We start from the raw sequence: 1122120 nt of genomic DNA on the forward strand, positions 1-1122120 counted from the left end.
CGTAAGAAAAAGCTGTCTAACTAATGAAAGAGAGGGAGCCTCCCTGCCTTCTCACTAGACGCCATTTTAACCTTGCCCACCCTGAGGGAGATAGGCCAGCTGCCATGTCAGCAGAGGAAGATGAGAGTTCCCCAGGCCCTCGAGGGCTGAGGGGACTCTTGGGCTGCCAGGTCAGTCGGCCCTGGATCACCCCTATGTCGGACCTCTCTGCTGTGTGGAAGACACGCCAGCCCCCTTGTTTAAGCTGCTTTGAGATGGGCCTTCAGTTACGTGTTGCTCATTCAGATACAAGAAGTGACTTTTTCAGACCTCGCAGCCGTTCTGGAAATCAGAGGCCTGATCTCCTGACCGTCCACCGGCTCCTCCCTCTCTCCTGTCCTGAGGGGCAGAAACAACCGGGACCGGAGCGCAGTGCAGCTCAGGGGTTGCTTCCTGGACGGGGAGTTTCCTGGGGCCTTCCCCGTGGGCGCAGACCCTGAAGGGGCAGATCTCCCAGAGAGGTGAGGAAGACCATCCCAGAGCTTCTCGGGGCTGTTCCCTCCGCAGTTCCTCCTCTGACTAAGAGACACTGGGATTAGCAGACACACTCCTCCCTGGTGTCATCCTGTATGCTTCCAAGTGCTTTACAGGAGACAATTAGCAGCAAAGAGCCCCACCCGAAGATGCCAGCTAAGGAGTCAGGGCTCCGTGAACGCGACACAGGGCAGACCAACCCTCATCCGTGCAGGGGGGGCCTACCTCCCTGGGGAAGCCCCGAGTGGGGAAGAGTAGGCAGGCTGAGGGAAATGCGCGGGCAGATGGCTGAAGCACGCAGTAGGGGGACGCAGGAGGACGCAGGCTGCGGGCCACGCAGGGCCTGCACACCTCAGTGCGACTTTAAGCTCGTCCCAGGTCCAGGGGAAGCCACGCAAGGGTTTAAGCACAGGGTGATGTACTCATCACAAGTCCTTTCCCTGACCTGCCAGGGCATATGCCCGATGCTCTGCGTCCCTGCCGGCCCCCCGCTGCAGACAGACGCTCTGCACTGGAGTGTGGTCCTCAGTGTGGACACGGTTGCCTGCAAGGACTGGGGCGTGGCCCCGGTCCAAGCTCTGGTGCTTGGTATCATGGGAGGAAGCAGTATGTGCTGCAGACTGGAGTTGCTTCCTGACACATAGTCTGAGGCCCCGTGTTCGAGAAGCTACCTTCACTCCTTACTGCCCAACAGGTCAAGTCCAAGGCCACTCTCTGGGCTCAAGCAGCCCCTCAACCTTCCCCCATTTGTCCACAAACACCATCATCGAGATCCCAGCAAGCTACCCTCCCAAGACCCTGGCTGCGAGCACGTTCCCACGTCTGCACCACTGGTCCCACGGCCCCAGCCCGGTGGCCTGTGCCCCCCTCTGCGGGCTCTCCCCTCACCCACAAACCCCACCCAGCTCTCAGCAGCTGCTTCTCCCCCACCAGGCTCCATATGGATTTGCAAGCTCTCTCAGCCCACCACAACCCCTGAGTCCTCAAAACAGGAGGGGGGATGCGGCTGCACGTTCCACGAGAGCCCCTGTTATGACCTTGAATGGTTGCTGTCACCTGACATTGTTGCTCCTCTTTTCAGCATTTGTGTTCTCACCACACACATTCCCTCGCTGCCGCTACCCCCCCACCCCCGCCCCGCATCATAAAGTCTTGGATGATGGAGACTGGTCTTACTCACACATTCCAGCCCCCAGCCCAGTGCTGGCACCTGCCTCCCTGGAGCTCAGAGAGCACCTTGTGGTTTTGAATTGCCTCTGCTCCAAGAAGGGTCTCGCCAGTGAGTCTTCCTAAACAGGGATCATTGGGTGGGAGGAGGTTGAGGGAAGGGTTCCCCACCCAAAATTATCATCACCACCAATAGGTATTTGCCGCATGGCTCTATTGCCAAGTAACTGGGGGATGAGAACTGCCCTCCCAATCTGTGATTGATGGAGAGAGAAGCCTGCAAGCAGGGGATGCAGACAGAAAAAGGGAGAAGCAGCAAGACAGATGCAGACCAGGCAGGGTAGCGGAGACAGGGCGCAGGAGCAGGACAGTGACAGGGACTGGGACATACAGAAACAAGGGTCAGGGCAAGAGGAGGAGAGGTACAAGCAGGGACAGGAAGAGGCAGGGGCTGGGTGGGGCGAGGACCCAGAGAGAGCAAAAGAAGACAGGGAGAGGGAGGCAGAAGGGCAGCCGGAGCTCAGCCCCTCCCTCCCTGGCTGCCTCAGTGCCAGGCTGCTGTCTGCATCCCCAAAGCCTCTCCTGAAACTCCTGCGTGTTGCGGCACGAAAGCCGGGAGGAAGGCAGCCGAACTGGAAAGCGGCCGACGGCCAGCTGCCGGGGAGGCGTGCACCCCGGGGGTGGCGGTGGGACAAGGAGACACCGTGGCCCCCAGCATTACACCTCCATCCCGTCGGGCCGAGCCAAGGGACAGCTCCCACACCCAGCAGGCTGTGGGCTGGATGGGGAGTCCTTCTCCAGGGCCTGACTCAGGTGTCTGCTGGGGACAGGGAAAGGGAGCGGCTGAGACCTTGGCAGTTGCAGGGGTCAGGAATAAAAGGGAAGCCAGGATTAAAGTTTCAGTAACCTGCCTCGAAAGCACCCAGACATTGTGTGGGCCAGGATTCCTGGGCACTGAGTAAGGAAGGCAGCCATCCCAGCACCATTTGCTGGTTGGAGAGAGGTGGGCAAGGGGATGGAGAACTGCCCCCCACCTCCCCCATGCAGCCCCTTCCTCACAATGCAGGCCAGGCACCCATGGCTTGGGGCTGGGACCCCAGCTAGTGAGAACAGGGCATGGTGGCGGATTGGGACTCAGGAATGCCTGGGCCCAGGGAGGTCTGTGAGATATGCCTGTATGTGTGTGTGGTGAGGCGGAGACAGGAAACCAAGAGAAGGGACCAAAGCAGAGGCTGAAGGGCGTTGAGAAGAGTAGCCAACCCCGATTTGCAGTTCATCCGTGCACGTAAGCAACATTGACTGACACAGAAGAAAATGGGGTCCAATCAGAAGCCCGCATCTGCGGACAAACCCTAACCCTGATCGCACACTGAACCCTAAAGCTGGCCTCAGACTGAACTTTACCCCTGGCCGCAGACTCACCGCTAAACCTGTCCTCAGACTTATTCTAATCCCAACTCCTCCAGCTTCACTGAGCCTAATCTTGGCTACTGGCCACCTCAAAACTGTGTGTTTCGATCTCAAAGGTACAGGAAAAGAGCGTAGATGTTCCTGGAGAAACCCCACAAAGCACACAGCTGCAGGGCTTGGCAGGAGTGACATTTGGCTACAGCTCCGGAACGACCACATCAGTCCTTCAAAGCCCTTGCTCCTCAGCATCGCCTTAAGGCCCTCGAGTGGAGCTCTCCTCCTCCCCCATCCCGTCTGCCAGGCAAGTGTGCCTGGTCCCCCCTGACCCTGGCCTCTTGCCCCCCCCCGGGGGGCCCTTGCTAAGCCCCTGCCCCCAAGGCCCCTGTGTCCCCGTTGACCCAGCCCAACTTTCGTCTCCTTCCCCAGACCAATCCCAACCAGGAGACCCTCTGTCCTCTGAGCTCCTGCAGCAGTGAGACTCTACCAATCCCTCTGGCCGCGAATCACAGACATTTCTGCCATGGATCAATCACAGTCTTCTGCGGCTGTTACTCTCCCGGGCACCCCGATTACACATAAGACATAGGCTCAAATGACCTCCCCAAGTGCACAGGGCTTTTTTTCCCTATCATAATCCATGCTGAGATGGCCAGCTTTACAGTATCTTATAGATGTGCAGACCTGAGAAACATCTCTTCCACCAGAGGAATACCCGGAGCGTAATTTTCAAAGTAAAATAAAAAAATCTCATGATGAACACTAGCCCGGCTCCCCCCTCCCCTCCCCTGAGACTTTGGTGGTTCCTTTGGTGGTTTTTCTGGTCTTGAACTGCATACGTCTAAGTCAGGTGTTTATATTCTGCTTTCTTAATTAACCAAGTTTGAACCATGAGTCGATGAAAGATCTGGTGCCTTTCTGCTGTGGAAAGGGAACACGCTTCTACAGCCACACGCAAATACTTGCCCCGGCCTCCGTGTTCCACCGGCGACCATCCCAGCTCGGAGCCCCCCGCTGTACTACGACTACCTCGCCTTTCCGGGAGCATTTTCATCCTTCCTGGAGTTCCAGCGGAGGGTTCTTTTTTCCACAGACAAATGCACTTGATTTGCTAGTGTTTTATGGATGGTTTATTCGTAAGCATCTTCTTCGGCGGCTTTCTGTTTGGTGCTGTTCTGTAAAGCTTTCGTATTAGGGTGAAATGGAATTTCGTTAAATAAATTGAAAACTTTTCCTTCTTCGTCTTGTCACTGCAGCCGTGTAAGTTGCACAGGAATTCTCTGAGGTTTGAAATAAATCACCGTGCAAGTTACATCTACCTTCAGTCCCAACGGGACCGTTTGTAAGGAACGGGGGAAAGGGGCAAAGTCCGGGACAAACTTCTCGATTTAGTCCATGTTGCTTGCTCTCGTCAGACCTTCTTTTTCTTCTTGATTCTGTTGTAGTTGTATCTTCCCTAGAACTCAACCAGTTCCTCTAGATTTTCAAATTTCTTTTCCTTTTTAACATATGCTTTACATTTTAAAAAATTCACCCATTTTACATGTTCAGCTCAATGGGTTTTAACAAATTAACGCGTTCTTGTAACCTCTACCAAAAATATAGATTATTTCCATGGTGCCAGAAAGTTCCCTCACACCCCCTTGTAGTCAAGACCCACCCTGTCCCCACCTCTGCCCTAGGCAACCACTGGTCAGCTTTCACTCACTGCAGCTGTGCCTTTCCTACAATTTTGTAGGAATAGAAGCAGAAAGAATGCATGTTTTCTATCTGACTTCTTCAGCACAGTGATGTTTCTGAGACTCATGCATGCATGTATCAGGAACTCCTCCATTCTTGTCACTGATTCGTATTCTATTGTGTGGATATACTAAAATTTGTGTATCCAGGGGCGCCTGGGTGGCACAGCGGTTAAGTGTCTGCCTTCGGCTCAGGGCGTGATCCCGACGTTCTGGGATCGAGCCCCACATCAGGCTCCTCCGCTGTGAGCCTGCTTCTTCCTCTCCCACTCCCCCTGACTGTGTTCCCTCTCTCGTTGGCTGTCTCTATCTCTGTCAAATAAATAAATAAAATCTTTAAAAAAAAATTTGTGTATCCATTCATCAGTTGATGAAAATTTGGAGTATTTCCAGTTTGAGGCCATGGTAAGCTGAAAAAATGACCCCTCAAGGGATATTCATACTGATCCCTGGACTCTGTAAATGTTGCTTTATATGGAAGGAGCATCTTTGTAGATATGATTAAGAATCTTAAAATGGGGTCACTATCCTGGAATATCAGGGTGCGCCCTCAATGCAATCACATATATTCTCCTGAGAAGGAGGCAGAGGGCGATTCGGCGCACACAGCAGAGACGGAGGTGGGAAGGCTGAGCAGGGAGAAATCTGAAGGTGCTACAGTCATGAGGCCACAAGCAATTAGAAGCTGCTGGAGGCAAGACACGGGTTCTCCCCTCGAGCCTCCAGAAGAAGCAGGGCCATGCCCATGCTTCGATTTCATCCCAGCCAAACTGTTTGGCCATCTGGACTCCAGAACGCTACGAGCCCGAGGGAGTCAAGGCGTGTTGCTTTAAGCCACCAAGTTGGAAGTCACTTGTTTCAGCAGCCTCAGGGAGCGAATTCAGGGGCTATTGTTATACCAACCTGTGTGGACACGACGCTCATTTCTCTTGGATACATAGGAATGAGATTACTGGAATATATGTTTCAATGTAGAAGAAGTTGAGTGTTTCCCCGAAGTGGCTGTACCATGTTGCATTTCCACCAGCAACGTATGAAAGTAGTTCCCCTGTTCCACATCCTTGCCAACACTTGATGTCGTCAGTCTTCTTAAATTTTAATACCTGCATCGTGATATCTCATTGTGGTTCTAATTTATATCCCCTGTTGACTCACAATGTTGAGCATCTGTTCATGTGCCTTTTTACTACTCATACAGCTTCTTCGGTGACATATTTGTTCAAATCTTTTATCCACCTTTTACCCAATTGTTTGTCTTCTCATTATTAATGCATGAGAATTCTTTATATGATATATATAGTTACAGATATTTTCTCCCCATCTGTAGCCATGTATTTTCAATTTCTTAAGTGTCTCTCAAGTAGTAAGATTTTTTATTTTGATGAAATCCAATTTAATCATTTTTTCTTTTATACTTTGTGGTTTTTTGTGTCCTAGGAAATTAGCCTAACCTAACATCACCAGGATTTTCTTCTATGTTTTGTTTTAGAAGCTTTATAGTTTAAGCTCATAGGTCTATGATCTATTTCATGTTAAATCTTTTATGGTGTATGGAGGTGAGGATTAAGATTCAGTTCTTTACATATGAATATCTAATTGTTCTACTTCCATGTTTTATTATTTTTTTTAAATCCCCTTTTAATACTTTGGCACCTTGGTAGAAAACCAATTGACCATGTATGTCCCATTGATCTGTACCTCCAGCCTTGAAATCCAAGTTTAATTAAGTTCTCCAACTTCGTCCTTTTTAGCAAAATTGTTTTGGTTCTTCCAGATCTTTTGCATTTCTTTTTTTTTCTTTTTTAAACAATTTTATTTTATTTACATTCAATTAATTAACATATAGTGTGTTATTAGTTTCAGAGGTAGAGTTCAGTGACTCATCAGTTGCATATAACACCCACCCAGTGCTCATTACATCATGTGCCTGCCTTAATGCCATCACCCAGTTACCCCATCCCCCAACCCCCTCCCCTCCAGCAACCCTCAGTTTGTTTCCTATAGTTAAGAGTCTCTTATGGTTTGTCTCCCTCTCTGATTTCATCTTATTTTATTTTTCCTTCCCTTCCCCTATGATCCTGTTTTATTCCTAAATTCCACGTGAGTGAGATCATGTAATTGTCTTTCTCTGATTGACTTATTTCACTTAACATAATACCCCATAGTTCCATCCACATCTTTGCAAATGGTAAGATTTCATTTTTGATGGCTGAGTAATATTCCATTATATGTATATATACCACATCTTCTCTTGCATTTCCATACACATTTTAGAATCAGTTTAGCAGTTTCTATCCCTTCTCCATGACCTCACACACAAAGCCTGCTGGGGTTTTAATTTGGATTGTTTTACATTCGTAGATAATTTGGGGAACAACTGAAGTTTTAATAATATTAAGTCCTCCAGTTCACAAACACGGTATATCTCTCTTTTAATTTGAGCTCCATTCAATTTCTCAGCAAGGATTTATAATTTTCAGTGTATATGCACATAATTTGTTATATTTATCCTTGATTATTTTAAGGCTTTGATGCTCTTACAACTGATATTTTGATTTTTTTTATTTAAATTCAATTAATTAACATATGACGTATTATTATTTTCAGAGGTAGAGGTCAGTGATTCATCAGTCTTATATAATACCCAGTGCTCATTTAATTTGAATCTCCAATAGTTTATTACTATCCTTTTTTTAAGAAATCACTTTTTCTAGGGTTTTGTTCTGTTTCTCACTCATAACATTTTGTGTGTTCTTTCTTTGTTTGATTGGCACTATTGAAGATTGTCTTATTTTATTACTTGACACGAATGAACACTTTGGTTTGTTTAATGAGTGTATTGAATCTTTATTTCCTGATTTATTAAGTTTTGCTTTTGTCCGTATGAATTTTCTCCTTTTGCTTTCCTTAGGTTTGTACTAGCAGTCTTCTCTAAATTACTCGGTTAACTGTGGAATGCCTTTGCTTTCTTGTCTGTCTGATTTAATTCTTGTGATGGGTTTCCACTGAGACCACTTGGCTAAGCTGGAAGCCTTCCATTTCACAGAATTTCCTCCTTATGTGGTTGGGAGTTGAGTGGGCCCCTAAGAGAAATTTATGTGGGATTTGGAAGCCAGGAGTGGAGGAGCGGTCATTTTTTCACACCAAAGGTCAGTGTTGGGCCAAGGACTATTGCTGCTCCCCGGTGTTGCGTATGTGCTGGGTGAGCTTGGTGTGGACAGTGGCCCTCAGCTCCCCTGGATCACGTCCTGCTTCTCAGAACGTTGGTCCTGCTGCATGTTCCCTTGGTGCCAGCTATTTGGACAGTGAGAGACAAACATGGTTCATGTGTGTTCTGCTGGGTTCCAGTTTGCTCGTACTCTTTCCTACTTCGCACTCCTTCCTCTTCCTGCCTTCACCTAATCTGAGAATTTTCACTGGAATAACCAGAGGTTTTTTGGTGTAGGTTATTACTACACGCTTCCTTTCACTTTGGCTAGCGCCCTAAAGAGTTTCGTTCTCATTTTACTAAATGTCTAACTACGTTACTAGCAATGACTTCTGCATTAATGTAAGTTTTATTGCTCACCACCATTTCTTTTACAGCACAGCTTCCATATTGGAGTTCTTATTTTGATTCATTTCTCAGTTCTATTTCTTCAAGCAATTTTTCAGAAGAAGTAATGGGTGGTTCACTTTCTGAATCTTGGCATATCTAAAAATGCCTCTGTGTTGCCGTCCACATGAATAATAATTCTTTTGGGTAAGTGAACAGTCATTTTTGAGGGCCCAGTACCCAACTCTTCCTCTTAGGAACCAATTCACCCTCCTTCTCCGTTCATGTAGGCTGGGTGGAGTTGACTCCATCCCCAAAGTGCAGGGGTGAACAGACATACGACAATGAAAACATGGCAATGCCCTGGCCATATAATTGATACAGCAATGGGCATTGACCAAGGCTAGGTCAATGAGACTGACTTTTGCTGGAACAATTATAAAAGCAAAGCCCCAGGGCCGCTAATGGCTGATTGAACCACCATGTGGACATCCCACCTAAGAAAGAAGCCAACTCAAAGTAACTGCAGAGCTGAGGGATGACAGGAGACAGAGCCTTAAGCACCTGGATCTTGCCAGAAAGGAAAATGTATTAACATCTAAAAATCCCAAAGATAGATTCAATTACTGCTGGATCCTGATTTTAGATTCATCCTTCACCTCACTGGTAATATGAACATAGAATATTTCTTTCTTTAAAAACAAAAGATTGATTTATTTATTTGAGGGACCAAGAGAGCAAGCAGGGGGAGGGGTGGAGGGAGAGGGAGAGAATCCCAAGCAGACTCTCTGCTGAGCATGGAGCCCGAAGTGGGGCTCGATCTCACAACCCTGAGATCACGACCCTGTATTCTGAGATCTTGACCTGAAATCAAGAGTCAGACGCTTAACCAACTGAGCCACCCAGGTGCCCTGAGTATTTCTTTTTTAACTTGAGTTTAATAGAATTAATTTGTTTCATGTTTTCTTGTATATTTTCCTGTTTCTCTGAGTGATCCCTTGCTTAGAGCTGCTTAATTTGTGTGTCTGGTGATTTTGTTTACCTGATCAGATTGTGTATCTATTTCTCCAGGATTAGGATCTAGAAAATAGTCTGTCAGCAATGGTTTATGTATTGGCTCCTATTCAAATTGCTTAGTCCTGAATAAAACAGAACTTTTCTGTGCTTTCATTCTGCTAGATTTGGGTAGGAGGTGGCTTTCAGTTGCCCGGGAGGATGGAGTAGGTGAGGACCAACTGATCCACACAGAGAGGTTTCTGTTCCTGTGGTTTTTGTGGCATCCCAAGATTAGCCAGGTCATTGCCTCCCTTGTCTACCTGAAACAATGACATCAAAGACATCCCCACTGGGGTACCTGGGTGGCTCAGTTCGTTGAGGGTCTGACTCTTGGTTTCAGCTCAGGTCATGATCTTGCAGTTTTGGGATCAAGCCCCACGTCGGGCTCTACACTCAGCATGGAGTCTGCTTCAGATTCTCTCTCCCTCTCTCAAATAAATGAATAAATAAAATCTTAAAAAAAAAAAAAAGAAAAAAAAAAAAGGTCTCAGGCCTTGGCCAATCTCTCTCCACACTGGTTCCTGCCACATCTTCCAAAACCATTCATGGGGTTGAAATTCCTGCCCCTTCGCCATCTCCTGCCACCCTACTCCACAGTCACTCCAATTGTTTCGTAACTAGTCTTCAATTCTGCTTCTGTCTGCTCTAAGCTCGGGCTTTCTGTAGGCGTCCCGGGTAACCTGTACACTTACTTCTCATGTCAGATGTAAACTTGCTACACCTCCCTCAATCCCAATGGTTCTCGAACACTGAGAGGCATACGTCCTATGGGAACCCAACAAAACACTGGTGGGGAGAGGAGTGCTGGGGTGAGGGGCACATACAGTGGAAAAAGAAGAGTCTGTATTCTTAAATTCATATCAGACTCAAAGTAAACTTTAAATCTTCTTTATTGGAGACACAGGCTAAGGCAAGAAAAGTGTGCAGGGCAGACATGTTGAGAAATACAGCGTCCAATTGTATCAGTAAGTTCCTAACTGACTGATGGTTTCTTTCCTTTGTTTGAAGAGCTAATGCCAGATATATACAAGTGGGTGGGTAGATAGGTGGATAGGAGGATAAATGGATAGAAATCCCATAATGAAAACAAATGCTATTTCAGAAATTCAACTATGGTTCGAGATACTTTGCCTGTCAGAGGGCAGCATTCCACTTAGGAAGATAATTTCCATTTTTTCCATAATTTCCATGTTTTACGAAGATATAATAATACCTTGGATGTCATAGCAGAAACAATTAGCTACCACCGAAATAGCATCTCCCTTTTGTCTACAGTGATCGTTCTATCTGGGAAGCGGCTACACGGGCTGACACCGCACTTCCTGGCGTCCTCCCAAGGCAAGGCCATCTGACCAGTCTCACAAGAGGATGTGAGCAGCTGGGTCACGTACCACTGCCAGGCCTGACCCACAGTCCCTGCTCACTCACTTCTCCACATTCTTCCAGCAAGGACTAGAACATATTGAGAGGCCAATGCTCCAGTTGGAAGAGCTGCCATCAGCCTAGTTCCCTGAATGATTGAATGGAGCGCAGGCTTCCACATGCTCCCCTTAAATGAGAGAAATAAGTTGTTTTCAGTCATGCAACTGTGGAGTCTTTTTTTCCAGAAATTAACCATTTTTCCCTAATACAGTGGGATTCTTTGAGTCAAAATCAACTCCTTCCCACCGCCATCTTCTTGCCATTTCCGTGGTATGAAAATAATACAAAGAAACAGCTCAATCATTCCATAGAAAATTGTGAGAGAAATTCTGAGTTTTTATGGGCAGCTTGTGAAAAGGAGAATGAGGTCACCCAAAATGTGGAGAAGACCAGAGAATGGAAAGAAGACCAGAGTGGGGAGTAGCATTGGGGCCAAAGAAAAAGAAGTAGTCAGTGATAAATTCCCAGTGTTGGGAATAACTGAGTTTTAAAGCATCTAATACTCAGTGTTGAGTTATGCCCTGTGATGTAGCCCTCCCTCCATTACCCCCCTAGAACCTTCAGTAAATCCCACTGCACAAAATTGTCTGATGATAAATGATCACTGGAGGAATGACAAAAGGGTGGGTCAAGCAAGTGTGGCAGAGTAGAAACAGCACTGGATTTAGAACCAGATCTGGGTTCAAGTCCCTTCACTGCTTCTTATGTGTCCTTGCACAGCTCTCGTCCTTTGTGACTTGGAGTTTCCTCACTATGAAGTGAGGGACTTCCAATTAAACATAGAAGACTGAACCACTCTCTCAGAAGTCCCATTAAAACAAGCACAAAATAAATTTTTTTTTGAAGATTTTATTTATTTATTCGACAGAGACAGAGACAGCCAGCAAGAGAGGGAACACAAGCAGGGGGAGTGGGAGAGGAAGAAGCAGGCTCCCAGCGGAGGAGCCTGATGTGGGGCTCGATCCCATAACACCGGGATCACGCCCTGAGCCGAAGGCAGACGCTTAACCGCTGTGCCACCCAGGCGCCCCCACGAAATAAATTTTTAACATGCAAACCCACAAGGACAGATAGGATAGAAGAGGAATAAAGTCACGAAGTATTGGAAGGTAGAAAGTACGTAGACCAAATGGTAACTGACAATACACAGGGAGAGCCGAAAGCCAAAGAAACTGTTGGGGAACACCAAAGATCAGTTAAATGGGCTTCTGAAAGGTGCCCCTGAAAATCTGACAGTTAGAAGTATGAGTTACCCCTGAGAGGGTGCAGGTGAGGCTGAAAATAAGAGGTGTGTTGAAAGCCTTTCGAGTGCCCAGTGCACTCTCCCATCCTGGCACAAGACTCGAGCTTTCCCTCTGTAGGGAGATTGAAACCAGAGGAGTTCTTAGTGCAGAAGCGCTGGGAGGGGCCACAGAGGCTGTAAATAGCGGACTAGGTGACAGGGGCATGCAGCCCGTTCCCCCAGCTCGGCTCCCACGTTCGTGCAACAGGATTTATGGAACACTCCCACCCCTGGGCAGGAGACTGTGGGCCCTCTCTGATTAAACCAACCAGCCCTGGAGAAAAAGCCTGTAGATACTGACAGTCAGCGGCATCCCCAACAAATCAGCCCGCATGGATCCCCCTAGATTGTCACGTACACTCAAGAAGCTTCGCCCACACAGTTTCCAAGTCAATTGTTAGTGCCCCACTCTTAAATATGAGCAGACAGCCAAGGACTACCAACGTATGATGAAGGACGTTGACAGGAATAAAATGCAGTTGATTGACTATCAGTGTTAATTACAACATGTCTGACTATGTTGAGAGGATTTTTCAATTCCTTTGGAGAGTTATGGGATTAATAAGTGATGTGAAATGAAAACTAAGCAACCAAAAATGGACAGTTATTAACCGCAGGGAAAACAAGAAGTTACACAAGGAAATGTGGTCATAGTAAGCTACGTGGTTCAGCTGTGAAGAGTGGATTATATGGCCATAAGGTCAAGACTAAATATTAGTCCAATCAAAAAGCTATTTATTTATTTTTTTAATTTTTTTTTAAAGATTTTATTTATTTATGTGACAGAGAGACAGCCAGCGAGAGAGGGAACAGAGCAGGGGGAGTGGGAGAGGAAGAAGCAGGCTCCCAGGGGAGGAGCCCGATGTGGGACTCCATCCCGGAACACCAGGATCACGCCCTGAGCCGAAGGCAGACGCTTAACGACTGCGCTACCCAGGCGCCCCCAAAAAGCTATTTAGAAATGAGATATAATTCTATTGCAATGCTGGAAAGAGAGCAAGTAAGTCTGTATGTTGGGGAAAGAGTGGTAGCTAAAATCTCACTTTTTATAGTAGAAAACCAACAGACAATACCTAAATCTACCAAAAAACCTATCTAAGCATAGTGTTTTAAAAAATGGAGACTAATATCACGGAAAGAGCTAAAAGTGGCTATCTCTAGGAAGTGGACTCAGAACTGGGGAGGGGCAGAACTTCTAGACTCTTTTAGCCATGTGTATCTGTAACTTGGTCAAAATAAAGTGCATGTTTGAGTGAGGTGCTGAAGTCTGCAAAGGCATTTGTAAATTGACTTGTGCTGCAAGTCATAAATTATTTTCTCTCTGTATGCTTTAATTAATGGTGTTTGTCTCTGCAATTATTAGTGTTCCTGAAGATTTTCTCTTTCCTCTTCTTTCCCCCTCCTCCTAGATGGAGCCTAATGATTAAGGTCAATATTGACAGTAATGACAGCTGCTCACCTTCGTTATCTTATTAAATCCTTGCAACAGCCGGCTCAGATAGGTGCTACTTCCTGTTCTGTCTTCCACAAAAGGAACCTGAAGTTCCGGGCCGTGCAGCAACTCTGTCCAGGTTGCGTAAGAATAGCAAGCGGTGGATCAGGGTTTTGAATGCAGGCACGCTGACCCCAGGGCCTGTGCACGGATGACACTTCTTTCCGACTTCAGTGTGCCAGCTTCGAACCAGCAGTGGCCAAGAGCCCATGAGTGAGAGCTGCTGTCTTTGAGACAGCAAGCGCCCTGCCCCCTGGGACCCGGTGGTAGTTTCCTCACCTGCTTGGGGCCCCACATCACCACTCCCTAAAACAAGGCCTCTGAGCTGCGATTTCACAGTCCCGCACTTGTACCTGGTGTTTGGAAGACAGTCCCCGGGTGATACGTGTCATCGGCCCGATGGTTGACTTATGCAAGCCCATTCCAGCAAGTGAGGGCCTCCCCTGTTGTTTTTGTTAGACATCTGCTGGGGAGAGCCTCTGCCTGCAGCACAGGGCCAAGACTTCCTTCTCCTCCCTCCCTGGGGAGAGGGCACCCCTGGCCGGGAAAGCCAAGACCATCGGGGGCCCAGAAGGGTGACAAAGGATCAGCCAGCATTATCTGCAAACGCAAAAACGTGAGAGAGGCTTCCAGACTTTGTGAGCTGCTGTGGTAGAAACAAGAGGGCTTGAAAGTCTTTGTTAGTCCCCCCACAGAGATGGGAGCTAAGTCCCACCTCCTGAATACGGGCCGGGGCGGGGGCGGGGGGCTGTCACCCGTCACCCGGAACACCTGCCCGTGAGGCGGTGCTAGAGGTCCCCTGTCCCGCACTCCGGTTCACAGCCCCAGCTGACCTCAGCCCCGCAGTTGCTCTGCCGTCCTCTTGGACCGCTGGCCGCTGGGAGTACCAGAGGGACAAGTGAGCCTCTTACATCTCCAGACCTTTCACCCGCTGAGGCCTGCTGAGCGATCAATCGGAATCGACATGACGACGCTCAGAAGGGCCGCTCAGCCTCCTGACCTACATCCTGCGATGTAATGAAGCGGCGGCTGTTCCAAGCCTCGCAAGTCTGGGGCTAGGCTGTTAGAGAGGGGAGAGCTGCGGCAGTTCCCTTCGGCCTGGAGGAGTGCGAGAAGACTTCGTGGGTTGGGGCAAATTGCGATATGCCTTGTGTTGACATTAGGGGGGACCCAGGGAATTTGCATGGGAGGAGACAGAGTAAATGTCTCTGATCTTGAGGGGGAAAAATGGGGTAAGGGAAAAAGAGACACTGAATTGGGAGAAAATGAGAAATTGGTGAAAAGAGATGAGGACGCACAGCTGGTGGTGGAGTCTGGAGGGCATAGGAGCCAAGAGAGCACCCCTGAATGAGGGGGTGAGAGGGCAGGAGGCTCAGGGGAAGACAGCAACCTGGGAAGGAGATGGAAGGGGGCACTAGCCCCCCACCAGCCCTCGTGGGGTTTTGGGTACCCAGCTTGCTGTGCCCCTCCGCCTGAGTCAGCCAGGGAGGGAGGTGCCCCTCTGTCTGCCACAGAAACCTTCCCAGGGCCAAGAGCCACTTGCAGGGGGACCCACAGCTCCCTGCCCTCCCAAGGACTCTGAGGAAGAATGCAAGGCTAGGTCCCGCTTCCCGGAAAACCAAGGCCCAGAGCGAACAAGAAACTGCCCAGGGCCACCGAACTAGTCCAAGGGTGGGGCTGGCCGCCTGGGCCCTTGGATCACCCCCCCCCCCCCCGGTTCTTTCCCCCAGATCGTACCCAAGCAACCCCCTCAGAGGAAGTGAGGGGAAGCAAGGTGAGTTGAAGTGAAGCGGTTCACATCCCAGCCCAAAGCTGGTTTCCGAAAGCACCCTGGTTATTCACAATCGGGGAGGGGATGCGGTGCTCTGGCACGCACGTGCACTCGCACACGCAGCACACACGTATCTGACTGCAAGGAGCTCTGACTCACACGCCGTGTTCTGCTCCGGGGTAATGCAGCCTGTAAAGAACGGAAGCAACGCGACACAGGCAGCCCGACACAGCTCTCTGCCCACCCTTTGTAATCAACGCTAATGCCCAGGAGCCCGGGGAGCAAGGAGTGCCTGGAGGGATTTCTGGCAGTGATGCCCCCCCAGCGTCTGCCCTCATGCCGGGACCACCTGTGGAGCAGGACAGCTGTGAGTCCGTCTAGGTTGAGGTGAGGGTAAGCCAGGGGCCATGGAGCAGGTCTCCATCCCGCACTGCGGCCACGGGGCTCACGAACCACAGGTACTCGGGTGCTTGCACACCAGCCCATGAGCTTTCTGTCTCTCTGAGCTTTGTGGGGCTTCCTACTCGCCTGCAAACCCGAGTGACTCAGAGCTCTGGGGTTTCCAAACCCCCTCCCGGTAGCTCAAATGGCATAGCTGAGTAACCAGAGGGGTTGCAAGGGTCAGAGCCACTGGTTTCCCGACCCTCGGGCCATTCTGGAGGGCTGCGGAGACCCCCGTCATAAGGGTCATCTTCCTTCAGAGCCCCAGGCCTGACCAAGCCACCACTCCCAGCCCGGACCCCCAAGCAAGCGCCTCAGGCCCACCTCTCACCCTGTATGCCACCCCTTCTTGATCTCCATCTTGGCAGGCTGGCCTGCCCCCACCCATGAGGATTCTGGGAAAGGCAAAGAGAGGAATGGAACAATGGCCTAAAATTAGAACCCACAACAGAAGCGTGGAACTCTGAGTCATGCATTGTTCTTTTTCGGCTGTTCTGAGTGCGGCTGGTAACCACGGCATTCTGGCCCTGACAGATGCTGACAACAGGATTACGGCAAGCCAGGCCTCAGGGAAGAGGGGCTGCGGGGGGTGGGGGAGGCCCCACGGAGCTTTGGCTACTGGATGTCAGAAGCCGGTGGAGGACAGAAGGCCAGTGCTGCTCTCGTGTCAGCCCCAACGGACACGGAGACAGGTGCCAGGCTACCTCCACCTGCTGGGCCTAGCCTCCCTTCTGCACCTTCGTGCTGAGCGATGTGGGTGCACAATCTCACCTGTGTGCACAAAACTACGGTTGGCTTGGAGGTTAGCCGTGCTGGTGATACCCCGAGAATCGCTGTGCAGCCGGTCCCCCCCACTGCCCGCCCCACGGTCACACATTTGTCACCTTCTCAGAAGACATTGATTCATCTGTGTGTTCTCCAGTTTGCACTCCCAGGATAGGAACGGTGTCCTTTACCCATTAGGTTGGGGACATCCTAAGTCTAGGACCCCCAGCGTGGAGCCTTGCCCCAAACATCTCTTGTCTGTCTTCTTGCCTCCCTTTGATGAAGGAAACCAGTGCTTTGAGGTTCCCTCTTGCGAGCGGCCCCCGCGCATTTGCTGAGGAAGTGAGTGTGCCCAGCTGCGGTCAGGCCACCCCGTGGTGGGTCAGGCCTCACATGGAACACGGTTTTCCTAGGGCTCCATTTGCACTGGGCTTTGTGGGAGGGGTGAAGACAAGAGAGACAGTACCCCACCACCTTTCAGTCACTCCCAAAGTCACACAGGACTCCTCAAAAGTCAGCAAAAGCCAAAACCACCATCAGGGCAGCTGGCTGAAGAACCAACTCCCCATTCCCGAAGGGTCTGAGTCTAGGGGGCCTGGGGAGCCATCACGTTCCTTCCTACCCAGTATCCCAAGAGAGTCCAACGCTGGTGGTGGGAGAAACACTTCGAGAAACGTGAGCTGAGGCCTGGGTACCAACAGCCCGATTCCAGGGCAGTGAAGGCCCAGGCCTGCTGTCCCCTGAGGGTACTAGGGGTGCCCGATGGCCCGAGGAGGGTGGGCGGTGAGCTCGGGAGGGGGTGGCACAGGGGAAGCAGGAATCAGAAGTTAAAATTAGGAAGATGAAGAGCTTTGTTTGAATGCCTGGCAGGAGTCTCATTTCCACCTCTTAGAAACAGGACAGTGTGGGGACAGGCACACAGAGCTGTGTGGGCAGGGGGTTGTCAGGGTGTGGAGATGACCTGGCAGGGAGGTGGGGAGAAGGGAGCTCAGCTTTCCCAGGTGCTTCTGGAAAGTCTGGGCCAATACACGTTTGTGGGTCCAGTGCATCCTGGCCGAGGAAGACAGGACACGTGGTGTGGCACAGGTTGTGGGGGTGTGAGGCCGGCCTGGAGGCCTTGGAGTGCGGGGTAGGGGCTGGAGGTGGGCCCAGGCCACCCTGTGCTGCTGCGGGCAGGGAAAGGAGTGCGGGGAGAGGGGTGGGAGCAGACAGGGAGGTCAGGATCCCAAGTCAAATCCAAAGAATGTGGTAGCACTGCTCTTCCACGATGACCTCTGCCCCGGCGTGGTGTGGCCAGGGGAGGGCGGGGTGTGGGAACCCTTGGCCTCACTGTCAAGCTTCGCACGTGTCCTGGGTCTGGGGGGAACGTGGCTCCTAACCTCAGCTCCCCCAAGGGGCACGGGCCACATCGGCTCCCCTTGTGGCCGTTGGCACTGTGAGAGAAGCCACTGGAAGCTGGAAGAATTTCCCGCAGCTGGAGAGTCCCCGGCACGTGGCTGGGCTGCGGGAGAGGGAGGTGCAGGCGGCCACCGGCATCCGGGCCTGGAGGAAAGTCAGGTCTGGGGCCCGGGGAGTTTCTGTTTAGATAGAAAATAGTCAGAAAACCCAGAGCTTCGGCTCCAGTTCAGACCGGCTCGTTGGTTTGTTCTCTACTTAAGACGCTGTCTTTGTTTATAAAGAGCCTTTGTATTTGTTTCCATTTGGGATTCGGCAGATGAGTGGAGTGACTCCCAGGGTCTGCTTCACGGATCAGCTCCCCTCGAACACACGCACATTCCACGCTCAGACTGTGCTGTCTCCTGTCTGTCTGCTGCCAGCAGCCCCGGGACGGCGGGTGCCCTGAGCAGGCGGGAGCCGGAGGCTGCCCCAGACGGGAACAGCAAGGGATGGAACTCCCAGCCAACCGTGAGCAAGAACCCCCCCCCCCCCCCGCCCCAGGCTCCTGGGTCATCTCATTTACATGTTCACAGCGACGTCATACAGGAGGTACAATTATTAGCCCCACTTTACAAATGGACATGGAAGTTCAGAGAGGTTAAAAACACACGCCCATCAATGTTCTGTTACACGGGCAGAGCTCGGATTTGAACCCAGCAACCCAAGCACTTTGGCCCCAGGGCCTACCCTGGACATCAGTAGTATTCATTCTGCCCGCAGTACTGCCGTCCATGAGGCATGTGGCCCCAGTGGTCTTGTTCCCCCTTGAAAGATGATGAGGACTGAGAGGCAGGAGGGGCCTACGGCCGCAGAGCTGGGTGAGCCGTCATGCCCCTCCCAGGAGGCCGCTGGCCTGGGCTGCCCCCATGAGGTGCTGGAGGCTGGAGCATCACGGGCTCTGGAAGGCGTCATCTTCTTGCACCCCCCGAGCCAGGCTGGCTGCAGAGGCCTGGGGCTCAGCCAAGCCTCAGGCTGTGGAGACAGAAGGCAGGACACAGGGGCCCCGCAGCCTTGGAAGGACACCTCGCCTGCCTGCAGTCCCCTCTCGATAACTTCCTGAGGTCTCTGCCCTGAAGCTCCAGCAAACAAACCCCTGGGGGGCTGCCCAGCCACTGTCCCCCAAGCCTACCTCCCACGCAGAGTGTGTCTCCGAAAGGAGGGCCTAGTCTTAGGGGCAGAAGCCATCTTCATGGACAGAACACACCTGTTCCAGAAACGCCAAGGTCAGAGCGAGGATTTAAGAAAGCGATGACATGAAGCAGCCAAGTCAAGTACTGGGAAGCGAGGCTGCTGGGCAAGCTGTAAGCTGCATGGGAACCCACCAGCTCCTCACCAACCTGGGCAGGCTGCCTGGAGGAAGCCACATTTTGAGTGCTGCTGGGTATCCCCAAGAACTCTGGGCTGCATTCCCAGAGGCCTCTAGCTGCCAACAGCACCACGGGCTGGCTGACTCTCTCAAGCCCCTGGCAGCCCACCCTGAGGGAGCAAGAAGAAAGAGGGAGAAGGTGCTTAGCTAGGGAGGAGGTAAGAATACAGAGCACCCTAGGACCTCCAAACCTTCAATTCTGTGGTCCCCTCCCTGACCACAGCCTCGCCCCCACCCAGCTCCTCACCCAGAAGCTGACCTTGTCTGATGCAAAGAGAATCAGGACATAGGGCCACGCCACACACACACACACACACACACACACACACACACACACACACACACACACACACTTCCTGCCTCGCCTCCCTGGGTGGGCAGCGTGCATAGCCCCCATAGCTTCACCACGCTCAGGGATTCGTCCTTACCCCTTCTTCTCCCTCAGCGCGCCCAGCCAGCAGGGCCCCGAGGCTGAGTACACCACTCCCTAACCCCCCAACATGTGTCACTAAGCCATCTCCTCTCCCCAGCTCAAGGCCTAATCCCTTCCTAGACCACACCAGTAGCTTCCTCCAGCAGCCAGGCTGCCTCCGGCTGCCAGATACAGGCTGGCCAACCAACAGAGCCTTAATCAAGTAACAGGTAGAATACTGGCTCTTACTTACCTGTGGCGTGGACCTGGGCATTCTCCGTGCATCCATTCCCTCCTCTGTAACACAATAACCGACAGGTGTTACATGTCTGGTAGTAATATACATACGAGTTCTTTAATGTCCTGACGAGGTTCTTATGAGAAACGACAGACCCCATGCACATGACATTCTTGGGACAGCCCTCGTAAGTGTTAGCTACCACTACTCCACGATGGGTAGCCGGGAGGCAAGTGGCCCCAGCACCAGCTAAGTCAGTCACCCAGTGATGGCAGAGCTCGGGTCAGCCTGCGTTGATTCCTGGGCCTCTCCCCCGAAGTGTGTAAGACGACGGCCACGGATCCCGACAGCACATTCTCACAAGGCAAATAAGATCCTTACCTCGATTTTCTTTTTTTATCAGGAAGTTTTCTTCCCTGGAAACCCCTTCCCTGGGGGGATACCTTTGAGGTCCACCGTCTAATTAGGGTCGCAGGCCCATTTCGAGAAGGCAGGTGTCCAATATTTTCAGCCCTTTACCCAGAGGATGGTTTCTGGCAGCAAGGAGAAGGAAGGCTGCCGTGCTAGTTACTCGCCCTTGATCTTTTTCCTCTCTGCCTCCGGAGGGATCGGTATCATCTCAGATGTGGTTGTGTTGTCCCTGCTGAAAATGTTTTAATAGTCGACCTCAGGATAAAGGCCACAGTCCTTAGTGTGGCAGGTGTAATGTCTCCCACTGTGCGATCCCAGCTGTGCTTCCGACCGCCCCCCAGTTCAAACTTCTCACCATTCTCTCACAATGGGACGCCCTTCCCATGCCCCCGCCCTGCTAAATCTGCCTCACGAAACTAAACTCCTACTCATTCTCTGGACACAAGCTGCTCTGCAAAACTGCCTTGGCCTCCGTGTTCGCTGGTGAGGCCACATGCCTACCGTGGTACTAGACCAGAGGTGTTCAATCAGTGTTTGATAAGGAGAGGAAGGAAGAAGGGAGGAAGGCAGGGAGGATGAGGATGACGCCCTGGGTACCACCGGCCTCTTCTCCTCCCATGAGTACCCACTACTCGTACCCTCCTGGGGCATGACATTGTGTCCTGGGCCATCGGTGAAGGTTGAATTAGAGACCACACTCTCTTATTGTAAGATGTGAACACTTTGGCTTTTCCCTGTGGGGCAACTCCCTCACCCTGTGGACTATTTTCCTGTGGTCAATGAGACACACCAAGTATTTTTTAAGAGCAATAGTGCCGCAATCTGGTTGGGGGGAACATTTTCCATTTGTCTTTTGAGTGTCATCACGTTGGATTTGGCCCATCGCTCCAGCTTGACGCTGGGTCTCTTTGACCTTTGACCCTGACACCATTCTTCATCCCTCTCAATCCTGGTTACACCCTCATGTGATAAGCCTGTCGTCTATGTCTTCATCTCCTTCACTACTAAATCATTAAACAGGACGGAACATTCTGCTGGAACCTCCCTCCATCTGACCTCAATCTTTTTCAAAATCAACACCCTTTGGGTGTGGCCATTCACCCCTGGAGAGGCCGAGTAGCAACAGAGCCTGGCTCAAGGTAACCCTGGGGAGACGGGAAAGTGGGAAAAACCTGCCTCAGTTAACCTGACGGAGAAAGAGGGGGAACCAGACGGATACCCGGGAGGTTCAACATGGCTGCAGAGTTCCATCTTCCCCATCTCCGAGGCAAGCATCCCCCTGCCCCTTCCTCTGCCTTTGTTTCTCCTTTTTTCTGCCTGACTTCTCTGAGTTACCTCACTTTTGAAATTCCCGAGAGAAGATCTGATTGGGCCAGCTCATCACTGTCCAATACCCAACACTCCTGCGGGCAGAATCTTACCACCAAGGTAGCCCACGGGCAGCTCATCTCCCTGACGTCCAGCCAATAGATGGCCTCTGGGGACTCAAGTCTTGATTCCTGGGCCAACCCTTTGTGGCTGGAGAGGAGCAGGGTCCCAGGCCATAACACCCCACGCTCACTAGCAAGGAGCTGCTCGAGGCCACTTTCCTCAGAAGGGGGAATGCAGATGGCCGGCACCTGGAGTCCCACTGACCAGCCCAACCTGTGAGAACAGGGCCTCCAGGCCTCTAGGCTGTGGGAGAGCTGGGATCTGGGAATGAGACATGACCCCGGAGCAGCCATTTGCGAGGGAGAAACCGGCTGTCCTCAGGGGCAGGAAGTGCATTTGGCCAGTGGAGAGAGCGGACAGGCGGCAGAGACCGCCCAGGCAGGCCAGCCTGGGAGAGGCCCAGCGGAGCGGCCAGAGAGGACCCAGCCACAGACGTCGGTGGTGGTCCTGGCAGGCCAGACGGCACGGCACAGGCCTCACTGGGAAAGGGGACACAGCTGGCTGGTAAGGACAAGACACAGACCCAACACTTGGATGGCATGGAGTTCCTGGAAGGGCCCAGGGACAAGGGGGAACTTATGTGAGACTGGGTTCAAGGCGAGCCCTAGTTTCTAGATCTGGGGCTTTAGGTCACAGCAAGCCCCAAAAGAAGACATGACTGTGCTGCCTTCTCCAATTCCAGAGCAACTGGACTCCTCACATTTCCCAAAACCCGGGCTGGGATTGACTCCTGGATCAGCCTTCCGGGTAGCTAGACCTCCACCTGGTCGTAATCGTAAGGAGAGGAAAGAAGCAGGGTCAGAGAAGGGCCAGGTCATCCTGGCCCCCGGGTCTCCAGCTGGCACCACCAGGGGGACATGAAACACTTTAGATGAAACAGACATCACCCCTCCCTGCCCCCTCCGCCAACACCACCGACTCTTAGTTTTGGCTCAGGTCGTGATCTCAGGGTCGTGAGATTCAGCCCCTCATCAGGCTCACGCTGGGTGTGGAGCCTGCTTAAGATTCTCTCTCTCCCTCTGTCCCTCCCCAACCTCTCCCTCTCCAAAAAAAAAAGGGATGTGAAGGAATTTCACAAGTCTTTCTATAGCAAAGTCAGGGCAGCTCCCAGCCTTTCCACGGATTTGCAAACTGTGTGTTTACCCACCCAAGCAAAGAGCCTACCTGGGCATGATACCTTCTGCCACAATCCATTTTCTCTCCAGTGTTTAAATTTGGAGGAGTGACATTTGCCCCAGTTTCCTGATCCTCTCCCAGCTTCCATGCTGACCCAGAATTGTGCAATGCACGGTTGTCTCCAGCCCTGTGGGTCATGACCGCAACTTACCAACAGGATATCAGCACATCATTGATTACCCTGGGGCAGTTGTTGGGTATTGTCTGAGTAATCAAGTTCAAAAGGGCAGTGATGGAATTAAACATCTGCATTGGTTCTGGATCATTCACCAGAGGCTAGGGAAGATTCAGCCAGGGGCAACAGGAGGAGGAGGTCTGCTTGCACAAGGGGGTGGTTAGCACGGGAGCCAATTTCTCACTCATTTTGTAAGATCAAGTCCAAACTCCTCAGCCTCATATGAGGAAATGACTCCGCTATAGGCCAAGGATTTCCAGTGTATTGCCACTGCCCATTTTGAAACATGAATATAAAAGAACAGTGCTAAGATTTCCAAAAATGATCTCACGTGAAGGATGAGAGGGGGGCCCTGGGCTCAGAAAAAGCTACTGGCTTTGGCTGAAAGAGCTTGCTCATCGTGTGGCTTTAGGCATCGCTTCCTCCAAATGTGCAGGAAATTAGGGGGCTCCCTGGGCTGGAAGCAGGGGGCTCCGAGGTCCTGGGGGGGGACTGTGAACTTGGACCAGGGCATCTCATTCTCTCCTGGACCCTTAGCTTCTCCCCTGCACTAACTCTCCCTCAGCATGAAAGTTCTGACCACCTTAAACAAAGCAAAATAACTTCACCAACAGTGAAATAGTGAAATAAACTATAAAATGATTTAATATATATGAAATTTATGTGCACTTGATACATCCATAAATTATGGGGCACCTGGGTGGCTCAGTCGGTTAAGCGTCTGACCGGCTCAGGTCATGATCTTAGGGTCCCAGGATCGAGCTCAGCGTGGGGCTCCCTGCTCAGGGCGGAATCTACTTGAGGATTGCCCCCCCCCCTTCCCATCCCCTCATGCTCTCTCTCTCTCAAATAAAATCTTTTTTAAAAATACATCCCTAAATTATATTTAACGTAAAACATCATTCTATTCCTCAGTGAAAATTAAGGCTAGAGTGGGGCGCCTGAGTGGCTCAGTCAGTTAAGCAGCGTCTGCCTTCAGCTCAGGTTGTGATTCCAGGGTCTTGGGATCGAACCCCACATGGGTTCCCTGCTCAGTGGGGAGCCTGCTTCTCCTTCTCCCTCTACTACCCGCCCCCCCCCCACCGCTTGTGCTCTCTGGCTCTCTCTCTGTCAAATAAATAAACAAAAGCTTTAAAAAAAAATTGAGGCTGAAGTTTTAAGTAACATATACTGCTTTTATAGAAGAAAATGCCAGATTACTAAACAAAAGCTAAAAACTTTGGTTTAAAAGCACTGTGTTTTTACAAGTCTTTATTAACGCTCAATTTCTTTTCCTTCAGTGAAGTCCTGCATTAATGTAATTGTCTAACTCGATTATTTGGTTTTTAAATGTAATAGAAGTAGCTTTCACATTTGCCTGACCCTCTGTCTGTCCCATCTTCCCTCCCGCCTGCCACCATCTGGTCCTGCCCCCTTCCCGTCTGAGCTGCTCCCGGGAGGGTCTGGACTCCCTGCGAACCTCACCCCACCTCCCATGTCTCCTGTGCTTGGCAATCAGACCTCCCCGCCATCAGCGCAGGAGATGTTCCCCAAGGTCACAGCGGCCTCCGGGGTCTTCCAGGCCTATCTTACTCTATCTCCCTGTACTGTTCTGTTCGATGCCAGGCAGCTCCCTGCTTTACCCCCGAAGTGCCCCACTCTGGAGTCTCCTTTTAGCCGTCTGTCATCTCTCATCCTGGCCTGTCCTCAGACGTCGGCATCCCCCAATTTTCTCTCCTGAGTGCCCTTTCTTTTCCCCTTCCATGCAGACCCCTCCGCTGATTCAATTCCATTGATTAGATGATAACCGGCTGGAGGTCCAGATTGAAACTCCACCTATCGTCTCCTGGCCACGCCCCTCCCCACGCCACCACCCCAGCCCCCTACCCTGAGGTTCACCTCTTTGGGTGGTTCCACCACCCAATTAGTAGTCTGGGTTAGAAATGTGGGGAATATTCCCAATCCTTCCTTTCCCTTACCTTCCTTACTCACCCATCCCCAAATCTGAGCCCCTCCTCCTTAGGAGCTCTCAAACCCATGTCCTCCTCTCCACCCTCTTCTTAGTCCCAGGGGTCATCTGGCCTCACCCAGGGCCCAGCTGTAGTCTCCTAACTGGTCTTCCTACTGGCTGTCCCACTCTTGCCACCCCCTCTCCACCCTTACTCCAACCCATCCTCCACACAGGAGTGATTTTCATAAAATGCAAATCTGGTATCAGTCCTCTTTTGGATCAAAGGATCCTCACCACCTTTGGGAACAGATGGCCATCCCTGGCCCAGCCTGCGGCCCTCGTGTCTATGAAGCTAGCTGCCCACCTCTCCAGCTCCTGCCCTGCCTAGCCCATCCTCCCCAACTCGGGCAGGTAACGGTACCCAAGCCTCCAGGTCTCATTCCAAAATCCTACAACTCTGTAACCCGGGCTGGCCAAGGCCTCACTAACCTCTGGAAACGAAGGAGGTCACCTTATTGATAGTAACCCTGACTTTTCTGGCCGTATCTTAAAAGAATTTGGCATCTTACCACCTCCACTCCAAACATTTCTGGGAGTCCCCAGGAGCGTCTCACCGATGTTCACATACAAGTCTAGTTGCCACCTAGTGGTCTGCTGGGCACTTGTGGAGGGTGGCATGTTGCCTTCTCCGCCTGCATTTCACCCTTCCTGAATGTGTACTAGCCAAGCAGTTCCAATTGTCCTGACTCATCTCAATTGTCAGGGGGGATCCTGATTGGTTCAAGCCAGGATTTCTCAACCTCAGCACGGTGGGACATTCTGGGCCAGCCAATTCTGTGCTGGGCCTGGGGCCTGGGGCTGTCCTGTGCATTGTAGGCTATCTAGCAGCATCTCTGGCCATTATCACTAGATGCCAGTCACACACACTCTCCCATTGTGACAACATGTCTTCAGCATTGCCAAACATCTCCCGGGGGGGACAAAACTGCCCCTGGTTGAGAACCACTGGTGTAAGCTAATCACATAATGTCATTCCCTTCCACATATGACCTAAATTGGTCTAATGAGAATGAAGTTCAAGAACTGCGTTCAGTGTTCAGTCCTTCTGTTTTCTCACCTGCTTGATGTAGCCTAGGATTGGGGGCGGCCATCTTGCAGACGCAAGGGGAGCCAGCTGTCGGATGAAGCCAATCTCATGGCAATAAAGCAGAGGTGAAAAGAAATCAGGTCTTGACATCCTTGGACCTCTAGATTAAACTGCCTGAAGCTCACTGCATTGCTGGACATTTCCAGATACTAAGCCTATGAATTGCCTCTATTATTTATATCGTTTATAATCCTATTACTTACAGTAAAAACCATCATTGCTACATTGTCTACCCAGGCCAGATCCACAGCCTAACATAGGACCCTGCACCATCACTTGCCATTTCTACTCGTGCCATTTCCCAGCGGGCTCTGATCTCCTCCCTGAGCAGGGCTCCTGTAGGCAGTACTTCCCCATGGGCACCGAACCCTCAAGATGCAAAGCCATCAGCAAGTCCAGAGCAAAGAGAGAGAGAGTCTCTCCCTCCCTTTTGTGTTACATTCTGGGAGAGGATCTCAGAGCTCATTGCTCTAGCCACAAAATTGTTCAGCCTTCATGAAATGGATATTTTGCTTTTATTAGCATTGCAGCTCTCTCCCAAGGGCAAGATATGAGTTCATGGGACATGGCGAAGGACCTATTTAAGTAGTAGATAGCACCTCATATTAGACCTTCTTAGCCTCTCCAAGGCCAACCAGGAGCTTTCTAATCTTAGAGCACATTCCTTCCCAGAAGGTCTCTGAATCTCTCACTGAAACACACTATAATTTGTTAGACCATTACTGGTGTATCAATTAGCCTGTGCCAGTTTAGCCTGCAGTAACGAGCAGTCCCCAGACCTCAGTGGCTTGCAGCAACAGGAATTTGCACATTTTCAATATTATATTTGTAAAATAAACATAATGGTTCTTTTTTTTTTTTAAAGATTTTATTTATTTATTTGACAGAGATAGAGACAGCCAGCGAGAGAGGGAACACAAGCAGGGGGAGTGGGAGAGGAAGAAGCAGGCTCCCAGCGGAGAAGCCTGATGTGGGGCTCGATCCCAGAACGCCGGGATCACGCCCTGAGCCGAAGGCAGACGCTCAACCGCTGTGCCACCCAGGCGCCCCTACATAATGGTTCTATATGTAAATTCACTCAAGATTCATAACCCCCTTTCATATAATGGTTTCTCGATGCCACAGTTCTTCATTTCAATTCATCTCTTAATCAGTGGAATTCCATGAGCAGGTAGTTTTTCAAGAGATACGTGGGGGTGCCAGAGTCTCGGCATATTTTCCTCTTCGTGAAAGACCATTGCCTTTAGACTTGAGTGGCAATTTGCCTGAGTGAGAACCTGTTGCGTCGTATGTCTCTCGGAACTCTGTCGACAATATTCCACTAACGTTTGCTACTGGATGTTACTGGGGATTAGCCTCAGGCCAATTGATACTGTTTCCACCCTTGTGAGCGGCTTGCTTTTTCTGCCTGTACGTCTATATGATTCGTTCTTTTTAGCTTGAATACTTAATCACTTCGCTGGGATGTGTTCTTTCCAGAACATAAAGTGCCCTTTCGAACTGTATACACAGATCTCTCTTCATTGGAAAAAGTTTTCTTTTCTTTTTGATTTTTTTTCTACTCCATTTATTCTGTCTACTTCTCCTGAAACAACAGTGGCGTATAGGCTGCTGTGCTTTGGTCTGTCTTGAGCACTACCTACTTTTTTCTATCTGTTCTCCAATTCATTTCAGGAGATTTTTCTCATTCTTATCGACTATGCATCTGACTCTGCTTTAAAAAAAATCTGCTCTATTTTTCTTTTTTTTTAAGATTTTATTTATTTATTTGACACTGAGGGAGAGAGGGAGCACAAGCAGGGGGACTGGCAGGCAGAGGGAGAGGGAGAAGCAGGCTCCCCACTGAGCAGAGAGCCCGACGTGGGGCTGGATCCCAGGACCCCAAGATCATGACCTGAGCCGGAGGCAGACTCTATTTTTCTGATCGCCAATAAGGTTTTTGTCTTTCTAACACATTTATTGTTACCCTACATTTCTGGTTTTTGATCTTTATCAGCTCACTTTGGATCTCTTTCCTTTGTCTTAATGTTGCTTCTTCAATCTCTTTGCTCTGAGCTCTTCCGTTTCCCCTTGAAGAGTTCATGTTCTCATTAATTTCTTTGTGATTGCGGATGGAATATTTTTCCAAAGTGTTCCTCTGTTTCCTGAAGTAATTCTTTATCTGGAATACATTCTTCATCAGCTCCTTACTTGTCTTATGTCTTCTCTCCTTTCTCTATTGTAACAGAGTTCTTGATGAGTCTTTTCTGTTTATTACTCATGTTTGGGGGAAGTTTTCTGTAGGCCAGTGATTTCCTTGAGAATTATGTTGGGGAGATATGGATGAGTGCACCAGGCTAGCTGGCAGCCTGAAGCACCGTGTTCTCTGTCCAGGGTCATAACATCCCTGTTTCCTGTGACCCTCAGATTCCTTCATCCCACCTTGAGATGCACAGGAAATCTTTTGGCACTTCCCTCTTCTTTGAATGTCCTTCCTACTGTGTTTCTATTTTCTAAAATAATTTTCAAAATCAGCTGTACTTAAGTAATATGGGCTCAGAGTAGAAAATTCAAAAATTCATACAGGGTGAAAAGAAAAAAAAAAAAAAAGGAGGAAAACACCCATGATCTCACTGCCCAGAATTTAATACACTAACCGGAGGTTTCAAAGGCTCCATTTCAGACAGTCCCCCTCAAAAACAGTTCTCATTGTTTTAGTCTTTGCTAACCTGATAAGTGAACCTTACCATTTTTCTATTTTCTATTTATTTGATTGGTATTAAAGTGTTCATAGGTTTATTGGTCATTGTATTTCTACTTTGTGAATCCTTAGCTGCTTGCCTTTCCCTGATTTTCTCTTTTTTTTTTTTTTTAAAGAATGGTCCTTTTTTATTTTTTAATTTTTTTTTTAGATTTTATTTATTTATTTGACAGAGACAGAGACTGCCAGCGAGAGAGGGAACACAAGCAGGGGGAGTGGAAGAGGAAGAAGCAGGCTCATAGCGGAGGAGCCTGATGTGGGGCTCTATCCCATAACACCGGGATCACGCCCTGAGCCGAAGGCAGACGCTCAACCGCTGTGCCACCCAGGCGCCCCTCCCTGATTTTCTCTTAATATGTTCATAGTCTCTTAATGATGTATGGGGGCTCTTTGCATTTTAAGGATTTTTTTATGTGTGATACAACGATTTCTCTAGCTAGAGCAGCTGGTTAGCGGGCAGGCCGCTTGCTGAGTTGCTGTCTCCTGGACTGAGATTCCACCACTGGATGCTGGCAGTTGCCAAAAGCACATGGGTGAAAAGCAGAGGGTCCTGGGAGGCTGGGAGGTAGGACAGAGGAGACAGACACTGGGAGCTGAGGGGAAAACAGGTGCAGCAGAGTACTCCGACTGGGTCTCCGTATGGGTCGTACTAACCCATATAGACACAGGCTGCGGGCGGGATTTGACCCACCTGTTGTAGTTTGCTGTGGTTTGCAACCCCTGCTCTAGAAGAGCGAGACATACAATACAAGACAACACAATACATATACACATATGTGCATACAATGTCAGATTCTTGAGATGCTACAGAAAAATAAGTCTATAAAGCAGGAAAGAGGGACAAAGAGTGCGGGTAGGGAGATAGGAGTCATAATTCTAAGCAGGAAAAACCTCACTGAGAAAGGACCATCAGAGGAAGACTTGAAGGAAGTGAGGGAGCCAAGCCATTCAGGTGTCTTAGGAAAGAGGTTCTGGGCAAGGGGGAACAGCATGCTCAAAGACCCTGAGGCAAGAGTGTGCCTGGTGTGCTGGAGAACAGCAAAAAGGCCAACTTAGTTGGAATGGAGTTATCAGGGAAGGAAGGAGAAACTTGTAGGAGATGAGGACAGAGAGGTAATGGGGCAGATCATGCAGGGTGGGAGTTATCCACTCTGTCCACGCATTAGGACCCCCGGGAGTCTTCCTACACTCCCGTAAATTGCGACTTAATTGGCCCAGTTCCAGGCATCTCTACTTCTTTTAAAGATTCCAAATGGTTCTAATGTGAAGCCGGAGTGAAGAACCAATCATGTTGAGCTGTGCAGGCTCTTGTGAGGACATGGACTTCTTTTCCGAGGTGTATGAGAGTATGGAATGGGGTTCGGGTGATTCTGATGGAGAAATGATGTGATCTGAGTAAGCTGGGGAGGGAGAGAGCCATTTAGGATTCACAGGGGATGTCTAAGTGAAGATCTTGAATGGGCAGAGGAACGCACTAGTCTGGGACCCAGAAGAGAAGCCCAGGCTGGGGACGTAGCTTTGCTAATCATCAGAACAGAGATTGTCCTCAAAGCCATAATATTGAATATGATAACCAAGGGAAGAACTGTGATCAGAGAAGAGAGGAAATCCGAGGAAGGAGTCCTGAGACGTCTCAGCATTTTATTTATGATGATTTCCTAGAGAAGGTCCTAAATGTGTACGTGGTTAAATCTATATAGGTTTTGACTTTGATGTCGTATTTTAGAGTTCTTTCTCACCCAAAGATTATATGGCTATTCATTAACGGTTCTTTCGTGATTTAACTTTTTCACATTTAATGATGCCCAAATCTTTATTCCTTCACACCACCTCCCAATCAACGGAACCAGAATTCCTTAGAGAAATGGCTGATTCCAAGTCTGGGGTGGAGAAAGTACAAAATGAGCCTGGAACATCTTGCAAAGAAGGGCTTAAAAATTGATAGGAACGGGTCAAAGGGCACGGGACCCAGTGGCCAAATCAGAAACAATTTGAGCTTCAAAATGAATAATGACAGTAATGGGTGATGGCCCAGTGAGTAACAGAATCCATGAGTCCACACTAAGTGAAAAGGAGAGAGAGGGAAGAGGGCAGAGAGAAGAGAGGGAGAGAAAGCTCTGGCTTACAAAAATATGTCAACTAACAGACAACGAATGGTAGAGTTAGAAAATCGTCATGTTCCAGCAACCCTAGTAACAATTAATTTAGGTAAAAATGGGTAACAGATATTTACACAGCCTCAACGTATCCAACCCCCTATAGATTTTGTATTAATCACACACACACACACACACACACACACACAGAGTAACTTCACAGCGGAGAAATCTGTTAAACACTACCTAACCAAGTGATGGATCAAAGTTGACATCAACAATGGAAAAAACCTGCCCTGTGTACCCCCCAAAGTGATGCACCGGGAAGGACATCACGTGCCCACAAAGTGCAGAGCCTGACTCTAGTCCTGAAGAAGTACTAGATACACACGAACGGAGGGGGATTCTTTGACGCTACTGGCCTGTATATGTCAAAAAATACCAGTAACATGAAAAACAAAGAAACACTAAGGAATTACGCCAGATTAAAGGTAACTAAAGACCTGAACAATAAATGCAGTGAATGAACCTAGATTGGATCCCGGATGGAACAGGGAGAATGCCTATGAAGGTTATTTACTGGGAAACCTGGCAAGATTTGAATATGGACTAAGTATTAGATTAAGAATATTGTATCAATGTTAAATATTTTTTTAAAGATTTATTTATTTATTGGGGGCGGAGCATGAGCAGGGGGAGGGGCAAAAGGGGAGAGAGAGAAAAATCCACAAACAGGCTCCCTGATGAGCAGAGTCCCACATGGGGGCTCCATCTAAGGACCCCGAGATCATGACCTGAGCCAAAGTCAGGAGTCGGACACTTAACCAACTGAGCCACCCAAGCACCCCTCAATCTTAAATATTTTTAATTTGATCATTGCATTGTGGTTACAGAAAAGAATAGCCTCGTTCTCACCGACGTATTTAAGGATAAAGGGTACGTGTTACCTGAATCTTACGCTCGATTGTTATAGGAGAAACAAAACAAAAGAAAACTGTAGTTTCCACAGTTGGGAAATGGAAAAAGCCCAGGTTCGAATGTGTATGCTATAGAGATATACAGAATAAAGCCACTGTGGAATGTTAACTGTTGGTGAATCATTGTGAAGGATATGATGGAATTTATTATACTATTCGTACAACTTTTCTGAAAGTTTGTTAACTTTTCATAACAAAAAGTAAAAACAGAAATACACATAATTAGGAGCTGAGATTCGTTTTTTTTCTGTGCATTTTGAGAAAAGAATCTAATATAGCCATTATTTATTGACTGGTCTATGAAATACCTCCATAATCAATAATAAATCCTCACATACACTTGGATCTGATCCTGCTGTCCTAGTCTGTCCCATGAATCTATCTGTTTTTATGTACCAGGAAATCTGTTTTAATTGTCAGAGTCTTTAATTATATTTAATATCTGGTAGGGCAAGTCCATCCACTTTGCTCTTCTTCAAAATTTTCCTTTCCATGCTTCTAGTCTTCCAGAGAAATTTGCAATCATTTTGTCCAGATTTCCTCAAGAAAACAGATCTCGTTGCAATTTGGATTGGAACGTGTTCATTTGTAGATGAATTGGAACAATGGAAAACTTGTATTTTGATTCTTCTTAGAAGAGTGTTTTCTCTCTCCTTTTGTTTGTCTCATTTTGAGTTTTCCTGCAAAGACTTTCTGTTTTCTATACATAAATCTTTCCCAACTCTTGTTAAGTTCATTCCATGAATTTCGTTGCTGTTGCAAATGTAATATATTTCCGTGATGCGTACTAACGACTTGCTTATTATTGTAGGAAAGGTCTTGGTTTTTACATGTATATTTCTATAGTTTGTGACTGCTTCCCTCCTAAACTCACTTGTTAGCTCTATGACTTTTTACATTGATTTTTTTTGAGGTGTTCAAATTACAAAAAACCATATCCCCTGAAAATGACGATGATAATATTTCCTCCTTGGGAATATTTATGACCCTTATTTTATCTTCTTGTTTAATTCCATTGCTAGAACTTCTGCAACATTATAAGTAACAGCGGATAGGTAGAGGCATCTTTATCTTGTTCCCGAACTTAATTGGGATGTCACTAATGTTTTCACAGTTAATTATGATATTGCTTTGGTTTGAGAGAGATTATCTTTGTAATATGAAAGGAGTGTTCCTCGGTTCTTGCTTTATTTACACAAACATCACCTGGAATGAATGGCACTGTCTTGGAATTTTTCTAAACCTCTGATTTACGGAGCTCTGATGACGTGCCAAGCTCTGTGCCGAGAGTTTTGTAGTCCTTATGTAATCCACGCATGACCCTGACTTTGGACATTATTTTCCAAACTTGAAGATAGGGGAAATGCACAAAAGTCCACAGCTAAGAAGTGAAAAGCATAGGATTTGTCCTCAAGCTTTCTGTCTTTAAAAACCTCAGCTTGGGGCACCTGGGTGGCTCCCACGGTTGAGTGTCTGCCTTCGGCTCAGGCCGTCCTGGCATCGAGCCCCACTGTGGGCTCACTGGTCAGCGGGAGCCTGCTTCTCCCTCTCCCTCTGCTCCCCTACTCCTGCTCTCTCGCTCACTCTCTTTCCCTATCTCAAATAAGTAAATAAAAATTAAAAAAAAAATAAAAACTTGAGCTCTTAAAACAGTGATAATGTGGTTTCTCACTTCAATCTATTAACACAATTAATGCATTAAGCAATTTCCTGCTATTGAACAACATTTGCGTTGCTGGCATCGGTCCTGCTTATATATACAGCAAGTTGTTACTTTACACACACGGCTGTATTCAATTTTCTAATATTTTGTGTCTGTATTTGTGAAACTGGGCAGCAGTTCCTCTTTTGCCCACCTGTCTGCTTGGCTTTGGTGTCATGGGGACAACGCTCGCCCAGTAGAGTGACTCGGCACGCTGCCCCACTACTTGCCATTACTAACCCTACTTAAACACCACTGAGGTGATCTGCTCCTGGAAGGTCTGAAAGAATTCGCCTCTGAAACTCTGAACCGGGCTGGACTCAATACTTTCTTTGACAGTTTTGTTCAGCGTCGTCTGGGATGATTCACCTAATTCAGCTTTTCTACTACTTCTTCAGTCAAACTTGGCAGTGTGTCTTTTCCCAGAAAACTCTCCACTTCATTGAGATTTGCAAGTTCATTAGCATAAAGTTATGAAACCCATTTCTTTCTATTTTTCATTTGCTCCCTCTCATTTCTCATGTCTGCGCTTTCATATTTTCTTCTTCTTGATTAAGCTTGCCGATGGTTTCTCGAAGTCATTGGTCTTTGTAAAGAGCCAGACTCTGACTGTATTTATCACTTCACATTTCCTATTTTCTAATCCATTAATTTCTGGGGGTTTTCATGATTAGCTTCTCCTTGTTTCCTTGGGTTGTGTTGGTGGTGACGGTGGTGGTTTGCTTTTCTCTTTTTCTGGCGTCTGGAGAGAAATGCGTGGCTCATTTATTTTTCTGTGTTGTTATCATTAGCATTCTCGTCTATACTGCCTGTTATTGATGTTTGCATTCCCTCTCAGACCCAAGAGTGACTTAGAAAAGTGATTTTTAATTTCCCAAGTGCTTCAGTGTTTTTGTTCTTTGCTTCTCCTTTGGTTTTAAATTTCTAGTTTTCTTGAATTCCGGTCAGAGAATGGGACCTGTACAATTTGTACATTTTAGAGCATATTGATAATGTCTTTATGACCTGGCGTAAGAATATTCTTAAAATATTCTCATCGGCGATTGAAGGGAATTTCTATCCTCTGTAGAATTCTCTGAGATGACCCCTGAGCAAGCTGGAAGGATGCAAGGCCATGTGACTTTAAATGGTCCCCATGGGCCAGTCAAGACCCGCTTTCTCAACACCAGAGAGAGAGAGAAAAGAGGCTGAGGGTGGGGTCCCACCGATGGCAAAGGCACAGGAGGGAACGGAGAGACCACCCCACCCTGTCGTGCTGTCCATCTTGAGGCAGGACCTAAGGGTGGCCTGGAAGCTCTCCCTTGAGACACCCATGGCAGGCAGTGTGAGGGGGCACGGGGACCCCTCTAGGAGCGTTGTTTGGCTGCTTGGGTTTCTCAATTTTATCTGCTTTTTAAACAGGAAAAGGCAAAGGGGCCCAGTAGCACCTCAGGGTGTCATCTGAACCAGTCAGACTTGCCCAGGACAGGCCTGCTCCTCACTGGCCCTCCTCTCCCGAGTGTGACATGAGAGCTGGGGGGCGAGAGGGAGTCATTTACCGCAAACTCAGAAAGAAGAGAGGCGAATTATCGTTGGCTCCGTGTGTGTTGAAAAAGACAAAGTGCAGTAACAGGCTTCCAGAAATCAAAACGTGAGCGTGTGTGGCCAGCATGGAACTCTCATTAATCTCAGAGGAGCACATCCCAGCCTGTTCCAAACCGTGGCCCACACGCCACCACCTGGCTCCTCGTCCGCATCTCTCCGGGACCGGCCACCTGCCCTTTCCTTGCCCTCCGAATCCCTCTCCCCGCCTCTCTCTTCTTCTGTCCCTCATCCCGGGGCCCCTCCTCTGTCTTCTCCATACTAGATTATGAAGAAAGATCTAGTCCCTTCGGTGACGCCCCCTTTCCAGCCTGAGCCCTGGGCCTTCCTTCTGCAGCCACAGGTCGGTGCTGGTTCACAGGACAGGACGGCCTCAGAGACTCGTTACCTCCGTCTGTCGTCGTTGTCCCTGCACACTTTATTCAGCGAGGGACGTTTTTCCGCCCCCCACCCTCAGGTTAAAAATTGGAACATCGCTTTTTTCTCTCTCTCACTTTCGGGTCATAAAAATTGCTTGACTTCCCCAAACAGGCTCAGTTGGGTAATGGAAAGTGTTCAAGCCCATGCGGTAATAAAATCCTCAAACCTGAGTTTTTATTTTCTCTCCTACCTCAGGAAGGGCAGCCCCCGACATTGGGGGGTGGGGGTCTATAGCGAGGGGTGGGCGGGGCACCGGGCAGGAGTCTTTCCCTCTCTGTCACTGCCTGGCATTTCTCTACCTCCCCCAGTTAACAGCGGTGGCATCTGCCCCTGCAGGGCTGGGGGGAGAGGGAGAAGAGAGGAGAAGTAAGCAGGTAGGCGAGTTCTCTCCTGACAGGTACTGCTAGTCCTGTGATTTAAAGATGATTTCCTTAGGGTGCATTTTCATGGAACCTCCAAGGGCCACACAGGGAACATCTGGCTTCACTCGCTGTGACCGGGGCAAAGCATTTTCTCCCATGGCCCCTTCCCACTTTCCCTGTCACTGGCAGAGGCCTCTTGAGCAAGATTTTTTAACAGCTCTGAGTCAGTTGATGACTTTTCAGTCCCTGGCCCATGAGAAACAGGTGCTCCCAGGCCAGGCCTCAGCAGAAAGGAGCAAGCCAGGCTCCCTCTGCCCTGCCACCTCACCTGAGAACCACAGCCTCTTAGGCCGGCGTTGGACCCCGATCCACTGTGTCCCCCAGTGCAGGCCGTGCAGACCACGCTCTCCCAGGGGCCTGCTCAGTGGCCGTGAGGTGAAGGGAGAGCAAGGCTCACTCACTCACACTCTCCAAAGGGACCCTCCCTCTCCACTCCTCTCTACCCCACAGCCTGGCTTCCCGTACCGGTTTATATCCCTGATCTGGGTAAAGGGCCCAAGATTCACAGAACCAGTTTTTTAACTAAGTCCCTTGTAATTCCACGTATGCCCTCAAACAGCGGCTCACGACTTGGGTGCACACTGAAATCACCTGAGGTGTTTTAAAAAGAGTAATCTCTGGGCCGCAGCCCCCAGATTCTCCTGTCATTGGCTTGGGCTGTGGCCTGGGCATGGGAATTTTTAAAAACTCCACCGATGATCTAGTGAGCGACCAAGAGTGAGAACCCGTGTCTCAGCCCAGTGTTTCTCAAACTTACACGTGCGTGTGAAATGCCCACGCTGTCAGAACCCCGCAGGCTCCCATCCAGCAGGCCTGGCCCGGGGTCCAGAGCCTCCATTGCTAACAGGCTCCCAAGTAAGGCTGATACGTCAGATCCAAGGACCCCTGTGAGCGTCAAAGACTAGAATATCTGTGCGACTTGGTGAAACTCGGCTTTGTTATTTTTTTTAAGTAGACTTTATTTTTTAGAGAATTTTGTGCTCACAGCACAACTGAGCAGAAGGTACAAAGATTCCCACTCTGTGCCCTGCCCCCCTACATGCACGGCCTCCCCCGCTATTAACCCCTCCCCCACGGTCTGTGCAAGTGTACCTTAGGGTTCGATCTTGGTCTTGTTCGCTCCATGGGTTCTGACAAATGTATAATGTAAACAGGGACATGTGTCCACTACTCTAGTATCCTACAGAGTGGTTCCACTGCCCTGTAAATCTCTATGCTCCACCTACTCACCCCTCCCCACCTGAGGGTTTATCCCAAACCACTTAAAATTGATTTCTAACACCTTCTTCCATGTTGATGATTTTCACAACCCTAGGAAGTCCTCTTCCTAAACAAAGAAGGCCGTACTGGCTCTATAGCAGAGTTTCCCCAACTCAGATGGTCTCTGTGCCGGCGGCTGTCCTGTGCAGTGTAGGACGCTTACCAGCACCCCAATTTTTACACACTGGCTGCCAGTAGCAATCCCCTCACCAAGTTGTGACAACCAAAAATTTCTCCAGACATTACCAAACATTCCCAGGGGGGCCAAAATCACTCCCCCAGTCCAGAACCACTGATTCATAGCAACACAAAGAGCTTGCTGGAATTTAAAAGTTTTTCTATTTAAAATTTCATTCACAGATGCATTATACTCTTGAGCCAATACTATTGTGTGCCACATGGAGTTTCAGCAGTGAGGACACAAAGGTGAACAAACCAGATGCTTGTGTAATAATGTAACATCAAGTAGTGAGGATCCACAGGCAAGTAAATGAAAAAATAAATAAAGCAGGACGAGGGAATATTGATGGCCTGGAGCGGGAGCCGGCCGGCAGGGAAGTCCCATCATGAGGAGGCAAGGAAAGCCTCCTTGAGGAGGTGACTTTTGAGCTTTCGGGAAAATGAAGTGAAGGTGAGTCGGGTAAACATGGGTGAGGGCAGAGGCCAGGGTGTTCCAACCTAAGGGAAAAGTTGATGCAAAGGCCCGGAGGTCAGAGTGTGATTTAATCCCATATAAAATCTTAGGCTGGGCTGAGGATGAAGGGTTCGTGCTCCTTTCTTTCCCGCAGACCGTGAGAGGAGCAGGGTCTCAGAAGGTGATTCTGCCCTGTTCAGGTGAAACCTCAGGAGTCTCCGCTTTCCCCCCTTTACTCATATACCCATGTTATTCAATTTCTCTATAGCTTTTCTTAGTGTCCTTAATCTGTCGAATACAAGGATTCATAGGTTTAAAATCCTCACTAATACCATGGATTTGAGAATTTCTACTTTTGTTTGTAATAGTTTTTGTTTTCTGTTTTTTAATGACCTGTTACTTGTTTCATAAAAGTTTATGGTGTATCTTTACTGTAGAGTGACATTTTTTATGATGGTCAGTTAGCCGCCGTAGAGTACGTCATTAGTTTTGATGCAGTGTTCGATGATTCATTAGTTGCATATAACACCCAGAGCTCATCACAAACATATATTGCTCGATATAAAATAGCAATCTTCTTTGCATTTTCCCTTAAATTCTACTTCATATGCTTCTAATATTGCTACTTCTGCTTCTTTTTTGTTTGCATTTCTTGAGTATAATAATTTCCCATTCATTTATTTTTCACCTTTCTCTAACACTGTATGTTTCTGATAAACAGAATATACTTTGATATATTTTTTTACACCATGTAAAAGTTTTCATCTATTAACGGTAGAATGTCATACATTCATATTCGAACGAAACTTGTATGTTGGGCATATTTTTGTAATCGTCTTCTGTGCTGTGTTTTATCTTTCCTTGTTGTTTTCTTCTTCTGAATTTTGTTCTGTTGATCCATTTTTCTTGGCTCCCTTTTCTGTAATAATTTGATACTTACGTCCCTATAGAGTAAAACAAAATATTGAAACCAAAAAAAAAAAAAAAGGCTACCAATTTCAAGAATTAAATAGTGTAAATAACTACACTGAAGTTACAGGAGATATTGAGGGCACTTTTATTTCCTTCTTGGCTTTCCCCTCATCCTGAATTTTTGTTGGAATAATTATATGTTTGATATTTACACTTCTTTTCCTTAAAGAATTACCCATGTTCCAAAACATAACCGTGGAACATAATCGTGTTCCGAACAATGATTTAGACATTATTCTCTACTGGTTTCATTACTCACGGTTGTTTCTTTTGTGCCACTCCTTTCATTTTTGGGTTCTTTATTTTGACTCATTTCTCAGTTGATTGGTGAACCTTTTGGGGCATTGTTTTTCAGGCAGGTTACGTGAGTCCTTACATGTCTAAGAATATCTTTCTTTTGACCCATATATGAATGACATCTTAGCTATGTACAGAATTCTTCACAACTTGTTGCTTCTCAAAATTCTACAGAAATTGTTTTTTTTTGTTCTCTTCTAGAATTTAGAGTTACGTAAACATAAGTAACGTCTGGGACAAGTCAATGTGTTTTCTGCCTTTGTGTTTCTACCCTACCTATATACTGAAAGTGTAATTCTTTTATCCTGGGAACTTGAGCTTTTATAAAGCTGTAGGGATGCATGGGCCCCTTTATTTTAATTTTGCCCCTTAATTCTGATGGCTCACGTCTTCCTTCACATCAGAGAAATGTTCTTCTATTATTTCTTTGATTATAGAAATAGTAGATTACAGTATAGTTAATAAAATCTTTAACTAGAACCTTTCCTTTTGGAATTTTTTTGTTCAGTTTGATTGAAATACAATTGACATACAACATTGTGTAAGTGTAAAGTGTACAGCGTAATGATTTGATTTGCATAAAGTGTGAAATGGTTTCCACAGTAAGTTTCGTAAACATTCCGTCACCTCATTTCATAAACATCCGTCACCTCATACAGTTATAAGAAACGAGAGAGGAAGAGAGAGAAAATGCTTCTTTCTTGTGATGGGAGCTTTTAAGATCTACTCTCTTTGCAACTTTTAAATATACCACACGGCAGTGCGAGCTATAATCCTCGTGTTGCACATCACATCCCCAGTACTTACTTATACCTGGATGTTTACTCTTTTGACCACCTTCCTCCAATTCCCTCTCCCCCTCCACACCTCTGGTAACCACAGATCTGATCTCTTTTTCTGTGAGTTTGTTTTTAAGATTCCACGTATAAGTGAGATCATACAGCATTTCTCTTTCTCTGTCCTAATTAGAAACGTTAAATGAGTATACAAAATCTCCATTAGTGGTCAGCTCATACTAGGCTCAATAAATATATATCGAATGAATAATAAACGAATGAATAAATGCATCTTTTATCCTCCTTCTTGGTTCTCTTCCTTTTCCTCCTATACAAAGTTTGGGTCACCTGAATTCTGTTTCTTCTGCTTTCCCTCTTCTCTTTAGTCCTTTTCTAGTAGATACTTAGTAGAAATTTGCAAGCTAGTATTCTAATATTGTTTGGTTTCATGCTATTCATGGTTTATACTTTTTAAATTTTATAATAGTGATTTTTCATGAAAAGGAATTTTTGTAATTGAGATTATTCTTTTCCCGTAGGTACAATTAAACTTGCAGAAACTATAAAGAAAGATATAATATTTCTTTTCATTTCATTTTGTTTTCTTTTATTTCTTGCAGTAACGGTTCCACAGAGGAACATCTGTTCAGTTTCCTTGGTGTAGCTGTCCCTGGGTAGCTAGCCTCAAAAGTGCACGCCGCCCAAAGCCCCACCTCCTACTATCCCTGCCCTTGTGGGTTCTCCCATAGTGAGCCAGGGATGACCTGTGAGACCCATGGAGGCTTGCAACTATGCAGATATGATGGTGTGTGACTTTTGAGGCTAGATTATAAAAAGGCCCTCTGGCTTTCTCCTTGGGCTCTGGGATCTCTCACTCTGGGGGAGGCCCACCATCGTCATGAGGATGGTCAAGCAGCCCTGTGTAAGGGTCCACGTGGGAAAGAAAGAAGGGGTCCTGCCCACAGCCGGTGCCAACTTCCCAGCTGCGTGCGTGAATCACCTTGGAAGCATATCGTCCCAACCTGCCAAGCTTTCAGATGACAGCAGCCCGAACGACATATTGGAGGACCACCCTCATGAGCGTCCCCAGGACAGAGCCATCCCACCATCCCTCTCCCAAATTCCTGACCCACATAAATTGTGAGAGATCATAAGTGTTTATTATTGTGTTAGGCCACTGCATTTTGGGGTAATTTGTTAGGCAACAAGAGAAAATTGATACAGTCCCCTTATTTTGAACTACTTGCTCATTTTGATAAATGTTACTTTCCCTCTGTTTACCTAGTATTGAGATTTGAGATCTGTTCTGCCAGAGAGCATGTGGGTCTCTATTCAACTCTTTCATTCCTTGGGGAGGGAGAAGAGAAAGGCTGAGCTGGGCCGTAGCTTTACTTTTCCTGTGCAGAGGTCTATCTGGTCATGACGAGCACAGACGTTTCTGTGACTTAGGAAGTCCGGTGGAAGGGTTTTCTATATCGGTATATTTGAGTGCTGGTGGTAGTAGGGGCTTCTCCCTGCTCCCAACCATTACAGCCAGGAAGCTCCCCAGTCCTCCTTTTCTCCATCTTTGCAGTCATGAAGGCCCAGTGTTGGTCTTCTTGCTTTCTCGCCTAGGTCTTCCTGGCCCCTGCAGCGAGTCTCCCAGGGACTGCTGCAGGCCCCGGCGAGTTCACATGGCAGGGCATTCAAGAACCAAATGCCCCCTTTCCCGCCATGAAAACCATCCGTCTCCATCAGATTAGCTCCCCAGACCACGGAGTTGAAACTACATTCTCAGCTGAAGCATTAGGGCCAGAACAGGAATGAAGAACCGCACCGGAAGAAGGACCTCTGGGAGACAGTAGGGCCTCACCTAGAAAAGTTGAACACTCACACTCACGTATCTCATGACCTACTTCTAAAGAAACTCTGGAATGTGTTCATCAGGACACAAGAACATTCTTGGTGGTCCTGCTTCTGGTAGGGAAAAAAAAACCGGGAAACAATCAAATGTCCACCCACTGTAGAATGCATAGACACATCAAGGTATGCTTCTTACATACAATGAGATATTATTTAGTAGTGAAAGGATGAACCACAACTCCACACCTGTTGTGGAATCTCAAAATTCATAATGTGGAGCAGAAGAAGCAAGTGGAAGGGGAATGACGCCATTTACAAAATGGCAGGCGACACGAAATACTGTTTTGTTTAGGGCTACATTTCAATGCGGGAAACAGAATAATAAACTCAAAATTGAGACGGATAGGAAGAAAGGAGGGGACAGTTGAGGCAAGTTTCACTGGGTCGGGGCCAGGCCTGGCTGACTTCATTGGCTCACCCTGAGGGCTGGTTGCAGGGTACTTGCTCTACTGTTATTCTTTAAACCTCTCCACATACTTACATGCTCTTTCATATGTAAGAAATACTTCACAAGGTGACAAATCGAAAAGATTTTAGTTCTGACAGCTTCATGACTCAGCTCTTTCCAGGGGTGGGGGGGTATCCTTCTGGCCTGGACATTCGCTCCCCTCCTCCACCCTCCCTTAGAGTCTCAAAGACAGCTGCCCCTCCCCCTGTGGGGAACCTCACCCCTTCCTCAGGGTCCTCAGTCTCAAAAAGCCCCTCAGTTGGCCAGATTGGCACTGGGTCAACATCTCTTGGGCCCGTGCTCAGCTTGTCCCTGGACTGCCTTAAATATGAGGCAATAAATTCCTTCGTGTGCGTGAGCTCGTGTGAGTGGGATTTCTGTCACTTGCAACTAAAAGTATCCTGAATAATACATAAGATTTGTTAATTGGGCCTTTCTCAGAAGGTACAGGATCTGTCTGACACGAATAAGAAGGTCTGAGAATTTTTTTCTAGATCTTTCAAAGGGCTGGTTTCTGAGTAGGGGACTTATCACTGACTCTGTAGTCAGGGAAGCAGGGGCCGCTGGGCAGCTGCTGGCCTGAGAGCCAGAACAACCAGGTCTGTCAAAGAGTTGGGGCCTGAACCAGCTGGCTGGTTACAGACCCTCAGCCTTCCTTCCAGAACCTCAGATGCTTCGCCTGTTAACTGGGAAGTTTGGACCAAACGAAGCTCACATTCATTTTAACTTCACGGTCCCTAGATTCCTACCTGTAAGCACTTACAGAGTGTGAGGACCCCTGATGAGTGATAAGGTGACTTCGGGGACGAGGGTCACTAAAGAGGCTGTGCTCTCCTTGAGGAAACAGGGCCACACAGCACCCAGGCAGAGAGCGGCACTGGGAGAGACTGGCTCAAGGACCCAGGTCCCCGGCACGGAGGGCAGCATACACAGGTCCGGGGAGAAGTCACCTGCAGAGGGGGTGGGAGCTGGGAGTGTCCCCTAGAGCCAAATGTTTTGTGGATTCAGAGAAGGCTCAGAAGGTTCTCCCTGCCTGTTTCTGGAACCAGCCTGAGGTCTCACCTAGGACCAAGGTGGGCTGGGGAGAGGCGAGACTCGGGGGTTCGGATCTGGAGGAACATGGCAGGCTGAGTGCAGTCTCCGGTGGGGATGGGGCGCTGTGTGGAGCTGAGGGTAGAGGAGTTAGTGAAGCATGCGCTATCTGGAGGGTGTGCTGCGCCCACTCCCTGGGCGTGAAGCTCGCTTTCCAGATGCAGGCGTGGGGGTCCCCATCAGACCCCCTCCAGTGCCAAATGTTCAGTCCGTAGAAAGCTTAGGGATGTTCTCACAACAGGCCCCCAGCCGCTGTGCTGAGTGTGACCCAGCTGGGCTCTGACAGAACCCAAGGCAGGCCACTGTGTCCCCTGCCCCACGCCATCTGGCACCTGGCATTTAGAAGATACGGGAGCTGGTGGTTTGTGGCAGGGCCAAGGAATGGAGGTGGGAGGTAAGAGTGAACTTGTTCAAAACAGATACCCCACTGCCTGACATCCCAAAGAGGGAGCTGGCTTCCAGCAGGGCCCCCTAAAGCTAGCCCCACAGCCCTTGGTCCTTCCCCTCACGTCATGGCTGGCCTGGCCAGACCCGTGGGTGCTGCCCCCAGATGAGACGGGCTGCAAGGACGCAAACACCCCTGCCGGTCCCATGGCTGGAAGCTCCCCGCATTCAACTGCCCCAGGGGGCCCAGCAAGTGTGTGCGACCTGGTCCATGTCTTTGTTTGCTGGACACAAGGGGAAAAGAAGTTTCCCTGGGGGACGTTGCCGCCTCAAATTGGCTTGAAATCCTGTTATTGAGACACTGGTTCTGCTACAGTCTCCCACCTAAGTCCCCACAGGTCTGTCATCCCCCTGAGCCACTAGCCTCGCCACCGCCAGGAGGGTCGGAGCTGCAAATGCCCACAAGCACGCCCCATGTGGGCCCACCGTGCGCCCGCCACGCGGCCAGGCGGCCCTGCAGCCTGGCTCCGACATCCTGAGGCCTCCAGGCCTGCAGCGGCCTTTCCGCAGCCCAGGAGCAGAGGCTGGGATCCAGGCCCCAGTGCCTCCCATTCCCCGGGGTGGGTAGCGTTGGAGCACGGCTGCCGGCCTCCGCTGGGAGCCCAAGTCCCCACCTGAGGCAGGCAGATCTCTCCAGGAGCTGTTCCAGAACACGCAGACTCAAAGGCTCGCTCCTCAGCTTGAGAGCGTGTGAGTTATTTCTCATTCAGATAAAATGGGACGTCAGAGCTGGCGGTGGGACTCGGTGTTGTGGAACCGTGGCCCAGAAACGGGAGCCGCACTCCCAGTCTTGGGGGTTATGGCAGCCGGGCCCCGGCGGGGTCTGGGGAGGACTCGAGCGTCCTTTTCAGCCAGCAGTGAGGACGGAATCCACTCCGCCTCTGTCCTGAGCACATGCGTGATTTGCGTCAGGCTCGGGAGAGAAGGAGGCCCCCGTCAGAGAGCCTTGCGGGCAGTCTGGGGCCCCAGTCACAGGGATCAGCCTGTCCGAGACAGACGCCCCGGTGCCCCTTGCTGGGGGAGGAGCGGCCCGGGAGACAGATGCCCGTGTGCTTCCCCGGCCCTCGCCCCCTCAGCGTGTTGTGGCAGGGAGGGACAGAGACTGGGGAAACCAGTCAGCCATTCTCAGTGAGTCAGGTCTTTGGCAGGCGGCCCCCAACCCCAGGGCATCTCTGACTCAGCCTGCTGACTGACAGACAGGGGACTGACAGACAGGAGGCAGTGAAAGTGCCGGGAAAGGGCGGCACTGAGGGCAGACTCTGCTCCCAACTTCCCCAGAAAGCCTGTGTGAGGCACCCCATGAGGCCCAGCCCTGTGGGGCGCTCTGTGTCCCGCTTCACCTTGCTCCTACTCCTTCCATCCCTCCTCAGCCTGAGAGGTGAAGCAGATGAGTGAATCCTGAGGGACAGACAAAGGCACCCCCTTCGCAGTGGTCCCCCAACTCCAGGGAAGACATCAGTCTGCCCCTCAAAGGACGGGACACTCCAGTGAGGGTGGGGTTGATGCTGAGGGCTGAGGAAAGATCACTTCCTGGCCCTCAACCTTTCCACACCCTGCCACGGGCCCCACCCCGCAACCAGTTCTCTAGGTGCTGCTCACCGCCAGCGCCAGCGTGGGGCCAGCCCTGACCCCGAGGTCGTTTTCTTAAGCATGCGTGCCTCATCGGCTTCCCCCACCCTGTATTCATGCTGCCGGTTTGGCCCCTCAGGACACACCTTATGTTCACTTCTCCAGTGTGAGCCCACACATGCCCTGACTCTCCTATACATTCACGTCACTCCACCCAGCCTCCCAGGGGCACAGCCCAGCCTGCCACTGCCAAGAAGCCCCCCAGGCTCACCCCGAGCCCCAGGGCCACCTAAAAGCCAGAGGAAGGCTGTTCTTGCTCTGGTTATCCCAGAGTCCGAGGAAGGGACTGCTAGTCCTTTTGTTCAGCTCTTTCCCTGCCACCTCACAGGAGGGGACAGGGGAGGCCACGCCTGACAGCTTCTGTACCAGTGCCCCGGGCTCCCGAGGCAGCCATCCTTCTGCTGTCTGCACTGAGCCAGGAGAGGCCCAGGCCTCCTGCGAGCTGCACACGGGGGCCCTCCTTGCGCCTCCTCTTGCCAGGAGAAAACCCCAAGAAATAGCATCTGTTTGAGGATTCCAACTTCTAGCTGTGGGAACCTGGACGAGTCACTTAGCACTCTGAGCCTCAGTCTCCTTATCTGCATAAAGGATAAATGGGGCCTGGAATACAGATAAAGATGAATGAAGACTATCTCTTCTTGTTTTACTATTACTGACCCAAATGCAGAGCACTGATTTGCAACCTCCCTACACATCCCTGGGCCGCTTTGAAAAGCTCTGGAAGCTATGAACTCACCTCCAAGAGGGCTCATCACACAAACATTGTAAATACAATACTAGGGGCGTCAAGACCCCCACAGCCCGCCATGGATCTCACGTTAGAAACTTGTTCCAGTAATGCAGTCCGGGGTCGGGCCTGGGGCTCGGGGCTCAGTCTGAGGCCAGCGATCGTGGTCACTCGGCCTGTAACAAGTGCTTTGTCTGCACCACTGACTGTCTACCCGGGAGCAGCGCCCTCAGTCTGTGCAAGGCAGAAAAGAGATCCCGTGTGGCCTTGGTCTCTCGTCTAGGCCGGGCCTGGGGACGGCAGAGCCGGGGAGGCCGGTGGGGTGTGCAGCTCCCCCTCCAGCCCCCAGCAGGCTTCCGGCCACCCCCACAGCATCTTGGCTCAGGCAGCTCCCGAGGCGTGGAGGCCTCAGAGGGCCATGGTCCCAGGCGAGGCTCCTCACCTCCTTGCGTCTCTTGCCCAAGACAAATCTGCCATCTGTTTTTATGTTGTTTTGTATGCATGAAATACAACAGGCCTACAGAAATAATGCATGGGAATATATCAATGTATAGTACAGAACACATTTTTTAAGCAGACACTACCGTAACTCCTGCCTGTATCACCGGGGTCAGGAAAGAACTCTGCCTCGGAGGGGACTGGCCTTCACGGTAATTACTGCCTGGCTTGTCATTAGAGTTTTACCCACCAGCGTACGCATCCCTGGCAATATACTTAATTTTGCCTTTTTAAAATAGACATACCTCAAATTTTATGTCTGACTTCTTTCGATCAATTTTATTTGTGCGACGAATCCATCCCAATGGTGGGCTGCAGTCCGTGGATCTGGTTGCTTCGTGGCTGTCGGGGCAGAGCTCTTGGGTGACTCGAAGCTTCCTGCCCCTGGTGGATCGCTGTGCGTGATTCGTTCCCGGCACATGTGAGTGGGACGGTGAATACACGTTTCACCTGGTGATTGGGCCGTATTACACGGCAAAGGTGAAGGGAGTTTGCAAATGTGATTAAAGCTCCTGATCCACTGAATTTCCGTTAATCCAAGACGATCCTGACGTAATCAGAGGCGTAGAGCTCAGAGACAGAGCGGCCAAGATGCCATCCTGTGGCCTCGAACAAGCAAGTCGCCGTGTGGTCAGGGGCCACGCGGCAGGAAGAGCAGGCGGCCTTTAGGAGCTGAGGGCCTCCCTTCTACAGCTTCAGGGGTCAGCATTCTGCCAACAACCTGGGAGCTTGAGCCAGAACCCCAAGCTCCAGGTGAAAATGCAGCCTTGTGAGACCCCAGGTGCAGGATCAGCTGAGCGAGGCCCGGGCTCCTGGCCCGTGGAAACGGTCACACTCTGACGTCTGTCTCCAAGGCCCACGTGCAGAGGGCCGGAGGGTAATCCCAGGACAGCTCGAGGAGCTTCCGCCAAGCTATCTGCCGAGCGCTTCAGCATCTTCCACTGCCCTGGCCGTGTGTGAGACCTCCCGTTGCTCCACTTTCTCACCAGCACGCGCCCCTCTCATGCATCCCCATGCTCTCCTCGCCCGGTGCCAGGGGCGGATACAGGCCCAGGAGCAGTGGCCAGGAGTCCCCCGGGGGGAAGGGCAAGCACTCTGCCAGCCCCTAGAGGCCTCCATGGGAAGTGAGCCCCTCTCCAAGGAGGCTGTGCTTCGCGTCTCATTTAAGCCCGCTCAGTCACATGCAAGCCTGATTTGATCCTTCTGTTTTGTGGATTAAAAACTGAGGCAGAGACACACTAAGTTCCTTGCTCAGTAGAATTGGGCTTGAGGTCACATCAGACACCAAAGATATTTCTGCAACAAGAGAATTAGGGGTCTCCCGAGTAGACATCAGGCCCTGACCTAGTACTTGAGGGTCAAAAGGATTAGGGTGACTTGAAGAAGCCAGGGCTGGTGCTCTTCCAGACAGGCTGTCTATGTAGGACCATATGAAAAAAATGGAAGTTCTTCCTGCAGGAAGCCTTCTCTGATTTACTCTATCTGAGAAACTGAAATGTCAGACTGGAAGACCCATCACCAAGGAGCCCCTGGAGCTGTCACACTGGAAAGAGGGCAATTCCACAATACCTCCTTCCCCCCACTGCTGATATCTCCAGGACGGCCTTGCTTCACTCTTCCAATGGCTTGGGGTTTGGGTCTTCCTCAGAGTGAGGACACAAACTGGCGTCCTCCCAATGAATCCCCCTCTGTGCTGAAGCTACTTCTGTTTAGTCTCTTGTTTGCAGTAGAAAGACTCTGAACTAATCGAATGTGGGAGAAGCAAGAAGCCTAGCAGGAAGCCTCTCTCTGTGGGAGGACAGAGCCCAAAGAGGGGAGGTTGGTGATCCTGCATCTCTCACAGGTGGAGGGTGATGGAGCCTGGACCAGACCTCAGCCCCAGACTCCCCGTGCACAGTCCAACATGCACAGCTTCAACTCTGAGACTCACAGCAGGGCTCCCCCCACCTGCCTGCCTCCCCCAGCAGCAGGAGTCAAGTCAGGGAAATGAGAGGAAAATGGTGTGGGGGAGATCTGGGGAAGACGCGGGTCATAGTCGAGTGCAGCATGGACTGCATATTTGTACTTAGAAATCTGCACTGCTTTTTCAAACTAACCCTGCCCCAACCGGCATATGGACTTATTCACAAGTTATGGAACTTAATCAAGACTTGAATGATGAAATTGATAAAGAAGAGGCATCTGGCTTATGACAGGCCCGGTGTGCAGGTTTGGTCTCGGGTCTACATGGCAAATTCAGCATCTGTTGGTGTGAACACCTCGGCAGGTGTCACCAGGTAATATCCTCACAAAAAGGGTTGCTGTGTCTTCCAGCCCCCAAGCAGGGGGCACACGGCACAGGCAGGTTAGAGCTGGAGGATGATTTTTATGTTGGCTACCAACTCCAAAAGATATCCCAGTTTTTTGTTTTTGTATTTCTGGAACTGGAACTTGGCCTCATGGATTTTTGCTTGGGTAGGGCCTGGTGGTCTTGAAGTTTAGCTGGGATGGGTGGTGGTGATGGATTGGGTTGGGTGCTATCTCTCTACCCTCACCCCAGGGCAACCAGTCAGAGGCGGCCAGCGTCCTGCCCCAAGAATGAACACGTGACACAAATTGGGCCAGAATCGTAGCAGGGGTTGCGGTGTGAGCACTGCGCTTACAGGCTCGGGGGAGACCTCCTCGCTGCACACCTTCGGGGGGCACCGATCACAGCGTGTTCTACAACCCGCTCGCTCAGAGGGGCTCCAATCCCGAATGCCAGAGGAGGAAGCTGCGGGAAGGAAGGGCTTACCAAAATGTCAAGTCTACCCCAGACTTCCGGCAGAAAGGGCTTCTGTGGTGCAGAGAAGCCAGCAAGGAAGGGCTGCAGCCAAGCAGGTGGGCACTGCCCGGGCACGTCTGACCACCCGCATTCCCTCCTAGGGAGCCAGGAGCCTGGCCGCGTGGCTACCGCCAGCCAAGGACCCCCTCTGTACCTGAGACAGCCCCCGGGACAGACCCAGCTCCCCGCAGCGGTGTCCCAGCGCCACACCCCCTCACAGGTCTTCGTGGGCTCCCCCGTCGCGGGTCTGCTGTGCAGAAGGGGGCTCCGTGGAAGGGAGCCAGAGTCAGAGCACCAGAGCTTGGAGGGCGGAGGGGAGGCGTTCTTATCACCCAGAGGGAGCAAAGCCAAAAAGGTGGGAAGATGTGTCTTCTGGAAGGCCAGGGTCCCTGGGGTGGGGGTGGGAGTGGGCAGAGCCATCTGCTCGGGGAAAGAGAGGTCAGGGAAGAGATGAGGCCCTGAGCCCAAGTCCCCGCCTGCTCTCTCGTCATCCGTGCGGCTGTGCCAGGCTCCGCGCTCCGGAGCCTCGACGAGGCTGGCTCGGCCCAAAGCCTCGGAGGCACGTCCGGTCTGTTTTTCCTTGAGCCCCCAACACAGACACGGAGTCATCCTCCCTCTCTCTCTCTTCTCCTCCGAGGCACGTCAGCGCGGCGCGGGCTGGCTCTGACCGGCGCTGCCTCTGCCCTCACCTGCTTACCTCACCCTGCTGGCCGCAAGGCCCCGCTTTCCCCTGCCCTGTTCCTGGCGCCCGGTCCCCGGCCACCCCGGTCAGCCAGGCCCAGCCAAGACCAGGCTGTTTTGGAAAAGTGCTGGGAGGCGGCAGAATGTGCGGTCTGTGAGTTCCCTCCAAACTGGCGCCCCAATCCCTGGACAAACAGCGGCCGTGTTTGCCTGTCCACAACAGCTCGCGTTCTCCTTCCAGGCCGGGAGGTCCCGGGGGCAGGCGGCCGTGCGGGGGACCTCGGTGACCCGCCGGGCCCACGGGGGAGAGGTGCAGACAGACTGGGCGATGACAGGCCAGCCCCCCCGCCTGGCTGGCGCTCCCTCCCCGGGGCAGGGCGGTGAGACTGCGGGCAGCCCGAGGCCCACGCGGCTGTCACCTCTGCTGCCACACCGGACTCTCCCCCGGAGACGCGGAACGACGCTTTGAAAAACGACGACCTTCCGCTGGCGTGGCTCCTGCTGGAAGCTGGGGGCGTTCACTGCCCTCCTGACCGACCCTCGAGGCCTCTGTGGGAGGGCACCTCACGGGGCCATGTGCTGGGGGGGCAGGTGGCCCCTTTGCTTCCGCGTGGCCATGGGAGGGTCTCTGCTACGCCAAGACTGCTTTATCTTGGGGGAAACAGGGGACTCACGCTTGCTCGCCCCCTCCCCAGCTGGAGGTTAGGACTCCGGGGAGGGCAGACCTCCGCAGGGTGGGGAAGGGCGAGGGGAGCAGAAAGACGGCACAGGACAGAGGATGCAGCGGACGGGGCTTGCCGAGGGTCCTGCCCTGGCGGCGTGGCTCAGGTGTTGGTGACCCTCTTCGGGGTGGCCAGGCTCTGTGCCCAGGTGGCCGGGTGGGGAGGGGCCCTGCATCCCTGTCTGGGCCTGAGGACTCTGAACTGAAGCCCGGTCTGACTAATGGGGTCCAAAAACCCCCAAACAAACAAACAAACAACGCTGTAGCCAAAAAAAAAAAAAAAAAAAAAAAAAAAAAAAAAGCCTTTCTCTTCCCTCGCAGGCTGTGAGGAGAGGACTGGACGCTGCAGAGGACCAGCAGGGGCACTGGGAGGCCCTGCCCTTGCCGGGGCTGTGCCCTCTCTCCCCACCCCTGGCCCCCCCAGTCCTGGAAAGCAGCCTGGATGTCCCTGCACTGGACGTCGTGCCCTTCGCTGGCCTCACCTCTGGCCTCTGTGAGCCAGGTCGCAGAGCACCTTTTCACAGAGTGTGATAAGCAGGGAAGAAGACATGGTTTCGCTCGTCCAATGGGCGTGGGGAGCCCCGCGACCTGTATCTATGCCGCGTAGCCTCTGAGCGCCCGTCCTCAGGCTCAAGGTCCTGGGAAGTCCTGCGGTGAAGGAAGCTGCCCAGCTGTACTTAAACCTTTCCCCAAACGTATTTGATCAGGGAACCTATTTGCTCCTGCGACACCCATGTAATAGGGCTTTGAGAAGTGCCTTGTAGGGCACGAGGCTAGAAGTCAGGAGAACTGAACTCTGCTCTCCAATTTGTTACGTGGCCGTGGACATCAGTGTCCTCGCTCAAGTAAACAAGATGGAATCCGAGGACAGGCCCCCAGCACTGGTTGCCTCGTCCAGCGCTAAGACGTCTGGCCTACCTACTCATAGCCACACTCGGCCAGTGGAGCCAACTCCCAGCTGCTCCATCCCCCAATAGGCCTCAGGACCAGTGACCAGACAGTTACACCTACCCCCCCCCAACCCAGGGGAACCTACTACTGGCAGGACACTGCCACAGACTTCTCTGCGCCTACACACAAGGAACGGTGGGCATGTCTCACAGGACAAACCTTGTGGGGAAGAATTTCCCGCCTGACAGGTGGGCATCGTGGAAGGGAATGTGGGTGGCCGAGAGGCCCCTTGCAGTGATGCGGAGAAGACAAGAGACCAGACAGCCAAACAAGGGTGAGTCCCCACAGTTTATTATGGAAGCCTATAAAAGAGCCAGGTTGAGTATTTCCAAAATCACAAAATGCACAACATTCATTTTTTTTAATATGCAACATGGAATATTATATACAGATTAAAACCACATGACAACAAAAACACTCACATGGCACCAGTTTCATATCAAAACAAAACACACAAGTGCTTCCTCAATATTAAAACAACTGTGATAAAAACATATTAATATTTTGAACCATGTTTACAATAGAGAAAAAAATTCATATTTTACTAAATAACAAATATTTAACAGCAAAAACTTTATACTAAATATCTATTTTGAATTATAACAAAAATAGTACTTATAATAGTTTATAAAGACAGACACAAAATTATAACATTTATGGAAAAAAAAAGTTTTGTGTATAAAATAATATTATAGTGATCTGGGCAGGGTCAGGATGGTGCCCAGATCACAAACGCCAGCGCCCAACATCGAAAGTGCTTCAATCTGCAAGCCCGTGGCAGGAAGAGTGTTGTGGGGTTTTGTCTTTTTCATGTCAAGTTACGATAGCTAGGAACGGTGCGTGAGGGAACGTCACCCATGTACATCTACCTGCACAGACCTGCACACACAGGCTCGGGGGACAGACACGAGAGACGGCCACGTTCCAACACGGGAACCCTCCTGTCAGCCCGTCAAGAGTTTCTTTCAGTTCTCTTCTTGTTGCCTTTGAGACCCAGCGGGGCAAATAATCCTTCCTTCCTCCTCACAGGGACCCCCTCAGCCTTTCCCTCGGCCCCTCCCAGGCTGGTCACCCCCACAGAAGCTGCCTCCCAGAGCCCGCCAGCCTCCCTCGCCCTCCTCCCCAGGGCCAGGCCTGGTGGGCTTCCCGTCTGGAGTAGCACTTACTGCCTTCCTTGATCGTGAAAAAACGATTGATGCAGAGCAAGCTGGGGCAGCTTGAAGGAGCATGAACCTTCCAGACACTGGGCTTTTTATGGGTAACAAATTCCGGTGCACCACGCAGCTCTTTTGCAAGCTTTGATGAGTCTTTACACATGTTTGCCTGTTTTTAAGAATGTGTGTGTGTGTGTGTGTGTGTGTGTGTGTGTGTGTGTGTGTGTGTTGTGGGGGGTGGATTGAGAGATTTTACTAGTTTTTTTTTAAAATGTCTTTTTGCCAATGACGTCTGTTCTGCACTGATTCTTTAGTAGTGAAAAAGTAGGAACCAAACGAAACACTTGAGAGCAGGGGTTACAGAGCAGTCGCCAGGTGCAAGCCCGTTCCCCTAAAGCCTACCACCAGGGGGTGTGAGTGGGGCGGAGGGGGGCTGCAGTCCTCCCACGGAGCTCCATGGAGGGGGCCACGCAGCTGCCCACGGCGGTCACGGCTATGGAGGAGGACTGGAGAGATCAGTATCCTGCACTCCTCTGTGTGTTTTTGATTTTCTCGTAAAGAGGATTCACTGCTTTTGTAAAATCAAAAACCAATAGAGAAACACAGAAAGCAAAGAAAAATCTGAAAACAGACAAAATCACTTAGCGACTCACCAAAGACCCTCAGATCATCCCGGGGAGGCATCCCAAATTGCCAACACTCAAAATGCCAGTGGCAGGAGCTACTCCTCTTTCCCCCAGTCATCCCCTGACCGGCCAGTTTTCAACCAAATCACTTCTGACAAATCACACATACCCTCCTCCTCAGCTTTGCAGCCTCCCGGGGCACCTGCCTCGAGACCACAGCAGAGGACCCAAGTCAGTGCCGCCAAAGGGCTGCCTCCTATGCTCACCTCCCCTTGCTTTCATCTTGTCCCCACACCCCTGAGCTGGGCTAAGCAGACAGTGGCATAGAGGTGGGAAGGACTTCAAGGACATCTTTCCAAGGGCAAAGGGCCAAGGGTGAAGGTCAAGGGAGGGACGACAGAGGCCCTTGCTCCCTGTCACAAGAAAGAACCCGTATACTTCCCCATGCTCACTAGCAGGAGTGGGGGGCACCGGGGTGAACAGTGGCCAAGCAGGAGCTTATGGTGGCCTCCAAATCCTCACATGATCAGGGTTTTTGACAGCGCAGGGAGGAAGGCAGTGGGCCATTTCCCCATCTCCACCAGGGGCAAAGGCAGAGACACTGGACTTCACCCAGGGAGTGAGGCTCTGAGGTCGAACCCACAGAAGGTCTGGAGCCTAGGGGTGGGGGGACTGCCTCATTTGCAGAAGTCCTGCCCTGGACAGCTGGGACGGAGGCTAGGGAACAGACGAGAGGCTTAATCCAGTCCCCAGGAACGCCAAGATTCGGTTACATCAGTGAATAAATATGGGGGGCTGGGGAAGGAGCAGCGGGGGGGGGGGTGTGCAGCCCACGAGCCAAAGGCCTTGGGCGTGTGTGTAACAGGGGGCAGGATGGGCTCAAGGCTGCCTGGCGGGAAGGTGGGGATGTCAGTGCGCGTGCCCAGGGCCACCAGGGGGGATGCTAGGAGGAGAGGCCTGGGGCTCCTTTGCCCCAAGGTCAGAAGAGAGAAAAAGTAGCAGCAATAGGTAATTTCAAATGTCCAAACTGGCAAAGGGGTGGGGCCCCTCCAGGCTGCTTGAAGCCCCCCAACCCCGCCAAGGGTGGTTTGTGTTCTATTACCCAGGATGCTGTTCTTCAGCGGCCACACCAGGAGGGGGTCTCCACCAGTCTGAATCAAAGCAGGAGGGGGAGGCGGGGCTGAAGAGAGAGCCAAAGGGGGCTCCTCTTTCCCCCCCCTCCCCCATGTCAACTGCGTGCCCTCAGACTAAAAGGGTCTAAAAGAAATGGAGAGCTGGGACCAGTTTGGAACATCACAAGCAAATGCTGCAGCCGAGCCACTGACATTGAACACTGAACCGGGCATGCGGGGCGCCCTGCCCTGCCACTTCCCGGGAGCTGAGCTGGTGGGACTAGGGGGACTGGACAGAAGTAGGAGCCAGGAGAAGGGCCTTCCATCCCCGCCCCCAAGGATGGGGTCCTTCTGGCTTTGGGTAGGGGTTTCTTGGGGGGGAAGGAACAGGGGAGGGCAAGGTGTGAGGGGCCGCTTCCCCTTCCCCAGGTTCCCGCCCCCTCCCACACACAGGTTTCGACCCTTCTGGTGCCTCCCACCACCACCACCACCACCCAGGCCTGGCTGGGCTGAGGTGGGGGTACGGGCTAGGTGCAGTTAGACTGTGGCACTCAGCATGGCCTCCGTCTCTGGCAGGATCTTGTTCTGGTTAGAGTCCAGGCCAAAGAACTTGACACTGAGGCCATCCACGGGGTGCAGGACAGGGACCAGGGTGATGCGGGGGAAGGTCCGGGTGGCCAGCTCAAAGCGGCTCGTGCTGGCCAGCTCCACCGCCAGCACCTTCAGGAACAGCTTGGCCAGATGCTTGCCCAGGCAGCTGCGGACTCCGCCGCCGAACGGGAGGTAATGGAAGCGGCCGTCCTTGTCTTCACTCCGGGCCTGACCAAAGCGGTCCGGATCGAATACGTTCACGTCTTTGAACACAGGCGCTGTGTCGTGGGTGTCCCGGATGCTGTACATAACACTCCAGCCTTTGGGGATCTGGAAACCCTGGAGGCATGATGGGGGCAGGGGAGAGTAAGATGGTGAAAGCCAGAAGAGGTCGGAGAGGGTCAAGCACTTCCTGCCGGCCAGCCCCCCAGCCCAGATGTTTCTAGAGCAACCCCCCAGCTGTGGTCCCCCAGTCTTGGCCAGCATCCCCCTCAGCGTGTTAGTCCCATCCCTTGTTTACAGATGTCCACATGCAACTTCACATATGACAGCCCGCTCGCCTTCATCGGACCCAGCCTTTGGGGCAGGGTCTCTCCCACCTGACTGAGGCACCCCGACAGGAAGGCCGGTCTTTCCCATCAGCCCGCGCCCCCCCCCCCCCAGGCAGTGTTCCCACGGGTCCCCAAAGCCCCAGCCCCGCAGGGCCCAGCCTCACATCGAGCTCAAAGGTCTGCAGCACGGTGCGGTAGCCTCCAGAAATGGGCGTGAAAAGGCGCATGACCTCCTTGATGACGCAGTCCAGGTAGTGGAGCCCGCTGAGAGTGTCGAGGCGCAGCGTGCCCTCGCAAGGGCAGCCGCCACTGTGCAGGATGCCCTGGGCCCGCAGCTCCTCGCGCAGCTTCTCCAGCACGGCGGGGTGTTTCAGCAGCTGCATGATGAGGGACGTGCTGGCGCTGGCCGTGGTGGCATAGGCCGCGAAGATCAGCTCCAGGGTCCCGTCCTGCAGCGGCGAGAGGGGATCCAGGTTCAGCAGGGCAGCCCAGCCTGGGGCAGCCCCCTTCTGCCAGTGTCCCTCTTCCCCCCCACCCCGCCCCGCCCCACCCGGTGCCCTGAGATCATCTAGCTGGACTCTGCCTCTGAGCCTCACGTTGCTGTGGCCTTCGTGCCACAATGGACACAGGTCAAAGGGCCAGTCCCCCCGCTGGGCAGGGGCCATAGCTTCCGCAGCCCAGGGCAGAGGCACTAGCCTGGAAGTCCCTTGGGGTAGGGCCGCTTCTCACTCACTGCCAGATGCCAGAGCCAGCCCGAGCAAGCCTGAATCAGTGCGGTGAGCTCCCAGAAGGAAAAGAACAGATCCCAAGGAGCCAGGCCCTATGCGGGCAAGGACGATGGGTCTGCCCCCGGGCTTTCCAACTGGCAGCCCAGCCCTTTCCTCCATTTCCAGGACATCTGGCGGAGGCCAGGAGCGCGGACAGGTTTGGGGAGGCAGCCTGGGACCACAGCCATGGGGACCTGTGCTGGGACAGCAGTGAGAAGGCCTAGGGGAGGGGAACCCCAGAAGACTCAGACTCCGCCAAGGTTCTCAGGAGAGTAAGACACCTGGGCAATGGGAGTCCCAGGGAAAGGTCCCAGCAGGTCATCTCGTTCTGAAGCCTGTATTTTACAAGTGAAGGCCCAGAGAAGAGGGGGAAGGGACCTGGGTCCCCGACTTCCCACGGCACCACCTATGAATCCGAATACTTCTTGTGAAAGGGAAGGTCTCTGGAGCTCCTACTGGCTCAGCGGGGGAAAAGCCAGAGTCAGACTAGGGGTAAGCACAGACGGCGGGATGGAGAAGTCTGCGGTCAGCCTCGTGGGCACCTGGCAGGCACGCAGCAGGCAGAGTCTAGACAAGGACGAGTTAACGAATCGCTCCTCGGGTGGTACACCCCCCTACAAAGGGGTGGGCAGGAAGTCCTTCTTGGTGCCCAGTGTGGATGGTCCTTGTGCTGGCAGCCCAACTGGGCTTAACCAGTGCCCCGCAGGCCGGGAGAGAGTGTCAAGTGCCACCAGCTTGAAAAGGCTGGTGGGATGTGAGGAGACCAGTTAGGTCCAAATCTCCCTGCTCTCCCCCAAGACCTGAGGCTTCCCTTCTGGAGACCATGAAATGCACTGAAATGGTGAATATTGGGGGTGGAAGGGGGTGAAGGGGTTCACAAAGTCACTGACACCGAGTCTGTCCCGAGGTTTCTAGAGGCCAATTTTCGGCGTCTTTTCCTAAATGGTAGATGGGAGGGTGGGTGGGATGGAGAGGGTGGAGCCCAGCTGCTGTGGGGACCCACTCACTCCCGGGACTGGGTGCACAGAAGCTGGGGGAGGCAGCCCCACCCATCGTGGCTGTTTCTTGTCCTCCCCACCAGACCACCCACACTAAGCAGGCTGGGACAGCCTCTTTTCTGGTTGAGTCCCCCAGCCCTGGGCAGTGATGGCCACCACAGCCGCTCAGAGACCGTCCCTGTGGAAGGGGAGCAGGATGGGTAGAAAGAGAAGCTGGGGTGCTCATGCCGCCCAGTGGGGAGGCCGCCCCCACCTTCAGCTCCTGCATGGTCATCTCCTTGCCGTGCTCCTTGCTGCTCTCAATGAGGATGTCCAGGGCATCCGAGTAGTCCTTGCCCTGTGTGCACTGCAGCTTCTCCCGGATCGCCTTTTCCAGGCCCTTCTGCAGGATCTGCCGTGCCTGAATGCCCTGAGGAGGGGGAGGAAGGGGGCCAGCTGGTCACCAAAGAGGAAGGGTACGGTCATCAAAGGCCCCCTCCCAAGGCTGCGAGGGGCAAGGAAGGGACCCCTCCGAGAACTTCCCATCTAAGCTGCTGAGACGAGCCGCTGAAGGGTCCACCCCCGCCCTTCTGCTGACACCTCCCTCTGCCTGGGTAACCGGTGAGTGTCGGAGTGGTCAGCTACGCTCTGCCATCGCGTGGGCTCGTGGATGCCCATCTCTTCTCCTCCCAGACCCTGGGTGCTCACCCGCCGGTAGCCGCTGAAAGGCAAGTCGACGGGCAGGGAGAAGACATTCTCCACAAACTGCTGATAGACCTCGAAGAGGTGGCCAAGGTCCTCTTCAGGGATGCTGAAGCCCAGCAGCACGCGGATGGCCATACGGAAGGTGAGCTTCTGCGTCTCCTGGTACACGTTGATGGCCTCGGGGTTGCTGCTCCAGGCCCGGAGCGTGTCCTGGACCACCAGCTGGATCTTGGGCAGGTAGCTCTGCAGGGCCTCGTGACTGAAGACCTTGGAGAAGACCTGGAGGGCAGAGGGCAGTTGGCCAGAGCTCGCGCCTGCCCTCACAGCTCCCACGGGGCCCCCCGGAAGCAGGCACCCAGGACTGCGGTCACAGAGACGCCAGGGCCTCCCTCCAACCGAGCTCCCCTTTCCATCTCCAGTCAAACCCTCCCTGGCACCCGTACTCCAAACCCCCTCCTACTGCCTGTGCCTTGGGGCAGAGGCAGGGGAAGGACAGGATTAAAGCACTGTTCTTTTATTCCAAGTCGGGACCTTCCACGTCCCTCACAGGGAGACCTGAGCTGTCCTCTCCTTTTCTGACCCCCAGAAAAGCATGAGCTCCACACAGTGGCAAAGCCCTGGGGACTGGGCAGTCCAGCTGCCAGCAGGTCTACAGAGGACCTGGCCCCTCCACTGCTGGGACCCATTCCCAAATTCCCAGGCCACAGGGCAGAAGTGCCCAGAAGGAGTGGAACACAGGTGCGTGGACTGGACAAGGAAGAGGCAGAAAGCAGTAAGTGGCTCGTCCACACTGGCGGAAGAACAAGCGAGTCTGAAGCTAGACTGTAAGCAGGACTTCCTGAGACTCCCCTCCCCCCCAAATTGCTCCCAGTCCCTGGGAAACACCTAATGGGTGGCGATCCCAGGGAGTCTGTTAATAGCTGTGCCATCAAAATGTCTTCAGTGTGGCTGAGTCTGGAGGCAGGGGGATGGGGGCAAGATTTTCCACCCCAAAAGATCACAAACAGAAGCCCTTTGAATTCCTTGCATCTCCTTGGTCCATTTTAAGCGGCCAGCGAGTCCCTATTTCCACCTTCTCTGCTTCCCATCCTCCTGCTTCCTCGGTAATGCCCTCCTGCCCCCTCCTTGCCCCAGTGCCCCAGCACGCGGTTTCAGGCTGCTGCCCGTGGAGGACAGGAGAGGGGAGGACGTGAGTCTATTTACTGATACCTTTGCGTCTCACTCATAACCAACATCCTCTGACCCCCCCCCCCAGAGTCCAGAGCAGAAGGGGGGCACCCCCACCAACACCGACGGAAAGGTCACTGGGAAAGGCAGAGCGGGGAGGGACAGCACAGAGGAAGGAGACACATATGTCCTCCAGCTCCCCTACCCTGCCCCACGTAAACCACACACACGCGCTCACCCTCCCCTCCTGTCCCCCAAACACAACCACCGCACAAACTGTAAATGTGAGAATTTCCCCTGCAGTCAGCTTGAGGAGGAAAAGGTAACATTTTCCTGGCCTCAGCCCTGCATGGCTAATGGGAGGGCTGGTTTGCAGAAATAACAGTGCTGGCCCTTCAGTGGCCCAGCCAGGCATTCACAATAGCACTTTCATTCCCAAATTCCCGGTGGGCAGACGGAGGGAGGGAAGGAGGCCGGTGAGGGGCAGAGAAGCCAGCACTGTTTGGGGCTGCTCCTGCTACTAAGGGACAGCTGAAATGTAGAAGGATGGGAAGTGGCCAGGGGCAGCCCGGGTCTAAATGGGCACTCACACCTTGCTCAGCTTTGGGGGTCCCGGGACCTTCCAAGGGAGACTTCAGCTGCCACCTCCCCTCAGAGGGTTATGGGTACAGGCAGTGCTCTCTGTCTCAGCACCCCCCCACCCCGGTGTCCTTAGGATTTCAAGTTCCCCTCCTGATCAGAGTCTAATGGGGTGGGAACGGGGCCCTGTCCCCAGAGCCCAGTGCTGGCCAACCAAGGGCCCTTACAAAACAGTAAGATGCTCATCGGGGAGGAACAAAGATACTCTGTGGCTCCCAGGCTTCGATGGGGAGGCTGGAGGTAAGGGCAAGCAGAGATAGGGAGGCCACACTTGGCCTAGAGGCAGTCAGCCCAGGGCCGACTGAGGAGTACTGTCAAGGAGGGGATGGGGCAGGGGCTGGCCAGGGCCCCCAGCAAACAGGAGACCCGAGTCCAGAGGTAGGCATGTGGAGGGGGCAATGGGGCAGAGGCCACAAGGACCTAGACTGGTCAAAGTCAAAGCCAGCTAGGCTCTAAAGGGCAGCGGGGTGGTGGGAAAAAGCAGGCTGGGCACCCAGAGACCTAAGTTTTAGCCCCAGGTCACACACCAGCTTCCTGTGCCACAATGGCCAAGCCACGCCCTCCAGCCTCAGCCTCCTCACCTATGAAATGGGGAGGCTGAACGAGGTGACCTCTGTGGCGCCTTTCAAGGTACAGAGCACATAACCGCCAATATCTAGGTGTCCCAAAGTAGACACTGTCCCCTCAAAAAAGCCCAGAATCTGACAACGCACGAGTCCCCAGGCCCCCACGCATACACCCCACACAGGCTACAGTGGCTCAGGAGGCACCATCCCAGGGTTACCAACAGAGGCTCTCTGATGACCCCCACTGCACTCAGGAGGGGCCTGACATGACCCTCCGACAAGACCTGCCCTGCCCTGCCCTGCCCCAAAGGTTACATTCCCTGCGCCCTCTAGTGATGGCCAGCTGAATTGCTGCTTCTCAAGCCTTGGGGTCCAAGGAGGGCAGGCGGACCAAGGGGGACTTTGGACTGAGCAGATGGACTGCAAGGGTGGGGGATCCATGCATCACCTCAAGGTAGTCAGGGGTCCTGAGCAGGCTCTGGAATGACCCCAGGAAGCCCTCTGCCACCCTGTACCTGTAGGCCTCTGGACTGGGGCTTCTGGAAAGGTCCAAGGCTCTTATCTCGACCCAGCCCCTGACTCACCAGTAGCAGCCAGCAGATCACTGTCCTCTCTGGGGCTCAGCTTCCCCACTGGTTTCATGAGGGGGTCTAACTGGACGTTCTTGAGTCCCTTTCCACCTAGCTGTCCTACCCATGATTCCTCTTAGAGCCCCCCTGAGGTGGAGGAAATGACCATATGAGAAGCAAAGCAAAGGGAGACTGCAGGCACTCTGAGTCAAGGGACTTCGCTCAGAGGTCACCAGGTCCATGCCCCTGCTTCCAGCCCAGCTGTTCCCCAGGCATCAGGGCCTCCCAGGCACCAGGAAAACTCCAGGTCCTCATCCCTGGGTTGGTGCCCAGGATCAACAACGAGGGCACTTCCCACAGCCGAGGCAGCCCAGAAACCACCACCCACCACAAAGGCCAGGAGGAGGCGGAGGTGCTGGCCAGGGCAGAGGGAGGCCTGGGCCACGTCGGGCGGGCGGGGTCAGGACTCGGGCACATGGGCAAGTGCCCAGCAGAGCTGCTCAGTGTGAAGAGAGGAAGGGTTCCCAGCCCCCAGAGCCGTCTGCCCTGACCACAGTTGTAATAGGAGCCGGGGCTGCTTTGTTTCCCTCTGGGGCTTCCCTAGGAATTCCCAAAAGTGAGCCAAGAATGTTGGCCAGCTCCGGCCCAGGCAAAGCCCTGCAGAGGGAGCAGCAGGTATGGACTTCCCACCAGGGCTGGTGCCTGGAGAGAGAAGGCCGAGCGTCACGGGAGGACTGGGAACTCCCAGGCCCAGGGCAGGGGACGCTGGGCTCCCGCCACGAAGGCTGTGCTTGGAAACCTTCCACCACCCCCATCGGGTTCTCCCGCAAAGCGACTGGCTCAAGGGCCCACATCCCTGGCTCTCTCAACCCTGAATGGGAGGGGTGAGATACCAGGGGGCTTGTCAAGGCTCAAATTCTCCATAACTGTTTCTACAAACGCTTCCCCCTCCTGCCTCTCACCCCGTGCCGCTGGGAGGAGAGCGGCTCCCTGGAGCCCCGGAGCCTGTGTGATGACCCACTCCCTTGGCCAGGTACCCTCCCCCGTCTCAGCTGGTGGCCGTGCGTGAACAGATGGATAGCCAGCCCCTGGACAGGCAGCCTCGGGAGAGGGAACCTACTCCTTGGGCCAGTGACTCAGACTGGGAGGAATGGAAGCGGCTGCCCAGGAGGCGGGGGCCTGGGCAGGCTACCCGCAGAGCCAAGCCGCCGGAGCCACAGCCTGCCGAGTGGAAAGAGCAACAGAGGGCATCAGCGCCGGGGCAGCCGTCCGCACAGCACACGGGTGACGCCAAGGTGTGTACTTTATACTCAAGGAAGGGGGAGGATGAGAGAGGACGTCATCTTCCCAGATGCCTGGCATTTCCACTGGGCCTCGACTTCACCCTGGCTGCCTCCCGAGCCAATCCCCACTCAGCCACTCTGGCTGAGAGGGGCCAGCCCAGACCCCCCAGCCTGTGCCTGCTTCTGGGTTCCCGGCATCTATGGCAACAGAGCGCCTGTCCCCCCATTTAACTCTAGCTCTCTCTCCCCTAACTTTTCCATCCAGGACAAAAGCACGGGGTCAGGGAGGGAGGGCAGCCCTGGGCAGAAACCTGCTGAGCCACAGAATCTGAAAGGCTGGGTTTGCCCAGACACTCATCCCTCTTCCAGCCACAGTAAAACCCCCTCAGAAAGTGGAGGTCCAATGGGGGAAGGACCCTCCCAATTCACAGTCCAGGCCAAGACAGGCCACACCCACCAATGGCCCCAAACCCCATCTCCCACCACTCCGAGCCCTACTGAGCCACCCTTTACTCGTCCCAGGGGCTCTGATTTTATCTAAGAGCGCTAAGGGGACCCTTCTTTATGGCCAAGCGTCTTCTCAGAAGGCCAGCTGTTCTGGGTACTCTGTCCCGGCTTCAGCATTTCCCACCCCTGCAGGCACACCTCCAGCCCTGGCCCTTCAGCCCGGGCAGCCTGAATGGATACAATGGTCGGCACAGGGGGCGCAGGGCCAGAGCAGACCCCAGCCAAGCCTGCCCACTGTCTGTCAAGGCCAGAATTGTCTCCCAAGGCTGGAAGAGTGAGCAGACTCAACAGCATCACAGCCTTGGACCCCTCCCTGCCCTGGGAGGACAGAGAAAGGAGCGAAAAGGGAGGAGACGGACCCTAGGCCCGGCCAGACCACCCGCCCACTGCCTAGCACAGGGCGAGTGGAGGGAGGCACCCACTCTCAGGCGCTCTGGCGGCTGGCTGGCCGTGGGCTCCCTCCCACATTGACCTTCAGAGAGATCCGCTCCTGCCACCCGCCCCCTCAGCTGCCCCTGCACCCACCAGCTAGTGCTACAGTAACTTTTGAGTGAAGGACTTCTCGGGCTCGCAGAACAAAGGCTCTGTGCCTATGCCCAGGCTGGGGCAGAGCTCTCGGGAGCAGGGCTGCCTGGCCAGGCCACCCACCTTCCTATCCAATGCAGGCGGGAACTGCTGCCCTGAGCTGAGCCAGGGAGACTTTGCAGCCAGAGGCTGTGTACTAGTCCCAAGGCCAACAAGAGCCGGTCTGGGTTGGCCTCCCTGAAGACCCCCAAAACTTCCTGGCTCTGCCCTCCTGCTGAAGCACTTTCTGGACTCTGCACCCCAGCACAAACTGCAGGATGGACAGGGTTTCTGAGAGCAGTGCAGTGAGCTTGAGCCTGACCTCCACCCCTACCCAGGACAGGGCCCAAAGGCCAGGTCAGTGAGGGGTGGCACATGGGTAGACGGGGCTTCTTCATCCTACCTCCAAAGCTTGGGGAGCTGTTCCCCCACCTTCACCGTGTCCCTGTAGCCAGGGGTCTGGATTGGAGGGGCAAGAGAGCCATGCCTGGAGTCTCTAGGACACCAGGAATCCAGGAGTGTATCCTCTGGGATGCTCTCCAAGTTTGGGGAGAGCTACTGTCTGAGGCCCCCTGATGCTGCTGGCCCTCCGGTGCAAAGAGCCCCCACCTATCTCCAAAGAAAAAGAGGAAATGCCTGATTCTGGGGTGTGGGGCTATGTACTGGAGCTTCCAGAAGTACCCCCCCCAATTCTCCTCTGTGTCTCTGACAACCTCCCCCCACTCTCCCCTACCACCCTCCTTCTAGGGCAATACCCCAGCCTCCCCGCACACAAAGGATGACATCCCTCCCCCATTAATTAGAGATACCCCAGGCCCCTGGGGGAGGGAAGGTTATAAAACAGAAGGGACAGAGTCTGAGGTAGTGGCTATAGGGACACAAGCCTGGCTTCCCGAGAGGATTCTGTTAGACTGGGCAAGACTTTCTGGATTTTCTCCCTGGCAACCCCAGCCATCTTGGCCCTGGACCACCAGGACAGGAGGGGCAAACACCTGGAGTGCAGTGATGGCTATAAGGAGCCCCTTCCCAGCACATCTGGTCAGACCTCCCAGAGAAGGGGCGGGCCACCAGCCCCAGTGGAAACAGTGACGCTGCTAGCTCTCCCGCCAGCCAGGCCCCAGCACACCTGGGCCTTACTTCCTGTGAGTCCATCCTAACCAGGCCCTGGGCCTGGCCCAGCAGCCTGCTCACCAGCCAGGGCCCTGACTGCAGTGTGGACTGGATAAGGCAGTGTGCGTGGCACACCCCCGACCCTGGCCAGGCTGGGTCCACTGGGCACCCAGGTCCAGCAGACTGGCCATTTTCTCCAGGGATAAAACAAGCCCCTGAATATTCTCTTCTCATCCCTCCAGCTAGACTCTACTTCTTGAGGCAAGGACCAAGCCTCCCACCTCTGGGTCTCCCTCACCCAAAGCCTTCAATTTGGTTCAGTAAACCCAAGTTTATGGAACATGAATTAGAGAGATTGGGGGGAAGGGTCCTTTTGTTCACCCCTTTCCCACAGGCCCCAGACACATGCCACATTGCAGGCAAACACTACTGCACACAGAGGGCCCCTGCACGGGGTTCCCAGGCCTCTGTCAGGAAGAACTGCTCTGTGGCCACTTCCTATTCCCCAGGAGCTAGGGGACAGGGTGCCCCAAAGAGGGGATCATCGAAGACTCTTCTGTGGCTCTGAGTTTCGGCCCCCGCCCCTGTCCCATCCCCATTCCTCCCTTCAGCATTCCTCTGGTAGTGTCCTCTGGGTCACCCCCTCCCTCCTCCCGAATGGACAATGTGGGCCAAAACCTTGGGGCTTTCCAGGTGGGCCCTCCCCACCTGGAGGCCCAGAGCCAAGTGAGGCACAGGGTGGGTGAAACCACAAGGCAACAGCCCTGCCCAAAAGCCCTCTCCACCCCTAGGGTCTTACACTCTGGTCCTGATCCAGCCTTCCTGTTCCTCCCAGCACCTCCTTCCCACCCCCACCTCCAGCGCTGGCAAGCCTGGGTGGGCAGGACTAAGGAAGGCTCTGCTTGGTGACCCAGAAAGAACTCTTCCCATGGGTGCTTGTGCTGCATGCCCTGTCCTGCCCTTTCTTCGCTTCCTGACCTGGTTCAAGTCTCTCAAACTCTCCAAGCCTCAGTGTCCCCTTCTGTTTTCTTGTCAAAGCCTCTAGAAAGAAAAAATGAGGAAGCAGACAGTCTTTGGGGCTGGGTTTCTGAGGCTCAGGCTGTCTTCTCACTCTCTGGAACGAGCTTTGGGTGGAGTCGTAAAGACTAAGAAAAAATAGTGTCCAACACATTTTACAAGCCCCCGTTCCCGAGCCCATAGCCCCCTCCCAGCCACTTCCCATCTGCCCTCTGGACCTGTTAGCTGCTTCCTGCTCTAGCCAGGCACATGGGGGAGACTACTCTAGAAGCCCCATTCCAGTCCCTGAAATCCCCGCTTTACAGGGAGGGGGGTTGTCTCCTCCATCAGGTTTTGCCTCCTTTTGTCTGCTATGGAAAACTACTCTTCGCAGGCAGTTCAGAAGACATCAAATACTACAAGATTAATTCCTACGTTCACAAAGACCTCTTCACATTGACTTCTGGTGGAAGGGGGCTGCTCACCGCTGCCCCCCCCCCACTCTGCCCCTGCTCCTGGAAGATCAGAGGATGCCTCTCTCTTTCCTTAAGGTTTCAAACCTGGATGAGTTCTCTGACCCAATGGAAAACAGGGAGGGGGGTCGTGCAGCGCCCCCTCGCTGGCCGCTTTAAGCCGGCGGGCCGCCGCCCCGCCCGCCGGAGGCTCAGCTTTCGGGTTACTGCAGTTCAAACAGCACGTGCCGCCCGCGCTCGGAGCCGCCGCGGCGGCGGCGCGGCCCTGTGAGGGGGCGGGGAGACTCGGCTCCCTCGGTGCGCGCTGGCTCGCCTCCTCCGCGCCTCTTCCAGGCGCTCGGGAAATCCACAGGATAAACACCCACTTTCTCTTCCTCTTTATGGGAGGGGGTAGGTGCGCTTTGATCTGCCGCAGCGCCTCCGCTGCTCTCCCCACCCTTCGCCCTTCCTCCGCCATCCAGACCTGTGCTGCAGCGGCCCAAATTTCATCCCCCCCCCCCCCCCCCCCGGCAAGGCCCTGCTGCCGTTGCGCACAGGGTGCTCGACTCCCTGCGCTTGTCCGCCGTCGCCCTTAAGCAACCAGTGGCAGAAAGGCTAGGTTGGGTTTTAAAGATCCGTCTCCAGTCCTCGGAATTCCCGAGCGTAACTGGGCGTAAAGGGGAGCATGGATCACCATCTGCCCTTTTCTTTTCTCGGTTTTGTGGGGCACGCGAGGACAGGAGTTGGGCGCCCTACTCCCTGCATGTTGGAGCTCTGCCCAAACCACCTCCCCGCAACAGCCACCGATGGGCGGGGTAATGGGAACCGCACAGCGGAGCAACAAACCGGCAGACCCGGAGGAGGCCTGCAGGCTCTGGATCCCGGACCGCAGCCGTCTAGGCACGGAGCTGCGGGATCCTCTACCATGGTGTGCAAATGGGGGCGCAGATTCGGGTGGGGGCGTCCCCGGGGCTCCGCAAACTCCTTACACCCGAGACCGGTGCACGGAAGAAGAGGCTCAGAGCAGAATTGCGGGGCTCTTCGCCCAGAGAGGCTCTTACCTTGCGCTTGTTGCGGTGGATGTCGCCAATGGAGTTGGCCACCGTGTTCGGGCCCAGCAGCATGCGCGTGCTGCGTGGCCACTCAGTGCTCACGAGGTGGTGCTCGCCCATGAGGATCTTGCGCACGTTTTCTGCGCCTGTCACGCGGATCAGCGGCCGCCCCAGCAAGTGAGTTTTGAACACGTTGCCATACTTCTCCCTCCGCGACGACTGGAAGCCGGAACCCTGCGGGAACCAGGGAAGAGACCTCTCTCAGGGCGTACATCTCCAGATGGGATGTCCCGGAGGCCCAGCCTGGAGGGCCTGCGGGGGAGGAGCGGAGGATCCCGCCCGGGCCAGCATTCCCCTGTCCCCACCCCCACAAACACGCAAGAAGGTTTTATTTTTCATAGCATGCACAAGAACTGGGAAGTAGGGCCTAGAGGATAATAAATAATGCAAGAAGGCAGGAGGCCCGGGGCACCCCTCGGGAGGGTGTTTTTTGGTAATGACTTGCGGGAGGAAAAAGGTATCCCGGACGGCGGGACCCGAAGCTAGAGCCTCCACCCCCTCCCCCCTCGCTACCCCCGCCTCACGCTCCGGAGCCTCTTGGAATAAATATTTCCAGGCTCCCGGCCACGGGCTGGCGAGACCCCGCGGGGTGGCCGCAGGCCAAAGATTATTTATAGCGGTGAGCGGTCCGTGCCCGGAGGCAGTCACTACAGAAGGGGGTTGGGGTTTCCTCCGTTCTCAGGGGTGGGCCGCGAAGGGACCCGGCGGCCCTCTGAGGGATCTGCAAGGTAGGGTCACGGGGCCGAGAGCTGCGATTTTCCTAATGCAATCTGCCCTGGGAATAACTGAGCAGGATTTTCGTCGCCGCCCTGCAGTTTGGAACGGGAGCTCGGAGGAAGGCGCTTCCCGCGGGGCGGGGCAGGGCGGGGCGGCCGTCACAGGTAACCGGATCCCCTGGCGGCGGCCGCGACGGCGCGAGCCCAGGATGGCTAGGCCCGGGCCCCGGCCCGGAGCGCGGAGGAGCTGGCTGAGCGGGCCCCCGCGCGGGTACCGGAAACCGAGGGGACCTTCGAGGGGCGGGGGCAGGCGTGTCCGGCTCACCTTTGACGTAGGCGCTCGCCACCCCACCCCGCGTTAACCCTTCTCCCGCCTGGGCAGCACCCGGTGCGAAGGGGAGGGGCGCCACCTGTCCGGCACTCTAGCTTGGCCGCCAACGACTTGCGGATGCGGACTGCAGACTCACGGAGTCATGCAGCCCCCAAGGGACACCTCAGCATCCCCTTTTCCCGGCTTGGTCCCTCTCCTTACTTTTCCTTTCTTCTTCGGAAAAGTATTCTCCAGCTAAATGTGTACACACCCCAGCACTGCCGAAAAGTGACTCTGCAGAACCCGGAGCCCTAATCACTTTTCCACATGCGCCTCCGGCCCCGGCGCGCGACAGGGAGCAAGCCCAGAGTGCCCGCTACTCCAGGAGGGGGGCTGGGCCGCGGGGGACGCCTCCCCACTCCCAGGTTGGCGGGTCGGAGAGAGCTCCCCCACTCTGCCGCACTTCCAGATGGCATCTACCCCTTTAAGAGAAACCTAGGCGAGGGTGGAGGTGCGACCAAGGGGGGGGGGTTGAGGAGCGGGATTCCCTCCCTCCGTCTGCTATACCCGTCTCCCTCGCTCCGTCTGACTCTCCGTCTCTCCTCTCCTTCTTTTCCTCTGTTTTTCTTTTCTTTCGACACAAAAGTTGGGTTGTGAATTTTCCGAGGTCGCCGCCGCCTCCCTCCTGCCGCCCCCCTCCCGCCTCTGATCTGCCTAACTATAATTAAAGTGCGTTTTTTGTGGCATTAATAAAGAGTTATTTGTCCGCCGTTTCCACGGTCTTCACAAAGAGGACTTTCATAGGGGCGGCCGCTCGGGCCGCGAGTCCAATTTATACAAAAATGTTGTATTTTTAGCCCTAGGCTCTGTTTAGATGGCGCACGGTGGAAACGGAGAGCCCTTGGAGGTCCCCCCGTAAAATCTGATAAATGACTCCAAAAAAATAAAGCTGGGATTCAGAGGGCTCCCATTAACCCCTTCAGCGCTCTTCTACAGGCATCCCCCATTTCCCTCCCAAGGCGGAGTCTAGGGCGCCGCGGGCTGATGGAAGGGGAGGCGTAGGCCTGGCTCCCTTTCCCCAGCTTCAGTGCGGGTTGGACGCGAAGCCCAAGGGCCCTTGTGGGATTCGGAGAAAAGGTCAGGGGGACATTCGGGGTAGCAGAGAAAGGTCAGGAAAGGGGAGGGGGGAGAGGCGACAGACCACGGATTCCGCAGATTGGCTCTAAGGAGACGGGAGCCAATGCCTGTGTGAGTTATTTTATTTCCTAAATTCTCGGCCAAAAGCCTAGACCACCGCCGCAGTTAACTCTTTAAGTCTGGTGGCATGGGAGAGGCTCTGGGGATTTCTTTACGGAGGGTTCCCCATTGGTTAAAGATAACCCCACCCACTGCATGAGCATCCCCAAAAGAGATGGGCCGATTCTGGGACTTGGGGAGACCACATAGCAAAGGAACCGCGCGCCTCCCTCCCCTCCCCCGTTCCGCTGTCACTTGGCGCAGGGCGGGGCCGGGCAGGGTGTCTGTGTGTGCGCTCGCGGATTGCACGCGTCTGTTAATTTCAAGCCATGCTTTCGCACTTCTAAACCCACAGGTCTCTGCCGTCGCCTCCCGCCTCACCTCATCCTTGCCGGGATTGTCTTCAGGACATTCATCCTTCTCCTAACTCCCATCGGCATCTTCCGGACAAACACTGGTGTTCACCCGAATACAAAACACCCCCGCGGTTAACCAGAGGCGCCCCCACCCCCAAAAAGAAAAAACCTGGCGTATATCAAGTTGCAAAAGCGTTTGTCTAGCACTTGACGAGGTTAATTCCAGGTTAATCTCCCCATTACTTACCTGGGTCTGGTCCCCGACGTACCCACCCCCATTATCCCCAGCAGTGTGAGGTTGTGTGGCGTCTAGCAACACACACACACACACACACACACACACACACACGCAGTCTTTGGATCTCATACACCAATCCCAAGTTTCTCTCCCCTACTCAAGTGTCCCCACCCAATAAGTAAATAGACCCTTTTCCTTAAAAGCCAAGAACCCTCGGGTCTCAGGCTTCTCATCTTCCTTGGGTTACCTCCTTCCTTCCCCACCACTAAATACACACTTTCTCGGACTGTGGACCAGGGCAGTGGTACCTAGAGCAGCCGACGACGCGGCGGAAACACGGCCGGGGTCTTAAAGGGGCAATTCTGGCTGCCATTGGCTCCTTCCTCTTCCCGACTCAGTTTTCGGGTCCCAATGACATCTCCAAAGCCCCGGAAGCCGATGGCGACAGGGGCCTGGAGCGCGAAAGGGAGGCGAAATCTGCTCACGACCCGACTCCCTCTCCGGCTAGCATCGCGCGGGGAGGCCCCCGGACGGTCCACGAACCCCTGCCGGGTCGCCTGCAACTGGGAAAAGTCAATCTTGGGAGCCTTCTCGGGTCCGGGGACTTCTCCTACCAGCCCCCAGAATTTGCGCACCCGGCGCCAGTGGGCTCCGAACCACGCCGCAGGCGGGCCGGGAAAGCCCGGGCTGCACCGGCAAAAAGGAGGGGAGGGGCGGGGCGGGGACCCGTGCCTTCAGGCTCCCGGCGCCCCCTGGCCGGCCCGCGTCTCCAACGTCCCCGCGCTCGCCGCTAGCGGACCCCGGAGAGCAGCGGAGCGAGCGCGCCCTTACCTGTAGCAGCCAGTGGCCGGTCTCTCCGATGAGCGGGAAGCCCATGGAGCCCTTGGGGATGGGCAGCTTGCAGCTCTTGTCGCGGGTGGCAGCCCAGCGCAGTTGCCACAGCTGCTGCGACACGGCCAGCAGCAGCGTCACCGACACCAGGCACGCGGCGAGAGTGGCCAGCGCCGACACCAGCTCCAAGCCCTCAAAGAGCATGTTGGCGGCCGCTCGGGGGATTGGCTGTGCCGGCCGCGGCGGGGGAGGGGAGGGCCGGATGAGAAGGGACGCGAACGGCGGGGGAGGGGAGGCTGCGGCCGGGGGTCCTGGAACCTCCAGCCAAAACGGAGAAGGAGGAAGGGGCCGAGGGAAGGGGAGTGGAGGCTGCGAGGGGAGCGGAGAGAGGGAGGGAAAAAATTGCCTAAAAGAAGAGAGAGGGGAGACACGAGGCGACTCGGAGTGTAACTTTGTTTGTTTGTTTGTTTGTTTGTTCCCTTATAGCGGGCTTAGGGGCTGCTCGAGGGGTGGTGAGATGAAGCCGTGAATCAAGCTGGTGGATTAGCTCTTCCCGCAACCATCACACTCGGAAAACTTTGGAAAACTGTCCAGCGGGAGCCTCTCTCGTAAGAGCTAGCGGAGAGAAAGTGCGATCGATTTGTCAAAAGTTTTCCCCTCAAATTCCTAGGTGGAAAAAAAAAAGGAAAAAAATTCTGAATCCAAAAATTCCAACGAACCCAGAAACTTTAGGGGTGAGGGGGAAGGCTCCCCGGCTGAGGCGAGTGGAGAGGCCCGAGCCCAGCTTCCCTGGGCTGCCCCGGGCGGCGCGCCCGAGCCGCAGAGCCGCCGCTGCACCCCCGAGGCGGGCGCGGCGGGCGAGGCGGCGCGGCGGGCGCGGCGGCCGGAGCGCGGGTGCGGAGCCGGCGGACCGCAGCCGGGACGGGACGCGGCCGGCGACAGAGCCCCGGGCGGGCGCTGGGGAGGCGGCGGCGGCGGCAGCGGCGGCGGCGGGCGGGCGGGGTGAGGCGGGGTGGGGTTGGGGGAGGAGGTGAAAACCCGAGCTGGGCTATTGTATCAATTAAGAAAAGGCAATCCGTCCCGGGACGCGGTCTCTCGGCTCTGGAGTTGCTGCTGGGGGAAGAAATGGGGAAAAAAGAAAGGAAGGCAAAAGGAATGAAAGAGGGGGAAAAGCAGGAGGCAGGATTTCAGGGCTGGTGGTTTTAAAAGCTTCTCTCAATGTGAATTTGAGTCCAAAGCGAGGCGATGCGTGTGTTTATATAGAGGCGGGAGGCTGCGCCGTGGGCGCCCAGCCAGCCCGCCCCCCCACCCCACCCCCACCCCACCCCCAAACCTCCCCCCCCCCCCCCGCGCTCACAAAGCCGGAGGCGTGGTGAGAGGCCGGCGGCCGGAGCGTGTGAGCGCCCGCCGGCCTCCCGCCCCGCCCCGGCCGCCCGCCGCCCGCCGCCCGCCCGGGACCCACTTGTAGCCGCCGTAGGATCAAACTCAGTTCACCTCTCGCCTCCTCTTCCTTCTCACCGGCGTCTCGCTGAGCCCGGCACCTACAGACGGACGAGAGGAGACACACACACACACACACACACACACACACACACACACACACACACACACACACACGGTGCGCGCTCGCACAGTGCCCGCTTGGCTGCTAGGCTACTTCCCTCCCTCTTTTCCTCCCTCCGGGTCCCTGGCCCCCTCCTCCCGCCCCGGGCAGTCCCGTGTGGGCCGTCGCCCCAGCGGCTGAGGTCTCCGCCAGACTGCCCCTTGATTGAGGACCACCGGAAAGCGCCTGGACCTGTGCTTAGGGTCCCAAGCTCCAATCCCGCTCAATCCCGCGGCTCCCATCTCCCGGGACCCCTCAACCCCCCATTTGCCTTTCCTATTCCCCCTAGCCCGGCTTCCCTAGCCCGGATCCGGGCATCCCCAAACCTCGGATGCCAAGGTCTTTCCTCCACCACTGCCCCCCCCCCCCCGCACAGATGTCTCTCATCCTCCGAGACGCCTATGTTCCCCTCTCCCCGTCCGCATCCAGGGAGGCTCACGCTGCGGCCCTTGCTCTAGGACCCCCTAACTTTGTAGTCCCCCCGCCCCCCGCAGAGTCGGAGGAACCCCAGTGCTGGTCCCGGTGAGTGTCCCGCGCCGAGGACAAATGCGGCAGCCCCGGCACCGGGAGGCGGGAGGAGTCGGGCACAAACGTTCATTGATACAAATGAGTAAATAAACATGCTGGGTGAGCGCGGCCACCTTCTCGGAGCCGGCCGCAGAGGGCCAGGCGCACGTGCCTGTGCGAGGTGTGCGTGTGGCCCGGGGCCGCACCTGTGTGTGCGCGTGTGTGTCTTTGGGTCGGCCCGACATCTGTGGAGCTGGGTGGTGTGTCTGCGGGTTTGTGTGTTCTCTCTGGAGCTATATGTGTGTCTGTGCATCCGTCTGTCATCTGGCCTCTCCTCCTGCGTGTCTGTGATACATGGAGCTCCGCGTGCCAAGCCCGGCATCATCTAGCTAGTGCCTGGCTCGCCCTCTCCCGTAGGTCCTTCCCCCCCCCCCCAGCCCCCTTGTCTCTGTCGTTCACTCTCTCGCACTCCCAGAGCAGAAGACTTGATATCCCACCTTCAGTTTAGGGTGGTGTGTGTGTAAACGAAACTAGACCCCCCCTTTAACACCTCCTCTGCGCCCAGTACGTGTTCTATTTTAGAGTTCACTAGAAGAGAATGTGTGTGAGCGTCTAAGGTGCGAGCATATGTGCTGTCCCTCCCTGTGCGAGCGCTTTGGAGGTTGAAGTGGCGGCGGGGATTCGAAAGCTGGTCTCTTGCTTCTAGAGCTGTCATCTCTACTCTCACTCTCTGCCTTGGAACCCCACCTGGTGGACAGTTGGAGTACTGCAGGTTCAGGGGCAAGCAATTCCTGAGCCGCCGCCCTCAATCTCCCTTTGAGGTGGGAGATCAACCCCCCCTGGCGCCCTCTGATTTCCACTCCAGGCAGCATGGGGCCCAGGTAGTCATAAAGTTCCTGTCAGGACTACAGTGGCCCCAGAAATACAAAGCTGGGGCACATCCTCAGGACAGGGAGGTCTCACAGGACAGTCACTTGGACTGAGCATTTGGGACTGGTGAGGCCAGCTCCACCTCGCCCCCCATACGGGGTTGAAGCTGGGTGAGAATGGAGCTGGGGGGATTGTTGCGGTCCCACTATTTTGAAGAGCCCTAAGAATCTAGCCCAATCCCCAGACACAGCACTGGCCCCAACGTGGTGAAATGGGCAGGATGACCTTGGGGAAGCCTCCCATGGAGACATGTGTCTCTGGAAGGATAGATACACACACATCCGTGAAAGACACAGCCTTACAGAGCTCCAAACACACGCACAGGCAAATAGCAAGCTCACACTCATACGTAGGAAGGCACATGCGCTCAGAGAATCATCGTCAACAAATTCAACACCCACCTCCCAGCCACCAACCTCAAAAGTCCACAAGAGCTTCTGCTCTGCGGGGATCACAGTCCCAGAAGTCATTGCGTTCCCCTCCCCTGCCCATACTCCTGGAGGTGGCTTATGTGCACTTTGCTCCTCTCCTGTTCCGCGGCACAGTGGGAGTGGGGAGGGGGCATGGGGGAGTCATTCCGAGTCCTTTTTGCTCAGCCACCAAGTGGGGTACTGGGGGATGTCCACAGGGGCAGCACGGCCCACAACAATAGTCATTGGATTTCCTAATTGGAACCATGTCTTTACTCAAATCCCCAAAAGCACTTAGGACAAAAGAGAAGAAAAGCCACGGTGGTATAATTTTCTAAGACGTTCCGGAGATTCTGGGAAAAGTAGGAAAGCTGGGCCTGTGGAGCAGGCTCGCCAGGAGGGGCCCGGACAGAGAAGGGTCAGCAACCATCTCCACCAGTCAGATTCCATCAGAGGACATTCCTTCAACCGCCTCGCATGGACTTCTGACCCTGGCCCCGGACCTCAGTCTGACCCATCACCCTGACCTAAAACAAACCCCTGAGCCTAATTTCCAAGTCGACCCTTAATCCTGGTCACAGATTGACCCTGCTCCTGACCCCAGACTGAACCCCAGTCCTCTTGAACATCACCCAACCCCTCCTTTGGCCAAAGGAATGTGGCTGGCCCCTGGTGGACTGCTCCTAAGGGGGGGTCACATCTCAACCCGTGAGGCTCCGGGAGCAAGAGTAAGCTAGTGGACAGAATATTCTTCTCATTCTGGCCTGAGAATGAGCTACCCGCTCCCCCAGAAGCATCCGTCTCTCTCCAGGCTGGCTGCAGCTAGTATCCCCGGGAATCCTGTGGATTCTCCCCCTACCCCGCATCCCAGGCCCATGTGCAATCCTTTTCTTTGGGGCCTGGGGCACACCCAGCCTCCAGCTATTGCCTTCAGTGTTCTGAAGCCTTGACTCCCAGCTGGTGTGGGCCTTCAGGCTCCTTGAGATCAGTCAGAACAGACGGGGGATCCCTCATGGCGATGCTGGGTCAAATGGACTTCTGCATGGAGGAACTTGGCCCTGCTCGGCAGAAGGGGCGGGGAGAATATGAAGGGCAGGCTGCGGGCACCCTCAGAATATGCACAGGACGGGCAAGCACAGCCTCTGCACCCTCTCCCTGGGCTCCGAAAACACCCAGCCACAGGGGCGAACCGGCCTCAAAGCCTGATCCTCATCAAGGCACAGAGTTCCCCAGGAGTGTCCCGGAATTTCTATGCCCAGAGGAATGGAGGCACTGCACCTTCCAAGTCCCTTCTGTGCGTGCGGCCTGTAGAGCCCGCAGATCTCTTCTGCAGCCTATTCTGTTCCAGCTCCGCACAGCCCCATGAGATAACACTCTTTTTAGATATTAGATATACATATTACTTTTTGTACTGATGAGAAACTGAGGCCCAGAGCCCACCCCCACCCCCATCCGCACTGTACTGTCCTACTCTCTCTTCCCCCAAGCGAGCGCACAGTCCCATGAGACCTGAGATCCTGTCCCACATGGCGGCTGCCCTTTTGTTTAATGTCCATTCTGACCGTGAAAGCTGACAACAGAGTTGTCAATTTTACACTCAATTTTGCATAGTTTGGGCCTGGATTTTTAAAAACTTACACGTATTTACTTTTCCCTAAAACGACCTCTGCTTCCTCCAACCAGAGCCAAAGGAGAACGGTGACCAGAGGGCAGAGACCAAGAGGTGAGGGGCAGGACGCAGAGCCGCTATTCAGGGGTCGACAGAGTGTATGCAAGGTTTTCCAGGTCTCCCACTTGGACCTGGGTTGTCTAGCCGGAGGGACAGAGCTCAGAACTTCACCTCAGGAAGTTCTCTGTCTGCTTTTTGCCCTATCCTGTCTTGCTGGCAACCAGAAGTCCTGAGAAATCAGCTCTCCGCTCCCTCGCAACTCTCCCCAGACCTCAGGCTGCTCCTCATTTCATCCTAAGATCTCTCAGTCCGTGTCTGCCGATGGCAAGGCCCCTTTCCTGAAAAACCCTAAGTCCAGTGGGGACGCAACCTTCTGTCTCCTTCCGAGGAGCCGTGTAGGAGAGGTCCCACACCGGGACACCCGCTCCTGCTCACATACGTCCCTCCACCACTTCCCCACCACCATAGGAGAAACCGCTACTCCGGTGGTGCCCCTTTGGCCCTGGATCCGAACTGCAGCCCCCGATATTCACCCCAGAGTCCTGCTGGTCTACCTTCTCCCGCTCTATGCCCTCCTTCCAGAACAGGCACTGCAAGGCCGCCAGTGCCTGTCCAGTGCCCAATCCTCAAGGACAGTTTAGAGGACGCTTCCTGACTGTGCCCTGGCTATTCGGAGGGGGGGGGGACCCTCCATGTCTGGGCTAGTTAGGGTGGGGGAGTCACCCCAGCATTGCTTGCAAATCACCACGGTGACATGAATGCTGCCTTCCTAGAACCCCAGGAACTAGATCCTCCTCCATCCCCCTTCCTTGCCACTTCCGAGCCTCTGAGAACACTTCCAGACCCCTTCCAAGCCGCCACCTGCCGGAGCCCCCAGCCTGCCCACCTCTCCGGAGGTGCCATCCTGCCACTTGTGATGCCGTGGGGCCCAGCTGATTCCCGATTCCGGTCCTTTATTCTCTTCTTCTTCTTTGTCCCTTAGTGTGACTTGCTCTCACCCCACCCCCAGGTATCCTGTCATCGTTGGCTGTCTAGATTTTTTATTTATTTTTTTAATTTAGGTTTTGGTTTACAGACAACGACCCTTGTCCAAGTGTCTCCACCTGCCCATGTCAGGCAGGCACAGCCCGGCTCCTCACCCCCCACCTCTCCAAGACCACCGGCTAGGAGAGAGCCCCTCACTCACCCTCTGGCCGCCCTGGAAAGCGGGGGAGCCCTTGGGAAAGAAGTTTGCTGCTTTCTCCTTTGCCCGAATACGAACAAGCCTCACCCCAAACCTCATCTCGGAAATCTCAGCTTCGGACTTGGCCCAGAAGGAATTTTACAAAGAAATGGAACTCCCCCCCATCCTCCCCTGTCCAAGCCCCCATACCCCATCCTTCCCCTTCCACCCCACACCCTAACCAGACGAAAGCAACTCGAAAAGGGACTTGCCGATGGAGAGAACGGGGTAGGTAGGAGGAACGCAGCTGACAGCTGTGTCCAGATCAGCACTGCCTGGAGAAGAGTAGCCTGCCTGGTGGCGGCCGGGCACCGGCAGTGGCCCGAGCTGGCTGTGGCTGGCAGGGACACTGCTGCAGCGATGGCGTTCCCTCTGGCCCCGGGAGCCAAGAGCCCTTTATAGCCTGAAACCTGCCCTGGTACCGCCCACTGGGCGGCTGCTACCAGGCCTGCAACTAGGGGAGTCGCTGGGAGCGGGGAGGGCATCCGTCCCGGGGACCCCAGGGCCTGGCCCCCCGCGCACAAGACTCTGGGATTCCACCTCCTCCCATCCCAGGCAACTCTATGTCCTGGTATGTGCGTGAGACTCTGTGTGTGCGTGTGTGTGTGTGTGTGTGTGTGCGCGCGCGCGTGCACTCGTGCTTAAACGTCCATTCAAAGACCTCAGATCTGTTTCCCTCAGCCTCTTTCTCTGGCGGTAACAGTTTTTGAAAGGATGGGGAGAGCAGTGTGTTTCTGCTCAGTTTATCAAATTACACTCAGTGACAAAGGACTGAAGTGCATTTTCTTGAAGGCTTGACAATTGGGATCCAGGAAGAGAAAAGAAAGCATGACAGGGGACCCAGGGATTTTGCGGCAGGTAGAACTCCGCTCTGAAAGCCGGGGGGGTTGGCTGGGTGGCTCCAAGAGAATTTCCTTCATGCGCTTCGGGGTGAAAACCTGCTCCCCCACCCTCAACCTAAGCTGCAAAAATCCCACGGATCCCAGAAATTGCAAGATTGTTGATTTTTAAAAGGAACACTATTCATTTGCACATGGGCTGAGTCAGACAAGCTGGAGCACAGCTTCCTCCCTCCAGGGCTCTCTTCCCAGCCCTTGGGCCAGGGAAGCCCTGTCACAGAGGTCCCTCACAGACGTGCAGTGTCCTCTGGGCCCACCCCAGCCCCGGTTCAGCCTGTGCCGCCAGCTTCTCTTTAGGGGTCTGGCCAGGAGAGGGGAGGACAGGGACGGGGCAGGCTTTTCCTCGCCAAGTGCTGTCCTGCACCTGAGCTCTGAGGACTGCTAGATGGGGAGGAACTGGGGGCCAGTCCGTGGCCTGAGGCAGAGCACACCATGGCTTCCAGCTTCCGACTGCTCCATTCCGGTCTTTGGGGGCAGAGGGAAGGGTAGCACCCCAAGTCACCAGCCTCAGATGCAGAAGAACAAGCCTGAGAGGGAAATGCAGCCTCATCCAGAGCTTGGAGCCGGGGTCTGAAACCAGCCCACCCCCTACCCTGCCTTCCCGCTCCCAGCTGGCTTTTGTCCAGAAGTCAGCCAGCAGGGAGGCCGGCTGACTGACCAGCAGCCTTGCCCGCAGAGCTCAGGGTGAGGGCTAACCTGAGAAGCTCGCCGGCAGAGCTCCCCACCCCAGAGCACACCCTCCAGCAGGAGCCATGGCTCCTGCTGACTCTCTCCCAGAAGGAGACGGAGAGGCAGAGGGGGGACGCTGTGCGGTTGGCCTCCCGAACACCCCCCTCCACCTCTCTTCTCACACTTACACCAGCTCCGCACTTACGGGGGTCCCGGATGCTGCCACTTCCCTTAGTTTTCTCCCCAGACACTGATAGGGTGGGCAAAGATAAGAAACGCCCCTGGCCTGACTGTTCTGATGGCCAGGGCTATCTAGCCCACGCCTGGGGTCCCTCCAGGCTCTCACCTGCTCCCCATGCCTGGGCCTGACCACTCTGGAGGTACCAGGAGGTTCTTGGGAGGACTTTGGCCCTCTAACCCACTCTGTCCATCCCCACCAACACCCGATGCTTCCTCTTCCAGCCAAGATTCAGTACCAGGCCCCAGTCTCACCCCCTGCAGCTAGATGGCCGCCCAGCACGTACGGAAACTCTGGGCTGCCTCCGCCCTTCTTAGTTTTCCCTCCACTGGTTTCATTCCTTTTTCACTGTCCTGCTTTCCAAATCCATGCATTCTTGGTACTGGCAAATAGGCGGAGGGGCTTGGTAGCTACGAGCAAGGGTTCTGGAGTCCATGAGACCTCGGCCCCAAGTCCGCTCGGCCACTTACGAGCAGCGCACCGTACTTGCTCCGAGCGAGCCACGGAGCTTCGGGGGGGGGGGGCGGTTAGAAGGAAAGAGAGCTGGGGCAGGGAGACCTACCAGGAGACTGGGGTAACTCAGCTAATAGTAACAGTTATAGCAACAGTGATAACAACAGCACACTAATCACAGCCAATAGCATTTCCTACATGCCCAGCCTTTCTTTAAGTGGGTCACACGTATTATTTCATTCAATCCCCACAGTGACCCCAGAAAGTGGATACTATTACCCCCACTTTATGGAGGACGAATCTGAGGTACATGTGTTTCAAAAACTTGCCCAAGGGAACCCTGCTGCATTTTGGGGGTTAGATATAATCGCCCCTGGACTTCAAACCCAGGGAATCTGGATTAGTCTGAGCTCTTAGCCAGGATACTAAGGACTAAACCAACTGGTAGTAGCGAGGGTAGAGAAATGCGGACAGATTTTGGGAAGTATTTAGAGGTCCAATCAAAAAGGGGACGGATCTGGCAACTCAGTAGGGGTGGAAGGATGAGGGGGAGGGGATTAGGATTTCAGGTACATGGTGGTCTTATCTACTAAGCTAAGGAACTCAGAGGAAGGGGGAAGATTGGGGGACAGGATGAGGTTGGCTTTGCCCTGGATGATTCCAGGTGATTAAGGGACAGTCATGGAGCCGTCTGGAGGGCTGTTGGCCATGGAAGTCTGGAGCACAAAAGAGAGATCTGACTAAAGAGAGATTTGCACATCGTCTGCGTTCAGACGCTAGTGGATGATGTGGGAACAAAGAAGCAGACCGAGGAGAGAGTCCCAAGGAGCTCCAGGTCCAAGTAGAGGAAAGGAGTCCGGGAAAGGGGGACCTCTCTCCTTTGCTCATCACACACGTCCTAGTTAACTTCGCTTGAGACTGATGACCCTATTTGTTTGTTTCCCTTCAGCCCTGAAAGTCTCAGGGTTATCAAGGAACTCTGCTTAGCGATTTCAGCCCACTCACCCTAGGGGCGCGCGCACACACACGTGCACGCAGGCCTGCGCACGCACACAGAGCTTCCTGATCACCGACTCCCAGTAGTAGGGCTCTTCCTGCAGCCGCCCTTCTAGGAGTTCATTTTGGTATTCCAGAATTGTGTAGAAAACCGTCTGTCTCACTGCGGTACTTTACCACATCACACAGCGACCTGAGCATTTCAGGGGCCCCTCCGGGGCGGGTAGGGTCTGGTCCGCCCCCAGGCGGAGACTCTGTCCAGGCCCCGGGCTTGCACAGGGAGAGCTCCCCCACTGCACTGTGTTGTCCCCCGGACCATGGCTTCCCGGAGAACAGCAGCTGATTCCACGGCCTTCTGCTGTGTGCTGGGGTGGGGGCGGTGCGGAGACAGGCAGGGGACCTCTGAAGGAGCAGGGAGGGGGAGGACCTGGTGTGCTCAGAAGGACCACACCTAACACGTAGTGTTCACACCAAAGCCCCCGGTTGGAGTGGGCGCTGGGGAAAGTGTGGGGAGGGCAGCAGACACATAATAGAGGGAGTGCAGTCACTCCCCGTGCTCTCTTCCAATGCCCTGCAGGAGAGCCCCTGTGCCAGAGGAGCGAGCAGGGGTGCCAACTTGGCCTGGAGGGGCCTGGAGGGGCCTGGGCCTGGGGGAAGGCAGAGAGAAGGGCGGAGACCGGTGAGGGAATGGGAGGAGGATGGGGGTGCTAGTTATTCAAGCACCAGCTCAGACTCCTCTCCGAGGGGAGACAAGGCATCGCCGTCAGGGGCAAGTGGCCACCGTGGGGAAGAGACCAGACTCGACTGTCACGCGCAGCGCACAGGAGCAGGGCACAGGCCCTGATGCTTCCTCTGCTGGCTGGGGGCGCACATTCTGTTCCCACAGCTGCTGCTACTGCGCTCGTTCTGCTCAGGACCTCCATGCGTCCTTCCCTCACACGACACAGGCCCACCGCCGTCCCCCTTCTCCACAAGCTGGGTGGGCCGCTGAGCTCCATGGCCTTGCAGCCTCAGGCCTGGCGGGAGGGGGACGGCGCCCGCCATGCTCAGCACCTTAGGACCCCGATGCACAGGGACCGGCGTGGCCTGCCGTGTGAGGGACACCTCACAAGAGCCTGGGCGCGGTGAGGGTGGCCTGCTGGGGGTGAGGCTGGGAGTAGGGGCGGGGCAGGCTTCTCAGAGAGGGCTGCACTCTTGCATGGCCCTCTGCCTAGGCCCCACGTGTGGGCTTCCAGCTCTGCTCAGTGGCGGAGCTCCCTCCCCAGGGACCCAGCTCAGCTGGGGCCACGGTCGGTTTGGGGGAAGCAAGGATACCTGCTGTAGGGCAGGGGCAGCCCTGAGCTCACAGCACCCATCACTGATCCCTCAGGGCTCTATGTTACAAGGACGTCCTCCACCCTCCTAGTCCTGGGACTGACGGGTCCCTCTCAGGCCCCCCAAGGCAGCTGCAGCCCTTGGGGACAGAGAAACAGTGGAGAAGGGGCATCCTGTCCACAGTTAGGGAGTGGTCTGGAAAGGAGACATTTGAGCCAGGGACCCCTCTGTGCCCACCACGACCAGCCAGCTCCACTCAGGCCAAGCGATGGTGGCATGAGAACAAGGCAGGGCTCGGTTCTGCCATCCACGGCTGTGGAGTCTTGGCCAAGTCACTTCTCTCTGAGGCTCAATTTTCTTATAAAGATAGGGAGAATAAGTTCTTGCCTTTTGGGGCATTTGGCAGTTGTGAGGCTTTAAAAAAAAAGGTCATCTGTGTAAACCCTTGACATAGTAGGGGGCTCACAGCAGGGGCAGATTCGAGGAGAGGCTGAGGGAGCTGGAGCTTTGGCGTCTCTCACTGGCACAGGCTCCTTCTGAAAACCTGGGAGTGGCCCTAGCAGTTCATATTTTTGCATTATTTTCTTAAAGACAGTCCCCCAGATCATACAGGCTTCAGTTTTCCTAAACCCTGGGACCTTGAATGCTAGTTTTCTCCCTTCTCATTCCCTCTCATTCTCCACCCTCTCCAAGTATATTCCAGGCACAGAAGGAGAATTGCCCAGGCTGGCCGGCAGAGCTAACGTGAGCCCTGGGCCAGGTCTCATCGAGATGGAAGGTCCAGGTGAAACCACTGCTCCGAGCAGCTTGTCCTGGGATCCGTCTCACTGCTGAACAGGGCTTGGGGTCTGTTCCTCCCCAGCCTCCACTCGCAGCAACTGGCCCAACCCAGGGATCTGGTTAAACGAATTCCCTGGGTTCTCCGAAGTTGTGGCGGACTCTGGGCACCGTGTCCCAGTCTGGCAGGGGCTTTGCTCCAAAAATGATGGACTCCTAGAGAAGCTGGTTGTAGGGCCGTGCGTGCTAGGCAACCCAGGGGCTCAGGAATGGGCCTTCAGGAAAACAACAGCAACTTGGCTGGTTTCTCCATTAGCACCCGTTTACCTAAGGAGCCTTGGAGGGAGTGGGGACACGGGGCTCCCTCCTCAGTGTCTGGGAGATGGATGGGCCTGATTTTTTCCACGATTCCTCCCCATAAATCTGATTTGGCCCCTCATCCGTCTAGGCCAGTCTCCATGGAGGTGTGTGGTAGTGATGAATGGGCTGCCTGACTAATGTGACTGGGGTGGCAGGGATTTGGGGAGGGGCTCTGCTCTGATGGATGGTCCTCATGAGGGCATATTGCATTAGACACCCCTAATGCAATCAGCAGGGCCATTATGATACCAATTTGTTGCTCCTTCTCACCAGGGTGGGGCAGTGGAGCTGGAAGATTAAGGAGGATGTCAGGACTTGGGAGACACCTGGGGGGATTTCAGGAGGGGGCGAGATTTCCCTGTTGGGGGCTATTGCTAGGGGAATAATACGAAGCCAAAGAAAGTGCCAGCTGGAAAGGGAAGAGAGAGGAAGTGAGGCCCAGAGAGAAGGTGTGACCTGTACAAGGTCACTTCTGGAGCCAGAGGGAAGAGCTGGAATTAGCACTGGAGTCTCCCGTTTTCTGTGCCAGGGTGAGCTGGGATGGAGGAGGGGGTGGGATTAGGAGAGGAGAGACGCACCACTGGCCTCTATGTGGCTGGAAGCTTTCCCACGCCTCCAGAGATGTCCCGAAATGAGTGAAGCCCAGGGCGGCCTCAGGGAAGAAAGGAGGTGGTCCACGGCGGGCTCCCACTCGGGCCCTAGGCGGCCCCCACTCCGGACCCCCACCTACCACAGTACCTGTGATCTGGGTCTTTCTCCCGTGATTATAAGTAGTCTCCCGAACACCACGCTGTCTCCCGCCTGGCCTCATGCTCCAGGCCACCAGAAGACAACCTTTAAAACAAAGTGTTCCTCCCTGCTCGAAAGCGGTCAGCAGCTCAGGTCGCCCTCACGATGGGACCCAGGCCGACTCTCTGACCCCAGCCTATCTCCCAGCCTCAGACCCAGGGCTCCCTCCACGCCGCCAGCCTCTTCTGCGGTGAGAGCCGATCACCAGTTTTCACGCTCCCGGGACCTTTCCTCGGGCCTCGGGGGCAGGAAACAGAACCATGTACACTTCAGTTCTGGGAAGTTCCGTGCTCGCCTCACTCCTACTGCCTGTGCCCCAGCCGTCCCCTGGGTCCCCCACTTCACCCCCAGACCCACACTCCACTGCGTTGCGGTCCGCCCTTGGGGCAGTGCACGACTCTTTGAAGATCGTGCCATCCTGTGTACGTAGGCATTTCTAATTTACACGAATGATCTTGCACTACAGATCTTGTCTGGGATCTCTAAGAAGTTTAACGCTGTTTCTGAGATCCACTTATGTGGCTTTACGTGTGTCTATTTTCTTACTTCTGACTGTGACAGTGCACGTGCAAGATTCGGAGTTACGGCATTTTACCCTAGTCACAGACCCCTAGATTGCTTCCGACTCCTTATTCCTACAAACGCTGCTCGCTGCATGCCATTCCCCCTGGGTGGGTAACCAAGAGGCAGCCTGCGAGGTCCTAGATGTGGCTACTTGGCTGAGCTCTGCTGCGGGCCTGGGAGCCTGGAGAGGCTGCGCGAGGCCCCACACATGGGCGCCCGGCCGCCCTGGCCGTCCCCGGCTGCCTTGCTCCGCTCTGAGTCCTACCCTCTGAGAGACACGAGGCCATCTGACCCCTAACATATTCCAGCTACCGCTACTCTGAATAGCCTTCCTCTTTATATTCCCTTGGATGGCCTTCTGCTTTCAACATTCTCCTTTCGTTGGCGGGTAAACTCCTACCTATCTTTTAAAACCCAATTCAAATACCACATTCTTCGTGTTTTCTAGTTTTCTCCCCTTGCTTAGTGCTCCAGAGCGTCCTGTACATTCCATCTTAGCACAGACTGTATCCTTGTGCTCTTTCCTCTCTTTCTTACCGAGGCAGACGTGGTCCCCGCCTGGCCTGGGGGACCGCGGGGGAGGAGGAGGGAGGAGAAGAGTGAGGGAGTGAGTGGGGTTGTATTGGTGTGAGCTGGGAAATTGGGGATTTTATTTTATGCTCCTTCTCTTGACGGATTATAATGATGTCAAGTACAGAAGCTGCACCTTCTTCCCCCCAAGAGCCCCTGTGTCTGTGTTCTCAGTAAGGGTTTTTCTGAATGAATCCTCTCACATATTCCAGCACCTAGCTCATTTCCATCTCAAGCAACTTTATTCTGGCCATTTCTAAATGTCTCTTCCCTTCTGCCCCGAACCAAGCCAATAGCTCTCTTAGCCTGAAAAGACTTTCCCTCGATGCCAATGAACTCTAGGCTGACACCTCATAAAGGATGCGGTTAAAGAGCATGACTGTTAGAATCCAAAGGACTCAGCCTTCCTGGGCCTCTGCTTACGATCTGTAGGTCAGTCGTGAGGTTATACTTACCATTTGATGGCACTCTGTGCCCAATCTCTTTCCTTCATCAAGCTTCTGAAAGATATCTTCTCCAAGCGCCTAAAATGGAATTCCTCACTGTCTCTCAAACCAACATTCCCCTGGTACCTGGCAACCCCGTTTATGGCAACTCTGTCATTTTTTCCAGTAAACTAAGGGAACGTTAGCTTACATCTCCCGCCTCCCCGGCTGTTTAGTTAACCAAAGGTCAATTGATTAACCTTCCATTTTGATTCTTGAATCCACCCCTCATCCCCATCCCCATTTCCACTGTCCTCAGAGTAGAGGAATCTTCGGGTTGGGTAAGAGTTGGTTTAGAGACCATCTATATAGTGAAGTCGGCTGCTGGAACCTATTTTCTCAGGTTAATTCATGCCCTGTTTCTCACTCATCTACACTCACCTGACGGCTTATAGGGGGCACAGCCAACACTGACCAGCGCTCTAGTACCTCCCCCTGCCTCAGATGAACATAATTTTACAAGTTATGTCAAGGAACAGATAACCCTTGATACACCACTGCAGAGAAGAAAGATAAGATTTTTCAAAACAATTCTGTCCGTGAACCCAAACAAAACCTTTTGAAAGCAGCACAAAAACAGTGTTAGTCCAGACAAGTCTTAGTTATGAATATTTTTACAAAAATCCTGATCAAATGCTATCAAATAAAATTCAGAAGGTCATCAAAATAATAAGACATCACAACCAAATGGGGTCGAACTCACAAATAAGCCAACAGGTATTTCAACATTAGGACATCCTAAATTAATAGATAAAGGAAAAAGACTGACCACTTCAGTCGTGCTGGAAAAAAAAGCATTTAATAAACTTTAAGACAAATTTCTTATAAAAGCTTGCAGTAAGCTAGGAGTAATAGAAACCTTTAACCTTATAATTCACAACTTCCAGTTAAAACAAGGGACAAATTCTAGTCATGACAAATTCTAGTCTGTGTATTCACAGAGTATGCTCAACACTGTGTGGTCTTAATTTTTTAAAAAAGTCAGAAATGCAAGGAAAAATCAAAAGTATGACTATAAACAAAACAGATGAACAAACAAAGGAAAAAGAGACAAAAAACCAGACAAATACAGAGAATAACCTGGTGGTTGACAGAGGGGATGCGGGAGGGGAGAGGGGTAGGCAAAACAGATAAAGGAGATTAAGGGTACACTTGTGGTGATGAGCACTGAGTAATGCATGGAAGCGTTGAATCACTGCATTGCACACCTGAAACTAATATGAATAATACTGTATGTTAATTATACTTGAATTAAAAAAAGCCAGCAATAGTAACTAAAAAAAAAAGTATGAATATAAATAAAAGAGATAGCTCTTGAACAACTCTGATTTCTTTCACAATTATTGAAATTTGGGGCTTTCTCTCCCTTTCTGGGTCAATTTTAGCAATATGTATTTTTCTGGAAGCATCAGCCATCCTTAGGTTTATGGATTTATTTCCACAAAATTTACTTATATTTCAGATATTTTTAAAAATTACTTAAAACATTTCCTCAAGTCTGTGGTTATTTCCATTTTCTGATTCCCACTTTTGCCCAGGAATCAGGAAAGCATTTGTACTTTCTTTTTTGTTTTTTTTTTTAAAGATTTTATTTATTTGACAGAGAGAGACGGCCAGCGAGAGAGGGAACACAAGCAGGGGGAGTGGGAGAGGAAGAAGCAGGCTCATAGCGGAGGAGCCTGATGCGGGGCTGGATCCCAGAATGCCGGGATCACGCCCTGAGCCGAAGGCAGACAATTAATGACTGCACCACCCAGGCGCCCCAGAATTTGTACTTTCTTACGTTGGTTTTCCTTGATTAGGTTTGCTTAGTGATTTGTCTGTTTTACCCCTCCACCAATAAATAGCTCTTTGATTTAGAAAGGAGTACGACATTGTCATGATTACAGCTATTAGGACTGCCTACAATACAATCTCTCAGGGAATCAAGTAAAAACCTATTAGATCTAATAAAAGCATGTAGTAACTTGTTCAGATACATGACAAGCATATAACCAACAGCTTTCTTATATGTTAGCATTAATAAATTAAAAAATATAATTTAAAATACATAATGAGTAATGTGAATATTCATGTGAATTTATGTGAATAATGTGAATTCATGAATAATGCAAGACTTATGGGAAGAAACCATAAACTTTATGGAAGACATAAAAGAAGACCTAAATAGAGACTTACCATGTTGGAATGTCAGTTTCTCCAAAATTGGATAAATTCAATGCAATCACAATCAAAATCCCAGTGGGATTTTGTAAATGAATTTTCACAAAGTAATTCTAAAGCTCATCCGTGAGAATAAACATACAAGAATAGCCAAGAAATTTCTGAAAAAGATCAGTGATGGGTGACTTTCCACACTAGATATCAGAACATATTTTAAGGTATCAAAAATTACAGTAGTCTCCTATTGGCACTGAAATAGACAAATAGACAAGTAGGATATCGAGTCTGAAATAGACCCATGCATTGCAAATCAGTGAGGAAAGGACTGACTACTAATAATAGGCATTTAGGACCTTGAGATAGCCCTTTGAGAGAAAAAAAAGTTTAGAGCTGCACCTTACATAACCCCAAAATAAAATCCAGATAGATCGAATATATAAATGTAAAACAAAAATATCTTTATAATCTGGAGGTTGAGGATGGCTGGGAAAGACTCTCTAACCAAGATACAAAAGTCAGATGCTTAAAGGAAAAGACTGACAATTAAACTACATTAAATTTCAAAATTCTATATGATCAAAGCTAGTGAAAACATTTAAAAATAGGTGAATGTGGAGTTATAATTTAGCAATTCCAAAACTGTATAGTGGGCTTGAATACATAAGTAAATGGCTGGGAGATGGTGGGAGCCAGGTTCTCATCACTGGAGAGAAGGAAAGGTTAGAATTATCCCTGTGGTACTGGACTGGAGTTTGAAACATCTATATAACTCATTTATGTATATGTCACCCAAACACACACACACACAGATGTACAGATACAGAAACAAATGTAGATATGCATGTATACACGGGTTAGTCTATATACTATACTCGATACTATAAAGTATCTAGCTTGTCTGCTGAGAGCCATAAACAACACCACAGCAGCAACGAGCACACCAAGCACCCAGATCTTGGTTTCTAAATATCATTCTACCATAAAACGGGTGAGGGCTCTGTGAAGAATTGGTTAATTCTAGACTGGAACAGGAAAAGGACAAGATAAGCCGGGAGCATCTTAGAGTTCCATAAATGTAGGGAATGTTCATAAATGAAAGGATTGACGTTTTGCAAAGGTAGAAGGAGCCAACCTGAAAGAGCTTTCCAATGGCCAAATCTGAGCAAAGAAATAAATAACATGGTGTTGGGTTATAGCCCAAAGTATGAAATAAATACACAGGGGGCACCTGGGTGGCACAGCGGTTAAGCGTCTGCCTTCGGCTCAGGGCGTGATCCCGGCATTGTGGGCTCGAGCCCCACATCGGGCTCCTCCGCTATGAGCCTGCTTCTTCCTCTCCCACTCCCCCTGCTTGTGTTCCCTCTCTTGCTGGCTGTCTCTATCTCTGTGGAATAAATAAATAAAATCTTTAAAAATAAATAAATAAATAAATACACAGGTCCAAAGGATAAACCTATAGACCTGAGAGTGGAATAAAACCATGAGTTAAGAAATAGGCCCGTACACCTACTGTCACCTGATTTCAACAAGGATGCCAAGACCACTCAATGGGGAAAAAAATAATAGTCTTTTCAAGGAATTATTCTGGAACAATTAGACCTCCACACATAAGAGAATGAGTTTGGACCCCTAACTTATACCACATGCAAAAATCAACTCAAGATGGATGAAAGACCTAAATGTATGAATTTAAGCTATAAAACTCTTAGAAGGAAATAAAGGTATAAATCTTCATGCTTTTGTATTAAGCAATAGTTTCTTAGATCACACCAAAAGCACCAGCAACAACAATAACAAAAGATAAATTGAGACTTAATCAAAATTTAGAAACTTTGCCCATGAAAACACACTGTAAAAAAGTGAAAAAATTCAAAGAACGGGAGAAAATATTTGCAAATCATGTATCTGATAGGGGTCTAGTATCCAGACTATAAAGAATTCTTACAACTTAACAATAAAAAGACAGCCCAATTTTTAAAAAGAGCAAAGGATTTGAATAGACTTTTCTCCAAATAGGTATACAAATGGCCAGTAAGCACGTGGAAAGAGTCTCAACATCATTCGTCATATGGAAACGCACATCAAGGGGCGCCTGGCTGGCTCAGTCAGTTGAGCGTCCAACTCTTGGTTTCAGCTTAGGTCATGATCTGAGGGTCGTGAGATCGAGCCCCGTATCAGGCTCCATGCTCAGTGCCGAATCTCCTTGAGATTCTCTCCTTCTCCCTCCTCCTCTGTCCCTCTCCCCACTCACCTGTGCTCTCTCTAAAAGAAATAAAATCTTAAAAAAAAAAAAAAAGAGAAATGCACATCAAAACTATAGTGAGAACCCACTTCCCAGCCACTAGGATGGCAATTTTAAAAAAACAAGTCAAAAGCCAGAAAACAGCAAGTGTTGGCAGGCTGTGGTGAACGCTCACGCACTGTTGGCAGGAATGTCAAATGCCACAGCCACTTTGGAAAACAGCTTGGCAGGGTCTCAAAAAGTGAAACGCAGAGTCACCATATGACCCAACAATCCCACTTCTAGGTATGTATCTAAGAGAACTGAAAACACGTTCAAAAAAGACTTATCCACCAATGTTCATGGCAGCATTACTCATACTAGCCAAAAAGTAGAAACAGCACAAAGGCTCATGGAACCCGATGGGATAAGCAGAGTGTATGTATCCATACAGTGGAATATTATTTAGCCCTGAAAGGAATAAAGGCCCAATACCTGCTATCTACATGGACAAACTTTGAAAACATTATGCCAAATGAACGAAGCCAGACGCTGAAAGTCACATATTATATGATTCCATTTATACGAAATGTCCAGTATAGGCAAATTATTAGGGACAGGAAGTAGATTTGGGGAACAGGGGAAAGAGGGGGTTGGGAGTTACTGCTCGTAAGTACAGGATTTCTTTTGGGGTAATAGAAATGTTCTGAGATTAGATATGGATGGTTTGCATGATATTGAGAGTATAGAAAAATCCATTGAATTATGTTTTGAAATGATGAATTTTATGTTGTATGAGTTATGTTGAAATACTGAAGTACAGGAAGAAGGAAATAGCCTAAAACTGGTGCAAAAACATGTGCGTGAGTCCACACTGAGATAAATAAATGATTTAAATAAATAAATAAAGTTGAAGAGCCAAACTTTCCTATTGAAAAATTCCAAATAGTTTCAGATACTCTTTCTAGGAGGTAAAGCTTACCCCGCACCCTCTCTGTCCCCATCGTAGTGGTGCACTGCGATTGGTGACTTGCTTCTAAGAACTCACATATGGAAAGTCACTCTACAGTGCAGAAGCATGCCAGACACTGTCACCCCCCAGGGTTCAAGATTCACACCACTAGTGATGTCACATGACTTCCGTATCTAATGAGGACACTGCACCTCTGTGATGTTCTTTCAAAAAACCCATAACCCCTGTCTACTCAAGAGGAAAACATCAGGTACGTGCCAATGGAAGCCAATTCTACAAAATGCTAAGAAGAATGCCTTCCAAAAGTTAAGGTCGTGAAAAAATAAGGAAAGACGGAGAAACTATCACAGACCAAAGGAAACTAAGGGGCGATAGCACCTAAATGCACTGTGGTATCCGAGATTGAATGCGGAACAGAAAAGCCGGTGAAATCCCACTGATGTCTGAGTGTACTTCATACTAACGTACCAATGCCGGTTTTTAAAATTCTCGTAAACATACGTGGTAATACGTTAACAAGAGGGGAAACTAGGTGAGGGGTCTATGAGAACTCTATATCCCTTTGCAACTTCTCCATCAAATTAAAATTATTTCGAAATAAAAGGTTTATTTAAAAAATAAGTGCAAGACTAGGAGAAAACATGTGTTCACGTATAACAAGTATAGTTTGCGTCACTTGGCTCGATGGGTCAGGGATATTGTGACAGACCTGACCTCCTGACAGCGTGCATCTCCCCCGCTTCCTGGCTGACAGGTCTCAGACTGGCTCAGAGAGTGTGGATCTCCTGCCCCAATCCCAGCTTTGTCTACCTTTTCATTATCCATACAGTCAGTTCCCTCAGTATAACGTAATGAGTGCATTTTATGTGGTAGAAACTCTTCTTGACATGGAGGATAAAGCTGTGCACAAAATACTCTGTTCTTATGGCGCTTACAGGGAATGAACCATAGTCGGTCTAAGCCAAACGTAACTTCCCTCCCTTTGGCTGTGATTGGCTTTAGGGGTGGCCATGTGGTTCCGTTCCTGCCAGTAAGGTGTAAGAGAAGGTAATATAAAGAGATACTTTTAAATAGTAATTTAAATTTAATAATTTTGGGACTACTTTACATAATTTTAGGGAAGCGAATCTGTAAACCTGAAGAAAGATAGAAATCACGGTCTCCTAAGGAAGGAACAGATTTGGCCTGCACAGGCCTTCATCTCTTTCACTTTTCTTCTTCCTCCTTCTCCTTTCCTCCTGCCTGGAAGGTGGATGTGATGGCTGGAGGTGAGGCAGCTGTCCTGTGCCTATGAAATGCTAAGCGTGCTACACATGACAGAACAGAAAGACAATAAAATGCCTGGGTCTCTGCTGCTCAGATGCTCTAGTCCCGTATTGCTTATGCTTAACCCTCCAGAATTCTCAGGATTGAGAACATTATGTAGAATGCAAATCTATGTATTTGTAAAAACATTTTGATGTTTTGCCATATTCACTTCAGATTTTTTAAAAAGAAATTAGACTTAAGGATAAAGCAAAAAGTCTGCTGTGTACCCTGGGGGACCTCATCTTCCCCCTCGCCCTGCAGAGATTGGCTACTATACTGAAGTCTGTGTCTATCATTCTCATGCATGTTTTCAAACTTTAAACGGTATTGAGCTATTATCGTTCTTCAACTTGCTTTTTCGTTCAACACGTTTTAAAAGATTTGTTCATGTTGACACATGTAGCTCATTTCAACCGCTATACAGTCTCTCTTGGATGAATAGGTCACAATTAATCTACTCTCCTGTCGGTGGACATTTAGGTGCTTTCTAATCTTTCTTCATCATAAACGATACTAGAATGGACAATCTTATACAGGTCTCCTTGGGGATAGATTTCTCCCCGGAACTGCTGAGTCTTAGGGTATGCACATTTAACTTTACTGGACACAGGCTCATGATACCTTTTCAAACCTCGTGGGGCCAAATGTGTTTCAGAAGAACTGTTTAGATTTTAGGAAGGCAGAATGGTGTACGTGGCATATATCATACTCTAGCAGGGCTTGGGGAGAGTATTCCATAATCAAATATACTACTTTTTCTGTGGTGAAAAGGAAAAGCATCCACATTAAGTGGGATAAATAAAGACTGTAAATAGTCTCACATCAAGTCAGGTTTTGCTACCAAATATATTAGGAACAAATTTTCAGTTTTCAGGGTTTTTTTTTGTTTTGTTTTGTTTTGTGTGTGTTTATTTCTGAATTGCAAATAAAAGATTTGAATCTGTAGCACAAAACTGCTTTCGAAAGTCATTGTATTAATCTATCTTCCCACCACTGTTTCTCCATAGCCTCATCAGCACCTGTTAATATGGGATATAGGACATTGCCAGTCTGATAGATGTTCACATACTCGGTAAGTGAAACAAAACAGAAAATGGAGAATATGGAAGGAGAGATCTCATTTACGATGGTAATGAAAACGTTAAACATCTGTGGTCGTACGAGATAAGAAATGTGAAGAATCCAAATGCAGAACATGTTAAAACCGTTAGAAGAATATAGATGTGATGAACAAGAGGACAGGTATTTTTCATCAACGCAGACAGACAGACTGTTACAAAGATGCTATTTATCGGCAAGTTATCTTATACGTTCAATGCGGTTCCAACCAAAATCACAACAGAGCTTTTGAAACTTGAAAAAAAATTATAAAATTACCATGGAAGAATAAATTTCCAAATATTCGGGAACAATCTGAAAGAGAAAAGCATGATGTAGGAGGGGATTAGTGGGTATTAAAACAGATTCGACAGATATGGTAGTTAAAACAATATGGTAATGGCTCAGAAACAGAATGATCATGGAACCGTAAATAAAGTCCAGAAATAGAACCAAGGATAAATGGGAATTTAATATATGATGAAAGATGATATTTACACATTAATCAGTGATGCTGTGCAACCACTGGTTAGCCATTTTGGAAAAAAGAACATGCTGGACCCCTGCCACCTTCTTTACCTCCAAGTAAACTTCAAATTGATAAGTAATTAACATGTTAAACATGAACTATCAGAAGAAAACATGGATCAGTATTTTTATAATTTTGAAGAGAGGACAGTCTGACATGAAATCTAAACATCATAAAGGAAAAGCCTGATAAACTGACATTTCAAAAAGGAGAAATCTTTTTTCTTTGGCAAAAAAATGCCAGGGAGTGAATATTGTGGCTCGTCTCTTCGATAGTCCTTCCGCCATTTCCCCAGTGTGTAGCTGCCATGCGGTTTGTTTGAGGGGGGGTAGTAACACCTCTTTCCTCCAGAGTCCTGGGGTGAGAGCGGAGTGTTTTAACCTACCGGACTAATTCCATTGCCCTTGCCACAGGGATTGGTTCAAGTAACCCACGTCTCCACAGTAAATCCATGGCATGGTCCTTGTCAAAGAGAATGACACGTAATCCAACTTAGGGCTCTAAATATGGGAGGCCATGGTCAGCAGGCGCCTTACTCTTCTCAGAGGGCCGTTGGAAGTCAGTTTCTGACAGCGTAGTGTGGAGGTGTGAAACCTGGAAGAATGACAGCCATCTAGCCACCAGCAGGGAACTGAAATCTAGGATAGCCTTGGTACTTATTATAAAAGGCAGAGCAGACAGAAGGAAAGAAACAGGACCTAGACATATTTAGTCATCGAATCAAACCAACCCTAAACTACCTTTGGACTTTCAGTCAACAAATCTCCTCTTTTGGGTTAGGTTTTATGTTACTTGCAGAATCAGGAGTTCTAAATGATATGGACCATGAAGAGACTCAAAAGACAAACTGGGGGAAAAATCTGCAAATGCAAATGACAAATAATTAAAATCCCTAAAATACAAAGAGCTACAGGGCAACATGAAAAGGAAAACAACCTAATTTTTTTAAAAAGGCAGAATATATGGATAGCTGCTTCGTAGAAAAGGAAACATGAATGACGGCTACAAATGGAGGCTTAAGCTCACTGTCAATTCATGTACAGAAGACAAAAGGAAGTCATTTTTTACTTCCAAGATTGGCAAGAATGAAAAATACTATTACTTGGGGCCGAGGATAGAGAAATACATTCTACACATCCTATTGGAGAGAGTGTAAATGGGTGATTTTTCAAAAGAGTGATATACAATTTCCATTCACGTTTATAATACTTTTGATCTGGAACCCACCAATGCCACTCCTGAAACTTGATCCTACAGAAATGTCTAGGCAAGAAGGCAGAGGTGTGCACGGATGTCTTGCAATACTGTTCACAGTAGTGCAGTAGTGGGAACGTTCCAGAGAGTAACCAGTTCAGAAGCAAAGGAAGCCCAGGGACATCCATGCAATGCAAGTGTTCGTGGGCTTCATAAAGGAAGCAATCCTATGGTATCGCCGTGAAAGGCGTCCAAGCTACATTAAGTGGGAAAGAAACCTGTAATATAATATACTATGATCATACTTTTTGTGAAAAAAAGTATATACACATTCAAATGAGCAGAAAGAACATCATCATACTGTGTGGGAAGTGGGATCAGGGGTCCGTGGGGGGGAGCCCCGAAGTCTTTTAGATACCCACGTACCCCTACGCACGTCCACGTACACAGGCCCTCGCCGCCGCCGCCAGGACCCACGTCCCATCAGAAACTCCACTGCTATTTTGGTTTCTCACCTGACTCCATCTGTTTTCAGCCTGTTCCTTACTCCACGGCATCCCAAGAGTGGGGTGGTACATGGTTGGAGAGAATTTTAAAGCCATAACAAAGCTGACTAAAAGTTAGTTTGCTCTTTGTCCTCAAAGCCCTTCCTAAACAGTGTCCCCTACAAGATATTCCTCCTAGCGGGGAGTGCTGTGCTCCCGGCCCCTCCCTTGATAGCGGCTGTCCCCACTCCGAGAGTGACTCATTTGGTCCCGAGGGCCCCGGTGCCATGTGCGGGACAGAGTGCTGCAAAGGGTTCAGACAGGCGTAGAAGGTCATCCCTGACTTGGAAGAGCTCGTTGTCAAGCCTCAGCGTCAGACAAGGTCACAGTTACTAGAAATCCTCAGTGTCTCCAAGGCTCAACTTACTGCCCCTGTGACCTGCCTCCCCATAGCAGCCTCTCCTCCCGCTGCCCCAACGGTCTACCCTCACTCCTCCCCCCCCCCATGCCCTCATGCTGCCCTGCACCGGAGGCCTTTCCACGGAAAAAGAAGGAAACTCTGATCCTCTGATCTTACTTCTCCCATGCCCATCTTTGCCTCCCTCTGTCTCAGGGTCCAGATCACCCCTTAACCTTCACTTTGCTCCTGAGGGTGACACCCCGAAAACTCCTTCTCTAAAACCTTGGAAACATACCTGGAAAGAAAAAGTGAACTGGATTCTCAGAACTTGCTATCTGAAAAGCCTTTAGCTGGGCAGAGGCCGCTTTCCCGGGCCCGCGGAAGTGGTGTTTCCCCAGCAGGCTTCTCTGGAGAAGAGGTTCACTGGAGAGGGCAAGGCCTTACTCCCTCAGCTTTAAAAATGAGCACTCCATGGAATAGAAAGAAAGAAAAGCCATCCACCCGGCTGAACCTGAGCCTTGTAACAGAGAGGGGAGTGTGTAGGGAGAACAAGAGGGAGATCCAATTAATTACCCGTAGAAGCAAAGGTAAAAGTTGAAGATTACGAGACCCATTTACAGGAGGAAATAGACCCATCATTGAGCCTAGAGAATGGAAGGATTGTTTAGGGCCAGAAAAGCGTCTCAATGTTCAGATTCCATTCCTTTTCTGGAGCTTTGGAGAGAGGAAGGTCATAGCTTGGGCTTGGAAGATAACACTTAGCAGTGGGTTCAGACTGGGAGGGGGCCTGTTGTCTTGGGCCTGGTCCTGGGCCCACATCCTGGCCCCACCCGGAGGGAATAGGAGCTTCAGTCCTCTCTGGGAGTTGATGTGGGCTGGCTGGTGAAGGGGAGCCCCCCCTTAGAGAGGCCCCTCCATTACCATCACAACAGCTGATGTCACAGACCCCACAAAGCAGCTGGGGCCCCAAGTGCAGGGTAACCCTAACCCCAGCAGTGATTGAAACAGATAGAGGGGTGGCTCTCCCACACAATGCCCAGGCCCCCACTTCTCTCCTCCTCCTCCTTGCACTTCCTCAAGAGCTTTTGTCTTCTGGTCCCTTGGGCTGTGAGGCTCTCTCATTCCCGGCAAACACTGCCCATTAAATTCAACACTGAGGCCTCTGGGGGAAAGGAAAGGGTCTGGCACTTTCCCTCCCCTTACCTCCCACTAGCTAGTCCCCATCCTCATCTACCTGGTGAGCAGATAAGCCTTGCTATGAGCAAAGGGGGCAAGCTGGTAAATGCTTCACATCCGTACCAGGCCCCCCACCTCCCACCCTGCTCTGGGCACCCCGCAAGGGCTGCTATTCCCTCTCTGGATAAGGCCTTGGGTGAGCCCCTGCACCAGTCAGTGCTCAGAAGCTATGGAGAATGTCTGGGATGAGTCAGGTTCAGTTTGGCTTTGCAGGCCCACGTGTCTGGACTAGACTCTCTGGTTTGCAATCTCCCCAACCAGCTGGAAGTCTGTATTCTCAGAAATGCAGGGTCCTCCTGCCCACCTCAGGACCCTAACCTGGCTGGGTAGAGAAAGCTAGGAATGGTGGCTGTACTGGGTTTTAGGTATGACCTGGGGATCACGTGGGGGCTCCTAGAAAAGGCTGGTGGCAGAGCTATAGGTCTTGAAGAATCAGCCAGAATTGTAGGAGGCAGGGGGAGAAGGTAGGCTCAGAGCTTCTTCTTTTGGCTTTCCCTCAGGAGATCTGGATTTCCAAAGGGATCTGGTTATCACTCAGTAATTTAGTCCTGAATCTTTCCTAGACACTGATGAAAGCCGTGTACTTTCTATCCAGAAACACAGGTGAATGCAAGCTGGTGCACACACGGGCACACGGATACTCCCACACACACAGAGTCCAAGGGGTCATGGACCCCTGGTGAAGAACTCCTGAATTCTAGTGAAGTGTTGGCACCCGAGAGCAGAGAACGTTCTAGGTGGTGGTGACGGGGAAATTCCACCCGAAGCACTGGCTCTACTCTGAGCAGGGCAGTTGGTTGATTTGAAGGGCTTATACCCGTTTCATGTACAGGAGCTGGAGAGCCTTCGCTACCATTAAGCCCATGCTGGGCGTGGGGAGGGGAAGGAGGATGTTGTGGAATTGGAGGGGAGGGAGGAGAGGCCTGCAACCGTGCAGGCGCTGTACGGCTAGGGATTGGCTCAGCATCTGGGCCATCCACAGCTCACGGACACTGTACCACCACCCTGTCAATGAGGACGGCTCTTCTGTGTCACTGACGAGGACTAGGACATTCAGGGAGGTAACTGGTCAAGGTCAGCCGGCTAGGAAGTGGCATAGCAGGGACTGACACCCCCTTGTGGTAGTCGGACTTGGTACTGAAGAAATTCTTTCCATCCTCTTCTCCTGGCTTCTGTGCCAGCTGAGGGGGCAAGCGCGGTGGGAGCTGTTCCATCATTTCTGGCCTTACTCCCCGTGGTTCCGGGTGTGCCCCCGGGCTCTGCACTAACCCTCCCAGCACGGGCCGCAATCCGGCCAACTTTTCCCTCGACCGTGCTCTGCGCCTAAGACCCTCCCCCAGCTTAACACAGTCTGAATTCAAGGCCCTCACGGCCCAGCTGATTATCACCCCGCTTTCTCTATGCTGTCTTCCCTGACCAGACCCGCTCCCGCAGCAGGCCATGAGGCCCGTCCCTCTCCCACACTGAGCTCTGAAACAGGCTCATACCTCCCTTCCCCCCACTTGGCTTTGTTCTGGATAATGCTAGGAGCCCGTCCTTCGCAGGGCTGGTGTCCACACACGAGGCTTCAGGCGGCCTGGCCCGGAGCTCCGCATGAAGTCGGGCATTTCGCAAGTGCCTCCTCCTGATGTCGATGATGGCGTGTTAACTGCAGGCAGGAAAACCTAACCCACGGGTTTGGGATGTTTCCAAGGGCTCCTTGCCTTGTGTGGCGGGGAGGATTTCTCCCCCCTCAGGCCTCTGCCTGCTCATGTCCTCAGTCCTGTTGAGGGGGTGCAACGGCTGCCACTGAATTCGCCAACCATAGCTGCGCTGTGCGAAAGGGGCAGAAGAACCAAAAAACCATGAGACAACACCGTGGCTTTTGAAACAGGTACATAGGCTCCCTTGTTTAATAGCAGTTAAGAGAAGAAAATGTACAGGAGGAATAAACATGCTCTTTCTACACGGGAGGCCCCCACTGACCACGAGGCCCATCTGCATCAGTAGCTTTACTAGTGAGTCTTAAAGAAAAAAATTCCCTTTAGAGTTAAAAATGGACTCTCCTAAATTTCCTCCATAAATGTGCAACTATTTGTGCAAAATAAAAAGGCCATTTCCAACACATGAGTGAAAAGTAATTGCGAACGCAGGCAAAGAAAAGAAAAAGAGGCAGCAGAAGCAGCCAGGAGCAGAGTCCTGGGAGAAGGGAGGCGAAGGGAGGGGGAGCTCTGTAGCAGGCCCCGGGGAGGGTGGAGAGGCTTTCTGAGGAAGGGCATGGCCATTGCCAACCTTGGGGCTAGAGGGCCCTGGGTCTTGCTGAGCAAGCACTTGCCAAGTGGGCAATGAAGCTAGGCTGGCTTTGAGGCCCGAGAGACTGTTAGGCCTGGTATGCAGTGGAAATGCTGGGGAGCGCTCCTTGGAAGCTGGACACTCCTTTTGCCAACAGGGACACTGCTGGTTCCAATTTCTAGGTCCTGTTCTTCCCCACCCCCAACAGCTTCATTCCCAGTCCACTCAAAGATTTCCTGTGAATGCTAAGACTATACGAGCTGCCTACACTTCTGTAGAAACCTACCAGGGTCCCAGACCAGAATGTCCCTTTAGAAACACGGACTGGCTCAAGAACTGGCTCAGTGTCACGCCAACTCCAAGGCCCATAGGCTTCTAGCCACCAGTGTTCTTGCTCTCGTATTGAGGCCTGCCGGGGCACTTCCACACCTCTGGGCATCTGAGGCCAGGTCTTAGGAGTCTGAGGGGCATGGGCGCATGTGCACAAATCCTCTCAAGGGCTGGCCCAGCTACAGGCCTAGAGACAAGACTCAAAAATCCGACTTCGCCAATCCAAACAGCTTGGACGTTGCCGGTCCCTGTTTTTTGACCTTCCCTTGCCCAACAAGAGTGTATCTCTAGAGACAACTCAGTAGCAGCATGTTGGTTTCGTCAGAGAAGACTGAAGACAGACTGAGAGGGAAGAGATACACCAAACGATCCTCCCCTAGGAGTCCTGAGCTTGGGTAAGTGTGTTCTTTAGAGGGACTTCCATGTACGACGTGCAGAGGAAACCCCATTCCTCCACCCTGTCTACTTTTCCTCTACGGCAGTCTTTCCAGGGTACGGGATTGAGACCAGACCAGCACCGATGACTCAGAAAAGACAAAAACTGACATGCTTAAGGTTCTCTCTGTCCCGTGTCCCAGTCTCAGTACTCCAAGCTGAAAGGACCTTGCTGCCAACAGGGGACCAGTGAAGGGGTGTGTGTTGGGCCCTTCTTAAGCAACAGGACTCCAGATTGCTCTCCTTCAACCAAACCCAGGGCTCGGGCGATGGCATCTGGGGTCTCATTCCCATGGCCCCCCACCCTCCCTTGCCTTTTGCAATTCTGGGGCCAGCATTTACCCTCGATCCTCATCCTGAGACCCTGGGCCAAGCACCCAGGCCTCAAGGTAAGCCTTAGAAAGCTTCTCCAGAGCTTCCATGCAGCCTGGCGTCTCCAGCTTTGAGGAAGGCTCAGGTCTGTGTGTGTACTCTCTTCCCCCTGGTTTGCAAGTTGGGATGGGATACGGGGGGTTTGGGGTGGGGAAAGAAAAAGGAAGTACTGCCCTCCCCAGAAGCAACTCAGTAGCTGACAAAGGTGGTGAAGAATTCTGTCTGATGAGTCTCTCCTCCCACTAATCCAAGCTGGAAATGCCTGTGTGGCTTATTTGTCATTGTTTGCTGATGCACAATTATACGCTTGCCGGTAGCCACAGCAGCACCTTCCTGAAGAGTCCTAAAGTGCAGGCTCCTCTGACTGACCTCACAGCAAAGCCCTTGCACCACGTGGCAGGAGCCCACGTGCGACACTGGACACAGCCTCCAAGCTAGCTAGTCCAGGCTCCCTTGCCAAACTCCAGAATGCGCGGGATGGGATTGCAGACCACCTTTCTCAGGTGAGGCCAAAAGACAGCTACGGGGATCTCAGGAGAGGATGGAAGGCTTGGGCTTGAGGAAGAAGAGCTTCACATCTAGGATATGACTTAGTAAGGGACCGCTGGGCCAGAGGCAACAAACTACTGGCCATGGTTGGCCCAGTCTACTTCATGGTGACAGTGGCTCCATCCCGACAGGCATCCTGTCCAGCTGCAGCTGCCCCCATAGTGCAGAGCTGATAATGTTTCTTTGAAAGATGGTGGCCAGAGAGCTGGCTTTCAAACACAAGGAGTACTCCCGAGTAACTTTCAGGTTTTACCTAAGGGTAAAGGAAGGGCCATTTCCAGCGTCTGGAATCTGACTTATCCCAATGACACTACTGAAGGAGGCCAAGTCTGAGACTCTCTGTGAAGATCAATGGAAAGAACTGTCGATCTATGCTCTGAACCAAGTGCCCCGACCCTGAAAGAAGACGATGAGATGAATAGGGAAGGGACCGAGGCTCTGATTCCATTCACACTGGCTTTCAAGAGCTGATAAAACTCCTCCTGGTGTGAAGCAACCTGCCCTTAGTCACGGGGTCCAATTATCACCACTGTATACTCAGCTCTATCTTGCCCCAGAAAAATCAGCAATAAAAGCACTGGGTCAGATCTGGGCTAAAGAAACTGCCACCCTTGGGGGACTGGAGTGAAGCTGTCATCTGGCCACAAGCCATGCTTGTTCCCCAGCCAATGAAAGTTGGTGGGTTGAGGAGATATGAACCCCCAGAACCATGTGCTGGTCTTTCATACGCTAAACAGTAACATTTTCCAGGTCCTCTCCTTGCATCGGGAAGGGCCAACCCCACCTGTGTGGTGAATGGGGCGCCCGGGAGTGAACAGGATATACTTTATTATCTTTTCGCCTACTCACCTTACCTCCCAGTGCCAAGGACCCATTTTGTTTGTGTCATTCCTGAGCCCCAGACCTAGGCTTTAGAGCCACATGAAAGGTGGGTCAGCATCCTGGGATTGGTGACACCACCATCTCCAGGCCACTACAGAGAGTACAGTATGACTTCCCCTGTGTCCCAGCCTAGCCACACCTCACGTACTTGCTTTTTCTTGTGCCTCTTTCACTATAGGGAAAGGTTATGTGAATACTGTACACAGGTTATTAAAAAAATACATTTGCTCTCTTTGAAGAAGAATGCACAAATGCAGGGCCAGCCGGGGCTGGGTCCCGGCGTCTGGGGCTGTCGTGAGCAGCCTCTGCGGGCCCGAGGCCAGCCTTCACGAGTGGTGGCTGCTGATGAGTCCCCGGAGCTGCTTGGCCACAGTGTCAATCAATTTCTGCTTGTCTCGCTCATTTTTCCGAAACTGTGCAAACATGTTGTTCTTGCGGCTAGTGTCCTTCATCCTAAACAGAGAAGGAAAGAAGGAGAGCAAAGTGTTTGAGGAGGCAACGGTGGAAGGAGAACGGATGGGAGGTAGGATGGCACCGTGCATCTTCACCTCCACCCAGAGCTGAGAGAGTCGAGAATATTTCCATTGTCAGGCCCATACCTACCTACTATTCAGGAAGCTGTCCTGCTGGCATCCACAGCCCTCCCAACCTCAGTCACCTTTGGAAAATAGTCCAAAGCCAGCTACGGAGGGGCCAACCCCTTGATCGTCCATACCCACCCTACCTCCTTCCCTCCCCTCTATCTCCAGGTACGCTCCTGTTACAGGCATCTGGGGCATGCTAAAGCCCTGATGGTCAATAGGCTCTTACATAACATCTAGATCTAGGATCCACTTATCATCTCCTGAGCTTATGAAATCCTGCTGGGACCTTAGAGCTGGTATTTGAAAAATAAAGCAGAAAAATACTCTCAACTAGTAATTCTAAGAGGAGATGAGTAACTGAAAGCCACCGTGTATTTCTAAATTCCGCCAGTCGGTTCCTGGGTCCCATCCCTAACAGAACTAAGGGCCTGACTGATCTCCTCTGTCTCAGAGTAAGGACCCAGAGGCGGTGAGGTGGCTGAGTGCATCGTGAGGAGGATAGCAGGTGGACCATCCTTTCCCTTGATGAGCCAGAACTTTAGGCAAGAGAAGCTCCTGAGAACTCAAGGGCTGTCCATATCCTCAGACCTTTGACCTTCGCAGAGCTTTCTATTACCGGGTCCTGCTAAAGCTCCAGAGATGGCATATTCTTAGAGCACAAACCATGGGCAGTTCTGGCCAACACTTGTGGCCAGATGGAAAGACCTAACCAGGAAGCATGGATAAAGTCAAGACCAGGCTGTGGTTTCGCAGAAACACCCAAGTCTGAGTAAGCCGTTGTGACAGAACGTGGGGATGTGCTAATCCCTGCAGAGTCCACAACCTCTGACACCTGACATCTGACTGTGACCTCTGGCCTCCGCCTCTGCACACCGGCCCTCCAGCCCACAGCTAGTTCCGGTGTTAGAGAATTACGAACACTGCCCAGACTAATTTCTCCTTGGAGTAGGCATTGGTGGTCTTCACCACCATCCCCCAGGAGCTGGGGCAACTCTCTGGCTCCACAGCTCCCTGGGCTGCATGGAGACAGGTCAGAAGAAGCAGGGGGGAAGGAACCTGGTAACCCTGGTAATCTACGCCCAGGTATACTTCCCAGGGGCCTCTGGCCAATCCTGGCCCATTTTTTCCTGTGGGGTGGCCCTTGTGCAGAGGGACAGATGTGAGGCCAATGGGTTAAAAGGCTAGAGATACCACAAGGGCATTTACATTCACGAGGCCAGGAGATTCTGATGAGCACCAAAGCTGTGTGGTTGGGGCTGACATTGACGGCCGCTAATGAGTTGTGACTTCTTTCACAGATCTAAGCTTAAGGGCCTTCGGGCTGGAATTACTCAAGGGAACTCAGAACACTGAGTACAACCACCCACACGTGTAGGACTGAGCTTGGAGGTGAGGAAGAAGAAGAGGTGACAGAGGTCAGTTGGAAAGAAAGCACACGGGTCCTCGAGGCTATGATGATGACTGTATTTGGTCCCGTACATATGAATGGCACAATTATGTTTGTGGAACTGGCCTGGCTTTAGATTATTTATTCCAGAGAAGGACTCCTTATCCTTTGCTGCATATGCTCTGAATCTAAACGAAAACAACACAAAACAAAGAAAGAAAGAAGGAAGAAAAAACCCTCCCTACACACATAGGGTGTTCATTTTAATGTCCTATGTGATCATGAATTTCATGACGACTCGAAGCCCCCAGAGATGGGGAGCCAGAGTTGGCTTTCAGCTTCCATGAGGAAGCTCCCCAATAAGGTAGGAGAAAGGGAGGAAGAAGGTAGTCCCTGACCCTCAGAGGCTAGGAGTGCTTGGCCAGTAAGGCCTGGGGTTGGGAGTACTCAGAAGATAAAGTCCAGTGCCCCGACGGCTGACGGCGGCATGCCGGTTTGTGCCCTGGGTTGCTCCCAAACCAAAGGGGAGCGCTCCTCCACTCCCCTCCTATTCTGGAAGACTGGGATCCTGATCTACTCTGGCTATGGCCACCTCTCATTGACACAGGGGCCACTTCTCTTTCCTGAATGTCCTCAGCAGGTCTTTGGGCTTTGCATGTCTCACCCTGCCAAGAAGCGCCAGGTTGAAAAGGAGAGACTGTCAAGCTCTGGTAGTAGATCTGGCTGGGCGAAAAGCAGGAAAGGGCTTCAGGTAAAGGGACTGATTCCTATGAGGCTGGGAAGTAGGGATTTTAGTGATCTGGGCAGCCTGTGGCCCTACTGTGTTTGGGAGGAAGCTTTTAAACGCTTCTGATGGGTTGGGATAAGCACATGGCTTTGTTACTGTTCGGCTTCCAGAACGCTACACAGAGGCTGCTTATGTTAGCCCGTTGCTGAGCCACAGAAGGTGGATCAGGTGATATTTAGATTTAGGGATTCTTAGGAACACACAAGTAAAGGACCGTTGGGAGAAGAACTGGAAGGGAATCCTACAGCCCATTTGGACACATAGTGAGTACAACATCTAAACACCAACTGAAAGGCCCAAATGTCCCTCATTTCAGCTGGGATTAGGCCTTGCCTCTAATAAAAAGTTTTCCCCGCAGACATAGGTTCCAGATCTTAACGCCATGGGCTTCAGCACCAGGAGGTGGGCGAGACTGCTGAGGAGCCCCTTCTGTCAGGGCTGAGTTTCAAGCCTTGCATCAGAAGAGTAGAGAGCGTGCCAGGAAGCTGAGTGGGAACAAAGTTTTACCTGCACGAGTGGGGGAAAATCCGGACCGCCACCTCCAGCCCCATAGGAATTGGTGTGCCAAGGGTCACTCTAAGGACCAAGGATAGAGGAGACAGCCAGCCAGCTGGCACCAGGCTAGTTTAGTAGATTAGTATGTCAGGGTGGAGATAACTCACGGGGTAAGGATTTAGTATAGTCATTAGTGTCAGTGAGGAAACCAGAAGGACTTGCCTCAAAGTGATGGAAAAGGCCCAAGTGAATAATATACTTACTCTCTAGATATCCTAGGGAGGAAGGTCATTGGGAGAGAGAATCATGGGAAACAAAGTTAAAATGGAAACATCAGTCTGTCTTGGTCTGGAGAAAGTCGCACCCTGGGCTCTTAGAGGTTCTTGGCTCCAAACACATTCCTCTGCATCCCGCTCTTGCCTACTTCCTATCTCCTCCCCTTCTCCCCTGTAATTGCATAGTAGGGAGGATACACCTTAGCCTTCCCTGCTGCTTAAGGTTCCACTCTGACCTCCTAGACACTGATTCATGCACCCAAGTTCACAGATGGCCATATATGTACTTGCTGTACTGCTTAGATGCAGGGTACTCTTCTGAGAAGCTTCTAAGAAGCTGGCCGTTAACTAGTGTGATGACAAGAGAAAGCTTCCCTTTCACATGGATCTTGGTCTCTGGCCTGCCAGCTCTCAACTAGGTTAGGAAAAGCCAGAGCGAGGCTGCGTAACAGACTGCAGCATCTGGGCGATATACTGGTTAGCCGTGAGCTGTTCCGGAGCTAGCTAACCCGGTCTCAGTGGCAGCACTCTGCTGGCCAGTGACTGCCCAGAGCAGGAATGACACACCTTGTCCAATGCAGTTTTCTTGGGACAGTCGGCACAACAAGGCTCAATCTGGCAGGGAGTGGGAGGGGATGCTGGTGAAGGTTTCAGGAATTCCAGGAACCTCTCTGCTAGAAACCACAGAAGCCATCTTCTATGGGGCTGTTCTATGGGGCTGTCCCCAGATGATTGGGGCCAATCTCCCTCTCTTCACCAGGCGGCCTAAGCCCAAACTGGAGGCATCTTCCTTTCTTGTCATCTCCAGTTAAAGAGATGTTGCCCCATTCAGCTCCAAGGCAATGCCAGAGTCCACCTGACCCATACTTGGCCTAGCTTGTTGGGGCTCAGGAATTAAGAGGCTACAAGAAGAAGGCCAGCCTGCCAAATCCAATGGTGGAGACGACTGGCAACTTCAAGAAGAGGACCTCTCTGCTGTCTTTGGAAGGTACTGGCAAAGAGAAAATGTCTCTGAGCCCGATCCCCGTGCCCCTTCCCCACCTCCCAACGGAGAGCCCTGGACTGGGTACTCACTTCTCCAGCAGCGTCAGAGCTGTCACCGGGTTCACTCGCAGGTACTTGCAGCTGGGCTGACCATAGTCAGCAAGGTAGGTTGACCAATCCCACTGGATGAAGAGATCCAAAAGCTGGAAAATATTCAAACCCCACCCCAGGGATTAATCAGACAAGACAAACCAGGATCTCAGAAGACCCCTAACATCCTTCACTACCAGCTAACAGTAGACTTGAAAAATCAAAATCAAAATGTACTAAGAGAAAGAATGGCTAAAGACCATTGGTATTTTCGTAATGTAACTACGAAAATAAATGTGTACTCAGTAGAAGGTCGGGTGGTCTCTGCCGTAAGCACTGGGGTGCTGTAGAGACCACAGGCCAGCATTCAGCTCTCAGGGGCGGGCCTGAGACTGAGCAAAACACGAGACTGTCATAGTAACTGGTCACTTATTAATTTAATAAATACTTATCAAATGCCTTCCATGTACCAAGCACCGTTCCAGGAGCTCAGAATTCAACAATGAACAAATGCAGGCGGATACAGTCCAGCGGCACATATGCAACTGTATAACCTTTGAGGTTAAAAGGCGTGGGTTCAAGAACCAGTTTCATGACTTGCTGCATTGACTATGCCCAAGTTACTCAGCTGATACCCTGAGACAGACTGAGAAACTATATACCGGTCTCTGGCCCTGGTTACCAGCACAGAGCTCCTAAGACCCTTCAATTCCCTAAGTGATGAGAACACTAAGAGCATCTCTTGTCCGAATATTGGCCTTTGACCTCTGTTTTTGACACAGATCTCCTCAAACCCGTGTGATTTCCTGGGTGGCAGGAGTGTCTTTTGTTCTAATGGGGTGACCCTGGGTGGACTCCCAGATAAGGGCTGGTCCCTGCAAAGATCAAGCCATGATTAGAAGCTTGGAATTTTCAGTCCCACCACCCATTCTCTTGAGAAGGGAGAAAAGCCGAAAATAGAGTTCATGATCCGTCATGCCCGTGTGATGAAGTCTCCATAAAATCCCTCAAGTATGGGGTGTGGAGAGTTTCCGGGTTGGTGAACACGCGGAGATCTGGAGAGTGGTGTGCGCAGAGCCGGCATGGAAGCTCCTTCACGCCCTTTTCCCTAGACCTTGCCCCACGCACCTCTTCCACCTGGAGGCTTCGCTTACGGCCTTTTCCAATAAACCTGTGACCTACTAAAGTGAGATGTTTCCTGAGTTCTGGGAGCTGTTCCAGCAATTCAACGAACCTGGGGAGGGGTCAAAGGAACCTCCCATCTACAGCAGTTGATCAGAAGCCCGGGTTGACAACCAGGTGGTTGGTGTCTCAACTGGGGGGAGGGTCTTGTGGAACTGAGCCCTTAACCTGTGGGATCTGACACTGTCTGCGGGTAAACAGTGTCAGAATTGAGCCCAATTGTAGGACATCCAGCTGGTGTTGCAGGGAACTGCTTGATGTGGGGCAAAACGTCCACGCATTTGGTGACCAGAAGTGTCAGAAACGAAATCTTTCACGTGGGTAGTAAAGGAGACTCGGGGAGAAACGTAGTAGGGAAGCACTGAGTTTTCCCTTTACAGATACAGACATACACACATGCCTATGGCATGTAAACAGGACACAGAGACCACACAGAAACACGGAAGTAAGGCATGAACGGATCACGTAGTGTTACGTGAGGCAACCTGTGTTGCACCTACGTGGACACGGGCTGAGTAGATGAACACCAGGGCCACGGGAGGTCAGGACTGAAAAATGAGCTCAGTCCATGGTTGAGGGTACAGAGCCTGGCGCTGGGGTCAGGAGTGTTCAAGAAAAATGCCACGGAGTTAGGAGTGCCAAGAACTAGATGGGTCTAAGAAAATAATGAGAGCACTCTAAGGGCAAACTGAGTTCTGAGTCTGGGGGAGATTCTGACTTAGAGAAACGTAAATAAATTTTGTCAAAGGCTTTCATTCCCAGATTTAGCCTCAGGTTATCACCCTAACAAATATTTAAGAACTGTAACTGAGTAAAACTAAAAAAGAAATCAGTGCATTTCCAAGGTAGGAGTGACGAAAGGGCAACTGTTGGCTCCCTCTGTAAGCTTCTAGAGGGGGTAAAGTCCCGTTCACACATTGCTACACAGGAGGAAGGCCCCCTAAGCAGTCTTTTTAGCAATGAGATACACGTAAAGGCTTTTGGGACTCAAGACATGTCCCTACTTCTCCCTTTCCAAGAGGTAACTGCTGATGGAGACGAGTGGGCGGCCATCTCTGTGCAGAACAAAGACCAGAGAGGCCTAGAGTCAAATCCAGTGCCAGAGCCTGGGCTCTAGGCACACCTTCCTCCCCTGTCTGTCTTCACTGTGCAGCTGGGCAAACAGGCACTGTGGGCCTTGCCCCGCTTGGCCAAGCCTCCTCTTCCAACCATTCTTTTAGAACAGTTGTTATAAACCTCCTCAGGCAGGACAGGAATTGGCTGACGTCCCGAGCCTAAAACTGAGAAAAGCCCCTATCCCCTCAGCCAAGAAAGGGGTGTTAAAGATGAGAGGAGACGGGGAGAGAGACGAGCAGACATGTCGGTTGGTCTAGGCTGGCCTGGCCCCAAAGGGCCCTCTCAGGCCTCTTTCAGGTCAGGCCTATTTTAGTTGGCAAGTAAAAGGGCTTCTACCACTTCCTTTCACTGCCCCCAAGGCCTCACAGAGCTCTGCTCAAGGAGAGAATTTTCCCTGACTCCCCACTCTAACTGTGGTGTTTCTGTACTGTACTGCCCGAAGACCACGAGAGACAGTTCTCTTCACTTGCTCCAGGAGTGCGACAGACACTCGGGCTGTCCCCGGTTCTGCAGTCCTCCCACCACTGTGCTTCACAAACACAATTACGCTTTCCCCCTAAATCCCAGGAAAAAATTATGAAAAAAAGATAGCCTTCTCTTAATTAAAATGTCTTCTCAGAAAAAGGTGAAAAACCCGGGGGAGCCTGTTACTGTTTGCACACTAGCGAGGGAATACAAAAAAAATGGATGAATAACAAGTTGGATTAGAAAATTCGGAAAACCTGATTTCCTAAAAGTTATTTCAGGTATTTTCAGTTGTGTACACACACACACATGCATTTGATGAAACTACCTTCTTTATTAATGAATTCCTAATTTCTATGATGGAATTAATGGTATCCGTCTTTTCTGATTTATTGCAAAGAATGCCATGTCCTTCTGGATGATGACAACTGGGCAAATCACCAGTGGGGTGTGGAGGGTAGTTCATGATTTAGCTCCACAGTTTTCTATTTTTATCTTCCTGCCCAAGTCTCTCAATGCCAGTACTGAGCCTAAAAGCTCTGGGATGACAAACTCCTTAATTGATCCCACTCTGGGCACGAAAGCTACACAACTCTATTAAGCTCAACCAGTCTGAGCCTGTCCATCCCACTCTGGGTCTGTGTTCCTTTCCACAGTCCTTTCAGGGGCCGGTGCCCAGATCTTACGGGCTCCTCTGCGAGAGATGGACATAGACTAGAGTCTGGGGAGTATTTAACCAAGTTAGCTGTACAGGGCACGGTTCCACTGGATTCCATGGAACAGTGTTTGGAGGCCAGGAGACCCAGCAGGCCTCTTGATTGACACAGCACTTTGAAGACTGACTTTGCAAAGGCGAGCCAGCCCCTCCCAGCCTGGGTCTCCACATACAATGGCCTTGTTAGATCTCAGCGAAGTCTCTCTCAGGGATGCAAAACGTTCAGTCACCACTAATGATCGCATTCTTTTTAATTTGTAAGGTTTTTCATTTGGAAATAATTTCAAACTTATCACAAGGTTGCAAGAATAAGCATAGAATAAAGAACATCGTATGCCTTCCTCCCACATCCATCATCAACATTTCACACCATATGCTCCAGCCTTCGTGTGCTCTTTCTCTCTTTACACACATGGGCACACAAGATCGTTCTTTTCCGAGTCTCTGGAGAGCACACTGCTTGTACCCTGCCCTTTATTTCAAATACTTCAGCATTCCTAAGTATTGGAGATATTCTCCTGCATAACCATAGTAGTTTTCAACTGCGATAAATTTAATACTGATACAGTCCGTATTCTAATTTTAGAAATTGAGTCAATAATGTCCTGTATACAGACTTTGGTTTTGCTCCACGAAATCACATAGCTTAGGACGAGGTATTACATTTAGTTGTCTACCGAGTCTCCTTTAATCTGGACTATTCCCACAGCCTTTCTTATATTGACATTTTTGAAGAATAGAGTCCCCTGTCTCCTTCTCCCCACTCAGTTCTGTTTTTTTCCTAGTGCTTTCTCATAATAAGATTTAAGACCTGCATTTCTGGCCAGTGCTGCTGGGTACTCCTCAGGGGATCCCGTCTGGAGGTATACACTGTTCATTTGTCTCTCATTGATGATATTAATTTTGAGCACTCAGTCAAGATGTCTGATTTCTCCCTGTCTACGTATCATGTTTTCCTTTGCAACTAGCAAGCAGCGGAGGAGAAAACTTAAGACCATGCAAACGTACAGCTCCTGGTTAAAATTTCCCCTCGGATTTAGCATCCATTGAAGATTCTCGTCTGCCTCAGCTGTACTATGACGGTAGCAAAAGGATGGCATTCCAACTCCACCCTTCCCTCCACATTTATCACTTGTCACGCAGCATTTCTCCCCCATTAACTTATGTATTTATTTATGGTTTGGATTCATCGGTTCCCATTTTCTCAATGGCTTATATTCATTACTATACCTAATTAATTATTTTGGTGCTCAACTTGTCCCTGATTTGACAAGCGGGAGCCCCTTTGAGCTGAAGCCTGTGTCCTTGTGACATGCCCCATATATTTTCTGAGGACTTGCTTACTTTCTGACATAATAAGGTGCTGCAGGCTTGTCTTGCATCTACCGCGCCCCAGCCGTTTCTCTGAGGAGCTCTGGTTTCTTTTAGTGGTAATGTTATACGGACCAGGATTTGGGTGCCAGGTGTGGCCATTGCTACTGGGGCGTCTTTGTTCATTGCTACTGGGGGGCAAAGTATGGGGAGTCAAGCCCTTTCAGTGGACAGGGCTAGGAAATACACGCATGTAAATATACATATACATTTGTGTGTGCACACACATATATACATGCGTACATGGGCGTAAGCATGTACACATACATATTTTAGAAATGACGAGTTTACACCAACACCTCCAATCCTAATCATTCTCACAGAGTTCTTTCTTGCCTTCCTCTGTTCCGTATTTGTACGTGCTTTCTTCCACAGTGAGAATCCTGGCTCTCAAGAACATCATCTCAGTTACTAATTTGCTCAGGCCTATAATATATCTAAAATAGGTTCAGAACTACTTGTATATACCACCACCAAAAAAAAAAAAAAAGCTTATTAAAAAAAGAGCTCGAGATTTGCTTGCAATTTTCCCTCCCAACTTAAGAGTGAGTGTACAATCGAACACTGTGTTTCTAAGTCACTTGGGTTGGTTCTTAATTTTCCCTCCAGTGTAGTTATGGCATTCACCTAACTGCAACTGGGTTCATTTGTGTCCACTTGCTTTTAGTTTTAGGCTCCTCCCTCCCATCCTTGTTACTTTTTTAGATATATAGGACATGAGCTTGCTTCCAAAAGTCAACTCAGAGAAGTGTTGTTCCCTCCCTTGCGGTAGCTCTTTTACCCCAATTCCTTCCATGCCTCACTGGTAACCAGCTCCACTGGTTTTGGATTTGTCCTCCTTACGGTTCTCTTTGCGAAGATAGGCAGAGGCACCTACGCTTTCTTATTTCTCTTTCTTTCTTTCACAGAAAGTAGCCTATTATATATGCACTTTCAGAACTCTTACTTCTTGATGCCTTATAAGTAGGCGGTGGATGGAGAAGAAGAAAGGAGGGTCCGAGGTGGAAGACGGAACTTAAGGTCACTTCCACGATCTTTATAATTTGAATATCACCTTGCAATTTTTACTGTATCCTCATGCTCTGTGTTCTTTCTTATTTACTCAACATTTTTCCTTTGTATCGATTCATGTTTTGATCATAAGAAACACGTAAAAGAACACTTGACATCACTCTCACAAATGGGAACCCATCCTACTTGCCATAAATGGAAGATGTCTCAAATACTAACGCCACCGTGAGGCGTTGTCCCCGCCACAAAGACTAAAAGGGAATAGCGTAGGACATGGTTTAGTGCTTCACGGTGCCTCTAGGTGCTATCTAAACCCGCATCTTCAGTACTGGAATGCGTTCTGTACTTCCAGTATTCCATCCACTCTATTTTGGGTTTTGGTTGTGACTTCAGCCAAGAATTCAGTGATGCCTGTGTGCCTGGAACCAAGTTAAGTGATCTGTGTGTACCAAGGAGCACTTACGACAAAAGTTTCAGCCAAGTGTCAGTCTCATTATGAGAGAAGATCAGTGTACGTACAGCTTCTGTGTGCTGGGCTGGTCAAGAGGGTCCAGAGCCAAGGGTCTGCTTTGGCTGGTGAGGCCTAGCAAGCCTGGCTGGGTTGGGAAACGTGCTAACACAACCACAACGTAGTTCATTTTGCCCACAACCAGGTATCCTCATGAGTGTGTTTCCCTGTCGTTGGCTTTTGGGGAGTTCTTACTTCTGCTTCCTGATTCTGCATGGGATGACTTCTGATAGGATTTACAGAACCACACTTTGGGCCTGCACTATGCTCATTCTATTTATATTTCTTAAAGAGTTTTTTTTTCCCCCTTTAAAACAAATTCCTACTTTTACTTTTAATTTTACTTTATAGTATTCTCTATACCCAACATGGGGCTCAAATTTACCACCCCAAGATCAACAGTCACACGCTCTACCAACTGAGCCAGCCAGATGCCCCTATATTTCTTAAGACTTGTATAAAAAATTATAACTACTAATGTTTAAAAAGTTCAAATGAAGTAACCTTTTCTAATATTTACTCATAGGATTTGAAACAGTAATAATAAAACATATTTGCTTGTCTCAGATGTTCTTACTGAAGATGCAAACCCATTGAATTCGGCAAATGTTTTTAAAACATCCACCATGTGCAAAGACCAGGGCTGGGCCTTTCAAGCGCCATTAAAATAAACGGTTTACCCTCATATAGAAGAATAAAAGAAAAGCATGAATAACTGTAATCCGAGCCGAATCAGTGAAATGCTATTAAATGACATACCGACTATTCCTCCTTTTTGAACCATCAACTGAACGTTTTGTAAAATTTTTACTTATAACAAAATTTAAAATTTAAATTTATGACAAAATTTAAACAAATTGTGGTGCAAACCACAACACACACACACACACACACACACACACACACACACACACACTCTACATGTGCTTTAAGTTTAATGCCTTAAAGGTGGTGGGAATCATCTCAGTGATATTAAATACCAGTTAGACTTTTTTCACTGTCATAGAGTTCAATATGGAAATTTGCCGGTTTTTTATTAACATCGGTGGCAGATTTAAAAAAATTTTTTTACCTTTGTAATTAATACACACTTCTGTAGGGAGTTATACTTTGAGGCTAGGCAAATCTCCTGTTTTCCCTCAAACTTTTGTCCACCAACTTTAATATCCATTGGCAGTACCTGCCTGAGAAAATATTTACGGTGGTGGCGGACGATTTCTCTCATTCCTTCTGTAGTTATTAATTGGAATTCTTCTATGAGGAAAAGTACTGTCCCTTCTCCACCATTTATTTATTTGTCCAATTATTTATATCAATATGACCTCATGAATATTTATTTTATTTCCTGGGCTAAAATCTAATAAGATCATTATTTATATTTTGCTTTTCAAATTGTTCCAGTTTTGGTCATTAGGAATTCCTTCAGATTGACTCTTCAGAGTATTTTCGACTAGTCCTACCTTTTCTGAACACTTGCTTACTTTCTGGCACTAAGATGTTGCAAGCTCATCTTGTATCTTCCCTGCTCCTACTCTGCAGTCAGTCATTTTTCCAAGAAGCTCTAGTTCCTTCTACTGGAGAATGGTTTTTAGAAGCCAAGATCTGGGCAATTAGCATGCTCCTTCCTACCGGGGTGTTACTGCTTCTAGGTCATCTCAGTGGACAGAGCTAAGAAATATATGTATGTTTACTAACTTGCACGTAACAAACACATCTATATTTATTTCTGTATCTATTTCTGTATACGTATTAAAATCATGAGGTCCTATCTGATGTCTCTGATTGCAGTCCCGACACCACAGGGTTCATGCTAGCCTTTCCCTCTTTCCTTCTTTATCACTTCTTTCTCTGACGGTGAGAAAACTGGCTTTCATTGTCTGTAATATATTTTACCTACTTGTTCAATTCTAGCATAAAGTATTTTGGAATTGCTGGCCCATGCTCCTGTGAGAAACAAATTTACTAACTAGACTGTAGTATGTATTTTTTTCTTTTTGTCTTTAGGCTTATAATTTCCACTGAAAATACTGGTTTTTGAATTACTTGGGTTCGTTCTTTTCTTCCCTACTCCTTTCAGCGTGGTTGTATTATTCTTTCATAATTCAGTTAGACTCATTTTTCACTGCTTGTGTTCCATTTTGGATTCCTCCCACATTCTGGTTGATTTTTATTATTTATTTATTTTGGGGAATGAGTCAGAGCTATATAAAAATTGTATTCAGAAGTATCGCTCCCTCCTCATCCCAACTAACCTGTTCTAGTCGCTCCGCTTCTTTCTACATCTTTCCTATCCGCCCATTGCACGTAACCAATTTGGTTTCTGGTTTACCCTTCTTGTATTACTTTTGTACAAATGAGAAGATACATGTGCATTTTCTTATATCCTTTTCTTTCTCACTTGAAGGTTAACATACCATAGATACTCTTTTGCGCTTTGCTTTTTTTCACTTAATGATATGTCCTAGAACTCTCTTCCTAAATGCTATTTTCTTACTAATGATCATATTCTTGATTTATTCATAAAAATGCTATTTTTGTAAACCAGGTAAGTCATTTTTCAAGCAACAGGCCAGACATTATGTTTTGGGGAGTTTTATCATTAAACTGGCGGCACAGGAAAGTGTTCGATGCTTACGGAGTAGGACATACTCTGGATGGGTATGAATGATGTAGGATGAATGTTAGGGCTACTTCAATCAAAAGCAAGCTCACTACTCAGTCATTAATGATGCCTTGACTGCAAACACAGAGTTGTCTGTCCATGGAATTTCTTAGAAGCGGACAGCTAAAGTAGTGTAGTAGTTGATGTGAGACTTTCTAAGCTACATAGCTTAACAAAAACTGTAAATTATATCACTACTGGTTTTATACAAAAATATGTACAAGTGGGAAAGGACAGGACAAGGAAAGATATTTGAATCCTGTTATCCTAAGCGGCTACTATAATGGACTCTCTCTCTCTTTTTGCCTCCTGTATGACGTTTAATCTATAAGACTTCTAATTAGGGCTTTGGCAGTTCTAAAGTTGTCTCTACTACATTTCTTAGTTATTTCAGAACACTCCCATGGTTTAATAGAATTCACATTAAAATCCTGATTTCATGGGGGATGCGGTGGGGAGGACCAAGACCTGGAAAGGAGGGGCAAGGTGCTGAAAATCACATGATAAACATGTGGTAGAGATAGCTTAATGGCTTACACACTCCCCAAGATGCCACAGCTGTTTATTTTTAAAAATCCTCATTGATCCAGGGGCACCTGTGGCTCAGTGGGTTGAGCGTCCAACTCTTGATTTCAGCTCAGACCATGATTTCAGGGCCATGGGATTGGTCTCCATGCTGGGATGGAGGATCCTCTCTTCCCTTCCCCTCCCCCCATGCAGGTGTGAGCGCACACACACACTCTCACTCTCTTAAAAAAAAAAAAATCCTCATTGATCCAGGCTCTGGGTTGGGTACTTGGCTGAGGCGAGGTCAAACTTCTAAACAGACTTTCTTTTTTGCAGGGGTAGCTGAGAAAGACTAGAAAAATCCAAATGACTCAAAGTGAAAACTAGTCCAAGGCCACAGAGTGAGTTAACTGGACAGAGTACAGACAGCATTATAATAAGCAGAACAAATGCCAACTTCCAGAAAAGGCCTTTGGAATGAGATATTAAGATAAAGTAGGGCTCTGCTGCTCTTGGTTAGTGCACACCAACATACACGCTTCTCTGGCAGAAAATGTACAAGTAATTCAAATGGATGAGTTATGCATGGGTAAAGGAGTAGAAGGAAATCTTCAAGTAAGAATTATAGATTAATATTTAAGCAAACAATTCTGATGGTGCCCTTGTGCTCACTTAGGAAGAAAGGACTGCCCAAAGAACTCAGGAAGTAAAGATGAAGAGACTGGTGAAGAATGCCCTGCCTGTTTCCACTACTGGACTAATGCTTGTCAACCAAACCAATTCATATCGTGCTTACTCTTGGGGAAGAGAATTTAAATTTTTGCCTTCATTTCTAATTTTGTAATCCGAGCCTCATCTCCCATGTAGATGAGGAGCTCGCCAAGGATGGGGACCATATTTTCTCGTTCTGACTACTCCAAGCATGGACCAGCGTAGGGCTAGATTCCTAGCAGATGGTCAGCAAAGACATGTTACATGGAATTAAAATAGGTGAACTAACATTTTGTAGGTACAATATTGGCTAGCTGGTGGGACAGCCTTGTAATGGGTGTTTTTCACAAGAAACTTTCCAATGGATCAAACCTAAGGTCCTCTTGACCAGCACTAGAAGGGTGGTTGAATGAGGAAGAAGGAAACATAGAATAGGAGAGGAAATACCTATCACACGTGAGTGGGAACCCAGCCCTGGATAGGTGGTTCCGAGGTTCCAGAGGAAGATCCCTAGAACTACCAAACGGGGACTCAGCCGTTGTTTGGCTCCAAGGTGACATCTGGGCTGGCTCCTAGTGGGCAGCGTGGGGCCTACCTCACATCAGGGAGAGCCTCGCTTCCCAGAATGTCTGCAAAGATTCCATGGGAGTAAAGGATCGTAGGAGCTAAGGTACACACAGACGGACACAGATACAAAGACACACTGACAACAGCCGCACCTCTTTCCCCTGGGGGTGCTTTTCTTTACATGTTTTCTCTTGAACAGGCACACTGAGTCTTGTAGAGAACTGTGCTCCCAAAGGTGTGCCCTTGAAGTAAACTTGCTGTACCAAACCCTGAATTTGCACTTTATGTATATTCCGGAAGAATTCTTCATGTGAAAGAGGAAAGATTACAAAATGAGTCCAAATAACTTACTCTTCTGAGACATTTAACATAGAATCTCACTGACAAAATTCTAAATACGCTACCTCTTCAGAACATGGCTGCTATATAAATACAGTAAACTTCCTCCAGAGAACAGTAACATACAGAACACTAAGCCAGGCAAAGCTTCTTTTGTCTAGTCCCTGCCTTGGATGAAACCATTGCATCATTATAAAGTATTTTTCATAATCACTGATGCACAGGTGTCTGTTAGGAGGCAGGTTAACACAGCAAAAAAGAGCCTCAGGCTGGGGGTTCCCTGGCTGATGATGTGACCCCAGATAAGCCACTAGCTCTGTTTCCTCCTTCTGATAATGGAATCATAACAGCTCCTATCAACAGCTGAGGGCAGAGCAAGAGAAGGACTGTGAAAAGCCCACTAAGGAGCATGGAATTGACTACCGGCCCCTTTGTGCTCACTGCCCAAGATCTCCCTCTACTCCCTGTCCCTGACCGCAATCTGGGCAAGTGGAGGGAATTATTTTAACAAACATAAACTGAGTACCAACAATGTATCAGGCAGTCTTCTGGAAGGATAATACGGTATCTGGAGTCGAGGAGCTCAGGCCCATAAGTAACAGATACAGAATGATGCGAGCACTCTAAAAGGTATTCTAACAGAGAGCAAAGAAAGTTCAGAAGAAGGGCATCGAAGGATGTGAGCACTTGAAGAGGTACTCTAACAGAGAGCAAAGAAAGTTCAGAGCAAGGGCATGTAAGCCTGAGCAGGTAGGTGGGGACTGCCTTATAAGTAAGCAGGACAAATGAGCAAGTGATAAATGGCCTCATACGCTAAGCTAAGGAGATTGAATTTTAGCCTCGAGGCTGCTCTCCTTGTTTTCATCAAAGCTGCTATCTGCTTTCTTCTAGATCATGGGATGGAAAACTACAGTTACCACTTGTTTATGTAAATAAAGTTTTATTGGAACACAGCCACGCTCATTGGTTAACATATTATCTATGACTGCGTAGAGCTTTAAGAACCGAGTTAAGTAGTTGTTGACAGACCAAAGACCTAAAAAACCTAAAATATTCTCTATCCAGTCCTTTACATTTCGATCCAGGCCACGGAGGGCAAGTGTGCTCTGAAATTTTCTCAGATGTGAAATGTCTAATATCTACTAAATTAAAGAAGAGACAGAAAGAAACCGGCTGCATGGAGACCCTTCTGATTGTAGTGAGGGGGCAAAAACTTCCTTAATGAAGATAATCCGGCATCAGAATTCTTTTAGGGCAGAAAAATGGGTTTGTGGTTCGCTCTGTAAGATCCCCAAGGTGCCAAGACATGTAGTACAGGAGAGGGAAGGAATCTGTTCCTCTGGTTCTCGACAGAAAGGGGGCTAACCTAAAGAGATGGGACTTAACTAACATGTGTGAGAAGGGCTAAGAGGGAAGTTCCTACTGGTATGATGGCCCCAAATGACTTTGAAGAGCCGGGATGTCTGATAAGTGACTGTTCTGAAGCTGTTTGCTGTGTACTATGGGATATAAATCTCCCCTAACAACCCGTGCCCTCAATCCTAATCTTTGGACAAATCAATTCTGCTCTCAATTGCTTGGGTGAATGAGTTATTTATTTATTTCTTGGTGAACTCTGTGAGGCTGTTTTCCACCTAGAAAGCTGCACAACTGCACCGTGGAAATGGGAGCCCAGGAAAGAAGACTGGAGGTATCTAGGGATTCACAGAAGCCTGAAGAAGGCCGTGGGGTTTCCCACAGGCCAAGGACTTGGGGTGGGGAGAGGTACCCAGTTTCTCTGGATCTCTACGGGCTTATACCTGAGTTTTGCAACAATGGCCACTCAACAGGCTGGCTCCCCGGCCTCCTGCTCTTTTACTCCCCTGGTTGAGTGAGGGCAGGAGAAGGGGCAAGTAGTGGCTGTGCGGTCCCCGGCTCTCCCGCCAGCCCGGCTGCCAGGCGCGGATGGAGGCCTCATTAAGCTCTTTATCAGGGACCCACTGCGCATCAGCAGCTGCCCCTGAAAGGGAACGTCATGCCGAGAAATATTTATTTGCCTCATAAATGTGGGTTTATAGGTTTGCTATCTAAACTTTTCACCTCTGAGACTACCTTGGTAAAGAGAAAAAGAAAGCCAGGGAGGCTTAAGGCTTTCCCATTGTCATCAGCGGGTGCCTGGGGGGAGACTCCCAAATAAAACTGCCAGCACCAAGCATTCCTTTGTCAGAGACTGTCCTGTAAGGCCATTTCTCACGGATGACAGCATCTATCCTGCTGCAGGGGCAGAAGGAAAACCTATTATCACGTTGGGTGATAATAACCATACTGTACACACACGTTCCGGGGGAGGCTGGGAAGCCTTCGCCACGGGCTGCCAGACTTGCCCCTCGCTGGGGTGGGGAAGGCAGGCGGGTGTGGGTTTTGGATGGAGCTGCTGCCCCGGATGTCGTGGGAGAAGGAGGCAGGAGCCATGGGCCAGGGCTCACTCCTTTTCAGCACACTGCGATTTCTTTGAGGCTCTTAGGTAAGTGGATTAGGGGCCATACTGCTGAGTTTTTAAGTAAACACCCTCCCTCTCTGGCCAAAATGAGTAAGTGGTTTAAACCCCCGTCCCCTGCAAGGATACTACGGATTTAAAATAATATTAACAATGTGAATATAAGCAAACACCAAGGAAATGGCAGAGCTCACAGTCTCTGTCATGTGCAAGCTCTTTCTCATCCACATTATAAACACAATGATGAGCAAATCAGATTAGATAAAGCTGCCCTCCAAATTTGAAATGATTAAAAAAGCTATTTAAAATAGGATTTATGGAGCGCCTGGGTGGCTCAGCTGGTTAAGTGTCTGCCTTCAGCTCAGGTCATGATCTCAGGGTCCTGGGATCGAGCCCCACATCAGGCTCACTGTTCAGTGGGGAGTCTGCTTCTCCCTCTACCCCTGCCCCCTGCTCATGCTCTCTTTCTCTCTCTCTCAAATAAATAAAATCTTAAAAAAGAATAGGATTTGTATCTACTATTGTGAGTAATGAACTCTACTCAACCTACGTACATATTGTGCCTTGAAGTATTAATGACAGGAATGTCTGTATACACTCACACAGGCTTACGCAAAGCCGACTTCCGAAGGTAATGATAACGTTCTGTCTCTTAAACTGCAGTGGGGAGGGGCACGGTATGCGTGGTATGGGACTGTCCTTTTGTAGACATTCAGCATCTAATTGTAATAAATAAATTGTTAACAAATTGTTATATACATAAATGTAAGGGGTGGCATCCTTAAGACTTTTGGCCAACAGCGGCGGCCAGTCAAAAAAGTTTGGAGACACTGGTTAGATCACCTGCAGGAAAAACTGTCCAACATTCATAATGAAAATGCTCTTTTATAAATGGATAAATTAAGAAACTCAGTTGTAAAAAATTACTTCTTGCCTTATATGAGTCATTACGAATTACAGCCTGGGAACTTTATGGTAGACATAAAAAATATATCTAACATTAAAGGACAGTAAAGCTGGGAATGTCCTTCTACTCTGGGTAAGTTTAGAATACACCAGAATCTCAATGGTCTGGGAAATATGCTTGGATCTGGACAAAAGGCTTGGCCTAGACAGCCAACTTCTGAAGACCCCAGCCCAATCAGATATGCATTTAAAACCTATTTTGTTCTGGGTTTGAGGGATAGGAGATTGAATAAATTGCTACCCAGATTTCATTGCCAAATTGTTGAACTAATCAATAGACCTAACAAAGAAGCAGTAGAAAAGTGATTCTCAACCACCGAAGGGTCCTCTCTATTTGTTTTCCCTCTAGAAACTTCAAAGTTCAGAAGGGTTCTTCTGCCTTCCGAAGACTGTGCTAAGTAAACACTAGTTCCTATGAAGGCCACAGTCTCGGTCCCTTTGTGGTTGGTGTATTTGTTGTTTCCCTTGTCGTTAAATTTCTTTCCTTCCTTTCGATTCTGTTTTCCTAATTATATTTATGTATCATTTTAACAAGCCACCTCAAGACCATTTTGGAAATAGGTGGGATTCAACGAATTTGATAAAAATTGCTAGTGAGCGTGGTACCTGCCCTTAGAGCCAAATGAAGGGCCCAGATCGTGAGTGGAGTATGTGTTCAGAGCAAGGAAAGATTTAAACAGAGAAGAGAGAATTTCAAATAAGAGATTAATGAATACCACGGAGCAGAAATAGGAGTAGCTGAGACGTGTTTAAAGGAAGAAGAAATTGGACATTCCTTGAACACCTACTATGTGACAGATACTGGGCTGGGCATCTCACCTATTTCATTGAATCCCCAGGAAAATCAATAGCCTAGGGGGTAGGTATCTCATTTTACAGATGAAGAAACGAAGGCCCCTAAAGGTTAAAAGAATGGATCGAAAGGAATCTATTCACAAAGTGGTAGAGTCAGGACTGGGAGGCAGGACAGTGGGATTCCTGAGACTGGGCTCTTCTCTTCACTGCCTTCTGGGCCTCTCCCCATGCCCCGCTGGTGCACAAGCTGGCTGAGCAGAGGCGCCAGAAAAAGGAGGAGCAGTGGGAAGGCTGAAGAGGTAGTAACAGAGCTGGACTTAGAGTCAAGAGGATTGACATTCTAAGGATTTTTTAAAAACTTTTATATCCCATGAAGAGTGGTAACATTTCGGTAGCAATCTATTCGTCGGATCAACAGACTCAAGGAGAACGTTTTCGGGCAGGAAGATCTGAGGTAATGAGGACCTGGACTAGGGCGGCAGCAGCAGGACGGCAGAGAAAGGGATGGCCTCTGTATCAGGTCCGACGGGAGGACGGGAGGCTGATGGAGTGTTGCGGGGGCGGGGGGGAGGGAAGACTCAACCATGAACGAGAGCCAATTTTCAAAATTCGTTTCCCCCAGGGACCAGGCAAGCAATACGAGTGAATGAATCAGGCAGGTGGCCCCATAACTGTTCTCATTCCCAACAAAGCAGGTGAATCAATATGGCTCTGGGTTCTTGCACCTGCCTTTTGCTTAAACTCTGGAGGAGGTGAATAGATATATCTTGCTTTTGGCTTTGACTTTGCTCACCGTGAATTTTAGAGACAGAGAGGAAGGGCAGCCAGGGGCCCGTGGCAGGTCCAACGTGACCTAAATCACTTAAGGCTCACGAAACAGTGAAACCTTAGAATTACCTAACTCCACCCCCCACCACAAATATCCTTCCTTTTCTATCAGAATCTCCTTCTAAAATTGTCCTCATGTCAGAAACTGTCACAATATTACTTCTCAGAATTCTCATTTGAGGAAGAAACAATTTTTGCTTGAATTCTGCCTGGCATTTCATAGAAACAGTCTGGACACCCAACTTTTTCTGTTTGTTCTATATTATCTCTTGGCTCGTAAACATACCTTTCTTCATCCTGTTTTCCTTTGCTTGCTTTAAATGTATTCCTTTGGCTTTTGAGGGGTTTTCAGATTCCCAAAGTAGAAGCCAGAAGGCCAGCCTTAGAGCCCTGGATGTGTCACTAGTAGCCAGCCCTACTACTAAGCAGGACTCCTCTCAGAATAACTTTTACTGACAACCAATGGCATTAGTGTCTCTTCCAGCTCTAAGATTCTCAATCTAGAAAATTCTTTATTAGGACATAAATAGCTATGGGACAGAGAGAGGCGTTCTCATTCCTTAGCAGGAATAAGGCTGCTAACATGGCAGACTGGGAGGAACTGCAGAGAACAGCGCCATTCCTTCGTCTTACAGAGGAGGAAACTGAGGTCCAGAAAGATTCATAATAATGTGCAAAGCTACCATGAATGGGGCTGGGGTTAGAACAGAAGCATGTGACTTGTAGCCCACTTTCCTTTCTACTACGTGCAGCAATTTCGTCAGCTGGTGGCGAACCAGAGTCCCTAGGACCAGAATACAGGTCAGATGCAGAGAGGTGAAGGAGAAGGAAAGGGAGTTTTTTTTTTTTAATTAAAAAAAGAAAAGTAAAAAAGAATATAAAATTTGTTTTACCCCTCGTGAACAGATGTTAATGATTTGTCTACTTTGTGTTCAATCCTCTGTTTGTTTTAAAGGGACCGAAACATTGTAAGTAAGCGTGCAATCCCCCTTCCCTTCCTCTGTCCCTTTTGCCTGCCTGATTTTGTTATGTACCCCCTACAGGTTTTTTATGCTTTTGACAGAGAAACAATATGTGGTAAGGTTTTGTGCTCTGGTTTACATACACAATATAGTACGTAATGTTTGCAATTTGCTTTTTTTACATATCGACTCCGTGATGGGAATTTGTATGCTCATATGTCTCCCGCGCGGAACCCTTGCCTGTACGCAGGGAGTGGCAGCATGCTAGGCAAGCAGGCTGAGAAAGCGGATCACTCAGTCTTTACCCTCGGCCGTATCTGAAATGATGTAAAGGAGGCCGCTTACTGCGCCCACTTCAATACCCCTGCATTTGACACCAAGCGGTGCCGAGAAAACTCAGAGGACCGGTCTAGGCCAAGACTTTCAACGAGATAATTGAAAGGAAATCTCTCTCTTCTTGGGAAAGAACATGCAGAGGAATAAAGAAAGAGGAACAGTAAAGCTGAGGTCATTAAGCCCACTCTGACCAGAATGAAGATAAACACAAAATATTTCCTGTCTGAATAGTAAGCATAGAAAGTTATATCCCCATTTCTGAGCCTCTGGGAATGGATCGGGAAGTCTCTACGGGATTTTCAAGGGTATCTGAGGTTGACCAGGGGCGGTAGAGAAGGACCAGCTCTGCTTTCATACCCCCTGACCTCTATTTCCCTGAACTGGAAGAGAGTGTCTGACATCTTCTAAGAAGGACCCAAGTGTCCATTAGCCAGTGTTTGAATTGGGTGGGAAGGAGACATGAGGAGAAGAAAAAAGCCTCCTTGGGGGAGTTTGGTATCACTCTCGGGGTCCCGGGATGGAGAGATGTCTTCTCCCACTCTGTGCAGCCAAGCTCGGTCTTCCAATTTCTTGTCTGACCACAGCAGTAAGGCCTTTCATCTGTGATGCGAGGGGGCCTTCAGCCAACACGAGGTCCTTGTTTTCATCATCTCTGGGTCAGAGTCAGGCTTGTGGAGTTCTCGACTCAGTATGGTATTCTGACTCAGTTTCTCAAACAGTTATGTGCCTTTGTTAAAAACCTGCTCCAATTTATTACGTAAGGGTAGGAAGAAAGATATAGTAAGTGAAAGCACTTGGAAATTTTGCAGTGTTATACTTACTAACGCTATTATCACAGGGTAGTATTATCATTCAAAGAGATTTTAAAAAAGCAACTAAACATTACCCTTCATGAACTTTAAAGCAATCAAACTTATCTGCCTTTTGCTTCAATGTTGTCGACTGGAGCCCCTGGCGCTCCTCCAAGCTACAGCTCCCCTGTCCTGACCCCAGAGCCTTCGTGTCCATACTCTCCGTGAGCCGGGGCAGATGGACATTCTCCAGTTCAGCATTTGTCCATGTGGCGTGATCCCTGGAGCAGAGCTCCTGCAAGGACCTTAACAAGGGCCAAATTATAAGCTGTGGTTTCTTTGGAGGGGACCACCCACAGTTCACATGCCATGACCAAGCTGTGGGAAAAACAATTTATCCTTTCACCTGAGATCTCTCCCACGTCTACAAGAAAGTCCCCCCCGAGGAGATACCACGGTGTACTGGCCGATCACACCATCTTGTCAGGCAGCCCCATGCCTAACTTGAAGGCACCCTCTGTGGCAGCTAAATATTCCCACACTTTAGCCCGGAAAGACACTCTACAATGCTGGGCTTGGGGCAGAGGGCGAGTCAGGGAATCTCCAGTCACAAAGACAAGTGAGGCGGGGCTGAGTCAGCTCCAAGTTGTTCTGCCCGGGAGCTGCGGTCAGTTCAGGCTTTCCGCCGTGTCTTCCTCTATGCCACCGAGCAAGACACCAACCTCTCTCCGACGGGGATATAATAGCACCTACCCTGGGAGAGTGCTCAGCACAGTGCCTGGCATGTTGTCAATGCTCAGCAACGATTAGTGATGAGGAGGAGGAGGAAGAGGAGGACGAGGAGGATGGGGAAGTAGGAGGACGAGGAGGAGTAGTCAGAAGAGGAGGAAGGGGAGGAGAAAATGACAAGCCAAGCAACTTCTATTTCTGCCTTCGCAACTCCACCCGTGCTGTTCTCTGATTTGGAATACCTGCCCGTTTCTCTTTGTCCGATCCAGACCCTTCCCTTTGTAAAGAGACCCTTAAGAAGCTTTCTTCTTCTTCTTCTTCTTCTTCTTCTCCTTCTTCTTCCTCCTCTTCCTCTTCTTCTTTTTTTAAGTGCTCAATGATACATTAGTTGCGTATAACACCCAGTGCTCATCACATCACCTCCTTAAAGAAGCAGCAGGAGCCCCAGCAGCAGCCTCCGCCTCCGCCTTCTTCCATCACACCAGGCCCCTTCTCTCATTTGGTGGTATCAAAGCTTTCTTCAACTCCTAATCGTTCCTGTTGTCTTGCCTCCTCGGGGAGATCCTAAGTTCCTTAAAGGCAGGATCTATCTAGCTTTTTCTCTGCCTCTACCTAGCATAGGTCTTGTCCGATGTTAACTACGAAATGCTCAGGGTTGAGCAGAGTCACTGAAGCTTCTATTTCCTGGTTCCAGAGTGGTACTGAGCACAGCACAAAGGGAATTTCACAGCTCAAGGCTGTCTTCCTGGCTGCTCTGTATGCCTGGACTTTCTTTACCATCCCGCACGGCTAAAATGGCCCTGTGTTGGGTGAAGGGGGAAAAGCCCACATTCTCTAAACACTATAGAGTAAGGGGTTCTAGAAGCTGGTCTGAGAGGTCACACTTGCCACAGACAGTTCACTAAGCAATCATTCCCGCTCTGGCTGTTGGAGTACTAATTACATCCCACATTCCCAAGAGGGCTGCCGAGGCACATGTTCTAACTGGTCCAGACGCTCTGGACTGCCAACGAATTGGGTTTATGGCAAATCAGAGTTGGTTGAAATCATCAAGTGGCCGCCGCTCATCTGTAACCTGTTGAAGCCCAGGTTGGGGGCCCCCTTTCTGTTCATACATAGTGCTTCTGTAAGCTTCTGGAATTCTCTGGCCCGGAAGCAACTCTGCAAATGGGATGTCCACCAAAGCACAGTTCTACGATTGAGGGGAACTTAGGACAGGCTTCCGTCCCAGAACGGTCTTCTGCTTTGTCTGGATACCAGCAACGTCCCTGTCTTTCACCCTCTTACTTCTCAGGCCAGATCAAAGGTGCTCCGACCTCTCAGCCTGGAAGCGCCTTACGGGCTTGTCCATGGTTACTTCTTAGTGTTTAGCACTGGGTGGTGGAGCAGAAAAGGAGCTCAGTAAATGTGTGCTGACTGATGGTTGTGAGTAAGTGTCGCGGAAGCCTTGACTGCATCAGAGCCAGCACCTTGGCCTGAGGTCTTCCTTCGGGCCTCCCCGGGTTCCCTGCCACTCTCCGGGGCACCCGGGCTGCCTCCACAAGGCACTGGTCTCCGCTTTCTGTGGGTGTTTCTTCAAGCTCTCCAAAAGGCAGAGAATGGGTGGAAAGGCTCAGCCACAGGATATTGGACTGTTTACAGTTGGCCGGGCCAAGATTAGCGTGAGCACGACATATGCCAAGTTCATTGGAAGTTACATTTTCCCTTTGTTTACACATTAAAGGGGAGAAGACCAGAAGGAAAAAAAAAAGCAGGTGACCTCCTGTTAACCTCACTCGTCTGCAAGAGGCTGCTGCCCTCACCTCTGAATGAACTTTCAGATTATCTCAGACAAGATTCACCTTGCGCTGAACTTGTACGCCTGCTCTGAAGCCCCCAGTCACGTAGCTGTGATTAAACATTACAGAGTGGCCATAAATTTACAGAAGTATTATTGTGGCTTGCTTTCCTCTTTCTTCTTTGGGAGAGGAAGAGAGCAATGGGTTTAGGGTGGGGGGAGCTCAAAAAGGGGAAACTCGTAGTCAAACAAACAGTTCCTTTTCACAGCTCGGAACAAAAGAGAACACATTGCATAGGTGTCCCAGAAAGAAGGGCAAGGAAATTTGGCCATGGGAGAGAAACTAAAGCTCCAGAAGACTTCAAAAGCCCGAAACTCAACAGAATAGCCGAGATGTTGCCGGTCCCATATCCAGGCAATCTCAACATTCGCGGGTGAAGCATGAATGTGTTCTGCCCTCGCCCCCGGCTCATCTTGAAGAGTATCCCTGCAGTAAAATCCTGCTGCCTGAGAGAGAGAGAGGCGCCCTCCCCGGGGTTGGCCACAGGGTGTGGGGCAGGCTGACGGGGCAGCCGGCGGGGGAAAGAAGGCTGCAGGAGAACATAGTTCGTTTTGTTCTTTGAGCAGCTATGAGAGACAAGGACACCCTAACATCTGGGATATTTAAGTGGAGACTGGACAGAGACTAGACCGTATTCTAAGGAAACACCCTGTAGCTGTGCCCAGGAGACTGACCAGATGACCTAAGAACATTTCTTTCTATGATTCACTGTTTTGTGCTGAAAGTAAGAAAAAAAAATGGATGTTCCACTGAAGTGACGTTTGCTAAACCCTCTAGGATCCCTAAGCCAAGATACGCCTGCAAAAGGCCTGCACCGCCCCTTAAACAATGAGACCTCTATAACCAGAAAAGGCCACGGAGTGCTCTATTTGATCCAAAAGAATTGTAAAAAGTGGTCAGGAAGCCCAGACTGAGGTGATAGGCTCTGGCCAGCAGAGTCACCTTTGGAAAGGAGTCGTTCTGTCTCTGGTTACGCTATGGCAGTGACAGGAGCGCTAAAGAGGCTCATTGTTTCTCCAGTTGGCAAGGCCTTGTCCATAAAAGCAGCAAAGCACGGGGTCCATCAAACGAGGAAAGCAGCTGATGGCTTAGCTCAGCTTCTGCTCTCGGCAAGATCTCCTGCTGCTCGTAAGAATCAGAATCGGCCAGGAGTCAGAAGACGGCCTTTGGGACTGCTCAGGCATTGCCTCTGACACACAGAACTGAGCCGGGAAGAGAAAAGGTCACGGGGCCACGATGGTATTTGGGGATAGTTAAGTGTGGCAAGGGAGTTCTGAAGGCAACCTCTGGTCCCGGGGGCCACCCGTGTTCAAAGCTCTGCTCAGGACTTAGTGAAGTGAGAGAATGGGTTCCTGCTCTCCGTGCGAGTTCTATGTTTGGTGGCCAGGCCAGGAGGCGGGACAGGATGGGCAGGGGAAAGCTGAGGGCAAGCAGGGGCTGTACTGAATGAAGCTGGCAGTCTGAAGGCAGGCAAACAACCACGTCATCACCTGGGTAGCGGCCGAGGGCAATGAGATCTAGACTCCACTGGGCAGCTAGGAACCAGGAAGGCAGATGCAAGAGGAAGAAAGGCAAATCTGTGCCAAGAGTTAGAAAATACGAGATTAGACTATTGGGTCGAAATTTAGGGTGGGGTGGGGGGAGAAGCATAATAAGTTACATCTGTTGAGAGCTGAAAGCCAGCCAGGCACAATATTAAACGCTTTATTGGCACCGTCTCATTTAATGCTCTTCTAGGAGGAAGATACTCTTATGCCCACTTTAAAGATAAGGAAATTGAGGCACACAGTAGCTAAGCAACTGCTCAAAAGCACATGGCTCATTAGCAAGGAAGTCAGAATTTGAATCCAGGCCTACCTGACTCAGTGACCTTTAAACACGAGAATAGAATCTTAGAACCACAGAATTAAGAAAATCTATAAAAGTTCACGTGGGTCAGATTGAATGGAACGTCCTCCTCCTTTTCCCACCATCCTTCAAGGTTTGCGTAAGCCCTCATCCCCTCTAGGAAACCCTGAATACTGCTATCAGCCTCTGAGATTTCCCCCTTCTCCGAACTCCGTTTGTACTCACTGTTTACGGGGCACAGGAAGCACGATGTCACATGTTTTTCTATTCTTCCAACTGTTTGTCCCTCACAACTGAATAGTTGATTATGTCAGTAAGCCAGATGTTGATAGAGAGAGAAGCCTAAGTGTTTTATGTTTGTAGACCCCAGAATAGAAAGTCAATTCCTTGAGGTCTGAGATTCACAATGCTTAATACATTGAGGGGCACACAGTGGGACCTCAATGCCTTCGTGACTAAGCCCCCAGAAGCCAACGAAAGCTCTCCATGTACAGAGCAAGAAACATTTTCTAAAGAAGAGAGCTGTTCATTAGTGGAATGTGCTGGAGTAAGGGGTGTACAGAATATGTATGTGAGAGTAGGATGAGCTCTAATTCTTTTGTGTATATTTCTTCCTCAAAATGATGTAGCTTTATTGTGTATTTTCTTTATAAAAACAATATATGCTTTTTGCAAAAAAAAAAAAATCAGGAAAAACTTCCTTACCTCACAGAAGTATAATGGGCAAACTATCACTCATAATCTCATCTCCTAGTAATAATAATTGGCAAGGATGTGGTATCGAGCCTTCAAGACTTTTTTTCTCACCAAAAATAGAGCACATTAGACATACTTTCAAAAGCTGATTTTTCTCCACTAACACAGCACAGGCATCTTTTACATGTAAACACGTATAGATAACCGTCATCATTTAAAAAGACTCGATAGTGTCTATTTTTAATGGCTATAGGCCATACTAAATGAACAAATCCCCTACTGGTAGATATTTCGGTTCCCTTCACCCTCAGTACTTCCCGATATCACCCAATGCCTTGATGAACTATCTGAATACGCATATGCATCTTTGTGCATTTCTTCACTTGTCTCCTTAGGAAGTAACACAAGTTACAATATAGTGCAGTGGTTCAGAGTGTTGACTCTGGATCGAGACAGATTCGGTCACATTCCTAGCTCTTCCAACTTACTGACTTGGTGACCTTGGGCAAGGTATCTAACTTCTCTATCATCCAGTTTCATCATCTATATAATGGGGATAACAGTATATAGGGCTGCTGTGTGGATCTGAATGACTTAATTCATGCAAAGCCCTTAGAACAGTGCCTTTCACACAGTAAATGTACGACAAATGTTAGCCATGATGAAGTGGATGATGATGGAGGAGAAATTCCTGGAGGCAGAATTCCAGGTCACCGCTTTTGCCATTCACTGATAAACTGCCCTCCAGAATTAAGTATCAGAGCTGAGATGAACATTTTCCAGAAACACTAGTGGGGTTATCTCACTGAACAAAAATCTTTACGTTTATGATCTTGATGATCTCCTTCTACCATAAAATCCCATGCTTCTTTGCGCTCTTCCTAAATCTCATGGATGTAATGAAAATCAGGAGAACATGTTGAAAATACCTGGAACCCTCTGGAAGGAGAGTGATGACTTATGTTTAGATGGTGCTTTATAATTTACAAAATGTTTTCAGCTCATTCTCATTTTGTGGTACAAATACCACCTAACTTATTGGCTCTGAGTTCTCATATTTTCCAACTGTAACAATGAGGGATGATTAGGTTACAAAATAACCAAAAGGATGCCAGTTCCCATCTTAACCTTTTTCTGGATCTTAAGACCCAGCCCTGCACCTCAGAATGAAATAGGCCCAGGGTGCCTGCACCCTTCACCTCACCACCCCCAGATGGAAAGCTCTGTACACTTCTCTTATCTTTCACTGCTACTCTCCAAGCATTCAGAAGCGTCTTCTCTCTGGATTTTAACCTTGCAACCACAGCTCTTTCTCTTTCGTCTGTGGTAACTTTTGTGTCGAATGAACACATAGGCAAGGCGTTAAAGATACAATCTTGTTACCTGAAGTAGCTTGAACTATTTTAGTCAGCTCAGTGGTTTTTCCCTTCATCAAAGGGGAACATTGACCAGGATGGACAAGTAAAACTCTTTAGCTGTTTCCAACCTGCTGTTCCCCGCTCCCCCCAAAACCTTCTTCCTTAACTTTCAGGCTTCTAAAGCAAAGCTCAGCCTGGTGTCTGTCTTCAGAACCTCCCTAAAATTCTCCATTTTAGCGCCCTCCCTACTTGTAGGAAGAGTAAGTACTGTACTCTATTGGAAGTTATATGTATTTCGGCCAAAGACCGTAGGCAGAGACGTGCTCATGGCAGAAAAGAATAAGTGATGATTAGGTTTCAAAACAGGGCTCTAGTTCCACGTCTGATCATTGCTGTGTTGGCTGAAGGAAAGGCTTATGTCTCCATCAGGGAATGAGTGCCATAACATGTTTCTTGAATGTTAAAATCAAGAATGCGCCAAAAATACAATTGTGGGCATTAGTATATGCTCCTACTTAATTACCCATGGCCATAATCAAGGCAGTCCCTCTTTCTTAAAATATATGGTTTTTAATTTTGGTCTTCAGTGATGACATTTTTATATTGTTGCTCTTTACATTCAATTATGATACGACAAATGAAGCTGCTTACCCAGGCAGATCACCCAGGCACACATTAAAAAAAAAAAAAAAAAGAAAGAAAGAAAAGAAAAGAAAAAGAAAAAGAAAAAAAAGAAAAGAAACTACTGTAAATTGTGAGACTTTCCTTTACTTGGTATCTGTAGCTGCCGTCTCCAGGGTCTGCTGTTCTTTTGGGTCCTAAGTCTTTGCTTGCTATCAGCCTCTTCCTTAATTCTCTCTGGTTTGTCTCCAGATATTATTTTTTACGTAGCTCATCAACCACCCTTTGTTGAGTATTCGCTCTCGTTTGCCATCATGTGAAATGCTGTAAGGGCTACAAAGAAAAGAGCAGACACTATCTCTACCCTCAAGGAGTCTGTAAGTTAGTTGGGGATCCAGGCCAACATATGTAAGTCAATAAATATGCCATCTGTTTTTTGGATGGCATATTACCTTTCCATTAATGCTAAATAAAGTGAGCACAGCGATGTGCAGTAAGGTATGGGTTACCACAGCAAGTTTAAAAGCAGCCGCGGCGGCGAACGACAGTATTTTGTTCATACTGTATGCCCATTTCCTAGAACAGCGCCTGACACGCAGAAGGCACCCAGTAAATATTTATAGAACGAAGTCTCTCCTCTCCTGACCCGCCGTCTATTTTAAAGCTAAGGGACCAGGTGTTTTCCAGGACATGTACCTTCCCCAAAGGGCCCCTGAGTCATTACAATTTCCATCAAGTTGTGCAGTTTTCTGGCAGGCATCCCAGAGGGGGCGATGCCTCACCTCACAAGTCCGGGTGTGCTGCTTCTCTGGGGACGGTGCCCCCGGGAGCTTGGTTTGCCCTCCTAATGAGACTGGGGGGAGGGGGTTTGGTGGGTGGTGGGGAGCAGCAAGGTGGTGATACAGGTCTGCAGTGGTGAGGCCTGTTTCCGTAGCAAAACACGCACACCTCCCCAGTGGACACACTGTGGCCCGGAAAGGGCATTCAGCCACGCTATCTTTGGTAGCGTGGGTGGGTTACACGAGAGCCACGCTTGTTTACAAAGGCATCTCCACAAAGTGTTCTCACTTAGCACTTATTTGAGGGTGCCGATGAGGAAAGAGAACCACAGGCTGAGGCAAATGATAGAAGGCGAAAACACCACCTCGCCCTCTCCAGGCAGCGAAGCTTCCTCCTACGACAGCCGTCCAGGAAAGGGTTAGCATTTTTATGCTCCTCGCTCCACCTGAAATGCCGTCAGTCCTTGCCAATGCCTGGGCACCTGCAACCCCTAAGACTCAGGCCTCCACGGACCAGTTTACTTGCCCCGCCGGCCAAGATTCAGTTACAGATGTACTGACAGGTGATGCTGGAAAAAGTCCTACTTCTGGACTCAATTTCCCCATCTATAAAATGAAGTTTGGGGTTTAATTGATTTCTGAGGGCCCTTTTTAGCTCAAAACTTCATCTTTAAATGGGCCGTGTTCTCCAGTGAGAGGCTGGGGTGGACAAATGAGCCCTCCTTTTCTGCTGGAGCCGTACCGTTAGGGAAAGGCCAGCCTTCAGAGGGGTCTGGTGCAAGGTCAGGACTAAGGCTGGTGCGGTGACTTTCACACACACGTTCACGTTCTCACCTCCTCATTAACGAAAGTCTATGATGAATGCCTACCACGCGCCCCAAAGAGTGCAAAGCACAAAACACAAAACACAAGCTTTGTCCCTGCGTGAAATGAAACATCCTACCACACCCACCATAGGCCAGGTTTTATGGAGATTTTAATGAGGCATCATGAATGGTGCGGTTACTAGAAGGTGATGGGCAGACTTATGAATGATTTTGAATCACACAACTCCCCCCTTCTCACTGTAAATTTAGTATGTGGTCAGGTAACATAATCTGGGATTACTGCAAAACCAATGTGATTTTGGATAAAAGTATGCTTTGTTTTGTTAACCCCAGAGGCCGTGTGAGGAATTTAGAAGGTATATAGGTTTGGCTTACCTGTTCCTTTGATTTGGCTTTCTCAACCACCCAGTGTTGCCTTACGCTATTTAAAGTTTTATCCCAGTGATTCTCAGTGGTGGACTTTTCCCAAACCACAGAGCCTTTCGCTGCCCTAATGAGCTTCTACGCTGATAGGAGTGTGTGGAATCCCTTAGGTGTGGTGAGGTGGAAAAAAAAAAAAAGGCTCCATTGCTTTAGAATATGCTGAGGGCATTTCTCCCTTTGGCTCAAGAATGCTCTGTCAAAAGGAGTGCTGTCTCAAAGGTGGCTGTCTAGCCTAGGTTGGTGCCTCTCTTTGTAGAAAGGTGACGTCTTTGCCCTTGGGGGACCTGAAGCATGTCTAGAGGTAGGGAGCAAAAAACAGTGTTTCCAAGGGTGTCATGGTGGTTATCAGCCACCAACCCAGCTTTTTGTCTCTGCCTGATTCAGCTCTCAGTCCTCTCTGTAGTTCCAGTTTCTTGGGGCAGGGCAGGCTGTTTTATGGCTTGCTGTAGAGATTTGCTTTAATTACTAACATATCACAGAGATAGACCCAAGTTTCTAACACACACAGGAATAGAACAGCCCTAGAAAATAATAGCCCTATAAAAGAGGACTTGGAGTTGCTGGAACTGAGAAGGGATAAAAAAACAGAGTAATAAAAAAAATTAAATGTCAGTATCAAGCATATTAGTGGAACTGAAAATCCCTGTGAGGATAATAAAACATCTTCAACTTAATAATAATAAAAATGCGTTTGACTTAGATAATAATGGGGGAGATGAACCAAGAATTCGCATCTTGTTTCCTTCCAGATTTTTCCTCACAGATTCTATTTTACTTAAGAGAAGCAAAGTTCAAGCCTATTGGATAATCAGCCTTTCAGGGACATATGGAAGGTAAGGACTCCCATATTCTCCATCTCCACTATAAAGTGAACAAAAAAGCATGAATGCTAATTGCGGTGCATAGAGCTCGGGTTAACTATAAAACAGCTCCTACCAGAGCAAAATTTGAGCACTGGAAGGAGAGTCCGTGTAGTAGATCGTGTTTCAAAAGATGGCTGCAACAATATCTCCCATCAAGAGGTGGAGTCTGTTTCCCCTCCCTTTAAATCTGGGTTAGCCCAGGCCTTGTTTTTATCAAAAGCATATGATGAGCAGTGGTGTGTACCTTCTCAGGCTGGACCCTAAGAGATCATAGCTTCTGCTTCACCACTTGGAATACTCATTCTTGGAATGCAGCTGCCATATAAAGAAGCCCAAGTTAGCCCAGTGGAGGGGCAGAGACAGGTCCCAGCCTCCTCGCCAACCCTGCCAAGGGACCACAGGTGTGAGTGAAGCCCTTCTGGTTCTCCAAACCCAGATGCCATCTGAGAGCAACCTCATGAAAGAGGCCAGCTGATACCATGTAAAGCAGATGGATGAACTGTTCAACTGAGCCCTGGCCAAATTCCTGACCCCTACAGTTGTGAACAAATGAAATGGTTCTTGATTAAAGGCACTAAATTTGGGGGTAGCTTGTTAATGTAGCAGAAGATAATCAAAACAGGTGAAAATCTCCATTTTAGGAACAGGTTAGACAGCCACTTATTTTGAGAACTCAGGCAAAGACAGTCTGAGAACTCAAACCCACCTTTCTGGTTTCAACAATCCACTGGACGTGGGGAAAGAAGGGGCATTAATTCCCTTAGAGCCTCTTCAGTGAGTCTTGTTAGCACCTCTGGATGGGACTTCCTAATAGGAAGAGCGTTTCTCTGTAGCTCTTGAAACAGAAATTCTTCATTCTCCTTCAAGAAGGGGCTGCAATGATGCTCTTTTGCACACTACCCCGTAGAGCCCCTTCCTGCTGTGGAAAACTAAAGTCATTTCTGCTCACATTATCACTTGATATTACTGAGAATTACCACTGGTGTCTGGGGCACAGGATGTGCTCCGAGTCTCCTCCCTGGTGACTGTTACCACACACCACTGTGGTGACCCAAGCCCCCTTTCAGTGTCTGATTCTGGCTATGATTCCCTGGCCACTCAACCCTGCCTCTATGGAATCATGTCTTCTATTTCCTTCCTGCTAACCGTGCTTTCCACTCTGGTGATCTGCACTTAAAATGCATCAGGTATGTGGAGAAGAAGCCACTTGTAGGCATCTTCCTTTTAGACCATATCCATGCCATTGATGGGTGGTTCCCACCTACCATAAAGGGATTAATTTGATTTAATGAACAGAAGCACAGGCTGAGGGCTTAGGAGAAGCTTTCCCAAAAGGTTTAGTGGATGCTATGTTTTTGTATGTGAAAATTTTGCTTTGGGGTTGTGAACTCTTTAAAACAAACAGTTGAGGTCATTGTTAATGGGAGACAGGATGACTCGCATAGCTTCTGTCAAGACTGCTTTTAGGGAGGAAATGCAGCAAACAGGGTTGGGCCTTTTCACAATGATCCATCTTTCAAAAGCACGAGTGAATGCCCCATCTCATTAATCATAAGACTCTGGCTTACACTGCAAATGGGGAGCAAGAGCTACTCATGAGGCCATCATATCTCTCTTCTTGCTGAATAGTGAGTGAGGGCCAAATAATCTCATCTTCTTCCCACTTGCTACTAAAGAACACCTCTTTGGGAAGGATGGGCACAGAAAAAAGGGGTGGATATTCAAATTATTAAGTCTTATTGTTTTGTGTCTCTCTTCTGAGGTAAGATGTTAGGGAGGAAAAATCTTATTCCATTCCAGGACTGCCCTGGGCTAGACACAAGTTCTATCATGTCTCTTCAGTTTACCACCCGACTGTCACCTGGTAACCAAGAAGGCCAAAGCAGATGCATCTTCTGCCTCACATGACCTCTCCAACACGTCTCACTCTCCTACCTAACACAATGCTTATTACCTAAACCTAACTTCCAAGAAAGAAACCATTATCTTACACAAAAATGACCAAGGAAATCAAAGCAAAGTAAAAACTCTGCAGGAAGGAACAGCTCTTGAACTTATCAAACAGCTGAGGCTGCAAAACCAACTAGCCTAAAACTCAAAGGAAGACAAGTACTTTCAAACAGACATGAAACATGAGTGCTTGCTTACCTGGGGCAGATGCTGGGTACCAGGCAAGCAGGCAGCTACAACTGTTAACAAACTGCTAGTGTGGACGAGCATGAGTGTGGATGAGCATTGAGAGCATAGAACTTTTGGGAGCAATACACAAGAGGAATTTGCACCCATAAGGAGACTCTTTCTCACAGACCTCACTGTTCAAGAGAGATTGGGAGGAGAACAAGAGGCAAGAGAAGGCTTCCCTCATGGTGGAGGCCTGGGGAGATGTATAGTTGCCACTTTAGGAAAGGAACAAAACCCTGTCCCAGATGTTTCTACCCTTTGTACACTACAAAACAAAGCCTTAAGCCGCCTAGGAAAAAAAACAGCAGCATTCAGGGCACAGGGGAAGATCTAATGCAGCTGGGGAAAAGGAATAGAAAAAATAAAAACAAAACAAAAAAAAAACCCCACGACCCAGTATCTATGAGGGAGAGACAGAAAAAGGATTGGGTCCAGATCATTAAATATCCCTTACTGCTAAGGGAAGGACAGGATCACTGAGAATAGAAAATGTGAACACCTCCACTTCTCATCACCAAGCTAGCAAGCAACAAATAAGCAATGTCAGCAGTAAACAGCTGGAGGAGAGATACTCTGAGATGAAGCACAAAGTGAAGACCTAAAATAAGGAATTATGCTCTTTAACATTGTAGTGAAGATTTCAGGTAATGCGGTAAGGCCAGAAAAAAAGGCTCACAGATTAAAAAGGGAGAAATAGCAATATTCACATATGATAAAATTATCTATATAGAAAGTCCCTCCCAAATCTACAAAAAAGCCACTAAATACTAATAAGTTTAGTTTAGTAAGATCACAGGATACAAGGCCACTATATGAAAATTAAAAAAAAAACACCTCTATTCTAATGCTATATATTAGCAACACACAATTGGAAATTGAAGTAGATTTTTTTTTAAAAGAGTGCCATCTACAACAATACCAAAAACCATGAAATACTTAGTGCCAGATTTGTATGCTGAAAACTACAAAATGATGAAATCAAAGACAAGCTAAACAAATGGAAAGATATACTATGTTCATGGATTGGGGAACTCAAAGTTGGTAAGATGTCAGATTTTCCCAAACTGATCTATCGATTAAACGCAGTCACAATTAAAGTGCCAGCAGACTATTTTCAGTAGAAATTGACAATCTGGTTCTAGAGTTTATACAGAAAAGCAAGGAAACTAGAAAAGCCAAAAAATTTTGAAAAAGAAGAGCAAAGTTGGAGGAGTCACACTATTTATTTTCAAAACTTACTTCAAAATCTACAATAATCATAAAAAAATAGTATTAGTGAAATTACAGACATTAACATCAATGCACCAGAAAGAGAGTCCAGAAATAGATGTAACACACATGTATGATCATGTTTTTGACAAAAGTGAGAAGGAAATTCAATGAAGAAAGGAGAGCTTTACAAACAAATGGTGCTGGAAGAATTGGATAGCCATTATATTAGTGTCCTGTGACTTCTGTAGAGATTGGGAGGAGAAAACAATTGAAATTTATTCCCTCTCCATTCTATAGATCAGAAGTGCAAAATCAAGGAGTTAGCAGGGCTGCATTCCCTCTGAAGGCTCTAGGGGAGAAACTCTTCCTTGGCTCTTACAGCTTCTCATGGCTGCAAGTATTCACTGGCTGTGGGCAAATCATTCCACTCTCTGCTGCTGTGGTCACACGGTCTCCTCTTCTGTGTGTTTCAAAAATCCCTCTGCTTTTCTCTTATAAGCAAACATAGGGTTGCACTTAGGGCCCACCTGACTAATACAGGATAAATGCCTCCTTTCAAGATTCTTAATCATGTTTTTTGCCTCATTAAGTAATATGTATAGATTCCATAGATTAGGGCATGGACATATCTTTTTGGGGGCCACAACTCATCCCACTGCAGCCACATACAAAAGAGAAGATATTATCTCATATATAAAAGTTAACTCAAATTATATCATACACCTAAATGTAAAATCTAAAACTATAAAATTTCTAGAAGAAAATATGGAAGAAAATTTTTGTGATGTTTGCTTAGGCAAAGATTTTTTAGATATAGCACAAAGTGCACAATCCATAAAATTTTAAAAAATTGATAAAATTAGACCTCATTGAAATTAAGAACCTCTGCTCTTTAAAAGAGAATGAAAAAAACGGCATGGACTGGGAGGAAGTATTTTCAAACCACATACATGATAAAGAACTTGTATCCAGGATATAAAAAGAACTTTCAAAACTCAGCAATAAGAAAAAGAACCCCATTTTAAAAACGGGAAAAAGATTTAGACAGACACTTCCCCTCAGAAGATACAAAGATGACCAACAGGCACATGAAAAGACGCTCAGCATCATCAGTCATTTGGGAAATACAAATTAAAGCAGCAATAAGATGACTACGCACCTATCAGAATTGCTCAAATTTAAAACAAAATTATACATCCATTTTGGAAAACACTTTGGCAATTTCTCATTAAGGCTTAGCATAAAACTCAGCAACTCTACTTGTAGGTATCTATAAAAGCTAAATGAAAACTTATGTTCACAGCAAAACCTGTGTATGAATGCTTACAGTGGCTGTAATTCATAATTGCAAAAAACTGGGAACAACCCAGATGTCCTCTACCTGGTGAGTGGATAAACAGACAGTGGTACATCCATACAATGGAAAACTACCCACTAATATAAAGGCATGAGCTACAGGCCACGCTACAATATGGATGACTCTCAAACGCAAAGTGAAAGAGACCAAACTGAAAAAGCTCCATATTGTATGATTCCACTTATATAACCTTCTGGGAAAGGCACGATATGGGAACAAAAATCAGATGAGCAACTTTCAGAGGCTGAGCGTGAAGAAAGGGTTTGACTACAAAAGGGATGAAGGAATCCTTTAGCCTGATGGAACTGTTCTAGATCTTGGTTATGACGATGGTTACATGACTGCATGCACTTGTTAGAACTGTACAATACAAAGAGTAAATTTGATGTATGTAAATATGTAAATTATATCTCAATAATAAACCACCACCACCAATAAACCAACGACGACAACAAAAGTTGTGCTGGTTTATGTTTCAAGTCGCAGTGTATGTCAAAGCCAGTCTCTGTACCTGTTCCAGTAACACATATATCTGTCTTTTAAAAAATCTGCTAATTTGATAGAAATATTATCTTATTGCTTTTATTTTCATGTTCTTGATTATGAAAGAATTCACATATTTATTGTCTTTTTGTGATATTTTGTGAATTTCCTGTTCACATCTGTTGTTCACTTTTCTATGGGCTTTATCCTATTGATTATTGACTAATGGGAGGTCTATCTATATTCTGGATATTAATCTTCTGTCAATTATAGATATTGTGAACATATTTTCTGCCAGTCTGTCATTTGTATTTTAATTCTGTTTAATAAATTCTTATCAAATATCAATAAGTTTTTTATTTATTCTTATACATTTTCCTAGCAGACAATTACTTATAATCAATAACAATTTTTTCTTTTCTTTATCTCTTATTTCTGCTTGTCTTACTCAATAGCCAGGATATACAGTATCATAATAATGATGACAGTGATCATTCTCTCTCTCTCTCTCTTTTTTTTTTTAGGTTTATTCATTTATTCAAGGGAGGGAAAGAACACATGCATGCATGCATGAGCGGGGAGTGGGGGAGAGGGAGAGGAAGAGAGAATTGTCCAGCAGACTCCCTGCTGAGTGCAAAGCCCAATGTGGGGCCCAATGGCCAGCTTGATCCCAGGACCCTAAGATCATAACCTGAGCTGAAATCAAGAGTTGGGACGCTTAACTGACTGAGCCACTCAGGCAACTGGCAATGAGCATTCTTGTTTAATTTTCTTACTTTAGTGATTTTTTAAAAAAATTTTCATCTGTTGATAATGTAAGATAGCCTGGTCTTTCTAAGATAAACCCTATTTGGTCAAAACACATTATTCTTTTAATATGCTGTTGAATTCATTCACTAGCATTTTGTCTGAGATTTAAAAATCTATGTCTTTTTTTTTTTTAAGATTTTATTTATTTATTTGACAGAGAGAGACAGCCAGCGAGAGAAGGAACACAAGCAGGGGGAATGGGAGAGGAAGAAGCAGGCTCCCAGCAGAGGAGCCTGATGTGGGGCTCGATCCCAGGACCGGGGATCACGCCCTGAGCCGAAGGCAGAAGCTTAACGACTGACCCACCCAGGCACCCCTAAAAATCTATGTCTTAATTCAAAATGATGTATAGTTTGCTTTTTTGTATTTTTGGAAATGTGACTTCAAGAATTAGGCTAATTTTATAAAGTGAACTAAGAAAATGTTCTATTTTTTCTTAAGTTCTGATAGAATGTGAAGAGACTGTACAGGAACAAATTAAATAGAATTATTCACTAAATATGTGGGAAAAAACCCTCATTGGAGCACTGTTCAGCTCTCAATCCTCCTTCACTTATTTTAAATGTTTTCTCTTTTCGTAAAAGTTTTTGTTCCTAATGACAGTAATATGTTTAGTTGCTTACCTATAATATACATAAGATTGATTCAAAGTGTAACACCAATATTATCAAACTATAATGAACCTATGAGTAAAATTTAAACTTTTTTTGCAATTCTTTTGTGGAAAGAAAACAGCTGTTTTCAAAAATAACTTGAAATTATTATTTGTTCTTCATGGTTATGTTATCAATTTAATATATAATTAGGTTAATTTATTTCTGTTTTCATGAAACTACTGAGTCTGCTTTATGTCTTCCCTTTTTGATTTAATTAAAATTTTAGATTTTGAAATAATCACAAACTTATAGAAAAATTGAAACTGCGGTACAAAGAACTTTACATTTTTTCCCTAAACCTTTTGACAGTAAATTGCCAGTCTGATACCCAATAAAAACACAATACAATCATCAAAGTCAGGAAATTAACACTGATATATTACTATCATCTTACACTCAAATCCCATCCAAGTTTCACCAACTGTCTCAGTGTCTTTTAGAACCAAAGGATCCAGGTGAGAAAAAAAATTGCATTTAGTTTGTCATTTCTTTAGTTGTCTTAAATCTAGAAGAGCTCCTTCGCTTTCCTTGACTTCATGGCCTTGAGACTTTTGAAGATGATAGATCAGTTATTTTAAAGAATGTCTCTCAATTTGGATTTGTCTGATGTTCTCCTATGATTAGATTCAGATGATTCATTTTTGGTGAGAATATTACACACATGATGCCTCCCCCCCCCCACTGCATCCTATCGAGTGGCGCATTATTTCTAATTGCCCTGTCCCTGATGATGTCCACTTTGATCACTTGAGGAAGGTGGTGTCTGCCAGGCTTTTCCACCGAAAATATATATATTTTCCCTCTCTTAGTATTTTATGGGGAAGTCCTTTGAAAGTATGTAAATTCCCTGTTCCTCATCAAGCTTTCAGTGTATTCAGTTATTTATTCATATCTGTGTGGACTTGTGACTTCAATGTAATTTGTTACTATAATAATTTACTTTGGTGTTCAAATTATTCCCAACTGAGCCAGCGGGAGCCCCTTCAAGCCAGCTTTTATGTCCTTTTGACATACTCTCGTCATTCTTTCGCCACTTGATTTCTGGTACAAAAAGATGCTCCAGGCTCATCTGTACTTTCCCTAGAAACAGCAGTTTGTCCAAAATGTCCTGGTTCCTTTTAGTGCAAAATCATACTAAAAAGGCAGGATATAGCATTAGACGTGCTTACTCACTGCTATTGGGGTGTGACTGCTCCCAGACAAGTTTAGGGAATATATGCATTATATATATGGCTATATATGTGTATCTAACACATACATATCAACATACACGTATTTACATCTATATTTATTTCTAAATTTATTTATAATAAAAACTATGAGTTCACACCATAGGGTTCATTTTTTCCCCTTCCCGTATGTAAACCCCTTTTCTGACATAAAGTAGCTTCCATTATCCTTAATATACTCACTTACTTAATCAATCTTCCATTAGATAATGAGTCTCCAATCTCAGCTCCTACCTTCTCCCCCCAGCGCAAGCCCCCTTACACTACCCCTGAGCTCTGATTCCCCATGCCAGACCGTCCCTCCGAGTGTGCCTTCTCGGCCGGCACTGGCTCAGACACCTGGAGCTGGACTGGCCCCACGCATGCAGGCCTGCCTCACCCTGTCTGGGCCCTGCCACCCTAGGTCAGGTCACTTCTCTGTGGGGATGCCTTCCTCACCGCTCTGGGCACAAGGCCACCCTTCACGCACAGACTCTGACAGCATCACCCCAGGCCGTTCCTCTGCAGACACGCCTCCTCACCCTGACCTTTATTTTTTCAATATGTAAGTGTTTAAGGGCTACTGGAAAAGAAATAGAATGATGGAAGCTTAGAGTTGACCAAATGTTTCGATTTTCAAAAAAGGGAAGAAAGCGGGTTCCAGAAACTAAAGTAGACATCTCATATAACTATCTCTGATATTCTCTGACCTAGTAATTTTATTCCTGGTACTGAATTTTATTCAGTTTATACTGAATCACCTGACATGCTTTTAAAAAGGCCTTATATACCAAAATGATCACAACAGATTTATTTATAATAACTTAAAACTGGCAATATCCAGCAACAGGGGAAGGATAATGTAACTTATAGTGCAGTTGTGACAATTTTAATTATGTTTGCAAAAATACGCTAGAAATATTTTTTAAAGATTTATTTATTTATTTTAGAGAGAAAGAGAGAGAGAGGGCACGAGCAAAGGGAGGGGCAGAGGAAGAGAATCTCAAGCACACTCCCCACTGAGCAGGGAGCCCAACGCTGGGCTTATTCCCACAACCCTGAGACCATGACCTGAACCGAAATCAAGAGTTGGAGGTTTAACCAACTGAGCCTCCCAGGCATCCCCAGGAGAAATTATGGTATATAAAAATCAGCATATAAAATTGAATGTATAGTATAAGCTCAATTAGTCAAAAATACATATTAGTGAGGAAAATAGATACACCAAAATATTTACAGTGATTGCTCTGGGCGATAGGACAATGGGTAGTTTTTTCCCCTTCTGAATTGTATCTTTCATATTTTTCTAAATTTATTTAATAAGCATGTATTGGTTTTAAAATGGGGAAAATAAACTTTAAGACATTAGTCGGCATCTTTCTCCACGGCACTGTAAGGAATACAAAGTAAGGCGAGATACTGCTTTTAATGAACTAATACGGTAGCAGCTACTCATACCCATGACCAAAGAGAGACTCTTCTGGATAGGAAGGCCGTCACCTCACAAGCGAGTACAGAACACCAGAAGCCATGAGGAACGATGCTGTCATCTAATAGTCATAGCAGCAGCAACAGCAGCTAACCTTTGTTGAGTACTAACCGTATGCCAAGTATTGTACCTGTATCCCCTTATCTAATCCTCAGTAGTTCCAAGGGATTCTATCATTATTTTCTTTTTACAAATGAGGATACTGAGGCACTGAAAGGTTAACTTACTCATGGACAGTTAGTATGTGGCAGAGCCAGGATTTCACAGACTAGTATAGACTGGGCGGGTTGTGGAAGAATGAAGTTTACTAATCAGAGGGGTGAAAGCCACTGCGGCACAGTGACCTCGCATTCTTCTCATCTGGCACGTGACTCCAGACATCAGGCAGAAAGCAGCAACTGCCGTAAGGGAGAGCAATGGCTGTGGATTCTTGGAGGGGAGAGATGACTTCCATCTCACAGCAACATGGAGAGCAAGTCAGCAGACAATGAGAAAGGCAGCAGGGAGGCCAATTAAAAAAAGCTGTAGTAATCAAGGTAAGAGAAGAAGGAGGCCCAAACTAAGGTGTCTCTCTTCTAGAGGCCAGCTTCGTGGATTAAAGGTTTACATTCTGTGCTTCCCATGGACTCCAACTATTATGCCTTATTTTCCCATTCCAGACCCGCCCTGGATAATACCAATATTTGCAGGTCAGGAGAAGTTGAGGATTAAAAACTATTATGCATTTCTGGTGCCTGAACCTCACCATCCCTCCCTCTTAGCTACTCTTTCTCCCCTTTACTCAAATTAGGATAAGGAAAGAACATACAGCCAACACAGAGGGGGATCAAGCAGCAGGATTTCCCGAGTTGATACAGCATGGATACCCAAGTGGACTTCTAGACTCAGTGGTGCAGAATGAGGGCACTGACCACCTCTGCCACATGCGGTCCCTCAGCTCCAGAAAGGAGCTGTGCGTTCAGAGCACTCACTGAGCACCCAGTACCTGCCAGCAGAGGAAGGAAAAGTCCCCCAACGGGGGAGCTTCTGGTCATGCAGCCACGACACAGTCTTCTACCACAGGGGCATTCCTTGTTCAAGGTAGGACAGAGGGAACTTGCCTTCAAGGGGCCAGACAGAAGAGTGCAGGTCAGGGGAAAGGATGTGAGACAGTCTCAGTGAGAATACGGATGCCTGAGTGGCACAATCAGAGTCTGCTTTGAAGGACTGGTGTCTGGCATTTTCAGCCGGAAATTTCCAGGAATTGAAGAGAGGATGAGCATCTTGGAGGCTTCCTGTTACGCTTTATTTTCTTTGTGCCTTGACTGCCTTGAACAGGGTTTGGCACACAACAGGCATTCAGTATAGTAAACGCTAATACGGTGAGTGAAGGGGCCACGTGCAGAGCTAAGCACTTTTTATATCATTTTAATCACCTCCAAACAACCTTACGAGGCAGGATTTAGTAATAAGCCCACTGTACAGATGACGAGAATGAGGCTAGAGAGGTTAAGTAACTGGTTCTAAATCACTCACGGACTCTGGAGAAAAGAGAATGCGTGGTATTAGGAGCAATGAAGAAGTAAAATTTTGCCAGTTTATAAGCCCACGTGTCAGAAGGAAAATATCATCTGCCTTCCATCGACCAAGAGCATACCTCATAAATGTGCTATTCGTGGATGTGGACAGCAAGGCCTGTGAAGTGGCTGCCTACTGTTCAGCACATCGGCCAGGTGAATTTTTCGAGCATGAATTCTCTGATCCTGCCTTAATTTCTAGGGACTCAAGCTAGCATAAGGAGGCTACTCAGCAAAGAGAACACCATATGTGCATAAGCGTTTGTGCATGTGTGAATCTAAATGTCTGTATGTGTTCATACCTAGAACAACTACTAATCACGTTAACTAACCAAATTCACGTGATTAGTAAGGATTTATCTGTCCACTGTCCTCCAACACTATTCCTCACCTTGCTGAGTTTTCGTTTATTCTCAGGACCTCTTCTTTTGCCTTTATCCCTCACTACTTATTCCAGTTTTTAGATTTCCTTAAACCTCCCATTAAAAAAAAAGGAATGAAGAAAAACTCTGGAGAGAATGAAAAAAAGAACCAACATTTTAGCAACTCGATTGTACCTGCAGTTGCTTGTATCTGGGGGGCTTGCTTTCTGTAGGTGACGAGAGGCCCGGGTGCTCACCAGGGAGCCGACAGCTAAGGCCAGAGAAAGAAGGATGAAGGGAAGGCCAGGTGCAATCGTCAGGTGGTCCACCTGCATGTGGACCCTGACAACAACTCACTGGTCTCATTTCCTAAAGCAGGAAGGAGCAGGTGGTGGTGTGGAGGGAGAGTGCAGGACTACGTGACCTTGAAAGGTTATTATCAGAGCGGGGACACAGACCAACGGTTTGGAGCGCAGAATCTGGCTACGGAAGCATCGTCCACACGGGCATTTTCAGCTCCTGGGTCCCTGCCGCCATATTGCCGGAGTTCAGACAACGCCGCTGCCGCCAAGATCAGCAGTTTATGGCATTGTTAGACAATTTTACCTCTTTCATTTTTCTCCTCCTAGCATTACTCATTCTTTTAATTGTTAGTTTACCACTCTTGTGTTCCTTCTCTTCCCTCCTCTAATCTAAGCTGAGTCAAATGAGGGAGAGGACTTGGTTTTGCTAGAGGGTCAGCCACAGGTTGTCTCTCCTCCTGTCTTCCGCTTGGGCCCCAAACTGGCAGCACTCCCTAAACATTAGATAATGAGGTTGCTGATTGCTTCTGCCTCAATCCACTCCCTAGTTATAACTGGTATTATCACACTTCCGGTGTGCCTCACTGTATTTTCGTAATCATTCTTTGGGATCGGTAGGACAAACATCTCTAGGATCTCATATATATGTGAAGAAACTAAGGCTCAGAGAGGTTAAGGGATTTATACTGGTGGAGCCACGGCTGAATACTGGTTCATGTACTGTGAAGTTACTGGGGACCTGACTCATGCCACAGCCTCAGGTAAAGCCACTTACCCCATTTGTGTCTAATCTCTAAAATGGGGATGAAAGTACCAACTTGCTTCCCAGGGAAGCTGCAGAGATTAATTAGCCAATTAAACAATTATCAAGGGATTTGGAGATTCCAAATGTTACATAAATGTTTTAATAAGCTTTTAATGTTAAGGCTACATTAGGGACCCATGGGTGGAAATGAAGTGAATTTATCTGTGAGTGCTATTTTACAGGGTCTGCAAAGTGGATAAACTAGATTGAGCTGGTGTAGGGAATATGCCTAGCTCTTTCTAAACAGCTCCTAGGTATTGGCCCAGCTACTCGCAAGTCCTATCTCTGCTTGCCCTCCTCTACTTGAAGCCAGGCAGATGGTGGCTCTCTAGCTGGCCAAGGTAACGAGAGAACACTGGAGAAGGGCTGGGTCCCCCTACCCCCTGGGGCAGCCGAGATAATCACAAGCAGACTCCCTACAGTCCTTCCAGATGGGCACTCTGACCTCTGAGAAAACATCCCAAATAATTTCCAGGGCATTCAAAGCATGAATGGTGTGGCAATGGCCATTAAGAAATGACCCAGATGTGTCTAGGGTCTTCATGCTCTGGTTTCCCTCTCTTCACCGAAATTCGTTTAACTTGGATTATAACAAGTTTGTAACATTGCATAAGGAAACCAGTGACAACTTATATCAAAGAAATATCTGAAGTCAATTTTCTTTTACAAGATGAGAAACCGCTAAGGCCCAAGGAAGACAGGCTGTGTGATGACACGCTAGCCCAGTGCTCTTCTAAAAGACAGTGGCCTGCTCCCTGTTGCTTAGTTTATGACTCTACCCAAGTTAGTCCCCCTTCCCTTTCTGTGTCTTACTTCTACCAAATTGTAAAACAAAGACAATGGCCTCTGTCTGCAAGCTCCCTCAACTTTAAGCCAAAACAGATACTCAGCTGGTATATTCAGTTTCTTCATTTAAAAAGGAAGGATAAAAGAATCTACCCACAAATTTTAAATGATAAATCATGGCCCTCCATCACCTGGAATGCTACTCTTCTCTCAGACGTCTGCTGGAATAATTATGTCATTTCCTTCAAGGCACTGTTCAAATCTCACCTCAGTGAGGCCTGCCCTGTCTCATTTAATACTGTAACCTGTCCCCCCAACCCCTACATTTTCACCCCCTTTCCCTTGTTACCCTTGTTTTACTTTCTTATTCTTTCCACAGTACTTACTACCTACCTACAACTATATAGCTTATTAATTATTCTTATTACTTATCTATTTCCTCACTCCTCCATCCTGAATTATAAGCACCATGAGGTCAGGAATTTTGGTCTGTTTTGTTCAATGCTGTATCCCTAGTGCTCGGTACATAGCAGAGACCCAGCAAATATTTATTAAATGAATGAATGACCCTCTAAGAATCATTTACTTTTAAATTACTTGAGGGTGAGAGGTTAACCTTTTTTGAATAGTCAGTATACACAACTTGGGGCTTAGGCCCAGAAGATATTTAAAAATACATTCTAGTTGACTAACATATGTATCTGAAAGTCATAAATACCTTGACACTGCCTTCTTTTATCTGTTTTCTCTTTGGTTTTGGGAAACCCTAATGATTGACCAGCCAGGTAAGAGGGCCAAGCAAGGGAGGTGCAGCTGGGTAAAGTCAAGGGAGATGAAGGAAAGACTAAGCAGAGGTCCAGAATACTCACGGTGACAAGTGATTAAGAGCCTCACAGAATCTGGGAGATTCACTAATGGGACAGCCAGAGAGGATGGGGACTTCAAAAAACATTTACTTCTGTCCTTTTGCTGGCTGGACCCCACCACCTGGCCTGTTCTAGGCACTGGAATAATAATCCTGTAAGATAGAGTGAGTTATGGGGATTACTATGGTTGCCACTGAGAAACAGAATCTCTAAGAAAAGAGAGGCAAGCGACACACCAAACAGATGAACACCTACACAGCGTGGTGGGGAAATACTGCATCTGAGGAAAGTTCTCGAGGCCATCTGTGTGTCCAGAATTTATCACAGAAAACTTCCTACAGGTAAGGCAGACCTGAGAGAATGAAAGGAAATATTTTTGTGTAGACGTAAGAACAAGTATGCAATAATTATTTTTTTTTATAGGCAGGGTTGAAGGCCTTAGACAATTCATTCAAGAAGCTTCTTAATCCTTTTTTTTTGGTAACAAGAAATATTAATTCTGTTTCACCATAATTCAATTTAACTCTTACTATTTCCAGAATCATTTATATAAGAAAACTTTACCATTTATTTAGGTGTCATTGAACCTGGTTATGGAATTTCAAAAACAAACAAACAAATAGCCCTGGGCTGGAAGCTCCTAAGCTGGTTATCCACTGGGGAGAGCACACAGCCTTTCTTCTTGTGATTAAGTGCTTCGTAATTGGGTCCTTACTGGGGCACTGGTCTGTTTCTCAGGAAATATCTAATACTCATCCTGGCCTATCCTGAAGACAGGTCATGCGGCCAGCCAGGCTACATGAGTGATTCTCTTGTATCGCACCATGAGCTGTGTATATCACTTAACATATCCCCAATACTTCAAATAACTCATCACAGGCTACGCAGAGCCCTAACTGGGCAGGGGAAACTTTTGTGCTGGGGGTCCCCTCATATATTTATTATTCCTCAGTAACCGAAACCAGTCAGGGGAGGCTGACGGCTAAGACACCAAGAGAAGGAGAGGAGACACTTGCTTTCATGTGAGGGCTTGCACTGCACTCTCTCTTCAGAGACTAAAGCTTTCTATGTGAGTCACCGGCACTGAAAATGTCTGGGGGGGTGACAGCATCTGTGTTCAGGATGTCTGAGGTCCATCCACTCTGCCCCGAACCTCCCAAAGAATACCGCTGTCTTTTCCTTGGTCACCAGGCCCCACTTTATTTGGCAAGAAGGTAGAAGGATCCCCAAAAGGCAGATAAAGTTATAAGGGTTCGCTGATTTCAAAAGCTAATAGTCATTAAGAGAACACTATTCAGAAAATGTGGTGGGGAAAACACACACACACACACACACACACACACACACACACACAACACAGATTCCAACTTGTTTTAAATCATTGGACCAAACACATGTAGACTTTGGGAAAGTGAGTAAGGCACCAAGTTATGAGTGCAGTTTATAAAAGATAAAGACCTGAGTCATCCCTTTGTGGTTACAGATTATGAAACCACTTCGGGCTCTCCCTAGACAGTATTCCCCATGAATGTTAGGCTGCAGACAGAGCGAGCAGAAGGGAAGCATCTCTGATTACGACCCCTGTTAAGGTTTTGTCCTAAGCATCCTTGTATACTTTACAATTTAATTTTTTGCCTTTGTAATCCTTAGCCCTTGTGTATATACCATCTAATGAAAAGGCCTTTTTTGAATTAACATGGTATTTGGAAAAAGAACATGTGTTTCTGTTTTATTATTAAATACATTTATAAAGACAGAAAATGTTCTCAGACCCTAGTAGATGCCTTTTGTTTTTTGTTTTTTGTTTTTTTTTTTAAAGCAAGAATCCTGTAACACTTCAGGAAAATAGAATTCTTAACATAAACACTCTGATGGTGTGGGCCATGATAGGTTTTTGGGCAGAGAGTGACTGCGCAGCTTAGGAATTCAGATTTGCCTCATCTGACCACCTTGGGGGTAAACACACTGCTCTGCCTTTTCCCAGCTAGTTGGTGAGCTTGGCATCTATTAAGCAGAACATTCTGGGATACAGACCATTCCAATTACCACAATGGTCTTGTGTTTCAAGACTGCTTGTTTATAAACACAGCCACTTTCTAGTTTAATTTCTTTCCTTTTTCAGTTTGTTGAAGCTCCAAAATCTTTTCAGAGTGCAAAAGCTCAAATAAGGATTTTTTACCTTAATGCCTGGCAACATGCATGAAAAAAATAAAAGACACCTAAACATCTAGTTTGCATTCACTAGTCATCAAGGAAATGGATATTAACGCAATGAGAAGTTGCCATTTTGCACCTAAGAATTAGCAAATGTATTAAAAATATTAACTCTTGATGTTTGCAAGGTTTTGGTAAAATCAGTATACTCATGCACTGCAAATAGCATAACACAGCAAATTGTATTCGAAGATATATTACCTCATGTTTTGTGAATTACGACACGATTTCTACCCTCTGGCACAATGATTCCACAACTAGAAATTTACCTGAAGGGAATAATTTGCTAAACTAAAAATGTTATATGAAGATGTATATTACAGAATTCTCAGGGAAAAAAAAAGACAACATACATAAAATTAAAAACAAGCTGAACAAACTAGGGTGCGAGCACCCTTTTACGCGGGAGGGAAGCATCTCAGAATCTTCCTAGGGGAAAGGAGGAAAGAAATATATGTGTGGTTTTGGTTTTTTTTAAAGATTTTTATTTATTAATTGACAGAGAGAGACAGCCAGCGAGAGAGAAACACAAGCAGGGGGAGTGGGAGAGGAAGAAGCAGGCTCATAGCGGAGGAGCCTGATGTGGGGCTCGATCCCATATCGCCGGGATCACGCCCTGAGCCGAAGGCAGACGCTTAACGACTGCGCCACCCAGGCGCCCCATATGTGTAGTTTTAAAAGCACACGGAGAATTACCATTGCTTTTATTTTCTTTTAGACACAAAGCTGCTTTATTTTATAATTTTAAATAATATTAAACAGGATATGATGGTTTCATGTTCATTAAAAGAGGTATGAGTAAAGAAAGTTTGATACATTTCAATAGCAAGTCTAACAAGCAAAAAATTAGGAAAAGCAACTTAACCCACGATAGTTAATATTTATTGAGTATTTTATGTGTCAGCTATTGAGCTAAGTTCTTGCATTATTCTTTCTTTAATTTTCATATCCCTAGGTGGGAGAGTAGTTGCAACATGTGGAAAGTCATTATCAGAATTAAGTAGTAAAGGAAAAATTCATTGGTTGTCCCAGAGGGCAGGGAGGTGTCTGAAGCTTGGGTTTTTAAGCCCTAAAGGGGACTGGAGGCAATGACTCGGACGTGTTTATCAAGTGGGGTTAGAACTGGAAGTTGCTGCATGACGATAAGACTATTCACGGGCTGAACTTCAGTGAAAGCACGAACCAGAAAACAAATCTATCCTCTGGTGTAGGAGGAATTAGGAAATCTATTTATCATAACAAATTAAATACACTCTTCCGAATTTTCCTCTCCCACGCACCCATTTAACAATATATTGGGCATCGGTTCCTATCAGTCTATTAAATTTCTTCATTAGCATCCGTTAAACAATTATAAATGATAATGCACTGAATAACTTCACACACATTTATATACACACAAGTATATAAATCTGTAGGACTGAGTCCTTGGAGGGGAACTGCTGGATGAAAAGATATGCACCTTATTTTCCCTCCCTAGCAGGTGTACCCATTTATACGACCACAGCACTGCATGTGACAATCTCTTCATATCCTAGGAAACATAGTGTGTTAGTAACTTCTAAAAGAATAGAAATAGAATGTAAAACCATCAGACTGAAGGGGAAAAAGGGGAAAGGAGATTTAAAAAATCAATCAAATAGAAGGAAGCAAAGAGACTAGGATGACTTAATCCTGAAATAGAAAAAGACATTGGTAGAAAAACTGGTGAAATTTGACTGAAGTCTATAGTTTAGTTAATAACAATGCACCGATGTTAATTTCTTATTGTCATAAGTGTGCCACATAATATAAAGATATTAACGTTCAGGGCAACTGGGTAAGGGCATACAGAAACTCTCTGTACTATCTTTGCAACTTTTCTATAAATTTAAAATTATTTCCCTCCAAATTTTATTTTAAAAAACAACAGGACAAAGAGGAAGGCCATCCCAGCAGGGAAGGAGGATAGTATAAGCAAAGACATGGAAGGGAAAAATCCAGTAAGAACTACACGGTTTGGTGTTGCTGAAGAGTATAGTTGTATCTTTGAATGTATGAGTTGCTTACTATTTCTTTTCTCCAACATCCCTTTAAAAATCTTGATCTAGGTGCATGTGGGTTGTCATGTTTTAAAGAAAAGGTGTGAATTTAGGTTTCGCATTCACTCTGATTAGATCATAATACCATCACCAAAGCACTGCCATTCTGGTAATAACTAGGGAGGAATGAATTCATTCATGAAGTCAGTAGACCTGGTACATCAGTGAATTGGTGTTCAAGTTACATAAACAGCCAAGTGGTGGTGGATATATTAAATTTGACATCTCTGTCAACTAAATAATGGCAAAAGCGAAATAAATGCTTTGAAATTAGGGATAGTATGTTTTCTACCTCTTAAGCAAACTGTCTGTATATTGCTCAGGTAAATAGGAAGCAGGGGGAATTGACAACCACTGTATAAAACCAAATTGACAACCACTGTGTGTGTGTGTGAGTGTGTGTGTGTGTGTGTATTTAATCCTTGGTATATGTGTCAAAGATTGATAGTAATTAAAGGTATTAAATAGTTTTAGAAAATACCTGCATCCTGTACTTTCTATATCTGTAATGCTAGAATTTTAAAACCAAATAAAAAAATAAAAGGCAGGAAAAGTTAGAAACAAAGAAAAGGGATGGTAAATAGCACAAATAAGATGTTAGAAATAAAAATGATAACAATGATCTAAACTAATTGGTTAAAAGATTGAGCTTCTCATATTTTATTAATAAGCAAATCCAACTACATGAGAGGTAAGTTATAAATCAAAAATAGAACTTTGACACAGAAAGTTCAAAGTGAAGCAATGGAAAAAGACAAACCGAGCAAATACAAAAACAAAAGGAAAAAAGAAAGAAAACGGGTGCAGTATAGACTCTGAGACCAACCAAACCAAACCAAACCAAAACCCATTATTAGTTATTAGGTATTAGTTATTAGGTATAAGCATTAGGAATAGAGTCACTATATACTGGTAAAAGGATAATTCACCAAGACATAAACATTTAAAACTTTTATATACCCAATAGCATAGTCTCAAAATACAAAACTACACAAAGCAAAAACTTGACGCTGTGATAGGATGAACTGAAACACCACAATAGCAGAGCGAGATTTTTTCGCTCTTCTTTCAACGATTAGTAAAGCAGATTAAAAATATTTTTAAAATGTGGACGATTTACATAGCAGCATTATTAAGTTCGATTTGCTGGATATGTAACATTGCATTCACTTACTAGGAAATACACAGTTTTTTCAAGCACCTGGAGGGTGTTGACAAAAATTGATCAAAAAGATGCTACAAAGTGGGGCCCCAGCTGGCTCAGCCAGTAGACCATGCAACTCCTGATCTCAGCTTGTAAGTCTGAGCCCCACCTTTGGTGTGGAGATTACTTAAAAATAAAATCTTTAAAACAAAAAAGATGCCATAAAGCAAACCTCAAAAAAAAAAACAAAAAAACAAACCATATTCTTCGAATCAGCGCAATAAAGTTATAAATACACTCATCTGTGTGTCGTTATCTTCTTCTTCTTCTTTTTTTTAACAAGACAGTCTTTCCCCAGGAAGCTTATAATTTTACTCAACTTGCAAAAAAACAACTTGGTGGGCCCAAAACTAAGGGGGTAATACCTTAATTTCAGCTTTCTATAACTATTTTGTTCACTCATGTTGTTCGCCAGGCCAAGAAGAGCACTGTTGGTGGAGGAATAGTATTTGTAAGGGTGAAAAGATTTGAAAGAGCAAGGCCTTTCGGAGGAAAACATGACTGAAGCATTGGATGAGAGGGAAAAGCACAAAAGAAGCTATTAATGGGGAAAAACAGAGAGCTTTTCCCCTAAGGTCAGGAACAAGACAAGGATGTCCACTCTCACCACTTTTATTCAACAGAGTACTGGAAGTCCTGCCATAAAGATTAGACAACAGAAAGAAATAAAAGGCATCCAAATTGGTAAGGAAGAAGTAAAACTCTCACTGTTTGCAGATGACGTGATACCGTATTATATAACACCCTAAAGACTCCACCAAAAAACGATTAGAACTGATAAATTAATTCAGTAAAGTCACTGGATACAAAATCAATGTACAGCAATCTGTTGCATTCCTATACACTAATAGTGAAGCAGCAGAAAGTGAAATTAAGAAAACAATCCCATTTACAATTGCACCAAAAATAATAAAATCTCTAGGAACAAATTTAACCGAAGAGGTAAAAGACGTGTACTCTGAAAACTATAAAACATTGATGAGGGGCACCTGGGTGGCTCAGATGGTTAAGTGTCTGCCTTCGGCTCAGGTCATCATCTCCAGGTCCTGGAATCAAGCCTCATGTCAGGCTCCCAGCTCAGCGGGGAGTCTGCTTCTCCGTCTCCTCCTCCCCCTGCTTATGCTCTCTCTTTCTCTCTCTCAAATGAATAAATAAAATCTTCTTAAAAACATCGATGAAAGAAATTGAAAATGGCATAAACAAATGGAAGACATTCGATCCTCATGGATTAGAAGAACAAAAAATGTTAAAATGTCTATACTACCCGGGGCACCTGGGTGGCTCAGTCAGATAAGTGTCTTCCTTTGGCTCAGATCATGATCCAAGGGTCCTGGGATCGAGCCCCACATGGGCTCCCTGCTCCGAGGAGAGCCTGCTTCTCCCTCCCCCTCTGCCGGCCTCTCCCTTGCTTATGTGTGCACTCTCTCTGTCAAATAAATAAATAAATAAATAAATAAATAAATAAATAAATAAAAAAAATCTTAAAAAAAAATGTCTATACTACCCAAAGCAATTTACACATTTAAAGTAATACCTATCAAAATATCAGTAGTATTTATCACAGAACTAGAACAAACAATCCTAAAATCTTTAGGAAACACAAAAGACCCTGAATAGCCAAAGCAATCTTGAAAAGGAAAACAAAACTGGGACATCACAATTCCAGGATTCAAGCTACATTACAAAGCTATAGTAATCAAAACAGTACAGTACTGGAATAAAAATAGACAAATAGATCAATGGAACAGAATAGAAAACCCAGAAATAAGCCCGCAAATGTATGGTCAATTAATCTTTCACAAAGGAGGAAAGAATATTCAATTGGAAAAAAGATAGTCCCCTCAACAAATGGTGTTGGGAAAACGAGCACTTTCCTATACCATACACAAAAATAAACTCAAAGTGGATTAAAGACCTAAATGTGAGACCTGAAACCTAAAAATCCCAGAAGAGAGTGAAAGCAGTAATTTCTCTGACATTGGCCATAGCAACATTTTTCTAGATATGTATCCTGAGGCAAGGGAAACAAAAGCGAAAATAAAGTACTGGGACTACACCAACATAAAAAGCTTCTGCAAAACAAAGGAAACAATGAACAAAACTAAAAGACAACCTACTGAATATGAGAAGATATATGCAGATGACATATTTGGTAAAGGGTTAGTTTCCAAAACATATAAAGAACTGATACAACTCAACACCCCAAAAAACAAATAATCCAATCAAAAATGGGCAGAAGAGATGAACAGACATTTCCCCAAAGAAGATGTACAAATGGCCAACAGACACAGGAAAAGATGCTCAACATCATTCAACATTAGGAAAATGCAAATCAAGATCACAATGAGATATCGCCTCACACCTGTCAGAATGGCTAAAATCAAAACACAATGGAATATTACTCACCCATCAAAAAAGGAAATCTTACCATTTGCAATGACATGGATGGAATTAGAGGGTATTACGCTAAGTGAAGTAAGTGAGTCAGAGAAAGACAAATACCATATGAGTTCACTCAGATGTGGAATTTAAGAAACAAACGAGCAAAGGGAAAAAAGAGAGAGAGAGAGAAACCAAGAAACAGACTCTTAACTATGGAGAATAAACTGATCGTTACCAGAGAGGAGGTGGGGCGGGGAGTGGGTGAGATGGGTGATGGGGATTAAGGAGTGCACTTATGATGAGCACTGGGTGATGTGTGGAATTGTTGTATCACTATATTGTACACCTGAAACTAATGTAACAGTGTATGTTAACTATACTGGAAAATAAAAAAACTAAATAAAGAAAAGAAAAAAGAGTCTGTTACGGTAGACTGGAGTCAGCAAGCTTATGCTCCATCCAGGAAAAGAACATTTGGACTTTATGATTTAGGCAAAGGGGAGTGATCAAAGGTGTGTAAGTGGGAGGTTGATAAATCTGACCATTGTACTTCACTGTGGAGGACAGGCTTCACTGAAGACACAGTGCATGCAGGGATCAACTGAAGGAGCTACGACTGGTGGGAAGCAACAGAGATACAGAGAGACAAAAGGGCTTGAGATTCTGTAAGGGTACGGAGTTGACATCACTTGATAATTCACCTGAAATCCAGGGAAATGAGCAAGTGGGAGGAAAAGAGGAATCAAGGATAAATCGAAGATTTCTTAGTTGGAACGTCTGACTGGTAGTGATGCCGTTAATGGGGAGAAGGAATGGAGAAGACAGTAAAGCAGGTGGAAGCAGAGGAAAATACAGCACTGGATTCAGGACATGCTGCACTTACAGGATTGGCGGGACAGTGGTGGGAGCGTTCAGAGGAAGCAGTAGGAAGCCAAGGGGAAACGGAGATTAGTGGCTAAACAGGTTCAAATTAGCAGAAAATTGGCAACCAGAATCCACCTGCCATTTGCTATAAAATCACAATCTTTCTGACAAGTTTGGTCCAATAATTTATGGTCAATAGCAGTAAATGAGACATCTATTTCCAAACCTGGAAGAAAGCAGATAATTGTCAGAGGGACACTAGGCAAGGAGTTCCCCAGTGGATGCTGCAGAAGGAAGGGAAAGACAATTCACAAATTCAAATATCTGTTTCATTTACATTCTTCTGTAGTTACAACTGCATGAAAATGTGTGTTATGGAGTCCCTTGATCGAAGAAAATGAGAAAACATGTAAATTCCCAACAAAGAGTCAAATTGCTAAATTATGGCACATTAACTCAAAATATTTCTTTGAGAAAAGTTGCCTGTGTTCAGAGAAATAGATACCACACGCCACACAGCAACATTCCTTGAAATAGTAAAGCTTTGGCTGTTTTTGTGGTACTGGATGTAATTATACCAAGGCAGGGATTCTCTCTGACAGGCATTCCTTCTCAGAGCATCTTACAAAAGGCAAGATCAACTTCCTGTACAATGTATCCTAGATAGAAAACCAAAAACAGACTATAAGAGAAGGCAAGAAAGGAATGAGTGCAGAGAGAAAGGAGTAGAACAGCACTATTTCCCAAAGTATATGTTCACAGATTCTCTGGGGGTGGGGGTGGGGGTGGGGAAAGAGCTCTGCAGGCAGTAAGGGTGATTCACTATGGTTAAGTACCATAGTACGGGTTCTGCGGTAAAGAAACCCACTGGAATTCATTTAACTCGGCATGTCTCACATTTATTTATTATGGAATTCTTTCACTGCTAGACACATTAGCATGGCATGGGACTACGGTTCTGTTGAACATACTTTGAGAAATACGAGCTAAATTTAAGGAAATTTATTTGTGAAGAGAGTAGCTTTGGAAAGGGAAGAACTAGTAGAAAGACAAAAAGACTGAATTTGGGAGGTCTGACTTCTGAGTGATGTCTTTAAGTAATTGAAGGCATACCGTTTTATCTTTTTGTATTACAATTCTTTCTTGGGTCAAACAGGGATAATTTCTTTTGCCTCTGTCTTAGAGACCCTGATCCTGGTTGCATGAGAAGGTGGTTGCAGAGAGGGTAGGAAATATGTAATACTGGATCCTTCGCATTCTAACATTTTAGCTAATGACCCGATCCATATATTTAAGTGAGATTTTTAAAAATTCTTAGTGCTGGGTGCTAAGGAAGAGAAGAAACAGTCTCTGCAAGAAGCTTATCTGGTAAAATAAGACTTATGTGCATGGGATAACATGAATTTAAATGCTTAATTGTCATGTATAGATTATCAGTCCTACTAGAATTTAGAGGACCAAGCAAGAGTAGCTAGGAGAATTAGGAATTGAAGTACTGCTGAAAGATGGCTAGAAAGAGGGCATTTTTATTTTATTTTATTATTATTATTTTTTAAAGATTTTATTTATTTATTGGACAGAGAGAGACACAGCAAGAGAGGGAACACCAGCAGGGGGAGTGGGAGAGGGAGAAGCAGGCTTCCCACTGAGCAGGGAGTCCAATGCGGGCCTCGATCCCAGGACCCTGGGATCATGACCCAAGCCGAAGGCAGATGCTCAACGACTGAGCCACCCAGGTGCCCTGAAAGATGGCATTTTAGGCAAAAAGAACAGTGTGGGTGAAAGCAGGAAAAAAAATGACATATTCCTAAGAGTGAAGAAACAGGTAGGTGTCAGAGAACAGTGGTTAAAAAAAAGAAAAAGGAGTCAATAAAGAAACATTTAAAGTGCTTTTCCCATCCATGAGAACAGCTGGAGATAAAGATAAAGCAGTTAACATTGATTTGATAAAATCAAACTCACTGAGAATGTTTGATTTAAAAGTTCCCACTTAAAACAGAATCTAGGTCTGGTTTAACATGGTGGAAGATTTTCCCAACTTTCCCAACTTCCTATTTCCCATGAAACCACAACGCACACACACACACATTCTTTAAATAGTAAAGGCACTGTAAATTTAAAAGATCTGGTTGCCAAATCTGGGGAAATGGAGTAATTGACAACAGTGCTGGGAAAATGAACTACATCAGACAAAAATAAACTAAATCCTCTTTCAGACCTTTATCCAAAATAAATTCTAGGTGCATTTGTAATCTAATTAAAAAATGGACCAATAAAGAAGAAACTATTAATCTTTCTGATTGTGGAAGGACTTTTGAAGAATAAAAGCAGTAAGAGAAATTACAAAGCAAATTACAGACTTGACTACATACAAATTTAAAGCTTCAGTAGATAATAAGACAATAACAAAAGGCAAATAAACCAGGAAAAATGTCTTCAGTAAACACGATAAAGGAGTAATAACTCTACCATGAAGAGCTACAAATGATAAGAACATAATGCTCCTATGAAATACAGGCAAAAGACCATGAACGTTATTAGATAGTTCACAGATAAAGAACTATGAATGGCTAATAAACATCAAAGAATATTTAGCCTTAGGAGCAATCAAAGAAATACAATGAAAACAATGAGATATTTTTTGCTTATTGAATTATCGAAGATTTGTAAAACCTGAGAATATTTAACACTGTTCATAGCAAGATTGAAATGGGCCCTCTCAAGTAACATCCATTGGAGTAAACTGGTAATACTACTTTAGAAAGCAACTTGTTAAAATATATCAGGAGCCTTACATGTTCACAATGTTCATCCTAGTAGTTCTACTTCTGGGAATTGATCCTAAGGAAGCAATCAGAAAATCTAGACAAAGATATATGTAGAGGATGTTCATCATAGTGTTATTTACACTAGGCTAAAACTGGAAACAATCTAAATGTCTAACCACAGGAATAAAGTTAAAAATTGTATTCCCCAATGTGGAATATAAAAAATGACGTTTGTATAGTTTTTAACAATATGAGAAGATGCCTATAAGATACTATTTAATGAAAACTATAAGACACAAATCTATGCAAATAATATCTCAATATTATTTCAAATGTCTAATTTTCCATATTTTAAAAATTTTCTATAATAAACATGTATTACTTTTATAATCAGGGAAACAAACCCCCTACATATGATAACCTTTAAAAAGTGACAATGGGACTAAGAATCTCAAAACATCACCTGACTGTGGAACCATACTTTCTTTATTAAGCAAAAGGAACTAAGACATTTAGGCAGAATTGATAAATATGGCTTCTGAAAGGTATGGTCTAGAAACTGAGTGAAATAGAATAATCCCACTTCACAGGTGTACAGGGCTTTCAGTTTATAATTGCCTTTACTCTAGCCCTCTTTCCTAGCCGTGCTGTTTGGCTATTCTGGGGTGCAGTCCTGCCCCACCCCCTTGCTGTATGGTGAAGGCACATGGTCTCTCCAGCTGCCTTTCCATACCTTTGCAGCCTCTGCCACCATGACTTCTTCCCAATGCTTATACCACTTACTTGGCCTTCATCATACACCATTTTGTACCGTGGTTTTTGTTTTTGTAGGTGTAGTTTGCCCCCTCTTCAAGAGGACTGTAAACACTTCAAGGCTAACATAGCCGTACAAAAGTTCTTAACAGATGTCAGCTGATGACAGAGCTTAAAACACCTAATAAATGCTGTATTAATCGTTTTGACCATGACTGAGAAGAAAGGATTCCTACCTACATTTTATGGAAACTGACATCTAGAAGAGTTAATTTTCTTCCCTTAGATTCTTGAGCTGAACCAAAATGGACTGAGAATGTTCCTCTCCTAGCCAGGTCAGGCAGCCTCTTGGCAAATGGAAGGACAAAATCCGCTCAGTAACACTGCTAGTTTACCAGCATAGTTGGTATTGATTTATGCTCACAGGCACATGGCAGCTGGAGAACAGGGCTGTAATATCAGGCCACTGCATACACAAGGGGAGATTAAATCGTTTGAAATATTTAGAATGTTGGTTTTCTTGGAGCTTGGAAAATAACCTTCTGGGTACACTATTCTGAGGGCAAAAGGAAGTAAATCACATCCTGGCACTCACTTGTCAGGACTATCTTGAATTCAGACTTTCTGAATCAGTAAATATTTGGTTACCAAATATAATAAAACTTTCAACATGTTTTCCTGCAACATAGCTACCAAAAAATTAAAATATTCTTAGGTTCTGCCGAATTCCCTGGAAACTTCATGCCAGCACTGTCCTGGTCTCTGAATTGTTTTGACATGTTTGGCCCATAATGACTCAATCAATTAGCAATGCTATTCCACAGGCAAAGTACCTGGGATTTCTGTGACTCAGCAGAAGAGTCTTCAAAGATATGGTTATATTCCTGGCAACTTTTGACTTAATTGTCATTTAGCCAGATCTAGTGCAAATAGATAAATAGTAAATTGCAAACAAAGAAGGACATCAAAATCCAGGGGACCACGGGCAGTCTATATAGTTTCAAGGGATTCCACTGCTCTTTGGCACAGTCAATGCCACCTCTGGTCACTCACTATCAACACATTACAAGTCCTGTATTTAAACACAGAGGGGTAGGAGTCATGTTTTTCTCTTCATCTTGCTGGATAGAAAGATGACATGGCTATACACTCCGAATAGAGTCAGTACTTCCAGAGGCTTCAAGACAGAAAGGTAGTCTTGGAAAAGAAAAAGGCATAGTGGCCCATGGAGAATCAAAGAACACCTACCAGTGCTAGGTAGAGACCATCCAGGTAGTCCATTTGTTGACTGAGTCATTCATAAATACTTATGGAGCACATATGAGGGGTCAGGCATTACGTTAGGCAGGGGGAATGTAAACTGTTAAACTCTCCAAGTTTAATACATCGCTAAGTTAGATATTTGGTTAAGCTAGGAAAGTTATGTGTGCTGTGTGACAGGTTATCTGGTAATTGGGATGCTATTTCCTTTACTTCTGATCCATGATTTTTATCATTGGCCAAAAAGGCTTTTCTTTCTTAGACTATAATCAGGAAGTTGAAAATGTACACATGCACATTTCAAATCAAATATATGTGATAGAAAAAAGGGCAAGTACTACAGAAGAACAAAGAATCAGTAGATGTCCCTAATAAAACCATGAAAAGAACCCAACACAAAGATTATGAACAAAACACAGAATACTGGAAAACTGACTATAAATGAAGGGAAAACCTCTAGCTGACAATATAAAGCAAGCTACATGGCAAAGAGAATTTAAACATGTTCCAGAGTCAACTTTGTCCTTCTTCTTACCCTCGGCCTCTGCCTGACCTCTCAATCTCTGTGTAATTGCCAGTTTGTGTGGAACTTCACATACGATGACTCTTTGATTTCTGCTCTGTATAACATATTTCTACAGAGTTTGACATTGTGGCAGCAGGGACTGTAAACTGAGTGCTCCTTGGAGGCTACTGACTTGAAGTGTGGGTGGAGAAGAGGCAGGAGAGAGCCAAGGCCAAAGAAGAAGGAAACAAAAATTTCTCTCACTTGTGGACTTTGGGGGAGCATTTGCTATTTATTTTCCTCTTAACAGTTTAGCTAAGATACAATTCACATACCATAGAATTCACTCACTGAGAGTGTACAACTTCATAGTCTTTAGGATGTTCACAGAATTGTGCAACCAGCACCACACTCACTTTTATAACATTTGCGTCACTCTATAAAGAAACCCTGTACCTATCTTCAACATTCATCTTGAAATACACCCAGAGCATTCTGTTCTTAGCAAGCCTTGCTCTCAACAAAAACTATTTTACAAGAGCCTAACCGGGGTTTTAACAGAGCCTAACTAACCTGGGAAAGGAAAATACTCAGGTCCAGACTTCCATGTGGGGGAAGGAGAATGCCAGACTCCAGCCTCTCTTGCCTTCCTATCTTGTCAAAGTGGGTGGGAGGAGCTGAGATGCACTTGTGAAGGTAATATCCCAGGGGCAAAGGCTCACTAAAAGACAGATCAAATGATAAAACCAGAGAACACTTGCCCTTTCCCCTTATAGCAGATCAACAGAGCCCCTGCATGATACAAGGGGAATATAACTGAAAGAACAGCATATTGCAGACATTATTTTTTTTTTGTTTAGGTAAATTCAAAGATAACAAGGGAGACAAAAACAAAGACACCGGAGGAAATTTTAGCCTCAGATACACCTAAGGCAAATGGTAAACACTACATAACTCCCATCGAGATAATCGTAAAACATCACATTAAAGGTATATTTATTTCAGTTTCTTTTATCCAATATACATCACATCTGGCTTTCAACAAAAACTTACGAGACATACTGAAAGGCAAAACACAAAGTCTGAAGTGACAGAACAAGCATCAGAACCAGACTCATATATGACAGGGCTGTTGGAATGATCAGACTAGGAAAAAAACTACTATGACTAGTATGCTAAGGGCTCTAATGGAGAAAGTAGACAATATGTAAGACTGGATGGGTAAATTAAGCAGAGATATGAAAACTCTAAGAAAGAATCAAAAGGAGATGCTAGAAATAAAAAACACACTGTAATAAAAATCACAAATGCCTTTGATGGGCTCACTATTAGACTGGACATGGCTGAGGAAAGAATCAGTGAACTTGAAGAGATGTCAATAGAAGCTTACAAAATTGAAATTCAAATAGAAAAAAACTGAAAAAGACAGAAGAGAGTATCCAAGAACTGTGGGACAATTATAAAAGGTGTAACATATCTGTAATTGGGAATACCAGAAGGAGGAGAAAGAAAGGAACAGAACAAATATTTGAAATAATAGTGGCTGAGAATTTTCCAAAATTAAAGACAGACATCAAACCACAGATCCAGGAAGTGCATAGAACACCAGCAGGATAATTACCAAAAAATCAACACCTATGCATATCATATTCAAATTCAAGAAATCAAAGACATGAGAAAATCTTAAAAGAACAGAGGAGAAAACACAACTTACCTATAATGGAATACGGAGAAGAACTATTTCAGGCTTCTCTTTAAAGATCATGCACACAAGAAGAGAGTGGAATGAAATATTTAAAGTGTTGAAAAAAAAAAGCCCACCAATGTGGAATCTGACACCCAGCTAAATTAACCTTCAAAAGTAAAGAAGAAATAAAGCCTTTTCCAGAAAGATAAAAAGTGAGGATTATTTGCTGCCAATAGACTTGCTTTGCAAGAAATTTTAAAAGAAGTTCTTCAGAAAGGAAGAAAACATATACATAAAAAAATCAGGTCTAAATAAAGAATGAGCATTACAAAAGGAATAAATATAAAATCTATTTTCTTATTCTTAATTGAACTAACAGATAAGTTTGTTCAAAGCAACAATGTATTTGGCAAGTATATATAGCTTATGGATAAATGAAACGAATTGACAGCTATATTATAAAGGATAGGAGGAAAGAATTGAGAATACCATATTATGATATACTTGCACTACCTATGAAATAACATAGTGTTATTTGAATATGGACTTAGAGTTCTTGTAAGTTTATATTGCAAACTCTAGGACAACTAGTGAAAAAGTAGTATAATTGATATGCTAAGGGAGGAGAAAAAATGGAATCTTTAAAAAGTTCAATTAAAACTATAGACAGCAGAAAGAATGGAAAACCAGAACACAAACAACAAAAAAGTAATGACTAGAAAATTCCAATAAATATGGTAAATATTAATCCAATTATATCAACAATCACTTCAAACATAAATGGTCTAAATACCAATAAAAAGAACAGAGACTATCAATGTGGGATGAATTAAGAAGACTCAGTTATATCTTGTCTAAAAGGAAGCCCCTTTAGGAAAATAGATAAAAGTAAAGAAAGAAACATAAAACATGCTAACACAAATCAAAAGAAAGTTAGGGTAAATACATTAATTTCAGACAAAGCAGAATTCAGAGCAAGGAAAATTATCAGGGATAAAGAGAGGAATTATATAATGACAAAGGGGCCAATTCTTCAAAAAAGACATAACAATCCTTTAATATCGATGTATCTAACAACAGAGCATAAAAATATGTTTGGGAAAAACTGATAAAACTACAAGGAGAAATAAACAAACTCACTATTATAGTTGGGAAACCTCAACACACCACTATCAGTAATTGACAGATCCAGCAGCCAGAAAATCAGTAAGGAAATAATTGAACTGAATAACACCACTAAGTGGATCTAATTGACATTTACAGAAAATTTATCCAACGAGAGCAGAATACACATCTTCTTGAGGTCATAAATATAGAACATTCACTAATATTGATCACATTCTGAGCCATAAAACATAACAAATTTAAAAGAATAGAAATCATATAAAGAGTGGTCTAAGACCATATTAGATATGAAAATCTAGATACTAAAAACAGGAAGATGGCTTAAATACCCCTCAATACCTGAAGATTAAACACACTTCTAAATAACACACGAGTCACATAAGTCTCAAGAGAGAAAAAGTATTTTGAACTAAAGTAAAATAAAACTTCTAAAAATTTGTGGGATGCAGCAAAAGCAGTTCTCAGAGGGAAATTTATAACACTGAATGCATACACTGGGGGGGAAAGATCTAAAATCAATAATCAAAGCTTCCAGCAAAGAAACCTGGAGAGACAAGAGCTAATTAAATCTAAAGCAAGCAGAAAAAAATAAGTAATAAAAATTAGAAAAGAAACTAGTAAAATTGAAAACAGGAAATCAATAAAGAAAATCAATGAAAATTTGGTTCTTTATAAAGATCAGTAAAATTGATAAATCTCTAACCAGGCTAGAAAAAAAGACTGAAGACATTGGAAAGGAAAGCAGGACTGTCACTCCTGGTACCACTGACATTAAAAGAATAATAAAAGATCAGAAAAGTGATAGAGTAGGTGGTCCCTGACCTCATTCACCATCACATAAAGACCAACTGGCAACCATCCATAGACATCCATTCACACCCTTTGTGAAAATCCTGGAATCCGAGGTAAGGCTGAAGCACCCCCTTGGACACAGAGACCGAGAGAGACCTATTAGAAGAGTAAGAGCAGCAGTTTCACTTTGACTGTATCGCTCCTCCCCAGGCTGGCACAGTGCCACACTGAGAAGGCCCATCTGTGCCTTTGGTTTCAACTTCTTCAGTGGGAAAAAGAGAGCCCAAGGTGGACTTCTACCTTTCCAAACATTGATGGATGATTCCCAGAAGGAATCACTTGGGGAATAAGAGGAGGCTGGATAATGGGGGATTAGACGCACAGCAGGGGACAGAGTTTAAGCAGCTAGTGGATGGATCTTGGAAAACTGTGTTCCTGTTGGCAGTGGCAGCACTCAACAGGGTCTAGCTAGTGGCACTGCCCATTTGCATAGCTGTTCTGGTGCACCTGTCTGGCCAGGGAGATTGATCAGCAATTCTGCCTGGTTTGATTCCCTGGTAAATGAATCATACCAGCTGTGGAGCCCTTTTGACAGCACTACCCAGACACTTGGGAAGCAAGTCAATAGCCCTGCCCAACCTCTGAGCATAGCCTTACCCTGTCTGACCAGGAAGCCTGGCCAGAGACCCTAGAAAGTCACAGAACAAATCCTACAGACCCTCTTGAGGACAGGGCCAAGCCAGCAACCCTGACCAACCGGTGAGCAAACCTTCTAGTCCTGTCTGACTAGGTAGCCTGAACAGGGACCCTGGGAAGTCTTGGAGCCCAGCTTACAGCCACACTCAATTGCTGAGCACAGCCTGAAGGCTTACCCAGGCAGGGAGACTGGCCAGTGATTCACCCAATTGTGAATAGCCTGCGGTAGGTCCCATCAGATAGCAACACCACCTGATTGTAAAGAACATCGTCCATCCCCACCCAACTGCCATAGTACTGCTGGAGGTCCTGCCTGATCAGAGGCCTACAACCTCATCCAACAGTACAGCACAGCCAGTGGCCTATCCTATGCAATGGTGGAACCCAGCCTGCAGCCCCACCTGATCATGGGTCATAGCCTGAAGCACTCTATTGTGAAGCTCTGCCTGTGGCCCTGACTGAATAGAATCTAGCCACTGGCACCATCTGGATGTGGAGCATAGACCGAGGGCCCTGACCTGGAGTGACTGAAGAGCACAGCCTACAGCCCTGACGAATAACAGAGTTCAGCTAGGAACTCTGCCACCCTGCTAGGAAGCACAGTCTGCTTCCTTGTCCAAACACAGGTGATTGCAGACTCTAGCTGGTGGCCTTACCTGACCACAGAGCACAGATTCACATGACCAGTGGGCATGAATAGTGGCTCCAAATGAATGTGGAGCACAGCCAGTAGGCCCACTCAATCAGAGCCCAGTCAGTAACTTACCCAACTAGAGACCCCAACATCAATCCTAGCCTGCTTGTGGATGTTATCAGATAACCTGTCCAGAATATCATGCAAAGTTGACTGGTGAAGGTCTTTCTATGCAAAGCAAACCTGTAAAGTCTTCTTCCAGGACACTGCTTCCTCAAATGTGCAGCTATCAACACAAGGATAAAGGATCATCAAGAATCAGGTACATGTGACACCATCAAAGAAAAATAATAACGCTCCAATAACTGACCCTAAAACAAATTATGAGCTGTTGAACAAAGAATTCAGAATAATCTTAAAGAAATTCAGTTAACTATAGGAACATGCAGATAGACAAAATTAGAAAAAAAAAGCAAGAACAAAATAAAAAGTTCAACAAAGAACAGAAACCATAAAAAAGAAACAAAACAGAAATCCAAGAACTGATTAACTGAAGAATTCAACACAGTTTCATTAGAATACTTGAGCAAGCAAAAAAAGAAAAAAAAATATCCGTGAACTTGAAGCCAGATCACTTGAAATTATATAGTTGGAGGAACAAAAAGAAAAAGGATAAGAAAGAGTGAAGAAGCCCTACTAGACTTATAGAATACCATTAATAGAAACAATATATGCATTATGGGAATCCTTGGAGAAGAGAGAGAGAGAGAAAGAGAGAGCAAAACAGACAAAGTCCATCCAAAGAAATAATGGCTGTAACTCCCCAAACTTAGGGAAAGAAATGGACATCTAGATTCATGAGACCCAAAAGTCCCTAGGTTAAACCAAAAAAGGCCTTAATGAGACACAGAATTAAACTGCCAAAACTCAAGACAAAGAATTTTTTTTTAAGTTTAAATACAGTTGACACACAAAGTTACATTAGTTTCAAGTGTACATCATAGTGATTCAACAACTTTATATGTTATGCTATGCTCAACACAAGACGAAGAGTTTTGAAAGAAGCAAGAGAAGAGTGACTTGTCACATACAAGGGATCCTCCATAAGACTATGAGTGGATTTATCAGCAGAAACCTGACAGACCAGGAGAGAGTGAGAGTTATATTCAAACCAGGAAAGAAAAAAAAACTATCAAGCAATAGTACTATTCCCAACAAAGCTGTTCTTTAGAAATGAAGGAGAGATAAAGACTTTTCCAAACAACAAAGGCTGAGGGAGTTCACTACCACTAGACCAGCCTAACAAGAAATCCTAAGGGAATTTTTCAAGCTGAAATGAAAGAAATCTAATTAAAAATGTCAAAACATAGGAATGTTTAAAACCCAGTGGTAATGGTAAATATACAGTCAAAGTCAGACTCTAATATTGTAATGGTGGTGAATAGCTTTCAACTCTAGTTTAAAAGTTAAAAGAAGTATTAAAAAGAACTACTATTATAACAAATTTATTATTGGATAAACAATATATAAAAATGTAAATTGTCACAACAATAACCTAAAATGTAAAGGATGGAGAAGTGAAAGTATAGAGTTTCTGTATGCTACCAAAGATAAGTTGTTACCAGCTTAAAATGGGACATTATAACTATAAGATATTTTATATAAAGCCAAGTTATAACTGCAAAGGAAAAACCTGTAGCAGATACACAAAAATTAAGATAAATAAATCAAAGCATACCACCACAAAAATCATCAAATCACAAAGGAAGAAAGCAAAGGAGGCAAAAAAGAACAAAGGAACTACAAAACAGTTGGAAAACAATTGACAAAATGGCAATAATAAGTCTTTATCTATCAATAATTACTTTATTTTTTTAAAGATTTATTTATTTGAGAGAGAGAAAGCACAAGCAGGGGGAGGGGCAGACTCCCTGCTGAGCACAGAGCCTGATGCTGGGCTTGATTCGAGAACCGAGATCATGATCTGAGCTGAAATCAAGTTGGACACTTAACTGACTGGGCCACCAGGCATCCCATATTAATAATTACTTTAAATGTAAGTGGATTAAATTACCCAATCAAGAGATATAGAATGGATAATAAAACAAGAAGCAACAATATAATGCCTACAAAAGACTCGCTTTATTTTTTTTATTTTTTTAATAATATTTATTTTGTTATATTAGTCACCATACAGTACATCCCCAGTTCTTGATGCAATGTTCCATGATTCATTACTTGCATATAACACCCACTTTAGCTTTAAGCACACATATAGGCTGTTAGTAAAAAGGATGATAAAAGACATTCTAAGCAAATGCTAATCAGAAGAGAGCAGAGGTAGCTAGACTTTTATCAGATAAAATAGGCTTTAAGCTAAAAATGGTCAGAAGTAACAAAGAAGATCCTTATATAATAATGAAGGAGTCAATTCATCAATAAGACAGAACAATTGTAAATATTGATGCACTCAACATTGGAGCAGCTAAATGTGTACAGCAAATACTGAACTACCATGTATTCCAGCAATTCCGCCTCTGGGTATTCATGCAGAGAAAATAAAAATACTAACCCAAAAAGATACATGCACCTCTTTGTTCACTGCAGCATTATTTACAACAGCCAAGATATGGAAACAGCCTAAGTATCCACAGATAGATGCACTGGCAAGAAAAATTTGGGGGGCGGTGTGTATGTCTCTGTGTGTGTGTGTTATTATGCTAAGTAAAATTAGTCAAAGAAAAATTCCATATGATCTCACTTATGGAATCTAAAACAAACAAACAAACAAAACAAGCTCATAGATACAAGGAACAGACTGGTGGTTGCCAGAGGCAGGGGGTGGGGGCTGAGCAAAATGAGTGAAGGGAGTCAAAAGGTACAAACTTCCAGTTATAAAATACTTAAGTCATGGGGATGTAATGTACAGCAATCACAGTTAATAATACTATATTTATATATTTGAAAGTTACTAAGACAGTAAATCTTAAAAGTTCTCATCACACTTAAGAATTTCTGTAATTATGTACGGTGATGGAAGTTAACTAGACTTATTGTGATGATCACTTCACAATACACAAAAATATCGAATCACTATGTCGTATACCTGAAACTAATATAATGTATGTCAATTATACCTCAATAAGAAAAGTAAATACTAACAATACTAAATACTAATAGTGCTACTAGCAATACTGAAAGGAGAAATAAACAGCAACACAGTAAGAGTAGAGACTTTATTACCTCACTCTCAGCAATGGATAAATCACTTAGATAGAAAATCCATAAATCAGAGTGAATTTTAACAATATCATAGACCAGATATATATAGAACATTCTATTTCGCAGGAGCAGAATACACATTCTTCTCAAGTGCAGATAGGACATTCTCCAGTACAGATCATATGTTAGGCCATAGACTAAGTCTCAACAAATTTAAGAAGTCAGAAATTATATCAAGTATCTTTTCTAATCACAATGGTATGAAACTAGAAATAAAAGGCCTGGATAGCCAAAGCAATCTAGAGAAAGAAGAAAAAAGCTGGAGGCATTTCACACTTCCTGATTTCAGACTATATTGCAAAGCTATTGTAATCAAAACAGGATGGTATTGACATTAAAACAGACACCTAGACTAACAGAACAAAATTAAGAGCTCAGAAATAATCCCATGCACATACGGTCAACTAATATTTGACAAGTGAGCAAAGAATACTCAATAGGAAAAGGAAAGTCTCTTCAATAAATAGTGCTGGGTAAGCTAGATATTTACATGCAGAAGAATGAAATTGGGACCCCTATCTCACACCACTTACAAAAAATAACTTGCAAATGATTAAAGACTTAAATGTGAGACCTTTTAAAGTGTCAACTTAAAAACTCCTAGAAAGAACCTAGGGAAAAATCTTCTTGAAATGGATCTTGGCAATGATTTTTTGGATATGACACAAGAACCATAAGCAACAAAAGTGAAATAACTAATTGAGACGACATCAAACCACAGCACAAGAAACAACCAATAAAACGAAAAGGCAACTTATGAAACGAGAAAAAATATCTGCATACCATCTATCTTATGGGGGTTAATATGCAAAATACATAACATACTCATACAACTCAATAGCTAAAAACCAAACAATATCATTAAAAAATGGGCAAGAGAACCAAATAGACATTTTCTAAAGAAGACATATCAATGGCCAACAGGTATATAAAAAGGTGCTCAACATCACTAATCATCAAAGATATGTAAATCAAGACCACAAAAAGGTATCCTCTCACATCTATTAGAATGGCTATTATCAGGGGCGCCTGGGTGGCACAGCGGTAAAGCGTCTGCCTTCGGCTCAGGGCGTGATCCCAGCGTTATGGGATCGAGCCCCACGTCAGGCTCCTCCGCTAGGAGCCTGCTTCTTCCTCTCCCATTCCCCCTGCTTGTGTTCCCTCTCTCACTGGCTGTCTCTATCTCTGTCGAATAAATAAATAAAATAAAATCTTAAAAAAAAAAAAAGAAAAAAAAAAGAATGGCTATTATAAAAAAGGGATAGCAAGTGCTGGCAAGGATGCGGAGAAAAGAGAATTCTTGTATACTGCTGGTGGAAATGGACATTGGTACAGCCTTTACGGAAAACAGGATGGAGGTTTCTCAAAAAATTAAAAATAGAACTACCACACAATGTAGCCATTTCATTTTGGGTATATATTTGAAGGAAATGAAATCACTATCTTGAAGAGATATGAGCATTCCACTGTTCACTGCAGCATTATTTGCTATAGCCAAGACATGAAATAACCTAAGTGTCTGTTGGTGGATGAAAGGACAAAGAAAAAAAAATTTTAATATATAATATTATGTAATATTACTTAGCCATAAAAAAGAAGAAAATCTTATCATTTGTGACAACATGGGTGAACTCTGAGGGCATTATGCTAAGTGAAATGAGTCAGAGAAAGACAAGTAATGTATGATCTTACTTAGCTTTAGAGTCTAAAAAAGCCCTAACTCACAGAGAGTAAGTTGGTGGTTTCCAGAGGCAGGGGAGTGAGGGAAATGGGGAGATGTTGGTCATGGGTACAAATTTCCAGATGTAACATAAATGACTTCTGGGGTCCTAATGTATAGCTCAGTCCCTAGTACTATATTTTATACTTAAAGAGTAGATCTTAAATGCTCTCACTGAAAAAAAAAGTATGTGAGGTAATGAATGCATTAATTAACTTTATATGTATATTAACATACAAATGTCAAATCTATACACTGTACACCTTAAACTTACACAGTATTATATATAAGTTATATGTCAATAAAGCTGGGAAAAAAGAAATAATGTTGCAGGTACAGGGTTAATATACGAAAGTAAATTTCTTTCCTGTATACCAGAATTGAAGAACAAGAATTTGAATCTAAAAATATGTTACACTTGCAATTATATTAGCATTCCAGAAAATGAAATACTTACATATGAGTATAACAAATCATGTATAAGATTTATATAAGAAAATCTATAAAACTCTAATGAAAGAAAGCAAAGAAGATATAAAGAAATAGATATTCATGTTTCATAGATAGGAAAACTCAATATTACCAAGATGTTCTTTCCAACTTGATCTGTAGGTTCAGTGCAATCCCAATCAAATTCCTAGCAAGTTATTTTGTGGATTTCAACAAACTGATTCTAAAGTTTATTTGGAGACACAAAAGACCCAGAATAGCCAACATAATAGCAAAGAAGAGCAAAGCTGGAAGACTGAAACGATCTTACTTCAAAACTTTTTATAATGCTACAGTAAGCAAGATAGTGTAGTGTTGATTAAAGAATACACAAGTAGACTAATGGAATGAAGCAGAAAGCCCAGAAATAAACCCGCTCATCTGACTTTGAGAAAACGCAAAGGCAATTTAACAAAAGACAGTCTTTTTAACAAATGCTGCTAGAACAAGTGAACATCCACATGCAAAAAAAAAAAAAAAAGTTAATTCAGGCCTTCTTTAAACTTACCTACCCTCTATAAAAATTAATTCAAACAGATCGTAGACCTAACTGGAATACAAAAATTATAAAACCCCTAGAAGATAACATAGGATAAAATCTAGGTGACCTTGGGTTTGGTAATGACTTTTTAGATACAACACCAAAAGCATGATTGATAAGTTGCACCTCATTAAAATTAAAAGCTTCAGCTCTGCAAAAGGCACTATTAAGAGAATTAAAAGATAAACCAGAGACTGGGAGAAAATATTTGCAAAACACATACCCGATAAAGGACTTTTATCAAAAAAACATGAAGAATTCTTAAAATTCATCAATAAGAAAATAATCAACCTAATTTAACAATGGGCAAAGATATGAATAGACACCTGACCAAAAAAGACAAATAGCAAATTAACATATGAAAAATGCTGCATATCACATTTGCATACAAAGGCGACACCATCAGATTATTACAAACTAAAACAGTAATGAGATGCCAATATACACCCGTTACGATGGCTAAATCCAAAACTCTGACAACATCGGACGCGGGTGAGGACGTGGAGCAACAAAAACTCACTCATGGCTAGTAGGAATGCAAAATCTTACAGCCACTTCAGAAGACTCGGTCAGTTTCTCACAAAACTAAACATACTCTGAGCATATGATTGAGAAAATGTGCTCCTTGGGGCTTACTCAAATAAGATGAAATCTTACAGCCACACTAAACCTGCACATGAGTGTTTATAGCAGCTTTAGTCAGAATTGCCCAAACTTGAAAGCACCGAGAAGTCCGTCAGTAGGTGAACAGAAAACAAAAGGAGGCGCATCCATACAGTGGAGTATTACTCAGTGATAAAAACAAATGAGCCGTCGACCTCCAAAAAGACGTGAAGCACTCACGAACGCATATTGCTTAGCGAAGAAAGCCAATCTGGAAAGTCTACATGCTGTATGAATCCAAGTGTCTGACCTTCTAGAAAAAGCAAAACTATGAAGACGGTTCACCAGTGGTTGCCAGTGGTTTGGGTGGGAAGAGGAAAGGAAAGACGGGTGGAACATGGGATCTTTAAGGAAGTGAAACTATTCTGTATGATGGATAATGACACATACATGTCATTATGTGTTTGTCAAAACCCATATGATGTACAGTACAGAGAGAACCCTAAACCAAACTAACTGGACTTTAGCTAATAATAACGTACCATTATTTGTTTAATTTAACAAACGTAACATACTAACACAAGATATAAATAATAGGGGAAGCTAGCAGGGAGGGGAGGGAAGGAGGCATGTGGGAACTCTATTTTCAGATGGACTTTTCTGTAACCTAAGACTCTCTTAAAAAATAATCTTCATTTTTTAAAAGGTAAAATATGTCTGTTTTAGATCTACCAATAGCTCTTTTAATAATTAGACATGAATAATCAAGGAACTGAATTCATATTCCTATTAAATATCTCCCTCCTTTTCTGTTCCATATCTAAATAAATAGCATCACTCTCAATCCAATTGTCCAAGCTAGAAATCTGGATGTATCATCATGTATTCATTTATTCATTCAAAAATTATTTAAGTACCTCATATGTGCTACATACTAAGGATACATCAAAATCTAAACATATCTTAACAAAACAGAGCCTTCTCAGAACTCCTGGTTTATGCACTATATATCCTTGGTTCTTTCTTCTTCCTTGCATCTCAGTCTTTTGTCAAATATTGGCAATTCTCCTTCTTTCTAACCCACCCACTTTTATCTATTGCCCTAATAAGCAGTTCAAGGTCTTTCTTTCTTTCTTTCTTTCTTTCTTTCTTTCTTTCTTTCTTTCTTTCTTTCTTTCTTTCTTTCTTTCTTTCTTTCTTTCTTTCTCTCTCTCTCTCTCTCTCTCTCTCTCTCTGTCTCTCTTTCTTTCTTTCTTTTTCTTTCAACATCTGAACTACTGCTAAAACCTCCAGATTGGTCTCTTCATTGATTCTTTTTTTTTTTTTTAAAGATTTATTTATTTATTGAAAGAGAGAGAGAACACAAGCTGGGAGGAGGGGGCAGAGGGAGAGGAAGAGGGAGAAGCAGACTTGCCCCTGAGCAGAAAGCCTGATGCAGGGCTCGATCCCAGGACCCTGGGATCATGATCTGAGCCAAAGGCAGAGGCTTAACTGACTGAGCCTCCGACGTGCCCCTCTTCCATTGATTCCTGATTTCCCCAATCTGTGGTCAGAGTGACTTAAAAAAACAAAAAGCAAAAAAACCTGGTTACATCAATGCTTTGCTTAAAACTGATCAACGGCTTATTGTTTTTTGGATAAAATTTTTTAAATATTAAAAATGTAATGTGGCCTACAAAGCCATGATCCAGCCTGTCTACAGCCTCATCATCTATCCACCTTGTGAAGCTGCAAAGATACTGCATTCTTTCAGTTCCTCGAAGGCACCAGTTTGCCACCCTTCGTCTTCAAGTCTCAGTTTAGGTGTTACTTTTTCACAAAGGCCACCTCTAACTCCTCCAGATTAGGCTTGGTCCCTATAAATTAGGCTTCCATAATTTATACTCTCCCTTTCATAATACCTGTCACCTTCACCATGTCCTGTCTGTTTTATAAACTCTGTGAAGGGAGGGCCTGTTGCCTTCATTGCATCGGCAGTGCCTCGCATATGGTGGGTACTCAGAATTAGCCGACTGACTGACTGACTGACTGACACTGACATTCCGGAATAGGTTAATTTAGGAAGCAGTTGTTACTCTATTCCTGGAGACAGAGCTAAACAGATCTGGGATACTCATTAAGAGGTTTGATGACGTTTCTCTGAGATCATTTTCTGTTGTAAATCTATAAAGCAGAGAGCTGAAAGAGACGACCTTCTAAAAACCTGTTCTGTTGAGGTTTTTGAGTTTCCACAATAAAGTTCCCTGCGGTGTGGTCCAAATTTAACAACAGTTCTCTGCCTACAGAGGAAAGTGGCCCACATGGTACCAAATACACATTTCTAAAAGAAAAAAAAACCTTGCTACTTAGAAATGCAGGACTCTGCAGGAAGGCAGATATCAAGAAGATATCACCGAGAAGGTGAAGAGTTTTCAAAAATTTTATTTATTTATTTATTTATTTATTTATTTATTTATTTATTTATTTGGGAAAGAGAGAGAGGATGCAAGAATAAGCAGGGGGAGGGGGGCCAAGGGAGAGGGAGAGAAAAATCTCAAGCAGACTCCATCCTGAGTGTGGAGCCCAGGACCCTGAGAGCCCCTCAGACACCCTGAGAAATTTTCTGATAAATGTTTTGTATTTAATGAAATGCAGGTTCTCTTCTGTGGCATAGTTATTTGGTCAAATCTTATGCGTGCCTCAGGAATGAAGACACAGAAAGGCAAGACATAGACATCAGGAATTCTATGATACCACTATGTGTACAAGACAGGGAATTACAACCCCTCCTGTGAGAAGCCAGAAGTCTTTGAAGGTACAGCAGCAGGATGTTGAAGGCAGTAGGGGAAAATTCCAGCAGCGACTGCTGCCTGAGAGAAAAAGGACACTTGGGGATGCTGGCATTACCACACAGATGCTATTGTTTGCCTAGTGCCTTTTAAAAAGTACTGATCTTCCTCTAGCTCTTCTTTCCAGGGTTTCCCAAGGATAATACACTATGTTGACCTGATGGTGTACCTCTGACCTTTCCAGCTCCAACCAGATGTCAGAAGTCCTCCCTCGTAGATCTGCTATGAAATTAAGACACTTTTTGGCAGGCTGAAGTTTGTGACTGTAACTACTCATGTAAACTCCCAGCAACTTCTCTACAGCTGCCTTGGAAGGCAAACATGGGAAATTTGCAAATTTATCAGAACATGATGACTGGCTCGTAGATGAGGTTCTTTTGGGGGGGGAGGGGAAGGACAGTTGGTAGTTTTTTTTCGGAGTTGATACTTTTGGTCATTTCATGATTTGTTTTGATTCATCTAATGAGGAAGTCTGGAAGGCATATTAAGATGCTCTGAATCTGAACTTGGATCCATTTCTTGAGAATCTTGGGGAGCTGGAAAGGCTGTCATCGATCTTTTTATGGGGTAGAGGGTGCCTGGAGAAGGGGAGATGGACTAGCTGTCCCTGAAGAGCCTCTCACTGACGATTCCCTGGTAATATACGACCAAATCTCGGAGTGGTTCTGTTGATGGCTACGCTTGTCAGCAGCCCTCTAGTCCCTCTCTGAAGCATTTCTCCACATTGCCCAACTCCTTCTTCCAGAACCTGAGCTACTCAGAGAACATAGAAATAATGGTAACAACCAAAAGTAGGTTAGAAATCTTTCACTATTCTAATTCCATGTCCTGTGGCAGGTATGGGTACTATGATTCCTTTCTTTGAATCTTAGGTTTCTGTTCTTATTTAGCAACCAGATGGGCAGTTTTTGAAGGTAGGAACTAGGTTTGATAAATTACCATTTTATCATAAACAGCACTTAGAGACACGTAAGAAATCATAGTTACATCTACATTTGTTGAGCTTTAAGCTCCTTGTAGGCAGAGGCATTTTAGCTTAAATTTGGCTAAATTTTTACCATTTCACCATATACCATATGCAGTGTAGGTTCATTCAAAGATTATTACCTGATGGTGACTCAGCTTCACAAATATCCATAGTGTTCCACCAAAACATTCAGCTCTAATTGTTTATTTCTTTGGGTACACCAAAAATCCATTTTCACCTGTAATTTCCTACTATGGACCTTGTCTATTTTGTTCATTGCTATGTCTCTTATGCCCAGCATAGTAAATGCTCAGTAAATATTTGTAGAACAAATGAAAGTGTTATTAAATCACTGATTAAATTATTATTTATACCCTATCTACTACCAAAAAGAACATAAAGTTGCCTGCGATATTAAAACATATAAAATAAGATAAATAGAAAAAAGATTAAAAAATAGAAGAAAAAATAGAAATAAGAAAATAAAAATACTAAGAAAAACAGAAATACTAAAAATATATATTATAAACATATATTAATACAATAATATAATATATGACATAATAGAAACATATAGAAAAACATAATAAAATTTAAAATGGACATAAGATAAATAGAAAAAAGTTAGATCAAAGCCTCCCCCCCCCACCAGGGGGCATCTGGGTGGCTCAGTCAGTTAAGTGTCTGCCTCTTGATCTCAGCTCAGGTCTTGATCTCGAGGTTGTGAGTTTAAGTCCTGTGTTGAGCTCCACAATGGGTGTGAAGCTTACTTAAAAACAAACAAACACACACCCCCAAAAATGGGAGAGAAAGAAAGAAAGATGAACTGCGAATCTGGGCAAATTTATCACTGTAATGGAGCACTAAAGAGTTTTTGGCTTCCTGGCCACCAAACAAAAAGAGAAATGCACTCGATTTCTAGTTTCAGTAGAGTTCATTTGAAGAGGCAAACATTTTCTTGGCACTGAATTCTAGGAGAAAAAAATTTTTCTTGCATGATCCTTATATGATGGATGGTATACAAAAAATATAGAGGGCCTTAATCTTTAATTTTATAAAAGATTTGTAAAAATTTCTCCCAAATGGATATTTCTTATATCAACAGCCATACAGTCAAAAGTATATGGCTTATTTTCATTTAAACTTATCACTATCTGATAATTTATTGTTTATTTGTATGATCACTTGTTTATTGTCTGTCTCTATTAGTTTGTAAGCACATTGGAGACCTAGCCTGTCTTATTCAACACTGTATCCCTGACTCACAGAAGAATGCATGGCACAGATTAAGTGCTCAATAAATGCTTGCTGAATAAATGAATAAATTTAATTGGGTGAACTACTAGCCAATGGCCTAACTTGTTTTTCATGGTTACTTCTGGTTTATAGAAATAAACCTTTATTTATTTATTTATTTATTTATTTATTTATTTATTTATTTATTTTATTTATTCATTCATTTAAAAAATAAAACTACTTAAAAAATTAATAAAGCCAAATATTTAAATAAATAAAGCTACGTCAATGGCACAGAAAAAAAAATGTGTATCTTCTTCAGTATGGAAGGTAGGCATTCACCCAATTAATAGCTGGTTGAACTGCATGAAATTGCTGTTTTTGTTGAATATTGGAAGTTTTATATCATTCAACCTAATATAATATACTTATCAAGTTATTTAGGTTAAACATCAAGGGTGAGTAAGATCAATCTTGACTGATATTATTTAGAACTATCCATTAAAATGTAAGCTTCCTGAAAATAGTGATTTGGCCTCGCTTATTTACTGCTGAATCTTTAATGTCTGGCACAGCAGTGTTCAATAATACTTTGTTGAATTAATGGATGTTTTACTTTTTGAGTTATTTTAAGAAACTCTTTCATCCAGAACATAACATAAAGCTTGAGTGACACAGTAGAGGGATCCATGACCAAGTGTCAATCATTTTTATAATTGTGGGGATGAAAAGAGTCTCCAAATTCTTGTAAAGCATGGCAATCAAAGTCATAATGTGTTGTTCCTCTATGGTCTCTATTATGCTGAACCAAACTATCAGTCCCTTTTTGATCCTGAGAACTTTGTGTTGATATTAACATACTCTGCAAAAGTCAGATTTTTGTAAGCAAATATGTTTATTTGGTTTGAAATCTATTAAGATTTGTGGGACAATTTATGGTTCCTTTTCCTCTCATCACTTATTGAAAACTCACTTTCAATTTGTTTCCTGTAGATGAAAGAGGCACAGGTCTTCATTCCTTCACTTGCTTACTTTCTACTTGATATTGGCAGTCTCTCCACAGTTGCCTTCCCCCCACTCCCCACTTATTCCTGATCTTATTCTTTGATGAACTTTTCCTATTTGGATTCCAAAACTTTCATTATAAACCAACTCTTAGAACAGGTTTTCTAGGCACATAAAATGGTCTGAAGTGTACATGGGAATTTTTGTTTAGGTAACACAATTTTTTTTTTATCAGAGTCTAATATTCTAAAGAATTAATTTAAATGGCTTATATGGAGAAAATGGGTATAATAATGACATACCTGCTATTAAATGTCAACGTGATGATTCCTTCAGTGTAGGAATGGATATCACCCAAATCCAGTCCCACTGTTATTCACTTGAAACTAAAGGTATGCATTTGCAAGACGGTTAAAAGTGCTAAGAAGTTAGTTAATGAAATAGAGGTGTGAGTTTGAGGATAGCATTTTTATTTTCATTTTTCTAAGTAGGAAAAATGACATGGATGAGGTTTGAAACTCTCATTTCAACAGCACTTGAGACAACTGTGTTTCAGGCAAATATACATTTACTCATATTGTGATACTTACTGCAGAGAAATGCATAAATGCATTGGTCGTGGGGTTTCCTCAGTTCTACTTTTTTGTAACTTTATCCACTAAGCATAATCATGAATAGCACAGCGATAGCTGAAATAAAATTTACGGGACTTTTCATTTAATATTTAGCAAATGTAAAGCTTAAACAACTTCATACCTGATCAACACTCACATTAGATAACTGTTTTTGTTTACACTCTTTCATCACCACCAAATCTATTTGCACCCCTGCATCTATGCCCGTATCTTCTACTCCTTCTTCTGTTACAGTGAATGAACTATCCTTCACTTGCGCTCGAGTCCCACTCCTTTTTGTCTACTCCACGGCTCTGTTCCTGCAATGATACCCTTTCTCTAGAATCAACTTTTCTCTCTTCATTGATCCCATCACCCCATAAACATTTTGTATTATCTCCCAAGCTGATAACGTCTGAAACTATTAGAGCACAGGAAAAGGAAGAAGGGCATCAGAGCCACAGAAGGGGTTATAGCTATTTTTGGAAAGTATACAATTTTATGTAATTAAATTTATATAAACAAAAGTGAAATGTCTGCCATTTCTTTATGTAGACATTCTTTCTTCTTGCTCTGTGTGTGTGTGTGTGTGTGTGTGTGTGTGTGTGTGTGTGTGTGTTGGTTGGCTGGAGGGCTGATGGAATATATACCCCTACTGCCTTCAAATATCACAGGAGAGATAGACTGCTCCTGTATAAGCTAGAGTCTGAAAAAAATATTGGGAGGCAATATAAAGAGTAAAAACTTCAGCTTTGTTATCTGACAGATTTAGATTCAAATCTAGGTTCTGTCATATACTTTGTGATCCTGACCGAGTCAGTACCTACTTCTGAGCCTCAGTTTCTCAACTGTACAATGACAATAGTAATACCTGCTTTTTAAGTTGTTGCGAGAACTGAATAATACACATAAAGCATACTGACACAATTAAAAATACTATTAATAGTTTCAGTAATGAAAATACTTGAAAATCACAGATCATAGTTCTAGAAGGGAGCTTTAGAAATAATGTATTCCCCTTACTTTTGTCAACTGTAGTGAGTTGAATGGTGACCCTTAAAAGGAGGGTCCCATCCCTCAGTGCCTATGAATAGGACTTATTTGGAGAAAGAGTCTTCGTAGATGTTATTAAGTTAAGGACCTCAAGATGAGCTGTGAGTCAAGGATCTTAAGACAAGATCATTCCTGGATAAAACAGGTGAGCCTTAAATCCAACGGCATGGAGAGAAATGAAGGCCACGTTAATACAGAGGCAAACACTGGAGCTATGCAAACCACAAGCCAAGGAACCCCTGGAGGTTCCAGAAGCTGAAGGAAGCAAGGAAGGATTCTCTCCTTTAGGCTTTGGAGGGAGCACAGCCCTGCTGACATTCTGATTTTGCAAATCTGGGCTCTAAAAATGTTAGAAACTAAATTTGTTGTTTTAAGGCACCAAGTTAGTGGTAGTTTGTTGTGGCAGCCGTAGGAAACTAATACAGCCACTGAGATCTCACCAAACCACTTTGCAGATATGGTACCTAAAGGTTACAGAACTTCTGTGATTTCCGTTCAAAGAAAAAGTATGAAACAGATGGTCTTTGCAACTGTTGCTACAAGGTAGAGCGAAAAGACACTGGATTGAAAATTAGGAGCCTGGAGTTCCAGCTCTGGCTTTAGCTGTGTGACTCTGGGGAAGCTGCAACTTCTCTGGGCATTAGTTGCCTCACTTGTAAAACTGAGAGTGGGGATGATAAGTACTGGTGAGTGTAGTTCAAAACTGGCTGACCAACTGAAAAGCTCACTTCAAACTACAGACTTCCAGCCCTCTCACCACACCACCCCTGTCCAACCTGCTAACTCGGAATCATTGAGCTCCTGGCGAATTCAGGACCAACCAAATTTGGGAATCACAGGGCTAGACGATTACTAAATAAATCCCTTCTCATGCCAAATTTTATATTCTATTAGAGCCCTATCCCCCTAGTTCCCAGCACTGAAGTATTCGCATAACCTAGACTGTGTGTATTTGTGAACATGCAGAGGCCGAATGTAAAATCAAGTATCTGGAACCTATTTATTCCAGGTTCTAGGGGCACGGAATTTGGGCCTTAAGTCACCATTAATATCCTTTGTTCTATATAACCAGTCACTGTCCCTAGGCTGAATGCCTCCTGTCCCATCTCATCATGTCCTGGGAACAAAATGACGGTGCGAAGTGTTTTTTCTCCACAAAGGGAAAGCACATATGTGACATGACACAGGCCACCTTAAATAGGTATTGTTCAAAGTGTCTGCATATAAGCCAGTCTTGCCAACATGGATCTGTCACATCTGAGAATAATATTCACAAAATCTTTTCCATGTTTCAGAAGTCGCACAGCTTTAAAGAAATAAAATAAAACACATCTTCCTTCTTAGAAAAGGCCCAGGTTGACTAAATACGGGTTTTATTTGTTTGTTTTTAAACCTAACTTCGGTTATCTTCTCGGCTCTCCAGATTAACTTTTTTTTTTCCCTCCTGAATTTAATCTCTAATTGCTACATCAGGGTTGGGAAAATCACATTTGTATTATAGTCTAAATTTAATCATTAAAATTAGTTGATCCTGAGTAAACCAAATGTTAGCAGAATGAAAACCCACTATCAATCTTTGGTCATTAAGTCAGTACTGAAGGAAATGTATTATTCTGATGTTTACCATTAGCAGAATACAGGGTGTTAACAAGGCCTGTTAACACACAGAGCCTGAATTACATGTCTGTCAGCTGCCAGAAGATCCTTATGAAGACAGGATTTGTGAATTCCGCAGAATTTGGAAGACCTAAAAAGATCAGTGAAACACTGATGCCTCCTTATCTTGAGGAAGATCAAAGCAGGAGTTATTTCTTCTGTTCCCTCCAAACCACCCGATTTCTCAGGGCTGGGCTAGTCCCCACAACCTCCACAGTAACACAACGATAGGAGGCTGATGGGGAGGGATCACACGGTCCCAGACAGTACTCCGATTCCTACAACTCGTCTCTTTGAAGACTCTTTGAAGAGCTGAAGTTAAATGGGCACAGAAATATCTCAATCAGGCAGCTGGGACTCTTCCCACGGTTCTGCTTTAGGTCCTGGAAAAAGGACACCCTCTGGGAACTTCCTTCCTGAGATTTTCGGGAGGTGGTTGGCTCACTCACTAAATTTCACATTTGGAGTCTTTAAGTAGCTTAAAGCGAAGAGCCTAACTGTGGTTAGGTTTTTATATATTCGTTAAACCTAACTGGCCTAGCATTCTTTCAATTGTTTCTTTTTAAATTCTCAGACTCCTAAGACACAGACGCAAGGAAACAGAGCTGTCCTTCTTTATGCAATGTCAAGCATGAACACCACGGACACACCTCTGATTGCCCCCAGTAGACTGTGAGCCCCTCAAGGGCAGGGTTTATGTTTCTTTCATCCTGGCATTCCCAGCACTTAAACTAGGGCTTGATACAGAATGCTTGTTGAATAAATGAATGAGTGAATTAATACTAATAGTATTAGAAGACCCTGATATATACAGACTGAGATAGTAATTGTTCCACTGAAACTTTTAAGCTTGACATTTCTTGTCACTGCAGCTGTTACTGCTTCCCAACCACCTACCCACTCCACCACCAACATTTTATGAAAAATTTCAGACACACAGAAAAGTTGAAACAATTTAACAGTGAACACCCATATACTCACCTCCTAAATTTTACTTTTACATTTTACTATACTTGTTTATCACACATATACTCATTAATCATTCTTTTTTTGGATGCATTTCAAAGTAAGTTATAGACCATTTCATCATGCATATCATTAACTAGCATCTGATATTTATTTACAGATCACCTTTTCCTTTTGAGGTAAAATTTATGTATGATGAAATGCGCACATCTTAAGTGTACATTTTAGATGAGCTCTGACAAATGCACAAATGTATAACCCCAAACCCATCCTGAGAGAATATTTCCATCATTCAGTCCCTACCCTTCAGAGGCAACCACTGTTTTGATTTTTTTCTACCTTAGGCCAGTTTTGCTTGGTCCATGAGTATTGTACAGTAGATAGTCACCTACTCTAAAATTTCACATAAACAACAGCATAAAATCTGTCCTCTTTTGCAAAAGATTTCTTTCAGTCACTATGATGCTTCGGAGATGCAGCCATGCTGTTGTATGTGCTAGCAGTTATCATTTTTATAAAGAATAATATTTCATTCTACAAATATATAACATTTTATCCATTCTCTTACCGATGGACACTGCGTATTTCAGTTTTTTACAATTATGGATACAGTCTCCATGAACATTCTTTTAAAAGTCTTTTTGTGGACATGTTTTCATCTCAGATAAATACCTAGGATTGGAATTGCTGGGTTATAAGGTAAATACTTTCACAAGAAACCACCAAACCATTTTCCAAAGTGGTTGTACCATTTTATACTCCCATCAACAATGCATGAGAGTTCTGCTTGCTCTAATCAGCCCATTTTTGCCTGAGCAATTCGGCTCCAGCTACCGTCGCCCCCAGCATGTCATTCTGGGTTCTTTTGCCTTGGAAGTGTAGCAGCGGTTGAACTCTCCCTTCAAGTTTATAAAGTTTATATATAATAATAAAGCAGTGTTACAGATTACAATTATAGAAATGTAGCTATATGAAGGAACCTGAGCTCTGTATGTATCTAAGGGGAATGCTGTGGCCCATGGAGATGGCTGTTCTCTCATCAGTATCACAGGGTGAGGTGAGCTTGATTGGGGTATTAAGATAGAATGGCAATTTACTTCTGAAAATTCAAGCTTTGGAACTAGCTTGTAGGATAACAGAAGTCATATCCAGTTCTGAACATGTGAGGCAACGACTATGAACAGGGAGTCACTAGCACAACTTCTGTGAAGTTGGAAGAGATTTTTAAAAAATATGTTGCCACACAGATCAAGTTCAAAGATTCCATTTCCCTGCCCCACGGCCAATGATCTAGACAGGATTTCAAACACCCTGAAAGTGTAATAGAAAAGAATCTTGTATAAAATACGGGCTCCAGCAGATTTCAGAAAGGGGAGAGGAGCGAGTAAAAAAAAAAAAAAAAGAAAAACAACAACAACAAAAAAACAAAACCCAAAACCCCCAGCCATCCAGATAATTTGATAAGAGAACAGAGAAGATCTTGGCAATTTCCTCATAATAGCTGCAATTGTTGGTAACTTAATCCTTGGGGGGATGGTGAGGTGAAGATATTCCCACATGCAAGAGCATATTTCAACGGATATCCAATTAGAGACACTGTCCACCAAAATTGGTCTTATTTTCTATCTGGTGATAATCTACGGAATTTCTTTTCCTTAGACCATGGACTTAGAAACAGAAAAGTTATTAAGTCTATCCAGTTTAGAGACTACTCTAATTCTGCTTGAGTCCGTGTGTGTCTGCATGACATCTGTGATATCCTGAACCACCTCTGTCTGTTCTTCAGAGCGATGGGAAGATGAATAAAGAGTTTATGTTGACAAGGACTATGAACTAAGCAGCTCCAAATACACTCCCCCAGGCTCCCAGAACACAAAGAAAAAAGTAATCACTCCAAATGACCCCCAACTATTTAGAATTTCATACCATCAAGTCAGATGAACCAAAATTGCTACCACCTGTAAAGATTCAAAGAAATACAAAAATCACTAAGAAGAAGGAAAAAAGTGGCAGATGTGCTGGGGGGGGGGGGACAAGCAGAGGAAGAACACGCTTGGAGCACCCCCTCCAGGGAACTGGTGTTCATATCAGAGACTGAGAAGTTCTGCCAGATTGGAAAGTAATAAAACAACATGCTTTATCTATTCTTCTCATACTTGGGATTTTAAGAAAGGTTTGTTAAAACGTATAGATCTTTTAGGGTCACAGAACTGAAGGCTGGGAGGAGTCTGGGTTTGTCTATGCACAAAATCACAGACCTTTAGCTTTGGAAGGGACCTTGGGAATCATTTAGTATAATTTGCTACCCAATATGAAACATCCCTTATAAATGTGAATCTGTTTTCTGCCTGCATGGCTCTAGTTATAGGAAATGCAGTCTGCTCCAATTTTTGAGAGCTTTAGCTGTTGACAAGGTTTTCTCTTATATTGAGGCAATCTGCTTCCCTTTAACTTCTAATCACGGGTCCTAGTTAGCAAAACAGCAATAAGGCTCTATTCATAGTTCTCTACAAGTTAGGTCTTCGTAAGTTTGAAGCTGGATATCGTGCCTCTTCTGAGTCTCCTCTTTTCCAGGGTGAAAGAGTCACAGTTCTTTAAACAGGGCTTTCAGATCTCCTGATAGCCTGCTTAACTTTCTCTTCTAAATGCACTTTATCAGTGTCTTGCCTAAAATGCGTGCTCTGGATCAATGCAACGCTCCAGGTACGGGCTCGTTAGCACTGCACACTGCCTCCAATCACAGCTGGCAGGGAAGGTGAGGTTACTTGTTCACATTCACTCAAGCAGACAGTAGCAGAGATAGAAATAGGAAACCGATCTCCTGATTCTCAGGTCAGTACTCTACCCTGCATCACACCGAAAATAACCTGTTGGATGGAAAAAAAATACGTTTCTGCAACATGGATAACAGACACCTCTCCTGCCTTTTGTGATAATAAAAGGAATGAATGGAAAACAGTGAGACTCAGGATTAAGAACTTCCTTCTCCTAGGCCAGGTTCATTCCCTTACTGGGACCTCCACTCCTGTCCACAAAGGAAAATGACATGTACTCGTAGGCAGTCTCTCTGCGTAAAGGTCTTCAAGGATCTAGTAGCCGAGGATCAAAGCATATGAGTACCCTCTGGTCTTTATTTAAGAGGTCCAGCAAGGTCCAGACAGGTTCCCTGCAGCTCCCAACTGAAATCCCAACACCTCCTTGTCTAAGCAGTAGTATCCCCTGACATTACAGGCAGCTTACAAAGAAATAATAAAGAAATTCGATACGGTTAAATATTGGCCTGGGTGGTGGTGGCAGTGGTAGTGGGATGCGGGAAGCCCTGGCATATAAGCTGTACTCACCTTTTAATCAGAATTTTGAATATCAAAATACAGATAGCAAAGGTGTAAAATGAAGTGACTGGAGCGGTGGTTAAAATTTTGGGGGAGCACTGGGCAAAGTAGGCATTCTGATGCATATTGGTTGGGATTTGGCTTATGTGCTTTCTTTGTATTTTCAAGTTCTGAATTCAGCCCTCAAAATACATATGGAATTAATTCAATATGTACTTACTGCAAATCAGCAAGACAAAAGGCACTGAAAAGTGAAATTCACACACAAAGAGAACAAGGTCTGCCTTGAAGTTGCTCGGCAACTAATGCTAAAAAGACAAACACGCAGACAGTAAAGAAGCTATGCTGATACGAGAGAAAATGGGTGCACACAATAGAAATATACCTCGACTGCAGCCTCTCCTCTGAAAGCAATTCCAAAGTCGGGGGATAATTTAGAATTGGGACTAATGTACTTTTGACATCAGATTGAAAATTCCATGAAATCCTCACAGAAATCCCAGAATAAAAATCCCACATAAAAGACCCAGCAACTCTCCTGCCTATGAAATAAACTTGCCTTCTGAAAAACGTGGCCCGTTGCGTGGGCAGTTCTGTGTAACGGGCTGCTGGCACCACACCTGGCCTGCAGGGCCCGGGGCAGTACTTGGACTCCGATACACCTGAACTTTCCATGACTGAAGATGGGCTGCTGGGAGGAGGCTGCTCCGTGGTCAGAAGTGACACTCAATCCTTGTTAGCTTGGGAGTGGGGCACTGCTATATCTGGAGCGGGATATGCAAAGAACAACTGAGATAAGGCCAGGCTAAGCCACGCTGTTGCCCTTCCTCTCCGTCACCGGGTAGACTAGTAAGCAAGAAACTATTATGCTGGATGCAAGCCATTCTTATCCCCAAAGCAAGGGATTCTACAAGCCAAATACCAAATAGAAACCAAATCTAGGAATGCTGAATTCACTGAGAAATCCAAAAGAGAAATATCAATTGTCAATTCTTTCCCAAAGGGGTTGGAAGGAAAGGCTGAATAAAGCAATTCTATAAAATGCAATCCAAAAACCTTCGTTGTTTACTGCATGCTAAATCATAATGGCAGGAGTGGTCTTATCCTGTTACGCTGGAAAATGAGCTAGAAGAAGATAAAGTCACAGCCCTAGCCACTACATAAAGTAAATAAATACTTTATACATACAGCAGAATGCCCAGACAATGCAGTCTCACTGTTCTCAGCCACTCCTGCAAAGGGAAATTTTCTCCCTTTCAGGTTTTGCTACAGGCATCGCAATAAAGCATGCTGACAGACAGTCACGATGGTAGGAAGATCGCAAAGGCAGTGTGCTTGGGACACCACAGAGCCGGCTGATGTCTGAATTCTGGGCAGAAGATACTGTATTTCCTTTTTCTGCATTAAGAAATGGGCCTATGCCTCAGTATAAAAAAGAAGGACAATGTACCAATAAAGAAGAAATGCTGCATGTAATCAACTAAACCATGTTGATCGCTCTTGCCTATAGAGCTGAAGACTGCCATTCTAGCTGGTGAATGGGAACAATGTTATAGACAGCCAGGGAGACCGAGTCTCTCATTTCTATATTCTGCATTGACATTATCCCCACTCTTTTGTCACTGTAAACATGGGTTCACTTAGGGTCATCTCAACAAATAAAAATCTCATGTGCATCAAGACAGGACTCAATGAGCCAGTAATTCTACTTCTAGGTACGCTTTTAGGTAAAAATTCTCGAGAATAGGTAAAAATTCTCAAGAAACAGTCATACCCACGCACAATGAAACAAGCATAAGAATGTTCCATGAAATGCTACTTGTGACAATACCAACAAAAAGATGGAAACAATTTAAATGTTCTTCAATAGGTAGGTGAAAGGATGATAAAATGTGACAAATTACCATAGTGGAATACTATACAAGGGATAAAGGGAACAAATTAGACCTCACTATTGGCATAGAGAAATGTTAAAAATACTACCGGATAAAAAAAAAAATGTTGCAGAATAACACAAAGTGTGATCTACACACACAAATTTAGAAAACATGCAAGGTACCGTTCCATGTTATTCATAGGTACTCATATATGGCTAAAAAGCATATAAAAATAAACTGAAAGGATAAATAACCAAATTCATGTCAGTAATAGGCCTGCCTACAGCCACTGTGGAAAACACCATGGACGTGCCTCACAAAGTTAAGAATAGAACTATTCTCAGATCCAGTAACCACACTACTGGGTATTTACCCCCAAAATACAAAAACACTAATCCAAAGGGATATACACACCCCTACATTTACTGCAGCATTATTTATAACAGCCAAATTATGGAAGCAGTGCAAGCGCCCATCAATAGATGAATGGATATATATACAATGGAATATTACTCAGCCACAAAAAAGAATAAAATCTTGCCATTTGCAGCAACATGGATGGAGCTAGAGTGTATAACGCTAAGCAAAATAAGTCAGTCAGAGAAAGACAAATGTGACTTCACTCACATGTAGCATTTAAGAAACAACAAGCAAAGGAAGAGAGAGAGAGAGAAACCAAGAAACAGACTCTTAACTATAGAGAACAAGCTGATGGTTATGAGAGAGGAGGTGGGTGGGGGTGTGGGGGAAATAGGTGAGCGCTTATCACGATGAGCACTGAGTAGTGTACAGAATTGTGGAATCACTATATTGTACACCTGAAACTAATATAACACTGTGTGTTAACTACACTGGAATTAAAATTAAAAACAAAAGTTTTTTGTTTGTTTTTTTTTTTAAAAGGGGGGAAAAGTGGGCCGACCTAGGCCTGGGGATAAAATATACTCCAGTGTTTTCCTTCTCTTGTTTTCATTTAATTCTTTTTCCTTTCTTTTTATATTTCTTCTTGCAAGTTATATAGATTTTAAAATAAAGGATAAAACAGACCAAAAAAAAATGTTGAATTTTCAAGTCTGGATAGCGGAAATATAGTATTTGTTATATTTAAATTTCTCAAAAAACATCAGGTCTCAACGGGGCCAATCACTTGACCATATTTACTCTGAGGTATGAAAAATTCTGTCTATTGGATGTCAGGCATTCTAAAGTAAGTAAAGACTGAGCACTGCTTCATGTTTCCTCTGAAACTTAAAGGCGGAGAACTGACGGCTAGCTGAGCGAACGTCTGCCATTTCAGACGTGAGCCTGCCGCTCAGCTACGCCGGTTCCAACCGAGTAGCTCCGGCATCAGACAGATCTGAGTTCAACTCCCGATTCAGCCACGAAGTGGGAGTTTGGCTAAGCTGCTTCACCTCTTTGAGCACCAGTTTCCTCAGCTATAACACAGAAATAATTCTTACCTCACAGAGTCTTTGGAAAGTTACTTGAGACAACGTACGGGTACACTGCTTAGTTTTTGCCTAGCACGGAGGGGATACTCCAACGGGCAAGGAAAATGAAAGGGGTGAGGAAGCACTGACTGAGGGCTTTTAAAAGTTAACCATTCTTTTGTTAATTCTCTGGATGTGATGAAGATGGGACATGCCCCTCATGACAGTGGGGGATAGGAAGAGGTGAACAAGTACAGGACGTGCGGTGGTGACCCGGGGCAAGAGGCCTTCTAGATGTGCCCCAAACCGCCATGCCTTCCCGTCATCACTAGCACCAAGGCCTGGGTATTTTAGGCTCGTGGAAGTGCAGAGCTGTAGCTGGTAGCAACTCTGGATCGCGGCTGCCTCTGGGAAGCTGGCTTCCCGAGATCACAGAAATGTGAGCCCTCCTGCTGGCAGCAGCTGAAACCCCTGGGCAGACGCTTCCGGGGTGAGGACGGCTGCCGCTCAGGCCTAGCAGCCCGGACGCAGCGTGAGGGTCTCAGGGGACCCCATCCCGAATAAGAGGCTCTAGGAGTCCCAAAGGAAGGCCAACAGGTGGTCCTGGGTTAGCCGTCTGCTCCAAGTCTCACTTCCTTCGGAAAGAGAGACACTGCTATGTGCATCTTTCTTCCAAATAGCAAAAAGGCTGCAAAATGAAAGATTACAAAAAATGGACTCTTCGGACATCTTGGATCACAAACTCTGAAGAAGCAACCTCAAGTGGAGTCCCTGTGTGCACCCATCCTCCCCTCCCCGCCTTCTCACCGACACTATCCTGAACACAGCCGATGTTGCTGTTGCAAACACAAAACTGCTTTTCTTAGCTATTTATGTTTCTCAAAAACATTTCCTGTCCAAAAAAGTATCAGAAGCAGATACCTTATTTTCCTCCAGTTATTAATCTTCAAAACTCACAGCGATCAGAAAATGAGCAAAACTAACTTTCCTTTGTATTGAGCCTTACCCAAATGGCTCCTTCCCTAGACAAAGAGGTGGCAGGGCACCACTAGGCTCATTTGCATGTTTCTTGCTGAAATTTAAACCTCTGCTGTCTTCACCTTCTTGATGTGCACGGAACAGTTTGGAAGGAAGAAATCAGCAACCCGAACAATGTTCTCTAGCAGTTCCCGAGTAAGAACTGCTCCAGATTCTCCTCTCAGTCCAGAGACAGCGCCTATCACTTCAGCAGCCAGGTGCTTTGACATGTTTCCTATTACGTTCAGAAAATGAGGAAACAGATGGTGGGAGGGATTAAGTGACATGATTGAAGCCAAGAATAAGGGTTTTAAAACTCTCCCCCTTTCATTTGTTGGGAGACGTGCTTTCTGAATTCTGGTCTGCATTCTCTCAAGAGTTTAAATTAAGTAGGCGAAGACCACGGCGAATGCTCTACTTGGGAGTAAGAGTTAAAAATCCCAGCCTCCTGAATGTCTTGCCTGTCACTGAATCCTTGAGTGAGTCTGCCTACATGAATCAGTATCTTCTGAGGGGATGCCTGGAGAGTCAGCGTTAGTCAAATGAGGTTTTTCACAACAGACAGGTCTACTGAAGGAGGGGGTTAAGGCGGGGGCGGGATGGGAGAGACCGAGAAAGAGAGAGAGAGAAAGAGGGAGAGGAGAGATTGAAGAAGGAAGGGAGGTAAGGAAAGAAGGGGGGGGATAGAAAGAGGAAGGGGACAGCAGGGGAGGGAGGTTAAGAACTCTACTCTATCCTTCCATTTTGGGGGGATAAAAACCTTGTGATTTTGGTGCTAGTATGATGTAAAGTGGTCTGTGTACCTACGAGGAAAAGTTTCCATTTTCATCTTGATAGATACTTCTGGGTTTGCACCTATACCGCAACAGATTACAGTTCAAGACCAAACTGCACCTGCAGCTCACAATGACCTATTTTTTGCCCCAGTCCCCCAAAGTTGCTCTGTAGCAAAGCCAAGTCAAAACAATGCTCAAAAAAAGGCTGCAAGTTCCTGGCAATTTCCCTTCCACTCCACATGCTGCCAAGGTCGCCTGGAGGTGAGGCTGAACTCTCCATTTGGCCTTTTTTTTTTTTTTCTTTTTCCTCCCCCCTTCCCCTCCCTCTACTTACGTACATACTGATATGGTTTATAGCCTGTACCTCAATAGCATTATCACCCTGGATTTTTATCAGACCTGGGGTCAGGGAAGCAGGAAAGGAGATTGGACGTGGGTCTGGGTGTGGCAAAGTCCTGTTGCCTTATCAGGGAGGTAAGAAAGTGAATCCACCTGGTATGCTTCTGGCTGTGAAGTGCAGGGAGGTGAGCCAAGGTGCCAGGGGGTCACTCGGAGTTCACTTTGGATCAGTGCCCAATGTTTGTAGAACTTAGCTCATCAACTTTTCTAATTTGCAAAGATGTATTTCCTGTTGGGTTTCTTCCTCCCCGTCATCTAGGCAAAAGAATCCAGTATGCAGCTTGTTTGGTGTGTACAGGAAACATCCCTTTCCTGAATTAAGTCCAATTATGGTAATTCATTCAGAAAATCCTCGGGATCACTGGTGCGAGTTAAACTGCCCAGGGTGGAAGAGATGGGTGTTTAGCCAGGGGACTATGTGTCAAGGATCCCTGGGTGCTTTCCTCACCACCGCACTGACCGGTACCTGAACCTACCCAACGTCATCTCGCAAACGACGTAACCTTGGCATGCCTGGTTTTACTCTCCAATAAATGGTGGTCCTTACTTATTTATTCCTAAGCTGCTTCTATTACCTGCTTAGAGAGCCCTAGAGAGTAGAACAACTAAGTCTCAGTGACAGAGAAAGAAACACAGGATCCAGTTCCAAGAGTTTGTGCTTCAGGACTTTGGGACTGAGGGTTGGCTGACAGGGGGGGTCCTGCGGTGGGCCCTGAATAGAATGTTAGCGGCACTGTTCCTTTATGCTAATCTCGGGTAGAACGGGCCATTGCTTGGGTCCTACTAGAGAATAATCACAAAGCAGGTGGGAATATTGACTAATTACCTCTGATTAAGATCCTGGCTGAAAATATCACAAATGCTAAGAAAAAATGTTCATTTTCTGAAACTGATACCGCTTTAAGAAGAAGGTAAAAGATGAGACCAAAGACTCCCCTTTTCTAGTTACAGTCAAATTGTCCTTACACCCATCTGACCTACTTTGGAATCTAGGTGTGATCAACAATAGCAATAATCACTTCCACTCAAACCAGAAGACTTTCTCAAGTCAAGTACCCATGGTCAAGACACATGTCAAGGGACTGAATTCTCTGCTGAAGAAGGTGTATATACTCAAGCCCCTTCGCAAGAAGCTCATTTATCAACAGGAAAGCGGGACATTAATATAGACATAAAATAATTTATAAGCATTTTTCTCACTGGAAATCATTTGGCTTTCTTTTAATTCCATTTTTTAAAAAAAGTTTATTTGTTCATTCATTCATTCATTCATTCATTCAACAAACATTTTTGAACAGGGGCTGTGTGCCAGGAACTGAGATAAGGATATAAAAATGAGTAAGACAACAGTCTATCTTAACTAGTTCACAGCTAGTAGAGGAGACATACAGGAAAATAAGTACAGTATGGTATGATACACTAGAATAGAGTTTTGTACAAGGGGTTAAGGAGGTGCAGAGGGCTGGCCAGTTCCTGCCTGAGAAAGTCAGACAAAGTTTTTCCCAGAAGAGGAAACATCTGACCTGAACCCTAAAAGTTGAGTAAATGTTTGCCAGGGGAGTAAGTGCCTAGCTAAAAGAAAGAAACTTTGTATGCCATGTTCATTGAATAGCAACAAATTTTGTGTGGGTATACCAAGGGAAGGTAGAAGAGGCAGCTGGAAAGGCAGGTAGGGGCTGGTCTGAGAAGGCACTTAAAAACAAGGGCTTTTTTTTTTTTTTTCCCCTTCTCTGGAGGTGGCCAGATCCTGAAGAGTTGTATGCAAGAAGAAGACTGATCAAATTTTTAGTTCGGAAAGTTTGGCAGCAATTGCAGGGGGAAGAGTGGCTCACCATGCAGACACAGAAGGGATATTGAGACGAGTGTGCAAAATAACTACAATCAAGTTTCTGATAAGTGCTAACATTAACGTGGGTACTTGTGTAAGTTTTGTCATATACCTGCCACCATTATGAGTGCTATAGAAAATCAATAAAAGAGTTCAGAGATTGGAATGTAATGGCGAGGGAAGCTTCATGGAGAAGGCAGGAAGGAACTAAGAAACCACTGAAGCTCAGGTAAGGTGAGCATCCCAGAAGGCAGAAACAGCACAATTAAGTGCGATGCCTGTAACTGCAGGCTAGAAACATGATGTACCTGGGAGACAGACAAAACCTATCAGACCGATGGAGAAACAAGAGAAGTAAGACGTTAAGGCAGACAGACCAGGTTACACAGAAGTCCACCAAAATCTACATGGCATCCCAAAGTAGGACTAGGCAGTCAACATCCTGTGGACGCCGAGCCTCCACGATTAAGGGTTTCGTCAATTTCCAGGTTTGTGCATTTGACTGAGATGAAGCACACTGGACAAACACAAAGCATTTTCTTTCAAAAAGACACAGATTCCTCTAGTCTGTTAGCAATATTGAACTTTAATCACCAACCAAGCGAAATGACATTAACTTGAGAGAAACATGCCTCACTGGTTAGCACCTTGTGAGTTTCCTCTTCATTTAAGAATTGTACAAGAATTACAAGAGTATACAACAGGCTGCCACTAAACGAGGAGTTGGGAAGGCCAAGTGTGTCTGTATTTGTGTCTTAGCTAGAAAACTCTTCGGAGATAGGAAAACCTCACTGTGAAGTATACATTTAACGCTTACACTAAGCAGAGATGTGAACAATTAGATCATTCCAATCCTATGAATGGAATATTTCCACCCAGTAATGAAACCCATTTTGGATTATTATTCTTTGTTTATTAAGCCAACAAGAGCACTCATTCTAGCCAGCCTGTCACAAGCACAAAGTGAACTAAATGGTTTGTTTAGTCTAACGACAGATGCTCTCTGCCAAACAAGGAGGATCCCAAAATAAAACGTGACTTTACCATGGAATGATGTTACATAATTAGAGGGAAGAGACGTAAAGATGGGGGCAACAGAATGACGCACTTCTTTTTTATTCAGCGTGACCAGAGATGAAATGGATTTCTTGCCAGTTTAAAGCACAAGGTGTGACACGGTATGGGTCATGACTGACTCTGGCAATAAATCAATTGTTGATGGTATTTCCTTAACCTAGTACACACTTGATAACTGCAGCACCATCAGGCAGTTCTGGTGATGACAGAAGGCAGTAAGCCACACACTGACTTTCAGAAAACATTTCATGGACAACAAAGAGTTAAAGTTTATCTCAGACCCATCCACTCTACATCATCAATAACCCCATCATTCCTCCTAGTCATTAACAATGCTAAGTTACTGCTGTAGGATTTTGCCTACCTCATTTCGAATAGTTCCAGAAAGTCGTCCAGACCATGTGTCAACAGACCACTTGCAGTTCAAGCAACACTCCATAGCTCTCAGCTGGTAATGAGAATGTTTTCCTAAATATGTGGCTGATACGTGATTTCCAAACTGTAAGACTCTTCCTGGGCCACTTTCAGGTCTGGTAACCTCTCAGCACTTCAGGAATCAGTTCACAAAGTGGGCAAGTAGAGTCATTTCCCTCAGCAGTTTTAACAAATTTTATGCTTCGTGTAGACATGGATGGTCAAAACCCATTTTTATTTTCCGATTAGTGCTGCTCAATTAATCCTCAACTCTCTTACAATCGGCACTAAAAGAGACATAATCTTCCTTCTAAAAGTACACTTGGCCCCGGACATATCCTGATTTCACCTGTTCAGGTCTCTGGGTATTCAATAAAGCAAGTTCAGCCGCTGTGCCAAGAGGCCACACAGAGTTCAAGGTAACACCTCACAGCCATCAGCAGGTTAATTATAATTTCATTTTCAAACACACCGACTGCATGCTTGTTTCAACTCCAAATGACCTTACCTGCTTAATTTTTTTTTTTTTGGGTCTACATGGAGTAAATTTCTGTCAGCAAAGCTGAAAGGCCACTCAGAGTTCATGGTAACAATTCATATTTTTAACAGGTTGCCCAGACCTAAATCCTCACCTTCCAACATTCCAGAGAGAGCACTTAGTAGCTATGAAGAAAGTAGGGCATGGGGGATGGGGAAGGGAGAAGGGTAGAAAAGGGAAGGAGAACCATGGCTCCTGACTACTGGAGGTGAGCTGACTGGCTCGTGGGGGAAAGCCCTGTACTTTTGGGGTGGAGCCTTATAGGAGTTTCTAGATACTTACTTGATGACTGCATCATTGCCAGGAGCAAAACTGGCTCAAAAGCAGTCTTGTGTTAGATTCTGAAGGGATCACAACAGTGGAAGCTTGATGCTGCACAGAAGGCAACGGGGACTAATGCTGATTTTCTTCTGCTCTCTCAGTGAGTAGGAACAGAAAAGAAGTTCTGAGGGATAAATGCTTTCTGCAGACAAGGGCTCTTCCTCTTATCAATTAGGCTGAAAGAGCCCAGGTAACATGAATGAGAGGAGTCATTTCAGATGTGGTTTTCCTCACCCCCTGCTGCCTATATTGAATCACACGCCAGAATGACAAGTTTTGTGGGAATGTTCTATAGGACCAACCGACCCATTTTCCCACCTAAAAACCAAACCAAAACAAGTGGCCCCAAAGCTTTTGCTCAGAAATGCTTTCTGTGTAATGCATAGCTCATCCTGGATGGAAATCTCATTTTCCATTTCACAGAGCTTAGCTGTTTGTTTGTTTTAATTCTTTTATCTTTTGCAAACTCTGTATACGACTCAACTGCTCATGGTATTATTCACGTGGTGAGCAACTTGAAGGGACCAAAAATAAGTACAGACCCCACTAACATATTTCATTCTTGGCAATTTATTCCCCTTGAAACAATTATTAGTTGCGTGGGACTTTGCCCCAAGTTGCTTGAGAACAACACTCTTCCCTGGCCCTTGGATCACCACCTGGCTTGGGCTGCATCTCCTTTCTTACAGCCTGATCTGCCTTGTCGAGACTCTCTGAATGACAAAATGAAGGGAAAATTCCTATTATGTTCACTCATTCCCTCTACAGAGGTTCCTTGTCTTGGCAAACAAGTGGGTGGCATAACAACCATTTCACTCTCAAAATGTGACCACAGTCAATCTCAATACTGCTTTTCAAATGAGGGAGGTAATTTCTGGTTGCTGTAGGACCACAAAGCATTTAGTTGAGTGCCCCGCCATCAAGCCTGAATGTTTCATTATTGTTGCATAATCCAGTGATTTAAATTTTTTAGTTGCAGAGCCGGTTGTCTTCCCCCAGATGAATCTTATGAAGAAGCCCAATATATAAAACATGTAATATCAAAGCCGTTCAGGCAAATTTAGGATAAATCACCCGGGGACCTATCAGCTCAGCCCTTCCACCTCCCCCAGTCCACCAACATCTACCACCACAGCATAGCATCACACCCAAGGGAGCAATGGAACCAACAGCTGCCATGCAACGCAGCTTAAAAGCTACTAAAATATGGATGTGGGTAGTAATTAGAAAGTAGATATTTGTAAGTGGCAAATCATTTCCCCAAACTTAATTAACTCATAACTATATTAACACGTTAGAACACTTTTTTTCCCATTACATTATCATCTCTGGAAGGCAGAAGCTTTGGCTTATTTATATATACTCCCCACAACACCCAGCTCCTACTAAATGTTCAGTAAATGTTACATTACACTACCTTGCCTCAGACCGGAAAAAAATTACTTTCTGTGCAAAACGTGGAATTTTTAAGAAGGGGACAGGAAGGGTATCTTCTTCCTCCCTTACTTCGTATTCACCCAGAAATCCCTAGTCATCACAGGTCAAGACTGCAAGAGACTGGCCATCATATCAGACTCTCTTCATCACAGAAACATTCCATCTGACCTTCAAACAAGGCGACAAGCTGTATGCATCTCAACTTTCCTTAGTGAGAAATGTAGAACAATCGAAAGTTGAAGCGCTGAAGAAAGCTTATTCGGTCTCAACTACCCCACCTATAAATGGCAACAATCAAACTGATCATTTCCCTTGTCTGGCATTCCAAAGGAGGTGGTGACTGTTCAACCGAGGCAAAGAAGACACTTGAAGTCTGCTTTTCGTTTTATGGGGATTGTTCCTTCCCAGCCAACAAGTAACCAAGTATTTATGGACCTCTTCTGGGGTCCAAAAAAGAGCACTGAACTTGAAGTCAGAACACTGGAGCCCAAATTCAGGACTGCTACTTCATAGCAGTATGACATTGCTCAAAAACACCTTGAGTATCTTTTCCTCATTACTGTCGGTGGCATAATAGTCGGTACTTCACAGATTATTTGTAAGAGAAAAAGATAATATTTATGAAAATATCTAGTGTTCCTGCTGAATATATGATTCAGGATCCTGTGTGCGATCCCAGGAATGGAAAGGGTTAAAGGAGAGACATAAAGAAATGTACTGGGACTTTGTACATCAACTGCCATAAAGTGAATACCCAGTAAATTTGTATTTTAATGTCCAGAGCACTCAAGGGGGACCAGCTTAGCTCTAGGGAATTCAAGTTGTGGGATGGTAAGGGAGGAACCTGGGGCTCTGGGTTTGTTCCTAAGTGAGCCTCAGGATATATCGAGTTGACCTAGATTCAGAACCCTACTGAGATTAAAGGCAGAACCGGAGCCACATTCCATCTGTGGAACAATCCTACTAATGATTGCTCCATGACATGAAAAGGATTTTCATTTCAATCACCATATCTTTTCCAACACTCTCTTTCTCTTTCCCTCTTTTATGGCTGAATCAGGGCCGACCTGGAGCTAGAACAGAGACTGGATATTCTCAGAAGTGTAGAATACTACGGTCATAGGCCTATTTACCAGTGTTAAGGTCCGTTCCTTTAGGTAATTATTTCTCTGCCAAACTTTCTGGAGTTATGCAGTTATATTTTAGATTTCCCTCGGGGATAATCTGACCAGTCCTTAAGATTAGCATCAAAATAGCTAGGGTAAAGGATCAGATGACTTAGAAAATATGGACCTTGGTCCACACAAAAATTGTACAAAGGGTCCAAATGCTAAAGAATTGCTTTTCGTATGTGATCAAATAGAATTCTAAGCTGGAGGCCGTTTTTTATTTCTCTAAAAGTTATGATGACAAAGGAACTTCTGATTCACTCCTTTTTGGATCAACATTGGTGAACGAGCAAAATAAGAACAGACAATTTTTCTAAAGCTATTGAGTCATTTAGAAAGAGATGACTGACATTGTCATCAACAATAACCTGCTTAACTGAATCAAGCAATGCTTCCTAAAAATACGTTTTTCATTTGTCTCGCAGCAAGCATGTACTGAGGACTTAATCTGTGTAGGACCGTAGTCTTTACAACCTCTGGTCTTCGTTACTCTCTTCCGATCGTTCTGGTTCCATTTTGCCATTTTCTCCTTTCTGTACTTTTTTTTTTTTTTTAAAGATTTTATTTATTTATTTGACAGAGATAGAGACAGCCAGCGAGAGAGGGAACACAAGCAGGGGGAGTGGGAGAGGAAGAAGCAGGCTCATAGTGGAGGAGCCTGATGTGGGGCTCGATCCCACAACACCGGGATCACGCCCTGAGCCGAAGGCAGACGCCCAACCGCTGTGCCACCCAGGCGCCCCCGTACTTTTTTTAATGGCATTATAACAAAGCATTTTATTTATGAGATCAGTTCAAATACCATATTCTGACATTTCTTTCTGTACTTTTATTTCCCTGTTTCATCCTCATATTCTTTCCGGGGATTCTCTCCATTGCCTGTATCACCTCTGACTCCTTCACAAATTAATTCAGATATGTTTCAACTATGGTAACTCATTATTTTTTTTTCTCCTTCTTTTCACATTCCTTGTGCTCCTAAGCCTTTTTTTAGTAAAGTGTTCTGAGATAAAACAGATGTTAGAATTAAGCAAAAATAAATGACCATTTCCCATGCACCAAATATGGGTATAAAAGTCCATGATATTAACCTGAAAGAGTCACTGGAAGTTAAAATTAAACATATCTTCAGACATTTCATCCAGACATGGTTGGGAACCCATGATCCTTCAAAGCATTAAAGGTGGTAATGGCATCAGTCTGAATTTTTATTGTAAATCAATAAACAGGTTTTTGGTTATGATGAGTAACTTGCAGCAGACCAACACTTCTGTCAAGAACAATTAGAAAAGCCAGAAACAAAATTAAAAAAAAAAAAAAGCTGCTTGAAGGCATCAAATTGCTGCTGAGGCATCCAGGATTTGAGAAGACAAGATCTGGGAGAGAAGAGAAGTTCTTTGGGATAAGCCCAAAATTCTGCATACCAGGTTCTTGGTGTTGGGAGAGAGGCACGGAAGCCAGGAGAACTTCTGGCAAACACACAGGGCTGGAGAGAAAAAACTGGAGTTTGGTGTTACCAAGGGAGAAAGAATTTAAGTAATCAAGATTACAGAGAGAAGACAGGGACAGAAAAGCAAGCTTACTGGCGTGTGCTGATGCTAAACCATAGCAGGCAGGGCGCTGAGGAGCCAAGAAGAAAATGGCTGAAAAGTAGAGTAGAATTTTCTGCAGACTCTTGGTGCTGAACGAACAAAAATTAAGAGTTCATCTCCAGCTAGGAGGAGCCTTACTAAAATGCCCTGGGCTCTTACTTGGGACACACTGAGGGATACCTACAATAATGGATATGAACAAAGTGTACATGGAACCTTATTATATACACTTATTATATAAATCTTATTAGATAAACCCAGTCACAAGTCTGCACAATTCCTGAATGGACAGCACTGATGTCCCCCTCACTCTACCTGCTAAAGGACAAGATCAGTCTCTGGAGGCGAGTATCATTATCTAGGGCCACTAAAAATTTCCATGCACAATGGCTGGGATTAAATAAAAATACAGATTTTCTAAGAACAGGAGCAAGAAAAACACAACAGGAACAGTCCAACAGCTGAACAAAATCAGAAATAAACTTTAAAATAATTGTGACTAACATGTATAATAAAATAGAGGACAAAATGCAGAATTTCACCTCACAACTGAAAAATGAAAAAAGATGAAATTCCAGCACTGAAAAATATCATAGCTAAATATTAATGGGTAGGTTTCAGAACAGACTGCACATGATGAAGAGAGCATTAGTAAACTGGAATATTGGTAAGTACAAAATATCTAGACTGAAGCAAATACCTAGATTGAACCAAAAAGATAAAACATACAAGACACAGTAAAAAGAGCCAAAATATTTATGGTTAGAGTCTCAAAAATAAGGAGCTAGAGAATGAAGGAAATGAAAATTTAAAGATCAAGTAGCTGCAAATTTTTTAAACTGATGAACGATATCAAGTCACAGATTCAAAAGGAATTTTAAATTCCATGGAGGAAAAACACAAAGAAAACCACACCAAGGCACATTAGAGGAAAACTGCCAAAACCAAAGAGCAATAAGACTGACACCTGACTTTACTAAGAAAAATGACGAAAATCAGAGAACAGTAAAACTACAGAATGACACACTAAAAGAAAGGAACTGGAAGCTTAGTGAAATGTCTTTCAGGAATAAAGGCAAAAAATAAAAAGACATTTCAAGACAAACAAAAGCTAAGATAATTTGTTATCAGCAGACCTACACTAAAAGAAATATTAGAAAGAATGTGGAAAGAAACAAAAGGGTAAATATGTAGATACATATAAATAAATATCATCATCATCATAATTGTGTTCCTTTGGATTTAGAATATCTGTGAAGTTAAAATGTATGATAGCAATAATAAAAAGGTGCTAGCACTTTTGTGGGACTTGTTATACTAGACTCTAATCGGTTAAGGATGCTTATTGCAGAGTTTACAGCAATCACTAAAAGAGATACCAAAAAATAAAAGACATGTTTGTTATACAGCCTAAAAAACAAACTTATAGATAAAAAAGTAGAAAAATAAAATACAATTAATTTTTAAAAGGGAAGAAGGAAAAAAGGAAAAAAAAACAAAGAGAGGGCAAAATAACAAAACAAGAAGTATAATGACATACATAAACCCTAATATATCAGTAATTAATTTAAATTCCTGTTAACTAAATACTCCCATTAAAGAGCAGAATTTGTTAAAACAAAGAAACACTCTACATGCTTCTGAAAAAAGCATAACTTAAATACAACAATCGTAAAAACCTAAAAATAAAATGATGAAAAAATATATACCATGCAAATACTAGTCAAAGAGAAAGCTGGTGTGGCTATACTAATATCAGACAAAGTAGACCTTAAGGTAAGAAGCACTATTGGAGATACAGGGGGACATATCATAATGTTAAAAGAGTTAATCTACCAAGAAGATGCAAGATTCTTAAGTTTAAATCCACCTAGTAATACATGCATTAACATATGCAGAGAAAAATGGACAGGTATAAAAGGAGAAATAACAAATCTACCATCATAACTAGACAGTTGAATGCCCCTCAATAACTGATATAATAATTATAACAACCAAAAAATTAGAGATATAGATTTATCCATTTGATGAATAAACTTGATCTAATGTCTATAGAACACTGCAGTCAGTAACTGCAGAAAACACATTTTTTAAAAGGGCATTAGAATATTTACCAAAATTGACCACACACTGAGCCAAATGACAAGCCTCAACAAATCTCAAGGACTAGAAATAATTCTATTATATTTTCTGACCACAGGGAAATCAAGCTAGAAATCAGTAACAAAAGATAGCTAGAAAACCCCAAAATGGAAAATAATGTTGAATGTCAATGAAAGTAAGACATATCAAGATCTCTGGGATGAAAGAAGAGCTGAGCCTCAAGGGAACTTTAGTGCCCTAAATGCATACATTAGAAAAGAAGAAAGACTGGGGAAGAAAAAGGATGGATTTAGGGATTCATCTCAAGAAGTAAAACAACAGAGCCTGTGTTGCTGCCACTGCTGGTGGTGCTGTGCTCAAGCAGAACCAGAGGTGTAGAATACTCGTCTGTAAAAGTGGAATCAACAAGGTCAACAATGGTTTCATAAAGACTAGTAAAGATGATAACTTCTATCAACAACGATCAAGGGAAAAAATGGAATAAGTTACTGATATTAGGAATGAAAAAGGCACATAACTACAGATCCTACAGATAATTAATATAATAATATAATGAGATAATATTATGAACAACTTTATGCCAGTGGATTAGGAAATGTGGATAAAACAAATTCCTAGAACACAATTTTCCAAAACGGACACAGGAATAAATAGAAGATCTGACCAGTCAATTTGTGTATTTAAGAAACTGAGTCTATAGGGGCGCCTGGGTGGCACAGCGGTTAAAGCGTCTGCCTTCGGCTCAGGGCGTGATCCCGGCATTCTGGGATCGAGCCCCACATCAGGCTCCTCCGCTATGAGCCTGCTTCTTCCTCTCCCACTCCCCCTCTCGTGTTCCCTTTCTCGCTGGCTGTCTCTATCTCTGTCGAATAAATAAATAAATAAAATCTTAAAAAAAAAAAAAGAAACTGAGTCTATAATAAGTTTCCCAGAAAGAAATTTCCTCATCCATCTGATTTCACTAGTGAAGTCTTCATAACATCGAAGGGAGAAATAACACTGATCTTACACAAATTCTTCCGGAGAAAGAAATGAGAAAATGAGGGAATACTTCACAAATGATTTTTTAAATTTAAACTCAATTAGCCAACATACATCATTAGTTTCAGATGCAGTGTTCAATAAATGATCAGTTGTGTATAACACACAGTGTTCATCACATCATGTCACAAATTATTTTTATTGGGCTCGCATAACCTTGACACCAAAACCTGAAAAGGCCATTAGAAAATTGGGCAAAATACTTAAACTAGTGCTTCACAAAAGAAGATATCAAAATGGCTAATTAACATATGAAGAGTTTGTTCAATATCGTTAGCATTAGGGAAATAATGTTGATTGTTATTTTATTTTATTATACAACACATGATTATCTTACATAAAATAAACTCACAATGAGATACAGGTACACACCCACTGGAATGGTTAAAATTAAAAAGAATACAATACCATGTGTTGTAGGGGATGTGGAGCAAGTTGAATTATCATCATTCTTGGTATAAACTGATTATAATCACTTTGAAAAAGTGGTAGTGTCTACTAAAGCTGATACGCATATATCCTATGACCAGCAATTTCAATTGTAGGTATATGTCCAACAGAAAGAGTGCATCGAAATGCATATACAAGACTGTTTAAGGCAGCACTATTTGTAAAAACCCCAATCGAGAAATCCCAAATGGGGGTGCCTGGGTGGCTTAGTCATTAAGCGTCTGCCTTCGGCTCAGATCATGGTCCCGGGATCCTGGGATCGAGCCCCGCATCGGGCTCCCTGCTCAGAGGGAAGCCTGCTTCTCCCTCTCCCACTCCCCCTGCTTGTGTTCCCTCTCTCGCTGTGTCTCTCTGTCAAATAAATAAAATCTTACAAAAAAAAAAAAAAGAAATCCCAAATGTCCATCAACAGAGATTAATAAATTGCAGTATAATCATATAATGGTATACCTCACAGCAACGAGAAGGAATAAATTACTGCTTCATGCAACAGTTTGGATGCATTTCATAAATATAATGTTTAATATTAGATGTAAAGGAGTACATACTGTATGATCCCATTCATGTAAGGTTCAAAGCAGGGCAAACTAATCAATGCCGATAGAAATAAGCACAGTAACTTTACTGGGTGGGAGGCAGGAGAGACTGGGTGCAGGTATAAAGGGGAACCTCAGGGGGTGATTGGTAATGTTGAAGTTTTTTATCTGGCTTTTATGGGTGCATTCACTTTGTGAAAATATATCAAGGTGCAAAATTATGACGTATAGTTATTTAGTTCTACAATAATATATTTATTATAGCATCAGTAAATGGAATACTTACTTTCCCCCTTAAACTTGTACTGCTTGCGATCTTCTAAGTAGGTGCAGAGTAAGACATGAGTGGTAGCTCACGGAATTCAGAAGATTTTGTTCACGATCCAGTCAGTTGGTTGGTTTTTCATTCAAATGAACAAAGCTAGGTACTGTGATGTGAGTAAATGAGTGTGTGTGTGTGTCTGTGTGTGTGTATTTTTACCATTATAAAATTTGAAAATGTTTTTATTTTTAATCATTCTGATGGTTAATTTTAAGTGTCAATTTGACAGGGCTACAGGGTCCCCAGACATTTTGTCAAGCAGGGTGTGTGTGGGGGTGTTTCCGGATGATATTAATATTTGAATCAGTAGACTGGGTCAAGCAGACTGTTCACTGCAATGTGAGTAGGCCTCATCCAATCAGTTGAAGGACTGAATAAAACAAAAAGGTTGACCTCCTTCTGCCTAAAAGCCTTGACCTAGGACATGGTCTTTTCTGGTCTTTGGACTGTAACTGAAACATCAGCTCTTTTTGTGTCTCAAGCCTGCTAGCAGTCAAACAGGAAGCATACCATCGGCTCTCCTAGGTTTCAGGCTTGCCCACTGTAGATCTTGGGACACTTGACAGCCTCCATAATCACACGAGCCAGTTCCTTATAATAAATCTCTTATAATAAGCAGACAGATATATAAACATATACACATACATATGCACACATGTCTTATTGGTTCTGTTTCTCTGGAGAACTCAAACACACTCATATACTGCTTAATTTTTGCCCATAATAGCTTGTTAAAGGCAGAAAACATAAAGAACACTGAAATAATAAAAATAAATGAAGACCATAAAAATGATAATTTTACAAATATGTTCAAAGATGATCTTAAATAAACTTGTAATTACATTCACTGATCAGACCCTTTATAAAAACATATCTGAAGAGAGGAAATAGTTTGTATTCAATTTGACTTTGTATTTATTAGGATTTAAGATTAGTCATATTGACACTTATCTTTTGAGAAATTCTTACACTTCCTACTTCTCCTTATTTTATTTAGAAACACAACTTGAAAATTATATAAACAAATTAGTCTTTAATATTCAAAATTAAAAATTTCAAACAACAGATCATATAAATAGATTTGGCTCTTTGGATCTGTATTTTAAAAACTGCAACTTGTTACATTTGATCTCCAAACAATTCAACAAAATATTACAATTGGATTATTCCATAAATTCTGCTTTCTCTTACCTAATTAGCTTAAAATAAATACTATGCATAACTTTTATATAAGAAAAGGTGATATATATTTAATATTTCTGGATATTACTTTGAAATTAATCTTAGAATCTTTAATATGCAAAATCTGAACTTTTAATTAGTTTCTTGATCATATGTCATTAAAAAAATGACAATATTATTTTTAAATTCCAAAAAGTGGGGTGATCATGAGATTATGTTTACTGTCTTAATTCTACAACTCATAAATGCTTGAAAGATGCTAACTCACTCTAATGTCTACCTCCAACTTTTACAGATAAGGAAAATGAGACCCTGAGCAGTTAAGCAATTTGACTAAGGATACATTTTCAGTTAGCAGTAGAGTGAAGGTAAACACTCAAGCGTCCTGATTATTGGTCCAGAGTTTTTTGTACCACAGCGTAACAAACTATCTCCCTTCTAGCACTATGCATCATACTAGTGCCTCAACGGATTTTTTATAAACGCAAAAAAGAATCTGGTCAACTCTAGTTATTAAAAGGTTGCCATGACTGACTGAGAAATTCACAGATATAATGGCTCTTCACATTCTCCTCCACCTTCAATAAATTTGGCTTTCACCAACTAATGTCTGAAAACATCTTTGGATAATTTTCAGCAGAGAAACAATAAATCAGGGATGTCAGTGGGCTGAGAGGGGAGAACTTTTCCAATTTTCATAAACAAAAACTTCAGTGACAGCTTCTTTCAGGTTTTGAATGTAATTTTCCTAACTGATGTCTTCACTGTGGTGTGCCTTGGCTGTCTTCCACTCACTAGCCAATCTTGGGGGGAAACGTGATTTATGTTGACGCCACATCGATGTGAAAATCTGATCAAGTAAAGTAGAACTCTGCAGCCTTGCCAGGGAAAGCTGGAGGCAAGTCACCGTTCACATGTGGACAAGGCAAAGACAAGGTCCATCTATGAAAGTGCTACTGCCCTGCTTCTGGTTTAAACTGCCAACTGATTAGTAGCTAAGGACACAGCCTCAAAAAACTTTCCACTGAAATAGCTCTAAGAACTCTGGGGAAAAAAAACTGAATAGTTAACCTATTGCCAGAATTCAGAAGGATCGAGAATCACAATCCAGGGCTCATACAGAACATACTCACCAGTCTTTTCCACTCCTACCCCTGGCTCAAAAACCAGCCCTATAACAATGTTTCCTAATTTTGGACAATTTTCTGCAAATACAGATTCTTTGGCTTCATTTCCAGAGATACCGGTTCAAAAGGCCAGGGTGGGGGGGTTGCTGTCCAGAAGGGATTTTTTTTTTTTAAATAAAGCTTATTAAGTTAATCTGATGATCTCCCAGGTTTGAAAACTACTGGTCTCTATCAATCAGAAAAATTGGGTGGGGGGCGCCTGGGTGGCACAGCGGTTGAGCGTCTGCCTTTGTCTCAGGGCGTGATCCCGGCGTTATGGGATCGAGCCCCACATCAGGCTCCTCCGCTAGGAGCCTGCTTCTTCCTCTCCCACTCCCCCTGCTTGTGTTCCTTCTCTCGCTGGCTGTCTCTATCTCTGTCGAATAAATAAATAAAATCTTTACAAAAAAAAAGAAAAAAAAATTGGGTGGACATTCCTCTGTTGCATGGTTGCTGCTTTGAATTCAGGTGGAGGAGACCTTATTTGGATTTTTACCACTTTTTATACGGATTCTTGTTTATGTGTGCTTTATATGCACCCGTGTGTATTGTATAAAATGCACAAAATTTTATCACATGTGGATTTGTGCAACCATCGCTACATAATCAGAATGCAGAACTGTCCCATCACCATAAAGGCACTCCTCTGTTTTACTTTGTACTAGTCACACCTTCCCCCATCCCCAACACCTAACCTCTGGCAACCACTGATTTGTTCTTTATCACTATAATTCTGTCACTTAGAGGATGTTATATAAATTGAATCATACACTATGTAAATGTCTGAGATTGGCTTTTATTTCTCACTCAGTGTAACGGCCCTTGAGAACCATTCATGTTTTTGCATATATCAATAGCTCAATCCTTTTTATTGTCAAGTAGTTAGTATTTTATTGTATAAATCTATCACAGATTGCATGTATCTTCAAAGCTCGTATCCATTCATTCTCTGAAGTACCTTTGGACCGTACACTGGAAGTACATTTCCAATTTTCGGTTATTACAAATTAAGCTGCTATGAACATTCATGGACGGTTTTTTTTGTGTGTGTAAACGACTTCATTTCTCTAGGATAAGTGCCCAGGAGTGTGACTGTTAGTTTACATGGTAAGTATATATTTAATTTTATAAGAAGTTGCTCGGGCGTTTTCCAGTGACAGTATCATTTTATATCCCTACCAGTAATGCACGCATGAGAAATCCCATTGTTCTAAACTCTTATCAGCAGTCGGTTTATCAGTTGCTGCTTTCTGAGGTGCACAAAGCTGGGTAGGCTTTTCTCTCAGCCTCTACATGGTACTTACACTTTTACAATATGGCAGAAGGCAAGAGGGCTTAAGTGATACAAAGCGTTATGGAGTCACAATGCAGCACAAATTAGAAGATCCCAGGAAGAGAACAGGTTGGGGCAAGAGAATATCCATTCTTCCTACTAGTTAATGCCAGAGAAAGAGACAATGGGGATAGGCTTAAGACAAGCAGTAAACTGTTAATGTCGCATTAGAAGAATAATTGCTGAAGGTGGGATACTTAGACAGGACCAGTGCATACCAACGTGCTCCCCAGCTGCGGATCTGAGTTGGGGCTAACCACACTCAAGAACAGGGTTAACAGGTATCTGGTTTTTTAAAACTGAAAATCTGGCATTTAAGCTTTTGGCCTAGAATTAAATACATACTGTGATGTGGCTTATGAGCCCACATTCTTGCTCTAGGCTTATAAAACGCGCTACTGTGCTGACTCCTAACATGGATACGAGAGCATGAACTTTTTTTTTTTTTTTTTTATATTTCTGGAACACTATATGGCAAACCCAAGTAAACAGGACCACAGTGAACCACAGATCCTGTCTGTTGAAATACAGAATGCATCTAAATGTTCCCTCTAGGATAAGTAATTGGGGGAAAAAAAACTTTACAGAAAAATACTAGGATCATTGCAAGGGACTATCCTCCTTAAGACTCAAAAGGAAAACATATTTTTAGAAAAGATTTAATATAGAAGCCAGAAGGAAATTAAAACTAAAAATTGATTTGCAGTCCCAGTACGATACAAGGAAGCAGAAATACACAGTGAAAGAATAGTCGTGATAAGGGAGACAGTGTAAACAATGCAAAAAACCCATAATGCAACAGCAGAATTTTAATAATTGTTAAAGGTAATAATGATCATGACTTCAGCAACTGAAATACAGATTAAAGGATAAGTCAGACTTTGATAAGAGTGCAGAGGTGAAAACAAAACAGAGATAAATAGAAAAAGAAGATGATTTGCAATGGGGAGATAAGCCCTAAGAACTGAGTCAACAATTACTCTTCACTTTCCAAAGTTCACATTTATAATAGTCATTCTACTCTCCTTTCCCCAGTTAACTCTTCACAACAGAAACAAACCACTGATGATCTGATACAGTTGCTCAAGTCTAGAATTCTGGCCACATGGCTCTAATTTCAAGGCATCCAGAATCAGGAAGGCACATGTTGAAGACAGGCAACCATCACCTCTGTCTGTCTTTCTTTCCTCAGAAACTTGGGCTTATTCGGCTGCTCTTCTCCAGTTTTCTTCTTCCTTTACACACAGATGCACTAATCTAAAGCCTAGGACCTCCAGGCTAAGCAGTGACCATAACACGCATTTGCGTGTTTTCTGTAATGACCGGCCTCAATGATCCTGCTTCATCATTAACTCCGTACTGAAGTGTTCAGTGAGGTTAAATGCTGTTGCCCTTCAATTTCTTCAACTAAAATTCAACATACCAATTTTAATCCTACAGCCTCTACTTCCCCTTAAATTATATTTGCTTGTCATCTTGTCTTTTATCTGTCTCAACATCTCAGAGTGACTTTTTGATGTCTGGATTTTTTAGAAAGGCCAATCTGAGCCTTTTAGTAGGGACACAATCTATTTACATTTATTACCATTATGAATGTGGTCTTGTATTATTATCTGGTTTCACGTTTTCTGCTTTGTTTTCTTCTTTGTTGTTTCCTTAACTATGCAGAGATTTTCTTTGATTTTGTCTTTGCTAATGTTTTACAAGGTATACAAGCAGTCTTGATTCAATTTTTAAGATATGGACTTATAGTAATTATCAGTGTCAAGAAAAAAAGAGCATCTATTTACTCTATGCTTTTTCTCATCCCCCAATATGATTGACATTACTAGGGATTTCAGACCCAGCTCTTTATTTTTAAGTATTTTTAAGTATTTATATATCTTAATAAAATATCTTAATAAAATATTTTAAATATTTAGAAATGTCTCTCAAAAACTATTCAGACTTCAAAATGTTTTAAAAGGTTTTAATATTACCTACCAGGCCTTTTATACAATCACATCCTTTCATTAAAAAAAAACCCCACACATTTCTATTGATTAAAAATACAAACATCTTGATTACATCAAGGAGACTTCTTATTCTTAAAAGTTTGTAAAGGTTTTCACTTTTCTTGCATTTAATACTACAGAGCAGGGGGTGGCACACTTAGACCAGGTAGTAAATGTTTTAGGTTTTGTGGGCCACATAGTTATTCTCTGTATCAAGTACTCAAGTTGGCCACTGTAGTGCCAGAGCAGCCAAAGACAGCAGGCACATGAGTGGGCATGGTTATGTCCCCATAAAACTTTATTTATAAAAATATGCAGCAGGCCTTAGTGTGTTGGCTTTTGCTGTGCAGAAAAGGCCTGGGGCTAGCAGAATTGAGGTAAATCCTTCTCTAATATTAGATGATACTATATGAAACGAGAGGCACAGCTCTATATTCTCTATTCCTCTTACAAGAGACTGGGACATAAATCTAATAGATATTCAGTCATTATTTATGATTTTTTTTAAGTAAAACTAGAGCTATAATGAGTATTTTAAAACCAGAATGACCCAAATATGCTCTCATTAAAGAGCATAATCTCTGAGAGTCTGCTTAATTTCTTTTCACATGCTCATTCTATCAAGTAAAAAACTGATTTTTCTGTCATATAAAAGCAAGTTCCAGGGGCACCTGGGTGGCTCAGTTGGTTGAGCGTCCAAACTCTTGGTTTTAACTTGGGTCATGATCTCGGGGTCATGGGATCAAGCCCTGCATCAGGCTCCACACTCAGTATGGAGTCTGCTCAAGATTCTCTCTCCCTCTCCACCCCCCTCTAACCATCCCCCCATGCACACATGCTCTCTCTCTTTCTCTCTCTCTAAAATAAATAAATAAAATCTTAAAAAAAAAAAAAGCAAGCTTCACGTCACATGGGGCTCTGATAAATACAGGAACAATAGAACCTTACTTTAGGGTGACTCCTAAAGGTTCTGTGCCTCTTTGTAAGTACGACAAATCCAGACTGGTATACAGGATAAAGAGTAATAACTTCGATCTTGTTTGCTTCTTGAACTTGGCGGGAGAAGGAATGTTGAAAGATGTGTAATGTAAGCATCTTACAGTATAATGAGATGGATGGAGCCCTCAGTGATTCTAATGGGCAGGGCTCTCACTTTCACCAAACTGGAATTGTAAGAGCAGTACTGGCAGATCTGTGTATTCCAGGTGGTAGAAGGAGAAAGGGGGAGAGACAAAGAGTCAGTTACCAGGAAAGTAGAGCTATGGGACTCCTAATAAAACCAGACAAAGATGCAGCGTAATCTAGTGGGACCAGTGTTCACTGCCACTACAGGCACAGCCGAAACAAATCCATAAACCTCTGAGCTTCAATTATCATTTAAAATAGGAATAAGGAAACCTTCTTGATTTTCAGAGCAGACATCCTTGGTTTGCCTCTTTTTAAATCTCTCCTAAATTTACTGCAGATTTCCCAGAATAAACATCCTTGTTAGGTATTATGGTCTCTTTCTTTTTATTTTAATCAAACGAACTTAAAAAAAAGGTATTTGCTAGAAAGGGGTAGTTAGGTTTCTTGGGGGAAATAAATGCTCTCAAATATATCTATTTATATATTATCCTCTATTTCTCTCTTCATATCTTTATATATTTGAAGGGACCTCTAACATAAAAATATAATCCTGTAATCCCTACTCTATTTGTCATAAAAAAAAAGAAAAAGAAAGAAAGAAAGAAAGAAAGAAAGAAAGAAAGAAAGAAAGAAAGAAAGAAAGAAAGAAAGAAGGAAAGATTAGAGCGAGGAATGGGATGAAAGGCTTATAAACAAACACCCAAACTCACTGCTGTATGACAATATCTATCAAAATACTTGACAGTGAAGCTCTCAGAACTATGGAGATAGAAAAAAAAATCCACTAAAATTGCAAAGAATGCCTTAAGTCGCAGGGGTTAAGAGATGGAACACAGTTTCTAGAAGAGGCTAATAAAACTGCGGAAATGTGAACTTTGAGAAGAATCGGATGAGGCGATTCCCGTAACGTACGCACCTGGGTGGGTACATCCAGTGTTACACGTGTCCATCTCCTACTGTGATCCAAAATTAACGCAGTAATGCGTCGTGAGCTCACCCAAGGCCAGGATAATTTTAAACAACAGGTTTTAAGTGAAGGGTTGAAAACATTGGAATGAGGTTCTCAGGAGACTGCAGAACCTCTTTCCTCAAAGACAGCAAAGACCATTTGCCCACCTAACTGCTGCCCTAATTTCCTAAGCTGGGTAAGCTTCAGTAGGACCTAAAGACGAAGAGATTCATTCCCTTGCTTTGTTACTTCAAGAAACGCCTTCCCTACCATAACTGTTCACAGCCTTGTTTCCTAAGTACATCTTCCAGTGGTACTAGGGTCCAATGCTCACTACCTGGTCAATCGTTACATAACTTCCGCAGGAGAGAAATAAGCCTAGCCTTAAATGTGTATTCTTCAGTGAAGAGGTTTCATCCCCTCAGTACAAGCCAGAACTTCTCAGACATGTATGCCTCAAGCTAGCCTTTATTTCAATCTCTGAGTCATCCCGAGAAAAGAGGAGGACATGGAAAATATTTGGTTTCAAGATTCTGCCCAGTGCTTTGCTGAACCAAGCCTTAGTTTCAATCCCGGTCCTAGTATAAATTCTGCTGACTACAAACTGGTATAGATCTTAACTCTCTACAGCTGCCTATGGGAGAAATTTTTTATTTTGATAAGAAACAATTAGATCTTTGCTCTCATGTGTCTGGACATGTCAGCAGGGAAAGTATTAGCACTTCCTCAAACCCAGACTAGAAGGAAAGAACAGAATATAGCAAAAGTGATGGGATGTCACTTCTGTGATGAAGTTCCAAAAGACAGTGACTTCCACCTTACTATCATACTCTCTGTTTCCCACTCCATCGCTTGCTCTGATGAGGTGAGGTACCATGTTGTGAGACGCTCTACGGAGAGGCGCATGTGGCAAGGAACGAAACGTCTGTCTGTGGCCAGCAGCTCTGCACAATTGAAGCCCTGGGGTAACAACCTGTGAGGAACTGGATCTTCCACCAATCACTGAGTAAGGAAGGAAACGGATCCTTCTGAAAGAGCTCTGAATTGACTGCAGCTTTGTGGGAGACCCTGGGCCGGAGAACCCAGCCAAGCCAAACTCATTCTTGATCCACAGAAACTTTAAGATCATAAATATGTGTCGTTTTATGCCAAAAGTTTTGGAGTAAGTCGTTATGCAACAGCAGATAACTAACATAAATGATTAAAGGGTAAATTAAAATTGTCCAGTAAGTCGAGGGAGAGGTTCATTGGGGTAGATACTATTCTCTACGGTCAAGGAGTGTCACAGTTAGTGTTTAACAGAAGTAAGAGCTGGAACACTACTTCCTGAATATCAGGGGTTTGATGCTGAATGAATGAAAAAGGAAGATGTGAAGTTTGTATTTTCCTAGATTTTTCAAGAAGAGAAAAGACGACTCTCTCCTAAGTTCTTGAAGCATCTGCTTGCCTAAGGCTGATTATTAGACCAGATGATGTTTTGAAGTCTCTCCTAATATATTTATTTTAAACAGATTAGATAATTGTATATAGAATAATTAAGACAAGAAAAAGCAAACTTTTGCATTTTTTTTCAGAATATAGTGAAAGAGACTGTACAAAAGAGGAGGTGGAAGTTAAATATTTATATGGAGCCTGTCCGATAAGAATCACACTTTGTAGGTGTCTATAAAATACATATGAAGACATCCCCTTAAAGACAAAGAACTGAAGGCTAAAGTGGTTATGGATTTGTCTGAGGGTACACACAGAAAGAGAATTTGAACAGAATCCTGAACCTGTATGTCTCAATTTTACATGATATTAAAGAATAGTATATTAAAAACAATAGATTTGCTTCTGAATAAATTAGTATGAAATCCTGAAGTGCTGAATATAAGCTTATATTCATTCTGGCAGTTTCTAATATAAAACAGGAAGTTTCCAATGTAATATAGTTTGTTTGACCTAGCTGAAATGATACTTTAACATGCTTGGGAGAGAAGAAAACACAAGTCTTCCAGACTCTTCTAGTGGAAAAGCTTTCTGAATTGCCAAAATCCAGAGGGTCAAATTTCCTTGGCTTTTCTAATGACAATGCCACTGTTCTTTTCATAGGGAAGAAGGGGAGTTCTAAAGAAGCCCCCAAATATTTAGATGAAGATAGTTCATGTAGAATTTCCTGAGGGCCTCTTATATGTCCAGCATGCGTTTAAATGGTATAGATAAGAGTAGCAGATAGATAAAGATATCACCATTTATTAGGACTATTTTGCTCTCTATTTTGCCTGCTCCTAACAAGTGTTTTGGGGGTTTCATGATAAAGGATATGGGTATAATAATGTTTTTAAAATAGAAATAGAAAAGATGCAATACAATCACATGACTATTCTCTAGGTATTTAAAGAAAGTGACTATCGAGGAGGAAAGAAAAGTAAGCATCTCAAGAGACTTAAACTAACTAGGTGTAATGGGATGAAATTAGGGAAAGGAAAACTCAGGATAAACAAAATGTTTTTCTGATTTTTCCTAAGTTTCTACTTGTGAACTAAATTCCTTGAGGAAGACTGTTTGCAGTCATGTGAAAAGACTGTTCTTTTTGTTCTATTCTATAGAGGATAAGCCTGCAGAAAGAAAGACAAAAGATGAACAAAATTATCTAACAGGGATTTTCTACCTCTAAATATACCCTCTAAAATCAAATGTAGTTTGAAAAAGTACACAAGTAATATGCAAACACATTATCAAAAGTTGAAAGAAGACAATCAAGTAAAAGTTGAAATTCTCTCTTTCCTCCTTCTGAAAACTCCCTTTCTTCTTCAAGATGAAAGGATAATTTCATGGTGAACATGCACGATATAGACAGATATTTGTGTATAGATGGGATTTTTACTTTAAGTATTGTCTGGTGACTTAGATTTTTATACTTAGTATGCCTTGGAGATCTTTTCATGCTGGTACAGGTACTGCCTCCACCTTTTGAAGGGATGTATAATATCCCAAGTACGAATGGTCCATAATTTAGCCATTCTTCTACCAATGGCTATTTAGGTTTGTTCTAATTTCTCCCTGTTACACATAGTACCATAATGAATATTTTATATTCATATTCTTGTATACATGTGAGAGATACAATTACTAGAGATGAAATGGAAGGTGGAATTTACAATATTGATTGATAGTCACTGCCAAACTGTCCTCAACCACACTGCGCCAATTTGTACCCCAATTTATAGCTTCAAATAGTGCAGTTTCTTCTCTCCTTTTTTTCAACACTAGATGTTATAAATTAAAAAATTTTTGACTAATCTGATAGCTGAAAATGATACCTCATTATTATTTTAGTTTCCCTTAATGAACGTAAATATCTTCATTTTTGGGTGGGGGACACTTCTAGTTCTTACTTTCCCAACCATCTGTTGATATGACGCCCTTTGCTCCTTTTCCCACTGGTTGTTAGCCTTTTTTCTTATTGAGTCCTTAGAGCTTTTTTATATATTCTGGATATTAATCATTATTCCATTACAGATACTGCCAGTATTCTTTCAGACTGTGATTTAACTTTGGTTGTGCTGTCTTCTATCATATTGAAGTCTTAAATCTTGTCAATCTTATTTTATAGCTTTAGATTTTGTATTTTAGTTAGAAAGTCTTTTCCCACTCTGAGAGCATGAAAATATTCTCCTATTTTTCTTTTAATACTTTTAGTGTTTAGGTTTTTAATACATTTGGAATTTATTTATGGGCACGGGATAAAGCAGGGGTCTAATTTAAGTGCTGCCCCAAAGACATAGCGAATTGTCACAGCACAACTTACTAACATTTTCTGACGAATTTGAAATTGCCCGTTTATCATAAAGAAGCTGAATTCTCATGGGTCTATTTTTTTCTATTGTGCTACTTTATTCTTGCACCAAAATAATATTTTTTAATTTAATACAGCTTTATACGATGTTTTGATATTGAGTAGTGAAAATATCCTCTCGGTATATAGGCAGGACTGAGTGGTGAAGAGCGGGGACTGGAATCAGACCTGAAGTAAAATCCCAGCTGTGTTATTTACTATTTACAAGTTGGGTGTTACTAATCTTGTTATTTACTATCTTGGGCAGGTTACTTGATCTCTCTGTACTGTTCTAGTAGACATGATCTGAAAAACAGTTATACTAACAGTTCCTACATTTTATCATTAGGAGGATTAAATGAGTAAAGACATGTAATGTTCTTAAATCAGCACCAGACACATAATAAGAATTCGAATATGATAGCTACTGTTCAACATCTTCTTCTTTATTCTCATACATTATATCTTCCATAGAAATTTGAGAATCAGCCTATGAAGTTTGATAAAAACAGTTCACAGAGTCTTTGATTAGTATCCCACTGAATGCCCTGGGGAGTTTCAAGATTTCGACAGAATACCTAGATCTTGCAATCCAGGAACATAGCTTCTCTCCATTTATTCTTCTTTTATATCCTCCTGCAAAGTTTCATAATCTTTTCCCTATAGATGCTGTACATTTCTAATTAGGCTTATTCCCCAGGAATTTTATTGATTTTGTTCTTATTATAAATGAGATTTTTTTGCCTCTATTGATATTTGCTGTTACATAGGAAAGCTACTTGTTTTACTACATTACTTTTATGTCCGACCATCTTTTATTAGTACGTAGTCGTATCTTGTTTTATTGCACTTCACAGACACTGTTTTCTACAAATTGAAGGTTTTTGGCAACCCTAATGTCAAACAGGTCTACAGGTGCCACTTTTCCAACAGTATTTGCTCATGTCTGTCTCTGTGTCACATTTTGGTAGTTCTCACACTATTTCGAACTTTTTCATTATTAGTATATCTGTTATGGTGATCTGTGATCAGTGATTATGACCAGTTGAAAGCTCAAACGATGGTTAGCATTTTTTTTTTAGCAACAAAGTATTTGTTAATTAAGATATGTACGTTTTCCAGATATAATGCTATTGCACACTTAATAGACTACAGTAGAGTGTAAACATCACTTTTCTATGTGCTGGGAAACCAACACATTCATTTGACTCGCTTTATTAAGTGGTCTGGAACAGATCTTGCAGTATCTCCAAGGTATGCCTGTATTATTTCTCAGTCAATTTTCTTGAAATACTTAGGCTGACGATGATATAATCTGTTAAAAAGGACAACTGTGTTTCTTCCTTTCCAGTATTTTTTGATATTTAGTAAAAAACACTGAGATAAAAAAATTGTCATTTCTCCCTGTCTTTTGGTTGAGTGACGATAGTCACAGGGTGACAGATACCTCACTAGAAGTTCTGCTCCATTTATTTCTGCATGGCTCAAACAAAAACTCAAAAATAACAATAGAAACATAGATAGTGCTTCCTATATGCTAGGTGCTCTTCTAAGTGCTTTAAATATATTAACTCATTTAATCCTCACAACCTCATAAGGGATAAATGGAATTAATTTCCCCAAACAGGACTCTCATTGGAAAGAGATTCTGACAGTTCTCCCTTAAAGGAATTTTGTAATCTGTTAGTTATAGCTAAACACCCCCACTCAAGGCAAGTTAAGCAAGTTGCTTCTTGTCCTTTAACCCCAAAGCTTCTTAATTTCTAAGTAAGCAGGACCAATCAGTGTGAGCTCTAAAATCTCACTCTTAACTTAATTAGAATAAAAACAAGGCCCGTAAGAATCGACTTTGACTTTTCATGGCCACATGGACCAAGAGTTGCGGTGGGCGAATCCTTGAAAATCCTCAGCCTTAAATAGCTCTCTCATGGTCATATACAGCCCAATTCTGACTTACTGTCAGGGAAGACAGGTGTTAGAAAAATCAGGCTGTATTTCTGGCTCTGCATTCTTAAAAAAATTTAATTAAAAAAGATTTTTAATATATCCTTCCCGAACTTTCTTTTGGTAATATCATAGATAATGTGTTATCACCTATTTTTCTGTCAACGATATAGTGTGACCAACTAAAATGTTAGTAAATGTAGATTTGTATTATCATTTTTTAACAAGTTCATCATATGCTGTGGTTTGAATATGCCATTTTTAGAAAGCACAGTGATTACTATGTACTAGGCACTATTCTAAGTGCTTTATAAATATCAACTCATTTAATCCTCATTACATCTGAGGTACGTACCACAGCATACCATATGGCATGCATGTACGAGGATTTCATCAGATTAAATATATCAAATTTTGATTTGATTTAATTAAATTTTAAATCAAATTGCTCCAAACTTGTGTCATTTACAAACAATACTGTAATAAAGTTCTTGGCACATCCGCCTTTGGGCAGTTGTACAGTTATTTCTTTAATCCCAATTAGACAGGTGCCTTTTCAACAGCTGAACACTAGCTATCCCAAGAAGCCAGCGAAATAAAAGGATTATAACCCTAGGGCTCAGAATTTCTGCTCTAGTTTAGATAGCAGGTGACTGGGGCCTCCTTCCTGTCTTGTTCTATTCCAAAAGGGGGAACAAGCAGCATAGTCCCAGAGTCTTAAAAATCCTGAACACATTTTCCTTCTTGGGGAGAGCAGTCCCCGTTGAAAGAAAGGAGGAATGCTTCATGAAATCCTGAACAGGCTGACTCAGATTAAGGCATCTCTCAAGATATAGTCATATATAGTGTTCATTTAAACTAATTCATATATCATGAAAATGTTTCTCTTTATAATCCAATACCCTCATTTCACAGGTGATAAAACTGAGTCCAAGAGGCATAAGTGACTTCACCTCAAAAAACTCCCCAAACTCTACAAGTGTTCATAACATCTTCATTGTTATCTTCACCATTACAAAAATACATTTGTATGTAATTGTGTCATTGTGGATATGCTGTTTTTCTGACCTTCTATTTTTTAACATTACATTGTTGTACTTTTTATATGTATTGTGCTCCTTACATGCATTAACCTGGTCCACAAACCTGTGGTTTTAGTGATAATATTGAACTATGATTAACATACAACAGTTTAACTCTTCTCAACTGTTAGATACCTGTACTGTTTTCATTTTTTAAAATAAAAAATAGTAATGGTGCAGATATAAATACCTTATGTTTTATCCCCCTCTCTCTCTTATCCCCTTTGGATAATTTTATAAAGATAAAGAGTATTTTTAGGTAAAAAAATAGCGGTCAGTTTTATGATCCTCATTGTATCCTGCGAAACTCTTCTCCAGAAAGACTCTGGGGGCGCCTGGGTGGCACAGCGGTTAAGCGTCTGCCTTCGGCTCAGGGCGTGATCCCGGCGATCTGGGATCGAGCCCCACATCAGGCTCTTCTGCTATGAGCCTGTTTCTTCCTCTCCCACTCCCCCTGCTTGTGTTCCCTCTCTCGCTGGCTGTCTCTATCTCTGTCAAATAAATAAAATCTTAAAAAAAAAAAAAAGACTCTGATAATTTGTTCAGTTGCATCTAAGTCTACATCTTCAAAAATCCTTGTCTGTTGTAATTGGTAGTGGGTTTCCATTTGCTCTCAATCTCTACAATTCTGGGAAAACACGGTAATAGTTCCTAATTACTCGTCGTGAATTTCAAGATAATTCTATTGAAGTTGAATCCTATTTTATTTAAGATATTTGCATCTGTGTTTATAAATGAAATTACTGTCATGTCACATGCTAGGTGCTCACTTTAGCTCACATTTTAGGATCAGGACCATATTTATTTGTCTCTTATAATAAACTAAGGAACCTACTAGTTTGTTTTCCCAAGTCTGTGGGTGCCCTCCTTCGATCCTTCCACATTACAATCAGAATAACCTTTTAAAAACTCAAGTCTCATCATATCCCATTCTTAAAATCTTTAAAATCTTTAATGGAAAAGTAATCTTTTCCATTACTTTTATGATGTAGTCTAAAATCCTAACTTGGTCTATATGGTTCTGGAACATCTGGCCATGCATGCCTTACCTTCTCCTGCTTGGGGTCTTCAAGGTACTCCCCATGGGACTTCCACTCCCTCTCCCAGCTAAATTTTACTGAGCTATTCTTAAATGTCACTAACATCTGGGTTAAAGCTCCCTCACTACTCAGCTCATTTTATTCAAAATTACTCTTTCAATGTCTGACCTCTCTGGTAAACTGTAGGAAACTCTGTAAGAGCAAAGAAACTTTGGGTTTGTTTTGTTGTTGTTGTTGTTGTTCTTTCAGGCCAGCAGTAAGTAGGCATTCTTTACCTCAGGAATTTAAGAACTTGAGACTGCATATACTGTCTTCCTACTAGAGTACAAACCAGGGATAAGGACCAGTTCTTGTGTATGTTTTCCATCCATCAGCACAGTGCTTTGGGCTTAATTAAAAGTTCAATGGATATATATCGGCATGTACTTAGAGAAGTAATACAAAATTAATAAAACTTAAAGTTTGTGTCTGGCAAATACTTTTTAATGTTTTAACGTAAAACAGGCTATAAAGCACAACAAATATGTTTACAAAATAGAATATAAACTGGAGGAGATGATCATTCACTACAAAGACACAGCCATACTGACTTCCAGGGTCTGCTGCGGAAACTCATCAGAACTGCTGAGTGCAAACAGTGGACTCATTTGAAAGCCTTATACCACCAAATGGGGAAAGTCCTTTAAATACTCTGAAGTGAGGAAATCTCTTGTGCAGAGATCACAAAGAAGGAAAATCCAACAGAGACCACAACATCTAAATATTTTCTGCTTTTACGCTTAATTCACTAAGTCCATATAACCCTAAAGGCTCTAGGAAATGTCCATGTGTCTACTGTATACGCCCAATCAGACCCAGCAACCCTTTCTACAATGGTGGATCATCTTTTGAAACATCTCAGCCCTACAGTCTCATGTCCTATGGTATTATTTATTTTCAAAATCAATCCTCGTTTCCTGTAGATATACTGAAAGCCTAAACCAAGAGTCCTAACCAAGGTGGAAGAAGGACAGCTATGCCATAAATAAGCAATGGAATGGCTGTGCAATGGGTAAGTACGAAGGAACACATTCAAGTACAACCTTGCTAATTGAGTCTGCTACTAAGACATGTCGACATTTGTGAAATAAGAATAACAGTAGTATCTACCTCACAGAGGTGTTGTAAGGATCCAATGAGTTAATGCACATAAAGTTCTTAGCACACGTCACTATTATCTGTTTCTTTTTGCTATTTCTCATTAGGCAGCTGGAACTTAACACTTTAAGTAAATAAAAATGACTTGCTAGGAAGAGATCTTCTAATTTACTCATGGCTGACGGCAGTCTCCATATATGTACATTTCTAGAGAGGTCCCTGATATCCCAACATTATTACATTCCCCCATCGTAACAGGCACACAGTTCTTCATAATATTTGAAACTATTTTAGGTAATTTTTTTTATCTAGTTCTTTTGTTTTTATTAGTAGGAAAAGAAAGGTGTTTTCTATAATTTGAATGAAGACGATGGGACTCTAAATGCATAAGGGAAGTACTTAACCCAACTTGCTTTTATTATCTTAAGAAAAAGTAATTCCTACTAACATAAAAAAGATGGTAAATCTGATAGAAAGGAGAGTGATTGGAAACTTCAGGAAATAACTCATCTTGGGCAGAATTATAAGAAATCAAAGGATAGCCTATGTTATGAACTGAAAATGTGTGTCCCTCCCCAAATTCACATGTTGAAAAAGAAGTTCAAAAAGGTTATTTTCTCAAAGTCATTCAGTAGGATATGAGAGAGACAAGATTCAAATCTAGCTTTGTCTAAAAGTACAGATCACACTCTTCTCTTTTTTTCATTTAAACTCAAGTTAGTTAACATACAGTGTAGTACTGGTGTCAGGAGTAGAATTTAGTGATTCATCACTTACATGTAACACCTACCGCTCATCCCAATTAAGCGCCCTCCTTAATGTCCATCACCCATTTAGCCCCCCCCCACCTCCCCTCCAGCAACCCTCAGTTTGTCTCCTAGAGTTAGAGTCTCTTATGGTTTGACTCTCCCTGTTTTTATCTTATTTTATTTTTCCTTCCCTTCCCTTATGTTCATCTGTTTTGTTTCTTAAATTCCACATATGAGTGAAAACATAGGATATTCGTCTTTCTCTAATTTATTTCGCTTAGTATAATACACTCTAGTTCCAACCATGTCGTTGCAAATGGCAAGATTTCACTATTTCTGATCGCCAATACTCCAGTGTGTGTGTGTGTGTGTGTGTGTGTGTGTGTGTGTGTGTACACACCACATCTTCTTTATCCACTCATCAGTCGATGGACATTTGGGCTCTTTCCATAATTTGGCTATTGTTGATAAGGCTGCTATAAACATTGGGATGTATGTGTCCCTTTGAATCAGCATTTTTGTATCCTTTGGATAAAACCTAGTAGTGCAATTGCTGGCTGTACTTTTAACTTTTTGAGGACCCTCCATACTGTTCCCCAGAGCGGCTGCACCAGTTTGCATTCCCACCAACAGTGCCAAAAGGGTTCCCCTTTCTCTGCATTCTTGACAACATCTGTCGTTTCCTGACTTGTTAATTTTAGCCATTCTGACTGGTGTGAGGTGGTATCTCATTGAGCTTTTGATTCGTATTTCCCTGAAGATGAGTGACGGTGAGCATCTTTTCATGTGTCTGTTGGCCATCTGTATGTCTTCCTTGGAAAAATGTCTGTTCATGTCTTCTGCCCATTTCTTAACTGGATTATTTGGTTTTTGGGTGTTGAGTTTGATAAGTTCTTTATAGATTTTGGATACTAACCCTTTATCCAAGATGTCATTTGCAAATATCTTCTCCCATTCCATCAGTTGCCTTTTAGTTTTGTTGACTGTTTCCTTCGTTGTGCAGAAGCTTTTTATCTTGACGAAGTGCCAATAGTTCATTTTTGCTTTTGTTTCCCTTGCCTCCGGAGACGTGTCTAGTAAGAAGTTGCTGCGGCTGAGGTCAAAGAGGTTGCTGCCTGTTTTCTCCTCTAGGATTTTAATGGTTTCCTGTCTCACATTTAGGTCTTTCATCCATTTTGAATTTACTTTTGTGTATGGTGTGAGGAGGTGGTCCAGCTTCATTCTGCATGTCACTGTCCAGTTTTCCTAACATCATTCAGATCACACTCTTTTCTACTGCACTGCATTATTGAATAGCAAATGCGGTTTTTGGCTTTGGCAACACAAGAGGTAATGCATGTTGTATCAGTTTTCTATTGCTTCCATTACAAATTACCACAAATTCAGTGGCTTAAGCAACACAAATGTATTATCTCACAGTTCTACAAATCAGAAGTACAATATGGGTCTCCCCCCAGCTAAAATTCAAGGTGTTGGCAGGGCTGCATTCCTTTCTTGAGGCTCGGGGAGGATTTGTTTCTGTGTTCATGTAGGTTGTTGACAACTCAGTGCCTCGTAGGCAGAGGACTGGGATCCCCATTTGCTTCCTGGCTGTCAGCCGAGGGCCATTCCTAGCCTCTACGTGCCACCCATACTCTGGCTCATGGCCTCTTTTCATCTTCAAAACCAGCAAGGTCGATCAAACCTCTTTCACATCTTGAATCTCTCTTTTTCCATCTCATCTCTCTGACCCACTCTTCTGCCTCTCTCTTCTGTATTTAAGGACTCAAAAGAAATAGACTGGACTTTTGCAAAATGTATAGCCCGGAGGAGCATAGTGGAGTGTGTGCTTCCTATAGGTAGCTGGCTCCCAAGAGAAAGAAGTCAGGAGGGGCTAGGCTTGGTGCCAGAATATGGTGGTCCTGCAAAGCTGTTGACTGGGTGGAGAAGTCTGGGTAATCCTCAGATTCAGTATTGGGAAGCTCGAATGCCCTCAAACAGAAGCTGCAGTCTCTAATACCAGACTTATCAATAATAAAGTTAATATGGTCTTATACACCAGCTCTCTTTTATTTTGACTAGATTTAGAACTATTCAAACCAGCTGAACTTGGGTCAGAAATAAGACTTCTCTAGCCCCCCTGAACAGCACTAGTATATATAAAAGCTTTGTTTCCCTGTTCTTAAATATATTTTATTTATTCTTCATGGCTGCATGCTGTCATTGTGTGTGGCTTGACAATTAAAAAAAATGGTTCAATAATGTGTCTTTGTTTAATAAATGTTTTCTGCAAAAAAAAAAAAAATAGACTGGACTTGCCCAAGTAATCCACAATAATCTCCCCATCTCAGAGTCCTCACCATCATATTTGTGAAGTCTCTTTTGTCCTAAAGGTAGCATAGTCACAGGTCTCAGGGATTAAGATGTGGACATCTCTGGGGAGCAGGGCATTATACTCTCTCACACATACATTTTTCTTTCTTGAGCTAAGCAGAATATGGAGCGTATGAAGAACAGAGGACTAATAGGACTGAGAGTACCTTGAAGTATGATATTAAGGAATAGGTAGAAAAAAGACCCCCCCCCCAAAAAAAAAGGAGTCCAAGAAGGAGCAATCATAGAGGTAGATCTTAAAGGGGACACTGATCTTGAAGATTCTTAAGTTTTGCCTGTACATGACTTACTGACTTCCTCTTTTAACGTGGAAATAATTTTCTCAAAACTCTTTTGCCTAGTCTTTTACCTCCTAATCCAGTCATGTTTCATGTGCTGCTACTTGGGTAGTGACCATACAAATGTCAGTTTTGCACATAATATCCTGAAATATCTCAGAACACTCAGCCAATGAATTGCTAAATTGGCTGAACATTCAGAGACCTCTTTTCCAGGAACATCTTGCTCTAGGCAATAGAATAATAATAGATCATTGCTAGAACTCCCTAAAGCAAGGTAGCTGTGGAAAGCTGCAATAGTTAGATGGCAGGTTCCACTGCTGGTAAGCAAGACCCTTACCTCAGGCTTTCAAAAAAAGAAAGCAAGCAGAGAGACTCCTGATGTCAATATTCTTTTTCTCCAACCGAGTCAAGTAAATTCTCTAAGATACATATACGTGGACTGATAAGTATTCATTTAACTAAAGGAATCGGGTGGATCCTATGTTATAAACAGGGTCATCAGCTATAAGAAAGCTAAAAATCTTCCTATTAAATAAATGCTATCTTCTAAAACTGAAATCAAGGAATTCTAAGTGTGTATAAGAAATTAAGAAAGAAACCATCTCGAAAGAGAGCAAGTCTAAAGCCAGTAAAGACGATACAGAATCACAGAACATAAGACATCAATAGGGAACATGAAGATTACCTAACCTTATTTTTTCATTTTACATCGGGGAAATTACAGAAGAGACTTTCCCAAGATGACCTAGTGTGTGGCATCAACACAGTTCTCCCGACTGGCCCTTCGGGGTTCCACGTCCTGGGGTAGTGCACAGGAGGCGCGCGACCATGAGTTGCGACATTGGATTCTAACCTGTCAGCCCCCTTACTCTGGGGCCTCAATGAGGAGGGCAGAAGTGTGGGTGAAACAATGCCAGTCTTTGCCGCTGTAAGCAATTCTAGCCTTAGCTCTACCGGAAACTCTGTTCTATCATCTCGGAGCCTAAAGAACATCTCTTCAAAAGTAATAAAGGTTGGCTTATGAAAAGCAGTGATCTCCAGTCTCTCCCCGGGGTCCGTGTACCTAAAAGATGGTAAGACAACACACAACTCAAGACTCAACATGTGCGTCAGAGAGTTTAGATGTGTGTGTGTGTGTGTGTGTGTGTGTGTGTGTGTGTGTATTTGAAATTACCACTGGATTCTGGGGAAAAAATGGGAAAAAGTAGGAAGAAAGGTTAATGGCTTCACCTCTGCCATGGCTGACTTTTTGCCAAGACTTTTTTAGTTCTATTACCATACACTCATAAAAAGCAGGAGCCACAATAAAGAAATCTCTGAAACCCATGCTGCTCCGCACATTACGGGATCCGACTAACATAAAACCACAACTATTTTATTCTGTTCCAGGCTGGGAAATTTAAAAAAAAATCCACATTTCAAGGAGTCAGCTGGCCCACTGAGGCCTTCCAACGTTAGCATCTATGCAATTAGCCAGTCACAGATTTAGAGATGAAATCTTAGGATCCCTGTCCAGGCAGTTTGCTACGTCAGGATGTGCGCTGTTACCAGCTGCCCTCTGTAAAAGCAGAGGGAGACTTTAGCGAGCTGCGTACCCCACAGATTGTTCTCCATTCTCTGGGTTTCTGTGGGCCTAATGCCCTCCAGGACACTGAGAAAGGGGATGAAGGAAAAAGGACATAAAGGAAGCGACAGAAGGTGCCGAATTAGCCTGGGATATCTTATTTCAGATTTCTCTGCCACGTCTCAGGATGGGCTACTGAATTTGTAGACTCTAATGTTACGTTATACAGTTTTAATATCTTTTCTTTTTTGGATCCGAGAAACCGTACTTAAACTATCACAGTTGCCGGGAGGACTTCTGTCTCTCTCTCCTTGTTTACTGAACTCATTATCCCAGGTCATCACATTACCACATTCACCTGGTATCTCCTGACTTTCCAAACTTTCCACATATCATCATACTCTACTGTACTCTGCTAGAAAAAAGAGGTGACTCTGTCTCTATGTAACATTAAAAGTCCTCTGTAAAAGTCACAATACACCTTTCCAATCAGGAGCCCATTTTCGGTTTACCGAAACATTCCTCCCCAGCTGTTCTGCCAAGTTACTTTGAGCATTTCTTGATCAGCTGGGTTGCCTTAAGTCTTACTGCAACTTGTGATCAGACTTTCCCATCTGGCTCACAGTTTTCTTCTCTACATACTTAATCCCATCAACATCATTGCCAACAACATCACCATCCTGGACCACGTGTTATTAGGAAGGGACATTTATTAGCAGGTCTCTATCAATCTATATTGTAAAGCAAAGAAATGTACAACCAAGAATACTTTTAGGAAATATACTTTCTCTACTTTATTGAAAGGCATAGAGTTTATATCCAATATGTATAACACATTTTTAAGCCACTGATCAAAAACTCTCTGAAATCCCTACTTTTAACGGTACCTCAGTTGCTCTTAGAATAATTCATATCTAAAAGGTTATTAACCTCTTAGTACTTAAAACTAAGGCAAACATATAGAGAGATTATACTTTTTTCTTTTAATGATAGGCTTTTTATGATAGCCTTTTAATGAAAGGCTACCATGTGCCAGGAATTGTTCTAGACACTAAGAATAAAGCTGTTCACAAAATAAGCAAAATCCATACCGGCATGAAATAATTTTCTAGTGGGCGGAAAACAAATTAAACAAGATATGTGAGGCACAAAATATACTAGGTGATCAATTCTTTAGAGAAAAATAAAGCAAGGAAGACGACAGAGAACTTTACTCTGGTTTTTGGTTTGGTGGTGGGGTGGCAGAGGTAGTAGGAGAGAAAAGCAAGTATCTTTAATAGGAAAGGCCTCAATGAGAAGGTGAACTTGAAATGATTTGAATAAAGACCCGAGGAAGATAAAGGAGCAAGCAATATAGGTCTCTGGAAAAAAGCCTTCTAGGAAGAGACGATACCAAGTACACATGTAGGCCTTGAGCGGGGAGTGCACCATGTTTGAGAAACAATATGGAGGCTAGCAGAGAGGGAGAAAAGCAGTAGGGGCGGTTAGAGAGTTAAGGGGTATGCATGTGCAAAGACTCTATAGGATCTTGTAGGTCATGACAAGCACTTAGCTTTTACTTAGAATGAAATGGGAAGCCACTGTGAGGTTCTGGACAGAGGAGTGACACGATCTGACTTCTGTTTTAACTGTTTCATGCGGGCTCTGCATTGAGAACGGTCCATAGAGGAGCAAAGGCACAATGGTGGAGACCGATTAAGAAGCTATTCCAAGAATACAGTGAGAAATAGTCATTACTTGAATCAGGAAAAGAGAAATGATAGTTATAAATGGTTGGTTTCTGGATATATTCTGAAGGGAGAGAAAACGCAACTTGCTAACAGACTGGATGTAGGATGTGAGAGAAAGAAAGGAGTAAAGGATGGCTCCAAGGTTTCTATTCCTAGAAGAAAGATCAGAATTGCTATTAATTGAGATATGGAGGACCGCAGAAGGAACAGGTGTTCATGGGGGGAATGAGGAAATCAGAGACTTAGTTTTTGAAGGCTTAAATTAAGGTATAATTGACATCCAACATTTATTAGTTTCAGGTGTACAGCATAATGATGCAATATTTGCATATACTGCAAAATGATCACCACAGTAAGTCTAGTCAACATTGTCACCAACATAGTAACAGAATTTTTTTTTCTTATTATGTACATTACATCCCCATGACTTCTTTATTTTACAGCTGGAATTTTGTTCCTCTTGACTCCCTTCATCCATTTCACCCTGTCCTCCCACCCCCAGCCTCTGGCAATCACCAATCTGTTCTGTTTCTATGAGCTTGGGAGTTATTGTTTGTTTTAGATTCCACATATAAGTGAGACCATACAGTGTTTGTCTCTCTCTGTTTGACTTATTTTACTTAGCATAATGCTCTCAAGGTCCATCCATGTTGTTACAAATAGTAAGATTTCATTCTCGTTAATGGCTGAATAATATTCCACTCTGTCTGTGTGTGTGTGTGTGTGTGTGTGTGTGTGTGTGTGTGTGTGTGTGATCTTCTTTATCCATTCATCCATCAACAGAAATTTAGGTTGTTTCCGTATCTTGGCTGTTGTAAATAACACTGCAATGAACATGGAGGTACAGATACCTTTTCGAGTTAGTGCTTTAGTTTTCTTTGGACCAACTGCTGGATCATGCGGTAGTTATGTTTTTGAGGAACTTCCAAACTGTTTTCCATAGTGGCTGCACCAATTCACATTCCCAAAGACAGTGCATGAGGGTTTCCTTTTTTCTACATCTTCGAGAACACTTGGTATTTCTTGTCTTTTGGATAACAGCCACTCTAACAGATGTGAGGTGACATCTCACTGCAGTTTTGATTCTCATTTCCCTGACTGGTGATGTTGAGCATCTTTTCATGTACCTGTTGGCCACCTGTATATCTTCTTTGGAAAAATGTCTGTTCAGGTCCTCTGCCTATTTTAAGTTGGATTATTTGGGGATTTTATTGCTACAGAGTTGCATAAATTCTTTAGAAATTTTGGATATTAACCCCTTACTGGCTATACGATTTGCAAATATTTTCTCCCATTCAGTAGGTTGCCTTATTACTTTGTTGATGGTTTCCTTTGCTGTGCAGAAGCTTTTTAGTTTGACATATTCCTATTTGTTTATTTTTTGCTTTTGTTGCTTTTGCTTTTGCTGACAAATTCAAAAAATCATCGCAGAGACTGATGTCAAAGAGTTTACTCACCCATGTTTTCTTCTACGAGTTTTATGGTTTCAAGTCTTATGTTCAAGTCTTTAATCCATTTTGAATTATTTTTTGTGTATGGTGTAAGACCGTGGTCCAGTTTTACTCTTATGCATGTGGCTATCCAGCTTTCCCAACACCATTAATTAAAGATACTTTCCCCATTGTATACTCTTGGAGTTTTTGTGGTAAATTAATTCGCCGTATATGCAGGGGTTTATTTCTAGGTTCTCTATTCTGTTCCATTGATCTATATGTCTGTTTCTATGCAAATACAGTACTGTTTTTATTAGTACAGCATTGTAATAAAGTTTGAAATTAGAATGTTTTAAGCTATAATAGAATACATATAACACATTAAGAATTTTTTAATTATCACACATGATGACGATCTGTATATTTCTGGCATGGAGAATAAGGCCATGTTACACATTAATCACTTTCATTCAAAATTCTTCACTGCCTCACCAGGAATTATTTGTAAACTACTTGGGAAGCCAATCCTAGAAAGATTTCAATATCCTGAATTGGTTTCAGAGTTTGAATTGACATTCTGGCCTAATTTTGGAGCTCAGTTAGTAGGCCATGTATGTCCCAGAGGGATCAACAAGGATGAGATTCTGGATGAACTCCAAGGGTGGATTTTCATTGAGAAAATGGCCCCCATTAGGGAATAGAAATAGAAAGGCGACACCTGACACTTGACACAGGTGCTCACCAGGGTTGGAAGAATATGATCAAGTGTTTCATCTGAGAAGTCATCTCCTGTTGAAGCAGCAAGAATAATTTATCGGGTGAGGAACTGTTTTCCTTTCCAGCATGAAGCATTTAGCTGTGCGATGCTCCTCCTAGGCAGCCTTTCCTCATGGCTCTGGCTAGAGAAGTCCTCACACATATGCTAAGTCCCGGAGACTACCCGGCTAGGTTCCCTTTGCCCATATTTAGTCCTGCCTTCCCCAGGCTGTGACCTCCAAACTTCATTTAACAAGATTAAAGTAAAGTGAAAATTAAGTACACATTGTGGGAGAAAAATTATGAATATTATTTATTTAAGGGAGTTTGAGGGCAAATACTATTCAGAAACTCCATCTAATTCCCTTTACTTCTGAAATGCCACAAAATGATATTAGGTCAATGCATTCGGCAAGCAGTTATGAAAGCATAATGCCTAATAGGAACTATGCTACCCAGTGGGGGTGGGGGAGTTCAAGGACAAATAAAACAGGGCTCCTGCCTTTGGTGAACGCAGAATCTAATGGAGAAGGCGGATGATTGAACAAGTAATTATAAGAGAATTAGTAATGAAGGGACATAAAAAATGTCAGGGACCCAAAGGGGGAACAATTAAATCTGCCTGAGGAGGTTGGGTAGAATTTATAAAGGAGATGACATTTGAGCCATGCTGTGAAGGAAGGGAAGGAGTTTGTCACTCTACCGAGACAGCACGCTCTGTGATAAGCAGAGGGGGCCTAAAGCTTACCCAGTTTGGGGATCAGGGAGGTGTGAAAAGTGGTCCTGGTAGAGGTTACGTGGGGAAGAGTGACAGGAAATGGAGACCAGAAAGACAAGCTGGGACCAGACTTGCTTTGCTTGGAGTTTGCCCTCTGTTCTTTGGGCAACAGACAGCTCTCAGGCTTTGTAAGCAGGCAAACGACATGACCATAATTGTGTTTTAAAGAAATAGGTGGCAGAATGGAAGAAAAGAAATAAAGGATCCTCACCAGCAGAGACATAGAACAAAGAAGGAGTAAGAATAGAGTTTCATACTTAACAGAAAGAACCATGAACATACCCACTCCTATGCTCCTTCCCCAAAACCTATCATTACTCCCACCAACGAAATTAACTCTCTCCTTTCACAGTCAACTTCATCAAGCGGGCAGTGCTTCTTCATAAAGACAGAAAGATAGATATAGGAAGTTGGTATCCAGAGAAATCCTATGGAAAACCACCTTCTCCCTTTTAATGATTTCTATCAGGGGTGATAAGGGAAGGTAAAATTAACAGCCTCATACGGGACTCTAACCACATGTGGATTTAGAATAGGAAAGCATGCATGGAAAAATACACACACACACACACACACACCACCACCACCACCACATGCACAAATGCTGTAGTGACCAATGATACACAGTATATACTCTAAAAATATATATATATACTCTATATCCCATTACCTCATAACACATATTTGCTTTTAATGATATTCTCAATTTACTATGGTGTGAGATAGTTCTTTCAAATATAGTCTTGGTGTACAATAGCTTCTGGGAACCACTTTCCCTCATTGTCTCTCCAAGTCTCCTGTGGTCTGACATCACTGGATGTCAGACTATACGAGTAGTAGCTCATAAGGAGGTCACACCATTGCTCTAGAAAACCTGTTGTTTGCCTTGACCAGGTCCAAAGCACAGAGCTCCGGGGAGAGTTTGGGAGGCCTCCCTACAATTGATGTTTGGCTTAGATGAACATCTAATCCTCAGATTAAATCTCTAGAGCATATTTTTTAGCACAGTCTGGAAAACAGGGAAGTTATACCTTAACCTTGCCAGCCCATAGCAGGCTAATTTGCTCCTTGCTGTGGTAACACCGAAGCAAAGTAAAAGTCTGAACATTTTTTATTACTAGCGTGGGGTTAAATTTCCCCGGATGACCACAATTTTCACAGACACCATGAATAGTGAATCTCAAATGTTTTCTCATAGAATGCTTTTAGAAAAACTAAATAACCTAAGTAAAAGTAAGAAAGAAAATCAGCTCCTACTGACTCATTATAAAAACAATAACCAAGGAGGCAAGAATCATCCCTTCTAATGGCACAGACAGACCTCCCTCCTTCAAACTCATACAGTGCTTACACACTATTTGGTGTTTACATCATATGCTGCTTCTTACTAATAGCTAACTTTTTAGAAGTATCAGTCTCACCTTTCTTATTAGATTGTAATCAGCTAAAGTGAAATTACCAGTGCTTCATCAAATCAGATGGCAAAAAACTTACCCCAAGACAGAGCAGTGAGAACTGAAAATTGGGACACCCATAAAGTTGTACCCTTATTGATGTTCATGGGCCACTCAATATTTTTCATGTGTACAAAAAAAGAAAAAAATCTGGAATGAAAGAATGAGGTACCCTCTTATACCTATTAAATTTACCAAAACACTTAAAATTTATATATTATAGACTCAATGTTGGTGAGGTGCTGTAAAACAGTGCATGAATAAACCGCTAGGTGTTCTTTAAGTTGGTCTAACCTTTTGTTGTAGGAACCAGCCATGCACTGAAAAGCCATAAAAATGTTTTTATAACTCTTATATAAATAAGTTACTTCAAGAGGTAATGCAGATCAAAAGTCCTTTAAGTATGAATGTATATCTTACAACTTCGATGTAAAAACAAAACATTAGACATAACTTTTAAGTTCAAAAATAATAATGACTAATGAAATGATAGAATATAAAACTGATATACCCTTCATAACAAAAACTCCAAGCAAATTAAGAATTAAAAGATGCTTGCTCAACTGATGAAGGATGTAAAAACTTACACCAGTTATATTTAATGGTGAAAACTAACTACTTCCCCATTAATGTCAGGAATAAGTTCTCAGTACTCCTACTTGACATTGTAGTGGAGGTCCTAGTGCAAACAGGCAAGAAACAAAAGGGATCTAGATTGGACAGGAGAAGTAAAATGGTCTTTATTCACAGATGTCATAAATGTCTACCTAGAAAACCTCCCAAAATGTATAAAATACTACTAGACCTAATAAGTGAGTTTAACAAGTTTGAAATTCAAGGTCAACATACAAATACCAATTGTGTTTCTATACACTAGCAATGAACAATTAAAAATTGACATTAAAAGACCAATACCATTTAGAACAAACATGAAATACTGTGAAATTTATCTTACAAAATACATGCAAGATTTGCTAAAAAATACAAAGCACTGATGAGAAAAATCAAAGACATAAATAAATGGAGAGATAGACTATATATATATATATACATATATATACACACATATATATATACACACATATATATATTTATGGACTAGAAGATTCAATAGCTAAAAAATACAAAGCACTGATGAGAAAAATCAAAGACATAAATAAATGGAGAGATAGACTATATATATATATACATATATATACACATATATATATACACACATATATATATATTTATGGACTAGAAGATTCAATAGTGTCAGAATGTCCATTCTTCTGAAGCTGATCTAAGAATCCAGCAAAATCCTAGCCAAAATTTCAACAAGCTTTTTTGTAGTACTCAACAAGCTGATTCTAAAATATATATGTAAAAGGACCTAGAATAAACAAAAGGATTTTGAAAAAAAAAAAAAAAAGCTGGAGAACTCATACCATACTATCTGATTTCAAGATTAACATAAAAGTAAGATCAAAGGGTGCTTTGGTGGCTCAGTTGTTAAGCGTCTGCCTTTGGCTCGGGTCATGATCCCCGAGTCCCAGGATCGAGCCCCTCATCAGGCTCCCTATTCAGCAGAGAGTTTGCTTCTCCCTTTGACCCTTCCCCCTCTCGTGCTCTCTCTCTCTCTCTCACTCTCTCTCAAGTAAATAAAATCTTTAAAAAAAACAAAAGTAAGATCAAGACACAGTAAAAGGACAGACACACAGATCAATGGCACAGAGTCTAGAAATAGAACAATATATACGTGGTCAACTGATTTTTCATTAAATGTGTCAAAGCAAATCAGCAGAGAAAGCACAGCCTTTTTAACCAATGGTGCTGGAACAACTAACTATATGTTCTACATAAAAATTCAAAACATGACCATTTCTTATATTATATTGAAAAATTAATTCAAAATATATCATCAGAGACCTAAATATAAAACTTAACACTATAAAACTCCCTGAAGAAAACACAGTAGATAATCTTTGTGACTCTGGGTTAGGTAAACATTTCTTAAGATGGGACACATAGACTATAAGCCATGAAAGAAAAAATGATATCATTATGATCTATGTATTATTTAAACAAAAAACTCAAAACTTTTCAAAAGATATTAAGAAAAAAAAAAAGCCACAGACTAGGAGAAAAAAGTTGCCAAATACCTAACTGATAATGGACTGTTAACCAGAATATTTTAGGAATTATTTTAAAAAACTGGACAAAAGATTTGAACAAACACCTCACAAAAGAAGAGCTATAGATGCCAAATTAAGTATACGAATGATGTTGACCATCAATAGTCATTATCGGAACGCACATTAAAGCCACCACAAGATACTACTATATATACCTGTTAGAATGATGCAGGTAACAAAACTCGACAATACCAAACACTAGTCAGGGTACAGAACAATTGCAACTCTCATATATTGCTGATGGAAATGCAAAATGGTAAAGGCACTTTGGAAAAGAGCTTGATAGTTTCTTATACGTCAAACGTATACTTTATGACCCAGTTACCTCACTCCTAAGTATTTACCCTAGAAAAATAAAAACATATGTCCACATAGAAACCTTTACACAAATGGCTTTATTCATGATATCTCCAAACTGGGAACAATCCAAATATTCAACAGGTGGTGAATGAGTAAATAATCCCTATAATGGAATACTATTCAGCAATAAAAATGAACGGACTACCAATATATGCAATAATAGGAATGAATCTCAAAAGCATTCTGCTAAGTGAAAGAGGCCAAAATAAAAGTATGATTCCATTTATATGACAAAACTATAGTGTCAGAAAGCAGAGAAGTCATTGCCAGGAGCTGGAAATGGGAAGCGGAGACTCACTGCAAAGGCATAAAGAATTTTTTGAGTGATGGAAGTATTCTTGACTTTTGTGGCAGTTACACAACTGCGTAAGTTTGTAAAATTTATAGAGCCATCTATCTAAGAAGGATGAATTTTACTCTACGTAAACTATGCCTCAATAAACCAAAAGACAAATAAAAGACTGTCTCACCAAGTGTTGAGGAGAATGTGAAACACCCGAACTCTCCCTCGCCGCCAGTGGGTGTGGAATATGGCAAACACTTTGGAAGAGTTTGACATTTTTTAAAATAAAGTTAAACATACACTTAGCTCAGACTCAACAATTTCACTCCTTGTGCTACCCAAGAGAAATGAGAGCACATATCCACACAAACACTTGCACATGAATGTTTACAGCAGCCTTATTCATAATACGCCAAGACTGGAAGCGACAAAGTGTTAGTAAATACAACAGGCAAATGATTAAATAAATTATAATATATCCATATAGAGAAATATCACTCATCAATTAAAAAAATGAACTACTGATACAGTCAATACCATGGATGAATCTCAAAATGTTACACTGAATGAAAATAAGAATAAATTCTAGAATTTTATATATAGAATATTATATATATTTTTTAGACTGTTACTTTTAAAATTAATTTTATTAAGCTATAATTTTATGTACAATAAAATAAACCTATTTTATGCATATAATTCCATGAGTTGTGACAAATATATACACCTGTGTAACTATCACCACCACCAAGAACATTTCTATTGTCCCAAGAAGCTCCCTTGTACTTTCTTTGTCTTCAGTCCTGTCCCCTTATCCCCAAGCAACCACTGATCTACTCTCTGTCACTACAGATTAGTTTGCATTTTCTAGAACTTTATATAAATTTTAGAACTGGATTATCAAATAGTTCCTTTTTATTGATGAGTGACATTTAGGTATATGATAATTTATTTAGTCATTCATTATATTTATGAACAACTGAAAACAGATTCTAGGCTACAAAAAAAGAAGATTTTATAATAACTTGGAAGGCTTAAAATGCTGGAGTAAGCATTATCATGTTACTTAATATTTGGTAGGCCTATAATCAAAGATAGTAGGAAACTACATCTTCAGGAGGGCAAATAATTTGCCAAATGTCACAGCTGGTCCCCGGTCTGCCCAATTCTAAACTTCTTAACCACTATGCTGTCTTAACACCTGGTACAGGGTTTGTGGGATTTGTGGACATAGGAGAGTCCCATTTTTCCTAATGTTTAAAGTGTTTAAACATTATGTTTAAAAAGACATAGAAGGAAGAGTTTAGAAGTTTAAGAGGCCAACCAAGAGTTTTCCTTCTCCACACTTATGGGATTTGGTAAACTGTTAGTGCTCAGCATTTAGAATAGACTCTAACCAGCTCTCTGCTAACCTCTTGGGAATAGATCCTAAGTCCCCAGATTTACTAGGATCTTGCCTATATAACTAGTTTGCCAGAACCAGTTTTTCTTTTCCATGAGATAATCTTAGCAAATGTTACAGAATACAATGTGAAAAGGGAACATCAGAAGCTAATCTAGGAAAGTGAAGGGTCCTTTCACATCAATGCTATCCAGAAGAGCCTCTTGCCTGAGTTCAACTTCATTTCATGTTAATAATCCCTTAGTCAGATCTTAGAATGTCATAGTATCTTTCTCTCTGGCCACATTCTCAATGAGTTATTTTGCTCTTGAAATTAAGAAAGACTAAGAAAGAAATGATCCTGGTTAATCAAGGAGGAGCTACTTTAAGAAATGAGAATCTCACAGATCTGACTGTTCGGTCATGTCTGAAATTGGTCCCTTTGCAGCTCCCTGTCTGATGATATGCACCCTATGAAAGGCTCCTTTCTACATATAGCTGTCTCAGGGAATCAATCTTTCCTGAATCAATCTTTCCTGACTGTATCTTTGCCTCTGCAACTTGCTCAGTCTAGTTTGCCTCCCACCGAAGTTCTTCCTTTCCTGTGGTTCCTGTTCCATTTTTGCTTCGCCCTTGAGACTTAACACTTTCAATTGTCTTTTTGGTGCCCTACCTTTACTGATGCTATCTGGTTCCCCTTTTCCAGTCAGTCCTCTCTCATTTCTTTATGCATTTCTAGGAACTTGCCTAGAAGGAGGGTTTTAATCTTCAGATCAGGGTTCTAGATGCTCTTTTTGGTCCTTGTTCCCCAGGAGCCCATGCTTGCAACTGTGGCTCCCAAGTAGCGAATTCTCTTATAGCTAAGGGGCTTCTTTCTTGGCAAATTGAAATACGTCCCAATTCCCTAAATCTAGCCCTTTGCTGTCACTCTCTGCTGCCCTCCAGCGGCTGTCAATAGGATGCAGGGGTTAATAGATTCAAGGCCTGGCTCTTTTGCCCTTTCCCTGGCCTGTGAACACTTGTTCACTAGTAGGACACTAAGGCAGTGCAGTTAATGGAGACAAGATTTGTGTTCAGAACCTATTAGGCTTTAAGTTCCGCCAGAACTACCACAACAGCCTTTGATACTACTGCTAGTCCCAGGGAAATTCACTGGTGATGACTCCCTTGTCCTTTCTCCTGAGGATGTGATTACCTCAGAAATTTACAAATTCTAGGTTTGTGGGTATGCAGATTCACGCTGCGTGTTGAGGTACCTACCTCTAAGGCTTGGCTTGCTGGGAGAAGCAGAGAGCAGTACAGAGCTTTGCTCTAGCCCCGGCAGCACGCCTCACAGCTTACCTCAGTCTCTCTTACAATATAGCATGAGAAGACCACCAACGCTGCCCATGAGGAAAGGGAGAAACTGACTTCCTAGCTCTTCCCACAAGAGCTGAAATGGAATGAAACTCTAGCCTCTGAATGGACAGACTTTGCTATGAGGCTATCCAGAGTGCTGCTGGCACCATGCCCACTTTAAAAGTGACAGTCATTCCATTGGAGCAAAGGCGTAGAAGGTTGTTGCAGACTGGACTCACACTTCTGGAAAAAGTCCTTCTAGCATCCACTGGAAAGGCTGTTTGATGCTCTGTTGGAACACCTAAGTGGCAGAGCTCTGCCTCTGGGTAAAAGTATTAAACGATTCTGTTGACCAAGCTTTAGATTAGACTTCCCATCTAACCCAAGACTGTGCCAATATGGGTTGACAACAACAGTGGATAATGTTAACCTGGGGGGCCCATGAGTCAAAGGCCAAACCCAATGTAATATTCATAGGAAAATATATCCAAAGTCTGGTGTTTTGTTTCCTGCCACCCAAAAGACTACCCACAACTGCTCCTAACTAAAATCCTTCACCCACTGCTTGTCTGCCATTAATAAGGGCCCTGACAGGGTCCATAGTGCCTGTCATTCATGAGTCAGCATTTCCAGACTCATAAACTCCAAAAAGGAGGATCCTCAAAGACGCTCAGAAGCTACCTCTTTACCAAGCACAAATGTGCAAAGAACCAAATGTTTGCCACTCACATTCCTGCTAAGTGGCTATGCTTCCTCTCTGAGGAAAAGCAAAGCCCCTGGAAAATACACACGGGTATTCATCAGACCTTCCACCTTCCTTTCAAGAACCCCAATTATTCTTCATTGTGAAAAATCAATGTGGAATCTACCTCTTATAAGCTATCATGATCTCAGTGTGGCTAGCATCCACTACTAATATTTGCACCTTCTCCTTTGACTTCTAATCTCTTGAAAAAACTCCATGAGACTTTAGAAATCAGACTTCCAAACTGCTAAAGTGATCTCCACAGTGAGAGGATAATAAATAGAAAATGGCCTTCCTAACATGCTGTGATGTCATTTGGCCCATTTTCCTAGCATTTATATGACATCTTATGTGATTTTCTATACCGAAGACTTGTACTCTGCTTGGATATTATTTCGTGAGATCCTGGTCTGGAAAAAAAATGGATTCTGTATTAAAAAAGAAAAAAAAAAGCCCTGAGACAATTTTTGAGCTCACCTCCTCTCTAGTTAAGAGGTTGTTATGAGGTGAGACAAAGTTTCAGCAGTTTTAGAATAGACTCTCCTCCAATCAACCAAAGGTGTTTCGTAAATCTCAGAATGTGTCACGTATTACTGGTAATTCCTTCTATGAATGTTCCGTGATGGCCCAGTTATAATGTCCCAAGCAAGGGAAGGAAAGAGACCTCATTCGCAGTGGCTGCAGCAGCATCCCAGTGGCTGAAGCCCTTATTTATCCAGGCTCCATCCCGTGTGTGCTGATCCAGCCTTGACTTAGATGAGGTCAAAAGTCGAGCTCAGTGGAGTCTATCCTCAGTAATGTTCCTATTTATATATTTTACAGAACCAGGCCCAAAGGTGTTAGCTTTCCCCTGCTCAGGAACAGGAGTTATTTGCTGTCAGAGCTTCCTTTGAGGTTAAAGGTATCATTCTGAAGGTTATTGCTGTCTGCCAAAACAACTTGGGCAAAACAGTTTTGTCACAACAACCAAAAAACCCTACTTTCAAAAACCAAAGGACCACCTTTTGAAGCGTTTCAGGCTGACCATCTTATTTATGCCAGGCTGCCAAATCATAGCTATAAGTTCTTTGCTGAAAGTCTGTGTATCAGTGTACAACAGACTTGGCCTTGCCCTGGGGATCTTGCCAGAAAGTTCTGCAGCTATTCCTAAAATTGACCAATATGGCATCAATACAAAACAAACAAACAAACAAACAAAAAATCTAGACCAAGTGGCATCCCCTTGGAGCATGAAGGCCACCTGAGGGGAGATTTTGGCAAGAGCAGAACGTTGAAAAGGCCTGCTTTATAAGCACAGGCAACTACACAAGAATGGGAGCTCCCAAGGGCAGTGTGATTCACTGCACCGTACCAAGTACACCAGTGTACCCACTGTAACAGTGCTAGGCATAGTGCTCAATGAATGAATGAATACGTTCTGATTGGGGCGGTCTCTATCTATATCCAAGTGTTCACTATGCCTACATTAAAACATGGACTACGGTCTGCAGGAACCTTTAGTAACTCTGTATCAGCAAAAGAGATCTGTGTAGGTAGTCTGATATTATTACTTTAACTTCTTTTAACCACCAGATGCCTTCAGGATATGATGACTCTGGATTTCATTTCTGAAATGACATCTAACCACATATACACGCTACCATACCAGTAGTGCAGACGATCTCTTCCAAGATAATGTGCTTAATGGCTTAACCCATTCCTTCTGACCCCACCATCCACATCAGTCGTAGCAATGACATCTTCCAATTCCATGAGTTACCAAGCTATTTGATTTCTGACTCCGGTGCAAATGACTCCCAATTTTACAGGCCATTATTTATTCAAGATCATACATAATCTGGAGGTCAACAGAATACTTCAAGTGAGCACTTGGAGAGTATTTCTACTAACATTACTGGTCCAGACACTTTACTACTAGAGGATTTGCGGATTTGCATACCACTCTGTCTTCCTCCACTAAGAACATCCTTTCACAAAAATATTCCCTTATTGACTCTCCCCACACCTCTCGTTTCCTCCACCATGACTCCTTGGCAACTGCTCAGGAAACACTTGGGAAAAGTACAGGTCACCCCCTCCCCAAAACCCCAGGTTACGTTACAGCAGGTTAAAAACCAATATTAAGAAGTACATGTGGGAAATGGCTTTCTTTGTGTTAAATACAGCTTAACCATTGCGCTGAAAAAATAGAAGACCACCACCTGAGGCCTTGTAAGATGTGAGCCTGCCCTACCCTGACCCAGGTCTCCCTATGTAGTCTCCTAGTTAGGGCTTGTTTAGACTGGTTAAGGAGAAACATTAAAAAAGAAATTCTATTTACTATATATCATTTTGTTATGTGCCGTATCGGACAAATTCAGTTTTGATATCAATGGGTATCCTACGGAGGTTAAAACATAAATGGTTATTAAGCAAAGTTAACATTTTTCCACAAGAGCCAAGAGCAGTCAAGCAAAGAGGGAATGTCCCTCTTTGTGGGCATGTTGTTTATTAGACTCGCAGGCAGGGCAAAAGAAAAGAGCAGAAAATTTGATTCCAAAACCAAAATTTCATTGAATCGGATCAAGACAGGCTGGAGAATAGGAAGGGCAGTTGTACACAGTCGGGTTCTTGGGCTGTTCTCGGGTCTGCACACCTGATACTAGCTGACAGCACTGACTTCACCACTGCTTCTAACAGGAATAAAACATCAGAATTTGTTCGACATTGCCAAAGAAATATACAATTACTTCTCTCAGGTCCTATACTTGTTTTTAAGGCAAGTTAAGTGCCTGCAATGGAAAATGCACCGTGTTTACTTTAGACCGAAGGTTTAGAAATCGGGGAATAACTGGCCTAGGGGGAATGTCACCAGCTCCATCTAAAAAAAGCCATAGATATCTTGGGATGGCTTTGCTGTTTAAGAGTCGTTGCCAACAAGCTCCATTCAGGAGATCTGATGCAATGTCACAACTGAGTTCATTCAGCTCTATAAACACTTAGTATATCGGAAGTAAATAACAGTCGGGGCCAAGGAACAGAAAATAACGTTACTGAAGAAAAGAACCCATTCAACTTTTCCTGTTGGTCAAATAGGTAAGGTGAACAGCCAGAAATTAAATGAGTGATGTAAATAATTAATTAATCTGGGGGAGTTAAGACTCCCTCACAATGAATGGGAATAACAAAAAGGTGAAATGTTCCGGGGTGGCCCACAATAAGCAGGGTTTGATGAGAAGTATAGGACATTAAAAACAAAACAAACAACACAAAACAGAGGTCCATGAGGATGCTGAACAGTAAAAGGAAAGAAGAAGAGAAGTTAAGAAACGGGAGCTTAAAGAAATTAGTCTAAGACTTAAAAGAAGGAAAGATAGTCGAGATCCTAGTTAAATTGACCCCCATCTGTTCTTAAACAAAACTTAAAACTGGCTATTTTCTATGCTTAAAACACTTTCCTCTCTCACCAATGCCTGGCTTTCTTTCAGCTTAACTTTCCACTTTTTAAATGATATATTTTAACAACTACTTAGGTTCACAAAGACCTCTCCACTCTAAGGCCCCTTTCTGCATTTATAGATACATCGTTTGTATAAAGGTCTTTCATCCCAACCAGAGGATAAGTTAAAGTCGATTTTCCCACTTCTTGACTCTGGGCTGGCCCTGTAACCAGCTCTGGCCAACAGAATGTGGTGGGAATGATGGTTTACCAGTTCCAAGTGTAGACCTCAAGGGGCTTGCACATTTCCCCTTGCTCTCTTGGAACCTGACAATGTGTCACGTGATCAAGCCTGGGTCAGGCAGCTGGCGGATGAGACATCACATGGAGCAGAGAACAGTCAGTCTAGCTAAGGCATCCTAGACCAGGCAGTCCCTAGACAATCTAGTGCTGGACCTCAAGGTACGAGTGAGACCGCTGAACCTATCCTGATTGCCAATCTGTAGAAACTTGAGTTAAATAAATCGTTCTTCTATTAAGACAACACGTTTTGGGGTGCTTTGTTATGCAGCAAAACATACTGAAATAACTGAAACATACACAATGGCTCCATCCTTCCAATGTAATACTTATTACAGTGTGACTTATATTAAAATTAAGTATTTGCTGATCAGCTCTTTGTTCCTGGAGGACAGAGACTGTATTATATTCATTTGTGTACTCCCACAGCACCTGGGTGGTGCTTTGTTCACCCTAGGCACTCAGTGTGGTAAGCCGACACGAAAATCAACTGAAGTTCAAATTCTCATGTTCATCAGCACTATGTACTTAATGCTTAACAACAGAAGAAAAACACAAACTATAGCACTATTAAAGAATCAAATCACTACTGAGAATCTACTATTGGCCTTGTATTCTAATTACAATTATGAAGCATTAAGGGCTGGCAATGACTAGTACTTGGAATGCACGCACCACTTCAAGATTGTTAATAAACAAGCCCTTTAGGGTGTCCTTGTCAAGATTTCACATTAACCCAAGTTTGGATTTTGATAAAATTTGCACACATATTTGACATATGAATGTGAAGTTGTAGTGCAACCCTACTTTTATGAACTTAGAAGTTTAAAAGCATAAAGTGGCAAAGGAGATTTTGATTTGCACTGTCTAATTCACATTATTATCAACAGCAGGCTTTCTATGCCCAGAAGTCTGACAAATGAGATAAGTACGTTCATGGGCATTAACTATGAGGTGCTGTACACTTGTAAAACATCATGAAAGCTTGTGTATTCAAAATGTCATTTCACTCTTTTCCTTACGAATTAGGAAACTGAGAACAGACAGGACAGGTGGGAGAAAATGAATAGTTTTGCTGTCCATATCTGATTTGCTTCCTAATTGAATTTCTATAGCTTTTAAATGACACTCTACTATTATAGTCTATACAGAGATGATCTCATCCAATATTCTATGTTTTGATTATTTTAAAAATTATCGTTCACTTGATAGTGTCTGAAACACTCTGAAGCAGGAGGACATGAGAGCATGATCAGAACAAGTATGCCCATAAACCAGTGAGGCAAATACGGTCGATGACAGCAAAAGAAGACCCCTGCTGCCCTGCGACTATGGTGTCCTGCATGGGCCTATGCGCTGTAACTTGCCCTAACTTTAACTTCTTCCTTTAACTTCTGCCATGCCTGTTTAATTTTGTTATCTCAGACTAATGAAGGGCACGATGATGAAATCAGTTAATAAGCTAGAAAACCGAATCAGGACCGAAAGCGGTTGGGACCGGCTAGAATGATAAAAATCTGTGTTGTTAATAATATGAAAGAAAAATTAAATCAACTGTAGAAGAACTACATGAGGAACGGGTGACGGTGTTACACGTGACAAAGACTCAGCTACTAGCAGAAGACACTCAATAAAGCAGGAGGCAAAGCCTGTCCCCAGACGGTGACGCGCTAGTAACAACGTAAGGAATCAAAGGGGCCGAGTTAAGTGAGACGGATTTTAGCCAACTTAAGAAATATCTTTCTAATAATCAGACTGTCCTAAGGTGGACCTTGCTGGTTTGGGGCAGTGAGTTCTCTTCAAGGGGGATACGCAGGCACATTCTGGGTGCCGTGCAGGGTTTCAAGGATCAAGCCAAAGGTTATACCGCATGATTTTTAAAACTGACCCCCAACCCCCAAATTCCATAACTCTATTACAGGATTCCGAAGGGAACATGCAAAAGGACAATATACTCAAGGACACTTAATTGTGCATCATTCGCGGTCAAGATATCTCCTCTGGAGATGTACTCTGAGGTGCTCTCCTTATGGTCTGAACATCTCCATAGCCCAGAAGTCTCCTTCTAAAAGGGTGCTCAGCTAAAATAAGTTATGAGAACAACTAAGAGGGACTGCAAAGAGATTAATATTTGCAGCATGGGACATGGAGGGATCATTTTTCTCACAATGATCTAACCTACCGGAGGCCTGCTGCTGACGAGCCTCAGCCTGGGAACTGGGGAAGTTTTTCAAATGATCTAGGTTAGAAAAGTTTAAGCTGTTTTAACAGAGACAGCCATAACTAGAAATTGGGTGACAGATTCAATAGGAAGAGGCATACTCTTCTTATTATTGAATTTTGGAGTTGGGGTTTCTCCTGCTAAAATATCATAAAAGGACCTCTGAGAACAGAAATGCGATGGCAAATCGGAACTTCAGCGTGAACAGCGGTGCTGAGAGCTCACAAGCATTTGAGCATTCATCCCCGGCTCAGATCCACCTCATTTTGGCTGTGCTTTCTAACTTACTCCCTTAGTTAACATTTTCTGCGAACACTAGTTGCTTTCCATAGGGACCAAAACCACAAACTAGAGAGAATGACCACGCTTCCTTCTCATGAATAGTAAGAAAGGAAAAATTTTTCCTTGGGTATGTCTCTCCAATGAAATTCAGTGTCTGCTTTCCAAGAAAAGCCAATCGGCTCAGAAGTTTCTGAGAAGAAACAGGGAAGAAAAGTCCCAACAGATAACACTCCATAAAATGCTAAAGCAAAAATCCCCCTCTTTCAGCCTCACGTCCTCCAAGGGGTTAAAACCTGTGTCTGTTGAGTTGCTGAATCCACAGGTGGAAGGTCTTAAGTGTGCAAAGAGATACTCAGCTCCATTTGTGACCATGCTGGGAAAGCCTTTATGTGTAAGAGAACCCCCACCTCGGCCCCCAAATATTAAGTTGACACACGTTTCTGGGACGCGGCCTGAATCCTCAAACTTTGGCGGTCTATAGAGACACAATTTTCTGTTTTCTGCTTAACAGGGCTTTCCAGAATTGTCATCAGATGACAGATTACACCACCCATCCACAAGGATTCAGGGGTAGCTCAGGCCATCCATTATGGGTTAAAAGCTGTTCCAGCATGAATCGAGTCACAGTGGTAAGGAGACTACCAATACAAGGGGTCCTATAGCTTTAAGAAATACTCTGGGCATCTAAAAGTTTTCAGAATGCAAACTATGTCAGCTCTGAAAACAAGAGGCACTGCATCATTATGGCAGGAGAAACAAAGCCAGCCCCCTTTTTAAAACAGACAAAAAAAAAAAGATTGTTTTAATAGGAGAGAAGCATCAGTCATTGATTCTTACTTCATTCACACTTTCTATCCAACCCCATCCATCTTCAGAGTGAAGAGATGACAGAGCCCAGTTAACTCTCTCCCTCTTTCGGCCCCCGCCCATCCTGTTCCTCTCCACCCAAAACACCAAGGCCTACCAACCTACCCATTTCAATCCGCAAGCAACAGCCCTATAGAACGACTCTTTCTATCCGATGGGCTTGCAAAAACTCAGGTACGCCTGAGTCCCGGCTTTCATCAACATTGCTTTAATAGGGTTGCCCGTCAGGCTAGCATGACTGGTCGGGGCCTTTGCTAATCACCTTCTAAAACCACCACTTAGTCACTCATGGCTGACCACATGCTACAAAGGAGGGGATGGGAAGATGTAAGGGAACAGAAAAAAGTCAACAAGCCAAACCAACAATCCAGAATGTAAAATATTTCATTTTTCTTAAATGCTGCCGCCCTCATTCTATCTGCAAACAAAAGTCCTCCGGGCAGGCAGTCTCTGCATCAGTGCACCTGCTAGCATTGGTTTGCCGAGTTATCTTTCTGCTGTGTCTGCAAAAGCCAACTATAGCACAATGGGTCACATCACTTGAGGGTCACTTGAGTCCCTCTACTCTCTGGGTCCCTCCTCCCACCTCCTGCCTTCCCTTCTACCCACAAAACCTTTAACTCCACCATAGCTAAGGATCCCAGATAGCTAAATAAAAGAGGTGGCCTCAAACACAGGGAAAAACCCTTAGGTCTCCAGTGTGAATCGCCAACGCCAATCCCCCTCCCCTCCCCTTTTCCTTAAGACCTGATGGTCTTCAGTCACACATCTTAAAAGAAAAACAAAAAACAAAAACACAAAGACTTACTTGTCTCAAGTCGATGAAGGCCAACTGCAGCGTGTCCTCCTGGAACCCAGGCACCGGGCCGGATCTGGCAAACTCTGTGGGAAAGAAAAGAGGATAAAAAGCGCCTTTAACTAACCATGGACAGGGAGATTGGCAGACGGATGACAGGGAAGACAAGAGAGGCTGGGGGAGAGGAGGACCAAGCTTCTAAGGAGTCATGTCTCTCTCCCTTCAGCTTCTTTGTTTGCCCTTCAAAATTCGTGTCATCAAAACACCATTAATTCCAGCATCCTGACAGCAAGGAAACTGTACTAATTCGACCTGAAATTTATTCCCATGAGCCGCGCTGGGCTTCAGAGTATTTGTTTTGTGAATGGACAAACAACTTGCAAAGGAGGAGGGAGTGGGGGAGAGAAAAAAGTTTTTCCTCTCAACACAATAAAATCTTCAGCTGTGAAACTCTTTTCAGTTCCGAAAGCTATTTATATTTTAGATCGCTGAAGGAATTTTCTAATTTCACGCCTGTCACCTCATTCCCCAAGCATTTATCAAAAAATATTCCCTGCCACATCATTAATTATTCCCTCACTGATTATTTGTATTATCTCATGACTGCATTATTGCCAACACACACACACACACACACACACACACACACACACACACACACACACCCAGCAGAAGCTGTCCCGATCCACTGCTTGGCTCTTGAGCAAAGGAGCATTTGCAGATATGAAAAGGCCCATCTGAATAAATCTCACTGCAAAAGCTTAAGGAACATTTGCACATGTTCATCCTACTAGCGTATTCTTTGTCCTTGACTTCTACTTCTTTCCCACTCTTGAAAATTCTTTTTTCTCTTCCCGCTACCCCAATTTAGTCTTAGGTCAAAGAGACCACATGAATGCTATTTGCAATTTACAGTAGCGCCTTGGGTACATCAGTTTATGACTCTGACTTCTACATCATTAACAAGAAGGTAACTGTACGGGGCTACAGGGACAAACACGAGGAACAGTTAAGAATGTCAAGTTTTATCGTCCCTAAGCCCAGCTTATTATGAAATCAAAAGGTCTTGTTTAAGCTCCCTACACACATGCACACCCGTGCATGAGCGCGCGCGCGCACACACACACACACACACACACGCCCCATGCAGAGAGAGAGAAAATTCAAGAGCTGGACAGTTACTATGTCTTGAATTCTCTCCGTAAAGCCGAAGTGTGATAGACATTTAACATCAATCTACTATTTACCTCAGAAACAACTCAAGTCTTGGCTCAAAGCAAATATGAAAAGGAATGTTTTCCTTTCAATTATGTTTTTCTCTAGGAATGAATTTAAGAAATTATACAGACTCGGTATCATACTTTTCTTTTGAAATGAGATAAAATCCATCAAGATATTTGCATAAATGCCTGGAAAATTACTTGCAACGTCCAGTAGTTGGCTAGATTTAAATTATGATTTGTGAACAATTATAGGAATTCCTGTTTTTTAAAAATATTTTCCATCTGGGGCTTCTTAGACCTAATAGGTTTTCATAACATCCTTGTCCCACTTAAAAAAATAATGCTAACATGTTAAGTTGCAGGGATTATGGAAACGTCATGTGAAACGAAATTTAATACAATTTATTAAACTAATATATAGCACAGACGTATTCTACAACCATACACAAATACTCTTATTTTAGACATTTCCACAAAAACGACTTGTAAGTGGAAGGAGAGAAACTGTATTTAGCATGATTAGCAGCATTAGGTTTTGATTTGCATTGAAAAGAAAATTCAAGTGCATTTGTAAGTTAACTCTATCCTATTACAGCCCAAATGATTCAAGTTTTAGAAGAGTGAAATCCTACAGCCGCACAAATACTTGATGAGGGCCATGTTAATAGAAAACCTGACACACGCCGTCCTCCATATCTTACAACAGCCATTACACGTGCTAACCTTGTAGAGAGCGGCTGTTCAAGTCCGATGGACGATTTTCCCATACTCTGCTCTTACAGAAAGCAGTTCTTTGAATTATAGCCACAGCCTCTCTTTTGGACAGCCTTGACCGTCAGTGGTCAGCTTAAATAAGCTTCCCGTGCTGGGTTCATCCCAGGTCGGTAGCTTTCCCCCATTGCCCCTGCATCAGCCAAGGCGACGCTGCATCATTTGAGGTACCGAAGTTCCACTGTCAGTAGGAACCTTTCTTGAGTCAAAAGTAGCGACTATCAAGGTGTTCTGCTTACCTACACATGTCCAACTCAACACAATTACCCTGTGATACGTGGGTTGAATGCCTGAGAGCTGGCTACCCATTCTCACATCTCCTTCTTGAGCATGCTCCCTGGGACCAAGGGATGACACTGCCGAAACCACGCAGGAATCCAGATGTGATACAGATTTAGTTCCCAGAGTCTCACTTTATAGGCCTCATTTTTATGACACACTGAATCTTCCAGGTTCCCAGAGGACATAATGGCTTTTTAGATTTGATTCTGCTTTTATAAATCGAAGGGAATCAAAGAGTGACAAGTGCATGAAGGTATGGCCAAGTACAGAGATTGAGTTCACATGCAGTTTATGGAAATGTTTGATTACTGGATATTGAACTTCACGTTTGTATTTTTTCCCATTGTTTCATGTGTGTCATTCTTGTCTTCTCATGTAGATAAGTAAACCCCTTAAGGATGAGGACCATATCGCTGAACCTAACAAGTATCTGAAATAGTAGATGTAAAACAAACACTCATATTAATTAAATAAGGTACAAAACCAGCAAGATTCGTTAACCACACATACTCTTCACCACCAATGAAAATCTTCGGATTGCAATAGGTAGTGTGTCCTTAACATGAGTATCAATAAGCCTGCTTTAGGAATTGGTGAGTTCTTTAAAATTACGTGCACAATGATTGAGGGGATGGGTTTTGAGGTGATAAATAGCAGAGTTTGAGCCCAAGATACTAGGTCTATGGGCACGGGCAAATTACTTAATCTCCTTAAAGCATCAATGGCTTTTTCTCAAAAATGAAGAAAACAGTGCATTCCTTATAGTGCTGCTATGAGGATTAAATGAAATAACACATATAAAGCAGCTGGCAGAGTGCCTGGCATATCATAATTGATTATCATTACAATTAGTTTTTTGTGTGAATATACGGTTCTCTGGGAAGAAGGTTCATAGCTTTTACTGAATTCTCAGAGGACTGGTGACCAAACAAAAGTTTAAAACACGCTGTTTATATACCCAGGACGAAACATTAGAAATGATTCAGCTACCGTTCAGTGATGTGTTAGTGAGTTGGCACTGCAAATTTATTTACAGGCAAATAGTTACGTCTTTCACTTAAAGGAAGCTGATATGACTAACAGTATGTTAACCACAGCACAGTGATTTTTATTGGTGTTATTTAAGAATTTCAATAAATGCATAAAATGGATCTCCTCTAATTTTCTGACTCAATATACCTTTAAAAACATGACTGTTCTCCTAGAGTTAATTAAAGCATAAGAAAATGTGAATATTTTAAATAAATGAACATTTGTATATATAGTCCGATTCCCACTCTATAAAATACAATATGCACAGAAAACATGACAGTAAGTACTCATTTCATAATGTTAACGGAAGCTGTTACAGATTGATTACAAGAGAGCTTTATTCTTCTTTATATTTTATAAACTTTTAAAATGAGTACAGACCACTTTCATAATCAAAGAAAAGGAAACAGAACACACACACTTATGCCAAAATTACTTAGTGGTGCTGATTTAGTTATACTTTCTCTAGTGACGAGAGAATAACTTGTTCAAGATTTAGCATTACAGGCAACTGGGATTGGTCTGCACACCCGAATTCCCAGAGGTTGCTCAACAGAAAGAGAAGAAAACTACACATTGGAGGGGGGCAAAGAGCCCCAGTCTATGTAACAGGCTGATGCCTAGACAAATTGATCCCATGTACACACAAGAAGCCTCTCTTTAGCGTGCCAAATGGAAATCTTCCTTCTTTTGAAGTCAAAAAGGGGTACAAGTACGCCATCATGACTAAGTAGAACCAATGTACATATGGGACACAATGGACAAGTCCCTTTGGGACTTATCTCTAGATTCCAAGATCTGTAAGAGGTTTTCAGTCTCCAAGGGCTTCCAAAGCCTGAAGTTCTGTAGAGTAGCCAAAGTATCGCGAGACTAGATGGTGCTTGCTCTATTTCAAACAGACCCAAACCCGGGCCTTTGACCAGTATGTGTTACTTAGGGGCTGAGTCAAGGTTCCAGTGAGGCTGGGAAGAAAGCTTCCTCTTCAAAACTTGGTTCAAATTAGTAGTGCTCCTGACTACCACTGGCGGATTTTCCAGAGGGCTCTGCTCTGCCCAGCAGCTCTTTCCTGCCCTTGTACTATCACTGGTAGGGACTCTCGGAGTCAAAGCTGCCATCAGGGCTTGACTCCAAGAACCAATTTGCAAATGTGAAAAATCTTTTAATGATGAAACTGCCAACTCATTGAAGTTTATAAAGGAAATCTTTTCATTAAAAAAAAATAATAAAAAGGAGGTGTAAAAGTTACAGAAAAGAAGGTATATTGTTAAGTGAAGGTACAAGTGGGGAAAGAAAATCACACAAAGTATTTTACTTACCAAATATTCAACATTCCTTCACATTCTTATGTATACTTAAGTCTCTGAGATTTGGCAATCATTTTTAAAAACAATATTTATTTCTCAAAAATATCCAGTAGGTTTACATTCCTAATAATCTTCATATTAAAAATTACCAAAAGAGAAGAAGAAGGGATGCCATTAATTTCAAAATGCTTTCTAGACTTTTTGAAGGCTGATCTTATAATCAACTAACACTATCACTTAGAGGGGGAAGGAAAAAAAATTTTAAATAAACTTTAAAATTATCTGGTACATTCACATTTGACTGAAGAAAAAAAATTATAAACACCATAGAACCCTAATTAAAATAAAATGGTAGAATCAGATTAGAAGGGGCTTTGAGAAAGTCAAAATGACAGTCTACAATCTGTACATCTAGATAGGACATCAGGGAGCTTATCAAAAGCAAGTTGGGAGAAACAAAATAAAATTAGTTCTTCTGAAGTGACTCAAGGGGAACAATCATGTTTTTAAGGGTGTACTGAGTCACAAAATTACAGATCTATTTTATGCAAATCGTCCACGGAACAAGAACAATTTTTGAAAGAAGAAGAGCAACAAGGTAAAATTTATTTCAGAAAAGCAAACTAGTACAATATTTGACAAATAGGTTAAACAGTAATTGTTGGAGAAAACCACAATTGGTTTACATAAGAGGAAGTTGAAAAGACAGGGGGCAAAATTGTAACCAGAGGTCCCTGGATACCGTCGTTTACTTTTGCTCCCAGCGAACGTCCAGGTCGGACAACAGACAAGACAGCATCACCAGCCCTCACGGAAGTGATTCGAGGTTTGGTTCTGGCCAAAACGCCAGGTGAGAAAGAAAACGCTGTACCCAGGAGCCCAAAGTATGTTGGCTACTTGTTTATACCTTAGGGTCACGTCAGGTCACATGTGGGTTTTGTGGGATTGAAAAAATAAGAGCCGCTGTTGCTGTATTCACATAATGGTTTCCTGGTCTCTGGCTCCCTGGAGCCGCAGGTAAGGGGTGTGCCAGACCTCGAAGCGTGGCTCTGGGGAAGCTAACCCCTTCTTGCATCACTTCACAGTAGCTCCACTAAGCTAATTACAGAGAGGAGCTGATAGACTCCGCAGGGAATCCACTCAGGGCCCTGCTGGTCAGAGAAAGGTCGGCCAGAACATGAGGAAGTAAGAACGAAGGAGACAGATATCCAGGAGACAGGAAAAGGAGGGTGGGAGGGAAAAAACACCTTGCAGATGCTACTGACTCTTGTGTGGAAGTGTGCTCCCACGGACATGGGATCATAAAAACCAGACAGCGTTATTTAGCCAGGGTAGGACTCTGGGCTGCACATGATTCTCTGCTTTTTCACACCTTACGTATGTAACTCACTACATCTCCCACCCCAAGAAGGGCAGAGGAGAGCACAGGCTAACTCGAATGGATTCTCAAAGTTCTGGGAGAGAAACCTGATGAAAAGTGATGATATTAAAATCTGATTGCAAATGTCAAACCGGTACTCCAAACAGATTTACAAATGACTATTAAGTTCAATTTTCCAAGCTCCTTTTGCCCTGAAAGACCACGGAAAGCTAGGACAGAGAGAAGTGGCTTTTTAATTAGGAAAGAATTAATCTCCCATACGCGAAGAAACGGCCCCCAGCAAGAAGGAACTTCCATGCTGCTGCTAAGTAAGCAGGCCAATCAATCTCCACCTGGCTGTCCCCAGACCGCACCGCTGAGAGGAGAGGAGGGTCCTGGCACTTGCATGACTGGTGTCAGTGACAGCACACATTCACCTGGAGAGAAAAGCTGTTGCATGAGGAGTAAACCTAAAAAGCAGAGAAGCCGATCTCTACTTCTTATTTAACATATAAGAAGAATCAGTAAACAGTTTCATGAAATTGGTTAGCTGACTCTAGCAAAGCAAACTAAAAACTACATCTGTTCAAGATTGAAAAGACGGTGATGATGTAAGTTCCTACCATTTCATGAAGTCCAGGGGGCACTGGGTGATTTATGGAAATAAAGTGCTATTCTTTGTCTGAAGAAAGAATACTTTAAATGAGGGATAGGAATCCTTAGCTGCGGTCACTACATTAAACAGAGTGACTTCTGCATTGTGCGGTTCTTTGCAGAGGAAGAAGGGCTCAGGAAAGTCAAGAGCTTCACGAATGACAGAACAATGTCATGCCACGTGGCAGTGGACTTTACCTTAATATTCCACAGAAAAATAACAGCCAAAAACAGAGCAAGAGCTGACGTAGGACTCGAGCGTACAGCCTATAATCCTAAAGCGGAAGGAAGCGTTTGTAACCACTGAGGACTTCTACGGATGGGAAAATTAGGGCCCAAAAGGTTAAGTCAGTGACCTAGTTAGAGTCTGATCCTTCTATTATTTCAATATGCATCCCCCACCTGGAATGTCCAAAAACAAATATTCACTTTACATTTCCTTTATATGCATATGAAATATTCCTTCCCATGTATTTATAGTTAGGAATAATAAAATCATAAAAATATACAGATTTGTACAAAGTCATAATTTTCCTCTGAAGTTCCTGAATGCTTCACCATTTTGCAAAAAAGGGCCAATTTCATAATATATCTTTTAAAATTATGGTGAAAAGAAGCTTCTTCCAATTAGCAATCAGCAGTGCTTCTGTGTATAATCTCTGGAAAGCTGAGGATCTGCCATGAGAGAGGTGGGCTTCCTGAGAGAGAGATGAGAAAGACTAGTGCTCTGAAGTAGTAACTTTATATCCTTGACATTTTTGCTGTGCTTTTAAGGACTTAATTTTATCCATGTGTTTGTTCAGCACTGATGATTCTGCTGTACGAACATATACATAGAGCTGTGGCTAACGGAAATTTTACAGAAGGATTTTGAGAAGGATTCTGCAGGTCATTTAACATAACAGCGAAAATCAATTTTCTAGAAAAGCACTGTCCAAAAAGAAACGCAAGCCCCATGTGTAATTTTAGAATTTCTAGTAGACACATTAAAAACAGAAACAAAATAATTCATTTTAAAATTAATAATATATCTTGTTTGACCCAATATATATATATATATAATATTTCACTTTTAACATGAAACTAATATTTTAGGGGCACCTGGGTGGCTCAATCAGTTAAGTGGCCGCCTTCAGCTCAGTTCATGATCTCAGGGTCCTGGCATCGAGCCTCACGTTGGGCTTTCTCCTCAGCGGGGAGTCTGCTTCTCCCTCTCGCTCTCCTTCTGTATTCTCCCTCTCTCTCTCTCTCTCTCAAATAAATAAATAAAATCTTAAAAAAACATGAAACTAATATTTTAAAAATTATTCATGTTTGGGGCAGCTGGCTGCCTCAGTTGGAGAGCATGTGACTCTTGATCTCAGAGTCGTGAATTCAAGCCCCACATTGGGTATGGTGTCTAGTTTAAAAAAATTATTCATTTTTTTTTCAAAATTCGGTATGTATTTTACATTTACAGCACATCTCCTTTCTGACTAGCTACATTTCAAATGTTCAAACGGCCGCTTAAGGCTGGTAGCTATAGCACTGGACAGCCCAGCTTTAGATGATGTCAACTATAATGAACGTAAATTAAAATTAATTGTGCCAGGGGCGCCTGGGTGGCTCAGTTGGTTAAGTGTCTGATTCTTGGTTTCAGCTCAGGTCGTGATCTCAGGGTGGTGAGATCCAGTCCTGTGTTGGGCTCCAGCTTGGCGGAGAGTCTGCTTGGGGTTCTCTCTCTCCCTCTCCCTCTACCCCTCCCCCAGCTCACATTCTCTCTCTCTCTCAAAAATAAATAATCTTTAAAAAAATTAATTGTGCCAAGAATGACTTCAGATTTTGAAACGACAAAGAATGAGCATTTTTATTCGTAGCAGTATGAATTCTATCTTTCACATTGGCTATGAAATTAGGATTGAAGCAATGCCCATGATACTACACAATGGCTTCTACTCAGTTCAGATTATAAAAGTGTGTTGCCCATAGAGAGCTATAGACTTCATATATTCTTCACCTTGCCCATCAATACATTTTTATATTACCTCTCTATTAATCCTGACACTTAGATTCTTATGTTTCTTCTCTTCAACCCATTTTCGCTCTCTTACACAGTCGTCCCCCCTTATCTGCAGGGGGATATGTACCAACTCACCCAGCGGATGAGCACTGAACCCCATATATACTATGTTTTTTCCTATACATACATAGCTACGTTAATTTCTAAATTAGGCACAGTAAGAGATTAACAACAATAATAAAATAGAAAAGTTACAACAATATACTGTAATAAAAGTTACGTGAATGTGGTCTTTCTCTCTCTCTCAAAATAGCTTACCGTACTATACTTATCCTTCTTGTGATGACGTGAGAAGATAAAATGCCTGCGTGACGAGATAGAGGAGACAAGTGACGCGGGCGCTGGGATGCAGTGTTAGTCTACTACTGACTTCTGATGATACCTCAGAAGGAGCATCGTCTGCTTCCAGATCACAGGTGCTCTTGGGTAACTGAAACCGCAGGAAGCAAAACTGCGGGTAATTGGAGACTATGGTACCTAATTTATAATAATTTTTTCAATTTATCCTGTTGAAAGTATTCTCAAATCATTTTTGGAAAAAGCAGTAGGGTGTCAGTTTTTTCAACTGATGATATTGAGGAGGATGTAAGTTTCTGGGGACAAAGCTCATTGCCTCAGTTTCCCCAGCCAATGATGACAGTAACAATCCTGATCTATCACTGCAAAATAAGGTGCAATATAAGGTGCAATATAAAATAAATGCTGACTTGTTAAAAGGAAAAGTATCAAGACTCACTATCAGAACTCAGAACAGGGTGGAGGTATATCATATGCACTATGAAAAATGCTGAAAGTCAGAGACATGACTAAGGCAGATTCCACATGGGAAGTGCCCAAAGTTAAAAAAGCTAGATTTTTTAAAAAGTCAATATAATTCTTTTCAAACAGAGTATTTAGTATTTCTTTGGTATATATTTCATGGATGTTCTCACAATTTGCTAGGAAAACAAAGTCTCATAATGCAAGCTGGTGTCCACAAAAGATAGATATATCATTAGCTAAGGTAACTGAGATTCTAGTCCTTTCTAAAATTCACTTATGTGACCTTGGGCCAATCATGTAAGTTTTTAGTACCAGATGTCTCTGCTGTAAAATGAAGGTAATAATATTTCACTTCCTTAAAGCTATAGGACTAAATGAAATATACTCTTGAGGTCTGTGATATCATAAAGAATATATCTGGTCTTTGTCCCCAGCTCCTGGAATACCGCTTCACATACCCTTGAAAGCTCCTGAGCAACAGGAGGTGCGATTCACAGTGATCTTCTTTTGACCATACCTAGGTTTATGCTAACAAGGTTGCTCAAGTATGCCCTTAGTTTTAAGGGAGGGGCTGGACCAGCCAGAAAGACAAAGCTCATGATCAGAGGGTTATAATTTTCAGCCCCAATCCTAGTCTCCAGGGAGGGTAAAGGGGCTAGAGATTGATTTCATTTATGTAGCCAATTACTTATTCAATCGTGCCCATGTCATGGAGGCCCATATAAAAACCCTGGACACCAAAGCTTAGTAACTCTTCGTGATTAGTGAACACACTGCTGGGCTGGAAGGGTGACATGCCCAGATTCTAATGAGGAGAGGACATGAAAACTCTGTGCTGTCTCCCTCCTCCCCAGGACTCTGACCTGGGCATATCTTCCATTTGGCTGTTCCTAAGTTACAGCTTTTATAATGAAACTATCATCAGAAGTACAGAACTTTCAGTGATTTCTGTGAGTTTTCTAGTGAATTACTGAACCCAAGGGAGCATGGGGAGCCCTGAATCTGCAGTCAGCTAGAAAGAAGTATGAGTGGTTTGGACACCTGAGACTTGCAGCCGATGTCTGAAGAGAGGCAGTCTTATGGGACCGACTCCTTAACTTGTGGAGTCTGTAATAACTCCAGGTTTTAGTGCTAGAATTGGATTAAATTGTAGGACACCCCATTGGTGTCAGAGAATTGCTGTTGGAACACAAAGTCCCATCCAGGTCAAGTGCAATGTAACTTGACATGGGGTCCATTTTAACATCTAGGCTATAGCCATACACATGTCCCAGCATAATTAAGGTGAAATTATTGGAACTGGATACGATAAAATAGTATGTTTCCCCCCCTACATGGCCACTTCTTCATTGAATTAAAAATTTAAAGATATTAAATTAAAACAAGTCTTCATTATTAGAGATCATTTCTAACATGGCAAAGTAAAAAGTTCTGTACATCTTGCCCAGAGAAAGTTAACATTTTCTTTTTTTACTAGCTTTGCTTTTTTGCTTCATGAAATTGTTTGACTATCCGCTGGGAAGTTTTTCCCCTACAATGGAAATTTAATGTAAAGTATTAAAGCAGTGATCTAACATCCATGTTAAATGTCTGCATTAGATCAATATCAACATAAATACTACTCTCCCATTCTGGTTACATAGGCTAATGGATTTACCTCCAGAGCTCAAGACCTAAATGTAGGATCCTCAGGATCCATCTTACTTAGAGAACAGAAACTGTGCCACTGAGAACTCAGTTTAGGGTGTGTTTTCCCTTTTCTCTTTCCCCCTAAAACAAACAAACAAAGACACAAAAACAAAAGAAGAGAATCTCTGTTAGTGCAACCGGAGCCCTTCGGCTGACAGTCACTACGTAAAGGGTCAAGGGACGGACTTTGGACACAGCTCCTGAGCTCTAGAAGGATTAAGGATTTTAACTCCTAGGCACTGCTGAGAGGCAGGTTAGTATTTAAAGAGAATTTAGGTTAGCTGGAGGAAAAGGAAATGAAAATAATTGTTTCTTAAGGCACATAAGCATGATAAACTGGTGCTTTTAAAGGAATATCTTAAGTGCTAGAAGGTATAGGAGATAAATGAACATTTCAAGTATTAAAAGCACTCCAGTCTTTCAAATGATCCTTGCTGAAAAGCTCTCAAAAATGCTTTCCTAGGGAAGAGTAGAGAACCTCACTCTTTCCCCTGGTTAATTGTCTGGGCAGGGGCTTAGGCTACACCTTGTTTCTATCCACTGACAGGCGGACAGTTGACAAAGAGATTCCAGTGACTTGGAAGGAAAGGGCAGGCCTCAAGCAGGCTGACTGCCTGGATTTGGTGGAAAATGGGGATTTGAATTTCTCCAGAAAGGCCCATCATTCAGAGGAAAGGGAAGATAACGACAGAAAGAAGAGAAAAATGACCAGGTAGACTAGGTAAATTTTACTGATGCCCACAAAGAAAATAAAGGAAGAATTATTTTTCTTTTATTCTCAGTTACATTATATAAAATGTTTGATGTTAATTGCTATTAAACAGTCCCAAATCATTAGGCTGAACAATGCCAACATAAAGAAAAATAACCACTGAAATCCTCAGAGGCAATGAAATAACCTATTCTTTCTTCTCTTTCAAACTCAATTTCTGAAAAAGTTGTTTACAAGCACTGAAGGAACTTCTTTATCTTCCACTCATTCCTGACCTCTCTGTAATCTTGTTTCTACCACCCCAACATCCACTAAAAGTACTCTCTCTAAAATTTACTTTGGCTTCCTTCTTACTAAAGCAACAATTTTTCAGTCCTTATCTTACCTGACATTTGCATGTCCCATGCAGTATTATATAAAATTACTGTTTTTTTAAGATTTTTATTTATTTATTTGACAGAGAGAGAGAGCACACGTGCAGGCACACAAGCAGAGGGAGTAGCAAAGGGAGAGGGAGAAGCAGACTCCCCACTGAGCAGGAATCCCCATGCCATGCGATGTGGGGCTTGATCCCAGGGCTCTGGGATCATGACCGGAGCCGAAGGCAGACACTCAACCGACTGAGCCACCCAGGCACTCAAAATTATTCACTGTTTATCTGAAATTCAATTCCCCCCCTGAAATTCACATTTAACTACGTGTCCTGTTTTTCATCTGGCAACCCTACTGGTTTCTGTACTTAGGCTTGCCCCTCTTCCACGCATTTTTCACAATTTTGCCACAGTGATTTTCCCAAAGCTGAAAATGACCATGTCACTCTCATGCAGTAAAACATGGTCAGCTCCCCATGTACCTGGAATAAAGTATATACTTCTCAATAAGTCTTCCAGAATCTAACAATGATTCTATTTTCATCATTTCCTCTTGGCTATCCCACTTCATTTCATCCTATCTCCAGTCATAATGAACTAGTTTTGGTTCTCTAATATGCCATGCTTTTTATTTCCTCCCAGAATTTATACAAACACCTGCCTTAGACAGAATATCCTTCCCAACCTACCTCGGCCCAACTGAGTGGGTAACTCCTACCCATGTAGTTCAAGGGGCTAGCCTAGTCCAAACCATTCATATATAACAAACGAGTAAGAAGACTTTAAAAGAGATTAAGTGTACCTCACAGCTACTTAGTGATCAAGCAAAGAGAAAGACAAAGGTCTCAATTCACCAGTGACCTACCATACCATTTTCTCATCCCAGGAAAGGAGTGGAAAATAGAAGTAAAATATAGATCAACCACAATCACAGAACCTTATAGGCAAAACTTACAAAATTCTATACATTGACTCACAGGAAACTTCGTTTTTCTAAATGGAAGCGTTGGCAATGGTATTTCCCCTCATGTTTTCCAAATTCCAATCTTAGAAATATAAAAATTGGAAATGCTAAGGTCATCTTCTGGAAAAATTCAGGTCTCCTCAACTTCTCTCTCACTGCTTTCTCTCATTCACACACACACACATACAAACACACAAATCGATAAAATAGAGGAAGAGAGAAAAAAGATAAATTTTTATAATTTGTAGTGCTAAAAGTAGACTAGATGGTTTAACTCAAATCAGAATCTGTTAAATGCTGAACTGCCAGAGCAAGTAATGATTGAAAGACACGAAATGTTTTCTTTTAAAATGTCTTATAAAAACTAGGACTTCCATCAGTTTTTTGAGACGTATAAGGTATGCTCCAGCTAAAGGTAGCAGATGGATTAGAATGTCATGGGAACTTCTTGCAGACCTGGGCAGAAGTCTGTCAACTTTCAACAATTAAAATAATTTTTAAATAAACATGCTATTTAATACGGCTTCCCGATTTACACCCTATAAAATGGCCCAATTAAAATAAATAGTTTACTGGCCTCAGCCCCAAAGACATGAAGTGAAGGCCAAAGAAAATATGAAATGTATAAAATGCCCCAGTGTAAATCCTTGGAGACAAGAGAGAGCAGTGAACGCATCAGGTATTCTTGGGAGACTCTGGCTTATTACAAGCATTAAGATTTGAGCCTACGTGAGTAAAAGGGTTGTACAAATGGCTTGATGGACGGACGCAGCAACGCTAAAGAAACAAAATAACTTTCAGCTGAGGTGATGTTTGGAGCTAGCTGATACAGCAGAAAGAGATGGCCATATGCTGCTCTGGGGCTAGCGGTGACGTCTCAGGTTTGCAACGATTAAGATGAGCGATGATTTCTACTGGCTCATTTCTCCCTAAAAATGCTTTCGGGTGTTTTAGAGCAGATCATGGGGATTAATGAAAAATTTTAAATAATTGCTTTAAGTTTCTAATGAAGAAACAGTAAAAAGGCTTTGGAGAGTAAGAAATCACTATGATATATTCCTTCTACTGTAAGAAAACCTGTTTTACCAAGTCTGAGACCAGGGTCAAGTGACAGGAAAGTAGCAATAATAGCAATAACCACAATATATTTTTAATTTTTTCCTTCTTCGAAATGGCATTTCTTAATCGTTCTGGTCCCTGAAATTTCCAAAGTGTGTAAGGTCTCAAGGTGGTGAAAAAATAAGGAATAAAATCAGAAACAGCTAAAATGGAAAATGTAGAGAAAGAGAAAAGGAGCACCAAGTTTGGAATATCACTTAAACAAAAAAAAGCTGGTATTCTCCTTTCCAAAACCATGCAGCAGGAAAATAGCCTTTTGGAAACTACCAGCTGTTTAAAGTAAATCTCCTACCAACCCCCTACCCACTCCCCAAAACATCCCTTGAAATAAAACCAGGAAGAAAAATCTAAACAATTTCAAAGAGGAATCGGTCACTGTCCTTATTTAGAGGTGGGACAAGTACGACATTTTCCAAACAGCAAGACAGAATTTAGGGTATCCGGAGAGTTTGTCGCAGAAAGAGAACCTTGATTCAAGATTATGATCCTTCATGTAGCAGGTCCTTTGTATTATGCCCCACAAACAATACAAGGTAACATTCACTACCAGAAAAAATACTTGGTGTTGGCCAATCTCTGGAAGCCAAGAGCAGGCTTGACAGTGATGTATGACAAGGTTACAGCAGCATGATCCATCTCCATTTGCTTGACAAGGATGGCATCTTAGGCCATGGTGAGGAAGAGCAGGTTGCCTGCCCTCACTGCTCAGGTTGGCAGCACCTACTATCAAGTGACCAGGTGTCTGGCAATGGGCTCAGAGAGACAATGACTTCCTTATCTTCTGGAATTCAAGGAACTTCAGCCCATAAACCAAAATAACTGATGAGTGGGCACTACTCACTGACCCATGTCTGAGAAGAGTCTTCTTAGAGGGTACAGGGTCCATCATCCATAGTCAAAGAGAAGTGACATTGCCATTTTAGTGGCAGGAAAGACTTCTGTTTGGGTTCTCCAAAGCAGAGAGGCATATGATAATAGCACAGCACCCAGCATGACAAACCTTATAGTCATGGGAAGACAACAGCAAACAAAGCAGGGCTTTTGTACTGCCTATTTTGGAGAGAAGGAAGATATTTGCAGTTTGTGCTCTTCCCACATCATTTTAGATCTGAAAATCCAGTCTCCACCCAGCATTTAAAAAGAACTGGTAAGGATCTGGGAAGTCGGGGGAGGGACGAAGCCATACAATCAAATCAGTAAGTTTCCAAAGAAGCTTTTACATAATACGTTGATTGGGAGATGTGTACCTGAGAAAATGATACCAGGCTATGGCCCCTATTTTCATCCTACAAATTTTCACGGTACTTGAGTTTTAAATCTGACTTCTTGTATAGGATATCTACAGTGTTCCAGGTCTTGCAGAGAAAGCAAAGAATGCAGAGAATGAACCCTTGATTACTGCATATATACATATACGATTGCCAACTTCATGATTCTCCCTTGCAAATCTGTGAGTTTCACTGCAGATCCTGAATCAAAATGAGAATTAGAAACAGGTATGCAAAATGAAACTGAGAAAAGGAGAAAGCAAATGATAAAATGAATAAACAAAAATATACTCTGTTAAGACTGGTTACCCAAATTCCTATATACTTCCAGTAGAGAATGAAAGCATAATTGTAAAGGAGAGATATAAAATATTTTTCTGATTCCATTAACCAATCAACTCAAAGACAAAATTCATTAGCCATGGAGCTTGCCTTATGGAACAAGTTATTGTCTCCATCATATTAAAAGTAATAATGACTAATTATCCTTAGATTTGCCCATGTGCAGAGCACTGAAAATTATAAAAAAACAAGTTTATTTTCTGCATATGAACTCAAAGGCTATCATCAATCTTCTCACCTTATTGTTCCTCAGATGGAAGAGGGCAGAAAGAGAAAGCTTGTTCTAAAATTATAATTCAGAAAGATGAGGCTGAAGATAGAAGCTAAGGGATCTGAAATTAATGATACTGAAACACACAAAATGTCCTTCAATAGTCTACCCATAGGTCATTTGCATCTTCAAGCACTATACAGACCATATAAATAGAAGCATCTGTTATTTTCATATAACCCAGAGAGATGAGATTTAAAATTTTACGAAGCTTAAATTTCCTCCTTTTGTCTCTCTTCAAAACTTAGATTCTTAAGATGGCTCCCTTTTAAGACTTGAAGAGGTACCAAGTGCTTAAGATACAATCTGAAAAGTGTCCTTTAGATAAAGTATGAAAAAATATACTTTAATTGGAAAGGAAGTCAATTCTAAACTTTTCACAAGAATCCCTTAGGAAATGGTGCCATTTGCTACAATGATTTAACATTTCCAAGATTTATTTAATTTCGTAGACAGCCAACTTCTCTCCTTTAAATCTGTTTCTACCAGTACTCATGTCCCAATAACTGAGCTTCCAAGAGATGCATTCATACTCTTCAGTGTCCTCTGAAATCCAGGACTGCTTCACTCCCACGTTTCATCATGGCAACTGCGATTTTGCCGCGACCACACTGACCTCTCCGCAGGTTACCCCAGTGCTTCAGGTCTTCACTGTACAGCCTGACTTTCTTCCTAAGCCAATATTTTCCAAAAGTAAATAGTATGAAGCAGACTCTGAGACAATCCTGCCTCAAAGAATTATACAGAAAGTGTCTCTTTTTTTATTATTAACATATAATGTATTATTTGTTTCAGTCTGTGATTCATCAGTCTTACACAACACACAGTGCTCCCCACAATACATACCCTCCCCAGTGTTCATCACCCAGCCACCCCATCCCTCTCACCCTCCTCCACTCCAGCAACCCTCAATTTGTTTCCTGAGATGAAGGGTCTCTTACAGTTTATCTCCCTCTCTGGTTTCATCTTGTTTCATTTTTTCCTCTCTTCCCCTATGATCCTCTGCCTTGTTTCTCAAATTCCACATATTAGTGAGATCATATGATAATTGTCTTTCTCTGATTGACTTATTTCGCTTAGCATAATACCCTCTAGTTCCATCCACATCACTGCAAATGGCAAGATTTCAATTTTTTGATGGCTGTATAATAGTTCATTGTGTGTGTGTGTGTGTGTGTGTGCGTGTGTGTGTATCACACCTTCTTTATACACCTTCTTTATCCATTCATCTCTCAATGGACATCTGGGCTCTTTCCATAGTTTGGCTATTGTGGACATTGCTGCTATAAACATTGGGGTGCATAGAAGTGTCTTTGAGAAAAACGTTATTGACCTATTCCAATGGTCACTGAATGTATAAGAGCCCCTGAGAGCAATCACTCAAAGCCTGCTCTCTGCTTCCACATACTCTAAGTCCCCTAGGGAACATGGCATTGTATATAACTATAATAAAAACCAATAAACATTTAATATTTACTGATGCTGACAAATATTTACGTATGTAGGATCTGTAAAGCATTTCATATGCATTACCTTATTTAATCCTTATGAAAACTCTCTACGGACATAAAAATATCCACACGATCTTTCCTCCCATAATAAATAATGCTATCTTCAAACTAAACATAAATTTAGAAATCACCTAGCCCAATGTTCTCATTTTATAAATAAGGAGCCACAGGCCCAAAGAGGTTTAAAGAATTCCCAAGACCATACAGCTAGTTGGTGGCAACAATGAGGTTATAATACAAGTTTCCTGACTTCCGGCCTACTACTCTTTCAACTGATAATGGCAACAACAGTGACAGCGAGGATGGGGGCTAACAGTTATTGAGCATTTTCTATGAGTAATTACTTAATCATCACAACAAGTCTATGAGTTACACCAACTGTAACTTCATTTTACAAAGATAGAAACTGAGGTGTAAAGGAGGAGTTAGGCATGCCCCAACTACTAAAATGAAGATCCAGGATTCAAAGGCCAATCCGTCTATCACCTACAATTTTAATTACTATGCATTACACAGCTTATATATATATTACAAATTAACTGTTGGTGGCAAAGATGGTTTTATAATCCATAGAGGTTGGTGGCAGGATATGTGTACTGAAGTTGTCAATCATTGCCCCGCCAGGTATACATCCTCCTAAGAGAATATTTTTTAGGATTCCAACTATATCGCAGGCTGTCTTGCTATGCACTTCACATGACATCCATCTGAGCTACTTCCTACTTATACTCCCTCCCATCCTCTGAGCTGACAGCAGAGCTCCAGAAATGGAGTTAGCTGCTAATCGAGTCATTTTTATTTATTCAATAAATATTTATTAAGCAAACACCATATGTCAGGCGCTGTGCTAAGTGCTAAGGAGACAGGAACAATCAGGGCAGACACAATCCCTAACCTGATTTACTGTTTACCTTTTTCTTGGATTCTATGAAATGCATATATTTAAAATAAGCTTTTCTTTATTCTTGAACTGGTTTGAAGAGATTTCTGTTCCTTGCAAATAAACATAGTCTAATTAAGACAGATTGCTGGGACTGAACTGGCAAGCAAAAGACTTCGGAAAAAAAGTAGGATGTCTGAAATTGGTTAGCAGGTGATGGCAGGGAAAAGGGCATTGAGACCTCCCATTGTTTCCCAGGAAGTCAACAGTCTGAGGAATGTGGCAGCCAAACTCATAACTAAGGCTTTATCTTAAGTCCCTGGGGAACAAGCTTTGAAGGACTAGGCTGTGCTGCCATTGATCAACTGAAATAAACTGAAGAATATGAGTCACGTGAAAGCTTTGAACAACACTGGGCAAACATGAAAATGGGACAAACTCTGGTCCTTGCTAGAATGTGAAGCTCAAAAATCCAAGAAAACAAAGGACCATCCTGAGGCTCTGTTGCAGGAATTCCCCTCTCCCTGCAGCTGGAGAGCTGAGTGGGTTGAAAACGAAGCGCATAAAGAGATCTTTCAAGTTATGAGCTGATATACCAGCTGTCTTCATAATCTCACCGTACTTCCTCGATAAAAGCAAGAGTACTGCAAGAAATTGTGGAACCTTGATCCTCAGCTTTCTCCAGAATGCTCTCTACCATGTCCTCCCTGCCAGAGAAGTAGCAGTGTGCTCCGCTATATTCCATCCCTCCTTGAATCTCGCCCTGTGACTCGGATCTAAACACAACATGGGCTCAAAGGGTGATACACAAAATAAAAGTAAAGAAGAGAAGAACTGTATCTAGAAGGAAATGTAAATAAGAGTTTTCTAGGGACTCTCAGCAAAAATAGGGAAAACGGTAGGGATATGCATTTTGCACTACTTCTTCAAGGACGACTAAACATAATCTTGATTGACAAATTAATTACTATAGGGCATCTCCCTGGAGAGGCTTGATTGAATGTACGAGCTAGCAGTTATTTTAACAGTTTGCTTGGTGGGCTGATGCAGATTTGGGTTGAGCACTGGTTTAGATGTTAGTTAAGGGTCAGAACTCCCTTCGCATAATATAAACTTCAAAGGCCGCAAAAGAATGATATAGTGTGGATGTGTCACATATGCTTCCCTTATGTTTCTCACCAGGGTCCTGAGGACTCTGTTCTCTCTCTCTCACATCAAGAAGACATGGGGAAAGGAATGCCTGAATCCCTTCTAAGACAGACTCACGTGTGAGTGACCAAAGGTAGATAGCCAACTACATGGAATGGGATTCAGAAGTAGTGTAGAAAACCAACGAAGTGAGTGCATTTATCCCAACTGGCAGTTGTTCGGGCCCGGCATTTAAGGTTCACAGAGATCACTTTATAAAGGCTCTTTAGTTCTGAAGCCCCAGTGGCAAAATCATAACCAAGCCTAGTAAGGTTTGCCTGATTCACATTAGCTAAAACACACCTGAGTCTGTATCACGAGGGGAGTCAAGCCATTTATTTTAGTGACTACATACAAAGATATTAAAATGTTAAAACTTCTTGGGAACTACTGGATCTTTGGAGCTAAAACCAACTCTTTAGGGATGCAGAAAGCTATCTGACCTTTCCGTGAGAGTGGGGACTCATGGAGGGTAAGTGACAAATGGTGTTCTGCCATTATGCTCTATCATAGTAGGCTCAGTGAGATTGTGCATTTACTCTGAAGCTGTTTTCCAAAATCCTGAGTTTTGGCAGATTTTCCACATTGGTTTCCTGACCTGTAAAGTGAGGGCTATTATAAGAATGGTGAAATGGAAGACTTTGGAACCCTTCCCAAAACAGTAAACCAAGGCCAGATTAACTTGACCATTAAAGAACTGAGAGGATTCGGCAAGGTGCATTCTCTCTTACCTTCTTGTTCAAGAGCCCAGTTTATTCTGTGCAAAAGACTGATGGATCCTGGGAAATGGATTCCTCTAAATTTTAAAACCTTCAATTCCTGCTGCATTTCTTTGCAACCAAATGTGCCCTGGATTTGGCTTAATTATATTATACTTTTAATATATCAATCTTTTGAATAATTTAGGGACCTGAGTAGATCACTAAAAATTGAAAACATTTAACATTATAAGCCATGTAACAGTGGAGGTAGGAAAGAAAATAAGAAAAACACATAATTATGCATATGGATAAAGAAATGATGAATGTAATAAATAAAATTTCCATGGCTGTTTATAAATGATTTTATATACATTATCTCATTTCGCTTCCTAACAATACTGTGAGACAGAGCAGATTAGTATTGTTAGTTTATTGATAGACTCAGGGAGGTTCGATGAGTTGATTCATCCATTTTCACAGCTTGAATTATTGTGCAGAAATGGGCTAAAGTTCCCAACTCATCTCCATCACGCATCTCTATACGGCAGCAGCCTTACCACTGGTCTCGATGGCTCCTGATAAATGCAGAGTCCCTTTTAAAAATGCAAATGTAAGGGCACCTGAGTGGCTCAGTTGGTTAAGTGTCTGCCTTCGGTTCAGGTCATGATCCCAGGGTCCTGGGATCGAGTCCTGGGCTCCTTGCTCAGCGGGGAGCCTGCTTCTCCCTCTGCCTGCTGTTCCCCCTGCTTGTGTTATCCCTCTCGCTGTGTCTCTCTGTCAAATAAATAAAATCTTATAAAAAAAAAAAAAAGAAATCCCTGACAAATAAATAAATCAAATCTTTTTAAAAAACCTGATCAAGTCACTCTCCTATTTAAAATCCACTGTTTCCCATTTTATTTCCAGCCTCCAGCATGGTACTCTGCATGGAGTAGGGGCCCCACATGTATTTGTTGAATAAGTGAACAGATTACTGAATTAATGCTATAAACAAGTAGCTCAGCTTGACTCTGAAGCTAGACCTCTTTATTTAGAATGCACGAAGAGAAAGCTTAGGAAACTCCAGATCCAGACACAGACCGACTAGGCAGTACCAGAATGATACAGCAGCCCAAGTTTGGCTTAGGAGGTGAAGTACGAGGCTATCAAGACTTGCTAGTATGTAAAATCCAGTCTGTCTGCCAGGTTCCAGGGCTCCAACATCCAAAACCAAATCTAAGATGTACAGACATATGGAGGTGTAAGATGAAATCTCTACAAAGCAGACATACCCAGCGGTCACTGTCAATTTTGAAAGGGAAAGGAATATTTTCTTCACACGTCTCGAATTCCTAATAGCCTCCACTTTAAAGGCATTGGGTTTAGCAGCCTGTCAGGAAGGATTACATAACCACACCACTCCTATAGATAATGATGCCCTAAGCACAGTTACTAGTTCTTGTAAACAGCTGAGCCGACTGACTGACATCTTACAAGAGCATCAAGCTGAGAATCGGACAATCGTTGGTTCTGGACCAGACCTCTCAGGACAACCGCAGCAGCAGCTTTGCACACAGCTACCGAAAACGAAAGTGAATTTCTTATGCCAAATACAAGGGCACCGCCAAACCTACCTGATTTATAAACTGTAGACAAAGGTTTGAGGGGCCTGCAAAAGGCCTTCTGAGAGCTCTGGGTATTTACTAGCTGCTGCGCGGCTCCTGCTCGTGACAACAGGAGAAGCCAGTACTGAATGCACAGTTAGTGTCTGGCCGGCCACGAAAGAAACCCTTTCATGCATTCCCTCATTTAATTCCGACCCCATCCCTGTAGTATTAGTTACTATTATTATTCCTATTCCATAAGTGGCTCTGTGAGAGGTGAAATAACTGACACATGGCCACACCAGATCTAAGTGGTGACCTGAAGCCATGTGGTTCTCAACTCTCTGTTCTTCATGACTACACAATACTAGCTGAATTTCTCAGGCCCGCGGTAACGCCTACAATTCCTCTGTGTACTTGGGATCTAAGAAAACGGCAGCCCAGGCCTCAGAGTCAAGCACTTAAGGTACATTCACATTCTACCTTGTCCGGGTTTGATTTCTTTCAGGACCTATACAGTTCTTGCAAGGACTCGCAGACAATAGAGAAAACACTGCATGCACACACCACTGGGTAGAAAGATGTAAGTGTTAATTATCTTGTCATCTGGGGCTGCTTTTATACGCCTCTGTATAGTTACTTGACTCTTATGTATCATTTCTTTAAGATTTTTTATAGACCACTGAGCATCTAAAGAAAAAGAGAATTAGGGGGATGGTATAGCAAAAGACATAGAATAGAATCCTTTCTTTTGAAGTAAAATAAATGTCCATGGAAAGTTTCTTGACAGACAAATTACTGACAATCAGAAATGAAACATTAAAACTCTAAATCGATGAACCTCAGTGGTTCCACAATATATGGAGAAATAAAATTCAGTGGGATAATGGTTATTGGAGGCACCGTCAGGCCCTACAAATGTTGGCTTCGAGCTGATCGTAAGTCTGAAAGGCTATTACCAATATCAAATGGCTTTTCAGATATGGTACAGGCTCTCCGGAACCCCTTTGGCATGGTTAACAAACTCTATTAGGTTTCCACCCTTTCATTAAGGGATCTCACCACCTCTTAGCCTTAACTGAAAGCCAGCTCTCTGCCAAGGACACCAATTCGCCTATCGTTCTCTCAAGAAGAAGCTGCTCATTCTTCTAAGGAAAATGTACTTCAGAATCAGCGTACGACATGGGCATCTTCCTTCCTCCCCAGTGCTTCTCCTAGACCATCACTCCTCTTCCTCTAGGCTCATATATTTTAGCCTTAACACCTGCATTCCTCTTTATCTTTTAGCTCTGACTAAATGCAGTCATGTAGTCATTCCCAAGCATTCACCAGACTTTGTTGTTAAACTGATGACATTGGTTGGTTCACCCACTCCAAAGCCCTGTTCTTCATTTTCTTTATATCAGAATGAGGTTCTACTCTTTCCTCAAGACTTGGAAATGGATGACTTTATACCCAATATTAAAAATCAATTTTGATGGGTCTAGCCAATCATTATGATTAGCTGGTCTCTCGACTTTGGTTGGTCAGAATTCCAATGTCTCCTAGCACTCTGGGGCCTCTGGCATTCCTAGTCAGCTCACAGATCCTAGGTGGCTATTCTCTGCCAGGCCTTAGTTTACTCTGCGCATGGCAACTTAGTTTTTAACCAAAGACTCAAGGGCTCTCCGATGTAGACTTCTAGAGCTAAACGATCCCTTGCTCTCGTATCTTGCCCCACAAATCCCAGCTGCCTCACCAGCCCTGGGGCCAATCTCTGTTTTTTGTTTTGTTTTGTTTTTTTCTGTGTAAAACCCTGCTTTTGAATTTGGGCTCTACTTTCCTGTGCAGCTGTTCAGATAGTCCCTCTAGACAGAAAATGAGTGTGAATGTCAAGTTTACGTTATGCATTTCCGCTTTCTGAAAGATCACAGCTTTGTGCCGTCTACTGCCCAATACATGAAAAGAATTTATCCGGTTGTACAGTTTTACAGTTGTTTATGGCAGAAAGGTAACATTGATACCTGTTACTCTGTGGTGACTGAAACTGGAAGTCTTTAGTAAGTAATTAATTAAAAACAGCATAGCCAATAAAACCTTAATTTCTAGCCATCAAAAGTCAACCAAGGGAAACCAACAGGCAGTAAAAACAAAAACAAAAAAAAACGGGGAAGAAGTATTAGCCGACTTTTAGAATTTTCCACTGATTTTCTTTGAATCAGAAAAAAAATCTCAAGTTTTCATAGCATTTTTGTTCATTTTCATTTCTCACTGACGGCACAATGAACACCAGAACACTCTTTATTTCTTCCTCCTCTTTCCTAACCAGAACTAAGTTTGTGTTCAACTCCAAGGGGATGATTTATGATGACTCAACTATCCCAATAACGATGGCCCTCTGTCACTTTGCCAGATAATCTCAGAGCCTCCCTTAGAGCTGGAGGTGATCACGTAATTGTTCTATTACCAATGAGACAGACAGGGAAGTTTGTTAGGGGTCTCCTAAAAAGGTTTTAATTTTTTTAATAAAAGGAATAGGTGACACTGGCCTCTTTTTCCTGTCTTGAATGTAAGTCTCCTTCTCTTCTTTTTTTTTTAATTGAAGTATAGCTGACATACAATATTATATTAGTTTCAGGTGTACAACATAGTGATTAGACAATTATATGCGTTACAAAATGCTCATCACAAGTGTAGTTATACCATGCCACCATATGAAGTTACTACAGCATTGACTATACTCCCTAAGCTCTAATTTTCACCTCTGTCACTTTCTTATTTTTTAAGTAGAATTTTGTACCTCTTGATCCCCATCACCTATTTTGTCCATCCCTGACCCTCCCTCTGGGAATCACCAGTTTGTTTTCTGTATTTATGAGTCTATTTCTGGTTTTTTGTTTTATTTTTTAGATTCCACATAAGTGAACACATGTTATTTATCTTTTTCTTTTTGACTTTTTTTCACTTAGCATAATACTCTCTAGGTCCATCCACGTTGTTGTGAATGGCAAGATTTCAGTCTTTTTTGTGGCTGAGTAATATTCCATTGTAGATACATATCACATCTTCTTTTTCCATTCATCTATCTGTGGACACTTAGGTTGTTTCCATATTTTGGCTATTGTAAGCAATGCTGCATTAAACACAGGGGTGCATATATCTTTTCAAATTAGTGTTTCTGTTTTCTTCGGGTAAATTCTTAGAAGCAGAATTACTGGGTCATATGGCATTTCTGTTTTTATTTTATTGAGGGAATGTCAGTCTCTTCTGAGTATAATATAATATGAGAAGGAATAATATGTATGAAGAAGAAAAGTCCACGCTCTAAGTACGGCAGAGGAGAGGGAACAAAAAAGCCTAGGTCCTCTAAATGCCGTATAATTTCATTCATCTGTGGAATCTAAAAAACAAAACAAATGAATAAACAAACAAAAAGCAGAATCAGACCTATAAATACAGAGAACAATCTGATGGTTGCCAGAGGGAGAGGGGGTGGGAGGATGGGCAAAGGGGTGAAAGGGAGTGGGAGATACAGGTTTCCAGTTAAAGAGTGAAAAGCCATGGGAATAAAAGGCACAGCATAGGAATACAGTCAACAATATTGTTAACAGCATTGCATGGTGACAGATGGGAGCTGCACTCATGGTGAGCATAGCATAAGGTATAGAGCAGCTGAATTGCTATGTTGTACACCCGAAACTAATGTAACATTGTGTCAACTGTACTAAAAAAAAAAAAAAAGCCCAAGTCCTTGATGACATCACTGAGCAACTAAATCAATATAGCAACTCATTGTCTCCAAGGAAAATAAAACCTTTTTTTTTTTTTTAAAGATTTTATTTATTTATTTAACAGAGATAGAGACAGCCAGCGAGAGAGGGAACACAAGCAGGGGGAGCGGGAGAGGAAGAAGCAGGCTCACAGCAGAGGAGCCCGATGTGGGGCTCGAACCCAGAACGCTGGGATAACGCCCTGAGCCGAAGGCAGACGCTTAACCGCTGTGCCACCCAGGTGCCCCAATAAAACCTATTTTTAAACCACTCTGTCAAACATTTTCTGATTCTACCTGTAATAGAAACATCTCTGACTGATAAACGCACACACATTTGTTCTTTAGATGAAAAAAAGTTTGCAGATAAGATGTAAAATAGTTTTAAAATACAAAACAAGTGGCTGGAAACTGCATTCTTTTGAAGTCTTTGGATGAATCACGTTTTCTTTGGTGTGTATGAAATGCACGTCTGCCTTACATCCCCTCGAGATTGCAAACTTGTCTGTGGCCAGAGATCTCTGTTCCACATAGGGGCCTAGGCACCTCGGGTGCTCAAATTAGCTTGCTAGTAGACTATTTCTACACGCCCTTCAAGTTGTCTCTGTCATCCAGGTATTCGTCAACTCCACCAGGAACAAAGACCCCACAGACCTAACCTTATTTTTTTTTCATAGAACTGAATACACATGCACAGAAAACAAACAAGCAAAGGGATGGTTCCCCGTCTTACGTTCACATTCTCTGACATCCAAGTTGAACTGCTGTAATGCTCCCAGGGTGAGCTGTCTTACTTCAGCTTCCAGCAAAAGTTGCATCAAGGATGTGGCTAAATGCTTGCAAGCTGACATGCATGCTGTCTGGGCCACCTTTCCCTGAAATGTAAGAGTGTAAATCATCATGTTAATGGACTAAAATGAAATTCCAGCAAAAAGTACAAGAATTTATTTTTCTAGGGATTCCTTTAAGGTTTTCTCCATCATGATATCCTCGCCATTCAATAGTCTTGGATTCGCAGTGCCTGGTGGCAATCATCTTAAATATTACCTTCATCACCATGAGTTATATAGCTATAACATTAAACTAAAATTCATAAAGCACAGCTAGTTCGTCAAGAAGCACTTTTTTTTTCCAAATCAACAACAAATAAACGATATTCAAAATCTTAATTAAACTAAAAAGGAATTTTTCTGCAGAGAATAAATTTCAAAAAGTCCCTTCCAAAATTACTATAATTCTTAAAAAACAAATGTAAACACCATTCCTTAATTTATCTAGAAACCAAAATGCTTTATGATTTAACACACAAAAAAATGAAAAGAACAATTAAAATTTCCTGAAAAAAAAATTAAAAGGATGAATTTTGTTTTAAAAGCAAAAATGAACACTGAGGGGTGCCTGCTGGCTCAGTTGGTGGAGCATGCGACTCTTGTTCTCAGGGTCGGGAGTTCAAGCCCCACTTTGGGTGTAGAGATTACTTAAAAAATAAAATGAAATCCCCCCAAAAAGTGTTCCTCATCTACATGGTTCTCTTTGTGCATTCTGAAGATCCACACTCTGGATGATATAAGACAACAAATGGAAATACTTAAGTTAGGGAGTACTGTACAGGCCAACTGAGAAAGAAGTTACATTATAAACGAAATTCCCGCTAAATGGCTTGCTTTCAGTGAAACCCACTGGACACCTGGAACAGGTAGCGCACCAAAGAGAGCCAGAGAGGTCAACAGTTAGAAGGGGGGAGGATCAAAGCTGTGAGAAGCCCTGTCTGTGGCTTTTCAAGAGCGAGAGCAGGAGTGGAGTGAAGGAATGAGGATAAGACTAAAGCCGATGCCCAGAGACAGCAGGGCAGATCAGAAGCCACAGAAAAGGGTAAGAAACTATCTCGTGGGCATTACCATATGCCCAAGACGTGCTACACTTAAGCAGCTAACATCGTATGCGATTCCCTTTCGTTCTCAGAATCACCTCAAGAAGTTGGTATTCTTTTTTTCTCGTAGATCAATACACTAAGATTTTCTGGGAAGTTCAGAAATGTATTTATTTTTTTATTTAAGTTCAATTAGCCAACATGTAAGAAGTTCAGAAAGCTAGACAAACTCATACGCTATTTGGTATTTCTACCCAGTCCTAAATCTGTATCTTTCCGCTACACCCTCACGTAAAAAGCAGTAGTAAATCTTATACTACCCTACACTGAAACACTGAGCAAAAACGGATCCAGATGATAACAAGGTTAATGGGTTATCCAAGACACAGATTAGGCCCACACAGGTAAGATAGTGGCAATTCAGGAGCCAACTCTTCAAATACTCAGTACTGGCTGTGCCCTGCTTTTTAATGTGTAGCCCAACATAATTATCTAGGCCAAGATAGATACTTAAAGAACCCGACAAGCTGAACACAGAGATGTTGTGAAAATCAAAGAGCTAAAAGCCCAATGAAGCTAGAGGCTGAAGAAGATAGCATTTGAAAGGCCTGTTTCGGCGGCCAAAACGGATTGCCAAGGAGAAGCAAAACTGGACTGGTAAAATGAAAATAAGATAGCTTAGAGTCAGAAAGTCCCAATTTTTATTCTCCACCACTTATTGGCTGTGCAACGTGGGGTAAGTTAGTTGATCCTCCTGACTCATTATTCATCTCAAAATAGTAAATGGCTTATTAACCTTAACGTATTAACATGAAACATAGACTTGGCTTTCAAGTCCCGATCAATATATATCAATCACCAAAGCCAAATGCACTTATACGTGATCGTGCGTTATACTACTCTTAACATACTGAGTTATTTAACCGCCCTCCAATTCCACCCTACTTCCCCTCAAGCTCATTATATATTTCCAAACAAAATGATAATTTCAGAAATGAATGTTTTCATTGTTAAATATTTTGCCAGCTCTAGAAAGCATTTTGGAACTTTGCTAATTCACAGTCCACTACCCATTCCCTTTTTCACTTCCGGTTTCCATTACCACCACAGTGTCCATAGGTTTTCTAAGAAAGGATAAACACAGACTCAGGCAATAACAACCAACACAGTATGCAATAAAAATTGGTGGTTACACCCTATTCATGAAGTAATCTTATTACAAAGCAGATTCTAAGAACACAGCCAAAATCTCTAGGACCGGGTAAGAAATTGGGACTTAGGAAAACCTAAGTCCCATAAAACTGCCTTTTGGATACCTCTAGGAACAGTTTCAAATCAGCCTAATCACATCTAGGCTGTATCTTATGAAGCTGTAATAGTGCCAGTGTACAATGCACGAGAATAAAGATAGAATGCAAGACAAGATGAAAAATGAGCTAAGAATTATCACCATATTTTGAACATACAAGGAACCTGGGATGCGTGGTGATTTGAGTCACAAGGTCTGATAAGTAGGTCAACAGGCAACATTAGGTTGCCTCTCAATGCTTCTATATTTATATATTCCTAGACAATCCAAGACAAACACCTAAATGAACTGAAAGTCCACTACCAAAGCACTTAAATAGTTCGCACTTGTTTTCAATCCAGTTACAATTACTTTTTTTTTTTAAGTTTGGGAAAGGGAGAGGAGTCAACTGGTGAGAAAATTCATGATGTTAATTCAAAGTCAAGCTTCTGACCATAGTGAGAACCATCACTGGGCATGAGTCAAGACCCATGAAAATACTTTTCTGATTTTCACCATGTAACACTTTGGTAACCAAATCAACTCACACACTTCAAAAATATATCCAGATTCATATTCTCTAATTCAAATTATCCTTTCTACCTCCAATTCTATTTACTGTCTGTCTTCCTTATATCATAATACTTTACACAGAGTGATATACTGAACTGTCATATCGTGCATGTACATTTTCTCGAAGCATATGGTTTGCAAGGAAAGAAACTATGGCGTCCAAATTGTGCAAAGTAGGTACACACTAATACCTAACTTTGTATCTCAGAGGTATCTGATTCTCTTTACAAAAAGGGAAGATATATCCATTGTTTCTTACACAAAGACACAACTAAACTCAATTAAAACAAATGTATAGAGGGGAGCCTGGGTGGCTCAGTTGGTTAAGCATCTGCCTTAGGCTCAGGTCATGATTCCAGGGTCCTGGGATGGAGCCCTGGGTGGGGCTCCCTGCTCAGTGGGGAGCCCGCTTCTCCCTCTCCTTCTGCCCTCTCTCCCACCCCCGTTTCGCCCATGCTGGCTTTCTCTCTCTCTCAAATAAATAAACAAAATCTTTTTAAAAAACACGAATGTACAGAAATCTTACAGACTCCTTCAAAGATATACAGAAAGTTCAGTATTCACTACTTTCAATTACAATGTACTTCAATTACACAATACTAAGTGTTATGTCACAGTACACAAGTGAATAGCAGTGAAAAGCTTAGAGAAAGCATCACCATCATCAATTCCAACCAGTGTCTCTACCACTATCACCAGAGCAGCTGCTTCAATTTATCGAGCGTCGACTATGTCCAACTGTTTTGAAAATATTCTCACGATTCTCGCAAGAACCCCATGAGGTATTTAATCTTTGATAGATGTGAGGAGAGAGGGGTTAAGCTATTGACTATATCTTGTAAGTGGTGGAGCTAGGATGTGAATCCAGCCCTGTCAGACTCAAAAGACTTAACAATCATTTGATCCTGCTTCCCACTAAAGGGACTTTGGTAGCTGCTACGTATTTCTGTTGCTCTGTGACATGGGAAAAGCGAACGAAGAGGACAAGAAGATACAAATCACACAAATCTGAAAGGCCAGGATACTGAGCGAGAAGTTTTTCCTCCTTTCCCCATCAAAAGAAAGTTGAATTCACAGTAGGTATTGAAAATGAACTCCAACCACAGCTCTCTGTCAACCTCCTCGGGTCAGACCCTGAGTCCAGGGTCACCAAGGATCTTGTCTTACTCACTACAAATGGCCAAAGCCAACCTTCTCTTTCTCTGGATAATCTTAGCAAGTTTCAAAGTAAGACAAATGCAGAGTGCCAGGAGCTAAGCTGTGAAAGAGAGCTGTCCTTTCACACCAACTTTCTCTTCTGCTTCTGCTTCCTGAATAACACTCCCTTGCTCACATTTTGGTTTGTCAAATTTTTCTTTCTCAAGTTATTTAATGAATTATTTCACTGTGAAACAGGGAAAAGTTCAGACACAGAAACTCATCTAGCAAGGCAAGTGCAAACTACTCAGAGAGAATGTAAAGCCACCCTATAAATTGTTCCCTCCCTCTGTATACCTGGTGCCTCTGCTTCCTCAACCTTCAACTCTGACCTCTAGTGTAGGCATTTCCTCTAACATGGATCTTTGTCTTACTTCTGCCTGCCCCATGGAACTTGATTTTTTGGAACTTGATTTTTAAGGTCCTTTCCTTCACTGAACAAGGAAGCTACCTTGTTCCTTTTTCCTCAATAGCCCCTAGCTCTCGAGGAGGCCACTTCATTCCAGAACACTAAGCCTCCTATTTCCTTAGGATGGACATTCAATAAGTTACATTCGGAAGAGCTCTGGATCTTCCCATATGTTTCTGTCATCTGGGACCCATGCCTGGAACTTTGGTTCCCATGTGCTGCAGAAATCCCACAGCAAATTTTTACTTCAGAATTATACTTAAACTACCTTAAAAATCACACATCCTCCCCAAGTAGACTTTCCCACAACTGAATTCATGTCTTACATTCCTGTCCAAAGAACATTTTTAAATTCAATTAGAGAATCTGTATAAATATTCACTCATAAAATCACACATAAATCCCCGTTCTAGACAAACAAAATTCCCCAAGAGCTAAAAAAAAAAAAAAATGAGGCCCAAGGACGACAGTCAAAATATCCTGGACACCACATGCAGTGTTATTTGAGCCATCGGTAGAGCCTACAATGAGATGGTGAACACTCTGAAATCAAAAATAGAAAACCGTAACAAAAAATAAAAGAAAACAACCCCTATCTCACTTGTCATGAAAAAATTAAGAAGTCCAAAGAGAAAAGCCTAGTCCAAAGAAAACTGGGAATATACACTCAGGATGTGGATGGAAGAAGAAGTCAGAGGAGGATTTACTAGATGCTGTAAACCTGGTTCCGAGACTTATCCATTTGCTTCACTCTCTTATTCTCAGTCACCCTTTAAGAAACACAAGAGATCTTTAAAAAACACTTTTTGCTATGCATGTTTTTATCGAGGTATAATTACAAACAGTACATGTGCAAATCTTAAGAATATAGCTTGATGACCTTTTCATATGTAAAAACCTATAAAACTGCCATCCAGCTCAAGATACAGAACATTTCCATAAACGCAGAAGTTTCTCGTGCCCTTTTCAAATCAGTAGATCCGCGAACACCACGAGATGACTCTTCTGACTTACAGCGCCGTAGATTAGTTCTGCCTGTTCTTGAACTTCGTATAAAGAGAATCCTACAGTCCTCCTGTGTGCCTAGCTTTTTTCACTCAGCATGTTTTTGAGATTCACCCATGTTATTGAATGTATCTACAGTCTGTTCCTTTTTATTGCTGAGGAGTATGAATAGATTGCCATTTGTTTATTCATTTTGTTCTACTGGTATGTATTTGGGTTATTTCTATTTGGGGGCTATTACAAATAAAGTCTTTGAGTGGAAATATTCATCTTCCTTGGAAAAATACTTAGGAGTGAGATTGCTAGATCACAGAGTAGTTATATATTTAATTTTATTAGAAAATGTCAAAGTTCTTCAGAGTGAGTGGGCCATTTCATACTCCCATGAGCAATTTATGAAAGTTGTTCCATATCCTCTCCAGCACTTGGTATTGTAAGTCTTTTTAATTCATGCTAATTTGCCAATGCATAGTGGTATCTTATTGTAGCCTCCATTTGCATTCCTTCATGAGTCATTCCGTTAAAGCATATTTTCATATGCCTACTGGTCAAATGGATATCCTCTCTTAAAAAGTAGCTGCTCAAGTTTATTGTCCATGTAGGTAGTGAGTGGAGGTAGAGACTGTGAAACATATTCTTATTTATTTTTTAGACATTTTTATTTAAATTCCAGGTAGTCAACATATGGTATAATATTAGTTTCAATAGAGTGTACCCTATGTTATTCAATATTAGTGTACAACATAGTGATACAGTGTAGGCACCTCTGTTGAAAATCAGACTCCCTATTCTGTTCCCTTGATCTTTTTGTCAAACTTTATACCAATACTTCACTCTCTTACTTACTAAAGCTTTACAGTAAATACAGAAATCAGGCAGCATAAAGTTCTCTAACATTATTCCCCTTTTTCAAAATAGTCTTATTTAATTTTAGATTTTTGAATTTTCATATAAATCTTAAAATCAGCTTATTAGCATCTATACTCATTTCCTTCAAGACTGGTATAGCTAGTACAATTCCACATACATAGAAGGAGTGTTACTTCATTATATGTCATGGATGCCTTAGGGCATTGGGGTTTAATTCTCACCCAGAAGCCTGGTGGTGAAGAGGTGCTTTACATTAGTTTTAGGAGAACTGATGTTTTAATAATATTGCATCCATAAATACAGTATACCTTTCTATTTAGTTAGATCTTCTTTAATTTTTTTTTTTTTTGGTAATTTTTTTTTTTGGTAATTTTTTTTTTTTGGTAATATTTACAGTTTTGAGCACACAAGTTTAGCACATATTTTCTTTGTTATAGAGTATTTCCTGGTTTTTGATGTTGTAAACAATGTTGATTTTTAATTTCAGATTCTAATTCCTCTTTATTAGTACATAGAAACAGACCTGTTTTGGGGCACCTGGGTGGCTCAGTTGGTTAGGTATCTGACTCTTGGGTTTTGGCTCAGGTCATGATCTCAGGGTTGTGAGATGAAGCCCCGAGTAGGGTTCTGCTTGAGAGTCTCTCTCCCTCCTCTTGTGCCCCTCCACCACCCCACCCCTGCTTGTGCTTGTGCTGGTGTGCTCACCCTCTCTCTAAAATAAGAAAATAAACAAAATCTTTTAAAAAAAGAAATAGACCTGTTTTTTGCATAGTGACCTTGTATTGTGATCTTGCTAAACTTGTTTTTATTGCCTTTTTAAAAAAACTCCCTTAGAATTTTCTACAAAGAAATGGTGTTATCTTTTTTAAAAAGAAAAAAAATTTTCCTTCTCTGCCCCTTTCAATTAGCATACTTTGTATTTCTTTTACTTGCCATTTTGCATGAACTAGCTCCAACAGGGTGCTGAATTGGAATGTTAAGAGCAGACATACTTGTCTTGTTCCTGATCTTAGAGGTCAAACATTCAGTCTTTTACCATTAAGTAAAATGTTAGCTGTAGGTTTTCATAGATACTCTTTTATTAGATTAAATAAGACTAGAGTTGTCTGCTGAGTTTTTTTTTTTTGAAAAGGTGTCCATTTTTGCTAAATCCCTTTTCCGCATCTCCTGAGATTCTCTCTCTCTCTCACACACGCACACATTAAATAAGCTTATTTTTAATAAAGAACCTGAATTTATATTTTATAACCTTCCAATGAAGAAACTCCAGACTCTGATTATTTCCCTAGTGAATTCTATCAAGTATTAATGGAAGAAATGAAACCAAGTCTAGACAAAACCTTTCACAAAATAGAGATGGGGAGAAAACATTTCTAAAACGCATTTTATGAGACCAGCACTACCCTGATGGCAAACACAAAGGCAAAGATGATACAAGAACAGAAAACTATAAACCAACATCCTGCATAAACACACATACACAATTTCAATACAATAGCAAATCAAATCCAGCATCACATAAAAAAGATGATACGTTATGTCTAAGCAGGGTATATTACATAAACATGTCTGTTATTGATTTCTAATTTATTTCTGTTGCAGATGGTAAACAGAGTCGGTAAGAATTTATTCCTTTTATATTTATTGAGACTTGTTTTATGGTGTAGAATGTGCTTTAGCTTAGGGAATGTTGCACGTGCACTAGGAAAAAAATGCTGCTGTTGGTGGTGGAACGTCAAGTCAAGTTGTTTGATATTACAGTTCAAGTCTTCTATAGCCTTACTGGTATTCTGTGTACCTGTTTTACTGGTTACTGAAGGGGTGTTAAAATAGCCAACTATAATTGTGAATCTATTTATCCTTTAAGTTCCGTCAGCTTTTGTTCATGCAGTTGAAGATCTGCTACTGAGTGCAGACACATTAAAATCTCTGCACAATCCTCATTCTCTCCTCTACTTCTGGGTCTCCATGGACAGACATATTACATCTTTTGACTGTGCTCCATCTCTCTTTTATGCCCAATTCAATTTTTAAAAATTAGAAGTAAAATTTGTATTCTTTTTTTTTTTTTAAAGATTTTATTTATTTATTTGACAGAGAGACAGCCAGCGAGAGAGGGAACACAGCAGGGGGAGTGGGAGAGGAAGAGAAGCAGGCTCCCAGTGGAGGAGCCTGATGTGGGACTCGATCCCGGAATGCTGGGATCATGCCCTGAGCCGAAGGCAGACGCTTAACGACTGCGCTACCCACGTGCCCCGTATTCTTTTTTTCTTTTTTTTCTCTTTTTTTTTTTTTAAAGATTTTATTTATTTATTCGATAGAGATAGAGACAGCCAGCGAGAGAGGGAACACAAGCAGGGGGAGTGGGAGAGGAAGAAGCAGGCTCATAGCGGAAGAGCCTGATGTGGGGCTCGATCCCATAACGCCAGGATCACGCCCTGAGCCGAAGGCAGATGCTTAACTGCTGTGCCACCCAGGCGCCCCTGTATTCTTTTTTTCTATGTGTTTAAGTTTGGGTGTTTTCCATAGATCTTTGAGTTAACCTATCTTGACTTCTGCTTTGTTGAGTCTGTTGTTAAACATGTTTAATCCATTTTTAAGAGCTCACATTAATAAGCTCTTCACCACAAATCCTGTATTTTGCTATTCTAAAACACATATTTGATTTTTAATATCTGTTCAAATAATTTTTTAATTGTCTTTTCTTTCTTTTGTTTTCTTTAACATATTAATCAGTTATTTTGAAATCTCTGTCTCCTAGCATATCTGGATTATCTAATGATCCGCTTCTACTGACTGTTCTAACTTTTGATTACAGGTCAGTTTTTCTGCTTATTATCATGTTAAGAAACTCTGTTTCATATGCCATATGTTGCGGATAAGATGCTTTAGAGACACTAGATTATTTTATCTTCCTCAGTAGAGTTTTGAGTTTTGCTTAGGCAGGCAGTTAAATTATTAGTGGATCATTTTCATTTTGTCAGGTTTGTTTTTGAAGTTATAGTGGGTCTATTTTAATTTCGTCCTTTATCTTATGAACTTGTCCTTAATCCCTGCAAATGGCTTTACTGATGTTTAAGCTGAAAGGCCATGTGTGCTCATCAGGTCTCTCCATGGGTCCAATCCTCAAGTCTCTGCTGTGCAATTCCAGAATATTTGCTCAGCTATTGAAATTCCAGCAGCTGATGTCTTCTACAGCTCTAGAGTGTGCCCTCTTCATGTGAAGATTAGAAATTAGCCAGGAACTGAAGGGGAGTTTTATAAAGACATTTTGGGGAGCTCTTTCTCTGTGTTTCTTTCTTCTTTGGTATCCTGTTTCTTTGAAACCAATTGTTATTTACATCCCAAGCATTGATCCCTTCATTTTTTTTATGACAATTCTCTGGTTTTATATTTTGTATATAAATATACAAATATGCAAATATAAATATAAAAATATTTATAACTAGAAAAGAAGTCTGATATGAGCTATGAGATCACAACTAGAACCCAAAAAGAATCTTTTTAATTTACCAATATATATCAACCAGAGAAAACTATACTAGCCATTTAAAGAATTTCTCCTTGGCCAATAATTTCATATGCCCTAGTCTTGATTTCCATTATCATCTTAGCAAACATTTTTGCTTTATAAAGAAAATGCATTCATATATGGGTGTTACGAACTCAAATTCACAATAAAGGATAAAAGGTATAGCCAGTTAATTAGTACACACCCATTACAAAACAACAAAAACATCAGCAAATACCTTGACTTGTATATTCTACCGCCATACACCAAAACAGTGTTAAGAGCAAAAACAAACAAATAGAAAACTATATAAAAGTAAATAGACAAATTACAGATATGTGGTTTAATGAAAACAGACATTAAATACAATGCCCTAGACTGACGTTAATCTTTGCCTCAGTTTTGGCATCTGCAAAATAGGATTGTTATAATGGTTAAATAAAAAGAACTCCTATGTAGCATTTTCCACAGTACCTGGCTTATATTAAGTACTCAGGAAATGTCTTATGATTACCTTAATTTTTATTCCTCTGATCCTGAATATGGAAAATAGTTGACAAGACATTGAGTATATTTGCTTAAAATGTAAGTATTTTATGAGTTCATAATATTTTACTAACCGTTTACACCTTTTATAGAGCCATATGATTTTCTTCTTTTTTACCAAAAAAATTCTGTCATGCAAAAAAGTGGAAAGTGTACTTCCCGTTCTGAAGCAAATCAAGGAGAACACGCAATTAAGTGCTAAATTGAGCAGAATAAACTCCAAGTGCTATATGATTTTAGAAGAAACCGTTATGAGGCCAAAACAGTCAGAGAAGGCTTCACAAAAGTGGTAGGATTTTCTGGGTGACCTTCATTACATCCCAATAACAACAACATGGAAATGTTTTCAAGTGGCTTCCAATTTGAAATGAGGTCATATAAAGTACTCTACAAATAACAATTATTACTACACAAACCTCCATAGAATAAGAAGTCCTCATAATGAGAAATAAAAACTCTTCCTTTCTCTTTCCTCAATTCCTGTTCAGGTTAAAGGTCAACTTCATCAAGTCATCTCATTAACACAGAAATGTCTTTGAAGGTATTCAGTCTTTGCCATGCTTGACATTTCACCAGACTGCAACCAAGATGCCAAAGAATCGGATTCAAATATTAATGAGCAAAAGGTCACAATGAGGTAATCTCCAGAGTTCTATTAGTTCCTGTTTTCTGACCCTATCCAATTCCCCCTCTCTCCTTCTCCCATCCTCTCTTCCCACCTACATTTACAATCACTGGCTTCATTTCAAGATATACCCTCTAAAATGTAGTTTCACTTGAAGTGAATTTCAAGTGGGGGCCTCCCAGATGCTGATTCCCAATCCAAGGGTGATCTGTAAAGGTATCAAGTTAAAATAAAAAGAAGAGAAAGAATCAGCTAAAAACTATATCGAATTTTGATATTTAACTGCTAGATCAAAATTTTTTAAATGGAATGAGAAAGAAAAATAGGAAAAAGAAAGAAGAAAAAAGAAACACTCTCTTTCAAACTTTCCAATAAGCTATTTAATAATGTGACAAAGCAGAGCATATTAAAATATTAACCAAAGCTTCCAGGAAAACCTCTAAAATCTCAATTGTTTATTCAAGACCTTTACAAACCTCATAAAAAATTAAGTGGGCTTGGAAAAAACACACCACAGCCATAGGAGAAAGTTTACAAAACACAATGGTACAGACGCCTGACTGTCTGCCAGCCAGTCGCTTTTAACTTCCACATACAACTTATTACTCAGTTCCTAACTGGTCAATACCCTAAATAAGAGCATTTCTCCTCCCAAACACCTCATTAGCCTGAGTTTCTTTTCTGCTTTTTTGAGCTGACGTATCCTGTAGGTGCTTTGGTTCATTATTTTCTGCCAATACAAATACTTCGTTTCAGAATATTTAAAACCTTAGGTTTCTCTGAGGGAAATCATTTAAGATCTTCTTTACAAAAATTTCATTAGCTCTCTAATTAATCTTACTATGGGAGAACAGTGCCTGAGCCACCATGTCCATTTTATGGTAAGTGGTAGTGAAAACAAGACAGGACTAGAGTGGAAGTGATACATGGAGAAAAGAGCAAAGGGCTTTGGTTCATATTAATTTAGGTTCAAATCCCGGCCCTATCACTTACGTGACCTTTAGGAAAGTTGTTTAATCTCGGTTAGACTTAGCTTGTTCATCAGTAAGGCGGAGATAATGACATCAACCTTGCAGAAATTTATGCAATAAATGGGATAATAGAATATAGAGACCAGTACAGTATCTGGCACATAGGAGGGCCTCAATGAGTGGTGGGTAGTTTATTATAAAATGTTCTTATCTTTGGGAGGAATATCGCAGATAGCTCAAGGAAATTTTTAAATGAAAATTTATTTGGATCCCAGGCGGAATTAAATATTCCACAATTCCTGAGAGGCGGTTATAGAAAAATTCAACATACAAATTCTAATGTGAGCTGGATTCGATCAACTTTCAGACATGTAGAAATCCACTCTGAGTTACTCCAGTCATAGGAAATTGAGCATGAAATATGAATATTTCACTCAGTCTCAGTTTGGGAGAGCAAATGCTCTTAAACCATTTCCATTCTAAGGAAGCATGCTGCATATTCTCCCCCTCCCCATCCTCTTCCCTTCTGAATGGCCTTACAGGAGCTGTAAAGAGGAAACTTTTCATCACAGTGTATCTGTGGGAAAGCACCAAAATATGTTAACAATTAGAAAAGAGGAAACCTGAAAGACTGCCTTGTTAATTAAGGAACTTACTATCAAAGAACTCATTAAAAGGTAATGAAACCCAATGGCTATTAAAATAAATACCCACTGAATAAAGATTGCCTGGCTAACAGCCCTTCAGTATAGCTTTTTACAAACACTCCCAACAGAAAAGGGCCAGAAAAAGATGAAACACCATAATAATGCTCAAACCAGGATTGAAAAAACTGCATCAAGTTATGCTAAGTAGGAGGTAGAAGCTGCATTAAGCAGAAAGAACGAGTTCTCAACATTTGCTACAACATGGACGGCACTGGAGGAGATAATGCTAAGTGAAATAAGTCAAGCAGAGAAAGACAATTATCATATGATTTCTCTCATCTATGGAACATAAGAACTAGAATGATCAGTAGGGGAAGAAAGGGATAAAGAAAGGGGGGGTAATCAGAAGGGGGAATGAAACATGAGAGACTATGGACTATGAGAAACAAACTGAGGGCTACAGAGGGGAGGGGGGTGGGGGAATGGGATAGGCCGGTGATGGGTATTAAGGAGGGCACATATTGCATGGTGCACTGGGTGTTATACGCAACTAATGAATCATCGAGCCTTACATCGGAAACCGGGGATGTACTGTATGGTGACTAACATAATATAATAAAAAATCATTATAAAAAAAAAAAAGCAGCTGCATTAAGAAAAATGTTCCTAGAATTCAGAATGTGGGGCAGCAAACATTCTTGAAAAGTCTTCTACCATCTATCCCTTGATCTCAGAGACCCTGAGCATTACATATTACAGAACTAGGCAGCTGTTCCTCTCTATACTTGCTACTCCTGGCCACTAAGAATATGGTTCTCCCTATTCCTCGTGAGTCCCTCAACTACTCCCAGCCACCTAGATTCTTTCTTAAATTTAAGCAGAAGCTGTATATCTTGAAGAGATGGCATAAAGCTATAGTTTAAGGAAAACCATTGAAGTATAAAACAATCTCAGAGGCACAGTCCCGTCAGCAAAGTAAGAACAAGAACTTGAAGAATCTCTGTAACAGGACATGCTAGAAGTTGACCGTTTCTATTGTACTCCACAAGTTTAGAAAATTTTTAGAGAAGCAGACAATAGTCATAGGAAGATAACACCTCCACTCAAAAACTACGTGCAGACTATGTTAGTTGCCTATTCGTTACCCCTGCTCCCTTCCACGTTAACAAAATAATCCTTGGCAATACAAACAGAATAATTATGTTTCTCAGCCTCTTGTCAGATACAGAAGGCAAATGATTTGAAAGCAGAAATATCTTCAGAAACCCTATTGCCTGCTCCCTCCTTTCTGCTGTCTAAATACGGGATGATGGCTAAATTTCTACAGCTACCTTGAAACCTTGAAAAAAAGGTCAAGAGGTTATGAATGCCTTATCCCTGACATTCCTGAGCCTCTGTGTGATAATTTCTGGAGTTGTTATTATGTGAGAAAATACACTCTTAAGTATGAAAACCGCTGAAGTTGATTAGCTGTAATAACTGGTAACTTAAAAGCCAGCAGAATCAGGAAATCTGAGAAGAGATTTACATGCATATCACTACGCACACAAATCATTTGGGAAAGGGATGAGACTGCCATTAAAAGGGGCAGAGAAAAGGATGAAAAGCTGTCTACTCTGTTTTTTGACAAGGATACAATGTGTAAAGAACTATATCTGAGGTCAAATAGGAAGATAAAATACTAGCACATAGCCCAAGTAAAAACGCCACAAGATGAAAAAAAGGGGGGGGGTATAGCAATCTGTGAAGGTTAATTTTATGTATTAACTTGACTGGGTCACAAGGTACCCAATACATGGTCAAACATTATACTGGGTATGTTTGGGAGAGTATTTTTAGACGAGCTTAAGATTTAAAGCAATAGACTTTAAAGCAGATTCCCTTCCCTAATGTGGGTGGGCCTCATCCAATTAGTTGAAGGCCTGAACAGAACAAAAGGCATATCTTCCTATGAGTAAGAAGGAACTCCTGCCTAAGTGCCTTGAGCTGGAACAGCAGTCTTTCCCAGCCTTCGGACTTGAACTAAAAACAGCTTTTACTAGATCTCGAGCCTGCAGGCTTTCACTCCAGAACTTACACGAACTTCCTGGGTCTCCAGCTTAACAACCGCAGATCTTAGGACTCCTCAGAAGCCATAATCACACGGTTCAATTCCTATAATAAACCTTTCTCTCTCTCTCTCTCTCTCTCTCTCTCTCACACACACACACGCACACCGTATTCGTTCTGTTTCTCTGGAGAATTCTGACTAATATAGCATCTAAAAGACTCACAGAATTCTCAAGCCTCAGAAAATTATATTTTAGAGGATAAAAAGGAAGCTTTCAAGAAATTCGCTGGTATCATTATCTAAAAGATAAAATAAATAATTTCCAGTAAAAGAGGAGCATAAAACAGTAAGGAGAAAATAGTTTGAGGTGAAATAACATGATAAATCCAAAAGTCCACAGGAAATATAAAGAGAAATGGATAAGATAAAAGGGTTATAAGGCTACCAAAAGCACAGAAGCCAAATTGAGTTCTATATGAGAGGGAATAAGTGCAGGATTTATGCTATGGAAAATTAACCAAGTTATGTGGAAAACAAACATGAGACATTCTCCCAGAACTTGGTATGAAGCTAAAAATGGTAATAGAAAGATGATCAATTTGAACACAGAAGATAAAGTTAGCATCAGGTCAACTGATGCTTGTAAAGGGAAGCCAAGAAAAAAACGAAACATTAAGAATAATCAATATAGAGGTGCCTGGGTGACACAGTCAGTTAAGTGTCTGACTCTTGGTTTCAGCTCAGGTCATGATTTCAGGGTCATGAGATCGAGCCCCACACTGGGCTCTATGCTCAGTGCAGAGTCTGCTTAAGACTCTTTCTCCCTCTCCCTCTGCCCCCCACCCTAAAAAAAATAAATAAAATCTTAAAAAAAAGAATAATCAATGTATCAGGAAAAAATATTTACAGAAAAGTACAAGCACTCAGGTAGAAAATTAGGTTGTTAACCAAAATCAGATTTCTCTACTGCAACATTAAAAGGTAGATGACAGTGGAACAAGTACAGAGTATCAAAGGAAAAAGAGTGACATAAAAAATTATTTTAATCAAGCTAAAAGATAAGAAACCATCGTGAAATATGTGGAAGGTCTCATAAAATATGAAACAAATATCTTTACTTAAAGATATGCATTGTGAAAGCCATGGTCTAAAGCAAGGAAACTAGTTGAAAGTGAGATAAATTTAAAAGTTGTCTTAAAACTGAATGTAAATTTCAGTATTTACTGTTGGAAAAAGACATAATATAGAAAATAATGCTGTAATAATAATAATGGTAATACTCTTGATCTAGAACACTGGAACATACTAAAAATATAGGAGAGGAAGAGGGAGATAATGAAAATGTGTTGATAAACAATTTATATTAAATATGTCACAAATAAAACTTTTCACACTAATTCTAACACTTAGAGAATTATAAGTTAAAGGATATTTTGAAAAAAAATGAAAGGACTTATGTTTTTCTTTTTTTTTAAGATTTTATTTATTTATTTGAGAGAGAGAGAGCATGAGAGGGGGCTAGGTCAAAGGGAGAAGTAGGCTCTCCACTGAGCAGGGTGAGCCCAACGCGGAACTCGATCCTGCAACTCCGGGATCATGACCTGAGCCAAAGGCAGTTGCTTAACCAACTGAGCCACCCAGGTGTCCCGGGGATTTACGTTCTTCAAAGCCCTGAGGATGTGCAAGACTAAAATATATGGCATATGCACCAAAACGAAGGAAACAAAAGTAACTTTAAAAAGAGAAAGAACAAAACTACACACTTATAACCAAATAAACAGCACAATAATTGTATATCATTTAAATTATCTTATTAAAAGACAAAGGTGAGACAAAAAAGTTGATGAAACTGACAGATAAAATAATAGGTAAAGGCAGATAAGGAAAAAGCAAATGTAAAAGAAGAGGCAGTCAAGGCAAATGTTACTAAACAGTCATTTCCTAACAGCATTTCTAAAATAAAGATCTCACTGCCACAAGCCCTAACACAACACATAAAATTGCCTGAAAATGCATTAAAAAAAAACTGTAGAACAGGGAAAGTACCAAAAACCACAGATAGCACAATGATAGTAAAGATCTTGACAGAATACACTGAGACTTTGACAGATCAACCAGAAAAAATTATCATGGTAAGTGAGGCCTGAGGAGTAACGTGATAACATGGATATATATTGAACCTTGTGTGTTGTGGTCAGGAAATGTCTTCTAATCAGTAAATGGGATAATGTCCAATGCAATCTTAAAGAACTTTTCAGCACTGGTGCTTGAACAAATGGAGAGCCATATGCCTAAACATAAACCTCAACTGTTTTCATCATTCTGCTTTATAGAAGAAAATACCTAAATGGATTGTATACCCAAACAAAAAAAGCCACAGTTACAAATCTTCTAGAAAAAATACTGAGTTTTTAGAACTCAGAGTATAGGATTTCTTAGGCAGGACACAATGCAAGGCCAAGGATTCGGGATATAGATAGAAGTGAATATAGAAACTGAAATAGAACTGGTATCCAGAATATATAAAATACTCTTCCAACTTAATAAGAAGAAAAATAGCCCAATGTAAAATATGGGGAAAAGATTTGAATAGGCACTTGATAAAAGAAGATCCATGAACAGCCAATGAACATATGAAAGGTGCTCCCTAGCAGGAGGTACTGGAGAAATGATAGAACCACAAAAAATGCCAGTACCTACTCATTAGAGTGACTAGAATTAACAAAAAAGATGACAATACCAAATGTTGATAAGAATTTTGAGCAACTGCAACTTTCACACATCGGTTTTTGAAACGTAAAATGGCACAGCTACCATCAAAGACCATTTGGCACTTTCTTTTTTTTTTTTTTTTAAAGATTTTATTTATTTATTTGACAGAGATAGAGACAGCCAGCGACAGAGGGAACACAAGCATGGGGAGTGGGAGAGGAAGAAGCAGGCTCATAGCGGAGGAGCCTGACGTGGGACTCGATCCCATAATGCCGGGATCACGCCCTGAGCCGAAGGCAGACGCTTAACGACTGAGCCACCCAGGCGCCCCCATTTGGCACTTTCTTACAAAGTTAAAAACATACATTTATTTACCGTTTGACACAAATGCAAATTAAAATGAGCTCATGGATTAATTCTTGACATCACAAAAACAGAGAAAACTAGACATTTTGAGGCTCCCAACTCAATGCAATTAGAAATATAACTAAGCATTTATAAAGTATTTTTGTCAAAATTACATCTATATTTAATCATCAACTAAAGAAAATAGCACAGAGGAACATGTTTAGTGACATCACAGAGATGTACCATGGGAAATCTTGTAAGATAAGTAGTTGATTTTCTTTAACAAATAATTGACAAAGCATTAAAAAAATGAAACGTATCTACAGATAAAAAGAAACTTAGGAGTCTTCCAATGACAATGTGGCTGATATAAAACAAATCTTTCCACCAAGACCCACAAACACAAGCAAAACAAAATAAAAAACAGCTGTTTGAAGGCATCAGAGAGCAACGGAGGACACAAAGATTCAGGGAAACAAAAGAGAAAAGTTAAACACTGAGGTGACCTTGAATTTCTCCAGTGTTTCTTCCCCTTGGGGAATTTACTTATTCCCAACACGGGGGCATAGAGGCTGAGAAAAAAACTGGACCTGCTCAATCATGTGGAGTCAAACAATAATGGATTCAACACTCTTACTCCAGGCCCCCCAAAACAAAGACAGTCAAAATTAGGGAATAAGATGATGTTGGAGGAAAGTGTACTGCACAGAAATGAGATTGACATTCTCTGTATGGTTTGCTTTTACTTAATCCTAAACTGTAAAGGGGGCATGAAACAGAAAGAACAATCAGGAAGAACTGCCAAGAGGTGAAAAAGCCAAGCAGAATTTAAGCACTCTCATGGGGTTAGGCAGAAGTTTGGAGATCCAGGTCCACCAAGGAGGAAGGGCCCTGGCAAAGAGCCCAGGATTCAAGCTGAGATTCCAGCAGGACTATACCTTATCATTATGTGTAAGCCCCAAACAGACTAATCTTTACAAAGTCTTAAGGATAGCCCACTTTGCAGCAAGAATACATGGTCCGGAACGTAAAAAAATTATCAGAAGTATCAAATGACAGAAACAGATCAGAGAGGGGGTGGGGCAAAACGTGATAAAAAACAGAAAACAAAAACCCTTGGGTAACTCAGATATTATAATTATTGTATGAAATAATGTTTACAAAACTGGTAACGAGATAGATAATTTTAGACCAAAGATCCATCAATAGAAAACTGATAAAAATTCTAAACTGAAAAACACAATTCCTGAAACTGAGAACTCAAAAGATGTTTTAATGACATATTAGATATAGCAGGAGGATTAATTTACTAGAAGATAGGTCCAACCAAATATTCAGACTCCAAAAAAGAAAATCGGATGTACAAAACAGAAAATATTATAAGAAATGTATGAAACACAGTAACAAATCTAATATATTTTTAATAGAGCTAATGTAACTAAAGTCCTAGGAAGAAAGTGAAAAAAGAAAGAATTGGACAGAAAAAAAAATAGTTGATGAGATCCTGGCTGGGAATTTTTCAAAACTAATGAAGGACATTAAGCTCCAAATCCAAGAAGCTCTATAAGTGTCAAATAAAATAAATAAGAAGAGTCCCACATCTAGAAACATTCTAGTACAAATACAAGTAATTAAAGGAAAAAAGAAAATATTCCTTTCTATTCCTGGTTGTCTGAGTGTTTTTACCACAAAAGGGTGTTGGAATTTTTAAGATCACTTTTTGTGAGAGTTGAAATGATAATGTAGTATTCTTCCTTCACTCATTAATGTAGTGTATTACCTGATTGCTTCCCTTATGATGGACCAGTATTGCATTCCCACGTTAAGATCCCAGTTGGTCAGAGTGTACACGATACTTTCAATATTACTGGATTCACTTTGTTAGTATTTTGTTGAGGGTTTGTTCTTATATATTTATGCAGAATATTGGTCTGTAATTTTCTTTCCTTGTGATGTCTTTATTTGGCTTTGGTATCAGGGTTAATGCTGGTCTCATGGGATGAGTTAGGAAGTGTTCCCTGCTCTTATATTTTTTGACAGAATTTACAGAGGATTGGTATTAATTCCTTTTAAATGTTTGGTAGAATTCACTAGTGAAGCCATCTGGTCCTAGACTTGGTTGAGAGGTTTTTTTTTTTTTTTTACTGATTCAATCTCTACTTATCATATAGTCTATTACAATTTTCTCTTTCTTCTGGAGTCAGTTTAGATAAAGTGTATACCTAGAATTTTGTCCTTTTCATCTAGGTTATCTGTAGTTGCCATAAATTACAACATTTCCAGACATTTATACATATTGTGTACTCAATAAGATACATTTGTAATTCTTTTTGTGCATTTGTCTTTTAAATCAAGTAAGAACACAAAGTAGAGAGATAACCCCTCCCCCCAAAATACTGATTCTTATATGTATATAGCTTCAAGTTACTGTCTAGTGCCCTTTCATTTAAACTTCATTCAGAAGAATCCCTTTAGCATTTCTTGCAGGGATGAACTCCTTCAGCTTTTGTTTATTTAGACACGTTTTAATTTCTACTTCATTTTTGAAGGACAGTTTTGCCAAATATAGAATTCTTGGTTGACAGGCTTTTTTTTCTTTCAGCACTTTGAACATACAAACCTACTGCCTTCTGTTCTGCAAAGTTTCTGCTGAGAAAACTGGGATAATTTGAGCATGAGGTAGCCCACAGACGGGTTAGAAGAAATATTCACAATAATTTGCATTAAAGATATGCTCTGATCCTTCTGCAGTCAGTAAACGGGGACCCACATTCATGAACATGGGCTGCTACTGCTTCAAAACTACCAACATGCTAGTGAGAAAGTGGGTAAAAGGCAAGTAAAATCACCACACAGATTTCCTACTGTTATCAGACTGCCTTTTTCTTCTTTTTCTTTTTTCTTTTTTTTAAGGTTTTATTTATTTATTTGAAAGAGAGAGAATGAGAGAGAGAGCACGAAAGGGGGGAGGGCCAGAGGGAGAAGCAGACTCCCTGCTGAGCAGGGAGCCGGATGCAGGACTCGATCCTGGGTCTCCAGGATCATGACCTGAGCCAAAGGCAGATGCTTAACCAACTGAGCCACCCAGGCACCCCAAGACTGCCTTTGTCTTGACTCAGAATTCATTTGGTCAACGTTTTTGTGGAGGGATGAGAGTTTGGAGCTGCCTACTCCACCATTTTCCTGGTATCATTCCCAGAGACAACTCTTCTTAATTCAAGCAGCCAGGTCACAAGTGTATGTCACAGATCAGAGTTCCCCAAACTGGTTTACAGAGACAGGTTCAATGGTTCTTGATGGACATTTTCCACATTTTTGTGATTGTCTAAAAACATAAATTAATTGTGGCTTCTTTTATCTGAATGCTTGTTTTTATAACTGAAAACCTTTATGTGATTTTAGTGTTTGCCCTTGCATTTGTGTTTACCATTAGAATGGTATCAAGTAATGGGATATTTTTGCCATGAGCAAAAGGGCAGACATGGACCATTATGCAACTGTATCAAGTGAAAGTCAAAATAGTTTACAACACAGTACAAAAAAGTTTCACAATACGTTAACTAGACAAAGTTAGTAGAAAATTAAAAAGTCGTACATTACATGGGACTTTGAAAATTCCACATTGATATTCAGTGCTATTCATGCTGGATATAGCAATTTAGCTTTAGCAAACCATAAAACTGATCTTATTAAGTTAATGTTGTTTATTTTAATTTTATTCATTGTAAATTTTTAGATTTAAGGTATAAATTTGTTTTAGGTTTACAGTTTGCATAAAGTATTCTTATCTTCTGTTTACATACATATAGGTAACACTATCAAAAAAAGTTGGGAGGGGGCGCCTGGGTGGCGCAGTCGTTAAGCGTCTGCCTTTGGCTCAGGTCATGATCCCAGCGTTCTGGGATCGAGCCCCCCATCAGGCTCCCTGCTCGGTGGGAAGCCTGCTTCTCCCTCTCCCACTCCCCCTGCTTGTGTTCCCTCTCTCGCTGTCTCTCTCTATCAAATAAATAAATAAAATCTTAAAAAAAAAAAGTAGGGAGAATTGGAGACCAAGAAATTTTACACTGACAATATGGCAGACTGAGCTGACACAAAACATAGAAATTATGAATTCAATATCATAGTATTTTTTTTAAAGAATTGAGTTTGAAAGAATAGGAAATATCTAGGTACTAGGGCAAAAACAAAACAAAACAAAAACTAGCTAACTAAAAACCAGAGGAATGTGCTCCTGGGCTGATTTTGCTCAGATCTCAGAAGGACATGAGGCCAGAATTACTCAACAGCTACACACTGGATTTTAATATCAATACAGGGACAGACCTCAGGTTCCACAGAAGATTGGAGATATAAACTAGACTCCTGCTGTCTTAGCTGTTAAGACAACCACGTACCTGATGCTACAACAAAGTGCCATAGACTGGGTGGCTTAGAAACATCAGAAAGTTATTTCTCATAGTTCTGGAGACTCTAAGTCCAAGATCAGGGTGCCACCATGACTGGCTTCTGCCGAGAGCCCTCGTCCGAGGTGCAGACTGCCAACTTCTTACTGTATCCTCACATGGTGAGAAGAAAACAAGCTCTCTGGCCTCTTCTTATAAGGGCACTAAGATTTATGGAGTGCTTGGGTGGCTCAGTCAGTTGAGCATCGGGTCATGGTCCCAGGGTCCTGGGATTGAGCCCTACGTCAGGCTCCCCACTCAACGGGGTACCTACTTTTCCCTCTCCCTCTGCTCCTCCTTCCCTGCTCTCCTCTCTCTCACTCTCTCTCTCAAATAAATAAATAAAATCTTAAAACAAAGAGCACTCAATTTGATTTCAATATATGAATTTTAGGGGGATACAAACATTAAGTCCCTAACATTGCATACTTTTGAAACCTTGAAAGGCTATACTTTCAATAAGAAAAGACCAGATTAACATGACATGGAAGCTTTGTTTTAACTATGCATTTGCTGTTGGGAAAATAAATAGTTTCCCTTGAGAAAGTAAAATCCAAATGTTGGTGTGCTGTCAGAGTATACAATACTCATGCAATACAGGAATCTCTAAGCTGAAATACGAACAAGAAACTGGTCCTGGTCACTGAAACTCCTGAGACAACCAGGAAAAGCAAACGTAAAAGAGCTCAATAAGGACACTTTCATTAATCGAGGAAATACACACAGAAAAACAATTCTTGCCAAAGATAAGCTCATAATCAAAAATTTAAAACCTCATAAAGAACTGATTTTTGGGGGGGTAGGGGCGCTTGGGTGGCTCAGTCAGTTAAGCATCTGCCTTCAGCTCAGGTCATGATCCTGGAGTCCTGGGATCGAGTCCCACACCAGGCTCTCTGCTCAGTGGGGAATCTGCTTCTCCCTCTGTTCCCCACCCCATTCGTATGCGCTCTCTCTCTGTTTCTCTCTCACTCGCTCGTTCTCTCTCAAATAAATAAATAACACCTTTAAAAAAATAAGAATGAAAAAAAAAGAACTGATTTTTCATGAGGTAGAGTCTAAAGACAACAGAAGGAATAAAAAGCATAGAAACCTGAGATAAAAGAACTTTTGAAAGTTAAAAGTTATATTTAAGATGACAAACAAGATAAGAGGAATTTAAAGAATTACAGAATAACAGAACATTATGAACAGAAAGATATGAAGAAGAACCAAACAGGACTTCTAGAAAAATACACACTAAAATGTAAAATTCAATAGATTATCTAAACAATAGATTGGACTACAAGACAGGCATGATGAATTACATAGAATATAAGACAGAGACATAAAAAGATAAAAATCTTGGGATGCCTGTGTGGCTCAGTCAGTTGGGGTCTGACTCTTGATTTTGACTCAGGTCATGATCTCAAGGTCATGGGATCGAGCCCCACCTGGGGCTAAACACTGAGGGTGGAGCTTGCTTAGGAGTCTCTTTCCCTCTCCATCTGCCCCTCTTCCCCTCATGCTCTAAATCAATCAATCAATCAATCAATAAAATCTTTTTTAAAAAGTGATAAGAAAGAAAAGACAAGTTTCCTACAAAGGAACAATGAATCAGGCTGACAGCAATAAGAGGCTAGAGGATAAGGAAATAATATCTTCACAAGGCAGAAAGAAAATAAGGCTTAATTCAGAATTCTAACACTAGTTAGAGATGAACTCAGGTAAAATAAGAACATTTTCACATAAAAGGGTTTCATCCATCACTGCTTAGGTAAGAATCAGAAGCCCACTGAGAGTAAGGTGATTTAGTGCAAATCATGGATATATATTCCCTAAGTCTAGAGAAGACCTTAGTGGCCATCTGACCAGACCCACAACAAGAATGACTACTACAGCATCACCACTGAGGGTGTCTAGAACTTAACACAAATACCTCCAAAGAAGCGAAGCCCACTAAATCAGACACAGCATGTAACACTTTCGCCAGAAGGTTTTTCTGCCTTTTGTCCTACCTTCAAGAGCTAAGATAGCCCTTTAGCTGACTGAAGGAAACAATTATATGTCTTAAGCCAATTTTTTTTCAAATATCTCCATAAGATTCAGTTTCTAGTCCTTTCTTTCTTTTTTTCTTTTGAGAGAAAGAGAGCAAGAGCAGGCGCGAGAGAGAGAGAGAGAGAGAGAGAGCACGCGAGCGCGCGCACTTGGAGAGGCAGGGGGAGGGCAGAGAGAGAGAATCTTAAGCCGGCTCCACACCCAACATGGAGCTTGATCTCACAACCCTGAGATCACGATCTGAGCTGAAATCAAGAGTCAGACGCTTAACCAACTGAGCCACCCAGGCGCCTCAAGCTCCTAGTGCTTTCTATACAATAGCATTTTCTTTTAGAAGCACTCCAAGTTGTCAGCATCTTTTATAGAATATAAATAAAAGCAGAATATTTGATCCATGAATGCTCTGACCAGCATCAAGTAGAAGAGGATACTGTTCTGGATCAGTAGGGCTTAAACTTTAGCATACAGCAGAATTCCCTGGAGGACTTATTGAAACAGATTCCTAGGACAAAAGCTTGAGTTTCTGATTCAGCGAGTCTGGGATGGGGCCCAATATTTTGCATTTTTTTGACAAGTTCTTTGGTGATGCTGACACTGCTGTTCCAGGGACCACACTCTTAAAACTGTTAAATAATATTCTATAACACAGTCTTAGATCAATTTAGTTTTTTGGTAGACCTAGAAAGTCTTGCTTGTTCAACCTGAACTCGCAGCCCACTCAAATTCTCAAGCTGTTACGGGCACTTTTGATTTGAATAACTTACTAAACATTCCCATTCCTTGTTTTCTAACTCTATTGAGAACATCAACAAAAAGCATGTTATAGATGGTAGATCATTAATGACATATTCATCTAGGAAAGACAGTATATTATTCTTTATATTTTAGCTTTAGTTCATCAAGCTAAGAGGAGTTCCAGACCTCTGTCATCTCTAATTTATAAGTGAGTCAGTTTTTTTTTTTTTTTTTTAGTTCTCTTGGTGTCCTTTTCCTGACTTTAACAGAACTCAAAGGCTCTGTCTGCACTGAGTAGTCTTCAAATTATTTTTTAATCCCATAACAACAGAATTACTAAGGATGTCAAAAAACAATGAATCAACCACATAATGCTTTTCAAAGACCTTTGAAAAATAACTATTGGCTCCTCAAGGATATGAATAGTTCATCTAACTTTCCTATTACTAGTTGTCTAAAAAACCAGTTTTATAAATACTTATCTAAAACTGAAAAAAAATTACTTTCAAGTTTGAGTGCTTGACTCCAGTTAGCTAATGAGACAAGACAAGAACACTGCCATTTCCATACCACATGGACAGAGGCTCTCTGTGCAGGGATATATTAATATGCTGACAGAACAGCCTATCAAGGAACAGATGTACTCAATGTCAATAGGTTACACTTGAGAAATTAATGACCTTCATTAGTTTTATTTAGTTATTTTTTGTGCCAACTTCTTGGTACCAAAGTTGAATTCATGTCAGTTAGACAGACCTAAGATAAATCCCAGAATACAATCTCCAAGTCTATAAAAATTTACCAGTTCGCTGAAATTGCCCAGCTCTGCTCCACCTTACCTCAATTCAAGATGCTTTGGTTAGCAGAGGATCAATTGTCAGATAATTACTAGATTACAATGTAACTTTTATAATTCTTTTTTTCCCTACCTGATGTAAGACTCTATGGCCACTGCCTTAGCTGAATTAACCTGATAATAAGTACTCTCCTTTGACTGAATTAGTGAAAATGTCTCTGGAAGGAATACAAACATGCTGTGTTTTTATATATTTATCTTTATGAGCCATAATCAATTGCTATAGCAACCCTCAGGGATCCTTAAGATTCAGGTACTCATTCCCATTATCGAGTCAGGAAAGATAATGAGCCTTAAGGTTCTCCATTCAGCTAAATTAAAGAAGCCAAATCTTCTGACTACAGTTTTTGCCTCAATCTCCTAAATTTAGGTATGGAGTTCTGAAAATTTACAAATCAAAGAACAAACAAAGGAAAAGATGCTGAGCCTGGGGTCCTGCAAACAATACAGTGATCAAAGGCCAAATCATTATGGCTGGGGGAAAGAAGCAAGGTCTTCTTGAGTTAAAACAAAAAACTCAAAAAACTATGTCTGAAACATTTTGAAAACTCTTTAAAATGTACTGACACTGTAGTTAGAAATGTATGGAAGACTTCCATGTGTTTTTTGACTGCATTCAATCACAGACAGATGCTACAACTCACTGTCTCTAAGTGTCCAAAGTATGATCAACAAATTTAGATCACAGCTTCTAGAATTAATCATGCCAGTGTAAAAGCCAATTGCACAAAACTATTGCACAACACTGTTGCACTACACTAATGAGGAGGAGTTGGTAGCACAAAGTGAAATTCTGACTATTGGTACTAAGTTTCCGACAAAACAGAATCTTGGAACTACAAAAAATAACAACAGTATATATGGTATATATGGAATAGTGCCAAACAGCAATAATAGTTTTTACTCTATATTATTCATTAGCAAAGTGCAGAGAAAAAGTGATCTTTTTTTTCTAGGAGATTCTGGATGCTTAGTATCTTCAGGATTCTGGAGGTGAAAACAAAAACTTTGACCAATATTGATGTACCAGACAATTTACACTAGCTTATGCTGCAATAACAAATAATTCCCAAGCCTTTGTGGTTTACAGCTACAAGACTTATTTCTTACTCATGCTATATGTCAGCTGGGGGTCAGACTGAAGAAGTAGCCCCTTCCTGGCACAGAGGGAAGACAGCCATGGCAGAACAAGGTAATGATTCTCAAGGATTCTGCTAGTAGCTGACATCCATCCATTCTGCTCACATTTCATTGGACACAGGAAGTCACATGGCCAAGCCTGAGGTCACTGGGTAGAGAATTTTAATTCTCTCACAAGAAGAGGCAGTAAATAATGAGGGAAAATAATAATACCACAATCTGCCAACTGGTCACAAATATTTGCTTTTTCCCTCCGCATACAAAATACATACACTCAGCTGCCCAGAAGAGATAACCAGAAACTCCTATCCAACATGCCAACAGAGTCACAAAAAAAGTCCATAATCTTGTAATAGATTCTTTTAAAGTCTAGATCTGGTACCTTTTACTCTGGAGACCAATAAACTAAAAAGTCAAGTTAGCTGTGCCTCAAACATCCAACATATAATTGCAGAACAGGAATACCACAACTGGAAGAATCTTCAATTTGGAAAGGGGAAGGTAGGAAACACACGGCAGTCTCTTATCCCTGTGAATTCCGAAATTTTTCCGGACAGAAGTTGTAAGAGCCACTTGCCCTGGGAGTAAAGATTACTCCTTAACTGGGGCCTGCACTGGCTTCCTTGTTCACTGCTCTAGGAGGCTGCTGGCTCTGCCCTCTGGGAGGACATTCATTTTTCTTGATTCTTGCTGGGTACTCAACTTTAATTGAATCTGAGGTTTTAACAAAACTGTGCTGGCTTTAGCTCTGATGTGGTCTTTAGGTGGCTGAAATATAATGGGTTTCTGTCCATTCAAATAATTTTCAATTATATATTTAATCAGTTGAAAATGAGAAACAGTTAAATATGGTGAATCTTCAATTGCTGGAATTTCTAGATTCTCCCTATTCCTTTTATACTCTGTTAATAAACAGGCCAATTCTTGCCTGAATTTATCTCTATTTTGTAAACAAATGAAGGCACTAGAAACCAAAGAACACTGGTCACATTTTGTTTCCCAAACTCTCCTACTGCCTAATACCACACACTCTATCCGGTATATTATCTGATTTCCAGTTAGCTTAGGCGACAATTTCACCAAAAGTTTTATCATGGAAACCACATTCTGCCTAGCCCCGAAGTCAACGTCATATATATTTTAGGTATTTTTGTATGTCTGTTTATTACAGCAGTATCCCATTCAGTTATCAACTTCTGTATCAGTCAATTCATACTGAGTTATGATACAGCAACAAACAACCCCTAAATCTCAGTGGTTTACAACCAAGGCTTAATCCTCATCCAAATTACTGTTAGCGAGGGATTGGCTGCTCTGCTTAATGTCATTTTTATTCTAGAATCAAAGCTGGAAATGGGGCAGCTATGCTTTGGGACATTCCATGCACGTGGCAGAGGAAAAAGAGTGATCGAAGAACCACAGAATGACTCTTACAGCTTCTTCTGAGGAGTAACGTGTGAAACACTTGCGTTTCACTAGCCGGAGCAAGTCATACAGCCAAGGCTAACACAGGGAAGGGAACTGAATATCTGTGAATGATACAATCTACTAAAACAATTAATCAAAACAGACTGAACGCGGAAGCTGTAAGAAATCAGCTGCCTTCTATGAAGCCAGACAGTAAAAGGATTTGCAAAAATGTAAAACAGTGCTGCTCAGAAGAGTAAATTTGTTTAGAAAATAGTCACTATTCATTAAAATGTTATTATACTGGATTTATTATTACTCTTTTAAAATAAAATAATAACTACTTAAAGGCTTCTAAGACGATTCCTAATATGACATATATGCAGAGATATAAACAAATAAAAGTCCTTTGGTGTCCTCAGTAATTTTGGGGAGTATGAGTAGTTCCAAAACCAGAAAGTTTGAGAACTGCTGTTCATAGGACCAACAACAGTAATAATCGTTAAACTGGTTGGGTTAAAATAGACGCAGTTTGTAATTCACAGTGCCTGGCACAGGGTACATATTTAACAAATACTAAATATTATTGTTACTAATGATAACAACTAAAGGGATGAAAAATAAATGAAAACAAGAGAAAATTCTTTCATAAACACAATACTCAACTTTAAAAAAAAAGCACAATTTTTTATTTTAACAAAAGGCAAATTCCTAAAGAATGTATAGATCAACTGCTATATTAGTGGCTCTCTGATGACAAAAGTAATGCATAATTGTGGTAAAAGAAAGTCATTAAAATTATAGAAATGTTTAAGGAAGAAAGACAAAGTCCCTTGTAATTCTACATTGTAGAGATAACAGATTTCAAACCTTTTATTGACCTCTAGAATTTTTTTTCCTAACCAATATACCTTGCAGATACACACACACACATACACGCACACATTCTGGAAAAATGAGATGACACTAGACAAACTTACTTGTAACATACTTTTTAAAAAAACCTAACATACATCTTTTTTTAAATTTAAATTCAATTAGCCAACATACAGTACATCATTAGTTCTGATATAATGTTCAATAATGCATTAGTTGCATACAACTCCCAGCGCTCCTCACATCATGTGCCCTCCCCAATGCCCATCCCCCCACCCACGTCCCTTTCCGCCACCCTCAGTCTGTTTCCCTGCATCGAGAGTCTCTCACGGTTGGTCTCGCTCTGATTTCTTCCCATGCAGTTTTCCCTCCCTTCCCCTATATTCCTCTGCACTATTCCTTATATTCCACATATGAGTGAAACCATATGATAACTGTCTTTCTCTGATTCCTAACATGTATCTTGAACAAATTTTAATGTGCATTTATATTGATCTATATCTTTCATTACATGGACGTATCAATCAATATCTGTTTAAGTCCTTTCTTATTGTTTCCATATCATTGTTTATTTAAAAAATACTATAGGGAGGGCACGTATTGCATAGTGCACTGGGTGTTATACACAACTAATGAATCATCGAACTTTACATCAAAAACCAGGGATGTACTGTATGGTGACTAACATAATATAATAAAAAAATATTTTAAAAAATGCTATCTAAAAACACCCTTACAGATATATTGTTGCCTATTCGTGATAATGTCTTGAAAATAATACATAAGAATGAAATTTCTAAGTAAAAGGGTAGGGACACAGAATTTTAATAAATGAAGTCAATTGCTCACTAAAAATTCATTTTATATATAACAAACACTGTATCAGACTTTTTTGGTCACAATGCTGCCAAGACTGGTTTTTTCCAATCTTTATCCATATGACACATGAAAAATCTCACTGATGTTTTCATCTGCATTTCTATAATCATGAGCACAAGTATGCTAACTTAATTGGCCTTTGTATTTCTTTTTGCCATTTGCACGTTTCTTCTAGTTTTTTTTATTACATTGTTATCATAAAAGACTCAAAATAATGAAGATTTTAATAGTAAAGCAAAAGGTGAAAATTCTTCTTCACATTTACTCACTAAACCAACTGACTTCCAGAGAGATGCCTAACAGCACGGAATACATTCTTCCAGTCTGACTTTTATGCCTTTTCATACATGTACAAGCATATATATATTTTCTTAAAACGTGAAGTCATAATGAATCTACTGTTCTGTAATTTAATCTTACCAAATAGGAACTTACCACATCACTGTGTTTTTTTAAAAGGTCAAATATTATTCCAAGTACTTACTATGGTATATACTATAATTTACCTTAGAAGCCCCCTACTGATGGGCACCTGAATTGTTTTCAATTTTTCATACAACAATGTTGGGATGAATATTTATGTTTATTGCTCTTTAATGGGTACCAGATGAAACTGTTGACTCTATGAATGTGCACTTTAAGTTTTGCTAGCTACTGTTAGGTTGTGCTCCAAGAGAGCTTTATTTTTTTTTAAGATTTATTTTTTTATTTCAGAGGGGGCAGGGAGGTAAGTGGGAGAGGGAGAGAGAGAATCTCAAGCAGACTCTGCGTGGAGCACAGAGCCCAACGGGGGCCTTGATTCCACCACCCTGAGACCATGAATGAGCAGAAACCAAGAGTAGGACACCTAGTCGAATGAGCCACCCAGACCCCCCCCAAAAGGCTTTATATCATCAAAATGTAGAAAAGAAGTGATTTTTCTGAATTTCATCAATCTTTATCATTTATGCTAATCCATTAAGAAAACTGTTTAATTTTGATTTTGAACTTCATTTTTCTGATTACTAATGAGGGCTGAAAATCCGTCATTTACTCACCAGTCATTCCTAGTTCTTTGGTAAAATATCTATACATATTCTTTCCCAATTTTTCTATTGAGCTTGCTCTTAATAATTTGTAAGATTTATATCTTAATCTTTGCTATAAATAAATATTTTCTTGGTTTGTCTTTAATTATTTAGAATTGTCTTTAATTTTTTATTGTAGTATCTTGCATCATATACGAATTTCAACTTTTATGGGGTCATGCTCTTTAAAAATATAATTTTGGTCTCTTTTACATCATCGTTACCTTTTTCTATTACTACATCTCACTATTTTAGGTACTACTGCTTTATACTGATTATTTCATATCCTGAATCTTTCTATCCAGGAATGCTGTTTTGTCTTCCTGCTAATAATCTGGTTTTCTTCTAGGTCCCTCATTAAAATTTTGATGTTTCCTCTTACATGTCGTACATACTTCTTGTCATATTTATTTCTACATATTTCATCATTTTTCTTGCAATGGTAAATGCAATCAATTTTCATCACATTTTGTAATATAGTATAAGGTATCGCCAAACTGAAGAATATGATACATAATATCGTATCTGGCACTCTTACTAAACTCTTACTAATTCTAATATGTTTGCGGTGGGTTGTCTTGGATCGTGTCGGGTGGATAATCACAATGTCTACCAACTAGACCTTTCCCACTTCCTTCCCAACAGTACCACTGCTTACTCTTTTTCTTGTTTTACTGCACTGGCTTGGACCTCCCGAAAAATACTGAATGGCAGTGGTGGCAATGGGCTTGCTTGTTCTATCTCTGGCGTAGTGTTTTCACCATTAAACATGATGTTAATTCCACATCCCTGGTAAACAGTAACTATTAAATTAATGGAGTTTCTGTTCACTATTAGCTTGTTCACAGCTTCTATTAGGAATGGTTGTTAAATTATATCAAATGTTAAACTGTTAATTTCATGTTAAAGTATTAAACTGTTTTCAATACTTGAGAGGTGATCATACAGTTTTTCCCTCCTAATCTCCCTGGTGTACTGTGTATTTTTTTACAATGTGACATGTACCTCTCCTACCTAATTTTGAGGTGGTTTCTATCTTCTATAATGTGAATATTGCTTTCTTTTTCTTACATCTGCCTGGAATATCTTCTCACACATTTATTTTATATCTTTCCATCATTTTTTATTTGAGCAGTATTTCTTACAAACAACACAAAGTCAAATTTTGATTTACGGCAAATCTGACAGTCTGTATGTTTAAAAGGAAATTTTACTATTTTCACATTATGTGTCGTTTTTGACATCTTTGGACTTAATACCACCATCTTATTTCATATTTTCTCTTTGATCACACTTTCTTTATATCTTCTCCTAATCTGGTTGGTTATATTCTCCTATTTCTGTTTTTCCCTCTTCTCTTATACATTTTTGTTTTACTATTTTTAATTGCTACTCTGAAATTTTAAAAACATTTAAAACACGCATTTCAGTTAGTATGTAGAGCTAATCAACACTGACAGTCTCCAGTGGAATAAGACAAAAATCTTGGATGCTTTCTCTTCCTTTTCTCCCACCTCGTATCCACTAACATGCTGAGATTTTCCAAGATTTGTCATTTATAATATACATGAATATCATTTAGTTTTAAGTACAGATTTACTGGTTTCTTTGTTCATTGTTCTTGCCTGGATTTATGTTAAACTTTGCCAATATATATTCCTGAGTGATTGCAGAGAAAGATGGGAAGCTTTTGAGTTCTGCCACATCCAAGAATGTCTTTCTTTTGCTATGCCACTATAAATACAAGTTCAGGCATAACAGAAGTCTAATTTCAAAATGATTTTCCTTCAGAAATATAACAATATTGATTCACTTCCTTCTAGTATGCAATGTTGTTAATACTCTTTTATCCAAGCTTACTAGATGATTCTTCAGCTCTGTCTATTCTATTTAGCTAACACACTGTGTTTTTAAAAATTCATTTAGTGTATTTTTAATTTTGAAATTTCCATTCTTTTGAATTCTCTGAGGATTTAATTAAACTTACTTTCAAAAGTTTTTCTAAGTCGGATGTTAGTTCTTCTCTGTCATTTAGTGCCTACCTTTCATGTTGTTGGTTTCCTCAATTATTGGCTTGATTTGTCTGTTCATCTTCGTATCTAAGAATCTACTTATCTTTCTGTTAATGCTGGTTATATCTACAGTAAGATGTCCCCAGTGACTGTGGTACAGGACGGGACACGTTTCTGAGGAGAATGAATTGGCAGTTTATATTCAGGCTGTGAGTGAAGCCCATCTATCCTTAAGGGGCAGAATCTACATAGGGACTGCCTTATCAAGTCAGCTGTGGTACCCACATACACTTCGTTAGACACATGAGCCACTTCTCAACTGTCCACTAAAAAGAAGTAGGAAAGGGTTAGAGGGCCATTGGGCCAACTTCTCTCCAAGAAAAATCACACTGACAATTGTCCCAGAGTCCATTCTCTATTAGTGTCAACAGCGTTGACTAAGAATTATCAAAAAGGATACTTATTATAGGAAAAGGGAAAGATGTCAAGAAGACATCACTGAATCTGGAAGAATTCTGTAGAGGTAAGACAAACCTTGTAGGAAAAAGGCCCGACCTTCTGGAGGAAGACAAAAGTCTAATTACTAGAAAAGGCGGTAATGGATAAACACAAATTAATGTATTTATTAAATTATATCTTTTTTGTTTCTAATCAATTGTTCCTTAGTTAATGTTCATGGTATTCCAGATTTTAGACCATATAATCAGTGAGTAGTAATAATTTTACCTCTTCTTTTCATAGTATTTATCATTTGTTGCTCTTACATAATTGCCTTAGTTAGCACTTCCCAGAGAAAAATCATTAAATACTGATGCTAGGAAACGTTCATCTTGTTTTACACACACATATACACACCAACACATTTATTATAAGAAATTGTTTATCCATTTATGTTTACCTAAGGATTTTATATAGAACACAATTATATCAAATGTTTTAGGTATTCAAAAATTTAATCATTTTTATTTCAATATAATCTCAGAATTATATTGAACTAACCCTGCATTCCTAGATAAATTTTATTTGGCCATGGCTTATCATCTTTTAATACACTGGTGTATTGCATTTGCTGAATTTTTAGAGATGATTTTCATCAATGTGCAAGATTGACTTGCAGATTTTTTTTGTAATTTTTGAGGTCAGGTTTTTATACCAATATTATGTTGTCTCAGGAATGTAATTATTACTTATGCCCTCTATCTCTAAGATCAAGGACAGTTTTAATGGCATTAATATTACCCGTTCCTTATTAGTTAAGCAGAATTCACCAATTAAGCCATCTAGAAGGCATTTTAGTTAAGAGGTAGGGATGGATATGCTCTTCATAACAGTTTTATTCTTCTCTTATGTTTTTTTGTTTCAATTTTTCTATCTCCTTTTAAATCTGCTTAAAATTTCCTAGAAAATCATATATTTTCTCTAAAATTTCAAATTTGTAGGTATAGGGGTGCCTGGGTGGCACAGTCTGTTAAGCATCTGACTCTTGGTTTCAGCTCAGGTCCTGATCTCAGGGTCATGAGACTGAGCCCCATGTCAGGCTCCATGCTAAGCACAGAGTCTGCTTAGGACTCTTTCTTTCCCACTCCCACTGTCCCTCCCCCTAAAATAAATAACTAAATCTTTAAAAATAAATAAATAAAATTTCAAATTTGTAGTATAGATTTGTACAAAGCAGTAGCATTCAATTTTGTCTGTATCTTAAGTCATCTCTCAATTCTCATCTTTAATTTTGGATATTTCTGGCTTTCTTCCTTTCCCTAACTTTAGACTAATGACTTTTACATAAACAAAGAAAAATCTTTTTAATCTATCAGTTCAATTGATATTGAATTCATTGGTTAATGGTTTTATCATTATTATTTAGTTTCTGTTGCTATACTTTTGTTGCTGGCTTAAAAAAATGTATATAAGTGTTTCTTCATTCTTGATAGATTAAAACTGGAAACATTCAAGTTATGAACTTTCCTTCAAGTATGCTTCTTAATTGTACCTCATAGGCTGACATATTTTGCTTTTATAACCATTATTTTAAAGATTTCCAGAAGTTACACTTTTGACTTCTATGATCACAGAAGTGTGTAATAAGAAATTTTTTATTTGTCAGTGTTATTACACAGATAATTTGACTGCATCTCCACATTTGCTGGGACATTGCCATTTGAGCCCATGTCAGTCTGATGCCATAGTTTGAGCTCCGAACTATTATTAGTATTTTCTATTGCCTCTTCTCTTCGCATTTCTTTTGTTTTCAATCTTTTGCTTTATAACTTATATTTTATTATTTTTCACTCCCCTTTTTAATCATTAACTTAAAAATACATAAAATGTCAACTTTTAGTTTTATTAGTGATGACTTTATATGTTTAACATCTATATTTAATGCACTTTAAAATGTCAATAATTAGGGGTGCCTGGGTGGCTCAGCCAGTTGATTTCAGCTCAGGTCATGATCTCAGGGTCGTGAGATGAGCCCTGTGTCAAGCCCAGCATGGAGCCTGCTTAAGATTCTCTCCCACCTTCTCCCTCTATCCCTCTCCCTAAGTAAGAAAGTAAATAAGTAAATAAATAAATAAATAAAATATCCGTAATTATAAGATGCATCGTTACCTTTAGGTGACCAAGAAAGAAAATGTGCCAATTATAATTGTAGCTCACACCTGATTAGAAGACAAATTCCAAGTCCAGAGACGTTAAAATGTGAAAAGAAATGTTCTTTACAACTGATGAACTACACCAGTATGCTGAAGTCATATTTTTCCATTTACATACTTAAAAAATAAACTCCCCTAAGAACGATGAAGCAATTAGCATGTTAATATGACGTTCCCTCCCAAGCTCACCCCCACCAAAACAGTACATTTTGCTGGCTCTTCTTTAACTTTTTACCCCAGCTAATTACCACTGAATTACTGTTTCTAAAGGATACATCTTCTATTTAAAAATTTGAATGTTACATCCTTTTTCCCTAGTCTGCTTGATTCTGTGTTTAACGTGCTCATCACCAACCTTTCTATATGGTAATTTTACCATTTATGGATTTCTTCTTTTGACTCATCTTCTAAGTAAACTTTTACATGGGGTTCACATAGGCAATAATCTGTTACTTTTTAAAAATACTTTTTAATTTTTGATTTTATTAAATAATTTACTTTTTAACTTAAGTCATCTATTTTTTCCCTTCAACTGTCTATACACATTATCGCAGTGTCATCTGGGGTCTGAGAAAATAATACGGGGACAACTTAATTTTTTTTAACTTTGTAGGTGACTTTTTTCTTACTCTAGTAATACTTATGGAAAGTTTTAAATCATAAAAGTCACCAGGATGCTAAGTCTTTATTACTTTTTTCTGGTATTTAGTAAACGCTTTTCAATCTGTAGATTAAAGTCTTTTATTTCCGGGATCAATTTTTTCCCTCTACATCAATAAATTTCCACTAACAGTTTTTAATCTCTCTTACTGCGTTTTATGTGATTTTTCTCAAGAATTCCCCAAAATCATTGAGTCCATCTGCTACATCATTCACTCTACATCATCCTGTATCTAATGTGCTTTTAATTATTTTAATAAGTTTTACTCAATCCCCCACCCCGACTGTCTTTTAATCTTACTTTAGTGTCCTTTTATCTATATCTTTAATCTCTTAAACTCTTCTTTGATCTCTTATCATACTGTCTACGGTCACTTTTATCTCCTTGAAAGTGTTGAGAATTATTTTTTCTTAGAGTGTTCTTCTACTTCAGTTTCCTGAAGTAATTCTTCTTTCAAAATATATGCCTCCATTGCCTTTTATGTTCCCGTCTATTTTACTTATTTTTAGTAGCCCTCTTGCACAGGTTCTAAGTTGTGCTTATCATTTAGCTAAGAGAAGAACAATTAGGTTACCTCTGCTATTGACTATGATTAATGTGGTTGGGTTCTCCTGCTTCTCAGGAGTTTTTTAAAAACATACTTTATAATCTGAGCTGGAAGCCTAGAAATTGGTTGGATATAATGGCTGTTCATTCCTTCGGATGCTTTGGGAAGTGGGGAGAGATTGGTACAGAAGAATGAATCTAGCAGAGATAACCTAAACTCAAATACATTGTCTCCAAACACTCCTATCAAATTGGATGACTCTCTTCTCCTGAGTTAATGTTAAGATCCATGAGGGTAATTCTTTCTGATTTTAGCAATTATCTGCTTCAGACCCAACAGCACAACTGGATGGATTTTTCCACCAACAGGAGGTCCTGACTTGAGAAAAATAAAGATAGTATAACCCAACCCTGTATCAACCTCACCTCCCCTGTCATTCTCTATTTTGAAGTATGAAAATTAGCCCCAATGTGGTATTTACCGTTTGTATCCTTAGTGCTTCTAACTCTAAGTTAAGCATTATTCATAAGGTCTTCCTGAACTTTCTCACTTACGTTGCAGAACCTAGAACCTGTTTGAAATCGGGGATATATTTATCAGCCTTCGGCGCTCAATTTTGATTTAGTTCAAATTTTATTAAAATCAAGAAAATAGTCATTGCAGTAATTGGAATGGGGGCCAGGGTCAATCCCACCGTTTCATTTTTGGCTGAAGCTTATAACTCTATTTTTGCTTCTTTATGCCATTTTGGAGAGTGTTTCAGGTAGGGCAATCTGCTCAATTAGCCATCTTCCCTAGAACTCTCAAATTTCACTTTTCACATAAATTTCAGATAATTTCACATAAGACTTGATGAAATCAAATTTAGGGATATCAAATAATAGGCCTTTGTAATTAGTGATAATTGTATTTGAATTTTACCTTGAACTTTGAGTACTCTAAGATAATTTCATTAATTTAGTCCCATTAAGGGACAAGTGGACAAAACAAAAAGTTACCTTTAGCTTTGTTTGGTTCCAGTGACACTGTCAGTATTCCAATAACTTTTCTGAAAATCAATATGAGAGTCACATATCCTGATATTCACATTTGATCTCTAGAAATATTCTGGCACTTCCTGTCAAATGTGCACCCAGTTGTTTCCAATGGACTATTCCTGCCCTTTCCAGAAATGGAAAAGGCAGATAAAAAGATGAAGATTTTGGAAGATAATGGAACCATTTTTTAAGCTGAAGATTATTTCAGATGATTAAACAAATCTGATTAAAAGCAAACAGGCCACACTAGGAGAAATGAATAAAGTGCCAAGGGCAAGTAATGATATAAAATATAAGCATAGAGTGGCTTAATTTTTTAAATAAACATTTTGTAACTTAGATAACCACAGGAGGCTATAAAGTAGTGCTAATCACTCTCTGAACATTCTTTTTTTTTATTTCAATTCAATTAGCCAATGTATAGTACATTAGTTTTGATATAATGTTCAATGATTCATTAGTTGTGTATAACACCCAGTGCCATCACATCACGTGCCCTCCTTAATGCCCATCACCCAGTTACTCTATCCCCCCACCCCCACCCCCTTCTACAACCCTGTTTGCTTCCCAGAGTCAAGCGTCTCATATGGTTTATCTCCCTCTCTGATTTCTTCCACTTCAGTTTTCCCTCCCTTCTCCTATTGTCCTCTGTGCTATTCCTTAAGTTCCACATATGAGTGAAACCATATGATAATTGTCTGTCTCCGATTGACTTATTTCACTAAGCATAATCCCCTCCAGTTCCATCCATGTTGCTGGAAATGGTAGATATTCATCTTTTCTGATGGCTGAGTAATATTCTTGAAACCCCTCTTTTACAACAGCTTTCATGGTCATTACTACATTATTTTCAGTGGAAGCAATTATTCACCATCTGAGTGATAATTTTTAAAAATTTTTAATTCAGACATTAGAGCAGTGATGATTTTGTTTTCCAGGGGATATTTGACAGAGTCTGGAAACATTTTGGTTGTCACAATTTAGGCAGCAGGGGGGGTGGGACCACTGGCATCTGATGGGTACAGGCCAGGGATGTTGCTTAACACCCTACAGTGCAGAGCCCCAACAACAAAGAATTACCCAGCCCCAAATGTCAATAGTGCCATGACTGAGAATCCCTGCTTTAGAGCCGACACTGAGGAATAAAAGCGTAGGTTGCTTAAGTATGGTTTCTTGCATTCTTTAGGCATTTAACAAAATTTCTTGGATGAAGAAATAATTGAATTGAATGACACTCTTTGGGATAATAAATAATTATGAAACAACAAGATCCATAAAATGGCTCTAAATATATTGCTTTGGGGAAAACTGTACTGCTTTCCAAAAAGACTATATCCAAGGACAAAACGTATTTACAAGTGTGTTATAATTGCTTTAAAAATCACATACACACATGCACACGGACATACACACAAACACACACACACACACACACACAACTAAAGACACATAACATAACTGAGGTTTCATTTCTTCACCTTATTACCTGCAGAGTTTTCTAAGAAAGCAAAAAGAAACTTCAGATACAGCCAGCATCTTCGGCTCATCTATAAAGTTGGTCTTTGCTTCCAAGTATACGGATGAAACAGATGGTTCTCCCTATAAGTCTTGAAGACTCTTTATGCTAAAGTCTGAGGCAAAAAAGATGTAAAGGAAAGCAGAACCTATAAAGATTCTAGTACCTTGAAGAGTCATACCAGAGGGAAAATTTAACTTTATAACTCACTTAAAGTATCATTTCACAACCAAGTTCTATTGAAAGAAATGGATAACCTTAATGAAAGGGAAATAAAAAAAGCAGAAAAAATCCTGAAGTTCTCTATTTTGGTTAAACTATTCAAGGAAACTGAGCTGCCAATCCTGCCAGTAAGAACTGTTAACACGTTGTACACTAAAAAGAACAAATTTTGGAGCTGGAGATTTGACATAGATTTGGGGGCCAACAAATTCATGGCTATGGGAATACAGACCAGGTGCTTAACTGTAAGGATCCCAAGTTCCTCCACTGTAAATCGGGACACTAAAATCTATCGTCTCAAATGCTGTGTGCTATTATTATCATAAATCATAAAGAAGAGACCAAAAGATCAGACAGTTCAGCCTACCCGATTTAATTTCCTAGAACACTGAAAAGACCACAGATCATTTTAAAGTTACTGCAAGACTCTTACCTAGTATAGAAATTCTCACTCTACACATACATTTCCAGAACTGGTATCATAGCATCAAATAAGATTCACCGATGACTTCATAATGAATTGTAAACAATTATCTCGATGAGTAGCTTATTTATTTAAATGTTGCTGCACATTACCTCCACCAATAAATAATGGACCCTGAAATACGGATCTGCACTTTTCTGATGCAGCTATAAGAACAGAAGATCAGCTTCTGCTCTTACCTAGATCTTTAGTGAGGGTGAAGAATTAAATCTGGGGTAAATAGCTATCTACTGACCACAGCCTATTTCAGCGATGAATTATTCTTAGAAAGTACCTTCAGGATAGCTGGATTCAAAATGCATCCCATGCAGTTAAATCAGCAACACTCCAGGGGTGGCTGGGTGGCTCAGGCAGTTAAGCACCTGCCTTTGGCTCAGGTCATGATTTCAGGGTCCTGGGATCCAGCCCCACATCCTGCTCTGTGCTCAGCAGAGTCTGCTTCTCTCACTCCCTCTGCCCCTCCCTCCTGCTCGTACACACACTCTCTCTCTCTGTCTAAAATAAGTAAGTAAAATCTTTAAAAAAAAGAGCAACACTCCAAATCATTACACTATATTCCTCCTCAGAAAGGAGATTTCATCCTTATAACCTTACCAAGCAGCACAGTGTATCATTGAGCACACAGTACAAGCTCAATAAATATTGGTCAACCTAAATTAAAAGCCATGAACTTCAAATTCTAGGAGCTCAAGTTATTCTAAAGTTACACACCTAATAATAAAATAAATTAAACAATGAGAAGGAAATGTCATAGAATTAGAACTGCATTACTACCAATTTATCCAAGGCATTAGACTACGAAGACACATTAAAATTTGATCAGGAACACAACACAGAGAAAATACGGTCATTCCCAAACTTGGGCCCATGGTTCTCAATCTTTATGAACAAGCACTCGTACAGATCAATGTACATGCTTTTCCCTAACCCTTTCAGAAATCATATTCAACTCACATTTCATGCATTATCTTTTCATGAACACTTCAGAACCCAGTTTAGAGTCCTGCCACATGGATATCTAAAGTAAGATATACAAATGCTGAGGCGATGGACTAGAATTTCCTTTTGAAACTTTTCCTAAAGCCTAATTTTATTTACCTTCCACAATGTTATCCAGAAAAACATCATGTGTCAAAAAAACACTACACCGATTCTCTACAAGCCTGATGTTTTTACTCAGGAACTGGAGGCAACAAAATTCCACCTCTGCCACTTAGGAGCTGTGTGACCCTGGGCAACTTAATTAAGTTCTCTGTGCTTGAGTTTCCTTATCTGTTAAATGAGTAAAATACTATCAATCTCACAGGATTCTTAAACAATCAATACTCGTAAAGTAACTTAGAACAGTTTGTGTATACTACTGGTGTATAGTTTTTGTTAAATAAATGAGATCTATTTTGGGAGGAACAGCCTCAAAAGGTGTGTTTTGAAGATACACAAATATAAAAATTATTGTAAAATCCATAAATTAAAACATTTTAACTTAACCCTTTATGTTTTTACATCTGGCTGCATTTAAGACATTTCTTTGTCTAAAATAAAAATGAAACCTTGAGTGTTATTCTGATCTGGGATCCTGTTCTGTCTCTTTTAGTAAAAAAAAGTCCCCAGAATCATGGCAAAGCTAAGTATTTCTTGCTATAAAACTTACCAGCAACAATATATACAATATAAAAAGCTACATGCATCCCACAGAGTTAACACATTTAATAAATTTCGTTATCGGAAATATGCTTTCATTAAATACAGGACAATAACTTTTCCAATAAACTTTCTATAAAGGACAAAGTTGAAAGACATAGGAATCATATAAATAAAAGGAACAATTTAGGTCTATTTATCCCAAATACTTTACACAATGACATATGTGGAACACTCTAATCTGAAGAGTAAGTACATATTAAATGACCTCAAAGTCATGTCCAAATCTAAATTCATCACCTCTTCCTTTTTTTTTTATTTTAATGTTTTTTTATTATATTATGTTAGTCACCATACAGTACATCCCTGGTTTCTGATGTAAAGTTCGATGATTCATTAATTGCGTACAACACCCAGTGCACCATGCAATACGTGCCCTCCTTACTACCCATCACCAGTCTATCCCATTCCCCCACCCCCTCCCCTCTGAAGCCCTCAGTTCGTTTCTCAGAGTCCATAGTCCCCTCTTCCTAAAACTGCTCTTCTTAATAGGTTATCTACCTTTGTGATACTATCACCCTCTCAACAACTGGCTCAAAGCTTTCAGTTATCTATAACTCACTGCTTGCTTTTCATCCATTCGTTATCCTTTTATATTCATTCCTACCTCCATAATATCTCTCTTACTAATTTTCCCTTTATCTCTATTCTGTCAATTCAAACACTCTTTAATCTGAACTAGATGTACTAGGAGAAATTTCTGCAACTACTAATTAGTTTTCTTATCCATAATTTGTTCTATTTATTTCCTGCAATCAAATTAATTTTCCAAAAACAAAGGTATGATTTTAATACTTCCTTGCTCAAAATCCATCAGTGATTCTCCATTTTCCTTAACTTGCTAGTTGGGATCTCCCACAGTCTGGCCCCAAGTATTGCCTTTTCTGATTTACTTTTCCCTGCTATTTTTTTCTTTATATATCTTACACTCAGTAAATACCACACTATTCATTATTTCCCACCCACCACCCTCCTAAGCTTTCAGGCTTTATTGTTTTGTTTTTTTTAATAGGGTTACATCTGTCTTAAGAGATCTTCCCTAAGAATTCTTGAAAAGAATTTTTTTATTTTCTTCATAAATTCATTCCTAAACTTCCTCTCTCTCAGAACTCCTGCCTGGATGTCCACTGTGTTTTATCTACATCACTCTTAGGGCACTGACCATATTTTACATTGACCTGTCATCATTAAAATACCTGTCTAATGCTTTTCACACAGAAGGGGTTTAATGAACTCATTTGAATGACTGTCTGTTTTTATATGAGGAAATGGAGGTAAAAGGTTTTGAAGCTACCATTTCAAGATCACACTGAGTGTTTACTGGCAGGGGGATTACCATATACCACACCACACTTTCCTTTAACCTGGACTATCGATCTGTCAATCATTCAATCAATCAATCATGTATATGTATACATATATACACTACTACATATATATTATCTGTATGTACATATATATACACACACAAACACATACACACATATTACAGTGGAAAAGAATCTTGAAAGCACTATGGTATCTAAAAAAGAGTGTTGGACTAGAAATCAGGGGATCTGGGTTTTACTTTATTTAATAATTTTGGTTTCCATTAAATAATTGTAATAAGCTAAGTCACTAAAGGCCTCTGAAATTCATTTCACTAATCTGTGTGGAATGAAGTATATTAGGCATCAGGGTAGATACTATAATGATATAAAGAGACACAGGCTGCTCCATTAGCAAAGACCATTACTGATTTCCTGTGTTCTCTACGCTCAGCACAAAGCTAAGGTTGTCTTTTCTCTTCTACCAGATTATATAGTATACCAAACTGTTATATAATTTTTTGAATCTTCATCTTTTTGAAAAACATGGTGATGTTTATCTAACTTGAAGTGCAGAAGAATACACTCCATCCTCTATTAATTTAAGAAACTGATACTCAGTTTATGTGATTAGACAATTGTTCACAAAATCAACTTATGATAAAATAGGTAACGGCTTGCATAGATAGAGGAGAATAATGTATTTTCAATATTTTTTTCCATGCATTCTCACTTGAGGTGTACTTGAAACAATAACCTGTGGGAGGAAACTTTAGATATATACTATCACAGTCTCTCAATTAACATAAGGATTTTATCATGGGAACCCAGAATAAACGAACTAAATGTTAAACCAAACATACTACCGAGACAACTAAAATAGTGGCTATATAGAACATTAAAGTAGAATATGAAAATTAGCAAAAATGACTATATGTGGTTTAGAGTATCTACTTAAGTCAGTAATAATATTCAAACCTAAAAGGCTCAAATCAGAGTTCTTTATAAAGACTGAGTGCAGTGCTGTCTTAGAACATCTGAACAGTAGATTCGCCATGGATCAGGTCACTTCAGTAGCAGCTCTGCCCAGTTATGGACAGGACGCTGTAATTGTCACAGTTACATCTAGGAAGATGGCTAAGGACTCTGAGGACAGATGCAGTGTCATCAGCGTTCTTTATATAGTCACAAATTTAAAAGAGTCATATGAGATTCCAGAGTGCCAGAGAATGAAATAAAAGAAAAGCACATAATTGCCTATAATCCACAGCTCATATTATGTAGACTTTGGAAGTCTTACACCAGAGCAATAAACTATAAATTATGTTTTAATTCTTTGCCTTTGCAAGATGAAAGAGTTGTGCACTGAAAACTTTAACACTGGTGAAAGAAACTGAAGACAATGCAAACAAATGGAAAGATAGTCCATGCTCATGGATTGGAAGAACAAATACTGCTAAATGTCCCTACTACCCAAAGCAATCTACAGATTTAATATTATCCCTCTCGAAATGCCAACAGCATTTTTCATAGATCTAGAACAAATAATCCTAAAATTTGTATGGAACCACAAAGACCCCGAATACCCAAAACAATCCTAAAAAAGAACAAAACTGGAGGTATCACAATCCCTGATTTCAAGATATACTACAAAGTTGCAGAAATCAAAACATTATGGTAATGGCACAAAAACAGACACAAAGATCAATGGAACAAAACAGAGAGTCCGAAAATAAACCCATGATTATATGGTCAATTAATCTTTGATATAGCAGGAAAGAATACGCAATAGGAAAAAGTCTCTTCAAGAAATTATGTTGGGAAAACTGGACACCTACATGCAAAAGAATGAAACTGGAAAACTTCCTCAGACCATACACAAAAATAACCTCAAAATGGATTAAAGACCTAAAAGTGAGACCTGAAACCATAAAAATCCTAGAAGAGAGCACATAATTTCTCTGACATCAGCCATAGCAACATTGTTCTAGATATGTCTCCTGAGGCAAGGGAAACAACAGCAAAAATAACTATTGGGACTATATCAAAATAAAAAGCTTCTACACAGCAAAGGAAACAAACAACAAAACCAAACGGCAACCAATGAATGGGGGAAGATATTTGCAAATGGTATATTTGATAAAGGGTTAGTTTCCAAAATATATAAAGAACTGATTAACTCAACACCCAAAAAACAAATAATCCAATTAAAAAATGGGCAGAAGACACAGACACTTCTCCAAAGAAGACATACAAACAGCCACAGACACAGGAAAAAGTGCTCAACATCACTCATTATCAGGGAAATGCAAATCAAAACCACAACAAGACATCACCTCACACCTGTCAGAATGGCTAGAATCAAAAAACACAAGAAACAAATGTTGGCAAGGATGTGGAGAAAAAGGAACCCTCATGCACCGTTAGTAGGAATGCAAACTGGAGCAGCCACTGTGGAAAACGGTTTGGAGGTTCCTCAAAAAATCAAAAAAAGAATTATCACATGATCCAGTAATTTCACTATTGGGTATTTTCCCAAAGAATACAAAAAGACTAATTCAAAGAGATATATGCACCCTTATGTATACTGAAGCATTATGTACAATAGCCAAATTATGGAAGTAGCCCAAGTGTCCATCGATAGATAAATGGATAAAGAAGATGTGGTATATACACACTCAGGCAGAAAAAAGAATAAAGTCCTGCCATTTGCAACAACATGGATGGAGCTAGAAAGTATAATGCTTAATGAAATGTCAGTCAGAGAAAGACAAATACCATATGATTTCACTCATATGTGGAATTTAAGAAACAAACGAAGAAAACAAAAGAGACAAACCAAAAACCAGACTCTTAACTACAGGGAACAAGCTGATAGTTACCAGAGGAAAGGTGGGTGGGGGGATAGATGAAATAGGTGATGGGGACTACAGAGTGCACTTATCATGATGAGCACTGAGAAAGGTACAGAATTGTTGAATCACTACATTGTACACCTGAAACTCACATAAGACTGTATGTTAACTATAATGGAATTAAAATTTTTTAAAAAATAAATCCTTTACCTTTGCTATTTATGTTCGTAATTCCACTTTCCACTTTGTCTTACACCATCATCTTCCCCCCCCCAGTGCAGTTATTAGAGGACAGAGTTATAACAAACTTTTAGAACAGATTCCGCCCGTAAGTTTTACAACTACGTTGGATCAAACATAAGTATTTAATAACTAAATAAGAGCAATACAAGAAATATAAGATCAAAATTACTCCCCAAATCCAGGCCTTGATTTAAAGTTATCTTCACTGTCAGTATAATTTTTAATATCTTTTAAAGTTACTATGCTGGATGACCTCTAAACAGTATACACACGCCATGTCAAATTATTCACCAAGTTATTCCTCATAGGTGATTCTGGCACACAGGGAAAGAAGCACAGGAATCTCAGGGTTGGAAGACTCAGTCCTAGTCTAACACTTTTTCCTATGCATGCATTACCTTTACAACATTCCTTTAAAAATTATCTGTTCTCTATTCTAACGTTGACCATGAATTAACTAGTTCATGCTTCATTTAATTTTCCTCTCTCTAACTTCTACTTGTTAGAGCCACTCAAAACAGATCTAATCCATGTTCTATGCAACCACTTTTCCAGCATTTGGCTTTCCCATTTCTAGAAGAAACAGAGGGCCACTGAGTATCCAAATTTTACTCTAAATAAAAGGTTGCAAATTAATGGTAAGAGTCAGCAACAAACTTACTCTATCCTTTGGAAAAATAACAAGTAAACAAAATGAGCTCTCCAGAAAATTGTGCCAGGTTCCCCAGTATTCACATACATTCTTAATGCAGACCGAGTAAAATGGACTGCAAGGAGATCAGAAGGAAAAAGGGAAAAGAAGCTAAACTCTGGTATTTAAGCAAGATCACTTTCTCAGAGTGCCTCCCAGGTTTTTGGACTAGAAGCACTTAAGTCAAATATCTGCTCAGTCTCCAAAGAGACATTAGAGACAGCCTGGCAGGTTTACCAGAGGGCCCTGAAAGGCAAAGGTCATGTACTGTAAAGTGTATAGAGCCATTAAAAGTTAATCACATGACTTTCACATGATTAAAACAAGTAGAGGTATTAAACAGTGGGAGAGGTTACTTGTTAACTCATGGCAAAACAGTATCAAGGTGAGTCATAGACAAATTATCCATAAAGACATTATAGTTTGGTAGCCTTGGGTAGTGGTAGTTTGTCATCAAAAGTAGATCAAATGCTATATAACATAATTAAAGGAATTCATCAAATCAGACGAAAGGTCACTGGACATTCCTCCGTGACTTTCTGCAGTTAGCATCAGTAATACAATTGTGCCAGTTCTAGCAAACTTGCCTCAACAGCATAAGTTAGGTGTGATTAGCTCTAATCATAGCCATTATTATTTGCAGTAGACTGGGACCATGAACTAACATCAGGGCTGAACTAGGACTGGAGTGTTGAGCATTACTATTGAAACTCAACATGCTATACAGCTGATGCTCATTAGACTCAGACCCTGCCCGACCCCTGGGAGCCAGATTCCACCAGGAAGGTAAAGAGATAAACAAAAAACACTGGAAGGATCCCCATGGGCCACTGTTAAAGGAAAGGGAAACCCTAAAGAAAGAGCACAATTAAATGTCCCCTGGGGAACTGACATTTCATATTTCCTTCACCACCTACGAGGTAGCAAATCAACACTATTCCTTTAATAATGAAATAGCTAATGTCTCATATATGTTATAGAAGGTTTTTTAAGTTTTAATAATAACAATACCTATCACATAAGATTTAATATTATCTGTCATAAATATTATAGCCAATATTTATTTACTTACTACATGGTATGCTATGTTGTTATTTACTACATACAAAGGCTCATGGTTTTAGAATAATCTTGAATAATTCATTTCCTGAAATAAAAAATTCTTTTAGGCTTACAACTGTTAATGAAAAAATATCCGTGATCTAGAGGACTCTAACATCATATAAATATTTTATTTACTTTTGTAATCTTTCCTTTTCCTCTCCAACCTACCATTTAATATCATGAATGCTTCAAGCTACCTGCAATGTTTGAACCATAAACAAAAGTATATTGAAGCTATATAATTAAAAAATGCAGACTTGTACGGAGCAGTGATCACATACACCAATACCATAGAATGGACAACTCCATCCTGCTAAGGAAGAAAACAGATGGACTAGAAATCAGAGGTGTGGCACAGAGAAGTAGAATAGGAAAATGGTAACGTGATCAATTTGCCATGACCAATATTTCAATTCCTTAGGAAAAAAAGTTTAATTTTGAAAATTATAGTAGAAAATAAATTTATACTTCTCACAGGGTAATACATCAATAAGAGAGTGAAAAGGTAAGCCAAAAAGTAGGAGGAAGTGTTCGTGATACATACATCTTTTAAAGGACTCATAACCACAAGAGTAGTTCTCAAAGTGTCATCTGCAGATGCCTGAGGGTCTTTGGACCCCTCTCAAGGTGTCCACAAAGTCAAGACAAGTTTCATAATAACGCTAAGATATTATTTGCCTCTTTCACCGCGGTGACATTTGCACTGATGATATTTCATTGTGTTGACATTTGCACAGGCAATGACTGGCAAAACTACTGGTACCTTGGCATGAATTAAGCCTACGGTACCAAACTGTACTAAGTAATCCTCGTATTCTTCAATGCCACACACTCACAATAAAACAAATGCCTGTTTCATTTAAGAATGTCCTTGATGAAGCAGTAAAAATTATTAATTTTATTAAATCTCAACTCTTCTGTATATCTTTTTGATACTCTGTGGGACAAACTGGGAAGTTTGCTTAAAACATTTATGTTGCATAGCAAAGTATGATAACTGTCTCAAGGAAATGCATTTGTGTAACTGTTTGGGTTGCAAGCTGAACTAGCCCCAACTTCATGGAACGCCCTTTTCACATGAAAGACTAGCTGACAGACAAATTATGGTTATTCAGGCTTGGGTTTTCGCTAGGTATTTTCTTCAAAATGATTGAAATGAGCCTGCCACTTTAAAGAAAACAACTGACAGTATTAGCTGCCAATGACACAATTCAAGCTTAGAAGCAAAATTTCAAATTTTGGAAAACTAGTATCTGCCAGCATGATATAGCCTCCCAATATTTAAAAGACTTTTTAAATGAGACTGGTGATAATATTACCGAGTGCGGGATGTGCTTTTTGATACCAAAAATGTGCCAACATTGGGAAGATCTGCATAACTGAGTGAACCAATATTTTCTAGACGATATAAGCATCATGCTACAAAATCATGCAGGGGTAAAAGATCTGTTCAAAAGACAAAACAGACCAATGAGCTTTAAGGTAACAGAATATAAAAAATTCATTGATAAGGTTTCAGATTCCACATTACAACCAACTTTTACAAAGCTATCGTGTGTCAAGTGTTGCTGTAATATCTAAGAACATCAGCGACAACCTGAAAAGGCTCCTTTATGCAACATATCTGCAAGGCCAGATTTTCTCATATACTTTCAACCGACTAATACAGAAGCAGAGTTGAAATATCTGACATTCTTCTGTTAAGCCAGACATTAAAGTTGTATAAACTCTAAAATAATGCCATTCTTCTCACTAAATTTCTTTTGTTGGAAAACATAGCCAATATTATTCAGGTTAACACATAATGCGCATATCATTGTTATTTTAAAATAAATATTTTTAAAATTAGTCTCAATTTCAAATATGATCAATATTGATAGCTATAAATAGCATACACAAAATCTTTGAATTCCTCAGTAACTTTTACTTTTTTTTTTTTTTTTAGAGAAAGGTGGAGGGTGGGGAGGGACAGAGGGAATAGGAGAGGGAGAATCCACACTGAGCATGGAGCCTGATGCAGGGCTCAATCTCACAACCCTGAGATGATGACCTGAGCCAAAATCAAGAATCTGATCCTCAACTGACTGAGCCACCCAGGCGCCTCCCTCAATAACTTTTAATAGTGTAAAGAATCTGAAGACCAAAAAGTTTGAGTCTAGCTATATTAGCTTCCTATTGCTCCTGTAGAAATTAGGTGACTTAAAGCAATACAGACTTATTATCTTACGGTTCTGGGAGTTAGAAGTCCAAAATAGGTCTTATTAAAACTAAAGCAACATTCCCTCTGAAGGCTGTAGGTAGGGGATAATCTGTTCCTTGTTTTCAACTTCTGGAGGCTTCTCACATTCTTTGGCTCCTGGCTACATCACTCTGACCTTTGTTTCCATCATTACATCTCCTTTACTGTGACACTCCTGCCTCCCTTTTATAAGGACCCTTGAGATTATATTGATTAATCTATATTACTTCTATATGCAATGGATATACCTCACCATTGTAATACTGAGCCTAAGAAATCACACAAAAGAGTATATACCGTATCATTCCACAAACTTGCAAAACTAAGCTACGGTATTAAAAGTACGGATAGGAGTGCCTGGGTGACTCGGTCAGTTAAGCGTCTGCCTTTGGCTCAGGTCATGATTCTGGGGTCCTGGGATCAAGCCCCGAGTCAGGCTCGTTGCTCAGCGGAGAGCCTGCTTCTCCCTCTCCCTCTCCCCCTGTTTGTGCTCACTCTCACTCTTTCTCTCTCTCTCTCTCTCTCTCTCAAATAAATAAATAAAATCTTTTTAAAAAAGTACAGATAATGATTACCTTCAGGAAGAAAGGTACAGATTTGATGGGGGAAAGGCTAAAAGGGTCTTCTGGGAAACTGATAATGTTCTGTTTCTTGATCTGCATGCTGAAAACACAAGACTATCTACTTTGTGAACATTCTTCAAACTATATGTAATTTGTTTATTTTTCTATGTTTGTTATTCTTCAATTTAAAAACAAACAGCAGGACGCGTGAGTGGCTCAGTCAGTTAAGCATCTGCCTTCGGCTCAGGTCATGATCTCAGGGTCCTGGGATCAAGCCCCACACTGGGCTCCCTGCTCAGCAGGGAGTCTGCCTCTCACTCTCCCTCTGTGCTCTCTCTCTCTCAAATAAATAAAATCTTTAAAAAAAAAATAAAAACAAACAGCAAATGAAATTATTCCCTTTTGTAAAAGATGAACTATTTTTAAAAAATACATTTTTCCAGGGGCCTCTTAACTAAAACAATGAGCCACAGGAGCCACCATATCTGTTTTACAATGGAGAAATATAGATATGATAAATATGGCACCAAAAATATAGTTCTAAAAAAAAATCCTCAAATTGTATACAGCTCTAGTTGAAAGCTAGGTTCACATGTAGGAAAAAAAAGGCACAGAAGAAAACAACCTTTAAAAGGGGTTTAGGTTAGACTGCTTGAAACTGTAGAGTTAGGATCTCTCTGTCTATTGGAAGACAGCTTCCCTTATGATTTCAGCTCAGGTCATGATCTCAAGGGTCATGGGATCAAGCAGGGCATTGGGCTCAGCCGGGAGCCTGCTTGAGATTTTCTCTCTCTCTCTCCCTCTGCCCCTCCCCAACTTGCACACTCTCTTTCTCTAAAGACAGTTTCCCATTTTCAGGTCTTTGTCACCTCTTGATCCTAATACTATCTTCCAAAGGAGCTATCAAGATACATATCAATTAAAGGAAACTTGAAATAAAAACAATAAATAGCATCTACCAAAACAGAACAAAACACATATACAAACATAGAACTTAAAACTTCCTTGCTTTGCTAGTTTGACAATCACTATAAGTATTGACAAAAGTCTCCATCCTGGAACAGTTAAAGATAGTAAATCATTTATTTTCAGAAATACTGTAAAGGCAATCAGATTATCCTAAATGAAATACAAATAACAAGTGAATATTCTAAACAGAAACTCTTTTTAAAAACAGAATGCATTCAGGGAAGCATTTCAAGGTAGAAAATTCATTTTTTGGCTCTGTGTGTGTGTATGTGTGTGTGTGAGAGAGAGAGAGACTCTCATCAGGTTTTAAGAAAGCAGTTTCTCCCTGAACAGGGTCTGGACCTCATCTACAGTCAGGGAGCTAAAGCAACAAGCCTGCAGTTGCTAATTCAAAGTAGGAGGAGTCCCCAGGGGCAAGTATGCACTGTGTCTGATTTCCAATAATGTGTGTTATTTGTTTGGAGAAATTCAAGCACTTACTAAACCATATTAAAACTGTGGCTATAAACCACCATGAAAGTACTGCAGAACAGTGGCATGTACCAGATTCCTGTTCATTGAACTGTGAACTCCTCACCCCACAACATGTGCACTGAATGTGCTAGAGTATCTTGGCACCAATCAGCAGGCTCAAATTTGCCATCTTGTCAAAGAAGTAAAAATGTAAATTAGAATGACCTAACTGCAATATTCCCAAGTAGCAGTATTTTCTTCCTTGTGAACTTGGATAAATACCTTTGCAGTGTTTTCCCAAATTCATTCTCAATGAAATGGAATTGTAAAGCAAAATAAATTTACATGAAAGAGTCGTAATAGAAAGATGTCCTGCGATGGCGAGCGGTCATCTGAGTTGGAAGTCACTGTTCCATGTACCATGTTCCTGTTAGGCACATCCGACCTCATCATGACATTCACTGGATACTTACTCGGTGCTGGAGGATATATTAAAAAGTCTAAGACACTTTCCTGCAAAGAACTTGTAACCTGAGAGATGATAAAGGGAATATATTTTTTAAAAACTCCAAAACCAATCGTTTAAGATAACATATCTTCAGTTTCCAATAGAGAATGGAGACAATAAGATCTAATACGAGTTTACAAGAAAGTCAAACCCTTGGGATATGACTTGTGGGGTGACTAGTCCAGAAAGACCTCACTGGGAAAAAAGGCTTTGAAATGTATTTTAAAGGAAGGAAAGATTTGAAAGTGAGATGAGAAGTCCTTCCAAGGAGAAAGAAAACCATGAACAAAAGTCTACAGCCAGAAATAAGCACAGTATGTTTGGGAACAATGAACAGATATACTTGGCTGAGTCAAGGGTTTATGTGGAAGAATTATGGGAAATATATGTAATGTGAATAAGAGTTACCCCAGAAAAAGTACGAATCATTAAAAATTTCTGAGCAGAGGACATAACAGACATACCAGTGTTTAAGAAATACACATCTGAAAATAAACTGGCATAAAGAGAAGTTCCGCATTCCGTTCTTCCTTTAATGACCACACACCCTCAGTTCTCCTCAGTCGTGATTTACTATTTCTGATCGAATCTTGATCATGCTTCGTCAGTCCCCCTTGCCTGGAACTTGGCTAGGACACCTCAAGTCAACAGAACCCCTACAAATTCCAAATCTCCTCCTTTAATCTCCTCCTCCTTTAGTCTTTGAAATTTTAAGGAAAATGCAAACTAGTTCATAGTAAATTAGTTTACTATAGCAAAAAGATCACAGCCTTCAGCAAGAGAGGCCTCAGTCTAAATCTCTATTCTGCCATATGGTGACTTGTACGATCTCAGACAGTAATTCACCTGGCTACGCCTAAATTTAACCTGTGAAAAGGGGTTGATTTGAAGAACGAGATGAGCTAAACGAAGAAGACTGAAATCTTTCACTACTGCAATTTATGACCAAAGGCAAGCCTGACACAAAGGAACAAGACACAAAGATCTAAGCATTTCTTTTTTTTTTTTTTTTAAAGATTTTATTTATTTATTTGACAGAGATAGAGACAGCCAGCGAGAGAGGGAACACAGCAGGGGGAGTGGGAGAGGAAGAAGCAGGCTCATAGCGGAGGAGCCTGATGCGGGGCTCGATCCCATAACGCCGGGATCACGCCCTGAGCCGAAGGCAGACGCTTAACCGCTGTGCCACCCAGGCGCCCCTCTAAGCATTTCTTAATGAAGCAAATGCTTCAATATTTTTAAAATGCCAATAACAAAAAAAAAATAAAATGGCAATTTTGAAAAGATTAGGAAGCCACACCACAAACACAATTATTCACACTTCGCATATATCCTATTGAACATTTTCCCCACTACTAACATGTTTTTACAGTTTTTACATACTTGTAATCATGTTTGTAAAATTTTCATTCTGCTTTTTTCATTTAACGTTATATTATAAATATTTTGCGGTGCAGCAGTATTACTTAATATTCATAAAATTAGTTTTAACCAATGCATAATAGTTCCTTGACCAACAGTACACAGTTTATATAGCCATTTACCTGTTATGACACAGTTAAGGTTGTTTTTAATTATTTGGTCTTATAAGCAATGTTGAAATAATTGTTTTGTCCTCAGAGAATACCCAGCTTGCCACTACCCCAGTACCAATGCAAAAGACTCAGAGCAGCCTCCTTCCCATTTGATAAAGGTATCTGAGATAGTAAAGTGACCAGACAGAGCAGTATCCAAGATGTTCCCACTATCCCTCTGACTCTAACTAGTGTATTGGATACGGAGATCTGAAGCATTTTGTGGTCCTATAAGCACTAGACTCCATCTCCTTATTTTCTACCCTATCTCAGCAGCAAAAACAAGATTAGAAGCAGATGCCCCTTAGCATTTGGAATTAAACAATCTTAATCTTTTATTTCATAATTATGAGAGCAGGAGGTCAATACTAAAGAGTCAAAGGACTGCTGGCTGAATACAATCAGATAGATTGGCTGTGGCTGTCGGTAAGTGTTCTGGAGAAAGAGTGTTACGTAATAGCTCGACACACAAAGATGTGTCTGAAGAAATATAAAACTCCTAAAGGATGTAAGTCACTAACTAAACTCACTGCCCCGATACCACAGTAGGGGGCTCATCTGTTGATTGCAAAGTACTCTATGTAGCTCAAATAACCAAATTCTTAACAGCACAGAAACAGGGAACACTGATTTCTCAGTAGGCAGATAAATCATCCACAAATCTATAATTTGTTGCATCAGAGGGAAAAAAATAGCAAAAAAGAAAAAACTTTCCTTGGACACTGGCTCTACCTATATAGTTATTCTGAAGAAAAAACTGACTGATACCCTGAAGGCTCTGATGCCTTTTGCTGCTTGAGAACACACCCGAAACTTCCTGACAGGCACGCCTCATTTTATAGCACTTCACTTTCTTTCACTTGGAGATACCGGGTTTTTAGTAAACTGAAGGTTCAAGGCAGTAGAGGAAGTAACTGCAGATGGGGTGGAAATTAGAAATGAAGCCTGAGAGGGGCGCCTGGGTGGCACAGCGGTTAAGCAGCTGCCTTTGGCTCAGGGCATGATCCCGGCGTTATGGGATCGAGCCCCTCATCAGGCTCTTCTGCTGGGAGCCTGCTTCTTCCTCTCCCACTCCCCTTGCTGTGTTCCCTCTCTCGCTGGCTGTCTCTATCTCTGTCAAATAAATAAATAAAATCTTTAAAAAAAAAAAAAAGAAAGAAAAAGAAAAAGAAATGAAGCTTGAGGATGGGGCTGAATTGCTGGGATCTCATGATAAAACTTGAACAAATGAGGAGTCATTTCTTATGGATGCGTAAAGAAAGTGGTTTCTTGAGATGGAATCTCTTCTTGGTGAAGATGCCGTAAGACTGCTGAAATGACAACAAATGACTTCGTAGAACATTACATAAACCCAGTGGAGAAAGCAGGGGCAGGGTTGGAGGGATTTGATTAGAATCTTGAAAGAGGTTCTACTGTGGGTAAAATGTTATCAAATGGCATCACATGAACTTATTCCTGAAAAGAAAAGATAATCAATGCAGCAAACGTCACTGTCTTCCTTGTAAAAAATTGTCACAGCCTCCCTGACCTTCAATAACCATCACCTGCTCAGTCCAGCAGCCATCATAATCGAGGCAAGACCCTCCACCAGCAAAAAGATCACAACTCATTAAAAGCTCAGAGATGATGGGTAGCATTTTTAAGCAATAAAACATTTTTCAGGGGCGCCTGGGTGGCTCAGTCCTCAAGCGTCTGCTTTTGGCTCAGGGCGTGATCCCGGCGTTATGGGATCCAGCCCCGCATCAGGCTCCTCCACTGGGAGCCTGCTTCTTCCTCTCCCACTCCCCCTGCCTGTGTTCCCTCTCTCGCTGGCTGTCTCTCTGTCAAATAAATAAATAAAATCTTAAAAAAAAAAACATTTTTCAAATAAGTTATGTACATCGGTGTTTTAAACATGATGTTACTGTACACTTAACAGACTACAGTATAGTGTAAACATAACTTACATGCACCGGGGAAACCAAAAAAAAATTCATTTGACTTGCTTAATTGCGATATTCGATTTATTGCTGTGGTCTGGAACCAGACCCACAATATCTCCAAGGCACCCCTATGTTTTGTTCAAGAGAAAACCACAGGGATTGGGCTGGTTTAGAGACGTGTCATTACCATTAGATGAGAGAATTTCCACATGAGATGTCAGCTAAGGGAACTAGGTGAGGTTAGAAAGAAGCAACCTATTTTTAAAATTAAAATTCTGTTACTTGAAAAACAATGATTTTTTTTTAATTTGGGTAAGTTTAAGGGAATATGGAAGGAGAAAGACCCAGTTAGAATTTTAACCCATACTAACTTTAGGCCCTTGTCTCAGAATAATACTTCATGACCTTTGCTTTTTAATAATTACATGATTACTTATAATGATATGCATGATCCAAAAATGGTTCTCAATTCCTAGGTAGGAATTCACTTAATTTATTACACATAACAAGTAAACTTATTGTGCAGCATTTCATGCAAGGTACTGCACCATACACAAAGACAGAGATGATTCAAGCAAGATCTCTATCTATCCACAGTTTGTAGCTGGAAATCAATCAAGTGGGCACAATGGTATGATGGGAAGTTTTAAAGTCAAATAAATCCGTTTAAATCCTGACCTTGCCACCTATTTGTTGTATCTCTTACAAAGTACGTAACTTCTCTGAGTTCACTTTTTTTTTTTTTTAAGATTTTATTTATTTAGGGGCACCTGGGTGGCACAGCGGTTAAGCAGCTGCCTTCGGCTCAGGGCATGATCCCGGCGTTCTGGGATCGAGCCCCGCATCAGGCTCCTCCGCTATGAGCCTGCTTCTTCCTCTCCCACTCCCCCTGCTTGTGTTCCCTCTCTCGCTGGCTATCTCCCTCTCTGTCAAATAAATAAATAAAATCTTTTTTTTAAAAAAAAGGGGGAGAATTGGAGAAGGCTTCATGGAAGGTGCACAATTTGAAATAAGCCTTGAAGGATGGGTGAGATTTCAACACACACAGTTAAAAGAGACAAACAGCACCAAAGGCAGAGAACAGCTGGGTGTGCCTGACAAAAAGCAATACTTCAGTTTGGAAGGAATATCTTGGGCAAATAGAAAACTGAGAGAGACAAGGATAAAATGGCGGTCATATTAATGGAAAGTCTTGATGGTCACAGAGAAGATTTTATACTTAATGGGACGCACTGACACTTTCTAAGTAGCAGAATCATTTGGTTAGTCCTGAGATGGCAGCAGTGCACAGAATTAAATGCAGTGCTCAGAGAAATGTCGCTTAAAAGGGTTTTAGGCAGGAAAGATTTGAGGAACTTTTATACAGAAGATGACTTTCCCTTAAAGATGGCCCATCAAGTAACTGCCCAGGAAGGAAGGCCAAGGACAGGTACCACTGTAGTTTTAGACGAAGAAACTAAGGCAAACCGAAATGGGTTAAGAGAGATCTTGACCTAGGTCATATAAATTAACATTAATAGCAGATAGGGAAAACAAAGTCAGGATTCCCTCCTCTGGGTCCGTTACTTGAGACAGCATTTCCTCTCTCTCATGCATTTCTGAAAGATAATTATCAGGATAACAAGGATAAAGTCTCGAAAGTAGGCTCTTATGCTGAGCATGCAAAACGGGTAGGTGTGCATGCAATTCTTAATCATACAACTGGAGCTGCAAACACGCTTGTGTACTTACCTCATCTCTTAAAGGACAAGGCAACATTTTAGAAGTCTAACTGTGGAAAACCTTATTATTATAATCATTTCTGGGTGCCTCATGAAAACAGGTAGGCCACCTTAGTCATCAAAACTTCAAGGGGAAAATAGTTGCAAATTTCAATAATTTTCCCCCCTGACCATTCAGTGTTCAGTGAAGCGTAATCTAGGACATCCCCTCCCACTCAAACCTTCTCTTTCCCTCTCTATCCACACACGCTCTCTCTCTTTCTCTCTCTCTCTTACATACACACACCTACACACTGCCTTGTCCCTTTGGTTATGTTACTAGCGTGGTGACAAAACATCCCTGAGAACTAAGAAAACCTGGGGATTTCAAAATATAATATAACAAGGCCGTGTGGTTTTCTCTTTGCAGTTCCTTGCATATATATATTTCTTATTATCCAATCTCTCTTTGACAAGAAAGCCCCTCTTGCTAGGGAATTTAAAATATGAAAAGAAATATGCACATTAATTAAAAAACAAATGATTTTTTTTTTCTCAGAAATAGCTCCTTCCTCTCTCATTTCGCACTGTAAGTACACAAGAGCAAATCTCAGACACAGCTCTGTTTGGTTAATACATTTTACTAATATGAGCTTCCATGAAGACCATATCTAGCACGCTGGGAAACACAAATACAAATGCCGGGCAGTCTCTTTTGCTGTCAGTAAAAACCAGAAGAAGGTATATTTTTAGAAGCCATACCAATTTGATTCTAGAGTATGTAACAGTTGGTGAATACAAATACGGGAACAGTGGCTTCAAAAAGAAAATCTCTATACTAGACTACACAGAAATATGGCATTTGTGGAAGCAATACTGAGGATTTAGGGCTGTGAGTTACCTCTGACTTTGATTCTGGATAGTACGATAACACCGAGAGGTTCCAGTATTTAGGTAGCAATGGCAGCTCAAAATCAACAAAAAAAGGAAAAATCCTCAACAAATTACTTATAGTATAGACCTGCAAGAAAGGTCAAAACTCTACTGGCGGAAAAAGCATAGACTTTGTGTTAGACAAACAAGAGTCTCATTAACAGTACTGCTTCTAAATGGCCCCGACATTAAAGTAAGTATGGGGCTGACATATGATAGCTATTGTATAAATAGGAACCAATGTATTATATGATATATATAAACATTCACGTTTACTGGGTGTCATTTTTATATCTGAAGAACAGAAAAAAAAAACAAGTAAGATGAATATAGGGAATACCTGTCCAGGATGGCTTCGCATTTGAACTACTGCATTTTATTTCCCATGAATTCCAAAATCTGACTCACTCGAGTAACTATACAGTGCTGGGGGAGACATTACAGCCAAAATACTATTGGCCATGTCCCTTCCACAAAATGAAACACATTTGTAAAAATCTTTCTTCAATAAAAGTGGGTTTTTTTTTAAATATAAATTAATTATCAAGGACAGAATAATCTTGGAACAGAGAATAACAATTCCAAGTATCACCTTCCCCCACCCCCAGAATTATAAAAGCAGCAAATGTTTCATGACAGAAAAAAAATTTTTTTAAACACAAAGAAGCAAAAAGAAAAAAGAAAAGGTATATAGAGACTGGTATAGTTAAACCAGGCAGTACAGAATTCTAGAGTCTTACCATATATAGTATAGATGATTAATGTGTGTGTATCTATATTAATAAAAGTGAGATCAGATCTTGTTTTCTGACTGCCTAAAATACAACATCTGCAAATTTTCCCAACAGCGTCTTCTGAGTTTGAAACAATGGGTTATATTGTTATATATTACAGATACTAACCTTTGGAAATACTCATTAATTACTTTTGTAGTAAGCTTACATTCTACTTCCTTTATTAATTCTCGTTAGGTATCTTACAGAACATTTTATGTGGTCAAATTATTAACCTTTCCCTTAATGATTTCACTCTCTGGTGTCATCCTTATGATGGTGACTTCTTTTCAGATTACAGAAATATTTGCTAATGTTTTTACTGGTTCTCCCATAATTTCTTTCTTTTTAAAAATGTAAACATGTGGGGGGAGGGGTGGGGAAACTCGGTGATGGGCATTAAGGAAGACACATGATGTAATGAGCACTGGGTGTTATATGTAACTGATGAATCACTAAATTCTACCCTTGAAACTAGTAATACACTCTATGTTAACTAACTTGAATTTAGATAAAATCTTTAAAAAGTTAAAAAATAAATTAAAATGTAAACATGCATTTGACCTAGAATTTATTTTGATATATGAAAACATCTTTTTATCCAAAGCAGATAGTGGTGGCAACAGCAATTACTAATGTCACCTTTATCTTATACTAAGTTCTTACATGTACTTTGAACTATTTCTAGATTTGATGTTCTCTTCCTCTAATCTATCAGTCTATTCCAGTGTGAGAAGGGTATTAGTTAAATTATTTTTGGTTTATAATAACATTTCTATACTTGATAGGAAAAGACCACGTTCAATTTACTTTTTCATATTTTTTGGCAAATATTGTACATTTTTGTCTACAAATAAATCTTAGAATTATTTAGTTAAAATAATCCACCACCACCAAATTCACTTATTACTCATGGCAATTTGATTAATTTTGGAAAAATTCTTTGAAATATGATTATTCCCACCTAAAATGCTGTATTTGTACATAATAAAGTCTCTAAAATTATTTTGTGACATGTTCTTCACATTAGTCCTACAAATAATTTGTTAAGTATACTTACAGAGATTTTATAACCCAATAATGAATAGTGCTTTTTTTTTTTTTTTGCAATATATTTTCCCTGAGGGTATTGCTAATATAAGAGAAGCTGATTTGTTTTCTAAGTGGACCATCTAACCAACGAAAGTCTTATTGGTCCTAATTATTTTTTAGTTGATTTTCTGGAGGTTATCCAATCACACTGTAATAATCTATGAACAATGATAACATCTATTATTTATTTTTTAACTTTATTTGACAGAACTTCTAAAGCAGTAATAAGAAGTATCTTCACCATACTTCTGATGTAAATGCAAATAAGTGTTTTCAGTGTCCCACTGCTAAATCTATAGTGGTTGCTGAACTTCATATAGATGCTCTTTATCATGTTAATGAAATATTCTATTGCTTGAGTTTTAGTAAGTGTTTTTTTTTTTTATAAAGATTTTATTTATTTATTTGACAGAGATAGAGACAGCCAGTGAGAGAGGGAACACAAGCAAGGGGAGTGGGAGAGGAAGAAGCAGGCTCATAGCGGAGGAGCCTGATGTGGGGCTCGATCCCGGATCGCCAGGATCACGCCCTGAGCCGAAGGCAGACGCTTAACCGCTGTGCCACCCAGGCGCCCCTAGTAAGTGTTTTTTTGAATCAGGAGAGCAGGCTGGATGTTGTGGAATGCCTTTTTGGAATTCACAAAGATGATCCTCATCTCTTCCACTTAGTAATGTGATAAATTAGATTAACAGATTTTTAAATATCAAACCATCCTTGCATCTCTAGACTGAATCCTACATAGTAGTGGTAAATTACTTTCTCAAAACACTTAGGAACTGACTTGCTAAACTATTGATTGGTTCATCATTTGCTCTTTTGTGCTACTTCCGTCTGGCTTTGGTGTTAAGGTGAAGCTAGATGAAATGACCCAGTTTTCTGCAGGCCAATGCTCCCAGCAAGCAGTATACAAGTCAGTGGAAAATGGAGAGACACCAGACAGCTATGAAGCAATGAGGACTAAAGGGAATGACGCTGCAAAGAGGGCGAGCCTTTTCGAGGTGAGCTGAGGCTCTGCAGCCGGCCCTGGAGGCATCAGCCCAACACAGGCATAGGAACAGACTGAGAATCTGGATTAGGTGCAGGCAAAGAGTGACTACTGGGGTGAAAAAAAAATCACTGAATTGTTGTTGCTTCCATAGGGCTGAAGTGCCAAAATTGGAGATCTGAGGGCCAGTTTTCTCCTCAAGACATTTTCTGAATCCTAAAGCTACAAGGCTAAGGAAAATAAGGGTCTAAGCCATAACCTTTGAAAAACAAAGTAAGATTTCCCACAGTCTTAGTGTTTACAGAAAAAGACTCACTAGCGGGAGGATTCATGAGAATCTCAGGTGGGAGCTGAAAGATCTTAAGGGAGCGGTGAATTGACCCTGACAATCTGCAACCACTTTTTTCCTGTTGGCAGTCACTGATCTGGGTAAGCCTCCTTCTCAAGACATTTGCCAAACTCTAAAATTAAAAAAGGCAGGAGGCTGAAGAGATAAGGTTTTTCTGATAAGTGGAAAGTTCCATAATCCTCTTGGTCCTGAAGAGATGATGGTGTGTCAGGTTCTGATTAAAAGCTCTGAAGAACCACATCCTAGCAACAGGGGCAAACCAAAGGTACACTGCATCTGCAACCCAAGCTGGACCCAGGTTAGCCATGATGGGATGAAGATGATGAGGCTCAAACCATGAACCACCTACCCATACTACCTACTTAGTAATGGAAGGGATAACCCAGCTCTGGTGGGAGATGTTAACACCCAGAACCTCTACATGTTTTAAATGCAATGTTTCAAATCAAAACCACATGAAGATACCACCTTACGCCAGTTAGAATGGCAAAAATTGACAAGGCAAGAAACAACAATTGCTGGAGAGGATGTGGAGAAAGGGGATCCCTCCTACATTGTTGGTGAGAATGCAAGTTGGTACAGCCACTCTGGAAAACAGTGTGGAGGTCCCTTAAAAAGTTAAAAATTGAGCTACCCTATGATCCAGCAATTGCACTACTGGGTATTTACCCCAAAGATACAGACGTAGTGAAGAGAAGGGCCATATGCACCCCAATGTTCATAGCAGCATTGTCCACAATATCTAAATCGTGGAAGGAGCCGAGATGTCCTTCAACAGATGACTGGATTAAGAAGATGTGGTCCATATATACAATGGAATATTACTCAGCTATCAAAAAGAACGAGTTCTCAACATTTGCTGCAACATGGACAGCACTGAAGGAGATAATGCTAAGTGGAATAAGTCAAGCAGAGAAAGACAATTATCATATGGTTTCTCTCATCTATGGAACATAAGAAATAGGAAGATCGGTAGGAGAAGAAAGGGATAAAGAAAGGGGGGGTAATCAGAAGGGGGAATGAAGCATGAGAGAATATGGACTCTGAGAAACAAACTGAGGGCTTCAGAGGGGAGGGGGTAGGGGAATGGGATAGGCTGGTGATGGGTAGTAAAGAGGGCACATATTGCATGGTGCATTGGGTGTTATACGCAGCTAATGAATCATCGAACTTTACATCAAAAACCAGGGATGTACTGTATGGTGACTAATATAATAAAAAAAATTATTATAAAAAAATAATAAAACAAATAAATGCAATGTTTAACACCAACCAAAAAAAATAATAGGAAGAGATACGATCATATGACTGATAACTAAGAAAAAAAATCAGAAACAATTCCACCTACATGTGGGTGAACGACACTTTACCATTAGTAAAAAACAACTTTAAAATGACTAATTAATATGCTCAAGAAAACAGAGAAAAGAAAGACAAATCAGATTAAAAAGATGGAGAATTTCACCAGAGAATTTGGGGTTAAAAAAAAAAATTAAATGGAGGGGTGCCTAGGTGGCTCAGTCAGTTAAGCCTCTGCCTTCAGCTCAGGTCATGATCCCAGGGTCCTGGGATCGAGTCCCACACCTGGCTCCCTGCTCAGCAGGGAGCCTGCTTCTCCCTCTCCCTCTGCCTGCTGCTCCCCCCTGCTTGTGCTCTCTCTCTCTGTGTCAAATAAATAAATAAAATATTTAGTAAAAAATTAAATGGATAATCTAGGACTAAAAGATACATACCTGAAATTCTAACTCCTAAGTTTTTCCTCTTGGAAATTCACTATGGCATTCACTATGTGTTTGAACGAATTACTTTAGGTGAAATTAGGAGAAACAGAAATAGACATAATATTAGGGACCATTTTCAAAATAAAATGCAAAAGTCAATGAAAAAATGATGGGAGAGTCTCTATATCTCATCAAGGGACGATAATTATAGTAAAAGCTTTTGCATCCTGAAGAGCTTCTCAGTTCGTTAAAGCACAAACATCTTTCACCAAACTAGGTTTTAAGAAAACTTTTTTCCATACAATGGGCAATGTAAGAGCAACTGTCACTTACGGGAAGGTGTGTGAATACAGCAAAAGTGCTTCGTAGAAAGGCAATGAGGTCTACTAGGTAATCACTAGCTTTGTTGCCCAAATCTCCAGTCATCCAGTCATAGTCAGCCAGCTGGAGAAACTGGTCGATCTTCTGGTTTAAGTTGGTATAAATCTCTTCTTCAGCTGCATGTCTGGCATCCTGTGAAATACAGAATTTTAAAAATCATTCAGACTTCCATAATCAGAAATTCCTACTTGGAGACATCTCACACTTACATCCATTAAGTAACAGAACTGGCAATAATAAGCAATATCACAGTCTCCATGAATTTTTCTTTTTCAGAAGCACAGGAGAGTCTTTTCTATTCTGGGTCTGCAAGACAAGCTATTGTTTTGTTTCACCAAATAAAGAATCTACCTTTACTGCCCTCAACTGTCTGCATCCTTTTTTACTTTCCTACATTGGTTCAAAACCATGCTCACTCTCAGGGTCTTATTCCTGTTCATCTCTTCTAGGACTCCAAGAACCTCCCTTGCTGTAATAATAACCTCTCTATAGCCCCTAGTCTCCTCACTTGCTTAAAATAAGTATTCTGAAGTTTCGGCTTCATGCTATAAATATTCCCACTAGTTACTATCCTACCTCTCTAGTGTCTCTGTCATCAAGCTCCTTCAGATTGGTATACGCCAGTGTTTCCTGAAATGTGTTCTAAGGAACACAAGATCTGAAAAATGCTAACGCAACAGCACATGAGTTCCTAGATCAAATACGTTTGAGAAACCCTGTTTAAGAGATTCATGATGTACGTTTGCATATAAAAGGTTGTAACAAGCATTAAGGGACTAATGTTCCAAGAAAAATATTTTCAGGACAAACAGGTCTACTTGAACCAGGGCAATCAGGATTCCAGTGCTAACCATCTGTCAACATGGTTTGGTCCACAGTAACCCATGACTTCATGCTTCAACATGCAATAATCATTTTCTAGTCTGATCTTACTTGGTCTCTGTTCAACATTCTCTCCTAGAACTCTTTCTCCTTTGGCTTTCACGACATGGGTTTCTCCTGGTTTTACTTCTACTTTTCTGGCCTCTAATCCTCTCAATTTCACTGGGTGATTACATCAACTCCTAGAGCTTACACTCTCTCTATCCAAACCTACTCTTGTTAAAGACCTGTGTATCTTTTTTTATGTATTTATTTATTCTTTTTCTTAGAGTGAGAGCCCAAGCAGGAGAGGGAGAGAGAGAGAATCTTAAGCAGGCTCCACACTCAGCATGGAGCCTTACGTGGAGCTCAATCTCAGAAGCCTGAGATCATAACTCGAACCAAAATCAAGAGTCAGATGCTTAACCAACTGAGCCACCAGGGCACTCCTAAGACCCATATATCTGATTACTTCCTGGGCATTAGGATCCACAGAAACTTTAAACACAGTGAGCCCAACACTAAATGGATCATAATCTCCACACTTCACCTGTCTAGTTCAGTCCAAGGCAGAGATCTACACAAGATATTGGATTCCATTCTTTCTTTCATAGCCAGTTACTGTGTACTGTAAATTTTAACTCCTAAATTTCTAATTCATACCTTCCTCTCCATTTTCATCCTTTTAGTGGCTGTATAATTTGGCAATGTATTTATATACTATAATTATAGGCACTGACTATATTTATATGAACAATGTTTCACTGAGCATTTCTGTGGTTACATATTTACACACTTGTATGATAATTTAATACTGTCCTTGAATTCCCATTTTACTAAGAGTTTTCATTAATAAACATCATTTTTTAGAAATTTAAACTTGAAGAAAAATTGAGCAGAAAGTACAGAGCATTCACATATACTGCCCCACATAACCCCCCCCCACACTGTTTACTCTATATCAAAACTTCATTAGTGTGGTACATCTGTTACAACTGATGAACCAGTATTGATGTTTTATTATTAACTAAAATCCATAGTTTGCATTAGGGTTTGATCTTAGTGTGGTACAGTTCTATGGGTACTGACAAATGTATAATGTCACATATTCACCACGACAGTATCATACAGAATAGCTTTCCTGTCCTACAAATCCACTCAGTTCTATCTGTTCAATCCTCCTTTGGTCATCCCCTGAATCCTGGCAACAACTGACCTTTTTACTTTCTCCATAACTTTGCCTTTTCCAGAATGTTATATACTTGGAATCTTACAGTATGTAGCTTTTCAGATTGACTTCTTTTCCTTAGGAATGTACATTTAAGCTTCCTCCGTGTCTTTTCATAGCTTGATAGTCCATTCCTTTTCATCACTGAATAACACTCCATTGTCTAAATGTATCATAGTTTGTTTACCCATTCACTTATAGGAGGACATCCTGGTAGCTTCCACGTTTGGCCAGTTATAAATAAAACTGCTCTAAACATACATGTGTAAGTTTTGTGTGGCTTCAATTTTCAACTCACTTGGATAATACCAAAGAGCATGACTGGTGGATTGCAGTGGTAAGACTATCTATGTTTAGACTTGAAAGAAGCTGATAAACTGTCTTCCAAAATGGCATTACCATTTTGCATTAGCACCAGCAATGAATGAGAGTTGTTGCTGCTACAGCATTTGGTGTTGTCAGTGTTTTGGATTTTAGCCATTGTAACAGTTGTGTAGTGGCATCTCATTGTAGATGAATTTACAATTCTCTCTCCATTCCTTAGTGAGGTGTCTGTTCAGATCTTTTGCCTGTTTTTAAATTGGGTTGTTTGTTTTCTTATTGTTGAGTTTTACCAGTTCTTTGTATATTTTGGATATGTCTTTATTAGATATGTTTTGCAAATATTTTTTCCCTACCTATGGCTTGTCTTTTCATTCTCGTTACGATGTCTTTCCAAGAGAACAAGTTTTTCATTTTAATAAAGTCCAACTTAGCAATATTTCCCTTGATGGATCATGTTTTTGGTGTTATATCCAAAAAGTCATAGCCACACCCAAAGTAACGGAGAGCTTCCCTTTTGCTATGTTCTACAAGTTTTATAGTTTTGTGTTTTACATGTAAGTCTATGATCCATTGTGAAAAATGTAAGATCTGTAATAAAAGTAAAAGCCTAATAAGTGTAATAATCTATCTAGATTATTTTCTTTCTTTTTTGCATGTGGATGTCCAGTTGTTCCAACACCATTTATTAAAAAGACTTTCCTTTCTCCATGGAATTGACTACTCCCTATCAACATTTGTTTGACTATATTAGTGTGGGTCTATTTCTGGGCCCCTTACTCTGTTCCTTTGATCTATTATCTATGCTTTTGCCAACAGCACATTGTCTTGATTACTGTCACTTTATAGTCAGGTACCGTCAGTCCTCCAACACTGTTCTTCAATATTGTGTTGGCTATTCTGGGTGTTTAGCCTTTCCATACATACTTTAGAATCAATTTGTCAATATTCACAAAATGACCTGTGGGGATTTGGACTGAAATTGCATTGAATTTATAAATCCACTTGAGAAGAACTGTTATCTTGATAAAATTTTAAGTCTTCCTATACATGAATATAGAACATATTTCCATTTATTTAGATATTTCTTCTTTGATTTCTTTTCATCCGAATTTTATAAATTTGATGTAGATCTTGTTTATTTGCTAAATTTATACCTATTTCTCTCTTTCTTGATGTTAATGTAAATGGCACTGTATTTTTAATTGCAAATTGATGGTTTCCTTTGCTGCACTGGTATAATAAGAAAGCAAATGACTTCTGTATATTAGCCTTGAATCCTGAGACTTGCTATATGCACTTATTACCTCCAGTAGTTTTTGTTAATTTTTTCATATTTTCTACTTAACACAATCATGTCATCTATAAACAAAGTTCTACCTTCCCAATCCGTAAATATTTTCTTTCCTGTCTTATTGCATGTTGAATAGGAGTGGTATGAAGGAACATCCTTGTACTTTTCCTGATTTTAGCAGGAAAATGTCTAGTTTCTCATTATCATGTTTGATGTTAGCTGTAGGACTTTCATAGATGTTCTTTGTCAAGTTAAGGAAGTTCTCCCTCTCATCTAGGTCTGCTGAGAGCACCTATTGTTATGACTATAATTCTTCTTTAGCCCATTGATGTGATGCATCACCTTGATTTCTAATGTTAAATGGGTCTTGCAGACCAAGAAAAAAATCTCAGGGTCATAGGGTATAATTCTTCTAATGCACTGTTGGATTAGGTTTGCTAATATGTCGTTGAGAATTTTTGTACCTATGTTCATGAGAAATATTAGCCTGTGGATCTTCTTCCCTGTAACGTCTGGCTGGTATTACATTAATGCTGGCCTCCTACAATGAGTTAGGAAGTATTCCCATTGCTTCTATCTTCTGGGAAATACTCTGGAGGAGTGGTGTAATGTCTTCCTTAAATATATGGAAGAACTTTTTTCAGCTTTATAAGGGTACAATTGACAAAATTGTAAGATATTTTAAATATACAACACAATGATTAGATATAGGTATACACTGTAAGAGGATACCCTACATCGAAATAATTAACACGACCGACACCACACTTTTTTTTTTTTTTTGGTGAGAATATTTCAGGTCTACTCTCTTACCAAATTTCATTTCTATAATATGGTATTATTAGCTATAGTCACCATGTTACATATTAGATCCCCACACCTATTCCTCTTACAGTTGAGTGTTTATACCCTTTGATCAACCTCTCTCTTTTCCCCTCACCTCTCAGCCCCCGACAACAACTTTTCTACTCTCTGTTTCTATGAGTTCAACTATTTTCTTAGATTCCACATATAAGTGATACCATGCAGTTTTGGCATTCTCTGTCTGGTATATTTCATTTACCAGAATGCCTTACTGGTTTACCCATGTTGTTGCAAATGACATGATTTCCTTCTCTTTTGAGGTTGGATGATATTCCATTGTGTATATGATGTGTGTGTGTGTGTGTGTGTGTGTGTGTGTGTGTGTGTGTGTGTATGCATATATAATTTCTTTATCCATTCATCCATTGATAGCCCATTAGGTTGTTTCCACATCTTGGCTATTGTGAATAATGCTAGAATGAACACAGAAGTATAGGGAAGTATTCAAGATGATGATTTCAATTTCTCTGGACACACACACAGAAATTATATATGGATTGCTGGATGATATGACACCTCCATTTTTACTTTCTTAAGGAATCTTCAAATTGTCTTCCACAGAGGTTGTAACCAGTTTACATGCCCACCAAGAGTGTACAACTGTTCCTTTTTCTCCACATTCTTGTCAGCATTTATCTTTTGTCTTTTTAACAGTTGTGAGGTGTGAGGTGGTATTTCACTTTGGTTTTGATTTGCATTTCCTTGATGGTTAGTGATCCTGAACACTTCTGCATGTATCTGTTGGCCATTTGTATGTTTTCTTTGGGAAAATGTCTATTTGTATCCTTTGCTCATTTTTTACTTGGGTTATTTGGGTTTTTTGTTGTTGATTTGTATGAGTTCCTTTTATAATTTGGATATTAAACCCCTATTGGGATATGTGGTTTGCAAATATTTTTTCACATTCCATCTGTTGCCTTTTCATTTTGTTGATGGTTTCCTTTGCTGTGCAGAAGATTTGTAGCTTGATGTAGTCCCATTTGTTCATATTTGCTTTTATTGCCTTTGCTTTGGTGTCAAATACAAAAAAAATCAATGTCAAGACTAATGTCAAACAGCTTACCCACTATGTTTTCTTCTAGGAGTTTTATGGTTCAGTCTTAGGTTTGAGTCTTTATTTTGAGTTGATTTTGGTGGATGCTGTAAGATAGAGGTCTGATTTCATTCTTTTGTATGTGGCTGTCCACTTTTCCCAACACCATTTGTTGAAGAGATTACCCTATCCCATTTTGTGCATTCTTAGCTCCTTTGTTGTAAACTAATTGAGCATACACACATTTACTTCTGGGCTCTCTGTTCTGTTCCATTGATCCATGTGTTTGTTTTTATGTCAATACCATTCTGTTTTGATTATTATAGGTTTATAATAAAATTTGACATCAGCAAGCATGATGCCTCCAGCTTTGTTCTTTCTCAAGATTATTTTGGCTTTTCACAGTCTTTTGTAGTTCCATTCAATTTTTATTTTTTTTTATTTTTTAAAGATTTTATTTATTTATTTGATAGAGATAGAGACAGCCAGCGAGAGAGGGAACACAAGCAGGGGGAGTGGGAGAGGAAGAGCAGGCTCCCAGCGGAGGAGCCTGATGTGGGGCTCGATCCCAGAACGCCGGGATCACGCCCTGAGCCGAAGGCAGGCGCTTAACCGCTGTGCCACCCAGGCGCCCCCCCATTCAATTTTTAATATTGCTTTTTCTATTTCTGTAAAAAATACCAATGGTATTTTAATAGAGATTGCATTGACTCTGTAGATAATACTTTGAGTAGTATGGACATTTTAACAATATTAATTCTTTCAAAACCATGAACATGGACTATCTTTCCATTTACTTGTGTCTTCTTCAATTATTTTCAACTAGGCCTGGTGTTTTCTGTTTTAGAAGGCTATTAACTGTTGATTCAATTTCTTCAATAGATATAAAGCTATTCAGATTATCTATTTCTCCCTGTGTAAGTTTTGGTAAACTGTGTCTTTCAGTGAATTGATTCATTTCATGTCAGTTACCAAACTGTGGGTATACAGTTGTTCATAATATTCCTATATTATTCTTTTAACGTCCATGGAATCAGTAGTGATAGTCCCTCTTTCATTTATGATATTAATAATTTGAGTCTTCCTTCTTCTACTCTTTATTAGCTTGGCTCAAAGTTTATCAGTTTTATTGATCTTTCTATGAACCAGTCTTTGGTTTCATTATTTATCTCTTTTGATTTTCAATAACAAAACCATTCATTTCTGCTCTAATTTTTATTCTTTTCTTCTGATTACTTTGGATTTAATTGGCTCTTCTTTTTCTAGCTTCTTAAAATAGCTTAGATTATTGATTTTTTTTTTTTTTTTTTAGTAAAGCGATAGAAGTTTTTAAGTGAAGATACAGAAAAAGCTCTCAAGAGTGAGAGAGGTTCCGACAGGGTTGCCAACAAGGGCCTTTAGGGTTGGTCTTTTATAGAAAGCTAACCAGGGAACTTAAATCCTTCAGCATCTCTATTGATAGCACCTTCAATGGCTCACTTCCTTTTTAGGGTTTGGTTTTAGAAATTTCTTCCTTTCTGGGGCACCTGGGTGGCTCAGTCAGTTAAGCATCTGCCTTCAGCTCAGGTCATGATCTCAGGGCCCTGGGATCAAGCCCCACTTTGGGCTCCCTGCTTAGCAGGGAGTCTACTTCTCCCTCTCCCTCTGCCCCTTCACCCCACTTGTGCCCCCCCCTCAAATAAATAAATAAATAAATAAATAAATCTTTCTAAAAAAGAAATTTCTTCTTTTCTAATATATGCAATTAATGCTATAATTTCCCTTCTAATAGAAGCACCGCTTTTGGTGATGCCACAAATTCTGATAAGTTGTACTTTATTTTCATTTAGTTTGAAATACCTTTTTTTAAGATTTCATTTATTTATTTCAGAGAGAGAGCGAGAGCAAGCACAAGCAGGGGGGCAGCAGGCAGAGGAAGAAGCAGGCTCCCTGCTGAGCAAGGAGCCTGATGTGGGACTTCATTCTAGGACCCTGGGATCATGACCTGAGCTAAAGACAGACTCTTAACCAACTGAGCCACCTAGGCTCCCCTAGTTTGAAATACTTTTTAATTTCTCTTTGAGACTTTTTCTTTGACCCACATGTTATTTTGAAGTGTGCTGGTTAATTTCCAAATATTTTGGGATTTTAAAGCTGTCTTTCTATTATTTACTTCCACAGTTTAATTCCATGTAGAGAGCAAGTTTTGTATAATTTCTATTCCTTAAAATTTGTTAAGATGAATTTATTAGCCAGAATATGGCCTGTTCTGTGAATGCTCTTATGAGCTTGAAAGGAATGTGTATTCCACTGTCGTTGGGTGAACTATTCTACAAATGTCGATTTGATCCAGTTGATTGTTAGTACCAGTCCATTCCACCATATCATTTCTGATATTCTTCCTGCTGGATCTGTCAATTTCTGCCTCCTGGATCTGTCAATTACTGATAGATGGGTTTGCCAGATATTTTAGCAGGAAGAGTATTTATATAAAATACCATTTTAGTATCTTTTAAATACTCGGGTATTTTTTCTCATTTGATCTATTAAAGAAATGGACAATTTTAAACAATTTTCTAATACTAATCATCCTTATATTCTTAATGTTACTTTTATTTCTACTTTTTATGTCCTAGATTATGTTTGAGAGTCTATTATTAATGATTTTTACTTCAGTATTTATATTTAATTGTTCAAATTATTGTTTGTGGCTTCTCTGTGTTTTCAATCATTACGTCGACGTTGTAAAAATGAACTGAGGTGCTTTCCTTTTTTTCTCTACAGTCGGAAATAGTTCAAATTATACAGAAATTATCTGCTTCATTAAGCTCTAAATGAATTCACTGATAAAATCATATGGATCTTGCCCAAATTTTAAAAGTCTATAATAACTTTTTAATTTCTTTCATAGTTATTAGTCGATTTTCTGTATCTTCTTGAATCACTTTTTATCATAATTTTCCTATAGACCCTCAAATTTATTAGCAGTTACACAAAGTACTCCAGGAACTTAATTTCCTCTGATGATGAATTTCGAGTGACTGTGATTTATTTATCCCTTCCTTTCTTCTTTCTCTTCTTTCCTTTCTTCCTTCCACCCTTTTTTCAATCCTTCCTTCCTTCTTTTTTAATTAGGCAAGGTGAAATGATTATTTTTTAAAATGCAACATATCCAGAGAAAGACAAATACCATATGATTTCACTCATATGTGGAATTTAAGAAACAAAACAGATGAACATAGGGGAAAGGAAGGAAAAATAAATAAGACAAAAACAGAGGGAGGAAAACCAAAAGAGATTCTTAACTATAGGAAACAAACTGAGGGCTGCTGGAGGGGAGGGGGAAAAGGGGAGGGGGTAATTGGGTGATGGGCATTAAGGAGGGCACCTGAAGTAATGAGCACTGGGTGTTGTATGCAACGGATGAATCACTAAATTCTACCTCTGAAATTAATAATATAGTATATATTAATTTGAATTTAAATAAAAAATCTAATTTTAAAACATGCAACATATCCTTGCTTGAAGTCTCTCAAAGACTTTAGTAGGATAAAATCCAAATTATCTATCAATACAAAACAAAGTGCTTCACAGGTTGGCATTTAACTACTTTTCTATCTCATTGCTACCCTTATTCTACACTGAATATATCTAGTTTTTATTATATTCTTTCATCTTATTTTAAAAATGATTTTATTTATTTGAGAGAGAGCAGGAGCAGGAGGCAGGGAGAAAGAGAAGCAGACTCCCTGCTGAGCAGGGAGCCCAACGTGGGGCTCAATCCCAGGACCCTGGGATCATGACCTGAGCAGAAGGCAGAAGTTTAACCGACTGAGCCACGCAGGCGCCCCTTATTCTTTCATCTTTGTACACGAAGTTGCCCCTCCTAAAAATATGCCTTACTCTGTCCCCAGCTTGTCTCCATCTGAACACCTTCTGCTGGTCCCAAGACCCATTTCATGTTGTGCCTTTTCTGGGAAGTCCTCCCTGAAGGTCCCAAAGCTGAGATAAGTATCCCCATCCTCTTTGGAGTCCTCTTCTAGACTATAAATGTTGATTTCCCTTGGAGCCTAATCCTCTTACCTTTTCTCTATCTATATTCAATTCCCAGAAGAAAGCCAGCCCCACGGCCTTAAATACCATCTTTATACAGATGAATTCTAAATTTTATTTCCAGCTATGACTTTGCCCTGTCAATTTAGTATCTCTATGAAGACAACTACTAAACACCTGAAGCTTAATGTGTCTAAAACAAAAGTCTTGACTCCACTGCCTCTCCCCACGTCTGTTATTCTCTCACTGTTCCCCATCTCACAGAATAGTGCCACTATTCATCCACTATGCTTAGTTCAAAAATCTTGGAGTTATCCTTGCCGCCACTCTTTCTCTTACAACCCCATCTCCAATCTAGCAGTAAAACTTGCCGTCTCTACCTTCAAAAATTTTTCTTACCGCTTTCATCCTACCACAGCTGTCCAAAAAAGCATTATCTCTTATCTAGATTACTGCAATAATGTCCAAATTAACAAACCCTCTTCTTCCACTCTTACTGACCTACGGCATATTTATTTTCCACACAGCAAGCAGTGTTACCCATTAATATATAAACCGGATTATCACCACCACTCCAATTTTCTAATGGTCTCACATTTCAATTCAGAATAAAATCCTAAGTATTAACTGTGGCCTATAAGGCCAGAAAACATCTGACTCCTGACTATTTCATTTCTTACCACTTCTACCTTCTACTGCCAGACTAAACCCCTTGTTATTCCTTGAACACACCAACACCTAATACTGTACCGTTCCCTCTGAATGGAAACCTTATCTATCAGAAATTCGAATGATTCTATTTCTCATTTCATTCAGGTCATTTATTTTTCTTCTAACTTCTTGTCATTACCTGAGATTAAATGAGATTTTTTTGTTTGTTTATCATCTACCATCCCCAGCACAACGTAAACTCAGTCAAGTCAGGAGACTTGTTTATTAAGTTCATACTTACATATTGCCTGGTATGCAGTAGATGCTTCATAAAAACTTGTAGAATCGATGAAGGATTGAATGTATTTATGATATTATTCTAGTACTTTTCACATAGTTCTTTATAGAAGTTACAGTGTCTGTCCTCCCTGTAGATTATAAACGCTAAATCCAATGACTAAGTATGTTTTCTCCCTCTACCTAAGAACCTACCAGACTGTTGCATAGTAGGTACACAAACAGCATTTGTGATAAACTAATAACTAACCTCATTCTATTTTGTAAGAAAGGAAATTCTTATGAACAAGGGAAGCTAAGAATGCCAGCTTAATTATGTCACATATGGCAGAAACAAGAGGCAATTCTGCAGGAAAATACCTTGAAGACCTTCTGATTATTTTTGCCCCTTTTTTAGCATAAAGGTTTCCATCTGCAAGGGAAAGTTTTCTGGAAACAGTAGCTTAGGAAAATACACAACATGTAGCTGTTATAATTGCCATGTTTATACTGAGTTCTGGGGTAGTTGGTCTGAAACGGTCCTGGTAAAAATAAACTTTCAATGTGTTTTAAGCCATCAGTGTTTCCAGTAAGCACTTGTCAACATGACCTTTAGTGGTCTCCAGAACTTCTCCTTTACTAAGTAGTTAACTGGCTACTCAACTCCTATGGCTTCCTGTCTGCCTTTAACTTTCCCTCAGCAATTTTAATGCTGGAGCAACAACGAACTACACAAGCCATCCTCTGGGAGGATTTCTGGCCATAATTTGAAAAGCCCTTGAAATAAGAAAATTGCGGTGGGTTAAGGGAAGAGTAGCAGTACATACTATATAGGTTCCCCATATGAGAGACAAGTATAAATGAACCTCACGTTTTAACTCCCTAAATCCCTCTTTTCTGGTGAACATTAAACTATAGTCCCTCCCACATTTTCTTTCCTGGAGAAGTTTTAGCTTCCATAGTAAATCAAGTGGAAATATTTTTGATGAAATTATTGCCCATGCTCCACAATACTACTAATATTTAATAGTAAGGATAATTCCTATTAAACTGTCTAAGGTAATCCTAAACTTCTTAAGCTCTTATCATACTCATTCTTGGGTTTTCCTTATTAGACAAATCTTCTTCACTAGAAGAGTTTCAATATAATATAATGAGACATTATTGAAAAGCTTACAAGTAATGATACCAATATAATACAATGTATAATAAAAAATGTTTCAGGTAATTTGAAACAATCCATTGTGACATCATGAATATGTAACTCATCTAGCAGCCGACCTAATCACCTATGTACATAAAGAATATTTTGTGAACATCTCATTTTTTTTCAGCTTTACTGAGATATGACTGAAAATAAAATTATATTTAAAATGTGCCCAGGGGCACCTGGGTGGCTCAATGGGTTAACCGTCTGCCTTTGGCTCATGGTCCCAGGGTCCCGGGATCGAGTCCTGCATCGGGCTCCTTGCTCAGCAGGAAGCCCGCTTCTCCCTCTGCCTGCTGCTCCCCTGCTTGAGCTCACTCTCACTCTCTCGATCTCTCTGACAAATAAATATTTTAAAAAATAAAAATAAAAAATAAAATGTGCATTATGGTGATTTGATATATATATATAATGAATGGATTCTCATCATCTAGTTATTAATATTCATTACCTTGCATACTTTTTTTTGTGAGAACACTTAAGTTATATTCTCTTAGAAAATTTTGATTATACAATATAGTATTATCAACTATAGTTATCATGTTTTCCATGAGATCCTCAAATCTTACTCATAGCTGAAACTTTGTACCCCTTTACCAATTTCTATTTCCCCCACCCTCCTGGCCCTGGCAACCACTTTTCTCTCTTCTGTTTCTGTGAGCTTGACTTTTTTTTCCTTAAAGATTCCACATATACGTGATACCATGCAGTATCTGTCCTTCTCTGTCTGGTTTATTTCACTTAGTGTAATGCCCTCAAAATCCATCCATATTGTCACAAATGGCAGAATTTCCTTATTTTTCTTGGTTGAATAATATTCCATTGTGTATACACCACATTTCCTTTACCCATTCATCTGCTGATAAACACTTAGGTTGTTTGCATATCTTGGCTTGCGAATAATGATGCAATAAACATGGAAGTATAGATATCTCTTTAAGATAATGATTTTTATTTCTTTGGATATATACCCAGAAGTGGGACTGCTGGGTCATACAGTAGTTCTGTTTTTAATTTCTTGAGTAATCTCCCTACTATTTTCCATAGAGACTGTACCAGTTTACATATCCCTCGACAGCACACAAGGGTTCCCTTTTTCCTACATTTTTGCAAGCATTTGTTTTCTCTTGTCTTTTTGATGATAGCTATTCTAACAGGTATGAGGTGATATCTCATTGTGGTTTTGATTTGCACCCCTCGATGATTAGTGTCATAAACATTTTTTCATGTACCTGTTGGCCATTTGTATGTTTTCTTTAGAAAATGTCTATTCAGTTCCTTTGCCCTCTTTTAGTTGGATTATCTGGGGTTTTGCTATTGAGTTGTAGGAGTCATTTACACATTTCGGATATTAACCCCATATCAGATACATGATTTGGAAATATTTTCTCTCATTCCATCAGTTGCTCTTGTGTTTTGCTGATGGGTTTCCTTTGCTGTGCAGAAGCTTTTTATATTAATGTAGGCCTACTTACTTGTTTTTGCTTTGTTGCCTTGACTTTGGTATTAAATTAAAAACTCAATGCCAACACCAGTGTCAAGGAGTTCACCCACCATGTTTTGTTCTAGAAATTTTATAATTTCAGATCTTACGTTCAAATCTTTAGTCCATTTTGAGTTGATTTTTTTGTATGGTGTAAAAATGGGGGTCCAGTTTCATTCTCTTGCATGTGGCTGTCCATTTACTGAAGAGACTATTCTTTCCTCACTGTGTATTCTTGTGTATACACCTTTGTTGTAAATTATGTGACCATATATATACATGGGTTTATTTCTGGGCTCTCTGTTCTGTGCCATTGATCTATGCATATGTGTTTATGCTAATACCATACTACTTTGATTACTACAGCTTTATAATATAATTTGAAATCAGGAAGTATGATGCTTCCAGCTTTGTTCTTCTTTCTGAAGATTGCTTTGGCTATGCAGGTTCTTTCTCATTTCATGAAGTAGTTATGAATCAAATTTGATTTCTTGTCTTAAATCTCCTTTCAAGGGAAGGTGCCAGTAAATAGGGAAAGAGGATAAAAGGATAGGAAAAAGTAGACACCAGTAGACATAAATTATGATTTCAACTCTACAACTTTATATCTAATTAATTTCAACCTCTACATTTCAAAAGGATGAAAGAGATTTGATTCAAAACTAAAATAATCAAATAATAACAATAACAAAACCCCCAAAACATACAGGTTGGCCTTTATGTCGGAATCTACCATTTTAATGTTTAAGATGTTACCCTATTACTTTTTCTGCTTAATATTTATTTAAAGCTAACATGGCAATATAAAGGCATTTCCTAAGGCTCTTTTAAATTAAGTCATTTACTCTCCAGAAACTCTCTATCAATCTGTCTTTTGCTGTCAATAGTGTCATTTTTCCCATTTGATCAAAATCTAGATCAAAACTAGTGCTGGCACCTTGGGAAATGATTATAAAATTGTTAACCACAGTAGTAAGGGGCAGAAATTCCTCACTAAAAAGTAAAGTGAAAACTCAGAGAAGCAAAAAGAGCTAATTCAAAAATTTTAATTGATGTTGAGTTCAGCCATAACCACTATTATCTAGACCATACTTAAGAACTCTTGACTAAGATGGGGGCCAACTGAGGAAATAGCCATTTTCACATACAAAATACAAGAAGATTTAGTGGATAGAGTTGTAGACATGTTTAAATCTAAACATCTGGAAATTAGCATTGGTATTTGTTTTTCTAAGGAAATCATAAGCACTTATTTTCAAAACTACGTTAGGAATCACACTACAATGCATCTTGGGAGAAACAAAGCCATTTAGGTAGAATGCCCCAGACTATGCACACCAGAGGCCATAGGGCCATCTTACCTTAAAAGTTGTGGTGCCGTAAAGCTTGGTGGTGTGGACTGTCTCTGGAAGCACATTAGTGATGTTAGTGATGAATTCTTCCAAGTACTTACAGGACTTCTCCAAGTGTGTTGTATTGATGATAATCTGGACAAGCTAGAAAATAACAAGCACATGTAAGAGTCATTTGACTATTCACCCCACAACGAATGGCTCAATATGAATCTGCTGGTAGAAGAAAAACAAGAGGCATAGTGGCAGGGGCCATCTGTATTCTACAGAGGGTTCGTTAGAGCCTGGGCTTAGGTTGTACTGCCTCTATGAAGCCTTCCCTGACTCCCGAAGCACCTTGTATTCCCCCTACTATAAGAGCACTTGTCACTCTACTTTAAACATGTCTTCTTCTGTTTAAGAGACTAGACAAAGAACAAAAGCTGCTAATGTTTAACACAGTGCCTGGCAATAAATAATTGCCAAATGAATTAAATAAATGAACTCCCACTGAAAGAACGAGAATAATTGAAATGGCAAGAAGTAGTTTCAAAATTAGGCATAATGAGCAATGAGATGTTGGAATAGACTGCAGGATATTAACAAACTACATTAGCTTATGGAAGAAATAACATGGGCATTACAGTCAGTGAAACCAGTGAATTAAGTACTTACAAATTATTAATCTGGAGAAAGTTTCTTAACTTGTCTAAGTGTTTCTTTATCTGTAAACTGTTAATAGTAATTTCTAACTCACACAGCTATTTTAAGGATTAAATATCCTTTTGTTACTACTATATATTCCTTTCCTAACAAGAGAGATCCTTAAAAATAACAGTACTGGTAAGATTAAAAAGTCATTTATAAGTAACTTTGAGAGGAGGATGAGAAAGAATAATTCTTATTGTCAGCATAGAATTAAAGTTCGCAAAGGAGTTCACAATTCATTTTCTTACATTGTCTTCCCAGCAACCTGGAAAACTGAGTTAAGTGGGCATAATTATTGCTTCTCTTTTACTGAACAGAAACAAAAATGAAATTATTTTCTCTGGATCACAGAACCTAAATGGAATTAGGACTCGATCCAAGTCCTCTACCTTCAAATTATGGACTCATTGAAATGACTTCTGACGGTGCCTTTTGGCATAAGCGTAAGATGGCAGCTCTGGAGTGCCACACGCTTACGTACACGAGGCTGAAATATCAGATTCTGGGTCTGCCATCAACTAGACCTCTCCATGCTTTGATTCTACTCCACGTAAAAAATAAATTTAAAAAAGGAGGGGTACCTAACTACTTATTTCAACTATGAAATCTGTTCACATTTCCCAGAGTCTAAAAGAAATACAAAGAGAAAATAGAAGAGAACCTGTTTTTGTTTCTCTTTCCTACGTCTGTAACTTTTTATTTCCACAAGAATGTGTGTGGTGGTGGGGTCGTGGCAGGCAGGGGGAGTTTGGGTGTATAAGGCTACGGATGAACTCCGGTCTTCCTCTCATCCAGGAGAGAGTGGATAGACGACACAAAGGGAAATTGGAAGTGAAGATGAAGGTGTGGGGTAATACACATTTTACAGTCAAATCATACTTCGAAACAATGCTTAATAGTTGGAATTATACTTGAGTAGAAGTCATCGTATTATACTGAGGAATATTAAACAAAAATATTAATAGGATTATAATCAGAAAGTATACCCTTCTCTTCCCAACAGCAAACGAGCACAGGGCTACAGCACACTGTTCATTCTCAAAAAATACATGTCAAATCATAATGACAATGCTTTAGTAATAGATGGGACTAAGGGAAAAGGTACCTTCTATTCCCCAAGGATCAGCTGGAAAATGTAAGGAAAATGTCTACTTTTGAAACATGAGAACAGAGGGCAGAAGCCCAGAGATGCAGTTCCAAAAAATCCTGAAAACTTAGGGCAACAATAAGACTAGATCTCTGTATTATTCCCCACAACTCATCAGACAAGTTCGTATTCCTTACTAAGCCCCTTCCCTTCACTCTACAGTTTGAATTTGGAGACTCTGAGTTTTGGACACAGATACTATCTCTACAAAATTACCCCAAACATCAGACTTTTAACTGTAGAATGCTCTAGGAAAAAACACCTACCAAATAAGCAATTCATCACCCTCTCTCTTTCAACATGTTTCTCCCTCAGAGAAAGACTAAAATCATTTTAAAAATTTAAATTGTCTAAATTAAATCACTTCTCTTCCTGAGTGGGAAGGTGGCTACTGGCAAGGTTGTCTTGATGTATTAAGTCAGAAAAGTAAGAGAGTTAATTTGGAGAACTGAAGAATTTCTATTTTAAAGTCAGCATTACCTATAGGGAACACATTCTATCTATCAAAAGAAATCCTAATAATAAGGAGGAATCATGTCATGTTATCGAAATAAAAAACAGTGGCAGTCAAAGAGAAAATTGTCCTGTTTTGCAGGATATTGGCAGTTAAAAAAAAAAAAAGGAGGCGGCTTCACTGGGTACAGTAGTAATTTCCCTTGACTTTTTAAAGATCTGTCAACACAAAAGATCACCATGAATTACATCAATTGGCTGTCAGTCACTTTTGAAATGTTTCATTGCTGAGCATAGAATAGACTATTAAAACACTCTAGGATTACATTAGATACCATGTCATTTTCAAAGGGAATAATGTCTGTTAATGAGGTCTAAGTGATCTCTACTCCTGAATGACAGCTAACCAAAATCCTTACAAGGGCATTTACAAATGTAAAGCCAGATACTGTGGGGGTAATTCTGAACTTAAGGATGCAACCAAGCAATTTCAGATATCAACTCCCATCAGAGTTTTGAGCTCCTTTGATATTTTAAATCCTCACTTCCCACTCTCTTACAAAAATACATCCCTGCAGAGATCCAAACTGTCCTTAACATTGTTTCAAGGACATGGTATTAGCAACAGATTAGGTATTGGTTATAGCTTATATAAAGCAGAGTTCTGTGAGAATTGTCTGAAAAAAAAGAGAACACTATAAAGCAAGCAATCACCTCTCACAACCAAATGACAGGAGGCACGTAGGTTAAAAACCATTAAGAAGCAGAAAATTTTTCTGTCTCTCATCCCAGTAGCAGAGAGAATCTAATGAGGACAGCACAGAGTAGACTGTGGAAGTCACCTGTTACCTTATCTTGTTTCCCAAAGCAGAGAATTCAGGACATGGAAGCTCCAAGAGGACTAACCCAAAGCAAGAAAATGAGAAGTCACACTCCCTCTCCACACCCCGGATGCTTCTCCCACTGTTGGAATTGCAAGATAAAGAACTGAATAGCATTGTTGGTTCTCATTCACAAAAATAAGATCTCCCAAAGATTTCAAGGAATTTTTTCTCCATTTCACCCCAGCAAAGATACAAAAAGCTGGGTCAACTACTCATTTTTTATCATCTCCAAAGTAAATACCTAAAATACTTAAGTACTTGAAACTACTGGTTCCAAATTCATAGGTCTAGTACAAGGGTTATATTTGACAAGACTTAATTATAAAATGTTTTAATGTGATATTAGCAATATCATTGCTGTTAACAACAGGGGATGGTGAACATTGTTGTGTGGGAGATCAATAACACAGGATAGAGCCATGTGGTCATCAATCTAAATAATATTCAGAAGAAAGGCTGAATGCAAAGCACTGGTTATTTGTTCAGGTCTCCTGGGGCACTATTATAAATATAATAAAATACATATATAAATATTTAATATGGTATCACTAATAGAAAATCTTATAATTTCCTTAACTTTACCCTAAGAACCTACCTACCTACTTTTCTTTTTTCTTTCTTCTCTCTTTCATCAATTAAGAACTCCTATGTGCCAAGGAATGAGAATACAGCTGTACACAATTATACACAAGACGGACAAAGTCCCTGGCCTTGTGGAAATTAGAGTAACCACATACACACAGAAACATATACCATAATGTCAAGTAGTGACAAGCACTGGGAATAGAAGTGAAATAAGGAGTTACATGGTGATGGTAGGTCTCAGATACAGTGGTCAAGGAAGGCCTCCTTAAGGAAATAACATTTGAGTGGAGACTTAAATATATTTAAATGAAGGTGTACTATGTCTTTCTAATAAATACATTTTTAAATCCAATTTATACCTTAAGTCTATCAACTCATTCTTCATAGAGATATGGTATGCTTTTTGATTCTCTTAAAACTTTCTTTCAAACTTAAGTAATTCTCTCATATTCTGAGATTAATAAACTGGTGGTTTATTTCCTTTCTCTCTATGATATTAATGTTTTTAAATTAATGTAGTGAAAGAGCAAAAGTTTAGAATAAAAGAAATCTGACTTCAAACCTTACTTCATTTTTTTTTTAAGATTTTTTTTTTTTTTGACAGAGAGGCAGCAAGAGAGGGAACACCAGCAGGGGGAGTGGGAGAGGGAGAAGCAGGCTCCCAGCGGAGGAGCCTGATGTGGGGCTCGATCCCAGTACGCTGGGATCACGCCCTGAGCCGAAGGCAGACGCTTAACGAATGCGCCACCCAGGCACCCCTCAAACCTTACTTCAAATCTTATTTTTTAAAAGAAAATTTTATCTTTCAAAACATCCCAAATCTTATTTCCAAACTATGGGGCCTTAGGCAAAGTTACTATCTTTTGTCATCTTAAAATTGAGACAATAACATCAATGTCATACCAAAGAAATAATCAATATATTACAAATTATTAAATATAAATACTAATATACATAATAAAACACTGAGTATAATATATATGCCAAATTCCTAAAAGCTATTATTGATATGGACTTACTTATCATATCTCCAGCTCAATATGGCTTAAGAAAATACACAACCATTCTGACTAGTCTCACTTTAACTCCTATCCACGAGCCAAAGTGGGCACTGAAGGCTACAAAATAACCGTATTATCGTGTACCAACCAAATCTCTTTTCCATACCCCCAGATATACTTTCTCTCTGCTTCAACCCCAACATTTGCTCTGGATCTCTACTTTCAGCTGAAGATCTATCTTTCACGAGAAAACCGAGCTTTTGGAGTCTGCCACCAGAACATATGCCCAGCCACCACCATCTGCATCCACATACTCTGAGTCTCATCTGTTCCCAGAGATGAACTTTACTCCACCTAAAGCCAATCCCTTTGCTTGTGCGTCAGATTCTGAAGTCTCTCTCCTCCTCAGGGACATAACTCCAAAGATTTCCCCCTCTCTCCTCTGTCATCAGCTTTTCGCTTTCTATTGCATCATTCTCATCAGAAATAATACGCTATTACTTTTCCTATTAAAAAACAAAATAAAAATCTCATGGTTAATCCACTTCCCCTGACAATTACCTCCTCATTTCCTTGCTTACCTTTGTAGCAAAATTCCCTAAAACAGTTGTCTTCCACTTGCAGTCTCTAATTGCACTCTTCCCATTCTCTAAATTGTTTAAGTCAACACTGTATTTTAAAATGGTTTTAGATTACAAAATAGTTGCAAAGAGATCCCAAATACGCCATACCCAGTTCCTCCTATCTTAGCATCTTACATTACTATGGTACATTTGCCACAACTAAGGGACCAACACTCGTATATTACTATACTATACTATACTATACTATACTATACTATACTCGTATATTACTATACTATACTATACTCGTATATTACTATACTATACTATACTCATATATTACTATACTATACTATACTCGTATATTACTATACTATTAACAGAGCAACACACTTTATTCAGATTTTACTAGTTTCTCCCTAACGTTCTTTACCATTTTCAGGACCTGGTCTAAGATCCCACATTACATTTAGTTGCCACGTCGCCTTAGGCTCCTCTGGTCTGTGACGGTTTCTCAGACTTTCCTTGTTTTTGATGATCCTAACAGTTTTAAGGAGTCCTGCTCAGGCATTTTGTAGAATGTCCTTCAATTTGGGTTTAATTTTTTTCTCACGGTTAGAGAGTATTTTGGAAGATCACAAATGCCTTCTCATCACAACATATCAAAGGTACATGAGGATCAATATCATTTACCAATGATCATGTTAACCTTGATCACCTGACCGAGGTAGTGTCTGGCAGGTTTCTTCACTGTAAAGTACCTTTTCCCTCTTTCTATACCCTACTTTTTAGATGCAAGTCATAAGCACAACCCACATACAAGAGGTGGGAGCTAAGCTCCACCTCCTTAAGAGGGTACTATCTACATAAATTATTTGAAATTCTTCTGTACAGGACCCACTCTTTTTTAAACCTACTCCATCAGGAGCCTCCTATCATCATTCTATTAAAAATGATCTTATTGAGGTCACCAACATACTCCAAGTTGCTAAGTCTTATAGTAATTCTTTTTTTTTTTTAAGATTTTATTTATTTATTTGACAGAGAGAGAGACAGCCAGCGAGAGAGGGAACACAAGCAGGGGAGTGGGAGAGGAAGAAGCAGGCTCCCAGCAGAGGAGCCTGATGTGGGGCTTGATCCCAGAACACCAGGATCATGCCCCAAGCCAAAGGCAGACGCTGAACGACTGAGCCACCCAGGTGCCCCTAAGTCTCATAGTAATTCTTAATCTTCATCTTACCTAATCAATCATTAGTATTTGTCAAGCTGACCACTCCTTCCTTCTTGATATACTTTCTTCACTTGGCTTCCGAGACACCATACTCTTGTTATTATTCTTGTTTTGTTTTTTCCTTCTCTAGTGGCTCTTCCCAATCTCCTTTGTGAGTTCCTCTTTTCTCCTGACTCCTTAATAATGGAGTGCCCAAGGGTTCAGTCCTTCATCTTCTCTTCTCCATCTTTACAAAGTCCCTTAGTAATATCATCTGATCAGGTGGTTATAAATATTATTTGTATTCCCCAAATTTTTATCTCCAGGCCAAACCTCTCTTTCAACCTCCAAACTCATATATACAACTGCTTACTCAATATCACAAAATGTATGTGAGTAAACACTACAAATTAAATATGTCCAAAACCAAATTCCCAATCTCCTCCACCCTAAACCTAGCTCTACCTAAAGATTTGGCCATCATAGTGCACGGTATATACAACCTTCTAGCTGCTCAAATCAAAACATCTTGGAGTTACCTTCAACTCCTTGCTTTCTCTCTCCCTTCACATCCAGTCATGAGGAAAGCATGCTGACTCTACACTCCAAATCTGATCACCTGTCACCACCTCCATGGCTACCACCCACGCTGCTGTCAAATCTCGCTACATTAGTGTCATAGCTTCCTAACTGGTCTCCCTGTTTACACCCCACGGTTTATTCCCAAAACTGCAGTCAATGTTATTCCTTTGAAATATGTCACACCATATCACTCATCAAATTCTTGCAATGGCTTCCCACCTCACTCAAAATAAAAGCCTAACACTTTACAGGGGCCTACCACAAACCCTTGGCACCTCTCTGAGCTAATCTGCTGCTTCTCTTCCCCCTTCTCACTCCACTCCAGCTGTACCCTAGCTTCCTTATTATTGCCTGAACTGAGCAGTAATTTCATACCTTCAGACCTCTGCTCTAACCTCTGCCAAGAATGCTGTTTGCCCTTCAATAACTCATCATCAAGGTGCTGCTCTTTTCATTAAGACCAACCTTGGACCTCCACCAGACTCCTGATTCCCTTAACCCACGTTCTTTCTTTCTCTTCAACGAATTCACCACCCTCTATCCTACTACATGATTTACTGTTTATTTTGCCTATTATCTATTATGTTTTCTGCCATTAGAATGTAAGCAAGAACCTCTTTTGTTGTTGTTCTTGTTGTTGTTCACTTATTTATACGTAAGGCTTAGATCAATGCCTGTTACACACAGTAGGTACTCAATTAATACCATAAAGTTAATAAGCAAGTTAGTTATCTTTAACAGGTCATCTTGCTGTAATCTTCTAACTTCTCCTAGTTGAAAAACCATCTCTGCACTAAACCTGACAATCATTGTTCACCTGCCCAGACCTCTGTCTTAACAACATCAGGTAATACATGCCTTGAGTATTTACCACGTACTAGGCACTGTTCTAAGCACTTCGTATGTTCTTTCAATCCTCACAACAACCCTAATGAAATACATGCTCTTATTGTCCCCATTTTCACATAAAGCCAAGTCATTTTTCCCAGCACACCTTTATTAAGGGAAGAGAACCCCGGCAGAATTGGAACCCAGGCACTCTGCTTTAGAACACATATTCTTAACCATGGCCAGCTGCCCTTCTTCCCATAGACCTGGAAGAAGCAGCCTAAGGAAAACAGCAAATATTGCTGACTAAATAGGGATAGGCACAGAAGGTCTGAGAGTGCAAGGCATTTAAGCCACAGTAAGCGAGAGGTGAAAGGAAATGCGGACTTGGCTCAATGCGGGGCAGCAAAGAAGCAATGAGAAAAGCAAAAGGCCAAGGTATAGACAGAAAAAGCTGAGAGAATAGAGCGTAGGGACAGAAATATAGAAGAAATGAGATACCATGTAAATTCAAACAAGACAGGCCAACAGAGAGACATGAGCTTACAGGAACTTTAAAGTCCTGAAAGAATTGTCTGACAACCTGTTGAGCTTTGTATGCTTATAATACTTCTACTGTTTGAATGGCTATGCGCTCGCTGTCACAAAATCACCTCTAACTAGAACATATTACTATGGACTTCTTGTAAAAGTCCCTTTGTTATGATGAAATAATAAAATCAATATGGAAGGCAGTATATTATTTAGAAGTGAATTAAGTTTGGGAAAAATTTTTTCTCATTTTTATCACTTTGTTGAGTACATAACCATGGGCAATCTCCCTGAACTTTAATTATGTCTTCTATAAAATGGGAATTGTAACACACACCCAGCCAGTTTCCAATGTGACTATACTAAGTGAGATGGTATCCGTGATGGCCTTTGAAGAATACAAACTGTCTCCCAAACGTTACCTAGCGTGTGATGACTTCAGATGGGAACTCACTTGAGTTCCCTGTAAGTGAAGATACGGTGTCTTCTTTTCCCAAAGGCGATTAACATAGTTATTCAAAGATTTACTGGTTGGTGATAAAAATCACGGGGTCTGTATTTGTCTATACATGTACACACCACCATAATAGCCAAAATACATAAATGTGTGCACTGTTCCTTTAGCAATATGCAAAGATATTGATAATAAAAGTGCATTATTACCTAGAAAGATCCAGTGACTTAGGAATAATATTTAGCATTCACTGAAATGGTGCCAAGAACTGTGATATAGTCTTTGATAAGCTCCTACTGTTTCCTCCTATCCTGACCTGATCTGTGCAGTGCCCTAAAGCACAATGGAGTCAGGAAAACTTAAGAACTGAGAAGTTGGGTCTTTCTCTTAAGATGTCACAGTAAATCCATGGCACCACCACAACTAAACTCAGGACACTTCTGAGGCCAAAGCTGCTTCTATCGCACCGGGTTCCTGCTATGCTACTTGTTTAAAATGTTTGAAGAGACTGTAAAATCAAATGGCACAAGAAAACCCCTATCAAGAGTTATATATAACACAGAGACAGTTCACAAAATAAATAACAAGCTTCCTGTCCCATGGGGATTCACAAAAGGAGAACAGCACAATATAACAAAAGCAGGAGGACCTCCGACTTTTCACTCTACTTCACTCCACTCTCCTTTTTCTTAGCCTGCCTGATGATGAAAAGAAGTTAACCTATTCTCAGACACATAAAGATAACACCTAATATTTTTATACCAAGCAACAGAAAGGAAGCTCTGCAAAATGAGGGAACTGTCCTTCAAATGTAACTTTCGATCGTAAAAAAGTTTGTTGTAAGAGGAACTCAAACACTGCCAAAATTCCACATTATAATATTTTAAAATCTTAACGCAGGGAAAGGAACAAGCAGCCCAAAATCAGAAGTAGATGTTCACCTGGCTTCCAGCTGTCTTTACCTATGACTCAGCATCATTAGCCATTTGCCTACTTTCACCATTATCTTTGACACAGTATATCTGAAAATGTCAATTTTTCCTAGAACTGACTTTCAAACTACACCACCTCTATAAGTAAAACAGATGGCCAACAGCCTTTCCCTTTCCCTGTGAAAAAAAATTCCTCCAAGCTCTCACTTTTGGCACTGTAATTTCCATAAAATGGCAGGTTGATGCTCCCATGCAATCCTGGGTTTCCAAGAGAAAGGAAACTTCACATCTTTCTAAATTTTAGGAGCATACGCCAACGGGCCAAATCTTCAGTTTGCCAAGATACTGTTCTCAACATGTGTGTAATATCCCTCCTCGTTTTGTGAGATTCTGTAAGCTTCCATAGAAATGTGACGATTGCCCTTCTCTCACATTTCCTCAATCCCAAATCCCTAGACTTACATGCTGATAAAGAGTAATTTACCATTCCTATCCATGAGGTATCTCAAAAACAAAAGCTGAGTCTAACACTAAGCACGGACTGTAAGTGCCAATATCCTTGGCATCAGTGATTTATGCAGACAAAATGTGATTTCGTATTGTATGTTGTATCTGAACTGTCATTCATTTAGACAGGAACTGATGCTGACTACATTCTCCCACCAACAGTTTTGTTTTTATATAATTGATGGCAAATGATACAAAGTTATCACAACAACTTTGGAAAGGAAAACCAGTTAAGCTGGTGAAAATAGAGAGGGAGAGAAAAAGTGACTTTTCAAAAATGTAATAGATTTCTCCGAAGTGACCAAAGAGAAAAACAAATAATTTGTCTTGCACTTTCACCATTAGAACTCCACTAGGAGGAACGTGATGGACCATATAGAAAGTTATAATTAACTCACAAACAGGCCCCAGAGCTTAGGACATGGTTCACATATTGTCTCGGCTGCCTCCATGAAGAGCAGCTTTACCTCAGTCAGTCCAATATTCTTCCTTTTAATGACATTCTGCAGGGAGTTGCTCAGAGTCCTGGTTAGCAACAGGTTTGTAGATTTGCGAATCATGTCATCGACTTCAGTTGAGCTGAAAAAGAATTCTCAAGAGTCAGTCATCCCAGGTAGCAGGATTACTTTGCAAACAAACAAGGTGCCAGGGATACATCTGATAATAATAATAAGATGATGGAGATAATAATAATAATAATAATAATAATAATAATAATAATAATAATAATGGCAGCAGCAAAAACCATTTATTTTGTGCCAGAAATTAGATTTTAAGTACTTTAATATAGTAAAATTCATCTAAACTTCACACAAATGATACTAAATACTTTTTTTATTATTTCTAACTTACAGATGAGGAAATGAAGGCACAGAGAAGTTAGGTAACTTAGTCAAGGTCACACAGTAAGTACACAGCACAAAAAGGATTGTAACACAGGCCATCTAGCTCTAAAGCCCACAGCATTTAAACACTATGCTATACTGTCTCTCAGGGTAGAGAAAGAATTCCCTAGCATGATTCCTCATCCTGAAACCATTATTTCTCTTACACTTCCAGGTACCTTCATAGATTGTTAATATTTACAATTTTCCAACATGGTCTCTCTATTGGCTTCCAGCACAATTAGCTAGTAAAGGGCCCTAAGAAAAGATATCTCTGCTCCTGTGCTGTCATCTTTCATGCACTGTCTGTTTAGTGTCTCAGACTAGTAGTTTAATTTTGCATAAATGTCTTATAATCCTTACTATCCCCAAAATGATCAATAAAGATATTTTCTCTTTTTTAAATTTATTCACTCATTTTTAATCCAGTGGACATTATTAAGCCCTTATCATGTGTTGTTGTTGTTCTTTTAAGTAAACTCTACCCCCAATAAGGGGTTCGAACTCAGGACCTCAAGACCAAGAGTTGCATACTCTACCAACTGAGCCAGTGCCCCAATAATGACATTTCCTATATACTAAAGGACACTAAACATAAAGAAAATGATTCAACAGCCATCTTTATATGCAAAGTTAAAAAAAAAAGACAATAGTCCTGTAACCAATAGACTAAATTCTAGACCTATACATGCTTCATGAGCCCCTGAAAGCATCACCCAAGATGGCTTTCTATAAAAGATATCCTTTTAAGACAAGAATTTCTTCAATGGTAAGGTTACTGTTATAGAAATACTAGATTATAAACATTAAGAAATAACTGTAAATAGAGATTTGCAAGTTCTTTGTAAATTTATTAGTTGTGGACAATGGTCACAAAATTTATCTCATTGATTTATCTTTCTAGAAAAGAAAATAAGAGGCTTAGTATAGTCAGATTAAAAATCTTGCGATTCTAAATATATAGGCAAGCTACATTATCATGCTAGGTGGAAAACAGAAAAATACTAAGAAGAAACAAGACTACAGAATGCAAGGACATAATCAGGAAAAAATGATACATCAAAATATTTTCACAGAGTCCATGCAAAGATATGCTTAATTGACCAATACCCTCTAGCCCACTGCTAACCTTTCCAAAATTATTACTGATCTGAAATACTTCATTCCACAAATATATAAGGTGCTGGGCATTGTGTTGGTGGAAGAATGAGATTAAAATGGTGAATGAACAGAAGAGTCATGGTTCCTGCCTTCATATATTAAACTCACAATTACACCAGGTCAATTGTAATATGATATACAAATAAGTATAGGTGGCTATAAAAGTGATTAACACTGGCATCTACAGTGATCTGGTGTTCCTGATACTAATCGCTCTCTTAACATCCTGTACTGATTATGCATCTCTACTTTAAGAAGATCCAGCAGAAGTTCCACACTTGGATATGATGCAGAAGTTCAAGAAAACCACCATTACCTTCATAACAACAAAAAAGTTAGGTCTAATCTTGAAAGCTGTATTTTCTTTCAATGTCAACAAAGTGTAATTAACACACACACACACACACACAATGTATCAACAAAGTGTAATTAACACACACACACAATGTATAACCGAACAAAACTGCACACCACGCGCCGGGACGCGCTTTTGAAAGGTAAGCAAAGGGTAGCAGTCACTTTCATACCTGAGGCCATTTGCCTAATCTGGGTACAGATGAATAAAGGATAAAAGACTGAAACAGTCAGAGGCTGAAAGGCTTTGCTGAGATGAGGAGAAATCGGCCAAACCTTTAATAGTATGGGCTACTACTATAGCTTGGAACCCAGGAGAGCCCCGAAACAAAAATAAATTAACTGACCCAACAATTCTCCCCTACAAGAGTTCTGCTCCATAAGAAATGGTGAGGGCAGTGCGAGAAATCAGAGAAAGATCTTGCAAATTCTGCAAGGGGTTTTGGATTCAGGGCTACTGAAATGCAATCCAAAAGAGAGAAAAAACTAACTAATGCTGAAACACAGCCCAGCTCAGATCCCATGAAGATCAGAGATAAGCTCCTGGATGAAAGCTCTGGGATTTCAGAGTTGGTCTCGTGCACACAGAGACTTCTGCATTAGCGTCTGAAATCGGAAGTAACCTGAAGCTAATCAAAACTGAGACATTCAGAGCTCACGCAAATAATGAGGAAATCTCAATGATCCATCAACCAGTTAGGAGTTGCAGAAGAGAAAAAGAATGAGAAAGAAGACCTACTTAAAGAAATATTGGCAAAATCATCTCCAAACATGATAAAATATTTCAGCCCACAGATCCATGAGGTTTAGTACAACCCACACAAAATTAATATAAATAAAACAAGACTTAAGGATATCACAGTCAAATTGTAAAGTCCAAAAACAAAAAGAAAATCTTAAAAACAACCACAGAAAAAAAGACAATGCATTCAGAGGAACAACAACAGGAATGATGGCTTATTTCTCTTCAGAAAACAATGGAAGCAGACAGTAGGACACAATCTTTAAAATGTGGGGTGAGAGAGGACTACCAACCTAGAATTCTATGCCTTAGAAAATATATGTTTGAAAACAGAGGTGATAAAAATACTTTTAGAATAATTTTTAAATTACTTTAAAGTATTTTAGAGGGGCACCTGGGTGGCTCAGTCAGTTAAGGGTCCAACTCTTGATTTTTGCCTTAGACTGTGATCTCAGGGTCCTGGGATGGAGTCTGAGCCTGCTTAAGATTCTCTCTCTCCCTCTCTCCCTGCACCTCCCCCACTCTCTCTCTAAAAACTTGTTTAAATTTTTAAAAATTAAGTATTTTAGAAATATTTTTTAAAGCTAAGAAAATCCAACACCAGCAGATATAATACTAAAGGAAATGCTAAATTTTTCATGCTGAAGGAAGATGATACCAAAGGGTAACCTAAATATATAGGAAAGAATAAGAAGGCCTGAAAATGGTATGTATGTGGTGAGCAAAAATAAATAAATATAAATTTTTTTCTTGAACTTAAACTACTATTAAATGTTCAAAGCACAAACAATAACATATTTTAGAGTTAAAAAGAGGTATATACAGGCAACATACACCAACAACATCAAAAAAAGGAGTGAGTAGGGGCGCCACGATGCCTCAGTAGGTTAAGCATCTGCCTTTGGCTCAGGTCATGATCCCAGGGGCTTGGATCGAGCCCCACATCAGGCTCGGGGAGCCTGCTTCTCCCTCTCCTTCTGCCATTCTCCCCACTTGTGCTCTCTGGCTCTCTCTATCTGTCTATCAAATAAATAAATAAATAAAACCTTTTTTAAAAATGTTAGAGAAAAAAGGAGTGAGAAGATAAATTATACTGTTGAAGACTGTTAAATTACATGCAAAATGATATCATATTATTCAGGGTAAGCTATGATAAGTTAACAATGTATACTGTAATCCGCAGAGCAACCACACGAACAAACAATTAAAAAAACCAAAAGATTATATTCAAGTAAAGCCAACAGGGAAAATAAATCATAAGACTAAAAAAACCTAATCAAGAAGAAGGAAGGAAAACAAGAAAAAATGAGCAAAGAATGAATGAGACAAACAGAAAAACTACAGTAAGATGGCAGGCTTAAGCCGAACATATCCCTAAATTCGTTAAGGTAATGGAATAAACACTCCAACTAGGCAGACTGCATCAAAAAACAATATGCAGGGGCGCCTGGGTGGCTCAGTCCGTTAAGCACCTGCCTTCGGCTGAGGTCATGATCTCAGGGTCCTGGGATTGAGCCCCACATCAGGCTCCCCGCTAAGCAGGGAGCCTGCTTCTCCCTCTCCCTCTACCCCTCCCCCTGCACTCGCACTCTCTTGATCTCTCTCTCTCAAATAAATAAATGAAAAATCTTAAAAAAAAAAAAACCAATATGCAACTATTTATTGATTCAAAATGATACATTTTAAAATGAAGACACATGCCCAGATCTTATGTTCAAGATACCACTCAACACTAAAAGGAAGTGGGCTCCTTGCATAAATCAATGATACCATGGTTAAGTAATGTCCCAGAATGTGACAAGAATACATCAACAAGGTATAGGAGCTAGTTCAAAATGGCTCACACGCCCTAAGTCTGGGACAGTCTGAGCATTAAAACAACTATAGTACAGGAATGAACCAAGTGAATTAAGTAAGAATCCTGATCAACAGAGAAAAAAAATAGAAGATAGGCAGCAAGGAAGCAGATGGGGAAGGACTCCTTAAAACAGAAGGCCAAATAATACACAAGGAATTAAGAAACCATAAATTAATTAAAAACCATAAACCAGTAATTATCCGAGTGAAAAGCTAATTCAGGCAAGAATCATTAATGGATACTCTAAGAGGGAGGGAGGTGAAGAACATTTGATAACTAACAGAATACCAAGTATTTCAACATAAACACAAACATTACTTATTACAAAAACAAAACGATAATGATAATTATACAGGGAGAAAAGATAATATCTCAACTAACTAATCAAAATTAATATAAATAGGACTTATAATACTATACACACACACAGATACATACATAGCAAGAAACAGCTAGGGAGGGAAGGATGGAGGGGAAGATCCCATATATTCTTTCCATATAAAGAATTCCCTTTAATTCATGTCTGCAGAAAGACTACAGGTCCATTGGCAATGAACTATCAAGCTTCCGTTTGGCTAAAAAAAAATTTACTTTGTTTCTGAAAGTTATTTCGCTGTCTGTAGAATTCTCACTTGATTTGTTGTTCTGAGTCCTAGAAGCCTGGCACTCCATCGTCTCAGGCTTGCATAGTTTTTGAGAAGTCTGCTGTAATACTTTTCACTAAACTTGCATGTTCCATCTTCTTTTTTCTAAATGCCTTCAGCTCTCTGATAGGTTCCAGAAAAATTTTCATTTTGTAATTTATCTGTTTTGTTTGTGCTTTTTTTCATTGTTAGGGAGGAAACAATACTCTTTCCAGCTTTCTATATGGTAAATAGAAGCAGAAATACCTCAGAGTAATTTGCTTTAAAAAAAAAAAAAAGTCCTTTGCACGTACATGTATTCACCTGGAAGAAAGACTAAAAGAAAAAGATTTCTCAGATATAAAGAGTGGTTATTACTACGTGTTAAAGTTTTGAGTCTTTTAAATTTTTCTTCTTTGAACGATTCTCTGTCTCCTAAATTCTTTACAGAGATCCAATTTTATAACTTAAAAAACTGTGTGTATATATGTTTGTGTGTGTATTCCTATTTTTTAAGTCAAGGGCAAGTACTAGAACATTATTTTACCAAAAAACATGCTATTTATCTGCTATCTTTAAAAAGAATTTTCTTCCATATTTTTTCAATATTTCTAACGCTATTCAGCATCTTCTATCCAATGTAAAAGGGAAAAGTCTTACAGGAAAAAAAGTAAGAGATTCTTTTATGAGAATAACTATCTTTAAAGCTTCATAAAAATCTCAATACAGCAGTTTTTCCCGTTTTAAGAGTCTTGTGTTTAAGAGAACAAATTGTTTTTATACATATTATTCTCATATCCCAAATTATAATCTCCCCCCATGACAGCTATGATTGTCAAAGTGTTCTCTAACACTGCAGATATAAGGCAAATATAGCCTAGAAAATAAGGTAAATGCAAACCAAAGAGTAAAGGCAGCTGTAAAATCTTCCCAAATTGAATATTTTTGTCAATGTTAAATATAATAAAGGGGGTTTTCAGTCAAAAGCTCAATATATTCAAGCAAGAAAAAGATTTCTGAACAATTTCCTCACATTATCCCCTTACCATATTACCTTTCCTCCAACACAGGATAGAAAGAGCCACTATGCAATGAACTTGTAATATTTCCTATATAGTAATATACCTGACAGTAGCCTAGAGACCGTTCTTGGTTATTAAGTCATTTGGTGGTGGTGGAGAAGGTGGGCCCCAAGGGGTAAAAAAAAAGTTTTGGTTTATAACTTCCAAAGATAATCTCATTTCCATGCGACCATTTCTATGAAAACAACCTCATTTTCAAAGAACAGAACAAACCCTATGCTTCATTTTTTACTTAGTAAGAATGATTATCAAACTATTTTCCAATTATGTTTACTTTCAGAGTTGCCTGCATGCCATACATTCCATTCACTCTTTTTTTTTTTTTTTTAATTTACTGAGCTGGTGCAGGCGATGTTGTGCTGAACAAAACAGTAAATGTTTCTACCCTTCAAGAGGCCTTTTCTAACATCCTTAAATAGTCTCAATTTTTGGCTCCTATGTTGCTGCTAGGTCTCTCCATCACAGCACAACTTCACCAATTGTTCAGTTCCTCAGATTACATACTTCTTGAAGACAGGGACCACATTTTCAGCATCTTAATGTCCTCACTACCAAGCACCATCTGACAAATAACAGCATACCTATATTGTAAGGTAAATAAACCAGTAGATAAATAAACAAAGGAGCCTACAGTCTAGCACATAGAGAAACACAAAGATACAAGTAGTCCAATAAAATCTAAGAGGAGTTTTGATAACAGCATTCACAAGGTACAGAAAGAGCACCAAGGAGTCAGGAGATCAACTCCGTTAGGAATGGAAGTGGTCAGAAAGGTATCATTCATTGGGGTGCCTGGGTGGCACAGTCGTTAAGGGTCTGCCTTCGTCTCAGGGCGTGATCCCAGCGTTCTAGGATCGAGCCCCACATCAGGCTCCTCCGCTATGAGCCTGCTTCTTCCTCTCCCACTCCCCCAGCTTGTGTTCCCTCTCTCGCTGGCTGTCTCTCTCTGTCAAATAAATAAATAAAATCTTTAAAAAAAAAAAAAGGTATCATTCATTAAAGGCTTAAAGTGAACCTGGAAGGATGGTTAGAAGCTAGTAAGGAGCACTAACAAGGAAAAGGTGATTTCAGGTAGAGACAGAGTCATGAGGAAGGCCAAGTATGAAACAGCACATTAGGATCAGAAAACAGCAAACAGGTTGGTAGGACTGAAGCATCATGGACTGACACAGAAATTAGCCTGGGATATGCACCTGGAAAGGTAGAAGGGAGACCAGGTCAAGGGCAGGGGAGGAGGCAGAGACATAACTGTGTCAGGCTAGACTTTGAACACCATGCAGCAGCCACAGAGGAATCCTTGGAAAGGTGAGCAGAGTAAAGTTAAGTAAGATTTGATTTTAGAAGAGTTATTCCAGGGAGCAAAGTTAGACATTTCAGAACAATCAGGAGACTATTTCAGTGGCCCAAGTCAATTATTAACTACAATGTGAATGAAAGCAACCACACTGGGAAGAGAGAACTTTAAAGAAAAAAGATTTGCAAATAAAAAACACACAACAATCAATTTTGTCACCAATTAGGTTTAGAGAGGCTAATTCACAAATGAACACTGCCTTCATTTGTTAAATGGGAGTAATTAACATTTAACATTGTGACAACTATCTGAGATAATGCATGTAAAATACTAATACAGTGAAGCCAAAGGGTAAGAATTATCAACAGGGCAGTAATCCTTTTGTTGAAGCTGACGCTGACCACATTTGAGTCCTGGCTTAACACTGAACTCCTGTGTGACCTTGATAGTTCCTAAACCTCTCTGCTCACTTTCTTCCTCTGAAAAACGGAGTACACTTCCTAGTACTTCATTCAGTAGTACTATTTTCAGTTTTCAAGACGTTTTTAATATATTTGTAAAGTGTTTACAAAAATGTAGACCAATGCTTGAAACTTTGTTTTTAATAAAAACAGTTAATAGAAAATAAGGAGTTGAAATGATTCTTAGATTTCTGGCTTGAGTGAATGGTGGTATCATTCACCGAGAGGAGGGGGTTCTTCTAGAAAAGACAATAATCTTTTAGAAAAGACAATCTAAAAGATTGTCTAAAATACCATCTTTTAGAAAGACGATCATAATGACTATTCCCCCTCAAACGCTTTAAAATGAGCTAGCAGTCTTCTAGGTGTTTTGCAAGTCAGCTCTCCATATTTCAACATTCGCCATGGTATATTTTCATGCCTAGTATCCTCGGTACATACTGACAATATCTGAGGGCAAAGAACTGTGTCTTTTACTTCTGCATTTCCAGTAAGCAGGATGTATCTGGTACATAAATAGGCTCGGTATACATTAGTCAAATAATTCAACTTAAAGGAGATGAGGATACCTTTAACAAGTCCAGAGAATATTTGGAAAGAAAGATGTTTCCAAGGGATTATACTTGCTACTCCCCTAGTGGCCTTAAAATTTCATCAAGTAGAAAGTAAAAATTAATATACTGTTTTCTAGTGAAGTCTCACTAACAAAAAAGTGTTGAAATGCAAATCTACAACAAAAATAGAGAGTAAGCTAAGTAATATAAACAAAAACAAGCTATTCACAAGTTTCCAACTTCTCCTTTTACCATGACTTTATAAGATAGCAGGTGCCATACTGTGAGGGGCTAATATTAATACTTTCAAAATCAGAGCTGAAGGGGTTACACAAAGGTTTTCAAAGTGTCCCAGTCTCAACACCTGTTACATCTGTTACATTTCCACTGTTTCAAAGCATACCTTAGGTGAAGATCTTCCGAAAACTTCAGGCAGGCATAAATAAATTCTTTAATTTGGTTGTAAACTTTTGGCACAAATTCAGAGAAAGGAAACTTTTTTGGAAATGGTTGCTGTAAATGCAAGAATTAATGAAAGCAAGTCACAGACTAACATACGTTGATGATACTTTTAAATTAATTAAAATGCAAAAGGAATTTTCCTCTACATTGCCAACTGTCTATTTAACAACCTCAAATTTAAGAAAATTTCCTGATGCTGAAAAGAATAAGATATAAATTTAAATAAATAATAATCTGAACATCTTTCAACACATGAAGGGCTAAAAAAAAAAAAAAAAAAAGCTGTGGTAAGTATTCAGCGATAAAAAGGAATGGATTACTGCCACATACACCAACATCGCCGAATCTCCAGAGCATCGTGCTGAGTGAAAGAAGCCAGCCTCAAAATGTTACCTGCTGTATAAGTCCGTTTATATGGCATTCTTGAAAAGGCAAAAGTAGATGGACAGCAACCAGACTGGTTGCCAAAGGCTGGGGGTTAGGGTTGGGAGGAACTGATTAAAAAGGAGCAGCATGAGGGAACTTTGGGGGATGATGGAACTGTTTTGGTATCATTATTGTGGTACATATATGACTCAATACGCTGTCAAAACCAATAGAATTATATAGCACAGTATGCTTTTTACTGTATGTTTGGGGAAAAAATGTCTTAAAACTATAATAAAAGCAAGTATTTCAAAGTATAAACAACATCGGAACATGCCCAGCAATATTCCTAACACTTCAGAGGTAAAAAGACCCTCAGGTCATCTACCGATTCCCCAAAGAGGAACTTCTGTTCTTCTAAGTCCCAAAATCATCCTCGGAGGGTGTTCTAGAGTCTAATGCATTGAGTTGGAGGTAATACCTTCAATGAAACTGATAAAATGAAAGCTTTCAGAGGGTGCCAAAGCAAAAAGAATTTTATCTGAAAGTACTCTTACCTTTTCCAGCTCTGTATCTTGGAATGGGAACTGTCCTACCACCTTTTTATACATTTCTTCACTTGTTACTGGTATCGGACTGTAGTTGTCAGAATCAAGTATGTTTCTAGGAAAAAAAGAAGGAAGGAAGAGTGGGCTGGTTAATCACTGTAGTGATCGCAAGTAATTTTTAGGTAAACTCAAATAGTGCATGTATATAACCACCCAAACAAATGTTTTCCAGTCCTCATTCTATTCCTTCTACAATGAAGCTCTCTGTTTCCGGTAAAAACATCTTTAACAGAAGACCAAAAGAAATCTACACTCTGAAAAAAAGGGAACACAATTATGAACATGATCTCATAGTATTTCAGATTTATAGATGAGACAAAGTTTCATAGCAACATGTAGAAGCTGTAAGGCAAATGAGTAGTAAACAACAAAAGGATGTGTGCTTGGGAAAAAAGCAAAAAGGTTTTATTTGTTTTTTTTTTTAAGAAAATATATTTGATTATGTTCTTTAATCCTGTACTAGACCTTCTATTCTAACTTTCAAAATTGGCAGATGAGGAAAAGTAACTTCTATAATAAATCCAAATTATATTCATTTACTTCTTGACTGTTCTGTATTAAAGATGAACTTCATCCATAGGACATGGCTCCTTCACTAGACTGGAGACTCTCTAAAAGCAGAGACCATACTACCAAAATCAAAATCAAAGTTACTGAAGGAATCGGATCAGACACTCTCAAGACCACGGATACATGATGTTATTAATTTTCAAGGTTCCCACAGACATAATCCTCCCTTAAATATAACTGTACCATTAGTAAGATTAAAGGAAAAATGTAAGATCTTAAAGCTAAAGAATTTGAAAACAGGGTAAGCCGATGTGGGGACAGGGTCTTGCAATAAAGCAGGAAGACCACTTTAAATAAAAGAATAAAGGCTCAAAAGGAGAAGAAACTCAAGTGATCTGACATGGGTTGTGTGCCAGGAAAACAGTGCAAGGTGTAACAGGGTAACTCTCATATTACTGTATACATGATACATGAGGCAATAACTACTTAAATAATACGCTTCAAACAAAGGATTGTAAAAGGCCTCTTCTCTAAATGTAGAGAAGGAAGAATTTGAGGAATCACATGAGTAAGTCTTCAAAAAAGGTTCCAAAAAAGCCTAAATTATTCAAAGGGGCTCAAAACTACTACCCAATAAGTGAGCTATAGACTAGCCATCTCTTCAAAGAGAAAACCAAAAAATATATTAAGAAGACACAAGATGATCTGAATGGTATGAACTAAGGTATCTGACATTTATTCAAGGGGGGCAAAAGCCAACATGGGGTCTGGGGACTCCACATAGCAGACATAATACACTGAGATCAGATATCTTGGGAACTTTATTTGGGACGTCTCTACAATTTGCTTGAATTCTAAATCATAATTTGGATCACAGCTAGAATATATAAGCCACACATACTTGTTGCTTATTCTATCTGAGAAGCCTTATGCATAAACACATGTATACACACTAGCACACGTGCGCACACGCGTGCACACACACACCACACACACCTACAGATAATTTCTCACCTGAAGATACCTGCCCACTTCTTTAGCAGAGTTTCACTATACTGATCTCTGATTTCTAACAGCATGTCAAAAAGCTGATTTACGGGAAAACCATACACCTGAAACAAAACAAGAGAATAACTTCATTTTATAGGGTGATTTTTTTTATTAGCCACATGAGAGAAATCAGGCACTGAAATATATTATCATTCAGTTTAAATGAAAACATGACAGCAGCATGTTTCATTCTCACTTAATGTCTAGTGTTTGTCTCTCAAGAATTAAAAGATACATACCAAATATTTAAGCCAGTTAGAAAAAAAATAGAAAGATGAAATTTAAAATCAATATATACTTGGTATAACGTCCACTAAGTTCTCCCTGGAACTCCTCATGTACCCTTAGCAAACTTCATGAGTAGGGAAAGAAATTTGAAATGCTACCCACTTCTAATGCTATCCTATTGGATAGGATTCAAATCAACAATCGTTATTCAAGACAGTAGTTAAAAAACTCCAAATCGCTCAGGTATTGTATCTGAATTAAGGACAGTTTTAAAAACTAAGGTAGTGAGTAGTTCAATTAATGGACTTGCTCTGAGCAAAAAAAAGGGGACTGGAAGTATTTATGAGAATATAAATTGGTCAAGATGATGACCAGGAAATGCTATAAAAAGATAAGATCTAGCTCTAGGAAAAAAAGAAATACAATTAAAAACTAAAAGGCATTTATTCAAGCTGGGGAGACAACAAAAAGATCTAGAGCTGACGAATATTAATGTAGGTAAGTCTATGTAAACAGATGTCACAAACCTGAAGTGTGTCAGCAAAAAGCACAATGAGGTTCTTCAAATCTAACACGAGGTTTGGATCAGAGCAGTAAGACTAAAGGAAATAAAAGACAATGAGGAAAAAAATCTTAATTATTAAAAATAAAACTAAATTTTGACTTCTTTTCATTGTTTAATGCTTCACCTGGTGAAGGCTCTCTAGAAAGGGTCTAAACCCTTTCCTGGCTCAAAGTAACACTAGATTTAGCCAGGAAGAGATGAGTAGAGACTTCAATAAGCCATGATCTACATTTTTAACAGTTGGAAATTTAAAAACGTACTTTTAAATAATTCTTCAGTCAAAAAAGATTTCAAAATTGATATTGCAGATTATTTTAAAATGAACAACAATATAATACTTGATATCAAAGCCTATGCAATGTGCCTCAAGCCATTTCAAAATACATTTATATTTTTAGAGGCAAACAGGAAACACAAAAGATTGAAAATAAATTAAGCACTCAATGCAAGAAGCTAGCTCAAGAAGCCAAAATAAATCATAAGTATATGAGAGATCAATTCTGATCAAATTAGAAGTGGAAATAACATAGAGAAGACATGAAAGATTTGATCAAGGAAACCAAAAGCTCACTTAAAATACCAATAAAACAGATCTTAGTCAAGCCTGATTAAACAAGAGAAAACAAAAGTAAAGAACACAAGGAATACAAAGAGAAAATAAACATAATACAGAGGAAAAGTTACAAATGAAGTCCATATACAATCTCTTAACAATAAAACTGAAAACTGAAACAACAGGGAAGATAGGTTCTGTGGGCAGGATTCAAAGATGTGTATGTCGCTATGTGAAAAATGCAAAATTTTGGTATTCAAATTCTCTTGATTACAGTTTGGTTCCTTCCTCTCTAGTGGATCTCCCAATTCCCGTAAGAGGTGTGTTAAATTCTCCCACAATGGTGCAGTTCATCAATTTCTTATTACTAACAGTTCTTGTTCTATACATATTGATGCTTGCTTGTCCTCTATAAAAAAGCTATTCGAAACTGATAAATGACTGAAACTACTGATATACTGTAAGTTGGCTAATTGAATTTATTTTTTTAAAGATTTTATTTATTCATTTGAGAGAGAGAGAGAGCACAAGCAGGTGGAGAGGCAGAGGGAGAGGGAGAAGCAGGCTCCCCACTGAGCTGGGAGCCTGACGTGGGGCTCTATCCCAGGACCTTGGGATCATGACCTGAGCTGAAGGCAGACGCTTAACCATCTGAGCCACTCAGACGCCCCATCTAATTGAATTTAAATTTTTTAAAAAGGCTACTATTGTCTTTTGTGGATTAAAACTAGAATAATACAAAATATTCCTTTCTTCTCCCATTTAATGGTCTTCAAATTGAATTCTATTTGCCTTGGAGAATATTGCCATTTCTGCTCCTCTTACTTTATTTTCACTCTTTTTAGGTCATCATAATGTATGAGTAGATCTCAGTAAGCAAACTATAAAACTGCCTCTTTGACATTTCCTGTGATTGCTGACATGGTGAACCTATTCCATCTTATGTTCAGTTTTCTATTTACAATGATTTCTTCTTTTTTATTTCATGGTTTTCATTGGGTCATAGTTCTTTTAAATTATCTTACAGTGGTCATTAAATAAGTTATACACTTTCTTCCCACTGTTTACATGAAATAATCCAAGTTTTCATTAAAAAAAACTTTTTAAACATTAAGTCTCTCTCCTTCTGTACAGATTCTTAACAGCATTAAACTTCACAAATAATCAAATATCAGCTAATTAGATTTATCTATGAGTGTTACTCATTTTTTGCACACATTTTATTTAATCCTATCCCATCTTATATTCTGGATTTTTCATTTTTTGTGCAATGCCAATAAAATAGGATAAAGAGGAAACTTTGAGTCCTCATATGTTTGAAAATGGCTTTCTTTTGCCCTCAAACTAAAATGCAAAATTTCTGATGTGAAAGAAATATCTTCCATCCTTTACCCTGCTTGACACTCAATGCAGCCTTTCAACTGTAGGAATCTAGTCTTTCCGCATTGCAGGGAAATTTCCTTCTTTTAATTCTTTAATTTTTAAAGTCCCCTCCTTTGTGACTATCCTTTCTTTCTAAATCTCTATTAGATGTAATCAAAATTTAGTATCAGGTATCCAGCCATGTTTCTTAACTTTCCTTTCACATTTTCCATCTCCTTGGCCCATATTTGGGGATACCTGTTACGTTTGACTTTTTATTCTTGATTACAGAATGATAGGTGGTTTTCTCTGTTTAATCTTTGGGTTTCTTTTTTTTAAGATTTTATTTATTTATTTGCCAGAGAGAGAGAGAGCACAAGCAGGGGGAGCGGCAGGCAGAGGGAGAGGAAGAAGCAGGCTCCCTGCCGAGCAGGGAGCCCGATGTGGGACTTGATCCCAGGACCCCAGGATCACAACCGGAGCTGAAGATAGACGCCCAACCAACTAAGCCACCCAGGCGCCCCAGCTGTTTAATCTTTGAATTAAATTTCTCTCTTCCGGTAATCAGAGATTTCGAAGAAAGCAACGTTTATCTTTGGCTTGTTTGCTTCCTTTTCCTCCTTAATGCATTTTTAAAAATTGTGAATACAGTATACCTAAAGAAAAAAGTGAATGAGACCTATATATACAATTTTACCGGGCAAACAAAACAGAACAGCACCAGCATGTGGGAAGCTCCCACGTGCTCTACTCACAGCTCCTTTACTCCCCACTCATGGAAACAATATCATGACTTTAATGATAATCACTTCCAGGTCTTTCCTTAGTTTTTTGTTTCTTTGCATTTTTAACTTAACAGATTTTTTACTTTTTGGAGCAGTTTTGCATTTACAGAGGGTACAGAGAGTTCTCATATACTCCACACACACATTCACACACAGTTTCCTACTATAACACCTTGCATTCGTGTAGTACATTTGTCACCAGTGATGAGCCAATATTGACAATTATTAACCAAAGTCCATAATTCATATTAGGGTTTACTCCTGTTTTTGTATATTTTACGGGTTTTAACATATGTATAATGACATATTCCACCATTACAGTGTCATGTTTCACTGCCCTAAAACTCCCGTGCTCCATTTATTCTCCAGGAGACTTGCTAACCTCTTTTAGCAGCTGTAATAATTTTTCTGGAAGTTCTTTTAGATTTTCAATGCACAAAAATATATCTGCACAAACAGCAATTTTGTTTTTTGCTCTCAAAGGTTAACTTGTTTTACTTATTTATTTATTTTTCTGTCAGTACAGCACAGGATATGACTTCAAGTACAAAACAAAATAGGAGCAATGGTAATTAAATATGGTATTTGTTATAGGTTTCTCAGGATGTCTTAGGAAATTCTCTTATGCTTCTAATTTACTAAGAGATTTTAGTATGGGCTTATGGTGTGTTTCATTAAATGTTTTTCTGTAGCTATTGAAATGATTATATAATTTTTGTCTTTTAATCTCCTAATGCATTAAATTACATTAATAGACTTTGTAATATTGAACCAAGCTTACATTTACTACTATAAACTCTGTGTGTTAATGCTGTTTGTAAGCTGCTGGATTCTGTTTTCTAGTACTTGTTTAGGACTTCTAATCTATATTTATGAATGAGCCTGATTTGTATTTATGAGTTTATGCAATTATACTACCCTCATCTGGCTTCATAATCAAGATTACATATACTTGAGTTGCTGTTTCTTCTTTTCTATTCTCTGAGAGTTTGTGTAGAATAGGAATTGAAGATAAAACTCCCTGAACCTGAAGATTCCTTTTTTTTTTTAAGAAAGTGTGAGTATATTTTACCTTTTTAATTAATTTTTTTAAAATAATCTGTACACCCAACGTGGGGCTTGAACTCATGACCTGGAGATCAAGAGTTGAATGCTCTATGGACTGAACCAGCCGTCCCCTGGAGATTTCCTTAAGGGAAAAATTTTTGACTACTTTTTCTTTTACTTCGGAAAGGAACAGTCCTTTCCAGCTTAATGTAGGGAGGACATCATATTATACACTTTCTATCTTGGGTGGCCTCAAGAAGCTGTCAAAATCAAATTTCAAATTGTCTGGACTAACAAGTGACCTCAAGGCAAAGGCAACTTACACGGTCAGCCTATCTCTCTGGACTCTCAACTTCCCTGGAGTTGGAGTGGTGATTCCTTAGTATCCTTGCCAAGCACTTGAGAACTACAGAACATTTTATATGATATATATACAAAAAATGAAGCATTTTTAGTAGTTTCCAGCTGACAGGTTGATATGAATAACCTAGTCTCCTTTATTCCTAAAACCAGGAATGATTATTACTTTGTAAATTTTTCTCCTACTCCATGAATTATTTGTATTTGCTCACGAATGGCTATTCTACTTGTTTACTGTTATTTTCTATTTGATGTAATTGGTTTCCCTCAAATATTTTACAACTCTTGACTATTCATGTTTTTGAATGAAGGACCAGGTTGATTAGTATGGATAACTTGCATGGGTTTTTTTCCTCTGTAAGTTTAAGTCTGTTTCCCAAGAAAGTGACTACAGGCTCATTTTAAGTAAGGGGGGGGACAGATGAATCACTTTGTTCAAAAAGTAGCACGAGAGAACTTTACTGTTGTCTCTTTACATAGATGGTAATGTTGGGCAAAGGAACTGGATAAGCAGCTGGCTGACTAAGATTTTTGGAAAGCAGACCTCTAAATAATTTCTTTTATGATTTCTTGTAGGCCCGTTTCTGCTCACTGTATTTGTTAACTCTAAATTTAGAGTGTTTCCAGATTCCATTTAGAAGAATATCTCCTACTTTGACAATACCTCCCTCTACCATATTTAATATAATATTTTCTTGTCTCAGTTTCAGTTAATTTTCTGATTTCATTGTTTTCTAAGTTCAAGGAAATTTTTCAAAACTTCTGGCCTACAGATGGTACTTTGTAGAATTTCTCTTTTTATTTTGCTTTTCCCCACATTATTTAAGAATTTGGTTAGAAGATCTAGAAGACAAGTATATTCAGTATACCCTTTTGACTCAAAAAAACTTAAAATATGTGAGGGGAATGGGTATGGACATGGCGTGGGTGTGTATAACACCACCATCACAGTACACACCCTTGTCCACCTACCACACAACAAACTAAAATGTCCAATATTTGATATCTAAAAAACATGAGGTTTTTGCCACACAGTATTACATTGTTCCATAATTTTGAGTACCCTTTCAGTATTATCCCTTTCAGCATTATCAGATTATCTGTTTATCATGTTACCCTTTCCGTATTATCTGATGATCTGTTTATCATATTATTAAAAACAATATTAGCAGATCTTCTAATATTGAACCATTCCTGATACAAACTCTCCTTTGTATTAGCAAATTATATTTTAATATACTGCTAAATTTGAATTCCAAGCGAGATGGACCATGTAAGATCTCTATCATGTTTTGAAATCAGCATTGAGAATACTGTACCTATTAATACCTGAAATATTGTAACTTTCTAAATGCTTCCAATTTATGCAATGACTAATAATTCAATCAGAAAAAGAGTAGCTTTAAATGTAGCATAGAACATTGGAAAGATATATAGATTTTTGATAAGCGAGTAACAATCACTCGGATATAGTGTTTCTTTCCCAGATTTGTTTGAATGTTTGGGTTGCTCTTATTTTGGTTTGCTTTGCTGGGTACTATAATATAATAAATAGTGTCATGAAATAGAATTAACATTTGTGGCATCAATTACTCTTGTTTCATAATAAATAAAATGATTGTAATGTATGTGATGCTGAGTTATGTTTTGATAGCCTTGTTGAGATATAATTCCCATACCATACAACTCACCCATCTGAAGTATGTAATTTAATGGCTTTTAGTTTTTGTATATTCACAGACATGTGCAAACATAACCACAGTCAATTTTAGAACATTTTTTTCGCCTCAGAAAGAAAATGCATGTCATTTAAATTATCCTCCTAGCTACTCCCAGCCCGAAGCAACCACTAATCTACAGATTGATGCTGAAATAGTAGGAAGAAAAAAAGTACTTTGTTATGTATTCTTCAGTTCAAAAGAATATACAATAGATCTACAAAGAAAAGCTCCATTTAGATTAATTTTCTCCATAGATATACATTTTAATCAGCACGCTTGGAAAGCATCTTGCTCTTCCTGACATCAAATACAACTGCATGATGAAGAAGAGAGGACAGTTTCCTGCTGAATAGAATCTGCCATATCCTCAAATGTATAAGTCACGGAGAAAAAGGTCAGAACTGTTGCTTTACAAAAACAGAAATTGCTTGAAGAAATCCAAGTTTTCTTTTTTTTTTTTTTTAAGATTTTATTTATTTATTTGACAGAGAGAGAGACAGCCAGCGAGAGAGGGAACACAAGCAGGGGGAGTGGGAGAGGAAGAAGCAGGCCCATAGCGGAGGAGCCTGATGTGGGGCTCGATCCCATAACGCCGGGATCACGCCCTGAGCCAAAGGCAGACGCTTAACCGCTGTGCCACCCAGGCGCCACAAGAAATCCAAGTTTTCTAAAAAAACAAAAAACAAAAAAAAACACCTTTTCCCAGAAAAATAATAAAGTTGGCAAAATCACTAACATGGACAGATACAAAATAAACAAACAAAATTAAGGACTCCTCTCCACAGAATACAGTAGTATTTGTTAATAACTATGATTGGGGAAAAAAACTTTCCTCAAAATATTACCTGAAAAAAACCATAAACATCAAAAATAGGACTTAGATGAAAAGCATACAAAATACTTCACCAAAAAACATGAAAGCAAATAATTGAGAAAAATGCATGTATTCCTGGCGAAAAATACCAGATACAAAAATATGTCAACTAACTCCATTTTAACCTACAGATTCACTGCATAATAACACTATGTGTTGGGGAGGGGGTGCTGTAAGTGGTGAAAGGGATGTGATAAAGTGATTCTCAAATTAATCTGAAAGAATAAGAAGAATGTAAATGGTCAGCATATACTAAAAAGAGGATTTCAGAGAATGTACATGTCCTATAGGAACCTATACCATACTCTATCAATTATAGTAATCAAACCAGTGTTGTATTAGTAGTTCAGGACAGACAAAAAGAAGGAAAGGAAGGGTGAGAATCATACAGCCTAGCAACAGAGCTTAGTATTTATAAAATATATTATTATATGATAGAGGTGGCCTCCAAAATATGTTGGGAAAAACAGATGTTATGGACTAAATATCATGCCCTCCCCCAAAATTCATATGTTAAAGCCCTACCCCCAGTTTAGCTCTATCTGGAGATGGAAATTAGAGAGATATTTAAGGTCAAATGAGGAAGGGCCCTAATCTGATGGGATCGGTATCCTTATAAAAGGAGCAGGAGACATTAGAACGCACACTGAGAAAAGGCCATGTGAGGACATGGTGAGAACACAGCCATCTACAAACCAAGAAGAGAGTTCTCACCAGAAACCAACCACCCCGGCACCCTGATCTCAGACTTCCAGCCTCCAGAACTGTGAGAAAATAAATTTCTGTTGTTTAAGTACCAGTCTATGACATTTCCATATGGCAATCTGAGCTGAAGAGATGAACACAATAATGTTATTGGAAGTGATGAGTAATTTCAAAAAATAATTAAAGATAGAATCCAAGGAGTGCCTGGGTGGCTCAGTCACTTAACCACTAACTCATGGTTTTAGCTCAGGTCATGATCTCAGGGTCATGAGATCAAGCCCCATGGCAGGCTCCACACTCAGTGTGGAGTCTGCTTGGGATTCTCTCCCTCTTCCTCTGCCCCTCCCCACACTCACCTGCGTGCATGTGGGCATGCGCACTCTATCCCTATTAAATAAGTAAATAAACAAAATCTTTTTTTGAAAAGACAGACTCCAATCTCACACCCTATACTAAAATAAACTTTTTATGTTTGTGATATATATATATGTAGCTCTGTACAGAAATACTAAAATCAAATATAGATAAATAATTACATATTCTTTGGAATAAGACATAAATTGTCAAGCTAAAAATCAATATATTTACAAAAACTTCTAAACTTCTTTAAAGCCATGGAAGAGAAAAGCAAAGTTAGAGACACATGAAGCTAAGAAAAACTATTTGCAATCTATTTATCAGACCAGAAGTTAACATTCAGATTAAAGGCTAGCATCCATGTTTTATTAACAAATAATAAGATATTTTTAAACTATTAAAATATAAAAGCAATGCGTATGAATAGAAAATTTTAAGAAGATATACAAATAACTAAAAAGGTCTGAAGAGAGTTTCAATATCAGTATTAATCAAAGAAAAACATGTTAAATTAAGAAATAATTTTTGACATGTCAGATTAGGAATGATTTTTTGTTTTTAAACATAACTTTCTGTGATACAATATTTTTGCAAAGCAAATTACAATATGTATCCAGAGAAATGTACAGATCCTTTAACTCATTAATTTCACATCTAAGAACCTAGATACAATCAATTGTGCAAGAATATTTTTATAAAAATACTCACTGCAATGTTTATAATAGCTAAAAAAAAGGCCCAAAAACTTTTAAAAAGTGAATAAATTATTTTAAATGATACATTCCTACAATGGAATACAATGCAAGTATATATCAAAATTAGTGGATTGATTAGACACTAAGTAAAAAACATAGCTTGTTTCTATTAAAATACACATTGTATATTGTACTATTAATAATCAATATTTTCTATCTTAGAATAAACATGTAACCTTTGTAAAATAAATATTTACATATAAAAACACACCATACTAAGGGAGAAGGTAAGACATTAAAAAAATGATCTGAGGACAATAGATATACTATTGCATAAAAGTAAAATGAGATCCTTAATCATTTTTTAAATAAAAATAAAATAACAAGTGGTAGGTAGTATATACATAAACATGTAAAAAAATCAAGCCGTACCACAGTTACAAGACTTTTTTTTTTAGTGTTGAAACAGGTAGGAACTTTTAAAAAATATTCTTAAATTTGCCAAACTTTATTATGATGAAAGAATAAAATGGTAAAAATGTCAGAGGAAGTCCTAAGTCACACATGCTTATCTGTGGAAATAAGGGCAATTTTAAAATAAGATAGATATATAGGGGCACCTGGTTGGCTCAGTTGGTTAAATGTCTGCCTTTGGCTCAGGTCCTGATCTCAGGGTTCTGGGATCAAGCTCCAGGGCAGGCTCCCTGCTCAGTGGGGAGTCTGCTTCTCCCTCTCCCTCTGCCCCTCCCCCCTGCTCATGCACTCACTCTCATTCTCTCTCAAATAAATAAAATCTTTTTTTAAAAAGATAGATATATAAACAGGCAAACATTTAACATTTCTAAATACAAAAAAAAAAAGAAACCATAAATTTTAAAAAAGGAGAAAAACATTTGCAATGCATTCAATAACATACCCTCTTCAGTTTCAAATTGATATATTAACCAAACTCCTACACCTTGCTACTTGGATGGCACAAAGGCAAAGTAATCATATACAAAGGCAACTGATGACCCCACACACACACTCCAAACCACCAAAGGGAAAGAAACCATAAACCTAGGCATTACCTTGATATGCTTTTAACCTTACCCTTTATATTTAATCCATCAGAAACTACAATTAATCTTACCTTCTAAAAATCTCTCCAATTCACCCACATCTCTCCATATTTACTATCACCCTTGGTCCAGCTATCATCATCTCTTCCTGAATATCAGACTATCCTACTAATTATTCTGCCCACATCCTTTCTCATCCCTCACCCATAATTTAGCCAGAAAGGAAATCTGATCTTCTCACTCCAATTTACCCTACCCCCACCCTGAACACATACACACTCCATTCAACCTAGTGCTTAAAGCATCAGATAGGTCTTAGATAATGTGACATCTATCTACTTTTTAATTTTTACTTCATACCATGCCTAACTTTCTACGTTCCATGATTTACCCACTCTGAACATTTTTCAATCCCATCAGTTACAGATTTTATACATCTTATTCACTCTGAAACACTTGCTCATGAAGACATAAGAAAGCTGAAGGGTCATGGATAACTGAAGTTTCTAGCTGGCACAACTAGATGGATACTAGAGCCATTTACTGAACTATTCTAGATGCTAAATTATCTTCTATTATTAAGTCCTCACTATCATTCCTCGAACAATTCAAATAGAAAAGTACCCCCAAAGCCCCTGTATTACTATCTCTTATACCTAGAATTCCCTCTTAATTGATCTTTGCATAAATAGTGACTCCTTGATATTCTGATCTCAGAATGCCACTTCTGATCAACCAATCAAAAGCAGGCACCCTATTGTCCTAATCTATCACTGTTTTAATTGCATTGGATTATCACTATCTGATATTCTTATTTATTTGTTTATTGGAAACCTCCCCAATCAAAGTATAACTTTCTGAGAGCAAAGACTTCATCCATCTTGTTCACTGTTGTATTCCCATTGCCAACACGTAATCAGTGTTCAAAAAATATTAAATAAATGATTAATTCAGAGCCAACATGATCTATTTGAAATAAAGTGAATTATCATCAAAAATTCATGCTTTGATAAAATATATCAAAATCATGGGAACTCATAATTAGCTAACTTATTGATACATTGTAAGCATTTTTTTTTCCAAAAAATAAGAATAAACTGTGAACTCCAAGTCAGTATTAATTGGCATTACAGAAGGCAATACAGAGTAGTGCCTGAGAACATGAGCTCTGGAGTCATATGTATGGATTCCATGGATTCCAATCCAAGCTCTACCACTTACTATGTAACATTAGGCTGGTTATTTAACTTCTCTGAGGTTCAGTTCCCCAGACCATAAGGTAATATAATAATAATACCTACCTTATGAAATATATTTGAAGTACACATACCAACGTCTGACACAGAGAGAAGAGTCCAATAAATGTCAGCTGTTTTTTTGTTGTTGCTGCTGTTTTTTGTTTGTTTGTTTGTTTTTATTGCAGAGAGCATCCAAAAATGTGGGCTCAGTGTTAGAAAGGATGGTAATTTGAAGTGGCTACCTCCATATGTCTTTGAAAGAGACAGCTCCAAGTAGGTGATTCCACAGAATACATACGTGATGATTTTAAAGCAGTACAGCATTGACCAATATATAGATAACCAGCAAGTGAGAACTTCTCGCACGCTTCTTACGTACCGAGTGGGTGCGGAGTGCCGCAATGGTTTTTGAAAGTGCCATTTCCCAGAGTTCATCAATGTAGGCTCTATTTACTAAGCCCTGGGTTGTATGTAAAATGTGATCTTCAACCACAAAAAAGCTAAGATGGAGGAAAAAAGAAAGTACAGCTGTCAGAAATTACAGTTTGACTACTACCTCCAGGGTCTGACAAACATTAAGAGCTGCCATCAAATTCGAAGTTAATAGTCATTTCTTTCCTTAAAGAAAGCTACTTGGTGTCGTAAACAAAAATCACATTTCTTGGACCTAGAATTTTGCCCAAGCACTTTACAGAAATCGGAGTCACATTTCTATTAAATGTTAACCATAATGGTGAGCAACTTAAAAGGGAAGAAAATGTTTACAGGTAAGGGAGGTTAATTTCACTATATTAAAAACACCAGGCCATTAAGACATTTCAAAAAATTAATCAATTTAAAGAGACACTGAAAGCTGAAACACACATTTTTTAAGAACCCAACATACAAAATATCAAAATTATTCCCTTTATACGGATTTCTTCATTACAGGGTTGAAAATGTATCTTACAAAGGTCAAAAAATGTAAACTTATTTTTTAACACTCTGTTATAGCTTTATTGTTGTGCATTTACAATGTATCTTTAGCTCCCTTGGCTAAATGTTCACACTAAATAATTCTTTAAATAAGGAATTCTTATGACATATTTTAATCAAAACTATCAATTACACTGAAAAATCTAAATCTGAAATAAAACAGAAATTTCACGGAACAATCCAACTTCTTTCCCTTTCATTTATCTGCGAAGTCATAATTTTGCCATTAGAATAAGCTGCTTATATTTGGGGTGTTTATTTGGGAAATGCAATTCCATATTAGTACGTATACTCTGGATGATGGTGGCAAACTATACAGCTCATGGGACAAATCTGGCCCACTGCCTGTCTTTATAAATATTGTTTTATTGGAACACAGCCACGTTCACTCATTGCTGTATTGTCTATAGCTGCTTTCACACTGCAACAACAGACCTGAATAGTTGTGACAGAAACCGTATGGCCTGCAAAGCTTTACTAAAATACTTTACTATCTGGCCCTTTTAGAAAAAGTTTGCCAACTTTTGCTGGTTATTTGGTTCCCTCTTACCAAGAATGGAGAAACAAAATATCAAGTGTAATAAAATTACAATTCAAAGTTTTTCTCCCTTATCCACCAAAACTACTAACAATATAATGCTGAAACCAATAAGACATTCCTTTAGCATTATCAGAAAGTCAAAAATAAATCTTAAGAATTTAAAATAAAAGAAATATAATTTCCCAAGGAAAACTTATTTTTCCAAGTCTCATGAGTCTAGGTATTAAAAGTGTATAAATTTAAATACATACACACATATATATACCTACCCTACAATTTGATTAAAATACTTCCTGTAGCCATCTAAAGTTTCATGCTGCAACAAAGGAAAGAAGAAAAAAGTTACTCTTTCTATTTTGATCCATTAAGACAAAGTTAAAATCAGTTACTTAACTTCTTAAGGCTCAGTTCCCAAGACTGAGGTGAATGTAACAATAGTACCCTACCTTATAGGGTTATAATGAGGATGAAATGAGATCATTCATCCCAGTACTTAAAACAATGCCTGACACATAGCAATCAATAAATGTTAGTTGCTATTTTCTTACTGTCACATCCACCAAAAATGATCTCAGAGAGACAGTTTAAAAAAAAAAAATAGTACATATGCAAAATAATGAACAGCTGCCAGAAAAGAAAAGTCAAAAATTGAGAAGTTAAATTGGTGATCCTACCATGTTAGATGGAGGCTGCAGCACCAAACGGGCCTGTTTTCGCCTCTGTTTTCGGTAGTAGTTCTCAAATGTTTCCCGGGCACCCTGTAAAATAAATAAAAGGAAATGGGTTGACACCAATCTGACCAATTATTCTAGTATTTTGTGGGAAAAGAGAAGCTCCCAGGTCTGGAATAGAGGCAACCCCACATTTCTCAAAATCTGCTATTTTGACAATGATAATAATCATAGAAAAAAATAAAAACGACTATTACCATTTATTGAACCTTACAAATCCTGTAAGAATGGAGACAAAAGATTCTTAAGAGGACACTACCAGAACTCAACCACCAACGCACCAAAGCTGGTTGCTGAATCAACTATCACAAACTCACAAGAATGAAGACAAACCAACATTCTCATAAGAACAGTTGAGAAAACGTTCCTTAAAAACCTCACAGAACATTCCAGAAGAAAAATGTTCAGAATGAAAACCAGTCTCAAATGAATCATGAGCAAAGGGCCAGGGGGAGGCAGGAAAAAGGCAGAAGTGGAGAACAGTAAATCAGTCTTCCCGGCTAGCGTATAATCAAGCACAGGATTAACACCAAAAAAGAAGAAACAAAGCCCTGGAAATTCTTGGTGCACAGTTTCTTAAATTGAAAGGTGCTCCAGAGAACAAGAGCTGGCTCATGAGCTCTGTAACTGGGTTGAACAGCATCCTCTCAAAATTCATGTCCCTCCTGGGACATCATAATGGGACCTTATTTAGAAATAGATTTACTTAAATTAAGATGCAGTCATGCTAGAATAGGGTGACCCCTAATCCGAAATAACTGGTGTCCTTAAAAGAAAAGGAGAAAAGACACAGAGATAGACACACAGGGAGAATATCTTGTGACAACACCAGCAGAAACTGGAGCCACACCCCACAGCTACAGGCCAAGGACACCGAGATCGCCGGCCACCGCCAGAAGCTGGGGAGAGGCAAGGAAGGATGCCACCCAGAGTTCCAGAGGGAGGATAGCCTTCTGACACCTGCTTTTGGATTTCTAGTCTCTAAACTTGGGACCAAATAAATTTCTGCAGTGTAAGCCACCCAACCTGCGATACATCGTTACAACAGCCCTAAAAAACTAATATAACTCAAAGCTTTTAAAACATGACAGCCCCCCACCCCCCGCCTCTGCGGGGCATGTGGGTGGCTCAGTGGTTAAGTGTCTGCATTCTGCTCAGGTCATGATCCTGGGGTCCTGGGATCCAGCCCTGCATCAGGCTCCCTGCTCAGTGGGGAGTCTGCTTCTCCCTCTCCCTCTGTTCCTTGCTGGTGCTCTCTGTCAAATAAATAAAATCTTTAAAAAAAAAAACAAAAAACAAAAACAAAACAAAACATGATTTCCCCCCTTCATGACTAAATTCTACTCTGAGTCTGAGACTTTTCTAAAAAATAAGAGTAGAAATGGAGAGACAGCATGCACAGTGGTTAAGAGCACTGATTTGGGAACCAGCTGATGATGTCATCATTCAAATCATGAGTCTGCTCCTTTCTAGCTCTGTAACTCATATGACCAGCTGTGTAACTTTCACTAATTTAACTTCCACCATTTAACTATTCATCTTTCACTAAGAGATGTGCTATGGTGTTCTCATCTCTAGAGATGTCACCCTCATCGTTGTCATGAAGATTCAGATAAGTTACAAAGCTTTTAGAACAGTGTCTGATAATCACCACTATGCATGTGCTTCTTTTTTTAAAAATGAGATGAAATAAATCAATCATGGAAATGAAAGTCTTGCCCATGCGAAAAAGTATAAACTCCACGCAATACCTAAGGTTTAGTTTCGTTCACCTTCCCAAAAGTCTGAAGAATCCTATTCAACATGACTTCTCTGTTACATCCCTAAACCGGAGAAGTTGATTTAAGGTGCTAAATCACACTAACTCAGCCTAAGCTCAGGGGTTGGCAAACGTTTCCTCCAAAGGGCAGGATAGTAAATATTTTAGGCTTGGTTAGCTCTACTGTCTCTGTTGCCACTACTCACCTCTGCTGTTGAAATGCAAAAGCAGCCACAGACAGTACATAAAATGAGTGTGGCTGTGTTCCAATAAAATGTTATTTGTAGAAACTGAAATTAGAATTTCATGTAATTTTCATCTGTCATGAAATCTTCTTCTTTTTATTTTTTTACCAACCATTTAAAAATGTAAAAGCCATTTTGAGTTCACAGGTCACATTAAAACAAGCAGCAGGGTGGCCATGGCCCATGGTTTGTTGACCCCTGGTGTAGCTTAAAAACAAAGGATTTAAAATGCTAACGTGATTATAACTATAGACACCTGAGTTTTCCTGCTATAAAATGAAATCAAACATTAAGACAGCTATTTCAAGGCTTTCTTATTTCTTAGTCTATAAGTTAATGAGGTAGCAAATGATTCTATTTAAGAAATAAAAAGTGGAAACTGCCTGTTGGTTTGTTAAAGTTATTCCCCACTTGTCACCATTTCACAGCATAGTGGTATTATTAAATGTCAATTACATTCCATACACACTGAAGGGCTTTTCATTTTAAAGTTAACAGCCCTAAAGGCCCTTTATTATTCTTGTGTGACATTACACATTCAACATTCATCGGAGCCAAGATACACTTAGCTGAGAATTTAGGGAAAGTCTTCTCTCAAATTAGACCATTGTATAATAATTTAATTATTTGTTGTAAAAGATAGAAAATATACAAGACGAAATTCTATATAAAAACCTATCATAGACCTCTACTTAGTTCTAAACTAGATACAGTTTTGCCTTTCAAATATTCATTCGATAAAATAACACAAAAAAAGATGAATTTATCTAATAATTCTGGCTTCTCCATTTACAAAAATGAGTTAGATTTTCCCTAGTGGCTGCTAAATAAATTCACCTCTGAGTATTCTATTTCCTCTGCCAATTTTGTCAACTCAATGCTTACAGGTGGAATTTGAAGTGGACATCTGACCAGTCCGGCTGAGTGCCTGTCTTTTTCCAAACAGATCAACAACAGATGAACTATAAAAGTTTGCCACTTCAGTTTCAAGCTCCTTTAATCATTAATATTAATTTTAAAAAACCCTCAAAAACTAGTGAAAGTAGAGGAAATAGATATAAAATAACAGCCAGTGAAAGTTGTTTTAGTTTGTTTTCATTTTATGTCATTAGTATTACAGTGGTCCAAAGGCTTTGTAATAATTAATTAACACACATAATATCATACATACAATAAAGAATAGTTCTTGCCATCATTGAATTTATAGCCTATGATGGAAAACTAACAATTAAATAAAAAATACTATAGAATCCTACGGATTGGAGTGTGTGTGTGTGTGTGTGTGTGTGTGTGTGTGTGTGTGTGTGTGTGGTGGGTGGGAGGAATGTCAGAGAAAGCTTCCCAGGGAAAAAAAAAATGCCATTTATATTCATAGTTGAAGAATGAGTCAGAATAAGCCACGTAAAAAGAAAGGGAAAAATATTTCTCATAGAGACACAGAAGTTCAAAGAAAAAAGGCATCACGCATCCCATGAATTGAAAGAAGTTCTTCATGGCAGGACCTTCAGAGTGTAAGGGAGAGGAATGACAAGAAATAAAGGCTGGAGGGCTTTGTAAATTTTGTTAAGATATTTGGACTTCAACTCTAGAGACAATCAGAGTTTTAGACATTTGTAAGTTGCAATGTACTGAGTAGAATGAAGAAACGGAACACTAGATACAAAAAGATCAGCGTGAACTTGATATATATTTAGGAGGTACAAGCTGATGATTGATTGGATATTGGTGGTGAAGGACAGAAAAAACAGCAAGCTAACATGAGTTTTCCAACCTGGGTAGCTGGTTTGATGGTGGTGTCATTTAATGAGAGAGAAAACGTAAGAGCAGGGATATAGTCAATTATTATTCATGGATTCCATATTTGCAAATGTGTCTACTTGCCAAAATTTATTTGAAACCTCAAAATCAATATTCATGCTGCTTTCGTTGTCATTCACAAATGAGTACAGAGTGTTGAAAAACTTGAGCTGCACCCAATGCACATGTTCCTAGCTAAGGTCAAACAAGGCAACGCTCTGTCTCCTTTCTTCAGTTCTGATACTATAAACAATTATCCTTTCCACAGTCATCCAGTGCCTCATTCTTTGTATTTTTGTGCTTTTTAAAAATTGAGATATAATTGACATATAACATTATATTATTTTCAGGTGTACAACACAATGATTCAGTATTCATATATATTGCAAAATGACCCTCACCATAAGTCTAGTTAACACCTATCACCACATACAATTTTCTTCCTTTGGTTGAGAACTTTTAAGATTTACTCTCTTAGAAAATCTCAATTACCCAATAAAGTATTATTAGCTACAGTCACCATATTGTACATTATAACCCTAGGACTTACTTATTTTGTAACTGAAAGACTATTCCTTCTCATCACCTTCACCCAACTCTGCCATCCCCCACTTTTGCAACCACCAATCTCTCTATTTATGAGTTCAGTTGAGTTTTTTGTTTATTTGTTTAGATTCCGTATATAAGTGAGATCATACAGTATTTGTCTGTGTCTGACGTATTTCACTTAGCAGAATGCCCTGAAGGTCCAGCCACGTTGTCACAAATGGCAAGATTTCATTCTTTTTTATAGCTGAATAATACTCCTTTGTATATATAGATCCCACATGTTCTTTATCCATTCATCCATCAGTGAACACTTAGGCTGTTTCTACATCTTGGCTATTGTAAACGATGCCACAATGAACATAGGGGTGCACATACTTTTTCAGTTAGTGTCTTCATTTCCTTCAGATAAATAGCCAGAAATGAAACTGCTGGAACATATGGTAGTTCTATTTGTAAATTTTTGAGAAACCTCCACACTGTTTTCCATAGTGGTTACACCAATTCACATTCCCACCGACACGCAACAAGGGTTCCACTTTCTCAACATCCTCACCAACACTTTTTATTATCTTTTTGCTACCGGTCATTCTAACAGCTGTGAGGTGATACCTCATTGTGGTTCTGATTTGCATTTCCTTGACGATTAGTGATGTTGAGCACCGTTTCATGTACCTGTTGGCCCCCTGTATGTCTTCCATTTTTGTGCTTCTTTTTGGTGACTTTGCTATTTAAAGGGCCCCCAAACATAGTACTGAAGTGCTGCCTGATGTTCCTAAGACTTGACACTTGTCAAGAAGACAAGATGTGCCTTACAGAGAAAACACATTCAGATAAGCTTTGTTTGAGCATGAGTTATAGTGCTGTTGGTCACGAATTCAATGTTAATGAGCAAACAATACATATTAAATACAATATCTTTAAAGAGAAACACACATAAAACAGGGTTATGAATTGATTGGCTGATGAAATGTTGTAAGCAGAAGCTCACAGGAGCCTAACCCCATATTTCCCCAGCAGCAATGGTTCGGTAATCATTAACTCAGTGTTTACAGTGACCTTATAAAATATAACTAACATGAGTAACAAGAACTGATTGTACATTGGAGACTGGTGATAATGACCTCTGTAATGAACATGTTTAGTTTGTGATTTCTAAGTGCTAAGTGTTCGGGAGCAGGCATATTTGGGTCACAGCTCAGGTGAAAGGGCTAAGCTAAAGACAATAGTTTTCAGAATCAGGAATCATGGGCAGAAAGATGGTAATCTAAGCTTAGGGAAAAAATGAGATAATCTAAGGAATATCTGTAGAATTTAAGTACAAAAGGACCTACCACAAAAACCCTCAGTGACACCAACAATTAGGAAATATTTGTCTCTTGCCTATAATTAAATATAATTTTAAATGTCACCTACTTAGAGAAGACTTTTCCACTACTCAATTTAAAATGGGAAGTTTTGCCAGGGCACCTAGGTGGCTCAGTCAGTTAAGTGGCTAACTCTTGGTTTCGGCTAGGGTCATGATCTCAGGCTCATGAGATCCAGCCCCAGATTGCTCCTCCAACCCCCCAATCCACCTCAGGCTCCGTGTTCATCCATACTCAGCATGGAGTCCGCTTGGGATTCCTTCCCTCCTCCTCCCTCCTCCCACTCCCCCACTCACACGTGCACACGCACTCGTGCACGCTCTCTCTCTCATTCTCTCAAATAAATAAATAAAATCTTTTTTTTAAAAAAAAGGAAAGTTTTGCCTAATACACAGCTCTCTCTTTTAATTCTTTGCATAGCACAATCTCCATCTGACATTATGTTGTTTATTTGTTTATTGTCTGTCTCCTCTCATTAGGATGCAAGCTCCCCAAGAACAAGTTTATTTGTCTTATTTATTGTTGCGTTCCCAGCCCCTAGAACAATGCCTGGTATAAATGGCACTCAATATACATTTGTTTGAATTAATGATTAAAAGGATTAATAAAATATTAACCAATATTTTCTTTCAATGCTCCATTTTTATATTTACTCTTTACCTGCTAAATTGCAATAATCATATCTTTGTAATTTTTCCTATTCATCTCATCCTGCTGTTGTTCCACCTTCATTTATTCTTTTAAAGATTTTTGTTCCTGTTTCATTGAAGCTATGCTTTCTTCATGCCAAACAATTTTCTAAAATTTCCTTTTGGCTCCTGTAGAAAATCATTCTTAGAATCACGTTTCCTCTGAATTTTTAGGATGATGTCCCTTGTCCCATTTTATGCAGGATGTTTATGCAGATCTCACATTTTGTTTTGTATTGTTTCATTTTCTCAATTGCTCTGTTTTGAACAATAGGAGCTCTCTCTGGACCAGTACTTTCTTCCAGGCTTGTTTTGTGGTTTGTCCTGGCCCATTCACCAACCATCTGGCTATAGATCTAATATCTTTATGGAAGCAACAATTCATAGCAGGTTGATGTGCCCAGGTCCAAAGCTGTTTCAAAGTAAATCCACCAACTGGTTCCAGTGCCTAGCAAGCAACTGGCCTACTAAGTTCACATAAAATATGGCCGAACATTTTTTATGTTTAACTCTCTGAACCTCTCGAGGGAATGAAAATCACAATAATACAGGGTCTTCCTGTCTGTGTTCTTATGCAGCACTACTGAGTATTCTCCAGCACAGGAGAAACTTTGCTGCCACTGAAGGTCCCACTTTCCCCCTCAACCCACACTCTGGCAGGCTTATAAAGGAGAATCTCTACAGTACAGGGGTAGACAACTAATATATTCATCAATTCAGGATTGTATTTCCAAGCCAGATGAGCCAGAGTGGAAAAGGCATAAAGCATCTTCAGATTTTTAAGGTCTGCTCTGTGTATGGTAGCAAAACACACATCACTCGACAACTAGGTTTCTCAATCCATTCAATCAGCCTTAATGTTGGGAGAAAAGTTTATTCAAATTATTATTATTATTATTCAAATTCAGACAATGTAATGTTAATTATAAGTCTTCTTTAATAATGGTGTTGTAATTTTTTAGACTTTTATGCATCTAAAGAATTTTAGTGGAAGTTAAGAAAGGCTTAGAAACTAAATAAGACTTTGCTTAATTTTTTTCTGTTAAGTGTATATATTCCATCTGAAGTTTAACTGAAATACAGGAGTTTATATCATTATAAAAAATTCTCTGCAACAATTTTCTTCTCACTCACTTGCAGAGCAACTACACAAAAAGAGCTAAATGATCACAGAACCTATTCTATTTTTCCTTAACGCTAAAACAAGAGAAAGAAATACTCCCCAGGTTCTATTGACCTCTTCTTCAATTCACTGGGTGCTTTCTTTTCTAAATTCATATTTAATTTAAATATTATATCACATCCTATGATAAGCTTAGAGGAGGGTGCTAATGGTCAAATTCCCCAAAAGCCATTGCCAATTTCTTAATTAGTCCTAGCACTAGAATTAACCACGATATAACCCACTTCTCTTCAGGCTATACTGAAAATAATTATTTTGTTGTTTTTTGTTTTACCTTTTGGTTTTTTTTTAATATTGTCTCTTTTTAAAATTATTAATTATAAAAGTAAAATATGTGACTTTTAGAAAAATCAGACAATAAAGGTAAGGCAAAGAAAGAAAATAAAGGTCACTGATAATCCCATTGCCTGGAGATAACTACTATTTACTTTTTGGTGTACTCCCTTACAGACGTTTTTCTATCTTAAATAGATATTTCACATACTCACATATGTACATATACACACCTAAAAAGGATCCTATTGTTCATACTTTTTCACTCTTTTCATTTTGCATGCAAAAATCTTTTCTCAAACATCATAATTTAGTATGATCCACTCATTGCACAACACTGTGCCAACTTTCTTTCTTCAAACACATGCTATAAATTGTCATCATACAAATGCTGGATCTAACATGGGCTTTCAATAAATGTTTAAAAATAAAAATAGAAATGCAAGTGATAGCTTTGAGTTCCCCATGTGTCTAGGCACTTGTCTGGATATAAACATAGGAAACACACACAGCATTGCCACTCAGTGTGGGCAAATGAGTGAGACTTTTTGTTTTTGTCTGTAAAAGTGGTAAAATTTATTGCTAACAAAGCTCAAAGTCAAATTTTAGCTGCTGTCAGTTTATACATGCACCCCAGTAATCAAATAAGTCAGGATCATGGGATCCTCACTCTTGAGCCCGGGGGGGGGGGGGACCAGACGAAAGACCTTTCCATGCGTTTCTTTTTCTTCATAAAAGGTGACGATGTATACCACGTGCACAGACGCCCTGAACTTCTCATACAATTACTGAGCCCCATGCCTCCAAACAACAGTACCACCTACACGTCTAGTTTTGTGGAAGAAAAAGTAAAACTTATGGTGAACAATAATATTTCATATGGGTAATATGTCTAAACAACAGACAAAAAGAGGACAGACCCATCTTCATTTAATACTTACTCTGCCATTATTTGGCAAAACAGCTCTTCATTGAGTGGGCCTTTCCTGGTAGAGACTGAAATGGGGTCTACTGGAGGGTGGGCTGAGTCCTTCTCATCTACCACAATAACTGAAAATTAACCCTTGGATTAAGAAGCAGCAAAGGACAAGTAGACAAAGAACAAGGGAGGGAAATGGAAGGAGGGAAGCACACACCATTGTTCTTCCGGCTTCGCCTACAGGAAGCAATATTTCCATTTGGTCTTGGGCAAAGCCTGTAATTTCACCACCCTGACTGCAGCTGGAGAACTCCCTTTCAACTGTCCCGGCATCCAAGTGAAGACAGGTTTATTCAGAGTTTTAAAAAAACCAAAAACCTGAAAGGGCCATTTTAATTTGCTTCCATGTGAAAAGGGGAGCACTTTTCATAGGGCCCCATAATGACGTTCAGCGGGATATTACACTTCGCCATATGGCTAATTTGCACAGCAGGCCCAAAGCAGGATTTTCTTTCATTAGAACTGCCCTAAAGATCAGACTACAGAAACATGTGTAAAGAACAAACCCAAGATGCCCCCTATTGCTTAAATCTAGAAACATTCGATTCCCAGATGTAAAAGCCCATTCAGAGAGTTCCCATGGCAAGGTCATTCAAGAGTCGTAGAGGCGGTATGTGTCACAGCTCCATTTACGTATATTAGGGCTTTGAAAATGTCTAAAATTTAAAAGCCACAAAATTGTCAAAACACCTCAAAAAAAAAAAAACCCACTATATATGGAGGTAGGATAATAGCTCTGGTAGATAATTTATTATTACAAAACAAAGCAAAACAAAACAAAAACATTACTTTCCGAATGCCCGAATTCTTGATATCATTCATTAGCTTACAAAATAAATCTACATAAACTTTTGACCCTTTTTGAAGAGAGCAAAGGCAGTCTGACGTTCTAACAGAGTCCTGTTTATTTTTAAGATGGCCCTTATAACTTATGTTTGTCTTGGCATTTCCTCCTTCTGCCATATCCCAAGCCTGAACCATAGAAAAGAACATCCCCTCCGGGAATGACAGAGTCTACAGGATTTAAAAAAAGAAAAAGAAAGAAATCTGATGTCTAATGATTATGGAGTAGTTGAGTCTGTGCTTTTGAAGAAAGTAAACATTATGATTAACAATCTTGGGCTTTGTAATTAGCTTCCCCCTTCCAAGAGAGAGTGTTAATTTATTAAATATTTTAACAAAGAGTCTTTTATTATCAGATTCAGTTTGGCTGGCTCCTTTCATAGCATTACCAATTACAACCAATAAAGCTTTAATTGATGACTACTTTTTATAACCTTTGACCCAAGATGATAAACAGTTGTACCTTAGAAGCGAAAGGGTAAACCTCAAAGGGAACGGTGTCTTAATCATGCTTAGCAAACCAAACCGCTTAAAATTACAACCTACCTACCTGGTTAGAACAAAAACCCAGACTTCCTCCATGATTAAGATAATTGATCAGGAAAAGATTTGGATTTCACTTTTAAGATAAGTGTCCTTTTTGTTAGGGAAACCCTAATTAAAATTACCTGCATATAACTGTGTACCATAATGTGCTAATTGTAGATTATAATATGATTTAATCAATTTGTAGACAATTAGCAAGTAAATTTTAATATGTGACATAGCTTCTAATATAAAATAATTGAAATGCAAGTTATTTTACTATTTTTTAAAAAGACACTATAATTTAAATTATATCCCCCCAAGTCCCATCATTTTATTGAGCAGTACCTTTATAACACCAGGGACTGTTAGGAATATGTGAGCAGAGAAGTAAACCAAATTAACTGCCCAACAATGAGACATCGAAAATTCTTAGAGAATTGGGTGCCTACACATGACAAGTAAGGAGAGTCATTCCTTTAATTAGAGTGAGATAATGAGGTTGTCTGCATTTTCTCCAAAGAACAATTCCCAAAGTTGGTAGTGTTCCAAAGATACTATTCAACTGCCCAATTTCACACTTGCCAATTTTTAAGGAAAGTCTTTTCTAACTCACACCTGTCAATCTTTTAAACTGCGAAGGTGCTGCATAATTTGGAAGTTTAAAATTTCCCAGACAAATCTCTTAATCTGTGTCATGTTGCCAAAATGAATAGGGAGGGAGTCTGAGCAATTACTAAAGAGCTAATAGGAAAATGTGGCATCTAAAACTGTAAATGAAAATAATACCATCGTGTCACAGTGGTTACTCACCATCACTTCGTGGAGATGAAGACAATGAAGACACCGTTAATTGTCCTCACACTGCAAGTCCTGGCCTAACAGAAGGTACGGTGTAAGATTTTATATAAAAAGAACGAGGCGTACAGCTTTTAAGTGACTTCTCCTGTACATAAAGGAAGTCAACGCCAGGAAAAGCAAAAAAAATCTGAGGTTCAGTCGAAGTACTTTATAAATTGAAAGAGCTATACACGTTATTTTTATGATATATAAATGTATGTAATGGCTGTTTTATTAAAGACACATGGCCGCTCTCTGCATTTCAAAATCAAATTTGCCACACACCCAGAAAAAAACAGCCCTTTATATAGTTAAGTGAGGATTGGGGAAATTTTGTATAAATAAATCTATGCTTTCCTCTCCATTAACAGATGCTGTAAAGAAACAGACAAATTTAAAATCTAAGAATACAGAAATAAATCATACTGGACTTCAGCCGTTCAGAACAAACAGGCAGAATATCTAAAAACAAAGCGGACAAATATTAAGCTGGTATTTGGTAAATAAATAAATAAGAAGAATACAGACTAAGAGAAAAAAGGAAACTATACGTTGAACAAAATTTGCTTCAATGCCAATTTTCTAAATTAAACTTTTTATTATGGGAGAATTATAGATTTACACAGAGTCAGAAGAACTGATAGAGACAGATCACATGTGTTTTTACCCGGCCCCTCCAATGGTAAATATTTTAGCAAAGTACAGCACTGAACACAATCAGGATCTTGACACTGACACAGTCAAGGTCCACATTTCCAAAGCTACGAGGGTAGCTCAGAGTCTCCTGGGTACAGCCATAGCCACTTCCCTCCATCCCTACCCCCTACTTAACTTTTAGTAAGCACTAATCTACTCTCCATTTCTATAATTTTGTCACTTTCAGAAGGTTACATAAATGGAATTTTACAGTATGTAACCTGTTGAGATGAGCTCGTTTCACTCAGCATCAATCTCTGAGATTCGCATAGGTAGCTGCCTCTACCAAGAATTCTTCCCTCCATATTCCTGAGTAATATTCCATGGGAAAGTATAAATGTACCACAGCTGGTTGAACCATTCGCCTACTGAAGGACATCAGGGCTGCTTCCGGTTAGGGGCTGTTACAGACAAAGCTGCTATCGACTTTCATGCACAGCAAATACCTGAACTAAATTTTCATTTCTATGGGATAAAAGCCCAGGAGGGCAATTGCTGGGTCATCTGGTAATTACATGTTTTGCTTTTTAAGAAAATGCCAAACTGTTTTCCAGAGTGACCGCACTGCTTTACATTCCCACCAGTGTCCTCGCTGCCATGTGGTGTCGTCACTGTTCTGACAGGAGTGCAGGGATCGCTTCGCTCACTGTGGCTTTAATTTGAATTCCTCTAATGACTAATGACATTGAGCGTCTTCTCGTGTGTTTATTTGCCATCTGTATATCTGCCTCGGTGAATTGTTTCTTCGTGTCTTTTGCCCATATTCTAACTGGCTTGGTGGGTTTTAAACTGTCAAGTTTTAAAAAACCTTTGTACATTCTAGATACTACTCCTTGGTTGGATATGGTTTGCAGATATTTTCTCCCACTCTGTCCCTTGTCTTTTCATCTTCCTAAAGGGTACTTTGCAGAGCCAAAGTGTTCTATTTTGATGAGGTCCAATTTTATCAAGTTTTTTCTCTATGGTGAGCACTTCTGGAGTAAAGTTTAAGTACTCTTTGTCTTCCTGGATTCTGAGGATTTTCTCTTATCTTTTTCTTAAAAGTTTTAGTTTCGCATTTCACATTTAAGTCATGATCCACTTTGAGTTAGTTTTTGTATAAAATGTAAGAAATAACTCACTTTTTTTTTTAACTGTGGATGTCCAATTGTTCCAGCACCATTTTTTAAATTGCTTTTGCAATTTTGTAAAATACTTTTGTGAGCCTAACCTATCTCTGGATTCTCTACACCGTTCCATTGATCTATCTGTCTATACCTCTGCCAATACCACACAGTCTTGATTACCGTTAACCATATAATAAGTCTTAAAACTGAGTATATTAATTCCTCCCGCTTTATTATTCTTTTCAAAATTGTTTTAGTTATTCTAGTTCCTTTGCCTTTCCATCCAAATTTTAGAATAATCTTGTCCATATCAACAAAAATCTTATTGGGATTTTTTTTAGGGTGGGGAGGGGCAAAGGGAGAGAGAGAATCTTAAGCGGACACCACACCCAGCACGCAGCCTGACATGGGGCTCAATCTCACAACCCAGAGATCATGAGTCGGATGCTTAACCGACTGAGCCACGTAGGCACCCCTTATTGGGATTTTGATAGGAATTTCACTAAATCTGTGTGTCAGCTTGGGAAAAATTAATATCTTTACTGTGTTGAGTCTTCTAATCCATAAACATACAACGGCTTTCCACTTTTTACATCTTTGTTGATTTTATCCATCAGCATTTTGCAGTTTTCAGCACATGAATCCTGTACATTTTTTAAAAATTTACACTTTTTTTATATTTTAAATTATATTGTACTTTTCATTCTGGTATCTGTATGCTCATTCCTAGTACATAGGAATACAATTGATTTTTGTGTATCTTATATCTGCCACCTTGCTATATTCACTTATTAGTATTAGGTGGTCTTATCTTGATTCTTTGGGTTTTTCATCAAAAACAATCATGTTCTTTACAAATAGGTATGGTTACATTTCTTCCTTTCCAATCTGTATGCCCTTTATTGCCTTTCCCAGTCTTACTGCACTGACCAGAATGTCTATTCAACATAGAACGTTATGTTGAATAAGTGGTGAGAGCAGGCATCCTTGCTTTGTTCCTGATCTTAAGAGGAAAACAAGTCTTCCACCATTAAACAAAAAGTTAGCTGTAGATTTTTGCACAGGTCCTTTTTCATCTGAGAAAGGTTTAGTCAGAATCATAAACAGGCTTGAATCTTGTCAAATGTTTTTTCTGCATCAATTGATACGATTATGTGATTTTCTTCTTTAGCCTTGTCGATGTGGTAAATTACACTGATGGAGTTTTAATATTAAACCGGCCTTGCACACCCTGAAAAAAACCCTACTTGGCCCTTTTTCTCCTTTTATATTACTAAATTCTGCTTAATAATATTTTGTTAAGAAATTTTACAACTATATTCATGAGGGATATCAGTCTATATTTTTAGTTTGTGTATTATCTTTGTCTAGTTTGGGCATCAGAGTACTACTAAGCTTCATAAAATGAACTGAAAAGCGCTCCTTCTACTTCTATATTATGGAAGAGACTATACTGAATTGGTGTTAATTCTTCTATAGCTGCTTTGTAGAAGTCTCCAATGAAACTGCCTGGGCTTGGAGATTGAAGACAGGGGTTTTTAAATTACAAATTCAGCTTCCTTCATAGTCACAGGGCTATTCAAATTATCGATTTCATATTAGGTGAACTGTGACAGTTTGCATTTTTCAAAGAATTGGTCAGTTTTATAAGTCCTCAAATTATGGATGTAGAGCTGTTCACTGTATTCCCTTATTATCCTTTTGATATCTGTAGTGTCTGTATCAATATATCCTTGCTATCCCCTATCTTATTCCTATATTGGTAATCTGTTTCTTCTTTCTTTTTTTCTTTATCAGTCTTGCCAGAGCTTCATCCATTTTATCAAATCCTTTAAAAAGGGAGCACTTTCAATTATTTTCTCAATTGTTTTCTTCTTTTCAAAGTTGCACTGATTTCTGCTCTTATTATTTCCCTTATTCTGCTTCCTTTGGGTTTATTTTTTGCTTTTGTTTTTCTAGGTTTTTGAGGTGAGAACTTACATTATTGGTTTGAGACTTTTTCTCTTTTCTAATATATGAGACTTTTTCTCTTTTCTATCTTTTCTAGCACTATAAATTTTCCTGTTGACACTGCTTTAGCTGTGTACCACAAATTTTCATTTTCATTCAGCTCAATATTTTTATTTTTATTTCCTTTGAGACTTCCTCTTCGACCCTTCTATTACATAGTAGTGTGTTATTTAGTTTCAAAGTGTTTGGAGACTTTCCTATTATATTTCTGTTACTGACTTCTAGTCTGATTTCACTGAAGTCTGCATATGATTTCAAATTTTGTTGAGGCCTATTTTATGGCCCAAGACACCGTCTAACTTAATATATGTTTTGTGGACACTTGAAAAGAATGTGTATCCTGCCACCTTGTGTACAGTGTTCTATAAATGTCTATCATTTTGTTAGTTGATGGCGCTGCTGAGTTCTATACCCTTGACGATTCTCAGTGCAGTTGTCCCGTCAATTTTTGAGAAAGGGGTTTGAGGGCCCCAACTTTAATTGTGAATCTGTCTTTTTCTCCTTTCAGTTCTAATAGTTTCTGCTTCACAATTTAGCAGCTCTGTTATTTGGGGCATACTCATCTAGGAGTATAGATCTTCTTGATATAATGGGCCTTTCTCTGTGGTAATTTCTTTTGTTCTAATGTCTACTTCATTGATACTAATATTGCCAATTACACTTTTCTTTGATCAAAGTTTGCATGATGTCCTTTATTGACCATCTTTTTTACTCTCAGCCTGCCTATATATTTGAAGTGATTTTCTTATGACAGCCAATAGTTGGGTCATGTTTCTTAATCCACTCTGCCAATGTCTGCCTTTTCATTGGTGTTGTTAGATAATTTACATTCAGTGCAATTATTTATATGTTAGGGCTTATGTCTGTCATTTTAGTTTTGGTTTGTTTGTTTTTTTTTAACATTGGTTCTCCTTGTTTCCAGTTTTTTTCTTTTTTCTGCCTTCCTTGGGTTACTTGAATTTTATTCAGAATTCCATTTTTTTAATCTAGAGTGTTTTGGAGTATATCTCTTTGTACAACATTTTTAATGGTTATTCCAGGTATTACATTATATATACATAACTTACCATTGGCTACTGATATTGTCATTTCACTAGTCCCAGGGAACTATAGAAATCATACTTCCCTTCATGTCTTTACCCTTCTCCATTTATAATATAACTATCTTAAATATTTTCTCTATATACTGTTAGAATCAAATCAGAAAGTACTGGCAAATCAAATTATCATACTTTATAGACACTCTAATAAGTACAGAATATACATTCTTTTTAAGTACACATTGAACATTTACCAAATTACACTATATGCTGGACCATAAAGAAAATCTCCATAGATTTCAAAGTGAAGTCTACAGGGTATATTATCCGACTCCAATGGAAATGCAGAAATCAATAACAAAAAGATAACTAGAATATTCCAGTCCTAAATATTTTCTCGAGTAAAGAGCATCTGGTCCATTAAAAAATACTTGTATAAGAACATCAGAGTAGCTTGATTCATTATAAGCCCCAAACTAGAAACAACCCAAATGTCCATCAATATCCATAAAATGAGAAACTACCCACAATAAAAAGGAACAAACTCCCAATTCATGAATCTCAATAACATTATGTTGAGGAAAACTAGCTAGACACAAAAGAGAATATGTTATATGATTAGCTGTATATGAAGTTCAAGAACAGGCAAAACCAATCTATATTCCAGAAATCAGGAAAGTTTACTTTGTGGGAGAAGAAGGCTAATAATGATTAAAAAGGGGCAAGAAGATACTTCCTTGGGAAATGGAAATGTTCTATTTCCAGATCTGGCTGAGAATTACAAAAGTGTATACGTATGCTAAAACCCATTAAGTTACACACTTAAAATCGGCACACATTTTAATATATGCAACTTTAAAAAAATAGGGAAAAGTGACTGATTTATAAAATAAATTTTAAATTTCTACAAATCAAAAGGAAAGAAACAAAATTAAAAAGCAAATAATATACTAAGAAAACATTACAGATACACATCAGACAAAAAAAAACTACTTACCTGAATAAATAAAATATATACATTCCATGCACACACAAAAAGGAATGCCCTCTAAACATTAGAAAAATGTCCACAATCAATAGTGATTTTTAAAATGCAAATGAAATTCATAATGTACCTTTCTTTTTTTTACCTATCAAATCAGCAAAAAAAAAAAAAAAAAAAAGACAACACCCAATATTGCTGAAAATATGGTTAGACTGCACTTCTATGTTCTTTTATTAAGGAATGCAAATTGTTAGAACTTTTCTGAGAGTTTAGGTATCAGGAAGCTTAAAATGTGTATGCCCTTGAATTCACTTCAATAATTTTACATAAGTGATAATCAGGTGATAAAAAAAAATGTCTAAAATATGCACAGTTGAAAGAATTTGGATTCAGATTCTAAAAGTATGGGTTAGAACCCTGGTTTACCCCTAACTCTGTGACCTTAAGCAACTTACTTACTCTCTCTAAGTCTCAACTGCTTTGCCTGCAAAATAGGGATATTAATATATATACTTGTCAAGGTTGCTATGAGAATTAAATAAAACAATGTATGCAAATCATATAATATGATGCCTAGTATATAGTAAGTATTCAATAAATGGCAACTATCATCATCATCATTACATGATTAATTCTAACTACACTGGAATAAGTAAACTTATACAGAGGAAATAAAGACAATAATGTTGGGTCTACATTTAACATGAACAGATGTTTGTGATATGGTATATGTTAATGGGAGGAGAAGCAAATCAAAATCATAAAGAAACACACATAGTACAATTAAATTTTTATAAAAAGTATATCAAATATGTTCAAAGAATAACATCTGCAAAGAAGCAGACCAATATTATGGTAGAATTGTAATTTGGTTTCTTCAAATTTTTGCATTTTTTTTAAACTGGAATAATGACTAAATTTAGGGGGGGGGAATGAAGTTATTTCCTTAGTTCCCTTTTATCAAAGGCATTACAGTGTCCATTAACTGATCCTACCAGCTCAGTTGCAGAAAGAGCCTAGAGGAGACAATGGTGGAATGGTGAGTACAGAAACTACCAGATGCCAAGATAAAGAACACAAGAAGACAGGGGGGAAGAAGTACTCTCTCTGAAGTGGATAGGTGAGAATAGAAGTGGTTAGAAGTAACAGTGCTGGCACCTGGAAAGGAACTCACCGTCCTGGTAGCAGTAAGATGACTGACCATACAACTAATACTTTGTTGACCTTGTCATCTACCACTCTTGACTACAGACAAGGTGGCTGGCTGACGACTCCTCCCTGTGAATGCCAAGTATGCAACTCTACAATAATTGTGTGGGATGATTTCAGGCAACAGAAGGCACCCTGTACAGTAGAAACTTTTAACAAAAGACCTTTGAAACAGACAAGTATCTGAAAGTCTCCCTTAAAAAGGTAATAAAGCCATGCCTGGAAAGGGGAAATTTTTGCTCTTTGCTGAATGGGAGGGCCCAAATGAAGTCTGATCCTGGAACAAACTGCACAATAACCTGGCATTATGAAGGGCTATTTGGCAAGTCAAGAAAGGATGATCTACCCAAAGACTAGTCCAGAATAAGTTTGGCTCTGCCTAACTTAGCGTTGGCAGGGATCCTTTTAAAATAGCAGTATTAGCACCTGCCCCTCCCCTCCCGATTTTCCCAAGCCACGTCTAGAGTGAAGAGCCAGGAGAGGGCACAGGGTAATTTCTAATTAAAAATAAACCTTTAGGATGAACTGTAGAGAGCAATCCCAGCAAGGCTGAACTTTTACATAGCAGTTACAGAACACTGACAGGCCTAAGGAGACCTGGTGTGACGACACTAACACATTATTAGAGCTCCTCATTACTCCCAATCTGAGGGGCAAACTATGAAATAGAGTTTGCCCATCTTCTCTCTCCACCGCAGTTATTTTTCTAAGTCAAACCAATGTGGTTTATGTGACTGTCTCTCTCCAGGTCCTTATATCTGATTTCCAAGTCTCTGCCAGTATTAGAAGGTAGGGCATGACTCTTATTTTTAAACACTTTATTTTTTTTTTCAGAAACCACCAAGAGCATTGCTTTCTTAATTAAAAATTTTATAAACAGTTCTTTCTCCTCAAACTTCAAAGACCAGATATTAATGCAAAACAATGCCAACGTGTTTACTTTTTCGTAATACTTTCAGAATGTATTGTTATGGAAAAAGTCCTTTTCCTTACTTTAGAGCACTTGCCCCTGCAACTGAAATATTAATGATACAGGAAAGTAAAAAAGAGGTTTTCAAACACAACTCATAAAATCAGACTTGGCTCCTAGTTTTGCCAATCACTAGCTCTGTGATCCATCAGGCAGATCAATTAATCTCGCTGAACCTCAAATCCCTCAACCAGCATGTCAATATAAGACGCCCACTGCGAAACCCGCCTATGTCAGATGGTATCTTGAGGGTCAAGTACGATGAAGTGTGTGTGAAAATGCTGTGGAAAAAAAATCGAAACCCCGAACTTGAAAGGACTCAGCAGCTTGGGATGCTGACTACAGAACAGCTTCAGGCTGTTACTGTCCGAGAAGAAAGACAAAACTACCTTTGCTTCTAATGAGGATTATAGTCTGATCCTTTTCTGTTTTTGTACTTTCAAAACCTGTTTGAACAGGAGATAAATATAGTACTAAAAATTAAGAAGGATCGTCTGTGCTTGCAATTTTCAAAAAGGATATTTCACAGCAGCCACAAGGAAACAAATATTTTTAATTATAGAAAAGAGACAATGGACACTGAAATAATCTATGCTTCGGGTTTTAAAAATATAGTAAAATTTTCTTTTAAAGATCATATTTTAACTACATACTGTGTAAAAATAAACCCCAGCCTAAGAGGCTTGATGAGGTAGGGGTTGGATTTAAGATTTGAGGAAGTTGGGGCACCTGGGTGGCTCAGTTGGTTAAGCATCTGCCTTCAGGTCATGATCCCGGGATCCTGGGATCGAGCCCCACATCTGGCTCCCTGCTCAGTGGGGAGTCTGCTTCTCCTTCTGTCTCTCCCTACTGCTCATGCACGCTCTCTTGCTCTCTCTCAAATAAATAAAATCTTTAAAAAAAAAAAAAAAGATTTGAGGAAGTAGAAGAGGCAAGTTTATACATGCTTAAGAAAAAACATGTATTACACAAAGAATTAATACAGAGCAATCACTACACCTACTATGTGCTTTATAAAAAGTCTTATTATATCATTTATTCTTCTCAAAAGAGTATATTTTCCTATCCCTGTAAGCAAACTGAAAGCCAAAGTTACAAAGTTCACTGAAAGCAAGAAAAGTTCGTCTGATACCAGCTCACGTTATCCTAATTACACCCCCCTATCCCTATGCAGGTTTTTTCTGTCTAGTTCCATAATCTGACAGAGGTAGCTTTTTTTTCCCCTTCTCCAAGAACGGGTGAAGGTTTCATTCTGAAACTCTCCCCTCCCTCAAATCAAACTTCTAAAACTAAGTCATACTAAACTTCAGGGGAGGTAGACAGCCTAATGTGGGTTCAGGAAGCTTCCATCAAAATTGTTTTAATGAAGAAATGTGTTTCACTCATTGACCACAGATGAAAAGCTTAAAATGAAAACAGAACACTTGCTAATCATATCATTAACATCTCTTTCCTTCTTTAAGAACAAGAACCATCTCAACGTCTTCCATGCTTACAAAGATGCTGAGACTTTCAGCGAGGAACTCTTTTTCTTTTTTTTTTCAAGCAAAGAACCCCTGATACACCCCTCAGAGTCTAGAATGCCAACTGGTTTGAAACCTACCTAGAATAAAATATATATGCAATAAATACTTGTTGAATGAATACGGTGATACTTAGTTTCTTGATATAGTTGTTTTTCTTTGAAAGAGTGGCCTTTAAAGAATGTATGGTGACTAAAATTCGCTTTATGGACACTAGATGTGTGCATACTCCTTGCCATAAGCATCAAATTCTTTTCTGTTTTGCATAGCCTGACCATGTACATCAATGACCTTAAAAAGAAATACAGGTTTTCAAGTAGCACAAAAGAAAAAGAAGAAATACATAAAACCTTCCACCTGTGCTTTGTGACAATTCTGCCTAATTTTTTTTTTTTTTTAAGATTTTACTCACTTAGTTTGAGAGAAAGAGAGGGAGAGAGCAAGTGAATGACAGCAGGGGAGCAGCAGGCAGAGGGAGAAGCAGGCTCCCCGCTGAGCAGGGAGCCCAACGTGGGGCACAATCCCAGCACCCCGGGATCATGACCTGAGCCAAAGGCAGATGCTTAACCAGCTGAGCCACCCAGGTGCCCCAATTCTGCCTAGATTTTAAAGGCAGAAGTGGTGCTAGAGGAAATTACCAGAAGCCATTTGAAAAATCCTAATGGCATTTCTCTGCTACCATCACATTCAAGTAGAAGCAGTTAGAGCAGTCTTATTAGGGCATCACCTGCAAAGACTTGATTTGATAACATTACCCTAGTTCAAGACACACTATTGAGGTATGCAGTATTATACATTTTTATTTTCTTTTATGCCCTATTCCCCTTACCAACACAGGTACTCACTCTAGTACATAGAAGACATGTCATTTAAATGAAACTTTTATATTTATATTTCTTATATATTTATTTATATAGAGATGTGCCTTTGAAGTAAGTATATATAGTGGTATTTTATGGGCTTAGTTTATATAAATGACATTGAGCTATCAATTACACTGTGTCTTACTTTGATCCTCCAGCACTGTATTTCTGAAACCTTTATATATTGTTTTACATAACTATTGTTCATCATTTAAAATAGCATGGTATATGTTGTATACTACATTCAATCATATGTAAATACCGATTTTACTCATCAGTCCCACAGTGATGAATACCTAGATTGCTTCCACTATTTCCTACCAGAAACAATAACAAAATCAACACCGTCATAAATGTATTCTTGTGAAAATACAGTTGAGCTTCTTGTGGGGTATGGCCCCATCACAATGTGGCCTCAAGTCTTCACAGCAAGCCACTAGCCTCTACATCACAGCAACTTTGTATGAATTAGAAAAAGAGTTGCCAAGTTACCACAAACTTCCTATTGGATTTGCTTTCATTTCATTGATTTTACAAATTAAATAAGGAAGAAATTGACAATTTTACAATGTGTAGACATCCTACTCAAAGAATATCTCTCTCTTCATTTATCCAGTACTTCCTAAATGTCTTCCAATAGAATTTTGAAATTTTTACAATAAAGGCCTTATTGTACAATTTTAAAAATCTATCTGTCTTCTTTCCATTTTACTTTTTTTTCTTGGCCTAGGACCTTAGGAATAATGAGCACAATGGATGGTGGTAGGCATCTTTGAATATCTGTCTTTGTGTTCTTCCTGACTTGTTAGGAATCTTTCTAAAATGTACTCATTAAGTACGATCTTTGCTGGGGATTGTTTAGAGTTGCCCTTTGCCAAATTAAGAAACTTCCACATATACTGGTAGTCATCTCATATCTATATCAACTTTTCTTGAATGTAATAATATGCCTCATACTTCTTTGACTCTCCTCAATGTCTAAGACATAGTAGAAACAATATACTCAGGCTGACTGGGCTTTTCCCCAACAAGCCCATTGCAAAAATGTGCCAACACTAGGTAACAACAACAACAACCAAAAAAGAAGGAGGAGGAAGAGAAGAAGAAAAGAAAAAAGAGAAAGAAAACAGATGATATTTCCCATTATGGAGCTGGACTCATCCGCATGTATAGGATGCTTCTTGGCTAAAAACCATTCTTCTACCTCCTGCTTAAGCAGCTCTACGGCAGAAAGTCCATTTGTTGTTTCCCTCCCTGAAAGTTGCCTATAGCGTTGTTCCTCATCAGGAACGCTCCCTGCTGGGGCCTCAAGTCACAGAAGCCCCTACAGCCCTAAAAATCATACCATGGTTGAGACTTAGACTAAAAACTTTCCCAAATTCATACATGCCACTAATACCAAATATGACCTACCTAATGAAAGACAAACTAAATCTAAACCATGCAACTATGATGACAAAAGATGTTAAGACTGCCACAATCATTTGCAGCGGTCCAACACTGGTATATATACATCGTAATGTATACAAAGAAGATTTAGCTTCAAACTTCTAAAAAATAAAGCCATCTGTAGGGCACTGCAATACTTATATCTTGGCAGCCTTCCCAGGGCATGAAAGAACCAACATTTCCAAGACACAGCCAGGCAGCCATCAAACATTTTTTCCCAGTCCAAACTCCTCAGAGCAAAGTGCCCTGTAGATTTCAGCAACAAAAGATAATCTTCACAAATAAGTACTGAACATTTTTTACATCATCTTGTACTGATTTATAGTTTGATAAATGACTAAATGTTCAAGATTAGAGGTGAATTTTTCTTTTATATTTTAAACCCATTATATTATGCAATTACCATGATCTTACCTCCCTGTAGCTAGAACAGTTATAAAAAAGTAAGGAAAGGAAAGGAAAGGAAAGGAAAGGAAAGGAAAGGAAAGGAAAGGAAAGGAAAGGAAAGAAAGGAACAACAGAGACTTTCCTTAACATTTTGGTAGCAAATATAAAAGTTCTACCAGATTCATGAAAATATTACCATTAAGATTTGTGGGTCATACTAATCACTTTTACAAACATCACCTTGTTATTAATGAATCCGGTTGCCCAGAGATATTCACCAGGGTTCCAAATTTATTCAGAAATGATATACCAAGAATTTAATAATTGGACAAGAATTGGTATTTTTAAGATGTACTGACCATCATCAAAATTGGGGGGGGTGTAATAATCGTGACTGATATTCTTTCATAGAAAATGTTGGCCATACTAATACTAGGGGCACCTGGGTGGCTCGGTTGGTTAAGCGTCTGACTCTTGATCTCAGCTCAGGTCCTACTCTCAGAGTCATGAGTTCAAGCCCCACATTGGGCTCCACGCTGGATATGAAGCCTATTTAAAACATAAAAATATAAATAAAAACATAAAAACATACTAATACTAGAAACGACCAGAATCACTTCATGATAAGAGAGAGAGGAAAAAGTACTCAGGGTTTATATACATTATTTCACATTTGATAAGCAGCAATGTTCTACAGAAATAGAATGCAAGCCATAAATGTGAGCCACACTACGATTTTAAAATTTTCTAGAAGCCACAGTAGAAAAGTAAAACACAGGTGATGTAAAATATCTTACGGTCCTTTTTTTGTAACAAGTCTTTGGATCTGGTGTGTATTTTACACACACAGCACATCTCATTCAGGATTCTCCATGTGTCAAGTGCTCCAAAGCCACACGTGGCTAGTGGCTATCCTACTGAACAGCACAAGTCTACATCATCTGGAACAGAGACTCAAGCCAAAGGCAGAAGGATGGACCATGTGCTCTGCAAACAATAAGCATGCGATAAGTATTTATGGAATAATGAATGAACAAAGTGAAGAAAGTGAGACAAAATACTGAAGCGGCAACAACAAAACGACAACACAAGATTATATATGGAAAAATAAGCCACTGAAGAGGACACGACTCTCTGAGGAGTCCCAGCATCAAGCATCTCTGGCCTGCTGTGCTATTACCACAGTTCTTTTTTTTTTTTTTTTTTTTTTTTTTTTTTTTAAGATTTTATTTATTTATTCGACAGAGATAGAGACAGCCAGCGAGACAGGGAACACAAGCAGGGGGAGTGGGAGAGGAAGAAGCAGGCTCATAGCGGAAGAGCCCGATGTGGGGCTCGATCCCACAACGCCGGGATCACGCCCTGAGCCGAAGGCAGACGCTTAACCGCTGTGCCACCCAGGCGCCCCTATTACCACAGTTCTTAAGTTATAGGGACAGAGTTCTACAGATGAGCCTCTTGAAGTGGGAGTAGACATCGGATGAAATAATGACTCTCAGGTCACGGCCAGAGGAGTCCGTGAAATATAACAATGTCTCACTAAACCTCAAGTACCATTTTTCTATTAATGGGATCAACTCAAAGTATCTAATTCACTAGAACACACCACTATCCACAAAACTAAAACACAAAAGCTGTCCCTAAAGCCCAGAGTAGTGCGAGACCTCCAGCTGACAAAACAGCCCGCCTCCAAGCTGCTGGATTTGCCAGTAGAGCAAAAGGGGGGCGGGGGGAGGGGGGGAGAAGAAGGGGGAGGGGAAGATCTAACATACTTCTTCAGCCCTGTTATTTCTACTCCCCACGACGACAAGACCTTTGTGAGCAGGCAAGGGAGTTGAGAAGAGAGAACTCAATCTCTGCAATCCAGGCTGCTTCACATTTTTCAGAAATTACTGCATGTTCAAACAATGGAATATTTGTCAAAGTACAACTTGATCACCAGAATTCATCTGTTTTTCATAACCACATTTGACCTAAACTGTGCTGACTAAACAAGGTACCCTGTGTTTCGCAGTCTGGAAAATGTGGCTCCCACCATCATTTTCAGACCGCACTAAAACCTCTGGCCCCTAGACTACAGCCGCTTGGTAACTAAGTGCATTCAGATTAGGCCAAGGATGATGTCTGCTGGCTTCCCTTGTTACATCAATCACAGATTTTCTTTTTCAATTCATGTTTTGGTTAATCTCTCTCTTTTTTGGTAGGTATCTTCAAGAAAGTGTAAAGGAGCTACGAAATTTTTTATATTTTTCCCTCTCTCTGGGCTATGTATATACGTATAAATTCACATATACCAACATACATTCTCTTTAAGCCTTTTATTTGGAAATCATTCCAATTTACAGGAAAACTGTAAGAATAGTATGAAGAAATACCCACATACTACTATTCACTCAGATTCACCCCTTGTCAATATTTTGTCCCATATCTTTTATCATTTGCTCTCTAAATATTTATTTTTTTCCTTAGCCATTTGAAAGTACGTTATATATACATCAGATCTCTTTATTCCTAAATAGCTCATCACACATTTCCTGAGAATAAGAATAATTTCTCTAACAACCGAATAGTTACAAACTTGGGAAAATTTAACGTTTTCCTAATTTACTGCCCATATTCCAGTTTTGTCAATGGATCCAGAAAATGTCCTTTATAGCATATTTTCCCTCAAGTACAAGATTCAGTCTAGGACAGGGATCAGCAAACCATGGCCCATGGGTCAAATCCATCCCATTACTTACTATGTAAATAAAGTTTTATTGGAATACAACCACACTCATTCATTTATATATGGTGCCTGGCTACTTTTGAGGTATAACTTGAGTGGTTGTGACAGAGACCCTATGGCCCACAAAGCCTTAAATGTGACTATCAGGCCCCTCGGAGAAATTGTTTACTGATCCTGGACTAGGACGAGGCACTACATTTAGCTGTCAGGCTGCTTTAGCTTCCTGTAATTTGAAACAGTTCCTCAGATTTTCCTCCTTTCTTCTGATTGACATTTTTGTAAAATATTCTCTCTTACTTTCTCTCTCTCTCTCTTTCTTTCAGAGCAGAAAGCTTCTCATCTGAAGTCGCTGTGATTTTTCCTCCTAAATTAGATTCCGGTATACACTCCCCATCGGAAGAAAATCCATGAAGTAATGCGCTATCACTGTCAGGGCATCTCACTCGGAGGCACGCAATGTTCATCGGACCCCCAGTTATGATGTACATTTTGATCACCTGATAAAAAGGGTGCCCAATTATATTTTTCGGTCTCATTACTAATAAGTAATCCTGGGACACTTGAAGACCATCCAAATATGCTACTACTTACCAAAAGCTCCCCCCCTAGATTTAGTACCTATGAATGATTCCTGCCCGAATAAATCTTTATTGTAATGGCTGTAAAATGAAGAACCACAAAGAGTCTGAGATTTTAGCCACTTGCAAGCCAACAAATTAGTGTGCCACAATTTCGTGGATGCTAGTAGAAGGCACAAAGCTGGATCAGAAACAAAGCACTTTGTTACTCGTATCAAGAGCAGCGGCTAGTAATGTTCATAGCAGCAATGTCCACAATAGCTAAATCGTGGAAGGAGCCAAGATGCCCTTCAACAGATGACTGGATTAAGAAGTTGTGGTCCATATATACAATGGAATATTACTCAGCTATCAGAAAGAACGAGTTCTCAACATTTGCTACAACATGGATGGCACTGGAGGAGATAATGCTAAGTGAAATAAGTCAAGCAGAGAAAGACAATTATCATATGATTTATCTCATCTATGGAACATAAGAACTAGAATGATCAGTAGGGGAAGAAAGGGATAAAGAAAGGCGGGGTAATCAGAAGGGGGAATGAAGCATGAGAGACTATGGACTATGAGAAACAAACTGAGGGCTACAGAGGGGAGGGGGGTGGGGGAATGGGATAGACCGGTGATGGGTAGTAAGGAGGGCACGTATTGCATGGTGCACTGGGTGTTATACACAACTAATGAATCATCGAGCCTTACATCGAAAACCAGGGATGTACTGTATGGTGACTAACATAATATAATAAAAAATCATTATAAAAAAAAAAAAGAGCAGCGGCTAGAGTATCAGCATTTAACATGTGCACCGGTTCCCGGAATGCCCATCTCCACAGGACAACGTGAAGACGTCCAGGAGACACCTGCACATACAGCGGTTTGCTTTAAAGGAGAGGAACTCTGAGCACAGGGAACCCAAATATCTTTGCTCCACAGAAAAACACTGTCTCGATCTTCCAAAGCTGGAAACATGCCTGCTTCTTTCTCTGACAGGAGACATCATCCCTACCTTACAAAGCTACACAAAGATCCTTGAAAAGATGATCCGGAACAAACACAGACCGTGCCTCTCCTCACAAGATGTACAGACACGCAAGAGAACCCTAAGTGTCTGTCAACAGTCAACGCTCAACATTCTACTGTAAGAAGAACAAACCCAGGCTTCTCCCCTGTTAACATATGTATTTAGATTTATATGTATTCGTTCATTCATTTATATATCTGTTTATTATTAGTAATGACTCATGGTTTTCTATTTTTCCCCCCAATGAAAATAACCTTACTCACAAACTCTCCTACTTCTTTATTTCCCATTAAGATTTTAAAGCCCAGCTGCTTTTTATTGCTTTATTTGGTAGAAGGAATTACACATCTGCATTTCTGAACAGTGTAGGAAAATCTAGAAAGACAATAGGTCAAATGCAACTGAAACTTAGGGAAAGTGTCTTCGAGGCGCTCCCAAAAACTTGAGTAACAGCTTAAACAAACTTCACAAGTAGCCACTGTTGATTGCTTAAGCCCACAACTAGTTGCAGCCAAATGTGGTCTGGACTAGACTATTCCCTGTCTCAGAGATACTAGGCATCTTTTTATGTTACAAGGAAAAGAAGAAAAAAAAAAACAAGTAGGCAGACAAACCATTTTCAGAGAAAGTAACTGCTCTTATTGTTTAAGAAAAGAAAATCCCATTCTTTTCCCTATGACTATGGCAAGTCAGGCCTCCCCATAAAGCAGTTCTAGAAAACCAGAGCAAAAAGTTTTTGACAAACATAGTCACATAAAATTGTTACAGTCACATAGTCACAGAATTGTTAAAGTATGTACTAAAGGCAAATCTGAAGGAGAAAAGAAAAGTTTTGAAAAGCTAGACTAAAAAAATGTAGAAGGCCTTCCCACTTCCATCCCTACTTTTGATCATTATTGACAAGACACTAGGTCCAGTCCCTTACTGGTGGTAGAACAAGAAAAACCATGCGCTGATTAGGTTTATAAAGTTAATTTATCTATTATATATCGTATTAGGGCATAATAGGATATAATGAATAACTTAATACTTGTAAGCACTTTGAATAGTTTTCCACACTTAGCATGATAAATCGAACCACTTTAATGATAATGACAACTGATGGAGGAAAGAACACAGGACAGAGAACTGATATTTAGCTTTGAGTTCTAACTTGGCTACCTACCACTTACATGACTGTAGGTGAGTAATTAAATTGCCCAAGGCCAAGGTTTCCCCTTCTGGGAAAAGAGATGGATAAAAGAAAGGGTGGGCAAAAGTCCTTCTAGACCTGGTAGTTCGTGATTCTTAATTTCTAGATTAGTATTTTATAAAAGTAACATTAAATGGAGATGGACTGTAGGAGGAAGAGCACAGGTGTTCTCGTACTATTTCTGTATCTGCGTATTTATGTCTACACATATATTAGTCTAGTTCCTTATTCTTCGCTGCATTCTTAAAGAGTCCTTTTTATAATATAAAAATTTAATGACAGGGTAGGAGTGAGAAGGACATGTACAAGCTGGAAAGAGAAATATATTTTTTAAGATTTAAAGGTAGCAGGCCAGGTGTTTTTACATACGTTCTTTCATTTCATTCTCACAGAAACACTGTGAGATGAACATCATTATTTGAATGTTTTAAATGCAGAAAATTGAGGCTGTGAGACATTAAGTAACGACGTGTCTAAGTCGAGATTTAGATTCAAGCTTTTCCGATGTCCCTAATTTAAAAAAACACCAGGCTGACCAGAATCACCTGGTTTCTAATTTTAAGTGTTTTTTAAAAATTACAATAGGCTTCAGCATTTTTACAAAATCTTTTATTCTTTGAAGCTACTGCTTTCCTGATGAACAGAAACAGACTCGGACGGAGTGCAGCTCTTGCACTGTGGCCTGCCCACCTGCTTTCCTTCTGAGACACAAGAAAGCTGCCTGAAGTTGTAGTCTCCATCTTGAAAGATCAAAAACAGAAACTACACGCTCCAGATGGAGGACCCGAACCGCGAAAAGAACCTACCTAAGTCTCTGATGAGTGCGGCGCCACCGTACCAACACCCAGGTGCCTGGCTTCCTGTCACATTGTAAAAAAACAAACTGTCTTTGCCTAAACCCTTAAAGCTGGGCTTTAGTTACACGTACTCAAACATAACCTGTACTGCTACAAACATCACCATTAAACATCATAAATGACCTCATTTTCATATCTAAAAAAATATGTTAACATATCTTGTACTTTGTTTCAGGGTAAGAAGAAATCCCAAACCTAAGCTAGTAACACTCCATATAATGGATGGATGGACTATATTAACCTCAGCCCAAACAACCAAATCTTCTTTCACTGTGGCATCTTTGATAGTCCTTTTATAGGTCTCCTTCGATTTTTCTTTCTTGAGGGATTTTGAACACTCACATTCATTCATTCGTTTCACAATGATTTGTTAAGCTCCTTCTGTGTGGTGAGAATAACACAGTAAACTGAGAGTTCCAGAAGTTCTAGTTAGAGACATTCAGTTAAGGAAGTAAAATGAATTCTGCCTACATTCCCTGAGCAAATCTGGAATGTTACAGGCAAAGAGTCTGAGTTTCTACTCCAGTATTGAGGTCCTAAACTACTTCACCTCTAGATTATGGTTTGAGTTATAAAAATCTGAGAAAGCGGAGAATCCACTATAGGCCCAAACTCAGCTTTTCCAAATCCCTCACTATTTAAAATAAATCAGTTCTATTCATAGGTTACAAACAAACTCTTCATTACACCTGCCACAACCAGCTATATTTAAACATGAGCTCCAGTTACGGCATTTGCTTCTGGTTAGATCATTTTGGTATATGCAACTTACATAACTGTCTGAATGACCAAATTTCCTCTATAAAACAAAAGGAAACCCCTCCCCTACATGTCCTCTTGTTCAGATCACAAGGGTCTGGCCACAGTTATTGCAGTCACCCCCTCATAATATCCAAAACTATTGGGACAATGTATTAAATAAACTAAGTAGCCAGTAAAGAGGGCATTTTAGGGAAGCAAAAGAACCTAAAATTTTTAAATTTAAAAAGTGAAAATAAACAAAAACCTGGCAGTCACAATCAAACTAGGAAAACGAAGAAAAAGACATGAGAGATCTGGTTGGAAATATGAGAGGAGGGAGAGAAGATTTTAAATGCCAAATCCAGAGACAGTAATGGGAGAAATTTGGCATAACTAACAGGAAGAAATATCAAAAGGAAGACAGAAAATACGGAATATGTTTCGGGAAAGAGAACTGCCTGGGGGTGCCTGGGTGGCTCAGTGGGTTAAGCGTCTGCCTTTGGCTCAGGTCATAATCTCAGGATCTTGGGATCAAGCCCCACATTGGCTCCCTGCTCAACGGGGAGACTGCTTCTCCCTCTCTCTCCTGCTCGTGCTCTCTCTCACTATCTCTTTCTCTCTCTCTCAAATAAGTAAATAAAATCTTAAAAAAAAAAAAGAAGAACTGCCTGTACAAAGGCATCATCATGAGAGAACATGGGGTCAACATATCTGGAGCATAGACTGCAAGCAGGCAGGGGGAAAAGAGCAACCAGAAATGAGGTAAGAGAGTCAAGCCAAGGATAGAACATGAGAGACTATATAGACCAAGCTAAGAAGTTTACTTTACTCTGAGAACAATGAGAAACTAAAGTATTTGAAGCACAGTTTTTATATGATTTAAATTATGTTTCAAAGGGGTGTTACTGGGTGTGATACAGAAAATGATTGATTTCTTGTTCTTTTTGTCAGAGCTTAAAAAATAATTCTGCATTGTGGTGTCTACAGCTGTTTAAGTGAGACATTACTGTTAAAAAAAAAAAAAACGTAAGCACCCTTGAGGAGTTCAATCTTCTCAACGTAAGCATTTTGAAAAACAAATGTGAGCACGTGTAGAAAAAAAAATTTTTTGATCACATTTTTTTGCCTCTTGTTTTTATTCAAAGCCAAATGATATGTATGCTCATGGGTAATAAGGTCACCAGGTTAAAGGAGCAATATGACAATTATAAACAGCTAGATTACAGCGGCTACAAACCAGGGCCCATTAGCCCATACTACAGGAAAGTTATCGCTATAAATGGCTTTTCCTGTGTCCTTATCAATGCAGCGCACAAAGTATCTCACCCTCAGCTTTTCTCTATGATCTATGTAGTGTTTATGCCTATCTAACCTCACCAGGCACTGGGGGGTCAGTGCAACTAGGAGGCGGGGAGATACGGCAGCAGAGTGACGAGACAATCTGCTAAGTGTCAGAGATGGACTAGGAGTCACCAAATATTTCAGGGCAAAACTTTCCACATTAAAAAAATATCTCTAAAGAAAATACTCAAACTCCGCTCTTATTGCTCAGAAGTCCTCAAGATCACCATGGAAGCAAACCAGAAACCTCCCAGCTCTGTTCTGTGTAAGCTGGCTCCTCAAACAGTGCGACTTGCATTTGCCTTCGATAGTGGGGGGAAGGCAGATGAGTATTTCTGAGACGGGAAAGACAGTCCATTTAAAATGAGAATAAAACAACACTCACAAAAAGAGTCCAGAGGAGTAATGTCTAAATATCAGAGCCTAAAATATAACTTACTTAAGGTTCTTAAAAAATAACTGTCAAATATATACACATCAGCATTCCTTTCTAATATCGTTGCTATCCCGAAGACTTGAAAATGGTACCTACGCATTTCATATTACTGTTCTCAGGAGGGCTTTTCCATTAAAAGTTCAATGTTCTTTTCTTATTTCCCAAAGAAAATGTATATATTTCCAAATTAACATGATGGATTAAAAAAAAAAAAGGTATCTTCACAGTCTTCTACAAAGCAGCTTTTCTCTAGAGCCTTAAGTTATGAACTTGTAAGAGCAGAAAGCACCTTGGTCGTCCTTACCTCTTTCACTATATTCAGAAATACCAGCTTAAATAAAATTTAACATGTTTGTTCTTTACAGTTCTTCTTAGAGCACACTTAAATATACTAATGTGATCTGTAAAAATAAAACAAAACAACAACAAAAAAATACCAAGACAGAAATACAGTATACAGAGTTCGGATGACATCTGAAACAGGAGCCCTCCACCTTTTTTTTTTTTTTTAAACAGATCATCTGATGAGCCTGGTGTTCCCTAGAAATATAGCTCCAGAAACAACTTTAAGAAGATCTAGATCATTAAGCTATGTGCCTCTGGCAATGCTGGAATTCTATAGCCACAATTTCCAACTACATGTGACTGGTGAAATGAAGTGCTATTTCCCTCTCTCTGTAACACCATCTTTGGAAATGTCAAATGAGAATAAAAACTTACAAACTCTAAGCCCCTAGAATTTTGCATATAGGCCTTTCTCATTTGTCTTAATTTTTACCATAGGAGTAGTAAATGACCCTGCTTGTGTTTCCACGCAAACCAAATATTTAAATGTTCGTTCAAGTGTCTTTGAAAGTTTAAATAATGGATTTTTACTACACTTACATAAAATGCATACAAGTCAATAGTGTCAATGTTTAAAATAGAATCAGGATAGTTCTAAAAAATAGCCTACAGTAAAGTACAATCAATTTTAATGAAAACTAAAAAGCGAGTCAGAGCTCTATTTATCAGCGTTCACTGCCAGATCAATGGTCTGTGAGAAATATGAGGAAAATTGCATGAAGCTGATGTATGAATATCTTTTTTTCGTTTGCCAGTCAACTGTCTTAATACCTAGATGTAGCAGAAATGTTTTACTATTTTTTTAAAAGGGAGTCTCTTCTTTTTAAGCCAATTAACAATTTAAAAAACCTGACCATCAAAAATACACCCAATCCCGCAGACCTGCTTTAAGTCTACGTTCCAATTCTCGCTGTTCAGTTTACTTAATTATTAAATAGCAACAGTGTCTTCTGAGGCAACAGGACTAAGAACCCTAAAATCTTACCTCTGGTACCAACAAAAGAACTATTTCATGGCTTGATTCAGAGTGAGGCCAGTCTCTACCATGTGAGATGTTTTTCTCATATTTACCATATGAATAAGTCCCTTATTTAATGTAGTCAAACTGGTGAAGCACTATGAGATTGTTGCACATAATGTTCTATAAAATCCAAGATAACACTATTATAAATACATATATAAACAACAACCCTTCAACTGTCGCTATTTGAAAGGATCTGGAAGTCTAACCTTAGAATGCCAAAATTAATCGTTTTTCTTGAATTGAAAATTTCAGCAGTGTCTTAGGCCCTTCAAGCATCTATTTCCCAAATGCTTTAATGTAACAGCCAACAGCTGCCAAAGTTCTTTATGTAATTTCATTAAGTAATTCCCTTAACACTTCAGAAAATATGTCACTTAAAACTGCTTTTATCCATTCCTTTTTCCACTCTCCAAATCCTTTCCTTGCTATTATCAGTAGTCACAGGACCATGGATTTTACACCTTCCTCCAGCTCCCACTGTAGACCATACAAGTAGAAATCCTCAGATTAGAAAGAGAGAAATATGTTCCAGGAAGATTCCTGCCTACCCCACCCCACCCCACCCCTGGCCCCAGCAATGATCATGAAGGACTATAAAGACATTGTGCGTAAATTCTAGCTCCGCTACTGACTCATTTCTCCAAATTATAGCCAAGTACTTAAAAAGGGATATTATTAAAAGCAAGTAAGAGGTAAATACCCTGAAACTTTACAAAATTATGTCCAGGGACATAAATTACTAACTATAATTCTCATAATTATTTTTAAATCTCTGTCTGAATCCTTCTTAGTAAAAGAATTCAGGGGACAAACCTATTAGTTTAGGTGCTGGAGCTAACTTATTCTTAATAGAAAAACAGGTCACCAGCTTGCCATGCATAATGACTGCCCAGGGAATGAAGATTTATGACACAGAAATAAGTTCACTTTGAAATATGCTTTTAAATTTAGATTTTGGCAAGGCTTCCAAACCTACGAGGAAGACAAGTGGTAGGGTGTCCTTAGGAGCTTATAAAAGGGGATACTCAGCTAGAACTGGGGTAAGCTATTCTGGGGCATAGGTCTGTAGTCAGCAGGCACCTGAAACCTAACTCAGCCTCTAGCTCCTTTTACACGAGGGATTCTTTCTAGGTTTAATAAAATTCAGGAATTGAGGAAGCTTCTGAAATTCTAAGCAAAATATCACATGCCTGTACATATGTGCATTTTGTCTGGGGAAAGGGTTCACAGCTTTCATCAAATTCTCAGAGGCCCCTTGCCCAAGAAAATTTAAAAGAAATACTGCACTTGCTAGAGCCTTTGTAATATGAATTCACTACACAATGACATTCTGCATTCCCTTATATCTCAGGCTGTTTTACAGTCTCCATTAGTAACTGAAAGTGAATTAAATAAAAATGAGGTTCTTATGATTCGTGTAATACTGAGAGGTTGCTGCCTACTAAACAAATCCACGTATGGCTTATAATATGCTATGCCTGGATCCAAGATGTCAGAAATCTTTAAAAAGTACACTTTTTAACACAAATGCAGAAAACTACATAAATCGAAGGTATACATTGGTCAACATTCTTTAACCTAGAATTTTCTTTAATTGGTAATGAGCAGACGATGTAAATCACTGGAGAATAAGAAACCACAAGAAGATAAGATTATAAATGAGACCCACAAACTAGGAATTGGTTTTATTTACAGGTTTGCTCTCCCAGGTTCTTAATGACACACAAGCTCCTTGACATGGGATATATATATATATATATATATATATATATATATATATATATATATATATATATACACTCTTTCAGTGATAGAAGGGTGAAGGAGTAGCAAATTTGGAGAGGAGTCAGAAAGATGTTGCAGTGTACAGAAGAGCTTGAAGTATATACAAATCTTTGTCCAAACTGAGCTGAGTTCAAGGCTTGGAGCCCATAAACATGGCAGACATCACTGGGTTGATAGAGTTTTCAAAAAATCTATAAGACAGACTGGTTTCTGTCTTCATTAGACAGATAGGCCATCCATCTTTATAACTACTGCCATACTATGTACAGAACTCTCCAGTTATTATTATTCATCACTTCTCTTCCAGTAAAGTTTTTAGTTTATTTTCTTCCTCCTTAAAAAATTAGCCTTAATGACTATAAAATGATGTTTTATATTCTGCCCCTTACCTGCCCATCTCTAAACTGTATATAAAGATTTAAACAGTCTAAGTTGTTTAAAACAATTCTATAAAATACACCTACATTTGCTCTGCACACTTCCACTGCATTACTATACCAAGAACCAAGTCTCAATTAACCACTATCTGACCCTTGTTCACTTTCTTCCCTCCCCTCCTCCTGCCAAAGTTTGCCCTTCCTGCCAAAGTTCAGCACTTCCTAGAAAAGTCTCACTGCCTGTTTGATATTGTACTTCACTTTAGTCACCAAAGGAAGAATTTACAGGTGCTTGGCCCCATCTATAAGACCATGACCGAAATCTGACCTCCTGTTACAATACGTGAACTCCTGCCCTACTGATAAGGCTGGCAGATATAAGTAGGATTTTTCAAATAATCCTTTGGGAATTTATAAGCAGCACAGCCATAAAAGGGGGGTGAATGGAAGGTCGGTTTCACTAAAAATAATAAATATTGCCATGTTTATTCAAAGTGTGCCTTGTTATCCTCCAGGCCAAAAGTTCAGATAAACACTATTGTAAATGACAAAATATTAGAACTTTTTGTTACTTCTGTTATGATCCTTCCGTTGGACACCAATAGAACTGTTTTCCCTCGTATAAGTCCCAGCCCTGATATTGTATAACACTGCCTGAGGCTAGAATACTGGATTCATTTGCAGGTCAAAAGGAGGGCAGTTATCTTTCAAAATCAAAAACAAACATTTATTGAGTATTATATACTACTAATACTAAATGCTAAGTGCTAGGGCTAAAAAAGATTAATAAAACATGGTACCTGCCCTAAAAGAGCTTACAGTCTATTGAGGAAAAAGAATACCTATTTAGGATAAGATGATATAATACAGTCAGCACTGATACAACTATGTACAGTAACAGTGCAAAGGCGAAGAGGGTCCACTGAGCTCCACCTGAAACATCAGGAAAATGTGATGGAGGACACACGTATGAAGTAAGTATGAATCCGTAAAATAAAAAGAAGTGGGAGTACTCATTCAGGCAGAAGGACTAGAATGAGGAAAGGATGGCAGGCAGGAAGCAGCATGGTTTGTTCAAAGAACTGGAAGCATTTTGGTATCATTAAAGCAAGGTGGTAGGCAGCAGAAAATATGGCTGACAGGACGTGGAAAACCTTCTATACTTCTGTATTTTACTCCATAAGTGACCAATTAGAGAATTTTAAGCAGATAACATATATGCCAGATTTGTATGATACACAGATCGCTATCACTACAGTGAGAAGTCGAGTTAGGGATGTACAATATAAGTGAGGGAGAACAGTTAAGAGAATGTTTTCAATAATCCTGATGATCTAGGACAATCATTTTAGGATAGGGGAGGATGAGAGAAAGTAAAACTGTACTTAGGAGGTCACATCTGCAAGATACAGAGATCTGGATATGGTGCTGAGAAAAAAGAAAAGGTTTGGGTTTCTGCCTGGGGACTTGACAGAATGCTGTTACTACCTGAGATCATGGTAAATCCCAGCACAGTAGATTTTAGGGAAGGGGGACATAACGAGTTCATGGTGAAACATACAGAATTTGTCTTGTCTGTGAAATATCCAAAAATGTTAATATTAACTACATCAGGAAATGAAAAAAATTTGTTACAAATTTTTATATTAAGTAATCCATTTTTAAATATCTTTGTCATTAATATTATGAAGAGATGCCCTCTACTATATAGTAATACAAATTTAGTGATTTGAGAATGGGGAAACAAATACAGAGAAGTAACAAATTACAGCCCCCAAAAAAGCTATAAAGAGTCCACTCTATAAGTCATACATGGTCTGGCTCTTCCTTTAGCAAAAGAGATATCTGAGTGCTTTCTTAAAGTCCATCTAGGTCTGGAACAGCAATGTCTAAAAAATAAACCTGTATTCCAGAAACAGAGCTGAGCTCTTACCACTAGTTGTATTTTTTCAAAACTAGGAAACATTATGGACGTGTGAATGAGGAAAGAGGCCTGTCTCTGCCACATAAACTATGCCTTATCAAATTATTACAGAACATTAATGAATGCCAAATATTTCAACACTATAGAGTATCAGTGTGTGGAATTTATTTTTAAGTGGGCAGTTAAAGGTCCTCCTTAAACTCACAGTTTAGGATGATGCAGACTTTGTGTATTTAAGAACATGTATGTTTTGAATAATTGATAAACTTCGTATGTTGATGGCAGAGACTAGCACCTCTGCCTACATGTCTATACTTTATATCATATACTTTAAAAAATACCAATAATGTGTCTAATAATCAGCCTCAGAGATACGTAACTCTTGCCAGATTAACTGCCACTGTTTAAATTTCAATTATGTGCCAAAGGCGGAGTGAGGCATCATTCATATGTTATGGGCAACTGTACTGATCATGATTATCACAGCTCACATCTGAGAAAGCCAAGGTTTAGGTACCTTGCCTCACACCACACAGCTAGTAGGTGTGCAAATAAATTACTTTAGTGCTCTTATGAATTACTAGGAGAGTTCTCATTTGAGGAAAATTTGTTACATTTTCTATATCATAAAAATCTTAATAAAGCTTACAAAAGCTAGCAAATGCACAGTGATGAGATAAAGTGCTGTCATATTATAGTCATTCAAAAATTATGATTTCTCTCCTGGTAGACTGTCATTTTTTAAAAGCAGAAGTCCTTGACTTATTTACACATCCTTGCTCTCCAAACCCATTTCATGCAGAACAGAAATTCAGTAAGCTTAGTAAATAAGTAAATGAGTGATAAAGCTTGAGTTAGCATACGCTCAAACAAATGTACTGTGTTTTTTTAGCTACCACTTACTTATTCATTCAGTTGATATTTGTTGAGTACATACTATGTGCCAAGTACTGTTGTTGGCACTGAAGATATAACACTAAACTAAACAAACTACTGATTTTCATACTTTTACACTATTTGAGAGGAAAAGTACACTTGATTTTGTAATGATGAGACTTAACAATAAACAATGATGAGACTTAACAATAAACCATATACATAAATATAAAAAGGATTAAGAATAAAAAAATAAATGGAGTAGAATTCCAGACTGTTAAAAAAAAAAAAAAAGCAGTAATACGTCTCATCAAGTTGGGTTTATCTAACGAATACAAGGATCATCTAATATCACAAAAATCTATCAATGAAACTCACCACATTCATGAACTAAAGGATAGAGACCACAGGACTGTATCAATATATTTGGAAAACAAATCCAATAAAATTCAATACTCATTTTTGTTTTTATAAAAAAAAAATATCAGGAGTCTAGGAATAACTAGATAAAGAATATTTACCAAAAACTTAGTGCAAACATCAGTTAATGGAGGAACTTTAGACACACTCTGTTAGAGATCAAAAATCAGACAAGGACATCTACTATTATCTCCCTCAACAATAAAGTAATGATGATCCCGGTCAATACAATAACACAATATAAAGAACAATGAGATATATGGATAGGAAGAAAATAAGTCAGTATCTGCAGATCAACTACACAGAAAATCAAAATTATGATCAACTACACAGAAAATCTATCAAAAACCAAAAAACAAACCATAATTACTAATAAAAAGAGTTGAGCAAGGTTGCCAGATTTAAGTTAAATTAGAAAAATCAAGAGCATTCCTCAACATCAGCAATTATTAAATTAAAAAGTAGAAAGCATCAACAAAAACTGTATTTTGCTATTAACCTTAAAAGAATCCCCAAAACTGTTAACATAGAAACAAAGCTTAATAATTTAAAAGTAGACTTTCCTCTTTCATAAGTAGCATGACTTAGCATTATAAAGTTGTCAGTTCTTCCCAAAATTTACCTATAAATTCAATCAATTCAAATCAAAATTCTAGAAGGATTTTTTTATGAACTCAAAGATTCTAAAATATATAGCGAGAACCACTAAAATCTACTCCGAAACTTAAGGTTACACTATATCACTCTATGTTGACTGACTGGAATTTAAATAAAAACTTGAAACAAAAAGAAGAAGGAGGAAGAGGAGGAGGAGGAGAAAAAGAAGAGAAAATGATTGTAGAAAACGATTCTGTCAGAAGATAAGCCTCGAGGAAGTTATAACCTTAAGGTAGCCCCGATTTATTTTAACTTCTTTGGGGAAAAAGGTACTGAAGCCTTTCCATTTGAAAAAAAAGCAAAACACCTACTTACATATACAGCTATTTTCATTATGAAGATTCATTCTATACTTGAATCAAACAATTTGTTTAAAACAAACAAATAAATAAAATAGAGAAAATAAGGTTCATATATAGCGAAGGCAATTTAAAAGAGGAGAAATGAGAAGGGACCTGTTTTACCATACATGTAGATGCATCACAAAACCAAATTTAACAAACCAGAGAACTGAGAAACAGATTCTCACATATGGGTATTTAGTATATGCCCAAGGTACTACCAGGAATCCGTGGGCAATATACAGATTATGCAGTAGATGGGACTGGTAAAACTGAATTCATCATATAAAAAAATTAAGTTGGATTCCCACCTCATACTATGTACACTACAGTGAATCCAAGATGGATCACCATCGACACGTGATGGGAAAAATGTTAAAGGTTAAAGGTAGCATAGAGGGAATGCCCATGACCTTGAATAGAAAGGGAGTTGTTTGTTTGTTTTTTTTAAACAAGACTTAAAAAGTATAAACTATACGGTTAAAATTGATGGACCTGATTACATCAAAATCAAGGATTTCTGTTTGTGAAAGATAATATAGACATAGTTTAAAGTCTGGGGACAAACTGGAAAAAAGACATTGGCAACATCCTAAACTGTCAATATCTACAATATATATGGAATTTCTGAGATTTCTCTTTCTAGCAAAGAGAAAAAAACAAAACAAGAAAGCCAATACAAAACTGAACAAAGGTTAAAAATAGGCATTTCAGAGAAGAAAAATCGTAAATGATTAGTGAGTCTATAAAGAGAAGCACAATGTTATCAGTAATCAAAGAAATGCAAATTAAAACAAAGAGATATCCTTCAGTATCTATCAGGTTAGCAAAAATTTTAAACTAGTTAAAATAAGTATTACACATATACCTTGGACTTACACGAAATAATGATAATAGTGTGTCACAAACTAAGATACATATTATTTATGTAATTCTCTGTACATAAGTTTGAAAAAAAAGTATCTACTTATTTTAGCTGCCTTGAGACAACTAAATCTATATCTTGCTCCATCTTTATATGGGAATGATAGAAGGAGAGAAGGAGGAGCAAGGAGGAGAAGAAAGGAAGAGGGGAAGAGGAAATTACTCACCAGGACAGAATATATGTGTAGACAGCGATAAACAGGAGAGAAATCCACCAAATCTTGGGCTCCAGGTACCTGCAAAACAAACAAGATTGTCAAAAATATTAAAACAATGCTATGAAGAACTTTGAACTGGATTCATTTTTACTATTCGAGTGTAAAAAAAAAAAAAGCCAACTCTAGTTTCTAGGAGAAAAACACAGAACAAACAAACAAACAAACCATGCTCCCAGAAACCTAGTTTTGGTATTTTAGCCATGGGATTAATAAACTGTGGAGAGAGCAGCAAGGCTGGGACACAGAACAGAAGGATAAATAACAGAGAAGCGTGACAGGTGTCATGGGCCCTGCATCTGCTTTTAGAGATATATTTTAGGCTTCAAAAAGGAAGCCTCCAAAAAGGAAGAGAAGAAGGTGGGACTGTGACTTTGACAGCGTGACTGCATCTCCTTAGATTCATGGCGGTCTATACAAAAGACCAAGTTTCAGTGGTCTCAACCAAAACTTGCCACACAGGAAGAATTAAATGACCTGCTAGCCAACTTCTGAAGGGCATAAGAATTAGTATTTACATCAGCATGCAATCAAAATACAGAAATATGCTAGAAAGAGAGGGGGATCATGTAAAAAGTAAACTAATAAAAGGAAAAGCCAAATCTATAAGTAATAGCAGAATATTATAATAAGAACAATGTAGACAGATTGAATCTAGACATCAAAAGACAAAGTAAAACAAACAACATTAGGTAAGAACTGAAGATAGTCTCAGTGCTAAAAACTGCTTGGTTATGTGACCTGACAATGAGTAACTCACAATTTACTTTGGCCTTAATTTCCTCAACTGCAAAGGTAACTATTCCCTATATTGTTCGCCTATAGGAATTAAACAAGAATAAAAGGACACAAAGTAAATATTGAACAAAACAAAATACAGCAAAAAAGAAAAGACAAAATTGCATGAAGAAATAATCAAAATAAAAGACCTAGCTGCAGTTTTTACTCTAACACTGGTAATTGTAGGATTCCTCAGAATGTAAGCAGCAGACGCGTCTGAACTGGGTTGAGCTGACTTGTGATTACAAGGCCAGTTTCCCTTATTCCATCAAGAAAGCTTTGTTTCTTCTTTGGGGGTATAGCTTTCTTCACCAAGATGTTTTTCCTGGTGAAATCTACTCATTCTACAACTTAGCAGCACCATATCTACTTTCCCGTCCCTCCAAAATCATTACCTCTCTACATTTATCGGTTCAAATTCATCGACTATTCTATTCATTTGCTATATACCCGTGACAGCACACACTAAATCTCTGTGTTTAAGAACCTCCCAGTGCTAGATACTCTGCAAGCACTCAAAAAAAAAAAAAAAAAAAAAAAAAAAAAAAAAAACAACCCTAGCATAGATTTATTAAAAAAAAAAAAAAAAGGAGGCCATTAGAAAAGTTAGCGAGCGTTACAAAATCACTGAGAAAAACATTTTATGGACAGATAAACACCATTTAGTTAAAAAAAAAGATTAAAAAGCATGAAAAATTGTAACTTTAAGAGTACAAAAGGGCACTCGTTTTATCTTAATAACACAAAAAGAGACAGCACTCTTATTTGAAATGACCACAACATAAAAACATCTTTATAGTCTCCCCTGTTGGATTGCAAAGTAAAAATGTGAAGGAAATTTATTTTAGCTTGCCAGAAAAACAGAGACTACTAGAGAAAACTTCAACTAACCAAAACACAAGTTCAAAGGGTGAAAAATACAAAAATTCATAAAATTATATTCATAGTATTTAAACTACATAAAAATTACACACACACATGAAAAAAGATAATACGAAAAGGTTTTGATCTGTATAGGAAAGGAAACTTTTATTTAGAATTAATGACTATAAAGTTATTTATAATAAACATATATTTATAAAAAGTTTAAGGAAATTTAAATAAATTCAATGACAACTTTGTTTCTACGTTCTTCTTTACGTAGTTTATTTATTTTGTTTTGCTTTGACTCAGAAACATTAGTTTCATTCAAAAGGAAACTGCTTGTAAGCCATTCCCCAGACAGAGCCATGGCCCCTTCACATGTCAATCCCCATCCACATTAGGGGAGAGTTTCCCTAAAAATCTGGTAGTGGTGCCCCTTACTAATGGGCTAAAAAGAGTGGTTTATCTGGGCCAACTAAAAAATAGATATATTTAGAGAGGACAGAAAGGATTCCCTGTCATCTCCAACAAATACTTAAAACCAAACCTATTCTCTGCAAGGCTGTCTTGACATCCTCATCCTCAGCCTCAAACTGTTTAAAAATGCCCTGACCCGGAAATACTGGCTTTGCTATTTCTTAGCCTCTGCAACCATAATCCAGTTAAGGCCCCCTAAGCCAAGGACTGCCTGCTTTGAAAGCAGTCCACACAAACCTAGATGAGAAAAGAAGGAGTGAAATGGGGCTTCAGTTCACAAACTTTACCTTCACCCCCAAAATAGCCTACTATTTAGGAATCATTTTTCCTCCATGCTCCCTTCTGTGAGGAACACTAGGAGCACTGCAAGGAACCAAGAAGAGTGCTGTGAGGAGAAAGGTATGTAAAGCATGCACTGACTCATGTTGCTTTGAGCTAGATGTGTTTTCTCTGCTTCCACTAATGAAAAAGAATCACATCGACCAAAAGGCAAAAGGAGGAGAGCAACATACACTGTACGTGAAGGAATGCCACACGTTCAGAAGGATAAGAAACGAACTTCCAAAAACCTAAATAGATGGGACTGGGAAAAAGAACAAAAGGCAGTTTCTCCTGACTCGCATAAATAGGTCTGTTTTAAGGTCCACATTTTGCTCCCCATTTAAAATGCAAAATCGCTGTCAAGGTTGTCTTCATTCTTCTTCCCCTCCTGTTTGCCCTTCTCTCCCCTCAAGTGCAAAGAATGATTCAAGCAGGTTTAGGTTTCAGCTGGGGCAGAGGGAGGGGTCCAAGGACACTTTCCTAAGCTAACAATGACTGTCTCTAATGGTTTCTGTCTCCTAACAAAAGCCAGGACTCCGTCTTTATCAGCTTCATCTAATTTTTCCTTTCCAAAGTAAATAACACAGCCCTTGGCATTTTACACATGTCCAAGTTTGACAAATCATTATCGACTGGGACTATAACTGATAAGAGATAACTTTGTGGTAGGACGTTGTCATTTCCTCTCATAAGGGCTTTCTTTCTGAGATACAGAAACATGATTAAAATAGTTAAACATTTCCTCTGCCTGGCAGTCAGGAACTCAAGACATTAAGATACTGGAGTCTGTATTTTTCTAGTTCAAATAGATCTATGGAGATACCAACAGCAGCCACAAACAGTATACTCAAGATTATCCTGCTTTTTTAACTAGTTGTTTTCCTTATGAATTCACATGAAATAATTTCATCACCAAGGACAGCAGCTGCCTAATTCCCTATATAGTTTCTGAATGGAGAGTGTTAGTGCCTTCTGTCAACTCAAACCTCTTTATTATCAGGGAGGAGCAAATTCTAGGTAAGATTTTAGATTCTGTAACTAAGAGATCTGTGCCACAGAGCATGTTATGATACTATATGCTAAGATATTAAAATAATGGATAAATAATAAGCTATTAAAAGAATTTAGGAGTGGCTGGACTACAACAGTCAGAGGTAGATATCATGAAGGCAACACTTAACATTCTACAATTACACATTCACACACCCATTAGAGACTGTGCATCACTAGATGCCAATATATATGGCGAGTCTGTCTGTTTCAATGTGCTTCTTACATTTGTAGGATACATATTAATAGCTTCCATCAAAGCTGTAGTTTTTGTTACTTACTGTCTGTAGATTTTGTTAAATAGCATTATATCCTATCAATACATCAGCTATCACGCAATGCCACTATATAGGCAACAAAAAAAAAAGAGTCTGGGGACAAAGGAAGCTATAAAATAAGAAAAGTAAATTTATAAACAGGATCAATGAAAGGCACCCTGAAAACAGAGTCTTATGGGCCTCTGCAAGTAATATATATTGGAGAGGATGTAAAGATTCAGAGTAGAAATGGAAATATTAGATGGTCAGAAAGAAAAGAAGCATAAACTTTTCTTTATTTTTAAGATTTTATTTATTATTTGAGAGAACAAGTGCAGGGGAGAGGCAGAGGCAGAGGGAGAAGCAGAAGCAGGCGCCCTGCTGAATGGGGAGCCAGATGCAGGGTTGATCCCAGGGATCCCCAATTTTGACCCAAGCTGAAGGCAGATGCCCAACCAACTGAGCCACCCAGGTGCTCCAAACATTTCGGATTATAAAAACTCTTGTGAAACATTAGAATCTTTTTGATATGTTTTTCTTCTTCTCTAATACATCTTAGATCAAGTCAAAGAAAGTCTGTGAAAATGGAAAGGTTAATGCGTAAGTTCCTCTCATAAAGATAAGGAAAATGACTTTACTTATTAAAGAAAAAAGGAGATTTGGGTTTTAAAATAAATAATGGCATTCAAGCTTTAACAGATACATCTATTTAACATTTTTATAGCACCTTCCTCCCACCCAACAAAGGAGGTGGAAGTCAGTAGCTATTTCTACTACCTTAATTAAGACTCACTAATGAAGGGAGGAAGAAAAAAAAAGTACCTGCAGATAAGAACCTGATAGATCTACCTGCTTTACTAGTACGTAAGCATATCATGAGGAAAGGGAATAGAATGCAAGAAAAGACTGCTTGCCTCCTTCCACTCAAGAATATTCACCTATGCTGCTCATAAAGATAGTATATGAAAGAAAGAAATGCATTAGTGTGGTCTAGTCTTGTTCACGGCTGTCCCAGGAGACACACACACACACATACACATACACACATACACATACACACACAAAACACAGGCCACTTATTTTTCTCTTATGAAACCTTTCAAAGTAGGTAGACCATCCAAAAGAGTATGATAAAAATCTGCAAGGAATTTAGATAGGTTTCTCACTGATCATTTCGGTCATTCTCCTTCTTGAAAATACTTTTGATTACCACTTTACACAAAACAGTTCCTTGGTATGAGTAAATGAATGCAGGGACTTGGTGCCCATTTCTGAGCATTAGTTGGATTTCAAGTCATTAAAATGTACCAGGCATCTTTCTGAAGGGAGAAAACAACAAATGATTAGCTGAAAGAGCATTACCTTTGCACTCAAAGGATCAATTTTGACTACCCCTATTATGTCTGGAAGCCAGGAAATACCTGGCAAACATTTTTCGCCAGTGTGCTTTTCTGTACTACTTTGCTTCCAAAACTTCAGAGAAAAGAAAGGTAGAACTCATTTGGACATAATCTTCCACAGAGCTGGACTAAACACCGTGGACGCACCAACAAACTGGAAGGCCTAGGATTCTAGTGACTAGAATCAGCAAAAGTATAAGAGAATTTTCTAAACCTCTGAACATGTAAGAACACCCTGAACAGAGCCCTATCCTAAAAACTGCAGGATTTGACTGTAGAGCTTCTCACAAATCACTAGGATTCTTCCTGAGAAATCCCTAAACAAATTACCACTTAATTTGCTCAAGTGTTTGCACCAAACAGAAGAAAACCAGGAAAAATCACCATTCTCCCTTTACTGAGACACTGCAAAAAACGTTGTGGCCAAAATTAAAAGATACTCCCTCAAGAATTCTCTGCTTGACGCTGAACACTGGGGCAGAAAAAATTCAAATCCTAGTAATATATACAGTTGCTAGGCACCCTGCCAGTACTTGGTATGGTTAGTATTTTATTTTAAGCTAATTCTAGTAGTTGTGTAGCCAAAACACTGTATTTTAATAAGAAAATATTGGAAATCATTAAATACCCACATGTAGGAGATTGGCTCAATAAACTGTGGTACATTCAAATAATGGAGTACTGTTTGGCAGTAAAAAGAGAATGAGAAAGATTTCTAAGAACCAATATGGAACAATTTTCAGGATATACTTTCAAGTGGAAAAACAATGTACAAAAATACATAGGTACAAAAATACATATGTATTATATTATTAATAGTCATGTTGTGTATGGTATGAGGAAAGGTATTTGTACACACACATTCATGATACTGATTTCTTACAAAGAGTGGGTGAGAGCAGGGTGGAAGGAATAAAGAGGAGGATGGGCTATAACTGAATATATCTTCTTATATAATTTTGCTTTTTGAAACTTGTTTATATTTTACATACTCAAAAAATTAAATTAATAAGGATGGGGAACTCTAAAAAATATACAAAAGAAACAAATGAACCCAATTATATATCAACTTGGTAACAGTCACACAGAAGTAAAGTAGCAAAAACTTTTGAACAAAATACCCTGAGCTTTAGCCCCAGTGGGATACACTGTAGGGTAAAAAGCACTGCGAAGAAATCTTGAACCCAGTAAGTTGACTGCTCTTAGTGACATCTGCTTAACAGTGTGGTCACTGCATTGTAGGGATGTAGAAGAGTGTCATTCTCGGCAAACTACAGATCGTTGTGTTGAGATTTCAAACATGATGAATGAAGTATGCCACGTTCAAATGTTCAGCTTTGGTGGGGAGAAGAAGAGAACTGATGAAATCGATCCTTTCAAAATCAAATTTTTAAGATTGAAAGTGCCAAATTTTAATAAGTGGACAACTTAAGTGAAGGTGTTCATTTTACCACTCTTGTAACTTTTCTGATGATCTAAAATTCTTCAAAAAAATAAATTCTTATAAAGAAGATGCTACTGTAGAGGTGGGGTTTGGGAGGTGGGCAAGATAGGTGAAAGGGGTCAAAAGGTACACATTTCCAATCATAAAATTAAGAAGTCATGTAATGTACAGCACAGTAACTATAGTTACTGCATTGCATATCTGAAAGTGTCTAAGAGGGATCTAGAAGTTCCCATCAAGAAAACAAAACCCTGTAACTATGTATTCTGATGGATGTTAATCAGACTATTATGATGATCATTTTGCAATATACGCAAATATTGAATCATTATGTTATACCCCTGAAATTAATATAATGTTATATATCAATTTAAAATAAAGACTGAATGAATGGATGGATGGATGGATGGATGGATGGATGGATAGATAGATAGATGATGGGTATTCAGAAGAGGTCACATTGAGCTAGTCCTCAGGAAAAAGTAGAATTCAGTATTTTAGACAAGGATGAGAGAAAAAGATGTTTACTCCCTAATTAGGGTTATTAGCAACTTAGTACAGAGTGAAGCAGTGGTTGAATAAGAAATTTGTATATAAGGGAGAAATTCTAAAAGACCTGAAAAGTCAGGTAGATGTTTATAATTGAAGTAAATAATTTCAAAATGACAATAACTTTACACTATCAATACAATGAAAAAATTTCAAAGACATTAAATCAATGTGAGCAATAATATACCCTTACCAATAGACAGACCTTAAAACATAAAAGAAGAAAACCAAACAGAATGTCTAAAGTATGCCATAGTTTCATTCAACTTTCTAAATTGCTTTTTTGCTTTTGATTTTAATAAAAGTATGAGTATTTACTCTTCATTTGACTACACATATTTTTAATAGACCAGTTTTCATTAAGAATTGAAGAAAAGGGTGCCCGGGTGGCTCAGTTGGTTAAGCAGCTGACTCCTGATCTCAGCATCGTGAGTTCAAGCCCCACACTGGGCTCCACATACATACTTACTTACATACATACATACATACATACATACATACATAACTAACTAACTAACCAAAACTAACTAAACAAAACTAACTAACCCCAACTGTCAGGGCGCCTAGGTGGCACGGTTAGTTGAGAGTCCGACTCTTGGTTTTGGCTCGGGTCATGATCTCAGGGTCATGACACTGAGTACCACATCAGGCTTCCCACTCAGCATGGAGTCTGCCTGGGTTTCTCTCTACCTCTTCCTCTGCCTCTCCTCCCCCTCGTGTGCGCTCTCTCTCAAATAAACAAATACAACTTAAAAAAAAAAAAAAAAAACTGAAGTGAAAAACCAAGACTACAAGGGTGGGTGACTATTGGGAATAAGTGAATGAGGGCAGCTTTTCAATTTGTATTCTCTTAATAGACATACTTTGTATCTGAAATATCTAGAACTGTTCCTCATTTTTACAAAGAACTCTGTTCTTTGTAAATTTTTTCTAAACACGCGGCCCTGTCAGTCTACCTTCCAGTTCACCATTTTGAAATACAGACCCAAAATACGTAATAATATATTTCTCTCAATAGCACAAATGTGATAATAAATGGCAATATCCAATGTGCAGACACAACAGTGATTGTAGCTTAGTGAAAAAAACACATCTCTGGTGGCAACCTTGCTGCTCGAGGTGATTCTATTACTACCATTCTTAGAAGAAGCCTAAGTTGGAAATACAGATTTTTATGTGAATTCAACTACTTAAAAGTTGGCAAATAATTAAAAAAACTTTTAAGCACTATGCAAGCCAACAGCCATTTTGCAAGCTATTTCCGGCTCACGGGCTGCCAATATGCAACCTCTGATTCTAACTCTAAAGTATTAATGGCATCCTTTATTTCACTTTAACTTACTGAGAAATTACCCTCATTTTGTTACCTTGCTGTCATTTGAAAGTGTTGCAATAAGCAATGTGAAATTTGGGTCAAACATCATAATAACCACAATTTGTCACAAGCAATTTAGTATTAATTAATTATTGTCACTATTTTATAGGTGAGGAAAGAGATGCTCAGAGAAATTACATGACTTGCTCCAATAACACAATAACACTTGTACTTTGTAAATACAAATCTTGTGTTCTTTCCAATCACCCTGTGTTATGGACTGAATTACGTCTCCCCCAAAGTTCATATGTTGAAGCCCTAACCTCCAATGTGACTGTGTTTGGAAATAAGGCCTTTCAGGAGGTAATTAAGGTTAAATGAAGTCATAAGGGTCGAGCTCTGCAAAAATAGGATTGGTGTCCTTATAAAAAAAGGAAGACACACCAGGGGCATACAATCACAGAGAAAAAGCTGTGTGAGGACACAGTAAGAAGGCAGTCATCTGCAAGCCAAGGAAAGAGTCCTAAGGAGGAAATCAACCCTGACGGGACCTTGATCTTGGGACTTCCAGTCTCCAAAACTGTGAGAAAATATGTTTCTGTTGCTTAAGCCAGGCAACCTATAGTATTTTGTTATAGCATTCCTGGCAAACAAATAATCTTGTTATCAAAATTAGTACAGTACCACAATCATAAAGACATCTCAGAAGGCATTATATATTATATCATACTTGTATTTATATTAGCAATTCCATCCTGTTAACTCCATACTTCAAAAAGGATACCAAAATCTTGAGAGCTAAACCTGACATGGATCATTTGGTCAACATTTATTTGACTCACACTATATAAAGAGTTGTATGGCTAAAACAGTGACTACTGCTCTTTCACAGTATAAACAATTAAGAGACACAAACTAGAATAAGAGATGTGCCAGAAGTATGGTACCAAGGAAGTGTTCTAATAATGCAGAAGCTCTGAAGTAATCGAGAAACAAAAAAAGAAATCAAAGGCCCTGCTTCTTCAAACTATTTCTTACCCAACACTGTTTTTTTAAGCAGTTTGTTTACAGTAGATAATGTTCCATGAGTCCATGCAAATATGTTATCAAAAACTGTATCAACTTGTATTTCACCTTTATTCCCCAAAGAAAGACAGTCATAATCCCATAATAGTATATACTGATAGTATTGTATGTGCCAAGCACTATGATGACAGCACTTACACACTACTTCAGTCAATCCTTACAACTCTGCCCTCAGAAGGCATTACTGTCCCCCTTCTCACAAATAATATATCACCTAAAGTGTCCTTTGTATTTTATATTCAAATATCTCAAAAAATGATACACCTGGGGTATCATGATTTCAGCTCAGGTCATGATCTCACGGTGGTGAGATCAAGCCACGTGTTGGGCTCCGCGCTCAGCGGGAATCTGCTTGAGATCCTCTCTTTCCTTCTGCCCCTCCCCCACTCAAACTCTCATGCATGCGCACTCTGTCTAAAATACATGAATAAATCTTTAAAAGAAAAAGATAGTCCTGATGTATCTAACACAAGTACATTCTCCATCTAAAAAGTTCACCACTTCTAAAACAAAATTCTGAAGTCCTATCTAGATATTTAGAGAAGAGCAATAACATCTGCATATTCCACAGGATGATATACAGATTAAGAATAAACTCCCCAAAACATACGTATTTCCACTAAAAATCAACTGAATTAAGTTGTTAGTCAAAAATGCTCAAATGTCAGCAGTTTATATAGTTTAACTTTAATATTTGACCAGTAAAAACAAAACACCTTACTTTAATTAAGGTGACCCCTTCATTAGCTTAGACAAAAATAAAGTACAAACAGAGTGAGAATTTTACAGAAGAATACTTCTCCTACAACACTTCCCAGCAATCAAGAGACTGACTCTGTCAGTTGGTTCTCCACGTGAGCTGGTTTTTTCATCCAAGATGACTTCATCTTCAGTTCCCCGCCTATCTAGTTTTTCTATGTGTGGCACAAATTTATTTCAGTTCAACAACATATTAAATCCCTGCTTCCATTTTTTAGCCATTTTTTAGGTGTTTGGGTTTTCTTCCCCATCTCATTCTGGGGTCTCCCATTAAGTACCATCATGCTGAAGACATAGTTAAGAGCCTACACATGTCACTTGACTCAAAGAATGTACGAAATATCACTTTCATCAAAAGCACAGGAAGCACTTCAGTGAATAAGAAAATATCTAAACTTAAGTATATTAAATCAGAATCATAAAATTTCATAAAAAATAATGCTGGTACTCTATTATAAGCAACAGATTTTGGAAAGCAAAAATGTAACTTTCTCTTCAAGTACTGCATTCATTGTTGGAAAAATTTTAAGACATATTAATGAAAAATCAATAAGAGACCCAAACATTCAAGGTTTTGTCTTCCTTATGCACTAAAAACGCTTCCTTGAGGTCCTCTATAGCCTTGCAACTCCAAGCATGCTCTGTGAAGGAAGCACCACCCTCACCTGGAAGCCTGTGAAAAATGTAGATTCTCAGATTTCATGCCCAACCTGCAGAATCCGAATCTGCATTTTTTTATGATTCAAAGGTGATTCCTATGCACATTAAAATTTCAGAACCACTTAACCTACAACTTGGGTTCTTAACATGGCTCTTAAGGGCAACACGAGTTTCAGGAATTCCCTGAAATTTCATGCAGAACTTTTTGTGAGTGAATATATGCATATTTTACTGGGAAAAGACTCCATATATTCTTTTTCAAACTCTCAAAGGAATATATGACCCCAAATAGACTAAGAATCACTGCCCTACAGGATTCTGCGCCACAGTTTAGAAGTCAAAATATTTCAAAAACTATTTACGCTGCTCTCAATGAGGTCTGTTGAAGAATGACAAGAATGAAGGTCAGAACGTCACAGTGGGTCACGAAAGACCTTATCTGAAGAATTTATTCACACCATGCAAGAACTATGCCAAGAAACCAGTTTGGAGACATCTAAATAAATAATTCTCTACATGAGGTTTGAGATTAAGAATGTGCACTTGAAGAAGATTCAAGCTGAGAAGTAAATAAATAGAAGGTAGGATTTTTTTAAGATAGGATGCCATTAGATGACAGTGAAGTGCTGAATTCTTGTTGGAAGAGCTCAATCAGCAAATCTCTAACAGGATTCTGTTTGATTTGGGATATATGACCATTTTAAAATGCTCACTTCCAAGTCCATTCTTATAATACTTTGTTTATGAGGAACACAACACATTTCACTAGTCCCACTTTCTTTATCTTCTCTGGGCCTCAGAAGACAAAACAAAGAGGAAATATAGCACAAAAATTAAAAAGGATTTGCCCAGGATCTTCAGTGAGTTTATGATCAAGAAAGGCTTGTTTCCATAAGGTTCTACTATATATGACAACAATGTATGTATTTCATTCTTTCATCTTATCACCTAGCCATCTCTTTGGGGTGTGTATTATCCAGGGCATAGACTATGTCTAACTTCCGTTTCCTTAGATCACAGCGCCTAACAGAATTTAATTTCCTTGACAAGCACCCAAAATGTAAATAAAAGGCGTTAACTGGTCTTTCCTGATTCTGACGCTTGATTGTAGTACTAATAACAACATAAGTTGTCATCAGTGATGGGCCTAATACCTGACAGTCAGGCCTCCAGGAGGGATCCACATCCTACCATACCAGTCATTCCAAGCAAGAAGAGAGAATGCTAGAAAACACTCAGGAGGATCAAGTCTTCTCCACCCCTTTCTATTTCTATAGATACAGGCAAATGCCCGGTTCTTGTCTTAGCTCCATTTCTTATCCAGATACAATAGGGATTTTGATGAAACTTTCATAGATTAACCATTAAATGTACCTCATTTATGCAGTAAACATCCTGGTGAAGAATATGATGGTAGTGATACGTAACAGAAGTTGACAAAAAAGAGTAACAACAGAACAGAAACTAACACTTGCTGACCACCTTCTACGGAACAGGCACTTGTGCAACCTATGGGGTAGAGACTACTTGACTGATGAAGACTAAAATCCAAACAGATCAAACAACTACCTAAGATTCCCAAGTTAGACAGTGACAAGTTTGGGGGTATAGTTTTTGGGCGGGAGGGGAGTAAAGAATAAGAAGGGCAGTAGGACAGAACAAAGAACAAGATGGGGAAGACAGCGAGCCCTATTTTATCTGGAGAAACAAAACAATGAAAAGGAGCCAAACACTTAAAGGCAAAAGGTGACACAGCACAAGCATAAATGGTTCCTCACACAGGTCAGTGGACATTTAAAGAGTAAATGATACGAGTATTAATGATAATTTAAAAAAAAAAAAAAAAAACAGAACAAGCCAGGATCTGAATGCAATCTGTATGACTCCCAAGTTCACGCTCCTAACCACTACATTCCCAAAGAAACTGATCCAGTTTATCCAAATAAGTATTTAGAAAAACATTTTAACAAGAAATCTCAAGTGTCACACTAGTTTTATTTTTAAAAACACATTAAATATACTTTCAACAACAAATCAGGATATAAATATATGTCCTAGTCAAGCAATGTAATCTTATTCTTTACTTGAAAGTGACAGAACTGGGGCGCCTGGGTGGCACAGCGGTTAAAGCGTCTGCCTTCGGCTCAGGGCGTGATCCCGGCGTTCCGGGATCGAGCCCCACGTCAGGCTCCTCCTCTATGAGCCTGCTTCTTCCTCTCCCACTCCCCCTACTTGTGTTCCCTCTCTCGCTGGCTGTCTCTATCTCTGTCAAATAAATAAATAAAAATCTTGAAAGTGACAGAACTAATGTACGAGGTTATGGATGTCCCAAAATTCCCCAATTCTCTATAATCACTCATATATTTATTTCTTCCGAAATACACTCTCAACTTTCTGGAGCCTTTTTGTATTTTCAATCTAAGACCCTTTATTTGCACCCCACTGTTTAAAGTAACATCATTTATCTCAAATAACGATGTTCCAGTTCAGAGGAGGTCACCTAGATCTTTCTCTAGGTCAGGTAAACTCTACTCTTTCCTTAATGTAGTACCCAGTCAGTATATAATAAAAAATCTTGAAACTTTAAAAAAAAATGGATGAGTATACTCAGAATCTAAATAATTAGAATCTAAGATATTATGGTGTATCTTCAGTTTCCTTATATCGAGGCCCATTTGTATTTAAAATGATATTTAATATCCGGAATATCACACAAGCTATATTCCATGGATAAACTCTTCAGCACATTTCAAAGATACTACATTTAAACCTAACATTAGTCTCATTTCCCCAGGTCAAATGTTGGTTACCTCTTCATCGTCTTCCTCATCTTCAACATCCAGAATTCCTGAATCCTGTTCAGACTTGGGGCTAGTGCTTTCTATCTCTGTATCAAAAATTGTGTATGCATCTTTTTTAGATTTTCTCTTGCTACCAATTCTGGGTTGTTGCAAGACGATGTTATCCAGGTTTCTTTGTTGTTGAGCCTAGGATAGAAGCACATATACACACATTTAAAAAGAAGAAGAAAGAAAGAAAAGAAACAACTTAATTCAGCATTCGAAGAACTTCTAATTTGAACAAGTCGATATCTTAAAGAAAATACAATAAAATGCCCTAAGACATAGTTTTAGCCCCAGAAATAAAACCAAACACATTAATATATGCATTTTAACCCTGAAGTTATCCATCTTGATTTTCCCAGAAAAAAAAGATAATCAGTCAATATTACCAGAAAACTTTCCAAATATACCCACTACATCACCACAAAAATGAAACCTACCTAAGTAGCCAAGAGATTAGTGCAAATGACTAAATATGCATCTCCTAAGAGATACATGCCATGCTGGGATCATTGCGGCTGGGGGAAGAGCGACAAGAGCTTTTCAGCTTAGCAGACTCTAAGAACAGTTCTGTGGTTATAAGAGACCAACAGAATGTAATCAGGAGAATGAAACATCTTAATAGAGTAATTTGAACTAACTGATCCTTCAGGATTGCATGACCTTAATCTGTGGAAAACAGAGTTTTAAAGGGTTTCCTCTTCTGAACTTTATAAAAAGGAAACGTAATCCCCTCAACTTTACAAAACAGATTCAGATGGTGTGGTTTCAATCCATACAAAGAGGTGGGAAGTGTGACTATGCGGAGTCAACAACGTAAGTATTAAACCACACAGTGTAGAGCTGGAGGTGACCTGAGTCACGACTCAGAAAACTGAGGTTAGAAGACAAAGGATTTGTTTGAGGTCAGAAGGCTAGTCAGTGTAAATGAGAAGCTCAACGTGTGATCTCCTCAATGCCAGAGGAGAGATCTTCCTACTACACCAACGGTTCCTCAAAGCATGACAAAATATTTCCCCCACAAAAGGTTCTGTTGTCAAATACATGGGAAGCACTGTTGTCACGGAGCCTTCTTGTAGGTACACAATGCACGTTAACAGAAAAAAAATTGAAAGAAATCCTTTTTAAGGGAACTTCTTTAATTTGGTTTAACCCAGCATGTTCCAAAATATTTCACAATGGAACTTCCAGGTTTTTTTAAATAATACTCAGTGTCATCCTAAGACACAAAGCTTACGAAGGATGGCCTCTCAGAATATACATTTCTTAATCAGTATATGACATTTCTCCTTGGTAACAGGAAGAAATTAGTTCTGGAGAAAATCAGAGTCTCCAAATATTCTGAATGAGATTAAGAAATTCAAGATAGGGGCGCCTGGGTGGCACAGCGGTTGAGCGTCTGCCTTCGGCTCAGGGCGTGATCCCGGCGTTATGGGATTGAGCCCCACATCGGGCTCTTCCACTATGAGCATGCTTCTTCCTCTCCCACTCCCCCTGCTGTGTTCCTTCTCTTGCTGGCTGTCTCTATCTCTGTCAAATAAATAAATAAAATCTTAAAAAAAAAAAAAGAAATTCAAGATAAATATTAAGTATGTTAGTCCAGGCACTGGTTAAATGAGACAATTATAATAGGACAGAGAAAAACTTCAACTATGGGAGCTAGTTTCTGCCAAGAAAATGAAAAGAATCTACATTCCAGAGATTTGAATCAATGGACAAGCTTGCTTCCATGCATAATACTCGCTGATATTTTGGTTTGACTTACATAAAATATACCTGGCTTCAGTAACAAACTGAAAAAGAGAGGGTACCCAAAAACATTTATGTTTGTACATAAAACATACCTATCCTCCAAACATTTGAGAACCTAAATTAGGTGGAACAGTCCTTCTGTTCCTCTCAAAAGTAGTAAGTTCTTTTCCACTTCCAAGTAAGCCACGCAAAAAGGGATTAAGGACTCTAGGGAGGCACAAAGGAAGGGAGAACTTCCTAGAGCTTTCATATTGAAAAAAGCAAGCCCTGGACTAGAGTGATCACTTGTCTCTTAAGCTTGCCCTTTTTCAGTACAGCAAAACCAAAAGCTTTTCATAAGGTGGTCTTACTTCTATTCAATCCCAAGTCATTTATTTTTCTTCACAATTGGTAAAATGCTACCGGTATATCAAAAGCAATCAAGAGGAGCCACATTTAAGTACTGTCATTTAAACTGGAACTGATACAAATCTGAAAGCATCCTATGGAAGTAATTTTAGATCTTCTATGATTTGTTCTTTTTAGGTGGTGTCTGGTTTTCCCACCAACGTAAAGGAACGCAGTTTGGGCCAAATAGGCCAATAAAGGCAGCAAACCCTATAGCCAGAAATCAAAACACTGCAAGTTGTATTCCAAGGCTCTATCAGTACTTGGGGTCTCTATAAGCGATCAAGGCTTCAGTCTGTAAAAGAGCAGTCAGGGCAGATCTGCTAAGCAGAAGTGGCCAAGTTGGAAACACTGAACCTCAGGTAGAACAATGAAATACTAAGATATTATCCATCATGGATGCAAATGAAAATTACCACCTATCCAAACCGTACGTTATGGGATTGGCAGGAAGTGGGAAAGAGTAAATGTAGATACAAATACATACATGCATGTTAATATATGCTAAAATTAAAATGTAACACTAAAGTCCATGAAAAATAACAACAACAAAAGCCCTTCGGAGCTCTGTTCTAACATGCTAAACTATCTCACCAGGACCATTTATTCCGTCCCTCCAGAGACAACCTTTATAGCCTTGAACCAAAGCGGCAGCTGACTGGTCTCTGCCACCTGTGCTGGAGTTGGGGCAGGAGGATACCAAGCAGACAGACAGACCTTAGAAAGCATTTAGGCGTTTTCTTTTTCTTAATTGTTCTCTTTGTGATTAACTTTTACACATTTAATGATCTCTTCCTCAAGATTCGCTCATATATATTCTTCTCTGATTTCCTAATACAGAGAAATTAAGCAAGATTTCTTCCTCAAGCCCTCTTCTCTTCCCACTCTGTCCACGCTCCCAAGACCCAGTAGCACATTGCCTCTACTGCTTGTGAGTTCCACCGCCGCCTCACTTCCAACAAACCTAAAATGGAACTCATCAGCTTCTCGTTAGAATTCCCCTGCATATTACAGCCAGGCTCTTCTTCAACCACATTATTCACCACACAAATGGAACATGAGGGTAACTGGGAGAAAAAATTTAAGCAAGTACAAATCCCAACTCCATCCCAACCTCCCTTAGACTCCACCATTATGGCAGCTGAACCTAAACTTCCGATGTACTTATTCAATACTCTCCAACATGAATCTTCCACTTGGGTCAAACGCTACCACACAATATACTAGAACTAGCACGCCAGTTCTCTACTGGATGACCTCTCCCTGCCGGCATCCAACCTGTCCTCTGAATCCCAATTAGAACTCTTCTTCCTTTAGGAAGCCTCCTCTCGCTGTGCTAACTCCCAGTGCATCCTCTCCGTACCCCTGCTCTCAGTCAAACATGTGCTGAATGTCTACTGGCACCGGGCATTGTGCTGCATGCTGGGCCTACAAAAAATAAGATGAAGTCCCTGACTCATGAACCTCAGGTCATACTGTGACAGGAAGCATAGGTAGGCAAATCAGTGGCTGAAATGCAGTGTACTTAGCAGAATAACAGAAATACAGGTGCAAGAACTGGACATAGGAGAAAGTAATCGTATCTGCTTGGAGGGGATTCCAAATAGGCTTCACAGAGGAAGGGGTAGCAAACTGTGCTTTTAATAGATAAATACGATTTTTCCAAAGGGAAAGAGGTAAAAGAAGAAGGAAACAGCCTGAGAAAAGATCACCATGTGTGAAATAACATGACCCACCCAAGGAATAAGTCATTTTGAATAAAAGCACAGGTGATTAAGAACTACCAAGAGATAAAGAAGCCATACAAAATGGTCTCAAGTTCGCTGGTAGGCAAGGGAGAAACAGTGAAAGAACGTAAGCAGGGGAAGAACAGGATCAGCTTTACAACTCAGGCCAATTCTCCAGGAGGAGAGGAGCGGTCAACTGGGAGAAGATGAGGACTAGAAACAGAACAACCAATATAGATCACTGTAACAGTCCAAATAGCAATGAGGAGGACCTGAATTAAGGTAGCGGCAGACAGATAACTGGCAGAAGCAACAGATTTACTGATTTCAATGTAGTACCTAGAAGAGAGGAAGGGACTAAGAATAACCCCAAGTGTTCTAGTCTCGATGACAAGATGGTGGGGTCATTCCAAACAGAAGAGCCACGGAAATAATAAGTTGAAGGAAGACAGAAAAGGAGTTTAGTAAACCTGTCAGGTAGCCAGGTTAAAAAAAAAAAAAAAAAAAAAAAGACAGTACAGCACTTCAGTGTTACCGGTAACTCTTTTCTCTTTGAGGATAGGAAACACATTTAACCATTCTTAGAATCCCCCAAACCCAGATACAGTGACACATACACAGTAATTTTAGATAAATGTCTACTATATAAAGGCAATGGACAACAAAAGAAATATACGTAAGAATAAGATCTGGTGTAATAAAGGAGATGATTTGGATGTTCTATCTACTAAAAGAGAGGGAACAAAACAGAAAAAAAAAAGGAGAGGGGGGAACACCCATAAGAATTATCTAATCTGGACTATTAACCTAATATGTCTACATATGTTAATAAATAAAGTTTTCTTGTGAAATACAACTTCTAAGGGCACCTAGCAGTAAGACTCAGTTAAAATTCTGTGAATCAAACAGCAAAGGCTCTGGTCTTTATCAACCCAATACTGACCTCTAGTGGACTAAAGAAATACATACAAATGACCCTCACAATCAAAAACCAGTTGAAGAGAGGTCTATCTAGGCTTATAGGTTTGGAGGCCTGATAGGTTATATGAACTTCAATTATAGACTGCTATATACACCAGGAAAACAAAACAAAACAAAACAAAACAAAACAAAACAAAACAAACCTTCTTGGAGTAAGACAAGTCTTTAAATCTGAGCTCTACAACTTAGTAATTCTATAACTTTGGGTAAATTCTTTCCTTCTCTGTATAACATCCCTATTTATATTTAAAAAAAAACAAGGTTAAAAAAAATGTAACTCAGAGCTGTCACAAAGGTTAATAAACAAGATAATATTCTGTAAAGTACCTTGAATTAAAAGCTAAGTCAAAAAAAAACCACTAAAAATTTAAGCTCTACCTGTCTTCCCTCTGAAAATGAAACAGGAACCTTGTTTTACTGTCTACCATAGAAGCATGTGAGCTAGCCACATTAGGCGCATAATCAATCAGTAATGGCATCTGATACCGCTACACACTGCCACTCAATTTTGCCCCTGTGCCACATTTCAAGTCTGAAATCTCTGTACCGCATGCCTCTTGTGCCCCACTTCGGATCCTCTCAGTCTCAGCTTATTCCAGCTAGATTATCAGCAACCTGTTGTGAGCAGCCTTGGGAAGTGTCACATAGTAGGACCTAAAACCAGCTCTCACACTTACACCACACTCCAGCTTCCTGCCCTGGGGCGGTGGACACCACAAGAACTACTTAGCATTCGTGATGATCAGCACAGAAGTGAGACCGCCCTTGACACAAGAGCTGACAGATAACTGCTTCCCGTTCTGTCCTTCCCACTGCCATCAGTTCCATATGGCTTCTCAGAAGGCCCCATGGATTAAGAAACCAGACTGCCTACAACTGGACCATTGCACGGACTCTACCAACTTTTCTTCTCACTCCCCCTGACCCCTATTCCAATAGATCATGTGCTGGAATAAACCACTCAAATACAACCTCCCAGGTTCCCTCAGGGAAACCAAAGCTAAAATAACAACCCATACAACAGTAAAGTAGGACGATGACCCCCTGTCGTGTGTCTGAAGCCCAAATGATAACCATGAAAAGAACTGGCAAGATCAAGAAATAAAAACTCCGAAGTGGCCTCTTTGAGTCTCACCAAACAAGGGAAGTATGAAAGAGCTGCAATATCAAAACAGAGTTGCTTCACATTTACCAGCCCTCGCTCTGGCAGCTAGCGTGCTTTGGCCACCAGCTCCAATATCACATTCAAACAAACAGAAAACAACATGAAAGAAGACAGTGATTCAAAATTAAGGAAAAATAACATATCGAGCTCATATAAAAGGGTTCTTATTGCATATTAGTGTCCATAGGGATATGTATACACATATGTGTACTTTGTATGATACTTTAAAGGAGGGATAAACAAATCATTTTTCATGTACCTTAATCAGGTCCCAAAGAACTTCCATCAATAGGATGAGCAATCTAGGATTATGATACCCTCGGAATTTTTTTTTTCATTGAGCAAGGTGGTCACTATATTACCTTTAAAATTATCACTAAGATCCTTAGCCCTTCGAAAGTCTCCAGTTCATATTTAAAGCTGTATTTCCTTGGGTGGGGGCAGTTTTTGCACTCATAAAATTCACGGCAATAAGACGTACTACTTGTAGGGTTTGGCACTTTGTAGGACACAATAGCAAAACTATGGCTCTCGTGAATGAGGATAATTCTCAGCTCTTTTTAAAACACTTTTTCCTTTGTCAACACACAAATGCACAGACCACAGACACACAAACATATGTTAATTACAGTTCATTGTAAAATAAATTAGAAAAAAAGATAAAGGGAAAAATGTGTCAAAATCTCCAATCAGTAATATCAGTTATTTTGATGAATGACAGCCCAGCATATAAAGATGTCTGTACATGTGAAAGACTGCGCTTTTTGCTTATATGTATTTTCTATTTATCAGCAATTCACATTTATATTGGTAGGCCAAAAAAAGAATGATACTAAATAAAGTTCTTTTAATCTGCTTTCCCTCAAAAATGTTTCACAAATATCTTTCTCTACAAATAAAAACATTTATAACAATACTTGCATTGTATTGCATTTAAAAGAACACATGTTTATTTAAACATAGCCTACTGTAAGATATTTATATTGCTTCCAATATTTTGCTGTTTAATAATGCTATCCTAACTATCTCCAGAGCTAAAATTTTGTTTGTATCCTTAATTATTTTATTAGGGAAATTCCTAAAAGTAGAAATCTAGATGCAAGTATAAACGCTACACATAAATAAATAAACACCGAGTAACTGCTCTGCAGGAAAACGATGCCATTTCATAGTAGCATATGTAAGTGTATGAATGCTTATTTCCCAGTCCCTACAGCATCACTGGGCACAATTTCCCTCTGCTCATTGAAAGTAAAGGTATCTAAACATGACAACAAAAGAAGAAGCTGTAATATAAAATAAAATTAGATTCGGCTATGTAAAAAAAATTTAATTTCCCATCTCTAATTTTGTTAGTACTTCTATGATTTATTTTACAATATGTTTAATCCTTCTATAACCTTACCCTGAGTGTTACATAGAGGCGTAACCACTCACTCAAATGGTTAGTTACCCCACCTCAATTTTTTAGAAAACTTCTTTTCCCAACTAACTTATTTCACTTTTTTTCTATTTTTTTTCTTAAAAGTTTATTTATTTGAGAGAGAGAGAGAAAGAGAGCGAGAGAGAGAGAACACGAGCAGGGTGAGGGGAAGAAGGAGAAGCAGGCTCTCGGCTGAGCAAGAAACCTGATGCAGGGCTCGATCCTGGGCTCTGGAATCATGACCTGAGCCAAAGACAGACGCTTAACTGACTGAGCCACCCAAGCACCCCAATTTATTTCACTTTAAATGTCTGCCAAATGCATGTAAGTTCACGGTTTTAAATATCTGATAATACTAAAATTATTTTATGAGAAACAGTAGCACCCCCTTATGCGTTTTCCCACCCCCCCCATTCTGTTTTGTAGAGTTAATATTTTTACATCCATATTTCTAAATAATACCTTTAAACTTTATGGTAAAAACTAAGCTCACTTAAAAATCCAGACCCCTTACCTTACTACTTCTTCAATTATCTTCCCAGTAAAGTATTTTAAATTAAAGCAATACTCAGTGTTAATCACTATGTCATGTAAGCACTCTGGCTCACTGCAGAGCCAAGTATATATGCAATGATTACATATATTACAGGTTTTTGTTTTGATTATAGCTTTTGGTTTTGAGTTCAAATTCTCTAATTTTTTTAATTCTCTAATATTCTAACTACAATAATCTTTATTTTGTATATTAACTTTCAACAAATCACACTATTTTAAACCTCTCATTCTACCGCACCATCTATTATTTTTTTAAGATTTATTTATTTATTGGGAGGGGCAGAGAGAGTGTGCGAGTACATGAGCGGGGGGAGGGGCAGAGGCAGAAGAATCTCAAGAAGACTCCCAGCTGAGTGGGGAGCCCCACGCGGGGCTCCACCCCACGACCCCGAGATCATGACCTGAGTCAAAATCAAGAGTCCAATGCTCAACCAAGCCACCCAGGCGCCACCCCCCACACCTACTATTAACTCACATCTCCAAAGTCTCAGTTTCTCTGGAGTAATCACTATGTACTGGACTGTTTTCTCCATTCCATGCATACCTCTGTTTATGCTTCCACTTGTGGCTGCACAGACTCTGCTATATTAGTTACCACTCCTCCCAGTGCTTTTTTCCTTCCACCTTTACTGAGATATTATTGATATTTAAATTACATAAGTTCAAGGTGGACAACGTGCTGTTTTGATATGCATATATACCACAACATGATTACCACACTACGTAACTTACCATCTCCATCCACTCACATAATTATCATTTTTGTGTGTGGTAGTAACATACACGACCTACAACTTTCAAGTATATAATATTGTTAATTATAGTGACCATGCTGTATATCCGATCACCCGAACATACTCATCTTACAGCTGGAAAATTTGTGCCCTTTGACCAATGGCTAGCCATTTCCCCCTCCTCCTAGGCCCTAAAAAATGACCATTTTACCTTCTATTTCTATAAAATTGGCTTTTTACATTTCACATATAAGTGATCCCATACAGCTTTTGTCTTTCTCTATCTGACTTAACTTAGGATAATGCCTTCCAGGCCATTCCCTGTTGTCACAATAGTCAGGATTCCCTTCTTTTTTTATGCCTGACCAATATTCTACAGTATATATACACTACATTTTCTTTATCCGTTCATCCACCGATGGACACTTAAGTTGTTTCCATGGTTTGGCTATTGTGAATAATGTCTCCAGCTTTGTTCTTTTTCAGGACAGCTTTAGCTATTCAAGTTCCTTTGTAGTTCCATACGAATTTTAGGACACTTTTTTGTTGTTTTTGTTGTTGTTGTTTTACTGTTTTCTTTGAAAAATGCCATTGGACTTTTGATTGGAATTGCATTGAATCTATAGATCACTTTGGGTACTAAGGCCGTTTTAACAATATTAATACTTCCGATCAATAAACATGGGAAATGTTTTTAATTATTTGTGCCTTCTTCAATTTCTTTCATCAGTGTCTTGTAATTTTCAGTATACAGATACTTCACCTCCGTGGTTATATTTATTCCTAAGTATTCTATTATGCTTGATGCTATTGTAATTAAAACTGCTTTCTTTATTTCTTTTACAGATAGTATATGGTTAGTATATAGAAATGAAACTGATTTTGGGGTGTTGATACTGTATCCTGTACTGTATTTGTTTATTAGTTTTTCCAGTTTTTTTGTGAAGTTTATAAAGATTTTCTACATATAAGATTGTATCATCTATAAACAGAAACAATTTTACTGCTTTCTAATTTGGATGACTTTTATTTATCTTTCTTGATTAATTTCTCTGGCTAGGATTTCCAGTACTATGTTGAATAGGAGCACTGAGTGAGCACCTTATCTTCCTGATTTTAGCACAAAAGTATTCAACCCATCACTGTTAAATACGATGTTAGCTGTGGGTTTGTCATATATAGCCTCTATTGGAACACTTGGGTGGTGTAGTCGGTTAGGCAACCAACCCTTGGTTTCAGCTCCAGTTGTGACCTCAAGGTCGTGAGATAAGCCCCACATTGGGCTCCACGCTAAGCACGGAGTCAGTTTGAGATTCTCTCTCCTTCTCCCTCTGCCCCTCCCATTCATGCTCATGCACCCTCTCTCTATAATTAATAAATAAATAAATAAATAAATAAATAAATAAATAAATAAAGCCTTTATTATACTGAGGTACATTTCTTCTATATCCAATTTGTTGAGAGTTTTATGATGAAATGATGTTTTATTTTAACAAAGGCTTTTTCTGCATCTGTTGAGATGATCATATGATCTTTACCTTTCATTCTATTAATGTGATGTATCACATTTATTGATTTGAATATCTGCAACCATCCATATCCTAGGGATGAATCACACTTGTTCATGGTGTATGATACTTTTAATGCGCTGATGAATTTGTTAGCTAGTATTTTGTTGACAGTTTTGCATCTATATTTTTCAGAGATATTTGCCTGTAGTGCTCTTTTCTTCTACTGTCCTTATCTGGGTAATGCTGGCCTCATAAAATGAGTTAGGGAGTGTTCCTTCCTCTTCAAATTTTTGGAAAAGTTTAAGAAGGATTGATGTTAATTCTTCTTCACATGTTTTGTAGAATTCACCAGTGAAGTCATCTGGCCCTGGACTTTTCTATGTTGTGAGGTTTTTTATTACTGCTTCAATCTCCTTACTTGTTACTGGTCAATTTTTATTTCTTCCTGATTCAGTCATGGTTAGTTGTGTGTTTCTATAAATCTACCTATTTATTTTAAGTTTTCCAATTTGTTTACAATTACTCATTTCTTATTATCATATTTCTGTGGTGTCAGTTGTAATGTCTCCTCTTACATTTCTGATTTTATTTGGCTCTTCTGTATTTTTTTCTTAGTCTAGCTAAAGGTGTGTCAATTTTGTTCATCTTTTCAAAAACACAGCTCTTAGTTTCAGTGATATTTTCTATTGCTTTTCTCGTCTCTGCTTCATTTACTTCTGCTTTGATCTTTGTTATTTCTTTCGTTCTCTTAACTTTGGGCTTAGTTTGCTGGTTTGTTGGGTTTTTTTCCTAGTTCCTTAAGGCATAAAGTTAGGTTGTTTGTCATCTTTATATTTTCTTAATGTACACGTTAACAACTGTCATAAATGTACCTCTTAGAACTGCTTTTGGTGCATCCATAAGTTTTGGTATGTTCTGTTTCCATTTTTGTTTCTTTAAAGACATTTTTAGATTTCCCCTTTGATTCCTTCTTTGACCCACTCGTTCAGGAGTCTGTTGTTTAATTTCCACACACGTATTAATTTTCTAGTTTTCCTCCCATTATTGATTTCTAGTTTCATACCTTTGTGGTTGGAAAACATATGTGGTATGATTTTAGTCTTCTTACATTTGCTAAGGCTTGTTTTGTGACCTATCATATAATCTATGCTAGAGAATGCCCCACGTGTGCTTGAGAAGAGTGTGGATTTTACTACTGTTGGTTGGAATAATCTGTATATGTTTGTCAAATTTATTTGGTCTAAGGTAGAGTGCAAGTCCAATGTTTCCTAATTGACTTTCTGTCTCAATGACCTATCAATTGTTGAAAGTGGGGTTCTAAAGTCCCCCTGTTATTACTGTACTGTTATCTGTTTCTCCCTTCAATCTGTTAGTATTTTCTTAAAATATTTTGGTGCTCCGATGTTGGGTACACATGCACCTCCTACTTCATTCTTCCAAAGATTTATTATGCTCTCTTCATTCTCTTTATCATTCTAATTCAATTCATTCACTAGATGAATCTGTAAACCAGTTACCATAACTACACTTAAGGAGGTAAAGAAAAATATGCTCACAATGAATGAAAATATAGTAAATCTCAGCAAACAAATAGAAATTACATAAACAAGCCAAAGGGAAATTCTAGAACTTTTTGAAAAATACAATATCTGAAATAAAGAGTTCATCATTTAATGGGCTTAAAAGCCAAATAGAGATAACAAAAGAAAAAAGTCAGTGAACTTGAAGACAGATCAACAAAAATTATCCAATCAGAAAATAAAAAAGAGAAATGAAAAATTAAACAAACAAACACCAAAAACAGAGCCAGAGGAATGGGGGAAATAATACTGAAAGGTTTAATGTACGTGGAACTAGAGTCCTGAAAAAGAGGAGCAATAAAATAGTGCAGAAAAAAATATTTGAAAAAATAATAAAAATGTCCCACATTTCATAAAAGACATGAAGGAAGAGTTAAAAAACTAGTGAATTCTAACATAGATGAATGCAAAGAAATCAGTCCTAGACACATGAGAGTCAAAACACTGAAAATCAAGATCAAGAGAAAAACCAGAAAGCTTTAAGAAAAAACTCCACATTATATACAGCAGAGAAACAACACAAATGACTATTAATCTCTTATCAGAAACTACACGGGCCAGCAAGAAATAAAAAAGAAAAGAAAATGAAAAGAAAAAAGTATCAGCCCAAACTCTATGTGATGAACTGCATCTTCTAGAAAGATACACTGAAGTTCTAAAACCTGGCATCTCATAATGTGACCTTATTTGAAAATAGCATCAATGCAGATGTATTTAAGATAAAGTCATACTGCATCAAGGTAGTCCTTTAAGCCAATATGACTGATGTCCTCATAAGAAGAGGACAAGACAGAGACAGAAGACAAAGGCAACAGTATCAGGTGATAAGGGAGCCAGAGATTGAAGTGCTACAGCTGTAAGCCAAGATTGTCAAGACTGTTGGCAAATCATCAGAACCTAGGAAAAGGCAAAGAAGGATTTTCCCCTACTGGTATCAGAGGAAGCATGGCCCAGGTGACACTTAGATTTTGAACTTCCAGCCTCCAGAACTCTGAGATGGTAATTTTTTTTTTTTTAAGATTTTATTTATTTATTCGACAGAGATAGAGACAGCCAGCGAGAGAGGGAACACAAGCAGGGGGAGTGGGAGAGGAAGAAGCAGGCTCATAGCAGAAGAGCCTGATGTGGGGCTCGATCCCAGATCGCCAGGATCACGCCCTGAGCCAAAGGCAGACACTTAACCGCTATGCCACCCAGGCGCCCCGGTAATTTTTTTTTTTTTAAACCACCCAGTTTGTGGCACCTTATTATGGCAAACTAGGAAACTAATACAGGAATGAAAGCAAAAGGAAAATACTTCAGATGAAAGAAAATTAAGGGAATTTAAGACCAGCACATCTGCACTATTAAAAATGCTAAAGGAAGTTCTTTAGCTAAAGGGAAACGATTCCAGATGGAAACTCAGATCTTCAGGAATGAATGAATGAATGAATGGTATCAGAAATGGCAAACAGTTGAGCAAATATAAAAGAAGGAAAAGGAGGGTTGCTTTTTTAATACAGAGTGATCAAGGAGAGTCTCCCTCATAAGTGGTGTTTGTGTTTCAGACCATATTGTTTATTTATTTAATGTTGGTAGGGGCTAAGAAAAGACAGACAAATACATAAGGTCGATCCTTTAATCCTGAGCTCTCACAGATTTTAAACTATTATAGACATTATATTACAATACCTGAAGGACATTGCCAACCATGTTGATCACGTTTCAAGAATTTCTTAGTTGTTTTAAAATACAATATGAGTGCAAGCTACCTGAAGATAGGAGCATTATGGTAGCTTTTGTTTAAAATCTAGCACAGTAAGAGATCATTCAATATCATTAGTGTATGATTCTAAGGCTGATTCACAAATCACCTAAATTTCAATATAATCCTTATTATTTCTGACAACAGCAGTAACTATTCTCTACATTTTTTTTTACCACATATTAGTTTGAGTTTTACATCCTTTATCATTGTCAATCTTCAGGTGGTGATGAAAATGACCCCAAAATACTCAAAGTAGAGGTAAAGTTGGGAAGAAAAATAATCGAGGGTAGGTAGTACTCTCAGAGTAGTACTCCTCTAGGTGCTTAATATTTTATGTTTTAATTTAGTCTCCCAGAAAAGGTAAGTCCTATGTAAAAAGGTTTTCTCCAAGGACCACCCAATCCCACCTGAAAAGAGCCAGAAAAAGTTATAATCAAAACTATTAGTTCAGTCAACATTTCAAAACTATTGGTGAAACTGATAGTTTCACCTGCAACTATAGAATCAACAAAGATGCCAATTTAACATCCTACTTCTAAGCTTTCATTGTAACAAATAATAAAGTTATACAAAGAACATAAGAACATGTTACTATACTATTACCAAACCCATTTTTTTCCCCAGAAGACAACTGCTAAAACTAAGGGGGGAAAAGAGAGTAGGCATATATCACTAACTACGCATACTCTGTGATCAAGCTGAACACCTCACAAAGCTTTTAAATCACTTCTCTCAGTCAGCAGAACCTAAATGGAACCTAAAAAGTAAACACATAATAAATGTATCACCAGATAGCACAGTCATAGTACATCAATCACCAAACTAGATAATAAACTATTTCCCCAATGTCCCTTCCATTTCTGCTTTATAAAACAAGCTTAGAGAAAAATGCCTTCTTTTTTCTATTCCATTTACAAGACTTAAAATCAAAAGCCGCACAAGAAAAACAAGAACAGAAGAATACAATGAAGAAACTGGAGTGACAAAAAGTAAAATCAATGGCATCTCGGGGTGTATTCCTGAACAGCAAGAATGATTCCATAATTACATACACTATTGAGTCACGCTTTCAGCAAAATAAAAATTCTAATAAATCGATCTTTTATTTACCCACTATCTTCCTTCTAGGAAACTAGGTGAGGTTGTCTTTCACCCATAACTTTAAAGTTTGGAATACATTCCTAATAAAAGCCAGAGTCTCAAGAGTCTCAAATCCAAAGGAGATTCCCATCTGTCCAAAATTTCAGAAACAAGTCACTTTACCCAATGCAAATATTATTACATTATTAATACAATTCTTCATCCCTTCCAAACTCTGATCATTATACTTGAAAGAGAGGAAGGAGGAGGAGGGAAAGGAGGGGGGAGAAGGAGGACGAAGAGGAGGAGACCAGATATCCTACTAATAGATCCCAAAGGGCAAATGCTTCCAATTATAAGAACATTATATTGAAGATTTCAATCCTATCCTTTTCAAACATACTGTTAGGCTTTCTCTCTGTAATACCTACCATAAGAAAAGGAATGCAATTAGGCCCAGTTTGGAATTGTCTGTCAGACTTCTTCTCCTGACAGATTTCTTCCCAAGGAAGTTAAAATTAAAGTAATGGCTATGACAAAACAACAAAGCAGTGTGACAATGAAGAAAAAACTTACTGAACAAAAGAATCATGAAACATAACTTGTAGTTCTAACTGCTACTAATAAGTTGCACGATCTTGTGTAATCTTAGTTTGTTTGCTGAAAAAAATAAAGATTTTGAATTGCTAAAGACAATTCCAGCATTAACATTTATACATTTATTATTTCACACCTGAAACAACATAAACTAAGTTTAAAAATGTAGAAAAATCATCAGATGTTGAAAAATTTAAAAATTGATTTTTTTAATCAATAACTCTTTCTTTAATCATAACTCTTTCTGACAGGACTGATGGTACAAAGTTAAGAATTCCTTTAATAATTAAAATCCATACAAACTGACTGAAAATAGTAACTTTAGTTCTATATAACTAATTGCTTTTCCCTCTTCCATTTTCTTCAATAAAGTTTTACAAAGTGCTCTGAGTTTCTTAAATGTTATCAAGATGGAAAATATCCAGCAGTATATATTGACTATTCAAAAAACACTAAGCACATGAAAAAGAAAACTATTCTTTTGTTAATAGATTCAGTTTTAAATTTTAGAAAGGAGCAGGGTATTACATGTATATCTTCAATTTCTTTGTACTCAAGTGATCCACTGAGACATATTATTTGCCTAAAAATTAGTTTCCTCCTAGCAAAATTAAGAAGTCTAAAAACAAGTTACTGTATGTGCACTGAGTCACTAGAATTACTCTCCCATGTCTACCTACTTACTATCTTCTCCGTATGTTTTTCCCCCCAAAAAATAATATAATAGATCCAACATAACTTATTTGACATGGTAGTGAATGAAAAAAAAAATGATGTGTTAGAAAGCCACAGCTGAATTTAAACATTCTGTTTCGAATACAGGCTTCCGTAAGAAGTCCAATGAAGAGAAGAAATTTAAAGACCACATCAAAGTCAAGGGCAATACTCCAAACTGCCCTCTAAAGAGGGGAGAATGATGAAGGAAGCCAATTTTCAGCAGAAGAAACCAGGACCTTTAGTGTGGTTTACTAGGAGAGCCAGGGTATGCTTTTCCTATCCTGTAAATTACCTTGACTTTGGGCCATGATCTTAGGACTGCAGTAAAGTTACTGGATGTAAGTCACTGGTTATGTAGAGTGCTAATGAGACCAAGGATGGGGAATCCAAATGTATAGAAGACTATTTCCCACAGTGAAAAACTCCATACAAGGAAACACTTGCTATGGTCCTAGCAAAATTAATACATTTTATAAATTATTGGCAACAAAGAAAATCTGGAAAAATAACATGGATAATATTGTTGTTTATAAATATAAATGGAAATGTTACGAAAACATTAAGCTTATGTCCACATTCTCACACAGAGTGTCTAAAGAAAAGCTATCAGAAGACCCGATCTATTAAGAATAGAAATACAAGAAAATCGTACGTTACTATGTTGTGCTTGATTTGCATCCTCAGGAAATAACAAAAAAAGAAGAAGAGGAAGAGGAGGAGGAGGAGGAAGAGGAGGAAGAGGGGGAGTAGAAGGAGAAGAAGAAAGAAGAAGAAGAAGAAGAAGAAGAAGAAGAAGAAGAAGAAGAAGAAGAAGAAGAAGAAGAAATTGAAAAAAATTAAGATTTCCAAAGCTTCACTTCGAGCACCTTGAGAAGTGTTAAAGTTCTAAACAATCCATGTAAGAGGGCCTAGCACTATAACTGGCACAGAATAAACATTTGAAAATGACAGTTCCTTTTTTCCTTCCATAATCTAATGTTTCCTTGTTTCATCAATAGCTTTCTATCAACACAGAAGACACGTTTTTCATGAACCACACTAGAAGGGTAAGAAGAGTATCAAAACAGGGAGAGCACATCTCTACTACCACTCCTTTAAGAAGTGCCATAGGAAAAGGAGCAGCATAATTGCAGGTTAATCAGCCGACGAAAAGACCAAACATAACAACCATGATCCAGTTCATAATAAACAACTGAACCAAATTTCCCACAAAACTGAGTTCTGATGAACCATAATAGACAGGAAGAGTGTTATGGAATAGAGAGAGCCTAAAAGAGTGCCACAGAAAAAAGAACAACAGTAACTATATTTAACCAATCTATGAAAGACCACCATTACAAATATGAACTAGTGTACAAAAGTAAATAAAGAGGCTATAGCAAACGTTGCACAAAAACGGAGACTAAGCTGTAAGATTTAATCTCAATGATGTTATTAAAATTTCCAATTTGATTATCTATTTACAAAAGTGATTTTAAATGCCTCACCCTTACAAAAGAAGCTGGTGATGTTGGTTTCAAAAAGAAAAATTAATGTGCTGTTTTGTGATGATCATTACAAGCTGATTGACTATGACATAGAACCAAAAGTGAGTTAAGGTTAACTCTGTGGTTCTGACTAGTTACTGCATATTTTGTGTTATGATGTTTTATGAGTCTATTTAATGGACTGAGACACATGATTTTAAGACACCATTTTATAATATCCTTTTGAATAGAATCACATTTTTTAAAAACAATATTATAAAAAGCAGGCTTTCTATAAGAAGAAAAAGAGAACAAAGTTAATAAAAAATGACAGCAAAAATGGCTCAGGGCCAAAGACCCATTTGAAACTTATAAAATCTTCCTAAGATCAGATGGACATGTGTTCTCTTATTGCTAGGTGTAAAACTATACACTAACACAAGCTTCTGTTTCTAGTTTTAACTTAAAAGCCAGGTGTTTCTCAAGATATTAAAGGTTCCTATGCATCCTCATAATAAAATTCAATTTTGTTATCACAGCAGGTTCAGTAAGGATGACCAAGTTTACATTCATAAAATGTATAAAGTAGAGGGTCTAAAAATAATTTTGAATCTAGAAATATCATTATGTAGGAAATACAAAGAAGAAATGTAAATATCTAGTGAAAGGAAATTAGACCAGAAAAAAAGATTGGGAAATTATACAGCATAATGTGAAGAAATAATTCAATAAATTAAAAACTATGTCATTAAAGAATATTTATTTACATGGAGAAATAATACTAAATATTATGATAAGTGTAAAAATTGAGATATAATTTACATACACAATTTGATCAAAATTTTATAAAATAGATGTAGATATAAACAACTATAAAGGAATATTCACTTCAGGCAATGTTGAACTAAGTAATTCACACAAGAAAAGTATAACAAAAAAAGTATAAAAGCCATCTGCATAAAGGCTTCCGAGAGCTAACAAGATGGTGAAAACTTATTAGGCCAGGATGCAGGAAAGGGAAATGACATGGGAAAGAAATGCCAACATTTGAAGCCATTCTTCCTTTGACGACATTTACCAATACTAAAAGGGTAACAGACTGGCTAGATAGCACTTTTTACAATGCCAAAGGATTAGAAAACAGAAATAAAAGTCAAGTTCCATCAGGAAGGAAGGACCTTGGTGAACCATTCACTATGGGTTGGAACCTTGAATAGTTGCACCGTATGACAAGGTTAAACCAGGAATCAGACAGGCCCTTATAGGGATTCACAGTAAGCATTAAACTGGATAAAAGTGATCCCAAAGTACTGGGATGCTGTCACCCAGCATCCGAGAATAATCCTGTCTGCTGGTATCTGGTAAAAGCAAGCACAACTCCTTTCCAAGGAAGAACACCATCATTCTAGACTTAAATTGTTTCTACAAAAATTTTGAAACTACAGTGCCTGGCATGCAATCAAAATAATCAAACACAAAAGGAGATAAGACAACATGCACAGAAACCAAGGGGGGGGGCGCGAAGAAAATACATCAGAGCTTTAAAATTCGCAATTATTAGATAGGGACTTTAAAGATTCAAAATCAGGACATCAGTACATATCCGAAAGACATTCAAAAGATCAGGGAATATTATGAACAACTGTATGTCTACATACTCAACAACTTAGATGAAAGAGGCAAATTCCCTGAAATACATGAACTACTAAAGTTCACCTGAGAATAGATAACCTCAATAGCCTGTATGCATTAAAGAAATGAAATTTGTAGATTAAAACCTTCCAACAAATAAAACTACAAGCATAGATGATTCACTAGTAAATTCAAACAAATATATATAAAACTTATTCCACACGATGCTTCCAGAAATAAAAGAGAACATATCCAAATTCATTTTAAGAGGTCAGTACCATTCTGATATAAACAAACAAAAGCTGTACAAGAAACTACAAATATCCCTTGTGAAAACAGACATAAACGTATTTAACACTGTAGCAAACTAAATCAAACTATAGAGGTGTGTGTGTGTGTGTGTGTGTGTGTGTGTGTGTGTGTGTGTTGCTAATACTTAATGACCAGATAGGGTTCATCTTAGGAATGTAATTTTGGGCTAAGATCATTTTTTTACATACAACATGTCTGACACCAAATGTGTGGATTTTTTCCATAAACCAACCCCACTCTACACACCAACTGGATGTTCTAAAATTCAATTCAATTCTGACATAATCCTGAGTTGGTGTCAGCTTCCACAAGTGTAAGGTCTCAGTCTCACAATTTTGCCATCATTTCAAACACCAGGCACAAGTATTGGGTGCCCACGGTACCCATCCTTCTTTCCAAATTGGCTATAAACTGGAAGCTCCTATGCCCTTTTCAGCTTCAAAAATTTGCTGGAATGGCTCACAGAACTCAGGAAAGTGCTTTATTTACTAACACAGGTTTATTATAAAGGATACAAACCAGAAACAGCCAAGTGAAAGGGGTGTACAAGCTAAAATAAGGGAGTAGGGTCAGAGGTGGGATGGCGTCCAGAGAGTCCATGCCTTCTCCTGGTGCGCCACTCTCCCAGCACCTTGATCTGTTCATCAACTTGAAAGCTTTCCAACTCCCATGACTTAACAGATTTTTATGAAGGCACCATTATATAGGCACAATGGATTAAATCATTGGCTAATGATGATTAATGCAATCTCTAGTCCCTCCCTCATCTCCCCTTCCCAGAAGCAGAAAAGAAGGGTTGAAAGTTGCAACTCTCAGGCCTTCTGGGTACCTCAGTAGGTTGAGTGATTCCCTTCGGCTCAAGTCACGATCCCAGGGTCCTGGGATCGAGCCCCACGTCTGGCTCCCTGCTCAGCAGGGAGTTTGATTCTCCCTCTGTCTCTCCCCCCTGACTTGTGTGAGCTCTCTCTCTCTCTCTCTCTGCTCTCTCAAATAAATAAATAAAATCTTAAAAAAAAAAAAAGTTGCAACTCTCTAATCATATGGTTGGTTCCCCCTGGCAACCAGTATCCACCCAGGAACGATCCAAGACCCACATAGAGTCACCTCACTAGCATAAACTCAGTTATGACTGAAAGAAGTTTGTTACAAAAGATGCTCCTCTCACTCTTATAACTAAAAAAATTCCAAGGGTTTTAGCAGCTCTGTGCCAGGAACCAGGGATGAAGATCAAATATGTATGTTTTATTATACTACAGTATCACACAGGTTCACATTAAAAAATTAACCAAGTAATTCACTATATTAAGAGACTAAAAATGAAAAACCAATGATCACCTCAATAGATGCACAAAAGGGAAAATGAAAAATTTAACACCCTTTTGGGGTAAAAACTTTCAGTAAAATACAAATAGAAGGGAACTTCTGCAAATTAATAAAGGCCTTTCCCTGGATTAAGTGTTTAACATCAGACTTAATGGTAAATAAACAACTAAATACTTGTCTTCTTGGAATGGGAACAAGGCAAAGATAGGTGTTCCCACCACTTTTACTCAGCACTGAATTGGAAGTCCCAGCCAGAATAAAAAGGCAAAAATAAGAAATAATAGGCATAGAGATTAGGGGGTCAGGATGGTGAACCTCTCTTTGCAGGTGATCATCTATAGAAAATCAGAATCTCAAAAAAAAAAAAAAAACCCAACCTACTAGAACTGATAAGAAAACTTAACAAGCTCATAGGATACAAGGTCAATATACAAAAATCAACTGTATTTCTACATTCTATCTAACAATAAACAATCTGGAAAAAGCAAGACTATTTACAATAGTATCAAAAATATGAAATACTTAAAAGACACTTTTAACCAATGGTGTACAATACCTGTACAGTAAAAAATGCCAAGTATTGCTGAGAGAAATCAACAGACCAAAATAAACGGAGAGGTATGTCATTACCATGGACAAGACTTAAGGTTGTTAACACGTTAATTCTCCCCAAATTGATCTATAGATACAATAAATGCTCAGTCAAAATCCCAGCAGGATTCTGGCAGAAACTGACAGGCTGATTTGAAAATTTATGGAAATGCAAGGATATAGAATAGCCAAAATAATTCTGCAGAAGAAAAAGAAGTGTACACAACCTGATTTCAGAATTTCAGTATTATAAAACTGCAATGATAAGACAGCATCAGTAGATATTGGTATAAAGATATACATGTATATAAGTGCAACAGAACAGGCATTTATGGCCAACTGATACTTCTAATTACAAAGGGAAAATAAGTAACTTTATATTGGAGTACCCTGGCAGACATCACATTAACCAACCAATCAAGGTAAGTGATAAATAATGATATCATGTAACCCCCAACATGATGCACTAAGAACATATTACCTCTTTGGTATTCATTCTAATAATGCACAACCTCAACCTAATCTTGAGAAAACACCAGACAAACCCAAACTCAGGGGCATTCTGCAAAATAACTGAGCAGTGCGAAGGTCATAAGAGAGAGAGTAGACTGAGGAACAGTCACAGATTAAAAAAGAATAGTAAGACAGAGCAACTAAATGCAACAACGGATCCTAGTTTGATCCTGGAACGAGAAAAGGATATTAGTGACAAAACTGGTGAAATCCCAATAGGTTCTGTATGGTAGTTAATAGATCTATATCAAGGTTAATTCCTTAATTTTAGTAAACGTTAATTCTATGGTTAGGAAAGATGTTATCATAGAGGAAGATGGGTAAAGGTATATGGGAAATCTCTACATTATTGTCTACAACTCTTACGTAATTCAATAATTATCTCCAAAAACTTAAAAAAAAAAACAAAAATGTACTAAATGCCATTAAATTGTTCACTTTATTTTTTTTTAAAGATTTTATTTATTTATTTGACAGAGAGAGAGAGACAGCCAGCAAGAGAGGGAACACAAGCAGGGGGAGTGGGAGAGGAAGAAGCAGGCTCCCAGCAGAGGAGCCTGATGTGGGGCTCGATCCCAGAATGCCGGGATCACGCCCTGAGACGAAGGCAGACGCTTAATGACTGCACCACCCAGGCGCCCCTAAATTGTTCACTTTAAAATGGCTAATTTTATGTCACTGAATTTCACTTAATAAAAAAATACAATTTTTAATAATAATAAGCCAAATGTATTGGGTTATAACGGTTCATGGATAAGGGAAATGTATAACAGCAATGATGTAAGGGACCACAAGGAGGAACTGGGAATTCTGTTATATCTACGTTACCTGTAAAGTGTTATATAGCATTATTTGAAATGGACTTAGATTAATTATAAAAGTATGTTGCAAATCCTAGAGCAGCCAGTAAAAAAATAAAAAAAATAAAGTATAATTAGATGCTGAGAGAACAAAGAAAATGAAATCATAAAACACTCAATTAAGACCAGAGAAGGCAGAAAAGGAGAAGATTAAAAAAAGAAAGAACAAATGAAATGAATTTAAAAAAATTAAAAACATGGTATATATTAATCCAACTACATCAATAATTGCTTTGTGTGAACGGTCAAAATACAGCAGTTCAAAGTGACTGAAAGAGTAGATAAGAAAACAAGACCCACCTATACGTTGCCTACAAGAAACTCAGTTTGAATATAAAGTCGCAGGGGTGCCTGGGTGGCTCAGAATGGTAAGTGTTCGACTCTTGGTTTTGGCTCAGGTTACAATATCAGGGTCATGAGATCGAGCCCCAAGACAGGCACCGTGCTCCACGTGCAGTCTGCTTAGAATTTTCTGCCTCTCCCTCTACCCCTCCCCTTCCACTCACACTTTCCCTAAAATAAATAAATCTGTAAGATAATTAAATAAATAAGTATAAAGTCAGAGACGGATTGGAAAAGTAAAGGGATGGAGAAAGCTCTACCATGCTAACACTAATCCAAAGACAGACAGACTAACTAACTATATCTTTTTCAGACAAAGCAGACTTTGGAACAAAGAAAATTGCCAGGAATAAAAGGTGTATTATATAATTATATTATTTCCTAAACTTGATAAAGAACATCTATAAAAGAAATCTATAGCACATAGTTAATGGTGAGAAACTACATGCTTTCCATCTAAGATCAGGAAGAGGGCAAAGATGCCCCGCAATCACTCCAATTCAACATCACGCTGGAAGTCCTAGCTAAAGCAATATGGCAAAAAAAGGAAATTACATGTCTACAAATTGGGAATGAAGAAATAAAACTGTCTTTATTTGAAGATGACATGATTGTCTACGTAGAAATTTCCAAAGAATTTTAAAAAGCTCCTAGATCTAGTAAGTGATTATAGAAAGACTGCAGGATCTTGAATACAAAAGTCAATTGCTTCATTAAATTCCTGCAATGAACAATTGGGATTAGAAATTTACAACATAATGCTACTTACATTAGCACCCAAAAGAAATACTTAGGTATAAATCTATCAAAATATGTACAAAACCTATAGGAAGATAACTATAAAATTACAATGAAAGAAATCAAAGAAGATCTAAATAAATGGAGAAAAATCTCACGGTGATTGAGAACAAGACTCAATATTGTTAAGATATCAATTCTTCCCAATTTGATCTATAGATTCAACACAATACCAATAAATCCCAGCAAGTTACTTTGAAGATTTCGATAGTTAATTCTAAAGTTTATATGGAAAACAAAAGACACAGAATAGTCAACATAATACTGATGGCAAAAAACATCAGGGAACTGACACTGTCCAGCTTCATGACTTAGTATAAAGCTATAGTGTGGTACTGGCAAAAAAAAAAAATGGACAAATAGATCAATGGGAACAGAATAGAGAGTACATAAATAGACTCACACAGTCACCTTATCTTTGACAATAAAACAAAGGCAATTAAGTGGAAAAGGGACAGTCATTTCAACTAATGGTGCTAGAACTGGACATTCACATGCAATAAAATGAATGTAGACACAGATCTTAATACCACTCACAAAAATAATTAAATAAAAATGGATCACAGACCTAAATAAAAAATGCAAAAATGTAAAACTACCAGAAAAGAATATTAGAGAAAATCTAGGTGACCTTGGGTTTGAAGACATTTTAGGTAACCATTCAAAATGCATGCCCCATGAAAGAAAAACTGATAAATTAGAGTTCATTAAAATTAAAAAACATCTTTTCTGTGAAAGACACTATTAAGAGAATAAAATGACAATCCACAGAATCTTTACAGAATGCCTATCTGATAAGAGAATTGGCATCCAAAATATATAAAGGACTCTTAAAACTCAACAAAAAACAAAAAACCCATCCAAAAAATGAGCAAAAATTCTAAACAGACACCTCACCAAAGGACATAATCAGGTGGCAAATAAGCATATGAAAAGATGCTCAACATCATCTGTCATTAGAGAAATGCTAATTAAAACAACAACAAGATACCACTATTATGGTTAAAACTAAAAACAACAACAACAACAACTGACAGTACCAAATGCTGGTGAGGATGTGGAGCAACAGGAACTCTCATTTATTGCTGGTGGGAATGCAAAATGGTACACCACTTTGGACAGCACTTCAATGGTTTCTTACAAAGCTAAATATATAGTCTTCCCACATAAATCATCAACTGCACTCCTAGGTATTTACCCAAATAAATTTAAATTTATGTGCATACAAATGTTTATAGCAGCTACATTCACAATTGCCAAAAGTTGGAAACTACCAAGATGTCCCTCAATAGGAGAATGGAAAACAAACTATAGTACATCCATACAATGGAATATTCTTCGAAAAAAGAAAAATGAGCTATCATGCCATATAAAGACACAGAAGAACCTTAAATGCACACTGCTAAGTGAAAAAAAAAAACATTCTGAAAGGCTATATACTATATGAATCTAACCATATGACATTTTGGAAAAAGCAAGACTACTGAGCAATAAAAAGATCACTGGCTATCAGAGGTTTGGGGATGGGGGAAGGAGTAAATACACAGTTGTGAAGAATAGAGGATTTTTAGCATGGTGAACCTATTCTGTATGACATTTCAATGATGTGTACATGACATTAGGCATTTCTCAAAACTTATAGAACTTTACAAACCCCAGTGTAAATTATGAACTTTGGTTAACAATATATTATGTTGTCACAAATAGCAGCATTTCCTTCTTTCTCATAGCTGAATATTTCATTATATAGATATAGATATAAAGTTACCAATACACACACACACACACACACACACACACACACACACACACACACCTCCCACATCGTCTTTATCCGTTCATTCATTGACAGACACTTAGGTTGTTTCCCACCTTGACCATTGTAAATAATGCTGCAATAAACACAAGCGTACAGATAACTTTTTGATATCCTGTTTTCACTTCCTTTGAATAAATCCTACCATTTGCAACAATATGGGTGGACTTTGAGGGCATTCTAAGCAAGTTAAGTTAGGCAGAGAAATACAAATACAAATACAGCATGATTCCAGTTATATGTGGAACCTAAAAAAGCCAAATTCATAATAACAGAGGGTAGAATGGTGGTTACCAGGGGCTGGGGAGATGTTAAGAGCTCAAACTTGCAACTAGTCAATAAATGAGCTCTAGAGGACAGCATAGTGATTAGGGTCAAAAATACTGTATTACAAACTTCACAGCTGCTAAGAGACTAGATCTTAAATGTTCTCACCATGAAAAAGAAATGATAATTATGTGACATGATAGAGGTGTTAGCTAACCATATGGTGCTAATCATGCCACCATATAAAAATATATCAAATCAACACAGCTTAAATATATAGCTTAAACTTATACAACGTTGTATGTCAATTATATCTTAACTTTTTAAACAATATCAATATTGGTTCATCAACTGCAACAAATATACCCCAATAATGCAAGATAATAATAAGGAAACGTGCCAGGAAGAAAAAAGAATATGGGAACTTTCTGGTCAATTTTTCTTTAATCTAAAACTTTCCTAAAAAATAGTCTATTAATTTAGAAAAATAAAAAAACAAGAAAACATCTTAAAATAACAAATATCAGGGAGGTAGATGCATATATTTTTTAAAAAACTCCCTAAGTAGAAATTGCATTTTATGAACCACCTTGAAAACGCTACTTGAAGTTAGAAATGCAACTAATCTTGATTCAAAATAAATTACTCATGGCTGCAGAAGTTGGCTATGAAGGGATCAGAACACTGATTATTTTAAAATTTAATTAGCTCTAAATAACTTATCACACATTCATAAGACAACATGAAACTTCTATAATTAGAAGCTTCAACTTGAATAAAAGTTATGACATATAGAAAACTTCATTTTATAGGAAAAAAAGGATTTATCCAAAGGAAATGAAAACAGATATCAAAAAGATATCTGTACTCTTATGTTTATTGCAGCATTATTTTAACTATAATAACCAGATCTCACCCCCCCCACCAACAAAAGATAAGAATAAAAGAAATAAAAAGAAAAGGGATATAAGAGCATTAGTTTTTTTTATCCTTCATCCGGAAAGTTACCAGATGTTCAGTAAGAGGTAAGAATCAAAAGAAGGTTAAGTTCCAGAGTAAGTTCCCACAGCACTGACTACATAGCTCTGGTCAATCTTCTATCATTTAATATCATAACTAGACCAATCTTCTTTACTAGACTGAAATATATCTAAACTCTTAGAAGACAGAGGCTGTAGCTGGCTGATCTTTGTGCCACGCACATAGTAAGTCTCAGTAAATACTGAATTGAACTGAAAAACTTCAAAGACATCATTAGCAAAAGCATTAAAAAGAACTATAAAGCTAAAGGTCCATTCAAGAGGTCAGTATGGCTAAAAGAATACTTATTTTCTTTTTTATTCTTTAAATATTATTATTATTATAAAGTACAAGACCAAGTTTGTGAGCAGAAGTAAAAGAGTCAAACAAGGGACTGAAAATATAAGAAAGAGAGATCACTTAAAACAAAATTTTAGAAAAATTAAGAAGAGACAGGATCAAAAAAAGACTTATATTAAGGAAGCCAAGCACTTCTTTCTCTGAAATAGAAAAGGGAGGGTGAATGACCCAGAGGAATTTTGAAATAGAAAAAAAGAAATTTGAGAAAATTATCCTAATGGCCTAGATCTCAACCTAATATGATCTTCCTTTTCTAGGTAAAAAAATCATTCGCTCAAATGTAGAACAGAAGTAGACTTGCAGAATTGAGTGACATGAGAAAAGTTTAAAATAGTCACCCCAAAAAAGAAACCAGAACTTATGAGATAATTATAATTACTTATAAGTAGCCACAAATATCTAGGTAAGTTCGGGTAGCATTATTATAGTGGATAAAATCTGGATAATTATATTACTTTTCCCAGAAACGCATTCTCAGTAGCGCAATTTTTTTCTAGTTATGGATTTTACTGCCTAAGTCTCTTGCTTGTTCAGTAAAACCATCACACTTTATGTGAGAAAGAAAACAACAATGAACATTGTGATTATCGGTTAATAGACAGAACATTCTCTCACCAACATGAGAACAGACCAACCATGTTGACAGCTCACATGCCTAACAATTAATTAAAATCTTATCAAATACCTTGTTGTTACATCAGAACCCATTTGCCATAACAGACTGCTTATATAGTACAGCAATCTGATAGGAACTTTAATTCCCACTAACACTTAGTAACTTCATGCCAAATGTGTCTTTGATTATGAATACCATGCACAATTCCTACACAGACCATTGACTTCTGCTAACATATCCAAGACATACAAACAGAAATGAGCCCCAGATTCAAAAGAAGCAGTCTGAGACTGAACAGCAGCCTTAGACCAAAATTAAGCATTCTTCCTCCTCACTCAATATCCTTGGATCTGGATTAAATTAATCAGAGCCATCAATGTATGAAAATGACAGCTTCTGGGAGATGGTGACACACAAATTTTTGTGAGACCAAAGATCTGGCTTTAACCTGAGTCTTTGACCAAAAAAAAAAAAAAAAATAGGAGGAGGAGGAGGAAGAGAAAGAGGAAGAAAGAAAATAGTCAGGGTTAACTTGCGTATGGACAGATGGATTTTTTTAAAGCACTTTCTTTTCCACCAGGGAATATCAATAGCCTTTTAAGCGGTCTCGCATTTAAATGTGTGTTCTGACAGTCATGTCAGAGCCTGGGTAAAAAGCCTTTTCATGGAAATCATTAAAACGAAAAGATCCAGACGAGAGGCCTGTTCTTTTCCAGGGAGTGAGGGTAAAACAGAATAGTGTCCTTTTTTTTTTTTTTTTTAATGGTAGTACCTTAAGCACGAATGGGATAAATGAAACACCTTCCTTCCCCTCCTATCCTTCCCCTGTCCCCCCACCCAGCACTTGAAAAATTTTACCTGCTGCTTTCTAGAACACTCTATTATAAATCGTCAAGGAACCTTGGGGGTAGGGTTAGCAGTGAGGAGAAAAAAGAAGAAAAGCCTACAAGCACACCTCAGCCTGAGATTCAAAGCAGAAGGGAATAGAGCCATCCCAGAAGTATTCCAAGGGAGCTGACCCTCCTGGGTCCTGTGTTCCCCATGTGTAACTCACAGAGTCTCACAGCTCTCAACTTTAAAGTGCTGAATCATTTCAGCAAGTAATGTGTACCTATCTGCTGGTGAGAAATAACAGTCATTCCTCGCTTCAACCATCATCTCCTTGCTCCCCACTGGTGAGTGCTCCGCTGCCCACTGTCAAGCGCGGCAGCAATGCGGACTGACTCTCCCCGGGAAAACCTGAGGTTGAGCCAGCCAGTCATGAAGGTCACTTCGTAGCTTGCCTCAAACGCTAGCCCTGTGCAAAAGATGTTTTTTGTTCCTGAAAGACCACAGAGATACTGGTATTTCCCTGACCCAACTTAACAACTTTTCAAGGACTTCCCCCGCCCACCACATTTTTCCCTTGTGGTCCTGGAGTCTGTTGTGTGTGTGGTTTTTTTTACCCCTTAATATCAAGACTAGATCTTGACTTCTTGGAATGTTTTTTTCATTTATATGTTCCATCAAAGTAATTTCTGAACGATTATGAACTGTGCCAGGAAAAAAAAAATCATCTTAGATTTATTAGTCCCCGGTCACTTGATGCTGATGGAAGTTTCTGTCACACTGATCTCCTAGAGTCCCCAAATGATTTAGTGGCTCTAACCACCTTAGGAAGGAGAATAATACAAAACCCAAAGTCAGTATTATTGAAGTAAATCTCACAGATGCATGGAGATTTCCCCCTGAGAGTTAGTGTTATTCACAGTCTTAAACCAAACAGGAAAAAAAAAAATGTGACCAAATCTGGTTTCAGGTCATTCAAAAATACTTTTAAATTTTCACTTTACCCTTGAGATGAGGAAAATCTTCCAATTTTTTTAGTCTAAAAAAAAAAAATTACAAAAAGGAATCCTACAGTAACAATAACAATATTGGTGTGTGCTCTTTATGCGCCAGGTACTATCCTGGGCACATAATCTGAATTATTTTATTTAAATCACAAACAAGTCTATAATGCAGCTACTTTTGTTATTCCCACTCCAGAGAAGGGGAATCTAAAGTTTAGAGGGGGGCTTTTAGTGACCACAGGTTGTGGTAGAAACAAACCCCAGGGAGTGGCAGAACAAGATGGGAAGGCAAAACCAACCATCGAGGCGGTGCCCTGAATCATTGCAAGTATATTCTCATGTGCATAATAATGACACTTCTCTTACTGATCACAGCACACTACCTATTATATTTAAATTACTTAGTTCCAAATCTGGCCTATATTATACCAAAGCGTGAGAGACATCATTAAAACATTCCTGGCCAAAAAAAAAAAAAAGTCTTTCTCATCAATAAAGTTTTCTGTAAAGTTTTCAGACTTTATACAAATTATTTCTACAGAATCATTCATGCATTTACTCAGTTTCCCAACCATTGACAACTAAACAACATAACAAAATAGTGATAGCCCTATGTATTTAATTATTCAACGGTATGTGTACAAAAATACAAGCATCTCTTATGCACTTAAGAAGTTCATAAATCTGAAAATCTGAAGACAAAATACTAGCTATAAAGGTTACAAATAAGACTCTCCAGGGGCACCTGGATGGCTCAGTCGGTTAAGTGTCTGACTTCACCTCAGGTCATGATTGAGCCCCAGGTCCTGGGATCCAGCCCCACGTTGGGCTCTGTGCTCAGTAAGAAGTCAGTTTCTCCCTTTCCATCTGCCCCTCCCCCTGTGCTCACTCTCTCTTGTTCTCATTCTCTCTCAAATAAATAAATGAAATCTTTAAAAAAAAAAAAAATTCCCCAACGTGTGGAAGAGGAACACTAAAACCCTGGCATGAGAAGGCATGTCGATCTGCTGACCCGGTGAAGGGAAACCTGTGGGAGAGCTTCACAACTCCAGTCCCAGCTTTCCCCATTCTTGCCTTGATTTTATAACTCTCCCTCAGCCCAGAGGAAGAGCATTTTTAAGTTTTTACTACGGTTCTCACTATATCACATTAACTTGTAAAGAAAATGCTTTCTTTGCATTTTAAGTTCATGAAATGCTTGCAATTAAGAAGAAACCTTTATTCTTTTAGTTGTTATTCAATGGCAAAGGACCACTCCCACGGCATTTCATGAAAGATCAGACTAGTACACATACATTAAAGACTGATTCATAAACTAATCCGTTCCAGGCAAACAACTTTTAGGAAGCTTTATTTATATGTCCTCAAAATCCCTTTAAGCCTAGTTCCTTCATTTAGTCCTCAGAAAAGATGAAACCACAGTTAAAGAAAATATTATTGTAACAAAAATGCACTGTAATTGAATTAGTTTTATAGTTTTGTAACTATCTTTTACCTCAACCCAATATCAGTAAAGATAATAATCTTGATATTTATGACATATCATAGAATATGTGAATAATAACTCAGAACTATTCACCTTATATAAGGACTTTAGATGAAAACGGAAAATACAAAGCTGTATTTCCCATACACGTACTGCCCTCTACAGGCCATCAGTGGAATGAATCAGAAAGGGAACTAAATAAAGATCTCTGCGACAGGTTCACTTATTAGGCATTAATAAAACTTTATTTTCTAGATAGGCCAATAATAATTGCTCTCATTTTCAACCTAAGTAAATTTCAGACAAAATATTCCACATGCTTCCAACTCTTTAAGCGAAATCTGTCATAAGTCCAATTACATCATTTAGCAAGCTTATTTAGATTCAGTATCTTATAAAGAGAAAATGATTTCTATATCTATATCTATATCTAGCTATCTAGCTATCTCTTTATATATCTATATATATGCCATAAATAAACACACACACACTACTGGACATGCCTATGGAGTAAACATTAAAAATCTATTCCACATTAGCGAAACCTTCTATCCATCCCCTTTCCATAAGAAACCAGATAATAATGAGGATTCCGTAATCATAAAGTTTTAGAAGATAATCACCCCCAGAAATGTAAATACACTGCACTCACATTCTTTCTAACCCAATGTTATCAGGATTTAATCTAACAAATATTCTAAATGTCAAATTTAACAAAATCACCCTCATGGCTAATGCATGTAACACAACAAACAAGAAATTTATTTCAGCGAAATCATTTTCTCATGGCACTTTAAAAATATTTCCATTCTTAGAACAGCATTAAGGAAAAAGAGTGAACACAGATTATAATATAAAAAAGCTATTTCCCAAAGAGGGTTAGATTTGCACTAAACCTAACCTGAAATCTCAAGTTCTTTCCTCAAATAATTAGGACAATCTTGTATCTCATAACTTATTGAAGATATAATTATACCTACCTAATTTTTTAAAATCATCTAAGCTTTAGAAACTCTATCTCTCAAGAAATAACAATTCTACAAATACCATATAATGCTCAATCGTCTTTAGGTCAATGTTTGGAAAAATGCATGCAACATCCTATAGTCCAGACAGTCAGATACTCCCTGATCTATAAATAGGAAAAATCAGTCCTCCTTTTCATGAGGTTTACATGGTAAGTGGACAATTAAAAACATGATAAATTCTTCTAAGTTTAGAAAAATTTTTATATAAATAACTTTTCTAAGATTCTGGGAAACATAGAGTCAATTGAATGCCCATGTGTTAGTATCACTTACGTGTGTGTATATAGATAATCTAAAAACAAAGAAAGTCAAACTCACAGGAACAGAGAGTAGAAAAATAGTTGCCAGGGGCTGGAGGGCAGGGGATGAGGGAAATAGGGAGAGGTTGTTAAAAGGAATAAACTTGGGGAGCGTGGGTGGCTTAGTGGATTACACATCCGCCTTCAGCTCAGGTCATGATCCCAGGGTCCTGGGATGGAGCCCCATGTCAGGCTCCCTGCTCAGCGGGGAGTCTGCTTCTCCCTCTTCCTCTGTCCCTTCCCTCAGCTTGCATGGGCTCTATCTCAAATAAATAGGTAAAATCTTAAAAAAAAAAAAAAAAAAAAAAAAAAGAGGGGGGGCGCCTGGGTGGCTCAGTCCTTAAGCGTCTGCCTTCGGCTCAGGGCGTGATCCCAGCATTATAGGATCGAGCCCCACATCAGGCTCCTCCGCTGGAAGCCTGCTTCTTCCTCTCCCACTCCCCCTGCTTGTGTTCCCTCTCTCGCTGGCTGTCTCTATCTCTGTCGAATAAATAAATAAAATCTTTAAAAAAAAAAAAAGGTACACACTTTCATTTATAAGATGAATAAAGTTTGAGGATCTAATGTATAGTACAGTGATTACATCTGGTAACACCATATTGTATAACTGAATTTTGCTTAAAAATAGAATTTAAATGTTCTCAACAACAAAAGGTTAAATATGTGAGGTGATGGATGTAGTCATTAACTCAATGGGGGAAATCCATTCACAAAGTATACATACATCAAATCACCATGTTGTACACTTCAATTATATTGAAAAAATGACCATTGTAAAAAAAAGAAGGATATATGTGTTTAAAACACAAAGAGTTAACATGTGAGAACCCAAATATTTTATTGTATTCAATCTGAGAACCTAAGAAAATATGGGTACAATACTGTTAGACAGCTAGCCTACTAGCTAACAGGTCACACCCCACATTTATACAAGTTTCAAAGACACCAGATAGAACTTTAGCAAGTTTTTCTAGTGGGTGGCCAGAGCCTAGGACTGAAATTTTGAAGAGTTAGTATAAAAATGTTGCGAAATTGCAAGAAAAAGATCTCAACTCAAACTGAACAAAAGATTTTAAGGAAATTATCAGAAATGAGTCAAAAACATATGGAATATTGTTTGAAGGAATGAAAGTTCCATATGAATTCGGTAAATATGAAAGGTCATCTTCAAAAATAAGCTTAAATGAACTAAACAATGCTATTTAGACCAGAATGCACAGTGCTAAATAAATGAAAAGAGAATACAATATACAAGATTCTAACAATTCTATCCCTGAACTCTTAGCTTTATGGATCTCAGAATGGAACATTAATATTTAGTACATAAAACCCAAAGCTTTAAGGAACTTTAAAAACCCTTAGGAACTAAATAAGGTACTCAGTACCATCACAAAGAAGATATTAAAAGGATGCAGGTATAAAAAGCAGAGAATAGGGAACAAATAATAAAGCTTAGCAAGATTTCCAGATACTAAAGATAATTAAATTCCAGAAAGTCTTTCTTGTAAGGAGTGAAAAATCACTGATCTTGGAGATCACCGACTATTAACTAAATGACCTTTGTATGCCTTAGTTTTAATGGTCATCAGTAACCTAATTTTTCTTCCTATATTCAACCACTTCCCTCCTCCCCAAAACAGTCACATATGCACACAAGCATTACTGAACCACACACACACATACACACACACAGTAGCCATGAGATTTCAACCTACTTTCCCTCCATGCCAATGTTTCAGCAATGAATGTCAAAGCTGAAAGAAACTTTTTAAAAACCAAATTCAAAGAAGAAAAAAGAGATTCGATTCTAACTATGCTGTAGAAAACCATAATAGGTCATTGCTCTTACCATACCAATGAAAATACATACCAAAAAGTAAACATATTTGTTCTTCTTTAAAAACATACAATAGATATGGATGGAACTAAAGTCTAAATGAACAGGAGCATCTGGGGGGCTCAGTTGATTAAGCATCAGGTCATGATCCCAAGGTACTGGGATCGAGCCCCACATCAGGCTCCCTGCTCAGTGGGGAATCTGCTTCTCCCTCCTCCTGCTTGTGCACTCGCACTCACTCTCTCTCTCACCCCTCCCTCAATCTCTCCCTCTCAAATAAATAAATAAAATCTTTTTTAAAAAATTTAAATGAACAAAGTACGATAAGGAAATAAGCCCTTCTCAAGGTTAGCAGACAATGACACCCACTATCCTCATGGGGGACAGCTGTCAAGTCTGGGTCACAGGTGAGGAAAGGAATAATCCTACCATAGATTTTTTTTTTAACTGTTGGAACAAATAAAAGCAGTCAGATTTTTAATACAAACACTTGGGCTGGTATGGGGGATTGGAATCTAGAGATGTCCAAACACAAAACCAGTTATCCCTACTTTCCAATTACCACCTCACAGTCTACCTCCACTCCCAGGTCCATAAACAAGTAAGCAACATGTGGGAAGACAGAAATGGTACTGGAAAACACAGGAATATCTATAGCCTTAAGTGCTCTGATCTTAAAGCTTTGCTGGAAGAGCAAAGGAATCAAAAATTGAGGCATGCAAAGAAGCAAAAAAATGTAACTTATAATCAGGAGACGTTAACAGCAATAGAAGTAGACCCACAGATGACCTACTTGTCCAAATTAGCAGACAAAAACTTAAAAATAACTACTATAAATATGTAAAGAATTCATAAAACTGGAAGAAATGAGAGAGAATGTGTAGACCATATCAGCAGAGAAACAAAACCTCAAAAAATAATCAAATAGACTTTCCAGTACTGAAAACTACAATATCTGAAACAAGGGATTTACTGGATGTTCTTAGGAGCAGACTGAATGAACCAGAGGAAAGCATTAATGAAATCAAATAAACTATGAAAGTGAAGAAAAAAGGACCAGAGATCAATGAGTCAATATTTAATAGTATGACAGATGTATAACTTGATTCTCAGAAGGAAAAGAGACACAGTATAGGGGGTGGGAGGAAGCATTTTAAGAGATACTGAATAAGAATTTCCCCAAGATTAATGAAAGATTTCAAACCAGAGACCAAAAAGCTCAGTAAACTCCAAGAAGGCTAAAAACTGATACACATGCATCCCAAAAACCCTCACCTGTACACTGCATAGCTCAACAATAAAAAATATATTAAGAGCAGCTAGGAAAATGACATATATTACATTCAGGTAAAGAACAATTAGAATACAATGGATCTCTCTTATCAGAAACAATGGAAGCAAAAGACAGTGGAATGACATGTTTAAAGTGCTGAAGAAAAAAATAAATTAACCTAGAATTACAAGAATGAAACAAAGATTACATATTTACTAAATAATAAATATGGAGATTGCAGGTATGCATAAAAGTCCAAAGAACATTACATGAGAACACAGAAGAAATAGTGTGCATAAACTCTTACAGTTATGTATAAAAATAAGGAATATCAAATAGGGATCAGAAAGGATAGTAAAAAGCTGAAATAGGAAGTGTTTTGTCATTTTTTTCATGTTTTATGATATATTACTTAATATGAAATGATGAAATAAATATGAATCTGGATATAGATATATATAATATCCTGAATCCTAACATTGCAAAACACCTAAAAATGCTCGATAAAACAAAAAATATTCTTTTGATTTTATATTACAATGAGTATTAAACTTTCTTAAGCTTGCACGGAAGTGAGAGAAATTCTAGAAGGGCCAAGAATGACAGCAGCAAGGAGGAAAGATATCTTAATAACCTAAAACATGGATCAGAAAAACTACGGTCAATAAGCCAAATTCAGTGTACGGTCCTAAGCTAAGAACATTTTTTAAATTTTTTTTCTTAATATTTTTTTATTATATTATGTTAGTCACCATACAGTACATCCCCGGTTTTAAATTTTTAAATGGTTGAAAATAAAAAAGAAAAATCTTAGCAAGTGGAAACTGCATGAAATTCAAATCGCAATGTCAATCAAGTTTTTCAAACAGCCATCCTCATTCATTTAAGAATTGTCTACAACTGCTGGGGCGCCTGGGTGGCACAGCAGTTAAGCGCCTGCCTTCGGCTCAGGGCGTGATCCTGGCGTTATGGGATCAAGCCCCACATCAGGCTCCTCTGCTGTGAGCCGGCTTCTTCCTCTCCCACTCCCCCTGCTTGTGTTCCCTCTCTCGCTGGCTATCTCTGTTAAATAAATAAATAAAATCTTTAAAAAAAAAAAAAAAAAAGAATTGTCTACAACTGCTTTCATATCACAACAAAACTGAGTAGTTGCAACAGAGACCATATGACCTGCAAAGTCTAAAATATTTTCTATCTGGCCCTTCACAGAAAAAGTTTGCCAACCCCTGGCCTACAACTTCATTTTTAATGAATACACAAGGGGAACAAGAAATAAAGCCTCTGGCTCATACAAGGCAAGGAATTTAAGTGGAGATGCAGTAAAAAAGGCAGGAACAACAAAGGGCTAGACACTTAATAAAAACTGAACTAGAGAAATGCATATACACAAAATCACATGGCACAGATACAAGCCTGCTTCCACAAAGGCTCTTCAGGAAGAGGGGAGCAGGGCAGGGGGCAGGAAGTAAGAAGGTGAGTTTCCATAAGCATTTGTGGCCACTGAACAGCTTGCATATGGCTGTAAGGCTCAAAAAATACCAAGTTGAAAATTTAATTTAAATTAGACTCATGTAATCAGTGTCCCCTACCTCACAAGCACCTGACTGAAACTACTACAAATTTTCTCCGAAGAACCATAGAACCCATAAGTAAATACTGTTCCAAAGAAACTGAGTTAGCACTAACAACAAATCACAACAGAAATTCTATTTCTAATAGAGAGCTAGTTACTCAAACCAACATTTCTGCTTAAAACAAGCAAAAATGTTAGCTAAAATATTAAAAAAAAAAAAAAAAACATCAAGTCAAAAAAGTACTGAAGTGCCAATAAGCTACTTATGAAACCACCGCAACAAATTCCAGGAGAAAACTCATACCCAAAGAAGTAAGAACGCTACAACACCAAAGCTAATTGTGAACTGAGGGCATTTGCCAGTTACCATTCCAGAAACTTCAAACTTGAGTTCATTTTGGAAACCTGAAAGAGTGAAGAGGGCAGAAGTTAAGGCTCAAGTCCATCCAAGATGAGTTATGTTATAAAGATTTTCTCCCATATAAAGTTTCAAAGGACTGTATCTTAGAGGTAAAGATACATCATAACTAAATCCTTCCTGGCTCCAACCAGAGCGGAGTCCAAGGAAGGTGGCCACAGTAAAGAGCAGAACACAATATTTGTTTTTGAAGGGGAGGGAGAGGAAGGAAAACAAAAACAAGATGCTGAAGAAACTGGTCACAGACAAGGCCTCACAAGGTCTTGGAGCCCAAGCCTGGATAGACCACATGAGTCTGGTTTTATAAAGTTCCTTATTGGCAATGCTCCAAGGTACCTGACAGAAATAAACAAAATTCATCTCAGGAGAAAGGAGCTTTCATCCTAGGCCCCAAGAACACACACATGTGCACATATTCACACACAAATTTTCTCAAAGGTAATAATAGCCAGGTCAGAGTCAAAGAAAATCAGGCACAAAGGAAAATCAAGATCCATGAATGTGAGCAAGGAGAAAAGACTCCTAAAGACTTCAGGTCTTGGAATTAATAGGCTATTCTTACTCTTTTTGAAGAAATAAAACTGTTGAAACTACCTCCTAGAAATAGGAAACTAGAGAGAGAGAGAGAGAGAGACAGAGAGAGAGAGAGGGAGATAGAGAGGAGAGATTCCAGATTTGGGGAAACAATGGAAACTAGAAAAGAAAAAAACCTGAAATTCAAATTTTCATGAGTATCACTGATAGATGGAACAGAGCAGAAAAAATAATTAGTTAATAAGTGGGAAAAGAACACAAGAAATTAATTATACAGAGTGAAGCCTGAGAGAAATGATAAAAAATATAGAGCAGGAAATAACAAGCAGTTTAGAGTAAAATTAATCTTTTTTTTTTAAAGATTTTATTTATTTATTCGACAGAGATAGAGACAGCCAGCGAGAGAGGGAACACAAGCAGGGGGAGTGGGAGAGGAAGAAGCAGGCTCATAGCGGAGGAGCCTGATGTGGGGCTCGATCCCATAATGCTGGGATCACGCCCTGAGCCGAAGGCAGACGCTTAACCGCTGTGCCACCCAGGCGCCCCGAGTAAAATTAATCTTATATCCATTTAATTAAAGTTCCAAAAAGAGAATGCAGAGACTGAGGCAAGGACAATATTTAAAGACAGAATGTCTGGGAATTTTCCTCAATCGATTTAAGACACCAATCCATAGATTTAAGATGTATAACAAATCCCAGATAGTACAATTTTTTTAAAAAATCTATGTACAAACATAATCACAATGATGCTGCTGAAAACCAAAGACATGGAGAATATTTAAAATCACACAGGGAAAAATGGGGGACAAATTAAATTAAAAATGGCAGCCAGACTGACAGCTGACTTAAAACCATCAAAAAGAGAAGCTAGAAGACAGTGAAGTAATATGTAATGTACTAAAGGAAAATAACTGCGAGCCCAGAATTATCTACTTACTTTTAAGAATAAGGGTGCAATAAAAAAATTTCAAGCCAAAGAGCAGGGGGGAGGGGGAGACTGAAAATGTTTGTTGCAGACAGACTTCCATCAATGGAAATTGAAGGACATACTTTAGGCAGAAGGGAAGTCATCTCAAATGGAAAGTCTGAGATTAAGGGAAAGAAGGAATAGAGAGTTAAATGTGGGCAAATATAAACTAACAGTGATTGTATGAAACAACAATAATATCTAGGAGGATTAAAAATAAAATTAAGTATAAAACAATAATATCACAAATCAGATGGGAGGTAAATGGAATTTGGGTGTTCTAAGGTCCCTATTCAACTGGAGAGAAAAAGTCTTAATTAATTTCAGACGTAAAAATTCAAACACCATCAGTAGTAGATTAAATGTACACTGAATGTCCCTGTTAATAAACGACTGATAAAGGATCACACTAGATTGGTTTAAAGGTCCAACCATATGCTATTTACAAGAGACACATCTAAAAACTTATTTTCAAAAAAAGTGAAAATAAATATTGTGAAATAAATAAATAATAATATTTATTTTAGTGAAATAAATAAAGTGAAAATAGTACTAACAACAAAAAGCTAGTATAATTTTTTAATATTAACAAAATAAAAAGCAAAAGCTTACTAAAGATAATCTTATAAGAGTCAAACACCTAATATAACACAGCTTCAACTTAAGTAAAACAAAAAGTGATAGTATGTACAATGTAATGTGTATATGCATAGCCATTATACATATAATTTTATTTTTTTTTAAAGATTTTATTTATTTATTTATTTGACAGAGATAGAGACAGCCAGCGAGAGAGGGAACACAAGCAGGGGGAGTGGGAGAGGAAGAAGCAGGCTCATAGCGGAAGAGCCTGATGTGGGGCTCGATCCCAGAACGCCGGGATCACGCCCTGAGCCGAAGGCAGACGCTTAACCGCTGAGCCACCCAGGCGCCCCTATACATATAATTTTATATACCAAACCAGACTACCCTACTTTCATCAAACCTGCCACCTTTCAATGTTCATCTTCAGTTGAACAGTACAATACATGCTACTATTTTTCTAGAGCAATGAAAATAAACAAGCTACAAAGAAATGGTAGCGACATAAGTGTTGGGTGTAAAATGCAAGCCCAAGATATGCTACCTTTTTTATCAAGATCGAAAACAAGGAAAACTAAATAATATATTATCTATGGTTACGCACATAACTATAAAAAAAACAAAAGTAAATGATGTATACAAAATGCAGCGTTATTGGTTATCTCTGATGGAGGAGGCAGTAGGAGTATGAGGAAGTAGAGCAACTCAGAGGGCTTCAAATTTACCTAATTGAAGTGGAGTACAAAATGTTTATCTTATTTTTATGCTTTATAATTTATATATATTATATCTTTGACTGCATTAAGTATTTCATAACAAATGAAAAGTATAAATACTAAATTATATCTAATAATCCATTTATAATGGATTACGATGTCAATGTTATTATTAAATGAATATACGGGATTGTATATCCTTAAAAAATGAAGTCTATCCAAATGTTAACAACCTCTTCCTAGATGATATATCACTAATGATGTATACTTCTCAGCATTTTCTAAGTTCTTTAGAATGAACACGTATTACTTTTACAATCAGAAAAAAGTTAGCTTCCATAAAATTAAAAATAGAAACAACAGCTCAGCCAAATGTTTGGAAAAATTTCTGCCTTAGTATTCACTGGAATTGCAACTGATTTTAATTTTAAAAAAATATGGTTGCAATTTAAAAAACAACAACAACAACACTTTTATGTTTTACATAAGGGAAGTCCCCAATAATGTAGACCTTGGGGAACTTTAAAAAATAGTTCAATACTGCAATGGTCACAGTGTTCTCAGGCCAAGAGCACCATCAAAAGCAAAAGATGTGGGTAACAAACTATTCCAAATATCCACAACTGAAATTGGATGTAGAAAAATAAGTTCTCAACTTTTACTTCTATTTATGATAAACCAAAAACGTATGACCCCAAAAAACATACTGTGTGAATTGATAATTAGCTGTCTATAGACTGATCATTTCCATGCAAGACCAAGGTCAACAAAGAGATAGGCAACTTAAGTCAGCTAAAGTATTCTCAAAAGATAAAAGGTGAAACAGAGGTTGACAGTGTCTTCCCTCTCTCTCTCCTCCCTGGAGTATTTTATACTTTCAAATTGTAGAAGGGGATAAAATCACAGAAGCAATCATTTTGGTGTCTGTCATCAGGAGAAGAGTGGGGCTAAGAAAAAGCAGGTAAAGGAAAAGCAGGTGAGTATAGAGAATAAGAAGGTTAAAATGCAAACAGAATACAAAGTCAAATGTGGGAGAAGACTGAGCCTAAAGATTTATAACTAGAATCAAAAAGGTCAGTTAATTCCTTACAAAGTACTTAGCAAGTATTCCCAGAATTGCTGATTCTACTAGAAGTTCTCATAATTTTTTTATTCTAGGAGGTAACCATCTCAGGTGATGGTTTGGAAAACACATTCAAGGAGTTTAAATGACTTCACTAAAATCATAAAAAAAGTCTAGAGCAAAACTAGAACCTAGTATATCCATGACATCCTTCTTCATGTGCCAGTGCTAGGACAAGCTGCTTATAATCTACCCATAATCGCCGTTATACTGATTCACACGTACTGTAGTATAAATAAAAAAGGAAACGACAGTTGACAAAAACAGTTAAAACTAATATGGCAAAAAATTCGTTTTTAGATAATGTCACTCTCAAGGAATCCAGAGTAAGCACAGAATGGAAAGTTAAGCACTTTTTTTTTTTTTGCTTCTTACGGAGAAATTTGGTGAGCACAAAGCCAATCCTCTCATTTTTTCATCCCATCCAATATAAATCCTAAAGATGTGACAGGGATTAAACGGTCAATGCAAAGCATTTAGAACGCTACTAGATTACAGCTGTGTAACAAACGTAAAAGAATTTTTTTCAGGGTTTTACGTGCCAAGTATTCAAAAATATAGGGGTTGCGACAACAAAGTACACATTTTTTTTTTTTACCAGATATAAAGAACGAGTAAACACAATCTGTCAGGACATGTAAGGGTGTGTTAAGACTATAGGAATAAGAAGTCCTGACGTCACCAATGCCAAAGGGAGGAAGCACACATGTGCCCATGTGTGCACACACGTGTGCACACACACGCACACATACACACACACCCAACCAAAAACCGAAAACCAAAAACCAAAAGTCGATACCAGGGCAGGAGCAAGAATTAGCTTATTTAGAAAACAGAAAGAATCACTATTTAGAAAATAGAATCACCCAAAAAGTCTAGGCTAAATGATTCCCAAGAGACCCTAGACAAACACAGTGACATGAGCCAGTCACCATAAGAAAAAGCAGAGTTTGGGAGAATATACTAAGAATGGATCAGGACAAAAGGCAAACATTTATGAAAGTACTGAGGATGGTCTAGTAATTTCCAATCACATTTATGTACATTGGCCTATGGAGACTATCAGCATTAACTGCCAGCATTTCCAGGTGAGAAAACCAAAGTTCAAAGTTACGTATGTCTTACTGGCCCAGTATCACTCAGCAAAGCAGAAGCAAGACGTGAACCACCACATCCACTATACCGTACTTCCAGTGAAATACTTTATAAAAAGCATTTTATTTACCTTATAGTTACTGATTCCAGATATTTAGATGAATATATAAAACATTTCAAAGATGGGCTATTTTAGCAATGAAATTTCCCACGTCCTTCTGTTAATATCATTTCATTATGCAATGAAAAACACTGACAGCTTCATACCAACAAATGAATTCATTTACCACATATTTAGACAGCAACATGTATATAACACACACATTGGTTAATATTACAAATATAAAGATGAATATAACAATTAGCTCAATCCTACAAACATGTATTAAATAGCTATTGTGTGTCAGGCATTTTACTAATGCTCTACAGAAATATCAATGTAACATGGTTTCTACCCTCAAAGAGCCCAACTGGGTGGGCAAGACCACCAACAACGGATCACTGCACTACAGACTACGTGCAATGGACAGGGCACCACACGAGCCCACTAAGGGAGGAGAGGGAAAGAAAAAATTCAGGGAAAGCTTCTAAGATGAGGTGACCCAGAATTTAATCTTTTAAGTTTGTCCAGCCAAAAAAAGAAGACCAAAACAAGCACAAGAGAAAATATGAGGAAAGGCAGAGTGGCAAGAAAATGGAAAGACAAGATCCTTGGGCTATGGTGGGACACCAAAAGTAGAAGACAGAGAAGGAGCCCATGAAGGAATTAGAAAAATAATGCTCACACAAACCAGTTTCTGATATAAATGACTTCAGAAACCATCCAAGTTAGAGCGGCTAGAATGAAGAGTGACACAAGAGGGGCCGGGAGAAAAAGAGACAGGAACCAGATAATGGACATCCCTTGGATGCAGGGATAAGAAGCCTGGACATTACTTCCAGGTGTTGGGGAACTACTGCTCTTTGTGAAGGGGAGTTGCCCTTGGCTTCTGTCATCCCAGTGACTATGTAGAGAATGGACTAAAGGGAGAAAACAATGGAAAGCTGAAAGGCTGGTTAACTGACACCCAAGATGAAGAGAGTCTCACCTGGGGCATTAATAGGAGAGATGGGTATGAGGTGGAAGACAAGAAATATCAAGATACAATTACTAAAACTTGGTAAGAGCAAAGGCTCTAGAGCCAGGCTGCCAAAACCTGCCAGGCTCTTCCACTTTCTAGCTGTATAATCTTGGGCAATTTAACCTCTTGGTGTCTCAAATTCTTCATTTGTAAAATAGGGATAATTAGAGTACCTTCCTCAAAGCTGTGCTGTGAGAATTAAATGAGTTAACACATTTTGTAAAGAGCTCAGAAAAAATGAGTAAACGCAGTAGGCTTTCTTACTCCTCCTGAGGTTTCTAAATTATATGTGATGATCAAACCAAAAGTATAATATTGTGTGACATAGATTTCAAAATACACAAAGAAAATTTTTAAGACAATTACATTAACAACAAAAGAGGGTAAAGAGATATAACAAAGGTAAGATTTCTACATTTCAATTGGTAAACTGTTGATACCAGTAGATATTTGCAGTGATGGAATAATTCTATATATTGACTGTGACGATGGTTATAGGAATCTAATCTAAAACAGCAACACACAAGTACATTGTACCAATGTCAGTTTCCTGATTTTGATATTGTACTATAATTATGTAAGATGTGGTGTCCGGGGGGAAATGGGTGAACTGTGCACAGGATTCCTTAAACTACCTCTGCAATTTTCTGTTAATCCTGTAATTATTTCAAAATAAAGCTTTTACAGAAAACCTATACAAAGAAGGTGGCAATTGATTAGGGATTTAGATGTAGTGCTGGGTTTTAAGTACAAGCAAAAATATAGGTCAACTGAGGTCCTGATGTGTTTACAGGACAATCTTGGTAGGAAGAGAATATTTGAGTAAAAGAGCAAAGGACAATGAGATTAGGGTGATAGGCTGGTCTCTGTAACTTGTAACTGTTCTGCAGTCAAGAGAAATCTTAGAAATAAGTCCAAAAAAAGAAAAAAGTCCAAACACGAACAAGTTTCACTAACAGTATAGTAATACTTAGGTTTAATAAATTACACTAAAATAACAAAATAACACTAAACATAGGAACATAACTAATGTGGCTAGAAAACAAAACACCACATATTTTAGGCATGCTCCAGTAAGCACTAAGATTGAGAAAAGCACAGACTCCAGACTGAGAAAATATAAGGAACACATAATATGATAGAGCAGCGCCCCATTCAACTATAGAAGCAGGAATATCCCTGGAAAGCAGGTAGCACCAGCGTTTTCTTTTCCCTGTGTCTCTTCTCCATATGTGTCCAAATAACAAGACTCTCAGAGAAGAAATATCAGCAAACAAGAACAGTTTTAAATGATAATAATAGTAAATACTAGATATTTGGAGAACATACGACATAGTAAAAGTAGTACAGGAAATCAGTTAAACATGGGTTTGAATTCTCACTGTACCACTTACTAGATATGAGACTTAGATTAAGTAATTTACCTTTTAATGCCTCAGTTTTTGCCTTTATAAAAATGAGATGATGTCAACCTCACAAGGTTACTGTAAAAGTTAAATGAGATTATGTAGAAAGCAGTTAAAGGAACTAAATAATTAGTGTCTTGTATTATTTTTCATCTGCATATATTATCTCAGTTTTTTTAAAAATCTAAAGGCCACATAAACATAAACCACATAAAATTTTTAAGGGATAAAAGAAATACAGCAAGTGTGAAATTTCTTTGTTAAATTAAGAGTGATTTTTAAATTTTTTACAAAGCCAAAAGTCAGAAGAGGTCTAAGTTAGAGATCATTAAAGCCTGCACCTCTGTCAGTCTTTAATAAATGATCATTAACATAAAAAAGCAAGCATTATTCAGAGTAACTGAAGTTCTCTGGGCTGAGTTTTGTGCACTAAATCACCTTACATTTGCCCCTAGACTCATAAATGGAAAATAAAAATTTTAAAAAAATCTGTAACCTAAATTATCTCATATTATAGGAATGGAAAGAGTAATAGTAATTTGCTATTTAAATATGACCTGCTTAAATATTTGGATACAGTCCAGAAAGGAGGCACAACACTGTATTTTCATATATATATATCTTTATTAGTATTCAAATCAAAAAAAGATAGATAAAATTTCAACAGGAGGTAACTACAATTTTTTTCTAAGTTTGCAATTCATTGGCTCTCTCAAACCCATGATTCATTTCTGGGAAAAAATTTCAATAGGATATAATAAAGTAAAATCAGATAGTCTTAAGGTTTAAAAAGTGGTTTTATTCAGTCCACCTCAATTAGAGCCATCAGAGATATTTTTAAATTAAAAGCATATTTTAATGGATATTAGAGTTAGATTAAGATTCTATTTTTTACAAGGGCAATATATACAAGATCTCTGAAAGAGCTGCCATTTGGCCCTAATATTTGGATTGGACATAAGTTAAATAGCCAATAGTAGAGGAATGGCTCCATAAAGTATGGCATAACCACATGATGATACAATCACTTAAAAATGGTTTCAAATAAATATTTAGTTATGTGAAGAAATACTCATAGCATTATTTTAAAGATAAAAACCTACATACAAAACAGTATATACACTGTATGATCCCAAATTTATTTAAAAAGTATTGTTTAAAAAAAAAACAAATATGAGAGCTATCTTTGGGTTCTAAAATTCCATGTGATGAAATTACATGTTACTTTCTAAATTTTCTACAATGAGCATGTATTGTCTTTACGATAAAAAAAATGTAAGCAATCCATATTAGTACTCAAGAACACAACTGATTGTGCAAAAAATGAGTTCATAGGAAGCTCTTTCAAAAAACGAGAACAATCACTCAACAAATATTTACTCAGTATTTATGTGCCAAGGCACTTATCTAGGCACCAAGGATACAAGATGAATAAAACAACAACAAAAATCTGCATAACTGGTAGATGGAAAAGTGAATGTCATTATTTTATAAACACAACCAATCATAACTTTTATCCATTTGTATCTGCATATATTTGTGAGGTATCTTTTTCAGCTATGAAAGTCATAAAAACCAAGTTATCAGAATGAAAACTTTTTATCTGATCTTTGCTGTACTACAAACTGTTAAACCAAGACTTCCCAAAGTAAAGAATGTTCATCTTCCCCTATCATTACTCTGCTTTAAAAATACTAATAGGGGCGCCTGGGTGGCACAGCAGTTAAGCGTCTGCCTTCGGCTCAGGGCGTGATCCCGGCGTTAGGAGATCGAGCCCCACATCAGGCTCTTCCGCTATGAGCCTGCTTCTTCCTCTCCCACTCCCCTTGCTTGTGTTCCCTCTCTCGCTGGCTGTCTCTATCTCTGTTGAATAAATAAATAAAATCTTTAAAAAAAGAAAAATAAATAAATAAATAAATAAATAAATAAAAATACTAATAAAAAGTAGGGGTGCCTGCGTGGCTCAATTGGTTAAGCGACAGTCTCTTGATTTCAGCTCAGGTCATGATCTCGGGGTGGTGAGACGGAGCCCGAGTTGAGCTCTGCGCTGAGGTGGAGCCTGTTCAAGAATCTCTCTCTCCCTCCCCCTTCGCCCCTCCCCCACTCGTGCATGCACTCTCTAAAAAAATAAAAATACGAATAAAAAGTGATTTAATGAGAATTAAAAGAAATTTTTTCCCTTAGTAAGTGAAAATTATTTTAAAAATTCATTTCATCATATCATACCTTTTTAATTCCTACTTTCATGAATGTTTTATAATGTAATAGTATATTAGTATAGTAGCACTTATTTCTAAATTCATAAATATTTATTATATATAATATTATAGTACAGTAAATATATACTTATATATTAATGTGTTCTATATAAGTTAATACCTGAATTAATAAATATACACACAGACACACACACACACACACACACATTTACTATCAGGGATAAACTATCAAAAGATTTGGAAGCCACTGACTTAAGTTCTGTCCTAGAACTCACTGAATAGAATTCCTTCTGGCTAGGATAGAAAGAATGGTGACAAAGCATCATAGGACTCCAACTCCAGTTCAAGTGCTGTCATCACAAAGTTCTAGGCTTGCTATCCAACTATTCCAAACCTCTGAATATAAGTTGTTCTGGTGTATCATTAAACCCCAGCCTCCTCTCTTTAAGGGTCTGTGTACATTTCTGTAATTCAGAAATGCATATACTTCTCATTGTGTGACTGTATATTTGCCTATCCTCACATGGTATAACCAAATTAGATTATAAAATCTTTTGTGCTCTATTCTGATTGACTTAGAGATATACAAGCCCTTTACAAACAGAATAGTCCCTGAATTCCTAGAAATTAAGGAAATTAAAATTCTAATACTTTCAATGTGAAAAAAGAGGTACTCTTATGGGAACTAAAAAATACTTCATGAATTCAGGTTCACATAATTTAGGTAAATCTTTGACAAATAAGACAATTTTGGTTTATTAAAAACAGCTATACGTTCTCTAATACCATTATTAAGTATAATAGATGCATAGACTTTTTAATTCTACTACGTTCTTCCTATACTTTACTGATCAAATAAGCTAGTGCTGCATCTACTTAATGTTTGAAATCATGAAAAATGTAAATCTGTGTTTATCCAAACTGAAAAATTATCCTGACAAATTTTTTTCAACAGTAACTATATCAGCTTCAAGACAATTTCCAACATCTTTAGGTAACTTAAAACCTTGGAATGATGCTAAATTTAGTTAATTAATGGGCAGTCATTAGATACTGGGTCATTTCTAAGATGGAATATTAAAACACTGATTACTAAACATAACTTAAGTTTGTACACTTTTGCTTATTTTAATATGCTACAGAGAGGCTACATTTACTTAAATCTGTTAATGAATGAATTCAGTTTTGCCACTTTGAAATGTGTATGGATAAAGAAAATTATACAAAGTTTTGGAAAAAAATTTTATTTGTCATGGTCAAAGCTGACTAAGGTTTGATGGGCTTATTTATAAGATTTTCATAAAGAACTTTAGTAACAGATATTACATTGATACAGAACTACAATTTGGTTTTCTCTGTTAAAAATGGCAAATTTTTCTGGGATTCTTGGTCTGCTCTCAATAAGAGGTTGTAAAAGATTATTCTTTACCCTCTTGTAGCCTGCCCAGATAGCAAAGATTCTGTATCTTAATCAAAAAACTTTCTATGGTTTGTGTTGACTTTATTATGTCCTTGATTATTTAAGAAAACAAACATGTCTCATTAGAAAAGAGGTTTCTTTAGAACCATGCTGCCTCCTATTTTTGCTTTTAAAATCTTTATTGTTGCTTTGATTAAATAATCAAGTATTACTTCCCTATAACCATGAACCTTTAAGTATTCAAATCTCTTAACAACCCTTGATATTTTGCCTTCCTAAAACTGAATCCTAAATGATATCATTCGCACATAGAACTATCTTTGAGATTTCTGAGCAGGACCCTGGAAAATCACAAAGGACTTGTTCTTTTACCTTGTAAAAAGAGAAGTGCTAGAAATATTTAGGTTTAGTTGATAGGTTATTATTGATGAGTTAGCAAACCAGAAGAGATGCTTAGCCTTCCCTAGATTAAATCTGTAAAATGTGGTGTTTCAGAAATTGTATGCTGTATGAGAAGATCCAAGAAAACTGTAATGTCCTCACTGTCCTGATAGGTTTCCATTTATCAGAGTCTTGCTGCCACTTTGCCTAATATTAGATAATAGTACAGTGTCATCCATCATAATTTCAGTTATTGTTTAAAGTGTTAACTTGGCCATGACTCTACTTCTCTAAGTTAAAACTTCCAGAACAGTGGTTTTCACCTAGGGATGCACATCACTTATCCATTCAATTTTATTAATATAAAGATGTTTAGGACCAACTCCAGACCTCTAGAATCTCTTTACTTGATATATTTTGTGATATATTATGTCAGGATTATTGTGTGATATCTGAAGATATTTTTATCTGTAAAGACTGTGTTTGTCCATTTTTATGAATTAGAGGTAATATGCACTCTTCTTTGGAAATACAATTAATCAATACGTTTTTAGACTAAATATTTATTTTAAAAATTTTAATTGAATTTTATGTTTTCCACGCCACAGAAACAATCAAATTCCAGTTACCTTATTATCATAATAAACCCTCATTAGATATTCTATTTTTAAAGTAAGTCAAACACAGCCAATTTAAATCTTTTTTAAAAGATTTTTCTGTCACCTACAGATATTTTTGTGATGTTTCCCTGAAAATATGTGCAATCAGCTACAGGCTAGAATGCTTCATCTTCAACAAAGAAATCTCAGAACCCTTTGGAAAAGGACTTTGGGAGGTCCTTTTGGTTACAGGACTCTGGTGCATCACTTAACAACTTTGAGGCAATACTAGTAGAATAAGTAAGGATTTCTAGAACAACAGTTGAAAGCAGATGAGTTCATGAGACTGATAATCCAAGATGAAGCAGAACAAGAATTAATTAGAGAGGACTAAATGAACTGGTGAATGATTGTAATTTTTTACTGGACTACTGCTCATGTTTAGTTCTATTTCTGAATATATAAAGAAATGCTTTCCAGTTACACTTCTGTAGTCAATAACCAAGACTAAATGCTAATAGAGACGCTTCACCTATATACTGTTTTCAGTCCTCAGTAGAAACGAGGAGTCGGATACAAAGAGTAACTTTCTATATTTTCTCCCATTAGATCATGATCAGAGGATCTTCTTTTACTGTATTTTATTTTCAAAAGCATTTATATAGTACCTGCCATCTGCCATTCTAAGTACTTTACACATATTACCTTATTTAATTTTCCTATCAACCCTATGAAAAAAGAAATAGACACCAAGAAGTTAGGAAGCTTCCCAAGGTCACACATACTATAAGTGACAGAGTTGGGATTTGAAACAGACTGTCTAGTCTCAGAATCCACACAATATTAACCACTACACTCTTCTACCTACTAGTCAATGGTAACAGCCTGGTGGTCTGTCTTTCCATATCTTTTTCCATGCTCAAGAACATAATAGTTTTTATTTTATATAAAGAGACATAAAAAGACTTTTGATACTATGTAACATTTGTTCACTTATAAAATTCCAAGTGAGACTGAAAAGTCTTTTCATATTTATCTACAATTACATAGTCAAACACATGTCCAGAGCCCTAAAGACAGCTCTGCTAGATCACTGCTCTCAGTTATCCCTCACACAAAATTTATTACCAATCTCTAGAGAAGGACTGGCCCTCTTGCCTGCCATAAGGATGGCAAGAAAACATCAGTTTCCTGTTTCCCCTATTGTCCTCATTCCAGCAAGTCATGAGAAACTCTTCATGTAACACATCTGGAAGAGAACTTTTTTTTCCAGAATTTGCTAGTATGTGCCAAGAAAGGCTCCAGGCCATACCAATTACCACCAAATTCCGGCACTATTCTTCAAGATCCTAAATGTCATGCATTCTCTCGGGACTGTTGGTCTTTTACCGAATGGTATAAATATCCGAGGATCTTCCTATTCTCCTTCCATTGCTACAAGACCACCACAACAGATCGCTTACAAATATAACTTCAGGAACTTTACCTCCAATTCACATTTGGTCATCATTTACACTAAACAATGGTTTTCAATTGAATTTACCGTGGTTTTTACAAAACTATAACTTTTCCATGGTTTCGAAGAGACTAAATTTATATGTTCTGGCTATCCTTCAAAGTTTCTACTAATCTGTCCCTCCCTTCTGAATTCATCCTCATTCAGATTTAACAGTAGCTTTTCCTTTCCTTTTTCAGGACTACTGCATAAATCAAGGAATTTAAAGCGACATTTTTCCCCATCTCCCACAATGCCTCGCCAAATCTAGAAAAAAATAAAAATTCCAAAACACACATTTTTTCACTTAAAGAATAAGAAATGATGAAATATAAAACTATCCTAAATTAATTCTTATAGACGAGCTCACATTCAACAATAGAAATGAATGGCTCTTTCAATATTCATCTGGCTGGATCTATCAAGAAAAGAACAGACACTAAATGGTTATCAAAAGAAGAATAACAAGGATTCCTAACAGTATTTAAAGTTCCTCTTAAGGCAATAAATAGCTAGAATAAGAGCTCTCAAATCTATTAAACTAAGAAAAATTTTAGATTTAGCCTCATCCAAAAATGTTAAATTTCTCATTTTTAGGTGTCTGACTGTAGACTAATCAATTCCTACATGGATTATTTGACAAGATGATTTAGGGGTCCCTTCAAACTGTGAGATTCTGTGAATTCTCTCATTTAGCTGTCTTTGACAATCCCACCAACAGTGCTCTCTCCCTGTTCTGATAACCTTTACTACGCAAGGCCTATAATATTTGCTGTTTATATACCACTCCTGTAGTTTCTATATGTAATAGTTTTGTCTTCCTATTTAGACAATAATATTAAAGACAACATCATGACTTTTTAATAATTTTTTGGCATCTAACTGGCACAATGCTTTACACATACTACTAAACATCGTTAAGTATGAGAGAGGGGAGCATTTTCCCTCCCCAATACCCTATAATCTACATAAATGAGAGAAAACCCCTTTTGGTTTTCATATTATTTTTAAATATGCTTATTAGCAATCTAAGATGTACTAATCTTATGCTGTGGGCTGAAGTTTGATCCCCACTGGACAATGATGTTAATTAAGATTATTCTGAACTATGTCATATTGGATAGATACCAGTATTCAGAAGCAACTTTAATTTCTGTTTAATGAGGCTGACTGATTATTCTATTGCAGAGGGTGGACTGGTTGAAGAATTAAGGAAAAGAGCAGGTTCAGATGAATACCTGAGTAACCTGAGTGAGGAAAGACTGCCCTCTGAGTATTATAAAGACAGGGAATGGAAGCAGAATTCATGCACAGGCTTTCAGTAAGCAAAATGGAAAATCAGTGTCTTGTTTTTCTTTAGCTGTTCTGCATGCAAAATTGTTCCTTTCTTCATCTCTGCTTCTCAGGTTACCGAAAGTCAGGGCAAACTGCAAACCAAATTCCTTCCCTAATTGAGTCTAAGCCCCTGCAAATGTACATATTAAAAACACTCTCCATTTCAGCAGTGCTCCCCTTCCTGGTGCCACATCACAGATCCCTGCCCAACTGTATCATGACTTGCCGCTCACAGAGCAGAACCTTTGTAATTTAACAAACTATGCTGTACACTCCTACGCAACCAGTGTTCCATCCACACGAACCATTCCTGAGGTCGAAAAGCTTTTTGATGGAATTAGCTTCAAGTAGAAGATATATTTTTATATTCAAAGGAACAATAAAATTACTCGTAAAAGCTCTTACATGAATTAATGAAGTGTTGGTTGTTTGTGCTTATGGTAATCAATTGTCATACATAATGTGGACACCCTAGAAGCAAGTGTTCTGCAGAAACCTGGCGTAAGCCTGTCATCTTCACACAATCTCTCTCTTTTTTTTTCTGCAGAGAAGATGATATAGTGTATTCTTGACACTTTAGGTCCTTGTATTCAGAAAATAACAAGGTTGGAAAATCCACTCACAAGAAACACAAAGATGTAGTATATAGAAGGTTGAGATTCCTTTGTTTCTCCTTTCTTGTGATATTTTTATAATACATGAATTCTTGTAGATGCATTTGTTATTCTTCACTAGTTTCATACATGCAGGATGTACAAGCCATTTAAAGTAGAAAATTAGCCTAAATTTAAGTGCAGTTTTAAGCAAATGTGGAATTAGCAAATTTTTACAAATATTTACTATTTTTAAAATATTTTTATAGAAAATTCAATTATTTTATTTTTTTTTTTAAGATTTTATTTATTTGACAGAGATAGAGACAGCCAGCGAGAGAGGGAACACAAGCAGGGGGAGTGGGAGAGGAAGAAGCAGGCTCATAGCGGAGGAGCCTGATGTGGGGCTCGATCCCGTAACGCCGGGATCACGCCCTGAGCCGAAGGCAGACGCTTAACCGCTGTGCCACCCAGGCGCCCCAGAAAATTCAATTATTTTAAAAATAATATTTGCTGTATTGAATGTTATAAGATTATATAATACATATGAAATCACATGTAGAATATGGAATGTTCTTCCCATCCCTTTGCTTTCTTCTTCCTGTACCCTAATCTTTCCCCAACCCCAAAGCTTCTACTCATTTGATATAATGCTACTCCTGGTGCTAAAAACATCACAATTCTAATCAATTTTCCGTGTTTAACCCTTTTAAAATATAAAGTCGTATCAATGGCCCCAAAAGTTCTCTGTTTTTCACAGTAAAAACATATTTTAGTCCTTCAACTCTCGTCATACGCAACAGTGTTTTGCTGGACAGCTACTCTATTTCCTTTCCCCTGAAGATGTTCTGCTTCACTTATAGCCTATTAAAGTGTGGCTCCAAAAGCTGAAAATAACATTCCAGGTGTGTTCCAAACAAAACAGAATGGAATGATCATCTTCATCCAGTACTAAACTATTCATGCAGCCTTGGCTTTTTTGAATGACCACACTGCAGTGCCTTTCTACACACACACACACACGCACACACACACAGCTTATAAACTTTTCCCATCTTGTACTTAACAGTTATTTGAGATTTAAGAGCAGTGCAATATACTCAAGATAAAATTTTATTGGATAAAGCCAATTCATCACTCTGTAGAGACCCGTCAGAATCTTGATTCACTGATTCTATTCATTAGTAATCAGAAATATAATACATATAATAAACATACAACATCTTTACTCGATGAAAAAGCTAAGACTCAACACAAAGAGCAACAAGGGCAGCAAACGATCTCTCCTCACTGATTCATTTATCGCTGTACTTTATATTCAACCAGTTATCTATTTATTCATCTTTTTGCTCAATTCATCATCCTTCACCATGTATAAACAGTGACTAAGATGTCAACGATAAATGTTAAAACTAAGAAGTGAATTATTTTCCAATTCCTAAATGCACCATCCTCTCTAGCCTTCAGGCCTTTGCAAACTGTTCTCTACCCACAACATGACCTACCTTCCACCCCACCTTCACCAGGCTCCTTTGTCTCAGCTAACACACCACTTTTTATGGGAGGCTTTCCTTCATCACCCAAATCTGCGTTAGCTATCCCTCTCCTAGGATTCAAAAATACCTTGTACTTCCCCTATTATAACAGTCACTGTACTTTATTATAATTTCTTCTTTGCTTGGCTTTAATACTCACCAGATTGCAAGCCTTTGGAAGCACCATTAGTCATGGATATCATTACATCACGCCAAGCCTCACACAGCCAATAAATGCAGAAAGAAATATTAAGGACCAGATCAAGAGATCTGGTTACCCACCATCCTTTTATAAGCTTCAGGGACTAATTCTATCATGCCTCACATCAGTGATTGAGGGCTAACCCTCTTTAATCATCCTTCGTCCTCCAGACTCATCCCCACATGCTCTCTAGATCTCCTAAGTGAGCAATCAAAAATGTGTGACCTGCCAATATGTAGAAATTAGGAGAATTCATACCAAAATCCAGGTTTCCATCATCTCTTGGGGGAAAAAATTAAGGCCTAGTAATATTAGAAATAATGAAAAATATGAAAATAATCAGCTAGAGCTGAATAATAGCTAATCCCCTTAGACCTTCACAGTCCTTACCATGCTCATTTACATACCTGCTTAATTCGTGGAGTTAACTGAATAGGCAACATCTGTCCAAATATGACCTAGTCCTATCCATGTTCATGACCTCTTCCCCCAACCCTTCCACTGTGACCTCTGGAATCTCATACTGAGCTCAAACTCCTATATACCTTTCTGTATTGTACAATAAATGTGTATATATTTTTCTAAACAGAAACAAAACTTTTTTTTATTTTTGAATGCAATAACGCTACCAGAAGTTAGGAAATATAGGATTACTTTTCAAGTTAAGTAAGAGAAAAGAACTCCCAAGCTAGCTAATTAAACAATTACAGTAGGAGAAATGGCAATCCTAAAGCATATTAACTGTATTTTTGTCCTGGAAAAGAAATTCTAATGCTCAAGTGCAAATCTCAGGAGGAGGCAGCAATACGAGTAATAAAGTTACAGTAGTCAACCCTAATGGAGAAACACTGGCACCATATCAAATCACCAAACTAAACTAAATAATCCCAAAGTGATGTCCTAACATAGCAAACTACATAACAGCACATTCATCATGACTTTGCATTACTACCACTAATCAGAACACCCCACAAAAATTAACTTTTACTTACAAAGGAAGACATATCACAGTGTGAACAGGAAATATGGCATAGCTAATATTCCTTCACAGTCTAGAGCAAAGAATTGTGTGTGTGTGCATATATATATATATATATATATATATATATATATATATTATATATTTATATTTATGTGTATGTAAAACAATGTAACTTAAATAAGTCAAAGTTAAATCACCCATAATCTCACATCACTACTATATAGGACTCCTGTGACTCCATTCCATCACTACATCCAATCATAATGTTTAACTCTGACATCAAACCTGTAAAAGATAATGTACAAGCACATGGGCATATTCAGGAATCAAATTCATAACAGAATACACGGATTAGCCAATCCACGGTGATGCCAACTTGGGAAGCTTGGGAAGCAATTTAGATTTTTATAAACACACCATGTACCAAAATAAATTCCAGATGTATTAAAGAGTTAAATTAAGGGGAAAACATACTCAAGCCATCAAAAAATAAAAATGAAAACAAAACAAACAAAAAACCAAGATCAAATATAAATATCCAAACAAAAAACAACAATAAATCACAAAGGATAAGAACAGAAGATACTATATGGGAGTGGATACAAATTGATGATTTAACAAAAAAAAAAAAAAGGAAAAGAAAGAAAGAAACCTAGGCACCACCTCCCAATAGACTAGAAGAATGAACAAGGGACATGAGCACACAACTCACAAAAGAGAAATATATCTAGTGGATAAACACATGCTAAAATGTTTTTGTTCTTACTAGTGATTAAAAAATGCAAAATAAAACAATGTCTTCTGTTAAATTTTAAGAAACGGAAGAAAATAATAATACATTCTACTGACAAGAGTACAACAAAACAGAATCTCTCTGAAAGTATCAGTAAAATGTGAAAAAATCAGTTTGGAAAACATTCTTTTTGTATGTAGCAAGAGCCTTAAAGATATTTAGATTCTTTTTTTTTTTTTAAGATTTTATTTATTTATTTGACAGAGATAGAGACAGCCAGCGAGAGAGGGAACACAAGCAGGGGGAGTGGGAGAGGAAGAGGCAGGCTCCTAGCGGAGGAGCCTGATGTGGGGCTCGACCCCATAACGCCGGGATCATGCCCTGAGCCGAAGGCAGACGCTTAACCGCTGTGCCACCCAGGCGCCCCTGGATTCTTTAACTCAATAATTTCATCTCTCAGAGAATCTATCTTAAATGATCTTAATATGAAAAAGTCTATGGGCACATAGCTGGTGTTTTAATATTTTTTAAAGCCTGGAAATAATCTAAATATTTATTATTTGGTAGAAATAATTGATTAACATACAGCATAATGACTCTCCAGATGAATATATTCATTAAAAGAGACATTTACACAGAATATATAACATGAAATACTTACAAATAAATGTATAAAATAAGATATACAATTGTACATACAGTATAATTAAGAATGTGCTTTTCAAAGTATCACCATGAAGACAAAAATTCTAGAGAAAAATAAGGAAAATTGAATAGTGGTAATCTCTTACATTCTACTTAGTTTACCCTCTATTTCTGAGTACCCAGTATTACATCTGATAACAAATTAAAATAACTGGCCCCCAGGAATTAAGTCCCAGACACTAACTTCTTGATTTATACATTGGTTTTCCAATAATGGGAATGAGATACAAACTAACTTCTTTAAATTGTCCTGCTGGAATAAACTGTTCCCTCCTGAGTATATCCACTGATACATCTTTTTTAAATTTTATATTACAGCACTTATTTAATTCTGACTTATTAGCTTATTAGCTCAACAGCAAATTAACAAACACAAAATTTGTCTCTCACACCAAATATTAAGGCCCTTAACAAAAAGTACTCTAGCTGCCAGCAGGTGGAGGTGCAGGGATTCTAAATATAGGAGCATATTCCTGACCACCCGTCTTCATGCTCCCGAACTGGGAAGGAACTAGGTAGGACCATACAGTGCCTGTGTTGTCGTTGTTATTTCCCCATCTCCTACCGCCATCAAGATTCTGAGGCCTTGGTGAGAATCACTGGTAGAATTAAAACAAAATAAGTTTGAATTCAGACTGCTACCTGAGTCTGGTCCTTTCTATCCCTCCGACCTTAAACAAATTACTTCAGCTCTTAGAGCTCCAGCATCCTTCCCTATAAAAAGGAATAACAATATCTGTCTTACAGATTTATATATTTTTTAAAGATTTTATTTATTTATTTGACAGAGAGAGAGAGAGCATACAAACAGGGGGAGCAGCAGACAGAGGGAGAGGGAGAAGCAGTCTCCTGCTGAGCAAGGAACCTGACGTGGGACTCCTTCCCATGACCTGACCCGAAGGCAGACGCTTAACAAACTGAGCCACCCAGGTGCCCCTTACAGATTTATATTAATATTTAATTAGCAAACACAGGTAAAACACCCAGAACAGTATCTTGGAGCTCATTCAAATTAAAGTTTTAACTTCCCCTTAATAAAACCACTGAAGTGTCAACTACTGTGTGAAGCATTGAAATACTGTTCTAGGGCATTGTCAGCTAGTAAATAAAACAGAATTTGTTCCATTAAAGAACTTATAATTTTGTGAGAATAAAAATAAACTTTAAGTAGTCACACTTATAAATTTAGAATAGCACTGTTATAAGTACTATAAAAGAAAAGTTGACAGTGTTATGAAGTTGCATAAGGGATCTAACTTAGATTGCTAAGGGCCAAGAAAGTCCCCTTTGAAAAGATGATATGTAAGCTGAAATCTACAGGATAAAAGGAGATATCTGGGGTGACAATGGAAATAAGAATAATACAGATGAAGGAAAGTGCATGTACGAAGATCCAAAGACAAAAAAAGAGCTGGAAGATTTAAAACAAAACAAAACAAAACAAAACAAAACAAAACAAAACAAAAAAACAGCCAGTGGCTGCAGCACACTGAACTACCCAGAGACTCAAGATGAGAGTAAAAAGATACAGGCTATCGCGCTGGCAAACTATAGCCTATGACACAAATCCACTCCATAGCCTGTTTTTGAGCTAAGAATGTTTTTTAACATTTTTAAGGATTATAAAAACAACAACAAAAACAACAACAACAACAAAACCCACTGCAAAACAAGATACCACTACATACCTACTAGGATGTCCCAAACACTGGTAACACCAAGTATTTACGAGGATGTGGATCAACAGGAACTTTCATTCATTACCAGTGGAAATGCAAGATGGTACAGCCACTTTGGAAGACAGTTTCGCACTTTATGAAACCGAACATACTCTTACCATGTGCTCCTTGGTATCTATTCAACGACGCCGAAAACTTATATCCACACAAAAACCTGCACAAAAGTGTTTACAGCAGCTTTATTCATCATTGCCAAGACCTGAAAGCAACCAAAATGTCCTTCAGTAGGCAAATACAGTGTGGTACTTCCAGACGATGGAGTATTATTCAGCACTAAAAGGAAATGAGCTATCAAGCCATGAAAAAACATGGAGGAAACTTAGATGCATATGACTAAGTTAAAACAACCAAAAAGACTACATACTTTATGACTACAGCTACAGGACATTCCAGAAAAGGCAGAACTAGGGAAACAACAAAAAGACCACCAGTTGCAGGGGTTGGGTGGGTGGGAGGGGTAAATAAGTAGAGGACTTCTAAGGCTGTGAAAATACTCTGTACAATATACTATAATGGTAGATAAATGTCATTATACATTTGTCCAAACGCGTAGACAATACAACACCAAGAGTGAACCAACTGTAAACTATGGACTTTGGGTGATTTTGTGTTAATTTATGTTCATCAATTATACCAAAGGTACCACTCTTGTGTGGGATATCCTGATAATGGGGGGTGGCTATGCATGTGTGGGGGTAGGGAGTAAATGAGAAATCTCTGTACTTCTGTACTATTTTGCTGTGAACCTAAAACTGCTCTAAAAAAAAAAAAGTCTTAGAAAAATAAACTAATAAAAACAAAACAAAAAGCGAACTTCGACTTCCATAAAAATAGGTGTATTTTTTCCTACTCTACCTAAGTATAGCTAAAAACCCTAGACATTACATAAACATTCGGAGAGCAGGAGGAAAGGCAGCAGACCATCTGGGGACTTCGGGACCCAACAAACAACATGGCAATGAGTTCCCTGGGCTTTATTTTGACTCATATATACCACACTGAACACTACGGAAGCCAGCAACATGGAAAAGCCAACGAAAGCAGACAAAAAAAGGTCCAAAAAGTTCCCTGCCTCTAGCCAAAGGACTAGCAAAGGGGCAGTCTACCAAGACAGAAAACTTTTACATAGTAACTACTCTACTCCCGCCAAACACCACAAAAAAAAAAAAAAAAAAAAAGCAGCTCCATCCACCACCACCTCATCAAAGGCCTAATGAGGAGTCGATATTTACACTCCCTCCAGACTATAATGAGGTGTTCTTATTCTTCCCCCCCTTTAGAGATGCTGTCAGAAAAGGGAGAGTAGGGAGCCAGAGCTTTAATGCCCACCAGGTGGTAACAAGGAGCCTCTACACGATGCCAGTGGAGACCATGTGATAGAATAGAAAGGAGACATAGACAAATTCACAGTTATAGCTGGAGATTCAACACCCCTATCTCAATATCAAAATATCAAAACTGATGAACACGTAAACAGGAAATCAGCAAGGATAAAGAAGAACTCAACAATGCCATCAATCAACAAGATCACATTCATAGAACATTCCTCACAATAACAGCAAAATACCCATTCCTTTCAAGTACCCACAGAACATATACTAAGATAGACCATATTCTGGGCCATAAAACACATGTCAACCAATTTAAAAGAACAGAAATCATACAGTGTTAGCTTTGAAAACAATTAATCTCCCTCATACTTGGAAACTAAGCAAAACACTTCTAAACAACACATGGGTCAAGAGAAAGTCTCAAAGGAAATTTAAAAATATACTTAACTAAATGAAAATGTAAATCAAGCACATCCAAATTTGTGGGGCACAACTCAAGCAGTGGGAAAATTCATAGTAGTAAATGAACACACTGGAAAAGAAGAAAATATCTCAGATCACTAATCTAAGCTCCTACACCTCAAGAAACAAAAAGAGCAAAATAAACCCAAAAATGCAGAAGAAAGGAAATAATAAGGATAAGAGTACAAATCAGTTAACTTGAGAACAGAAAAATAACAGAGAAAAATCAATGAAACAAAAAGGTATTTCTTTGAAAATATCAATAAAATTGACAAACTTCTAACAAGACAATGAAAAAAAAAAGAGAAAAGACATAAATCAGGAATGAACCAGGGGATACCACCACAAACTGTGCTAATATGAAAAGACTAATGAGGGAACAATACAACACACATAAACTTGACAACTTAGATGAAATGGACTGATTCCTTGAAAACTACACACAATAATCAAACTGTGGTATATCCATAACATGAAGCGATGTATCTCAAGAACAAGTGAAAAAAAGCTAATCCCAAAAAGCCACATACTAGATGATTCTGTTCACATAACATTCTCAAATAACAAAAACAGAAAACAGATTAATGGTTTCCAGGGGTTGGAGATGGGTGAGATGGGTGAGATGAGGAGGTGGGTATGAGTATAAATGGGTAGCATGAAGGAATTCTTTATGCTTAAAGCAATAGTTCTGTATCTTGATTGTAGACTGAGGTGGCAGTTACAGGCATGTACACATACGTGATGAAATAACATAGAAACACACACACACACAAACACACACACACACACACATACACACACACACACACACACACACACACACAGAGGTACCTCAATTTCCCGGTCTTACTATTGTACTATAATTATGTAAGACCTAACTACTGAGGAAAGTGTGTGAAGCGTATATCAGACCTCTCTATTACCTTTGCTACTTTCTGTGAATCTGTAATTATTTCAAAATAAAAAGTTTTGAAGGGGCAGGGGCGCCTGGGTGGCGCAGTGGTTGAGCGTCTGCCTTCGGCTCAGGGCGTGATCCCGGTGCTCTGAGATCGAGCCCCACCTCGGGCTCCTCCGCTATGAGCTTGCTTCTTCCTCTCCCACTCCCCCTGCTTGTGTTCCCTCTCTCGCTGGCTGTCTATATCAAATAATTAAATCTTTAAAAAAAAAAAAAGTTTTGAAGGGGCACCTGGGTGGTTCAGTCGGTTAAGCGTCCCACTCTTAGTCTTGGCCCAGGTCATGATCTCAGGGTCATAAGATCAAGCCCCACATGGGACTCCCGGCTCAGCACAGAGTTTGCTTGAGATTCTTACTCCCTCTCCCTCTGCCTCTCCCACAAGTGCTCTCTCTCTAAATAAATAAATAAATAAATAAATAAATAAATAAATAAATAAATTTTTTTAATTTAAAAAAGAACATATGACAGACACTGTATGTGGCCCCCAACGCCTAAAATATTTACTATCTGTATTTACTCTCTTGCCCTTTACACAAAATATTTGCCAGCCCCCGATGTAGAGTATTTGGAGAATGGAGAGAATGACAAAAATGGAAACGAGAAAATAATTTAGGAGACTATTTCATCTCTCTCGAAAATGTTATACATATACTAAGCAATGGAATACTGAATCCTTAAGAATGAAGGTTATCTAAAGAGTAGTATTATCCAAGTATTCACTGAAAAGTGAACTGAGTAATCTCAATGACTAAGCAAATGAACAACAAGAACAAAAGTGAATTTTTAGTGAATGTTACTGTGTGCAAGGAATTATACTAAGCACTATCTATACTCTATCTGCTTTAAACTTCAACTACCATTTGAGTTAGGTTTATTATCTTCAACTGTAAATTCTAGAAGTTAAATTCTTCACCCAAACCCTCACTATTAGAAAGTGTAGAGCCAGGACTCAAAATTCAGGGAGTCTCACCCACAAAGACTACAGTTCTAATCCACAATTCAATATTGCCTCTGCTACACTATCCTCCACCTTTATCTGTGAATGAACAACCAAATAAGACGCAGAAAATTACATTTCATACCAAAATGAAGTAGCTAGACCTAAACTGATTTAAATTTAACTCACCTTTGAAAAGGCACTTGAAAGGAAAACCTCTGAAGACACTATTGTTCCAAGCATAACTAATTGATTAGAAGATGTTACAATAATTTATTTAGGGAGCATTAAGCTTTGTAATTGGAATATCCACACTTATTATGACTAAAAAATTCAATCCCTTCATTCTACTTGAAGACAAAATATAAGTATGACACAATGACATATACAGATCCAGGTGTAATTTGGGCTGCCTCTGGCAAGGGTATGAATTAAATACCTTCTAAAAGTCTTTTCTAAATGATCCAAAATCTCTACTTTGTTATTTATCCATTTTAGAAATGAGTCAACATGTTACTTTTCCAAATTTCTATAAAACAAAACCATACATTGCCAGGTAAGAGAATTCTGATGTATATCACATTAAATTTCAAATTTCTTCCTCAAAATAAGAAAACAAAACTGAGTGATTATACCTAATAAACACAGTAGTTGGAAAGTCAATCTTTAAAAAAGCAGGGGGGTGGGCAGCAGGACAGTGGGTTAAAAAAAAAAAGTGTAACCATCTGGCAACCATACAATATTTGAGAAAATGTTAGTGTTCTAATTGAGATCTAATTGAGTTTGATTTACTTGTCAAGATAATTGCTTCAGTATTAATTAAATATGTCTCCTGCAGCTGCAGAGAAAGCTAAACCTTACATTCTGCTGATTATATAGGATACACATCACTCATTCAAGTCAACATTGCTAGGCTCATGTTACCCCCAAAATAGCTCCCTGTATATTGATTATTAACATCTCAGATCTTGACAGTATTTTCTCCATAAATTAAGGCTACAGTTTCTTAAATCTTGAAAGGAAACTGGTGAGGCTATCTAGAGATTAGTCAGAAAACGATTCACTTATCAACCAACAATATTCAATCCTGAAAAGCTCTTTCAGCAGAGAAAATTTAGTTTTAAATCCCTTTAGTATCTGAGGCACTACAATTATGTCTATTTTATTAACTGACAAAATTAACATCAGAAACAACCTTTGTTTTCTTTACAATACTTCTTCCTTTCATTAAAAAGCTTTTTTTGCAAATTAAAACAAAAAAATTGGCACTTCCCATTGTCTCACATAGTAAGTAATTCCATGATTTATTGAATTTATTAATTTTCTTCCACATATTGAATTTAAATTCTGCTATAGAATCAGTCAAATTATTTTTCCTCTTGAAATGGTGGTGGATAGTTGATCAATATTCTTAGAAAATTAACTGTGCATGCATATACTTAAAGATAGCTATTAGTACATACATCCTACCAACTTTGAGGCTACTTATACTCCTCTCAATTCCTTTAATTTTGCCTCGCTGGTTCTACTTTTTAGCTCTTTAATCATCAGGGTAATTCTCTTCAAAATCCTTTCCAAGGGTTTTATCTTCTGGTAGAACAGAAAGTAAAGAGAATTCCAGTCTAATCAGAGCACATTACATGAGTTATACTTAGGGCCCATTACATCAGTGCACCTCTAACTCTCATCTTCATGTTTCATTTTTCATCCATTCATTCACTCAGTCATCAACAATTATTTCTGAAGCTCCCACTCTATAGGAGGCACTGATCCCTACTGTATGCCCTTGATAGGATAACTCAGACAAGGAAAGAGGCAACTAAAAAGCAACGTTGGAAGGTCCTACATTAATAAAACTAAAGGGAGCGCCTCGGTGGTACAGTTGGTTAAGCATCTGACTCTTGGTTTCTACTCAGGCCGTGATGTCAGGGTTATGAGATCGAGCCCCACGGTGGGCTCTAAGCTCAGCAGGGAGTCTGCTTGACATTCTCTCTCCCTACCCCCCCCCACTCGTTCCCTCTCAAATAAATAAATCTTAAAAAAAAAAAAAAAAGTAAAGAATGCCACGGAAGTACACAGAAAGGGTACTTAACCTAGAATTAGGAAGTAGTACAGAGAAGAAGTACCTTGGAAAAACTTCCCCAAAGGGAAACAACATTTATGTTGAAGTCGTCAGGAGTTAGCCAGGTCAGGGGTGAAATAGCAGGAAAAGCCTCACAAACTGTGATAAAAAAGACCTGAATGGGGGAACTAAAATATGTCTCACATGAACTAAGATAAAAGGAGCTTAGAATGTCTGGAAAGTAGAAGTGGACAATTATAAATGACAGACATGAGAGAAAAGAGCCTGCATTTTATCCTCGCAGCTAAGGACACACTGAGTGCTTGATGTTTCAAATTCAATTTTTACAAAGATTACTCTGGCTGCTGTGTAAAGAATGGACTGGAAAGAAACAAGACTGGAGGTAGGAGAACAAGACAGTCTATTCCAGAAACCCAATGATGACATGACAACAGACTAAACTGAAGTAATGGCAGAAGAACGGCAAGGTGAGGAAAGATTAAAGAAATATTTAGAAAGTAAAACTGATACACCTTTATAACTGACTGCATGTGAAAGATAACAGGGGAGAAAGAAATCATGTACACATGAGGTTTTTAGTTCTCACACTGAACCTGAGAAGAATTCAGTCTTCTTCTACCTTATCTTTTTGGTTTTTAAACTGTTTGGATTTGTTCCTTCATTTAAAAATCTCTCCACTACGGAAAATTTTAAAAACACAAATTAACAAAAAGCATTAAAATCAGCCACATTTCCATTATACAAAACAACCAGAGCGAACATGTTCGTGTATATTATCTCTATTATTTCTTACAAGTGTACATTATTTATCTCACTTAGAAGAGTAGAATCACATTATAAGCACTGTTTTATAACCTATATTCTTTCCAAAATATTTAGCTAAAAAAGTGGTTCTCAAATATGGTCCCCAGACCAGCAACATCAACATCACTAGATGCTGACCGAGTGTAACCTCATGGCCCCTAGAGCTAGCACATCAGAATTTCTGAAGATGAGGTACTAGTAATGCTGAAGCACGCTCAAGCTTGGAAAACCTCAGTTCTAGAACATTTCAGCACATTTCCCCACTATATAAACATACAATAATTTATTTAATGGTGGACATTTAGGCAGTTTCCAATTTTTACTGACATAGTACAGTATATATCCTTGTAACTGGATCACTGAACATACCCTTGATGATTTTAAGTGGGCTAATCCTTCAATCTTGAAATTCTAGGTAAAAGCTTTTAATGTGTGTTCTCAAATTTTCTATCAGTGACTAATACTTCCTCCAATCAGAAGTGTGTGAGAATGGCTGTTTCTCTACATTCTTGGTCACAGTTTATTATCACTTTTTGAAAATCTCTGACGATTTCATAGGTGACAAATGACATATTAGAATTTTAAAGTACATTTCTATTATTTTTACTGATGTCACCTTCTTTTGTAAACAATCTATTCATTTTCTTTGCCCATTTTTATGAGGCTCTTGCCTTTAGAGTTCTCTGAAACTAAACATGTTAACTATTTCTTTATGATCCAGAATATAAATGTTTTCCAGTTGTTTTGCCTGTCTGTTTTTTTTTTCAGACATAATTTTTTTAAACTAACATTTTGCACTGGTGTGGTACATTTGTTAAAAATGATGAACCAGTCATGATAAATATTATTAACTAAAAGTCCATAGGTTAATGTTCATTCTTTGTGTTGTACAGTTCTGTGGGTTTTGACAAACGTGTAATGTCATATAACTACCATTACGGTCATTATCCTAAAAATTCCCTATGCTCTACCTATTCATCACCCCCCACACTTGGCATCCCTAACGCCTGATCTCTTTACTGTCTCCCATAGTTTTGCCTTTTCCTGAATGTCATATACTTGGAATCATACCATATGTATGTAAGCCTTCTCAGATTGGCTTCATTCCCTTAGCAATATGTATTTAAGGTTCCTCTGTGTCTTTTCACGGCTTATCGGTTCATTTCTTTTTAGTGCTGAATAGTATCCCATGTCTGCATGTACCACAGTCACCTACTGAAGGACACCTTGGTTGCTTCCAAATTTTGGCAATGATGAATAAAGCTGCTATAAACATTCATGTGCAGGTTTTTGTGTGCAAACACAAGTTTTGGGTAAGCATCTAGAAGCATGACTGCTGGATTGCATGATAAGAGTATATTTAGCTTTTTAAGAAACTGCCAAACTGGCTTCCAAAGTCGCTGTACCATTTTGTATTCCCACCAGCAATGAATGACAGTCCTTGTTGCTTCCCATCAGCAGCAGCATTTGGTCAGTGTTTTAAATGTCAGCCATTCTAACAGGTACATGTAGCAGTATCTGGTTATCTTTTGCAATTCCCTATTGACATATGATGTACAGCATCTTTTCATATGCTAATTTTCAAGTGTTAATATCTTCTTTGGTAAAGTGTCTGTTCGGCACTTTTGCCAACTTGTTAATTGGGCTATTTATCTTAATGTTGAGTTACAAAAATTCTTTGTATATTTTGGATACAAGTCCTTTATCAGATATGAAATATTCCTTCCCAGTCTGCAATCGGCCTTTCACTTCTGATTTTGATCGTAAGACACAGGTTTTTAATTTTATAATGAAATCGGCCAAATATTTCCAGACATTGTTATACTTCTTCTGATATCATGTTTACAAACCCCCTTGACCTCAAGCATAATAAACAGTCAACATTTAATTCTTTAATCCACCTGTAGTATTTGTGTGCCACAGTGAACCTGTTAGTCCTCTTACTAGTAATTTAAAATCCTGCCTTTATCATGTATCAACTTCTTATATGTGCAAGGGCTTGTTCATGTACTTTCTACTCCAGTCTATTGTTCTGTCTGTCATTACTGTATGTTGTAACTTTATATATTTTCATATGTTAGTGCCAAATCAATAATATGTACCACAAAAGCCACACACCATTATTCATGGTAATATGATTGTAGCTACTCCACCAAGTGAATTCTGGAATCACTTTTTCATTTTACCAAAAGAATTCCATTTCATTGTGACCTTCATTATAACTATGTTAAATTTATGATTTCCCATTCATCAACATGGTTTCTTCACTTGTCAAAGTCTTTTTTGTGTCTCTTAATAATGTTTTGTTCACTTCTTCACACAGATCCAGCATCTTCCTTGTTAGTTTAATTTATTTCTTTAATTGTCTTATTTTTCCCCCAGGAAGTATACATATACTTGAGTGTGTGTAGTTGTTGTCAATGCTCTTGTATATAGTATCTTTTTTCCCATTCTTTCTACTTCTAATTTCTTGCATATGGTAAAGCATCGAGTTTCATATATTTGTGGCTAGTCACTAGTCTCTCATTAGTTCAAATCATTTTCCAAATGGTTTTCTTGGGCTTATCCAATAAATTGCATTGTATTGCAAGTTTAAATTACTCTGCCCCTCTTTACTTTTTACACAATTCATTTCATATTCTTCTTTTATTGCACTGATTGAATTTCTATTAAATGTTGAGTAGTGATCATGATAAAGAGTACACTGGGCGCCTGGGTGGCTCAGTCAGTTAAGCGTCCAACTCTTGGTTTTGTTTCTTGGTTTTGGTTCAGGTCATGATCTCAGGGTCATGGGATTGAGTCCTGCCTTGGTCTCTGTGCTCAGCGGAGAGTCTCTCTCTCTCTCTCAAACAAATAAAAGATTTTATTTATTTATGAGAGAGAGAGACAGAGAGACAAAGCAAATGGGGAGGGGCAGAGGGAGAGAGACAAGCAGACTCCCCACTGATTGGGAGCCCAGTGCAGGGTTCGATCCCAGGACCCGGAGATCATGACCTGAGCCTAAGTAAAATGCTTAACTGACTGAACCACCCAGGCGCCCCCAATAAATAAATATTTTTTAAAAAGAATACACTGTCTTATTTCATAATATTAAAAATTTGTATTCCATAATAAACCCTAGTTACAACGAAATCATATTTTACTAAACCTTTAAATCTGTATTACCCTTATAGCTTATACGTAGCTTATACATTTCTTACTCTGGTCTTGGTAAGTTTGCATCTACATGTCTTAGTTTGCTCTGACTTTACATTAAATCTAAATCCTATTATCCAGTGACGGATCTCCCAGCCTCTTCAATCTGATAGCATATTTACATTTATTCAGGTCAATTACAAAACTACCCGAGAACCACAGAACCATTACCAATTCCTTGGTACTGCTTGTTCTGCAAAATATTAAAGTCAGACAACTAAGGGAAATGAAATGTGATAACCACTTTATGAACAGAAAAAGCTGATTAACTTTTGTGCTGAGAAGACACAGAAATCCTACTCTTCAACAGATTTTATTGCCATAGTGCAGATCACATCAAAAATCTGTCATAGTGACTTCAACAATGATTCATATCACCCACCAAAATAATGTTGCTTTTTTAAGTCAATAACACAGAATAACAGTTTCTAAAGAAAACATACTCTTCCTATCATTTTTCCTGATTAATCAAGTGAAACTTTGCAATTATCAGCAATGACCAAATGATAGAAAATTTATTTGTTGCTAGAAACAGTCTAATAAGTCTCTATTGCTTACCTGTCTGAGCAAAAATAATTCCATGAAAATAAGCTACACACACACACACACACCAGCTTTTTCATATAATAGATGTAAATTTGTATATATACACACATATGTATATACACATGTATTATGTATATCTCAAATATAATTACAAAATATTTCATACATAAAATTCCACAGAGAAAAGGAAAATTACTGTTATCATCATTTTGCCTTTTTCCAGAAGACAATATATTAGAGCATGTCTTTCAACTGACATTAAGTTAAAAGAGACTTTTAAAAAATCATCTAGTTTTGTGTCGTGATGAGCACCAGGTAATGTATGGAAGTATTGAATCACTATGTTATACACCTGAAACTAATATAACACTGTATGTTAACTAATTGAAATTAAAATAAAACTTAAAAAAATTAATTGACCAAAAAGATGAAAAAATAAAAAGTCACCTAATTCTACCTCTAGTCCTAAATACATAAATACACTCTAAAGAAGGAATAATATCAATTGGCTAAGCAAAATTATTGATTTGATACCTAACATTTGACCCTAACATTTAGCAGAGGCTTTATCAAATATAAATCTTCCCATATATATGCTTCAATGGGCTATACCAACCTTCCATAAATAATGATTATAGCATTGCTAGAAATGAACCTAAATGGATACTAAGTATTAAGAACATCAAGGGTTCTAGGGCTAGTGAAAGTACACTGATTGATAATAAATCTTTAATAACATGTGATTGCCTAACATCCACCATTTAATTTTTTTAAAAACACACTTTTAAACATCAGATTTTCTTCCAGCTTTCAATCTACATAGAAGTCTTTAACAACTGTCTTCTAGGAAGTCTTATCTTATTCCTGAAAGGTGTATATGTCAAATCCTCAGGTAAGTTTCCTATTTCTTTCACATTTATGATTACCTGGATTAACCAAGAAAAACTCAAAGGAAATTAACAACAATCACTCGGGTTGAAGGGGAGACTAGATTTTAAAACTGACATATAGAGTTTAAGTCTGGTTTTCTTGTTATTTTTGGCTCCTCTAGAGATGTAAATTAAACAACGAAGTGCCTTTTCGTACTTTCTGAATATATGAAATGTTTACATACTAGACATTGAGGGTAAGTAATTTCTTTTTCTCTTTTTTTTTTTTTTTGCCTTTCTTGACCACACAACTTTGTGCCAGAACTATTTTCAATTCAAAGCCCCCAAATATAATGCCCAACAGCTGTTATCATCCACACATCAAGACTGCCACAAATGCTCCAGCCACAAAAATATCTCAACAAGTTAACAGTCTGTATGATTTTATAGGTTAATTAAGCAGGAAACAGGCTGACCATGTTTTCTTGGGTTTGACTCTACATGAACTATCTTAAATACTTTCCAAGAAAGACAAAGGGATATTGGTTGAAAACAAATAACACCATATATGAACAGTAATATAGAATTAATACATTCTTTTAATTTTCAAATATATTTACCTTTTGAAAATTGTTAGCCCATGTAGAACCAAGTCTCAATCTAAATCCTACTCCACAAGTTATTCCCAAATTAACCATAGTTCGGCCAATAATTTTCCTCAGGAGAACAAATATGATTTTCTTACAGACATGGGACACATATTCAGTGTCCAGAATTACTGAAGGATTCAAACAATTAAGTAAAAAGATTTTAGTAACCATTCTACACAAATCTTTGTTAGGAGCAGTGAAGTTTATGCAGAAATAATTGTAACTCTGATCACTTACCGTAAGAGATGGGAAATAGGAAGGTCAATTAAAAAAATACAAGCACATATTATAAATAACTGTATGCCAACTTATTCAAAACTATCAAGGCCTTCTTTTAATTCCCCAAACTTACAGATTGTTTTAAAGATAAGCTAAAAAGAAAAATCAAGCAGACATCAGACTTCTACCATAAGTGCAAGAAAACAATGGAGGAAAATAATTCTGAGGGGGAAAGCACGTGACACAAGAATTCTACATTCAAAAAAATTGTTATTTGTGAGAGAAGGTTAAGGGGGGGAGGGATTCTTCAAATACACCATAGCTCCACAAGATTTTCATCCATGTAAATTCCATTGCACATAAACTTATCGAAAGAGTATTCAAAGATGCACTTCAAACACAAAATGAATCAAAGTAAAAACCCAAACATGGAGAAATTCCAGTGTCCAATGCCTGGAAATGAGCACTGAAATATTTAACAAAAAAACAGATTCAAATAATTGCTGAAAGCATGACGACCAAAATTTAAAATTCCATTTTTATGTAGAAAGTGCCTTTCTACTTCAGCAATATTGAACTAGTTAACCATCCATGAGATGAGATATTTTGGAAAGGTTCCCAGTTTAAATTTAATATTTTCTGAGCATATCTTGGTTTATGAAACTTAACAGACATAAAGAAGACCAGAATAAATGAAGATATACACCATGTTCCTGGATGTGATGCCTCTATTGTAAATATGTCCATTCAACCACAAATTAGAAATATAATGTAATTATTTTCAAAGTTGAACAAATTTCTAATAAAACATAACTACATTTTCAAAGGAAATCTTAGAAATGACAGAATAAATAGATGAAAATGCCTCAAATTATTTTAAACTAAGAATAATGAAAGGGAGCTAAAAATTAGAGTACAGTATAAAGTGATGACAGTTGAAATAGTGTGCAAAAGAAAAATGAATAGAATGGTCCAAAACCAGCCGAAGTTTGTAAAGGTAGCATTTCATATCAGTGAGGAAAAGATTAATTGTTTAATTACTTTGTAATTTGAAAAATTATATGGATAATTGAAATAAGGCAACAAACATTGGAAAATAAAATCCAAAGAACTCGTTAACTATCCAGTCCTGCTTTTTCATCCTAACTTTCTCTATAACTATACTGAAGGTCACATCACACAAAAACATCTTCAAGGAACCAGTATAGATATGTTCTTGACCTTTAAAGGATCAATGTAGCAGACACAGCCAAAGAAAAAAAGCAGGAGATGGAAGAAATCAAAAGTAATTTATATATAATAGTCAAAGAAAAACTAGCTTTTTAAAAAAGTACAAAATCAACTTAAAAGTTAAGACCAATAAAAGTTCAATAATTTAGGAGAACAAAAAACATTTAACGGCCAAGTGTGCCACACATTTTTGTCTGTTAAAATTATTTGTTAACTATTGTTAGTTTCATGGCTGAGCCCTTTTTATTTTCCAAATATTATAATGGATCTGGGGAGGAGCAAAGACTCAGTTCCAGCTGCAATGTTCCCTCCCTCCACTGCCTTGTTCCCATCACAGAAATTCCACCACCTTCACCATCCCGACACTGGGGTACTGGAGCCAACAAAGGGCTCTGCTTGCCTTTCCTAAGTGACTGGCCATTTGATTGTTACAAGTCTGGCTGACAAGAAAGAGAAAAAGAGAAAGACTGAGAAATACACTTTCTAATAAGTATATATATTTTTACAGAGAGTTAGTAATTTTTTTCACAAATATACTTTGTTTTTAGCCACAGTTACTGTTGTACCTCTCACCCCAAATAATCAAGAGTTTTCTCTAATTTGAAAAACAAAACAAAACTCTACATTCTCTTAGAAAGCGCACATGGGGCGGGGAGGGGGGGAGGTCCACACTTCTTTTTTCAAGACATTGATGAAAATTACCCATGAGTAAGGTTACATACAGAAATAAAGTAAATTTCTATAGATCAGTTTCCTAGTATAATTATTTCCTCTTCCTTTTTTTTTAAGATTTATTTATTTATTTTGGGGGGGGCAGATGGAGAGATGATCTCAAGCCCACTCCCCGCTGAGCCCGAAGCCAGACACTGGACTTGATTCCATCACCCTGAGATCATGACCTGAGCCAAAACCAAGAATCGATGCTTAACGGACTGAGCCACCCAGGCGCCCTTAATTATTTCCTCTTCCTTTTAGTTATGCCTCCTATCCACCATCATTTTCATTACTGTTCATTTAACCCCAGTATTTGTAGATCTCTGTCTTTTCCCAGTGGTACCTCAAATTATTTTAGGAAGTAGGCAGAAACATATAATAAATAAACAAATTGGAATATATACAATTTGAAAACAATGCAGTCTTTTGACCACAGCCCAAATTAAAAAAAAAAAAATCTAATATGAGCTATTACCTTCCCATCTGAAAAAGATAAAGTCACACAAAAAGCAAATATCCAGCCATGGGATCTCTATCCTTCAAGTGACTGCTAATCTTTTACCAGCTGTATAACAAGCAAAAATCCTTTCCACCCACCCATGATTCATGTTACATTTAATTCCTACAATTCTTATTCCAATTCCTAATTACTTTGCCCTAAGAAAGAAAGTGAAAGAATTGTGTGCACACCTATATTTTATTTTCCAAGCCTATCTTAAGCATTCTTTATCTTGTTAGTCAAATGCAAACAGACTTCCAGAATTTTTTTTTTCCATCCAAAATTTCACTATCGCAATGACCACAATGCTTGGCAAATGCCTCCTGAGCTGGAAACAGAACAAGATTTCAAATAATTCATAAATAATCATTTCAAGAACACATCTTTTCTTCTTTTATCCCACAAAAGACAGTATTTTGTTCAGGACCCACAAGCTGTCAACTTCTCAGCATACCCCAAATCCCACTTAGTTCCCTACTGTAAACAGTGTAGTATTTCGCTACCACATCAATAAATAAAATTCTTGAAAGAATCATTTGTGTTTGATTCACATTTGTTCTGCATATGCCAATGAACCTAAGGTATTTGTAATGTTAAACTCTTATAAACTCTTAAAGGCCTTAGCTTACGAAAGGGTCAGGCAATCTGAAAACAGCAAAAGGTCTATCCCATATAGATCAGTCTAGACAAAACCCAAAATAAGGAATCACAGCATAAAGTAGTACAATATTCTCCTTTACTACTCTATCTCACTCTCTCCTTTTAGTAACCTTTTTCTAGAGCAAGAGTTGGCTTCACTGATTAAAAATCAGTCTGCAGATTAGCAGTATACTATCCTAATTCTTAAAACTAAGATTTACCTAACCAAAAAGATGAAAGAAGTAAAGCCTATAATACGTAACAGTTCACCCCTGAAATATGCAAGGATGTGGGGGGGGCCAAGCCCCTGCACAGTCAAGAATCCACATATAACTTGACTCCCCCAAAATTTAACTACTAATTCCCTACTGTTGACCAGAAGTCTTACCAATAACATAAACAGTTGATTAACACGTTTTATATGTTATATGTATATACACTGTATTCTTCCATGAAAATACACTAGAGAAAAGAAAATGTTATTAATAAAATCATAAGGAAGGGGCACGCCTGGGTGGCTCAGTTGGTTAAGCTCCCATTCCTGATTTCGGCTCAGGTCATGCTCTCAGGGTCCTGGGATGGAGTCCTCCAATGGGCTCTGCACTCAGCAGGAAGTCTGCTTAAGGACTTCTCTTCCTTTCCTTCTGCTCCTCCCCCCACCTGTCTCTCTCTCTTCCTGTCTCTCAAATAAATAAATCTTCAAAGGAAAAAGAAAATCATAAGGAAGAGAAAATATATTTACTGTACTGTATCTATCAAAAAAAAAAAATCCATGTATGTATATAAGTGGATTCACAGAGTTCACCCCATGTTTTCGAGGGTCGACTGTAATGACCTTTTATTATAGACATAGAGCTCTTTCTAATGGTGCAAATAAAGAAGAATTACCCACGGTACCCTTGGAATTTCCTTCAGGAGTATGCTCAAGGATACAAATGCTATCCTGATCTAACGCCCCTTAACAACAACTTTGTCTTCATTAGTGCACTTGCCTATTAATTGTTGTATCACAAAACATTTTTAAGTACAACTATTGCAACATCATGAGCTCATTTATTCTTGATTACTCAGACTACATACAAGAGAGATGGTTTAGCTCAATCTCTGTAAAATTCCATTAATGGAGTCCAGTTTCAGGTAAAATGGAGTAAGCATACTCAAACCTATGACTCCCACTAAATATGGCTATAAAATCTGGACAGAAGGCAGGGAACAGCTCTTTTAGGACTCGGAAAAGTAAACAGTAGCAGGCTGACTAGGGAAGAAGACCAGAACTTGAAGTATCACTAAGTTGACAGTAAACTTACCTTTTTTTTTTCTTTTTTTTTTTTTTTTAACTTCTGTTATCTCCTAGCTTGGATTCAATGTACCAGAAACATGGAAGTGGGCAATGAAGCTTCAGGACCAGCCCTTCAGTTTTAGCCCAAGGAGCAGAAAAGATACTACCAAAGGCTCAGAGAGTATGGGAATATCTCATCTTTTTTCTCTTTTTCTTCTCCATCCCACCATAGCCTATAAATAATCTCAAGCAACAGTGGCACTTGTCACTAATGGGAGCCCACAGGAGCTAAAACTCTAAGGGAGAGGAACCTTTCCCTCCATATGGTGGAACTGTGGTCCTAAAACAGTGGGGCCAAACCCCAGTGCTTTTTTCTTTCTGTCTTCTCACTGTTTGGCTCAGGATGAGGGGGCAGCTGAAGAAGTCTCAAGAGAAACTTAAAAATATTTTGTACTAAATGAAAGTACAACTTACTAAATTTTTGTGATGAAGAAAAAGCAGTGCATACAGGGAAATGTATAGCTACATGACTCCAAGTATACGACATTACGGGAAAAGCAAAATTATGGAGATAGTAAAAAGATCAGTGGTTGCCAGGGGGTGGACAAGGGAGTGGAGAAGGTATGAACAGGTGGAGCACAAGAGACTGTCTGGGCAGTGAAGCTATTCTGTATGATACTGAATGGTGGACACGTGTCATTATATATGTATTATTATATATATTTACTATTTATATTATAAAATCCGTAGAAAATAAAACACAAAGAGTGACCCTCTATAAATTATGGACTTTTTAAAAGATTTATTTACTTATTTGAGAGAGAGAGAGCATGAGTGGGAGGGGCAGAGGAAGAGGGAAAGAGAATCTCAAGCAGACTCCTCGCTGAACACAGAGCCCAATGGGGGGGGGGGGGACACTTGATTTCAAGGCCCTGAGATCATGACCTGAGCTGAAACTAAGAGTCAGATGCTTAACTGACTGTGCCACCCAGGTGCCCCGAACTATGGACTTTAGTTAATAATAAGGTATCAATTTGGGCTCATCAATTGTTAAAAACGAATCACACTAATACAAGATAGAGTGAAGGGGTATATGGGAATTTTCTGTAGTTTCCTCTCAAATTTTGAGTAAACCTAAAACTGCTTAAAAAAAAAACTATAAACTTTCTTAAAAAGACAAAAAAGCCACTCTTTTTTCAAATATGGAAAAATAGTTATAAATCTTGGAAACATCAGTCACCAGGAACAATACAGCAGCCAAAAGTTTCAACCACTGAAAGTGGCCAAGAAATTCTCACAATGTCCAAGAAACAAGTGAGAGGTTCACTATAAGCTTCCCTTACCCAAAACATAACTGTAATCTAAGCTAATAAAGGCCATTCAAGTTTTTGTAAAATACATGGGGAAAACAAAGTCAAAGAAATGAGTCTGATTTATAAGGAAGTGGATACTATTTTCATCAAATTGTATTTACATGCTTCAGAGCTCAAAAAAATAATTAACATTAAAATAAATATATCATTACGGCTGGGATCACAAACTATTTAAATGCACATCTATACAATTACAAATACACCAAACAGTATCATTTCCTGATGACCCATAAAAGTTCCAAAATGACACCATAATCCACCATAGGTTGCTCCTCAAAATTCTTTAAAAGAAGGAACACCAAAAGCAAAGAGATCAATGTGCTATTACGCCTTAAACTAGGGATCTGTACTCTGTGTGTTTTGGAAAGGAGATATTTTAAGGAACCATGGAGGTTTGGTTATCACAATAACTGGTAGGTAGCCAGGCACTAATGGCAGTTAATGGGCAATGCGAGGAATATCAGACATCCTGACGTGTGGGACAGTCCTACAAAAGGAAGAAATGTCCCACATCACTCTCAACCATATGATGCTCCAGTTCACACCCATGTAAGCCAAAAAACTCTGAATCCATAACTTAAAGCTTCCTTCTGCACAGCGTTAATATACACTGAACTTTCAAGAATACAATGACTATGTAAATTGAGGGAAAACTGCATTCTGTGGTTTGTTCAGAACTTAACAAACAGTTGTTTGCTCATTGAGAAAATTAAGCACCAATGGAGATGCTGCTTATGGTATTTAAACTGTAAATACAACATCTGGTATGGACCTGTATTAGTACCTGACTCTGTCATTATGCCTTTGATATATTCCATTATGTCTTCAAGAATTTTTAAATAGAATACATAATTATTTGGCTATTGTTGGTAATGCTGCTATAAACATCAGTGTGCACATATCCCTTCGAATCAGTATTTTTGTATGCTTTGGGTAAATACATAGTAGTGCAATTGCTGGGTTGTAGGTTAGTTCCATTTCTAACTTTTTGAGGAACCTCCATACTGTTTTCCAGAGTGGCTGCACCAGCTTGCAGTCCCTGCAACAGCGCAAGAGGGCTCCCCTTTCTCCATATCCTCTGCTAACTCCTGTTGTTTCCTGTGCTGTTAATTTTACCCATTCTGACTGGTATGAGGTGATACCTCACTGTAGTTTTGATTTCTATTTCATCTACCGACTGAAGAATGGATAAAGATGTGGTATGTATACACAATGGTATATCACTCAGCCATAAAAAAGAATGAAATCTTGCCATCTGCAACGATGTGGATGGAGCTAGAGAGTATTATGCTGAGCAAAATAAATCAGAGAAAGACAAATACCATATGATTTCACTCATATGTGGAATTTAAGAAACAAAACAAACATAGTGGAGAAAAAAAGAGAGGCAAACCAAGAAACAGACTCTTAACTATAGAGAACAAACTGAGAGTTGCTGGAGGTGAGGAGGGTGGGGGGATGGGTGAAATAGGTGAGGGGGATTAAGGAGGGCACTTGCAAAGAGGACCGGCTATTGTATTTAAGTGATGAATCACTAAATTCTACACCTGAAACTAGTATTACACTGTATGTTAACTAATTGGAATTTAAATAAAAAGTTGAAAAAAATAAACATATAAATATAGAAACATTAAAAAAAGAATACATAATTATTTTATCTATGGAATCTCTGTGTTTATTCATGGAGAGATCTATAAACAACACATTATACAAATCTTGAGCAATTCTTTTACAAGCATGTCCAGAATTCATAATATTTTACGAAAACAAAATGCAACAGACCTAAGAAAAAGATGCAGCTTCAGACTGCAGGGACAAAATAAGACCCCCATCCCTGAAGCAAAGATTTCCTCACAGAATGATGGCCAGGATCCACCACAGTAACACCTCCTACCCCCCATCGTATAAATACTCAGTTCCCAATTACTCTTTGGCTCCTCAAGGTTGCAGTGAGAGAAGAGACCAAATGGGGAAATATCTGGTAGAAGCCCGATGGGGAAAGCTGCTTAGAGAACTATTTTAAAAGACATAGCTCAGTTCTATTTTCTGGGCCCACAGCTCTCCAAATTACATTGTACAGCACTGGTCTTAAATGGTGTCTGCTTCAGATTCACTCATGCCCACCTGAATAGGTTATAATAACAATACTATACAAGTCAACATATTATATCATAATATAATTTTTACATCATGTAATATTTCATTATAAATTTCTTTTACTTCTTACTACTACAAGTAGGGTATTACATTAGTTTCTGAATTTTACATATAAGTGGATTATGTCATCCATGAATTTTATTTCAGGATTGTAAGGGAGGGCATAACAAAACATTTCTTATAAGAAGGCAGTGTTAGGTCAGACAGGGTTGTACCAGTACCTTAAACTATTTCATCTCTCCCCTGAAATTCTGCAATAGTCTCTCAATTAGATCCCTTTTTGTTTAATCTAGTCATCACACTGCTTACCGGTAAACCTTCCTAAAACACAAAACCTGGTCATGCCCTTCTGCTGTCCACAGGCATTTATTAGGGCTGGCAGGAAAATGGCACTCAAGTCCCTCCATGATACGATACTATTACTTGCCCAACAATCTTTCTTTTCAGGAACTTCCTCTCCCCGTCATACTAAAAACTTTCCTCACTATGGAAGAACTGAAAACACCTCTCTCTTCTGTTCTCCTACTTCGTTGTTGAATGCTATTCTTAATATGTTTTGCTGGTCCACACCTCCAATCCTCATCTTCTCAATGTGGGAGAGGTTCCTGTGCTTAGTCCTTGGACTTCTTCTTTAACTACACTCACTCTCCGGGTGATTCCGTCCAGTTCAATGATGAGTCCCAAAATTATATTATGGCTTAGACCTCTCCCCTGAACCAGAGACTCATAAATTTAATCGCCCTACTCAACATCTCTACTTGGATGTCTTATAGGTATCTCACACTCAACATATCCAAAATCTAACTTTGACTCCCTCCCCCAGCCCCTCCTCCCTCATCACAACCTACTCCACCCACATTCTTCTCCATCTTGATAAAGAGCAATTCCATTCTTTTAGCTATTCAAACCAAAAGCCTTTAAGAGACATTCCTGGATCTCTCTTTATCCTACAATCCATTCAATCCACCTCTTGGTTCAGGGTTGAGCATATGACCCAAACTGAATCATTTTCTGAACTTTTGTTGAGGTTATCTGGAGAAGCATATGGCTAATGTTTAGTATTATATAAGTCTAGAGCTGCTAATGGCCATTTTTGTCACTCTGTAGAAAAAGTCTCCTTAACAATGAAATCATCACAAAGAGAAGCAGATATAATTAGCACATTAGATCCATCTGTGGATCCATTCTTGGAGCTTGAAATTATGTGCACCAGTAAATTCCCCCCTTTTTTTGAAGAAGGTAATTAGACTTGGGTTTCTGTCACTGGAAAGAAAAGAATTCTTACCACTATTACAAGCATGTATTTAGTTTTTAAATCCTTAAGATTATTTTTTCTCTACCATCAACCCCCAACTAGATAGTAAAACCCATGAACAGAGAGACTAGATCTATTTCCTTCACACCTGTATCTACAGCGTTAATAGTACACTGTCTGATGCACAGTAGATACTCAATAAATATTTACTGACTGAGACCAAAAGGGTTTTCTTAATATTTAACACTTCCCTTCAGTTAGAAGTACTACCGAAGAAGGACTTCTGTATTGGCAGAAAGGTTAGATTGTATGACTTTAAAGATATCCTCTACCGTCTTAATTTTATGAATATATTATTTCTTTATTTCACTGACTTCTACTAAGAAATCCTAGATATGCCACTTCTCTATCTCCCCAGTTCAGTCCTTTCCACCTCTGCCGATCAAGCATATTCACAATCCCCCTTCAATGACACCACCCTTCTGAGATTTCACTCAGGTTTTGCTCTATGATTTAAGAAAGTCCTGTCTTTTACAAATGATCAAGCTCCCTACCTTCCAATGTTCTTCCAAATCCAGAGTTTGATCTCTTACACGAAGTATTTTGTTGATTAATGGTTTTGGAAGCAGCGCTATCTCAATTTTCAATGCTCTTCACTTACTTTTTCACACGTTTGTACATACTATACAAGATGCATTTACTTCCACTACTTATATTCACCCGATGAAGAGATTCATATACCTTTTATGCACAATTTATTTATAAATGTGTTTAATAATAATGATGATGATGATGCTTGAATGTTTCTTAAATATACTGCTTTCCTATCTTTAGGTTAATATGGACCTCAGCTCTATATCCCTTCTACAAAATCAAGACGACATGTTTTATATAACACTCAAAACAAGCACAACTAAAATATCTTGCTCCACCATGATACAGGTATGCACCCAAAACAGTTCAAACTAGAAGAGAGGAGAGTTATTGATAAATGTTGTGTGCTCAGGGCATATCACTAACTGGTTCTTTGAATTTTGTGCTGACTTTCATATCTGAATTCTATAACGCGAATTTTCCACAGCTTATTTTCAAAAAGACCAAAAAAGCTGAACAAGATCTCTCCCAGTTTAAAGATAGCATTTAAATATTCTATTAGTCTGATGTCATTGAACAGAATCTCCTTAAAAAAAAAAAAATCTACCATTAAAAGCTGGGATTCTCTGTAAGTAACTGACCCTGCAAACTGGGCCAATTACTTGAATACTTATGTTGTGGAATCTTTATGGCTCATAAGATCCCCTTGGGCAGTTTCAAGCAGCTAAAAGCCTTAAACTTGCATGTCAAACATCAGGATTAGAAAAACAATACACAAAACACAAATTCTTTCACATATACTCTGTCTTTGGCTAAATAGGACATAAATGTCTTCATATAAATACATAAATATGATGCTTTCCTCTATGTTCTATTAATATGTCCACTGTACCCAAATCAAGCTTTAGCTTCCTCCATAGAATTAAAAAAAAAAAAACCAAGCAAATAAAATATACATACACACCCTCTCAAAGGCTTTTTTCAAAAATAAATAAATAAATGAAAACACCTCATTGACTAGAAGGTAGACTCTGAAGACAGCCTTTATGAAAGAGCTGACAGGATAGGGGCGCCTGGGTAGCGCAGTCGTTAAAGCGTCTGCCTTCGGCTCAGGGCGTGATCCCAGCGTACCGGGATCGAGTCCCACATCGGGCTCCTCTGCTATGAGCCTGCTTCTTCCTCTCCCACTCCCCCCTGCTGTGTTCCCTCTCTCGCTGGCTGTCTCTCTGTCACATAAATAAATAAAATCTTTAAAAAAAAAAAAAAAAAAAAAGAAAGAGCTGACAGGAACAGACAAAGCTCTGAACCAATATGTGTGCATCATATGTTAGTTAGAAATGTAGTTTTTCCATTTTTGAGGGGGAAAAAATCAGCTTTGCTTATGATAAGTCGTTCTTAGTCTTTAGAGAATGCCCTGGCCATTTTCTGCCTCTCAACTCAACCTTTCAAATGATTTTTTTAAAAGGTTCAAACACTACAGAGCATCTGATTTAGTGAAAAGCACTTTAAGTACCTCTCCAAGTACTCCCCACTGGATCAAAATGTCATAGAAATGTTGTAAACACTATCAGTCATGTTCCAGGGAACAATTTAAACAAACATTGTTTTGCTCTTTTGTCTGGAAAAGTAATTTCTGAAGTGAAGAGTTCAAAACTTTTAGCCCTACATACTATGCAGTAAGAAAAAAAAATACATCTTTTAAGCATCAGAAGCAGAGTACACAATAGGCTTTGTCTTGTTAAACAAAAGAACATGCTTTTCCTTTCAATCATTTCCAGCTGTATGATCTGGCCTTCACGGAATAAGAAATTAACAGCATATGGCATCTGGCTACCTGCACAGACTGCATATAAAATCTGAAGTCTTCAATAAGATTAACGGGTCTAGCGGTTGAAAGTGGAGGGGGAACCACCAAACGCTATTTCCAAAATTGAGGCAACAGCCCTAGCTAAAAGAAGGCAAGAAAAATGTTGTGCCTATCTAATCAGATGTCAGTTATATTCTTGAGAAATGACCGCAGTTATCTTCCTGCCCCCTAGGCAGCTGAAGAAGATACCACCACTGACTCATAACTGTTTTGGTTCTCAAACAAGGAAGGAATTGATTAAAGGAAAAAAAAAGAAAAAAACCCAAAACCAAGAAGTTCTGAGTTAACCTACCTTATGACACAGCGAGTGATACTCTGGACCCCAATGAGCCACAAACAAAAAAACTCAAATGACTTATTATTTTTGGAATGAGTTCCACCAAGTCTTGGTACCAGAATGTGGAAATATACAGAACCTTGGACTAAAACGTCTTTAAGGGCCTTCCAAAATAAAACCATTCCAGACAAAACATTAATTTACCTTTCTTATTAAGATCAACAGACCAAAAACCTACTAACTCTTGAAATATTTTTCAGTGTTTCACAGAATCTATATAAACCCTAATCTCTAACCTGATTTTCAGCTGTGAGAGCATAAATCCTAGACCTTCCTTCCTGCAGCTCGACAGGGTGGGGGCAATGAGTGCACAACAATGAAGAAGAACTAGGTACCTTCAAACTTAAAAGAAATAGTCACTCAGAATGCCGCAGACTGATCCTTTCCGGTCCCTCCCCAACACTTTCTTCTACAGCTTCAGGCACTCAACACCTTCAAGTCTACTCTCCACACTTTGAATCCTGTTAATACTTTTATCTGGACCCTCTCCAAAGCATTATAGCTGAGCTTCAGTGCGCCCAAAAGTCAAACAGTGGTCTATTCCTTGACAGTTTACTTCTTAACTCCTAGAGGAGAAAGAAAATATAATTTACTAATAAATATTATGAGAAGTGGGCTTAAAACAATTTCATCAATAAAGTTTAATTCTGCCCTCAAGCATTTGGATCCCATAAAAGAGTTCAACAATGCCTTAAGTGAAGACAGAGGAGGAAACCCAAACACATTCAAAGGCAGAAATAAAATCTTATAAAGGTATACAATTCAGAATAGACAAAATAAAAAGATGGGTAATCCATGACAGAGATAACTTCTTTAAAATTTTTAAGGCATCCACAGTCTAAGCACAATCAACCACTGGAATTCCTATACCAAAAGCTCTTTTACTGACTATGGGACTTACTAGATTCCAGTAGAACTATCTGGATTAAAAAAAAAAAAAAAGAGCAAAAACCTAAAAGAATAACAAACCCATTTCATCTCAGATTCTCCCTCTCCCCACAGCTCACCAGGACCCTGACAGCCTGACGACATCAACGTATTGCATACCCTGAGGCACTAGGTCAAATGCAGGAATCTATCACAGCTGTTAATGTTTTATCTTCACTTGAAATTTCAGAAATGCAAATGCAATACACCAACAGCTGTTCACACTTTTCAACTTTTCCTTGCAAAGCTGGTCATGAAATGTGACTTGCTGAACATTTGTAACACGATTACCAATTTTTGTTTCAATGGCTCTATATGCTGTTGCCACTAGCGTATGATCTGATTTCACTGCCCAGTGGTGAAACAGCTTGGCTGGACTGGCACCAGTTCCCTGAAGGAGATGGCAGTGGGAAGGAGATAGGGTTGCTTATTAAGGAACTGAAGCAGACTAATAGCTAAAACATACACAAGAGCAGTCTATTTAAATTAGGAACACAGATATACTTAACATGTGCATACATCAGATTGGTGTGCAATGGAAATTTTCAATAAGTGCATTTGATTAAAATTTGCTTGGACCTACTGTTTTATTGCCTACTAGGATTTCATAAGACGCACACAAAAATACTTCAAGATGCAATACCTCTCCTCTAGACATTAACAAACTAACAGTAATTCTTAAAATTATTCTGAGCTATGAACCTGGAAACCCTAATGAAAGGTATAGACCCTCTCTCCAGAAATATATGCAAATACACATAATATTGCATTTAATTTTGGAGGGTTAATGGACTTCTTAGACCTATAGATCATGGGCCACAATTAAGAGCTCCAGTTCTAAAAAAAAAAAAAAAAAAAAAAAAAAAACCTTTAAGGTAAACAGAGGAAATGTGGGAATGTGGGTCTCTTAGTTGCAATCTGTCAAGATTATGTTTTTGAAAGTGTATTTTCAAAAAGAGAAGAAAGGAAGTTTGGGAGAAAGAATAACATTTTTCTAACACTAAAAAACTGGTAATTTCATAGGACTCCACTGATGGTACTGTAAAATGAATTGGAAGGAAGTGACGAAAAAGTGTACATTTATAATTGGAGAAAAATTCCTGAAAAAGAGAGAAAAAAAGGAACCTTGAAATTATTAAGTCAATGAAGGTGATAGACATGGCAACGGAAGATTTCAAAAAAATAAAATAAAATATAATCAATGTTTAGCTGAAGACAACGACTCTGGTAGTAGCGACCATAGTACGAGCCCAGGTGCAGCCGGCACAGAATGGAGATTGAGCATAAACTCGGGGCGGGGGGGGGGGGGGGGGGGCCTGGGTGGCTTAGTCAGTTAGGAGCACAAACTCAGAACACGTGATTCAGGACTGGATCCTGGACCAGAAAAATTTGTTTTTCCTTTTATAAAATTTGAATAAGGTTTATAAACTGGATAATGTGAATACTAATTTCCTAATTTTGATGATGTGATTATAAAGAGAATGTATTTTTTATAGAGGACATTGTATCTGCAGCTAACTCTAAAACCAACTGAAAAAATAATATGTATATGTAATTATATGTAGACAGAGAAAGATGAAGCAAATACAGTACCATGTTAACATTTGGGCAATCTGGATAAGGTGTATATGGACTGGTTTGCACCACAACTTTTCTTTAAATTTGAAATTCCTTCAAAAAAAATTTTTAATCATGTGATCTGCCTAGGTTCAAACGCTGGCTCTGCCACTAACTAGCTACGTGGCCTTAGGCAAGTAAATTCTGTGACCTCTCTTTGCCTCTGTTTCCTCATTTGTAAAATGGGGAAAATACATAGTACAATCTCAAGTTGTTGTAAAGAAAAATGATAATAATTCATGTAAAGTGTTTATTAGAACAGTGTCTGACAAATAAGAAGGACTCAAATCTTATTCATTACTGTTGTTCCTTTCCAAATATCATCCTTATTCCCCGCCCCTTTATCCCAACAGTCTGTCTAGACCAAGTCATTATAGAAAAAAGGACAGAAATGAACTAACAATGGAAAAAGCATGGTTTTTCATCTTTAGCCTCTGTGCAGGCACCCTGCTTCCAGGCTGGCCGTCCTTTAGCCTACTGTGTTTGCTGGGTGGGGGTGTTTTTTATTTTCTTTTTTCTTTCTTTCTTTCTTTTTTTTTTTTTTTAGTAGGCTCTACGCCCAACATGGGGCTTGAACTCACAACCCCTAGATCAAGAGTCACATGCTTTACTGACTGAGCCAGCCAGGTGCCCCAATCGGGGGGTTTTCTACACACACAGCTCTGAAAAATCAATGCCTTCCTTAAAACCTATATTAGAATAAAATTCCAATTCCTTTAATTTATTATATAAAGTCCATCATGACCTGGTTACAGCATACCCCTCTGTTCTCATCTGTCAACACATTTCCACAGATACTCCTTCACTCAAGCCTCCATGAACTACTGTAGTTCTCTGAATACAAAACTTCAGTCCCCAAAACAGAATATTCTTTCTGCCTAGAACAGGATTTCAACTCATATTCACCCTCAAAACTTAGTATGATGCAGACGCTCCTTTGAGCACACAAACCCCTACGCACACACTTCCACCACAGTATCATACTATAATCACTGAACAGTCTGTAGTGCTCATGACGTTCTAAGCTTCTTAAAAGGCAAGAACTCTCTCTTATAAGTCTTTGAATCCAAGCACAAAACCTGATATAACATAGATTTTCAATTAGTGTTGAGTGAATGAATCTCGACAAGAATTTCCTGATAAGAAATTCCAATATGTGTGTACACATAGGATAATCTATTCAGTAGCAAATGAAAGCATTTGTCAAAGGCAGGGGGCTTATGCATAAGTCAAATCTATACTTTTAACTAAGTATGTAAAATGTCAGCCACGCAAGTTTCCATCATAAAAAACTAGCTTCATGCCTCAAGAGCTTAGAGAAAGTAGATGGCGGTGCAGTTTGGTAAGAAAGGGGATTCCCCTGAACACACGTTCATGGATTTCCTCACAGACACCAGTCACAACAATATTGTGGCATTAAGCTATTAAAAACAATATCAATAACCGAAAATGTTTTTGCTGCCAGAGCAGGCATATACAACATATAAAGTACGAACTCTTCTAGTCCTTCTCTCCACTACCCATGAAGTAGAATGGCCTAATTTCGGTTTATAAAGTTATTTCTAACCAGAGTATCTGAAAAAAGGAACTAATGCAATCTGTCTGAAAAGGCTTTTAATCTTGCTAGTCACAGTGCCTGGTTAATTCCTACAGCTAAAGTCTTGACCAGAGTTCCCTTTCACACCATGAGTTGGGCAAAACACATGGCCAAATAAAAAAGGTGCTGGAAACAGGCCCTTGAGCTGTATTAAACACAATGGAAATAACACTTGAAAATAGTATCCTTCCCAGCTGGGTAAGAAACACAATGGCTCCAACCATCTGCTCTTTCTGCTTAAGATTCCTTTTTCACGAATGGATAAACTGAATTATTATTTATTCCATTCAAGAAACAAGATCCCCAGAGTTGAAGATCATAATTTAAACCAGATAAAACTCAGACAGTAGTAAGATAAAAAGTGTACAAACTCCTAGACACATTTTATTGTTTTTCCTTTTATATTATATTCTCCACCTCCTTTACTATCCTGTCTGTAAGAAAGCTCAGTAAGAAGCTTCTGGGAAGAAAACGTGTTCTAGAGTAATTCTGAAAGGAGAGATGATGGGCTTGAATGCAAACTAACCACTGGGTAACCATAAGAGATGTGGAGAAAGCAAAGGAGAAAACCAACTATTCACTCATTTAATAATGTAAAAAAATTTAAGTCATTGGTGACGAAGTAACCATCTGTTGATATGTGAAATAATTTGTCTCTGACTTTATAAATGTAACTAAGAAGAAAACTGTAAGGAAGAAATCCCTCTTGATTCTACACAGAGTTAAAGTAGAAAGGTTATGAAGCTATTCTATGGCACCATTTTATAATGTAGATCTTCAAATCCTACTATAAACACCGAAGAGATTATTCAATGGCCCCCATAAAGTTCTCATGCAATTCTAGGGTTCTGTGGAATAACATTTGAAAACCGCAGGAACAGGTTTCTCGTTCCCAACTGCAACTAGTTTACCATACTTCTTAGAATACCAAACTCTATCAAAATTTGGCAAATTTTACAAAAATTTAGCAAATATTGCTGCCCAGGTATAAGGAAAAAGGACTGACCAGCAACAGACTCATGTAAGTTTGACAGTTTTTGCACAAACCACACAACACACACTCTACATTCTCCAAAGAAAAATACTTACTTTGTAAGCTTTTAGCATCTGATTGAGTTTCACCGGGTTATGAGTTCCTAGAAGGCAGAACTACGTCTGTCATTTTTGAATCTCTACCTTCCTCACTTTTCCCACCCAGTGCCTAGCACAGAGCTTTACACATAAAAAGGGGCTCTTTAAAAAATATTAGAAACAATCGAATATCCAGAAATAGAGGAATAGCTAAATTATGTTATTTATATAAATGCTATTAAAAATCATTCGGGAGATTTATATGCATGGACATTAACTATGTCTAAGATGTGAATGGAAAGGCTATAGTTTGTATGTATAGTTCAAGCCCATTTTTGCAAATATGTAATGATGACATGCATATATACATAAATGACTTTCACTTATCCATAGATAAAAATCTAAAATCTTTTTATCCAAAGGTTATCTGTGAGGGGCGCCCAGGTGGCTCAGTCACTTAAGTGCCAGATTCCAGATCTTGGCTCAGGTTATGATCTCAGGGCTGTGGGATAAAGCCCCACATCGGGCTCCACGCTCACTGGGGAGTCTGCCTGAAATTCTCTCTCCCATTGCCCCTCCCCCTACTCACATGCTCGTGAACGCGCACTCTCTCTCCCCTCTAAATAAATAAATAAATAAAATATTTTTTTAAAAAGGTTATCTGTGAGCCTTGGCATTTTTAAATGTTTCTCACTTTCCTGTTTATATACACCTTTATATATTACATGAAATGTTTAAATAAATGAATCTCTCCCATAGATATCAAAATAATAAAATGTTTTCATGCTGGAAAAAGTCAACTAAATTTAACTCTCTAAGCCAACTACTATTCTTCTCCTTCCCAAATCCCTGAAGTGACTTCAGCTCTGATATCCCTCCAGGCATAGCTCCTTCATCACTTGTCTTATCACCCTACCTTCCTGTCTTATTTTTCTTTGTGTTTTCTTAACTCACTTCATCTGTGTCCAACAAGATCAAAAATTCACTCTCTGGGCTATTACAATTTGTTTTTATGTTCCTTCCATCTCTTATTCTTCATTTCCCACACTAAGCCAAAAATAAATGTTGACCATAATGAGATACCACTACACACCCACCAGAATGACTAAAATTAAAAAGACTGACAACAACAAATGTTGGCAGGGAGGTCGGGCAATTGAAACTTTTCATATATTAATAGCAGGAATACAAAATGGTACAACCACTTTGCAAAAAAGCTTGGCAGTATTTCCATAAAATTCTCACCCAGAATTCTACTCCAGGTATATTTACCCAAGAGAAATGAAACAGATGTCCGCAGGAAGACTTACACAAGGATGTTCATAGTGGCTTTATTCGTAATAGCTGAAAACTGAAATGTCTTTAGAGTCCATCAAAACAAGAATGAATAAACAAATTCTCTTAAATTCATAGAACAGAACAAAAGTCAGCAATGCAAAGGAATGAGCTACTGAAACATGTAACAATTTAGATGCACCTCAAAATCTCCGTGCTGAGTAAAAGAAGCCTTAGGCTTGAAGTTCTACAACAGGAAAAACTAATCTATGATAGAAAAAACTGATTGCCTATGGTAGGGAAGGGTACGGGCTGAGGAGAAAGGAGCATGACAGAACTTTTCTGGGGTGATGGTAATGTTCTACATCTTGCTATGGGTTTAGGTTAAACAGGTGTATACATTTGTCAAAAACTCACTTTGGATTTATTCATATCATGGTATTTGAAATTAACCTCAAAAGAAAAAAATAATCCAATATTAAACTCTAGCTAATGTTATGCATGCTGAAGTATTTAGAGATGAAGTATACTGATGTTTCAAACTTACTTTGAAAAGCATAAAAAAGATGTGATGGGTTGATGGATGACAGATGGAGAGAAATATGATAAAGCAAGTATTGTAGGACGTTAATTGTAGAATCTGGGTGGTGGGTAAGCATAGGTGAGAACTTTTCTGTAGGTGTGAAATTTTTCAAAATAAAATGTTAAGACAAAAAGTACACTCTGATCTTCAACTCAAATTACTTTTTGCTCGGTCTCCAGAGAGAGCCAGCCACATTTTGTGCAAACAAAGCCCAATTTCCCTCTACTGAGACCACTAGGCAGGCACACTTAGCAGGCTACCTAGCAGAGGAGTCAGAAGTGGTAAATCAGCAAGCCTGCCTGGAGGGAAAACTGGCCCCAAAGGATGAGCCAAACAGGAAACTCATGGGTGCAAAGCAATCAAAGAACAAGTACACTGCTACTAACTGTAACAGTCACCTTTGGTGACTACTGTCTTGAGCTAAAACACCCACAGCACTTTCAACCAGTACAATCCCCTTTAGGGGAGTCTGCCACCACCACCCAAATATTCACTAACATTCTTAGGCAGCATTTCTTCCCTAAGTACAACCAGAAGTACCTTCTAACAAAAACACACACAGCTTTGAATTGTAGCATGGGACAGATTTATGGAATATGGAAGACATTAAAGTATTCGCTTTCTCTCTGAAAATAAAGAGCGCAGACTCATAAACAATGCCCGAAAGGCATTTCAGCAGCTTAATCCACACAGGACATGTTTTGCTTTTTCAGAAAATCAGGAACTGTTGGGTACAGGAAGCCATAAACAACAAGAATTTGGCTTAAAAAGGAGAACAAAATAAATGTTTTTTATGGAAATCACTTAACGTTTTTTGAAGGGGTTTATTTATATGTGACAAGGTCTACAAGACACAACTGGTACATAAGCAGCAGCTCTTACAATATACCTAATATTGATTGACTTCTCACAACAGTGGCACCAAGCAGAACCAGTCTGTCAGCGTTTCCATCAACAACTACATTTGCTGGGCTTAATAATTCCCTTTTTCCAATTTTCTCCAGACAGAGAAAACCACTTAGCTAGTTCTCAGCATTCAAACTCAGCCAAGAGCTTTTCTTTTAAGTTCCATCACACATGAAGTCTGGAGTTTTGGAAAGTGCATTTCCTTAGGTAGGCACGGTCTTTCAAGTTTAAGAGGCAAAAGAGTCATGATAGAAAAACCACCCACAGAATTCTGTAATTTAACAAAGATGCCATACACAAAATTCCCTGAGTTAATAAAGTTTAAGATAGAATAAAACAGACAATACCATGGGTGGTAGGAGAAAGCTATTCTCTTAAAGAAAAACTACTATTTTCAATAGGTATCTTAGAATATACAATTATGATCTGATATTCCTACTGAAGCAAAACAAGTAATGAAGAGAAAACACAGATTTTTTGGTCAAGGAGTAGTATTTGGAAAAGTCCAGGTTTCAGAAAGGAAGGATTCGTGTTCTAGTTAGTGTTCTAATTCTAATCATTAGAAGCTTTGAAGCTTCTGTGTAACCATAAGCAAGATTGTGAATTCTTTATTTACCCATCAATAAAATTAACCAAACTTTCTTAATTATTTATGTTCAAAGACTTTGAACTTCACATAAAGGCAACAGTAAATAAGCACTGAAGCTGTATTCTTATTTCTTCGCACTATAAAAGCAAAGGCCCCGTACAATACAAATAAATAGTACTTCTACCCCAAATGATACTCAGCACAAACACCCTACACAAATTAAGAAGACCTACCCAATGCACACTGAAATCCTAACATCTTCGTTTCTTCCCCAACTTTCACTTCTATGTTTTTCTTACTCAACAGTACTTTATGAATACCTTGGAAAGAAAGAATTGTTTGAAATGGTTTTCCTCAGATGCTCAAAAATACATAAATTGTTAACTATAGGGACACTATGCACAACCTACCATTTTATGCAATACCACGGGCTGTACAGCCTTTTTCTTTTTTTAATGTGAAAAAAAAGACTGCATGGGGTGGGTCTGGTTGACTGAGCAGACCAATCTGACAAGGGTCTTGGAGAAGAGTGCTTTGGAGATGACACCGGAAAAGTAGGTTGGGGCCATACTGGTAAGATTCAAACTACCAACTGTGAGGTTTAGATGTTGTTCTGATGAAAATGCAGAGCCACAGAACACTGTGAGCAGGAAAGTGACAGTGGAAAAGGGGATGCAGGAAAATTAAACAGGCACATTAAAGGAGTGCCTGGCTGGCTCAGTCGGCAGAGCATGTGACTCTTGATTTCAGGGTTCTGAGTTCGAGCCCCACAGTAGGTATAAAGATTACTTAAAAATAAAATAAGATAAAAATATTTAAACAGGCACATTAGATTAAATGCCAGTTAGACAAGGGAAGAGATATAAGAGGGAAGTCAGAACACAATTTTCAAGCTTCTTTTATTATGTTTTCTTTGGTGAAAACTAAGTCACATGATTTCAAGTTAAAGACAGTAGATTGAGCATGGGCACTGAGCTGAACTCGCTCCTCAAAGCTCACTAAAACAAAACAAACAGCTTTTTTTGAAAAGGCATAAACCTATAAAATCAAAGAGTACAAAAGAACCAACAGCAACAAAATGCTGGAAACTGGAGAGCAGAGGGCTGGGCTGGTAACCAGACAAAAAAACAAGGAGTAGGAAAAGCCAGTGGCAGCCTGACCTGCATCATGCTGGCAGATCAAGGTATCTGGAAGGGAAGGCAGAAAATGCAGCCTGAATGGGCTAAGCTGAAAATCTGCTTATGAAGCAATTACACCCCTCAGTTCCCCTTTCTAACTTCATCTAGCCAAGCACCTATCCTTCTCTTACTACAGCAAAAAGCTAGGGATTTGTTTTACAGAAAAGACAAAACAGAAGTTCTCAACTTGAAGAGAAGGGTCACTAGTGAGAAGATTAAGTATCATCCTGAAAATGAGGAATTAAGCATGAGAGTTTACTTACTGACTGTTGAGATCACCAATCTCTTTTTCCCACTTAGACTCCTTAAAATGAGGATAAGCAAGAAGGATTCTAGAAGTTCCTACCTGGAGTAATTTGATCAACCTGGGGGCAGGGGGGAATCACCAAAAGACACTGACAAAGGAAGTTTCTCCCCAAGGAAATCATCCATCCAGATCATCCTACAGGTGAGAGGAGGGGAAGGGGGAATAAGTTCAATGGAAGTTGGAGTTAAGTGGCTATGTAAGCATGCTCCATCTTGGATCCCCTAGAAACTCACATTTATTGCTGAGTAAGTATAGAAATAGGGCCCAGACTTTTTATTGCTATTGACTACTGTCTTATTTTAAGCTCCCCTAGAAAGAGAACCTGAGATAAGGATTTGAGTCTAAGGAATTTATGTGGGAGAGGACCCCAGGAAGGACTTGTAGGGTCATAAGGAAGCGAGACCATAAAAAGAATGACGTGAATAGAGGGTATCAAGCAAGTTAGGCCAACTAAAACTTAATTCCACGGGGAACTCAGAAATAGTATAAAACACTTAGCTCAGAGGTATTCTCTACCATCCTCCCACCTGATGGGCAAAGGAGCTGAGGTATTTACAAACCAGCTTCCATCAGTTATTGATTGAGAGCCACTAGGACAGGTGGACCGGCAGAAAACTGGCATTAATTCCCCATTTCTGGCATCTAATGAAAGCCCTGAAGCAAGGAGGTGCAGGCGCTGACAACTGGCGGTTTGGTCAGCATGCACTGAAAGGATAAGCGCTGAAGGGATGTAAACAGGGCGCCAACAGCATCTGCTAACGTCCATCATGATAACTGAGCTCATTTATCACTATCTTTTCCAATGCAAGAAATTGTTTCTTGTAGGTTCACTCTTGATTCCTTTATTTCCCCATCTTTTAGAAAGCTAATAATCTAGTAGTAAGTGAAAGAGCCCCCACATTACCTTGTACTTTTACGAAATTATCTAGCCAAAGCTGTACATCATTCTGGTTTATGGCACTAACTTCATCACTCTGTATTGAAGATAAACACTGACCACTCCTATTTCACCAATGAGAAAATGACTCCAAAGCAATGAAGGGATGCATTAGGTCCAAAAGTAAATTTAGGTAAAATTAAAAGCTAAACTCATGGCTCCCATTTTCAAGTTTCAAAATGTACCGCCTTTCACAGTCACAGTAACTGTGCCAATTCCCAGCTCTAAGAATTTTAGCCCAAAGCAGCTGGCCAGAAGGTGCATTGCTTTATTTCACCACTAAGTTACCAAAACCAGAAGTTATATCTGGCTGCAACATTAAATCTCTGAAAGGTTAAATACAACCTGAACGTCCCCTAAGCCCATCAATCTGAATACCCAATTAGGCTTCTCTAATAACATCATGTCTCAAAACTCATTGGCTCAAAAACTTCATTTATAAAAGTGACTGGACCTCAATTTCCATTCATCATATTCTCACGGCCCACTTTGTATGAGTTTTTCTCTTCTTTACAGAAATGCCTTCCTTTTTAATTTCTACTTTGTTAATTTTGGGGCGGGGGGGGCGGGGAGGCAGAGGGAGAGAGAGAATCTTCAGCAGGCTCCAAACCCAGCACAGAGCCCGACATGGGGCTTGATCTCACAACCCTGAGATCATGACTTGAGCCAAAATCGAGAGTCAGATGTCTAACCAACTGAATCATCCAGGTGCCCCATTATCTACTTTGTTTAAAGGTGGATACCCCTCAGTAGAAGAATTGGAATTCCCTATGATAACATCTTAAAAGTCTCATATTGTAAGGCATTCAATTGCTTGGCACTAGAGTGAGGTTAGAGGAAAACACTAGGTCAGAATGGATGGATCAATGTTCCTTTCTAATACTCAGGTGCTAGAGCAAAGTCTGGCCCACTGCACCAGGATCCTTACTCACACGTTTATTTCTCCTAGGGCCTCCACGTCTGTCCCTGCAATGTGATCACCTCATCTCAGTTTAGGATTTACAATTGTGCGCAGTGTTTACCTTCTTTCCCCTGTGCTCCATGACATAGCAGACAAATGAAGGATAGAGCCAGGTGCTGCTTCAGTGTCTCTGAGATTTCTGGGACAGTTAAGGAGACTGCCCAAAACATTTATAAGACACATTCAGTGGAGTATTACTTAATTTCTCATTCCAGCTTTAACTCTACGAACACACCCTGTTATATGAGTTTGAAGTCTTCATAACAAGAGGGCAGAGATAGTTAATTGAAGTCCAGGAATTAAACCTTCAGCTCAAACGAGTTTATCATCAAGATTCCATAGCCAGCCTGCCTGAAGAAGTTGCTTTTTCTCACAGCACTTACTTTTCTAGCCTCTAAGGCAGAGAGGAAAAAACACTAACCTATTCACAAAAATGTCAACAATAACTACAAAACCTCTAAACAGATGCTTCATATAACCGGCCATCGTTTCATCATTTAAGTACCATCTGAGGACATGATAACCAAGGACAGCAGCATTATAATTAACAAATGACTGATGGCCTTCTTCATGTCCCCAAAGGTATGCATATTCCAATCATTTCATGTCCATGGAACAAGAAATAAAGAGGAGTATCTTATTTTCCAAATTAAACTAACCCTAGTATTCCTTTATCTATCCCCAAGTTGCTTCAATAGTTATAATATCAGATGACAATATGTCAATTCACCTTTCCAGAAAAGGTCCTCAAGGAAATTTCCTTTGGAATTCATTGGCAGTAACTAATATAAGTCCTTGTACTTAATGGTCACACAGAAAATGTCACTGACTACGACTGACTTGTTGACTGCAGTTAGGCACAACTTGTTGACAAACACTAATAACCAATCACAGATCTGTCTTTCTAATCAGTTTGACAACCCTATGTATACAGTATTAGTCTGAGTTTCTGAATATAGAGACTATTTTACCTACTTAGTTTTAATTGGATTTTTATAAAGTATAGATTCTCTTATGCTAAAGATTTCTGGGGCATTTAGGGCTCATTTCTCATTTTCCTTGTGGTATGACAATACAGAGAAAGCTGATAAGAAGGGCATGTCAAGCACTCAGTCAACTTAAATTCTACTGTTGTGAGTTAAATCATGTCCCCCATAATCATAAAAAGATACCATGAAGTCCTGACTTCCAGAACCTGTAAATGTAACCTCACTGGAAATTCTGTCTTTGCAGATATAATCAACTGAAGATGAGATCATCAGTGTGAGCCTCAATCCAATATGACTGATGTCCTTATGAAAAAAGGAGAGGGGACACAGATGCACGGGGAGAATATCATACGACGAAGGAGGAAGAAACTGGAGTTAGTTACCACAAGCCAGGGAACACTAACGATGGCTGGCAACTCCCAGAAGCTAGGAGTGAGGGACGAAGTAGATTCTCTCTCTGAGCCCCCAAGAAGTTAGCAACCCCGCCTACACCTGGATTTCAGACTTCTAGCCTCCAGAATCATGAAAGAATGAATTTCGATTATTTCTTTTTTTTAAGCCACCTTATTTGTGGTGCTGTGTACAGCAGCCCTAGGAAACTAATACATCCACTTTAACAGTGAGCTGAGGGATCAAATTTAAAAGAAAAAAATCAAAACACAATATAGGTAGCTATAAAGCTTATAGGGAAAACCAGGGTGGGTATACAAGTGAATTTACAGAGCCCTAAGGTCAATAATATTTTATAAATAACTTTTATTCAATTTTGGGTTAATATTTCAGAAAACTTAAAAATATATAGGAAAAGAAAAATAAAATTTTAATAGGAATGCTTGCAAAAAAGAAAACATAATGTAACAAAGCTTCCTAAGGATAAATACAATGTTCTAGAGCTTCTGAGAAGTGTCTCTAGATAGGAGTCCTCGGGGATCCAAAGACTCTCTTAGTTCCTGCAGATTAAGGGTCAGTAAACTTGTTCTACAAGGGCCAGATAGTAAATAGTTCAAGCTTTGTAGGCCATATAGTGCCTATTACAACTAGTGAACTTCGCCTTGGCAGCACAAAAGAAGACAATATGAAAACAAACTAGCATGGCTGTGTTCCAATTAAACATTACTTACAAAAACAGGTGGTCTACCCACAGGCTACAGTTCCAACCCCTGCTATGGAGTAATGGTTCTTAATTGTCCTGGAATCGTAGATACATAGTTGTAATGTGTCAGCTTGGCTAGGCCAAACTACATTTTCAACCATTCCCCCCAGTTAGGGGGAGGCACAAGAGAGGGGAAGGCACAGGACTCTGTGCAAGATTTAGAGAGTAGCAAGGAAGCAGCAGCCATTTTGTAGCTCATACATTGCACTTATCTGCTAGTTAAGCTTGTTGGCATGAGGGAGCAGCCCCACCTGCAATCACTCCACTTTCCCCGGATCCTCCTTCAGCTTCTCCTGGCCCAGGTGTGTATGCAGCTCCAAGATGCAGTGCACCAGTCTCTCCTGCGGCTTACCCACATCATCAAGATCAGAGGCAGCAGGGGCACCTGGGTGGCTCAGATGGTTGTGTCTGCCTTTGGCTCAGGTCATGATCCCGGGATCCTGGGATCAAGCCCCACATCAGGTTCCTGGCTCAGTGGGGAGCCTGCTTCTCCCTCTCCCCCTGCTCATGTGTGCTCATGCTCTCTCTCTCTCTGTATCTCAAATGAACAAATAAAATCTTTAAAAAAAAAAAAAAAGATCAGAGGCAGCAAGAACTACCATGAGCTTCAGTCCATCCTCCTGGGTTCCAGCTCATGCATGTGGCTTCCAGCTTGTCCTTGCTCTCCCTTATTTTAGATCTACTTTCCTTTCTGACTAACTTCCATATGGACTTCAAACTCCAGCATCCGACACAGAGATAACAGCTGCTCAGGGAGTGGCCATATGCAATGGTGGGAACTGGGTAAGCACTCTCCTGGGGGTTCTGCTCCCCTGACTGAGCCTGGACTGATACAGAAACTGCTATGCCAGTCCATAAGAGTTATGAGCCATGACAATGCACATACATACACAGGGTCAAAATCGGAAAACACTTCAGGGGGTTCAACAAATCCATCTCAAAAACCCTAGGATACGGTAAAATAATTAAAGATTACAAGTGTCAACCAAAAGACCGAAAAGTTTGAAACTTTCCAGCCCGGAAATAAAATAGTAGAACACAAATATGCCTACTAACCCGACTGACAAGTTGGCTAAAGATGAGTTAGCTTATCAAAGCTGTCAACTGCAACAAAAACAAAAAAAGCATCCAAATCTGCTTTGGATTTAATATATAAATTTACAGGGGCGCCTGGGTGGCTCAGTCGTTAAGCGTCTGCCTTCGGCTCAGGGCATGATCTCAGGGTCCTGGGATCGAGCCCCACATCGGGCTCCTCTGCTGGGAGCCCGCTTCTTCCTCTCCCACTCCCCCTGCTTGTGTTCCCTCTCTCGCTGCCTGTCTCTCTCTCTGTCAAATAAATAAATCAAATTTTTGGAAGAAAAAAATAAATATATATAAATTTATAATGCATAAGAACTTCTTTAATCTTGAAAGTTCAAGTACTTCTTTAAAAGAAAAAAATCAGATACTATTATTTGGGGATCTGCTGTTGTACTTGGCTTTTCACTAGCCAAAACTACTATGAAAACAAGGATGCCCATTTACTTAATAAATAGTTGTTTATAGTCTGAATCTGGGCTATTGAAGAAGCCAGAAACATTAAGTGCTGCCACCCAAAGATACCCTAAACTCTAACAAAATGTTGATATGAAAAGACAATGAATCTTGAAAATATAAAAATCAATCTGTAAGTATCTAGCCTTAAAACACCAAAAGACTGAATACCTTACTCAACCCCAAATAAACAGTCAAACCTCCCCTTCCCTGCTTGATTTCTCTCCATAGCAAATAGCACCATCTGACATATACTATACTGACTTATTTTTAATACAATAATTTCAATAGGTATTGTTGATTGAAATAATCACTGAAGTGTAAAACCAAGATATCAATCTTGACATTTTTAAAAAACTGTATCCAAATTCTGAGATATTGCTAAACAAGGATAATCTTTCACGCATAAAATAAATTAGTCAAGTGAAGTGTTATATAAGGAGAATATTACGTGATTACTGCCCAGTTCCAAATTCCTTTTCTATTATTCTTCCTTCTCTTTTACAACTTTCACTACACAAAGAAGGGAGAAGGCTCTTCCTCTTTTTTTTCATAGTATCCTTTACCAACGAAGATTGCTTTACAGAAGGTGAAACTTCCATTCAGTAACTGACCCGTGTGAAACTCTAAGATGGTCCTTGGAATAAGTGGAATTCACTAAGATTCAGTGGCTGACGACATTCCAGTTGCATTTTCTGCTCTGTGCAAAATATTCTACAAAAGCCCAGGGGAGGAACCTAAGTGGAATCCTAGGTTTCAAACGTTTTTTACATGAAGTCCATACTAATATCCTCAGGGTAAATCCTATTTTGATCCAACCAGGACTCTAGAAGACAGAAAAACAGATGATTGACTTCCCAACCCCAAATCACTCTTAACAAAAGTTTAGTCAAAAATTCTCTTTAGAAATAAGTATCTTCATGCCTGGAACACTTGAGCTTTACTACCAGAGGAAAAAGAAGAAACTCTATGAAATTCAAGAAAAAACCCAAAATGGCAGGCAAACAGGCAGCATTTTCTCTCTGTTCCCTGCACATTCTCCACCCTCATTTCAAGAGTAAAGATGGGGAAGGAGGAGAGGAAGAAATCTGATTTAACAAAGAAATATGATACATATAGAAAACACTTAAGAACAGAATAGATCTGAAAGCCTTACCTGGAAAACTGGAATATATCCCTATGTAGAAGGCTTGCTTTTTTTTTTTTTTTAACATCGAGTTTCTAAAAGCAAGTTCTGAACAATAAAATGTATTTGTTATCCCAATCCAGGATCTGCTCTACATAGTGCTTTTCTTTGCCTATGAAGTTTCTATGCCTTCCCCGTCTCAAGTATAATCTAGTTAATAACAAAATCCTGCAGTAAGTCCCCAAAGCCACCTTTGGGCCATATAGAAAATCAAAAAGGTACTGCAAAGGATCACACAATTCTCCGTTCTCTGGAGCAGGGAATGATTGTGATGAAATACATCAGTGTTGGGCGGGGTTATTTAAATCCATAAATCAATATAATAGTGGCCACTTTTTATTCCTATTTCACACCCCCTCCACATTTTGTGATCACTAATCTTCTATCTGTTCTCTCTGGCTCACGCATGAATTAAAAGGCTAGCTCATCTTTCTCTATTCACCATCCTCTTCCCAGCAATTTCTTCAACCGTTCCTTCTGTCTCCCTCTGCCATAACATGTGTACCACTCGTCCTTCTTACTCTTCTATCCTCTACATTCCTTACATTTCCTTAAAAAAATGTCTAACTTTCCTTTAAAAAACTGACAGTCTCTCTATCCTAACCCAGGGCAAGATGTCTAAGGAAATGTGACCTGAGATACTAATGTTGCGCATGCTGCCTTTGAGGAAGAGCTGGTCTATGTTTATGATAAAAAGACATACTGCTTTTTAGAGAAAAATCCTAGGAAACCTTGAACCTAAAAAGCTCTGGATACAAACGTATCTTCTCCGCGAAAGCGTATTTCCTTCAAGAATGATCTTCATAGATCTCATCCCAGTGACCCATAAATCTAGCTTCAGAAGGTAGATAAGTCTTGTAGCTCTGTGTCTTTGGTCCAAGTCAGGTTTTTAATAAGTGCTCAGTGGGAATGGCACACTGAAGGACAGTGTAATGCAAACTATTATTTCCATATGGGTTCTGCTGTTGTTGTTGTTTAAAGGAGAAAGAAAATGAAAAGGCTTTCTCTCCTGTTAAAATGCCAGAGGAACAAAGGAGTTGCTAAAGAACGCTGGATGCTCCTCGGGCTGTGTGCGCACACGTGCCCAGAGTCACCTTTCCGTCCGCAGGCTCGCATACTGCTAAGATAGACAGAATTCAGCCCTCCCATTTGTAGCAAGACATTTCTCTGTATGTCATTTGGCAGATGCAGTTGTGGGGCTCTGCCAATTCACCCTGGAGCCCTCCATTTTAATCAGTATCACATAAAGTTTAACACATGCTTTGAAATGTGCACCAGATCCAAAGCTTTGCCTGGGGATGGGGGTGGGGGTGCTTGCTACAGAAACACATACAATCCCAGCCGTGACTCCACAAGCAATTATCTTTCACCTTTGGCTGAACCAGGAGAACTGTCAACACCAGCACACTGCCAACCAAAGGAGAGGTTATAGGGTCAAAGCAGGAAAAAAGGCTGAATGCTTTTGGGGTTCAGCTTGGCTCTTTGCTAATCCTGCCGGCTGCATGGAAGAAGCATTCTCTGTAGTGAGCAGCACACAGAAAAGCACAGCTATCAGAGAAGTAGCTGTGAGTACACTAGAATTTTACCAAGGCTATTCAAGAAGTAAACTCCTTAGTATAAGCTCCATGTTCCACCAGTACAATACCACAAGCATGTATCAAAAGCTAAAGAACTTACATAATAAACTCACATACATCAGGAAACTGCATCTGTGAACTGAGTTTGGTAGGGAAGAGAATTAAAACAAACCTCATACATTAGAAAGAAAAGCTTGGTTTCATCTCCCATCTAAACACAAGTTAAAAAATATGAAAATATTCTTAGAAGTTTTCTTTTGAATATGGAAACCAAAAGAAGGTTGCCATTAATGATGTAAAAGATTGGGGCGCCTGGGTGGCACAGCGGTTAAGCGTCTGCCTTCGGCTCAGGGCGTGATCCCAGCGATCTGGGATCGAGCCCCACATCGGGCTCTTCTGCTATGAGCCTGCTTCTTCCTCTCCCACTCCCCCTGCTTGTGTTCCCTCTCTCGCTGGCTGTCTCTATCTCTGTCAAATAAATAAAATCTTTAAAAAAAAAAAAAATGATGTAAAAGATTAATTACTAAAGTAGAGATGGAAGGCCATAATCTTCCCAACTCCCTCATATAAACCCCAAATACACACACATACGTACATACATACTGCGGATGAGATCTTTCCAAAAATGCCAACTATGAAATATATGAACACTCTACCTCTTCTACAAGTGAAATTAATCTCTTACAACCAGAATAACAAATACATTTTATCTCCTGTACCATCTATGATCTCTTTGTGAAGCCGGGCCTAGGTCACCGCATCAAGAAGGGCTCTAAGGCTTAGTCTAGTACCGGGGTAAGAGTGCCATGCTGAATCACTGACTTCCATCAGCACTGACACTAACGGGCAGAGCAGTGCCACACACTTGTGGCACATAACCGTTCCACATCAGGTAGACCAATGGTCTCCAGAGTGGGATGGGTCTACCCTCAAGGCTATGCGCAACAATCCATCAGTACTTATACTTCTTTCCAGTTTAAAAAAAAAAAAGAAATAAGCTTTCCTAAAATTTTGTTTAAGAAATGACACTCACACTCCCCTGCACGTCAAAAAGTCATGTACCATTTATGGAATTCAGAAAATATTGGGGCACCTGGGTGGCTCAGTCAGCACCCAACTCTTGATCTCAGCTCAGGTCTTGATCTCATCAGGGTCGTGAGTTTGAGCCCTGCGCTGGGCTCCACGCTTGGCATGGAACCTACTTTAAAAAAAAAAAAAAGAAAAAAGAAAATATTATAGTGCGGAAGGACAGTGCAGAGTGATTGATATTAATAATCTCATTTGTTATTCTCTTTCAATTTTTTGTGATGTATTGTGGATTGCAGGTGCTTAGTTAAAATTAGATTATGTTATCCAGTTTTAGTTAAATTTGTAGAAAATGGACAAATGGTTTTAACACATTCCTAAAAAGAAACTGTAGTTTGAAAATAATACTAATAATGCTAGTACATGCAAATGACAAGAAAATAGCAGGATTAATACTTGTCTTTATCCTAGTGTGGTAACTCCATTACAATACTGGTACCCAATGAATCACACCTCCCGTGCACATGCCCCTTAGCAATGTGACACTTTGCTTCTCCTATCAAGAGGCAGAGACCACTTCTCCACCTTCCTGAACCTGGACTGGCTCTGTGACTTCCTTCGGCTAAGAAAATGTGACAAACATGGTCAACTCTGGAGTCTAGGTGCTAAGAGGCCTAGCCGCATCAGCTCTTTCTGTCTGAACTGTAAGACCATGGTGCTATGAGGAAGCCAGTTCAGCCTACTAGGGGATGAGAGTCCATGCAGAGAACCAGGATAATGGCTGCCACCAACTGCCAGCCAGCCACATGCGTGATTCCAGGTGAGGCCAACAAACTCTCTAGCTCTGCCTAGCCTCAGGTGCTGATACATAAGAAACATAAGAAATAATAACAGTGTTATTTTAAGCCATTAAGTTTTGGGTGGTTTGTTAAACTGCAATGGATAACTGACATTCCTGGTACTGCCCCGTGTCAAATACATTGCATAGTAAATATAAGGATGATCGAAGCACATCTGACAGAAAGTAACCCCTCCAAAATTAGAATTATCTAGAAGACTATTTAAAAAGAAGATACAAACGCACTATTAACAATGGATCTCTCTCGGGGTGCCTGGGTGGCACAGCGGTTAAGCGTCTGCCTTCGGCTCAGGGCGTGATCCCGGCGTTATGGGATCAAGCCCCACATCAGGCTCCTCCGCTATGAGCCTGCTTCTTCCTCTCCCACTCCCCCTGCTTGTGTTCCCTCTCTCGCTGGCTGTCTCTATCTCTGTCAAATAAATAAATAAAAATCTTTTAAAAAAAAATGGATCTCTCTCTAAATATATCTCCTGCTCTAAGATAGTAACTAATGAGAGTAGTACATATGTATATAATTTTAAATAAATAATATATACATATGCAGGAGATATATATATGAAATTGTTTACTAAAGGCAATCCACAATCCAAAAAGTTTAGAACCACCGAGTTAATGAAAGTAGTACACACATACTTTATAAATATAAATATACAGATAGAGGTATAAAGGTTCAATTTCTTTTCAAGTAAGAGTGTCAAAACCTTTGACAATTTCTAGTAAGCTTCCATGCACTAATTGCGTAGTAAAGCTGATGAAAGAGCCTCATCAGCGATCTAGTCCACCTCTATTTCCAGGCATTATGAGTTCCAAACCATCCCAGAAGTAGGAATCTCCATAGTTCTAATATTTTGCTTTTACTAATACAATGCATTTTTACTTTATAATATTATATATACTCCTCCCCATTCTACAACCTTTTATTTGCTATACTACTCGCTACGTTTAGATTACTACACAGCTACCAATTTTCTTAGCATGGCAGATTTCTATCTCGGATGAACAGTGATATCATTCAATGATGCAGGACATGTGGAAGAGAAGCACTGGGCAGTGTGGTGATGGGAAGAGGGTCTGCAGTGATACGCCAATGAACGGGAGACCTGAGCATGTCAAGTGCAAAGTGGAAAGAGTCACTGAAAGGGAAAGGTTGAAAAAAAGACAGGAGAAGTAAGAGGGAATAACTGGCAGAACAAAGAAATGAGACTGAACAGGAGTGGAAGAAATAGCCTTCGACGGGAGGAACAGCCTCTTTTCTGAGAGTGGAGCTGAAGCAATAAAGAACAGTAGAGACACAGATAGTGGAGGAACAAGAGTGCTGAAAGCCAAGAGAGCTTCTGCCTAAGACTCTTCAGTTTCTCTGTGACATTGGTTAAAAGGCAAGGTCACCCATAAAGAAAAAGGGGCACTGACTCTGTGAAGAAAAAGATGAAGTCTTCACCTTTTTGTGTCTTATGGAATATTTAAATGAATACCGATTTTAAGCTTACTCAAGCTATCTCTAGCTATTTCAAGTCAAAATTAGAACATTTTTTCATTGTTATTTTGCCCTTCTCTATTTCTTTTTTTTTTTTAAGATTTTATTTATTTATTTGACAGAGAGGAGAGCACAAGGGGGGGGGGTGGCAGAGGGAGAGAGAGAATAAGGCTCCCCACTGAGCAGGGAGCCTGATGCAGATGCAGGGTTCTATCCCAGGCCCCTGGGATCATGACCCGAGCCAAAGGCAGACACTTAACCGACTGAGCCACCCACGTGCCCCATGCCCTTCTCTATTTCTTCTGTGCTACCCGCACAACAGGAATAAGGGGGAGTGGGGAAAAGGGACAAAAATACATGAGAAGTCACAGCCAAACCAAAGTCTGACAACATAATCTTACCTAACTTACACAGTCAAATACAATATAGGTAAACTTATTCCCTGACAGCTATCTACTATCTAAACTGGACCACTCAGAAAAGTTTACCAACTCCCTGAACCTATTTGTCAACGTGCTGGAGAAGATGGCATCCATTTTCACTAATGATATAAAATTAAACTCTGAGATGGCTACAACTCTTCTAGTCAACCCTTTCTACTATGTAATCTTCACAAATCATAATTAAACTAGAAAGGGAGCATCCCGGAATATACTACGGAATCTGACACTGATACTGCCCCTTAATAATTCGGACGTCTCCCATAAGGGATATATATATAATTGGATACATTTCAGAGAGTGCTTAAATCCCTTGATTTAAAATTTAAATTTAAAAAATTTGCATTCACATGATAATTTTTCGAAGGAAAGCATTCATGACTTTCATTAGATTCTCAAAAGGTTTATGTCGCTAAAATGTTTATGAACTACCACTATAGATATTCTCTTCTCCAATGTTAAAAGACCAACTCCGCTTGAAGAGCTACCAAAAAAGGCAAATAGAACACATGCCCAGTGAGGCCATAACCTCTTCATCAGGGCAGCAGGGAGAGCCATATGTTTAGCTGACTAAGATGAGCTGAAGTCATTCCATTGGGAAGTAGGCTGTACTATTGTTTGGCATTTGCTTGTCTTCTCATATGGTTTATTTAGAAATAAAGGAAAGGTACAAATTAATAACAGACTTCAGCCTAAATATGAAAAAAAAAGACTATAGTATTGGGAAAAAAAAGAAGAAGAAGAAGAAGAAGAAGGTATTCCCTTCCTTATCCATAAATTCTCTGACACCAGGATAAAAGTACCATATTCAAGGACAGAATAGCTCTCAAAAGTAGATTAAGACCACCACGGTTCAAGCCAGCCAGTATGGGCACTAAACACAAACCTAAGTAGATACATTTCTATGTATCTTATTAGATACAAAGACCACAGAAACACACACATACAGACTGGAAAGACTCTAAGCGAGTAAGGGACACTCCCAGTTGTTACTTCTGAACAAATTTTCTAACCAAATTGAAGAACAGAAAAATCTATCTATAAAATAAGAATTACAACCTACTTAAAAAGCTATTGTGTGAATTCCAGTTTTGTTCTTTGCCTCTTTTTCCTCCCTATAAAACAACCATGAGTTCCTCAACATACATACAAAAGACGGTATTTGTTCAATTAGTACAGAGCACAAATTGCAAGCCTAAAATTCACTGGCTACAGGGTTTCATTTTTGGAAGACGAACTGGAAATGGATGGTGGTGATGGTCACACAACAATGTGAATGTACTTATTAACACCACAAAGCTGCACATTTAAAAATGATGGAAAAGGCAAATTTTATGTTATGTATATTTTACAATTAAAAAAAATATTCACTGCTATATAGAAGGGAAAAAAACTCACTGGAAGAGAGTCCAGATAAAATTATACCTAAGCAAAAAAATTTCACCTAGGATTTCAAAGATAAATTGCATCCTGAGATATCAACATTGAATACAACAGTCATAGGTTTTGACACAAAGTTAATAGCCTAAAAAGAGCAGGAGGATATTAAAACTTTTATCATGCAGATTCCCTGTCCTTAACTGCAAAAGTGCTCTGTCAAGGGAAAAGGAAGTTTATGCAGGTATAATACAACAAGAATTTGCCAAATGTCTAGCGTGTACAAAGCAGTCAGCTAGATTCCTAGGGAACAAAAAAATGAAACCAATTCAGACACAAGCCCTTGAAAAATGTCAGTAAATGACTATCATCTTAGTTCTACTTCCAGAACTCTATCCTAGCTACAGCTTCCCCCTCCACCAAACACCTGCCCCAGATCCCTTTTATTACCTAGTATTCTGCAAGTGGGTCCCCTATGATTTACAGTCCACTTTCCTCATAGTGGTGTGCTACAGGGACCGAACACGTCTTAAGCATTGGCACTGCATGACTGTTTTCAAAAATAAAGACTCTTAAATTTTCTGCTTCCCTCCCGATCTCATTAACATCTCATTGATACAGAGCGCAAATCATCTCCCCTGAAAAACCACTCTGATTTCTAAAACAGTACTTTTTCAATTTTTAAAAACTTCCAAATAGTTAAAAATTTATATAAACATCCATTATCACTGTTCTGTTTTAACCGCTAACCACACTCGGAGGCCTCAATGGTTGGCTGACTTCTGAGTTTAAGCAAACACACACACGTGCAAGTAGGCACCATAACCTGACAAAGCCTTTTCTTCCCCCCCCAAGACAAATGCCCCAATCTGCAGAGAATTTTCTCCTCCACATACACACACAAGTAATAACTGAAAGCTGTTCTAAATTTGCTATAGATGTGCAATTAGAAAAGTATGTCAGGAAGGTAAAGTAGCCTGAGTTTGTCAACAAAACAACTTTTTTTTTGCAAGCTTTCAAAACAAATAAAATGTAGCCAACTGAAAACTTTCAGCTCACAGTATAAACTCTCGCTCGTTGTTTTGTTCAATAGTCTCACAAAGAACAAAGAGTCTATAAGTAAAAAATGTAATTCTAATGATCTGACCACTTCTCATACTTCCTAGTCCAAGTGTTACATTCCCTAGCCACCTTGGTGTAGTTCTGTACCTATTCACCTTCTAATGAAGACAAAGAATCCATCCCAGCAGTCAGGTTCAAAGGTCACAAAGCCACTAAGGCTTAGAACTGCATAGCCCTAGAAAAAACAACTTAGGTGATCATCTGTCACTGTTTCATTGAGGAAATTTAACTTGGCTGTGTTTTGGTTCAAGGTTTATTCTCTGTTGAAATCCTAAGCAAAAGGGAGTAAGTGAAATGCCACATTTCCAATCAGTGAGGAGCCGGGCAATAATGAAAGTTTCCAGTAGTCCTCATTACCTGTTTGATGTACTTCCTACCCTGTATTTTTGACACACTTCATGATCAATGGCCAGGGGTTATGGGTAGACAGAAGGTTTAACTAAAAGGGGCAGCCCAAGGGAATTTGGAGAAGTGACAGAAATATTCTGTATCCTGTTTTTGGTGGTGGTAATGTGAATCTATCTATGCATGTTTTAAAAACTCATGTACACCAAAGAAAAAAATTATTGTATGTAAATTCAAAAATTTTTGTAACTACTTTGGCATCACCTGAAGTTTTAGGGAAATCTAGAAGGATGTAAGAGTACACAACTAAGCTAGATTCCTCGTATTCTAGAACATCCTTAGGTCCGTTTCTCTAGCCCGCCTAAATGTTTGAATATTTCCCTTTTCGCCTCTTTTTTTCCCCTCACATATCAGTTCCCTGAGCATTATTTTGATGGAGTTTTTGTGCTCAGTAAAGAAAACATCTGGCAGAGAACAAGAATAAAGCACTTGCTGAGAATACAACAATCCCAGGAATTCTCAACTGGATTTCTCCAGGGCTAGTAAGAGCTATCACCCAGGTCAAAGGACACACCACAGGGATTTAGGGAAGGCTCTAGATCCAAACCTCAGACTTGGCTCCACTACACTCCGCACACGTGGCAGGGGTCTAAGGATGTTGAAAAGATAGTAAAGCACAACAGTAAACTGACATGTTCATACCAAAAAGTATCAGCACGGAAGGAGATAAGAAAATGCTTTGAGCTCAGCATACAGGTCAATCTAGTAACTGAGAAATATAATCACCAGATGCAGAGTAAAGTTATTTGAGGAGATTATAGAAAGGCTAAGAGCCCCAAATTAAATTTCCAACAACAAAATAAAGATCCATGTAAGTCTCACTAATTTCTAGAGCCTGAATCGCTTATTAAACACATGCAGGGTTTGGTTTCTCACTGACATTAAAGCAATCTCTACAACTATAGTAAAAAACAGAGACAAATAAAACCCTGCGTTTATTAACACTGAAGCCTAAAACTAATAAGGAAAACTCTTTAAGGTTAAAAAACAATCTTCCCCCTCCAGAAGTAGCGGCTCATGCTTTCCCAGATCAGTTTGTTTAAAAACACTCATGAAAAATGTGGTTGCAAACATTTACTAAGGAGATGGAGAGGTGGAGACCCCACTGGTATCAGGCTATCGGTACCCGAGGTACCCCAATGAAGACTTCAATTACCTGTAAAATTACTTGGCTCTCAAAACACACACATCCCCACATGCCATATTTATTAAGTACCTGCTGTGTGGGGCACAGTACTAAGTACTTTAGATACATCATCATATTTGAACCTTACTAATAAAAGAGCACACTAAGGCTTAGGTTAAGTGTTTTGATCAGTCACGTTAGAAGTGATAGATCTAGGTTTTTAACCCAGCTTTTCTGACTCCAAACCTATATCTTTAATACGGAGATACTACAGAAGTTTTTCTACAAGAAAGACTTTTTTTAAAGATTTTATTTATTTATTGGAGAGAGAGAGAGGGAGAGAGAGCACAGCAGAGGGAGAGGGAGAAGAAGAATCCGCACTGAGCAGGGAGCCTAATGCGGGGCTTAATCCCAGGACCCTGAGATCATGACCTGAGCCAAAGGCAGACGCTTCACCGACTGAGCCACCCAGGCGTCCCTCTATTATGGTTTTAAATCTTATACCATGGTTGATTTTTAAAAATAAAAGATTCTCAGTTGAGGTGGTCAGCTTAAGCCTGCTCAGGAAGAAGCTGAATCCTCAGGTCTTAGAAGCAGGATTTCTAGAACTCAGAGAGAGGAAAAAGAAAGGGCAGGGAGGGGAAAAAAGCAGGGGGCACCTAACCATGTAAAGAGGTAGAAAGTAAAAGGGAAGTAAATCTCTGCTTTTAAATATTTATTCTATATTTCAACCATGCAGTTACATCTGACTTGAAAAAAAAGCCATATACAAGCAAAGTAAGATGGTAACTTTATACACAGATACAACACACAAATACTAGCTCATATACTAGCTCATTCAGACCTGTAATGAGAGATCACTACCTTTAAACATAAGCTTTACTAGTTCATTCCAATGATGAGATGAAAAATACATCTTGCTTCCATTTATCTTTTAGAAAGGTAAACAGAGGCTATCCCTGACCACATCTAAACTTTATCTGATAATAAGGTAGTTGTTCTTAGGCCCCAGTATAATAATGTTTAACAGCACTTAGGCTGTATATTTATATATCATATTTAAGGCATCATTTTAAATAACCTCTTTCATACCCTTGTATATTTCAGAGGTTAAATTACATAATAAAAACATAACCAGATAACATCTTATTTGTTAATAAGATGAATTTATTTCTACTTCATAACTCAGATCTAAAGTACTGCTCTCAAGTTCAAGTCAAAAGTGAGTTCCGTGAACTGAACCTCATTTCCACAATAGCGTGGTACATTTATTCACGATACTTGGGGTAGCAGGAAATCCCAGGAGTGCTATAATGGAACGAAGTTCAGTTATTGTACAAACCACCCAAGAAAAACTTCATAGTATGGGTCATGTTCCTTTATTTTAAATTCAACAGAAAGTTTAGTTTCCCAGTGAAGTAATAATGAGGCCACTGGCTCTTTCCCACAAGATTCTGAGGCCAAGCCAATTATAGGAAGCCTGGCCTATCAGCACTATTTTCCTTCCCTGTTCTACTTCCCTCTTTCCTTCTCCTCTCCTGAAACTATGCAGGGACCACTCACTCACTCATCAGAACACACGCGCATGGATGATAGAAATGAGCATGTGGGTCTGCAGTAGTGGCAGGGGCGGTAGTGTGACATTTAGTTTGCAACCAAAAGAGGGTGCTGAAGAACTCATATTCTCTTCTGAACAGGGGTAAATATTTATTGTAAGAATTCAAGGCAAGGGAAAGAAATCATTCTGATTATCACAAATTTTCAACCTTTATCACCCTCAAGATTTTTATATTTATAAACATATATATAATATTATATATATATCATGATATATATAATGTTACATATTATATTAAATTTAATTTATTCTCTTCTTTAATAAGGCACATAATACAACAGAGAACTGAATGGACGTTAATTTAACTCAAATCTAACACATAATTACAATCCCATCTTATTACAGCTATGAATCTGAAAAATGGAGACTCCTCAACTACCCCACATGAAGCAGAAAAGAAAATCAAGAATATTAATAAAGATAAATATAAGTAGTCCCTTAAATAAGGGGCACTCTTCCTTTGTACTGAGAGTTGGAATTTTTCCTACCTCATATCCAGTCCACCAATGTCTAATATATATGTATTCCAAATCTGATGACTTTTTTCTTTTCCATTCAATATATTTTATCTAAGTTATACATGCAAAGTTATGCATAATTAAGTTGTACATAGTCAAATCATTCTATTAGATTTCCTCCACCTCTCCTCCTTCCCCCTAAATCCTGCTCCCCAGAGGCATCCATTCTTTCGAAGTTTACCCTCTTTATCTCTATCTAGCATGCTTATGTGCGTTACTGCCTATTTTTTTCAGGTTTTTTAAATTGCAGTTAAATATATGTGACATAAAATTTTCCATGTTAACCAGTTTTAAGTGTACAGTCCTATGACATTAGGTACATTCACGCTGTATAACCATCACCACCATCCATCTTCACAACTTCATCATCTTCCCCAACTGAAACTCTGTACATTAATTCATCATACCCTCTAGCCCAGCCCCTGGAAACCATCGTTCTACTTTCTGTCTTTATAAATTTGACTACTTCAGGGACCTCATATACTTGGAATCAGAGTCCTTTTGTGTCTGGCTTAGTTCACTTAGCAGCATGTCTTCAGGGTTCAGTTTCTTCTAGCAGGTGTCAGTTTCTTTCCCTTTTAAGGCTGAACAACATTCCACTGTATGTATGTATCACATTTTGTTTATCCATTCATCTGTCAGTGGACCCCTGGGTCTCTTCTGCCTTTTCCTGTGTGTGTTAGATTTAAGCATTATCTACTGATGTGTTCCACCCTGGAAGATGAGGACTTAGTTAGGTCTCTTTCCCATGCATAACACACGAGCACCACACATCTGCATGCAGTGTCCATTCACCCACCCCTCCAAAACAGAGACAAATCAATGGATTCATTAGATAAATTAACTTTCAGCATTTATTATAACTGCATAAGTACAATTCACAGCCAAGCCCTATAAGATACTATGATCACTTTTCCTGTTTCACATAACTTGTTTTCTGGAGTTAAGTTTTCCTATATTTAAGTTTACTTAAGTTTTTTATGTACTTAGCATTACTTTGTTCCCAAATTCTCCCCAGCTATCTGAATTTCCTCTCAATACATACAAATACATTCCATCTCAATAGGTACAAATACATCCTCTCAATATGTACAAATACGTATGTACAGTAATACAAATACTATTACTCTCACCTCAGGATACCTTTTAAACTTTCTAAAATGCTCCAGACTGTACTGGCTGTACTTCCTACCTGTCACCCCACTGTCAACCAACCACCTCCCTTTTAATCATCATCTTAGAAACTCTATTTGCTCCTCTTCTCTCTTGGGTTATCTATGTCCTTAATATCTCATATCTTGGCGGGGGGTCATGGGAAGCAAATTTTTGAAGACTTTCGTTACTGAAAACATCTTTATCCCACCCATATACTGGCTTGTATTGTGTAGCTAGACAGGGAAACATGAATAGGTAACATTTTCCCTTAGAACTTTAAAGACACTGCTCCATTTCAGTCTACCTTCCAGTATTGCTTTAATCTAAAATCATTTTCACACTGAATCCTGTTTTTCTATCTCTAGAGGCATTTAGGATTTTCTATTTGTCCTCTGGCTTCTGAAATCTCACAACATAACTGGATGTAAGACTATTTTCATCCCTTGTATTAGGCATCTTTTAATCTGGAAGTTCATGTCTTAGAATTTTGGGAAATTTTCCCCATTATTTCTATGAATTCCTTTTCTTCATTTTCTCTGCTTTCTTTTTCTAGAACACCTAGCGTTCAAACGCTGGATCTCCTGGACTGACCTCCTAATATTTTTCTATCTTTTCTATTTCCCATGTTCTATCTCTTTTTCTTTTTACTCTCTGAGGGATTATTTTCATCCCTTGTATTAGGCATCTTTTAATCTGGAAGTTCATGTCTTAGAATTTTGGGAAATTTTCCCCATTATTTCTATGAATTCCTTTTCTTCATTTTCTCTGCTTTCTTTTTCTAGAACACCTAGCGTTCAAACGCTGGATCTCCTGGACTGACCTCCTAATATTTTTCTATCTTTTCTATTTCCCATGTTCTATCTCTTTTTCTTTTTACTCTCTGAGGGATCTTCTCCACTTTATTTTCCAAATCCTCCTTTAAGGTTTCTACTATCATATTTTTAATGCTTAAACATTCTTTTTGCTCTCTGAATTTCTCTTTTGTGTAGCTTTCTGATCTTGCTTTTACATACCATTTTTTCTCTTACCTTTCTAACATTATTGCTTTGTTTTGCCTTTTAGTTTTCTTCTTCTTGCACAGTCTCTATCCTTTCCAAGCTGCTTCTTTATATGTGTTTGTTCTGACCTCTAACTGTAATGTCAGAGGATTTTCTCAAATGTCTGCTGATCCTTAGTGATCTGCCCATATCTCAAATAGGAAAACTAAAAAGCTGATTGAAAGCTCTGTGCATGCACATCAGTCCAGTCAACTGTGCACTTGAAAGTGATCTGACCTGTCCATTTGACTGGGGACTACCCAGTGGACATACCTTTAGGACAGTTCTCTTGGACTAATCCTATTATTCACAGTACCTTCCAATCTCACACCTGAAGGATATAACCTGCCTATTAGAGTCCTGGGAACCAAATCAAAGATGGCTGTGAAATGCAAGATGAATCTCAATACTGAGTACACAAAATTTCACTGCTTTCAGTTTGGTAACCCTTTCCTCAACTCATGTCTACTGTCCTCTGGTCTTCTGCTAGAGCTGGGTAGGGCAGTTAATGCGAGGGAGAAGCTGGGGAAGGAATCAGGTTGTCTAACTGCTTTTGTTTTAAGATTTCTATTTATTGAGAGAGAGAGAGTGCGAGCAAGAGAGAGAGAGAACATGAGCAGGGAGGAGAAGCAGAGGGAGAAGCAGACTCCCCACTGAGCAGGGAGACTGACGCAGGGCTTGATCCCAGGACCCTGAGATCATGACCTGAGCCAAAGGCAGACACTTAACCGACTGAGCCACCAAGGCGCTCCTAGCTATTATTTTTACAAGTCTGAAGAGGTAGAAAATATAAATGTATATGTTGAATTCAACATTTGTAACAAGTCAATTCAATAACCTCTTGGTACCTCCACAGTACTTTCAGAAAGGGTCAAAATCTATTCAAAAAGCAATTTTAAACATTTTCATATACTTAAGAATGTAACTGGAGCCTAAGAGCATATACCTTGAAACATTTGTTTGAAAGATGTCTTTTTCTGAAAAATGTTAAGGTGTAGGTACACTGAGTTTAATTAAATAACACAATAGTCATTAATTGATTTAATACCTATTTATTAACTATCTATTGTCCCCAAGTACTAGGCTAACAAGGCACTGGAGCTATAAAAATAAAACCATACCTCTGTCCTTACACAGACCACAGACTGGTTGGGAAGACAGATAAGTAAAGCAGCAATCTCATTAACAGAGTCCCCCCTGCTATAAGATGTCACCACGGAGGGCTCTAGTGGTTCTCTACATTCACCATTCTCATAGCTCAGCAACAAGCTGGTTCAGGAAAACTGGCTTAGCTCATCTGAAGAATACAAGGTCTCTTTAGCTGATATAAGTGGCATTGATATGACAATTACCCTTACCCAAGACATTTCTTGAACAAGCAAGGATCCACCTACTACATATCGACTGTCTTCTGCTTCCTCCCAGCTTCCCAATAAATGATCTGAAAGTGGGGTCCCTCTCTGGAGACACATCCTCCTGTTTGTACAGCAAAGCTGAACCCATCACATCCCTCCAGAGAAGGGCAATACAGTGATGTTCCCACGCACTCTGTGGACCTTTCTGCCCATAAGATTTACTGAAGAAAAACTTAATTACACCTATACAGTGTGATGCTAATTTGTGTGTATTTATGCTTCTTGCATGACACCATCTTTGTCACTTATTAAATTCATTTATATATTTGGTCTATTTCTATGTTTTGTTTTCTGTTCTACTTGTTAGTTTATTCTTATACTATATTGTATTATAGTTCACAAGCCAAGATTCAGTAAAAGGAATATTCTCAAAAGAATTTAATCATAAAATAACTGAAATACATATATATACACACACATATATTTATATATATTTGTAAGAGATGGTGTAAGTATCATAATAACTCTTCCTCTAGATTTTCTAAGCAATGTTCTATTTTAGGATGAGCACAACATAAAACTATAAACTGTATTGAGAATCCATATAATAATTTTCTCTTAAGTTTAATAAAAGGAAAACTTCTCCTAATAAGCTGGTATGCTTTGCTTAGTCAAAGCAAATAAATATTTTGTTTATTATATATGCACACATATATATACACCATAGTTTCCTTATTACCCTGAAAAGAGAAAGCTTAAAACCAAACTGCAATACTGTCTTCAAATCAGATTTAAGAAATAATCTTTCTTCTCCCATCCCAACTCAATACCAGTAAAAAGATATTGATCTTTTATACTTAATAGTCTTCTATATATGTGATTTTTAATTGAAATCAGGTTCAAAATATTTTAGAAGTACATATAACAAATAACTTTTTTAAGGCAAGGAGAAAAAAAACTTTTTTAAAAGCATTTATTATGTGCCTGGGACTGAACTAAGTACATGATTTCCCTAAATGTTTTCACATCTTTGAAAAGAAGATTAAAAATTCCTACTTTATAGATGTGTGAAGACTGAGTGGGATGCTTGGTAACTTGTTCATTGTCATAAAGCTAACAAACGGCAAATCTAGGAGTCTAACCCAGACTCCAAAATCTAGTCTGTTAACTACCATGTGACTTAATAGTAAACTAAATCCCTACTATCGGACCTTCTACCATATTCTGATTGCTATTGATTGCAAGCTATTCTGATTGCTGCTTATTTCAAGAATCCCTATAAAAACAGCTCTCACATTCCCCCACCCCACCCCCAGGCCATCCCCATCTTCAAAGACGAAGGAGTAAAGAGTAGTACAAATACATAAATACTGAAATCAAGAAGAAAAGAGAATATAAAGTAAACCCAAGAATACCAGACCCACTGAACACCAGCTTCTCTGACCCCCAAAGCCATAATCCATTGGAGTATTACATAGCATCCAGCACAAAAGAGGTTTCAACAGCAATCCTGCTTTTACTTGGCAGTCATCACACGGCCTGTGTTAACTCAGTTGGTAGTACTGTGCCAGATCTAAGTCAAAAGATGTTCTACACAATAAATAAAAGAGCACATTTTGCTCTAGTCAAGGCTTAACCAAAGAAAGTCAAGTCTTGAAAGAACCCTGGAGACAACTAATCTCATCCAAGGGTCAGTTTCTTTAAAACCAGTTACTAAAGGAAGACTGCCTAGGAGCCTTCCATCTCCTTTACAGACAACCAGTTCCTTTTCTAAGCAACAGTTATATAACCCATATAATTTAGCAAAGCCAAGTTAGAATTTTGAAAGTAAATAAATCCTTCCCTTTGTTAAACAGCCTCACATAGAAATCAACCTAGCCAAGAATGTTTATATTACAAATGTTATTTAGCCTCACAAGGCCTAAGGCAAACTAATCAAAATAAGAAATACAGAACTTCCCGCCTGCACAAATCAATTCCATAACAAGTGAATTACAGAAATCAATGTCAACAGGAAAACTAGAAAACAGCAGACAATTAACAAAGAATTTCTTTAGACATTTTTTATAAAATCACTTCAAGCCAAAATGATAATTCTAAAATAAGATATGCACATTATTTTGGAAGCATACAGGAAAAAGACCAACATAAAAAATAAAACAGGATAAAAGGGAGGGGTTTTCTACCTACTTTGCAGACGATTCTATTTCCCATGGCAGAACCCACGGGTCCACTAAATGCTGTCAATTCAATACCATGTTTAGATAGATAGATAGATAGATAGATAGATAGATAGATAGATAGATAGATAGATATGAGAATATGAAATATTTTTTGAAAATAAAAACAAGACTGCTTAACTTAAAATTCAACAAGGTAATAAACAGCAGAATGGACAATTTTAAAATTCCTCCTCAGATTCTACTAAATGGTTGAACTTCTCTCCTAGTTTTCATACTTACACATTTTCTTATTTTTCTGCAGCTTCGTAGGTATATTGGAAGACAGATGAAAAACTCAAGAGACTTCTAGCTAGACACCACTTTAAACTAGACTATACTATACCATTGTTTCTTAGCTCCAAAGGCAAAATAAAAATGTACAGTTTAGTAAAATTCTACTCAACACCAAACTATGCTCACTCGAGCACACACTCTCTCTCAAATAAATAAATTAATTAATAAATCTTTTTAAAAGGTGGGGGTGCCTGGGTGGCAGAGTCAGTTGAGCTTCCCACTCTTGGTTTTGGCTTGGGTCATGGTCTCAGGATTGTGGGATCAAGCTCTGCATTGGGTTCTGCACCCAGCATGGAGTCTGCTTGGGATTCTCTCTCCTCTCCCACTGCCACTACTGCTGGTGCTCTCTCGCTCTCTCTCAAATAAATAAATAAATCTTTAAACAACAACAAAAGATTAAAATAACAGAGCATATTAATTTTCTATTGCTGTAACAAATTCCTATAAACTTAGTGGGTTAAAACCACACACAGTAACTACCTCAGTTTCCACAGTTTAGGAGTTCAGCACTTTTTCCTGGGTGTTCTGCTCAGGATCTCACCCAGCTGAAATCATGGTGTCAGTCAGAGCTGTGGTCTCATCTGGAACTCAGGCTCCTCTTCTAAATTCATTTATATTATAGGCAGAATTCATTTTCATGTGGTTGTAGGATTCTGGTTCCCATTTCCTTACCAGCTGTCAGTTAGCAATAGCTCTCAGCACCTCTAGTGGCCTACAGGTCCATGCCACGTGTCCCTCTCCAAAACACGGTAGTTTATTTTTTCAACACCAACAGCAGACCATCTGTTGCAGCTTTAAATCTCTCTAACTTCTTCTATACCTGACCTCCATTCTCTCTTTTAAAAGAGTCTACCTGATTAGATCAGGCCCACACACTCAAGGAGGGGGATTTTACAGGATGTATGCACCTGGAGGTCATCTTAGAATTGTCTACCACAAGCGATCAAAGCAGAGCCTCCTACTGATAAAGCTTTATCCAGAGACAATCTATCACTCTGAATACAGAGGAATGGATAAACTACATATCTTTCAGATCATCCTCAAATAGTACTTTTTGCAACATATCTTTTGATGTGATGAGACAACAGTACGAGATTTTAACAACAGATAAAAGTTTGGAGCCTATTTGCTCATTAAAGTTTGATCGGGGTAAAGCCCTTTTGGTAGTTTGTTTTGGCTGCTAGAACCTCAAAAGAAACCAATCTACCAACTTCTTCCATCATTTCACAGTACCAAGGACAAAGTCCACACAGAGATCAATGTAGCAACTCAGGAAAGGGTGAGTAGAAGACGTCCACCATGAGAAAGCACAATCACCTACCTAATTTCTAGAAGAGCAGACCAATTATCGTATTAAGACTTCAAAACTATTTTCTCATATAGTTCTTAAGAAAACAACTTAGGATATTTTTTTAAAAGGATAAGAACAAATTTCTAAAGCCAAACCTGTGGTTGCTAAACCAAAAATAATAATGATGATAAAGTTCTGAATAGCAGCATTGACAATACCAAAAACTGAATCAGTAAATCAGAAGGCAAACGTATGGGGGACAGAGAATGTCAAAGAGATGAAATTGTGGGGGGAAAAAAGGCAAGAGACATGGAAGATACGTATTGTGAAGAAAAAGGCAAGAGAATGGAAGATATTTTTTTTCAAGGCTATATAATAGTAGGTTGTAGCAGAGGCTAGCTAGCTATTCACCAGACCTACTTCTTGCTCCTCCTGGTCACACAGATAGACCATCTATCCAAGCCTCACTTGCAGTGTACAAGATATGGCCAATTTGTTGGCAGCAGTGATATGGATCACTTACAAGCTTGGTCCATAAAAATCCCCAGGGCCTTATTTACTCTTTTTCCTACTGATACAATGTTGGAAGCCACATGTAGAAGTGATAGAGCCGTAAGTCAGAAGAGTCCTGGATCCCTTGATGGTCACTTGAAGAAGAGCTACCCTACCAGGAAGATCCACTTTGGACTTCCAATGAGCAAAAAAAGAAACTTCCATGGTGAGATTCTAGAGCTTAGCTCTTATAACAAGCAGCATTATTTAAGGAAAACAGAAACTGGTATTGGAAGAATATCAGTTTTACCTTAACAAAAAAAACTAAAATAAACGGCATTGGTTAAGAGGTCAGGCAATAGGCAGCAAGAACATATATTTAACAAGTTGAAAGTCTGGAGAGCCCTGTAATACTGTGGCAAAACCGGAACCTGTAATAAATGAAAAGGCACACCACATGCCTATGGGGCCTGTAGCTCTGTAGCTGAATGGAGAGTCGGAGTTATAGCATATTATCGGCATTTCCTTTCTGTTTCTAGCAAGGTGTTACAGAAAAGAGATAGGCACAAAAAAGAAGTTGCTGGCTTGCTAAATGAAATTATAGGAAATAGAAGAAGTCCAGACACTCAGGCCTCAGAGGGTTAGAAAGCTGAACGCATATAGAATCCCAACGGTAAAAGAATGGTAAAGGTTTGAGCAATAAATTCCAAAGAATACTTCTGGTTGAATAAAGTGACTCAATCCTGAAGCAAAGATCAGATTCAGATGTGGTCCTCTTACCCATTATTTCATACAGCCTCAAAGTAGGGCCATTAAAGTAAGAAAGGCATGAGGCAAGGCCTACCTTCACAAACTGGGGGGAAGGAAAAAAAAAAAAAAAACCTATTCCTCAAAATTATAGCTAGAAGAGAACACTGGGTCTGGTGTCCACACAGAACCTATGGGAAAGAAACAGATCAGAGGCCTCCTAAGTTCTGAGGTAACTATAATGTCCCCAAACCACAAAGCTCGACTAAATAAACCTGTGGCTGTTCAGAGATATAAAACAACCCTTGGGTCCCTAAACTTGCAGAAGCAGAAAGCAAGCAGTCAAAGATACACACCTACAAATATATATGTATAGGGGGAGTGTATGTGTATAGATATAGATATAAGTGTAGATATCTAGAACCATAAAGAGAGAAAGAAAATGAGAGACAAAGAGAGAGTGAGAGAGAGAGATCTAAGGAAGGTATATTCCCCAGCACCCACTTCTTTCTGAAAAAGAAAATATAGAGAAAGAAAAAACAGAGCGCGACCAGGAGCCCGGGAGAACTATAGGCAAAGGAGTTCCTCTCAGAGAGTTCACATCTAAGCAAGAAAGACCCACTTACTAAGGCAAAAGGATTCTCCAATGATGGCCCAAAAGGATTACATGATTTGTTTATGAAGCAGGAAATACTGTGCGTCTCCCACTATTCCCTTTTCTAAATGCAAGTTTTTGTTACAGTTATTTTATTCTAGCTTCTTCATTGGAGGTGGGAGGGAATACAGGTGTAGATAACTTATCTTCTTTCTTGGTCAGCAGCCCATCTGGATCTGGAGGCTCCTCTGGATCTGATGGAGAGTTTTAAGCATCCCTGGAAGATACCAGACTTTGAAATGGATGTAGTAACTAGATGGGATATTGGGTTACCTTCCTTGGGAAGGAGCAAGTGTGTTCTAGGGACAAGAGGAAAAGTGAAGAGATATTTGATGGCCAAAGGGTAGACTGTGCCAGAGACTAGCTACTATTCACCAAACCTGAGTCCTTCTCCTCTTAATGACAGAGTGACATTTTATTTTCTCGGCCTCCCTTGCAGGTCAGTAGAGCCAACTAATTAGGTTCTGGCCAATGAAGTGTGAGTAGAAGTGATAATATGTTGCATTCATGACTAGTCCTTAAAAGCTCTCCCACATGCACTACTCCCTGACCTTTCTCCTCCTGCAGCATCCTTCAAAACCACATGAAAATGGCAGAGCCACACAATGGAAAGCTTCCCTAAATGACCAATGCGAAGAAAACCATCACAAATCAGAAACACCATTTGGGGCTTGACATAAGCGAAAAATAAATCATATCCTTTCCCTCTTTTCCAACAACCATGAATTCAAACAGATACTTATTGAAGAACTACAATGTACAAAGTATATGGTAATTTCTCTCCCTCCCATTTTCTTGACTTTTTAGGTACTACAGATCTTAAAATGCGTTAAGATATTTTTATTCAAAGATCTCAACTAACACAGCACAGGATAACAATACATGCAATATGAGCTATACTTGCTATGAAATTTTATAGGAGGAAGGAAGGGTTATCAGTTAATTAAAAGGCCTGAATCCACAACGGTTTTCTTCAGTTCTTTTATGACACATATATACCAAATAGCTAGTAGTTTCCACAGACTGAGTGCCACAGTAGGCAAATTCACCTTAATCTAACCTGAATTCTACTACAGGATCTGACCTTTACAAGCTGTCTGAACTTGAGCGAGTCACTTCCCAGCCCTGGGCCTGAATTTCTTTAGACAATTAAGAGGTAAAATCAGATAATCCACATTAAGTGAAATAGCAGTATTTCCATGGAATCCTCTTTTTCACCAAAAAGGAACTGAAGTTAATTTCTCAAGCAGAGGCCTAAAAAAAAAGGCAACTTTAAAAAAGAATGCTTCCACAGAGACTCTGTACTATACTCTCCTATTTTTGAAAGTTTAGAAAAAACTTGTCAAACACAATAGATACTTGTCTTGCAGAATACCTTCACTCCTGTACTCAAAATATATACCCAGTAATACAAACATACATTTTCACTGATTAATTTTGTTTCTTTACCACTAAAAAATGACCTGATATGATTATTTCCATCAGGTTTATCATCAACTAGTTTTAAACGTTCTCCATCATAAACGCTGACAAAATTTAAAAGAGAGGAGAAAAGAATATCTGCATTGCTTTAGGAAAGGAATTTCCAACAGGCAAATTTCTTTTGCAGAATCAGACATTTGAAAAATTACCAAGACTTGCTGAGACCAAAAATATGATGTGTTCCCTCCTTCTTCCCAGAATGATAAGAACTACAAATGACTTCTTCAAGAACATAGTTGTTTGTAGAACCAAACAACACTTTCCATAAACAACCAAGTCTTCTATTTGTTGTTGTAGGTTACATCATAAGATATCCTGAGATATTTTAATAAAATCAATGTGATTTAAATTTCAAGAGCAAGCAGCACTGCAAATCATTAGTGCTCTTTTATTCAAAATGACGAGAAAGAAATCGAGACATTCCTTGGTGGCTTTCATTTACTTAGAGATGAATATATTAAAAGAAAAAAAAAAACCTAAAAATTTCTAACACATTTGTTAACTTATAAACTGTAAATAAATCCCTTTCTGTGATCATAATTCACATTATTTCCCAAAAGGCCTTTCTTCATTGATACCCAATGATACCAGAAATAACAATTACAGAAATATTTATAAATAACATGATAGCTTGCTTACATAATAAGTAGTCAACCAAAGGCACCTACAGCACAAGTTAGCTCATTACCTAGAAAGAGACCTTTTAAAATCTTGGGCTTCAAATCATATCCAAAGTCAAGGAAAATATTCAAAAAACAGAAAACCCTCTTTAAAGTCCCTATATAACCATCACAAGCGATCCATATTTACTGAACATCCACAGAGCAAGGCAATATACTAGTAAATAATTCATTGCTCTGTTAAAAAAATAAAACACATCTTTTAATCATGTGTTCCCATGAAGAGGAAGGACTTCCCTAAGATGACATGAAACAATTAAGACACTTAGCAGAGAGAAACCCATGTTTAACAGAACACTAGCGAAGTCATTGGCCAGCCTATCATAAACCCAAGACCTACTTGCTTCATGGCAGTCTCTCCAATTTTGTCTGAATGTTTGCGGATACTCTCCAGAAAGTCTTTGAGATCAGACATAGAAACATCCTTAATCTCTTCTCGAAGCTTGGGGATGTTGTCCACCATCACCTTGCAGAATCGATAGTGGCTTACTTGAGGCAGATAGGTATGCTCTAGATGTTCCAGAGTTTTCAGTGCAGGATAATGCCTGTAAAAGGAATTGTATCACCTTTAGTTCAACTCAGTCTTCTTTAGGGACACAGATGTATTCCTCAGGTAAAATTTCTAGCCGAATTAGTTTTCATCGCACATTAAGCCAAATCCAGTATTAAGTTTCAATAAAAACATCAATGAAAAAATGTCAAATTCAAAATTAATATATGCATTAAAAGGCTTAATAAATTACAACTGAAAAAGATTTTATTCCAAGAATAGAGAAAACTTTTAAAATCCTGCAATTTTATTCATTATACAAAAAAATAAAAGAAAATACAGAATGATCATATCAATGCCAAAACAATCAGCCTATAAAATAAAATACCTAAGTCTAAACTTCCAAGTATGGCACAGGGAAGAGCTTAGCAAATCTTCTACCCAAAAAACAAATATAAACTAAACAACCATTTCAGGGCTCTGGAAATAGACCAAAGGAGAACAAACTGAAAAGTGTTTATTCATGAAAACTGCTGAACAATGGAACTCTGTGGTGTTCTTGCCTGGGGCTACCTCCATCGACCCTCCAACTCCACCCACCCTCCGTTCCTGCTCCCTCCCACTGGTTACATTGGCTTGTCATGAAAACCAGCAGCTTCCCCGCCATTAGAAGCCAATGTGACTGGCGTTATTTAGGAAAAATAGAAAACTCCAGATGAAAGAAGGAAGGAAGGAAGGAAGGAAGGAAGGAAGGAAGGAAGGAAGGAAGGAAGGAAGGAAGGAAGGGAGGGAGGGAGGGAGGGAGGAAGGGAGGGAGGGAGGGAGGGAGGGAGGAAGGGAGGGAGGGAGGGAGGGAGGGAGGGAGGGAGGGAGGGAGGGAGGACAAACAAATAAACAGGGAAATACTCCAGCTCTCCTGGCCTGAAGTTAGTCTGGGTTGGGTCAAAGGGTAAATTAGAAGACTAACCAGAAATTTAACAGGGAAGTATGGAAATAAGAGACCCACAGAAGGGCCCAATAGCTCTTTGCACATCCCTAGCTGACTGAGTCTGTGTACGCGTGCAGTAAGACACCCGTGAAGGCCTAAGCACTCCACACATCCCTGGCTGACTAGGAGGCAGCAGGCACACACATAGTAGACGCCCTGGCAAAGAGTTAAAAGCTTAGGCTGTTTTGAAAACTGCCTGAATTTTTAATGTGTTCCATAGCTCACACACAAATTCACTGACAAAGGGTGGAAACCCTTCTAGCTCAAGTTTGATTGAGCACAAACCTTGGACCAATCTTTAGCTGATGACTATCCTTTAAAAATGAAAATGAAATAAATACATTTCCTGATAAACAAGGACCGAGAATTCCTTGCTACCCGATCTGCCTTAAACAAAAATCCTAAAGGAAGCCAGAAAGGAAATGACAACAGAAACTAAGTTGAATCCACAGAAAGAAATAAAGAGCATAAGAAATAGTAAATATATGTGAAATATAAAAGACTAAATATTTCTTTCTCTTCTTTTAATTTCACTAAAAGAAACACTTCAATAGAAATGATTATAGGGGCGCCTGGGTGGCTCAGTCGTTAAGCATCTGCCTTCAGCCCAGGGCGTGATCCCAGGGTCCTGGGATCGAGCCCCACATCGGGCTCCCTGCTTCCCTGGGAGCCTGCTTCTTCCTCTCCCACTCCCCCTGCTTGTGTTCCCTCTCTCACTGGCTGTCTCTGTCAAATAAATAAATAAAATCTTAAAAAAAAAAAAAAAAAGAAATTATTATAATACTGTATTGCTGGGTTTATAAAATATATAGATATATGACAAAATTGCACAAAAAAGGAAGAAAGAAATGGAGCTAAGTTGAAGCAAAACCACTACTATATATTCTACCAAAACTACATCAGCATTGACCTAAAGCAGACTGATACACTAAGATACAGATTATAATCCATAGAGCAGCCTCTAAGAAAATAACTCAAAATATGTCTTTAAAAAAATCAACCAAGGAATTAAAACAGTACACTACAATATATTTAATACAAAAAAGAGAGTAAAGGATAAAAAAAAGACATGAAAAACAGAAAAAAAGAGTAAAATCCAACCATATTAATTATTACGTTAAATGTAAGTGGACTAATAAACACTCCAATCAAAAGGTACAATGTCAGACAGGATTTAAAAAGCATGATCCAATTACATGTCTTCGACAAGAAACACACTTTAGATTCAAAGATACAAATAGGTAAAAGTAAAAGATGGATTAAGATATACCATGCAAAAAGTAACCATAAAAATGTTGGAGTGGCTACATTAATATCAGATATAATAGATTTTAAGAAAAGAAATATTGCTGGTTATGCGAAAGTAAATATTGCTGGTAATGCAATAGTAAAGGGGACAGTATTTATTTGATAGGGAAAGCTCCCGTAAGCATAAGAGAATGCATAAAACTAAAATTGATAAGGTTGACAAAGTAAAAACAAAATAAGTTATACATTAAAAAATATAATAAGAATAAAGAAGAAACAAAAACTTGGTAAAGATTATTTACAACATATAAACATGTTTTTTTTTAAAAAAACAATGAACAAAGAAAAGTCACAAAAGAACATAAAAAAGGCCAATATATGGGGAGGAAGAGTTGAACAGATATGTGAAAAAATGCAAATCAAAAACATGATTTTGTCACTCAAACTCCCAAAGATTTCTTAAAAGATAATGGGTAATATTATCATGGGTTTCAAGAAATAAGAATTCACTGCCTGCTGGTAAACAAATTTGTATTAATGATACAAGTTTTCACTCAAGAATTTTACCAAAACAAGCATTCTAACCATCTGCATTTCCAAAAAGAAATATTAGATTTACAAAAGTATATAAGCCTCTTGAATTGTAGGTATTTATATTAGTCAATAAAAAACTAACTTAGGTGTCTGATAACAAAGAATTGGCTAAATACATCATGATACATCCATGTAGTAAAAGACAGCAAAATGTTTACAATATTGTTGAGTAAAAGCTATTGAAAAAGATAAAACTTACAAGTATAATCATAACATTTTTTAAAACTATAAATATGCATACATGTATAAATAATGATTATAGGTGCATGTATGAGCTATATATCACTAAATACATGCATACACACAAACATAAGTACACAGAAAATGACTAGAAAAATATATACAAAAATGTTAACCACGATTTTTTTTCCTTTGGATATTAACATTATGGGTGATAATTTTCCTTATGTTTTTAGCTTTTAGTTTCCTAATTTCCATACTTCCCATGATATATTTAGTACCGGAAAAACTCAGTTCCAATCTTATAAATAAAAAACTGATAGCTCTATTCTGATTTTAAGAATGAATTTCACAGTAGACACTTAAGCTCTTCTCGCTCCAATGTACTTAGTACCACAAACATGAAAGACTAGAGATTGGTTTTACTTATTTTTTTTAATGTCTTTACCTCATATGTTTCAAAAATCAAAATCTTAGTCCAAATAAATGGAAGGGAGAAAGATTTATTTCCCCTACATTTAGAAATAAAAGTACAAATATAGTTAATGTGAATTGGTTGCTTTTATTACAATTTTACAGACTCAAAAACAGTACAATTCACATGGTTTAGTGTAAACAGAATGGTGTTTATACTACAATTAGGTATGAAGAGCTATGTGCAATAAAATGTAATTCCTCTAGAGAGAAACCTTAGAATGGACAGAAAGCCAGAAATTAAGCCAAAAAGATAAACACACTTTGGGGTTTTGTTATATTTTGGAACATTGTTTATAGAATGAGAAAAATCGAACAATGTTGCCTGCGGACACAAGGCACATGCACTGACGAGACACATGGCTGCATGCTGAAAACATCTGGTCTGTCAAATAACTCCACATTTTTCAAGGCTAATTAGTACAAAACCCAGTGATTCCTGGCAACAAAGAATGTCACCTTATTTCCCCATTGTCCTTTCCCCAGCATATTCATGTTCTGACAGACCAGTAAGATTATTCAAATTTCTAGTGTATTTTAATATCAGTGACAGGTTAAAGAATGATAGCCAGCTAGACACCTGTATAGCAGACATGAAAAGAAAAATTTCTATTTCCAGCAGCCAGGGAATCTAAAACCAGATTTTGACATTATTTTTGACAGACTCTAAACATTATTAAAACTGAATCAAAAGCCAAATTCTTAAGTTTCATTTGCATGTGTGCTAGCTCTCCGGTCTCCCCATCATTACACTCCCTAACAGAAACGTGAACAGAAGAAAAGTCAATGAGACAAAAGCAGGGACTATAAAGAAGAAGGAAGGAAGAGACATGTAAGTAATCCCATAAATTGGGTAACTAAGGTCAGAATAACTTAGACATAGTTGAATGCTGTTGTGAGAAGGGAATGTTAATTCTAGTCAAATTAAACTGTGGCCCTTTCTTGCCATGGTATAGAACTCTCTCACAATAATGATTTTTAAAATTCTAGTAAGTGATCTTTTAAAGCAGATCACAACTACCCATGAGAAATGTTTATTAATTCAAAGTACGATAAGAATATGAAATTAAAGCTTTCATCACAGGAAATATTAGTGCCTTTCCTAATCAAAGAGCACCACTAACAAATATTTAATCCTTTCTATGTGCTACAGGTAGAAAGATGGTCAGATATCTTTCCTTAAGGAGCACAGAACCTAGTAATAGTATCAGTATTTATAGCTTTAAAAAAAAAAACAACTAAGCTTCCAGCCATGAAGGAGTAACAAGAAACAGACATGAACTCCCAATCTTAAAAAGCAGAATATTGGCTAAAATATATAAAAACTGATTTGGAGGGGTGCCTGGGTGGCGCAGTCGTTAAGCGTCTGCCTTGGGCTCAGGGCGTGATCCCAGCGTTATGGGATCGAGCCCCACATCAGGCTCTTCCTCTGGGAGCCTGCTTCTTCCTCTCCCACTCCCCCTGCTTGTGTTCCCTCTCTCGCTAGCTGTCTGTCAAATAAATAAATAAAATCTTTAAAAAAAAAAAAACTGATTTGGATAGTGGACATTCAGTGGTCTCTGAAAAAAGGGAAACAAAAAAGATGAGTTTAAGTTTAATAATTATCCAGATTATCTACCTGAATGTGATTTCTAGATCATGGGCATCATCAGAGAAAACCCAAACATAGCCCAGCAGCTTAGTGGAGCTAGAGTCAGAGACCGAAGTTCAGGGAAACTGACACAACTTGAGGCTGTACAGCAGAATTCCAAACAAAAAGAGGGGGAAAGGAGCAATGCAGAAAAAAGAACTGCAGAACCTACACAGAATCTACTTAAGTCTTTGCTGAGTACTAGGCCAGGCATAGAAAAAGTGAAATTCTACAAGGACAGGCAAAAAGAAGGGAGGGAATGAGGGTGGGAAGGGAAAGAGAGGAGGGAGAGACAGACAGACAGACACAGGAAGATATATGATAAACACTTCGAGGAGCTCAGACAATGCAGAAAAACCTTGGTGAAAAGTCCCTGGGGATTCCTGAATTATTCAGAGTAGATGAATACTACTCTGAACTACCCCTGGAATGAAGGTGCAGCTAGCAAAGATTAAAAATGGGGCTTGAGGTGCCTGGGTGGCTCAGCCGGTTAAGCATCCGACTCTTGATTTCAGCTCAGGTCATGATCTCAGGGTTTTAAGATTGAGCCCTGTGTCAGGCTCCACACCCGGAATGGAGCCTGCTTAAGATTCTCTCTCTCGGGGCGCCTGGGTGGCACAGCAGTTAAGCGTCTGCCTTCGGCTCAGGGCGTGATCCCGGCGTTATGGGATCAAGCCCCACATCAGGCTCCTCCGCTATGAGCCTGCTTCTTCCTCTCCCACTCCCCCTGCTTGTGTTCCCTCTCTTGCTGGCTGTCTCTATCTCTGTCAAATAAATAAATAAAATCTAAAAAAAAAAAAAAAAAAAGATTCTCTCTCTCCTTCTCCCTCTGCCCTCTCCCTCTATAAATAAATAAATAAATAAATAAATAAATAAATAAATAAATAATGGTATGATAAGATCAAACAGATCTGTAAACAACTATTTGCCAAACCAAAGAGCAATGCTCTTTTTTTTTCTAAAGATTTTATTTATTTGACAGAGAGAGAGAGTACAAGAAGGGGGAGCAGCAGAGGGAGAGGGATAAGCAGGCTCTCCACCGAGCAGGAAGCCTGATATAGGGCCCAATCCCAGGACCCCAGGATCATGACCTGAGCCGAAGGCAGCCGCTTAACAGACTGAGCCACCCAGGCGCCCCAAAGAGCAATACTCTTTAAGAAAAAAACAGCTCCCCAAAATCCACACTCAGCAACATAAGATAATGTTCATTATCCAATCAAAATTAATAGACATGATAAGAACCAAAAAATTGACCTATAACTAGGAAAAACAAAATCAGTTTGCAAACAGAAATCTAAAATGCCAGAAGGGACAGAACTAGCAAAGACGTACATGAAAAGAAATATCAGAGCCATATACAGGTATTTTTAAAAAGACACAAAAATAATAAGAAATTAAACATTTAAAAAAACCCAATGGAACTCTAAAAGATTAAAAATATATTATCTGAAATGAAAATTTCACTGGATAGGATTAAAAGATTAGCCAACGCAAAAGAGAGAGATCAGTGCACTTGAACACAGGAATAAAATCTATCAAATATAAAGGACAGAGAGAAAAAAAGACTGGGAAGAAAAAAAAGAACAGATCCTCAAGTCACCTGTGGGATTAAATGAAGTTGTCCAATATAACATGTAACTGAAGTCCTAGAATGAGGGTGGGAAAAGGACAGAAAAAAATGTTTGGAAAACCAGTATCTGAACATTTTCCAGATTTTACGAAAATTATAAAGCTATAAATCCAAGCAGCTAAACAAACCACAAGCGAATAAATTCACACATACACACATGCAAACACACATACCTACAGCAACGTGCATCAAAATCAAATTGCTAAGAACAAATGATACAGACAAAAGTTTTAAGACAGCTGAAGAAAACACATTAAGTACAGAGTGACAAAGATAAGACTGTTCACATACCTCTCCAGCAGAAACTACATAAATGAGAAGACAAAGAAATGACATCGTAACTAATAAAGCTATAAACCTAGAATTCTATATCCTTCAAAAATATTTTTCAAAAACAAAGGTGAGCAATAAGATATTATATCACGCTCACCAAGATGGTCATAATCAAAATAACAGACAATAATAAGTATTGACTAGAATTTGCAAAACTTGGAATCTTTATATGCTGATGGTAGAAGGTAAAATGGCATAGCTGCTTTGGAAAACAGTCTGACAGTTCCTCAAATGATTAAACACAGAATTACCATATGATCCAGCAATTCCATTCCTAGGTATACAACCAAGAGAACTGAAAACATATGTCCACACAAAAAACTTAAAAACAAAAATTCATAGCAGCACTATTCATAAAAGCCAAAAATTAGAAACAACTCAAATGTTCATCAACTGATGAATGGATAAATAAAAGGTGGTATATCCACATGATGGAATATTATTCAGCAATAAAAAGAAATGAAGTACGGAAATATGGTACAACATGGATGAATCATGACAATGTTACGTTAAATGAAAGAAGCCAGTCACAAAGAACCACACGTTGTAGGATTCCATTTATATGAAATGTCCAGAATAGGCAAATCTATAGAGACAGAAAGTAAATTAGTAGTTCCCAGTAGCTGGCAAGATGTAGGGAGCAGGGGACACACAGGAGAGGATTGGGCAGTGACAGCTAAGGGGCTGAGAGTTTCTTTTGAAAAGAACAAAAGCATTCTAAAATCAATTGTAGTAATGGTTGCACAACTCTGTGAACACACTAAGAGCCACTGAATTATACATTTTAATGGATGAACTGAATAGTATATAAAGTATATCTCAAAAAAGCTGTTAAAAATATTTTAAACAAAAAAGGATATTAAAAAATAGACAATGTAAAAACTAAACAAAAAGAAAGCAGCAGTGGGTACGTTAATACCCAACAACATATATCTTTTTTAAAAAGAATATTACCAGAGATAAAGAGGAACCTTCCTTAATAAATAGGACACCTCATCAAAAAGATACAACAATGCTAAATATGTACGCACCCAATAAGAAAGCTTCAAAATACAACAGCAAGGACTGAAAGAACAGAAAAAAGACATCTACAAATCCACAATCACAACAGACAATCTCATCACTCCTGTCAGCAACTGACAAATACAAAATCATTAGGATGTGGAAAACCTGAACAACACTATCAATCAAGTGTATCTAAATGACAGTTGAACAATGTCCTACTCAAACAGAATATACATAATTTTGAAGTGTACATGAAATTTTCACCAAAAGGGACCATATGCTGGGTCATTACAACAAGTCTCAACAGATCTGAACCATGTACTTGTGATGCAACTTTATGACAATACTATTAAAAACAGGAATTTCATGTCATACTGTAAAAAAAAATAATAGTAAAATAAGTCTCAACAACTGTAAAAAATTACGCTTATATTTATTAACACAATGAATGAACTATAATTACAAATCAATTTTTTTTAAATCTAGAAAATCCTCTAATATTTGAAAATTATCCAATTCATTTCTAAATAATGAGCAGATTAAATTTCTAAAATCACAAAGGAAATTAGAAAATATTTGAGATAAATGGAAAAAACACATAATCATAAAACATATAACATGCAGTTAGTGCACTAAGAGAAAAATGCAGAGCTTTAAATAGCTACATTAGAAAATAACCAAAATCCACCTTATAAAGCTAAAAAAGAAGAATTAAGCCCCAAGTAAAGTAAGAGAAAGAAAATACTAAAGATAATAGCAGAAATCAGTAAAATAGACAACAAAAAATATTAGGAAAAACTCAATAAAACCTAAAGATGCTTTTTTGGAAAAAAATTAATAAAACTGATAAACCTCTAGCTAGAATAACCAGAGAGACGGAGAGAGAAAAGACTTATCAACATAAGTAATGAAAAAGAAAGCATTACTATATATCCTGCACATGTTAAAATAATAAGGAAATATCGTACAATTTTTGCTAATAAATTCAACAACTTGGATGACATGACAAATTACTTGAAAAACACAAATAAGCAAAATTTACTCAAGAAACACAAAATGCAAACAGCCCTGTATTTATTTTTTAAATTAAATTTGTAGTTAAAAACCTTCTCACCAAAACCAAACAAACAAATCTCCTGGTCCAAGTGGCTTCACTGATGGATTCAACCAAATATTTAAGGAGGATAATGCCAACACTATACAAACACTTCCAGAAAAATCAAAGAGGGAATACTTTCCAATGTATTCTATGAGGTCAGCATTAATCTGAAGTCAGTGACATTACCAAAACAAATAAAAATAACACCACGATAAATACTCCTCATAAACGTAGATACAAAAATCCTCAACAAAATTTTAACAAATCAAATACCGCATCATATAAAAAGGATAATATACCATGACCAAGTAGGATTTATTCCACAAACCCAAGTTCAGTTTAACATTCACTAAATTAGTCATATAATTCACATTAATAAGCAAAAAAAATTTTTCAACACATGATCACCTCGACTGACACAGAAAAAGCATTTGACAAATACAATATTAATTCCTGGTACAAATTTTCAACAACCAGAAATAGAAGGAAATTTCCTGAACCTTATAAATGACATATACAAAAAAACTACACCTAACATCGTCTTTAATGGTGAAATACTTTCCCCCTAAGACCAGGAACAGGGCAAGGATATCGGTTCTCACTACTTCTATTCAACACTGTATAGGCGGTTCTAGCCAGTTCAGTAAGACAAGAAAAACAAACCAAAAAGAAAGCTTCCCAATTGTGAAGAAAGAAATATAACTTCCTATTTGCAGACAAGATGATCATCTACACAGAAAATTCAATGAATTAAACCAAAAACCTGCTGTAATTCATCACTTAGAAGGCTGCAGAAGACAAGATAAACATCCAAAAAATAAAATAGTATATTAGTAATAAATGACTGGAAAGTGAAACTTAAAAATCAATACCATTTAAAAGAAGTATCAAAAAACATTAAATATTTAGAGATAAATATGACAAAAGATATGTAAGACTTATTCACTGAAAATTACAAACATTGCTGAAAAAAATTAAAGAAGACCTAAATAAATGACAACATCCGTATCAGTTGGGTCGGAGGGAGGAGATAGACCAGCATGGTATGCAAGGGACCTAGTGAAGTAAGGAGAATGTCCATATTGAAAGGTAACCCAGTATGGAATGTCAGAGCCAAACGGGGATGAGGAGGGCATTCAGGCAGGACAGAAGCATGCTACAGAGTATTACAGCCCAAGTGGAATAAGGAGGATAGCATACAGAGTATGCTGTAACTCAGCGTGTGGTGTTAGCAAGATAAAGAGTTGCAATGACAGCAATAATAGGTAATTTGTTTCATAAAAGGAACTGACCAAATAAGTAAATATATTAAGAGTAATGAGGGACGCCTGGGGGGCTCAGTTGTTAAGCGTCTGCTTTCAGCTCAGGTCATGATCCCAGAGTCCTGGGATCGAGCCCCACGTGTGGCTCCCTGCTCAACAGGGAGCCTGTTTCTCCCTCTTCCTCTGCCTCTCCCACCACTCATCCTCTCTTTCTCTCTCAAATAAATAAATAAAATTAAAAAAAAAAAAAAAAGAGTAATGAAAGCCCGTGTAGTCAGTCATAACGAGTACACTGAGCGCTTAGATCGTGGCTTCTAAGTAACATCTCTACTTAGAGAAATGACTGATTCCAGGGCTACAGCAGGCAAAGTACAAGATAAACCTGAAAAGCCTCTCCTTTTGTTAGTAACAAAGTACTCAAAAAATTATGAGGACATATTAAAACACAGAAGCCAGATTGAAGGGGCTACTCTGGTGTCATTCAGAATAACCTGAACAACAAAATAAATAATATTAACAAATTATGACTCATCAAATAAAATAAGAAGCCATGAATCCACACTGACATAAAAAAACTGACGTGAAAATGTGATGAAAAGTGATTAATTTACATAACTATAAAATACCTCCCCCCAAAATTTTTAATTACAAATTTTAAAAAGAGCAACTTCACAATGGAAAAGAATCAGAGTGAACATCATCACTGATAGGATAAATCAAATTTATGTGCGACCTGCTAAGATACAATGAGAACACAGCACCACTTCTGTGATATTCCAGCCAAAGACATATAACGTGAATGTAATCATGAGGCAATATCACACAAACCCAAATTGAAGGGCATTCTACATAATAAATGGCCGGTAATCTTCAAAAGTGACAAGGTCATGAAAGTCAAGGAAAGACTGAGGACAGCTCCAGGCTGAAGAAGAAAGAGACATGACCACTAAATGCAGCACATGCTTTAAACTGATTCTTTTGCTATAAAGAACATGACTGAGACAATTAGCAAAATCTGAACTGGGTGTGAGGATTAGAGGCTACTCATATATCAATGTTCATTTTTATTCTTTATTGCATTGTGGCTGCACAGAAGAATGTCTTTATTTGTGAGGAAATTACACCAAAGTATTTGGGGATGACAGGGCATCACATCAGCAGCTTACTTTCTACTGGTTCAGGGAAACACATAGCTAATTTACATGTACTGAGAATGTTTAAAAATAAATTTTTTTAAAAACCACAAAATAAATGACAAAATTTACAACTATACAACAAAAAGTGCCAACTTTACAAAGTTAATAGATAAGCCATGCATTGAAAGCAAATATTTGCAGGATATTCCTAATAAGAGGAAAAGGTATACAAAGTATCTAATGAATTCTTATAAATGAACAACAACAACAACAAACAACCTAAGAGAAAAATGGACAAAATATATGAAAGAAAATGCAAATGTCCAAAACCCAGTATCACTAGTAATCAAAGAAATGAAATCACAGAACAATTATCTATCATTTCACAACCGTCAGAGTGGCAAAAACCAGAAAGTCTCACAATTACAGATGTTACCTGGAGGTGGAGTAACAGACTCCCATAAAATGCCAGTGGGAGTCTAAACTGACAATCTTCACTCTGGAGAATAATACACAGTAAGAACAAATACATAAACATACAGCTGATCTCTTCTAGGCATAAACCCTAGGCCCGCAGAACTGGCACTACCTGGGAGTTTGGTAGGAAATGCAGAATCTCAGGAATGAGCCCAGACCTCCTGAATCAGAATCTACATTTAACAAATCCCCATGTGATTTGTATATAGAGCAATATTTGAAGAGCACTGTTCTCAAGAAACCTCGAATGTGTGAACAGAGACACAAACAAGAATACTGATTGAACCACTGTCTGCACAGCAAACAACTGGAAACATGTCAAGTACTGTCTGAAATCGAAAGACACTGGATACTGTCTTTCACAGTATCAGTGAGGACAGTTATCCTATAGTAACAACAACCCCAAAAATCTCCATGTCTTAAAACAAAGATTTATAACTTACTCATATTATACATCTACAACAGGTTGGCAGGGAAGTTACTCTGTTCATTATTACAGTTACTCAGGGATTCAACCAACATCTTGAAAGTTACCATTTGTCATAACCAAGGGAAAACCAAGCTAGAAATTAACTGCTAAGCCCAAAAGTAATATTCATCACCTCTGTTCACATCGCATCAGCCATCTTATCAACTCACATCTTATCAGTCACACAGCCCAAGGAAGCCTAGGAAATATAGTCCTACTGTGTGACAAAAGAAGGTTGAGCTAGAAATATTGGTGAACAGCAATCGTAACAACCACTGGAAATGAGAGGGGAAATGTGAATTAATCATATAATGGACTATTATAAGGATTAAGGTGAGTGAACTAGATCTACATGCATAAGGAAAATAAACTCTCCACTAGTATGTAAGCCCCATAAGAGTAGATCTTTTTGTCTGTTCTCTTCAGAGCTGTATCCCCAAGAACAATGCCTAGCATATAGTAAGTACTCCATTCATTTTCGTTGAATGAATGAGCTCAAAAAAACAAGGACTGAGAACCATTCATGTAAACTTCTGGAATAAAACCAGAGGAAAACAACACACAGAAGAGTAATCCTCTCAACTTAATCTTCACTTTGCCCCCTGTGATGATTAACTTCATGTGTCAATTTAGCAAGGTCATGGTACCCAAATATTTGGTCAAATACTACTCTGGATATTTCTATGAAGGTATTTTTTTTTTAGATGAAATTACTGACACTTAAACCAGTAGACTCTGAGTAAAAAAGGTTACTCTCCATAATTTAGGTGGGCTTCATTTAGTCAGTTGAAGAACTTAACAGAAAAAAGACTGACTCCTCGAGGAAGAAGGAATTCTGCCAAGAGACCACCTTCGAACTCAGGTTACAATATTTACTCTTCCCTGACACCCTAGCTTACCATCTTACTCTGCAGATTTTCGACTTGCCAGCCTCCGTAATCACGTGAACCAATTCCCTAAGATCAATCACTCTCTCTCTCTCTCTACACATACACATACACATAAACACACACACTCTACTGATTCTGTTTCAAAGAAACCCTGACTAATTCATTCCTGCACCAGAACCAGTAACTATTTTTTCTACTATAACACGAAACCAAATCATGTTCCTCAAATCAACTATCACTAAAAGTTATGTTTTACCCCTGAAAGACCGGGTCTTTTAAAATCCAAACTATGAGTGGTGGCTTTTTTAATTAAACGTATTACAGGATAACTTCATCAGCATGCCACACTAGCACGTACATAAGTCTCAGGATGAGTCGACAGATATACAAAAGGCTAGAGAAGATGTTATATGGACTTAATTATTTCTTGAAAGATTATGCTAAATACGGGCCTTAAAACTACCCTAATTAACAGAAATTTAAGATAAGAAAAAAAGTTCAATAAAAAAACCTTACCTTTTAGTTTTCATCTGGTCCCTCAGTTTGCTATACATCTCCAGGACTTGAAAGAAAAGGGAAAGAAGAACACACAAGCATTATTTAGAGAAAGTGAGAAACATATTAAAGCTAAAGGAATTGCATCAAGAATCCTAATCCATTTCCAGTTCCTCACCTGGAAGACACAGCATTAATTTATCAACAGTGGCTGAAATATTTCTCTGTTGTAGTCGACACTGCTTCAGCTCTTCCATTGCTATTACCAGCTTGGCAAGAGGAAAAAAAACTGAATTATGCCAGTAGCTGTAAATAAAAAGCTTTCAGTCACATTTTTCCACCCTGTGTTCAATTCATCAGAAAATCCCAGACAGTTTCATAGAAAGACCTGCCAAGTGAACTAAGAAACTGCCTTTCTCAACTAGTAAAACATTCCTGCGTGGTTTCCCATTTTCTCCCCAAGATACATACTATACTAGAAAAGGCTAGCTGAAATGAAATCCTCAAATCCAGGAGCTATCCAGAAGAAAAGGAAAAATTTACAGATTTTCTCCAAACTTTACTCAGACTCTTCATCATGTATGGTTTCATCAAATCTTCTGAGAAGATCCTATGTTTCTTTCATCAATGCTAGACTCGAGGGAAACAATCCTCCCTATATAGCTTCAGTTGAGTTAAAATTAATCTTCAACTAAATCTCTATTTTAACAAATAAACCACACGCTTAGAAGTTATGGCTTTTCCAAGAGTTCCAGTTTACTGAAAAGTAATTCATTTTCCTTCCCCTAGCTGTTTTAAAGGCTTCTGTCTGAAGTCGTACGACAATATAACTAGAAGAAACTGCAGTCTCTGCATAATTTTAAATATGGGAGACAAACTTTCAAAAAGCAATAATCTGCAGAGCCTCTTGTAGCATTCACCCCAAATCTATACCTAAAAACATTATCTGCTTAGATACCATGAAAAAAGAGCAAAAGAGAACTGCCCTAAGTCCTAGATAAAAACAATCAAAACCTAATCTTAAAAACTATTAAAATTAAGCATTAAATAATTACTAGTCGGTAAGAAAGGTACATGATACAGAGAACAGTAATGGACTGCAAGTCAGAAAACTTGATTTTTAGTCCCAACCTTGCCAATCACTATGTAAATTTTAGCAAATCATCTGTTTTAGCTTCCTCACCAATAAAATAGTGATAATATCTGTCCTGACTTTGTGATAGCCTGTCATGAGGATCAAGTGAGAAAAAGGATGTAAAATAATCTTGTAAACTGTGATGGTGTAAATGGTGATTATACCAATTAACAGAATCACTGATCCACTTGTTTAACAAATATTGATGGAGCACCCGCTTTGGGCCAGTCACCATTTAGGCAGGTAGAGGGAATATGGCAATGAATAAAACAAAAATTCCTGACTTCATGGAGCTTAATTTCTAATGGAAAGAGACAGACAAAAAAACAAACATACAACTAAAAATATATAATAGTAAAGCATGATAGGTGCAATGGAGAAAAATAAAGCAAGAAAAGTAAAAAGAACACAGGGGTGAAAGTAAGTCTGCAATTTCAAATAAAAGGCCTCATTAAGGAGGGAACATCGAGCGAAGTCTGAACTGGAAGAATATTGGTGAAAGAGCATTCCAGACACAGAGAAGAGCACTGGCTGTAGTATGTCTACTCAAGTGATTTAAAAAACACAGTGAAGAAAAGCCACAGCCTCTCTCACCAAGCTTTCTGGTGGCTATATTCACATAATTCACAGAAACGTTAGGGGAAGCGACAACTAATGTCCAAGTTCCTCCAACACACTCCTGATGGTCTTATAAGCCACTATATCAAGAATGCAGTCATCAAAAGAGAATGACAGGAAACAGAAGATTTTTTCAAAAGGTAAACTGGCCTTACTTCCTTCCCCTCATGCTGCAGTTTTCTATTAGTATCCGTCACTTGATTCTGTGGAGAGAAGACAATTTAAACTCATAAAAAAACAACATTTAGACAACTGTTGGGTAAGATCACATTTTAAATGAAAAGACTAAACTCAGTTACTTGGATAGTTCAATATTCCAACACATTTTGTTTTAATGGCATTCTCTTGGGTCTAAATTATATCAACTTTTCTACTAATGTTTTCTACCACATGATCTTTTGAACAATGAAAAGAAAAAATTACTGAATGATGTGTTTAGCTTAGAATATTCCAAACTAAGATATAACAACAACTAAAGATCACACTTTAATTCTGGAAAGAAAAGAGAAAAAACAGAAAAAATAACCCAAAGAAACTTACCATCCCGATTATGTGTACAAAGAACAAATTTTATCATAGATATTTCTCAACTCGCCAATGAATTCCTGGAAAACTTGGGTATAAACTGAACTTTTTAACTCAGGCCAAATCTTTCCTACTTATTACCCTAATTTTAGAAAATATTTTATCTTGGGGCACCTGGGTAGCCCAGTCAGTCAAGCATCTGCCTTTGGCTCAGGTCATGATCACAGGGTCCTGGGATCGAGCCCCAACTCGGGCTCCCTGCTCAGCAGGGCAGGGAGCCTGCTTCTCCCTCTCCCGCCTCCACTGCTTGTTCTCTCTGTGTGTCAAATAAATAATAAAATCTTCAAAAATTTTTAATTCTTTTTGGATCATTAATTCTTAATAGTTCCTAACATTTCCACATTCCCATTTTTCTAAATCAATCTCTCCATCAGATAGTCAAAACTATGTAATCAAGCCTTAAAATTTATCTAGAGTTTGTAATATAAAAGAATTGGCACCAAGTTTTTTGATACCCACTTTTGGAGACTCGATTGATAGAAAAAAAATTAAGTACAGAAGAGTAATTTCCTCAATACCTCGGATATTATCAAAACATGAGCAATATTAACTTCTAAAGCTTAACTTTAACAGAGGCTTTCTACCCTTCCACCAATAACTGCCACCCTTTGCACTTTTAAGGCATTGCCTTAGTCCAGTGTTTCCTATCAAGTCCCTTAGAACACCAAGAAATGTTAGTTAACAGGTACTCTGCACATGCATACAGAGATGCACACCTGTACAAATACACACACACACACACACACACACACACCCCAAATAGGGAAAGTTCACTAAACAGGCTAGTTTAGGGGACTTCTTGAAGCCTTTAATATTCTAAGTGCTCCGTGAATGCCCAATAAGGGCCTATCATACAGAATGTTTTCCAAACTTTTTTAACATAATACCCTCTTATTAAGGATCATCTAAAGAAACTAGTTTTTCAGGAACACACTTCTTGAAAACTTTGCATTAAACTATATACTACACCTGGACTACCATTTTCAGAGCAGATTATCACATGCACCTCCTTTCACAGACAAAACAAAACCCGATCTTCTCCAGAAAGTCTTTATAAAGAGAAAGAGAAGAAACCCTCAAATTCCCTCTTCATTATTTATTTAATAGCACCACATGTGAAACACTAGACTAGACTGCTAGCTCAATATAAATTAGGAGTGTGATGTAGCTGTCTCAAATGCTGACCTAAGACAACATCAATAGAAGCACTGTCTAAAGCAGAGGTCAGGAAACTTTTTGCAAAGGGCTAAGTAGATAATCTCTGTTCTAACCATTCCCCTCTGCCACTGTAGCAAAAATGCAGCTATAAACAGATGCAGATAAATGGGCATTGCTGCATTCCAATAAAATTTTATTTACAAAAATAGGAGACAAGCTGAATTTGGCCTGCAAGATATAGTTTGCTGATCCTTGGTCTACAGGAAGTGAGATGGTAAGGCTATTAGACCACATTATGAGAGTTACATTCAGATGCCATGTTTTAGGAAGGCCACTGACAAACTGAAACACAGTTAGATGGGAGTATGTTTGGGGGCACCTGGGTGGTGTAGTCGTTAAGCGTCTGCCTTCGGCTCAGGGCGTGATCCCAGCGTTCTGGGATTGAGCCCCACATCAGGCTCCTCCGCTAAGAGCCTGCTTCTTCCTCTCCCACTCCCCCTGCTTGTGTTCCCTCTCTCACTGGCTGTCTCTCTCTGTCAAATAAATAAATAAAATCTTTAAAAAAAAAAAAAAAAAGATGGGAGTATGTTTGGAGAAGGACCCAAAGCCACACAAATGAAAACCAAAGGATTCCTTAGCCCAAAGAAGGGGGAAATATTCATTTGGAAATACTATACATTATACCTGGACACTATACACTATACACCATACCTAAGAACAGCTGTCCACCAAATATCTGAAGAGCTATTAGAAGAAAGGTGCTGTCCTAAAAATAGTGCTTATTACTTAAATAAATGGATGTTACTAGAACATAGGATAAACATCAGCTTAATAGAAGAAAAAGCTTTCAAGTAATGTGAATAAAAACGGGGTAGGATGCCTTGAATTGTGTACTGCTATCCCCCTTCAGAGTAGTTATTCAAGAATAATTAGTTATTTAATACTAAACTAGAGAGCTCATAACATTCAACCTTCCATAAACACTACTAAATTCAAAATCATTCTCTACTTTATGTACCTTATAAAGACACAATTTCTAAAAATTTTTTACCTCAAACTCATTTGAGAAATACATTTTACACTGCAACCGGTACACAAGTATAGGGCACGCGCGTACGCACACACGCACACACACACACACATACACACACACCTGAAACAAAATTCTCAAGAAACAGTGTTTACCCTCACTACATATAACACAGTTTATTGCTTTCTATTCTATTCTGTTCTACCTCATTTCAATTTTTATTAAAATACTGATTATGGCCCACTAAATTGATCTCGTGCAAACGACGGTTTTAAAACACATCTGTAGGAGCCTAACCAATGCTTCTAATAAGAAAGATAATTACCATTTCATTACTATTTTAACATAAAAATGAGAAGAAAGTATATTGCCCATCTAGGGTGCTACTCCTCTTGATGCAGAAAGCATGAATACAGAGAGAGATAATATATACACTATGAATCAAAAGAAAGAGTGGGCTCCTAGAGAATGTAGTTTCTTTTCATTGCTATGTTAAAATAATACTGACAGTAGTTAATACTTAACCTTTCGCATTTTCTAAACTCTTTTCTAGAGTTCAAACATCCTTAATTTTCATGGTTTCTTAACCCAGGTTGGATGGCTCCCCCTGCTCTAGGGGGAGCAGCTATAAACAAAATGGGTGTGCTGCTAGACTTTACTACCCTCAGGTTTCAGAGTCACTGAATGGGAGCCTGAAGCAGTCCAACACCCTGAACTGGTAGCCTCCCGGTCATGCTTTCTCTCAGGCGCATCCTGAGTGATTTGAAGGAATTTGCAACCTGAGACAATTTGGAGGAAGGAAGAGGAGGACCAAACAGCAAGTGACACCAGCAATTGGTGAACATTCCGGGCAATGTTCAGTGCTACCTGCCAAGAAGATACTCTATCAGATGACTACTTCAGTAACTGGAGACAGAGCTTTGTGCGGCCCATCACAGACAAGGGGCCCAGGGAGCACAGGCAGAAGTTTGGAATACACGCGTCCAAATAACACAGAAAAGAACAGCTTGAGGTGAGAATAGAAGGCTGGGATGGCTGAGTGAGGACAAACAGCACACACGGCTCCTGGCAGGAGCCCCATATCTTTGTTTCCAGACATTTCAGATACTTGTGTCCATTTGAAGCCTCAATTGTCCATTTCAGCCCCCAAAAATTCAGCATAACTTTTTATTTAAAATATATTCACACTGTTACACTTTTTAACAGCTTTATACATAAAGTAAACATTTCCAATACTTTCTCATGTAAGATATCCTTCTAAAATAAACTGTAGTTTATTATTCTTTTAAATGAATGTGTCATGACTTATTTTACTAATCTTCTACTAAATGACTTTAGGGACATTTTAAAGTTTTACACATTAGAAGGAAAGGAGGGGAAAAATGAATAAAATAAAATAAAAGTTTTACATTCAAAAAAAATCATATGAACATCCTTATACATGCACCTATAGCCTCAGAGTAAGTCTTTGGGTACCCTGGCTGGCTTAGCCAGTTAGGTGTCTCTTGGTTTCGGCTTAGGTCATGATCTCAGGGTTGTGAAATCAAGCCCCACACTGGGTTCTGTGCTCAGTGCAAAGTCTGCTTCAGACTCTCTCTCTCATTCTCTGTTTGCCCCTCCCTGACCCTTGTGTGCAGAAAACAAAATAAATAAAATCTTTAAAAAATAATAATAATAAGTCTTTAAAATAATGTGGAATTTTAAGAATTCATAAATTAAATTGCTCTCCTCAAAGGTTATAACAATCTACACTCCAACCAGGCATACCCTGGTTGACTGGTATCCTATCTCTCATGTTAAATATCATTTTTCTCATCTCTGTCATTTTATTAGGTGGCATTTTATTAAGTCTCCATTCCTTTAATTTTCTAAATTGTAGAGTTCCCTTGTATTTCTTCTTATGTACACTGCATATTAATGTATATTTGTTTCTTATTAGAGTGTTCATATTTTTCCTTTTAATTTATAAAGATTTTTTTCTATGTTACAGATATTAATCACTTGGCAAATGTATTTTTAAATAGTTTTTATTTATTATTTATATTTAATTTTTACCTTATATGTAGAAAAGATTCTTTCATTTTAATGTCATATCTATCAAATTTTTCTGGCTTTAGGAATTTTGTTTAGAAATGTATTCCTCACTCCCAAATCACACAAACATTCACCTGTACTTTCTACTAGTTCCTTGATGGTTTTGTATTTTACCCTTAACTGTTTCTTTCATCTGAGATTAATGTTGATATACTGAATGAAAAACAGGTCAAACTTAATTTCAACTAAAATAGTTAAGCCTTAAGCACAGTAACAACAACTCAGAAGAGCCATTACTTTGGGAGGGTGGGGTAAAGGGAGCAAATTCCTTCCTTAGTTTCTTTACTGTAAACGTGTGACCTGCAATGTATTCCCTACTCCTTTAATGCTAATCAAAACCCCAGCACAGAACAGAGAAACAAGTCCCTCTAAGAGCCTTCTTACTTTGAGTTTCTGAGCTTCCCCTCTCACTTTCAGCAGTTCAGTTATAGAGTCCACAAAGCCCTGGTAATGAAAGTTGCACATTTTCTCAATTTCCCGGTCATGATTGCGGATGCGAGTTTCAAGTTTCTCCATGAATCGTCCATGTTCCTCACCATCATAGACAGACCTTTAAAAAAAAAAAAAAATAGCATGAAGATAGCACCAGATATACTTCTAAGAAAGAGAAACAGAATTACAAACCCAGAAGTGAATTTATTTGGAAATTTCATATTGAAGGTACATTAACCACAGAGTAATCCAATTATATTAATATTGTCCCAATTCTAGACGAGTTTTTTTTTTTAGGAAAACAGAAATTTTGCTTCCTATTCAAAAAATTTAAATATTGACAGTATCCATCACAGAATTATTGTCATAAAATGAAAGGACTGAATTACAACTCCTTTGCAACTTTCTTTCTGAAACTAATCCAGAAAAAGTCAATTTTGGATAAAGCCAACTATCCAATCACTCCATAATTATACCCAAGAAGCGGATGCTGTTGGAGAAAAACACAGCTGTGCTGGGTTGACTCAGTTTAGCTATATAACCATAAATCTAAATTGGGCATTCAAAAAATAGCACTCAATAATAGTACTAAAACTATCCCCCCTACCACCACCACCACAAAATCACTTTGTATTCTCAATTAACTATGAGTGAGAACCTTACTGTGTCCTCTCCTCAAATGTCCATCCCCTCGCTCTCAGCTGCTGATGCGACTACACATTTCATAGGAAAAACAAAGAAATATTTCTTCTCCCACTAAAATCAACCAACCTTCTTACCTCTATAACTTCTACTCTGTCCACCCTCCTGTAACAATGCAAAAAGCGTTCAAGCTCTCATCTGTCAATCCTTCTGGTTGTCTCACCAACTTTACTCCTTCAATTATTCCCTTTTATCCATCCCCTACAGCATACATTTCCCCACTCTGCTAAATCATTCTCATGGGCATATAAACATGATTTTAAGAAACTGTCCTTATCTACACATTTCCCTCCAGCTAACCATCTTATTTCTCTGCTCCCCTCTTTGTCCCTTCCTCACCTCCCAATCATTAGCATTCATCTTGCTCCACCTAATAGCAGCATTTGCTGTAATATGATACACCCTCCTTGAAACAATCTTTTCTCTAGAATTCAGTGATACCACAAGAGTGTGGTTTTTATCCTTTCACAGACAAGCCTTCTCAATCTCCTTTCTGGGCTCCTCCTCCTCTATTCCCTTTCTAAATATTCCTTAAACAACTTATCTTTTCTAACTATGCTCTCTTACCAAGCAATGTCATCTAACCATGCCTTTAAAATACCATGTACATAATAATGACTTCTTTATCTTTAATTCAGAGCACTTCACTGAGCACTAGACTCAAATACCCAGCTACTATTTAACAATTACAACTGGATTTTTAAAAGCCATCTCAAATTTAAAAATCATCTATAACCAAACTATCTCCGCTCCCAAACCTGTTCCTCCCCAAATCTCCCCACCACTCACCCACCTCATCACAACTAATGGCACTCTCCAGTTGCCCAAGTCAAAAATCCAAATGCAGGAATTACTCCTATTCCACCTCTTTCCATCACACACCCCATCCAATCGATTAATAAATCCTGACAACTCAACCTCCAAAACATATCTTAATAGTGGACGGCATCCCACCATTTCCACTAAAACCCTAGTCCAAATCTGAATCATTGGCACAGGGTAATAGCTTCCCAGTAGTTTCCATCTCCCTACCTCCTACCCCCATGCAGGCACCCTCTACACAGCAGTTAAAATGATCTTTATAAAGCAGTAACTCAGATGTTATCCTTCTGCTTAAATCTTTCTAAATAGTTTCTCTTTACCAAAGGAACAAAAATCTTAACCCATTACCATAGCCTACAATCTAGCCTCTGCTATCTCTCCAACCTCATTTCTCTCTAGCCCCCACCCCTAGCCACCCTTGACCCCTATGTTCTAGCTACAATGGCTTTTTTTTTCAAGCCTCTTCTTCCCTCAAGAATTTTATTTTTGCGGTTCTTATGCCAGTTATGTTCATCCTCTATATCTTCAAACAATTTTCTCATTCTCACCATCCTGACTTGTTGTCTCTCTCTCCCCCCAACCCATCACAATTAGATTATAAGCTCCAGTGCAAGAATTCTGTCTCATGTTCTCCACTGTGCCCCTACAACAGGGCCAGACAGGTGGCAGGCAATGAGTAAACATTTGTTGACTAAATGAGTGACTAATATTGTCTCTAATTACTCTTTGACATCTGACATTTGTTTAACAAATACACATTTGTTCATTACCAACATTCGATGGTTCTAGAATCATTTATGGGTACCAGATCGTGACCCTGATCTTTGTACTCTCCTCAGCAGATCAGTGCCATTGCCCAAAACTCAGCAGGAACTACACACAATACATACACAAGTTTGACTTTCAGTAAAAATTCTGATCACTGACTTCAGAAAACCCACAGCAATCTAGATTCATTCTCCTTCCTTTGAAATAATGAGAAGAGATCTTCAAATAAATTATAAATAATTCCCACTTTGACAATTAAGACACACTACAGAATAACCAATTGCCTGAAGGAGCCATTCGAAATACAGACAGAAGGCAGAATCTACCAATGACATTTCAACTAACCTCAAATAAGCATAAATTTCCCCTTCCAAAGAAAAGGAAAAGGTTTCCCTGTGAAGATACTAATATTCCTTGCCATTTATAGAAAAGCAATAACCAATGAAAATGTATCAATCTAAATGACATGAGCAAATAGTATTCAATATTAGACAACTCTCTGGTTCCAAATTCAGTTATATCTTGACCATATATATATACTTGACCATAGCACATCTACTTCCTTCTACTATGTAGAACCTCTCTTCATTTTTCCCTTCCAAAGATCTACATTAATATCACAAAAGACAACACAAAGAGAAAAAAATCTCCAAATTAAGAAATTTGTAACATGTTAATAATGCCTCCCTAGCTCCCTAGTTCCCTGAACTTCCTGTTTAAAAAATATAAATCAAAGAAGGAAAGGTGGATTTTAGTTGCCTAACTGTATAGTCTTAGTTTTAGCAATGCAACTAATCAGCTATGATCTTTGGGCAACTAAGTTAATCTCTCTGACCCTCAGCTTTCTCATTTAGAAAATAGGAAGCAATCAGTTACAAATTCTCTTAAGTATCAGCCTACCTCTAAGTTTCTAAAATTAACTTCCACTTTCAAATTAAGTAAATAAACTGTAAAGATCATATATTTTTCAGAGGAGTGTTAACAGGTAGTAGTTTGAAACAACTTAATGAATTTTCTACATCCTTATCACTAGCCCCTAACTATTTCTCCTATCTTAGGGCCTTTATGATTCTACTATTCGCTCTAGTTCTAATAACGTTGAATAACATCAAAGGTTTATAGCAGATCCCCTGAGTATCTTGAGTGTTTAAAAAGTCAGAACAAATGTAAAACCCGCATATTTAAAACAAGGGTCTTGGGACTATATTTAGCAAACTTGTGTTTCATGGGTACGTATCAAGAAATCCACAATTTCCAGATTTAATGTGTGTACAGGGAGAAGCACATACATGTAATTTTAAGGGAAACTGATCCATAGTTTCCATCTGGTTATCAAAGAGGTTAAAAATCACTGATTTAAAAGTTTTGTTTCAAATTGCCCAGCACAGGAAAAGGCAATTATAGATCACTACTTAACAGCTCAATTTCTATCAGCATTTAGCCTTCGTGCTAGCCAACATATCTATTAGACAGAGAATGTTAAAAATAAAACTAAACAAGTCTTAAATTCTGGAAAGGTTATAGACCTACAGAAGTTAACCTAGTATTTGTTGTCAACATCGCACTTGAACAAAGAATGGCTTCCCCGCCCCCCCAACTTGGGGAATAAACGACTTAAACTAGAGAAAGACTGCCATCTAGTGATGACCCATTTCTAACAGTCGAAACTTCAACTTGACGTGGCCAAGAGGGACTGCTTAAAATTTTAAAACCTATATTCTGTAATACCTCCTGGCCAAAGACTTATAACTAGTTATTAAATGATACTTTATATAAAGCCCTCTAATGTTTAAACTTCCATTTGTAATATAAAGCAGTATTTTTTTAAGATTTTATTTATTCATTTAAGAGAGAGAATGGGGCGCCTGGGTAGCGCAGTCGTTAAAGCGTCTGCCTTCAGCTCAGGGCGTGATCCCGGCGTTCCGGGATCGAGTCCCACATCGGGCTCCTCTGCTGGGAGCCTGCTTCTTCCTCTCTCACTCGCCTGCTGTGTTCCCTCTCTCGCTGGCTGTCTGTCACATAAATAAATAAAATCTTTAAAAAAAAAAAAAAGAGAGAGAGAGAGAGAAGCGTGCACACAGGAGTAGGGACAGAGAGAGGGGGACAAGCAGACACCGTACTGAGCAAGGAGCCTGACACAGGGCTGGATCCCACGACCCTTAGATTGTGACCTGGGCAGATATCAAGAGTCAGACACTTAACTGACTAAGCCACCCAGGCGCCCCTCTAATATAGAGCAGGATTTAGAAAAAAACTGTATGCTTTTAACATATCTGTGCCACAGTTAAATAACACTGTATGAAATAAACAAACTGTATCACTGGTTTCATTATCTGTCATAATCCAAAGAATATTCTAGTACCTAGTAAAAGGTAAACAAGAAGAAATGCTTGGGAATTAACAAGTTTTTATAGCCCAAATTTTGAGTCAATCACATAAATACTGCCTTGTAGAGTCTAATTTCACACACACGCGCACACACACACGCACACAGAGGTTTCTACAAAAAGCAACATGTTTTATCCTAGTGGCTATCTCTGATGCATACTTTCAAACATCCCACCTAGATTTCACGGGCATTTTAAGAGTGAGATTTTAACTTCTAAAATGGCACTTTAGGAATTCTATTCAACAAATATTTATCATTCCTATGTAATGAACCATTATGGGATTATATCATTTGCTACAGCCTATATCAGCTCAAATCTGTTTGTCCAAAGAGAAAAATAATTAAATAATGTTATGAGCGTATGTTATCTCATTTAAATCCTATGAACTTTATAAATTAGACATTATTCCCATTTTATAAATGAGGAACCTGAAACCCAAGAAGATGAAGCAACTTGACAAATTCACATAGCTAGAAAGTGTCCTCTGTGGTACATCGGTCTGTCTCCTTTTCAAGCAAAGAAAGCATAAAAGTCCCATGAACCCCTAAGATGTCAGAGTTGAAAGAGGTCTTGGAGATGGAATACAAAGCTCTTATTGTAAAATGGAGGAAACTTAAGCCAAGGAAATTTAAAATGCCATAGTCAAAATTACATTGCTTGTTACTAATACATCTGGACCTGACTCTCAAAGAAAACACAATTAGGAAAAGTTAATACCAGACACAAAGCTTACATGGTTTTAAAAAAGGGACACACACACACACACACACACACACACACACACACACACACACTCTTATACTTCTACTTCAGGATGAGTCAGTTCCTATCCAATCATGGTTATTCCATTCCCATGTCAGTGACCAGTTAATAAGCGACACAACTTTCACCAATGGGAAGTAAGGAGAAGTCTTGAAGTGAAGATTCAAGAAGAGGTTTTCTTTCCTGAAGGGCGCAGGAAAAGAAACCGCTTTTCCTACTTAACACACTTTCGGATACAATGCTTGGGGATGCAGCAACCATCCCGAGGTGAGAGGAGATGCTGCCAATACTCTGAAGATGGCAAGGGGGAAAATTGGAAAATACCTGGGTCCTTGATGATAACCAATACTGAAACAGTCCTAGACTCCAACGTCATAGTACGTGAGTTAATAAATTTCCTATTTTGAGGGAAATTTCCAATTTTTAGTAAGATTCCTATTTCCACTTTCTCTCAATATTCTGCTACTTGGAAAGGAAAGTATCCTAAAAGCACCACGTTGTTCAGTCTTCAAAGGTAGCAAGCCAATCGGAGAAAAAGCCAACAGCAAATCAAAGTCTACAACACAATGCTAAGGAAACCTGTTCCCAGGACTGCTAGACGGCTCTTCCCATCTTCTTCCAAGAGTTAACTCCTATTCACTCTACAAATCTCAGTTTGCACCTTACTTTTTCTAGGAAAACTACTCTAGCTACATAGACTCTGTTACGTGTTCTTCCTTGCTTTTAACGCCATCACAGAATTTACGAAACTATATTCTGATTGCCCATTCACTTGTCAATTTCTCCTTACTAGAACATTAATCTCCTTGTGGGCAGAGACTGTGTCTTGGCCATTTTATCTCCAGCTCCTAGCACAGAGGAGATCCTTCACATATGCTGAGGATGGGAAAAGAGAAGGAAAGGTAGGAGACTAAGACAGGGGTTTTTGATTGTCTCAAAGACAGATGCAAAGTGCACCACATCAAACAAAGTTTAGCTGTTGAGATGTTTTTAGAACCAAGGAGAACTTCAAGACACAAAGACTGAGCATTTTTTCTTTTTGTTTTTGATTAATCCAAGAAAAAATTCCAGAGTTTATTCTGGTCTTTTCTTTTTCATATATATTTTTTTTTAACTTCTGTCATGGTTTTCGTCCCGAAACATTTTCTTCTCATTAAGTTCCATAAAAGCATCATTAGTATTTTTGTTTATTCCAAAAGTTAAAAATAAAGTGGAAAAACAGATTTGAGCATGATGTTGAAAGAGAAACTGCAGAAGGTCAAGTGGAGTTTAAGGTCCTTTTCTCCTCTTACTTCAGTTTATCTATCAATTTAATTCAGACCTTACCATGGTAATTTGGATGCTCAGAGTACATAAAGGTGAAAGTAGATCACTGTATATCATCATCAAGGACAGGGGAAGCATATGCTGGTTAAGGAAGTCTAAGCTGAAGACTGTACCCAAATGTTCTTGTACTGCCACAGGAGATCAAATACATTCAAATCCTTCTTTCACCCCGCAGACACCAAGGTTTACAACTGGCTTTACCAAATAGCCCATGCAACCAAAAGAATGTTGTGATGGAGATCCCCCTTAAGGCAGAAAGGGAACCCCACACTTCTATGATGGCTATTTTCAGAGGGATAAAAACAGGGTGGAGAAGTTTCAACTGGCATCTAGCCAAAGAGCCTACTAAAAACCTGGTATTGTTTAAACAACACAGGAAAGTGGAGAAGGGGAACTTGTCACAAAACATCAGTCAAATCAACAACAGTCTATTAGAAAATAAACTAATGAAAGCAAGGAAACTCCAAATTAAAGATACAGCGATCACCATAACTGCTACCATGATAATGTCACACTATTAGAACAATTAATCACCCTAAGTAACTGAAGACACGTATTAATTGAAGAAATTCTTCAGAGTCTCCATCTTTAATATTATGGTTCCAGTGACAGAGATCATAAAGCTATTAATACAGAGAAACAAACCAAGTGGAGGCAGGGTATTGGAAACATTGAAGTAAACAGTCCCGGTCTCTTTAGGCATATAGATTTAAAGTAGGCCTAAAAAAATTAGACCAACCAACTTTCCCAAAATCACTAAATCAAACTATAAATAATGTTACAGATGTCATTTGTAGATGTGAATGTTTTGTATAATACATATGTACATGTGTATGTGCATTATATAGTATGTATGCAACATATATGTGTGTGATGTACACACATATGCACAAATACACACACACACACACACACACCTTTCTAATTTTCTGAGAAAGAACAAGACTTTCCAACATCACATTCAATTCCTCGTCCAATTTCATCTGCTAGGGGTTGTTTACCGACACCCTGTGGCCAAAGTGACCACGATTTAAAGCTCTGTAAATCTATAAGCAATTTAAGACCCTGAAGAAGGGTGAATAAACAGTATCAGAATAGCTCCCATCCTAAAAAGTAATGAAGAACAAAGTTGGCAAAATAAGATCAAGTTCCAGGAACAATACGGAAGATTGGATATACCATGAAAAAACTTTCTACTACTAAACTCCCAGAACTGCTGGGATTAAGTTTCTAAACCTTTTTTAGTGCATGGCTAAGGAAAAAGCAAAATAAGGAAAATTTCCAGAGGCTAAAACAAAACTGGAACCGGAATCCAGATTCTACCAATCCCCTATAACCTAATGCTTCTATTTGATAGCCATATACAGAAAAAGAAGCCCACAAAAGGTGGAAAGTCCAGTCAGAGGCCTCCAGAAGAAAAAAAGGCAAGATACCCAAGGGCTACCCTTACTGAAAGAAAGGTAGAAAAACTCTTCCCCGTAAGAATTAAAGGAATCAGTAGTTTCATAAAGGGAGGCTGCAAGGAAAGTTACCTGTCTGGGCCTTGACCTTGGTCAGGGGATGGGGGAAATCTCCCATGATAACATGAAGCCACAAGACAGCCTTTTCAAAGAAGGGAGGCCCATATTCATACTATTAATACTATCGTTGTGGTCTGAGGTATCTCAAATTAAGAATTTATTTTAGGGGCACCTGGGTGGCACAGTCGGTTGAGCACCCACCCTTGGTTTCAGCTCACGTCTGATCTCAGGGTCAGGGAATCCAGCCCCGAGATAGGCTCTGTGCTCAGCGGCCAATCTGCTTGAGTTTCTCTCTCTCTCTCCGCTCCTCCCCTTGCTTGCACACATGCTCACACTCTCTCTCTCTCTCTCTCAAATAAATAAATAAATAAATAAATAAATAAATAAATACCGTTAAATTAAAATCTCTGTTCTGATAATTTTCCTTCTGGCATCCTTTCTCTTACTCTCTTTCTCCTCTCACACCTACAAGTCTTAAAAGAACAATCTATACCACTGCCTCCATTTCCTCAAATTGGACCTGCTCTTCAAAACAGTATAACCTGTTTCTTACCCATATCACCCCAATGAACTTATTCTTGCTAAGATCAATAAAAGCCTAGGGGTGCCTGGGTGGCTCAGTCAGTTAAGCGTCTGCCTTTGGCTCGGGTCATGACCTCGGGGTCCTAGGATCGAGCCCCACATAAGGCTCCCTGCTCAACAGGGAATCTGCTTCTCCCTCGCCCTCTGCCCCTCCCTCCTGCTTCTGCACTCGTGTTCACTCTCTCTCTCAAATAAATAACTAAAATCTCTAAAACATAAATTAATTTTAAAAATAAAAGCCTAATTGTCAAATCAAATATTCACTCTTCAGTTCATTTACTTGACTCCTCTTTTGTATATGCCACCACTACTCATTCCCTTTCTCTGAAGTATCTACTCCCACAGCTTCCGTGACATTCCCCTTCTCAGTCTCCACGAATTCTTCTTCTTTCTGGCTCTCAACACCTGTTTGGCCTTCATCTCCTCTCACTCTTATGTATACTCGCTCAGAAACATCATAAATACTTCAGTTTTACTATTAATTAAACATCTTTGGTTCCCAAATCAATAATGCCAAGGTTATCTCTGTCAAATCCTATAAACCCAAATATCCAACCACCATTCATCCTCAAAAACATCTCAAAGTGTGCATGTCAAAAGTTGAAATCATCAGCCTGCCACCCAAACCTCCAATTCCCTCCTATATTCACCATCTCAATTGAAAGTACCAACACCCATCCAGTCACCCAAATTAGAAATGTGTAAGTTAACCTTGACTCCTCACCCCACCTCACACCTCTCTCCAGCTAATCAATCACCAAGACCAACTGATTCTGACTCAAAAACCTCTCTTCCGTGCTGTTCTTCCTCCCTATCCTGCCCTGCTACTGCCCTGGCTCATGTCCTCATTATCTCTCTTAACAACTGTTTCGTCTCCCTCCTTATTTCCCTAACAATCCACGTTCAATACTTCTTTCACAGTGATCTTCTTTAAATGAAATACGATCATGGGGCACCTGGCTGGCTCAGTCGGTTAAGCCTCATGATCTCAGGCTTGCAAGATCAAGCCCGCATCAGGCTCTATGCTGGGCGTGGAGCCTGATTAAGATTCTCTCTCCCTCTGCCCTCTAAAATAAAATAAATGAAATATGATTATGAAATACACACACTCCCTTTTAGAATTAAGCCCTGCCTCAGGGTCAAGTCAAAGTCCCTAACATCATATATAAGCCCTCTCCATGTGCAGACTTATCTCCGAACACTCTGCACATTGTCTCTACAACTCCACTTGAAGTTCCTTGAGTGTGCTCAGTAGTCCCTCTGCCCAGAATCTTCTTACTATCACTTTATCTGGCAAACTCCTACTCATCCTTCAAGATTCAGCTCAAAATTCACTTCTGTAAAACCTCCCTCCTTACTACAACTACCATAACCTGGTATAGAAGCTTCCCTCCTCACCAACTGAGTAGAACCTAAGAAATTTTCATAAAACCTGAGAGAATTTAAGCTTTCGTGTAAATGCCTCCTGACAGTGAGGATTGTGAGTTCATTCTTTGAAGACGCATACTGAAGGTTTGACTTTTCTCCTACCTACTGATATCCTGGCATTAGGCATCTTTTCCCACAAGAAGCCAATTTCATCTATTATAAAAATCCGTTGCGGCATGTAATAGTACAGTTTATTAAGGAATACATTTAATAAATATCTATTTTTAAAAATGAAGAATCAAAATCTGTTGAAGCACCTAGCCCTACCCTTGATCGACAATTGATACAGGATAAGCAGTACCCTTAACACCCACAGCATCCTCATTTACCACCTTGGCCTCATTTTGACCCCGTGTAAACATAAACTGGCCTTGAACCTATAAAACCACGTGTGGTTTGAGGTAAATTTCACCAGAGGTACTATCATCCTGCTTTGCCCCCTTAAGGTTCTTCAACAAATGCCTAGTATTATTCTAGAAATGAATAGGCACCACCACTAAGGCCATTTACTGATGGAAAGCTGAGTCAACACTCTTCTGTTCTGAAATGTTTATTTGTTCATATTTTTGAGAGGGTACTACACTGAGCACTCTACGTCGCAATGATTTATTTACATGTCTATCTTCCCTACAGGACCTTGAGTTCCTTGAGGGTTTACTCCTGGAACAACGCCCATATCCCACAGAGAAGGCATTATAAAGTGACAAAGGGTCTAAAGCAGTGCCTGAAAATGTTTCAACATTTAAACTCTCTCCAAAGACAAGCATTCGAGTTAACAATAAACATTCATATTTAAAAAGTAAGTTCAAGTTATAGCAGCGCAAATAATTTGTACCTTCAGCTACAATGCAAAATAGAAAAAGAAGGAATCGGAGGAAGAAAAGAAGGAACTTAGAGAGTTCAAGGAAATCTACTATAGGAGAAGAGAAGTGTCTGGGAATAATTTGTTATTTCCCCAGCTCTCCTCTAACCTTCCCTGGAAGCTAGGAGAAAGATGATTAAACAGCAACAAGACTCTGAAGGGAACTGGTGTTTCTGGCCCTTGTTGCCAGCAGAAGGGGGAGGGTGACAGCAGTCCCTAAGGGCTTTTAGAAAAAATTGCTTCCAGGTGGAAATTTTTTATGGTACTGTGCAGCCTGGAGCCATTTTTTGCTTTCCTTCTTAACTACTGATGATTAAACCATGGACAATCAGGCTACAATGGAAACAGTTAGATAACTCCCAAACATCATGGTTATATGCTCCAAATTACCAAGCGAACTCTCAAAGGAGAGAAAAAATTTGTTGGCAAAGTCCTTTTATATAAGGGGGAGAGTGGGGTACAGTCTGTTAAAGATTTGTATTTGGGAAAACATAAAAGTAGTCAAGAACTCTGTATCATAATAATAAACATCAGTCTCACACCACAACTAGACATTGTAACGTACAGTCATGGAGAGCTGAACAAAGAGCAACGCTAGATGTCCTGTTATTTAGCAATTTTTCATCATTTCAACCTGGATTAAGTGTTCCATTAAACGATTATCATAGCCGTATGCAGAGAAATCCTACCACACATCATGCGGGACAGCTAAGTCAATTTATACCTGATCGTGGTTCTGAAAAATGTCTGAGGTGTGTGTCTGAGTTTGTAATGATGGCTCAAGAATATCAGGGGAAAGTTACTCACAGTACCAACCCATAAGCAAAGCATAGGAAATTAGGGGTCAATCATTCTACCGCCCAGCAATTCAATCTAGAAAATCTTACCATATTGATACCACCCACGACATTAATGGATAAATCCAGCTCAAAACTATAATAGTAAAAATAAGCATTTAAAAGATATATACCACACTCTCTGTTGAACATTCTGCATACACATTATCGCTCAAAGATAATCCCACTGGAGTAATCATTACCATCATTTCACACTTCCTGACACTGCCGGTACACAGAAACACTTACCTTCCCCAGGCGGCCATCAAGGATAAGATGAAAGGAAAAGGATGAGAGGGAGAAAGAGGAAGATGAGACGGAGGATGACGGCAAGGGGGAGGTGAAGCATAAATACACCAAAATAATACAAATGGCAATGTTTAGATAATGCAATTGTGACTTTTTTCTTTCTACTTTTCTGTAACTTTAGATTTTCTTTAAATAAACATGTTTTGCTTTTATCATTGAAAAAAGGAAATGCATTTTTAAAAGTCTACAATAGCACCTAGTTCATAATAGATAGATGTTCAATAAAATGTATATTGAAATAAAAAACAAAAACAACCACTTCAGGGTAACTTGGGGTCTCATGTTTAATAATTATCCAAAAATCAAATAAATGTTAAAAAAAAATAGAATGAGAATTTCTTCTCACAATCTAACCTCTACAAACCTAAGAAGCATTCACCACTGGTCAGAATTTTTTAAATTCAGTAGCTTTTCTACATTCTAACCTTCTCTTCTTATTGATCATAATCTCAAAATATATTTTAAAACATAAATATATATGATCCCCTGAAATTCTCAATTTGAAAATTGATGTAGCAGCTCCCTAGGGCCCTTCCATTGCAACTATGAGCCCAACCAATTAATGTTCCTTCATGAGCCTTCAAATGGGAGGGGAATAGGGAAGCTTCAGTGGTTATTATGGAACTTCTGATATATTACTAAATAATTTGATTTGTGAACAGGAAAAGTAGGCCATTTTCTGTTGTTTCCTATTCCACTAACATGACATTCAAAGAACTCCCTACTAATATCATAGGGCTATCTGCAAAATAACCTTCATGTTTTAGACAAAAATACATCAGGACACGCCCTTCCTCTCACACCATGAGGGCCATGTTTCCATTAGGAATCAATGCTGTGTGCTTTTTTCATAGAAGCATTTGTTTAAGAACATTACAGGCTAGGCCATTTTAAAGATCTCACTTTAATATAAAAATGTACAGAAAATGGGAATTTCAGAGATGATCCAACCCAAATTCACAGACATGAGTTCAATTTTTTCTAGGTATCTCTATCACATACTTCTCCAGCTTTTGTTGAAACAACTGTAGTAAAAGAAAGTTCATCATGAGGCGACTGATCCTGTTTCAATGGCTGTTGCAAAGTTCTTATACAAAAATAAAATCTGCCTTCCTATAATTTTCAACATCTATCTTATTTTTGCCCTCAAAGGACCACTGAGAACAAGTCCTTGATCCCTCCCTTCCCTTCTCCAGACTAAACAATCTCAAATTATTCAACTATTCCACATATAAACAGCCTTTCAATTCAGGTTTTTACCCTCTGGACATGTTCCAGTAGTCAACATTCTTCTTAAAATGTAATAAAACAGGCAGTATGGGACAATGGTCAAGAGCACAGGCGTCAAAGCCAAGACTTCCTGGATGCAAGTTTGGTTCTGCTACTTATTAATTGTGTGACTTTGGGCAAGTTATTAAACTTCTCTATATTTAAGTTTCCACATCTGTAAAATGCAGATAATAATAGCAACCACTTCATACAGTTGTTGCGTGAAGATTAAATGGCATAATAGAAGTAAAGCATTCAAAACAATAACTGGCACACAAAAAGTATGCTATAAATATTAGCAATTTTAAAATCAAGCATGGTCAAGCTAGGGGAAAAAAGACACATCTCCGTTAACTTTTTTTACTCACCTTCTATTAAAATAGTCTAACAATAATGCTTTAGCAGTTTTGGCAGTTATATCATGCCGCATATTGAGCTTAAAGTCACATAAAATCTTTTAACTTGCTTATATAATGCTGTACTCAGTTGATATCCTAAATCTACAACTTACTACCTTACAATTAGAGTCTGCTTTTCCAGTCTTCTGAGATCTTCTGAGACAATTATTTTGTCATCCAACCTTCCATTTCCATGTTTCCCTTTGTTATGTGGGTACATAAATACTGTCACAAAAGAAAACTGTACTATGGAGAAGGGCAGAAACCTGAGCAACTCTTAAGATCTAAGACAGGAGAGCCCTAGAAAACACCAACATATAAAACTGTGAGATTTTCTGGTTCCATTTTAAGGGGGAAGGAGAAACCATTAATCACATAAAGTCAAATAGAAAGCTTGAAAAAGTTAATGTTCAGTCTTAAAAAAAAAAAGTCCAGGTTATAGAAGAAGTCCCCAACACCACTTCCTTTAGCCAACATTCAGCCCCCCAACTGCGTCCAACTTGGAGAGAACTTGTCATGAGCCAAAGCTTTTAATGTCCCTCCCTTTTGAAGGCACAATGGAAACAATTCCCCAGAACAAAGGAGTTGCGTCAGAGAGCTCTCTGCTCTTTCAAGTTGGAAGGACAGTTGATTCACACCATGTGTCAGAGAGAAACACCAATTAGAACACCAAGTGAGATAAATTTTAGGCCTTCTAAGCTGTTTAATATTAAACTGTAATAAATCATCTTTACAGCAAATTATAAACAAAATATTTTGTTTACCCTCCCTCTCATATGCATCTTCCCTTGAAAAGAAATTCTAAGAGAATTCATAATTCCAAGGTCACATATTCTCCATCAAGAAATCATTTTCAAATGTTAGCATCCAGAATCAATGATCTGGTTCATACTTCCAAAACACTTCCCTGCCATATCACAATTAGCCCCGCCATATGGCCTTGTGTGTTCCAAAACAGGATTAGTTTAGTGATGGTCATGGTCTTTGATTAAGATCTCACTTGTCATTAACTGTCTCTACATTAAGTCACCTTAGTGTCTACTCTAGTCAATAATTTTACTTTATACCTAGACCATGAAAACAAATATCTATGTAGATTTATTTGGAAAAATGGTCCTAAAACAATCAAAATAAAATTTAACAGAATGAGTGATACCAAAACTCAAGCATAAAGGTTGGGGAAAGACTAGCTTAACGTGTTAAGAAACATGTTTCTGAAAAGTGAGGTTACTAAAACTACAAGATTGGTTCAATAAAAGGAATTAAGGAATTATAATGAGTAACTGTGGGGAAAGTAAATTGCCTTCCTTTGAGGATTGACCCTGCAATTAAAATTTGTTAGCCATTTGTCTGAAGTCTAGTGCACATTTTCACCATTCATCTATTATCAATTATCTATTATCAATCCATCTGGTCTGGATCCTATAATTTCTTAAAGAATCTGCTACCCCGTACAAGTTAACTCTGCGGTCAACAAAATAATGATCTAATATGGCCCCAACATCACTAAAAGAACAAAGACTGCTTACCAATACAGAGTTATGTTTAGCTTAATCCCCCAAAGCTCTGACTATCATTATCACATTCTAGGTCTCCAATCTACAGAGTAACTTGATTATTTACTTCATAAAGAAAAATGGGGGCAATTTTTTTCAATGTTCAAGAAACACTAAACTATAAGAAAAAAACTTTTAAAAGGCAGGAGAAACTTGACTATTAAATAATAAAATAAAATGACCACAGCAACTTAAATAGAAACCATTGCTATATTATGTAGGTTAGACATTTTTCCATCATAGGTTCATTTAATAAATATTTACTGAGAATTTACTAAAAAAAAAAAAAAAAAAGACAAGAATGTTTACTTTTAGGAGCTCATACTGTAATTAGTAAGGAAAGACAGAAGGAAATACAATCAAAGGCAATTATAAACCTGTACAGAAATTAATATAAAGGTTAAATCTGTACACTTTGCATTATAGTAATATAAAATAATGCTCGGTGTCGAACTGGACTAGTCAGAAAAAGATTCCTGGAGTTGCTGAAAATCAGTAATAAAGGGGGAAAAAGGTGCCTTAATGCAACAGAGGAGGAAAACACAAAAAACAAAATAAAATTACTGCAGACTTGTCATCCAAATTATGTAAGTAAGCAGACAGTGGAAAGCTATTCTTAAAGTGTCAAAGGAGAAACTGTAGACCTTGAATTCTCTATGCAGCAAACATATTCTTCAAAACCTAAGGATAAATAAAGACTTTTTTCAGACGAAATCTTACAGAATTTGCTGCAAGCAGACCTGCACTAAAAGAAACATTAAAGGAAGCTCTTGCAACAAAAAGAAAATGAAATCAGGTCAAAATATGGATCCACAAAGGCACAAAAAGCACAGGAAATGGTAAATATAAAAATTTTTATCATTTTTTAACTTAAACTATAACAATATTTAAACCAAAAATAGTTAGCAATGAATTGTAGAATTTGTAACATATATAGAAGTAAAAATATATGCTAGCAGTACCTGAAGGTCACTGGGGGAAATGAAAATATACTGTTGAAAGGATCTGATGTCACACATGAACAGGCATGATACCATTTGAAGGTGGACTATTGGCTAATCAAATCAGGCTGCTGTAACAAATTATCATGGACTGGGCGGCTTTTTTTTTTTTTTTTTTTAGATTTTTATTTATTTATTCATTTGAGAGAGAGAAAATGAGAGAGAGAGCACAAGAGGGGGGAGACTCAGAGGGAGAAGCAGACTCCCCGCTGAGCAGGGAGCCCAACTCGGGGCTCGATCCTGGGACTCCAGGATCATGACCTGAGCCAAAGGCAGTCACCTAATCAACTGAGCCACCCAGGCGCCCATGGATTAGATGGCTTAAACAACATTTATTTCTCACAGTTCAGGAAACTAAGAAGCCCAAGATCAAGACACTGGCAAATCCAGGGTTGGTAAGGGCTCACTTCCTGGTTTACCAGACAGCCATCTTCTCATTGTATCCTCACATCGCAGACAGCAGAGATAAAGACCAAGCTCTCATGTCTCTTCTCAAAAGAGCACAAATCCCATTCATGAGGGCTCCATCTTCCTGATCTAACTACCTCCCAAAGGCTCCACCTCCTAATACCATCACATTGAGGGTTAGGAATATTAACATACGAGTTTTGAAAAGACATAAAATATTCAGGCCACAGCAACTGTGATTAAGTGAAAGATGCATATTGTAATCCCTATAGCAAGCACTAAAAAAATAAATAAATAAAACAAAAAGGTATACCTAATAAGCCAATAATGTAGTACACCAGAATCCTAAAATATATTTGGTTAAACTCATTTAGTTAAAGAAAGTAAGAAAAGAGAAAAGGGGGACAAAAAAATGGAGCAAATGAAAAATAGCAAGATAACAGATTCTAATTTAAGTCAAATAGGTAATGATATTAATGTAAATGGTTTCCTCTTTTCCTGCTTTCTTTTTAACTAATTGAGGATACCTCCATTTCCCCCTTCCCATCTTTTCAGCTACTGCTGTCATTCCTTTGTGAGGTGCCTTGGTGTAGTTTTGTTGCTTATGTTTATCCTGCTTGAAGATCTTTAAGCTTCTTGGATTTCTATTCTAATTTTCCAGAAAAAAAAAAAAAAAAAACTTTAAACTCTCCTAAATGATTCTGGTTTTAATTTTCTGGCGGTAAGCCCATACCTGTAAAAACTATGATAATATTGCTGCTGTCTTTTTTTCAGTTTTATATATCATCTACTTTCTGCTATAACCAGATCAGACTTACCCTCATTCCATATGATTTCTCTCCCTCTCTTCTCAATATACTTATACCAGTAAGGTAATCAGAAATTAAAGAAACAAAATGCTGGAGACCAGGGAAAAATAAGAAGAGCTGAGCCAACACTCTTTAGTCACTTTTTCCCCTCAAGGCATTTGCTAAATCTGTGCACAAGTAAAGAAGCTAAGTTTCCAGTAAAGAAACTGAGCAGAAGGCCATGATTAAGAGGTACAGGAATCAGTTTTTGACTGTTTTTGTGGAGCTGAAGTGACATAAATTAGAGACGTTAGAGGTAAAGATCCTGGAGAGGAAAAATGGGAAGAAAACAACACTGTTCTATGCTTCCCTCAACACACTTGCTGGATTCTTAAACTACACATGGCAAGAGGCTAAGAAGACAAGAAAACACAGGACAGGGTGTTAGGTAGTTTTGAGATAAGGAGGAAATAAAGATTAGATCAATATCTGAAAGAAGAGGTACTAATCATCACCCCAAGGCTCTTTGTGATGTGGTATCATAAGGCAGTACTGTATCAGAGACAGCCACAGCCTTACCAGAGCCCAGCCCTGGTTAGCAAGCTCTGACTGGACTGAGAAGATCACTGCCACTCTATCTGCCTTACAAACAAAGAGGCAGGAGGAATGAACCTCTTCTTAGAGAAGATAAGGTTATCCAGAGCCTCCAGAATTTTTTTATCCCCATCCAGTCCAAAATCACCAGGCATGCTAAAAGAGAGTATCACATGACAGAAAGTCAAGATCCACTGATGATCCAGATATTGACATTATCATGAAAGGACTTTAAAATAGTTATGATTAATAACAAGGGGAAAAAAGGGAAAAGATTAACAAAATTGATGAAAAGACAGAAAATTTCACCAGAGCCTTAAAATCTGTATTATTTAAAAATTGGGGGGAAAAATTCAGAAGTAAAAACTATGATTTTTAAAATTAAGAACTACAGGGGTGGTTTATCAGCACGAGAGGATGAATGAAGATAAATCAATAGAAAATATCTAGATTAAAGCATGAAAAGGAAAATAAAAGGATGTAAAATATGGACGACCACAAGAAACATGAGGCATATGGCACACAGTCAAAAGGCCCACCACGGAAGTTCTCAAACTTTTTTCACCTAAGGATATTTTCATACTTTAAAAAAATACTGAGGGCCCCAAGAACTTTTGCATATATGGTTATATTTATTGACATTTGTCACATTAAAAATTAAAACTAAAAAAGACTTTTTTTTTTTAGATTTTATTTGAGAGAGAGAGACAGAGACAGCACGAGCAGGAGAAGGGAGACAGGGACAAGCAGACGCCTGCTGAGCGTGGAGTCCGACTGGGAGCTCTATCCCAGGACCCTGAGATCAAGACCTGAGCCAAAGTCAGATGCTTAACCAACTGAGTCATCCACGCGCCCCAAAACGAACAAAGAATTTAAACATAAGAATACATAAACAGGGGCGCCTGGGTGGCACAGCGGTTGGGCGTCTGCCTTCGGCTCAGGGCGTGATCCTGGCGTTACGGGATCGAGCCCCACATCAGGCTCCTCCACTATGAGCCTGCTTCTTCCTCTCCCACTCCCCCTGCTTGTGTTCCCTCTCTCGCTGGCTGTCTCTATCTCTGTCAAATAAATAAATAAAATCTTTAAAAAAAAAAAGAATACATAAACAGTATCACATCAGCCATTAAAACAATGTTTTCTTCATATATCACGTAGCCTCTGGGATACTATACTATATACTCCTGCAGAAATGTGAGTAAAAGAAGCAAATAACATCTTAGTGATATTACAAAAATAGTTTTGAATTTGTGACTCCAATGAAAGGAGTTAAGCCTTTCTGTTACAGGGCAGAAACAGTATCTGAAGACACCACAGTCAACTGCTTCCCAAAACTAATGAAAGACATCCCTCCATAGTTTCAAGCCCTATAAACCCTGAGCATGATTACAAAGAAAACTATACCCTAGCACATCACAGTAAAACTCCGGAACACCAAAAACAATGGAGAATATATTAAAGGAACAACAATAATATTAAGAGCTGACTTTTAAACAGAAAAAAATTCATCAAACAACAATTGAATGATACCTTGGCAGTTCCTCAAAAAAATTAAACATGAAATTACCATGTGATCCAGCAACTCCACTTGTAGTCATACAAATGAAAGCAGGGACTCAAAGAAATATTTCTACAGCTATGTTCATAGCAGCATTATTCACAAGAGCCAGCAGGAAGAAGCAACCCAAGTCTTCACTGACAGATGAATGGATAAACAAAATGCACACACAAGATAAAATATTATTCAGCCTTAAAAAGGAAGGAAATTCTGGCGTATGTTACAACATGGATAAACCTCAAAGACATATATGCTAAGCGAACGAAACCAGTCACAAAAGAACAAATACTGTATGATTCCATTTGTATGAAGTACCCAGAACAGTCAGATTCATAGAGACAGAAAGGAGAATAGTGGCTGCCAGGGGCAGAGGGGAGGGAGGAGTGGGGAGTCATTGTTTAACGGGTACAGTCCGGGAACACTAGGAAAGTTCTGGAGGTGGATAATGGTGATGGCTGTACAACAATGTGAATACACGGAATGCCACTAAACTGTATACTTGAAAATGGCTAAAATAGTAAATTTTATGTTACACATGTTTTACCACAATTTCAAAAGAACTAAGATAAAATAAAGACATTTTTCATACAAACAAGCAAAAACATGAAAAATGTCAGTAGTAAACTGGCACTAAAAGAAATGTTAAAGAGTTCTTCATGCAAAAACAAAGTAATCTCAGAATGAAGCATAAAATGGTGGAAGAAATGAAAATCAACCAAAAAGGGTAAACATTAATGAATGCTGACTCTACAAAATAATAAGGAAAATTTCTTATGGACACTAAATGACATGTAAAATTAAAATTCATGACAGCAATAGTTTAAGAGGTAGGAGAGAATAAATGAAAACAAAGTGTTCTATGGTCCTAGCAGTGTCAAGGAAGTAATCAAAGTAATAATTTATATTACACTCCATGAGTCAAAGACGCACACTGTAATCCTTAGAGTAATTCCTAAAGATTAAAAAAAGAACCAATGAACGGGGGGAAAAAAATATCTGTTTTCAAGAAAAGAAAATCCAAGATTTTTCAGCTCAACCAAGCTCTCTTTTGAGTATAATGTCTACGTACAGAGCAGCCATTCTGAATATACAATTAACTGAAAAATTTGTTCACACAAATCCTTATTAAGGCAACTACTAGAGAAGGAACGCCAACCAAACTAAATGACGGGAGAAACGTCAACCAGAAAGGCTGGCAGTACTGGATGAACATATGTAACTGCAACTCTAAGACAAAAACAAGATCAGATTAAAGGGACAAAACATAGTATATAAAAACAGTATGTAAAAATTATACAACTAATAGGAGTGCCTGGGTGGTGCAGTTGGTTAAGCATTCAACTCTTCATTCCAGCTCAGGACGTGATCTCAGGGTCCTGAGATGGAGCCCCACATCGGGCTCCGCCCTCAGCACAGAGTCTGCTTAAGACTTTCCCTCCCTCTCCCTCTGCCCATCCTCCCTACACTTTCTCTCTCTCTCTCTCTAAAATAAATAGAATGTTTTTTAAAAAATTATACAACTAATAAAAACAAAAAAGAAAAGATAGAAAGTAGCATAAGCTGGTAGATTGCTTCATACCTAATAACTGGGAATCAAAGCTAAGGAAATCAGGTACAGGTCTACAATCCCTAAGCTAAAAAGTCTTGCAACAAAAATGTTTCATAATTCAGGATTTTGCAGATTTTAAAAAGTAAATATTGTGCATTTTATAACATCCCAGTGAGGTCTTAAGAAGCATTCTCTAATCTATCACATTAGTATTTCTGTAGCAAAACGGAGGAATATTTACGCGAAGGTAAATACAAAGCCTATCACTATCTCAGGTCAACATCTGTCAGGGTTTGTTGCCAAATGAATTTAGACAAGTTTAACAACAAATGGTTTTCTGGGCCTTTGGATTTTTGAACTGCAAATGAGAGATTATAGGCTAGCAGAATTCTAAGCATACAAGACCATAAAGTAAAACACTACAATAACATTATTGACTCATACTTAATGGTAAAGAAAAGAGAAAGAGGAATAAAATACAGTGGTTTTACTGTCAAATGAGGAACCAATAAATACTACCTTAAAAACAGAGAGAGGGAAAAAAGAGGGAATTGAGGGTACCATACAAAGAAACCACAAGAACAAAAATTCAATTTCTTTTTTTTTTTTAAGATTTTATTTATCTGACAGGGAGAGAACGAGCAGGGTGAAGGATAGAGGGAGAAGAAGACTCCCTGATGAGCAGGGAGTCAAGGGTTTCGATTCCAGGACTGCAGGATCATGACCTGAGCCGAAGGCAGCCACTCAACCAACTGAGCTTCCTAGGCGCCCCCAAAAATACAATTCCTTTTTAATTCAAAGAAAAAAAGACCATGAGATATGGCTTCACAGGAGTATCTTCCTCCCTGCTCCCTGCACAAAAAAACAAAAAACAAAACAAAAACAAAAAAAAAACCACTTCTTTTACTTAATACTAAGTTATTGTTAAGTGACTACAGTACTCTGAACTCCCAAGTTATCTTACTTGCAGAGTAAATTGCTGATGAGCATAAAAATCACTAGGGGGCAGCAGAGTACAAAGAGTGTCCCCTGAAAAGTGGTAAAAAAAAAAAAAATCAAAGTACTTACATGGCTAGAGTACCAACTGCTCAAAATATTTTAGTCATTCTCTAGCACAATAAAACACTCACCAATTAACCTGTAAAATCTGCTTCTCAGAGATTCATTATATTACTGCATAATTTTTTAATTTTTATCTTTAAATAATTTTATATTGCATGGATAGTAGAGAACTCCTGTATAGCCTTTATGCAGAATTCACCAATTTGTAAGTTTGCCACATTTGTTTTTATCATTCGTCATATATATATATATATATATATATATATATATATATATATATATATGTATTTTTGTTTTGCTAAATCATTCGAGAATATGTTGCATACACTGTGCCCTTAAAACTGCAATGTGTATTTCTTCTCTTACCTAGAACTATAGCAGTTACCAAATTCAAGAAAATTACATTGATACCATTATAAGTTATGACAAAGTCCATATTCCAATTTTGTCAACTGTCCCAATAATGTTCTTTAGAGCATTTTCATTTCTTTTTAGAGGGTATCCAATCCAGGACCATGTATTAGATTCAGTTGCCACATCTCTTCAGTTTCTTTTCATCCAAAGAGCAGTTCAGAAACTTTTTAGACACAAAACCCCTTTACATTATTAACTGAGGACCCTAAAGAACTTTGTTTATATGGATTATACATATACATATATATGTATACACATGCTGTATCAGAAATTAAAACTGAGAGAGTATAAAATATTAATTCATTTAAAATTAACCCATTATACATGTTAAAGAATATATTTTATGATAATTATATATTCCAAAACAAAAAACAGAAGAGTTTATTTTACATTCATACAAACCTCTTTAATGTCTAGCTTAACAGAAAACGTCTGGATCTGAATCCACTGCAATGTAGGGTTTTGGTTGCAGGATATGAAGAAAATCCTTGCATATATGCAGTTGGAAAAACTACAATGTATTTCTAAAGCTTTTCCAGGTATTTACATATATACATATCTACAAATTTATGATACAAACTCAAAACGTTGTGGGTTTCAGAATAGAATCCATTGGTCTTACACTTTGAAAAATCTTTTACCCATATACGATTTCATAACATCAGGCATTGGTCATCTGAAAAATACTGGCTCACTGGGTTTTGTAAGTCTTCCAAATGTTGACATATTTCATTATCCAGTATCAAAAACTCACATTTATCAATATCTCATAAGCAAAGTTTCTAAGTACTGGCAATCTTTAGAAGGGCAATAGGCCACATCTATAGAAATATAAAGGGAGCAATAGTAAATCCCACACAAATAGTGCAAATGATAAACCGGTTGTGCTACAGAACACAATAGTAAAGATGGACTTAAAATCTAATCACAGTAAACAGTATTACGATATCAGTGCACATCTGAATGGCAAAAACAAAAAAACAAAAAAAGGGGACAAATCAAAATCTCCCAAAGCCGGTTAAACTGGATCTCTCATGCGTTACTAGTGGGAATGTACAAAACAATACAGCCACTCAGGAAAACAGCCTGGCCGCTTCCTAAAAAACTAAACATATACTTATCGTAAAATCCAACAACTGCACTCCTGGGTATTTATTCCAGAAAAATAACCACTTATGTTGACCCAAAAAAAAAAAATTTTTTTTTGTATGCAATTACTCACAGCGGCTTTATCCATAATACTCAAGAAAAGGTTCTTTCTCCTCTTGGCACCAAATATGTGCTGTCTTTACCAACACCAATTCTCTGATTCTCTGACCCCAAGGGGATGTCTGACAATTCAATTCTGACACTAACTACTGGAGTAAAGGTCAGACACCACAAGTTGAGGGCTTAGTTCCGTAAGAATGCCCCCACTTCAGACACCAGCAACACTAGGGTACCCAACCTACTCACATTTCTGCCTGAACAACTACAAATTCAGGGGATCCTATACCCCTCTTCCAGATCAGGTTTAATAACTCACTACAACAACTCACAGAACTTAGGACAGCACTTACCACTACTGGTTTATTATAAAGGATACACCTCAGGAACAGCCAAAAGAAAGAGATCTAGAAAGCAGATGTGGGAGAAAAGGGTGTAAGCAGCTTCCATGCCATCCCCAGGCACTTCACCTTCCTAAGCATTTTCATGTGTTCATCGACTCAGAAGCTCACCAAATCCTTTCTTCAGGGAATTTTATGATTGATCACATCGCTGGGTCATTGGTGATTGGACTCCATCTCCAGCCTCCTTCCCCTCCCTAAGGGCTGGGGGATGGGGCTAAAAGCTATAACCCTCTAATCAAGGCTAAGTCTCTCTGGTGACCAGCCCCCATCCTAAGCTATCTAAGCGCCCACCAAGAGTCACTTCATTAGCATAAATTGAAAGGGGTTGGTTAGGAATAACAAAAGATGCTCCTATCACTCAAGAAATTCCAAGAGTTTTAGGAGCTCTGAGCCAGGAACCAGAGACAAAGAACTAATACATATTTTATATTGTACCACATATATTTCGTATTGTAGCACAGCTAAGAAACTGGAAACAGCCTAGATGTCCTTCCAACAAGTGAGTGGTTAGACTGTGACCTCTATCTATATCATGGAATACTACTCAGCAACAAAAAGGAATTAAATTATTAAAACACAGAACTGCTTGGATGAATCTCCAGAGAATTACACTGAGTGAAAAGAGAGTCCGATCCCAAAAGGTAACTAACACATACTGTATGATTCCATTTATAAAACAATTTTGAAACAACAAAACTTCACAACTGGAGAGAGATTAGTGATTACTAGGAGTGGGATGGGGCAGCAGGGAGGTGAATGTAATAATAAAAGGGTAATTCAAGAGATCCTTATGGTGACGAAACTGTTCAGTTACTGATTGTGGTGGTAAATATACCAACTTACATGAGATAAAATTGTACAAAACTAAATACATATACACAGATGACCTCATGTTAGACTCAGAAATCTGACTAATACTGGTGAATTGTATCATGTCAACATCTTAGTTGTAATATTGTACTACTGTTTTACAGAATGTTACTACTGGCAGGAAACTGGGTAAAGAGTACATGGGATCTTTCTGTTACTTCTTACCACTATGTAAACCTACAATGATCTTAACAGAATTATCAATTTAAAAAATCAATACTATATACCTAAAGAAAATTCAGAATACTGCTTTTTTAATTTTCATGTAAGAAAGGTCCTTTTAAGCAAGACATAACACTCAGAAGCCACAAGGGGAAAAGACTGGCAAATTTTACTACAAAAGTACATTAGAGTTCTGTATAAAAGTCAAAAAACAAAAGAGGAAATGTATTTATAAAACATATAATAAACGGTTAATAAACATGATATATAAAGATTCTTACAAATCAGTAAATAAAAGCAAACAATCCAGTAGAAAAAACTTGATTAAGTTTATGAGGTTCCAACTGATAGCAAAAGAAATAAAACTGGTCAATATGCATAAGAAAAGATGCCCAACTTCTCTGATCATTAGAATTGTAAATAAAAACAAAAATCAGATACTATACAATAGTGCTCACCAGCATCAATAAATGTTAGTTAGCTTCCTTCCTATCCCTCTTGCCTTCAGGCTTTGCCAGGAAGGAAGCTCAATATTTTGAATGCTGCATATGAGCAAGCCCCAGCAGTGTCTGGAACATAGCAGGGACTCAATAAGTATTTATTGAGTGAATAAATGAATGTGGTTCCTCAAAAGTCAGGGGCAAAAATGGCAGGGTAAAAAACCAAAAGTCCATCCTTCCACGAAAGTAATGAATAAGCTGGTAAGAATGATCAGAATCGGGTGCCTGGGTGGCTCAGTCAGTTAAGCATCTGCCTTCAGCTCAGGTCATGATCCCAGGGTCCTGGGATGGGGCCCTATGTCGGGCTCTCTGCTCAGTGAGTAACCTGCTCTGCCCTCTCCCTCTGCCTGCCACTCCCCCTGCTTGTGCGTGCTCTCTCTCTCTGTCAAATAAATAAATAAAATCTTAAAAAAAAAAAAAAAAGAAGAAGAAAGAAAGAAAAAAGAATGGTCAGAATCAACCATCTCAGAACTCCTGATACTAATCAAAGGCTTGCTGTGACCAAGGGAATGATTAATCAATAAAAAACAGCTAAATCTCAGTATTTATTTAAGAATATCTCCATCAAATGATTAGCTGACCACTAAATAAAGGAACAGATGCTTCAGTGGCCACACTCAACAAATAAAACAGACTTAACAAAATTAGCTCCAAAAATTCAAACAAACAAGTACGACAAGCAGCAACAACAAACCCTGGGAAGGGTTCTACATGATGACATTCAAACTGTCTGGTTTTCAACAAAAAATTATGAGCCATGCAAAGAAACAATAAAGTATGGACCAGATCTGGGAAAAAAAGTAAATAATAAAAACTGTCCCCAAAGAAACTAAGACCATGGATTTACTGGCCAAAGACTTCAATCAACTACTTTAAATATGCTCAAAGAGCTAAAAGAAACTACAGACAAAGACCTAAAGGAACCATGAGAATAATGTCTCACCAAATAGAGAATGTCAATAAAGAGATAAAAATTACAAAAAAATAAAAAATAAAATGGGAATTCTAGAGTTGAAAAGTATAATAATTGAAATAAAAAATTTACTATATGGGTTTAATAGCAGCTTGAAGTAGACAAATAATCAACTAACTTGATGACAGATCAACTGAAATTATCTAGTCTGAGGCACAGAAAGGAAAAATATTCTGAGGAGCAGAAAGAAAAAAGAAAAATGAAACAGCTAAGACACTTATACCAACATACACATTACAAAAGTCCCAGAAAGAAAGGAGAGACAAAAAGGAACAAGAAGAATATTTGAAGAAATAAGGGATAAAAATTCCCAAAACTTGATGAAAGACATGAAAATATGCATTCAAAAAGATCAACAAAGTCCAAACAGGGTAAACTTAAAAGAAATCCAGATTAAAGGACATTATAATAAAACTGTCAAAAGACAGAATCTTGAAAGTAGCAAGAAACATGATTTGTCATGTACTGGGAAGTCTCAGTAAGATTAACAGCCAATTTCTCATCAGAAACCACAGAGGCCAGAAAGGAGTGAGATGACATATTCAAAGTGCTAAGAGAGAAAAATATTAAGCAAGAATTAATTATCTGGCAAAATTATCCTGTAAAATTGAGTTGAAATTAAGACATTCTTAGCTAAATAAAAACTGAAAGAGTCCATCATTGGTAAACCTGCCCTATGAGAAACACTAAAAAGAATACTTCAGGCTGAAATGAAAAGATAGCAACACAAATGCCTATGAGGAAAACATCAGTAAAGGTTAACTACATGGGTAAATATAAAAGTCAGTATTAATGTACTTTTGGTTTGTAACTCCTCTTTTTTCCTATCTGATTTAAAAAACAACTGTACAGGGCGCCTGGGTAGCGCAGTCGTTAAGCGTCTGCCTTCGGCTCAGGGCATGATCCCAGCGTTCCAGATCGAGTCCCACATCGGGCTCCTCTGCTGGGAGTCTGCTTCTTCCCCTCCCACTCCCCTGCTGTGTTCTCTCTCTCGCTGGCTGTCTGTCACATAAATAAATAAAAATCTTTAAATTAAATAAATAAATAAAAATAAAAATAAACTGTACAAACAATAATTCTAATCTGTTTTGGTGGGCACACAATGTATTAATTAAAATGTAATTTATGACAACAGAAAGGGAGGAGGAAATTACGTAGGAGAAAAGCTTTTGTACACTATTGAATTCAAGTTGGGAGAACACTTGAATTAAGGGCGACCACTAAGAAAATAAGTGTAAAATATATAGTAAAAGAAAAGAGAATGGAATCAAAGTATTAAAACTAGAAAATACCTATCTAATACAAAAGAATAATCAAGAGATTGAGGAAGAGAAAAAATATACAAGACATATGAAGCAAACAGCAAAATGGCAAAAGTAAATCCTTCCTTACCAATAATGTCAATAAATGAAAATGGACTTATCTTTTAAACTAAAAGGCAGAGATTGATGAAATGGATTTAAAACGAAACAGGAGCACCTGGGTCACTCAGTCAGTTGAGTGTCCAGCTCTTTGTTTCAGCTCAGGTCATGATCTCAGCTTCATAGGATCAAGCCCTGCATCGGGCTCCATGCTCAATGCGGAATCTGCTTCTCTCTCTCCCCCTCTCCCTCTGTCCCTACCCCCGCTCACGCTCTCTCTCAATGAAATAAATCTTTAAAAAATGATAAAATAAAACAAAACAAAAACAAAACAGAAAACACATGATCCAACTATACACTGTCTAAAAGACACTCATTTTAGATCCAAAGAAACAAAAGTAAGTTGAAATCTAAAGGATAGAAAAAGATATTCCATGCACACAGTAACCAAAGATTAACAGGACAAACCAAAAGAGTTGAGTCTAGACAAAATAAACCTGAAGATAAAAATAATTGCAAAAGGAAAAAAAAGGACATTATATAATGATAAAACAGCCAATCCATCAAGATGATATGATAATTATAAGATACACAGCATAATGGTAGTAGTTTGTCATCTCTACTTTAGAGGTTCAGAAAACTAGTACTCAAACACTAGTCTGCAGATTCCTTTTTCTACAATAATGTACTATCTACAATAGAAACAGAATCAACTCTTCAGTGCATTAATAGGAATTAACATACTAATAATGAAAACACGGTCCTGTTTCATATTGATAAAGAGTCTCTCATTGATCTTTAGCCTGTTTATACCAGTCACCTTTTCAACTCAGGAAAGGGATATACTAATTGCACTAACCAACACATTCAAGCCAAAAACTGTAAACCATGACTAAGATTCGCCTTTAGTCATCTCACATTCCTTCTGAACACATCACATTTTTGAGTTAACAGCTATCATACTCAAGCAATGTTTTTCCCAAAATGCCATGTTTCAGAGGAAAGTTAAGATCACCAGCAAACTCAAAGTTTATTTTCTTAATGTTTGTGAGTTTTCTAAAAAAGTGCTGAAGTTCAAAACATAATATAAAAAACAGATTAGTGAGAAAAGCAGGATACAAAATCCATGACACCTGTCCGTATATTACCACAATAAATATATACAGTATATATGTCAATAAATAATGTAATATAAACATTACAGTATTTATAGTCATAATATTCAGGGGCACCCGGCTGGCTCAGTCAGTAGAGCATGCAACAATTGATCTCGGGACTGTAAATTCAAGCCCCACTTTGGGTATAGAGATTACTAAAAAAATAAAATCTTTAAAAAGTAACAACAATAACATTTATTACATGTTTACTACTTAAAAAGGACTGTTCTAAACATTATTTATGTATTATCTTACTTAACCTGAAACCATTCCATGATATAGGGTAATAGTATTATCTTCATTTTATATACAAAGAAACTGAGCTAACACAGATGCTTGCCAAGTCACAGAGCTATGACTAAGGTATAAGTACACTGACACAGAATCCCACACTTGTCTATTTCTCTATCTGCCCATGAAAATGTGTATGTATGTGTGTGTGTGTGTGTGTGTGTGTGTGTATAAAATGTACATATTATAGCTTGCTGCCCCTACATAAAATACACATACTATATAACATTATAAATACACATTATATATACACACAAAATTTTATTGCATATTTACATGTATGTATTTTTCAACTACAGAGAAAAAAATTTGTTAAAAATGTAAAACACACTGGGGCACTTGGGTGGCTCAGTCAGTTGAGTGTCCAGCTTGTGATTTCGGCAGGGTTGTGGGATCAAGTCCCTCGTCAGGCTCCACGCTCAGTGGAGAGTCTGCTTGAAATTCTCTCTTCCCATTTGCCTCTGCCCCTCCCCCCTCAAATAAATAAATAAATCTTTAAAAAAATGTAAAACACACTGCCAACAGGTCAATACAAGAGTCCTATCTTGCAGTCTTAAACCTAACACCAGCTTCACCCTATGTTCAGACTTGCTCATGGTTTTGCCAAAGTTAATCCGTGTTGAGTTCCTGTCACTTACAACCAGAGAGTCCCAACCATTATAAACATGTATTATTTTCATAATTAGAAAAAAGGCAAAAAATATTTCTATACCATTTATTTCTTTTTAAAAAATAGTCTATACATAATATGTTGTATTATTAAAATATAAGCTCCAAGAGAAAAATAATTAGTAGCTTAACAAGCAACAAAAACATGCCTGCAATATGCTGAATTTTCAAGATTCCCAAATGCCCCTACTCCAATATAATCAAAACAAGTTGAAAAAATCATTTCTTTCACTAGAGCAAAACAAAATTAAAAGAATAAGTTCTTCTACCACTTTACAAAATAACCTGATTATACAGGGATTTTCTACAGCATTTATTGTTGTTGTTATTCTATTTTTTCTTCTATGTATCTTCAGAACAGCACATGCAGGATGAAGCTGCTTCAGGAAGCTTGAAGAATTTAGTATGGTAAAATATTCTATTTTAACATTAAGAAGCAGCTATATATTTAGTTGGCAAACTGACAAAAAGTTTCCGTCAGCACATACATACCAGATTAAGTAACAGGAGATGGAATAAAACCTAATTCTGACTGTTTTTCACTTAAACTATTTTAGGCTATCTGACACCAAATTTCATTGGGTTGATGGGAGTATTTGATATATTTGCTTTATTTAAAAAAGACCTCAAAGAAAGAAAGCAGGAAGGAAGGAAGAAACTGGCCCTCAGGGGCACCTGGGTGGCTCAGTCGTTAAGCGTCTGCCTTCGGCTCAGGGTGTGATCCTGGGTCCTGGGATCGAGCCCCGCATTGGGCTCCTCTGCTGGGAGCCTGCTTCTTCCTCTCCCACTCCCCCTGCTTGTGTTCCCTCTCTCGCTGGCTGTTTCTCTCTGTCAAATAAATAAATAAAATCTTTAAAAAAAAAAAAAGAAAGAAACTGGCCCTCAGCTCTCACAACTCCCTTGACAATGATGTTTCCTCACCTGTATAACTGCTGAAATCACCGAAAATCTGAGGTCGCTACTAAGTATTAAACAGGACAAGAATCTGAGTCACTACCACTTTTTCAACTGAAAAAAACAAAAACAAAAAAAACCTCCAGTCAAATTATGTCAGTCAGGTTTTTCAGGGACTTTTGTTTGTTTTACAGAAGTCAAATTCCTGATTCAATTACTGCTCCTACCCCTTCTATAATTATTGGCAGATTAATCTTTTTATTGGGAAGTTCCTACCTACTATTCTTCTGTCCCTTGAAAGAAGTCCCAAATCCTGATTCTATACTGATGATTCTAAATAAAATCTAAACATCTGAGCCTAACAGTCTAGTACTTTCACAACATTACCTGAACATCCCCATCCATGTTTTCTTCAAAAGACTCCTCTCCATCAGGTTTCCTCCTCTCCAAGCAAACTGAACTTCTTTTCCTATAAACAGCCTGATTGCCAGGATGGGCTGCATTAGGCTACCATAACAAGTAACCCCAAAATATCAGTGGCTTAAAACAACAAAAATTCACTTCTTACTGAGGGTGTACGTCCACTGTCAACAGGAGGCTGCACTCTACAATGTCCTCACTGTAAGAAGCAGCCAACATCTAGAGCAGTTGTCAGCAAAAGTTTTCTGTGAATGGCCACACAGAAAATATTTTCAGCTTTGTGAGATATATGGTCTCTGTCATAACTATACAACTTAGCTTAGCTATTATAGTGCAAAAGCAGCAACAGAAATACATAAAGAAATGACTACAGCAGGGACGCCTGGCTAGCACAGCTGGTACAACATGAGACTCTTAAACTCCGGGTTGTGAATTTGTATACCATGTTGGGTACAGAGACTACTTTAAAAAAATCTTTCAGGGTGCCTGGCTAGTTCAGTTAGTAGAGCATGCGACTCTTGATCTTGGGGCTGTGAGTTTGAGCCCCACGTTGGTTGTAGAGATTATTTTTTAAAATTTTTTTAAATTTAAAACAAATTAAAAAACAAAATCTTTAAAAGAAAGAAAAGAAAAGAAAAGAAAAGAAAAGAAAAGAAAAGAAGAAATGACTATGGCTATGTTCCAATAAAACTTTGTTCACAAATACAGGCAACAGACCATCTTTGGTCCACATGCCAATCAGACCACTGCAGGTCACTGTAACAGAGGAAGAAAGGATAGTGAATGCATGGACTCTTTAAAACCTCTAGTTTGAAATGATTCATGCCACTTCAGCTCACATATCATTGGTCAAAGCAACTCACATGGCAACACCTAACTCCCAAGGGGAAAGGACATGTAATCATAACAAGTGCCTGGGAGAAGAAAGAGAAATATTGGTGGATAATCCTAATTAATATCACAAAGTATATTCTCTTAGCCATTTGCTGTTTCTGCCCAATAGAATGCCCAATCCTTCCTTTCTCTACAAATCCAAATCCTAGCGATCTCTCAAGATTCAGTTCAAATGTCACCTTCTCCAGATGCACTCCCTGAGTCTCCAAAGCCTATCAGCTCCCAAAGCCCTCCTGTCTAACCTTCCTTAATGTTTTCTACATTAACAAATTCAATCACCTTAGGACTGATATTTTGTGTTATTTATCTCTGTGTATTCCATAGAACTTAGTACTATGCCTTAAGAAGGGGTTCAATGAAGTACTGTTGGTTTCTCCATCTATCACTTGTTAGTTTAAGGATTTTTTTTTAAGATTTATTTATTTAAGAGAGAGAGAGAGAAGGAGGGAGAGAGAATCTCAAACAGACTCCAAGATGAGCACGGAGCTGGACATGGGGCTCATCATTTGTATCAACCAATGTAACGCTAAATAAATATAGGAGAGTAATCAGTACAAAGGACAGCAACCTAAGACCATAAGTGAAGAGGGTACATAAGATGCATATATCAAGAAATCATATCTTTTTTGAAAGTAAGCCACAAATGTAGCTGTAAGCATTCTAGTAAGCAAACAGAAGCAAGAGCCATCTTATCAATCACCATATCAATAAGATAAATAGTTGTTTAGGACAGGCATGAAATTAAACAAGGCGCTTTAAATAAAATATCTGGGTTTTTTCCTTTAAATAAAGACATTCTGCAAAACAATGGACCAAGAAACATTTTTTTTAAATAATAGAGCTAGCGTGCAGAAGACATGAAAGAACAATAATAATCAGTAAATATTCATCTAAGGATATAGTATGTCCTCTGCACCAGCCTGGATGTCAGAAGAAATACAAAGAAATTATAAGACAGTTTGTAACCTAGTAGTTGGGGAAACAAAATATAACACACATGATATGACAGCAAGTACTAAGATTATACATAATTCAATCATTTATGGAGCACTTACATTCCACACCTTGTATAAGACTGAAGATAAAATAATAATAAAATATTCTCCCTAATTTTAAGAAACTCACAAACTATCAGATATAAACAACTATAATATAGTATAATGAATACTCTGATGAAGATTTTTATAAAGTACTAGGAAAACCAGGATAAAAAATAATTGTTTCTGCTTCTAAGAAGAAATCAAAGATGGCTTCATTGGAAAAGTCCTTTGAATGCCACAACTTGACTACGAAGAGCCTACAGTAGGCAAAGATGTGATATGGATTTTAGAAAAAGTTTATGGCAATGGTATGGAAAATGAACACACCAGTAGATTATACACTCTGCCAGGGTAAGACCATGTCTGTCTTATTTACTGCTTACCCCCATAGTGCTGAGCACAGCATCTCACACAAAATGACCTTGTTGAGTGTATAGTTGTTGAAAAACTTGAGAAGAATAAAACAGAGACACCATTAAGGAAACTACTGTCCAAGTAAAACCTAAGGGCCTGAATTAGGCCAATGACAGGTGGAAGTGGGGACGGCATCAACACTGAGTTAAGTCTTTATTAAAATGCTACATTTTATAACTTATGAACTATAGGAACTTAGAGAAAACAGCTATAGAGACTAGAGAAGCAATTTGGTCCACAAAGAAACCTCACAAAGAACTCTAAATCAGAACAACTCTCTGACAACTGTAACTGTATTACATATTATTAATAAGAAAGTAAGCCTTTCAACTAGCACTGACTGAATGCATCTCGTAAGATCTTTAAAAAGTCTATATGCCTTGGGGTGCCTGGGAGGCTCAGTCAGTTTGGTGTCCAATTCTTGATTTCGGCTCAGGTTACAATCTCAGGGTTGTGGCATCAAGCCCTGCATCAGGCTCCAGGCTCAGCATGAAGAATCTGCTTGTCCTTCTCCCTCTGCTCCTCCTCTCTCTCTCTCTCTTTCTCTCAAATAAATAGATAAATAAATATTTTTTTAAAATCCTATACGCCTCAATCTTCAGGTTTCTCTTTTTCATATTTTTTGTACAAGATAGTTTTAAGGAAACTTAAAGATTATAATTTACTTTTAATTACAACACAAACTTCAAGGAGGTTTTAGTTAGGACACAGTAAGAGAGTACTGGCTTAATTTGTGACATGGCACTACAAATTCAAAAGACTAAAAGGAAGACCCATCAAGCCATCTCAGCTGGATAAAAGAAACATGATTAAAAGAGTTTTCTAATACTTGATATTCACTTGTTTCCTAATTAAGCATGATGTTAAAAAAATAATTCATAAAAGGGATAAGATAATACTTAACCTTACAGTATTTTCCTAATACAGCATAATAGTTTTGATAGAGCATAGCGGTCGAGAATGGAGACACTAGATTCAGACTCCCTAAGTTCAAATTTCACTTCCCTTGCCTAGGCATGATCCCAGCATTATTCAACCTCTCTGTGCTTGTTTCCTCGTTTACCTCATAAGGTTGTTGTATTATAAGAGTTAATATGTGTAAAACTGCTTAAAGTAGGGTCTAGTACAAAGTATATACTCAATAAATGTTAACTACTCATCAAAACTAATATCTAGTACAAATATAGGTATTAAGTTGAATGTGAATTGTAGTCATTTAGCCCATGTATGAGCCTAGCAAACTACCATACATCAACATTTCAACTGGCAATGTCCTAGAATTGGAGATTCTTAAGAGCATATATTCTTCAAGAACATAAAAACTCACCCAGACTCCTACTGTTACTACTGGCAGAACCCTGAGGAAATTATGACCCCCTTTTCTGCTTGAGTTTCCTCCTTAGATCATCATATGAGCTTTTTCTCCAGGATCCTGAGATGAGTCACAACCTTTCCAATGAATTCCTGATTTAGGCTCTTTTATGGGCTGTGTCTGGCTGATTCTGGGTGTGGTGCCACGGTTGGCACATCCCTTCTAAGAATGCTGATGTGGTGAAATTCAGCTGTATTTAGGCCGGTTTACCTTGTAATTTTCCACTGTTTCTTTACCAGGATGAGCAAAAGCACAAAACCTAACTATCACTTAGCACTATCAAGCCCCCTGAAATCCCAAAGGAACAAAGTCCTTTGTCAACTATCCTCTAAGACGCAGTACTGACAAGTCCCACCCAGACTGCCAATCATGTAAGACTTAAATAATTTACCCAATGATAAAAGAACCATTTTTCACCTGAGATCCCTAAGTTAAATGTACTTGATGGGGGCACCTGGGTAACTCAGTCAGTTAAGCATCTGCCTTTGGACCGAGTCATGATCCTGAGGTCCACATCAGGCTCCCTGCTCAGCAAAGGGGGTCTGCTTCTCCCTCTCCCTTTGCCTCTCCCCCACTTTGTGTATGTGTGTGCGCACGCTTTCTCTCTCTCTCTCAAATAAATAAATAAATAAATAAATAAATAAATAAATAAATAAATCTTTTTAAAAATGTACCTGATGTACTGTCATCACAGTGACCTGAAAATAACACAGATTTGTTTTTTTTTTTAATTCAAAAATACTCCTCCTCTACTAACTACTACTGTGTGACTTTGGCTAAAAATTTTACTTATCTGAACCTCAACCTCCTTGGTTATAAAATGGGGATACTAATATCTATAATGACATTATTATTATTAAATGAGCTAACAAACATAATACAGCTAGCTCCAATCAATATTATGCTAATTTCTTTCCAACCTTTCTCATCCTACATCATCCCCACTGCCAGGTAATATATGATGGAAAAGTTTGGGAGAGACACTAGGATGGGTATGTGTAATTAGCTTGCTGGGGTACAATTTGGAGCCACTGGGGTTCTTGACAATAACTCAACATCTTCTGAGCTAAATGTGAATTAATATCAGTATCCTAGGGGCTCCTGGGTAGCACAGTCGTTGAGCGTCTGCCTTCGGCTCAGGGCATTCCGGGATCGAGTCCCACATCCGGCTCCTCCACTGGGAGCCTGCTTCTTCCTCTCCCACTCCCACTCCCCTGCTGTGTTCCCTCTCTCGCTGGCTATCTCTCTGTCACATAAATGAATAAAATCTTTAAAAATATATATATATATCAGTATCCTACTTCTTCATTTTAGCTATGTCTCCCAAGTTCCTAAAAGGTACAAGTGACTGTATGTTTAATGTTTGAATGATCATTAACATTAATATCGAAAGAAAACAGCTACATTTTATGACTCAGAAGTCAAAATGTTTTACTTTTTGGCAGAATGTGAACATCAGAAGTACTAACTGATAACACCAAACCTAATTTTCTTTCAACTATATAATAAAAAGCCAATTTGATGCTCAAATGGGAAAATGTGTATTAATATGGCAAATGTTAATTATCAGTTATTGAATCTAGGTGGTTGTTCTTTCCTTTTTTCCTATAATTAGGAATTTTGCTTAATAAAAAGTTGGGGCAGCAGAGTTGGGCAAGAGGAGCTGGCATACTCATATACTAACACTCTTAGAGTCCAGGAAAAAATAATTACTGTTTACACCACCTAATTAATAGAAAGCAAAGTCTAACCGTGTCCTCTCTTTATAAATTTTACCAGGTCTAATACCAATCTACCTAGATGTCCACAGATTCCCTTAGAGCTGCCACACTCACTGGAATGGCACAGGGCTAATCTGGAAAAGGGGTTAGCCATAAATAATAGCCATAATCCCCTTGCTCTCTAACACAGTCAATTGAAATTGACTGTGCTGGTCTGGGGGCACCTGGATGGTGCACTGGGTTAAGCATCCAATTCTTGATTTCGGGTCAGGTCATGGTCTCAGGGTCGTGAGATCAAGCCCTGTGCTGGGCTCTGCACTCAGTGCAGAATCTGCTTCAGACTCTCTCTTCTCTCCCTCTGCCTCTGCCCCCTGTGCATTCTCTCTCTAAAATAAATAAAACAAATCTAGGAAGGAAGGAAGGAAGGAAGGAAGGAAGGAAGGAAGGAAGGAAGGAAGGAAGGAAGGAAGGAAGGAAGGAAGGAAGGAAGGGAAAGAAAGAGAAAGAAAGAGAGAGGGAGGGAGGGAGGAATGGATTGGTCTGTTGAGTGCATTCCCAAGCCTTTACAATGCATAACACCTCTACTCCAAGGGAGCATTAGAAACCTTTACCGAGATAAATTTTTAAAATTTTAAACCCAAGAAGGAAAATATGGAGTACAATCAAATAAATCTAAGAAAAACAGAACAGTGCGGTAAAAGCAGTAAGTAGCAAGTTTCTACAACCTCAGGAGCAAAAAAGAGGTTTTTTTCACCTAAACAGAAATAAGAAAAGAATTGTATATTTAGGATCCCATCAATATTTCAACTGCAGGGGGACCTAATCTACAGCATGTTCTTTAATATGTAATAATGTAATAATAATATAAAATATAAATAAAATATTTATAACATAACATAAAATATAAATGTAATAATATAAACTATAACAAATAATTATATATTATATAAAATAATATAAGATAAATAAATAATAATAATATGAAAAAGGGAACTTTCTTTTTTTTTTAAGATTTTATTTATTTATTCGACAGAGAGAGAGACAGCCAGCGAGAGAGGGAACACAAGCAGGGGGAGGGGGAGAGGAAGAAGCAGGCTCATAGCGGAGGAGCCTGATGTGGGGCTCGATCCCAGAACGCCGGGATCACGCCCTAAGCCGAAGGCAGACGCTTAACCACTGTGCCACCCAGGCGCCCCGAAAAAGGGAACTTTTTTAAAAGTTCAGTAATTAACTTATTAAAACGTCCCTCAAATAGTTCCTGGGACCTAAAGCAGTCCCACAAAAAGCGACGCTTTCAGCTTACTCTGGCTTCCTAAAATTTTAAAGCTAAATATAGTGAACAAACTGTTCATATCTCCTTTCTTAAGTAATGTAGGAGGCAAGACAAAAGTAGTCCATTTTAATCCAAAACAGCTCAGTGGAAAAAATAAGAGTCTAGCAAATTAGACTAGAGGATTACTATTAGCACTAACAAGCAATCTGGAGCTGAGAATATACATCTTGATATCACTACAACCTCTCTGGGTGGTATTTAAAAGCCATTTAATTTTATCTTATGCTTAAATTGAAAGCAACACTAGCCAGACTTTCTGAACTGAAAATAAGCCTTTTGAAAGTAAACTTAAAACCAAGGGCTACATAAACGTTTATTAACAAATAATAATGATGAGAGAACAAATACAGCTGGGAAGGAGTCAATACCCAAAGGATATTTATACCTAGTGGATAAGCAGTCCTTCATGAAGTCATCTTTTTAAGCCTTAGAGTATACCGTAAATCTAATTGCAAGCTATCAGATCTGACATCACCACAGTAAACATCAAAGGCAGTGAGCACACCATAAATCAACATGCAATGTACTACAGCAACCAACCCTGTAAATTTTTGCCTGTTATGCTGAATTCACTGAAATTTAGATTCCAAATAATTTCCCAAAATCCCAACTTCAGCCTTTCAGATTAGAACCTATTGAATTAGAATTAATCCTGGAGGCCTGGAATAAGCTAAATTAGTTTAAGAATTACTTTCCATTGCATAGCCATGGAAAATGGGAGTCCCTCCCTGGAAATTGATAGAATCTAATGGTCTTCACTTGAACTTTCTCAGGGTATAAGTCAGTTAAATACTTCAAAAAGCATTTACATGTAGACTGTATTTACATGTATTTACTTCATTTACATGTACAATGAATGTAGACTAACCACTATTTTCTGGTGACTTTCACGTCATTAGCAACAGCAGAATGAAAACAAATGCTGATTGAAAGCCCAGCTCTACCACTTATTAATCATAAAACGCTGACCTGTTGTAAGATGGTGATAATGGCACATGCGTTAACTGCCTACTATAGTTGAATCTGGTCTCAGGGTTATTTTGAAGATTAAATAAAATAGCATGTCCAACTAGCAAGGCATATAACACAAAGTAGTGTTTCCTTGTCTTTATCATTATTTCTAGATCTTCTTCTTATTTTAAATTTATCCAGTTCTTTTGAACTTCACCCTCCCTACCAAAAGCCAACAGCATCTGCATCAAGTCACGGTGAGAGAGACAATATAATAAGAAAACATTATCATTTAGTTTTTAGTGCTTACTAGTAGCCAAACACTGAGCTAACTGCTTTTTACAGTATTTCACTTAATCCCTACAATTTTCATAAGTTGGTTATATCATTTCGGTTCATAGTCAAAGATAGTGAGGCTAAGAGGTTAGATAATTGGCCCAGAATCACTGCTACTTTTGCCCTACCAAGTATCCCTCCCCAATCACTACCTCATTCCTCCCCACAGAGGTCACCATTAACCTGAGTTTATGAGAAACATTTCCTTACTCTTCTTTAAATTTTACCATACATGTATGCGTCTACAAACAATACTGGTTGGTTTTGACTATTCTTGAATATTATAAAAAGGAAATACAGAATCATATTCTTTTATGCCCTGTTTCTTTCAATATCACATGAACAATGAGGTGAATCCATTTTCTTTTTCTTTATTAACTTTTTATTTTAGGGGCTTCTGGGTGGCTTAGTCGGTTAAGCATCTGCCTTCAGCTCGGGTCGTGATCCTGGGGTCCAGGGATGGAGCCCTGCGTCGGGCTCCCTGCTCAGCGGGGAGCCTGCTTCTCCCTCTGCCTCTCCCCCCTGGCTTGTGTGCTCTCTTGCTCTCTCTCTCCCTCTCTCTCTCTCTCAAATAAATTTCTTTTTTTAAAAAAGGTTTAAAAAAAACTTTATTTTAATGTCACTATAGTTAACATCCATTTTCATTATTGTTTAATATTCTACCATACGAACAGTGATCTATTTATCAATCCTATTGTTTTTGGACATCTGAATTGTTTCCATGTTTTAGCTATTATGTACATTGGTGTTGTGACCATTTGCTTTACATGTAACCTGATGTAAACGCACCAGATTTTCTTTAGGGCAGTGATCCTCAGACAGACACAGACCTACACAAAGGGTACACAAAAATTTTCCAAATGGTAACTAGGCATATACTATCTCAAGAATCCATTTTCGGGGGGGAGGGGAAGCATAAACAGAAAGGGGAATGAACCATGAGAGACTATGGACTCTGGGAAACAAACTGAGGGCTTCAAAGGGGAGGGGGGTGGGTGAATGGGATAGGCTGGTGATAGGTATTAAGGAGAGCACGTATTGCATGGGGCACTGGGTGTTATACGCAAGTAATGAATCATGGAACTTTACATCAAAAACTAGGGATGTACTGTGTGGTGACTAACAATATAATAAAAAATATTATAAAATAAAATTTTAAAAAATAAATTATAAAAAAAAAGAATCCAATTTCAGCCCCGTAACTTCCATATATACTGTTTCCTAAAACTGATCTGCCTAAAAACAGGTTGCATTTATAATACAGTAACTTTTGCAAATAAAGGCCTACTCTTCACCCATCCCAAATTATTATTACAATGCACTGGTTCTAAATATAAAACTCACAGAAAAAGAAAAAAACTCACAGAAAGGTAAAATGTTTAGTCTTGAAGGGAAGGAAAACTGACAAGAATAATGTGATAAATTCTACAACAGAGGTATGAGCAATGTTCTTTAGAAGCAAAGAAAATGAACCACTTCACCACCTGGAAGAGGTAGGAAAAAAGAGATGACAGACCACTAAAATGGTCCTTGCAGAGTGGGTATGGTTTTCAGGTGGAAAATGGCTGAAAAGACAATCCTTGCAAACAGGACAATGAGATGTCACAGGAAGTTGTTAGGTAGAGCTTAAAAAAAAAGGAAGATAATTCAACTGGCAGATGAGCCCTATTTAGCACTGGGAAGCTTAAGATTTGAACTAGAAAGCATAAGGTATATAAGAAAAGAAAATGCCAGAATAATTTATACCTAGTATAACAAATACTACCTGGGCATACTGGTAGACAGTACATAAGACATACTAAAAGGGACACGAAGGGAATGCTCAAGGAAACTATAATTCCAGCTCAATGCCTTCACTGGAGCCATGGCCAAAAGTTGCTGCCTGAAATCCCATTCCAAAAGAGAGGTGTCCACTGGTAAATACTGTTCCTTGGCATTACAGATGACAGATGAACACAAATTATGAGCAACTAATTGCCCACCCACTAACCACTGCCGTGTTGCTCAGTAAACTCATTAATCATCATGTCAATCAAGAAACCATGTCACACGTTATATAGAGCTGTCCTTGTTAGAAGCAGCTCAATTTTGACCAAACACAGATAACCTGCCATTTGACTTCTGATTTGGAGCCCATATTTGAAACCATCGTTCCTCTATCTACAGCATCTTATATATGTATGACACGACTCTCCAAACTTGCAGTCACATGAACCACTTAACCAAACTCAGTATCAGCAGCTCCAGAATGATAACTAGCTAGCTTTGAGGCGACCCTCCCTCCAGAGCTCCCCAAAATGAAATGTCAATAATCCTAAATATAATCTTGAAATTTGGTGAATATCACCCAGACATTTTAGTGAGATGTGGAGCAACAAACCAGAAAAGAAAGTTTATTCACATAAAATCCACTAATAATCCAAAACACTTTAATCAGTTCCTACCACTTTATAAATTTCTACTTCCTTTGTTCACTCCTTAGAGAAGGTGCTGACAGTTTATGACCTAATCCTAAGTACATGAATCATAAGTAACTGCTATTTGATAAGTGATCAAAATAAACACTAAGTACCTACCATGACTCATTTACTGTAGAAGGTGCTAGAAATAAGGAATTCATAACCTGTTCAGGAAACGAATGTGACCAACCAAACATTATGAGCTAATTGCTATAAAAGAAGTACAAAAAGTGTGAAATGTAAATAGAAAAGAAATAAGAGAGAAGTTCTAATAGGAACTGAGTCAGGAAAATATCACAGAAGAGATGCCATCACACCCGGACCTTGAAGAAATACTAGGAATTTACACAGTGGAGGGGAGGGGAGGGGAGGAGAGAGATGAAATTCTCTAAGAGTAACAGCCCAGTGTGGCTACATTAGTGGTTCTCAACCCTGGTTGGAAAGGGGCAGAGGCTTAGACACATAATTTTATAAACCATTTCACAGCTGCTTCTGTGTTACAGCCAGGTTTGAGAAGCCTTGGTTGGAAAACCAGATTACTGGGGTCAGGAGATGGGGCCAAGGAAAGAAGAGAGCTAGAGGTGAGGCTAGGGCTAGACTGAAAAAGCCTTACGAAGTTAGGCCTTAAGAAGTTAGGCCTCCCAAGGCGCATTTGGCTGGCCCAGTCAGGGAACAAGCGACTCTTGATCTGAGGGTTGTGAGTTCAAGCCCCACCCTGAATGTTGAGATTACTTAAATAAAACTTTATTTAAAAAAAAAAAAAGCCTCCCGAAACTATTACAGAATTTCTGTGTGACCATTATTTCAGTAAAAGAAATCATATATTTCATCACATTTGAATTCTGGTCCCCACCGCCAAAAAAGAAGAATCTCTTTTTGTAAGCAAAAAAGTTAAACAAGTTTTTTAAACAGCAGAATAGCATAAAAACTATCCTTTCCTGTGACGGGCAGAATAATTCCATCCCCCCTGGCCCCCGGCAAGATGCCCATGTGCTAATCCCTAGAACTTGTCAATATATTTATTAGGTTATATAGCGAAATGGAATTAAAGTTGCTGGTGGAAATAAAGTTGCTAATCAGCTGCGAGATAGGGCGATTAACCTGGATTACCCAGATGGATCCAATGTAATCATAAAGGGTTTTGAAAGTGGAAGAGGATGAAAGAAAAGAAAAAGATATGAGGGTGGAAACAGGGTCAGAGAGATGCTCGGCTGCTGGCTTTCCATATGGAGGAAGGAAGCCACAAGCCAAGGAATAGAGATGGCCTCCAAAAGCAGGGAAAGGCAAGGAAACAGATTACTCCCCTTGAGTGTACAAAAAGGAACACAGTCCTACTGACACCTCGATTTTAGCTCAGTAAGACTTGTCAGACTTTTGAATTATAAAACTATATAATAATAAATTTGTGTTGTTTTAAGCCAGTAAACTTCTGGTAATTTGTCACAGCAGCCATAGATAATTAATACACTTTCTTACTTAAAAATAGTTTTAAATTCATTATCTTATGTCCAGCTCAAAAGTACCTCTTCTTCAAAGAATTAATAACTATTTTTGCCTGCCCTTCCTTATAAATATATACACTTATCATATGATATCATAATTAAATGTTTATGTAATCCTCTTCCCGACTAGATAATGTGCTCTTGAAGAACATGGAGCATATTTTATTCATCTTTCTATCCTGAACACATATTAGGCACTAAATTTATTGTTTAACAAATGAATCTCTCTCCTCACCCTTATTTCTCTGTCCTTTCCTCCTGGCACCTGCTCAGAGTCCTAATCCCCAACCCCCTAAAAAATCTTCCATCCAATAAATCTTGATACCCGCAGTACACATAGGCCCTTTCCCTGGCACCACCCACATGCCACTCCACATAGTCACGATTTGGAAGAAGAGGTCTCCCAGGCTTCCTCACTGGTCTCTATTGCCACAGGAGACAGCTAGCTCAATTTTCAACCAGAGGCAATTTCACTTAGACCACAAGAGGAGAGCACCCATAAAAGAGGAGATGATTTACCAAGAGGGAATAAAGTTACTCTGCAAAGTAAACTTCCCAAAAGAGCATAATTAATTCTATGCAAATACACCTCAGGCTACAGTACTTCTCAGGAGGGGAGGTAAATAAATAGATAAATTTCTGAGAGGACTTCTAATCAAGGGAGGAGACTTTAGATAGAAGAAGCAGGAGGAGTGAAGTGGAGTCAAAGGGAAATCCCAAAACTGGGATCATGATGCCTGGGGCCAATGGTATCACTGACCACTCCATCATTTTCTTTGGACCATCCTTTCCCATACTAACCAAGTAGCATTAGTCCGATACTCTTAATCAGCAAGGGTGGGGTTCTGAAGGGGCAAAGGAAGGGCTATTTATAAAGTATGTTTCTTGCTATACTTCTCCCTGGTCCTAACAGAAATGTCTCTTTTTTCAGACTCCTCAGAAAAAGAAGATACTCTAGCTAGACATAAAGAACTTCTCACCATCTTTTAATCCAATGCGGGGGTGGGGGGGCGGTTAACAAAAAGATAAGAGGTCTCTACACAGAAGAATACAAAAGGAGGGTAAGGATGAAATGGCCTAGAACTTGGATCTTTTATAAGAGAAGTGACTAAGCTGAAGGAGGATCAGAGGGAAAAGACTAAGTAAAAAAACACAAATTTAAGGACTCTCTCAAGCAATCAGTCCAATATAGCATCACTAGGAAAAAATATCATAAACCCAAAGCCACACCAAGTACAGCCAACAAAATTAAGGAGAAAAGTCACCAGATTTGGGTTAGAGAATGTAGCTTAAATCCAAACTTTCCAACTAAATTGTGTGATCTCAAGCAATTCACCTCACGGCTCTGGGCCTCAGCTGACTCTCTTATATGAAATGCAGAGGTTGAAATGAACTTCAAGGATACTAGAGTCCGCCCCTGCCTTTATTAAGTTTTAAATGTCTCTGGACAGTCCTTCTACCACTTTTTATGTATTAACTAATAAGGCCTCAAGTTGATGGCCTGAATTACCTCCCTGAATATTTGTACAGTCTAGCAAAATTAAGCCAGACCCCCTTCACCCTTCCTTTATGAGCTAAATAGATGGTAAGCAGACGGTGGGGATTTATTATACTAGTCTCTCTACTTTTGTGTATGTTTAAAATTTTCCACAAATGAAAAATTTATAACCTAGAAAACACTAGTAGAAATCTTAATATATTCAGTGTCTCAAAAAGAAAAAGAAAAACATACTTAATTGTAAGTAATATATTATTTCTATGTTGATTTTTAGTAATCTATTTTCCCATTTCGGTATTCAGTTAACCTACAACTGAATATTAATTTTACTAAAGAACAAACTGAATCAAATGCTAAATCAAAAAGAAAAAATTTACCACAAATTAGACCTATATATTTTCCAGAAATACTGAACTGGAACAAAATATCTGCCAAAACAATATTTCGTTTAATTTAAGTTCTAGATTAACTGAGTCTCCCACCATATACCTATCATACAGCTTCAACAATTAGTATATGGAGAATTTTGTTTCACCCCTAGCCCCACCCCCAAGAGAAAAAAATTAACCACTCACTAAAAAGAATGATACAACTAATTTCACTTCCCATATTTCTAATATTTTGTGAAGAGTTGTTTTCCTTGAAAAGAAAAACATCTGACATCATGGAGAAATTACTCAAACATGATTTTTCAATTTAAGAATCTGAGTATACTGCCAAAGAAGTTCCCATAAACCATGTTCTCCTTGTTTTATCTTTATATATTGATATAAATATAAACATATTTATATTTGTAAATATGTATAGATATAAATATAGATTTATATACAGATATATAGAGATATTTAAGAAATGTTTATAAACCAAACAATTAAATGAACAAGAACATCTCTAGAGACAGTAAAAGTAAATTTAGTCATTTTCTATCCCAAACATTTACTAGCTGTACGAGACAGACATAAAAGGCGAAAATTCATTTTGTGTAACTCTAGAGAGGAAAGAAAAATAATTATATCTGATTTTTACAATTCTTAGGCTTTCACAAACTCATATTAACCTTACCCAAATTTGAATTGAAAAAGTATTTGAAAACTGAACACATTTTTTTAAAAAGTTAAACTTAGATCTGTAATATGTTGACTTAAAATAGCAACATGCTAGATACTATAATCACCAATCAAAATACACTACTTGGAGCTCCAAACTGCTAAGTACCTAAATACCACATATTTATGACATACCAAAGCAGGTTTTAACATTTAAGGAGAAAAAAAGTATATATACAGTGATCACAGAGCTTAGATTTTCTCACTTTGCCATTTTCACATATTTGATCTCAGGGGTTCCCATAAACCATAACAAATCCCAGTATTTCAGCAAATGCTAACTAAACAAAATAGTTCCCATCACACATACTTTTACATTTTAAATAGCGAACCACAAGAGACAGAGAACACCGGCCAAAGCAATGCCATCATACTCATGAAAACATGTAGATGAGGGGTCTATATCATGCACATGTACTTACAAAGTTCACTAACAGCCCAGTAACACAAAATCAACTGGGTAAACAAGAAAAAGCTGACAGTAATATGCGATAATAATAGCGATGGATTTATTGTCAGGTATGATTTTATGTGGTCATTTGGCCTAAAATTCAGTATTGTTTGAAAAATGTTCTAAATCAAAGTTTAAAATTGTATTTTAATTTCAAAATGTGTGCAAAAGAAACTGCATTTTTGAAATGTTTATGAAAACAATAAAATTTTCTTTTTGAAGAAATGGGACAGGCAAAACAAAACACCTTATTTCTAACACAAAGCAAGATAATTATTGTTTAGGATTTATAATAATACAATATTACACAGACATTAAAAATTATGAATACTGCCAGGGCCTGGCTGGTGCAGTCGATTGAGCATCCAACTCTTGGTTTCGGCTGAGGTCGTGATCTCGGGGTCATGGGATCGAGCCCCACGTCAGGCTTCATGCTCAGCATGGAGTCTGCTTGAGACTCTTTTCCTCTTCCTGTGCCCCTCCCCACCCCAATTCTCTCATTCTCTTTCAAATAAATCTTAAAAAAAATATGAATACAGCCAAAATAAGAATATGGAAAGATTTTATTAAATTAACCAATTAAAATTTATCATTTTATTTTTTAGTATGTGTAAAGAATAAAATATATAGTTTTTATTGATCACTCATAACACCCAGGCATTTTTCTAAGTACTGTACATGTAATAATCCATTTAATTTTTATAACAACTTAATGGGATAGGCACATTATTATCACTCATTTAAATGATGAGTAACCAGAGGCAAACATAAGCTAATTCAACCAAGATGACTGAGTCAGTAACTAATAAAGCTAGGATTCAAATCCAAGCAGTAGGACTCCAGAAAGACATACCATTCTCCTTGTCATAAAATATCAAAATACCTGATGGTAAATTTATAAAATTTTAAAGTTGTTAAGTTCTAATTTAATTTAAATTTTTTATACTACTTGGAAGTTAATTTCACAATAATCAATGAATAGTAGTAATAATAGTAAACATTTAGTACAAGCACTAACTACAAGATAGGTCATTTCTTACAAGAATCTCATAAGATAAATGCTCTCATTAGCCCCATTCTACAGATGAGGAAAGTAAGGCACAGAAAGGGAAAGTAACTCACCCAAAATCACACAGTCAATAGGTAACAGAGCCAGAAACTGAATCTAAGTAGTCTAACTCCAGAGTCTGGGATTGGGCTCTTAACCACTACACTATACTAAAATCTAGGTAATAAAGAGAAATGAAACGAAATGATTTCCACTATACCTTTTATAAACTCTATGGTACTAAACAGAACTGGATCTAAAGTCAAAGTAATATATGCTCTATCGATGATGTTAAATAAGAATTTTACCAACTACTTAAAGGAACAAATAATAGCCTCTTCCTTCTCATTCTCCACTATGGTGACTACAAATTACTTGTTTTTCAGAAGTTGATAAAGAAACATAAAATGCATTAAAACATTCAGGAACAAACTATCAAGATAGGTTTTTGGGCTGTGATAGGTATAGAAGTTCAGTTCAGGTATATGCCTCAAATTAGGAAGCTCCTTTTCTCTGTAGAAAATGATGCTTAAGAAATAAACCCTGTGAAGAATGGCAGTTTCTACTGAGGTACAGAAAGAAAATTAGCATCTTTACTATCAATATCTTAATCTCACCCTTTTAAATTTCTATTTTCCTGTGAATGTTTTGTAATATATATAATATTTTAGTACTTGCAATAATTTATAAATAAATACACTTAAAGAGGTGCGTGTGCTCATTGTTTACTGATAGGCATACATAGACAAAAAATAGACAACTAGCAAAAAAAAAAGAAAAAACAATTTACATCACTAAAAAGATGGTTTGACTTTTATTTTAAAGGTTTCCTTTTACACCCTAAAGTTTCAGAATGTTTTGTATTTAACTGGTCACCAGATGATTCCTAAAGCACTATGCTGACCGTTTTCTACCTTGCAATAGGCTCTTTTCAGAAACTTTTCATAAAGCTTAAACGAAGGACAAATAACAGTTGTCATCTCAGGTCCCTTCTATATCATGAATCTAAAGATGTGTCTGGGGAAGTGTTTTGAGGCTCACCAAGATTAAATAATCTTATCAGAACTATGATGAAACTTGAGGGTAGAGCTAATAACTTTCCATCCCAGAACTATTAGAATTTTGATTTGTCCATCTTAGATAAAACATTTTCTAACGTCTCTAACATAAGATTAAAGAAATTTGCCATCTTAAAAAATCATTTCAGTTTCCGGATAAAATGTAGACATTGTTAGCAAAAGTGTTAATTCACACTGTCTTTTCTGGAGGCAATCTGGCAATATTTATCAAAATTTTAAATGTATATTTCCTTTGACCTAGAACTACCATTTTTTGGAATTCACAAATAAAATGATTAGACATATATACAAAGATACAGTATAAGAACTTGTGACTGCTAGAAAATTGGAGACAATCTATGTATTTATCACTATCAGTGGTTTAATAAATTGTGTAATCTATATAACGGAATACTAATTGTGATATGTATCTGTGTCTATTGTGTATTGCTGAATTCTAGAAGTAGGTTCCAAATATCAAATACAAAACATCAAATATAAATGAAACCATCTTTTAATGAGATTATAAATTTATATGAATGCATACAAAAACATCTGGAATCAAGTTTACCAAAAATGGTTTACTGTATTGACAATGGGATTTTAAGTAATGTTTACTTTCATCTTTAAGCTTTCTTTATGTTTTGAATTTTTTACCCTATACATCTATTATTTCCAAAATCAAGAAAACTAATACCTTCTCATCTTGGAAAAAAGAGAATTCTAAGACTCTAACAGTTTTCTCAAAGACCTGAACCTATAAATATAAAGAATAAGATAATCTTATATTAGGGCAGTGGTCCTCAAAGTGTGGTACCTGAACCAGCAGCATCAAGTGTCACCTGAAATTAGCTGGAAAAGCAAATTCTCAGCTCCCACTCCAGACCTACAGAATTAGAAACTCTGGGGATGGAGCCCACAGTCTATATTAATAGAGTCACCCAGGTGACTCTGATCAATGCTCCAGTTTGAGAATCATTAAGATGAACTCAAAACCTAGTGACCTGAAAGACCAATTTAAACTCCTCTTGGGGGCACCTGGGTGGCTCAGTCGGTTAAGTGTCTGCCTTCGCCTTGGGTAATGATCCCGGGTTCCTGGGATCAAGCCCCACATTGGGCTCCCTGCTCAGTGGGGAGTCTGCTTCTCCCTCTCCCTCTGCCTCTGCCCCCCACTTGTGCTCTCTCTCTCTAAAATAAATAAATAAAATCTTCAAAAATTTTTTAAAAAATAAAATAAACTCCTCTTGGTATTATATGTATGCCACATAAATCCAAACAAGTGTAGGTGATGTCCCTACCAGGAGAGCCTGCTTGCTGATAAACTTCGGGGATACCGACCTCAAAAAATATTTGAAATATCAGAAGTAAAACTGTGACTAATCTTGATGCAAAAGAAACAAATAACAAGATTCCCAAACCCAACTTTAGAAACAAAAGCACCAGATGGTGAATACTATCAAAAGCCTGGTGCTACTCAGGGCAACCTTCTGGAAACTCTGAGAAATAACAAATGAACTTGGAATCCCAGCTGACCACATACTGATAGAATCACAACTGAGTAATACCCAAACTTCTGGCAAAGATGTGAGGTTTATTCAACATACAATGGAGCTATTAACTGGATCCAAGCATTAGGTCATCTCAACATGGTAGGAACATCCACATGGAGGCTTCAGAGTTGCTAAACTGTGAACAAACACATCAAAAATAAAAATCCAAAACACTTTCAGAGCAAATCCCCTTAAGAGCTCATTTCCCCAAGAGAAAAAAAAAAACAAAAACACCATTGGTATTAAGGAAAATGTGGGAGAAATATTAAATACAGGAAACGGGATAAATATATCCAATAAATATATGGACTTAAAATTATTGCATCTATAAATACAACTTTAAAAAGAGTTCTCATTTACAGTTTTGTAGGGTCTACACTTGCTCATATAGTATCTTTCCCCTCTTAAAGATACCTTCCTGTCATCTGCTGGAAAATTGCCCCTAACGAATTTATAAATCTACCTTATTGATGCTATAAATGGCACCACCTTAAATACGGCCCAGCTACTCACTATACAACCTGCACAACTGTGCAAAGCAACCATACGGAAGAATTAACCTAATTTAGAACCTACCTGAACCTCCATAGTGAATTAGAAGTCTTTGAGACGTCAGACTATATAAAGTTCACAGAGGTTAGGCTGATAGGAGCCTCCCAGCTATGTACATAACTTACGACCTCTCTTTCCAAGTAATTAATGATAAAGCTGTATCTAGCTCTGGGGCTCCAACTTCAAGTAGATGAAGAATAGCAGGTTGTTCTCTAACCCTTGGCTTTCTATCAAACAGGATGAAGCTGGTTTGACTCTGAATTCTAATATATAGGAAAATAAAACTAGTTTGAGAATTTAGCTGGGCTCATTCTCTTCATTTGCTTGAGTCAGTTTTTCAGTTACTTGTTTTCAAAAGGTTTGGCTTTTGTCTGTTTTAACTCTGAGAACAAGAACACTACAATACGCGGGGGTCTGATGCAGCCCATCCTAGAGCCACGAAGAAATGAGTAGTGTGATGACTAGCAAATAAGTATTCTAGTGACAACATACTGATTTGAATGAAAGATTCTTTAAAGTTTGTATTTGATGAACAGAACCCAATAATGTAAAATGGTAGCACCAGAAATAAATGTGCTCAGGGATACAGCAACCTAGACTTGCAGTCCTTCTTCACTTCTGGACCAGATAAATGATCATTTCTCCTTCATTTAACTTGTAAAAAGAGCTGTTCTAAAAAATAAAAAAATAATAATTAAAATAATAATTAAAAAAAATAAAGGCACTATTCTAGAGGCAATCTCCATGCATGATCGCCTCTAGTAGACTAGGAAACTTAGGAAAACAAGGAGGATTGAGGAATTCCAAAATCTTTCTAGTAACTTTTTGTAATGAAATGAAACCTTTATTTTTTTCTTTAAAGATTTTATTTATTTGACAGAGATAGAGACAGCCAGCGAGAGAGGGAACACAAGCAGGGGGAGTGGGAGAGGAAGAACAAGGTCATAGCGGAGGAGCCTGATGTGGGGCTCGATCCCAGAACACCAGGATCACGCCCTGGGCCGAAGGCAGACGCTTAACGACTGTGCCACCCAGGCACCCCTGAAATGAAACCTTTAGAACTCTGCTTCAAGTAACTTGAAATTTTCTCTCTGCTTCTCCTATCAACAAACCGTTGTAAATTAGAACTGATTCTAAATTACATGGGACTTGTCCTCCTAGTCTGTCGGAGACTGCCAGGAGCCAAAAATAAAACTCCTGACCAACTTCGTGTAGTGACATGGAAAATAAAACCACAAAAGAACACCTGAGTTTTTGACGTTGTGGAGGGGTTTTGGTTTTTTGTTTTGGTTCTTTATTTTGGGTTTTTTTTGGTTTGTTTGGGTTTTTTTTAGAATTAATTTCTTATAAGCTTCTGGCTTTTTAAAATAAGTCTGGTTAACAAGGGCAAATTCTGGGTCATGCCATCCAAAATTGGTAAGTAAGACGATGACAGTTTATAGCTGGTACACCTTTGGGAGATTGTTTCCCCAGCTTTTGATACTGCCAGAACTTTGTATATTGAGAAGAGGCTACTTTCTAAGTTCTGGTCACAGGCTCCCATAATACATAACTGATTTAAAAGTTCAAGCTCATAAAGCCCTGGGAAAGATTTTCTTCCTCCAAAATTACTCAAGAGCCACTTTGCCAAATTATCTACTTCACACGAATGGTCTTTTTTGATCCGAGAGAAGAGTCTGAGTCATTATCTTAAAGGACAACATTTTGCTCGTCCTCAAAAAAAAAAAAAGGATAACCTTCTTAAATAATCCATTACAATTACATGATAGCACCCACAATAAATGTAAGCTTGGGCTATCCCAGTCAACATCAGCCATGGAGCTGGCACACTTGAGGCATAGCTATTCTAACACTGATCATAAGAAAGAATTAGAAAGAATTATCAATTGCATGAGACTTTTCTTGACCCTTACTCAGCTTAAGACTCTGGGTAAAAATTGTATAAGCTTAGGGGTGCCTGAGTGGCCCAGTCAGTTAAGCATCCAACTCTTGGTTTCAGTTCAGTCATGATCTCGGAGTCCTAAGATCAAGCCCCATGTGGGGCTCTGCAATCAGCACAGAATCTGCTTGAGACTCTTTCTCCCTCTCCCTTTGCCCCTCCCCCATGCACACACTCTCTTTAAATATATAAATCTTAACAACAACAAAAAAAACTGTATAAGCTTAAAAAAAAAAAAAGGTTTTTCCTGCTACTTAGAGCCTATTCCTTAAATTTGGCATAGAAGTTGGGAACCGTCTGCAGTTTTCTGAAAGATCAGATGATCGTTTTCAGTGAGACAAACAAGGATTTTTGTTGTTGTTCTTTAGTCTTCTACCCTATAGATTTGATAACTATTCAGTTGAGCTGAATGTATGCCCTTCTTCCCCTCCTTTTTCCCTCCCTCCCACCATCCCCACACAGAATGGAAAGAAAAGCTACATATCCTAGATGCTGATTACATGGTTTTAGGTATGACCTTCGAAAACTGGTCTTGCTGCCTAATTACTGCCAAAATGAATAATTTCAAACCAACTACAGATAGTCCTTGATTCATTCACTCATTGAGTAAGTTCCTGGGAGCCTATGTATGAAGCAAAAATCTCTAAGTCAAAGCAAAACCTCCCAGAAGTAATATGGTAACACTGTAGTGTTTATGGATGAAATGATATGTTTAGAACACACTTCAAAATTAGCCAAGGTAGGCATGGTGGGAAATGGGTATGCAGTTAGAGAATCAGATGAAACAAGATTTGTTATGTGTTTGCAACTGCTAAGACTATAAGAAGGGTATATGGGCATTTATTATACTGTTTTCTCAACTTCCATGTTTTAAATTTTCCACAGAAACTAACTTGGAAAGAAAAAAGAATGGGATGAGAATTAGTTGTACTTATCACAAGTTTTAAATTTACAAAGCTTATTCTCAGCAGTCCCATATTTAAGAATCTATCCTACAGAAATACCAGTATCAATATGTAAAGAAACATTTATCAGAATACAGAATTGTTTATAAGAACAATGTGGGAAGGGAAAAGAAAACCATCTAAATGTTCATCAACAGAGAAGCATGTAATTCCATATAATAGAATACTCCAAAGTCATTAAAAAGAATAAAATAGAGCTAGAAGTTCCAACTGACAAAGATATGACACACTTATATATTGTTAAGTAGAAAAAAACCAGATGTGTATCAAAATGTATATGATAATACCTATTTAAAAAGAAAACTTGGGGGACGCCTGGGTGGCTCTGTTGGTTAAGCATCTGCCTTTGGCTCAGGTCATGATCCCAGGGTCCTGGGATCGAGGCCCACATCGGGCTCCTTCCTCAGCAGGGAGCCTGCTTCTCCCTCTGCCAGCCTCTCCCCTTACTTGTGCGCGCTCTCTCTCTCTCTCTCGTCATTCTGACAAATAAATAAATAAATTTGTTTTAAAAAAGAAAAAGAAAATTTGTGGTGCCTGGGTAGCTCAGTTGGTGAAGTGTCCAACTCTTGATTTCAGCTCAGGTCATGATCTCAGGGTCATGAAATCGAGCCCCGTGCAGGGCTCTGTGCTGGCCCTGGAGCCTGCTTAAGATTCTTTCTCTCCTTCTCCCTCTCCCTCTGCCCCTTCCCCCTTCTCTTCTGTGTGTGTGTGTGTGTGTGTGTGTGTGTGTCAAAAATAAATAAATAGAGTTAAAAGAAAAAGAAAACTGTAAGACTGTACATGTACATGAGAATGTGAGGGGTGCCTGGGTGGCTCAGTCAGTTAATTGTCTGCCTTCAGCTCAAGTCATGATCCCAGGGTCCTGGGACTGAGCCCCATATCAGGCTCCCTGCTCTGCAGGAGCCTGCTTCTCCCTCTCCCTCTGCCTGCTGCTCCCGCTGCTTGTGCTCTCTCTGTAAAATTAATTAATTAATTAATTAGTTAATTAATTAATTAATTAATTTTTAAAAAGAATGTATGTATATAAACATGCTTATATAAGCATAGAAAAAAGTCTAGAAAATTATACATCAAACTGTTAATAATGCTTTGAAGAGGTGAGTTTAGGGCAGGGAAGAAAAGGAATGATACTCATATACTTTTAAATTGGTTTTTTTTTTTACAATAAATTTATAAAACATTGAAGTAATTAAAAGCCATTATAGTTTAAAAATAAAGTACCTGGTACATAAAAGTTACTTAATTAACAAAAGGAAATGTTAAATGAATTGGCTAGGAATTGTCACAGGCTCACAGGTATGACATTAAGTAATTTCACATAAAATGGAAAATAATAAAGTTTAAAGGCAAATCATGTAAACCAATATACTTGTTACAAAATATGAAAGAAAAAGAAGACATACAAACAGGGGCACATGTATGAATGAGTCCGCAAGACTACGGCTACGGGAGGCTCACGCAGAGAGAACTGCAGCAGATCGGGTGAGAAACGACGGGCTGTGTACAAGTGAGGGGAGAGAGAGACTGAGAAAAAAAATGTGGGAGGAAATTGAGGAGAAAGGGAGAGAGCCACATAAATGGGAGAAGCCCTCGCACTGTACAAAGAGTACTGAAAAATGGGGGATGGGAGATGGGACAGGACAGTTAGCGGCTATGGAAAATCCTCGGAGTTTTCCTTCATTAAAAAAAAAAATCTAGTAACTATCTACTACTTACGGTATACTGACTTCAACCTAGAGTGTAACAACAAGCCAGCATGAGGAACTCTGGCTTCCAGGCTTCCACGTCATTGTGATGAGACAACCATGTGCGTTTATCTTCCTCCCTCCTGAGACCCCATTAAAGGGAAAGGTACAAACCTGTTACTCCAGGAACAAAAAAAGAGTCTGTGGCTAACAAGAAACAGCAACAAATTTCTGGAATTCAAAAGCTGATAAACAGCAGTAAGGACGAAGTAGAGTAGTACAAAAAACAGCCTTGAGTATTTGCCAAAGGAATGAAATCCAAAAAGGAGTCGGAGTACCAGCCATAAACCATGGAGAAGGTCAGGATTCAGAATGCCAAGAATAGCAGAAGCACTCAAAACAAACAGATTAATTGAAAGACTGAATACAGAACAGTCAAACCCTTACACATTCACCCCATAAATGGATATTCCAGCAGCCAAATACTTAACCCTAGGCAAGGTATCAAGGGACTTTTCTCTGGAGAAATTATGTAGCCTGAGAATATACTAAAAACCATGGAATTGTACATTTTAAGTGGGTGAATTTTATGGTATCTGAATTATATCTCAATAAAGCTGTTTTGAAAAAAGAAAAAGCACTAATTTTCTTTTTCTTTCACAGTGGGAAATCAATTAATATTGTCTAAAATTGTGAGTTTTTTTATTTTTTTTAAGGATTTTATTTATTTATTTGAGAGAGAGAGCAAGAAAGAGAGAGAGGTGCAGCAGGAGGAAGGGCAGAAACAGACCCCCCCACATGATGTGCACGTGGCCACAGGTCTTTTTTTTTTTTTAAAGATTTTATTTATTTATTTATTTGACAGAGAGAGAGGCAGCGAGAGAGGGAACACAAGCAGGGAGAGTGGGAGAGGGAGAAGCAGGCTTCCCGCTGAGCAGGGAGCCCAACGTGGGACTCAATCCCGGGACTCCGAGATCATGACCTGAGCCAAAGACACTTAACTGACTGAACCACCCAGGCACCACCAAAGGTGAGTTTTTTAAATTACAAAGACAGAAACTGACTTTTTACCTTCTTAAGAGAGCTTAAAAAATGAACATCATTTCTGATTTAAAAAAAAAAATTACCTGAAATTCAGTAATTTCATAAGCTGCATTCGAGTTTCCTCTTCAAGTAGGATTACATTTAATACTTTTTTTAGAAATAGCATTACAGTATATCCAATTTTTTATGAAAATTATTTTCTTCTACTCACCCTTCTGTTTGTATATTTATGTGAAGTGATGTTGATCTGGGACGATGATTACCTAAAGTTAATGACAGTTAGTTCTCAGAAACAGATTTTTGCCTGTTTGTATTTGTGTCACCTTTATACTCTTCTATACTGCTTGATGTTATTCTTACTAATAAATATACACCATATTTACAAAAAGAAAAATAATTTGAAAATTTAAAAAATGGAACTTTCTCATCCTGGAAGATGGAGCAAACATAGTTTTTCCTATTCCTCCCACTAAGCATAACTAAAAACTCCAGAAATTATACAGAAAACAAACATTAAAGAATCTGAAAGATGGAAAGGAAAAGACAGACTGGCTTGGAACCTCAGGGCCAAAGGAACAATAGTGGTAAGTTTCCTGGGTTTTCTTTTTGGCCTCCTATCCCAGACTTCAAACTAAATAGACTGGCAATCCAGAAACACGAACAGGTACAAACAAAACAAATCCCAACAAAAGCCTGCTCTCCCTAGCCAAAAGGGGTAGCCTACCAAGACAGAAAACATTCACGCAGTCACTGTTCCATTCCAGACAAACACCACAGAAAAGAACTGTGGGGGCGCCTGGGTGGCTCAGTCGTTAAGTGTCTGCCTTCGGCTCAGGTCACGATCCCAGCATTCTGGGAGAAGCCTGCTTCTCCCCCTGCTTGTGTTCCCTCTCTTGCTGCCTCTCTCTCTGTCAAATAAATAAATAAAATCTTTAAAAAAAAAAAAAAAAAGAAAGAACTGTGGCCACGTGCACACCAACACAAACAGAGAGGGAGTCTAGACTTGCACCTTCACGAGGTGATAACAAAGCACCCAACAACCCAGTCAGGGTGTCAGAGAAGGCCAAGAAGGGAGCTGGGACTTTCTTCACAACCAGATACTACAACCCCCTCTCCCACACCATGGTGTTAGCACAGACCATGTATGGAGCCTGAACTCCCATCTCCAGCAATAATTAGGAGCCCCTCTCACGTGTCAACAGAGGCCAAGTGGGAAACATGGGCATCCACCTCTACCTAGCAGTAGTGAAGCAGTAATCCACACCTTCTCCTGCCAGAGTAGTGTCAAAGAAAACCAGATAAAAGAGTAGGTTTAAATGAGAGCCAGTCTCATAACATAATATGAAAATATACAAGTTTCAATTAAAAATCATTCTTCATACCAAGAACCAGGAAGTTGTCAAACTAATGAAAAAAGACAATCATTAGATGCCAAAACTGAGTTGACATGATGTTAGAATTCTCTGATGAAGATTTGAAAGCACTGATGATAAAAATGTTTCAACAAACAATTATGAACATGCTTGAAACAAAAGGATTGAAAGCTTCAGAAAAAGAAAAAAAAAGAGGAAAATATAACCAAATGTAGAGTTTAGAACTGAAAAATACAAAAACAAATATAAAAACTCAGTGGACAGGCTCAAGAGCAGAATGAAAGGAACAGAGTAAAGAATTAGTGAATCAAAACACAGAACAATAGAAATTACATTATCTGAACATGTGGGGGGGGGGGGAACTGGAAGAAATAAACAGATCCTCAGGGGCTGTTGGACTGTAACAAAAGACCCAACATTTTTGTCACCAGAGTCCCAGAAGGAGAATAGAAAGAAAGTGGGGTGAGAAAGTACTTGAAGAAATAATGGATAAAAACCCCAAGCTGGTAAGGGACATATACCAACAGACTCAAGAAGCTCAGTGAATCCCTAACAGAATAAACCCAAAGAAATCCACACCAAAACACATAGTAATTAAACTCCTGAAAACTAAAGACAAAGAAAAAATACTGTAAGTAGCCATAGAAAAATGACACCTTTACTATGGAGAACAAACAACTTGAATGACAGCAAATTCTCATGAGAAACCATGGAGGCCAGAAAAAAGTCGCACAACGCTTGCTGAAATAAAAGAATTGTCAAACCAGAATCCCACACCCAGCAGAAATATCCTCAAGACATGTTCATGTGAAGGAAAACTGAGCCATTCTCATGTAAAGACAATTTGTTGCCTGCAGGCCTACTACAAAGGAATGTCTACAGGAAGTGCTCTAAACAGAAAGGAAATGATCAAAAAAAAAAAATCTTGGAACATCAGAAAGGAAAAAACAACACAGCTAGCAAAAATATGGATAAATACAATAGGCTTTACTTCTGTTAAGTTTTCTAAATTAGATTTGCTGCTTGAAGCAAAAATTAAAACACTGATGTGGTTCTACATGCTTGTAGAGGAAATATTTAAGAGAATTATATTATAAATAAAGAAGAATAAAGGGACATAAAGGGAGGTAAGATTTCTACACTTCACTTAAACTGGTAACACGAAGTCACTAGTAAACTATGATAAGTTATATATAAATAACGTTAACACCTAGAGAAGCCAACAAAAAAGCTATACAAAAAGGTACCCCCAAAAACACTATTTATAAATCAAAATGGAATTCTATAAAAATATTCAAGTAACTCAAAGAAAGGCATGAAAAACAGAGAAACAAAAAAGGAGAGAATAAACAGAAAACAACAAATAAAACAGTAGTTAAGCCTTACCATATCAATTATACATAAAATGTAAATGTTCTAAATACACCAGGCAGAAACTGAAAGAGTGAATTAAAAAACACGATACAACTATATGCTATCAATATGAAAATCACTTCAAATATAATGACAGAGGCCAGTTAAAAATAAAAGGATGAAAAATAATATATCATCCAAACATTAATTTTAACTCTATTATATCAGATAAAGTAGACTTCATAGCAAAGAAGGTCATTATATAATGAAATGCTCAATCCAGTAAGAATGGGGTGCCTGGATGGCTCAGTCAGTTAAGTGTCTGACTCTTGATCTCAGCTCAGGTCACGGTCTTAGGGTCCTGGAATTGAGCCCCATTCTGGGCTTCAAGCTCAGCATGGTGTCTGCTTGTCCCTCTCCCTCTGTTCCTCCCCCACCGTTCACTTGCACACACATGCTCTGTGTGTGTCTCTCTCTCAAATAAATAAATAAATAAAATCTTAAAAAAAAGAAAAGAAATGCTCAATCTACTAAGAAGATATAGCACTCTAAATGTGTAAGTATCAAACAACAGAGCTGCTAAACATGTGAGAGAAAAAACGACAGATCTCAAAGGAGAAATAGACAATTCCACAATTATACTTAAGAGACTTCAACATCCCTCTCAACAACTGACAGAAATAGACAAAAAAAATCAGCAAGGATACAGAACATAACAACACAACCAACCAATGTGATCTACTGAATGTTTGTAAAACACTCTATCCAACACAGTGGAATGCACATTCTCTTAAAGTGTGCACAGAATATATACCAAGAAAGACCATACTATGGGCCATAAAACAAACCCAACAAATTCAAAAGAACTGAAATCAAACATAATATGTTCTCCAACCAAAATGGAATCAATCTAGAAATCAATAATAACAGGATAACAGGATATACCCTTGGAAAGTAAACAACACACTTCTAAATAATTCATGGGTCAAACAGGAAGTCTAAAGAGAAATCAAAAAATACACTAAGCTGAATGAAAATGAAAATACAACATACCAAAATTTATGGGACACAGGTAAACTAATGCTGAGAGGGAACTTACAGCTTTAAATGCATACATTAGAGATTACTCACATCAGTAATCTAAGCTCCTATGCCTCAAGAACCTAACGAGTAAAAATAAATTTAAATGACAAGCAGCAGGAAGGAAATAATAAAGATAAGGACAGAATATCAATAAAATTAAAAACAGAAAAATAGCAAAAAAAAATCAATGAAAAAATCTGGTTCTTTGAAAAGATAAATAAAATTGACAAATATGTCACAAAGAAAAAAAGAGAAGATACAAATTACCAATATAAGGAATGAAACCAGAGATATCACCACACACCTTGCAGCATCAGAAAGATAATGAAAAAGAACTCTTTTAACATAAATTTAACAACTTAGATAAAATAAACAATTCCTAGAAAATCACAAACTATCACAATTCACTCAATACAAAATAGTAATTTATATAGCCCTAGAACTATAAAGAAAAATGAATTTGTAATTTAAAAATATCCCAAAAAAGGAATCTTTAGACCTAGATGGTTTCACTGGAGAATTCTACAAATTGTTTAAAGCAGAATTAACATCAATTCTAAAATCTCTTCCAGAAAATAGAAGAGGGAGGAAACACTTCCCAAATAATTTTAGGAAGCTAGTATTGCCCTATCATCAAAACCAGAAGACAGTAAGTAAGTATATAAATAAATAAATAAAACTACAGACCAATAGCCCTCATAAACACAAAAATCCCTAAGAAATACAGTCCCCACCTTATGATGGTTTGACTTACAATTTTTCAGCTTTACTCAATACTGCAAAACAATACGCATTCAGTAGAAACCATACTTCAGATTTTGAATTTTGATCTTTTCCCAGGCAAGTGATATGCAGTACAACACTCATTTATGGATGCTGGGCAGAAACAGTGAGTTGCAGCTCCGGTCAGCCATGCAATCATGAGTATAAACAACCAATACATTTACGACCACTCTGAACCCACACAACCATTCTGTTTCTCACGTTCAGTACAGTATTCAACAAATTACATGAGAAATTCAACACTTTATTATAAAACAGAATTAGATGACATTGCCCAACTGTAAGCTAATGTTAAGTTTCCTGAGCATATTTAAGGCAGGTTAGCCCTAAGCTATGACATTAGGTAGGTTAAGTGTATTTTAAATGCATTTTCAACTTTTGGTATTTTCCTGGGACATAACCCCATCATAAGTCAAGAAAGATCTGTACCGGCAAACAAAACTCAGCAGTACATAAAAAGAAATATACATGGGGTGTCTGGGTGGCTCAATCGGTTAAGGGTCTGCCTTCAGCTCGGGGCATGATCCCAGGGTCCTGGGATGGAGCCCCACATCAGTCTCCGTGTTCAGCAGGGAGCCTGCCTCCCCTCTCCCGCTGACCTTCCCCTGTTTGTGCTCTCTCTTTCTCTCTCAAATAAATAAAATCTTAAAAAGAAAAGAAGAGGAAAGAAAGAGAAAGAAAGAAAGAAAGAAAGAAAGAGAGAGAGAGAGAGAGAGAGAGAGAGAGAAAGAAAGAAAGAAAGAAAGAAAGAAAGAAAGAAAGAAAGAAAGAAAGAAAGAAAGAAAGAAAGAAAGAAAGAAAGAAAGAAAGAAAGAAAGAAAGGGAAGGAAAGAAAGAAAGAAAGAAAGAAAGAAAGAAAGAAAGAAAGAAAGAAAAAGAAAGAAAGAAAGAAAGAAAGAAAGAAAGAAAGAAAGAAAGAAAGAAAGAAAGAAAGAAAAAGAAATATACACAATGACTAAGTTAGGTTTATTTCAGGGAAGCAGGCTCATTCAATATTCAATGAGTCAATATAATCCAGCAGGGTAAAGACGAAAAATCACATGAATATATAATCAATGCAGTAAAAGCACTGCACAAAATTCAACATTCTTTTATGACAAAATTCTCAGAAAATAGGAATAGAAGGGAACTTTCTCAACTTCAAAAAAAGCATCTGCAAAAACCTTAAAATGCCATATTTACTGGGAGAAAACCTGAATGCTTTCTAAGATAAGGAAAAAGGCAAAGATGTCCACTTTCACCAGTCTTATTCAACATAGTTCTAGAAGTTCTAGCCAGTGAAAGAAAATGAAAGAAAAGGCATACAGATCAAAAAAGAAGAACTAAAACAACCCCTATTTGTAGATGGCACTATTATCTACATAGAAAACTCCAAGGAATCTACTCCTATACCAGTGAGTTCAGCAGTCACAAAGAGATAAGATAAACATACAAAAGAATAATTATATGTCTATATACTAGCAATGAACACGACACCAAAATTTTAAATATAATACCATTTACAATCACTTTTCTAACAAAACACATATTCACTTTGTATGTTAACCACTACATAATGCTGATGAGAAGAAGCCTAAAGAGAGCTAAATACATTGAGAGACATTCCATCCTTGTGGACTGAAAGACTCATGAAGTAAAGATGTCAATTCTCTATAAAGGGATGTAGAGGCTTAATCTAATTCCTATCAAAATCTCAGCAAGATATTTTTGTAGATATAGACAAGAGTATTCTAAATTTTACATGGAAAAACAAAGGAACTAAATTAGCTAAAACTTTTGAAAAAGAAGATTAAAGTGGGAGGAATTAGTCTACCCAATGTCAAGACAGTAATCAAGACTGATATTAGCAGAAGGACAGACCCATAGATCAACATGAAAGAGAGAATCTAGAAATAGACCCACACCAATAATGCCCAAGAAAATTGTTGTTGTTGTGGCTGTTGTTGTTGTTGTTGTTGTTGTTTTAGAGAGAAAGAGAGCAAGCATGAGTGGGGGGGAAAGGAGGGAGAGGGAGACAGAGAATCTTAAGCAGGCTCCATGCCCAGAGCAGAGCCCAATCCAGGACTCAATGCAGGGTTCAATCTCACGACCTTGAGATCATGACCTGAGCTGAAATCAAGAGTGGGATGCTTAGGGGCACCTGGGTGGTGCAGTCAGTTAAGTGGCAGACTTGATTTCAACTCAGGTCATGATCTCATGGGTCGTGATATCAAGCGCCACGTTGGGCTCTGAGCTCAGCACAGAGTCCGCTTGGGATTCTCTCTCCCTCTCCCACCATCCCTCCCACTCATGCTCTCTCTCTCTCTAAAAATAGGTAAATCTAGAAAAAAAGAAAAAAAGAGTCAGATGCTTAACCTACTGAGCCACCCAGGTACCCCCCACAAGAAATTCTGACAAAGGTGCAAAAGCTGCTCGGTAGGGGAAAAACAACCTTTTCAACAAATGGTACTAGAGCAATTGGACATCCATAGGCAAAAACAAAAACAAAATCTTTGAAGTAAGTCTCACCCCTTATACAAAAATTACAAAATTACAAAAATTAACTCAAAATAGATCATAGATATTACATTTTAGCAAAACTATAAAACTTTTAGAGAAAGAAAAACAGAAGACAATCTTCAAGATCTAGGGCCAGGCAAAGAGTTGTTAGAATTGACATCAAAAACATGATTCATACAAGGAAAAATTGATCAATTAGACCTCATCAAAATTAAAAACTTCTGATCTGCAAAAGATCCTGTTAAGAGAGTAAAAAGGCAAGCTACGGAGTGGAATAAACTACCTGTAAACCACATATCAACAAAAGACTAGTATCTGCAATACATCAAGAGTTCTCAAAAACTCAACATTAAAAAAACATCTAATTAGAAAATGGGCAAAAGACATGAAGTGGCAATTCAACAAAGTGGATATACATATGGCAAATAAGCATATGAAAATATGTTCAACATAATTAGCAATTAGGGAAATGCAAATTAAAACCACAATGAGATATTACTATACACGTTATCAGAATAACTAAAATACAACAGTGACAATACCAAATGCTAGCAAGGATCTGGAGAAAATCGAACCCTCACACTCTGCTGGTGGGAATGTAAAATGGTACAGACAGTTTGGAAAATAAGTCTGGCAGTTCCTCAAAAAGTTAAACATAGAGTTACCATATGCCCCAGCAATTCCATGCCTAGGTATACACCCAAAAGAAATGAAAACATATGTTCACACAAAAACCTTTACACGAATGTTTATAACAGCTTTACTTTTAATAGTCAAAAACTGGAAACAACCCAGATCTTCTTCAATGGGTGAATAACTAAACAAACTGTGGCACAGCTATCCCGTGGAATACTACTCAGCAATAAAAAGGAACAAACTATAGATACACCAGCTGGGATGAATCTCCAGGGAATTAATGCTTCATGAGAAGCGCAAATTCCAAATCGTATATTGTTTGATTCCATTTATATAATATTCTTGAAATGACAAAATTACAGAAATGGAGGACAGATTAGTGTTTGTCAGGGGCTAAAGAAAGGATGGAGACAAAAAGAAAGTGGTTGTGTCCATGAAAAGGCAACGTAAGGGATCCCCGTAGTGATGGGAGCTTTCTAAAGCTTGACCTTGAAGACACAATGTCAATATCTGGTCATGATACAGTGTACTACAGTTTTGTCAAATGTTACCATTGTAGGAAACTGGGTAAAGGTACAAGGGATCTGTGTATTATTCCCAAAAACTGCATGTGAATCTGCAATTATATCAAAATGAAAACTTTAATTTTTAAAAAAGCAAATAATGCATATAGTCACAGCCACATTTACCATTTAAAATGCTTCTAATAACCTATTTTTCTTTGGATTTCAAAAGCTCTTCTCATTTCACTTTCCTCTTACTTTTGCTACTCCAATGCCAAAAGATCTTCATTGTACACTTCTTCCTTACAAATGTCAAGAAATTCTTCTACCTCATCAAAAACAGCTTGTCTAGTTCCCTTATTCCTTTCCTTTTTTTTTTTTTAAGATCTTATTTATTCATTTGAGACAGATTAAAGAGAGAGAGCATGAGCAGGGGAGAGGCAGAGGGAGAGGGAGAAGCAGACTCCCTGCTGAGCTGGAAGCCAGACATAGGGCTCGATCCCAGGACCTGGAGATCATTGCCTGAGTCAAAGGCAGACACTTAACCATCTGAGGTGGCCCCTTTCCTTTTTTTTAAATATGTTACACAAACACATCTTTCCCAAAATCAAACTCCATACCAAAAATGTTTCATAACATAGATTCAGTCAACCTCAATGTCTGCTGTTTTTACTCATTTCTATTGCTTGATAAGATCACATTTTATGTCAATACCTTTAGAATTTTATTGTTTATTGGCAGTAGAGCTATCCCAGCAAGTGGAAGTTAGCTGCGCTGTGATAATTCTTATCAGCTTAGATGTTTTGGGGAATAATGTGTTTTAAAGTTCTAAATTACAGGAAATAGGAGGGAGTACAAAAACAAAAGCAAGCACAAAAATGAGGAAAGAAATGAAGGTACAATCTGCAAAGAGAAAAACAAAGAAACAAGTTTCAAAAATAGAGATACTGAGAACAATAGAAGCAAAGACACCTGGCTTGCAACATACTACAAGATGTCAGTACTCCATTAGACAACACAGTGCCAAAAGATGTACTTTTCAGTTTGTCATGTTCCAAGTATATAAAAGCACAATTAAAATTAGAAGCCTGTGTTACTCCACAGCTTCTTAATCAAAAACAAATAGAGCAAAAGAGCTTGTATTTTAAGCCAAATCATTATTTTTTGGCAAATGGCCCTCATCATTTATCTAACATACAAGAGAACATTAATCTAGCATTCTAAACACTAGAAGCCTCTAAAAACTCAAAAAATGACAGAACTGTTCTTAAAAAAAAAAAGTTATTGTTCTCATTGTTTTTACTTTTGCTTTAATCCACTGATCAATCTTTTTTTTTTTTTAATTTATTTATTTATTTGACAGAGACAGCCCGCGAGAGAGGGAACACAAGCAGGGGGAGTGGGAGAGGAAGAAGCAGGCTCATAGTGGAAGAGCCTGATGTGGGGCTCAATCCCAGAAAGCTGGGATCACGCCCTGAGCCGAAGGCAGACACTTAACGACTGTGCCACCCAGGCGCCCCGCACTGATCAATCTTGATTATCAAACCACAGTAGTGATTAAAGGTAAATTCACTACAGTGCATGGTACATGAATGTGATTATCTTCAAGACTGAAAGGCAGGTATTTGTAACAGAGTTCCAATCCACATGCACCATCATAAATCACATTAAGGTAGGTAATCCAGTTGGTTGCAACGTGAGAAATCTTTTTCACTTGAATGTTTCACCAGATAATGTGTGTTTCAAAGTTCTAAATTTTAGTTATACAAATATATATCACATGCTTAAATTTCTGTTATCATTCAGGCACCTGGGTGGCTCAGTTGGTTCAGCGTCTGCCTTGGGCTCAGGTCATGATCCCAGGGTCCTGGAATCAAGCCCCGCATCAGGCTCCCTGCTCAGCAGGGAGTTTGCTTCTCCCTCTCCCTCTGCCTCTCCCCCGGCTTCTGCTCTCTCTTTTGCTCACTCTCTATCAAATAAATAAATAAAATATTTTTTAAAAATTTCTTTTATCAATCACTATGCTCTTGGAGTTACATACTTCAATTTTTTTTAATTTATAAACCTAGAACAGGGTAGGTTCCAGGTAAATAACCTCCTTAGTAAGGCATATATTTTCCAGACAGTATATTCCAAATTGTATTGCTTAAGGCAAGCATCTATGGTTACTTTCATCATTGGCAATTTTTTAAATGGCCAAGGTGGGTTGGTTATTTTTTAACATCAAATTTAAGATTATTCCACATAAAATCATTGTGGACTTAACAGTACTTATTTCAGTGCTAGAATACATCCCAAATTACTTCTAAGGAAGAAGCTTAGCCCTTATCTTTGGATACTCTCACTCCACGTCTTCTGAAGGAATAAGGTGGCTTGTATCAGCCTCTTCGACTTTCATAAAAAGGTATTAATCCAACCCACAGCTGGTTTATTTACTTTTAAAGCATATATAGCCCTGTGCTTTATTAAAAATATAGGCAGGTGACACATTCAGAAAAACAGACAAAAAAAATACATAACCTTGAACTTACTAATACTCTTTTAACTATCAAAAGTATGAAAAGTAGTACTTCTGAAGAATTAACCAGCATACATGCAATGCATATACTCTTCCACATCAGAAATTATGGAGACTGGATACATATGCATTTTACTAAGGAAAGGGAAATAAAGTTCATAAGATTCTCAAAGTGATCAATGATCAAAAAAGAAAAGGGCGAGGGGATAATGCACTTTCAACTTCCAGTGTAGGTATTACAAAATCTATGCCTTTATTAAGCCAAGACCAGCAGAGAACTGAATTCCTTTGGCTCCCTGCAGATCTGCCTTTACTAAATTGTATTTTGGTTATGCCATATGCTTTCACTAAAGGACAATATAAGAAACAGCCTGTCACATATTGCTGCATTTACTATATGGATATTAAAGTTACATTATACAGGGCCTTCTTTGTGAGGACATATGGGAGAAACAGTTCTCTGGTCTTACTCCCAACCAAGAATAGCTGTGCTTCTCCTTAAGTAACTACTTTTTAATTTTACAACACCATAACTCAAATAACAGAGCATGTCTCTTTTTTGCAGTAGCTGCTGGAAAGCCTAGGGCCAAGCTGATGGCCTACCTTTAGAAAATGTACAGGTCTTCAAATACGAATCTTTTAATTGCTCTCACTCTTGACTTCAGAGTCTTCTTCCTACCTTTGTTTTCTCATACACCAATTTCCTCACCATTTTTGATGTATCTATTACATGCATTTTTTAAATCATGCAGATTTTTAGAAATTGTCTAATTCCTCTCTAGAACAAGGCAAGGGGAAAATCAGAAAAGAAGAGAGACAAAATGGGGCGCCTGGATGGCTCAGTCATTAAGGGTCTGCCTTTGGCTCAGGGCGTGATCCCAGAGTCCTGGGATCGAGCCCCACATCGGGCTCCTCCACTGGGAGCCTGCTTCTTCCTTTCCCACTCCCCCTGCTTGTGTTCCCTCTCTCGCTGGCTGTCTCTCTCTCTCTCTGTCAAATAAATAAATAAAATATTAAAAAAAAAAAAAAAAAAGAGAGAGAGAGAGACAAAGAACAGGCATCTGTCAATTAACCAGAATAAGAGAAGACTGGTCAGATGTGGCAGAAATATTAAGCTACCTGCAGTTCAGGGGAAAACATTTACCATTCTGCAGAAATATAGAAATGGAAAATATAGTATAAATATAATTTACAGATACACATCACAAAGTGCTTTTTAAAAATAGCCAAAGTATTAAAATATTTCATTATTGTCCCTGAATTCTCCTTCATTCAAATACTGGAACAAAGTCCATGCAATACTGGTGAATCTTTGAGCAAACTGTCGTCTTTGTTTTCTAAATACTCCAGCAGATACTACTTTAAAATGGCTTTACTCCTCTTTCCCACTGCCGCAACACAAATCTCTAAGAAATAACCTATTAATCACCACCTTGGGTCTCACGTGTTTAAGCTCAGCTCTGTGTGTAACTCAGTTTTGATCTTTACTAAGTCTTCCCCCTCCAACTATCTCTGCTATTTCCCCCAATCAAATTTACATCATCATTGCTCAGCATCGCAACCCCAAATTACAAATTTCATAGATAAGCCACTCACTAATTTTATTTATTCAAGCTGCCTTCAGCTGAAAGTTTGATTATGGTATATGATTAAATCAATTATTATACCATTAGCAAATACTACAAATTATCAACTTTGACGATGTAAAGAATCAGAAAATCTTTCCTTTCCTCAACGACCTAGTTAATATTCACATATATCATATTCCAAACTAAAACTATGTTATAAACATCTAAAATTCTAAACTGCTTCCAAAACCATATTAAACAATTGTCCTTATCAATAATATTTTGCAACAAATTCATAAACTAGTTGTATTGATGCTGGAAATTATGTAAACATGTGAAGAGATGCCATAATATTTTAAGGTAAAGAACTTACTAAAATATTGACAACCTCTGATTTGTTAAGAATTTTATTTGTATATAAAGCAGACTTGTCTAATGTTACTGGATTCCCCCTCAAATCTTCTGATTTCAAATTATCAATCTCCTGATAGAAATATTTTTTAAAGATGTTATTTATTTATTTATTTGAGAGAGAGAGAACACAAGTGGGGGAGGAGGGAAAAGCAGACTCCTGCTGAGCAGGGAGCCTGACGTGGGGCTCGATCCCAGGACCCTGGGATCACGACCTGAGCCAAAGGCAGATGCTTAACCGACTGAGCCACCCAGGAGCCCCTCACATAAAATTTTTTAAATTCTTTTAAAATGTCTGCTTATTCATATCCCTTTACAACTAAAATAATGAAAAGGTAAGTTTGAAAGCTTTCATTCCTTAAAAAACAATGGTTTCTTTGTTTTAGTAATCAAAATTTACTGCGTTTTGTATACTCCTGGTATATTTAAGCAAAGCATAACAACAAAAAGTTCTTTACTGATGCTGCAAAATCAAAGAAAAATACCAACTTTATAGAAAAATAAGCAAAGGATATAGATAGCACACACACACACACAGATAATACGAAAAGCCTTTAAACATATGAAGAGATGTTCATCCTCACTCATAGTAAAAATACAAATGAAAACTACAGTGAAATACCATTTAACATTAATCATATTGGCAAAAAATCAGGTCCAATACACACTTTGTTGAAAAAACTATGGAGAAATGAGCAATATCATAGACTGCTAGAGGGAGAACAAAATAGCCCAACCTCTAAAGAATGTAATACCTACCAAATTACATATATATTCACCAGTTTACCCAGCAATCACTCTTTTTTTAAGAAGAATTTTTTTAAGATTTTATTTATTTATTTGAGAGAGAGAAAGAAAGCAAGTGCGAGTGGGCAGAGGGGCAGAAGGGGCGGGAGACTCCCTACTACAGACTCCCTACAGAGCACAGAGCCCAATGCAGGCTCGATCCCAGGATCCTGAGATCATGACCTGAGCCAAAGTCAGACGCTTAACCAACTGAGCCACCTACGCAACCCCCCCACCCCTTAACCCCCACCCCAGCAATCACTCTTCTGGGAATCTACCCTAAAGTATAAAGTATGAAAATTACAATAAGAAATAACAAATAGGGGGGAGCCCTTTCTTTCTGCCTCTCCCCTCCCTTCACATACCCACACATTCTCTCTCTCTAAAAAAGTAGGAAGGAAGGAAGGAAGGAAGGAAGGAAGGAAGGAAGGAAGGAAAGAAGGAAGAAAGGAAAATGACAAATGTTCAAGGTTAATCATTACTGCATTATTTTGTCCAGCAAAAGATAGAAATAACACAACTATACAGAAATAGGGGACTGGCTGAATAGACAATGGTAGATTCACATAATGGAATACTATGTAGCTGTAAAAAATAAGGAAAACCTCTGCATATGGGTATGGACAGCTCTGCAAAATATATTGATGAGCTGCAGAACTGTATATACAGCATATTACTTATTGTGTGAAAAGGGGAGAAAATAAAGTTATAAATGCTTATATTTGCATTAAGAACACAATGGAAGAATAAACAACAAATTAATAAAATGGGGAAATACAGAGAATGGGAGAAAAAATTAAATAAAATATTTCAAATCCTGACAAACAAAGATAATTCATCCATTCGTTTTTTTTATTTTCAACGTTATATTTTCAGGAGATCAGTTTCACCAGCATTATATATTGGCTCTGATAACTAATAAACTCTTGATATTCACCAAAGGGATGACTGCCAAACACTAGCCTCCCATTTAACTTCTCTCTGTGACTATTAATGTTTGTGTGTTTGAATCTAATTAATCAGATGACACATCAGAATAACCTTCCACTGGAAGAACTTCAATGAAAATTTCTGTTTATTTAGCTCAAATAAAATCAGACACAGAGTCCACTGCTAACTGAGCCAAATCAGTACTGTCTTATCAGCTACAAGAGGGCTTTTTCAGTTTTTCATTTTTCTAATTTGCTTAACAATTCAATGACATTATTAAAATAAAACCTAACTTCTCTTAATCAAACAACAAAAAAGTCATTCTCCAACTCCATATGGTAATGAAACTTATTTAATGCTACCCACCCCCTTTTCCTCAAATGTACAATTCTAATTTTCTGAATGCTAAGCTTTATTTATACAATGTGCACTTAGATTATACTATTTTAATCACTAGATTTATCATACTTAAATTTGCAAACTTTTAACAACAGGACACAAAATACTAAACAGGTTTTAGGGGCCAATTATTTTAGATTACACTTTTGATTGATGAAGAAAAAGAGGAACTATAAAATTGTATGTAATTCCAAAAGATAAACACATTTCATATGTTGAAGTTTTCCAGATTTTCGGTTTCATTTTTTCTCAAAAGCCTAGTCATATTTTTTAAGACAGTTAATCTACAAATCAGTTGATCAACCCCCAGATAATGAACGGTTTGTGGTACAATTCCTGTATTCTACTTCATTCAATAAATATTTATTGAGCACCAACTGTACACCAGGTACTCTTTCAGGTTCCCAGGATACAGCAGCAAACAAAAGAAACAAAATCTCTCCACTCCTGGAAAATCAATTTTAATGGAGGAGCCTATATGTCAAGCAGGAGTTTAAGTGCTATGAAGAAAAATAAAGTTCCTTACCCTTTACTCTCTACCCCAATAACTGGCAACCACATTTACCCAATTACTTAAGCAAGAGCCTTGGAATCATCCTTCATTCTTTTTCTTTAACCCTCATAATTAATCCAACATTTTGGCTCTAATATCTTTTTTTAATTTATTTATTTTTATTTAAATTCAATTAACATATAATATATTATTGGTTTCAGAGATAGAGGTCAGTGATTCATCAGTCTTATATAACACCCAATGCTCATCACATCATGTGCCCTCCTTAATGTCTATTACCCAGTTACCCCATCCCCCCCACCCCTCTTGGCTCTACTTTCAAAATATATTTTAAATCCAGCTACTTTTTATCACCTCCTCCCAACACTTTATTGCATGACACAGCCACCTCTTGCCTCTCATTACTGCAAATACCCCTTGACTGACTTCCCTCTTTCCTCTCTTACTCCATCTCCACATAGCACCCAGAATGCTCCTTGTTTAACCTAAGTTAAAGCCTGTCACTCTGCTGCTCAAAACGCTCCTGTACCTCTTTCTTAGTCTACATATCTGGACCCAGACTAATCTCCTACCATTGCCTCCCACCATTATGCTTCTCCTGAGGGCTTTCACACTTAACTGTGCTCTCTGTCTGGAAAAGATTTCTAGAGAGTCACATGGCTTGCTCCTTCACTCTAGTCAAACCTCTGCCAAAGCAACTTTTTCTAAACACCTAATCGAAAACAATACCCAACCATGTTTAACATTAATCACTAAATAGCATTACTTTATGCACCTGTGCTTGTTTATGCTGTGAGTGTTCCACTAGAATATAAGGTCCATAAGGGCAGGAACTCGTCTGTTTTGTTCCTTGCTGTACCCCAGAGTCGAGAAGAGTATCTGGTACATAAAAGTTGCTCAATAAATATTTGTTCAGTGAATAAATTCATGAATAAAGCCACTAAAATGATATAGCTATATAACAATGTATGAAACTGTATATAACATATTAACTGAAAACCAAGATAAAACATGACAGTACTCTTCTAATACCTAATGTAATAAAAAGCATATGGAAAAAGTTAAAAAGAAATATGCAAATATAAGTGTTTTGACAGGGTGGTAGGATTAAGTTTTTGTTGTCTGTTTCTTCTCTTTTTTTAAAAGTCATATAACACTTAGAATTAAAATATAAAAATGTTACTTTTAAAAGGGAGCTACTGGGGCGCCTGGGTGGCTCAGTTGTTAAGCGTCTGCCTTTGGCTCAGGGCGTGATCCCAGCGTTCTGGGATCAAGCCCCGCATCAGGCTCCTCCGCTGGAAGCCTGCTTCCTCCTCTCCCACTCCCCTGCTTGTGTTCCCTCTCTCACTGCCTGTCTCTCTCTCTGTCAAATAAATAAAATAAAATCTTTAAAAAAAAAAAAGGGGGAGCTATTATTAAAAATAAGCAATCAGCAATGAGAGATCATTTCTTTCCCCTCATTGATTGTCAAGGAGGATTATATCAGAATCACTGGAGAGGCTTTTATAACTGTTTCCTAATCTCCTCCATTCTCCACTCCATCCCAAAATAATTATTTGATGGGTCTGATTACCGATGAATATCATATCCCTCAAATAGGTGAATACAAACAAACAAAAAAAACAAAAAAAGGCAAAGAACCACTAAATTAACATAACTCCCAAAACAGAAATACTTAAGTCCACAGAACAAACTCAAAAATAACAGGGCAGAAGACAACTCATGCTATCTGAGTACTACTACATAGCAGGTACCATGAAGAATGCTTTATCTCCTTTTTTTTTTTTTCAAATACTGTTCCTGCAATGTACACGGTATCACCCCCATTTTAACAGAAGAGAAAAATCTGCCCACTCAGGTGGTAAGTTGCTTGTAAAAGTAAGTTGCTTGAAGAGGTCCGTGCATGTCCCAATAATGATAACATGTCATGAACAAAGGATTCTGCTTAACTGGTTTCTGTACAACTTAGGTAATAGGGGACGGAAGAGGGTGGAAAACAAAGCCATGTGGCCAAAGGCACAAAAGTAGTAAATGGAGAAAACAGGTCCGCATATTTAATTATCAAATGACATTGAACAAAACAGCAATTCAAAAAGTCCCAATTTGTTTTCTATAAGAGACAGCTTTACAAACAACTTAGTTAAATAAGCAAGATAAAAAACTGTCCCTACGCCAATAGTACAGGTTTGTAACAACAAAATATATAAAGCAACACTCTAGGAGGAAAGCACAAGCAAAAAAACTTTTCAAAGATAGACCAGACTACATAAAAATTAAACTTCAGTGCAGAAAATGATACCATAAAGAAAATGAGAAAACAACTCACAGAATGGAAGAAAGTATTTGCAAATCATATGTCTGGTAAGAGACTTATATCCAGAATACATAAAGAATTCCTACAACTCAACAATAGAAAGACACCCCAATTAAAACTGAGCAAAGGATCTGAATAGACTTTTCTCCAAAGAAGATAAACAAATGACTAATAAGCACATGAAAAGATTAGCCATTAGGGAAATGCAAATCAAAACTACAGTGAATTGCAGCTTCAAACAGACTAAAACAGCTAATATAAAAAAAAAAAATCATAACAAGTGATGACAAGAATATGGAGAAACTGGAACCCTCATGCATTGCTGGTGGGAATGTAAAATGGTGCTAACATTTTAGAAAACAGTTTGGCAGGGGTGCCTGGGTGGCTCTGTTGGTTAAGCATCCAACTCTTGGTTTTGACTCAGGTCATGATCTCAGGGTCATGAGATCAAGCCCGCAGTGGGCTCCGTGCTCGGTGGAGGCTGGCTGCTTACCTAGAAATTCTACTCCTATGTATATACCCAAGAGAAATGAATGCATATGTCCACACAAAAACTAGTACAATCATGTTCATAGAAGCATTGTTCTAACAGTCCCCAAAAGGAAACAACCCAAATGCCGATCAACTCACAAATAAATAAAATGTGGTATAGCCATACAATAGAATACTACTCAACAATAAAAAGAAATGAAGTACCAATACAAGCTACCACATGATGAGCCCTGAAAATATTATGCTAAGTCACACACACACACACACACACACACACACACAAAATACCCACACTATACAGTTCCATTTAAATGAAATGTCCAGAAGAGGCAAACGCATAAGGACAAAAAGTTGTGATTGCCTGGGAAGTGGGGACAAAATGGAGAATGACTACTAATGGATGTTGAAGTGAAGAAAATGTTCTAAAATTGAATTATGGTAATGGTTATACAATTCTGCAAATATACTATAAACCAGGGAACTGTATACTTCAAAAGGGTGAACTGTTCGATGTATTAATTATCTCTCAATAAAGCTATATTTTTAAAAGCTGTATATTTCACTGTTAAATTTAAAAACTTAAAAACAAAATCTTAAATAGCAATTAAGAAGGAATGATAATTGCTAGTACCCAAAGAGCAAAATGAGGAAATGACTTCTACTGAATAGTGGTATGAGAGAAGAACAGAAATAAAAGATGGGATTTGAAAAATGAAAATATGGAGCTATTGTTCATGAGTGATTTCTGATCAATATTTTAGTATTAGCACTACAGAGCGGGAATCAATATGATTTTAAAAACAAGATAGGCCCTAGGGCGCCTGGGTAGCACAGTCAGTTGAGTGCCCGATTTCAGCTCAGGCCATGATCTCAGGGTTGTGAGATCGAGCTCTGCTACGGGCTTAGCACTCAACACAGAGTCAGCTTGAGTTTCTCTCCCTCTGCCCCTCCTCCTGCTCGTGCATGCATGCTTTCTCAAATAAATAAATAAATCTTTTTTAAAAATATTAAAAAAATAAATTTTTTAAAAGACAGGCCCTAATATCTTATAGGCCTCTTTTCTCATCTGCAAAATTAGGACTTACAGCTAACAAAATAATTTTTAAGGTGAAGACAGAGAAGAAAGGGATGGCTGCTTTCCCAAAATGATTTGTTAGGCAACAGCCTCTATATGCGTGGATATGCGTGGGCCTTTCCGAATACAATGAAAAAGGACAGGCACTCCCTTATGATATATGGGAATTGATTACCATTGCATCCACTGTTCAAGATTAAAATAAGGAGAGTTATACAATGAAAAAGTCAAGCCACTGTGGCTCCTCAAACAAAAACGGGTAAGAGTGGAAGAATAATTTGGTATCACAGAAGGGGAAGAAAGCAAGTAATGATTCACAAGCCATAGCTGGCAAAGGAAAGACTAGTTAGGCAATGTAGCTAAGAGGATTTTGTGAAGAGCAAAAAAAAAAAAAAAAAAAAGGAATTGTGGGGATGGGTATACTAATCTTATATTTGCCACAATTTACTGTTATTCTCCTCTTTAGTTCCTCTTCAGTTACAAAACCTAGCTCAGGAACAGCTAAGAATCTGGTGCTTTAGAAATGCTACTTCAAAAGATGGAAGAAATAAAAAGGACTGTGAAGGGGGTAGAGGAATTTGAAGTTTACAGTTTAGGAGAAAGTTAAGGAAGAGAGCCTACTGCCTTAATCAAACCTATGTAATGACTATGATGGAAAAACAGAGGGGGTAATAATGATGGAGGGGCATCCAGGGTAAGGCATGGGCTCTGAAAATTCAGGTCTGTGCATGCTGCTGCCTCTGAACGGGATAAGGGAAAACGGTGAGATCATCCCCTACGAATATGGGTAGAAACCACGCAGACTAAAGACAAAAACAGTGGGTACTAGTACTTGCACTACAAGTTGCTCAAGTGATTGAATCTTGGGGATGACAGTAAGATTCAGGGTTACCTGCCAAACACAAGATGAGGCCAAAAACGAAGAGACCCTAATAATGATCCAGGGAGTCAGGAAAAGCAATGGTAGGATCGGGCAGTAGCTCTCAAACCCCTTTTTTTTAAAACCATGTCCCCTTAGGGCAAAAGATCCCTTAATCCACCAACCCCCACAAAACCCCACCTTCTAGGGAAAAAAGAACTCAGTGATAACAATGAAGCAAATTTTAGGGAGAATGGGTAACATATTTTAACCATGATGCACATATCCTAAGTCAAGAAAATTATAGGCCGAAATTCAGTTGAACAGATATGCATTATGATTCAGTGGAAGGTTAACATAATAAATCACAACAAACTACACAGATAACACTAAATTAAAGTCACTTATCATATAAACAAAGAACGACATTAATTGAAAACCACAATGAACTCAAGACAATATTGATGGTGTTCTGATAAAGAATCCTTCCTATAAACTCTGATAATCCCAACTGCTCCGGTGGCAACTTTGCTGGGCTGCGAACTGCAGCTCAGTAGCCAAATTTCCTAGTAAAATCCTGAAACGGCATCCTCAGTTACTCCAGTAACATTTTGTGCTATAAAAACCCAATGTTAATAATCATTAATAATGCACTTAGAATACTAGTAAGTAGTCTGTCGTTTTTATGGAAGTAAAGATAATGAAATAAGGATCATTCACCTTTAAGAGCTCAAGAAAATGGGAAATGAAAGGAGTATGACAGTCATGATCCCTGTGCAATAAGGGACAAAGGCAAACTACTCAGGACGGTCATGACCAGAAAACGCACAGAAGAAAGTAGGCTAACAATGTGCCCCAGAGAAGAAAGATATGCAGGTGGAGATGAGGAGTAAAGTCTCCAGCCTGCTCCTTCTTCAACTCTCCCTATGGGGAAAAAAAAAAAAAAAAAAGGAGGGAGTAATAACTCCTTTTTTGAAGGGAGGAACAGTACCCCAAGACCGTACAAGGTGGGTAGGAGAATTATCTATCTACTGACTGCATGGAGATCAAGAGGTACAACAGGAAGGATGAAGATGAGTTAGTTCCAGGCACTAGTAAATAGAGGGGAAAGGGAAAGATGATTCGAAATTGAACTTGGTGAGTAATTAACAGGAAGTAGAGAGAGATGACAATCACCAATTGAGAAACAACAACAGAGATTAAGAATGCAGACCCTAGATCCAGAGAGCCTGAGTAGGAATCACTACTCCCCCACCTTCTGTGTGACCTTGGGCAAGTCACTGAACACGTCTGTAAAATGAGGGTAATAATAGTACCCACCTAATGGGATCGTTCTGCGATTGAAGTTTCATTTGTAAATTGCTTAATACAATGTCTTACACTGTACATTGTAAGTGGTGCCTAAGTTTTGGCAAATACACGAAGTTGAGGAAGGTTGGAGGTTTGTTTTGACATCTACGAATATAATGGGGGTGAGGGGGCACAGTAAAAGTATAAGGGGGTAGGCAGAAGGGGTAATAACTTTTTCTCAACGGTGAGACTACCATGAGGCTGCACCTTTGGAAGAGGTCTTCCTACTAACAGGGTTCAGCAAGTACTCGGTCCCAGGAGAGGGGCGCGGGTTGAGGGAAACTTCCTTCCTTCCAGGCCTAAGATTTTCACAAACTCGTTTCTGAGAAGTGACTGTGATTTTAAGGAGGCACGAGTTTAACTTCCGATCATCAGACCGTGGGTGAATTTATGTTTGTCTGTAAAGCAGGACTTACGTCTAGGACAGGATGGGGTTTGAGTCGGAGGGGAAGGGTGATATCCCCAGGGACAAGATCTGCTAAGAGCCACCATCTGCCGGGCGCGCTCTAGTCGCCCAGCTCCGTGCTAGTCTACCTAGGAGGGAGACCCAAGACTGCCCCAGCCTGGAGGAAGGCAAGAGGAGCCTCCAGAGTAACTGGGCTGTGGGCGCCGGCGGTCGAGGAGGGGACCCACGTCCGGGCTGTGGAGGGAGACCCGCCTCGCCGAGGGTGGAGGTCGCTCGCTGGGATCCCCGAAGGGAGGGGCCGGCGCTGGCGCTGGCCCTGCGGGAGGCCGGCCGGACACACAGCCCTGAAGGAGCCTGGCTCCTGTCCCGCCCGTGCGCGCCCATCGTTGGCCCCGGTCCCCGGGGTACCTGAGGGTGGGCCCGATGCAGGCCGTGTCTGTGCTCTCGATCTCTCGCAGGATCCGCTCGTGCTCCGCGGCTGTCTCCAGGCTCTCCGCCTCCGCCATCTTACCCCGCTCCATAGACTGGGGGCGTCCGGCAGCGCGTCCCCTCCTTCAGCTCCGCTCACCTTTCGCTCCCTCTCTCACCCTAGGCTCCAGAGCCTCCCCGGCCTCCGGCTACCCGCAGGACGACCCCTCCCTCGAGCTCGGCACGCCCCCGTGCATCACCGCGTCCGCCGACGTCTCGCGCAACGCCTGCTGGGACTTGTAGTTCTCTGGGCAATGACCGACTGGGTCCCGCTCATTTATTCTTTGAATCCACAAATACGTGTAGAAAACCCCACTATAAGCCAGGAACAGTTAACGACACTGCATGTGCAACGGTGATCAGGTCAGACAATGGCACTGATTCTACAAATTCTTGTTTAAGACCCTTGCCACAAAGTGCACAACGCTCTGTACACGCAAATAATAAGAACAAACTGGGTTTCTGCAGATAACGATCTTACAAGCTCTCGGGGGAGAAAGCTGGAAAATCCCCAAACTAAGAAATAAGACAGAATGTGGCTGTGAGCCAGTTCTGAGAATCAAGTTCAGGGATGACTTCTGGCTGTGAAGGATTCATAGAAAGACTGGGCCTGGTATTTTAAAAGGTGTGATTGGAAGGTGTTAGGAGCGTCCAGAAAGCCAACAAAAACTTCACATGCGCTGGCGTGTAGAGAAGCAGTAGTAAAAGACGGGGCTACAAAGGTACCCTGAAGAGAAATACTGGGCTGAGAAATGTGTACTTTATTCTAATGGTTCCACTAGTCCAAAAACTGACTGCATCAGAAGCACTTGGAAACGTTTTTTTAATGCAGGCTACAGGTCCTAAGCCATCTGGACGTTCTGATAAAGGCATTTGCATTTCATAAATTCCCCAGATTAGACTTTCAAAATCATATTTATTGATCACTGCTTGAGTTTTTACATAATACAGTGAATGGAAATCCACTGGAGGTTTTTAAGAGTGACACAACGAGAACCTTGGCGTGAAACTGGATCAAGAGCAAGTGTGTGACGTCTGCAGAGTTAGAAAATTTGGAGACGGCTGAACGCTATAAGAATTTTAAGGCCTATACCAGGGATGTAGCAATGAGACTGAAAGAGAATGGAGAAATGGAAAAAAGCAGAATTGGCATGACTTACTAGATACAGGGATGGAGGACCTTGGGTATCACTCAAGGTTTGGAGCAGAGCGACTGGGAGAATGGTTTGCCATCAACAAAAAGGCCTGTAAGGTATTAAGGAGGGCACGTATTGCATGGTGCACTGGGTGTTGTACGCAAGTAATGAATCATGGAACTTTACATCAAAAACTAGGGATGTACTGTATGGTGACTAACATAATAAAAAAATATTATTATAAAAAAAAAAAAAAAAGAGGGGCGCCTGAGTGGCGCAGTCGTTAAGCGTCTGCCTTCGGCTCAGGGCGTGATCCCGGTGTTCTGGGATCGAGCCCCGCATCAGGCTCCTGCGCTGGGAGCCTGCTTCTTCCTCTCCCACTCCCCCTGCTTGTGTTCCCTCTCTCGCTGGCTCGCTCTCTCTGTCAAAATAAAATAAATAAAATATTTTTAAAAAAATAAAATAAAAAAATAAAAAAAAAAGAATTACCGAAATCCAAAAAAAAAAAAAAAAAAAAAGGCATGTAAGAACCAAACCAGAAGTTGAGGGTAGATCACTTCTGCTCCAGCTACATACTATGGATTATTTATTATGAAATCATTAAAGAGAAAAAAAAAACACTCTCTATTCAGATATGAAACTGTCTCCAAATTGTAGGGTGGAGTGGGGAAAAAGTAAGGCATGTAACAGTATACAGACCATGTTTTCATTTGTTTTTTTGAAAAAAATATCTATATATATGCTTATATATACTTGAAATATGACACAGAACATTTCTGAAAAGATACCCAAGGGGCACCTGGATGGCACAGTTGGTTAAGCGTCGAACTCTTGCTTTTGGCTGAGGTCGAGATCTCCAGGGTCCTGGGACTGAGCCCCGCATTGGGCTTTGTGATCAGCACAGAGTCTGCTGGAGATTCTCTCTCCCTCTCCCTCTGCCCCTTCTGCTCGTGCTCTCTCTCTCAAATAAATAAATCTTAAACAAAACAAAACAAAAGATAGCCAAGAAACTGTTAACAGTAGTGGCAGCCAGAAGCAGGACTGGAAGGAAGGGGCCTGAAGTAAGAGAAAGGTCATTTTTAATTGTGTTTGCACTTTTGGAATTCTTTCCCTTGTGCATATATTGCTTTTTTTCAATAAAAATAGTAGTTATTAACTGAAAACACATTTTAAAAATAAACAACCAACAACATGAGGAGAATGGGTTACAAGTCCTTGTGTTTGCCAAGAACTGAGTAAGTTGCTAAACCTGTCTGTTTCTCGATAATCTCTGGCTGTCCTCATTTTATTTAATTACTCATGCTTAAACAATCCCAGACAGATGTAGGAGAGGCAGGGAAAGTATGGAGCCTTTTATATTTCTAAAGATCTCTTGAAATACATGACAGAGGGTCCCTTCAGACGCGCATTTTAACATCTCACTCAGCAAAAAACGTTTTGTCCATTACAGGAAGCAGACTGGTATGTAGACCAGATATGTATAGTAGTGATTAAAGTAGCTTCCGCTGCTGTCAGCAGTTTTTTTGAGCCGTCGCAGAATCCAGAAAGCTCATACATTACCAACAAGGCTGTCTGGAGTGACGGGTGTACAAAGCTGCAGTGAAGCCAGCCTGCCTAATGTGAATGCCCTCTGAGTAGAGAGAACGTCAGGTCAGTGTGGAATGACCAGACAAGCGCTCAACTAAGAGTCAGGGGGGCCTTTAATTCAGTTCCAGCACTGGGAGTTAAACTGTATTGAGCCCTTTCTACAGTGTGCCAGGCACAACACACAAAGTAAGCACTTCCCATACACCGCTGAATTCTTGCAGTAATCCTTTGCAATAGATACTGTGTATCCCATGAGAAAGCTGGGAGATTATAAAGCTGAGGTAATACCTCAAGTCTCACAGCCAGTAAATGATGAAACTGATACTCGAACTGAGGGCCATCTGATTCCACGGCCCATTTCTGGACCATTCGGCCCTATCGTCCCACTCATCCCCCCCACTGCCGTGAGTTGATTGTGAGAGCTTACACAAATCATTCTGTCTCTCTGCATCTGGTCCACGTTACTGTCATGGATTGTATGATTTCTCAACCCCCTTCCAATTCACCTGGAAGACCTCTTCCCAGAACTACCTTCAGGGAAATGCAAATCGACCATTACACGGCTTGGCTCAGAGTTTTCTCAAATCGTCACACATCAGCAGACCTTGTCTAATACATGTATTGAGAAACATCCACACGGAAGTGGACCTGCCCAGCTCAAAGCCATGTTGTTCAAGGGTCGACCGTATTAATACGTGACCCCACCTTGTTTCGGTCACACTGTGTGATCTGGAGCAGTAACAGTAATGACACTACCGGTCATTAAATGCCTATAGGGCTCCGGGAACATGATAGGATTTCCCTCACCCCATCTTCACCATGATCCTACTTTTCTCCATTTTAATGATGAAAAACTGAGGCCCGGTGTGGTTCAATAACTTGCCCGAGGTCAGATGGTGAATAACCAGACTGAGGTTAGTAGCCACGCCTAACCTCAAAGCTCGTACCCTTTCTTTGATTGTTTTGACTGTTCAGGTCTGTTTCTCCAGCTGAACCGTGAGCTCCTTGGGGGCAGGCGCTTGCCCCAGTGGAGAGCTCGCCCCATGAGACCCGACCTGTCCTGGGTGCAGAGCATCAAGCTCCTTCCTTCTGTCTCTCTCCACTGTCCTGAGGTAGGATTCTACGCTGGCGGGAGGGTGAAGGAGAAGAAAATCATTGACCAACACAGGAAAGCATCTCAGCCTCCAGGGCTCTCTTTGTCATGTTTGCTGCTCCAGCCTCTTTAGGGGCTGTGAGGAGGCCTCCCTGGAGTCTGAGCTCACTGGGTCCCCTGGGGGGTGATGTCAGCCTCCTGCTCTGCCAGACCCTTGAGGCCACAATCACACTGACATCACCCCTGTTTCCTTGGCACCTAGTAAGGAATTGAGATCTCGTCCATGTGCCCCTGCCTGAGACAACTTCTGTAATCATGATTTTGGGGGTCCTTTCCTTTGCCCAGAGGTCTCAATTCATGTGTGAGCAGCTTTTCTTGCCATCTTTCACCCTAACTTGCCTAGCCCTGAAAATGGTAAGCCTCACTCAATACTTCGCTCTACACATACACCGCCTGGAATCTCTGACGCGCCAACATAAATCAGGAAACACAGGGAATTTAAAAAAAAAAAAAATCTTCCCCAGTGATGTGGTCAGACTGGAGAAGGAAGAAGTGAAGCAAGAGGAAATTAGGACAACTTGTCAACTTTTCCAGAACCTGACTGTTGCAGGGAGCACTTTAAAGTGGTTGGGAACTTGTAAAGGCTTCAATCCTAAACTTTTGGGTTTTTAACTTGTTAGTGTTTGTTAGCCATAAAGAAGCCATCTCTGTAGAGGGCTTTTCCCCTCCATCCACCAACCCCTAGTTTCATTCATTTAGGCAAGAAGTCATCAAACAACCAAATAGTTGCTTACCCAAAAAACCGGCACTATGGCATATGGTTGAAAACAAATTAGACAGCTATTCCTCAACTTAAGATTCTCACATCGTTCCCATTGCACTTAGAACAAAATCCAAACTTAAACCATGGTCCTGTGCACCTTCCCCCCGACCACCCCAGCTTCATCTCGCACTGCTCTTCCTGTGTTCGCCCCCTCCAGCCACATCGGCCACCTGCAAACACTCCTGCAAACATACCAGAATCTTGACCACTTCAGGCTTCACAGTGTACATTTCTGTTGAGAGCTGCAGGATGAGTGGGAGTTAGTAGGTCTTAGGTCAGTTTTCCCCTGAGAGACAGTGACAAACAGAACATGACTGATATGACTAATAACTTGAGCATGGTGTTTGAAGTATTAAAAGTCCACATTGAAAAGATCTGGCAGGGGGCACCTGGGTAACTCAGTCAGTTGGGTGCCTACCTTCAACTCAGGTCATGATCCTGGGGTCCTAGGATGGAGCCCCACATCAGGCTCCCTGCTCAGCGGGGAGTCTGCTTTTCCCTCTCCCCCTGCCCCTCCCTCTCCCCCTGCTCCTTCTCTCTCTGTCACTCACAATCTCTCTCTTATAAATAAATAAAATCTCGAAAGAAAGAAAGAGAAAACAAAAGAAAAAAAAGAAAAGAAAGGAAAGGAAGGAAGGAAAGAAGGGAGGAAAAGGAAAGGAAGGGAAGGGGAGGGGAGGGGAGCAAAGATCTGGCATGCCTGGCCATTAGAGAAGCAGCGATCAAGCCAGGGACCTTGGGATTTGGTCTAGGTGCCGCTCCCACAGAGGAGGGAAGGCAGGGGCTGAGTTGGTGCACCAAGTCCTGTGCGGTGACAGCACTGGTTTAGGATTAGAAATTCAGCTGCTAAGATGAAGACCCCATTCTTTTCCTTCACGGCACTCATCCCAACTTATAATCATATACTTGTTGCTTGTTTCTTTGTTTCTTTCTTTCTCCCTCACTGTAAATCTAAGGGTGGAGGGACCATGTCTGAGTTGTTTAATGTACACCTAGTATCTAGATCAGTGCCTGGTATATAGTAGGTCCTTAATAAATCTTTATTGACCAAATGAATGATAAAAAGTGATCCCTGCATTTAGAGAGTGTCTTGTCTCATCTAGGGAAGCCAACTAGCGCACACAAAGCAGTTATAATTTTTGCTTTATCAACTGGATATGCAAGAAATGGTGCATTACTTTAATTCTCTTCAATCAAATTGAATCTACCTCAACCTTCTGGTGAGCAGAGATTTAGTCTCAATCCAGGCTTGAGGCAATCCAGCCTCAAACCAGGAGGCTTTCCTGAAGCAGAACATTCCAGGGGTGCTCCTCAGCTGTCACGTTCATTGTCCCAGCCCTGGGGGTGTCCTATGAAGTAGCTCCACAGTCTCCAAGCCACTCTTCCTTTCAGGAAGCATTGTGGGATCCGTAACCCTGGTGTCTGGGGTGCATTGGATGGCCCTTCCTTTCTCCTGTCTCACCACCTCCATAGGGCACCCCAAGGGGACAGGCCAGGGTTCCCACGTGATTCACCCCCCAAATCTTGGAGCACTCTTCCCTCCCTTCGACCCTCTCCACTTCAGCTTTATCCCTTCAGACACTAGCACGCTCCCTCTCCCGATACCCTAGGGTGAACCCACTGAGGAACTCAGACTTCCCTCTGACTACTTTCATTTCTGTCTTGCCATGCAAATGGCTCTGAGACAGTGGTATCCAAAGCCAGACTGCCTCCTTGATATGAGAGCAGGAAATCAGGAGAGTGAAAGACAATATAGAAGCTCAAGACATTATTCTGTGCTACACCAAGTAGGAAACTTCACACAGACAATACAATCAAGTGCTCCATTGAAAACAGCCACGTCCAAAAGTGTAGGGTGTTATCAGCGGTGTTTGGGGTTAGTTTTTCCTTCATCTTCCCAAGTCTGTCTTAAGCTTCCTCTCACAACCCATGTGCCCATCCTAGACAATCTCATTCTCTTGTACACTAGAGAGACATTCCTGAATACACATTTACACCATGAAGTCTTGTCAATGATTCTCCCTCCGCTGTGGCTTGTATCTCCCCACCCTTGGTCTAGCACCACCACTACCGTCAGAAGTTAAGGTTTAACAACCTGTCCTGGGACTTTTACAATAGTCTACCAACTCATAAAATCCTCCTTCCCAATCATTCATTCCTTTGCTCTTCTATTCCAAAATCATTTTTTTCGCAATTACAGTGACACTCATTGTGTAACCTTGTGCAAATTCCCCATGCTTCAATTACTTGTAAATCAGGATGATAAGAGTAATAAGAATACCTCTCTTCCAGGATTGTTATATTGTTATAAGACAGTGCCTGGCCCATAGTAAGTGCTGGATCAATGTTGGCAATTGTATTTATTGTGGCTATTGTCATTACGGTTGTTATGGCTTGCTAGGCACTCTCAGGTGCTAGAGACACGGTGGTAACAAGAGAGACAAAAATCCCTGTGCTGGGGCACCTGGGTAGCTCAGTCAGTAAAGCGTCCCACTCGATTTCGGCTCAGGTCATGACCTCAGGGTTGTGAGATCAAGCCCCACATGGGGCTGTGTGCTGGGTGTGGAGCCTGCCTAAGATTTTCTCTCTCCCTCTCCTTCTCCCTCTGTCGTTCCTCCACCTTCCTCTTTTTAATTAATTAATTAATTAATTAATTTAATTAAAATCCCTGTTCTTACAGAGCTTACAGCATTGGTGGAGGAGAATAAAAATATGTGTGTGTGTGTGTAAGTCTCAGCTAGTTACAGAGGTTATTTACAGAATTAAAATGGACTGATATACCACTTCACATGCATTAGGATGGTTATTATTTTAAAAAAGCAGAAAATAACAAGGGGTTGGTGTGGATATGGAGAAATTGGAACACTTATGACTATTACTGGGAATATAAAATGGTGCAGCCACTGTGGAAACCAGTATGGCAGTTCCTCAAAACATGAAGCACTGAATTATCGTATGATCCAGCAATTCCACTCCTGGGTATATACCCAAAAGGATTAAAACCAGGGACTCAAATGGATACTTGTAACCCAGTATTCATAACAGCATTATTCACAATAGCCAAAAGATGGAAACTACCCAAACGTCCATTCACCTGTATGTATGCGCGTGTGTAAAATATGTTTTATAGTATAAAATATATTACATATATGTGAATATTATTCAGCCTTAAAAAGGAATGGAATTCTGACGCTTGCTACAACATGGCTGAACGTTGAAGACATAATGCTAAAATGAGCTAGATACAAAGGGACAAATATGTGTGATTCCACTTCCGTGAGATACCTAGAAGAGGCCAACTCATAAAGTCAGAAATTAAATAATGGTTGGCAGGGGCTGGAGGTGCAGAGGGAGACGACAGCTATTGTTTAACGGATATATGCAGTCTCAGTTTGGAAAGATGAAGAGTTTCCAGAGACGGGGGGTGGCGATGGTTACAAAACAATGTGAATATACTTAATGCCACGGAATTATACACTTGAAATTATTAAGAGGGTAAATTTTGTGTTATGTATATTTTGCCACAATAAAAATACATAAATATTTTTTTAAAAAGCAGAGTGACATAATAGCATCTGTACATGTAATTTCTAGATTGATGGGCAGAGAAGGTGTGTCTCTAAATGACAAGAAGCCACCAGCCGTGTGAAGATGGCGGGTAAGGGGGAAGCAGTCTAGACAAAGGGTACAGACAGTGCAAAGCCCTGAGGCAGAAACACGTTTGAAGTGTTCTCGAAAACCAAAGAAGGCTCATGTGGTGGGAACGTATGGGACAAAGGAGGGAGAGTGGCTGGAACGGAAGGTAAAGGGTGAACCCAATAACCCCTGTATTTCTCAATACTGGGACTGGGCATACCTTCTTATCTTTGTATTAAACAATACTGAAATCCAGTAACGGTAATTTAGCTGATGGCTCCAGGAAAGACCTGCTGCTGGGAGAGAAGACTGTGACCCAACTAAAATGACTTGCTCATCAACACTCCTTCAGACCTTCACCTCACTGAAGACTTCACCTCATGCCCACCATTCCAAAACTGTTATACACTTGCTCAATCCTACCCAGCTCTCCTCCTTGCAGGAAGTGCCTTAAAATCACCCAGCCCTAGCCCTAAAACTCTATAAACATCCTGTCCTCGTGTCCCTGTTTAGAGACGCTGCTAAGATTCCAGCAAGTGGTGTTCTCCCTTGGTGCAGCGAGTCTAATAAACTAAGCTTACCCTGATGAACAAGTTTAACCGATGGTCTTTGGGGAGTTAACACTGGCTTTTTTTTTTTTTTTTTTTTAAGCCAACGAAAGAGGGAACACAAGCAGGGGGAGTGGGAGAGGAAGAAGCGGGCTCCCAGCAGAGCAGGGAGCCGGATGCGGGGCTTGATCCCAGAACGCCAGGATCATGCCCTGAGCCGAAGGCAGACGCGTAACGACTGAGTCACCCAGGCGCCCCCAACACTGACTTTTGATGGGGGCTGGGATAGTCATCCACTGGAACAGGAAGTTTAGATGCAAGTGTTTGGAGGGTTAGGCGGTGGAGAGGTGATGGAGCCATCTTTCTAAAATACAGAAATTATACCACAGTTAGCATGTATTAGTTCCCTGTTGCTGCTGTCACGAATTCCCACAAACTTAGTGGCCTGAAACGGTACAGGTGTATCATCTTAGAGTTCTGTAGGTCAGAAGTCTGAAGTAGGTCTCACTGGGCTAAAATCAAGACGTCAGCAGGGCTGCGTTCCTTCTGGAAGAACTAGGGGAGAATCCATCTCCTTGCCTTGAACAGCTTCTCCCTGCTAATTGCATTCCTTCCAAAGCCACCACCCCCGTCACTCCGAGCTCTGCTTCTGTCATTACAACTCCTTCTCTGACCCAGATGTTCTTGGATCCCTCTTTCACTCAGAAAGGCCCTTCTAAGTCCCCTCACATTGGGCCGCATAGAACATCCTGGACAAACACCCAAATCAAGATCCTTAGTCACATCCATGAAGTCCCTTTTGTCATGTAAGGTAACATACTCATCGTTTCCTAGAGATTGGAATACAGAATTCTTTGGGGGCCACTATCCTGCCTACCACATACTATTATACATCTATGATATTATAATTTATAAGAAATACATATATTTTGTCTTCACCCACAGATCCTGGCTCACAGATCCCAAAACCCTTGGAATTTCCCAAGAGATGAGAGCGATGGGATAATATTTTGTTATAACATTTGATCTTTTGTCCTCAGTTCCTGAGTGCAAAAGGTAAAATGGGTGTCTTGTTATTCATAACAAGCCCCCTCAACCACACATGAGTGTATGTTAATAAGGTTACTTTTGGAAAGCCCCTAGGCAACCTAAGGATGGAAGCTGGTTGCCAGGGAAACCAGCCAGGTGATCAGAGGTTTGGAACTTTCAGCTCCACCCTCCAACATCCACAGAAGGAAGAAGGGCTAGAGATTGAGTTCTTTTTTTTTCTTTTTTTTTTTTAGGTTTTATTTATTTATTGAGAGAGAGAGCACGCGTGGGGGCAGTGGGGAGAGGCAGAGGGAGAAACAGACTCCCCACCAAGCAGGGAGCCTAACGCGGGGCTCGATCCCAGGACTCTGGGATCATGACCCAGACCGAAGGCAGACACTTAACTGACTGGGCCACCCAGGCGACACCAGATTGAGTTCAGTTACTAGTGGTCAATGGTTTAACCAGTCATACCTGCCCAATGAGCTCCATAAAAATCCCTGAGCTCCGGGGTTCGGAGAGCTTCCAGGTGGTAAACCAGATTGCATCCTGTGCCAGGAGCTTAGTGCCCCCCGCCCCCAGCTGCACTGGGAGAGAGGCCCTGCGTGCAGATCCCTTCCAGACAAACCCTGATAGAGCTCTTTATTGGCTATTCCTTGCACCCTTTAATGTCCTTTGTATAAACTGGTAACCTAATAAGTAAACTGTTTTCCTTAGTTCTGTGAGCCCCCTAGCAAATGAACCAAACCCAAGGAGGGCTGCATTGGGTCTATAGCTGGTTTCACTATAACCGATGTTGGAAGGGTGTGGGGAGTCATTTCCTACATCGCTGGTGGAAGTATAAATTAATTCAACCTCTAGGGAAGGCAGTTTGGCAGTATTGGTCAAAACAAGTGCCAATATTTTTTAATCCAACAACTGCACTTCTGGAAACTTATTCTACAGATATTCTCACACATGTATAAATGACATATCATCCATGCACCACTGTTTGTAATAGCGAAAAGATTGGAAACAACCTCAATATTCATTAGTAGAGAAATGGTTCAATAAATTACAGGCATACCTTGGAGATACGGTAGTTTCAGGTCCAGACCACTGCAATAAAGCAAATATTACAATAAGTGAGTCAAATGAGCTTGTCTGTTTCCCAGTACATACAATGAAGTGAGTCAAATGAGTTTGTTTCCCAGTATTTATCAACGTTGTTTAAACTACACTGTAGTCTGTTAAGTGTGCAACAGCGTTATGTCAAAAAAAACCTACAATGTTCATATCTTAATTAAAAAATACTTTATTGCTAAGAAATGCTAATCATCATCTGAGCTTTGAGTGAGTTATAATCATTGATTACAGATCATATAACAAATATGACATTGAAAAAGTTTGAAATATTATAAGAATTACCAAAATGTGACCTAGAGACAAGAAGTGAACAAATGCTGTTGGAAAAATGGTGCCGAAATACTTGCTTGACAGATGCTTGCCACAAACTTTCAATTTGTAAAAACAGAACACAACAAAAAGGTATCTGTGAAGCACAAGAAAGTGCAGTGCAGTAAAATGAGGTATGCCTGAATAGTAAATCCAGATGACAAAGTACGGCGCTGTGCTAAGAACAAATGGGAAAGCTCCCTGTGTACTGAAACAATAATCTCCCAGGTACGTTATTTTTAATAAGCCTGTGATTTGGAATAATTTTAGATTTAGAGAGAAATTGTGAAAATAGTACAGAGATTTCCCGTACACCCCTCGGCCAGTTCAGTCTCCCCTGACGTTATCCGCTTACATTACACATGTGGAAAGGTCCCAATCTAAAATGAAACTGGAGGATACGAACTGGAGAATCTCATGCGTGCACCCTCAAAGGAATGGAACTTAAGAACTGAAAGACTGGGGTGCCTGGGTGGTTCAGTTGGTTAAGTGTCTGCCTTCGGCTCAAGTCATGATCCTGGAGTCCCAGGATCAAGCCCCAAGTTGGGCTCCCTGCTCAGTGGGGAGCTTGCTTCTCCCTCTCCTCCCAGCTCATGTTCTCTCTCTGTTTCTCTTTCTCAAATAAATAAATAAAATCTCAAAAAAAAAAAAAAAAAGAACTGAAAGACTGTTTTGCCATAAATGCCCAATTTACAGAAGACTGAGACTTATCTCCTGACCAATGGACATCTGCCGAGATCTCCCCATTCCCAAGCCAGTGAACTTAACTGCTTGGACTCTGGCTGGACTTCCCCATCTTTGCACTCCTCACCCATAAATCGGCCTGCCCCCAAACCTCAAAAGCCCCGCCTGTAGCTTGCTATAGCATGCGTTTCCCAAAATGCAATTCCTCCGCTATTTTCCGACTAAACCCAGTTTCTGGTAGTTTGAGCTTGCCTCAGTTTACCTCTTTATTTAGGTCAACACATGATACATTGTCAAAACTAAAAAACAAATATGGGGACATTTCCGCTAAATAAACTCTAGGCTTCATCCGGATTTCACTGGATTTTTCCATTAATGTCCTCTTTCTCCTCCGGGATCCAATCCAGGATCTCCAGTCTGTGGCAGCTTTTCAGGCTTTCCTTGTTTTTCACAACCTTGGTGAATTCTTGAGCCATACTGGCCAGGTATTTCATAGGATACCACTCAATTTTGGTTTGACTGATGCTTTTCTCATGACCAGACTGGGACCCTGAGTTTCTGGAAAGAATGCCACAGTGGCGAAGTGGCTTCTCTTGGTGTCACGGTAGGTGGCACGTAAATCCATACTCATCACCGGTGACGATTACCTTGATCACATGGTTAAGGCGGTGTCTGCCCATTTTCTCCACTGTAGCATTACTATTTTTGCCTTTCCAAACTCTATGCTTTGGAATCCAGCCACTAAGTTAAGTCTATTCTCATGTGTGCAAAGGGAACTAAGCTCCACCTCCTAGAGGGAATATCTACCTACGTTAAATGAAATTTGGGGGAAAGGAAGATTCCCCCCCACCACCACCACCACCGTGCACTTACTTATTCAAACATCAATCTTCATTTTATGTTGCATACTACATTATGCTGCAATACTACAGTATTTATTTTATTGCTCCGATTGTTCCAGCTTGGGGAGCTCCTTCAGGTTGACTCCTGCGGCCTTCCCATAGGCCCTGATCCTGTCATTTCTTTGAGCATTTCCTTACTTTTGATTGTTGCCTGGAAGCTAGCAGTTATCCCTCTCTCTCAGCACCTGGTCCTTCCTCTGTGGCTTCTGGTATTTCCGCCCCTCAGGCCTGGAGCCCCACCCCCGCCATGCTTTCGCTCAGGCTGGGCGTCACTAGCCCTTGGTGGAGGGCTGAAGGCAGAGACACCACACTTCAGCTGTGTCTGTCCTCAAGACAATTAAGAGGCCCTGCATGAAAGCCCAGGGGTCCTGCTCCCAAACCTCCTTCCACCTGTGGTGCTCTGAGTCCTCGGGGCATGGACGTGGGGGCCCACGCCTCTCACGTGACCACCGTCACCATGGCACTCTGGTGCAGCTTCTCCAGGGACCAGGACCCAGGGAGCCAGGGCCGCAGGGGAGTGGCGGGCTAGCCTTTCTCCAGAGTTCTCAGGGAGGGCCTGGTGAGATGAAGTCATGGCTTTGTTGAGCTCCAGTGATCCATGCCTGGGGATCTCACTCTTCTCAGCTCTCGTCTCTGATGTTTATCCCCTAATCCAAAGGTACCAAGCGCCAGTTTTCCTTCTGAGATGACTCACAGAGAAATCTTTCCGTCCGAGGACACTGACAAGGAAAGAACGGCAGGGACGTGGGCATGTGCTGGTGTCCGTGCATTCCACCAAGCACCAAGTGGCAGGGGAAGGTGGGGTGCAAGTGTGAATGGAGGTGTGAGTGGGCACAGAACGGTGAGTGTGACCTCACCCTTGAGCTGTACGTGCATCGTTCATTCTTTGCTCCCAGATTCTAAATAGGTCTTCTCTCCTCACCTATTGCCAATACCCCCATGCTGCCATCCCCTCTCACTTAGGCCATAGCTACACCCTGTTAAGACCGTCCTTATCCTGCTCCAAGTCATAGCACAGACAGACTTGTTTTAGAACACAGATCACGTTATGTCACTAATCTCTTTCAAAGCCTGGAATGGCTCTTCACTGCTATCATGATACAGACCCTCAACCCCTCACTTTACCTCATACCGCTCCACCCTCACCATCCAAACTGCAGCCACCTTGGCTGTCCTTGATGTGGGCTCCTTACCCTGGGTCCTTCTCCCTCCACTGCAATCCCCATCCCTTCACCCCCATTTCCCTTCATCCTTCAGGCATAAGGGGTCTGTTAAGTGACTGTAACTCTTTGGGGTCATTTCCCTCAACTGCCAAATACAGAGAGGAAAAACCCTAAAGGCTTGTCAGGGGCACGGACACCTGGCTACAGGGAGACGATGGTAGGGGGAGAAGCCACCCAGCAGTGACTCCCAACCTTCAGAGTTGGGTCTCCTGGTGCCAAGGCAGGTCACACTCTCTCTCTAACTCATACTGCAAGAGCAGAAGTTCCCTAATGTCTGTCTGAGACCTCATGAGAGGGCGGCTGCAGTGACAACAAGGACTTCTGTGAGGTGGGGGCCTCCCCCGGCTGTGGTCACATAGCATGGTCAGGAGCACAGACCTGAAGGACCCCTGGTCAGTAAGACCACCACAGAAGAGAAGGAGCCACAAGGAGACTCACCCTCACCCTCAGCCATGACTGAACATAAGACAAGAGGGCAGAATTTTTTGAAGCAGTCTAGATCACCCTTCTGGCTTTTTCCTCTGGGGCTATACTCCTGTGAGTCTTTTCCAGAGCCACAGACACTTGTATCTAGCCAGACCTCACTTGCCCTCCTGAAGAGGGTGAGAAGTGAGCATGGTGGCGAGGGATGGAAGGAGAGGGAAGGTTCCTTGTGCCCCCAGTGCCAACTCCAAATTCAGTATCTGGCTGTTCCACAGGACTGACAAAGATTCAGCACAACTGTGTTTTGAGAGGATGTTCTGGCTAACAGTCCTCAATGCAACTCCTTTCAACTGCCCAGCAAAGCACCCACACAACACAGAACAAAAAGGAAAGGCAAAAACCACTGCAAACATACGCCAGAGCTCAGAGAAACTGCTGACAATACTTGTAGGCAGAGAGACCCAGGTCTAGCAAACCTTAGTGACGCCAAGGCAGTTTTAGGAATTTGAGTCTTCTCACCCTTGGGATGCTCTGCCAATGCTCAGATTTAGCAAGGTCTAGCGAGGCTGTGGATTTTGCTTAAGATTGGACACCAAAATGGGGGGGAAACTGATGAAGTGGCAAACCAGGAAAACCTTATCGTATTAACAAATCAAAAGAAACACTTCGTGAAAAAATAACTAAATTTTGATACCAGTACAAGGTAGTCAGTTTATATATCTTTTTTTTTTTAAGATTTTATTTATTTATTTATTTGACAGAGAGAGAGGCAGTGAGAGAGGGAACACAAGCAAGGGGAGTGGGAGAGGGAGAAGCAGACTTCCCGCTGAGCAGGGAGCCCGATGCGGGGCTCGATCCCAGAACTCTGGGATCATGACCTGAGCCGAAGGCAGACGCTTAACTGACTGAGCCACCCAGGCGCCCCGTCAGTTTATATATCTTGAATAGGACTCAAGTACGGAAAACTCACTGTGTAGTAGCAACTGCGGTGTTTTAATGCCAGCCAGCGCCATGTTTGCTCATTTGAGAAAAGCAAGCCCAGCAGAATGAGGAAAAGCAGATTCTGAGGCCAGACTAGAGACTGAAGGATTATGAGAACAAGGAGGTCTTCCCACCCGGCAGATTCTTGCAGGGCAAGCAGGGGTCTGGACTTGATGCGAGTGAACAAACTTCAGATTCTGCAGCTCCCTTACGGAGCTCGTATCACAGCACAGTGTCCCACGCTCTGCCTATACTGGGACCCCTGATTCGGGTCACACCCAGGGCTAAAAAAGACCAAGGCAAATGTACATACTATTTTTTATATGTATACAATAAGAATGAAGAAAAAAATACTTTTTAATGCTCCAAGGAAAAAATACTTTAAAAATAATTTTAAAATACTTTTATCATAAAAAAAACTTATTATACTTTTTATAGCATAATGATAAGACCAGTATCTTGGGAGCCATACAAACCTGACAGTGGGTCAGCACTGAGATAGGTGTGTGATGCAGGGCGAATCACTTTAACCCTTCTGAGCCCTCGCTAGCTCTTGATGGGAATAATCATAGCACATCCTACGTCATGAAAGGTCAACTGAGATAATGATCGTTTGGCACTGAGTCCCTGGTATATGGTGCTGTTATTACAGATGATTGATACAGGTGGACAAGAAAATCAAAGCGGTTCCCTTCTGGTTGTTCCTTTGGGGTGCACAATTTGAATTCATTAAAATCCTTGGTTTATAATACATGTCTATCAGTGGTTGCAGAGCATATAAAAATGTACTTCTGTGTTGGGATTAGACGCTTAGAGACCATCTGAATTCCACAATTCAGAATAATTCAAGGACCAAAAGAAAACAAGATACCCCCACACTTGTACACCCCCCACACTTGTACACCCATACCTGAACACACATACCCATGCACAGCCTTACACTTGTACACACACACACACACACAGGTATAAGCACGTTACAACTGGTCAGTGACTTGTATCAACCTCAAAAGACATTTCCAATCTCGTCCTGGCCATGTAGGTGTGGGAACTTCAGGATTTTGAAGATTATGTCAGATCATGTGGCAGTGGGCTCTAACCTACGAGGGAGGGTGTATAGTGACTCTCCTTAAAGGGGCACAGTGGGCAAATTGGGGGGAAGGTAGGGCCCGCTGCTCAGACAGATGGCTAAGTAATTTCTGAAGGACAAGGTAAGTAAGAGATGTACATTTTGCATTTTCTCTTAGTGTTATTTGTGTATTCGTTTTTTAAAAATAACTAATTAATTTTTCTAATTAATTTATCTCTGCAGTTGTTTCTTTACTCTTATCTTAAGGATTTGTTGTTTTTCGGGGCGCCTGGGTGGCTCCGTCGATTAAGCGTCTGCCTTCAGCTCAAGTCACGATCCCAGGGTCCTGAGACTGAGCTCTGCCTTGGGCTCCCTGCCCAAGGGGTCTGCTTCTCCTTTTCCCTCTGCTCCTCCCCCCTGACTCATGCTCGACCTCTCTGTCTCCCTCTCAAATAAGTAAGTAAAAATCTTTTTTTTTTTAAAGATTTTGTTTTTCTAAAATTCTAAGTAGAGTATTCAGTTGATTAAATTCTCTTTGTCTCAGCTAACAAAAGCATTTAAAGCTGTGAGTTTATATGGGAAGACACGGCTTTGCCCATACACCTTAGCATCAATATGCGGTGTTTTCTTACGTAATCTTTTTCTAAAGAGTCTGGTATTCTGATCTTGATTTCTCTAGGACTCTAGTGCTGTTTAGAATAATTCCCCGCCCCTTTTATGATTTCCAAGTGGCTGGGTTTTCTTGTTTTGCTTTGACGTATTTATTGGTTACAATGTAGCTACAGAATATAGTCACTGCAATTGCTGATTTTTGGAATTTATTAAGGTTTCTTATATGCAGTCGATTTTTACAAATATTTGTAGCTGATCTGCCTTTCGCAGGCCAAGGTCTAGGTTTGGTAAAACAAAATGTAACTTTATTTTTGTTACAAAACTTGTCCTCTTTTTTGAGGATCTATTACTCCTAATGGCTATTAAAACAATAAAACCCATCAGCCACCCACAAATATTAGTCATTTCCAGGCAAACGCACTATTTCTGTTTTTTTCAGGAATCTGCCAGTCAATCGGGGTTTCCGCTTCCCACTTTCCTGCAGCAGGTTGCATCTAAGTTGGGGGGAACCTTTGTAGCATTAAGGGAAGGTCATCTGAATGCTCTGTGGTCCTTTCCTGCCCACTGTGGCATCCCTGGAGAACATCTTCTCCTCCCAGGCCTGACTTCTGCCAGGGCGAACGTATGCAGACATTAGCTTCGTGGCCTGTCTCCCTCACTTTCCGGCTTGGGACCCCAAGGCCACTTCGGCTCTCGCACCCTCTCCCGCCCACCTTTGCGAAACTTTCCCATCCTCTGGTCCTCCAGTCCTGATACAATCTTGACATCTCTCCAGGCTGCCTGCCTGTCCTCCCCAGAGAATCTCCACTCTTGGACCTCACAGCCATAACTGGGGTTAGGGAGAGGGCAGAGGGCAGGGCCCCTTCTCAAAAGAGGCACGCAGCGTCTGATCCTCGGGCTTCCCGGGCTTCTCCAGGTCGAGGCTGCAGGACGCCAATCCCCCGGGGTCTCGGCTGCGCTTTGGCGCCACCTGGTGACGGTTGGACAGCTCGGGCGTAAACCCTGCCTGGGGTCCTGGTGCTGTTGCAGGTGATCCCCAACCCTGTGGCGACTCCCAAGAGAGCTCCCCTTTCCAGAATCCGCCTGGTTAGATGGCGACTGCTTTGTTGGGTGATCCGGGGATACTGGGCAGCGAGAACACCGAGGACAACACCTTCTTCGGCCGGGTTTCCAAAAATAAGGTGGCCTGTGTTTTCACTCCCCCGCCTTCCCCTCCAACCCCCACTCCCACCCTACCAACAAAAACGAGTAACTTTAATCCTCACGTCAGCCCTTGGAGAACTTAGAAAACAGTGGCCACGAGCGGCAGCGGAATTCACAGGGTAGAGCAGGCGTGTTTCCGTCCGTTTTTACTCATCATCCCTCCCCATGGGTTAGGAGCACTGGAAAGGCGGTAATAACCCCACTCTGTAAATGCCTGATTCCCCTTCCCTGACAATGGGGATCGGGGATGCTGAGTGCTGGCGTCAGACGGGGCGGGAACCACGGCGGCAGCCGAGGAGGAGACCCAGTCCCAAACCAGTCCACCCAACCTGGACACCAAAGCAAAGGGAGGGAGGTGGCGTAATGGCGTAAAGAAGCAATGACAAGGTCCTAAAAGCAAAACTCCTCTTCAGATGTCCTCCCGTTAGTGAAAATAGGTACTGATGTGGGTCATTTGTAAAGGTGAAATGGGGTAAAGCAAGCTACCAGATTGGAGGGGAAGGGGACACTCGTACCTGAAGGAGGTGGAAAGAACCCTCAGGAGCCGGGGCATTCAAAGCAGCCTGGGGACAGGAGACACAGCTGGGGCGGTTTCCAGAGTCACGGTGGCTAGCATTCCCGCTCGGAATTGCCTGTGAGAATACGGGCACATTTAATTTTTTGGCTTAAATTTTATTTTGTCTTACATTAGACCCACATTTTTAAACAATAATCTTTGTTGTGGGAAAATATGGTAATTTGGGGAAAATAAATTTTACATATTGGCTCTATCCATCTATCTATAGAGAGATTCCTGTTATATGTGTGTGTGTGCATGCGTGTATATACGTGTGTGGATAAACATATATATATATCTGTTGTTTAAGCCACCAGTTTGTGGTAATTTGTTACACAAATTCAGGCTGCCCTAAGAAATTACCACAAACTGGGTGACTTAAAACAACAGAAATGTATTCTCTCACAGTGATGGTGAGCAAAAGTCTAAAATCAAGGTGTCAGGAGGGCTACATTTCCATCAAAGTCTCTAGAAGAGATTTATTTCTTGCCTCTTCCAGCTTCTGGTGGCTTTAGACATTCCTTGGCTTGTGGCTTCTTTTATCTCTGTCTTCACATGGCCATGGCCTTCTCTGCAGTTTTTGTCTTCTCTTCTGCCTCTTACAAGGACACCGGTCATTGGATTTAGGACCCATGGGGAAAATCGAGGATGCGCTCATCTCAAAATCATTAATTTAATTACTTTTACATCTACAAAAATCTTGTTTCCAAATAAGGTCATATTCACAAGTTCAGGGGTTAGGATGCAGATACACACACATCACTTTTGTGCATTCTCTTCAGGTGTTGGTTATATGCAAAATTAAACTTTTAAAACTGAATTTAATTCATAGACTCTACACAGTTGATATTCAATTTTTCCATAGCAAGTTTCTCAATCTTTAAATATTGATCCAAAACACAATTAGTAATGGCTGCATCACAGACCATCTTAAATGTGTTATATTTTATTTAACTGTTCAGTTAATACTGAGCACTCATAGTTTTTGGTACTATAGATAAATGCTGTAGTGAACAGCCTCACAAAAGTCTAGCTTCTAAAGGTGTGTAATTGGACGATTCGTTGTTTTTGCCACTCTGTATCCATTGCCCCTTCTTCTGATAAACTACCCCAGTTTTTCCTGTGGAACTAACCCCTCTCTATTGGCCATGGGTTTGGGGAAACCATCAATGAAGATGCACGAAACTTTTCTAGATTAAAAAATAGACATGAGAGACGGCTGGGTGGCTCAGTCAGTTAAGTATCTGCCTTTGGCTCGGGTCATGATCCCAGAGTCTTGAGATCGAGCCCCGCAGCGGGCTCTCTGCTCAGTGGGGAGCCTGCTTCTCCCTCTGCCCCCTGCTCGTGCTCTCTCTCTCTCTCACATATAAATAAATAAAATCTTTAAAAAAAATAGACATGAAACCTGACCTAGGCTAATTTTATGCTCTCTCCATGGCAACTAAATCTTAAGCAAAATGATAAGACCTAAAACAGCTGTAGCTGACTCATCCCATAGCTGATTCACTGCTTTCCGTTACCTGATTCAGAAAGTAACCCGTGAGCCACCTGAGCTTTCTGCCCTTTTTAGACCTGTTTTTCAGCTTTCCCTCTCCTTCAATTCAGCTCTGAATCAAATCAAAAATATATTTTTTCCTGTTTTATCTTGTCTGAATTGATTTCTGGTTTTTGTAAAGATCCTTAACACATGTAAGGTGGACACTTGATTCATTTCTTTTCTTTTTTGCTTTCTAATAAAAAATATTTAGTAATATAAATTCTCCTCTGAGCAGAGTTCCATTAGTGTATAAAGTCGTGTTCTCACTACTATTATTTCATGAATGGATTTATATTTCTTCTTTGAACTGAGTTATTTGGAAATGTGGTTTCAGAATTTCAAGTGATTTTTTTAGAAAATCATTTTATTGCTTTTTTTTCATTTTGTTATATTGTCTTAAGAGAATTTTGGAGATTTGTAGAGATCATTATGTACATGATGATTTTTGTAAATGTTCTTTTTTAGGTCACTGAAAAATAGGTATTGTCTATTTGTGGATACAAAATACCCCCACTTTCTCTCTCTTTTCACACACACACATACATGCACGCATACACACAAATGTTATAACTAATAACTGAATTCAGCAAAGTTGCAGGATACAAAGTCAATACATAAAAATCAGTTGTATTTCTATATACTAGCAATGAACAGTCCAAAAAGAAAATTAAGAGAACAATTCCATGTAAAATAGCATCAAAAGAAAATGTTCAGGAATAAAGTTAACTAAGAAAACACAAGACTTATGTACTAAAAACTACAAAACATCACTGAAAGAAATTCAAGGAGACCTAAGTAAATGGAAAATTTTTCCATGTTCACAGATCGAAAATATACAGATTCAATGCAATCCCTATCAAAATCCCAATGGTTTTTTTTGGGGGGGAAGTCTTTTCTCTTTCCCAAAATTTAAAGCTCATCCTAAAGTTTATATGAAATTTCAAAGAACTCTGAATAGCCAAAACAATCTTGAAAAAAGAAGAACAAAGTTGGAAGATTCACAATTTCCAATTTCAAAAATTGACTACAAAGTTACAGTCACAAAAACAGTGTAGTATTGGCATTAGGATAAACCTATAGATCAACAGAATAAAATCAAAAAGCCAGAAATAAATCCTCACATCTCTGGGTCAATTGATTTTTGACAGGTCAAAACATGTAGTCATTTGTGTCGGGCTGCTTTCATGAGGTTCACCTATGTTGTAGCATGTGTCAGGACTTTGCTCCTTTTCATTGTTGCGTAGTATTCCAACATGTGGCTATACCACATTTGGTTTATGCATTCACCAGTTGCTGGACACTGAAATTGCTTCTAGCTTTGGGTATTGTGAATAATGCTACTCTGAACGTTTGCAAACAAGTCATTGTGGAGACACAGGTTTTCATTTCTCTTGGGTAGATACCGAGGAGTGGAATTGCTGAGTCAACCACCTAGATTTTACAATTGACAACTACTATAGTTGCTTTACCATGTGTCTATCCACCTAGTCAGCCCTCTATTCTTCCATTTATCCATCTAATTTTTTGGATGCATTGTTTTAATGATTTATTTATTTATTTGAGAGAAAGAGAGAGCATGAGCAGGGGGAGGGGCAAAAGGAGAGGGAGAGAACCTCAAGCAGACTCCCCACTGAGCACGTAGCCCATCTTGGGGCTCAGTCCCACATCCCTGAGATCATGACCTGAGCCAAAACCAAGAGCCAGATTCTCAGCTGACTGAGCCACCCAGGTGTCCCTTTTTAGATACATTTTAAAGTAAACTCAGACATAAGAACATATCTACCTAAATTCAGGTCATTTTTTAAAAAGAAAATATGGGTTAATACGTGGATCATTATTTTTTAAGAATAGTTTCAGATTTACACAAAAACTGTGGGCTGTGAAGCCCACATCCAGCTTCCCCTATTATCAATAGTTTGCATTAATGTGATACATTTGCTCACAACTAGTGAGCAAATTATTACTATTTCCTAAAGTCAATACTTTATTCAGATTTCTTTAGTTTTTACCTAATATTCTTTTCTGTTCCAGGATCCCACCCAGGATCCCATATTACATTTAGTCACTACATCTCTTAAGGGTCCTTTTGACAATGACAGTTACGCAGGCTTTCCTTGTTTTTGACAACCTTGACATTTTTGAGGAGTACTGGCCAAGTACTTGGTAGAATGTGCTCAATTCAGGTTTGTCTGATGTCTTTCTCCTGATTATACTGGGATCATGGGGTTTGCAGAAGAAGACCACAAAGTGACATTCCTATCACATCATATTGAGGGTACATGATATCAACATGATTCATCAGTGTTGATGTTGACCTTGATCTCCAGGCTGAGGTAGTTTTTGTCAGGTTTCTCCACTATAATGTTACTTTTTTACCCCTTTACGTACTATATGATTTGGAAGGAATTCACTATGCCCAACCCACACATAAGAAGTGGGGAGTTATGCTTGACCATCTTGAGGTGAAGCATAAGATGGAACAGAAATACTCCCTTGAGGTTTCCACATAAGTTGTTTGGAGTTCTTCTGTATGGGAGACCTGTCTGTTCTCCTCCATGTGTTCTTTTACTTATTCAATCATTTATTTATAGCATGCGGACTCCTGGATAATTATTTTATACTGTGGGTTATAATCCAATACTACTTGGTTTTATTGCTCAATTTGCCTTGCTTTGGCCACTGGGAGAACTTTCAGTTGTGTCCTGTGTCTCTTTGACATACTCCTATCATTTTAGGTGTTTTTATTTTTTAAGCGATAATTTTGTGAAGCTTTCTGTTTCAATTTTTTGTCTCAAAAGTAGAAGGGACTACACTCTTGAAATGTTTTTATAAAGTCTGTTGTTTCGTAATTTCATTCGTAAGAACAGAAAGGGTTTAGGATGTCTTATTTTTCTCTGAAACTTTCTCCTTTTATTCATAGTCGATATTCTTAGTTATATGTGGGTCAGAGTTGTTTCAACATGGATGTTCTTTACATAATTTTAGAGTTTTCCACCTTACGAAATTTTGGGGTAGCAAAGTTGATGTTCTTCTCGTAAGTTATCTTTGCAAGATGTGAAGAATTCCTAAAGGGGACTTTTTCTTGAAAGACTCAAAGCTAAATATAAAATTAAATAGCAAAAATTAAATATAATTCTTAAACATTAGTTTAATGTTATGAATGCTAAAATGTCAAGCAAGCCTACAATGATTAAAATGCTGATATAATCTGCCTTTATTTTTTCTTAGTACATTAATGTATTCATTTAAGAATCTATTTTTATTTATTTTTGAATAGAGAATACATTGACATGCCTTTGAAAAGTCAAAATAATACAAAAAGGTACACTCTGTGTATATTCACTTCCCCCCCAACCCCTCTCTCCCTCCTCTATAGAGTTAACTAGTTTTATAATTTATTGGGGATTTTTCTAGTATTTAATATGTGAGTGTAAGAAAATCTAAGCATACATATATTTTATTCCCCCTTTTACTGTGCAAAAGGTAACAGTATATACTTTTTTCCCTTTCTGCACTTTGCCTTTTTCATTCAATTTTTCACATCAGTATATAGAGAAATTTTCATTCACTTTAACGGCTGCATATTACACATTGATGTAGGTGTACCACGGTGTATTTAACCAGGTCCCTCTTTCAAAAGCAAAAAACAGGTAGGACTACACCGACAACTACGCGGTCAATTAATCTTTGACAAAGCAGGAAAGAATATCCAATGGCAAAAAGACAGTCTGTCTCTTCAACAAATGGTGTTGGGAAAACTAGACAGCAACATGCAAAAGAAACTGGACCACTTTCTTATACCTACACAAAAATAAATTCAAAATGGATTAAAGACCTAACTGTGAGACCTGAAACCATAAAAATCCTAGAAATAACCTATTAGAAGTAACAGACAGTAACCTCTTCGACATTGGCCATAGCAACTCTTTTCTAGATGTTTCCTGAGGCAACAGGAAACAAGAGCAAAAATAAACTATTGGGATCACATCAAAATGAAAAGCTTCTGCACAGCAAAGGGAACAATCAACAAAATTAAAAGGCAACCTATGGAATGGGAGAAGATATTTGCAAACGATATGTCTGATAAAGCGTTAATATCCAAAATGTATAAAGAACTTATAAAACTCAATACTCAAAAACAAGTAATCCCATTTCAAATGGGCAGAAGACATAAACAGACCTTTCTCCAAAGAAGACGTGCAGATGGCCAGCAGACACATGAAAAGGTGCTCAACATCACTCAGCGTCAGGGAAACGCAAATCAAAACCACAACGAGGTATCACCTCACACCTGTCAGAATGGCTAAAATCAACAATACAGGAAACAACAGGTATTGGCGAGGATGTGGAGAAAAAAAATACGCTCGTGTACTGCTGGTTAGGAATGCAAACGGGCACAGCCCGCTTGTGGAAAAAAGTATGGAAGTTCTTCAGAAAGTTAAAGATAGGGGCGCCTGGGTGGCACAGCGGTTAAGCGTCTGCCTTCGGCTCAGGGCGTGATCCCGGCGATCTGGGATCAAGCCCCACATCAGGCTCTTCTGCTATGAGGCTGCTTCTTCCTCTCCCACTCCCCCTGCTTGTGTTCCCTCTCTCGCTGGCTGTCTCTATCTCTGTCAAATAAATAAATAAAATCTTTAAAAAAAAAAAAAAAGAAAGTTAAAGATAGAACTACCCTATGATCCAGCAATTGCATTCCTGGGTGTTTACCCAAAGAATACAAAAACACTAATTCAAAGGGATACATGCACCCTTATATTCAGAGCAGCATTATTACCATAGCCAAGATGTGAAAGCAGCCCAAGTGTCCGTTGATTGATGAATGGATAAAGAAGATGTGGTATATACACACAATGGAATGAAATCTTGCCCTTTGCAAGAAAATGCATGGAGCGAGAGAGTATAACGCTAAGTCAGTCAGAGAAAGACAAATACCATATGACTTCACTCACATGTGGAATTTAAGAAACAAAACAGATAAGCAAAGGGAAAAAAGAAAGTGAGAGGGACAAATCAAGAAACTGACTCTCAACTCTAGAGAACCAACTGATGGTTACCAGAGGGGAAGTGTGTGGGGAGATGGGTTAAACAGGCAATGGGGATCGAGGAGGGCACTTGTTGTGATGAGCACTGGGTGTTGTATGGAAGTGTTGAATCACTACATTGTACACCTGAAACGAATATAATACTGTATGTTAACCAACTGGAATTAAAATAAAAACCTGAAAAGCCAAAAACAAAACAGGTAGGACTACATCAAACTAAGAATTAGCTTCTACACAGCAAAGGAAAAAATCAACAAAATGAAAAGGCAACCTAGTGAATGGGAGAAAATAGTTGCAAATCATATATCTGATAATGGGTTAATATCCAAAAGATATGAAGAACTCATACAACTCAATAGCAAAACAAACAAACAAAACAAACAACAACAACAAAACAATCTAATTAAAAAACGGGCAGGAGGACTGAATAGACATTTTTCCAAAAAAAGTCATATAGATGGCCAACAGATACAAGAAAAGACGGTCTATATCATTAATCATCAGGGTAATGCAAATCAAAACCACAGTGAGCTATCTCCTCACACCTGTTAGAACGGCTAGCCTCAAAAGACAAGAAACAGCAGGTGTTAGTAATGAGAGTGAGGGTGTGGAAAAAAGAGAACCCTGTACCCTGATAGTGGGAATGTAAATTGGTGCAACCACTATGGAAAACAGTATGGGGGTTCCTCAAAAAATTAACAACAGAACTACCATATGACCCAGTAATTCCACTTCTAGGTATTTATGCAAAGAAAACAAAAATACCAACTTGAAAAGTTATATGCACCCCCATGTTCACAGCAACATTATTTACAATAGCCAAGATGGTAACAACCTAAATGTCCACAGATGAATGAATGGATAAATATAATTCAACCATAAAAAAAGGAATGAAATCTTTCCATTTGCAACAACATGAATGGACCTCTAGGACAATATGTTAAGTGAAATAAGTCAGACAGAGAAGATAAATATGGAATGATCTCTCTTATATGTGAAATCCAAAATTAAAAAAAAAAACAGAAACAAAAACAAACACATAGATACAGAGAACAGATTGGTGGTTACAAGAGATGGAGCCTGGGAGAAATGGGTGAATTCTTTTCTTCTCTCTATTTTTTTTTTTTTTTAAAGTAACTTGAACAAAAATTTTATTTAAAAATTCCTAAGTCCAGGCCTGTGGGACATAGGCAGCAGTGCTTTTGTAGTTCCCCAGTGACTCCAGTGTGCAGACAAATTTGGGAACAACTGTGCTATTATAAAAGGGATTCTATGGGTTGTGTTGTCCCTGAAATATTATTCACAAATTGCTGAAATATTACTTGCAATAAGAATGGCAGAGGCGCCTGGGTGGCTCAGTCGGTTAAGCATCGCCTTCAGCTCAGGTCATGATCCCAGGTCCTAGGATGGAGCCCCACGTCAGGCTCCCTGCTCAGTGGGGAGCGTGCTGCTCCCTCTCCCTCTTCCTCTCCCTCTGCCCTCCCCCCACCCCGTGCTCTCCCTCTCTCTCAAATAAATAAATAAAATCTTAAAAAAAAAATACTGGCAATGTGTGTGAGGGGGTGGCAGATCATCATCTTTGTTAGAAAAGGAAGATTTTCCAGGCTTTCTCCTAGTCCAGGTAAACCACACTGTCCTTGGGGGCTGTTTCCAAACGGATCCTTCTGGAACAGCTAGGTTTAGAAGAGGCTAGGTCTGAAAACATCTGGGAGCCTCAAGGTACGTGTGGGAGAGTCTGCGTTATGTGAATGGCGGTCTCAACGTCTGGATTCCCCACGGAAGGTCTACGCGAGGATCCGCACTCAGAGACAGCCAGAAGGAAGGTAGCAGGCACAAAGCAGCTGATTAAGGATAGTACACCATCAAGACGGGAGTGTGGGCAGGCCCAGAGGAGGCAACTACACAGGGATCAGGGGCGTCTTTTCTTTTTATGTTTGTATAGGTTATGGGTCATAGCTAGGGCAGTCTCTGACTGAGGCTGTTTCCCATCATCTAAGGGTTGCCTCCTACCTAACGGAGGGGTAATTTTTGGCCCTGCAAGTTCTTGCTGGAATTGTCGTGGCCATCTTCCCCTCCAGGGGCAGGGCTGTAACATTATGTAAATATATTACAAGGAAGCTATAGGATACCCCGGGCAGAGGTGGAAGAGGAGGGCAAGCTCTGCGGTGGGGGGGGGGGGGCTCTTGGTCTGTTAGTCCCGGGGTCTTGGAAGCCACAAGGCCAGGATGTTGAGGGGTCTTGGAAGCCACAAAGTCAGGATGTTGTGCCCCCAGCCTTCTAATGTGTAATGTTGTGTCCCTGGGTTTCTAATGGGTAACCTCTTTATCCCCATCCTTGCCTCCAGCTCACTTCTAACTAACTGCCTACTCTATACATAGGCATCCCATTCTTTTTTTTTTTTTTTTTTTCCTTAAGGAGCCTTCTAATTTAATTTTGAGTAAAATAGGTTTGGAGAGATCAAAAGTTCCCCTTAATGGCCATTCGTGTTCTAAATGACTTTAGGTAAGTCAGTCCATTTAGTTATAAATGTGCATGCAGAGGGACCGTAGTTTTTAAACAAACAACCAGCCAGAGTCCCAGTCAGGGCGGAGAGGGGGGCAGCACTCTCAGAGCGTTCCGATGACTGCGAGCCCATTTTATAGAGGTTTTTCTCTAGGGCAAAGAGAAAAATTCCTAAGCAGCACAGTTGCATCAGGAACAGCCTGGTTCCAGAAGGAATCAGACTAAAGGCCAGCACAGTTCCAACAGGAACAGTCTGGTTCCAAACAGGAGTCTGACGGAAGGCGAGTGCTGCTCCAACAGGCACACGTCCAACAGGAACAGTCCCCAAAAGAAGTCCAACCAAAAGCCAAATGAGCACTCTCAGAGAAAAAACAAAAAAACAAACAATAAGGCCTTTTAAAACATCCTACCCAATAACGCCTGGGGAGCGCAAACAGAGCTCAACATCCAGGAGAAAACTTACCCCAAACTCCAGGGTCAGCCAGAAGGCAGCAGGCGCCCAACTGGCTCTGTGGGTGCCAGTGTGTTTGTTCACCAGCCTCGGAGTTGTTGGGGGTCTTCCTTGCATCCCACTTCTGATCACCAAGTAACATTAACCTTAAAAAACAAAACTGCCAGTTATTTTAACAGCAAAAAAAAAAGGGGGGGGGGTATTTGGAAATAGCAGAGAATCACAATCCAGAGGAAGCACTCTTCTACAGATTATTAGTAAGTCACCCCCACAGAAGAGAGGAATGCTCTTTTATAGAGGAAAGGGGAAGCTGGGAAGTTATGCACAGAAAGTCCACTGGAGTAGACTGGAAGTTCAAAGTATAGCGGCCCTGACAGTTCTAGCAAGAACCTTGCAGGGCCAATGGCTTTTCATTGGCTGAGTTGTTGCAGTCTTTCATTGGCTGGGCTGTTGCCAGGGCAGGAGAAAAGCCTTTCTTCCTCCTGCTGGAATAGTAAAGCAGTGTCCATGTGCAAGGTCCCTCTCTTCCCTTGGGTCTGTAACTGATAAGTGATAGGGCATGAGAGCTCACCCTAAGGGCCTCCCAACTCCATTCTAAAGGAGATTTCCTTTTTTTTTTTTTTTCTTTAAAGGAGATTTCCTTTTATTAATTTTCACAGGGCATACTCGAATCTCTGCCACTGTTGCAGAAAGAACTCTTAAAAAGGTCAGTAATAGGTACCGGAGAACCAACATACCCAGAAGAGAGAAACACTGGAATTGTATAGTAGTAAAACTAGTTGCAATAAATACTGCAGTTTTCTGGCTTCCGATTCAAATTCAATTGCACAGGCCTTTCCCTTAACTTCCTTCAATTTATACCTGGTCTCTTTAACAATGAAAATTTGGGCTCCTAACAACATTAACATAATTATTCCCCCCCCGTCCTACTTTTCATCAGATAATTTCAAAATAACACTGTGCATAGTGACAGTTAATCTACTAAATGACTTTAAGATTTCTTTGCAGTTTCATTTGTTGTTAGAGTACGTTCCATGATAGGATCCGAACTGCACATTTTACCAAAAGTTTGCAATAAGGGCACCCATGTTGACCAGCAAAACCCTCCCCCCCAAGTTGTTTTGGTGTTGATGTGATAGCCCACACTGCACAAGGAAGCAAAACGCATTTTTTTCCAGAGCCTTGGAAGGCAACTTTGCTGTCTGTCCTGGGAGGGAGGGCAGCCCTGCGAGGGCTTGGGCTGAGTTATCAGAGGTTACTCACCACCCTCCCTAAGCTCTGTAGAGTCTCCTTCTTAAGATGTGTAGCTGTCTCCTGACCTTCTCATCTTCCCTCTCTCCTTGAAAAAAGTCCGAAATGTGGGTTTTCTGAAGCACAGGTCTGGATTTACAGACTCAGCTGATTATGTAAACTTGAAGTGTAGCCAGAGGCGCAGGGGTGCAAGGACACTTGGCCTCGAGGGTTCCAAACAGACCAGGTTTGGCCGTTCGCAGCTGACAAAATCCAAAGGCAGAGAGGAGTGGTGGTGAAACCAGAAAGGAATTTGTTTCAGTGAGGCCAACGTCGGGAAGGCAGCAGACTAATGTTTCAAAGTGCCAAAAATAATTCCAGGTTGATAGAAGGGAAATGTGGAAGGTCGGTGAGAACTGCAGATAGGCGGCGAAGGTCAAACCAACCATTGTCTTGAGGTCCATCATATGGGGTCTTGCTGGCATTGGGGCAGTCCCTATTGCTTGTGGGGATAGGTTCAGTGGCCTGAGTTCAGAGATAAGCTAGAAAGAACTTAATCAGAAAGTTGGAGGTCAAAATGGAGGTAGCTGCGGTCCTCTTTCGGAAGTTGGGTGTAGGTGCAATTGACTGCTGGGAAAAGTGTAGCGTGAGTGGGGGCAGAAATCGGGGTAACACAGACCTGTAAAAGCAGGAGGACCCCGCAATCTCAGAGGAAGGGGAACTGGCTGGAGCGCAGAGCTGTCCTGAGTCTAGAAAGGGAGAAGAGGTTTTTACATCCCTTGGAGGAACCACTGTGGTGCTCCCAGAGGTAGCTCCCGTTAAGCTGAGAGCGGTGAGTTCCCAGAGCCCTGAACTGGCCTGCGCCGCATTCAGGGCTTCTGGGGCCACTTACAGACATGCCCAGCATGGCCCGGCCTGGAGGAGGTCCCGCGTGCAAGGAGGTGCGGTGTGAACTTGGGAGGTGGAGGCGGCCCTGCGGGGGGAATGAACTTGCGGAAGAGCGGGGGAGGGGTGCGGGTGGTGCAGGTGGTAGAATGAGGCCAGGCCCAGAATGGGGCCAGGCTTCCCGGTGGAGGCCGTGCCTCCCGACCCCTTAGGTGCAGCCCCTTCCCGCAGACTGAGACCGCGCAGGCGCCTCCACTTCCGCCAAGGAAAGCGGCGCCCCGCAATCGCAGCCGAAGCTTTCGGGTCCCGCCCCCTCCGGCCGGGCCTCCGCCCACTGCAACCGCGGCCGCCCCGCCCGCCGCCAGTCTTCGACCCCGCGCGAGAGGTCGCGGGTCGCCGGCATGCAGGGTGGCAGCGGCAAGGACGGCGGCCTGGGACGCGCCGTGTGCGTGCTGACCGGCGCCTCCCGTGGCTTCGGCCGGGCCTTGGCCCCGCTCCTGGCCCGGCTGCTGTCGCCCGGCTCCGTGCTGGTCCTGAGCGCCCGCAACGACGAGGCGCTCCGGCAGCTGGAGGCGGAGCTGGACGCCGGGCGGCCCGGCCTGCGCGTGGTGCGGGTGCCCGCCGACCTGGGCGTCGAGGCCGGTTTGCAGCAGCTGCTCGGCGCCCTGCGCGAGCTCCCCAGGCCCGAGGGGTTGCAGCGGGTGCTGCTTATCAACAATGCGGGTAAGGCGCCCGCCGGCGGCGGCGGACTCCCCGTGGGAGCCCTGGGAGTACTGCGTAGCGCCCCTATCTCTTCTTCCTCCTTCTCACTTTCCCCACCGCTAGGAACATTAGAGGTGACTCTTAGGAGTCAGAAAAGATGCTAGAAAATCCGAGTTGTTTCAGCAAGTTCGGTGCGGCTCATTCTTTCCCAACCCCCCCACCCTCTTCCTTTTCCTGGGCATATTTTCCAAAATGCATGTAGAACTTTCCCGATCGCCTTGCTCCGCGCCCTCTGGCGGAGGCCTGAGTCAGGGCCTGAGGTCTTCCAGCAGAAGTAAATTACCCTCTTTTCCAAATGGCCTCCTGAGTTCTGCCCCCAGGCCCAGAGCAGGGCATGCACACTTTCAGGTTGCAACTTGGGATGAGTGAACAACTCCGGGTGTGTCTGTCTGCAGAGCTGGGAAGAGGAAGGCATCTTCAGAAGCACTAGGGAGACTCCTCTAGGTTTGGGAGGGAAGGGGGTGTCTAGAATTTGGAGAGGGCTGGGGAAAGAGAAAACCCATCTGCACAGAGTGATTCTTAAGGTCTGTTTTTCAGGCACTCTTGGGGACGTGTCCAAAGGCTTCGTGGACCTGGCCGACCCAGCTGAATTGAACAACTACTGGGCTCTCAACTTGACCTCCATGCTCTGCCTGACTTCCAGCATCCTGAAGGCCTTCCCAGACAGTCCTGGCCTCAGCAGGACCATGGTTAACATCTCGTCCCTCTGTGCGTTGCAGCCCTTCAAGGGCTGGGGATTGTACTGTGCGGGGAAGGCTGCCCGTGACATGATGTTCCAGGTTCTAGCTGCAGAGGAACCTAGTGTGAGGGTGCTGAGCTATGCCCCAGGTAGGTGGAACATTATACTACCATCCCTGTCACCCAGAACCGGCTGGTTCCCCCTCTGGGGGTGGGCAAAGGGCCTAGTCTGACCCCTCCAAGAAAGAACCCACAGAGTATATTGTCCCTGAATCATTAACCATCACCCCTTAAGGGAAATACAGGCTTCAGAAGTTAGAGCTGGCTGGGATAGGGAGTGTAGTTAGAAGATAAGGCTTGAGACTGGGGAGTTGCCTGGCCTGGAGGGTGGGGCCAGAAAACCTGAGATATTAGAGTTGAGAGACAATGAGGGTTTGAATTTCAGGCCTGTACATGTGAAACAGGGAAGATGCTACCTGTCTACAGGGCAGTTTGGAGGACTAAATGAGGTAATATATATGAAAATGACTCCTAGCTGTGAAGTGCTATCTATCTGTTAGCACTTCTAAATGTTAGATAGAACTTATCACACTGTATTCTCTTTATATCTGTACTTCTTTCTCCTGATAGGAAAGCTCTGAAGGCAGGAACTTTGTGCTGTGCACCTGTATGTCCTCAGCACCAGCAAAGTGCCTCACTGTGTCAGTCTTCAGTAAATGGTATTTGAAGGAAGAGCAGAGAGATTGTGAAATGCTGGCCACCCAGGCTAAATTGCGCTGGGACCCTGTGGGGATGCTGGGATAGAGAAGAGAGGGCCCTGTCTTCACCAAAGTTAAACAGTAAGGGGTCTTGTGACACTTGGTCTGGCTTCTCAGCACCCTGCCATGATGCCACTGTGCCCCTTTCTGAAAAGTGAGCCTTGTATACTGGCTTGAGGCTGGTGGAATTAGAACAAGGTGACAAAGCTGTTGTGTAATGTCTGAGTGATTTAGACGGAGAGCCAATAGTCTGTTCCCCTTGAAACCTGGGGGCAGAGATGTCAAAACACCTGACCAAAGCCCAGATGTGGCAGAGGCAGGATCAAACCTTGTCTCCAAGTTCATGATCAGTGCTACTTTTACTTCCTCATGCTCTCTAGTGCCCAATCCTCCTTTCCTCCCTAACACCTACACTGTTATTCTTGTAGTCACCATTGAACTCAGCACCCCTCTGAGCTCAGCCTAGGACTCACTCAATCAAGTGGGCAAATGAAAACCACAGCCAGGTGTGGAGCCGACTCCAGAATGTCATTTGATTGGGTTGGATCTCAGGGAGTCCTGAGATGACTCAGTATGTGCAAATCGATCTATATAATATACCACATTAATAAAATGAAATATAAAAATCATATGATCATCTCAATAGATGCAGAAAAAGTATTTGACAAAATTTAATATTAATTTATGATTTTTAAAAAACTCAAAAAAGTGGGTATAGAGGGAATGTGCTTAACATAATAAAGACCATATATGATAAGCCCAAAGCTAACAGCATACCCAGTGGTGAAAAGCTAAAAAAAAAAAACTTTCCTTGTAAGATCAGGAACAAGACAAGGGAACCACTCTCGCCACTTTTATTTAACATAGTACTGGAAGTCTTAGCCAGAGCAGTTAGGCAAGAAAAAGAAATAAAAGACACCCAAATCAGAAAGGAAGAGGTAAAACTATTTGCAGATGACTATTATATGTGGAAAACCCTAAAGACGCCACCAAAAAACTATTAGGACTAATAAATTCAGTAAAGTTGCAGGATACAAAATAACATACAAAAATCAGCTGTATTTCTACACACTAATAATGAGTTATTGGGGAAATTAAGAAAACAGTCCCATTTACAATTGCTTCAAAAAGAATAAAATAGAAATAAGTTTAACCAAGGAGGTGAAAGACCCGTACACTGACAACCATAAGACATTGATGAAAGAAATTGAAGAAGATACAAATAAATGGAAAGATATTCTGTGTTCATGGATTGGAAGAATTAATATTGCTGAAATGTCCATACTACCTAAATCAATATACAGATTCAATGCAATCCCTATCAAAACTCCAATAGCATTTTTCACAGAAATAGAACAAATAATCCTAAAATTTGTATGGAACCACAAAAGACCCCAGATAACCAAAGCAATCTTGAGGGAAAAAAAACAAACCTGGAAGCATCACACGTCCTGATTTCAAACTATATTACAAAAGAATAGTAATGAAACACTGGTATTGGCATGAAAACACACAGTTTACCAGTGAAATCACCGTGTCTTGAAGAAGATACCTTTGGGTTGAAATTTTGTAGTGACCTGTTAGCTCCATGAACTTGGATGTACAAATCTTTCCCCAGATTTGGGGAGTTCTCAGCCATTATTTCTCTGTATAGATTGTCTCTTCTGATGGTAACCCTTAAGTCATCTTTACTCTTTTGTTCTTTTTTCTTTTTGCTCTTCTGACTGGATGATTTCTAATGACCTGTCTTCTGATTCACTAATTTCTTTCTTCTGCTTGATTCAGTCTGCTGTTGACTTCTCTTGAATTCTTTAGTTTAGTCATTTTATTCTTCAACCCCAGGATTTCGGTTTGTTGAGTTGTTTTTTGGGTTTTTTTTTTTAAGATTTTATTTATTTATTTGACAGAGAGAGACACAGCCAGTGAGAGAGGGAACACAAGCAGAGGGAGTGGGAGAGGAAGAAGCAGGCTCCCAGCAGAGCAGGAAGCCCGATGTGGAGCTCGATCCCAGGACCCTGGGACCATGCCCTGGGCTGAAGGCAGACGCTTAATGACTGAGCCACCCAGGCGCCCCTTAGTTGTTTTTTTTTAAGTGGTTTCTATTTCTTTGTTGAACTTCTCATTTTGTTCATGCACTGTTTTCCTAATTTCATTTAGTTGTCTATCTGCGTTTTCTTTTTTTTTTTTAAGATTTTATTTATTTATTTTAGAGAGAGAGCACACCTGAGCAGGAAGAGGGGAAAAGGGAGAGGGGGAGAGAGAGGAAAAGGGAGAGAATCTCCAGTAGACATCACGCTGAGCACAGGGCCCAACATGGGTCTCAGTCCCATGACCCTGAGAACATGACCTGAGCTAAACCCCAGAGTCAGATGCTTAACCAGATGAGCCACACATCGGTCTGCATTTTCTTGTAGTTCACTGAATTTCTTTAAGAAGATTATTTTGAATTATTTGTTCATAGATCTTATTTCTTTAGGGTCAGTCATTGGAGTTTTATAGGTTTCCTTTGGTGGTGTCACATGTCCTTGATTATTCATGATCCTTGTGGCCCCGTGTTGGTGTCTGTGCATTTGAGGAAGGAGGCACCTCTCCCAGTCTTTACAGGCTGACTTCAGTAGGCAAAGCCCTTTACCAGTCAAACCATCCAGTGATTCTGGGTGAACCAAACTCAGGGGCGCCTGGGTGGCTCAGTCATTAAGCATCTGCCTTCAGCCCAGGGCATGGTCCCAGGGTCCTGGGATGTCTGTAGCAGGTTGCTCCTGGAGTCATTGGGCAGCCTCTTGCTAGGGTGGGTTGAAAGCCTGGGTCCGTGGTAGTCCGTCTGGTGCTGGGCCTGGTGGGGAGCCTGGGTTTATGGGCACTGATGGCAAGCTCAGAGGCATCTAGGGCCACAGGAGCTCGCTGGAATGTGTCAGGTACCTATGTTCATGGCAGCTTGTCAGGAGCCTGATGCCGTGGGAGCAACCCCAGGCCACAAGGGCCAGCTGATACTGGAGTGGATCAGGGGACTGGGTTTCTTGGGACTTTTGGGAGCCTGGAGCTGCCAGGGGCCACTGAAGCTGGCTGGAACCAGCAGGCACCAGAGTGAGCCTGAGGCCTAGGTTTGTGGGAACCTGTTCCATAGGAGTGGCCAGGGGTTGTGGGAGCCACTTGAGGCTGCTGAGGCGCTGGATCTGGCAGGCAGTGGGGTTAGCTGGCGGCCTGGGTTCATGGGAGCCCAGAGGGAGCCACCTAGCACCATGGGAGTTGGCCTGGGTCTAGAGTGGGCTGGCTCTGGGATCCCCTATGAAGTCGGGTGCTTACTTCCCTCTCCTCCCACAGGGAGGGTGTCTCTACACTGGGATGCCTGGGCCTGAGGGCAGATGATAGGGGTAGTCCGCATCTCTATTTCCTGCCATCCTCAATGCATCCTTTCTTTTTTGTGCTTCACCCAGGTAGTATAATCCCTTACCTGGAATCCTTGGCTTTCATGAAGGTAATTTCATGGGCAGCTAATAGTTCATATTGATATTTCTGCAGAAAAGTGCTAGAAATTCCTATGCCACTGCTTTGTCGACCCCAGTGATATTTTAGCAAGATGCAATTTAGCAGAGGGCTACAGAAGGAGCTGAAGCAGAGAGAGAACCAGGGCCGTATAAAGGGCTGGATTGTCAGGGTATGTAGAAACAGAAGGGTCCGTCCTACTTGGTGACTGGTTGGCTGTGGGAACAGAGGGGAGAGGGAGGAGGCGGGGATAGAAGTTTTGAGCTTGAGAGAAGAGTGTTTCATTAATAGAAATTGAAAAGTCAGGAGGAGGCGGTGCTGATTGGAAAGGAGGTGATAAGCTAGTTGTAGACACAGTGGTCTGGAGACACCATGTTCATTGACGCATCGGGATTTGAGTCTGGAGCTCAGTAGTGACAGAATGACCCCGACCACGCTTGTCAGCCAGGGTGGGGTGTTGCCAGTGGCCAGACCTGACTCCACCATACTCCACACACACACCAGGGGCCCCTGCCTCAGCCATGTCCCCTCAACTTCTGCTCTTCATGCCCTAGGTCCCCTGGACACAGACATGCAGCAGTTGGCCCGGGAGACCTCAATGGACCCGGACTTACGGAAAAGGCTGCAGGAGCTGAAGACAAATGGGGAGCTTGTGGATTGTAAGATGTCAGCCCAGAAACTGCTAAGCTTGCTACAAAAGGACACGTTCAAGTCTGGAGCCCATGTTGACTTCTACGATAAATAAGCCAATGTCCTTGGCTTCCTGGGGCTTTTTTCCCCCTCTCTCAGGCACACCCAGGAGCTCTGTGCCACCCCCCCATCCTGCCACAGGGGCACCGCCAACCCTGCCTGACCCAGATAAGCACTCATACCTACTTTCTGCCCTCAGATCCAGCCAGCAGTGAGGGCCTCAGGTCATTGGAATCCCAGTTCTCGGGAGTCTGTTGACTGCCCTGAGTTAAGGGGAGCTTGGGAGAGAGAAGTTACGGCTGTTGGTATTCTGTCTCCCCAGAAATAGAATTTTAAGGTTAGGAAAAGCAGAACAAGAAGCTGCAACCCTGAAGAGAAGAGGTTGGGGGTCTCATGGCCAGTCCCTGGCTGAGTTAATGTCATATAGGAGGGCCCATGTGGAATCACAGCCCACGGGGGAGGGAGGACGGTGCAAGTTCGGTGCACAAGGATGCCCCATGTTCATGGTAGCAGGACCTTGTGTTGACCTTTGTGTCCTCATTCTGATGCCTCCTCCCTCCAGAACGTACCATCTGTCCCCCAGATGGGGGAAAGGGGGCCCCTGAGAGTTTTGTACAAGTAAAAAGCAGATACAAATAAAATGTGGATTGTCCTTTATTCACCCCTGCCTTCTCCTCTGATACAGGGCCCGTGACTGACTCCTGTCTCACTGGGTCCAGAGGTGTTCCTTAATGCAATTAACCCAAACTTGGGGAGTTACCCTTATTTCCTGGGGAGTTATCTTAGGGTTGTCTGCCTCTTCTTACGGAGCCCCTACCCAGTGGCAAGCTCAGGTTCAGAGTTGGCCAAGATGGATATGCCCAGGTGCCTGTTCCTCCAGATGCCTATGCTGACCCTAACCTTTATTACTCTTTCCTCATCCCTGACCTAGTCAAAGACTGTTGAGGCTTCAGGGCCTGACTCCCAGCCTCCCCGGCCCTCTTGGATTCCCAGTTCTACCCTTTGCCCACATGGCAGTGTTGCAAATGGATCTCCTCAGGGGGGCTGTCTGTCATGGGCCCTCCTGGTAAAGTCCATCCGGCACATGGTCCTGATCCTCCGTGGGGTGGGCTTAGCACCAGCATGCCTGTGGGGGACATGGGCAATATTCTAAGAGAGGGAAGCCCTAAGTAACGAGGTGTGTGAACAAACCCATCCTCCTGCCACTCGGCAGATGTAGGCCGAGCTGGGAGCTCCACAGTGGTGGTGGCCTACAGCCAGTCCACCCTTGCGCCTGGCCCTTATTTAGGAGTTGAGAACAAGGGTCCCAGCTAGCCAACTCCCAGGGCTCAGCCCTGCATGTGAGGTGGAGGAACTCTTTGTTCCTTCTCATGCACAGCAGAGGGCGCACGGAGGCCGTTCCTCCGGGAGAGCCCATGGCAGCTCAGCTCTGGAGGCAGGCTCTGGGCCGGAGCTGCCAATGCCCTGACAGGTGCCCTAGGAGGGAGCGAGTAATTCATGCTCTTTCGTTGCCCAGCAGAGCATTTGCCCTCACTGGAGTCAAAAGCACTGCACTCGTATCCCTGCTCTGCCATTTGCCAGCTCGTGACCCAGCATAAATTGCTTCTATGGGTTTCGGTTTCCTGATCTGAAAAATGGTGCCTCCCTCAGAGAGTCATGGGGAGCATTAAGTGCCCTAATGTTTGTAAATGCTTAGCACAGTCTAGCATTGCAGTAGGTGCCCAGAGATTTGGATATTATTGCCTTTTAATATCAAGATCCAGATCAACGTGGAGCCCCACTTGCAGCCCAGATGCCCTCCCCCTTGCTGACCTGCAGCAAGAACTCTCTCTGCTACCCCTGCATGGGGCCTCAGTGGGGCTGGAGTTCAGTCTGGACAACTCGTTCTGGACTCACCAGACCCATGGGAAAATGGAGGAGCCTCAAAGTCAGGAATCGTTGGTCCCACTTCTCTCTGTAATGGAGATGTTGTGGGGTCTTGCACAGGGCCCTCCTTCCTCTGGGCTGTTTCCTTAGAACAGAGGAGCTCAGAGCTGCCTTCCCACAGGTGGGGCTGGGCCATCCTGGGCCGCCCCTTCTGTCTGGTGAGTGTTGGGTGGATTTCCTCACCCGGCCCCCTGCTCCTGCGGGAGTGTGAGAGCAGTCAGCACCAGCACAACCCTGGGGGATGGCCGGCCAGGGTGGTTTCCCTCTCCCCACCAGGCTGCTTGGCCAGGACTTGGGGAGGAGTACCACATGTCCCCACCAGGTGGCGAGGCCCTCCCATGCCTGACACTTGTCCTCTCTGAGCCCAGGGATTTAAGAGCCTTGGAAACAACCCCCATCTTTCTTTCTCCCTGCACTCTAGGATTGAGAACTCTCAGGGGTCCCCAGGGAGCTAGGGAGGACCAAAGGGCTGGGATTACTCTCTCTGGCCCGCCCAAGGCCTCCTTAGTGACCCCTGGGCTCGGCCACAAGGATTTCCCAGACGTTGCTCCTCAGCCGGGACTCAGCCTCCCCAGGCCCCCCACCACTGGGCAGGGAGATTTTCTAGCTAACCATCTGTGTTCCCAGAGCACATGGCCTGGCGTTGGCCGCCACACACATGAGGACACATAAGCACATACACAGTACATGTCTGCACATGCCTAACGTCCAGCCGCAGGGTCAAGCAGGGCCTCAGATTAGCCAGAAGACAAACAAGGTTTCTCTTTGTCTTTGATGACGAGAACGAGCTGGGCAGTTTTTTGGTTTTATGTTTCGTACCCTGAGCTGGAGGCCAGCAGCTGGCCCGTGATGAGCAGGGGACGCGGACTATTCCAGGCCCACCCCCAGGGACATCCAGCACCTCTGTCCATGAACGTGACCAGCTGGGACTAGACTGTCCAGGAGCACTCTCCCCACCCCCCACCCCCAATTCTTGTCCTTCATCCCCTGAGTACAACGCAGGCTGGTGCCTAAGTCCATTGTTCGCCAAGCCTGGAGGCACCAGTGGCTCCTACCTCCTCGCTCAGAACCACAACGGGGCGACATGCTCCATCCTGGCATCTCCCCGTGTCTCACTAAAGGGCGCTGGGCTCTGGGAAACCGCCTCTGGCCTCCTTCACCGTCAGCCTCTCCCCACGGCATGTGTTTGCAGGAATTCCCACTCGCGTACACAGGTACACACCCCTGCTTACCAAGGTGCCCTGCTGGGCTCCCTCACCGTCAGGGTCCTGGGTGGTGCCACAGAGGTGGGTGGAGAGCGCTTGCAGTCCCTGGAGCGGAGATCCCTCAGGGCGACACCTCCCCAGCTCCCACAGCATCTCTCGGTGATCCACTAGTCAGCAGGCAGGGAAGGTACTCTGAGCCCCTGGGGCCAGCTGGCGGGAGGGTTAAAGGGTGGCTGAGGAGCCATTCTTGCTCCCCCAGCCCAGTCCTGAGCTCTTTTGCCTGCAGAGCTGGGAGGCAGGACCGGGTGAGTACTGGATGTTCCCTCAGACTTTCAAAGCAGGGCCCACCTCCCCATTCTCACCCTGGAATGATTGCTCCTTCCCAGCAAGACTCCCTGACCTCACCCTTTTTCTACCATTTCATCCATCATGCACTCCCCCTCGGGCCTAAGGGTCCTTACTGTGAGCTGAGAGAGCCCTGGATTTCTATTTTCAGGGAGAGGTTGGGAGAAAGGAGGCAGGGAGGAAGGGAAGGAGAAGGAAGTTCCTTCTTTTTCTTTGGAGGATCCATGTCCCAAGCCCACCTGCCAGCTGACCCCAGAGGCTTAGCGTGATTCCTCAGCTGACAAACCTGGAAGCTACCCGGTGGTCTCTTAGCCCTCAGGCCCATGTCCCCTGTCCCCAACCCAAGGGCAAGGGAAGAGAAGGGCCTGCGCCCCACTTCCCAGACCTGGTGTCTCCTCTTAGAGCTGCAGGACTCTATCTGGCCCATACTCTGGTTCAGGTCTTAGTCCTGCCACTGCGGAGGCCTTTCCTGCCCCCACCCTGCCCTTCCAAACCCCAGCTTGACCCCAGGGATCCAAGGCCTCAAGCTCAAAAGACTGTGTGTATTCCACAGACCTTACCCAGACCGAACCCAGTGAGGCCCTGTAGAGTGAGGAATGAAGGAATGAAGGAACCAACAAATGAACGAATGAATGAGTGAGTAAAGAGAGTGAGCAAGCAAGCGAGCCAGTGAATGCTGGAGTGGGTCACTGCCAGGTGTATAGCGAAGCCTTTGAAATGGCTCAGGTGTGATGGCGATGCCTGGGAGTCAGGTCTCCGCAGACAAACTCCCACCAGCCCAGGCATCCCTATGTGGGGGTTCAAACCCACCTTGATTTACTCCTTGGAATCCCTAAAGGAAAGCCCAAATGTGTGTATTATGGAAGGGGGTGGGGCTGTCTTGTGTCAGAATCACTTGGGCAGTTTAAAAAAATAAGGACTTTCCCTTTGCTCCTCCTTCACCCCCGATTCCAATTCACTGGATCCGGGTGCGTCCCCACGTGCACTAGAACATCGAAAAGTGAGCTGTGAGAAATGATTAATTCATTAATTTAAAAAGCGAGCTATGGGGGCGCCTGGGTGGCTCAGTCGTTAAGCGTCTGCCTTGGGCTCAGGGCGTGATCCTGGGGTCCTGGGATTGAGCCCCACGTCAGGCTCTTCCGCTGGGAGCCTGCTTCTTCCTCTCCTACTCCCCCTGCTTGTGTTCCCTCTCTCACTGGCTGTCTCTCTGTTGAATGAATAAATAAAATCTTCTAAAAAATAAAAAAAAATAAAAAGCGAGTTGTGAACCTTGCAAACCCAGGTGATATTGGCAGAGATCAAAGAAGGCAGCTGTCCAGAGAAAGGAAGGTTAGGGGACAGAGTCAGGGTTAGGGGTTGGGGCTAGTCTGAGGTCAGAATTAAGGATCAATATATGGCCAGGGTCAGGATCACTGTGAGTCCAGATCTGGAGTCAGCACAGGACCAGGGCTAGGTTGAGTCTGTGTCGGGAGTTGGGAATGTAGAGAAGGGAACAATTTTGGAATATTTGGGGAGGCAAAAGAGGCCCGCACTGCTGGCTTTTAAAATATTAATTTGCATATAAATGATGAGTGTCAGGGTGAGCTGGCTCATTGGGAAAGGAAGTCCAGGCCTGAAGACCAAGGTTGAGGGCCTGCTCTCTCCAGCCCGGGATAGTCCCAGATCTGCCCACCCTGTCCACCTGGGCAGGAGCCCTGTGCACAGGACAGGGACATTATCCGGAACAAAATAGGCTTTCTTTAAGGGTCCATCCTTGTGGCCAGCCTGGGTGGGATGGGAAAAGGAGCTGGGGCAAAGTGAAGAAGCTGAGAAGAGGTGAATCTCCTTTCCTCTCTGGAGCATCCAGGCCACAGGAACAGACACAGCAGGGCACAGCGAGACTGAGGCCGGGGGAGCAGGACAGTGACAGGAAGCCGAGCAACACGGGGAGGAACACAGAGACAGAAAGACTTGAAGATAGAGTAAGACAGATTTAGATGGAGGGAGAGAGATTGAGAGAAGCCACACGCTCACACACACTCATATGCTCGCTCTCATACACACACTCACACGCTGGGGCGTGCGCTCACGTAGCCACCCTGAGTCTTACTGGAAATAATCCCACTAGCAACGCCGGGGCCTCAGCTGCACAGGCGGTGCCGAGCTGTTACCTTGCACATCTGTCAGCTCCAAATGTAGAAGCTGTCATAGGGGTGTGTGTGTGTGAGAGAGAGAGTGTGTGAGAGTGCGTGTGTGCGTGCCTGTTTCTCCCAGAGAGTTCTGAGGGCTTACTTACCCTGGCAGAGGGAGATCCCCAAGGGCCCAGAAGCTCTCCAGGAGGTCCACACCGCAGGAAGCAGGCCGTGTTTCTTCCTTTCCTGCCCAGGGAGAGGCCCACGGGCTGCCCAGCTTTAGGCCATGGCCCCCTGGACTTGGCTTCTGTGGCCTGGTTTGGCCGCTTACAGCCATGAGATCCCGGGCAATCAAAGCAGCTGAGTCTCCTTTGTCAGGTGGGGCCTGTAAAGCAGCCAAGCCCTCTGGATCCTGGAGGGGCACTGATGAGCGCCTGGCCACACGTGCCTCGGTCACTCCTGCTACTTCAGGGATGTTTTTCAGCCTGTTTGCTATAATTGGGAATTCCTTCTGTGGCTGATACCCAACTTCCGGGGATGTACCTAGCACACAGGTTCCTCGGGGGACACCAAGGACATTGCCCTCCTCCAGCCTGCTCTTCTCCCAGCTGTTTTCCATGCTCAGACCCAAGGATGCGCCTAGAAAACCCACTCTGGACTACAGAGGACCGAGAACCTCTGACCCAGAGCCTCCAGGAGCAGAGAGGGTTGGCACAACATCCAGGGACACGGGGATACTTCTCCCTTTCTAATAATGATCCTTGGGCAGAACCATGTGCTCCTTCTTCCTGGCAAGGCTTTCCAGGTTTTCAGCCCCTGTCCTCATGTGTCAGGAAGTTCTTTTTTGTGTCTGCGCTCTGCCCTGCTTTAATCTAAGCTTATCATAAAGGGATTTTACAGCAATGAGGAAGAGGCCCCAGACACTATCCAGAAGGGAGGGCAGGCTTTTCACTCTTTTTCTTTTTCTTTTTTTTAAGATTTTATTTATTTAGTTGACAAAGCAAGCAAGCACAAGCAGGGGGCGTTCCAGAGGGAGAGGGAGAAGCAGGCTCCCCGCCGAGCAGGAAGCCCGACATGGGGATTGATTCCAGGACCCTGAGATCACGACCTGAGCTGAAGGCAGACACCCCAGCCTTTTCATTTTTAGTACAAGAAAGTAGGGCCCTTAGCTGAAGGGCCCAGTCCCTGTGTCAGAGCTCTTCCACGGTGCAATGCCCACTCAGTGTAGCCCTCCCCAGTCCCACAGAACTGACACTTTGAATGTAGAGAAAGAGAATACACAGCCCAGCCACTCATCCCACAGACTGGCAGCCTTACCAATGACGTGCCCCATCAGAGCCCACCCTGACCCCTGGGGCCGTATCTCCTCCTTCCTCAGATCCACCATCTTTTCTGCCCAAAGGTTGGATGGAACATTCTAGGTAGGCTGCAGGCACTCATGTTGCTCAAGCCAGGGGCTCTGAGAGAGGAGATGAGGTCTAAGGCCTCGTATCTGTGGCTCCAGCCCCGTTTTTGCAGGAAGGCTGTTACCTGGGGTGTGTTCTCTCCTGGGGCCAGGGTCTCTCTGCACGGCTCTGGAGGTTTATGAACCACACGTGGGCCTGCTCTAGGCCCCAGCCACGTGTGTGGGTAACTGTTTGCCACCTTAGTGTTAATATTAGTCGTACAGGTGCGTGAACGTTTGGCTTTGCTTATGTATGCTGGGGGGGTTGTATAATTGTGTGTGTACCTGTATATAAGCGTTTTGATATAACACGTGCCAGAGGACAGTGTGTACACGCAAATGTGGGTTCGGGTGTGGGGTCATATGCACACATCTGTAAGGCGACCGTGAGGGTACGTGTAAACTACAGGCAGCGCACATTCGCATTTATACCTGCATGACGGGGGGGGGGTGTTGCATGTTTAAAGCACGCATGCGCACTGTTGTGTGCATGCACATGTCCGCACACATGCGGTCACATGCATCGTGGGAGAGCGCAGGTTGTGCCCCTGGGTTGCTCTCAGTGTGTAAGTGGGCGCGCATGCGTACGCGTGCGACAGGGTGTGACCTCGCCAGCACGAACCTGTGCAAAGCCGGGGGTGAGATTTAACTGGCACGTGTGTGCGTGCACGTGCCTGGGTGTGATTCTGACACGGGGCAGGCGGTCCCGGAGCAATGGGTGTGTTCGGGCCTGTGACCGAGGGACAACAATTGTGTGTTGACAAACTCCAGCCACCCCTTCAGCCCTGTCCAGTGAGAAGGAAACGCGTAAATGTGTTTGTTAAATACAACACGGAACAGCCACAAAAGGCCAGGTCCCGCCGTGGGAGGAGTGAATCGGGAAGTCTCGCTCCCTCTCCCTCCCTCGCCGGCTTCTCGCCCCTCGCTGGCGCTGGCGTCGTTCCCTCACACCTAAGCCCAGTGGTGTTTTGCAGTCTTTCAGCTGTTACCTCAGTCCCTCCTCGCCTCATTCCCGATTCACTCCGTTGCTATAGGTATGTTTGAAACCCCAGCGTGGTAGATTTTAATTAGTCTTCCTACAGATGGCCAATTAACATTCATTACTTTTGCCTTGAGCGATTAATTATGAGTTTGGATAGAAAAGGAGAGAAGAGGAGAGAAGATGGGCAGGTGGATGAAAGGAGAAAAGAGAAGGGGTTTGATTGGAGTCTGGGAGTTTTACACAGAGCAGGCTGCTGGGGGAGAGGGTGGGAAAGAGCTGTTTGAATCCCCTCACTCCCGGCGGCCTCCCTCGGCCCACAGCTGCTCCGGGCCCCTAATCGGCTTGGCTGGCCCAGCCCTCCAGGAAAATAGAGCTCACACCCTTGTTGGGGCGTCCCTAAGCCTTTGGTGTTCCCTGACCCCGGCGCCTTTCATAATACCGGCCCTCTTGTCTTTCGTGCCAGAACTGGGTGGGAACTAGGTCAGGAATCGTCTAAAACGCAGCCGATGACCCAGAAGAGAGGCTCCACTGACGATCACCCGTTCCTAGAATTGTAGCAGCTCATTGTACAGATGAGGAAACTGAGGCTGGACAGGAAATGACCCCCAACTCACGCATCTCAGGAGGAGAGTCCAGCTCTGTTGACCCCGGCCCCGTTCTCATTCCGCGGCCACCAGGGTGTTCAACGTTTAATGCTACCATCTGGAACATACTCCCCGCTTCGGACGGAAGCGCTCTTCAAGGTTGCAAACGTCACTCACATCCTCCAGTGTGCACCCAACTGCCGAATGCTCATGTGGTTTCCCAGCTCATTTAAACACCTCCTGGGTGATGTTGCCCGATGTAAGAGCCGTGGCTGTGTTCCTAGTCCAAAATTCATTCCAGGAGCGGAGGAGACTCCTGAATGTAAATACTGGCCTTTTGCGTGGTAGGGTTACAAATGGCTTTTCTTTTTTTCTCTTTAAAATCATCTGTACTTTTCACTTTCTCTAGCCCAAATATATCATCTGCACAATATTAAGTATATAAAATACGGGGGCGCCTGGGTGGCAGAGCGGTTAAGCGTCTGCTTGGCTCAGGGCGTGATCCTAGCGTTATGGGATCGAGCCGCACATCAGGCTCTTCCGCTATGAGCCTGCTTCTTCCTCTCCCACTTCCCCTGCTTGTGTTCCCTCTCTTGCTGGCTATCTCTATCTCTGTCAAATAAATAAATAAAATCTTTAAAAAAAAGTATATAAAATTAGACTACATGTTACTTGAAATTTTCCCAAAATGCATTTGTAGAAAGAAGCAAAAGAGGAGTCCATGTTACTTTATGGTCTTCTTTAAAAACCATAAATATTATGCACCAAAATGGTTTTTTTTTAAAGATTTTATTTATTTATTTATTTATTTGACAGAGAGAGACAGCCAGTGAGAGAGGAAACACAAGCAGGGGGAGTGAGAGAGGAAGAAGCAGGCTCTTAGTGGAGAAGCCTGATGTGGGGCTCGATCCCAGAGCACCGGGATCACGCCCTGAGCCGAAGGCAGACGCCTAACGACTGCGCAACCCAGGCACCCCTATGCACCAAAATGTTAACACTGGTTGAACTTGAGTTAGTTATCACCTGCCTGGATTCAAGTTGCAATTCCACCACCTGCTTAAATTGTGTCTCAGTTTCCTCATCTGTCAGGTGGAGTAAAAAGAGTACCCATGTCACAGGGTCGAGAGCATTAAATAAAATCATGCATGGAAAATCTTAGAACAGTGTGTTTTGACTAGAAAGAGCTCAGTAAATATTAGCTATTATTAATATTAATAATAGTATGATTTTTTAAACATGATATCTGGGGTAGGATTTTGAAGAATTTTTTTTGCCCTTTTTGCTTTTCTGTATTTTCAAATTTTTCTGTAGTGAATGCACATTACCTTGGCAATAAGAAGACAGTAATAAAAAAAGAAGTAAAGAGGAAGGAAGGAAGGAAGGAAGGAAGGAAGGAAGGAAGGAAGGAAGGGAGGAAAGACATATTTATTCTGCTCAAAGCAAATGTAGTTCTGCTATTTTAAATTTCTATTAAATTTCTCCTGTCTGACTCATGCTGTGGCGAGTATAGCTGTATGGCCTATGTCCCCTGCAGGTCTCACTCACACTGTGACAAACCCTTTCCTCCAGGAAATGCCCTCCTTCTCCCCTCCTGAGTAGCCAAGTCTTCCCCATCCTCACATCCCCGGCAGCCTCTCTTGGCCTATCCCACTCCTTGCTCAAGCTTGACTCAGGGGCCTGTGTGATTGGCTCTCCTTTGTTTGGGGATTGTGTGGGTCACTATCCAGGTGCCTGGTGAGTAGGTATGGGAGCCCCCAGCCTTCCCCTTGGGAACCCACCATGTGTCCCTGCCAGTCAGCTCCCTTCTCCTCTCTGTCTCCCAGCACACTTCCTCTTTGTTCCCTTGTGACTTCAGCAGTGTGCACATAGCAACTTCCCTCTGCATCTCTTATCCACATTTCTGGGAGTGAGCCCCTTTGTAGGTCACCAGCCAGGACACGGATTGGGCCCTGTGGATTGCATGTCCATCCTTGACCTGATAAACTGTGGGGTGGTGGGGCACTGGGCAGCAGATTCTGCCAGGTATGTCTGTTTGGGCGAGAGTTTTCTGAGATGGGGGTTTGGGTGGAACAAGAGATGGTTGGCATCTTTGATATTGTACTCCTGCCATGGGCTCCCAAAACACGTCCTGCCACCCACACGACACATTCACACGATAACCATCAATGTCTGGTGCCTTGTTCTGCTCCACCCACCATGCCCCATGCTAAGCTCCGTGAGAGGGGCAACCATGTTTGTCTTGCTCACTGCTTTGTCCTCAGCACCAAGTACAATACTTGGCACATAGTAAGTGTTTGGTAAATGCCTGTTGGATATCGGCAAAGTACATCATATAATCACACCATTCTATATATTTATAAAGGTCTTATAGAAATGTAAAAGATGAACACATGCTATAGAATCATTTGCGAGCTTCAGACTTCTCTGGAGGGACTTGGCAGGGCCAGGTGATTTAGAGTAGTCAGGGAAGGCTTCCCGGAGGAAAAGCAAATTACACTGAAGGAAGTGAGTTGAGGCTTCCACTGCGGCAAGAGAAAGCTTGGCTAAGCATGCTCTGGCCTTTTTTGTTATTCATGTCTGAACTGCCAATCACAGTCAGCACTGAGGACATGAGACAGGTCAGGGCCTGGCGTCAGGCTTCCAGGAAACAGGGAATGGGAGCAGCAAGACTGAGGCCCAAGCTGCAGGTGCCATCAGGGTGGGAAGGGGGAAGCGAATCCATTGGTGCAATGGAAGGGACAAAGTCTGATCTCGGGAGAAAGAAGAGGGTCTCCAGAAGCGCTGTCAGGCGGCTCATTAGGATAATGAGAAGCTTGCCCCAGCTTACCGAGAATCCGGGGCTCACCACACCAGAGCACTAATGTGCTCAGTAAAGTACAGGTGGCTACCAGGTGCTGGGCTAGGGGCCCCGGCTGATGCTGCAGCAATCACCCTCCCTCGGCTGGGTAGGGGTGAGTGGGAGGGCCGCAGCCTGGGAGAAGCCTCTCTGTGCCTTTGTGGAGGCAGGAGAGAGAACAGCTGAAACCAGAGGCCCCCTGGACATGAGAAGAGGAGTTCTGGAAAGCTGGACAGGGTGTGGGTGAAAGGAACCTCTTCTGGCTCTCCTTTCTCTTGGGGCCATAGAATGAGGCAAAACAGGGGTGAGGGGGCCTGAACGTTTGGTGTGGGAACCAAGGGCAGTGGCTGCCTTGTTCTTGTCATGCCATAGTCCCAGAGAGTCCTAGGCTCCTGCTACGTGCTTTTCCTAAGCTACGCAAATGCAAGTGTAAGTGGTGGTCTGAAGACACCAAAGGGCAGTCTGTAGGGGAGGGAGCATGAGGAGGGCTGCCTGGAAGAAGTGAGACCAGAAGAGGCCTTGAAGTTTGCGCAGGACTGGCATTGGTGGCAAAGAAGAAGTCATGCCATGTGGCAGAAGTCTCGGAAGCAAAAGCACTGGAGGGTGGGGGGAGGCAGTGAACATGGCGTGTGGGACAAGGACTCAAACTAGCTGGATGGCCCATGGTGTGTTAGAGGGGAGTGGATGAGGCCAGGTGACATGTCTTTGAGGCACCCCAGCTGAGGATTTGGGGCTGACATGAGCTGCCCTCCTGCGGGCACATTATCAGGCCTCATTTCAACATCAAGCTCCTGAGACTTCCCAGGGCTCTCTCGCTCTTCCTCCAGGCCTCTCCCCAGCAGCTGACGCCACCAGTACTCTGGCCACCTTCCAGGGGGTCCAGTAAGAGGCTGACAGTCCTCTCTTGCACTGCCTTCCACACTCATTACATCCTTCATCTGGCCGGATTTCCTACGTATCCTTTAATCCTAATGAATCCATTTCTTGAGGAACCTGGTGAACACGTACTGCGCAGAAAGTGGCATAACGGACATAAGGACAGCTCTCCAGCACTTAAGAGCTGCTCAGGGGAGACAGACATGGGTGAACCAGTCCCACCATAAAGGCTGTGCTCCTGACTTTCAGCACAACAGGCCTTTGGATTGACACCAGGGTGGCCTCCGCACAGGGGCTGAGCCCTGGGCTCCCACTGAGGCCCAGCCCTCAGGGGGGTTCCAGGCCTTGCTCCCACCTCCCTGGTTAGCTGTACGCTCTGCCTCTCTGCCCACCACCAAGTGTCATTGCCCTCCGGGTCACTCAGTTCAAAGGCCTGGGGGAGAATCTCATTGTTGGAGCCCGCCGCACATCGAGGTCCCCAGCAAACTCACGGTGGCCACCTCAATCCAATCCGCTGTGGTCAGCAGGATGGCCATGCAGTTCCCCCGGGGCAGTCGGGTGTGTGTGGAGGCGTGGGCATGGCAGGCAGGCAGGTACATCGAAAATTCTGGCACATGTTCTGCTGTTTCTTCGTGGAATGTACTGGTCCACAAAACAGTGTTTCCGAACTTCTCTCACGTTGCTGTTACTGGCTTTTGAAAACACAAATCTAGTAATATGGCTACTATTTAATGGAAACAAACATGCATTATAAATTGTTTTTCTGATGTAGTAGGGAAAGATACTACCTGAATTACCGTGAACTATTTTTTTCCTTCAAATAATTTTTTTTTCTACTTTGAAACCTTCGGGGATTACTTTTTGGCATAATTTCTCTGTTCTGTCCCAAACGGCTTTGAAATATCTATCACTTCCCTCAGATGATAAACCATGAAATTTTGCTTCTAATTTTGATGGTAAAGAGAAAAATGTCAGTAGCTTCAGTTAGAAGCTCTTTAGGGGGAAAAAAAAATGCCCGCAATGCTTGGCCCATTGTTTAAAATTTGTGAAAATTTGTAAACAAAAGGTGAATTCAAACTTGGAAACCAGAGTCAGCCAAGACCTCGCTGCACCAGCCACCCTCGCCTTTCAAGAACAGCTTGACACAACTTCCTCCATCGCAACCAACAATCCAACATGTTTTCAACAACCTTGGAGCTTCCTGTATGTTATGCCTTCAATCCGCTTACAAATGTTTTGAAAATTTGCCAGCTTTTCAGAGATGCATGAATAGTGTCATACAAAGAATTGACAGGACTGAGATCACTGTGGAACTCTTTCATATCCCGACAAATCCCAACACCATTAAACCCCCAAGACACGCATGACAATGTGTGTATAAAGCTCTTGGCTCATCCTCTGTAAACGTTGTAGCAACAACATTAAATCTTTCACTCGCATCGAGCTCCTGTGTAGACAAAGCTCTGAGCTTTATTCAAATCAGCTTTCGTCATAATTCGGTACAAGAGCCACCGGTGACCTTAACCATACCCGTGGTACCATGAGTGTCTGCTTAATTAAGACAGTTTGGGACGTTTTTTGTAGGAACCTTGCAGAGGTGGAGAACACCATCATCTTGTTGTACCTCATGAGTTGTTTATGGAAACATCGTCCATCTTTATGATCTTATTAATAATTCTAAATGATTACTACGCGCCATGCACTATTTTAAGCGCTTTACATTCATATACTCATTGAGTCCTCTCAACTGACTATACATTAAGCTCTATGATTTATTCCTATTCTTCAGAAAAGGAAATTGGCGCTGAAGGGTTGAGTAACGGGCCTAAGTTTCACAGAACTATTTGCATTATTTGTAGAAACCGATTTAAAATTAGTTGTAAGTTCTCTTTCTATTTCTCTTTTGAGTTCTAACTCAATACACGTACCCTTGCTCACAAATTAGATTCCCTATGCCCTTGGTGGACAGGGTTTTTCCAGAAATAAAAAATTTGCAACTTTAGACACATTCTACTTTTCACATTAGGATTCAAGTAATCAGATAATAGTTTGCAAAGGACAATGACACCAAAAAGTAGATATCTATGACAAAACTATACCAGTACAAAGGCATGCATTTCGCATTTTTCTGGCTTCCTGAAATTTTCCGGTAATTTTTCAAGTTTTAATTGTTCTTTCATTCCTGAATTTTTTGTTAGCAGAACAACTGGGCTGGGCACCAAAATAAAACATCTTTTATAATGCTCTGTTCCATCCGTCGACGATCCGTCTGCAAAGGTTTTAAAAGAATATTTTAATTCCTCTGAAGTTTTCATACTTTGAGGGTCGTTTTGCATCCAGAAGGCCTCTTGCTTTCTTTCATAAATTTCAAATCATGTACAGAATCTTGGCTTGAAATGTGTTACTGTCTGTACCCACCCATCAACCCTGATTAACTCTTGAGGCTGAAATACTCGATTACCCCTCACAATACTATTGGCATCATAATTTGATGGTAAACTCTTAGAAATTTTTGTGAAAAACAGAAACTCAAACTTTTGTTTTGACATCACTTTTTGAATTCCTGTGATTTCAGTATTTATTTAGAATTGCTCAGTGATTGTGCTCCATCTCCAAGAAGAGAATGCCAGTGACAGATTCTCTAACACTTCTTGTTATGACACTTTCCATGTTCTCTCAGTTATTTTCCAACAGGATTAATGTCCCAAAGCAGGGCTCTTTCAGCCTCGTGGCGTACCATCGTTAGAGCCTAAAAATCCTGGATTTCAGACTTTTCCACTGACAACAGTTCTTATTAAGAAACTGTTCTATTGTTATTTAATTACCTTTCACCCTAGATTTTTAAAAATTCTATTTTTTTCCCTCTTTTACTAATTCGGAAGTAATACTCTGTTTCTATTCCTTTGTGGTTACCCTAGACATTTTATCAGGCATATTTAATTTCTAAAACTTAAAATTAATCACTATCGTTACCTTCCTTCAGAAAAATATATCATTCAATTATGCTTTAACTTGGTCACCACTCTGCCCCATCTATGTGCTACTATTGTTCAATATTTGGTTCTATGTTTTTAATCCTTATATGGGAAGCTTTAGGTTTTATACAGTTAATATTTATGTTTGGGAGAGTCGGTGTTGCTGTTTATATTTTGCCAAAAAGATATATTTTAAGAGACACACACTACTTGCTACTGTGTTTTGTTTATTTAATTATGTATGTGTTTATTTTTTAACTTATTTTTTTTATTGTGGTAAAATACACATAACATAAAATTTACCATCTTGATGATTTTTAAAAAAAATTTTAAAGATTTTATTTATTTTTTAGAGAGAGAGAGAGAGAGCGCGCGCGTGCACATGAGCCGGGGGAGGGGCAGAGGAAGAGGGAGAAGCAGACTCCCTGCAGAGCAGGGAGCCTGATGTGGGTCTTGATCCCACGACCCCGGGGTCATAACCTGAGCCTGAGCCGAAGGCAGACGCTTGACTGACTGAGCCACCCAGGTGCCCTTATCTTAATGATTTTTAAATGTACAGTTCAGAGGTATTAAGTACATTCACATTGTTAAGCAACCATCACCTGCCCAGCTCTAGAATCTTTTCATCTTGCAAAACTAAAAGTCTATATCCACGAAACAATAAGTCCCCATTTCCCCTTCCCCCCACAGCCCCTGGCAACCACCATTCTATTTTCTGTCTTTATGATTTTCACTATTCTAAGTACATCCTGTAAATGGAATCACACAGTATTTGCCTTTTTGTGGTTGGTTTGCTTAGCACAATGTCCTCAAGTTTCATCCATGTTGTAGCATAGTGCAAAATTCCCTTCCTTTGTAAGGCTGAATAAAATTCCACTGTATGCATATACCACATTCTGCTTATCCACTCATCTGTTGAGGGATACTTGGATTGCTTCCACATTTTAGCTATTGTGGAAAATGCTGCAAATGACCATAACATGGTTGTATAAAAATCTCTTCGAAACTCTGTGTTCAGTTCTTTTGAGTATATATCCAGAAGTGGAATTGCTGGATCATGTCGTACTTCTAGTTTGGAGTTTTTGAGGTGTTCCTGTGCTGTTTCCCACAGTGGCGGCACCATTTTACATTCTCACCAACAGTGCACAAGGGCTCCAGTTTCTTCACATCCTTGCCAACACTTGTTATTTTCTGTTTTGCTGATAGTAGCCATAGTAATGGGTGTGCAGGGTGTCTCGCTGTAGTTTTGACGTGCCTTTCCCCAGTGATTAGTGATATTAAACATTTGTTCATGTGCTCACTGGCCGTTTCTCTATCTTCTTTGAAGAAGTGTCCATCTGAGTCTCTGCCCATTTTGAATCAGTCAGTACTTATCAACTTTACCCACCATTCATCCTTTCATCTCAGACTTTCCTTCCACTGTCATTTTCCTCCTGCCTGAAATTCCTTCAGTCAGGGTTGGTTGGTAGAAACGTTCATTTTTTTGGTTGCCTGATTCTATCTTTATTTCACTCTTATTCTTGAAAGACATTTTTGCTAGAGATACAGTTCTAGGTTGTAAGTGATTTTCTCTCAGTGCTTTGAAGATATACCCCGTTCTGGCCCGGCATCCATTGCTAAGAGCCTACAGTCACCAGTTTGTGTCTCACTTTTTTGTCTAATCTGTCTTCTTTCTCTGGCTACTTTTAAGATCCCCTTTCCTTAGGTGTTCTGCAATTCCATTGTCGATGTGCAGATTTCTTGTATTGATCATGTTGGAATTCGATGGGCATCCTTAATCCAAGGATTGGTGTTACTCATCGATTTTGAAAAATTCTTAGCCATTAGCTCTTCAAATGAAACCTCTGTGCCATTATCACTATTCCCTGTTTCTAGAATTCTGATCAGATAAAATCTTTTTTTTTTAAGTAGGCTCCACACCCAGCATGGGGCCCAATTAGGAGCTTGAACTCATGACCCTGAGATGAAGACCTGAGCTGAGATCAAGAGTCAGTCACTTAACTGAACGAGCCACCCAGGTGCCCCTAGATATAATCTTTTTTTTTTTTTTAAGATTTTTATTGATTTATTTACTTGACAGAGAGAGAGGGGGGGAGCAAGTGAGCACAAGCAGGGGGAGCAGCAGAGGGAGAGTGAGAAGCAGGCTCCCTGCTGAGCAAGGAGCCCGATGTGGGGTTTGATCCCAGGACCCTGGGATCGTGACCTGAGCCAAAGGCAGATGCTTAACCAACTGAGCCACCCAGGTGCCCTTAGATATAATCTTTTATACACAACCCTCCATATCACTTGCTAAGCCTCTCCATTTTTATGTCTGTGTCTCTCTTTGTGCTGCCTTTTTTCAACTCTTCAGATCTTTCAGTTCATGAGTTCTCTCTTCCGCTATGTCTAATCTGATCATTTCTTACAAATTGAGTTTCTAATTTTAGTGATTATAGTTTATATTTCTCTTTGGTACCTTTCCAAATCAGTGTGCATATATATATATATATAATTTACGTAGTGTAAAATGCATCGATCTTAAGTGTACACCATGATGAATTTTGACATATGTGTAAATCCATGGTAACACCACCCAGGCAAAACATAGAACATCTCTAAGACTTCAGAACATTCCATTATGCTACCTTCCAGTCAATAATCCCTCAGAGGTCATGATTATTCTGACTTCTATGTATCTGAGATCTACCCGTGTTGTTGCATGTATCCATTATTCATTTTTATTGCTCTCCAATCCTATGGTTGATGGGCAAGCACATTGCTTCGAGGTTTTGGTAATTATGAATAAAGTCTTTGTGTGGACATATGCACTCATTTCTCTTGAGTATATACTCAGGAGTAGAATGGCTGGGTGGGTATATTTTAACTTCATTTAAAACTGCTAAGTAATTTTCCAAAGTTGTACCATCTTCCACACACATGTTAGGTTCTTTTGAGTACTATTTAGTTTTAAAATACAGTAAACGTAAGTACTTTATGTTCTACGTGTGCTAATTCTAATATATGCTGTCTCTGCAGGCCTGATTCTGCAGTTTGTAGTTTCTACTAATTCTCATGGTGGTTTATATCCCTGTGTATTTTGTGATTTTTGATTGTGAGTTCATCTCCCTTGGAACTTCGTCTGGGGAAGTTATTTGAAGTTTGGCTTTCAAGTACATTCCTCTAAAAAGGAGGATAAATATACTTATTTGCTTCTGCCAGTGGATACTAAATTCTCAGCTTGGAATCTTTTAGGGCCTCCTGAAATTTCTGGCCCTAAATCCAAGTAAAGTGAGGCTGTGGTTAGGAACTCTCAAGAAAATATGTTTTCTTTTTTTCCCTTCCACACAGAGCCAAAGCTAAGCCAGACACATATGTCCACCACCTCCCTTTGTAGGGCTGGAATTTTTTTCTCATTCACTGAGTAAAGATGTCACTTTTCAGGGGTCTCTGATGAGACTTCCTGTCTCAAACTTTGTCCCCATTCCTCTCACTTGTGGCCCTTTAAAACCCAAGCTCTGTGCCACCACCAAACTGGGGTTTGTTCCAACACAAACTCCAGCTTCACGATCCACTTCCTTGTCTCAGTTCAAGCTTTCTATAATTTCTGGGCGTTTGAGGATTTTTCCTTATTTTTGTGCCAGCTCAGCCATCATTCAAAAAGATGTTTTTAAGACTGGCAAAAGATTGATAACTGAAGTTGAGTGGTAAACATGTGGCTATTCATTATACCATTCTCTCTGCAAACACTTCTTGGAATTTCACATAATAGAAAGTCCTGGGTTGTTGTTTTTTTTTTTTTTAAGATTTTATTTATTTAGGTGTGCCTGGGTGGCTCAGTCGTTAAGCATCTGCCTTCGGCTCAGGTCATGGTCCCAGCGTCCTGGGATTGAGTCCCACGCTGGGCTCCCTGCTCAGCAGGGAGCCTGCTTCTCTCTCTCCATCTCCCCCGCTTGTGTTCCTTATTTCTCTGTCTCTCCCTGTCAAATAAATAAATAAATTTTTTTTAAAGATTTTATTTATTTATTTGTGAGAGAGAGCGCGTGCCAGCACGAACTGCGGAAGGGGCAGAAGGAGAGGGAGAGGGGCAAGCCAACTCCCCGCTGAGTGCAGAGCCCATCACACGCTGATCACAGGACCCCAAGACCATGACCTGAGCTAAAGTCAGTCGCTTAACTGGCTGAGCCACCCAGGCGCCCCAAAAGTCCTGTTGTTGTTGTTTTTTTTAAAGAATTCCCCATAGAGATTCAAAGTGAGATATTTAAGGGTAAAATATCATGATGGCTGTAGTTTACTTTAAAGTACTTCAGAAGGGGGGCGCCTGGGTGGCTCAGTCGTTAAGCATCTGCCTTCAGCTCAGGGTGTGACCCCTGCGTTCTGGGATCGAGCCCCACATCAGGCTCCTCCACTGGAAGACTGCTTCTTCCTCTCCCACTCCCCCTGCTTGTGTTCCCTCTCTCGCTGGCTGTCTCTATCTCTGTCAAATGAATAAATAAAATCTTTAAAAAAATAAATAAATAAAGTACTTCAGAAGGAAAGGGATAAGGCAAAATGGAAAAATGTTAATATTTATAAAGGTTTTGGTGATTATGGTGACAGGTGTGACAGGGTATATGGGTATTCATCACATTATTTTGTCTACTTTTAATTATGCTTGGAAATTTTTATAATACAAAGTCAAAATATGAGAGAAAAGATTCTTAGGTGTTCTGTACTAGGAGAGGTCTTTGGACATCTAGTCTACCACATTATTAGAAACAAATATGACATCATATTCAATGATTTTGTACTTACAAAGAAAGAATCCACAAATGACCCCGGCCAAATTGTTGAACAACTGAAGGAAGAAATGTATGTGCGGTGTTGCAAAGCTGTTCAGATCCAGATTTGAATAAACAAACCAGTGTGAGTGGACAACTGGGGAAGCAGGAAGGTGAACAAGTTGGCAGAACACCAATCAAGTAGGGATGGGCCTGCCAATGTGTCTTCCCATTGAGCTATACCACAGGCCTTAGTTTTCATTAGTTCCCTGCTAGCTGATAGCCCCATCCAAGTAATAGTGGGATCTAGCTTCCCCCTTCCATGGGTCTAGGCTCCCTGGTTTGGGGGAGGAGGGATTGTCACCCAGCTCCAGCCCAAATCTCACCTGCTCTATAAATGCCCCCATTCTAGCCCCTTCTTCTGCCTTACAGGATGCCTATGAATCATCATGTGCATTCCAAAACTCGTAGGGGCTGGTCTTGTCTGGAGCCCTACTGGGACAATCCACTACTACATAATCGTCTGACATGAGCACATTTCCCAAAGCCCAGGAACTCCTTCTGGACTGAAACTCTAAGTGAGCATTCCGCGGAATAAATAGCTCAGGGTGGCTTTGGCAATTCTGGGTAAGATCCCTTGACCACTGGGAAGTGAAGATAGGGGGACCGCTCCCTTCATTTCCCACATCTATGGAGAACTATTTGAGTAAGAACACATCCATACTGTCACGAGAGAGCCCCAATTTTCAGGGACAGAGCAGCCTAGACCCACAGGTTGAAAAGAAGCATTTCCTTCAAGTAATAGTAATCTGCAAAGATAACATCTCATTATAGAGAAGACATTTATATTGTTATGCAAAACACTGAGACATTGAGCCATAGGCTCTTTAATTGCTCCATTTAGTAATTAAGTCTTTGGTTTATCTTTGCAAAAACAAGGCATCCATTGATCCAGAGGAAAGAGATATTTGCTCCAGTTCACACATCTTACCCTGTAGAGAGACAGTGGAAAGTTTTAATTTAGAGTTCTCCCAACCCAAGAGTTTAGCCAATTACTGGACAGGGTTCAACTTCAAAGTGTGTGGGTTTCCTTTCCCATCAATCAGAGGCTCTGCAGGAGAAACCTTTCAAGGTGAGGCCTAGATCCAATTCTCCTTTCATGGCAAACCTCACAGGGCATGGACAGTCTCTTTTTTGTGTCCTACTGTGATGCAACTTTACATTATTACACTGTCTCAGAACAATCTTTTTTTAAAAAGATTTTATTTATTTATTTATTTATTTATTTATTTATTTACTTTCTTATTTATTTATTCTGAAAGAGAGAGAAAGAGAGCAGGCATGCTTGTGAGCAGAGGGAGGGGCAGAGGGAGAGGAGAAAGAGAATCTCCAGCAGACTCTGTCCTGAGTGCAGAGCCCAACCTGGGGCTTGATCCCAAGACCCCCGAGATCATGACCTGAGCCAAAATCAAGAGTCGGTTGCTCAACTGACTGAGCCACACAGGCACCCCAGAGCAAGCATAATTTTAAATCACATTTCTCAAATTCATATGTCAGCTGACAAATCTTTAATGAGCATCTATTATATGCCAAGCAATTGTGCCGGTGTTGGGAACACAGCAGCAAAAATTAGGAATGAAGTGCTCATGACGCTAGCATTCTATGTAGTGGACTTCACGTACTTCTGCCATGTAATTTTACCAATTTCCTTCCTCTCAGAAGTTGGACTGACCCATGCTGTAATGTTTTTGAGCAAAATTTGGAGGGGAAATGTGTAGGGCATGCGCAGAGAGGCACAGAGAGCTAGGAATCCCTGGATGAACACCCTGGGTGGTGGCAGTGTTGCTACAGTGAGGGCTACCCATGGGTGAGTAGAGGACATGAGAATAGAAAGGTAGACATTTGCTCATGGAAGGCCCCGAATGTCAAGGTAAGAGTTTGAACTTCATTAGAAATAGTGACTCTACTGAGTTCTCTATGCACTAAGAGCTGTACATGAATGGCCTCGTTTCAGTTCTCGCAACGACTCTCCAGGTACTACTATTATCTCCAGATTACAGGTGAAAAACTGAGTCACAGAGAGGTGAAGAAACTGCCCTGGGTCCCACAGTCGTGTGGGACATTTTTGCATGGAGTTGTGTCGTAGAAATCTGGCAGCCGCAAGTCAGATGGATTGCAGAGAGGAGAGACCACAAATGGTTATCATAAGAGAATCACCAGAGAAAGGTAACAAGAGCCTGAAGTTGAACAGCAGCAGAGAGAATGGCAAAAAAGGAATGGATATGAGGACTGAGGGGATGCGCAGGGTGGTGGCGGAGAGGATATCACAGAGGCCTCTCAGCTGCTGAGACTAGATGTCCTCGGTCTGTAGGTCTGTCATCAAAAGAGGCTGAGCCACGGAGAGGCACAGATTTGGTGGGGGAGATGAGGAGCTCAGTTTTGGTGAATGCCTAAGGAGCCTGTAGGACCCCCTAGGAAGGTAATCTCACAAGCACTGAAAACTAGAGACTTGATCTGGGGGAAAACAGAGTTGGGGTTACAAACCTTTAAAGAGTTTGCATCAAGGTATTGCTTGAAACTGTGGGAATAAAGATAGATGACGGATGATTAGATAGATAGATACACAGATATATAATTAGGAAGGCTAGAATAGACAAAGGTGCCTAGCAGACATCCACGGTTAGCAGAAGAAAGGGGAGCCCATGGAGGAGCAACTCCCAGAGGTGGCAAAGCTAGGTAGGCACCTTGTTAGGAAAATGAAGGGAAGAGAGAGTTTCCAAAAGAAAAGGGAGTTGAAGTCAAATGCTGAAAAGCCCACAGACAATTATGACTAAAAAAGACAGGAATTTGGAAACAGAGTCCTGATGAGCATTTCAGAGGATGAAGGGAACCCTTTATACCCTGCTCATGGGGGAATACATGGGTACATTTCCAGAGACCAAATTGGCAATATGGATCAAAAGAGTTAAATATTGCATATCTGGAGATTACACTTCTAGAAATTATACCTCTAGGAATGTATATAGAAAAGAAATACTCTTGGGGCACCTGGGTGGCTCAGTCAGTTAAGCATCTCCCTTTGGGTTCAAGACAGGTTGTGAGCATGGGGTCCTGGGATCTGCTGTGTCCGCTCCCTGCTCAGCAGGGAGTGTGCTTCTCCCTCTGTCCCTTCCCCTTCCCCTGCTCATGCTCTCTCCCTCAAATAAATAAATAAAATCTTTAAAAAATGAAATAGTGAAAATTTGTCAACAGCACAAATGTCCACCAATAGGGAATATTTAATTCATACAAAGAGGATTGTTATTGGTAATAAAGATAAAGAGGCAGGTTACAAAAACTGTGTGCTTCTCCCACCCCACCACACCCCTTTTAAAGGAAGGCAATATAGAGAGAAAAAACTGGAAGAATATACTGCAAGAATCTCATGATGGTTGTTTCTGGGTGGTAGGATATGATAATTATGAGATCTCTGTTTTCTCTTTCTGCACACCCATTCACCCTCCCACTCTTCTCTGGATTACCTGCGTCTTCTGTAACAACCCTGTCCAGTAGAAATACAATGTGAGCCACATATATAATTTTAAACATTCTAGTAACTACATTTAAAAAAGAAACAGATAGGGGTGCCTGGGTGGCACAGCGGTTAACCCGCCATCAGGCTCCTCTGCTATGAGCCTGCTTCTTCCTCTCCCACTCCCCCTGCTTGTGTTCCCTCTCTCGCTGGCTGTCTCTCTCTGTCAAATAAATAAATAAAATCTTTAAAAAAATAAAAATAAAAAAGAAACAGATAAAAATAACCTTAATAATATATTTTTAACCCCAATATATCAATGTTATCATTATAACAAGTAATCAACACAAGAAAATGTTAATGATATCTTAGATTTTTCAAAACGCTCAGCCTTTCAAATCTGGTATATATTTTATATTTACAGAATATTTCAATTTGGGCCATCTATATTTTAAGCACCCAATGGCCATATGCCTTCCGTATTGGACAGCCAAGCTGTATAAAATTAATAGCTAACATTTATCCAGTGCTTACTATGTGCTAGGCACTGCTGTAAGCCCACTGGATGGGGATTATAATTCATTCCATCTCACGATAACTTCTTAAGGTTGTTATATTTATTGTTGCCTCCATAAGCGCATGTTGCTATTGTAATAACACCATGACAAAAGTTTAGGCTGGTGATGGGTATTAAGGAGGGCACGTACCGCATGGGGCACTGGGTGTTATAGGCAAGTAATGAATCATGGAACTTTACATCAAAAACTAGGGATGTACTGTATGGTGACTAACATAATATAATAAAAATTATTATAGGGGCGCCTGGGTGGCACAGCGGTTAAGCGTCTGCCTTCGGCTCAGGGCGTGATCCCGGCGTTATGGGATCGAGCCCCACGTCAGGCTCCTCCGCTAGGAGCCTGCTTCTTCCTCTTCCATTCCCCCTGCTTGTGTTCCCTCTCTCGCTGGCTGTCTCTATCTCTGTCGAATAAATAAATAAAATTTTAAAAAATTATTATAAAAAAAAAAGTTTTGGAGCTCTTTTGCAAGCCATCTCCCTGATGGGTTGGGGGTGGAAGCCAGGTTGCAAAGGCTTATTGAGTCAAGGGGAACTGAGGGATTTCGAGAGATTAAAACTTATTCAAAACGTTTGGTGGTGAAGAGAAGTTAGCAGAAACATGAGGACAGAAGGCTTTTTGTGGGGCGGGGAGATCTGAAGGTGAAGTAGGCTAAAGAGGAGGGAGGGGAATGAGAGGTAAAAGGCAAATGGCCCGGGATGTCGGGATGTCATCAGACCCAGCACTCGAGGATAAACATTGCCTGGCCTGTGCTGGGGGTCGTGATGGGTGCCACCGCTCCCCAGCTGGGGGTGGAGGTGGGGGCATAGCCTGGGAGGCAAGAGGCAGACACAGGCAACTCCATCCCGCAGGTGACTGCTGGGACAGAGTGGGGGCGGGGCAGGGGGGAGTTGAACTGAGTGATGAAGAATGAAGTTTGCCAGGAAAGAAGCAAGAAGGGAGGGGATATAGGCTTGAGAAGTACCTGACAACAAGACCAGGTGACTGGATGAGGAAGATGAGAGAGCAACGATCTGAGAACAATTCCCAAGTTTCCCGCATGGGCAAAGGCAGAGACAGTAACGTTTACTGAGTGTCTCCCTGGAGTCACCCGTTGGTCCCGCGCACCACATACTAATCTCACACACCCTCGTGGAGGACCCATATAATGCTTCCCCTTCTGCAGATGTGCAAGCTGAGGCAAGATTATTGGCCCCACATCTCACCGTTAGTAAGTGGAAGAGTCAGGATTTGAGCCCAGGTTATCCCAGAGATGGAGGGAAGGAGGAGAAAAATGACGAGGGTCCAGAGCTAGGACCCGCGGTCCAGGGGGTGGTGGGTGGGGGGCAGGCAGGCAGGCGCAGGATGAAAGGGAAGCAGCTGTGTGGGATGGGAGGGCCCTCCAGCTGAGGAAGGAACGATCAGTCTTTGGGCAGAACTCAGCTACCTGGGAGGGAGCACAGGCTGGAGGAAAGGCAGGGTTGGGGAACAGAGGTGGGAGAGGGGGCAGCAGGTTTGGTTTAACTGGTGAGAAGAAGGGGCGTTTGTGTACCTGGTCAGCTGTGGGGGGGGGGCGGGTGGAGGGAGCACAGGCTGGAGGAAAGGCAGGGTTGGGGAACAGAGGTGGGAGAAGGGGCAGCAGGTTTGGTTTAACTGGTGAGAAGAAGGGGCGTTTGTGTACCTGGTCAGCTGTGGGGGGGGCGGGAGCAGAGACTGGGCGGGTGAGAAGGCACAGGAAGAGATGGGGGCCAGGTGGGGAGCACTGATGCTAGAACACAGAGGCAGGCTTGGAGATGCCCTGAGGGTGACAAGTTCTTCTCTTAACCTATTGCAGAAAAAGCAGCAATAGAGGAAGAGGCCCTAAGAGGAGTCAGAATAGAGGAAACCGGGTAAGGGATAATATCTGCAGAGGGAGGGAAAGGATGGAAGAAGGTTAGAGAGTTACAGGAGAGGAAAGCCAGAGAAAGGAGGCTGGGGAGAGGGAAAGGGGAGGGAGGGTGAAGGTAGAACTGCCATCACCCAGAGCACCCAGTGCACCCAGCACCCTAACCCTGTGACCACCTGTCTGGGCAGTTAGCTGCAGCTGCGGGGTGCGGATGGAATGAGAGTGGAATCCGAGCCAGACCTAGATCACTGAGCTGTCCCAGCTCAATCCAGACTGTGACCAGATTCAAGTCACTGTTTCTTCATGTGTAAAATGGGGTTAATGACAGACAGCTAGATGTCAAAGTATTTCGAAAGCACCACCACGAGGGAAGGTGTTATTATAAAGGCCTATCAAGTTAATAAGACAATGTATCCCCAGAACCAGACAGATGAAAACAGCTGTGGCCAGTGTGGATGCAAGTCCAGAAATGGCCCGGTAGATTCCAAGCTCTTCTACCTGCCCAGTTTAGCGAGCTCGCGGCCAATGTCCAGCCTCGCGGTGGGGTAGGAGGTGAGGGCCTGCGGCTGGAGGGATGGGGTTCATCGCCGGCTAGGGGCGCAAGGCCCCTAGGCAGGGTTGAAACTTGCTCCGGCTCCTGTCTTCTCCGTGGCAGCCCCCTGTCGCCGCAGAGCACAGGCCCAGGCAATGCTTATCCAACTGAACCCGCGTACCCGAGGGGATCTTGCTCCAACAAAATACCCAGTCATCTCCTATATAAAGCGAAAATCTCCTCGAGCTGTGGCTTTGCCCAGCTCCGCACCCTCGCCCCCTTAGTGCTGTGGCCTGCTTAGGTCTCCACTCCGCGGAGCTTCCCCTTTTCCAGGACTGAGGCTGGAGCGAAGGAGGAGGGAGAAGAAATACATGAAAAGTCGGGGTGGGGGGTGGAGCAGCGAGACAGGGAGGAGGATAGATAGCCTGAGACGGAAACCGGAGAGAGAGACGAGTATAGAGAGCCAGAAAGAGCCGGAGAGGTCGCAAAAGAGGCACAGGCGCTCGCCGCGGATTCGGTAACAATTCCTTCCGCAGGCGTTTCTGCCGCTGCTCTGCAGCGCTCAGCCCTGGGCTGCCCCGGACGCGAAGGGCTGCAGGGTGCGGTCGCCTCACCTCCCCCCTCTCGCCGCCCCCTCCCCACCTCGCCCAAGGGGGCCGGAACGGCGTCGGCGCGCGGGGGCTTTTCGGAGCAGTCGAGTGGAAAATAGACTTTAACCCGCTTTGTGGCGACAAGGGCGCCCGAAGCGCTCTCCCGGACCAGGGCTCCCGGCGCTCAGGCGGGCCACTCCCAAGACCCGGCCTGGAGTCCCTGCAGAGTCACGCTGCACGAGGAACCCCTGGCCTTAGGGCGCGGGCAGGCCCGGCCCAGATCTGCTCACCCTGCCGCGGCTGGGCCGCCCCGACTGACCCCGGCGGCCGCGAGGAAGCGGAGCGCGCTGCGGTCCCCTCCTTGCAGTGCGCTCGCAGGGTCTGGGTCCCAGCCTCCCCATCACCGCCCAGCTGGGTGCGGTGCTTCCTGCGGCCTGGAAGGCCCCGGGCGAAAAAGTTTGCGGAGTACTGGTTCTCCTCACCCTCTCACCCCCAGGAAATTATTGCAAGAAATGGAAACCTGACGGAGCAGAGTCGTCCGCTGCTCCGCGGTCGCAGGTGGAAGGTGAGGGTCAGGGGAGGCCAGGCGGCCGCTGCGTTCCCGGGACGGCCGGTGTGTATTCTTGGAGACAGGGTCGACCTGCTCGGGCCAGCTCCAAGTTAAAGGCCCGAGGCCGGGGCCTGGCCCGGCCCGCCTGCACCTGAGCCCCACGACCAGAGAAGGCGAGGAAAGCTGCAGATCGTCCTGTGCTGAGGCCCGCCGACCCGGAGCGAGCAGAGCGCGGCCGCCGGGGCTGTGCCAAGGAGGTGCTTCCGAACCCGGATTTGCGGCTTGAGGTCTGCAAAGTGACCACTCGGGCGGCTCCTCTCGCGCTGTCCCGGGCCTTGCCCCTTGTGAAAAGAATTGGGCGCCCCCTTTCTGGAGCTGTCCCCCGCAACACTCAGAAAACGCGAAACCTCACGAACAAGGCCGCGGCTTTCAGACCGCGGCCCAGGAGACGGCCAGTGGGTGAGCGGGAAGGTCCCGGAGGCCAGGGGACCAAGGACCTGGTTATCGGAGGACGTATTTATTGGGCAAAAAACATCCTCCCTCCACTCGGATCCAAGTTGCCTGAGAACTGAAACGACATCCCAGGATGAACTGGAGAGGGTTCAACTGAGTTATACATCGGGAAGTTGGGTAGGAGTTTTTCCCAAGCCCCAGGCCCCTCGGACACCTTCTTCGGCTCCCGCGTGGGCTAAGACCGTTAGGGCGGTCGCCAGGCTCAGCTAAAAGGGCAGAGACGCGAAGAGAAGCCTGTGGAGAGGGGCGGATGGGGGGTGGGGGGAGGCCTAGATAGCCCAGCGGAGGCTCCAGTCCGCTTTTTGCCTCCAACTGCTGGCTCCTTCCCCACCCGTCGTCCCTCGCCCCGCCCCGCCCCGCCCCCCACCTTGGGGCAGGTGAGCGGCGGCCAATGGGCGAGCGCGGGGCAGGTGCCGGCTAACTCGCGCCTCGCAGCGCAGCGGCCGAGGCTGTGCTGGGCAGTGCTGGGAGGACCAGGGGCGGGGGTCTGTCCTGGCTGGACTCGGGAGGGAGGGGGCCGGGCTCAGCCCCCAGGCCGTAGAAGCAGCTCGCAGCATCGCACCGAACCCGCGCCAGTGCCCGCGCCGGGAGCTGCCCTCTCGGCCCCAGAGGCCGGCGAGCCTAGCTGCGCGCGGTGGCCCGACTCCGCGTTCGCTCGCTCTCACGCCCCTCGCCTTTCCGCGGCTGGCTCGCCGGCAGGGTCTGAGCGCGGGCGGGCGGGCGGGGGAGGTGAGGGGTGCTGGTGTGTGTGCATGTGCCTGGCTGGGTGCACACCCCGCACGGCGGCGGCGCCAGGACGCGGAGCGCTCCCCAGAGCCCGGCTGCCTCGCTCGGCTCTGGCGACCGCGACCATGTTCCAGCCCACAGCCAAGCGCGGCTTTACCATCGAGTCCTTGGTAGCCAAGGACGGCGGCACCGGCGGGGGCACTGGCGGCGGGGGCGCCGGCTCCCATCCCCTGGCGGCGGCCGCCTCGGAGGAGCCACTCCGGCCCACCGCGCTCAATTACCCTCACCCCGGCGCGGCCGAGGCGGCCTTCGTGAGCGGCTTCCCCGCCGCCGCCGCCGCCGCCGCCGCCGCGGGCGCCGGTCGCTCGCTGTACGGTGGGCCCGAGCTTGTGTTCCCCGAGGCCATGAACCACCCCGCGCTGACCGTGCACCCGGCGCACCAGCTGGGCGCCTCCCCGCTGCAGCCCCCGCACTCCTTCTTCGGCGCCCAGCACCGGGACCCTCTGCACTTCTATCCCTGGGTCCTGCGGAACCGCTTCTTCGGCCACCGCTTCCAGGGTGAGTGCCCATGCTGTGCCCGCTTAGGCGGCCGGTCGGCGCCGGCGCTGCCGTGGCGCGGGGGAGGCTCGGGGGCGTTCGGGCTGTTCAGAAGTTGTTGAAACAAGGCTGTGGGGTCCGCAGAGGCCGATTTCCAAACCGGGAAGAGCCGCGCCGGATCCACTCGCTTCTGCGGCGTTGGGTTCCCTCCCAGAGAGGCAGTTTGGGACCTCCAGGCTTTCCCAGAAACGGTGCAGTTTCGGACGCCAAGCCCGGGCGCATCCTTGGAGCCTCTCCTGATCCTCCCCGCGGCCTGCCAGACTCTCTCCGGGCTGAGGCAGTCCCAGCCCAGAGAGCGCCCGCCGCCCCCTCCCTCTGCCAGGGCCGGACCTGGGACCCTTCGCTCGCACATCCACCACCAATTCCCAGATATCCGCCCTCGCCGGCGCGTCCGAGCTGGGCAAAGTCCACCCGCGTGCCCCGGGTCTGCGGAAAGAAGGGGCAGCAGGGAGGGCAAACTGGAGAGTTAATGTTCAGTGTGGAGTGCTCTACTGTCTTGGGGTGTTTCTCAGCAACCTCAACCCGACTTCTTCAAGTCACAAGTGCCTTTCGGACCCACGGTCGGGAAGGGTTGCAATAACAACCGGCTTCCTTCGTCTTGTGCCGACTCTGGGAGCCCACCCGGCTGCGGCGGGACCGACGGCCGTCCTCCCAGGCAGGGGGCGGGGGCAGAGGGCTTTTAAGGTTGTTGGCTAGCCGAGCTCCCACGTCTTCACTGGGCAATGGGTTCTCTAATGAAGATCCCCCACTGGCCTTACAAACGCACACACACGTTTCAATTATCTGACTTTCCCAAAGGAAAGAGAGTTGCATTTGTTGGAGTTCGTTTTCTTCCTTGAATTTGTTAAAGTTTGTTTCTCTTTTCTTTTTTTTTTCTTTTTAAAGAATGGCCTTAATTTGTGCAGTAATTGCTTTAGTTTCCAGTTTTATTTTGTTAGTGTAGACGGGACTGGACCTCAGCCTTTTTAGGTTCCATGACTCAGAGCTAGGTAACCCGGCTTTTAGTGAAACAAATGAAAAGGATATGGCTAGAGCTTCGGCTGCCAACCTAATCTGAGGATAAATCGCGGTCTACACAGTCAAAATAAACCAGATGCTTGGTACCACTATTTAGATAACAGAAGAAAAATGATCTTTGGAAGCTTTGGCTATAGCTGCTGAACTGTTTCATGGAAAGCCGCTTTCCTGGTCCAATTTGTGAATTCACTTAGTCCCATCTGACCAGTAGATACGGACCCAGCAGATCCCACAATATAAAAGAATGTAATTACTTGAACAAGAATTTTTGTGGGCAGACCTGTCTCCCCTGCGATTTCAAAGATTTGCCCAAATCATGGGGTGAGGGGAGGGAGCCTATGGTGTCAGCCGCTTTGGGTATGAAACCTGTCAATTACAATAATTGTTTGCCGCTAAAAATGAATGAAGTTTTATTCAAAACTGAGTAAACCACCTCGGCGCTCCTTGGGCCCAGCCCGGCCTGGGTCTCAAAACTTGGCACCCATGGGTGGATCTGAGAGTGGAGGCTATTTTTGAACCGTCGTGCCAGGGCAGCAGAGGGACCTGTGGTTAGGAGGCTGGTGCAGGGACAGGGGCTCTGAGGAGAGGGCAGAGCCGGTCCTAAGCCCTGTGGTATCTGCTCATCAGGGGGTGGCCTCCCTGGCGGGGCCCTCGGCTTCGGACCCGGCGCCCCACGCCCTCCTCGCTGCTTTTCCCGCCTCTGGCCTCGTCCCCGCGGGCGCAGAGCGCCGAGGGCCGGGGACACCTCGAGACAGATCCGGCTCCGGCTCTGAGCATTCCCAGCCAAGAGCGGCCAGATGAATTCTCCGAAAAACCTTCTTAGAAATTGCCGCGGCTCCCTGAGCCATCAGTCCCGGCGGGCACGTTGTCGAGTTGCAAAAACGGTTGGATTTTTCTCTCAAGAACCGTGTCTGGACGCGGAGATGGAGCCACGCGTGGCCAACGCGGAAATCCGTTGGACACGGAAAGACTTTTCCGACCCTGAGACGTTTCGGCTTTGGGTCCGGTCTTCGTCGCCGCGGACCAGTGCGCACCCCGGCAGCTGTGAGCCTTGCGGTCCCAGCGGGGCCTCGGGGCCGCGGGCCGAGCCGTCCCAGGCCCTCCGGCGCCGCGTTTTCTAGAGAACCGGGTCTCTGCGATGCTCATTTCAGCCCCGTTTTAATGCAAGAAACGAAACCCTACACGGACGAAAAGGAACATGTCTGCGCTCCGTGCGCAGCGCCCTCCGGCAGCGCGGGCAGGCGCGCGGGGAAGCGGCTTCTCCGCTGAGCCAGACGGTGGAAGAGGAGGAGCCCACGCGGCATGGTCTGGATCAGGCGGCGGGATCCTGAAGCCGGTGGCCTTCGAGGCCTGAAGGGGAGGAGCCGGCGGAGACCGGGAATTGGCCGGACTACGGTGCTATTTCTCGGACTCAGGAACTTTCCAGACCGGGAACAGCGTCTGGAAGGGGCCTGGGAAGACCCAACCCTCCCGGATCCGCGTTGGTAATGGGCCGGTGCTTCAAAGGGCGCCTTTGTTCCGGCAGGAGGAGGGGGAATGAGGTTATCTCCGCAGCTTGGCCGGCCTCTCCCACTCGTCGCCCCAGGCTCCTCCGCCCAGCCCGCCGGTCGGGAGCCCCCCGCCGACCACCGCCTCTCCAGCAGGGAGTGCGGCGGCCCGCCGCGGCACTTTGGATCCCTAGCTCCCAGCTCGGGCCACCTCAGTCCTGGGAGTCTCTACTGCCAGTCTTTGCCCTGAAAGGGCCTGCACTGAGAGGATGGAGGAAAACGGGGTGGGGTTCAATTCCACCTGGCTCCAGGGAAGGCTAAGTCACCCTCCTTCCACTTCCACCTCTCCTTGTCTCAAACTGACAGCCCACTGGCACAGGCCAGAACCTCTGCGTGGAAACAGGCCACACTGGCCCCAGCCCCAAGCTTGTTCTGCTCTTGTGGTCCAGAGAAGGGAAACTGAAGCTGTGCTGGGGATCATTGAGACCCCCTACCCATAATGAGTGGGGCCCAGGAACATAGACACCTAAGGCATCACTCTGTCCCTACAGAGACATAGAGCTATTGATCAGTTTGTCTGGATAGTTTTGCACTAAACCCCCTCTTTCTTAACAGGAAAAAGCCTTGCTTCTTTTGAAATCCAATCTGTCATTACTTTTCAGTGTCTTGAGTAATTTTCCTGTCCCTTGGTTCTTCGCGGTTGGGTCAGAAGGACCCCTATGTTTCTGCCCGTACATGTGGACATAGACTGGAGGACACATTCTATCTGCCCCAACAGGACATGACAGTAAACCAAGCAACCTAGCTTTTCCTAAAATAAGCCAGACTTGAGGCAAAGGGATGTGTGTATGTCAGAAGGACAGAAGCTTGTTGCTTCCATCCTCCACTTTGGGTTTATAAAGACAAACACAGAGAACCCCACCATGTCAATGACCAACACACGCTCCCAGAATTACAGAACAGCCATCAAATCCTACACACCGAGGCAGGCAGCAGTCCTGCTTTCTCAGCCACAGACTGTCCTTGACACCCCTGCACCCCAGTGCACTCCCATCTACAGGGTCTCTCCAGGCTGCCACCTCACTTTTGACCAGCCTGGGCCAGTTGAGCTGCTGAGGCTAACTCCGGGAACTCTGGGATGAGCGAGGCCTTCTCCCTGTCCAGCTCACTTGTCCAGAGGAAAAACCACTGTTGGGGCTTCACCCAGGCTCAGAACAATGCCGTTTTTTGAAGCATTTCAACATCAGCAAGAAATGTTTCCTTCCCACCCACCTCTCCCACCTTTCCCTGGCCTATCACACAGGTACCCATTTAAGACTTGAGTTCTTATTCCTACTCAGACCAGGCTCTTCCTTTCATTCCTTCTTGTCCCTCTCTGTCAGACCAGCTCCTTGATCATCTATTCCCTCCACCACCAGCAGTTAAACTTCCTTCAGTCAGGCCTAACAGCCCTGGGCCTGCCTCCACCTTGAAGGGCATTGTGTCCTTACACTGGGCACAGTGTCCCCCTCCATCTCCCTGTGATGTGATGCCACTCCTTTTGTAGCTGCACAGATCCAGCCACTTGAAATGGAAAAGTGATTGTCAGGGGACTTTATCTCCCCTCTAGCAACCTTGTTCCAGAGAAAACCCCAGCAATAAAGTTCACCTGTGTAAGCGTCCAAAGCCCAAGGACGTGGAGAAAGTAATGCCAGTCAGTTTCCACCAGCAGAGGGACATGAACAGTTACCTGGAGAGTTTTAGCAATAGTGTCTCAGTTATGTGCCCTTACTTCACTTACAGAAGTATTTGCAGAGACGGGAGATCCCAACTGAGATCCAAACAATTGCCTTAAACAAAACAACGGGTCAAACTGGGTAAAACCAGGGGGCCATTTCTGAAGAAATTAATTGGATCAGTCAATCTCAACAGCTAACTGTGTGAAAACATTCCATCTAGGACTCTTCGTTGTCAGTGGGTCAGGGGTACTGATAAGTGCCACTGCATGAGAATCCACGGGTGATGTCAGGGCCTGTTTCAAGTCTGAGAGCATGGGCGACCAAGCCAGAGATTGTGTGAAGGCCTAGTGGGGGGTTTATTGAGCATGGGGCTGTGGGTGGAAGCTTATTTTGGCTTTTGTAGTTCCTGACCTCACCACCCAGGACTCGTCCAACCCAGTGTCAGCCCCTCCTCCTGCATGTAGGAGCTGAGTTCCCATGATGGCCAACATTTGCCAAGGGACAATCACACTGTTTGAAAATCCTGTACGGTAGATGGGAGAAAAAGACAGTAGGGAGGCTGGAGCATATATTTACACACGCCCATGCAGAAACCAATATATCTATATCTATATATATTAGAGAGAAAGATGACATCTAGATATTTATACACGTGTTTCTTTAGCACGGGACTATTCAGGGATGAAGCAAGGCCTTTTCCCACCAGAGAGCAGTAGGAGTGGAGGGGGGGCTTTACCTGAAGGCCTGGGGGACAGAGGTGGGGAAGGGGGGAGGAAGAAGCCTGACCTTAGATCTTCAGGTGTTGCCTGGACATTGACCTAGCAGCCGGCCTATTTTTACCACTTGCAAGGTAGAGCCTGGGCCTGTTGGCAGGAATTTTCAAAGGGCTAGCAGCCTGAGCATTTAGCTGCAAGCGTGGTTTAACAGGTGTGAAAAGAGAGTGCCTTGGGTCCCTTCTAGTTCCTGAAAATGTGTTTGGCACTAGGGTGCTTAGCAGCCTCACTGTTCCCCTTCCTGACACTCAGCCCTCTGCCTACTCTTGGCGCTTTTTGAGGGAGATAGGACAGGGCCAGGGGACAAAGAGAGCTAAGGGACTTATCCCACCCCCGGGCCTCTTCCAAGGCTCCAGGCGCTGTGGATTTGGGCCGGCTTGCGCCTCGCTGGGCCTGGGCCCTCCTGCTGGCCCAAAGAGTGATCCTCTACTCTGCTCTTCCACGCCTCCCACGACCGACCGGGTAGCTCTCGAGCCCTAGGGAAGTGTTGGGGGAGGAGAGAGGAGTGGACTTAAGGAAGGGGCGGCGCAAGGGAAAGGGGAGAAGTGGGGGCGAGGGTCAAGGATTGCAGAGGGTAACGGAGCGCCCAGGGCGTTTGCGAGCGGGGCCAGAGGGCCGGGTTTGGCCGGCTTCCGCGGGCGGCCCGGCGGCCGGGCTGCAGGCTCACGGCGCCCCTTCTCTCTGTCTGTACCTGCTGTGTTGCCGTCGGCGGCGCGGCCGCAGCGAGCGACGTGCCCCAGGACGGGCTGCTTCTGCACGGCCCCTTCGCGCGCAAGCCCAAGCGGATCCGCACGGCCTTCTCGCCCTCGCAGCTCCTGCGGCTGGAGCGCGCCTTCGAGAAGAACCACTACGTGGTGGGCGCCGAGCGGAAGCAGCTGGCCGGCAGCCTCAGCCTCTCGGAGACGCAGGTAATAATCACCCCGCCGGCCCGCGCTCGGCCCGCGAGCCCAGGTGGAGGTGGGGGGGACAGGAGGGGCCCGAGTCTCACCTCCCCCTCGCCTTCCCCGGAGCCCCGTCCCACCCAGTTCCAAAAGCCACCCTCCCCCGCGGCCTTCCCGCAAAGCCTGTCTCTTAGAGCCCCTTCCCTGCCGCTGCGTTTAGCCTCGCGGAGGCCGCAGGACTTCTGTCAAGCACTAAGGACCCACCAGGAGGTTGGAATCAAACCACAACCCAGCCTGCTCTCAAAGCCCATGGGAGGTGCCAGGTTCTCAGGAGCAGGCAGGGCGTGGACCCCACGCCGCAGTCACTCCCGAGCTGTCCCAGTGTCCCCTGGAGCCGTCTCAGCCCTGTGGCTACTGAGGCTCTTCTCCCGCCACTCCTCTGGGGTGCTCACGGTTTTGTGGGAGGCCCGGGCCTTTCCCCGCACCGGCTTTGCTGCTGTTCATGGGCAGAGTTGGCGGAGGCCTCGGCTGCCCACCAGTGGATGTGGTGTGGGGAGAAAGCCCACGTGTCCTCAGGCTATAAACATCAGAAGCAGAGGAATTAGCCAAGAAGGGACCAGCCCTGCTTGGGTCCGAGGGTGGCGCTGATCTCTGCGCAGGCAGGCTGGTAGGGCTCTGGAAACTGGTGTGTGTTTGGGGGCGCAGACGTGTGAGGAACCTGGGAACGGTGGAAAAGTAGATTCTGGGACTCAGGGACTGTCTTCAAACACCTGAAGGGCTGTTGAGCTGGGGAAGGAACAAACTCCCCAAATGGCGCTGGGGAGGTTTTGAACTGGGTGAAATTACAGTAACCGCGTAGTATTTTTGTAATTGAGAATTAAGAAAAGAAAAATTTTAAGAACTAGATTGGAGTCATAGGGAGGCAGATTTGGGTTTATTGTAAGTAAAGACTTTGCCATAAATAAATGCTGCCTGGAAGAACCGCCTCAGCTCTTGGTCCCCGGGAGCACCACGTGCTGTAAGGGCTGGCTGCTGCCCTGGAGGCAGATTGCAGTGTCTGGACGGCCCCGGGAGACCTTACTCCCTTCCACCCCTCACAACTCCCAGATGTGCAAATAAGAGAGGTCCGCCTGCTGGCCCACCAGCTCCCGCCCTGATGGCTTTCTATCACCCTCTCCCCTTTCTTGTTGGTCTGGCCCCTGCTGCCTTCCATTCTAGTCCCGGAAAGAGGCGTCTGGGGGAAGGGGGCAGTCCGGGTCTCCGGAGTAGTGAAGATAGGAAGGGGGCTCAGTGGGGGAGTCCAGACCCTAAGTGCCTCCCCAGCTCCCCTGGCAGACGTCACTCGCTGGTCCTCGTGTCCTATTTTGGTTTCTATTGTCAAGACGTCTTATCTGTCTGATGCCCCATTTAATCACACATTGCTCTCGTCTCCACTGGAGGACCCGTGCTTTTTCAGATTTGCTAGTTGGGCTGTTCTAACTGCAGAGATAAAGCTTACAAAACAACAGAGTTCATTTTGAAAATGTTTTAAAGAAATACATGCTAAAAAACCAAGTTAATAAAATAATACCACCGTTCCCTCCTGGCAAACAGTGTTTTAAAATTGTTGTCTAAAACAACGGGTCAATTTAAGAATGGTGTTTATAGTTAACATTATTTAAAAAGTATTATTAAATTTTAATTGCAGAAGTGTAAGAAAACAAAATGGTTTACAATCTTCCCACCCACAGATGAACACTTGTTGAAATAATGTCATTGTTTTTAAACTTTCAATTTTTTAGCTCAGTGAGAGCATTTTTAATTAACTTTCTTTCAAACCGAATCTAGCTGCCTGTTTCCTCCCAACACCTTCAAACATATTTAAAACAAAACCCGACAGAATAATAGAGTATATCCAGCTTAACTATCAAAACTCATGTCTAATCTTGTTCTGCCTATCGATGAGCTGGTTTTAGCATATGGAACAAAAAACCCCATAGAACTATGGGAGGTTTGAGCCTGAGAAACCTCTTGCAGAGGCTCGCCTTTTCAGGTGAGGACTCTAAGGTAGAAAGATGGACTGAGCAGAGCTCCCTAGGCAGGCAGGTTGGATTTCATTATCTGCCTCCATGCTAATTGGCTGTGTGACCTTGTGCCAGTTACTCAACCTCTCTGAGCTCTGATTTTTCTCATCTGGAAAATAGATTGTTTAAGGATTAAAGGCACCTAATAGGAACTCAAATAATATTAATTCTCATCCCCCATCCTTCCCTTCCCTCTGTTTAAAGTAGTATATATCAAGTTAGTGTTATAGTAAGCCCCTAACCTGGGCTTCCTGACTTAGTCTAGTGTTTCTTCTGCCATATCTGGCCTCCTTCATCATCATAGCTGTCTTTCTGTCCCTCTTGTAACTTATCATTTGGACTTAGGCTATCTACTTAACTAATTATCCATCTTTCAGTATTTACCAGGCAAGCCTACCTGTCATTTCCAACTATTGGCTATTTGTCAAGCATCAGTCTCTGCCATCAGCCCCCTGCCATCTATTTCTACTGTCAGTATCTACATTTGTCTCTTGGAGCTCTCCAATCCATCCTGCACAGAGAGCTGTTTTGTATCTAGCCATGTACTTCTGTCTGATCTCATTAAACTGCCTCTCCAAAGCTGGGTAATTTATATTTCCAATTTTCTATTAATTACATTCTTCTCCTTCCTAACAATAACTCTCATTTACCCAACTGTTGATTATTTCCTTATCATCTCTTCTGTTTTATCTTCTGTGTATCTACCATTCATCTCAAGCTTCCATGTCTATGGATCTAGTCAGCTACTGCCAGCATATTCATACGCCTGCTAGTGCTTACCTACCATGTCCTCAGCTCTGCCTTTGTCTTCCTTCTGAGCCTCCGTTGCTGTATCTGTAAGATTTAATGAAATGAACTCTGTGGTTCTTTTCAGTCCTGAGTTTCTGGCTCATCTATATTCTACTTCTCTGTGTTTCTCTATAATGCTTCCTCCAAGTTCTCAGAGCTCACAGTACATCTCCCATATATCATAATATGCATAGGACTTTGTTGCTGTGAAATTATCTACCATGTCCAAATGTCACTCGGTAGACTGACTAGGTCGATCTCGCAAGGAAATCCTAAAGTACAGATCCCCAGGCCCCATTCAGGAGCTTCTCTTAGGAGTTCCGGGATAGGATCCAGGAAATGTTTTTAAAACAGCTTTCTCGGTGATTCTGATGAACAACAGGTCAGCTTTGGGAACCAGAGGTCAAGCCTTCCTGCTTCTCTCTCTATACCCTAGGGTCCAGCTCAGCGACCAGCAAGCAGTCGATGCTCCATAAACATGTATTGAACGAATAGGCAAATCTCTTTTGATTGTACACATACCCATGTGTTAACCCTATCAGTCATCTCCCTTGCTTTCTGTAGTCACTGACCCCTCCCTGTCCCTCTGTTTTCTATTTTTCCCTTGCACTTTACTTTAGATGATCTAGTTTTATCCACCAGTTGATGGATAAAACTCCTGGTGGGGTTAAGGAAATCCGTGTGTGGGTCTTAATCCAGGACTCAGGGGGCTCTGCACGCTCACAGCTTTAGTACCGAGTGTGGGGAGGTGGGTAACCCGAACTTCTTTGTTGGGGCAGGTTTCTATGTTTGGTTGAGAGTTGGGTATTTATGTTGGGCTGGCCGCGGGTCAATCCAGGAAGCGGAGGGAGTCTTTCCGGGAAAGGGCTAGTTCTCTTTTCTGGCTCTGATTACTTGCTCCTCACTGCTCTGGTGCAGCCTCAGAGTCCAACCCAGATGACTGCATGATGCCCATCCAAGCTTCGGTCCTGGTGGGGCAGACCCAGACTTGGGTCAGATCAGAGCTGTGCGTGGAAGTGAGTGTGTGTGTGTGTGTTGAGTGTGTGTAGCATGTATGTCCTACAATGTGGGGCACGTACAGGCAGTGTGATTGATGCCCGAAGGCCAGGTGATATCATATGTGCACACGGCGTAGAATGCAGCTCGGGTTCTTACGTGCATGCGTGGGGGCGGCACGTTAGTTTCATGGGGAATGAGAGAAAGCAGTTCGTTGCTTCAGGCTGATCAATTGGTCAGTGTTTCCAGCTGCCCCTCCTGCTCTGAACAGTTTAGCAGGTGTTTCTTCACCTTCTCTGGCTTTGAGCTCAGTTGAGCTGTGAGGGAAAGGGGTGCGGAAATGCAGTCCTTAGCCTTGAGGATTCCTCATTCAGTGATGGGGGCACAATGTAAAGTGTGCACGCTTGCGGAACATGCACAATGAGTGACTGGAGTCTTCCTGAAGTCACAGCTGTGGGCTAAGGGAAGTGAGGGGAGACCTGCTTAGGTGGAAGTTCCCAGAAGACCTCAGGCCCAGAAAGCTTGGAGGGATGCAGAGGATTCTAGGTCGGTGGGAAGGAAGGGGAGGGTTTGAAGTGGGTGGAAAGATGGAGCAGGAGCCGTCAAGTCTGCCACCATCTTGGGCCCAAGAACAGGTGGGGAGGTCTTAGAAGGAAGGAGTGTATGGTTACCTGCCTATGGGTTTTTTCTCCAGGGGTACTGGTAAGGAGACTTCTTGGGGTCCATTCCTGCTCTGAAAAACTGCTTTTTAGGGGATGGATGAGAAGGAGATATCCAAATGACTTGAATTTTAGGGAATGGTCACGAGGCCTTTGTTGCTAGCTCACTGTTGGTTCTGAGACGGACTCACCCCTTCTCCAAGTCTTGGCTCTTCTCCAAGAATGTCTGCATCAGTCAAGTTCTAGAGTCCAGTGGGAGGCAGGACAGGGCAGGGGAAGTAAGGGAGACTGGAGTGGTTCCCTAGGGCCTCATCCTGAGGAGGCAGCCGACTGTACTGTCTGTCTGAGAGTGAGGGCACGCAGCCGTGATGGGCTGGCAGAGGAGGAGACAAGAAGGCTTAGGATGAGTTGGGCTATGGCTGATGTGGAGTCAGAGGTGGCCTCATTTGGTGGGCATAGCATGGCATTGGGCTTGACCCTGAAAGTGGGAGTAACTCATATGATCAGATAATAGGAAATGGATCCCCAGCAGAGAGGGGTATTACCTTGATAGGGTGTTTGAACTCCTTGAGGACAAGTATTCTCCTGAAAGTATGCAGGCAGGAGCCACAGACTCTTCCATTTGGGATGGGCTAAAGTTGGGGACCAGTGGAAACAAAGGGATCCAAATCTGGGTCATTCAAATAGGTTATTCAAAAGTAAAGTCTGAAATAATTGGCTGGAGCTGTAGTTTGCTTGCATGTTAGTTTCTTTGTCCATTCACTTGCTCGTTAATACATGCACACCTTCATTCATCAGTGTATACATACAGCAGTCAGTCCTCTCATACATTAATGCATGCATGTGCTCATTCATTCATCCACAGCACCTTCCTCATTCTGTTTCACTCATGCTGACCCTTGTGCCTCCCAACAATAGGTCTCCCTCCCTCCCCCAGATTCTCCGTAGGAGTGGTTCATCTAATCCACCACATGGAGAATTAAGAATTGACCCTGTCGTAGAAGTGTCCACTGAACTATGCCTAAAAAGAACCCCATCTCTCCAGCAATTGCACTTCCCAAACCCTCCACCATTGATTTTCTTGGGCTCTCCAGTTCTCACCTAGGCACCTCTTGCCACTAGCGCAGTGCCAAGTCACTCCACCTGTGCCCAACTTGCTGAACAGACTGGAACGTGCCCACGGGGACTCTAGCGTGGACTACTACACCACTTTGGTTCTCCAGGTTCTGACAGCCTGACGAGGAGACAGAGGTTCGGGCAAATAAATGAACGCACTGTTCGGGTCACTGTTGCAGGACAGGGAAAATGACTAAGGGAGCACAGACAGGCAGTGGGGCAGGTCCAGCCCAGGAGCATCTGGGCAGGGTTTTGAAGGCTGAGTAAGAGTACCCCAGGGGGGATAACTCAGGCAAAAGTGGAGAAGCTTGGAAGGAACTAGCTTCTCTGCAAAACTGAGACACTCAGTGAGGCAGGGACTTGGGAGACCACAAGGAAGCTCTCTCCAAACCCAGAGGAGTCGGAGATGGGGGAGGGGTTCCTCAGCCAACATCCCAACTGTGCCTGCAGGGGCTAGTGTGCGGGAATGGTGGGGAGGCAGGCGCAGAACAGACCCAGCCTCGTAACACTAGCTCCCACAGAGCTGGGAGCCACACTGTATGACCTGGCTCCTTTCTAGGGCCTCTGTCCTCCAGGGAAAGGGCTCTTGGGCGACCCCAGATTGCCCTGCTGGGTTACAGAGGTGATGGGGTGTCACTCTTGCCTCCGACTACACTCAGAGCCCAATTCTTTTTCTTTTTTCTCAGTAAAAAAGAACTATTAATTGTTATCAGTAATACATTAAAGACAGAAAAGTGGAAAGAAGAAAGCAATGTCACCCACACTTTATGTACATTTCCTTCTAGTCTTTTCCCCCATGCATAGATTTTGTTTTCCCATGGTTGTGATCACACTGTGCCCAAACTGCATCCCGCCCTTTTCACTGATATTATTAAGTCATAAGCATCCCCCTGTTATTACAGTCTTTGTAAACAGCATCTGGTCACTCAGCCTAAGGCTGTTCACAAGATAGCCAGTCTGCCTAGGGAGACAGTTTACCTCCCTGTTTCTAGAAAGCTGCCTCCTTGACCCCGGTCGTTTAAATGGAGAAAATATTCAGGATTACCTTGCATTTGGGTATGCCTGGAAAGCTGGCCCTGGCCTGAAAACATAGCCTGCGCCCGGAGCTCCACCATCGGAAACTTTCCTTCTTTGGGTCAGCGTTGTGGGGCAAGGGTGGCAGGCTGAGTCCATCCCACTACAGACTAGTCTCCATCCTGAAAGGAGACTCGGAGTGTGTGGGAGAGAGAAGGTGCAGAAAGGGGCCGGCTGTCCCGGTGTTGCCCAGAGTTTCCCCAGATCGCCCCATCACTAAGCTGGGCGCGCCTAGCCCTCAGCCAGCCCCTTGGGCTCTCAGGAATGCCACTCCAGCCCCACATCCAGGCCTGAGTCACGCACGTGCCTTGCACAGGCGCTCACCCACCTGCTGGCTGTTGTAGTGTCCGTGGGCTCTAGCAGGTGGTGGGGGCCAGGCAGGGGCCCGACGCGGTTGTGCCGAGAACCACCCAGGGCCCAGCCCGCCCTGTACCCAAGGAAAGGTGGTTATGGGATCTAGAAGTCTTGCACCCGAAGTGTCTACCAATTTTCCCTTGTCTGTTTGAGGTGAGACATGCAGGCGATGGGTTTGCACCCTGCCTTAGAGACGAGGGAAGAAGATTTTCCTCTTACACCATCCATGTGCCTCATTTCTTCCTGGCCCTGGTGGCTGCCCCACCCCCACCCAGTGCTCTAAAATTAAAGGGCAGGGCGGACCCTGGGGGGGAGGTTCTATTAGGGGAAGCCTTGGATTGCGTCGGCTCCATGAAGGGAGGTAGTGTCTGGAAAGTGCGAAGATCAGAACGTCCTGGGCAGGAAGCTGCTCCCTGGGCCCCGATGCAGGCCTGCTTTTGGCTGCCACTGCCTAGCTTTTCCGCCTTTCTCAGGGACTAGCAGCTGCACTGGGTCGCCTTCTGAGTACTGCCCCTGGCACCACCCAGGGCTCAAGGATCTTCCCTCAGCAGTCCCCGCCGCTGCCAACACCCAGGTGCTCACCATCACTCCACACACACAGGACTTCCCACTCACCACTGCCAAGGACACCATGGGTCACCCAGCGATAGCCGGCAGCAACCTACTGGCTTTGTAAACGAGCTGTCATTTTTAGGAAACCATCCCTGTCTCGTAACCCTGCCATCTCTGTGTCACCTTCCCCAGGGACCTTCTGGAGCAAAAGCCCAGGAGATGCCCTGGAGCTGCAAAGGCCCCAGAAAACCTCTCTCCTGTGGATGAGGGGCTTAAACCCAGAGTGGGGAAGGAACTTAGCAAAGGATCAGCACCCAGGCCCACTGTCACCCACCTGAGGGTGGGGTTGGGGGGATGGCCTGGCTCTGCAAGGCCAAGTAAAGAACTGCAAGGTCAGGAGGAGTTGATAGACTGAGTGAGGCTTCCTCCACAGTCCTCGAACGCTAAGTCTAGTTAGGGAGCTGGGATCGGCCTCCTTAATCATGCACGAGAGGATGTTAAAGGCTGTATCCTGGACACTGAGCAAATGCTGGGGGAGGTGGGAGAAGTGAGGGGTGATGAGAGATACGGCTAAATCTGGGGAGGCTTCCTGGAGGCGGTGAGCTTAGCATTATTGACCTGTCCCTCCAAGCCCCCACGACCCACCACAGAAGACACTTGTCTGCTTTTGAACCCTCCCCTTGTCAGGACTCTCACTGCCTGACACAGAAGTGGGGAGCCCTCTCTGTTTAAAGAGGAGCTCACTTCTGCACCCTGCGATTTCTCCTATGTAACCTGTTTCCATATTTGAATGGGCTGCAGAGGCCAGCACTTTGGGGACAGGAAGTTTAGAGCACTGCCCTACTTGGGACTGCAGACACCCCTATGTCTAAGAAGGAGGAGGCCTCATTGGTGGGTTTCAGACTACCCTGAGTAGCTACCCCCCTGACGGACCAGCCTTCCTACCTGCCCAGTTCAACCTCTGATGTGGGAGGGAGGGAATCCCACCTGACATTGCTCACAGGGTCCCCTGGAGAAACTGACTGACCTAGACGGTGTATGAGTTGGAAATTTGAGTGGCAGGGTCTGTGACCCTAGGCGTGCTCTGGCTATCCCAGGCACCGCTCTTGGTGTGGACATCACCTCCTGGTTATGTAGCCATGTCCACTCTGCCTCTTTGTGCTGCAAAGATCGTAGGGTGGCCGGGGGTGAGGGGGGCACATCAGGCCCACAGGGCGCTTACCAGGACTCATGCGATGGCTTTTCACACGTTCGCCTACTTACTGTTTACCTCAACCGTGGGAAAGAGCGATTATTATTTCTTCTCTAGAAACGGGTAGGGACCCAGGTCTGCTGGTCTCCAGAGCCTGGACGCCTCCTCTCTACCGTGCTGCGGCTACAGGATGCTTGGCAGCTCCGTGATGCTCCCTTCCCTCTGTGAGAGGGACTGGAAGATGGCCCCTCTCGGCCCACTGTGCCCTCTCCCTGCCCGACCTCGTTCACTTCTGGAAGCGTAGTCTTTCAGACCCAGCAGGTGGCACCTGGCCAGAGGAGAGGACCCTGGCCCTGGTTTCCCCACCTGGCTCCCAGCTCAGCCTGGGTGCTGAGATCCCAGTGGCCGCTTGGGGGCCTCCTGGGTGTTTCTTACTTCTGCCCCTCCCTCCCTGGCCCAGGTGAAGGTGTGGTTCCAGAACCGGAGGACAAAGTACAAGCGGCAGAAGCTGGAGGAAGAGGGGCCCGAGTCTGAGCAGAAGAAGAAGGGCTCCCACCACATCAACCGGTGGCGCATTGCCACGAAGCAGGCCAACGGGGAGGACATCGATGTCACCTCCAATGACTAGGGTGGGCAGCCACGGATCCGTGAGGGCAGAGCATCTGCTCGCTGCTGGCCAGGCCCCCGGGTGGGCCCAGCTGGACTCTGGCCGCTCCCCCGCCAGGCTTCGGGGAGGCCTGAGTCGCGGCCCCACAGGGCTTGGAGCCTGGGGCCACCACTGACAGAGGGACAAGAAATGGGCCGGCTGAGGCCTGGGACTCCTCCACCTTCTCCTCAGAGAGCCCGCCTGCCTGAGCAGGCCGCCAGCCGCAGCAGCCTCCCAGCCACTCTCCACTTCTCTTATCTCCTGTTTGTTTTGATGCGTTTCTGTTTTAATTTATTTTCCAGGCACCCGCTGTAGTTCTTAGTGATCCCCTTGTACCTCCCTTCCCTATGGGAATAATAAAAGTCTCTCTCTTAATGACACGGGCATCCAGCTCCGCCCCCAGAGCCTGTGAGCCTGGGGGGTGGATTCCGGCTCTGGGGACCAGTGGGGACTGGCCGAGCAAGCTTGTACAGCGCCTGGGAGCCTGGGGTGGGGCCTGGGAGACTCAACTCATTAACTTTTCTCCTTTGTTGGTGGTCTACCCTGATCTCTAGCTCCAGCTATAGGGCAAGGGAAACTGAGGCTAGACAGGGGGAAGGACTACCCTGTGTCTTAAGGGAGGCCATCTAGGCTCAGGTCTCCCCATGCTTGTTGAGCAGTGGGAAACAGGCCCGTGTGGCTTAGGGGAGAGACAGAACTTGCCCACTGCTGCGTGCTGAGAGACTGGCGGCTCCTCCAATTCAGGAGAAACTAGAAGGAGAAAGGAATATTGGGAGCTGGGGGCAGGGCACCATTCACAGAAGTTGACCGTCCCAGCCTCAGGTTCTGGCCCCACTGGAACGCTCACTCATCCCCGGAGAACCCCCCTCCCCACCCCCGGTACAGATGAAAGCTTCCAAGGCAGGGCGTAAGGCTGAGCCTATAACCTGTCCCCAGGGACGCAGGGCCTCTAGCCGGGAAGAAGCAGCAAGGCAGGGCCTGCCTGAGCGCTCTAGGTCACCTGCCCTTCCTCTCATCCACTTCCCTTTCCTGCTGTCACACGTCAAGTTTCCTTCATCCTAAAGAGCAAGACCGGTATTCCTAACAACCTTTCCCTATGACATCCAGACCTGTCTCTACTTCTTCACCTCCCATGTGCTCACCAACCCTCTGCTAACGATGATGATATCACCAAACACCAATTGCCACCACCCCTGGGGGGCCAAACTCTGCTGCCTCCTGTTTGGCTTCACCTACACCCCGATCTTCCAGCCGTTCCCTCCTCGACTCCCACACCCCTCCCTGCCTTCATGCCGGTGCCTCTGACACTGTCACCTGTGTCTCTGAGTCCTCCCGTCTCGTCCTTGCCTCGTCGCCCCTGTCCACTGTGGGGCCAGTCCTTGCGCCTCCTGCCTCTTCACTGTGCCCTCCACCTGGGGCTTCATGTCCACGCCCAGGACTTCTCCTGGCTCCCTAGGCTCCCTCCAGCCGACCTCTGCCGAGCTGCAGACCCACGGAGCCAGCCGCCCCCATCTGCTGCACTCCAGGCCCCCTGGCACCTCGAACCCAACGCGTTCACAGCTGACTCATCTCCCCACCTGTTCTCCTCCAGGATTGCCCACCTTGGCAAACGGCCAAGGTTTCTTCTACCTTGGGAAGCAGCGTACATGGCTCCTGGGGGGTGGGGAGGAGAGGGAAGGGAAGGAGTGGTAGGCATAATGAGGTTTGTGTGGATGTCAGAGATGAGGGCCCTCCATCTGGGGCCTCATGGCTAGGGTTCTCTTCCTTGAGCCCCCACTCACCCCCACTTCTTTCCCAGCCTTGGCCTCACCTACCTCACTCCTGGTGCCCTCAGCTTCGGTCTCGCCCGTGTCATCCCTATCCCCCAGTGAGCCGTGGGTTTTGCCTGTGCTGTGCCTTTGCTTATGTTTCTCTTGGCTCCTGGAATGTGCTGGGGGCTTGATCGGTGTTGACGTCAATGCTGGAGACTTGCTGCCTGGGGCACATGCAGGGATCCAAGCACAGAAGGTCCTTTTGCTGGGACTGTCAGCATCTCACTCGGGTCCAGTCAATGCTAGAAACCAAAGGGCTCTCTTCCATCCCAAGGCCCCTCCCCATCCCATCCACCAGGAAACACATTCCTCGCATCTTGACAATCCTAACCTCAGGGTGCATCTCTCACTGCCAAGCAGGTGGATAACCTCTGGGGAGCATGTGCACACAGGTGGGGTGAGGCGGAGAAGGGGAGGCATCCTTTTGGCACCGGTGGGGGCAGAGGAACGGGGGAGCTGCTCCTCTCAAGATTCTCTCGCTTGGTGGGGGAGGGGGTGCATGAGGATCACAGCAGAGCAGCCCCTGTCATCCAGATAAAGGGCTGGAAAGGACCCAAGGAAACCTGCCAATCTTCCTAGGCCGGGCCTGCGAGGGGCGGGGCGGGAGTCCCCACCGCACTCCCATCCATCCCCCGTGTTGTGCCTCTCCCTGCAGACGGTAAATATTGGTGTTGTGACTTCATTAATAAAGGCTTCTGTGAGCCTGAAAAACATGGAATCAGGATGAACTATTTTCTGAGCTGCCGGCTTGCCAGGTTTGCTAATTTGGGAGTTTTTGGGCCCTCTCCAGGGAACAAACCAAAGTTTCTCTCGAAGAGGCACAGATGCAGCCGGGAAGGGGAGAAGAAGCCGAGGAATGATGCTCCCGTCCCTCCTCGACTGCTCCTTCCTCTTAGAGATCAGGGCCCTGCAGGTGGACGGGTGCACAGGGGCCGCTTGGCCAGGCTTCCCCAGAATGAGCCTGGCGGTGTCAGGTCCTCTCCGCGGGGCTGGCCTCCCAGGGCCTGCAGAGTCAGACGGCTGAGGTACTGATGACGAGACAACCCCACGCTGCATGTGGCTTAAGTGGAGGGAACACGGGGCAGCTGTTCTTAACTCACGGGGCCCAAGCCGTGTGCCTCAGCTTCAGGGAGTGATCTTTACACTCCTCTCGTCCGTGGAACTTTCCGAGATTAGTCCCCACAGCTCCGTAGCTGCATGGCTTGTGCTCTTAGCATCTCTGCACTTGGTTTTCACCAACTCCTCCTCAGGGGTGCTGTGATTGCTTCCCATGGGGCTTCACGGAACCCTTGCCTCGGGAACTGGGTTCTGCCCAGGAGGGAGCCAGGCGGGGGCCCGCAGGCCTCTGCTGGAGCCCCTGCTCCCGGGCAGCCATGCAGGGGGAGGGGCAGGGAGGCCAGCAGGCTGAGTGGTGCAGGCCCAGCCAGCTTTCCTGTCAGACAGGCGCTGCCAATGCGGAGCCAGACATCGGGAACAGGTTTAACCAATTACCCGAGCGCCCCATCTGCTGTCTGGGGTGTGTGTGAGGGTGAGTGCATGTGAGGGTGTCTGGGAGTGTCTGGGAGGGCTGTGGGCGTGTGTGCGCGAGTGTGACTGTGTGGGTGTGTGTGGGCGTGCGGCGGTGCACGTGGGCGGGGCGTGCCGCCTGTCCCAGTCGTACCCCCTCATTTGTCAGGCTATGGCCACCAGCTTATGGTCTTCTTGTCTCCCCAAGACCTGGGGGTCTCCATGAACAACCCACCCAGCGCCCCAGGCTCTCATCCCCTACTCCCCTCACGGCCACTCTCAGGGCTTAGGAGAGCCTGGGATCACGCCTTCCTTCAAATCACACGTTCAGATGTCCTTTCCCATCAGACCACACGGTCTCCCCACACACTCACTCAATTTTCTTTTACATCCGCGCTTTGACCTCCTCACAGGGCGCTCCTGGCCGCGGGCCCCTCTGTTCTCTCTCCCACATCCCCTGGTCCCACTGTTCCTTGGTTGCACCTGCCTGGCAAAGTCACAGATTTGCTTGAACCTGTTTCTCCATCTGCCCTTGCAGCTGAGTCTGTGAGGACAACAGCAAGCGTGCTGGATGGCGCCCTTGAAGTCCAAGGTCCCAGCCTCAGTTTAGGCCTCACCCCTGTTGATAAATCCACTCCTGTTCTCCACAGGGGGTATCTCAAGCGGTCACCCTTCTCCTCAAACCGTTTCTCCTGCTTACCCTCAACAGAGGACCTTATTTCCATCTGCAGAGGGACATGAGAAGCTCCGGAAGAGAACACCTTCATATCAATCGGGGGCCAGGAACAAAGAGTCTCTTCAAATGGGGCAGTCTGGGGAGAGTTGGATAAAGGAACAATTCACAAATTTTGGGAACCCAACAAGAGATGTTGTAGTCCCCCTAGGCTAAGGACAGTGGCCCACAGCCCTGGGGGCCTGAAGAGGCAGGGGCAGTTACCGGAACCTGAGAGGAGAGATGGATGGGGACGGCCCCAGACAGGAGCTGTGGCCTTCAGTAGCGGGAGACCCAAGGATGCGGGGGAGTCCAGGGGAATGAATCCCCCAGCGCCACTCTCCTCAAATCCTTCACCGGGGCCTCCCAATCATAGGAGCCAGATGGCAAGTCCATACGAGTCAGCCTCCCAGGACAGAGAGCGGGTGGAGAATGGTGCAGGGTGGATCTGAAGGGGCCAGGCAAGCTAGCCTCTCACCCCTCAACCTCCCATCCTCAAACCCACACCACCTCCATCCAGCCCATCCTCTCCACCTCCTTCCTGTTACTCGAGACCCTTCTCTCCTTCGGGCCTGTCCCTCTCCTCTCTGAGACCTCACCTCTCTTTCCTGCCTCCCCAGCCTCCTCCCTTCTAACCCATTACTGTTCACATGCCCAAGTCTACTTTCTGACACCTTCCCTTAGCCCCACATTGTGCTGCAGCCATTGTCATGTCTCAATGCCCAGCTTACAACGCAATTTCTTGGAAATTCTTTGTTTTACAAGTTATTGTACACTGGCAGCCAGTCGGAGTCCTACTAACTTCTCAGCCCATGGACATCTGGCTTTTGCCTGACCACACTCCACAGAGACTGTTCTCTCCAGGTCCTTCCAGGGGACATGCTATGTGTCCATCTTCCTTCATCTCCCAGCACCTGTTCAGTATGTGGACAACCTCCCTTACTGGAAGCATCTTCATCTCTTGTCCACTGGGATAGCACGTTCTCCTCATCTTCCTCTTACCCCTGGCATTAGTGTGCTAGGGCTGGCTGGGCAAACACCACAGACGGGGAGGCTTAAACAATAGGAATTTATTTTCTCACAGTTCCGGAGGCTAGACGTCCGAGCTCAAAGTGCCAGCAGGGTGGATTTCTCCTGAAGCTTCTCTTCTTGGCTTGAAGATGGCTGTCTTCATGTTCACACGGAGCGTCCCCTCTATGGATGTCTGTGTCTAAATTTCCGCTTCTTACATGGTCACCGGTCTTACTGGATTAGGACCCACCCTCATGAGCTTGTTTTACCTTCATCACCTCTTTAAAGACCCTTCCTCCAAGTACGTGGCATTCTGAGGTACTGGGGGTTGGGACTTCAACATTCAAATTTAGGGGGACACAATTCACCCCATAACACCTTTCTTGTGGCTGAGCTTCTTAGCAGCCTCCTGTCCCCCCAGGCCTCAGAGGCGGGGGCTCCTCGAGGTTCCATCTCAGGTCTCCCCCTTCTCAGCCCCCGTACATCCCCTGGGTGCTTGCTGCTGTTCCTTTAGCTCCAGGTGCTCTCAGTAAACAGAACACACCAAGCTACGTACCCAGTTCCCACCTGCCTCCTGAGCTCCCATCAAGCACACCCAACTGTCCCTGACATCTTGACATGGGCTTCTCACAGGAACCTCTAATAACCTGTAAAACAGAATGCGTTCCCTTCTCTGCAGATTTGTCCTTCCTTTTCTGCCCCTTGGCTCTGAGAAATGACACCACCATCTATGCCCTCAGCCGCCTAAGCCAGGAACCTGGGGCCATCTCTGACTTCTCTCTGCCACCCTCTCTACCACCAATCACCAAGAGCTGAGCAGTCCTGAATCTTCATTCTCTCCATCCCCATTCTCCCACTTGGTCTAGGCTCCATTTCCCCCACCTTGACTCTCTCCTGGTCTCCCCAGCAGTCTTGCCTGTGTCCACCATACACTCTGTTGCCAGATGAATCCACTTCCCTACTTAAAGCCTCCAGTGGCTGCCAGCTGGCCCACTTATATCTCCAATGTCTTGTCTAGCCCCCTATTCCCTAATGCAGTCCACCCCCAGACTGAGTGAGGGCCCTGGTGTACTGTCCCTCCCTCTGCCACGCTTACATGTGAAGAGGAGGAGAACCAGCTCAGGTGGCCAGGGTCTGATAGCAGCTTCCTTCCCTCACTTCCTCACTGAATTTGTATGGGGTCCTCCAGGGGGGCAACTGTCTGTCACCCATTTGTCTACCTTCTCTTTCTCCTTCCTTTTTACCCTCCCACAAGGCCCAGGCAACTGGGGTGAGGTTGGGCCCTGGATTCTGCGAAGATGTCCTTGTCAGGAAGTAGGCAGGCTCTGAGCTTAGGCAAGTTTTGCAGTCGCTACCTTGGAGTGGGGCATGAGAAGTGAATGCACATTTTTCAGCCACTGCCCTGAGAGATACCTGGTACTGCAGGGAAGCAAGGGCACATGGTGGTTAGCCTTTCTGGGAGCGGCTGAGACTTTCCTGTTTGAGGGGCTAATCAGTGGCAGGGGTGTGGGTGAGATGGCAGGAGCAGCAGCAGCTCTGGGAGGCTGAGGGAGCTCCATTCTGAAAATGACCCTGGGCCTTGAGAAAGGGTCACTCATCACTGTCCTCATCTCCTAGCATTCTGACCCTCCTTCTAACCATGGCCTGAGTGGGAGGAGGGAGGCCCTAGGGGCCAGTGGGTGGGGATGGGGCCAGGGGAAGCCACATTCCTGGAGTGTTAATGATCTCAGGGCTGGGCAGGAGCTGAGCCCCCAAACCAGCTTAAAACAACAAACAGCTCCCAGGAGGGATTTGTGTCTGTCTTGAGAGTCAAGGATTTCCGCCCCGGATGGGGGCTGTGGCCAGTGGGGCTCTTCCACAAAGAAATTCCCCAGAGACCAGAAGCCCCATGACCTAGAAGTATTGCTTTGAGGACAGACCCCTCCCCCCTCCCTTCCCCAGCTCCCACTCTCCTAGGGAGGCCCAGTGCCCAGGTAAGGGGAGGCAGCAGCCCTCCTGACACGTGGGAGGCACGAGAGAAGAGTCTGGGTGCGTTCCTCACCTGGTCTCTCCAGCCCTTACACCAGCCCTGCAAGTGATGCTGTTCTTGACATTTTATAGCTAAAGACACCATGGCTCTGCCAGAGAAGATGCGCCACAAACAGCTGATGGAATCAGGGGGTCAATAAAGGAAGTCAGAGTCACGCTGGGGCCAAGCTGGGGCTGGCACCTGGGTCGGCCTGACCCCAGCCATGGACCTCACCTCTACTACATGGTCCCCTGGCATGGGAGGCCATCGGCTGCTCCTTTCAGGGGTGGAAGAGGCTTGGAGGTCCCGGAGAAGAGTTCAGGTCTCACTCCCCCAGGAGTTCTGGGGGCTGCCTAGAGGAAGAGGAGCCAGCACTGTCAGGAGGCAGCTGAGGCCTGACCCTCGGGACTGTAGGGCAGCTAGGAAGGGGCAGAGCTCCTGGGGCTAGTGCCACGCACCCTGCAGACATCGTGACCTTTCCGCTTGGCTCAAACCTTGCCTCCCTATGAAGCGTCTCTGGGCTCCCAGGCAGTCCGGATCTACCCTCCCCCCTGCACTCCCCCTCCCAGTCCCCTGGGGATCAATGGTACAGAGAATCTACCTGAATCCCTGTCTGCTCAAGTTCCTTGCACGGGGCCCTTTGCAAGTGCTCAGCAGCTGTTCCGTAAATGGGGGTCCTTCTGCAGAGTTCAGCCCATCCCCTCTGTCCGGCTTCCTGCCCTCACATGCTCTTTCATCCTTTCCTCTCCCTTTCCCTCTGCCCCCCGCCCCCCGCCCCCCCAGCAGGCCTGACTCCTCCCAGAGCTTGGGTCTGCCCCTTCCTCAGGGGGCCTTCCCACCAAATCCTCCAGCAGCCTGGCTTGTCCTCACTGTGCTTCTGTACCCCTCTGGCTCCCACCCACAATCCACAAAGCCAAGCCCCGAGGCTTTAAATCCATCATTTATTGCCCACAGCTCATTAGTATTACATAAATCAGAGATTGAGAAATTTTCTGAGAAGGTTAAAAAGACACCGCAAAGTCTCCTTGGTGCGGCTAAGGCATGTGGGGTGCCTCATTCACACCCGGCCCGGGCTGGAAAATCACCTTGCCTCTGGCCTCTGGCCTCTCTTCTCTCAGGACCCCACCCCGCTCCCAGGCCGGGGGCTCAGGACGGAAAACAAGCCAGCTCACAATCAGGAAGTAGAAAGGGGGCTGTCAACCACCTCGACCCAGCCGCCATCTAGACATCTTGGGCTTTTGGTCCCCGCACCATCTGATTGTTCTCTGGAAATGGGAGAAGGGCATCCCCAAGCCTGAGGGAATGTCTGAAGTGACCGGGAGAAGGTGGGCCAGTATACCAGGCCTAGAGAACCGGGGTGGCAGGGGTGCCCTGTATTCTGACACAGCTGGCCCAGCTACCCCCTAACTGTGGGGCCCGGCCCAGCCTCTTCCTCCCCAGTCGTGAGCCAGTCTGCCCGCGACGCCTCCCTTCCTTTGGCCTCAGGTGAGTGGGGGATGGATGTTGGCTGAAAGTTTTCCCTCGTGGTGTTTTCCATAGCCAAGCTAGGGTTTATCTAAGCAGCATGGCCCACCAGGCCTCCACCATCAGCCTGAGCTATACAGACCCTCTGCCAATCCCCTCCCCAGAGAGGAGTCCCCTTAGCTCACCTGAAAGTGCATGTGGGAGCAGGACCAGAAATCATCCAGGAGACAAAGTAAGTCGGTTATGAGATGCCAAGGCCACGGGGCTGGGGCTGGGGTGGGGCTGGGCCGGGGCGGCCAGCATGGCGGGGGCGGGGGGGAGTCCGAGAGACCCCATCTCCACCAGGCCTCCAGAGGGGGTGGGAGTGGGGCTGGGGCGAGCAGTTTTGGTCTTGAGGTGAAGTGCACAAGAACAAGACCCAGTGAGAGGTGGGGCAGGGTGAGCTAGAAGAGAGCTTTTCAAAAGGGGACCCAGACACGCTCAGCCCGCCATTGGCACAGTCATATCATGGCAGGATTAGCTCAAAAATACTTGCCCCTCTAACACGGTGACAACCTTTCCCTCTACTGTTTTGTTCTCCCTACTTGTTCTGCTTTCACCTTCTCCTGACTGGGGGGGGGGGGTGGTGCTGCCTCCTCAGGACAGTGGGGGGGGGCCCTCAGGGCATCATCCTGCAGAAATAGCAGGGCCTGGGGAAGTGGCTGAGAAGCGGGGGCAGCAGGGGCTTCTGAGGGGTGCCCGGTGTCAATGCCTGTGGCAGACCCACCTTACCACAAGCACCCCTGCACTGAGGAGGGTGAGGGCCGCCCATGGCCACACCCTCGCTGCCCTACACTGGCCTTTTCCTGCACCTGTGTTCACCTCCAGCCATGTCTCTCCCCAGGTGGAGTCACCAGGGGAGGGGAGGCCTGAGGCTGCAATGTTGAGGGCTCCATTCCAGTTGGGGTCGGGGGAGAGGCCAATGAGGCCCACGCTTCCTCTTTGTTTGCCCTGTTCACCCCCACCTCGCCCCACTTTCTTCTGCAGAGCCCCGGCAGACCTCTCCTTTTCCTATCCCACAGTAGGAGGGGATAGGAGCCAGCAGCAAGTGGCCTCGGAGGCCAGTGCAGGGTGAGAGGTGGCACATGGGTGTGGAGCCACACGTGGGTGCAGCCACCCTCGCCATCTCCTCCTTCAGAACTGAAAAGTGTTTGGCGAAGGTCAAGTGTTCCCAGGATGGGGGCTCACGTACAGAAAGTTAAGGTCCAGGTTCTGAGGCCAACTGCTGGCCATTCCCAAAGGGGCCTGCCCCTTTCCCAGTCCAGTGTCCACATTGGGGATGTGCCTGGGATGACCGGCATCTGAGCGGGACAGGCAAAGACGAGGTCCAGCTGGAAGAGCCGGTGGGAACCCCTTGATGCAGTCCTCTGGTTCCGGACAGGGAGTAGAGGCTCAGAGAGGGGAGTGGGCTTCTCCAAGGTCACACAGCCCATTCGTGCCATAGCCAGAGCCTGCAGTTCCTGGCTTGAGGGTGACTCTCAGATAGGTGCCTAGAAACCTGGCCTCCGCCCTCAGGCAGAAGACCCTCCCACTCAGGAAGCGGTGGGATGGGGCAGACGGCCTCGGGGGTGCTGAAGAGGCCCCCCAGATGGCAGTCAGCCGGGCTCCAGCTCCAGCCCCACCCTCAGCCCAGCTTCCAGCTTGGTGACTAAAAGGAGGATCTTTCTGCAGAGGTCGAAGTGCAGGCCCACAATTCCAGCCAAACATCATTCCTTCTTGGGGCTTCTTGCCTGGAGCTGGGGTCATTTCAGGGGCCTCGAATGGATCAGCAGGGTTCCACGAAGGGTGACCCCAGCCCCACGCACTGGGTTTCACGCAGAGGGATTGGTTCTGCACGTTGTGGCACGGTTGAGGGCCAGCCATGCTCAGAGCCAACTACCCACAAAATCCTGCAGAGGCCTCCGGTGCTCCTGACTCCCTGGGCCACCTCCTGAGGACCTCGGTCATAGCTGTTGGTTCATCCTGTGAGGTGTAGACTGCCTCCCCTCCACCTGCCCCCAGTTCAGCCCAGCCCAGCCCAGGGAGCCACTGGGCCTGGCCACCAGAATCTCTTGACTCTCCCTGCCCCACTGCCAAACCAACCAGCCCCCAGGCCTTCTCCTGCAGCCCCCACCAGTCAGCCGCTGTGTCTGGGCAGCTGCAACCAAGGCTCAGACTTGATTCTGATAAAAAATAAAAATAAAAAATAAAACCAAAGTATAAAAGGATCCTAATTCTACCCCGTGGGCACTCTACAAATTTTCAGCTTCACACATAATTGTGCTGAGTAGAGTTTTGACAACCCCACGTAAGGCCCAGAAATGCACTTGATTGTTTTTTACAGGAAATGTGTCAGAATTCCTCTCCCGTATGTTAACATGTGAATAGATTAGTCTCCCTACCACTGTGGGTCCAGTGCTCCCCCAGGTGGCTCCAGACCGGTGGGGTTAGCTGGCCCCTCCCTGCAGGTGCAGCCCCAGAGCCTCCGCCCCGCCCCCAACTCCCCCCCCCCCCCCCCGACCTGGACCGGGCTCCCGCCCCAGGCCAGCTGGCCACCACTCACAGCCCCTTGTTGTACACCACTGTCCGACTACTCGTGGCCCGGGCAATCTCAGGCTCTAATTGGGATGTCTCGATCTGAGGAGAGAACAACAACAGAGAAGAAAGGTGGGGGTGGGGGCAGGAGGGAAGGGGTGAGTAGCATTAGGGGTGAGTAGTGGAAGCTGGGAGTAGCATTAGGAGCACCCTGGTACCCACAGTTCTCCCCCTCTGCCACCTACTGACACATCCTTCTTTACCGCCCTCCCGCCAGGGGCTACAGGACCCCTTCCCATCTAGGTCTTGTCTCTTCCTTTGGTGGGACATCTGTGTGGGTGACTGTCGTACACTCTGACCTCCGAGTTGCGTCTTCCTCATCTCCGATGGCCTTGCCCACTGCACTGCGCCATAGCCTCGGCCTGGTCACCACCACCCAGGGCCGCCCCACCCACACCCCTGAAATCCCCCCTCTACCCTCTTGGACTCCACAGTCCCCTTATCTTCCAGTACCCCCTCACTCTCTCTGTTTTTAGACCACAAAGACCTCAGGCCCCACACTTCTGACGACAGCTCAGTCTTCACACCCTCCCCCTCTAACCTGGACACCAGGGGCCATCACTCCAGCTAATCCCTAACCCAAAAGTCTTCCCACCCCAAATGGCAGAAACCCAACTTTGGAGGAACTCAAACAGGCATCCACCTTCTTTCCACTTGAATCTTCCCAGGAGACCTACTGGAGACCACTCGACATTCACAGTGCCTGACTTTGGTGGGACCCCCACAGTGACCAGGAAACCTCTCCCTGCCAACCACTTCACCCAGTCGGCTCCTTCTCCCATTCTCCACAGAGAACCACCTTAAACCATTCCTGTCCTCCTCAGCCACTCCACCCTCAGCTCCCCACTCATCCTGGGCACAAACCTTCTTTCTACTTCAGAGAAAAAGCAGAAGACAACAGAAGGAACTCCTCAGCATCCCACCATCAAACCCATGAACTCCCTGTCCACACTGCTCCACACCCGCCCTCCTGCCACCCCCCTCAGAAGGCAAAACCTCCTGAGGCCCACCTCCCCCACACCCACTTCGGGAGCCTACTCTCAGACTCTCCTCCCCATGTCCCACCTTCGCAGTCCACTGACTCTTGACCATCCAGCATTTCAACACTGACAAGAACCTCCCATCTGATAAAACGTCCCATTAACCCCATGTCATGCTCCAGCTACCGCCTGGTCTCTCTCCTCCCCAGCAACCACATTTCTTTAAGGCACTGTCTCAACTGGCCTTTTCCACCTCCTCACCTCCCACTGACTTTTCAACCCACAGCAAATCTGGCTTCTCTTCCCACCATACTCCACAAAAATCCTTCTTTCCAAGTTCACTGCCACCCCCGCGCTTTGTGACATCCACTGGACACTTGTCAGGGTCGCTGGGGCTCAGCCTGGCTGGGCCGTCTTCCCTGCACAACCCCCGGGGGTGAGTCAACCCTCCTGGTGACGCCCAGATCTGAGGGGTCCCCTGCCATGTTTCTGCCCTGAGTCCTGGGCCTGCACCGGGGACTGCCTACTATACCTTCTCATGGGTATCTCACAGGCACTGGAACTCAACCCAAAAATGTAAATCGCAACTGAAGTCGCCATCTCCCCCGTCCCACCCCAGCTCCCCACACCACCACCCAGTGGTGTCCTGGGACTGCCTCGCCTCCTCTTTGCTTCCTTCCCCTCGAGTCCCAGCCACCCCAGCCCACCCCCACCTCAGACAGTGGGAGCCTTCCCCACCGCAAGTTGGGCCACCCCTCTGTTCCTTATAAAATGGCTCAATGACCCCTCTGCCCTCAGGGACCCAGTCTAGACTCCTGTGCTGTCCAGCCCCCGCCTAGCTCCACCCTGCCCCTTGGACTGCAGACACCACACCCACCCACTTATTTCAGCGCCTCAGATCCACCGGCCTTTCCCCAGCCTGACTCTTTGCCTGAGCTGGCCTCTCTGTCACCACCTCTCCTCCTCCCCCTCCCCACTCTCCCTCTTCTCCCTGGGGGCTTATCTTCCACATGGCAGCTTTAGCCATCTTCCCTCCTCCGGCCTGGGTGCGGCCGCTTCTCTGGGTCCCCACAGCTCCTGGCACTTCTTATATCCCCCTTGTGTCACTTGTTGCTGAGGCTGACTGTCCACTCGTCTCCCCCCTCTCCACTCTAGATCGCAAGCTCCGGGAGGCAGCAAACGTGATGTGCGATCGTGTTCATGCCTGCATCCTCGAGGCCTAGTGCCAATGCACGGGAGGTATTCAGTAAGTGCTGAATAAATGAATGGGAAGAAGGGCGGCAGAAGGTACTGGGAGGAGACGGTTCCCCTGGAGGCTCTACGGCAGCCCAGGTGTTGGTCTGCAGCTCCAGGGACTAAGCCAGGAGGGACGTCTGAGCCCCCGGCCTGAGCGAGCCGGAAAGGGAGGTGCTGCCTCAGTGAGGGGGGCCCGGGCCTGCTCTCCACCCTGGGCTGAATCGAGGAAGAGCGGGGCCTTTGTGGCTCAGTTCAGCGGAAACTGTTCCCGGGCACGAGCTCTAGGTCAAGGCACTGCAGCCCTGAAGATCGGGCGGAAGCTGCCATAGACCAGCGCTGCCTTCAAGGAACCCAGTCATGCCCACGCCCGGCAAGAGGGAGTTCAGTGTGGACCGGAGCTGCTGGGCATGGTGGAGTTCCTGGGGAAGGCGGACCCTTCCCCTGCAGTCCATGGTACCCCGATACCCAGGTTCTGGCCACTGGAGAGGGCCAAAGAGACAAGAGCTAGGCTCAGGGCCCAGGCCTCTTCCCCACCCCCTCTCCTCAAGCCACCTCTTCCCTCCCCACCCATGCCGGCCTCCGAGTCCCCTCCACCCCACCAGTTCCCCTCGTCCCCATGCCGCCACTGACACAATGCACAGCGCCCACGCTTAAAAATCTAAATGCTTTTGAAAATGTTTAACCTAGTTAGACAAATTAGCAAAAATTTGTGCAAAACAATTTAGGTATTTAAAATATTCAATGTTTTTAAAAAACTGGAAAACTGTTCTTAGCTTTCAGCTGCAAAAACCAACAAAATATAACATCCCAGCAATCTTACCATGAGGTGTAACATAACCCTTCGGGAAAGCTGTTAAACAGCTACTGAGGCATCCTGGGAAATAGCACTTCATTTATTCAAATGCACATATGTCAGGCTTTTGCACCATATGTCATTCCAAGCTATTTACAGTAATAATTAAATCTTAATCAACGTTTAACCTCTGTAAAATGTTTGAAGAATCCTAATCACCCTTCAGACTGCACTAATGAAGGAGAAATATATAAACATAAAAGGAAAATGATGCACAGATATCACACTGGAAAGAACAGTAATTGCAAAATTGTATTTCTTTTAAATATAATCAGTAAATGATGTAAAGTAAGCCAAGGAGTATTTTAAGTTAAGACATCTTGGATGTCAGAGGTGTGAGCAGCTAATTTTGTTCTGCTACCCATAACAGATGTAGCATATTTTATTTTAGTGCCATTATTAGCAACTTCCCATGCCGGCTTTCACCGAAGCACCGAGGCCCGCATTAAAACCGGAGAGGCTGCTCACCACCACGGTGGAGGACCACGGGCCAGGGCCACGGCCCACTTGACCCACTCGACCCGCTCCCTGGAGAGCGCCGGCCCGGGTGCAGACTGAGGCCTCGCCCTCCCAGCGGGCGCTGTCACAGACCCAGCCCCCCCCACCGGGCTCCCCACTGTGCTGAGGGCAGCAGGTAGGAGGGATGGGGGGGGAATTCGGGCAGAGGAAAGGCTCTGGGGAGGGGCAGGTGGCTGAGGTACTCAGGAGCAGAGGCTTGGGGACAGGGTGGCATTCAAGGCTTTTTCTCTCGTTTCAATTTAATCAGCCCTCAAGTCAGACGTCTATGGCTGCCAGCGCCATCCACCAGGGCTGGGCACACGGAGACGGACAAGGGAGCTCCTCCACGCCCTTGAGGCGCTCAAAGTCTAGGGGAGGAGTCACATAGGAAAGCACATGGATCCCAGAGAGACGAGGTGCCATGGAAACTGGGGAGGGGGTGGGGGTTACCATGTATTGAGGAAGGAACAAGGAAGAAAGACTTCTCAGAGGAGGTAGGCCAGGAAGAAAATGGAGGATTTTGATATGAGAGGGCAGGAGAAGTTTGGTGGATGAAGGGAGAAGCATCGGCTTGCCAGCATGGCCTGTCTGGTGTGGGCAACGTGGTGCACGTAGGGAACGTGGCAGGAAATGGAGGTGGGGTTAGGACAGGCAGGCCCTTGGAGGCCACACGAATGTGTCAGCAGGGGCCATGGGGAGCCATGGGAGGATTCTGAGCAGGGGCGGGCCATGATCCAGACTCTGTTTTAGGAATGTTTCTCTGGTGGCTGTGGATGTGGAGGATGGACTGGAGGGCAAGCGAGGGGGCAGCTGTGGAATGAGAGGTGCCAGGTCCTGCCCTATGATGCTGCCAGCGGGGCTGTGAGAAGGGTGGCACTGGGATCCTCTCTGAAGAGAAATCCATAGGAGTTGATGACCAATCCCATGTGGGGGTGAGAGGGAGGTGTCGAGGATGACTGTGCGTTGGATGACTCCTAATTCTAGCTCAGGAGCTGGGGTGGCTGGTGACGCCGTTCTGAGGCAGGGAATGCGGGAGGAGGACGGGTCAGGGTGGGAGGGTGACAGGCTCAGGCTTGGCCATGTTGAGACCCCCGGGTGCAGACAGGACGTGGGTTCTGGAGCTCTGGGCAGGGGGTCTGGGCGGGCCAGCAAGCCCGGGATGTGTAAGCGCAGCCAGAGTCCCCGGAGTGGGGGAGCTTGCCCAGGAGAGCAGATGGAAGGGGAGGGCGCCAGGCCTGGCGAACAGGCACATTTGAGGGGCGGGTGAAGGGAACAAGCCCATGATGGTGGCCTTGAGGGACCAGCCCAGGGAGCAGAAGCGGTGACAGAGGGTGCCACAGCACCAGGCCACATGGGTACCAGGCAAAGGGTTTTCTGAGTGGTCCCAAGGAGGGCTGAAAGGCTTCGGCCTTCGCAATGGGATTTGGTGACCTCCAGAGTCCAGATTTCCTAATCCCAACTCAGTGCGGGCCCCAGGCACTCGCCTCCATCCTGGACCAACTCAACCAGCTGTTCATTTAGACCCTCTAGCCCTGCCTGGAGCTGGGGCAATGGCGGCTCTCATGGGTGTCAGGACCACTGGGGGAGGACCCCGGGCCGCTTGAAGATCACCTCTCTGAGGTGTGGGGGTGCTGGGTCTCCCCCACAGAAATCACATCCAGGGCTCCGCTGATAAATGGGTGTGATTCAGCTATGGGGTGTGAGCACAAGAGCACCCCGCTGCTGCCTCAACCAGGCATGGAGACAAACGGCTGTGCTGTCATCTTGGGGTGCCCCTGCTGCTAGGGGGGCTGACGGATAAGCAGTGGAAGCTGGCTTTACGTGCCATGGAGGTGTGGTGGTCACACAGACTCACGGGTGGCTTGTGGAGTGAGGGAGCTGCTGAGGCCCGGTAAGGGGAGTGGGTACAGCAGGGGGGCCACCAGTAGCAGCCCAGTAAAGGCTAGAGGCCCCCGGGGTAGTGGGCCAAGGGCAGGGGCCTGGTTCTGACGGCAGACAAGCTCTGAGGGAACTCCTCCAGGGAGAAAGTGATGAGGAGAGAGGGGGCTGGGCAAGGAGTGGCCCCAGGGAGACGGGGCGACCCAGCCCCAGGCAGGCAGCGGTGGACAGGCAGGAACCTATAGGTCCCTCGTTCATCTAGGAGACACCACCTTCTCAAGCACCCGACCGACAGTCAGCAGGGGATGGGGAGCCAGAGCCCCAGAGGGTGGGGGCTGCAGGGCCCAGTGAGGAGGCTGAAGTTCTCGGCACTGTGTGATCATCCCCCCAGCCCCAGGACTGGCAGGGCCAGGAAGCTGTGGGCCTGCTGGGGACACGCCCCACCTGCCATGCGAAAAGCAGTGTCACCCAGCTAACATTTTCTGCCCCCATATCCGAGCCCCCACCCCGTCCTCCACACTCAGGCAGACACCGCTGCCCCTCACAGCCGATAGCCCCCAACTTTTGGTTGCATCTAAAGTCAGTGGCAGAAAACACGGAGTACCATGTCCAGGACCCCCAGCCTCCCCTGAGCACCTCAGCGTCCCGGAGAGCAGCCTGCTAGGGCCTTCCTGGGTGGTGCAGGAAGGGTTAACCCTGAGCTGGCTGCCTCTGTCTCCTGGCCCATTAGGGTGGGGGGCCAGAGTCAGGAATGCATGGGGGCCACCTCTGCCTCCGAAGCCTGGGAGCACACACACCTGCGGCCAGCCCTGGCGGATAGTTTACATATTTGAACCTAGAGCTAAGGTGCCGAGACATAAACAGGAAACTGGATCCCTGGCCTGTGCCCCATTCTCAGGGGCTTTTACCTACTACAAAGAACTTCCTCCTCCTTGCTTTTCTGCCTCCTTTTCAAAGGCATAGGGCTGGGGGGTGGGCTGCTCAGTGTGACCCTGTGACACAGCTCAAAGCTGCCTCCTGCCCCTGGCCAGGGTTCTGGGCTTCTGAGCATCTGCAGGTGGTGGTGACATTGACATGGGGTCCAATGCCCAGGCCGGCACCTGACAGACTGTGTGCCCGAGGCTCCCTTCAGGCCCGGAACCTACTGGGCCGCACACCCCACCCTCTCTCTCCGGGGCTGAGCCGGCCTCAGGTCCTGCGCAGACACATAAGTCCAGGCCCCATCTTTGGTGAAGCTGTCCCACGTGTCCTGGAGGGCAGGGGTGTTAGGACAGGGCTGGGGAGCAGCTGAGGCCTGAGCCCAGACCCCTGGGTCAGGTCTCTGATGCTGGTTCTGGGGCTCCCACTGCCTTCCCAACAAAGGTCAGATTCCCTGGCTGGACATTAAAGGCCTTCTGGGACCTTCTCCAGGTTCCTCACCTACTGGAGGCTCTCCATTCCCAGTACATTGTTTGTTTAGCCTGTGAGGCCTGAGTCCAGCGATATCCTAATCCTCTAACGCTGCCTCCTCCAGGAAGTCTCCCCTGACCTTCTCAGACCATATCCGCTGCTGCTGCCCCTGGTGCCCCTGGCACTTATTTCCCATCTCCTTCACATCCCCAGTCCCAGGCAATTTGTTCACTAATCGTCTGTGAATACAGCAGTCCCCCACCTCACCCAGTTCAAGCCAGTAGGTCCTTGACAAAAGTCTAATCCAATTGAACCAAAGCTCCCCAAGCACAGTAATCCCATCTTACACTCTCCCGTCTCCCCTGTGCAGTGTGCACCCAGGGAAGCCTCAGACCCCCTCCCCATTTTGGAGATTTGTACTGCTCCTGGGTGCCCCCTGGTGGACCAATCACAGAATCATTCTCTGTCCTCCATCTTTTGGGCTTTGAGGCCTCAGTTTCCCTGTATGTGTTGTGGGAAGATTTTCTACTTCCAGGGACTGAGATGAGGATAGTATCAAGAAACAGGTGAGACAGCCCTGTGGAAACTTGGAAAACCTGTGTGATGCTGCGTAAGGAAGGCCGGACCCCTATGGCTATCCTGGAGCCCAGGCCCAGTCTTGCTCACCGGCGTCCCCTCGTGGTTCACAAGGCTGAGCCCTTGCTTGTGAGCCAGGTGTGTCCTATGCTGCTTCGCTTTTGATCCTCTCAGCAGGAGTTTGCAAAACCAAGCCTCCTCCCTCCCTGTCCTAAATTCAGCGGGGCTTTCTAGAAGGTCCTAGAAAGATCCAGGAGGGATAGGCTGAGAGGTGGCCTGGCTGAGGCCTGTCACTAGGACATGTGTGTGCATGCTCGTGTGTGGGCCTGTGTGCATGCTCAGGTTTGGGCTGGGGGTGTGGGGAACAGGCAACATGACAGGTGGCGTTGGCGTTCCTGGGCTCTGAGTGGCTCTGCCATTCCCATCCGTCCCTCCTGGGGGGTCCTGTGGGCAAACTCCAAGAAAGCAGCGGGCGGGGAGGCGGCAGATTTCTGACGGCAAAAATAGCCCGCTTTGCAGTTCAGTAGAGACTGATTAAACCAGTAAATGAGAAAAACCCCAAACAAACATCTCCAAGCAAAGTGGGAGATGGATTTGAGATGAGAGGGGACGAGGCCCCTACTCTGGGAGAAGGTGAACGTCTGCGGACTCAGGAGGGACACAATGCCCTCTAGACTTTGCCTCTGGCCTCACATCAGGACTGGAAGAGCAGGAGAAGCAGGAACCAACAAATCCAACCAACATGCTCCGTATTAGGTGTTGACAGAGTGCTAAGTCGCAGCTGTAGGGACACCTATGTGTCGAGAGAGGGAGAAAGGACTATTGACCCGAGGAGGTAGATGGAACATAGGAAACACATGTCACCAGAGTCTACATGTGTGAGGTGAGACAGATCCTAATGGGGCTCATCAGAGAGGGCTTCCTGGAGGAGGAGTCATTTCTAGAACAGCTTGAATGTAGAACTGAGCTCATTCCCAACTCTTCCCCATTCTTGGTTGGGAGTTCAAATGCCTTCTCAGAGAAAGAGAGGCAAGTTGGGGGAGACATTTTCTTCTGGTGAGTCACAGCTTCCAAGCCAAGCTAGTTCATCAAAGCTACCATTTTCCTCAGAGCTGATGATGGGGAGAGAGATGGAAGAGATTCTGGTGTTCACTGGGGTTACCCATATTCTTTTCCCATATAGGGAGGACATGCCTCTTTGTTTCTTAACTCTTAAAGCTGGCAGGGGGACCAAAGATGGTAGGGGGTAGGGAATGAGGAGGGGGTGGCCGAACCTGACCAGGTCATCTACAGCATGGATGTGGCTTCTAAGAGCCACCCTCTGGGGTCAGGGTGAGATGTGGCTTGTGAGTGGTGCGAGGACATGATGAGGGCCTTCGCCTTCTTCAGATCATGCCTTCTAGTGTCCTGGACCCTGTGAGGCTGAAGTGAGGAGAGGCTAAGCTGAGGGGTGGGGTTGGCAGGGTTGACAAGGGAGGCTCTGAGCAGAAAGCCCTGGGGGCCTCTGATGATGTCTTTTCTTCCAGTCAAGGCGTTTGGCAGAAGCTGGAGGGGCAGAGGGAGGGTGAGGGAGGGGGTCCCTTGCTGAGTTGTCAGGGAAGGCCAAAGAGCAAAGGCCAACAAACCAACAACTACAGGGCAGACCAACAGAGCAAACAGGCCCGAAAGGATACAGCCCGAGCTACCGGTGAACCTGACGCCTGCCTCCCCCTCCGCACCAGCAAAGCCGCGCAGGGAAGAGGGACACACACAGCCCTGCAGAAGCAGCCCAGAGCTCTCTCCTCCACCTGCAGCCAGCCAGAGCACAGAGCGCCTCTTCCCTGTGCCCCCATTCCAGTCCCTATTGCTGCTGGGAGACCAGAAGAGCGGAGGGAGGGTCCAGGGGCCACCAGGCATGTCCCCAGGAAGGCGAGGCTCTGCCCATTAACCGTTTGGCAGCACTCTCGAGTCATGCCAGGCCCCGGGAGGTGGCTCTCAGAGGGCAGACCCATGCTGCAGGCAAGACACCTGAAGGTCGGCACCTGACTTGGGGTCACACAGCCTGCTGTCAGCTCTTCTAACTCTAGAACTCAGGCCTGGTCTTGTGGCTTCACTTCTGGAGCCCTAATGGGCAGAGCCAGGAAGAAACGTAGCTCTACCACCCAATGGCGGGGAAACTGAGGTCTGGAGGTTAAGACCAAGGTCACATGGATAGTTGAGGCTGAGGGATGCCAGCCAGAGGGGAGGAGGGTGGACCTGGGGGATGTGGGGTGACCCCAGCCCCAATCCCACCTACAGACAGGGCAGAGCCCTCAGTGGCCCCCTCTCTCTCCCGCAAGCCTCACTCATCCACAGAAAAGCCCCACCTTTTCCTGTGGACACATTTCAACCTCACCAAATCAGCTAATTATTGACAGTTGGTGAAGAGGAGATTTCACTTTTTCCTCCTGTTAAACTGCTCCTAATTAGTTCCCTGTTACCACGGCTGGCTCGCCCGCCCGCCGCCCGCCCGTTCGCGCAGTAATCCCACTGCACAGTGCCTCATTAACCTTTTGCTCCTCTCCTGCCGCCTGCCAACAAGATGAAGACAAAAACAGATTGTCAAACAATGGCTGCGGCTTGTATGTGCAGCCCCGTTCCCCAGCCCCTGAGCTCCCGGGGGAATAGTGGGGAAAAGAGAGGGGAATGGGGTGGGGGGGAGCCCGAGAGCAATCGAGGAAGGGAGAAAGGCACAAAGGCAGAGAGACAGAAACAGGCAGGGACACGGGGAGAGGACTTGGCCAAGGTACTGCTTCTTGCTCCAAGGAGACATGAGGTTCATTAAATGGGATTGGAAGCGCTCCCAGGTGGGGAACGCTGCTGTCGGAGTTGCAGGGACATTCACCATCCCCTGGTCCAGCCTCCCGTGGCAGCCAAGCCTGTGAGCATGAGACTGGACCCTGGACATCTCCCTCTTTGGGACCTGGGACACAGAGTGTGTGTGTGTGTGTGTGTGTGTGTGTGTGTGTGTGTGTGTGTGTGTGTGTGTGTCTGTGTGTGTGTCTGTGTGTGTCTGTGTGTGGTAAGCATGTATCTGGGGGAAGACAGAGATGACCACATTTGCTGGAAACCAGGGCCCCAATCTCCAGAGAGGGCATGGCCAGAAAGGCCACCACAAATCAGGCCCCACATGCCAAGGAGGTCTCCACAATCCATGTGACCTTGAGCCTTGAGTCACCCCGGGCAAACCCCAGCACAGCCTCCACTTTATTTTCCTGTTACTATACCAGCACCTGACATTTCTTGTTCATTGGGTTTCTGTCCATCCCCTCAGAATGGAGGCTCTTGAGACCAGGGGCTATGACATGGCCCTCCCAGGTACAAGAAGAAGGGGAAAGCAATCTAGGATCTCTGGGGTAGGGAAGAGAATCTAGGTGTGGATAGGTCCATGCCTGGGCCCAGCCTGACTGAGCCGGCCTTGGCCAATGCCCCACAGCCTTAACCTGCAGGTCACAGGGTCTGCCAGGGCAGACCCGACACTCCCTGCATGGTGACAGGCCTGGGGTCTGGAAGGAAGGCCATCCCTTATGCCCTTGTTCTCACACCCAACTTCCTAAAGAGGTTCCCTGCCCCACCTGCTGGCCCAGCTCTGGGTTATAGATTAAAGGCACAGACACCTACTGCAGAGGGTCCCTGTGAACATGGTCTCCCTGAAGGGTAGGAGGGCTGGCTGAGGGTGCTGGAATGTTCCTACAGATACATGAGCAGGGAGCCATCTGTGGCTTAGACTCAGGCCTTCTCATTGTATAGTAAGGTGGAGGTGGGCTGGGGAGGGGTACAAAATCCTTCTATGAGTATAGAGCCGATTCCATCATTACCAACTTCAGACCTTGGGCAAAGCATGCCTCATTTGTTTCCTCATTTGTAAATAGGAAATAATTCTGGTGCCTATTTTCATAGGATGGTCATTTTCTGGACTCCCATTTCCCCTCCCCAACCAAGCAGGCTACTCTACTTACTGGACTCAGGGCCATGCCTTTCCGTCCCGGGCCATGTGCTTCCCTTCCTGTGCATTCCTCCACATACTGCCCCTCTCCAGGCTCCCATCCCCACCTCATGGAACACCCAGGGAGTGAAACTTTCTTTGGTCTTCTCCAGTGGTTTCCCATCCATGAGCTCACTTCTCTGAACACAGAGGAACTTGACTACCATTGGCCTCCTAGACGGCTTTGCCCACTACACTCCCCCAGCTGCTAATCTCGTCAACTCCTGGTCCCCCTTTCAGTAGCTCACCTTGTGGAGAGCCCCTCCTCCTTGAAACACCCTTGTCCTCAGGGTCCATGAAGGCACTCCATCAGCGTCCCCCCCCCCCCCGCCCCTCTCTGCTCCTGCCTTTTCCTGATGCCTTTCCTTCCTCCCACAATGAGCTCATCCCTTCCTTGGCTTCAGCTCCCCCCATGCACCAAAGGTTCCACATCTCTGGCCAAAACCTCTCCCCTGAGTCTGAGATGCAGACATCTAACGGTTTAGGTAACATCCTTTAAAAGTCACTAATATCTCAGACGTGAAGGGCATGGGGAGAACTTCATACGAGAAGTCATGCAGTCACCAGCATGCTGGCTGGCCTGGGAGACGCTTAGCAAGTGGTCACTAGTATTATTATTTGCAATTTGCATTTTAAAATAAGCACCATTTTAATAGGCAGAAATATGAGTTTACCAAGAGCAGACAAAATTCTCTCCCAGGGATTGTAGGGAAGATTGAAGTTCTTTCCTCAACCTCTGGGGTTAGTGGGTTGGAAACTCCACACCAATCACTGCAGGCCAGCCATTCTAGAAACAAGTTCCTAAACTCTATCTCCAAGTCCCCTAATTAATTAATTAGTGTTCCAGCTATTACTCCTGTTGACAACCTTGGTGGCTCTTGGGTCACCCCAAGCAAGGATGGGTCAGCCCAAGCAAGTCCAGACGTATTGTGGCAAATCCCACCGGCTTCCGGGATGTGAGACATGATTCCCATAAGGCAGGAGCAGTACCTCGTTAGAGAGAATTAATTGGGAGGATGAATGGGGGGGAATGAGGTCCTCTCAGCCAACTGGCTGATGGCCTTGGTGTCCTAGGTCACAGATAGGCCTCAAAACACCCATATGGCCTAGGCCGGCCTGCATCCTGGTAGAGGGGATGCAGGTGAGGAGGGGACACTGAGGCCACGTCCCTACCCCCCTTTCTCAGAGAACACACTTCTCGTGCAGTGATGATGTTCTTCCCAGCCTAGAAAAAAGGCTTGGGTTTCAGTGAGAGGGACTTTGGTTAAACACTCAGAAGAACTAATTTCCATGCCTATTTGCGGCAGGCATGAGGGAAGAGAGGAGCCTGGACCTTGACAGGGAGCCTCTGTGAGGCCAGGTCTGCTCCCGGAGACCACTTCCTGTGGCTACAGTCAGAGGCTTGGGTGGGTGGACTGTGGCCATCTCTCCATTGTTCGCCCCAGAGGAACACCTGCCGAAGGCCCACAGCACTCTGAGACTCTTCCCCTCCCCCCAACAGGGTGGCCCCCAGCCCCCTCCTCTCTCCACTAGCCCAGCGCAGGCAAGATGATTGAGGGAGGAGAGAAAATCCTGTAGAACCAACAGATGCAGCATTTCCCGGGAGCTCTGGCCTGCGAGGGGGCCTCTGGGGTTTCCTCTTACAGCAGCACCTGGCTTCTGTGACTTTGGGCTGGTGCCTGGGCTGCTCTGGGCCTCCGTTTCCCCAGCAGAGCCAGGAGGATGGTAAACTGGATGACCCTGAGCGATCCTTCCCACATATCAGTGCCTGATTCTGCACCGTGAGTCTTCTCTGCCCTGGGTCCCTCCCCATGCAGACAGGTAGAGCCAAGGCCTCCTGAAGCTGCTGAACATCGTGGTGCCTCCAGGCACCTCTGACCCTCGCCTGGAGCTGTGCGCTTAGCCTGACTGTGCAGAGAGATGCCGCTGCTTTGGGGAGTGCTGGGGCAGCCCTTCCAAAACGGGGATGCCAAGACCACCAGGAAGTGCCCTCCCTCCCATCTTCACAACTTTCAGGCAATCTGGAGCCCTTGGCTCCATTCAGAGTCCCCAGACAACAGGTAACAGCTCTTCAGCTTTCGTACAGGGAGAGGTATCCCTGGCTTCCCAGGAAGGCTGGGCGCTGCGGGCATGAGGGCTCTCCAGGCACATATCACACACCAGGCTCCCCACCCCAGTGTGCCTTGGCCCTCCAAGACAGGAGCCTCGCCCCGTCCCCGTTTCCTGCTAAATCTCTGGGGCTCAGTGGAGGGAAGTGATTCCAGTCCTCACCTTCCCAGGATCTCAGGGCCTGGAGGCTGGCTCACCACCTCCTACTTAGGACCCTGGGTCTTCAGTCCCCACAGTCCAGGCCCCTCATTTTCACATTTCTGACTTCCCTCCAGGAACCTGCCCCCCATCAAGCTTTCCCCACTCAGCTTACTTGCCCATCTTCACCCCCACCCACCTAAGATTCGGGGGCCCACTGCTCCTCCCGATGGCTTACTCCCCAAATGCCCCACCCAGCCGGACGAAACCTGCTGGGTGAACCCGGTGACTCTTGCAGCCCCCAGCACCTCTAGAGAGATGGGCCTTGACCACCCCCCAGACCTGTGTCCTCCTTCGGCCACCCCCTCTGCAGACCCCTTGCCCTGCCTACCGGGCTCCTCTGACTTCCTTGGTCAGCTCTCTCTCCCATTCTCCCCTCTGAATGTCTCCATCGTCCTCAAACCTCTCACCTCCCCCTCCTCCATTCTCCTCCTTCTCTGCTTGGTCATGAGCATGCAGAAGCTATCAGAACAGCTTTCCTAACCTCCCCACCCCCAAACACCATCCCCAGCTGCACCTGCCTCCCAGCTGCTCAAGTGGGGAAGCAGGCTGTCCGCAGCCAAGGCAAATCCTTAGCCTCCCCGGCCTGGGCTCTGCCTCGCCCCCTCTGAAGACCACTTCACGGACTTTGTGCTCCCCGTCCTCCTCCTCCCCATGTCTTCTCCTCCTCCCCAGGGTGCCTTCCCTTTTGCATTTACACAAGCTCCAGTCTCTCTCATTTCAAAAAGGCAAAAATAAGCAAATAAAAGTGTCTCTTGATCCCACCTCTTGTTCCAGCTGCAGGTGTATTTCTCTGTTTCCTCTTGGCGCGCCAAGCCTCTGGCCAGATGGTCAGTCCTGCCACCCCATTTCCTCACCCCTCAGCTGTGTCCACCGCTGGGGAGAGGGTTTGCCTTCATTGCCCGGGACCCCAATGGACATTCTTCAACTTTGCGGAGTTCAGCCTGTCAGGACTGTCTGCCTCCTCCGGACCCCACTTAGCTCTGCCCTCTCCACCCTGGCCGCTGGCCCCCAGGCATCACCCCTCCCCGGGCTGCCCTGGCTTCCATGACCGTTTTTATGCGGGTGGCCTTACTTCCGTCCCTCTAGCCCAGGCCTCTCTCCTGGATTCTAGACCCAGAGCCCACTTCCCACAGGACAGCCCCATTCGCGCATTCCACAGTCCTCCACGGACCCCGCGTGTCCGTCCAACTCAACATGCCATCCTCCCTCAAACCGCCCCTCCTCGGGTCTCCAAGTTGTTCAGCAGTGCCTACATCGGCCTGGATGCTGAAAGCAGCAAGCTGGGCGCACACCCTGCTGGGTCCCTTCCCCTCCCCCACTGCAGTCCCTCATAATCCTAACTCTCCCTTAAAGGACCCACTTCTCCATGCCCACTGCCAGCAGCCTGGTCCAAGTCGCCACCATCTCTTGCTGGACACCTGCCACCGCCTCCTGATGGCTCCTTCTCCTCCAGAGCTCCAGACAGGCTCACAGTCAGGAATCTGCAGTCCTCCATTGCCTCGCCGTTCCGAGGACACCTACCCTCTCCGCTTTGGCTTCCCAGTGCCCAGTTCCACCTGCCCTGGGCCCCCTCGCCTGGCCCTCGTCACTCTGCTCACTCTCTGCTTGTGACATGGATTTTCCTCAGCTCTTGGAACATGCTGTGTGCTGCCTCCCCTGAGAACCTTTATGCTAGGTGACCCCGACGTGTCCCCTCTTCCCCCAGGCACCTGGCCAACCCCAGCTCATCCTCCAGGCCCCATGAAATGCCACTTCCCTCTAGGCTGGGTCTGGGGCCCTCTACTGTCTCCTCCCGCATCCCGCTGGACTCGTCCCGTCCTTGTCCTCACCCTTCATTTGCTAGTCCAGTTTAATTAACATGGTCACTGCTCGGTCCTCAGCTCAGGAGAGGTCAGAGCCTGAACCTGTCTCATTCGTGGTTCTGACCCCAGTGCCTAGCTCCGGGCTAAGGAGCTGGCCCTGAATAAGTGTTTGTTAATGAACAGCCAAACCGCACCCCTCCCTGCCCTGCCCTCCCCACACTGACCCTCCCCACACTGACCTCTGACATCTGCGGGAAGAGGCTGATGGCCAGCGGCAGGGCCAGGCCGAAGGCCGCCAGGCACACAAGGCTTTGCACAGGAAGGAGGAGCCGGGGGCGTGCCTGCAGGAGAGCCGTCCTGTGGGGGAGAGAGGAAGGAGCTCCATGAGACCAGAAGACAGGCTGAGCGGGCTGCTAGCCACCATGCGGGGTCCCACTCAGAGTCCCAGGGCCCAGGCAGCCCAGTGGTCCTGGGCCAGTGCCAGCCCGTAGCTAAATAGTTGTGGTGGAATTCTGTCTTTGGGACCTTCCCCAATTGGCACCATTTCCCCAGGCCCTGCTCTGGGGGACACTGCTGCTTGAACTCTCAACTGCACATCATGAATGAGTACTTGGAGGGCACCCATTCCACCCTGTGTCCAGCCCTGTGCAAAGAAGGCCACACATCGGAGAGACAAGAGAGGAGGCTGTCAGCCCCCGCCCCTGGGGGGAGACACAGCCGAGAAAGATGGTCCTCAAAGGCAGCACATAAGAAAATACTGAACAAACCAGAGTAGAAGCCAGGCCCAGGGGAGGAGACAAAGGGCACCCACACGCACGCACACACGTACATATACGCACACGGGCACACACACACATGCACACATGCATACACGCAGCTGAGTATGGGAACAGAACACACCCCACTGACCACCTGGTCCGCTTTGATCCAAGAGCCACAGAGAAGGGCAATGACTTGCCCAAGGTCACAGCCACATCTGGAGGAGGCAGGTGGGGCTGCTGCCTGGACTCTTGACTCCCTATGAGTGCTATCGCTCCGCGCGGCTCCCAGCTCCTGCCCTCAGAACCCTTTGCCAGTGTCCTGCCCAGAGTGTCCCAGCTGGCACCCACCCCCCATGACAGGATTCCTGGGTGGGAGAAGTATATGAAAAGCCTCCCTCCAGGCCCTGGACCCCTCAACACCATGATAAAACAGGCTCTCCAGACAGAGCAGGGCCACGCCCGCTGGCAAATACACCTTACCCGCGTGGCCCATCAGAGCTTTACGTTTTGTATAATTCAGCAGGCCCGTGGACGGAGACCGCCAAGCATTCTACTTGGGGAGGCTGGGGTAGCTGTGCCAGCAGGCTGGGTGACTGGACTACTCGCCAGGAGATGTTGGGTGGGCACTAAATCTGACCCCAATAACTGTGTCGGCCTCCTGACTGGGACTGGCTCCTGGTATGAAGAGGATATAGACAGGCTCTGGCCCCTCTCCTGCTGGAACAGGGCTGGCTGTGGCCACAGGCAGGTGAGGGGCCCTCTTGGGGGCAGGGCCTCAGTGTGGGGGCAGGCAAACCCCACCCCACCTTCACCTCCTGGGACAAGAATCCCAAGAGGACCTGGCCCTGAGCAGACAAAAGCAAAATTGAGAGCCATAGTTCTCAAACTTTGGTGTCTAGGCATCTAATTCACAATGCAGACCCCCAAGGGCCCTGACCCCAGTGAGACCCCTATTCGGTTGGTACTATGACTGGGAATCTGCATTTCAAACAACCTTCCATGAGTCTAAAACAGGTGATCCCTGGACCACACTTCTGAGAAACTCTGGCCTAGGAGGTTCCGGCTAAGGTACCAATAACACTCCAATGACTTATAAATTCTATGCAAATAAAAGGCCCGGACACAGAAAGTGCTCAGTAATCGTGGGTTATTGTTGCTGTTTGTGCTCTTGCTAGTGCCAGAAGGAGGGAGGACCCTGGTCCTTCCCGCTGGCCCAGACCCTGCCACCTGCCCAGCTGTTGAATTGAGCCTGCAATGAGCTACTGGAGAGGGCAGTTCCACAGGGTTAAGAGTAGCAGGGCAAAGGTGCCTAGATCAAGCTCTAACCCAGCTGACCTTCCCCTCAGCCTAGTCCAGCGCCCCCATCCTCTCCCCCTCCTCCAGGTGAGCCTCACACCCCCCACTGACTCAGCCTCAAGGCCTCCTGGCTTCCCTGGGAGTCACAGACACCCGAAATGGGCTCTGAGACCTTTCCAACTAGGATCAACTTCTCCAGCAGCACAAGGAGGTGGGGTACCCCTGCTCACTCTCCAGACTTACGTAGGCGCCCCCCTGCCCTGAAGAGGCTGTGGAGGGTGGGGCTACCCTCCTGCCTACTTGTGGCAGTGACTGGAACCTCAGTGCCTGCTGGGGAATCAGAGCAGGGGGAAAGGGATAGGAGGGTGTGAAGTCCCTGGCAGCATAGACTGGACGGTCACCAGGGGTAAAGAGGGTGACAGGGAGAAAGAGTGAAGCTCCCTTCCTGGCAGGTGGGAGCAGGCCATGGGCTCAATCCTCAGGCACTCCTGGCCGGGACCCTGGACAGCCTCCTTTCACATGGGGCTGTGACCCTGGCTCCTCTCTCAGGGGTGGCTGGCTGAAATCTGCACTGGAAAAGGGGTCCAGGAAGCCCCAGGCCTGTGCTCTGGACTCAGGAAGCAGGCAGCCCCTAGACTTCAGCCAAACAGGAACCCCTGAAGTCCCAGCCCTGAGCAGGGAGAGTGAACACAGCAGGACGGGGGAGGGGAGGAGGAGAGGGAAATGGCAGGGAGGGATCGGAAAGGCAGCTGGGGGAGTTGAAATATGCAGATGGAGAGATGTGCGTGTGTGCGAATGCCTGGAGAAAGGAAAGACCCGGAGCCCAGGGAATGCGGGAGGCTGGGGAGTGGCCTCAAGAACCACAGTGGAGGATATGGCCTGAACCCCTACCCTGCTGAGACCGCACCTGGCTGGAAGGCGAACTCCAGGGCGAGGCATGCAGGGCTGGGGGTAGAGAGCCGCTGCACTTGCCTCTGAGTTGGCCGCATTATGGGGAGTGGATCTCCCAGGCCCGGGAGGAACACCTGCTTCCTCCTCAGGAGGGTAAAGCTGGGGTGGGAGCCCTCAGCCCAACGGACGGTGCAGCGCGTGTGCTGGAGGGGGGTGCACCCTCCGTGCTCCTCCAGGGCTCTGGGCTGGGGGTAGAGGCCCCTCTGTCTCCGACTGGAGACTTTTCCTTTCGGTCTTGGAGACAGGGACACCTGGCCATGCTGGGCTCCGTCCCACCTCCCTCTGCTGGCAGGAACCCCAGGGACCTGTCTCGGTGAGGAGGAGCGGAGACCAGAGGCAGAGCAAGGCGGCCGGCCGCTGCACCACACAACAGCTTGTCTCCCCACGGCCGCATTCCCTCAGCACTTGGAGCAATCTTAGTTTGCACTCCATTAATTTGCAAGTAGGCTGCTTTGTAAGTGTTCTTTTGTCTTTTTCCCCTGGCTGTCCTGACTCTCTCACCAGGCTGGCTCCCAGAGGGTAGGAGCGGCCTCCCCCATCAGCCATCTCGGCAGAGGCCCTGCCACCAGCACCCCTGCGTGGAAGGCTATAGGGTGCTCGGCGGAGCCCCGGCAAAGACTCCTGGAGGGCATGAAATGCAAAGCCCTGGCAAAGGAGGCAGTGAAGAGGGCCATGGCACCGTTCCCCGGGGGGAAACTGAGGCCAAGGGAGTCTCCTCGACTAGCCCGGCCTACAAGTGCTGGAGCGGGAACCCAGGTTTCGCGTTCCTCCCAGGAGTCTCGCTGGCACTGCTGCATGGCCCTGCCCCTCCCATCACACAGTCGTGTGTGGACCGATGTGAGGTTAGAAGTCTTCGAGGGCACAGACTGGGTCTTGACATTGCTCAGGGATCCTGAGCTCGGCTCCTTCTCTTCCTCAGAGACCCTCTCAGGCATGTCAGAAAAGGACTGACCAAATACAGGGCGGCCAGAACCAAATGGCCAACCCGTCTCCGCCCCCCTGAGGACCTTCTTCAGACTCTGAGCTGAGCCGGATCCATGGCAGCCTGGACTCTGGGCAGATCCCAGGCCGGGCGGTACAGAACTAGAACGATCCCACCCAACGTCCCCAAGCTATTTCAGTCCCCAAACTAATCATCACTCCACCCCACTTTCAGCAAACCCAACTCACATGCCAACTGGAAAGGCATCACAGACATTTTCCCCGGAAAACTCCAGGCCCAGGATTCAGTAGCCTTGAAGACAGAAGCCCTAGCTTCCTCGTTTGCCTGGTGGTCTCCTCTTGTGTACTCGCGGTCACTGGTGTTCGGGGAAAGCCTCGGTTCACCAGGCAGCTATGGACACAAGGGCCGGGGGCACCAAAGCAAATCCTCTCCCAGGATCTCCCATACGAGACTGGTTTTCTTGGATCCTGGTACTCAACACACCCCACCACTGCCCGGGTCCCTCCCACGACTCCCCCTCTTCCCTGGCGAGGAAGGGATCATCTCCTCGACTGGCCTCCGGGCTCCACATCAGCTGGCTCCTGCGAGCACACTTTGCTTCTGTCTGCCTAGACTCCTCAATTCCCCACACAATGGACCCACACGCTGCCCAGAAAGCCGGCCTTCCACAGAAATCCTCCCCTGCTCTCAGAGTCAGCAGCAGCCCTTCTCCGATGGGCCAGCCATCCCTGCTGACGGGCCCACAGTGCTCCCGCCCCTCAAGGCCACCTTGGGCCCATTTACATACTGCCCAGTCCCACCTGCAGCTGACTTGTGTATGGGTCATGCCCATCTCTCTTATCAAAATACAGGTTGCCTGAGACCAGGACCCGAAATCTGCTCCTCTTTTGGCTCCACGCAGGGCGAGACACAAAGACATGCTGATCACGTGATGTGATCTGAAGCCCTGAGGCAGCCGCACGGTAGGAAGAGCCCAGCTTTGCCGCTGCACTCCCAGGTCACTCCTGGCGCTGTCGTTTCCTATTGGATAACTATAGGCAGATGATATAACCTCTTTGTGCCTTGCTTTCCTCATCTGTGAAATGGGACTATTATACGTGCCTCGCCGCACTGTTGTGATGGTTAAATGAGATCATTCGTCCGACAAACACTAAGCATCTACTATGTGCCAGGAATTGTGCTAGATGCTGGATGCCGTGTAGGGCAATAGCTAAAAAGAAGGCACTTGCCTCCCCGGAGATGGCACTCTAGGCCACCAGACGGATACCAGACAACTAGGTCAAGAATCCCGATGTTGCTAAGTGCTACGAATACAAACTAGGCAATGAGGGAAGAGGGAGTCATGGTGCTGTTGTCTCAATGGGGTGGTCAGGGAGGGACTCTTTGAGGAGCTGGCATTTGGGCAGAGACCTGGCTGAGAGAGGACTGGCAGGGAGCGAGAGCTTAATAAATGTTGGCTGTCATTATAACTCGTACTGTGGATATAGGAAAGTCCCGCTTCCGAGCCCCAGGTAGAGCACCCCGACCTTGTCCTTATGCCTCGAGGTGCCCCGTCCCAGGCCGGGCCACCAGGAGAGCAGGGAGTGCTCACCGCCTCCCTTCTGCCTGTGCGAGCCGGGCTCTGCACCTCCAGGCTTGAATTCATCTTGCTGCCCCCACCTACAATCCTTCCCTGCCCCTTGCCATCCTGCCAGACTTACCCTCACCCTCAGAGCCTGCCCAAACCTGTGTGAAGGTCAGCTCTGGTCACTCCCTTCGGCCCCTCGCCTGCCCTTCCATCAGCATTTCTGGCTGCAAGATTCAACCTCACGCTCATTAATTACTAGGATCACTCTATCACTGTTCTTACTATCGTGTTCCCCTCTATCTTTACAGTCATGACAAATACACGTCCTCAGAACATGCTTCGGAGGAAGGCAGGGAGGTTAGTACTACTTGTATGTTATAAACGAGAAACTGAGGTTCACTGAGGTAGTGAGTTGTCTCATGGTTGGCTGCCTGAATAGGGTGGCCCTGACCCCAAATCTAGCCTTCCTACCATAATCCTCAGACTTTCTCTTCACAACGGGTCCCACACTGTGTGCTAATAGAGCACACGCACACACACACACACACACACACACACACACACACACACCCCGGCATGGTCAGCCCTCAGGGCAGGGCCAGCGCTGTCCATCCGGGTATCCCTCCTAGCCCCTCGCACAGGATCCTGCACAGTACAAGTCCGGGAACACTCTCGGCACAGTTCCAGGAGCACTGTCTGGGAGTGTCTGAGCAAACAGGGGTAGGGCAGGCTGCCAGCTGCTCCCCTGTGCCCTGCCCAGGGCCGACGGGTCCCCCTTCCCTCTCACCCTCCTCCCCAATGGTGGCCCCACTCTCCTGGCTGCCCCAACTCACTTCTCCAGCATGGACATGACGATCGGGGGGAGCACCAGGATGGGCATGGGGAGGACCACTCGCGTCAGCGCCGTCTCGAGCAGGGCCTGAGGGGCAAGCGGAGGCTGTGGTGAGCAGAGCTCCCGGGGTGGGGGACAGCCACCTCTCTGGAGCCTCTAGGTGTGTGCACCGCTGCTAAGCACATCTGGCGGGATGGAATAATTCATGGAATTGCGCACGAAGCCTTATTCCAAACACCAGAAAAAAGCCACCCCCATCTTCCCACCACACAGATTTGAAAAGAGCAGATCCCTGTCACCTGCCACGTGTGGGGGAGGGGTGGCAACACAGAAGCGGCCCCATGAAGGGGCCTGTGCCCAGGGAGGTGCCTGGTGGCGGGCACAGGGACTGGGGAGGAAGCATATGGAGGACTCGAGATGCTCTAAAAAACAAGGCAGGCGCTGGGAGGACCGGAGCAAACAGCTGGGGCCTGCTGAGCCGCGTGAGGCTCTTGGTGCTGAAGGAGGACAGAGATTCTGGGATTTTTTTTTTTTTTTCTCTTTTTGACACCCCTTAAAGACAACGACTTGGAAGATCCTGCATCTCCTGGCTCTGGATGAGAGTCTTTCTTAGTGACAAGAGGTCGGCTTTGTAAGCAGGAAATGCTTCGGCTGAGTGCTGTGTCTCCATATGGGGTTGCCTGGGTCCTTGCTCTGGGAGTTCCCCCGGGATTCCTGGGGAGTGGGGGCATGGTCAAGGCATAGCTCAGAGGCTGTTCTGCACCCTGATAGTCCCTGTGGGGAGTTCCTTCAAGTCCATGGGCTCCTGGCCCTCAGAGAAGGCTCGAGGAACAGCTCATAGCTCCCAGGCCCTGGGAGCCTTCCCCTAGACAGCAAGAGGCTGACCCAGCCACGGTGAGGGAGGCCCAGGGCTGCAGAAGAGCCTGGGGGTTCCCTGCTGTTCGCACCATGAGGAGAGTTACCATGGTTGGCCTCCTTCTCAGCACATCCAGGGCAACACTAGGGTTGGATGAGAGGTTGGGGTCAAGTAGGAAATCGAGGCCAAATCCCCTTTAATGATGGATAGGTTCAGGCCTGAAAATTTCTCCCCGGAACCTGGGTCCTTCATGAGCAGCCTCTGGAAGCCCTGGGAGAAGGTCCCTCCAGTCTCCCGAACAGGTGTGGGAATGATCGGGGTGTCCAGAGCCAGCACAGGAAGCAGAGGAGGCCGTGCGGGCCCAGGTACCCCCAAGCCCGGGGCCCCTCACAAGCCTTTGAGGGGCACTCACTTTCTCGGAGACCAGTGGGGAGGGGAGCACTGGGACAAGAGAAGGGTCTTCCCACATCAGGGGATTATGGAGAAGGCCTTGCTGACAGACGTGAGGCTTGGGGCCCAGCGTGGCAGCTGATGAGGGACAGCGGCTGGAGCAGAGGGGAATACTCAGCTACTCACGCCTGACCCCACCCCCCCCGCCGCCCCGCCAGCACTCAGAATCCAGAGCAAGACAAGCCACTCATCACCACTTGGACGAAGGCTGGGAAAGCATGGGGAGATATACAAACGGACTAGAATTTTCTAAAAAAATTAGTTGCTGGAGTGGGTGAGGCTGGTGAAGTGAGAGGTGATAGAGGGCCCTCTTGCAGCAAGCTGTTCTTCCCCAGACCCCCACCTCAGCCACACACGGTCCCTGGTGAGGTGGCACCTGCATAAGCACCTATTAGCACAGAACAGTGAGCCACCGGCTCCCACCTTCCTCTTGTGGCCCGAGACCATGACGGCCCAGGGAGCAGGGCCCAAGGTCCCGGAGTGGGGGAAAGAAAGCTCTGGGGGTCTCCTCTGCCCTTTCCAATTAACAGATCAGAGAAGCCAGGTCCTGAGGGACTGGGACAAGAGGTGGGATATCTTGCGGTGGCGATGACGGATGGAAAGAAGGAGGGACTGTGCTGGGACCAGACCTGGAGGCCCACGGCTCATGCAGATGGGAGGCAGGGTGGGGCAAGGAAGGCAGATCCAGAGGACAAAAGCAAAGGCGCTGTGCACAGAACCCCTGAGGAATGAAGCCCTCTCCCAGTCGCTGGCCTCCCCACTGGCCCCCTGAGCCCCCGGATGACCCACGTGTCTGGCTGCAATCTTGGAGGAGCCCACGAGGTTGCCATCACCATCCAGGACATCGATGCCTTCCTCCAGCTCCCCGTACCTCATCAGGACCACGTTGCAGATGTTGGCACTGGCTGGAGAGAGAGAGGGGAGAGGGGGGCAGGAGTGAGAGGGGAGGATGCCATTCTAGCTGGCGGAGACGGCCACAGGGCTGCACCCAAGCCTCCCTGCCCCCAGCAGCAACAGTCCTGAGTAGGTGTCAAGTCAGCATTCAGACGCGGTGGGTGAAGGTATGGTTCTGTTGCCCATCTGCCCACCAGCCTGCTGAGGGATTCGGGGGCCCTTGAGAACCTGGTGAGCAAAGGCGGAAAATAGCCCGTGTGAGGGAGGAAGGGGACAGGGTTTAGGAGCTCGAGAGCGACTGGTTATCAAGGGAGCTGCTTGCCTTTCCCCGGGGTGGGCCTGGCAGGCAGGCAAAGTGAACGCTCCCTGGCTTGAAGACACCCGCCAGTGCCCCATGTTCCACCATCAGCACCTCAGTCCCTCGGGCTGCCTTTCTGGGTATTTTCTCGAGACGGCAGCTCCCCGCATTCAGCCCTTTGCTCCTCAGAGCGAATCAAGTTCCCAGAGATTTGCTTCTCTGACAGCAGGTGCCAGAGCAGGCAGGAACCTCAGTGCTCCCCCAGCACCGCCCCCTCATCATATGGATGGAAAAGTGAGGCTCAGGGGAGGGGGGCGACTTATCTGAGGTCACACAGCAAAGTGGGACGGAGCTAATCTGTTGGGTACCCAGGAGATGGGAAGGTTCGGGGATGGGGGTCAGGGGGCGTGGTCAGGCAGAGCCAAAGGCTGACCTACTACAGTCTCACTTCAGATGGTTGGGTTCCCTCCCTTGGCTACGAGAGCATGACAGATCTGGGCTGAAGGGAGGCTTCCTGGCTCCTTAGTTAAACACTGGATGCCAGAGTTTGGGGGGCCACCCATCAGCTGGTGACTAGCCCCAGGAGTCTCCCTCTGCTCCTCTCAACTGGAACTCGAGGGGGCTGGGACCGGGGCCGGGGCAGGGCGGGTGCAGTGCCTGACCTTGCCTGACCTCCTCCAACCCTGCTCCAGGATAAAAGTGGGGGGACTTGAGGGTGGTGGGCGGGTGGGGAGTGGGGGGTGACAAATGTGGAGGCCGCCTGCTTCACTCCTCCCCCAAAAGCGCCTTGCTGTGTTTAAAGTTTTAATTTTTGCTAATTAATGTCAATTAATTTTGTATAATGAGTGTTTAATTTTGGGGAGTGTGTGAGCCTGGGAGCGACTGCAGTTCTGGGCTGTGAACGCTGATTAGCATCAACACCTGCTGCTTCCCCACTCCCTCCAGTGGGGGGGCACTAGGGTTTGGGGAGCTGCAGGGCTGCAGGGCCTAGTGGGCAGGTGGAGTGGGAGGAGGACCACAGATGCTCCTGGTGCCTGAGCCAAGGCTGGGGAGCAGGCGGCGAGGGTGCTTGCAGCTGGGGGACGGGGTGCTGCAGGTGAGGGGTGGCTTGAGACCCTGAGGGTCTCGGAGCCTCAGTCTCCCGTTTCAATACAGTGGGGAGGTGGGATAAACAGAGGGAAAGACCAAGACACTCCGCAGTCTTTGCAGAAGAAAAGCAGGAGACCAAATACGGTTTTAAAATGTATTTACAGCACATATGCCATCTTTGAGTAGCTCTCGTGTTTGCACACGACACTCAGCCGCGGTGGTAACCGTGGGCAGACCTCTTCTGCACTGGAACCCTCCTGCCCTCACAGCAGCGTCGCTCACCTGCCTCACACAGCCAGGGGCGAGCTCGTGCGACATCTGGCAGGGTTTGGAGACATTTCTGATGATCACAACCTGGGGTGGGGGTGGCTACTGTCATCTCGTGTGGAGAGACCAGAGGTGCTGCTCAACGCCCTACAATGCACAGCCCCCACCACAAAGAATTATCTAGTCCGAAACGTTGAGAAACCCTTGTCTTCCACAGAGACTGACAGAAAGCGAAGGGGAACCGGAGGTAAAGAAGGAGAGGTTGGGAGACTGGATTTGGGGCCAGCTGGGCTTGAGTTACAGTCCTGGCTCTGAATCTCCCCCTCCTCACCCCCAGAGGCAAACTCCTGCCAGACCTGGGTGCCCCCAGCCCAGGGTTTAGGGCCCAGAAGGGCCCCCAGCATGGCCTTGGGAAGTGGACACCTGGCCTGTGTGTTAGTGACTCGCCCTCTAGTGGCGGCAGGAACACTCTGCATCCCTCACACCTCCGGGGCTGCCAGGCCCTTGGTTCCCAGGAGACCCAACAAAACCACTGGAGAGAATATGGGGGTATTCTGCCCTGAAAGGCATTGATCTCTGCCCTCTGAGAACCCCTCACATCACTGCCACAGCAGCACCGCACCACCACCACCGCTGCAGGAAAGGCAAAGCTAAAGGCACGCGGTCCAGGGGATGAGCACCTGCCTTCAGGCAGCGCCACCAGCTCATTCTGCGACCCGACGCAGCCACCCTTACAGGCTTCCCTGGGTATGACAGGAGGTGCTGCATTTAGCATCTCTGTGGGATCTCTGGGCACTGGCTGAGCTCACACGGAATGTCAGCGTCTGCACCCAAGCCCCCACCAGGTCAGGGGAAGCCGGGGACAGCTGGAACGTCTCTAGTCCTGCGCTGTGCGCACGCACTGGTGCAGGAGACAAAGAAGAGAGTATTTGGAGGTGGTGGCCAACCAGTCCCAAACTCATGACATCTTGCTTACTCTCTGCAATTTCCAAGATGTGAAATGTAGCCACAGCAGACAGAGTACAACTTTGGTTCAAAACCCACTAGGGATGAAACATAAAGCAGGAAAAGAAGTGAACAGCGTCCTTCCCCTCAGACAGCCCCTCCAGGACAGCTTGGGCATGAGAAAGCCCTCTTCTCATCTAAGCTGCCTGGGTGGAAAAGAGAAAACCCTAAAAGCCACCCTAAAATGATGGCAGCCCCACCTCCATCCCGTGGAACGCCCACAATCCTTACTGCCTACTCACATGGCACACGCCCTGTAATCTCTTCTGTTGACTGTACACTGGTGACCCGTTTTATTGAGCACCTGCTGTATGCACAGGTTCCTAGCCGTCCGAGTCTCTGAGCAATGAGAACACGAGATGGTTTCAGCGAGTTCATTTCCATGATCTCATCCAGAACATTCATTTCTGCCATATTCCTTTCAAGCCTCCCTGGTCCCTCCTATCCCCACTCCTGGCAAGTCCAGCTCCCGAGTCACGAGCACTGAGAGCCTAAGCAAATGAAAAAAAGAGAGAGAAAGAGAGACCAGCCGTGGGCCATGGGTCTCCTTTCCAGCTCACCAGCAAGATCTATTATTGACAGTATCAGCAGGTTAATTAAGCAGTCTGTTAGTGATCATGTTAAAGAAGCTGGCAAATTTTCAACTCAGATTTGACACCACTCAAGACTCAGGCATAACTGATGTTGGAGAAGCTATGCCGAGAGATGTCACAAGATGAGAGAGGGAGAGAGAGGGAGAGAGAGGGAGAGAGAGGGAGAGAGAGGGAGAGAGAGGGAGATCGCTTCACACTGATGGCAAGCTCGGTGTCAAGTCCTGAGGAAAATATGCTCTTGACTGCTGCAGATGTTCTCACATCAGACCCATCGTGATGCAAAATCATGCAGATTGTGAACAGCTAATGAAGCACCCTGTGCCAAAGGGACAGTGTGGGGAAGAAGAAAGAGCAGTAGACAGAAAGACAAATGTGCAAAAAAAAGTCCCCAAAAAGAAGACGATAGGGGAGCTTGCCCCCTGATCTTGGCACAGGAGCAGACACGCAGAGGGGCAGAATTAGAAGTCCAGAAACACCCCCACCTGGAGGGGAAATGAGTCTGTGGCACAGCAGTTACACCAGCTCCCAGGAAAGGACCATTCAAACGCGAAGGTGAAGCAACGGGGCTATAGGGCTCTTCCTTTGGGGAAAACAAAATATCTTCACTCCTTGGTTCTAAGATGCATTCCCCCCACAATTTAATGTTTTAAAAGTCATGATGTGCCTTGCAACGGATGTCGGGGTGGGGGGAGAGGAGACCTTACCCGCTGCCTGTGCAAGTGTAAACTTCGCCACGTGTAGCGGTTCATTCAAGTGTCACCTCAGCTACCCATAGCAGTCTGCACAGAATCTGAACTTAAACTTAGATTCCTAATTGTTGCCTAAAACATCTTTTTAGAACTTACACTATAATGGAGCACGGACATGAAAAGTTATTGTACATGCAGAAGATCGTCTGCCAGATACCAGGCAATGCAATTAAAGACAGCAGAAATTGCCAAACCATAGATAGCTACCCTAAAGAAATGCTTGCCCATATGCACAAAGAGACATTTACAAGGATGTTAATTATAGCACTGTTTGTAAGAGCAAATAATTAGAAACAACCTAAATGTCCACCATTAGGGAACTCACATGGGAAGATCTCCAAAACAAACTTACATGAAAAAAGCTACTGAGTATGTACAGGATGGTTTTACTATATGTAAAACCCATAACCGGGGTTACACACACCGTGTGCCTGTCAAGCCACAGGTAACGCTTTGGAAGGCTCACGCCTCACACAGTGATTCCCTTGGGAAGGGAACTAAATTTAGGAATTAGGGGTTATTGAAAGACTTCCACCTTTTTTTACCCTGTTTGTCTAAATACCCTTTGGCTTTGTACAATAACAGAACCGTGCTTCACTTGTCTAAGAAGTGAAAAGAATTCGCCCAACTTCCTAAAGTAGATCCTAAACATGGGAAAGCCGGCAGGGATTGGTGTGACCTACTCACCCCCAAATTCTTTCATATGCTTTGAAATTATACTGTTGGTTTTAAAGGGGCCCAAAGGGCCAAGGCTAGAAACAGGGTGACAGAAAGCAGTGGTGGCCGTGATGCTGTGTTTCACGACCCACGTCCAAAAGAGAAGGGGAGCCTGTGAGCAAGGCTCAGACTCACACTCTGTGATCTTGAAGAAAGTGACTCCGACGGGATGTGTCTTGAGGGCTTGTTTAGTCCTTCACGGGAGCAGGGAATATAGTCCTCTCCTCTTCCGAAAGGCTGTTGGATTTATGCCCCTTTTAACTGAGGCATCTGAGCACTGAGAAATATGGCACCTGCTATCTGGTCATACTACAAGCCATGGGAAGCTGGGAAAATACATTTTATGTGACAAAGTGCAGCTTCTGCTCATCAACAGAGGGTCACGGTGACTGACTCCCAACAGCTGTGCTACCCCCAGAGGATGAGTCTTAACTAATTGTAATAAATCCCTCTCTTGCCAGTGATGGATGGAGGAAGGGACATGTGACCAAGCCGAGCCAATGAGGGATGTCTGCAGGGGACTTCTGGGACAGGTCTCCTCTCATTGAAGAAGCGGCAGGCAGAGCCTCCTGACGTCTGGGCAGTGGCGGGTCTGCCTGTGGTGCTTGGAGGTGCTGCTGCCATTTTAGGACGTGAAAGGGGCTGGTCTGCAGCTGAAGCCCCTGGCAGAACACAGAGGTGGAAGGAAGGGCCCCGGGTGCCTCACGCAGCCCTGGACCTTTGTGAAGTAATACATTCATTTGTTAATTAAGCCAGTTTGAGTCTGGCACTTTCGGCCGAAAATATTCGTAAAATGTATAAAGAGCTTTAACAGTTACTAAGAAAAAGGGAGATTGAAATCACCCCAAAAATATTTGAGTAGGAATTCATAAAAGAAATAGTAAAAATTCAATGAACATGAACACAATCTTATTAATAGTCAAAGATAGATTTTTTAATCTAGAGAAAAATCTATTGGCAGGTGTCCTTTGGACATGTTGGAGACTAATCCTCATTGGTTAAATGGTTTGCGAATAGCGTAAGGCTCGTTTTCTCCCTTTGTTGATGGAGACTTCTGGCATGTAATGTAACATGTCATCAAATAAGCAACCTTTCCCCTCTGGTGTACACTTTTTGTGTCATTAAGAAACTCTGCCCCTTCCCAATGTTCATCTATATTCTTTTTAGAAGCTTTAACGTTGTACTTTTCACATTTAGGTCTTTAATCTCTCTGGAATTTATTTTTGTGTATGCTATGAAATAGGGATCTCCTTTTCTCTCTCTTTTTTTTTTTTTTGAAAGATTTTATTTATTTATTTGACACAGAGAGAGAGCACAAGCAGGGGGAGTGGCAGGCAGAGGGAGAGGGAGCCCAGTGCGGGGCTCGATCCCAGGACCCTGGGATCATGAGCTGAGCCGAAGGCAGATGCTTCACCGACTGAGCCACCCAGGCGCCCCCTTTCTCTCTTTTCTCTTTGAAAACCCAAATGCCCAATAAAGTTAAGAAAAAATTGTCAGCCATCCCGGGAATTGGAAAAATGCAAATTAAAATGAGAAAAGAACCATTTCAGATGGACACAAATTTTTCAGGACTGATAACACCAAATGTAGGGAAACCAGAACGTAATCCTTGCAGGTGGAGTAAAAAACCCAGCAAAGCTAGCTGTGCGCATGCCCTCTGAAGCGGCCACTGCATTTCTAGGACCGAGCCTCGACTGGTGACCCTCAACATTGGCTGCACAACTGAAACTAAATCCGAGGTAGGGTCCAGCTCTCTGCATTTTTTAAAGCCCCCCCAGGTGGCTGTTTGAAAACCTCTGCCCTGGAGAAGCTTCTATTCGTGTGCACAGGGCCGCACGTACACGGCTGTGTAGTGTGGTACTATGGGGGCTCTTCGGAAACACTGAGATTTTAGGGCGGCTCTATAAAGGCGTCTAACATTTATTGAGGTTACAATGCAGTTTACAGAACGGTACACATGGTATGATCTCACTTACATTAAATATATATTTATATAGGCATATTTCTGTTATATAGAGATACAATAAAGAGAGATTCCTACATTTTTCGATATGTACTCAAATTTGGAGGCATATACACAGACTTACCTTGGAGAGCAAAGTAGGATCGTTTACTTTAGAAAACAATCATGTATTATCAGGAAAAAAAAATTGGACAAAGTTCTCCCCACTCTACTTCCACGCTCTCTCTCTCTCTCTCCTATTTTGTGGGTCATATGTGCACACAGTAAATAATTCAAATCATGTAGAAGGGTAAATAATAAAACCAGTCTCCTTCCAACCTTTGACCCTTAGCTTCCCCCACACCCTCCGCAGAAGCAACCACTCTAGCCAAGCCCTTGTATCCCTGCCAGACACAGTGGACACGGATGGACATCACCCCCTGAAACACACAACCACACACACTCACGCGAGTCCCACCGGAATACAGCCCCAGCCCTGCCTTTAGAGGAGGGACGATTATCAAACAGGGACGGGCACCCTAACATTTGCCTGATTTCCTGATATTCCCCAATATTCCACCCGGAAGGCAATGGTATATGACACAGATTTTCTTTTAAATAGCTTGAGAATTTGGAGAGAGTTTCACAGCCCATACTAAAGTGTCACAAACTCAGGACTGGGAATTTCGGGATTGAAAAATCAGCCTGTAAATTTAGGTGTAGGCTGACTCCGAGGTTCAGGATCTCTTCATCAAAGATTCCTGCTAACACATTCATCTTCTGGAAAACTCCCTTTTATCACAGCTGCTCCCTAGCTTAAAATTCCTCAGCGGTTCCCTATTAACCATAGGATAAAGCTCCAACTCCAAGCTAACGTCCAAGGCCCCATTGGCCCTCTGCCCTGGCCCTTCCCCCACAGGCCCGGCCCACCCTAGCCCCCCTATTCCTCCCACATTCATAACCCCCTCCCCTGCCTTGGGCTTCCCACCTTCTCTGCTATCCGGATTTCAGTCATTATAAAATCTCTGACCCGGGAGGCCATTCATTCAGTAAGCATTCACTGAGCGCCTACTGTATGCCAGGTCCTGGGCAGCTTGATCACACGGGAGTGCCCCTCACAGCTTTTGGGGGCCAGGCTGCTACTTGGACGCTTCCCTAACTGGAGGATCAGGCAGCTCGTTGCAAATAACAGACTGCCAGCTTTTCAGAAGATCCTGCTTCTGTTGCTGGGCTCCCACTTACGTGTGGGACGTCTCTCGATGTGTGCAGTCCAGAACTAAACAGACTCCTTTGTTCTGGGCTCTCTGTTTCTAGTAATGCAGCTGAAGTCTGAGTGAGCCTCCCCAGAGCCATACCCCGCACTGCAGACCTAGTCCGAGCATACAGCCCACAAAATCCCCGGATCTTTATCCTAAGCACTCTGGCCAAGTCAGGTCTTGGGCAAGCCTACACTTGTGTAGCTCCATTTTTTGAACAGCACGCCTTACATCAAAACTTGCAATCTTAGATCCCGCACCTCTTGCCCACGAATTCACAACCACTGCCAAGCTACTCTGCCTGTTCCTTGAATGCGACCCACAGTTGTATGTGACCACGCCATTCTAACCGAAGGGGGCGAGATTGAAGACAGAGCCCTAGGACACACCACTAGAGACTTCCCTCTGGCTAACGTGGCCTCACCACCCATGTCCTCTTGGGACCTGACACACACACTGGGGGCCCATGTCAGCTCTAGGGCTGCTCATGCTTACGGCACCCCGCCCAGCCCACCCATCCTTCCAGATCCAACCCAGAAAGGCTGGAGAGTGTGACCCGGATGACCTGGTAAGGTGGCCCATTGGTCACCCACCTTAGGTCTGCCAACTAAAAGTGTGAATGATCATGTTAGTGGAAACTTACATAAGAAAACAGAACATTCAAAAAGCAGTTTTAAAAATGAAAAAAACCAACCCAGAATGAATGTCCAAGCAGCCATAGAACATGGCCACCAATGTCATCATGGTGGGGTTCCACGATGGTACCCAATTTCAAAGCCTTTCTGTCCAAGCACTCATTCGAACAAACCCACACACTTAACACTGTGTGCCAGGCGTAGAGTGAGCCTGGGGGTTGCGGATGAATGAGATCCAGTCCCTCTGTTGGGGAGCTCACAGTCTGATGAAGGAGGCAAACTTAGGAAGAAAATAGGGAATTCTGGGTTACATACAGGCACACCCAGGGTACTGTGGTCTAACCCTAACTGGGGCTATCAGGAAGGGCTTCTTGGAGGAGGTGGTGTCTGAGCTGAGAAACAAAGGCCTAGCAGTCAAAAGAAGGCAGAAGATGGGGCTGAGGTCATGGGACGAGCAGAGATTCCAGGCAAACAGGCCTGGGCTCCTGAGAGAGGCAGACGGGAAGTCAAAGATTCAGCACAGCTCCAAAGGAGTATGAGTAGGGGCCAGGTCAAGGAAAAGACCAGAGAAGCCTAAGGGCTGTGAACGCCATGTTATCACTGACCTGGATGGAAGGAACGCATGTCATGAGGCCCAGCGGATACAGGTGCGCCCTGCTGTCTTCTAACCACAGGGGCTGAGGGATGGAGGAGGTCAGGACTAACCCTTGGGGTCTGGGCACATTGCCGTGGCCACCTCCTAGACAAGGCAAGCAAGGTGGCTTGAACACCAAGGGAGGAGCCGGGAAGGGGAATCAATGACACTAAAGCCCCTGTGGCCTGGGGGTGAAGGGAGTGAGGAGATGGGGTGGGTCAGATGTGTGGACAGAAGGCCTTCTCCCTAAGACTGCCCAGACATCCCGAGGAACAGACTCCCTAGTGAAGGCAGAGATTTTTTCCTGGCGATGAAATCCGTGGTGACATTTAATGTAAGGGCCTGCTGCGGACAGCGCAGGAAGAAGTCATCTCCCGGCAAAGGGATGAGGAGGCTGCCATTTTGGCCCATACGGGAAAGTTATTCCCTGTGCAGGGAGTTGGCTGGCTGGGGCTGAGGCTCAGGCCTCCCCTGAGGGACTCAGAGCCCACATGGCAGTCTTTATTAGCTTCTGACACAGCTTGTCCCCTGCTGGGTGTGGATGCGTCCAGGTAGCTGGGGGTGGGTGACCTTCAGGGATTCTTTCCCTCACCCCTGCACACACATACGCAGAGCCTAGTACAGAGGTGTGCTGGCCTGGGGACACCTGGGGACCCCCACCTCTCGGCCCCTGGCTAGAGGCCCTGTCCCATGCATGCCTCTTCCTCTCACCAGTGCCCCCTCATGGCACCCAAGAGCTCGCATTCCTCCCGCTGGTCACTCCTGCCAGCTCCCAGCCCAAGGCCTCACGAGATGGCTGTTTGCGGGGCCTGCCTCTCCTGGAATGGACTCTGCTCGTGGAGACTGGCGTTGGACCTGGGGGGGGGGTGTTTTTCCAATGCCTCCTCGACTGACCTTTAATTACACTGTTTGCCCAGCTCCCCAAACCATTAACTCCCACCTCACAGCAGCCATCAATTAATGGAGGGCCTGCTCCGAGCTCGAGCTCCTGAACACAATTAAGCGTGACAGTCCACAAATAAGAAAGAACTGGAGAATTAATTAAGGTCTAAACAAATTAATTACCAGTCCCCAATCGATTCCGATGCCAGCACACATGCTCCTGGGCTTACCGTCTTTCCTAACATCTCCATGTATAAATAGAAACCGAGATTTCCCACATGATTGCCGCTCTGGACCAGGGCACAGCAAGGCTCTGAAACCACCGTGAGGCAGACAAGGGCTCAGGGGGCGTCCTCAGGGCTTCTCACGTCCTCCGCACACGTGCATGCACACACACGCTCACAACCCCGGCTGAGAAACCAGGGTCAACCTGGAGGTGGGGTGCTCTGGACCGCATCCCTCAGTTTCTCGGCTCCATGGGTGAGGGGTTAGCCAAGGGGGCTGGAAGTAGCCTGGGTTGGGCCTTCGAGGCCCAGGCTGTAGCCAACTCAGGATAACTTGCAGAGAGTCTGAATGTGTTTATGCCTCTATAAAATGAAGATGGCTGGCCCTGCCTTGGGTCCTCCCAGAGAGACGATGTAGGGAATGAGAGGGGACAGACGCCTGCTGGCGAAAACATGGAGAGTGGTGGGGCCCCTGCAAACCCAGGGGAGGCCTGCAGTGTCTGTCACAGACATCCCAGTGGGGAGGGGCTGGCATGGGGTGTGGTCCAAGGCCAGAGAGGGGTAAAGGCAGTGGAGTCAGGTGGGGGAACGAGGTGTCCTGAGCCCAGAGTTTCAGGCCTCGCTCTTGGGCAGCACGTGGGGCCCAGTGAAGGGAGGCGTCTTCCTACCTCCCAGACGGCAGGCTGAGCAAGGCAGAACTCGCTGGGCAGGGCAGTGGGAAGAAGCAACGGACCCTGGGAGCCTCCTCCTTCCCCGAGCCTGAGTTCCCGCCTGGCCAGGAAGGAGGGAGTGGGGAGGCCCTTTCAGGGCCCTTCCCCTACTAAGATCCCCTTCTGCTCTAAACTCTCCCCCCGCACCCCCCGAGTCTCTGCACACATCCCAACAACTAGGGCTTAATCCCATCATTTCAACCTACTTCCTATGAGCACACATGGCTCGGTGAGTCCTGTCTCCCCATCAGGCCAGGGGGCTGAAGGGGCAACGGGACCTCTACCAGGCAAAGCAAGTCCTGAGCAGGCTTCTTGGTGGCCTTGATGTTGGCGTGGCCTGGCCTGGCCTGGCCTGGCCTGGCCTGGCCTAGCCTAGCCCGCGTGGGAAGCAGGACGAATGCCTGCAGGGACCGAGGCCCTGCCAGCACACAGTGAGCCCTAGAGAAGCTGTTGAAACCTGAGAATAAGGTGAAGGGTAGCCAAGTGCAGGGGCTACACAACAGCCTGAGGGGACAAGGGGCCCCAAGGTGGGTGAGGGGCATGCTTGCTCATCCTGCCCCACCATGTCGCCATCTACCAGGGAAGTCAGCAGGTGCCACTTGCAGACGGGCCTGGGAAGACCTCAGGGGCCCGGGAGGCGGAAGCCTCCATGTGGGCGAGGAGAGACCGGGGCTAGGGGTGGAAGGGAGGCAGGCACACAGCCAGGACTCAGGCAGCAGGCCTGACAAAACAGCCAGAGAGGATCTGCTGCTCTCAGGATCCTGGCAAACTAGTACTATCAGGACTGCAAACCACACTGTGTGCAACCTGTGCAACTGGCTAGGGATATGTGGGATCTCCAGACCCCTCAACAGTGACTGGACCTGCAGGTTCCTCTCAGATAGGACAGGAAGAGAATCGGGCTGGAGCACAAAGAGGGACAGGTCAGAAAGTCTCGGGGGGGATGGCAGACAGGGTCAACCCTGAAAATGGGGACCCTCCTCCTGAAGGAGCCCCAGAGGTTAGGACCACCCCCAAGGTCATGCAGCAAGACGGCCGGCAGAGCCAGGCTGGAACGGACCCCTGGCAAAGTCCTTGTCTGCAGCTTGGCTCAAGGACAGATTACATCTCGGCCGAGTCCCAGATCCAGTCCAGTGCAGCTAAGAGCTACCACCTTCTGACGCTGCATCTGACCCTCCAGCCCGGGAGAGTGAGGAACGCAAGATCGGCAGCCTTGTTCGCTCAATTAGGCCCCTTAACAAAGTCAGATCTAAAGAGTTATTCCATTAGTGGCCCATGCCAGAAATAGCTGAGAGTTCATTAAAAGTGTGGAGTTGCTATAGCAATTATCTGGGTCAGCTGAGGCTCACCCGGGCAGCTGGTCCTGGGAGTTCATTAGCCTCTGGCTATCAAGGAGGTGGCACTGCCAGGTAATGATCTCCCACCTTCTCGAGGGGGCTTTGCTGGTACTCCCAAGCACTTTCCTATGAATGGAATCTGGTCTGTGGTCTCATTTGATCCTCCCACAGCTCTGGGCTGTAAGACGGTAAGTGTCGGTGCCCCCATTTTACAGGTGGGGAAGTTGAGGACTGGAGGTGAAGCGTGAGATTAGGACCATGAGCCTGGATCTGCCTCTGGCTCTTCAGACTGAGCTGTGGCACCCGGGAGGTCACAGGACCTCACCCCGCTCCTGGGCTGGTCCCCAGCTGTGTCCTCTGGCATCAGATGGGGAACTTGGTATCATGGTTCAAGTATATATTTCTCTGTTGATGACGAATCACGCACCGCGTCATGCTTCTGTCCATGTTCTTTTTAGTTTTTAAAAACTTTCTACTGCAGTTCCCTCTCCCCAAGCAAGGGGTGGGATTTTCAAGAGCCAGGCTGGGCTTGATGGGATGGCCCAAGGCATCTCCTGAGAGCTCAGAGGTTCCAAGACCAGCAAAGGTTTGGCTGAAGGCAGCGAAATCCCCTCCATGCACACGCATGCACCACAATTACCCGACTATGAATGGAGGCCTCCAGAGCTTCAACAGTCCACAATACCCGAGGGCCCAGAACGCTAGACTAGCAGGAGCCTCGAGCCTTTTTTTGTGCCAGGAATCCCTGTGATGGCCACAGGCCAAGAGATGCCTATGCACCCCCCTCCAAATAGTGTCCCCAAATGCGTGAAACAAAACACACAGGATTATAAAGGGATTATATTGGAATACATTATCAAAATATTTTTTCAATTGCGGTAGAGTAACAGGTGTGCTTTTCCACCAGTGAATTAAAAAACAAGGCCTACCAGTGGATTGAATTAATATCGTAATTTTGGGTGAGCATTGCACATAAACAGTATTTTAGAATCCCTATAACAACTGTAACGGGACATGAAAATATCTGTGATTCCTATGGGTGAAAAAGCCATGGCTCTTGCTTGCTACTGTGGCTTGCTGCCTACATTCACAATGAAAGGAAATGTTAAATTTCAGTTACAGGCTAGTGTAGACATTTGCCCCAGCCACGTTCATGGGATCCACTGCATTCCATCTACTAGCCCTTCAGGGGACTGGGGGCTAATCCCGGTGCTAAAAACAGAATCTCAGTCACAGAGTTTGTCAGCAGAGCCCCCATCACCCTTACTTCTGTCTACCCATGTTTTGTTCTAGTCGCCCACACCAGGAGACCCCGATGTCAGAAGCAGTCTGGAAAGGCAGTCCGGCTCCCCAAGAGCCCTGCAGCCCCGCACGCCCAGGTGTGACACACACATGCCCGTCCACGCGCGCGTGTCCCTCGGCACGGAGCAGGTCTTACCTACAGCGGGGAACGGCACAAATCTCTGGACAAGAAGGCGGGTGGCCGGGGTGAACTTGTTGGCTTTCTGAACCAGGACATTAAGGCCCACCTTCGGAAGAGAAAAGAGAACGTGCATGCATGGTGCTGCCGGGGCCTGGCAGGCTGGGGCAGGGGCAGAGTGAGCGGCACTGTCTGCCTCGGACCCCAAATCCTCAGCGTCGCCTGCCGCTGCCGGGCTCAGTGCCACTAGGCAAAGCATCCCACCGCCCAGTCATCCCAGCCCGTGAGGGAGGCTGGGGGGAAAGCCTCAGCCACACACACACATGCTCTCTGAGGAGGGAAAAAGGAAAGGCTGCTGTTAGCAGAAGACAGAATCGGCAAGTAAATTAGGTGTCCTCACTCCCACCTCAGCCTCTAAGCACCCCCTTTCTCAGACCCCACTGTGGGCTCAGGCATGGGCCTAACCACCAAGGCTCAGGGGAAGGAGATCCACACACCCGCCCACAGGTGACCGCCGAGCTAAGCAGGGCAGCCCAGAGAGGGACAGAGGGTGAGCGCACATCCTGGGCTCATGCCCTCTTCACGTACACCCCAGCCCCCCTCACTCAGCCTGGGACACTGGGGCCCCCTTGCCTTCACCTCGGGCACTCCCTACTCCACTCCCCCCATGCCGTCCTTTGTCCTAGAACACAGGTCCAACCACGTCTACCACGACCAGTTCCTCCCCATGACCTGTGCGAAAAGGTGCAATCTCCCTCACGCGGCTCCCCTACTCCCCTAACAGCCAACCTCCTCCTTCTGGGAATCCAGTTTACTGCTCACCAGATGCTACGGGAGCTTTCCAGCCCTGGGGCCTTTGCCCGTGCTGGTCCCGATGCCCCGACTGCCTTCCTTCTCTACCCGGTCCACATCTGTTCTGCAAGGCCCACCTCTGAGCTCTCCCTCCAGTGACTTACTAACAGTGGGAGTCGCTGAACCGTTCCCTGCCTCAGTTTCCTTGTCTGTAAAAAGGGATGGTAACATCGACAGCATCCCAGGGCTGCTATAAGAATGTATGTAAAGTGTTTAGCATGAGCTTGGAGTATAAGAGACCTCAAAAAATGAAGCTACGTAAGAATGTCGCTTCTCGGGGCGCCTGGGGGGCTCCGTTGTTAAGTGTCTGCCTTCGGCTCAGGTCATGATCCCAGGGTCCTGGGAGCTGGAAGCCTGCTTCTCCCTCTCCCACTCCCCCTGCTTGTGTTCCCTCTGTCTCTCTCCGTCAAATAAATTAAAAAAAAAAAAAGGATGTCGCCTCTCCCAGGCAGGAAGTTGCTTCCTCACACGTCCCCAGTCCCTCCTCCCCAGCACCCAGTTCACTGCTCATGATCTGACGCCCCTGCTGGACTGGGAGGGGGACCATGCCCTTCTCATCCTTGTATGAACAGCACTCAGGACCGTGGACGGCATGTACTGCTTGCTCCATAAACTGGCGGCTGCGGAACACATGCATGAACCAACCAATAGATGAGCGGACGGAGGTCAGCAAAGGCTGCAAGGGGAGTTTCTTGAGGGGGGAAAGGTGGGGTTAGGCAGGGCAGAAGAAAGAGAATTTTGGTGAGGAAAACGGCACAAGCACAGGCACAGAGAGAGAAAAGGCGAGATGCATGTGGCCAGACCAGAAACGGTGTAGAGAGGCCACTGCTCCCCCAAACGGAGGCCAGAGCCAGCCCCTCCCTGTAGATCTTTCCTGACAGGAGGGGCAGCAGGGGCCGCTGTAGGACTGCTAGCCTAAGGGGGCCTGGGGCAGCCTGCTCTCAGCGCTGGCTCACCTGGTAGCTAGCAGGCCACCCTGCACCTGCAGCCCCGGCTCTGGCCTCGACCTTCCGAGTCACTGGAGAAGATGCAGAGCCTGGGGAAGGCCTCCAGGGCGGCAGGGCAACTGCAACAGTCAAAGCAAGAATGGCGCAGTGACCTGGGCAGACAGGAAGTGCCACCCTGTCAGCCCCTGGACAGCTCAGGACCCCACGGAGCCAGAATGTGGCCAGGCAAACCCTGCCTGGGCTCTTGGGAGTCTGGTCTAGATCGGAAGCCTCAAGCCGATCCCCAGAGTCCCATTCTTGTTCTTTCTGCTTGCTCAAGGGAAGGCTCGAGGCAGGAGATGTGTGGCAGCTTGGACATACTTCACTGGAACCTCAGGGCAGGCCGGGGAGCTGCCAGCCTACACTTGGTCCTGCTGCCCAGCTTTCAGGCTGCCCTGCCTCGCAGATGGAGCTCATCGAGTCCAGAGCTCCCCAGCTCTCCGCAGCCAGTGACCGTCTATTTCTGTGACCTCCTCTCCCAGATGCCAGGGCACATGTTCCCACAGAGTGCAGAGAGGGCAAGTACAGAGAGAGGCAGGAGGACACACAGGCAGGTGTTAGTGGTGGGAGAAGAGGAGGAAAGGGGACCAGGGAGGTGCCAGGCCATGAGCTGAGCACGTCACATTAAATGTCTGAATTAAATCCCCACTACAAGACTTCTAGATACGGCATATTGCTCCTTTTTACAGATTCAAAGAAGTTCAGACAGGTTCAGAGAAGTTAAGGAACTTTACCTAAGGACACACAGCTATTATGAGGCAGGTAAAGTTAGGATTTAAGTTTGAAATTCCAAAGGTTTGCTCTTAACTATTGCTGTTTACTTTCCATGTGTCTTCCATCTCAGTGAGGGATGCTTTAATGTCTAATGTGCCATTTAAAACTGGGTGTTTGCATAGCAGCTTGAGGCTGTGGCCCAGATGAGTGCAAGGCAGCTCCTGTCAGGGAAGATAGGGCCCTTGATCCAGCCCTGCCTGCACCCTTCCCCCAGCTATGAAACAAAAGGTCTGGTTCAAACCCCAGCCCCACCCCCTACATTCTTTAGAAAGAGCAGGAGCCCTCCAGGAGGCCAGAAGGCCGCTGGGACATTCCCCTGGCAGCCTCTTGGGGACAAGCAGGGCTGGAGTATAATGGAAGGACCAGGAATAGTGGCCACTGGTTGTAGCAAATACTCAAGACTTGTCCTCAAGCCTCCCTGCCTGGCTGTTCCTCCCTCTGGCTAGGACTGGCACAGTTCAGAGTCAGGGTCCCAGCCTGTCTCCCCAACTCTGGGTGGTAGGGGGGAGGAAAGAAGATAAAACAATGCCCAGGTCCCAGATCTCTTCTGGCCTGCCCTTCCCTGAAGCCCACTGGGGTCTTCCCAGCATGCTCATTCCTGAGCCTGGCCAGCATGCCTGAGCCGGGAAAGGGGCTGGGGACCGGCAAAGTGGGGAGAGTAGGAGCTGGTGGGGTCACCCTGCCCACCCAACTGATGATAAGCCAGATAGCAGGCAGGTGCAAATACAGGGGAGGCAAATGGCCACTCACCCCGACTCCTGCCACAGCCCCCAATCCAGGCCTTACTGTCCCAGCAGCTAGGATGGCCGCAGCCTGGGAAGGAACCGGGCTGGGCTACAGAGCGGGGCTGGGAGCCCGTCTGTTCTGATTCCTCAGGGGCCCTTTGGCCTGGAACATTTGGTGGAGCCCATTAAAATTAAAAAGCCAAGTGGCTGGTGGCTCTGAACGCCAGCTCATTTTCCCTGGCACGGTGGGTCCTGTTTAAGGGAACCAGCTGGCATTAATGGCACACAACTCATCACGAACAGCAGCTAGCGATCAGAAAAATCTGAGCTAATAATCGGGTTCGGGAAAGATAATGAGATATGGAACAATCACTGCTGAGGGTCCCCCAGGGTCTGTTTTAACAGCCTCCAAATAAGCCACAAAAGAGAAATTAACCAAACAGGGGCTCCATTTTGGCGGAGAGGAAAACAAACAGGGTGTGGATTTTGCACACAATAGTCCCCCTGTGGTCAGCACACAGGGGTCCTGGGAGAAGCAAGGGCCCAGGAGGCCTGGGGCATCAGCAATGGCCTGAGGAGGTAGTGGACCCTCTCTGGCCCCTTCTCTCCAAGCTCCGGCTCCCAGGCCAGAGAATTTGCCATGGGCAGCAGACAAGAGCGGAAGAGGGAAGACTAGCTTCCTGACCGCCCCCGAGGTGGGGTAAGTGCTGACCAGCACCAAGAACCAGGCTGGGGTGGAGGCTTAGGGACACAAGATCTCCCGTGTCATGAGCTAGCGGATAGCGATCTCCTTAGACACTAAGGTCCTTCCCAGGCCAACAGCAGCCTCCCTTCTGTGAGGCCAGTGAGGAGACACAGGATGGGGCTTGAGCAGTGCGTGCAGCTTGAGCCCGTACCTGCAAAGCCCTGCAGGTGTGTCCTCAGCTTGAGCCCGTACCTGCAAAGCCCTGCAGGATGCCTTATCTGGAGGGGCTTCGGGCACGCCACCTTCACACGCCCCAAATCAAGGTTGCCTTGCTCTTCCCTGCCCTCTCCCAGTCCCAGCAGCTCCTCACACCCGCAACCCAAGAGTCTTCCTGGACAGAGCCTCTCCCTCCCCACATACAGCCCAGCGTGCAGAGCTACCTGTCCCATCTCCCAGTTAGTCTGAATGTGACGACTTCTCTCTGCTCTGGCCGCTTACCTTAAGCACCCATCTCATCTCCCTGGCCAACTGCCCACTGCCTAACTTGGCTCCCCGATTGCACTCTTGCTCTCTCCATCCACTCTCTACACAGCAGCCGCAATGATCTTCGAAAGATGGGTATCAGTTTGCTTTCGACTTTCAGGGGCTTCTCACTGCCCTGATCCGCGGGGCCCTGCTTGCAAGGCTCCGGCCACCTGGCCTTGCCCCACTCTTCCCATGAGCCAGTTGTCTTTCTCCTTCTCTCCCTCCCGTCCCCCACCTCCATCACCTCTCCTTCCAGAGCCTTTAAGCACTGCCCCCCTCCCCCGGCCTCCTCAGCTTTTAGCTTAAATGTCAGACAGGCCTCCTCTTCACTCAGGGCTCCCCTTTTACAGTTTCTCACAGAACCCAAAGCTCTTCCTTCCCTGATCACAGTTTCAAAGTGTATATTTATTTACCTCCTCAAAAAGTTGGGAATCAAAGTAAACCATGCATATTATTAAAAACTGAATAGCACAGAGATACTTTTACCTGTGGCCTCTTTACTAAATATCCATCTCTCCCAGTAGGCCCCAAGCACTGGGCGCAGGGCCTGTGTCTCTCACTCCTCACTAAATTCCTGGTGCCTGGGGAAATGAGTAGGTGCTTAATACATATTCTAGAATAAGTCAAGTGAATGACTTCTGAGGCAGGAGAAAAAGAGCCACAAAGGAGATCTGTCTTGTGCACCCACTGCTGTGTGCCTTTGCACACACAACCCCATGGGGCGAGACGCTGCACACACAGGTCTCAGGTCCCCTGAGCGGACGGTGCATCGCTCTGCCTTGAGGGGGTGGCCCCAAGGCTGTGAAGGGTTCTGAGAAAGGGGGAGCCTGACTGAGTCCTGAAGGGTAAGTAGGAGGCAGCCAGACAAGAAGGAAGGAGGCTCAGGAGAATTTCCAAAGCATGAAATACCGGGGTGTCTGTGGCCAAGCTGTGGGCTCCACTAGCACCTGTAGTAAGGGGATCCGAGGGGCCCGGAGAACAATGGACAAGACGACATGGTTGAAAGGAGAGATGACATGAGGTTCAGAAGTTAGATCTACTCTTGGGTGGTGGATAATAACGTAAGCAGATGGTTAAGAGTTTGTGTGAGCCTTGGTGGGGCAAGGGCTGGGGCCGTTCGAACAATCTTTGAGATGCCAAAAATGCCCAGCAGAGGGCGCCTGTTGTAGAATAAACTCTCGGTAATCAGGTGGATCCCATGACCCTCCATGGAGGTCGACTGTCCTCCACAGGCAAAGGGCCAAGGTGGCTGGGACAGAGCCATACACGGGCTAAAATGCCAATCAGCTTCAGCTGCAGCTGAGTGTCTTGTGTTTGCTAGCAACAGTGACCAATCCTGACCCCTGATCCATGTCCTGCAGGGACCTGCTGGCCACCCGCTAGAAAACCAGTTACATCAGACTCCTTACATGTAGGAGGGGACAACAACTTGTCCTCCCCAGAATAGAATAGATGTAGAATTGATATTCATGTCGGACTCACCACTGCCAATATCACCATCTGTAGGCTTCTGGAAAACTTCAGATTCTGCTACAGGGTCCATGCAATGGGCCCTCCAACCCGAAAGCCAATCATAGTGAAAGCAGTGAGACAACAGTCTGGCCTGGGATTCTCGGGCTAATGGCCCCTACCTCCATTAGGCCCAGAGAAGGACAGCAGGGTCGGAAGTATATCCTGGATCACAGAGAGCACCCCAAAGTACATCCTTGACCACAGAGAACACCCTGAGGTACACCCTGGATCACAGAGAACACTCTGAGATACACCCTGGAGCACAGGGAACATTCAAGGTATATCCTCAACCACAGAGAACACCCTGAGGTATATATACCCTTGACCAGAGAGAACACCCTGAGGTACACCCCGGATCACAGAGAACACTCTGAGGTACACCTTGGGTCACAGAGAACATCCTGAGGTACGCCCTGGATCACAGAGAACACTCTGAGGTATACCTTGGGTCACAGAGAACACTCTGAGGTACACCTTGGGTCACAGAGAACACCCTGAGGTACACCCTGGATCACAGAGAACACTCTGAGGTACACCTTGGGTCACAGAGAACACTCTGAGGTATACTCTCAACCACAGAGAACATTCTGAGGTACACCTTGGGTCACAGAAAACACTCTGAGGTACACCCTGGATCACAGAGAACACTCTGAGGTATACTCTCAACCACAGAGAACATTCTGAGGTACACCTTGGGTCACAGAAAACACTCTGAGGTACACTCTCAACCACAGAGAACATTCTGAGGTACACTTTGGGTCACAGAGAACACTCTGAGGTGCACCCTGGATCACAGAGAACACTCTGAGGTATATTCTCAACCACAGAGAACACTCTGAGGTACACCTTGGGTCACAGAGAACACCCTGAGGTATATATACCCTTGACAAAAGAGAACACCCTGAGGTACACCCTGGATCACAGAGAACACTCTGAGGTATACTCTCAACCACAGAGAACATTCTGAGGTACACTTTGGGTCACAGAGAACACTCTGAGGTACACCCTGGATCACAGAGAACACTCTGAGGTATACTCTCAACCACAGAGAACACTCTGAGGTACACCTTGGGTCACAGAGAACACCCTGAGGTATATATACCCTTGGCCAGAGAGAGCACCCTGAGGTACACCCTGGATCACAGAGAACACTCTGAGATATACCCTCAACCACAGAGAACACTCTGAGCCATATATACCCTTGACCACAGAGAACACCCTGACGTATACCCTTGACCACTGAACCAGCCAGCCATGGTCTTGCAGGAGGCGGGGCATGCTCTGGCCCAGGGACGAGTACACGCTGCTGACTCGACCTTGGCCAGAAGACACAGGTGCAGGAACCAAGTACGAAGTTGGGTAGAGGGTCTAACCCCGTTATACCTGAAGAGCCTCTCAAAAACGTTCTTCCAGTCCCTGCTGTTCTCAGGGTACCTGGGGGCAAACTTAACTGCCAGGCAGCGTGGTAACAGGTCCTCCAAATTGGAAGCCAAGAACACTCTTGGCTTTTCCCTCCTCCTTAGGCCACAAGAGGAAGAAAAGGGGGTGTTTGTATCAGCAGAATAGTGTGTGACTAAGCCTGTGTTTGAATCCCAGTTCTGTCACTGCTTTCACGTCTATGCTTCAGTGTCTGCAGCTATAAAATCAAGAGGAGCCCCTCAGCGGTAGCCCGCACACTGAAGGCACTCCAGAAATGCTAGCCGGTAGGATTACTGGGATGATTTGCTACTTTACTACTGGGACTTGGAGCTGCTAGTGAGCAGTGGGAACTGGAAGGGGTAGGGGTTCAGCCCAGGGACCCCCCTGGGACACCTCCTTGTACTCCAGTATCTAGTAAAGGTTAACAGACAATCACTGTAACCTATACAGAAAGGTCCCCTCAGGGCCCAGACCCTTTGGGAATGGAGATCAGCAATGCCCCCCGAGGGAAAGACCAGCCACCTACGACCCGGCTGCCGGTGAGGGGTTCAAGGACCAGGCATGAGGACCAACTCTGGCTCCATCAACCAGCTCCTGACCAGCATGTAGGACTTTAGCCCTGAGCCTTCCTCTCCAGCCACAGGTCCATTCTCATCCAGGACTTGGCGTCCATGAGGGAGGTCATCTGCTGGGCCTGCCACCCCACCATGACTTCTCTTCCAGCTCACTCTGCTTGCACCACCTGTGATGCCCCTGCTCCCTGAGTCCAGGCAGGGCGGCTGGAGTGGCCCCCTAACTCCCGAGCAGGCGCTGTGAGTGCTTCATGAGTGGCCCTGCTCTTCCCCAGTTCACCATCACCTCATCGTCCCATGGCGGCCTCACTCATCTCCCCACCACTGTGGAGTTTGTCACGTTCTTCTTCTTTTGCGTGCCTCTCCGCATGCTGTGCCCTCTACCGGGATCCCCCAACCCTGCCTTGGGCTCTCTCTGCTCTATCCTGGAAGAGTTGGCTCTATGTGACAGAGGGGCCCCTTCCCTAGTTCCCACCACACCCAAGGGTCACCTTCATCATGATTCCGGTTCTACCACCGAGTACCCTCAGCTTTTCCTCTCAGCATCTTGAAGGACGCACCACTCTGTGTGACCCCCCAGCGCCTGCCAAATGCCTGGCACAAACACAGCCCTGAAGGGAGGGAGTGGGTCTCACCCTTGTGTAGCCAGGGCCTGGGGAGGCTGACCACAGAAGTGCTCAACATGAACCCCCAAACTCAAATACACTGAGGACTGACAGAGGCTTCCTTTGTTAAAAGACAGCAAACTGTTAGATTTCAAAAATAACTTAAGACAAAATTTCTTTTTTATTCTCGAGCAAGAAGCCAGACATTGCCAAATCTATTTAGAGAGTTCACCAAAAGGCTGCTACCCCTGCACTGGTGGTCCCGCAGCCACCAGGAGACTTCATTCGGGGGGCCATGCAAACAGGGGGTCCTTGATCCTGGGGGTGGCTGGCCAAGGTCAGGGTTCTGGCTCTTCGGAGGGAGAGGAAAGGTCCAGGGAGGAGGCTGGCCTCTCAGGGCCTGGCGTCCACTCCAGCTTGTCCCCAGTCCCTGGGATTTGCCCTCAGCCTGTCAGCCGCACGCCCCACCCCCCCCCACCCCCCGCCCACGCCGCCTGCTTGTAGGGACTCGTTTTAATTAATGCCAGAGCTGGGCCAACCACTGGGGCCGTGACACTTGTTTGCAGGTCATCTCCTCCTAACAGGTTCTCCCTGGGAGGGGATTTGTCCCTAATTGAAGCAGAGATCAGTTAATGAGGCCGCGGGCCCAGGGTTCCAGAGAACAAGGGAAAGGAAAATAAAATAAAGCCTCTTTCTTTGGAGGTTTTGTGATTTACACACACAAAAGAAAAGCAAGCAAGCTGCAGATTTTCCAAGTCAGAAACTCCGCTCCATCTGCCGGAGTTAGACCCTCACTGTGTGAAGACGTCAGGCAGAGGGACGCCGCCACCGCTGAGACCGTGGATCTAGGCGGAGAGGGGCCTCCTGAGGCCGGCAATCAATCAGCAACCTAATTAACAAGTATTTATGGAGCAGTGCTTGCGCCCCCTCTGTGGGGGAGAAGACACAGGGCCTGTCCCTGGTTAACTTGTAATCCAGTGGAACAATGACAGGACGGGACACAGGGCGTAACTGAGTGTGTGGGAAGGACAGAAGTTTCTAGGACTTGGGGGCGGGGGGACAGTTTGGGCTGACATGGTCAGGAAAAGCCTCTGAGCGCTCTGCAGCTAGGCAGGGAGTTGGAAGGAGGGTGTCCCCAGCACAGGTACCGTCCCTGAGGGCTGTGACAGTCCAGTGTGAGGCCCCCAGTCTTTGAGGGTAAGACCCTGGCTCTGAGAGCCTGGAGGGTCCCCAGTCCCCAGTAACTGCAGCTTGGGCATCAGAGCCCTCACCCCACAATCTGGGCTAGCTCTGATCCTAGGAAGTGGTAGGGATGGAATGACCAAGGGCCCCTTGCGTGGGATAGTGAGGACTGGGGACGCAGAGGCCTGGAGCGCCATGTGCCACCATGACAGTGATCCCCTTCCCGCAAGCCGTTCCCAGTCAGCGCTGCTCAGTATTACCCCCGCCGTGGTTTCCTCCCCTCAGCTCTGCCCCACCTCACCCTTCATCTCCGAGAAAGAAACTGGGATTTTCAAGCTGCTGAACTAGGTAGACCCATCAGCAATTCTTGCCATGAGGAGCAAGGAGGAGGAAGAGCCCCTTTCCGTCTCTCAAAAGAGCCCTGACCTTTGCCGGCAGCTCCCCAGAATCAGGGACTGCCAATATGTATGACCCCAAACGAAGTCTCTGCTGGGTCGAGGACCACTGCGTGGGGGGAGCGGGGGGTGCGGGTTGTGGTCTCTTGGCAAGCCATCTGAATAGACTGGCAATGTCAGGCTTCTTGCTTGGGGAAAGACAAGGCTTCGGGGAGGGAGCTCGATCTTGGGCACAAAACGGGGATCACTCCCCAGCAGGGCGTTTGGAGAGGACGTGGTCTACATGGGAGCAGAGTAAATGAAGCATCAAAACAATCCCAAATCCCTACTTTCCCAGAACAGCGAAATCAATGATGGTGCATGGTACAGTGGGTTAGTACACAGTTGTGAACAATTATTATATCTAATGACATGAGAAAGATGAAGAAAGTGGGTTTTACAAAAAGATTATTATATGTGAATTCTTTCATTATATGTGAATTTTTAAATTTGCATTTTCTAAGTGTTTTCTTACCAACTGCATGTATTTATTGTGTGATGAATAAAATAAAAAAGGTGCGAAGTGACTTCTACCCTTGGAGTCAGCTATAGGAGACCACCCAGCCAGGATCTGGAGAGCGCAGATGGAGGTGCAAGGGCGGGTTCAAGAGTGGGACGAGTGTAGCCAAGGTCCTGGGAACTTGAGCTTCCGCTCTGGCTCTGGCCCAGGCCCCTCACTGTGTCACCTGTGCTCAGCCCTTATCTGGGATCCAGCCTGAGGCTCACATAGTCTAAGTTTACAAACCCAGCCTACTTCATAGCTGCTCTATTCTCAAAGTCCTGTGGGATTCAGATGAACCTATTGCCCCGGTGTTGAGGAGCTTATAGGTCTCCAGGAGGAAGTGGACACGTGACCACTAGACGAAAGCCACCGAGAGGGGACAACAGTGCCCTGGGAGCTCAAGCAGAGAGCAAAGGGGAGCCAGCATGTGGGTCAGCCTTACCACTGAGCCCCTCGCTTTCCACATCAGCCCCATTACTGCGAGTGACTAGCAGCTCCTCTGAGGAGGGAGCTGGGTAAACACGGACCCCTCTAGCGACAGACCTCTGCCCTCAGCTGGAGTAGGCAGCCCTTTGTGTCACTCATGGGCACCGCCCCACCTCCCCACCTGCTCTCCAAAATCTGCAGCACTCTCTCTATTCAAGTTCATGTCTCTCTATTAAAGTGTCACCAGAATCCTCTCTGCCTAGAAAGCCTGCCCCGGCGGCCCACCCACACGACCCTCTGTCTCCCACACCCTCACCTGGCCCTGACCTCAGGCAGGTCTGGCCAGAGCCTCTGGGGCGAGAGGGCAGCCTCAGAGCAGGACAGAGACGTGGGGAAAGAGTTACTCACGGCGATGGAGACAGCACTGATGACAGCTCCCAGGTAGCCCTGGATGAACTTGGATGCAGGAGAAGGCTGGAAGGCAGAGAGAGATTTCCAGGCCCACTGGGTGCCCAAAGCTGCCACACCCCACCCTTGCCAACAGCCCCAGCCAGCAAGAGACGTTGCTGCCCACCACCGGGGAGAAGGCAAAGGTCCCTCTGGAAGCCAAAGGGATCCAGCCCTCCCCCGGCACCGCTCCAGACATGGAAACACAGGGCAGCAATGTCCTGGGACGTGCCGCCGGGCCCACTGCACTTCTGCCCCGGTCTCGAGAGCTCACTGGCAGACCTTGCGGGCCGGAGGCACGCATGCTGGGCGTGGGCTGCCGGCCCCTGGAGGACCGCCTGGTGGAAGCGGCAGTGCGGCTGGCCGCACCTGGCGGGCTCTCCAGCGCCTTGTCAGCGCAGGCAGCAACAGGGCCGCCATGCCACAAGGCAATAGTCGCTCCACGCATCTACGGAGAAATGCAACCCAAGATGCAACGGACCGCAGAGGCAGGGACTTGCCTCTGACTGTGCGCTGACGGCAGCTTTGGAGCCGCTTGCTTTAAGGTAAACGGAGCCGTCCAAGCAGAGGTGTACGTGTGCGGATCGTGCACGCAAGAGGCGGATTGGAGGTTGAGATGGGCGTGGGGTGTCTTCAGAATTTCGGGCCCGAAGTTCCTAGCACCCTGACCAGCTCCTAGCTCTCCCCCCTCTCCCCCAGGGTTAGAGAATGCCCATACCTTCCCCTCCCCAAACTGACAGCCCCCCAAGGAGACTCCTCCTCCCCTCTCCCTGCCTTGGGACAAAAGAGCAGGACACGCAGCCTTGCCGTGAAGCAGGGCCAGCTCCTTCCCTTGTCTAGGAAGGGCCTCCACTGAGAGCTTGTCCCAGGAGGGTAGGGGACTTTGGGGGAGGAGGGGCTGGTCCCCTCAGACCCCTCACCCCTCAAGAGCAGCCCTTCAGCTTTACAGCCGACCGTCTGGGGGCACCAAGGCAGGTTCTTGGAGGAAGCTTGAGGGAAATTCAGTCCCCATGTGGCTGATGCCATCCCTAATCCAAGATCTGGGGATAAGAGCTGCCCAAGGAGGATGCTGAAGCCAACAGAGCCCATCCCTCTCACCGCCTCCACTCTATTCCCATTTTATGGGCCTTCTTCACTTCATGCGAACAGCCCCTCCCCGGCGGGGCCCTTCCTGAAGGGTTGGCAGCTTAAATCAGGTGATTAGAGGAGCACAAGGCTTAACTCAGAGGAAGCAGTCCCCGACGGTGGCACACCACACTGTAGGGAGGAAAAGGGTCCCCCCAGCCTGCTCCCTGATATGGCACAGGGGTCAGCGGTGCTCACCTTGGTAGCATTGCGGTTTGCATAGTTGACACAAGCGTTATGGCTCTGGTTCAGCCACTGGAAGGCAACGAGGGAGAGGAGACGTCAGGGAAGGGGTGGAAGCCGGGCCTGGACCCCAGGTGGCCACAGCCTCCAGAAAGACACGGGATGCTGTCTCCAGCTCACAGGTGGTTCTGTCCATCCCCCAGGGCAGCAGGACCAACTGTCCCCATTTGCCTGGCACTGCGCCAGTGGCAGCACTGAAACCCCGGGAAACCCCTCAGTTCCTGGCAAACCAGGATAGTGGTCCCGCCCCTGCCAGCAGTTCATCCCAACCTGGAGACTGTCCCCTGTCCCGGAATCGTGGCATTCACTGCCCCAAATGGACCTTACTGCCTTTGACACGTCATCCTTGTTGTATTGCTTATTGGACAGAAAGTGGACATTTAGCCCCTGGAATTACTGACAAAAATATCTCTTTCAAAAATATCCCAGCCCAGTGTCTTGCACCAAATACTCAGTACCTTAGGGTTGGTGGTGGATTTACCTTCCCCGAAGATTTGAGGGAGGCTTATATCCAAATGAGGCTGAGGGCCTCGAGGTCACAGGCCTTGGGACGAGCAGCCAAGGAGCAGTGGGCAGCCACAAACAAGCCTTCATCCCCTTTTGCAAAAAGCAGAGCCACATAAGATGGCCTAGGTGTGGGCTGCTGGTACGTGCCCAGCAGAATCCGAAGTCCCAGGGTTCCCCCAGTGTTACTGGGTCAAGGAGGGGTGGGAAGTAGGGTGACTCTCCCTGAGGGGCCTGAATGGGAGACACCGGGACAGGGAGTTCTAGCGAGCCCTTGTTGGGTCCTTCCTCCAGGAACCCTCTGTTGCCAGGGACCGTTACCTGCCAGAAGACAGTGGATGCCAGCGTCTGGTTGGGCAACAGAAGACCAACTACCTGCAAGAGAGAAAGACAGGAAAGCCTGGATCAAGCAAATGAGACACCCTGCACGTTTGCAAAGAAAAATGACACAGCCACAAACAAAAGTAAACTGGATCTGTAGAAACTGAGGCGGGTGACGCATACACAAAAACTGCTAGCCACGGAGCGATGGTTGTGGAATTACGTCACAGCACAATCCCACTTTTGTAAAGAAAAGAAACCACATCGTCTGTACAACCATTTACACAAACATGGGCATATACAAATCTCCATGCAAAATCTACAGCCCAGCACGCAGCTGTCTCTGGAGGTCGCTGACATAGTATTTTCTCACAGTTTTCTCGAATATTCCTATATTCTTTTGAACATTGACATGTATTAATTCCATAACTGGGGTCGACGGGGGGCGGGGGGGGGGACAATAAAAACAAAGAAGCAAACAAAAAGAACATCTTTACTTCCACGCAGCTAACCCAGCTCTTTCATACCCTCGCCACCTCATAGGATTTTTGTGAGGATTAAAATACGATGATAGGGGTGCCTGGGTGGCTCAGTCAGTGAAGCGTCTGCCTTTGGCTCGGACCATGATCCCAGGGTCCTGGGATGGAGCTCCTGCAGCTGGCTCCCTGCTCAGTGGGGAGCCTGCGTCTGCCTCTGCCCCTCCCCCAGCTCGTGCTCCCTCGCTCTCAAATAAATAACTAAAACCTTTTTAAAAAGTAAAATAAAATGTGATGATAAAAATCATTTCAAGGGCCTTAAGTGCTTTATAAGTACAAGCAGGGGGATTTGTATCTGTTGTCTCTGAGCTCCCGTGAAGAAACCCTATGCCATGTTTAAGGTACTGGATGAAACAGATGTGTAATAGATACTTGCTGAGTGAGCGGATGGACCACTGGATGAGCGCGCACGCACACGGCGGAGTGCCGGTAGCTAGGTGTGGATTCATTATTCCCGAAGCCCCAACGTCACCTACGAGCTAGACTGGCTGACTTTGTTTTTTTGGTTTAAATCAAGATTAGTTGTCTCATCTTGACAACTGGCCAAACTTTGGACTTCAGGGATCCGTGTGTCTCTCTCAAGTTTACCTTTTGAGTGCTTGTATGCAAAATAACGTCTACCAAGTCCCACTGCATATGGGAAAAATGTGCACAACCATCCGCATATTGACTTATTTATTATTCCTGTAGATAAAATGGCTCTTTGGCAAGAATTTCTGTAAGGAGCAAGTATAAACATTCAATACTATGCAGTAAATCAAATTCTAGACATCCTCAGCAGCATTTGTAAATCATGTTTTAAACATTAAAATGTTTTAAGACAGCAAACACACACACACATTTATATTTATTGGCCCATATCAGTTTGAATAAAATTATATAATGTAAAGCCATTCCACAGCTCCAATGAGGAATTATCTTATGAGATTTTTCTCCCCAAAATGAGATCCCAGTTCGATTTTTCTCTGCAGCAACAGACTTAGGGCACTGGAGTGAGAATCAGGAGAACCTGGAGCTCAGCCTCAGCCCCATCCCCATCCCTTGTGATCTCCAGCCAACAGAGGTTCCAACAGAAGACAGTCCCCTTTGGGGCTCTAGCTTTCTTACCCATTGAGGGAAGGGGTTGAGCTTGGAGGTCCTACCTTGGTTTAAAGTTCTATTCTTAGGTTCCAAGTAGCAGGTACGAAGTCAGCTGAGATCGCCCCATTGCCTGTAAAGGGAATCCTTCCTCACCCAGCCCGGCTGAGAAATATCCCTGGGGACCCAGGACCTCCTCCTAGTCAGCCTCCAGCCACCAGGAGCCAGACCACAGAGAGGAAGCTGAGCCTAGAGAGACCTGAAATTGGGAGCTGACAATGCGATCCAGTGAGTATGTGTGTGTGTGTGCACGTGTGCATGTCTGACCGCCTCCCAAAGCCTGAAGGGATAGAAGCTGTTCTTCACTGTTGGGAACTCAGCAATTCACTCCCCTAATCTGTTGGTTTATAGAGCGTGAGTGTATTATGGACCACATCGTCCTCTCCTCCTCATTGCCCCTTACACCCTCCACACTGAGCTTGGACCATCACGAGTGTCGTAAGATACAGCCCCTTGGGACTCGCTATATTTACCAGCCAGCCATTGTCCAGGACACTCATTGCTCCTTCCATCGTACAGTCCCCTTTATGAGTCCCCCTGGGGGAAATTTTTCTAGTCTTGGGCCAGAAATTTATACTTCTGGGCACCTGGTTTGCCTCTGTCTCGCAGACACTGAGCATTTAACCGTGTCTCTCTTTGCACTGACTGTCCAGAAGCTCAGGTCAGATCTCCACGGCTCACATCTGGCCAGCGTACAGACCCTCACTGCATACATTTTGTGCCCAAACTCACTCCTAGCTTCTTCCCTTTCCTAAATTTTTGTCTTCACTTGTATTTTCGGGTAGCAGGCATTTTTTAAAATGTGACATCAAGTCTTTTCCAGAACAAACCACAGCTCTAAACTAAACTGAAATAGTAGTCAGGCTACTATTACACACACACACACACACACACACACACACACACACACAGCTTGTAACCTGTGAGCTTTTCTCCTTGTTGGCCAATCCTGACCAGCCTCCTGTCCCAACCTCCTGCTCTACCACGGGCCTGACACTCATGCTGGGCACCTCTGGCTCCTTATGTGTTCTTAAAGAGATTGCTCGATCGATTGATTGATTTTGCTAAGCATTTCCCCTATGTCACTTACCATGATCTTTTTTTTTAATGTGAGTGTAGTTGACACACAATGTTACATCATGTTACCATGATCCTTATCACAACTCTGGGGCTCAGACGAAATAGAGATTACATTCTATATTTTACAAACGGGGAAACTGAGGCTTAGAGAAATTCACTGATTTGCCCAAGGCTTCACAGCAAGCTAGAGAAAGTCAGAAAGGTCTCCTGATTTCTGGCTTAAGGGTTCCAACTCTCTGATTTGAGGGGTTCCTTTTCCAGCTCATTCACCTGAGCACAAAGGAAGCGTCACACTCCATTCCCATTTCCAAGCGTCCTCTATGCACCGAGTTCCATGGTGCTCTCAATGGAGAACACGGGAAGAGAGGAGTATATGGCCCCTAACCACAATAAGCACAAAGACCAAACAGGAAAACGTAGGAGAATATCCTTTATAACATCTGGGCATGAAAATGACCAGATGGTTTACTCAGGTACTTGGGTATGTCAACTTGATAAATGCAAACATCCAAACCGGAGCTCAGGAAGGAGAGATCAGTGCGCTATGGCTATCACCGGAAGGAGGCGGTGGGATGGAGCTGAGGTGTGCATGCGTGTGTGTGCGTGTGCGTGGGGGGGTGGGAAGTGTGCACGCTCACGGGAGCAGGAACAGCCAAGAGACTGGTCTCAGTAAAGGAGGAGGTTTGAAGAATCAGCAGACCTGGGGAGGGTGAGGTTAGAGGCGGTGGAAAGCCATGCTGCACTGTGTCCCCAAACGGGGCCCAAGGGAACCATCTGAGGCTGAGGCAAGGGGAGCAGGGATCCCACTTTCCGGGTCCTACAGTCAGGCTGCCGGGGCCAGGAGCACATGGGTGCCAGCCCCATTCCCTATTAGGCAACACGCAGAGCCATCTGCACAGTCCCAGGAGCAAGAGCAGATATTTTATAACTTCCTTTTTTCTTTTTAAGTCGGAATTAAAAATAAATGTTCCTTCAGTTCTCAGATGTATATCTCTGGTGCAACCTGCCCACATTCCCCCACGCTGCCCTTTCCAGAACATGGCAGGGGAAAGGAGGAAAGAGATGGAGAGAGAGAGGGAGCCAGTCCACCCGGCTTCAATGCCAGTAGATTGCACCTCTTCCAAGAGGGAAACGCTTCAGGCGTGGCCGCGCAGACGGGTGGAGAGAGCCCAGAAAACGGCTGGTACCAGGGAGAGTGGAAGGAGAGCCAACAGCCAGAATTTCCAGCCCAGCCTCCACCCTATCTTGCTGCAGGACCTTGGCCAAATCGCACATCCTATCTTTGCTCCCATTTATAGTTCATACCACGGCTGGGGTCCCCTCCGCAGCTCCCGCCCCCTGGCAGCTGTCCTCTTCACACATCTGTCCACTTTTGCTGCCTCCCTTCCCCTCAAGTGGCCGGCCATGGGCCCTGGTGATTATCATGCAGGCTCTGGTCACAGAAAGAGCTGGACTCAAAGCCTGGTGCTAGTATTTACCAGCCATGTGACCGCGCACTAGTTACTTGAGCTCTTCGTGCCTCCATTTTTTTTTCATCTGTTAAATGGCGACCACCCTGGTACCTCTCTGATGGCCATGGGGGAGGCAGGGCGTGGAAAGAATTCGGTCCAGTGTCTGGTGTACAGCAAGTACTCGTTAGGTATACAGTGTCAGTACCGTTCTTCCCCTCCTAGCTCATTCTTTCCTAGATTTTGCTGGTCTCTCCTTTCTCCGAACGCCACAATCTGCATTACATAATTGAGCATCATCTTGTCCCCATCTGGTCTTTGAACACGAGCCTCGTCCTTCAAAGGACAGTGAGCTCCTGAAGGTAGAGTCAGGGCTTTTCTCTCTGATGTCCCCCAAAGTCCTCAGCACAAAGCTGGGCCCGCGCTGTGCTGTATGTACTAGAAGAATATTGCTAATTCATTATTAAGAACATTAAATCTTGGGGGCGCCTGGGTGGCTCAGTCGGTTAAGCATCTGACTCTTGATTTTGGCTCAGGTCATGATCTCAGGGTTGTGGGATCAAGCCCCGCATCAGGCTCCATGCTCAGTGCAGAGTCTACTCTGTCCCTCTCCCTCTGCTCCTCCTCCCCTCTAAAATAAATAAATAAAATCTTAAAAATTCTTAAAAAAAAAAAAAAGAACATGAATTCTTGGTCAGGGAAAAGATCTATGATGGACTGTGACCGTGACCACCACCAGCCATTTCTTCCTTACTCCTTTTATTAAAGTCCGAATTGCATGGGGGTGTGGGCCTCTGGAGAGAGTGGCAGATTGAGCTTTTGGTCCTGAGTCTTGACTCCTCCCTGCATTCATACCCTTGCCATGGGAAGAATGTATTTCCACACTCTGGGCATTGCTTGGCTATACTTCTTGCTGTGGCCAGGCACATGTGGGAGGATGTGGCAGCATGCCAGCTCAGGCCTCAGAGGGCACCCATGTTTCTGTGGGCCGTCTTATGCATCTAACATGGCCATGAGGAGACACACCCTGACTAGTGTCCTGGTCCAAGGAGGGTGAGAGGCATGGGAAGCAAAGCGCAGCTGTGGGGGCTGACTCCCAGTTGACCCCAGGTCTGCGGTGAGAAGCAGGACTGCCTCTGTCAAGCACAGTGGAGACCAGCTGAACCCCAGGTAATCGCAGAGCCCTAAGAATAAATGCTTATGGTTGCCATGGAAATTCTGCGGATGTTTGTTACACAGCACTGTCATAGCAATAGCTGTTTAATACAGGGGTTGCCATAGGTGAAGAGTGAATATGCTGTGCTTTGTGGTCCAAAATTCTGCACCATTATGAACACACTTGAACTACGTCTTCACTAGTGATGTTGGTTCCTGAGCAGCCTACCTTATCTTTCCACCCGGTGACCAAGAGCCCAGCTCCGGGGCTGCCCCAGCCAGTCCAGGAAGAAGGGCACTTTGTGCCCAAGCCTCGTCTCAGGACAGAATCCAGAATGGGGCCAACAGCACCCACATGGCAACTGGCCCACAAGAAAAATCACAACTTTTCTCCAGGACTCCTCCGTCAGAGTATTCTAACCTCTGCAGAGAGATAAGGTCTCGATCAGGGAGATGGGCACCACCAAATATCCCGAGCTGCTTGGCCAGAGGTGGGCTGGGAACAGCTGAAGTTGAAGACAGGGGAGCAAGGCCGCTGGTCACAATTCTGCGTCCTGTCATAGTGGGGCTCAGAAAGAGAGAACAGAGGAGCCCCCATGTCTCTGGCTGCTGCCCATGAAAAACTGACTCGAGGGATAGGAGAAAGATGTTTTAATAGTACAGAAAATCCAGAGACGAAACAGTGTGTCAAAACAATGGGGTGGTGACACGTTAGGGCATGAGCACAGAGTACAGCACAGGGTCCAGCAACTGTCCCTGTCACCTCTACCCCACCTCTACACGGCTAATCTCTCCTCACCCTCCAGGTTTCAGCTCCATTGTCACTTCCTCCAGGAAGCCCTCCCTGCCCTCAAGATGAGTTAGGTCCCCTGTCCTACGCTCCCCCAGCACTCGGCCTGCCTTCTTTGCAGTATTCATCTCAGTAGTAAGAATCTGTTTAAAGTCTTTCTCGAGAGCTTCCAGAAGCTTCAGAGGGGTGAGAACATCAGCGTTCGCTTATCACATACCTGGGAGTCCTCACTGGTAAAGTGACAGTCCCCTGGCACCATACCCGGTTCCTCCGTACTGACTCACTCAATTCTAAAATGCTCCTCTTCATTTTTGAAAGACCTGCCACGGGCCCCAGTGCTCAACAATTTGCCTGTTTTTTCCTTCTACTTTGTCTCCATCTTCTGATTTATGTGGCTAACGATCTGAAAAGTAACACTTCAGCGCATGAGAGGTGCTATTTAAAGGATCCCGGCCAGTTACAGAGACTATCTTTTGTCAAGTGAATGTTTGCCCCTGACCGGTCAATTCTAGCTTAACTGAGCAACACCTCTTGTAGGGTATAAACCTGGCCCAACTGACTGGTGGCGGCTTACAATGGAGGTAGGCCAGGAAGAAAATTGTGATTGGCATTTAAATGTGTGAAAAAGCAGAGTCTGGGATGAGGAGGGTAGGGAGACACCAGGAAGGTTCTGGGACACAGCCAAATCCTCACGCAAAGTGAACCCTCCGTGGTCTACCCCTCCCCCCCGGAGACGAAGTGACCCACACCGGCACCTCCGGAGGTTTCTAAGTCCACATGCACATCTGCGGTGTTAAAACCCACACAGCTCAGTGTATAGAATCCCAGCTCTGAATGTCCCATGACGGGGATCTGGTTTGGATGTAACGCAAGGCCCCTGGACACACTGACTGGATTCTCCGGTCTGCCCTCCTCGGTCTCCCAGCTGGATATGGGGGCTTGGGGCCTTGAGTTTCAAGGGTTCAAAAGTGACAGGGGGAGGGGAGAGGAGGACAGCAGTGTCAGGAGGAGCTCAGAGCAGAGGAGGGAGGCACAGAGAGCCCCTGGGAGGAGCCCAGGCCCACAAGAGAAACCCAGGTCCTGGCATGTGAGACATTCTGATAGCCAAGGGTGCAGGGTATGGGCTGGCCACTGGGGAAACGCGGAGAGGATAGAAGGGGGACCGCCACAGCGGCCCTGCCTCTCCCCGGCCACGTGTGCACGGAAGGGACGGGGCTGCACACCGCTTAGTGGAAACCTGGGACAGAACTGCCAGTTACAAGCAGCCACGGTTGGCGGGGTTCTTTTGGGAAGGTACCCGAAGGAGAGGTGCCATGAACCGCACCAGCCTCGGGAACAGCCTTGGGGCACTGGCTTAGCCACCGTGCTTATGTATAAATTGGGATCTCTTTGCCACACACCAAAGGGGGAAAAGTTCCCATCTTCAAATGTTAAGCTTAAAATAAGACACTACATGGGTGCCAGTGGATCTGTGAAATCTGCTGACTAAACTGGCACCAGCCTCTGGGAGAAAACCAGCTCATTTCTCCTGAGCTCTGAAGAGTGAGCAGGGTGGGGGCGGGGTTACTCTCAGGCAAGGCGGGAACCGCACGGGGGTCGAGACCGGGATGCTCACCTAGGCAGGAAGCGTGGATGTTGTTTCCAGAAGCATCTCAGCTGAGGCATCTGCCAGCCTTAATCACCCCTTCCCTTCATCGCTCAGGGACCCAGTTGCTAGCACATTCGCCAGCACCCCATTTCTATTTTGGTAAGCACTTTAGTGGCTTCTGCATGTATATATTTCTTACTCACTCTGTCACACCAGGGGCTTCCCTAAGGTGTGGACTGGAACCTTCACTCCCCTTCAGACCAGGCATTTGCTGAGATGTTCAGTGCTACCAGGCGATGGGGGGGGGGGGCGCCTAGGGGAGCTGAGGTGGCCAGTGGGAGCCAGGCTCTGGTAGAAGGGCTGGGACAACCACAGAGCTCCTTCCACGAGGGGCAAGGCGGTGGCCCAGGAAGGAATGGGGCCGTAAGCCCTCTCATTGCTTACCTGCATTAAAGTGCCAAGATAGAAGGCTACCGGTTCTCCCCGTCCAATGACTCCTCACAGGACCTGGGCCAGCTATTCTGAATGCCGGGATGTGAATATTTGGGACTAGGAAGTGGGGCTAGGTGAGCATTGTCATTTTGACCCTGGCTGCCACTGAGGCCTGTTGGGAGATGCCGGAGCTCATGCTGCCCGTTCACCTCCATCAAGTGTTCCTAGGATCTCAGGGCCAGGGCACCCTATTCTCATACCCTACACATTTATTCACAGAGGGATGTTTGCTCCAGGCTGGGAGAGGATTTGTCCTCCGAGGACATTCAGAGCGTCTGCTTCAGCAGTAAACCCCTGAACCACACAAGAGGGGACAGCACCCACGTTCCCAGGATGCCTGCAAGGCTCTACTGACCCTGAAATAACTGACTTGCTTGGGTAGGAAGAAGAGAGTAGAAAACGATGGGGTGTCATCAATAACATCTTCTGAGGGCGCCAGGGTGGCTCAGTCAGTGAAGCTTCTGCCTTTGGCTCAGGTCATGATCCCAGGGTCCTGGCATCAAGTCCTGCATCAGGCTCCCTGCTCGGCAGGGAGTCTGCTTCTCCCTCTCCCTCTGCCTGCCGCTCCCCTGCTTGTGCTCTCCCTCTCTCCATCAAATAAATAAATAAATAATCTTTAAAAAAAAATACACCTTGTGAACCAGAGACAGTGCTGGTGTCCCTTGGGTTAACTACTTCATCCCAGTTAATGGCAGCCATTAATTGTATAAGTAAGGGTCCATTTGGCCTCTTATGGGGAAATGAGCCCCAAATTCAATTTCTCTGGCTTGGTAAAGAGATGATATTGCTAAGTGATGTATTTTTCTTTTTCAAGTGTTGATGAAATATTTATTAAAATTACTATGGCAGATTCTTCTTGCCTATATATTAGCCATCTTCCCTCTTTCTTAGTAACAGAATCCCTATAATTGGGGGATTCTACATGAAATGTAAACAGAACTGTTGCGTGAGACTTTGAAGAAGTCTCCTTAAAGGGAACTGACTCATTTGGGAAGTACATCCTTCTATCTTTCTCCTCCCTGTAATGTAGATGTGATGGCTGGAACTCTGACAACCATATTGGGTTATGAGGTGATTCTGATGACAGAAGACAGCATTGAGAATGGTGTAGAGAAATGGAAGTCTGGGTTCCTGGTAGCATTATGGGGATCCTTCTACCTCTAAAATTCTTTGACATGAGAGAGTAATAAATTATTTTGTTTAAACCACTGTTATTTTGAACTTTTTAATATGGAGATGGTCCTAATCCTAACTGGTCTAAGCATATAGTATGCTACAAAGAAACCCACAATACATCTCAATGGCAGAACTGTAGAGGTCATAACAAAATACAACAAAGTAGAAAATATTGACAAAAGAATACGTTTTAAAAAGGCCAATCACTTGTGATTTAAAATGTGTTCTTCTGGGGCGCCTGGGTGGCACAGCGGTTAAGCGTCTGCCTTCGGCTCAGGGCGTGATCCCGGCGTTATGGGATCGAGCCCCACGTCAGGCTCCTCTGCTATGAGCCTGCTTCTTCCTCTCCCACTCCCCCTGCTTGTGTTCCCTCTCTCGCTGGCTGTCTCTGTCTCTGTCAAATAAATAAATAAAATCTTTAAAAAAATAAAATAAAATAAAATAAAATGTGTTCTTCTGGGGGCACCTGGGTGGCTCCGTCAGTGAAGCATCTGACTCTTGATTTTGACTCAGGTCATGATCTCAGGGTTGTGAGATCGAGCCCCGGGTCAGGCTCTGCACTCAGCATGGAGTCTGATTTGAGATTCTCTCTCTCTCTCTCCCTCTGCCCCTCCCCACCACTTTTGCTCGCTCTCTAAATAAATAAATAAAATCTTAAAATAAAATGTGTTCTTCTGACTATCGAATTGATTAAAGATGATTCAAAACTATAACTTCAAACACATTTAGAAAATAAAAATACAGATCACTATATACAACCACATATTAGATACAGTCAGGTTTTAGATATACTCAGAAGCAAATTCACAGCCCCAAGCACTTTTATTAGAAAGAAAGAATGCAAATAAATAAAGTATTCAAGGTAAAAAGTAAAAAAGTAAAACCAAAACAACAACAAAAAAACCCCACAAACACACCAAGGAAAAGAGGGAAAAAGACATAAAAACAAAACCAGAAATGAATAAGTTAGGAGATGAAAATAGAAGGATTGATAAATAGATCCTGGAGCTGATTCCTGGAAACGACTCTCACAAATCTGTTTATTTTAATAAAGGAGATGGAGGTGAAAAGGAGGGACAGGACTCAAAACCAATCCAAGGAAAGGTCATTATATATATTTTTAAAGATTTTATTTATTTGTCAGAGAGAGAGAGAGAGAGAGAGATCACAAGCAGGGGGAGTGGCAGACAGAGGGAGAAGCAGGCTCCGCATTGAGCATGGAGCCCGATGCAGGACTGGATCCCAGGACCCTGGGATCATGACCTGAGCTGAAGGCAGACGCTTAACTGACTGAGCCACCCAGGTGTCCCTTATTTATTTATTTTAGAGCGAAAGACAGAGAGCATGGGGAGGAAGGAGCAGAGGGAGAGGGAGAGAGAGGATCCCAAGCAGACTCTGAGCTGAGCTCGGAGCCGACCCAGGGCTCAATCTCAGGACCCTGAAATCATGACCTGAGCTGAAATCAAGAGTCAGACGCTCAACTGACTGAGCCACCCAGGCGCCCCGGGAAGATCATTATATTTAAAAATATCAATATTTAAAAGTTTCCACAACAAAGACACCAAAGAGTGAAGGAGAAATAGCTGGGAGAAGAGATTTGCAATGTATATAATTCAAAGGATTATTATCCAAATATATAAAGAACTCTTACAAATCAATTAGGAAAACACAACTAATGGAAGAATGGACAGGTAATTCACAGAAGAGGAAATATAAATGTAAATAAATAGATGAAAAGAAGCACAATCTTTTTGGTATTCAGGGAGATAAAAATTAAAACCATAGGGAGAGGCTACCTTTCTTCCATTGGGTTGGCATAGAAAAAAGTCTAAAAATACGAATACCATTGTTACTAAGGTGCAGTGAAATATAGCTTTCCTGAAAGGAAATTTGGCAATAGCTATCAAAAATGTAAATGGGCATAGCCATCTACACAGCAAACTCACTTTCTAGAATGGGCCTTTGAGCAGTCTTCATATTTGTGCAAAAAGTTCACAAGGATTTTTCACAGCACTGTTATTTCTAATAGCAAATAATCAGAAACAACAGAAATTCATCACTAGGGGAGAGAACACTACTCAGCAGGAAGAAATGAATGAATGAAGCAGATCGTTATGTAGGCAAACTGCTAAGTGTAATAAGCTAATTGTAGATAAATAAGTATACTGTTACATTTTTTAATGGAAAAAATACAAAAGAGAAAAGAATGTTTAAATGATGATTCTTATGTATGCAAATACCTAGAAAAAAGCCTGAAAGTTCACACCAACGTTCTAACAGAGGTTACTTCTGGAAGCAGATTTGGGGTTGAGCCTTGTCAGGGGAATGTCCACGTTTTTTGCATTGTTTGAATTCGGAGCTGAGAGAACATATTCATGCATTACTTGTATAACTTTTAAAATATTCTTTAAAAAAGTCTTGGTGGTATTTTTGAATTCCAAAGAACATATTCATGTATTACTTGTATAATTTTATAAAATATACAGAGATTTTTTTTTAATCCTGAGGATATTTCTGAGCTCCAAAGATAAAGAGAAAAAAATGCCAAAGGATCCCAAAGGGAGTGGGGGAGGTTTACCTACAAAGAAAAAGAGAATCAGGCCAACTATTGTTCATGTATGAGAGAGAAAAAAAAGACGTTTCCAGATATGCAAGGACTCAAAAAGTATATTACCCACACACTCTGAATATTATTCAAAGAAGTGCTTCAGCCAAACATAGAATACACACACACACACACACACACACACACACACACACACACACAGCCTAAATAATTGCGAAGTTTCAAACAGGTTTTAATTAAGCATCCTTGCTTTAAAAAATCTGATGAAATTTCAAATTATTTCCAAAATCTTGGCAGGTGTGTATGGGTAAAATGGTAGAGAGTGGAGTAAAATGGTAAGTTAAAAGTCTCTTCCCAGGGCACCTGGGTGGCGCAGGTCATGATCTCACGGGTTATGGAATAGCACCCCAAGTTGTGCTCTGTACTCAGCGGGGAGTCTGCTTGAAGACGCTCTCCCTCTACCCCTCCCCCAACTCACGTGCCCACACACACTCTCTCTCTAAAATAAATAAGTGAATCTTTTAAAAGAAAAGTCACTTCCTATGTGGGGAGGGTTGAGAAGGTCATATTTATTATTCAATTATTGATATTGATAGGGTAAATATAATGGAACCAGTATGTAAGATATTACAGATGAATAGTAATTAGAGAAAAGTAGGATGTTTCCCCTTCCAAACTACTTAAGAAACCAAAGGACTGTGGAAAAGATCACTCTAGCACAAATCAGGAAAAGAAGTGGAAACAACAGCAAAGCTTAATAAACAAACCAACTAACCAACTGCTTGATGGCTGGGATAAGCGGTCACAATAACCAGGGACGGAACAAATATGGACGGGTTCCACTTACTATTAAAATTAAAAACTCTTTCTCAAACTGGGCGAAGAAGTAAAATTCAGATATAGTTTTTCAGGAGACATACACTACAAGACGACACAGAAATTAAATGTCACTCATATAAAGGTGTAGGCAATGATTTACAAGGCAAATAAACAAAACTGGAATAGAAATATTGATATGAGATGGAGTAGAATTCAAGACAATATTCACTGAATCAGGGATATTTGTGCATGCATGAGTGAAAGAGAGAGAGAAAGATGCTACCATTTGTCACCATGCAACACTATTACAATACCATTGACTCTATTCCCTATGCTGTACCTTTTATTCCCATGACTTACTCATTCCCTAACTGGAAGTCTGTATCTTCAGTTCCCCTTCACCCATTTTGCCCATCCCCCACCCCCTTCCCTCTGGCTAACAATCAGTTTGTTCTCTATATTTATAAGTCTGCTTCTGCTGTTTGTTATTCATTTTTTTTAATTATTTATTTATTTATTATTATTTAAAGATTTTGTTTATTTATTTGACAGAGAGAGAGACAGCCAGCGAGAGAGGAAACACAGGCAGGGGGAGTGGGAGAGGAAGAAGCAGGCTCCCAGCGGAGGAGCCTGATGTGGCGCTCGATCCCACAACACCGGGATCACGCTCTGAGCCGAAGGCAGACGCTTAACGACTGAGCCACCCAGGCGCCCTTGCTTTGTTTTTTTTAGATTCCACATACAAGTGAAATTGTATGGTATTTGTCTTTCTCTGTCTGACTTATTTCATTTAGCATAATACTTTCTAGGTCTGCCCATGTTGTCAAAAATGGCAAGATCTCATCCTTTTTATGGCTGAATAATGTTCCATGGTGTGTGTGTGTGTGTGTGTGTGTGTGTGTGTATACACACACACACACATATATATATATATATATATATACATTCATCTTCCTTACCCATTCATCTATGGATGGACACTTGAATTGCTTCCATATCTTGGCTATTGTAAATAATGAGGCAATAAACATAGGACTGCGTGTATCTTTTTGAATTAGTGCTTTCATTTTCTTTGGATAAAGAGAATTACTGGATCATACGGTAATTCAAGTTTTAATTTTTTGAGGAACCTCCACACCGTTTTCTGCAGTGGCTGCTCCCGTCTATATTTCCACCAACAGGGCACGAGGGTTCCTTTTTCTCCACATCCTCACCAACACTTGTTATTTCATCTTTTTAATTCTGGCCATTCTGACAGGTGTGAGGTGATATCTCATTGAGGTTTTGATTTCCACTTCCCTGACGATGAGTGATGTTGAGCATCTTTTCACATGTCTGTTGGCCGTCTGTATGTCTTCTTTATAAAAATGTCTATTCAGGTCCTCTGCCCATTTTTTAATTGGATTATTTGGTTTTTGGTGTTGTGTCATGTCAGTGTTTTATATATTTTGGATATCAACACCTTATCGGATTTATCATTTGCAAATATGTTCTCCCATCTGGTAGGTTGTCTTTTTGTTTTGTTGGTTTCCTTCACTATGCAGAAACTTTTTATTTTGATGTAGTCCCTATAGTTTATTTTTGCTTTTGTTTCCCTTATCTCAGGAGACATACCTAGAAAAGTGTTGCTACAGTAGCTTATAGTTTTAAGTGCTACTGTAAATGCTGTCTTTTAAAAATATATATATCATATTCTAGATGTTTTTTATAGGTTCATGGGCCTCCCACAATTTTTTTAACCATTTTTTGCATACTGCTCTTACATCCAGAGAGCTTTTAAAACTAGTAGTTCTAATAGTTTGCTTATCCTCGTGAATGATTTTGTTTCCTCCTTTCCAATCCTATTACTACTTATTTATTTTTTCATGTCTTACTGTGTTTGTTAGTCTTCCAGGAAAATGTTGGATATTGGGTATTCTTACCCTGTTCCAGACATTAAGAATTTACCTTTATCTGTTTCATCTTTAAGAATGGTGCTTGCTTTGGGGTTGGGATTTTATTTTTTTAATAGACCTCTATTATTAATCTAATCTGCTCTTTTTTTTTAATGATTTTTTATTATATTATGTTAGTCACCATACAGTACATCCCCAGTTTCCAATGTAAGGCTCGATGATTCATTAGTTGCGTATAACACCCAGTGCACCATGCAATACGTGCCCTCCTTACTACCCATCACCGGTCTATCCCATTCCCCCACCCCCCTCCCCTCTGAGGCCCTCAGTTTGTTTCTCATAGTCCATAGTCTCTCATGTTTCATTCCCCCTTCTGATTACCCCCCCTTCTTTAACCCTTTCTTCTCCTGCCGATCTTCCTAGTTCTTATGTTCCATAGATGAGAGAAATCATGATAGTTGTCTTTCCCTGCTTGACTTATTTCACTTAGCATTATCTCCTCCAGTGCCGTCCATGTTGCAGCAAATGTTGAGAACTCGTTCTTTCTGATAGCTGAGTAATATTCCATTGTATATATGGACCACAACTTAATCCAGTCATCCGTTGAAGGGCATCTCGGCTCCTTCCACGATTTAGCTATTGTGGACATTGCTGCTATGAACATTGGGGTGCATATGGCCCTTCTCTTTACTACATCTGTATCTTTGGGGTAAACACCCAGTAGTGCAATGGCTGGATCATAGGGTAGCTCAATTTTTAACTTTTTAAGGGACCTCCACACTGTTTTCCAGAGTGGCTGTACCAACTTGCATTCCCACCAACAATGTAGGAGGGTTCCCCTTTCTCCACATCCTCTCCAACAATTGTTGTTTCTCGCCTTGTCTATTTTTGCCATTCTAACTGGCGTAAGGTGGTATCTCAGTGTGGTTTTGATTTGAATTTCCTTGATGGCTAATGATTTTGAACATTTTTTCATGTGTCTGTTAGCCATTTGTATGTCTTCATTGGAAAAGTGTCTGTTTATATCTTCTGCCCATTTTATGATTTGTTTATTTGTTTCTCGTGTATTGAGTTTGAGAAGTTCTTTGTGGATCTTGGATACCAGTCCTTTATCTGTAGTATCATTTGCAAATATCTTCTCCCATTCCGTGGGCTGCCTCTTAGTTTTTCTGACTGTTTCCTTGGCTGTGCAGAAACTTTTAATCTTGATGAAGTCCCATAAATTCATTTTATCTTTTGTTTCTCTTGCCTTTGGGGATGTATCATGAAAAAGGTTGCTTTGGCCGATGTCGTAGAGGTTGCCGCCTATGTTCTCCTCTAGAATTTTGATGGATTCCTGTCTCACATTGAGGTCTTTCATCCATTTGGAGTTTATTTTTGTGTATGGTGTGAGATAGTGGTCAAGTTTCATTCTTTTGCATGTAGCTGTCCAATTTTCCCAGCACCATTTATTGAAGAGACTGTCTTTTTCCCACCGGATGTTTTTTCCTGCTTTATCAAATATTAGTTGCCCAAAGAGCCGAGGGTCCATTTCTGGGTTCTCTATTCTGTTCCATTGGTCTATGTGTCTGTTTTTGTGCCAGTACCATGCTGTCTTTGTGATCACAGCTTTGTAGTACAGCTCGAAATCCAGCATTGTGATGCCCCCAGCTTTGTTTTTCCTTTTCTTTTTTTTTTTTTTTTAAGATTTTATTTATTTATTTGACAGAGATAGAGACAGCCAGCGAGAGAGGGAACACAAGCAAGGGGAGTGGGAGAGGAAGAAGCAGGCTCATAGCGGAGGAGCCCGATGTGGGGCTTGATCCCATAACGCCGGGATCACGCCCTGAGCCGAAGGCAGACGCCCAACTGCTGTGCCACCCAGGCGCCCCTGTTTTTCCTTTTCCACAGTTCCTTGGAGATTTGGGGCCTTTTCTGGTTCCATACAAATTTAAGGACTATTTGTTCCAGTTCTTTGAAAAATGTCATCGGTATTTTGATCGGGATAGCATTGAAAGTGTAGATTGCTCTGGGTAGCATGGACATTTTAACTATGTTAATTCTTCCGATCCATGAGCATGGAATATCTTTCCATCTTTTTATGTCTTCCTCAATGTCTTTCAAGAGTGATTTATAGTTTCTAGAATATAGGTCCTTTACGTCTCTGGTTAAGTTAATTCCAAGGTAACGTATGGTTTTTGGTGCTATTGTAAATGGGATGGATTCCCTAATTTCTCTTTTTTCGGTCTCGTTATTCGTGTATAGAAATGCAACTGATTTCTGAGCATTGATTTTGTATCCCGCCACGTTACTGAATTGCTCTATAACTTCTAATAGTTTGGGAGTGGCTTCTTTTGGGTTTTCCATATAGAGTATCATGTCATCTGCGAAGAGAGACATTTTGACTCCTTCTTTGCTGATTTGAATACCTTTGATCCCTTTTTGTCGTCTGATTGCTGTTGCAAGGACTTCTAGTACTATGTTGAATAATAGTGGCGAGAGTGGGCATCCTTGTCGAGTTCCTGATCTTAAGGGAAAGGCTTCCAGCTTTTCCCCATTGAGAATAATATTTGCAGTAGGCTTTTCATAGATGGCTTTTATGAGATTGAGAAATGTACCCTCTATTCCTACACTCTGAAGGGTTTTAATCAGGAAAGGATGCTGTATTTTGTCAAATGCTTTTTCGGCATCGATTGAGAGGATCATATGGTTCCTGAGTCTTTTCTTGTTGATATGATGTATCACGCTGATTGATTTGCGAATATTGAACCACGCTTGCATCCCAGGTATGAATCCCACTTGATCGTGATGGATAATCCTTTTAATGTACTGTTGGATTCTATTAGCAAGCATCTTGTTGAGGATTTTGGTGTCCATATTCATTAGGGAAATCGGTCTGTAATTCTCCTTTTTGAGGGGGTCTTTGCCTGGTTTGGGGATCAAGGTAATATGGCCTCATAGAATGAGTTTGGTAGCTTTCCTTCTGTTTCTATTTTTTGAAATAGCTTTAGGAGAATAGGTATTATTTCTTCTTTGAATGTTTGGTAGAATTCCCCAGGAAAACCGTCCAGGCTTGGAGTTTTGTTATTTGGAAGGTTGTTTATCACTGACTCAATTTCTTCATAATTAATTGGCCTGTTTAAGAAATCAATTTCTTCCTGTTTCAATCTTGGTAGTTTATAGGTTTCCAGGAAGGATTCCATCTCTTCCAGATTGCTTAGTTTATTGGCATATAGCTGTTGATAAAAATTTCTAATAATCCTTCCAATTTCAATGGTGTTCGTCGTGACCTCTCCTTTTTCATTCATAATTTTAATAATCTGGGTCCTTTCTCTCTTCTTTTGGATAAGTGTTGCCAGTGGTCTGTCAATTTTATTGATTCTCTCAAAGAACCAGCTTCTAGTCCTGTTGATCTGCTCTACTGTACTTCTGGTTTCTGCTTGATTGATTTCAGCTCTAATTTTGGTCAACTGCTTCCTTGTGCGTGGATTAGGCCTGTCCCTCTGTTGCTGTTCCAGCTTCTTGAGGTGAGAATATAAAAACTGCATTTTAGATTTTTCTATTCTTTTGAGTGAGGCTTGGATGGCTATGTGTTTCCCCCTTAGGACTGCCTTTGCAGTATCCCATAGGTTTTGGACTGTTGTATTTTCATTCTCATTGGTCTCCATAAATTGTTTAATTTGATTTTTGATTTCCTGGTTTATCGAGTCTTTCCTGAGCAGGATGGTTCTTAGTCTCCAAGTGTTTGAGTTTCTTCCAAATTTTTCCTTGTGGTTGAGTTCCAATTTCAGAGCGTTGTGGTCTGAGAATATGCAGGGGATAATTTCAATCTTTTGGTATCGGTTGAGACCTGTTTTGTGTCCCAGAACATGGTCTATTCTTGAGAATGTTCCATGGGCATTAGAATAGAATGAGTATTCTTTGGTTCTGGGGTGTAGTGTTCTATATATATCTATGAGGTCCAACTCGTCGAGTATGGCATTCAAAGTCTTTGATTCTTTGCTTAGTTTTTGCCAGGGTGTTCTGTCTATTTCTGAGAGTGGAGTGTTGAGGTCCCCTACTATTAATGTATTTTTATTTATATGTCTCTTTATTCTGGTTAAGAGTTGGCTTGTGGGGGCGCCTGGGTGGTACAGCGGTTAAGCATCTGCCTTCGGCTCAGGGCGTGATCCCGGCGTTATGGGATCAAGCCCCACATCAGGCTCCTCCGCTATGAGCCTGCTTCTTCCTCTCCCACTCCCCCTGCTTGTGTTCCCTCTCTCGCTGGCTGTCTCTCTGTCGAATAAATAAATAAAATCTTTAAAAAAAAAAAAAGAGTTGGCTTGTGTATCTTGCTGCTCCCCTCTTGGGGGCATATATATTTATAATTGTCATATCCACTTGTTGAATACTTCCTTTAAGAATAATATAGTGCCCTTCTGCGTCTCTAACTATAGTCTGTAGTTTAAAATCCAATTTATCTGATATGAGAATTGCTACCCCAGCTTTCTTTTGAGGTCCATTTGCGTGAAAGATGGTACTCCATCCCCTTACTCTCAGTCTGAATGCATCTTTGGGTTTGAAATGAGTCTCTTGTAGACAGCAAATGGATGGGTCATTTCTTTTTATCCAATCTGCAACCCTGTGTCATTTATGGGAAGGTTCAAACCATTCACATTAAGACTGAGTACTGAGAGGGGCGCCTGGGTGGCACAGCGGTTAAGCGTCTGCCTTCGACTCAGGGCGTGATCCCGGCGTTATGGGATCGAGCCCCACATCAGGCTCCTCTGCTGGGAGCCTGCTTCTTCCTCTCCCACTCCCCCTGCTTGTGTTCCCTCTCTCCCTGGCTGTCTCTGTCAAAGACATAAATAAAAAAATCTTAAAAAAAAAAAAAAAGACTGAGTACTGAGAGATATGATTTTAATGATGCCATGTTGCCAGTAAAGTCTTTGTTTGTATTGGCTGTGACTTTCTGTTCTGTATCACTCTTGGAGCCTTTTTACCTTTATAGAACCCCCCTTAATATCTCCTGTAGGGCTGGTTTCGTGGTTATGAAATTGGTTAATGACTGGCGATTCTGAAATGTCTTTATTTCTCCATCAATTCTGAATGACAGACTTGCTGGATAAAGGATCCTTGGCTGCATGTTTTTCTCTGAAAGAGCTTTAAAAATGCTCCCCCAACCCTTTCTCTCATTCCAGGTCTGTGTAGACAGGTCTGACGTAATTCTGATGCCTTTGCCTTGGTACGTGAGAAATTTCTTTGCCCTGGCCGCTTTCAATACTGTATCCTTGGATCTAATATTTGCAAATTGCACTATGACGTGACGTGGCGTAGGTTTGTCATGGTTGAGCTTGGGAGGGGTCCTCTCTGCCTCTTGGATACGAACGTTTGTTTCCCTCACTAGATTAGGGAAGTTTTCAGCTACAATTTGTTCAAATATCTCTTCTAGACCTCTGTTTTTCTCCACCCCCTCGAGGATGCCGATGATTCTAACATTAGATTGCTACTCTGCTCTTTTTAAAAATAAAAATCATAAATGGAGTTATGTCTCATTTTATCAAATGATTTTTCTAAATCTACCAAGATTGTCACATTTCTCCTTCAATTTGTTAATGTGATGAACTATAGTAATACATTCTCTAATGTTGCTGGTAATTCTTGGTAAAACTTATTTGGTGATGACATGTTTTAATGCATTGCTGGAATCAACTTATTATTTCACTTAGACTTCTAGATGTAATTTCGTAAGTGATATTAGCCTATAATTTTTCTTTCTTCCATTTACTTCTTTGGTATTTGTCTCAGAGTGCCTCATGGGTGAATTGGGGAACACTTCCTCTTTTTTATTCTCTTTTAGGAGTTTAATGAAAATTGAGTTTGGCTATTCTTTTGAGAGTAGTCACCTGGAATATTATGGGAGTCTATTGGTGATGTTTTGTTTGTTTGTTCTTTGGTGCATATATTTTATTATTTTTTTCTTTTTTCTTTTTCTTTTTTTTTTTAGATTTTATTTATTTATTTGACAGAGAGAGAGAAACAGCCAGCGAGAGAGGGAACACAAGCAGGGGGAGTGGGAGAGGAAGAAGCAGGCTCCCAGCGGAGGAGCCTGATGTGGGGCTTGATCCCAGAATGCTGGGATCATGCCCTGAGCCGAAGGCAGATGCTTAACGACTGAGCCACCCAGGCGCCCCAAGGTGCATATATTTTAAACACCTGATTTAATTTCTCTCTATTCATAGTCTATTCAAATTCTCTATTTCCTCTTGGTGATCTCTGGGAAGCTATACTTTCTCAGAGATGTGTCTTGTTCTTCCAGGTCTCCAAATTAATTACCCCAGATCGTTCAGTGGATTCCGATCTTTTAAATTTCTATTCTATCGATAGTTATTGTACTTTTTATTGCTAATATGTTTATTTGCATCTTCTTTTTTCCTGCTCAGTGTTTCCAGAAACGTCTATTTAATTAGTCCTCTCACAGAAATTAGAAATTTACCCTCAAGATATATCTCTAACAGTATTAAAACCACATGCACAGGATTACCCATTCCGGCATTATTCATAATAGCAATACAGTGGAGATAGTCTAAATGTCCACATGCAAAAAATTAGCTGAATTAATTATGGTACTTCCACATAGTAGACTACCATATAGCTATTTAAAAAAAAAGAATGAGGAAGACCTCTATAAACTGATGGGTCGTGATTTCCAGAATATGTCATTAAGTGGAAAAAACATTGTGCAAAGAGTATACATAGAATGCAACCTTTTGTATAAAAGGAAGGGGAAATATGTTTGTATCTGCTTATTTTTACAAAAAGAAATAGGAAGGATGAAATTGTTTACCTACAGAGGATGGGTGGGCAGGAGAGAGAAGGGATAAGGAAGGGAATGGAAATTTTATCATGCCTTTCTTGTATAGCTTTGACTTTTGAACGATGTTAATATTTTACATGTTTCCAAAAAGAAATCAATAAGAACAGGGAAGCCACTAAAACTGAATGCCAACGACGACAAGTAAACCTCACTGCATATAAAAAAAATCACAACCACACAGAAGAAACCCGTTAATTCAAACAACTTTTGAACACAAGTCTCCGACTATATACTCTCAGTAGGATATATTCTAAGAACGGAAAGAACTTCAAAGAAGTCTTGAGTTTCACTTAGTACACTTTTGGGGAGTAGGGTTGGTGTGGCAATTCCGAAATTCTTTCATTCGTGTGTAAGATCCGGCAAGCGAGTACGGATATGGTTGCTGGATTCTCATTCAGGCAGAAGGGAGAGAGAACTACGGAATGGGAGGAGGGCAAGACCTCTAAGATGCTGGATTGGAATTACTGGCATGAACTCATCACTCTGAAGTTGTATTTCCTAGCTCGGAATGCTAAGAGGGCCTAGAAACAACGACGCTCCGGCAACAGTGAGCACACCTCGCGTTCAGATCTTGGTGTCCAAATGCCATTCCCCTCTGAACGGAACGAGAGCTCTCTGGAGAAATGCATGATTCCAGGACTGGGAAGCTACAAGAGGAGTCCGGAATAGCCACATATTGTGCCAAAAGCATCGACGTTCTCAAAGGATAAGGAGGATACGTCAGATGGACAGAGAAGCTGCTTTAAAGGGATACCACTCGTCACATTTGGCACAAGCTGTGTATCAAAGTGAATAATAACAGAAGTGAATTGTTACCAACTGAATACACTGCAGAATGCACTGACCACTGACCAGTTTAGAAACATTAAAGGGGGAGGCAGAGGAGGGAAAAGCTCTTATTTACAGGAGGGAGCCCCCAAATAAATACAGAAGGAACGACATCTACGAAATATATAGGAAACTTGGAGCCTAGGAAATGACTCTGTTCTCAATCAGTTTTTCACTCATGGTTTTAGTCTCTGTTGGTCATTCTTTTCTTGTTTTCGGTTTTATGCTAATATGAAGAAAGTGACTATAAACATTTATGTAGAGATCTCGTGTGGACACATGTATTCATTTCTCTTGAAGTAAATACCTAAAAGCATGGTTGAAGGCTCCCACTGGGTGGAAGTCTATGTTTCACTTTACAAGAGACCACATACCTTTTCACACACACACCCCCCACCCCGGCCTGACCCCAGTTCTAGGATCACGCACTGCCTTTCATTGTTCTCTCTTTAACCTTGTGGTATCATCCAGAAGAAATGAGGGGAAACATTTTCTAAAAGACTTGTACAATCATGTTCTAAGCCGCACTGTTTGTTGTGAACTCCAAATATTCACCAAAAGCAGGATGGATAAATACCTTTTGATATAGTTATAACAATGGGGATATGATGCAGTCAGCAACGAGAAAAGAACGAATTAATACCCCATGCAACAATATGGATGAGTCTCCAGAAGCCAGACCAAAACAGGTACATCCTGATGATTCCATTTATAAAAAATTCAGGATTGGCCATGGAACACAGTGAAGGAAGTCAGAAAAGTGATTCCCTGTGGGAAAGAGGGGTGCAGGAGAGGTTCCTGAGATGCCGCTAATGCTTGAAATCTACTTAAGTGAGCACTACTTGCACGTGCTTGCTTTGTGAAAACTTACCACGCTACATTTAGGATGAGTGCAACTTTCTGTACATTAGTTTCGCTCTAATACATACATTTTTTTAAAAAGAGCAAACTTAACCCTGATTCCAAAACTAAGCAAAAAGAATACTGAATCCTTTCTCACTTTAAACTTTAGGTTTTAGAAGGCGTGCTTATTTTCTGACTTCCTAAGCTTTGGGGGAAACTTCCTGTAACTAGCACGTCCTAGTGACGATACTCGGGATGGGAGCGTGCAGGGAGAAAGGCACTTCGAGGCTCTGTGTTGAGTGCATATCGGCACGCACGCCTTTATGGAAAGATATTTGACAATACGCGTCAAAGAGAATTAAAAAGACTTACATGTCACTTTATCTGATAATTCCCCTCCAGGAATGTATGCTAAATCAACAGCTCAAATATTTATGAGCAATGATGTAAAGTTACACATTAAAAAATGTTTTAGAAAAGAAAACCCTTTGAAGGTCATACTTACAATTGGCGTTCCAAAAGGAATGTAACCTGAGGGGGAGAGAAGAGGGTCAGGTCTTCCGGTCCCACCCCACTCCACCCCATCCACCTCTCGACAGAGACACCAGAAGAGAGTTCTGGGTTTGGTCTTGTCAATGGCCCCGACGAGGCACCTCCAGCCCCCAGACCTTTTCCTGGCTCAGCCCTCCCCAGGATAGAGGGCTCCTCTGCGTCCCTCCACCGCCCTCTCTCTGTCCCCCTTTAGCCAGACAATTCTTACTCCCCTCCAAACCTCAGAGCCCATTGCTGAGGGCAGGGCTGCCCACTGCTGGGGGGGCCACCACGCTACACTCAGTGTTCCTCCATGAGGTACACCGTCCCCGGACGTCCCCGGCCAACACTCACTACACAACCTACGCTGTCTTCACAGCCCCTGGAATGTCCTCCTCCTCTCACCTTGCCTTTCTAGCACACATCTTTGCTTCCCTGCCTTCATGACCGATTCTGGAAAGGGCACTCCCCACACACTTGAGATGTGTACCTCTACGTGCCAGAGGTAGTCTGTAACTTTCTCGTACCCTGGCTAGACATCCTCAGTAGGGCAGGGGAGCGCACCATTCCCTCAGTGCTCACCGCCCCGGGACTGTGGGAGGCTCCCTCCACGGCCCCCACCCTGCCGTCAGCGGGCAGCCTTGTGTCCCTGACCTCTGACTTATGGCAGTCAGTCAGCTGGAGGCGCGAGAGCAGACGACCACGCTAATCTGAGTTCTCTACGGTAAACGTTCACATCCTGAGTGTGTGTAACTGTGCGTGCACATGAGCTGTCACTCTATGCCCACATTCCTCTGGAGACAGATCCAAGGTTTGACTGGAGAATGACAACAGAATCCGGGCGCCAGGAGAGAGCCTGCGATGGCCCCGTGCAGGGACCGGAAGCACCTACAGTCATGGCTACAAGATGCTCGAGCCTTTGCTGCCTGGCAGCTCCTCACAGCCGAGCAAGGGGGATCACTGGGCGCTCACTGCCTCAGTGGACACAATGATGTCACGTCGCTATTTGTTCTCTCACCCACATGAGGTCAGGCTCTCGGGGGCTGGGGATCCTGACTGACCCAGCTGAGAAGAGCCCTCGACAGAGACCCTTTCTCCAGTTCCCCTGAGGACTTTCCAAGGCAGCAGTCAGCAGCCCTCCACCCAGCCCTCCAAGAGTGGCCCAGTGCAGGGAGAAATGGCATGGAGTAGACACCAGCACTCTGGTGTGAGTCTGACCTGTGCTGTGTGACTCTGGACGAGGCCTGTGGCCTCTCAGAGCTACAGGCAGGACAGACACGCTAGCCCTGGGCACGGTGCATACACAAGCTTTCTAGGCTACTCAGCTCGCGCATGCAGAACTCTCCCTCTAGTGACCGCGGGGCAGGGACTTCCTGGGGGCAGGGACTTCCCGGGGGCAGGGATGTTCTGGCCACTCTCCCACCCCACCCCCTCTGCCACTGGTCTGCACAGAACGGGGATCCACCTTCCATGTGTGGGCACTCGAGCAAATGCAGCGCCTGCATTCTGGAGTCCGGGGGCGCCTGGGGACTAAGTGCCTTTAAGGGAGCTTGGTTCGGAAGGAAAGCACAGCGTGCACAGGTCGGTGAGGGAGGAGTGGCTCACAGAAGGCAGGGCTTGCCCAAATCCGGAATACGGTGTCACCCTGAGACTGCCACTAAGTGAGCAGTGTATATCGGGGGCGGGGGCGCCAGATTCCCCCGTGGAAGCCTCCGCTCCACCCCCACTGCTCAGGCAGAAACAGCAGACAGGCGCCTTTTTTTAAAGCCCACTTGGTGATTCTGAGACCTGGCCAGAGGTCTGTAAGGTTGAGCCAAGGTGACCATGCAGGTGCAAATGTGGCCACATGTGTCACAGGTTCTGGCCCTTCTCGGCTCGCTGCCGTGGGATGCTCCCGGAGCTGGGACCGTAGTCAGCACCCAAAGCTGGGCAGGATCAGAAGGGTCCCAGGGGCTTACCTGACATTCTAAAAGGCATGAAGATCTTCTCATTGGTATCTGGGTGTAGAATAGCCTGGCAAGAGCAGGGAACAGAGCACAGGGTGACTGTGGGGAGGGGGGGAGTGGACAGGGGGACAGGAGAGGGAGGAAGGAGGGAAAGGGGAGCTCCCCGCAGAAGGACTGCCCTATCAGTCCTTTCCCACCGTTCAAAGCAAGAGAAAACCAAAATGTGGGCCACCAGCAGGGCTTTTCCTGACTCACACTCAAAGCTGAATGCAGGAGAGTGGGATCGCGTCTACCTTGCAGGTCCTCTGTCCCCCTGCCTGGTATTTACTAAGCACGTAAGAAGGATTTCGTAGAAGGACCTCAAAAGGAAGGAGCTCAGGGGCCCAGGGAAAGGCAAGGGGCCTGAGCTCTGGCAGTCAGAAACTCAGGCCCTGGGTGTTGGGGAAGAAGGAAGGGCAAGGCAGGTGGTCTGGAAGCTGGGGGCTAATGGGAGGGGAAAGGCTGAACAGCATGGCCATGAATCCCCAGGACAGGGCAGGGCAAGGGAAGGAAATGAATCCAAAACTGAATTACCTGCTTGATTTTCTGTGCACTCCAGAGCTGCAAGGAAGGAAGGATGGGAGAGAGAAAAAAAAGAAGAAAAACAAAATAAAGGAGAAAAATTAAAAGCACATATCAATTTGAGGTCTCATAAGCCACATTTTTTTAAACCAAGAGATCCAGCTCTGAAGGGCATTAAGAGGCTCAGGCTGTCCTGGCGCCCCCAGGCCTGGCAGCTTCCCTGGGGCTGTGGCATCAGGGATCCCAGGACAGCAGAGCCAGGGGACCTCACGCAGATCATCTAAACCAAGGGTTCTCTACTCTGGCTGCACTGTCAAATTACTTGAGAAATTCTTCCAGCAGTTTTCTAGTTGATTCTAAGGTACGGCCAGGTATGAAGCCCTGATCTCAATGAAGACACTTCAGTTGTCTCCCAGAATCACTAGAGGCGGCATAGCATGGATTTTTCAAAGCTGGACAGACTGCCTGGATTCCCGGCTTTGCCCCTCCTTCCTCTGAGCCTCCATTTCCACATCCGTCAAATGCGGATAATAGCTGTGCCTCCACCATCGTGGAAGAGGTATGGGAAAGGTGCCTGGAGTAGTGCCGGGCACTCAGTAGGTGCTTTACCGCTGCTGACTGCTATGGGTGTTAGTACCCCTATTGTTGGAGTTGTTATAAGAAGGTTGCAAGGAGAAGAAAGTTGCTTGCCAATGAGCGGTGAGGTTGTCTCTACAGCACAGCGTGGGAGACAGGCTGGACAGACAGAACCATTGCCAATTCCTTCAAATGATATACACACTGTATCTCATTTAAGATATCCTCGATCCTAAGATACACTATCATGTGCCACTGAGAAGGGAAACTGTAACATAATCCCAAGACCTCCACCCGTTAAAAGACTCATCCCATTTGAGAGACTTAAAATGTGAGAAGATAAATCTTTCAGAATCAAGAAAACATAGGAAATAAAATTTACATGTGGGCAAAGCAAGGCAGTGTATCTTTAAAGGAGCAAGAAGGTATGAGAGGGAGGAGGTGGCCAGCAGTTGATGTTAGTGTTACAACAGAACGGGTCCGTTACACTTCAGGTATGCGGCAGTGCCGTCTGTGGAATATAAACGAAGCTGCAGAAAGCCACCGGGTAGCAGAAACAGAAGTGTAAGATCGATGTATTCACGTTTATGCATTGACTCACGCCAGAGTCCCTCAACCCTTAATTCACAGCCTAATTACCCTTATTTTAGATACATTTCAAATATATTTGATTGTTTGTGATTGCAGACCTACGAAGATTAGAAGTGGTCAATTTTTTAAAAATAATAATTATGGAAACAGGGAAATGAAGAGAGAAAAACCAAATACAGAATCGCTGTTGGCCAAAGAAGGTAAGTCTGAGTATAACAGCAAAGAGGTAAAACAAAGTGATAAAAGGCTGACCCCCCTTTGCTCAGAAAGTGCCTTTACTCAGAGCACCTCCAATCCCAGCACCATCTTCGGTGTGACCCCAGGCCCTGTGCACAGACTCCTGACACCCCGTATTTCCCACCCAGGATCAGAATCTCCCATTTCTAGGTCCAGCTCCTTGGAGGCAGGAGCCTGTGTTCCAAGGCTGTCCCCCCAGCATCTCCCACAGTGCTGGGCATACAGAAAATCAAAGGCTATTCTAAAATTAAAATTTTATTTAAAAAAAAAAATGCAAGATCTCTTCATACAATTCAGAAAGAGAAAGAAAGAAAGAAAGAAAGAAAGAAAGAAAGAAAGAAAGAAAGAAAGAAAGAAAGAAAGAAAGAAAGGGGAAGGAAGGAAGGAAGGAAGGAAGGAAGGAAGGAAGGAAGGAAGGAAGGAAGGAAGGAATTCCCCATGATTCTGATGAACAGCCTTTATGGAAAACACTGGTCTAAGACATCAAAGGACAGTGTAAAGAACAGGTATTTGAACCAGGCAGGCCTGTGTTCAAATCACTTACTGGATGTGTGGCACTGGGCAAAGTACTTTGCCTGTGTGCCTCAGTTCCTCCATCAGTAAAACGGATGGTTGTAAGAGTAGGGCAGAGGCATGCTGGGTGCTCCCCGACAGTCTGCATTTCCCTTTGGGCACACAGCGAAGCCCGTGTTCCCAGTCTCCCTCACAGTCAGGTAGGCTCACACGAAGGGGTGCTGGCTATGGGGGTGGAGGTGACATTGCCACCTCCAGGCCTGGCCCCACAGCCTCCCGCAGACGCTCCAGTGGAGGTTGGTGGGGCAGCAAAGCCATGAGGTGAGGGAGCCCAGGCCCTGGATGATGGCATGTGCCCAGGCTCTGAACAGCACTGGACTCTGACAGGAGAGAGAAACAGACCTTAGTATGTAAGTTCCTGAAATCTGGGGTTGTTTGTTGCAGTGCTTGGCTCCCCCTGACTAACACAGAGGTTGAAATGAGATGTGTGTATCTAAGACACTCGGCCCGTAGAACGTGTCCATGAATGCCTGAAACAGAGAGGTCATTCAAATGAGCAATATTTTTTTAACGGACTTAAAATTATTTTTCAAAGCAACTTCATCTCTACTGTCTTATTCCTACAACACGCCTGTGAGGTGGACAGATTATTTTCAGAGAAGCAAACTCATCTCAGAGAGACTAAGTGACTCAGCAGGGCCCTAGGGGCTGGTGGCAGGATGGAGATGGGCCCCCAGGCCTCCTGGCCTCCAGGCTCATGTTCTCCTTCCTCTCCAGGGGCCTCTGGAGCAGACTGATGTCCAGTCTGGCCGGAGTGACTGCCAAGGCCTGAGGCACGAGAGAAGGAAGAGAGTTAGCTGACATCATCCTGGGATTCCAGAAACTCCTCCTTGCAGCCCGGGGGCTAACGCCCCTCGCCAGTACCCACTGCTCCCCTCCTGCCCAAGTCCAGCTGAGCAGCACACTGCTGGCAACCCATGGGCACGTCCAAGCCCCACAGGGTCAAGGGCGGCCTCCCTCACCCCTACCCAGGAGCAGGGGTGGGAGGGGCAGGGGATGCTGCTCACAGGCAAAGGCAGGAGTTCGGCAGGGGTGTCAGCAGGCAAGGCCAGAGCTACAGACGTGTTCCCCACCCTGCAATGGCACCACCACACCCACGGCCCCGGGCAGGCCGGTGCCACAGAGACGAGGCGGACACACAGCCTCACGCGCCAATTCCATGACCCTCCCTTTGGCTGAGCACCCTCCCTCCCGTCAATTATCCGATTCGCACGCTCAGAAGGCTGCTGTGTAGGCCAGGCGAGCAAACCGAAGCTCAGAGTCACCTCCGAGGTTTCGGGCAGAGCCAGAAGGACGGCTCATGACCTCTGACTCGGATTCATTCGTCCTCGCTCATTCCTTCACGTCTAGCGAACTAGCGTGATGTGTCCCACGTCCTTCTGAGGGCTTCGTACACAGTGACTTACCTGATCTCCTCAACAACCCCAGGAGGCAGGGACTAGTCTATCCCCCACTTCACAGATGTGGAGACTGAGGCACACGCAACATACGTGACTTGCCCAAAGCCCCACAGCAGCCCTGGGATCTGCACGCCAGCAGTCTGGTTCCAGAATCCCCACTCTTGCCTGCCACCTGCACCCGTCTCTAGATGTCAGCCCACTGGCGCGCGCCGTTGTGTCCCTTGAAGCGTCTGTATGTTGTAGAGATCTTTCCATATCGGTGTGCAGAGAGCAGCCCTCTGCTTCCTAACAGAAACCTTGGATGACTATATCGTAAACTGTACCCTATGAGTAGCCTTTGAGGCTCTTTTCCGTCTTTTTTTTTTTCTTGTGGAAAAGTATACGTAACCGAACATTTACCATTTTAACCATTTTTAAGTGGCAGCTCAGTGGCATTGAGTACATTCACACTGCTGTTCTGCCATCCATCATCCACCTCCAGAATGCTGTCCCAGTCCCCCTCTGAAACTCCGTACCCAATAAGTCCCAACGCCTTATTCCTCCCGCCCCCAGCTCCTGACACCCACCACCCTCCTCTCTGTTTCTGTGAATCTGATCACTCTGGCTATTTCATATAAGAGGAATCATACGGCATTTGTCCTTTTGTGACTGCCCCACCTTTTACTATTATGACCGTGCCCCAGTGAATTTCCCTGAACTTATTATCACATCATCATCACGTAAAGAAAAAGGATAAATGTATGCAGATGTCTCTGGCAGGATACAGAAGAAACTAAAGGTTACTCTAGGGAGAGGAAGGGAGCAATTGGGGAAACTTGTTTTTTATCCTCTACTCGTTTTATAGCTTTAGAAGTCTGCAGATTGTTCATATGTTCCCCATTCAAAATAATTGTAAAAAATTAAGAGTAACCACTAGAAAAATAGAAATAGGGTGCACAACTTCTAAAGTCTTTCTCGACCTCTATGGCACAGACTGTTAAGTGTCCAACAAAACCTATGTCCCCTCCTTCCAAAAGAATAGAACAGCGGTGGGCAGGTGGCCGACCTGCCGCGGTGTATTTCCCGGCCTCCTCTGCAGTGAGGCTCATCCACGTGACTGAGTCCCCCAGCGGCGCCTGAGGGGACGTGAGAAGGGCCTCTCCCTGGCAGCACCCGCCACCCCCAACCGTGCTTTTTGTCCCCTTCCCGTGAGCCGGAGCAAGTGTGTGGCTGCAGCCCAGCCTGGGCCGTGCAGAGAAGACAGCCCAGGGAGGTGGGGGAGGAACAGGGTGGAAGGAGGCTGGGTCCCTGAGTGATCCTGTGGAGCTGAGCCATCTGCCCACCGGGAACTTGAATGGTTGGATGGGAGAGAAAGAAACTTCTACCTCACTTGAGCTCATACATTTTGACATCTTTTTGTTACATCAGTTAGTATAACCCTGACTAAGATAACCCACTTGGGGATTATAGGAAACCACCTCCCATGATATCAGGGAGGCCTTTCCAGAGACAGAAGAAGGAATGAAAGCTAAAATCGTGTTTGTGACGTGCAGCAATGCTCCCACATCAGCAGGCAGGTGAGACAGGAGGGACATCTCCATTTTAAACTAATATTCCTAGTCCTGACCTGATCTTGTTTGGGCTCGTCCATCTCCAGGCGGCAGCAACAACGGTCAGGGTCATGGATTTTGGTTTTGGCTCAGCCACTAACGTTCACGGTCTCCCACGCAAGCCATTGCACACCCTGGACTTAGTTTTTTTTTTTTTAATTGATCAGGCAGGAGAAAGAGCAGGAAGGGCCCCTTGCTGTGTGATGACGCTGGACCCAGCCCGTAGAGAGAACAGGACAAGGACTTGGGTCTGACGCCTTGGGTCTGGGCTTTTCTCCGGGAGCCCCTGGTCCCATGAGTCACATGCTAGAGGCAGGAACGGCAGCAGAACCACAAGCCAAGAGCTGGTTGCTAGCTTGAAGGCTCACAAGCCAGTGCTGCACGCAGGTTACAGGCGAGGGTCATCCTGGGCTGTAAGGCATTTGACAGGAGGCAAAGAGGGGCAGTGGACAGTCCAGCCACACTGAGAATCTAGGACAGGGAGTCCTGGCATCTCTTCAGCCTGGGAAGCAGCTGCACTTTAACCTGCAAATTCCTCAACCTTTAATCTGCAAATTCCTCGACATGGCGTGTCTGCTCTGGGCTCAGCCCATGCACTCTGTACTTGTGCTGGACCATAAAAATGTGTGGCCCCAATCCTTTGGACCTTACTCACTGCAGCAACAAACCAGGGTGGACGTGAGACTTTGGACCTTGCTTGGTTTCTCAGCTTGGGCAATGAGGACAGAGCAGGGGCGGGCGAAGCGGTCTGGGTGAGAGTTTGCTGGAACAATGCAGAAGTTGGCTGCTTTCACAAATGGCCAGTGTCTCAGCAGAGCTGCCATCTGAACCTATTGGAAGCCCAGTGTAGAGGCCAGGGGAGGGGCAGAGGGTGGGCGCCCAGCAGGATGTCGAAGGAAAAGCCCCACCTTCCAGGGGCGGAGCAGGGCATACCCCCAGCACCCAGACCCCAGATGGAGGAGCAACCGCCCCCAGTCTGGCTCACTCCCCTTCCCCTCTGCCTCCTTCCAAGCTGCTTCTCCAAACCTCTAAAGGCAGCAGAGACAGAGCCTATTTAAAACACCCTCCAGAAGGTAATTAAACAGAGCCCGAAGGGGATCCTTCTGTAAAGCAAAGGATGCCTCCCTAAAACAAACAAAAAAAAAAACTTCCTAATTTATCATTTGGGCCAATCCCATTACTCTTTCCCATTCATTTCGTTGCCATGGTTACTCTCAGGTAATACGTACATAGGCAAGTCTATGTGGGGTGAAGGCACCCCCCCAATCCTAGAGAGAGAAAGAACATTCCCCCCTAGTTCAGCAGCCGTCATTTCTCCTATATACACGCAGCTTCTCTAAGAGGACAGACCTTGGAGTCAAGCCCTGGATGGAATTCCAGGTCCCCCATTTGCCGGCCATGTGATTTGAGGCAATTTCCTTCATCTTTTTGCACCTCCACTTCCTCATTTGTAATGTGGGGATATGAATACTTAACTTTCAAGGTTATTGTGAAGATTAAAGAAAATTCACTTAGTCAACAAATATTTCCTGAGCACCTACTGTGTGCTGGGCACTACTGCAGGCACTGAGAACACATCAACAGACAAACAAAGACCAAGAATCTCTGCTTTCATGGAGCCTATAATCTAGTGGCAACAGACAATAAACTAAAAATAATAAAAATAATAAGTAAATTCTTTGATATGTTAGAAGGGTGGGTGCTTCAGGAAACATGGGAAAGTGGAACAGGGTAAGTAAGGCTGGGGTATGTGTGTGATGGCAGTGGGGAGGAGGGTACAGCAGTGGTGAAGGTGGCCAGGGTAGTTTTCATTCAGGTAACACTGGAAGAAATACTTGAAGGAGGGAGTGAATCATGCAGGTATCTGGTAGGAGGTTGTTCTGGCAGCCAGAACAGCCAGTGCAAAGGCCCTGAGGCAGAAGTGGACTTGCCCAGCATGTTTGAGGGATAGCACAGGAGGCCAGTGTGACTGGCGTGGACTGAATAAGGGGAGAGCAGTAGGAGACAAGATCACAGAGGAATGTGGGCTTTGCCGGCCCTTCTAAGGACTATGGCTTTTACTCTGAGTGGAAAGCAGGGACACTACACAGTTTCTGGAGCAGTGGTCCTTACAGAAGGGTGATTTTGCACCCAGGGGACATTTGGCCATGTGTGGTTGTCCTGACTTGGGAGAGGGTGGCTACCGGCATCTAGTTGGTAGAAGCCATGGATGGGGCTAACCTTCCTAGTGCACAGAACAGCCCCTACGACAAAGAATTATCTGGCTCCAGATGCCGATAGCACCAAGGCTGAGAAACTCTGGCACCAAGGAGCAAATAAACTAATGCATGTGTTCACAGTGACTCTGGGTGCTGTACTGGAAATGCACAGAGGGGCCCAGGTAGAATAGGGAGACCCCCCAGAGGCCCCGCAGTGCCCCAGCCCAGACACCCTTCCACAGCACCGGGTGTAACACTCAGCACACCCTACACACGCTTCAGCAACCACCGCCTCCTGGCCGGTGCCCCGCTAACGGTAAGGGCCAGACTGCGGCTAGCGCAGACGGATGGGCTCCTGCCCAGGATCCCAGAAGCCTGAGGCAAGGGGTCAGGGCAGGGAAGGGGAGGTGTCGGCCAAGCCTTCCCTTCAGCCAGCGTCTGACAAACCCGCTGACGCCCAGAGAGGATTTGAGTGCAAGTATTTTTACCTCCCTAGTATTTTCTCTGCTATTTTCAGCAAAGCCCAAACACAGCTGACCCCATTTCCGCTCTGCCAGAGGAGGAGACTTGCAGGATCTCTGACACCAGCTGCCCTTCCTCCCTGGCAGGTCGCTGGCAGAATCCACCCTTCGTGGGGCCCCTGGGTGACCAACAGGTTATGCTGGGTGCAGAGCAGGCATTTAATAAGGTGGGCTGGTCCCTGGCTCCTGGGGAATGTGGAAGGATGGCCAAGGACTGCACTCAGAAGCCTACAGGGGCTCCCAGAGACCTGCTCGCCTCCCTCCCTCCCACTCCAGTAGCTTCCAAGCTGGGTTCCCTAACAGCACACACCCTCCCCCAACCACCTGGCCCTCAGACTGATGCTACCCCAGGACACATTCAGGCTACCCCCTTGCTCAAGAGCTTCCCGTAGCTTCCCCTTGCCCCATACAGCACACTGAACATCTCTCCCAGGGTCTCAAACACTTTCGCAATCTGTAACTTCCCAACTGCCTCTCCAGCTTCCTCTCTCTGGTCCCATCTTTCCTCCCTTCTCCTCTCCCTCCCCTGACCCCATCTGTCTCTCTCTCCACTGCACTTCTCCCTCTGCGCTGTTCACCACGGCGGGTCTCTGTCTACACGCGACACCAACACCTCCGTGAGGCCTTCCTCACCCCTGCATTCTCAAGAGTCTCTCCCTGCTGGACCTCTGCCTCCCCGGCATGAACTTCACACGGCCTAGCCTCCAGCCTGGCCCCTAGCGCCTGCCTCTGTGTGGTCACCTCGCCTGCGCTGGGAGCTGGCTGTGGGAGGGCAGGAACAGGCTGTGCTCATCTCCCCTCGGGCCCACCGCCCAGAGAACCTACTACATACGGGAGGCTCTGCAGGTGCCCGGGCCTGCGCTAACCGTGTGAACCGCACAGGTGTAACTGGGCTACGGACCTTCACAAATGCCAAGCTCTCTGCCTCTGCCTTTGGGTCTACCTGGCTATGGGACTCCGTTTTCTTGCCTATAAAATGAGGTTGATACAGGCACCTACCAAAGAGGGTTCCTGTGAGTATTAACTGCAACATGTGTACCGCACTAATACTTAGTGCAATGCCCGGCACTTGGTTAGCACCAAGTGAGTGGTGGCTCATTACCATGAGGGAATCTTTCACCTTTAACCCCACCCACCTCCATGCACACGAAACCACCAAACCACCACAGCAACACGCCGGCATATAAAGTGCCCACAGCAGAGTCAGTATCCAGAAATCTAGTCCAGCTGCCTAGGCTTACACTTTTGCTCTCGTCTATGGCTTCGCTGTGTAACCGATAGCTACAGTCTTTAAGGGGGCTCCTAGCACATCAAATTTCTACTTGTCAAAGGGTAAATTTATACTTATTTTTATTTTATCTGAAGGACTAATTTTTCACTGGCATAGCAACCTTTTAACACATTAACAGTCTCTGGAGGAGATATCAGCCACTCACTAACAGAAGACCAAACAAAGGCCATCAGGTGTAAGGAGACTAGCAGTCCACTTGTGTATACCCGCTGGAGAGATGTCATAACCGGAGGCCAGGTCAGATAACAAACTGGTAGTCAGGTTACCCAGTGCTGCCCATGATGTGGGGACAGGCCCACAAGCATCGGGAGGCAGCCACGGGCTTCCAATCCACAGGACTGCAAAAGGACGTCAGAGCGGGCACCGAGCCCCGGGCGGCTGAGGCAGGGGTCCAGACTGAGATCAAGAGCCACCCCGGGCCTGGACATGACTCGTGAGCAGGGCCCGCCTGGACCAGGAATGGGGGACCGTCCTTAACTCCACACTGCTGAGGCTTCCCCAAACCCTGGGCTTATATGTCATCACCCACCCACTCGGTTCCTGTCTGTGGAGGCCAGAGGGGGTGTGGCTCTGTAGAGGAGGCCCAGGGAGGGAAGCACTGTAATCCCTGAGTCCTCAGAGTGCAATCCCTGATGTGCTGGAGAGTCGGGAAGACCAGAAAGGGAGGGAGGGAGGATCTGATTAGTAAGGGGACCAAGCAGCAGGCTCACACCTAGCGCACTGTGCCACCCAGCCACCAGATGGACACAGCACGCATCACCAACAGGAGCCAGAATTGGGAAGCGTGGCTAGTGCCAAGATCCACCCCCCACCACCACCACCTCCCTCCCTCCCAGCTCCCTGGAGGCACATGGGGGCTTTCAGGACAGAAAACAAAAGAGGTCCAGGAAACAGGACAGGCAACTTCAAGCTACTGAAGGGAGTAAAGAGGAGAAATGTGGCTTCATTCCCCAAACTCTGGATGCTGGAGGGAGTCCCCAGAGGCCAACCTCAGCCAGAGGGAGCTTGGGTTGGGAGCCAACGCAGGGTGAGGAAGGGCTGGGGGCTGAACTCACCCCTGACAGGTCCAAGAGGAACTGCAAAGGTCAGAGCACTACTTTGGCCTAGAGAGGGGCATGTCAGGTCATGCCACCCAGGCCCCTCAGTGTCCATGCCAGAGGGAAGTACCGTGCTCAGGGATGATTTGGTCACGGCCTGTCCTTCCTAATGGCAGCACAGATGCCTGAAGATAGACCCTGCCTAGACAGCACGGCCCCATCTCCCATCAGCCCCCAGGGCCCTGCACCAGGACGTCCGGCCAAGGTGCTCCATTGGCTCACACCTTTGCCCTCCTTTCAAGGGGCCAGGCCGCAGTCAAGCACAGCCACCTGGACTGCCCCTGGAGGGGCTTGCTCTCTCTGCTCATGAAGCGCCTCCTCACCTGCACGGCTCCTGCCCAGCGCTTCTCCTGGCCAGCCCCTTCTCGTCCCTCAAATCTCAGGCAAGAATCCCTTCCAGTTTGGGCAGGTTACGCCTTCCTCTCTTTTCCCACAGTATTGTGGCTTTTCACAATCATTCCCTAGATTCTGGGGGTCTGTGAAGCAAATCCTCATCTACTTTCTTCCTTGTTCTCCCCCCCAGGCTCCAGCACCAAAACTGGCCAGTCGGTGCTCCATAAATACATAAATACATATTAAATGAATTGGGCTGGGGAGAGCTGATGGCTAAGCCACTGACCCCAGGAACCTCCAGCCAGGCACTAGTGTGTCATGTCGGCGGTCCAGGGCCTCAGCATGGGCTTTGCACCTAAAGGTGTTAGAAGGCAAGGGCAGTGCCTCACAGAGTTACCAAAAGAATGAGAGAGGAGACAAGAGCAGAGGAAGGACAGCAACATGTTTTTCCAGGAAAATAAGTAGAGTTTTAGTAAGTGACCCAGTAGAGAGGAAGGAACCATCCCCTAAATGCTGGCAGAGTACATGTTTAAGGAACCAGTCCATTGTCCTCAAAACAACTGCAAAGCTCAGGACTTGGAGAGACCAGTTGCCATAGGAAAAAAGGGCTAATCATAAGGCTAAACACAGGGAATTGGTTAAAAGTCGGTCCTCAAAACAATAAGATCCCAAGGCCTTCACCATACAGCAAGGTGACTCTTACCACCCTCACCTGTATTCCCCAGATGCTAGAGGTTTATCAGCCTTTTGGAGAAACTGAACCCAAGTGATCCCAGACTTGGGAACACCAGCACAGTGGAGGATGGCAGTAGGTGAGATTCAAAGCAGGGAAATTAATGAAAGTCTACAAAGTGAATATTGGGACTCCAGGCTCCCCCTCTTACTTGGCTTCCAGAATGCAGAGAGATGAGATGGCTACCATATTCACAAAACAGGAGAAGGATTCTATTAAGAAGAATTTTAAAAAGAAACAATGTAAGAGCCCTTGGAAATTAAAATTATACTAGTTGAAGTTAAAATTTCAATCAATATGTTGAAAATGAACTCAAGGAAATTTCCTGCAAAGCCACACAGAAGGACAAAGTGATGGAAGAGAAGGGAAAAAAGATAAGACAATTTAAGTGTCAATCTAAAATGCTGAATATTTGAATAACAGGAGTTCCAGAATAAGAAGAAATTATCAAAGAAACAGTATAAGAAAATTTGCCAGAACTGAAAGTAGGAGTCTTCAGATTGAAAGGTGTCACCAGGAACCCAAAATAATGAATTTTAAAAGAGATGGCATTGTGGAATTTCAGAAATAAATTAAATAGAGACATACTAAACATTTCCAAAGAGGGAAAATGGGTTACTTGCAAAGAAAAAGAAATGAAATGTATCAGATTTCCAAAAGCTATACTGACAGTGAGAAGACAACAGAACAATGTCTTCAGAATTCTGAAAGAAAATATCTGTCAACCTAGAATTTTCTTCTCAGCCAAACTGTCAATTAAGACTGAGTGCAGGGGCACCTGGATGGCTCAGTCAGTTGGCATCTGGCTCTTGATTTCTGCTCAGGTCATGATCTCAGGGTCGTGGGATCAAGCCCCACATCAGGCCCTGTGCTGGGTGTGGAACCTGCTTGAGATTCTCTCTCTACCCCCTCCCCCAAAAAAGAAGCCTTAAAAAAAAAGACTGAGTGCAGAATTACAATTTTCAGACATAAAAGGACTCACAATTTTCTTCCCATTTACTCTTTTTTTAAGGAAGTTACTGAAAGAGCTTTCCATCACCTATTTTCCACCAAAATGAAAGTGTACACCAACGGGAATGCCTGGAGCTGGAGGAGATGGACACCGGAAAGGAAAATTTTAGGGGGGAAAATTGAACTGAAAGACAGGAGACTTCAGATTGAAAGGAGGCACTGAAAATATCAAAAGGCTGCAGAGGATGTAATAAGAGGTAGAGACAATATAAAGAAAACCATGCCAATGTGAAAAACTAAGGCAATCATTAACTCTAGGTAAAACATAAATTAAACAAGGGAGAAGACAAAAAAACAGTAAATGCTACTTATATCATTGTAATAATGTGAATAGTGAATATCCATAAACCCCCAAATCCATAATAACTATTTTGGAAGGGTGATGAGGATGGGGGAGAGGCATGTGTTTTTTAATGGGGGTAAATAACAAGAGAGCTGAATCCAGGTGAATACAAAATAACTAATTGAAAAATAGGACTACACATAAGCGTATTAGTTTGACATAGATTTCTGTCTAAAGAAATAGCTAAAAGTATTTGTTTCTGGAGAAAAGGAATGGGAATTAAGGAAGGATAGGGACAGCATACTATTTTTCCTTCAGGTATTTTAGTACTACTTGGCTTTTTGAACTATGCGCACATATTACTTTGTTTTGGGAGGGTGTTAAAGATTTTATTTATTTATTTGAGAGAGCAAGCAAGAGAGCAGAAGCAGGGGGAGTGGCAGAGGGAGAGGGAGAAACAGGCTCCCTGTTGAGCAGGGAGGTGACTCGGTGCTCAATCCCAGAACCCTGGGATCATGACCTGAGCTGAAGGCAGACACTTAACCAACTGAGCCACCCAGGAGCCCCTGTGCACATATTACTTTGGGGAAAAAGAAGTGTGAAATTAATTTTTTAGAAGATTTTGAAATAAAGTTTACAAACAAACAGAAAAAAACTTTGGCATATTAACCATTAGCCTTTTAATCATTAAAGTAGCCCTACAGTGTATTCCTCTTTTCTCCAAATCAAATACAACTATTAACATTTCACTTAACTCTAGTTTAAGTTCCTACCTGATATACATTTCAAAAAAATGAATTTAGTGTTCTAGCCTAATCTCCACTATCCTCCCATGTCTTTCCCATCCTCAACCTGAACGTTTGGGTAGTGGTATACTAGTAAATGTTTAAAAATCAGTTCTTTGGGGAAGAAGGTCCTGATTTATAGCATTTGCCAATTTCCATGGTATAAATACTCCCACATGGCTGATTTCAAGCTACCACTGGGACGGCGCTGAATGTGAGACTGGGAAGAGATATACCCATCAACTCCAGGAAACTTCTGCCTTTGGGCCTCTCTTGCTTTATCAACCTCCATGCTTCCCAAGAGACCCAGGGTACGGGAGAAGAGCTGAGTGTCTCCTCCAGAAAGCCAGAAGTCCACATAGCTATGTAGCAGCAGAAGTGGATAATGAAGGAAAGAGAGTGGTTCTGGCTGCAGGGAAGGGGATATGACTTTGCCACCTTCCTGCCCCCCCCCAACTTCCAGCAGAATTACCTGTTCATTGGTGACACCTGGGCGCAGGGTCCCATGCTTGTAGTCCTCCAGCAGCTGCACAGCCTCTCTGAGGCGTCTCTGCAGGGAAAAAAGACAGACATTGAGGGGCACAGATCCAAGGCTCCTACAATTCTTTCCCTTGCAAACAATAAAGAAGGATGCAATTTAAGTGTCCTGCCATAGGAAAACGGCTAAATGACAGTGGTCTGATAAATACCATGGAACATTATCGGGCAGTTTAAAAAGTGAAGCAGATCTGTATGTGATTCCATCTCCAACATATTTTTTTTGAGCAAGAAAGTAAATTGCAGAGCCGTATGATGCCATTCATTATACCAAACAAACAAAGCCCACACACACACAGAAAACAATATTTTCCATGAGAATATTTATGTGTGTAAATGCATCAAAAAAGCTCTAGAAGGAGACCCACCAAATTAGTGACAAGGGGTAGGAGGAAAGGGTCCGGATTTGGCAAGGGGTGTCAGGAGGAAATTTAATCTTATATATTGAAAGTTTTTATAAAGATAACAGATTTATGTAATACTCATATAATTTCTTTTCAACATTTTAAAAACACTAGCAGAGATTTACATACTAAAGTGCATATGGCCACAGTAACTGATGGGGAGAGAGGGAAAAAAAGAAGAATTGTATCATCTGTAAAATCTTAAAAGCTAAAGGGACAGCAACAGTGAGAGAAGGCAGTCTTTGTCCACCAAAATATTTGTATAAGAATATTCATAGCAGCACTTTTCAGGGGGCGCCTGGGTGGTCGGTTAAGCGTCTGCCTTCAACTCAGGTCATGATCCCAGAGTCCTGGGATCAAGCCCCACATCAGGCTCCCTGCTCTGCGGGGAGCCTGCTTCTCCCTCTCCCTCTGCTTCTCCCCTGCTTGTGTGCGCTCGCTCTCTCTCTCTCTCTCTCTCTCTGTCAAATAAATAAATAAATAAATTTTTTAAAAAAAGAATATTCATAGCAGCACTATTCATATAGTCCCAAAGTCCAAACAATCCAAACGTCAATAGTTGACTGGACAGGTAAATCGTAGTGTATGTATACAATGACATATTACACAGCAATTTAAAAAGCAAACTACAGATACACGTTTTAACATGGATGAATCTTACAGACATAATGTGGCAAAATGTATTTTCCAAAGGTGGACACTCCAATATCTGCCATGCCCCATTCTCTTCTAGAACCTTCCCACATCCCCCTCAAGAGGTAGAGTCCATGTGTCCTCCTGCAGATCCTGGGCAGGCCTTCATGACTGCCTCAACAAACAGAGTATGGCTGAAGTGAGGCTATGTGACCTCTGAGGCTATGTCACAAAAATGCCTTGCATTTCCACCTTGTTCTCTTGGGATGGTCACTCTTTTGGAACACAGCCATCATACTGCAAGGAAGCCCGAGCAGCATATGGAGAGACCCACCTGGACAGGAACTGAGCCCTGGCCCATGGCTACAGCTGAGCTCTCAGCTGACAGTCCCTACCCACTGGCCCGCCATGCAAATGAGCCATCTTGCAATGGACTTTCCGGCCCCCCATCAAACTGCCCTAGCAGACACTGCATGGAACAGCGATGAACCATCCCCTCTAAGCCCTGCCCAAACTGAAGACCAGTGAGCAAAAGAACTGAGTAGTGTTTTAAGCCACTACATTTTGGGGGTGACTTGTTACATAGGAATGAAAGACTGATACACATAATGAGGTCAGATGCCAAAGAGTATGTATAAAGTTCACAAACCGGCAAAGCTAATCTAACTCACCTGGCAGAGGTCATGACAGGGCTACTTTTGTGGGGGGTGGGCAGGGTGCTGACTTGGAAAGAGCATGAGGGAACCCTCTGAGGTAATGGAAATGTCCAATGTCTTCATCTGAGGGGTGGTTATATGGGTATAAAGATTAGTCAAAAATGTTTTATTAAGCCATAAACTAGGGATTTGTGCCTTTTACCTTATGTATGCTATACCTCAAAAAATTAACAAACAGACCACAGCCATAGAAGGCAGCCTATGTCAAGGTTAGATGAGGGACCCAGACATTAGGGTTGCCCAGTGTGGGCAAAGAAACCCAGTGAAGCTGCCCTGTTACCCCCTCTTTTCTTTCTTTCTTTTTTTTTTTTTTTGTTCCCCTTTTGATAGAAGGACAAGGCTAGCTGAGGATGGAAATGCAGAGACCTCCACAGAAGCCCCTTGGTCTGAAGGCAGGATACAGCACCAGGAAGGGCATCCAGGGGGCAGACGGGGTTTGCTGAGCCAGCGGATGGGGCAGTGCCATAGGATGGGAAAGGGACAGCCACCTCCCATAGGGCCACAGCAGGACTCACTGCCAGCCCAGACAAGCCAGCTGGACCATCAGGCCTGTATGTGAAGTACATGTGAGTACGTGTGACCAACACTGGTCTCATCCAGGGCTTCAGGGAGCAGCCTGACTGCGGGGGGGCGGGGGGGGGTACTGCCCCTCCCCTTAGGTTTGCATATCAATTCCAAAATTCCAGAGTCTCTTCCCAGAATCTATTGAATCTATTTCCAAAGTGGAGATAGCCTGGTGGGATTTTTTTTTGGCCAAGGGGTGGAGGCGGGCCATTAACCCATGCCTTTTAGAGAAAATGTCAGAAAACAATAGATAAGCACAAAGATCATTTTAAACCCCTCATCAACACACCACTGAGATAACCACGGCAGAAGTGAGAATGGTTAGAAAAGAGGATGCTTTTCCTTCTGGATTCAATGCATTTGTTTTTCAACAAAATGGGATCATGTTGATTGTTTTAACTTGCTTAAGGTCATATGGCTACAACGTGAGTTTAGTTTTTGTACCCAGAGTCTAGCCAGACCCTTGCTGTGTGCCCCCACCCTCCCCCCCAAGCCTCCCAGTGATGCAGCAAGCTCCCCACCCCAAGCCTGCTTCCTCCCACGCCGCAGCCTCTGCCATGGGACAATGAATGCTCTACTTTCCAGCGCTGAATGGTGAATGGCCCCGTGTTCTCATTATTTTCCCACTCCAGGGATTCTCCCGAGTTCCTCTAACAACCTGGCCAGGCTCCATCTCATTTGACACAGTCATCAAAGGGAGGCCTCCTGCCACAAGAATCAGTTCCAAAGAGCCCCGATCTTGGCAGGGGTTGAGGGAGAACTAAATGCAGAGTTCCTGAAGTCTGAGAAATGAGGACTGGAGGAAGCTAGAACATGCTTCTCTGTTGCTGGGCCTCACTAAGCCTCAGCCAGGCCCCTCTGTGGGACAGCCAAAGCCCCAGGACACTTGCTTTAAGACGTCCCTGAGGACCGACTGTTCTGGGGGCCGGGCTCTTCACTACAGAGAACGGGGCCATTACCGGGGAGAGCTGAGGGATGGGAGGAGGGCCTCCCTGCTGTAAACCCTCCTCTCACTCCCGTGCACTGTGTGGCTTGACAGAGGAGCCCTGGGCACTTGAGAGGTCGGGAAAGCTGGAGGTCCGTGGTGGGTGAACTTTGCAGGAAGTCTTTTCAACCAGGAACAAACAGGCAGCCAGGCCCTGAATGCAAAGGCAGCAAGGAGTGGATAAAAGGCCGCAGGCCCTCCTCCAGAGCCCAGGGCCAGGGGAAGGGTCGCCCTACGTTGCTTTCCAGACTCCCTCATTGGCTTGCCTGCCTCTAGCTCACCTGCCAGAAAGTGTCACCTTGAGGTTATCTCCTTGTATCTGACCTTCCAAAGGTCCTTCTGGAAACGCTGCACTTGGGAGGCCTGCTCCAGGGCAGAGACTTTGAACCTGGCCCCAAGGGTTCTGCCCCAAGGCCCTGAGAGGTAGGAGAAGGAAGCAAAGGGGCAGGCATGGAGTATTAGGGTGGTGGCCAGAGAGGGCAGGAGACCATGCCGGGCAGGAACAGGGACAGACAGACCCAGAAAGGGAAGGACACAAAAGGGAAAACTGGGGCAAGAGTCATCAAAAAGTCCCTCAATGGTGATGCTCATTTGACAGAATCCAGAATTACAAGAGACTGTGCCCTATTCACACAGGATGTGGATAAGAACACCCCTTTGCACGTATCTATCATTCAACCATCTAGGCCACCCCCTTTCTGAAATAATTGGGGCCAGAAAAGGAAGGGTATTTCCATGCCCAGGGTCACAGAGTGGGTGAGAGGCAACCTAGAAACCCCCTCAATCCTAGTTCTGGGCCATTTCCACAAAACATCAGCATGGAAGACCCTCCTGTCCTCATAACAGTAACTGCAAGAAGGGTGGCCTCCCAACAATTTCAAAGCAATGCCTACGTCCCCCAGAGCTGATGCCTACGGGGACAGAGCGCCTCGGGTAAGAAAAGGATGGGCATTCTTTACTCTCTCATTCAAAGCCAGGCCTAGTCTGACACAGAGAAACTGGAACATTCAAACTTTAGGCAAAGTGGAGAATTTGGGACTCCCAAAGCTTGCAGAACTTAAATAAAAAAAAAAGAGAGAGAGAGAGAGAAAGCAGCACTAGGGGTGGGGAGAATGAATTGGCAATGAAGTGGGCCTGGGAGATCGAAGCAGGGACGGCTGATAGGAGGCAGCGGGAGGGGAGGGCAGCAGCTTATGTCACATCATGCCTTGATTGCTTAGTATCTGATTGTTCTCACCTGGGTCCGTCTGGCATCTGCCCACGACAGGGCCGTGCATTCTCACCTTGCCCACAACACGGCTTGAGCCATTTTGATTGTGGCCCCAAATGCTGGGACGTGGGACTAGAAGATAATGATTTACATGCAGACAGAATCCCAAGTCCTTCTCTTGTCTTCCCTCAGCCTTCTTTTTTTTTTTTAAGATTAAATTCTTTTTTTAAAAAAAAGATTTTATTTATTTATTAGAGAGAGAGCAAGCACGTGCGAGAGCACGAGCAGGGTGAGGTGCAGAGGGAGAAGCAGACTCCCCACTGAGCAGGGAGCCCGACATGGGGCTTGATCCAGGACCCTGGGTTCATGACCTGAGCCAAAGGCAGACACTTAACGACTGAGCCAGCCGGGCACCACTTCCCTCAGCCTTCTTAGCCCCTTGCTTGTTCCCTCTCAGCAGTCCGGGGACCCCCCAGGATTAAACGTCTGTGCTGAGATTGGTCCTTGGCTCCCTGCAGCCCCAGGCCACCGGAGGCCCCAAGGGAAGAGGAAACCAGGGACACAGGGAGAGAGGCTCTGCCTTCCCTGTGGCTGACCTCTGGTCACCTTCAGGGGGCCCATGTTAGGCAAACAGATATAATTCTGGCAGCATGACAGGAGGCCCAACCCTTCAGAAAATAAATCTGTCCAGCTAGCCCAAGAGCTTTAGAAGCATTCAGCCCCCCAGCCTGGATAGCCTACTCTTGAGAATTTATTCTAGAAAATAAATGTAGCAGAAGTGAAAGTGATAGGTCCAAGACTGTGTTTCTTGGAAAAGCAAAAGATAGGATACCATCTATGTGTTAGATCTAAGCATCTAACAGGGATGGTTATTTAGTCTTTAAAACTTGACTTAAAAAAAAGTATAAAGGGGGCACCTGGGTGGCTCCATCGGTTAAGAATCTGACTCTTGATTTCAGCTCAGGTCATGATCTCAGGGTCCTGGGATAGAGCTCCACATCGGGCTCCTTGCTCAGTGGGGAGTCTGCTTGGGGATTCTCTCTCCCTCTCCCTCTGCCCCTACTGCTCATGCTTTCTCTCTCTAAGATAAATAAATAAATCTTTTTTAAAAATAAAAAATAAGAATAAATTAAAATAAATTAAAAATTACAAAGACTTGGAAATGAATGAAAAAAAGCAAATACAAAGGGTTCAATATAATAAGTATGCCAAAAATGCATGCCATAGGCGAGAACTTGAAGTGTATAAAGGTACAGGCATTTGGGTACTATTTTTATTAAAAACTCCATTAAAGACTTGAAAATTAGACTATCAGGTGCTGTCTAGAAGGCATTTAAATGGACGTCCTCAAAGGGATTAAGAGTACATTTATCATGATGAGCACTGAGTAATGTACAGAATTGTTGAACTGCTGTATTATACACCTGAAACTAATGCTGTATATTCATTATACTGAAATTTTTTAAAAGTGTAGAGAAACATTATAATTAAACAGTATTTTGTTGAGGGGCACCTGAGTGGCTCAGTTGGTTAAGCATCCAAGCCTTGATCTCAGCTCAGGTCTTGATCTCAGGGTCATGAGTTCAAGTCCTATGCTGAGCTCCATGCCCAGCATGGAACCTACTTAAAAAAAAATTTTAGTCGATGAAAAATTAAAAAATAAAAATAAATAGGGGCGCCTGGGTGCCACAGCGATTAAGCCTCTGCCTTCGGCTCAGGGCATGATCCCAGCGTTGTGGGATCGAGCCCCACATCAGGCTCCTCCGCTAGTAGCCTGCTTCTTCCTCTCCCACTCCCCCTGCTTGTGTTCCCTCTCTCGCTGGCTGTCTCTATCTCTGTCGAATAAATAAATAAAATCTTTAAAAAAAATAAAAATAAATAAATGGATATCGTCACTCACTATTATTGAGACTATAAACTGATATAATCTTGATACAGGTTGGTATAATCTACAGGGCAATTTGGCAATATATATCAAAAGCCTTAAAATGTCTTTCATTCAGAAATTCCACTTCTATGAATTTATCCAAAGAAAATAAAGAGAAATATAGGGAGATTAATGTCCATAAATATTTATTGCAATACTATTTATAATGGCAAAAGACTTAACCACCCAAGTCAGTCACAATAGAAAAAATTATTAAGGATATTATAGAATGATCATATGATGGATTACTATGTATTATTAAATATATTTTGAAATAACATGTAATAACAAGAAAAAATGCTCATGGTATGCTACATGGAAAAAAGAGTGTATATCATGTATACACATATGTAAATGTAAACATATATATCATATGATTCTCTCTATACATATTCTATAAAAAGAGATAGGTATATATATACACATATTATATAAATCATCCCCATTTTGTGTATATGCATACACCAAAATGTCAATGGTGACTGTTTCTGGCAGGAGGGATTATGGGTTGTTTTTATTTTTTTCTTTAGGCTTTCATATATTCCAGTATTTAGGGATTCCTACCAGAATCATATCACATCAGAAGGCACACGACGTCAGTTTTTTCCATGGCTAGTGATGCTAAGTTCGGCCACCTGGTTAAAGCGGTGTCCTCCAAGCTCTTCACTGTAAAGGTAACTCTTCCCCTTGCTAACGCATCTTCAGAGTGAGACTTCCTTGAGAGCACACGCATATCCTATTTCCCTACAACTCGTTACTCTACGCAAGTAGCATCCACTAATGGTCCTGGCCAGAGAAAGTTAGTTCACTGAGGGCTACACAATGGCTGTTTTCTTCTACAATTATCAGCTGACATTCTTCGGTGAAGGTGAGCTTCCCTCTCCCACACTTTTAGCATTACTATGGATTCATAGATTTCTCCTCCTCCTTCGTGTTACTGTTATTATTGACTTGCAGATTTATTATTATTGTTATTATTATTATTATTATTATTATTATTATTATTATTTAGAGTGTTATAACCATTGCTTGTATTCTTCTTAATGTTCAAACTCTCCCAGATGTGACTGGTGGGTTTCCCTTTAAGCCAGTTGCTGCGTCCCCATCACCCTTTGAGCACCCTCCTACTTTCTGTAGCAGTTCTCCTTGTCCCAGATGTGGATTTGGCCACCCCTCCAAGAAACTCCAGTTTCTTTTAGTAGGTAGTGGTATTTAGAAACCAAGATCTGAGTGTTTAGGGTGTTTACTATCACCAGGTGTCATTGCTTCTAGGCCCTTTCAATGAACAGAGTCAGGAAACTGGGAAATCTAAACATAAATATGCGTGTGTGTGTGTGTGTGTGTGTGCGTGCGTGTGTGTGTGTGTGTGTGTGTGTGTGTGTGAGTCATGAGTTCATATCTATACCTCCAACTTGATATAATAGCTTGTAGTTCTTTGTCCTTTCCCCTACTCCAGATCTGTATCCCCTACTTCCATGATGGGAACCCTGGTTCCCAACATCAATATAATTACTTATCTATTCTATCCTGTAATACACCCCAAATAGTTTCAGATTATGACACCAATACTCGTATGGAGTCTGTGTTATTAACACTAATTTTTCAGTTAGTTTTCTCTGCCCTTCAGGATGATAATCTGTCAACCACTCATTCCCTTAAATAACTATTGAATTCAGAATAGCAAATTCCTTTCATCTTCAGTCCATAATTAAAAGTAACTTCGATGTCAGCTGGTACAACTTTGCCCTTAGAGATCTAGATCTAATTCCATGACCTACGTGCAAAGCCAAAGCTGGGGCTTCTGCCAACTCCTGGTGGTTTGCTTCCACGGGTCTGATCCTGCACACACTGCACCCTGACAGGAGACTCACAGCCCCTCAAGATCCGCCCCCTCCAAATAGTCAAGTCTTGCAGAGATTTCAAGAACCAGGCAGACTTTGCTGGCAATCTCCCAGGAATGATGGTGGAGGGGACAACAGTACCACACGTCAACTTTCACAACTCAGTAGGCAGACCAGTCTCAAGAGAGCCCCAGCCACTGGCCTCTCAGCTCATCCCAGATGCTTGCTCGCCTTCCCATTGTTTCTCCCTCTACCTTCTCTCTCCTCTCGGCAGGATCAAAAGCACCATTCTTCCCCCTTTGTCAAGCAGACTAACCCCTCCCCTGAAGCCTTACTCAAGACATTCTTATGACAAAGACAGCCTTCTTCCCAAGAGAAAATACGGTGAATAAAATTTCCTCCGCCTCATTACCCATACAAGGGTTGGAATCTTTTTAAAGCTTGGCTAGTTATAAATGACAAACAAATTGCTGCAAAACTCTCTCAAGATGAGTCTATCCAACAACTCAGCAAATGCCTCTCAGAACCAGGTCACCAGATGGCTCAAGCTGCCCGGGATCGTTTTACCTCAAGAAACTCTGGCTTCCAGAACCACCTCCTCATGTCTCCACAAACCTATCCCCCCTCACAGGCAAGCAGGCCTGGCCAGATCTCCTCCAGCTGGGTGCCCGCCATCCCACACTCCCTTCCAGAACACCAGCCAAGGACCCCGAGAGAGAAACAGTGCTCTGTGGATCACGGTCTGTGGACTGAGCCCAGCAGACGGGTAGCCTGGCCCTCCTGGCAGTGCCACAGTTCGTGGGGGAGAGCCTCAGGTAACAGACTCTCCTCTCCGCTTCTAATTTCTCATTGCCTCCCTGCCGATGGCCTTGCTAAGCGGCCTGCCTGGACTAGAACCAGTGAGTCATGGCCCTTCCAGAGTGTTTAGGGCTTAGACAATGATCTTCCATGGGCAAAAACTTTCCAAAATGCCAGCATGTAGTGCTGGAAACAGTCCCCAATGAGGGTGCAGGCAGGAGGGAGGTATGAGTCTTTCTGGGAAAACTAGCCAAGTCTTTGATGAGGGGAACATGTGAAATTTGAAAAATATTCCAAAATTACCGTTGTATTGGTGATTTTCTAGCCAGTAAATAGTTAAGTTGCTTTGACATGTCAATTGCTGGTAGTGGATAAAGGCCAAAAACGGTTTAGTGATGTATAAGAATATTGGGGCCATTCAAAATGCAAGAAAGAGGTGGTACAAGGAGAATAGGAAATGAAATGGCCTGGGAATGAGAAGAGGGTAGACGGGGGAGGAGGGAGGGTGGAGGCCCCCTGGCACGGCTGGCACACTGCCCTGTAGCTGCCCATCCATCCTCAAAGCCCCTGCCTGCTCGTGGTAATCTGGGGAGCACTGAAGTACCTCCTGACCTTCTGTCTCCCTCCACCATGGCTCAACATGCCTCAAAACCACCATCTGCACCTATCCTTTGAGTTAAGCACGGGCCTCTGTGGTCTTCTCCATCAGGCAGGTGGCATTTTTGTTGGGATTCATGTTACAATTGTATCTAGTTTTGCACCATTCTGGAGCTTTCTAAAAAGATATAGAACCTAGGCTAGGTAAGTAGTTTCTCTAGCATGGTGCTTTTCCAAATTTTTATGTAGTCACATTGATTACTCCTTAGGAGAATCCAGACAGAGCCCAGAGTACGGCAGCCTTGCCCTTAAGAGGTGGTAGACCCAGAGGGACAGGTAAAGTCAGCCAGTAAAATACCTGAGCCCTTTGTCCTTGCTGAGATGCAGTAGGAAACCATATATCAGGGTAATTCCCACATTTCACATTACTGGGCTGCTCTCCCAGGCCCAGTGGGGATTGTTCTCGGCCCAGGTACCCAGAAGGCCTTGTGCTTCTTTCCATTATGGCTTTTACCTCCCAGAGGGATCCACGCCGTGGCAGAGGCAAGCCAATGCTCAACCACAGAGATGTGCAGAGAAGGGCTGCCACCTCGGTAAGCCAACTCAAAGGCTCAACGACTCCTTGGGCTAGGTGGCGGCCCAGCACAGGAGCCCAGGGCCTCTGCCTGCTGAGTAATCTTGGGACTGTTACCTGAACAGGATGCAAACTGGCTAAGAATAAGGTTCTGGAGACAAGCTTACCTGCGTCATACACTGGCTCCACCACACTGGCCAGCACCATGTGCATGAGACTTAACTTCTGTCTGTTTCCTCATCTGAAAAACGGAACTTAGAATAATATCTACCTCACAGGGTTGCTTTGAGTTAATCCGATGTGCTAATGCACGTAAAATGCTTACAACACTGCCTTGCTCACAGTAAGTGCTTCAGAAGTATCTGCAGTTTTATATGTGCATGCACTACTCTACACACACAAAGGCTCTAAAGACATACTTCTTACGATGGCTGAAATAAATTTGGCGATAAATTTAATTTTGATGATACCTCATGCTGGTGAGGACGTGGAGCAACTGGAATACTGTGGATGGGAATGTTAAATGCAGAGCCACTCTGAGCAATGGTTTGGCAGCTTCCTATGAAGTTAAACATACATTTGCCACAGTTTCCACATGAGCTAGCAATCCATTCCTAGTTTTTTACTCAAGAGAAATGAAAACATACGTCCACACAACGAATGCTCATGGCGTTTTATTGGTCATAGCCCCAGACTGGAAACAGCTCAGGTGTTCATCAATAAGTGGATGGAAAAACAAATTCTGGAACATCCTTTCAACAGAATACGATTCAGCAGTAAGAAGTCACCAGCTCCCGACACATGCAGCAACGTGGATGAGTCTCGAAAGCATTAGGCTAAGGCAAAGAGGCCAGACCCACAAGGCCGCATACTGTAGGATTCCATTTCTATGACATTTAAACCAGGAAGACAGCAGGGGCAGAGAACAGACGAGTGGTGGCCAGCAGCTGGCGGGAGCAGGGGAGCGGCTGTCTAAACGAGCCTGAGCGAACACGGCAGGCGATGGACGGAAGCGCTCTACAGCTTCATGGTGGTGGTGGAAACACGACCGACTATGTTTGCCAAAGCTCAGAACGGTACACATACCAACGGTAAACTATACCTCGGGAAACCTAACACTACCTACGAGAGGAGGCAACTGGGTAGGGAGAGTATACAAAGGACACTTTTTTATTCCACTTAAACATACCTGTACCATTTGAACTTTTGTCATGAGCTGTCAGTCAGGTCCTGGGTAATAACTTCATTAGAGTTTGAAATCAGAATGAGGCTATCTATCCACTTAGAAGGGACGCCGTAAGATGCAAATGGCATGAGATAATGTGGATAAAGCATACGCACAGATGACCCATGGCTCTTCTAAAGTGACAAGGGGCCTCCACTGAGAGTGACACCCATGACTTACCTCAGTGACAAAGAGTGTGCGAGGATCGATGATATCCAAGAAGTGCCTGAAGCGGCCGTAGAAGGATGTCTGGAGAAGGGGGTGGGAGAGGAGAGCAGATCAGCTGTTGCAGACCATCCCCCGGCCCCCATGGACCATACCCCACAGCTTACCCTGATCACTGGGATCCCACCACCCCCAGCCCTCCCGCATGTGATGAATGCCAATGAGGCCTCGCTTCTCAGTCACCCGAGGCCAGCTTTCCAAGGTCTGAAGGCTTTTAAAGTCAACTCATAAAGACCATTAAGATACTCGGTGACTGTCCCAGGTCCTCTTCAGGGGGCTTCCCATTTTCCTCCTTCTTCCCCCAATTCCCTGAGATCCCCTCCAAGCCTTCCACAGTTCCCCAGCACCAGGGAACACGCAGGCTGAAGGTGAGGCCCGAGTCCAGCCCTCTCCCAGCCTTCCCTGTGCACCACAGCTCTTTGCCTTGCTCGGGACCTCTCAAGTAGAGGGAGGGTCCCTCTCCACGGTCCAGCTACAGGCTCTGCCCCCAGGGAAAGCTCCTCACAGGCCAAGTTCAAGCATGACAGCACCCAACGCACAGCCCTCAAGCCCTCCTTTACCCACAACCCTGGAGCTGCTGTGAGGCTGAGGACAGGGGCCTGCTTGCCCTGGCCTCGCCCCAGAGTAGGGGCCCCAGAAACGGAGGGCTTTGTGCAAAGCAGGCCACAGGCATTAGCCCACAATGAAAGGAAACCGAGCAACAAGCAACACTGCTCCCGGGCCCTCTGCCCCAGGGAAAAAGCTGAGCTCAAGGGGGCGAGAAGACGCCAAGCTGGGGGACAAAGGGGAAGCTGCAAACACTGAGGGTTCATGCCTCACTACACTCCGGGCTCTGCCCCAAATCCTCCTTGGAGTCCCACAGCTCTCCCAGCACCATCCTCTGCACGGCGAAGAAAGCAGAAGCCTCCACACTCCCTCCCTCCCCTTGCTCACTAGGACACCAGACCCCACAGCCACCTTCTGCTGCTTTCTCTTACCAGTAATGACCCTGCAAGAGTTCCCTGAAAGTCCCCTGGGCATACCAGGCCCCATGCTGCCTCCACTTTCTGCTCGCCGTGACACCCCCTACATGGAGCACGTACCCTCTCCACCCCCTCCCTCCACCCCCTTGAGGTACTCTGTTCACAGACCAGATCAAGCTTCGGCACTTCTCCTTAACGAAAACAGTAGCTTCTCTAACCTCTTATAACTCAAAGGGCCTAAACCATTCCCCCACTTATACATAATGCTCACACTGCCATCCTGGCAAAATTTCCGCTCTAAGAATTTAGTCTAAGGAAACAGGCAGAGATGTTCAGAGGCGTGGTCAGATGTACCTGCTGACAACGCTCACTGCTGCATTATTTACAAAGGCGGATGGTTCAGTAAATAATGGTCTGCTCACAGGACTGAACGCTAGGCAGACATCTAAATCATGTTTTCAGACGTTTATGGCATGAAAAAAACGCTTATGATTTCATGAAATGCATCCTAACAGGGTAATTCCAACTTAAAAAAACAAGGAGACAAAGAGAGCTAGATGGACAGTAAGTGGATAGCAAGGATACAGAATGACATCCAGACCCTCGTCTACTAGAACAAACCAGGGGTCCTTAGAGAAGTGGCTGATTCCAGGCCTGGGGAAGGGAAGGGACAAGATGAAACCGGTTCATCTTGTTGGCCTGGAAAGTAATGAAGCTGCCAGCCCACAAAATGATGGGGACACGTTAAAAGGACCGATGAGGGGCAGATGGACACTGTGTGCCTTTGGAAGTGACACCCTGAGAAATTCATGGCGTCACTCAAATAGCATTCTGGAGGGACTGAAGCTAATCCTGAGTAGACATCAGGCAAACCCAAATTGAGCAGCATTCCATAAAATGACCAGCCTTGTTCATCAAATATGTCAATGTCATAAAGACAAAAATTGAAGAACGGGTCCGCGTGAAAGGGAGCTAAAGAAACAAGACAACTAAACATAATCTGTGATTCTGGACTGTATCACAGAAAGATGCTCTCAAGGACGTTGTTCCTGAGAGAACTGACAAAATTGGAATAGGGATCGTAGATCAATAAAAGTATTCGACCCATGTTAGATTTCTGAACGTCATCACTGTACTTGAGGTTATTCCTAGACACTGAATGTTTGTGCCTCCCCCCAAATTCACATGCTAACCTGACACCCAGTGTGTGGTATTTCGAGGTGGGGCCTTTTGGAAGCAGCCAAATGAGGGCAGAGCTCTTACAAATGGCATCAGTGCCCTTATAAGAGCCCCCCGAAGGCCCCCTGGCCCTTCCACCATGTACGAACCCAGAAGATGGCCGTCTATGAACCAGGAATCGAGCTGTCACCAGACAACGAGTCCGCCAGGGCCTTGAGCTTAGACTGCCCAGCTTCCAAAACTGTGAGAAATCCATTTTTGTTGTTTATAAGCCACCTAGTCTATGGTATTTTTGTTATAGCAGCCCAAATGGACAAAGACAGAAATGTCAGAATGCCCTCGTTCTTATGATACACAAAAGTAATCAAGGGATACATGAATGCAACCTACTCTCAAAAGGCTGAGAAAAATACCATGTATAAGCACAGACGGCAAGAATACAATCTGGAAACGTGGGTACTTTTATATGGGTACTTTTCTTTACAGACTTCCTTGATGATATCATGCATATTTGCTACATTTCTGAACTTTCTGATCACCTGTAGACAAAAAGAATAATAAAGGAAATGGGACAAAATGTTAAAAACTGCTGGATCTAGGCAAAGGGTATATGAGAGTTCTCTTTATTCTTATTGCAACTTTTCTGTAAGATCGAAACTATTTCAAAATAGAAAGTACAGGGGCGCCTGGGTGGCTCAGGCAGTTGGGTGTCTGCCTTTGGCTCAGCTCATGGTCTCAGGATCCTGGGATCGAGCCCCACGTAGGGCTCCCTGCTCACTGGGAAGTCTGCTTCTCCCTCTCCCCCTGCCCCTCCCCCGGCCTGTGCTCTTTCTCTCCTCCTCTCTCTCAGATAAATAAATAAAATCTTTTTTAAAAAATAGAAAGTACAAAATTATTTTTTTTTAATTAGATGAAAATATATTACAATGTTAACAGAGATTGACTCTGGGTAACAGGAATATGGGTGATTATTTCTTTCTAAAATGAAAAAAAAATCAGCATTCTGTATAATATATAAAAGTAATATTCTATTTTAAAAATATATATTTCATTTAAAATATTATCTACTCTATTACTTGCTCACAAGCTCCTGAAGGAGGTAGGCTGTTGGGTGTTACTTCCATAGCTTCATGCTGCCTGGCTCCTGTCTGCTGTCTCAGACCTAGAAGGGGCTCCGACAACATCCATCTGCCTCAAGAGCAAATGAGTGGGCAGGTGAGCAGCCTATGGCCTGGAGGCTACCTGCGGGGGATGGAGCCCAGGCAGGGCTTCCAAGGGAGACTAGGACTTGAAAGGGACAACAGTAAGGCAGTTAGTAGCCCAAGGAGGGGGGAGGAGCAGCAGGGGGCCTCAAAGATGGGGGCCTCAAAGGAGAATAGCCAGAGTGAAGCAACCTCTTGAAGACGGTCCAGTGGAGACTTCTAGCTTCTGACTGCCCGGTGGTCTGGCGCCATCCTCATCCTGTCCTAGCCCTGCCGGCCCCCTGTGTCACTCTCCACCACTGCCACTGAGAGAGAGTCTTAGGTAAAACCCTTTGCTCCACAGATATCCTCGCCCCCTTCTGAGCTGGACTCAGGGAACACCACAGTGAACAAGCCGAGCCCATCGAGAAAGACAAGTAAACAGATAACTACCAAATACTGTGATGAGAGCTTAAATGAAGCATCATCAAGTGCAGGGAGGACACAGAGGACTTCTTCCTAGTGAGTCAGGGAGGCTTCCCAGAGGCGCTGGGTGGGTGGGTGGATGAGCTTACCAAGCAGAGAGGGGTCTCCACAAGGGCCCTGATGCATGAAGGCCGGACTCAGAAACTGCAGCACTGTCAGCCGAAAGGAGGGACTGAAGTGTGATACGAGACATGTTAGAAAAAGAGGGCAAGGCCAAGAACAGATAGGGTCTGCCTAGAATGTTCTGATAACTAAAAAAATAACAATGATTACTGTAGTGCCCTGGGGAACGAGCTGTATTCCTGTATTCATTCAATCGATATGCATTACATACCTACTCTGGGCAAGTAAGTGCGCTGAGGAGTGCAAGGCCGGCGAGATAAAGATCCCCAGCCCCAAACAGTCATCACCTAGTTCCAGATTACAAAAATTAAAAGAAGAGCAATGGCACCAGACTTCTGTGGTTTCATTCATTCATTCACCCAATAGCTCCTAAGGACCTACTGTGTGCCCAGCACTGCGCTGAGTCCTGGGGTAGAGCAAAGGGCTGCCTGACTGGGGGAATGAGGAAGAACAGAAGGTGGATAACGCCTTGATTCCTAGTTAGATACGAATGCCTATGAATCGGGACAAGGAAAACAGGAAGCATACGACTTACAGAACAAAAGTTCTGTGCTGGTCATATGAGTCTGGTAAACGTAAAGGGCCTTCCAGATGTAACATTTCAATAAACACTGGAAACAGAGACCAGAGATTCAAGAAAGGGCTTCTGAGTTATAAATGCGAAGCGTAGGTGATAGTGTACTAATCCAATCACCCTAAGATCCCGCCCCAGGGACAAAGTCACGTCTGCGGACTCACCGCCATGAGGGAGACCACACAGCAGAGGAACTGTGGGGTGCATCACCAAACAAAGGGAAGAATCAAGTTAGTATAGAATTCTGGGCAAAGATGGAGTAAAATTTAAATGTCATGGTGCTTGAATAGGCTCAAAGCAAAGCAAAGCTATGAGGAAAGGGGTCCCTCTAGGTCTGGACTGAGAAATGGCCACAGGGTCTTGTTTCCTTAGAAACCATAAAATTTAGATAAATGTGGACTGTTGTGTCCAGAAACTGCTTATTTGAAGCAGTGTGCTTGGGTTAATCTCTGAGTCAAAGTGACTTAGACCCACCTCTCAAGAGGAGGATGTTTCATTCCTACTGATAAATTATTTTAAAAAGCAAAGTTTCTGGCAGCTATGGTCTTGGAGAATGTGAATTCTCAGGGAATATGGAGGAGCGGTCACCCCAGAAGTAAGTCATTCGGACACCTCACAGCTGCAGCAGGTCCTTGGGAGAACCACCGATTCTTTGTAGGGAGGGGGCTTCTCTGTCTGTCATTCCAGACTGAAAAATGGCAAAGAAGGGTTTCACTTTCTCGTCTGAGTTGATTTTTATTTTCTCAAAAGTTTTAAGTGTATGGCCTTTTTTTTCCCCTCCAAAATTCAGCCCCATCTTTACCGAATCAATCAGTGGATGTTTTTCCTTCCCTTTTTCTTTACCGGAAAAACGAGTCAACCAAGTGATTCCTTCTCTTTCCCTTCACAAGAAAGGTGAGTCAATTCATTCTTAGCAGGACCTGCATGCAGCACAGACAGTCCCACCTCTACAGCCCCTGGGCAGAGCAGGCCTTGGGAGGAGCAGCGGGGGGCCAAAGCCTGAAAGAAACTGGCCCCCCTTCAATATATCCCTATACCAGACCCATAAGTCACAGCTTTTCCAGACCAGGAATAAAATATGCCCTGAACTTAGAGCCCAAAGGCAGAAAGGCCAGGCCGGCTCAGTAGCCCTCAGCCAGGCTGCACAAGGAAACACCTGGGCATCCCCAGACGAGGTCTTCCACCCAGGGATTCAAATTCTATTGGCTGGGGTGGGCTCCAAGCATCAGTGTCCACGTAAAACCCTGCCCAAGCGATTCTAATATGCAGCAGGGATTGAGAACCACTGGACTAGGAGGTATTGACCTTGTCCACAGCACAAACCAGCTCCAGGACCAGCCTGGGAAACAGTCACGGTCCAGCCTATAGGACATAAATGATTAAAACACATAACTACCTGCAGGGCATTTTTTCCCTGAAACTTGAGTTCAGGCAAACTGTATGAGAAACCTCTCTATCACCTCCCAACTCCCAGCCCACACACAGCTCTGGTCCTGGGAGTGAAGAGCGTACTTTCCTGTTCCAGCCAGCTCCTCCTCCGCCAAGGGAGCCCCGTGCAACCTACCTGCTCTGCTGCCTCAGGTGACTTCTGAACTTCCCATGCACACACAAAGCACACTCACACCCCCAGTCAGCCTCGCAGCTAAGTGACCTCCCAAAGGAACAAGGAAGTTTAAAAACAAAGAAACAAACAAACAAAAAAAACCCAACTCACTTCTGGATAGACTGAAACACAAATGGGAAGACGCATATGAGTTTCCTCCCTGTCCTAGGATCCAACTTGCCAAAAATGGTGTCTGGGCCCAAAACAAGTTCAGGAGAGCAAACGAACAGACAAAGATGAAAGGGAGCACAGTCTGGTCATAACTTTCCCAGGAGCTGTCCTGTTGTTTTCCTCCCCTTCACTAGACAATATGGGGCAGTGGTTAGAAGCATGGACTTAGGGGCGCCTGGCTGGTGCAGTCAGCTAATCATCTGACTCTTGGTTTTGGTTCAGGTTGTGATCTCAGGGTCATGAGCGCTGAGTCTGCTTAAGATTCTCTTTCTCTCCCTCTGCCCTTCCACCCTCCTACCTGCCTCTCTCTCTCTCTCATATAAATAAATAAATCTTAAAAAAAAAAATAAGTATGGACTTAAAGTTTATAGGAACCACAGGGGACAGAAGAACATATTAAATAACACCACAGAACTGCCATGAGCCATATTCAGAATGAGGGAAACTCTACAAGACAAGCAGCACAGTTTCTTCAACAAATAGAGAAAAAAGAGAGAGGAGGCGGACCAATAGATTAGAAGAGACTTATCAGTCAAATATATTGTGTAGGACTTCTGGGTTCCTGATTCAAACAAACTATTTAAAAAATGATGTGACAATCATGGAAATGTGAATAGTGTGCTGGACTGGATGTTTGTGTCCCCCTCAAAGTCCTATGTCGAATCGGAACCTCCACGGTGAGGTTAAGTGATGGTATCAGGTGGTGGGGCCTTTGGGAGGTGCCCTCATGAATGAGATTAGTGCCCTTACAAGAGACCCCAGAAAGAGCTCACCACTCTTCCGCCATGTGATGCTATCGCTAGAAGACGCAGTCTATGAACCAGAAAGCTGGCTTGCACCAGAGTTTGCCACCACCTTGATCTTGAACTTCAGCTTCCAGAAGCATGAAAATTAAGTTTCTGTTGTTCGTATGCTACCCCATCTATGGTGTTCTGTCATAGCAGCCCAAACAGACTAAGACAAATTGTGGCTGGCTTGATGGTATTAAGAAATAATTATTTTAGGTGTGTTAATGGTATTGTGGTTATGTTAAAACAAATCAAAACACCCTCTGATACGACACGAGAAAGAAGGCACTTCACCTCTGTGATTTTCTTCCCCCAAAACGCATAACCCCAGTCTAACCATGACACTAGACAAACCCGAATTGAGAGACGTCCTACAAAATACCTGAGCAGTACTCCTCAAGACTGTCAAGGTCATCAAAAACAAGGAAAGTCTGAGAAGCTGTCACAGACCAGAGGAGGCTAAGGAGACATAGCAACTAAACGTAATGTGGGATCATGGATGGGATTCTGGAACAGAAAAAGAACATTCGTATAAAAAATAGTGAAATCCAACAGAGTCTGCAAGTATAGTTAATAGTAATGTTCCAAGGCTGGTTTCTCAGTTTTGACAACTGTCCCAGAGTCATATGAAATGATACTATTCGGGGAAACAGGGTGAGGGTTATACAGGAATTCTGTTATCTTTTTGTCTTCTGTAAACCGAAAACTATTCTGAAGTAAATGTGTTTTTTAAAAGTCCTTATTTTCCAGAGATACCTACTAGCAGGTACAATAAAATGATGGGCTGTCCGGGCCCTGCTTCAAAATAATTCTTTGGTTGGAGGGCCGCCTGGGTGGCTCAGTCAGTTAAGCATCTGCTTTTGGCTCGGGTCATGGTCTTAGGTTCCTGGGAAGGAGTCCAATGTCAGGCGACCTGCTCAGGCCTCCCTGCTCAGCAGGAAGCCTGCTTCTCCCTCTCCCTCTGCCCCTCAGTCCTGCTGGTGCACTCTCTCGCTTTCTCAAATAAATAAATAAAATCTTTAAAAAATAAATAAAATAATTCATTGCTTGGGATTGGGGGCATACATATGACACGAGGCTGGTCCCACAGGGGCAAATCTTGATGCTCAGTGACGGCTGGATCTTTCTTTGACAGCTGTCTCCACTTCTGAAGTCGGAGAACCTTAATAAAACAAATGAACAAGGCACCTGGAGCCAGACTGCCTAGGAAGTGAGTTAATCTGTCTGTCTGCTGCAGACTCCTCACCTATCACATAAGGGATAATCGTATCTGCCTCACGGAGTTGTCAAAATTCAATAAGTCAATATGCCAAAAGGCTGGAGCAGGGGTGCCTGGGTGGCACAGCGGTTAAGCGTCTGCCTTCGGCTCAGGGAGTGATCCCGGCATTATGGGATCGAGCCCCACATCAGGCTCCTCCGCTATGAGCCTGTTTCTTCCTCTTCCACTCCCCCTGCTTGTGTTCCCTCTCTCGCTGGCTGTCTCTCTCTGTCAAATAAATAAATAAAATCTTTAAAAAAAAAAAAAGGCTGGAACAATGCTTGGCTATTACCATCACTTATGGGGAGGAAAATGGTCACAGAGCAAAGCCCAGCAAGGCAAGGCATCTTCCTCCACCCTCTGACACTGCTCAACGTCCTTTCCCCCCAGCCCTCCTGCACAGAGATCCCTGGAGGATGGAAGGAAGAAGGGCTCAGGGGCAACACTAGGGAGTAAGGAAAGACCTCTGCACCCAGTCTTGCAGAAAGTGATGAGACTAGCTGGGGACTGAGGGTGGTGACCCTGGTGTGGGCTGTGGGAATTGGACCCTGGATTATGAGCCACTCAGGGTTCAAGTGGCTGAAAGCAGCTAGTGTGGTGAAAGGAGGGTTGTGGGGGGAGGAGGTCAGCAGGGGAGGGGGCATGTGGGCCTTTGGGGCCCCTCCAAAAGTGAGGTCTTCATCTCAGAAACAGGGGAAGCCACTGGAGAATGTTCAAGTGTGTGGTGGGGGTAAGGGTGGGGGTGGGGAGGGGAGGGAGTCACCTGATCAGACCTGCATTGTTGAGACTGCCAAGTGGAAGAAGGAGGCATTGGAAGGCGGCCAGAGTGGAAGCAGGGAGACCTGTTAGGCTTCCACAATGGCTCTGGACATAGAGAATGGGGGCTTGGTCTAGGATTCCAGCAGGGGAGACCAGTGGATTTGAGAGCTGTTTTAAGAGATGAAAACACAGGGCCTCTGGTTGTATTTGCAGGGTGAGGGAGAGAAAGGGAAGTATGCAAGAGACCTGCAGGTTTTTTGGGCGTCAACTGGGTGGCAGTTGGGCTGCCTGCACAGCAGGGAGTGGTGTGGGAGGAGCAGGGGGGGGCAGGGAGCGCAGAGAAGTTCCTTAACATGGACAATCACCTCCACTGTGCTTTATGCAAGTCACTATGCTGGAGGAGGGGAGCTTCCAAAGCAGATACAACAAACACTTTGACCCCGCAAGAGTGGTGCCAAAGAGAGAGATACCAGCAATGGCTGAATGGAGTAATCTCAAACGTGCATTTATGGCTCCAGCTGTGAGCACAGCAAAGGCCTCAGTCATTAAAGCCACTGGGAAGGTCTCAATAACTGTGTGTTGTGTAACTGAATGTCCCAGAACAGGTACCAGAAAAAAACACAACCCGCAAACCTTTATTCAGCACATTACCATGTGTCTAGCCCCACCTCGGGGTAAGATGGAGACAAGGAAGGGCAAGATCAGCCCCTTCTCTCAAAAGATGCACACAAGGGTTGAGGAGAACAAGTAGCCACACATTAGTGTTAGAGGAATACAGGACAGACGGTCACTAAAGGCTGACCCAAAGGATCCCACTTGGGGTGGCCAAAGAGGGGGGCAGGAGAGAGTCGTGACCTGGTCCCACTAGGGGTAATATCACATGGGAAGAAAGGACTAGGTGTTTCCGGAGGAGTGGGCCTGTCTGATCCTTGAAGAGTGAGTAGAATGTGTGTGGAGGGCTGGTGAAGGGGGACAGCCAATGAAGGGTCACTGGAGTCCAGGGAGAGGCACCCCTGACAGTCTCACTCTAGGTGGCACCCTACATACTGGCAGGAAGACGCCAGTCTTGCCTCGGATATTGACATGCTGAGTTGGTTTATTTTTTGTTAAAGGAATTAAGGTCCTGTTTTTAAACAGTGGGGACATTCTCTCAGAAGGCTCAGGGGGGCAGTTCCTTAATTATCAGCGAAGCTCGGTGCACTACTTTCCTGGAACCAGTCCCTCTCCCACACAAGCACCACCACCAAGAAAACAAAAATACAAAACACAAAAAACCACCGCACCGACCTTTGTACAATTTCCTTTCTTCCTGCAAACTTCTTTCTGTCCGCCTCCGCTGCCCCCCACCCAAGGCAAGCCGCTTCAGCGAAGCCTCTTTGCCCTTCTTCTATAAAGTCCACCTCCTCGACGCTGGAGGCAGTGGAGGACGGAGGGTGTGAGGCGGCCCGAGGCGTGGGAACGGCCCCTCCAAGCCCTCAGCCCCGGCCGCACGTCCGGCCTGTGGGTTCGATCCCCGTCTCCGTGGCCGAGGGCGAGTTAGCGACGCCCCCTCGGGGGTCCCCGAGTAAGAGGGCCACTGTCACCATGCTCCGAAGAGACCGACCACGTCGGACGGAGCCGAGTGCTCGGCGGCGCCAGGGCCCGGGTTCCAGAGACCCGCCTCGGAGGTCGCACCGGGGGAGGGGGCTGAGGCGGACTCCCGGGGACGCCGACTCTCCCTACAGCCCGCGGCCCCAGGGGATGACACAGCGTTTCCTCCGCACCCCGGCTCTCCCCGCCTGTCCTCGTTCCATCTCCGGCAGGGCACCAGCCGACCGACTCGCTGCGTCAGCGAATACCCAGCTGGAAGGGACAGGGGTCGCGGGGCTGCGAGGACCCCTCGGCTCGTGGCCCTAAAACATCGCGCACTGAGGACCAGGCTTGGGGGTCGAGGGCTTGGGAGCATGACCGCGGGGTGCGGACGCTGCCCGGGAGCTCCGCCAGCAGCTCGCAAAGAATATCAGTCCCCACCCAGGGAAAGTTAGAAGGGATCTCCGCCACGCCAACTTGTCATCCAGAGCCGGAGTCGAACTTTCCGCGGGACTGGCTGGCTGCACAGCCCAAAGCGACCCTGCAGAAGCCGCTCGGACCCGGGCGCCCCAGATCCCCGGCCGCGACCGGCAGTGACCAATCACTGAGCGCCTCGGGCGGGAAAGGCTGGAGGGCGGGGGCAGCCGAGGAGTGACGGCACCGGCGGCCAATAGGAAGCCAAGGTGGGAGTCCTCACCCATCCTGCTCACCAATGGGAAAGGGATGGCTGGGGCCGAGGTCCCCGAGGCAATAGCTGCAAGGCTCCCCAGTGGCCGCGGGTCGGAGACCCTAAGACTAAAGGGGATTGGGGAGAGGAGTTTACTCGCCCTCCCTGTGCCACCCGCCGACCCTCAGACCATAGCCCGGTCCTCACCTGCTGGAAGCGGGGCTTGCCCAGCTGGAAAGGAGGTGCATCGGTCGAGGGGTTAGCGGCACTAGCCGCCGCCGCCGATGCTGTAGTCGCTGTATCCGCCATGGCCACTGACGCCTGCAATCTCCGGCCCTTTTAAAATGTCCCTCCTCGGCCCCCGCCACAGCTGCTTCTCCCGATTGGCCATAAGCAACCGCAGCGAGCCGGAGGCGCAAGGGGTTGTGGGGAGCGTAGTTTTTCTCGTCACGGTGCTTGACAACCCTAAACTGCGGAGAGTTGCACCGACTCAGACCCGGTCTCGGTTCCTGCCGCCAGCTAAGCAGGCTCGGCGTGTGAGAAGAGTGTGCGTGTACGACTCTAAGGTCCCGAAGTGGGCCACGGGGCTACTCCTCGCCGTTACCTGCCCCTAGAAGTTTGAGTTGCTGCGGAAGGCATCGCTCCTGGGGCTCTAGCCCAGAAGAGCCCTACTCAAGCGGGTCCGACCCTGGACTAGATGGGCAAGGACTCCAGGAGGGGTAGGGTTAATCCCAGAAAGCTTTCTGCAAGGACTTGCACTGCGGAATCATCATGCAGTTTCTTCTGTCGCTACCCTGCCCCTCCCCTTGTGCTCTCCAGCCACCCTGACACTCAGTTCTAGGAGCATGTTGGGCGCTCTCCGCCCTGACCCTTAAACATTCTGTACCCAGAAAACTCCGTTAACTTTTTATTTTTGCCTGACTCTGGCTCTCCTGACCTCAGCCTACACATTGCATTTTCCGAACCATCACCCTACTTCCACAAAATCCACTCATGCTGCTATAGTATCCAGCACTTTTTTGCCGCCCGAGTACTTATTTATGGTTTTGCATACGTTTCCTACTGTAAGGTCCACGGGACAGGAGGTGCTTTACTGATACGTCCTCAGTGCCAGGCTTGGGAGGGCTCACAACAAGGATGCAAATATTTGCTGACTGTTTGAGTTAAACAGTGGGAGCTTCAGAGCCTCGGCAGGTTCCACTTCCTTTGTCCAACTAAGGAAGGTCCCTCCCCGGCCTAATTCCCAAGCGGGAAGAGAACTGGGAGTGGGGAGTGGGAGTTCAGCAGTGTTTATTAAGCACTACAAGGACTTTAGGTAAGAGAGAGTAGTGCATATCACAGAGCAAGACACCAGCAAGGATAATAAACACACTTGTGCAGTACAGAGTAGAAGATCCCCAGCTGAATTATCTGGTCAGTGAGCCAGGCTGGGAGGAGGGGAGAGAAGCTGTCTGTTTCACCCAAGAGGACAGGAGAAATAATTTTGACCTTAGGGAACCCCACTTTAGGTCCCCTTCATCTCATGGTGAGGTGTAGCGTCGGCTCATGCCTGCTCATGCCTTTCTGGACGATGCACGGTCTACGGCAGTCAGTTCCTCATCCATCAACAAGAACCACGAGAAACAGACTATTCCTAAAGCCGGAGAGAGGTGCTAACTAGCCACAAAGAATCATTTGTATCTTGGATTTGTACCTTTCCCACCTAGACTAAGCGATCTCAGAATAAGAATCAGGTCTCATACCCTCTGTATGCTCTCACAGTACTCAATGAATGTGTGTCTACTGGCAAAGAAAAGACTGAGTCCAGGCCACTGAGCAATGCTGTGCCGCTGCCCCTGGTGTTAGGACAGAGGCAGTGACACCCCAAAACCCCATCACCTGCCTTCTCCCCCAGGAACACCATAGAGCCACCTGCAGTATATGAACTTTTTATTCTTCATAAAGTGCTCAAAACATGAAGAACAAGCTCTTTATAAACAGGAGTTACAACTAGGAAGACCAACAGCAAAGCAGAACTGTGCCTGCTCTCTGCCCACCCCACCTGCAACTCTCCAAGTTGTGGCCAGGAGCAGAAACATCCAACGAGAACCTTGGGCTTCAACTCAAAACTCTTCTGAAGACATCCTCGCCCTGGGCATTCTGGAGACCCACAGTCAAGGACGAGCGGAAGATCAGGGTCAGGGCTGGTAATAGGTAGAGCCCGGAAGAATATGTAGTAGGAGAGTGCTCCCCTTCCCCCAGAAGAGATACCTACCCAACCCCCAATGAGCCCCCAAAAACATGACCCAAGACCTGGACACCTGTGGACACTATCCTCAGCTTTGATGAGTGATCCTTAGGGTAGATAACATTACAGGGGCTTTCACCTCATGTGTGGGGCTCCTCTGCTTCATCCTGGCAGAAGACATCACCCGTGGAGCACATCTCCTTCCAAGGCTTTCAGAGAGATCCCACAGGCCCTCTCAGGAAGAAGAGGAGGTCCCAGAGGAGCTCTCACCTCCTTGCTGGGCCAAAAGTATCCTCCTTCAGCACCTCCTCACCTCAAAACCTTTGCTAAAGCAGGGTACCACAAGTCACTAAAGGTTCCCTGCAGATGCCATGGGAACCTTGCCATGTTTTCTGCAAGCAAACCAGGGGCTGGGCCAAAGGACAGACACTTCATTTCAAAGTGCACTGCAGCCAAGCCAGGCAAGGCCATGGGGCAGAAGGGACAGGCTGAGAGAGCCGCTAGTGGGTGACAGGAGGGCAACAAAGGCTTTTTCCTAAGTACAGGCAGAATGAGACCTCCCACTTCCAGAATGTAGTTGTTATCCCAGGAACTTTCTCAACTGGGGAAGGAGGAGGAGGAGGCAGGAAAGTTAAAAGAGCAGTGGCAGCTTTGCCAGACCCTTAACTGAAATTAACTCTAGGGAAGGGGCACAGGGCACAGCAAGGCTGACCCATCCTCCTTTCCCATTTCCAGGGCCTGACAGATCTGGCCCCATGTGCTCAACAGGGAGGGAGGGGGACAGCAAACAGAGGGAGAGGTCTACATCCAGAGGCTTTTGACCCCACCCACAAAAGGCACATTTTAATTGGTTTCCAAAAGTTCAAACCCCGCAGCAGCACAGAGTTTTGGCATCTGGACAGGCAACAAAAACAAAGATGGAGGCTTGATCCCCAAACATAAGCAGCTCAAAGCCCTGAGGCCTGTGGAGGGGCCCGCAGCTTGGAGGTGCACGAGGAGGTGCTCCCCTCACCCCTGCCCCAGCTCTGCGCACATTCACATGAGTGACGCTCAGTGGAAGATCGGAGGAGGGGGGCGGGTGCGCCTGGAGAACACACATCTCCCTCCGTCCACACGGCCCTCACTCTGCAAACTGCCAGAAACACACAAGATCAGGACACGGCAGAGACGAGACCAGACCATACAGGCTCCTTGCTCTCAAGGGAACAGACTCGAGGCTCCAGTTACCCATAACTGCAGAACGGGCAGCTTGGTTCCTGCCACAGCCGCAGGAATGCTAGGAGCCCTCAGCGGCTGGAGACAGATGAGGGGGACAAGGGCTTAGCCTTGGATGAAATGACTGACCGTTGTGGGGTAATACAGTATGTCCCAGATACCACATCACATTGCAGCTCACCCCTGCTCTGACTTGAGGGCTGAATTCTTTGTTCCAATACCCTGGAGCCCCCAAAACTAAGGGATATGAAAATAGGCAGGTGGGAGAGACCCAGGGCTCCCAAAGACACACAAGTTGTACATGGAACCTGATGCCTCCAGTGGGAGTCCCAAGGGCCCCTGTTCTAGCAACCCCCATGGACGCAGGAGGGAGGGGGAGCAAGGAGTGACAACGGAGGACAGACGGCAGCCTGCCCAGGTGAGAGTGAGTTCAGCAGGAGGGAGGGCAGCGCAGGCCCGGTTTGGGCAGTGGGCCCACGCCGACCCTCCTAGGGACAGGGGTGAGGAAGGCTACTTGGGGGGGTCAGGGGGGATCTGCAGCAGTGTGGGTGAGGTCTCCATGATCCGCACCAGCAGCCGGTCAATGTAGCTCTCCAGCTCCTGCACGTGCTCGTCCCGCTGGCTCAGCTCCCGCTCCCTCTGCAAGAGCAGGCCGATGAGCTCGTCGTGGGTCAGGTGGTAGTACTTGGCCGACTGGTCCAGAACACCTGAGTCCTGAGGCCGGGAATGCAAGTGAGCAGGGCAGCCTCAGGCCTACCTGCCCATCTGCCCACCAACACCCAGGTTTCACCCCTACAGGCCCCTGGAGTGGCCTCTGTCTCCAATGCAAGTGACAGCCTAACTGGCTTCAGGGCCCTGGCGTGGGGGACCGGGCCTGCTCCTTGCTCCACCCTGCCCAGCACCCTGCTCCTGACCTCGGGGCACCTGACCTCTCTCCACAGCACCACGTGTCTGGTCTGACGCCCTCTGGCATCCTGCCGGGCCTCACCTTCAGCCTCTTGGTGTCCACAGTCTGGCCAACCTGGGGAGCTGGAGCCACAGGCTGAACGCTGCCAGCTGTGACTGTCTTGAGCTTCTCCAGCCCACTGCTCAGAGCTGTGCTCAGGCTGGAGCGGGACTGCTTCCTGTCTGGGCTGCCCTCCGCCGGGCCAGCGCTGAGGGGCTTCACAGGGTGGGGACTGCGGAGACAGAGAGGAGACGCGTTACGGGGGGGGGGGGTGCAGCACGACGAACACATGGGGCCACCTTGTCTGCTGGACAGAAACCAGCACTTGGTGGTGGCTGCCTCTGCACAGCCAAGGCCTCGGGGCAGCTGCGACCAGCACTCCTCAGCATGCCTTCCCTCCTCCTCCCTCACTGCTCTCCCCACTCCTTGCCCCACCGCCTGTCCCCTCGCCATCTTACTCCCTTAGAAGGCTGCCCCTTCACAGGAACAGCAGAGGCCGGCCCACTACCTTCTCTGCACCTACAGCCAGTCTCTACCAGGGCCACCCCTCCAGCTTCCCTCTCTCTTCCATACTGCACCCTTTCTCTAAGGGACTGACCGACCCTCCCAGCATCCCCATCTCCCAGGCCTGGGCACTCCCAGGCTGTGGGGCTTTCCGTGCTAAAACCAGGAAAGACCTGGGCAAACTGGGACGCTTTGTTGTTGTCTCTAAACTGGCTGCTTCCCAGCAGCAAGGACACAGGCCTGAGAAGCCCACCCAGCTACCCGCCCTCAGTCATGCCCCAGCTGCCCTCCTCCTCACCCAGTCCCACCAGCACATGCAGACTGCATTCTGTCTCCAGAAGTTCTTACCTTTCATTGATTCCTCAACCCCTCAGAACAGGCCCGGCCAGCCCATCACAAGTGCTCCTGCTGAGTCCACCTATCCCTCAGCTCTCAACTCCCTGACCTCTCTGTGGAGTTGACTCCCGGGCCACTCCCTCCTTTGGCCTGCTCTCCCTCACTTCCTCCCAAGACCTCCATCTGGTTTTCTGACCTCTGACGGTCTCTTCTCAGTCTTAGCTGCTAGGCTGCCCTTGGATCCCTCCCTTCCCTGCCTCGGCTCCCACCACCCCCAATGTCCATCTCCAACCCAGACCTCAGCCCTGAGCTCTAGGCCCACATACAGTCGGAGGCTGGCTCGCTCCACTCCGGGTCCAGCTTGGACGCATCACACTCGCCTCCACAACTGTCCTCTCCTGTGTCCCTCCCAGCAGTGCAGGGCTCCAGCCAGACACCTGGGAACCCCGATTCCCGGGCCACAGCTCCAGGGCTAACAAACATCAAACCCTGCTGCCTCTCGCCTTCCCTCGCACCACCCCCTTCTCTCCAAGCCGGCACTGCCGGCTCAACTGCCTTCAGCGACAACTGCTCACTCAGCTCCTCGGAGGCAGGCTTGCCCACCTCCAACCACCCCTCTGCTCTGCTACGGGATGGTGATCTCCGCCTCTCCAATGTGTAAGCAGCCTTTACCGGCTCCCTAAAAAAACACAGTCTCCAACAGAATCGGGCCCTGCCCTTTCCTCCTGGGCCTCTCTACTCCTCCACACCCTGCAGGAAAGCCGGAAACATGCGCTTTCTCACCTTCGGGCTGTCACAAAAGCTGTCCCTCTGCAGAACACTGGCCCTTCACCTGCTGGCCTAACTCCGACTCGTGTTTCAAAGCCGTGCAAGGCCACTTCTCTAGGAAACTTTCCTGATTCCCCTAGGCTGACTATAGTGACCCTGCTCTGGGATCCCTCAGCACCTTGGACCTGTGACAGGTATGCAAACTGCAAGCATCAGGCCCCCGAATCAATTAACCTTTCCCCAAGGGACCTCTTCAAATCTATGCTTACTTTACAGAGGATAGGGACCATTCAGAAGTAGGAACCAAAATGGTTTAGCCCAAGGCCCTGAACTCCATCAGAGGAGGGAGAGCCCAGACCCAGAGAAGCCAGCTCTGTTACTCAGGGTAGGGCGGTGGATTCAGTCTCACAACCTGGGAAGAGTGGCAGAGAGGCCAGGCAAGGGGCAGACAACAGGGCAAACAATGCATCTCCTCTCACCTAGGAGTTTACATTAGGGATGGGAGCTCAAAAGCTGCTCTAATGCGACCCATGGACTGTGCCTGGGGAGGGGAGGGATAGCTGGGTGGCATAAACCAACTCTGAACGGGTCCTGGGCTCTCAATCTGACTGCCCTCATACATTGGAGGGACCCCGGACCCCACAGCTTTCCAGGCCCCCATCTCCTCCTCTGAGAAATGGGGAGAGCTGTACTTGGCCCATCTACTTTAGGATGTAACGGACATACTGAATTCAGACACAAAGCCAACTCTGAAGGGAATAAAGCTTCCCTTTATACTCACTTCCCAAAGGTAGTGAGTGTAATCAGAAGTGAGGCTGGCATACAGCAGGGCCAGCTAAGGACACTGTCATCACAGCGAGGAAGCTGTAACCACCTCCTCTCCCTCACCTCTGGGAACGGCTTCACCACCTACCACTGGCAGAGCAGCCGAGGACAGCCCAGACTCCTTCCCTCCCACTTCTCACGTATCAGCATGGGCCCCCTGGGCCAGCTCTTCACGGTGCACTTCTATCTTCCTCACTGGACTGGGAACTGTCCAGGCGTACCGGCGGACAGCGTCCTTCATCTCTACCTGGTGTCTGACACACAGGGTGTGCAGTGAATTCGGACAACTACACGCATGAGCCGGCGGGTGGAGGCTCCGGTCCAGGACCCCCACCCTGCTCTGCTCAGCAGAAAAAGCAGCCCCCCACTTCTTCACTCAGGGCTCCCAGAGTACTAGCGTCCTTCTGGACTTCGCCACCCCCATCAACCCCAAGTGACCTGTGTCTCCTGACCTCAGCTCTGGTCACCCCTCACCAGTCAACCCGGTGAGGTCACAGCCTCATCATTCTTCCCAAACAGACCAATACCACGGTGACTGCAATCCCACAGGCATCCAGAGGCCACCCAGCACAGTTCTAAGCACATCGGGACCACCCCCTAAAAAGGCACAGATGCAAACCAATGAGGCGCCTGATGGAGCTACAGACCCTTTCTTCTGGGGGCGGGGGCATGGGCATTTCATTTTTCTTTTTGTCCTCTAAACAGCTCTTAGGCTTTCTCTCCCACAGACCTCAGTACTGGTCCCTCCTTGGCTCTCTGCCTTCCGCAGCCCGCTCCCCTGCGGCCCCCCTCTGACAAGCGTCACTGCCCCTGGCACCCAGTGCCCCTTGCAGCTGCGTGCCTGAGCACTCCGCCCCCTTCTCCTGCCAGCCCACACTGGCTCTGCCCACTCCATTCCTCACTCCCTGCATCTCAAACCCCTGGTTTGTGGGGCACTCTGCTTGTCCAAGGACCCAAAGACGAGACGGTTTCAGAGCCGGTACCACAGAAGGGCTCCTTTCTTCAAAGCCCCCCTCTCCTGCCTCAGAGCGAAGGAGCCCTTCATCTGCCCCTGGAAGGGCTGAGGCTGGAATGGGAACACCTCAGCCCCTGGGCTGCTTTGCCCCCTCCTCCCACGTCCTCCTCAGGGTGACAGCTCACCTGGCACTGGACTGTGGCTCCTCAGCCGGTCGTGTCTCCAAGGGCAGAAGCACAAGCGGGGAGGCTGGGGTGGTTGCAGCGTGGTCCTCCCCGAGTGGGGCGGGGGAGCCCCCAGGGGAGGAGGCTGGCTCCCCAGGGGTTGGGGAGGAAGAAGTCAGGGGCTGAGCTCCAGGCAGAGGAGAGCATGGAGGGCTGGGCCCCCCGTGGCGGTGGCTGGCCCAGGGCGGGAGAGAGGGTGGTGGGAAAGCAGGCTCTGGGGGGGTGGGCAGCTCTTCCGGACCAGAGAGGATGGAAGATTCCCTGGACCCTGGAGGGGATGTGGACGGGAGACTGGGGGGGTCTTGGCTCCCCTGAGACAAGAAGGGGTTCACGGCATCCTCCTCTGAGGCCCAGAGGTCAGTGTGTTGGGAGCTATCTGGCAGGGGCCCAAGCCCCTCTCCTACTGGCCCCTGGCTCTGGGCCTCAGGGCCCTCAGGGCTTTCTCCTTTCTCTGGAGCCCCCCAGATCTGACTCTGAGGAGGCAAGCTCTTTGAGTAACAGGGTATGGGGGTAGGACCCTCAGGGCAGCTGGTGGGCGGGGATAAGGAGGGCCCAGACACAGGAGGGCTGGCACCCTCCACTACATCTTCCAGACCTGGCCCACCCAGCAGGGTTCCGGAAGAATGGCTGTCAGACTCTGACCCAGGTGTCTCGCCCTCCTCCTTGGCCTCCTGTGGACCAGCAGCAACCAGTGGACTTGGAAGGTCGTCTTCTCCTCCTGTCTCTGGCCCCCCGCTTCTCAGCCCCCCCGCCGCCGCGGCTGCCTCCTCCTCCTCCTTCTCCTGGGAACCTGAGGGTGTGAAGAGGCGTGGTGGCTTGGGAGGTGGCCTGCTGGGCTGTGGCCCCTGGTCCCACACCGGCTCAGGTCTGGGCTCCAGCTCTGGCTCCGGCTCCGACTCCTGCTCCAGGCGGGGAGGCCCCTCACTCCCCCTGTGGCTCACAGGCTCTGGTGACTCTGGCTGCATCTGGGGAGGACGCAGCTCATCAGACTCTCCCCGCAGGACTGGTGAGGGTGTCTCAGCTGCAGGAGAAATGGTCACCACATCCCAAGGCCATGGATCATCGACTGTATTGAGCTGGTGCAAAAGCTGGCCTTCGCCTTGGGAGGCCGCCTCCTGGCCCTCAGGGGCGTCCTCTGGGCCAGGCAGCCTTTCCCACACACTGATCACTTCAGGGGAGCTAAAGAGAGACGTCGCGCTGTCTGCCGGACTCTGCCCTGCTTCCCCTCCTGGGGCTGGCGGCTCCCTGTCCGCTTCAGAATCCGAGGCTCTCGGGTGCAGCTGGGCTGACGCAGAGGGCAGGCCGGCCCCTATCGGCCCCAGGGGCCCCGTGTCAGCCACACTGGTGCTCTGGCGGTCCAGTCCCAAGTCCAGAGGAACCCTGGGCTCCGGCCACACGCCGCTCCCACCTCTTCCTCCTCCCCCAGGGTCCCCCCGGGGCTCGGCTGCCTTCACTGTCATGGCCCCGCGGCCTTGCTCTTGCAGCCCAGGCACCTCCAGCCCCACTCCTCCTGCAGGGGCCAGGATCTTGCTCCTGGCCTCTGGACGCAGCCTGCTGGCAGCAAAGACGTTGAAGGTGTCGTCCCACTCAGGCGGGGCTTTCCCAGGGGAGGCCAGGGGGGTGGGGCTGGCCCTGGAGGCACTGGGGAGAGAGGGAGCAGGTGAAGGAGAGTTTAGTGCTATGTCGGCTATGAGTTCCTCGAAGAAAGGGTTGCTCTGCATGGAGGTGAGGAACGGGTTGGTGAGACCCAAAAATCCAGATGGGGCGGCTTCAGGGGCGGCGGAGGCGGCAGCAGCAGCGGGGGGGGGCGGCTGCAAAATGGTTAGTGCTTAGCATGGGAGCAGCGGTGGGAGCAGGAGCGGGGAGGGCCGGAGCGCAGGGGGAGCAGGGGAGGTGGTGAGGAAGAGCAGCTGGGTCAGGTTCTACCTGAGGAGACACGTCCAGGCTGTGGAGGGAGACAAAACCGTGAGCCTCCTGGTTAATGCCAAGACCGGAAACGGCCCTGCTGAACATCACTGGCCTGCCCCCCACCTGCCACACCCACACAGGCCAGGTTCAGGCCTGTGGGCCAGGGGACAAAGGGAAGACCCCCACATGTAATATTATTAGGGGCTGCCCAAGAAGGAAGATGCTGGACAGAGCTCACTTAATCCCATGTACAGGCGGGATCCCAGATTCTACTCAACAGCAGACTTACGCCCATAGAACCAATCCGAAAGCCTCCTATATCCCTTTCAGGACTGAGAGAGGAAAGAAATACTAGCTGCTTGGAGGGGATGAAGAGGCCAGAGAAAGGCCAGGCCTAGAGATCGTCCTGGGCAAAGCCAGCCCAATGGAACACAGCAGGGCCCCTGGGATTCTGACGCTGCAACAAATGGGTTCTCCTGACCCCTTGCAGAAACAGGAGGTAATGACATCAGATATGACAAGGTGTCAATCAAAAAGAACCCGCCTCTCTCGTTTCTTAGAGGGGTACCACCACTTGCCCAGATGGACAGCAAGACACTGCTAAGGCTATCTGCTGTCAGGCATGCACCTGAGGCTGCCCCTCCCCAAGGGCACCCACGGGCCAGCAGCCCTGCTCAAGAGACGAAGGCTGGAATGTGGCAGCAGCAGCAACTCTGGATGTCACCAGGGACTTCCTGGGGTCCCCCATGCAGACAGACTGCTGGCTCCCCTGGGAACACCATTCCATGGCAGTGGACCCACACTCCCACAGACACCAGAGAACCCTCGCTGGCCTTCAGGTGTCCCCTCCGGGGTCCTCTCCGCGAGGGAGCATTCCCTGCACTTGCACCTCGCCTGTGGCGCACGGCTGACTTGTGGGCAGGAGCAGACTCTGAAAGTACAGCTCTTGGCTTCCCCAGGACAACCCCAGGAGACAGAAAACCAGGAGGACAGTGCAGGTAAAAAGGGGGACCCCCATGCCGCAGTTTTAGCACTCTGACAGTGGTTGGCAGCTGCCTTGTGGCTGAGCCCTCCTGTCAGGCCCAGACCTGGGTGGCCTTGCCCACTGCCTGCTTCCCATCTTCCAGTCCCCACTCTAAGGCCCAAGAGCCCCATTCCTTGATCCCTGCCCAGGTGAACATCCTGGGGACTCCTGTATGCCTCCATCTTCTCCACCTAAGCTCCTGCTTCTCCCGGGGAAACACTGGGGACAAGCCCAGGGGTGGCAGAAGCCAGGCTTTGCCAGCCAGCCTGTGAGGAATGCAGGCTGGGGTCAGAGGGGCACCTATGGAAGGAGGTCAGGAAGTCTGGAGCTCACCAGGATTCTTCTGGGAACCGGGGCCCAGACAGAGCAGGCCGTACACAGAGCTGGGCAGAGGCTGGGCCGGCTTGTCTACAAACCCGGGGGGTGGCCGTGCGCAGGCAATGGGAAGGAGTCCGGTTCCACCAGCAGCAAAAGTGGGCTTCCTAAGATAGTTTGTGATCCCAGCCTCACGGGCAGGGCGCAGCCGGGTCCCACACCCCGGGTTTCTCTTAAGAATCCAGCTTGCAGAGGCTCTCCTGACTCTTTAGCCCTGTAATAACTCCCCAGCCAAGGGTGACTTCTCAGGCTCTCACTACCACCTAGAGATTGGTGTGGGGGGTGGGGAGGAAGGTAAGAGAGTCCTATTGACTCCCACCCCGCCAGGCTTCCCAGCACTGCTCTGCCTCTGTGGTCCTGACATGGTGAAGATACCAAAAGAGGGCAAATCCTGGGCCTAGAGTCTCTACCCCCAAAGTGTCCCTTCCCCCTTTACTCCAAGTTGGCCGCAGGCAGACCCAGGCATACATGTCTACCTCGGGGACCAAGGAGAGCAATGGACCACCACCACGTGGGTGAAGGCCCTGTCCCCAGACTGCCCCTTCCAATGGAGCACTTATACCGGACACAGCCCAACCAGGCCCCAGGAACAGGGCTACTCGGAGCCACCTCTCTCTCCAGTCCCCTTTGTGACAAGTGACCAGAAGGGTCTGAAGGAAGAGAGCTCCATCAACATTAAATAGCACCGGGCTTAGCTCTGCACACTCCCCCCTCCCCCCTTAGCCTAGGCCTGGCCCCACTCACCCTTGTGGTCTGACAACAATTTGGCTGGCAGTCAGGACTGCAGGGCAGGAGAGCGGCAGGGAAGTAGGCTGGGAGCCCCAGGCAAGGCTAGCACCCTCCCCCCCACTCGCTCCCCAGAGGTACACACAAACCCGTTGGTATGGAACCAGCGAAGGGCCCTCCCTAGAGGAAGAGACTCCAGGTGCCAGGCCCAGCAGACTCTCAAAAGCCAGCGGCACCTCTGAGAGCATCCCGTCCATCCCCCCTACCCAGTAACGCCCCCTTCCCCCTTCCCCCCATACCTCCCATTCCCATACATGGTTATCTCTGCAGGTTATGCTCTGAGGACAGGGCCCACTGTGCCGGCCTAGAACAGTGCCATCCCCCCACCATGCAGAGGGGACTTCAACATATATGGACTTGTCTTCTCTTTTAGGAACAAAGTGGGGGAAGAAATGAGAAGTCCAAATGTCTCTGCCCCCGCAACCTGAGGGAATAAAACTTCAGGGCCTGCAGGAACCTAAGGACAACTGGTGGAACCTGGCCCTTAATGCAGGATCACCCCTTCTCTCTGACAGCCCCCTCTGCTTAAACTGACTGCATCACCAGGCCACCTCTGTAGCTGGAGGCCAGGTTCCACCGGGGGGGGGGGGGGCAGCTCTTCCTTAGGCTGAGATGAGCTGTGTGTCCTTGTCATTTCCACGCACTGGTCCCAGAGGTGGCATGTGGATCTGCAAAAGCTCACCATCAGGCAGTCCCCCAAGAGGCCAAAGCCAGCCTTCGAGGCACACGCCCCCAGCCAACACGCCCTTCAGCCATCCCTCCGAAGGCAGGAGCTCCTGCTGCCCACCTGAGATGGGTCTGATGTCCAGGAAATGTGTCCAGGAGACTGGACATATCCTCCTCCATCAATCGGGGCACAATGAGGTGACAAAGAGGGGCCCAGGAAGCTCTAAGTAGGGACACTACATAATTTCCAAACCAGGACATCTTTAATATGGTAAAAGGGCAATATTAACTATAGCAGGAAAACAGGCACAAGCAGGATGGATCGAGGTCACTGGACATGTCATGTCCCTCATTTACCCCATGGGGAATGCCACTGAGACTCTGAGCTTTTGGCAGCCACCATGCACTCCAGGCTCATCGGGACCTTGACGTCCTACTTCTGGTGAGGGGCCAGGAGAGATGCAGAGACCACCAAAGGCCACCACAATACACTTGCCCCCATGTTGTACCACGATTACCCTAATTAAAAAATATTTGCATCCCACACGTGATCCCCTACTGTACCCAGGGTTCTGTGGTTAGTGTGAAGAGGACAGGACAGGTGAGCTCTGGTAGCCTGCCCACAGGGAGCTTATGCTCCAAAACGGTCAGAGAGGGACAGACACAAAGACAACCCTGTTTGGCTCTGGTGGGTTTAACACGCTTGGTCATGACACTCCTCAAACACACAGCGAGGAGCTTGAGCTGCAGCTCAGGATGCATGGCTCACAGCGGGGCTGGTGTCCCAGGGCCCAGACATCAGTCTCAACGACCGCCGCCCCTCCCCCACCCAGGCACACACACGGCCATGGGGCCCAGCGGACGAGGGCCAGGTCAGGACAAAAATGAGAACCATCTTTTCAGCCCTTCATATCCCCGTTCCTTCTCTTCCAGCCACTGGCTTCTCCAAAAGCAGCAGCTTTTTTCGTCTGGATACCGTGCACCAGACACATATTGCTTCAGGCCTCTCCTGCCACATGGGAGCACTAGAGGGCGCCGCTGCCCTTTCCAGTGAGGAACACCCAGCTATCTGCACTGGAAGCCCCAGGGCACAGGCACCCAGAACCCCTGGCCTGTGGACAGACCTTGGAGCCCCAGCAGGGACCCGCAGCTACCGCCAGTCACTCCGGTTCTGGAGGTCTGACCTACAGCTTCCTGCCGTGAATTAGCTCACTTCTCATTCTCTCCTCAAAAGCCCAGAGCAAGCCTTCTGGGCAAGAGCCAACAGTCGTTGGTTCCTGGCCAACTTCCTGGCTCTGTCAAGGCCCATGGCCAGGGTGATAGCGACGGGCTCAATGACCAGGTCTCACGCCTGTCCAAGCCAGCCCACTTTACCCAAAGAACCCTGGCCCCTGCGGCCTATGCCCTCAAATGAGCCCCAGGGAGGGCAGGGATCCGTGGATGCCCTCCATCCTGCTGAGGACAAGCTCAGAATTCAAGGAGAGGGGCAAAACCTCAGCTTCCTTGCGTCCATCAGAGACCCAGCTTGACTCTGAAAGGGAGTCGGAGACATGGAGACACAGGAGAAGGAAAACAGGGGCTATTCGCGGGAGTGAGGACAACCCCAACCTCACTTAAAGTCATGGCCTACAGGGGTCTGAGCCCAAAGCCTGGGCACACGCACAGAGAGATGCCCCCCAGCATCCGTCTGTCCTGGAGAGGGCCCTGAGATGATCCACAGACAACCGTGCTGAGCCGTGCTCTGCGTTCCATCTGACCCAGGCCCCCCAGCTCCTCCCAGCAAACGCCCGATCCAGATCTCCTGTCACCTCCCTCCAGACTACCACCTACAAATCTAAGTTGTCACAGGGCCACAGGCCCATTCCCTTTTTCCCCATCTTCCCTTGGCTGCAGGTGGCCAGCAGTTCCCCTGGGGTCTGGTGAGTAGGGGCTGGACAGCAGGGACCGAAGCTGACGTACCTAGCAGGGGAGGCAGAGGGCGTCACCCAGAGATTGATCCATCCCATCTGCCCATCTGTGAGGTGTATAGGCGGGGGGGGGGGGGGGGGGGAGGGTGCTGCCAGGTGGCCAGGCCCAAACCCAGCAAGGCCTGGCATTTCTCACCCTACCCCTCTCAGTGGACTCGAATTCCACAGGGAAAGAGAAGAACCAGGACACAGGAGTCCTCTCCCCTCTGCTGGGGAGTAACTGTAGGAGCCTCTCTCTTGACCCTTCCCCACCATGCCCAGACTTCGCACCCCACCTCCTGCCCACAGACCCATCAACAGGGTAGGGGCAGGCTCACTGAAGAGCAGAAACAGCTGCCCGGCCACATCGGCGGGGGCCACCTGCCTCTCCAGGGCCGGCCCCAGGCCCTTGGGAAGCAGGGACATCTGCTCCTAGGACCTACGCCTGGCAGCTCTCCCTGCACCCTGCTGGACAATGCGGCAGCCTCCGATGGTCAGAGTTAGGAGGAGACAAAGGGGCGGGGTGGGGGTCAGGGCTGGGATACTGCAATTCGGTCATCTGAAAGACCAAATGTGTATCTCTCCTACGCATGTGGTCTTCATCCACAGTTTCTAGCTCATAGCTTCCAAAACCCTTGGAATTTCCTGAATAAGAGCAACTTTTAATACTTGGTCTCTTGTCCTCACTTCCTGAAATGCTTCAGAGCCATAAAGGTGAAATGGGCATCTTGTTATTCATAACAAGCCCCTTTCCACCACAACTGGGTTTGTGTTGATGAGGTGACTTTTAAAAAGCCCCTAAGGACCCTAAAGATGGAGGCTGGTTGCCAGGGGAACCAACCCTGACTAGAAGGGTGGAACTTTCAGCCCCACCCTGATTTCTGCAGAGGATACGCGCTGGAAGTTGAATTGACCACCAATGGCCAATGATTGAATCACTCGCACTCGCACCTGCATGAGGAAGTTTCCATAAGAATGCCAAAGGACGGGGTTTGGGAGCTTCGGGGCTGAAGAACACACGGAGATGCAGGGGGAGTGGGGTGCCTGCAGAGTGCATGGAAGCCCTACGCCCTTTCCCTGGACCTTGTCCTGCGCAGCTCTTCCATCATGCTGCTCCTGGGAAACTTATACAAGTTTCCAGCCTTTTATAATAAACCAGTGTAAGCAAAATGTTTCCAAGTTCTGTGAGCCACGCTAGCAAATGAATCAAGCCCAAGGAAGGAGGGGGTCACTGGGACCTCCGATCTATAGCTGGTTGGTCAGTAGCACAGGTGACAAGCTGGACTTGGGACAGGCATCTGGAGTGGCCGGTGGGGGTGGGGGGTCAATCCTGTAGCACGGAGCCTATGTGGGGTCTGATGCGTCCTCGGGTCGACAGTGTCTGCACCGAGCTGAACTGTAGGGCATCCAGCTGGTGTCAGAGAATGGCTTGGGCAGGTGGGAAACCAATCCCCACAGTGGAACTGGGTGCAGAATCCTAATTAGTATCAGAACCCTCTTGAGAGCTCTGCCAGGGCCTGAGCTCAAGGGCTCCTGTAGCCCTTCTGTGGATGGGACTCAGCACATTCAGAACAGAGCAGACCCCCAAGAGCAAGAGGTAACAGAGAAGGCCAGAGCCCCAACAGTGTCCAAGAACAGAAGGTCGGTCACAGATTTTAAGGGAGTTGTCCAGAGCCCCTTGCCAGGCCAGGGGCACAACTGGGGGTAAGTGTATGAAGAGAGGGGTGGGGGCATCAATGATTTGATGGCTATCTCTCAGAGGGAAAAGGCCACAGAGCCAGCTGGGGTAGCTGGGGTGGGGGTGGAGGGTTTGAGGTAAAGGCCCCATCCCACCTCTCCACCTGCCAAGGCTTCCTGACCTTGAGGCCAGAGGGCAAGGGGTGGAGGCTGGGAAGCAAAGAATTCACTCAAATGGCCTTCCTGGCTTTTCTCCCCTTCCTCCCCCTCCCTCAGGGGATAAGTGTGCCAACTCATGAAGGGAGACCCATGAGAAGACTGGACTCCTCAATCCACAGGGCCCCCAGGGCGCTGTGCCCTTGCAACTTACCTGTGTCCATGTGCCAACAACGAGCCTTGGCTTAGGGAAAGGGGTGCCCCCAACCATTCAACCATGCAAAGCCAGAGCCCCAGCAGCCTGCCCGAGGGCCCCATCTGCTCCATCTTCCCTGCCCCAGGATCCAGGCTGCAAATACGCCAGCATGCTCCCCGAGGAGCAAAGCTGGTTTTGCCAAGGACGTACCTGGGTTTCTGAGTTGCTTCCTTGGCTTCTCTCAAGCCAAACCAGCTACTCTTGGCCTTTTCCTCCCCGCTGGATGAGTGGTGGGGGGAAGCCCCCAGGGCGGGACCCCCTTTTTCCCCCAGAGAGCCACGGCGCCCCAACTCGCTCCGACTCAGCCCCTGGTGGTGATGGTGGAAGAGGCCCATCCGGGGCTTCCGCTCCTCCTTCCGGGCTCCCTCCTTCTCGGCCACAGCCTCAGAGGAGGCCACCATGGGTGTGGCGACCTGCACTGGCTTTCCCTCGGGGAGCCGGGCCCCCTCCTCCTCTCCAGAGCGGCTGGCGCCAGGGGCCAACACTTTGGCCTGAGAGCTCAGCTCCTCCTGTCCAGGCAGCACCTCTGAGCTGTTGGTGCTGCGGCTGCCTCTGCCCCCGGAGTCATCTGCGGGCCAAGGCCCCTCCTCAGCGGGCCGGGAAGACACGCTGTGCAGGGAGCTGGAGGGTGGAAATGGGCCCGAGATGGAACTGCGGTGCCGCACGGGGGCCTGGGGCTCCTCATTGTAAATGTGGCTCCCGTTGACGCAGAGCGAGGAGCGGGAGGCAGTTTCCAGGTGGCCCTGGAGGTCCAGAAGGGATCGGGGTGGAGCCGCTCGCATCTGGCTGGCCTCATCACTGTAGGTCCTTTTGTGGGTGAGCAACTTGGGGGACTGGGTGGAGTCCCTGCCTGAAAAGGAAGCACCCATGGAGTTAGCAGCAGGAAGAGCAGCCTGTTTCCTGGCCTGGCCCCCCAACCCTCCTCTGCCCCCCAGGGTGGGCAAGGCCCTCATTCACTCACCCCCTTCGCTGGACAGCCAGCTGCTGCGGCTGGGTGAGCGGGTGAGGAGCTCGGCGCCCGGGCCCTGGTAGGCCAGGCTCCCGCTGGCCGAGGACAGGGTGCTGTCCGAGCCCAGCGAGGTGTTGGACTGTGTCAGGGAGGACTTGCGAAGCTTGTTGCGGAGGAAGAAGCCTTTGGCTTTGCCCATCTTGCCCAGGCTGCCCAGCTCGGGGTCCTCCAGGGCGCTGCTTGGGAGGATGGCGGAGGCAGACTCCAGCTCAAACTTCTTCTTGCCCTTCATCTTGTCCTTGATCTTGCTGAAAGGGGACCGCGGCTTGTCCTTCATGGACAGGTCAAACATGCTGGCGCTCAAGTTGTTGCGAGTGAACTGGATTGTGACTTGGATCTCTCCACGTTCCTTCTCCTTCTTGCCGGCCTTGGAGTGCAGTTTGTACCACCTGCGAGAAAGGGGGCGGGGTGGAGCTCCGGTCACATGCCCAGGGAGCCTGCCCTCCCCCGCCCCATGCGGGCACCTCGCATGGCCTCTCCCCACAGTCTCCTGCCCTAACACACAGGCCCAGCCTTCTGAGCTACAGGCATAGCCGAGAAACGATCTACAACTTGTCTGTGATGGAGAAAACCACATCCCGAGCAGGGGAATCTCCTTGGTGCTACTGGTTAGGGCAGCAGGTACCACTCCATGCCACCCTCCCATCGCCCTTCCCAGGAGCTCAGAGATCTCCCCTCTGCCCCTCCCCACTCCATCTGAAACTCTGAGGCCCAAAGGGGTGAGGCTGGGTGGGAGGGGCTCTTAACATCCAGGCCCCTGGGGTAGACAGACCTACCCACATTTCTCCCTGTTTACATCATCTCCTCTGGTTCGTCCCAGCCAAAACTCCGCTCTGAGCCACCGGCGAGCCCAGGAAAGAACAGCTCATCCAGAGGCCCAGGGCCAGGAACACATGTACACACACCTCACTCACTCACTGACTCGTCCAGACCCCACCAGGAACACCTCTGCACACAACGGCATACAGGGGCCTCAAGCAAGAGACCCAGGGGAGGGCAAGAGCACTCCCATCTGTTGAACATCCCGTGTGTGTCACAATGGACTACAAGCACACCTTACAACAAGCCTGGGGGGTTGGAGCCACTACCCTGATTTCATACAGCAGGAGGTCAAGGCTCAGAGTTAAAGTAACTCCTCCAAGAACAAGCAGCCAGGAAGGAGAGAGGAGATGGAGAGCGGTTTTCATCACTCCAAAGGCCATGTTCTTTCCACTCCACACTCCCAGAGAGACCCCTAACACACACGACCACTGCACAGGGTGGGTGGAGCCCGCCCCACAGAGGACGGGTGTGCACAGGGCTCTTCCCTCCTCTGCAGCCCAAATCCTCCTGCTGACCAGACTCCTGGCCAGCAGCAGCATACAGCTTCTGTGCGGAGCAGCTAGACGCCCGCAACCCGGTCCCCCTCCCATTCTACTCAGCAGACCACACCCCAGCCCAGCTCCTACAGATAGGAGCACAGAGATTCCGCAGAGAAACTGAACCAGATAGCTTCTGGACGTAGGGACACCAAGCCCAAATGACAGGCTCAGGTACAGGGCCGAAAACAGGAGTGACTGAAAACCAGTCCCCTTTCTCACACCAGCATCCAGAATGTGTAACCACCCTCGCACAGAAGAGCTTAATACAACACTCAAAGGATGTGTTCCAGATAAGTTGGAGGAAATCTCCCAGAAAGTAGAAGGGCAAAGATGAGGTGATGACTGGAGGTCAGTCCAAGCAGGTTTATCACCAAGTAACTGGAGAGTCAAGAAAAAGAAAGGAGTCTGCTTCCATGTGTGGGGGACTTGGGAGCCCTCTCTCCCACCCACAAAACAAGAAAAAAGCTGAGCAAGCTGAAAATCAAGAGCTCACAGGGGATTTTTAGGGCAGTGAAACGATTCTGTAGGATACGGTAATGGTAAACACATGCCATTATGTATTTAGCAGTACCCACAGAATATAACACAATGAGTGAACTCTACTATAAACTACAGGCTCTAATTAATACTGATGCATTGGGATTGGTTCATGAGCTGTAACCAACGTATCACACTAATGTGAGATGTTACTAAAAGAAGAAACGGGAGGGAGGGAGGGAGAAAAGGGGGCCAGAGTTAGGGAGTATATGTGAACTCTCCGTACCTTCCATTTGTTTTTCTATAAACCTAAAACTGTTCTTAAAAAATTAAGTTTTAGGGGTGCCTGGGTGGCTCAGTTGTTAAGCATCTGCCTTCGACTCAGGTCATGATCCCAGCGTTCTGGGATTGAGCCCTGCATCAGGCTCCCTGCTCAGGGGGAAGCCTGCTTCTCCCTCTCCCACTCCCCTTGCTTGTGTTCCCTCTCTCGCTGCCTCTCTGTCAAATAAATAAATAAAATGTTTTTAAAAAATTAAAATTAAAAAACCTCTATTAATTTAAAAGGAGAAGGGAGAGGGAGGGAACAGAGAGCACAAGGAGGAAGAAACATGTGCAAGACATAATACAAGAAAGTTTTCCTGACCTGAAGGACATGAGCACCAGCACAGAAGGGCCACACGCAAGTAGCACAAGGAACAGAGAGACCCGGCCAAGAGGTCTCACTGTGAGGTTTCAGAATACCAGGCAGAAGAAGGAGACCCTGAAAGCTTCCACACAGGGGACACAGGTTCGTGTGTTCAGGAATTAGACAAACATTGGATCCTCACTCGTCACACTAGGTACCCTATGGAGTCATGCCTTCAAAATTCTGAGGGAAAAGTTTTCCAGCCTAGAATTCTAGACCCAGGGGCGCCTGGGTGGCTCAGTCATTAAGCGCCTGCCTTCGGCTCAGGGCATGATCCTGGAGTCCTGGGATCAAACCCCACATCGGGCTTCTCCACTGGGAGCCTGCTTCTTCCTCTCCCACTCCCCCTGCTTGTGTTCCCTCTCTCGCTGGCTGTCTATCTCCGTCAAATAAATAAATAAAAAATCTTTAAAACAAAACAAAACAACAACAACAACAAAAAACTTAAAAGAAAAAAAAGTTAGTCCATGTTTAAAAAAAAAAAAAAGAAAAAATTCCAGACCCAGCCAGAGAAGCACGAAGGTGGAACAAGGCCTGGGGAGATGGTCAGAGTGGCCACTGAAGGGCTCAAACTCCCTCAGTACATACACACACCACACCCACATATACCCCATACTACCCACCCTCCCACACACCACCCCCCCCAGCACTGCACACTATACTACACCACACACACACACACACACACACACACACACACCACGCTACACCACCCTTCCACGTGCCTCAGTCAGTGCAACGGTGGTCACCCCCCAGCCCTGAGATCTGCCCACCCCACAACACCAGCTCCCTGAGCTTCTAAGGCACAAACAGGTTGGGAGTGGGGGATCTTTTGTATGAAAAAAGGTCTTCCCAGGGGCACGTGCAGTTGCACCCATTTGGGAGAGTCCATCAAGACTGCACCCTCGTGTGCCCATTACGGGCTACGCGCCTGGCCTCTCCGGGGTGACCCACATCCTGGCCCAAGCAGAGTAAGCCAGGGCTGCTGGTTTTCCCTCCTAGACCTGGGGGACCATCCACTGGGCAGGCTGCAGCAGGACAGATGGCACAACCAGGGAGGGGGGAGGGCCGTGCTCCAAGTGTGGCTGCATATCTCCGTGCTCTCAAGGTAAGCAGGGGCAGGGGGAGGGTGGGAGGAGTACAGAGAGAAGAGAGACAGACTGAAGGCACGGGTGAGAGGATGTGCCGCATGGGGTAGGGGAAGAGGGGGAAGGACGGGAGATTTACTAGAAAAACGAACCAGCTTGCATCGACATCCTCATATCCCTACTTTCTCCAGCCAATGCCACCCTGGGCCTGACACTCAGTCTTTAAAGGCCAAGCCCTAGTCACCTTCCCCAAACCCAGACCAGGTCCTGTTTAGTACAGAAAGAGCCTGGCAGGTGGGCCAAAGAAAAGTGTATGGACTCCACCCCAGCCCACTAGGCCCTGGATAACTGGAATGGAAGCACACACATCCTTTGCTGGGGCGTGAAGGTCAGGGGCCTCAGTCCCAGCTGCTCATACTCCACACATCACAGCATTAACAGTTGCTGTCTGTGGGGTTGGGGGGTGAAGCCGCAGGGAACAATGACGCCTACATAGAATATTTTTGTCCAGTTTGAATTTTTTTATAAGGAGCATACTTTACTGTCGGAATAGGGAAAAGAGACAAAAGAAAACGCCCGCTCCTATCTTACCTCCTCGGTTGCCTGAGCCACAGAACAGGCGGCTGGCCTCTCCCTCCCATCCCTCAGCTGGAGGGAGGATGCATCATTAGCCCATGGTGACATTTGGGTCCTCTGCCCAGACGATCCTGGCCTCCTGCCCTTCCCCACCCCCTCTCCCATAAGGTCACCTGTTTCTCTGTTTCTTCTGCTCTTCCCTATGGAATTTGGGTCTGTTTGTCTGTCTGTCTCTCTCTCTGACCTGCTTTTCAGGAAGTCCGGAGTGAAAAGACTTTCCTTACCATCTTCCGAGACTCCCCTATCCAGAGCAGAGTTAGGCTTAGAATGGCATCTGGACCCCAGCCGCTGTCACCCATCTACCTCCCTACCAGTCCAGGGCAGGACTGAACTGGACCCTGCTAGGCACCTCGGGCGCCCTGGAACTCAACCAGAGCAGGCCTTCTCCCAGGAGTGTGACCCACACAGGCTGGGATGGCAAGGCCACACAACCACCAGCTCCCAGACAAAGGCCACATGCCTCCCCTCGACCCTTTGTCCCTGCTTCCTCCTGCCTGTCCGGATGGCCCCCTAAGAGGTCCCGACCTGCCAGGCACTGTGGCACACAGTCCGCTGCAGGCTAGAAGGCCATAGACGTTGGTGGCGTGGGCTGATGATCCCTCCGTGAAAGACGGAGACTTTCTTTCTCTTTACAGAGCCCCACATGCAGCAGATTCCAGAGCAAAAAGGCACTTGGCATCCCATCCCCACAAACTGGGGCTCCCTCGGGGAACATGACTGCAGGGTCCGACAGCCCAGCCCAAGTCCTACTTCCTCCAGGAAGATCTCACAGCTGCCACCATCCAGGCCTGGCCCAATCTCTCCTCTTTCTGACCAGGCACACGCACTCGGAACCAAACTCACTCTACAACCAGACCTGGTTGCACTCTGCTCCACAGCTACCTGGCCCTGTCATTTTCTGGGTGCCCGGGGTCTCCCGAGCTGGACTGGGTTCCCTGCAAATGCTTCCTGAGTGTCCCCCAGGGCACAGAGCTACAGATGAACAGTGCGTGGCAGTAAATCTCGAGATGTCACAAGGCCTCCATGATTCCCGGCCTGCACTCCCTCTCGCCTCCCTCTTGCTCTGCCTACTCCTCGCTTGGAGCTCTCATCCAGATGCCTGCAGCCGCGAAGCATGGTGGCTAAGAGCCGGGCTCTGCGGCCTGAGTGCACACCCTGGCCCCATCACTTACCAGGTTACTTCCCTAAACCTCTGCTTTCTCAGCCACGCAGTGGGAGACCATCCTCTCGGGGCAACAGGGCAGCACAGAGCAACGCTACCCATTCGCTCTCAGATGCTGTGAGAGTCGTGGCAGGTGGGGCACCCGAACGCTCCAAGGCCCAGGCAGCACGAGCTCGGGAGAGAAGGGTGTTCTCTCCTGAGAGACAGCATTATCTGGGACTCATCCCAGGTGCGCCGGCAGCCAAGCCATGATGGGCACTGACAGGAAAGGAGTCAGAGAAACTCCCTTGCTGCCCAAGAGGTATGCACAACTACGGGGGCTGCTCTTCGGGAGTAAGCTCTCAGCGTTTCCCAAACTGTAAAGTGCTAGAGGGTCGCTGGATCTGGCCAAAATGCAGATCTGCAGCCGTGGGCGTCTGCGAGGCTCCAGTTCCACCCAGCTTCCAGGGGATGCCTGCCCTGCTGAGGACCACACGTGAGTAGGGGAGACACATGCTGGGGCTAGAGACCCAGCAGAGCTAGCCTTCCTGCACGCTCGTGTCCCAGGCTCCGTAGCTCCTTTACCATCCACACAGTCCAGGAGGCCAGGCCCATCATCCCCATTCTGTGCTTGAGGAAACTGACCTACAGAGAAGGTCTGTTACTTGCCCAAGTCACCCAGCCAGTGAGCAACGGACCTGGAACCTGAACACGAATGTGCCGAACCCTCAGCCCATGCCCTTGACCTTTAAGATGTAGCATTTCTTGTGACACCTGGGCGGCTCAGTCAATAAAGCGTCTCTCTTCGGCTCAGGTCATGATCCCACCCTGGGATCGAGCCCCACATCACGCTCCTTCAGCGGGGAGCCTGCTTCTTCCTCTGCCTGCCACTCCCCTTGCTTCTGCTCTCTCTCTCTGACAAATAAATAAAATCTTAAAAAAAAAAAAAAAGATGTCGCATTTCTTATACGGCTGAATGCAAACACTCAGGCCTCTGGACATCCTGAGGGGATGGAAGCTGGAAAAGGCCTGGAAGTACACCACGGATGCTGGCGCCATCCCAGGAAGAGGCAGCCCTGAAAGGTCCGTGAGGGAACCTTGGGGTTTGTCCTGTTCCCAGGCCATTAAAACCTTGTCTGAGGGCAGCCCAGCCTCCCCCAGTGGCCATGAGAGTCCAGAATTCCTGGGGGGTGCAGAACCATGGAGAAGCCTTCATGGCCACCTGCTCATCAGCCAAACCTCCCCCAAGCTCCCAAGGCGGCTGACGAAAGTTCATCAGGCCCAGCTTGGACTTAGGTCTCAGCCCTTAGCCTCTTCCCCTGCTAGACATCCCCCCACGTCCCGGGGGCAGAGGACAAAGGTGGGATGGAGGGGGTGGGGGACTAGTTGACCCACCTGTTACCAAGATTATGGCCTTAGGTTCTCCTCCGCCCACCACCTCCACCTGTCTCTCCGGGAACAATGCAGCTGGCTAACAGCTGCCACACACCGTAACTGACCTGGGGCCAATGTCACACCCACACGTGCCAGAGCCAAGGTGGCTCCTGTCACACACCAGGGGCAGTAGGGGCTGCGACACACAGGTCGGGGCACATCTGACTCATCCCCAATTCTTATCAGTCCCAAATTCAGCCTATGATCCAAATCATGGTGCCCCTTCTGAGCCCCCACACATCATTTGTTTCAGTCCCCAAACCCAGGAACCATCTTTGTCTCTTTTTTCCCCCTCGCACCCCCGCATCTAAACTTTGAACTCTGTTGGCTCTATGTGCAAATTTTCACCACCGTCAGCCTACAGTCCAGTCCACCCCCTCTCCCTGCTGGATGTGACGATCCCCTGCTTCCTTGCTCCACCAGCAAATGGGCACAGCACACGCGGCTCCTCAGAACGGTGGGAAGCTCCCATCTTTTGAGTCCCGGCTCCTCTGACTCTCTGAGTCACTCCTCCCACACTGGCCTTGGTGATGTCCCTGAACCTGTCAGGCTTGTTCCCACCCCAAAGCCACTGCACTTGCTTCTCCCCCTGCCTGCGACACAGGCCCGGGTCTTCAGGCCAAGGCTCGCTCACTCACTCACTCACATCACGCGTCAGTTCATCTGAACCTCCTCAGGCTTCCCTCAGTCCCTCCGCTGCCAGGGCTCCTTGCCTTACTCTGTTTCTTCAGCGTACTTAACACTACCTGACATCGTGTGTGTGTGTGTGTGTGTGTGTGTGTGTGTGTGTGTCCCCCACACAGCACAACAATGTACGTATTCATGGCTGTGTGACGTCTGTCTTCCTCTGCTCTACAGGCAGCAACTGTATTCTGCTCAACTCTGCGTCCCCAGCACTTAAAACAGCAGACACTCAAACATTTGTTCAATGAACTAACAAATTAATCTATGAATTGAATTGACTTAGGAATTTGTCCATCCCCGTTCGCAAGTGAACAATTGTGTAACATTTCTCTCATTACAAACCCATGGGTCTCACCCATGCGACCAGGAGCTCCCCAAAAGCAAAGAGGGTGCTCCCTGCTTACCATCCCCAACAGGAGCCCTCTGAGCGCAGAAGCCCCAAGTGCCAGGCTTAAGGGGACAGTTCCAAAAGGGGGCTTACCTTAATCCTGACAGCCTCATCGCCCATGTCTGAGTGAAGAGTCTCGTTCACTTCCCAGCCAGATCTGGGAAGTGCCCAGCCCAGTGAATGGAGGTCGGTGACGGGAGGTCAGGTGTTGACCCCAGTCTAGCCCATCAGTAGGACACGATCTTATCACCATTAACAGCTACACCTCTCCTTTATCACTTACTGTGTGCCCGGTACTATACTAAGCACTCACCACACGGGATGGTATCTTACTAATCCTCCCAACAGCCCTGTGAGCTGGGTGTGGGAGGCAGCCTTTGCGGGTGGCTACAGCGTGGACCTCGGAGCCAGGCTACCCGGTTTAAACCCCTGCCCCATCACCTGTATGACCTTGGGCAGGTCACTTAACCTCTCCACACCTCTGTCTCCGCACCTATGATGCGGGGTAACACCTGTCCGCTCTCCTCACAAGACCGCTATGAGGATGAAGTGAGCTGTGGAACACTCGGAGAACGGGGCTCGGCACACGAGAAGTGCCACACAAGCGTCAGCTCACATACTTCTGCCAACCCCGACACGGGGGAAAGAGAAGTCCGCTGGGTTAAGTCACGCACTTCTCATCAGTAAGCAGGAGAGCCAGGATGTGAACTCAAGCTCCCTGACTCCGGAGCCCCTGACCATCATCACTGCACTAGGCTGCCCCTCTCTGCACGTACAACACACACACACGTGCGCACAGAAGCAAGAAATCGCATGTCCCTGCCCAACCAAGGAATCCAAAGTCACCCCCTTATCTCTCTAGGCAGGGGTATGTGTTCGATGGAACACAAGTTACATCTTGATTTCTCTTAACCTCTACCTAGAACTTAGCATTTCTGCCAATTATGAGTTTTTGCAACAGTCATGGTATAGTAGCAGTACCAGGAAGTGTGTTACCAAGGGAAACCAGACATCTTCACATCCCATTGCAGTTGTGGCAGATGTTACAGAATATGGTTTCTACTCATCAGGACTCTGAACTTGAACGTTATTAGACAACCACTGGACTGCATCGTTTAGTACAGTGATAAAGGGCATGTTACTGTAGCAAATGTTTTCATACATTGATAAATGAACTTTGATATCACTGGTGTACTTTGTAATCCTATACATTTGAAGATCTTCTTCTGAGAAGGGGTCTACAGACTTCAACCAGAGACCAAAGCGGTCCACGGCACAGAAAGGGCTAAGAGTATCTGCTCTAGAGAGGGAGGGAGCAAAGGCAGCAGAAAGGCAGGTCTCCTCCTGCCCCACTGCATGCACCCAGAGGAGTGGCACTGCTCCCCACTTCCTACCCAGGGGCAGGGGAGGGCCTGGCCAGGGGCCAGAAGCTGGCTCAAGGCCCCAAGTCTCGCCAGCGTCACGCTACAGTGCTCAGTCTAACCCTCAGATACCCTGCATACCACTGAAGGTGATTCCAGAAAAACAAAACCAGCCAAGTGCGCCTGCTGGCTAGGGAGCAGGCAAGTGTGTTTCGCTCATACCCCCGAAACCACAATCTCTCAGATTCCGGGGGTGGCTCCTCACCCGATCCTCCCCTGCTACAGCTATAACCCATCAGGGGTGCGGTTTCTCTCTGACGGCTATGGATGCCACCCCGGCCTCTCCAGACACAGGTCTCACCTCAGGCTACCGAACGGCTACCGCCAGGCTGGGGATAAGGGGGTCTTGCAGAGCTGACAGTTGTCGGCATCAGACCCCACCCCCCGGGGCAAACGAAGCTAAGAGGCCTGATGTACTGGCTGGAGAATCTTCCAGAAGGAAAAGTGGGGAGCCACCACAAAGGAGAGAAAGATATACTGATCCAATTCTCCCTTCCTGGCCTCACTCTCCCCATCTGGAGAGTTAGTACAAATGGGGAGGCTGCAGGGCTCTGGAGTAGAGAGGATATGCGACCCAAAAAGGAGATGTTGGGGGAAACTGCAGGAGGAAACAGCAAAATATCTATCCTTCACATTATCTGCGCCCGGATTCCTACTCCAGGCCAGCCATCAGCCATTTCAAGCAATGTTGTACAGAGCATACCATTTGCCCTCAAGATCCCTGCTGCCCCAGAGACGAGTTACCTTTTCCCACCATCCCCGGGCTCACGAGGCCCTACAATCCTGCTCAGGCAGGAAACCCGTGCCTTGTAAATAACTAGTTCATGCACACGATCACGGGGCAGGGGGATTTTTAACTTGAAAGTCATCACTAATGGAAACATAATGGCAAAGAACTGCCATTCCTGGTATTCCTCAGTGAACACCGCCATCCTGCCCATTCCTACAGAGAGTGACCAAAGAGTTGAGAGGGAAAGCTCTTCCTTCCACCAGGTTCCTGACAGATACGGAGGAAAAGGCAGAACTGGGGACCAAGGCAGCGCTTATCCATGAATGCGAACACCATGGTGATGGGGAACTTCGTACCGGCTGGGTCGGGGCAACAGGACCCGCCGCTCCACCCAGGCCTCACTGATGGAGAGACACTGACGGCGAGGCCACGGAGCAGCATTAGCCACCCCCCCACGGAAGGACGCTTGCCTGCAAGCGGGGCATGGGGACCCTGAGCTAGTGCTCAGGGGCTGGAGAACTGGGGTGAGGTGCAGGATGACGAGCTCCTCGGCTGGGGCCGTAGTGTCAGACAGCCTCAAGGACAAGTGACCAGCTCCTCCATCCCGTAGGGGTCTGAGACAAGGACTGTCATCCTGGGAGGCCTAACCAGGCACAGGATGGGAGCTCTGTCCGGATGCTGCCTCAACAAACCATCCATGACGAGAGAGTTCTGATAGCAAGGGAAACTGAATATGGACTGGACACTGGATGATATTAAGGAACTACTGACTTCGTGTGTGATAAGGACATTATGGTTCTGTTAGGGAGCACTGACTCAGTGACACTCTCCTCCTGGTTCCACTTGGGACGAACAGTGAGATTTCCATTAGACCCCAGAGGTCAGGGGGTAGCTTTGGGCCAGGACACAGGCTTTTTCTCCTTGTCCTATGACTGAGCCCTGGTCTCTGAGCCTTGTGCTGACCCGTGAGTTCAGTCCTGCCCACCCATGGTTGCACCCCAGCGCAGGGCCTGGCACTTGATGCCAACACCATCCCTCTTAGAGGCACAGGGTCTGGCCCATGAAATCCACCCAACCATGGGAGGCCTTGGCTAGGCCTCCACTCAAAACATTTCCCAAGTATTTGCCTGGAATAAGAAAGGGAGAGTCCTTAAGAAGCTCACATCTTGGTGGGGAAATAAGATAGCCACACAAATCAGGAAAGTGACTGATACCACAAAAATGCACAAACTGCATGAATTAAAGTAGTAAGATGATTTCGGGATGGGTAGTGAAGGACACGACATTGATACTGGGCCCTGAGCAAAGGGGAGCAAAGACGCAAGGAGCTGGGCAGGCAGACATTCCAGGTGGAAGGAATAAAATCTGCAGATGCCAGGGCTGACAGGGAAAATCAGGCAGAAAAGTGCCCTGGGGCAGGTAGGAGCCTGCCTCAAACATGACACGGAAGGGCTGTAACTCTATTCTGGGCCCCTGAAGAGCAAAGCGCTACAGGGTATAAACAAGGGCAGGGCCTGAGAGATGCCGTGCTATGGGAAGAGTGCGGGACAGCAGGTGACGGGTCTGAGCCGACACAAGCCACGGCAGGTCCCCTGGCTGGGCTGACCTGAACAACTTATGCCTCCACAGGCGTAATAATTTCTCATCATAAATTAATAAACTGTCATTTTGGTTTATAAAAAGGCAGCAGCAGCTATGATAACAGTCCAGAACAGGAATTTAAAAAAAAAAAGAAAAAAGAATCCTAAACTAGGACAGGAGCAATGGGGAAGGTGGGAGGGGCCCCTTTCTTCTGGCAGCAGGCCTCCGCCCTGCACTCTCCGTCCTTAGTGACAGCAGGGACTGCGACTTACCTTTTATCCCCCAAACCCAGGGGTGGGACCTGATACATGGAACACCTTCCAATACCTGCTAGATAAATGAGATGGAATTGGCAAGGGCTCAGCTAGTCCCAAAAATAAGTTGAAAAAAATTATTTTAAGGGCATAGTGGGAAAACAGGAGACCCAAGTTCTAGTCCGTGGATCTAAGAGGGTTTAAAGCTGCCATTTCACCCCTGTAAAAGTGGGGCGATAAGCAAGCCAGTGAGGGGCGGGGAGAAGTGACAACTAGGACTGTTAGTACTCAGGGATCAGGGGGACAGCTGGAAAACCTCCTCCCCAGAGTCTCCTCTATCAGACACCTTCACTCCTCTCCAAATCCCCCCCACGAGTATTCCTCCTCACGTGCTATCAGACAGGAGGCGTGGAGGGCCTCAGGCTGATCTTCTCCTGGCTTCCCACACCCACAATCAAACCCACGCTTTGATTTGGTACCTACAGCAAAACTGCAAGCCAGACCCAGTCACTGGGCAGGACATTGCCTCTTATCAGGCCAGGAGATGATTCTTATCACCTGCTCTAGCACCCACAGTCCTCAGAGCCCAAAACCGTCATGCTCTGTGAGCATGGCTTGCTTAACTCACCTCAGGACCCAGCCAGGTCCAGCTTCCCTCCCTCCTAGGCACAAACGTCTCAGCCAATCCTCATGCCCCCTACTGCTGTGGGCTCCAAAGGCCTGTCACTGTCAGCTGGCCTCAGACTGGCCAGCAACCATGCTTACACGGCAGAGAAAAAGCTATAAAAATGCCTAGAGACAAGTCTAACCACCCTGATGGCAGCAGAAAATATGTAACAGCCAAAAGCATGAAGTAGGGGAAAAAGCACTGTGCTTGGAAATCAGAAATCTGGCTGCATTCTGGTCACATAAGTCATGTGATCCTGGACAAGTCATTTCACCTCCTGAGACCCCATTCTCCACACGTGTAAAAAAAAAAAAATGGGGGTCACCTTGTCTGCCCTCAGGGAATAATGAAATGAGGTGATGCCAGGAAAGCAGTCTGAAAAATAGGCCAAACCACACATAAAGATTTGGGTTCACTGACTATCAAGGGCCTTTTATAAGCTGTCATCAGCCCCATGGGAGCAAGGTGGCCCAGGACCAACCAGTGATGACCCTGCCTAGGGAGAAGGAGAGAACCAGCAAGATGACCTCTCCCCCGGTGGTCTTGGTCAGATGGGGGGTGAGGAATAGGAAGAAATTCTACTTAATCGCACCCCCTCCCCAGTTTGCTCCTAACCTCATATTCACCCAAAACAGGAGTCTTGGGTCTTGGAGGGCAAAGCTAAGTAGTGCCTGGCCCCTCCGCCAGGGTCTCGATTTAGACGCACAACAGGTGGAGACAAACAGTAAATAAACATCCTGGGTGGGAAAGTCAAACTGATCATAGGTATAACCTCTGTGCAGAGAACATGCATTTGTGCAAACAAATGTTAAATGCATAGAATAACTCTGGATGGATGCCCAAGAACTGGCAATAGTGGTTCCCTCTGAAGAGAGGAGCTAGATGATGCAAGGTCGGGGCAAGGGAGATTTCTCATTGCATACCTTCTGTACCTTTAGAGTTTGAACCAGGTGAACTACTCAAAAAAAAAAAAAAAAAAAGTCAAGTCAGGCTGTTTTGCTGAGAGAGGCACAGGGGAAAGTAAGATTGGCTCCCCGCTACTCCCTCTCCTGGCCCAGCCCCAAAACACTCGCTTCCCCTTCCGGAGGCAGTCTCCCTCTCTGACACTCTCCCAGTCTCCATCACAGCCTCAGCTGTCATTCCAGGACCTGCTTCCCCCAGGATGCCCGCCCTGATCATTCCAACCCTGCTGAGCTCACCCTTCTCCCGACCCTTTCCTTCTCTCACACTTATATATGCTGTTTTGAGGTTAATTATCCTTCCCGGGTAAGTCTTGTCTCAAACGTATTTTTGCCCTTCTAGGGAAAGGGCTACACATTTCTTTCTCTTGTTTTCTCCAAAGCCCTGACCTAGGCACAGTGGTTGCCTAGTAATTGCTTCCTAGATATTGAACAAAAGAAAGAAAGAAAGAAAAAAAAAACCAACCAATGACGGCATCGCTGTAAGGCCCTAGATCGCTCAGAGCGTTCTGTCACAGTGAAACAAGCATGTGATTCTTGAGAAAGATCAGGAAGTCTTGTATCTGCTGATGCTCCCAAGCTCTGCTCTACTGCACAAGCCAACGGGAGCAAACGGGAGAGCTTCCCAAGCCTCCCCCCAGCTCCTGAGAGACACTCTGGTGGCACTGATACCCTCTTTCCCAAAGGACTCCACAACACCCCCAGCCCCGGCAGACAGGCACGACTGGATTCGGAGCTGCAGCTCAAACACACCCCAAACAGCCAAGGCCCCACACAGAAGCAGGCCAGGCTTACAGAGCCGTGGGGCTAACCACAGAGAGGGGCTTTGGGGAGCATGGAGGAACCCTCAGGAGGGCAGCAGCTGAGCCCTGGTCCTATGCAGAACTAACTCATGGAAGACATAGGGGGAAACTGAGGTTGGGCAGTACAGAGCAGTGGTGAAGAGCGCTGAATCGGAAGCTAGGGTGCCTGGGTCCCAATCCCGACTCTGCCTTGTACTGTGTGCCTTTAGAAAAGTCACTTCACCTCTCTGGGCCTTTGTTTCTCCATCTGCCAAACACAGTAACAGTACCTACACCTCAAGGGGTTCCCATGAGCTAAGGTAAGTCCTTAGGACAGGGCAGGACAGAGAAAGGGCGTCATCGATGGTACGCCTCGCTAATGAGGCAGTAACAGCCCTCAAGACAGAGTGCTACATGCTGCCAGGGCGGACCTCGCCGGCCTCCAGTGTATGTCTCTTCCTCAAGGAGGCATCCCTGACCGCAGCTAAGCCCAGTGGCTCTGTCTGCTCCGAACATCTCCAGTGCGCCCTGGCGAGGCCTGAAAATACAGCACTTGCCTATGGCCCCTCCTCCAAATGTGGGGCTCATCCTCCTAAGAAAGCCCCACCTTCCGGGCATGCAGGCCAGGATACCCATGTCCTCCCCTCCTCTAACCCCACCCCACCCCACCCAGTGACCCCTGTGGGCCTCTGCCCGGGCATTCCAGAAGAGCCTTTGGATGAGACTGCCCCTCCAGGTCCACAGATAAGCCTCAAGGCCCCCTCCCCTATCCCAGTAGAAATGTCCCTCTCTGTCTAAAACCCCACAGGCACCTCCACAGAAACCCTGGGATGCACACAGGGCCCCAAATGCCACCTCTCCATTACCCTAAATCCTACAGCTCTGCGGGCTGCCAGGGCCTCACAGAGACCACACAGAGCCCCACCCCTCCCTAGCCTCAGTCCCCACAGATCCAAGCTCTCTGCTAGCTCTGACATTAGAATTCCATGAGCAAGGGCTGTGCTTCCCCTGCCTACCACCCCCCCCCCCAACCCCTGGGTCAGCTGAAGGTCGAGGTGGCCTGTGACTAAGCCCCTCCCCTGGGCAGCTCCTCTGGAACTTGCAGAGTCCCTGCTTGCTTACTGCTCACTAGGGAGAGGCCTGGGCCCAGCCCCACACCCAGGGCCTCCGCGACCTGCCACGCTCAGCTCTCCTCGCTGGCCGCCATCCTTCCTGAGGGAAGAAATAACCTAAGGGGTTCTTGACCAGCTCAGTAAGAGCAAAGCCATTAGACTCTTCCGTGGCAGGACTGCCAGGTGTATAAAGGACCCACATTGTGGACTTTTTTTTTTTTTTTTTAACTTGGCTGTGGAAATGGACAAAGCTTCTTCATGACGATACCATTTTGCAGAGGATTGGCCCTGTATGAGGAAAAAATAGAGGACTGATTCCCAGAGAGCACAGAGAGCTCCTGTCATTGTGTTAATTATCTGTCCCAGCGCAGAGTGGGAAGGGCAGGGGAAACATCTGGACAAGGCCAGACTAGTCATTTAGCATCCGCAAGAGCGTCACAGCACCAGGGAAGCAGCAGTAATAAGCGGAGCAGGCAGCCCCCATCACAGGAAAGGATGGCCCGTGTCTGGGATGGAGGCTCTGCTGAGTTATGCCTATTCCTGGCTGGCTACAGGGAGAGGAGAAGAGGGCAGAGATGGGGTTCCCACCCAAGGCCAGATGCAGAGGGAAGAGGAAGCTGCCAGGCCAACCAGGAGCCGCCCAGTCTGATGGAGGAGTCACTTCCTACCCCTCCCCTCTCCCCCAGCCACTGCTGCTCCAGCAACCCCAAATAAAAACTACCCCATAAGTAAGGGAGTTGGAGCCTCCTGCATCCGAATGACTGACTTTTAAAGATGGCCACGCCCTTCCCCCCCACACACACACACTCATAGCCAAAGCAGACTTCCCCAGCAGCCCCACAGGTCTGGGGTTGGAGCCGGAGCTGAACCTTAGGGTTGGACCCAGGATCCTTATGGCCTCAGCTGCTTCCTGAGGGGCAGTCCCATCTGGAAACCAGTGGAGAGAGGGTGTGGGGTCACATGCACAGGAAGGTACAGGCCGCCTGGAGGCTGAGAGATGAATGGAAGCCCTCAAAAACCATCCCAACCTTAGGCCAGCAGGCTGCATTTTCCCTCAGGTGCCTCTCCCAGTGCCCCCAAACCCACCCCCCTCGAGGGGATCTCAGGCCACTGTGATCAGTCAGGCAGGAGACTATAGTCTCCAACCTCGGTGGTCCTGGGCCACAGGCCTCCTGGAAGCCCTCCATTAAATCAATGGCGCAGGTCTGACCAGGGCCAGCAAAGCCTCTCAGGGTGGCACAGTTAGCAGCCTGCCCAGTGGTTTTATTCTTTGGGATGAAAAAAGACAAACTGGTCCCGACACAAATTAAGCCCAGACTCAGGCTTCCCAAGGGGCCAGGCTCTAACCATCAATCTGACAGGCCCAGGACAGGGTTCTTTACAACAGGGACTCTCTTACTCCACACATAACACCCCCCAACACACATAGTACCCACCAAGAGTACTGGAGATAAAAACCGGAAAGGAAATAGTGGAGAAGCATCTTGGGATTTTCAGACCCATGATGATCCATGTACAGCTTAACTGAGGGGAGAGGGTTATAATCAGTTCCTCATGTATTATGTTAAATTTTGTGTTCAGAATTTCCTCCTCAGTTATTTGGAAGCCTCTGGTGAAATCCCTCCCCTCAAAAAGCATTGCTTAATGAAGGAGCATCAGGGGCTGCTGAGGCGCCACCACCATCCACCCCACCACCATCACCACACAAAGCAGGGTCCTCAGAGTAACCACAACACCCACACTCTGAAGGCTTGCTCTAGGTCTGGAACTATACTAGGCCTTTATAGACACGGTCTTATTTCATCTTACAATTCCATAATTATTACTGTGACCGTTGTAGAAATGAGGAAACAGGTTAAGTAACTTGCCTGCTAGTAAGTCACAGAACTGGGAATGAAAGCCATCTCCACATTCCGAGACACTGGGCAGTCCTGCCTTCCCAAGAGGGCAGGGGCAGTGCCAGCCCAGGCTGCTCGGGAGGGCTGCAAGCTGACTCAAGCCTGGCTTGAGCACTGCCGAGGCCTCCCAAGCCCAGCCCCAGTTCTCAAACCTCTGGCAGCAAAGAGAATGGAGGCCTGCAAAGGGCCAGCCTATTCCATCAGGAGCTCTCCTACTCCGTGGGTACTTTGCCACCCACAGTCCTGGGGCTTTCCCAGACTCAGGCTCTAAGTTCTGTATTGTTTTCCCCATCACATGAGAGGCTCTTCAAGGGCAGGGGACATCTTCCAGACCAGAGCTACCAGACACTGTTACCAAAACCTCCCCCCACTATCACGGCTGTTCACTGACCAGCTGCCACGCCTAGGTGCTTTAATTGCATTCTCATTTCAGGCCTACATCAATCTTGTAACAGTAGCCCCATTTTACAGAAGAGAAAACTAAGGCACCAGGAGTTTACTTGACTCACCACAAGGTGGCAAGTTTGAGACCAGAATCTATTTCTTGCAATTCCACAGTTCCCTCCTCATAAACGTGAGGCTGACCTTCCCCAGTCAGGTTCTGTCTTGGTGACATAGGGCTGCCATCGGTCTTCCCTGAGACCACCACAGCTGGCTCCTGGCATTAGAGTAGATGCTGTTCTTTTCCACCATTACCCAAAGTTGAGGAGGGTACACCCTGGTCTTTCCCATCTTGCCTCTCTCCACTGGGGAATGTGCAGACTCACTATCTTAGTAGCTCACGCCAGGGTGTTCCCAGGAAATATCACCAGGAGTGGCCATTAAAATCAGAGGTAGGAGGTGGGGACCCGAGTGGGAGCAGCAGCCCTCACCCTCTGTCAGTAGGTACGTTGTTAGGTCCAGTGTACTGAAAGAGCAGGCAGATTTCACAGACTTTTCCCCTGCCCACCAGGAGTGCCCCTCTCCTCTCCTGCCCTCTCCAGGTTCTATAAATAACCCAGGTCAACGCAACAGAGGAAAAGCAGTGGGTCGGATCCTGGTGGGAAAGATGACTCCTATAAGGTAAATCAAGGCTCCCATTCAGAGCAAGGGGTGGCGAGTCAAATTCTCTAAGAAGAACTGCCCTTGACTGAAAGCAGGCCCACCTGGGCCTACAAGCACAGACAGTTCAGCTAAGGAAGATCCAAAGGCCAAGAAGAAAGCAAGGGCAGAAACTGAAAAAAAATCAAAAGCTCCCCCACTCTAAGTCACTGACTTCACAGAGGCCTTTCTCCAGGAGCCTAGAGACTTTCTGTCTTCTCCCTCCCCCAGCCACCAGGGGTGTCATCTACCAGTCTGGTCAGATTAGCTGAGAGGTGGAGACTGAAGGACTAGGAAAGAAAGGGGTGGAATGAACTTGGAGACAGGGACCTCTCTGGGGAAAAGAAAGGGCTAAGAGACCCAGAGGAGAGCTTTCTGCCCCACGCCCAGCCCCTTGGCCTCCCTCAGCGAGAAAGGAAGGAGAGGACAGAAAAGGGGAGGAAAAAACCAAAACAAGGGCCAAACTATACCACATGATTCCACACCCAGCAACCACACAGCAAGTCATGAGAAAAGGAGAGAAGTCCAGGGGAGGGGGATGGAGCCAGGTCACAGCCCTGCCTGGAACCTGCCCTAACCAGCTTCCCACTCCAGGCCGCAGAGCCACGGAGGCCCTTTCCTACACACGTTTTGAAAAACGTTCAAGGTCAGATCCTTTCTCACCAAATTCTGCTCTCATATGGGTCTATACCAGACTCATCCTTCTCCTCCGACAAGCCTTCCTAGATTTACTCAGATGGCATTCCACCTTTTCAGCATCTGTCCCCACCTATAGCACACCCCTGTCCCCATCCCCATTGGGTCCAGGGGAGGTGTCACCCCAGTTAACCCCTTAAATGATCCACAGCAGGTGGTCAACCCTGGGGACTGGCTTCCAGATCCTGCCCAAGTCCAAACAGGAAATGGGGCTCCAAGTCTGAAGCCTTGATCTTAACACCGGGAAGGTTAAACACTGCCAAGATAAATGATTAAAAAACGCACAGGCCCTTCTAGGTGGAAGTGGCATGGAGATGATCTCCTGCTGTGCATTAACCATGACGCTGCCTTCACCTCAAGCAGGACAGGCAGGACATTTGAAGGCTGACTGAAGGGTTTCCTTCCTTTAGTTTAGCAGGAGGCCCTCCTGCTTTCAGAATAGGGACACAGAGGGGCAGGGTTCCAGAGGCATCTGTCTCTAGGTGGCAGAGGGCATCCAAATACCAGGCAAGAAGCAGATGCCCTCTGCAGTCTCCAGATTTGGTGGGGCATCTCCGGTCAATCTCGCCCTCAAGTAGAACACTGCACCTTCCTTCCCCAACAGGGCGAGGCAGCGCCTCTCCATTCCCCTGCGGGCCTGGCTTGGGGCAGGCGACTGCAGTGCCCCTCCCCTTCCAGGAAAGGGAGACAGGCCCGGAGGCCCTAAGAATGGCTCCAAAATTTTCCTTCTTGAGGTTCCCACAGTCCAAGGGCCTCTGGATCCCACTCCTAACTTTACTTGGCAATCTGCTCCTACGGCTAGGCCACCAATCATACCTCCCCCTAGGCTTCGCAAGGACACACCAGCAACCAAGCACAGACCGTCGCAAGGAAGGGGATCAGAAGGGGACCCAAAATGCAAAAGAGCAACTGGTCGGTTTACGCCCTTGAGCTCGCGGCAAAGGGCGCACCGCCCCGGGCAGACGTTCGGGGTCCCGCTCCCCGGCCAGCCCCGCCCAGCGAGCTCTCCTTTAACCGTTTCCGCGCCCTCCGCGCCCCTCACTCACTGCGTATGCTGGGCGCGGCCTGCGCCGAAGACCTCGTCCAGCGCCACCGTGGCCTGGCCCAGGAACTTGTCGACGCCGATGAGCGAGCGGTGCATGGTGGTGAGCACTAGCTCGCAGGCGGCGGCGGAGCCCGCGGCCCACGGAGCCGGGCCCGCATCGGCCTCCTGCGCCCGCAGCAGCCCGTCCAGAGCACCGGGCGGCAGCTCGAAAGAGCACTCCTCGCGCCACTCCGGGCAGCCCTGCGTCTTCTCCACCACCGACGTGCTGTACTTCTCGCGGCCCACCTGGATCACCGTGTACGCGTCGCTAGTGCTGCCTGCTCCTGAGCTCTTGCCCCGCAGCCCGCGGGCCCGCAGCACAGTCACCTGGACGTGCGTGGGTAGCCAGCGGGAGGGCCCCGCCGCGGGCTCGGCGCCCCGCACCAGGGCCATGGCGGAGGAGGCGGCGGCGGACGAGGCCAGCAGAAGTGGGCACAGACACGGGGACCGTGAGAGGAGCCGGGCAGCGGCGGAGGGCGGTCAGGAGCCGGCTCCGAGCGCCGCCGCCGCCGCCACCGGGCCGCCGCAGCTGCGGGCTGGGCTGGGCCGAGCGGGCAGCCGCCTCCCCGCCTCCCCGGCCGCCGGCCGCGCCGCGACGTCAGCGCCCCGCCTCCCGCCCCGCCCCGCGACCCAGACCCGCGAGGCGGTGCGGCAGTGCGGCGGGGCCCCTAGCTGTCGCGCCCCGGCACTGGCCTCCGCACCCCGGCCTGGAGCTGGAGAGGGCGACCCGGACCAAGGGGTGGGGCGTGCGGCCTCCGCAGAGGGGTGGGCGGGGCTCCCCTGTTGGCCCCGCCCCGGGCTGGGGGCGCCCGCGGAACCCCGCCTCGCTTGCGGGAGCTCCGCACCCTCCGCCCGGTATGAAAAGCCCGCTCCGCGTCTCCTGGCCAATCCCAAATCTTTCTTGGAGATGTCCCTGCTCCGAAAGCCCTGCCCTAAACTGCCCCGGCCCGCCCCTCCTGGGATGGCCATCCCCTTGGCGCCGGCAAGTGGGTGTGGGGCGGGACTCCGCTGCCCCCCTGATCTCGAGCCGCGCTCTCTGTCCTCCAGCCCACCACTGCCCGGGAAGATGCTGCGTGAAACCAGAACTGATTCCCGCTCCGGCACGTGACAGGCCCGCATCAGCGAGCTGGAAGCCGGTGAGCTGCAGCCGCTTCCAACCTCCGCGCGCTTCAGGGTCCCACTGATGCGGCGAGACCGTGCCCCGGGAGGCCTGACGGCTGGGCTCGCCCTAAGCGGACACTGCGGCCGAGAGCCGAGTGATGAATAATAAATAAGTAACCACATCAATATTTAAACTGGGGCTCCTGCGTCACCGGTGGGCGGTAATTACAGGCTCTGGAGAGGGTTTTAAACAATTACTTCCACCCATTAAGTGCCTACTATGTGCCTGTGCGCAAAGCACAGGGTCTTATTTGAACGCTTGGTTTGTTATTAATAATGATAGCAATGGTTAGTAATTATAGATGCTGAATTTCGGCCAGTGCTGGTCCATGTACTTTATATACATTACCTCATTTTATCCTCGGAGCAACCCTCTGGGTGAGTGTGGTTTTTATTCGTTTTCCAGAAGATTAAATTGCAGCTTAGAGAGGCTAAACTGCCCAAGATCCATAATTGGCAAAGGTGGGATGTGTTTCCACACAGATGACCCCACAGCCTGTACTTTTAAAATCATAATTTTTAAATAAAATATAACACAGCTAAAAAAAAAATCAAATAGAACAGACGCACTTTTGATGAAAAGCAAAACCCTCCCTCTCACCCCTGGATCCAAAGAAAACCCACTTATGGTCATTGGTGTTTTCAAACCTGGTGGGTACCTCCATCTCTCTACCTAAAATGCTTACATAGATGGATTTTGCAGGACGGCCATTATCTATTGCCTTCCTGCTATGATAGATGGTGTGTTTCACACCCACTTCCCTCCCTCAATCTTGTGTGGTTATCCTATTATTTTTAGTTCCTCTGTTGGATACCTTTATGGTGGAAACCTGTGTTTCTTCTTGGGAAGACTCTGCAGTACCCCCTTGACTTCCTGTACAGTGAGAGGAGGAAAAATCCCAACTGCAGGCCAGGTCCTCCAGCAGAATATGGGTGGTGGGACCCAGTACACCAGTCACTGGGGATTGGTGGGCACACACCCACCACAGGCCCAATGCTGACAGCCTGCCACCATGCCCCTGCTTTCTGAAGACGGGGGTGGAGGGGTCCTGGGCACTGAGCCCCATGGTCTAACAGGCATGTGCCCAGCACCTATCTTTGAGACAGCCAGATCTGCCTTTGGATCTTGGCTGCCTGCCACTTAGCAGCAATAAGACCTGAAAATTAAACCAGCTCTCTAACCTCTATCAGCCTCATTTCCTCGTCTGGAAAATGGGGATAATGATGCCTACTTCAAGAGTTGCTGAGAAGATTGTGTGACAAAATATTGTCAAAGATTTTAATGCAGTGGAGATCCCCACAAATGATCTCAAAGCATCTGAATCTCATACACAGCTTTTGATTATAAAAGTAACTTGGAAAATATAAAGAGATGCAAAGAAGGGAAAACAAATAGATCATAACCTCGCCATCCAGAAATAAACACTGTTAACTTGTTGTCTTTCTACTGAATCTTTTCTCTAGACTCCGCTGTTGATTTGTATGCATTATGGCTGTGAGGCAACTGTACTGTAGTTTTGGAGTGGGCTTTGGAGTCCTGGTTCTACCGTTTACATGTATGACCTCATTTACCCCTAAAGACAACCATTTAAGGCAAGTGCTATTGCGACCCTCACTTTCACTGATGAAGAAACTAAACCCGAGAGCACTTGGATAATATTCTCCAAGTTTCTAACTGGAAAATCGCAGAGAATGGACTTGAACTCAAGTCTGAGTGACTAGTGCCTGTGGCACTCTGCTGTCGCCCTAGCTTGGTGGTGGTATAGGCACTACATCATTTGGGGTTGATAAAGCAGGAAACGTTGTCATACCCACTTCACAGATGAAGAAATTGAGGTATAAAGAGTGTTAACGGACTTAACCAGGGTTGCACTCAGGATGAAGCCCCAACTTTAAGAATGGTTTCCCCAAGGGCTTTGCAAATGAAGATATCTTTATCAAACTGCAACTAACATTTATTAGTCACCCTTCGTTAATGGTTCCATTTGACCTGCTTCCTAGTTCTCTAACGCAACTAGGCTAGGCCGCTGCCTCCTCCCCCCTCCCCCCACCTCCCCCATGGAGTAGCAAGGCTGCAGGAAAGGGCAAAAGAGAACTCAGATGGGCTACTCCCGCTCTCCTTCCTCCTGCCCTGGCCCACGCAGTTTGGCAAGCTCAGACTTCCTGCTGGCCTGGGATTGCAGCCATAGGAGGGCAGTGAAGCCAGGCAGGGTTCCCCTGCAGGTCCCTTGGCCCGAGGAAGAAGAGGCGGTTCTTTTAACTACCTGTGGTTGAGAAAAGAGCAGAAACTGTGAAACACTGAAGTCTTGACCACCTAGAGGTGTGTTTCCTCCTCAAAAAAAATGAGACCACCAACACCCCCAACCCTGCAGCCTGCCATGAGGGTTAGTCAGAGGACCCTCTGGCTTCCTCTGCCTCCCTAGCGCTGGGTGTGCCCATGGGCCTCTCTAGTCTGGGCCTCTCTAGTCTGTTAAAGATAGGTCTTGCTATAAAAAAAAGTGCTCCTTTGTATAATTTCCACTTGTTGCTTCTCTCTGCAATACCTAAAAGCCCATTCGCCCTTCCACATAGGTACTTCAAATATCTTTGCCTGGCTCTTCAGGCTACATTCCCTGTTCTTCACCTCCCCTTTCCTGCTTCTGTTTTCTAGGTCCCTCACCATAACAGAGTCACACGACCCAAGTTCAGATTCTAATGCCACCACTCACCACCATTGTAAGCTTAGGAAAATCACTAAACCCCACTGAATCTCAGTTTCCACATCTATAAAATGGGCCTAATAATGGAAGTCACCTCTTAGGGTTAATAGAAGAGCTATCTCAACACACACAAGCAGTAATGAGTATTATCACCTTAGAAATCTTTGCCAAAAGCAAAAGCTTGTACATCCTTGTTTCTCTTGCATTTCTCTGATTGCGAATGAGATTGAACATTTTTTCAGTTCTTAGTCATTTATATTTCCTTTTACTGAATTGTCTATTCCCTGAATTGTCTATCTTCTATGCTCATTTTTCTTTGAAGTCTTAATTTCCTATTAATTTATATTAATGCTTTCTATGTTAAGAATAACACTTTGTCCTGGGCACCTGGGTGGCTCAATCGGTTGATTAAGTGTCTGCCTTCAGCTCGGGTCATGGTCTCAGGGTCTTGAGATCAAGCCCTGCCTTGTCAGGCAGGATGGGAGAAAATATTTGTAAATCATACATCTGATAAGAGACTAGTATCTGGAATTAAAAAGTCTCACAATTCAACAATAGAAAGATAACCCAAATTTTAAAAAAGGCAAATAATTTGAATAGATATTCCCTATAGAAGATGGACAAATGGCCAATATACACATGAAAAGAAACCAAAAACATTAACCATTAGGAAATGTAATCAAAACTGCAATGAGACACCACTTCATACCCACTAGAATGGATATAACAAAAAAGACAGATAATAACAAGTGTTGTCAGGATGTGGAGACATGGAGCCCTCACACATTGCTGGTGGGGATGTAAAAAGGTGCAGCTGCTTTGCAGAACAGTTTGGTGGTTCCTCAAATAGTTAAATATAGGAGTTACCGTATGACCCAGCAATTTCATCAGAGTAGAAATATACACATATACACCCAAGAGAAATGAAAACAGGCATCCACATAAAAAGTTGTACATGAATATTCATTTCCAGATTCCTACCCCAAACCTACAAACCAATCACCACCTATATCTCTCCCATTTCAGAGGAAGAGGTGTTTCTATGTGCTGAATTTCCCTCTCTTTGCCTTAGGGCAGTCCAGTTTCCATCCCGCCTTCATTTCAGTATATCTCATCCATTGGCTCCTCTGTTCTTCATATAAATATGCTCAAGTCCCTCCCAAGAAAAACACAGAACATATCAAACTTCTTCTATCAGCCTATGCCATGTTCTCCTTTCCATCAGCTTTCCCAAAGATGATTTACCCTCCTCGTCTCTATCCCCTCACTTCTCCATTCACACCCCAAATCACGGCAGCCTGGCTCTCCATGCTCCCACCCATTCCTAATTGCAAAATCCCAAGGCCCTCCCTCAGTCCTTATCTCACTTGACCTCTCTTTGGCATTCAGTAGTTAGCCACTGCCTTCTCCAAACTCCCTCAACCCTGTCTGCCCCAGGCTCCATTCTTCCATGCTTTTGCTCCTGCCTCTCCCTCAACCTACTACCTCTGGGTCTCCTTCAAGGGCTTCTCTTCCCCCTTTCTTAACATTGGTCTATTTCTCAGCCCTCTTCGCTTTTCACTCTTCAGACTCTCCCTGGAGACTCAACTCTACTCACCTCTATCCACACTGTATGTGTTCCCAACTCCCGCATGTCTACTTCCAGCCTAGTCCTCCTTCCTGAACCCCAGGTCCACACTCACAACTGCCAAGCAACATCTAGAGATGCTTCAAACTCAAGTTCATATGAATTTGCTAAGGCTGCCATAACAAAATGCCACAGACCGGGTGGTTTAAACCACACAAACTCACTTTCTCACAGTTCTGGAGGGTACAAGTCTAAGATCAAGGTGCTGCTGACAAGTTAATTTCTTCTAAGGCCTCTCTCCTTGGCGTCCAGATGGCCATTTTCTTGCCGCATTCTCACATGGCTGTGCCTTGGTCTGTGTGTTGTCTGTGTCCTAATCTTGTGTTCTCATAAAGGACACCAGTCATTTTGGAACCTCTCAAGACTCTAACCAGAAGGTACAGTTTCCTCTTCAAAAGTGGGCCTAAGCGGAGGCGCTCTCACCAAACCTAGAGGCTGCAGAGGGCATCTGCCTCTTGCCTGCTTCCCAGATTCCATATTAGAAGCAAGCCATCAAAGACTACCAGGATTGTCAGAAAGGACCAGAAGTCAACTTGAGAAGCTTCCACTGGCCAAAGGTGCAACAAATAGAGCATGGCCAAGGATAATAATCAATGGATTGAAATACATTAAATATATTTAAATCCATGATTTCATAATGATTTTTTAGAGTTAAATTTCTCATCATTAGAAGATGCGAAGAAAATTTGTCTGGAGGTTCTAGCACCGTTACTCACATACCCTTGACAGAAGGATGGTCCTCCTCTGTCAGGGAAGGTCATCCTGTTCTACCGAGTGACCAAGTGCTCGGCTTCAGGAGGCACACACATGGAGTGGTCTGGGAGGAAGGGGACACCCATCTACCTGGCCAGATTAGACAAATCAACACTGGTGATCAATGGGGTGACAGATGTTGCTTTATTTTGAAAACTGCTAAATAAATAAACCCTGCCCCTTCTATAAGAACTGTAACAGTAGGTAACAAAATAGTAAATGAGAAGACTCTCTTTATAGAAGTGTTCCAGCAGATGAATGAAGAAGAAATGATTGAACTGGAGCATCACCATGCCTAGCCCCTAATGGATAAATAGAGCTGGGCAGTGATTAGCAATGGCTGCTGAATTACACCACAAGAGATAACCAGGAATTATTGCCTCCTAATAAAAGAACGCACCACCAACTATGAAGTAGTCTTGTCCAAAAAATCTAACCAGAATCTGATCAAGCCTCTTTACAGAAACTATATGGACTGAGAAAAATGTGAACAACTCAAAGATACAATCAGCAAAAACCAGGCTGTAGGAAACCACACGATAAACAATCCAGTTTTTTCTTTTCAAAAAGAACATTACAAGGGGAAAAAAGAGCTAGAAGAGGAACCTAGAAACAAGAAAAATACATTTTAAAATATAAGTAAACATGGAGTGCCTGGGTGGCCTAGTCATTTAAGCATCTGGCTCTTGGTTTTGGTTCAGGTCATGATCTCGGGGTTGCGAGATAGAGCCCTGCATCGGGCTCTGTGCTCAGCATGGAGTCTGCTGGTCTCTCTCCCTCTGCTCCTTCCCCTGCTTGATCTCAATCTCTCTCTCTCTCAAAAATAAATAAATAAAATCTTTTTAAAAAATTAATAAACATACCAATAGCAATGAGCACATCTACCACAAAGATCATGGTTTCTTTTTTTTTTTTTTTTTTAAAGATTTTTTTATTTATTTGTCAGAGAGAGAGAGAGCGCAAGCAGGGGGAACATCAGGCAGAGGGAGAAGCAGGCTCCCCTCTGAGCCCGGCGCCCGATGCGGGACTTGATCCCAGGACACTGGGATCATGACCTGACCTGAAGGCAGTCGCTTAACCAACTGAGCTACACAGGCGCCCCAAGATCATGGTTTCTAAGTATCATTCTTCATGCAAAAAAACCAGACTCCTTTGAGAAATGATTCCAGGACTAAGGCAATTAAAAATCATGAAGGTGGTACATGAATGAGAACAGTTTGCTTATTTTGCAGATGACTAAAACCAAGGCAAGGAAGAGTTTTGCTCAAGGTCCTATAGCTTCAGAGTGGCCAAGCAGGAATGAAGCCTCTGACCACCTTGATCTCCTGCTGGAGAAATGTCTAGGTTTCATTCCTAGATCCTCGTGGCTAGAGAGGACAGACTAGATAGTAGGAATTTGGATGTGGGCACCAGGTGGCCTGTTGGGAGTCATAGAAGAATATGGGAAAGAAGGAGGAAACCAAATGGAACAGAGAAGGCTGGAGTGTGATAATAAGCCTTCAATTCAGTCTGGGCTGCTGATGGCTTAAAATTGAGTTTTAAATTTTGGAATAATATCAGATTTTACATAAAAGTTGCAAAGATAGTACAGAGAGTTCCCGTACACCTTCACCTGACTTCTGTTAATGTTAACATTCTACAGATACATTTGTCCAAACTAAGAAACCAATAGAAACCAACAATATCATTAACTAGGCTACAAACTTTATTCCAATTTCACCAATTTTTCCATTAATATAATTTTTTCTGTCCCAGGTTCCAATCCAGGATCCACCACTGCATTTGGTCATCATGTTTCATTAGTCTCCTCCTATCTGTGATGTTTACTTGGTAATTCATTAAAGGGAATACATGCTTTATTTGATTTTCAGAATTTGTGTTATATTTAATAACAAATTAAAAACAAAACAGAATTGTAATGGTTTCTCATTGCTTTTTAGAATAAGGGCAGCCATCCTCAGCCTGGCCAGCAAGACCCAAATGACCCACCTCTACAGCCTCTCCTTGCCTCATGGTGGTCTAGTCAAGCTGTCCTCCTTCCAGTCTCTTGTATTTTACCTTGCTCCCTTCTGTCACAGGGCCTTTGCACCTGCTGTTTCTTCTGCCTGGCAAACTCTCCTCTCCTCTTTGCCAAGGTAGCTCCTACTCCTCTGTGGGTATCATTCCAACATCCCTCTGTCAGTCCAGCCTTGCCTGGCCCCGCCCAGCTGGGCAGAATCTCCTTACCATAGGCTCTCATTACGGTCCCCAAGGGTGACGCTATACTGGTTTGGGTGGCTATTTGCTTTCATGTCTCTCTCCTTGCTTGACCATAAGGTCCATGAGAGCAGGGACCACATTGTAAAATTCATCTCTATCCTCGGCTTCCTCCACAGTGCCTGCCATGTCTTAGGTGCTCGATAATATTTGTTGATTTCAGAAATGAACAAAAAGTGTAAAATATGCCCAAAATGTAGGTGTGGAAGGGAGAGAGAAAAGGGGAATTGTCACAGTATTTATAGCTTACTCATTCCTTTTTCATGGAGATGGGGATGAAAGCCAATAGATGGTGGTTGTATGTGAAGTTGCCATTAAAAACTTCTTAGGAGGGCAGGACCTAGTAAGTCAGAAGATGACCCATTTGTTTCTGCTGGGTACCTGGAGGACTTCCAGATGAAGAAAGTTGGCCTAGGAGCTGAGCTTTTGAGGAGACCTGGAGAACCTGAAATGCTGTGTAGAGTGAGAATTTCAAGTTTCCCAGAGTCATCTACCAATCCAGGAGGGAAGGGCAGGTGAGAGTGATCTGAGGCGAGAGCGGAGTGAGCAAAATTGCAAAGGCATGTGCTTTTAAGCCTCACTTTTGTTATTAATTTATAATTTTGTGCATTATGGGCAGATGACATGACCCATAATTAATTGATTCTGTGAAATTTATTACAGCTCCTTTTATGGTCAATGCAAATGTTCTTCCTGGGCTCAAAAAGAATATGAATTCTCTCTTGGGTGTGGAATTCCATTCTACCTAATATATCAAATGCATTAGTTGTATTTTTAGATCTTCAATATCTCTATTTTTTGTCTGCTTGCTCTCTTGGTTTCTGAGAGGAGTGACTCTGCAGTTATATAGGCTTAAGGGTATTTATTTAAAAGCAAAAAAAATGAAGATTAACATTTAAAAGTTACACATTTTTCAAATTTGGGGGGGTAGGGAGAAACAATAAAGAAAACAGACCAGGGGCGCCTGGGTGGCTCAGTCGTTAAGCGTCTGCCTTCGGCTCAGGGCGTGATCCCGGCGTTCTGGGATCGAGCCCTGCATCAGGCTCCTCTGCTGGGAGCCTGCTTCTTCCTCTCCCACTCCCCCTGCTTGTGTTCCCTCTCTCACTGGCTGTGTCTCTCTCTGTCAAATAAACAAAATCTTAAAAAAAAAAAAAAGAAAAGAAAACAGACCAGAAAGCGAATGATGGAAAGCAGCAAGGGTGTATTAAAAAACAAGCTGAAATTATAAAAGATGATAATATCTATCTATCTTTATAGCAATAACTGAATGGGAGAAACTTGCCGACTCAAAGAAAACACTTTCAGATATGGTTTAAAAATGCAAAAATATGCCACCAATAAAAGATATACCTAAAACAAAGTTGCTCAAGGAGTTTGAGAGTAGAAGAAATGAAAATCTCAGTGGGTTTGAAAATAATTTGACATTATTGACTCCAAAGTATATTCAAAAGAATAGATGTAGAGTAACAAGTATTTTTTGAGAGCCTACTAGGTACCAGGCATGTGTTATAAAGCTGCAATGATTAAGACAATGTAGGGTGGAGCCAGAAGCAGGCAAATGGTCAGCAGGAACAGAAAAGAGCCTGGAAACTGTCTTACACTTGCATAAGAATTTAATCTATGACAGGGGCTCCTGGGTGGCGCAGTCGTTAAGCGTCTGCCTTTGGCTCAGGGCGTGATCCCAGTGTTCTGGGATAGAGCCCCACATCAGGCTCCTTTGCTGGGAGCCTGCTTCTTCCTCTCCCACTCCCCCTGCTTGTGTTCCCTCTCTCGCTGGCTGTCTCTATCTCTGTCAAATTAATAAAACCTTTAAAAAAATAATAATTTAATCTATGATAAAGATAGTATTTCAAATATGTAGGAGAAGGACAACTTTAACTTCCATCTGTAAAAAACAATCATAATAGGGGTACCTAGCTGGCTCAGTCAGTAGAGCATGCAACACTTGCTCTTGGGGTTGTGAGTTCAAGCCCCACATTGGGTATAGAGATTACTTAAAAGTAAATACATAAACTTTAAAAAATAATAGTAATAAATATTAAACACAAAGTTAGAGTTCCAACTCATAAAAAAATGATGCCTGATAGGTTAAAGATTGGGACATTAAAACTCACTCAAGTAGTAGAATAAAACATAGGAGTACTTTTTTTTTATATGTATATATTCGGGGCTATACCTGAACTGTTCAAAGAATTTGAATAAACAGTTCACAGGGGAAACACAAAGGGCAATCATACATATGAAAAAATGCTTAACCTCACTACTAGTTTAAGATTACAAATTAGCACAATAGTGCTATCCAGCGTGGGGGGGGGCCAAAGGATACCCTTGGCATGAGTTTGAAGTGGTACAGCCTTTTTGAAGATCAATTCAGCAGTCCCTATCAACAATTTAAAATGGGTCATCCCTTGGGGCGCCTGGGTGGCACAGCGGTTGGGCGTCTGCCTTTGGCTCAGGTCGTGATCCCAGCGTTCCGGGATCGAGTCCCACATCGGGCTCCTCAGCTGGGAGCCTGCTTCTTCCTCTCCCACTCCCCCTGCTTGTGTTCCCTCTCTCGTTGACTGTCTCTCTGTCAAATAAATAAATAAAATCTTTAAAAAAAAAATGGGTCATCCCTTTAATCTGGGAATTCCATTTCTAGGAATTTATGCTGTGGAAATCCTCACACAACTGTTCAAAGATCTGGGGCACCTGGGTGGCTCAGTCGGTTAAACATCTGACTCTTGGTTTTGGCTCGGGTCATGATTTCAGGGTCATGACATCAAGCCCCATCATGGGCTCCACGCTCAGCACGGAGTCTGCTTGAGCGTCTCTCTCCCTCGCCCTCTGCCCCTCCCCCCGCTCTCTCCCTCTAAAATAAATTAATAGAAAACCCCAAGCATTCAAAGATCTTTGTATAAGGATGTTCATTTCCAGATGATTAAAAACAGCAAACCACTTGGGGTAGAGCCCGAATATCCATTAACGAAAGTGAAGAGGTCAGAGCACGTGAGAAAAGGCCAGGAAGTCTGTGCGCTGCTGAGGGGAGGGGAGCTATGCGGTCAGCGTCCCTCATCCCTAAGCCGGCCTCCCCACCTGGCCCCTGTGCTGAGGAAAACTCTCCTCTCCGGAGACCTTGGCCTCACAGTCCCAGAAGACTCAGCCCGTCAGCCCCCACCTGGAAGGAGCTGCGGTCTCCTAGCGTCGGGGTTTCTTTGTGTTCCTGGACATCATCTCTGCTGACTGACTTCACCTTTATTTTGAGAAAACCCCTTAAGCCTTGGGCCTTTTGGTCGGGCAATTTATAAAGATACGTCCAACATCCCCTTTTAATTACAAAGGTTCAAAACAGTAAGAAGTTCTACATATTTTAAATTGTTGGGAATGGAGGGGGAGAAAGTACCTTTGTAAATGGTTCCCTTTCCTTCATTTATTGATTCAATAAATGTGGGACAGATGACACAGCCCCTCAAGAAGCTCCGCCCATGAGGAGAGGAACGCTCATGAGGGAGACAATAACTACATAACGCCAGACATATAAAACTGTAACAGTAAGGGCTGTGAAGGGAGAGTGTGAGATTATGGGAGGCTGTAGTATAGGGTTCTCTGTAGGGAACTGTACAGGGAATATAGGGGAACTTCAGTCCGGTTGGGAGGTCAGAGAAGGTTTCCCTGAGGAAATTGCATTAGGCAAGACCAGAGAAAGATGAGAAGTGAAAAAGAATCCCATGAGAGTTTGCGTAAAGAAGGAAGGGTTTGTGCAAAAGCCCAAGTCAGGGAATACCTGGGAGTATTTATGCCATTATGAGTGTTAAGGCTGGTGTGGCCTGAGCACTGAGAGGGATGGCAAGAGGGAACGGCCGAAGCTACCCTTCCAGGATCTGTGGGCCACTTTAACGACTAGGAATTTCCTAATAAGGGCAATGCAAAACTATTTATAGATTAGGAAAACGTTTCTTTTTAACAAATAATATTCACACTGAGCAGTGTCTGCAGCCGTGTTTTGGGCGGGGGTGTGGGTATACACTGGTCAAAGCAGTTACCCACAGGACATTGGGAGGAGAGCTAGGTGGGCAGCCAAAAGGTCCTGAGGCGAATGTCCTCTTCAGAATGGAGACCCCTGAGAGGCCTCCAATGGCAGTGCCGAAGCCTTCGTTGGGCTGTTCCACAAGGCTGTGAACAAGCTACACTCCAGATGCTGGGTGGTGCACTGATGAGGGCTGGGGTGTTCTTGGGTGGGGAAGGGGTGCGGTAAGTGAGTAGGTTTCTGGAAAGCTGTGAGTCTTTCTGGAAAGGTCAGAATGTGGAAAAACCAACATTCGCATCTGACCTAAGAAAGGTCTGCAGGAGCCCAGGCCTTCATGGTGTTGGGCGTTGCTGTCCGTCTCATCTTCTTGAGGGATAGGAGAGCAGGAGTGCCCAGAAAGGAGCTGACGTGAGGCCCTTGGCTTTTCAATACTGGAGCATTCTAATACCTACTTTTAAGATTTCTTTTTCGTGCCTTATAATTCACCCAAGATTTCAGTGAAGACTGCCAACCTCTCACCTGTGCTGAAGAGAATCACTGAAAGGGTCTGTGTTCCACATGTCAGATTCAAGAACAGCTTCCCCAGCAGCCCCTCCTGCGTCTCTTCAGAGGCCTCCAAGGGGCTAACGGCACCTTTCAAGTGATGGTAGTGGTCCTGGAATCCCAGGAGATAAGGGATCAGTCCATGCTAAAGTGGAAAAAACAAGCCAAGTGTGAACATGAGAGACTCCCCCACCCTTTCTATTCTAGAAAGGCCAGAAGCTTGACAGACAAAATGAGTCCCTGCGATCATGTGGACAAGGGCTTTTCGGTCAACACTTGCGCTAAGTGACATAGGATGAACTAATTAGGCAGCTTCATAAGTGACCCCTCTTTCCTCCTTGACCCTCTCAAAAAGGAGATCATTACAGTCCATGCGAGTGAGGAAGATGCCCCATTCAGGGCCATGTCCTCAGAAGCAGAAAGCTATGGTGACTGTTCTTCAGAATGGTTAGAGGAACAAACTCTCACATGCCTATAGGAGCCAGGCGGATAGAAGAGCAAGCAGATCATGGGAAGCCAGCGAAGCTGATGGAACATGACCCAGTTCGGGGCGATTACTATTACGTTCATGGGGAAGATCTATGCTGCCTAATTTTTCCACTTAAAAAAAGCCCATATAAATTCAGATATAATGTGAAATTAAAAGTTTTTGTTTTTCCAGCTAATTCAAAATTTATAATATACGGGTCACCTGGGTGGCACAGCGGTTAAGCGTCTGCCTTCGGCTCAGGGCGTGATCCCGGCGTTATGGGATCGAGCCCCACATCAGGCTCCTCCGCTAGGAGCCTGCTTCTTCCTCTCCCACTTCCCCTGCTTGTGTTCCCTCTCTCGCTGGCTGTCTGTCTCTCTGTCAAATAAATAAAATCTTTAAAAAAAAATTTATAATATACACCAAATCTGTTTAAGGTTGGCTCTTCTATAGTTTCCTATGGCACTGTAATAAATGACCACAAACTTGGTGACCTGACACGGCACAAATGTATTCCCTGGAGGCCAGGAGTCTACTATCCATTTTACTGGGCTAACGTCAGGGCATCAGCAGGGCCACATTCCTAATGGAGGCTTGAGGGGAGAATCTGCTTCTTTGCATTTCCTAGCTTCTGGAGGAAGCCTATGTTCCAGGGCTCATGACTCCTTCCTTGGTCTTTTGTTTCCATATTCTCAACTCTTACCTCTATGTCAAACCTCCTCCTACCTCCATCTTACAAAGGTACTTGTGATTACATGGAGGGCTTACCTATCTGGATAATCCAGAATAATCTTCCCATTTCTAGACCCTTAACTTAATCATATCTGCAAAGTCTCTTTTGCCACTTACGATTATACTCACAGGTTCCAGGGATTAGGATCTGAATATCTTTGGAGCCATTATTCTGCCCATCACAGGTTTGCAGTTGGATATAGCCCTCAGATTTAAACCTATCACAGATTTTCCCCCAGCTAGAACAAAATATCCCTAAATTATCCCAATACTCTGGTCCCTGAACTTATGATCCTTTTTTTTAACAGCTTTATTAGAGTTTATTCTTTTATTCATTGTTTACATTAACATATAATGTATTATTTGTTTCAGGGGTAGAGGTCTGATTCATCAGTCTTTTTTTTTAAATAATTTTTTATTATGTTACATTAGTCACCATACAGTACATCCTTAGTTTTTGATGTAATGTTTCATAATTCAGTATTTGCATATAACATCCAGTGATTCATCAGTCTTATACAATACCCAGTGGTCATTACAACACATATCCTCCCCAATGTCTAATACCCAGTTACCCCATTCCCCACCCCTCTCCCCTCCAGCAACCCTCGGTTTGTTTCCTAAGATTAAGAATCTCTTATGGTTTGTCTTCCTCTCTGGTTTCATCTTGTTTCATTTTTTCCTCTTTCCCCCATGATCCTTTACCTTGTTTCTTAAATTCCACATGAGTGAGATCATATAATTGTCTTTCTCTGATTGACGTATTTTGCTTAGCATAACACCCTCTAGTTCCATCCATGTTGTTGCAAATGGCAAGATTTTGATTTTGATGGCTGAGCAGTATTCCATTGTATATATATATATACAATATCTTCTTTATCCATTCATCTGTCGATGGACATCTGGGCTTCTTTCATAGTTTGGCTATTGTGGACGCTGCTGTTATAAACATTGGGGTGCAGGTGCCCCTTTGGATCACTACCTTTGTATCTTTGCAGTTAATACCCAGTAGTGCAATTGCTGGGTCATAGGGTAGCTCTATTTTCAACTTTTTGTGGACCCTCCATACCGTTTTCCAGAGTGGCTGCACCAGCTTGCATTCCCACCAACAGTGTAGGAAGTCTCCCCTTTCTCCACATCCTCACCAACATCTGTCATTTCCTGACTTGTTAATTTTAGCCATTCTGACCAGTGTGAGGTGGTATCTCATTGTGGGTTTGATTTGCATTTCCCTGATGCCAAGTGATGTTGAGCACTTTTTCATGCGTCTGTTGGCCATTTGTATGTCTTCTTTGGAGAAATGTCTGTTCATGTCTTCTGACCATTTCTTGATTGGATTATTCTTTGGGGTGTTGAGTTTGATAAGTTCTTTATAGATTTTGGATACTAGTCCTTTATCTGATATGTCATTTGCAATATCGTCTCCCATTCTGTCCGTTGTCTTTTGGTTTTGTTGACTGTTTCCTTTGCTGTGCAAAAGCTTTTTATCTTAATGAGGTCCCAATAGTTCATTTTTGCTTTTGTTCCCCGTGCCTTTAGAGACATGTTTTGCAAGAAGTTGCCGTGGCTGAGGTTGAAGAGGTTGCTGCCTGTGTTCTCCTCAAGGATTTTGATGGATTCCTGTCCCACATTGAGGTGTTTCAACCATTCTGAGCCTGTTTTTGTGTATGGTGTAAGGAAATGGTCCAGTTTCATTCTTCTGCATGTGGCTGTCCAATTTTCCCAACACCATTTGTTGAAGAGACTGTCTTTTTTCCATTAGATATTCTTCCCCGCTTTGTCAAAGATTAGTTGACCATAGAGTTGAGGGTCCATTTCTGAGTTCTCTATTCTGTTTCATTGATCTATGTGTCTGTTTTTGTGTCAGTACCATACTGTCTTGATGATTACAGCTTTACAATAGAGCTTGAAGTCCGGAATTATGATGCCACCAGCTTTGGTTTTCTTTTTCAACATTCCTTTGGCTATTCAGGGTCTTTTCTGGTTCCATACACATTTTAGGATTGTTTCAACTCTGTGAAAAAAGTTGATGGTATTTTGATAGGGATTGCATTGAATGTGTAGATTGCTCTAGGTAGCATAGACATTTTAATAATATTTGTTCTTCCAATCCATGAGCATGGAATGTTTTTCCATTTCTTTGTGTCTTCCTCAATTTCTTTCATGAGTATTCTATAGTTTTCTGAGTACATATCCTTTGCCTCTTTGGTTACGTTTATTCCTAGGTATCTTATGGTTTTTGGGTGCAATTGTAAATAGGATTGACTCCTTAATTTCTCTTTCTTCTATCTCATTGTTAGTGTATAGAAATGCAACTGATTTCTGTGCATTGATTTTATATCCTGACACTTAGCTGAATTCCTATATGAGTTCTAGCAATTTTGGGGTGGAGTCTTTTGGGTTTTCCACATACAGTATCATGTCATCTGTGAAGAGTGAGAGTTTGACCTCTTCTTTGTCAATTTGGATGCCTTTTATTTCTTTTTGTTGTCTGACTGATGAGGCTAGGACTTCTCGTACTATGTTGAACAGCAGTGGTCATTGTGGACATCCCTGCAGTGTTCCAGACCTTAGGGGGAAAGCTCTGTTTTTCCCCATTGAGAATGATATTCACTGTGGGCTTTCTGCATGTGGCTTTTATGATACTGAGGTATGTTCTCTCTATCCCTATACTGTGAAGAGTTTTAATCAAGAAAGTATGCTGTACTTTGTCAAATGCTTTTTCTGCATCTATTGATCTTTTATTAATGTAGTGTATCACATTGATTGATTTGTGGATGTTGAACCACCCTTGCAGCCCAGGAGTAAATCCCGCTTGGTCGTGGTAAATAATCCTTTTAATGTACTGTTGGATCCAATTGGCTAGTATCTTGGTGAGAAGTTTTGCATCCATGTTCATCAGGGAAATTGGTCTGTAATTATCCTTTTTTTGTGGGATCTCTGTCTTGTTTTGGGATCAAGGTAATGCTGGCCTCATAGAAAGAGCTTGGAAGTTTTCCTTCCATTTCTATTTTTTGAAACAGCTTCAGAAGAATAAGTATTAATTCTTCTTTAAATGTTTGTTAGAATTCCCCTGGGAAGCCATCTGGCCCTGTGTTCTTGCTCATTGGGAGATTTTTGATCACTGCTTCGATTTCCTTACTGGTTATGGGTCTGTTCAGGTTTTCTGTTTCTTTCTGTTTCAGTTTTGGTAGTTTATATGTCTCTAGGAATGCATCCATTTTTCCAGATGGCCTAATTTGTTGGCATATAGTGGCTTATATGTTCTTATATGTATACTTGTTCTTATGTTCTTATAAATATGTTTGTTCTTATATGTTCTTATGTTTGTATTTCTTCTGTATTGTTGGTTGTGATCTCTCCTTTTCCATTTATGATTTTATTTATTTGGGTCCTTTCTCTTTTCTGAGAAGTCTAGCCAGGGGGTTATCAATCTTATTAATTCTTTCAAAGAACCAGCTCCCAGTTTCGTTGATCTATTCTACTGTTGTTTTGATTTCTATTTCATTGATTTCTGCTCTAATCTTTATTAATTCTCTTCTCCTGCTGGGTTTAGGCTTTATTTGCTGTTCTTCCTCCAGCTCCTTTAGGTATACAGTTAGGTTGTATATTTGAGACCTTTCTTGTTTCTTGAGAAAGGCTTGTAATGCTACATAATTTCCTTTTAGGACCGCCTTTGCTACATCTCAAAGATTTTGGAGAATTGTGTTTTCAATCTCATTTGTTTCCATGAATTTTTAAAATTCTTCTTTAATTTCCTGATTAACCCATTCATTCTTTAGTAGGATGCTCTTTAGCCTCCATGTATTTGAGTTTTTTCCAACTTTTCTCTTGTGATTGAGTTCCAGTTTCAAAGCACCGTGGCCTGAAAATATGCAGGGGAAGATCCCAATCTTTTGGTACTGGTTGAGACCTGCTTTGTGACCCAGGATGTGATCTATTCTGGAGAATGTTCCATGTGCACTCGAAAAGAATGTGTATTCTGTTGTTTTGGGATGGAATGTTCTGAATATATCTGTGAAGTCCATCTGGTCCAGTGTGTCATTCAAAGCCCTTATTTCCTTGTTGATCTTCTGCTTAGATGATCTGTCCGTTGCAGTGAGGGGGGTGATAAAGTCCTCTATTATTATTCTATTATATCAATGTGGGGTTTTTTTTATTTTGTTATTAATTGGCTTATATAATTGGTTGCTCGCTTTATTGGAGTTTAATGTATATACCATAAAATAACATATTCACCTATTGCAAGTATACATTTTTAGTAAACTTATAGAGTTGTGCAATTATCCAACAATCCAGATTTAGAACATTTCCATCATTCCAAAAAGCTCCCTTGTGCTCATTTGCAGTCAGTCCCTACCCCCAGATCCATATCAGGCAACCGCTGATCTACTTCTATCTGTATAGATTTGCCTTTTCTATATACGTCATATAAATGGGATCATACAATTTATAGTCTTTTGCATCTAGCTTTCATTTAGTATAATGTTTTTGAGGTTCATCTAGGTCATGTGTATATCAATACTCAGTAATTATTCCTTTTTATTGCTGAGTAGTGTTCCAGTGTGAATACACCACATCTGGTTTATCCATTAACCTGATGGACATTTGGATTGGTATGATGAACAATGCTGTTATGAATATTCATGTACCAGTCTTTGTGTGGACATGTTTTTGTTTCTCTCAGTAGATACCTAGGAATGGAACTGCTGGGTCAAAGGGTAGGTTTATTTTTAACTTTTTAAGAAACTGCCAAACTGTTCTCCAAAGTGGCTGTACCATTTTACATTCCTATCAGGAATATATGAGGGACTTGATTTCTCCACTTCCTTGCCAGCACTTGTATAGAATATCTTTTTCCCATTCAACTTCCTTGGCACTCTGCCAAAAATAAATTGACCTTACATGTGAGGGCTTATTTGGGACTCTCAATTCTAGTCCATTGGTCTATATGTCCATCTTACTACCTGTACCACATTGTTGTGATTACTGTAGTTTTGTAGTAAGTTTTGCACTCAGAAAATGTGAGTCCTCCAACTTTGTCCTTTTTCAAAAGTTTTTTGGCCAGTCCGGATCCTTTGCATTTCCACATTAGTTACAGAATTAGTTTGTCAATTTCTGCAAAAAAAGACAGCTGGGGGGCACCTGGGTGGCACAGCGGTTGAGCGTCTGCCTTCGGCTCAGGGCGTGATCCCGGCGTTGTGGGATCGAGCCCCACATCGGGCTCTTCTGCTACGAGCCTGCTTCTTCCTTTCCCACTCCCCCTGCTTGTGTTCCCTCTCTCGCTGGCTGTCTCTATCTCTGTCAAATGAATAAATAAATTTAAAAAATCTTAAAAAAAAAAAGACAGCTGGGACTTCGATAGGGATTGCATTAAATTTTTAGATCAATGTAGGCAGTATTACCATCTTAACAATTGTAGTTTTTTGTTAATTTCTTAGGATTTTCTATATATAGGACTGTGTCATCTGTGAATACGGTTTTATTGCATCTCCAATCTGGATACCTTTTTTTATTTTTTACTTTTTGGCCTTGTCACACTATCTAAAACCGCCAGTACAATGTTGATTAACAGTGGCAAAAGCAGACACTTTTGCCTTGTTCCTATGGGGAAACATTCAGTCTTTCACCATTATATAACACTGTATGTTTTAGTTAAATATACTTTATCAAATTGAGAAAGTCCTCTTTCATTCCTAGCTTAAGAGCTTTTATCATTAATGGATGTTGGATTTTGTCAAATGTTTTTTTCTACATCTACTGAGATGATCATATGGTTTTTGCCCCTTATTTTATTAATATGGTGATTTATCTTAATTGATTTTCAGATGTTAAACTGACCTTGCACTCTTGGGATAAAGGCCACTTGGTCATGATACAGAATTCTATTTATATATTGCTGAATTTTATTTGCTAATATTGTGTTAAGGATTTTTGTATCTATGTTCACAAAGAACATATAGTTTCATACGGTGAGTTGGGACATATTCCCTTCTCCTCCACTTTATAAAAGAATTTGTGAAAGATGTGTACTATGTCATCTTTAAATATCTGATAGAATTCACCAGTGAAATATTCTGGGAATGAGTTTTTTTTTAATAGGAAGATTTTAAGTACTATTCTTTAATTGTTATAGAGCCATCCAGATTTTCTATTTCTTTTTTTTTTTTTAAGATTTTATTTATTTATTCGACAGAGATAGAGACAGCCAGCGAGAGAGGGAACACAAGCAGGGGGAGTGGGAGAGGAAGAAGCAGGCTCACAGCAGAGGAGCCTGATGTGGGGTTCGATCCCACAACACCGGGATCACGCCCTGAGCTGAAGGCAGACGCTTAACCGCTGTGCCACCCAGACGCCCCCAGATTTTCTATTTCTTGATTCAATTTTCGTTATCTATATCTTGCTAGAAATTTGTCCATTTCAACCAAGTTATTGAATTTGTAATGTTCCCTTATATTCTTTTTATTTCTGTAGGGTTGGTAGTGATTTCATAATTTATATTTCTTCTTCTTCTTTTTTTTTTTTTTTATCTTGGTCAGCCTAACTGAAGATTTGTCAATTTTGTTAATCTTTTTCAAAAAAAAACCCAACTTTTTGTTTTATCGATTTTTGTCTCTGTTGTTTTTCTGTTTCACTTATTTACACTCTAATCTTTATTATTTTCCTCCTTCTGCTTGCTTTGGATTTAATTGGCTCCTTTTCTCCAGGTTCTTACAGTGGAAACTTAAGTTATTGATATGAGACCATTTTTCTTTTCTAATATAGGTGTTTAAAACTATACATTTCCCTATAAAAGCTGCTTTTGCAGCATCTCGTAAATTTCAACATGTCAAATTTCCTTTTTTATTTAGTTCAAAAGATTAATAATTTTCCTTGTGATTTCTTCTTTGACCCATGGGTTATATCAAAATGTGTTGTTTAATTTCTAAGCACTTGTGGATTTCCCAAATTTCTATCTATACTTCCAATCCACTATCAATCTAGTATTGTCTAGAATATTAATTTGGGACTATCATGAATGTACTTCCTCTTTTTCGTTTTTTTAATCTTAAGTTTGTTGTTCTTGCTGTTGTTGTTTAGACAACAGAAAATTTTACCGACATGTCAAATCACTCTTACTCTATATATTTCTTGCAAAGTCTCCTGGATTTGTATCCCTTATTTGTGTATTGCCTCCAAAATGTTTTAAACCTTTTTTTTTTTACTATGAAAGTTTCCAAATTTCCAGAAAAGTAGAAATGATAGTATAATGAACAGCAATAGATGTAACAGTTGCTAATGTCTTTTGAACAGTCTGCTTTCTATATTAGATTAAACCATTTGAAATCGCTCCGTTTATCTTTTCATGTGTCCTTGCTTCCTGGCCCCCCAGAGATGTTTTTCGATATGGGTCTTTTTATGGCAAGCATTTTGAGGCCTGGCTGCCTGAGAATATCTTTCACATATGAATGACAACCTGGCTGGATATAAAATTGTAAGTTCAAAGTTATTTTCTTTTAGCACTTAAGAAATATTATTCCACTATCTTCTTACACCTCGTGTTGCCACCGAGAGATCTAATGTCTGTCGATCTAATACTTTGATAGTTTTCTCTTCGGTGTTTAGATTTTACCATCTGGTATCTTGTGTGAATTTCCCCTTCTCTCCTTTATTTTCCACTCTACAGCCCTTTCAATCTGAGGTCATTCTATTTTGTTTTATTTGATCATTCATCCTTTTTAAACCTGAAAAATGTGTGTCTATTGTTTCCTCAAACATACTCTTCTATCCCTTTTCATTTTTTCCTTCTGAATTCCTGCTATGGATGTCGGCTTTCTACCTCTACCTTCCTTACCCTAACTTTTAGTTTTTATCTCCTCGGTCTTTAACGCATCCTTCTTGGAATGTTTCTCAATATGATAATCTCGAAATAATTTAGCTTCCATCTGTTATATATCTCACTTATTGTGTTCTTTATTTCAACTATTATCTTCTTCATACCTAATATTTTCACTTAGTTCTTTTAAATTTTTCTTGTTTTTGTTTTACACTGCTAATATTACTTTTGTATATTGATAGAGCTGATGTGAAATCCTTGGTCCGTGTGTACTAATACTCCTGCTTTCATCCTCCTGGTTCTGATGTGACACATGGTGAATTTTACTTTCCTTTTGGTTGAATTTTATGCTTTGAGTGTCCCACTAGTTAGGCTTGTGAGCCCATATTCCCTGAGGGTATTGTCTACTCTGCTCCATACTGCCTTTTGGGGAAGGACAGAAGTCCACTGGGTATCTGTTCAGCTGTCAAGTTCAAGGAGAGAACAGGGACTCAGGTCTCAAGGGGGCACCGCAGGCATCACACAATCACGTGGCATCATGTCTGCTTGTCTTCACCTGCCAAAAACTCCTTGGGGTCTTGGTTTTACTTTCCACCCTGTGCTGGAAGGAAGCTGCCTGCAGTGATTGGAAGGGCCAGCCTGGGGATTTAGAGGGCAAGGGGTGAAGGAGTGAGGATACACTCAAAAACAGTTGTTCCCCTAATGTATCAACTCTTGACCCTGACAGGGCTTTCCTGCTGCTCTGAGTTCCTCCCTGCGGACACCCTGACCAGTGCCCTGAGCCACTGCCTCTGCAGTTCTGCACTGAAAGGCAAGCAATGTCTGTCCAATGCAAAGGTGTGGGAGAAGCAAGAGCTGAAAGTCCATCATTTTTTTTTCTATCCTTATCATCACTGTCACCTCTGCCTGAGGCTGCAGCTACTCTACACACACACACACACACACACACACACACACACACACACATGCTTTCTCGTTCTAAACAGCCTTTTCCCCAGGCTGTTCTTCTTTGCTGTTCCCCAGGCATTTCTTCTTTGCTGTTGCTATTTCCTGAATTTTGCACTGCCCTCCGTAATGCCTCCTGTGTTTAGTTTGGGGAGGAAGCCAGCAGCCCAAGTGAATTCTCATCTTGGCAGGAACTGGAGCAGCCAAGTGATGCCTATTAGTCAACTCATAGGAGAGATAAACTAGACTGTCGGGTAGATAAGGAAGAGCATAGACTGGGCCTAGAGTACATATTTGGGAGTCGTCAGGGCATACGTGCTTTTTCAAGCTATGAGCCTGGATGAGATCTCCTGGGGGAGGACTGTAGATATACGAGGCACCTTTTGAAAAATATACTCCTTACTGTAAATAAAAATGGAGATCTGGCTTGTATATCTGACTTGTATATCAGTTTGGTCAGTGTGAATCAGTCCTGGTGAGACTGTTCACTTTGGGGACCCCACAAAATTCAAGTGTCTGGTTCAGCAAGTCTAAAGCTCAGACTCTGACCCGTAGGGTCTCCACGGTCATGTACCCTTTCCTGTTCCCACCACCAGACTCCCTCTGCTAATATTTCCTGTATCATTTTAACTTCCTGAGATAATGTGAGTAGAAAAAAATGGTGCTCATGAAAAAGTTTTGGCAAGTCACAGGTTCTGAACAACTGTAAAATACCTAATCATTCTAACTGTAATGGGCCCTCTCTCTCTCTGAGCAGGCGGATAGGTGCTCCCATCATCACAAGAAACTCAAGGACGTGAGGAGCAGCGTGCGCACGGGCTGAGGATCCAGGAACGAGGTGGCAGCAGATCCCCAGGCAGATGGAAGAGCACTACTGGTATGCTGTGAGTGCTTGGGGTGGGGGTGCCCAGCAGCTCAGGCACTCTCCAACTCAGCCAGCAAGCTAACCGAAGGGCGAGGGAAGGCACAGGGAAAGGAGAATGTACGATCAAAGACCAGAGAGTAGGGAGGCCACAGACAAAAGCTTAGAAAAGCGGAGACCTGGTAGGAAAGGAGGACACTCCAATTCTCAAGATCTCCCAACACTCATAAACCCTCACTGTTCCGTGATCTCCTGAACAGCCCTTGCCCCTCAGCCCGCACCGTCAAGCCCTGGCTGAGCTTTGGTCACGACCAAAATCATCCCACTGTTGAAATCACCACCTCTCCGTATCTCATTTTCTGACCACGACCTCCTACCCCTCAAGTTTTTACACCCTTCGTCTCACAACACATGCTCTCCAATCTTACCGAGGCTTCTAATCCCTTGACAACAGTCAACGAGTACTGACAGAGTACCTACTATGTGCCAGGCATGGTATCAGGTGCGTTCTTTCCTCGTTCCCTTCCTTATTCAATCGGACTCCACGTGACATCATTTCACCTGTCTCTGACAGCACTCTCAACCTGGCCCCTCAGCCTCCCCTGTACCTTCCCCAAACAAGGGTCCACCGTTCACCCTCAATGATCCTGCTCTGCAAGGCTCCTTCAGTCAGGCACCAACACACACTCAGATAAATGAGCCACTAATGTCCTGGAATAATATTCACAGGCCGCTTCCCGAACAAATCATCCTGACCCATCTACCGTGCTCACCCCGTCCCTGATCCTTCAGACTCTGTCTCTAGTTTCCTGTTTGCCTGTTCAGAACCACAGCTCACTCTTCACACCTGGTTCAGGCAGATGTCTTCATTCCAAAATTCCATCTTATTAAAACCTTTACTCACCTGCTCCTATTTGCTCTCTTCCCTGCCCGCCTGCCCCTTTTCACAGGTGCACTTCCCATCTCAATGCTCCTGGCTCTCTCCTCACCCCTGCAGCGTGCCATCCACCTCACCAGCAGCTCTTCCTAAAGTCACCAGTAGCCTCCGGGTGCCAAATTCAGTGGACTCTCCGGTCCTACCTTGGCTTCTCGGAGACAAGTGATACTACAGACATCTTCCTTTTTAACAGGAAATTTACAGAAGTAACATGTAAGTATATTCTCATTGTACCAAAAAAAAGAAATCAAACCATACTGATGTATATGAAGCGTAAAACTCAGCCATAGCCCTCACCCCTACTTGAGCTTCCTCCTGCCCCAGAGGTAACTATTATTAACAGATTGCTGGGGACTCTCCAATGCCTGTTTCTACTTATTTGCCTCCATATATATCGCCTTGGACTTTTTCTTTTCTTTTTTTTTTTTTAAGATTTTATTTATTCATTTTAGAGAAAGAGAGCGTGCGCACCAGTGGGGTGGGGGAAGGGCAGAGGAGGAGTGAGAGAGTCTCAAGCAGACTCCCCGATGAGCACAGAGCCCCATGTGGGGCTCGGTCTCATGACCCTGAGATCATGGCCTGAGCTGAAACCAAGAGTTGGATGCTCAACCAACTGAGCCGCCCAGGCGCCCTGACTTGGACTTTTTCTAACATATAAGTTGGACCATGCCACATAGCGCTCTAGCTTGCTTTAGTCATTTAACTGTATTAGCAATTTTCCATGTCATTACACGTAGATCCATCTGTTCTTGATTTAAACTACTCCAGAGAGTCCCATTGCACTGGTAACGCACAGTTCATTAAATTGTTGCCCTACCGATAGACATTCAAGTTGTTCCACATCCGAATTCTACAAATTGTGCTGCAGGCTCCCACGTCCAGGAGTATAGCCTACTAGACACCGAAGAAGGGCCCTCCAACTACAAAATAACGAGAGGCCGCACAAAACATGATGTTTTTGCTGGGCTCACTGGAAATGAGAAAAATCTCGAAAAAGAAAAAAAAAGAAAACAAATAGAAATATCAGTTATATACACACTCTTCTCTCAAGTTCATATAAATTATGCACAGAAATAAAAGTGTAATCCAGTGTCAGCAGAAGAGATAAGGAAAGTAGAGAAGACCGCAGCCCATGCAACACATTTGAGCAGGGAGAAGAAAGCCATAGAGCTACTCAGACCAACATGAACAAATCTCATGACCGTGAAAAGCTAACTGCAGAGAAACACCTTCAGTGTGATTTATAGAAAAGTCAAAACTAAATAACACAACATATTGCTTAGGAAGGGGTACCAGGTTGGACCATATGAAAAACTGCTTAGTACGTATGTGGTAAATTCTAAAGAAAAATAAATAAGTGAAAACACAAAAGCCCAAACACCTTAATGTCCTTGGGAATGAAAGGGACTGGGATCTGGAAAGAGCAGCAAGGATTTCAAAAGCTGTGGCTTACTAACTGGGTGGTGGGTCCCCTGATGTTCATTTTGCTTTTATTCCTTGCATTATACACAAATGTAGTACCGATTCTTCTGTATTTGGTCAGTATTTAATAAGACCATATATTTAGAAGAATGAAAGGAAATATATTTCGGTGATATTTAGTGCTGCATATGGGCATTTTGATTAAATGTGATTTTTCTCCCTCGTCTATATTTTTATATGTTGTAAACATTTTGTACAGTGAACATATATCACTGTTACCACATATATCAGAAAAAAGGCTCCTAGCTGAGTTGGAAAGTTGGCAGCAAGAGGATTAATGTTTCCAGAAATGAGTCTCATATTGGAATATTAAAAAAAAAATCAAGAAAATTTAGGTGAGGGGCGCCTGGGTGGCTCAGTCGTTAGATGTCTGCCTTCGGCTCAGGGCGTGATCCCGGCGTTGTGGGATCGAGCCCCACATCAGGCTCCTCCGCTGGGAGCCTGCTTCTTCCTCTCCCACTCCCCCTGCTGTCTTCCCTCTCTGGCTGGCTGATTCTCTGTCAAATAAATAAATTAATTTTTTTTAAAAAAGGGAAAAAAAGCAAATTTAGGTGAGATGTTTTACTAGTCTTCATGTAGAAAGCAGTGTGTTTTGTTTTGTTTTGCTTGAGGGTGGTGATGTCTACCACATACATTATTGCAGTGTCCCCAAATTGATGACGCTTTGAGAATCTTACCCAGTACTTTTAAGTATCGATTACTGTGAGAAATCAATAAAAAAGACTAAGCAAAAATTGTTCAGACAGAATTTATAAAGCATTCTATAACAGTAAGACTTGGGAGATTTTTGTAGCTATTAACAGGATATAGTATAATATCCTTCTCTAAAGATTTAAAAATAACTTATTATGGACAATTTCAAACATATCCAAAATGTGGGGAGAACAGTTTAATGAATTCCCATATGACTATTACCCAATTCAACAATTACCAAAATTTTGTCAAACTTGCATCATCCTTTCCTCATGTATGTGGTGTATGTTTGCTGCTGAAGTATTTTTAAATAAATTCTACACTTAATGCACCTCTAAAATATGTAGATGTTTTCTTATATAGATGCAATGCCATGATCACATTTAACAAAATTAAATTCCTTAGAATTCCCTACTACTAGAGTCATATTCAAATTGTCTCAAAAATGTCTTTTTGGGGGGCACCTGGGTGCCTCAGTTGATTAAGCGTCCGACTCTTAATTTCCGCTCACGTCATGATCTCAGGGTTGTGAGATCAAGCTCTGCATTGGACTCCACACTCAAGGGGAGCCCGCTTAAGACCCTCTCTCCCTCCCATCTGACTCTCCCCCCTCTTCCTCTCTTAAAAAAAAAAAAAAAAGTCTTTTTTTGGTAGCTGGTCTACTTGTATTAGGACCCACATAATGCATTTGGTAATTGTGTCTCTGAAATTTCTCTTAGTCTAGAGCAATCCTTCTTTTTTTGTTGTTTTTGTTTATACATTTTTAAAAAATATTTTATTTATTTATTTGTCAGAGAGAGAGAGAAAGTACAAGCAGGGGAGCGGCAGGCAGAAGGAGAAGCAGGCTCCCCGCTGAGCAGGAAGCCCAATGTCGGACTCAATCCCAGGACCCTGGGATCGTGACCTGAGCCGAAGGCAGACGCTTAACTGACTAAGCCACCCAGGTGTCCCTTTACACTATTTTTTTTTAACTTTATAAATACCATGTGAAGACTTCATAGTATTCATTTTATGTACATAAAATAATTTACGTAAGCATTCAGCTGATGAAATGTAATCTTCCTCCAGTTTCTCATCCATAAACAATACCACAATAAAAAACATTTCATTGAGTACATTGAATATTAAACACAGATTAGACACAGCTGAAAAGAGAAATAGTGAAGAAAGGATGAAGGAATTACTTAAAACACAGCAAAGAGAAACAGGAGAAGAAAAATGTAGCAGAAGATTTAAGAGCTATGGAGCACAGAATGAAACAGCCTGTCATTTGTCTAATTAAAATCGCAGGAGGGCATTATGGAAAGAACGCAGTAGAAGCAATATGTGAAGAGAAAAAGGAAGAGTATTCCAGAACTGATAAAATAAATGAATTCACAATACAGGATGCACCATATAATAACAAACAGGATAAATAAAAAGAAATCTGCCCCTAAATGCTTGTAAGGAAACTGAAGAATACTAAAGACAAAGGGAGAGTTGTAAAAGCAGCCAGAGATTAAAATTTGTTTAAGTTCAGTTAAAAACTTTCATAATCTTAAAATTGATTTGGAAACATCGATATGAACTCATGGCTTACTTTTCTTTCTAAATAATAGGTATAATAGGTATTTTCCAGCTCTGTTCTCTGTAGAAATGACAACCAGTAGCAATGAGCACTCTCAACAACCAAAGTTTGCTCTCTAAATACCATTTCTCACTAGAAGGAACGAGCGTTCCCTGGAGAAATGGCTGATTCCAGTTCTAGGACAGGAAGTATCCAAGATGAACATAGGAGATTTCATTGACTCATAAAGTAACAAAGTTGTCAATGACTACCAGAGTCATGTTGAAAGGATACAGGAGCCAACCTGAAGGAATACCGGCTAAAGATGAGATAATCTCAGCACCAAAAAGAATAGTAAATAATAATGACTACATATTGAGCACATGAAATATATAATCTTCCATAATTTGATAATCGTACACACACACCCTAATTAACTGCCTTGATACGACATCAACTGCATTTCAATCAAGCAGTTGATGAAAAGTTTCTAGTAGATTAATTCCATCAAATAAATGGCAAAGGCATGATAGAATTAGAAGGAAATCACCGTTTCACACCCTCTAATTCAGTAATGGATGCATTGACCATCAAAGTGCAATAACCAAACACAATGTGCCTCTTAGCATAATGCAACAGGCGTGCCAGCTATAACAGCATTTTGTCAAAATAATTTAACCTAAATCTAATCAAAGATCTAGCCAGAACTGCCAATTTATGGGAAATACAGGAGCTAGAGGAACAAGTGAGATGACACCATGAGGAAACAATCAGACAAATCCTGACTGTGGGATATTCCAGAAGACAAGGGGCCTATTTTTTTTTTTAAAGATTTTTTTATTTATTTGACAGAGAGAGAGACAGCCAGGGAGAGAGAGAACACAAGCAGGGGGAGTGGGAGAAGAAGAAGCAGGCTCTCAGCAGAGGAGCCTGATGCGGGGCTCGATCCCAGAGCGCTGGAATCACTCCCTGAGACAAAGGCAGACACTTAACGACTGCACCACCCAGGTGCCCCAAGGGGCCTATTTTTATCAACAAATGAACGGCATAAAAAAGGAGGTGGAGTGGGGCTGTGACTGATGAAAAGAGACTTAGTAAACGTGCATGAGGAATTAGATGATATTAGGAGATTAACAAAGAAATAAAGCAAAAGGTCCTTAGCTATCAGGGATACAATCTGATCTGTATATATATCTGGAATTTGCTTTCTTCTTTCAACTTTTTAAAGTTAAAAGCACCCAACATGGTGCTTGAACTCACAACCCTGAGATCAAGAGTCACATGTTCTACTGACTGAGCCAGCCAGGCACCTGTGGAATTTGCTTTAAAGGCTCCAGCAAAAACAAAACCAAAAAATGCCTCAGGGAAAGGGAGCCAGACTGGAGGAAATACTGTTGACAAAATATTGCTAACTGTTGATGCCAGGTGTTGGGATTGTGGAAGTTCATTAAACTCTTCTCTCTACTTTGGGGTGCATTTGAAATTCTCCATAAAAAAAAAAAACACTTTTTAAAGGCCATCAGAAAGTCGTATCACCTACAAATAAACAGCAATTAAGCTGACAAAGATTTGTCAACAGCGAGAATAGAATAGAGAAGATAGCAAAACAATATACTAAAGGATTAAGAGGAAATAACAGTCACGATAGAATTATATATTCAGCAAAACTATCTTTGAAGAGCCAGGTGAATTAGGGACATATCTAGATAAACAAAAACTGAGTTTAGCTCTAGTAAATCTGTACTATGGGACTGCTAAAGAATGTTCTTTCAGGAAGAAGGAAAATAATCCTAGAAGGAAAGTCAGAGACTCAAGAAAGAAAGGTGAACAGAGAAATCAGTAAACATGTAGGTAATGTAGACTGTATAAAATAATTCCAGTAATGTCTAGCTCATGGGGTGTAAAAACAGACTTAAAATACCAAACAATAACAGCATCTGGGAACGTGGTGTGTCTCTTCACTTATCTCACCTTTCTTCTTTTCTTTCAAGCAATGCTTAAGAGTTTTCTACATATGGATGGTTCACTTTTTTTAAAAATTAATTTAAATCCTATAGTATCTATTTTTTTGTATAAAATATAGATAAAATTTACCATTTTAATAATTTTAACTGTAAATGTATTGTATTTTATAGTTTCTAGTTGCTATTGGAAATAGTATGTTTTGACCTTTATGTTTTTTAATCACTTACGACTGGTATGTGGGAGAACTGTTGATTTTTGTATGTTGATTTTATATTGGTCACTTAATTCTCTTCTTAGTTATAATAGTTGTTCGGGGACCTCTCTTTCCTAGCGACATAATAACAACATCTGCAAATAATGATATCTGGTTTCTTCTTTTCCAAGAATTACACTTTTTGTCTTCTTGTCCAAGTAGCACTACAATGTTGAATAATGGCAGCAATAAAGGACATAGAATTTTATCTTGGTCTCCTATTTTATAGGACTGCCTTCAACATTTTACCATTAAGTTTGCTATTGATTTCTGGGAATTTTCTTTTCTTAAGGAAGTTTTGTTTTGTTTTGTTGTTTTAATATGTTGTTTCTATTAAGTACTTAGCACCTCTCTAGCTAAGGGCGCCACTGTCGCTCCAACCTCTTAGTTTTGTCTCTCTTTTCCCACTCTCAGGATCATACATCATAAAGATCCTGGGACCAGGCTGGCAAAGTCTCTTCTCTAGAGGGCTGGCAACAGGGACATTCATACACTTTAAAATGCCCCCATCCCTTGCATCCACCACACTGTCCCCTGGTTATTCTACAACCTCTCTGACATGCTCTCTTTTCCCAGCCCCTTAAAAAATCCTGATGCTCCCCAGACCTCTGCCTTTGGCCTGCCTCTTGCTCATGCTCCCTGGGCAATCTCAGCTACCTCAGGCATTGCACCATTGCAATGTGACCCCAAACCTGCATATTTAACCCCAATCTTCCCCATAGCTCCAGAACTGTATACTAGTTGCCCAGTGCACAGCTCCCGCAGGATGTCCCTCCGGACCTCACATTCCACAAGTTCAAACCCACTCACTTTCCCTGCATTCCTGAGTTTGGGATGTCATACATGAGAGAAGCGCGGAAGTCAGCTCATTTCTCATTCATACTTGCTCCCCACATTCTGTAGCTTCTGCCAACCTTCCCATCAGAGCTTACCTCACACACCCCGGCGCCGCACGGAGCAGAGGCGAACTGAGTGCGCCCTCTGCTGGTAATTTTCAGAACTACAATCCCTTTGAGTGGCTGCTCTCCCAGAGTGGCTGGCCTAAACAGGCCTTCTTGGACGCGAGTGTTTCCGCGGAGTAAGATTGCTTTGCCCCAATCAGCAAGACTGCCCTTTGGGAAGGTCGGCGAGCAGCGAGGAAATCAGTCATCCCCTCCTCTCCCAGAACCTGGCCATCCTCATTGCCCCATATTTCCACCACGCCCACTGCCCCTCCACCCCTTTCCCTCGCTGCTCCTCCCTCCTGTCGGGGCTCACAGCCGGGATGGAACCTCCCGAACGCAGGAGCCCCTTTTCTCTTGGGCTCAGCCATCCGAGCCAATGTAAGGTGGACGTGCTTCCTGCTGGACCAGACAATGGACATGGATGGATCTCATCTCGCTTTTCAGTGTTTAGAAAGAAGTGCCCCCTCGGATGCAGCCCTGAGGATATGCAGCTTCAAAGGCACCCCTTCCCCCTGGATGGAGGAGGGTGGGGCTGGGGCTTCGAGAGGGGAAGCCCTGTGCGAGGTCCCACCACCTGGTGCCCTGAGAGCATGCTGGATTTCATTCTCCCACAGCATCCTGTTAACGTGTCCTGGGTTCACGGCTCTGCCGCCTCTTAGGTCCCACAGAGTAATGAGGAAACAAAAATAACAGACCACAGAAGACGGTGGAGGGAGGCAGTTTTAGTGTCATTCAGAAGGTGGAATCAACCGGGCTGGGCGGTTGATTAAAGTCATTAAATTAATATGAATTGAATGTTCCTGAGTGTCAGGCACCGCGTGGAGTCTGAGGAAGACAGGGAAGTTCCTTGCCTGAGAAACTGAACTGGGGACAGAGAAGAAGAGATTGAAGAGACTTGGGGAGGGAGATGATGGGCCTTGTGTAGTGAACCTGAGACAACCAAGTGAGAGACCCAGAGGCCGGCTGACATACAGGAGGGAGCCCAGGCTCCACCTCAGACCGCCGATGGGAGCTGGTGGGAGCCCTCGACACACAGGTGTAACTGAAGCCAAGGGGTGAGTGAGCTCCTCGGGAAGGGGGTGTGGAGTGAGGAGAGAAGAGGACGGAAGAGAGAAGCCCCAAGAGCACTGGCTCTAGAGGGGCCCCAGAAGAGCAGGCGGACAGGGAGAAAGGGAGAAAGTGGGTGGAAACCCAGAAGTAAGAGGGAAGGGGCAACAGCAGGAAGTCTGGGGCAATAAAGGACCCAAGAAGTGTCTATTAGACTTCGCCACGAGGAGAGGAGACGGGGGCCGGGGGGCACTTTTGCTGAATGGACGCTGGCAGGAGGTCTACTACAGTGGACCAAGGGGTGGGGAGCGAGGAAGGGGGAAGCTGTTGATGTAGGCATTATTGGGGAAAGAAGCGGGAAAAACCAGAGCAAGGTTTGGGAAGGAATCAAGGAGTGGATGGTGGAAGCTAAAGGACAACAGGGAGTGAAAGAATAGGAAGTATAACATGTGGCCCCAAACAATTTGACCAAAAGTAATCTAGTTGGAGATGGGATGGAATTACTTAAATAGCCAAAAAGCAATTGGTTATGTCATATAAATGTCTAACAATATGGGACTCATTGCAAAAAATTGTCCAATAATAGGTAACTAATCGGAACAAACACAATCTCTAACAACATAATTTTAAATGTTTTGTTATGTTTTCTTATCATAAAGTTAATACATATTTATTTCAGGAGAAATCAGAATATACCATCAAACAAAGGCTCTTAAAAAAAAAAACACCCATAATTCTACTCACCCAAAGTCACTTATACTGGTATTTTTGGTCCCAGATCCTTTTCTATGAATGTATCATCATTCTGCAAGAACTGGGATCATAGCATGTGTATTAGGGTGTTTTAAATATCTTCCGCTGCAGAGCAAATTACCCCAGTTCTTACTGGCCTAAAACAACAGATATTTACAGTTAATGCTCATTATTCATGTATTCTGTATCTGTGAACTTACCCACTTGCTAAAACTAACTTATAAGCCCCAAATCAATATTTGAAGTGCTTCTGTGGTCATCTGCAGACAGGCGCAGAGCAAGGAGAAGTTTAAGTTGCCCTATACTCACATTCCCAGCTGAGACTGAACCACGTGATGCTCCCTTCCTTGCTTCAGCTCTCATCCTGTGAACAGGTATCCTTGTCACAGTCTGTTCAGTGCCATGTTTTTCACATTTTTGTACTTTTTGTTGGTGATTTTCAACAAAATGGCCCCCAAGTGCAGTGCTTACATGCTGTCTAGTGGTCTTCAGCACAAGAAAGCTTATGGAGAAAATGTGTGTTAGATAACCTTTGTGCAGACATAAGTTACAGTGCTGCTGGCCAGGAGTTCAATGTTAACGAATCCACAATGTATATTAAATATGGTGTTCTTAAACAGAAACACACATCAAACAAGGTTATATATTGATCAGTTGAAAATGTGACCAGAGGCTAGCAAGAACCTAACTGTGTATCTCCCCTAGGAGCAACGCTTCACTATTTGAGAAGTCAGTGTGCTTGGTGACTTCATAGACCCTAACTGCTGGGAAAAGCAAGTATCAACTGTGTTATCTCGCAATTTCTGTAGGGCAGAAATTTGGGAACTGCTCAGCTGGGGGGGTGTTGGCTCATGGTATCTCACGAGGTTGCAGTCAAATGTCAGTGGGCACTGTGATTATCTGAAGGCTTGTCCGAGGCTGGAGGCTCTACTCCCAGGATGGTTCCTTCGTGTGGCTGCTGGCAGGAGGCCTCGCTTCCCTGTCTCTCTAGAGGCTACTTGAGTGTCCTTGTGACGTGGCAGCTCAATTGCACTGTGAGACCATGGCAAGGGGGAGGCTTCCCTAGTCTTTGAAGTCTACCCAACACCACAAGCAAGTCCCAAAGTCCAGCCCACACACAAGGGAGGAGAAAGTCCCACCACAAAATAGATCTGAAAAAAAATACACAAGATACTAATAATGTTTGTTTCCTGTGAGGAAAAGAACTGGGTGCATGGGAGATGGAAAGGAGGGGGGAGATTTTACTTTGTATCTTTTTATCTTTAGAATTTTTAACACTGCAAACCTATTCATTATCCAAACATTAAAAAAATTGAATTTTAAATGACTGTAATATTCTTTTTTTCTTTTTCTTTTTTTCTTTTCCTTTTTTTTTTAAATACCAAATAGCTATTCCGTTCAGATTGATTTTGGCCAAACTGGTTTCAGTCTAGCATAATTTCTAAAATGAGATCGCCAGGAAGATAGGACTAGTTGGAGTGGGAGCAGAGGCTGGAATTCTGTGTTAAAAAGAAGAGAAGTAGTTTGGGGGCAAGCACTGAGGCTTGCCTTTTTAAGGCAGTACTTTCTCTGTGATGTGGGGGACTCTGGAAGAGGTGGCATTTACCGAAGACGTAAAGGAGAGGACAGATTTGCCTTGGTTGAGATGACGGGTGATGGCACCCCCAGTAAGAGAATGTGTGAGCCAAGATGGACATGTGGGAATGAGAACACACACCAGAAGAGCTGGAGGTTTGGGTGCACACTGGGGGAGGGAGGAGATGGGCAGGGTGGGCCCAGCGCATGGAGGGCCTTGAATGGCAAGCCTGGCATCAGGGCTCTATTTGGAGGCAGTGAAGTCATTCATTTGATCAGAGCTGTGGTGTAATTATAGCAATATTTTAGGAAGATCAATCTGTGAGAGTGACAGTTGGATGTGGCAAGGTCTGGGGGCCAGATGATCTATAGTAAGACAATCTCGATGAGTAAGGAGGCACAGTGGTGTGGTCGGAAGCACAGGCTCTGGACTGCTGGGGACCAAACCCTGGTCCACCACTTCCTAGACGTGTTATTGAACCTGAGCTTTAAAAAGCTAATAGCATCTTTCTTATAGGGCTGTGTGAGGTGTATGTTTGATTGGTAATTCTTGCATTGTGCCTAGCACAGTGTTATGGGAAGCACAGACCCAGGGAGTGATTGTTCCTGGGATCAGAAGAGGAAGAACGATGAGAAGGGCACCTTTTGGTGAATAATTAAGGGAAGAAAAGAGTGAGGGGATAGAGTGCCTGTCTGTGCATGAGAAGGGGACACAAGGTCTCCCAGTTTCCTGGCAGCATGGCAGACCCAGAAATAAAGCCAGGGCAGGCAGGTGAGGTCAAGCTTTGGAGGGTAGTGAGATGCTGTGTTAGGTTTGGGGTGTCGGTCTCACAGTGTGGGCAGGAAGTTGACAACTGAGAACAGAGGTCAGGACTGCGGACATAAAGTGGGAGCTCCTGGAAGCAAGTGTGGCTGAAGATGTGGGGGGCAGGAGAGAGCCGAGTGGACCCTGCTGAACGTCTGCAGCAGGGCTGGGGGGAAGTGGAAACAGGAAAGAGACCGTGAGAGAGGTGGGAAACCAAGACAGACCAGAAGCCCTGGAAAGGAATATTTCAAACAGAAGGATGGGGTCAGCAACATCGCCTGCCTCAGGGAATCCAGGAGGATGGGGGATGAAGGGCCAGCAGTGGCCTTGGTGAGAGCAGATTCACTACTGGGATGGGGGCACAGGCTGCAATGCTCTGGGCCAAGGAGGAGCGGAGGAAGAGGGCAACCAGTGATTGGGATGAATCGTATTCTTTTAAGAACTCCACCTGTGAGTTACCCTGCAGTTGCGCTCAACGTTGGCACAAGAAGCATACTCACGAATGTTCATGACAACATGGTAATTTCCAAAAAAATCAGAAATCATCAATATGTGTTTGCTAAATAAAGCATGGTTACACCCATGTACGGAACACTATGTAGCTACAGAAAAGAATGAGACAGAAGTATATGAATTAAGAGGGCATAATCTTCAATATCCATTAAGTGAAAAAGACAACAAATGCAAATTATGTGTATTATCTGATTTGTTTTTTTTTTTAAGATTTTATGTTCTCCCTCCCTCTCTCTCTCTTATACATGCATGCATGCAGGCACACACACACACACACACACACACACACACACACACACACACCTTTGGAAACACACAAAGAAAAAGGTAAGGGAGGTTGCCTAGAGAGCCAGAAGACTGGGAAGGAGATTTGCTCTCTTTCTTTATTTTTAAATAAATTGCATATGACCTAGCAACCCCACGCCTAGGTATTTACCCAAGACAAGTGAAAACTTACGTTCTTGCAAAAACCTGTACACCGATGTCTAAATAGCAGCTTTTTAAATTACAGCCCCCAACCAGAAAGTGTCCGAGTATCTATCAACCTCTAAGGGGTATGCGAGCTGTGGTCCACCCGTGCCGTAGAATGCTACTTAGCAGTAAAAAGGAACAACTGTTAACACACGCAACAACATGAATGAACCTCCCATGCATTCTGCTGAGTGCGAGAAGACGACTTCAAAGGCTACATGCTCTAGCATTCTAATTACACGACATTTGAGGAAAAGGTAAAACTTCAGGGAAGAAGTACAGAGCAGCGATTGTAAGAGGCTGGGTGGAGGAGAAGCTGCTTAAAAGGAGACAGGAGGAGGCATTTTGGAGGGCGATGGGAGTGTTCTATATCTTGGCCTCAGTGGCGGTTACAGGGCTTTCTGCATTTGTCAAAACTCATAAAACTGTATACCAAAAAGTATCAATTTACCATATACTGTATTTGTTCCGCCCTTTTGTTGTTTGTCTCAATTGACCTAATTCCAAAAGAAAAAAACATGACCGTTCAGAAGGTTACTTTTAATACTTCGGGATGCTGTTTTCAGGTTTCTAAATAGACAGCAGCATGCCCTGATAGTGGGATGGCCCAGTGATGGCCGAGATAGGCCTGGCTTGGGGTGTGCATAGGAACTCGGGTCACAGAAAGGTCTTTCTGGAGCGGGGTGCTTCAAGAGCCCTTAGCTAGGCTGGAGAGGAGTGGAGGGAGGCTGGCCAGAGCCACGCACCTGCTGCCCGGGGTGGAGTGCCCAGGTGTGGATGAGGTGAGGGGGGACGCCCCACTTTCGCAGGGGTGTTTAGAAGGCAGAGGGTGGGGTGAGCCATTCCGACTCCACCACGGGTGTCTGCCTCCCACCCCACCTGTCGAGGTCAGGGGGCGGGGTGGGCCTGGCGTGGGGGCCCGTGATGGCAGAGATAGGCCTGGTTCTGGGGGTGTGTGGGAGCGGGGGAGACGGGGGGGGGCAGCAGCCAAGCCCCCGGGGTGCAGTCACAAGGGAGCGGGAGTCATGGCTTATCAGCGCCATCAGAACCCGCCACACTCCATCTCCCCTCACCCCCACCGCTCCAGCCCACTGCCCCGCCAAGGGGAGAGGGTGGAAATGGGCTCTCCCAGATTTCATTCATTTCTGCAGGCAATTGACCTCTAAAGCACTTCCCGGCAGACTGCCCACCTCACCCCCATAGCGGGAGCAGTCAAGAGGGAAAGCAGTACAGTAAAAGCCTACACTTACTGACCACTGGCACTGTTCTGAGGGCTCTGTATGTATTAACCCATTTGATCTTTACAACTCCTTGAGGGAAGGAGGTTATTTTTATCTATGCCCATTTTACGGATGAAGAAACTGAGAGGCAGAGAGATTAAGGAACTTGCCCAAGGCCATACAGCTAGCAGTGAGGACTTGGGTTTTAAACATCCGTAGGATTTGGTTTCCATCTTTCAGACCAGGCTAGTCCAGTCAAGTTGATCTCACTCATGTGGAGTGTTTTGCTTTTCTTTCTCTCTCTCTCTCTCCCTCCCTTCTTTCCTTCCTTCCTCCCTCTTTCTCCTCCCTCCCTTCTTTGCTTCCTCCCTTCCTTCCTCATTTCTTCCTGTCTTAGGTGGGTAGTAGGCAATGGTTCTGTTCTGGTTCATAATGTTTAATTCTGGTTCATAATGGTTCCAAGACAGACCTGTGGGCTGGTGGCAAATGCAGCCAGTGCAGCCTTCCTGTGGTCCTGCCCGCGAAGATGATCTCTCCCTGGGGGAAGGGGTACCTGAGGGCTTGATGGCCAAGCCTTTTCTAAGAGACCCATCAGTTTAGGCAGTGTTTTCCAAACGAGCTTGGAACCCATTAATACTCACGGAACCTGTTTGGAGTCTCACAACTAGTATATTTAAAGGAAAATGAGAAAAGAATAGAAAACACTAAGGTGCAGAATATGTACCAATGCAGACATCATTTTGTGGAATTGCTACTTCAAATATATATAGACACGTACACGTACGTGCTCTGCTGGAAACGGACTTCTATGACATGAGGCCAAAATAATTGGAAAATACTGATTCAAGAACCTATTCCCTAGGGTTAAGAATCTATTTTCTTCAATTTATCATAACTCCTACATCTCCCTCTGTGCCATATTTTTTTAAACATAGCTATTTTAAAAATTTTTTAAGAGTATTCCTCACTACATTTTTTGTTTTAATTATAGAAGTGATAGAAGAATACATTCTCGTTGTAAGAGTCCAGCATTTCAGGAGTGCGGAGAGTAGAACACCTCACTCACTCTGGGCACAGGGCTCAGCCCCGGGAGCAGTCCGGGGTGCTTCCTCTGGCCTTCTTTCATAGATGTACAGGCACACGGATTCATGTGCATGTTATTTATTATTTTTTTTAAAGGCCTGTCTTCTGGGACCACTCCTTTTTTTTTTTTTAAGATTTTATTTATTCATTTGACAGAGAGAGACAGCCAGAGAGAGAGGGAACACAAGCAGGGGGAGTGGGAGAGGAAGAAGCAGGCTCCTAGCGGAGAAGCCTGATGTGGGGCTCGATCCCAGAACGCTGGGATCACGCCCTGAGCCGAAGGCAGACGCCCAACAACTGCGCCACCCAGGCACCCCATGTGCACGTTATTTTCACTTATATTAAGTTTAACTGTATCCACTGGTATCTGCATTTTTTTTTCACTTATCATATCTTGGAGATCTTTTGCTGTCCATTCCACATAAACTTATTCATTTAAGGACTGAGTGATATTCCACAGTATGAATGAACCATAACATACTTAGCCTCCCCCCTATAGGCGCCTTACTCCATGGCCTACTGCCCCTCCTATGGCCTCAGCCTCCCTATTCTAAGCACCCCTCCTGTCCCTCCCTCCCCAGGGCACTTGTCTCCTTCATCCAGGCCTGGAAACAATGGGCACCCAAGCCTCCTGGCTCCTCCCGCCAGCCTCTTCTGCGTCGGTATTGGCCAGGCCCCGGCTGGCAGCAGCCACGGCCTGGCATGAGGAAGCCTCCAGGACTGGAAGACATTTGCTAAGGATGCTTAGCAACACTGAGTTAATTATTTAATTGGGTGAAACATCCATTAGGGAGGATTCTCACTTTCCAGACAGCCTGTGAGTAAACATGTCGAAAAGAGAAGAGAAGAGTGAGGTGTTGGCGAAAGCTGCCATTCACCCTGGCTCCTCCCCCACCCCCCATTCCCCAGCTGGGGAATGGGACCCGAAGGACTCTGCCCAGATGTTTCCTCTGGCTGGGCCACGGCAGGCTGGCCAGGCTGACCTCCGAGACAGGCTGTGTCCATGAGGAGGGAAGATGGGGCTCAGGGGCCCAATACCAGCACAGCACGTATGGGGGAATGCAGTGTCAGGAAACCCACTCACACCAGGTCGCTCACTGCGGAGGGGATTTGATTTGAGAACCCAGTTACAGGAATGTTGGGAGAATCAAAAAGGGGAAGGTGAGGCAACCTCAAGATGAACAGTTGCAAGAAGTCGCTCCTACCCCTGGAGCTGGACAGTGGAGGAGAGGGTGTCTCCCAGAGCCAGGAGCTGGGACTGCCAGGTGGGAGCTATGACTTGGAGGGGCCAACAGCTGGGAGCTGGAGCCATTTGAGGGGAGTGTCTGGCAGAAGCTGGCTGCACAGATTAGATGCCACTGTTAGCAAAGAGAGAGAGAAGACAAGAAATTCTCTGGCCTTTTCCTTCTTCCTGCCCTCCAGTGCCTTGCCTTGGCTGAACCCCACAGGAAACCAGTGGGCAGAGCAGCCAGAGACCTGTGATCCACAGCCAGGGGCTCCTGCATGCAGAACAGAGCAGGGGAAGGGCAGGAAATGAATGCCAGTGCAAAGAGGCAGTGACCAGCACCTGAGCTGGGCAGCTCAGAGGCCGATCATGGTGCTGGGTCTGCTGGCATAAAGAAGTTTTCTTTAGGAGAAGGACACCTAGGTTAGGTGCGAGACTGTGGGTGTCTAGGAGAAGAAGAAGGCCTGCTTTGCACCTGTGCCTGTCAAGGCTCTGTGTAGAAAACCCCTCTGGGCATTTTAACCAAGGATATATTTAATACAGAGAATCAGGTGCTTTCAAAATTTTTGGAGGGGCCAGAATAGTAGATTCTAACCTGAAATCCAGGAATGATTTCCAGAAGAATTCTGAACTGACCCCGGTGGCACTACCCCCTCTGAAACCATCCCTTGAACTATGGGTTTAAAACCACTGTATCTGCAATACAGAGATCACAAAATCAGAATTGAGCCACTACTGACATTGTCACCACTGTCTTTGCCTTGTGATACCCAGAAGCTAGAGAACGGATCATGGGAAGCTGCTGCAGAAAACAAACAAAGAACCAGAAAGAACCAGAGGCAGGAAACAACCTCAGCTTCATACCTACCTTCCAGATATCAAGGTATAACTGACTGGTCGAATCCTATTCACTTCCAGAACCCTAGCTGCAAGGGATTCTGGGAAATTCAGTTTTTCATTTTCCAACCTCTCCAGCCAAAAAGGTGGTCACATGGGAGGCTGAAGGAGCCCTTCCTCAGTGTCCACCACACCACTTGGGGAAAACTCAGCCAGGTGGAAGAAATGGCACAAGACTGGGGGACACCATACATGTTGGGGACTCCAAATGGCACAGCAGTTCTGAGAGGGGCAGCTCACCCTTTGGCCTCCCAGGGTGGTAAGCTAACATGCACGTTTAAGAGGGCTGGCCCCCTGTACCAGCTCATTCTGTCTTCCCATGCACCTCAGGGGACAGGGTTGAGTACATCCCCATTTACTCACAGGGAGGCGAAGGCTGAGAAATTAACTGCCCGAGAGCACATGCAGTAAAGGGCAGAGCTGGGCGTAGTGCTAGGCTGCTTGACCGCAAAGCTCTTTGGCTGGGTATGAAGAGAGCGATGGAAACAGAGTAGATGGGGAGGAGGTGGGGGGGGGGCTGAAGAAGAGCCTCCAGGTGAGGATCTCGGCATAAGCAGACACACAGAAGGCTTTGGGTGTAGTGAACATGGCCTGCTGTGAGTAGGAGGTATTGTGGGGAGTGGGCATTCCGAGGGGGAGGGCAGACAAGGGCGAGGCCATGTTTGGAAGGAGGCTTCCTGTGCATATACCATGAGGGACACTCAGTAGGCACAGAGGGAAGGGGAGCTGCAGGGCCTGGCACAGGTGTAGGAGCCCATGGGAAAGGGGCCGGAATGGGGAGTCACGCACTGGTGAGGGAAAGAGCAGGGCCAAGGCCAAAGGAGAAAGCTGAGGCTCAGGTGAGCACCAGAGCATGGAGGGTCCCTCGCTCAGCTGGGAGCTGTTTTCTCCACCACCAAGTAAACATCATTTCTGGGCTGCAGAACAGCTGCGTCAAGGGGAAACATAGCTGTGCTGAAAACTATTCAGAAACTGGGGGTTCCTGCCTCATTCCTCCTCCAGAAAGCCTTCTTAGATTACCTCCACCCAGCACTCCTGGAGCCAGGGCCGGTGGCATGGGTGTATGGTCTGCACAGTTGCCCAGGCCCCCTGCTCAGAAGGAGGCCCCCATATTTGATTTGATGCTCTGCCATCACCATCTGGAAATTCTCAATAATTTTTTTTTTAAAGATTTTATTTATTTATTTGACAGAGATAGAGACAGCCAGCGAGAGAGGGAACACAAGCAGGGGGAGTGGGAGAGGAAGAAGCAGGCTCATAGAGGGAGGAGCCTGACGTGGGGCTCATCCCGTAACGCCGGGATCACGCCCTGAGCCAAAGGCAGACGCTTAAACGCTGTGCCACCCAGGCGCCCCAAGGAAATTCTCAATAATTTTTTAACCACGGGCCCTGCGTTTTCATTTTGCACTGGTCCCTGCAAGCTATGAAGTTTGTCCTGCCCGGAATGAAGAATACTTTAAGAAAGGTGTCCATGCAGGACTCCTGGGGATGGGGAGAAGGAAGCTCCCTCTGGACCTTTCAGGGAGGGTTGAAGGCCTGGAAAGGAATTCCTCATGTTATTTGGATTTCATGTCTATCCCTGATTCCTGCACCTCACGCACACCACACAGTCCTGTATAAACCTGTGTGATTTCCCCATATCCTGGGCCCAGCCTTGCTCTCAACTCTGAGAAGCAGGGCCTGTGTCATCCATCTGTTTAGTGCGCACTGCCCCTGACCCCCGACCCCCTCTGACTCCACAGAGCCAGGCACACAGTGGGTGCTCCGTGGGGCTTGCTGAGCGGATCAGAAGGCCAGGCTGAGATCCCGGTGGCTAGACTGGCCATCTACTATGGTCCCCTTCAGCAGCCTGGGCAGGAGCACAGGAGGGAAAGAAGGGAGGGACGTGAGTGCGTGTGTGTGTGTGTGTGTGTGTGTGTGTGTGTGTGTGCACGCGCGCGCATGTGTGTGTGAAGGAGGGGGCGCATAAAACAGAAACAAATAAAGAGTTCAAATGTGAAACGATTAAAAAAAAATAAATCGAAGGGAGTGAGATAAGGCAGCAGAGCCTCTGCTCCCTAGTTAACATTCATTGGATTGAATAATCAGGCTTCATTATCTCAAATTGTCTGCATATTTGCCCTCAAAATGCTAATTTACAGTTGGCTGGGAGCAGTCTCGGCCTATTTTGACTAAAATATTATTTCACTTTATTGAGCATTGTTCTTAGCTGTCGGGCATCTTGCTTTGCGAGGGAAAGGAGGGGAAGAAATAGAGGGAGAGAGGAAAACATTTTCTATCAAAGCTCTGCCCCGCTCAAGTCTGATTATGGGCTCCCTGTTTTGCGTAGAAATGGCATTTCTAAGCCTCCAAGTAAAATTAGAGTCTTTATCATTTTCTTTTAGGGGACAGACAGTTTATCATTAATCTCAGAAGAGGAAATAGGAGAAATAATTTTTTTGTTTTACTGAAGGGGTGAAAAATCTTGCTCATCACTCCCTCCTCCCTCCTGAGCGCTGAGGCAGCCAGCTCCTCCTCCACTTCCCTCCGACCTCCAAAGGCCCGAATCCTCTGCCTCTTGCCCTTCTCTGTCCTCCAGGCCCCAATAACCCAAGCAATGCTCACAGGCTATGACTCACATCGGCTCTGGAGTTTGGCTGGAGTTTCTAAGAATCTTAGCCCTGACAGTCTATAGATGTCAGCTCCAAATTCAATTCTAGAATTGAGTTAGAAAGGCATAGCCCTCCTTGGAACTCAAAGTCCGTAATAGTCTTTGTTCACACACGAGCACAGTGCTCCCGACAGCGAGATGGGGCTTGGGGCTGGGTTTTCAGTGTGGGCATGGGCTGCACTGAGACATCCACATTCTCCATCCCCACCCCCACCCCAGTGTCCCTGTGAATGGGAACAGGAACTAGTGTGACCCCCATCTGGGTCAGCCCAGGCCAGGCCAGTTCTGTGTTAGAGTCTTGGGGAAAAGAACCTTAAAATCATATTATCCCAACCCCCTGAATCAGGTGACAAAACTGAAGCCAGGAAGAAGTTAGTAGTCAGAGGTTACAAATCTAGTTCTGGGTCCTCTTGGTGACTCCGGTGACTGCTTGGAGGCTTCTCTCTACCAGACTCCTTTCTGAAGGTTCTTTTTGGTCAGCCAACTTTCTACTTTTTTGTAGTCTCTTCCCTGTCATAGCTCTTCCGTGGGCAATGAATAGCCATTCTGGCACTCTGTGAAGCAATAAGTTTCTAGATTACTGGTACCTTTTGCCCTGTCTTCACTGTGAAGGCTAGCCCAGAAGACAGTATGCCCAGCCAGCAGGCCTCTAGCTACCCTGCTCCTAAGCCATCCCCACCCCAGTCAGACAGGCCTTCCCTCTCCTCCAAAGCCCAAGGAGGACATCCTCTTCTTTGCTCCAGAAGGAGAAGTTGCAGGTGCCAAGGCCCAGAGTTACTGTGTACAGTTGGGCAGGTTGTACATTGCACAAGGGTACCTAGCCAGGTGGGCAGTGGGGCTGAGAGCCTACTCTTGCTTTCTTCACTGAGTCCTGCACCCTGCAGGACATGGAGCTGCCTTTGCCTGGAAGGAGGCCAATGGGGCTACTGTCCAGACCTGGCTCACTTCTCTACCCTGCCTGCCCAAGCATCTGAGCTCAGCCTTCTCCCAGCACTCCTCTCCTTCTGAATTGTGCTGAGACTGAAGATGTTGCCTGGATTGAGATCCAGACTTGACATGTCCTGTCCGCTTCCCTGCCTGGGATCTGTGTGGGGCAGGCGGCCTTGCCCTCTGTGTTCAATAGGATTGAGACTCCAGGTGCTGCTCTGTCTACTCACTGCAGCCAGCCCCTGTCCCAGCCTGGGCTTCCGTGTGCCCTGGTCATAACAGTTACTGCTATCCTGGGGCTTCCTGACCTCCTGTGTCACTGCACTCCCAGGCCCTCCAGCCCAGGCACAGGGGCAGCAGCCTTTGCCCCGGCGTAGGGTAACTGGGCAGGGGATATCATCAGGCATTCTACACAGAAGTTTCCGGAAGGCAGCGTCACAATACAGCCTACAGGCACGACAGCCACCCACATGCACACAGAGCAGACATTACACACATACATCCCAGCCAGCACTGCACACGCTCTGCAGACACACCCCACAGATACCACTTACCCTCACCCTTAGCAAACACTACAAACACAGAACCCAAGAGATACTACTTACACGCCCACACTCAGCAGACACACACACACACAGCCAACACCCCCCCACACCAACCTACACTCATATCCAACAGAATCCACACACACCCTCCACCGACACCACATACACACACCTCCCCAGGCACACACACATCCATACACAGCAGACACCACACACACCCCAGCAGATATCACATACACGCCCACCCATTCGCACGTGCTCTGTCACATTCACTGGAGTTGGTGGCCATGCACCTGGTATGATAGGAGAAAGCTGAGAAGCCCCCCCAGCCCACACCTACACGCACGAGGCAGTACTGCACCCTCATCATTTGCCTGATGCCATCACTAACCACAAGGAGGAGATTCCCCTGCTTCTGGGACATGGGCCCTGGGCTTCAGCCCAGCTCTGTCACTGTAGAGACAGTCTTTCCTCAACTAGACTGTCCAGTCTTCGGATGGGCGTGAGGGCCCCGGGTGCCCACCATGTCGCATACATTGAGTGGCACCCTGGGCTAAGTGCTGCAGGCCAAATAAGGAATTCCGGGCCAGCCTTGCACCCTGTCTTCAGGGAGTCAGTGTCTGGCTGGAGAGAGAAGCAGGGTTTAGTATCAAAGGCTGTGAGAACAAACACACACCAATTGTGCAAATTCACGCTCAGGCAGAAGGCCTGAGGATTAAATAGGGTTCAAGGTAAACCACGCAACGCCGTGGTGGCCACTGCAGCTGGCCATGTCCAGAGGGACAAATTCAGACTTGGGGCGAGGAGGGTAGAAGATTCTGGGTCATTTATTTATTCATTAGCAGTTTATTTATTCAGCACGCACTGTCTACCTGGGCACTGATTTGGAGGGGAGAGAGCCCTGCCTTGGGCAGCTCTATCCCAGCTGGGAGACAGTCGGACCACCTAGGTGAAGAGTAAGGATGACGTCAAGGTGGTATCAGGCTAGGAGGCAAATCAGCAGGTAATGGGCAGTGCCTGGGGCTCCCTTTGGTGTGGGGAGGGCTCCCTTAGGGCAATGAGGGCAGGCAGGAGACTCGGGGGGGTGAGGCAAGGAGGCACTCCCTCTTGGGTGCTGACCCTGCCTTTGCACAACGTTGACAGGCAGCGCCTCCTGAAATCTGTGCCCTCTGGGCTGCTTCACTCGCCTCACCCTAGTCGCAGCCCTGTGCAAGGGGTCAACGGGAGCAGAGGCACGTAGACATGAGGTGCTAGGTCACTGTCCAGTCCTCTTAGCCTCATTTATCTCCTCCATCTCTGCTTTTGTGTCCATTCCTGCAGCCCTCCACTTACCCTGGCCCTGGCTCTGCCCCCAGCGCTAGCTTTCCTTCCCTGGGAAGGGAAGGTCCTGCTCTCTGGACCCCTCAAGGGCTACAGCAACAAGACTTGCCCCAACACAGAGAAGCCAAGCTTTGAACTGTGGGCTTAGGCCCAGTAAAGTCACTCAGAAGGCCAAGCCTCAGTTTTCCTGGCCTGGGGTGGCTGTTCTGGGAGAGAAAGAGGTGCATCCTGGAGGCCTGCATGGGTGCATGGGAGGCTGGGAAGTGAAAGGGAAGAAAACTCACCCCAGCTGAGAACAGTCTTGTCCCTGTGAGGTCATCACTCAGGCCTCAGTGGGTTTGCCCCCAAAGGTTCCCATATTTCTCTCTGCCCCTGCACAGGCCTTTCTCATTAAGGACTTGCGGAATAGGCCGAGTCTTTTTCAGCTTGGAGCACTTAGGGCTCTGCACTCCACCTCTACCACCATGTTCAGTGAATGAGTGAGGGAATGAGGCCACTGGGAGGCTCCAGCCCCTCTGGGCTGCCCACAGGAAGCGGATCCTGGCCACTGCAGAAGCCCTGGGAACATGACAATGGTTTGGGGGTACATAGGGACCTCCCAACCCCCAGCTCCACAGTCGGTCTCAGGCGGTCAAGTCCAGCCAGGCCCCTGTGGATCCTCCCTCACCATGCTTAGGACAGCGTGGTCTGGGGGGTCTTACCTCCCCAGCCTGGGGTGTCGCTGGGCAAGTCTGCGGCTGTTCCCCTCCTCTCCCCACCCCATCTTTCCCCTGGCAACCTCGATGCCCTTTTCCAGAGACATTCTCCGCCTCCAAGTCCAGACAGCCCCGCTGGAGAGGGGCTCCGGGGACGCGGGGAGTGAGGGGCAGGGAGAGGGTCGGACTGCCTCCGAGGCCCAGGGTGCGGAGCGGGGCGCCCCTCCCGGGATTGGGCTGAGCCCGCGGCTTCGGCGCTAATCAATGGGCCGCAGCCGGCGGTAGGGGGCCGGGCAGGAGGATTAGGGGCGGAGGAGGGCAATTACCCCGGATAGGCCGCGCTCCGGCTTTCCTGCCGCAGTGCGGCTCAAATGCCACATTTCGGATGCAACGCCTCGCTCGGACTGTTTGCTCGGGGAGCCGGGGCCCCGGGGCAGGAAACCAACTCGCAAGTGTATCGGAGATTAGGGCCTGTGGCGGCGGAGGCCGACGCTGGGCAAACACGCGGCGGCCGCCTCAATCCCCCGTCCTCGATTCCGCCCGCGGCAGCGCCGGCCCGGCCGTGACTCGGCTGCGAGCGGCTGGGTGGCGGGGCGGAGCGGGGGGAGTGGAGGGGGGAGCCGGGCCCTCTACCCAGCCGCGGGGGGCTCTGCGCCCGCTCCAGGAGACGCTTGGCCACGGGGCCCACCAGCAGGCGGGGGCCGCTCCGGGGAGACAGGCGCAGGGCGAGAGAGCAAACCATTTTTTTCTTCCTTCCAATGTTCAGAATTTTGCACCCTTTCCTCAGTGAGCGTGGAGGACCAACTCCCGTGAAAACTGGCTTGGTACAAACGGTCAAGGTGCGAGAGGAGGGAGAGAGAGGAGGATCGGAGAGGGGTCACGAGGCAAGGAAAGGGCGGAGGAAGGGGAAGAGGGAAGGCGAGCGGAGGAAACCTACACTCGGACGCCTTTAGTCCCTCTGACCCTCCCTGATTCACCTCCCAGGACTGGTTCTAACCCTCCCCTTTCCCCGCACCCCTAGCTCACTGTCTGCCTGCTGGGGTGAGGAACCCCTGGTTGGGTTTCGGGAAGGAAAAAGAGCCAAAGGTGGACGTGTGAAGACGAGTATGATGGGCGCCTCACCCGGGGGCTGGCAGCTTTGCGGCAGTGCCCGTGGTCCCAGGGCGGAGCAGCCCCGGGCCAGCGCAGCGGGGAACGGCGCCCCCTGGTGTCCAGTGGACCGCCCTGCTTGGCCGTGACTACCGCCCCAACTCTGAGTCCTGGGCTGCTCTGGGGAGCCTTTAACTGTCTCCCAGCAGCCCCAGGGGACATGTCCAGATTCTTAAGCCAGATCTCCCAGGGCCCCAGAGGTTGGAAGGACAATCTAGAACTCCCTAGAAAATCCTCTCCTGGGGTCCATAGGACACCTCCACACCAGCCTCTGCCACATCCCAGCTACAGTTCCTCCTGCCCTGCCCACCCAACTCACCCTCAATCCATGCTCCTTCCTGTTCCCTGAACAGACTGATCATTCTACAGACGCCTTTGCTCAGGCTTCTCAGAGGGTCCAAATCCTGCCCATTTAGCAAGGCACAATTATGTTCCAACCCCTTCCCCCAGAAAGCCCTCCCCGGCTTCTCCAGCTCAGAGGCTCTTTGAACCAGTTCAGCATCTGATTTGATCTTAGGATCCCTCTGTGAGGGGCCTTAGCCATCTGTCTTCTCCTTCAAAGACAGGTTATATGTTCCACTGGAACTGGGAGGTTTGGCCAGGGACAAAATTTCCCTCCACCTCCACACAGATGCTGGAGCTTGAAAAAGCAGTGGATTGGTCCCTGAGGTATCTGTGCCCACATGGGCCCTTTTCCTCAAGAGTGACACAGTGCCCCTCCCAGGGACCCTCACAGGTGCCTCACTCCAATGACTGGCTCCTCTGCCTCCACCCCCACCCCTTGGAAGATAAAGCCACTTTGGAATCACTGCTCTTCTTGGAGGTTATGAAGTCCCTTCTCAGGCCATTGGCATTTCTGAATTGAACAAACAAATCCTCTTCCCTGACCTGTGTGCCCCCTTCCTCTTCACCTTCCCCTAAGGTTTCTCAGCGAGCTGCTGGGACCTCCAGAAGTGACCAAGTCAGGCAACTACCAGTTCCAGGAGTTGGAGTGTTCCAGCTTCACCTCCAGAGAGCTTGTGGCTAAACCCACCAGGAACTTGCCCTCCGTGTGGGTGGACATACCGCCCAGGTAATCAGCTTGTGGAGTGCAGTGCAGCGACATCATCAGCCAACACTCACATGAGCCCCTCTCTCATCCCAGAAAATGCACATTTAAGAATCTCTCCTAAAGAGTAACTTGCAGGGAGCACAGTGCCCATAAGGATGCCTGTCATGAGGAGAAATGGAAAACCATCTTAAGGTCCATCAGTGGTGGGCTGGCTCAGTTACCACTACGCTGTCTAACCACTTATTAAAAGTGGGGCAGAGCTGGGGCGTCTGGGTGTTTCAGTCTGTTGAGCATCCAACTCTTGATTCAGCTCAGGTCATGATCTCAGGGTCATGAGATCGAGCACAGCATCAGGTTTTTCACTGGGTGTGGAGCCTGCTTAAGATTCTCTCTCCCTCTCCCTCTGCCCCTCCCCTCTGTGTTCTCTATCATAAATAAATAAATCAGAGCACACACGCGCTCTCTCTCTCTCTCTATATATATATGTATGGACACTTAGTATGTCCAATGCACACTAAGTGAAAAATAAAGTTAAAGAATGGTGCTATTGTTTGAGTCAATGACTTTTGTAAAAATCACTGTAATAAATATGTGCATCAGTGTATGTACAGAATAGAAATAAACTTGAAAAGTGCCATTCACAGTGGTTATTTTGTTAAGGGATTATGGCAGGGCTTTCATTTTCTTAATGGTAATCTCAGTACTGCTTTATTTTTATGCAACATGTATATATTAGTTTTGGAATCAGAAAAGAACCTATACTGTCGGGACAGAAGGACCCTGGACATTTGAGGCTGGCAAGCGTTGTGGTCTGGGAGCAGGAAAATGGGTCCCCTATACGCACACTGCCACCTCCCAGCTGGGACTGTGTAGGGGGAGGGTCGATTTCCTTGTCCGCACCCCTCCAGGGTCCGGAGAGGAATCAGAAGAAAAATGAGGTCTTTTTCCTTTTGACATTTGGGGATCTCCTGCAGTTGACTCTACATTACAGTCTTTCACCCGGGAGGTGGGGGATGATTGTTTTCCCCCCCCGCAGTTAGAAAGTGTTGATGCCACCAGCCGGAGAGCAGCAGTGGTCGGCCCCCACACGGGGTCCCTTCTTCCCCTCCCCACCTGTGCTCTACAGCCCCTTGGGACACAGCGCTGCGTCCCTCTTCCTCAACTCAGGCTTCATTTCCTGGAGCTTCTGAGGGGTCTGCAGACCAAACTGATCCTAACACTTAGGCTCCTACGAAAGGGGCCTTGCTGCCTCTCGCGCTCTTGCCCCGGCTGCCCAGACACCAGGGGTCGGGTTGCCACCAGCAGCCAAGCCACTGGCCGGCCGCATCACACGGTCTGCGCGCGCCCCCTGCTGCCTGCTGGGAGAGGCGACACTTTCCGTCTGCCCCACCCTTCAGTTCGTAGGTTCCAGGAAACCCCCCAACCTCTCACGTTGTGGTGCCTTCTCGCAGCCTCGATGAAACCGTGCCCAGGAGGGACAGGGCACTTAAAAAGCAAAATGGTGCCTCCATGAATGGGATCTGCACCCCCTGAGGCTATCATCGCACTTCACAAGCGGCCTAAATGACTTTCCGGGGTCTTGTCACAAGCAAGTTACACATAGGACCTGACCAGAGCCTAGGTTTCCTGACAGCAAGTCCAGGCCCCTACAAACCACTGCGGGAACAGAGAGCTGAAATTCTCCAGGGCACTGTATGACGAGCTCTGCAGGGACTGAGAAAACTGGGTCCTGCCTCCCACAAACCTCTAGCCCCAGAGCAAGTGCAGGTCTGATTCTATGTTCTGCACGAACAGCCCAGTGGCCAGCATCATGCGCCCATCTGTTCTGTCTCTGGGCCAAGCCTACCCAGGCAGTGAGCCCTGACAGGACCCTCCCCAACACCAAGTCCAGGTGGATCCCAGCCAGCAGAAATACCAACCCAGGAAAGCTCTAGACACACCCTCACACCCAGGGCTGAGGCTGTGAGTTCCCTGAGGAAGGAGGGGCAAGGTCAAGGCCAGAGGAGCTTGGAGGCAGGAAAGAGTGCCGCTCTCTTCTGCCATGTACTAGCTGTATCACCTGGATACCTTTCTGAGCCTTGTGTTCCTTATTTGTAAAGAAGTATTGATTTTTCACAGGTTGTGATGAGGATTCCCTGCTGCGATTTTGCCATATCCAGCACACAGCAGGTGCTCCATACATCCCTGAAGGATCTCCAGTCAGTCCCCAGAATGAACCAAGGGTGGCCATTAGCCCAGAATAGCAGGTGCTGTCCTTTGCAGGACTGTTTGAATAACCAAAAAGTGGATACAACCCAAATGTCCTTCAACAGTATAATGGATAGATTGTAGTATATTCATCTTTGGACTGCTCCACAGCAACGAAGAGTAATAAACCAGGGCTACATACACAAAACTTGCAAACCTAGTGCTGCGTGAAAGAGGCAAGCCGAAGAATGAGAAGTACGGTATGATGCCACATAGCTGAAGTTTAGAAGCGTGCAAAACACCTCATGCCGTATGCTGCTTATGGATAAGTCACTATGGAGCAATTGTATGCAACCATGAATGGAAATGATAACCCCCAATCAGAATGGTAGTTAACTCCAGTGAATTGGACTGGAGAGAGGCTCAAAGGGCCTGCATGTGTGTCTGTCATATGCTTTAAAAAAGAAAAACCAGGGGCGCCTGGGTGGCGCAGTCGTTAAGCGTCTGCCTTTGGCTCAGGGCGTGATCCTGGCTTTCTGGGATCGAGCCCCACATCAGGCTCCTCTGCTGGGAGCCTGCTTCTTCCTTTCCCACTCCCCCTGCTTGTGTTCCCTCTCTCGCTGGCTGTCTCTGTCTCTGTCAAATAAATAAATAAAATCTTAAAAAAAAAAAAAAAAACCAAAGTAAGCGTGGAAAAAACTATAGTCAATAAAGTTGAATGGTGGCTTCTTAGGTATTTATCCTATTTTTATCTATAATTTTCCTAGGGTTTGAAATATTTGATTCTCATTTTGTAAATGGAGGGGAGAAAAACTGTTGCTTACCTGAAAATGGGCCCTCTGATACCTGCTTTCAGGGACTCAGCCTGCTCATCTCCCCACTTGACTGTCCCCCTCCATTTTTCATCTCATGCATCGATATTTTTCTTTTCCAACTTGAATCTAAATGCACATGACCCCCAAATCTGCATCCAGCTCAGACACCTTCTCTGATTGAACACCTTGTCTGATATCTCCACTGGGATGTTTCTCAGACACCTCATCTTCAAGACATCCAAAACTCCCCCTCTAATTGCTTGTTGCCCACAGCTGTAAAGACATGTGGAGGAGAAGATACACACCCAAGCATCTTGCTGAGACTTTTGAACGCTGATGATAAGGAAACAATCTTCCTAGCTTTTCAGCAACAGAGAAGGTTTTCTACAAATAAAATTTAACCTGACAACAGACTTTCATCCACAATGTGAAATTCTAGAAAACAGCTATTAGAAACAATGAAACTTCTGCACATACAGCACTGAAAAGAGACCTTTAAAATAGTTTTGAGAAGAAGAAAAGGAAGGAAGGAAGGAATTCATACACAATACTCTTTATATAAATTTAAAACCTATATACAAAACCGCCCTACATGTTTCCTGTGGATCCATAAACAAACAATAACAAATAGCAAATACACAAGAGAGAGGCTGATTGGGGGAGGAGGGGGGAACTGGCAAGAGGATGGGGATAAAGAGGGAAAGACGGACAAAAAGAGGAGTGGGGTCTGGTATGGACTTCTGAGGGTAATGGTCATGAAGGGGTAGGAAAGCCAGCTCTCTGCTTCTGAGGTCTAAAAGGGTAAAGACGGGCACCTGGGTGGCTCAGTTGGTTAAGCAACTGCCTTCAGTTCAGGTCATGATCCTGGAGTCCTAGGATCGAGTCCCGCATCGGGCTCCCTGCTCAGCAGGGAGTCTGCTTCTGTCTCTGACCCTCCCTGCTCTTGTGCTTCTCTGTCTCAAATAAATAAATAAAACCTTTAAAAATAAAAGGGAAAAGAATCATTCAAAAAATAATTTTTAAAAAATGATCTTAAATGCAGAAAAAAGATCGAGAGTCATTGGATTAAATGATGATTTGGATAGATGGCAGGGAGAGCTTATAAGAACTTGAGTTCAGGTATTTATTTTTGCTTAGAAAAGTGACAAGTTTCAAGTGATATGTGATGTATTTGGCCCAAATCAATCCCTACCCAGAATTCCCTAAGAGAAAGCTGATGCCCTGGTGATCTTGAACCAGAAACTCAAGCTCATGGCAGCCTACCTGGCTCCTTTTTTTTTCCTAAGATTTTATTTACTTTTATTTACTTAGAGAGAGAGTGTGTGTGTGTGAGCAGGAGTGGGGGGAGAGGAGCAGAGGGAGAGGGACAAGAAGACTCCACACTGAGCACAGAGCCCCATCCCATGACCCCAAGATCATGGCCCAAGCCGAAATCAAGAGTCAGACGCTTAACCAACTGAGTTACCCCAGTGCCCCTACCTGGCTCCTTAGGAGCCCTTGAGAGGAGCACCTAGCCAGAGGGGAAGACACTAGTCAGGCTGATGAGCTGTTTCCTGCCCGGCTCACATCTCCTCCCCAATACCCACACATATGTGGGCACAAGCCTCTGTTCTATGCCAGGAGCTGTATCTTTATTACTTTTTAGATTTCACTAAATCCAACAAAGTGGGCTGTATTAGGTGAAGCTAACATCAGTTACATTCATTCATTTGGTTTATTCATTTAACAAATACCTGTGGGCTGATCATTCTGTGCTAAGCTCAGTTCCAGACACAAAGAGAAAAGCAGTAAACAAAGCAGATAACTTCTGACCTTGGAGTGCTTATATTCTTGTTGAGAGAGAGAATAAAAATACATAAGTTAGTAAAATACACATTTGTTGGGTGGTGATAGGTACTACAAAGAAAAATGAAGCAGTATAAGGAATATAGGACAAGGAAGAGAAGGTCATGTCAGGGAAGACCTCATTAAAAAGGTGGCATTTCAGCAAGGGCCTTAAAAAGATGGGGAATATGCCATACAGATATCTGGAGGACAAGTGTTCCAGGCAGAGGGAACAGAAGTGCAAAGGCCCTGAGGTGGAGTATATTTGGCCAAGGGAATGCCAGAGGCCAGTGTGGCTGGAGCAGAGTGTGTGCGTGCATATGGGGAAGGGGGTGTTGAAGAGTAGTGGATGAGATTGGAGAAATAAGAGTTGTCAAGGGCCTTGTCAGCCCCTACCTGGAATGACTTGGGAAGTCACTGGAGGATACTGAGAGAAGAAGTGACATGCTCCAACACCATTTGCCAGAACCACACTGTCTGCTGGGTTGAAGACTGGAGAGGGGCAGGGATGGTAGCAAGGGAACAAATAGGTAGCTACTGCAGTGATCCTAGCAAGAGACAAGAGGCTTGCCCCACTGTAGCATCAGTGGAGGTGGCTAGATGAAGTCAGATGCTGGGTATATCTGGAAGGTACAGTCTTATGAGAATTATGTTGATGGATTGGATGTGAAGATGAGAGAAAGACCTGGTCCAAGGATGACTGGTTTTCTGGCCTGAGCAGCTAGAAGGATGAAGTTGCCATTTTCAGGGATGGGAAAAGCCTCAACGGGAGCAGGATGGGAACAGATGAGGAGGCGTGAGGCCCCCCAAACACTCACTCCATAACTGCACACACGCCTGATGTGAGCCTACGTCTGTCTGACTCGCAAGACCTGTCTTCTTTTGCTCCCTGACACTGCCTCCCCAGAGAAAAGGCAAAGCAAGCAGGGTGCTGTCCTTGCCTCCTCGGCCTTCCCCCAGGTCAGCAGACTCTGGGGGAAATCATGCCTGGGAACTCTGGGCTGCAGTTAGTTTTTAACCTGCTGCATCGTCAAAGATTCGTCCATTTAGCGAACAAGCCGTATCACCCGTCATTGTTCTTAGCCCGAGGCTGTGGCCTGCCAGTGTCTCCTGTCACAGCACCCCCATCCTGAGAAAGAGTCGGGCCACGTGACATGTTCTGTCATCTGCTGCCATGTCACTAACTGCTTCCAAGCTTGGTGGCTTAAAACAACCACCACTGCATTTGCTCACAACTCTGCGGGTCAGGACTTTGGGCAGAGCTCGGCTGGCATGTTCTGCTTCATGTGGTGTCAGCGAGGATTTCTTAGGAGGTTACAATCGTGCTGGCTCACAAATGTGGGAACTAGGCAGTTGCACCAGGCCCCACGCTCAGAGAGGTCCCGGAGTCGAGCTAAAGCTCTGCTGTTGCTATTCTTGAAATTCATAACCATTTTTGAACAAGGGACCCTCTGTTTTCACTTGACAGTGGGCTTCACAAATTGTGTAGCTGGTCTGGGTTGCGATCAGATGCCTGGGGCTGGAGCATTCTGGATAGCTTCATTCACAAATCTAGGGTCTTGGCAGGGTTGGCTGGAAGGCTGGAACCTCTCTAACACTCTCCACATGGCTAGTTTGGGCTTCCTCAGTGGAAGCTGGACCCCAAGAGTGAGCATCCCGAAAGGCAAAGGGAAAACTTCAGATCATAAGGCCCAGCCTCAGAAGTTCTAGTCACTTTCCCCACAATCTATAGACCAGACCAAGTCCGAGGGCTAGCCTCGATCCAAGAAGAGTGGCTAGGGTGTGGCAAGGCCTCCTTGTAGCAGATTGTGTGGGAGGAAAGTATTATTACACCCATGTTTAGGAATATACCCTACCACACGACATGTGTGTCCTGTCTGCCCAACAGGTCAGAGAAGGATGTGCTTGTTGCTTTCCCTCCTGCCCTCTCCCTCCCTCTGCCACACTCCCAACTGGAGCTAGCTGAATTGGTTTGTCTTAGATAGGGTCAGGGATCTGTTTCGTCCACTTAGACCCTGAAAATGACTAGAGGACTGGCCTTGGCCAGAGAGTCTGTGAGCTCTGTTAATTACTCACCAAGTAAGGTGGTAGGGAAAGGGTGGGCTGGGTGAACAGGCGCAGGAAGCTTGGGTTCATCGTTCTACCCCCTTCCCTCTGAACAACGAGGACAACTGGGGTGAGGAGTCCACAGCAGGTATAGAGCCTTGCTACTCAAAGTATGGTCCCCAGGCCAGCAGCACTAGCATCACCTGGGGGTGTGTTAGAAACACAGAAGCTAAGGAATCAACCCAGGCCTACTGAGTCAGATCTACAGTTTAACGAGATGCCAAGGTGATCCGTATGCATGTGAAGGTTTGAGAAGCTTGGAGACTCTGGAACAGCGGTTCTCACCTTGGCTACACAGCTGGAATCACCTGGGAAGGCTTTATGAGTCCTGATGGCCTGGCCACACCCCAGACCAACTAAATCAGAATCTCAAGGTGGAACCTGCATTAAGATGTTTTGCTCCTGGGGGTGACTGGGTGGTGCTGTTGTTAAGCATCTGCCTTCGCCTCAGGGTGTGATCCCAGCATTCTGGGATCGAGCCCCACATCAGGCTTCTCCGCAGGAGCCTGCTTCTTCCTCTCCCACTCCCCCTGCTTGTGTTCCCTCTCTCACTGGCTGTCTCTATCTCTGTCAAATAAATAAATAAAAATCTTTAAAAAAAAAAAAAAAAGATGTTTTGCTCCTCACTGGACAGTTCCCATGGGGAGTGAGGAAGCCAGACCCAAGCCCTTCCTGAGTCACGACTCTGACATGGCTCTTCTCTGGAAAGCAAGAAGTCAGGGCCGGACTTCCTGTGAGGCCCAACCCTCCTCCTCACCAGGAGCTGCAGACATTAATTTTCCCAGATTCTACTCCGGACCCTGCAGGCTCTGGGTTCTGCCCATGTTCTCCCTTCCCACGCCTACCCCTATGTGTGAAGCCAGGACTCTAAGGGACAGCTCTCCATGTAAGTGTGAACAGCAAACAAATCAGTCTGGACACAAACAAGGCCATTTCCTAACAGGAACCTCAGTTCGGTGTTGAACAAACAGGCAACCAGAGCCCCCGCCCCACTCCTGGACCTCCAGCGGGCAGCAAGGCCCAGCCTCTGCACCTGGCCGGGAACATGAGCTTTCCCAGGACTTCCAGTGCTCCCTCCCACCCAGTTCTCTCCTAACCTGTCCCAACCCTGGACTCACCCTGCCCAGCCTTACTAGGGGCTGGCAAAGGCTTGCTGACAACCCCAGAAACCCACCTGTGGGGATGAGGGGAGGTCTGGCCTTGTATGCAGAACATGTGACAAGTCTGTTTTCTCCCTGCCCAACACCACCCAACATCTACCTGCAAGACACATACAGCCCACCACCAGCAGCAGCACCATCATCTCTATTTTCCTTTTTTTCTGAGCACAAAAACCTCTTTCTAGATGGTTCTCTCATCCTCTCCCCTCTCCAACTGCATCTGCTTACAAGCCACTTGGAGAGGTCACACACACTATAATCCAGTTCTTTTTCTGTCTTTCCATTTCAACAATGCCCCTCAGACCGGGCATCCTCAGACCGGGTTCTAATGTCCACGATGCAGAGAGGCGCTAAAGACATGGGCGGTTGGGGCGCCTGGGTGGCTCAGTGGTTAAGCGTCTGTCTTTGGCTCGGGGTGTGATCCCAGGGTCCTGGGATCAAGCCCCACATCGGGCTCCCTTCACTGCGGGGAGCCTGCTTCTTCCTCTCCCACTCCCCCTGCTTGTGTTCCCTCTCTCGCTGGCTGTCTCTCTGTCAAATACATAAAATAAAATCTTTAAAAAAATAAAATTAAAAAAAAAAAAAAGACATGGGCAGTGACTTTAAAAAAAGAACCAATACCTTTGTTTGGTGTTGGCAGTTCAATCAGTTATGAGCAGTTAAAGCAAGGTAGTCGAAAGGATTTACTCTCTCACACACACTCTTCCACTACAACGCCAATCCCCCATTCACCCCAAAGGAAAAAAAAAAAAATCCTGCCCCAAGGTCTATGGTCAAGGAACGGAAATTGATTCAATGAAACTCAATTTCAACTATTTACATTGACACCCTCATCGTGGAATTTAGAGTCAGATGGACCTGGGTTTGAATTCAGGCAGTTCACTAGCTGTAAACAGACCACCGAGCTCTCCGAGATGCAGTTTCCTCCTCTGCACAGTGGAACTAAGAGCGTGACTGCGGGCATCAAGAGGACAGCATCCACATGCACCCTGCACAGAGCCTGTGGTGGGACGGGGTTTGATAGAGGACCCTCCCTCTGTCTTGGTCATTTCTTCAGAAACTGGGGGGAGAAGGAAGATAGAGAATTCAGTTCAGCAGCTAGGTTTGTGCCGACTACGCGCTAGGCACTGTGGCAGGCATGGCTGCTGGCCAGAATGACAACTGAGGTGCTGACCAGGGTCCTGGGCTGTCAAGGGGCATGCTGTAGCACGAGCTGGAAGCTGAGTCCTGGACCCAGTCTTTCCTTTTGTGCAAATCAGTCCCCGCATAGCTGGGCCTCAAGGTCCTTCCTTTTCAGTGCAAGAAAGGGCTTTGGCTAGTTTGCTGCTGAGGCCTAAGCAGCTCTGAAGTATTCTAAGCGGGTGGAAAACATACTAGTGTCACTGCCTGAGGGTTGTTGGCCCCAGTCCTCATCCTTCCTCTGCGATCATTCCTTCTTCCCTCTGTCTTCACACATCCCTAAAGCTGGGAGGCCCCAAGGGGCCCATCCCAGCTAGCCCTTCTCTCTTCTCTCACAGCATTTTCTGTCTGCCTAATCTCACCTACTCCTCGCCTTCATAAGCTTCCCTCTCTTTGAAGGTTATCTGCAGAGGAAAGTTTCCTCCGAGGAGCCTTCCTGGATCTCTGAAGTTATAACTACTCTCTGTCCTTCCTACTCCCATAGACTCTCCCCCCGTCTGTGAGATCGTGAGTTCCCAATGGAAGAAACTGTATTCTTCATTCCTTTGTACCCCTCATAAACCCAGCACGTAAAATAGGTCTCAAACAAATAGATGTTTGCTAACTTCAGTCTAATTGAAGAGCCAGGATTTCAGAGAAAGTCTTAAAAGCAGCATACATAAGAAAACGTTAGGAAACAGTAGGTAACGGCAAAGTGCAATGTGTGTTGTCTGCATATATAGTGCCTCCCCTGTGTCACTGTGCATTCCGGGGAGAGAGGAACAAACAACAACCTTGTTTGCTCTTGGCCCGTCAGGTGCAAGGGGATGCAGGAGGGGCGGGGGGGCGGGGGGACAGGTGTGGGGTGGAGTTGAGGCAGCCCGGCAGGGGGAGGGGGTGTGGGGTTTCCCTACGGTAGCCCCAGGCCCTCTCATGCTGTGGGCTGGGCTTCACTTGGGGCCTCATGTGTGTGGGCCCTGCACGCAGCTCCAAAGACTTGCGCTTGCCCCACTTAGCACCTTTCTCCTGGAGGCAAAAAGTCCCCCTTTGGAAAGATGAGAGAGCAAGAGAGGTGGAGAGACACCCTGCAGAAGAGAGGGCAAAAAGGAGAAAAGGGACAAGAATTCTCAAGGGTGTTGGGAGAAAGGGCAGCAAAGGGGCCCCCACAACACATCTTCTCCAACTTCCTAGGTCTCGGTGGCTCTGGGACCCTGAGTAGGGCTCAGAATGTTGGTGTCTACAGCTGTGCTTCTTCCCTCGATCTGGAGAAAGAAACCTGTTCTCTATCTAAATGACATAATCCAAGGGCCAAGCCCTTGACTTTACAAGTCAGTAAACATCAGCAATTAGTGTTATCACCCTTTTCCCTCCTTTTCCTCCTTCTATACTTCAAACCTATAGGCAAGTATAGAGAATAAGAAAAAGAATATCCATATGCCCACCACTACATACTTTATCAAACATCTATACTACAGCTGTTTTAAGAAATAAAATGTCACAAGGGTGCCTGGGTGGCTCAATCGGTTAAGGGTCTGACTCTTGATCTCAGCTCAGGTCTTGATCTCAGAGTCATGAGTTCAAGCCCTGAGTTGGGCTCTACGCTGGGCCTACTTTAAAATGAATGAATGAATGAATGAATGAATGAATGAATGAATGAATGAAAGAAAGAAAGAAAGAAAGAAAGAAAGAAAAAGAGAGAGAGAAAGGAGGGATGGAGGGAAGGGGAGGGAAGGGAAGGAAAGAAAAGAAACAAACTGTCACAGGGGCGCCTGGGTGGCACAGCGGTTAAGCGTCTGCCTTCGGCTCAGGGCGTGATCCTGGTGTTGTGGGATCGAGCCCCACATCAGGCTCCTCCGCTGTGAGCCTGCTTCTTCCTCTCCCACTCCCCCTGCTTGTGTTCCCTCTCTCGCTGGCTGTCTCTATCTCTGTCAAATAAATAAATAAAATCTTAAAAAAAAAAAAAAAAAAAGAAACTGTCACAGAAAATGGGCAGCCTATGGGCCCTCCCTAGTCCTGTTCCCTTCTTCCTCCCCAGAGCTTCATCCTTATTTTATTTTTTTTAAGATTTTTATTTATTTGAGAGAAAGAGACAGAGAGAGAGAGCGAGCACAAGCAAGGAGCAGCAGAAGGACAGGGAGAAGCAGACTCCCCCCTGAGCAGGGAGCCCGAGGTCGATCCCAGGACCCCGCTGATCATGACAGAGCCAAAGGCAGATGCCCCCCTGACTGAGCCACCCAGGCACCCCTCATCTTATTTTAATTACCATAGTTTTCCTGCTCACCAATGTCTTTATGCTCATACCACATATTTATGCCTTAGGTTATACATGTTTTTAACCTTTTCGTAAAGACTGTAGTGGCTTTGTTTTGTGTCTGCTTAGCTAAGCTAGGAGTACATTTCCCAGAATTTCCTTCCAGGCATGGCTGTGGGCTAGGGCTGGCCACAGGAGAAATCTGCATGACACTTGGCCGAAGTGAAGCAGCAGCTGCCTGTTTACACTGCGTGAGGCAGGCCCTGGGTGGCTCCTGCATTATGACAGGTCTGCTGGCTCACCTTGCTGATGGGGGAGGTAGGGGGAAAGTAGACAGGCACAAACCTCTTTTACTTCCCATCAGAGCCTCTTCGGTTTCCCCAACTCCTGAGCTAGGTGTGGATTTAGTTCTAAAACAAAGGACCAGATTCTTGTGCAGGTCACCTGCATGAACAAAGTTCGAGGCTTATAGATGGTGTAAGACTGAAGCAGTTTCCAGCTTGTTCTTGCTCTTCCTCCTGGGTTCCAATTTGTCCTTGCTCCCCCACTCCACATCCATCTTTCCTTGCCAACTGCCTGTCCCTGCATTCAGTCCCCAGCCCCAAAGAAGTAACCATCTTATATACTGACTATATAACCAGCTCCCATAATTGGGTACAAATTCCCATAATGAAGTCCTTATTCTTTGTCATTCCTAGTAGTCAGGCTTCCCAGATCGGATTCTGACTAATACAGACTATGTTACCAGACATGGTTTCCAAGAAGATCAGAACCTTAGTGAGTGATGGGTTTTCTGAATTTGGTCTGGATTATAGAATTGATTCTGTGATCTAAATTGATTTAAAGGCATAAATGAGGGTGCCTGGGTGGCTCAGTCGGTTAAGTGTCTGCCTTCAGCTCAGGTCATGATCCCAGGGTCCTGGGATGGAGCCCCACATCAGGGTCCCTGCTCAGCAGGTAGTCTGCTTCCCCCCTTTCCGTGTGCCCCTCCCCCTGTTCGTGCTTACTCTCTCCCTCTCTCAAAATAAATAAATAAAATCTTAAAAAAAAAAAAAAGGCATAAATGACCCTTACCAAGGATTACCAAGGGTTACCAGGGGTACAGGATCGCTCGTACTCCGTGTCACAGAACGGGAGAAAAATGTTAAGTGATCGCCTGTAGACGATTGTAATTTGGTGCCTATGGAAGTCAGTGTTTTGATTAACAGAGTATTTGCTTGAATATAATTAGAATAAGATCAGTGGATTGTTAAAATGCCCTGAAGAATTTGGGGAAAGAATATGATGGGTCAGGGCTGTAAATTCCCATCTCAAGGTCCACGTAAGGGACCTGAAAGTTTCTATGGCTGACCAAAGAATTCCTTTTACAGCACATGAAGTGCAGCAGTGGGCTCGGGCTCGGGGAATTTACTGGTCTTACCAAGTTCCCCAGCACCCTGAAGTAGCTGGCCAGAGGAGACAGAATAGCCTTTTGAAGCCTCAGTTATGGCACCACCTGGCCAGCAACACCTTGCAGGGCTTAGGTAATGTCCTTCGGGATGCAAGATGTTCTCTAAACCAGCAACTGGCATATGTTGCTGTTTCTTCCAAAGCAGGGATTCATGGGTCAGGAAGCAGAGGTTAGAAACGAGAATAGCTTCCCTCAATATAACACACGGCGCTTCTCTAGCAAAAAAAAACAAAAAACAAAAAACAAAACAAAAAAAAAACGCTGCTTTCTGTCTCTGAAATGTTGGGTTCTGCCAATCTAGAGGTATTAGTTCCCCAAAAAGAAATATTTCCACGGGGAGCACAGCAGTGGTTCCACTGAGCTAGACGTTGACACTGGACCTGGCTACTTTGAACTTCTCTTGCCAGGGAATCAACAGGCAAAGAAGGTTATTGTACTGCCTGGGGTAACTGTCTTGACTTCCAAAGGGGAGGATGGGGAGTCTCTTGGTATTCCCATTCCTGTGATTGAAGTCAATAGCAAAACTACTGCAACCCAATACAGGAAGAAGTGTTAAGGGTCCAGACCAGGAACAAAGGTCACCTCACCAGGGAGGGAGTATGAAATGGGAAGTGGACGAGTATTTATAAATACCAGCTAAAACAATCAGTTGCAGAAGTGAGGATGAAACTTTTCTTCTCATTTCAATGTAAATATTTTTCTCTTTTAATAAAAAAATTTCCTTCTCCCTCCCCATTCCTCTGTCTCAATAAGTTTTTAACATGATCTGTCAATAATTAAGTTACAGGATATCATGGGGGAAATGTGACTCAGCTAGAAGAGAAATGAACATCACTGGAGTGTGAATAAAGAGACTTTGTATCTTCTTTTGCTGGGGAGCATTAAGAATGTACTTTTTCTTTCTCCATATGGATAACTAATTGATCTCACGTTTTCATTGTGCAAGGGATAGATGCATCATATTAAGCAGAAGTGCAAGTTTGCTATCGTTTGCTTTCAAACTTTATTTCAAAGTTAAGCATAGTGAAAATGGGTATTTGTGGATGCCAAGTTGACCGAGGATGAACTATGATGGCTTTGTACAGTGTCAACTTAGCTAAGTTGGAATCTCACTTCTAGAATTCCCTTTCTTGTATGTTCCTGGGCTATAGTCGGCCACAGGAGAAATTTGCATGACATTTGAAAAGCAGAAGTGAAGCATCCATGTTTATGCTTGGAAGGTCACTAGAGGGACAGGGCTCTCCATTCTGTTCCACTGACCCATTCATCTATTCCTATGCTGATATCACACCATGTTTATCACTCTAGCTTTATAGAAAGTGCTGATATTGGGTAAGGTGAGTTCCTTCATCTTGTTCATTTTATTCATACTGTCTTATATATTCTTGGTGCTTCATTACACAGTTTTTTAATCAGTTTGCCAAGTTGTACAATTCCATAAATTTTAAAAATTCTACTTGCATTTAAGATAATTTGGGGAAGAACTGTCATCTCTTGACATTGAGTCTTCCTATCCATATACTCAGATCTTATTTTATGTCCTTCAATACTGCTAATTTTCTTTAAGCATTTGCACATCTCAAGTTTATTCCTGTGTATTTTACAGTTTATGATCCAGTTACAAATGAGATATATTTTCAATTACATTTGTTGATAATATTTACCTTTACCAATTCTTATATGTTGATTACATTTCCAGAAATCTTTCTCTGTGGATTTGCTTAATTTCTGTATAGATAATCATATTGTCTACAAATAAGAGTAGTTTTATTGGGGTGCCTGGGTGGCTCAGTCGTTAAGCGTCTGCCTTTGGCTCAGGGCATGATCCCAGGGTCCTGGGATCGAGCCCCACATCTGGCTCCCTGCTCTGCTGGGAAGCCTGCTTCTTCCTCTCCCACTCCCCCTGCTTGTGTTCCCTCTCTCGCTGGCTGTCTCTGTCAAATAAATAAATAAAATCTTTAAAAAAAAAAAAAAGAGTAGTTTTGTCTCTTCCTTTCCAATTCTTATATCTTTTTGTGTCTTATTGTATTAGCTAAGATTACCAGTACAATGATAAATAGACACTGTGGTAACGGATATACATGTCTTATTCCTGACTTTAATTGGCACTGCTTCCAATGTCTTATTTTTAAATATGATCCTTGCTATAGGGTGGTTTTTTTTTTTCCCTAAGATTCATTTATTTATTTGACAGCAAGCACAAGACAGGGGGAGAGGCAAGCAGAGGGAGAGGGAGAAGCAGGCTCCTGGTAGAGCAGGGAGCCCCATGGAGAGGGAGAAGCAGGCTCCTGGTAGAGCAGGGAGCCCAACATGGGACTCAATCCCAGGAACCTGGGATCATGACCTGAGCTGAAAACAGATGCTTAACCGACTGAGCCACCCAGGTGCCCCTTGCTGTTGGTTTTTTATGACCATCCTTTCCCCTTTAGTTTGGTAAAAGGTGCACTTTTTAAATGAATATTGAATTTTATAAAAATTTTTCTGTACCTATTATATTTTTTCTTCAACCTGTTTATATGGAATACTACTTTGATGACTACATTTACCCTTAAATTTACTAAAACTTTACTTCTTTTTTTTGTTTTTTTTTTTAAAGATTTTATTTATTTATTTGACAAAGATAGAGACAGCCAGCGAGAGAGGGAACACAAGCAGGGGGAGTGGGAGAGGAAGAAGCAGGCTCATAGCAGAGGAGCCTGATGTGGGGCTCAATCCCATAACGCCGGGATCACGCCCTGAGCCGAAGGCAGACGCTTAACCGCTGTGCCACCCAGGCGCCCCTACTTCTTTTTTTTTGAAGATAAAACTTTACATTTTTAAATGACTTTAGAAATTGGTCAAATGTTCCTTCAGTATCTATTTTTTTCCTTCTGTAGCTATTAAAATTGTCATATATTTTTCTCTAATCTGTTAATATGGTGTATTCCTTAAAAAGATTTTATGAGGGGTGCCTGGGTGGCGCAGTCGTTGAGCGTCTGCCTTCAGCTCAGGGCGTGATCCCGGAGTTCTGGGATCGAGCCCCACATCAGGCTCTTCTGCTATGAGCCTGCTTCTCCCTCTCCCACTCCCCCTGCTTGTGTTCCCTCTCTCGCTGGATGTCTCTCTTTGTCAAATTAATAAATAAAATAATAAAAAAAAAAAAAAAGATTTTATGATGTTAAAGTTCCTTATCTTTCCAGGACAAACCCTACTTGAATATAATTATTTTTATATAAACTGTCAAATTTGGATTGCTAATATTTTATTTAGCATTTTAGCACCTTAGTATCATAGGATAATTGGTTTATGATTTTTGTTCTGTAAACCATCTTCTTCTGGTTTGAATATCAAACTTAACACTATCCTTAAAAATGATTTGGGTTAAAAAAATGATTTAGGTAGATTTTCCTTTTTTCAACTCTCTGAAACAGCATAAAATCAGGACTATTTGTTTTATAAAACTATTGGAACTGGATTCTTTTTTGGGAAGAGGAGGAAGTGGTTCATAAAATGTTAATTACTAATGAACAGTTAGCGGTATATTGTTTTCTATTTTTTCTAAAGTCAATTTTGACAATATATATTTTTCTAGAAAAGTACATTTTTCATATAAGTTTTCAAGTATATTGACACTGTTATTCATGATAATCACTTACAATGAAATAATCTTTTTTATTTCCAGCCTTACTCTGTCATCATTCCTTATAATTTTTATTATGCCTTTTCTCTTTTTTACTCTTGATAAGTCAATAGTGGTTTGCTTATTATATTTTCCAAAGACCCATTTTGGATTTTGTTGATCTTCTCAACTGTACCATCTTTTTTATTAACTGTATCAATTTTTTCTATTTCATTACTTTTTGTTCTTATCTGCATTTTTCTTCTCTTTTAACTTTTTCCCCTATTGGTTTTTTCCTCACCTACTTATGTTGAACACTATTCATTTATTGCTAGTCTTTATTTTTTTTTGTTGCTTTTTGTTACAGAAATTTTTAACTATAAACAAAAGCAGAAAAAATACTGTAATGAAACTCCATGCACTAATCAGCCAACTTCAACAATTTTCAACTCATTGCCAGTTGTGTGTTGGTCAATCACCTGCCCCAGATTATTCTGAAGTAAATTCTGACATCACATATTTTCACGTATAAATAGTATAGCAGGTTTTTCTAAAACATAAGGATTTATTATATATCACCTAAAAAATTTATCATACCTTAAAAATACCATTATAATACCTAAAAAAATACACCAATAATCTTTCATATCATTCAATTTCCAAGATTCAAATTTCCTCAATTACCACATACTTATAAATTTCTTTGACTCCTAATAAGGTCCAATAATTGCAATTGGTTAATATGTCTCTTATGACCCTTAACCTATAGGTTCTCTCTTCATCCTTTTTTTCTTCATTTTATTTATTGATGAAGATGGACAGTATGTCAGACGTAGTGTCCCATTGTCTGGATTGGCTGATTGCATTCCTGTGGCCTTTAACGTGTTGTTCTGGCCACTACCTTTCCTGTGAATTGGGAGTTAGATCTAAAGACTTGATCAGATTTAGATGTGTGACGTTAGGATCCAAAATGATCATGGCCACTATACCTCATGCTGCTTTCTGTCCTGTCATTTTGGTTGTCTTAAGTTTTTTTCTCTAGCAGATTCTTCAGGAAGAGATTGTGGGAACAGTATTTTCTTTTCTTTTTCTTTTCCTTTTTTTTTTGTTTTAAACCTTCACAAAAACATCTTTAGGAACAAAATCGAAAACCATGAAGTTGGGAAAGCTATCCTGGCCTACCATCCCCTTCTGGTTCAGAAACACTCATCTCATTTAAACATTGGCTAAGATTCTCTTTTATGTTGGGTTAATGCTTCTTGATTTGGACTTTTTTCTCCTACTTCTTTTGTATTTTCTGTTTACCATTCTTTTAAAATTTTGTTCATTTCCTTTATTACTTTCTAGAAAAATGTTAAAATTTTCCACATATATACTGCCCCCCTTTTAAAATCCTTTGCTGGTTTGGGGGCACATGGGTGGCTCAGTCAGTGAAGCATCTAACTCTTAATTTGGGCTCAGGTCATGATCTCAGGGCTGTGAGATCAAGCCCCACATCAGGCTCCATGCTAGGCGTGGAGCCTGCTTGGAATTCTCTCTCTCCCTCTCCCTGCCCCTCCCAGTGTTTTTTTGTTTTTTTTTTAAATCCTTTGCTGGTTTGGAAGCATGGATTGTATTTCTGTTCTTTTAGTCTTTGTCCATAAATTTTTTAAAAGATTTTATGTTATTTGAGAGAGACAGAGCACGAACAGGAGGAGAAGCAGAGGGAGAAGGAGAAGCAGAATCCCCATTGAGCAGGGAGCCCAATGCGGGGCTCAATCCCAGGACCCCAAGATCATGACCTGAGACAGAGGCAGAGGCTTAACCAACTGAGCAACCCAGGTGCCCCCATAAATTTTTAAAATACAATATTAACTATTATTTTTGCCTAGTAATAAAATTAATCACCTTAATAGGCCATTGTTTAATATGCTCAATTTTATTATTGTTGAAATTTTAGTTTTGTAGTTAAAAAATATACTAATAATTGATAGTTGATGAAAACTTATTGACAAATTAATAGACCTTTATGTTTATTTTTCTTGTGCCTCCCAAGTTTTGTTTTTTCTTGTTAACCTACTCTTTAACATGTCTCTTATAAGGAAGGGTCTTTGGGTAGCAAACTCTCTTAGTCTTTGTATGTCTGAAAATGTTGTCATTTTTACCTCTCTCTTGAATGAAAATTTAATATATTAAATGATATAAAATTCTTATTTTATGTTTATATTTCATATTGATATATAATTATAATTAACCAAATTATTGGATATAAATTTCTAGATGGACAGTTAATTTTTCTCAATACATTAAAGAGATCTCTCCATTGTTTTTTTTTCCCCACTTTTTTCTGTTGTGGCAGTAAAATATACATAACAATAACCATTTTAGCCATGTTTAAAAGTGAAGTTCAGTGGTATTAAATACATTTATATGGTTGTACAACGATCATCACCACCAATCCCCATCTCCATCTTGTAAAACTGAAATTCTTTACCCGTTAGACTGTAACACCCCATACTCCCCTTCGCTCAGCCCCTGGCAACCACCATTATACCTTCTATCTTTATGATTTTGAGTAAGTATCCCATACAAGTGGAATCATACAGTATTAGTCATTTCGTGACTTATTTCACTTAGCATAATGTCCTCAAGATTCACCCATATTGCAGTGTATTGCAGAATTTCTTTTGAAGGCTGAATAATATTCCATTGTATGTGTATACCATATTTTGCTAATCCATTCATCTACTGATGGGCACAGGTTGCTTCCATGTTTTAGCTATTGTGAATAACGCTGCTGTGAACATGGGTGTACAAATCTCTCTTCCAAACCCTGCTGTCAATTATCTTGGGCATAAACCCAGAAGTGGAATTGCTGGGTCATATGGTAATTATATTTTTAATTTTTTGAGGAACTGCTGTACTGTTTTCCATAGCAGCTGTACCTTTTACATTTCCATCTACAGGGCACAAGGGTTTCCATGTCTCAACATACTTGCCAGCACTTACTGTTTTCTGTTTATTGGTAGTAGCCATCCTACTAGGTATGAGGTGGTATCTCATTGTAGTTTTGATTTGCATTTCCCTAATGTTTAGTGAGGTTGAGCATCTTTTCATGTGGTAATTGGCCATTTGTATATCTATGGTGAAATGTCTATTCAGATCCTTTGCCTATTTTTTAATTGGGTTGTCTTTTTATCATTGAATTGTAATAGTTCTTTATATAGCTTAGCTATAATTGGCTTATCAGATATGTGATTTGCAAATATTTTCCCCCATTCTGTGTGTTGTCTTTTTAATGTGTTGATAGTGTTTTTTTTAAGTTTTCATTTAAATTACTGTTACACAGTGTAATATTTGTTTCACGTGTACAATATAGTGATTCAACACTTCCATACAACACCCAGTTCTCATCGTGGCAAGTGCATGTGTCTTTTGATGCACAAATTTTTTTTTAAATTTTTGTGACGTCCAATTTGCCTATTTTTCCTTTTGTTACCTGTACCTTTAGTGTTACATCCAGGAAATCGCTGCCAAAAATCAATGTTGAAACTTTTGAACCAAGTTTTCTTCTAAGAGTTTTATTGTTTTAGGTCTTACACTTAGGTCTTTGATCAATTTTTTTTTTAAAGATTTTATTTATTCATTTGACAGAGAGAGACAGCCAGCGAGAGAGGGAACACAAGCAGGGGGAGTGGGAGAGGAAGAAGCAGGCTCACAGCAGAGGAGCCTGATGTGGGGCTCGATCCCACAACGCCAGGATCACGCCCTAAGCCGAAGGCAGACGCTTAACCGCTGTGCCACCCAGGCTCCCCTTTGATCAATTTTTAGTTAATTTTTGTGTGTGGTATTGGGTATGGGTGCAACTTCATTCTTTTGCATGTTGATATCCAGTATTCCCACTACCATCTGTTGAAAAGACTGGCTTGGGGCACCTGGATGGCTCAGTCAGTTAAGTGTCTGCCTTCGGCTCAGGTCATGATCCCGGAGTCCCTGGATGGAGCCCTGAGCCGGGCTCCCTGCTCAGTGTGGAATATGTTTCTCCCTCTGCCCCTCCCCCCAACCCCACTCATGCTCTCTCTCTCATAAATAAAATCTTGAAAATATTGTCTTTTACCCATTTAAGGGTCTTGGAGTCCTTGTCAAAAATCATTTGACCATATATGTGATGGTTTATTTTGGGGCTGTCTATTCTATTGGTCTATGTGTCTGCTTTAGCCAATACCTTTCATTACTGTAGCTTTGAAGCAAGTTTTGAAAAAGGAAGTGTGAGTCCTTGAGTTTTTTTCTTCTTTTTCAAGATTGTTTCAGCTATGCAGGGTCACTTGAAATTCCATATGAATCTTAGGATGGGCTTTTCTATTTCTGTGAAAAATGTCACTGGGATTTTAATAGAGGTTGCACTGAATCTATAGATCACTTTGGGTAGCAGCGACATTTTAACAATATTAAGTCTTCTAATCTGTGAACAAAGAATGTGTTCCATTTGTGTCTTCTCTAATTCAGCAATATTTTCTGGGTTTCATTGTACAAGTCTTTCACCTCCTTGGTTAATTACAAAATATTTTTATTCTTTTTGATGCTATTGTAAATGGAATTGTTTTTGTAATTTCTTCAGACCATTCGCTGTTTGTGTATAGAAATGCAAATGATTTTTGTGTGTTGACTTTTTATCCTACTTTGCTGAATTCATGATTTATTCTAACAGGGGGTTTTTTGGTGTGGAATCTTTACAGTCTTCTACATATACAGTCATATTATCTGTAAACAGAGATATTTTACTTCTTCCTTCTCAATTTGGATGCTTTTTTTTTTTTTTAAGTAATCCCTACACCCAATGTGGGGCTCGAACTCATGACTCCGAGATCAAGAGCCACATGCTCTTCTGACTGAGCCAACCAGGCACCCCCATGCCTTTTCTTTTTCTTGCCTAGTTGCTCCAACTTAAACTTCCAGTCATATTTTGAATAGAAGTGGTGAAAGCCTTGTTCCTGATTTTAGAGAAAACACTTTCATTCTTTCATCATTGAATATGTTTACTGTGGGTTTTTATTCTATGGTTCTTACTATGTTGAGGGAATTTCCTTCTATTCCTAGTTTGTTGAGTGTTTTTAGTATGAAAGCATGTTGAATTTTGTCAAATGCTTTTTCTGCATCAGTTGGGATGATAATGTGGGGGTTTTTTCCTTCATTCTGTTGATGTGGTGAATTATATTCATCAATTTTCATGTGTTGAACCATCCTTGCATTTCAGGAATAAATTCCACTTGATCGTGGTGTATAATCCTTTTAATATGTTACTGAATTCTGTTTACTAGTATTTTGTTGAAGATTTTTGCATCTACATTCATCAGGAATATTAGTCTGTAGCTTTCTTGTAGTGTCTTCATCCGGCTATCTTATATGAGGTAATGCTGACCTCACAAAAATGAGTAAGTGTTCCCTCCTTTTCAATTCTCCTCTTCAGTTTTTTGGAAAAATTTGAGAGGAATTAGTATTAGCTCTTCTTTAAATGTTTGGTAGAATTAACCGGTGAAGCCATCAGGTCCAGAGATTTTCTTCATTGGAAGATTTCTGATTACTGATTCAATCTCCTTACTAGTTATAGGTCTATTCCAAATTTTCTATTTCTTTGTGATTTAGTCTTGGTAGGTTTTGTGTTTCTAAGAACTTGTCCATTTCACCTAGGTTACCAAATTGTTGACGTACAATTGTTCTTAGTATTTTCTCATAATCCTTTTTTATTTCTATAAAATTAGTAGTAATGTCCCACCTTCATTTCTGATTTTAGTGATTTGAGTCTTCTATTTTCTTCTTAGTCCATCTAGATGAAGGTTTGACAATTTTGATCTTTTTGAAGAACCAACTTTTGGTTTCATTACTTTTCTCTGTTGTTTTTCAGTATTTCATTTATCTCTGTTTTAGTCTTTATTATTTCCTTTTTTCCTTCTGTTAATTTGGCTTTAGTTTGTTCTTTTTCTAGTTCCTTAAGTTGTAAAATTAGGTTGTTGATTTGAGATCTTTGTTTTTCTTTTAAAGCTATATTTAGAGAGAGAAAGAGCATCAGTGGGGTAGCAGAGGGAGAGCAAGAGAGAGAATCTCAAGCAGACGCGTCACTGAGCACGGAGGCCAACAGAGGGTTCCATTCCATGACCCCAAGATCACAACCTGAGCCAAAAATCGAGTTGGATGCTTAACCAACTGCACCATCTAAGTTCCCCAGAGATCCTTCTTGTTTTTTAATATAAGTATTTATAACTATAAATTTCCCCCTTAGTAGCATTTTCATGGAGTCCCATGAACTTTGGTATGTTGTGTTTCATTTTTGTTCATCTCTAAATATATTCTTATATCCCTTGTGATTTCTTTTTTGATCTATTGTTTGTTTAAAAGTGTTATTTAGTTTCCACAATTTTGTGAATTTTCCAGTTTCTCTTTTGTTACTGATTTCTAATTTCATCCCCATTGCGGAGATGATTTGTATGGGATCTATTTTTAAAATCTACTGAGACTTAATTTGTGGCCTAACATATAGTCTATCCTAGAAAATGTCCCACATACACTTGAGAAAAAATGTGTATTCTGTTGTTGGGTAGAGCATTCTGTATATATCTGTTAGATCTAGCAGTTTTGTAGTGTTAAGTTCTCTATTTCCTTACTGTTCTTCTGTCTGGTTGTTCTATCCATTATTGTGAGTGGGGTACTGAAGTCTCCAACTTTTATTGTAAAACTGTGTATTTATCCCTTCAATTCTATCAGTTTTTGCTTCACATATTTTGATGGTCTGTCATTAGGTACATAGCTGTTTGTGTTAAAATTCTCGCTATATTGAAATTTTTATTTATAATGTCCTTTCTCTCTTGTAACCTTTTTTGATCTAAAATCTCTTTTGCCTGATATTAGTATATCCACACCTGCTCTCTTGGCTACTATTTGCATGGAATATCTTTTTCTGTTGTTTCACTTCTAATCTGTTTGTGTCTTTGGATCGCCAGTGATTCTCTTATAAACATAATATAATTGGATCATTTGTTTTTATCCATCTGTAAACCTCTGCCATTTTCCCCCCACATATGCAATAATACTTTTATGTTTAGGCACCAGGCCAAAGTGACAGCAAAAGTGAAGAGGAGTTTGGCCAAAGACTGTAGGCATTTCTATCCCCCTACCCTTTGGGAGACAAATATGAGAGCCATCCTTGGGGGGTGGTATCTCCTGATGGAGGGGACAGAAGTTGCCTTCACCTCTACTTTCAGCAAAGGGTACTTGTGGCTTCAGACTGCAGGTGTCATATTCTGTAATATTTAACTGTATTTTATAAATATAACAACCATAAAACTAAATAATGAGGATATGGTATGTTAACCCAACCTGAATAGGAATTTCATAATTTGATAAGTCTGACTGAAATAAATCTTCAATACAGATAATACAAACTAAGAAAAAGGTCTGTCAGCAGTCAGTGAAAAAGACAATAGAACAGAACATTACATTTAAATATTTAAACTGAAATCAAAGAACAGCAAATGTACAAAGGATACAGAGAATATGCAGATCTCACATCTACAAAGTAGTAAACTAAAACTCAAATGATTAAGTGATGGAAATAGCTTAATGCAGAGAAAAGCTTGTGCCAAACCCTAGTTTTGTCATTTACCAGCTGCATGATCTTGGCTATTGTTAATTAACTTCTCAGAGTTTTAATTTCTTCACCTGTACAAGGTAAATTATCTAATTTACAAAGTGGCTATTAAGATTAAATATGATAAAATACCTAGTTCAATTTCTCAAAGCCTAATAACTGCTCAGTAATTATTACAATTGTATCCAAAGTCACAAAACCTATTGGCAGAGCTGGTACTGGAACCCAGGTGTCCTGACTGTTAATGTGCTGCCTTTTCTAAGGCTGCACTGTTTCAAGGCTTACATTTAAGTCTTTTTTTTTTTTTTAAGATTTACTTATTCATTTAAGAGAAAGAGAGAGAGAAAGAGCTCTTGTGGTGGGGAGGGGCAAAGGGAGAGGGAGAGAATCTCAAACAGACTCTGTGCCATGTGCATAGCCTGAAGTGGCTCCCTCCCACAATCATGAGATCAAGACCTGAGCCAAAACCAAGAGTTGGTCACTTAACCCACTGAGCCACTCAGGCATCTCTAAGTCATTTTAAAACTAAGGTTCAGTTCCATTGGTATACATATGGATGGACATGCATAGGACTTCAACCTATATCTATTCTCTCTGGAGGACGTAACTAGATTAATTTCAAAGTTGACCTTTGATAATTAGTATTATGTTCATACATGAAGTACAGCACATTAACAGATCATTATATCAAAGAGAATTTGTGAATCTCAAACAAGAAGGGAGATCTTAAGAAGAAATGCTGATGTGGAGCTCTCCTCCCTATGTAGAACCCACCCCCCTTAAAAAAAAAAGTTGCTTTTGTCCAGTTGGACATGGTAGACCATATTCAGTGGAGTATGTCTGACTACATACAAAGAAGTTCTTTCTCATCGGATGGGATATACTCTCTGTCTTTTGATTGGAGAGTTTAATCCATTTACATTTAAAGTAATTACCAATAAGGAGGGACTGACTTCTGTCATTGTGCTATGTGTTTTCTATATGCCTTATAGCTTTTTTGTCCCTCATTTCCATCACTACTATCTTATTTTGTGTTTGGTTTTTTTTTTTTGTTAGTGAAATGTTTAAATTCAGTTCTCATTTCATTTTATGTATATTCTATAACTATTTTCTTTATGGTTACCATGAGGATTATATTTAACATCCTAAAGTTATAACATTCTAATATGAATTTACACCAGCTTAACTTCAATAGTATAACAAAAACTCTGCTCCTTTACAACTTTGTCTCCATATTTTTCAGTTAATGTCACAAAATTACATCTTTATGCATTGTGTGCCCCAAACATAAATATTTTAAATGCATTAGTTTCTTAAATTATGTAGAAAACAAGATGTGGAGTTACAAACCAAAGTTACAAAAATACTAGCTTTTACATAATTGTTTTTCCTTTAAATGTATTTATATCTTAATTTTTTTTTAAAAAAAAAGGAAAATTACATGGGGCGCCTGGGTGGCACAGTGGTTGAGCATCTGCCTTCGGCTCAGGGCATGATCCTAGCGTTATGGGATCGAGCCCCACATCAGGCTCTTCCGCTATGAGCCTGCTTCTTCCTCTCCCACTCCCCCTGCTTGTGTTCCCTCTCTCGCTGGCTGTCTCTATCTCTGTCAAATGAATAAATAAATAAAATCTTTAAAAAAAAAAAAAGGAAAATTATAAACCATTGTTACAATTTTTAAATTTTTGTGTTTTTTAATCAATAATACTTTCCTTTATAGCTTCAGATTTCACTCATCCTTTAAAAATCTTTTCCCTAACAGCTGCACAAAAATAAATTGCAGACCTAAATGTAAAAGCTAAAATAACAAGGAATAAAAAAAGTAACAGGAGAATATCTTCATAACTGGGGCAGGCAAAGGTTTCTTTTAAAGGACACAAAAACAGATTAAACTTCATTAAAACTAATTTTTGTTCATAAAAAAAACCAACAATAAAAGAATGAAAAGGCAGACCACAGAATGGGAGAAGATACTTGCTTCTCTGTATAGAGCAACAAGGAACTTGATCCCAAAATATCTACATCTATATGTAAATCATCTTACAAATAAAGATAGTAACCCAACACAAAAATAAGCAAACTACTTGAACAGGCACTTCACATAAAAGAGGATATTCAAGTGGTTGATAAGCTATGAAAAGATGCTGAACATTAACAGTATTCAGGGAAATAAATGCAAATTAAAACCACATTTTGTTAACTTCACAAAGCTAGCAACTTTGCTAACCCCTCTTGCTCTATTTACTTACGTTTAAATTGGGAATATTAATGTCTGTCCTCAGGAATTTACAGACTAAGGAGGAATAAGTGAAATAATAGAAAACAGGTAACTATGTACTGAAATACAGTGAATCATGTACTGAAAACCCAGAGCTAGAGGGGTGCCTGGGTGGCTTAGTTGGTTAAGCATCTGCCTTTGGCTCAGATCACGATCCCAGGGTCCTGTGATCGAGCCCCATGTCAGGCTCCCTGCTCAGCAGGAGAGTCTGCCTCTCCCTCTTCCTCTCCCTCTCCCTCTGCCAATGCTCGTATGCTCTCTCTCAAATAAATAAAATCTTTAAAAAAACAAACAAAAACAAAGAAAAAAAATCCAGAGCTAGAGGCTAGAGATACAGTGACTATATTCTTTTTTTTTTTTTAAGATTTTATTTATTTGACAGAGATAGAGACAGCCAGCGAGAGAGGGAACACAAGCAGGGGGAGTGGGAGAGGAAGAAGCAGGCTCATAGCAGAAGAGCCTGATGTGGGGCTCAATCCCAGATCGCCGGGATCACGCCCTGAGCCAAAGGCAGACGCTTAACTGCTGTCCCACCCAGGCGCCCCTACAGTGACTATATTCTTTACCAAAAAAATCAACACAAATAGACTTAAAATGTTCTTTAGCCTTCCATCTTACATGTTTTATCTTGTTCTTTGTCAACTCCCCCTAATTCCAGAGTGCATGCTGCTGCCAGATTAGCCCATTGCGTGTCTCAGTGCATAAAGTGACACAGACCAGACACTTTATCTTGGCCTTATAAATCTGTTCCCATCCTATCACTGAACCCTTTTAAGAAGTTTAGCCCAGCTCATCTACCAATGTAAATAGCTTCTCCCCTCCCCATAATGGTTACCATTTAGCTAAAAACACCATCTCATTTAATTCTTGTAACAATCCCATCAGGTGAGTATTATTTTCTCATCCAAGAGATCATTCCCATTTTATAAGAAATTGGAGGCTTGGAGTGAATAATCCACTTATCTGAAGTCACAGAAATGCTCAGGGACAAAGCTGAGATTTAAAGACAGGTTTATCCAACTCCAAAATCTACATTTTCTATCACTGTACTCCACTGGCGCCCAACATCATGAGCTGTTATTGTCTTTGTGGGTCTGAAGAGGGGGGGTGCCCGTGTCCCTCCTCGCAGGCATGCTGTTGGCACCTTGGCACTGAAATCTTGCGGGGGGGGGGGGGTCCCTTGGGGTGGCACAGTCCCACCCTCTTAGAGGAAAAGCTCCTTAAAAAGAAATATGTTGGGGCCCCCAGGTGGCCCAGTTAGGCGTCTGCCTTCAGCTCGGGTCATGGTCTCGGGGTCCTGGGATCTAGCCCTGCATCGGGCTCCCTACTCCCCCAGGGAGTCTGCTTCTCCCTCTCCCTGTGTCTGCTGCTTCCCCTGCTTGTGCTCTGTCAAATAAGCGGATAAAATCAGAAAAGAAAGGGAAATGAAAAAGAAAAATGTTGAGAAATGGGGAGGTGTGTGTAGGATTTCAGAGTCAACTTTCACTTGATCCCCTAGTGGGTCTGACTTTAGGTAAGTGAGAGCTCCTCTTCTGAGTTTGCATCCCACCCACAACCCTTCCCCAGAGCTGTCATTGGTGTCTCCTCATCTCTGACCCAGCATCCCCTGGCCAGACCACAGTTATCCTAGACCTGGGACTAGCTGGGCCACCCATTGATGATGTCACCCACAATCTCAGGTTCCAGGCTGCCTGGGGGGCTGTCCAGGAGATGGGGCCACCATCTGCTAAAGTGGGAATGCAGGGCAGGAGGCTGTTTTACCTCAGCAAGGTTCCTCTAGTCCCTACCTGGCAGAGCAGACGGGGGCGTGTTGTGTCCCAAACAGCTGATGCCTATTGACAAAGGCATGGAACTGCCCTCAACCTGATTGAGTAGTTTCAATGTTAGCCGTTAACTTGAGGAGGCAGAATGCAATAGGAGCCTGGGAAGCAAGAATCCCTCTGAGCACCACAATCACAGCACAATGCTCACCACGAACCAGGCCAATTCTAAATGCATTAACTCATGTAAGCAACACAGCAACTCCACAAGATAGCTACTACCATCGCCCATTTAACAGGTAAGGAAATACCAACAGTAACTTTTAATTTGCCTGAGAACTGCTAGTGAGTACTGGTTATTCATCTGTGAAAGAGGGATGCAAATGCCAGCCCTAAATCTACATAATTCAAGGAGTTTTGTACACAACTCCTACGCATTGGTAATAAAGAGTACTTCTTAAGCTGGAACCGTTACAGTTTACCTCCTTCCACCTTTTGGGATATAGGAAAGACTTTTTCCAGTGGGGCCCAGGTAACGCGGGTGCAGAAAGTTCCTGGGGAAAGTCCAAAATAAATTGGTAACCATAGCGGTGTCTCCAGGAAGGGGAAACTGAGTGGTTGGGGGGCCGGATGGGAAATCTACTTTTCACTGTATTTATCAAGATATTTGAATTAAACAAAGGTTAAAAGGTCTGCTTAGTCCCAGGTGAAGCTGGCTGGGGCTTCTGCTTCAAAGATGGCGCAAGGATAAGGCCAGGCCTGCCGGCGCCCAGGATCACCAGTGAGCTACAGCGAGCTCAGCGTCCTTTCCCTACGGCACCGGGGTGGGCATTTTCAAACTCGGAGGAAAGGAGGGAGTGCCCACCGCCCGGGCTTAGGAGGGTCTAGCCCCGCAGCGCACCGGAGGCCCCCGCCCCGGGCGGCTGGAAGAAAAGGCCGGCCCCCTCCCCGCCCAGCCCCGCCAAATTTAAAAGCCCTCGCCCACCCGCTGGGCCCGTTCCTGACCAACAAGTCTTTCTCCCACATTGCGGGGTGCTTCCCCCTCGCCTCTCGCGCTCCCCGTACGGCCGCCCACAGGCCCTGGCTCCTCTCCCAGGGCCCGTCCGGGCGGCAGCCGCGCCATGTCCAGCCCGGTGCCGCGAGGCCGCCGGCCGCCCACTCCCCCCGACGCTCCGGACCAGCCCCCGCGCTCAGGCGGCTCCCCCGCGCCCCAGCACCGCAGGGCCGGGCCAGGCACACCCCGCGCTCCCGGACGCCTCGACTCGTCCTTCTCCGTCGAGGCCATCCTGGCCAGGCCCGCCCGCCGCCCGCCCGCCACCGCCCCGCTGGCCGTGTCTGCCTGCGCCGCCGCGAGGCTCGGCACGGCTCCCTCCGGGTTTCCCGCGACGTGGCTGCCAGCCTACCTGGGCGTGGGTCTCCTCCAGCCGTGCCCCCAGCCGCCCGGGCCGGGGCTCCACGTGGCTCACTTCTGCGGCCTCCAGGGCCTCGGCGTCACAGGTACGAGGTGGCCGGGCGCCCGGGAGCTGGGCGGGGCGGCTGTAGCGTGGAAGCCGCGACAGTGGTCACAGGATAGAGAAGTCCCTGAGTTTGAGATCACGCCCGGTCGGAGGGGGAAGGGGCCCAACAACCCTTGACCTTGCAGTGGAATCCGTGGCCCGGGGGGTGGGAGTGGCGGAGACCAACCCACGCCGGACGAGGCTCCCCCCGCACGCTCGCTGCGGAGCACAGAGGTGTGCGTGAGCGCGGGTGTAGCGCGGGACGTGCGGGCGGGTCAGAGGGGGGCCTCGGAAGACCCGGCCGGGGCCAGCCCTGGGGCTGTAGAGCGTCCTGTCAGAAGGGGTTTATAGAGTCTCTCGCCCCCTCCACACCTCTTCGGATAACGCTTCGTAGCGCAGACTTTTGGCCGAAGCCGAACGCCCCGTCTTAGCTAGGAGAGGCGGCTGCTGCGGTGGTGAGGTTCGGAGCTGACAAATGCCCAGACCCGGGTGCCGCCTCCACCGCTACCGTCCGTGGAGCTTAGGCTCCACACTGAACTGCTCCGAGCCTGCTAGCATATAGCGCTCTTAGAAGGGACCCTCGGGCTGTGGGGCGCAGGCACTTAAATCCCAATGAGCACTTAACTGTTGACCTAACGTTCTCCTCTAGCATTAACAGCCACCCACAGGTGGATGCCATTTTCGGCAATCTGATTCATGCTTCCCCACCTCCCCTTGAGGAAAACAGGTGCAAAGCTAGTGCAAGCCTTGTCAACCCATACCAAGATCGATGTAACAGTCTTCCTTGGTGCCTACTCCCCGGGCTCTCTCCATTCTGCATTTCCACCCCTTTCAGCTGGGCATTCTCCACCCCACCCCCATTCTAGGCTCTCAACCCTATCCAAATTCATTCCACTGCATCTGAGCGACAGGCGCAGGGCTCCAAGCCAATTTTCCCTAACTTCCTCAGACAGCGGAGCTCTGAATTGCAGTTTACTGCTTTATATTCCAGTGATCTAATTTTCAAGTTAGATTTTGCATAGTGATTACATTCATACAGTTCAAACTTTGAAATGTTTACTAAGTTAGATGGAGAAGAGTTTCCCTGAACCCTCCTGTCCCCCAGTCACCTGGTTAACCCCACCCCACAAGCAGCCACTGATGCCTGTCTCTTTATTCTTCCAGAGGTATTTTATGCATATTGTGTGTGTGTGTGTGTGTGTGTGTGTGTGTGTGTGTGTGTGCATATGCTCTTTAGGCTTAGAGCTGGCTCACTGCTCAGGCCTCTGGGGTACCCCAGACTGGGCTCCAGCCGAGGAACTTCAGGACACTGAGAGACCCCAAAAGAGGGTTCGGACTATGTTTAACTTGAAGCAGTTGGAAGAGTTGGAGAACGTGTTTACAAAGCAGCACAATCTTGTGGGGAAGAAGAGAGCTCAGCTGGCGGCCCAGCTTAACCTTACGGAGAATCAGGTGGGAGCAGGGACTCCTGCAGGACCAGGGCTGTACTTGGGGGCTGACACTGCTCTCCAGAAGGCCTTGGGTGAGGTTGGGGGGAAGACATGGGCCTTCTTCCTCTGTGCCAGGCCACTGGGGGAGACAGGCCCTAATTATTGGCACACTCCCTACATGAATGAGAAAAATAATCCCATTTGAAAACACATGGGAGGGGCGCCTGGGTAGCGCAGTCATTAAGCGTCCGCCTTCTGCTCAGGGCGTGATCCTGGCATTCTGGCATCGAGTCCCACCTTGGGCTCCTCCGCTGGGAGCCTGCTTCTTCCTCTCCCACTTCCCCTGCTGTGTTCCCTCTCTCGCTGGCTGTCTCTCTGTCACATAAATAAATAAAATCTTTAAAAAAAAAAAAGTACATGGGAACAACAGACATCAATCTAGAACTTAATCTAGAACTTTATATGTTTCCATGTTAAAAAAGGAGCTGACAGTGAAATTAAATATGTTCAAGGGACTAAATATTTAAAATAAACATTCGTTTGACCTCCATATTCCCCTCCATTTTTCTCCTCCACTACACCATTTTTCTGCTCTTTTCATAGGCAGACTTCCCAAGAACTTGTTCTAGTCACTCTCTCCACATCCTCACTTCCCATCTACGTAACTCATTTCAATATGAATTCTTTCCCTCCCATTCCATCAGAACTTCTCCTCAAGGTCTCTTAATAACCTCCATGTTGCCAAAGTCATCAGAGGCTTTCCTTTCCCCCTCTTACTCCCCACTTAGTACAGTTGACTGCTCCTTCTCTTATTGACACACACTTCTCTTGGCTTCTGGACACTGCATCCTTGGTTTTCCAACTCTCTGGCCACTTCTCTATCACCTCTGTTGTAGGGTACTCTTTGTGACCTCATATTTGTCCCCCCAGCTGATCTCATTTAATCCCATGGTTTTAAATACCATCTATAAGCCAACAACTCCCGGGTTTGTATCTTAGCCCACCCCTTTATTTTCTCCCTTGTACATTGACTTAACAAGTCTAAACCTTAATTCTTGATTTCTTTTCTCTCCAGATGTGTTCCTTTCTCTACTCATGGCCCCACCATTCATCCAGTTGCTCAAAATACCAAGTCATCCTAGATTCCTCCTCTCCCGCTTCTAATCCATTAGCAAGCCTTGTCACCTATACCTCCAAAATACAGCTGGGATCGTTTCATTTTTCTCCACTGCTAGTTCATCCCAGTCCCAGCTCCTTTTGGATCACCCCAATAGCCTCCCAGCTGTCTCTCTGCATCCCCTTTCACCCATTCTTCACAAAGCAGCCAGGTATGCAGTTCACTTGAGATGCAAACAGGACTATGTCACATCCCACTTAAAAAGCCTCCAAGCTGGTACTGCTTACCCATAGCCTCTGTGGTCCTGGGTGATCTGGCCCCTGCTGACTTCTCCCACTGTCCCTTTCTTTACTTCCCACCATCTCACTCTCAGATAGTTTGCCATGCTCTCCTACTTTCTGGTCCTCAAAAACCCCAAGCTTTCCTACAAGTCGTCTCCTGATCCAGCCTGCTTTTCTATGTCCTCATTAAACTGGCCTCTTGTGCTCTGAGCCTCAGCTTAAGTGGTGGTTCCTCAGGGAGGTTCAAACCCCCATTTGTGTTTGTTTTTCTTTGTTTCCATGTTATTTGTCTCTCTGGACTGTGAGTTCCACGAGGTCAGGGACCGTACCTCTATTGCTCACCACGTAGTACCATCACCTAGGATGGTGTCTAGAACATAATAGGAGCTCAAGGAATATTTGTTGGATAAACAAATGGTGTCTGAAAGTATAAGGAAGGGTGTTTTGGAGGAGATGCTTCTGTTAGAAGGAAGAGCAAATGTGGGCCCAGAGAGCAGTGGGCATTGTGGAATGGGGGAAGCCGTGGGAACTGCTGGTCACATTCTAATCTCTGACCATTGCCTCTGATTGTAGGTGAGGGTTTGGTTCCAAAACCGCAGGGTCAAATATCAGAAGCAGCAAAGGCTGAAGCTGCCAGCTGTGTCTGCTGTGTCTGCCTCCCAGGATGAGCCCTCCAGCAGCTCTGACAACAGCGTCCAGAGAGAAGACACTGAGTCAGGAGTGGACAGCTGAGGACTGGGACAGAGACTCAACCGAGGCTGTCTGGGCTAGTTCTTCTTGGGTGCACCCACTGGAATTACTGAGCCTTTTTTCTTCATCTGTATAATGGGTACATTGACAACTTAGTCCTCCTAGAGCTGACAGGATATCTGTAAAGTTGTTACAGTGTGCCAGGCCCAGGCCTAAGTGTTCAGCAAGTGTTAATGTTTCTAGGACTCCTTCACGTGAGGGTGTGGTGCTTGCACCACTACTGGCCTCTCCAGGGATTAATCTTTTCCTGGCCTGGATGTGGAGAAGAGGCCTCCTTGAATCAGGGTCTGGGTCTAGAAGCCTCTTCCGCACCACAGATGGTGAAGTTGAGAGCAAAGAGGAGGGAAAGGTAAACCATTTAGCCTACTTCCCCTCACAGAGTTTCCCCAAAGTTTTCTTGTTTTGTCTGAACTATCATTTTCAGGAGCTCAGCCCCAGCTGCCTGCTCAGGAGCAGACACGCTACCCTGACCACCATCTTTTCCTCTCTAGCTACTCACCTTGACCCCTCTCCATCATTACATAAAAGAGCAGTTTGGCTCTGCCTTTGCCAAGGCAGGCATTTTGTCACAAACCCTGCTGTGTTTCCACAAGACAGATCATTTCTCTCCCTTCAAGACCCTAACTCATGGTTCCGGAACCTTTCTATCCCAGGAAGCTGCTCAGTTTCTAAGAAGCCTGCTGATAGCCTACTCCTGTGAGGCCAGTCACCAGCAATGCCAGGGCTGATTTCTCTAGCGTTCTACATTCCCGGGCACGCCTCTGTTTGAGGGTATTGATTTAGACTCTAGAATGGCTTCTGGGTACTGAGGTGAGCTGGTGAAAAGAGGCCTGCCCTGCCACCTGGTGGTAGGAGAAGGCACGGTCCCCACCGATGTCCGAAGTGTTCTGAGGGAGAGAAGGCAGGGAGTAGAGGTGGCCTTAGAAAAACCACATGCGTCCAAGCGGTGGCAGGCCATCCTCTCCTAGACACTAGGCCACAGGTTTGAGACAGGCCAGCGTCCAGCTTCAAGAGCCCTTCTCTCTCCGTCTTCAGGGAGATCCTTCCTAATGCTGGACCGCAAGGCAACTCTGTTAATCAAAGGGATCCAGCGGCATCTGCCTCTTCCAGCACCTGCCTCTTCAATTGACTCACTTTTTAAAAATAAAAAAAATTAAAAACGGTTAACCTATTCAGCAGTGACTGGGCTCTACCCAATCTCCCAATGTCACCATGAGACCTAACCGATCAGACACATGTCCTTTTTCAAGGAGCACAGAATCCACTGCAGGACAAGGAAACAAAGCATGGTGGTCAGGCTTGGCTGTGGGACAGATGTGAGTCAGTGGTTTCAGCTTTTTGGGGTCCTGAATGAAAGAACAGGCCCTTCTCCTGTTCCCAGGAACATACTCCTGCATACAATTTCAGGGGTCCTCAGACCTGAGGTCCACCATGTACCCCCTTCCACCACCCCTAGGCTACAAGGTCCCTATGCCCCTGAAGGGTCTGAGAGAAGCGCCAAGTCCAGCTTGGAGGCCCAAGGAAAGGGGAATTCTTGCACCCAACTGAGTAGGACAGATAGGTGCAGTAAGCTAGTCCCTCCTTTCAGGTAGATCAGAGAGGGTAGAAGTCGGCCGGCTGCTGTCCTCCCCTCAATCCTCGGCTGCGTCCAAAGAGCGCTTGACTCAAAACGGGCCAATGGGTGGACAGAGACAACAAGGCACATACACACGAACTGGACACGGATCATCAAAACTATACACACATCCACAGGCTATGATACACAGGTACGTACGTACACGAAACACCGCACAGATGTAAAACACAAAGGCCGACCCAGCTACACCCAGCCACCGAACCAATCTACCTAAACATGTAGATTAAAGGGATTTAAATTCGGACTCGCTACAGCGCAAACCCTGGCAGCCTCAAACACACACGCCGGGGGCGGGGCCTCCCGGGTCGAGGCGAGGTCAAGGGTCAGAAGGCGGAGGCGCGCCTAAGATGGCGGCCTCCATGTGCGACGTGTTCTCCTTCTGCGTGGGCGTGGCGGGCAGGGCCGGGGTCGCCGTGGAAGTCCGCTTCGTAAGCAGCGCTAAGGTGAGGCCAAGACGGACCCGCCGGGAACCCCCTACCCTGTCTGGCCTTGGAACCAGCCCCACGGGATCCAGGGCCCGGAGCCTAGAAGCTCCTCTGCCGCTCGGACGCTGCGGCTCATCCCTACTAGCGGCCCGGAGGCTCCCTGTCTGTCCCCGCGCACAGGCTTCCGGGGAGGTCACGCGGTGGACCGGGGGCTCCGAAGTCTTCGTGCGCGCGCCCCCTTCCCGCGGGACCTGGCGCGCCAGCCGGGGGCCCTGCTCCCGCTGCTCCAGGCGGGGCCGGGGCGGGGCAGGGGTGCGGGGGGTTGGGGGGGAGGGGGGCGGCGCCGGGCTTTTTGGGCCAGGCTGGGGGACTTTGCTGCTGGGCTCCGGGTATGGTGGGCGGGAATATGCTGAGCAGAGGGAACTGAGGTATAAAAAAGCGTGGGTCCTCAGGGAACTTCCTGAGTGAGATTTGAAAGTGGGGTGTGGAGAAAGGCCAGGACCCTTCACGAAGGGCCTCGGAATGCTAAGGAATTTGAAACAGAGCTCGAAGCCCGTGGGAGTATTTGAAGCGTTTGAACAGAGGAGTGACATGATTTTGTCGTTATATTATTGTGTTTTTAAAATTGTAGAAAAATACTGAAAATGCATGTAAGGAAAGAAAGAGTAAAAATCACTCATAATCCTATAGTTATGCAAATATGTGGATATTAAAATTACAATTTTAGAAATCGCTGTTTGATGCCGCAGGAAATCAACATCAGTAAACCTATTTCTAAATATTTTTAAGAGCTATTTCATGGGATGACCACAGCGTATTCAATCAACTACTTACTTATGGACTTTTCTGTTATATTTTATTTTTCATCCCTGAGGTCAAAGGTCTTGGAGCTCAGTTTCTGTGCACACATCCTTTTGTTCTCTCCAGCAGAGTATTTTCTTTCCTAGTTAACTTTGCCGAATGATGCGTGCAAAATGGTATCGCTTTGTTTTCATTTACATTTTTTTGCTTGCTGAGGAGGTTGAATAATTTATCATGTGTAATGGCTTTGTGTATCCCTGGTCCCCGCCCAAGATGTCAGCCTTCTAGTCATCTGCCTCCTGCTCTCTCCAGCCCAACCTTCCATTGCCTTCTTTCCACTCCACACCCATCTGGAGCATTCCTCTCCTTCCGTGATAAAGCAGCTTCCCTACATCCTTGGCCTCCTCAGCCCCTCACATCTCTATCTGCACACAGGCCTCTGGTGTTCATGATTGGCTCATAGTTTGATGGTGTCCAGGTTCCATCACTCCTAGCACGTAGAGATAGTCACCTTCCCCTTCACTGTGCCCCCTATCTCTCAGTCCCTCCTCTCTTCCCTTCTTCCTCTCACTTCATCACATCAGCCACTCTACTTGCCCAATTGTCCTGTCCCCGCCTTGTATCGAACCCCACCTCTGGAAGAAAGAGCTGGCCAGCCTCGCCATGCCCACATCTGATCTGCAGCTGGAGAAAATCACATACCCACTTAGGCATGGTGACAAGATGGATTATCCCAGGCTTTTTGCATCTGTATTCATCAAGTGAGATTGGTCTGTGAGGTTTTTTTCTTTGTGCTATCTTCCTCAGGTTACCACATCAGAGTTACACTTGTTTTTTGGTAAAATGGAGAAGCTTTCCATTTTTTTCTCTGTTACTGAATAGTTTAAATAGCATGAGAATTATTTATTCTTTGAGATATTCTTGAGAGAGGTGGCTCATGAACCATATGGACTAGGGGCCTCACATGGGGGTTGTTTTTTACTATTTTCTCTATTGCTTCTCTGGATATTGGCAGGAATGATCTTTCAAAAATTTACCAACTACTGTGCCAGGGACATGACCAATCAGAACATGATGATAGTGTCTGACCAGACAGGATGGATGCCAACCAGAATGCCATACTGGTGCGGGTCAGCCAGATATCAACACTGTGTCTTTGTCTAGGCTTTCTTCCTTTTGAATTAAGTTCTGGTAATTTATATTTTTCTAGAAAATTATCCATTTAGTAAAGCTTTTAAAATTTACTACAGTCTTAGAATTTTGCACAAACTTTTATCTAAAACTTATTTTCGAGTTGAAACTATCTTTGCAACTTTATGCCCTTTGCATTCAGGTTTACTTCTCTCCAAGCTTCTTGGTAATATTAATGAGAGCTGCTTTTCTTGAAACACTGTCTTATGTTTGGGAGATGAGTGGTTTCATAAAGGAACCGGCTCTGATTCTGTTCCCTTTGTTTTGATTACTAAATATTTTCTGCATTTGGTCCTCCAGAAAGAGAGAGAAAGACATCATTATTTACCCAATGTTGAGATTTGAGATTGTCAGCGATAGTGTGGGTCCTTGTTCCTATCCCTCTGTCCCATAGAGGAAGGCCATCTTTTTGTTTTGCTAGATTGGGTCCGGTGCTAAAAGGCATGGAAGTGGGGTTCCAGGAAGACAACCAAGGATGCATCAACAGCTTTGGCCAGAGATTTTGTTCCAGCCGTCCCACTCTGCTGTTAGAGCTCCCAGAGTTGTTCAGGGTTGAGATCTGTAGCTCATGGGTTGCTCAGGGCCATCCTGGTCTACACATCCCTGCTTCTCTGACGTTGGGAGGTACTGCTAGCTAGCCACAGTGCCAATGCTAGAAGGAAACAGGGAGCTACCTGAGAAGCACATGACAGGACGATTTACCGCTGTGTCAATCCATCCATCCATCCATCCATCCATCCATCCATCCATCCATCCATCCTTCCTCCCTCCCTCCCTCCCTCCTTCCCTTTCCTTCCTTGCTTCCCTCTCTCCCTCCCTCCTTCCCCTTCCTTCCTTCCTTCCTTCCTTCCTTCCTTCCTTCCTTCCTTCCTTCCCTTTTTGTGACAGCTCAGTGCTGGCAGGGGCAGCACCCCTCTTCTCTAAGCGAACTGTGGGAGTAAGTGCCCAGCAGGGCCAGGAACTGCCTGGGTCCTGAAGCTGTCTCCTGAGTCCGTCTGCACCTTCTTCATGTCTTATGTGACGTGTACAGTGCTTTAGACCAGAGCTCCTCAGACTTTAACGTGCATGTCAGTCACCTGGGCATCTTGTTAAAGTGCACATTCTGCTTCAGCAGGTCGGGGCGGGGGGCAAGGGCTGAGAATCTGCATTTCTAACAGTCTCCCAGATGATGCCCATGCTGCCCATCCGTCACGTCACTTTGAGTCGTAAGGAGCTGCAGCTCAGAAGTACCTTCCCCTGGGCGGGGGTGCATCCTGGAAACTACCTGGTAGATATTATGATAATACTTTCGTATGCAAAACAGATGCAAAGAAGCGAAGCAGTTGACTCCAAGGTTCATAGCAAGTAGTATCAGGGTTGGTGCTAGGATTCGCCATTCCTTTCAGTGTAACACTAGAACTGGTTGGGTCCTGTGAGTACCCCACCGACCAGAGAAATATGGCACATTCTCCCCCAAACTAAGCCTCCCTCTCCTGGGGTATAGGAGTCCTCTGCAACCCTAAGCAGCAGCATCACTGCCAGGATCCTGGAGGGCCACATGGGTGGCACCAAGAAGGCTGCCCTGTTACCAGCTCCTGGTACAGGAGACTCAGCACTCCTCCAAAAATTCTCCTCCTCCAGCTGACATGGTGGCTCTCTCTCCATCCCAGTCTGCTCTGAACAGGCTGAAAGAAGTGTGACTGGAAATAGGTCAGAGCCGCATTTCCAGAGGAGGCGGTTACAGACGGTGCTGACCATGGTCTGTCAACCCTCCCAAGGCAGAGGCCTCTCCTGAGAGGGAGGCAGGTGGGGGGTGATGCTGGGCAGCCCTCTGGGAACCCTTGGAGCTGGGTCCTCTTTCTCTCCTTATGGCCATCCTATTCCTTCTCTCCCCTGGTAGGGAAAGGGGCTGTTTGCCACACAACTGATCCGGAAGGGGGAGACCATCTTTGTAGAACGGCCCTTGGTAGCTGCGCAGTTTCTCTGGAATGCACTTTATCGCTACCGAGGTGAGCACATCTCATCCACTCTTCGTGGCTGCTGGGCCAGCTGCCTTTGTGCATGGAAGACCCCTACGTTAGCTGATGTCACTGGGATTTCAGGGTGTTGGGAGAAAAGTTCATCTTCCCTTGGAGAACCGTGCCTGAGAACCATGCTTCTCTCTAGTCTCGGGGTGTTTTGGGCTGGGAGTGAGCAGTAAAGAGGTTCTTCTAGCCTGCTCCCTGAGGGGGGAGGACCGTCGCTCAGGTGGAACTCAGCCTGAGCCAGAGTATAAGGGCCTGGGTATCATACTGAAGGGCTCTGTGCGAAGTGCAGCCCTCCACTAAGAGGAGGCCACGTGCCTTTGGGTCAAAATAGGCGGAGTTAGGGGTCAGAAGCAAGTAGGATGCCCTTAGTTTTTTCAGCCACATGCTTTTTTTTCACACTTCCTTAGGCTAGAGACAAACATGAAAGGAGGGTCAACTGGCTGCAGAATGTGGGGAAAGTGTAGTCTGGGGCATAGGAGGGGAGCCCCACAGACTAAGTCCACTGGGAAGGGGGGAGTGCCTGAAAGGAGGGGTGGGACTCCAGAGAGGGAAGAAAACCCATCTGCCTTGGAACGCACGTGAAATCATTCACTCATGCTGTTCTTCAACACAGTCAGTCGTTCATGCACTCACTTCCCAAGTGTTTGTTGAGCGCCGACCATGTGCCAGCCACTTTTTTGAGCCCTAGAGATACAGCTGTGATCAGGACAAAACATGGCCCCTGCTCTAAGGACACCGACATTGTCCTGTGTGGCTTTCTCCCTCAGCCTGTGACCACTGCCTTCGGGCACTGGAGAAGGCAGAGGAGAATGCCCAGAGGCTGACTGGGAAGCCAGGCCAGGTTCTGCCTCACCCCGAGCTGTGTGCCGTGCGCAAGGACCTCCACCAGAACTGTCCCCACTGTCAGGTGAGCACCCCTGGGAGTGCACCTGGAAGGGGGTGGGGGGAGAGGCCTTATCTGAAGTCCTCTGCGAAGAGACAGGATTGACGACAGACCTGCTCATGGCCCCTGCGAGCCATGATGGAAAGGAAGACATTCCGAAGGCTCCATCACTGTTCCAGTTTTGTCCTCCTTGTCACAGTCCCACTGTCTAGATGATAGGTCTGGTGGGAACTTGTCCTCTTCCCGGGAGCCTGGCAGGGGCTCCGCCCTCTACCTGAGAGCTCTCTCCTTCCCGTAGTTTAACAAGCCTGAGTGCCCTTCTCACGTGCCCCCGGGGCACCGTATGCTTTCTGCTCTCGTGATGTCACTGAGCCACTGCTCGGGCTGCTCAGAGAAGGGACGCAGTTAGCGGAGGTGAGCGCCCTGCGGGACGTCTGCGCCTCCCCCCACGGCCAGATCCTAGGGTGCTGCCCTCCCCGCACTCCGCCAGGTGATGTACTGCAGTGCAGAGTGTCGACTGGCCGCTGCCGAGCAATACCATCAGGTCCTGTGCCCCGGGCCCTCCCAGGATGACCCCCTGCATCCTCTCAATAAGCTGCAGGAGGCCTGGAGGTAGGTAGCATTTCATCGCTTCTCCCCTTTATCTTCCCTCTCTGCCTGCCTGAGACCAGCAGATGCAGTCATCTTTCTGAAATTGCCATCCCCAGGTTTTTCCTCCGTCTTAGGGTTAAACAGCGGTCACATCACCTTCAGTGTGAGCCACCAGTCCCACCACCCTCGGCATTTTACACCCTCCCAGGAAGAGCCCATTGAGCCCATAGGGCTGTAAAGGCCTGCCCACGTCCTTGCCAGTGACTTCCTCTCTTTGGTGGAGTCGGTAGGAAGGATCCTCTGTAGCAGCCAGACTGGGCTTCCCTGAACGCAGCTACCAGGGAGGGAATTTCTAGCCAAATCTTCTTTCTCCCCAGGAGTGTTCACTACCCCCCTGAGACGGCAAGCATCATGTTGATGGCCCGGATGGTGGCCACGGTGAAGCAGGTGAGCCCACCCAGCCCTCCCAGGGCAGCCAGTTCTGACTTAGTTTGCCCCTTGGCCTCAGTCTCCCCCTTACGTCGAGACCCTGGCTTAGATGCAGCCCTCCCCCTGGGCTGTGGGAACATCAGGAGCAGCTCACCGTAGGTCTGGCAGGAGACTCTGGTCTAGGAGAGGGCGTCCTGTGCGGCAGCAGGTCACACACTCAGCTTCCAGGCGCCACTTTCTCAGGATCGTGCCTCGAGTGTAAAGCGAGAGGAGCCGCTCCAACCCCTTCTATTAACATTGAAGCTCCGCAGCCTCATCTTCCTATTTCTCCAAGTGGTGTTGAACTGGCTAGCCTGGCCCAGTTGGGGAGATGGTTGGGAGTCCCCAGGCCAAGAAAGGGTCTGCCAAGAATCTCATGGGTGCTGGTGTTTCCCTGATGGCAGGGGCTTCAGAATCACAGGCTGCTCTCGCACCTGGGCACAAGGGGCAGGAAGGAGGCAGGTGTCCCTGAGTCCACGCGTGAACGTGCATGCGCGCACAGGCATATGTGAACGTGACTCTGAAGTGTATTTGTTCACTGCAGGCTAAGGATAAAGATCGTTGGATTAGACTCTTCTCCCAGTTCTGTAATAAAACAGCCAATGAGGAGGAGGAAATTGTCCACAAACTCCTGGGGGACAAATTCAAGGTTAGTCCTCTCCTGTGATCCCCCCGCCTCTGATAGCCTTGGATGTTCTGTGGCTGCCTGACGGGAGCTCCACATTTGGTCCCTTGCCAGCCACAGAAAGAGGTTAGAGCCTGGGGCCAAAAATATATTCAGAGGGCCTATATTCCTGACACTGTTTAACTGTGTGACCTAATATGGACCAAGAGTTGAGAAGTGGGGTGATGACAGAGGAAAATGGGGTTGGGTGCCCTGAATGGTAAGGTGGAATCTCATGATAGGATAGGAGCGGGCAAGTCAGTTATAATGGAAAACGGAGGCCCGGGGGTCTACAGGGTGAGGGAGCAGCGTGAAACAGGAGGATCTTAGCTGCCGATGCGCTGAGTACCCACTCCCACCCAAAGATTACACATTTTCACTAAGGACAGCAGACTTCCATGCAGGAGCTGCCTGAAGGTACAGGCAGGGTTTAAAAGGCAGCTGGGGTGGACTTCCTACATTCATTCTGAGGAGAGGTGGTGGGGAGTCAAGCTGGTCTGGACGCCAGGTCAGGGAGCCTGGAAGATGGCAGTGAGGACAGACATTCCAAGCCACATTGCCTCAGCCCTCCTGGTACAAGCACTGGAAAATAGGGAGGAATTTGGGGTTCGCCACCCTGGGTTGGAACAATCCACCAGACTGCTAAGGTTCTTTGGAAATAAAGACTCTGTTGGGCTTCCTTTGCCTTCAGGGAAAGCTCTTCTACAGAGCTGGCCCTTTTTCCTGCCCTCATCTGGTGTTCTGGGCCCTGCCTGGGTGCTAATGGCAAATCCCCAGGGATACATGTCTCTCCCTGCTTCTCCTTAACCAGGGCCAGCTGGAACTTCTGCGGAGACTCTTCACAGAGGCCCTTTATGAGGAGGCGCTCAGCCAGGTGAGCGTGGGGAAGGTGGGAAGAATGGCCTTCTACTCATTCCAGCTCTCCAGGAGCAACCAGGTCAGCACCTCCTACTCGGAGAGCTAAGCCAGAGCTGACTTGGTATGAAGCTGGGATGGGACGGACTCCCAGAAGACTTCCTGAATGGAGAGTTGTATCAAGAAGAAAAGCGAGTGGCTGTAACCTGAGCACTCATTTTTCTTTCTCCCCACAGTGGTTCACACCAGATGGATTCCGGTCTCTCTTTGCTCTTGTTGGGACCAATGGCCAAGGAATTGGGACCAGGTCAGGAGAGAATGTTCCAAAGCTGTTGAACTTGTCCGTCAGGACTGGGGTGGGAGATGGACAGAGGAAGGTAGCACACCTCCTTTCAAGATTAGAATGGGGTAAGGTGTGATTCTGTGGCCGCAGAGCTGGACAGGACACAATGGTGGGAGTCAGAAAGACTGAGGTGGTAGAATTTGCTCTTGGGAGCCTTGGTCTTTTGGGGGAAATGGGCCCCTGCCCCGGAGAAAGAAGTGGGGTTAACTTGCCTGGAGGTGGAGAGCCCTGTGAGTTGGGCCACCTGCTCTCCAACCATGGATGCCTGGGACCCCCAGCTCCCTGAGCCAGTGGGTCCATGCCTGTGACGCTCTGGAGCTGAAGCCTCAGGACCGAGAGCAGCTGGACGCCTTCATTGACCAGCTGTACAAGGACATCGAGGCAGGTTGGTGAGGTGGAGCCTTGGTTTCACCCAACCTCAGATGCCCCCCAGTCAGACGCAGTCTTCCCCTGAGGGAGTTCTGACCGAATGGTTGGGGACGATAATCCCTATGTGCCTATGGGAAGCTTCAGATCTATCCACAGGACACGTAGATAAGCCATGACCCTGAGATCCATACAGAGGCTCGATGCTGGGGGTGGGGGTGCTGGACAAGTAAGGTGATATCATTTACAGAAAAGCTCCCGCCTCCAAGAAGCAAGTTCAGGTGAACTGGTGGTGACTAGGTGGCAAGACAGTGGAGCCAGTGCCTATCCTTATAAGCCTAGTTTCCTTTTCCCCCCAGTGAAATGGGTAAAACTACATCTGCATATTACTGTCTTACAGCAACCGGCGAGTTTCTTAACTGTGAAGGATCTGGCCTCTTCGTGCTTCAGAGCTGCTGTGAGTCCCAGTATTGAGGAAGGGTGGCCCCTTGTAGGCTGGTGGAGAGGAGACTGGGAGCAGGATTCGGTTGGAGCTTCCTTGGGGATTCTCCTGGGCCTTTTCGTTCCATCATTTTCTCATTCATTCGTTCATTGGACATAATATATGTGTATATATAAAACCTTCCAGTGGGCCAGGCCCTGTGCAAAGGCAGGACACGGAGCTCTGATTCTTGCAAATGGAAGCCTTGGTTTTGCACTGCCACTGCCCTGCCAGGTTTGGGAGGGGAGTGTTGTGAGAGCCTGGGAGGAGGCAGCTCAGGCTAGAAGGCGAGTCTCATTAGCACCTGACAGGGAAGAGCAGAGCCAGCTCACACAATTGTCTTTTCCAGATCCAGCCTCTCCCCCTCTGGTTTCCTCACTGTAAGCCCCCCTCCCAGGCCAAGGGACCACTCTGCCCCTTCCAAACTAGGCTTGCAGAAGGCTCAGCTGTTACCAGGCATCCAATAGCAGACAGGGCTGAGTTAAGTGGTCTGGCATGGGCGGGTGTTCTTTCACAGCCCCGTCCCTCCCTTTGCGGGATACTGGAAACAGTAACTGAGAACCAAGTTGCCCAGTGCCAAGGACAGCAGGGGCAGTGATGGCAGGTGGGAGGGGGTGGGAAGTGGGAGTGCATTTGTGCCTGTGCTCTGTGGTCTTCAGGAAAGAGCACTGGACAGGGAGTTGGGAAACTTGGGTGCCAGGACCTGCATGGCCCTAGCAGGGATCAGAGAACAAGGAAGGATGGGAGCCAGTGCTCTGCAAGGTTGTTATTTTTGTTAGTCAACAGTCCTTTTGACTTGCCTCTCATGACCCAGGTAACCACAGCTGTGTCCCCAATGCAGAGACCTCCTTCCCAGAAAACAACTTCCTTTTGCATGTCACTGCCTTGGAAGATATCAAGCCAGGAGAGGTGAGGGGGCTAGGAGCTGTGGGGGATGGGTGGGTGTTGGGCCTTGCAAGTTTTCCCTCAGGACTGGGAGCAACAGTGGCTAGAGCCCCAAGTTCAGGCTGTTTGGTTGAATCCCCCACATGTTCCAGGGCAGGAGTCTTTTTACCCGTGATTATGTTCTAACCCCACCCGACCCCCAGTTCTTCAGAAAATAACCAGAAAACCGCAGAGCAGTGATTGAGAGACAGCTGTATGCCCAACTTCTTCTTCCTAGCCACCTTTTGATCAACAAATCCACAGCTTCCAAGAAAGCAAGAGATGGCTCTTCGTGGCTTGGGCTTTGGGTGTATGTGTGCATTTGGGGGCTGTTAGCACAGTGCACAGAGCCTGGTTGAATCTTCTTCCAGGGCAAGTAGCACCATGTCAAGATAACCTCTGACCCCAGCCGCAGACCTTGGCCATTGACTGCCCGTAACCATGGCCTGAGGCTAACCACAGTCCCCTCTCTGTCTCAGACACGAGTTGTTTGAGCCTCTTGGTGATCTGCTGAGGGCACAGGGAAATGGAGGGCCCAGCTCCTGGGAGGTGGGGCAGTGGCTGGGGAGGCTCTATTCCCATCTGAGAGAGAGCACAGACTGTCAGACACCCCCCCCACCCCCCGCTTCTCTGCCCTGCAGGAAATCTGTATCAGCTACTTAGACTGCTGTCAGCGGGAGCGCAGCCGCCACAGCCGCCACAAGATCCTCAGGTGCCAGCTGGGGGTGTGGTGGGTGGCCAGGCTCTGGGAGGCTCCATCCTGGTGGCTGCCTGACTTCACCCTCACCACCCTCCCCCATCCCCTGCAGAGAGAACTATCTGTTTGTCTGTTCCTGCCCCAAATGCCTGGCAGAGGCTGATGAACCCAATGTGACCTCGGAGGAGGAGGAGGATGAAGAGGAGGAGGAAGGCGAGCCAGAAGATGCAGAGCTGGGGGATGAGATGACCGATGTGTGATGTCGCCCTGCCTGGAAGGGGCCCTACCCCAGACCCTGCAGGAAAAGGGGGCCTCCCCGCAGAGAGGAGGCTTGGAAGGAATTCCCCACTCCCCTTGCCTGCTTCCCCCCCATTCCAGCTCTGTTTCTGCCAGAGGGTAGGACAGAGGCCGGACCCTAGGCCCTAGGCCCTCACCTCCCACCAGACCTCATGCCCTGGACACTGCTGCTGAGTGGTTCAGGCTGTGCGCTGTCACTGAGCCTCTCAGAACTGCGCCTGCACAACACACACACACACACACACACACACACACACACTCCAGGTGTGAGCCGCTGCAGCCAAGGTCAGGCCCTAACTGTTTCTTCCCCTTGGCCCTACGGCCATGCTTACCCATCCATCTGAAGCTTCACCCCTTTCAACCTGCTACAGAGGGGGTAACAAAGGGGCAATCTGAGGATGGCCTGACTGTACTGAAGTAAAAGGAGAGGCGGTGAGCTGCCTTCACCTTCTTCCCTGCCTCCCACCGTTGTAGCTGTTCGGGCAAGTGCCTCCTGCTAGCACAGCTGGGAGAGGCAGGAAGGGGCAGCCAGGCCTCCAGAGCACCTGCCCTGAGGCTCTGTGCCAGGGACACTGAACCAAGGGGATCCTTCCTTCTGCCCACCTCCTCACCCTCACTATTTGGACATCTGGGGGAGTGAAGATTAACCTCTTCCCCAGACTCCGGAATCTCTGTACCTTGTGCCTTGCCTCTCGGGCCCTGGCACAGTGACTGGCCACTTGGGGTATGCAAGAGGCCTCTGCCTCCCTCAAGAGAGGCATGTGGGGGATCATCACCCCTTCCTCACACTTTTTCCCACCGAGGATTCCAGCAGCATGGCTGACACGGGCATGACAGCCCTGAGCTCCTTAATTTTGGATGCCTAAGAGGCTTCCTTGGAACCAGTTTAACATGGGTCAGTGAGGGGCTCTACTGGCCTCAATCTCCATCTGTAGGGTCTCCAGAGAGGATCACTGAAGTCTGCCAGAAACCTAGAGGAGCTGGCTAGATACTCTGACTTAAGCCCTGACTGTGTCACCCCTCCCCTTCCCCATTAGCACCACCCCTCACTCTTGGGTTGGATGCTATGAGAATTACAGCCCATCACTTGCAACTTCTTTGCCTACCCTCCCTTGGGGGGCCTGCCACATCCCCCTACTGAGGGATCTCTGGGAGGGCAGGTGCCCACCCCATAGGCTGTCGTAGATCGAGTCAGGTGGCACCCCACCTGTATGGCCTGTCGGGTTCCTACTCCTTCACAGCAGCCAGCACCCCCTCCCATCCCCACCTGGCCACTGTTCTCAATAAAGTGTGAGTGGTGACAGGCCTCTGCAGGAATGCTTTGTGGAGAACGACTCGACAAGCTGCCTGGGGCTGCAGTGGTCACATAGGTGGCGCAGAGGCACATGATTTTAGAGCAGGTGATGCCGGGAGATGGGAGCTGCAGCTCCTCGGTGTGGACTCCTCTCTGCACCTACGTTTTGCTGTGCACATGTTTCTAAATGCCAAAGTCAAGGGTCCTCCGTGGTCTAGTGTGCATCCCCAGGACTGGGCTATCGGAGTCCTCCGGGGACTGAACTATGGCTTCCTGAGTTCTTGAGTAGGAAGCAGACTGTATTGGGATCCAAGATAGCAGCGGCCTAAGCACTGGTCCTAGAGGACCTTGGGCAAGTTATTTACCCTCCGTGGGCCTCAGTTTCCTCCTCCTCAAAATAAGGACATGGGATCAGATGAGTATGAAGACCCCTCCCACCCACGTGCTCTTATTCTAGGACACGGTTGCGACCCTGATGAGAGGCTTTATTGCTAAAAAGTCAGTGAGGGTTTATTAATTCCTCAAACACCAGCTCCTGGACTCCAGCAGCTGCTGTGAAGTACACTGAGGAGACCCTGGGAAGGGAAGGTTGGAGCCAGGTGGGATGTGACAGGTCACAGGTGGCTCTCAGGCCACCTGCCTTTAGCCCCTTTTGTTCCAGGTTCTAGCCAAGAAGCTCTGCGGCCTGACTCTTGCCTCTCCCCATAGCATGAGATGTTTGGGGGCCCTGAGGAAGGGAAGGCCAGTGGCGTGGCTTTTAGCATAGCCAAGGCCCAAGCCTTTTTCCTTTACCCAGCTCCACCTGTCCCCAAATGCTATCTCCAAATCCCAAAGAGCAGAATTCCTGGATTTTCCTTTCCCAGCCCAGAGTTGTTTTAAGGCTGGTATGTGGGACCAGCTCTTCTACCAGAAGGTCCAGGGTGGTTGCAGCAGCTCAAAGGTGGGGATGCTGGTGACATTGACTGGGATGGAAATGATGGCCCATGGCAGCCCATGCTGTTCCAGGGAGCGGCGGATCATGTAGCTGGGAGGGCATGAAGAGAGGTGGTGATGGTCACTTTCTCAGCACCCCATCATGCCCCACTGTCCCCATCACTCTGGGAGTTCTAGAGCCCAAGGACTTGGCCCTCCAACTGGGGCCCTCCAACTTGTTTGGCCCAAGGACTCTTGGCCCTCCAACTGAGGCTTGTAGGAAGGGACTGGTGATTGCCCTTGACCTCCCCAAGTCATGGCACCCAGGCTGGTGCTGATATAGCCAGAGACAAGGAGCCCTCACCCATCTCGGCCGAGCAGGAAGAGGGCAGGGATGTCAGCTGTGCGCTGGGTACTGTCCTGGATCATCTCCACGTAGAAGCTGTCATTGTCAACCGCATTGTCAGAGATGATCACTGCCCGCCCGCCGTGCTCCTGCACCACTCGGGTCTTGGAGAGGAAGGAGCAGCCCCTGGAAGAGGTGGTGATGAGACCAAAGAAAAGGCAGGGTCCTAGCTAGCCCTCCTCCAGACTGTCACACTGGAAAGATGAAAGAAGGACCAGGGAGAATTTTTTATAAATGGCCAAAAGGCACGGATCATCTTAAGACGTTTCTTAAAGACCATTACAAATGTGAATTATTTAAGAACAGCTATTTCAGAGCACCACCACCAACACTGTTCTCGGAATCTACACTACACCTGCCCTCCTCTGGCGCCTGTCTCTGCCTGCTCCTTACCCTCTCTCCACCAGAGCGATCTGGTCCTGGATGAAGAAACCGTTGCTGAGCTCCCCACAGGCCTCTGAAGGTTCTGCAGGGACAAGGTGAATCTGCTCATACCTTGTGTGCTGAAAGACATTCAGATAGGTCAGAATGAGGAGACATGCTAGTTTAGGCGGACAGTCCCATTCTATTGGTTCCTCACAAAGTGTGAAGGAAACGTGGAGTGGTTTCTGTACGCTGGGCACTGAAGTATTTTTAGTAAATTTTCACAAAGGCTTATCTAGTTGTCCCACTCCACACTGCCTTTCTATGAGATACGTAGGGGAGTTGGTATGGACCCAGAAAGGGGAAGTAACCTGTCTTACGTCACATAGTGCAGACAGAGCTAGCAGAACCCTTGGTTTCTCGCTATCTGATGTCCCCAGTGAAGACAGCTAGCCCCTGTCTGGTGCCCAAGTTTGTATTACACCCAGGAGGGTAGCTAGCTGGAAGCCCTTTCTGCACAGCCGCCCCAGGAGGACAGAGCTGGATTCGGCACCCTTCCCTGTCCCAGCACTCAAGTATTGGTCGAAGGGATGAGAGGGTCACCTTACTTAGTGGGATGGAGGTAGAGACAAGATCAGAGACGAAAGGGTCTCCCCGAACTTACAAAGATACCACCAAAGTCCTTGGCAGGTGTGGCTGTGAAGATGTATCGAATGTCTCCAGGACTCAGCACTTGGAAGTACAAATAATCATGGATGCGTAAGCCTGAGAGATAAAGAGTACAGGTGAGAAGCCTCCAGGGAACAAGCTGGTTCAAGTTCAGATCATGGACCCCTTGTCTTCAATGAGGCTGGCTATAGTCTGGGCTCAGGGACCCAGCTTCAGCCAAGTGAGTCCTCCAGGTGGGTGAGAGAGATTGTCTCTGCCCCAGGGAGGATAGAGCTGATGCAGAGAGAATTAGTAACCCCAGAGAGATCAGCTGGGGCTGCTGCTGCGCAGGGGACCCAGGAAGATGGAGAGCCGCTGTGTTCTCTCTCTCAGGATGAATCCATTTTTGCTCTGAAGTGGACCTGAGCGTTTCAAGGTGGAGCTGTGCAGCCTGGATTTAAAATGATCCTCACTAAAACTTAAAAGTTGACTCCGGTTCCATTGCCATGACCCTTGTCCAGCCACCATCATTTCTTGTCCTCACTGGTCCAGCTTCTTAACTGGTCTATCTGCCTCCATTCTTGCTCTCTCCCACCATTCCCCCAAACAACAGCCAGGGGGCTTCTTAAAATATCATAAAACAACTATGATCAGGTCACCACTCCTATGGCTCCAGTACCCTTCAACAACTACCCTTTGCACTAAAACTGAGATCTAAACATTTAACTGTGGCCTGCAAGGTCCCCTTCCATCTGGCCCTTGGCTACTGCTACAACCTCATCTACTCCTTCCTGGCCTCCTTTCAGTTTCATCACTTCTCTGAGTCTTCTGGCAACCGTTCCCTCTACGTGGGAGGGCTTCCTCCCCTTACCCCACCCCAGTCTACCTCTTCACCTAGCTCACGCCTACTCATTGGTTAGGTCATAGCTGACATGTCACTTCCTAGAGAAACCTTCTGCCCTGTCACTGCTCTCCCCCCATGCCCCTTCAAAATCAGCTTTTCCTCCATTGACACTTTCAACATAATTTGTAATTATACAGAATTCATAATTTTTTGTTTAATGTCTGTTTCTTCCACTAAGGCAAGAACCACAGTTTTGTAGCTTTTAGTTCAGCGCTGTATCCACATTATGTAACAGCGGCTAGGATATGTGGGTGCTCAATAAAGGTTGTTGAAGGAATGAACAACTATTTTCAGCTCCTTTGCACTGAGGAACAGAATTTTCAGAACAAGCAGATTTTTCTGGGGTTTGGGATCTTCTCTTCAGCACCAAAGTTTAATAGTTTACCTGGACTTGAATCCCTGGTTTCCTCAACCTAGAGAGACTGAGGAGTATGTACGTGTGGAAGCTGCTGCCACAGGTCAAGTAGTCAGTCAACAAACTATCAAGCCACTGTTGTGTGTCAGGGTTAGGACAGACTGCAGCTTTAGCCGTCCTTCTCTCCTGCCCAAATCACAGCCACCCGATAGAGTTCCACTGGCTTGGCATTGGGCTCTACAGCCTTTTATCCTGGGTGTGGGGACTTCCCATCAGATACAGATACATTACGGAGAAACCTTTAACACGGAACTCCTCCTCCTTCTCACACACATCTTTGCCTGGCCTTCGCATCTGCTGATTTGTGTAAATCAAGTGTGGGTATACGTATGTGCTCATGTGTGTATGGGTGTATATGTTTATGTGCTCCTTCAGGTGCAAACAGGTTGCGTGTGTATTTGTGTACGTGCGAGCCCACGTGTAAGAATGTGTGCTCCTGTATGCGTATGTGAGTGCTCACATACGTATCTCCAGCTTGTAATACCTCTAGCTGTCCCTTGTTCCTTCTCCTGGTCGCCCCTTCAGCCATCTGGGTCGGCGCTACTGGGGGCGTGGAGAGGAGTCTTGCCTCGACGTGGGGGAGCTGAGGACTCAGAGTCCAGCCTCAGGCCGCGCCCTGCTCATGTCGCTGGGGACCAGCACCCACCCAGTCCAGTCGCCCATCCCCAGACATGCCCTGCCCCGAACTCGCGGGGTCCCCAAGGTGACCCGTGACTCCCGGCCCGACACGCGAGCGAGCTAGAGGGCCAGCCCCGCCCCGCAGTGCAGCCCCGCCCGTTGCCGCTCACCGTGGGCCGCGACGCACGCGGGGAGCCAGAGCACGAGACAACACCAGCCCGCGGCGCCGGGGACCATCTCCAGGGCCCGGCCCGGCGCCGCGCTTCCTCCAGCCGCCCCACCGCGCTAGCTCGCTGGACTTCAGCCTGACAGCTGCCCCGGCCTCCAGCCCCCAAACCCGCTCTTACCGCTGGTTGGCGGACGGGAACGAGTCCTCCGGCTGATTGGCTCTGATGCCTGTTCGTGTAGCTACACTTTCCGCCCCTGCGCCTTAGCCCACTTCCTATTGGTCCAGAGAAGTGGGGCCGAGGCTTGATTGGTCTAAACTCTTAAGAGCAACTGCCACCCCCCCCAACCCTCGCCCCAGCATTTCTTAGTTTGGATTCGACTCCAGGACCGCGTGGGCTGGTGGGCTGGTGGGCTGGCGGGCTGGCCAGGCAGGAAAGCGAACTGGAGGTGGGCAGCCCTCTGAACTCGCTTCAGCCGCGGAATGTCGGGGCCGTCAGCTGGTGCGGTCTCGGGCGGATCTTCCCTGTGGCCGCCTAGCAAGACGACGATTTGCTTCTCAACTGTGCTTTCCTCTTCCTCACCTCCTCTTTGGGAAGGCGTTCGTCTGGCGCCCAGGTGGTCTCCCGCGACCTCCGCTCCGCTCGTTCTCTGCGCAATTCCACTAGTGCCTGCGCGCTCTCTGTCGGTAGGCGCTGGGGACGCGGCTTAGTGATCCCCTCCCTCGAGGAGGCTGTGGCCAGCGCAGAGCCAGAAAATGGGCATTGGGGCCAGGTGCCGGGTACACACGCCTGCTTCTCTACCACTTAGCGTACCACTGTGATCTTGGACACTTTTCATAACCTCTTAGCCTCAGTTCTTTCATCTATAAAATGGGCATGATAACAGTACCAACGCGATGGGATTGGAAGGGCTTATGAGATCTCTCACCAAGTGCTTATTAAACGTAAGCCTATTGAACATAGCGTTCAATAAATGTTTGTGTTTATTGTATTCCTTGATCTGGCGTTCGGGAGGGGGATGGGATGAGGTTTAGCGGGTAACGCGGGCCGAGCAAGGATTCTACATATAAAAAGAGAAAAGCACAACCAAAACCCCGCAACCAACACTTCGCGCAAAAGCACCCTCCAAGGCCCAGCCTCTGGCCCTTCTAGCCGTGTCGACTCTGTGGTAGCAAGCCATAGAGTGGCGGAAGTGGCCTGTCCCCTTCCTCTCCCGAGTCAACGGCTAGGCGAAGCTTCCGGGGATTTCTCTGGCGCGGGGGATTGTGGGGTTGCTGGGCTGCCGGGACGAGGAGAAGACGGGAGGAGTAGCGGGCCACTGAATAAGCTCCCAAAATGATGGTGAGTGGCGTTTCGCCTATCCGTCGCCATCCGCTGCCATCCGGCCCGTGGGTGGCGCCGCCCTGCCGGGGTCAGTCGCCTAGGGCCCTTCGCTGGCTACCGATTCTGTCCTTCCCTGGACCCCCTGCCTACGGGCGACCCCGGCCCGCCGCGGCCTGGCTCGGCCCCAGCACGGCACAGGGGCCCTGGGCGAGGGCTTTGTGGGGCTGCAGGGAAGTCTTGGTCTTACCGGCTGGGAACTACAAGTCCCAGGCTGCTTCGGGGCCGCGAGCCCGCTTAGGCGACCGGGTTTTTGGAGCCCCTCCACAATGGTAACCAGTGTTAAACGAGTGCGGCTTGAGCGTGCATGCGTACACGGTCGGCTGGCCGACTTGGAGGCACTGGTGCCTTGGGAAACGTGGGACGTAAAAACGTGTGCTTCCTAGAACGGGCTGAGGCAGCATGGGGACCTTCTGTTGGGCGGAGCGGAAGGGCTCTACTATGATTGCTCGCGGGTCCGCCGGCGCGCCTGCTACTGCGTACGTGTACTGCGTACATGCTCGTACTTGAACACTCACTCGTTCGTTGCTTAAGGAAACGCATTTTTAGTGCCTGCTGAATGTCATGTAATGCCAGCTGGTTGTTGGGGGTGCAGCTCCTGAGCCGGGAGAATGGACAGGGCACGTGGGAACGCTACATCAGAGGTGGGAAGACCCGGGCTTTGACTCCGACCCTGACTGCGCTTCCGGATTTGGCATCAGACCAGGCTATTCCTAGTTGGCCATCTAACTGTGGGTCTCCTTTTCTTGAATTAGGGGTGTTGGTGAATCCCGGAGGCCCCCTGTAGCCCTGCCCGCTTCCGCACCATCCCTTTTTGCCATCTCAGGGCCGTAGATGCCTTCCATGCACCCCAAGCCTGCTGCTGTCTCTTGAGTTGCTTTGAACAGGGTCGGCTTTTAAGGGGATGTCTGAGGCAGGACCCTGACTGAGATACCGCTCCCTGTGGTGCACTTGGCAGTTCACTCGTTCATTTTAGTCTGTCAGCCAGAGGAAGCCCACTGTTCTTTTCTGGCCTGCTGCTGCTGCTTCCTGTCCTGGTAGATGTCAAACTGACACCTATGAGGTGTTCATTCTGTTACCAAATGCCCTGTGAATCCAGTTCTACCCACGGTAGAAGGAACCCAGAATTAATCTGTACTTTCTCCCCTTTACTTCTAGTACTGCCCTTTTCCATTCCCTCTTAAGCATTACCTATTCTTGAAGTCACCTCCATCTTCCGTGTGGAGACAGCAGAGCCCTTGAGAGCAAGGGCTCTGGAGCCACACTGGATGCCTAGGTTTATAACTAAGCTGGGCCACCTACTAGGTGTGTGACGTGGAGCATGTTATTAAATTTCTTGCCCTCACTGTCTTAAGGGGATTCTTTGAGCTAATATAAAGCACCCAGCATGTAGTAAGAACTCCGCAAACGTTAGCTGTTCTGCGCGGTGCTTGGTGATGTTTGCTTTCCTCCCTGTACTCTATCCTGCTGGCAAGGCTACCATAAGAGTTTTGGCTGGCATTCAAGGAACTGAGGATCACAACCGAGGTTCTTCTGTCTGGTGATAAAACCCTTCACTGAGGGGCTCCACCACACTTGGGTTTTTCCGTAACTGACCCCTGCTCTGTTTCCTTGCTGTATAAGTTTTTAGGGAGGATGAAGATGAAGATCATTAAGCTGAAATGCCAGAGCCTTCCGTGATACCCTTGGCAGATTACTGGTTCCACTATTGTTTCTTTACTTGAGTAAAAATGAGTGAGATTGAAAAGTAACTTAGAAAAGAAGCTGGACATTCCATAGCAGTGCATGCCATTGGGGAGCTAATAGAAGAGGACCCATCCTGCTCAACCCGGCTTGGCACAGTCCAGCTTTGCCACGTTTCCTTTCCCTTAGGATCCCTCCTCTACCCAGCCTGCCATTTCTGTAAGGCCTACAAAGCATAGGGAATGAGGGGACTACATGATCAGCTGCTTCTGAACCCTGCTTGCTTTGTACTTAAGAATTCTCCATGGATTTAGTGTGACCATACTGCCAGTGCTTTGAGAAGCCAGGGCTATCTTAATTCATGGCGTATATCAGACACTTAAAAGTATATATAAAGTTGAATTTTCAATATCAAAAGCGGTTACGTATTGCTTCATATGTGGCCAAATCTAGGCACTCCACAAATTGAGGTGACTATAATCCTTACCTTTGGGAAGCTCATACTTTAAGATGGCTGGTGTTTTAAAAGTTGTACACAAGAGGAAGCAGAAGGAATTACGGGATCCTCTGTTCAGGGTGCTCCTAGTAGCTGCTGTTGAGAAAACATCTTGGAAGAATTGGGGCTCTGATGAATTGCTGGCCTGGTAAGAAAGTGTTTCATTTTGTTTTTTACTTTTTTGAAATATCTTCATACACACACACACACACACACATTTTATTAAGTAAAGTGTACAGCGAACATAGGACTCAAACTCATGACCTCGAGATCAAGAGACGCATGCTCTATCGACGGAGCCAGGGTAGGGGCGCCTGGGTGGCTCAGCCCATTGGGCGTCTGACTCTTGGTTTCAGCTCAGTCATGTTCTCAGGAACCTGAGACAGAGCCCCCTGTCGGGCTGTGGGGTTTGTCCTCTGTCTGTGTTTGTCCCTCTGTCTCTGCTCCCCCTGCCCCTGTGGGTGCCCTTACTCTCTCACACATAAATAAATAAAATCTTAAAAAAAAAAAATGGGGTGCCTGGGTGGCTCAGTCAGTTAAGCATCTGCCTTTGACTCAGGTCATGATCCCAAGGTCAGGGATTGTCGTCCGCCTCCCCACCCCCCTCCCCAACGGGCTCCCTGCTCAGTGGGGAGTCTTCTCCTCCTGCCCCTCCCCCTGCTCATGCTGGTGCGCTCGCGCGCTCTCTCTCTCTCTCTCTCTCTCTCTCTCTCTCTTTCTTTCTCAAATAAATAAAATCTTTAAAGAAAAGGAAAAGTGCCAGGGAAGATCTTGTAAGTAGGCATACAGTTTGGAAGTGGACGCAAGAAAGAGCCTTCTCAAGCATTGTTAAGTTATCCTGTTGGAGAGGTGAAAATTTGTTGAATGCAACAGGAAGAACTTGAGATCCAAGTTAGTTTTTGAAGTGTAAGACTATCCAGGGCAAGGATGAACCGAAGAAGTGTGGGGGCTGCCATGAGGAATAATTTTCAGGATTGGGAGAGGGTGGGGCCTTTGAAGAGGACACCTTTTTCCTTATAGAAGGTGTAAGAGGCCTGAAAGAATGCTGGGAGTATAAAGATGCCATTTCTTACTGCGAGACCTAAGACACTACTGTGAAAGGGGGTAATCTGACCCCAGATTTAGGGAGTTATCTGACAGGTATTCTTTAAAAAAGAAAAAAGAAAAGAAATGTATGTGTTCAATGGGAAAACATTGAAACAAAACAGAAAATACACAATACAAAGCATCAAAACCCTCTTTACTCCCACTCTCTTACTCATTAGAGTTTGTTGCACATCTTTCCAGCCCCCTTTTATGCATTTACATGTTATATCTTGCCTCCTGCTTTCTCTCTCTTTATATTTTATATAGATAAAATGTAAATCAGAACATGCCAATCCTCTGCTAAAAGTTTTTCCAGGGCTTCCTATGTAGGTATAAAATCCAAATTCCTTACCATGGTCTACAATTGAGTGTGCAGTCTGGTTCTTACCTGCCTCTTCAGCCCTGTTCCAATCTTCCTCCTGCCCACTGCTGTCCAGCTGCAGTGGCCAAAGGAGTTAGCCTTTATCGGGAATTGCCCAGTGAATATGGAGTCAGTCTCATGGGTCACTAGGCTTTCTGGTGTGTGAATCCCTGACTCCTTATTGTTGGGTCAAGATCTCCCTTGTGCTTCCGTGTCCTGTGTCTTTCCTGCTCAGACACCTGAAGTACCTGGTAGGGGTGGACAGGGGCAGTGGCTTTCAAACTTCATATTGCAGTCCGTGGTAAGAAATTTTAAGTCACAGCCTAGTAGTACACACATAGCATAACAAGTTTTGAAACAGCACCCTTACTGTATTTTGTTTCACACACAAAATTAAGTCACAAATGCAGGGCTGAGTGTGGTTCTGAGCTCATCTCTGAAGGCACAGGTTTTGATCCAAACTGGTTTGCTAAGATGAGGAATTGCTGTCTGTGGTTATGGTCACTGAAGCAAGGGTCTCTAAGCAGGCTTTTAAAATAGGCAAGTATCCCTGTCTTCCCAGAGTTTCTAAGGCAGGTCTGCAAATGAAGCCTCTGTAGGAATACTGACTGTTCTCGAGGCTAGCATGCAAAATAGAGAAAAATGCCTGGGGACGTTTGTTTGGAGATTGGTCACAGGGAAGCTGTGTGGAACTGGCATGAGAGGTGGAAGCACTGTTGCACGAATTAGATTTATGGTCACGTTGTGAGGCGGGACAGACATGCTAGCAGTTTGTCTCTGCCTGGCTCCTTGCGTACAGTCCCGCCAAGCGTGGTTAGGAAAGATGCTTGTTGGCCAGCACCGGGAAACCACCTGAGGCTGTTGGCACCTCGGTGTTTTGCATCAGTGCCCTAGCAAGTTCTCTGGGATTAAGCTGTAATGCAGATAAGTGGTGGTTTTGCTGGAGGGTGAACACTGAGCAGCTTCCTCCTGTGCTGTGACCTAATTCTTCAACACAGGGAATAGTGTCAGAAGTTGAAAAGGCTAGGCTTATCCACTGAGCACTGGAGAACACAATATTTGATTTGTTCTTGTAGACTAAATCATGCTTCTCATACCATTTTCTAGCACACCTGCAGGGTATGCTGTGGTCTTGGCAGTATCTCTGGATGTAGGGGCTGGTTAAGGAATCAGTGTGGTGGGCCTCGGGAATATGGTTTTAAAAAGCCTGCAGAGGGGCGCCTGGGCGTCTCTGTCGGTTAAGTGTCTGATTCTTGATTTTGGCTCAGGTCATGATCTCGGGGTCGTGAGATCGGGCCCTGCGTCAGGCTCCGTGCTCAGTGGGGAGTCTCCTTCTCTCCCTCTGCTCCCCTTCCGCATGTGCACGTGCACGCTTGCACATGCTGTCTCTCTCTGTCAGATCTTTAAAAGGCCTCCAGATATGTCTGTTAGGGGAGAGATGGAAACATTTATCCTTTCTCCTCCCTCCTTGAATTTCACTGTAAGAGATGATTATTAAAAGCAGTCCATTGCTCTTTCTTCTCCAGCCCACACCAGTTATCCTGTTGAAAGAGGGGACCGATAGCTCCCAAGGCATCCCCCAGCTTGTAAGTAACATCAGCGCCTGCCAGGTGATTGCGGAGGCTGTAAGAACCACCCTGGGCCCTCGTGGCATGGACAAGCTGATTGTAGATGGCCGAGGTAAGTCTGCAGGGTTCCTCAGGCCAGTGTGCAGGAGAGGGGACTGCTGGAGAGTGTTTGGGGCTAGCAGAGGTTGGCATCAGAAATGCCACTGCTTTTAAGCTCTCTGAGTGATTGCGCACTATGAAATGGTTCCATTTCATACTTTGTCCTGAGTGCTGAACCCTGTGGGAATATATGGGAGAAGTTGGGCTCAGGAGCCTGTTGCCTCTTAGATGCAGCCTGGAAGCATGAAATAGAACCATCTGAGTTGCCTGTGATCGTTCCCATGGTATCATGTTACCAAGACAGAATTCCCCCTCGTGTTTTAGTGTATTAGCTGACATGTGAGATAGTAGAGTATCAACTGTGTCAAGAATATCTGAACAGTTTTCGTTCTCATTTAAAGTAATGTTTCCTACATTCAGTTTGAGGTATGCTAAATGCTGTTCAGAGAAAATCAGGAGCTCATGGTCTTCGGAAGCTTGTGATTTTAGGTGGCCCTTTGTGCAGAGAGCTAAGTCAATAAAAAGATCAGTTCATATATGCCATTATCTCTGTCCCATCCCAAAAAAGTGTGTGTGGGCTCCAAGTCCAGTTGGGAAAAGGGTCTTTACGTTTTTACTTTGTGTTTTTCCTTTTAAGGCAAAGCAACAATTTCTAATGATGGGGCCACAATTCTGAAACTCCTAGATGTTGTCCATCCTGCAGCAAAGACTTTAGTGGACATTGCCAAATCCCAAGATGCTGAGGTGGGAAAATCAAGCGTGTGTGTTTACATAAAGGTTGAAATACGTGCCTGCTTGCTCCTTTGCTTTTCTCTCTTAAAATTTTTCTGATTTTAACTCTGAAATTATGATTTAATAAGTAATACATGCTTGTAAAATATTTAGATGGAATTGATAATCTTTTAAAATTTATACTATTTAACTGCGTGTAGCTGAGATCTTAGGACCAGGCTCATGTACTGTCATTCGTATCAGTGACCTGGTAAATAATTTAATCTCTCATGTGTTAGTCATCTTATATGATGGGGCTGGAAACTTTAAGGTTTCCAGTTTACCTGTTGTTGTTGTTGTTGTTGTTTCCTTGCTGGTATAACATAGATAACGTAAAATTTATCACTTCAGCTATTTTTAAATGAACAATATGATGGCATTAACCAGTCTGTCTTAAAACATTTCTAACACTAGGGGCGCCTGGGTGGCTCAGTTGGTTAAGCGTCTGCTTTCGGTGGGTCATGATCCCAGGGTTCTGGGATCAAGCCCCAGTCATGCTCCTTGCTCAGTGAGGAGCCTGCTTCTCCCTCTCCCTCTGCCTGCCGCTCCCCATGCTTGTGCTCTCTCTCTCTCTCGCTATACCTCTCTGTGTCAAATAAATAAAGTCTTTTTAAAAAATTTTCTAACACTAGAATCTTGATAATAAATGTTGAGAGGAAACAGGCTTGCATTTTAAGAGTATTACAAATATGTTCTGAAGTTATATAAAAAGGTTTATTAGGACCCAGTAGCCTATAAAACAGTATTGCTTATATAAAATTAAAGTGAGAATAGTCTGGATTTGACCTGTTATTGTCTTCAACAAAGGACTAATACCTTTCTGGCCAGGAATTTGGCAGCTTAAACCTTTTACCACAGTAACACTTTTTCCCCCTTGAAAATATCTCCCATTACACATAAGTGAGTTGAAAGTAAATTTCTGCTAAATCAGAGGTGAACTGGTTTTAGCTTATTCTTTTTCTCCTTCATTAAAAATAGGGTTTAGATCCCATTGTAGAAAATGACTGTGTTAGAAAGATTAGCAGACTAGTGATCTGCCTATTCCAAACAGTGTTTAAAATGTAAAGGACTTTGGTCCTGGAAGGTTTGTTTTAGTGGGATTTGGCTGGAAATTATCTTTTTGTCAACTCCCGTAGTATTTTGTACTCCTTAAAGAATATTTGTCTCATGTCTTATTCATCATGCCTTATTGATGTCTCTGCCTTATTCATCATACCTGTGTGCAATAAATAAGTTTTTGTTAATCTGCTTATGTGATTTCATATGCTGAGGAACTCTGATTGTCCAGATCAGCTCTCTTTGGAGAGTGGGCCTGGCTGGGGAATTTATTTTGTAGCCCAGAGTCATTTGATGGGGTGGATACCTAACTACCATTACCTTCCTTGTACTTGTTGCCATCACCTGTGCTTCCAGAAAAAACATTTCACACTCATTTAAACACTCCCCAGTTTAAATGGGTAGGTTGCCTAAAAATGGAGTTCCAGACTTTATCTCTAAACATGAGAAAGTGTGAATTTCCTGTCATCTTCTTCCAGGTCGGTGATGGTACCACCTCGGTGACCCTGCTGGCTGCAGAGTTTCTGAAGCAAGTGAAACCCTATGTGGAGGAAGGTTTGCACCCACAGATCATCATCCGAGCTTTCCGCACCGCCACCCAGTTGGTATGGGAATATTGGCTACCCTCGGCCTTGTGCCTGGGTACCTTCATGTTTCTCTTAGGGTAATACCTTTAGTGGGGTAGAGAGACTGGTAACAGGGTTCCTTGCACATTTTCTGACTTATTCTTAAGAATCTGAGTTCTACCATTCTTTAGCTATTCTTTAAGCCTCGGGTTTATTCTGTAGCTATTCTTTAAACCTCGGGTTTCCTGGTGGACTCAGTAAGTGAGAGCTAGGGTTTTTTGGTTTGTTTTTTATCAAGTTTCTCATGGCACACATCTTGAAGAACCTGCTTTTATTGATCTTTGACCTTCATCCTGTGGTCTTGGGCAAGTCAGTACCTCTAGGCTTGACTTTCTCCCTTTACTGTCTCTGTTCAGGGATACCTGGGTGCCTCAGTCAGTTAAGTGTCCGACTCGTGATTTCGGCTCAGGGTCATGGGATCAAGCACTGGGTCAGGCTCCACGCTTAGTGGGGAGTCTGCTTGAGATTCTCTCCACCCCCCCCCCCGCAAAGTTATTTACTATCTGTCTCTGGGTGGTGACATTAAAATGAGATCATATATGAGAAGTGCTTTTGAAAAGATACTAAGTTTAACATACAAATATATTACATAACATATCAAATATATTAATATATTAATTGTTAGAAGTCATCATGGGTGTTTTTCATAAGCCAGAAGATTCGGCCCAGTCTAGCATCGTAGCTTGTTTCCACTCATTTATTTTAGTCTGTTCCCTGAATATTCAGAGTTAAATCCTGGAAATACCCTGATGATTTTTCAGAACTATACCTAAACCATACCTACGCCTATACCTATTTGTCACTGGGAGTTTTCTAAACTGTAGAGATGTGTGTTTCTGGGCAGCTACAAGACTTGGAAGTGTTGTTTTAGCTGCAGAGTGGGAATGTTTAAGATTTGGGAATAAACAGATTGGAGAGTGGCAGGAGAGACTGGGACCCACCTCTCCTGTTTGCCCTTGGCACCAGAGACTCACTGGGCTTCTGTTGTTGGCAGGCAGTTAACAAGATCAAAGAGATCGCTGTGACCGTGAAGAAGGAAGATAAAGTGTAAGTTTTCGGTGGGCCTTGTCAGAACCTTAACTTTCTGTGGCCAAATTGGACATAGAAGCATGTTGCCACCCTATATGGACCTGGGGCTGTTTGGCTCTTGCCAGACCCTTGGCTGTGCCCCAGCCCACACAGCACAAAAGGGGCTGTACACTGTAGTCTTAGAGCTGTCACACAGGAGGTCTCTGACTGCAGTCACCATCCGTCAGTGATAATCTGTCCTAAAGATATGGAAGATGAAGTTGGTGGGGGCTGTTTAGAGACCAGAACAGACACCCCCTCCACACGCAGTAGACTCAGACAAGAGGGGCTTTCCGGGCCTGACGCGGGTCCCACCATCCTTGTGTCCCAGGGAGCAGAGGAAGCTGCTGGAGAAGTGTGCCATGACCGCTCTGAGCTCCAAGCTGATTTCCCAGCAGAAAGCCTTCTTCGCTAAGATGGTGGTGGATGCGGTGATAATGCTCGACGATTTGTTGCAGCTTAAAATGATTGGAATCAAGAAGGTGCAGGGTGGTGCCCTAGAGGTAAGCCTGCTGCTGCCTCCCTGGGAGGCTCCTGCTTCCACGTGGGCTCTTCAGACAGGTTGGTACAGTAGGTGAGCACACATTACAGGTGTTGAGAGAAGGCATGCTGGGCTAGAAGTCAGACTGGAGTTGTCGTCCCCATGCTGTCACTACAGCCTGTGACTCTACATACATTTTGTAATTTCTCCGGACCTGTATTTACTTGTCAGCAGAAGAGCAGATTGAACTTGTTGATTTTTTTGAATCTCAGTGTGATGTGGGAGGGGATCATGCTGGCTCCGTCGATAAATTACCTGTGACCCTCTCAGTTAATAAATCCGAGAAGTACTTCTCGGTCCACTCTTTCCCAAGTGACATGTCCAAGCTCTCCCTTTTATTCGTTTATTTTGAATAGATGATAGATAGTTCTAAATGTATAAAGGGGCCTAAAGATAAAAATAAATGTCCCCTGTACAGTTCCTGCCCCAGATAAAACCACTGTTGTGTGTGTGTGTGTGTGTGTGTGTGCGCGCGTGCACATGTGCACAGCCTTGCAAATGCTTTCAGAGTTACTGTGTGTATCCATGAGCCCATATGTAAATATTTCTTCTAAACACAAGTGTTCATTTATAATACCTGGTGTTCTATAACTCCCTTCATTTAACAACATATTTTAGAATTTGATCCATATCAGCATGTCAGGCTTTTAATTCAGTGCTTCAGGAAAGAACTTTCTGCGATGGCAGGACTGTTCATGTCTGTGCTGTCCATTTCATGGACATATGTAGCTACCAAACACTTGAAATGCAGTTAGTACAACTGAGTAAGTTTCTCATTTAACATTTATTTATTTAAATGGAAATAGCAACATGTGGCTCATGGCTACTGCATTGCCCAGCATAACTGTAGCTTGTTCTTTTTTAACACAGTGCTGTCTGTCTGGAAGCCTTTCTTGATGGTGGTATCTCCATTCCCCTTTGGCCCTTCTCTGCTCTGGCCTGCCCTACTTCTTTACTCTACCTTGGTGACCCGGCCTGAGGTGATAATGGACAGGGCAAGACCTGCCTGAAAATTATAACCTGGCCCAGCCCTTCACTTTTTGTTCTGTGACTTTTACCCTTCCAGATTCCATCCCCACTGTGTTCTCCTTCCTCCCCTTCCTCCTGTCGTGGCACATGTCAGCGGACTGAGGTTCTCTCTTCTGTAAGAGCTGTGAGGAATCTGGAGGTCATCTGAGCAGCTCCCCGTCTTTGGCCCCCGTAGCACTCCTTTCTCAGCCATCATGGTTCACCGACTTTGTCTCTGCCCACAGCTTTGGTGCAGTAGTCCATCTTCTCCCGGGCCTTCCTGTTTCCCTAGACTCTTGAGATTGGATTGGCATTCACACAACTGGGGATCAAAAATAATAATTTCATCTGGTGAGAAAGCCAGGGGCTCCAGCCCACTTTTTCCTCAGCCTGTCCCAGATTCCTTAAATGCATATAAAACCTGACACAGAATTCAGTAAATGGTGGTGCTAATTATTTACTTATTCTCAGGATTAACTGAGAACTTCCTGATCTGTGTCTTCAGTCCTTACCACCCCCTGGAGCCTCATGCTGTTGTGTCTAACTGCTACTGAACTCATCTCGTCCTCCAGACCTGTAGCATTTTCTGTGTTCCTTGACATAGTTGGTATCTCCACCATTGACTCAGTCCCTCACACCAGAAACCCAGGGTCATCTTTGAAAATCTTTACAACTCCTCAAAAAAAAATAAAAATTAAATTAAAAATAAATAAACTTTCTCCGAAAATCTTTACAACCTCTCACAACCTGTCAATCACCATTGTCTCATCTTGCCTGCCAACTTACTATTTACTTCTGTAAGCTGTCTCTTTTACTTTCTCTCAAGAGCATTGTCCTGGCAGTGGTCACCCTTCCTCCAGTCTTGGATCCCCTCAGTCAGCCCTGTTTTCTGATGTATGGTGAAGTTCCACAATTGACTACCCTGTGTGGGAAACCTGTTGGGGTTCCACATTGCATGCAGGCTGAGAGGCAGGCCTTAGCAGAGCCTGTAAGATTCTCCTGGACCGGCCCCTGCCCTCTGTGTTCCTGCAGCTGCCAGTGGCTTCACGTTCTCTGATGCCACCACATGGCCTCTGTGGAACCTCTTTCCCTTTCTTTGTTCAGCTGATTTCTGCTTATCCATCTTGATTGAGCGCAGGCATCACCCCCGTTAGGATGCTGTGGCTTTGAGGGATGCACAGATGTGTTCACTGGTAGACTACAGTATTACGGGTTAGCACTGGCAGAGAGCATAGAGGCCATTGAGCTGAATATACACCCTTTTTTATTGAGTGGGAAATGACTTGGTCTTTTAGTAAGAAAGAGATCTGGGATTTGAACCCGAGTCTTTTGATAGTGCTGAAGTCAGTCCCAAGTGCAGCGTGCTTTCTTACTATTCCCTATTAAATCCAACCCACAGGAAGCTCATATTCTGAGGGACTGAAATGTAGGAAGCCACAATTGTAGCTAGGGAACTGTACAGGGAATTTCTGACCCTTGTGACCTTTTGGCTTCATCTCCTGGAAAGAGGAAGCACCTAGGCTACTGCACACAGGTCGAAGTGTGTGTGCGTGCACACAGGGCAGATACAGGGGGGTGTGGGGAGACGTGTCCCATAGAAGACTGGGTGAGGGGGCTGAGTTGGGATTGAAGGGGGAGGCATTAGACAGCCTGTGCCTTATTCATAAATGCCCAGTGCCTTGCCTGGCACTGTAGGGACACATTCACATTATCCCTTGGCTCCTGCCTTGGAAGTCAGGCTTAAAGGATAGCCCAAACAGCCCTTTACCATGCTTAGTCTCTGCAGGCTGAATGATTGATTTCTTTATACTGAAGGGACAACCAAACTATGTTTTGTATTTTTCCCAGCTTTTATGAAAATGAAGAGGCTTTGTTTTAACAGTGAAATAAAGACGTGGTTAAGTCTTTGAGGTTCACGGGCATGGACACACGTTAGCCTAGTACACCACTAGCTTGATTTCATTTCATGCCAGTACTGAACTGTTGACTGTTGGTTTTTTTTTAAACAGGAGTCCCAGCTGGTAGCTGGCGTCGCATTCAAGAAGACTTTCTCTTATGCTGGGTTTGAAATGCAACCCAAAAAGTACAATAATCCAATGATTGCCCTTTTAAATGTTGAGCTTGAGCTGAAAGCTGAGAAAGATAATGCTGAAATCAGAGTCCACACGGTTGAGGTAGGCCCCACCAGCTGTCAGTGACCTGGGAACGATCAGCTTTCTGGGCCAAAGCCTTGGGTCTTTGTGGCCATCTTGGGCCCCACTCTGTTTCTCAGACTCCCTATGAACCCCATTCTCCTCCTGGCCCTCTGAATATGTTGATGTCCAAGTGCCAGGCTCACTTCTTTTCCCACTCTACTCTCTTGAGTGACCTGAAGCTGAGGAGATGTGGCTAGGGAAGACCTGCTGAAATGTTCTCCTCTGGCCCCAGGAAGGGGCTGGCGGGGGCCTTCCACCTGTACACCGAGCCCAGGACTTTGAGTCCTCTTACTTGAGCAGATGAAGACTCTCCTCCTACACTGGGTCCCTCACTGTAGGGACAGGTATGCTCCCATAACTGATAATACCAAGTCTGTCTCTGAAGGTAGCAGTGTCACCCAGCTGTAAGCAAGTGCTGTTAGGTAATGTACTCCCAACAAAGAATGGCCTCTGGGGGAAGGGGTCTTGGCATTGGGATCTCCATGGGTACAGCTTCTCAGAGGAATCCAGAACTCTGTCAGGCTAAACTATTTCTTATACGTTGGGATGCCAGCTCTGGAGGAACTCCCAGTCCTGGGGTTATTTTCTGTTTTTGTGTTTGAAAGTTTTAGGTGGTTCCTAAAGTATCATATAGGGTCTCTTGTTTAGTTGGACTGAGGAGAGGCTATTCTCTTTACCCTCATTAATTCCCAGATAAATCAGTATATTTTACTTTGGGGGGGTATATTGCAGCCTACCATATATGCTAATCTCCCCCCAAAATCATCCTCATCCTTTTCTGGGTCTCTTCAGGATTATCAGGCAATTGTTGATGCTGAATGGAACATTCTCTATGACAAGTTAGAGAGGATCCATCATTCTGGAGCCAAGGTCGTCTTGTCCAAACTCCCCATTGGGGATGTGGCCACCCAGTACTTTGCCGACAGGGACATGTTCTGTGCTGGCCGAGTGCCGGAGGAGGATCTGAAGAGGACGATGATGGTAACCAAACATTCGTGTGCTGCTTCTTGGCCTTTGTGGCCCTGGAGGGGTTTTCATTTACTCCTGGTGTACTGGAATGCACTGTCGGGTTGGCATGTGACTCTAGGCCTGTCTTCACTTTTTTTTGCCTTGAAGCACTCCAGTCCCCATATGCACATGCTCAGTGTAACCAAAACAAGTCGGGAAATCTGATTTGTGAGGGAACCTGGTAGTAATGCTCTGATCAGCTAGATAAACTCAAGTATTGGTGTTTGCAATACCAAAAGTATTGGTCTTTTCTTTTTCAGCATCTCACCAAAGATGTGTTCACTTTTTTTTGCCTTGAAGCACTCCAGTCCCCATATGCACATGCTCAGTGTAACCAAAACAAGTCGGGAAATCTGATTTGTGAGGGAACCTGGTAGTAATGCTCTGATCAGCTAGATAAACTCAAGTATTGGTGTTGCAATACCAAAAGTATTGGTCTTTTCTTTTTCAGCATCTCACCAAAGATGTGTTAGGTCTAAAGCACCAATCCTAACTAGTTCTTGGGCCCAAGGCATGCTAGTTTGGGGGAGTGGGTTTTGGGTGAAGTAAAGGGTCCCCATCTCCTTTTAACTAGGCCTGCTTGCCTATCATGTGTCTTTGTTCTGTTTTCTTTTCTCCTCTTCCAGGGGGGTAAGGGTGAGAGTGGGTGATCCAGGGCAGGGGGCTCTGGGGCACTGTGGCAGGGTTTAGCATGGGAATTGGCTTTTGCAGCTAGGTGGCAGGAAGCTGTCTTCTGGCTTCATGGGAGCCTTCACTGCCAGGTGATCTTACCTTCTTGTGCTCCTCAGGCCTGCGGAGGCTCCATCCAAACTAGTGTGAATGCTCTGTCGTCAGATGTGCTGGGTCGCTGCCAGGTCTTTGAAGAGACGCAGATTGGAGGCGAGAGGTAAGCCATAGGCCCGGGCTGCCTGCTGGCCGAGCTCACGGGGCCTGCCTGGGTCTGGCCGCCTGCCATCTTTTGGGGGTGGTATACAACATGTGCTACTCTTTTTTCAGGTGTCACCTTTCGGGGCATAAAGAACTTAGATATATAAAGTATTTTAAGTTGGGTCTGAAGTCTGACTCCACAAGATTTTATGCCCCAGGGTTACAGCCCCAAACCTTCCCCAAAACATGTCTACAAGAGTGGGGTTGGAAAACCCTAGTGAGGAACAAAAGAGCAGTTGCTGAGTGTCGGGAGGACGCAGCAGTCGGCAGCACAAGTTCACCTGTATGATTTGATCCTGCGTGTAGGTACAATTTCTTCACTGGCTGCCCCAAGGCCAAGACTTGCACTATCATCCTTCGTGGTGGTGCTGAGCAGTTTATGGAGGAGACCGAGCGATCCCTGCACGACGCCATCATGATTGTCAGGAGGGCCATCAAGGTACTAGGCCGGGGGTATCCTGCCTGCATTGCCTACTTGACCTCCCCAGCTGATAAGACCCTGGATTTATGTGGTGATTTCTTCCCTGTATAACCTGTCCTTCCCTGAGTGGCCTCTTGGCCCTGAGTTGCCTTAAAAAGCATGGAAAAATAGCCTCAGTCTCTCAAAATAGGTCATGCTGCCTTAAAGGCTATAACTTGTGAGCCAACAGTGAAGCTGCTGTCGTCAGCCATCCCAATGATTGTACCAGTGCCCTCAAACTACAAGGTGACCTTGAAGATGTCAGAAACCAAAAGGTTCACCAGATTGCAGTTGGGATGTGCTAGATAAGAGCCACATGTAGGCTTCCTGGGGTTTGGGATGTGGGAGGAATGAGGAACCACTCCCTTTCTGTGCTAGGGGGCCTGCTGACTGGCTGGTCCAGCTTGGCTGTGGCTGGAGCTTGGGCCAGGGGCCTCTTACCATTGAGAGGTGGGTCTGGTCTCTACAGAACGATTCAGTGGTGGCCGGTGGCGGGGCCATTGAGATGGAGCTCTCCAAGTACCTGCGGGATTACTCAAGGACCATTCCAGGAAAACAGCAGCTGTTGATTGGGGCCTATGCCAAGGCCTTGGAAATTATCCCACGCCAGCTGTGTGACAATGCTGGCTTTGATGCCACAAACATCCTCAACAAGCTGCGGGCGCGGCATGCCCAGGTGGGTCCTTCTCCTTGGGCTCCAGGGATTGGGTGCGTGGGGCTAAATTTTGAGTGTGTGTTGGGCCCCAGTGACAGAGCTGGCACTGAACCCGGTGCCAGCTAATTGCCTCTGAGGGCAGAGAGAGCCGCGGTGCCAGACTGGACATTCCAGGGTTTCTTCAGTGCTTTTACCGAGAGTATGATCGCTCCTTGCGGGGCCATGAGAGGAACCAGGGGGACCCTGCCGCCTCTTCCCAGGGTGGTGGTGAAGCGGGCTGGAGCCCTGCTGACCAGCGGTCCAGCCACGGCTCTACCGCCTCTAAGTTGTGATCTCTTTAAGAGCTTAATTTGTTCATTTGCTGTTTAGCAAATAGTTACTGACAGATATTTGTTAAGTGCTCGGGACTGTGACAGCAGCCCTCAGTGAGTGGCCTTGCTTCTGACTTGTGGGAGGCCTTGAAGCAGATCGTTCACTTCTCTGCATCTCCATTTCCTCATCTGAAACGGGGACTAACAGAAGCAGTGAGCTAAGGGCTTGGAAAGTATTCCTCTTGAGAAGTATCCAGTCCTCGGGGGGACCTGAGGACAGGGCCTCCTCAAAACACAGCACGTTGCCCAGAAGAGGGCCCAGAGCTCTTGTCTGAGCAGCATGTCCAGGGTTTGAAAGGGGGGTGGTTAGGGGCACAGGCGGGAAGACGTGCACGTCCAGGTTCTCGGTGTGATGCCAGGCAGACGTCATCTTCCTTGGGGACATGCAGGCAAGTAGAGAGAGAGTGAGGTTTCCTAACACCCGGAGTCTTGTGGAGGATATGGGAGAAGAAATTTGAGAGCAGTTCCCTATTACCTCCTCCTTCCTGTTCTTCCAGGGGGGCATGTGGTACGGAGTGGACATCAACAACGAGGACATTGCCGACAACTTCGAGGCCTTCGTGTGGGAGCCAGCCGTGGTACGCATCAATGCGCTGACCGCAGCCTCTGAGGCCGCCTGCCTTATCGTGTCGGTGGACGAGACCATCAAAAACCCTCGCTCGACAGTGGACACCCCCCCAGCTGTGGGCCGGGGCCGGGGCCGGGGCCGCCCACACTGAGAGGCGCCCGCCCGCAGCGTGCGCGCCCTCTCCCTGTCTCGGTCTGTTGGTGTTACGAGGAAGGGGTAGTAAGTGGCCCACTCTCTTCTCGCTGGAGCTTATTTAAATAAACTTAAGACTTAGAATTCACTTTGCAGATTCCTCGCGCACGGGAGTTTGGCTTGGAAATGTCTTGGCTCTAGTTCAGGACTTTGCTTTCATATGTGCTCACACCCAGATAGGAGCATTTTCTTCTTTTCTGTTGGGCTGAGTCCTCAGCAGCCTCTGGTTGTTAAGGCAGAATGTGGGTGCACTCTGCTGGCAGGGAGCTCCACTCGAGGCGCCTCCATCCAGAAATTTCACTTGGGGGTTTTCTTTGTCTCAGAAGTGGCTGGGACGCTGATGTCATCTTGTTTAGCCCTGGCCTCGCCAGGCACTGGTTTCTCTGGGTTTGAGTGAATGTGTACATTACCTTGTTTGCTCCTTCTACCTCTGTACTCTTGGCTCAGTTTTTGGTCTCTCTTATTCAAGATCTCGTGGTTGAGGGCTCTTGGTGGAATGTTCTAGAGAGGCCACATCCTCTTGAAATTCCGTGGTGATTCCTTAGAAGTCCATCGAGGAGGTGACTGAAGGAGCACCCACATGGTCTTTTCAAGCCACTAATGGTCTTGGGGGTTCCTTTGCTTTCTTCTGACCGGTGGAGGTTTGGAGAGGCCAGCACGGATAAACTGGAAATCAGCAAGGTCTGACTGCCTTCTCGTTCACACTAGTCCTGAGAGCCGGCATGTAGCTAGCTATCATTAGTAATTGTTAAAGCTGGAGGTGTAACTGTCACCTTGAGCCATGGAAGCTTTAGCTGCCTGACACCGGGAGGTGATGAAAAGAAAAATCTCTTTTGAGTTTGGCCCACTCTTGGTTACGATGGACTCAAGCAGGATGGGGTGGTGGGCAGGTCCAGACTGAGGAGCCTGGCATCCCTCCCAACTTGATAGTCTCTGGGTAAACTAGTTTTTCTGAACCTCAGCTGCCCTACCTGTGTGGGGAACATAAGAACAGCTGGCTCAGAGTTGTGGAGATAAATTCATCCACTTGCTTGATGCAGAACCACACGCAATTTAAGCCTAAGCACCTGGTCTTTTTTCTGATTTTAAATATTTCAAGACCTGAGTAATCAAATCAGTGGGGCAACTTCATTTGGCTAAATGGGGGAGTTGAGGCCAGAAAGTGGTGGGCAATTCGGTCTCTTCCCCAGGCCAAAGCCTGATTGGCTGGGTAGAGCTTCCTACAGAGGTTGGCCAAGCCACTGAGGGCCGGACAGTGCCTGGGGCTTCTGCTGGACTTGTCCAGGGGTTGTCCTTTAAGGTGGCCTCCCCCCCGCTGAGGGTCAGAAATGACACCCCAAGGCTTTTTATCTGTACGCAGACACTGAGTGAGCTATGGCGGGGGCAGTGATGTCTGCACCCTGAGACAGGTCTTCCTAATGCTCTATTCACTGTTGATTCCGTTCAGGTCATCACCCACTTCCCGCCCCAGTGTACTTGAGCTGCAGAAGGGCTTGGTGCACAGACGCACAAAAATATGGCCACCTACCATTTACTTCCCGGGCAGATAGTCCAGTTTCACCATCTTTTATTGGATACAAAGTCATAAATTCTCTGATGCCCATGTGAGTCCTCTTAAATACATACACTCAGGTACATTCGGCAAAGGGCATCTATGGGTGACGTGGAGCAAAGTGCTGGGATGGTGATGCCTGGGTGGGGCAGAGAAGTGGGGCCAGGGAAGGCCCCCTGGGGGCTGGAGGTACAGGCACCACTTCAGAAACAAAACCAAAAAATGCTCTCCACCCCTCCGCCTGATGTGCTTGGGGTGGGGGAAGCTACCCTCACTGCTCAGGCCCATTGCAGCCTGGCTGTGCAGGGAAGGCAGGCCTGGGGGCCGGTTTTGGAGGTCCCCGCTAGCAGTGCCCACTAGAGCCAAGCTTACTAGTGCCAGTCATGAGGCAAGCCTAGGTCACCTCGGGCCTCTGCACTTGAATTCAAGACTCTGCCAGGGCAGAGCTGAGGCCAGGGAGCCCAAGGCCAAGCCCCCCTGGAGCCATGCCAGCAACAGTAGACAAGGCTTGGGCTCGTGGTGGGGAAGCCTGCCTGATTGTCAGGGCAGTCTTGGGACTGGCCAGGGTCCCGGGGGGTTGGGGAAGGAAGAGGAGCTGGTTGCCTCAGTCGGCCCTGGTATTCCGGTCTTCACCCAACCCTAAACCTTATCCTCAGGCAGAAGCTGCAGATGAATACACTTGTCCAGAAAGAAATACGTACACACGACACACACAGCAGTATATACAGAAATGCAGGCCTGGAACAAGGCTGGGTGAGAAAGCATGACCACCAGGGTTAAAGAGAGAAGTGCCAGTTCCCTGGGGGAGGGATTTCCACTCAGGGACTGATGGGCTGGACAGATCACATCGGTATGTTAACTTCTCTGGGCAGGTAGGCCCTGTACCCACTCACCATCTCTGCTGTCTTCACCCCAAGTCCACCAGGAATTGGATCTTTGGCACCAATAGTCACCTGGGAAGGTCTTCAGCCTAGTGCCTTAGAGGGACTAGGGCCTGGGCAGCTTCCCACCCATGGCCCAAAGGACCAGGGGAACAGGCAGGACCCAAAGGCAAAGGGCAGAGCCAAACCTTGGAGCAGCAGGCACTGGGAGGGAGGTGGCTTTTTGTTTGTTTCTGAAGCACTTCTTGAGGGGCTGGCTTGAACCACTCTCACAGGACCAGGAAATCCCGGGCTGCTTTCATCCTTAGGTGGTTTCTTGGCCAGTGGAAAGCCAGGGTTCTGGGCAGCACACTTCCTCTGTCCCAGGGGTCAGATACAGACAGCATCTCCTTCATTCCCTGCTAGTGCCATGCGGAGGCAGCCCAAAGCCTGATGAAGTGCTCGTGCTGAGTGTGCCAAGCCTCCCAGACGCTGGGTCCAGGCCATGTGGCAGGGAGAGGTGTAGGGACACCCAAGTGCCAGAGCCCATGGGACCTCTTACACATGCCTGGGACCCCTGGAGCAGAGCCTGCCTCGATTTGCTCTCAGATATTCCTCTCCTTTGCATCTTACTAGGTGTGAGATACGGAGGAGGATTCTCCTTCGAGGGAGTAAAGGATTAGGTGCTTCAGGAATGGCCAGACCCTCCATCCCTGTTGCCCACCCTCAGCCATGCTCCGTGGTTGCCAGAGAAGTGAACAAACAGAGCATCCCTGCACAAGCTCCCCATACAGCAGCGGGGCTCATCCCCCTGACAGTCAAACAATAGCTTCGAGTTGGGGGACACGGGGCCTGCACCCTGCCACTTCTCAGCATGCATGAAGTCCAGCATGTGTGTCTGCGAGCCGCTTGGGCCAATGCAACATGTACTTGTACACATCCTTCACACACTCCGCTGGGAGAAACCAGGTGGGGACTTGCTGGCCAAACCTCCTACCAGCCGGGGGTAGGGGGTGGGAGGTGGGGGTAGGGCGGCCTGTTCACTCTTCTGCCCCCGGTGCTGGTGGTACTCAGGGCTGTTGCACGAATGAATGAATGACTGAATGACTGGGTGAATGAACCTACTCCTAGAATCAGTCCTCTCAGCACTGCCTTTCTCCCACTCTAGCTCACTGCCCATGCACCCTGATGTCCTTTTCCAGGACTGATGCCAGGCATTCCAGTGGGCACCCACCCAGGGAGAAATTGCCCAATGTCTTGTGTTCAGGGATGGAAGCTTCCTGGGGCAGAAAAATCCCTCAGTAAGGCAGGCTCGTGCCAAGCAGGGCATCCCTTTGTGCTTTGTCTGTGAGATGGGGAAGGCAGCACCTCTGGTCCTAGGGTCTCGAGCAGGAGCTATAGAGGGTACAGCTGGCAAGGCAAGACAGGCACCCAGGGCACCCTCAGATCCTTTCCAGGCCCCTGGAGGACAGAGAAAAGTTGTGCTTCTTCCTGCGACTCCTGGGGACAGGGCCGGGGAGGCGGGACAGTGGAGCCCGCTGCTCCAGAGTGGGGGATGCCACACAGCCACGGCTTCGTGCAGGACCGGACATGGAGCTGCCAACATGATACCCTTGGTATGTGGGGCCTTCAAACGGCAAGGCCAGAATAAGCCAGGGGAGGAAAAATCATCAACAGGAGCTGGGCCAGAGCTGGGTGTGGAGCCAGGGGAGCTGGATACTGGGCCTGTGGGGTCCCAGGTCGGAAGGACTCCTACAGGGTAACCCGGGGCTGGGTCTTGATGTCCCAGCCGGGCTGTAGCAAAAAGGTCCCTTTGGAAAGGGCTGAGAAACTAGAGAAGCCCAGGCCCAGCCAGGCCCAGCAGCCTAATGGTTCAGGCAGAGCTGGCCTCTGGATAGGAAAGAAGAAAACCTAAGATGGATTGAGGTTAATGTTTGAAAGAACTTTCCAAGTGAATGTTAGCAGGACCCAAGGCCTCTACACCACTATGGGAGTTCTGAGAGGAGGAACTGGGGAGACCTGAGTCTTTGGAGCCTTAAAATACCAGAATCTAGTCTTACCAGAACATGCAAGAGGCGGTGAAAACCCCCCACTTGCACTCTGTGGTTTCTAAGCCAAATGGCTCTGGCTCAGGCCCCAGCACCGCCCCTAGGCAGAAGCACTCCAGCATCGCCCACAGCCCACGGGGCCTGTGAAGACGGGAGGGAGGCAAGTCTGATGAGGCTGCTCTTCCTCATCCTTGGCCTCATGGGTCTGTTTCCCTACCAAGGCCACATCTTCAAGCAAGCTAGCCAGACAAGGAAGCAAACCCCTCCCTCCCCCTGGCCTCCTCCAGGCCCCAGCACAGCAGGCAGCCCAGTGACTCCCTCCCACCCACAGCACTGGGGACCAGAGGCCATCAGATTCCTGCCCAAGCACCTAGATTAGAAAGACATTTCTTGAGGACAGGAACTGCTTCTCGCTGCTGCTAAGGTTTCCCAGAGCTAGGACCTTGCCCTTCCAGAGGCTTGGGATTGGTGGAAGGTATAGAAACATGCACCTTTTAGCTCTGAATTTAGCTCTGGTGTGTCGTGAGGGTATGCGGTGGCTGGAAGGGTCTTGTCATTTCTACAGCAACAAAAACTAAGTTTTCTCTACTTGGCAATTCCCCCCTCCCCCCCTGCTTTGGGAGTGGTGGTTTCAATGTCCTGGGGAAAAGTTCTAGATGAATGTTTTGCCATTCCAAGCCCATTCCCACTACCTCGCTGCACCCCTGCCCCCCGCCCCCCACTTTCGGCTGATCACATTCCCAGACCCAGAGGCCTATTGTTATCCCTGGGGAATGTGGACCCAGAGCCTAGGCAGGATGTCTGGAGGGGATGCCCACAGAGGGCTGAAACAGGGCAGGAGGAGGAAAAGAGTCCTCCTTGCCAAGTCTGAGCTGTTTTGGGGAGCCCCCCCCTGGCTGGGGCCTAGCAGAGGCCCCTGACCAGTAGGCTGGGCCTCAGGAGGGGGGGGGGGCTGGCCCAGTAGCCTGAGCAACCAAGGAGCCACTCTGTGGTTACTGCAGGTCCTGAGGGCAATGACACCAGGTGCTGGTGGTGACTCAGCTCCTTGCTGGCTGTGCCCAGAAGGATGCTCCAGTGGGGAGTGGAGTGGGGGTCGGAGGGCAGCTTCTGTCCAAGCCCCTGCCCTGAAGAGGCAGTGCACAGGGTCAGGCCTGTTGCTCCACAGTACCAGGAGGAGGACAGGAAACTCAACCCTTCCCTGGAAGCCAGGGGTAACACTAGGCCTCCGAAGTTCTAGTCCAAATCAGGGTCCCTCTGGAGGTCCAAAGAGAGTGCCCTGGTGTGGGGCTGGCAGGGGCCCTGCCGCCCCCCACCCGGGTTAGCAGCCGCCATCCACCTTGATGTGCAGGATCTTAGAGAAGCCGGGCCTCCGTCGCAGGGCCTGTAGACCGAACCCTGGGTTAGTTCCCCTCAGGGTCAGGCAATTGGGCCCTCCTGTGACACACCCAGGTTACCAACCCCAGCCTAGGGATGTCATCTAGGGTCTTGGGTGGCATAAGAGCCAACTCCTCACCTGTAGTTTTGTCACCATGTCCTCAAACAGCTTCTGGGCCTCAGGACTGCTGGGCTCTTTGAAATAATCAGCAATCCCAATCTGGACCACAATGGACTTGAGGTTCCGGCAAATGCCTAGGAAAAGGTAGGTCATAAGGTGGTGGCTCATGTTTGGCCTGGGCAATGGGACTACTGCTTTTCCTATCACTACTTAATGAAACCAGAACCCTACAGAGAGATGGTCACATGCCAGGCACTGGGCACCACATAGAGGAGAGCAGGCCCGTGGCACCCAGAGGGTCAACCAGATGGGGCTGGCGGGCGGAGGAGGGCAAGGTCATACAGCAGAGGCTGTAGTGGACTCTGGGAGGATGAGTGGGCAACAGCCAATTGTGCAGAGGCTCTAGGAGCTTCCCTAGCAGAGGGGGCAGTTGTACCATGGCCTGGCCATCTGGAAATGAATTCAAGGACAGAGCAGCTGGGGTGAGGCTGATGGGTCTTCTCTGGAGCATGGAGGAGAGGAAGCAGGCAGCAAACAAGTTGGGAGCAGAGGGCTTAAGGGACTAGATGTTGTCATGAAGTCAGTGGAGGAGGAGGAAGAAATTCAGGAGGCTGAGAGGGTTCTGGAGGTCATGATTTTGGTGGCTGAGCATTTAATTCTGGTGGTCAGTCCAGGGCCAGGCCATGAGGCTGAAGGGGAGGGAAGAAGGGTCCTGGCAATAATGAGACAGTCAAGGAATCTTCAGTGCTCAGGACTTAGGTGTGACCAGGGCCTCAGGAAGGGGGGAGGGGCCTGGCCCAGTAGCCTGAGCAACTGAAGAGCCACTCCGTGGTTACTGCAGGTCCTGAGGGCAATGACACCAGGTGCTGGTGGTGACTCAGCTCCTTGCTGGCTGTGCCCAGAAGGACGCTCCAGTGGGGGGTGGAGCGGGGGTTGGAGGGCAGCTTCTGTCCAAGCCCCTGCGCTGAAGAAGTGGGAGCGGCCCCATTGGGGCACCCATGTCCTCAATGAAGGTGGAGCAATGGTCAGGAGTGGAGTAGGAGGCTAGAGGGTGGTGGGGTCTGAGGAGGCATGCTGGAGTCTACAGCAGCATGGAGAGAGGGGTCTTCACCCTGAGAATGGTCCAGCATAGAGAGAGGGGTCTTCACCCTGAGAATGGTCCAGCATGGAGAGAGGGGTCTTCACCCTGAGAATGGTCCTGGCAGGGCTCACATACATCATCTCATTTAATCCTCCCACCCATTCCAGAAGGCAGCTTAGAGGACGGAGATACAGAACCCAGAGAAGTAGAGTAACTTGCTCAGTCACACAGCTCATAAGCAGTAGAGCCAAAATTGAGACCTAGATCAGTCCAGCTCCTGACCTGAATTCCTAACCTGTTGTGTGCTGCCCCTGCCCTTGCCCAGAGGCTCAGGTGGAAAGGCGGCGGCGTACAGCTCCTATCTCCTGTGGGGGTTGAGCATAGGGCAATAAAAGCCTGTTGAACTAAACCATCTGGACCAGATGCTAGCAGGCCTCAAACGCCACACCAGCCTCCGAGGACACTGATGGCGAGGCTAGGATTAGCACCCTGGTCAGTCTGCCCCCTGTGCTGGTGCTTGCTGACAAGGCATGGTAAGAAAGGACAGTGGAAACCTGCCCCCTCTCCCCCGCATTCCCATCGCTCACTGTTAAAATGCAGCAGGGCCTTGGGGGTGACGGGGGTGGCCGTGAGCACCAACATCTCCAGTCCCTTCAGGCCTTCACGGCAGACCTCAGCTGCCACCTCCTGGGTGATCTCCGACACGTGGTCCAGCTCTAGGACCTGCAGCCGCATGCAGTTTCTTGCTAGGAAGAGGAGGAAGAGGGGAGGTCCTGCTGACAAACTCCCCGGGTCTCTCTGGCCCGGTGCCTTCATGCTCCTGCCACCGCCCAGGCCGAAGCCCCAAGCCCCTCTGGGATTTCGGTGTCACACCCACACCTGCTTCCCACCACCCTCTATCCTGGTCCCAAGGAAAGACTCACCAAGTGACGCCAGGCCCTGCACCCCACAGCCAGCGCCCCCAACCCCCAGGGCCCGAAGGTGTGGCCAACAGCGACCGATCATCTGCAGGCAGCGGTTACTGAAGCGTGTGGGCTGCTGGCTGGAGAATGGGGCAGAGAGAGGGCTGTCAAGGAAGCCACTGGTTGCATGACACCCCAAGCCTGCTCCTCTTTCATGCCCCCACTCAGGCTGAGTCCCCACCAACCACCCCAGCTGCTCAAGTTAGAAACCTGGGATCATCCCTGACTTTTCCTCACCTCCTGCCGAGACCTACGGATTCTGATTCCTGAACTCTTTCAGGCACGGTTCAGACCACTGTCCCTATTCATTTGGACTCATCTAGTCTCTCTGCCAATTCATCCAGCACACTGCTGACAGCCATTCGTTCCTCTATTCTCTCACCCAGTCATTCAACAAATGGGCCTCAAGTGTCTACTATAGCCAAGAACAACCGAGCTAGGCCCCGGGGATACAGTGATGATAATACAGACATGGTCCCCGCCCTCAAGGTGCGGGGTGGGGGTGGGGGGCACAGCGGACACACAGAACGTAACCAGCCTGGTGTGATCCTGTCTTTAAGATCAGAAATACTGCAAAGGCTTCCTGAGCACTTCCTAGGTAAAGTACAAAAATCTAACCCCCATACGCAAGGCCTTCCTAACCTTGCCCCCACCTTCCTCTCCACACTCACTGCTCCACCCCATCCGCCACTCACACCAAACCGGCTGTTTCCCTGAACACCTCGTTCCTCAACATTCGCCCAGGCGGCGGGTTTCCTGGCGTCGACCACGCACTTGGTACCAGGGACACGGAAACGGACATTCACAGCCCCGACCCTGAGAACTGCGAGTACAGCGGAGACTCGAGTAGAGATTATTGCAAAACAAACTACAGCAGGGGTTTGGTGTGAGTGGTGGGCAGGGGAGCAGGGACGGATTCTGCCAGGTGGCAGAGAAGGACACGGGATGCCCCGGGAGGCGCTGTCGTGCGGAGAGAGGGCTTGGAGGACAGAGTCAGGGACAAAGAAGCCCGGTTTGAGGAACGCCAAGTCGAGCGGTGAATGATCTGCACCCTCCAACAACCAGCTCTTCTGTGTACGCTGCGTCGACCTCCCTGAACGGCCTTGCGTGTGCCAAACCAGACAGGGCTATCTCTCCGGGTGCTGGCTGAACACGTACATATACGCTTCAGAGACACGTCTGCTCTGAGCCAGCTACGGTCCTACTAAGGCTGAAAGATCTCTAGTGTCACCTTCACTTTGCAGTTGAGAAACAAAGGCACGACTGGATTGCCCTTACGTCACCCTGCCAGTGAGCCAGGACGTCACCCCAGGTCTGATTTTGAAGCCCTGCTCTTCACCGCTAACTACACAGACTGATGAAAGTGAGTCTGTCTCCCCAACTGACCAATCTGGTCAGTCCTCAGCCAGCCCCAGCCCCAGCTCAAGCCTGGCCCCTCCCAACCCCGGCTGGGGCTCACCAAGGGTGAAGTGGCGCCACCTGGAGGGAGACGATCTCTCTGCAGCCTGCGCCCAGGGCCCAAATGACCTCATGGCCCACGGGGTCTGTGGCGCTCCTGTTGAAAAGACAGAGCTGGAACCGCCCACCCTGGTGGCCCTGGCTCCCCTCCCTTGGACCAGAGAACTCTTGGGTCCCTCTGCCTGGCAGCCCCGGGGGAAGAGTAGTCTGACCGCAGGGCCCCCCTGGCCGGAGGCCGAGAGCGTAGGGCCCTACCTGTAGGTGACGGCCTGCAGGGCGCGGCAGTAGCAGCTGGCCAGCCAGAGCGAGCGGTCGGTGAGGATGTTGGGGCAGTGGGAGATGCGCAGGATGAGCAGACTCCCCCCAGCGGCCTTCAGCAGGGACTCCAGCCCTGCTTCCAGGCAGCCCCTGGGGAGGGCCAAGACGTCAGGGCACCGCTTGTGGCCACTTCCTCCGCTGGGGAGCCTCCCCCGCGGAGCTCTGGCTCTGCGGCGCAGTGACACCCAACCGCCCGCCCCCACGGCCTCACCGGGTGCTCCGCGCATACTCTTCCTTGCTCTCCTTCTTGCCCCGCTGCCGGGGCTTCAAGTTCTGCAGCGTCAGCGAGTGGGCCTGGGTGCACCACTGAGCCAGCATGGCCAGGAACTGCAGGGAGAGAAGGGCTGCCTGGCGATGAAGGGGTCTGGGCTTGGTGGGCTGCAGGGACACCAGCCCAAGCCATGAGGCCTCATGAGAGCATTTGGGGGGGCGAGGCTGAAGCTGGGGTGTTGGAAGGGTCGCCAAGGCTAGACCTCCAGGGCCCAGATTCTGCTGGGAGAAAGGTGGGTTCAGAGTGGGGCGGTGGACGGGGACAGGCACCTTGGAGCAGACGCGGGCGTTCTCGAGCAGCACCCGTGTCCAGACGGCGGGGTGGCGAGCCACGAACCGCCAGTCCCGGCAGACCTCGGCGGCGTGCAGCAGCGTGCGTGTGTCCAGGTAGGTGAAGATGCAGAACAGGGCGGCTCGCATCTTGAGGATCTCGGGGCTGATGACCTCGTTGGAGCGTGAGGGGCTGCCCCTCTCAGCTCGCCGACCCCGCCCACTGCCTCCCTCTGGGCGTGCTGCACAGTACCAGAGGGTCAAAGGTCAGTGTGGAGGGTCGAAGGCCAATGTGGGGGTGCAGCTGGGGAGGTGGGGTGGGTAGGAGCTACAGAAGGAATAGGCATGAGGGACCCATGCTGGGGGACCGGTAACTTGGGAAGAAGGACAAGAGGCTTCTGCTTCCCCCTCCTCTGCACACCCCATCTCTAATTATACAAATTAGAAAAAGATGACCCTTCCTCAAGTAAACTGTCTTTTTAAGATCACATATCATCACATTGTCCAAACTCAGCTCCTAGATGAAGCAACTGAGTCAAGTCTAGGAAAGGCAAGGGTTTGGAGGGTGAGGGAACGGATGGATAGAAACCCGGGCTCTGTGAACAGGCCAGGGCGAGCCTGCCCAGAACAGTCACTCGAAAGCAGCCATGCCCCTAACTTGAGCCCTCTAACCTCCTGACCCTGACCCTGACCCACCCACATATGCACATGGCCTTGTGCGTATATAGAAGGGGACTCTCCCTGCTGTTCCAGGGACTAGTCTGCAGTTAACACTCAGTTACTCTGCTGTAAATGTCAACGAGCCCACCATGTTAATGGACCCCCTGAGATGTGGCATCCTTGTGCAGTGCCCAACATGAGCTCCCCTGTGCTGCAGCACTGCTCTCTCATGAGTTCCTTGCCCAAGCTTAAGAGCACTTGTAGGAGAGTCTGTCATCCTCATTGAGGGAATTCTGGGACAACGGGAAAACAGGTGCAGGAGCCCAAGAGATTTACTGCCTCAGCCCTGTGTCCCCTGAGAGGGCCCAGCACCAGAGAAAGACTCGCCTCTCTGGCCTACCCTTCCAGGACTCACCTGAGAGCCGGCAGCTGCTCAGTGGCCCAGCCATAGCAGGCCCAGGGCGGGGGGCATCTGAGGGGCCCTCAGCCTCTGACTCCGTGGTTCGGGAGCCCACGTCCGAGACATCACCCTCCTCCCCCTCCGTGCTGTGTCGGCGGGGTCTGCGCTGCCAGTTCTGGATGGCCTGGCGCCGCAGGCCTGAGCTGCGAGGGGCCTGGGTGCGCTCCGAGCCGCCGTTGGCAGCCTGGGCCCGTGTGCCCAAGCCCCCAGGGCCACTGTCCTCGGGGGCCCCCTCTTCTGGCCGGGGTAGCTCCAGACTGTCACTGTCATAGCAGCCTGAGCTCTGGGATGCAGCAGGGACACGGCTGGAGGCCCTGGGGTGGGGTGGACCAGATGGTAAGGAGCGAGGGGCACCAGGTCCGCCCAAATTCCCCATGCCACCCCTACCAAGGGCAACCCACCCGCCCAACTTTCCAAGAGCCCCCTTCCAAGAGTGTGGAAAGGCAGACAGAGGTGACCCGAGGAGTATGGGGAAAGGAGAAGGAGCCAAGGCCCCAGATGGGCCAGCCATCCAGGGGGCCTGTGGATCCTTCCAGGGTGAGGATGGGCTGTGGGACGGGCCAGGCCCGAGGCTTACCCTGTGCTGGGAGAGGAGCCATGCCTCGACACGGCGTATGTGCTAGGCATGGCCGGGCCCGCGTGGTGTTCTCGCTGTGGGCCCCCAGAGCGGGAGGGAAAGGTGGGGGGTGGGGGTGGGGGAAGAGGCAAGAGGATGAGAAGGAACAGGAGAAACAGGGCACAAGATGGAGAGAAGAGAGGAGGGAGAGGAGAGAGAAGGAAAAAAGTTGGGAAAGATGGACAAATAGACAGACAGACAGCCCAGAAAGGCAGGCTCAACATCCCCCCGCCCCAAACCCACCCAGCATCCCCAGACCCAGGCTTGTGGCTCCTGGGCTCTCATTTGGGCAGAGATGGGCCCCTGAGACCCAGAGCAGCTGGATCACAGCTCACTGGATCACAGCCTCAGGGGCCGGCACTTCTGTCCAGTCAGAGGGGCACCCCTGTTCCTGGACCCCTCCTTCAGGCCCGGAGTCTGCTCATGGGGAAGAGCCAAAGAAGGGAGGCACAACAGGGGGATGGCAGGCAGGGTGTGCGGTGGGACCGTGGGGGGCAGGTGGGCACTCACCATTCTGCCGGGACCCCGGGGACCAGGCCCAGCGCCGCCTCCTCCCCCTCCGCGGCCCAGGCTGGCGCTGGGCGTGCTGCCACAGCTGCTGCTGATGACCTGCAGCTGCCGCTCGGCGCGGTCGGCGCGCTCCAGAAGCTCCTCGATGAACTGCTGCAGCCGCAGCTTGGCGCTGGCCTCCCGCGCCGCCGTCTCCTTCAGGAACTGGTCGATCTGCACCACCTCCCTGGGCCCGGAGCAGTCTCTGACCCCAGGGCCTCGGCCTGGCTGCCCACCCACCCCCTGGAGGAGCCCCCGAGCAGGAGGGAGAGCCACGGCACAGCTGCTCCCGCTCACGTGGGTGCACGCAGTACAGGCCCAGGCACAAGGCACCACGCCACGGCACGCACACAAATGCAACCATACACTCCGAGTCACACACGCGCGCCCCACTGCCCCAGCCCCGACGGTCCTGCTAGGCACCCCTACCCCGCACGGAAACACTCTGTCATATGCGGTCGCGCTCAGAGCCACCTCCTCCGTGCGGAAACACTCTCGGGCACACAGCCACACACACTCGCGTACACGTGCTCATGTCACGTTCACTTGCAAGAGTACACGCAGTCTGAGACAGGCACAGTCCCGCTCACACATTCCAACACACACACGCACACACACTTTCAGAAATATTCTCAGATGCAGAAGGCTCCGGGAAGTACACACAGCAAAGCTCAGAGTCACTTGAGCATTTACTCCCAAATGTATTCACAGCTGTTCATGCATCCACTCAACATTTACTGAGCACCTTCTAGGTGCTTGGCACTGGTCTCGGTGTTTAGGGATACAGCAGTGGACAGACCTGAGAAAAGCTCTTGCCCCCATGGAGCTTATATCAGAACGGGAGTAGAGACATACCATCCATCTATCTCACCATTCTACATTTAAAGACCAGAGAAATTAGAAGCCAGCAAAGAACACTGAGAAGGAGCAGACAAAAAGAAGGGCATTCCAGGAGAGTATCCTGGACGCCAAGTGAAGCAAGTGTTTCAGGGACTGGCTGTGTCAAATGCTGCTGATAGGCTGAGATGACATGAAGGTCATTGGTGACGTGGAGGTCAGTGGTGGAGGTGGCCATCTATCTAATCAGAGTGGATTCAAGAGAGAAAGTGCGGGGATGTACTGTATGGTGACTAACATAATATAATAAAAAATCATTAAAAAATTTAAAAAAAAAGAGAGAAAGTGGAGACGGAAATTGGAGACAAGGATTATAAACAATACTTTCAAGGAGTTGTTCTGGAAGGAGAGAAAAGGGGCAGTAGCCCAGGGGGGCAGTGGCCTTATGGCGGCCGGGAGAAACGACCTCCTGCTTGGCCGCTTTCAGGAAAGATACAGTCGACAAGGAAAATGTGACGATGGCAAAGGGAGAGAGAGAGCGGAATTGTACCACGTCTTTGAGTAGGCAAAAGGGAAGAGGATGTGGTGCCGCCATGCAGGGGCTGGCCTTGGCTAGAGGCATCGAAAAGGAAGAGAAACAGTTTTCAGGGGCAGACGCGCCGTCATACCCGCATGTCCTCATAGTCCCCCCCACACACCGCCATGGCGCTCCTGGCCCCACACATACCACCATCACAAGCTGTGGCCACACAGACACACACAGAGCCACACTCAGGCCCACTCACGGTGGTGGCAGCGGCAGCGACACACACGGTCACCCAGTCGGGCACATTGACAGGCACACCCGCCCACAGCGCCCTGAGGGCCACTCACTGCTGCTTGCGGCTCAGCTCCTGCTCCTTGTGCACCAGGTCCTGCTTGAGCGAGGCCAGCAGCTCCACACTCACGTCCACCTGGCGCGAGAGCTCGGACGCCCGCTCCTCCAGCTCCTCCTTCTCGCGCCCCAGCCGCGCGCTCTCCTGCCGCGCCGTCTCCAGCTCGGCCGCCTTGCGCTCCAGCTCCGCCTGCAGCCGACCCACCTGGCCGGCGATCTTCTGCTCCACCTCCTCGCTCAGCCGCTCCAGCCGCCGGTCCACCTCCAGCTTCTCCAGCGCGCGAATCTTGAGGCGCGCCAGGCCCTCCTCGTAGGCCACATCGGCGGGCGAGGGGGACGCGGGCGAGGCGGAGGCGGGCACGGGGCCCGGGCCCGGCGGCGGCGTCGAGCACGCGGAGGAGGCCACGGACTTGCGGGCGAACAGCTCCCCCAGCGGGATCTCGATCTCGCGCAGCGCGTAGCGCGCGGCGGCGGCGGGCACGAGGCCCGGCTCGGCCAGCTCCTCGCACTGCAGGCTGGCGGGCACCAGGTCGCCGGCGAAGTGGGCGAGGGGCGCGTGGTGGTGATGGTGGTGCAGCAGGTGCGGCGCGGCGGACGACGGCCCGGCCGCCTGCTCCTTGCCCTGGAAGGACGTGCTCTCGAAGACCTCGCGCCGGGCGCCGGGCACGGCCAGCAGGGCGGCGGGCTCGGGCGTCAGCGGGAAGCCTGAGGCGGCAGCGGCGGCCGCGGCGGCGGCGGCGGCACCGTCGCAGATGCTGTTGGTCTTGGAGAGGATGTAGAGCGTCTCGTACGTGTGGCTGTACTCCAGGTGAGCACGCAGCGACGACAGGCTCCGGAAGCGCTTGTGCTCCCCGCAGCGGGGGCAGCGGTACGGCAGGTCCAGCGAGGCCATGGCCCCGCCGCCCCCGCGGCGCCCGGGCTCCACCGCGGCCGCCCCGCGGGTCAGCCGGGCGCGCTCATGGGGGGCCGCGGGCGAGCCCCCCTGCGGGGTCAGGAAGGCTCAGGGCGCCCACGGCCAGGGGCAAGGAGGCTAGAAGAGAGGGAGTAAACCTTAGCAGGGTGGTCTCCCCCACGCGTGAGGCAACACGCGCCCATAATGGAGGGGTGAGGGGATACCTATGGCTTGACCTCCCAGAGGGGGCGGGCCTGCTCTGGTACCCGCGGGAGGGCCTGTACATGTACGACAGTGAGAAAGAATGAGAATTTTTAAGGGGGGAGGGAGGCATTCATTATCCTTGTAATACTTTCAACCTATACTCCAACTAGACATAACCCAAGGGCCCATCACCGGTAGAATGGATAAACTGTGATGTCCATAGTGGAATTTTATCCAGCAATAAGAAAAGGAAGCACTGGTACATCCAAGGACATGGATGAATCCATTCACTATTACGTCGCATAAAGGAAGCCAGAGCAAAGTGCATACTATAGGATTCCATACATATGGAGTTCAAGAACAGACTAAATTGATCATGACAGAAGTCAGAATAGAGGTTACCCCTTGGAGACTATAAACTGAGAAGGGACAGGAGGGAACCTATGTGATGCTGAAAATGTTCTAGATCTTGATATGAGTGGTGGTTATACACTGAATACATATGTAAACAATCAAGCTGTATACTTAAGGCTTGCTCACTATATATATTTGGCTGTATGTATCTTACATCTGAAAAAAATCCTTAAAAGATGCTTATTTCCAGGTCATGCAAACCATACCCATCAGATAGACTGGACTGTTGGCACCACGTTGCAGTGACCAAGTTGTCACCTCACCTGATGATACCTGTGTGCCTGTGTCACTGTTTATTCTTGTCCTGCTTCTGTACCCTCCCATTACAGCCACTCTAGGCACACAGGTCCTTTTTTAGAGTCCTTTGCTAGGTCAGTCTCCAATAAGCGCCCTGCCCTCTGCTCCAAGGGCCACCATATTTGTCCTCTTTAGGCCCCTTCTAGCACAAGCTACCCTTGTGACAAGCAACCTCCGGTCACTCTCAACTCCCGCTGCCCCTCCTCCCTCATCTCTGGCTTCTGGGCAACCTCCTCTGCCTCGTGGAATCTCTACCCGATTCGTCACTGCCTTCCTCTTCCTAACTGCCAGCGACTGGGCTTCAACTACCCTCTGCTGCCTCTGTGCTCCTCTGGGTCACTAACCACCTGCTTATCAATCCATTTGTCGTCAAGGATCTTCACCCATTGGTCCCTTGGCTGATACTACTGACCACTCCATCTTCCCAGGATGCCATGAAGCTGCCCGTTTGGGTTCTCCAACCTCCTCTTCCTACTGCCTTCTAACTCTTCCTGTCTCCTGATGAGAGGTTCACCTTCACACCCTCTTTGCATTTGCCCTCTCCCCAGTACTCGGCTTTGCTCCCACACATTCACTCCGAGCTTTAAGTCAGTGACTCTCAGCTCTGCCTCTCCATCCTGACCTGCTCTCGAGTTCCCTTTGCCTTCAGGCATTTCCACATGGAGATGTGGGTGACTGTTTGTTCCCTTTACCAGCCCAGCACCCCGTCCTTCTCCTGGTAAAATCACTCTGCTTTGACCCTGGAGAACCATTCTTCCTTCCCCACTTTCTCAGTCCATGTGGTCTGAGTGGGGGTTGATGGTCCACCCTGGCTTCAGGTGTAAGAAAGTGATATAGACCTGGCCAGAGTCCTGGGATGGGCAGAGATCACCCAAGTTGAGTCCGTGAGTCATGCCTCCCTCTAGGACTTCTCTGGAAGTACTGGGGAAAAGCATCCTCTTTGGGCTCAGGTTTCTAAGCTGATGGGGAAGGCTAGAGCTGCAGGGGCTCTCTTTGCCTCTTTGAGCGGGGAACCTTCTGGGAATGAAGCCAACGCAGAGAAGCAGAACTGAAATGGAGACAGAGATTTCTCAGAGACACTGAGATCCGATCTGTTCAGTTGGGTGAGCCAGTCCGTTCCCTTCGGTGCTTAAGCCATTTGGAGTCGGGTCTGTGGTATCTGCACTAGAAAGAAGTCCTAACCCAGAAATTAGAATGAGAAATGGAATTTTTTAAAGGAATAGACCCTAAGGAGGAATTAGCCGAACTAAGAGGGGAAGTAAGATAGTACGTCTTCCCACCTCAGAAGTTGGTGACCACTGTCACACAGCAGCAAAGCAGCTGATGAAACTCTCCCACTGTCTCTGGAGCTCAGATGATGTTCCTACCTGGAACTTTAGGGGACTTGTAGAAAAATGTCACCGTGTTGGGGTGTGGCCTCTCCCATGGCCTCAGTAAGGTCCAACAAGAAAGAGACACACTCTGGCTGAAAGGGGCACATCTGAAAGCAGAGAGGAAGAAAATGCTGCTTTGCCCAGAGAGGCACTTTCTGCCTGAGGCTAGTAATCCAATATGGCTGAGAGTCAGATAATTAAGAGCCAGTTCTCTGCTTCTAGCTAAAGTCAGCTCAAGCAAAGACAGGGAGGCTGGAAACATACAGAGAGACAAACCTGGGCCCTGACAGGCTCTTGACTCCTCAGGCCCTTCAAGAACTCCTCCTGCTGTGCCCTCCCAGCTCGACAGAAGCAACCACTGCTTTCATCAAAACAGCCTTCCACTGGGATACAGCTTAAGTGGGAAGGAGTAAATGAACTCTGCCTCCTGCCCCGGAAGAGGGGTTTGCAGTGGCCCAGGGCAGAGGCCTAGCCAGAAGCAACAGAACCCTGGGCTCCCGGGATGGGCAGAGCACCAAGGGCTGTTGCTAAGAGATGACCCCTGCTCCTCCCCCAACACTATCACCAGGGACTTGATTCAAGAATTACAACTTCCAATGAGGTCTCTAGTTTGGTTAATGGCTCTGGGGACAACTGAATGCAAATTGACTGAAAGCTTCCTAATGATTAAAGGGATTGTATTGCCAGAAAAACCCACAAACCTGGAAAACAAAGGCCGGGGATTACTCAGCTCCTAATGTTCCCCGCCCCTTAAATTGCATCCGTGAGCCCCCAATGCCCCTTTTTTGCGTGGCACAGAGTGTGAGGCTCTTCGTGACGGCAGAACTAAAGCAGCCAGAAACAGGAGTCAGGGAACCTCGTCCTCACCGACTGGTCAAGCGTGTGGACCACGGATGGGTCTGTGACCACTGAGGGTTTTTCCTCATCTCCCTTCTTAAGCTGAGAAGGTTTTATTCTTTCAGCTATCCGATCTTTCCTCCATCACGGTCCAGCTGTAAACTGAAAGACCGTGAGGGGCTAGCCCAGTACCCTGCCAAAGAGACAGCCCATCACCAAGATCTTGAATTGGGGCTGGACGCACTAAGTGGATGAGAACTTGGAACATCTCCTTCTGGAGATGGGACAAGTGTATTTTAAGTTTTTTGAGGGATAGTTGTGTTATGATAAAGAGAAACATTTTAAAAACTTACAAGTAGCGGGATCTGTGTAGATCTTGGCCAGAGGTGGGATGCAGTGGGCATTTATTCTTTTTTGCTATGCAGCTCCCGTCCCCCTTTGTGGCTAGACCCCCAGTTTTTCCTTGGAGAACCATTCCCCCCACTCTGGGTTAGGCTTGGAGGGGAGCGCCTGTGACCTTAGCCTGTTCATCAGTCACAGCGATCGTTCATCCTGGGCACATTTCCCACTCCAGGCCAATATGGCCACTCCAGGACCTGTGCCCAGCTGGTAGAATGTGAGCCTGGAGCTGCTTGTGCCCATTTCTATCCTCCTTGGGCAAGAAGAACAAAAAGACTCCCTTGAGATGGCCTCCCTTGATCACCCAGATCCAGATGGGCCTGAAACTTTAATGACCCCTGGTGTCAAAAAGCAAACCTTGGACTTCCCCTCACCCACTCCCCAGGATCCATCCCTGTTTCCTTCAACAGTGCCACTGTCCTCCCAGTCACACCACACCACTGGCCATCCTGACCTCGCTTTCTGCTCACCATCAAGACCTGTTGATTTTTTCCTTTAGCGGTCCTCTTCTCCTGCTCTGTGCTTTTCCTCACACCCAGACCGCTGGCCCGGGTTTCAGCTCGGGCCCTCTTCTGTCCCCTGTTAGGCACCAGGCTCCTCTGTCTACAGACCACTCCTGCTCATGCTCTTTCAATGGCTCCCAGCATCTGCCAACTGCAGCCAAACCCAGCTTCGCCTTTGGCCTCAAAACTGTACTCTTGCCAATTTGAGAGTAAAAAGTGGCCTGGCTGTTTTACTTGCCTTTCTCTGATTACTGTAGCTGGATATTTTTTTTACACATTTAGCAGTCGTTTATATTTCTTTGGTGACTTTGCCTATGCACTATTTTGCTCATTTTTATACTGAACATTTGTATTTTCTTATTGATTTTCAAAGGCTTTTTCTAATATTGATCCCTTGTCGTTTACAACAAATGGTCTTCTCCAGTGTGTTGATGGGCTTGTTTATGGTCTTTACTGATATAATAAAGCTGATAGTTGGCTTCAGTAAAAGTCCTTAGGATTTCTGATTTTGTTAACATGCTTAGTAAGTCTGGCCCTACCTGAAGACTATATAAACAGTTATATATGTTTTCTTTTTATACTTTGTGATTACCTTTTTTTAAAAGTCTAGAGCAATTTTTTAAATTAAGGGCCTTAAATAACCATAATACCATACACTGACAGTGACTTGGTAGCATACAAATACTTCAGGCTATCAGGTTTCCTTTTTATACAAGGGAGTTTTAAAATCCAAAAATTTTTGGTATGCATGGTGAGACAAGGATTTAAAAAAAAAACATAACTTTTTGTTATGGACATTTTCACACATATTCAAAAAGACAATCTGATGCTACACTCCTGTGTACCCACCATCCAACTTCAACAGTGACCAACGTACAATAATTCTGTTTCATCTGTACCTGCTCGCCTGCCTTGCACTTCCCCACCCCCACCACTGGATAATTTTGAGCAAATCCAAGGGTTTCTATTATTTTACCCAAAAAGTACTTTAGTACCTATAAGACAAGGACTTACATTTCTTTTTAAAAAAACACTTAGTCACTGTTTTAACATCACCATCATTTAAGTATATTGAAACCAAAAAGTGGCCTCAAGAGGTAAATCCAGAAGACATTTCTCTGAGAAGACCAACAAAATAAACTGTCTTCTGGCAAATCTATTCAAAGTGGTAAAGAAAGAAAGAAAGAAAGAAAGAAAGGAAGGAAGGAAGGAAGGAAGGAAGGAAGGAAGGAAGGAAGAAAGAAGGAAAGAAAGAAAGAAAGAAAGAAAGAAAGAAAGAAAGAAAGAAAGAAAGAAAGAAAGAAAAGAAAGAAAGAAAGAAAAGAAAGAAAACAAACACATAACACTATGAATGAGAAAAGGAATATAACCACTCACAAGAGATTTTTTTTTAATTACTAAAATGCTACCAGGTACAACCCTTGGCCCAAATTTTTTGAAAATCTGGATGAGCTGAATATTTTTCTAGGAAAATATGAATTATCAAAATTGACTCAAGACGAAATAGAAAACCTGAATAGATTAATAACTATAGATAAAATTAAAGAAGTTGGCAAAGTGACCAGAGATGTTTTAGATAGAATTCAGCTCACATACACACAACTGTTCGGGAACAGGGTTATTCTGTAACGTATGGTCAGCCTGGTATCAGGGCACCCATGTGCACCTGCCCATCCCAACTAAGTGCCGGTCCCTTCTGTGCGGGCACTCTCGGGGCATCAGAACTGGCCAGCCTTCCCCCTCCCCTCCCCATCTACTTTCGAAGCACCCTTTTCCTGAACAACACCCTGCTAGCCAAGCTCTGAGACGGGCAAGTCTGGGGGTGCAGGCCTGTGTGTAGCTGTGCAAGGTAGAAGAAGGAAGGGACTTTCCAGGTCCAGGTGGCTCGTAAGACCTGAGCCAGCCTGCCCCATAGTTTCCCTCCACAGGCCAGAGCAGAGGAAGGACTATGAATCATTCTTAGGAATATTTTTGCCTAGATGTACACACTCAGCATGAGCCCAAGCTTTGCCCGAATGCAGGCAAGAACGTGATGGAGGGAGAGGGAGGCAGAAGAGGAAGAAAAAGAAAAATGGAAGTGTTGCCTGTTCAAATTTGATCACAGTCCTGTATTATTCGTATCATGACAGAACAGTTGGCGATTTCCTTTGCATTCTAGTCTCCCCAAATCAGCAACCTCTGCAGCCCTAATACCTGCCTCCGTTTTCAGCCTGGACCTGCCCCCTCAGCATCCGCATCCTTCCCTCTTCTGAAAAGCCTAGCTCAAGTCTCCTTTCCTCTCAGTCCAGCTGAAGGTTTTCATTGGGTAGAAGGATTCTTCAAGCTGAACCAGAGGCATTGTCTTTTTTTTTTTTTTTTTTTTTGGTAAGGTTTTCAGATGTGTGAGTCTCATCTCCTCAAACAAGGCCAACCATCTCAAGATGTGTGTCTTCCCTGGCTCCTGTCTACTGTCACGTTCTCATGGACTCTGCCAGAAACACAGAGAATCTTGCATTTTCATGGCTTCCACTACCAGGTAGGCCCTGCAAATTCCTGCAGTGGACATTTGTATTTTTATCAACTTCTGTTGACACAACATCTCATTCTTTCTTTGGTAAGCTGCTCCTCCCCCCTCCCTGTGGTTCGGACAGGGCTGCATGACCCAGGCCTGACCTATCATGGTGCCCCCATCTCTTTGGCCACCATGAATGACCCCAGAATGGACACATTCCTCAAGCTGAGCCAACAGAGTCCTTCTCTGGGAATGTAAATGAAAGACTGAGGAGTCTGTTGTTCCTCTGGGATCACACGCTGGGACGATGAAGCTGTCTATGGCCTTGTGTAACCTCCATCTACCACATGGACAAAGTCCACGTGTGGCGGGGGAAAAATATGGCAACAAAGTGAAGCTGAGCCAAGAGCTAGAAAGAGTCCTCGCCACATTTTTGAGAACCCAGGTACAGTCATGCCCCAAACCCACTCATCCCCCTTCTTTCCAGTTATTTGAATTGGTACATATCCCTTTTTGCATAAAGTAATTTGAATGCGATTTCTGTCCATTGTGATCAAAAGTCCTCACATTCTCGCAAATCGGTATTTCTAGCCTAGAATTCTCCCCTGGGCGTTATTAAAACATGAATTCATTCATGTTACATTTATTGAGTCCCTGCTCTGTGCCATGAACTGTATCAGATGCCATGCTAGGTATGTTGAGGACACCCAGACCAACAAGACCCAGATCTTGCCTTCAAACAGCCTGCGGTCTCCGGGGACAGACTGAGGTATTAGATGATATGGTCATGAAATCAATGCTATGTACAAACATGGGATTCTATACTCAATTGTGCTTGAGGAATTGGGAGACTGAGGAACCCCCAGAGGCGGTAACATCTAGGATGACTCTGGAAGATCAAAGTAGAGTCAGGTGAGGAAGTGTAATTATGAGGTTGGGAGAGGGGAAGAGAGACATTCTGAGCATGGAGGACAGGATCCACAAAGACAAAAAAGCATGCCTCCCTCTGGGAACTAAAATGCAAGCTCTGTCTCAGTCACTGCTCCTTCCCCGGCACTTCCGGCACTGCGTGGCATGGGGTAGCTGCTTAGGTAAGTGTTTGTGGAATGAAGGAACTCCAGGACTTAATCAGAGGTACAGTGGAGAGAATGGCCTACGGAGGATCAAGGTCAGGAAGAAGGCTGCTGGAAGTAGAAACTGTGACAGCCAAGGCGGCAGGCGCACAATGAAGAGAAGGACGGATAGGAAGGACAGTCGAGAAGGCTTGGTGACAGAATGATTGTGGCTGGTACTAAAGAGAGGAGTGAAGGATCAAACTCAGGTTGGGGTTGTGAGCATCTAGGTAGATGGGAGACTGTGGTTCAGTTAGGAGGGAAAGTGAAGCAAGGCAGGTTTGGGGAGAGATCGGTTTGGTTATAGATGGCATGAGTTTGAGGTTCCAGTGGGCCCTGGAAGTAGAGATGGTTGGTACATCGTTTGTGATGTGGAGCCAAACATACAGTTACGGCACCCGAAGCATAAAAGGGGATGAGTAGGATTGGGGAGAGGGTGCAGAGAGAGGAGAGCAGGGGAAAGGTGGATCCTCAGGGAGGTGGAGGAGGGAGAAGAACCAAGAAGTTCCTAAGAACCAGCAGAAGCAATGGGAATTCTGGTGGGAAACCTCTGGGAAGAGAGGATGTCAAGGAGGGAGGGAGCAGGCAGCAGTGTAAACATGGTGTAAACAGAAGTTGATGACACAAGTCAGAGGTGCAAAGGGTCCACTGGGGACTTCAGGGAGCACCACTTTGATGAGCCTGGCCGAGGGGGTTGAGGGGAGAGTGAGACAGAGACAGTGAGTGGACACAGGAAGCTCAATTGTGAAGGGGGAAGAGGCAGCGTGGGAGATTCCAGAAGGAGCTTTTAAGATGAGAGACACCTGAACATATTTAAATGCATCTTAGAGATAACCTAATTCTAATCTATACCATCACTTCCGCTTTCCCGAGGCACACATTACCCAATGCCTTAGATCTGACATTTATAGCAATTCTTTTTTTTTTTTTAAGTGCTCCTTACAAGCAGCCTGTAGAGAGGGAAAGGATGAAAAGGATGATATTTTAATGTAGGTGGCTCAGAGCTTAATATGGCTAATAATGAACTCACAATAGCACAACATTCACCTTCAAGCCTGCTTCTTTCTCCCGTTTCCTATCTTGACCAACATCTTCATTATCTACTCTGCACCTTGGATGCAACCCCCGAGGCATCTCTGAATTCTCCAAGTCCCCCTCAGACCTCATCAATCCCCAGTTTTTGTAATACTGCCTTCTAAATACTTGATTGTTTCCTCTAGCCCCTGCCCCTTCTATCTGGTCCACTGATACCACTGCTAACCGCAGTCTCTAACTCCACCAGCTTTCAATGTTCTCTGCAAATACAGATCCAGTCTAACCGCAGTCTCTAACTCCACCAGCTTTCAATGTTCTCTGCAAATACAGATCCAGTCATGTCACACTTCTTCTAAAAGAAATCTCTGAGGTCAGGCCACTTTCTGGAAGGTAATGTCCACCATGCTTTGACTGCCCTCAAGGCGGGCCCCACTCAGCCTTGCCAGCCTACCTTTGCATCTGCTTACAGCTGCGTCCTTACTGAGTCCTGTGGGGCTTAGCTTCACTGAGAAGGGCCCTGTGCCACTGAGAAGGGCCCTGTGCCATCCCAGCCTCAAGTCTTGGCTCATGCTGGTCCCTCTTCCTGGGTCTCCCATCTCCGAATGGTGAATTCTGCAGGCCCAGCTCAAGGGCTACCCATTCCATGAAGCCTTCCTCGACTCCCTCCTTCAGCTCAAATCACATCACAGCATGAATCACTCCTTACCATAGCTCTTCAGATATGGTAACAGGTGTCATACGCTGGATGGTCGAGGACCTGTCTGCACATCAGATCCCGCCCTACGCATACACTGGAGGGCAAGGACAATGCAAATGACTCACCCTCATACTTCCCTCCCACACAGTAGACATCAGTATGTCATTCTTAGAGGAATCACTGAATAATGGATGAACTGATTGATTTCATGTAGCCAAAGTGATTTCTACCACTCATGATCATGGAACTGGATGAATCTGGTTATAATTAAGTCAATCTAAGAATCACCTGGAATAACAAGTGCTTCCCTGGCTCTGCTTACTTCCCACCGACTGGGCAGTAGTAACCTGCTGTGTCTTCTTGACTCTGTCACTCTGGCAGAGCTCCAAGCTTCAGGGCCTCTCTGCTTCATTCTAGTTTATCCACGCAACAAAAAGATGTCAACCAGGGGTGCCTGGGTGGCTCCATCGGTTAAGCATCCAACTTAATTTTGGCCTGAGATTGGGTCATGATCTCAGGGTCATGAGATCGAGCCCCTCTATGGGCTCCGCTCACCAGGGAGTCTGCTTGAGATTCTCTCCCTCTCCCTCTGCCACTCCCCCTGCTTGTGTGCCCTCTCTCTCTCTCTGTCTCTCTCTCTCTGTCACACACACACACGTGTGAATAAATAAATAAAATCTTAAAAAAAAAAAGATGTCAAACACAAGGGCCATGCCAGCCACTGCAGACACAAAGATGAATAAGACAGTCATGCCCTCAAGATGCTTACAGTCTAATAATCTGAACAGTGAACGTTTACCTACTAATTACCCTGGCCAGATACCACGCTTCTCATTTAACCCTCATGACAGTGCCGCCAAGTAGATGGTATTGTCTCTATTTTAGGAGGAGGAAAATGAGGCTCAGAGTGGCCAAATCACTTGCCCAAGGCCAGGAAGTGACTGTAACAGACTGTTGCTTTGATGGCCCCCTGGAACCATGCCTCCCAGGATTCTTGCCCTTATGCGGTCCTCTCCCATATTAACTCAAAGCTTGGCCGTGTGACTTGCTTTGGCCAATGATGCAGGCAGAGGCTTGATAAGCATTTGTCCCAGAGGGCTTATCCTCTTGGAATCCATTTGGGATCCAGCTGCCATATAAAAAACAGGCTAAATTACTGATTCATTAGATGCCACATGTAGAGAGACCCTGGAGGATGAAAGGCCATCTTGACATTCCTTTCCAGCCAGTCCCTCAACTGAATGCTGCTGAGAGGTGCCACGTGAGCTCACAGCCATGGCCACAGTCACGGCCAACCCACAGACCATGAGAAACAATAAATCACTGTTGTTTTACGCCCCTACATTCTGGGGTGGTTTGTTACACACCAGTGTATGAGTGATAGACTAGGATTTGAACCAAGTATTACCTGACTGACTTCAAAACCCATGCTCTTAGTCTTAACACATGTTCCTTCTGCTTGGGAGTAGAGTGTCACACCAACGCTATAATATTCATTGGCTGGCCCACAGTAGTGCTCAATAAATATTTGTTGAAGGAATGAATAGGGAGTGGTGGGCTTTTGTTTTTTTGTTGAAGGAATGAATTTGTTGAAGGAATGAATAAAAGGAGTGGTGGGCTTCCAGAGAGGCAGGAAAGTCCAGGGAACTCAAAGGCAGGATGGCAATTACCTTTCAACAACCATCACCCCCTTCCAGCTATAAATATTCCAAAAACAAAAATACGCTAGGCATCCCTAAATCTAGAAACAAGTGTGTGCATATCACCAAACTTTCTCTCTGTCCGTCTCTTTCTCTATTAAATTCAGACCAGGCAAAATTGATAAGTTAGCGGAGTTTGGTTTTTGATGGTCATTCTCCCTGCCCCCAGGTCCCCCACCACGCCTCTGGCATCTCCTCTACCTCTCATTTGGCCTTCTGGGCCCAAGAGCTTTTTCTCCCTCTTTCCATAAAAATCAGCATGCAGGAAAGGAGCAGAGAAGGTGAAACTTACAGAAATGGGGGAGGAAGATTTGGATGTTAATAGATGGCTTTACAGGCCAAAGAAATGAAGCTCTAAGCTCAGTGCTTTCAGGAGACATCTGCCAGCAGGTGGAGGAGGTGTTCTAAGGATGGGGAGGCAGCTGGAAGTGTCCCTGTGGATGGAGAATAAAGGAATGCCCCCTGACTCTCCAAATCCCTCCAAATCCCCCAAGGAGCGGGTTCTGGCTCTCCACACCTGGGGTTGTGGTCACCACATGTGCACCTCCCAGTCACTATAGCCTAGTGAAGACCCACAGGGATCAATGCATCCAGTCCCCTGCTTCCGGGCAGCCCTGACACTGCCTTTTCTGTTCTAAGATCCCCTTCACTCTTGTGCTCCTGCCAACATGCACACACCTCCCAAGGTCACACACACATGGCTCTAGCACCTGGATCCCACACCCAGGAAACCCCCTCGGCTCCTCCTCACTGCACACTCGACCTAAGGAGAGAGCAGGCCCCACTTCCACTCACAGACACACCATGGCAAGTGCACACAGGCGCCGTGTCACACACTCACATGCAAAGCAATGCAGCGAGGAGCACACATCCAGATCACCGTGGACAGTCACCAACGGAGGCACTGGGCTATGAGAGAGAAATCTGCGTGCACACACATGCACACCTCCAGATCGTCCAGACTATCACACATGCACACCGGCACGCACACAGACACCCAAAGCCTCCCACCCTCAGACTCCCGCACAGGTGCCCAGCCAGGCCTCAACACCAAGCCCCTCCCCCACCCCTTTTCAGAAGCAGGTGGAGAGGGCTGGGTTTGAGGGCGCTCGCCTTCCTCCTCCCTCTTTCTGGCCCTGCTCTCCAAGGTCCAGAGTCCCAGTGGAGTCTGGAGCCCGCCCCCCGCCCCCCAACCTGGCTCGGGGAGCGACTGGCGAGAAGGGGGGGATGGGAAGCCTGGTCTTAAAACGTTCTGATTTTAATTCCTTAAATTAACCCCTTCCCTGCCTCTGGCCTGGCCTGCCCAGAATCCCTCCCGGTCCGGCAGCCTCGCGGGCCTCCCGAGGGCTGTGGGGGAGAAGGAAGAGGAGGAGGAGGCAGCGGCTGGGGTCCTCCCTGCCTTCTCTCTCCAGGAGCGGTCCCGCAGCGCGCCCGTGACTCGCCCTTACCTCCTCCACCCCGCGGCGAGGCCAGGCCCCGCGGCCCTCGGCTGGGGGTGCACAGGCAGCCCCCGCGTGCCGTGTCCAGATGCAGGGCCGCCCTGGGGCCTCGGATCTCGTTCCCCTCCGCAGCCTCGGGTGGCCGCCGCGGCTTGCGCCCCCGCCTCCCTCTCGGGGCGGGGGCGGCCGAGCCTCCCAGCCAGTCGCAGCGGGAGGGGCACACAAACCGGGTGGGGGAAGGATGGAGGAGGAGGAGGAGGGAGGAGGAGGGGGCTCGCGGCCGGAGGAAAGGAAGAGAAGGGGGAGGGAGGCAGCGAGGAGGTGGGGCGGAGCCGGCCCCTCCTTCGGGGCGGGCTCTCCAGCGAGCTGGGGAGCGGCAGATGCCGCCAGAAGCGGCTGCGCCGGGACCCCACGTTTTCCGCTGAAGGTGGCTTCGATGGGGGAGGGGTCCGCGGCGCCGCCCTGGGGGTGCAGAGACAGCTTGGCCGCGCTCCTCGCGGGTCCGGGTCTTCCAGACTCCCGGCCCCGCCCAGTACACTCTCTCTGCCCCAGGCACCTCTTTTACCCACCTTTAATTGAAACCTCTCCGCCCTAGCCCTACCACCCTGGCTGGGCCTGCTCCCACTCAGGGCAGATCCCGAGGGGTGGGGGGCGGGCGGTTCTGTGGGCCAGGAAGAGGGCGGGTGCGCTGCATTGCTCCTGGGATATGCGCCGCGGTCACTAAGCAGCCTCGTGGGCCGCGCCCTAGGTTGTGCCCTCGGCGACCTCCAGCCAGATGCCTGGTCTCCGCGGAGATTGCTTGGGTCAGTCCCCTCTGGGCATCCCTAGGGAACCTGGAAAGCTGCGAGTGGTTGACTTCCCAGGACCCAATTTTGCCCTTGAGGATACCGTCGAGGAGAACTTGTCCCTATCACAAATGCCATCCCTGACCTAGACAGGGAGAAAAGAGGAAGAGAGACTGTCGCCTGCGGGTTTGGTTCCTTCCCACCCACCGCAGCCCCATCCCCACCCCCTCCATTCCCACCTCACACACACACACACACACACACACACACACCCCGCCTAGAACTTGGTTAGGAGAGAAGCCCAGCTCCCTAGGACTTGAGCATCTTGAGGGCCCTTGGCTTAAGGCCTATCCAGCCACTGAAGCAGGAACAATCTGGCTGTCCTGGGCTTGGAAGGAGTCCACAGGGCTGCAGTGGGGCCTGAGAAATCAGACATGGTGTTAGGGCTATCACGCCCAGGGCTGAACTGGGCTTTGGATGAGGAATAGGAGAGATGGAATTTTGGGCTGTGGGTAGTACTTGGGCAAAGGCACAGAGATGAGCTTGGGTGGGGTTGCGCACCAAGGCTCTGAGTGGCAGTCTGGCTGCAGCAGCACAGAAATACAGCATAGCCAGAGGGTTCTCCAATAAATGACGCTGACAGGAACTTTTCTTGACCCCATCCTACTCCTGCTAAGGCGAAGGCACTGGACATTTAATATCAGGAAAGTAATTTGTAGACTTGTCTCGTGGCTTTTGGGGACAGGCAAATTTAATAAGGACTGAGGCAGAATAAGCCAGTCAGGTCAAACTACCCTTCTCCCAACGTCTTCTCTTCTGTCCCCGAGGTCCTGAATTTTTTTCCTCCTCCGAAAAGTCTTCTTTGATTGAGCAAGTGAAAAATTACTTCCTCTAACACCTAAATGATAACAGCTTCTATTAGCCAAGTGCCAAGCATCATACTAATCATTTAATGCATATCATTCAGTTGCCCTAATAAATCTATCAAGTACATATTATTATTATTCCTGCTTTACAGATGGGGAAGCTAAAGTTCAGAGCCCAGTGAATGGCACAGTCAGGACTTGACCTCAAGTCAATGAACTCCGAAGTCTGCACTTAAACACGACCTTTTTGATGTATTAAGCCTACTGAACCCTCCTCTGCCAAGGGACAGATTCCTGCTTTTGCAGAGAACCAAAAATGTCCATATATTGTCTTGATTCTGCCTTTGTTCTGGTGATGTTTGTCTGTCCTCACTCTATGCTTCCTATGAATATGCAAAAACAATCCAGGGCATGCGTGCGTATGTATGCATGTGCTTTTGTGCATATGTGTATGCACGCAGGTATATAGCTGTGCATATGCACACGTGTGCACATGTGTGAGTACATGCGTAGGTGAATGCATGCGTGTGTACACATGTGAGTGTTCACTGTGCATGTATGTGTCTATTAGTGAATACACATGTGTATGTATGTGGGTGTGTATACATGTGTGTGTGGAATGCGCACGTGTATGTGCACATGCGCATATGTGTGTATGCATGTGTGCATGTGCGCTCATGCTACATTTCGCAGACAACAGTTCCTGCTTGGTTGTTATGGGAACCACAGTTCTAAAAATGTTAAACTGAATCCCACTCCATGTGGGCCAGAGAAACCAAAAGAGAGAGAACTGAGTGACAGACACATCTGGGGGCCCAGAGCTGAGGTACAGAATCATGGGCTCAGCAAGCCTGGGCAGGCACAGACCAGCCAGACGTGTGGTCCCACTCCTGAGACCCCCATGGCTTGGATCAGGACCTCAGTCCTCCTTCTTCCCATCTCTCCCTCTTGATCTTTTCTCAGCTTCGTGCTCTCCAAACACCTTCCTTCCTTCCTCTTTCCCCCTTCTCTTTTCCTTTCTCCTTTTAACACTTTAGACCTTTGGGGGGACCAACCAATCCACACAATAATTAAGCACTTAAGTGTGCTGGGCAGTAGGCATGATGATATGGAGCCCACGGTCTGTGCTCTTGAAGGAGCTTAAGGGTGGGAGGATTTGGATAACACACAAGGGAGAGGAGAGAGCAAAGGAAGAGAAGACAGAGGAGGGTGGAAGATGAATCTGGATCAGATACGGAAGGCTTTAACTGCAGTGTGTATTTTTTTGTAGGAAGGTGGAAGCTGTGGTCATTTTGGGTTACAACAATGAATAATGTTTTAGGGAAGTTGTATCAATAGTGATGTGCGATGTGGAATGGAAGGAGAGAGACTGCAGAAAGCAACTTGGTACAGTGCAGGCTTGTCTCAAACAGGGTACCGAGGTTCGGGGGATGAGGGAAGGAATAGCAGGCATTCTGGGTTGCTTTGTCAAACTTTCCCCTCTATCCCACTTGATCAAGATTCTTAATTACTCTTTCCTAGATCTCCATGGTGAAAGTCAGGACTAGAGTGACCTTTGTTACTGATGTATGTGTTGAATTCTTCAAGTATACTGGAAAGGAAACAAGTTAGGAACCACTGGCCTGGCATACAGTAGGTGCTCAATAATACTTGTGGAATGACTAGATATGGGGATATATGCTGGTCTTGGAACTGGAAGGCCCAGATTCAAGGCCCACTTCAGTTTGTCACCATCTGTGTGCCCTTAAGAAAATCCCCAGATCTCTTGGGCTTCAGTTTCTTTCTCTATACATTGAGGGGTCAGAAAAGATGTTCTTATAAATTCCTTCCAACTACATGTTATGTGATTCTATGTGATTGTCATAGCCATGGTGTTTGTCTATGTGCAGGGAGTGGTATGGACTGAGGTGCTGGCGATAGGCACAGAGAAGATAAACATAGGAAATATTTTAATAGAGGAACCAACATGTTCTGGCTTCAGTTTTAATCAGCATTGTGGAATAGATAAACCAGAGACCCTCCTGCTACAGAATATGTGGACTGACTCACAAAATATGACAGACCTCCAAAATGCTTAACCAAAGGAAAGAAAGTCTATATGGACCAAAACTGAGCATAGAACTGGGAGACCAAGAAATGGAAGCATGGGATGTGCTGTGACTAACCCCAGGAGGTATGGGGAGGGAGACTTACTGCTTGTGTGTGCTGATGGGGGCCCTGGTTGGGGGAGTTCCCTTGAAATGTATAACTATATGAGTTAGAGTCTGAACTCACAACCCCTGCGTGATACAGGAAACCCAGGCTAAGCAATTAACATAGAGACTGATCTCCATTAGTTGATACTCTTACGATGCATGGCACAAGCAAACACAAAAGTGCTCAGGAAAAACATGCCCTCGACCCAGGCCACAGAGTATTACTGCCCAGGTAAATCCCCACTGAAGATGAGCTCACAGGCAAAAATTACAATACATAAAAGGAAACAGTGTACCATAAATGAGAGTAGATAAGACCCTGAAGAACTTCAGTGAGATCCAACAGTTCTGAGTGACAGCCTGGATATAGGGGAAGGAGGGGTCAAGGGTCAGTCCCACAGAAGAACTGTAAGTTATTTAGGTGTGTCTAGGGACCCAAACAAATGACAGTCGTCATTAACAGAAATTGGTATATAGAAGAATGATATGGTTTTAGACAGATAGTATTTTAAATGGCAGTGAGACACCCGTATGGAGGTGTTCATTAACCTGACCAAGGAGCTACAGCTGCAGTGCTACTGGGCTGGCTGGCTTAGAAGTCATTTTTGCAGCAGTGATCGCTAAAGGCCTGGAAATGAATGTGCTTTCCAAGAAGAGTGTTGAAATAGGGAAGGTGAGAGCTACGAACGTCTGGGAAAACACTCCCATTTTGAGGGCCAGATGAAAAAGAGGAGCAAGTAAGAAAGAGCTGTTTGTTCCTGATTCTGCATGGGTCTTGAGTTTGGGTAGATTTTCTGATTATTTGATCCAAGTTCTCTGGCCTAACATTCTCTTCCCTCACAATCCCTAGGGGAAGCTCCAGTAAATGGAACAGTTTCCCTTGGGAGTACTACGAGGGCCTTTCAGCTGGGAGTTCTAGAATTAGGCTGGGCTCTTGGCACGAGCACCACGACCAAGGCACACTTGTGGGGTTCAATTTTCCCCACAATATTTTTAGGCTTAGGTGTGTGTGTGAGGACAAGATGGGGCACGATAGAGCTGAAAGTACTTGATAGAATGATGTTGAAGGGGATAAGGGTGGCATGGTTAGACACCACCCACCCACAGCCTGTCTGCCCTTCTTTCTTTGCTTAGGTTGTATGGTTTGCAACCAGTTGCTTGAAATCTGGGCCTTTGTGCTCTTCCTTACCCTATTCTGCATGGAAAGTGAAGTCAGGTGGTCCATGCCTGTTAACGAAAGGTGCGGTCACTTAAATAGTAAGCTAATGATAATCATCATTATCTTGCGTCTCTGTGAATCTACTGCTTACCTATTACAATGCCTGATGGTCCATCATTTGAGCCTCTTTACAGGGTTAAACATTGCCCTCTGCAGGCTACTCTTAAAATGTTAACTCTTCTAGAAGAGGTAATGTGGAGTCCTTTACCACAAATTGGTCTACTAGATACAAAATACTCAATCACAGGAAAGCACTTAACACCTGGGGAGAGAAATGGGTGGAATTCTCTGACTTCATAATTTTGTCTCGGGTTAACTGGACTGTGGGTGGAGGGTGAGCATGCCTGACAGTGAAGGAACAAAGAAGTCAAAGGATCAGAAGCCAGGTTGATCTGGCATCATAAGGCTGCAAGGCACTCTTAAGAATAGTTCAGCTTGAAAGAGAAAAGAATGAAGCCTGCAAACAGGCCCTATCCTTTACTTACCAGAGAGGAGTTACTGGGGAGGAGAGAGAGGGTACACAGCAGACTTTTAATGTTCCAGAGTCTGCTCTAGGTGGCCAAAAAGAGTATAAAAGCTTTTGAGTTGGGAGTTCGGGGAGTAAAGGGGGACCAAGTTGCATCCATTCCCCATCTTTCCCAACACAAGATCATGCTTTCCTCCCTTCTGGTTCCAAACTCCATCCCCAAGCCATGAAGGATTCACCTGGAAGGAGAGCTAGGGAAAATCGACTATGGCAGGTGCATGGCTGGATGGTAAATGGGCTGTTGCCACCCGAACAAGATCCTCTGTGAGCAAATAACATGACTGTGAGAATCTGGCAAGCACCTTGTGTGGCTTGGCTGTGCCCATCCATGGTCTGGCTGAATGCTGAGTCCCTCTTGACCCTGACAGCATGTGCTTCTCATACAGATGCATGAGCACTGGCTGGAGCTCTGTGATACCCAATACTCTGGGTGTTCGCAAACAGCACTGCCATACTGCAGTCTTCTATTGCCGTGGCTACCGCCTGGGGCTCCTTCTAGTTGCTGAACCTATTTCACTTCTTGGTAGGAAGCCTTTCCAAACAGTGCTATTAAGCTGAGGTGCCACCATTCTGGGGTTGGTAAAAAAAAAAAAAAAAAAAAAAGTCCTGGCTTTGGAGCCAGACAGATCTGAGTTTGACCCTGTCTGTTCCTAGCCGGGTTACCCAGCAAGTTACCTATTTTGCTCCCTCATCTTTGAAATGGAATATATACTGCTGCATTTAGGACTGTGAGGAGTAAGGATAATATATGCCCAGTGTTTAACACCTAAGCCTCTCAATCACTCTCAAGTTGCAGAAACACCTTGAGCTCTTAGGTCAGTTGTGATTAAATGCATTTGTTAATTCAGTATATATTTATTGAATGCCTACTTTGTGCCATAGTGCATGACTGTGGCTGCGTAGTGATTCCTTTGGGGTGAGTATCTCCTTTCTTTTCTGGCACATATGCTCCTGGGGGAGTGGCTGGAGGGAATGGGTCAGAAGCTTAGATGGCAGATTCAGTAAGCTTTTAGCACAATAATTTTAATTGCAAAAATAAACAGTTTTGTCAACTGCTCGAGAGTAGCGTCTGCTTTACAAAAATTAACAACAACAAAAGGAAATAACCCCAAAGCAAAACGTTACATCCAATGGCTGCTGGAAACGACATTGCTGTACAAAATCCCGCGCGAGACCGGCTCGGCGCTGCCCCAGCCTGCCTCTGGGGGGGTCTAATGAGGGGCGTGGGGCGTGTGCCAAGCCAGTTACAAAAGACTATCTTGAGTCTCAAGGAAGTGCCTACTCAGTGGGTGGCCTGAGAGGACTTCCCTTAAAGCGCGGCGGACGCGGGAGTCAGCGCCGGGGACCGCAGGAGCTGTCCACGGAGCTGGTGCTGAACGAGGCGTGAACGGCGGGCACTTCAAGGGAACTGGAAGCGGGGCCACAGGCCGGCCCCGGGACGTGCCGGAAAGGGTGGGGGGCGGGCGGGCCAGGTCGCCTCTTTCGTGCCGGGCGGCGGCGCCTCAATCTACAAACCCATTTCCCCCTCACAGGGCGGCGAAAGAGAGGCCCAAAGAGTAAAAGCCAAGGCCCTTGAGCCGCTCCTCGGCGCGCGCCTTCTGCTTGAGGTGCACCTTGCTGTGCCTTTTCTTCTCATCACTGCGCGCGAAGCGGCGGCCGCACACGTCGCAGGCAAAGGGTTTCTCACCCGTGTGAGTGCGCACGTGTGTGGTAAGGTGGTCGCTTCGGCTGAAGTTGCGGAGGCAGATGCGGCACTGGAAGGGCTTGTGGCCGGTGTGGATGCGCAGGTGGCGGTTGAGCTCGTCGGAGCGCGCAAAGCTGCGCACACAGCTCTCCACTGGGCAAGCAAAGGCCTTGGCATGAGGCCGCGGGCAGAAGCAGCGCGCGCTGCACTTGCCTCCCCGGCGCCCCTTGCGCCGCGCCTTGGTCGGGGGGAAGGGGGCCGGCGGCGGTGGCCCGGGAGGCTCAGGCACGCCGCTGCTCCCAGGGATGTCAGCCACCAGGGGTTTCGGGAAGTCCGCCGCGGTGCTGCGGAGGCCCAGGGGAGAAACCTGAGCCTGAGTACCGGCCAGAAACTCTCCGCCGTCGCCGCTACTCCCCCCATCCCCACTAGGAGGGGTCAGGAGACCCGGGAGGCCCTCGGCCACCTCCCCTAAGTCACCTGCCGTCAGCGGGAAAGCGTCGTAAGACCCCGTGGGGTAGAGTCTGTTGGCGGGACCGGCCGGCAGCTCCGCCGGGCAGCTGATGGACAGCAGGTCTTCAATCTTGGCCCCCATCGAGGGGAAACGGGCGTCGGGGGCAGCCTGGTAGCCTCCCTGTGACCCACAGCTCGCTGGGGCTCCAGCTGAGAGTAGCTCCCAGGGAGCGTAGGGGCCTTTGAAGGCCGAGGCAGTGTCCAGCGCAGGAGAGGCCGGAGGCGCCCGGAGGCCTGGCTTGACGTCGGGCGGGGAGAGCTGAGGCTCATACAGGCACTGTGAGGGGACGCCTGCCGAGGGTGAGACCTCCCAGAACGCCTCTGGGAAGGCGGCAGCGCCCAGATCCGGGGAGTAAAGGTCCGGTGGACCCGGCAGCAAGGCGTCGGGGCCTGCGGAAAAAGAGGCGTCCAGCGGCGACCGGGATGCTGCCGCCTCAGGGCCGGGGAAAGGTGCCAGACCCAGGATGCCCGACATGAGGTTGAAGAGTGCCTCCGGGTCGTGCGGGTGTTCGGGTACTGCTTGGATGAAGAAGCTACCGCTGTAGCTGAGGCCAGGAGGGGGCGTGGGTGCAGGCCCCTCCAGGAAGCAGGAATCGGCTAAGTCCCCCCCGGCGCCGCAGCTGCTCAAAGCCCAGCTCAAGAAGTCGCCTGCTGAGGAGGGAGCAGGAATCAGCTCCGGGCACATTAAAGGGCGCGCCGCGGAGTCTGCAAGTGCCTACCCACGAAACCCTTGGAGCGTACTGACACATAAAGGTGCCTTTTGCACATTGTGATCCAGCAGGAGCCCGCATACGCCCCAAGACGCACACACAAACATGCACACGCAAAACACACGTGCACAGGCAAAAGGACGCCCTGATAAACCCACAGGCTCCTGCGGAGGCGCTGGCGGCACAGTAGGGCTGGGAATGGGGGTGCACACCCCAGGACCCCCGAGCCTCCTACCACCCCTACCCCCACACCTCTATGGTCCCAGTCCCTGCCTGTTCTCAGGCACTATGCGCCCCCGCGCTGCGCCGCCGTCTGAGCACCCTCCGCGGCTCTCCTTACCTCCAGGGTAGCCGGTAGCTGCCGGCGCGTCCCTGCCGGGCAGCCGGGACAATTCGGTGCTGGGTTCCGCGCAACAGCCCTCGGTGGACTTGACCAGAAGCGCGTCGGGGCCAGAAAACTCGCTAAGGTGGAGCATGGCGCGGCGGCGGCTGCGGGGCGCCGGGGGCCTCGCCCGCTGGGCTTGGCTGCGCGCGGGTGACGGGGAGGCCAGCAGTTGGGGTGCCCTGCGCCTCACAGACCCAGGCACCTGGGCTCCTGGCTCCAGGCGTTCACCTCTGGGAAAGGGGTCGGGGGGCCGAGGCGCCCTTGCTCGCCGGGACCGGCCTCGGGCGGCGGCTCCTCGTTTCTCCAAAGCGCTGCCGGGCTCCCCCGATCCGCGGCCCCCCCCACTTATATAGCAGCGGTCGCGCTGGCTCAGGGCTTCCGACTCCCCGGGCCACTGCCATTTCGGGAGGCCCCGGCCCTGCCGCCGTGACGTAAATGCCCAAACATGGACACAGGATGTGTGCCGGGGACTCCCGAAAAGGAAAGCTCGGGCTGTGACGTCGCCGCCGCCGCCGCCGGGCCCGCGCCGCTGCGTGCGCGCGCGCTCCCTGAGCGTGGAACCCCGTGCGCGCCGGGGCCACCGGTGCGCCCCGCTGGGGTGCCGCGCTGCGTGGGGCCGGGCGTTCACTTAGCGCCCTTCTCGCCTGCAGGCAGAGGCCCGCCGTCGGCGAGGAAAAGCCCCGTGCGCTATGGGATTCCACAGTTAGGGATTCGAATTCTCTCTCTGCCACTTACTACCTGTGTCATTTAATCTCCCTGAATGTCAGTTTTCTCACCTGTGAAATGGAGCCATGTATATCTACTTCGTAAGTTTACTGTAAAGAGTAACTGGGTTAGAGCTTATTAAGTTCTCTTCATGAGCACACAGTAAACTACAGAGATTCTTGCCATTATTCACTATTTGCTCCCACTTGTGTGTTTTTTCATTTTCTTAATAGTTTCTTTTCTTTAGTTTGTTCTAGGAAAAATAATTCAATTAAAAAGGACGATAACGCTTGTTAGTGATGAGAGAAAAAGTCAATTAGTACATAAGGGTATATTCTACACTGAAAAGTAAAGGTCTCTTTTTCCTACCCATCTATGTCTTGAGGTACGAACATCTAAGATTCTTGTGTATTCTTTCAGAAAAATAATTCCTATGCAAGCATACAATCTGTCTTGCAATGTAGTTTTTTCCCCTTTGTAATAGTTGAGAGATTGCTCCATGTCTGAACAAAAAGAGCCATTCTTTTCTAAGGCTGCATAATACTCCATTGTGAGGGAGGTCAGTTTGTCCCCTCTCCATGAGCATGTAGAAAGCTTCCAACCTTTGGTTTTTGCCAATGTTTTTGTAGCCAACTTTCTTAACGATATAAATGTGAATATATCTGTGGGATAAATTCCAGTGAGTGTAATTCTGGGTCAAGGGTGTGTAAAATTTTGATAGTGAACTGGCAAATTGTCCTCCATAGAAGTAGGGCCAATTCTTGCTCATTCCTCCCTCCCCTAGAGAGTATGAGATGGTTCTGTAGACTTTTTTCTGCCTTTATATAAATGACTTTTACTCTAAGGATGTTGTTCCCAGCAACACATGGAGATCCACGGGGTATATTTCCCTGGAATCAGCACCTGGAATAATTGGGCTTCTTATGGAAAAAAAAAATCCCTAACCTTAAGAAGGCTGTGAATCTTGGCTGCAGCAGGTCAGTCAATCCTAGCAAAGAAGACTGCCTGCTCTCCTGATCTCGTCTCTCTTCCGCTGTGGTTTCCCCTCCATCTTACTTTCTCATTCTCTTTAAAAATCTTTCGTTTTATTCTATGTTATAATCACTTATCTCCTTTCTGGAACAAAATTAGGGGATTAAATAAATACATAGGATAGCATGTTTTTCTTTACAAAGAACATCAATTCTTGGGATTCTGGGAGCTGGAAAGTGGGGAGGGCAGAGCTGGGGTTCCCTTTTCTTTCTCTGCTTTCCTAGGAATGGGAACAAAGCCATTCAGGGGTGATGGGCTACAGCATGATTGGCAGTGTAACTCCCAGCCTCCCTTGCCCACTGGTACTCTCCTTTTAGAGAGGATGCCTAGAATGCCCCAACCCCACCAAATTCTCAGGCCTTTTATCCTACATCCGTTATCCAAAAATTCATTCACTCATTTTCTCAGTGTTAATTCACACAGTATTCATTCCTTAAATGCTTACTAAGGGCCAGAAGGTAGATTTTGGTTTTGAGTCTACCAGGACCCTAAGACCTATCTCCATCCCTAGCTGCCCCAACCCCACCCTGCAATGACCCTATAAGTGTGTTCACAGAATATGTCATCACAGAATCACCTGCAAAACCTGTGTTGATATGGTTGCATTCATCTTCTCCCCTCGTCTGGAAATCATACAAAGCTTTTCAAGAGTCATGCATGTGCAACATGTCCTAACAAATGCCACAGATGTAATAATTCTATGTTAGCTGCACATATGTTTGCATGTAGGAAATGAAGAAACCCAGCACATGTCATGTCTGTAAGGATTAAACACACAGAGCATTATTTCCATTATACTCTATTTCAGACCTGGGGATTGACTGTAATCCAAATGCATCGCCAAGGCCAGGTGAGCCCACACCAGACACGCAGGGCACACATGTCTCAAATCCATTCTGGCATCTTGCTGCCTGGGAGGGAGGAGGAGTGGAGGGGTTTGGCTAGGCCGGTGTCCAGGGCTCCCCAGGTTGCCCCGTCGGGCCAGATTGGCCAGCCCCAGGTTCCCCATCCCTTCTGCTGTTCTTCCCTCTGCCACAGCATTCCTCCTCCTTCTTAGTCATAGATAATTCCCCTACTCCTTTGGCAAGTTCCCAGGGCTTTGCTGCTCTCTGCCAAGGGCTGTTGGGCTAGGTCTGTGTTAAGACAAGGGTCCCAGTCACCCCAACTTCTTCTTGTTACAGGCCAGGTCTGGGGGCAGAGCTGCAGAGGGAAGAATGAGTAGAAGAGGAAATGGGGAACACAGCTCGTGCTCTGAGCCACTCACCGTCACTGGACACACATGCACACACTCTCCCACATGGGGTGGTTAGCTCTGGAGGGTAATTGCATCTGCATTTGGTTCCTTGAGGAGGAGGAGGTAATATAAAGAGAAAGGGCATTTTATAGCCTTTCCCAGCTCAGTCCCTCTTATCCCTAAATTTTAACAGCTCTAAAAGAGATTCTGGGCCCAGAAAGAATTAAGGTCTTTGGGAGGGGATGGAAGAAAGAGGAGCTTAGACCTATGAGTTCTACTTTAATTCACGCTTTAAATATAAAAACACAAAACCTATTTCACAGATGAAAAAACATACTAGATAAGGTTAAATAACTTGCTCAAGACCACACTTTTTTTTTAAAGATTTGGTTTATTTTATTTTATTATTTTTTTTAAAAGGTTTTATTTATTTATTTGACAGAGAGAGAGCACAAGCAGGGGGAGTGGCAGGCAGAGGGAGAGGGAGAGGCACACTCCCTGGCTGAGCAGGGAACCCAATGCAGGGCTCGATCCCAGGACCCTGAGCTGAAGGCAGACGCTTAACCAACTGAGCCACCCAGGCACCCCTCAAGATCACACTTCTATTCAGTGGTGGGACTGAGAGTCAAGCCCAGTCTAGTCTACTCCACAAGATAATTTAGGAAAAGATTATTCATTTGACAAAAGGATTCACTCAGGGATGGCTAAGATGGAGGACCTCCCTCCAGCTTTTCAAGTAGGGTATGAAGTCAAATTCCATCTGGCTAATGTCCTTCCCTGCAAGGATTCCCTGGAGTGACCACCGTGGATAGAAACACCGTGGGTCACATCAGACATGTGCTGATGAGGAGCACATGCAAGGTCCTTGGGAAGTTGGTGTTGGTGGGAGTGTGTGTGTGTGTGTGTGTGTGTGTGTGTGTGTGCGTGCTCATGCATGTGCACGTGGCCTTGGGGAGGGTGAGAGGAAATTTCCAATTTCCACCGGAAAAGGTTGGGGAAGGAGAGTTTATCTTCTGGACAAGCATCAAACGGGCAATTACTGAATGAATTAATGAATGAAAAATTCATTCATCAAATGTTCATTGAGCACAGCCGTGTGCCAGGCGCTGCGCAGGCCCTTGGGACACTGCTGCTGATGCTGCAGTGGGGAAGACTGGAAGCTCTGGATCCAGGGCGGAAGGAGGGAGGAGAGGGGGCTGGGGAGGAGTGAGCCTCCCTTCTCTCTCTTCTGGGAAGGGCCCAGCCCCTGTCATCATTCTGGTAATGCTACTGCCCCCTCCTCCACCCCCCACCTTGATCTTTCTGCTCTAAATATCATTGTGTTCAAATAATAGTGTATATATTTAAAAAGACTCCAAGAAGACAGCTGCCTCAGAGTATTAATCATGGAGAGGCCAGCACTCAGTCTCCATGGCGACTCCTGACAGAGCTGAAGAGCAGCTCCACGTCCCACTTCCTGGGGCCATGGAGATGCAGGGACACAGCATCTCTCACCCTTCTCTTTCCTCTCTGCCTCTCTTCTCTCCCTCCTTCCTCCCCTTTCTTCTCCCCCCACCCTCCCTTTCCACTCACTCTCTTTTTCTCTTCCTAAGAGATTTATTTAAAAGCAGGGACAGAGGCAGGATCCAGCCATCAGACTAACCAGGAATAAGGCCAATGAGGCTGCCGCAGAGATGAATTTTGCCTCCAACTACCACCTTTGCAGAACACAACACCCCTCCCTAAGACCCCTGCAGTGCCCCTTAGGCTACACTGACCACTAGGACAGAAGGAGTCTGATCATCTGTCCCTGAGGCAAGGGACCCACATCAGGGTCCTTCTCTGTTCCCTCCCTCTTCCCTGCCCATGGCCAGGCATTGGTTTATGGTTTCTGTCTTTATTATTTTTTCGATGCCCACAAACGTAACATAGGCTTGTTGGAAAAAAATAAACATGTTAAAATGAAAGTATCTCTCCCAATTCTATACCCAGATATATACATTTAAATAGTTTCAACTTGATTCCTATAGATTTTTCTTCATGCATATTCATTCAACGTTCATCTATTCAACTGTAGCACCACCATCATCATCATTTATACTAGTGGTGTCACACTATACATACTCTTGTAATTAACATTATCCCTTGAACGCTATTTCTTTTCCCCATCTTGATACAGATTAATCTATAGTGTTGTTAACATCTGCTCCGGAGTATTCCATTATGTACATGTACATAAGTTTTTAACTCTATAGTTGCCTGTTTTTCACTATGATACAAAGAATCTGGCTGCGCCTCCTATGTGAACTTGGTGCACTGATGGGGCTGATAATACTAAGTATGCTAGTTAACATTTGTATAGCACTGACTATGGGCACTACTCACCAGGTATTGAGAGTTTTACCTACACTCACCATTTAATCCTCACAACTTGATGAGGACTGTTATTATCTCTATTTCATAGATGGGGAAATTGAGGCCCCCATCTTCTCCCCAAGGTCAAGAAACTTGCCTAAGCTTACAAGGTTAGTAAATGAGGGGTGCCTGGGTGGCGCAGTCATTAAGCATCTGCCTCAGGGTGTGATCCCGGTGCTTTGGGATCGAGCCCCACATCAGGCTCCTCCACTAGGAGCCTGCTTCTTCCTCTCCCACTCCCCCTGCTTGTGTTCCCTCTCTCACTGGCTGTCTCTCTGTCAAATAAATAAATAAATAAAATCTTAAAAAAAAAACAAAAAACAAAAAACCAAGGTTAGTAAATGATGGTGCCAGCATCTGAACCTACAGAAAACCATAGGCTAGATTCCAAAGCCTGGGATTCCTAAGTCAAAGGTACAAACATTCAAAATTATATAAGGTCAAATGTTCCTCTAAGACAATTGTTTCGATTTTGGAGCCAGACAACAGGATGAGGGTCAACTGGTAAGCACTGAGGTATCCCAGAGATATTTTAATTTGCATTGTAAATTTAATTTGCATTGTAAATATTCTCAGAATCTTTCCACAGGGCCTTGGTATTTCTTTTTCTGTGATCCAGGGGAACCTTCCTAATGCTCTTCACATCCTCACAATGGGGAGCCGGGATGAGGCTGTTCTGATATTGACCAGAGTGGGGTGTGGGGTGTGGGGGCTTCTGTACCCTCCTTCTTTTTGTTCTTTCTGGTTTGGGTCATGGGGGAGGTAGAGAAGAGGAGAGCAAGGTGGCTGTGGACCATTTAGGGAAAGATTCCTAACTCTTCCAAGGCACTTCTAGCTGTTCTCTCACAGGAGAGAGGGAGGTTATTCTTTCTCCTCTCTTCCATTCTACCTCCTTCCTTGGGCGAAGTCCAACATTGGACGGAGGGGTGTGATTGGGATGGGTTCTGGAAGGGTCAGAGGCAGGGGGAGTGGACTCAGTGACTTCTCCACACTGCTGCCCACCCTGGGATTTGAAATCATCCTTCCACCACCCCTTCATATCTAAGTCTGGTTCCCACTTTGTGGGCACTGATGGCCTTGAATGTTAATAGATGTTCTTATTTGATTAGGTTCAGAGTATTGATTTTCTTTTTTTTTTTTTTAAAGATTTTATTTATTTATTTGACAGAGAGAGAGACAGCCAGCGAGAGAGGGAACACAAGCAGGGGGAGTGGGAGAGAAAGAAGCAGGCCCACAGCAGAGGAGCCTGATGTGGGGCTCGATCCCATAATGCCGGGATCACGCCCTGAGCCGAAGGCAGACACCCAACTGCTGTGCCACCCAGGCGCCCCCAGAGCATTGATTTTCAATTCATGAGTTGAGAAGGTGAAAAAGAGGCTAACATGGACTGAGAGGCTATAACTCTAGAACAGAATTAGAATCAGAAACAAGCCTGCTGCGCCTCCCCTGTGTATTTCTCTCCTCCCTGGCCTCTTCTGATTCCTCTCACCTGACTTCATCTCATTGTCTTCTATCCTCTCTCCTCCCCCATCTCACAAGAGTTCTCTTTAAACTGCTTTAAAGTAGATTGGTCAATGTACTGGGATCTGACAGCAAAAGTCCAAAATACCCAGGCAGTTTAGCCACAGATGGGCCACTGAGCCATAGCCCGAGTCTTCTGTGTGTCCCCAAACCCTGACGACCACCAGTAGGCCAGCCTTTTGGTTGCAAGTGACAGAAATGCAACCTGAATTAGTTTAGGCCAAATAAATTAATTACCCCCCCCCAAAGTGGAATTTACCAGCTCGCAGAATCTAAAGGCGTGTCAATCAACCAACCAACCAACCAACTAACCAGCAGACAAGGGGGTAGAGATACAGCTGCATATCATGAACTAGTGGAACCAGGGGCTAAGAATTTTCAAATGCTCTCAACTCTTTTTTCTTTTCTCTCACTGACTGAAAAGCTGGCCACGAGCAAATTCGGCGTTCTCCATGTCAGCCTGCTGTGATAAATGGATTCTTGTGCTCAGTTCCAGGTAAGAAATCCCAGGAAAGACCCCTGCTGTCCTCCCTAGGAAAATTATCTGGCTAGGGGGCAGGGTGATATACGGCTGATAAGACCACAAGGGGCTTGTGCTTGTGTTTTGACGGTCTTCTCCAAAGAAGAGGAAACCACTGGGAGCCAGAAGGGCTTCCAAGAGGCCTCTGCCTCCGGCCCTGAGGGCAGGAGCTACGCAGCAGTGGGCTCTGGCATGTTCTCATAACAGGGGCAGAAATGGATAGTTCCCTCTACTTCACAGTGCCCCTGGAGCAAGTCGCCTACTCCATCTGTCTGCCAGCTCCAAGGAACACTGCCCAAAATAAAAATCCCTAATTAGCAATTCCTGCAATCCAGAGCAAAACAATGTATTTATTTCCTAGAATAATCTGGAGCCATATTCGGCTTGGCAACCAGTGGGTCCCACACATTCATGTGGTGTGCCATGTGAAGACTCCAGCAGGGGCCTATACTCAGTCGGGGCATGAGGGGGAGGGCTGCAGGGGTCCCCCTCCCAGGCAGCAGCAAGCAGGGGCCCAGAGCAGAAGGGGCTTTACGATGATCTGCAGCAGGTTTCTGGTACAGGGTAGGGAGGGAATGAAAGGAGCTTCAACAGGATTTCTGAACACCAGTTCCCATAAAGGCCAGACTGGGGACTCATGACCTACTGGGTCACAGAGAATCCCATTATGGAGTAGCGACCTCAAGCCTGGGAGTCTGGGGAACCGATACCAACCCAGCTCTGCTGTTAGCTTGTTCTGTGACTTTGAATGCATTACTAATGCTTTCTGTGCTTGCATTTTTCTCACCTGTGAAAAGGGGGTATGTTATTTGTTCACCTGCATCCTGAGGATTAAAAGCTAGAATCAACAAATTAGGCAGTTGAAGGACAAGCACTTACTGTAAAACTGAGAGATGATGTGAGATGCAGTAAGTCCAGTTAAGAAATAGTGGATAACCCTGCCCACCCCAATTGTGCTCCCTATTTTCTAGGTACTTCTTCATATGCAGGTGGGACTGGGCACCATGATCAGAATCTTGTGACTAGCTTCCCCCCACCCCCAATTTTGCTCTCATGTATTCACTTATTATTCATTTAAATCTTTATTGAGGGATTAATGTATCAGTCACTGGAAGAAATTATTACAGAAAATTGTGATGCATGTGACAGGGGGAAGGACAAGATGGTTTGAGATCATACAGTGAAGCAGCAGATAGTTATCTAGTTAAGAATTTCAGGGGACGGGGCCACTGGGTGGCTCAGCCTGTTAAGCATCTGACTCTTGATTTCGGCTCAGGTCATGATCTCAGGGTCATAGGATAGAGCCCCATGTCGGGCTCCATGCTCAGCACGGAGTCTGCTTGTCCCTCTCCCTCTGCTCCTCCCCCTATTTGTGTACATGCTCTCTCTCTCTCTCTCTCTCTCAAATAAATAAATAAATAAATAAAATCTTAAATAAACAAAAAAACTCCAGAATTTCAGGGGAGGCTTCCCTTGAGGAAGCAACATTTCATTTGAGACCAGAAAGTTGAGTAAAAGTTAGCCATGAAGAAAGGACAGGCTGTGGGGAGAATGCTCTAGGCAAAAGGCTGGGGAGAGAGAGAGGATTGGGGGAGAGAGAATTCAGGGAACTTTAGGGAGTCCATGATGGCTGGAGCATAAGGAGTAAAAGAAGCTAGAAAGGAAGGAGAAGTAGAGCCAGGTGGGTGAGAGGGGCAAGCTCAGGGTCACGGAGGACCTTTTAAAGCACGTTTAGGCATCTGGACTGTACCCTGAGGGGGGCGCTAAGATGTCTGTGAAGTGGTTTAAGCTGTGTAGGACATGCAGTTTTTAATTTAGGAAGACCAGTCTGTCTACCTTATGGAAGGTGACCTGGAGGGGAGATCAATTAGGGTACTGCAGCAAATCAGGTGAGAGAAGGTCCTGAGGCCTGAGCCCCAGTGGTAGTAACAAGAAAAGAGAGAGTTTCAGAGTCAACAGCCAGTTAGGAGCTGGTATATGATGGACATACATGGGTGATTAGCTATGTATGGGGCAGAAGGGAGAGGAAGGAGTCAGGCTTGACTCTCAGATTCTGGGTTCGACATTGGGGTAGTCATTTACTTAGGTAGAGAACCAGCATGAAAAGCGGAGTCCTCCAACCAAACACACTGTGTTTTATTTATGGAGCTATAATTTACATACACTAAAAGGAGCAAATCTTAAGTGTACAGTTTGATGACTTTTTACCCAAATCAAGGTAGAGAACATTTACATCCCCCAGAAAGTTCCTTTGTGCCCATTTCCAGTCTACAGACACGCCCTCTTTGAAGTAACTACTTTTGTTTTTTAATTAATTAAATTAATTAATTAAGTAGAGAGAGAGTGAGCAGGGGTAGGAGCAGAGGGGGAGGGAGAGGAAAGGGGGAAGAATCCCAAGTAGACTCCACGCTGAGCAGGAAGCCCCACGCAGGGCTCTATCTCACAACTCTGAGAGCATGACCTGAGCTGAAACCAAGAGTAGGAGTGCTCAACCAACTGAGCCTCCCAAGCACCCCAAGGTAACCACATTTTTCAGTGTTATCCCTATTGATTAGTTTTGCCTGTTCTTGCATTTCATATACATGGAATAATTCAGTATGTACTTTTTGAGTCTGGCTACTTTGGCTCAACACAAAGTCTGTAAGTTTATTCGCTCCATTTCACATGTATCAGCAGTTTGTTCTCTTTTTGTTTTTAAATCGCTGATTAATAGTCCATTGTTTGAATATACCATAGTTTATTTATCCATTCTCCCAGTGGTGGAAGTAGGTTTTTGTTATTGTTGTTGTTGTTGTTTGCATTTATGTTTGCTTGTTTTGAGAAAGCCAAAAGAAAAATGAGTTAGGGGCACCAGGGTTGTGCAGTCGTTTAAGCGTTTGACTCTTGGTTTTGGCTCAGGTCGTGATCTCAGGGTTGTGAGATCCAGCCCTGCATCAGGCTCCAAGCTCAGTGCAGAGTTTGGTTAAGATTCTTTTCTCCCGGGGCCCTGGGTGGCTCCATCGTTAAGCGTCTGCCTTTGGCTCAGGGCATGATCCCAGGGTCCTGGGATCGAGCCCCACATCAGGCTCCCTCCTCTGCTGGGAGCCTGTTTCTTCCTTTCCCACTCCCCCTGCTTGTGTTCCCTCTCTCACTGTCTCTCTCTCTCTCTCTGTCAAATAAATAAATAAAATCTATAAAAAAAAAAAAGATTCTCTTCTCCTTCTGCCCCTTCCCTTCCACTCTATCGCTCTAAGATAAATAAATAAACCTTAAAAAAAAGGAAGAAAAGAAAAATGACTTAGAAATGAATGATAATGAAAAGATAGAACAGTTATAAACCCATATGACCTACTACATAGCTTTAAAATACATGAAGAGTATGAATAAGAGCTCTCATTTACTTAAGCAAAAAAAAAAAAAACTTTGAACAATTTAATAATAAATTGAAAACTGTGCAAGATGAATAGGAAGAAAATTATAAAATTTTCCTGAAGAGCATTAAAAATATGACTAAGTGAGGAGATATATTTTCTTGGATGGAAAGGCTCATATTATAAATATGTCAATGTTTCAGTGTCAGTGGGTTTTCTGTGAAGCAGACATTGAGATGGAGTCAGGGGTGCAAGGGGCATATTTGGAAGTGATACATGTCAGAGATAAAAGCAGGATTGGGGGGCGCCTGGGTGGCACAGCGGTTAAGCGTCTGCCTTCGGCTCAGGGCGTGATCCCGGTGCTGTGGGATCGAGCCCCACATCAGGCTCCTCTGCTATGAGCCTGCTTCTTCCTCTCCCACTCCCCCTGCTTTTGTTCCCTCTCTCTCTGGCTGTCTCTATCTCTGTCGAATAAATAAATAAAATCTTTAAAAAAAAAAAAAAAGCAGGATTGGGCAGGAGAGCCTCAGCCTGCAATGTACATCTGATAAAGTCTCAGGCAACCCAGTGATGAATTGCAGGGCAAAAATTGCCCATTAGAAAAATCTTGCACTGAGAAGAAATGGCCTGTCCCATAGTACCTCCTCTGTACTCAGTCACTGGTGATGGCCTTCCTGGAAAATCATGGCCTTGGTTTGAAAGCCGAGGTGAGCCTGAAAGGTGCTAACAGCTGGAGGCTCCGCTCTGACTCACGCCTTGCAGCTGGGTGACACGTCCTTTCTTGAAGGGGGACTCCACAGCTGCTAGTCGGTTCTCTCCAAATTAATCTGTAAATTTAATGCAGTTCCAATAAAAATGCACAGATGATATGATTATGTACAGGGAAAAATCTAAAGAAAGAAACAGATTAATTATGAGAAATCATAAGAGATCTTATAAAAGTTTCTTGATGAGAAGTCAACATATAAAAATCAAATTTTTCTATATATCAGCAACAGTGAGTCAGGAAATGAAATTTAGAAGATAAAGAAAACAAAGCAGAATTTTAAAAATTCTATAATTTGGGGGCACTGGGGTGGCTCAGTTGGTTAAGCGTCAGACTCTTGATTTTGGTTCAGGTTATGATCTCAAGGTCGTGAGAACCAGCCCTGCATCAGACTCTGTGCTCAGTGGGGAGTCTGCTTGGGATTCTCTCCCTCTCCCTCTCCCCTCTGCCCCTTCTCCTGCTCACGAGCATGCTTGTGTGCTCTCTCTCTCTCAAATAAATAAATAAAATCTTTTTTAAAAAGATCAAGTTTGTGAAAATTTTAAATGTTTTCTTTGTTAAAGATTTTATTTATTTGACATAGAGAGAGAGAGAGAGAGAGCACAAGCAGGGAGAGCAGCTGAAGGAGAGGGAGAAGCAGGCTGCCCGCTGAGCAGGGAGCTGGATGTGGGACTTGATCCCAGGACCCCAAGATCATGACCTGAGCTGAAGGCAGACACTTAACTGACTGAGCCACCCAGGATCCCCTTAAATGCTGTTTGACAAAAGCCATAATGAAATTTAAAACAAAGTACCGTTTAGGAGAAAAAAAAATCTCTCTACATATAATAGACATGGCTTAATATTGGAAGAGTATCTACGAATAACTTAAAGAGACAAACAAATCAATAGAAAAATAGCCAGAAGTTTTGACAGGCAACAGTCATAAAAAAGGAAAAATACAAATGATAAAGAGATAAAAAGATGTTCAATCTCATTGCTTGTAAAATAAATGCAAATCAAACAAGATATAAGAGATGAAGAGTTTTACCTTTCGGGTAAGCAAAAGTTTAAAAGGTTAATAATATTCCACCAATAGCATTGGTGGCAAAAAAAGAATGAGGTGTATCTAAACAGAAAGAGTTGTTTATGATAATGCTTATTATTACACATTTTATTTTATTATAATGTTATGTTTAAAAGCGACACAGAACAATAAACAGAAAATGATCCCATTTTTTGAAAAACAATTATGTGTACTTGTCAATGTAGAGACGAAGACCTCGAAGGGCATTTATTAAACTGTTGAGTGACTCTGGGGAAGTGTATGTGGGGGGATTTCTGTATTTCATCTTACATAACCCCTTGTTTGAATTTTTAAACAATAAGAACGCATTTAAACATAAAGAAAAACAATAGGAATTCTCTTTGATTCAACAGCTACACTCCCAGAATCTATTCCAAAAAAACTTCCCACAATGTAGATGTGAAGATTCCTTATAGCATTGATTATAATGGAAAAACTTTGAAACAAATTATATGTCAATCAAGAGAAGCTCAGTTCAATAATTACAGTAATTCTTGCCACTGAAAACACTTGTAGCTGTTAAAAATGAGATCGTATATCTCATATATGTACTGTTATATATAATACATATCACATATACTGTTAGGTGTTTTGATACATTATAACATAACAAAAATTGCAGGACAGTACAGATGTCCAGCCCATTACCTTTTTGTGAGTATGAAAATATTGATGTTATTCATTAGGAGAGGCCAGATGGGTCCTGCAGGGGCATCTGGGCGCAGAAGGCTCCGCTTGCCCCTGCGTGGTGGCTGTGCGCTCCTCTGTGCAATCATGAGGGGCACCGTAGTAAAGATGGAGGAGAGAAGAAAAGGAGATGAAAACGAAATAAAAAGTTTGAAAAGGTAAACACTGATGTCATCAGTTGGGCAGGTGGTCCATGTGGCTACTTTGGGCTGATTCCTCAATCTCTCCCTCACCTTGTTCCCAAGGGCTTCCCTCCATTGCAGAGGCTACGAAGCTGAAAACTACAGTTCTCAGACTTCTTTGCAGCTAGCATTCAGAAGGCCAGTTAGGTACTGCCGAGTAGTGCTGTGAGATTTGGAAGGCCGGCGTGGGGCAGAAGTCATCTTCCTCCCTGTTTGGGTCGTTTTTCTGCTGCCAAGTCACGTCAAGGAGACACCATGTTTTCCCACAACAGTGCTCCCGGGTCCACTCCCTTCCTGGCTTCTCAGGTGTTGAAAGGGGGTTGTGTTGGCCAGTGGGCACTTCCTAGTTCCTTCCTGGACACTGTCTATTGCAGCATGCTTTGGAGTTCAATAATTTACATTCTGAGATTCATTCCAGCCCTTCCCCACATTTTGTAAGTACCCAATATCCTCTAATAAGCCTCTTCCCTCTTCCTCTTTAAAATACCTCAGGTAGTTTCTATTTCTTTGTTTCGGTAATTTTATTGCTACATGACAAACCCCTCAAAGCTTAGTGGTTTAAAATGGCAACAATCATTTATCTGGCTCACAAATCTGTGATTCCAGCAAGGCTTGGCCAGGAAAGCTCATGTCTGTTCTATGCCTTATAAATTGGAGGGGCTGTCCTGAAGGCTGGACGTCTACTTCCAAGAGGGCAAAGTGATGCTGGCTGCCAGCTGAGTTGCTTGCTTCCGGGGCCCCTCCTCACTGCATCGTGGCTGGGCTCTGAGGTCAAGTGTGTGTGTGTGTGTGTGTGTGTGTGTGTGTGTGTGTGTGTGTGATCAGAAGTCCCACAGCATCACTTCTACCATACTCTAGTAGTGAAGACAGTCACAAAGACTCACCCAGGTTCAAGGCAAGGGGACTTAGATGCCTCTTCTTGATGGAAGAGCGACAAAGTTCTGGAAGAGCATGTGGGATGAAAATATTGTGGCCTTTTTTAAGAAGTACAATCTGCCACATTCCTGCTCTGAAACATAATTGATACAGTTAATAATAGCTTTTTAAAAAAAGCCTTAAGCATAAAACATTGAGCTAAAACTAAATGCAATAGAAAGTATTAAATCTGTAAATACCTAAACAAGTAACATTTTAAAGGAATGTACAAAAAATAAAGAAAAGGCAGATTTTTTAAAGATTCAAACGTGTGAATAGGAAAGCTACAATATAGAAGCAAATAATTTTCTAAAGAATAAAGTTTGACACCTAGGGTGTGACGGTAAGGGGGGTAATAGTGAGAAGGTAGGATGAGAAGACTGAGAATTGGAAAGAGAAGCAATAAAATAAGCATAAGGCTAGAAAAAGAAGAGCCCACATCAAGACAACAAAGTCTGTTTAAATAGCACTGACACAAAAGTCTATTAAATCAAATATATCTTTTTTTTTTAAGATTTTATTTATTTATTCGACAGAGATAGAGACAGCCAGCGAGAGAGGGAACACAAGCAGGGGGAGTGGGAGAGGAAGAAGCAGGCTCATAGCGGAGGAGCCTGATGTGGGGCTCGATCCCGTAACGCCGGGATCACGCCCTGAGCCGAAGGCAGACGCTCAACCGCTGTGCCACCCAGGCGCCCCTAATCAAATATATCTTTGTTAAAATGAGAAGGAAAAAAGAGTGACTGGAGGTCAGTTCAAGGTGGGTTCCGGCCCTAGACAGGTGTCTCTCTTCAAAGGCCCTGTGCGACCAGGATTACCTTTCAGGGCTGGCGCTGGTAACCCTGCCACATCCTGGCTTTGGAGGTCCGTCCCATCTCTCTGGTCAAACTCTCTCTCTCTCTCTTTCTCATTATCTCTCTCTCTCTTTCCCTCAATAGGTCTCTCTTAACCATTTCTTCTCCATGTTAATTTTAGATTTCTCTCAAAGCAAATATTTTTGGACTTGGCTCCCTATATCCAGGTCTTTCCTTGCTCTTGTGGCCATCACAATGGGGTCATCATTCTGGAGAGGAGAGAACAGAGCCCCACTGAGGTATTCCTTGTGGAGGCCATTTTGCCATCATGCAGGTTAAAGTAGGAAGTGTTCTGGGAATTGCTGTGGGCAAGTTTTCTCAAGGACCCAGGAACCCACTGTATCTTCATAAATGCATCCTGTCAGTACTGGATTTATTAACGGATCTTGTTTACTCTACCGTTTGTCTTTGGATTGCTTAGTTTTAATTACAGTGATTAAGAGGAGAGCCAGTAATCATCCCAAGCACACATTTTCCATTTCCAAATGGGATAATCTGGGCCGTTTCACTTCCCTGGATGGTGCCTTTGTGCTGTCTCCTTCCACTCTCATGTTCCTGTCTCCACTGGGTGGCTATTATTTCCACCACCGAAGCCCTGTTGTTGAGCCCCCACCCCCCACCCCCGTGGAAGAGCCGGGTTCGCTCCAAGGCTGTTTGGGAAACACATGTGAGCAGAATTCACCCAGCTATTGGGCACCAGCAGAAAATCCTCCAAGCAGCCCCACACAGAACAGGAGCTGGGCTGGGGGGTGGAGGTGTGAGAGGTGAGCCTGGCAGGCTTCAATTACGTTGCTAAGTTCTGAGTTGCTCGTTTCCTGAAGGGCTGTGTCAGCTCACCCTGGAAACAGTCATTTGCCTGGCAGCTCCATATTTAGGCTGCGGGCTGCCTGCTGCCAGCACCTTTGCCTCAGAGCTCCTGAGCTGCCTGGTGGCTCTGCTGCCTTCCAGAAGAGCCTCATGTCTCTTGTGTTATCAGAGGCTGAGCCCTTCTCCAGAGCAGTAGGAGTATCCAGACTCTCTTCTTTGGGGTGTCAGCTTTCAGGGAGGGGCTGGAGGAGATGGGAATGTGGGTGGGAAGAAGAGGGACTGAAACCTGTGATTGAAAGTATTTCCTCTCTCCCTATCGTAGAGAATTAAAGAATGGTGGGAATGGTGGGGTCAAGAGTGATGGTTCCCTGCTCACTCCTGCTCTCCTACAGGGCCCCTCATGACCAAGGACACCTGCTTTCCGATGGCTGACACCCTCCCCCTCCTGCCAGGATGGGGTCCGTGCTGGGGTGTGCTTCATCTTTGCTGTAGAACTAAAAAGCATTAACAGATTCATAGAGAGAGACAGAGCTCCAGCCCATTGGCCTCAGTGGTCCACGTTTGGCCAATGAATGAATTGGCCCTGAATCAGAATGGAACAGATTTTTGAAAAAATCAGTAAGGATAGAGAAGATAGGGTGGGCACTCATGTCAAATGACTAGAGAATAATCCTAGCTAACATCGATGATTGCTAACTATGTGCTATTCTTTATACTTGTCAACTCATTTCCTGCTCATCACAGTGTTAAGAGGTGGGTGATTTTATCGTGCACATTTTACAGATGAACAATCTGAGGAACAGAGTTTATGGTTTTTAAAAATTTTTTAGATTTTATTTATTTAAGAGTGAGAGGGTGCAGGGGGAGGGGCAGAGGGAGAGGGAGAGAGAGAATCCCAAGTGGATTCCATGCCTAGCGTGGAGCCAGAAGCGGGTCTAGATCCCATGACCCTGAGACCAGACCCGGACACCAGACCCAAGCCAAAAATCTAAGAATCTGCCTCCCAACTGACTGAGCCACGCAGATGCCCCAAGTTTGTATTTTAATCCAAGATTAAGGAGCTAGGAAGTGGGAGGTCTGCCCTTCCTCCGGCTCCTTGTCCTTGCTCCTCACCCACCCTCTCTGAGCCGTCAAGCATACAGTATTCCTGTCTCTTCTCAAAGCCCGCCGTCACTCAGTGACGTGTCCAGTGACACTCTGCCTGGCTCTTCCTCCAGGTCCCAGCACAGGGTGACGCAGAGTCTCAGGGTATTCAAATTTTCCCTTTCTTACTCAACATTCTGGGCTCAACCCTGTCCCCTGCCATTTTTGAAATCGAAGTCAGATTTTGAGTTTTTGTATAAAATAGCTATTGGCATACAGGCTGATCTCCCCAAGGAGACTCCCAACTCCTTGAGGCCAGGCACCGGTTCTCACTAGTTGTGCAGCCCTGTCAGCGCCCGGCCTGGGGCTCGTTGCTCGATGCACAGGGACGTGGTGCGTGTCTGTCTGCACCACCTGCCATCGGGGCCCAGATTACGTCTGGCCCCACAGTTTACCCACCACCCATTAAATGTCCTTCACCTTTTCCTCTCTTTTCTTTTTTCTTTTCTTTTCGTTCATTCTTTCTCCCTTCCTTCCTTTCTCCCTTCTTTCTTTTTTTTTAAAGCTATTTTTCTATTTATTTATTTGAGAGAGAGAGAGAGAGAGAACAAGAAAGATCACAGAGGGAGAGGGAGAAGCAGACTCCCCATTGAGCAAGGAGCCTGATGTGGGACTCAATCCCAGGACTCTGGGATCATGACCTGAGCCGAAGGAAGATGTTTAACCGACTGAGCCACCCAGGTGCCTTCCTTCTTTTTCTTTCTCTTTCTTTCTTTCTTTGTTTCTTTGTTTCTTTCTTTCTCTCTTTCTTTTTTCTTTCTTTTCTTTTCTTTTAACTTTTCTTTTCTTTTTTTTTTTTTAAAGATTTTATTTATTTATTTGACAGAGATAGAGACAGCCAGCGAGAGAGGGAACACAAGCAGGGGGAGTGGGAGAGGAAGAAGCAGGCTCATAGCGGAAGAGCTTGATGTGGGGCTCGATCCCATAACGCCGGGATCACGCCCTGAGCCGAAGGCAGACGCTTAACCGCTGTGCCACCCAGGCGCCCCTCTTTCTTTTTCTTTTGCTTGAACCAAATGAAAGTGACCTTCTTTACCTCTGTGTATTTATTTAATAACTGGTGTTCCAGTCTTTCCTAATCATACCTAGGTTGCAAGGTCCCGGAAGTTCCAGATTCTGGGTCTATTCCCTTTGATCATCACTTGAACTCATACCATGACAAGTTCTGTATGTGTAAACACTTTTGAAGATTTAAAGGAAGATAGCCTGGCTGGCTCAGTTGGCAGAGCATGTGACTCTTGATCTTGGGGTTGTGGGTTTGAGCCCCATGTTGGGTTGTAGAGATTACTTAACAATAAAATCTTAAAAAAAGAGAGAGAGAGACTTTAAAGGGGTATTTTCACCAAGTGGATTGACAGAGTTGAGGAAGCTGAAGATCTCCCTATTATATTGCCATTTTATCAGTTAGGAAGTACCTACCCCAACCTACTGAGAACTCCTGGACTTGCAGGGGTGGGAGAGGGACATTTATAATCTCCGTATCCCAAACATGATAGGATTATGGACATATTTACTCTTTGGTGAGTCCAGTATTTTCTAAGCATTAAAAAAAAATCCTACTTAAAAGATAGGAACTTGGAACTGCTGAGGGCTCTTCTGTCCCACCCCTCATCCTCATTTATAACTTACTTTTATTTAGTTGCTTTTAATAATGTAATAGCACCCACAAACTCACAGCTCAAAACAAAACTAGGCCCTTGGCAGTAATTCATATCTAATTTGTGGTCCTGCCTGTCATCCCTTCCTCCTGCCCCACCCAAAGTGACTTTCCATGCCGTATCCAAATCAGATTTGGAATTAGAAGCCTGTCCTGTTATATCACTTTCTCATCTGCCCTCCTTGTCACTGATAGGGCAAATCTGCTTTGGCGGGCTTAACATTTTAAAAACATCCTTAAATGGCCTCACTTGGCAGAGACTAAAGCTCAGATTAAATGCTATTTCTTGCAGCATAATTTTCTATGTTTAAGAGGAGCTTAAATATAGCTGAGATATTATTCATCTTGAAGCCATCACCCACCAATTTGGATATAACTTCCTTTGTCACATTCCAGAAATTCTTTCTTCTAGGATAGGATCAGGGTGGCTGACTAAGAGATCCCCACCCCACACTCCCTACCCACCTCCTCTCCAATACTGATTAGTGTTTTTCCCTCAGCCTCTGCCACGGAGCAGAATGGCTGGTGAGTGACATTCTCCTTCGAGGCTCATAATTTAGAGGCTGCTGCAGGGAGTGACACATGCTGCCATTAGTCACTCATCCCAGCGGAGTTGGTATCTCTGTTTCCCGGTTCCAGATAACAAGAAGGAGTCATAAGACACTTGCCCAGACTTGGGGATAAAAAATGATATGGGCTGTGGAACCCCTTAGTCCCTCTTTACTGTTGTTGGTGAGAGGGTCCCTAGAATAAAAATGAACTGTGGGAGGTGATTTGAATTCGTAAAACAACGGTCTGTCTTGTAAATGTTTTACTCTGAGGAATCTGCAAGATCTATAGTTATTTGGACTTCAAGTACTGTAAGAAGACCCCACCTGCCACCAAGACAATGTAGTCTCTAAGACACTGACCACCAGGGCCTCTGTCAGAACGGAACCTGGGTCTGAAGCCTGGGGTAGGGTGAAAGCATGGACGGGGTGGGTAGGTATGAGCAGAAAAGTAGAAAAGAGGAGGATGGAGCCAGGGGAAGAAGGACTTGGGACTTCTCACCAAAGGCCGATTTAGTGTAGAGGAGGGGAACTGGTCCAGGTTGGGCCAGTTGTATCCTGTCTTGTAGGAGGATCTAGAATATGGAACCAAAGGGGCTCAGTCGGTTAAGCATCTGCCTTTGGCTCAGGTCACGATCCCAGAGTCCTGGGATCAAGACCCGAGTCAGGCTCCCTGCTCAGTGGGGAGTCTGCCTCTCCCATCTCTCTTCCCTTTCCACCTGCTCATACTCTCTCTCCAAGTAAATAAATAAAATCTTTTAATAAATAGATAGATAGATAAATAGGTAGGTAGATAGATAGGTAAATAAATAAATAAATAAATAAATAAAATATGGAACCAAAAGACACAAGGACCATAGCCCCTAGAATAGAGTCTTACCCATGTTCATGTTCTAGAGGGAAGTGGACCCTCCAGCCTCAGTTGGGCTTTCAGGCCAACATCTTGACTTTAACTTCATGAGGCTTTCACCGGAGCAAGAACTACCCACTGAAGCTGGATTCCCGGCACATAGAAACCGTATGAGATAAATTTTGTTGTTGTTGTTTTAAGTTGCTAAGTTTTGGGAGTTATTTGTTATACAGCAATAAATAACTAACACTACTGCGTATACATCTCAGGTATATCAATTAGCAATGTTTTTGGCAGTAACAGAATACCCGGCCACAGTCATAAATCTTGAGGACATTTAATGCAATATTCGTTTCCCGGGGCCGCCATCACAAAGTGGCACGAACTGGGTGGCTCAGAACAACAGAAACGTATTGTCTCACAGTTCTGGAGGCCAGAGTCTGAAATTGAGGTATCAGCAGGCCCATAGTCCCTCTGAAGGAATTCGGGAAGGATCTGCCCAGACCTTTCTCCTAGCTTCTGGTAGCCTCAGGCATTCCTTGGCTTGTAGGTGGCTGTATTATCCCTGTGTTCTCTTCGTATTGTCTTACCTCCATGCATGTGTCTGTCTCTATGTCCAAATTTTCCCTTTTTATAAGGACAAGAGTCAAATTGGATTAGGGCTCACCCTGATGACCTGACAGTCTCCTAAAAGCTAAGTATTTGTACCTGCTTTCCAGATGAGAAATTGACTCAGAGAAGTTAAGGATTTAAGGTCCCCTGGCTGGGAGCAGAGCTGGGCAAGAATCCAGGACACCTGACTTCCAGCCAAGAGCTATTTACTTAGAAATGGAGAGGGTTCTGGAGGAGAAGATAGTGTGGCTCAAAGGGGGAAGCAGAACACGGAAGGAGGGACTCTTGAAGTAGGACTCAAAGGAGAGAAGAGGTGGTTTCCCTGCCCTGCCTCCTATTCACTGTTGCCCAACTGGAAAATACCTCTTTGCTTTCAATTGCATCCTTTTTACTGTTAGAGCCACATGGGCTCATCATAACTGATCTAATCAGAACAGACAGGTAGAGAGTAACATGAAAACTCCCCTGCTCCGGCTCATCTCAAGAACTCTCTCAGAATGTCCCAAGAGTGTCTGGATTAATGTTGCCATCCTTTCTGTAGTCCCTGGCAGGGATATGTACTCTTAAAATGCTCGTGAGGGTAGCCAGCTCTATCCCACATATCCCCTATTTCAATGTGGGGTAGGATTTTGGTGTCAGAATTATAGTATGTGTTCCTTATCTATCTTGAGGTTCCCTGAGCTATCGTAGAAGTGGGAAACACAGCATCATGTTATTAGCAGTGCTCAAGTAGAGGTCACGTGCCAAAGGTAGGGCTTCTCTGGGCTGGAGTATGAGGCTTAGTTCTGAAAATCTAGGAGGTGCTTCCTATGCCATTTCTTCCTAACTGAGGATAATTGAGCCTGCGGAGTCTACACACTCTCCTCCCTCCCACAGGTGCAGGCAAGGAAGATAGAACAGGAAAGTTGACCAGAAGGACAGTCAAACCTGCGCTGTTCACTGCAGGGAGGCAGGGAGTAAAAGAACAGAGCTCAAACTCCCACCTGTTTACAAATTACAGTGGCTGTATCCATCAGGGCAACGTGGCTCAGGAATGTCCAAGGCTTTGAGCAACTCCTCCTCTCTCAGAAAGGACCAATAACGTGGTATTCCCTTCCTTAGGGGGAAAAAGGGACATATGAATAAAGTAGTAGAAATATCCCTGCTTTACATATAACTGAAGTGTCCCAAATTAGAGTCACACCCTTTGTTTAGGGCACAGTCCTTCCAATGGGCCCCACTTAAACATATAAATACAGTTTGAGCAGAATGGATTAATACCTGCTGAGTTAGGGATTGAGAGTCAGAGGTGACAAAGCTGTAATCCCTGCTCTCAAGGAGTTTACCATCCAACATGGCAGATAGACCCCCACCCAACAGTGGAAATGAAGTTCTATTAGAATAACGACAACAATAGCGACGTGTCCATGGAACAATGACTATGTGCAGGTGTGATGCCAACTATGGGAGGGCTTTCCGAAACTTGTTTAGTCTTCCCAACCCTCATGCTCGGGTAGATTTAGTATTCCCCATTTTCAGAGGGGGAATGAGGCTTAGAGAGGTTAGGTGCCCTGCCCGAGGTCCCACAGAAGAGCAAGAGGCAGAGCCCGGAGCTGCGCCCAGTCAGCCTGAAGTCTCCATGTGTGGCCGCTACATTCTCTTCCTGCAATGGAGGACAACATGGGGCGCCGCGGGAGCCCAGAGCAGGGCAGGCACCCAGACCGCCGAGGTCAGGGCAGGATCACAGAGCAGCTCACACACCACCGTGCCAGAGCTTGAGCACAAATTAGGAGCCAGCCAGGTAAATGGGGGAAGAAAGTGGGAGCATTAGTAGGTCAGGTCCTCACAGGACACCTCAGTGGGGGGCGGGGGGGGGCTGCTGAAAGGGGTAAGGGGAGCCCGAAAAGAGGAGAGATGAAGGCTGGACCTCATGAGTGTACGTGACTGAGCTCATTCACCTCCAAGGTAACACGGAAATGTTCAGTAATGACCACTATTGAGGCTGGTTGACATAAAAATATTTATCTCTGAGGAGAACACAAATGAAAATATCTAAGAGGGGAGGGAGGGGGAGACATCAGGGCATCAGGAGCCGGAATCTCAACCATCTGGAATCCTACTGAGATTTGGCGGCCCATTCCAGAGTCTCAGGTATCTTGCCAAGATATTTTTTAAAGGAGAAAAAAACCAATAATGTTGCCTGCTATAATAACGCACCAGAAACTCCTCATATTGACATTTACAGATTTCCTGCCAATGGCCCGGAGAGCATGTAATGGACGGATAGCAAAGGCAGCTGGGGGGTGGGGGAGAAAAGCAACTGAGTGATTGAGCTGTGCCTCCTTGGGTTTTTATTATCATTGCTGCCTTTAGCCATATGCTTTTCAAAGGCACTGACAAGCCTGGACCGATTTCAAAGGAATTCCTAAACCCAGATTTCAAAATCGTCATTACATCTCCGGATTGTCAGTGCTCTGTACAGGAAACACAAATTTATGGAAGTTCCTAAATGTTTTTCCATAAATGTTGATCAACCTCTCCTGTCGTTACATGAGATGCCTGGGATGTTAAAATAGATGCTAATAAATTGCCAATCCAGCTTATCGCCAAGTAATGAAAAGCATTTCTCTTCCTTGGAATAGGATGTCTTACCGCTTGAGTGGGTTCCAGAAGCTGCATAAAAAAGGGAAAAAGATGGTTTCTTTTTTAGTCTGTTTGCTTGTTCCTTACCACCCCCACCCCCATTGCCACTTTTTAAAACTGAATATAAACAGATTCAATCTGCTGAGAATGCTGGGTTTTATGTACAACGTGGTCCCTGGTTGTGCTGCACCTGTCCTCCAAGACTTTTGCTACTCTTTGACACCACTGGATATCCCATACTGTTATGACTCTCCACCCATTCCGGGTCTTTCCCCAACCTTTCTCTTGGCCTCTTCCACAAAGCAACCTTGTTCGAGTTCACCAACAGAAAAAATTAAGCCAGAGGCTGGTAAGTCAGGTGGCTGATGAATCAGGAACAGAGCCTGGGAGCCCCCACAACCAAATGAGGCTCTGGAACTCTGCAGTGTCCCCGACTCCATCTCCATTCCAAAGGACAGCATGCTGCTTTGCAAGAAAGCTGGCATCATACCAAAGGCTCTGGAGAACTAAAAGCCACAAGTACACAGGGTACTTTGTGAAGTTTCCCATGAAGGGAGCAAAGCAAAGAGATAATCCTGTGAAATACAGGAGCCTTCCACTTTAGAGAAATTATCCGATGGATGGAGTGTGAAAAGATCTGGGGTATGTTGGGATACTCCATCCAAAATGAAAGGCAAGTTGTTTCACCTTGTGCCTCATCACTAAGAAGAAAACCAATGTTTCAAGGACACCTGTGATTGCTGGAGGCCGTATAGCATATTTAAGGGTCTGCTCCGTACCACTAATTGGAAAACACGAAATGCTTCCCAGGAACCAACACACAGTCATGTTCAGCACCTGGAGATAAAAGCATAGGACCATTAATTTTTTTCTTGAGCACATACTGTGTGGCAGGCATTTTTCTAAGTACTTTCGTTGTATTGACTCTTTTAATCCTCGCAGGGGTGCATAGGTTGTATGGCAGAGCCTGCCTTTGAACCTGAGCTTGAGACTCCCAAGTCCGTTGTTCTTAATCACCATGCTTTATTGTTTTGCTTTTAGGATTCTTAGTTAATCTTGGAGATTGCAATTTCCAGGAGGTGCCCATTCCTCATCTATCATCTATCCAGTCTATCATCATTCCAGTAGTGTTCGACCTATGGAGTGAACGATGAATTTAACTACCACCTACACACCCACTTACAATAGTGAGAGGTGGGAATGAGTAAGAGGAAGAACTTTGCCATAACTAGTATTTTAAAGAAAAGTGAAAGGAGAAAGTAATTATCCAATCTTCAAATACCCCAGTAGCAGTGCAGAAAGACGCAATTAATTAAGAATAAGGCAATCCACACAAACAAATTTTGTGCCTGTTTCTCCACTACCACAACTGGAGAAGTATAGAAGCTCCAGGATTTGGAGATGATTCCGGTTACCAATAATTTTTAAAACAGTATTTTTTCAGCCTGTTCCTTCAGAATTACAAGTTCAGATAAAGCAATCCTTGTTCATTGCTCACTCAGACTTGAGTACTTTTAAAGTTCTAGTATGATCTTCCTTTGGCTACACTTATATCCTACTCATGTAAGGGAACACCTTACTTCCAGTCCTGAGCTACCTTCTCAAGCTCTCCTTTCACTCTTCAGTAAATGGAGGGTCTCTACAGTCAATTTTTCAGGCCTTATTTGTGGAACTCCCAAACGTGCTAGAACAAAATGTTGCTATTATAAAAAAAAATTGCTATTATCTTTAATCTCCCATTGTCCTGTAAGGATGTTGGGGTCTTTTGTTTGCCAAGTTCAAATGAAGACACGGTCCTTGGTATAATAACCTTCTATATTCTTGAGGATAGAATTTAAATGCTGGGGTGGGGGGTGTAAATAGGCAATTTTCAATACAGAACCTAGAAGAGAGCAAAATTACCGTGTTTAAGGAATAAGTAACTACAAAATAGAGATAATACTAGTTTCAAGACAGGGCTGTTTTGAGGGCTAAATGAGATAATTTAAAGTATCTAGGCACAGTTCTCAGCGCATAGCGAGGGCTGTACCAATGTTAAAATTGTTCTGTACTGCTATCATTCTTGTTGTTGTTGCTTTTGTTATATAAGCCTTTCTTGAAAAAAAGTATTTTAATGATAGAAATAGAATCAAGAAGAGAATCAAAATGAAGAACTAGAAATGATGTTTGGAAGTGTTATTTGCAATACCAATTCAAACACAGAGCTAGGAATAAACACTAGGGAAACTAGCATTATAGAACGAAATGTCTATGTTATAAACTTTCACAACGGAAAATAAAATAGCATTCACTAAAAGTCAGGGAATGTGAGGAAGTTTGAGAGTGCTAATTTGTTTTGGGTGTGTCTCTGGACTATAACACATTGTTGCCTTTTGCTTTGTGAGCCAATCTGAAAGTCTTTTTATCTTAAAATCTAAATCTTGCTCATTTACATTAATTAATATGAGGTTTGGGGCTTTATTTCTATAACATTTTGTTTTTTTTACTCCTTTTTAGCTTTAAAATATTTTTGCACTGTTTGTTTTGTTGTCTTTTTCATTGCAATTTTAATGGAATAATTGTAGACATACGCACTTGCAAGACATAATACAGAGAAATCTTGCATATCCTTTACCCAGTTTCCCCGAATGGTAACATTTTGCCAAACTTTAGTACAATGTCACAACCAGGATATTGTCATTGATACAACCACCAATCTTATTCAGATTTCTCCTGCTGTTTGTTTTGTGTTGAGTGTGGGTTTCTGCTAATAATTTGAAAATTTTAAATTTGTATTCTAGTTTTTAGCTTTGTAATTTTAGGTAACTATCTTTTTAAAAATGAAATACAATTGACATATAACATTGTATTAGTTTTAGGTGCACAACATAATTTGATTTAATATACGCATTTATCACTAAATGATTATTAGAATAAGTTTAGTTAACATCCATCACCACATATAACTTTTTAAAAAATACTTATTTATTTGAGAAGAGAGAGTGTGTGTGAGGGAGCACAGGGGGAGGGGCTGAGGGAGAGGGAGAGTCTTAGCCTACTCTGCGCTGAGTGTGGAGCCCAACCCAGGGCTCGATCTCACGACCCTGAGATCATGACCTGAGTGAAACCAAGAGTCTGTTGCTCAACCAGCTGTGCCACCCAGGTGCCACACATAATTACAAATTTTTTCTTCTTGTGATGATAACTTTTAAGACCTACTCTCCCAGCAACTTTCAAATATTCGATACAGTATCGTTAAATATAGTCACCATGCTGTGCATTATATCCCCAGGACTTATTTATCTTATAATTGGAAGTTTATACCTTTTGACAACCTTCACCCATTTCGCACTCCTCTTCCCTTGGCAACCACCAATCTGTTCTTTGTATCTAGGAGTTTCGTTTTTTAGATTCCACATTTAATTGAGATCATACAGTATTTGTCCTCTGTCTGACTTAGTTTGTTTAGCATAATGCCCGCAAAGCCCATCCATATTGTTCTAAGTGGCAAGACTTCTTCTTGCCTGACTTCTTGCTTGATTGAATAATATTTCATTACACACACACACACACACACACACACACACACGCACACACACACACAGATTTTCTTTATCCATTCCTCTGTTAATAGACACTTATGTTGTGTCTATGTCTTGGCTATGGTAAATAATGCTGCAATGAACATGGGGGTGCAGATATCTTTCTGAGATAGTGATTTCATTTCCTTTGGATAAATACCCAGAAGTAGAATAGCCAGACCATAGGCTAGTTCTACTTTAATTGTTTGAGGAACCTCCATACTGTTTTCCATAATGATCGTACCGATTTATATTGCCCCCAACAGTGCAAAAGCATCTCTCTTTTCCCACATCCTCACCAACACTTGTTATTTCTTGTCTTTTTGATATTTCTGTAACTCTCTTAATCTTGTATTTCTTCAGGTCGAGTCGATGAATTCCCCACTATGAGCAATGATAAAATTAGAATATTTCTACTTCGTTCCCCTTTCCTTTACCCCCACTTAGTTGTAATTGATAGTTTTATTTTCTTAGAGTTAAACTTCGCGTTATTAAGTATCCTTCTCTCACTTGATTTGATAGCTTTGTAGTCCAAGCTATTAAAGGTGAAGAAACACATTTATGCCACAACGTGTTTATACCTTATCCCGTCTTTGTGCCCCTTCCTCTCTGAATTTTTGTCAGTTATATCCTTTCAAGATCATTTCTAACCTTCCACCATAGTCACTGCATGTGTTCTGTCTTGGTTCCACAGTAATGTGCATCCAACGCTCTCTGCCAGTTCTTTCATTGCAACTTCTCTACTCATCTTCAGGTAGGCCGAAATTTACCTGCTAATAGAATTCACAGAATTCTTTTGTGTTCAAAGCTGCTTATCTGTTGCCTATGTATTTGAGTGACAGTTTGGCTTGGAATAATATGTCACGTTTCTTTCCCTTAAGGTTTCTGCGATTCTTTCTTCAGTATCTTACAGCATTTATAAAGTTGCTGTGATTTTTTGTAATGGCAATAAAGCTATTATTTTCAAGGAGAGAGGGAGAAGAGATGAGGAAAGAAAGACTGAGAGCAATAGAAGAGATTATTACTATGAATAAAGAAAAAGGATTCATTAAAAAGAATACAGTGGAAAAGCTGTAAAAACATACTTGAAATAACAGATGGGATATAATATATATATATGTAATATATATAATATATAGTTGAGTTTTATATATATATACATATATACATACATATATATATATGTATATATGTATATATATATATAAATAGATGGGAGAAATAGCAGCATGGATTCACCCAAAGAACAAATTAGTGACTCAGAAGATCACATTAAAAACTTCTCCCAGGAGGTAGCAGAAAATGTAACATAAAATGCAAGCCGGGAGAGATGAAACATTGAAGTAGAAATGTGAACAGCCAGTTAGTAGGAGTCCCAGAATAAGGGAAGAATAAAATTATGGGTAAGTTATGTTTGAAATAATAATGATGATAAAATTCCCAGAATTGAAAAGTTTTATTACATGTCAAGCCAGATAGGTGATAAAAAAGAATCACATTTATACCCAAAGCATCTCCAGAGTAAACAAGCTACAAAGGAACAAGAATAATATTGACATCATCTTTTCCCACAGAAAAAGTGGGTCCACATCAATGGGATAATAATTTTAGAGTATTAAAGAAAAAGAACTACCGTATGTTATAATCTAAATGTGAGACTGTATTAAAGATATTCTCTGGCACAAAAGGCCTGAGAAGTTACCATATAAAGAACACCGGAAATGTTCTTAAGGGAAGTGTTCAAATAAGAGGACAAATAAACCAAGAGGATCCTGCCAGGTTTCCGGGACATACAAGGGCAATTAAATAACTTAGCAAATGTTATCATTGTTTGAAACCTAAATGACCAAAGGGGAAAAAAGAGAAAAAGTATAACAACCCAGAATGAATTTTCTAGACAATATCAAATTGGTCATGGTCCCAATGGACATAAAGTATGTCAAAGTCATTGCTTTGTTTGGAAGATAATATGTTGATAAATTAAATAAATGAAAAGGAGTAAATAAATACAAGTGTCAAACTTAAGGGTAATCATATAACAAAAATAAAAAGCATTAAATTTTATCCCTGTAGTAGAAAACAATAAATCTCAAATTCTACTCTTAAAATTGATTATACTAAATTGTTTTTGTTGGATTTGATGACTAAAATACATAAGCTCCTATTAAAGACCTGAAATCCATCCATAGCAAATGAAACTGTTCTTGAGAATTTTTTAAAAATAGATTTGTCTCAAGAGTTGAACTTTCTACCTATTCCAGCCTTGGGGAAGCGATATCATATTTGTAGGACAAATACCATAAGACAAGTACTGTACACATGTTATTTCTTTTATTAAAAGTTTTTACTTCTAGTTAACATATGGTGTCATATGAGTTTCAGGTGTACAATACAGTGATTCAACAGTTCCATACATCACCCAGTGCTCAATATATACGTGTTATTTCAAGTGATCCTTTTAAGTCTTTTTTTTTTTTTTTTAAGATTTACCTATTTATTTTAAAGAGGTAGAGGAGGTTGGGAAGGGACAAGGGAAAGAATCTCAAGCAGACTCCTGGCTGAGCGTGGTGCCTGAAGCAGAACTGGATCTCATGACCCTGAGATCATGACCTGAACCACTGTCAAGGGTCAGCGGTTTAACCCACTGAGCCACCCGGGAGCTTCCTTACAAGTCTTTAAAGTAGGCAGTATAATCCCATTATACAGATGGAGAAACTGAGGTTCAGACAAACCAAGTAATTTGCCCAAGGTCTCATGGTGAATAAGTGGTGGTATTAGAATCTAATAATTGATTCCATGTATGTATGTCCAGAATACGCAAATGCATAGAGATAGAAAGTAGATTTACGGTTTCTGGGAGCTGGAGGTAGAGGGAAATGGAGAGTGATTGCTAATGTGTATTAGGGTCCTTTCTGGGGTGATGAAGATGTTCTAAAATTAGATGTAGTGATTGCACAATTCTGTCAAAATATTAAAAGTGACAATTTGTACACTTAGGGTGAATTATATGGCCTGTGAATTATATCTTCATAATACTGTTATGAAAACCTGCATAGATGCATAGAAATGTATCTAGAATGATGTTCATGAAATGTGTGCAATTTAGGGTGATTTGTTGCTTTTATATATTACTTGGACTTAAAAGTAAGGAACATTAATTTATTTTTATAAAAATAAATCATTGAGGGGCGCCTGGGTGGCTCAGCCAGTTAAGCGGCTGGCTCTTGATTGCAGCTCAGACCATGATCTCAGGCCTGAGATGGAGCCCCAGGTCCGGCTTGGTGCTCAGCACGGAGTCTGCTTGAGATTCTCTCTTTCCCTCTCCCTCTGCCCCTCCCACTTGTGCTCTCTCTCTCTCCGAAGTAAAGAAATTTAAAAAACAAATTAATTAATTTTAAAAAATAAAAATAAATCATTGCTTTCAAAGAAATAATGGGACCAATGAATCCAGCCTGCAGTGGTCTCAGAACTAATGGAAGTTCAGTGGTAAGAGGAGCAGATTTTGGAGAGAAAGATCTTGTTTTCGGTGGCTCTTACCTGCTGTGCCTATGCTTGCTGGAGAAATGCAGACTTCCTTAGTGTGACGACAATTACTAACACAACTTCATTTTTAGGTTCTCTTAAGCTGAGTAATTTTCAAATAAAAAAAAACCGCCTCATGATGCAATTTTACTGAACTCACAGAGAATCTCTTGGGATGGATAATTTAGGGACCGAAAAGCCACTTTGAAAGAGGCAAGAACAGAAATATCTCCTTTCCATGGTGTGCCTCTGATTTAAGCATGGAAAAGTGTGCCTACAAGCATTATCTCAGCAGGCCAATCCATAATTAGAGCTCTAATTTTCCTCCAGGCACTTTCTCTTGAATTGTCCAAGGGACCCAACAAGAGGGCCCATGAAACCATGATAATGGTTCTAAACATTTTCAGTGCCAGCACTACTAAGGAGCTGATGCGTGGGAAGTGGGAAGTTGCATTATGCTATAGTAGAAAAGCAACCGCATGACCATAAGGCTTGCATCCAAAGTCTCCCCTCTCACAAAGGTTAGCTGGGAAGACCCCCACATCTCCCATAAACACTTTCTTTGAAGACACTTTTCTTTGAAGCACCCATCCTAGAGAACACGTGCGTTAGTCCCCAGTGTGTGGGTAAAGATACGGATAATCAGTAGAATTAAACGTGACCTGAGCAGCTTTGGGAAGCTTCCGTTGCTACAAGAATGATAAAGCTCATAACCGGTGACAAGTCAAAGTACAAATGTCTAAATATCGGTCATCATCGGCTTCTGTGTACCTCCAACATCTCGATTTCAAGCACCCCTTTCTTTGACTACCCCCTCTTATCCTTACAGTGCGTTTGCTCTGGTAACACATTCCAGCAATCCTTAACTGCATCGACGCTGGAATCCACTGATTTCCACTATTGATCAACCCCTTCATGATCTCACTGTAGTTCTTCCCCAGCTCATAAGCATATAAGAGACAGGGAAGTTATGAATCTAGATGTTTATTTATTTTTAGTTGATTCCTTACAATTCACCTACTTCCAAAACCAGTTTGAGATGGATTGAAATAGCAAAACACTTATGACAGAACAGAGTACAGATTTAGAAAAGGAAATAAAAATTATTTAAAACGTCAATCAAGAAGAAATTGGTTATGTAATCTGAAGAGGAAACACCCTTTCTCACACTCTCTTTCACTGTCAGAGAGAGAGGGAAGATAGGCCTTGGCTAATAATTTGATTTGGTTGAAGGTTAAGAGAAAGGGCAAGTCCAAACACCGTTCTTTGTGTAGCTAAGCAGTGGTTAGGAAGAGGCATAGAGCTTAATAATGGGCCCTAACCTTGGGCCCAGCACACTAGCGGTTTTCAGAGAGTGAGGAAAGGTTGCGGGAGGGAGAGAGCTCAGGTACTCTCGAGCAAGGGGCTGTCATTCAGTGTATGTGGCACTAAGGACAATTTTTTTCTTCTGCAGGATAAATTTAGACTGTGCTATCGCCAAGAAATTAGTATTTGTCTTTGGTAAATATGTGTGTGCGTTTGATCAATAGTTGTCTGTTGGACGTGAGGAAGACAAAAATGAATAGCTACAACCCACTCCATGTGGTGGACAGACTTTAATGTGGCTGCCATCATTTCCACCTCCTGGCAGAACTGTCCTGGCTTTCCTCTGCCCAGTCAGAACCAGTTCAGCACCCCTAAAATCTCCCTCCTCCTTCTGTCCGTGAAGGAAAGGGCTGCCATTATGAGCTAAGAAAACCATACAGCTGTGATCCGTTGTACCAATTTCTTAGGCCGATGGTTCTCAAAGTGTGGTCCTAGATCAGCTGCCTCAGTATCAGCTGGGAACTTGTTGAAATGTAAATCACTGGGTCCCGCCTCAGACCTACTGAATCAGAAACTGTTGAGATGGAGGTCAGCAAACTGTTTTAACAACTTCTCCCGATGCTTCTGATGTTTGAGACCCATTACCATAGGCCTCTGACTTCTAGCTTTCCGTTCTCAGCGAAAGTATCCAGTTAATATGGGGTGGCCTTTCTGGGGGTACTTTCAACTCATATTTGGATGGCTCTGCCACAAGGCCTAAATGTTTAGGCAGAGGCTTGGACATTTTCTGGCACCTACTGGTCAGCATCTTGAATGCCCCTGGTACTCTGGGTGATAGCTAGCCTGATGCCATCATCCAAACTGACATCTCAGTCCTCACTGCCTGCTAAAGGCTACCTCCCGACCAACCCAGAGGAAGGGGAAATGGAGGGCTGGCAAGTAGTAGTTCAAGTGTGGGGGGGGTGTCCTGGTAGTTGAAGGCAGAGTTTTCCGGGTCTCATTCTGTCCAGTCAAGAGGTGGGCACTCTTTGAAGTGGAGTGGGGCCTCCAGTGTCAAAGACAACTAGAGACTCCCAGAGATTCCAGATTTTCCTGATGATTCATTCCTGACATTTTTCTCTCACTGTCCCAATATTGGATTTCCATAGGAAGGGACTGTCAGGTGCTGAAGATTTGTACAGCCAACATGCTCACTACGAGTCTCTATCCTGGACAGTTTTACAGGTCCACCCTCCTCCATGGCCTTTACCCTTTTGGATCTTGGCTTTGCCCCCTACTAACCAGGTGACCTTGGCCAAGTTGCTTAACATTTTTGAGCTTCAGTTTCTTCATCTGTACAATAGATTTAAAGACACCTACTTCTTAGCATTGTGAGGATTCATTCACGTTAAGCATTCAGCACTGTATCTGAGGAATAGTAGGTACTTCATACATCAGGTCTAGTATGATTATTATTACTTTCTTAAAAATAGGCCACCTACCCTGGTTTATGTCTGGAGATTTTGTTGGCTGTGTCTCTAGTAGAAAAAAAAAAGCAAAAATCCAAACACCGAGAAAATATACAGAGAAACAGAACAATTTTATTTATTTATTTTTAAAAGATTTTATTTATTTAGTTAGTTATTTGAGAGAGAGACAGAGAGAGTGAGTGAGAGCATGAGTGGGGGGTGGGGGGGAGGCAGAGGGTGAGGGAGAAGCAGACTCCCCACTGAGCAGGGAGCCCAATGTGGGGCTGGATCCGAGGACCCTGACATCGTGACCTGAGCTAAAGGCAGATGTTTAATGGACTGAGCCACCCAGGCACCCAGAAACAGAACAATTTAAAATCCAATTTCCAGCAAGACACTGGGAGGAGAATATTGAGTTCAGAAAGATTAGGTGGGAGAAACAAGATCACACAACAAGAAGGTTCTAACCGAAACCATTCCAGATTTTTAGTTTAATTTTACACAGCAGATTGATTTTGCCATTCGGCCTGATTCAGATACCATGGGGAGAATAAAAGATTACTTTGATAGAATCAGGGAATATATAAAAGAATATTTAATGGAATGCAAACAAAGCTCTGAATAGGTTTTTTTCTTTTTTAAAAAAACATTTAAAAATCACTTGTAGAACATGTTTATTGTAGAAAAGTGAAAGAATTCAGCAAGCTAAAAAAAAAAACACTCTGTAATTGCCCTACTCACAGACCACTGTTATTAATATTTTGGAGTGAATCCTTCCAGGATTTAGCTTATTTGAGCACACACACACACACACACACACACACACACACACACATACCAGAAACACATACACATACATTTGTTTTAAACAAATGGATATGTATTGAATATACTTTTTTGTAACCTGCTTTTTCCACTGAGCAAAATGTCCTAGAAGTCTTCCATAGATATTATTTTAAACAACAATAAAGTATTTCATTTCATGAATGTACCCCAATTTATTTAACTAATGCCATTATTAATGGATCCAATAACATTACGGACAATGGAATGATGAACATTGTTGTACATACATGTTTTTCATTAAGAAGATTGTAATTGAGATAAAACGTACATACAAAATGCAGAAATTATAAATGCATAGCTTGATAAACCATCAAAAAATAAATATACCCAGGAAATACCCCCTACTTCAAGAACTAGAACAATAGCAGCATCCCCGAAACCCCCTTTTGTCCCTCCAATCACCACTACTCTTTCCCTCTTCCCCAGTCTTAATGGCTGTTCTGATATTTAGCACCATAGATTGTTATTGACTGTCTTTGCACTTTATATTCATGGAATCCTATAATATGTATTATTTTGTGGATGATTTCTTTCATTCAACATTATGTGCTTTATACTACTGTATTTTTTATTGTGTCTTTTAGTGAACAACAATCCCTAATTTTAATGGAATCCAGTTTATTAATATTTTCCTTCTTAGCTAACGTGCTTTTAGTGTCCTGTTTAAGAATTTGCCCACGGTCGTGAGGACCCTTTGCTTTCCTCTCAATCTTTATTGTCTCACCTTTCATCTGTACTTCTGCAAACCACCTGGAAATGACTGTTCGGTATGGTGTGAGGTGGGGTCAAGTTCTTTTCCTGGGCAGGTATATTCCACCGACTCAATATCATCTACTGAAAAGACTATCTCTTTTCTACTGCTCTGCAGTGCTATCTCCATCATTAATTCAGTGTTTTTAATATATGTGTGGGACAATTTCTAAACTCTCTGTTCTTCTCATTGGTTTATTTATTTACCCTTTCGCTCAGACCGCACTGTCTCAATCACCATAGTTTTATAATAAATGCTTCTATCTGTGTAGATCCTCCCACTTTATCTTTCTTTTTCACAAATGTTGATGAGACTATGGAGCAAAAGGAATTCTTACATACTGTTAGTAAGAATGTAAATTGGTACATGCACCTTGAAAAACACTTTGGCAGTCCATGTGGAAGATTCAAATGTGCTACAACCCAGAAATTCCGCTCCTACATATATATCCAACAGAAATGCGTGTATACGTTTGTCGAGAAGCATGTCGGAGCATATTCTTAGCAACATTATTTATGAGAAAAAAAACTTGCAGATAACTCAAGTAACAGTAGAATGGACAAATGCACTGTGGTCTAGTCATCTACACAGCTACGCAAAGGAACGGACCCAGTGTCATCGGCTGTATCCTTAGACAACGACCGCTCCAGCTCTCGCTGGGCTCCAGTAAACATTTGTTCTTCTTCTTCAGGTTTAGTGTGGTGGCATAACAGCTTTTCACTGTTGTGCGTCTGTGAGTCCAGTAATCCTGCTCACACCTCTGAGTATCGCTCCTTCATTAAATCTCTTCATTAAACCATCTACGGTGAATTTCAGGCCAGGACTCTAAACAACACACACACACACACACACACACACACACACACACACACACACACACACACACATTTTTAATGCGGATGCATAGGTGAGAGCATTATCATATACACAACTGTTAGAAGGTTTACCCAATTAAATTGTTCAAATACAATTTGTTTCTTTGTATTTGGGTTATCAGGCTCTAAAACTCAAAGGGACTTAAAAAATCAGCCTGTCCCCTCCTGAGTTTTGGTACCTAAACTGTTTTCACCATACAACATACAGACCCACTCCTGTGGTCCAGAGAGTTTAGAATACTGGCTCCAGTTCACACCACCGTATTGGTGGCTGTGTGGAGACTGCAACCCAGGCCCTGGTACTGAGCGCAGTGAAATATCATTCCTCTTACACGCTGGTTTTCACACTTGGCTACATTTTAGAATCACCAGAGAGCTTTATAGAATACTGATGCCTGGTCTCACCTCCAGAGAACTTGATTTAATTGGTCTGAGGTGTGACTGGGGTATAAGAAATTTTTTAAATATGTATTTTTATTGTAAAATAAAATGTCATTGCAGGACACCACACAAATAAAACACATAACCTCCTGAATTATTTAAAGGTGAACACCATCCAGATAAAAAAGAAATAGAGCTTTGCCAGTCATTCTAGAAGCCCCTTCCATGTACCCCATCCCAATCACCTGTGCCCTCCTCTCCCAAGTAACCACTTGTTACACCTGACTTTTTTTCAAAGATTTTATTTATTTATTTGAGATAAAGCAAGAGCGAGTGAGAGAACACGAGTGGGAAGGGTTGCAGAGGGAGAGGGAGAAGCAGGCTGTCCACTGAGTAGCGAGCCCAACACAGGGCTCCATCCCGGGACCCTGGGATCATGACCTGAGCCACCCAGGTGCCCCATAGACCTGACTTTTATAGCGACCCCTTCCTTGCATTTTTCTTTTTTCTAGTTTTTTTAAAAGATATTTATTTATTTGAGAGAGAAAGAGAGAGTGAGAAAACACAGAGAGAGAGGGAGAGGGAGAGGGAGAAGCTGACTCCCCACTGAGCAGAGAGCCCGATGTGGGGCTCAATCCCAGGACCCCAAGATCACAACCTGAGCCAAACGCAGACGCTTAACCGACTGAGCCACCCAGGTGCCCCACTTTTTTATAGTTTTATTACCCAAATGTGCATTCCTAGACACTATAGTTCGCTCTTGCCCATTTAAACATACTTACATATCATGTGAGTATCTTTTAATCTGCAGGCTCCTCCTTCACCCTTTCTTTTGCTTACAGGCCTTTTGACCCACAGGCTGGATTTTGTTATTTAAATATTCTTGGTGCGGTTCAGTGTGTTCCTCTGTTTTCTGTAGTCCTTGCAAATAGCCGGCTGACCCAGATGATGATCAAACAACAGGTACGATCTCTTTGGCAAAATGTTAAACATTACATGGCAAGACGACAAGAAGTACACATTGTCTGCTTGTCATTTTTTGTGATCTTAACAGATGCTTAATGACATATCTATTATTCAGTGGGGAGTTGCCAAATGTTGATATCCTACCATGATATTGTATCATTTCTATTTCATTTTTTTGTGGGGGTACTTTTATAAAAACGCATTTTTCCTCATCCACTGTTTTGTTATACAGCAGTGAGGTTCATATAAAAAACAGGATGAATGTTGTATTTGTTCCTTTTGTGTATTAGTTTCAAGATAATAAATTGGTTCCCTATCACCCTCTCAAGGTGACCAATTCTTGCTCTTAAAAGTATCATTATGAACTCCTAGATTTAGACATAGTTGATGAGTTCCAAACCGTTGCAATTGCTATCATTATTGAAGCTCACATAGTCCTATGGCCAGTGGGGGCCTCCTCGAGCTAGCTCCCGAGTCCTTTGGACATCATCCTGTTTGTCTTTGGTAGCTTCCTTGCAATCCTTCCTTTAGATGCTCTGGGTTCATCTTGTGCATTTCTTGCCCCAGACTTGGGATCAGCCATTTTGTCAAAAATACCGTTTTCTTTTAGTGAGAAACGGTATTTCAAGACCACAGTCTGGGTGCTAAGGGGTACTCATTGCTGCATAGTTGGTCATTGTCTTTAGGCTTTTTCCAGTGGCTAGAGCTAAATAATTCATGAGTTCATATTAATATTTATAACTCTAATCCAGGACTACAGAACATTTACTTAACCTCTTCTCTATTATGACCTCCTTCTCAACAAAAATGTTGAGAATCCGGTTTTCAAGGATACTAGGGAATGAAAATTGCTCCTTTGTTTTATCCTATGTTACACATCAAGCGAGTCAGGGTAACAATTCTGATACTACCACCAATATAATTGCTGAAAACATGTAAAAATGTTCCCGTGCTTTCTCTGTTCTCTCTCACCATCTCTCTCACCTTTTGCCACATGCAAAACAATGGTTTGGACCCTTACTTTACACCATAGATAAAAATTAACTTCACGTGAATCAAAGACCAAAGTGTAAAAGCTAAAATACTAAAACTCTTAGAAGAAAATATAGGTACAAATCTTTGTGACCTTGGATTGGGCAACAATGATGTTTTTTAGATACAACATCAAGAGTACAAGCAACAAAAGGAAAATATAACTTGGACATCATAAAAATGGAAAACTTTTGTGTTTCAAAGAATACCATCCAAAAAGTGAAAAGATTATCCACAGGATGGGAGAAAATATATGCAAATCATATGTTTGATAAGGGATTTGTATCTAGAATATATAAAGAACAATTACAACTCAATGATAGGTAGACACATAATCCAATTTAAAAATAGACAAAAGACATGAATAGACATTTCTCCAAAGAAGATCTACAAATGGAGAATAAGCACCTGAAAAATGTTCAACATCATTAGCCATCAGGGAAATGTAAATGAAAATCACAACGAGCTATCACTTCACACCTACTAGGATGGCTATTATCAAGGAGGATGTGGACAAACTGGAGCCCTCATATGTTGCTAGTGGGATCACATATTGTGTAATTCCGTTTATAGGAAATACAGAAGAGGCAAATCCGTGGAGTCAGAAAGCAGATCAGTGGATACCTAGGGCGTCTTTGGTGAGGGGATGGGGAGGTTAGAAATGACAGCATAAAGGTATGGGATTTCATTTGGGGGTAATGGAAATGTTCTAAACTTGAGTGTGGTGATAGAAGCATGTTTCTATAAATACTCTAAAAGCCACTGAATTGTACACTTTAAATGGGTGAACTATATGGCCTGTGAATTACACCTCAACAAAGCTCTTTTTAAAAACTAAAAATAAAAAATAAAGTAAAAATAAAGAAGATAGTTGTACCACATTTATATGGTTGAGTACATATCCGATATATATAATATTCTCTTAGCTCTCATTTATTTGTAATCTGACAAGTAATTATATATTGAATGCTCACAACCTGTCCCTGTATCAATGTCTCTCTAGTTATTTTGGTGGCCTGAAGATGATTTCTCTCTGATAGGTTTTTCAGGAGGGGCTCACGAGAATAATATTCCCCAGTTTTTATATGTTAATAGTTTGTTGGTATCCTTTATATTTGAAAGTTATTTTTGTTGGATAGAAAACCTTGTTTTATACTTGGTTTTCCTTGCTTATATTATTTTTTTTTTCTCTTTTTGTCCTGGCATAAAGTGTTGTCAGAAATTCTGATGATATCGGAAACAAACTGAGGGTTGCTGGAGGGAGGGGAGAGAGGAGATGAGGTAACTGGGTGCTGGACATTAAGGAGGGCACGTGATATAATGAGCACTGAGTGTTATATAAGACTGATGAATCACTGACCTCTACCTCTGAAACCAATAATACATTATATGTTAACTAATTGAATTTAAATAAAAAAATTTAAAAAATTCTGATGATAATCTAATTTTCTTTTCCTTAAAAGTCACATGCTTTTTTTCCCTAGATGCAGAGAATTTTAATTTTCCTTTGAAGACCAATAATTTTACTCGAATATGTTGGGGTCTTGGTTGTTCTAGGTCAATAATTTCAGCTCTGTGATATGCTCTTTCAATATGCAGTTTTAAGTCTTTTTTATTTTTAGGAAAATTTTGTTTGTTGCTGTTTGTTTTGTTTCATTTTTAATCTGTAGGGTGTAGCATTTGTTCTGTGTCCTTGCTTTGATTTTCTTCCTTAAGCATTCCTATTACTCATGTGTTTGATCTCCTTTACCTTTCTTCCTTCCTTTTTATTTCTCTTCATTTCTTGTTGATTTTAATTTTTTTCTTCTTTTTTACTTTCTATTTTTCTTCAGCTGCATTGACTTGTTCATGTATTCTTTGCAGTTTCGCCTTCATTTCTGAAATGATTTCTTCCTTTTGATTCTTGTTCTTTATTGAATTCTGTCACCTCATTTCTGCATTTTTCTAATTATGATTTAAATTGGACTTTTTTTGGTGTGTGTGTGTGTGGTTTCTTTTCTTTTCAAGTAGGCTCCATAGTCATTGTGGAGCCCAATGAGGGGCTTGAACTCACCACCCCGAGATCGAGACCTGAGCTGAGATCAGAGTTGGGTGCTTGACCGACTGAGCTACCCAGGCACCCCTGTGTGTGTGTTTTCTATCATTTTCTTCATGCTCTTCATTTTGAAGTCATAGCTTACGATATTTACCTGTCTTGTAGGCAGGTCTTTTGGGCAAATGCTTTCATTGTCTTTGGGGATGTTATTCTGCTCCTTATTCTCTTTTTTCTTAGAGTAATTTTGGGTGGGATTTGACCTTGATACTATTCTCTTTCTTATTTTTGTGTGAAATTAATTTTCCTGAATTAAAAAAAAAAAAAGATGGAGCTCAGGAAAGCTTTTCTAATTTCATAGAGCTCCCTCTTCTGTTGTTTTTGTGTAGTGTTCAAAAACATGGTGGCTTGCTTTCTGGGATTTTTCTGGCACAGTTCCCCTCCCCCATTTAGGTCTCGTCTGTTTATTTTTATGCCATATTTGGGACATACATATACTAAAAAATTATTCATTGTTTATCTGAAATTCAAATTTAATTGGGAATTCTGCATTTTCATTTGCCAAATCTGGCAAATCCAAGCCTTAGTTATGAATATTTTCCATGTGCTTCGGTTTTGCTAGCTAGTTGTTCTGCTGTTCTTATGTGGAGATTTGTAGAGATTGAATAACTTTGCTGGTGGTGGTGTGGCCACCTTCCCAGAAACCATCCCATAATTTTCAAATGTAGTCAGTCTTCTTTCTTTTCTTCTTCCCCTTTTGGTATAGTCTTTCCTTCATTCGCACACGTATCACTCCTTATCTCCCCAGATAACCCATGTTCTAAACCTGGTGTATATTTATTGTATGGTTTTTATTCTATTCATATTAATCATATACACATATGCATTATATATAAAGATTTTGTTTATTTATTTGTCAGAGAGAGAGAGAGCACAAGCAGGGGGAGCTGCAGGCAGAGGGAGGAGCAGACTCCTTGATGAGCAAGGAGCCTGATGCGGGACTCGACCTCAGGACTCTGGGATCATGACCTGAGCCGAAGGCAGATGCTTAACTGACTGAGCCACCAAGGCGTCCCTCTTTTAGTTTTCTTTTTTTTTTTTTTTAAGATTTTATTTATTTATTAGACAGAGATAGAGACAGCCAGCGAGAGAGGGAACACAAGCAGGGGGAGTGGGAGAGGAAGAAGCAGTCTCCCAGCGGAGGAACCTGATGTGGGGCTCGATCCCATAACGCCGGGATCACGCCCTGAGCCAAAGGCAGACGCTCAACCGCTGTGCCACCCAGGCGCCCCTCTCTTTTAGTTTTCTAAACAAAAAACAAGATCACGTAATATACATTTGTCTTTATCTTGCTTTTCTCAGTCAAAATCATCCTGAGGAAATCCCTCCTAGTCACCTTATAGAACTCTATTTCTTTTTTTTATAATAATAGCACTCAGAAATCTACACGGACTGTAGTGAATTCAACCATGTTCTTAGTGTTGGGTCTTCACTTTGCTTATGGATTTTTGTTGCTTACAAAAGTATCTGTAATAAACATTCTTATGCAGATCTTTACATGTGAGTGCTTTTGTTTCTGTGAGATAGACTTCCAGGAGTATATTTGCTGGGTAAAAATTGTTTCTCATTGTTGCAGGAATGAAGATTGAGTCATTCAATATCTATTGCCTCCCACTTCTAGCTTGCTTTCCCATAAAAGAGAGGATGGAAAATTAAAACCACAAAATCCCCGGCTTTGAACAATTCATCCAAGTAAATACATCTGTGCAGTATTAGATGCTAGAAGTGAGCAATACGGGAAGTAGCCATACATATCAGGTGGTGGAAGCATTTGATTCTTTTGGGGGAAGCTGTATTAGAGATCCTTCTTGCTCTCTTGTCCCTAGCCTCATACATGTCTATAAAAGGTAGCTGTAGGCTTTCCATTGGGACCTTCCATGGTGAGGTTGGGTGTTTCTCCTGGCTCCATTATCACCCAAAATTTCTTATCTATTCTTATAGATAATGTTCTACAATAAATCTCTCTCCATTGAAACATGCTGGAGTATATTCTGTTGGCTAAAACAAATATTTCTGACCAGTGCTGGCTGTGATTGCAGGCGACAGTACCTTAATAAGATGGAAAGGTGGGATTGGTTATCTGACCTGGTTGTTATTGAAAGCTGTGACCATCTATTTAAACATCAGAAGATGGGTTGCTGGCATGGTGCCTGGTACAGAGTGGTGAGCAATTACTTTAACTATCATCTGTGGTTACCAGGAGTGAAGTCCATATTGAAGACAATGCCTTAGTGCAGACAATGCCTTAGTGATCAAAGTGGTGACTGTGACAGGCCGTGTGAAGGGCATAAGGAATATAAAGGGTGTGACTTTGTCTGGCTATTTTTAACTGTGCTTAAAGAAAGAAAATGAAAGTCTCAGAGTTTTAAATTCTTGCCTCAAGGTGTGGTTAGACAGCCAGGGAGTTCCCATGACTGCCCTAAAAGAATCTCTTCGTGTGGTCCCACGTGGCTGAGGTTAACTGGGCTGCTGGATGAACATAGGTTGAACCCATAGTCTTGTCTAATCTTTTAGGTAAAATTAGGGCATAGAATAGGAAAGAGTGGTAACATGAAATTTGGCATGGGGAAATTTGGCATGGGGAAATTTGGGATCTGGCAGATACAAAGTACCTCAAACCTCACTGAGCCTATCTTGATAGCAGAAGAATACCGTCTCCTTGCCTTTGTCTGATGTTTGAAGCCCTTCTTATGACCTCACATGAGACAGTTTCCTTGCAGGTGGATGCCAATTCTCCTCATACCCTTTCCACCCCTCTCATTACATCCAGATATAGGAGTCATGTTATCTTATGTCCCAAGGGGCCAATTAATTCAGTCGTTAATTAGTAAAAGAATTGCAACATTTTGCTAATTTATTTTAATAGGACATGGATAATATATGTGGACATGGAGTTCGAGAGATTAGGGACACAATTTTATTTTGGCCTAAATTTGCTTTGTTTTAGAGGATCTAGCTGCTTGGTCAGCTGTTGGAAGGCTGGTGTGGCATATGATATATGAAGTTGAGATACCAGAGACTGTTTGATATGATATAGAAAAATCCAAAGACTTTAGTAGTTTGGAAGTTTTGAGTAGATTTATTAAATGTGTATTTATCATTCACTCACTCCTTTCCTGAGCCAAGAAGGCTCAGAGACCATTCCCTCCATTATGGCATAGAAAAATATACTGGTGAGAAGAGCCCTATATTTTTACAAAGTACAAATAGTTGTCCTCTGTAGACTGAGGATGAGGGGGGATATTCTGCTACTGAAATGTACTCCTTGATTTCAATGGAGATAATCATATCAGAATGGTGGAGGCCATAGAGTGGCGATTACCCAATAGAGAAAGGTGAGCATGGCTACCATAAAAGGCAGCAGGGCTAGACTGGTAATCAGAATAGTTTGACCTCTAGGAAATTTTGATGGTGGCTAACATGAGATACTCAGGGCCAAAACAGACAGCCCACTGAAGTTCTACTTAAACCACATAACTGGGGGGAAAAAAACTTTAGGTGTACAAAAAGAATCCTGACTTATGCCATCACAATGAAGAGTCATGACCTCTTACCCTTTTTCCATTTCTGAGTCAGTTCAATGTCCCAGGGCCCCTTGATGGAAGGAGAGATCAGGAATTCTTGAGGAAGGACCCTGTGATAACTCTTATTCCTAGACTTCCCTCGAAGAGACTTGTGCCTATTTACCATGGTAACTTAGCCTGGGGAAAGAGAAATATATCCAGACCTCCCAGGAATTATTATTTACTGGCTCTGAGCCAGAATTAATCCCCAGGGAACCTGAATTCCACTGTGGTCCTCCAGTCAGGGTGGAGCTTACAAGAGCTAGGAGATGAAGGTTTGGCTACTATTCTACTCATAGGGGTCCAGTGGATCTTCAAATCCACCCTGTGTTTATTTTCCTAGTTCTTGAGTTTATAGTTGGAGCAGAAATGTTCAGCTACTGGTAAAAGAATATACACATACATTGCTCTCTGACCCATGATATCCTGTCTATTATGGTAGAAAGGACCCAATGGAAGTTCTTGGAGATTGCCTTCCCTATCCAAATGATAAACTAAAGACAATATCGCATCATTTGGGGGAATTTCTGTAATTAGGCACCATCAAAGACTTGAAATATTTATAAGTGATGACTCTTATCACATCACTTCACTCATCTGTTCGAAGTGTGTCTTGAATAATGTTATTGGATGATATAAGCTTAATCAAGCGGTAACTTCAATTGTAGCTGCTGATTGAAATGTGATCTCTTTACTGGAGGAAAAATCAACTTGGCCCCTAGTACCTGGTAGGCTGCTATTGATCTTTTTTTCTATCGCCCAATAAGCAGAGACTAGGAGAGGAAATTGCTTTCACCTGGAAGGTCAGTTGTATATTCTCCCGGCTCACCATTACTTCAATTTAGCATTGGATCATAGTTTGGCCTTTATCATTACTCACCATCCTGTTAGATATTGTTTTGATCCAATAAATTGATGACATTCATTCTGATAGGACTAGGGAGCAGGATGTAGCAGTTTTCCTCAATTCTCTGATAAAATATATACATACTAGAAAGTGGCTGTGAAATCCTACAAAAAATCCGAGATATCACTTCAAGGAAGTGTTTGGGGATCCAGTGGCCTGGGGAATGTGGAGATGTTACCCTGAAAATAAAAAAAAAAAAAATAGCCAAGAAAACAAACAACAACAACAACCCATCTTGCATCTGTACCTTTAAGAAAAAGGTATGATATATAGCAGATCATTCTGGATATTCGAGACAACATATGCCATATTTACTGAATAATCTGTATGCCAACCTGTATCCCAACCTGGAAGGGTTACATGATTTGAGTCAAGCCCAGAATAAGAAAAAACTTCAGCTTGTTGGAACTGTTCTGGCATTTAGCTCTTATGACCCAAAGTATCCAGTGGTGCTTGAAGTATCTGTGGCTGATTGCAATGCCTATAAAGTTTGTGAAAAGCCCAGATAGAGGAGTCACAGTGTAGCAACCATCAAGGGGATCAGTGAGTTGAGATAGAAACTTTGTACTCACAGGAATAGAAATGTATTGCGTATTCCAAATTACCCTCACTGGTTTATCATATAAATTTATTTTATATGTATACACACACAGAAGAACATATGCATATATAGAACAGAATTTGTCTACATATGCCACATACGAACTTTTGTAATCTCTTTTTCTGATTATAAAAGCACCATGAAAATGAAGCTATTAGTGGATTAATTTAACCATCAGTGGCAATGACTCATCCTAAGGGAGAGTTTGCCACCAGGAGTCAACTGCAGGTTTTAGTCAGCTTCCAGAAGCCAGCTGGGAAAGGAAATTAAAGGTTCTCCAGTAGGCAGACATCTTTATCAGCTCCAGTGAAACCAATTTTATTCTGAAGTTCTATTCTGAATCTTTTGATCAGCCAATTCAATGCAATCTCCATTGATTACGTTCAATAATGTTTGCCAAGCACCACCTTATATGCCAGATGCTGTTTTAGGCGCTAGGCACAGAGTGCTGTGCAAAACAGATAAAATCCATTGTCTCGTGCAGCGTGTATCCTAGTGGGGGGAGACAATAAGCAAACAAACAAACGTTGAGTGGTGATAAGTTTAAGAAGTAAAATAAAGCATTGGTGAGTACACCAGGTTATTGGAGAAGGGTTCTCTAATAAAGCAAGCAGACTCTGTAAGTGTTCCAGGCAATAGGAACAGCAGATGCAAGGGCTCTGAGGTGGGAGTGGGCTTGCGTATTGAGGAGCAGTGAGGACGCCAGCGTGGTTCAAGTGGGTGAGCAAGAGGGATGGGCAGGAGTTTAGATCTGGAGGTATCTGGGTAGGGGTCCGGCTCTTGTAGACCATGGTTAGGACTTTGGATTTCATTCCTAGTGAGACTGAAAGTCCTTGCAGGACTTTGAATAAAGACATGAAATACTCTCATTAATTATTTAACTGGATCGATCACTCTTGTTCCCCTGTAGAGAATGGTCTATCATGGAAACTAGTTCCATATCTTTAAGTTTCATCATCAGCCACATACAAGAATGCAAGCTCTTTTAATTTCCCCTTGCTGCAGGACTTTCATCTGCATATTTCTGCAAGTCTTCTTTGGCTAGGAACGCCTGGGTGGCTCAGTTGTTTAAGCATTTGCCTTCAGTTCAGGTCATGATCCAAGGGTCCTGGGATGGAGCTCCGCATCAGGCTCCCTGCTCAGGAGTGACCTGCTTCTCCCTCACCCTCTGCCACTCCCCCTGCTTGTGCTCTCTCGCTCTCAAATAAAAAAATTAAAAAAAAAAATTTTTAAGTCTTCTTTAGCTCGTCCTTCAATGCTGACCTCCTTCCTCCAAACCTGTGCTAAAATTATAGACAAACTTCCCTGTCCCCACAGCCTCTTACCTCAACCCATCCTTAACCACACCTAGCTTGCTCCTGAGGATACAGCTGTCCTTGTGGCTTCTGCAAGGGAAGTTGACAGTTTCCTATGTTCCACTTACAACAGGGCTAGGACTTGTGCTGTGCCTGCTCCTACTGCCCCACTGGAAACTTCCAGACGGTATGGTTAAACAGGAAGGATCATGGACCATGTAGTCAGACAAATTGGGCTTAAAGCCACATTGCACCCCTTCTTACTGGCTGGGTTCTATTGGGAAAATGATTTAACTTATCTGAGCCTTGATATCCTCATCTGTGAAATGCTTTGCTGAATTGTTGTGAAGATTAGAAGAGGCAATAATTATAAAATACCCATCATAATGCCTGGTGCTCAACAAGCCTTAGTCTTCCCTTCCTTCCTGTCCCTTCCCCTCCCCTCCCCTCCCCTCCTCTTTAAAAAAGATTTTATTTATTTGACAGAGAAAGACAGAGAGATGAACAAGCAGGGGGAGCAGCAGGCAGAGAGAGAGGGAGAAGCAGGCTCCCCGCTGAGCAGAGAGCCCGACATGAGGCTCAATCCCAGGACCCTGGGATCATGATCTGAGCCAAAGGCTTAACGGACTGAGTCACCCAGGAGCCATCGCCCCTCCTTTTAAAAAAATATTTATTTATTTGAGAGAGAGAGAGAGAGTGGGAGGGAGAGGGAGAAAGAATCTGAAGCCAACTCCACGCTGAGTGCAGAGCCCAATGCGGGGCTCAATCCCACAACCTTGAGATCATGACCTGAGCTGAAACCAAGAGTCAGATGCTTAACTGACTGAGCCACCCAGGCACTACTGTCCCTCCCCCACCCTTTTTAAAAAGACTTACATATTTATTTGGGAGAGAGAGAAAGAGAGAGAATGATCATGAGCAGGGGAGGGTTAGAAGGAGAGGGAGAGAGAGAATCCCAAGCAGACTCCCTGCTGAGCACAGAGCCCAACACAGAGCTCTATCTCAGGACCCAGAGATCATGACCTGGGCTGAGATCAAGACTCAGCTGCTCAACAGACTGAGCCGCTCAGGAGGCCCCCTCCTGTCCCTTTGATGTCCACATGGCCCTCCTTGTGACTTATCAGGATAATGTGCAGAAAGAACGTGGCACCTGACTCACCTTCTTTCTCATTCAGCTCTGTTTCTATCCCAGGGGCTTTTAATAAACACAGGGGGAGACTTGTTTCAGGGACTTTCTCCTGTAGTCACATCTTGGGCCTTTACAACTGCAGTATTTCGGTCTCCAGCCAAGACCTTCTATTTCTCCATTCATCCTTTTATTTGTCTAACCGTCTTGTGCACACAGTCTCTCAGTGCTTTTTCTCTGAGTCTGACAGCTGCATCCTGGGGCTCTCTACCTTCTCCCCTATTTGGCCTACACTTCCTTCTGTGGATCAGTGACAGGTTTTGGTTTCAAGCGACAGAAGCTGATGCTGGTTAACTTCAGTAAAAAAGGAATCTACTAGAAGGATATTGTGGGACGCATAGAACCAGTGGGAAAGCTGGAAACGAGGCTTCGAAAACGGGTGGTATTGTATGTTAGGTTCATCATTCAGTAGATATTTATTTCCTGTCTTCCCTCAACCTCTATAGGAGAGATATGATGTCGAATATAGCCATGCGATGTGCTTTGGGCAATGATGTGTGGGAGAAAGTGACAGTGTGACTGTGGCCTTAAGAGGCATTTGTGTTTCCACTCATCTTGCAGAGCTTCCTACCTCCCTCACGGAAGGAGCATTCTTTGAGAAACGGGCTGGTCCGCAAAGAAGGAGAGACTTGTGGACGAAAGTCACCCCAGCCAACTCATACACCACTGACTGAAACAGGTATCTCCAGGCAACCAGCTGCTGCATGAGATTCCATGATTTTTTGTTACCTGCACTAAGTATGAGTAGCTGACCAAGAAAGGCAAGAACCAAGGAACCTGGAGAACAGAACCCATGACTGAGGTCATGCTACAAATTCCATTGTCTGTTGCTACTGCTGAACTCTTTTTTTTTTTAATTTTTATTTATTTATTTGAGAGAGAGGGAGCATGAGTGGGGAGAAGAGCAGAGAGAGAGGGAGAGAGAGAATCTCAAGCTGACGTGTGCTGAGCATGGAGCCTGATGTGGGGCTCGATCCCATGACCCTGAGATCATAACCTGAGCCAAAATCAAGAGTTGGCTGCTTAACCGACTGAGCCACGCAGGTCCCCCAACCCAACCCAACCCATTTCTTTACCCTGCAGATCAGGGAGATTTCTTGAGATTTCTATCATTTTCTGGATTTAATGTGCCTCTGAGCCATCTGGGTATCTTGTTCAAGTACAGGTTTGGTAGGTCCGAATGGGGCCAGAGAGTTCACATTTCTAAGAAGTTCTCAGGTGATAGTCCCCAGACTATGCTTTTGAGTAGTGCAGTTCTGAATGGTTTCTGTTTCACTCCCTTAGGAGTCAAAGTCACATATGGGAGCATCCTAGGCCACATGTCCATGCCTTGGCTCCTAGGGGGCAGGTTGGGGGAAGATTTTCTATAGTGGGTGGGGAAGCACTGTACTGTCCTTGATATTTCAGAGAAAAGAAAGGAGTTGTTCTCAACCATTATGGTACATCAGCATTACTTGGGGGTTGGGGGTGTAAGTGCTAGTTTAAAGATCAGATTCCTGGGCACCAACCCAGACTTCATAAATCTTATTCTCCGGGTGATAGCAGCTGGGATTCTTCATAAAACATACTTCAGGTGATTCTAATGAAGAAAGTCTGCAGACCACATTTCGATTAACATGAATAAGAACCAGGAAACATGAATTCAACTTCTTGCTCCCCTTGCCTGAGTAAAAGATGTTTATTGATACCTGTCTTTTCTCTCCTCTATGAGAAAGCCATACTTCTGTTTGAGGGTAATCCTTCCACTTGAATCCCCTGTCATCCTCTCTGCTTTTATCAATTATCTTTTTGTTTTCTAGCTTCAATATCTTTCTTTCCTTTGGGTCAATCTTCTCAGCACAGTAATAAACTCAATTATCTTCCATATTAAAAAACAAAACAAAACTCTTGTTGTGGCTCTTTTCCTGTTCTAGCTACTACCTTTTCCTTTTTTTTTCTTTTCATCACCAAAATCATCCTTTCTACACTCAATGTCTCACCTTCCTCACCCCCAATCATTTCCCAACTGTTGCACCTGGAGTCTGTTCCCACCACTTCAGCAAAATAATTTCTTGTGCAAGTTACCAATAATTCCTTAATGCCAATTTCATTAGATGTTTTTCAGTTCTTATTTTGTCTTTCTGTTGCATTTGATGCTTTTGGCCTCTTCATTCTTAAAACTATAGTTGGCCCTTGAATAATGCGGGGGTTAGGGGAGCCTCCCCACCATGCAGTTGAAAATCCATATAAGACTTGACTCCTCAAAAACTTAACCACTAATGGCCTACTGTTGACCAGAAGAAGCCTTACTGATAACCTAGTCAAATAACACATATTTTAGGGACGCCTGGGTGGCTCAGTTGGTTAAGTGTCCTGGGATCGAGTACCATATTGGGCTCCTTGCTCGGTGGGGAGCCTGCTTCTCCCTCTGCCTGCTCTGCCCGCCACTCCCCCTGCTTGTGCTCTCTCTCTCTCTCTGATAAATAAATAAAATCTTAAGAAAAAATTAACACATATTTCGTATGTTCTATGTATTATGTATTGTGTTCTTACAGTGAAGTAAGCTGGAGCATAGAAAGTGTTATCAAGAAAATCATAAGGAAGAGAAAGTACTTTTATAGTATTGTACTGTATTTACCCCCCCAAAAATCCGTATATAAGTGGATCTGTACGGTTCAGACCTGTGTTGTTTCAGAGTCAACTGTATTTGATTTCCCATACTCTGTATTACCGCTCTTGTATTCTCTTCCTATCTCTCTGGTAGTTAGTTTCTTCTCAATCTGTGCTCTCCTCTTCCTTCTTTGGAATGTGCATATTATTCAGGGTTCCATCCTTAGCCCATTTCTGTTTTATACTGAGTTGCGAATTTCTCTTAACACGTATGTGTTTGTTGTCAGCAACCCACACCTCCCTCTTCCCCAAGTCCCAGACCTGTATCTACAACTGCTAACTGAACATCCTTAACTGGATATCTTTTAGGCAACTAAAGCTCAATATGCTAAGAATTGAACTCATGACCTTTCCCTAAAGACCTGCATGTGTCTAATTTTGTATTTCCTTCATCAGCTCGGCTGCCCAAACCAAAATGGGGGATTTATCTTACTCCATCCTCCTACCTCTTCTCCCCGCGCCCAATCACCAGGTCCTATTGATGTCATCTCCATGTGGCTTTTGCATCTGTCCTCTCCTATATCCATGCCACTATCTGCATCCTGTCATTCATCATCTGAAGTACTGTTGTTATTTCCTTATTGATCTCCTTTTTTTCTACCAGGGCCATTCTCCACAACATCCTGTGTTTTGGTTCCTAAGGAGAATGGGTGAAAAGATATAGGGACATATTGGTGTAACTCAAGGATACAGCCATTTGTTTAAAGGATGGTGTAGTTGAAGGAGAACCCCAATTTGTTCTCTGGAAGGCTCAGAGTCAGGAGACATCAGTTTGTCTTTCAGACTGTCAACTTGGCATATGGAAGCTGCTGAAAAGACTTATACATTTCAGCTGTTAAACTAAAAGCAGTAGCTAGGGGTTGAGAAAGACACACCAGAGTATTGTTTTCATTCCCTCTCCTTTTCTTTTCTTTCTTTTTAATTTTTTAAAATTTTATTTATTTATTTACTTGAGAAGAGAGAGAGAGCACAAGCAGAGGGAGCAGCAGAGAGGGAGAGAGAGAAAGAGAGGGAGAAGCAGACTCCTGACTCGGGGCTCTATTCAGGACCCTGGGATCATGAGCTGAGCTGAAGTCAGACACTTAACCGACTGAGACACCCAGGCGCCCCCTTTACTTTCTTTTTTAAAATTGTTTTTTCTTAAGTGGCAGAAGAGCATAGGGAGTCAAAAATAACAGTATGAAGATAAGGGAGATCATATAGAGAAATCATTTTGTAGTTAATAAAGGTTGTCCAAAAACATAATAGGCAAGATTAGTGATAGGGCAGAGGATGCTGAAGAATCAGAAAATTAATCTTGTTTTGCTGTAATGGGCATAAGCTATCCATTTCTGTAGTCTGCAGCTTCTGGAGAATTCCCAAGAATCACAGTTTGAGGTCTTCCAATGAATTAGACATCCAGTATCCCAGAAAAAATGATGCATGTATTTTTAGTTGGGTA

General features: G+C 43.7%; 12 protein-coding genes across 23 annotated transcripts; 5 read left to right on the top strand and 7 right to left on the bottom strand.

Annotated features, from left to right (window-relative positions):
• Positions 1 to 53424: 53424 nt before the first annotated feature.
• CYP26B1 (cytochrome P450 family 26 subfamily B member 1) lies at positions 53425 to 72075 on the bottom strand. The gene is made up of 7 exons (XM_045788248.2): positions 71941 to 72075; positions 71222 to 71836; positions 67484 to 67708; positions 58573 to 58848; positions 58139 to 58294; positions 56285 to 56569; positions 53425 to 55908 (listed from the first exon to the last, which is right to left on the bottom strand). Exons 2-7 carry the CDS (start codon positions 71423 to 71425, stop codon positions 55516 to 55518), a joined length of 1539 nt encoding a protein of 512 aa, XP_045644204.1. The 5' UTR covers positions 71426 to 71836; positions 71941 to 72075; the 3' UTR covers positions 53425 to 55515.
• A 27066-nt stretch (positions 72076 to 99141) lies between these two features.
• Positions 99142 to 699583, bottom strand: EXOC6B (exocyst complex component 6B). Of its 4 annotated transcripts, none has more exons than XM_045788250.2 (25): positions 699365 to 699583; positions 697255 to 697388; positions 687670 to 687786; positions 679690 to 679721; positions 589678 to 589843; positions 584582 to 584629; positions 582852 to 582942; positions 582695 to 582740; positions 568614 to 568818; positions 445383 to 445559; positions 431563 to 431631; positions 390491 to 390574; positions 390086 to 390132; positions 388680 to 388800; positions 377505 to 377576; positions 376714 to 376811; positions 375139 to 375244; positions 374157 to 374266; positions 365208 to 365319; positions 354386 to 354520; positions 339727 to 339906; positions 275257 to 275398; positions 248742 to 248815; positions 106725 to 106837; positions 99142 to 102575 (listed from the first exon to the last, which is right to left on the bottom strand). In XM_045788250.2, the coding sequence occupies exons 2-25, from the start codon at positions 697357 to 697359 to the stop codon at positions 102449 to 102451; spliced, it is 2577 nt and encodes an 858-aa protein (XP_045644206.2). In that variant the 5' UTR covers positions 697360 to 697388; positions 699365 to 699583; the 3' UTR covers positions 99142 to 102448. The 4 variants fall into 4 exon arrangements, with proteins under 4 accessions (XP_045644206.2, XP_045644205.2, XP_045644208.1 ...); XM_045788249.2 differs by having other exon boundaries at positions 698506 to 699583; XM_045788252.2 differs by lacking the exons at positions 679690 to 679721; positions 687670 to 687786; positions 697255 to 697388; positions 699365 to 699583 and adding exons at positions 614186 to 614239; positions 668712 to 668947.
• Positions 699584 to 699704: 121 nt separating this feature from the next.
• SPR (sepiapterin reductase) lies at positions 699705 to 706385 on the top strand. Its single transcript, XM_045788254.2, has 3 exons — positions 699705 to 700080; positions 700657 to 700947; positions 705593 to 706385. Exons 1-3 carry the CDS (start codon positions 699759 to 699761, stop codon positions 705781 to 705783), a joined length of 804 nt encoding a protein of 267 aa, XP_045644210.2. The 5' UTR covers positions 699705 to 699758; the 3' UTR covers positions 705784 to 706385.
• Positions 706386 to 732757: 26372 nt separating this feature from the next.
• On the top strand, positions 732758 to 750901 carry EMX1 (empty spiracles homeobox 1). The gene is made up of 3 exons (XM_045788266.2): positions 732758 to 735167; positions 740925 to 741109; positions 750338 to 750901. The coding sequence occupies exons 1-3, from the start codon at positions 734636 to 734638 to the stop codon at positions 750503 to 750505; spliced, it is 885 nt and encodes a 294-aa protein (XP_045644222.1). The 5' UTR covers positions 732758 to 734635; the 3' UTR covers positions 750506 to 750901.
• A 7594-nt stretch (positions 750902 to 758495) lies between these two features.
• Positions 758496 to 877494, bottom strand: SFXN5 (sideroflexin 5). Of its 7 annotated transcripts, XM_045788263.2 has the most exons (16): positions 875372 to 876459; positions 872450 to 872574; positions 864956 to 865024; positions 853237 to 853314; positions 839559 to 839585; positions 838998 to 839052; positions 837014 to 837039; positions 813321 to 813374; positions 812451 to 812507; positions 811089 to 811154; positions 799500 to 799590; positions 785619 to 785734; positions 783525 to 783610; positions 777413 to 777530; positions 761617 to 761690; positions 758496 to 761236 (listed from the first exon to the last, which is right to left on the bottom strand). In XM_045788263.2, exons 2-16 carry the CDS (start codon positions 872480 to 872482, stop codon positions 761191 to 761193), a joined length of 996 nt encoding a protein of 331 aa, XP_045644219.1. In that variant the 5' UTR covers positions 872483 to 872574; positions 875372 to 876459; the 3' UTR covers positions 758496 to 761190. The 7 variants fall into 7 exon arrangements, with proteins under 7 accessions (XP_045644219.1, XP_045644216.1, XP_045644217.1 ...); XM_045788260.2 differs by lacking the exons at positions 872450 to 872574; positions 875372 to 876459 and adding an exon at positions 876528 to 877489; XM_045788261.2 differs by lacking the exon at positions 875372 to 876459 and having other exon boundaries at positions 872450 to 875365.
• A 740-nt stretch (positions 877495 to 878234) lies between these two features.
• Positions 878235 to 914976, bottom strand: RAB11FIP5 (RAB11 family interacting protein 5). 2 transcript variants are annotated; one of them, XM_087863539.1, is made up of 6 exons: positions 914244 to 914976; positions 894076 to 894512; positions 893265 to 893964; positions 884282 to 885961; positions 880751 to 880940; positions 878235 to 880476 (listed from the first exon to the last, which is right to left on the bottom strand). In XM_087863539.1, exons 1-6 carry the CDS (start codon positions 914672 to 914674, stop codon positions 880273 to 880275), a joined length of 3642 nt encoding a protein of 1213 aa, XP_087719665.1. In that variant the 5' UTR covers positions 914675 to 914976; the 3' UTR covers positions 878235 to 880272. The 2 variants fall into 2 exon arrangements, with proteins under 2 accessions (XP_087719665.1, XP_087719666.1); XM_087863540.1 differs by lacking the exon at positions 884282 to 885961 and having other exon boundaries at positions 914244 to 914939.
• Positions 914977 to 993116: 78140 nt separating this feature from the next.
• On the top strand, positions 993117 to 998500 carry NOTO (notochord homeobox). The gene is made up of 3 exons (XM_045788420.2): positions 993117 to 993601; positions 994838 to 995052; positions 997002 to 998500. The coding sequence occupies exons 1-3, from the start codon at positions 993226 to 993228 to the stop codon at positions 997158 to 997160; spliced, it is 750 nt and encodes a 249-aa protein (XP_045644376.1). The 5' UTR covers positions 993117 to 993225; the 3' UTR covers positions 997161 to 998500.
• A 635-nt stretch (positions 998501 to 999135) lies between these two features.
• Positions 999136 to 1011112, top strand: SMYD5 (SMYD family member 5). The gene is made up of 13 exons (XM_045788267.2): positions 999136 to 999257; positions 1003111 to 1003219; positions 1004005 to 1004144; positions 1004611 to 1004732; positions 1005089 to 1005158; positions 1005724 to 1005828; positions 1006655 to 1006717; positions 1006935 to 1007005; positions 1007320 to 1007426; positions 1007808 to 1007864; positions 1008703 to 1008797; positions 1009454 to 1009524; positions 1009622 to 1011112. Exons 1-13 carry the CDS (start codon positions 999162 to 999164, stop codon positions 1009767 to 1009769), a joined length of 1254 nt encoding a protein of 417 aa, XP_045644223.1. The 5' UTR covers positions 999136 to 999161; the 3' UTR covers positions 1009770 to 1011112.
• A 456-nt stretch (positions 1011113 to 1011568) lies between these two features.
• PRADC1 (protease associated domain containing 1) lies at positions 1011569 to 1015696 on the bottom strand. Its single transcript, XM_045788268.2, has 5 exons — positions 1015537 to 1015696; positions 1013446 to 1013546; positions 1012812 to 1012921; positions 1012377 to 1012544; positions 1011569 to 1012124 (listed from the first exon to the last, which is right to left on the bottom strand). Exons 1-5 carry the CDS (start codon positions 1015601 to 1015603, stop codon positions 1012004 to 1012006), a joined length of 567 nt encoding a protein of 188 aa, XP_045644224.1. The 5' UTR covers positions 1015604 to 1015696; the 3' UTR covers positions 1011569 to 1012003.
• A 1021-nt stretch (positions 1015697 to 1016717) lies between these two features.
• Positions 1016718 to 1033736, top strand: CCT7 (chaperonin containing TCP1 subunit 7). Its single transcript, XM_045788271.2, has 12 exons — positions 1016718 to 1016874; positions 1022066 to 1022219; positions 1022844 to 1022950; positions 1024513 to 1024638; positions 1025654 to 1025706; positions 1026059 to 1026230; positions 1029286 to 1029450; positions 1030264 to 1030452; positions 1031268 to 1031365; positions 1031713 to 1031845; positions 1032336 to 1032542; positions 1033390 to 1033736. The coding sequence occupies exons 1-12, from the start codon at positions 1016869 to 1016871 to the stop codon at positions 1033609 to 1033611; spliced, it is 1632 nt and encodes a 543-aa protein (XP_045644227.1). The 5' UTR covers positions 1016718 to 1016868; the 3' UTR covers positions 1033612 to 1033736.
• Positions 1033737 to 1035202: 1466 nt separating this feature from the next.
• FBXO41 (F-box protein 41) lies at positions 1035203 to 1048854 on the bottom strand. Its single transcript, XM_045788269.2, has 12 exons — positions 1047962 to 1048854; positions 1046213 to 1046438; positions 1045664 to 1045737; positions 1045042 to 1045400; positions 1043967 to 1044208; positions 1043638 to 1043753; positions 1043364 to 1043516; positions 1043110 to 1043205; positions 1041612 to 1041730; positions 1041276 to 1041434; positions 1039626 to 1039741; positions 1035203 to 1039493 (listed from the first exon to the last, which is right to left on the bottom strand). Exons 1-12 carry the CDS (start codon positions 1048852 to 1048854, stop codon positions 1039431 to 1039433), a joined length of 2616 nt encoding a protein of 871 aa, XP_045644225.1. The 3' UTR covers positions 1035203 to 1039430.
• Positions 1048855 to 1067948: 19094 nt separating this feature from the next.
• EGR4 (early growth response 4) lies at positions 1067949 to 1070546 on the bottom strand. Of its 2 annotated transcripts, none has more exons than XM_045788402.2 (2): positions 1070191 to 1070546; positions 1067949 to 1069791 (listed from the first exon to the last, which is right to left on the bottom strand). In XM_045788402.2, the coding sequence occupies exons 1-2, from the start codon at positions 1070324 to 1070326 to the stop codon at positions 1068473 to 1068475; spliced, it is 1455 nt and encodes a 484-aa protein (XP_045644358.1). In that variant the 5' UTR covers positions 1070327 to 1070546; the 3' UTR covers positions 1067949 to 1068472. The 2 variants fall into 2 exon arrangements, with proteins under 2 accessions (XP_045644358.1, XP_045644359.1); XM_045788403.2 differs by having other exon boundaries at positions 1067949 to 1069788; positions 1070191 to 1070379.
• Positions 1070547 to 1122120: the final 51574 nt, after the last annotated feature.

This window comes from Ursus americanus, chromosome 7 (genome assembly GCF_024610735.1).
Source record: "Ursus americanus isolate L20-20 chromosome 7, mUrsAme1.1.p, whole genome shotgun sequence".
Classification (NCBI taxonomy): domain Eukaryota; kingdom Metazoa; phylum Chordata; class Mammalia; order Carnivora; family Ursidae; genus Ursus; species Ursus americanus.

Coding starts and splice junctions, on each gene's coding strand:
- CYP26B1 (XM_045788248.2), bottom strand. CDS start 71,425: ATGCTCTTTGAGGGCTTGGAGCTGGTGTCGGCGCTGGCCACTCTCGCC. Junction 58,849..67,483: donor TCCACCGCAACAAGCGCAAG/GTAAGAGCCTCT, acceptor TCTGCCCTCCAG/GTCTTCTCCAAGGTCTTCAG. Junction 58,295..58,572: donor CTTTCAGCGGCTACCGGCGG/GTGAGCACCCAG, acceptor CCCCCTCCTCAG/GGCATTCAGGCACGGCAGAT.
- EXOC6B (XM_045788250.2), bottom strand. CDS start 697,359: ATGCAAGGAAGACCCCCAACAACTCCGAGGCTGGTGAACAAACACACT. Junction 584,630..589,677: donor GGGAAGCTCAGAAACTCAAA/GTAAGAAGGCTC, acceptor TTCTCTCCACAG/AATCAAGTGACGGATACTAA. Junction 431,632..445,382: donor ATGAGGAAGACGATGAAGAG/GTAACCAACATT, acceptor TTTGTTTTGCAG/GTACCTGGAGCCCAAGATTT.
- SPR (XM_045788254.2), top strand. CDS start 699,759: ATGCAGGGTGGCAGCGGCAAGGACGGCGGCCTGGGACGCGCCGTGTGC. Junction 700,081..700,656: donor GCTGCTTATCAACAATGCGG/GTAAGGCGCCCG, acceptor TCTGTTTTTCAG/GCACTCTTGGGGACGTGTCC. Junction 700,948..705,592: donor GGTGCTGAGCTATGCCCCAG/GTAGGTGGAACA, acceptor TTCATGCCCTAG/GTCCCCTGGACACAGACATG.
- EMX1 (XM_045788266.2), top strand. CDS start 734,636: ATGTGCCTGGCTGGGTGCACACCCCGCACGGCGGCGGCGCCAGGACGC. Junction 735,168..740,924: donor CTTCGGCCACCGCTTCCAGG/GTGAGTGCCCAT, acceptor GCGCGGCCGCAG/CGAGCGACGTGCCCCAGGAC. Junction 741,110..750,337: donor TCAGCCTCTCGGAGACGCAG/GTAATAATCACC, acceptor TCCCTGGCCCAG/GTGAAGGTGTGGTTCCAGAA.
- SFXN5 (XM_045788260.2), bottom strand. CDS start 876,629: ATGGCGGATACAGCGACTACAGCATCGGCGGCGGCGGCTAGTGCCGCT. Junction 837,040..838,997: donor CATGCCTTTTAGAATGTCAG/GTAAGCCCCTGG, acceptor TCTCCCCCTCAG/GTTACATTCCTTTTGGAACG. Junction 812,508..813,320: donor CATCCACTGTCTTCTGGCAG/GTAACGGTCCCT, acceptor GTTGCCTTCCAG/TGGCTGAACCAGAGCCATAA.
- RAB11FIP5 (XM_087863539.1), bottom strand. CDS start 914,674: ATGGCCCTGGTGCGGGGCGCCGAGCCCGCGGCGGGGCCCTCCCGCTGG. Junction 894,513..914,243: donor GGCCGCGCCCAGCATACGCA/GTGAGTGAGGGG, acceptor CCTTTCTCGCAG/GTGGTACAAACTGCACTCCA. Junction 880,477..880,750: donor TGGACACCAAGAGGCTGAAG/GTGAGGCCCGGC, acceptor TCCCGGCCTCAG/GACTCAGGTGTTCTGGACCA.
- NOTO (XM_045788420.2), top strand. CDS start 993,226: ATGTCCAGCCCGGTGCCGCGAGGCCGCCGGCCGCCCACTCCCCCCGAC. Junction 993,602..994,837: donor CCAGGGCCTCGGCGTCACAG/GTACGAGGTGGC, acceptor TATGCTCTTTAG/GCTTAGAGCTGGCTCACTGC. Junction 995,053..997,001: donor TTAACCTTACGGAGAATCAG/GTGGGAGCAGGG, acceptor CTCTGATTGTAG/GTGAGGGTTTGGTTCCAAAA.
- SMYD5 (XM_045788267.2), top strand. CDS start 999,162: ATGGCGGCCTCCATGTGCGACGTGTTCTCCTTCTGCGTGGGCGTGGCG. Junction 1,004,145..1,004,610: donor AGAACTGTCCCCACTGTCAG/GTGAGCACCCCT, acceptor GCACTCCGCCAG/GTGATGTACTGCAGTGCAGA. Junction 1,005,159..1,005,723: donor TGGTGGCCACGGTGAAGCAG/GTGAGCCCACCC, acceptor TGTTCACTGCAG/GCTAAGGATAAAGATCGTTG.
- PRADC1 (XM_045788268.2), bottom strand. CDS start 1,015,603: ATGGTCCCCGGCGCCGCGGGCTGGTGTTGTCTCGTGCTCTGGCTCCCC. Junction 1,013,547..1,015,536: donor CGCGTGCGTCGCGGCCCACG/GTGAGCGGCAAC, acceptor TTTATCTCTCAG/GCTTACGCATCCATGATTAT. Junction 1,012,125..1,012,376: donor TTCCTGCTCGGCCGAGATGG/GTGAGGGCTCCT, acceptor ATGCCCTCCCAG/CTACATGATCCGCCGCTCCC.
- CCT7 (XM_045788271.2), top strand. Junction 1,022,951..1,024,512: donor CCAAATCCCAAGATGCTGAG/GTGGGAAAATCA, acceptor ATCTTCTTCCAG/GTCGGTGATGGTACCACCTC. Junction 1,026,231..1,029,285: donor TGCAGGGTGGTGCCCTAGAG/GTAAGCCTGCTG, acceptor TTTTTTAAACAG/GAGTCCCAGCTGGTAGCTGG.
- FBXO41 (XM_045788269.2), bottom strand. CDS start 1,048,854: ATGGCCTCGCTGGACCTGCCGTACCGCTGCCCCCGCTGCGGGGAGCAC. Junction 1,045,401..1,045,663: donor GGCTCCTCTCCCAGCACAGG/GTAAGCCTCGGG, acceptor ACCCCACCCCAG/GGCCTCCAGCCGTGTCCCTG. Junction 1,041,435..1,041,611: donor GCAGGGCCTGGCGTCACTTG/GTGAGTCTTTCC, acceptor TCCTCTTCCTAG/CAAGAAACTGCATGCGGCTG.
- EGR4 (XM_045788402.2), bottom strand. CDS start 1,070,326: ATGCTCCACCTTAGCGAGTTTTCTGGCCCCGACGCGCTTCTGGTCAAG. Junction 1,069,792..1,070,190: donor AGCTACCGGCTACCCTGGAG/GTAAGGAGAGCC, acceptor CTCCCTCCTCAG/CAGGCGACTTCTTGAGCTGG.